The 1,074,316-nt window shown below is 48.8% G+C and overlaps 44 protein-coding genes, 13 long non-coding RNA genes and 1 pseudogene across 176 annotated transcripts; 26 read left to right on the plus strand and 32 right to left on the minus strand.

Moving 5' to 3' along the window:
- The first annotated feature begins 1,768 nt into the window (after positions 1-1,768).
- Positions 1,769-20,170, plus strand: PTPRN (protein tyrosine phosphatase receptor type N). Of its 5 annotated transcripts, none has more exons than XM_072813104.1 (23): positions 1,769-1,962; positions 3,415-3,465; positions 3,684-3,797; positions 6,749-6,845; positions 7,937-8,198; positions 8,285-8,639; positions 9,075-9,209; positions 9,805-9,839; positions 10,549-10,823; positions 11,014-11,100; positions 11,445-11,524; positions 11,699-11,763; positions 12,114-12,332; positions 12,778-12,978; positions 13,079-13,226; positions 13,388-13,461; positions 13,715-13,819; positions 13,905-14,024; positions 15,375-15,541; positions 18,343-18,396; positions 19,042-19,106; positions 19,291-19,364; positions 19,571-20,170. In XM_072813104.1, exons 1-23 carry the CDS (start codon positions 1,848-1,850, stop codon positions 19,640-19,642), a joined length of 2,970 nt encoding a protein of 989 aa, XP_072669205.1. In that variant the 5' UTR covers positions 1,769-1,847; the 3' UTR covers positions 19,643-20,170. The 5 variants fall into 5 exon arrangements, with proteins under 5 accessions (XP_072669205.1, XP_072669206.1, XP_072669209.1 ...); XM_072813105.1 differs by having other exon boundaries at positions 9,078-9,209; XM_072813106.1 differs by having other exon boundaries at positions 1,770-1,962; positions 13,742-13,819.
- A 1,585-nt stretch (positions 20,171-21,755) lies between these two features.
- Positions 21,756-29,161, minus strand: DNAJB2 (DnaJ heat shock protein family (Hsp40) member B2). 4 transcript variants are annotated; one of them, XM_072813130.1, is made up of 11 exons: positions 29,007-29,159; positions 28,715-28,814; positions 27,970-28,079; positions 26,556-26,609; positions 26,267-26,389; positions 25,458-25,550; positions 25,122-25,224; positions 24,876-24,946; positions 23,816-24,022; positions 22,899-22,925; positions 21,756-22,690 (listed from the first exon to the last, which is right to left on the minus strand). In XM_072813130.1, the coding sequence occupies exons 2-10, from the start codon at positions 28,777-28,779 to the stop codon at positions 22,903-22,905; spliced, it is 849 nt and encodes a 282-aa protein (XP_072669231.1). In that variant the 5' UTR covers positions 28,780-28,814; positions 29,007-29,159; the 3' UTR covers positions 21,756-22,690; positions 22,899-22,902. The 4 variants fall into 4 exon arrangements, 3 of the variants coding, with proteins under 3 accessions (XP_072669231.1, XP_072669233.1, XP_072669232.1); XR_012025000.1 differs by having other exon boundaries at positions 22,899-24,022; positions 29,007-29,161; XM_072813132.1 differs by lacking the exon at positions 25,458-25,550 and having other exon boundaries at positions 29,007-29,161.
- A 7,759-nt stretch (positions 29,162-36,920) lies between these two features.
- LOC140625662 (tubulin alpha-1B chain-like) lies at positions 36,921-43,344 on the minus strand. Its single transcript, XM_072813127.1, has 4 exons — positions 43,327-43,344; positions 39,611-39,833; positions 38,742-38,890; positions 36,921-37,949 (listed from the first exon to the last, which is right to left on the minus strand). Exons 1-4 carry the CDS (start codon positions 43,327-43,329, stop codon positions 36,969-36,971), a joined length of 1,356 nt encoding a protein of 451 aa, XP_072669228.1. The 5' UTR covers positions 43,330-43,344; the 3' UTR covers positions 36,921-36,968.
- A 1,367-nt stretch (positions 43,345-44,711) lies between these two features.
- On the minus strand, positions 44,712-52,783 carry LOC140625668 (uncharacterized). Its single transcript, XR_012025003.1, has 2 exons — positions 51,996-52,783; positions 44,712-48,363 (listed from the first exon to the last, which is right to left on the minus strand). It is a non-coding gene; the product is annotated as an uncharacterized lncRNA (long non-coding RNA).
- LOC140625667 (uncharacterized) lies at positions 47,369-52,501 on the plus strand. The gene is made up of 3 exons (XR_012025001.1): positions 47,369-47,923; positions 48,698-48,780; positions 52,027-52,501. It is a non-coding gene; the product is annotated as an uncharacterized lncRNA (long non-coding RNA).
- Positions 52,536-56,713, plus strand: LOC140625663 (tubulin alpha-4A chain). 2 transcript variants are annotated; one of them, XM_072813129.1, is made up of 4 exons: positions 52,536-52,758; positions 54,751-54,973; positions 55,270-55,418; positions 55,669-56,713. In XM_072813129.1, exons 2-4 carry the CDS (start codon positions 54,793-54,795, stop codon positions 56,638-56,640), a joined length of 1,302 nt encoding a protein of 433 aa, XP_072669230.1. In that variant the 5' UTR covers positions 52,536-52,758; positions 54,751-54,792; the 3' UTR covers positions 56,641-56,713. The 2 variants fall into 2 exon arrangements, with proteins under 2 accessions (XP_072669230.1, XP_072669229.1); XM_072813128.1 differs by lacking the exon at positions 52,536-52,758 and adding an exon at positions 52,817-52,977.
- A 1,442-nt stretch (positions 56,714-58,155) lies between these two features.
- Positions 58,156-61,865, minus strand: STK16 (serine/threonine kinase 16). Of its 3 annotated transcripts, XM_072813133.1 has the most exons (8): positions 61,723-61,865; positions 61,231-61,420; positions 60,203-60,422; positions 59,805-59,938; positions 59,510-59,630; positions 59,287-59,382; positions 58,745-58,866; positions 58,156-58,629 (listed from the first exon to the last, which is right to left on the minus strand). In XM_072813133.1, the coding sequence occupies exons 2-8, from the start codon at positions 61,314-61,316 to the stop codon at positions 58,491-58,493; spliced, it is 918 nt and encodes a 305-aa protein (XP_072669234.1). In that variant the 5' UTR covers positions 61,317-61,420; positions 61,723-61,865; the 3' UTR covers positions 58,156-58,490. The 3 variants fall into 3 exon arrangements, with proteins under 3 accessions (XP_072669234.1, XP_072669235.1, XP_072669236.1); XM_072813134.1 differs by lacking the exon at positions 61,723-61,865 and having other exon boundaries at positions 61,231-61,580; XM_072813135.1 differs by lacking the exons at positions 61,231-61,420; positions 61,723-61,865 and adding an exon at positions 60,618-60,641 and having other exon boundaries at positions 60,203-60,361.
- On the plus strand, positions 61,775-73,792 carry GLB1L (galactosidase beta 1 like). Of its 5 annotated transcripts, XR_012024997.1 has the most exons (18): positions 61,819-62,016; positions 63,140-63,266; positions 63,442-63,608; positions 63,854-64,004; positions 64,172-64,232; positions 68,040-68,134; positions 68,222-68,396; positions 68,480-68,538; positions 68,631-68,752; positions 68,859-68,899; positions 69,098-69,216; positions 69,529-69,603; positions 69,722-69,811; positions 69,952-70,065; positions 70,318-70,449; positions 70,893-71,108; positions 71,480-72,800; positions 72,905-73,792. XR_012024997.1 is itself a non-coding variant. In XM_072813124.1 (17 exons), the coding sequence occupies exons 2-17, from the start codon at positions 63,198-63,200 to the stop codon at positions 71,747-71,749; spliced, it is 1,956 nt and encodes a 651-aa protein (XP_072669225.1). In that variant the 5' UTR covers positions 61,775-62,016; positions 63,128-63,197; the 3' UTR covers positions 71,750-73,792. The 5 variants fall into 5 exon arrangements, 4 of the variants coding, with proteins under 4 accessions (XP_072669225.1, XP_072669226.1, XP_072669224.1 ...); XM_072813124.1 differs by having other exon boundaries at positions 61,775-62,016; positions 63,128-63,266; positions 71,480-73,792; XM_072813125.1 differs by having other exon boundaries at positions 62,959-63,266; positions 71,480-73,792.
- Positions 71,854-78,078, minus strand: ANKZF1 (ankyrin repeat and zinc finger peptidyl tRNA hydrolase 1). Of its 2 annotated transcripts, XM_072813122.1 has the most exons (14): positions 77,890-78,077; positions 77,496-77,673; positions 76,541-76,644; positions 76,208-76,310; positions 75,892-76,085; positions 75,406-75,518; positions 75,163-75,310; positions 74,663-74,891; positions 74,350-74,499; positions 73,185-73,671; positions 72,910-73,021; positions 72,607-72,774; positions 72,384-72,469; positions 71,854-72,186 (listed from the first exon to the last, which is right to left on the minus strand). In XM_072813122.1, the coding sequence occupies exons 2-14, from the start codon at positions 77,641-77,643 to the stop codon at positions 72,063-72,065; spliced, it is 2,166 nt and encodes a 721-aa protein (XP_072669223.1). In that variant the 5' UTR covers positions 77,644-77,673; positions 77,890-78,077; the 3' UTR covers positions 71,854-72,062. The 2 variants fall into 2 exon arrangements, with proteins under 2 accessions (XP_072669223.1, XP_072669222.1); XM_072813121.1 differs by having other exon boundaries at positions 77,496-78,078.
- Positions 78,079-78,212: 134 nt separating this feature from the next.
- On the plus strand, positions 78,213-87,447 carry ATG9A (autophagy related 9A). Of its 12 annotated transcripts, none has more exons than XM_072813111.1 (17): positions 78,213-78,385; positions 79,135-79,210; positions 79,357-79,416; positions 79,822-79,953; positions 80,079-80,122; positions 80,663-80,727; positions 81,537-81,698; positions 81,891-82,032; positions 82,197-82,945; positions 83,029-83,182; positions 83,288-83,467; positions 83,855-84,103; positions 84,288-84,466; positions 84,588-84,705; positions 85,504-85,726; positions 85,902-86,047; positions 86,384-87,447. In XM_072813111.1, the coding sequence occupies exons 4-17, from the start codon at positions 79,851-79,853 to the stop codon at positions 86,387-86,389; spliced, it is 2,520 nt and encodes an 839-aa protein (XP_072669212.1). In that variant the 5' UTR covers positions 78,213-78,385; positions 79,135-79,210; positions 79,357-79,416; positions 79,822-79,850; the 3' UTR covers positions 86,390-87,447. The 12 variants fall into 12 exon arrangements, with proteins under 12 accessions (XP_072669212.1, XP_072669215.1, XP_072669218.1 ...); XM_072813114.1 differs by having other exon boundaries at positions 79,360-79,416; XM_072813113.1 differs by lacking the exon at positions 78,213-78,385 and adding an exon at positions 78,524-78,692.
- Positions 87,448-88,065: 618 nt separating this feature from the next.
- Positions 88,066-95,267, plus strand: ABCB6 (ATP binding cassette subfamily B member 6 (LAN blood group)). The gene is made up of 19 exons (XM_072813136.1): positions 88,066-88,707; positions 89,020-89,157; positions 89,410-89,596; positions 89,791-89,892; positions 90,061-90,244; positions 90,875-90,996; positions 91,525-91,634; positions 91,955-92,020; positions 92,202-92,327; positions 92,463-92,539; positions 92,629-92,692; positions 92,811-92,896; positions 93,128-93,185; positions 93,402-93,506; positions 93,888-94,062; positions 94,209-94,321; positions 94,560-94,654; positions 94,728-94,796; positions 94,979-95,267. The coding sequence occupies exons 1-19, from the start codon at positions 88,159-88,161 to the stop codon at positions 95,079-95,081; spliced, it is 2,529 nt and encodes an 842-aa protein (XP_072669237.1). The 5' UTR covers positions 88,066-88,158; the 3' UTR covers positions 95,082-95,267.
- A 102-nt stretch (positions 95,268-95,369) lies between these two features.
- Positions 95,370-98,226, minus strand: ZFAND2B (zinc finger AN1-type containing 2B). 2 transcript variants are annotated; one of them, XM_072813138.1, is made up of 9 exons: positions 97,994-98,226; positions 97,632-97,726; positions 97,292-97,423; positions 97,010-97,161; positions 96,654-96,749; positions 96,518-96,578; positions 96,362-96,429; positions 95,973-96,045; positions 95,370-95,768 (listed from the first exon to the last, which is right to left on the minus strand). In XM_072813138.1, exons 1-9 carry the CDS (start codon positions 98,046-98,048, stop codon positions 95,724-95,726), a joined length of 777 nt encoding a protein of 258 aa, XP_072669239.1. In that variant the 5' UTR covers positions 98,049-98,226; the 3' UTR covers positions 95,370-95,723. The 2 variants fall into 2 exon arrangements, with proteins under 2 accessions (XP_072669239.1, XP_072669238.1); XM_072813137.1 differs by having other exon boundaries at positions 95,370-95,664; positions 97,994-98,211.
- A 16,751-nt stretch (positions 98,227-114,977) lies between these two features.
- RETREG2 (reticulophagy regulator family member 2) lies at positions 114,978-120,849 on the minus strand. The gene is made up of 9 exons (XM_072813146.1): positions 120,545-120,849; positions 120,151-120,257; positions 118,975-119,005; positions 118,493-118,628; positions 117,998-118,082; positions 117,526-117,669; positions 117,292-117,386; positions 117,004-117,139; positions 114,978-116,744 (listed from the first exon to the last, which is right to left on the minus strand). The coding sequence occupies exons 1-9, from the start codon at positions 120,832-120,834 to the stop codon at positions 116,116-116,118; spliced, it is 1,653 nt and encodes a 550-aa protein (XP_072669247.1). The 5' UTR covers positions 120,835-120,849; the 3' UTR covers positions 114,978-116,115.
- A 199-nt stretch (positions 120,850-121,048) lies between these two features.
- On the plus strand, positions 121,049-126,591 carry CNPPD1 (cyclin Pas1/PHO80 domain containing 1). 7 transcript variants are annotated; one of them, XM_072813148.1, is made up of 11 exons: positions 121,050-121,175; positions 121,351-121,526; positions 121,647-121,883; positions 122,295-122,382; positions 122,798-122,906; positions 123,443-123,524; positions 123,691-123,811; positions 123,897-124,025; positions 124,576-124,637; positions 125,006-125,123; positions 125,354-126,591. In XM_072813148.1, exons 3-11 carry the CDS (start codon positions 121,801-121,803, stop codon positions 125,897-125,899), a joined length of 1,338 nt encoding a protein of 445 aa, XP_072669249.1. In that variant the 5' UTR covers positions 121,050-121,175; positions 121,351-121,526; positions 121,647-121,800; the 3' UTR covers positions 125,900-126,591. The 7 variants fall into 7 exon arrangements, with proteins under 7 accessions (XP_072669248.1, XP_072669249.1, XP_072669253.1 ...); XM_072813152.1 differs by having other exon boundaries at positions 121,647-121,708; XM_072813149.1 differs by having other exon boundaries at positions 121,056-121,175; positions 121,790-121,883.
- Positions 125,809-135,101, minus strand: LOC140625675 (uncharacterized). 2 transcript variants are annotated; one of them, XR_012025008.1, is made up of 4 exons: positions 135,082-135,101; positions 130,292-132,750; positions 129,970-130,167; positions 125,809-128,479 (listed from the first exon to the last, which is right to left on the minus strand). It is a non-coding gene; the product is annotated as an uncharacterized lncRNA (long non-coding RNA). The 2 variants fall into 2 exon arrangements; XR_012025007.1 differs by lacking the exon at positions 135,082-135,101 and having other exon boundaries at positions 130,292-134,963.
- SLC23A3 (solute carrier family 23 member 3) lies at positions 126,724-135,159 on the plus strand. 7 transcript variants are annotated; one of them, XM_072813139.1, is made up of 12 exons: positions 126,724-128,485; positions 128,621-128,778; positions 128,938-129,032; positions 129,250-129,323; positions 129,531-129,712; positions 130,032-130,155; positions 130,311-130,425; positions 131,360-131,613; positions 132,199-132,304; positions 132,596-132,763; positions 133,994-134,089; positions 134,185-135,159. In XM_072813139.1, exons 1-12 carry the CDS (start codon positions 128,285-128,287, stop codon positions 134,472-134,474), a joined length of 1,863 nt encoding a protein of 620 aa, XP_072669240.1. In that variant the 5' UTR covers positions 126,724-128,284; the 3' UTR covers positions 134,475-135,159. The 7 variants fall into 7 exon arrangements, with proteins under 7 accessions (XP_072669240.1, XP_072669241.1, XP_072669244.1 ...); XM_072813140.1 differs by having other exon boundaries at positions 134,054-134,089; XM_072813143.1 differs by having other exon boundaries at positions 133,954-134,089; positions 134,185-134,338.
- A 741-nt stretch (positions 135,160-135,900) lies between these two features.
- On the plus strand, positions 135,901-218,256 carry NHEJ1 (non-homologous end joining factor 1). Of its 3 annotated transcripts, none has more exons than XM_072813154.1 (8): positions 135,901-136,024; positions 140,191-140,367; positions 140,952-141,164; positions 148,443-148,581; positions 149,170-149,228; positions 216,501-216,618; positions 217,191-217,309; positions 217,736-218,256. In XM_072813154.1, exons 2-8 carry the CDS (start codon positions 140,191-140,193, stop codon positions 217,808-217,810), a joined length of 900 nt encoding a protein of 299 aa, XP_072669255.1. In that variant the 5' UTR covers positions 135,901-136,024; the 3' UTR covers positions 217,811-218,256. The 3 variants fall into 3 exon arrangements, with proteins under 3 accessions (XP_072669255.1, XP_072669256.1, XP_072669257.1); XM_072813155.1 differs by lacking the exon at positions 135,901-136,024 and adding an exon at positions 136,415-136,549; XM_072813156.1 differs by lacking the exon at positions 135,901-136,024 and adding an exon at positions 136,521-136,658.
- LOC140625679 (proteasome maturation protein pseudogene) lies at positions 139,359-139,943 on the minus strand (annotated as a pseudogene).
- LOC140625680 (uncharacterized) lies at positions 182,702-205,343 on the minus strand. Its single transcript, XR_012025009.1, has 3 exons — positions 205,192-205,343; positions 204,913-205,093; positions 182,702-182,824 (listed from the first exon to the last, which is right to left on the minus strand). It is a non-coding gene; the product is annotated as an uncharacterized lncRNA (long non-coding RNA).
- A 5,128-nt stretch (positions 218,257-223,384) lies between the features above and the next one.
- LOC140625866 (uncharacterized) lies at positions 223,385-227,948 on the plus strand. 2 transcript variants are annotated; one of them, XR_012025143.1, is made up of 2 exons: positions 223,385-223,618; positions 227,604-227,948. It is a non-coding gene; the product is annotated as an uncharacterized lncRNA (long non-coding RNA). The 2 variants fall into 2 exon arrangements; XR_012025144.1 differs by having other exon boundaries at positions 223,385-223,553.
- LOC140625865 (uncharacterized) lies at positions 224,514-232,853 on the minus strand. Its single transcript, XR_012025142.1, has 3 exons — positions 232,740-232,853; positions 228,289-228,475; positions 224,514-227,700 (listed from the first exon to the last, which is right to left on the minus strand). It is a non-coding gene; the product is annotated as an uncharacterized lncRNA (long non-coding RNA).
- On the plus strand, positions 232,492-238,522 carry IHH (Indian hedgehog signaling molecule). Its single transcript, XM_072813551.1, has 3 exons — positions 232,492-232,809; positions 235,181-235,442; positions 237,084-238,522. The coding sequence occupies exons 1-3, from the start codon at positions 232,492-232,494 to the stop codon at positions 237,740-237,742; spliced, it is 1,239 nt and encodes a 412-aa protein (XP_072669652.1). The 3' UTR covers positions 237,743-238,522.
- Positions 238,523-239,594: 1,072 nt separating this feature from the next.
- LOC140625864 (uncharacterized) lies at positions 239,595-250,519 on the minus strand. The gene is made up of 3 exons (XR_012025141.1): positions 250,046-250,519; positions 248,953-249,088; positions 239,595-240,209 (listed from the first exon to the last, which is right to left on the minus strand). It is a non-coding gene; the product is annotated as an uncharacterized lncRNA (long non-coding RNA).
- Positions 250,520-253,263: 2,744 nt separating this feature from the next.
- On the plus strand, positions 253,264-285,692 carry CFAP65 (cilia and flagella associated protein 65). The gene is given in 33 exon segments (XM_072813550.1): positions 253,264-253,312; positions 253,315-253,427; positions 255,313-255,497; positions 258,471-258,573; positions 259,135-259,301; positions 259,470-259,669; positions 259,945-260,090; positions 260,601-260,823; positions 261,219-261,484; positions 261,929-262,129; positions 262,378-262,737; positions 264,141-264,278; positions 266,035-266,280; positions 266,894-267,118; positions 268,287-268,445; positions 268,634-268,784; positions 269,240-269,368; positions 270,519-270,732; positions 271,003-271,131; positions 275,695-275,871; positions 276,180-276,246; positions 276,409-276,519; positions 278,510-278,701; positions 278,802-278,960; positions 280,313-280,456; positions 280,688-280,801; positions 280,990-281,097; positions 282,787-282,831; positions 283,052-283,248; positions 283,542-283,670; positions 284,184-284,684; positions 285,274-285,411; positions 285,514-285,692. Coding segments are annotated over 33 exon segments (5,580 nt in total). The 3' UTR covers positions 285,608-285,692.
- Positions 285,693-287,029: 1,337 nt separating this feature from the next.
- CRYBA2 (crystallin beta A2) lies at positions 287,030-298,689 on the plus strand. Of its 4 annotated transcripts, none has more exons than XM_072812604.1 (7): positions 287,030-288,923; positions 290,546-290,725; positions 292,023-292,073; positions 295,510-295,674; positions 296,442-296,583; positions 297,778-297,920; positions 298,488-298,689. In XM_072812604.1, exons 4-7 carry the CDS (start codon positions 295,514-295,516, stop codon positions 298,633-298,635), a joined length of 594 nt encoding a protein of 197 aa, XP_072668705.1. In that variant the 5' UTR covers positions 287,030-288,923; positions 290,546-290,725; positions 292,023-292,073; positions 295,510-295,513; the 3' UTR covers positions 298,636-298,689. The 4 variants fall into 4 exon arrangements, with proteins under 4 accessions (XP_072668705.1, XP_072668704.1, XP_072668706.1 ...); XM_072812603.1 differs by lacking the exon at positions 292,023-292,073 and having other exon boundaries at positions 287,030-287,471; positions 288,776-288,923; XM_072812605.1 differs by lacking the exons at positions 287,030-288,923; positions 290,546-290,725; positions 292,023-292,073 and adding an exon at positions 293,051-294,949.
- Positions 298,690-302,970: 4,281 nt separating this feature from the next.
- Positions 302,971-307,344, plus strand: FEV (FEV transcription factor, ETS family member). Its single transcript, XM_072812847.1, has 3 exons — positions 302,971-303,051; positions 303,800-303,874; positions 305,803-307,344. Exons 1-3 carry the CDS (start codon positions 303,000-303,002, stop codon positions 306,387-306,389), a joined length of 714 nt encoding a protein of 237 aa, XP_072668948.1. The 5' UTR covers positions 302,971-302,999; the 3' UTR covers positions 306,390-307,344.
- Positions 307,345-323,499: 16,155 nt separating this feature from the next.
- Positions 323,500-326,019, minus strand: CDK5R2 (cyclin dependent kinase 5 regulatory subunit 2). Its single transcript, XM_072813602.1, has one exon. The coding sequence runs from the start codon at positions 325,816-325,818 to the stop codon at positions 324,706-324,708; it is 1,113 nt and encodes a 370-aa protein (XP_072669703.1). The 5' UTR covers positions 325,819-326,019; the 3' UTR covers positions 323,500-324,705.
- Positions 326,020-328,430: 2,411 nt separating this feature from the next.
- LOC140625358 (uncharacterized) lies at positions 328,431-365,514 on the minus strand. 3 transcript variants are annotated; one of them, XR_012024707.1, is made up of 4 exons: positions 365,348-365,514; positions 331,994-332,137; positions 329,272-329,379; positions 328,431-328,636 (listed from the first exon to the last, which is right to left on the minus strand). It is a non-coding gene; the product is annotated as an uncharacterized lncRNA (long non-coding RNA). The 3 variants fall into 3 exon arrangements; XR_012024708.1 differs by lacking the exon at positions 329,272-329,379 and having other exon boundaries at positions 331,729-332,137; XR_012024706.1 differs by lacking the exon at positions 329,272-329,379 and having other exon boundaries at positions 365,348-365,512.
- Positions 365,515-365,601: 87 nt separating this feature from the next.
- LOC140625873 (uncharacterized) lies at positions 365,602-372,910 on the plus strand. Its single transcript, XR_012025148.1, has 3 exons — positions 365,602-366,031; positions 367,058-367,214; positions 368,874-372,910. It is a non-coding gene; the product is annotated as an uncharacterized lncRNA (long non-coding RNA).
- Positions 372,911-379,610: 6,700 nt separating this feature from the next.
- On the minus strand, positions 379,611-392,061 carry WNT10A (Wnt family member 10A). The gene is made up of 4 exons (XM_072813327.1): positions 391,538-392,061; positions 390,236-390,498; positions 383,154-383,533; positions 379,611-380,733 (listed from the first exon to the last, which is right to left on the minus strand). Exons 1-4 carry the CDS (start codon positions 391,648-391,650, stop codon positions 380,236-380,238), a joined length of 1,254 nt encoding a protein of 417 aa, XP_072669428.1. The 5' UTR covers positions 391,651-392,061; the 3' UTR covers positions 379,611-380,235.
- On the plus strand, positions 391,378-405,438 carry LOC140625772 (uncharacterized). 2 transcript variants are annotated; one of them, XR_012025088.1, is made up of 3 exons: positions 391,378-391,704; positions 392,972-393,119; positions 405,179-405,438. It is a non-coding gene; the product is annotated as an uncharacterized lncRNA (long non-coding RNA). The 2 variants fall into 2 exon arrangements; XR_012025087.1 differs by having other exon boundaries at positions 391,378-391,525.
- On the minus strand, positions 397,559-411,015 carry WNT6 (Wnt family member 6). The gene is made up of 4 exons (XM_072813328.1): positions 410,886-411,015; positions 400,863-401,083; positions 400,284-400,621; positions 397,559-398,818 (listed from the first exon to the last, which is right to left on the minus strand). Exons 1-4 carry the CDS (start codon positions 410,963-410,965, stop codon positions 398,357-398,359), a joined length of 1,101 nt encoding a protein of 366 aa, XP_072669429.1. The 5' UTR covers positions 410,966-411,015; the 3' UTR covers positions 397,559-398,356.
- A 29,088-nt stretch (positions 411,016-440,103) lies between these two features.
- On the plus strand, positions 440,104-450,484 carry PRKAG3 (protein kinase AMP-activated non-catalytic subunit gamma 3). 16 transcript variants are annotated; one of them, XR_012025095.1, is made up of 15 exons: positions 440,124-440,262; positions 440,458-440,668; positions 441,283-441,322; positions 441,829-441,984; positions 442,332-442,735; positions 443,876-443,957; positions 444,442-444,500; positions 444,606-444,651; positions 444,888-444,942; positions 445,121-445,247; positions 445,372-445,537; positions 446,796-446,833; positions 447,011-447,157; positions 447,509-447,742; positions 448,294-450,484. XR_012025095.1 is itself a non-coding variant. In XM_072813351.1 (14 exons), the coding sequence occupies exons 1-14, from the start codon at positions 440,160-440,162 to the stop codon at positions 447,623-447,625; spliced, it is 1,668 nt and encodes a 555-aa protein (XP_072669452.1). In that variant the 5' UTR covers positions 440,128-440,159; the 3' UTR covers positions 447,626-450,484. The 16 variants fall into 16 exon arrangements, 3 of the variants coding, with proteins under 3 accessions (XP_072669452.1, XP_072669453.1, XP_072669454.1); XR_012025099.1 differs by adding an exon at positions 446,379-446,439 and having other exon boundaries at positions 440,128-440,262; positions 440,541-440,668; positions 447,509-450,484; XR_012025089.1 differs by having other exon boundaries at positions 440,128-440,262; positions 440,541-440,668.
- Positions 450,485-453,358: 2,874 nt separating this feature from the next.
- CYP27A1 (cytochrome P450 family 27 subfamily A member 1) lies at positions 453,359-488,863 on the minus strand. Of its 3 annotated transcripts, XM_072813356.1 has the most exons (10): positions 488,181-488,301; positions 463,057-463,195; positions 458,945-459,135; positions 455,778-455,977; positions 455,452-455,649; positions 455,111-455,283; positions 454,423-454,589; positions 454,184-454,265; positions 453,891-454,103; positions 453,359-453,743 (listed from the first exon to the last, which is right to left on the minus strand). In XM_072813356.1, exons 2-10 carry the CDS (start codon positions 463,150-463,152, stop codon positions 453,624-453,626), a joined length of 1,440 nt encoding a protein of 479 aa, XP_072669457.1. In that variant the 5' UTR covers positions 463,153-463,195; positions 488,181-488,301; the 3' UTR covers positions 453,359-453,623. The 3 variants fall into 3 exon arrangements, with proteins under 3 accessions (XP_072669457.1, XP_072669456.1, XP_072669458.1); XM_072813355.1 differs by lacking the exon at positions 463,057-463,195 and having other exon boundaries at positions 488,181-488,863; XM_072813357.1 differs by lacking the exons at positions 463,057-463,195; positions 488,181-488,301 and adding an exon at positions 474,752-474,978.
- Positions 488,864-497,786: 8,923 nt separating this feature from the next.
- LOC140625785 (uncharacterized) lies at positions 497,787-502,275 on the minus strand. The gene is made up of 3 exons (XR_012025104.1): positions 501,961-502,275; positions 501,393-501,543; positions 497,787-498,641 (listed from the first exon to the last, which is right to left on the minus strand). It is a non-coding gene; the product is annotated as an uncharacterized lncRNA (long non-coding RNA).
- A 12,020-nt stretch (positions 502,276-514,295) lies between these two features.
- On the minus strand, positions 514,296-550,711 carry TTLL4 (tubulin tyrosine ligase like 4). Of its 2 annotated transcripts, none has more exons than XM_072813343.1 (19): positions 550,555-550,711; positions 530,168-531,755; positions 529,203-529,312; positions 528,781-528,844; positions 523,504-523,625; positions 522,930-523,040; positions 522,506-522,582; positions 521,603-521,794; positions 521,422-521,504; positions 521,062-521,190; positions 519,486-519,608; positions 519,088-519,186; positions 518,645-518,779; positions 518,233-518,370; positions 516,771-516,873; positions 515,947-516,157; positions 515,747-515,817; positions 515,249-515,334; positions 514,296-514,822 (listed from the first exon to the last, which is right to left on the minus strand). In XM_072813343.1, the coding sequence occupies exons 2-19, from the start codon at positions 531,655-531,657 to the stop codon at positions 514,564-514,566; spliced, it is 3,603 nt and encodes a 1,200-aa protein (XP_072669444.1). In that variant the 5' UTR covers positions 531,658-531,755; positions 550,555-550,711; the 3' UTR covers positions 514,296-514,563. The 2 variants fall into 2 exon arrangements, with proteins under 2 accessions (XP_072669444.1, XP_072669445.1); XM_072813344.1 differs by lacking the exon at positions 550,555-550,711 and adding an exon at positions 535,664-535,761.
- A 6,117-nt stretch (positions 550,712-556,828) lies between these two features.
- Positions 556,829-581,303, minus strand: STK36 (serine/threonine kinase 36). Of its 10 annotated transcripts, none has more exons than XM_072813333.1 (27): positions 581,076-581,303; positions 580,530-580,595; positions 579,451-579,591; positions 579,263-579,340; positions 577,428-577,558; positions 576,933-577,182; positions 575,499-575,592; positions 574,848-575,017; positions 574,510-574,697; positions 573,898-573,997; positions 572,165-572,308; positions 568,301-568,480; positions 567,039-567,136; positions 566,525-566,630; positions 565,151-565,301; positions 564,837-564,964; positions 564,203-564,307; positions 563,523-563,621; positions 563,349-563,437; positions 563,022-563,085; positions 562,724-562,834; positions 561,057-561,131; positions 560,434-560,608; positions 559,835-559,982; positions 559,455-559,602; positions 558,147-558,893; positions 556,829-557,102 (listed from the first exon to the last, which is right to left on the minus strand). In XM_072813333.1, the coding sequence occupies exons 1-27, from the start codon at positions 581,286-581,288 to the stop codon at positions 556,959-556,961; spliced, it is 4,143 nt and encodes a 1,380-aa protein (XP_072669434.1). In that variant the 5' UTR covers positions 581,289-581,303; the 3' UTR covers positions 556,829-556,958. The 10 variants fall into 10 exon arrangements, with proteins under 10 accessions (XP_072669434.1, XP_072669436.1, XP_072669438.1 ...); XM_072813335.1 differs by lacking the exon at positions 580,530-580,595 and adding an exon at positions 580,313-580,487 and having other exon boundaries at positions 581,076-581,266; XM_072813337.1 differs by lacking the exon at positions 580,530-580,595 and adding an exon at positions 580,389-580,487 and having other exon boundaries at positions 581,076-581,229.
- Positions 580,898-587,487, plus strand: RNF25 (ring finger protein 25). Of its 3 annotated transcripts, none has more exons than XM_072813359.1 (10): positions 580,898-581,359; positions 583,591-583,665; positions 583,908-584,010; positions 584,101-584,168; positions 584,262-584,331; positions 585,485-585,556; positions 585,651-585,794; positions 586,139-586,228; positions 586,510-586,644; positions 586,847-587,487. In XM_072813359.1, exons 1-10 carry the CDS (start codon positions 581,319-581,321, stop codon positions 587,423-587,425), a joined length of 1,377 nt encoding a protein of 458 aa, XP_072669460.1. In that variant the 5' UTR covers positions 580,898-581,318; the 3' UTR covers positions 587,426-587,487. The 3 variants fall into 3 exon arrangements, with proteins under 3 accessions (XP_072669460.1, XP_072669461.1, XP_072669459.1); XM_072813358.1 differs by having other exon boundaries at positions 580,904-581,359; positions 586,136-586,228; XM_072813360.1 differs by lacking the exon at positions 585,485-585,556 and having other exon boundaries at positions 580,899-581,359; positions 586,136-586,228.
- Positions 587,488-587,933: 446 nt separating this feature from the next.
- On the minus strand, positions 587,934-592,981 carry BCS1L (BCS1 homolog, ubiquinol-cytochrome c reductase complex chaperone). 5 transcript variants are annotated; one of them, XM_072813363.1, is made up of 8 exons: positions 592,583-592,981; positions 590,071-590,439; positions 589,833-589,972; positions 589,450-589,644; positions 589,121-589,184; positions 588,721-588,890; positions 588,391-588,508; positions 587,934-588,241 (listed from the first exon to the last, which is right to left on the minus strand). In XM_072813363.1, exons 2-8 carry the CDS (start codon positions 590,388-590,390, stop codon positions 587,989-587,991), a joined length of 1,260 nt encoding a protein of 419 aa, XP_072669464.1. In that variant the 5' UTR covers positions 590,391-590,439; positions 592,583-592,981; the 3' UTR covers positions 587,934-587,988. The 5 variants fall into 5 exon arrangements, with proteins under 5 accessions (XP_072669464.1, XP_072669465.1, XP_072669463.1 ...); XM_072813364.1 differs by lacking the exon at positions 592,583-592,981 and adding an exon at positions 591,740-591,916; XM_072813362.1 differs by lacking the exon at positions 592,583-592,981 and adding an exon at positions 591,633-591,726.
- On the plus strand, positions 591,759-609,219 carry ZNF142 (zinc finger protein 142). 3 transcript variants are annotated; one of them, XM_072813331.1, is made up of 10 exons: positions 591,759-592,001; positions 592,237-592,414; positions 594,118-594,428; positions 596,721-597,320; positions 598,347-598,511; positions 599,565-600,389; positions 602,773-602,950; positions 603,645-606,570; positions 607,175-607,280; positions 608,334-609,219. In XM_072813331.1, exons 3-10 carry the CDS (start codon positions 594,149-594,151, stop codon positions 608,801-608,803), a joined length of 5,550 nt encoding a protein of 1,849 aa, XP_072669432.1. In that variant the 5' UTR covers positions 591,759-592,001; positions 592,237-592,414; positions 594,118-594,148; the 3' UTR covers positions 608,804-609,219. The 3 variants fall into 3 exon arrangements, with proteins under 3 accessions (XP_072669432.1, XP_072669433.1, XP_072669431.1); XM_072813332.1 differs by having other exon boundaries at positions 592,268-592,414; XM_072813330.1 differs by having other exon boundaries at positions 591,759-592,414.
- A 458-nt stretch (positions 609,220-609,677) lies between these two features.
- On the minus strand, positions 609,678-632,977 carry PLCD4 (phospholipase C delta 4). Of its 6 annotated transcripts, none has more exons than XM_072813349.1 (18): positions 632,427-632,977; positions 628,153-628,196; positions 627,850-628,008; positions 626,298-626,526; positions 624,691-624,820; positions 623,878-624,109; positions 619,002-619,203; positions 617,842-617,986; positions 617,076-617,228; positions 614,188-614,379; positions 613,033-613,128; positions 612,730-612,886; positions 612,288-612,404; positions 611,883-612,055; positions 611,193-611,328; positions 610,717-610,866; positions 610,531-610,638; positions 609,678-610,254 (listed from the first exon to the last, which is right to left on the minus strand). In XM_072813349.1, the coding sequence occupies exons 2-17, from the start codon at positions 628,172-628,174 to the stop codon at positions 610,532-610,534; spliced, it is 2,400 nt and encodes a 799-aa protein (XP_072669450.1). In that variant the 5' UTR covers positions 628,175-628,196; positions 632,427-632,977; the 3' UTR covers positions 609,678-610,254; position 610,531. The 6 variants fall into 6 exon arrangements, with proteins under 6 accessions (XP_072669450.1, XP_072669449.1, XP_072669448.1 ...); XM_072813348.1 differs by having other exon boundaries at positions 609,678-610,324; XM_072813347.1 differs by lacking the exon at positions 632,427-632,977 and adding exons at positions 629,176-629,281; positions 630,964-631,110 and having other exon boundaries at positions 609,678-610,638.
- On the plus strand, positions 630,622-634,123 carry LOC140625784 (uncharacterized). Of its 2 annotated transcripts, XR_012025103.1 has the most exons (3): positions 630,622-631,315; positions 631,607-631,743; positions 633,166-634,123. It is a non-coding gene; the product is annotated as an uncharacterized lncRNA (long non-coding RNA). The 2 variants fall into 2 exon arrangements; XR_012025102.1 differs by lacking the exon at positions 630,622-631,315 and having other exon boundaries at positions 631,329-631,743.
- Positions 634,124-641,122: 6,999 nt separating this feature from the next.
- Positions 641,123-667,685, minus strand: CNOT9 (CCR4-NOT transcription complex subunit 9). 3 transcript variants are annotated; one of them, XM_072812888.1, is made up of 8 exons: positions 667,265-667,682; positions 656,103-656,282; positions 654,637-654,752; positions 651,851-651,960; positions 649,680-649,789; positions 644,036-644,134; positions 643,752-643,843; positions 641,123-641,902 (listed from the first exon to the last, which is right to left on the minus strand). In XM_072812888.1, the coding sequence occupies exons 1-8, from the start codon at positions 667,286-667,288 to the stop codon at positions 641,734-641,736; spliced, it is 900 nt and encodes a 299-aa protein (XP_072668989.1). In that variant the 5' UTR covers positions 667,289-667,682; the 3' UTR covers positions 641,123-641,733. The 3 variants fall into 3 exon arrangements, with proteins under 3 accessions (XP_072668989.1, XP_072668991.1, XP_072668990.1); XM_072812890.1 differs by lacking the exon at positions 667,265-667,682 and adding an exon at positions 666,805-666,940; XM_072812889.1 differs by lacking the exon at positions 641,123-641,902 and adding an exon at positions 642,172-642,824 and having other exon boundaries at positions 667,265-667,685.
- Positions 667,686-667,849: 164 nt separating this feature from the next.
- On the plus strand, positions 667,850-763,721 carry USP37 (ubiquitin specific peptidase 37). 5 transcript variants are annotated; one of them, XM_072812881.1, is made up of 25 exons: positions 667,851-668,065; positions 673,161-673,302; positions 677,627-677,846; positions 681,792-681,963; positions 686,305-686,405; positions 689,297-689,475; positions 689,828-689,905; positions 698,008-698,105; positions 699,260-699,344; positions 706,526-706,687; positions 720,587-720,718; positions 720,837-720,960; positions 721,625-721,815; positions 727,518-727,635; positions 728,891-728,970; positions 731,830-731,994; positions 733,884-733,949; positions 736,640-736,781; positions 740,318-740,573; positions 747,343-747,509; positions 750,668-750,728; positions 755,709-755,824; positions 757,877-757,946; positions 758,351-758,489; positions 758,983-763,721. In XM_072812881.1, exons 3-25 carry the CDS (start codon positions 677,691-677,693, stop codon positions 759,068-759,070), a joined length of 2,946 nt encoding a protein of 981 aa, XP_072668982.1. In that variant the 5' UTR covers positions 667,851-668,065; positions 673,161-673,302; positions 677,627-677,690; the 3' UTR covers positions 759,071-763,721. The 5 variants fall into 5 exon arrangements, with proteins under 5 accessions (XP_072668985.1, XP_072668982.1, XP_072668984.1 ...); XM_072812883.1 differs by having other exon boundaries at positions 673,161-673,257; XM_072812884.1 differs by lacking the exon at positions 733,884-733,949 and having other exon boundaries at positions 667,850-668,065.
- On the plus strand, positions 711,066-711,492 carry LOC140625786 (large ribosomal subunit protein eL34-like). The gene is given in 1 exon segment (XM_072813367.1): positions 711,066-711,492. A coding segment is annotated over 1 exon segment (372 nt). The 5' UTR covers positions 711,066-711,120.
- On the minus strand, positions 762,489-788,193 carry VIL1 (villin 1). Its single transcript, XM_072812886.1, has 20 exons — positions 788,049-788,193; positions 782,987-783,072; positions 782,725-782,799; positions 781,655-781,851; positions 780,258-780,366; positions 779,991-780,101; positions 778,462-778,664; positions 778,282-778,360; positions 778,002-778,100; positions 777,233-777,386; positions 776,562-776,662; positions 776,337-776,474; positions 775,407-775,565; positions 774,143-774,322; positions 773,663-773,808; positions 772,902-773,046; positions 772,265-772,453; positions 770,333-770,401; positions 769,112-769,252; positions 762,489-764,694 (listed from the first exon to the last, which is right to left on the minus strand). The coding sequence occupies exons 2-20, from the start codon at positions 783,059-783,061 to the stop codon at positions 764,581-764,583; spliced, it is 2,484 nt and encodes an 827-aa protein (XP_072668987.1). The 5' UTR covers positions 783,062-783,072; positions 788,049-788,193; the 3' UTR covers positions 762,489-764,580.
- Positions 788,194-796,723: 8,530 nt separating this feature from the next.
- Positions 796,724-802,498, minus strand: CTDSP1 (CTD small phosphatase 1). 2 transcript variants are annotated; one of them, XM_072813552.1, is made up of 7 exons: positions 802,202-802,498; positions 800,692-800,840; positions 800,157-800,258; positions 799,985-800,041; positions 799,310-799,402; positions 798,999-799,184; positions 796,724-798,436 (listed from the first exon to the last, which is right to left on the minus strand). In XM_072813552.1, exons 1-7 carry the CDS (start codon positions 802,266-802,268, stop codon positions 798,308-798,310), a joined length of 783 nt encoding a protein of 260 aa, XP_072669653.1. In that variant the 5' UTR covers positions 802,269-802,498; the 3' UTR covers positions 796,724-798,307. The 2 variants fall into 2 exon arrangements, with proteins under 2 accessions (XP_072669653.1, XP_072669654.1); XM_072813553.1 differs by having other exon boundaries at positions 800,157-800,261; positions 802,202-802,489.
- Positions 802,499-806,675: 4,177 nt separating this feature from the next.
- On the minus strand, positions 806,676-815,687 carry SLC11A1 (solute carrier family 11 member 1). Of its 2 annotated transcripts, XM_072813368.1 has the most exons (15): positions 815,549-815,687; positions 814,635-814,768; positions 813,760-813,882; positions 813,345-813,464; positions 812,451-812,557; positions 811,955-812,025; positions 811,551-811,618; positions 811,252-811,407; positions 810,426-810,584; positions 809,234-809,323; positions 808,983-809,102; positions 808,391-808,540; positions 807,879-807,952; positions 807,315-807,468; positions 806,676-807,171 (listed from the first exon to the last, which is right to left on the minus strand). In XM_072813368.1, the coding sequence occupies exons 1-15, from the start codon at positions 815,553-815,555 to the stop codon at positions 807,061-807,063; spliced, it is 1,644 nt and encodes a 547-aa protein (XP_072669469.1). In that variant the 5' UTR covers positions 815,556-815,687; the 3' UTR covers positions 806,676-807,060. The 2 variants fall into 2 exon arrangements, with proteins under 2 accessions (XP_072669469.1, XP_072669470.1); XM_072813369.1 differs by lacking the exons at positions 813,345-813,464; positions 813,760-813,882.
- A 233-nt stretch (positions 815,688-815,920) lies between these two features.
- On the plus strand, positions 815,921-820,639 carry LOC140625798 (uncharacterized). Its single transcript, XR_012025106.1, has 3 exons — positions 815,921-816,247; positions 817,416-817,489; positions 820,474-820,639. It is a non-coding gene; the product is annotated as an uncharacterized lncRNA (long non-coding RNA).
- Positions 820,640-825,234: 4,595 nt separating this feature from the next.
- Positions 825,235-843,062, minus strand: CATIP (ciliogenesis associated TTC17 interacting protein). Of its 4 annotated transcripts, XM_072813373.1 has the most exons (11): positions 842,769-842,997; positions 839,636-839,724; positions 832,029-832,121; positions 831,208-831,408; positions 830,888-830,943; positions 830,133-830,219; positions 829,771-829,938; positions 828,394-828,518; positions 827,268-827,344; positions 826,868-826,956; positions 825,235-825,480 (listed from the first exon to the last, which is right to left on the minus strand). In XM_072813373.1, exons 1-11 carry the CDS (start codon positions 842,792-842,794, stop codon positions 825,250-825,252), a joined length of 1,242 nt encoding a protein of 413 aa, XP_072669474.1. In that variant the 5' UTR covers positions 842,795-842,997; the 3' UTR covers positions 825,235-825,249. The 4 variants fall into 4 exon arrangements, with proteins under 4 accessions (XP_072669474.1, XP_072669477.1, XP_072669476.1 ...); XM_072813376.1 differs by lacking the exon at positions 831,208-831,408 and having other exon boundaries at positions 842,769-843,062; XM_072813375.1 differs by lacking the exons at positions 839,636-839,724; positions 842,769-842,997 and adding an exon at positions 832,284-832,846 and having other exon boundaries at positions 831,208-831,403.
- A 2,073-nt stretch (positions 843,063-845,135) lies between these two features.
- Positions 845,136-904,689, minus strand: PNKD (PNKD metallo-beta-lactamase domain containing). 4 transcript variants are annotated; one of them, XM_072813377.1, is made up of 10 exons: positions 904,442-904,689; positions 903,538-903,706; positions 851,530-851,645; positions 851,278-851,390; positions 850,634-850,692; positions 849,858-849,950; positions 849,322-849,485; positions 848,537-848,623; positions 847,281-847,396; positions 845,136-847,041 (listed from the first exon to the last, which is right to left on the minus strand). In XM_072813377.1, exons 1-10 carry the CDS (start codon positions 904,506-904,508, stop codon positions 846,868-846,870), a joined length of 1,158 nt encoding a protein of 385 aa, XP_072669478.1. In that variant the 5' UTR covers positions 904,509-904,689; the 3' UTR covers positions 845,136-846,867. The 4 variants fall into 4 exon arrangements, with proteins under 4 accessions (XP_072669478.1, XP_072669480.1, XP_072669479.1 ...); XM_072813379.1 differs by lacking the exon at positions 904,442-904,689 and adding an exon at positions 903,843-904,395; XM_072813378.1 differs by lacking the exons at positions 903,538-903,706; positions 904,442-904,689 and adding an exon at positions 865,038-865,211.
- Positions 884,598-901,306, plus strand: TMBIM1 (transmembrane BAX inhibitor motif containing 1). Of its 3 annotated transcripts, none has more exons than XM_072813382.1 (12): positions 884,598-884,736; positions 893,297-893,537; positions 895,299-895,399; positions 896,186-896,250; positions 896,387-896,440; positions 896,948-896,998; positions 897,461-897,500; positions 897,708-897,745; positions 897,932-898,019; positions 898,332-898,427; positions 899,403-899,456; positions 899,882-901,306. In XM_072813382.1, the coding sequence occupies exons 2-12, from the start codon at positions 893,336-893,338 to the stop codon at positions 900,026-900,028; spliced, it is 936 nt and encodes a 311-aa protein (XP_072669483.1). In that variant the 5' UTR covers positions 884,598-884,736; positions 893,297-893,335; the 3' UTR covers positions 900,029-901,306. The 3 variants fall into 3 exon arrangements, with proteins under 3 accessions (XP_072669483.1, XP_072669485.1, XP_072669484.1); XM_072813384.1 differs by lacking the exon at positions 884,598-884,736 and adding an exon at positions 888,439-888,610; XM_072813383.1 differs by lacking the exon at positions 884,598-884,736 and adding an exon at positions 891,016-891,069.
- Positions 904,690-904,860: 171 nt separating the features above from the next.
- Positions 904,861-909,793, plus strand: AAMP (angio associated migratory cell protein). Of its 2 annotated transcripts, none has more exons than XM_072813370.1 (11): positions 904,861-905,076; positions 905,502-905,660; positions 906,298-906,417; positions 906,921-907,060; positions 907,321-907,465; positions 907,759-907,842; positions 907,949-908,064; positions 908,201-908,304; positions 908,474-908,564; positions 908,718-908,872; positions 909,334-909,793. In XM_072813370.1, exons 1-11 carry the CDS (start codon positions 904,956-904,958, stop codon positions 909,407-909,409), a joined length of 1,311 nt encoding a protein of 436 aa, XP_072669471.1. In that variant the 5' UTR covers positions 904,861-904,955; the 3' UTR covers positions 909,410-909,793. The 2 variants fall into 2 exon arrangements, with proteins under 2 accessions (XP_072669471.1, XP_072669472.1); XM_072813371.1 differs by having other exon boundaries at positions 904,862-905,076; positions 905,505-905,660.
- GPBAR1 (G protein-coupled bile acid receptor 1) lies at positions 909,334-917,120 on the minus strand. The gene is made up of 2 exons (XM_072813381.1): positions 912,869-917,120; positions 909,334-911,212 (listed from the first exon to the last, which is right to left on the minus strand). The coding sequence occupies exon 2, from the start codon at positions 911,174-911,176 to the stop codon at positions 910,184-910,186; it is 993 nt and encodes a 330-aa protein (XP_072669482.1). The 5' UTR covers positions 911,177-911,212; positions 912,869-917,120; the 3' UTR covers positions 909,334-910,183.
- A 149-nt stretch (positions 917,121-917,269) lies between these two features.
- Positions 917,270-946,913, minus strand: ARPC2 (actin related protein 2/3 complex subunit 2). The gene is made up of 11 exons (XM_072813385.1): positions 946,722-946,913; positions 946,426-946,507; positions 938,777-938,811; positions 936,573-936,685; positions 932,353-932,398; positions 929,295-929,481; positions 928,487-928,580; positions 922,670-922,796; positions 920,929-921,029; positions 920,367-920,467; positions 917,270-917,728 (listed from the first exon to the last, which is right to left on the minus strand). The coding sequence occupies exons 2-11, from the start codon at positions 946,497-946,499 to the stop codon at positions 917,704-917,706; spliced, it is 903 nt and encodes a 300-aa protein (XP_072669486.1). The 5' UTR covers positions 946,500-946,507; positions 946,722-946,913; the 3' UTR covers positions 917,270-917,703.
- A 40,513-nt stretch (positions 946,914-987,426) lies between these two features.
- On the plus strand, positions 987,427-991,472 carry LOC140625799 (C-X-C chemokine receptor type 2-like). The gene is made up of 2 exons (XM_072813386.1): positions 987,427-987,516; positions 988,478-991,472. Exon 2 carries the CDS (start codon positions 988,486-988,488, stop codon positions 989,560-989,562), a length of 1,077 nt encoding a protein of 358 aa, XP_072669487.1. The 5' UTR covers positions 987,427-987,516; positions 988,478-988,485; the 3' UTR covers positions 989,563-991,472.
- Positions 991,473-1,007,144: 15,672 nt separating this feature from the next.
- On the minus strand, positions 1,007,145-1,021,987 carry LOC140625312 (C-X-C chemokine receptor type 2). Of its 5 annotated transcripts, none has more exons than XM_072812591.1 (4): positions 1,021,908-1,021,987; positions 1,016,928-1,017,012; positions 1,015,302-1,015,487; positions 1,007,145-1,010,373 (listed from the first exon to the last, which is right to left on the minus strand). In XM_072812591.1, the coding sequence occupies exon 4, from the start codon at positions 1,010,346-1,010,348 to the stop codon at positions 1,009,272-1,009,274; it is 1,077 nt and encodes a 358-aa protein (XP_072668692.1). In that variant the 5' UTR covers positions 1,010,349-1,010,373; positions 1,015,302-1,015,487; positions 1,016,928-1,017,012; positions 1,021,908-1,021,987; the 3' UTR covers positions 1,007,145-1,009,271. The 5 variants fall into 5 exon arrangements, with proteins under 5 accessions (XP_072668692.1, XP_072668691.1, XP_072668690.1 ...); XM_072812590.1 differs by lacking the exon at positions 1,021,908-1,021,987 and adding an exon at positions 1,017,208-1,017,477; XM_072812589.1 differs by lacking the exon at positions 1,015,302-1,015,487 and having other exon boundaries at positions 1,021,908-1,021,986.
- Positions 1,021,988-1,022,616: 629 nt separating this feature from the next.
- Positions 1,022,617-1,044,303, minus strand: RUFY4 (RUN and FYVE domain containing 4). Of its 9 annotated transcripts, none has more exons than XR_012024704.1 (15): positions 1,043,819-1,044,303; positions 1,043,400-1,043,544; positions 1,042,400-1,042,548; positions 1,042,163-1,042,269; positions 1,040,791-1,040,916; positions 1,040,401-1,040,507; positions 1,039,910-1,040,053; positions 1,039,404-1,039,470; positions 1,038,737-1,038,877; positions 1,037,709-1,038,326; positions 1,037,008-1,037,114; positions 1,029,468-1,029,614; positions 1,024,380-1,024,490; positions 1,023,094-1,023,879; positions 1,022,617-1,022,865 (listed from the first exon to the last, which is right to left on the minus strand). XR_012024704.1 is itself a non-coding variant. In XM_072812633.1 (15 exons), exons 4-15 carry the CDS (start codon positions 1,042,437-1,042,439, stop codon positions 1,023,777-1,023,779), a joined length of 1,818 nt encoding a protein of 605 aa, XP_072668734.1. In that variant the 5' UTR covers positions 1,042,440-1,042,548; positions 1,043,400-1,043,544; positions 1,043,819-1,043,907; positions 1,044,089-1,044,303; the 3' UTR covers positions 1,022,617-1,023,776. The 9 variants fall into 9 exon arrangements, 8 of the variants coding, with proteins under 8 accessions (XP_072668734.1, XP_072668735.1, XP_072668733.1 ...); XM_072812633.1 differs by having other exon boundaries at positions 1,022,617-1,023,879; positions 1,043,819-1,043,907; positions 1,044,089-1,044,303; XM_072812634.1 differs by having other exon boundaries at positions 1,022,617-1,023,879; positions 1,043,400-1,043,520; positions 1,043,819-1,043,907; positions 1,044,050-1,044,303.
- Between the last annotated feature and the right edge of the window lie 30,013 nt (positions 1,044,304-1,074,316).

The raw sequence follows: 1,074,316 nt of genomic DNA on the forward strand, positions 1-1,074,316 counted from the left end.
AGCCTGCTTCTCCCTCTGCCTGTGTCTCTGCCTCTCTCTGTGTCTCTCATGAATAAATAAATAAAATCTTAAAAAAATAATTTCCAGCATACAGTAAATGCAGGGGATACACAGGATAGATACTGGAGAAATACAGGGAAACCTATCATGAGGAAATAATCAGAAAATTTTAGAAGGTGGGGAATTGTAAAGAAAAACTAACCTCATCTATTCAACAAGACAATGTCAAAAATGGGGTGGGGGGCCTATGTTAATTTAAAGAGAATTAAGAAACATAACCACATGCAATGGTGGCCTTTTATTCCTATTTTTTTTACTCCTATTTTAAACAAAACAGATGGAAAGGGCATTTTTGGAAACAATTTGAGAATTTGAATATGAACTAAGCATTAAATGATATTAGAGAGTTACTGTAAATTTTGTTAGAAGTCACAATGGCATTTGGATTATGTGGGAAAATATCCTTATTTCTTGGAGATGCACACTGACACGTTTATAAGGCAAACATGACGTCTATAACTGAGTTTTAAAAAGAAGCGAATTTGGCAAAACAAAAATAACTGTTAAGTCTAGTTGATGAATACATGAGTATTTAGTATGCACCACTATCTTTTCTTGTATTTTGGAAAATTTTTAATGACGAACAAGAAAATAAAGTGATCAAATTTGAACTTTAGAAAGCTCACTTCTTAGCTTTCTGGGTGAAAGGAGTTAAAACAAAAGATTAGTTAGACAATTACAGTCTAACTAATTAGACTGTAATTACAATATTCATGATGAAAGAGCACAGTGGTTTAGATAAAGTAGTGGAGGAAAAGAGAAATAGACAGATGGGAGATATAATTTGCTGGTAGAAACCGTAAGATTGTTGATAGGCTTGAGGCAGGAGAGGTTAAAAGAGGAGTCAAGACTAATAACAAAAGCCAATATGTATCATGTGTTTAGCATATGCCAGGGCAGTCTTTGTTCTATGTGATCCACATGAGTTTAACTCGTGTAATCCCCCACAACCACCTTGTGAGGTAGGAATTATTAGCATATCTATTTTATTTTCTTTTTAGATTTTATTTATTTATTCATGAGAGACACAGAGAGAGAGGCAGAGACATAGATAGAGAGAGAAGCAGGCTCCCCTGACGGAGGCTGATGTGGGACTCCATCCCAGGACCCTGGGATTGCGACCTGGGCCAAGGCAGACGCTCAATCACTGAGCCACCCAGGTGTCCCAGCACATCTATTTTACAGATTAGGGATTTGGGTGCAGAGAAGTTAAGCAACTTCCCCAAAGTTATACTCCTAGTAGGTAGCATTGCTAGATTTGGAATCCAGGCACACACGCAGGACCATCCCTGCTGTTAAGGATGACACCAGTACCATTCATTGAGATGCGTAACAGTACCTCCTCTACTCACTTTTATGTTCATCCTAGGTCTATACTAACCGACTCCTATTTCCTGGCCTCTGCCCAGCTGCAGCCCTTTCCTCCAACCCTGGGACTGGGTGACAGAGGTGGCAGTCCTTGGCGAGAAATGTGTGTCCAAAGGGGGTGGGGCCAAGGGGGAATGCTACTGCAGCGCCTACTCTTCGGTGGAGGGAGAAGAGCTGCGGGCAGGCACCTCCGTAAGACAGAGCTCTTACGCCACGTGTGACGCAAATAAGCGTAAGAGCCGGGGGTGGAGATGTCGTCACCACCCGCCCAGGGTTGGCCGAGTTGCCGCGAGAGGGGCGTATAGACCCCGCCTCGCCGGTGGGTGGGGAGCGGCAGGCCCCGCCTCGGCCCCTGTGGCTGGCTCCGGCCGGCGTCGCTGCGGTTGTGGCAGGGGAGCGAGCGCGCCGAGCCCGGAAGGATGCGGCGCCCGCGGCGGCCTGGGGGTCCCGGGGGCTCCGGGGGGCTCCGGCTGCTCCTCTGCCTCCTGCTGCTGAGCAGCCGCCCGGGAGGCTGCAGCGCCATTAGTGCCCACGGTCAGGAGGAAACGTGGGGGGTGGGGTGGGGGGTGGAGGATGGGGCCGGGAGCGTAACTCGGTGGGGGGTGGGGAGAGGTGTCACGAAGGTAGGAACCTCGGGTGGAATAGGTGTCTGGAGTCGGGCAGGGGTAAGCGCTGGGAGACGGGGAAGACGAGAGGGCGTCTGGGAGGAAAGGGGCGTAGGCCTGGAGGTGGGGCTGGAATACGGGGGCGGGACCGAGGAGAAGCAGGCTCGGGGAAGGATTGCGGGTTTGGGAGGAGGAATGGGGGTGCTTATGGACGGAAGGATTTAGAGACGGGCTGCAAGACCACGGGCGAAGCAAGTGGCGCTGAGGCGCCAAAGAAGTGGTGATTGGCGCTGAGGGATGGGGGTGGGAGGTAGGGGTAGGAAGAGGGAGCCCCGGCGTTCGGGCAGGAGTTGGGGCCACTGAGCATGGGGTCCCAGCTCCCAGGAGAGGATCAGACCGAGGGAGGGGCCAGGGTTTCCCTCTAAGTCCCGAGAGGCAGATTGCTGCGACCTCATCTCCAATAAGAGGACGACGGCTAGAGGAGGCGGCAAAGGAGGGTGAAGAGAGAAGGGTCCTTTCCGGGCCCCCTCCCCACAGCCAGGCCGGTGCTGACTCACATCTGAGCGGACAGAGACAGTCAGCGCTGACTCACGGGCCGGGGGAGGGGGGTGGGGCGCGTGGGGGAAGGGGCGCAGCCTCCCCGTCTGACGCCCTCCTTCCCCACCTGGCTTGGAGACCAGTGCGGGGTACTTCCTGTGGCGCTGTGGATTGGTAGGGGGGTAAGTGAAGTCTAGAACGGCGGAGGGGTCAGGTCTCGTGGAGGCTCCCGACCCTAGTACCCTTCCCTCCCCGGTAACTGCTTCCGAGCTAGCTAGCCCTCGGCGGCGCCAGACTCGGAGCTTCAGCACCGCGGACAGCGCCAGCGGCTCGGGCCGCTGACCTAGGGACGGTGTGGGGAGCGCTGCTTTCCAGACACCCCACCCCTACCCCTTTCCTACACGAAGGGAAGGTGTGCCTGGGTTTCCATCTCGTTGGAGTCCCAGCCTATCATAGTGAGAATGCTTTTGGAGATTTGGGGAGGAAAGTCCCGTTTTCCTCAGAATTTGGCCAAAAATCCCCCCCATAGTAATTCTATGACAATAGAAGTATACGATCCTTCAGTACCCCCTGCGCTTGCAAGGCTTCTTCTCCCCATCACTCAGTTAAGCCAACTGAGGCTTTTAGGGAAAAGATCCAGACTCTCAGATCCTTAAAATCCAAAGCCAGATCCTGTGCTTCCTTCTCTTAAGAATTCTAGGCCTCCCTACTCTCCTCCCAGCTTAAAGCCTTTCTGAGAATGAAAGAATGGGCCTCATCTGTTTCCCCCTTTCCCAGCCTGTCCATTCTCTTACCCTTCTATGTGTGTGGGTGTCTTAGCCTCTGCTTGCTTTTCCCTCTACAGGCTGTCTGTTTGATCGCAGACTCTGCTCTCACCTTGAAGTCTGTATTCAGGGTGAGTGAGGACCAGGCATAGGATTTACAAGACAGGGGACACAACATGAAAGATGTGTGTGTGGGAGGCCTGGAAGGGGGGAAGGGGTGCTAGGCTTGTGAAGAAGGAATGGCTTGAAGGAACAGAGTTCTCTGAAGCCAATAGAGATGGAGAGAGTAATGCCCTTTTGCAACCTGGACTTTGAAAGCTCCTTGCTGACACCACTTTTGTGCTCTTAGATGGCTTATTTGGACAGTGCCAGGTGGGAGTGGGGCAGGCCCGGCCCCTTTTGCAAGTCACCTCCCCAGTTCTTCAGCGCTTACAAAGTGTGCTCCGACAACTCATGTCCCAAGGTGAGGTCTAGCTGCACTGAAGGAGAGACACTGGAATTTGGTTAGATAAGGGTGGGGAAGTGAGGGGCCACCTGACTTGAGAATTTCTCTTCATGAAACATTGTTATCACACCTACTTCTAGAGCCTCACCTTCCCAGACCTTGCTGGAGAAGGGGACAAGACAGGAGTCGGGGTGGAACCATAGAGATGGGCTATTCACACTTGGACTCTTGGAAGGAGTCTAGAGGCTTCCACAGAAGGAGCCACTGAAAGAAGCCAGTGTCCATCTCCTTAGGACCAGTCTATTCCCTGGAACTGTCTGAGTGCTCCACAATTATGAATTCTGGAGTCCTCAGCCAGAACAGCTCACTCATCAAAATCACTCACTCAACAACTATTTGTTGAGTATTTACTATGTGGCAAGCTTAATTCTCGGTGCTTGGGATGTATCAGGGAATAAAACAGACAATGATCTCTGTCTACTGGGACTTACATTTTGGGAGATAAGGGGAATACAATATACAAATTAGAAAATACATAGTATGTTATAAGGTGATAAATGCCATGGAAAAAAACAAATATCATAGCATGATAAAGGGGTCAGAAATGGTGGGGTAAGAAGCTTCAGTATCAAATTGAGTGGTCAAGATAGATCTTATTGAGACTATGAAATTTGAACAAAGACATCAAGGAAGTGGAGATGTTTTCCAGGAGGTTATTGGGGGCAGTGTTTCAAGCTGATCAAAGAGCTAGAACAAAAGGCTTTACTAAAGCAGGAGCATGAGTTTGAAGAATACCATGGAGAACGCCTCTATGGTCTGGCTGTAAAGGAGGGATAGAGAGGGAAAGTGGAAGATGCAGATAGGTATTGGGAAATAGGGATGCAGATCATTGTAGGGACCTACAAGAGAATGTATGGATGGATGTTGTCTTTACTCTGAGTCAAAGAGGAACCCATGACAATGTTTTAAGCATAGGGATACATAATCTCACCTCTACTTTAATAAGATCAAGCTTGTTGCTGTTAAGAATAGATGGAAGGGAGTCAAGGGTAGAAGCTGGAGGTCATTAAAAGCTACCACAATAACTCATGTAAGAGATGAATGTGGCATGGATCAGGTGATTGCAGGGAGGTAGAAAGGAATAAGAGAATTCTATATATATTTTACAGGTAGTAAGCATGTTATCATGAAATATTGGAAAATGCTGTGAAAGAAAGGGAAGTGTCAAGAATGACAACAGGTTTTATTGCCTGAATAATTGATTAATGGAGATGTCATTAATTATACAGAAGGATCAATTTGGAGGAGGAGGTGTTCAGTTTTGAATATATTAAATTTAAGATGTTTATTCAAGTAAAGTGGAAGTTGAGAGTATGAGTTCGGTTTTGAAAAGAGATGGAGGATTCTGGAGTGGAGATATGAATTTGGAGTTCTTTGGCATATTAATGGCAAGTGAACTCATAAGGTAGGTGAGATAACCAAAGGATTTGGTGTATATGAAGAAGAAGCCTAGAGAATTATAATAATAAAAGGACCAGGACAAGGAGAAGAACCAACAAGGTAGACTGAGAAGAGGGAGACAATGAGGTAGGAGGAAAAACAAGAATGTTCAGTGTCCTAGAAGCCACGTGAAATGTACCACAGAGGAAGGAGTGATCAATAGTGTCAAATAATGATGGTAGGTGAAGTAAGATGAGATCAGAGAATTGGCCACTGGCTTTAGTTAGCTATGCAGAAGTTACTGGTGATTTTGATGAAAATAGTTTTGATAGAACAGGTGATTTTGATTGAAATAGTTTTGGTAGAATGAGTGGGAATAAAATCCTGAATAGAGGAGGGAAGGAGACGAAAAGAATTGGATACAGCTGGTAGATAGAGATAACACTTTCAAGGAGTCTTGCTGGAAAGAAAAGGAAAGAAATGGAGTGATCACTGGAGAGGAATGTGGGGTCATACAGTAACTTTATAAGATTAAAGGTATTCCATGTTTGAGTGATAAAGGGAATAATTCAGTAGAGAACAGAGGAAAATGATCATGTAGGAAATAGGAGGAAGTTGTGGAGAAGATATTCTTAAGTAGATAGCAAGGGATGAAATCCAGTGCTCAAGTGAAGCAATTGGCCTTAGATAGGATGAGTGATCTGATGTTCAGAGGCAAGGAGGCAGGTATGGATGCTAATCAATCTTAGAATGTGAATTAGAAGCAGTACAGACTATTAGGAGCAAGGAAGAAGGAATGGAGGTGGAGCGTGGGAGATTATGCCTTTAGAATAGGTAACTGACTTTGCCTGAGAACAGTTTCATGAAAGGAAAGAGTCAAACAGGAGATCTGCCTCAGCATAGGATGATTGATGCTGCTGCTGCTGCTGCTGGTGGTGGTGGTGAATGTTTAAAATGTGTGTAGCTTTAGAGTTTTCTAAGCACTTTCATTTCTCTGATTGCACTTGATCTTCACAATAGCTCCATGAAGGATGTATTATTCCCACTTTACAAAGATAAGTAAGATTCAGCATCAACAAAAAGAATAGGAATAATAATGAGGATAATAATAATAATTAATAATAAGAGCAGATGTTTAAAGTTCACTATGTGACAGGTACTGTTCTTACCAAGTTACATTGGGTTATTTTAATTATCACAATCTTAGGAAGTATAAACCCCTATTTTACAGATGAGAGAATTGAGGCTCAGACAGGTTTGGTAATTTGCCCAAAGTTGCACAATGAATAAATGGCAGAGGATTCAAACTTAGTCTCAGTGGAGGCAGTCTGACTTGAAAATCTGTACCTGAGAGTGGGAAGGATAGCTCAGATCACCCCCAGGTCCCTGGGCCACCTCCACTGCCCCTCTGCTCTGCCAAACTCAATATACTGCAGGGTAGGGAGTGCAGTTTTTGATTTCCACTGGTCCATGTTACTGGGCCCTCAGACTGTCCCGAGCCAACCTCACCCTATCCTATCCCCTGGCAGGATTGTCCTGGCACGATGACCTCACTCAGTATGTGATCTCCCAGGAGATGGAACGCATCCCCAGGCTTCGCCCCCCAGAGCCCCGTCCAAGGGACAGGTAGGCATCATTTCTCAACAGCTCTAGCATAGCAAGGCTGGTGGGTCTGGGTCCCATCCTGATGGACAGAGGGAAGGGGAAGGGAAGTGGCCTTCAAGGTGAGTAGCCTCAGGCACAGGTAAAAGAGGTTCAGGAGTGGTCATAACATATTCACATGCTCAGCATGACCTGAGATCACCCCTGGGGATCCAGCAAAACAGAAAAAAATGTAAAAACTTGGACATTTCATAATTTAAAAGAAGCATCAAGGGGATCCCTGGGTGGCTCAGTGGTTTAGCGCCTGCCTTCGGCCCAGGGTGTGATCCTGGAGTCCCGGGATCGAGTCCCACATCAGGCTCCCTGCATGGAGCCTGCTTCTCCCTCTGCCTGTGTCTCTGCTTCTCTCTCTATATATCTCTCATGAATAAGTAAATAAAATCTTAAAAAAAAAATAAAAGAAGCATCAATGGAGTCAGCATGGGACAAATGAGAATCTTGTCATACTGAAATTATTTAATGTTCCATTTCATTAGTATGTGGAAGTGTATGTGGAGAGACCATAGTCTTTCTGTGGTTAGGGCCTCCGAAGGCATTCTTCAGACCCTGCAAGCAGAGAGGAAAGCAAACGAGGGCCATGGGGCTCAAATGATGATTCCAAGATGAAAAAGGCAGAGTGGGGTGGGAGAGCAGAGTCGGGGGGCATAGTACTGAAGTTTGAACTGAATGCTTGAACGTACACTTGGAGAGCCAGGTGTGGGAATGTGAGTACAGGGGGAATGGGGCATACTGCAGCCACAGTTTGTCTGTAGAGGTGCCTGACTGCCTCCCCCTGCACCCATTCTTTCCTCCATCCCTCGTCTCACATTTCCCTGACCTCCTGGGTGTTTCAGGGACCTAGGTGTGCTTACCAGGGAGGCAATGCCCAGGCTTGGCCCTCTAGCCCTTCCCCATTCTCTTCTCTCTTCCCCTGAGGCTACCTCATTTCTTAAGAGGTTGGGCTTACCCTAAGCTTCTAAGCCTGCTGGTCCACCATCTCTGCCTCTTGTAGTTCTCTGGACACTCCTGCCCCACACAACCAACACATACACACAACGCTTTGCTTTCTTCCCCAGATCTGGCTTGGTGCCCAGAAGACCTGGTCCTGCTGGGGAGCTGCTTCTACAAGGCCTCCCTACTGGCTCCACCCCTGCTGCCCAGCACCGGCTTCCTCAACCTCCAGTGGGTGGGGGTGGAGCTGGGGTGGGCTCTCCACTGTCCCCCCTGCAGGCTGAGCTGCTGCACCCTCTCTTGGAGCATCTACTGCTACCCCCGCAGGCCCCCCACCCTGCTCTGAGTTATGAACCTGCCCTGCTGCAGCCCTACCTGTTCCATCAGGTGAGCTGTGAACACTGGCCCCAGCCCAATGTCTGTCCCCCAAGCCCTGATATCTGCTCTGACCTGGATCTCCGATTTCCCCACAGTTTGGCTCCCGCGATGGCTCCCGGGGCTCAGAGGGCTCCCCAGGGATGATCAGTGTTGGCCCCCTGCCCAAGGCCGAATCCTCCACCCTCTTCAGCAGAACTGCCTCCAAGGCCATGTTTGGGGCTCACTCTGACCATTCCTACGGGGACCCCCCAGGGCCTTCACCTGGTCAACTTTTCCAGGAGTCAGGGCTTCTCTACCTGGCCCAGGAGCTGCCAGTGCCCAACAGGGCCAGGGCACCGAGGCTGCCAGACCAAGGGGGCAGCAGACGGGCAAAGGACTCCTCAGAGGGCTATGAGGAGGAAGGGCTAGAAGGTCGCAGGGAGAAGCCTCCTTCTCCAGCAGAGCAGCCAGGTAACAGAGTTCTCAGCATCCTTCCGTGGGGGCTGCTTTCGGGGACTCCTCCCAAACTATCCATGCATTTGTTAATTTGTCTTTGAAGTCATTCCTACATTTAACTAATATCTACTGACAGCCTGATCTATGCCAGGCACTAGGTAGGCAGTGGGAATACAGGGTGGTGGGGCGGTGGAGGTGTTATAACTCTTCCTCAGCTGGAGAGTCACGATGTCCATAATGGGCCTGTAGTTTGGTCTTGGCCCTAAGAAGGCCTTTCCCCCAAAGTGTGGACAAGAGCTGGAAGGTGGAGGGCATCAGTGTCCTGGTGTTTGAGAAGAAGCTCTTAAGTATACTAGTGCCCTCCCACCCCCAAATGCATCCCACAAGTTCATCTTACCACCAGCACCTCCCCACCACCATCTCGCCATAAGCTCTGTGTCTGGCTCCCAGCAGACGTGACTCTGCAGAGACGGGCAGCTGTGCTGGCGGGCTATGGGGTGGAGCTGCGTCAGCTGACCCCTGAGCAGCTCTCCACCCTCTCAACCCTGCTGCAGCTGCTGCCCAAGGGCGCAGGACGAAATCTGGGTGAGTGTCCAGGGCGAGAGACCAGCAACTACCAGCTCCATGATGGCCTCTTGCCCCACCTGTCAAGACCACATGGAACAGCCTAGAGGGGAAGGGTCAGGGTCAGAGAAGGGAGTTCTTTTGAGACACAAGCACAGGGTCATTGCCTGGCAAGGGCAGGAAGCAAGGGAGTGGGGTGGTGAGCTGGAAAGACCTGGAAGGTGGTAGTAATGGAAAGAAGAGGCCAACAGGGGGATGGGCAGGGATCAGGAGGCACCAAGGAAGGTGGGTTGTTGATAACAGCCTCTGAGGAAGGAAGTGGCCAATACCAAGTGAAGCCAATAATTGATGGGTAGGGAGACTGAACAAAGAATAGTTTTGAGAGGTGTAGCCAATAACTCTGGAAGGAACTGATACAACAATTATAAGGTAGAAGCAAACAAGGATGAGGTCATGCTTAGGATGAGACCAAAAACAGGGCTAGGTCACTGACAGAGAGAAAAGAGGCCACAGAAGATACAACAGGCCCAGGGCCTCTGGCCCTTTCTCCTGCCTATGTTATGTAGACCTTCACCTTGGTCCTTTGCCCAGAATCTTGTTTATCCTGTCTCTACAGGAGGGGTTGTAAATGTTGGAGCTGACGTCAAGAAAGTGAGTTCGTGACACCTCCCTGCCCCGTGGTGCCCCTAGCAGCAAACCCCCCTTGTCAAAATCTAAACCTCAGCATTGGGACCCTGATCTGTATCCTCCAACCTTCCTCATTTGGGGTGGGGGGTGGGGAGCACCAGGGACCAGAGACTCCAAGCCGTGGCCTTAAGATCTCACCTCAAGTTGAGGGCAAATTGGGTCTAGAAGCTGGAATTTCCAATTTGCTGCTTTTTTCACTACAGTCATTTCAGACCCTACCCTGAGGATCCCTAGGTGAAGAGGGGAGTTGCAAGCATGCAGGCTCTGACCCCCTGTAGCCTGAAGAGCTCTCTTTCTCACATGTTCGACTTCTGAGATTTTGGAGCTAAACAGAAGTCTAAAAACCATTACCTGCCTGTTCATGTCTCCTAACACCACCGGCCCTCCCTCCAGAGGTTCTCCTCACTCCAGCTCCATCTTCTGGATCATTACTGACCATGTCACACTCATCCAGTCCTTTATTCATTCATTCATCCACCTAAATCACTTTTCTGGGTGACCTCTCTGGGCCCAGTGCTGCCCTGAGCCCGGGGGTGGGGGTGGGGGTGGGGGTGGAAAGAAACAAGTCCCAGGGTCCTCTTTAGGGACTTCAGAGTCCCTACAGTGTGGACCCCCATCCCTCCCATCCCCTATACTGTCCAGAGACCACACCTCTGTCCTCTCTTCTATGCAGACAATGGAGGAGCAGGTGCAGGGTGGAAACACGGCAGAGCCTCCACCCCCCACACCCTCCCTGCCTGGGTACCCCACTGCCAGCCCCACTGCCAGCAAAGCCCAGCAGGTGCCGAGCTCTGGATCCTCTGAGCCTCCCAAAACTGCTAGCCACCTTGCCACACCTGTCCTGCTGGAGAAGAAAAGTCCACTGGGCCAGAGCCAGCCCACACTGGTGAGGCAGCCCTCAGCTCAGTCATCAGCAGAGGAGTATGGCTACATTGTCACCGACCAGAAGTAAGGGCTTCAGCCCCCCAGGGTGGGGGGGTGTTGTGTGGGCTGGCCTCCCGGCAAGAAGCAGAGAGCAGAAATCCAGATGTAGAGTGGACGGGGGGTGGGCTCCTCTGCACCCTTGGAGATAGCTTGTTTCAAGAAAGTGGCCAATAGGATCCCTACTTTCTTTCCATTCCCTGCTCCCCACCTCCAGGCCCCTGAGTCTGGCCGCAGGAGTGAAGCTGCTGGAGATCCTAGCTGAGCATGTGCACGTGTCCTCGGGCAGCTTCATCAACATCAGGTGGGGCTGGTATCCAGCTGGGGAAGCAAGGATTTAGAAGGTAGCTCGGGGAGAGGTGGCTAGAGGGGCTCAGGGAAGGAAGGGAAGACAAAGTCTTGGGTAAGTGGCCCAGGTGGGGTCAGAGATGCTCCCAGCTGCATTGAAGGTACCCCCACCACACACACACACACACACACACACACACACACCCTCACCGGATGCTGGCCTCATCCAGCATTGCCCTCAAACATCCCTTTAAGGCATCTCTGATCAGCCTCAGCTTGGTCCTCTCCTGTGCAGAGGGCCCGAGCTCACCGTCTGGGGGCTGTGGTGGGTGAGGCGGTAACGCAGCTCCTGTTTGGCAGTGTGGTGGGACCGGCCCTCACCTTCCGCATCCGACACAATGAACAGAACCTGTCTTTGGCTGATGTGACCCAGCAAGCTGGTAAATACCACCTGGTCCCAGCCCCAGCCCTAGTAGGACATACCCAGGCCTGTGGCTGATGCCTCCCCTTGAACTGTTCCCAACACCCGGGCTGTGCCTGCCACCTAGCAGAGCGGGACACGGGCTGGAGAGCACATGGAGCCGGAGACAGTCTGACCTATGTCTTCCCTGCAGGCCTGGTGAAGGCGGAACTGGAAGCACAGACAGGGCTGCAGATCTTGCAGACGGGAGTGGGACAGGTAGGAGCTAACTGAAGAATCAGCGGAAACCCCGGAGGGTGGACATTGCCCACAAGAGACGGGGGCAAACTTGGCAGGGAAACCGGAGCCGAAGCCTCCTGTACCTGGTTGCCCGCCCCGCCCCCGACCCGGGCTTTGCCAAAGCAGCCTCCCCCCCTTGCAGTTCTCTTTCTGGCCACCAGACGGCCCCAGTGGCTCCTCCCCCTCCTCCTTCCCCCTGCCCTTGCCTTCCCAGCTTTGCCCTAGAGATACCATAGCAGGGAGTGTGGCATGGGGGGACAGGGTTGAGGAACAGCCCCTCGGCTCCCCAGCCACTGACCCCCGCGGTGATGCTGGCCTTGTTCCCACAGAGGGAGGAGGCAGCTGCGGTTCTTCCCCGGCCAGCCCGCAGCACCTCTCCCATGCGCTCAGTGCTACTCACCCTGGTGGCCCTGGCAGGGGTGGCCGGGCTGCTGGTGGCTCTGGCAGTGGCTTTGTGTGTGCGGCAGCATGCACGGCAGCGAGACAAGGAGCGCCTGGCAGCACTAGGCCCTGAGGGGGCCCATGGTGACACTACCTTTGAGTACCAGGTGTGCAGTCCCAAAAGCTTGCTGATGAGATGTAATGGAAGGGGTGTGGGAGTCTGGGTGTCACATGGGGTGAGGGTGGGGTGTTGGACGGAGAGTGAGCACCCGTCCCTGGGAATACCCAGGCCAGGGCTACAGAAACCCAAGCAGAGGTGTATGGCGGGGGGGGGGAAGGGGGGGTATTTTGAATGGATGGGAATTGGGAGCAGGTGCTTCCTAAAGTTCTTCCCAGTGCAACAACTCTGGGATTCCACTCCAGTGTCTGAGGCTGTCATAGGCACCACCCAGATGGGACAGCCCTGAGAAGAATGAGGGCCAGACCCGAAGAGCCAACCCGGAGGAGACGGGTTTCATATGGAATCAATCAGGATGAGCCTAGAATGGAACCCAGGATGCTGCGAGAAAGGCTTCAGGGGGCCTGGGACCCTGCCTGATTTTTCTTCTGCAGGACCTGTGCCGCCAGCATATGGCCGCAAAGTCCCTGTTCAGCCGGGCAGAGGGTCCCCCAGAGCCTTCTCGGGTGAGCAGCGTGTCCTCTCAGTTTAGTGATGCGGCGCAGGCCAGCCCCAGCTCCCACAGCAGCACGCCGTCCTGGTGTGAGGAGCCCGCCCAGGCCAACATGGACATCTCCACGGGACACATGATTCTGGTCAGGACCCGGCCTGGGCCCGGAGCGGGTGAAGGGACAGGATGGTCGAAGAGGCAAGGCGGGTGGCGTGGGCCAGAGCCAGGCCGTGGTATCCCTGTAGGCCTACATGGAGGACCACCTGCGGAACCGGGACCGCTTGGCCAAGGAGTGGCAGGCCCTGTGCGCCTACCAGGCAGAGCCGAACACCTGTGCCACCGCCCAGGGGGAGGGCAACATCAAAAAGAACCGCCACCCGGACTTCCTGCCCTGTGAGTGAGTCCTGCTTTGCCCACCAGGCCCAGCCATCTCTCTGCTGGGAGCTCTGGAGGCCTTGGGGGAAGGGCTGGCTCCTGGCTCAGGCCAAGTGGCACAGGTTCCAGGGCCCCAGTAACTGGAGGGGCCTCTGAGGTAGGGTGTGGGGTCTGTGCAGATGATCACGCCCGCATCAAGCTGAAGGTGGAGAGCAGCCCTTCTCGGAGCGATTACATCAACGCCAGCCCCATTGTAAGTGGCCCTGGCTCCGGCCCCCTCCCCTGCCCCATTTTTATCCTGCCTGCATAAACTCCCATTTCAAAAAAACAAACAAACAAACAAAAAACTCCCATTTCCTTATGGTCACCATCTGCCCACCCTCTGCCCCAAGCCCTGGAATTATGGGGCCTGGTATCCTGGCAGGGAAATGGAGGTTTCTCAAGCCCTCCATGCCCTGGCCTGCTCCCTCCAACCACGCCTCTCCATAGTAGCGTTTCCCATTCAGGCTCATGGTGTGTCTTCCCTGCCCCAGATTGAGCACGACCCTCGGATGCCAGCCTACATAGCCACACAGGGCCCGCTGTCCCATACCATCGCAGACTTCTGGCAGGTGAGTTTCTGGAAGGAAGGCTTCTCCAGGGACCGGTGGTCTCTGAGAGCAGCTGGACAGATTAGAATGGAGTCTCTGTCCTTAGATGGTGTGGGAGAGTGGCTGCACTGTCATCGTCATGCTGACCCCACTGGTGGAGGACGGTGTCAAGCAGTGTGACCGCTACTGGCCAGATGAGGGGTCCTCCCTCTACCACGTATATGAGGTCAGCAAGACCCCACAGCCAGGGGACAGTGGAAATGGGGAAAGTGGACAGTGAACCATTCATGCTCGTATGGATGTACATGCATATACACATACGTATGTACACACGTGTATTATATATTTACGTGTGTGTGTGTGTCCAGTCCAGGGCCAGAGAGCATTTGTAGTGACCTGTGATGAAAGGTACAGAAATAAAACTATAAAACCACCAAAACTGAGGTAAGAAACTAAGAGCTGAGAGTATAGGAGACAGAGAGATAAGTAAAAGCAAAGACCAACATTGGGACCTACTTTAATCGAGCCTCACTTAGCTCTGAGTTCCCTGAAGACCAAAGCAAAGAAAGAAAGAACCAGGCATGCCTGGGTGGTTCAGCGGTTGAGCGTCTGCCTTTGGCTCAGGTCATGATCCTGGGGTCCTGGGATCAAGTCCCACATCGGGCTCCCTGCAGGGAGCCTGCTTCTCCCTTTGCCTGTGTCTCTGCCTCTCTCTCTGCGTCTCTCATGAATAAACAAATAAATATCTTAAAAAAAGCGAAAGAAAAGAAAGAACCATCAGTCACATGAAGAATAGAAACAAACATTTTCATTAGGAGAGACGATAGGCAGGGGGAACTGGGCAGAGGCAAAGCCCAGGGAAGAGGAACAGATTCCTGACACATGGAAGGCTTTACCCCTCCGTGAAACAAGAGCCACTGTAGAGCACAGCAGAAGCTTCTTGTCACCCGGTGAGCCTGGATAGGGTTTTTTTCATTATTAGGTGGGCACTCAGCAGCCTGTTTAAAAGATTTTATGTAATTATTCATGAGAGAAAGAGACACAGAGAGAGAGGGAGAGGGAGAGGCAGAGACACAGGCAGAGGGAGAAGCAGGTTCCCTGCGGGGAGTCTGATGCAGGGCCCCATCCTAGGACCCCCGGATCACGCCCTGAGCCCAAGGCAGATGCTCAGCCTGAGCCCAAGGCAGATGCTCAACCAATGAGCCACCCAGGTGCCCTGAAGCTTTTTTTTTTTTTTTAATTGGTGTTGCTCATGGTTAAAGAAAACAAAACCAGAATTTCATCAAGGTTTATGGTGTGTGTCGCACAGACACTTTGCTAGACTCTGTGAGGAAGAGGAAGGAGGGACCCTGGCCCCCAGAAGCCCACAGTAGTTGTGGGGGGGGGGGAGGCACCAGTTGTCCTGAGCCGCAGATAAGTGACACAGACAACGAGGGGCCTGGGGGACAGCAGGGGGCGGCCGGGTAGGCTCCCTGGAGGGGTGGCATGTGCACGGCCCGGAGGCTGGGAGGGCTGGAGAGGCCGTGCGGCGCTCGGGGCGCCCAGGTGAGCTCAGGCCCGGGCCGCTGCTCGGCAGGTGAACCTGGTGTCGGAGCACATCTGGTGCGAGGACTTCCTGGTGCGCAGCTTCTACCTGAAGAACGTGCAGACCCAGGAGACGCGCACGCTCACGCAGTTCCACTTCCTCAGCTGGCCGGCAGAGGGCACCCCCGCGTCCACGCGGCCGCTGCTGGACTTCCGCAGGTGAGGGCGGCGGGGAGGGCGCGCGCGGGCTGGGGTCCCCCCCCCCGCCCCCCAGCTCCTCCCCGGGCCCTGGTCCTGTGAGGCGGGCCCTCCTCCGGCCTGACCCCAGCCTCCGCCTCTGACCCCGGCCCCCGCCCCCCCTCCCCCCACCCCAGCCCGGACTGATGCTCAGGCTGGCCGCGCGCCCCGCCCCGCCCCGCCCCGGCCCGCTCCCCGCTCCCCGCTCCCCGCTCCCGTCCTGCCCTCGCTCTGCTCTTCTGCCGGCCGTGCCCCCCCACCCCGTTTTCTCGCCCTGCCAACCCCTGCGTCTGGCTCCGCCGTGCCCCCCCCCCCCCCCAGGAAGGGCTCACCTTAGTGCAAGCTCCCTCCACCGCCCCCGCCTTCTGTCCCTCCACCTGGTCCCGGCTCCCGTGTCTCCTGGGCGTCGCCTCCTGCGCTGCTCTTTGCGATCTCCAGCACATTCTGTGTGTCTGCTGTGCCCCGGCCCCTCCCTCCCTCCTGCCCACCTCGCCGTTTCTTTGCCTCTGTTCCCTCTCCCCACCCCCCCACCCCCGTCTGTCTTTCCTTCCTTTCCCTCTGTGCCCGCCCCTGCCTCTCCCCTCATCTCCGTCTCTCAGTGTCTGAGTCTGTCCCCCTTTCAGCCCCCCTGCACCCCTCCCATGTTCCACACCGTCTCCCCTCCTTGTCCACCTCCTGGCCCCCTCTGCCTCTGTCCGTCCGTCTCCCCACTCTGTCCACCGCCTCCCCTCCTCTCTCTCTCTCCCTCTCACGGCTGCCAGTGTCATTTTTGTGATCTGCAGCTAGTGTTCTCTCTCCAGTTGCATAGTCACAAAAGTGATCATTGGCAGGCGTGGCCGCTGCATGGACAGGACAACCCAATCAGGACATGTGGGCCCAGGGGCCCCCTGAAGGCTGCTGGGAGGGCTGGAGGCGGGGGAGGAATCGAGGAGACAAAAACACTATCAAAGGTAGTGGAAGGATCTCGGGATTCCTGGGGACTCGGTGGAGCCGGTGGGGGCTGGTGGGGGTCGGGACAGGAAGCTAACTAGGGGACTTGCCCTGTTCTGACAGCAGAACCCCCACCAGGCCAGTCCTCCAGCATCCCCAGCCTCCCCATCGCCCGCACTGCAGCCTCCTCCTGCTTCTCTGCCTCTTGCCAGGCTGGCCTGGGGTCTCCAGGTGCTGGGCAGAGAGCAGAAGAGCAGAGCTGGGGTGGGGAGCTCGGGATAGTTCCTTTCTCTCTCTCTCTCTCTCAAGTTTATTTATTTAAGTAATCTCTACCGTCAATGTGGGGCTCAAACTCAAGACCCTGGGATCACATGCTCTTCCGACTGAGCCAGCCAGGCAAGTCGGAAGCTGGGGATAGTTTCTGAGGCTTCTCAAAAGCAATGCCAGGGGTAATAGAGCTATTTCCTGTTTTCCACATTTAAAAAATGCTTATAGAATTAGTGCATGGGCCGTTTTTAAGACCACAAGGGGGGCTAAAAGGTTACACTTCTTTGCTTTAGGTCATAATTATGTAAACTCAGTTGGCATTGGACACCCAGAACAAATTAGTTGCTGCTTAATAAATATGGTTTGCTGAAGGTCTACCAGAAGGAAGGCAAAATAATCTCTAAGTGCTAAGAGTGACCCTGAACAGGTTCCTTGATCTCCCTCTGTTTCCTTACCTGTGAAACAAGGATGATGACCCATACTTGAGGGGGTCGTTACGAGAGTCGATGGGAAAAATTCTGTAAAATCTAGTTTAAGTGCCTGGCACACAGCAAAGCCTCAATGAATTCTAGATGCAATTCATCGTCTTTATTATTAAACAATTGGGAGCTACTGCGGAGACTTCTGTTCGGCCCCAGCTCTCTAACACATGAGCCAACTTGCTTGACAACCACGTGGACTCCTTTAAAACCATTCAGAGTCACCTGGCCCTTGAAAATCTGGGGGAATCGAACTGGAAGACCATTAAATTCCAAGCTTCCCCTGAAATAATCAAATAATCCCGAAGGTGGTCCTCCCTAGTCCGGGCCCACTGCAGGTGACTCTCAGAGCAGGAAAGTCATAAGGGACAAGGGCAGGTTAGACTGGGCCCACTGAGGAAGGGAGAAATCCCCTGCTCCCTGCTGAGAGGACAGAAGTCAGGGTAGCAGTAAAGAGTTTGAGGTCCAAGTGGACCCCAAGTCGAAATATGACCCAACCACAGAGCCCCTGTGCTGAGACGAGGGAGACAGCCTCATAACATTCTGGGCTGAGAGGTTGTCCTCCCCTGGCCAGAACTTTGTGCCAAGGGGTACCCGTAGTCCTCTGTAGCAAGGAATACAAGGGACCTGGGTGGGGAGGGAAATAGCCTGGGCAGCTCTAAGGGAGAACAGAGGAACAGAGCAGGAATGTGACAAGATTGACACCCTGGAAGTCACCAGAAAGCCTATTCTCCTTGGACTTCCAGCAGAGGTGGCTATTGATATTGTCTATTATCATTGATAGCACTGCCATTTATTGAGCACCTACTGTATGTCAAACCGAAGAAGGTCACTATTATTATCACCCTCATTTTACAGGCAAGAAAACTGAGGCCTTAAGAGGCCAAGTCAGGTATTAAAGGTGCAGAGCTTGGGCCCCCAGCTCTTTAAGTGACAAGGCAAGCCCAGCGCCACCCACGCCATCTCTGGTTCTTTGCCCCCTGCCCTGCCTCATTGCTCCTGCCCTCTTCCCTCCTCTGCCCTGGGCACTCGGGGAGCAAAGGAAGAAGGAGAGGCCCACAGGTGTGTGCTGGTGCCCCCCACCCTCACACCCGCTTCTTGTTGCAGGAAAGTGAACAAGTGCTACCGGGGCCGCTCCTGCCCCATCATTGTGCACTGCAGGTGCGTGTGGAGGGGCTGTGGGCAGGGGTGCGGATGAAAGGGGACAGGACAGCCCGGGCCGGGGCCCTGAGTTGGGGCATTCCCGGTCCCCACCCCCTCTCTGGTCCTCCCCCCAAGTACATCTCCCGTGCATGCTGCCCGCCTGTGCCCTTGATGCTGGCCTGTGCCCTTGATGCTGGCCGACTGCAGCCCACGGGCCAAGTTCAACATCCCGTCTGGTTTCTTTAATGACCCGGGAGCTAAGAATGCTGTTCACATTTTTAAATGGCTGAAGGAAAAGAAAAAAAAGAAGAATGTGCCACAGACACTAACATGCAGCCCACAAAGTGGAGAATATTTACCCTCTGGCCATTTACACCAAACGTTTGCTGAACAAAAGCCTGGCCAGAGGCTGGAAAGGGCCCTTCCCATCCCCTCCAGGGCTTCCACCTTAGGACCCAGCCAGGGCTTTCCTTTTCGGTTGGCCCATTACCCAAGTGACACCCCCAAGGGTCACAGGCTTCCCACTCAAGGCCCAATTTCTGGGGCCCAGGGGATAGAACTGCGGCCCCCTCAGCCCACTCACGCTCTCCCAGCCTAGCCTCCCCGTCTCCTCTGCCCTTCCCCCTTTCTGCTGGGTGAGCCTGTCCTCATCTCCCGTTTCAGTGACGGTGCAGGGAGGACTGGCACTTACATCCTCATTGACATGGTACTGAACCGCATGGCAAAAGGTGAGGACCTTCCCCGCAGCGCCCGCAGCCCAGCCCGATTAGACCGCTCGCACCCAGGCCCGCATCACATCCCCAGGCTTTGCCCAGTCCTCCCAGCCTCCCACCCCAGGGTGCTCCAGGCTTCCTGGGTCCTCTCCTCTCCCGGCCACCCCCTGAGCAGCCCTGTGCCCTCTCCAACCTCCAGGCGTAAAGGAGATTGACATCGCTGCCACCCTGGAGCATGTCCGTGACCAGCGGCCCGGCCTTGTCCGCTCTAAGGTGACTGTTCCTCCCTGCCCCGCCCCTAGCCGCCAGCCCTCCCCGGGGAAGCCAGCAACAGCCTGCCTCCCCCACCTGCCCCCCTTCCCCAAGAGGACACCCCCCCCTCGCCCGAGTGACCTCCCCAGCTCCCCCTCCCAAAAGCTGCCCTGGGGCAGGAGCAGAAGTCAGCCCTCTCTTGACCGTCCTCCCACTGCCCTTCCCAGGACCAGTTCGAATTTGCTTTGACCGCTGTGGCGGAGGAGGTGAACGCCATCCTCAAGGCCCTGCCCCAGTGAGAGCCCTGGGGCCCCCCGGTGGGCAGACCAGCCTCTGCCCCCTCTTTGCCTGTGTGAGCACCCGTCCATGTGCCCACTCCTCGGTCCCCAACCCTACTACCTTGGTCCCTCTTGGACACGGCCAGTCGTCTGCAAGAAGTGTAAGGAAAGGGGAGTGGGAAGGGACAGACCTACCCAGCCTCTTGCCCGTCGGAGCCCCCGCAAGTGCCACGGGGAGCTGGCAGCCAGCCAGGAGCAGAGGACCGTCGTGGGCAGTCATTCTCCCCGGAGCCTTCTCCTGCCTGAGTTCCCTGGCTCCCGCCCCCTGTTCTTCTGAGCCCTTCCTGCTTGCCCAGCCCCTGCTGCCTGCTGCCCAGCCTCTGTGGCCCCCACTCTGCCCCCACCCTCCCTGCCTCCCTCGGGCCTCCTCCCCTGCCCTCCCGCCACGTGCCACTCCACTCTCACCCTCTGACACAAGAGAACATTTCTAGAAAGATCTACTTTTGTATCAGTGTGAATAAAGTTAGTGTGTCGTGTGTGCAGCTACAACCCGGACTCCTCCACTTTTGCATCGTCTCTGCTTCCAGACCCATCTCCAGTGTCAGCGAGGGGCCGGCCCTGCTGCCCTCCTGGGGAGATGCAGGCGGTGACAGTGCGCCAGGCTGCAGAGGCTGGCCCTCCTCGGCTGGAGTGGTAGCCCGTGGTGAGGCAGTTGGCGCTCCCTGCTGGCTTCCCCTGAGGCCCGCGCTCTCAAGGGGCTCACGCACACGGCTTCACGATGCTGCCCGTCACTAGCTCCAAAGACCTCTCTCCCGAGGTAACACGAATTGTATACAGTGGAGTTTGGATTCGAACCAGGCACGCTTCATCTCTCTACTGCCCCCCTCTCAGTTCTTGACCAGTTGCTTCGTGCCCTTCAGCCTCAGGCTAATGGACCTCATGCAGGCGAGGTGCCTGGCACCCCTCAAGCAAAACTAGCTGGACTCCAACAGCAGCTTGTAGACCAGGCCTGTGAGACATCACAACAGGCATCCATCCACCTGGGGGCAGGGGGCGCTTTCTCCCCCTCCCCCAATTCCCCCCAGAGGGGCCCTCACCTGCATGTCAGGAGGCTTCCCTGGACAAAAATGGTGGATGTAGAAACAAGGCAAAAAGAGCCTTGGGCCTGGAGCTGCCTGGGACTACTTAACCTTGCCAAGGCTGTGCCCTCACATGAAAAATGGGGAGGTACCATCTGCCCTGCACAGGGAGCAAAGGGACCTGTGAGCAGATCACAGGCCCCCCTACACCTCACATGTGTTCTGCTGAGGCTCAGCGCCAGGTGTTTGACATCACAAAGCCTAAAAGTGGGCAAAAGAGTCATTTTACAAACTGCCAGCAGGGTCTTTCAAGGTAGAGGCTTGAAATGCCTTTCAGGGCAGGCTGCTTCCTTGCTTTGAGAAAAATACAATACAAGCCCTCTGGCTGTTGAAGAGGAAGCCATGCGCTTCTCCTGGAATGGCAGAGTGTCGCTGGGGAGCCACAGGGCTCTGCTTGATGATGGAAAGTTGCCTGTCGGGGCTCAGCGGCTGTCTCCGAAGGTGTCTGCAGAGAAGGGGGGGGGGGTCCCCTGGCATTTTCCTCCCCAGGTACTGGTGAGTTTGGGGCCTGCACTCTGGGCAGGGTGGACTTGGACCACTGCACGTGGGAAAGGCAGGCCTCGGAGACAGGCCGCCGGCCTTGGGAGGGGCTCATTTATGGGCTTGAGGAGTTTTTACAAGTTCTCACCATGCATTCCCTACTTCCAGGAATTCCCATGCTTGTAGTCGAGGCATAACTTCATCTGGTCTGGTCCTAGCTGTGTGACAGAGTAGTGAACGGTGGGTCCCTGCTAAGGGGAACAACTGCTGCCTGGGGAAAGCCACCATGGGGCCACAAGACATGTGTGTGGGCAGAACTGGAGCATTTCTCCGGATTCAACGATGTACTTGGGAGGGCAGCCTGGTCAAAGGGGGAACTTCTGCTGTCATCTGGAAAGGCTTGTGACCGCCAGGTGTTTGGGCAATGGGGGGTGGATGCTGCCCACTGGTCCCGTAGGGTCCCTCTGGGGCCACCCTGGAAAGGAAGAACACAGGGACACGGCACACCACCAAGCTCTCGAAACAGCTTTATTGACTTCCAGTGTTTCTCTCTCGGACTGAGCTCAGCCCAGCTGGCTTTGATAGGTCTCTGAGATGCAACGTCACAGGGCTAGCACCACCCTGGCTCCACCACTCCCCTCCCCGGCCACGGGGCTCCCCAGGCAGGGAGGAGGAGAGGCAGCTCACTTGTGGTGTTGGAGAAAAAGAATGGGCAGCAGGGTCAGAGGCCAAAGAAGCCATACAAGCAGCAACATGCCTGGAGCACCCATCACACACCAATCCCGACCACGCGTGTGCGTGCGTGTTCTTGCCCACACACACACAGACACACACAGACACACTCTCTCACACTGGCCGCCTCCCCTTCCAAGCTCTCTGCCTGCCCACGCCCGATCCCATCCATCCCACGGGGCAGTCCTCGGATCCCAGGACTGCCCACAGGATGAGAGCCTCCCAGATGGCACAGGGCTCTGATCTGTACGCTCTAAGCCTGGCGCTACCAACAGGTGTCAGGGGAACCGAAGCTTGGTCCACTACCCCTTCATCCACATTATTGCCACCCCTGCCACAGTCAAATCAGATGACAAGATGTCCCCAGTTCACAGCGAATGACAAGTCAACCGGGGCTGGAACTACATGTCCCAAGATGCACAGCTCCACAACCACGCATCGCTTCCCCTAACATGATCTATCAGAAATGAGGCAGGGTGTGTTGCATTCTGGGACTTGTAGTCCCCAAGAGACAGCACCAAACACCCAGGGAAGAGTTCACAGGCTAAGACTACAGATGCCTCCCACCCGGCCCCCACCCACCACCCAGGCCCAGCTCTACGCTCAGCATAGGTGAGGGAGAGGAATGGAGGGTCCCCTCCCAGCGCACGGGGGAGGGCGCTGTCCTGTTGGAACTGTGCAGCGGCTCTGGATCCCGGCCATCCAGCTCAGAACACATCTGAGGAGAGAGCGGGGGCGGGGTGACAGGAGAGAGGGTCAGCAGCAAGCCGTGGAGGACAGAGCCGAGCATGCAGACCTGGGCAGCCCTGTGGCCTCTCCCTGAGCCCTGATGCATGGTGAAATAGTACGGGGTACAGCCCCCTCCTAGGCCTCCCTCCTGGGGCACCCTGACCTTAGCCCACCTCTCCAGGGATAGCCGGCCTCACCTGCCTAGTCCCGAGGCCTGGGGCAGGCTGAGGCAGCAAGAGGAAGGGAGGAGGAGTGGGCTCCGGTTCCGTATCTGGATGAGAGGCGCCCGCCCCACCCAGCTAGCCTCCCCAGAAGACCTTATGGCCCTACCGGCCACAGCATCTTCCTGGTCACACTGAGGCTTTCTTGGGGAAAGAAGAAGGGAGTCCTAGCCAGATGGCAGTGAAAGCAAGCGATGCGGCCCGCGGGGAAGTGCAGAGAGAAGAGAGCGAGGGAGGAGCAGCAGCACCAGAAGGAAAGCAACAGAGACACGTCAGAGCTCAACGCTGCACAGAAACCAGGGTGGGGCATCTGCAGCTAGACGGGAGCACAGGAGACTCCCTGGTGTAGCTGCGGATCCGGCTCAGAGAACCCCAGGCCAAGTCCTCCTTCCTTGACGTCATCAGCAACACAGGTGGCAGACCTGGGCACAGAAGGCCCGACCCAAGCCACTAATGCCCTTGAGAAACTCCCCATCTGGCAGGAGTGCCTGCCTCCTGGCTCCTGGGAGGCCCTCCCACGGCCCGAGGCTCCCCACCCTGGGCCTCACCAGGGACCTATCAACTGTGGGCTGAGCAGAGCGATCCCGAGTCCGCACTGGAGTGCAAGTGGACATGGGAGGTGCATCTATGGGGGGGTGCTGAGCGGAGGAAGAGCTCCTGCAACTCAGGCCCTGCCCCTCTGCTCCCGACAGCGAGCAGGACCCCCGGTCGCCCCGAATCAGGGTGGTTCGGGCCTGCTGATCAGAGAATGAGGCAGCGAGAGGCCTTCTCCTCTGGGGATGGGCTGGATTTGGCCGCATCCCCCCTTGCAGCCTCAGGGGTCCCCCCCAGGCCGGGCTCTTGGTCCTGGGCCTTGGGCCGCCCCTGCCTTCGACGCTGCGCCCCCCGCCCACCTGCCGGTTTCTTCCCAGCCGCCTCCATCTCTGACAGGCTGTAGGCCATGGCGAGCTGCAGGTCCTCGTCATCCTCGGAGAGATCGCTGTCAGAGGGGTGGGAGGCAGGAGTCTGCCGAACCTGCGTGCCCCCGGACCTGGAGGTGACAGACTGTTGCTGCTCACGACGGCTCAGCTCCAAGCCCAGCGCCAGGTCATCTGGGACACCTGCAGGAATCACGGCCCCCATGAAGCCCTCCAACTAGGCCAGGGGAGTCCTGCCAGGCTGCCTCATGCATGGCAACTCTGAGCACTTACAGCCCCCCCTTTGGAATTGGCATGCACGCACTCTGGCACCGAGCGTGGTGGTCATGCGCGTGGGCAGGTACCGAGCTCCAGCAGGGATGAAGCTGTCTCCTTGGGCAAGCTACTCAACCTCCCTAGCCCACCCTTTCCTCATCTATAAAAGGGAAACAGTGAGAGAACCTATGTTGTCAGATTGTTCTAATAACCAAAGACGGCCCAGGAAACGCACTAGGCGCGCAGCATTCCCAGAGCCGGCAGGCACGGGAGGGACACCATGCTGAGCATGCCCTACAAAGGGATGCTGTGGGAAGAGTTCCGCCCCTGGAGTCCTGCATCCTGGGTGTCACTCCCAGCTTTACAAACCTTACTAAGCAGGACCAGGCCTTGAGCCTCATGCTACCTAGGAGTTAGGGCCATTTGATGATGCAGAGGTTCAGTCTCCTCACGTGAAAAATAGGGCAAATACCAACAGCCCCACTTCCCCCACCCGTTTCCATACAGAGCTCACGTTCTGTGCACAAGTGCTTTCAGAACAGTCAAGTGCTCTGCAAACACCAGGCACCCACTGATGAAGATGGTGATTAGCTGGCCCTCGGAGACTCCTCACTTCCCTGCCCCAGCCCCCCTCCCTGGCATCCTTGCCTCTGATTCTGCAGTGGGGCCGGTGGCTGCCACTCCTTCCCTGCCCCAAAGGAGTTCAGAGAGGAACAGTGTGGAGGGGGCTTCAGGGGCTGGGGCTTCCTGCCAGGGACCAGGGCACACAGCCACTCCTCACCATTGATTGTGACTGACTTCAGCTGTCCATCTTCTTCCACTTCCACCCGTTCCTGCCCGTTCTCCATGATTCTGCAGGGGACGGCATGGTTCACTCATGGAACACGAATCCTGCAGGTGCCTGTCCATGCCCTGGGATGCCGCAGAGACCGAGACAGACTCCGCCCACAAGGAGCTGTATGCAGCGCCCCCTCCCCACCTCCCCCCTGCACCCCTACACCTGGAATGAGCCCAGAGGAGCCCTCACCTGCGTGTCGTGATGCGGTGTCCTTGGACAAAGGTGGTGGATGTAGAAACAGAGCGAAAAGCACCAGCCCCAGGACTGAAGGAGAAAGAGGAGGAGGAGAAATCTGGAACGGAGACAAAGGAGGAGGCAGAGAAGTTGTCAGAGGGAGGCTGGACCCAGCATGCTGCAGTTACAATGCGCCCAGGAACCTCTGTGGCATCTCCCTGCAGAGCTGCCCCAAGGCAGGGCTCCAGATACTCAGGAGAGAACATTTGGAACAGGAGAGAACATTTGGAACTCTGGGTCCTGGGTTCCAGGACCCAGAGCTTCCAAAAAACGTAAAGGGACAGCACATACCAGAGTGCCCAGGAAAGGAGGAAGAGAAGGTGAAGAAGGGGCCCGAGGGTCGGGAACCCCGGCTCTGAAGCTCTGAGAAGGGGCCCAGGTCATCTGCAACAAGCAAGCAGAATAACAATCTAGTAAAGAGACCTGTCCCCCCACCAAAATGTGTGAACCCTGCCTTTCAGTCTAGAAGTATAACCTGCTAAGCATTTCCAATTTTTTTCTTCTTTTTTGACTGTGGACTTGTTTCTGAAGTTTTGTTTTGTTTTGTTAATATTACATATGAAAACGATCACTGGTAAATTCTGTCCAGGGTACCCAATGAAGGGGGGGGGAAAGGGAAGACGGCTAGCTCCTTCAGCATATGCCTACCCTGCTACGAGGCCCGACTCCCCCGTTGGCTGGGGGAATCCAAGCACACTGAGAGTACCTTTGTGTTCTCACCTGTACATGGGGAGAACCCTACCCACAAACATGTGTATGTGTATGAACTCACAGAGTTCATAGTAATCACCACAAACATGGTATCGGTCATTTATGACGCCACTGTGATTGTCACATGGCACTCTGAGTCTTGCTTTCACGGCTCCTATTGTGCAGGCCTAACAATGTACCATTGTTGCTGTCATTGAACAAGGCAAGTCTCTACGGGTTCGGGCCTGTGTCAGGTTCTGTCCCCACTGTCCCCGGATCCACCCCAGCAAAATCTTCTGTCTGTGGAATTCTGCTGCCCTCTCAGCCTTCTGTCTCAGGGGATCCAGGCTGATGGAGAGCAGGCCTGGAGCAGGAGTCCAGCCAGTCGGAGGCGTCCTGAGCCCACTCACCAAAGAGCTCCGCGAAAGGGTCTCCACTCCCAAAGAACTCCCGGAAAACCTCCTCGGGGCTGCGGAAGGTGAAGGTGAAGCCGGGCCCACCGCCACCAGGTTCTGCCCGGGATGGGCCAGTTCCTGGAAGAGGGACAGGATGAAGAGGGGGCTCAGGGCACACATCCTGCCCTGAGCCGCACACCCCACCAAAGGCACGCCTCCAGAGAGCATCTGTTGCCCTAATCTGCCCTCCCCCTCTCTTCCGTGACCCACTTTTATCCCCAGGCCCTGCCGCCATTCCACCTACCTGCCCCAGTCAGCCCTTCCCGGCCATAACGGTCGTAGATTTCCCGCTTATGCTCTGGAAAAAGAGACCAGATCATTTCTCCCTCCCACTGGGATGATGGCCTCCCCTTCCAGGCTAGGACCCTCAGAGGACTGCCCAGTGACTGATGCTAGGGGGACAGCAGGGTGCACATGGGGCACCGGCTATAGGTTTTAGCAGCGCCAGCTCTTCGCACAGTGGCTCCCTCTCATCTGTAGAATGGACACAACAACAGCACCAACCACACAGGATCATTGCAAGAATTAAGTAAGACAATCCACGTGCACTGCTTAGCAGTGTCTGATAACACATTGTGTTCAATAAATATCTGCTAATTATTACCATGGTATCAATCAGGGCTCAGCCTAAATATCACCGCCTCTAATGTGGGTCAAAGGTCAAGGTCAGAGGCCCTCTGTGACCACCAGAACAAAATCTGGTGCCTCTTATTTCCTATCAACATCACCCTGTACCTTCCTTCAGAATACTCCTAAGTATTTCCTTGGTTAATGGTGGTCTTCCTGGACTAAAATGTAATAAACCCATCATGACAAGGACAGTGTCTGCTTGTCCTCCATTGCTCTCCAGTACCCAGCAAGGGCCCAGCACCATAAACACTCAATGAATATTTTCTGAATGAATGAATAAAAAGAGACCTGGAGGGACATCTGAGTGGCTCAGTTGGTTAAGCAGCCGACTCTTGATTTCTGCTCAGGTCATGATCTCAGGGTCGTGAGCTCAATGCCCCAGTTGAGCTCTGCGCTCAGCCCGGGGTCTACTTCAGATTCTTTCCCCTTTTTTTCCCTCCCCTTTGCTCCTCCCCCTGCTTGCTCTTTCTCTCTCAAATAAGTAAAATCTTTAAAAAAACAAAACAAAACAAAAAGCAGACCCAGGATTTATATTCCAGCTGTGTGACCTTGAGCAAATTACTTTACCTCTCTCAGCCTCAGTTTCCTTGCCTGTAAAGTGAGGATGACAAATCCTGCCTCATAGGATGACTGTGAGGATTTCTGCAGATTATACCCACCAATGCTTGGCACAGAGAAGGCTCAGCACATGTAGGTTATGCGCCCTGCTGCCATCCCCTTGTCAAGACCCATGCTGCAACTACCATACCAGATCCGGGGGAGCAGACACTGAGCATGGGGGATTAGGGGAAGAATAAAAGGCTGCTTTGCACATAATAGGTGCTTGCTTGAATTGCAGCAAAAAAAAAAAAAAAAGTCCCAGAGTCCCCTGTTGGAGGAGGCACTGAAATCCCAGGCTGGAAACAACAGGCCTGGAGGAGACAGGAGGTAGCAGCTTGGCTTTGTTTGGGAAGGAGGAGGATAGGGCATGAAATGGGGGGGCGGGGAGGGGGGTGTAGGTGCTGCCCTGCCTTGCCCTCAGCCCTTACTGTCTGACAGCACTTCATATGCCTCGGCCACCTCCTTGAACTTCCTCTCAGCAAATTCTTTATTATCCGGGTTCTTGTCCGGGTGCCACTGAAGGGCCTTCCGGCGATATCTGCAAAAAGTAGGTTCAGAGGAGTGGGTCAGAGGACAAAAGCAAGCACCTCCCACCATGAAACGGAATGACCCATTTGCCTATTAGCCTGCCACTGTCCTCTCCTCGCTCAGCTCCCCATCCACCCTAGCTGCCAGGGCTGCCTCTGCGGCGTGTGTTAATGGGGTTCCTGTCTCTTCCCTCTGCAGCCAGTGCTAGGACTCCTTGCAGTAGCAGAGGACTATGGAAGCATGAGAAAGCCCCAGCCCTAACCCCCCGACCCCCACCCCTGGAGTTCGCTGGGGCTTAAGTTGGAAATACGTGTGGCCATGGAGCGTACCCGGCACTGGTCCCTCCTGGTCACAGGCCCTGGACATTTTTGCAGGCGTCCCGAGAAAGCCCACCCCTGGGCTGGGGATGGGAGTGAAGGGGAAGGGGCATCCACCGAGAAGGACCCACAGTGCAGCTCTCTGCAGGGCTTCGCGCTAAGGACTCGCCCCTGCTCCTCCAGGAGTCTTCTTCCTCCCTATAGAGGGAGCCCCCCATCCTTTCGAAGGACCCAGTTCCCTGGGCCGGCCAGGCCTCCGAAGGGCCCCGTGGGGGGGGGCTGGGGTGCGGGGGCGACAGGCTTCCTGACGCGCGGTGCAGGCACTTACGCCTTCTTGATGTCGTCAGCGGACGCACTTCGCGGCACGTCTAGGATGTCGTAGTAGGATGCCATGGCAACTCGTCACAGCCAGACGGGCCTCGCCGGGGCTGCAGGACGGGACGCGGCGTCAGGCGAAGGCCAGGGCCCCCCGCCCCCCGAGAGGCGGCCCGCCGTGCCGAGGCCCCCCGCAGGCCGGGCCCCGCGATCTCGGCGCCCAGGCCCCGGGGCGCCCCGTCAGCCCCGGCCTCCAGCGGCCCGGCCGGGGCCCCCCCAGCCCGCCCCGGGCCCCCCGCCCGCACCTCCTCCGCCGCCGGGGCGCCCCGCCCCTGCCCCCCGCCGGAACCGTCTGGCACCGGCCGCGCGGCTCGCGGCTGCTGCGGAGGACGCCGGGCCCGGCTGTGCGCGCCGGCCTGCGTCAGCGGCGCCGAAACTACCAGAGCCCGCGGCGGCCCGGCGGCCTGGGCCCGGGGGCGGGGCTGCGGCCGCCGCGCGGGCTGCCGGGAGGCGGGGGCGGGGCCGGCTATTTTGGGCTCGCGCCGCGGCGACGTCATCCCCGGACGGGCGGGGGCGGGCTCGGCGGCGCTCAGGGGCCCGCAGCCCGCGGTGCCTCGGCCGCTCTCCCGGGCGCGGGCTGGGCGGTGGGCGATCGGCGCAGGGCGATGCATGGCCGCGCGGACTCACGGAGCCCCCCGGCCTGAAGCCTCCGCCTCACACCTCCGCTCCCGCACCGGGTCCCGACAACAGGCCGCCCGACTCCCCGACGAGGTCAGACCCGCCGGCCCGCGCCGCGCCGAGCTGCGAGTCAGCCCTTACTTGTCTGATTCTTCCTTTGACGGACGTTCGCCTCCCGCTTGAGACAGTGAATTCCACGGGACAGACATTGTGTCCCCCCCACCACCTTTTTTTTTTTTTTTTTTTTTGCACAAGAGTATGTGGGGCAGTTGTAGGGTTCAGGAATAGCCTTTGGATGATTAAATAACGAACAGGTTGGAACCTCTTGTTGACAGTTTTGACACATCGCGGGGAGGTGGGGTTAAAGGATAAAACGAAAACAGGAAAAGGAAGTCCCCCAGATGGAAGGTTTTGTGGTTTTTGTGGTTGTGTTCCTCGCAGAGGGATCCCAAATAGACCTCGTCCATCTCAAAATGACTCCTGGGTTCAGGCCTCGTGGGAGAGTTAGAGAACTTTCCAGAATTGGCTCCTGCTTGATACCATCCAGGCTAAACCACAAGTATTAATTGAACGTATTCTACATAGTAGATGCAGGCAGGATGTGAAAAGAATATGATCTAGTCCCTGGTCCATAGAGCTCCGACTTGATAAGATAACAGCCCAACAATATAGTCCACTGGGAAATCCCAAGGTTTTAAAAACAGACAGAACTGGGTCTGCAACCTGGCACTGTTGCGAGACTTGGCAAAACCTCTGAGGACTCAGTTTTTCCTACCTAAATACAGGTAAATGCCTAGGGCTGTTTGAAAGTCAGATAAGGTGTGCTACACACTATGTCTGGGTCTTAGTACATATCCTCTCCATGAGCGTGATTGGCCCAGGCAGTCATGCCTATGTGAGTCCAGAAGAGTGTTTTTCTGGCTGGGTGACCCAGAAATGCTTCACCAAAGATTGAGCCACACATGAGGAAAGAAGGAAGTGTGCATTTGTCCACTTTCCCTGGCTGCCCACAGTCGGAGACTTCCGCCTGTTTGGGCAATTCCCATTGTGTAGGCCTTGCTGGGAGGCAGGCCACCACCTGTCACAAAGCCCTGACACTTGCTGTCCCAGACATCTCAGCTCCGGAGGTACAGGCAAAAGCCATACGTCCTGCCAATTGAAAGCTCCAACTGGGACTTTGAATGTGGAGCAAGCCACAGAAAAATTGAGAATTCTGGAGTGGTTGTGACATGGGAGCCAGCAGTGGCCTCTAGTGTGTGGAGGAAGAAATGTCAGTGCCTGGTGGGGAGGGAGCCTCATTGCAGCTCCTTGTTCTGTAGGGAACCCCCTTCTTTTAGGCAGACTGTCCTGTGCCCTGACCTTGACTAGGATGCCTAATGCTCAGCTTCCCTTGGTCCCTATCTGTTTGTGGAGCCTCACTTGGCATCCCTCGTATTAATTCTGTGTGCAACCCAGTGTCTCTAATTTGTGCATGTATGTGTGTGTATTGGAGTGGGGGTGGGGGAGTGTCTTTTTTGTTTTAATTTGCCAGAGCTAATTTTTGCTGTTTACAAGAGCCCTGACTGGCCTTGGTATAAGAGGAAGAAATAGGGTAGATCACTCCAAAATTTTCCAAATCTCTTTCTCCTTACTTCTCTTATCTCAACAGACATTTGTCTAGCATCTACGGTGTATGTGGTATTATATTAAGAATTAGGAATACAAAGGGGTTTAAGTTCCAGCCCTTGTACTCAAAGAGATAAAAATCTAGTTGGGACATTGACAAGTGACACCTGAAGGAAATGATATCGAGCCATCTAGCAAACCAAGGGTTAATTTCCTTTGTTCGCAAGGAAAGACAAAGAAAGAAAGCAGTTTTTTAAATGGCCAAAAGGTGGGGATCCCTGGGTGGCGCAGCGGTTTGGCGCCTGCCTTTGGCCCAGGGCATGATCCTGGAGACCCGGGATTGAATCCCACATCTGGCTCCCAGGTGCATGGAGCCTGCCTCTCCCTCTGCCTGTGTCTCTGCCTCTCTCTCTCTCTCTCTCTGTGTGATTATCATAAATAATAAAAAAAAGACCATTAAAAAAAATAAATGGCCAAAAGGCTCAGACAAGACAGTTCACAGAAGAGAAAATGCTGACTTTTAGACATATGAAAAGATGCTTGATAACAAGAGAATTATAAAGGAAAGCTGCAATAAAATGCTTTGTTTCACTTATCAGATGATTGACAAAGATCAACAAGTTGTATACACTGTATGGGCAAGGCCCCAGGCATAGGCGTGCTAGCACACTGGTAGTAGGAGAGCAGCATGGGGCATGTCAGAGTTAAAGGTGCATAGTCTTTGACCCAGCAGTTCTGATCCTAAGAGTTTATCATTGAACGTATGTGCAAAGAAGTATGTACAAGGGTTCCAGAATTTGTTTCCAAAGCAAAGGATTGGAAACCTAAATACTCATTAATAGTAGACTGGTTAGGGGCACCTGGGTGGCTGGTTAAGCATCTGCCCTTTGGCTTAGATCCTGATCCCAGAGTCCTGGGATGGAGCAGGGAGCCTGCTTCTCTCTCTCCCTCTGCCCCCCCCCCCCACTTGTGCTCATTCACACTCTTTCTCTCTCAAATAAATGTTTTTAAAAATAGTGGACTGGTTAAATAAGCAATGATACACTATGCAATGGAATAATACATTGTTACCAACAAGAATGAGGTATATCTATATGTACTGATAGGGACAGTCTTCAAGATTTCTTGTTAGGGATCCCTGGGTGGCGCAGCGGTTTGGCGCCTGCCTTTAGCCCAGGGCGCGATCCTGGAGACCCGGGATCGAATCCCACGTCGGGCTCCCGGTGCATGGAGCCTGCTTCTCCCTCTGCCTGTGTCTCTGCCTCTCTCTCTCTCTCTGTGACTATCATAAATAAATAAAAAATTAAAAAAAAGATTTCTTGTTAAATGAAAAAACGAGGGTAAGATAAAATGTATCTAAACATGTGTGCCCACCTTATGGATGGTTTCAGTTACCCGAGGTGGACCACAGTCTGGAAAATGGTGATCCTCCTTCTTGTATCATCAGAAAGTCAGTAGTAGCCAAGCACCATATCACAATACCTCCACCTCACTTTATCTGATCACGTAGGTATTTCAGCATCTTCTATTGTCGTAAGGAGAGGAGTACGACATGAGATATTTTGAGAGAGACCACATTCACATAACTTTTGTCACGGTATATTATTAGACTCGTTTTATTTTATTTTTTAAAAGATTTTTTTATTCATGAGAGACACAGAGAGAGAGGGAGAGAAAGAGAGAGAGAGAGAGAGAGAGAGAGAGGCAGAGACACAGGCAGAGAAGCAGGCTCCATGCAGGGAGCCCGACATGGGACTCGATCCCAGGTCTTCAGGATCAGGCCCTGGGCTGAAGGTGGCGCTAAACCGCTGAGCCACCGGGCTGCCCTGTTTTATTTTATTATTAGTTATTGTTAATCTCTGGGCCTGATTTACAAGTTAAACTTTATCATAGGGATGCATGTATAGCAAAAAACATGGTATATATGGGTTCTGGTACCATCCATGGTTTCAGGCATCCATTGGAGTCTTGAACATATCCCCCATGGATCAAGGGAGACTACTGTATACACATTAATATATATGTAGATGTCTCTGGAAGGAAACACTAACAAATTAATAGTGGAGGCTGTCAAGAGGGGAACAAAAGAAGGGGACTTATTTTCACTTACAAACTTCTTTTTGCTCTTTGTAAACCTTTGTACCTTTTCCATTTGGAAGCATGTTCACATAGTAACTGTTCAATATATATATATATATATATATATATATATATATATATATATATAATCATATATAATCATAACATAACATATATATATATATGATTTTTTAAAACTGTAGTTGAAGAAATACTGGCAAGAAGCTGAGCGCCACAAGGTAGTTCATGCCAAGTTCCAAATGAGTGTTAGACAGTAAGGTGCTGGGCGAATCTAGAAGGGGGAGCTTTCCAGGGCGGATGGTTCTGGGTGGCTGTGACCTAAGCTGGAAGGAATGGCAACATTGAGACAAGCAGGGGGAGGCAGCGTTCCAGAAGGAGGGAATGGTGAGAACGTAGCTTTGGAGACAGGCATGTTCTTGACACCCCAGAGATGAAGGAATAAATGTGTTGGGTGGAATCCACTTTGGGAATATGTCTCTTGTGTCTGCCTACAGGAGGTAATTGTACCCTGGTTTTAGAAGCATCGGGGATGAAAGCGCCCTGCACTGAGGGAGTCCCCGGGAGCCAGGCTGGGTGGTGCTCCTGGCTGTCCCGTGGAGGTCTGGGTTGCCACCTCCCACGCCCACACCCACACCCACACCCACACCCACACCCAGTCCAACTTAGGCCTGCCAGTGCCTGCCAGCAGACTTACTAGCTGGGAGGCCTGGAAGGGTCTGAGAGGAGATAATGTGGGATATGAGGCAGAGCTGATGAAAAGGAAAGAACCAGCTCATGCTGTTTCAACTGCCCAGGGCAGGTGGGCTGGTGCAATAGATGGAGGGATGCCTGGCCCCCTCTCTGCTGCCCAGCCACCCTGGCTGGTTAAAGACCTCACATCCTGCTGGGCTTTTCCAAGCCCTTATCTCACCTCCTATGAGATGTTGGGGCTGGGGGCCCTTTCCAGAGGGCATGGAGAGCCCCCAAACCTGGCCCCAAAGATGCTTCTGCCCTGGTTCAGCCCCAGAGGCTGTGTCTCTGCCCCACCTAGTGCCCTCCACCGCAGCGCCTAGGCAAAGGAGCGTCAAGCGTCACCCCCTCCTTGCCTTTGAGGTGCCTGAGTCACTGTCTGGGCATTAGAGATCTGGCAGGTTCTGAGCCGCGTCTGGAGGCGTGCCTGGAACTGCTGTGGCGGGAGTGGGGAGGGCAGCTGAGGGAGGGGAGGACAGCACCATAAGCTTCTGTCCAGGCTGACCTGGGTTTGAATCCCAACTCCTCCATTTGTAATTGAATAACCTTGAGCAGGTGCCATAACTTCTCTGAACCTCAGTCTCCACGTCTGTAGGATAGGCATTCACTTAGCAAGTCTATTCAATGACCATTCAACACATATGTTGCCTAATATGTTCACCCAGCAACATTCTAGGTGCTGAGAATAGAGTAAGCCTTGTTTTCCTGAGGCTTCCAGTCCAGTGTGTGTAACTGTATTTACCTCAGGATTTTTTTTTTAATTTTTATTTATTTACTTATGATAGTCACAGAGAGAGAGAGAGAGAGGCAGAGACACAGGCAGAGGGAGAAGCAGGCTCCATGCATCGGGAGCCTGATATGGGATTCGATCCCGGGTCTCCAGGATCACGCCCTGGGCCAAAGGCAGGCGCCAAACCGCTGCGCCACCCAGGGATCCCTACCTCAGGATTTTTTTTAAGATTTTATTTGAGAGAGAGAGAGAGAGCATGAGCAGCAGGAAGGGGGAGAGGGAGGAGAAGCAGACCCCCTCCTGAGCAGGGATCCCCAATGTGCGACTTGACCCCAGGACCCTGGATCATGACCTGAACCCAAGGCAGATGCTTAAACAATTGAGCCACCCAAGGCTCCCCCACCTCAGGATTAAACAAGGTAATATGGGTACAGGGCCGAGTACATAGTAGGGACTCAATAAATGACAATGTTTCTTGGGATGTGAAGGGCTCCCAAAATGACCCATCTTGACTTCCCAAGTTTGAAACCAGGTGAGAGAGAGAAAGACCCAGGAGTCAGAGATTTGAAAGTCAAGCCCTTTGATGAGGGAGAAAAGTGGATGTGAGGGTATAGCTGAGCTCCTCAGCCAAAATGGGCTTCTAAATACTGCCACTGAGTTAAATTACTCCCGCGCCAGCACCACCACACACGCGTACACACAAAACCACAGGCGTCTCTCTCCTCAGGACAGAGCTGCCCCCGTAAGCTTACACCGTCATAGAGGAGTGGAGAACACTTGCTCTCCCTGGGCAAATAATTGCAAAGTGGAAGGAGCAGGCTGCTGTGCTGGGCCTGCCCACTTTCTTCCCTAAACCCCCCACCATCTGTTGCTTTCATCCCATCCTCTGCTTACTACAGAGTTATTATCTGGATAAGACAGGGATAGGTGATGCTACCGGGAGTCACTCCGTTTCCGGTTTGGTTTGAGACAGGCCCTGAATGCTAGACCTGGTGTGGGTATGCGTTTGCTCCGAGCTCCAACCCCCCACCTTCCCAGCCCGCTCTGTCTCTCACTTGCTGCACCCCCTTGTAGCTAGGCCCCCTTGCCAACTAGCTCCTGCCTAGGTTCAGACAGTGGGAGCCACCAGCCAGAGATTGAGGGTGCAAGGAAGGAGAAGCCAGGGTCTTTCTCCCCCTCTCTCTAAATCAGGGGGCACCTCTGGTTTAGTGGTTGTGTCACCTCCGTGGCTCTGGATCTGCCAAATATCCCTCCCTCCTTGGTTCCTCCTGCCACCTCTGAGCAGCTCCACTGCGGCTCCAGCTCCCACCCGGCATCTCAGCTCCAATGCTCTGGCATCACCAGAGCTTGGCTCCTCCAGCCGTAGGGTTGCTAGCAGCATCCTGGTGTTGCTGACCTTTCGGATGCCTTCCCAGCATCCAGTCTGAGGAAAGGGGAAGCTGCAGAAAGGACAGATCTGAGGGAAACACTAAGCATTGAATCTCTTTGGTGGGAGGCAGGGATTGCCCTAGTTTCAATTATTCTAATGGTTAAATCATCCCTCCAGCCACCAGAGGCTACAGAAAATCCATATATAAGGATTTTAGGGCCAGCCGTCTGGTTGGAGGTGGGGGCTTGGAGCTGTGCTTGCATAGCCTGAGGCATGGAATTGAAATAAAGGTCACTTGTCTGTTATCAAAAAGTGGGACTATCGATGGAGATCACAGGGAGGTCAGCCCCCACCCCAGCTGTTTCCCCATTGTTGCTGCCACTGGGCCACCGTTCTGCCTTAATGCCAGCTTCTGGACTCTCGATACCCAAACCTCCTGCCTGAAGGAGACAAACCTGTGATCTGTGGGACGGGACTAGTGAGCACCAGCTCTGTCTAAGGCACACTGCACACCCTCCTGGCCTCACTAGACTCTCCTTGCAGCGCTGTGTGGCTGGGACCAACGTCACCCATGTCCTGCCCCAGGGCTTCCCTGTGGGCACTGCCTCCTGAGTGTGTGCCACCCAGAAGGGCAGGGGCGTTCGTGCTTCATGGGGGGAAGGCTTAACCAATGGAGGAATGGGGCCAGTGCATACATTTCCCCACCCTCCCGTCCTCTGCTGCCCCTTCACCCAAGAGCTGATCCCGAGATGCCATTTATTCTTCTCCGGGGTAAATTCTGTCTCCTTCTCTGCTTTAACCTCCTTGATCCCCATTGTGCTTCTTTTTCTTTTTTTTCTTTCTTTCTTTTTTTTTCCCCATTGTGCTTCTTGGAACTTCACTCTTTCCTAAAATCTGGAACCAGATCTGGTTTCTGGGGAACCCAGGTTAAGATCCCAGCCTTCCTATCTCTCTTGAAGCAGAAAGCCCTGCTCTGCAGATTTTCCCAAGAGCAAAAGACACTTGCCAGACGGTAAGGCCACGGCACTTTATTTAGGACAGGCACATGGGGTTCCCCTAGTATTCATCTCCCTCCTCTTCTCCCTCCCCCTCCACGCTATCCATGCCCACCTCCTCGTAATCCTTCTCCAGGGCAGCCATATCCTCCCGGGCCTCAGAGAACTCCCCCTCCTCCATGCCCTCGCCCACGTACCAGTGCACAAAGGCCCTCTTGGCATACATCAGGTCGAACTTGTGATCCAGGCGGGCCCAGGCCTCGGCGATGGCGGTCGTGTTGCTCAGCATGCACACGGCGCGCTGCACCTTGGCCAGGTCGCCCCCGGGCACCACGGTGGGTGGCTGGTAGTTGATCCCCACCTTGAAGCCCGTGGGGCACCAGTCCACAAACTGAATACTGCGCTTGGTCTTGATGGCGGCGATGGCGGCGTTGACGTCCTTGGGCACCACGTCGCCCCGGTACAGCAGGCAGCAGGCCATGTACTTGCCGTGGCGGGGATCGCACTTCACCATCTGGTTGGCGGGCTCGAAGCAGGCGTTGGTGATCTCCGCCACCGACAGCTGCTCGTGGTAGGCCTTCTCCGCGGAGATGACCGGCGCGTACGTGGCCAGCGGGAAGTGGATGCGAGGGTAGGGCACCAGGTTGGTCTGGAACTCCGTCAGGTCCACGTTGAGGGCCCCGTCGAAGCGCAGGGAAGCTGTGATGGAGGAGACGATTTGGCTGATGAGCCGGTTGAGGTTGGTGTAGGTGGGGCGCTCGATGTCCAGGTTGCGGCGGCAGATGTCGTAGATGGCCTCGTTGTCCACCATGAAGGCACAGTCCGAGTGCTCCAGGGTGGTGTGGGTGGTCAGGATGGAGTTGTAGGGCTCCACCACGGCTGTGGACACCTGGGGGGCGGGGTAGATGGAGAACTCCAGCTTGGACTTCTTGCCGTAGTCAACCGAGAGCCGCTCCATCAGGAGTGAGGTGAAGCCCGAGCCGGTGCCCCCTCCGAAGCTGTGGAAGATGAGGAACCCTTGGAGTCCTGTGCACTGGTCAGCCTAGAAAGTAGACGGTGAAATGTGGGATATGAGGCAGAGCTGATGAAAAGGAAAGAACCAGCTCGTGCTGTTTCAAATTCCCCAAACATTTCTTTCATTGAATCCTTGGAAGATTTTTTTCCAAGAGCACAAAACAGATCCTCATAGGGAGGGCCCACTCTCTCTCCTCTTGTTCCTCTTCCTCTCTAAACCCACCTGAGGTCTCTAAAACAGGTCTCTAGAATCTCATGACATAGTCACTTTTGTCACCATAACTTGCCAACCCCACCCAGCTCCATACCTGTTTACCCCTGATTTAATTTCACATGTTTCTGGAGGGCTTCCGTACTGAGATCAACAACCCAGGAACCTGATCCCCCATCCTCAGTGGAGGCCAACTTTGATCATAGAGCCCTGGGTCAGGATTATTTGGATCCCTGCTTTTCATTGGGATTTCTGCCAGATCCCTGCAATTCCTATTTTAGGAATGCGTAAGGACCTCCATAGCTTGGCCAGGCAGCCCATGGTCATGTTTGCCCTGGTGGCCATTCTGCCAGGCCTCAGGCTAGTTGCTATAGGAGGTAAAGAGGACACCCAGCTCCAGGCTAGAGCTTATACCTCCCCTGATCAATGTGTAGGGCCCCTCCTCACTGGTCCTGATCCTACATCTTTAAAACTCATCCAAAAATAAAATAAAACTCATCCAGGAGGCTCTCCCAAGGGCTAAAGCTGCTCTTCCTACATAGTGTCCAGATCTCTTCACTACAGGAATCCAGATTCCTCTTTCCCCAGCCCTCAGCCACCACCACTCACCAGCTTCCGAATTCGGTCCAGTACCAGGTCGATGAGCTCCTTTCCAATGGTGTAGTGACCTCGGGCGTAGTTATTGGCAGCATCTTCCTTGCCAGTGATGAGCTGCTCTGGGTGGAAGAGCTGGCGGTACGTGCCTGTCCGAACCTCATCTGCAATGGGCAGAGTTGTTTTTTTTTTTTTAATTTTTTATTTATTTATGATAGTCACACACACACACACACACACACACACACACACACAGAGAGAAGCAGGCTCCATGCACCGGGAGCCCGACGTGGGATTCGATTCTGGGTCTCCAGGATCGCGCCCTGGGCCAAAGGCAGGCGCTAAACCACTGCGCCACCCAGGGATCCCAATGGGCAGAGTTTTAAACGCCTCCCTGCCCTTGCAGCCTGGCTCCCCAGGTTACCCAGAAGGGGTGGGGTCACCTGGCCCCAGGTCCTACCCTAGGGGAGCCCCATTCGGGCTGATGCTATTGCCCTTGACTCTTAGTATTCTTGGACAAACAAGAAATGGATATGGAGCAACCCTGAGACTTTGGAGCTGAGTGGCAGCAGATCTATGTTTGTTTGTTTTTAAGATTTTATATTTATTCATGAGAGACAAAGAGAAAGAGGCAGAGACATAGACATAGGGAGAAGCAGGCGCCATGCAGGGAGCCCGATGTGGGACCCGATCCCCAGACCAGGATCACGCCCTGAGCTGAAGGCAGGCGCTCAACCACTGAGCCACCCGGGTGTCCCAGATCTGTGGTTTAATGGGCTGCCACACATGGGAACTACAAATTCTAGTGCTCTAGTTATGGAGAACGGCTTGCTGTGGTACCTGGGACAAGGTGACACATGTGGCAGAGACTGAGCATCACTCACCAATCACAGTGGGCTCCAGATCCACAAACACCGCCCGGGGCACATGTTTCCCAGCCCCAGTTTCACTAAAGAAGGTGTTGAAGGAGTCGTCCCCTCCACCGATGGTCTTGTCACTGGGCATCTGTCCATCGGGTTGGATCCCATGTTCCAGACAGTAGAGCTCCCAGCAGGCATTGCCAATTTGCACACCGGCCTGCCCCACATGGACTGAAATGCACTCACGCTGAGCAGGCAAAGTGCAGAGAACACTCTTAGCAGAGAGGAGACTGCCGTGCCTGGTCACGGTTCCTGCCTGTAATCCTTTCCTGAGTGGCTCTCTGGCTGAGGCCAAAGGTTCCTGCCCAACTTGCCCCCTCTCCTGTGTCTAAGCATTGACTGGTGGCCTCGGAGGTCCACAGGCAGTGGCTCCAGGGGGCTGGGCCCAAACTGTCAGGAAGCAGATGTGGGCAGTTCTAAGATTATAGTTTTGCTCAGTGACTAAGCGTCTTAAGGAGCGTTGAAGGGGTCAGATGAGTCTGGCAGAGCATGATAGTCAATCCACCCGTGTTCAGAAAAAAAAAATTAAGGGCCATTGGCGAGAAAAGTAAGATCCAAGGCAGGTTTCAGGGATCAGAGGCAAGGGAGAGGTTTTGAAAGCAGGAATATCTCTAGATTCGTGCTACAGCTTAGAAATGCCAGCAAGGAAGGGAAGAGTGGACCTGGAATGGAGGGGGATATGCTGTTTTTTCCCCTCTTGGGTGTGCATAATTCTGCAGTGGAGTGGAGTGGGGCTGAGTAGATGGTCTTCCTCACATGATTCAAGGCTGGTGTCAAAGAATGCTTGGCCCCTAAAGCAGGACAGGCATAAACTGCTTGGTCCCAGAAATCAGAAAGGTCAATGCTTTCTCCTGGGGAGCCCCATGAGAATCAAGAAGGTTGGACTTCTGGCTTCATCAAATATTTTGAGGCTCTGCTATGCTCCTGACACTGTGTTGACACTGGGGATACATGGCACCTAATGCATGGTCCCTGGCTTCAGGTGGCTCACTGTGGGGGGCCAGGAGAGTTTCACACATTAACAGGTGTGTGACAGTGTGGTAGGTGGGGTACCAGACTCTGCCTCCTTGCTCTCCTTGAGAACTAATTACCACAGGCCTTAAAAACAAAATGAGCATATCCATCAGGTTTCCCCAAGCTTTAACGCTTAACCATGTGGAGGATGTGGAGAAATGGGATCCCTTAAATAGTTGGTAGAAGCCTAAATTGATTATCTCTTTTGGAGAAAAATTTGGCAATATCTAGGAAAGCTGATGATTTTCTTGCTCTAGAGAAGTTCTCACACAGGTAAACAAGAATAGGTGCAAGAACAGTCACAGCACCATAGCAACGGAAGCCAATTAAATGTCCTTCCACAGGAGAAAATGGATGAGGAATGATTCAGAAGTAGAAATGGATGAGTTACAAGAAAGAATCTTACCAGAAAGTTCTTACCAGAAAAACACAAAAGCAAATTAAGGAAGAATCATACCATATGATACCATTTATAAAAATCTTTAACTCGTAAAACAATGTTGTGCGTCATTTACAGATAAATTTATATTTTACTACATAATCTTGTAGTGTGTATATTACAAAAATAAAGCAAGAGAAAATATTAACACTAAATTTGGAACAATGGCTCTCTCTATAGAAGAGGGAGGTGAATGCAGTTGGAGAGAGATTCTATTTCTTAAGCTGGGTAGCAGGTGTTTATTATATTGTTCTTTACACTTTCCTGCCTGGAATATTTCATAATTTTTTTAAAAGATTTTATTTATTTATTCATGAGAGACACAAAGGGGGGGGGCAGAGACACAGGCAGAGAGAGAAGCAGGCTCCATGCAGGAAGCCCGACGTGGGATTTGATCTCAGGTCCCCAGAATCACGCTGTGGGCTGAAGGCAGAGCTAAACCGCTGAACCACCTGGGCTGCCCATATTTCATAATTTTTAACGAGGATACTTTCTCCATAAATTTAACACTTGACTGACTTTTTAAAAATGTGACACAAGGGCCTTGATTTGGATTTTGAGATGACTGGGATTAAATCATGCATCGTTGTTACTTCTCTACTTGCCTTGGGCAAGAGCGTTAACCCCTCTGTGGGCCTCCCAACATCCCATGAACTGGGGCAATAATAAGAGCCCCCCCCCCACAGAATTCTTAGGAGGATTTTTTTTAAAAGATATTATTTATTTATTCATGAGAAACACACACACACACACACACAGAGGCAGAGACACAGGCAGAGGGAGAAGCAGGCTCCATGCAGGGAGCCCGATGTGGGACTGGATCCCTGGTCCCCAGGATCAGGCCCTGGGCTAAAGGCAGCGCTAAACCTCTGAGCCACCCGGGCTGCCCTCCTAGGGGGATTAAATGAAGAAATGCCTACAAGTTGCCTGGCTCACTGTATGACACAAACTGGGTGCACCATACATGTTGGGTCGCCTTCCCAACTCCCATCCCCCAACCTCTGCGGTCATTAAAAAGAGAAGGTAATGAGTTAAGCTGGGGATGTTTAGGGACAAAAGGATTCCAGAAATCCCCCTATCTCACAGGGAGGACTAACAGGGCTTACCAATCCACTGACAGCCCAGCACCGGCTGTTGTAACCAAGCCCGCCCAGGCTCTGTCTACAAAGCCAGACACCATCTTGGCCCCTGTGACTGCTGCAGGCCCACACAAGGTGTCTCTGACCTCTTGGGTATACTTGAGATGCTAGAAATGATACCCCTTACTGTGGGGCAACAGGTGCAGGGCAAAGAACTCAACCCCTGGAATCACATAGATTTAAGGTCAAGTGCCCATCCCCCTATGACCTCAGACAAGTTATTTCTCTTCAGCGTCTCTAGTGCCCTTTTCTTGAATGTAGAAATAGTATGATCTTGTACCTGTTGGGCTTTGTCATTATGCCACTTAGTTCCCCTGTGCTAAGCATTAATTAGGGACCCTATGCTAAGCACTCCACCTGTTATCCCATTTCATCTTCGTGACAACCCTATAAGTGGGTACTTTCATGCCACCATTTTGCACATGAGGAAACTGACCCTCAGAGAGATTAAGCAATGAGCTCAAGGTCATGAGTAAACCAGTGACATTCAGAGTGAGAACAGCTTGGCTCCAGCCATGTTCTTCACAGCTCTTCTATCCCTCCTGATGGGGAGCCTGGCAAAAGATACCAAATGAGCCCCACACACAGCCAGCTTTCAATAAGCAGGAGCACCTTCCCTTTCCCTCCCCTTCCTCCTCACTCTCTCTGTTGAAATAAGGGATCAGATCAGACACATCAGCTGGGCAGGGTGGTAAGGATGTGTCCCTACAGCTGGGAGGTGAGATGAGAAGCCAACAGTAAATCTGCTGTGGGGCCAGGTTTGTAAAGTGCCAGCACTTCCTGCTCCAGTCCTGCTGAGTCTATACGCCCTACCCCTAAATTCAGAGCCCCTCAGCAGCCCTGCTCCTGAGCAGAGGCTCAGACCCACGTCCTGGTTCCCATAACCCTGTCCTCCACCTCTGCATGCATTCTCACATACCTATACACTTGGGGAGCCACACTCACATCTGGAAGTCTTTCCTTCTCCCCACCTCACCTGGCCACACACCAGCCCCGGGAACACTTGGACTCCCCAAGGGTCCTTCACACCACCCACCTAGGGCCACTAGGATCCTCGCTTGCAGGCCCAAGCCCCCAACCCTGCTTACCATGCTGCTTCACTTGGGGCTGGCTAGGATTGTCTGTCTATCTGTCTGTCTGCTGTTTGATGAGAGGCAGATATGGGTCTGTGAGAGACCCACTGGCCTCCTTATACTCTGCAGCCGGCTATCAGCTGGGAAAATGTTGTTAGAAACAGCCCCAGGAGGGCAGGCTTGTTGACTTGGTTACCAAGTGCTGGGCCTGGGCTCAAACAGGGCAGCAAGGTGGGGTGGGTAGAGGAGGGGCTCCGCTGCTCACCCCACACAGGTACCCAGGCCCCTGGGTACACAGTGTCTGCTCCTCAGTCCCATTTCCTGGTGGTTCAGCAGTCTCTAGCAGGTGGGAGAGGATTCAGACATCAAACCCCCTGTGCTCCAGCTGCAAGGCCAGCCCTAGGGTTGGTGAGGACTGGAAGTGGAATGGGGGTGGTGCCAGGAAGAGTGCACTGAACCAGAAATAACGAGTCCTAGGGCAAGAGATCAAGCCCCAGGGTCTTCTGGGTGGAAGCTCAGAACATTATAGGCCATAGGGAACTAGAGCTCAGGCTCAGTGCCAGCTCTGGTATTTTACGTCTTTTCCCACCTCAGTTTTCTCATCTGTAGAATGGGGAGAGGAAATATGGTGAGGATGAAACAAGATAAACTTCTGTAAGTGCTTAGTCTAGAATTGCTGTTGTTCTCCACAGGGAAAGCAAGATGAGGAGCAGGGGTTCAGGGCTACTCCTCGGGGTCTCTCCCTATGCCAAGCAAGTGGCTGCCAGCCTCGCTTGGCCTTATTTTCCCACAGGAGTCTCCCTATGGCCTTACGCAAACTTGTGAAATACAAGTGTTAATCTCTCACGTTTGTACCCCACTTTGTGGCTCTTAAGGTGACTACACCCCTTACCTCCTTTGAGTCCCTCAACAGCTTTGTGAGGTAGGCAAGGTGGGGCCTCCATTCCCCCTGAGGAAGAAAAGGAAATGGAAGCCTCTTGCGTCTTGCCCAAGGTCACATGGGGGCTCATTAGTGGTGGAATTAAAATTCATCTGGGACTCAGGCTCCATGCTTCTCTTTCCACAAGGCAGAGCTCTGACTGTTCCTCACCCTCTTCCCGTGTCTTTATCTCCTTCCTTTCCATCTTAAATTCCTTGGTGGGTCATGATCATTCTCTTGCTTCCCTCCAGCTTTAGCATCCTCATCGACTAAACCACAACCCTGGTTCATCGTCACCAACTCTGTCTGTACTGACCCAGCTAAACAGTAGCTACAGAAAAACCCAGAACCAGGCTGGCTGATCTGACTTCAAATATATGACCGCTAACCTCAAATGGACGCTAATGCTGCCTGGAAACCACACTACGTCTCTCCAGTCATTCTCCAATTAACAACCATGACCAGGAATAGGAATGCCAGATTTAGCAAATAAAGGAATTTTATTTAGCAACCCTATCCATGAAGCAGTTGCTAATATGGAATTTCAGTCATTGTGGCAAATGGTGGGGAAGCTATTTTGAAGTGGGGGCTTTTTCAGAGCCCTTCTCAACACAGGATGCCAGGGAGTGACCTAGAATATCAAGATGGTTAACTCTGGTTTTGGCTGTGGACTACAGTCATTGTTCTCCTAGCTGGAATTAAGAGGCCAAGATCCCCAGAGAGAAGAAACAGCAAACCAACACTTCAAAGGTACGTAAGCCCAGCCTACACTTGGTTGATCCACAAAGCCATAGACTTCAGGAATTGTTTAACAGATGGAAGGATTTGGGACCCAGAGAGCCCAGTGGCCCCCCAAAACCTCTTGTCTAGCACTTCAACTTCCCTACTGGCCTTCAAAGTTCGGTATCTGAAGAGACAACATAAACATCACCAATTCTGGAAAGGAAAACTATCTTTAAGGTAGGCCGGGGGAGGATCTTATGTACGATCAAGTAAAGAGACTGAGATTTTTAAAGCATATTAATATATCTCAGTTATAAAATGAGAGGAAATCCTTAATTTCTTCAACAAATATTTATCGGGTATGTCCTATATGCCATGTACTGTTCCAGGTGCCGAGAATACAGTGGTGGACAAAAGGTTTGTGCTTATAAGGAGCATGCATTTTCATGGGGAAGACGGATAATGAATAAACAAACTAGGCAATTTCAGTTAGAAATAAACACATGAAGAAAATAAACCAGCATAATGATGCAGAAAGAGATAAGGAGGGCTACTATTGCCATCTAAGAAGCTGATGTCTGAAGAAAGGAAGGAAGGAAGCAAACAAGCAAGCTAGCTGATGTTTTAGCTGAAACCAAATGCCAAGGAGTCAACTATAACAAGATGTGGATCGTAGTGCTCCAGATCAAGAGAATAGTGGGGACAATGGAGAATAGTGAGGACAAATGAAGCCAATGGTGTGTTCAAGGAGGGTGGGGGAGAGCTCTACAAGATGAGAACACAGAGGTAAAGGAGTCTGGGAAGAATGGCTTCCATCACTGGGGCAATGGGAAGTTTAAGCAAGCATCATTGCCTACTTTGTGTTTTAGACAGATTATTGCAGCTGTTGTGTAGAGGATGCATTATAAGGTTAATCAGGTCCAGGGGTTCAAAAATAGAAGCAGGAAACCAGTTAGGAGGCTACTTCGGGCATCCAGAAATGAGGGACGGTGGCTTGGACTGGGGTAGGGATTGTGGGAAGTAGCTGGGTTCAAAGTAAAGTTATAGGACATGCTAACGTGGGGTGTGCAAATCTACCCAACAGCCTTACCTGCCCCCTGACTCTTTTTTTTTTATAATATTTTTTTTTATTTATTTATGACAGTCACACACAGAGAGAGAGAGAGGCAGAGACACAGGCAGAGGGAGAAGCAGGCTCCATGCACCGGGAGCCCGATGTGGGATTCGATCCTGGGTCTCCAGGATCGCGCCCTAGGCCAAAGGCAGGCGCCAAACCGCTGCGCCACCCAGGGATCCCTGCCCCCTGACTCTATTTCATTTTTGCTGGCTGAAACTCAGGGTCCTGGGTTCGTATAATTATTTACCCTCCCACTTGCTCAAGGAAGATGGTCTTTCCCCAGCCCTAGGTGTGAGTATAAATTAGTCTAAACCATTCATGGTAATTCCATTCGCTCCTTCCAATGACTGGTTGAGGCAAGGCACTAGTGACACACACGAGAAGTCTGCAAGGGTGCTTGAAGGCAAGGTTTTTCTCCCTGGTAAAAAGATTATGGGAGGAGATCCCCCTTCCCAGCCTTAGTAAATGAGGACATGACACTTGGAGCTGCTGAAGCCATCTGGTGATCATAAGGAAAGACATCACCAGCCCACTGAGGATGTCAGAACAGATAGCTGGAAATGCTGGAGTTGTTGGTAACATCACTGAATCAACCCTGGAAACTGCCCTCCACTCAGATTTCTTGTAGGATAATAAATATCCTCATTGTTTAAGCCTCTGTTAGGCTTTCCATTACTTGCAGCCAAGAAATTTCTAACTAAAAAAGAGAGGGAGGAGAAAGGGAAAGAGGAATGTAGGATGAATCTAGGGTTTTAACTTAAGCACATGGGTAGAAGACTTGAAAGCCTTAGGACAGAAGCATTTTGGGCAGGGAGCAGGACGAGGGTAGGACATTGGGAGTTATACTTTGAATGTGTTATGTTTGAGATGCCTAACAGACTTTCAAGTGGTAATGTCAGAAAGTAAAATAAGCATGTGAGTCTGAAATTCAAAGAAGTCCAAAAGGACATATAAATTTGAGCAAATATATAAATTATTAGCATATAGGTGATATTTCTTCCTGTTCTTTTTCTATGGTTTGAGAATGTATACACTCTAGTTCTATCCCTTTTTGAATAACCCTAAAATGTCACAGTAACTTTTTATTAAGGACATTTAAAATATACCCAGGGACACCTGCGTGGCTCAGTGGTTGAGCGTCTGCCTTTGGCTCAGGTCATGATCCCAGTGTCCATGATCAGGTCTTGATCCCATGATCGAGTTCTACATTGGGCTCCCCACAGGGAGCCTGCTTCTCCTTCTGCCTGTGTCTCTGTCTCTCTCTGTGTCTCTCATGAATAAATAAATAAAATCTTTCAAAAAAATAAAAATACACCCAAAAATAGAGATAATGTAACAAAACCCCATATACTTATCACTTACCTTCAATTGTTCCTTCAGGGAGAAAAACAAATGAAAAAAAGAGAGGCCCTGGGAAACACTCATTAGCGGTAAGCCATCAAAAACCACCAAGAAGGAATGGCCAGGACCAAGAGGGGGATGTGTCACTGAAGCCAAGAAGAAAGTGTTTCAAGGAGGCAGGAAGAATCAGCTATCTCTACATTGGTGAGAAGCTGAGAAAGATGTAGAAACGTGACCTTTGGCTTTGGCCGGTTGGAAGTCACTAGAGATTTTGGCAAGAACATCTCAGTAGAGCATATGAACCAAGCCTGCATGAACAGTGAAGAGAAGAGAAGACATGAAGATATCCCTTTGGAACGATTGTGCTGTAAGGAGGAGGACAGGTGATAGATGCTCCATCCAGTCTAAAGAAATGGAAGGATATGTACTAAGGCCCTGCTCCACCTTGCCCAGATGGAATCAGTGGAGACCTTTTTAACTTTGAGGACCTTGCTGCAGCGCTCCAAGATGAGGTGAGACTCTGGGAAGGGGTTAGAAAAGAGGGAGATAACAAAGGGCAAGGGGAAGAGGGAGAGAGATCCAAAGAGAGAGTGGTCTGCTGGACACTCCTGTGGAGTAGACACACTAAGCGGTGATTCAATTGGAAAAATGAGGAAGTGCCTGGCATCATCTTCTAGATGATGTCCATGTATGTGAATGTCTAAGTTTTCAATCTGGTAATATGGATTGTTAGTGTACACCCACCCAGACATTGTGACCTTAATTCAAGAGATGCATTCATACTCACAATCGTGTGCACATGTACATGAGTGCACACCCACACACACATAGAGTCAGTCAGAATCTGTCTCCCACTAACATGCCTTGGACGTTTCTCCCTGCACCCCTGTCTTCTCCATCTTGCTTGCCCGAAGTCCTGCTCCAGGTGGGGTGGGTGGTTATAAACTCCTTGCTACAGGGGGCCAGAGTAATGTAAATATGTTACAATTGAGTATATGATGGTAAATGGTAGATGGAGTGATTTGGAGCAGCTTGCTGTCCATCCTAAGAAGGGAGCCATCACCCAGCTCTATCTGTTGCGCACTGGTTTCCTACTGCTGTTGTAACAAATTGCTACAAACTTAGTAGCCTAAAACCACACAATGTTATTATCTTACAGTTCTGGAGATCAAAAGTCCAAAATAGGCCTTATGGGGAATGCAATACTGTGATTCATAAGAAAAATATTTATTTGGTTATTCAGATGACTAAAATATATTCCTCGTATATATTTGGTCTTTGTCTAGGATTCCTGGCTCACAGCTGCTAAAACCCTTGGAATTCCATAAGGGTTGAGAATGATGAAGATATGTTTTGTTATGTTAATGAGGTAACTTTTGGAAATCACCCTAAGGTTGGGGGCTGGTTGCCAGTGGAGCCAACCAAATGTTAGAGGGTTGGAATCTTCAGTCCCCTCCAACTCCAGAGAGGGGAGAGGGGCAGGAGACGGAGCGCAAACATGGTCAATGGTCAACCATGCCTATGTAATGAAGCCCTCATAGAAACCCAAAAAGATGGAGTTTGTGGAATTTCCAGTTTGGTGAACATGTGCAAATACTGGGAGAGTGGGATGCCCAGAAAGGGCCTACAAACTCCTTGTCCCTTCTCCATACCTTGCTCTCTGCATCTCTTCCATCTGGCCATTCCTGATTTATATCCTTTTTTTTTTTTTTTTTTATTCCTGAGAGACAGAGACAGAGACACAGGCAGAGGGAGAAGCAGGCTCCATGCAGGGAGCCTGATGTGGAACTCAATCCTGGGACTCTAGGATCATGCCCTAAGCCGAAGGCAGACGCATAACTGCTGAGCCACTCGGGCGTCCCTATATCTTTTTATAATAAACCAATGATACAGTAAGTGAAATGTCTCTCCAAGTTCTGTCAGCCACTCTAGAAAATTAATTAAACCCAGGAGGAGATCATGGGAACCTCTAATTTATAGCCAGTTATCAGGGGACCAGGTAACAGCAAGGGTGCTGGAGAGGCAGTCGTATAGGACTATACCCTCAACCTATGGAATCTGATGCTATCTCTGGGTAGGTAGAGGCAGAATTGAGTTGAATTCTTAAGACACCCTGCTTGTGCCTGAACAATGTTCCGTGGTGTATGGGGAAGCCATCCCTACCCCACCACCCACTGGAATTAATACCAGAACCTATTTAGGTACAAATAATCTAGAGATTCTAGGAGAATCTATCCCTTGCCTTTTCCATCTTCCAGAGGCTGCCCATATTCCTTGACTCTGGCTTCCTTCTATCTTGAAAGCCAATAATCGCATCACTTTGACCTCTGTTTCTGACCTCTCCTTCCCTGACTCTGACGCTCTTGTCTCCCTCTTCCATTTATAAGGACCTTTGTGATTATATTGGGCCCACCAGAAAATGTAGACCTCAAGGTCTCTACCTTAATCATATCTGCAGTCTCCTGGCATGTAAGGTAACAGTCACAGATTCCAGGTATTAAAATGCGGACTATAACTCTGCCTATCACAGTTGCTAAATGGGACTGCAGGTCTCATATAGCCAGATCTCCCAATTTGCTTCAAGGCAAGCTAGAAATCTGGATTGTTATATGACTATGCAGAAAGAGTTAACGCAGCAGGTTGAGACTTCTCCTTAGAAAGGTCTGCTTGTAAGACAAGCCCTTGTCTTGGCTCTTAAAGTGTTCCAGGCTGGTTTGTTGTGCCTAGACTGTGTGTATAAAGAATATGGTTTATGCTGTGGGGCACCCGGGTGGCTCAGTCAGTTAAGTGTCCAACTCTTGATTTCGGCTCAGGTCATGATCTCAGGGTTGTGAGACTGAGCCCCAAGCCAGGCTCTGTGGTGCTCAGCACAGAGCCTGCTTGGTATTCTTTCCCTCTGTCCCTCCCCAAATGTTCTCTCTCTTAAATAAATAAATAAATAAATAAATAAATAAATAAATAAATAAATAAATAAATCTTAAAAAAATATATGGTTTATGCTCAACAGCTGCTTTTCTCCTAGACTCTGGAATTTGGGTATGTGCAAGGCAGAGGTGTCTATGTGACCAGCCTTCACTATAAACCTTGGGTGCTGAGTCTCTAATGGGCTTCCTTGGGCAGAAACACTTGCAGGGAAATGTTGCCCCATTTTCATTTTGGAGGCAGAGTGTGCTGTGAGTCCCCCCGGAAGGGAGAGTGCATAGATTCCTTCAGATTCTGCTTGTGTCTTTTCCCCTTATGATCCAGCTGTGTAGCCTTCCTACCTCTGTAATAAACCCTAGCTGGGGGGTACAACTTTATGCTGAGTCCTTCTAGTAAATCTCCTGACATGGGGGTCAGGTTGGGGATGCTCTAACACAAAGGTAGTCCCTGATTTTTCTTTCTACAGGCTATAGGGATTAACACTGTGAGGGTCAAACAAAACAATTCTGAGAGGGAACCTGGCCTCCAGGCTGCCAATTTGCAATTTCTGGCTTCTTAGAGTTCTACCCTAATTTTACTCTCATCTCTGAACTGAAACAATTCTTCTGACACACATTTGCCAAATGCTTACCATGTGCTAAGCACTATGCTAGGATCTAGGGACACAAAGATGAATAAGACACAATCCTTACCTGGAATGAGTTTGCAATTTATAAGACGGACGTGCACACAAAAACTGCAGTGTGGTGTGCTAGCGCACTGAAGTAAAAGAATAAGATGCTCTGAGAATCCAGAGAGCCACTTACACAGCACTTTTGCCGTGTCTGTGCACATCCCTAAATTCATCTAGTCCTCGCAATGTGAAGTTATCCCTGTTTCACAAAGGAAGGACCTGAATCTGAAGGTCAAAGGAGTTTGGGGTTTTACCTGAGAGCTCAGGTCTCTTGCCAGACTCATTCTGCTGGGGTAAGGGTGTCTTACCCCATGAGGGTAAAGGAGGTCCTGGGAAGGTCTGTAAGAGACTGTATGTGCTGGAATCACCAAGGGTCCTTCTCTGTAGAGATCATGACCCCATTTCCCAAAGCAGCCTCACAATAAAATATGCCCTTGCCACTTTCCATTTTTATAAATGAGTCTTGTTCTCCCAACCATGTGGCAAGTCTACCGAGAAGAGAGACCTTGGCATATTGCACTGTATTCCTTCCCATGTCTTGCCTAAGTAAGGTGTCAATTAGCTACTCTGTTGATAGGAAGTTGCCATTGCTAGTTATTACAGCCTCCTCGGTTGTCATGCCAGACAGCTCTGGCCCTAGGAAACCTAGGTTCTCCGTGGTAGGAGAGGCAGGTGAATCTTTTCCAAGTGACTAGCCTGGGAGACAGGTTTCTTCAGGGCACGTTGATGGGCACACGGGGCACTTCCTAATGATTTCCCCAGCGAAGGGAGACAGAAAATGTAAGGCATGCAAGGGGAAAGCAGATGGAAAAGCCCGTCCTTGCAGGAAGTGGAAATGAAACATTGAAGGAATAACTGCCATAGAGGCCTCCACCTGAGCCCTAAGAGTCAAGACGCGGGGGGTGGGGGGGGTGGGGGGGGGTGGGGGTGGGGAAGGGTGGGGGGGTGGTGAGAAGGAGAATATGGGAAAGTCAAACCAGCTATGATACCAGAATCTCCACTTTCTTTTTTCCTCTTCAGAGTCAACACGCGTTTGGATACCTCCCGGCAACGCTTTCAGTGTGGAATCATTATCTCCTTTTCACCGATGAATATGCCAAGGACTCAAGGAGGTTAGGTCGCCCGTCCAAGGTCGCAGGGCAGTCGGGATGCGAATCCCGGTCCTGAGGGCTCGGTCCAGAGCTCCGGCGGCTCTGGCAGCGGGGCAGCGGGCCGGTGGCGGTGGCGAGGGCTCGCTGATAGTGACGGCGCTGATGACGGGGCCAGTGACCCGCGGGCCGGCGGCGAGGCGCGCCAGATGCCTGGGGTCGGCCCTCGCGGACAGGCTGCGGGGCTCGGCGCCCTAGGGCACTCTGAGGGATCGGCACCCTGGGGCTCAGGCTGTGCAGCTCCTGGTCCGCGGCCGCCCACAGGCATTGGCGAAGGCCAGCCGTCCCGGCCGAGGACCAGCAGGCCGCGGGCCGCGGCAGGGGGCTCTCCGGGGCCTGGCCGGAGCCTCCAGGGAGGCAAGGCGGGGAGGAGGGCACGGGCGAAGGCCAGCTGCAGCCACTTCGCAAGGTCAGCCTCTGCAGCACCTGGCCTAAGTCAGAACACCTGGGCCGCGGGCGCCCCCATGACTCAGGTGAGGGCGAGAGGCGCCCCGGCACGGCGCCCTGCGTCCCCGCGGTGGAGATCCGGAGCCCAGAGCACCGGCTCAAGACCCGGAGCGAAGGGCTAAGGCCCGGGTCGCTGCCCCCAGCCCAAGTCAGACAGGTGAGAGACCGGGACCCGGCAGGGGGAGGGGCCCCGCCCGGCCCCACCCTCGGGGCCGCCCACCCGGGGCGGGGCCTCCGGGCCGCTCAGCCCCTAGCGGGCGAGCCGCGCGGGCCCCGCCCCCCGCCTATAAGAGCGGTGCGGCACTGCAGCTCCGCAGTTCTCACCGAGACCCGTCGCCCGGACTCTACGTGAGACCCACCGCCCGGACGCACCATGGTGAGTGCGGCCCCGCGGGACCGCGCCCCCTGCCTGGCTGCCCCGCGCCTCCCGGGCCTCGCCCCCGGGACGCCGCGCGCCCCCGCCCGACGCTGCGGGTCTCGAGGAGGTGCGAGGGGTGGTGCGTTCCCCGCCCCCACTCCCTCCGGGTGACTTGGGCCGGGCCGCGCGGTCCACTTCTGGAGGCCGGGGAAGGGAGGTGGGGCGGAGCGGGACTCCTCGCCCGCAGAGAGGAGTCCTGCTGGCAGTCGCCTCCCGCTCCTCCAAGCATTTGTGCCCTGAGCCTCCTGAGGGGAGTCGCGGTCCCGCGCCCCGTCCTTCCTGCGGGCGGGGGAGACCCGCTGGGCGGCCCTCCGCCCCTAGCTTGCCCGACCCCGACCACCACCCCCGCTCCCAGGACCTGACCGAGCACGTGCTTAGCGCTGGAAGGTGGTAGGGGGTCACATTACTTGGTCCAGCATCCCCTTTTCCTCCGACTGTGCGTGCATCCCTCCTACCCACTCCCCCCCCACCGGTGACTCAGCACCCCGCTTCTGAGCCGGGAGGGGTGGCGGGAATGGGGTTCGGCCTCGTGAGGCGAGCCGGCCCCTCTCCAGCCCGGCCGAGTGAACGGACGGGCAGAGACAGCTGGCGCGGAGCGGAGCGCGGGCCCAGGCCAGGTTGGGGGGAGGGGTACGAGGTGTGTGGGGGGTGGTATTTATAGCCCGGGAACGGGGGCCGAAAGCCAATCTTCGCTTTCCGCTGGGATGTAACTGGAAAGAATCTAGAAGGGGGGCGAATGCAGGGCCCGGGGGCAGGGTGGCCCCTGCGCAGGGGCCAGGCGGGTTACCTCTGGGGCCCCACCGCAGGTTCCGCTTCCTTTTCTGGGTGTTTGGAAACCGTCACCCCGCCATTTCGGTAGGGAGGCTGCGCGGGCCCTGCGCCGCACTACTTTGGCTGTTTAGGGGTTAATTTCCGACTGGCAGGGATGAGCCTGAGGCAGCCAGTGCCCCAGTGCCCACCACAACCCTATTGCCCGCCTGCCATCTGCACTCTGCTATTTCCGCGAGGGCTGCACGATGGAAGAAGGTGGTGAAGACACCCCAGAGTGCGTGGGTGGAGGTGGGGAGAGGAGCCAGCTGGGATCGATCCCCAGAGCCAGATGGCATTTAGAGGTGGGGGAGAGGGCATCCTGGTGGCCAGTGTGGTCGGCTGATGCCAGACTGGAAGGCTGAGACGTCTCTGCAGCTCACAGGAAAGAAAGGGGGAGAGGGTTATACGAAATTCTAGTTGTTTACCCTCAAAGAATTAAGTTGGGGGGCTTTTAGCTATAAACTCATGCCTCTGGGAAACCTGAACCTTCTCAGGCTGGGGAAGGTGGCTTCGGGAGCAGAGAGCTGCAAACAGCTGAGAAGTCGCTTGTCCTTGTCTGTTACTGCAGTGTCTGCCTGTCTTTCATATGCACTTGCCCTCTCTGTCCTCCCTGAGTGTCTCGTGAGTGTGGCAGGGTCATGTGGAGCCACAGCTCTTACTTGACAAGGTCGCCACAGAGAAATGGGCTAAGGGATTGGTTTGCTCTACTGGGTGCCTGGAGTGGTTAAGTCCTACGGAAGGGCGGGGGGAGGGGAGCCTGGGCAGGCTGCCAGCCTCTCTCGACCTCTGCCCAGCCCCAGGCCTCCACTTTTGCTAACCGAATCATCCTAGCTGGTTAGGGGAGAGGGTGGAAGAGAGGCTCCTGAGAGGAGAACTGCAGAGGTGGGGCTTACGCCGTGTCCCCTTCTCTTTATCCTTCAGCGCGAATGCATCTCAGTCCACGTGGGGCAGGCAGGTGTCCAGATGGGCAATGCCTGCTGGGAGCTCTACTGTCTGGAACATGGGATCCAGCCTGATGGGCAGATGCCCAGTGACAAGACCATCGGTGGAGGGGACGACTCCTTTACCACCTTCTTTTGTGAAACCGGCGCTGGAAAGCATGTGCCCCGGGCAGTGTTTGTGGATCTGGAGCCCACTGTGATTGGTGAGATGAAGATGGGGTGGAATTGAGGGGAGCAGAGAACGACTCTAAGCTTCTCTCTGGAGAGATGGCAGCCAGACCGGGCTCTCCTGGCCCTGCAAACGCTTTGCCCTGTTTGAAGCCGAAGAAGGGAGGCTCACCCGCAGGCTGGTCTGGGTTTCTCACACGCTGCTATCACAGGCTGGCAGACGATGAGCTCTTCCCCACATCTGACCGCAGCTGCCTCAGTGGGGGAGGGAGATCCCTGCTGAGCACGGCCTCATGGTTTGTGCCCTCATGACATGTTTGTGCCCTTCCAGATGAGATCCGAAATGGCCCCTACCGGCAGCTCTTCCACCCAGAGCAGCTCATCACTGGGAAGGAGGATGCTGCTAACAACTACGCCCGTGGTCACTATACCATTGGCAAGGAGATCATTGACCCGGTATTGGACCGGATCCGCAAGCTGGTGAGAACTTGGGATGGAAGGGAGGGAGTTTCTGAGATGATGTTCATGGTCAGGAACATTGTTTTTTCCCCCCCAGGATCCACTTTAGGGGGTCATCTCTAATTTTGTGTGTTGTAGAGCATGCTGCTGCTATGAGATGCTTACTAGTCCCTGCCCTGACGCCTGAAAGATTTTAGGCTTTTGGGGAGCCAGAAGGTAGGGTTCCTCAGGCCCCTCGCCTACACTGTTCTTTCTCTTTTCTGCCTTTCAGTCTGACCAGTGCACAGGACTTCAGGGCTTCCTGGTATTCCACAGCTTCGGAGGGGGCACCGGCTCGGGCTTCACCTCACTCCTGATGGAGCGGCTCTCGGTTGACTACGGCAAGAAGTCCAAGCTGGAGTTCTCCATCTACCCCGCCCCCCAAGTGTCCACAGCCGTGGTGGAGCCCTACAACTCCATCCTGACCACCCACACCACCCTGGAGCACTCGGACTGTGCCTTCATGGTGGACAACGAGGCCATCTACGACATCTGCCGCCGCAACCTGGACATCGAGCGCCCCACCTACACCAACCTCAACCGGCTCATCAGCCAAATCGTCTCCTCCATCACGGCTTCCCTGCGCTTCGACGGGGCCCTCAACGTGGACCTGACGGAGTTCCAGACCAACCTGGTGCCCTACCCTCGCATCCACTTCCCGCTGGCCACGTACGCGCCGGTCATCTCCGCAGAGAAGGCCTACCACGAGCAGCTGTCGGTGGCGGAGATCACCAACGCCTGCTTCGAGCCCGCCAACCAGATGGTGAAGTGCGATCCCCGCCACGGCAAGTACATGGCCTGCTGCCTGCTGTACCGGGGCGACGTGGTGCCCAAGGACGTCAACGCCGCCATCGCCGCCATCAAGACCAAGCGCAGTATTCAGTTTGTGGACTGGTGCCCCACGGGCTTCAAGGTGGGGATCAACTACCAGCCACCCACCGTGGTGCCCGGGGGCGACCTGGCCAAGGTGCAGCGCGCCGTGTGCATGCTGAGCAACACGACCGCCATCGCCGAGGCCTGGGCCCGCCTGGATCACAAGTTCGACCTGATGTATGCCAAGAGGGCCTTTGTGCACTGGTACGTGGGCGAGGGCATGGAGGAGGGGGAGTTCTCTGAGGCCCGGGAGGATATGGCTGCCCTGGAGAAGGATTACGAGGAGGTGGGCATCGACTCCTATGAGGACGAGGATGAGGGAGAAGAATAGAACAGCTGCCTGGAGCCCACGCACTATGTTTATTGCAAAATCCTTTCGAAATAAATAGTCTCCTTGCACGGTTTCTTGTCCCCTCTGTGAGTGCTTGAGCTTGTGCTGCTGCCGCCCGCTGCTTCTGCTGCTGCCCTCATTCTTTGCTGCCCATGACCCTTTTCCCTTCCACGGCTGAAGGTGAGACCTGCCAAGGGGTCCTTGCCAGGCCCAGAAACGTGGCCCCAGGGACCTTGATGTAAGACCCCAGGGGCGCCCAGGATGGTAGAGAGAGGAAATGAGGACTGACTCCCGGACCTGGCTGGCCAGCCACAAGCTGTTGAAAGATGCAAGTTTTCACTTCCTTTCCAAGTGGGAGTCTAAGTCCAGCACAGTTTCTGTATTTGAGTTAGATTGCTAGCCCGTTTCTTCCTGCTGCTGCTGCATTCACCGACTCTGGAAGCTTGGCCCGGGCACCTCTGTGCGTGATGAGGGCTTGGGAGCGGGGCTGGGCAGGCCCACAATTCCTGGGCATGGAGCCTAGTCATGAGCTTGGGGGATGGGAGGGGACGAGGGCAATCTCCTCAAGTTGTTTGTGTCGCCGCACCTCTGAGCAGCTTCCCACAGCTGTCTCTCTCGCTGCATTGCTGGGGCCTAGGGCTGTGCCATTAAAAGTCAGGTCGTCTCCCCTCTGTTTGTTCTTTATTTCTGGCCTCAGCCTCTATGCTAGCCTGGGGAGCCTCCCGCCGGGCCCTGGGGAAGATTCCAGCATTGCTAATAGGCACCCCAGGACCCATATCGACGTCAGCACGTGGGGGTGCACACTGCTGGGGTGGGGGCAGTCGGGGAGGAAGCTTCAATCTCAGGAGCAGGTGATGCCAGCCCTGCCCCTGCGTTCCCCTCCCTGGTGATTCAGGGACGCAGTGCCCTTCCCTAGGGAACAGGTTTCAAGCCCGGCAAAGGCAGGGCCCCTGTTTACTCAGCAGAGTAGGGCAGGAAGTGGCAGCTGGATACTGCTGCACCACACTGGCCTCATTAATCATTAACCGTGTGTGAGCTAGAACCCTCTGGGACAGACTGGGCCAAATGGCTGCCACCTCCACTCCCCTTGCCCCCAGGCCGAGGCTGGGAGAGACCTGTTAAGTTGCTGTCAGGAAGCTTCCTCAGGTGTCTCCACCCAGAAGCCCTAGCCTGGCAAACCGGCTGGGCTGCTTTGACTCAGCTACCCACTCCTGGGAATGAAGGGAAGAACAAATTCAATGTGCTTCTAGGGGGCCCTGGTCCTACTTCTTAGCAGAGAAGCCAGCTCGATCCAGAAGAGCTTTAAGTTTTTGACTAAGACAAGCTAGGACAACTGACTCCTCCCAGCTAGTCAGATCTAAGGTAGGGACACCTGCCTCCTTAGGCAGAATGGCGAAGTCATGCCATTCCTCATTAGGCCAGTCCCTCTTCCCAAGCGGTTCCCTTGGAAATGGCAACCAGACCCTGGGCCCCGGGCACCTCTTCTCTTTCATTCCAGGAACAATGAGACTAAGATCCACACCAAGCTGCTTTCACTTTATTCTTCTATTTATACATTCTCCTGCTCCCAGATGTGAAGGCAGACCATGATGTAAGCTCAGCAGTCCTGCTCAGAGCCTTTCTAGATTCTATCCATTTCCCCTTCCCCATCTCCTACCCTCGTCCACACCCAGTCAGTCCCCTGTCCAGTTGTTGTAGAAGCAAAGAAATAAGACTGAGCTGACAGTTCCCATCCACTTGTCCCCGATGCCAAGAGAGCAGTCCTGGAGACACCGGGTGGAGATTCTAATGAGGGATGAGAGCCTCCTTCCAAGGCACAGGGCCACCTCTCAACGTAGCCATTGGTCTGTTTAGATTTGGGTGGTATGTTGGCCTGAAGCTGGGGGTTGCAGTGCCTCCAACTGACTGAGGAGGAGAGAGATGGGAGGGCGCTCCTGGGGGTCTACAGTCATCATTGAGGCCAGCAGCTGCCGCAAGGTTGAAGAATGCCTGTGGAAGGAGGCGGGCAGGGTGACTGGAGGGTCCTCATTCCCCATGCTACGGTTCTAACTCCACTAATGCCAGTGAGGAGTCTGAAGTGTTTCGTACCCCTTTTATTGCTCACCTGGGGCTCTGCGGGATGCTGAGTTGGTTCTGCACAGCAAGGGCCACACTGTCACCCTTCTGGAACACCATGTCATATGGGCCTTCCCCAAACATCATGGCATACAGCACGCAGCCTAGGGACTGAACATAACTTGGTTATTACTTGACAAGGGACCAATAGAAATGATCTCTTTCCTCTGGACTCTGTAGTGAAAGGTGACTACATAAGCTAATAAGAATAGGCTGACCTCAGCCCCATGACACCACCAGGGTCCAGAGAAAGCACCAGCTAGCTGGAGGCTTCTGCACCCCCTGCTTGCCACTGCCTTCAGTCCTGACACTTAGCTGTACTCATTCTGTTCAAAGGGAGGAATGATACCACTTCCTGAGCAATTGAGTACAGTGTCAGTGACGGTTCCCAGGAAGGAAGTCGAGGGGGATGGGGACATACACGGTTCCTGGGGCCCCATGCAATCGAAACCAAAGACCTGCCCCTCTGCTGCACAGCAGGTACAGAGCGGTACTCCTCCCCATCCATGTGCCCCCCCACATGCTCCTCACCCAGACATCAGTCCGCTCATCAATGACACAGTGGCTCTGCACGGAGAAGAGCTCTGGGGCGCGGTAGGAGATGGTGCATCGCTGGGCTGCCCAGTCCTGGAAGAGTGGCCCCATAGCTCAAAAGAGAGGCACAGGTCATAGTCATGTGACCAAACTGGGGCATGCAACAGGAAAGGCTGAGGATGGGGAACAGGAGGGCAAAGGAACCTGGACACTCTTTTACCTGCAGGGCCAGAGCCTGGCGGGAGCCTTCCACATGGATGCAAGCTTGATTCATGGAACCCAAGTCCATTAAAACTGGCTGCCCCTCATCTCCAAGCAAGATATTGGTGGGCTTCAGGTCCCTGCAGGAAAGTGGAAATAAATGGCCCATGAACATCCCTGGATAGGGAGACTAGAATCCCTGGGGGCAAAAGAATCATGGGGACTGTTCCTTGGGAGGAGAGCAGAGACCACTCAATCCTTTTGGTGAGGCTCTTTCTTTCTGCCCCATAAGCACACTGGGCCCTCCCACTGACCTGTGGGCATAACCTCTGGCATGAATGGCCTCAAGGCCTCTGCAGATACCCAGCAGCAGCTGAAGGATTTGATCTTCAGTCAAGAAGTTGCCTTTGTCCTTCAGCCTTTCTATCTCGTTCCACAGCGTACCCCTCTGCAACACAAGTTTCCCCACGGTTGGACAGGTTTTCTGGGTCTCTGCTCCCTCAGCCTGATCCCTTCCCTGTGTCACAGCCTAGCAGCTCTTTCACCACACACACTACACACCTCACAGTCCCACTTGGGTTCCCCTAAACCCCAAATCTGAAGCGGTCCAACACAGGACATGGTCTCTGCTTCCTAACGTGCTTGGCTACTCACACAGCCCTCGGTAGATGACTCTGTTGCAAGCCCCTCCATTGCCAGGAGACTTTCTGACCTTGAAGAAGGGTAGCAGCAGCCAGGCCTCATGTTTAGTGCCCCGCTCCCTCAGACAATAAGCCACAAGGCGGAGGATGTTGGGGTGATGGAAGAGGCGATGCATGTCTGCTTCTCGTTGGGCTTCCTCCCGATCCTGCTGCTCGTGACACAGGATCCGCTTCAGGGCGTAGAAGTGTCCATCATGTAACCCCTCCACTAGGTCCACATAGCTGAACCCACTGTGGGCCAAAGGGGTCAGTGAAGGACCACGGTCATCTCCCACACTGCTTGGACCCAGAGGAACTCCCTGGGTGGGGAGGGGAGGGGGTGTCTTTCCCAGTCAGCAGAAACCCTCCCAAGACGTGGCTTCAGGAGAAGTCTGAAGATTTTACACTTTGAGCTCAAGGGTAGGAACACAGCAATCTTTGAGGTACCTTGGTCATAATGCACAGCTCTGCACGTGACAAATGCTCCGGAAATGTTACATGAGTAAGTAACAGTCAACATCTGTCAAGTGCTGTGAACCGGGCCCTGGGTGAGATTATTATTATTATTTTTTCTCTTTTTGGTGAGATGATTTCTATGCACTATCTCATTTAATCCTCACAACTCCATCAGCGACAAAAGATAATTATCTCCAGGGCAGCCCGGGTGGCCCAGCGGTTTAGCGCAGCCTTCAGCCCAGGGCCTGACCCTGGAGACCCAGGATCGAGTCCCGCATCGGGCTCCCTGCATGGGGCCTGCTTCTCCCTCTGCCTGTGCATGTGCGTATGTGTGTGTCTCTAATAAATAAAATCTTAAAAAAAAAAAAAAAAAGATGATTATCTCCATTAAGCAGATGATGAAACCACGGCTTAAGGTCACACCAGGTGGAGCCAGGTGGCCTGGCTCCAGAATCCACTTTCTTGGCATTCGGGTTGCTAGGCTCTGTCAGGGGAGCTAAAGGATGCTTTACAAGGATGAACCTCCTGAGGCCCTATCACGTGCAGACTGCTGTCCTTCACTCACCAGAACCCTGGGGGCTGGCTAGGCGATTTCAACACTCACCCCTCCCCCAGTTTCTGGATGAAGAGGTAGCGCTTGTTGTCAATGAGGACGGTTCCCCGGGAGCAGACACACAGCGCGTGGCCCATAGCGCCTCAGTCATCCTCCTCAGGGGCGGTCCGGGGCTGCCGACGGCCGCGTGCGGGCTGAGGGGGCTCTTCCAGGCGACGCGCTGGGGGCCCCGCGGATCATGCTGGAAGGCAAAGGACGGCAGGGTCGTGGGCCAGGCACGACCCCCGAAGTGCCGACGTGCAGAGCTGGCGCCCGGGCCTCGGAACGCAGAGGAAACGAGCCTTGGCGACGCCGGCTCGGGCACGGCCGAGGTCGGGTGCCCTGGAGCCTCGGGCCACGCCGCGACGCCCAGGCCGCGTCCTCGCCGTCGGGCCGCCTCGGCAGCCGCGGAGCGTGGGGGCGAGGCCCGGACCCACCCGGCGGGGCCCGCCCCGGCCTCGGCGCGCAGAGCCCCGGGAGGGCCGGCCCCGACTCCCCACTGACCTGGCTCCGGCCGGAGACGAGCGCCGCGGACCGGAAGGAGCGTCTACGTCATCAGGCCGCGCCGGCGTAACGGCCCGCGGTATCCTAGCAACCGCAGGGCATCCGGAGGATGTGGGGGCGCGGAGCTGAGAGGCCGGGGGCGGGCTAAGGCGCGGGGAGCACGGGTCCCGGGACCCGGTGAGGGTTCCACACCAGGCCTTCAGTAGTGGGCAGGACGCAGGCACCCGCGCCCAAGGGGAGCAAAGCCGGGCTCGGCCCGAGGCCCCCCAGGCCCCCCGTCTCCCAATGCCGGAGGTAGGAAGCTGCAGTCCAGCCCCGAGGGGCGGGGGCCGGGCGGGGGCCGGCGGCCTGGACCCCCACAGCGCCGATCGGTGCACCCTTCGGGGCTCAGGCCTGCATCCCACTACCCTAGTTTCAGTGGTTAAGAGCTTACTAGCTGCGTGACCTTGGACGACTTAACCTCTCAGAGCCTCGGTTTCCCCAGTTGTAAACAAGCTCTAACAGTACCTAAGGTTAGGTGCCCGTACGGGGAGGCCAGGCTGCAGCTCCCAGCTCTGCTAAACTAGCTGCGTGACCTTGAGCAGACTATTTAAAATTTCTGCCTCTCAATTCCCTCATGGGTAAAATGGGAGTGATAATTACCAACTGCACGGAGCTTTTTGAAGATGAAGTGAGATGTAAAGTGCTTAGCACACTATCTGACACAGCCTTGGTGTCAATAAATAGAAGTTGCTGTTATTTTTATTATGATTCTATTTTTCTTATCCTGGTCCTTACATCCCAGGCTTGGGATTGTGAAGGCAGGAGTCATGGAAATTCATAAATTCCCAAGCCTTGGCCCCAGGTAGTTGTTCTTGACAGCTCTCGCTGAGGCGGGCAGGGATAAATTGAAGAGCGGTGGACATCCAAAGAAGACAGAATGGCTGAGGTGGTCTCTTTTGCTGTAGCAGGGCCACTAGGAGAAAAAAAAAAAAATCCCATTTATAACTTGGTTCCTACTTTCACACCACTGGGAAGATTGATTCCGAACCTGTTTTAGCCCCCTGGTTCCGACATTCATTCATCTAGATTTAACCTGCTATGTACCGAGTCCCGTGCTAGAAGCTGAGGATGCAAGATGGACAAGGTACTCTTCACCCTCAGGGAGCTCAGTTTAGTACCACAGTGCTTCTCAATCTTGAATGCCTTTCGGATCGCCTGGGAATCTTGTTAAAATCCAAATTCTGATTCTAATAGGTCTGAGGTAGGACCTGAGACTCTGCATTTCTAACAAGCTCCCAGGTGATGCTGATGAAGCGGATTCAAGATGTAGAGGATCTTACAAACTAGTAGAGTAGCGCGGGTGGACAAGTCCAGGCTAATTGCCTGGTGACTTGAGGTGGTCTCCGCCCCCTTGCTCGCTGAGGTTCCCTCCCAGGAATCCACCACGTGACAGCCGGACCGCCCTCTCTGAATAGAGGAGCCCTGTTAGCGCCATGGCTCCCAGGAAGCGGCTCTGCCTTCCCGTCCTGCTGTTGCCACTTCTGTCCCTGCTGCTGCCCCAGGTAAAATGACAGGATTGAATCGGCAGGCTGGGCGTGGTGAGGCGGGATGAGATCCAGCCCAGGAGAGAAAGTGAAAATAACAGAACAACAGGCTGGGCTAGTTCCATCTCCTCTGCAGACTCTGACCCCTCCCTCTGTTCCAGGCCTCTGCTGACCCCGGGCTCTCTCTTTGCAGGCAGACAATCGGTCGTTCATAGTGGATCGGATAAATGACAGATTCCTTCTAGATGGGGCCCCGTTCCGCTACGTGTCTGGCAGCCTACACTACTTTCGGGTACCACGGGTGCTTTGGGCAGACCGGCTTTTCAAGATGCGAATGAGTGGCCTCAACACTGTACAATTGTAAGAAGTGCTCAGGACAGGCCATGGAGGGTGGGATTTACTCTTCCTACCACCCCCCGTCAGAAGGGGATTGGGACAGGAGGACTAGCTGGGTATGAGAGCTCCAGGGCTTCCAGGCCAAGGGTGGGAAAGGGTGGGCCAGGACCTCCTTCCAACAGCTTCCTGGAGATTCCATGCAAGGCCTGAGCCCTTAGGCCTCTCCAGCACCTCCCGCCTTGGGCCCTGTTAACCTTTTTCTTTCTCAGTTACGTGCCCTGGAACTACCATGAGCCAGAGCCTGGGGTCTATAATTTTAATGGCAGCCGGGACCTCTTTGCATTTCTGAAAGAGGCATCTCTAGCGAACCTGTTGGTCATACTGAGACCAGGACCTTACATCTGTGCAGAGTGGGATATGGTGAGTTAGAAGGGATAGAACCAGAGCCACTCCTGTGCAGTTCCTTCACTCCCCCCATCTGCCCACACTGTAGGGCCACTTCCAGTGCTATACTCAATATCCTCCCTTCATACCTCTTCCACCCCACTCCCAAACAACAAAACCTGCTGTCTTTATGTTTGTCGCAGGGGGGTCTCCCAGCCTGGTTGCTTCAAAAACCTGAAATAAATCTGAGAACCTCAGATCCAGGTGAGCTGAGACAAAAGTTTCAACACAGAAAATAAAAGCAACCGATAGGAACACAATGAGTCATTTGGGTGCTCAAAACTGAAGAGACCATCCCCAAACTGGAGATCATCCATGCAGATATTTGAGTGTTTCCTTCATGCCTAGCAAGATGCTACAAACTGACACCGGGCAGACCCAGTCCTTGTGTAGTGGGGCTTATGGGGAAAGAAACAGGTTTGTTTTTGTTTTTGTTTTTGTTTTTTTTAAAAAACAAAACAAAACCTGTAAGATTATTGCAAATTGTAAAAATACCACACAAGAAAAAAACAATACTCATGAGGCCATGAGTAACAGAGAAGGCCTGTTTTGGGTAGGGAGGTCAGAAAAGGCTTTTCTGAGATGATGACATTTCACTTGACTCTAGGGAAGGAAAAGCTTTGGTCATATGAAGAATGAGGTGAGAATGACCCAAGTAGAGGGAACAGCATATTCTAAAGCCCAGAGGTGGGAAAGAAGTGGTATGGTTGAGGCCAACTCGGCCAGACCATAGTGGGTAAGGGAGAGAGGAATGTGACGTGAAATTGGAGATAGATAGGGACTGTTAATGCAGGACCTTGTAGGCCACCGTAAGGGGTTGGTATTTTATCATAAACACAGTAGAAAGCCATTGAAAGAGCTTAACCAGACAGGTTTGATTTGTTTTCAAATTACTTTAGCCCGGATGTGGAGAATGGAGGGAGGGGGCCAAGCAAGGATGGAGGTGGAGAAACTAATTGGGAGACTCAGGCTGTGATTGAGGAAGGAGGTGATGGCTCGTGGATTAAGGCGACGGTGGTGGAGATGGGAAGAAGAGAGCAGTTTTGAGATGTAGGTTGAAGATCAAAAATCACCAGGCCTTGTTAGATTCTGATGGGAAGGAGAAGGGTGGGGGCAGCATGAATCGGGTTTGGAAAGAAAGGAGTCATGTTTCCAATGAACATGGTGGTGCCATTTACTGACACAGGGAAGTAGGAGGAGACTAGGGGTGGCAAAGGACTACCTTTTTTGGGGGAAAAACAGTTCTGGTTGTGTTAAATTTGTGTCATCACACACAAGTTAGGGTGTTAAGCCACAGGCTGTGTGAATGTGACGCTCACGGGGAGCTCTGAGCTAGAGATAAATTTGGGATTTATCAGTCTAGAGATGGCATTTAGATCCTTGGCTGTTGAGACATTGCCTGAGGGAAAGAGCATCAGGAGAGAAAAGATGAGAACTCAAGATTAAGCTCTAAAATGCCCTATATTTTAAGGAGTTTGGATTTTACTTCAAGTGTAGATAGGAAGTCATCAGAACAAGGGAGTGATCTTATCTGATTTATCTTTTAAAAAGATCACTCTAGTAAAAATGCTTTGTATCTGTTGGGGACCATCCCGCTTCTTAGGGTGCTGAAGAGCTCTATGCTCCTCAGAACAATTCCCCAACTCAGCTGGCTCTGAAATACATTTGAAATGGCAAAGTAGTGCTGGCACACCGGCATGCAGTGTCCACTTTTCCCAAGAAAGCAGCGACCTCTTCACTGCAAGTCCACAATTCCTTTCCAGGCCTCTCACCTCCTTGGCCAGTCAGGAGCACCCAGCCCGGCTGTTCACCCCATCCTTTCACATACACTCTTCTCTTGGCTCTCCAGATACCATCTTTATGTGGTCTGTGCTCCTTTCCCTGAATCCCAGCCTTGCTGACCACTCCTCCTTAGTCTCTTGCTGGTTCTCTGCCCTTTCTCTTTCTGCTAAATGCTGGATGGGGTGCTGAAGGCCTCAGTTCTCCGACCCTTCTCTTTTATGTGTTCACTCCTTAGACAATCTCATCCATTCCCATCGCTTGCTTTTTTTTTTTTTTTTAGATTTCTTTTTTTTTTAATTTTTTTTAAAATTTTATTTATTTATGATAGTCACACACAGAGAGAGAGAGGCAGAGACATAGGCAGAGGGAGAAGCAGGCTCCATGCACCGGGAGCCCGACGTGGGATTTGATCCCGGGTCTCCAGGATCGCACCCTGGGCCAAAGGCAGGCGCCAAACCGCTGCACCACCCAGGGATCCCTAGATTTTATTTATTTATTCATGAGAGACACAGAGAGAGGCAGAGAGGTGGGCAGAGAAGCAGGCTCCCCACAGGGAGCCCAATTCAGGACTCACTCTTTCCCAGGACCAGGGATCATGCTCTGAGCCCCCAGGTGTCCCTCCCATGGCTTTCAATCCTATCTAGTAGCTAACAACTCTGAAATAGAAAACCTCTGCAATAGGTTCTCCTCTCCTTCAGAATATGAACCATGGATTCCTTAAAATGGCCTCTCAGGCCCTACCTAATGGACCTAGTCACCTCCCTGACCTCTACTCTTTTCTTCATTGTTCACACTGGCCTCATTGCTGTTTTTCAAACCTATCAGGCACATTCCTGCTTTGAGGCCGTTGCACTTGGTGCTCCCTCTATCTTCCTGCAGAATCACCTTTTCAGAGAGGCCTTCCCTCAGCTGCCCTCTAAAACTTAAGCTCTCCTGCCATTTTATATCCTTCCATGCTTTATTTTTTCTCCTGGGCATTAACATACTGTGTATTTTAGCTATTTATTTATTACCTGCTTTCCTCACTGGGAAGGAAATTCCACAAGGGCAGAGATTTTTATCGATTTTGTTCCATTCTGTATCCCTAACACCTAGAATGTTGCTGGGTACATGCTAAACACTCATAAATATTTGTTGGATGAGCTTTAATATATGCTTGGATAGAAGGAGGCAGTCAGACCTGGCACCCTTTGTACAGAATGCAAAATGGAAAGGAATTGAACGTTTTAAGAATGCAAAAATACCCTCGAGTACATCTTCCATTGAATCCATTTTTGAGAGTCTGCTACATGTTAGGCATTGTCCTCAAGGATAGGGATGAAGCAGATGGACCTGACAAATAGGTTCCTGTTCACTGGGTGAGGGAGACTGACAGGAGACACTTAGAGAGGGGCACCTGGATGGCTCAGTCTGCCTTTGGCTCAGGTCAGGATCTGGGGTCCTGGGACGAGTCCTGCATCGGGTTCCATGCTTAGTGGGGAGTCAGCTTCTCCCTCTCCTGCTTGTGCTCTCTCTCTGTCAAATGAATAAAGCCTTTAAGGGGGGGGGGGCATTTAGAGAAATACTGATAATTTGTTATGTGCTTGAAAAAAAGTAAGAGGTGACATGAGAGTATGTAACAGGGACACCTACCCTCATCAGGATTATCAGAGGTTTTCTTGAGGAAGTGAAATAGAAGTTAAGATCTGAAAACTGTACTGAGAATGGCCAGATGAAGGATGGTGGAGAGAAAGTGTCAAGCAGAGGTCATAACAGGTGTGAGGACCCCGAGGATGAATCAACAAAAATCACAAATAGGGCCTGAGATTTTAAGGCACAATACTGAATATAGTGGTCTTCTGATGGATGACTTAAATCACCAGAACTGTCAGTTCCATCAGGGTGCAAGTCATCATTCTGCATTTTTGTTAACTCCCATGCTACTTCACAGCTCTCTCAAGTATACATCGATTACATAATTAGTTCCCTATGATGCTTTTAACATTTTTCTTACATTAAAAAATTTCTTAATTTACAACTTTAAGGTTTCCTGTGCTTAGATGTCATTGCCATGCAAATTCACAAGTGCTCAGGGTTCAGTCACCACTGCTCAGGTTCATTTGTGGGCGAGTGGGCTGCAAACAGTAGCCCAGGGTTCAGGCAGCACTGAAGTTGCTGGCCTTGATGCTATGGGTGGGGGCTGCAAAGGCAGTGGTGTCCTAATGAGCAGAGCACTGCTCCTTCCTTTAGACTTTCTTGCTGCAGTGGACTCCTGGTTCAAGGTCTTACTGCCCAAGTTATATCCATGGCTCTACCACAACGGGGGCAACATCATTAGCATTCAGGTACAAGGGACTGGGTGAGAGGAAGGAGGTGCCAGGGGTCCTAACCTCTGCTGCATGGCTGAGCTCCATTTTCCATTTTCCTGGCAGGTGGAAAATGAATATGGTAGCTACAGAGCCTGTGACGTCAACTACATGAAGCACCTGGCTGGGCTTTTCCGTGCGCTGCTAGGAGACAGGATCTTGCTCTTCACCACAGATGGGCCTGAAGGACTCAGATGTGGCTCCCTCCAGGGCCTCTACACCACTGTGGATTTTGGCCCAGGTCTTCTGAGCGAGGGTGGAGTAGAGTCTGGGGAAGGGGCACCTCTTCTATGTTTATCTTTCACTTTTGTCTCCTCTCTGCAGCTGACAACATGACCAAAATCTTTGCCCTGCTTCGGAACTATGAACCCCATGGGCCACTGGTGAGGAGCTGGAGGGGAGGGCAATCAAAGCAGGAGTTGGGGTTGGGAATGGGTCGAGCTCAGTCCCCATCTCACTTGTGGCTGCTTTCTAGGTGAACTCCGAGTATTACACAGGCTGGCTGGATTACTGGGGCCAGAATCACTCCACACGGTCTGTTTTGGCTGTAACCAGAGGCCTAGAGAACATGCTGAAGCTGGGAGCCAGTGTGAACATGTAACTGGAGACACGGGGGCCAACATGAAGGCAAAACGGGATGTTGGGGAGGAAAGTGATTCAGTGGGTCAGCTTTTCCCTTTCCCCCCACCTTACCCCCCTTCAGGTACATGTTCCATGGAGGTACCAACTTTGGATACTGGAATGGTGAGTCCAGGTGGTCCCTGGGGTGGAAGCAGGGAGGCATCAAGGAATTAGAATCCAAGGGCTGGGTAGATTAGGAGGTCTCAAAGCTGGATGTGGCCACCACTGCCCCTTCTGATGGCAAAATTCTTTGTGTGAATTTCTTTGCTTAGTGCCTGTCATTTGAAAGACACTGAATGAATGAAATTGGTTTGACCCCAGGTGCTGATGAGAAGGGGCGCTTTCTTCCAATTACTACCAGCTATGACTACGATGCACCAATATCTGAAGCAGGAGACCTCACACCTAAGCTTTTTGCTCTTCGAAACGTCATCAGTGAGGTGCCCTACCACTTCATTAAGTGCCAAAGGCTTTTATCAATTTGGGGAAAGGGAGTACCTAAATTGTTAGTAATGGGATCCCATAAATCATTGGTTGTTGTCTGGGCCGCAGAGCCTACAGAACCACTTCCCAGCCACCCAGACGGGACTACTTGGGAAGACGCACACAAGCATGTGCAAAATTACAGGATCTTCGTGACCCCTTAAAGCCTTTCCCCGGAACCCAGGTTGAGAGCCCTGTGCTTAGTAGGGTCTGGGAGTAGGGGTTATTTGTGTGGTTTTCCTATGGCTCCTGAGAGAATTTGGGCTCAGTTCCAGGAAATTCCCTTGGGACCTTTACCTCCCCCCAGCCCCAAGATGATGCTTGGACCTTTGACCCTGCATCTGGTAAGCTCTGGATCATCTTTTCTCTGATCCTACCCCTTTGTTCTCTAAATGGCCCAGCCTTTCTGGCCCTCTATTCTGACTTACCTTTTATTCTAACATCTTCCCCTTATCCTAACAGGATGGGGATTTGCTGGCTTTCTTAGACTTCCTGTGCCCCCAAGGGCCCATCCATTCAATCTTGCCCTTGTCCTTTGAGGCTGTCAAACAGGTAAGAGACAATCCCACGTCCTGGAGGCACGGGAGCCTTCCCCAACAGCTGTAGCCAGAGGTTCCCTCTGTTGCCCATCTTCCCCATAGTATCCTCTTTCCTCTCATTTCATCTTAAGTACTTAACTCTTCCACACCCAGGACCATGGCTTTATGTTGTACCGGACTTTTCTGCCCCATCCCATTCCTGAGCCAACGCAGTTCTGGGTGCCTAACAATGGAGTCCACGACCGTGCCTATGTAATGGTAGATGGGGTAAGGACCTCATTCCGGGCTACCCTGTGAGCCCATCCCCTCTCCTCCCAGCACCCCGTATCTGCCCACGTTTGCAGGAGGGGCCACAGATAAGCTGGGATGAGGAAGAATTTGAGGCGAAGGTTCCAGAATACATGGGTAACGAAGGACGGGCTACATTCTCTTTGCTTTCCAAACACGTGTGCTAACGTAGCTTCCTGTGTCATGGCCACAAGCTAGAGCCCTTCCTCTCAGAGCGCATCTTATCCACAGGTGTTTCACGGTGTCTTGGAACGAAACATGAAACACCAACTATTTTTGACGGGGAAAGGTGGGGCCAAATTGGACATCTTACTGGAGAACATGGGGAGGCTCAGTTTCGGATCTAACAGCAGTGACTTCAAGGTGAGCTAGCCTTGCCTGTCCCTTCTCCTGCATATTAGTGTCCATCAAACTCCCCTGGAAAAATAGGGGCCTAATAGAAGACAAACAAGAGCCCTGTGCTTAGGAGTTAGGCAACAGGGATCCCTGGGTGGCGCAGCGATTTGGCACCTGCCTTTGGCCCAGGGCGCGATCCTGGAGACCCGGGATCGAATCCCATGTCAGGCTCCCTGTGCATGGAGCCTGCTTCTCCCTCTGCCTGTGTCTCTGCCTCTCTCTCTCTCTCTCTCTCTCTCTGTGTGTGACTATCATAAATAAATAAAAATTTATTAAAAAAAAAAGAGGCAGCAAAATAGTCGCTTGTGGGGATCTAGACATGGCCACTCGTTGCATCCCAGGGCTTGATTAGGGACAGTTACACCATAAGAGCTTAAGAAATGATGAATTTTTATTTGCCTTCTTCACAGGGCCTACTAGAGCCACCAGTTCTGGGGCAAATGGTCCTTACCCAGTGGCTGATGTTCCCTCTGAATGTTGATAAGCTCGTAAAGTGGTGGTTTCCCCTCCACTTGATGAAAAGTACACGTCCTCAAGCTCCTTCTGGCCCCACCTTCTACTCCACAACGTTTCCAATTTTCGGAGAAGGCGGGGACACTTTTCTCTTTCTACCTGGATGGACCAAGGTACTGCTGACATTGGGGTCAGGGTGATGAGAAGAAAATAACGTTAGAAGGGGGAGTGGAAATTATTCCTGATTAGAAACCCAAAAGGAGGGACACCTGGATGGCTCAGTCAGTTGAGTATCTGACTCTCGATTTTGGCTTGGGCTGTGATCTCAGGGTTGTGGGACTGAGCCCCGCATCAGGTTCCATGCTCAGCACGGGGAGTCTGTTTGGGATTCTCTCTTTCCCTTTCCCTCTGCCCCCTACCCCCACTCCCGTGCTTTCTCTTTCTCTAAAATAAATCTTAAAAAAAAAAAAAGAAACCCAAAAGGGGGTGATTTTACCCCCTTGAGAGCTGACCATTTTCTTCCACTCTCTATTCTCTTCTTCAGGGCCAAGTCTGGATCAATGGGTTTAATTTGGGCCGGTACTGGACAAAGCGAGGGCCCCAACAGACCCTCTATGTGCCACGACCTCTGCTGTTTTCTAGAGGAGGCCTCAACAAAATTACATTGCTGGAGCTAGAAAGCGTGCCTCTCCAGCCCCAAATCCAGTTTGTGGATAGGCCTATACTTAATAGCACTTCACATAAGACATTTGTCTATTCCCTCTCAGTTGAAACGCCAAGCGCCCCTGAACCAATGGAGTTAAGTGGGCACTGAAAGAAAGGTAACCTTGGACCCGGGACATGGAGTGGGCAGGATCCCTTGGTGCTGGCCACGGTGACCGCCAGGAACCAAAGGCCACAACCTGAATGCAATACAAGTGCAGTTTCCTTGCCAAACTTTATTACGATTAAAGTTCCAGAGACAGTACCAGCTCCACACCCCTCTATGGCCCTGTCTTTGCCCTGGTTCCTGAGTGTCCTTCTTAATCTTCCAAATACTCCGGTTTCACGGGAAAGAAGAAACCTAGGGCTACTGTGAATGCACCCTCTCAGGGCCCAGAGTTGGCCCAGGTGCAGCTGTAAAGAGGTCAGGAAGAGGGCTTGGCGGCCTGGCAGCGGTGATCCCGGAGGCAGCGTGTGGAGCAGAAAGAGAAGTCAAGATAGTGAAAGGGAATGAGGCCTTGGAGGGATGTCCCACAACTCCAGCAGCGCCTGGACAAGAGGAAGATAGATGGCTGAACAGGTACCCCAGAAACTTTCCAATCCAAGCTCTTCCCCGCTCCTCCGGCCATATCTGGTTTTGTTCCAGAGGTTTTCTCAGAACATCTCAAGTCCCCCCTCCCCCCAACAGCCTTTTGGAGGACTCTGCAGCATTCATTCCACTTGCCCACACCTGGCCCTGTACTTACTGAGCACAAAGGGTTGCAGGACCGGGTGTCTGCGGGGTGGAGACTCCCAGCTGGGCAGCCAGCCTGCGCTCTGCGGCCAGAGCTCTCTGAGGGGAAGAGAAGTCTTATTAAGGACAAGGCCCCAGAGCTGGACAGGGTGCCTGCGAAGTGACAGCTGCACGCTGGGAAGGGGTCAGACCTCTGAGGAAATCAGGGCTGTGGAAGAGAGAACCTCCAGCCTCACCTTCTCACGATCGCTGAGGGCGGCAAAACGCCGCTGCTCTTCTTGCTCCCTCTCCTCCTGCTCCCGCTGCTTCCGCTGCTGTTCCTCCCTTTGCCTCCGGGCAGCCTTCTGCTCCCTTTTCCGCATAGCCTGCCGTGCCTCCATTTCTGGCGTCAGTGGCCCTGGCACCTGGAGGATTTCCAGGGAGGTGTAAGGTAAGACCCATACAAACTGTCCTTGGGAAAACTATAAGAAAGTGGAAAAGATCTTAGCCAGGATCAATGCTGCCTTCCTACTCTACTGCTGCTTCCTTTTCCAGCTGACCTGAGCCTTGCTGTAATCGTAAGCATCTGGATTCTTCTCCATGAACCTTCGGAACTCATTACGCGTTGACTTGTCAGCTGCAACCGTATATGGTGGCCGGGCCCGGGAGTCCCTAGGTGCGAAAACCCCCCAAAGTGGGTTCAGCTCGCCTCCTCCATCTCCCAACCTCACCCAAACAGATCAAAGGGAATACTGTCAAGTAGCCAGTACCAACGTTAGCCTCCAGATGATCCTCTCTATACCCCAAAGGGCTCGGCTTGGGGACCATTACTTACTGTACAGTGGGGTCGGCACCTGCCTCCAGCAGCAGGCGAACCACTGAGCCTCTCCCAGCTGCAGCTGCTGCATGCAGGAGGGTGAAGCCATTGGAGCCCAAGGGGGCACTGAGCAGAGACAGAACTCCAGGGTCTGTGGGGCCAGCAGCTAGCTGGAGTTTCAATATCCCAACATCTCCAGCTCTGCAAGCAGCCAGAAGCATGTCCCAGAGCTCTGACTGATCAGGGGTCTTGGCCTCATCCAGGGAAGGCCCCAAAGGGGCTGCATGTGCCTGGGCGGACTGTGAGAAGGCCTCATCTCCTTGAGGTTGCTGGGGAAGAGTCACATGCACCCCGGCTTCCAGGTCCTGGCTTCTCTCCTTCTTATTCCTTTTTCTCCTTCTCCGCTTTGGCAATACCTCAAACTCACGAAGATCCAGGGTCCCTACTGTCAATTCTACTAGCTCCAGCTCCACCTGAAAGCTGTCCTCTCCCTCCGACCCTGAACCTAGGGAAAAATACGATGTTAGGTCCATCTAAAGAAATACACAGAGGGTGGAAGGATGTGGGCTGCCCCAGATGTATAATAATGTACATAAAAAGAGAATCCAGATTGTCTTGAAATGAAATTAAGTATTTGTATTTTGTCACCAAAGATCAAGTAGCACATCAAAAGCTGAATCCATTAGTATCCCATGTAGAAATGAGGCTCTCAGCTCAGATGGAGACAGGCCCAGAAGGACCCACGCAGGGACAAACGTCCTTAGGCTCTCCCCTTGAGCAGCCTTAGGATGGTACACAACAGGGGAGAGCATGGGAGCTGTGACAGCCGTGCAGGCTAAGAACCAAGCAGGCCTCAGCTCCAAACTGCAGCATCCAGTAAGAGGGCAATTATGTGAGATTCGCGCCACACAAGCCTCTGTTTCACATTCTTATGTCATATTTCCTAAGTGTTGGGGATACATCAGTGAACAAAAGAGAACAGGAAGTTGGGAAAGGTGATTAAACCCATCTTAGTAATTGCTACCGGGTGCCCCTTATCGTAACAGCCCTATGCGTGTGTGTAATGGTATGTGTGTTATGTAAGGGCTCATTATAAAGAGGCAAGTGACAGTAGGAGATTTGACACTGCATTTCCAGGATAGACACCCAGATAGAGTTGACAGTTGCCAGATGGTGCTCAAACCCTGTTTGGGAGATTCCTCATTCTGCCCAAGTGTCTCATTTTCATCACTGGAGACCTTTCTTTCTGCCTCGAGAGCCTTCTTCCCCACTCTCATTGTCTTCCTATGTGCTTGAGGTGAGTCCAACCTGGCTGTCTCCCGGGGGTCTTCTCCTGCCATAAAACAAAAGATGTTTCTCAAGTTTAGCTGAGGAGAAGCCAGCTCAGGTCTCTCTCAATGAAGATGCTGTCTGGATGTACAAATGAGAACCCAAGGCTTGGGCTGGAAGGTACAGGAAGATCTAGGGAGTCTGGGGGGTCTGGATCAAAGGCTCACCATGGACATGCAAGGTGGTCAGCTTATGGAACACACGCTGTAGCTCTCTGAAGGTAGGTCTGCGGGTAGCGAGGGGGATATCCCAAAGTCGGGGGTCCCCTCGTTGCAGGGGTGCACCATGGCCTCTGAAGAACAGGGACCGGCCAGAGCGGGGGGCACGCAGCAGTATTGTCCCAGCCTCCTCCAGTGCTTTAGCCCAGCCTGGCCCTGCCAGCAGGTCACGAACATCCTAGGGAAGAGAATAACTCAGCCCTGTGTATCTTCACTTGCTATTTTTAAATCTCCAACCCAAAAAAATGGGCCACAAGATGATGTATAAGGAATGTGAAATAGAAAATAATACGAGGGAAGAATGAGAGGATGAAGACTCTTGGGGATCCATTCCTAGTCTACTGTTGCCTTCCCAGAAATAATGGGGTCAAGCTTCCCACGCTAACATTTGATGAGAGGGGGGGAAAAAGTAGATTAGCAGACCACCAGATCCGAGACACCTAACTTACCTTGTATAATGTGGCTTCATTATAGCGCCTCAGGTTGGCTCCGGCAGACCGAGAAGCCCCACCCCGGGCATCGCGAATTCCCTGGGCTGTGCCCCGCTTGGCCCGCACTGTGTAGCGGTGAAAGGTTTTGTGTGTCACCACGTCTCTTCTGTAGACAACACAGACTCAGTACTGGAAATTAGCCCGTACTCCCAGGCTAACGGGGTCCAGTCCATCCTTCTACCCCATGCAGCACCCTCTCACCCTTGGAAAATGGCGCCAGCAAAGTGCCCAGCTGCAGCCATGAGCACCACATAGGATCTGGGACCTCCGTTCTGCAGGTTCTGTAGCAGCAGTTCTGGTTCTTCTGGTGGTACCTGGATGACAGCACAAACATGCCCACTGTATTCACGGAGAGGAAGAAATCAGTGCCAAGTGTCTCACGTGCATGATCTCATTTCATACAACCATCCTGAGGCTTGTCTCCACTTTACAAATGAGGACATTTGAGGCTTGTAGTCGCGATCAAGTGGTAGAATAACCACTCAAACCTATATTGGTCTGTTTCCGAACTTAATTCCATTACACTCGACCTCAGATTCAGGCCAATTCAGTCCAACACTGTGCTGTCCATTGTGGTACCCACATTCAACAGGAAGAAGAGAAATAAGAAATGGCCTGGGCTTAGGGGAGATCTAGGCTGAGTGCTCAAAGGCCACAGTTGACCACACAACTTGTGCTGCCACTTGCCTGGCGAGGGCCTAGCACACAGCGATAGGCATAAAGAAACTGGCCCTGGGCGTTTTGGAAAAGAACCCGATGTGGGTGGAAGCCTTGGGGTCTGCTGGGCTTCTCAAATTCAGCCCTCTCCTCATCTGGTATCTGCAAGTCCTCCTCACTGGCTGAGTCTGAGTCTTCTGATCCTGAGATGCTGGAAAGATCTCCTGAAAACGACATGAGGTGCACAAGTTTGGTGTTCCATCTTTGACCTTTCCTCAAGCTCCTAAACTAGGGCCTTCCTCCACCCCCATGTCCTACTCAACACAGGTCTCCTACCAGCCGTCACCTGTGGAGCTCTGCTTTTCAAAATCCAGGGCAGACAGGAAAGGCTTGTCCTTGAGACGCTGCTTTAGGTTAAACCGATGCCAGTCAAGTTTATAATGTTCCCTCTGGTAGGAGGCAAAGAAGGAGGCTGATGTGGAAATATGCCCCAGCCTGGCCCTTAATAGTAAGTATTCAAGACCAGAGAGAGAACTCCAGGAAGTATGACCAGGTAATACCAACTGCCTTAGTTAAAACATGGACCTTTATTAATTAAAGACAAATCACATGTCTGCCTCTCCTCACCCACCATTATACTTTTTGCTTCTACCATTTAGCTCAGCACCTGGCCTTTTACCTGTTCCTGGTGGTTCTGGAAGGTCTGGTCACAAGTGGAACAAAATAACTTCTCTGAAATATCCAGGAGACCCTGGGGTAGTTTTCTTTCTGGGCTTGCTGAACCTAAATAAGGGGAGGGTAATTAGAGGTGGAAAGGGAGTCCAAATCTGCAGTACCTAGAAATTACATGCAGTGTCTGATACACAAATGAAAAAGGTGGCACATCCTTTCCTTCAAAGAATTTATAATCTAGGAATCATGAGATAAATGGCACAGTGATCATTTTATATGGGAAGTATGCTTCTGAAAAGATGTGAGACAAACATATATCAAACAGTCTGACGGGATGGGTTAAGGGAATCCTGTAGAAATGTTAAAATTATTTTTAACTGCAGAAAACACTTCCCAAATGCCCAGTTTTTAGCTTACATTTACTTTTTTTTTTTTTTTTTAAGATTTTATTTATTCATGAGAGACACGGTGGGGAGGGGGGGCAGAGACACAGGCAGAGGGAGAAGCAGGCTCCATGCAGGAGCCCGAGGTGGGACTCCATCCCGGGTCTCCGGGATCAGGCCCTGGGCTGAAGGCGGCGCTAAACCGCTGAGCCACCGGGGCTGCCCATAGCTCACATTTCCAATTACCGTGTGGTTTGTTTAAAAAAAAAAAAGGCTAAGAAAAACAGCCAGAGACAAATGTTGTAAAAAAAAAAAAAAAAAAAGTTTTACATTCAGCAAGAATGAATGATTTGATTGGAATCCAGTTACCTTTGGACAATAGGAATTTTGAAGGATTTTTTTTGCAGGCAGTCTCACCCAGAGACGGAGTGAATGTTAGATAAATTTTATCCAGTAGGAAGATGTCAAGGGCTCTTAAACCGGGGAATTTATCAATTAGAATGTGTTCCCTGGACAAGCGCTAAGCTCTAAAGAGCCTGCCCCGTTCCTCATGGGTCCTCCCCAAACGTTCCCAGGTACCTGGACAGGAAGTCCGCAGAGCCTGGGCCGGAGCCGCCTCCGATGGGTGGCTCACCAAGCTCAGGCCCTGACAGACCCGAGCATCCGCGTTGAGGTCAAACAGGGAGACCAAGGCAGGAACCCGGGCTGCAGCTGAAACCGGCGACATGGCTGGGCAGAAATTATGTGGGAGCAGCTCCTGGAGCAGAAGGGGGTGTGGGGGGGTAAGAACGGAGCCCCCAGGGTGCGATCCTACCGCCCGGCGGCCTGACTCGGCCTCCTCCACGCCGCGGGGCACCCAGTCCGCTCTCGGGGTTAATACGTGACCCCAGCCCGGTTTCTCAAGGGGGAAGCATCCGGCTCCCACATCGAGTCCGAGAGAGCTGAGGCTCCCCCATCGACCGCTCCTCGTTACCCGTGCGACGAGATCCAGCAAGGGCTAAACCGCGTGGACTCGCCGCCGCCCCCAGCAGCTGCACCAAAGGTCCCGGGCAGCCGGCGGCACAGACGTCCACGATTCCAAGCCCGGATTTCTGCAACACCACAACAATCTCGTCACTACGGGGCCGCGGAGGGGACACGCGGCGTCGCCCGCACCTTGGCCCCGCCCCAAAGGGCGCGCACTATTGGTCCTCTGGCCGCCCGAAGCCCACTGCGAGCCCTTAGTCCCGCCCCCGAAGCCGGGAATGGGCCGTCGTGTCTCCGCCCCCTCGCGCTCATTGGTCAGACCGGCTGCGGTGACAGTGAGTGGCAGGCGCCGGGCCTAGAGCTTCGGGTCCGGACGAACCCAGTGGAGCCGACCGAGCCCCTGGAATCACTCGGGTCACGGTTCCTGAGGTGAAACGCGAGATCGATTACTGGAATCTCCGGGCCCGGGCCGGGCCTGACGGAGGGCGCCCGCGGGGCCCTAAGTGAGCGCACGGCGGGTAACGGGGGGCAGGGGGCGCCGCGGGAGGGGCGGAGGCGCGCGGCCGGAATGTTTTGATGGCGGGGGCGCGCGGGCGGGGGCGCGCGGGCGTCGGGGCCGCGCGCGAGGTTGTCCGCTGTTGGGAGCCGAGCCCTCGGCCTGGCGCCGGGCGACCCAGGGGCGCGCCGGGCTGGGTCTTGGCTGGGTGTCGGCTGCCGGGCTGGCTCGAGTCTTCCAGCATCCGCAGGCACCCCGAGCCCCCCCGGCCCGCGGGGCTCCTTGACCCTGGGGCCACACTGACCCCGTGAGTGGTGAGTGCCCCGAGCGGAGCGCCGTCAGCCCTTCCGACCCAGGGCTCCCACTAACCCAGGGAATCCCACTGGGGCCAGGCTGGGCCGCGTTCCACGGCCCCCGGGGTCTGCACCGGCGGGTGAGTTCCCCGAGCGCCGCCTAGACGAGCCTGGCTCCAGGGACCTACAGACCCCACAGTTGGCCCAGGATCTGGGTCCACACCGGCCCAGTCAGGATTTCCCGTCCAGGAATTACGCCTGCCTGTTGGGCCTTTGGTGCTAGGGAGCCAGGGGAAGAGGATGAACAGAAAAGTCATTTCAGAAAAGACTCTTCTTGGGTGTTGGCTTTCGGGGGGCTTTGAGGGCTTTGAGGACCCTGTGAGGCCTAATTTCTGAGAATGAGGTGGGGCGATGGAAAAACAGTCCAGGGTAGCTGTCTGACCTCAGGCCTGTACTGACTCAGTCTTTACAGGTTCAACAAGCCACTTCTTGGGATCCCAGAGTTGGATGAGTGGCCAGTATAGTACAGACCAGAGGAAGTACGCGGAGCCCCCATGCCTCTCCCCCACTGCAGCCTCCCTGCCCCGTGCTTGGCCTCCTCTTAGTGGAGGGTGGGTGGGCAGGAGGGCTGGCTTTCTTTTATCCCCACTCCCCACTCTCTGGGGCCTGACACCTTCTCCTCCAGCAGCTGCAGAGCCAGGGCATCAAGGGCTGGAGTGTGGAGCAGACGCTGTCCATGGAGCTGGTAGGGCCATGTGCTTATCTCAAACCTTTGTTTACAGACTGCTTCCAATCTGCTAGTCTCTTGGGAGACCCGGGTTTCTCCAGGAGGGCAGAGGGAAGTCCCCTTATCCCCACTAAATAGAAGATGAAACAGCACCCCACCACCACCAGCACCAAAGGGGCAAGGGCTGGCTTCAGACCAGCAAGACCTCAGTAGGCACTCGGTAAAGGCTCTGGGATTGACTGGCTTCCCAGGCCCCAAGCTCTCAGCTCTCCTTTGTTAACTACTCCTCTGCCTCTGAGTGGAAAAGACTGGAAGTAGACACCAAGCCCAGAGATCCTTTCTCACTCTTTCTGGTCTACGAGGCAGGGCAGGAGACAAGCAGCACCAGAGTCTGAACCTGGATCTTTTTATCCTTACTGTTAGGTGGACAACGTGGACAGGGGGCGGTGGTGATGGCGCAGTTCGACACGGAGTACCAGCGCCTTGAGGCCTCCTATAGTGATTCACCCCCTGGGGAGGAGGACCTATTGGTGCACGTCCCTGAGGGGAGTAAATGTGAGTTCTTGGACATGACAGCAGAGCCGGGGCATGGGGAGGAGAGGGTCGGTGGAGGAACTCCGAGGGGGCAGGGGGGCTCGTGTTCCTTCAGGGCTCTGACCTCTCTGCTCCTGCGCCCACAGCACCTTGGCACCACATTGAAAACCTTGACCTCTTCTTCTCTCGAATATCCTTTGGGTCTCTGTGTTGGAGCTGTGGGACCGTTAGCCCCTCTCTAAGCTGGGCCCCAGATGGGAAGTTGGGGTGGCTTTGATTCTAATCTCTGGAAGGGAGATGGGAACTCTTCTGAAGGCTGAAAGAGGCTGGGGCAATGGTGATCGTTATAGATAATGATACCTCACGTTTCCCAAGAGCTACGTGCCTTTCACTTTGTGGTGTCAGTTTTTATAAGGAACCTCTCTAAAGAGGATCTTTCTTTTTGATGGGACACTAATAACTATAATAATTAGTATCTTTTGATTTACTCTGTGCCAGCTTTGTGTTAAAATACTTCACGCTCATTATCTCATACCTAATAATACCATGAGACAGGCGCTATTACCTCCAAAGTACCACCGCAGACGAAAGTTGAGGGAGTAACATTGGCCAAAGTCACACAGCTAGAAAGTCCTAGAGCCAGGAGTTAAGTTCAGGTATGTGACTCCCCAAAGTCTGTGCCCCGAATTGCTGTCTCTCTAATCAACCACATTTTTCTTGACAATTCTACGTGTATAATCTACACCAGAAGAATGGCTTCACTTGCATGCTCATCGGGGAGGTCTTTGAGCTCATGTAAGTCTAAGAATGGACGGTGATGTGGGGAAGCACTGTGTGTCAGCCTTTTCCTCTTCCTGAGCTCAGCCAGCCCTGGCCATTCCTGCCAGTGCGGCTCAGTCCTCTGCTCAAAACCCTGCAGACCTAAGAGTTCAGGGACTGGGTGTGGCACCCAAATTCACAATCCTGTTTATTTGTTATCTCGCTTTTAAGGAATTCTTCCTAAATCCTCACTCTTCTCTGAAGAGAGCTCAGACTTGACCATTTCATCAGAGCTCCCGTGGGATGGACAGGGTTCAGTCAGGAGGTCTCAGAGATGCCCGCCACTTAAGAAAAGTGTGTGTTCTGCTTTGGTTATACCTAGGAAGGCAGAGCACTTTCTCAAAGGAAGAAGCCACATGACCTTGCCAAAGGGGAAGGGATTGAGAAACCCTCCCTCAATAACTAAAGACTGTAAATCCCTTTCGGGCTTCTAAATACTATCTCAAAAGGAAATCAGGGATTGGGAAGCCAGACCACAATCACAAGATCTTGGAGCGACTCTAGTAAATGGTGGTAGAGATTACCATGCTGTGAGGTGAGGAACGCAGGCTAATTGTGCGATGCCCAAGGCTAGGAGGAAAAAGCAGGAGCTGGTTTGGGCCTAAGAAGGTCCCTGGGGCTGAGCGGTGGAGAGAGCCCATGGGGAGTTTTCCAGCCTCAGCACGTCCCCCGGGGGTTGCTCTCTCACCTCATTCTGCTGCTTCCAGACTCTTCTCTCTGCCCCACACTATTTCACTGGTGCCCCTCTGACTCTTGGGCTGTGGCCCCTCTTCCCAATTCCTCAGGCAGTTCCTTTTTGTGGTTGCCTTCACCACCTTCTTGGTCAGCTGTGTGGACTATGACATCCTATTTGCCAACAAGATGGTGAACCATAGTCTTCACCCCACGGAGCCTGTCAAGGTCACTCTGCCAGACGCCTTTTTGCCTGCCCAGGTCTGTAGTGCCAGGTAAGGGCCGCAGGTCAAAGGACACCAGAGCCAGAGTTCCACCAGCAGGTAGGGAATGGAGTGGGGTGTGAGGCAGTAGCGCATCCCCTAGAACACAGACCGAGGCTCAGCCCCACCATAGCCTTCAGGAGTGTCCTGTCTGCCAAGACTCCTCAAGGGCCACCCCTCCTCCCCTGCTATTTCCCCCACCAGGATTCAGGAAAACGGCTCCCTTATCACCATCCTGGTCATCGCTGGGGTATTCTGGATCCATCGGCTTATCAAGTTCATCTATAACATTTGCTGCTACTGGGAGATCCACTCCTTCTACCTGCATGCTCTACGTATCCCCATGGTGAGGCTGGGAAGTTGGGCAGCTGGCACCACAGCCTGGGGAAGGGTTGGGCCTCACTGGCAGGTCAAGGAGCATCTGCGTACAGGCTCCAGTGGGCTAATGCGGGGCGAGGAGTCCAGGCTGCAAGCCAGCCTTGCCTAGCGTGTCCCTCCCCCGCCCTGCAGTCCGCTCTTCCGTACTGCACGTGGCAGGAAGTACAAGCACGGATCGTGCAGACCCAGAAGGAGCACCAGATCTGCATCCACAAGCGTGAGCTGACAGAGCTGGACATCTACCACCGCATCCTCCGCTTCCAGAACTACATGGTCGCCCTGGTTAACAAATCCCTCCTGCCTCTGCGCTTCCGCCTGCCAGGCCTTGGGGAGGCCGTCTTCTTCACCCGTGGCCTCAAGTACAACTTTGAGCTGATCCTCTTCTGGGGACCTGGCTCCCTGTTTCTCAACGAATGGAGCCTCAAGGCCGAGTACAAACGCGGGGGGCAACGGCTGGAGCTGGCCCAGCGCCTCAGCAACCGTATCCTGTGGATCGGCATCGCCAACTTCCTGCTGTGCCCCCTCATCCTCATCTGGCAGATCCTCTACGCCTTCTTCAGCTACGCTGAGGTGCTGAAGCGGGAGCCCGGGGCCCTGGGAGCACGTTGCTGGTCACTCTACGGCCGCTGCTACCTCCGCCACTTCAACGAGCTGGAGCACGAGCTGCAGTCCCGCCTCAACCGGGGCTACAAGCCCGCCTCCAAGTACATGAATTGCTTCTTGTCACCTCTGCTGACACTGTTGGCCAAGAATGGCGCCTTCTTCGCCGGCTCCATCCTGGCTGTGCTTATCGCCCTCACCATCTACGATGAAGACGTGTTGGCTGTGGAACACGTCCTCACCACCGTCACACTCCTGGGGGTCACCGTGACCGTGTGCAGGTGGGCTGGGGCAGCAGGCAGGAGCAAGCTGGACCAGTGTCCCTGGGAAAGGCTTGTCTCTCACTGTGGCCCCGATCCCCCAGGTCCTTTATCCCGGACCAGCACATGGTGTTCTGCCCCGAGCAGCTGCTCCGCGTGATCCTCGCTCACATCCACTACATGCCTGACCACTGGCAGGGTAATGCCCACCGCTCGCAGACCCGGGACGAGTTTGCCCAGCTCTTCCAGTACAAGGCAGTGAGTGGAGTTGGAGTTAGGGCCTGTTAGAGACTGGCCGATGGCTCGGTGGTGAGGGCGGGGAGCCCTCCTGCTCCCCTCTGACCTCGATCCCCTCCCTTATAGGTGTTTATCTTGGAGGAGTTGCTGAGCCCCATTGTCACACCCCTCATCCTCATCTTTTGCCTGCGCCCACGGGCCCTGGAGATCATAGACTTCTTCCGCAATTTCACCGTGGAGGTTGTAGGGGTTGGAGACACCTGCTCCTTTGCTCAGATGGATGTTCGCCAGCACGGCCATCCCCAGGTACCAGGAGGGGACGGGGGCAGGTGGCCAGAGCTGATGCTGGCAAAAAGACACCCCTCTGAGCCAACGATTTGCAGGAAGGCAGCCCTGCCTCTGGGCAGCCATGCACGAGGGTACACACTGCTTGGTGAATAGGAGCTTCGGCTGGATTTTAGCCTTAAACTTGCACCTTTGGCCAAGTGCCCTTGAGAAAGGCACAAACCAAGCAACTAGCCCAGCGAGCCGACTGTGCCGCCTGGGGTGGGCCTTGGGGCTGCGGACGAGAGACAGACAGCAGCGCATTGCTGTCTCGGTCCTCCAGGGGCAGGGCCTCCCTGCTGGCAGGAAAGGTACAACAAGCGTTTCTGTCAGAGGACGGTCCTGCTCACTGGAGCCTCCCTTGTGCAGTGGCTGTCCGGCGGGCAGACGGAAGCCTCAGTGTACCAGCAAGCTGAGGACGGGAAGACAGAGCTGTCACTCATGCACTTTGCCATCACCAACCCCGGCTGGCAGCCACCCCGTGAGAGTACAGCCTTCCTCGGCTTCCTCAAGGAGCAGGTTCAGCGGGACGGAGCAGCCGCTGGCCTCGCCCAAGGGGGGCTGCTCCCTGAAAATGCCCTCTTTACGTCCATCCAGTCCTTACAGTCTGAGTCTGAGGTGTGTCCTTGGGGACGAGGAGGTGACGGGCAGAGTGTGAGCTGAGGGCCAGGCCTGGGGTGGAAGGGCCTTGCTACCTGGTTGGTTTCCTTCTGTCAGTTCAGTCTGTGTCCTTGGGTGTTGACACCCAGGGCCCTGTGGCCTCCCTGCTGCCCTGGTAATTCAGCTCACCCCTTTTTCACAGCCACTGAGCCTGATTGCAAACGTGGTAGCTGGCTCCTCGTGCCGTGGCCCCCCACTGCCCAGAGACCTGCAGGGTTCCAGGCACAGGGCCGAAGTCGCCTCTGCCCTGCGCTCCTTCTCCCCTCTGCACCCCGGTCAGGTTCCCGCAGGCCGAGCTCCTAGCACCATGACAGGCTCTGGGTGAGTAGAGATGGGCCTCGGTGGAAGGGCGTGGCAATCCCCCCCCCCCCCCCCCGCCCCAGTAACTTTGGGGCTCTTAGAAATGTTGACGGCTGCGGTCTGTCTGTGCTGGGAGGGACAGGGTGGATGCCAGGACAGCCAGCTCCGGGAGCAGCGTGTGGGAAGGACAGCTGCAGAGCCTGGTGCTGTCAGAGTACGCATCCACCGAGATGAGCCTGCACGCCCTCTATATGCACCAGGTGAGTGGGCAGCAAGGGGCAGAGCCACAGAGTCAAGCTGGCCACTGACAAATAGAATAGAGGGTTCTAGGCAAGGAAAAGCAAGACATGGGTCTGGAACCCTTGTCTGTTATTCACCTACTCTAAGCTCCATTCCTGCAGATACCCTTTTGCCATCCATTTTTAGGCAAGCTTATTGTCATCCGGGGCCTTGACACATTTGCTATTTCCCTTGCCAAGAATCCACTTCCCTAGATATGCTTATGGCTCCCTCCTTTAATCACCTGTCTGTTCTTAACTGTTCCATGAGACGTCTCTGGCCACCCTGACCAAAAGAGTCTCCCTTGGCCACCCCCGACTCTCCCTGCTTTTATTTTTCTCTGTAGCATTTATCTGATCTATTGCATTTTCCCTCTTTTATTTTATTGTCTCTGATCCCCCCGCACCACCTCTGCCTCCAGCATACAAGCCAAACAAGGGCTGAGATTTTTGTCTGTTGTTCAGTGCTATCTTCCTGGCACCTTGAAAGAGTGCCTGGCACTTAGATGTACCACCAACTTGTTCTTGACTCAAATGACTAGGCAAAACGAGTGCCATCACAACTTATGCAACAGGTTCGTTCCAGGGATCTGCTGAGAGTTTAACCTATAAGATGTCGTATGTGTCTTACACACTGTTAATAAGATAGTTACTCTGGGTCAGTGATTCTGGGCGCGGTGCCAGAAATGGGAACATTTGGAACAGTGTAGTGGGGGCAGCTGTTTCAGATATCCTAGCCTTAACTAATGAGTGTCACCCTCCACTCCCCACACTTCTCAGCTCCATAAACAGCAAGCCCAGGCCGAGCCTGAGCGGCATGTGTGGCATCGCCGGGAGAGCGATGAGAGTGGGGAGAGCGCCCCTGAAGAGGGGGGAGAGGGCTCCCGGGCCTCCCAACCTATCCCCCGCTCTGCCAGCTATCCCTGTGCTGCACCCCGGCCTGGAGCACCCGAGACCACCGCCCTGCAGGGGGGCTTCCAGAGGCGCTATGGGGGTATCACAGGTATCCAACGGGGGTACAGCAGGGTACAGTGGCTCTTTGGGGGGGCCTCTTGGGGAGGAAAGAAGTCAGAGGGATCAAGCCCAAAGAGACTAACCCTTACCCCCACCTTGAACAGCCCCAGAACCTTGCTCCACATTTGTGTTCGTTCTAAGACCATGTTTACTTGTGTCTCTAGATCCTGGCACGGTACCCCGGGCTCCCTCTCACTTCTCCCGGCTGCCCCTTGGAGGGTGGGCTGAAGATGGGCAGTCAGCATCAAGGCACCCAGAGCCGGTGCCCGAGGAGGGCTCGGAGGATGAGCTTCCCCCTCAGGTGCACAAGGTAAGGGCCCCAGGACTGGAGAACAGCTACCAGATGTAGTAACTTCCAGGCTGAGATCAAAGTCTCCTGTGAAAGAAGGCAGGCCTCTCGTATGGAGGTACTGTCCCTTCCCCTCCAAAATACACTCCCATTTTTTGCCTCCCCTACTCTGGAATCCAGGGCTTAATTTTCCCCTTCACTTTCCTCCCCTGGAATCAAGCTTTCCCCTTCATTTATCTCCAAGGTTTTGTGTGTGTGTGTGTGTGTGTGTGTGTGTGTTTGTTTTGCTTTTTTGCAGGAAGGTGGTAAGCAGATAGCTGAAGATGGTCTCCACTACTGACCCTTTTCTCTCTACAGGTATAGACAAGGCTGAGGAGGGTCCCTATGTCCCAGGATGGAGGCCACGGTTGCCCTGCCATCCCATCTGCCCGCCATGGAGGGCTCCTCTGACTGTTGCCTGGCTCCACGTGTGTGGTGTTTGTGTGTCTGTGCCTGGCCAAGGGAGGTGCCAACGCTGGGCTTGCCGCAGCCCCAGGAGAGAAATTGGGGGCCTAGGAACCAAGGCACACAGGACTCTAGCCTCATCCCCAGGACCCCCCTTGGCTCAGAGTGTGGTGCTAGAAACTGGTCCCCGGTCCAGCCCCAGTACTGCCACCTTTGCACCCACCCCTGCAAGTCTCCAGAGGACTGCCCACCACAGAAGCTGCCAAGCAGGGAGAACCTGTGCCAACTGTGGAGTGGGGAGGTTGGGCCCGGACCCTCAACCTCTGCAGCCTCCCTCCCCCACCCCGAACAGATGAGTAGCTCAGGCTGTGGCCCTTACCTCACCCCCAGTTCTCTCCCAGTGCTACAGCCTGCTCACCTCTCCTGCTTCCTGCACATGACAGGCATGTATGCCGCTTACTCTGTTCTGTTCGCTTGCTCCCGTTCTGTTCAGCTTTTGCTTCGCACTGGTGTGGAGACCCTAGCTCCCAGCTCCTCTCATGCTACCTTTTGACACTACGAAGGAAGGTTTCTAAAAGGCAGGAGCAGGATGGAAGTTCTTTGCTGCCCTCTCCAAGTTTGAAGCAGGGCCTCTGAGAGACTGAGGCCGTCCTGGCCTCCATTGCTGCTTATTGTACCCCTTAACCGCCTGCACAAAGGACGGACTGGGCTGGTTGTGCCCTCGGCTGTCTACCTCCCAGCAAGAGAGCTCTGGGCTGCCTCCCGCTGTTCCCCCCGGGGCTGGAGGGGCGACAGGAGGCCTGCGCCCGAGGCTGTGAGCTGCCGCATTGCATGCTGGGACCCAGCTCCTACTCTCCGCCCCACCCCTCGCCCGCCCGGGCCGCTGCGGGCGTGGAACGCGGCGCTGCCCGGGCTCACAGCGGAAGGCGTAGGAACTGTGTACAGCTTGATAACCCTTAATAAAAAAGGGACTTTGACCGGGCTTGTTGCGTCGCGCGGCTGGGATCCCGGGAAGGAGCGGACTGGGGTGCGGGCGAGCCCCCTGCTGGTGGGGGCCCGGCCGGGCGGTGGGAAGGTGGGCCGACGCCGTCATTCGGATACACCGGGCGGGCCAGCGAGCAGGACCACCTCCCAGCGCCGCGCCGCGGAGGTCAAGGTCTCGGGTCGGACGTGCGGTCAGATTTCGCGCTCTGAGCACGTGACCGGGCCGGCCCCGCCCCTGTATTTTGCCTTTTCCGCGTGCACGCTCTCCCCGCGCCCCGCCCCCTCGGCGAGGCTGGCCAATGGGGGCCCCGGTAGGGGCTGGGGCCGCCCTGTGGGCGGGGCTGCCGCGCCGGTGCCGCGCCGGCCGCACGCTCCACATTCCTTGGGCCCGGACGCGGCCGGAGGGTCCCGGGCGGCGAGCGGGGCGGACGGACGTGCGAGGAGGGCGTGCGTGCCCTGCGTGAGTGCGCGGCGGCGGCGGCGCGTGCGCGGGGCGGGGGAGCGGGGGAGCGTGGGCGGGCCCACGTGTGCCCCTGCGCGAGGGCCCCTGCGCGAGGGCCCCGCGGCTCGGCGCCCCTCGGGTCCATGACCCGGGACCCCGCGGCCTCCCCGCCCCGCCCCGAGCCGCCGGTCCGGGTTGCAGCCCCCGCAGCCCCCGCAGCCCCCGCGGTGCCCGCAGCCCCGGCCGGCGGCCACGCATCGCCATGGTGACTGTGGGCAACTACTGCGAGGCCGAGGGGCCCGCGGGGCCGGCCTGGGTGAAGGGTGGCCTGAGCCCCTGCTTCTTCTACACGCTCGTGCCCTCCATACTGATGGGCCTGGGGGCTCTGGCCTTGGTGCTGGCCCTTCCCTGCAAGCGTCGCGAGCGGCCCACTGGCGCCCACGAGCGCTCTTGGACCGCCGGCCCTCTTGTCGCTCCCTACGTGCTGCAGTTGCTCCTGGCCACGCTTCAGGTGGCGCTGCCCCTGGCCAGCCTGGTCGGCCGGGTGGGCACTGCCGGGGGCGCCCCGCTGCCAGGCTACCTGCTGCTGGCTTCCATCCTGGGGACTCTGGCCAGCGCCTGTGGCCTGGGGCTGCTCGTGGTGGAGCATAACCAGGCCTGGCAGAAACTAGCAATGGGCATCTGGATCGAGTTCAGGCACAGCGCGGGTCTCCTGCTCCTCTGGACTGTGGCGTTTACAGCTGAGAACTTGGCCCTCGTGTCTTGGAACAGCCCACAGTGGTGGTGGGCAAGGGCAGACTTGAGCCAGCAGGTAAGGGACCTCCTGGGGACAGGAGAGTCATGAGGGGCAAGGGCTGGGAAGAAGGATGGTGTGTCTGGCCATACTGGCCCCATACTTTGGGATGCCTTTAAGGAGGTGAAGGGAGAGGCCTGCCTGGCCTGGTTGCTGATAGCCAGCTGGTGGGGTGTGTCTGTGCTGAGTCACTCTAAACTTTTTCCAAGCCTTCTTGATGCTGGGGCCCTGACCTGGGTGTGTGCCCTACCCCAGACCCCAGTCCTGTTGTAAGTGGTAACAATGGCATTTTGGCCTTCTTTGATGCTCTCCCTACACGTTTTATCCTAGGTTCAGTTTAGCCTCTGGGTGCTGCGATATGTGGTTTCTGGAGGGCTTTTTATCCTGGGACTCTGGGCCCCTGGACTTCGTCCCCAGTCCTATGCCCTGAAGGTTAATGAAGAGGATCAAGATGTAGAGTGGAGCGAGGTATTCCTGAACTTCTGAACCACAGGGTCTGTCTGAATTTCATTGCCTGTCTTCATTCACATTTTTTCACCGTAGTACTTCTTTCCCAAATCTCAGTTTGTGCCCTGTAAGCCTTTCTGACCTCATCAGGGGATCATTTGTGAGTCTGAGATAACTGGGAGCTGTAATCCCATACATTTTCCCTAGAGGAGTTCGACTAGGGCACTTCTGTTCAATTTCTGAGCTCCCCTCCTCTGTGTTGCACCATCCTAGGTTCAGACAACAGAGGCACCCCCAAGATCTACCTGGCGAGACCTTGGCAGGAAGCTCCGCCTGCTGAGTGGCTACCTGTGGCCTCGAGGGAGTCCAGTTCTGCAGCTTGTCGTGCTCATCTGCCTGGGGCTCATGGGGTTGGAACGGGGACTGAATGTGTTGGTCCCCATATTCTATAGGAACATAGGTGAGGGAGAAGGGGTGCCAGCTCAGCTCTCTGGTCCTTCATTGGCTGGATGAGGAGTAGGGACCCTAACTTAAGGGAGGTGGGACAGCATTAGGAACTGGATGATCAGAAAGGGGCTGTGGCTGGTGCCTGGAGTAGTTTCTCCTGAAGAATCCCCGGGGCCAAAAGTGGGCTCTGACTTATTTTCTCTGTAGTGAACTCACTGACCGAGAAGGCACCTTGGAACTCCCTGGCCTGGATTGTTACCACCTATGTTGCCCTCAAGTTCCTCCAGGGGGGTGGCACTGGCAGTACAGGTATGATAGGACTCTGCTGTCACCCTGGTTGGCGTTGGGCTCTCCCCCACTTCCCCCCAAGCATCCCTCCCCTGGCCCCTTGGTGATCTCAGACCTTTCATGTCTTGGTACTGGGCTGATGTCATCTGGCCCCTAAGTTCTACTGAGGTCCACCCTGGCTTCCCCTAGGCTTTGTGAGCAACCTGCGCACGTTCCTATGGATCCGGGTACAGCAGTTCACATCACGGCAGGTGGAGCTGCGCCTCTTCTCCCACCTGCACGAGCTCTCTCTGCGCTGGCACCTGGGGCGCCACACAGGGGAGGTGCTGCGGATCGTGGACCGGGGCAAATCCAGTGTCACAGGGCTGCTCAGGTGCCAGGCCAGTGGAAATGGAGTGTGGGAGGGTGGAGCTGGAGAAGCAAGAATGAAGGGGCTGGCAGGAGACAGCACCCTGCTTCAGCTACCTCTCCATTCTTTTTTTTAATCCTTTATTTTATTTTATTTTTTTAATCCTTTTTTTTTTTGAAATTAACATGTACGTGCTTTCATAATAAGATGAATAAAATGGAAGAAGTACCTCATAAGTTCGACTCCTTTCTCCAGAGGTTCCCACTCCATGTAGGATGTTGAGTTCTGCTCTTGACATTTTTACATACATATGTGTGCAGACTCACAGCACTGATATGTTATTGGGCAGGATTTTCCTAAAACACGTGAGATCGTGACATAGGTATTGTTCCAGAAGTGCCTTATTAACAAAACATTATGGAGATCTATTCTTTATCCTCCGTGAAGATCCTCCTCGTTCATTATAATTGGCCCAGAGCATTCTGTACTTGGGGCATGCTACAATTTGTTTGGCCATCCACCTCTTGAGGGGGCATTTAGCTTGATTCTAGTCTCTCGTCACTGAAAAACAAAATACCACATGAGACTCTTGGGGGCAGAGTTTCTGGCTCCAAGCCCCTAAACTGTCCTTTGTTGCTTGACTTGCATTCCTAGCTACCTGGTGTTCAACATCATACCCACACTGGCTGACATCACCATTGGCATCATCTACTTCAGCATGTTCTTCAATGCCTGGTTTGGCCTCATTGTGTTCCTGTGCATGAGTCTTTACCTCAGTGAGTGCTGCTTGGTGGGAGCGTCTCCCTGAATTGTGGTAGGGACTGCCTTGGGTATGAGCCCTGCCCCTACTCAGTGGCCCAGCTAGGAGAGGCTGTCCATTGGTGGACTAGAATAAGCTCCTGCTGCTCCCCAACATGATGGCTTGGCCTCCTCCTCTGCCAGGGAAGCCTTAGCTGAACCCGGATAGAGGGCCAGGGAAGGGCATCCTGGTCACATTGGGGGCCTGCTGTGGGGTGCACATCAAAGAGAAACCTCATTTTCTGTAACCAGATGCAGCTCGCCTTCGTTTGGTTGCCAACAGCATTTTCACACACAGGGCTTGGTGCAGGCTGCAAAGAGATCTTGGGCACGGCCCCTTCCCTCAGGGAGCTTAGGGCTCTTTCCCTTTGGGATCTAGGTCCCTGGTCTGTAGCTCAGGGTTCATGTGTATGTGGTAGGTAGCAGACCTCCCCCTGTGGTCTCTGGTGTTGGGAGTGATGTCTTGATCTCTTCTTCTCTTTCTTACCCAACCTATTACTCTGTAGTCATGACCATTGTGGTCACTGAATGGAGAACGAAGTTTCGACGTGCTATGAACACACAGGAGAATGCTACCCGGGCACGAGCTGTGGACTCTTTGCTAAACTTCGAGACGGTAGTGAAGGCCTTGGTGGCAGTAGTGTGAGACACAGGGATGTGGAGCAGTGGGGCCGCCAAGAAGCTGGGGGTGGGGGTGCTGTTTAAAATGAGGAAGGCAGGGCACCTGGCTGGCTCAGTTGGAAGAGTGTGCAACTCCTAATCTCAGGATTGTGAGCTTGAGCCCAGGTTGGGTGTAGAGACGTCTTAAATAAGAATAAGACTTAAAAAAAATAGATAAAAATACGATGAGGAAGGAGGCATTGGGAAGGCTGGAGGAAATGATGCAGGCATTCATGCTGCAGCCGTGTCTTAACACCAGTGATTTGACTTGGTCAGGTGAAGTATTACAACGCGGAAGGTTACGAAGTGAACCGCTATCGAGAGGCCATCACCAAATATCAGGTGAGGATGCTGGTTTGACGCCTGTTGAGAGCAGTGGCCTAGCCTTGTGGAATTGCCAGGGCCAAGAGGAGTATGGTTTGGGCTGAAAAATCAAGGTTGAAGATACCTGGGCCCAGGTTTGGATTTGGTGAGACTGTATACATGACATTCCACTTACGCCCCCATATTATTATTGCCCCAGGATTTGGAGTGGAAGTCAAGTGCTTCACTGGTTTTACTAAATCAGACCCAGAACCTGGTGATTGGACTTGGGCTCCTTGCTGGCTCCCTGCTTTGTGCATACTTTGTCAGCGAGCAGAAGCTACAGGTGAAGAAATGGTGCTGGGGACGGAAGAGGGGCCCGAGACCTACATCCAGGCCCCCAGGTGTCTGGGTGGGAAGTGGGCAGGGGGACAGCCTGTTGGTGGCTGGTGACTCGGTACTCCTCGTTGGATTTCCACAGGTCGGGGACTTTGTGCTGTTTGGCACCTACATCATCCAGCTGTACATGCCCCTCAACTGGTTTGGCACCTACTACAGGTAACCTGATCTCTGCCCCTCACCTGTCCGGGATGCATGGTTATTTCCCCAGCTCCTCAGAGGAGCCCCAGCCAGCACTATTCTTGCAGGATGATCCAGACAAACTTCATCGACATGGAGAACATGTTTGACTTGCTGAAAGAGAAGCCAGAAGTAAGTGGAGTGAGGGGAGTTGGGGGCAGGGTGGGAAGCGGCAGTCTGCGAGGTTGCTCCTGGTGTCTGGAGAACCCCAGACCTATGACGGCAGCACCCATGGGTGGTACTCTGCTAGGTGAAGGACCTCCCTGGAGCAGGGCCCCTGCGCTTCCAGAGGGGCCAGATTGAGTTTGAGAACGTGCACTTCAGCTATGCGAATGGGTAAGGCCCCGATTTTGCCACCTCACAGCGCCCTTTTGCCTCATCCACATATACGTGGATAAGTATGTATCCCCACAAGTATCCCCACACCCCATCCCTGCCTTTCCACCCACCACTGCCTAGGAAGAGAGCCTGAGCAGGGGAGGAGCAGGGCCCAGTAGCAGCTCTCCCGATAGAAGGAGTCACTGGGAGCACAGCAAGCCTGCTGACCATGCTCACCCTTCCTTCCAGGCGGGAAACCCTGCAGGATGTGTCCTTCACCGTCATGCCTGGACAGACAGTGGCCCTGGTGAGAGAAGACCCAGGCACTCGGCCCCGACTCCTTGAGTTTCCCTAGCCCAGTATTCATGGAAGTTTGTGACTGAGGCTGTGGAGTCAGAATCCTGTCATGACAGGCCACAGGATTGAGTGTAGCAGCCTCCTTGGACGTTGGTGGCTTTTTGGAGAGCAAGCCTTAAAAGCCAGCAGGCCTGAAAGTGTTCTCCCTTTGTTTCCAATGCAACAGGTGGGCCCATCTGGAGCGGGGAAGAGCACAGTATTGCGCCTGCTGTTTCGCTTCTATGACATCAGCTCTGGCTGCATCCGGATAGATGGGCAGGACATCTCCCAGGTGCGGTTGCTTGGGAGAAGATTGTAATTTAGGGGCCCGTTGTGAAAGAATGGCAGTTTGTGAAGTGCTGGCTACTCTCCAGGGAGAGGAGATGTCACCCCTGCAAAAAGCTGCAGCAGGAGACCTCAGCCTTCCTGACACCATGTAACGTACCCAAGTAAAGTAGTCATGAGCATAAAAAGCATCTCTTCTCTTTATAGATGGGGAAAAAGACTTAGGGAGGTCGAGTGATTTGCCCTCAACAGCTAGGATTTGGGATGGTGGTGACAGGGTTCCTGTACTCATCCCTTGTGTTTCCTCCTCCAGCTCGTCCTACCTCCCAGGCCTAGGGGTGGGGGTGGGGCAGTCTCACAGCCTGAGCATATGGTCTTCTGGCCCCAGGTGACCCAGATCTCCCTCCGGTCTCACATTGGAGTTGTGCCCCAAGACACCGTCCTCTTCAATGACACCATCGCCAACAATATCCGCTACGGCTGCATTACAGCCGGGGACGAGGAGGTGATGGCTGCTGCTCAGGCTGCAGGCATCCATGAGGCCATTATGAGTTTCCCTGAAGGTGAGCCTCCCGGGAGAGAGAGTCCCTCCCCTGCCTGGTTTAGTCCCATTGTTCCCTCTGAGCTCTGTTCCATCCATTCCTGCTCATGTGGTCACGGAAACCCCATGTATTACGTGTGACTTGAGAGAGGTGGGCAATATTCACAGGTTATGAGACGCAGGTGGGCGAGCGGGGACTGAAGTTGAGTGGTGGGGAGAAGCAGCGTGTCGCCATTGCTCGCACCATTCTCAAGGCTCCAGACATCATTCTGCTGGATGAGGTGAGGGCCCTGGGCAGCCTGCTCCCCTCTTCCTCCCTTGCCCACACCCGGGCCATTCCTGCTGGATGGCTTTCCATTGCGGAGAGATACTATGAGTCCCTGCTTCATAAAAACACCTTAGGGTTCTCAAATACAGAGAAGGTTTTTTTGATTCCTGAGGTCTCAGCTAGCAGCCTGTATCCTCCTTCTACTTGGATTTTGGGTGGCGGGGGCTGGTTTACCCAGATCCTCTCTGTAGGCAACATCAGCGCTGGATACGTCTAACGAGAGGGCCATCCAGGCTTCTCTGGCCAAAGTCTGTGCCAACCGCACCACCATCGTAGTGGCCCACAGGTACAGGACCGGGCTGTGGGCACCGGGGGCCCGCTTGTGTTGTGTGGTGCGTAACTCAGCTCTGATCTCTCAGGCTCTCAACCGTGGTTGATGCTGACCAGATCCTTGTCTTTAAGGACGGCTGGATCGTGGAGAGAGGACGGTAAGGAACACAGCTGGATGAACACGGCAGGGCCTCCGAATTGGGGGCCTGAGGAAAAGGAAATCCCAGGGGTTTCTGAAAGGGCTTTCCCCTTGAGGATCCCTCTCACCTCTGTGGGCTGGCGGTGAGCACTCTTGAGGTGAACTGGGGAGTCGGGACTCACACTTTCCTCCTTGCCCCAGGCACGAGGCTCTGTTGTCCCGAGGTGGCATGTATGCTGACATGTGGCAGCTGCAGCAGCGGGGACAGGAAGAAGTCTCTGAAGACACCAAACCCCTGGACTGAGATATGGTGACCAAGGCTGTGGCCACGTCCCTCCCAAAGGATAATCCAGTGGGGAAGAAGATGTAGCCCTTTTCCTGGTATATTTCAAGCCAGTGTTGGGGTATGGTGCTAGCTATAGGAGGGAAAAGAACCTTCCAGAGAAGCACTTTTTGGGGGAAATAAAAAAAAGTGTGGATTGTGCTCGGATCCTTGTGACTGGTGTGGGGTATTGTGGGGGGCCCCTGCCCTTAGGTCAGGGGAGCTCCTTTGCTTTCAGTCTGACAGGAGAAAGAAACACATTCGGAGGTCTTGTTGACTGCCAAGATCCTTTATTCCTTCCAGGACCCCCTTGCCCCTAGAGATGGGGGCAGCCCCAGCGTAAAGGGGGATGACACGATGCAGGGGGCTGCCCTGCGTGGGGCCTGGCCAGCACTCTCCCAGGGCCCAACCACCAACGGTTGTAACTGCTCTCTCCTATGCAGCTGGAGAGGCCAGCAGGGCCATCTGTAGGCTCCGCTCCACAAGCTGCTGCTCCTGCTGCTCCCTGGAGGTGGCCTGCTCGTCTTCACTCCTGGCTGCTCCCAGCCTCCTCTCCCAGTGTACCCTAGAGGTGTGGGGGCCACAGTCCTCCTCAGTTGAGCCTCCCTCCCCAAGCCCAGGGCCCTAGCACAGGCTGCAGTTGGACGGCTTCAAGCTGCGGCTTTGGGCCTGGAGCAAGGAAAGGGGAAGGAAGGGAAGACAGGGCACGATGTCAAGGAAATGAGAGCCGGTCCTCACTTCAGAGCTCTGCGTGGGCTGGAGTCACGACGAAAACGAGAAGATGACCACCATTCCAAAACTCTCTACCACGTGAAGAAAGCCCCCGGGGTTCCTCCTCCCAGGGCAGGACTTCAGCTCCCCCAGCCCTCATACCTGCTGCTGCCGGTACTCTGCCTCACTGGCTGACAGCGCCTGTGCTAATGCTAAGTCCTCTTCCTCCTGAGAACTGAGAGGGAAGAGCAAGTTGGAGGACAACAATATCTAAAACATGAGCCTCTGATCTGTTAGGCATCCTCCTGGTGCTGAGCATGTGAGTATTCTCTGAGTCTTCACACAGCCCGATGGGGTAGGTAGTAGCACAGTCCCATTTTACAGAAAACCCTCAAGGGTTAAAGAACTTGTCAAAGGTCATAGAGTTAATCAGTTTACTTTTGAGCCCGGGTTCCTAATTATTATCCTACACGGGGTTGGAGTGGTCCCACGGCCCTCCTTCCAAACTTAACCACTGCCCACATCCCACCATCTTTCACTCGGGTAGGTACCTTGGGACCTGGGGTTTGGTTTCTGCCAGTGACAGTTCCAGGGCTCGTTGCAGAGCCTCGTCCTCACTCTGCGAGAAATAGAAAGACCACCAGTCGCCTTGCACTTTATTCTCCACGTGGGTTTGCTTCTGTCTGCCCAGCCTCCGCCCAACTCACCAAGCCATTCTGCAGGGCAATCACTGGAGGGGCTGTCCGGGATGGAGACTGGGTGGTTGCTCTATGGCAGACATTCAAGAGACTCAGGTCAGAGACACGAAGGGAAAAGAGGGAGAGAAGAAACAGGCAGGCCTACCTGCTGGGAGAGGTAGACGAAGGCAACGTTCGACTTGGGCTGGGGACGGTGCTCGTAGAAGAAGCTAGACCTTGTGCTCTGGAGATGGCAGCAAGTCTGTAGGGAAGAGACACTCTTGGCATGCCTCCAACAACAGCCAGCTTGCATGCTCCTCCCAGGCCTTACCCAGGAAGTCAGGAGGGAAGTTCCTCCAAACAGTCTGGAAAAATAGGCACTTGAATAGGAAGCTAAAAGACTCCTCTGGCCAAAGGCAACAGGTTTGAAGCTCCCCAACTGGTAATGATAGATAGATGCTGAGTCAGTTCCAAAAGGATGGGGTGATCCGAAAGGCAAGTACTGGACTTGGTTGCAATTACCCTGCCCGGCTGGTTGGGTGACTCTGCCCAGAACAATCATGGTCCAGTGGGTGCCGGTGCTTGATGCAGAAGTTCCGGCCGCAGCGCTCACAGGTCAGTTTCATCATTTCTCGCTGCCGGCAGCCAGCGCGTTCACACTTATTGGTGAAGATCTGAGGCGGAGAGGGAAGGTTTCTCTCTGCTGAGACCTGGGCCCGCATCTCCACACCATCATAACAGCTGTTGGGGCTTGCAAGCGTCCGTGGCCCAGGCCGGGTCATGGCTAACCCCTCCAGTGCTTACCTTACGTTTTTGCTGGGCTGGATCTGAGCGGCAGTCTCGGTCAATGTGCTCCCCGACAGCGCGGTCGGGGGGCTCCCCTCTGGCCACAGGCACAGGCACATTACAGAGCGGGCATACAGGTACCTGGATGTCCTAGGGTTAAGGAGCAGGGGTCAGGCTGTGGCCCGCTCCCAGCCCTGAAATCCTTCCAGGCTTCCTCCCTGAAAGAACCCGGATGTGCCCCCTACAAACGCACCAGGAAACCGTGCTCCCAGCACCGAGCCTCAGAAACACAAAGGAGAGGAAATGGGAGGCCGAGGGAGTCCAGAGTGGCCGCAGGCACCTCCACCCGCCCCCTCACCTTTTGGTACGCGGATCCACAGTGATGCTGGGCGTAGGCCACATGGTCTGCGCAGAAGATGCCGGAGCAGGCGTCGCACTTGAGCGGCAGAAAATCTGCAGGGAGCGGGTCGGGTTGCAGGTCCAGCGGGACCTCGACGTCGTGCCCCCTCAGAGGAAGGGAAAACGCCGCCCGGTTTGCAACAAACTGCACCGGGTCCGAGGCCCCGCGCGCCTTAGCCACGCCCCCGCGGCCACCGCCCCCAGCGCCTCCCCCCGCCTCCCCCCGCGTTCCCGGCCCCCGAGCCCCCGCCGCCCCGCCGCCCCCAGCCCCCGGCCCCCGGCCCCCGGCCCCGCCCCGGCCCCGCGCGCTCCGCCCCTCACCCAGGCGCTGACAGCTCGGCTCGGAACAGTGCGCCCCGAGGTCCGGAAACTCCATCGCCGGGCCGGGCCGGGCGGGGCCTGCTGGCGGAAGCAGCGGTGCCGAGCGCGTCCGGGGCTCCCGCTCCGGGCCGGGACCACGACCCCGCGCTCGCAGGGGGCTCCGGCCCCGCCCCCTCCCCCGCCCAGCCGGGGTTACGGGAGCCTCAGCCCTTCCCGGCCAGCGACTCCCACTCCTCCCCCCGCCGGCGCGCGCGGGCGTGCTGACGTCATCGCGCAGGGCGAGGGGCGGGGCCTCCCTGCTGGGCGGGCGGGGCGGGCGCGCGACGGCGCGGGGCTGCGGGGTCCAGGGCGCGGGCGCCGGCGGGCACCTTGCGGTGTCTGACGCACAGCGGGCCCTCGGCCCCTTCGCTCGGCGCCGCGGCTGCGTATTTCCTGCCAGTCTTTCTCGGGTTTAGCTCCGCGGCCCTTTCTGTAAAACCTCCCTGGGCCTCCCCGCCCCGAAGTAGGGGCACGTGCTGTGGCGCCCCCGCCCCACCCCCCCGGCCCCTCCGGCCCCCCCCCCGCCCCGCCCGGCCCCTCCAGCCCCCGCTCACCCTCCCGCGATCCGCGCGCAGATAAATGTGCTGGGAAACCGGGGACCACCTCCGCCTTGTGCTGGGTCCCCAGCACCCGGCGCAGCGCCTACAGTTGTGTGGTTTTGTGCGTGGGGGTTCGATACGACTTCAGAAGGTTTCAGTCGTAAAGTTACTTTGACCTAAGAATGAAGTAAGTTGTGTCGGGATGTCATCATCTGTTCCCACAGGTGAGAACTCAGTAGCGCAGCTGCTGAGGGGCCCCTGGGGCTTGTTAATAAACATGTGAAGCAGCTGGATGATACATGCAGCCGGGACTTGCAGGGCAGTATAGATGTGTATGTGGCTCAGGTGCCCCGAGTCTGGGCGGACAAGTATTCTTCGCTCAAAACCTGGAAGGGTGAATGGCTGTTGTCTAGGTGAAGGCCAAGGGAGACAGGACAGAGGGGAGGGAGATGGTATTCCAGGTAGAAGAATCAGCAGGACAAACACTTGTAGATAGGAGAGGGAACGAGGCCCTTTAGATGAGCTTTTAAAAAGCTCTGGGCATCTGGATCTTGGGGTATAAAAAGCAGTCTGCAGGAAGTGAAGCTGGAGAGCTAGCAGGGGCCAAATTAGCTCAGATGGTGGAGGGCACAGCAGTATTGAGAATTTCAACATAAATATAACAAGAGACTAGAGATAGCTTTAAGCAGGGGAGTGAGATGATCAGGTTTGTATTCTGGGAAGGTCACTCTGGCTTCAGAGTGGAGAACAGATCAGGGAAGCATGAAATTGGAAGAAGGGAGACCAGGTAGGAGGCTGTTGCTGTAATCCAGGCAAGAAATAATGGTGGCCTGAACCAGAGTAGGGGCAATGTTTAGAACTAGTGAGAGTTCAGTAGAGAGTTTAGGTATGAGACAGACATTTTAAAATCAGTAACTTTCCAAGATATGACTGAAAGAATAAAATGGGTGGAGGGAGTGCTATTCTATTCCCAGAGCAATTATAAAGTACTCAGAAAAAAAATTTTTTTTTAAAGGAAAATTCTAACCGTACCTGCGGGAAACACTTTGACTTACCTCTATGCAAAAGTTCAGCCAAACAGTGGGCTAGTGTATGGAGCACCTTTGGCCATTCCTTCGGGAAAATTCTGACAGTTTCTTCCCTCGCCCCACCCTCACACCCTGGGGTGGCTCGGGACAGCCGTGTTTCTGCCCTTGCAAAGATGATTGGTCTGGGAGTGATCATCTGACACATACTGAGTAGCTAGCTAGGTTTGTGTTCCCCCAAAAGCATAGCCTGAGAGACAAGGATTTGGGCGCAGGTAGTTCATGTGGGAGGTAATCCTAGCCAAAGTAAGAGAGAGAGAGAGAGAGGCAAGGAAGGAAGGAAAACCAATAATGTTATTGAGCCGATTACCACTGTTGTAATAAGAGCTCAATTCCATTGGGAACCATAGGAAAAACCATATAGAATGCCCCACAGAATTATCTTCTAAAAGTCAGAAGGCTGGGCTGACTCCTGGCATAAGTTGGCGTTGCTGCTGGGGGTGATAACTCTCCCACACCCACTTTCTTTGCACAGCCAGTCTGCGCATGTGTGCAAGCTGACTGAGAGTGATGGAGGTTTTGTCTTGAGGCAGAAATGGCTAGGCTAGGCTTTGAGGTGGGAGCCATTAGGGCTTACAGGAACTGTCCACAGCGTGGCACAGAGCCCCAGGCTCTGCTATACTTGGCTATACTAGGCCAATTAGTTTCTCTTCCAAGAATTTGGAATCGAGGCCAGGAGAACCAGTGTTCATAAAACCATGGGGCCTGTAACATATTACCTATGGGATGGCCATCTGCCATACTTCCATACTGTCATTCTGTCTGGGGGAAAGGAGAAGAGGTTATTGTCTGCAATACTCTATTTTCTGCAGTGGGACACAGCGTCATAAAAAGAGGTTGATCTTGTAGCTCACATATATGGGCTTAAGTCATATCATCAGCTAATTATTTTGCCTCCTCTCGAAGTCTACACCTCAACAAAACTATAGCTAACTGCCATTACTCACTGACTTCACTTTGTCTGTTTTTTATTTTTTATTTATTCGTGAGAGGCACAGAGAGAGAGAAAGGCAGAGACACAGGCAGAGGGAGATGCAGGCTCCCCACGAGGAGCCCGATGTAGGACTTGATCCCAGCACCCTGGGATCACGTCCTGAGCCAAAAGCAGACACTCAACCACTGAGCCACCCAGGTGTCTCACTTCGTCTGTTTTAAGATAGTTATAAGTCATCCCACTAGATTCAGGGTATTTCTCAAGGCTTTGTTAGAATCTCTGATCACAACCCAACGGCAGGTTGATGACATTGTGGAGGCTCCTGATACAGTGTATACATTAGGGCCCTCTGCCATGGGGGTTTAGCTTTTGACCTAGGCTTTTTAGAAAGAAGAGTTGTTGCCATTTGTGAATTCCAGAACTCCATACCTGTAAAATCTAGCACTAATTCTGTTAGACTTAAACTTACGAAATGGCTAATATTTGTGTTTTTTTAAAGATTTTATTTATTCATGAGAGAGAGAGAGCGAGAGAGGCAGAGACACAGGCAGAGGGAGAAGCAGGCTCCATGCAGGGAGCCCGATGTGGGACTCAATACTGGGTCTCCAGGATCACGCCCTGGGTTGAAGGCGGCGCTAAACCACTGAGCCACCCGGGGATCCCTGAAATGGCTAATATTTGACTTTTTTTTTTTTTTTTTTTTTTTACTTAAAAATTTTTCTAATGGGGTGTCTGGCTGGCTCAGTTGATAGAGCATGAGACTCTTGATTTTGGGGTCATGAATTCAAGCCCCATGTTGGGTGTAGAGATTACTTTTAAAAAATGAAATATTGAAAAAAAATGAAATATTGAAAAAAATTATATGATTTAATCTAAGCTGCATACATCATGGGCAAGAACTATTTTTCTCTGACCTTCTATCTAATCCTCAGCCTGCTGGGTTTTTGAGCCCAGACATGAAGGCAAACAGTTACTGTCTGGGAGTATGGTTTAAGTCCACACACCTTAAAAACAGATGTGCCACATCTCTATGTACCTCTGCCCTTCAAACTTCCATTTTCTACTAATCATATATAAGAAAAGGATATTAGATAGGATACAAGCTATGCCACCATAACTGGGACTCAAAACCAGTGGCATAAAGAAGAAAGAAGTTTACTTTCTTGTTTGTGTAATAATCCAGGGCTGGTAGGAAAGCATGTGTCAAGGACCTGGACACTTGGTATTGTGTGGCTTCATCAACCTAAACTGTTGCCTTTGTCCCTGCGGTCCCAAATGGGTAGGAGACCAGACAGCAGAATGAGGGAAAGGAAAAGGAGGTCACCCCCAGTGATTTAAGGGTATGACCCTGAATTTGCATGCATCACTTCTGTGTGCTTTGGATGGACCAGCACTTAGTCACATGATCATACCTAGCTCCATCATGTTCATTCCCTAGCTGGGGAAATGGAGTTCTTAGCTGGATGGCCATGTGCCCAGATCAGATTTCAATTATTATGTCAGTAAAGGAACATAGATATTTGGGAGAAAACTTGTGTTACAAGGGGAAATAAAGGATACATTTTATGATATGTGGGCCATCTTAAGCTTGAGGTGATGAAGCAAGGGGGTTGGTCACTTAACATCACATAGCAGCCAAGACTGTAGAAGGCTTCTTAGCTCATGTGATCTGAGGATGAGAAGGACAGGATTGAGCACCACTTGACCAGTCTCCTGTTGGTTGTCTACCCAATAATTTTTTCTCCAGCTCCCTCCTTGAGGACAAAACGTGATTTTAATCACTCTTCTCGAAACAGTTGTGTTTTATAGGGATCTCTTTTCAGCCCCCCGGATGAGTCTCAAATGGCCTAAGTCAGTGTTTTTCTTTTTTTTTTTTTTTTTTTTTTTTTTTTTAGTCAGTGTTTTTCAAACCTTTTAACCACTACCCACATTTTATACCCATTTTCTAACTATATTTTATAACCTGACACACACTTAGGCCAAAACTGATACGTGACCTTGTTATGTTTGATACATTCTGATGTTCCATTCTATTTCATTTTTTATTTATTTATTTTTTAAAGATTTTATTTATTTATTCATGAAATACAGAGAGAGAGAGAGAGAGAGAGAGTGAGAGAGAGAGAGAGAGAGAGGCAGAGACACAGGCAGAGGGAGAAGCAGGCCCCATGCAGGGAGCCCGATGTGGGACTCTATCCCGGGACTCCAGGATCACACCCTGGGCTGAAGGCAGGCGCTAAACCGCTGAGCCACCCAGGATCCCTATTTCATTTTTTAAAAATCTGGTTGCCCATTCACTATATTGATTTCCATCTCACCATCCCATTAATGGTTTCAACCTTGGTTTTGGGGGCAGGAGGGGAACAGCCCAGCTGGTCTAAGCCAATTAAGCTGCCATCATTTCCCTTGGTTAAAACATATAGCACAATTTGTATCTAAATGATAAATTTATCCTTAACTATTTTTTAAAAAGATTTTATTTATTTATTCATGAGAGACACACACAGGGAGAGGCAGAGACAGAGGCAGAGGGAGAAGCAGGCTCCATGCAGGGAGCCTGATGTGGGACTCCATCCCGGGACCCCAGGATCATGCCGTGGGCCAAAGGCAGATGCTCAACCACTGAGCCACCCAGGCATCCCAGTTTATCCTTAACTTTAAAAAAGACAAAATTATGATAATTCTCTTTAAAAAATAGAATACTAAAAAAGATAATGCTGGAGTTTTTCTAATAATCCTGCATGACCTTCATCTGGTGCTCTTGGAAACATAACTGTTGTCATATTTGGCTAACAATCCACTAATGGTAAAAGCACAGTTTACAGTTTTGTAGCATTGACCTGTGGAAACTGATAAGTTGTTCCTCACATATAGCCTTGAGGAAACTAACCCGAAAGGCATTATTTTTTTGCCCTGTGGAACGTTAATCAGTTTGTAACCAACCTAGTATTTTGTTCATTTATTGATATGCAGATTTCTTCCTTGAAAACACCAGCTTTTTGTATTCTTTACCAGTTCCCTCGCTCATGATTTAAATAAAGGCTTTATATGCACATACTATCTATTTAGATGAGAATTTATTTCTGTTCTAAACATACGTGTGACATGCTGCACATAGTGACCATGAGTGGAGCCAAGCAGAGAGGATGACATCTACAACATCAACATGTTGAAGATGGCAGAGAAGAGAGATGGAAAAGACCCAGGACCATTGATAAATTAACTACACTGACCACATCTGATCTTTTGTTATAAGAGAGTAAGTGTCCTTATTAGCAAAATCTGCATTTTGTAACCCAAAGCTTCCTTTGTGATGTGCCTATTATGGAAGCTCATATCAATAGAAATGAATATTTGATTCATTCATTTGGAACTTTTTGCTGGTGTATTGTCTACATATGGTGTTGGCTGTGATGGTAACAGTAGAATGATTTCTGAGCTCCCTAAACCAAACTTACAGACCCTTCCCTCACAGCTCTGGTAAGACTCTTGATATACTAACATTACACTCTGTGCATTAATATTCTATTTACTTCTTTTTAATTTTAAATAATTTCCAGGGCTCTATAAGCACTTTTATTTTTTAAAAATATTTATTTATTTATTTATTTATTTATTTATTTATTTATTTATTTATTTATTTTTGATAGACACAGAGAGAGAGAGAGGCAGAGACACAGGCAGAGGGAGAAGCAGGCTCCATGCTGGGAGCCCGATGCAGGACTCGATCCCGGGACCCCAAGATTGCACTCTGGGCCAAAGGCAGGCGCCAAACCGCAGAGCCACCCAGGGATCCCCAGGCGCTTTTATTTTAATATACAGTTGTCAGATTTTAAATCATCTTTAAACTATAATCCTTTGGTTTCAAGATTTTTTTTTTTTCTCTCTGCATTCATCAGTGGCTTTAGAATTGTAGGCTTTCAGTTTTTGGAACCTTGTTTTGAGCAGACTAAACAATGATAAACACTGTCTCTCCCTACTCCTGCTCCACGGTTGCTCAGATAACCCAAGGCTTAGAGAACCCTGAAAATAAAGTCTTCAGAGCTCTCTCTTGGGCATGAGCCAAAATGTTTTAACCGTCACAAGACTTTCTTCAGACACCACAGAGACTGTAAGAGAGAGTGAAGCTCTCTCTTTTTGAGGCAAGACTTCTCCTAACTAAGGGTTAGAGTCTAAGCTATTCATGGGGATCAACAGCCCAGGAACTTCCCAAGGCTTCAAAAGGGCGATGAACAGATCAAAATCACCACTCCTTAGTGCAGAGTTTGGTTGTAGGTTCTTCACTTTCTGAATAAAGGAATAAAGGAGAGAAATCCAATAACATTTCCACCTTGACCAAGCTGTATCAGAAGGGATCAGTTAACAATTGAGCACTGAGTAAAGTCTCTTTTATTGTAGCCCAACAAAGCCTACACAGACCTGATAAGCAGCTTCGTGCTTCAGCTGCGAATAACTGAGCGGCAGCCTCCTTTCTGGAGTAGCAGAAATCAGCTCCTCTACAGCTTGGCAGGTGGGGTCATGGCCGGACACCTCTTATCTCATCAGCAGGTTTAAAGCAGACAAGGTCAAAGTGAGGATGTCAGCAAGGATGTCTCGGGCCCAATTCTACTCAAATATTAGCTTAATGGTATCTGTTCAGTGGTTTTTGTCCTCCTCAATTAACTCTTAGAGAAAGAGGGCATAAGCAAAGGGAAAGGAAAACTGTCGTTAACCAGATCCTGTCCTGCTCTTCCTCAGGTGTTAATTTAATCCCATTTGAAGTAGATATTATGTGTTCCCATTTTGCAGGTAAGAAAACTGAGTTTGAGATAAGTTCTATGCGAAAATGGGATCTGAAGCCAGATTTTTGTATTGCTTAAGTCCCATGTTATTTCATTACACAACATTGCCTCCTTGAAATCTACTCTATAGCCTTCTTAACAACTGAAAAGAGGAGCCTTAAGTGGTGCTTTGTTTGTGGGAAATCCCAAATCTCTTTATGGGTTATCAGTAATCAAACACCCTATCACAGCAAGGTCTTTAAATATCCAAGTGAGATAACCAGGATGGAGAAGCTCTTTGGAACTGGCTTCAGGGGACGCCTGGTTGGCTCAGCGGTTGAGCGTCTGCCTTTGGCTCAGGTCGTGACCAGCCTAAGAGAAAAGATCCACAGATACTGGTATATAATAATATTTTTATTATGTATAATTATATGTAACGTATGGTTATAGGACACATTAGTAATGATTAATACAATACCTTTACAGAGCAGATTTTTCATCTAACACACAAGAGGAAGAAACTATAACAAAGGATATTTGGAAAACGAAGTGCTTAGAAATACAAAATATAATCACAGAAAAAAAATTCAGGAGAATGGTTGCCATCTAAAATTGAGAAGATCTTTTAGAAAGTAGAGCATAAAAGAAATGTAAAGATGGAAAAGCGAAGATAAGAACATCTCTGTTTTAAAGAAGGAGTCAGAGTTGGCCAGGAGGAAAACGTAGGGAACCATGTTCCCGATTGAGAGACACAAATGCAGAGGAGTGACTAATGACAATGAGGCATTACAGATACTTGTGCTGTGGTTGGAATATCAGATCAGAGGAGGGGAAATGGACAGAGACAGAGGCCAAATAGCCAGGTAACTTCTGTATTATTTTGAAATGTGTGCTTATAAACATTTATACACAACTGGTAAAATAGCATTCAAACTCACCTTGATTCCAAGTGTAGTATTTTTTCTGTACAGCCAGGGGCGGTATAATTTAGATCAATAGTTCTCAACAGGGGGCAATTTTGCCATGAGGGAACATCTGTGTAGGTGGAGGGGAATCAAGGAGGGTGCTACTACTGGCAACTAAGGGACAGAGGCCAAGGATCCTGTTATCCATTCTATGATAAACAAGAAAGTCCCTATCACCACCGACAAAGAATTATCTGGCAAAGAAGGTCAATAGTACATTTAGTCAGTAGTTGAGAAACCCTGGTTTAGATGAAATGTAAAATTGAAGCTATTCTGAGTGAGCTCAAATCAGTGTCAATAATTACTCGCTGTTAGGAGTTAACAGATCAGAGCAAAATGACTTCACTGGTATTTCAGTATTTATTTTACATAAAACAATCATTTATTTTACAACAAAATGCTTAACATTTTTTAAATTCTTTTTAAAAAGATTTTATTTATTTATCCATGAGAGACAGAGAGAGAGAGAGGCAGGGACATAGGCAGAGAGAGAAGCAGGCTCTGTACAGGGAGCTAGATGCAGGACTTGATCACAGGGCCCCAGGATCACGTCCTCAGCTGAAGGCAGACCTTCAACCACTAGGCCACCCAGGATCCCTGCTCATCATTTTAAAAAGTAGTTTCTGAATACCACTGAAAGACATATACAGGGCAGCCCGGGTGGCTCAGTGGTTTAGCACCGCCTTCAGCCCGGGGCGTGATCCTGGAGACCCTGAATCAAGTCCCGAGTCAGGCTCCCTGCATGGGGCCTGCTTCTCCCTCTGCCTGTGTGTCCCTCTCTGTGTCTCTCATGAATAAATGAGTAAAATCTTTAAGAAAAAAAAAAAAAAAGACATATGCACATAACTAAATGTAAAAATGTAAGTTTAAGAAGCATGAATATTAAATATACATTATTTTAATATAAATTACTAGGATATAAAATTAATAAAATTTTAAAGTACACACTAAACACTAGTACAAATTAAAATGTGATCATAAATCATTGAAAATAAAATTATTTGCTCTTTTTAAGAATAGTAATCTCCTTACGAAAATATATAAAGGTGTCACTGTTAAGTCTTAAGTGTATTTTTTGTGCAAATTTTCCTAGCTGCTGAAAAAGCCCTTTCTGGTACAATACTTCTAAGAGCATGTGAGGATATGAAGTTATAAATCTAACTTCAAATATAGTTATCTGGCTCTTCGTTATTCAAATAAATTCATCTCTTGATTTTAACTTTTTTTTCAAAGATTTTATTTATTTATTCGAGAAACAGATAGAGAGGCAGAGACACAGGCAGAAGAAGAAGCAGGCTCCCTGCAGGGAGTCCAAGGTGGGACTGGATCCCGCGACCCCAGGGTCAGGTCCCGGGCTGAAAGCGGCTCTAAACCACTAAGCCACCCAGGCCGCCCGATTTTAACTTAAAAAAGAAAATTTTTTTTATTGGAGTTTAATTTGCCAACATATAGCATAATACCCAGTGTTATGTCAAGTGTGATTTTAACTTTTTAAAGGAATAGTTGACACACAATGTTACATGAGTTTCCAGTGTACTGCATAGTGATTTGACAAGTCTATACACTGTGCTGGGCTCAGCACAAGTGTAACTAGGAGATAATTTTTAGCCAATATTTTTGTTTCTTGGGTTAAATGTGATGTTTTTCCTTTGATTTCTGGCAGCTCTAGTTTTTGTTTCAAATACAAAGTTTCTGATTTGTATCAATCTCTTCAATCTCATAGATTGAGATTCTGATGCAGAGAATTGAAATTAATTTTAATATTGTCCTGTTTCTGGGATGCCTGGGTGGCTCAGTGGTTGAGTGTCTGCCTTCAGATCAGGTGGTGATCCTGGGATCCCAGGATCCAGTCCTGCATCAGGCTCCCCACAGGGAGCCTCCTTCTCCCTCTGCCTAAACTCTGCCTCTCTCTGTGTGTCTCTCATGAATAAATACATAAAATATTTAAAAATATATATTGTCCTGTTCCTAATTGTACTAGTCTAAAATATCTCTGAACTAGTACCACTATTCTTGTTAAAGAGAAGCTTGTTTTGTTCATTGACATTGTCTCTCCTCCTGAAGTCCGTGAAGTGCAACAACGCTTTCTAAACAAATAAAACGTTAGGTTCAAATTTTTCATCATTTATAAATGATTCAGAATTCAGATTTCTTTTTCTAATGTTGAAAGAATGATTTTACCTCAACTAAAATTCTGTTTTGGTAATTTAAAATATGAGGCTATATGGGAAAACCAGAATACTGAAAAATAGTGCCATAACCACAACTAGCTGTGTAACCTTGGGCAAGCCCAATACCTCACTCAGCCTTAATTTCATCATCTGTAAAACGGGCAGGGGCAGGGGAATCCTACATCAAAATGCAGTGGTGAGGATCACATAAAAGGATATGGGTAAAGCACTTAGATCTATGACTGACATGTGTGTGTGTATATGTGTGTATATATATATATATATATTATATATATATGTAACTTAGCAAATGCATATAATTAGTTATTACTAAATTATCCACTTCCCATGTATTAATACACTGGTCTTTTTTTAAATATGTAGATTATCAGTCCAAATCTTTTAATATAATTTCCAGATAATCTTGGTGTGGTGGTTTTATTTTTTTATTTATTTATTTTTTAAAGATTTTATTTATTTATTCATGAGAGACAGACAGAGACAGAGACACAGGCAGCGGGAGAAGCAGGCTCAACGCAGGGAGCCCGATGTGGGACTCGATCCCGGGACCCCAGGATCATGCCCCGGGCCGGAGGCAGGCGCTAAACCACTGAGCCACCCAGGGATCCCCCGGTGTGGTGGTTTTAAAATGCATCCACAAATGCTTTGCTACTTCTCCCTTCACAGGTGTGAGCTAGACTCAGTGATTTGCTTCTAACAAATTGAAGACAGTGGAGTGTGACTTTTTAAAAAAGATTTTATTTATTTGAGAGAGAGAGCTAGAGAGTGAGCATGAGCCGGAGGAGGGGCAGAGGAAGAAGCAGACTCCCCTGCTGAGGCGGGAGCCCAATGCGGGGCTGGATCCCAGGATCCCAGGATCCCGAGATCATGACCTGAGCCAAAGGCAGATGCTTAACTGACTGAACCACCCAGGCATCCCATAGAGTGTGACTTTTGACACTATGTCAGAATGAAAACGCATTATGGCTTCCTTCTTGCTCTCTCTTGGATCACTTGCTCTAGGGAAGGTAGCTATCTTGTGATGATACTCAAGCAGCCATCGGAAGAGGTTAATATGATAAGGAATTAAGGCCTCTTGCCAACAACAAGTGAATAATTGAAGCTTTTAGCCAACGCCGTGTAAAGGAGCCATTGTGCAAGCAGATGTCCTGGCCCCGGTCAAGCTTTCAGATGACTGCAGCTACCCAGCCCTAGCTGACATCTTCATTGCAATCTTGTGGAAGACTTTGAACAAGAACCACTGAGCTAAGATACGTCCAGATCCTGATCCTCAGAAGTAGTGTGAGATAATGTTTTAGGCTGCTAAGTTTTGGAGTAATTTGTTGGGCAGAAATAGATCATCAATACACTTGGTATTGACATTTTTTATTGATGTATAACGTACATACAGACATGTACATGATTGAATTTTCACAAATTCAACACTCCCATATAACCAGCACTTTGATCAGGAAATAAGACATTACCACTCTCAAGAAGACCTCTCCAATTGCTGCTCCTCTACCCCAAAGGGTAGCCACTATCTTGACTTCTAACAATATAAATGTATTTATATAAATGGAATCATACATTATATATATATGTGTGTGTGTATATATATATATATATATACTTAAGACTTTATTTTTTATATACTTAAGACAACAAAGAATTATCTGGCCTTATTTAAGACTTATTTTTTTATTGGAGAGAAAGAGAGCACAGGTGGGAGGGGCAGAGGGAAGGGAAAGAGCATCTCAAGTAGACTCTGCTGAGCATGGAGCTTGATGTGGGGCTTGATCCCATGAAGACCTGAGCCAAAAAAAAAAAAAAAAAAAACAACAACAACAAACAAACAAAAAAAAACGACCTGAGCCAAAACCAAGAGTCAGAAGCTCAACTGACTGTGCCATCCACGCATCCCATATATCATATTTTTTGTTTTGTTTTGTTTTGTTTGTTTTGTTTTTTGTTTTTGTTTTGTTTTGTTATATCTAGTTTCTTTTACTCAATATTTTATTTATGATATTTACACATATTTTTGTACTTATAGTTTGTTCATTCTATTTAGTTTTCTGAATATACACTTATCCATTGAATAGCAAACTTCTATGTGTTATATTTATCATATGTATTTCTTCCCAACATTGTGCCATATTTGCTTTATCATTCTCTTTCTCCTCACACACACACCATATATTCATACACTCATTTATTCACGTTTCTAAATCATTTGGTATAATTTGCAGAGAGCATAACCCTTCACCTCTAAAATCTTTGGAATGTGTAATTTAATCTTCTCTTATATAAACAAAATGAATCTCAAGAAGTTTCAACTTGATGCAATCTTTTATCTAATATACAATCCATATTCAAATTTTACCAGTTTTCCCAGTAGAGTCCTTTATAGTAACATTTTCCTCCCACTTAGCATTCCATCCAAGACCATCATTTATTGCCTTTATTGTCATTTCCCTTTGGTCTCTTTTTAAATCTTGAATAGTTCATCAGCTTTTCATTACCTTTTATGAAATGGACATTTTTAAAGGGGAGTCAACTCACTTTTCATACTTAAAAAGAAAAAGTGAGATTTCTTGTAACCTTATCCCATTTCTGCAGAATCACATTTTTTTCAAACAAGCACTGATACATCTAATTGGATTTTTGTTCAAACTATTTAGCTGAGTCTAAATAGTTTGGTCAAGATTGTTTTTGAAATAATATGATACTTCTATATAATCGCAGAAGATCAAGCCCATTGGGTAATCTTGCTTTAAACTCAGAAAAGCCTTTAGCTCCAAAACCAACAAATATGAACCTCCAAATCTAGATCATTTTCACTGCCTTTGGCCTAGTCCAGGAACAAAGAGTTCACAAGCCTATATGCAGATTACCTTAATTTAGCTACCATCTGCTCTAAAAAGTAACAAAGCCAAGGTATCTACTCTCAATAGGTATGTACCAATCACCAAAATCTATTTCTGTTGGCTGCTTCAAAAGTTCAAACACCGAGCCTGCTTCTCCCTCTGCCTGTGTCTCTGCCTCTCTCTCTCTCTCTCTGTGACTATCATAAATAAATAAAAATTAAAAAAAAAAATTAAAAAAAAAAAAAAAAAAAAAAGTTCAAACACCATTTAGTTTAGCTTAACATATGTTTATTGAGTATCTACTATGTGCCAGGCACTGTGCTGGGCTCTGGGAATATCCAGATGACTAGAACATAGTCCTTGCTTTCAAGAATAAGTATTACAGTGCAAGGTACACATAAACACATACATCTATGTCTCCTATACCACACTTGTATAGAGAGAATGAAGCTCCTAAGTGATATGTAGAAAAAATAGAAGTACACTGAGGGAACAGTAGAAGAGCAAGTCTGATATGGGGGCAGGTGACCTGAGACATCAGGGTAGTCTTTGTAGATGGAGTATGGCCTAAAGTACATGTTAAAAGACAAGTGAAGGGATCCCTGGGTGGCGCAGCGGTTTAGCGCCTGCCTTTGGCCCAGGGCGCGATCCTGGAGACCCGGGATCGAATCCCACGTCGGGCTCCCGGTGCATGGAGCCTGCTTCTCTCTCTGCCTCTCTCTCTCTCTCTCTGTGTGACTATCATAAATAAATTAAAATAAATAAATTAAAATAAAAGACAAGTGAAATGTTTGCCAAAGAGAGGGATAGGGTGTGTGTTTGTGTGAAGGTCAGGGGTGGGTGAGGGCAGAGTAGCCAAACAGAGGGAAGGACAAGCTGTTTGAGGTAGTGTAAAAGCAAGACAGGGCATACTCAATTTTCAGGCCTCACTGAAATAAATTACATTCTTGTTTCACCACCAAAATAAAAAAATAAAAAAAGTCAAGACAGGCAGGGGCAGATGTCAGAGGCTTTTCATCCATTATCAGGGAGCTTGATGAAAGTTTGTAGGCGAGCCTTTGATCAATATTAAACGGTAGAGGGCAGCCCTGGTGGCTCAGCAGGTTAGCGCCACTGTCAGCCCAGGGCGTGTCCTGGAGACTCGAGATGAGTCCCACGTCAGGCTCCCTGCTTGGAGCCTGCTTCTCCCTCTACCTGTCTCTGTCTCTCTGCCTCTCTCTCTCTTTCTCATGAATAAATAAATAAAATCTTTACTGCAGAAAGGTCATCAAATTTGTATTTTAAAATAATCTAGTGACATTTGGGGGCATGAATTTCAGTGAGGGACAAGAGTGTAGACAGGGAAACTGTCGTAGTATGTCGGGTAAGAGATGAGGAGGATGTGAATCAGGGCTGTGACACATGTGACAGAATCAAGGAATAATTAGGACATCAAGTTAGCACCAGCTGTGATTGGGTGTGGGATGAGGGTGTGGGCCTTCATAGTTGGTGGTGCCAGCAAGCAAGATGGAAAATACAGAAAAAGTCTGTTTAGGGGAGGTGGGGGGTGGTGTGCAGAGTGGAAAGTACCTATGGGATGTTCAAGTGGAGATGCCTAGTTGGAAGTTCTGGGCAAAGAGTTGAGCTAAGATGTAGAAGCCATCATCACGTGAGTGGAAATGAAGCAGGGGAACATGTGAAATTGCCCAGGCAGTGAGAAGCAAAATGAGCCAGTGACACTCATTGACCAGCAACATTTAAGGGAGCAGGAGGAAGAAGTCCAAGGAAGCTGAAGTCAGCCATTAAAAGCAAAGCCATGTGGTTATATATTGTCCTTTCATGATGGAATGAACAATTCTTGGCCTATTAATCCTTGATTATTGTACTTTGAAAGATCATTTATATCTACTCTGTTCTGCAATATCCCTTGACCAGAAAAAAAAAAATCTGCCTAGCACTATTATTGATCAAATTCTTCTTGAAGGCTTCATTTCTGCCCTCTGAAGTCCTACAGGGCACCCTTCAAAGTCTGAAGGCAGCTAATGTGGCTCAACTCCGCTCTCTCTTCTTGGAAGCTTCTCTGTTCCCTCCATAGTTCCCCGTAAGACCCTATGTTCAGCGTTCATCTCTGGCGATCCTTTCCGGGGAACACTGCATTTGTCAACTTGTTCATGAGCAAAGCAAGTCATCTCCTGGCAGTACACTATATACAGGTATTAACTTCCTAGATTTGGAGACTATTTCCAGTAATATAACCTAAAATTTAGTTTATAACCAGTCACCTTACACTATGAGCTGTTGGGAGTATGTAGTTGACTAGAGCGCACTGCCCTTCCCTCCAATGTAAATGTAACCCGCTCTTCCTGCCCCCGCCTGTACTCTACAGGTGATTTTTGTTTAGCCTAAATTGTAGGTTTCATATTTCTGCTCACTTTTCTTTCACTCACAGGGAAAGCTTTCTTGTCTCTAGCCAGGACACCCAAAAAACTAGATTAACATGGAGCAACCATCAGATCAAGGTGAATGTCAACAACTGACCCTCATTGAACTCCAAATCTGTGGCGAAGGTTTTGATCTAACTAAAGCTTCTAGCTCCATCTTCAGACTGTAAGTTTAAGGAAACGGATTAAAGGTGAGACGTAGGGCAGCCATTGAATTTCTGATTAGTTGATTCTATTTTTCTTGAACTTCCGGTTTGTTGATTAAAACCTTTTCCTATTCCCTTCTGAGACCTCTAGATGATTAAAAGTTCATGTTCCTTTGGAGGCAGAGGATGGCCCCAACTCTAAAAGATGGTCTCTCAGGAGAGGGTGAAATAAATAGAAGGGAAAATATTCTCACTCTGTGGAGAGACATAGCATAGGAGTCAACTCCAAGAAGTCAGGTAGCATCACAATCAGGTACCTCACCAAGAGGCCACCTGCTCAGGTCAGTGCTTTCTCTAGTGCTGTTCTTCCCCGCAAAGAGCAGGACCACTATGAGTCCACTCCGTGAAGCTGAGATACTAGATTGGTTCTCTATAGTTCCCGTGTCCTTGGGCATCTCCCCATGTGTACCCTTTTAATGGACAGGGGCTTTCTGTTCCAGTGTGATCACTGGAGTCATTCACTAGGACTGTGAGCTTCAGAAAAGTTAACTCATATGTAAAATGGAGTATCTCAGGATTATGAGGGAAAAAGTGAGTTAATAAATCTAAATCACTGGGGCCCCTGGGTGGCTCTGGCTCTTGGGTTTCAGCTCATGAACTCAGGCTCGGGAGATGGACTCCCGAGTGGAGGGCCGCACCTTGGTGTAGTGGGCCTGAGATTCTTTTCCCCTCCCTTTCCCTCTGCTCCCCCCACCCCTGCTCACACACACTCTTATCTTTTTAAAAAGTAGACATAAATTACTCAGAAGACTACTGAGCACACATATTATGCTTTCAATGCGTTAGATACTATTTCTTTAGTGTACTTTGGCCTCAAAACAGTTCTGACATGGGTGTGAAGTCCTCCTTGTTTGGGTCCCCAGGATACAGAAGCCATGGCTGAACGTGCTAATTGTTAACGTGGATTGGTAAGGACTTCTGAAGACATTAAGGTTGTAGGCGACATAGTAAACAACTGTTACGGTCCTCCATTTCTACTGATTGGGAAGACGAGGCAATTTCCTCCTGCATACACTTTATTCACACATGCTAAATCTCACTAACATATCACGCTGTCAGGGAAGATGACTAAGGGCAAGTTAGGGCTGTTAGGGTAATCCTTGCTTCTGGCCTAGTTTTGCACCACAGTAAATATAAATAGCCAGGAGCAAGACTGGGGACAGGGGAGCGAGGAGGGAACAGAGCAGTGTGGGAGGCAGCTGGCAGTGAGGCAGGCAGGCAGGCGGCAGCAGTTCTAGCCAATCAACACTTTATTTTTCCAGTCAACACTTGCACAGATGTTACTGTCCACGTCCTGACCCTAGAAGGGGGGGTCCCACCACACTGGGAACATCCATGGCCCCCTAGAGAGCAGTCTCTTTAAACCTTCCTAGGATAGTTAAGAAAGCCCTTCATCCCAACAGGATGGAGCTGCTGCTCACTAATGCAGTGCTGGTGCACGTGCTGTGGGATTCCCACTCTCCTCCCTTCTCAGGGAAGGTTGGGATGAAGTAGGGCAAGGATGCAGTGGAGTTTTTGTGAGCTACAGTGACCTAAGCGCATAACCACTGGCCTGACCTACCACTCCAGGTTTAGTCTGTACCACCCAGACAAGAGCCTCCTTGAAGCTTAGCCACAGCCTGCTGGGGAGGAGGAGCTGGCAAAGAGTGCAGAGTGAGCTGCAAAGGACAGGACACAGCCAGGAAATAAAGCAGAGAGGGACATGGGACAGGAGAGGAAAAGGATAAAGTGCCCAAACTAAACCACCAGTGGGACACGAGGACAGAGCAGCACAGGTCCCTGAGGATAGGAGGAAAATAGAAAGGGCCAGACCACCAGGGCTTGAGGCATAGTGGAATGAGAAGAGAGATGAGGCAGGGAGGCAAGTGCAGGGTGGGAAGGACTTCCCTTAGCCCTGTTCACATCCACTAACCCAAGTGTAAAATTATTTACAAACTTAAAACCAATCCCAGGCATGGGTACTGTACCAGGCCTGGGACAGCAGGCAGGCCGGCAGGCAGGCAGGCGGAGGGTGGACGGGCTCCCATCTGACAGCCAGCTTCCCCACACATGCCCTCTCCCTAGAGCAGGGAAGAGGAACCAGGGATGCCCCTAGCCAGGAAACCCTACTGTGCCTGCAACTCCTTCCCCCGTGGCTCATGGCTCTGCCATGGCCTGAGCCTCCTGGTCTGACTGTACCAGAGACAGGGTGTCGGGCCCCAGGGATGGAGGGGGTGGGGCATCGGGGGGCTCTGAGGATGTCTCTGGCCCCAACCCCAGCTCGGCATTCAGCTGTTCCAGCTCCCCCTGATCCAGCAATTCGAAGTCCTCCGTGGTGAGTGCCTCTTCTTCCTCGGGGGCAGGCAGGGGCTGGGGCAAGTCTTGGGGGAGAGGGGGAAGCATGGAGGGGGATGGGGAGGGGGCTGGGTCACTCTCAGCAAGGCAAAGTAAGGGTGACAGGGTGCTTGGTGCAGTGGTGAGGTCACCACTCACTGCCTCTGGGCTCAGTGTCTCCACTGGTCCTCCCGGGGACAGCTGTACTCCATCTGTGGGAGAGCCCGCCCCATTGAAGTGCGTGTTCACAAAGTGAAGGGGGGACGAGAGCCGAAGCAAGGTTTCCTTGGCTACCACATCTTCCTCCTCTTCCGAGTCTAGGTCTTGCCTTGAGAGGGCCTGAGGGGGGCCCAGCAGGTCTTCGGGGGGGGCCGGCTCGGTCTCCTCTCCTTCTCCCAGCTCCCGGCTCAGGGCCTCCTCTGGCTCACTTGGCAGGCTCTGCTGGTCCAAATCTGTGCAGGAAACAAAGGGTCAGGAATGGGTGTATGGGCCTGCTGTTCTGAACCATCACAACAGGCACTCAGTTCAAGGATGAGAACTCAGGACATGGAATACTGGACCAGCCTCAGGTGTTAAGGTCTTTCAGAAGCTTGAAGTCGAATTAGAGGATCAGTTCCCAGAGGAAATATTTACGGGGGTGACAACCAAAGAGCACAGCCAACATCCACAACAGGAAACAGGAAGATCGGAAGGGCAAAAGGCTTCTCATACCCTCGGAGACATCAGTTAGTTGTGGAGTCGTGGCCCGGGATACAGAGAAGCCACCACTCTCCAAGATAGAAGCCTCCTCATCTGACAGCTCTGAGTCTGTAATGGCCAAAGCCAAGGCTGTTTTCTTCACATCCACCTGCAGGAGAGCCCAGACAACACAACAGGTGAGAAGAGATCCAATTATTCAAAAATACCCCCCACTGACTCCCAGTCCCTTGGGAGGTGGCTGCTCTGAAATGGATGCTCCTCCAGTGTTCTACTTGACATCCCATCTCCCTTGGACCTCACCACCGGGGAGAAGCCAGCCAGTTCTGCTTCGCTTTCACTCTCGGTCTCCGCCAGTGGCTCATCACCTCCGGGGGGTGCGTTCTTCCCCTGTCGCTCTAGAGAAATAATAGCAGAGTAGTGACCAAGTAGAGACCGTGGTGGAGGACAGACGTGGCCAAGGAACTGGAAAGGAAGTTCCAAGGCACTTCATGAGCCCTCCCCCAGGATCCCCTCTTGGGTACAGGAGCCCCTTACTCTTCTTGTCATGTTTGTGATGCAGGGCATCAGCTTCTGCTTTCATGCTGTAGTCCAGCTGCATGAGCAGGGGCTCCAGGCGAGTGTACATCCTCTGGATCAGCTCATGATAAACCACCAGGGGCCACAACAGGATGCTCAGCACTAGGGGTTAGAGAGTTCACTCAGAGCTCCCTGTGCCTATTTCCTAAGGGCCCCCATTTAACCGGTCCCTAAACAGAAAAGACTGAAGGCTTTCTGGAGGCTGTACCAACCTCCTCCCTCCACATCTCCTACTCTCCTCCCCAGATGACTCTTCCGCTGTTACTAATTCTCCAGCATCCCCTGGAGATCTCCGTGAATGGACAACCAGAGAGGAAGAGAGAAAGAGCGCACGCACCACCCTCCCTTAGAGTCAGTCAGTCCCTTTAATCCAGTGCAGTAAAAGAGAAGGAAAGGCCTTCGGGAAGGACAGAGATTGAACCCTACTCACAGACAATGTAGGAAATCATAATCCCCGGAACGTAGTGTCCCAGCACAGCCAGCACAGCACAGCCAGAACAAACTCGAGCACAAAACTGCAGAGAGAAGCAAGGCTAAAAGGCATACGCCCCATTCACCTGGGCAAGACACTGCTGCTCAGCTGGCAGGAGCAGGGGTAAGGATGTCTTCTAGGGATGTGGTGATCCACTCTAGTCAAGAGGATGTCCAAGACCACCAATTCAAGAAGTTTACCCCAGACCTCACCAAACACCTATAATCCAAGCTGCCTCTGCCTTAACAAGCAGCAGCATGAGAACATCAAACACATTATTCCCTGAAATGAGACTACTCCTGTACCAGGACACTACCTGTGAATGTTGCCTTAAAAGGCACCAGCCCTCTTCCTTCAGTGTCCATCCAGAGATTTCATGTTCCTCCTCCCCATCTGCCACCCCCCCTCTGTTTCCCCACAGCGCAGAAAACTGTTTTATGACATGGAGGTTACCTGAGCTGGATTCTGCCTCTTGTACTGCAGCAGCTCCTGCAGGTGAATCTGGAAGGTGAGCCAGCTCTCAGCCAGGTATCTGCACAACTCGGGCACACTCAGCAGGTGCGGCTGGGCGCCTGACCCCGCACCCTCACTGGGGAGACAGGACATGACCCCTGGAAGCCTCAGACACCAGCTTCCTAGGCACTCATAACCCTCTGAGAATGCCAAGGAGATCTTCAGTCTAAACATGTGGACAACCCTACTTCCCAAAGGGAGGCTGGCCTGGTCTTGGGAAGCAAAGCCCAGAGTTTCCAACCCTCTGCCCCAAAAGGAGCAGGCACCCAAACACCTACACAGGAACCCAGGACCAAACTTGTTGCCAGTCCATTTGCTATGCTGGGGTCTGTGCTGTAGTGTCACCCTGCAATGTGGTGACACTGGCACCAAAGCAAGATAGGGCCTGGGGTATTTGTCTTCAAGAGATGACCTGCACTCACCTGTCAGAATGGGGCTCCTCTGGGGATGATGCTATAAAGAGAGGAGGGGAAAATAATTGAGTGGAGACATGTCCCGGGCCAGGAATAACTGCCCCACCTCTGCATTCCCAGGGCACTTTATTCAGATGCCAAACGCAGGAACAATTACATTGTTATTATGGCTTGCATTTGTATGCCTGACTCCTTTAAACCTCACTCTTCTTTTTTTAAGGACTTTTAAAATTATTTTTATGTAATCTTTACACCTAACGTGGGGCTTGACCTTACAATCCCAAGATCAAAAGTCACATGCTCTACTAACTGAGCCAGCCAAGTGCTCCAAACTTCTCTATTGGGATGCCCAGGTGGCTCAGCGGTTAAGTGTCTGCTTTCAGCTCAGGGTGTGACCCTGGAGACCCAGGATCAAGTCTAACATCGGGCTCCTGCATGGAGCCTGCTTCTCCCTCTGCCTGTGTCTCTGCCTCTCTCTCTCTCTGCGTGTCTCTCATGAATAAATAAATAAAATCTAAGATTTATTTAAAAGAGAAAGATGCAACAGGAGGAGTAGAGAAAGAGGAAGAAGCAGAACAGACTTCCTGCTGAGCAGGGAGCAGGATGAGGGGCTTGATCCCAGGACCCAGAGATCATGACCTGAGCTGAAGGCAGATGCTTAACAGACTGAGCCACCCAAGGGCCCCTAAACTTCACTCTTTTCAAACACACCTTACTCGTGTTTACATCCCAAGCAGCTCACACAGCCTGACATCTAACTGCTCCAAAAATACCTATTTAATAACACCAATAACAACAACAACAAAAGAATCTAACACTGCCATGATTCCTCTAATATGCGGAACTCTATCCTAAGCACATAACACCTATGAGCTCGCTCAGTGCTCCCCTCTTTACTAAATACATTTTATCACCCTCGTTTCATAGAAGAGAAAACCGAGGCAAACACAAATTGAGTCGCTATTACAAGGTCACATACACGGCGAATGGAACCCGGGCAATGTGGCTGTAGAGCCCACGCTGTTTACTACGCTCACGGTAACACTGATTTTGAGCTGGAGAAGTGGGGGTGCCTGGACGCTGGCGGCCCCCCGCACGTTCGCCCTCCTCCCAGTCAACCCACCCGGCGGGGTCGGGCACGGGGCAAGTGCAAGACACGGCTTGGTGGGCGAAGTTAACACTCACCCGAGAGGTCCGGGAAGAAGCGAGGCTGCCAGAGATCCAGCAGAAAATAGGCCAAAAGTGAGACGCTGAGTAGGAAGAAAGGCCGGAGGGACGACGAAGAGAGCAACCTTCGGGAGAGACGGGCACCGCGGCGCTGAGCGGCTGAGCCTCCCGCATCCACCGCGAAAGGCGGAAAAGCGCCCACTGATGGGGGAACGGGAAGCTCCGGGCCTAACTCGAGACCCCAGAGAGAGGGATGGGCAACCCCGACGGGGGTGCTTCCCCGCGGCAAGCGTCAAGCCCCAAGCCCGGGCACGGACACGGGGGACACGGGGCTCCCGGCGCTCCCGCCCCCGCCCCCCCGCGCGCCCCCGCGGCCCGGCCCCGCCCCCTCCGCCTCCACCGCGGCGGTTACCAGAAGAGGCCGTTGAGCGCGGCCGCCGTGACCAGGCTGTGCAGCGGCTTCTCCCACACCAGCAGCCGCTGCGCCGCCGCCAGCACCGCCTCCCAGCCGCGGAGCCGCAGCCACAGCGTCGTGGCCAGGCGTCCCACCGCCTCGGCCGTGGCCGCCTCCTCCTCCGCCTCGCCGCTGGCCTCCCCCATGCCCAGGCTCAGACCCAGGCCCAGCCCGAGGCTCAGGCCCAGCCCCGGGCCGCCCCCCGCGCCGGTGCTCCCGCCGCCGCCGCCGCCGCCGCCGCTCGCCATGGCCCCGTCGCAGCCGCCGCCCGAGCCCGCGAGGAGCCAGGGCTGCGCGGCCGCCGCCGGGGGCGCGTCAGGCGGAAGGGGGCGCACGCCGCGGAGAGCGCAGCCCCGGCCGCCGAGGCCCGTCACGTGACGGCGGAGCGACGAGCCCGTCACGTGACGCGCCCTAACCGCCGGGAGAGCGCGGCCCGCGCCTGCGCGCAGGCGGCTGCCGGCCCCCCTGCTCCTGCGCAGGTTCGTGGTGCAGCTGCTGGAGTCGCGTCGGCGCCGGGGCCGCGGCGCTGCTCTGCCCTTCCGGCCCGAGGGGGCCGCGGGGCCTCACGCCAGCCCGGTTTCTCCCCCCTGTACGGGCAGGGCGGCTGGGGGGTCCGTGACTGGCCCGGTGTTCCCGGTGCGCTGCGGCCCGAAGGGGCAGCAAGTCGGCTTCCAGATGCCCAGGGTCGCGGGCGGGACCTGCTGCGGCCCGCGGAGGGCGGCGGCCGCCCTGTTACTCAGCCCCTGACTTTCTGGTCCTCCCAGGTCCCTCCCCTCAGCGGGTAAACAAACACCGGCGCGTGACCCGAGCGACTCAAAAACAGCCTCCCCTAGTCGGAAGAGTAGTTTCCTCCCGTCCCTTTCCGTAACCTTCACGGCCAGCGCCTCTCGGAGCTCCTTGCAATCACTCCCTCGCTCAAACAGGAGATTGGGGTTGCGGGGTGAGTCTAAAAATAGAATCCTGTTGAGGTGTTCGCTTTGGGGGCGCGTATTAATGGTATTTATTGAGGCTCCAGAGTCCCAGGCGCTTTATCGTCCCTCGTGATCCCTAATTTCTGCAGCGGCCCCACAAAACACCTACTTGTATGTAGCAAACTACGGAAAGGGAGGAATACGGCAAGACGTAAGTTTCTTCCTCCGCCACCTTGACCCCAGGGCACGCACTGTGAAGCGTTTTTGTATTCTTTCCAAAAATGTTCTTTAGGCACGTTAGGGATGTCTTCAAACAAACAAGGAAACATTTGGCAGCAATTCGTTGTCGCGCATCTCGCTTTTCAGTGCCTCGAACGTCCGCGTCGGTACAGAAGGCGGCCGGCTCGGTCCCCCCCGCGAGGCGTGGCCCCCGGGACTGTCCCCGTCGCCCAGGCGAGGGCTCGCCGCGCTCGGGGCGGTCGGGGGGGGGGGGCGGGGAAGGCGGGCCCAGCGGGCGGCAGGAAGCTCCGGGCGGGGGCGGCCGGCGCTGGGTGAGGTGAGCGCCCAGGCCCCGAGGCCCGCGCCCCGCGCCTCGCACCCCGCACCCCGCGCCGGGGCCGGATCGCCGAGCCCGGAGCCCCGCCCGGGGCGGAACAGGAAGAGGCGCCCGCCAGCCCGGCCCCGCCTGCCGCCGCCGGCGCGAGGAGCCGAGGCCCGGGGGCTGCGCTGGGGAGGGCGCGGGCGGGCGAGGGCTCCGCGGCTCCCGGACACGCGCGCGTTCCCTTCCACGTTCGCAGGGCGGCAGGTGGCGGCGCGATGGACCTGGCCGGGCTCCTGCGGGACGAAGAGGGCACCTTCTGCCTCACCGGCTTCCAGGACTTCACGGTGAGAGCGCGGCCCGCCCCCTCCGTGGCCTCCCCGGGCGCTCCCCGCGGCCGAGCGCGGCCGCCAGCGCGCCTGCCTGCCGGCTGGGTCTGGAAGCCGGGCGCGAGCCCCTCGAGCCATGCCTACCCGAGGCCCTGGCGCCTTGGGCCCAGGGGGAGAGGAACGGGGTAGGATTGGCCTCCAGGACCTTCTCGGGAGGACCTCTCCGGGGGCGAGCCCGTGGTGCAGGATCTCCCCCCCACCCCCTAGATAGGCCGCCGTTGGCAAATAATCCCGAGAACCGGGCGGGGTGGGGGCACGGGCCTCCTAGCAGTGAGCTGAGCCTGCTGCCCGCACCCCACTCCCACCCCGGAGCCAGGATCTCCACCGTAGCCTCCCTTCCCTGGCCTTCACGGGCCACCACCTGCCGTTTCAGTTCCTCCCAGGACACCAGAAACTGAGTGCTCGGATCCGAAGGAGACTCTACTATGGCTGGGACTGGGAAGCTGACTGCAGCTTGGAGGAGCTCTCCAGCCCCGTGGCAGGTTAGTGTTGTGTGATTAGAGAGAAGCATGAAGGTGGGGCTGTCAGAGGCCACCAGAATGACTGGGTGTATACCCCACGAGCTATGTTGTCTGTTCGTAGCTAACTTATCAATACCTGGTACAAGGAGTTGGTTTCCATTTCACATCTTTTTTTAGTTCAGATGAGTGAAACACATCACTGTCTTAGGAATTTGTATCGCTCTTGATTTGTAAATGGGCAACGTAACACATGTATCGCAAATTTACAAGGTGTGTTTATTTTCTCAGATTGGTGGGATGAAAGACAAATCTGGGTAATTTCAGGTGACCCGCAAATAAGCCCTTCCTGCTGGAAGGAGCTGAAAGTCAAATGTGGAATGGGCTTTTTGTCTCAGGGTGGGAGAGTTTGTTTTGTTTTACTGTGGTTCTGTCCCTAAGGCCTCAGATTATACTGATCCGACTGTTCTGTTGATAGCAGTGGGAACTAGGTGTGTGTGGGGGTGAGGTGGTAAGGGAGGAGTTGCTTGCCTATCTGCCGGCCTTTTTGCCTCCTGCAGACATTGCTGTGGAACTGCTCCAGAAGGCAGCCCCCAGCCCTATTCGTCGACTCCAGAAGAAATACGTAGCTCATGTGTCCAGGTGAGCCTGGAATTGAGGCCGGTAGGACGAGAGAGTGTTTGGGCCCCAGAGAAAGGGAAGTGTTTATCTGTAAAGCAAAGATGTAAAGGCACAGGGATGAGCGTTGTAAGAGTGGTAAGGGCTGAAAGACCCTTGGGGTTAATTAGAGATCCTTTCTGCCACCCAGGGAGGCGTGCATCTCCCCATGTGCTATGATGCTTGCCCTGGTGTACATTGAGCGGCTCCGGCATCGAAACCCAGGCTACCTACAGCACGTGTCATCCTCTGACTTGTTCCTGATCTCCATGGTAAGACGCCCCCTCCCCTCCATCTCCCTGCTGAGCCAGAGGCTGGCCCTGAGCTCTTGAGACACCGCTTCTGGCTCCTCTGTAGATGGTGGCCAGTAAGTACCTCTATGATGAAGGGGAGGAGGAGGAGGTCTTCAATGATGAATGGGGAGCGGCAGGGGGCGTGGCCGTGCCCACTCTCAACGCCCTGGAGCGGGGCTTCCTGAGTGCCATGGTGAGTAGCTGTTCTGTCTCACTCGGCTTCTCTGAGCTCTCGTTATGTTCCTTTCTTTTTTTTCCTTTTCTGGTAGTGCTCTGTAGTTTCTTTCTTTCTGTTTTTGCCTCTTTTCCTGGTGTCTTTTCTTATTAGTGGCTTCCCTTCCCAGCCCTTCTGGACCAACCACAGCCTTTGGAGGTTCCTGGCATGGTGAGGCCAGAAACGAAGTATCCCCCACCCCTTCCTTCAGGCCCTACATGTTACAATCTGAGTCAGAGCTTATCTCACTGGATTCTGAATATTTGCCTCCAGACTTACTCTGCCTCACAACTCTGAGCTTCCTATGGGCATAACTGAGGGGTTAGCTGAGGGGCGTACTGTGAAACAAAATAACATGGTGATAAATGAGTTAATATGTAAAAGCTCTCGAAACAAGTATCTGCACGTAGGAAGTGCCGAGTAAGTATCTGCGGGAGTGGTGGTTGTAGTTGGTGCCATGGTCCTGGTTATTCAGTGACTGTGGCTCGTATCTGAGTTTGGTCTGGCGCCCTTGTTTTCCTGCCCACAGGATTGGCGTCTCTATACTGATCCTCGGGAGATCTTTGAGGTGCTGAGCTGGCTGGAGAGCTGGTAGGTTCTGGAGTTGGGGAGAAAGGCTCAAGGGATTTGGGGGCTTAGCCCTAAATCGTAAGAAGGAAACAGAAATAAGGGTCTGTGTCACTGGGGGGAGGGAGGAGAGAGGAAAGAAAATTGCCCAAGATAGTGGCTCCTAAACCTGTCTGCCCTCTTTGTAATCACCTTTGGAAGGGCGGGAGAAGCTCCTTTAAAACACAGATCTCAGTTTCACTCTCAGTTTCTGGATCAACAGGTAGCCTAGGAATCTGTACGTGTAACAAGTTCCCCAGTGTGTCCTGGTGGGCCCCCAGGGGAATGAGGGTGCCACTGGGCCAGCTGCAGAAGAGCTGCAGACTCCCCTTGTCTTTCTCCCCTGCCAACAGTGTGGCTGAGCAGCAGGGACGGCGGCGGGGCTGGTATACCTACACAGACCTGTGTGTGCTGCTGGAGCAACCAGCCTGGCAGTTGGCCCTGGGCTCCCTCTGCCAGCGCCTGGCAAAGGTGAGGATGGCTGCGAAGGCGAGGGGCCTGGAGCGAGCGGGCGGACTGCTCTGTAGGTGTGGGATGGGCAAGTGCTGCAGGTCTTGGGAGATGGGTTTGAGACTAGGCGATGACAGCTCTGACTTGAGTACAAGCTTTCGGACAAAGAGTGAGTGGGTTAAAGACAGTCAGAAGCAGGTTTTAGGGGAAGGGTGTTTGCGAACTGACTTTTCTTACATTCTCTCTTGCAGCTGTCCTGCCTGTTGGCTATGGCATATGTGAGCAGTGTGGCCCTGGCGGTGGCATCGGTGGCCGTAATTCATCAGTCCTTGGGGCTGTCCTGCAGCCCCTCCCCAGGCCCCCCCGACCTTGGACTGGTCTCCAGGTGCCTCTTGGAACCCTGCCTACCTTCTTCTGTGCCACAGTGCCTGCCGCGTCCCGTTAATGTCTCCAGCTGCCTAGATGGCGACACAGGGCTGCGTTCACTCTGGGGCAGTCTTCTGGCTTCACTGACACCTCCACCATTGCCTCCCCCAGACCCTCCTGCCCCTCCCACTCTGCTCCATAACTGTCTCCTCTGCCAGAAGCTCCAGAGAGATACCCCAAGCTGCCACGCCTGCCACCACTCCAACCATACAGTTCCCACTGGGCCCCCCAACCCTGGGTACCACTCCCGTAACCTGGCTCCCCCCTGGCCCTGGAGCCCAATGCTCCCTCTGCTCCCCCAACCTCAGCAGTGTTCCCTTTTCAGTGTCATGGAGCTAGCCCGTCTCAAGTCTTTCATTTTCCCAGGCTAGGCGGGCCTCCGAGGAACACACTAAGAGGATCTGGGAGTCCCTGAGAACCTGGAGGGGCAAAGCTTGATTTAGATCCTCTCTACCTCTCTGGGTCCTTGGCTGGTCCCTGTCCTCCTAGGCGAGGGAGCTTAAGGGGCTATGGGGCCGAAGGACTGAAGGTCACTCACTCTCAGTGGCTGGCTGCTTGGCCAGGGCAGTGATGATACCAGGGAAGGCTGCAGGTTGGTGACCAGGGCCATGTCACGACCAGGGCCTTGTCACAGCCAGACCAAGAAGATTCCTTGTCTCTCTACCTCCCTCGGTTCTAAACTTTGGCTTTTAAGGATGGAAGGGGAAAAGTGGGGTGAGGGAGGGAGGAAAAGTTGACTGGGGGCCTGTGTGATGTCCCTGAAGCAGGAGAGTCAGGGACTGATAGGGCCAAGGTGGATCTGCCGGGGGAAGCCGGGGTGAGGTGGGGAACCCTCTCCACACCCATCCCTCGGATGTAGCCTCAAGGAGCCAGGGACTGCTGGGACCTTCGGCCTTTCCCTTTTGTCTTCCAACCTCTTCTTAGTACCTTGCTCCTGGGCTTCCCCTCTTCCCCTGGTTCTTCTCCTGGGTGTTCTCTTCACAGGCCTCTGTGGCCACTGCTTTGTATCTGGGTTTTTCACGCTTTTGTAGAACTGAGGTTTCAATAAACAGTTTCAGTTGCACGGCCTGGATGTTTTTCTTCTGCGGCAGCCCTAGCAGAATTTCCCCCTCGTCTCTGTGTTCTAAGCCTTTCTACTTCCTGAGCCCATTATCTTGCAACTCATTCTCTAAGGGCCCCATTTTAGAACTTCCTGTTTGAGGGGTGCCTAGGTGGTCAGTGGGTTGGGCGTTCAACTTTTGGTTTCGGGTCAGGTCATGATTTCAGGGTCCTGAGATCGAGCCCTGCATTGGGCTCCATGCTCAGCGAGGAGTCGGATTGAGAGTCTCTCTCTCCCTCTCCCTCTGCCCATCCTCTGTTCTAGCATGCATGTGCGTGCAGTCTCTCTGTCTCTTTCTAAAATAATTTTTTTTAAAAAAAAACGTCTGTATTGTTTAATGGTTACAGGCTTCCATTTCCAACGTCCCCTCATCCCTGCTTCCAGCACCCTGGGGCCCCTGGTGTTGCTTGACTTGGGTCCTCTGGGATGCCTGAGGTGGGCCCTGTCCTTGTGGATCCTTAGAGGCCAAGATCAGCATCCTCTCTCTACCCTGACTTCCAGTCTCCTCTGACACATGGTAATGGTGGTGTTAAGAGGAGTCCAAGGCTGAGTTATCATTGGAGGAAGGATAACCCTTCTGGCACCTGGACTGAGGGCATTTGGGACAGGTAGTACTGCCCCCTAGGGGGCATTCTGGTAACTTACAAGGCATTTTTTGAGGCAAAAATGTGAAGGGATGCTGCTGGCATTTAGCTGTTATGTGCAGGATGCTAGGCAACCTGAACTGCTTGAGACTCTTCCCTTATTATGAAGAATTCTCAAGGCAACTCTTGAATGACCCACTGGACATCATAGATATGAAAAGCCTGTTTATGTGAGCCTAGAACTTTTTAGCACGTAAACACGAGATAGTTTGCACATTTTGAAAAAGACTGTTTGCCAGGAATGTACCTACGTGTAAATTAAAACTGGACTTTGCTTGGTTCAGCACTTTGCCAAGAACTTGCTCGTTATTTTGGAACATCAGGTCACCAATGGCAGCGCGGCTTGTGGCATGTGAGTCACCAGGAAAGCACCAGTATCAGTGGGCATTGTAGACACCACATCCACGGTGATTCGACATGCGGGCTGGCAGTGCATTACATTGTCTCCTTGTTTAGCTGGGCCCAAGCTTTCACATATGAGATACTTGTTATCAATCACCTTTATTTCTCCTTTCTGTTACGGTGAGGATATTACACGGAGTTGTGGTCACTGTCGCCACGTGCCATGTATGGATATTACCCATGCATTTCCTTTCTGGGGAGTCCTGGGGGCTGGACTCCGAAAAGGCTGAAAACTGGTGTAACACTGATCTTTCCAGTTGCTGGTGGTGAGGAGGGAACACTGTAAAACTTCCCCAGGATCTTTGATAAGTCTTCTCCCCACCCCTGCTCTCCGCATTGCAGAGCGTGGAACAGGGGATCTAGATGGAGATTCTTGGGGGGAGGGGTCTAGAATGTGGTTCCACAGTTAATGGGTGATGGAATTTGCACAACAGCTGGGCAAAGGTGAAAGGGCCTGTCCTGCCCCAAATCCCTCACCCCTTCGCTCCGCTTCACTGACACCTCTACCCCCTCCTCACACCAGGCAGCTAACTTCATCCAAACTCTGACCTCTTACACTCTCTACTTAACTCTGGCCCAGGACAGCCAAGACAAGAAGAGAGCAGGGCTGCATGAGCCGATCACCCCACCATCCCATCCAACTCCGATCCATGGACCTGCAGGATGCCCTGGCTCCTCTGCCATTGTCGTCGTCACCACTGCCACCACCGCTGCCGCCACCACAATCTGCTGTCCAAAATCCCTCCTCTCACCTTTGGGCTTCTCAGTGTGGGCCTCCTCCCTGGGGCCTCAGCTGTCTTCTGGCTCTGCAGGTAGGAGCAGAGGTGTAGGAGTTGGTGCTGGCTGAAGAAGAGTTCTGGGGGGATAGGTGTGACCTGAGAAGCCCTCTGGCAAGGGGTATTTCCACTTTTTCCTGAAGACCACCCATCCCATTCCTCCTCCTGCAGCATATCTTGGTCCTGGCTTCTCTGCTCTGTGCCTCCCACCTGCTCCTGCTTCAAGGACTCCCGCCAGGAGAGCTCTCTTCCTCCCCTGCCCAGCTCTTGGCCTCCAGCTTCTTTTCCTGTGGTGTGTCCACCATCCTGCAAATTTGGATCGGCAGCAGGTGAGGGGAACTCCCTGAAGAGAAGGGGGCGGGGTCCCACGTGTGTGTGTGTGTGTATGTGTGTGTGTGTGTGTGTGTACTCGTGTGAGTGTGGGAGAGGCCTGAGGAGTCCTTTCAGCTGCTGCGTTTCCAGACCTGCCAGGGCTGCTGTTCCTACAGGCTGCCTCTTGTCCAGGCTCCATCCTTAGAGTTCCTTGTCCCTGCTCTGGTGCTGACCCAGAAGTTACCTCTGGCCATCCAGACCCCTGGAAACTGTGAGCACAGAGCCAGGGCAAGGGGTGAGGGTGGGGTGGGGTACCAATCTGAGCCTCCGGGTGTACGTGGGTGCTGGATTGAGAGCAGGCGGGGATGGGAACCACCAGGCTGTGGGGGCTTGGAGCTGTGCCAAGCACCAGCTAGGACTGTAGAACACTGGGGTTCTGTCCCGCTTACCGCTGTCCTCTCCACACCCCCAACTTGTCCCTGTCCCAGCCTCCCTTGTGCTGCGCCGGTGTGGGGGGCCTGGCTGCCCTGGCCTGGCGCTCTGGAACACTTCTCTCCGAGAGGTGAGTGCCTGGGGATGGAGGGCAGGAGGGCTGGAGGTGATGGCAGGGAGGAGGAGGTTCTTGTTTCCAGCTGGTGGGGACTGAGATGGTCTGGGGGAAGGAGCGAGGGCAGAGGCCCACCCCTAAGAATTCATCAAGAAGTCCAGGCCTAAGTCAACTCCGTTGAGCAGAACGCTCCCCCTTTGTTCTTTTTCTTGGCTCCTCCAGGTGTCCGGGGCTGTGGTGGTATCTGGGCTGCTGCAGGGCACGCTGGGGCTGTTGGGGGGTCCTGGCCACTTGTTCCCCCACTGTGGGCCCCTGGTGCTGGCCCCCAGCCTGGTGGTGGCAGGGTTCTCTGCCCACAGGGAGGTGGCCCTCTTCTGCTCTACTCACTGGGGCCTGGCCTTGCTGTACGTAAGTCCTGAGAGGTGTGGGGTGGTGACCAGAGGGCTGTGCGGGACCTGGGGGGCGGGGGGAGAGCAGCTGGCCCTACCCAACTCAGCAGCCATCTGAGCAGGGCCAGACTCTTGTGGATTTGGAGTCCAGGATTTTGGCTGGATTCGTTTGGTCTCCCTGGCTTTTACACTATCCCCCGCTAACCTCCCCCCAAGACATCCTCCTTCCTCTCTTCTCTGGGACCCCTTTTAACGAATTATTCCGTTCTTACCTCTATCACCCGACACAGGAGGCCTGCTTCCTCTTGCTCCTAAAACTCCTTCTCTCTCCTAGGCTTATCCTGCTCGTGGTGGTCTGTTCTCAGCACCTGGGCTCCTGCCAGGTACCCCCGTGCCCCTGGCGGCCAGCTTCAAACTCTTCACCCCACACTCCCATTCCTGTCTTCCGGCTCTTCTCGGTATGTGAGAGTCTGGCCAGGGGCAGATGAGGGGAGAAGGAATGGCATAGAATGCTCGCTCAGCCTGCTATCTTTTAGCTTCTGTCTACCCCTCAAAGGCTGGCCTGGAAGGTTCTGGGGAGGGGTTCTTTCCTACCTCAGTTTTTGCCCCTCAGGTACTGGTGCCGGTGGCCTGTGTGTGGATCATCTCTGCGCTTCTGGGGCTGCGCCTCATCCCTCTAGAGCTGGCTGCATCCCCCAAGGCACCATGGGTCTGGCTGCCTCACCCAGGTAGGTTCGTTCTTCGTCCTCCATCCTCATTTCTTTGGACTCAAGATTTAGGGAATTTCATTTCTGAATTAAATCCTGTGTTTTCTCAAAACACACGGGGGAGAGAAATTGCCAGTCTGAGGGGGGCAATGGCAGCCCCTTGCCACGGGTGTTTTTTGGGGGTGTGAAGAGACATCTGCAGGCCCACCGCTCCCTGTTGATACTCCTTACCCAACTTACACCTTTGTGCTACCTCCCCCCACAGGCATTTGAGTTGGTGACCTACATATACAAATTGCTTTTGAGGCGTTGTGTACAAAAGTTGTTCATTCGTCGATTTAACAGAGGTCTGTGGTGTGCTGATTTTGTGCTGGGCATGTGATAGGGGACGTGGTGATAAATATGACACAGTACCGATACCCCTGAAGCTTATATCTGCTGGGGAATGCAGATCCTGATTAAATAGTCACCCAAGTAAATGTAAAATTGCATGTGGCAGGTGTGATAATGGGGAAATACCTTGTGTAATGACAGCTTATCATGGAGACTCTGTATTTGAGACATCAGGAAAAGTATTCTTGAGGAAGTGATCTCTGAGCTGAGATGTGAGAGATGAGTAGGAGCTAACAGAGTGAAGGCCAGGGAGAAGAGCGTTCTAGGAGGGAGAACAGCACATGCAAAGGCCCTGTGGTAGCCAGCAACACACCTAGTACAAAGGGCCTGAAACAAGGCCAGTATATCTGGAGTGAAGGGAGTGAGGCAGAGTGTGGTGAGACATGACGCCTTGTAGACCATGGTAAAGGGAAGAGTTTCTCCTGGGTTTATTGGTTTTGTCGCAAGAGATTGTCTTCAAAGACAATGGGGTCTCAAGGATTCCTGTGGCACAAAACCTTGGAGGCAGGGAGGTGCTCCAGCCTTGGGTCTGGCCCCAACACAGCTCTTTCTCCCTCCCCAGCTGAGTGGACCTGGCCCTTGCTGACACCCAGGGCTCTGGCTGCAGGCATCTCCATGGCTTTGGCAGCCTCCACCAGCTCCCTGGGCTGCTATGCCCTGTGTGGCCGGCTGTTGCAATTGCCTTCGCCCCCTCCACATGCGTGCAGCCGAGGGCTGAGCCTGGAGGGTCTGGGCAGTGTGCTGGCCGGGATGTTGGGGAGCCCAATGGGCACTGCATCCAGCTTCCCCAACGTGGGCACAGTGAGTCTTATCCAGGTATGTGTGTGAGGGTGGGGGCAGGGGAGCAGGAGATGTGGGCGATGGGGGGACACTCGTGCCGCCTGGTTGCCACCTGCATCCTGCACTCTGTCACGCTCGCCACCTCAACTATCTCATTTAGGGAGGTGCCTAGAAGTGGAAAGGGGCTAGGAGTGTGAGGAAGACACTAAGCCACCGTTCCATTCCTTCTCTTCCTTGGGCTGGGAGTTGGTGAGATCAAGTCTTATAAAGTCCCTGCTCTCTTGGGCACTTCAGAGAGGGAAAGGCAGACAATTTAAGGAAAAATGTAAGATAATTTCAGAGTGATAGGTGCTATCAAGAAAACAAAGCGGGGAAAAAAAAAAGAAAACAAAGCAGGTAAAAATTAAAAATAAAGTCTTTAAAAACAAGAAAGAAAACAAAGCAGGGTAGTTGTGGGATAGTGGTTGAGAAAAGGAGGACCCTTCAGGTAGAGTCCTTCTTGGACTCTTGGGTCCCATTTGAGTTGGGATCCAAATGATGAGATGGGCCAGCCAGGCAAAAACTTTGAAGAGTTTTGTTTGAATAGGTGGCTGTGTCTTCCAGCATGTCTCCTCCCCCTAGGCGGGATCTCGGAGAGTGGCACACTTGGCGGGGCTGCTGTGCGTGGGGCTTGGGCTCTCCCCGAGGCTGGCCCAGCTCCTCACCGCCATCCCGCTGCCTGTGCTTGGTGAGTGGACGTATCAGCGGGTCTGGTATTGAACCAGCACTCCCCTCCCCCTCCAGGATGGCCCAGCTGGTTGCTTGAGGCTGGCTGGCACCCTCTCTTTCTGAACAGCCCCCCTGACACGGATAGCAGTGAGCTATCATTTTCCCCAGCCCAACGTCTTGGCCTCTTCAGTGGGCTTTTGGCGTAACTGGAAAATGAGTTGTCTGTCTCCATCCCAACCTGCCCCGCCCCGCAGTCCTCCCTGCCCTGCCAGCCCTTCCCAACCCCCTTGGTTACTTCCCTACGAGACAGGTGGGGTACTTGGGGTGACCCAGGCCGTGGTTCTGTCTACTGGATTCTCCAGCTTCCACCTGGCTGACATTGACTCTGGGCGGAATGTCTTCATTGTTGGCTTCTCCATCTTCATGGCCCTGCTGCTGCCAAGATGGCTTCGAGAAGCCCCGGTCCTGATGAGCACAGGTGGGAGGAGGAGGGATGGGAAGAGGAGGAGACCCAGGGCTGGAGGCTTCGGGGCTTGGAGGCTCTGTGGACTCCAGGTCCCACACCCTTTCCTAGGCTGCGGTGTAAATAGTTCATCCCTTCGTATAGCAAATATTTATCAAGCATCAGATAAGCCCCTTGGGATACAAAGGTGCCTCCAGAGGTTACAGTCTAGTAAAAGAGAGAAGAGCTATGTACAACTATAACAGGAAAGGGTCAGATAAGGAGCTGGGGTGCTCAGCGGTGAGAGAGAGTTTCTGTTTAAGATGATCCAAGTTAGGTTTTACGGAGAAAGTAACATTTTGCTGGTTTGAAGGATGGTAAGATCTGAACGTACTTAGTGAGAGGAAGCTTGTTTCCGATGGGGGAGCCATCATAAACAACAACCTAGATGTAAGAAGTCATAGGGTATGTCCAGGGAGCAGCAAATACCTTAGTTTGTTAGTGCAGCCTAGCTAATAGCAGTGGCACTCAACAGGAGGATTTCCCCCTGCAGGAAATATCCAGAGACATTTTTGGTTGCTACAAAAAAAGGAGGAGATTGTTATTGGCACTTAGTAGGTACAGGGATGATGTTAAGCATCCTACAATGCACAAGACAGGCCCCCTCAAAGAGCTATCTGGTCCAAAATGTCAGTAAGTATTGAGGTTGAGAAAACCAGGCTAGAGCATGGAAGGTAAGAAGTGGGGAGCAAGATTGGGGCATTTATATATTTATTTGTAAGATCGATTTATTTTTATTTTAGAGAGAGGGAGAGAGAAGGTGCTAGTGGGGGAGGGGCTAAGGGAGAGGGAGAGAGTCCACAAGCAGACTCCCCATTAAGCTGGGAGCCTGGGAGCAGGCTTGACCCCAGGACCCTGAGATCATTATCTGAGCCAAAACCGAGGGTCGGCTGCTTAATCAAGTGAACCATCCAGGTGCCCCATGGTTGGGGCTTTTAATATCAAACTTTCCAGAGCCTGGAACTATCAAAATATATCTGGAGGGCCTGTGGATGGTCAGAAGACAGGATGATGGGCTGGGATCTTGTGGGAAGGGCCTAGATGAGGGAAATACAGAGTTGGGGGGCAAAGGCCGGGGGAGACGAGATAACAATTCAGAAAGACCTGTTCTCAGCCTGAGATTTAGATTTAGGTATAGAAATAGAAGATTCTTTGACCCTGCATAGGATCAGAGTTCCCCTCCTGCCTGGCCCCAACCCTCTGTAGGCTGGAGCCCCTTGGATGTGTTACTGCGCTCGCTGCTCACAGAGCCCATCTTCCTGGCAGGACTCTTGGGCTTCCTCTTAGAGAACACCATTCCCGGTAAGTTGAGGCCAGGCCCCAGCACAGTGGGGGAGTAGCCAGGATGTTCTCACTCCCTGGATGGGGCAATGGCCTGACCAACGTTTCTTTTGCAGGTACAAGGCTTGAGCGAGGCCTAGGTCAAGGGATGCCATCTCCTTTTGCTGCCCCAAAGGCTCAGATGCCTGAGAAGTCCAGGGAGAAGGGTGCCAAAGAGTACGAGCTTCCTTTCCCCATCCAAAAGTTGCATCCCTGCATCCCCCAGCCCCTCCGTTGCCTCTGCCCGCTGCCTGAAAACCCTGGGAATGAGGAAGGAGGGCCCTCTGAGCCAGGAGAGACAGCCGACTTGTTGCCTGGCTTTGGGGAGCAGTGTCCTGAGTCTAGCAGAGAACTTGGGTCCCAGTGATTACCAGGACTCCTATTCCTGCCCTGGTTAGTTTAGCCCTAACTCCCAGCTTGCTGGAGACTCAGCTCCCAGGTTCTAATTTCTCCTAGAAAGAGGTGTAGAGGTGTGTGTGTGTGTATGTGTGTGAGAAATGGGCCCATCTAAAGCTCATTTCTCGATAGGTGTGTTGCCTTTCCTTCTTTTAATTAGGCCTAACTTCAGGCGGGGGCCATGGTTTAGTGGGCCAGGAATGAACGAATGAGATTCTGCATGTTGAACTATCTATAGTCGAACCCCAGCATTCACTTAAGAAATATTTATTGAAGGCCTCCCATGGGACACCCAGGTGGCTTGGGGGTTGAGCGCCTGCCTTCAGCCCAGGGTGTGATCCTGGAGTCCAGGGATCGAGCCCCACATGGGGCTCCCTGCAGGGAGTCTGCTTCTCCCTCTGCCTGTGTCTCTGCCTCTCTCTCTCTCTCTCTCTCTCTCTCTCTGTGTGTCTCTCATGAATAAATAAAATCTTAAAAAAGAAAAAGAAAAAGAAAAAGAAAAAAGGTCTTCCATGTGCAAGGTCCTGGAATTACAGATATGGATAAAACACAGTCCCTGCCTTCTTTAAGGTACTTACCATTTAAAAAGACTTATGTAATCACTAACTAAAATTTAAGGCAAAAGGCAGTCTATAATAAACATTAAAACAATGCTATGGGAGCAAAAACGAAGCAACAATGAATTCTGACCATGGATAGGGGCAAACAAAAGCAGCACCGAGGCTGGCCTCGACACGAGGAGGATTTTGGGTTGTGGAAAGTGAATGTGGAGACTATTTCAGGCCCAGGTATTCAGCAGAAACAGAACCATCAGTTGTACAGAGCAGATAATGAGTTGTGGGGCTTCAGGTTTCTCCGTGGTGAGGGGGCACGCGCATGGGGTTAAGCGGAAGGAGAAATATGGGATGAAGGCCGACCGTGGGGTTTGTGGGTGAAGACCCCCTCAAACAATTTGAGTGCTAGCGAGGACCAGAGAGACTATCTAGTGAATTTCAACCCCCTCATTTAAAAAATTTATTTGTAAGGATTGTATTTGTTTGAGGGGAGAGGGGCAGAGGGAGAGGAAGAAGCAGACTCCCTGCTGAGCAAGGACCTCGGAGGTGGACTTGGGGCTCGGTCCCAGCACCCTGAAATCATGACCTGAGCTGAAGGCAGACTCTTAACTGGGCCAGGCATGCGCCCCTCCTCATTTAAAAAAAAAAAAAATTGAAAAAAAAAAAAAAAAAAATTGGTTGGACAGGTGCGGGCGGTAAGTGTCCTGAGCTGCCGACAGGGCCACACCCGGGGAGCCCTCCCGGGCTCGGTGCAGGGCCCTCTTCCCGCGCCCGCGCGCCTCCGAGGGGCGCCGCCCCGCTCCCCGAGCGCTCCTCCCGCTCCCCTGCCCCGAGCCCCAGATGCCCCGCCCCCGCCGGGCCCCGCCCCCGCCCCCGCCCCCCGCCCGAGAGGCCTCCACTCTAGGCCTTTGGGTTGGCGCGGGCCGGCCTGCAGCGGGGAGGCCGGGAGCTGTCGCGGCCGCTCACGGTAGGCGGCGTCGGGGGACTCGGGGCCGGGCCCGGGGCGGGGCGGCGCGGCGAGGGGCCGCCGGGACCCCGCGGGCTCGCAGGCTCGGGCTGGCGGCCCCGGAGCGCGGCGGCGGGCCTGCGGGGCGGGGCGGGGCGGGGCGGGGCGGGCGCGGGAGCCGCGCGTGCGCAGCCCGCCTGCTGGCGGCGAGGCGGGGCTTGGGGGGCCGCCGGGCGGGGGGCTCCTCGGTCCCCGGGGGCGGGCCGTCGGCTTCGTCACCGCGGGGGGTCCCGAGCCGCGTCCCGGGGCCGCCGGCGCTGTGACGTGCAAAGGCGGACGGCGAAGGCCCTGGCAGCGAAGGCGGGGGCGACTGCGCCGGCCGGGCCCCCGGGGGTGGGGGGGCTGCGTACCGGGCGCGAGGCTCGGGCCCCGCCGCAGGGAGGGTGCGGCCCCGCCCGCGCGGTCGCGGGCCGGCTGCCCCCTGCAGGATGGTGAGGGAACTGCGCCGGGAGCGGGCCCTCTGCGTCGTGCAAGAATAATAAACGGGTGCGTGTAGGTAACGTGGCGGGTACGGACGGCCTTGAAGGGAGAAACAGGACGCGATGCAGAGCCTTGGACTCAGTGGGACGCGCTGGGCGGGCGCAGCCAACGCCAGGTCTGGAGCTGAATGTCTCAGACCTTCCTATGGGGCCTGTGGATCTCGGGCACAGTTTTAAAAAATTTTATTAATTAACTTTTAAAATTTTATTTTTATTAATTTTTAAGTTTATTTTATTTGAGTTCAATTTGCCAACGTATAGCATAACACCCAGTGCTCATCCCGCCAAGTGTCCCCCCCAGTGCTCGTCACCCAGTCACCCCCCCCCCACCTCCCCTTCCACCACCCCCTTGTTCGTTTCCTAGAGTTAGGTGTCTCTCATGTTTTGTCACCCTCACTGATATTTTCACTCATTTTTAAATTCTTCCCTCGCAGGTGTTTGGGTGGCTCAGTGGGTGAAGCGTCTGCTGTCAGCTGGGGTCATGATCCCACGGTCCTGGGATTCAGTCCCATATTGGGGCTCCCTTCTCAATGCGGAGTCTGCTTCTCTCTCCACTCCTCCCCCTTTTTTTTCTCTCTCGAATAAATACATTTTTAATTTTTTAATTTTTTAAAAAATTTATTCATGAGAGACACACAGAGAGGCAGAGACACAGGGAGAGGGAGAAGCAGGGAACCTGATGCGAGACTCCATCCCTGGACTCTGGGATCCTGACCTGAGTCAAAGGCAGACGCTCAACCACTGAGCCCTCCAGGTATCCCATTTTTAAAACAAATAAATAAACTCCTCCCCTGTCCCCCAAACAGGACCAAAAAACAAACAAAACAAAACAAAAACACAACCCCACAACAACAAACAACCCAACCAATTCAGTTTGAGGGTTTTGAGCTCCCAGGCTTTCCAAAGTGATGGACCAGGGAAATCAACCCAATTTGGGCCACTCTTAGGGAGCACCCTGCAGAGTCCTACAGGGACAGGCAACCTCACTTGTTCCCTGAATCTGTGACCTTTGGCAATGTGGAACTCTAGTGAGGACTGGCTTAATCATTCCAAGATCTCCTCCCCGTGGGAAACGACTGTCGTCCCATCCTCCAAACACAAGGTTTTGAGGCTGCTGCAAATAAAAATCGCTGTACATATTTACTTTTCACCCAACTACGGGCTGCACACATGAAGTTTTGTTACAGGGCCATACTTCAAAAGCTAAATTATGGTTGGAAGAATGACTGGAGGAACAGAACTATGCTAGATGTGTGAATGAAATGCAAGGAATTTCATTCACTTTGTATTTATAGACTGAAAAAATGAAGAGAATGGTATCACTCTGCCCCCTGCTTCCCCCCACACACAGAAAAAATGACCAAACTTCCTGCAAAATAGCCATAGTCACTAAATATCTACTAGGTTAAAACTACAAACATAGTCGCTGAAGTAGAAAAGTTGGTTTCCAGGATTTCCAGGATGTACAGCAGGGCATGATGTTGTCCATGGCTGTACTTGGGTTGGAATATGGGGGATGAGTGAAGCCGACTTTAATGAATTGTTTCTATCTCTGTGAAATGCTGTGTCTTGTGTTTATGACTTCTTAGTCATCTAGGTTCTTGAAATGGGATTTGGGGCTTTTTTTTGTTTGCTTCTGGACACAGATTATTAGCTCTTTATTTGTGTCATTGATTCCCTTCAGAATTTGACATAGCTATGGACCTCTTCGTCCCAAATGGCTATATGCACGTCTACACAGATTTTGCTGGTAATTCCAGAAGATTCACATGCGTAGGCTCTAGATTAAGAATCCCTCTTTTCCGGAATGTATGTATCTATGTGTATATAAATATTTAGAGAATATACATACATATACATACAGAGAGAGAGAGTGTGTGTGTATTTGAAAATCTGAGATTTTCTGGAGTTTTATTTCTAGATAATGATCAGATAATTTAAATTTCCTGCTCACAACACTTATGACGATGTTTTATAAGACAAGAATTATATCTTCTAGAAGTTCTGGGAAAGGCTAGCGTTGGCATATTTATTAGGGATATGGTAAAGAATGGTTTAGGTTTCCACATTAAGTTATATTGTTAGAAAGCAGAAATACTAAGACTAATATGCTGAGGCTTAACCACTATAGAAGAAAGACATTTTATGCCCTTTAGGAACTTAATTTGAAAAATTGAATTCTTTTTTTTATAGTGAAGATTTATTTTTAAATAATTATGGAGTTTGTTCAGGGATACATAGTGTGTACATGAATATTCTAATTTTTTCAATTTACTCACCTTGTGATATATAAATCTATGCATTACAACAGTGTAATCAACATATGCTGGTTGATTTTTCATTTTAAAGACAAGACCAAAATCAAAACCTGTGAACTTATTACACTTTTCAAACTGAAAGAATCAAATAGCTAGCTACAATTCTAAAGTAGCATCAATAAATTCAGTATTTTTCTTGTAAGTATCAACAGGCTATACTGAAACAAGGTAAAATATAAATACCCTACTCTGTACTTAATTTGAAGTGTTACCACTGAAATCAATTACAGATGTTTATTCTGAGATGCTACTATGAAGGTTGTAGACTCAAATGCTGATAATGGTAATCAAAGTTAAATTTATGGGATACCCAGAAAACAGGCTGGATTGAAACCTGTACAATTTTAAAATACTCATTAACAACAATTTTTGAAAGACACATAGAAGGCTACTGTTTTCATATAAATTGGGAGTTTTAAAATCATCTCCTTTTAGTGCTTCAATAGTCACATGGCCATAAACCAAAGACTAAATCATTTCAAATGATCACAAATACTATTTAGGCAAAAATTCTCATGTGTCAGTACTTTTAATGTTGTATACATCAAATTATAGTAAAAAGATGACTATAAACAACATGCAGCCCTGCTATTTTCATGAACGGCACAACAGATTACAGTGAACCGAGTTTATATTCCACCATCAAGTGTGGTTCTCCCGTTAGTTCACTTTGTGATGGGTCATTAAGAATATCTTCAAATCCAATAGTCTCATCATTACCCCTTAAAATATCCAATGAAAGGTTTGAGCTTGCAAGAAATGGAAGACGCTGAACCTGCTGCACTGCCTTGAATTCCATTTGTAATTTTAGTGGAGCAAACAGACCCTGGAGTTTCTTAGTGTAGAAAAATTCATTTTATCTTGGTTGAGCTGGAAATTTTTTTCTGATAATTCGAGAGGATGACTGGGCAAAAGTTCATTTTTCACACAAGGGAGACCTTTTCGAAGAAGATAATGCTGTTCAAAAGGTCCACTTGCTGAAAGTTCAGTAACTGGAATACTCTCCTTCAGCTGAGATCCAAGTCCTCTGGCATTCATCTTCACTTGCTCTGTGAACAGCCGCTCGGCCCTATTACTGTCGCCGGCCCCGCTGCTCACTTCCCTGAAAAATTGAATTCTAAATAGATTTTTCATAGCCAGGAGGTAGTAAGGTGGGGCAGGAGATGGTGTGTGTGTGTGTGTGTGTGTGTGTGTGTGTAAAATGTAAATCCATGCCTTCCATCTCCTTAGGGAGGAGTCCTTCACAAGACTTATTTGATATAGAACTGTTTAAGTGGTACCCCATCCCCAGACTGTGGGGCCACTTTCCTAAATTAAGGCTTTTCTGCAGATGAAGGAACTGGAGCAAGGCCTGTTGATGCAGCCATGGGCCTGGCTACAACTTGCTGAGAACTCCCTCATGGTCAAGGCTTATATCACCAAGCAGGGGTACGCCTTACTGGTTTCAGATCTTCAACAGGTGTGGCATGAAGAGGTGGATGCTAGTGTGGTCAGCCAGCGAGCCAAGGTAAGTTGAAGAGAAGTACTGCTGTGGGGGCGGTGTGGATATAATTTCTCTTAGTGAGGGTTGGGGTGTATTCACATCAACCAGCTTGTGGGCTTGTAGGTGGCCAAGGGAGGTCAGATCAGGTTGAGACAATTCCAGCGAATGGCCTGCCCTTCCACCTAAAGCCCTGGGATCTTTCCATATTTCTGTCCTTGTTTGTTTTTTGCGCTGCCCACAGTACAAGGTAGGATTGTGAAGTAGGCCAGTTGCTCTCTCTGTGTTCTTCTTTCCTCTTCCTGTTTATTTTTCTTAAAGATTTTATTTATTTATTTATGAGAGGCACAGAGAGAGGCAGAGACATAGGCAGAGGAACAAGCAGGCTCCCCATAGGGAGGGACTCGATCCCAGGACCCCGGGATCACCACCTGAGCTGAAGGCAGATGCTCAACCACTGAGCCACCTGGGTGCCCCCTCTTCCTGCCTTTTTGTCTTCTCTTCATCTCCACTGCGCTGTCTTCATGTTAGCCAGAGTTTTCCTTTACTGTTGAGGGGAGTCTGTTTCCTTGTTACACCCCGACTCCATACAACTCCTGCTGTCTTTTTAGGAGCTGAACAAGCGCCTGACAGCTCCACCTGCGGCTTTTCTCTGTCATTTGGATGATCTGCTTCGCCCACTGTTGAAGGACACTACTTTCCCCAGCGAAGCTATGTTCACCTGTGATCATGTGGCCGAGGCACTGATACTACGGGTGCGGAGTGAACTCTCTGGTCTCCCCTTTTATTGGAATTTCCACTGCATTCCCGCTAGCCCTTCCCTGGTGAGTGTAATTCAAGTGTGGAGTGGGGAAGGGGAATGCCAGCTGCTTCAAGATGAATCTTTAGGTGTTCTTATTTTTGTGTGGATTCCACTTGAAATTCTTCTTCAGTCAGAACACTTTCCTTGATTAGACAGAAGGCAAAACAGATTCTCGACTGGTACATCTTTTCCTTGCAAAGGGAGCAGGGTTTGGGTTTACCTGCTTTATTGAGCGTCTTTAATATTCAACATTTATTAAGCATCACTTTAGGCTGGTTGTTAGGTGTCCAGATCTAAAACAAATAGCCTATTCCTGGAGTTTATAATCTAGTGAGAAGATAGACAGGAAGCAGAATAAAGTATGGTAAATTCTTTGGTTGAAGTAAGCTCAGGATGAGTGAAAGTTTGAAAAACCTTTTTTTGAAGAGAGTTTTTTTTTTTCCTTTAGAAAGTGGAGGGGGAGGGGAAGAGGGAGAGAGAGAAAGAGAGAGAGAGAATCCCAAGCAGGCACCATGCCCAACAGGGAGCCCAACATGGGGCTCAATCTTACAACCCTGAGATCATGACCTGGGCCGAAATCAAGAGTTGGGTGTTTCACCGACTGGGCCACTGAGGCACCCCATTGAAGAGATAGTTTCTAAGTTGTGTTTTGGAGATGAGGAGGGGATAACTGGGAGAAGATCAGGTCAGTCTAGGCTGGAGTGCATTTTGAGAGGCAGGGAGATGTATAGGTATGGGGCAAGGGAGGGAATTTCATGACTGCAGGAAGTTGTGGGAAATGAGGTGGGCATTTTGAAGAATTCTAATGAGTTTGGATTTTATCCTTAAGGCAACAGAGATTCATTGAAAAAGTTTATTTTATTATTAGAAAATATTTAATTTATTTATTTGAGAGAGTAAGAGCCAGAGAGATCAGAGGGAGAGGGACAGGGAAAAGCAGACTTGCTGCTGAACAGAGATCCCAGTGTGGGGCTTGATCTCAGGACCCTGAGTCATGACCTGAGCTGAAGGCAGACGCTTAACCGACTGAGCCACCCAGGTGCCTGCATTGAAAAACTTTAAGCAGGGGTTTAACATGATCCAGTTCAGATCAGTCTGGCAAAGGATAGAGTACGTGCCAGTGTTAGCTACCTTTCTGAACATTTGTCATTGGATCCTAATGACTATCCTGCAAGATAAGTAGTATTTATTCCTTGTTTTCAGAGTAGGAAGCCAAGATTGAAGGCAATGTGTCCAAAGTCATCTAACTTGTAAGTGAATGAGCTGGAATTTTACTCCCAGGGAGGTCTGATTCGAGAGCCTATTTTCAAGGACTAGGATGATAATGTCTTCTGCTTACACAGCTTTCTAGGCTTCCAGAGCTTTTATTTTTTATTTTTTTAAAGATTTATTTATTTAGTTATGATAGACACACACACACACACACACACACACACACACACACACACAGAAGCAGAGACACAGGCAGAGGGAGAAGCAGGCTCCATGCTGAAAGCCCGATGTGGGACTCGATCCCAGGACTCCAGGATCGTGCCCCGGGCCAAAGACAGGCGCCAAACCGCTGAGCCACCCAGGGATCCCTCCCAGAGCTTTTATTAGAAATTAGTTTGACATGGGAGACACCTAACTCTGGGAAAGGGGTAGTGGAAAGGGAGGTGGGTGGGGGGTTGGGGTGACTGGGTGACGGGCACTGAGGAGGGCACTTGGCAGGATGAGCACTGGGTGTTATGCTAAATGTTGACAAGTTGAACTCCAATAAAAAAAATTAAAAAAAATTAGTTTGAGAGAGACGCTGGGGTGACTCAGTGGTTGAGCATCTCCCTTCAGCTCAGGTCATGATCCTGGGGTCCTGGGATCGAGTCCCACATTGGCTTCCCCACAGGGAGCCTGTTTCTCCCTCTGCCTGTGTCTCTGCCTTTCTCTGTGTCTCTCATAAATAAATGAGTAAAATCTTTAAAAAAATAAATTAGTTTGAGAGTAAACAGTAAGAACTTGTTTGCAAGAATTACTGCCACTGGTCCCTTCCACCCTTTTATATAAACAGAGCTGTTTCAGTCAGTAGCATTAGAGGCCAAGGTCTTCTATGGGAGGCCTAAGGGTGTAGGTTTATCAGCAGAAGCACTTGAAGACAAGTGGGCATCATTTCCTATATCCTTTCTTTAGTTTTCCTGAGGTCATGTGATCTTTTGGCACCAACGGAGTGGATGGGACCAAGTATTTTTGAGAAACTGTTCTTTGGTGGATTTCTTTTCTTAAGATTTATTTATTTATTTGAGAGAGAGAGAGTGTGTGTGTGTGTGGTTGGGAGGGACAGGGCGAGGGAGAGAGAGTCTCAAGCGACTCCACGTTGAGCACAGAGCCCAATGCGGGGCTTGATGCCATGACCCTTAACTGAAACCAAGAGTCAGAGGCTCAACTGACTGTACCACCCAGGTGCCCCTCTGGTGGAGTTTTGATTTGGAATCCAGTAAAGGTGGACTTGAGTGCTTGGAGAACTTCTCATTCATCTCTGAATTTCTGAGGTCCATCAACAGTGTTTAGCAGATAATAGTTTTGATCTGTTGATTTTCGTGAAATTTTTTTGTGCAATTTTCCATCCTTTAGATAGTTTACCTCTGGTTCAAATCCCTGTAATTTTTTTCTAAGTAACACCAGGGGGCACTGTTCCCTCAATAATGCTTGTTCTGGAACCAAAAAAAAAAAAAAAAAAAAGTGTTCCGGGAGCCCTTGGGAAGTCCTAGCAATAGCTAGTCTCATTGTGCATCACACAGCCCTCGAAATTCAGAATAGTGAGATTGAGAAGGTAGTTCTAGGAGGGTGATGGGCTCTGATAGTTTTTTTCCCCCCAAATTAAAAGGAAACTTGTATAATGATATTATACTAGAAAATAATATGTAAAGGGAAAACGAGCTATTCTAGGCAAATTCCTCTAATTGGGCAGCCCCAATAAGAAAAGAAGCTTCAGTATTGGGGAGACCATTGAACAATTGGTGAACAATTAGGCTTTAAGGTAAAATAAAATATGTATTATTATAAAAAAGAAGACTACCAGCCCAGGGAAACCCCTGAGCCTGAGGAAGCTTTATAGGGAAAAAGTTAGAGCCAGCGGACACTGTCAAGGATGTAGGCGGATACTATTCCAGGCTTGTGTGTGTGTCTGTGAGGTCACACAGTCATAATTTTTGTTTATTACTCATTCTTGTGATAGTTTTTATTTCATTTTTTTTCAATGAGTAATTCATGCAAAAGGCAAACATTTCAAATAGCATTAAGAAAGGGTCTAGAGTGAAAAAATAGGTCCTTCTACTCCACCCTCTAGTCTGTTATTTTCCTTCTTTAAAGCAACTACTGATACCATCTTCTTGTGACTTCTTAAGGAAAGCTATACGTAGGTTTGTGTAGATGTAAGTATGTGTGTACTCACACAATCAAATACTTATCTGGGCGTATGGATGCCTTTTCACAAATGGCAGCATACTATCCACACTATTCAGTAGCTTGCTCTTTTCACTTAATTATAGAACTTAGAAAATATTTGTAACAATCTGCTTGGACAATCTGCTTTAATATTCTTTAATGGTAACATAGAGTTTTATTTGATGGCATATATCAACTTGTATTGAATCGATACACTACTAGTAGATACTTAAGTTGTTTCCATTCTTTTGCTGTTACACATAGTGGCTACTCTTGTATTTACTTTTCCTACGTGTAAATGTAAGAGTAACTTTCTAGCAATGGAATAGTTGAATCAAGGAGTATTTGGGGGCTCCTGGATGGCTCGGTCGGAAGGGCGTGCAACTCTTGATCTCAGGGTCGTGAGTCTGAGCCCCACATCAGGTGTAGAGATTGCTCAAAAAAATAAATAAACAAATGTAAAAAAAAAGGAGTATTTGTATCGTTAATATTGCTCACAATAATGCCAGATTGTCTCCCAGAGAGCTTGCACACCTAAACTCCTACTAGCCATGCAGGAGAGTAAGAGAATACAGCGTGTGGTGTGTTCACGCTAAGATCTCAAGGCTGTGCAGGATATCATGAAATATCTCAAGCCTCGGATTTCTGCTTTCTAGCCCATTTCCACTTCCAGCCAGCTTCCTTCATTCCTTCTTCCTCCTCAAAAATGAAGGAGTCCGAGTATGTGCTCGCAATGACTTATCCAAGGTAATACAAATCGAGTGGTGGAGCTGAGTTACAAAAGCATGTGTGTTCTTCCTGCCACACAAAAAACCCGTTGTATTACCTTGGATAAGTCATTGAATTTTTATGAGACTTGGCTTCATTATTGATAAAGAGGAGGCACCAGTCCCAACCTTACTATGGAATCCTGGGGACTAAATACGAGAACATACATAGTAGTACTTAGCTTCAGCATTACTGTGGACCTTTGAGAACACATACTCGGACTCCCTAATTTTTCTTTGAAGAAAATAAGGACCGTGAGAGTGCTTGGGATTAAGCCATTTTCACATCTAGATGCTCTCAGAGCCAGGGCTAGAATCCAGATGGAATTTCCAGTCTGTTGCTCTTGTCACCATATCCAAACCTGATAGGATTCATTTTGGGATTGATAATTGCCATTCAGCTCTCCTGCCTCTGACTGTCAACATTTCAATGGGAAATCTGCAGATGTCAGGGGCGGGGGGGTGGGGGTGGGAGGGTGTTATAAATAGATTTCCTCTGGAAAAGATTGACAACTCCTGCTTCTGTATCTACCACACTTCCTGACCTCCTTAACTCTCCTGAGAAATTTGAGAGCAGAAGCCTCATGGGTTCACAGCATGTACTAGGCACATAGTAGGTGTCTGTTGAATTGGCTTGTGGAATCGCACCTCTTCATATATCATCGTCTGCAAACGAAGGGGTGGGGGTCTTCCTGACCTGAAGTGCTTCAAGATTTTTCCTTGAAAATCCTTGAAGTATCTGTGGATTTGCTTTGAAATCTATTACTTCAGCCACATGACTTGTCCTAATTAATTGATCTAAGCATGCATCTAACTTGGGAATGAGTTATACCCCAATGATTCAGAGTGGTGTAGTCCAATTCTATGAAATTATTTGAAAAGTTGAGATATTTACTGATAAAAAGCTAAATTATTTTTTCTTTGTTGCTATATAGACATTGGCGTCTGGTACATAGCTTCGGGTGCCTGGCATGGCATTACCTTATTTATTTATTTATTTATTTATTTATTTATTTATTTATTTATTTATTATTATTATTTTTAATGGTAGTCATCACAGAGAGAGAGAGAGGCAGAGACACAGGCAGAGGGAGAAGCAGGCTCCATGCACCGGGAGCCCGACGTGGGACTCGACCCCGGGTCTCCAGGATCGCGCCCTGGGCCAAAGGCAGGCGTTAAACCTCTGCGCCACCCAGGGATCCCTACCCTATATATTTAGATACAGCATTGATTAAAAGCTGTTTCTCCTTATGTTTCCTGTTTATTTACCACCACTCAAAGAGATCGCTGTTAAGGTGGATTCCCAGAGAGAGGCTGGTTGTCACCTTTAGGAGTTTCTGTTATTTGAGGGCTGCCGCCAGAGGGATGGTGATGCTGCTTGGTTACCAATTGCAATTACTTTCAGTTCAGCCCCTCTAAACACGGACTTGCTTTCATACAAGGATTCACCTATTTTTCCACTATTCACCTCGAACAGGACAAAACCTAACAAAATAGTTCCTAGGAAAGAAGGTTGGGTCTGGAGCAGATGAATTTCCCCAAAGCAGAACTTCTGCTGCATTTTGAACAGTACTTGGAGGCTTCAGTTTATCCTTAGGACCTGAACTGGGAACCAGGACCAGGTTGGGATGTGCTGCATGATGGGAAGAAGTGACTGGTGTTTCCAGCTCCATTTGACTTCTGGCCTTCTGCTCTGCATCAGCCCCCCTGCATTTATTGGGTCCTGGTGGTGGTACAAAAGCTGCTGCCTCTCGCCTGTATCCCCCTCACCCCAATCTCTTCTCTTCTGATCTGTCCTTAGAGAAGCGTAGGGGTGCCTATAATATGGCCAGTTGGCCAACTCTGGCTTGCTGCCTATTTTTCTGAAGTTATGTTGGAAACCCACTACCCTCATTTATTACATGTTGTCTATGGGCATTTTCATGAAGTAACAGCAGAGTTGAGTATTGTGACAGGGACTGTATTGGCTGTAGAGCTGAAAATATTGACTGTCTGACCCATGCAGAAAATGTTGCTGACCTCTGATCTCGGGCCTTTCTTTTTAATGTTTCCTTTAGCTCATCTCCTTGGGGAATGTGAAGGAAACCCTGATAGCATCCTTTGGTCACAAAGAGATTATTGATTTTATTTATTTATTTGTTTTTAAAAGATTGTATTTATTTATTTATTTGACACAGAGAGAGAGTACATGCACAAGTAGGCAGAGCGGCAAGCAGAGGAGAGAGGGAGAAGCAGGCTCCCTGCTGAGTAGAGAGCCCAGTACGGGATCATGACTCTCTGAGCCAAAGGCAAAGACAGACTCTTAACTGACTGAGCCACACAGGTGCTCCGAGATGATTGATTATAGTTATTTTCTTTGGCTAAGGCTCTTTTCTTTCTAAGGCTACTGGATACCTTGTGTAGGTGAATTAGGTGATTATTCTATATAGGTATATGTTGTTATATGAGAACAGCATCCTAGTTGCACAGCAGCATGGCTATGCTTATGTCCTTCTTACCTTGTTAAGAGCAAGGTGTGCTGGGCCAGTTTCATCCTTCCTAGGCTGACCTCTTGGTGACTGGCTGGCTTCTGTTCCGATGACCTTAGACTTTGCTGCATTTGTGGGAGCAGATCGAAACTCTCATTCCGGACTATCATCAGCCCTGAAATGGCTTGTAAGCAGTGGCTGGGTCTAATTTCCAAGGCTTTCTGCTCTCTGTTGACTTTTGTCTTCTGTTATGTGCCAGCTAGCACACTCTTTTAACTACACCTACTTTCCTGAAGCCTACTTGGATTTTCTGCTTTTGTTAGTCTCTGCAGGAGAGTTGGAACAACACCTTTCTCTTATCAACTCTGTTACAACCTTCTCTTTAAATCACCACTCTGGGCTGTCTATCCATGTGTTCTCCTCTCTTCTTCCCACCCTTTTATCTACGCTACAAAGAAAGCCCTCGAACTTCTTTCACATACCTATTTAGTTACTGTATTTTTATAGCCATGTAAATGGATTGCTTGCTTATGAAACTGTAAGTCCCTGTGAAAACATATATTTTTCAGTATTTTTCTAGTTCCTAATATAGTGTTCGGGAGTACTCTGTAACTGTCTGTTGGCTGATTGATATCTCTTCCATGAAAGGTCTCCCAGCATTTGGTTCGTCCTCTCATGGGCATGAGTCTGGCCTTGCAGTGCCAAGTGAGGGAACTAGCAACCTTGCTTCGCATGAAAGATCTAGAGATCCAGGACTACCAGGAGAGTGGGGCTGTGCTGAGTCGAGGTGAGAGGGCATTCTTTGGGGTGTTGGGTGGGGACTGGTACAGGTGGCCAAAGGGCCTCAGAAAATGGGAGAGTCATTTGCATTAGAGGTGTGCTTCCCTGAGGAGGTGCTGGGTACTGACCATAACTGGAGACTTGAGGCTGGGTGATACTTATCTCTGCCTTGATGACCCAGCTGGCATCCAAGTAGCCAAAAGAAACTGTAGCTGAGTCCAGCCATTGCCCCAGGCAATGGCAAGGAAAGAGTTTGGAAAGGGGCCAACAGTTGTGCAAAACTGTACGAGGTCAGCACAAACATAGGGTGGGACCCTATGAAGCATAGCTCCAGCTTCAGAATAAAAATTCAGTTCGACCTTCGTCTTTGTGGCGGGATGAACTCCTAGAGCACATGCTGCCACTGAACACATCCTGTGTTGCTAATCACCCTCTCCTCCTCCTCTGTTTGCTCACACACTCATCCCTTCTCCCACTGGACTCTGGGTGTTACATGTTTATGCTCCCTACCAAGAAATCTTGGGCTCTGTTTCTTTTCTTCTCACAGGCAGAAAGCTCATCCTAAGACTAACATTTCTTTTCTGTATTATTACAGATCGGTTGAAGACGGAGCCATTTGAAGAAAATTCCTTCTTGGAACAATTTATGGTAGAGGTAGAGTATACAACAATAAGGATTTTCTTTCTCCTTGTGCACTTTTGCTTTATTTTCTTTCCAGGTGCCCGAGTAGTGACTTGTGTTTTGGGTGCTAGCTGGTTTGCATGGTTGGAGAATCCTTTCTCTGCAAAAGTTGCCTATAGAAAATCTGTTAAAACTTGAGATGCATGTGGGGAAGATGGGGTGAAATAGGGGGCAAGACTATGAAAGGCAAAAGTGGGCTGGTGAACATTTGTAAAAACATCTGTGCTAACGTACCTAGGAGTTTCATTTAGAATTCCCTAACCTTGGAGAGTTTGGTTGCCCAGTCGATCAAATTTTTGCTTGTTGAGATCTGATCACAGGTCTGGATTGTGGAGCAGGGTGGGGGGAGGAGTCATCATGACTTGCCCCTCCAACATCCCACAGCAGAGGAAGGTGAAAAGCACAGGGTTACCATTTGGGAACTGTCTTGTGGGCACAGTAGTCTGTGGAAAATCACAGTGTTTATACAAGGGGACTGGCAAAGGAATGAATGGGGAGTAGATAATTGTGGCCTGTCAGAAGCTCCTGCCTAGGTTTCTCTTCTAAGGATTGAGCTTGGCCAAAAGAAACATCTATTAAACGGCAAACAGGGGAGTATTAATAATAGTGACCTTTGATAATACCAGTCAATATTGATTTTCTCCTCTCACTCTTTTAGGACTTGTTGGTTGTACAGTTAGTACCTTCGTCTTATTGCCCTCTTTTCTAATTATACACATTAACCAAGCTGGTACTTTACTATGTAAGCAAATAATGCTATTATAATATTGTGTTCTGTATAGATTACTCGTGTTTCTGTCTTGTCATCTAGGCTACTTTGTAAACTCCTGGTGGACAGGGACTGTGACTCATATTTCTTTTGAACATGAAGTTAGTATTTTTCGCAGGGCTAGGCAGAAAGCAGGTGTTTTTGACTTGGAACCTTCTGTTCTGCCTCTGTGCAGTGGCTGAGCAAAGACGCCATCGTGCTTGGGGTCTTAACAGTGAGAACCAAAAATGCAAGTTGAGTGCTCAAGCCTATCTCCTGAAGCAATCTAACTCTGGAGAAGAAGGAAAGCATGCACTGTGAAGTCCTGAGGCAGAGTAGATTTCAAGTCTTTATGGGGAAAGAGAGCCCCTTACACCTGGACTTGCACAGAGATTTCCTAGGCCATTTTTCTGTCGGAGAGCTTCCTCCGTCTCTAAGTGTAGGTTTTAAGGAGGTTAATGCAGGCTGAGGATGATATGCTGATTCCCTGTCTCTGCCCCTTAGTTAAATAATACAAGACTTATTCTCAGCCCAGCAGAGAGGTCCCTTCCTGATCTGGTGCCTGCGTACCTATCCAGCTGGGTTTCTTGAGATTTTTCTTTATAAACCTTAGGCTTCAGTCAGAGAATGGCTTTGAATTGCCAAAATGCCTTCCTCTCGCCTTTATGTCTTGGCACACATTGTTTCCTTTATCTATAATGCCCAATGCCCTGGCCTTATCTACCTTGTAAACTTCTATTAATCTTTTAAGTGTCAGCTTTGGCTTCTTTGAGAGACCTTTCCAGACTCTCCTTGTAAAGATAATCCTTCTTCCCTGCTGCTATAGTACCTTGGTTCCTACCTCCGTTTTATCACATAGAACTTTGTGATATTACTGTCTATAGGTCTTCAAGACAATGCCTTTCTCCTCTGTTGATCTCTGAAAACCATCTGAGGGCAAGGACTGCGTTGCATGCATTTCTATATCCCCGGGGCCTGAACATAGTGCCTGGGAGTAGTAGATTCTCTGTAAGTTTGTGGGTGAAGATGTTACTAATTTTGTGCTAGGGGGAGTCTCATGAAAATTGGGGCAGTGTGGCCTGTGGATATGGTGCTGCTGTGAGACCTAAGTTTGGGGTCTTCAGTTATTCTCCTGCTTTATTTTGCAGCTTTGGATAAATTAGTACTTCCAGAGACTCTGTTTTCTTATTGCAAAATTGGAGGCTCACCTCTTCCATGCTTTTGGGGTAGGGGCAACCCTGCAGAGTCGAATGAGAAAGCATAGAATCCTGGTGCCAGCCCGGGGAAGAGTATTACTGCATTGGAACCAATTACCAATTACTTCAGAAATACTGGTCTCTTAAGTCCTGGGTGGATCACACCCAAACCACATAGACGTACAGAATTTTACATATCTGCAGAGGATCTGAGAGACAAGTAGCTATAGCTTTCCATTTCACAGACTAAGAAATTGGGCCTCAGAGAGGTTAAGTGACTTACCTAAGGTCATGTCGCTGTAGCTGTATGTTTAGAGCCTTCCTACATTTCTTGTCTGGGATCATCTCTATTTTGTTTTGCCACTCTAACTGGTTGTACACACCAATTAAAGGATGGTTAAGGGCTAGGATCATGGGGAATTATTGTGACCTCTGGGATCACTGCATCGTCCTCTGGGATCACCAAATGTTCTGCATAGCTGCTAGAACCCATTTTCTAATGGGACTGCAGAATTTCTTATGGCCATTGCATCTTTTCAGTTACTCTGCTTGTCTGGGGTCCTACAAACAGGACACAGAAGGGTCATGGGGTCACCTAAAACAGCTGAAAGGATGTGCCATCAAAATAAGCAACATAGGAAGATAAACAAACCAGGGACAGAGAGCTCGGGGTGAAGGTGCAGGGGGGCCAGGGCTGATGTCAGAGGGCCACGCGGTCAGTGCCTGGGGTCTGTTTTTCCTGGTTCTAGGCGAGAGGCTGGAGAGATAGGGCACAGAGGGCAGTAGGACAGGGAGGTTTCTAGGATACTAAGGCCAGGAAAAATATTTAAGGGTTGAACAGAGGTTACATCTTCATATTTAGTTCTTTTGTTTTTCCTCCCCTACCCCCCGCTTTGAGCCTTGGATTTCTCATTTCCAGGGAGCCCAAGGGGGCCAGTTGATGGTGGCCCGACTGGAGGGGGAGTGCTGGCAGTGTTCTTCAAGTTGACTGGACGGGGTGGCTTCAGGCATGATTTTCATAGAGGGAAGATCCTCGTAGAGAGCATCTCCTAGGACTGGGAGCTGGGAGGCACCGTTAGGAGTAGGAGATGAGTCAACGAATCAGGGACCATTACTGCAAGGCAGTAGGAACCGTGTGAAAGAAGTTTAGGAGGATCAGGCTGGCATGGCCTTCTCTCACTCTGGTCCACTGGAGGGAGTTCCTTCTCCCGGCCCCATCCATGCCTCCTCCTCTCCATCTGGTTGCCATCAGGCTGTGTGGCTGCTGGCGGGCTCTTTATTTATTTATCCCAGTGTAATGGGGTGAGGAGGGAGCTGGCCTGAGGCTGGCATTCCGAGGCCATGCCACTGAGCCACAGGCGGTTTGCATGGGTGTGTGAGTCACTGGGGCTGCATGCTGCTCAAACCAGACGCGGCCAGGCTCAGGGACAGCAGGCAGCCCAAAATAGAGCCCCGCCCTCTGCAGCTGGCAACCCCTGGCCAGGAATCAGCCCTTGACACCAAAACCTGAGCAATTGCATGAAGTTGGCTTCTTTCAGTGAGGGTGGGGGTGGGGGGGGCACTTGACAGAGAGATCCTCTCCTTCCCTGTCTTCAGAGGAGTGTATTCAGCACAATAGTCCTTCCCACTGATGCATGCCTTATACGATTTAAATTAATCTGTTCAATCCAATACCTTCAGCAGTTTCTATCATATACTTATATGACTATAGTGACATTGATTTGACTCAGCATCCTAAATGTAGCCACAGCCTTTGTGTCCTGTCTAGTTTTAGTACTGTCTTCATTCCCTGTCTGGTTGCAGCCTGTTGCTAGAGCAGATGCTTCAAGTTGTGACGATATTCATTGCTGCTCTTAGAAAGCTGGAAGTTATATCAAAGCCGCCCTGGGAAGAGGAGGAGGAGTCCTTGAACCTGGAAATTGCTTGCTGTCCAGTTGAGTTCATTCACGGACAGCTTCTGCTTGGTTTCCTTGGCTGGCGTTCCATTCTTTACCTGCTCCTTAAATGTTAGTGTTAATTCAAAATTGTGTCCTCATCCACTTGTCCTTCTCTCTCTGGGTCATCTCATCCAGACCCCAATTTGAACTGTCACTATTATACCACCAAGTGCCAATTTTATATCTCCCATCATGCAGCCCATATTTCTTTCTGCACATTTGATGTTTCTACCTGGATGCGTCCCACATTGTACTACCCTAAACATGTCCAAAATAAGCCACCCACTCCCCCTCTTTCTCTTCTGATATTCCTAATCTTGGAGAATCCTACCCGTATCCATTCAGCTTTCTAAGCCAGAAACTTGGGAGTTACTCACTTTTCTCTTTGTCCTTACTTTCAAATCCTACTTGTCAACTATCTTTTGAATCTGCTCCTCTCTAATCTGGTGTCTGTTGCCTTAGAATAGCAGCACCCACCCGACTCACCCCACAATTGAATTTGTATTATGTCAGAGTGATCTCTTTGAGACAGAAACAGAAATCCAGTTGCTTAAAGCCATTTAGTGGTTCAAACTCCTTGCATGGCACACAGGGTCGTTCATGATTTGGTCCTCTTGACCTCTACAGCTTGATCCTCTGCCACTTTCCCAAATTGAAGTCCTGATGCTTATTTATTCCTTGACCAGTGTGCCTGGGATTCTCTTCTTTCTTGTCCTCACGGCAGACTCCTGTTCAGCTTTCCTGACTACACAGACATCATCCCTTTTGTGAGCTTTCCATGACCATTTCTCCTTTCCTTGGTCTGTTTTCCTTGCTGGCACAGGTACACTCTCCTGCTGTTCCCGCCGCCTCCTGTACTGACTGACCTCTCCCATAGCATTTGGAGGACATGGAACGAACAGGATATGGGAATGAAAAGGAAGGATGGGGAGGCAAGGAAAATTGAGTTGGCTGATCTTTTCTCATTTAGATTTTTCCTTTAGAAGACTTGTTAATTCCTTCTCCTCAATGTTTTCTTGATATGGCTTCCATACTGCAACACTCTCCTGTTTTTCTTCCTACTTCATCGGTTGCTCCTTTTCAGAATCTCCTGCTGGTTCTTTCTCTCCCTTACCTCTTTTTTTTTTTTTTTAAGATTTTATTTATTTATTCATGAGAGACACAGAGGCAGCGACACAGGCAGAGGGGGAAGCATCTCCATGCAGGGAGCCCGATGTGGGACCCGATCCCAGTCTCCAGGATCACACCCTGAGCCAAAGGCAGGCACTCAACCATTGAGCCACCCAGGTGTCCCCCTACTTTTTTTTAAAGTAATCTGTACACCTAACGCAGGGCTGAACTTACAACGCTAACACCCCAAGATCAAGAATCGCATACTCCTCTGACTGAGCCAGCCAGGTGTCTGTCCCTTACCTCTTAATGTTGGGGTGCCTCAGGATTCAATCATTGGTGCTCTTTTTTAACTTTAGTGATCTCATATAGTCCCATGGCTTTAACTACCACTTTATTGACAAATCCCAAATTTAATCTCTACCCTTAGACCTTACCTCCAAACTCTAGACTGTCTGCTTGATATTCCCATGTGGAAGTCCAACAGAATCTGAAACTCTACATGTCCAAAACTGAACTTCTAACCTTACCCCCAAATTTGTTTTTCTAACAACCTCCTTCCATCTTAGCTGATGGAAATGTCACCTTTTCATTTGCTAGGGCCACAAACCTTAGAGTCATCCTTGACTTCTGTCTTTTTCTCATATCCCACATCTAGTCCATCAGGAAGTCCTGTTGGCCTTCAAAACACACCCATAATTTCACCTTTGCTGCTGCCACTCTGGTCTGAGCCACAATTGTCTCTTTCTTGCATCATTGCAATAACCTCTTTATTGGTGTCTCTGCTGCTACCTATGCCCCCTTCTGGCCCATTACCAGCAAAGTGATCTTATTAAAATACAGATCACATCATGATACTCCCCTGCTCAAAGTCCTTCATTAGTTTACATTACACTTCTAGAGTAAAACCTAAAGGCCTTTACAGTGGCCTACAAAGCCCTACGTGATCTGGACCTCATTACCTTTCTGATTTCATCTACCACTTTCTCCTTCCTTTACTCCATTGCACCCACACTGGCCGCTTGCTGTTTTTCTACCACTTTCTAGCACCACTTGCCTTTAGTCCTTTATGCTGCCCATTTCCTCTGCTTGGAATGCTCTTTCTTCAGATATTTGTGTGGCCAAGTCCTTCACTTCCTTTATGTCTGGATTAGTTATCTATCGCTTTATAACACATCATTCCAAAATGTCATGGTTTAAAACAACAAACAGTTGTGGAAGGTCAGGAATTTGGAAGCAGCTTAGCTGGGTGATTCTGATTCAGGGTCTCTCATGAAGTCACAGTCAAGATGTTGGCTGGGAATGTGATTATTCTGAGGCACTGGAGAATTCACTTCCAAGTTCTCTCATGTGGCTGTTGGCAGGAGATGCTGTTGCCCTGTAACATGGCCTCTCCATGGGGTTTCTTACATGACATGGCCCTGCCTTCCTCCAGAGCAAGTGATCCAAAAGACAGGCGAAGACTGAAATGGAAGCTGCAGCCTTTTTATAACCTAATCTCAGGAGTGACAGCACATCACTCTCTTGTGGTGATCTCTTCATTAGTAGTGAAGCACTAAATGTAGGCCACATTCAAGGGGAGGGTAACTAAGCTCCACCTCTTAAGGGGAGGTGTGTCAAAAATACAATACATGGTTTTGTTCAAATGTTACCTTCACAATGGAGTTTACTGTGAGTATCCTATTTAAAATCATAAGCCACATCCTCGCCTCTCTGCACATGACTCTAATTTTGATTTTTTCTATAGCATTCATCTTCCAACATACTATAAAATTTCCTTATTTCATTATGCTCATTGTTCATGGCATCTTCCCCCTGTTAGAGCTTGTAAGCTGAGCAAGGACAAGGATGGATGTTTTGTGCCCTGGTTCATCCAGAGTACGTAGAACACTGCCTCTACACACAGTAGGCACTCAGTACATATTTGTTGAATGGATGAAGGAATCTTAGCTTCCCACTCTTCTTTATTTTCCCTATCTTATGAATAGGCCATGAAATGATCACCCTGTTGGTAGTCTGAGACCTAGATAGCCCTACTATAAATAGATGAGTAACCTAAGGAGAGAATTGCTGTCAGATTGCCATTCATTCTCCCACCTGCCTGTTTACTGGGATATAATCCCAATTTTGGGATGAACTATAAACCTTGAATCTTTTATTACTGAAATCCCCTAAAACCTCTCTTTTAGACCCAGTTCAGAAAGCAACTATCTGGGATCCCTGGGTGGCGCAGCGGTTTGGCGCCTGCCTTTGGCCCAGGGCGCGATCCTGGAGACCCGGGATCGAATCCCATATCGGGCTCCCGATGCATGGAGCCTGCTTCTCCCTCTGCCTGTGTCTCTGCCTCTCTCTCTCTCTGTGACTATCATAAGTAAATAAATAAAAATTAAAAAAAAAAAAAAAAAGAAAGCAACTATCTCAGAAACCAAAAGAGTAAGAACCTACCAGGGCACCTGGGTGGCTCAGTCGGTTAAGTGTCTGCCTTTGGCTCAGGTCATGATCTCAGGGTCCTGGGATTGAGCCCCACATCAGGCTCCCTGCTCAACGGGGAGTCTGCTTCTCTCTCTCCCTCTGCCCCCTCCCCCCGTGCTTGTGCGGGTGCTCTTTCTTTCTCTCTGTCTCTCTCTCAAATGAATAAATAAAATCTTAAAAAAAGAAAAAGAACCTACCAAAATCCTGGAAAGAACATTAGTCATACAGCCAAAAGCAAGTTAATTAGTTTCCTCTTTCCTCAGTTTTTCCTCTCCCTGAGCTGCCCTGCCACCATAAGCCCGTTATTCAATATGTAGAGGAAGACACAGGACTCAGCATAGGTATTTTCAGTATCCCCATGGGCATCATGAAGCAGGATAAATCTAGGGGCATGAGACTGTCCTCCGTACCATCGTGTGTGTCAGTACTCTGATCTAGAGAAACTTACAGTTAATTCATTCTTCCGGTAGTCAGCATGGTGCATGTTCTTGTGGGCATACGGGGGATGATAATATTATCATCAAAGAGCTCGCTGTGCTTAATGAATGATAATAGGGGCTACAATAGTGTAGTGATTGGAAAAAGCTTCCTGCAAAAGGCAGGACTTGATCTGGACTTCTATGTTTGTTTGGGGTTTTGCTAGGGAACTAGGTGGAAGGCATTTTAGCTGGGAAGCACATGGGCAAAGGATGTAAAGTCATAATGAGTGGGTGAGGATTAGCAGAAAATAAGGTTAGCAAGATGATAACTCGAGGCCAGGTTGTTGGGGAGCCTTAAATGCTGGGCTGGATGATTGGTACTTTATTCTGAAGGTAAATGTATTTCAGCTTTTTTTTTTCTGCCAGTAATCCATTTATTTGCCTGTTTCAATCCAGTTATTAACATCTATCATTACACGCAGTGATTCTCAAACAGGCACATTTCCTAGGAAGGAGATGGGCACTTCCTTCTCGCAGTTATTAATTACTGTTATAGATAGTGGGAAGCCGTGGAAAGTTTTGGCTGGAGAACTGACATATGAAAGCGATCTTTGGCAAGATTAGGCTGTCAGTGGTATGCCTATGTGAGCTGAAGAATAGTGGTGCTATTGACAGACTAGGAAAATCATGGGTGGGGCTCAATTAAATCTAATCTTGGGCATACAAAGGAATGGTTTTCCTTATTTAAAACACAAATCCACCAGTATTTGAGCTCTGGAATGAAAATCTCCAGGGAGGAAGGGATGGCTGCATATGTTTCTCAGCTATATTTCTCGGGAATTTTGCCTCCTCTTTGGGGTTTTCTCAATGTGGTTCCTGTAGTCACCATTGAGCCCTGCTACCAGGGGTCACCACCTCTTTTCTTTTTGGCCCCAGAATATATTAAAAGGCTTCTTTCTTTATATTCCTTTTATAAAACGTTATAGGGGCTTATGCTTTCAAAAGAAAATTTATAAAAAATCTGAGGGCAAACAAAAAGGAAATCAGGATGAAAATTCAAATGGGATAAAATTACTGATATCCAAGAGATGGATTTCTGATGCTGGGAATCCTTAATAGTGGAGATCTTCATTAACTTCTGAATTCTCGTATCCTAAAAGCCTCAAAATCAAGTGTTTACTAACTCAAATGTCTAAAGGGGACAGACATACAATATAAATATGATATCTTATATCAGGCTGGATATAATACAACATGTTTTTGGGGGTCTGTGGAAAACTGAATCGCACATGCCCCCCTCTATCTAGACCCAAATAGGTTAGCACAGTTGAACAGACACTGTTCTGGGGGCTTGTGTAGTTTACTTCACTGAAAGGAAGTACCAGCTCCTTCTAAAATGAAAACTGTTTTTTATTTGTTTGTTTAGCTCCACAGAATTCACTGTTAGTCGCTCGTTTGGTTTCATTCTCATTTCCAGTCTGAGAAATCCACTTAGTTCAGAATTGAATTCTGAGGCAGAAATGCTTGAGATCTTATTTCTGGCAAACATCTAGCCTTCTTAGGTGTAAACTATCAGCTTCTTGTACCTCTGGAGCATTTTTCAGTGATTCACATAGTTGAGTCTCTCTCCTCTTCCCTTAGTAGAGGATGGGTTTCATAAAAGTCCATTCATGACATGACAATTAAACAGTGTTTTAGTCTATTAAAAAATGGTAGCTTCTATATAATCAGAGTTAATTGAAAAATATAAGATGAAAGTCTTTTTCACATACATGTTGGATTTAAATTGATTATAGGACCTGTAAGTGGGAATGCTCAGGAAAGCACTGACAAAGTAGCGCTGAAGTTTTGGTTGAGAAAACCTTTAGAAATAGAGAGATCTGGGAGTGTGCTGCAGAGGAGAAATATTTGAAGTCACAAGAATGGACACTTTTTTTTTTTTTCCCCCTGAGAGGAGCACAGAGAAAAGAACAAAAGTCCAATGATTGAGATTTGGGGAACAATCATAATTGGAAGGAGTAGTAGGAGCCAGTGAAGGAAGTGTGAGCAGATAGGGGAATCTGAACAGAGTAATAAATTAGCCCAGAAAAGGGAACAGACATCTGTGCATGTGCCAGACATAGTTGCCAGGTGCTTTATCTAACTTATAACTTTTAATCCTTACAGCAAACCTATGAGGTTGGTGATATTATTCTCATTTTAAAGACAAAGAAGCAGAAGCTCAAAGGCTAAGTAGTTTGTTTCAGGTCAGCTCACCTGATTTGCTCTTATTTGTCTTTACTCATGTCTCGTGTTCTTCCCATCACCCAGAGAGTGATCCACAGCACCACATGTGGGAGAGAGACCAAGGAGAATAGGCGCCTGCCTATCCTAGGAAAGACCAGTAGACAATTTGTGATCTTGGGCAGTATCAGCAGATTTCAGGCAGCTAAAGAAGGATCCATTGATAAGGTAATGAAGACAATGAGTTATAGAACTCTCACCAGAGTGGTTTCATTATGAAAAGGAAGTGAGAGCTAGCTGCTGAGCTAGCAGGGCCCGAAGCAGAACCCCTTCTAATGATAGGAAGATGCATGTGTGTTTGAAAGCAAAGGAGAAGCCATTGGAAATAGATAAATGTAAGCTGGTGGAGGGAGAATGACCATGTGAGAGCAGGGAACTGTGGAGTTGGATGCAGTGGGAGAATTAGTCCTTCCTCGGAGATTTGCCAATGGCATGAGGGCACAGGCAATGTTTTGAAGCAGACAACTTGATTTCTGCCTATGTCCCTCCTCTTTCCCCAGGAGATGTAGCCCTTTCTTTTTTCTTTTAAGATTTTTATTTATTTATTTTTGTGAAAGAGAGAGAGAGAGAGAGAGAGAGAGTGCGAGAGCGCGTGTACATGCACGTGAGCATGAGCGGTGGGAGGGGCAAAGGGAAAAGCAGACTCCCCACTGAGCAGGGAGCCTGATTCGGGTCTCCATCCCAGGCCCCTGGGATCATGACCCGAGCCGAAGGCAGATGCTTAACTGACTGAGCCACCCAGGTGCCCAGCATAGCCTTTTCTTTTCTTTTTAAAAATTTTTTACAAATAAGATTTTATTTATTTATTCATGAGAGACACAGAGAGAGAGAGAGACAGACAGACAGACACAGGCAGAGGGAGAGGCAGGCTCCCTGCAGGGAACCCAATGTGGGACTTGATCCCAGGACCCCAGCATCTCTACCTGAGCCAAAGGCAGACGCTCAACCACTGAGCCACCCAGGCATCCCCCGACATAACCTTTTCATTCAAGAATTTTTTTAAAAGATTTTATTTATTCATGATAGACATACAAAGAGAGAGAGAGAGAGAGAGGCAGAGATACAGGCAGAGGGAGAAGCAGGCTCCATGCCGGGAGCCCAACATGGGACTCCATCCCGGGACTCCAGGATCATGCCCTGGGCCAAAGACAGGCACTGAACTGCTGAGCCCCTCAGGGATCCCCGTCATTCAAGAATTTTAAAGTCCTTCCTAAGGGCATTTAATTTTACTTACTTAAAGAATCAGATGATTACATGATTTTTCTGTTAATGACCAAAGTAGCAAAACTGACAGAGGTGAAAATATCAGCCATGTTCTTTCCATCTTCTGAACCCCCATGTCACTTTGTGTCTTTCCTGTCATTTATCACCACATTGCCTTGTAGATAGGAGTAGTCAGTGGTTGTACCTTAAAGGTCTTGGTGTTAGAAGAGTCTCTCACATTGGTAAATGTTGTCTCTGGTTATAGAAACAAAGAGGGAAAACCAAAGTACCAAATGACTTAGCTTTAAGTTTTCCTGATCTGTTGGCTTCATAACTTATTTCTTAAACCTTTCTTTTTTAAAAAATTTAAATTCAATTAATTAACATAGAGTGTATTATTTACTTCAGAAGTGGAGGTCAGTGATTCATCAGTTGTATATAACACCCAGTGCTCATTACATCATGTGCCTCCTTAATGCCCATCACCCAGTTACCCTGTCCCCCCACTCCTCTCCCCTCCAGCAATGCTCAGTTTGTCTCCTATGATTGAGAGTCTCTTATGGTTTGTCTTCCTCTCTGATTTCGTCTTGCTTTATTTTTCCTTCCCTTCCCCTATGATCCTCTGCTTTTTTTTTTGTTTCTTACATTCTACATATTAGTGAGATCATATGATAATTGTCTTTCTCTGATGGACTTATTTTGCATAGCATACTACCCTCTAGTTCCATCCACATTGTTGGAAATGGCAAGATTAATTTTATCTATCTATCTATCTATCTATCTATCTATCTATCTATCTATGAAAGACACGGGGGGGTGGGGCAGAGACACAGGCAGAGGGAGACGCAGGCTCCATGCAGTGAGCCAGATGTGGGACTTGATCCCAGGTCTCCAGGATCATACCGTGGGCTGAAGGTGGCGCTAAATGGCTGAGCCTCCTGCAGCTACCCTTTTTTTTTTTTTTTTTTTTGATGGCTGAATATTCCATTGAATATAGATACCACATCTTCTTTATCCATTCTTCTGTTGATGGACATCTAGGCTCTTTCCATAGTTTGGCTACTGTGGACATTGCTGCTATAAAATTGGGGTGCAGGCGCCCCTTTGGATCACTACATTTGTATCTTTGGGGTAAATACCTAGTAGTGTAATTGCTGGCTCATAGGGAAGCTCTATTTGTAGCTTTTTGAGGAACCTCCATATTGTTTTCTAGAGTGGCTGCACCAGCCTGCATTCGCACCAACAATGTAAGAAGGTTCCCTTTTCTCTGCATCCTCGCCAACATCTGTTGTTTCCTGACTTGTTAATTTTAGCCATTCTGACTGGAGTGAGGTGATATCTCATTGTGGTTTTGATTTGTGTTTCCCTTATGTGTTGGCTTCATAACTTTAGCCTTATCCCTAAAGTGTTCTCTTATTATGGCCTTCACTTATGGGTAATCTTTCTTTTGGATAGTGAGCCACACTGAAAAGTGAGAGGCTGAGTCCCATAGGTTAGCAACTTAGCTGTCCAGTGTGTGTGGAACAAGATGTCAGGATTCATGGGTATCCTTGTTATCTCCCATAAAGGAATCGTCAAGGGAGTAATTGCCAGAAAGTCTCAGGAAGCTTTTTTTTTTTTTTTTTTTTTCATTCTGTATGGGACATCTTTAGTCTATTTGTTTTTATACTTAGAAGTTTAAACTCTATGTGGATGGGACATTTTAAGCACCATTGAAAATATTAAACATTGTGGAATCATGCTGAAAAGTGAAAACATGGTTTCTGCCCTGAAAAGATGGCCTTTTGAGGGCGATTAGACTCCTGAAATTTACATATGTACAAAGGATATTCTAAATACGTAAGGTATGTTACTGCAGAGGGAGAAGAAATGGGCTCTGGGCTTCATAGCAGGTCAGTTTGGAAGAGGTATTTCTGGAAGAGATGAATCTTTGAGCTAAGAGTGTGAAGGGATTTTGTGTGGTAAATGGCTGCCAAACTAGGTATTTTATTCAGTTACACAATCTTAGAGGCTCTTTCTATGTGTGGTGGTTTGAGGGAATCCTTCAAAAGCTCCTTGGCTTCTGTTACTCTTACGCTTGAAGCCTGAGCAGCTCTGAGGCTGCAGCTCTGATTGTACTTTGAATCCTTTACTCCACAGAACCCCTTCCAGGGTGGTGTGAGTGAAGCTAGGAGTGGGGAGGAGCTTTGAGGCAGGATGACAATACTCCTTGATCTAAAGAAGGAATAGTTGATGATTATCTTAGGGTTCAGTTGTCTCCAGCCCTAGCAGCTGGGGAAAGAGCAGAGGGAAGTTGCTAAATTTAGTGGACACCAAAGGAGGTACTCATCTCAAGCAGACTCTTTTCCCCTCCACCTTTCCCCCAATTTACCTCTGAGATTGAGGTAAATAAGAATCAATACGAAATGGATGAGATTAGCTGTCTCAGAAGTGACCTACTTGTAAATATAGTGCTTATGAGACTAGGTTACAAGTCTGGACAGGCGCCTCAGCTAGTGACTTAATGAAGGAAATCCTGGCATCTCCGATATAGGTAGAGAAGATTAGAGTCATGGACTCTGGGGAGCTGGAAGGGATTTTATCAATCTAAGCGTATATCAAGCCTTTTTGCTTTACTTTTGAGGAAATTAGGGCCTACAAAGATAAAAGAACTCTCATGTAGATCAACAGTGGTAGATTTCGGCACCAGGACCCAAGGCTCTGAACTTTGGGCCCAGTATCACTCCATCATATCCCATTGCCTTGCCTCATGTTACACAGTGGCACTTGGAACTTTATGTGGACCGTAGCTGAGACTCGTTTTGTGAGCATTGTGGGGACCTAACTTATATAAGAGATGGGAAAATGGTCCATGGCTGGAGAGCTCTGTCCCAAGTACTGCCTCCTTTCTTCCTCTACATCCCTTGCTTCCAACCCTTGGTCTTACACACCTCTAGGCTCTTATAAGCAATCAGAGAAAAACTCTTATGTAATTAATTCATGAGGTCTGAGGAAGAGATGTACTAGCAGAGGAGCAGAGTTGTATCACATTCAAAATGAGAAACTAAAGAGGAACAATTTATCAATGTATCAAGCACAGTGCCAAAGCAGTGCTATAGTAGATTGGGGATGAATGTCCCATTTTTCCCCCGCAGTGTATATGAACCCTCCCATAAAGTCATTTGCTGTTTTCTCTGTCTTTTTTTTTTTTTTCTTCCCTGCATTTAATAAATAGCACTCAATGTTTATTCGGCTCCTCGGGAAAAATCAGTGGAAAATAGTTTGGTCACTGGTATGATATAGACCCCACCTTATAAAGAATACACTGGCATTTTAATTTCTAAAATGACATCCTATGATTTTAGTTCGCATTTGTTAGTCCTCTGGACTAATGAAAATGAACTAATGTAAAACCAAGCTGGGGACTCTTTGGTGGCCCCTACAAAGAATAGTCTTCCCATGAGATGCTGGTTAAACAGCTCCTCAGGGGGTCTCTCAATCTGTATATCTGTGTACCTCTCTCAACATCTCTTATTGCAAACACTGAATAGTGGGGGCTCTTGTAACCATCTTAGAGGATCAAGCTGGGTTTAAAAGCAGCCAGGTAAGTACCTGGATAGTGCTTATTGGATGCTGTGTCACTTGTTTGGTACAGTTGGTGGCCTCGACCATACAACCCCTTTCATCCAACCTAACATGTACATTAAGAAAACCTGCCATCACTTTGGGGCTTTGCCCAGCTGAAGAAGCCCTTTGGGTGGTGAGTGGAAGTGTGGAAGTTCTGACTTGGAGGGGGGATCTCTCTCAGCATCCCTGTAATTAATTAATTTAAAGATTTTATTTATTCATGAAAGACACAGAGAGAGGCAGAGACAGGCAGAGGGAGAAGCAGGCTCCCCGCAGGGAGCCCCATATAGGACTCAATCCCAGGACCCCGGGATCCCCACCTGAGCCGAAGACAGACGCTCAACCACTGAGCCACCCAGGTGCCCCAGCACCCCCATAATTTATAGTTTCCCATTCTTTGACTTCATCCGCCAGTGGAGGAGGGAAAAGATTGGCCCTTTTGCTCTCTCTGTTTTCTCATACCCATTTTAGGAAATTCAGGGTCAGAAGACTTCCCAGAGTTTTGTTTCCCGAGCTAGACAGCTCTAATTCCTCACAGTCCCAGGGTTGGTTCTGGCTGCAGTGACCTGGTTGGACCTACCTGGATCAACCAGCAGTGAAATTCAGACCAGAAACCGGTCTCTCCTGAAACTGCTTCTCTCTCAGGCCTCAAAGCCCGAATCAAGTGACCATTGTACCAGCCTCATATCGGGGCTCAGAATGTCAGTTTTCAGCTTGTCCCCATATATAAATATAGGTCTCTCTAGATATAAAAAGTGAGAGAGTCTGTAAGTTGCTTTTTTTTTTTTTTCTATACCCCCTTTCATGGGGCGAGCTAATGAGATGCATATCATTAAAGACCCGATGTTTTGTGGGACGGGGCCTTTTAAACTGGATGTGCCTGGCTTAGTCATGGCAAATATTTACCAAAAAAAAAAAAAAAAAAAAAAAGGGACATACCATATAAAATTAGAGTTCTGAAAATAGTACTGAGAGAGGGAGAAAGAAAAAAAAAAAAAAAAAACCAGGACAGAAAATACAGGCCAGTCTGTTTGGGGAAAAGGGAAAAAGAGATAAAATGAGAGAAACCTCGGCAGTAAAAACAGCATCTTGGTAAACAGACTATAAAAAAAATTGTGACCTGCTTTCTGGCAGCCCTGGCGGCTGTCGAGCGGGCGAAGGTGGCAGAGCTGGCGTCTGTGTGGACACATGGTGCCCGGGGCGCACGGCTCCCCTGGCCGCGCAGGGCGTTAAATTTAGCCACATAATGATGGGCCTGAGGACAGCCTCTTGTTGACCACACCATAATTACTGCTTCGCTTTATGAATTTTATTTTGCTTATTCTGTTTCCTCTTTCTTTGGCATGAAGGGGGCCTGGAGTGGGGGGGAGTCCCGCCCCCACACTCCCCTCCCCTTACTGGACAAATGAGTCTTCATAGAAACTTGGGCTCTTGGGCCATCAGGGTAAAGAGTAAGCTCTCTTGATTAATCAGAAAGGGAGAAAGGCTTCTGGTCCCCAAGGATCTTGATTTTGGATTATGATTTAAAGTCATCAGTGGAACTGGCTAGCCCTGCTTCTCTGAGCTCTCAGAGAGAATATCCTGAAGTCGTTGGTCTTAGGGGGCACTTTCATGTAAATCTGAGGGGTTGACACTCTTACTCTGTTTATAAAACCCCAAGAGCTAGGCTCCCAAGTTTTGCTGTTTTGTTTTGTTTTTGGGTTTTTTTTTTTTTTTTGGGTCCTTGGTCCTAAGCTCCCTAGCTAGCTACTTAGAAATTTAGTTTTGACAACATTGTGCATCGTAAAGAGGTACATTGTTTTATATATACCTTGGTCTTGGTGATAACTGGGTTCTTGAAGCTAAGGATCTACTATAATCAACTCTGTTCAAGTAACATAAAGATACTTAGAATATTCTCTTGAAACCTCGAGTATTATTCTTTTGGGGCACTTGAATTGACACTGATCCTTTTGGTTTTATTTATTTATTTTTTTATGGTTTTATTTTTTTAATTAATTTATTTGTTTATTTTTAAAGATTTTATTTATTTATTCATGAGAGACAGAGAGAGAGAGAGAGAGAGAGAGAGAGAGAGAGAGAGGCAGAGGGAGAAGCAGGTTCCCTGCAGGAAGCCTGATACGGGACTCAATCCTGGGACTCCAGGATCATGACCTGAGACAAAGGCAGACCCTCAACCACTGAGCCACACAAGTGCCCCTCTTCTTGGTTTTAGAGTTAAAATAGCATAGTTTGCTAGAGCACACCATGGCTTTTGTCAGAATGGTGCTCTGAGGCTTATTAGCTTTATCTATAATTCTAGGGAAGGGGCCAGGAGCCCATGGTCTCGGGACCTAAAGTTCCAGACAAGGGAGAGACAGTAAGCTGTAGAAAGGGCATCAGAAGAGTTGCATGGAGTAGGTATTGGGTCATTGGGGGTGAAGTTCTTGAATGGTGACCTAGGCTGGCTGCTACCTATGGCCCCACTGTGGCCCTCCAACTGAGGAAGTGGTGGAAAAGGAAAAGCAAACAGGGGTTGTGGTCAGGGTACTGGTTTGTCTATCGTTGGCCAGGACTGTCCTGTTTGTATGTCAGGGGTGGTTGGGCTCCTCCCGAAGCCAGGCAAGAACGTGTCAAGGAGAGGCTTCTTGCAGTTCTTGTTTTCCCAAAACAAAGGAAACTCCTTGCATTGCTGGAAGTCGCGTGCTTGGATGCTGAGTTTGTTATTGCCTGATAACCTGGCCACCAACTCCTGCCCTCCTCTTCACCCCATGCAGCCAGTGGCTTTAGCGGGGGCAGCTTCCTGTTCTTCCTCTTAGGCAGCAGATTCACTCCCTATTGTACCCAGAAAGGGGGAAAAAGGAAGAGTTAGGTTAGCCTTCCTATCCCCAGGCCTATCTTCTTCTCTTCCCATGGAACCTTCTAGAACAGTGCTTTTCAAAGTAATCGGGCACATGGTCTTGCTGTGTGTAACTGATATGTGGCATGTGGCCTATGTGGTAAGTTCAACAATACTCAAGCCATTTTATATCTTGTTCACTGTGATGAGTCCTCTTGACCAATGTTTGGATGTCATGGCAATGTCAGATGGCTATGAAACTTTTTAAATGTTTATTATACTCAATTTCCATACTTCTCCCATCATGGGCTAGTTGCAGAGAGTTCATGGACTAGCACCAGTTTGCTGATCACACTTTGAATAGCCTTGTTCTAGAACTGGAAGACCAAGTGAGTTTGAGCTGTTTCCTATTGGACATAGAGGTCCTACCCTTAACCAGTTCAGTGGGGGATGAGTAGAAAAAGGAATTTTTTTTAATTTAAGATTTTATTTATTTTGAGAGAGAGTGCGTACAAGTGGGGACGGGGCAGAGGGAGAGAGAGAATCTCAAGCAGACTCCACGCTGAGCTGAAACCAAGAGCCAGATGCCCAACCCACAGAGCCACCCAGGTGCCCCTTGAAGAAGGAATTCTTTTTTTTTTTTTTTTTAAAGGAATTCTTAAGGAAATTTCAGGCAGTAAGAATCTGATCTCAATTGCCAAGTCATGCCAAAGAGCTCTGGTACTGAGGTGGAAGTTTGAACTGGCTGATTAAAGGTTTCTGTGCTGGTGCTAAGGTTCAGTGATTCTCATGCTAAATGGGAAGGCCAAGAGGTGAAGTTAATGGCCTTGATGATTTTCCTGCAGGGCAGTGACTCTAAGTCTTCAACCCCAGCTCTAGGTGACTTACCAAGATAAAGAAAGAGAAGGAGGGGATGTTTTTCACAGGGTTCATTTACTAGCTGTCATTTTCATCTAGATATGAGGTCTTTTTTATACAGATCGATCATGTGTTTGGTCAGCATTATCTTAGTCTTCTGTTAGGAGGCCACCAAATTGTTTCCAGAGGTTGAGAGATCTAGGATTGAGGAGAAAAGTAAATATTGGCAGAGTTGGTGGAATTCAAGTAAGAGATAAGAACTGGGCCTTGGATTAGAACTGGAGGTTATTGGCAGGGTTACTTGACAGCGCTAGTGGAGAGCAGGGGCTCCTAGCCCAGGTCCGTAGGCCAGCGGGGTGCAGGGGGGACTGGTCACGCAGTGAAGGGTTTGTCTTTGCCAGAGAGACAGCACTAGGGCAGTGAGAGGGAAGACTGGAAAGTAAGCCAGGAATTTAAAGGACTAGAGACTTCCGGGAGGGAGGGAGTAGGAACCTACTGAGTTCCACCCTCGCTAAAGGCCAGAAGGAAGAGAAGTAGGCCTGGACTCACCCCCTGCGTCTTTTCTCTTTTTAACACCCCACTAACCCCAGGGATCTGCAATCAGGAAAAGAAACCAGGTGGACGCTCCTGATTAAATCGAGTCACGTGTCCCTGCTTAAAACTCATCAGTGGTTCCCTATTGACCTTAGGATAAAGTCCACACTCCTTAATAAAACCATTAAGGCCCTTTATGATCTGATCTCTTTCTTTGCCTCCCCAGCTTCATCTCCCACTCTTCTGCAGGCCACACTCACTCCCCGTCCACACTTCTACCCTCCATCCCAAATCTACACTTCAGTCACAGAGCACTGCTGCCGGTTCCCAGAGCCCATTATTCCCTGTCTTATCTCTAGTCCTTGGCACAAGTTGTTCTCTCTGGGAAGCCCCTGCCACCACCAGCAGACCTTTTCACCTGGATAACCCCTGTTTATTGTCTGGATTACCGTGAAGATGTCACTTCCTCTGGGGAATCTTCCCCGGCCCTCTGAGTTTAATTTAGTTGCCTTTCTTGTGTGCCACTTTATTTGCCGTATCAAGGCCCTGTCACGTTGCATCGTAATTGCTGTTTTTCTGGTTCCCCCCACCCCCTCAGGGGTAAGTTCCCCAAGGGCCGGGATATTATCTGTTTTATTTAACTTGTCTGATCCGTTGTAGGTACTCTGTAAATTTGGGGGTGTTATATATTCTGCTGAGAAATTTTGCCTTTATTATTTAATTTGATGCTCTTATAACTAGCCAGTGAAATACGCAGGCTTCATTGAATAAAATTCAACACAAATGTATCGATCACCTACACAGATAAAAAGAAGAAACAAATCTATATAATTTTTTTTAATTCCACTAGGGCCACCTCAGGATGAAGAGATATGATGGCTTAGTTCAGAGAAATTAAGTAGTCCTGAGTCCCACAAATAATTGCAATTGAAACCAGAAGCTCATCCTCCAACTTTCTAGTACAGAGCTTTTTTCCCCTACTATCTCACAACCCTGTCTCAGAGGCTCTGTTCTAATGAAATATATTTAAGAAGGGAGGATACTCAGAGAGTAAAAAAGCATTCCTGTAACTCTTCTTAAATCTGCCCACTGAAACATAGGTCTGAAATTATAGAAGAATGGCTAAGCACCAAACTGGATGACCATCACATAGAAGGTCAAGGAAAAATGTCAGGACCGTGAGACATGGGAATGTCTCTGAGGCACACAGTTGGAGGGAAATCCTCAGTCTTGGAGAAGGATCTGAGAAACGCTGACATTTTCAGCTGCCAAAATGTTTTCCTTGGGGCTGCCCTGAGAATGGGACAGCCAAGTAGGATGAGGGCAGAACTGGGGGCCTGGGGGGACACTTGCTGGCCCTCTTGCAACTCTAGCAGTTTCTCAGTCACTCAACAAGGTGGATGAGCTAGAACCTTTCAGGCTGCCTCTCAGCCCTTTCTATTCTTTAGCTCTTGGGAGCTGGAAGGAATCCGTATCACCCAGATCAGCGGAAACCTAGTCTGTAGGCAGAGCTGGCCACAAGGCCAGCTTCAAAATTACTCCTGCGCCCTGGCTTTGGGGCAGGGAGAAGCATGGCCTGGGTTCTCTCACCATCAGGGATCAGTAAATTCTAGCCATAAGGGGACCCAGACGCTCTTTGTCTGGCAATGTTTCCACAGTGTCTCCTGGGGAGTGATTCAGGGCCAAGGTGACAGTGGGTTTGGAGCCCAGATGAAAGGATCGCAGGGACCACAAGACAAGATCCCTTGTGTGGTGGCCGGCTGGAAAGAGGAGGGAGTGAGTGTGTGTGGAGGTCAGTGACGCAACTCCCCTGGCTTGCAGGGATGAGGAGAAGGCTCGCGGTGTGTCTCCTTATAAAGAGGCCCTTACCACATGAAGCAGGGGGTGAAGGTGATCCCACAGTGAGTCACCCAGGAAGGGACGCCGTGTGCCCAGAGCCCAGAAGAGAAGACTTGTGGATTTCCCACTCTTTCCTTCTATGATTTTAGGTGTAATACGGTTGCTTTAGGCACTCGGGTTGCGCTGCTTCTCTTTGTGCCTTCTAACCCAATCTTTCTCCTGGCTCTGCATTGTCTCTGAAATGCATGGGTTCTAATCTGTCAATTTGTTCTTGATTTTTGTAGTTGGGTTTTTTTTTTTTTAATCTGAAGTTTGATATCTACTGATTTCAAGAAACCCAAACCATACTACTAATTGTATTTGCCTTTGAGAAGATAGCTGGGTGGCTCTTTGCCAAGCATGGTTGTTCTTAGATTGTGTTTGCTTTCCTTCTTATCTTCAACCAAGGCAGGTATCATATCCTGGACTGGAATCTGAAGGGATTCTAGGGGGCCCCTGGATCCAATTGCCCCCTAGTTGAAAGCAGCTCTAGTCTGGCCTTTATTGAGGTCTGGGACTGCAGAGAGCTCTGGGGAGTGTCCCTGTAATCAGCCAGCCACCAGCCCCACACTGCCTTGTAATAAAGCAGCTCTATATTTGTTCTGTTTATAGTCTCCTCTGTAATAATGCCACAGCCCTCACTGCTCTCTCTCTTTGGGGAGATTTTCTGGGTAATAGAAAATTTTGAAATGGTAAAGAGGGTTGTAGACTCAGAGAATGTTTTTATCTAGGATGTGTCTCAGGTTGGGAAGATGCCCGGGAAGTCCAGGCAGCCAGTGAGCGCTCTTGGGGAGGAGCGTGTTGTGGCGAGCCTGTTTTGTGTGTGTGTGTATGAGAGAGAGAGAGAGAGAGAGAGAGAGGGAGAGAGTCTGTGGCTGCAGGGCCCATGCGTGCAGAGGGGAGGTGTGGGAGAAGCTGCGGGTACGTGCTGTGAGGTCATGGTAGGTGTGGAGCGCACTGCCTTGGTGCTGATGGCCAGTGGAAATGTGGTTGGAAGAGGGGCGGGAGGTGTGCAGAAAAGGGCTGGTGCAGTGATGGAAACCCCTGTTTGGGCAAATTGCAAAACTGTCAGGTATGTAGGATGATGACACCTAGGAGTGTGGCCTCTGGACAGAACCTCTTAAAGCTCACATTCCATTCATTCTTTCAGCTGTGTCCCCTTGACTCTGCTCCCCAGCCTTTTCAGGCCAAGGCTCCACATGCTTTCGGGATCTTCCTTCTCCTCCTCAGTTTCTCATCTCTTTCTCTGGAAGAAGACAGAGACAGATGGTTATGGGGAGGGGGTGGACAGTAAGCCACCCTGATCTAGCTTGGTGAGAGTGGCCCGACGTCCCAGGCTGCCGGCTTTGACGTTTACCTGTGTGACGAATCCTGGGAGTGGTCCTCGCCAGGCCTCCTGCTAACAATTCTGATTCCTCCTTTTTCCCTCCTGGTCTCTACCCCGGCCCACCCCCACCCCCCGGATTCTATAAATACTTTATTATATGGCACCAGTAAAACTTCAAGTATTTCTTTTTATTAGAGCTACATAATATGGTAATTGTGTGACCGAACACAGCTCCCGTGAGCGGCCCCCACCCTCTTCCTAGGTGTGGCCTCTTGCCGCCTGGGCTGGGGCTAGGCCCACAGACCTCTCTGTTCCTCTTGAGGGGGCTGGGGTAGCTTTTGAGGCAGAACTAAGGGGTCAAGGCCTTTGAGTAGGATCAGGTCAGAGGAGTAGAGAGGTACATTCCCGGTTTTGAGCCATCCGTCCTGGTGTGTGAGGACAGCTAATAATCTTATCAGCATAGATTCCAGGCACCGTGTGAGGCCACTCAACCTGCCTTTCCTTTTCATAGTGTTGACATGTGCCGTACAAGTAGGTTTTGAATTGAGACCCTGGACGAGGGGTGCATGGGTTTCTCTGGTTGACTCTGGTTCGCGGTGCTTTTTATTTATTTACTTCTAATAGCAGTCGTCATTCTCTCTGATGTCTCCTGGGTTCAGAAGCTGGAGGTGCTGAAAGAACCTGATCCCTCCCATCCTCTTGCTGCTTCAACCCTAGAATATCTGTCTTCTTAAACCTGAGTCACTGCTCTCTCTGCATCCACTAGTCTCCACTAGTCCTCTCTTCTCATGAGGCTGGAAATGCCACGGTCTCTGGTTCTATCGTTACTGTTACCTATGTGATCTACAGCGGTGTATTTTGTTGCCCAGTTGAGTCTTATGATTTGATTCTGTGATTTACTTTTTATTTTTTTTATTTTTTTTTTGTCCAATGAACTGACTTGGAACCTTCCCTTACCCCCTGTGGAAGCTGTTGCACCAGTGTCTCCCCATCACTACCTCGCCGCGTTGTGCAAGACGTGGTTTCTGCATCCTCACTTCTGCGAAGCTTGAAGATTGGGGGTTCCTGTCTGGGTAGCAGCTAACGGGGTCCTCAGTGCCAGGGATGTGGGGTACAATGTTTAGTCCTTTCTTAACTGCCTCTGTACCCAGTGTTTGCATAGGGGCCAAGCCCCAAACTAGGCCCTGCCATGCACTCTTTACTCCCCATGGAGACCTATGGGCATATGCTCTTCCCACGTTTTGGGCCTAGCCAAGGTTAATATTAGGCCTTCTAGCTGGGCTGCTGTTCCCGAAAGCCACAGGGTGTTGTTAATATTCATGTGACCGCAGAGGCTCATTAATATTCATGAGGTATCTGCAGTCTTCCTTTAGGCTCTGCGCTCGGAGAAAACAGGAATGATTAGAGTTTCTAGAACTTAAAACTAACCCCGTTTCCTGGAGTCTTTTGAGGGGGAGGCAAACCTTAAGAGTAAATGTCTGGGCCAAGAGAAAAAGGAGTTTTCATGCCAATATCCTAAACTGGTCTGACAACTCAGTAGAGTTGGGCTGGATGGCTGCTCATGTTATCATCCTTATCCAGTGTTTATTGAATACCACTGGGCTTAGGTTCTCGTACAAGGCACTGCGGGGAGGAGGAAACCAGCACTGTGAGGTCTTCAGTGATAACCGACATGATTCCGGCCCCAAGCAGCATATGGAAGAGCAGGGGACACAGGTGTGTACATACCTGTAGTCCGAGGTGAGAGTGCCATGCTGAATAAATCCATACACCTGGTGCAGAGGTGTGTACGCATGAGGAAGTCCTTCTCTGCAGGGAGCTCTTGAAAGGAGGGTGAACCTAAGGAAAGTGAAGGAGAATTTTCTGTGACTCTCTTAATAACCTTCAACGAGGCATTAAACCACTTTGCATGCCCCTCCTGCGCTCTGTTCTTACCAACCTTGCCTACCTTTCCTTCTGCCAGATGCTCCAGCTCTTCCAATATCTTATTTAATCTACTTCCTAGATGGACACTTTTCTTTTCTTTTGTTTTTTCTTTTTTTAATCTCAGAAATTTAACTAATAAGAGCTCCCAACTGTGATGTAGTCTTTGACAAGTTTGGGTATTTAAAAAGATGAACATAATCTCAGGTTATATAATTGAAAGAAGAGCCCAAGAGCCCAAGATCACCGTCCCATCATATTTAGCACTTGTTGGCATCTGAGGATTTTGGTGTCATGTTTGAAAGATGTGTGGGGCCCTCGGTGCCTGTAGGAACATCAGGATGATAATAAGAGGATTGGAAATCCTCTTATTTTTAAATTTTTAAAAAAGTGTCCAAGCAATACAGAGAATCGATTGGTAGCTCATTCTTTTAAGTAAGAGAAATTGGTACATGTAGGATGGTAAAGAACTTCTCTGCATTTCCTCCAAGATACTGTAAGAAAGGATGAACTAGAATTATAGCAATAAGGATATAGTTCAAGTGGAGAGACTTTCATTCTCTTTTTTCTTCTCTTCTCTTTTCTTTTCCCTGACTGGAATGTGACTGAGAAAGCTCAGAAACTCCTTTCCTAGAATTCTTCAAGCGTGCTTCAGGTACAGTATATTAACTTTTTCCGCACGCCATCATCCTCCCCTCTATACATCCTTCCTCTTCTGTCCCCTTACATTGCTTCATTCTGTCTCTTTATGGAATCTGCTCATACTTTTTGTCTTGACCTTTGCTGTTCACATAGGTGTTCTTTAAGATGAGTGAGAGATTGCTAGACTGCCTTCATGAATCAGGCAGATGATGCTGGGGTAGAGGCTGTGTGAGAACAGGAACCTTGTCTTACTCACTCTCTACCTCCAATTTGCGCCTGGTTCATAGTAGGTGTTGCAGAAATATTTGTTAAATGGATGAGCAAATGTTTATATTTGTGAGATGAACCGACATCTCAATGAGCTTATTGCTTATGAGAATGTTTGCCCAGACCATAATGAGGACCACAGGAATGAGAGAGCAGTGCAAAATATCTAAGTCGTTGCTGTTGGGTGACAGCGTTTTCATTCTACTGTTTGATGACAAAGGATCGTGTCATCTTGGTGCAAAATTAGAATTTCTACCTAAAACCCAAAAAACCCAAACAGGGTGATATAGAATTAATTTTAAAATACTGAAAAAAATATAGGGAATTCATTAAACAGAGAAAAGGTTTGTTGAGTATTCACAGTTCTCAAGTCAGCAAGGTGCTGGGAGAAGGAACTTTGCAGACTAATGGCCATTAAGACTGGAACTAGGGATCCCTCGGTGGCGCAGCAGTTTGGCGCCTGCCTTTGGCCCAGGGCGTGATCCTGGAGACCCGGGATCAAATCCCACATCAGGCTTCCGGTGCTTAGAGCCTGCTTCTCCCTCTGCCTATGTCTCTGCCTCTCTCTCTCTCTGTGACTATCATAAATAAAAAAAAAAAAAAAAAAAAAAAGACTGGAACTAAAAACCAGTGACAGGGGTCTGGGTAGCTGGTTTGCTAAGACCTCAGTCCCAGGAAGCAGAGGAGGGGCGGAGCCCTGGAGAAATCCATGCTGCTGCATTGGAAGAGTCCCTTTGGTGGAAGTTATGGTTTCTCTTCTATTCTTTTAGGGCTTATGATGAGTTAAAGGTAAATTTGAGGTTCATCCAGTTTTCCGATCTAGTCTACTCATATGTCAGCAAGGGACAGCAGGTGGCGCCAAAACATTGTCATAATTGCACTGGCTTGGGAAAAGGCTCCAGATGGATAGACAGAAGGATTCTCTTTTGAACTGGGGACAGGAGAGGGAGACTGGCCACCTCAGCCATTGCTCAGGTAAGAAATCTTTGTGGGCTCAGTGTCTGCCAGTTCCCCATCAGCCAGGCTCTGTACCTCCAGTGTCCAACTTTGGCAAGAGGATCGGTGGGGAGAGAGGGATCCCAGCAAATCAAAGAGTGGAAGAGGAGCCCGTCCCCTTTCTGTCCCTGGCATCACTGTGTTTCCTTTGGGGCCGGAGTCTCCCAGGTGCCGTGGTTTCTGAGGCCCTTGCCTCATTCTCTCAGCCTCTTTTTTCCTGTCTGTAAATTCATTTCTAAATGATGACAGATGTCCATCTTAGACTACTTTTCTTGTTTTGGGACACTCTCCATATGGGTAGATTTCTCTTTCCCACCTGTCTGGCTGGAAGTAGGGAAAAGGGAGCAGGGAATGGAGAACACTGGCCCCCGGGTGGATTTCAGCTGGAGGTGCTGGTCGGGAGAGCGGAGGAGGAGAGGGCAAGCCAGTCCATTGGAGGCTCTCTGGTTGAGGAGGAGGCAGAGAACTGTCCAGATGGGGGGACACAGAAGCAGTGTTAAAAGTCAGGTCAGGATCGACTGGAACTCAGAGGTTCTCAGGCAGCTGGGCTTGAGCAGCCAGGCCTCCCTCAACCCCCATTGATTCCCACTGCTGAGCCACGAGCTACCTCCCAGCATTGTCCCTGACGCCCCCAGTTTCTCCCACTCCCTTCGTAAACCCCGCCGGGCTGTCTCCAGCCTTCATTCCTTGAGCTTGTTCCCTGGGCCTCCCCCCTTCCCTGGGGCGGGTTTAAGGGCTGGGCGGAGCTGTCCGCCTGAATCCCCTGTGGCCCCTTTGGTTCCCGGTTCTATATATATCCCTGTCCTTCTCTGCACAGGGTTTGATACGGCTTTATGGGCATTTCCATCCGCTTCACAGGCACAGCCATCACAGAGGCGTGTTTCACCCGAGAAACCTCAGCGGAGCCTGGCCTGTGGCGGACTCAGTCTGGCCCCCTGAATCAAGGCTCTCTTCTCTTCCTGCCCTCCCCCGTCCCTCCCCCTTCATCTCCCACTACCTACCCCCAAGTGAATAACAGAGCTCTGGGGAGCACTCAGCCTCGTTGGCAGAGAGCATTTTGGAACTCTAGAGACTCGGGGAGAATTCTTTAGTGTCCGTTTCTTTCCTAGGTTAGCCGGGGATGGTATGAACCCTGACTTCTGGTGCAGGCTCTGCCGTGATAGGGCATCCAGGCATTTCACGAAACGAAGGGAACCCAGTGGGTGCTGGCAGGTTCTCTTGAGGCAAATGAAGAGAAAGAAGAGCCTTGATAGAGCCTTGATAGCCTTGGAGGAGCCAACGGGGGCCTGGTGAGGAGGGTCAGGAGCAGAACTGGGTCATATGAGTTTAAAGTGGCAAAGGGACAAGGGTCCTTAAGGCAGTGGGTAGGAAAGAATACTCCCCCAGGGGATTCCTTTTGGCTCAATCTCTGGCCAGGAGATGAAAAGGTGAAAACCGATCTAGAAAGGGAAGGTTTGCGTAGAATAAAGGAGAAACCTGTTAAGTGGGCTACAATTTGCATAGGGAAGCAATAGACACCCCCGCCCCCCATTTTAGGATGTCTAACACCCCCAAATAATCATAACAGCAATCGTGTCTTAATACCTATTGAGTGCCACGCCCTCTGGCTGTTGAATCTTGTTGTTAATCTTCACAACCTTCTGAGGCATTGCTATTTTCCCATGGTACGGAGAGCAAAACTGAGGTTCAGGGAACATGAGTTGCCTCGAGTCACATAGCTAATCGAGAAGTGATGCAGGCAGCCTTCAGAGCCGCGCAGCGAACCCCCCAGCCCGAGCTCTTTCCACTACACCATGCTACCTCCCCGAGGAACCCAGAGGAAGGTGACAAAGCTGATTCCGACTTAATTTGTGGTCTGAATAATGTTTAGTCTCTTTCCGTTATGTAAAACTTTCACGTTTCCACATGGTCTCTAAACCTGACACCTGTGTTTACTTGTGAGTTTCCCTGCCATTCTGGCTGCTTCTATGAGCCTGGGAATTCCCAGGGCACCAGGATGCTTGGCTGTGCCCCATCAAGGATTGGCACATCCGTGCGTGGATCTCTTTGTTACTACCCAGCTGAGCCCAGCGTGGGGGAGAAGGCAGCTCCCTGTTGTCACCTAGACGCCTTCATCCCTGGCTCAGAGACCTCAGTCCATTTGTGACTCTGCTGTCCAGAGTGGCCTGGCTAGGTATTTTCTTTTCCCTGTGATGTTTACTGTTCTTTCGTGGGATTTCAGATTTCCATGATGGTGGAAGGCTTGTAAAATGCAGGGGTGGGGAAGGGTTACTGTGGCAGGAGCCCGGGCCAGGCCAGGTCGAGCCTGCAGCACAGACAGCTTTTATAATGGTGTGCAGGACTAGGAGGCTTGTAAAGGCGATGCAGGCAGATAGGGGGATAAATCATGCAGGCAGTGGGCAGGGTGGTGAGCCGAGGTTAGGAATTAACTTTGTGTTGGATGGAGCCCAGGTTGTGGGATGGGAAGGGAGGCCTCCCCTCTTTGCCTCTCCTCTCAGCTCCCTTCTTTGCCTCTCCTTTCTGTTGGCCGTATTTGCTGCAGGCTGTGACATGTTTGCCCTGGCCCTTCCCGTCCCTGCTCCAAGTTGCCCAAACTAAATCAACAAGGGGGAAGGTACCCCAGCGCAAGGGAGAAAGTCCTTCGTGCTTCTACTGATCAGACTGCTTTGTTTCACTGCAAGTGGGAAATGGAACTAGCTTTCCCCTTACCCCCCCAGAGCCGTGGATGAGTGTGTCCGTCCCTAGTCTAGTTTTTCTGCTTGTTCTCAGGGAGTGTGGCTTTCACCTAGAAAATGGGCTGGAAGGAATCCTCGGGATCATGAAGAAAGCAGAAAAGGCCCTCGCAGCTAGCTATTCCGACACTCCCATGTTGCAATAGGATCTCACTCTACCCGAGCCAGGGTGCAGTCCTTGACTGGCTGCTTTGGGCGGCTGGGGCAAACCCAGATGGTTTCCTTTGGGCATTATACCTCTAATGGCTCCTTTTTCGGGTTGGGCCACATGAACGTGTGCAGGGAGCTGGGGGAGACGCAGAGAGAGGCCACGTGAGTGGTTAGACTGGACTTGGTGTATAAAAAAAGAGAAGCCGAGGTTAGATTTTCTCTGGAGATGGATGCATGTGCATTGGTGGCCGAGTATTCCGAGGCGGGTGCCCAGCGCAGGGACAGTGTTCATATGCCTCTTCAGGTCAGAGTTGCCTCTGTTAGGATGATCTCGGTTGTTCCTTGCGACCCTTCATGTGATGCTTTGTGCAAATTGTGGGTGATCGATGGATGCTTTGGGCACTCTCCTTTGGCTCGTGGCTGGCACCATGTGCTAGGCCTGGGCCCTCTTCTATTCCCAGCTCCCCTTCCAACATCTCTCACCATAAACTGTCCCCCTAATCATCACAGCTTTCAAGTGGACGGCTCAGCCCAAACTAAAGCTGTTGACTGCATTTCTTCCTCCCCAGATCTGTAATAATAGCACTGCCACTTTCCTTTCTAATTAGGCCCTAATTGAAAACCGGTTGCATTTAGACTTTTCTCCTTCTGTTCTCCTTGTTGGTTCTAGTGGCAGAAAAACATTCAGCTGAGGTTTGGGTTTTTCCTTTCTCCCCCCACGACCGCCTTTCTTTTTCTTTTTCTTTTTCTTCGTCTTCTCCTCCTCCTCCTCCTCCTTCTTTTTTTAATATGGTGGGATTCTTTTGGAAAAGCTGTCCCCAGCCTGTTGGAGCCGCACTCACAAACCCCAGCCTTCTCCTAGAAGACCGGGTCTTTTCAAGTGGTTTGCGTTGCACACGTTGGAGGCCCCCAATGCCTGTGACAGTTTCTGTTAATTATAGAGGCTCTTTCCCCCTCTCACATTAGTCAAAGGAGTTTTGTGTGTTTTAACAGCGTTTTTCCCTTGGCTTGAATAAGACTCTGTTCAGACATTTCCTAGGGCTGGTGGGTCAGGAGCACTCCCTGGGACCCGGTAGCAATGTTTCCTTAGTGGCTTCTCTCGGGGCTTCAGAGATTACGGTGGAGGGACGCTTCCTAGGGTGCTTGAGATGTAGTCGTTTCAGGATCATGGATGTAGATCCTACACCATCAAACACTTCTGCAGTATCTGGGCCATAGAGAGAAAACAGGCGTGCACTCGTGTGTGGAGAAGTTCCTCGGGTATCTGCCTCCAGTCTGCTCCTGGCCTCATCCACTCCCTGTGTACGAGTCCCCTTCTTGTCCTTCTTGCCCTTGTTGGGTTGCATCAGAGCATCTCTGGGACCTTGGCTCCTATTCTCTGTTTTGTAGGCCTTGTAAGCATCACCTTTTTTTTTTTTAAGTTTTGTTTTAAGATTTTGTTTATTTATTCATGAGAGACACACAGAGAGAGGCAGAGACACAGGCAGAGGGAGAAGCAGGCCCCTTGCAGGGAGCCTGATGTGGGATACAATCCCAGAACCCTGGGATCACAACCCGAGCTGAAGACAGACATTCAACCGCTAAGCCACCCAGACGTCCCTAAGCATCACCTCTTGTAGGCCTTTGGAGCACTTACGCTGCCATTGTCCTTTGTATTAAGGTGTCATTCTGTCTAGAAGCCCCTGGGAATGACACATCATTCACTTGGCGTGGACCTCGCGAGGCATTCTCACCAGGAATCAGCCCTGGCACGTGACCTGCTTAGGGACTTCTCTGAGAGACCCATCTACCTGTTAGGTGAGGAGAGAGCAGGAGATCATTGAAACAAACAGTATCCAACTAGAAATCCTATGTGGGGCTATATTTCTGTTGAATTTAGGCAGTTTGAATGTAATCGGGGAGGAGATCAGCAGGGTCTCCTGGAGGGAGCTGTAGGGAGGAGGTCAAGAGAGCCCTCACAGGCAAAGTGTCCTTGGACATGTGACTTCTCTTTTTTTCAAAGATTTTATATATTTATTATGAGAGATACAAAAAGAAAAGCAGAGACACAGGCAGAGGGAGATGCAGGCTCCCTGTGGGGAGCCTGATGCAGGACTCAATTCCAGGACCCCAGGATCATAACCTGAGCTGAAGACAGATGCTCAACCCCTGAGCCTGGACACATGACTTCTAATTGCTGGATGATAATCACTTGTCCTGTCGTGGGCTTTCTTCCCCCCCACCCCGCCCCCCCAGAGATCTACTGAGCCATATGTGTTTCTCCTTAAGAATATTTTGCCTTTTAAAAAAAAAAAGATTAAAAAAAAGATTTAATTTTTAAGTAATGTCTACACCCAACATGGGGCCTGAACTCACAACCCTGAGATCAAGGGTCATGTGTTCCACTAACTGAGCCAGCCAGGTGTTCTAAGAATATTTCGCTTTTGAAAATGCTTGTGCTCAGCTCCTGAACTATCTTCCTAGCCTAGAAACCTCCCTGTTTGAGGCATTGATTTTATTTGGTTGAGAACATGGTGGGAGGAGGGGGCACTTGGGTGGCTCAGTTGGTTAAGCACCTGCCTTTGGCTCAAATCTTGATCTCAGGGTCCTGGGATTGAGACCGCTGCTCATGTTCTCTCAACCAAATAAATAAAATCTTTTTAAAAAAGATTTGAGGGGGATCCCTGGGTGGCGCAGCGGTTTAGCGCCTGCCTTTGGCCCAGGGCGCGATCCTGGAGACCTAGGATCAAATCCCACGTCAGGCTCCCGGTGCATGGAGCCTGCTTCTCCCTCTGCCTGTGTCTCTGCCTCTCTCTCTCTCTCTCACTGTGTGCCTATCATAAATAAAAAAAAAAATTAAAAAAGATTTGAGGGACACCTGGTTGGCTCAGCGGTTGAGCACCTGCCCCTGGCTCAGGGCGTGATCCGCGGTCTCAGGATTGAGTCCCACATCAGCCTCCCTGCCTGGAGCCTGCTTCTCCCTTTGCCTACATCTCTGCCTGTCTCTCTCTGTATCTTTCATGAATAAATAAATAAAATCTTTTAAAAAAGATTTGAGAGGGAGAGAGAGACAGGGAACAAGAGAGTAGAGAGAAAGCACGAGCAGACAGGAGAGGCAGAGGGAGAAGGAGAAGCAGATCCCCACTTGGGACTCGATCCCAGGACCCTGAGATCATGACCTGAGCCGAAGGCAGATGCTTCACAAACTGAGCTACGTAGGCGCCCCTAAATAAATAAAATCTTAAAACAAAACAAGAACATGGGAGGGGGATCTTGAGGAGTGATTAGACCAACTGGTTCTGTTCAGGGCTACTCCTCTGAGCTTTGGCGCTTGGAGGGAGAGAATGAACTTCTTTGGAGTATGAAATGGGTGACAGCCTTGATTATGGAAACTCTCATTTTCCTTTTTCTCAAAGTACGGAATATTTGAAGATGCCCTCCGTTCTGGCTGTAGCTTCCCAGGTTTGGCAGGGAATCTTAGGGTCATCCAGGGAAGGTCAGCTAACTCAGTTTCTCTGTGTTTTATAGAAGACAGAGCTAAGGCCTATGGAGGGGAGTCACTTGCTCCTGGGAAAGATAGGGGTGGAGTCAGTAGGGGACTTTTGCTCACAGTTAGAAAAACAAAAGCCTTAGAAGCCCCAGAGTGGCAGGACCTGGCGGCAGAGCACTTCTCTGGAGTCCCAGAAGGAGAACAAAGCCATAGGAAGAGAGTTATGGAAATTCAATGATTATATTTCAAAAAAAAGTTCTTGGATCGGAATTCAAGGAAGCTGGTTCCCCACATGGAGTATAATTTCCCCATTTTCTTCCCGTTTTCTTTCCTGTCTGTCTCCCCCTCCCCAATTTGTTTGGAGTCTGTGCTTCAGCACATATTTGGTGCACCAAATGCAAAACATCTCCCTGCCTTGTGACCACAGAGACTGCAGCGTTGGAAATTCTTCCTGAATTTGCTGACATGGTTGTGCTGTACATTGCTTATATTTTATGGCACACGTTTAACAATATAAACTGTAATATATTAAGGTAAAACATTGAACAAGTGAAACAGAGTCAAAAGATACTAGCGACATGTGTTTGCTTAGCAGAGAGGAGGCAAAGGGCTCTACCTTCATCACTGCCTGCTTCTCGTGCTCTAAGTGACAGACGCTCGTCTATGCCTGCAAGGTGTAGAGTGTAAATAGCGTACCACATAAAGGCACAGGAGCTTTCCATGAACCTGGGCGACAAATAAGATTTTGGCAAAATCTCTTCAGACGTTTTTTCAAAGTATTTTTAATTGAAATACTTATAGATTGTGATTCCTGGTGGCACAACTGCAAATGTTGGAGAGGGGTATTTTCATTCCCAACCATATAGAGACTGGACCCATACTTTTAATGCTCATTATTATTAATTGTGGAAGTTGACAAGTATAAGGAAAATATAAAAGAGGATGAAGGAAGGCATCAGAGGTTTGGAACAGAAGTTATCCAGCATCTGCGATGTTTGTTCCTAAAAAAAAAAAATGTAGGTTGTCAGAGATCAGCTTTCAGGGAAATAGTATTGATGAATCCTTTCTCCCACTTTGTATCTGGACCTTTGAAGCTGGCGGTGTGGCTTTTGGGGCCGATTTCGGCAAGCTGGCCTTCCTGTTATCTCTCAGCCAAGGAAGGATTTAGTTGTATGCCTGTAGGGGGCTTTTAGCAAGTTCAGGGGAAGCTCAAGTTCCCCTCCTGACTCCTGGCTTTTTCTTAGAGAGACTGCAACTTATTGGCCAGTTTGGAGTATAAACGTGCACGGTTAAGTTGGGGTAGAATTAATTAAAAAAATTATTTATATCTGTGTAGTGTTTATGGTTGGCAAAGTGCTTTTACTTCCATTGTCTTCTTTTGGTTCTATCCTTGTGAATTAGAGCAATGTTTTTGTAATAGTGCCCCTCTTTTGTCGATGGAAAACTGGGGTCTGGAGTTTGCCAAGGTCACAGGGTGAGTAAGCAGCAGAGCCAACACTCAAACCGGGTCAGTTTGGATTGTTCCGTTAGGTTAAGTTGGTCACCTGGTCTTCTACCTTATGACTCTTGGTTTGACCAAGGGCCAGGGTTCAAAAGGGTAAGTTCCCTAGTGTTCCCTCCATTCTCTTTCAATCTCTGTCGTCTTTCTCCCTATTTTTAGCAATTCTTTTTCTTTCTGTCACTTCCTTTTTTCCTCTCTCTCCCTACTTCTTGGATCCCCCCAACCCCCCCCCCAGCACATACACACACACACACACACACACACATACACACACATACACACCCTTCAGAGACAGCCTCATTTGCTTTCTTAGAAATTCCTCTTGTAAGGCTTTCGGGAACTTTGACCTACCTGTAGTCACTGCATTTCAGAGAGTGTTTAAAATGTCTCCTGCCCCCTCTCATTCATCCCCCACCCCCAAAGCACGGCCTCGCCCCATCCTGCCATCAGGCTGGCCAAGCGCGTGGGGCAGCTGTGGTCAGTCCCATTTATAAAACTGGTAAATATGGGACCGGTTTCTGTCCCCTCCAAAGGTCAATATTTGTGCAGAGTTTAATTTTAACTTAACAAGCAGTTGTTTTCTGCAGCTGCCCTGGTGTGTTGTGTTGTGTGTGCTTCCCTTCCCCTCCTTCCCACTGACTGTGTACGTCTGTGTGTGTATCTGTATTCTCCCCGGAGGCTTGGTTCTGAACCTGCAGCCCACCGGCTTGGCCAGGCTCTGTCTCCTGGAGGTCCTTTGGGCTGAAGGGGGCTAGACAGAGGGCAGAGGACCTAGCCTGTAGAGACAGACTCTTTCAGGGGCCCGGGGACAGAGAACACTGGTTAGTCTTCGGAAATCCTAATGTTATCACCGTATCTTCCTCTGCAGGAGAGATTCTAGGATTTGAGAGAAATGGTCCCTTCTTGTAAAATCGGCACCATCCCCTACTTTGCTTTCTAAGGAGTGTCAGACCCGGATCCTGGGCTCTAATTTCAGCTGCTGCTTCTTGAGTAAGATGAAGGGAATATATAAGGTAATCTTGTTAATGCCTCTTCCAGCTTTTACCATCCTGTGATTTTTATGAAGAATCAGAAAGCATTGGACTGCATCCCAAGAGTAAATTTGATTCCTGCTTCTAGCTTTAAAATCATTTAAAAACAAGTTCTTGAGCCAGTCATTTTCCCCTTCCAGCCCTTAGTTAAGGGTATAGGGCCTTTGCTCCTTACAAGGATTTTGTGCGAGTGGATGAGATTTTATGTAAAAGAAATCTGAGACATGCCTGGGTGGTTCAGTGGTTGAGCAGCTGCCTTCGGCTCAGGGTGTGATCCCAGGGTCCTGGAATCGAGTCCTGCGTTGGGCTCCCCATAGGGAGCCTGCTTCTCCCTCTGCCTGTGTCTCTACCTCTCTCTGTGTGTCTCTCATGGATAAATAAATCTTAAAAAAAAAAAAAAAAGAAATCTGAGCTGTTTAAAGAAAGAGAAATACTTTACTACTCAGCTCATCTTACCACCCATGTCCCCTTTCATCAGGCTAAGTTTTTCCTGCTTATGAGCATGTGCCTGGCTTGGACAATTTAGTCCAGCAGGTGATCAGCCCAACTCCTTAGAGCCATGGGATCTGAGCCGAAGAAGAGGACATGTGAGCACCAGGGTGGCCACCTCCCCGCTCTTCCTTGAACATACCAGCTGTGAGCCCCACCCTAGGACCTTCACACTTGCTGGTCCCTCTGCTAAGAATGCTTGTTCCCCAGATATCCGCATGGCTCCTTCCTTCTCTTCCTTCAGGAAGTTGAAGACTTCCTGGCCACCCTATCTAAAATTTCATCCCCACCTCCATCCCCGCCCCCACCAGCACTTTCTGTCCCCTCCCCCGCTCTGTTTTTCTCCTTAGCACTTATCATCCATTACCCACCACGCCACAGATTTTACTGTTTTATTATATTGTTTTTCTCCACTACAAAGGCCTGGATTCTCTATGAGGGCAGGGAATTTTGCCCGTGTGCTCATTGCTGTCTCTCCACTGCCCCTAGAACAATGTCTGGCACGTGTAAGCTCTCAGAATGTGTTTGTTGAATACATGGAAGGGAGGGAGGGAGTGAAGGAGAAGTAGGCTCTCTACACCGATGATTCTTCATAGGGGGTACATAACCCCTAGGGGAGATGGTCGGGATGATTTGGAGACCTTTTTCAGATTATTCATACCCTTCCCAAAAACTTTCTGATATGTGCCTCCCTTTGCCCCAGGATGGTTAAGAATCACTGCATAATGACCTGTAGTTACTGATGAAAATATGCAGTATGCCTCATGTGTGTTGGGTGGGAAAAAAGTTGAGAACCACCATCCTCGGCAGCCCACCAGGCCCGACCCGTCCTGGCCTGTGACTTGCAGACAGCTGTCCTGGCCAGGAGGACATTTGTTTCTCTCCCCCTGCCCACCTTGCCCTACCTCCTCTCTACCCCTGGCCTCTATTCTCCTCGCCCCTCCCCCTTCCTTTCTTCTCAGCCAGACACCCACCCGCCTCCCATGTATAGAGGCTGCGTGGCTGTAGTCGGGACACAGAGAGCCCTTGACGGCAGCAAGCGCTTCTTGTGACATCAACTCTGTGGCTTTAGGGGGAAGGCTGTGGCTCCGGGTCCCCAAGGGAGGGGGCTGTTTTTCTCTTCTTGATCGTTCACGTTGGTGCCCGTCTGACTTATAAACTTTAATGGCCAGTTTTAAAGGTTACTGCCATGGGGCACCTTTGTTGCCAGTTTTAGTTTTTTAATTTGGAAACTTTTTTTTCCCCTTGTGGTCTTGGGAGGAAAGATTTGGGGCCATTTGGGGCTGGGAATTGGTATTTGTGGGTGATGATGAGATAGCACAGCGGCATTCTGGTTCTGGCTGCAACAACCAGAATCCTTGGCATGTTACCCAGTGGCCCAAATGAACCCCAAAATGAGAAGGGGGAAGACTGACGCTGAGATGTGCAGTCTTGGGCAGTAGTGGTCAAGGGTATAGGGGGCCGTGAGTCTGTTAGGCTATCTGAGAAGAGAGGCAAGCCCAGCGCGGGCACTGGAGCACTGGGAGAGGAAGGGCCCTTCTTTCTCTTACTGTCCCCTCACTTCTGGTCCCAGTCATCTGCTCTTAGGATGAGCTGTCATTGACGGTGAGTGGGTTTCACTGGGAGGGAGACAGGTAGGTCTTCAGATGTAGAATTAATAGTCACAGATAAGGCCCACAGGGGATGGCCCCAATGTACCACAGATACAGAACTGACAGACCATCATGGAGTCTTCTGGCCAAGTTCTTTTTTGTTGTTGTTGTTCTTTGCCCCTCGGGCCTTTATTTAAAAAAAAAAAAAAAAAAGCTTTTCGCCACTCAGGTTAATGTCACAAAGCCTCATATGTCAGAAAATGGTCATTGCTCATCTCAGAGTCATCTGCATTCTTAGGAGGAAAGTAATGCTCTAGAATAATATGCAAATAATAGCATCTTGGGACCAGAAGGGATTATTTATAGCACCCTAAGAAAACTGTTGTATTCAGGGCCTCTGTCTGAAACTAAGAATGTGGGGGATTTCAAAGTATTTGGTGGGTGCTGGAAAAGAGTTTTTAGAGGTATAAAGCTAAGAGCACTTCTTCCCTGGGCACTTTCCTTGTTGTAGAGTAGTAAAACAAATAAACGGGTAGGTCATCCAGCAAATCCACCCCAAGAAGGAGCAAGCATACCAATCTATGAATGCCTAGACACCTACTCAAAGAGGTAATGTTCTTTACTGGACCGTCCGCTGGTGTCTTTGGTGGCCAAAACCCATATCTCCCCTTTCTAGTATTTGAATGGGTTAGCCTGAAATTAGGATTCAACTTTGGATGAACTTGAATAATTCAGGAAGGGATGCCTGCTATATAGAAGGAAGGGACAGCACAGCTCTCCAAGACTTACAGTACGAGGGCAGACCCTTCTGGACAGTTCTGATACCTCCTACAAGACATAGAATATAGGGTCTTGGATTCAGATCTCACTCCTGGCTGTTTTTCCTGGGCCAGACAAAGCTGGATTTGCTTCTTTTTTCCCTGTGTTGCGAGGGCGGGGGAGGAGATGGGGGGATTGGCTCGGGGCTGGGCCACAATTAGTGACCTGGAAGCTGGGCTGGGCACCCAGAGGCTATAAATAGCAGACGTGGAGCAGTCGCTGAGCGGATTCGAAGCCCAGCCAGACTAGCCGCGTTTCAAGTGGTCTGGGTGGGATTTTTTTTTTCTCTTTCTCTCTCTGTTAACCATTTGTACATCTGGTTTCCTCAGTGTTGGTGGGGGTAAAGGAGGAGGGTGGGGCTGTGAGCACAACCAGAAGTTCATAGGTGGAGTTGCTTCTTGGTTGGTTTTGCCATATGTGTGTCTTGGAGCTTCTCAGGGTCCTTGGGACTAGAAGAGACCTGGGAGTAGGCACAGTGGCTGCTGGGAGCTCACTCTCAGAGCAGGGCATGTAGTGTAGGAAATCCAGAAGTCCTGCAGAGCCCCTGTAACTAAGGTATGATGGGTGTTCCTGGACGGGGACAGAAGTACAGCCTCACGTGGAGCCGCTCGGCTCATTTGAGACTAGCCTGGGCTCTGCTTCTGTCTCAGGACCTCAGGAGATAGGCCCCTGGTCACAGCCAAGCCCGTGCGCTCCCCTCTTCCTCACAGGCATTCGCCAATTCTTGTTCCTCTGCAGTTATTCCTGTCATCGGCCCTGGATTTGAAGATGGAATACTTTGATTTGAGTTCCAGTTCTTCCACTCCTCTCTGGGTCACTGGACATTTTCTTGCAGCCCCCTGGGCTTCTGTGGACTCCATCCGTCAACACGCAGTTTTGATGGAATCTGCCGCAGGCCTCCTTCTAGCCCTTCTAAACCCACACATTTGATTTCCATCTGTCCATTTCAGCTGTTCTTCAGGAAGAGACGTCACCTCTGCCGGGAAGCCTCCCTGAATTATCAGTTCCGTCTTAGCTGCCTTTTGCTTCCCAGACCATTTGCAGCTATATAAATAGTTGAGCCCATTTTTTCTTGCGTGCATCACGTGTTGCTCTGCAGTGATTTTCTTGCGATCTGCGCATATTTATATTTTGTCTCTTCGAGTAGATTACAAGTTCTTTGAAGCAGAAGGCCCTATCTCCTCTGTCCCTAGTGCACAGCACTTACTATTAATGTCGTAGGCACCAGTGGCGCCTGCTGTAACATCCTGAGAGCAGGCGGGCAGACTTGCAGTGGGACGGGAAATAGGAAGCAATGGGAATAGGAAACAGCAGGACCCGGAAGGGAGAATTCGGGTGTTTTTATGGAACCAGGGGCACCGAAGAGGGGTGGGCTCCAGGCCTGGGGCTATGCTAATCCCCTTCTCCTCCCTTTTTTTCCTTTTCTCTTCTCTCTTTTTTTCTTTTTAAGATTTTATTCATTTATTCACGAGAGACACAGAGAGGCAGAGACACAGGGAGAGGGAGAAGCAGGCTCCCTGTGAGGAGCCGGATGCAGGACTCGATCCCAGGACCCTGGGGTCACACCCTGAGCCGAGGGCAGCCACTTAACTGCTGATCCACCCAGGTGCCCCTCTCCTTTTCTCTTCTCTTGAAGGTGCTTTTCCCTACGGGGAGTAGTCTGAAACAGTGGTTTTGGGGGACACCACTCACCAACACTGAGCACGGGGCTGTATTTTGCATCCTGGTTAAAGGACTTTGTGTTCCAAGCGGAGGCTCTTTGTTTTAGGCTTCCATTCTTCTCTCATTTCCAGAATCCATCTGTTTGCAGACCTCCTTTCTGCCTGAAGGCGAGGATGATAACCCTTGTTGATATCCCTGAAGACCCTGCCGTTGTTTTCTGAGCCCAAGGAGGGCAGTGTCTCCCCTGGTTGGCTTTCCTGTCATAGGGCTTTGACCTTCCGTCCCGTGTTTCGTCCTCTCTCCTACTTTTAGCTCCTCGGCCCAGGCTAAACAATTCCTCCCTTCTGGGGTGTTTACACTCTCCCAGCCTTAGCAGAAGATTATCGTCTGTGGGCCCCAGATGTCACTTGGGCCATCTGCCCCTCATCGCTTGCTGCATTTTCAGCCTGCCCTCACCCCTGCTCCGACAGTGATGTTCCCCGCCTGGCACTCCCTCGCACTTATCTTGGCGTGATCCCAGGCAAGTCTCTCAGACCATTGCTCTGTCTTCCAAGGCATGCCCTCCTGCCCCGGGATTGGAGGCAAAGCCCTTCCTTTGGTTGGTCTCTTTTAGTTCCTTCATGTAAGAAACATTTATTGAGCACCTACCAGATGCTGGCTTTTTATTAGACACCAAGAGTGTCATTCTGTGTTGTTAAACTGAACAGGCATTTAAGTAATTACCGTTTGTAAGGCATTGTGCTTGAAGATGGGCTTTCCAGAATCACTGAATCCCTCGAGAACTTGGCCCCCGAGGTGCTTATAACCCAGCAGAAGGGTCAGACATGTAAATCCTCAATCACGGCACAATGAGGAAAGAAACGAGAGCAAATGTAGATCCAAGTGGATGGGCTTTGGAAGCAAAGCACGAGAAAGGCTTAGTTTTGGCCTTTTGAAGGAGGTAGGATTGTGGGCGGCAGGAAGGGGTCTCAGAGAAGACTAAGAAAGTGAAGAAATTTCTGCTGGACCACGAAGGGTGAGAATTTCCCCAAATAGAGAATGTGAAGAAGGACGTTAGAGTGAACAACATTCCTATCCTTCTGGAAATGTGTTTTTTTGGGGGGTGGGGGTGGGGATGAGAAAAAAAGCATTAAACAGGATAGCATTTTTTCCTCTTTTGAGTATTTTTTGAGTGCCTACTATGTGCCAGTCAGTGTTCTAGCTGCAGGAAGCAGTGACCAAAACAAAGCCTTTACTCTCATGGAACTCACACTCTCGTGAGTCGTCAACATGACCGTGGCATTCTTTTCCTCTGTCCCGTTGCTGCTATCATCACCATACTTCTAACTGTATTAAGTCCTCTGAAGTAAAACAACAGTAATAATAATAATGACTCTTATCTCTGGGCATCGTCATCTCCTTATTTGGTGCCATCTACATCTTTCTAGGTTGTTTCTTAGCCAGTTGGTAACTGAGACCAGATTCTGCACAGTTTGTGACAATTGATACTTTTGATGAACACCCTGTGTCACTGGGAGATTATGAGGCATCTTATATTTTAGTGTTATTGTTATTTCATAACGTACTTGTGAATTCTTTGAAAACTGATCATCTATGTAAGTAACAAATGGTAAATATTAAACTGGAAAATGAGATGACCCAGAATATCTCCTCCTCCATCGAGCAAGTGATTGGCGCTCACCATCGTCGTATTTACCTCGGCTGCATCTGCTCCGTTTCTTTGAGTTACTGTGCTGATTCGCAGGGCCCATCTTCTGCCCAGCTGATGTGTGTTTCTGTTTTACCCATGGTCTCCTCATGGCTTTAAGCCATTTTAATTTGGTCAAGTTAAGCCTTTCTTCCCAAGTCTGCAATTGCCTTTGCCTCAATTCTAAGAGAGGCTGACAGTAGGAATGAATCCAAAATTCCATTCATTTTACATTCACCACATCTGGGTTTCTTTTAGCATCATTTTTCCCCTTGAGAACATTTTCAAGGTTCTCCTAATTTTCTAGTGTTTTTTTTTGGAGGAGGGGGTGCCTTTTGGAAGATTACTCAGAAGTTTCCAGGACTGATTATCTAGTCTTAAGTCTATTTATGTATGTTCCCACCTTCTCTACCACCTCCTCTAGTTTAGGAAAATCATTTTCCTTTCCTGTCTTCGTTTACGTGTAGGCATCTTATTCTCGAGACCCAAATTCTGGGTGATACTTATCCTCTGTTCCCCTCTGTTTCCCAGGGGAATTGTTGATTCTCCAAAGAGTAGTCTTGACATATCTTGCGTTCTTTTATAAGGGCACCCTCTAGGTAGAGCAGCAATTCATTTTCACGTCTCCTGATTTCACTTCAGCACCCACCCTCTTTCTGTCCGTTCTGGAGATCTCTAGCTGGTCTTCTGTGGTTGTCCACACCATTCTCAACCACTAGGGGACACTCCATTTCCCTTAGCTCTTTTGGCCTAAATGTGGGGAGAAATCTGCCATTTCCTTTAGTTTGTATCTGGTCCAGGGCCACCACATTCAGCCCTGCAGGTTGTGTACTGAACAACTCCATTGAACTCCATTCACTTAAAGCATGTTGCCCCTTGAGTCATGCAATGCAGTGGCCCTGCCTTCAGTTCAACCAAGGCAATGTCGGTATTTTTTTTTTTTTTAACCTTAGGCAAAACAGAACCAAAAATATCAAAACCAGAACCAAAAATAAATAAATAAATAAATAAAAAAGAGAAGAAAAGTTTAGATAGGAACAAATTGTTCCCCACACTGTCATTACATTATTCATATAGATGATGCAAGTTTTGTTAAACAAACAAACACCTTACATATGGGTGCTCTGTAGGTGGGCAGACCTGGCTTTGAATCCTGACTGTGCCATCCACTGGCTATGGCATTTGGGTTGAGCAAGTTACTAAATGGAGGCTCTAGAGTCAGGCGGTCTGGGTTCAAAACGTTCAGGTACTAGATGTGCGACGTGGAGAAAGTTACTTCACCTGTCTGGCTTCAGTTTCTTTTTGTGGAAAGTGGGTATATTCATACTGTCCACAGAGTTGTAAGAGCTCAGCAAGATAGCATACTTGAGTACCTTTCATGGTGTGGGGCACAATAAACATTCAAAAGTGTTGGTGGTGTGTCTATTTGTTATTGTTCTCGTACTTCTTTCCATTTAGCAGCCAGTATATTTAACACAGATGCTATCTTTTTGGTTCAGTGTTTATGCGTATAAATGAATTTGAAAACAGTTCTCATTGTTCTCAAACTGGCATATCGTCCCCCAACAAACCAAACAAAGAGAACAAAATAGAGTTCACATTGAGGCAAGGATGAGATCTTCTTCTGTCAGTCGGCAAAAATTGAAATAAATTCTTAGGTCTTTGGCGAGATTATGGGGAATTGGGCATTCTTCATACAATTTTAGTGGGAATACAGATTGATATACTATTTTTGGAGGGCGAGGTTTTTTTTTTGGCAGTATCAGATATATCCTTTAATCCATCAGGTAGGAATGTGATTTATAGAATTATTACATGAGAACACTTGTGCACGAGTATGTTCAAAGCAGTGTTGTTTATAATGGGGAAAATTGGAAATAGTTAAATGCCTGTTGTGTAGATATGAAAAAAATTACTGTTTATCCATACAATATGATACAATGATGCCATTAAAAAAGAAATGAGGTAGACCTGGGGGTACCATCTGACTTCGGCTCCAATCATGATCTCACTTAGGGCATTAGGGCTATCCTCACTAACCTTACTCAAGCCTCACCCTTCTTGAAGATTTCCTTAGCTCCTGGGTTTTTGAAAACCCTGTCCTTATCTCTTGATAGGTATGTGTCTGTTTGGTTGACTTCCTCATATTAAAGGCCGTTCTTTGGTGAAGCCTGGAAAATTATTCTCTTGTTCTAGACCAGGTCTAGCCTGGGGTTAGTAATTATAGTGTGACTGCTAGTGGCCTGTGCCATATTCCCGGCAGATTCTTACCTTCTGTCCACCTTCTTGCTTAAATGACAGGAAGCTTCCTTTTTTTCTTGTTTTGAAGATCTGTGTCCACTAAGCTACCACTCCCCTTAGTGGACCTCCCACCGGGTTCCACCTTCCAGTTTCAGGGACAACATGTCTTGCACTTCACTCTGTTCTCTTTTTCCAGCCCTCCCTAGTTCCTGAGCCCTTCTGCTGTGCCTTCTGGAATTAATGGTGTATCATCAGCAAAATATCCTTTATCTTTAGTCTCTTCTCTGAGCATTCGCTTCTCCTCACTCACAAACCTGGCTTTTGCTGAGGATGCTTCTTTATCTGCAGCTCCTCTAACGTGGTAGCTATTTCTTCTCTGATAGTCCTCTTACCACCGAGTGGGGTGGTGGGATATGTGTCCTTAGTGCTTCTAATTGCTGCTTTCTGACCATTCTCCTTCTTCTTCCTTAAAAAGCCCAATTTTGACTCTCTTGTCAGATTCTATCCTCCAGTACTCATTCTTGTTGCAGTGCAATGACTCTGAGTCATTCCCATTTGTTTCTTGAGGACTTTAGCTCCTGACTCACTCCACTTTCTCCAATCTTCCCTAATTATCTTGATTTCTGCTCTATCTCAATTCACTAATTTCTGTGGTCATGCTCTGCAGCAGCGCTTCTCAACAAGAGGAGATTTTGCCCACAGGGAACATCTGGCAATGTCTGGAGACCTGTTTGGTCATCATAACTTGAGAGGCACTATTGGCATCTAGCAGTAATGGGTAGCCACCAGGGATACTGCTCAACACCTTATGTACGCAGGGTGCCTACGTCACCCTGCCATGACAAAGAGTTGTCCAGCACAAAATTGCTGTAGTGCCGCTGTTTAGAAACCTGGCCCTAGAGTCTACTCTAGACATTATCATGGCTAATAATTGCCACTGCTCCATAATCTCAGTCTTACACATCTTACTTTCCAAGCACTTCTTCCTCTTATTGTTCCAGCTCTTTTTCTCTACCTTGACTCAACCTTTCAACCTTCCTTTAATCCTGCAAGGACCTCCAGTCCCTTGATCTTACCCTCCTTTACATTGTCCTGGCTCCTTTTATGTCCTGCTTCCCTTCTTTACTCAGCTTCTGTGGTCAATCATTATAAGCACTTCCTTGAATGTGTTCTTGGTCTATTGCCCATCTCTTATGTAGAGTCAAGCTCAACTTTTTGGCCTCTTCTATCTACATATATAGCCAAATGTGGTCAGTTCAGGAGAAAAACAAACAAAAAAAAATGTAACAACCATGCTGACTAGTTTCAATTTAAATTCTTGATATACGACTCTTGATTCCAACTCAGGTCATGATCTCAGGGTCGTGAATTCCAGCCCTGTGTCGGGCTCCACACTGGGAGTAGAGCCTGCTTAAGATTCTGTCTCTCTCTCCCTCTCCCTCTCCCTCTGCCCCTCCTTTTCTCTGTCTCTCTACACAAAAGATCCCTTTCTGATGAGCACTGGGTGTTATTCTGTATGTTGGTAAATTGAACACCAATATAAAATAAATTTATTATAAAAAAAGATCCCTTTCTGTCAAATATAAATAAATAAATAAATAAATAAATAAATAAATAAATAAATAAATAAATAAATTCTTGACCATAAACCTCAAATGTACCCTTAAAACTCCCAGGCAAAAAAAAAAAAAAAAAAACTCCCAGGCAATCATATGGTATTACTCTGACCCATTCACTCCCCCATTATTTCACACCTTCTCTTTCCTCAAGCCACCTTGACCCTGCTTCCTGTTTTGCTGGGGGAAAAAGGGTAATCATCAGAAATGAACTCTAACATGTTTACCCCACCACTTCTACTCACTGCTAACATATATACCCTCATACACTGTCTTTCTACTTATTTGAATAGAAAAATTTACCATCTGTCCATCCAAAGGCAGTTCTTCAATTTGTGCATTAGATTCCATGTCACCTATCAAGGAAATTGCTCCAGTAATTCTCCTTTCTCTAACGTTTTGCTTTCTATAGGTGTATCATATTAGCACGCAAATGTGCTGTTATTTTTCCCATCTCAAAAATCATCCTCTTGATACCCCACTTTGCCCACCAGTTACTAGCCTGCTTCTTTGCCTGCTTTACTGCAAAACTCTGTACAAGAGTTGTCTATTTTCATTGTGTTCAATTCCTCTCTTCCTGTTCTCTTGAAACCATTTCAAGAGAATAGGAAGGGTTTTTAACTTCCATCACATCACTGGAGTTGTTCTTGAAGAGGTCAAGACTGACTTTCTCATTGCAAAATCCAATAGTTAGTTCTTGGTTCTCCTCTTATTTGGTCTACAAGCCACCTTCATACAGTTGGTCACCCAGTCCTTCTTGACATACTTTCTTCATTTGGCTTCCAGAGATATGCACTTTACTGGACTTATTTTCTATTTATATTCTCTCTTTCTTCTTCACAATCTCCTTTGATATTTTCCTTTTTTCTGCACTACATCCAAGTCTCTGTCCTTGGGGCTCTTCTATTCTCTACCTACCTTCACTCTCTTGGTGATTACATTTAATCTCATGGCTTTAAATACCATTTTTATGCCTGTATCTCCAGCCCAGATCTTCCAAACCCTGGATTTGTGTTTTCAGCTGCTTGTTCAACATTTCCAATTGAAATTCTGATAGCTCAAACTCAACACATTCAAATCCAATTCCTGATTTCCCCCTCCCTATCTAGCGCACATGTGCCAAGCATGTTCCTCCTATAACCTTCCCTTTGCAGTTGATGGCAACTCTGTCCTTCTACTTGGAGTCATGTTTAATTAACTCTTATCTTTCTCTCATCCAATCCATCAAGAAATTCTGTTGGTTCTTCTTTCAAAATAGATATAGACTCTTCTGCTTCTTCTACCTTGATCTGAGCCATCTTCAATTTTTGCTGAGATGACTAGAGCAGACTCCTAACTGGTCTCTGTGCTGCCACCCTGGCTCTCCTACAATCTGTTCTCAATTTGGAAGCTGGACTGATCCTTTAAAGTTCTAAATCAGCCACTTCTTTGCTCAAAACCCTGCAAAGGGTTCCCATATCACTTTAAGTAAAAGCAGCACTCACAATGGCTGTTAAGTCCTGTTTTATCTGACCCCCGTAACTTCTCTGACCTTTCCTACAATCTCTTACTCCTTTACTTCACTCTAGATACATTGACCATCTTATTATTCGGTACGCTGTGCACTCTCCCTCATTAGGCCTTTGCACTAGCTATTCCCTCTGTTTCCAACACTTGTCCCTCATATACCCATGTGCTAAATCTCTCAGATCCTTTAAATTTTTGCTCAGATGTCATCTTGTCAAATCCCACCCTGACCACCCTATTTAAAATGGCAATCCATAGGGGCACCTGGGTGACTCAGTCAGTTGAGCATCTGCCTTTGGCTTAGGTCATGATCACGGGGTCCTGGGATTGAGCTCCCCCTTGGGCTCCCTGCTCAGTGGGGAGTCTGCTTCTCCCTATTTCTCCACCCCTCCCCCTGCTTATGCTCTCTCTCTGAAATGAATAAATAAAATTGAAGATAAATAAAATGGCAATGCACCCCTCCATCTCTACACTCCCAATTCCTTATCCTACTCTTTTTTTTTTTAACCCCTGTAGCATGCAACATCCTTTAACATACTACTTTATATTAGTGATCTTCTACCCCTAAAATATAAGTGCCATAGGGCAGGAATTGTTTTATGTTTTGTTCATTTTTGTGTCTCAGTAACCAAGAACAGTAGCTGGAACACAGTGGGCCCCAGTAAATACCTGTTGAATCAATGCTCATCTAGTTTTAGGCTTGATCACAGAACACAGACGACTGACAGGTTGAGTTCAATGAGCAGTAATTTCATCTCTAGCACCTGATATGTACAGAATCTTTCTCGGCTCATTACCGACACTTCTACCCCGTCAGGTGTTCTCCTCATGAGTGACTAGTCTTGCAAAATTCTACCAACTTTATAAAATAAAAAGTTTAAAGAGGTTAAAAAAAAAAAAAGACCAAAATAGCAAAAAGTCAGTTCTCTCACTTTCCTCCTGCCCTGCGTTATGTAGAAAGAAAGGAATCTTAGAGCACCGTGTTTTCTTCTCCAAGTGTCCCTCCCTCAGTTTGATTCCTTGATTTCTGGGCTCTGGGGTCTGGTTTTAGGAAGTGTTCTGGATGAGGCCAAATGCTTTGTGCCCAGGGGCCCCCAAGTAAACGAGTCTCCACTTCTCGCCCCAATCTAAAATTTGATTTACTGAGCTTCTTACTTTTTGTCAGCTTCTCAGAGCTTCTCTTCTTGAGCCAAACCCAAATGTGGCCTAACTACTACATTTATTGCTTCTCCTAGGATTTCTCTGGCTTTCTGCCTTCAGTGCTCCTTATGACCTCAGTGAAAATGTTTCTACTTCCGTGAAACCTGCCCCTTAGTTCCTTTTATGTTCTTCAGGTGATGTTGCCTCTCTGGTTGTGTTTATTTAAAATTTTTAAAAAGATTTATTAATTTATTTTAGAGGGGGTCAGAGGGAGAGGGAGAGAGATTCTCAAGCAGACTCCCTGCTGTGCATGGAGCCCGATGTGGGACTCGATCTTATGTCCCTGAGATTAGGACCTGAGCAGAGAAACCCAAGAGTCAGATGCTTAACCAAGTGAGCCACCCAGGCACCCCTCTGATTGCATTTATCATAATGCCCATTTCCCTCCTCTCCGAACTAGATCCCAGGTTATTAGGAATTTGATTGAGAAACTAATTCCTGCTATTTATGGTGCTGTCCCTATTCAATGTTGGCTCTTGTTGCTGTGGTAAGGCTCTTTCTGAACCAGATCAGGCCTGGGCATAAGAAGTGGGCAGAGGCTAAGGGCCCTGCATAAAAGGTTGCTATTGTGTAGGGAATGAGCTGGGTGCAGGCCAGCTCTGAAGTGACCATTAGGTGTAAAACATTGTCCTGATACAGACACACATGTGCTAACAACTGCAGGGAGCTCCTTTAACACTCAGGGCTCTCTGTGAAAGATATGTTCCTCAAAACCTGGGGACCTGGCCTCTTGCACTAGATATCTACATGCTGCACGGTCTCTTTATCATGGTTGGCTTTTATTTCCTTGCCCCTCTCTGCTTTATTCTCCCTCAGATCTTACAAAAGCCACCTCGGTAGTTAGAGACAACATAAGTGGAAACGGAGGAAAGCTGACTTGGCCAAGTGTCTCCTTAGCCTTTCTCCCATGCCTGCTACCCACCTTCCCTTTGTAGGAAGGGGCTGATACAGTCTCTCGTCCCTTGGTCAGCCCTTCCTTTAGAGTCTCTCTCGGGTGCCCTTCTGCTCTTGGCTAGTGGCCTTTGGGTTGGAACCGGGGTGAGGGCTGTTACTCCCTGGGGTAGGAATCAGAGGGAATAAAATTCCTCTCCCACCCTCTTCCTCTGTTTTGGTGGGTTGGAGGGCCAAAGCCTTGACAGATAATGTTTTATTATTAGCAGGTGTTCAAGATGCCCTGTAACCAGAGCCTAAGCTTTGTCCTTCCTCCATCCCTCACCTGGAGATGAACCCCGGAGTAGCTCTTCTGTTGCCTAGGGTCAACCTGGTGTCAGGGCTGCCTGTTCTCGCCTCCTAACTGGGCCTGAGGATAGGAGTTTAGCAAACTCAGTGGGAATCTTAAACCCACAAGATTATGGCTTCCTGCAAGGAAGTGGGGAGTGTATCAGTAGGAAGCGCTAAATTAGGTAACCAGGGCATCCTGTCCTCCTCGGTGAAACCTAGATCCAAAAGAGCGTGAGATGTACTATACCTAGAAATGATCTTAGAGTACGTGGACTGTGGCCAGGAGAGAGGACAAGGAGTGGAAATGTCCTGGGCTGAAGGACTGAGGTCTCAGGAAGAGGCTTTTACCCTCAGGCCTGATCATATCCTTTTAGGAAACCTTCCTTCACGTCAGACCTGTCTTGACTCCTGCAGATTCACGCTTCTCTCTTTCTCCAGATCCCATCTCCCACCCTCAGTTCCCCCATAGTGTGACCACACTCCTATTCTGAGTCAAGCTCTGACTTGAAGCGTATCTTCCAACCTCCACTCCATCTCCCTGTACCCCACCTTCCTCTGGTAGCTCTTTAAGGCCTTGGTAGGCCCTGCTCAATTTTTGCTAGGCGCTGGATTTTAGAGTCACCATTGGACACTTCTAGGTCATGTCCCCCCACTGCTATCCCAGCCATGGGTTTAACAGGTGTCTTGTTGTGAATGAATATTTTGAGGTCAACTGGTGGCAGATAACTGGGGCCTAGCAATTGAGCTTCTAGCACTGTAACTTCCTAACCCACAACCTGCCAGTCCTCTTTTCTTTCTGGGAAGTGACTTTGTATCACCCCCACCCCCCCAATTTTTTTTTCTAGAACCTCTGGCTCCTTGGAATCCTTGCCATCTTTAAACTCAAGGTCCAGAGGGGCCAGGCACTGGTTCAAGTCTGGAGAGCATGTTCCTCAAACAGACTTAATTGTGCTTGGGCTCTGGTATCTGCTCACTGCAGATACTATGTAAAATGATTTTCACATTTTCACTGGGATGTTTGATTTCATCTGGTTTTCACTGTGTCTTTTAAAATATTTTCACTATAAAATATTTGATACCTATTAAAGAAAATACATGATGTATCTAAGGCATGAAGGGTAAGAAAACAAATACTGCATACCCACCAGCCACTGCGTTTTTAAGCAATTAACAGTAATATTCAGTTCCTTTCCTCATGTCTCCTTTCCCCTTTCCCCTCAGTGGGTTAAAAATAGTGAAAGAGCAGCTGGAGAAGCCTTGAGGGTCACTCTGTTTCCTTCTCCACAGAAGTGCCTACATCTGCCTACTGAGAGTTTAGGCATTGACCATGAGTGTTACTTTTATAACAAGAAAGCTGTTCAGGACACAGTTTATCCCTCACAGTCCCTCCCTGCCCCCAATAAAATGGCTTATCTATTTAAGATGCATTTCCCAAGAGGACCTTTGACAGCTTTGGTGTCTTCTTCTGGCCATGTATATCTCCCTCTTGCCCTTGGCCTCCCCAAACCTAAAGATCCACAGTGATTCAGGTGGTACCAGGACCCATTGATTTTTTTCATCCTGCTCCATTTTGCCTGGCTCTTACCAGCTACATATCTAGAGATAAACTGCCCACGTTTGCCTGCCAGGGTTGGCCACATAGGCAGAGGACAAGCACTGTCCCTCTTCCCTAGAGCCATTGGACATTATTGGTGTCTTCTGCAGCAGGCTCACAGATGCTAGCAGAAGCATCTTGACATGATTAAGGCTCTACATAGTCTCAACTATTAAGGAATTTGTAATCCAGTGAAATATTAATCTGCACAAATATACACAGTATATTAGAGGCTCTCATAAGCTTATCTGTTTAAATATTACCTCAGCGTACACAACTGATGAATCACTGAACTCTACCTTTGAAACTAGTAATACACTCTATGTTAATGAATTGAATTTAAATAAATGAACAAATATTATCTTGGCAATTCATCGTAAGGAAAAAAACTTCCTCCATTAGCTTAAGTGAAGAGAAAATTTACTGAAGAGGCACAGGGAGATCTCTCAGTACCTAATTTCAGGACACTTAACCATGTGTCGCAGGGGCTGGAGAGATGGCTTCTTTCTCTGGGGTCTCAAGATCGCTCATTTATGGCCCACACATTTATAGCTCATTTATAGCACACAGCTTTGGCTTGCCTGGTTGTTCACTCTGACTAGCTGTGTGCCCTTTCTAATTAACTGTCCACTGTTACCTGGTGAAAGTCTCTACAGTGTTTTTTTAACCCTGGGTCCCATGGTTCCCTTGAGCATCCATGCTTAGAATTCAGGGTTTGGGGGCACCTGCGTGGCTCAATCGGTTAGGCATCTGACTTCAGATCAAGTCATGATCTCAGGGTCCTGGGATCCAGCCCCATCTCATGCTCCCTGCTCAGCTTGGAGTCTACATCTTCTTCCTCTGCCTCTCCCCCTGCTCATGCTCACTCGCTCTCTCAAATAAATAAATAAATCTTAAAAAACAAAAGAATTCAGGGATTCATGAGTTGGATGGGGGGGATTGCAACCTTATCTTCAGTATCTTGTATCTAAAATTCAGCATTTGCTTCTATTATAAATATAAGCAAGATCCACTACTGCATTAGCAGCATCTATGATTTCTGTCACCAATAGAAATCATAGATTTTTTTAATTTTTAATTTTTTTTATTTTTTAAAAGATTTTATTTATTTATTCATGAGAGACAGAGAGAGAGAGAGGCAGAGATACAGGCAGAGGGAGAAGCAGGCTCCATGCAGGGAGCCTGATGTGGGACTCGATCCCGGGACTTCAGGATCATGCCCTGGGCTGAAGGCAGGCGCCAAACTGCTGAGCCACCGATTTTGGGGATCCCCAAAATCATAGATATTTTTATATCATTTTATAGTTGCTACAGATATGAAATATAGTTTATGTTCATCACTGTTTGAAATTATGAGTTATTAGACCCACTGCTAAATCTTCTAGTTTAATGTATTAATAAAGAAGCATTATGTTATTATATCACTCATTTAAAAATATTTGAATAGCAGCACTTTAATGAATTGGTTTTCTTTGTAATTTTATATGTTTTATTGTAATGTTTTTACAAAGAGTCCTCAACCTTCACTTGACTGTGTAGGAGACGATGGCACACAAAAAAGGCTAAGAACCCATGCTGGGTGGCTTTTGGGTCACATTCCTGATAGAATCTGATTGGTCTAGGGATTGAGTTCTCTTGGGTCAGGTGTCCACCTTGGTCTAATTAGCTGAGTCTAGGGGATGTGATCACGTAATACAGATAAGACCCCCTCATCTTGCCCTTTCATGGGGCACTGTGGGTGACTAGGACACACTTCCAAAGAAGGGAGCTTAACTGAGCAAGGCACCTTAATTTGCTTTGAAGCCATTTGTATTTGATACAGAGAACAGTTTTCTTGCAGTCATGCTGTGCCATCTATCTAGGAAATATGTGCTGTGGGAACACCTGGCCAGCTCAGTCGGTGGAGCATGCAACTCTTGATCTCTGGGTTGTGAATTCAAGCCCCATGTTGGGTATAGAGATTACTTAAAGTCTTTTTAAAAAGTGTGCAGAGTGCTTGAGTGGCTCAGTCAGTTAAGCGTCTGCCTTCAGCTCAGGTCATGATCTCAGGGTCCTAGGATAGAGCCCCATATCAGGCTCCCTGTTCAGCACAGAGTCTGCTTCTCCTTCCCCTTCTGTGTACTCTCTCTCTCTCTCTCAAATAAACAAAATATTTTTTAAAAAATGTGCTGTTGATCATCAGAGAAACCAGTAGAATGTGGATAGATCATCATGAATCCAGAAAGAGATCTACTGATGGTTTAAGTGGCATCATGTTAGTATGGCAAGGAAACACGGTTTGTAATTGGAATAATAGTAAAATTTTAATGCTTAGTGAAAAAAATTCTCCTCTACCTCCCCTCCCCCAGGATCATGGATCCTTGGGAGAGCCACTCTTTCCACATGCATTTTTCTCCTAATTATAGGTTCCATGTTCAATCTGTCATAGATGTGCTCAACATATTCATCCAAGATATGCAGTCATTGTGCCAGGATACAGCATGATACTTAACTATCTGCTCAAAGAAGGGCAAAGGACATTAACACTGAGGACATGCATTCTTCTCACCTGGGGCTGAGTTAGGAATTTGAGTGCAGAGATTTTCAGAGCTTCTCATTTTCCTGGGACAATATCATACATTCCCTACATGACACTTTGTCCTTGCTAGCTTTCCTGCAGTCACACCACTAACTCTAATAGCTCTGGCAGCAGTGATTTGGGCTGGGGACTGGTAGTTGGCTGGTTCCTGTAAATCTCTCTCCTATTTTCAACTCAATATGCTGTTCTGAATTAATGGACCTATCTTTCCCCCTCCCCCAGCCCCACCTTCATATCAACCACATGGCATTGCTTCTGTTTGCCTCCAGCACAGGTTAAGAGCAGAGAGTTTGGGGGAAATCTCTGACAAAGACAAAAACTCCTCCCTGATTTTCTGCTGTTCTTTCAGGGCAGGATGGGCATAGACCTGTGTCATAGAACTGAACATATTTCGCTGAACCCACAATCATTCATTTATTTCTTTGGACCTAGAATAATCTGGCTCAAGGGAAAGTGCTAAGTAAGTGAATAAGTGTATTTGTTTCTGTGGCCTGAGATTTTTTTTTTCCTTGATCCTGCTTTCGGGAATTATCTCCTGCTATTAAGCAAGGATTTATTCTGTATGTGTGTGTATGTATTTGTGTGTGTGTGTGTGTGTGTGTGTGTACTCCCTTGTTTATTTAATAAAGAATTTAAAGCGGCTTTTTCAGTAATCCTTTGAATCTTATTATCTCCCAGTCCCAGTCCTGGAAAACAGTGTTCCCTTCACCTATTCCCAGAGAACTTGGAGCTGAATATTTACTAGAGTCTAATTCAGCATCCTTAGACCTCAGGCTGGCTTTAGCAGGAAACAGCCTTTGGGATGGTCAGGCTCAGTGCTCAACGATAGAGCTCAGACTGTGGGAAGCTGCCATCAGAAAATCTCAGGGCATTGAATTTCAAAAGTACCCAGGGCTCACAACCTCCAGGTCTATTTATTCCTCTCATCTCCCTACCCCCAGCACCCTTCTTACCCCCTATCCCAGTCAGTACATCCTTTGCCTGATATCAATAGTTTTTGCTCTTACAAGCTGATAGGAATAGCTTTATAAAGAAAGAGCCAGAAATGGCTCCAGGTTATGCTGTGTGCGCTAACTTAAACTCTACTGGGTTATGGCAATTTTTTTTTTCTAGGACTGTAAAAGGACAAAGAACCAAGAGTTCCAGCCTCTTGCTTTTTAGACTTAGTGAGGGACTGGCAGTTAAGGGCCCATATCTAACTGGGCTAATTAGTCAAAAGAAGGTCCTCAGCCAGGATTGGGGTACACTTCCATTCCAAAGCTCTGAAGCTCTGCAGTGAATATAGACTGTAGACTCCACAGGGCCACGTCTGTGCCCCCAAGGCAAATGCCCAGCACATACCTCCAAGCCTGGCATATTGTAGACACTCAGTAAGTATTTGTAGAATGCACCTGAACTCTAGGAACTGACAGCCTGGTCGAGGAGATAGGAAATGAGTAAACAAAGAAACAGTTGAAAATTACTGAAATTGTTTTGAGGGAAAATAATAGACTTCTGCAAGGACAAATACTTAAGATGATATGGTCGGGGGCCCAAAGAAGTGGGTTTATTTAAACTGAGTTCTGAAAGGTGAGGAGGCACCAGCTTTGAAGGCAGTGAGGGCTAGATATATATATATATATAAGGAGATGCCCTTAAACCCCTGGCCAGCTAGAAGTCATGCCGAGGAGGAAGTCTGCATGCCTATTTATCTAGATTCTTGGAGGCTATTTATAGAAAAAAAGGAGAGTCTACTGTTGATTCATGGTTAGTGTGTTCACCACGGCCCCCACCCCACACCATTCCTTACATATCCAGCTTTGTTTTATAATGCCTTAGACCTAGCGTTATTGACTGGGAATCAAAGGCTCCAGTGTGTGGCTGGCCATGAAGAACAATTATTTGTTTATGCGCCTGAATCCTCAACCAGACTATGAGCTTCTTGAAGGCAGCAAGGTCCATCTCAGCCTCAGGATACAGCACACTATGTGGCATGATCATCAGTTTTGTTGAATGATTGAGTTAATCATTTAATTAATCATTAATATTTGCTGAGTGCTTTCTATGTGCCAGGCAGCATAGCAAGCACCTCCCATGTATTAGCTCATCTAATCCTCATGATAACTCTATAGTTATTCCCAAAGTACCATTGGAGAAACAAAGGCTTAGCAAGATAAAGTGATGGATTTGGGAATTTGAGCAGAAGCATTTTGACTCTAGAGCCTGTACCATACAGCCGAATTAAAGTGCTTCTGGTTGCCTTCAAGGAGTAGAGATTGCTTAGAATGCTCAAGGGAATGGGATTAATACATTACACATGTGATCTCATGTAACACTTCTCACAACAACCTTCATGGATAGGAATTATTTTACCTGTTTTGTAGAGAGAAAATTGAGGCTCAAGGAGATTAAGTCAGAGGTGCCTCAGTGGCTCAGTCAGTCTCTTGATTTCAGATCAGGTCATGACCTCTTGGTCGTGGGATCGAGCCCTGCGTCGGGCTCTGTGCTCAGTGCGGATCTGCTTCAGATTTCCTCTCCCTCTCACTCTGTCTCTCTAATGTAAAAAAAATAAAAATAAAAAAGAAATTTTCAAAAAAGAGATTAACTCACTTAGCTAAGATAATAAAACAAATATGTAAATGACAGGCTTACTTTCAGAGACAGGGCTGCGTGGCTCTGGATCCCGTGCTCTGTCTCCGTTCTGTGTTAACTCCAGTCACTCAGTCACTGGACAAGAATCTGCTACACTGTGTCAAAGTCCTTTAAATGTTGTCCAGGCCTGTTGGGAGCCTGAGAGTCTATTCCTGAAAGAGGAAACAGAGTGGGAAAATGGGAAGCAGATAGGGGGAGAGCAGAGACTTTATCTTTCTTAAGAATCCTTTTTAAAAATTGAGTTATAATTCTTCTACCATAACATTTACCAGAAATGTGCAATTCCCTGGTTTTACAATATTCACAAGGCTTGCAGCCATGGCTACTATTCTAATTCCAGAACCTTTTCATCACCCTAAAAAAAGAATCTCTGTACTGATCTGCAGTCATTCCTTATTTCCTCCTACCCCCCAGCTCTAGGAAACTGCTAATCTACTTTGTCTCTATGTGGATTTGCCTATTCTGAATATTTTATACAAATAGAATTATACAAGATGTGGTCTTTTGTGTCTGGCTTCTTTCACTTAGCATTATGTTTTCAAGATTCATCCTCTGAAGCAGGTATCAGTACTTCATTCCTTTTTATGGCAGAATAATATGCCATCATTTTGGGTATAACACATTTTGTTTATCCATTCATCAGTTGACGAACACTTGCGTTGTTTCCACTTTGGGGTTATTATGAATAATGCTGCTGTGAACATTCGTGCATAAGTTTTTGTATGAACATATGTTTTCAGTTGTCTTTGGTAGAGACCTAGCAGTGCAATTGCTAGGTCATATAGTAACTTTACATTTAGCTTTTTGAGGAACTGCCAAATTGCTTTTCATGGTGGGTTATCTTTTATTAATAAATGTTTTAAATTGAAGTGTAAGATGTATATAGAAAAGTGCCCATGTCATAAGCGTATAGCTTGAAGAATTATTACAAAGTGCACATGGCCATATAATCAGTACCCAATCAAGAACTAGAAAGTTTCCAGTGCTCAGTACACACCCCCTCCACAGGATAACCACTATCCTGATTTCTAATATGATAGATTATGTTTGCCGGTTTTGAACTTCATGTAAATGGTATGATACGGTATATACCCCTTTGTGTGTCTGACTTCTTTCACTCAACAAAATGTTCTCAAGGTTTATCCATGTTGTGGTGAGCAGTGCTTTGTTAATTTTCATTTCTGGATAATCTTTCATTGTAAGATCATACCACAATTCATTTATCCATTTGCATTGGATATATACATAGAACTGGAAGGGTTGCTTCATAGTTATACACTGGATTTAATAGATCCTGCCAAACAGTCTTCCAAAGAGACTATATCAGTTTGTACTCACACAAGTAGCATCTTAGAGTTCTCCTTGTACCACACAACACTTGTATCACCTGCCCCTTCCCTTTTGGCCATTATAGTAAATATGTAGCAGTGCCCTGTTGTGGTTTTAACTTCCCTAAAAACTGAGGTCCTATACTTTTTCATGTAATTATTGGTCATTTAGATTTGACCAAGCCTTTTGTCAATTTTCTCTTGGATGATTTTGTCTTTTTCATATTGATTTTTAAGAGTTTTTTCACATATTCTTCTATTCTGGAAATGAGTCCTTTGTTGGTTATGTGTATTATGGGTACTTTCTCCCATTCTACAGCTGTTTTTGCTCTTAGTGGTGTTCTGTTGATGAGCAGAAGTTCCTAATTCTGGTGTAATCCAATTTATCAGTCTTTTGTGATTTGTGTCCTATTCAACTCTTACCTACCTAAGGTCATGAAGGTCAGGCCCTTATCATGTGTGTGTGTGTGTGTGTGTGTGTGTGTATGGGGAGGCAATGCATCACCCTACAGAGTAAAATTTCGTAGGGTGGACAGGACACTGTGTCACCCTACAGGGAGCAGGCAACAGGCGGGAGAGCGGGGAGGGCAGGGAGCCCCGTGAGATGACAGCCACCATGGGCTGTGTTCCCAGCTGTCAAGCGTGTAATCTGGAGTGAAAGAGAATCCCTTTAGTGGTAGAGGTCCTACAGAGAATACTAGCAGATCCTCTAAATCACCTCTGTGCCCTCTAGACCCAACTGACTGTCCTTGCTTCTCCCCTCAAACGGGAAAAAAAGAAAAGAAAAGAAAAGAAATCTGTACTCCTGAACAGTGCTTGTGGCCCGGGACAGGGATCCAGAGCCTTCAGAGCCAGGTGCCTGCCTCATAGCTGTGATTTTTGTTGTTATTAAACCTAATACGTTTTTTTCTTCCTGATTTTTACCACACGGTTTCATCTCCATTTGGGAAGAGGATGATGAGGTGGCTGGACTCGGGAGGGGTGCTTGACCATCGTTCAGACTGGTTGTCTCCCAGACGGGCTGGCCGGAGCCCCTCCCTGAGCCAGAGCGGACAGGAGCTGCTTGTTCTTGGAGCAGGAGTGGGAGCTGCTGCTGCAGTTTCTGAGGGGCTCCGAGGATTCCTCCCCCCCAGGAAACCACTCTGGTCCCCCAGCCCCTTTGCTGCTTGTTAGGCGCTCTCCAGACTAGAAAGCCACGGTTTGTGCTGGGGCTGGGTGGGGCCTCGGGGACAGTTTAGGCTCAGCCCTGCAGAGGGGAGGGGTGGCTATGGAGTGAGCAAAGGGTCACAGCTTAGGCTGTACCATTTGCTTGTCACCTTGAGAAGTTCCACCTTGTCTAGCAAAACCCCCTTTCAGAGGCAGCCACCACAAAGGGCTCTTATGAGCACAGCGGCCCCTGCCCCCACTTCCACTTCCACTCCCTTTACCATTATTTTTCTTTTGGGGGCAGAGCTGAGGGGCCTTCCTGCTATGACTTTGAGGGGCTGTACTTATTTTAAAAGGAGATTTAGAGTCTAGAGCCTCCCTGTACCAAGAGACTCCTTTTGCTGATTTTCTAGTACCATTGGAGGACACCCTAAGGCTTGAGTAAGGCTTTCCTTCTCTGGAGGGCCTTTTGTCTTTTCCTCTCTCAGCCTCTTGGGCCATTTGGGGATTTAAGAAGCAGGTGAGGGCTAGCTTCTAGTACTAGGCCTCAGAACAAGGACCAGCGTCCTTCTGGGGAAGTGGGAGGCGGGGGCAGAAGGGAGGAATGCCCATCTCCCTGGGTAACTCTAAGAGGTATTATAGCATGGTGGTTCAAGTGTAGGTTCTGGGCTTCGGCCTCCTGGGTCTTCTACTTCAGCATCCTACCAGTTTCTAGCTGTGACCTTGGCTGGGTTACTTAACCTCTCTGAGCCTTTGTTTTCTCATATATAAGATGAGAATGATTTTAGTGCCTCATTGACAGGGTTACTATGGAGATTAATTGAGATAACGCATTAAAATGCTTAGCCTCATACCTGGTACACCAGAAGCATCCCAGAATGGTAATCTTACTGATACTATTCAGGCCATGTGTTTGGACATCTCTCTTATGGTCTCCCTTCCCATCTCTTATCTCTTCTTCTTCTTCTTCTTTTTCAAAGATTTTATTTTTATTTAACAGAGAGAGAGAGAGAGACAGCACTTGCGGGGGGAGCAGCAGAGGAAGAGGGAGAAGCAGATTCCCCACTGAGCAGGGAGCCCCATGCGGGGCTCGATCCCAGGACCTTGAGATCATGACCTGAGCTGCAGGCAGACACTTAACAGACTGAGGCACCCAGGCGGCCCCTCATCTCTCATCTCTTCTGACTGTACAGCCCAGGGAGCTAGCTGGGCCTCAAAGTGGAAACAGAAAAATCTGAATAACATAAGTAGAACTGGACTTTATCTCAAACTGTTTTGAACTTGCACATATCTTATCTCCATTGCATTTCCAGCACCAAGAGAGAAAGAGAGAGAGAGAGAGAGAAAGGCAGCGAAATGATCCCATAAGAAGGGCAGGCCACAAAGAAAGTGATTTAGCAACTTGAGATCTCATACCTGCAGGCCTGAATGTATGAATGGATATATGCAGCCGTTCCCCCACCTTGTTTTAACGTGAGGAGGGGCCAGGTGGATTGGACTGGATGTGCAGCTCCCAAACACATGATTCCGTTCAGGCCTTTCTGTGTCCTCTCCCACGCAGAGCTGGGCGCTGAGTGGGTGGGGGCTCAGGGCCTCAGGGGGAGCTCGGGGCTGCAGGGAGAGCAGGGCCGGGTTAGCCGCACCGCCAGGTCAACGGCGGCCGCCAGAGTGGTCAGGGTAAGGCCTGGCGTGGCCCAGACCCAAACAAAGCTAAAGCAGACCAAACACAGGAGCAGCCTCAGCTGTCTGGTCTTGGCGTGCCATCTCAAGGGCAGCGTGCCTTGGGCGCTTAGGGTACCGTGTGCTCTCCCAAATCAGCGAGATTTGCAATCAGTGGGCTGAGAGACTCAGGGCTGTTCTGTGAGGCCCAAGACAGAGGCTGGATCTTGCCCGAAGCTCTGAAAGAGCTCCTTCGAGAGCCGAGCCGCTATGAAATAATTGAAGTGAGGAGGAGGGAGAGGGAGCTGGTGGTCTCTGGGGCACCCGGACATCACCCTTCCCTCTGTCCTAGTAACATTTTTTTCTCTCAGACTCTGAAGAAATGCTGAGATTAATCCCATCAAAACACATTTATCTCTTCACAGTGTGCATGATGTGTCTGCAGCTCATGTTTTTCTTCTTTCCAAAGAGCCTTTGTTGAGTGTGTGTGTGGTTTGGGAATGGAAATGGCATAGTCTCTTGCACAAGGCACACTCCGGGCCAGGAAGTGGTGGTGAGAAGGGGCTCCCGGCTGAAGCATCATTGGACAAGTTGGGCTACGTGGAATGCTTTTGCTGCAGATTTTTTGGGGGAGCAGGCTGTTTGTGGAGAGGTTAGCTTCACTCTCCACTATGGTACCCACCCCACCAGAAAGAGTATAAGGGGGAGTGAGTGTGAGACCTGAGACCTTGACCTCTGCAGGGGGGGTGTCTTGAACTCTGGGAGAGCAAAGGAGATCTTTGAGAAGCAACAGGGCAGGTTTGGGGGAGATGAGGAGACATATATATACTGAGCAGGCGACCTTTACATTATTGCATGTGTGGCCCTTTCCAGCGTCTCACGAAAGTAAGCACTGGTAGGCAGCCTCGTTTTTCTGGTAAGGACTGTAGCCACTGAGTGGCAAAGCAAGGATCCAAAGCTGGTACCTGCTGATACGGAAGCCAGGCAGCCTTGGTCCTTACCAGAGTCTCAGGGGGGGGTCCGTGTGTCAATGGTGGACAGGGAGCTATTGGTCGGTTACCAGCTAGGGTTCCCATGACCGTGTGTCCCTGCTCTGGGCGTTGACTAGTCACTGAATTGTTGGAAGAGCATATGTTTCGGGCTGCAGCAGGGAAGGGTTAATATTTGGGTCAGACCTGGGTTTTTTTGTATGCACTATAGCATTAAGGCTTTTCTTGAGCCTCCTTGGCACTGGGCCGGGGCCAGGCAAGAAAAGTCTCAGTTTGCCTTACAAAGGAAAGGGACAGATATTTCTGGGTACTTACTCTACTCTCTCATTTAATCCTTTCATGAACCCTGATACAGATATTGTTTGTCTCAGCACCGCCCCCCCGCCCGCCCCGTCCATCTATCCATCCCTCCATTCTCTCTCAAGAAGCAAACCTTGACGAGTGTAATAACTGCCCAAAGTGTTCCCACTAGCAGGTAGACCTAAGGTACAAATCCGGGTCTTTGGGTTCTCAAGCCAGACCTTAAAGCTTGTTTCAACTTCTCTTTTTTCTTCGAAGAATTTTTTTCCTAATCCCTGGATAATCTTGCTGCTTCCTCTTTGAGTGAGAAGCCACTTGTGCCTTTCTCTTTTTAAACCGTGATACTTCCCCTGGGCGTTGGGTTCATCTTTCCTCCTGCTCTCACCCTTTTGCTACTAAAGCTGGGTCTGTGCTATGGACCTAGGGGTCATTTCAGGTTTTCTTTGGTCTAGGGATTTATTTTAGGTTTCTGGGTCATCCCCCTGTGACATCTACCTTCTGCCCTGGAGTGGAGTGATCCTTGACTCCACTTGAATGATACACCTCACTCCATCAGCAAATCTTGCCGGCCATGCCTTCAGATATACCCAGAATCTGGTCACTTCACGCCACCTCCCTTGCTGCCACTCAGGCCCAGGCTCCCACCACCTTCCACCTGGTCACCCTAGCAGACTTCTAGCAAATCTGCCCACTTGGTCTCTTGTCCTTCAACACTCAGAATGATGCTTTTAAAATGTGAATCAGATCATTTCACTCCCCTAGAAGCTCTAATGGCTTCCCATCTCACGGAACAAGCTAACATGCTACATTAACTCGCGTTTTCAAATAAATACACAGACATGAATGCACCAACCTGCCTTGCCCATCCTCCGATACTGGGTGACCATCTAACTGATTGTGCTAACTGGGACCTAATAGGAGAGAAAGAGACCTCTATTAATAAACAGCAACAGGCGTGAGCCAGGGCTGGACCCAGGCACACTGGGAATCTGGTCCCTTGACCCAGATAGCCACGTGGATCATTCTCTCACTTCTGTTTGGGTCTTTTAAGAACATTACCCTGTCAGCGAGGCCTTCTTTGGCCTCTATTCAGAATTGTAACACATTCCAGTCCTTATCTTGTAGTGCCTGTGCCGATGTATTTTTCCCTGTGGTGCTGTCACCATCTGATAGCATGTTTGTGTATGTTTTAATTAGCTATGTGTTTGTTGTTGACCGCCCCCCCCCCGCCCCAGAGTGTAGACTTCAAGAGGGCAGGGGATTTTTTTCTTTTTTATCTCTTGTTCAATCTGTTATATCCCTCGCATCTCAATCATCCTGAACACTGTAGATGGTTAGTAAATATTTGTTGGGTGAATGGATTGAGGGTGAAGAGGAGCACTGGGGAGGAGTTCTGTTGGTAGAGTCTTTCCCAGTAGAGTCCTCATTCTAAACCATTTTTTTGTTGTTATTCTTCTCTATTTATCTTGGTAACCCTTTGGCAATGTGAGACGTTAGAAGAAGTTTCCAATGTGCCCTTAACTCTAAACAGAGCTGGTGATGAAAATGTCCATGATTTCCTAAAGGGAGGCTTGAGCTCTCCAGGGCAGGGAGTTTGTGAGATCTACTGGCATAGTTTACCAAGTTGCGAGTTAAGAGGGAAGAGAGGAACTCCTACCCTCAGGAACTTGTGTGTTGGGGGCCCTGCCCTGAAGGGTGTGCTACTATGATGGTTGAGAGCTGCACCCGGCTTCTGGGGCTGGTGCTAGCCCAGAAGACCTGCTCAAGGCTGATGCTGGGGAGTTCCGGTTGGCGTGCTTCCACTCTCTCTTCTGTCCCCTACACCTGTCTCCTGGGCCATGGGCCCACATTGGTAGGGTGAGCAGTATGTCAGGGTCCAGCCTTTCCTTACTCAAGATTCTAAAGGTTTCTTTCCTGAAACAGCCTCAGAGAAAGAAAGGATGGAGAGTAGGGTGGGAAATCTGACCTTCCTTTCTTCCTTCCTTCCTTCCTTCCTTCCTCCCTCCCTCCCTCCCTCCCTCCCTCCCTCTCTCTCTCTCTCTTTCTTTCTTTCTTTCTTTCTTTCTTTCTTTCTTTCTTTCTTTCTTTCTTTCTTTCTTCTTTCTTTCTTTCTTTCTTTCTCTTTCTTTTTTCAAGATTTTATTTATTTATTTGAGAGAACTCTAGCAGGGGCTGGAGGGGCAGAGGGAGAGGGAGAAGCAGGCTCCCCTGAGCAGGGAGCTCAACTCAGGGCTCTATCTCAGGACCCTGAGATCATGACCTGAGCTGAAGGCAGATGCTTAACCAACTGAGCCACTCATTCCTGATGGAAAGCGACAATTGGATCTTTCCAGCAGATCCTGCTGGGGTCACAGAGCAGGAGGGAGTCTTGGATTTCTGGACCACTGGAAGTGAGTCTGAGACCTCCCAGCGGCGATGGGAGTAACACACACATCTCCGCTAAAGAGGGGAGTTTGGGTGCTAGGAACCGATGTGGGCTGCAGTAGGGAAAAGGAGGAGAAATAAAATGCCCTATGGGATTTCTGTAGCTTTGATTTTCCTAGAGTTCCTGAGATGGCCAGACAGCAGGGGCCAAAGTCCCAGTGAATTGGAAATGGGAAAGCAGTGTAGCTCTGTGTCCCCTGGAGGGTCAGAGTCTAGCAGTTCAGTTAGTGAAGAGGTTCAAAACGTAGCAGGCAGTCTACAAAGGCAAACCCAGAGGATGCTTCTGACCCCTCACCCTGGATTCAGTATTCATTTGGAGCCCAGCAAACCTTGGCAAGCTCAGGTGTAGTAGAGAAAGCCACTTGGTGAAACAAAAGGAAACTCCCAGGGGCATGGCCTTAGTTCAGAAAACCAAGCCCTTAGCAACCTGGAGGGTATGAATTTAGCCTTCTGGTTTTATTTCCCACAAGGTACATCAACATATCCCGTCTTTTCACACCTTTGTGTTTCAAATACTTCTCCACATTCCCGGTGGGACTTTGCAAGGCTAGACGGATACCTCCTCCCCTTGGTCCCCCCCACTTCCCCCCAGGCTTTTTGCAGGACTATCAGAATTCCTCCCTTTCTTCTTCTCTGGGTTATTACCCTTCTTTATAACTCTGTGACAGCACAACGCTTGGAAAAAACCCTAAATCTGCCTGTTCCACGCACTTGAACTTAAACTCTTTGAGGCAGGGACTCTGTCTTACTTAACCTGTAACTAACTCAGTCCCGTTCTGAGGAGAGAGGGAAGCCTGCATCTCTCCCGGAGTGCCTAACTCACAGCAGGATCTCAATAGCTTTTTGCTGCGTAGAATTGATTCTGGGTTAATCAGATGAACGCATTCCACAGTAGACCGACCTGTCTCCTCTGCCCTCCCCGCTCTGGGCAGTGACCCGCTTTGCGGCTGGTACACCTTGCTCCTGGCTCCTTCGTACTTATGGCAGGGGGCACTGCTGTTTGCTTTTCTTAGGCCTGACCGGCCTTTGATCTCGGCCGCCTGCCCCAGCTCCCAGCACAGGAAGCCAGTGTTCCTCCTTCCCAGGCCCAGGGGCCTTTCTGCTTCCTTTGCCTTGCATCTCATGAGGATCAGCCTAGGGAATCAGTGATGATGGGAATGACTGGGATTGAGGGAGGGCCTCAGCCCCTGAGGGTTCCAGGTGGGGCCAGCTTCTCAGGGAGAACCTCCAGATTCTCTGTTCACTTCTTTGCTGTCACCTGCCAGGGCTTAGTCCTGAGCTGGATGGCAACTGAGGCGAGCCATCAGCAGTGTAGGCGCAGGTGGATGTGACCCTGGGAAAGGCTGTCTGGCCCTTTTGACTAAAACTCTGCCGTGTAGAAAGGTGAATAGGGGAGTCATTATATGTGTCAGCCCTGAGGCCACCCTGTCTGGATTCTGATCCTGCTCCGCTGCTATCTAGTTGGAGCCACCTCAGTAAAATGGGATCATACTAGTGCCTACCATGTTCATTCATTCACGGGTAGTTATAGAGCCCCTACAACAGTCTAGGTGCCAGGGAAACAGGGAATAAGACCAAATGGGTTAATACATTTAAATGCTTAGGACAGTGTCTAGCACACAGTAAATATGCAGCAAATGTACCAATGTTCTTTCCTTCTTTTTTAAAAAAGATTTTATTTATTTATTTATTTATTTGAGAGAGAAAGAGAGAGAGCATGAGCCTGGGGTAGGAGCAGAGGGAGAGGGAGAAGCAGGCTTCCCACTGAGCAGGGAGCCCAATGTAGGGACTCGATCCCAGAACCCTGAGATCATGACCCAAGACAAAGGCAGACACTTAGCCAACTGAACCACCCAGGCACCTCCCAATATTCTGTTTCTAGTACTTTTCTGAGAGTACTCAGGTGGGATAACTTTTGACAACAACTGCAGGACCAGATCTCTCGGAGACAGGGAAGGACAGAGGAAGGCCCAGGATATAGGTTCTGTCTTTGGACTTAGGCTCAGGACGGCACTGGCTTTCGTGGCCTCTCATTTCTGCCCCTTCATTTTGAGACTCAGTACAGGAGCTGGCTAAAGATCGCCCTAGAAAACGTAGGAGTCTATTTGGTTCCATGGAAAGGGCAGCAAGGGGTGACCTGGGACTGCTGAGATTTTGCCTCACCTATTTGTACAGAGAGCACCGTGCCTACCAAGCTGCGTGTGGAGAAGCCTACGAGAGGCAGGCCACGTTTCTTGAGCAATCTGAAGGGAGGTCCTGGAGACATGAGAGATAAGGAAGGAGACCAGCTGTTGGCCTTTCCACTGTCAGGGCTCTCAGGCTGTAGGGGATGTAGGTGGAGCTGCAAGAGGACAGGACTTGGAGGAGCTGACACTGAGGAGCATGGGCATGGGAGGGAATGGCGGACAGCCTGAGAGTTTGCCTTCATTTCCAGTTTGCTCCTCCGGGCTCTTTTATTTCTGCTGTGATTGCTGGCCAGGAGCAACTGCGTTCTGACTCAAGTCTCCTGATTCATTATCTGTGGTTTCCAGTGAAAGTCCAAACCTGATACAGTCCTTACAGAAGGTCAGGGTGGAGTACAAATGGATGCTACATTTCCTGGGAATCTGCAAGTATTTCAGCCACCATCATACTCAGGGGGAGATAATCATGACTGGTGCAGCACACTGCTTCTCCTGCTTTCTCGCCTCCGTCCTTCTCCCACGGAGGGTCTTCAGAAATGAATGCCTTTATAGCACAGAGCAAGTGCCCTTGACGCGAGATGCAGGTCGATCCAGGATTCTTGGGTTGGTGCCCTGTGAGCTACTGGCATGGCCTCCCCGGAGACCTGCTAGCTTGGCTAGCCTCCTCGGAGACCTGCTAGCTTGGAGCCATGATGATGTGCGTGCACAGGTGAAGTAATTCTAGGTCCTTTCCAAGACCGTAAAGCGCAGCCAGTTTAAGGACCCCTGGATACCATATGCCTTCAACTCATTTTTACTGCACTTTCCTCTGCCTTCTGCCATCACTCTGAGTCTGTTAAGCCAAGTGTACGAAACCTGAACTAGGCAAAGCATTTTCCTGTGGTTGTAAAACCGTGGTTCATTCACAGCAAAGGAAACAGGTGAATAGAATGTGATGATGGAAATATTTCTCAACTTTCTTCCCATCATCACCTTGCTCAGGAACTTCCCCTTTTATTTTTTATTTTTATTTATTTATTCATGAGAGACACAGAGAGGGAGGTAGAGACATAGGCAGAGGGAGAAGCAGGCTCTCTGTGGGGAGCCCAATGCAGGACTCTATCCTGGGACCCCAGGATCATGACCTGAGCTGAAGGCAGATGCTTAACTGGCTGAGCCACCCAAGCACCCCCCTCCATATAAATTCTTTTGGGGCTGATGCCAGTCCTTCCAGTGGGATATCAAACTCCTTTTATCTGGCAATACAGGATAACCAGTGACTGCATCTCTTCTCTCCGTAGAAACTACCAGAGGCATGCAGTGTAGGCAACGGAAGACCCTTTGTCACAAATTTACAGAGTCTGTATATGGCAGTCACCAGACAAGAGATCCAAGTGAGACAGGAGCATCTAGGCACCGGTAAGTAGCTCCAGGGATATTTGGTTTCCCTGGGTGTAGAGTTAAGGTGTAGGGTTGTACACCATCCAAAATGGTAGCTCTAGCCTCTTGCGACTATCTAAATTTAAATTAAATACAAATGAAACAAAATGAAAAATACCTGTCCTCATTTGCTGTAGCCACGTCTGAAATGCTCAGTAGCCACATGTGGCCGGCGGCTACCAAGTCTGACAGCACAGATGCAAAACATTTCCCTCACTGCAGAAACTTCTGTTGGAACTGGTCTTGGTGCTTAGGAGAATTAGTGAGAGGACCAGGAGAAAGATTCATCTCTCTACCTGAGACCTGGTAGGAGACGTCTGTTGACATCAAAGAAACTCTTACCCTATGTAGTTAAAGTGGGCCTGGAGAACCTTCAGAGTAGAAACAGGGCTTGCTGAGGATGAGCTGGAAGTTAGATTTGTGGCTACTTCTGTCTGTTTATATATTAGTACTAAACTCTGGCCTCAGTCAGAATGCTTGGTAAATGCTAATGCCTCCTTGGTAAGAAGAAGGCATTTATCACAGTCTTCCCTTGGTCTTTCTGATTTCAGAGGACCTTCAGCCATCAAGCAGTGCCTCCCCACCAGGAGCTGAAAACCAACTTGTGAACCAGCCCAAAGAGCTGATCTCTTCGGCACCATCCCTCCCAGTGCCTGAGAAAGAGTCCACAGTGAGTCATGTATCTGTAGCCCCAGAGACAGAGATCCTTGGAGTTGTCACCTAGTTGATGCTGCCTGAACAATATTGGAGGATATTTGTAACCAGGCCATCAGATTATGCATTTATAGATGGGGAGTCATGGTCTTTCATGTCTTACCTTGGTATTTCCTCTCTGCAATTCCTGTACTGAGTGAAGGACTTTGACTCCTTCTCTGCCTTATCCCACTTCCAGGGATGGTCTGTGAGGTTGTTCCTCAGGGGAGAAGGGCTGTACGCATGGCATAGAGTCCTCTATCACATTCGTTGCCTGACATAGACTTCAAAACACCGGTTTCAGCCACTCATCCCAACCAGAGCCACAGGAGCAAGATGGTCCCTCCTGACTTACGTGGATCTGTTCAAAACCTCTATTAATTTGGGTTCCTTTTCTTTCTAGGGTACTTCAAGCTCTAGGCAGAGGCCTCAGCTGTCAAAGGTGAAGAGGAAGAAGCTAAGGGGGCTCTTCAATTAACCTGTCACTGTCTCAACTGCTGAGGACGGACTTGGAGAATGGTTTCCTCGTGGCACCTTGAAAGGAGCTCCCATAGCAGCAGTATCTCCGAGACAGTGTTATATAGTCAGAGTCCCCGCTGCAAGGGTGAAATAGCAGGAGTTCATGTGCACAGGCATGGGTCCTGTTAACCCAGGGAATCTTGGCTCCCACCCATTGGGCATTGACCTTCCCTATCCAAGTGGAAGCCAGCTTCTGAGAACCCCATACCTTCCTCTCTTTTGTTGGAGGTTCTCCAGACCCAGGATCCTCCCATGGACTTTAGGTACAGAGGGCAAGTCAGCCAAAATGCACAACATGCTCAGGAAGCCTCATCTACCTTTCTCAAGAGTCCCTTGCCAGTCCCAGGTGCTCCTCAGAGACGCACTTCTCTTTTAAGCCTGGAATAAAAAATCCTCTGCTTTTGAGATTGCTTATTCTGTGGAACACAGAACCAACTTCTTTCACTTTACTGGGCCCCACCCATTGTTGTCTCTAGATGAAGTTTAGGCTCTCGATTTGCTCCTTCAGATTCTTCTCATGCTTCTCGTGTGGCCTGTGCTAAGCCTCCATTTGGGAACTTTGATCTCGAGAACTCTCTCCGTGCTGGACACAGCACAGAACAGATTGCTGCTATTCTCCTTTGCCCAACTTCATGTAGGGTGTTTTTTTGTTTTTCTGTCTGTTTCCAAGGCATAGACAACAGACTAAACCACAATATGGGATTGAAATTATAAAGAGCTCCGAGCACAAGGGCTGAGGTAGTTTCCCACTGGAGTGGGAGAGAAAGGGATTTTATTCTCCCATCCTTCATGTCACTTCAAATAACATGGTAACTAGGAGAATTTGAAAAGATAGGACAGCAGGGAACAGAAATGGCCACAGAGTTCTCAGAATTGGCCTAGAGAATGAATAGTGCTTCACAGGGGGGAAAAAAAAAAAGGTGAAGTTTGGGAATGGACGCCTGGGTGGCTCAGTGGTTAAGGGTGTGGCTTGGGCTCAGGGCGTGATCCTGGGGTCCTGGGATCGAGTCCTGCATTGGGTTCCCCACAGGGAGCCTGCTTCTCCCTCTGCCTATGTCTCTGTCTCTCTCTGTGTCTCTCATGAATAAATAAAAATCTTAAAAAAAAAAAAAGGCAAAGTTTGTAGGAGATAGGCAGCATCTTAGAAAGCCAGCTCTATGGGCCTGTCTGGCAAGATTTAGCAGACCGGGATTGGCAAAGTCCCTTGGACTTTTCTGCTATGTTTTCTCTATAGGTAAGACCATCTGAAACATTACTTTGGAGAGACAAGAAAAAAGTAGAGCTCAGATGTTCGCTGAGAGCTGTTAGGTGGAGGAAGGAATCGGGGCAGAACCCACGGAGGCCTTTCCTGGCTTATTTACTTACAATGATCAAGCCTCCTTCTCCCCATGCCTTCGTGGTCTGGGACGGGTATTTCTGTCCTTCTTTCAGGTCATGGGGAAGAGGACAACCCAAGCAATAGTAAAATAATAATGATTATAATAAGAACATCACTAATAATAAGCAGCTAACGGTTACTGAGCAGTTAATATACACCACATGCTCTAATAAGTGCCTGACATTGAATCCTCACAGCATCATATGAGGAAGATACTGTTAACCCACTTGGAAATAGAGTCTCGAAGTGGTTAAGTGACTTATCAAAGGTCACACAGCTAATAAGTAACCACCAGCATTTGAACCCAGACTTCTGAGTTATTAATTGCATTTGTTTATGTATGACTGACATTTTCTGGGAAGGGTGTTAGGCCTTCTTCCCCATCTTCCATGTAACCATCCTTCTCCTCTGCCCCTGCTCCTGTCAGTGGGATCTTCTAGCTCCCACTGGCTCTTCACAGCAGGAGCCTTTGGGGGCTCCAGGACCCCCCATGCTTTTACTGGCCAGGGGAGCCTGAGAACTCCACCAGGGCTCATTCTCAGGTACCACTGATAGTGCTGCCTCCAGACCACAGTGCCCCAGGATATGCCCCCCAGTCGGGACTGTCATTGAAGTGATCTGGGGACAACATGAAAACAATCCATCAGGTGGCTCACTTTGTCCTTTAGTTTCTTTTTTGGCATAATTTAGATAGCCAGATTTGGACATATGAAAGTATGAGGCCACATGGACTTGCCCAGCAATCTGAGGGGAAATCAGGCTGCTTCACCCTGGATGATCCCTCTGTGCTAAGACTACCATCTTAAGAGCATGTATATTTTTTCCCTAGTTTTTCTTTTAAAGTAGGCTCCACGCCAACCGTGGAGCCCAGTGTGGGGCTTGAACTCACAACCGAGATCAAGAATCAGACACTCAACCTCCTAAGCCATCCAGACACCCCAAGAATGTGCAGTTTTAGTCAGAGGGGGCTCAGGGGTTTGTGAAGCCCCTAAAATTGCGAGTAAAACTCTAAGAGCATAACTTTTTCATGTTCTCAAAAGGATGCATGACTTTTTCTTTTTAAAGGTTAAGTAAGGGCATCTCCCTGCCACTGCCCCCTTTGCCTCAAAGGTTGCTGCCTCCATGGGGATTGGCCTAAACACATCCTCAGAGTAGCGTTGCTCCCGGAGGCTCTGTCTTGGGTGGGTATTCCTGCCCTGAAGCTCTTGCCCCCCCAGAGCTAGGGGTGGTGGTTGAGGATCCTGGGGCAACTCCCTGGAAATCCTGGCCTCCACAGATTGGCGTAGCCAGGCTGTATTCCAGCCCTGCCCCCTGGCTTGGCCACCCCCTCAACCCCCCAGGCTCCCAGCCTGGCCCAACCCCCACCCCACATGCACATAAAAGGGTCGAATTCTCGTGGCTGCTCCATAAATTTTATTCCGTAAATATTAGTTTTCCCTGTGTTTAATAAAGCAGTGGCCCACCTCCCCGCCTACCCGCCCGCTCCCCGGGGCCGGGGCTGGGGCCAGGGCTGGCTGGTGGGAGAAGGGACTCTTTCAATTGCTTTGGAGTATTTTTAGAAAAAAAAATAATATAAGGTGGTTTACACGGAGCAAGCCAGCAAACCAGGAGCAGGACTAGGGACCTCGAGGAAGTTCCTGCAGCAACTGGACCTAAAAAATAGGGAAATAGCGCCACCTAGGCTGCAAGGCCTACTTGGCCTCGCCGCCCGCTCCCCTGCCCCCACCGCCGGCGGGACAGGCAAGCTCTTTGCTGGAAGAGAAATCCTCGGCCCTTAGCGCTCCAGCCCGGCAGCACCTCCTCCAGTCAGGCCCCACTGCGGGGAAGGGCTTTCCTGGCCCACCTCGAGGGCAGCGCCCCAGCCGCCTCCTGGACAAGTCCCACCAGGCTCCCGGGTCAAGGAGGGAGCGTCTCCAAAGGCTGGAAAAGTTCTTGAGAAGGGGAAAAGGAGCTGCTGCTTTCCATCTTCCCACGGAACCCTGAGCAGCTCACCCTGGAAATCCTGGAGGGTGAGGTAGCCAAGAGAGAGATCAGGAGGGAATCTGTCCCTGGCACAGCCGGGTCCCTCCCCGGGACTGATGCACTTCACCTACAGGGAGCACTTGGCAGGGAAGAGAGCTGGTCAAGGGTCTTGAACCCTCAGCCCGACTGCTTCTTAATTGTGTCTGGTGGTGCCTTCGAACTCCCGCTTCTGGCCTTCCTAGTTGCTGCAACCTCCCCTCCTCGCAGCCCTCACCTCCCCTCGCCCTGGTCAGCTGGTGAGGAGCGGGAGTCTCAAGTGTCAGTCTCTGAACAGTAAAGGCAGGAGGAGGGGGAATGGGAAAGGCCACAACCTAGTCTTTTGATGTCACCAGAGGCATCTCCTTCTCTCCGCAATTACTCTGCCTCTCATTCTCTCCTTTTTTACAAAACTAGGAAGATTGCTCCCAAGAGTCTAGGGGAAACCCAAAATCCTCTTAATAACCCTTTCTTGGGCCTCAGTGGTTGAGTGTCTGTCTTTAGCTCAGGTCGTGGTCCTGGGATCGAGTCCTGCATCGGGCTCCCTGCATGGAGCCTGCTTATCCCTCTGCTTATGTCTCTGCCCCTCTCTCTCTGTCTCTCATGAATAAATAAATAAAATCTTAAAACAACAACAACAAACTTTCCTCATGATGTAAGAAGAAGCTCTTTATCTGTTACGCCTATGCCCTCACTATGTGTGCTACTAATATAATCTGTGTTATAGACATATTTCCTACATGTCTTTTGTGGTCACCCTTTCATACTCTCAAGGAGTAAAATATTCTTTGAGAATAGAGTCCGTTTTTAACCCTAACTCAGAAAATAGCACCATGGTGGTATTATAACTACCAAATGGTGCGACTTTATGTTAACTAGGTTCTGATTAAGATCAGGATGTATGCTTTTCTTTTTTTAAAGACGAACATGGGGCTCGAACTCACAACAAGATGAAAAATGACGTGCTCTACCCTCTACCAACTGAGCCGGCCAGGCACCCCCCAGGACTTACACTTTCCTAAGCTCTGACCTGAAGTATTTTCTATATTCTGGCTTTCCTGAAGAAGAAGAAACTGTTCAAAACTACAGGAAGACCCCGGCCTTAGAGCTTAAGGCCCTGGGTTCCTAGTTCCTCTTATGAATATCAGTACATGCGTGGGCTCATAGAATTGCAGTGGGTTATGCTGGGCACTCACAGAGAGGAACGTCGGAAGGGAAGGGAGCCCCACGTTGGAGGGAGAGTTTTCCCTAACTGCCATGACCTTCTGGAAGCTGCTACCGGTTATTCTTGTCGTGGGCCCCGTATTGTTCTATGCGCCCCCCTCCCCATATTTTGTTGCACAGGGTGTCAGAAGATCCCACCCTGAGGGGAAACATCCAGATAGGGAGAGTATGAGTTAGCTTGTGTGGTGCGTGTGTGCGCGATGTAGAGGGGACCTAGGGAATCCCTCACTACTCGAGCTGGAAGCCCGTCTAGCCTCTGTCTTTCGTTCCAGGCCCTTGGAGGAATACTTTTTCCATCTCCCGAGACTTTGCTTTATGGTAGTCCCTTAGGCTTCCTCTCAACTCCGGGGTCTCATTTCTTTACCCTGGCATGCAGGAAGTCATTAGGTGGCACCAAAGCATTCCAGAAAGGCTCATTTGCTCTTGCAAGCTGTTAAGTCCTACCTGCCCTTGGTTTTTCTCTCCTGGAGCCCAGCAGGTTCTGCTGTGCTTTCTACACTCCTGGACACTTTGAATGAGTGCTAGCCTCTCAGCACCTAACTCTCATGGGTTCCTGAGAGTCTGGGCCAGCTTAGGGGAACCCGGAAGAGGCGCTGGAAGGACTCCAGGGTGTGGGGAGCACACAGCCATTGACTCACCTGGGAAGATTGTGCCAGGATTACTTGTCCTGCTGGGCCAAGGGCCAGGAGTTAAAGGAGCATGCAGTGCCACACTCTTCCTCCCCTCACTTTGGGACCCAGAACAGAAGCAGGGCTAGAATTGGGGAGTAGGGCTTGGGGGCTGCTGGGAGTCCCTTCTGAAATCTGGGTGTTATATTTACTTTTTCATATTGGCAGCTGGAAGGGGAAGCCCATCCCAGCTCGGCATTGTTGTCTAACATGGTTAATCAGATCCTATAATCCTGCTGTGGAAATATTGGGCCTCACTCAAAACAATAGAGACCAAGAATATTGTGGTTAAACTTCAACCAACTGCCTCCCTGGCCTGTTTGCCTAACCCCTACCCCCCTCTCCCGGGCCAGAGTCCTCCTCGCTTTATGGACCCCTGATAGGATCGACAGCCGGTCAGAAATCGGTGACAGGAGAAGGGAGAATGGAGTAGGGTAAGGGTAATCCTCTTGACTAGCCCTCCATCCTGCTTTCCCCCTACCACCCCAGGCCTTGAAGGGTAAGCAGGGTGGTGTACAGGGTTGGAGCTGCTGGGCGGAGTGCGGGGTGGGGGTAATAGGGGGAAGCCCTGCAGGGTCTAGGTCTGTCGTCAGGGGTCAAGAGCAATACTGCTGAGGTTCTGGGGGGTAATGAGATCCTTTGTTCAAGACAAAAAGACCTGCTGCCACATGAGGAGGCAAGACTGCCAGTTTCATTTATGACTGCTGCCTGGTCCTGCCAGGGCACACAGCAATACCAGTGGTTCCTGTGTCACATACGAGAGTAGTAGGAAGGCCCTGGTTGGGGGAAGAGGAATTGCCAACAAGGATTTCTGTTTCGTTAGTAACCTGATATGACGGCCATGTAAAGAGTAATACTCTGATGACGTATGGAGGTGATACTGATACCTCAACTGGAGGGGTTTTCTGCTAGTGGTTATGTTCATTGTGTTGCTCTCCTTAATAAATACCAATTCAATGTGGCAGGATAATTTACATGATTAGAGTAAGAGGACAGAAGGAATAGACAGCCTGCACGATGGCACTTGGAATCAAAAGAAGATGCAGTGTCTGGATTGTGCTAAAGGGAAAATTAACACGGTGGTACATTCTGCCAAAGGCAGATGACGTTGTCCTCTTGCAAGACTACAGGGCACCTGGCGTGAGAAATGGCCACCTTTGAGTTTGTACATGGCTGTCACGCACCCAGGATGCACTGGGCACAAGTTGCAGCCATCCTGCTTTTGGAGGTGTCACTAGTCAATGAGGTGAAGTACAGTGAGGCCCAGATCCAGCACCTTGGACTATTGAACGGTCAAAGTGTAGGTGCATTTTTAGGATTTGAAGAATGAAAACAGAAGAATTGTGCCAAATGAAACTATATTTAATCAGTTCATATAGGGCGAGGATGGAACAACAGGAGGGAGCGTTTGATGTTACTCACTTTTTCTCACTTAGGGTGCTATGTGGTAATTCAGGGTAATTCACCAAAGCCATTTTACTTATTTTTTAAAAGATTTTATTGATTTATTTGAGAGAGAGAGAGAAAGAGAGTGCACGAGCAGAGGCAGGGGCAGAGGGAGAGGGAGAAATAGACTCCCCGCTGAGCAGAGAGCCCAACACAGGGCTCCGTCCCAGGACCCTGAGATCATGACCTGAGCTGAAGGCAGACACTTAACAGACTGAGCCACCCAGGCACCCCTCACCAAAGCTATTTTAAAGCAGGAACTGCTTGGTAGAAGCTGAGTTTCCCACCAGAAAGACATCTGGAAAATAGTTCTTGGGAGTAAGAATCTAAGAGGTATGTATGCTTCTGGATAGGAATCTTAAACCACCCTTATGGCCGTCATCAGAGAGAATTGAAGCAGGTATGAAACTGGATATCAAGATGATCTAGGGATGATGGAAAACATTTTAGCCATTCAGTAAGTGGGACAGCTAGTGGAAAGAATTCGGTGGGAAGAAAGATCCCCAATGGAAGCTCCAGAGGACGGTCTGTATTTCTGATCAGGAAGGGAGATGTAAGAAGCCAGGTTGTTTGGTTAAACCTTGTGCCCTACATATCTAGGACCGTGAATGGGAAAGTCCAACAAGGCAGTTCCAAAACATTACAAAGGAATTCAAAGAAAGGCACAGGTTTGTAGGAAGTATGTCAGGAATGAGATAGAAAAACCCATATTCAACAAGAAGCAGGCACAATTAAACATGCATTAATTCAAAGCTTGTATATATTGAGGGCTTACTCACCAGCATCCCCATCAACAGGGGCATTATGCTACTTGCTGTGTGGCCAGCTCCTGTTTTCAAGAAGCCCGCAATCCAAAGATGCTAGTGAAGGGATAGATTTTTTGAACTGTGTAAAGTAGAAAGTGAAAGCCATGCCTAGGTCGCTCTTTTTTTTTTTTTTTAAGTTTAAAAGAATCATATATACAAATACTGTTTTATTATCTGCTTTTATTCCTACTTGACTATATTGTGTCCATATTTACATGTCAAACATAAATCTCTCTAAAGGGTAAATTATCTTGGGTATGAGCGTTATAAATAGTTGGACGATCATACTTATGATCAGCAAATAGAAAGCCACGCTTCCTCCATTTTCCCCCAGCTTCATCTTCAATTACTCTGGGTTCCTTGCTATTTCCTTAATATGCAAGCACATAAGGCCGTTGCTCTATGCAGTTCTCTCTGCCTAGAATGTTCTTCCCTAGACATCTGCTTGGTTGAAGACCTCACATCTTTCAGGTCTTGGCTGAAGTCACGCCCAGTGAGACCTCCACCGACCACCCTACTTACCAGTGACCCGCCTCCCAACCTCACACCCTCCCCACAAGCTGGCTGCCCACTCAATCCCTTTCCTCCCTTTTACGGTTTGCAGATGATCCTTCGGGTTCCCCTGATACATCATGCATTTCCATTATTTTTAATTGTCAGTATTCCTAATGCTTCCCCACTAGACTACAGCTCCATAAGGGCAGGAATCTTTGCCTTGTGTTTCTGGTTCTCCCACATCCCAAGCATCTCTTGCAGTGTTTGGCACTTGATACGTGCTCAAAAATACTTGTGGAGTGAATATATGCAGAAAGATGATCACACACACGCACACACACACACACACACACACACATACCCCTCCACACCGGCAGTATCTTGAAGTGGTTTTAGAAACCTGTAAACATAAGTGAATGTAATCTTTTTTGTTTGGAGCAACCAGGCATAAGGCAAGAGTAGGGGTTGAATGTCATCATATTAGCTAGAACCACAACGGAAAGATGTTGTCATTTTGCAGAAACTAAGAACACAAGTTATATATTTTTTAAAATGTAACAGGATACCTTCTTGCTTCTTTGGCTATACATCCCCAGCATCCTTAGGGTGCTAGCTGTATCAAGAGAGACTGGTGAGAGAGTGAGGGTGGGCCAATCCAAACCCAGTTATAGAAAGCCAACAGGCATGTCAAGAGCATTGCTTGAGAATTAAAAGGGTAGTACCCTTTCCTGAATGAGTATTTTTAAGATTATCTTTAAGCAACTAATTTCCTCCCAAATAGAGACAGTGGGGTTGAAGTAAGGCTACTTTGTTAATACACATGTTATTACTCATATAAAAATATATTTGTATATATGTCTTTCAATCTATAAGAGTTTCCCACAATGTTTGGTTTCTGATTTGAGGGGGGAAATTCCCTTTATAACTAATTTTGTTACTTTTTCCTGCCTTTTCAAAGTTATCAAAGCAAAGTCTTTAATGCCTGAATCTCTCTGAAGTGCCTTGTAATGAGCTTATTGTTAGGGTGAAGGTAACTTGACATTCCCATTTCTAAGCAATAGCCAGCTTTCAAAGCATTTGAGTGGCTCTAATTGGATCTCCAAAATATGTTGTTCTGGACTGAGCTGAGGCTTGAAAGACAGGCCTGCTTCTACCTCTGTATATGCGCCAAATTTGGTGGAGTTGCTAACCTCTTCAAAAGATCAATAGTAGAGGGGTGCCTGGCTGGCTCAGTCAGTAGAACCTGGAACTCCATCTTGGATTGTGAGTTTGACTCCCATATTGGGCGAACAGCCTACTTAAGAAAAAAATTAACAGAAGTCAGAGTGATCTCAACCAGTTGGGGAAATGGTCAAAGAGTATGAGGTCTTAAAAATCCAAAATGAAGGTAACAAAAGAGTCCCTTAGATTTAGAGAGAAAATGAGTGTCTCGAACAGAGGTCAACAATCCAGCATGCTTGCCCCAGGAATCACGAAGAAACGGGATTATTATGGAGTCAAACCGGTCTGGATTCCAACTCCAACTCCCTCACTTACAAGCTCTGAACTTCAGTTCCTCATTCGTAAAAATGAAGATAATGGTGTCAATTTCATAAGGGCCATTGTGAAAGTTACATCAGATCACAGTGGGGTTTCCTCCTTTACTGGATCATCCAGCTTGGGTTTGCATTATCGCTGGTACCATCATCTGTGCTTGGGCCACTGCTTGTCGCTGAGTATCCTCTTCATTCTTTTCAGGCATTCCTTTCCCTCCTTCAAAACCAATCTCTTTCAAGAGGTCTAACTCCTTCATCATATGGAATTGAAGCAGCTATGAAACGGATGTCAAAATGATCTAAAGATGATGGAAAACGTTTCAACAGTTAAGTAACTTAGACAACTAGTGGGACGAATCCAATGGGAAGGAAGATCCCAGGCTAATCGCTTCTTAATTCCATTCCCTTCTCGGCCCTTATCTACCAACTTATCTAGTTTATAATGCATTATTCTGTACCCATTCATGAGTGGCATTCACAGCTTTGTAACTGTCTTTTATTTTCATGATTTATTTTTAAGGTTAAATAGTAAATTTCTTGAGGACAACTGTGTCTTTTACTTTCTGTTTGCATTCTCTGTCTTTATGTGCCTATCACACTAGTATGCACAAAGTAGATGCTCCCTAATAGAAAGAATCCTCTTAATCCCAGCACTGTCTCAGGACACACATGCATGAGCATCCTGATGGATATTATTCCCCCTAGATAGGTGATAGGAATCATTATCCGCTGCTAGTGAACCCAGCAGAGGATAAAAACAAATGACACATAAGGCTTGTACTTTACAGCTTATACTTTTAACCCTCTCAGCAACCCTACAAGGTAAGTGGTAAGATTTTCACTTTATAGAGGGGAAAACTAAAATTTAGAGAAGTCGAGTGACTTACCCAAGGCCACATAGGTAGGAGGTATCAGAGACCATGTTCAGGTGCAAATCTGCCAACTCCAGGCCTAGTGCTCTTTCTATGAACCAGGGCTCCTGTGAGCTGAGTCATTGGAAGATATTTGACTAACTGCATTCCTGAAACTTGTCTGGTTGTGGCTCAGCACCCATGGATTTAGAGCAGGATTGATCTGGTCAAGTGGCATGATTAGGAGGAAAAAGACTAGTTGAGTATAGAAGCATGGACCAGCACAGTATGTATCTGTGTGTATCTGTAGATATACCCACATCTATATACACACACATACATTTATACATTTATATGAATATATGGTGATAAGTATACCATATTTGTACTATAGTGTTAAATTCAGGATTGAGGAAATATACCCATATAGCAGTCTCATAAGCAGATAGTAAAAATTTTTAAAGTTTTATTTAATTAAGTAATCTCCACACCCAACATGGGGCTTGAACTCATGACCCCGAGATCAAGAGTCCCACGCTTTACCGACCTAGTCAGCCAGGTCAGCCAGGTGTCCCAACAGATTTTTTTTTAATTTTTTTTTTTTTTATTTATGATAGTCACACAGAGAGAGAGAGAGAGGCAGAGGCAGAGACATAGGCAGAGGAAGAAGCAGGCTCCATGCACCGGGAGCCCGACGTGGGAATCGATCCCTGGTCTCCAGGATCGCGCCCTGGGCCAAAGGCAGGCGCCAAACCGCTGCGCCACCCAGGGATCCCTCCCAACAGATTTTTAATGATCAGGTTCTATGGTTATTTTCCTCCCCGCCCCCCTTCTTTCCAGTCTATTTTTCCAACTTTCACTCTAGTAAGCAAAAAATGAATCATAGTATCCAAGGAAATAGATTTCACTTTGTCCAAAATCCAGATGAGTGAGGAGTAAAAGTGGTCTAAAGGTGGGAGAAGACAAGTGATTTTACCAATAGGCCCAGGACTCAGATGTGAGGTGCCCTGATCAGGCTCTGTTGCTGCTGATCAAACTCCAGGCCATCGGTGGTCCCAGAGTGGCACACTTTGGTTCTTTAGTTTTACCACAGGCAGGAGCCTGGCAGAGACCAGAAAAAGAACCAGGCTTCGTTTGCCACCTCTCATGGATTAGCCCCATTCAAAAGCTACCCTACATCTACTGAGCAGCTAAGAACATAGGGAACCAAGAAATGTCTCCAAGGTTCTTAGGCCCCAATTCAGATTTAAAGTGCTCCAGGATCACTACCATGGAAATTACGATGCTTCCACTCTCCGCTTTCTTCTCTCCCTCCCTGCACTGAATGCTACTAGACTGATGCAGATCCAAATTTGACACTCAGATCTTGAACCACCACTGTGTCTTGAGAAAAAAGTACTCAGTTTGGAGTGGAGAAGCTCCAGGGTTCAAAACTTGACTGTGGGACCACAGACAAACTACTTCACTCTGAGAGCCTTAGAATTGTAGATTTGTAAAATGAGAATAATAATTGCTACAGCACAGAGGGCAGGGGAGATTGTGAAGATTTGACTAAGTGCTTAAGGTAAGTGTCATGGAGAAAAGACTTGATGAATGTTAGCCCCCTCCCCCCATGTGCCTCTCCCAGTACACAACCTGATCGCCATCCTAAGTTAGCCAGGCGGGAGGAGGGGTGAGACTCGGTGGAGCCCAATCTCAACCACAGAGGTTATGCTGATGTCGCTGCTTTCGGAGCACCCCCAGATGCCAAGCTGCCTCAGCACTGCGTAGTGCTTATTTGACACCGGATCAGATCTTTACCAGAGCTTTGTATTCAACAGGGTCCCAGTTTCAGAAGAGAAATGACAGGAAGAATGGCAAAGTCAACAGACAGATATAAGTTAGAGCCTCTAAGAGAATCTTAAATTGTCTTTTACTTGGAGAAAAGAAGGTTGAAAGTGAATTTAACAACTCTTTGAGACCGTGTTTATGGGATAGTAAGTGGGATAATGGCCCTAATCTCTAAAGCCAGAAAAAAGGGAAAGGAGTTGAATTTGCATTAGAGAGGGAGGAAGAAAGAGACACTGAACTTAAGGCAAAGATTCTGTAGAAAATTATTACATAACACATTAGGACAGGTGACCCTGGGATCCTATGGGATTGTCTTCTTTAGAGCTCCAGAAGAAGAGGGCCCCTGTTTGTCTGGATTGAGAGAGGTACTGACCTGGCTGAGTAGTCTGCCCCAGAAATCTGAGTGGGAGAGAGGGAGGCGGGTGGGTAATATTGCAGGGATAGTTTTTGAACCCCAAAAAACTGAAGTGCTTAGATTAGGCACTCTCTCGAGTCCCCTTCAATTCTGAACTTCCGTCCACAAAATTGATCCAGAGAAAACGTGAGTACATCCGTGAAAAGTTCACCACCATCCAAAACCCTGGCTGTACTGGCTCTGCAAGACATAGAAGCCTGTGCACGTGCGGGGGTGGGGTGGGGGGACGACTGGGGCTCTGGGGTCAGACTGGGGGGGGGGATAAAGGTAGAGGATTTGAATTCCTCTCTGGTCCCCTGCCAGAAGCTAGTTGTGTATCTTCTCTGAACTTCAAAACCTTCATTTGAAAACTGGGAATAATAATAATAGCTTGTTTGGGGTTGTGAGTTTAAATGAGACAACGCAAGTAGAATACTTAGTATAATAATGTCTAATAGCTTCTGTGTATATGGCACGTAGCAGTAAAACGGTACTTAGCGTGTTAGTATTCTTGGAATGAGAACCTTTTAACCTTTTTATTCCTACTTCTACTGAACCTGTAGGATAGATTGCAACCAAATCATATCATTTGTTGTGATGGTGGCATTTGTTTTTAACATACTCGCCTTTTCTTGTTTTAGCAGAATAAACCCGAATTCATTCAGCTTTCTCGAATGACATATTGAAATACGTACACAATCCATGTTCACTTCTCTGGCTGCCTCTGTATAGCCTTTCTCCTTTTTAATTTATAAAGTGGAATTGAGAGAGTAATTGTCCTGCATGCCAACAGTTCTGAGTCGTTGGTGCGGCCCTTAGCAAGCCCCTGTCGCCTCCGCCGGGGGTCAGTTCCTCCAGCATTCTGTTGAGGTCACCATTTAGCTGCTCTTCTCTACACCTTGGCCCATCCCTTTGCAACTTCATTTTGCTCGCTTTAATGGTGTTTCCAACTCAAAAGCCCCTATCGGGCTCTTGGGTGAGGCTGGACGCCCCACTCCCAGCTTCCCACCCTGCGGCCGTGGGATGTGCACCGGGCTGGTAGAGAGCTCAGTCCACCGAGCCGAGAGGGCGCGTCTCCAGGGCCAGGGTGGGGCGCCAGGTTAGGAGCGGCCTCCCGCCTCTTGGCTTTACTTCCCCGCAGGGGACACCGTAGGCGGCGGTGCGGTCCGGCCACTGCCCCCCGCCCCTCGCGTCCGGCCGCGCCGTGGGTTGCGGTCTCTGTGGGGGTGGCAGCTCCTGTCCCGGAGGTTTGCGCCTGGCGGGGCACCCCGGAGCCGCGGGGAGCCCAGAGGCGAGGCCCAGGCGGGGTGGGGCGCGTCCGGGCGGGGAGGGCGCACTCGGGCAGCGCAGGGGGCGCCGAGGGCAGCGGGCGGGCGGACGGCGGAGGAGCGAGCGGGACGAGGGCTGGCTGGTGCCGGGGCCGCCCGCCCGCCCGCCCGAGGGGGAGGAGGCTGTGCCGCCCTTGCTGCAGGTTCGCTGTCGAGCGCACAGGAGGCAGGGACATGGGTAGGGTGCGGTCTGCGCGGGGCCCGAGCCCGGATCTCTTCCATTTCCCCTCTCACTCGGCCCCGGGCTGCGCCGCAGACGGCAGCAGCTCCCGCTCCGCCCGAGCCGCCTGACCGCCGGGCCGGGGCGCTAACCGCGGGGCCCGCCAGCCCGCCGGCCCGGCCAGCCCAGCCCAGCCCGGCGGCCCGCAGCCCCGCCGCCCGCCGCCCCCCGCCGCCGCCGCGTTGCCAAAACAAACGGGCCGGCCTATTTATTGGCGGCGGGCGAGCCGGGCAGCTCAGAGTCGAGGCGCCGAGGGGGACAGCGCGCCGCCACCCGCCAGGGCCCCGGGCCCCCGCCCCGCACCTGAGTCCCGCCGGCCCCGCGCCGCGCCGCGCAGCCCATGGCGCCCCCGCCTGGAGCCCCCCGGAGCCACCCGGACGCCTGAGCCCCCGCAGCGCTCGCGTCGCCTCGCCCACCCACCGGCCCCCCAGGCGCCCTCGCCCGCCGCCCGCCCGGGCTCCCCGGCCATGTCTCCCGCCCGGCTCCGGCCCCGGCTGCGCTTCTGCCTGCTGCTGCTGCTGCTGCTGCTGCTGGTGCCGGCGGCGCGGGGCTGCGGGCCGGGCCGGGTGGTGGGCAGCCGGCGGCGGCCGCCGCGCAAGCTCGTGCCGCTCGCCTACAAGCAGTTCAGCCCCAACGTGCCCGAGAAGACCCTGGGCGCCAGCGGGCGCTACGAAGGCAAGATCGCGCGCAGCTCGGAGCGCTTCAAGGAGCTCACCCCCAACTACAATCCCGACATCATCTTCAAGGACGAGGAGAACACGGGCGCCGACCGCCTCATGACCCAGGTGAGCGCGACCCGCCCTCGCAGGGCGCCGCCGCCGAAGCACCGCCACCTGCCCGGCCCTCCCCGCCCCCCTGGCACCTTTTCTCGACCGGCCGGCACGCCCCCTGGCACCTGCCCCTCTCGCCAAGCCCGGCCGCCTGCTGCCCAGGATGGGCCGGCCAGGGGTCCCGGCGGCAGCGCGGACAGCCGCGAACCCGCGGAGGCCGTGAGAAGAGCTCCCCGCTGCCGAGCGCCCCGGCCGGGTGGCGGCAGCCCCTGTGCCCCGGAGGGCCGGCCGCTGAGGCCGGCCGCGGCCCCCGGAGGTACCTCGACCCGGCCGCCTCCTGCGCCTCCGGGACCCCCGCAGTCCCTGCTGGCCTAACCTTCCGCACCGCTGCGCCCCTCTCCTTGCGAAGCCCGAAGCCCTTCGGCACCCCGGAGGCGAAGAAGCTGCGGGCGCACAGGGCCTTTCCTCCCCGCGCGCTCCCGGTCCGCTGCGCTGCCCCTCCTGGAGTCGCGTGCCCCCTGGGTCCGGGGTTGGGGACCGCGGGAAGAGTCGGGCCGGGAGGCGGTGGGAAAGGGAACTTGCCCGGCGAGCCCACGTGTCTGTCCCGGGAGCTGCGCGGCTCAGCTGCGGTTAAGGGTGGGGTGCCGGGAACTTCGGGATCTGGGACTGAACTTGGGGGATCCCTGGGCTTGGTGGCGGGGACGGGAGGGTTGAAAAAGGAGCGCCAGGATGCCGGGAGAGGCAGGGAGCAGAGCTAAGGCTAGCCAGTTTCGGCAAGCTCCCAACAGGACCGGCTCAAGCCCACGCACTGGGGAGCAGACTTTCTTCTCCGCGGTGGGGGTCCCAGGGAATCGGAAACCTACGGTCCCCTTCCTCAGGGGTCTCCCGGGGCTTCCCCCGCAGGCAGGCAGCGCGCTCCCTAGGTGCTTTGGGAAGAGCGGCTCCACCACAGCTCTCAGCCTGCGCCCTGGCGCCGGGGCTGGCCGGCCGGTGTCGGGGCCGAAGGTTGGCTGGTGGCCGGGCCGGGCCGGGCGCCGAGGAATGCAGATAAGGATCCGGGCCACGGGCTGGGCAATCATTGACAGCGCGCGCCCCGGCTCTGGACCCGGGGGAGGGGGAGAGGGGCGGGGAGCGGGGGCCCGCGGGGCCGCCGTACTTGGGTGCTTGAAGCCTGGAGGCAAGGAGCACGCGGAGCTCCCTCCCCGGGCAGTGAGCGCCCGCAGCGAGGCTGCTCCCCGGAGGCCGGCCAGGACTTGGGCTGTAGCCGTCGTTGGTTCCCGGGAGTCCCGAGTCCAAGGGTCTGTGGGGCCGGGCTCCCCGAGGTGGGGGGGTAGGCGGAGCCTCACACCTGAGTTGAGGACTGTGAAAGGGCCCCCTCTCCCGCTCGCCCCGCCCCGGTCAACTGCAGGGTCCTTTGGGCTGCAGGCCGGCGGGGAGTCATTACAGACGGCGGAGCTCTCCCGTCCTTCCCCCAGGGGCGGCCCTACTCCCACCCCCACGTGGGCCAGGGCTGCAGCTGGCTCGCTGAGATCAGAGGCTGGGTTTCTGGACTCCCTTCCCTGATAGGGGCGGCGCACAGGTGCTGGAGGCTCTGGACTCGGGGAAAACGCTGCCTGGGATTATCATCGCCCGGTGCGCCCGGTGCAGCTGGAGGCGCTCCGCGTCCCCACCCTCTGGCCAGGCTAGGCGCTAACCTTACCACCAGCTTCAGGTTCCCGGGCTTCCACATCCTCGGATAGGTTGCAGGACGCTTTGGGATCTTAAGTCCCAGCAGGAAAACTCTGTGGCTCTCGAGAGATCCCCGCCGCCCAGGATTTCCCCCCAACACACCCCCGCGCTCCTGGGGAGCTCTGCACCTGCCGCGCCTCGGGCACCCGGGTCGGGGGGGCTTCAGCCCTGAGGCTACGGTGACACCTACTGGGCACCTTCGGCCTTGCACGCCTAGCAGGCCCGCCGCAGGCAGTCGGCTCCGCTACCACTCCCACCCTGCGGGCGGAGGGCGGTTTCGGGCTCCCTTGCCACGGTGGGACGGAGGGACTCGGCACTGGAAAAGTGTAGCCCGGTCTGCGGAGGGATCGGTACCTGGGTCTGAGGAGAGAGCGCGCAGGAGGGAGGGGCCGCTTATCGGAGAAGGTCGCCCAAGGGTGCACCTCCCCGTTGCGCCCTCCAGATTTGTGGCGCCACCATGCGGTCCAGGTCCCTGGAACAGCCAGATGCTAGAATGCGAGGAAGCAAGTTAGGGCTCTTTGTTCCTACGAGATGGGAGCAGAGCACCCTCCCCGGTTTCCCAACTCCAGCGGATGCCCTGGGAGAGGCCGGGCGAGGCAGCGCCTCCACCCGCAGGGGCCAGCATCTCCCCCTAACTCCGCGCGCCTTCCTCTCGCAGCGCTGCAAGGACCGCCTGAACTCTCTGGCCATCTCAGTGATGAACCAGTGGCCTGGCGTGAAGCTGCGAGTGACCGAAGGCTGGGACGAGGACGGTCACCACTCAGAGGAGTCGCTGCACTATGAGGGCCGAGCGGTGGACATTACCACTTCGGACCGCGACCGCAACAAGTACGGCCTGCTGGCGCGCTTGGCAGTGGAGGCCGGCTTCGACTGGGTGTATTACGAGTCCAAGGCCCACGTGCATTGCTCCGTCAAGTCTGGTGAGCCGCTGCCTGGGGGCTGGGCCCGGGGCCGGGGCCGCAGGGCGTGGGCAGGCACAGGGCTCACCGCTGCCAGGAAGGTGAAGAGGCCGGCCAGGGGATGGAGGAGGGGACCCCAGGGAAGAGGACGTCCCCGGCGCTCCCCCTCCCCGCTGCTGCTTGTGACCACCTGCTCATCCCGTGTCTGGTAGCGCTCATGGCAGGAGCCTAGGGAGACAGGGCCCTCTCCCAGCGCGGCTGGGGGTCGACCTTGCGGTCCACAGTCCAGAGCCTGCCACAGGAGGTGCAAGACAGAGCGAGCTGGACAGATGGAAGCCAGGCTGTGACAGAGATGGCCTCCCCACTCAGCTGACTCAGAATGGAGGCGGGTGGCGGGACCAGGGGCCAGGGGCCAGGGTGTGCCCAGACACCAGCAGTGGCCTCAGCAGGAGCCAGGAGCCCAGAGATTCAGAGCCCAGAGCCCTGCTGCAGGTCAGCCCCTTTAGGGCACTTTGTATGCTCCTCTGGAGGTGCAGGCGTCCCCAACCTCTCCCTCAGGGCCCTGAAGCTGGACATTTTGGGGCAAAGCCAGCGACAAGGGCCAGAATAAAGAGTGGACTCAATAAAATGGATTTTCCCAGATTAGCCGCCTTGTTGATCTGAATGGGCAGGCGCTGGGGCCCTGCCCCTCCCTCGGATCTTGTCAGCGTCTCTGTCACCTACACTGAACTCAGTCATGGATGCTTCAAATGGTTCCTGCGTGACTGCCGGTCTGGCCCCACCTGGCTGCGGGCACAGCCCTCCACGCTGGCACCAGGCAGTAATCACACTTGAAGACCTGGCACACTGAGACCAGGCCCATTGCTAACAATTCCCAAACCCACCTGGGCACACAGTGGGGACCCCGTCCCCACCCTCCCCTCCAGCACTTTCCTGCCACTTGTATCTACTTCAAGACACGTCCACCTTTCACCAGCGAACACTGGCCTGGTGGCAGCTCCCCACGTGGCCACCTCTGTCATTATTCCTGCCCCCAACACTGCTCTCCACCCCACTCCCCAATGCCCCTGTGTCCTGTCCCCATACAAGGACCCAGCACATGAACCGAAGATGGTGATTTTACCCTTGCCACTGAGCCATGCCCTGATCTGACCATTCACTCTGAGGCTCTCTCTCTTCTCTATGGACTCCAAGGGCCAGCTGTGGCACAGAACTTGGGGAGTCCGTCTGAGAGGGCAATTTTTGGGGAGTGCCTGAGCAAGGACTGAGAAATCATGGGACATCCAGACCCCAGAGGAGCTAAGTGTTTTCTCCACAAGACTGCAGCTGAGTCACAGCTGACCACCGTCTGGCTCAGCTGATCCCCGGCCTCTCTGGCTGCTTTACAGCATTGTCAGGATTGAGAGCTGACGGGGGCTTCACCTGACCTTCAGAAGGACCCTTTCCTTTCACTCCTAGGTCTTGGTGCCACAATACGCCACTCTCACTGGCAAAGGATTAGACTGGGGGGTGGGGAGTGGGTTCAAGGCTTCATGGGACAGTGGGGAGGAGGTGAAGAGCAGAGTCAGGATACAGTGATGGGGGCTCTCCGGGAGCGCGAGGAGCTCTGGGGAGGGGTGCTGTGACACGATAGTAACACCTTCATGTCCCTTCTTCCCACAGAGCACTCAGCTGCGGCCAAGACAGGTGGCTGCTTTCCTGCTGGAGCCCAGGTGCGCCTGGAGAGTGGGGCACGTGTGGCCTTGTCAGCCGTGAGGCCTGGAGACCGGGTGCTGGCCATGGGGGAGGATGGGAACCCCACCTTCAGCGACGTGCTCATTTTCCTGGATCGCGAGCCAGACAGGATGAGGGCCTTCCAGGTCATCGAGACTCAGGACCCCCCGCGCCGCCTGGCACTCACGCCTGCCCACCTGCTCTTCACCTCCAACAACCACACAGAACCAGCGGCCCACTTCCGGGCCACGTTTGCCAGCCAAGTACAGCCTGGCCAGTATGTGCTGGTGGCTGGGGTGCCAGGCCTGCAGCCTGCCCGAGTGGCAGCTGTTTCCACACATGTGGCCCTTGGAGCCTACGCCCCACTAACAAGGCACGGGACACTGGTGGTGGAGGATGTGGTGGCTTCCTGCTTTGCGGCTGTGGCTGACCACCGTCTGGCTCAGTTGGCCTTTTGGCCCTTGCGACTGTTTCACAGCTTGGCGTGGGGCAGCTGGACCCCGGGAGAGGGCGTGCACTGGTACCCCCAGCTGCTCTACCGCCTGGGACGGCTCTTGTTGGAAGAGGGCAGCTTCCACTCGCTGGGCATGGCCGGGCCAGGGAGCTGAAAAGACTCCTTCGCTGCCCTCCTGCAACTGCCTAATTTGGTCCAAAGTCCTCCTTGCCAGGAGGGCACTAGTCCTGGAAGGGATCTGAGTTGGGGGGCAGGGTTCCCACCATCTCCTCTTTCACAGAGACACACCATTGCAACTTGACCAGGCCACGCCAGCGTCGACCACCCCAACTCAATATAGTGACAGAGCTGTAAGCTAAGCTGGTTGGGAAGGGCTGGTCTATCCTATTCTAAAGACCTCGAGGCTGGCACCATGGGGCCAACCCAGCCAGGTCTCACTTTAATTTTTCATACCTGCCTCCCCCAGTGGGGAGGGCCCATTCCATCTGTCTTAGGCCCCTCTTAGGTGGGCTTACACCTCAGTCGATGCTGCTAGATTCCCTGGGTGCCAGCAGGGAGCTGGCTGGACTCAACGCCTGCTGCCCAGAACTGAGAAGGCCGCAGGGTGGGACAGCCAGCCTGGCCATCCTGAGGCATGACCTTCCTCCCTGGCCACACTCCTTGGGACACATCCAGAGACTGTTGCTGTCAGTGGGCAGAGTTCTGTGTTCCAGTCAATGTGATCATAGTACCCGGGACCAGGGGAGTGGGCTGGATGTCCTCCTGCCCCGGCCCAGGCTAAGCTCCCTCTTCTGCTGAACCGTGACCCCCTAACCCCCTCCGGTCAGTCTCCCCCACCTTATTTATTGGCGCGGAGGGGGAAGCCCATGGGAGAATTTTGGGGACGTTTTGGTCTTTTCTTCCTTTTGTAATAAAAATTATTTAAGTTGTTAGAGCCATAGAATCTAGAATGCTGAACGGGGCCAGTACACAGTCTGGAGCCCTGGGGAGGTCTGTCCTGGGGTGGGTCACCTTCCTCCAAGGACAAAAGCTCCCATGCTCCCACCTCTCTGCAGGCCCTCCTCACCTAGCAGCCCAGCAAAGTCCCCATAAACAGCTGGGCTCTGTATCAGGCAAGGCTTTCACATGCTGACCTCAAAGTTTGCCCTAAACACTATTGGACCAGAGCGAGAACTGAAGTAACTAGCCCACGGTCACCTTATTCATCTCGAACTGTCTCATTGTGCCTAGTCAAGGCCTGGGTTTCTCATCTTTTGGTGTGAATAATGGACCATAGTATGAAAAGACTCTGTAGAATTCACATCTGCCTCCTGGCCCCTCTGACTTCTTGGATAACTCAGGAGTCTCTAACCTAGCAGTTCTCAAACCTTGGAATAACCTGGGCAGCTTGTTTAAAAATGATTCCTGGCCCCACTCAAACAATTCTGCTTTAATACAAGCTCTGGAGTGAGGCCCAGGAGCTTATTTTTATGAAGACACCAAACATGGCAGATGGTCCACGGACCACATTTTGAGAAACTGCTTAGTCTAGAGAAGCCCAGTTTGTTGCCAAGACAAAGTGACGCTTTTCTTCATTTTCTCTTGGTCTCTCTATCCCAAGGCAGGTTTTTCTGAGCTCATCTCACTACAGATCAGCTGAGATTCCCAGGTCCAGGGTACACTTGTTAAATTGCCAGCCAGTTAGTAAGCTGGTTGAAATAGGCCATGGCAGGAATATTCATTCATACCACGGAAACTGCAAAGTAGAGTTCCCCTGACCATGAAGAGGCAGTTGCTAAAACACACCACTGTCCAGGTTCTATCCTCTTACAGAGATCACTAAGTTAGGGATGACTGCTCAGACTCTTACTTCACCCTTCTCCCACCTCCACAGAGGAAGACTCCAGAGAAACACTTCGTTGACGTGGAGACTGTGTCATTTGGGAGGAAATAGCCCCCCACAGGCTGTAACGACAACTGTTGATCACCAAAGACTAACCATCACCACATATTTTCTAAGGGCTTTATATGAAGCCATTTAATTCTGGTAACAACCCTAGGTGGTGTATGTCTTCATATTACTATGTTCCAGAAGAGCACAGAAGCACGAGGAGGTTAAGTAACTTGCCTGAGATGACACAGCAAGTGACAGAAGCAGGATTTGAACCCATGCATCTCGCCATTGGGCCCACTGTTTTGACCACAAGGCTTTTCCCTTGGTGAACTTGGGTCCTCTCTGGAAGACACTCTCAGCATTTCAGGCTGGAAGTCAGTTTTGTCAGCACATCTAGAGTGGACTCATGGCAAACATCCATGGACCAGGCTCCCATGGACCAGAATGTCCATGAACTCATTGACAGTGAAAAACAGACTATCAAGGTCAAGATACTCTTGTCCATTCACTTGTACAATTCTCTCCCTGATAGACATTCTTTATGGGGGTTGGGGAGAGACAGAAGGTAGGAGGAAGGAGGGAGGGGAGAGGCAGGAAGAGAGAGAGGCTTTCTCCTGTGGGGTCCAGCTGCCCCTCCCACTGGGCCTGAGCACACTCCATCCTGCAGACACAGCCATTTGGTGTCCCCAACCTTTCTGTTCTAGATGGGCTTTGTCCAGAAACACATCCATTCTTCAGATAGAGAAGGCTGCAAAGATTCAGAAAAAAACTTATCTGAATTCAGACCCTCAAAAACCAACCTTAAGGTGGAGGTGGGGCTCTACAGCTTTTCTGGGAATCCTGGGACCAGATATGAACACATTAAGCGAGTGGGGAGACATAGGGAGACAGCTTGGGAAGTCATCTCCTGCGGCGACAGTATAATGGCTGCAATCACTCCCATCAAAACCCATCTTGCCCCGGTGTCTGTAATGCCAAGGCCCAGAGGAGGATCAACCATACTGTTCAGGCAGCTACTGATCCAACGCCTGCCTCTCCTCTCAGGGTCAAGTGCAACCCCCAAGGCTGCTGTGTCCACAATTGTAACCTGCTTTCATCTGTCTGGTCATCATTCACTGGATACTCTTGTGTTAGGTCCTGTGCCAGAGTGAGGGAAAGCGGTTAGTCCCCACTCTTGGGTGGTAGGGAGCAGTCTGGGGAGGCATGTCTATGCTGTGCGCTGAGTGCTGTGGCTGACAGCTCACAGGGACTATGGGAGTCCCATGGAGAGGCTGGGAGCTAGGAAGGCTTCCTGGAGGTGAGGATGCTACAGGTAGGGCAAGGAGGGCTTTGCATGGCAGGTAAGTAAAGGAAGGGATCTAGTCTCAGAACACAGTAAATGCAAAACTGAGGGCTCGAGTGAGCCTAGGGGCTCGGAAGACCTGCCAGGTCAGCATCACAAAGCTATGTGGCCACACATTTGGACTTGAGCCTGGGGGCCTGTGGGGAGGGCCTGAAGGGTTTGAAGTCAGGAAAGTTCGCCACTGAATTGTTTTAGAAAGCTCGCCCAGCTGCAGTGTGGAGGATGAATCAGACAAGGCAGCTGTGGAAGCAAGGGGTCCATTTACTGGAGAGAGAAGCTGGTGGCCTGGACTGAAGAGGTATCCATGGGGTCAGAAATAAGGCGATGGACTGTAGATGTTTAGTAGTAGAATGGTCAGGACTTGAAGCCAGTTTAGGTGAGTAGTGAGGTTGAGGAAAGGGTTTGAGTCAATTCAGGTACTTATTTATTTATATTTATTTATTTATTTATTTTAAATTTTATTTTTATTTTTTATTTTTTATTTATTTATTTTTCAATTCAGGTGTTTAAGCATGAGACCTAGCTCCCCTATGCCTAGAGCCCTTGACCATGGCTCTTTTCTGGCCTTAGAGTCTGCACCTGTCGGTGAGACATCCAGGGTTTTCCCATATAGATATCCTCTCTCCTCATTGCCCAAGGCTGGTCTACCTGGGTTCGAGGCACCCTACAGTCTCCTGCTTTCTCCTTCTGCTGCCTGCCCCATCGAGAATACATGAGGAGGAGATTCAGAGTAGCCCCTTGCAGCCCAGTCCAGGTGAAATGCAACACCTGTACCTAGTGTACAAGTCCTCCAGGAGAACTGGAGATAGGGAGGCCTGGAGTGTGGGGGAACAGGAGACAAAGTGGGGAATCTGGCTGGGAGGCCTATGGAGCTGCTTGGATGGACTGCCCCTCAACCCAGGGGCCACTGCAACCTGGCTCTCCTACTTGTCCATGCAGAGGCACTCCTTCAGGTACCCATCCCTGCGCTGTCCTTGCAGCCTCCTCTCTGGTTTAGAAAGACCTAGTGCCCCTAGGGATGGCTCTTCCGAAGCTGTGGGACTGCACTCACCTGAAGATGCTGCCCTGGGGATGGTTTCTGACAGTCCCCTGTGCTGGGAATGGCAGAGCTGAATGAATCAATCCTTTAGGCAATCAGGCCTGCTGCTAGGACTGGCAGCCCCAGTGTGGGAACTGGAAGTGGGAGCCCCTCCACCAAAAAATTGAGCAAAGCCCTCCCTCCCTGCCCTGCAAAATGATCCAACTAGAAAAGGAAACTCTTCTGGTCTGGTGCCAGCAAGCCTGTGTAGGAGAGAGCCTAGCGCAGGAGGCACACTGGGGTATCAGCACACCTGGATTGCAGGCCTGCTTACCTGCCCAGCCTAGAGCCCGTATGTAATGTACAACTTGCACAGCCTTAACTCTAGTCCCTGATTCTGCCAGGCTCAGCAGATCGAGGCTTGTGATTAAAGTTTGGAGAGAAATTCCCTACAGTGTCACATGGGAGGAAGCGCAGAGCGATTAGACAGAGGCGGGGACAGGATGAGCTCAATGACCCCAATGTCTGGGGACTTCCTGCAAGTGGTTTTGGGCTGCTGCCTTCTAGGCTGAGTGACTGGGGCAAGGGTAGGTGGACACATTATTGGAAGCAGATGCGCAGAGGAATGCAGGGCATGCTCAGGAACTGGGACTGGTGCCGTTGGAGCTAAAGGTACAGGGAGAGGAAACGGGAGCTGGGCTGGGGGTTGGGGGATGCTGCGCCCCATGTGGGCCTGGTAGGAAGGGCTGGAGCAGGAAATGCCCCCAAACAAGCCAGAATGGTGGCCCTTGGGGGAGGGCACAGGCCCTGCTCCCCACCTGAGAGGATGCCCCCACCCTGGAGAAACCTCTCTGGTTGGGATTGGCCGCAGCATCTCCCCACCCCGTGCCCTCTGCCCCCTGGGTGGAATGTGCCTGATGGGGCTCGGCCCCACGTCCCACACCCCAGCCTGGTTCTCAAAGCCTCTTTGTTCCATGGGGCTGAGTTGTGGCCAGCCCGGATCTGATAAGGCCGGCGGGGCAGATAGTGGCCCGCCCTGTGCGCTGTACCGCCCCAAGCCACACCCTGGCCACCTCGCACGCACATGGCGTGGGGCCCCAGAAGGGCATAGATGCAGGGGGCTTCCTGGCCAGATTAGGATCAGGAAGGCTCAGCTGGCGGGCTGGCCCTCCCCCTAGTCCATTTAAGAGCCCCCTCGCATCCACACAGGGGAATTGGATTAAGAGAATTATCTCCATTTCAGAAATCAAGTCTCCAAGAGGGAAATGACTTGCCCACAGTTATGTCTTTCATAATCAGGAGCATTGGCTATGCTAAATCTGCTATTTACATTATCTTTTAAAATCCTAACAACTTATAAAGTGAGGTTGTGCCTAATTCCTACTTTGCAGAGAAGACATGGAGGCCAGAGAAGTGAAGTGACCTGCCCAAGGTCACACAGTAGCAGAGTCCAGACCAGAACCCAGGTGCCGTCCAGCAGCTGAAGGAAGTGGGACTCACCATCCCAGAGGAATGGGAGGAAGGCATTTCTAACTTCAACCTAAAAGATCTGATGGGGTCAGGGTGGCCAAGGACCCATCAGGGAAGGTAGTCCTGGGGGGAATAATGTTCTAGAAGCTGTGAGAGGAGGATCCCGTGCTTGTAGGAGTGGCAATGGTTAAAAATATGCCCACAAATTATTTGACACTCTCTCTCCTCGGAAAAGGCCACATAGCTTCTGCCTGGTTCTACCCTGAGATTGCTGAACTGGAGAGGCTACAGGTGGGTGGGTGTTCCTGTGCATAGCCTCGCGGAGCTTCCAGGCCACAACCAGCATCAATTGTCAGTTGTGTGAGTGTGCCATCTTGGATGTCCAGTGGAGCCTTCAGAGGGCAGCCCTGGCCAACATCTATATGTAACTACATGAGAGACTCTAAGTAAGAACTGGCTGGCCAAGCCCTTCTTGAATTCTTGGCCCACAAAATCATAAGCAAATAAAATGTGTGTTTGGAACTTTGAAGTTTTAGAGTGATTTCCTACACATCAGTAGTAACCAGAACAAAAGGCAAAGAGGGAATGGGAACAGATGAAGGCATCTTCTAAGGCCTTTGATGCTCTTACACAAAAACTTTTAATCATGGAATCATGGGCTACCCTTGGGTAGCTCAGTTGGTTAAGCATCTTACTCTGGTTTTGGCTTAGGTCATGATCTCATGGGTCCCTAGGTCGAGCCCCATGTTGGGCTCTGGGCTCAGTGAGGAGGCTGTTTGAGATTCTCTCTCCCTCTGCCCCTCCCTCTCTGTCTCTCTCTAAAATAAATAAATGAATCTTTTTTTTTAAATAGAGTCACTATTGGGCTGGAGGAGGTGTGATGCCTCTTAATCTTTTTTTTTTTTTTTAAGTTTTTATTTCGGGGAGCCTGCATGGTTCATTCGGTTAAGTTTCTCCCTTCGGCTCAGGTCATGATCTCTTTCTCTCTCTCTCTCCCTCCCTCTCTCTCTCTAATAAATAGATGAAATATTTATATTTATTAAGATTTTATTTATTTATTTGACAGAGAGGGGGAGCAGCAAGCAGAGGGAGAGGGAGAAGCAGGCTCCCTGCTGAGCAGAGAATCTGATGTGGGGCTCAATCCCAGGACGCTGTGATCATGACCCAAGCCCAAGGCAGATGCTCAGCCAACTGAGCCATGCAGGTGCCCCAATAAATTAAATCTTTAGAAAAAATAAATTTTTTATTTATTTAAGTAATCTCTACACCCAAAATGGGACTTGAACTCACAACCCTGAGATCAAGAGCTATATGTTCTTCCAGCTGATCTAGCCAGGTGCCCTACCTCTTGATCTTCTAAAGCAGCAGTATGGGAGGACAGACTGATTTGGAATAACCCAGGGGCAAATAGAGATGAAGACAAAAGGGAGGGTTGGGTAAGTAGATCTCTCCACATTCAATTGATTAGAAGTATGTTATGTATCTGCTTTAGTAGCAGGATCTCTGATGATAGCAAACTCATGGAGGAATGAAGAACCTTCTGGAAGGAAAGAAGCTCATGAATCTGGGCTAGTGGGTAGTAAGGAATCATCCATGGCCAAATGAAAGGAATTCTCTTACAGATTTTTAAAAACCCAGAATGCTACATGTTGAAAAAAGTGCTCAAGGGGTGAGGCCAGACCTGAGAGATAGGCTGGACATTTCTGTGGACAGTTGCTGACCACACTTTCTTAGAGTGCCCCTGCACACTGAAACTTGCAGGGACCCAACAAGAAGGTCCCCGAAACCAGATTAGAAGCACCGTATTGCCCTTATAAATTCCAGGTGTGTTTGCATTTGGCTTCTGCACATGCTTCCAAATGCCAGACTTAAGAAGACTCAGAAGAAAGTGACCAGGCTGGTACTAGGGAATGGGTGTGTCTCAGAGGAGTGGTTGGGAGTGTAGGGGTAGAAAGGTTACTTCGAGGACAGATTTCTTGATTTTTGAACTCTTAATCCTAGAGAAGCAAAAGATGGACAGAATCAAAATCCAATAAGGAGAGAAAAGTAACAAGCTGACAGTGGACAATCCTGACACTACTTTTACCAAATAACAAAGTTAACATCACCAGCAATGCATAGTGCCATCATGTGCCCTCTGATATGATGCACTGAGAAGGGCATAGCACCTCTGTATTATGCTGACCAATAATACATAGCTTACTCTAATCAGATGTAATAAACCCAAGATTGAGGAACATTCTACAAAATAATTGACAGTGGGCTAAGAGAGTCAAGGTCATAAAAGACAAGGGAAAGACTCAGGAAATGCCCCAGGTAAGATCTGGAATTGGATACTGAAATAGGAAAAGGATGTTAGTGGACAAACTTGTGAAATCTAAATAAATTCTCTGCTTCCATTGATAGTGTGTATTGTACCAAGGTTAATTTCTTAGTTTTGATAAGTGTTCTATAATCATGTGTAAGATGTTAACCTAAGGGAAGTCTGTGTGAAGGGTTTATGAGAAATCTCTGTGCTATTTTTGTGATGTTTCCATACATCCAAAATTAACTCAAAAAATTTTAAATGCAAAAAAAAAAAAAAAAGAATTCTACTAAATCAGAACCTCATGGACCAGTCAAAGGTACTCCCCCCTCGCATCATCCTTCAAGTCCAAGCTAACTTCCACACCCAAAGGAGGCCAGCTGCACTGAGCCAGTCGTCATGTTATGATACTCTTACTTGAGAGAGATCTCTGGACAGAAATGGATTAGAAAAGGGTTTGAGGAATTAAATAGGATGGCAATTAACAGAATAATGGTGTTCTTCCTTTATTTAGAACATATGATAAGGCTGGCACGGTGCTAAGTTCTTTAAATCTTTTATCACACTTAAACTTCAATCTTTGAGTTAGGTGTTAGTTTTCCCTGTTTACAGATGAGCGGACTGGGTCTTATAGAGAGGCAAAAGAACAAGATCATACAGCTGAGAGTTGATGGGGTTGGGATTCAAATTCAAACTTTTTACTCCAGAGCTGGTTCTTAATCACTCCACTGTACTGTCTTCTCAAGTATGACCCTCATTCAATTCATACTTCAGGGGGGTTCCACACTGGAGTGGGTCAGAGAGGTGGGAACAGAAGGCAAGAGGAAGGGGACAGCCTGGTCAGCCAGAGCTGTCCATGGTGCTGGCCAGAAAGGCATGTAGCTGGAAAGAGCAGGAGATGGTCTAGGGAAGACAGCTGGGAAAGGTAACACAGAGGAGCACTGCTCAGACTAGAAAGGAAGAGCAGTTAGACCAAGGAGCAGCCACTTCAAGTTTGGGCTTGAAATAAATAACTGTGTATAGAGTAGCCAGCGAGGTAGGATTTTCCCTTAGGTTTCACTTGTAACTAATACTATCCACTATAGCTATACTGGTTATTAAAATCTGCCAATACTTTGGTACCAGTTGGGAAAGTCACTAGCTGAGTCCTCCACTGCTGCTCCAACAACAAATTGTTAAACCTGACACAATGTGAGAGCAATCAGGACCCCGCGTTGCCTCTAAGGCCAGCTGGTACCCATTCTTATAGATTGGTAGCCATACTTTACCAATTGTTAGGAACTTTGAGTACTATCCTTGTTTGTCTCCATTTTACAGATGAGGAAAGTTAAGCCTCTGGAATGTTTAACAATTTGTCTGAAATCACCCAGCTCTCAGAAGGTAGAACCTGAACTTGAACTCCTGGGATTAAGCCTCATGTCCTTTCCCCTCCATCCCCCTAATGTTGGCTTGCATGTTTAGCTACCCTTTGGTGGTAACAGTGGATGGAGGGAGCAAGTTCTCTAGGGGGTTTGGGCTGGCACAAAAGGGTAGAAAACCCTATGCAGGGGTGAGGGGTGGAAGAATGGAACTCTTTCATTTGAATTCTCTTGTGATATGACAGTCTTCCCTCTAGCTCCTGCCAAGTTTTGTGCCTTGGCAGCCCTTTCAGACTGGAGGTCATGACAGACGGTCCCCAACCCCAGCAGTTTCAGAGGATCATGGCATTCTAATGCAGAGTGTTCCATACCTGCTCTTAGATCCAGCCCCCAAACCACCCAGGTGGTGGTTTCTCTTAGCTGCAGCTTTCTCTTACTCTTCACCCTTCAGGCTGGGCTTGGAAGACTTACCTCACTAATTTCAGAAGTCAGAAATTTCTGTGAGAGGATTCACCTCTTCATCTCCCTCCCCTAAGTTAAGTACATTTTGGATGCAGACCTGATTTCAGAGCCAACACTGGAAATGGAGTCAGAGTTACAGGGAAGGAAGAGGGAGGGGACTTTGCAAGTGCTGGAATTGGGTTGACCTGGTAACTGGACAGGAAGGCACCCTGGCACCTCCTTTTGTCTTTCTCCAACCCAGAGCACCAAGGGAGGCTCCATCTTGTAGAAACAAAGAAGGAGATGTGGAGAGGAGAAAAACTTCCTGGCTCTCCAGTGTGGAACAGAGAGGCTGGGAGGTGGTGGGAGAGGAGGGTGCACAGTAAACTGAGTGGCTTAGTTTTAGGGACATCCCACTTAGTGAGTGAACATCCTGTGTGCCTGCATGTGCATCTAATTTTATTGTCTACCATATGTCAAATACTTTTCACATGCCTGATCACTCAATCACTCACTACATCAGCCTTTTTTCTTTAATTTTTAAAAAAGATTTTATTGCTTGTTAGAGAGTGAGAGTGAGCAAGGCAGAGAGCCGCGCACTAGCAGGGGGAGGGACAGGGAGAGGGAGAATCCGACTCCTCCTTGAGCAGGGAGTCCGAAGCAGGGCTCAATCCAATCCCGGGACCCCAAGATCATGACCTGAACTGAAGGCAGAGGCTTAACTGGATGAGCCACCCAGGTGCCCCACTACACCAGCTTTTTTAATTATCCCCAGGTAACAGTTGAGGAAATGGAGGTTCAGAGGGGTCATGTGACTTGTTCAAGGTCACACAGTCAGTTGGTAAGTGACAGTCAGGATTAATTTCAGGTCTGTTTGATTTCCCAGCCCAGGATCTCCTCTAGTCTGTTTGGTGGTGGAAGGGAGGTGGGACTTAGGAAAGATATTTTTGAGTGTGCTGAAGCCCAAATTACTGAGTGTGTGCTTTATCTTTATTACCCCAGCAATGGTTTCCAGACAAAAGGATTCTAGTCTGTCTACTACCCATCCTCCTTCCTCCTTTTCTCCCACAACCTGGTCCTCATCAATTTCCTGAATCATCACCCACCCTTGTTCAAGCCTTGAACCAAATAGTACTCACCTTGTTGTCCTCTTGGGTCCATGGAAGACACAGTCACCAGGACCTACCACCCATTTTTTCCCCCATGGGTTCTGGGCTCCTGGAAAGGGGGACTTCCAAAGGAAACTCAGCTTTTTCTCTCCTCCTGAGACTCAACCCTTTGCCACACCCCTTTCTGTGTTGTTTGCCTCTTGTAGCAAAGTCCGGCTTGGACCTCTCCCTAGGAGTCCACCACATCAAGGTCAGAACTCTCCAGCAGAATTCTCAGAAGGCAGCCAGAGCCCCATAAAACTAGAGCTCACAGGGGCCCTACTAAGAATATCTTTCCATTGTCCCAAGCCCAGAATCCAGCAAGGTTTGGGCACACCAGAGCTGTGGAGGGACACTCCTTCAGTGAAGAGGCACAAGCACACATGGCCCCCAGCATAAGCTCTCTCACCTTCTTGGGATTTTCTTGCTGGGATTCCTGAGGCTACCACCAAGTCTGTTTGCAGAGTCAATGCTCCCATTTCTTTTCAGCCTAAGAATGGAAAAACAGGTCCCTTTCCCTGCGCTTAAGATCCAGCTGAGTCAGGCTGACCATTTCAAAAAGAACATAGAGGAAAACAAAAAGGAAATCATTATAGAAACTACACAGAAGTTGTCATGTCTAAAGTGTAGGTTTCAGATTCTGAGAATAACATTAAAACCGGTGAAAAGCTCATTGAGTTCCACATTCCTTGATCCCAAGAAAATTCCAGACCTAATGGTGCTGGCATAACTTCATATGCCCCCTGGCCTTCCCCTTCTTTCCAGTTGAGCCAGACTCTGGCTATGTGATTTCCCAGGCCAACTCAGGGCACTCTTAGTCCATCCATTGTTTACTTTCACAGTAAATGTCAACCTTCCTAAAATGAGAGTTTATTTTCTGGGTTTATCCCTAGACCACGAAGGTCTCTCCCTCTCCCTGTAACACCGCCCCCCATCACTGTCCTGGATAGTGAAACATCTTTAATTGCCCATGAATGAACTTTGAGGCTTCACCCACCCAAGGAGTCTTCACCAAATAAGAGCTATTAAAAACAAACAAAACAAAAAAACCCCACAGGCTCAAAATGGTGTCACTTGGGCCAAGTTTCAACCTCCTCTAGAAATGTAGTCTTAACGGGTCAGACAGGAATTTTCTGGTCAGTACCAAGGAGGTTATCTGTTACAAGTGCCCTCTCCAACCCCCAAAGGAAGATAAAGGTGATCTGCAATAACTTTCCCTATGAAGGAAGGCTATCTGGCCTGAAACAATCCCTTTTTTTTTTCTTTTTCTAATAACATCTTATCCCACACCCTCCAGTCTATAAAAACCTTCCATTTTGCACAACTCCCCAGAGCTCCCTTCTACCGGGTAGATGGGACGCTGCCCAATTCATAAATCCGTTTAAAAAGCTAATTAGATTACTCTAAAGTTTACTCCCTTGAATTTTTGTTAGCAGACCTTTTCCCCAAAGCCAATGCCTACAAATCAACACCTGGGCTTCCAAGAACCCATATTAGCATACCAGCGCCTTCTTCATGCATTCACCTCCAGATCCCTAGGAAAGAGCTTGGTGCCAGGGAGGAGGAAATGCTGGCAGGAAACGGATAGGACACTTTCTCTCCCACCTGCAAGAGGACTCCAGTTGTAAAGCAACATGCAAATGAGAAATAACAACGAGGTGCTTTTAACTTAGCAATCGCAACCACAGACTGAAGTTCCGGTGGAGATGCTGACCCTAGGTCACGGTCGCGCGTCCGGAAACAACTGGAACGGCTCCCACTCCGGTGACGGAGCCCATGGAGTAAGCTCCCATGAATTTGGTCGTCTTCCTAAAATAAGGATTGACGGGGCGGCGCGACCACTAGGACGCTATACGTGACATGTTGCGACCGGCAGAAGCTCAGGGGCGGCTAGCAGGGAAAATCAGAGAACACCGAAGGGGTAAGCACTCTAGGTTGGGCGGCGCTTTCGCCTTCTCTGAGCCATGACTCCTCCCGGATGCCGTCGTTGTCCTGGGATACGGGAGACGCCGCGTCCTGAGCGTCCTGTCTCTATGGAGACGACAACATGGTGGCAGAGTGAGTTCTGAGAGTTGGTCCCAGGACCCGGGACGGCGCGAGTGGCTGCAGAAGGTATCTGTCCCGGGAGACCTCCTCCTCTGGGGAGTTGCGGCCGGGGGTCCCCTCCAGGTCCTCAGAGAGCCCCGTGGGGCTGAAAGTGGGGCGAGATCAGCCTGGGGGATCTCCTAGAGAAGGGAGGAACGACCTTAAGTATTTTTATCACTTCATTTTACCGCTTTCTTTTCCACTCCACACTACGCGACGACCTGCCACTTTTTCCACTGGTGAGCTTAGGAATGTTTAGATTGGAGATGAGGCAAATAAAAGAAGCTGATTTTATAGATATTAATATATATTAATATAATATATAATATTATATATTATATTAAGGATATATATTATATATAATATATATTAAGGAATATATTATAATATAATATATATTATATTATAAGGAATTCCTTAATATATATTATATATTATAATATATCCTTAATATAATATATATAAATATATAATATTATATATTATATATATTCCTTAAGATGAATTTAAAAACCACAACTACCCTGCCCATTGTCTTCACAGTGATTGCAGATGGGTGTCTTTGGAAGACTAGCTCAGCCTGGTATGGAAGTTGTGATTGTTAATTACAGTAACATTAGTTTGTCATTTCATTTCAGCTTCACATAAACTTTGTGAAATAAGATAACCCTTATTTGGTGAGGTGACTGAGGCTCAAGGAGATGGAGAGATTTGCCCATCTCAATGAAGCTGAGCAGATGCTGGAACCCAGCTCTCCTGGTTCCAGGACCAGCGCTCTGTTCCCTCAGCCCTAAGACCTGATCTGGACCGGATTTCTACCCCATTGTCTCTAATTTCTTCTACCTGTGTTGACTGGAGACATTTTCAGAGCTGTGAGGCAGTAGCTATCTAGAATCCCCTGAGATCACAGACTTCACTCAGGCAGGACCACGAAGCTATCCAATAGCAGAAAAGTAATGGGACTCTCCTCCCTGCCTCCCCAGCTTGTGTTTCTTTGATTCCTTTTGAACATCCTCTTTACAGTGGACAGCAGGGGCCTTGCCTGTCTTGTCCATTGCCTAGCACTGTACATAACAGGCATTCAGCAAATGCTTTGTGAGTGAATGAGTGAATGAATCTAAGATATTCCTTCAGAAGGTTGGGTGGTATTACCAATTAGGAAAAACTAAATCATCAAAATCTTTTGCTTTGGATGGTGGTGGGGATTGAATTGGAGAGTGTCTGATGAAATTGTGTAACTTCTAAAGGATGACCATAAAATTGTTAACTAAAGTGTAATATGTTATAATAAGGAGTTGAACCCCAAACTTGAAAAGAGATAATTTATTTTTAAATAGCCTTCCTGCCCGGCGTAGAGCCCAGCATAGGGCTTGAACTCACAGCCTTGAGATCAAGACCTGAGCTGAGATCAACAGTCAGACACTTAACCAATTGAGACACCCAGGCGCCTTGAAAAGGGATTTTAGGCCAAATAAGACAGCTTACATCTCATCATAAATTGTTGTAGAGATTACAATACATAAGGGGCACCTGGCTGGCTCACTTGGTGGAACATGTGACTATTGATCCCAGGCGTGTGAGTTGGAGCCCCACATTAGGTGTAGAGATTACTTAAAAATAAGTCTTAAAAAAATTAAAATACGTGAGAAGGCCTTACAACACTGCTTGGCACATAAACTCTCAGTAAATGTCATGTAGAAATTGTTACTATTTTTGAGATTGTTATTCAAAGACGTGGGGAAGGATATCGAATAGTCTGAAAAATATACATGTTCAAAAAGGTATTAGATTGACGCTGTCCAGTATGGTAGCCACATCTGGATGTGTGTGTGCTGAAGGAGGTCTCCTAAAGGAGGAGGGGATTTGGAGTCTAGGCCCCATGTGTGTCCCCTAGAACAGGATCAAACACCCTTTTGAGTGTCCCACTCAAAAGGACACTGTGGACACTTTCCCTGGGAAAAAGCACTTCTCCATATATATGATATTTTGCATATATATATTTTGCATTTAATATTTGCATATATTTGCATACACTTTCCAGCAGCAGTCTCTTTGTGGATCCTCTGTTCTAGAAGTTGATTCACTTATCTTTGGATGAGTGATTATTTTGGTGAATGCTTACTTTACACCTGGGCCACAGGTTGCCTACTGATAGAGGAAACCCAGAGACTGAGAACTATCCAGTCTCACTTAACCTCTTCTTTGCCCCTCTCCTCCTTCTCACAGGAAGCAAGACACATTCAGAAGAAACAGGTAGAGGGCAAATCTAGATAAAGGTAATGCGTTTGCTTCAGTGACACTCACTGGGGGCTTACTGAGAAATGCCAAGTGTGGCCGTGGCAGGCAGGGCTGCATGGGCCCCATCCCAGAGTCCCTGTCCTGAATGGTGAGTTTCTAGGCCTCTGGGCAAAGTGCTGGATTTTGTATTCAGGTCCATTGCTAATCCCTCATACCTTGTTGCCACAGCTGGCAAGCAGGCCCTCCTTCATGATAATGGTGGCCATAGCAGGTCTACTCCATGAGCCTCTCTCTGATGTCCCTCCTGTCTCCCCTCTGGTCTCTCCCTACCTCTGAGTTGGCAGGAACTCCTGGCTTAGCCAGAGTGCTCCCCTTGGACTTGTGTTCCAGGTGACTGATGCTCATCCGGGCAGCCCCAAGCCCCCCAATGAAGACTAGGGACAGCAGGACTACACCATGAACTCTGGGTCCTACCTGAGTGCCAGTACAATGGCCATCCCCACTATCACTGGCAGCAGTGTGGCACTGAGTGCCTGCAGCAGCAGCAACACCAGTGCCCGAGTGAGGACATGGCCAGGGCGGGCGGGGCAGTGGGCAGGAGGGCCGGGCGAGAGGTGGCAGGGCTGGGCGGGTAGGAATCTGGAAGAACCTGACTCCCCCTGTCAAAACCCCAACCCTAGACCCTGCACACATTGAGCACCAAGCTACCTGGAGTGGTGGCAGTAGCAAGAGTGACTGTGGGGGATGCGGGTGCATGTGAAGAACTCTCATGAGGTGCCAGTCGGAGCTGAGAGATAGTCAATGGTTCTCTCTTCCCTCAGAAGGTTCTTCTGGTCTTGACCCCTAGGACTTTGTCTTTGACCAATATGTAAATGTTGCTGACTTTTTTGCAGCCCTCAGGGTTGTCTGTGTGTGCACAGGGGCAGGTGGTGGTTGTCTAGAAGCGTGACTGTGAGGTTTCACTGTGTGTGGTGCAGAGTGTGTCTTTGTTGTGTGTATGGATTCTTGTGTCTCCTTAGAGGCGATGGTGCTTGCCTTCGCCTCCCTGAGGACTGGGGGGTCACCTCACCCCTCGGTCTCTGCCATTCTGGTGGGCCTCTTTGCCCCATGTTCACGTACTACCCTTCCCTGCTCTGTGCTGAGCCAGCAGGAGGTTGGAAGTGGGGAGGAAGGGAGGACCAGGGTATTTGTCTCCCCGCCCCCTCCACGTTTGTGACAGTATTCCCAGCAGCAGCTGCATCTCCCCATGACTCCAAACCCCACCAGACAGGCCTTGGGGTTCTGAGAACCCCAGTACCTCCCCTAACCTAGTGCGATGTTGCTGGCTTCTGGGTTACTTCACTATGCCTTGGTTGTGCTTTAAATACCTTGTTCTAAACACCTGCAGTGGCTTCTGTTTTCCTGATTGGACCCTGACTGATGTACCAACTGATATTTACGATAAATTACCTTTGCTCACCCATGTCACCTTTCCTCCACGGGCAAACCAGGAAGGAAAATAACTATATTGGCCATCTGACACTCTCTGTAAATATTTAAACTGAGAGTGTAAGCTCCAAGAGAGAAGAGATGCATCTGTCTTGTTCTCTATTGTAATCCTGGCACCTAGCACAGTGTCTGGCTCATGATATGTACTCAACAAACATTTGTCGCACGGATGAATGTATCTTTATGTTAAGTGACAATATAGAAGCAATACTTGGCCAAGGATAAAATAACATGGTGATGAGTGCAGTGTTCGTCAAAATGACTGTGGTAGGAAGGGATTCTTTGTTCATCTTCCCTTCAGCAGGGTTTTCTCCCCTCCATTCCCCTCCCTCCTCAGTTAGATGGGGGGCTACGGATCAACTCAGGAAGGATTTTCCATTACAAATGGGAAGCATTGGCACACTGCCCCTCTAGCATCATCAGGAACAGTGGTTGGAGCGGCCCCCACATCAACGCAGGGGGTGGGGAGTTTGTTGCAGGCAAATTGACTCCTTCCTCTGCTCCACCAGCCAGTTGAGGGACGGGAGAAGGAACTGTAGAGTATCCCTGTGGCCTCCACAAGTGTCCAGGTGAGGCCACACCAGCTAGGAGAAGCTTCTGCAGCAAAAGGGTAGGATGGAAAGGAAGGAAAGGAAAAATCAGCACCTGAGGGGACTGGTATCTGAGGAACAGAGCAGACCAGCTAAGACTGCTCAGTGCCAGATGGAGTGGCCCCGGGAAGGCTGCTGGGGCAGAGTCACAGAGAATCTAGTTGGAGATTCAGCAACCACAGAGATGGTAATATCTGACTCCAGGGCCTGCCTGCCCCCCACCTTCTCTCTCCAGACCATGCCCCCAGGAGCCAAGGGTAATTCCTTACTTTCTGGAGATGGGAGATCTTAGCCTGTTCTCTGTGTATTTGAATCTTACCCTGCTTCTGTGTCCTTTTTTCTCCCCCGGACCCCTACCAACTGAACAGCCTACCAGCCTAATGGATACTTATGTGTGCTTTCCAAAGAAACAAAGCAAAACAAAGAAGAGGGTCATCTGGGGCATCGAGGTGGCCGAGGAGCTGCAGTGGAAAGGCTGGAGGCTAGGGAAAGAGATCACCAAGAACCTGGCACTGAAAAATCTAACCTTGAAAATTCAGAAGATGAAGTACAGGTACCAGTATGAGGGATCAGAGACCCAGCCCCTAAGCCCTCAAGCCCCCACCCCCAAGCAGTCACTCTTTAGAAAAAAAAAAAGTTTAAAATTATCACAAAATTAGAGGCACCTGGGTGGCTCAGACAGCTAAGTGTTGACTCTTGGTTTTGGCTCAGGTCATGATTTCAGGGTTTTGAGATCAGCCTTGCTTCCGGCTCCTTGCTCAGTGGAGAGTCTGCTTGAGATTCTCTCTCTCCCCCTCTCTCTACACCCCTCCCAACCACACACAGACACACACTCTCTATTTGAAATATTTGAAATAAATCTTAAAAAAATAAAGTTATCCTATAAAATTAGAAGAGTATATAAAACATGCACAGTTTGAATAATTATTGAAAGTAGAACCCATGTGACCAGATTAATAATGAAATATATGAATTCTCCTATAGTATCTTCTAAAGACTCTGTAGTTTTGCCTTTCATGGTTGTCTTTTATTTATACAGAATTGATTTTTGTGAATGGTTTTAAGTAGGGATGTGATGACACTTTTCCTTAAACAAATGTCCAAATGTCCCCAAGCCATTTATTGAATAATGGATGTGTCACTGTCCTGTTGGAACACCTTCCCTGCACATAAAGGTAACCACTCTCCTGACTTCATGATAATGATTCCCTTGCTTTTCTCCAATGGATTTACCATCTGTGTTTGCATCCCTAAATGAAGTAGTTTAATTTTACCTTCTTATGAACTTGATGTTAAGTGGAATAGGATGGTATATTTTTGTGACTCCTTTGTTTTTGTTATGTTTGTAAGACTCATCTGCATGCAACTATAATTCATTCTTTTTTTCTTTTAAAGATTTTATTCATTTATTCATGAGAGACACAGAGAGAGAGGCAGAGACACAGGTGGAGGGAGAAGCAGGCTCCATGCAGGGAGCCCAATGTGGGACTCGATCCCAGGACCCCGGGATCACGCCCTGAGCCGAAGGCAGATGCTCAACCACTGAGCCACCCAGGCGTCCCTAGTTCATTCTTTTTCATCACAGTATAATATTCCAACAAATGATTATATTGTAATATATTCATCCATTCTTCTGCTGAGGGACGTTTGGGTTGATTGTGGTTTGGGACTGTTATCAACATTCACATGTAGGTCTTCACTTGCAGGGGTTCTTCCCAGGGGAGATACATAGGAATAGAATCGCTGTGACCTAGAACATGTATATGTTTGCCTTTTATAGATAAGGCTGACCTCTTCTCCAGAGTACTCATTTCTATTTATATTCCCACCAGCCATGCATGAATTCGTACACCTTCGCATTTTTACTTCGCATTTTTACCAGCCATAGCTATTGTCAGCATTTAAAATTTTTGCCAACAATGATAATTTTTCCTGGTTCTAATTTTCATTTCCCAGCTTACTGAGACAGCTGACTGCCTTTCATATTGCTATTGACCATTTCATCTGTGGAATTCCTGTTCAAGTCTCTACTCACTTTTTTCTATTAGATTGCCTTTTTTTTTTTTAAGTGACCTCCACCCTCACGGAGGGCTTGAACTCATGACCCCGAGATCAAGAGTCCCACGCTTTACCAACTGAGCCAGCCAGGCACCCCTGTCTTTAAAAAAAAATAGCAGTTTTTATCGCTACTAATCCTTTATTGGTTGTGTATTATAAATATCTTCTCCCACCGGTGACTTGTCCTTTCCTCTCTTCATCATGTCTTTTGAGGAATTGAAGTTCTTAATTTCAAAGGAATCAAATGTATCAATCTTTTTATGTTCTGGTTGGTGCCATTTTGGATCGTGCTTAAGAAATCCATCTCTGCCCATGCCTAGGTCATGAAGACAGTCTCCTATAGTATCTTCTAAAGACTCTGTAGTTTTGCCTTTCATGGTTGTCTTTTATTTATACAGAATTGATTTTTGTGAATGGTTTTAAGTAGGGATGTGATGACACTTTTCCTTAAACAAATGTCCAAATGTCCCCAAGCCATTTATTGAAAAGTATACTTTCCCTGATGATCTCCTTCACCACTGATGCTTATGCTTGTCTTGTTTGTGATCTCAAAGTTGGGAAAATTCAAATGTATCACCATTGGTTTGGATGCTTCCTATAGCTTTTTGTTTTGGCTTGGTTTTTTTGTTTTGTTTTTTATCAGGTTAAGGACGATTCCCTTCTATTGCTAGTTTGCTAAGAGTTTTTCTCATAAACATATTGAAGGTTATCTAACATTTCTCTTTATGGAGATGATCACTTGATTTTTTTTTCTGTCTTAATTTGGTAACCTGGTAGATTACATTAATTGATTTTCTCTGCTAAACCAACCAGGTATTCCTTGAGTAAGCTCAACTTTGTCAGAATTCAGTATTCTTTCTCTATGTTGCTATATTCTTTTGGCTCTCTTGCTTTGCTTATGAGAGATAGGCCTATCATTTTCCATCTCCCTCTGCCTCTGTCAGATTTTGGTAAAAACTTTGTGATGGATTCAAAGAATACGTTAGGGAGTGTTTCCTCATTTTATATTACTGGGAAGGTAAGGCTGGAGTTATTTTTTATCAGATGTTTGGCAGGACTTTCTGTGAAGCTATCCAGTGTAGTGTTTTCTCTGCAGGAAGATTTTTAACTACTTATTCAATGGCTTTGATGACCTTATGTAGGATGGCCATGAAATTTATTATCTAATTCTTGAGTCCATTGTGGCAAGTTATACTTTCCTAGAAATGGGTTTATTTCATCTAAACTCTAACACTTATTGGTGTAGATTTATTTGCAGTATCATCTTCCTGTGAATATTTCTGAAGTCTGCAGTATCTATGGTTTTGACCCATGTGGAACTCTACAGCCCTGCCTAGGTCTCTGCTTGGATAGGCATCCCAACCCCTCTCTTCTCAGGCTTGGTTTCCCCCAGCTCAGCACTCAGGGATTCTTCTTGTTTTCTGAGCTGTGATCCTGAAGGGCTTAAGCCCCTGGCTCTCTCCTGCAGGCTCCCCAAGACGAAGTTCTTCTTCACAGTCATCCCTCAGCCCATCTTCCTGAGCCCGGGCATAACCTTCACACTCCCCATTATCTTCAGGCCTCTGGAGGAGGTAAGGTCTGCCATTGCAAGGGGGCAGGCAGGGAGGGGCACAGGCACCATGACCTTGGAACAGGAAGCAGAGGAGAGCAACAGGGAGCACTGCCCCCCCCCCCCCGTCCCCACTCTCCCCTACACTCCACCCCAACCAAGACATACACTTATACATCCTACTGGCTGCAGCCAAAACTCCAGCTTGCAAGCCCGGGAGAGGCTCCAACTCTAAACTCATTAAACTGAGGGGGAATTCCCTGTTGGGTGTTGGGGGCTAAAATCTGTGCTACTGTATCAGCTGCCAGGAAGCCCTAGATTCCTTAGCCTCTTTCTACTCCTCAAAACATTCCCCCAAGTACTTTGTTCCTCACTAAACAGGCCTCCTATTTCTGAGACCGAGACAGTGTTAGAGGATAGGTAACTATCTCTTCGTGGAGACTGAGGAGGGAGGGTTTTGGCCCAGCTCACCCCTCAGTGACCGTGTTGGGGGCCTGGCCAAGAGCCTGGGTAGGATGTGTGCTCCCCAACTACAATGCAGAGATCACTGAGCAGCCACTGCCTCCCGCCTCCCACATTGCAGAAGGAGTATGCGGACCAGCTCTGGTTTGAGAAAGAAGAGGGAATGTTCTATGTGGACCTGAGGGCCACCCTACCTTGCCACAACCTGACCTGCCCGTCATTCCTAGAGTTGCCCATGTGTGCTGTGGGGGACGTGGCTGAGGCCTGGTTCTGCCTGGAAAATGTGGGGTGAGGGGAGCGGCTGAGGCTCAAGGTGGGGAGAGTGAGTTTGGTGAGGAGGGTCCCAAGGAGCTGGTGGGGGAAGGCGGGGAGAAAGGGGCCCAGCATCTCTGCCTTTCTGAAGTAGGGGCAGTGGTCAGAATGAGCCCGGTGGCTCTGATCTACACTCCCCTCCAGGGACCTGCCCACTTTCTTCACCTGGGAGTTCCCCAGCCCATTCCATATACTGCCCACCACGGGGCTGCTGGAGCCGGGCCAGGCTTCCTGCACCAAGGTGACCTTCCATCCCCTTGTGGCTATCATCTATGAAGTACAGGCCACGTGCTGGTACGGAAAGGGCAGCAAGCAGAAGAGGAGCATCCAGTTGCGGGCTGTGGGTGAGGCCCAACCCCTCACCTGTCCCCAGAGCCCATCTACTGCCTCACCCTGGGTCTCAAAGCCTCAGCAGTTCCCCCTGAAACTTCCTCCACTGGCCTCTCCTCCACAGGACCTCCAGCAGCTTCCCCCCTTCCCCTAGCCTTGCAGGTTTTGCTTTTTCTTTGCCTTCCTTCCTGTGGCAGACCAGTGTCTCCCTGGGGATATCTGCCTCTTTCAAGGGACTCAGCTGGGGCAACACAGGTTTCTTCCCAAGACTCCTCTATCTCTGCCCCAGCCAAATGCGCCCAACTGCTGGTGAGCATAAAGCAGAAGCGACCAGAGGACCAGGATGCTGAAGGCGCCCAGAAAGTGTTGCACTTTGGCTCTGTTTCTGTGGGCTGTACCGTGGAGAGGCAGATCAAGCTGTACAACCCTTCGGTGGTAGGCGTCCTGTGTACCAGGGGAGGATGGGGCAGGACCACAGGACTGGCTGCTCCTAAAACCCATCCCCTTTACAAAATGCCATCTTTCTCTCCATACCTTTGGCCCCAAGCCTCACGTAATTAACCCACGGCTGTTGATACATACACGTGTCAACAAGTCCCCTCCTCTCTTCTCAGCTGGGGGCTGGGCTGGAGTCTTCCTTGGCCACCCCGAGAACCATTCCAAGAGCAGCCCTTAGGGGATCTAACCCCAGGACCACAGCTCGTCTTTGTGGTACCTTGGGGAAAGAAAAGAGTGCCCCCCAGGCCGTCCCAGGGCAAGGCGCACAGCTTGGCCCCTTCCTTCCTCCTGGTGGAGGTGGCCTCCATGCTCAAACTGACAAGTGGGCCATGGGCTGGACTTCGCTGCCCTCACCTCCTCAGCTGGGCTCTTGGGAAAGACGCTGCCTCAAGGCAGCTGTGACCTGTGACCTGACCTGACCCTTCCTGCCCTCACCTGGCCCCACAGGTGAGCGCTCCCTTCAGGATCGAAGTGGCCCCGGATATGCTGGCCGAAGATCATGCCTTCTCTTGCCCCACGACCCATGGCAACGTGCCCCCGGGAGAGAAGAAGTCCGTGTCCGTGTTCTTCCACCCAGAGACCTTGGACATCAGAGCTATTGACTACTTGTCCATCGTGCCCTCTGGCTGTGCCTCCCAGACCCTGCTCAAAGTCGTTGGCTTCTGTAGAGGTACTGGCAGCCCCAGGACGCTGCGCTGCTGCTGCTCCGGGACAGGAGCAATCCCACGTTTAGGGCTGGGAAGGGCTCTTGGGCTCCTTAGAAGGGCCTGGGGCCTCCTTCCCTTCAGCCTGGGCGTCTGCTGCCCCCTGGTGGGCTCGGCGGGGAATCAGATTTGGGCCCTGGAAGGAATGTTCCTGCCCTGGCCCCTGGGTGAGCGAGGAGGTGGGCTCAGGTTGCTGGGGCTCTGGGCCTTTCCAGCACAGCTTTCCGTCTCCAGGAAGCACCACTCTCCATCAGGCGGACGCCTCCTGAGACATCCTCCGAGAGGCTGATAGGCCCCTCTACCCGACCAGTGCAAGTGGGTCATGCGGCCCTGCTCACGGAGCCCCGTCCCCTCTACCCAGGTCCTGAGGTGTACCTGCAGCACCACTGCGTCAACTTTGGCTGGGTTAACCTTGGGCAGACCTCGGAGCAGGCCCTGTGGATTGAGGGCAGGTCTGACTGCACAGCCTACTTCCAGTTTGCCATGGACTGCCAAGAGAGTGTCTTCAGCATCAGGCCTACCTTTGGGACCCTGGTGGGCAAGGCCCGTGTGACCCTGCACTGTACCTTCCAGCCCACTCACCCCATCATCTACTCTCGCCGGGTGGCCTGTCTCGTCCACCACCAGGTGAGCCTTGGGGGAGGAGGCGGGGATGGGGTTTCCCTGGGAGTTGGAGGAGCCCAGCCTGAGGCCCAGTCATGAAGACAGGGCTCGGTGATCACTCTCCTATATTCTGAAACTTCTGCTTGGATCATCTCTGCCTGGCTTTTGGAGCCAGAGCCCCCCGGCCAGGGGCGCAGGAAGGTTCGGCTCCCTCCAAGCCAAGCAGGTGTGCCAGTCTTGTCCTGATTCCTGCTGGGTCCAGGGCTTTTCCACCACTGCTGCTAATGGGAGGTGGGGGGGAGGGACTGGACTCACCCCTGCAGCATGTGCAAGGGTAGAGAGCCTTGAAGTGAGGATCCAACGCAGGGCCGTGAGCAAGGTTGTACAAATTGTGTCCTGACCAGCTGGCACCTGGCCAAGGTGGCAAATGGGGGCTGAAAGCTAGTCTTATACAGACAAATGTCACAGGACCCACTGTTCCTGGACCTGATTGGGACCTGCCACTCGGACAGCACCAAGCCAGCCATCCTGAGACCTCAGCACCTCACTTGGTACCGCACACACCGGGCACGGGGCCTGACGTTCTATCCTCCTGACATCCTGGGCATCATGCTGAGGGAGAAGAAGCTGCAACAGGATAAGGATGGGGCGCTCATGATTTCCACTGAGGTTTGACAGGCCCTTTGGGGCACCCCCCACGCACACACACAAACAGGCTACCCTCCCCAGGGTCATGCCCTTTTCTCTAGAAATTCTTGGCAAGTCCTGTGCCCTCAGAGCCCTATGGGTACCTTTAGTAGTTGGGGATGACCTGTGTGGAGCCCTAGTAGTTTTTTCTAGAAAGAGGCATGCAAATGAGGGGCAGTGGCAGGAGGAATGGTAGTTGGGCCCCCGCTCACCTGTCTCTCCCCATACAGGACCTGGAGGACATGTCAGCCCTGCAGTGTCCTCTCATTCCTCCCATGACTGAGTATTTCTTCGATGGTACCAGCGACCTAGCCATTTTCCCCCCACCTGTCAGCATAGAACCCACGGAGGTGGATTTTGGTGCCTGCCCTGGGCCCAAAAACCCCAACCCTGTCCCCCTGTACTTGATGAACCACACCAAGGGCAAGATCACGGTGGTCTGGACGCACAGGTCTGACTGCCCCTTCTGGGTGACCCCAGACACCTGCGACGTGCCACCACTCAAGTCTATGGCCATGCGCCTCCACTTCCATCCACCTTACCCCAACTGTCTGTATGTTGTGGAGCTCGAGGCCTTCGCTGTCTATAAGGTATGCCCAAGCCGAAGAGACCAGGGGTGGGGCTGCCTCTCTGTCCTGAAGCTTGAATGGCAGGGCAGGGTTGAGGGAGTAGGGTGGGGGTGCTCTGGGATCCATCCCCTCCGTGCCAAGCTCCTCCGTGGCCACAGAATAGTCCTTACTGGTTTGTCTTTTCCCAAGCTCAAAGGCTGCCTTGCTAAAGGGCTTCCTGGCCCATCTGACTATGCCTCATTTATATGTGGCCTCCCACTCCGGAGAACTCAGTTGGGGTCAAGCCCTTTAGGAAAATTCAGCACATAAGGAGTCACTCTCTGGGGTTCCTGGCTTCTCTCTAGTTCTTGAAGTAGGAAGTAGTCTGTCCAAACGAGCCATGGGCAGGAAGCAGAGCCTGGGAGACCAAGTCAGGGGTCTAGATCATTAGTTGAGGGGTGGGGTAGGGGCTCCAAGCACAGCTTCCCTTGGCCAGAGGCTCGGAGCACAGGCTGTGCCCAACACAGCCTCATGGTCGCAGATGCTGGTCGCTCCCTCATCTCTGATCCTGCTTTTTTTCCCTTCCCTGTGGGCTCTGCCTACATGGATGTTCTTTCCCAGGGGTCAGGATGCTGGGGCTGAGAGAAGATTAGCATCCCTTACCAGCTAGATGACCCTGGGCAAGTGCCTTAATGTCTGAACCTTGGTCTTTTCATCTAAAAAATGGGGTCATATCTGAACTTTCAAGAAGGCTTTCCAAAGCTGAGACTTTAATTGCCTCCGATCTAACATCTTGGCAGGGGGGGAATGTGGAGGCTTGGCCAGGGCCGAGCCCTCCCGATATTTAGGCCACTGGCTCTAGCCCTGCGCCGTCTGATAGGGCAGCCACCGGCCACATGTGGCCACTGAACCCCTGAAACGCGGCTAGCCCAAACTGCGATGGGTTGTAAGAGACCCACCGGCCTTCAAAGACTTCGTGCAAAAAGAATGTGAAGTATCTTACGCATCACGTATATATTGATTATATGTTGAAATGATCAGCTTCGGCATCTATGGGGGTAAATCGACATATCACTGAAATTAATTTCCCGTGTTTCGCTTTGGGAAACAGTGGGGCCAACAGAACACGTGAAATGACGTCTGCGGCTTGCGTTTGCGGCTCGCGTTCTGGTTCTGTTGGCCAGCGAAGCTTCTCTAGGCACATTCCTGCAGGATCAGTGCTGTTCCTACCTCCCCTGTTGTGGTTATTACAGAGCGGATCGGCCGAGACCGGGCCTGGCGCGCCAGTCAGAGCTGTCAGGACGGCTGCTCTCTGCGCCGCCCTCCCAGGGAGCCCCCTCCTCTCTCTGTGCCCAACATGAGGCTCTTGTAGTGCAGGGGGGCAGGCTGGGGGGCCCCGCAGGGTCGGACTCGGGCCTCTCAGCTTGGGTCTGGCCTCCTTGCAGGTCCTGCGGAGCTACAACAACATCGAGGAGGACTGCACCGTGTGCCCATCCTGGTGCCTGACCCTCCGTGCACGAGGCCATAGCTATGGTGCCTTCTTGGAGCACCACATCCCTCAGTATTCCCTGGATGCCCCCAAGGTGAGCGTGGCCCCAGTCGCAGTGGGAGGTGGGACAGGGGAGCTTGGCGACTGCCTGGCTCTGAAGATCCCTCTCCGCACTTCGATGGCCTCAGATACCTCCCAGTACCCTCCTGGGCCATCCCAACGTCCCCACCACCAGCCTCTGGGCTCTGGGCATGTAGGACTCTCTCATGGGCCAGACTGGGGCTTGGACCACTGGCCCCTCCCAGCTCCCTCTGATATAGTCCCTGGGCCTCTCAAACTGAGGTTTAAAATTCTCTAGCTCCTTCATTTGTTTGTGTCTGGTTTACTGAGCACCCGCTAGGGATATGGCCACCCACCTTGAGCCCCTGCCCTTGGAGATTGCCCAGGCCTGTAGGGGTCACGGAGCTAGCTGGTCCCTGTCATGATTCCCAGACCTCTCTCTCTCTCTTTTTAAGATTTTATTTATTTGGATGTGTGGGTGGCTCAGTGGTTGAGCGTCTGCCTTCAGCTCAGGTTGTGATCTCGGGGTCCTGGGATCGAGTCCTACTTCGGGCTCCCCACAGGGAGCCTGCTTCTCCCTCTGCCTGTGTCTCCCTCTGCCTCTCTCTGTGTCTATTAATATTTTAATAAAATATATTTTAAAAAGATTTTATTCCTGGACCCTGGGATCACACCCTGAGCCGAAGGCAGACACTTAAGCACTGAGCCACCCAGGCGCCCCCACCCTGCCCCCAGGCCTCTCTGAAGAGCCCTCAAGGGCCCTGTCTACCTGAGCAGCGGCCAGATGACAGAAGGCCTAAAAGCATAAGCCCTGGAGCCACATAGCCAAGGTCTGGTCCTGGCTTCTCCTTTGATGCCTCTTCCCAGCCTCCCTTACCTTTGTCATCCTTCCCATCCTTTGTTTCCACTGCCTTTATGCCTCCTGTTGCTGGAAAGGTGCCACTTTGGGGCACTGTGTTGGGGGTGATCCTGCTCCCCTTTCCACCACCAATTGCACTTCTGCTCTCCAATCCCCAACTGACTTCACCCCCGAGATTCAGCTCAAATCTCTCCCTGACTGCATGGGGTTGCCCTCACTGACCCCTGTCCCTTAACCTTGGCCAGTTCATCCCACAGTTTGTGGTCTTTGCTGCTGCCCAGTTGACTCTGGGCCTGTGTTGCCCCCCACTGTCTCACACATGTGCCCCTGGACAGGGCACCCTGGTCAGCAATTTTGGGCCTCATGTTGTATGGCCTCCCCAGCTCTTAGTCGGCAGCTGGCCATACCCTACATGCTTAAGGAATGTTTGGAAGCTGGGATTTCTGGGGCTTTCCCTTTCTCAAAGTGGGGTTCCCCTCAGCCATCTGTATGAGAATCATCTAGAAGGGGCTGCTTATCCCAGAGCTTCTGGAGCAAGATCTTAAAGTGAATTCTCCAAAGGATGATTTAAGGGCACCCTAAAATGAAAGACCTTCATAACTTTGAGGAGGGGTCACAGAAACCTCCGTTTCCTGGGCCCACTTCCTACAGCCACTCTGTCTCCCCATCTAGAGGTCTCTGGAAGACAGAAGCATTTTTTTGTGCCAAGCTGTGTCCCTCCATTCCCTGCTCCCAGGGTAGTGACTGGGATGTGTGGCAGTACCTTGGAGCTCCTTGTCGGAGGCAGGCCCACCCAAGGCCACATAGACTTCCCTGATCCCCTCGGCGTCCCGGGAATATTGAGGGATGTGGTGCTTGTGTGCACATCAGCAGAGTGTTGGAGGGGGAAGTGCATAGATCTGAGCTTGGTCCGTTTTATCTCGCACCGCAGCTCTTTCCAGCAGTGTCCTCCAATGAACCCTCCTACCGCAGCCTGCTCTTGATCAACAAAGGCTCCATGATGTTGACCTTCAACTTGGCCCCCCAAAGCAGCTCGGACATCTCCCTGCGGCCCAGCTCGGGCCTTGTGGCCCCCAAGGCCCACCAGATCCTCTTCGTCTGTACCTACCCCAAGGGCAACTCCTGGAAGCAGCACATTTTCTACTTGCAGTTTAATTTTTGCCCCCAGTATCTCAAGGTAAAAGGCAGAGCCAGGGGACTGGGTCCTGAGGAGTGGGCTGTAGTTCAGGGCTTTCCTTTTCAAAGCTAGATTCTGAGGCTAGCTTCCGAAGATCCCCTAAAATAGTCAGGGGACTGCTTCTCCCCAGGAAGTGCCATAGCAGGGAGAAGACCCCTTGGCCACATCTGTGAACAGCTCTCCCACCCTCAGGGCCCAGCATATCCACCTCAAGGTGTCTGGGACAAGAAAAGGGGTGCAGAGGTCCCAAAGGAATGAGTGGGGGCAATAGTAGGTTCCCATCTGCAGGTTGCAGAGGGGCGTATGGGGCTGGGCCAGGGTGGTGGGCCCATGTCTGGCCCATGAAATGGTCTGTACATCCTCTCTCAGTCCCTGAGTTCTTTTCAAGAACTGTCTTCTGGATCGGCCACTACCTCCTCTGCCGGGACAGAAGCTGCTGGTGCCTGGGCTGGAGGAGGGCCGGGACAGAAGCTGCTGGTGCCTGGGCTGGAGGAGGGCCTTTTGCTGCCCTCCGCAAGGGGGAAGAGCTGCCCACTCATGGCTTCTTGGACATGTAGGGGAGCCAGGGCAGCAGGGTGACGTCAGGACACTGCCCTACCTCCTCCGGCCCTAGGAGGTAATCATGCAGAGCCGGGAGGAGCCTCTGCAGCTGAAGCTGGACACCTGTAGGAGTGTGTTCTTCAAGCCGACCTGGGTGGGCTGCTCCTCCACCAGCCTCTTCACCTTCCACAACCCCTTGCGTCTGCCCCTGGAGTTTGAATGGAGGATTTCCCAGCAGCACCGGAAGATGCTGGCCGTCCAGCCTGCTCGGGGGCTTATCCAGCCCAGCGACAGCCTTGTGAGTCCTGCCCCACTGCTGGGGGCCCATGCTCCCCTCTGCTTGCTCCCTGCCCCCCAGCCAAGGCACGGACTCGGGGAAGTCTACGTGAGCTTGGGTGGGCTGTGTGCAAGGAGATCCCAGGGCATCTCTCACTCATGCCTATCAAGGGCCGGGCTTACAGTGTGCACCTTCCCATTTAATCTGTGATCCCTTCCCTTGACTTAGAAGTGGAGGTTACTGTTACCACTGTCCTAACCCCCATTTTACAAAGAATGGAAACTTAGAGAAGGAAAAGCCATTTCACTAAGATGATAAATGAAGAGGTGCAGAGCTGACACTTGAACCAGTTTCAAGGGGGCAAAGTCCTGTCTCCATCCGTGGTCGTCAAAGCCACGAGATCCTCTGGAGGTGGTTGGGAGCAGCTGGATTTGGGGCCAAATGGTGGATATCATTAAGGTGTGAGGAAGAGGAGTCCTTGAGGCCTCAGCAGCAGTCTGGAAGGGGGACACCAGCTGGATCCCAAACTAGCAGAGCCCCATTCCCTGGTCGAGGGCCTTATGGGTTAGTTGGGGGTGGCCAAACTTGGGCCAAGAACCACCAAGACGTGGCGTCTGGAAGAACCCAGGTAGTAGTCAGTGAGGCGAGAGACCACATGGGCTCTGGAGTCAGCTTCAAGAGTTCACACTCCAGGGATCCCTGGGTGGCGCAGCGGTTTGGCGCCTGCCTTTGGCCCAGGGCGCGATCCTGGAGACCCGGGATCGAATCCCACGTCGGGCTCCCGGTGCATGGAGCCTGCTTCTCCCTCTGCCTGTGTCTCTGCCTCATTCTCTCTCTCTCTCTGTGTGACTATCACAAATAAATAAAAAATTAAAAAAAATTAAAAAAAAAAAAGACTTCACACTCCAGCTCCCACCAAGCCCCCTCACCAGCCGTGTGACTTTGGTCAAGCTACCCCACTTCTCTGCCTCCAGTATCTCATCAGAAAATGAGGTACTAAAATAATGCCACTGACCTCGTGGGGATAAAGGACGGAGGGGCTGAGGGAGATAACACACGATGCCTGGCACAGGGTAACTGCTCAGAAAGGGGTACCATAGCTTGATACCCTGCAGTGGGACCTCCGACGGCCAGGAGTCCGGGCAGGGATCTGGAGAGCCCCATGCAGTGGTGATCTCTGTGACTGCAGACGCTGACGTGGACCTTCAGCCCTCTGGAGGAGACCAAGTACCTGTTCCGAGTGGGGATGTGGGTCTGGAAAGCCGGTCTGCCCCCGAACACCAAGCCCCCCGCCACCACCCACTACATGCTCCGGCTGGTGGGCGTCGGCATCACCAGCAGCCTCTCTGTGAGTAGGAGAACCCCGGCAGGCGGGCTGGGGAGCTGGGGGCCAGGGCGCAGGTGGGAGGAAGGCTCCAGGGTGCCCGGCTCCAAGAGGGCACGGGATGGGAGCCCGCTGGCCCTGCCCTGCCCTGGAGATTCTCTGAGGCCCGGGGTGGGAAAGCCAGGCTGCGGCTGGCTGACTCTGGCCCTCAGGCGAAGGAGAAGGAGCTGGATTTCGGGAACGTGCTGGTGAACAGCACTCAGTCCAGGCTGCTGGTGCTTCTGAATGATGGCAACTGTACCCTTTACTATCGCCTCTACCTGGAGCAGTGCAGCCCCAAGGTCATGGGCAGCAGCCCCCCTGGTACTTGGGCCTGGGCGGGGACTGGGCCCAGGGAGGCAGGCCGTGGGGGACAATGGCTCAAACACAACCGCTAACCAGACCACAGTTTGAGGGCAGGCGGAGCGGGGCTGAAAACTTGGTGCTTCCACCTCTGCAGATGTGTGGCCCTGGGTGGGTGACTGTGAGCCTCAGCTTCCTCATCTTTAAAATGGGGCTGTTGCTGGCACCCACCTCACAGGGCTGCTAGGCGGAGCAGAGTGCATAGCGGGTGCTGGTGACGCAAGAAATGGTTTCCTCTGTCTGCTCTGGGAAGAGGGACTCTGCTCCCTGTTCCTGGCTCTGGGCCTGCTCTCTAGCCAGTGCTCCGCTGGCCCAGGGGAGGATATCGGGAAAGGAGCAGAAGGAGGGGCCGGGACTCTCTGGCCTGCACTGAGGGCCTCCTCTACCCTCGACCCTGCTGGGTCGTCTCTGAGCAGCCTTGCAGCTGGACCGCACAGAGGGCAGCATGCCACCCCGGTCCCGGGACACCATCTGCTTGACTGCCTCTCCCAACCAGCGGTCCCAGTACTCCTGGACGATCAGCTACTCCCTCCTCTCCCACAGAGGTACCTGGGCCATGTGGCAGAGTCGGGGCCAGGGAGGAAGGCGGGAGGAGCACATGAGCAGGACTGAGGGTCCAGACAGGGCTAGCAGGGTGAGTGTTGGCGTGCGAGGGTGCGTCCTTGGGTGGCTGGTGTGTGTGCCCCGTACCAACCACAGCTGCCTGCCAGTGCCTGTGTGTGTGTGTGTGCCTGCGTGCCCCTGAGCTGTGCAGGACTCAGCATGGAGGGTTCAGAGCAGCACCTGTTTCCTGTGGGAACCTTAAGACAAATCCCCCAGCTGCCTTGAGCCTCAGCCTCCTCCTCCGTAAAATGGGGCTGTTATCAGCCTACCCCCGGGGCTGCTGGGAGGAGTCCAGGGCAGCACAGAAGAGTGGCTGACACTGTAGACTCGGGCCAGACTGCCTGGGATTGGCTCCTGATCCCAGCATATATTAGCTGTAGTAATCTTGGCAAGTTGTTTAAATCTCCGTCTGCCTCAGTTTCCACATCTGTAAAATGGTGATAATAATGATGCCCAGACCAAAAAAAAAAAAAGGAATGAAGCACCAAAACATGTGAACTTCAAGGATGAACCTCGAAAACGTTAGGCCAGGTGAAGGAAGCCAGTGGCCAAAAGCCACATATTGTGTGAGTGTTTATGTGAAATGTCTAGAGCAGGCAAATCTATAGGGACAGAAAGTAGATCAGAGGTTGCTGGGGGGGTGGAGGGCTGGGGAGGGGGGAACGGGGAGCGACAGCTGCTTGGTCCCAGGCTTCCTTTTAGGGATGACAAAATGCTCTAAATTGGATAGTGCTGGTTGCAAAGCTCTGAAAATATGAAATCTCTGAATTGTATGTGTTAAAAGGATTAATTTTATGGTATATGAATTATATCTTGACGAAGCTGTTAGTGAGGGTCAGTTTGCAAACAAGTAACGGGGTGCATTTAACACAGCGATGCATGTGGAGCACTTCAGACGATGCCTGACACATAGGAAGTACCAGACAAGGCTTGGCTGTTGTCAGGAACGTCCCAGAGTCTGGGAGATGTCTGCTGCTCCTGACAAGGGTCCTGGGCAGGTCGCCAGGGGTCCCACACCTTAGGCTTGCATACTCTGCCCCAGGGCAGCTGGGAGGTGAGGCCACTCCTCTCCTCCACACCCTTCTCCCCTAGATAACAAGGCTGGGGACAGGCAGGAGCTGTGCCACGTCTTCCTGATGGCCGTGTATCCCTTACTCTCCATCCTGGATGTCTGCTCCATGGGCAGCATCGAGGGCATCACCCGGAAGCACCTGTGGCACCTCTTCTCCCTGGACAGGCTCAACAGTTACTTGGAGCGTGACCCCACCCCCCAGGAGCTCACCTTCAGGGTGCCCACCCGGCACAGGTGAGGCAGGCCCAGGGAAGGGGCAGGGCCTATTTGGGAATGTTCTCGGAGCTTTCTGCCCACACCTCCAGCACCCATCTCCCCTGCAAAGTCTTGCCCATCCCTGGAGGGGCCTGGAGAAGTCAGGGATTGGCTCAAGGTCTGACGGGCTTGCTCCCCCCTGCCCCCCCAAGTCCCACCTGCTAGAAGATGATTGCCCAGCCAGCACCCCCTGGGAGGGCCCCATACTGTCCCCATCTGACTCTGAGTCTGTTTCTCTGCTCCACACAGCACAAGCCAGATCCCCCAAGTCTTCACCCCTCTGAAGCTCGACTTCAATTTTGGGGCAGCACCAATAGAGGCCTCCCCCTCGGTAGTGCTCCTGGCCCTAAAGAACAGTGGAGTGGTGCCTCTGGACTGGTATGGCAGGCTTGGAAGGGGCTGCTGGGGGGCCCGGGAGACAGGCGCCGGAGGCCTGGTGGCTCTGAGAAGTCTCCTTGATGGGGTGGGGAGGCCAGCGTGAGATGGGGGTCAACCATCCGCACTCCAAACCTGTCGCTTCCGGAGATGTGCATAGGCTCAAGAGGGAGGGGACTGACGGGAGACCGGCACGGTCCTCCTAAGAGCTCAATGAGTGAGAAGTACCCTTTGGACACCTGCTGCAGCGTGGCACTGATGTGCAAGCCTTTTCTCCTCCGAGCTTCACACCAACCCTGGGGGAAGGAAGCCCCCTCCGCTGACTCTTTTGCAGACGAAGGCTGAGGACTCGGCTAAGACCACTCAGCCATCAGCGGCCAGAGCCAGGTTCAAAGCCAGATCTGTACCAGGTAGTCCTCAAGAAGTCTTCAGACCGCTGCTGTGTACCAGGCAGGCACTGTGCTGGGCACCGGGGCACCCCCGCCACAGCTTCGGCCCAGGAGGCCAGGCCTGCATGGGGGCGAGTTAAGACCTCTGGTGGGAAAGGACAGGGATGGGCTGCCATGGAGCCAGTGTCGGGGAGGGTGACGCGGCTCAGCAAAGCCACGTGGGCTGCAGGAAGCCTGAGGCTGTGCCTCTTCAGTCATGTGGGCCTGGGCCTGGAGCCCTGAGCCTGCCAAGCGTGGCCCTTCCTGTGCTCGGCTTTCCTCCCATCGGGGCCCGAACTCGTGCCCAGTAAACATCCTGTTTCCAGGCCAGGGCTTTTCCTTGCTCTTCCTCCCTGCCTCTGCCACGTGTCTTGACTTCCTACTAAATTTCCCTTTGATGACTTCTAATTTTTCGTGCCTAAACGGAGGTGAGAAAGGAGTATACCCAGCTGGGTCAGGCTTGGGGGGGAAAGAACCAGGGGCCTGGCCTGGGAAAGTAGGCATAGGGGGGTGTGGTGGAGGTGGCTTCTGTGATCTCAGGAAAACTTCCAGCTTGAGCAGTCTTGGGGTGTGGTAGGGGCAGGGATGGGGTGGACGCTGCATCATTGGGGGTGCAGTGGCCGCCCTCACTCTCTGGATTATTCCTGCCCCTGAGGAGGCTGGCTCTTTATGTGGCTCCTGTCTGAGAAGAGCCAGGACTATGAGTGGCTGAGGGCTCCTGGCCCTGATGACTTGAGGAAGCTTGGCAGGCAGGGCTGCTGGCCTGGTGGGGGAGGCCCGGGCCCGCCTGAGCTCCAGATCGCCATTCACTGGGGCTGTTGGAGTGGCCAGAAGCCAGGCGCTACAGGAAAAGCGGCGTTAGTCTGTCCGGGCGTGGAGCAGGGTATTTTGGTGGATTATGCATGCAAGTGTGTTTGTGTAGGAGCAAGCCAGCTCACACTCCGTGTGGAGAGAGTCCAGGTTGCTGGAAACCGAGGCGGGAGGAAACCCAGGCAAGGTGCCCGCTGAGCTGAGCCCATCCATCAGGAGATTATTTGAGGTTCATTCAGGAAGGCAATCCGTGCTTCTTCCTGGAGTCCAAGCACAGCGAACCTTCCTTGGAAGGCTTAACTCTCCTCGGCTTTTTGTGTTGTTGTGTTTCCTTTCAATTTCTTAGAAGGCTATTTTTGAAAAATCTAGCCAGTCTCTGCTGAGCTCATAAAGAACAGACTGAAGGTTTTATTCCCACCAAGACCAGTAAGAAATGGGGAGTGTGGACTTGGCCTGAAGGCAGCAGCAGGCCGGGACAGAGTGACAACCCCCAGGTAGGAGGGGGAGCATCTGAGGAAGCCGTAGAGCCCTCCCCCCTCCAGGTCTCCTCCCCTGATGCTTAGGGAGGCAGAGGGCCTTACAGACATCACATATGCTGGTTAACATCTCCTGCTTCCTCGGTGCACTCGTTAGGTCTTGGCTAGATGTTTACTGGGGGCTTCCTAGGCCCGGGCTTCTGGCCTCAAAATTGAGATGCTGACCGGTCCAAGCCTGGCCCTCTGGGTGCCCCAGGAGTCTGGGGTAGGCCAGCTTTTCGGTCCAGAGTGATGTGTGTAGAAGAAAGCTACAACTGAGCTAGACCCACAGCTTAGGGAGAAGGGGCAGAGAGGCTGCAAAGAATCTTCTAGACAGAGGGCCTGGTAGGTGCACAGGTAAGATAAAAGGGCTCAGCCTGGCTGGAGCGCTGACAGAGAAGGAGAAAGGGGTGCCGAATGTGACTTGGGAGGCAGACAAGGGCCAGGGCATTGGGCCTTCTCCCAAGAGTTTGGATTTCTTGGCATTGATGGTGATGTATGTGGGGACAAGGGACAGAGACATGATCTGCCTTCAAGACCTATTGCTCTGGTCTGGGGTCAGGGTGCAAGGTGCAGGGTGCAGGGAGAGAAATGGACTAGCAGCTTGAGGCAAGGGAGCAGGGGCAGGGGCCCACACTACAGAACTGGCAGGGACAAGGGGCTGGGATTATTTGGAGGGGGACTGGGTTGGAAACAGAGGCGTCAGAACTATCCAGATAACCCCAAAGTAGCAAGATCTCCAGTTTATTTATTTTTAAAAAAGATTTTATTTATTTATTCATGAGAGACACAGAGAGAGAGAGAGAGAGAGGCAGAGACACAGGCAGAGGGAGAAGCAGGTTCCATGCAGGGAGCCCAATGCGGGATCCGATCCCGGGTCTCCAGGATCATGGCCTAGGCTGAAGGCACCGCTAAACCGCTGAGCCATCCGGGCGGCCCAAGATCTCCAGTTTAGTCGCTGATCGGTATCCCCTGGATAAAATGACAAAAGCAGTTTATTCACCTGTCAAAAGACACAAAGGTGATGGAAGAAAAGCAAGAAACTCCCCAGCTCCCAACCCATGTCCACTCTGCTGGGGTCACCAGGGTTTGGAGGGGGCTTCTGCCCTCAGCACACATACAGAGCACACGCACCATCACAGCCCTGAGCACACGTACAGCACACATGCATGAATTCAAGTTACCCTTAAACTTTTTTTTTACAGTAACAGCACGATGCTGTACTTACAGCCTTCTGCTCAGCATTAGATCAGTAACATTTTCACACGTCATTATGCCAATAACATTCCTTTCAGATCAATACAGATCAATGCACAAAACTCTTCACTTTTTTTTAAAGATTTTATTTATTCATGAGAGAGACAGAGAGAGAGAGAGAGAGAAAGAGAGAGAGAGGCAGAGACACAGGAAGAGGGAGAAGCAGGCTCCAGGCGGGGAGCTCGATGAGGGACTCGATCCCAAGCCCAGGATCATGCCCTGAGCTGAAGGCAGATGCCCAACCACTGAGCCACCCAGGCGTTCCTCTTCACTCTTTTTTAAAAAGATGTTTTATCTATTCATTTGAGAGAAAGAGAGCACAAACAGGGGAAGAGGCAGAGGGAGAAGCGAGCTTCCTGCTGAGCAGTGAGCTGGACTTGGGGCTCCATCACAGGACCCTGAGATCATGACCTGAGCCAAAGGTGGCCCCTTAACTCTCTTTTTAATACTTGCATAATATTCCATAATATGAATGGCTCTTAAATTATTAAACTAATCCTGTCCTGGATGACATTAGTTGTTCCCAGTGATTTTTTTTTTTGCCACTACAAAGAAAGCTGTAATAAACACCTGTGTGTGTGTGTGTGTGTGTGTGTGTATGTGCACGTGCACACATGCATTTATTCCTGGAGATTAGTTCCCTAGGAGAGAATTTGTGAGTCAAAGGGCATGGGCAGTTTTTATTCTAGTAGATGCTGTCAAAATCCCTATAACAAAAGGTGGCAGCAGTGCCTTCCCTGCCTCCCTGTTTGAAGGTGTCTGCTCTTTCTAAACTTAGCAGCATCGAGTGGAACTGTTTATCAAGCTTCTGATAGGAAAATATTTAAGACTGATTTGGGGGAGTCTCGATTTGCATTTCCTCCACTCTTTGTTGAGCATTTCCCATTTGGCCTGCTCCCCGTTCGCGCCTTCTGCCCAGGGCCCAGTTCTGTGCCCTGTCTCTACAAGGGAAGGGGGTCCTCCTTTTCAGGTTGTAACCTGGGGACCCCCTGACTGCTTGTTTTGTCAACCAGCTGGAGTGCAGTTTCCTACAACATGAGGCATTTTGGGGAGCACTAAGTCTATGCCCAGACTTTCTCCAGGTGCAAGAGTGCCAGCTCTGCTGGGGCACAGGTTCTCTGCCCTAGGCCCACACTGGCCTGGGCACCCTTCCTCTCGGGGGCTCCTGGTTGGTGGTTGGTGCTGCTGGCATTTTTAACGGCTTCACCTGGCCCTTCCTTAGTCACACAACCTGCCCCCTTCGCCCCAGGATTAGTGGCTAGCTAGGTCAAAGTCACTCACATACCCAGGTAGTCCTCTTCAGCCCCTGTTACCCACAATAAAAGCCCCAGTCTCTACTTTCCCACATCATCAGCAGGGACCTGCTGCTCTTCCCAGGTTTGGGGGCTGTTACGAAGTGAGAACCCACTAGAGCTGCGTTTGCTCAGCCACGGATGGGGCCACTTACCCAACCCGGGGAGGGAGTAGGAGCAGCCTCTACCCACTCAACCTGCGGCCCAGCGCTCCCGCCTCTCTGGTCCAGGAGGCTTCACTCCGCCTTTGCACCCCTCTTCCAGGGCCTTCCTCTTTCCAAGTGACCAGAAGATTGACCTGGAGCTGTGGGCGGAGCAAGCAGAGTTTGACCGCACAGAGCTGCACCAAATGCGTGTGCAGGACAACTGCATCTTCTCCATCAGCCCCAAGGCTGGGAGCCTGAGTCCCGGGCAGGAGCAGGTGGTGGAACTCAAATACAGGTGCTCCCTCCACTGCCTGCCCTACACTTCCGGTCCTGGAGAATCCCCTCCACCCCACCACTGCACCCTGTCCCTTCCCCTGGTCGCCTGGAGGAGCTTGGCCTTGCACTCTGTGACCCCAGTGTACCCTAAGCGCCCACCACCAATGGACGATGCTGCCCACCCACTTGGAGGGAGGTTTCACTTCCCTCTAGCCCTGTCCCAACTCGGGGGGTTTCCACTTGCTCCCAGCAGCTAGTGGCCTCAAAGCCTCTCTTGCTTGTACCGGGGCTCAGGAACTCAGCCCAGACTTGTCCCCTCCCTTCCAGCCACCTGTTTATTGGCACCGATCGCCTCCCAGTGCTCTTCAAGGTGTCCTATGGCCGGGAGATCCTGGTGAGACCCCAGACTTCATCCTGTCCTGGGCACCCAAGAGAGGAGCAGGGAACCGTGCACCCCCCACCTCCCACCCCGGGAAGCTAGGGTCGAGATCTTTCTGCTGAGTGCTTTATTTCCTCCCAGGGAAGGATGGTAAACTCATGGGCTTTCTATTTCCAGCTAAATTTCATAGGTGTGACAGTGAGGCTGGAGCAAAAGTACGTGCACTTCACCTCCACTAGCCACCAGTTCATCCCTGTACCCATCGGAGACACACTGCCCCCAAGGCAGGTCAGTGAGCCCCACTGTCCTGGTTACCGAGAAGTCTAAGCACTGATCTCTGAGTATCCCCCATTAGCCCTTTCCCAGGTGACAAAGACCCTGCCCTCCGGAAGTCCTCGCTCTTAGAGGTGGGGCAACGAGTGGGACCCTGAGTTTGGGCAACTAGGAGAGATCCAAGGTGAGAGGCTTCCACTTCCTGAGGCCTGGTGCTGAGCCCTTTGCCAGGCCTCGTTCTGGTGCAAAAGCAGGGGCTTCTCTCCTCTGGCATAGGATTCTTTGAATGTCTTTGACCATGAATCACCCTGATATATTTTGGGTAATAACCCAGTAAGTACATACATGCACATATAACTAAAACAAAGCTCATAAATCAGTATGTGCACTACTACATGCAAAGTGTTCTGATATTTTCTGTTTTTAAGTTATTCTGTCCCATTTCTTACATGCTAGACGTGACCTGCTAAATTGGCTTCATGACCTGTTCACAGATAAGTCTCAGCCCCAGTTTGAAAAATCACTGCTCCAGGAAGGACATTTTTCTGATGTATGAAAAACCAGACTATGAACCCTTGCAAAGCTATAGAATTTTCTTTATTCAGTAGAGTGAATTGGGTTCCTTGGCTCTGAAAATGTACACTGGAAATCTCCCACAGGGGGACAAAATATTTTCCCAAACATGCTGTAGCTGTGACATTTCTAAGGATTGAAAAGTCCTTGTATTTCTGAGTGGAGGCCTCTGGTCATCCAGCCAGCAGTCAGAGGAATGGGCTTTCTGGCCATGAAAGGATGGGACCCCCTGGCCCCAACCTCTGTTTGCTTCCCTACAACAGCTTCTACCCTACTAGTTTCCTTGAAGCCCCACCCAAGGCTGCAGGAGCTCAGGTCCTTGAAAAGGAAGGCAAAGACTCAATGTCCCCTGGAAAGCTTCCCCTTGAGAGACTAGACCACTCCCCTGTGGCCCTGAACACAGACAATGGAAAATGGGTCTGGAGCCAGGAGACCTAATTGTGCCTCCAGCCAATCTCCACAACTGTGGCCAAGCTTCCTCTTTGATTCATGAGATGACGACAGATTGTGGCCTGGATCCACCAGAGGGCAGCGGAAGTAGAAGTGAACAGATTTAATTTACATTTTGGAGGCAGAATCATTGGGACTTGCTGGGGCTGGATTGGGAGAAAGGGAGGGATTGAGATGTATTGAATTCCTAGTTTGAGCATTTACTGAAAAGAGTTACCCTGGGGGTAGAAATAGGCTTTCTAGTGAAGAGTTTGGTTTTTACCAAATTTGAGATGCCTATAAGACAATCAGTGGCCGGTGAGGGGGCAGGAGGGCTTGTCAAGCGGAAGTTGGATACCAGGTCTGGAGCTCAGAGAATGACCCAGGCTAGAGAAATATCAGCATATTCAGGAGTGGGTGCTGGGAATGATGAGGGGGCAAGACCTAGATCCAGATGAACTGTTGGCTCTCCCTGGCTTCCATTTTTTTTCATCTTAAAATGAAGGATTGGCCCAGAAGATCCCTGGTTTCTTCCAGGACATTCTATGATTCCCACACTTTGGAGTTAGTCTTGGGGGGCCCCATAGCTTCCTTCCCCTCCCTCATCTGCCTTTAAGCAGGACTGCCTCTGAGGGCAGATGTGGCAAGTGGCAGCCTCCCTGGTGATTAGAACAAGAGCCTAGAAGATGCTGAAGGGTCTGGAGGGTGCATGCATGGACACTTCTGTAAATCACAGCGTGAGCGATAGTGCCCCTTTATACCCTGACAAAGGTGAATTAAGAGCAAATAAGGATTACAGATTATCTTAAAATGTCACAGACTGAAAATATAGTTATATACTTCTTGAGTGATCAAGTGATAAGGGAAATCAGAGGTCGTCAGGGAGCCCTAGGCTGTAAGAGTGACATCATGATCAGCCTGCCCTCCTGCACACAGAACCCCAGGCTCTGTGCATTGCAGTCCTGGGCTGGTATGAAGACTTCATTATTCCTGCCCCCTACAGATTTATGAGCTGTATAATGGTGGCTCGGTGCCCGTGACTTATGAGATCCAGACCAATATCCTGTCACAGGTTCAGGAAAAAAATTTCGATCACCCCATCTTCTGTTGCCTCAACCCCAACGGGAAGATCCAGCCAGGCACAACTGCTCAGGTCTTGTGGATCTTTTCACCTATTGAGGCCAAGACCTACACGGTGAGCAGCAGCCCAGGCTGATTAAGGATGGAGGTTGGTGTTGGCCTCCTCGGCAAGCTTTGCTCTGACTAGTCCCTTCCCCGCCCTCCTAACTTCCCAGGTGGATGTGCCCATACACATCCTGGGATGGAACTCAGCCATCATCCGCTTCCAGGGAGTGGGCTATGACCCCCATGTCATGGGGGACACAGCCCCATTCCACAACATCTCCTCTTGGGATGACAACTCCATACATCCTAGGCTGATGGTTCCTGGACAGGTAGGAGAGGGAAGGGAGGTAGGAAGGCCTGGGAACTAGGAGGAGCCTTAGACCCCCGGGGGGCCACTGCAGAGGGATGAGGAAGCTGGGAAAGAAATGTGATGGAGGAGGCAGGGGAGGGATGCAGAGGTGAAGCCTGGAACCAGCCCTCATCTGGAGCTATGAGGCCGCACCGGCTCCATGAGAGGCTTACTCTGCCACCTAGTGCCCATAGGTGTTCCTGCTCAAGTCACTCTGGGCATTGGGATGGAGATATTGGAAGGGGTAGAAGGAAGCTCTCCCATTTTTGGCTGTAAGGTATTCTCTTCATACAGAACAGCCCCTCCCTGTTCCTAGATGGATTTTGCTGTAAGATATCTAGAGTCAACAGCACCATCTTTAGTTCAAACACAGCCCACTGTTGGGACATCTGACCTATTCATCCATCCATCCATCCATCCAACTCCTCCCATTGGCCCACATGCCCATCTACTCATCCATCCATCCATCCATCCATCCATCCATCTATTCATCCATTCATCCACTTCTCCATCCATCCTTCCATACAGCCACCCAGTCACTATATACCTATATATCTGCCTGTTCACCCTTCCACTCCTACTGTTTTTGGACTCTAGCTGCATGCTCAGCACTGCGGAGGACACGAAGAAGAGCCAGACAAGGTCTCAGCCCTGGAGACACTCAGGGTCCCTGCAGAGAGAAAGTGCCCCTTCCATGTGGTGTTTCCAGACCCCCTGCTCTTCTGTTCCCAGTAAAGATGCCAACAGCTCACACCCCCCCCACCACCATTAAGTTTACAACCATCCATCAGGGATCCAAATTATGTTGGTTTGAGTTCTGTCTTCCCCAAGCAAAAATTTTTAAAAGACCTTATTTATTTATTCATGAGAGACGGAGAAAGAGGCAGAGACACAGGCAGAGGGGGAAGCAGGCTCTCTGTAAAAGCCCAATGTGGGACTCGATCCCGGACCCTGGGAATACCCCCTGAGTCAAAGGCTCAACCGCTGAGCCACCCAGGCGTCCCCCTAAGCAAATTCTGATTGCTCAGCCCTCCCAAGCCTATTTTAATGGTCAAAAGCATAGGCTTTAGAGTGAGACTGTCTTGGGTTATTCCCGCTATGCCTGTAAGAGACTTTTGGAAAAAAATTTATGTTCTCTAAACCTTAGCAGCTCATCTGTAAAGTGGGGACAATTATTATATATGTATACCCCAGGGCCATGGTGAGGATCAAATGACTGAACTGTCTACCATGGTACCTGGCCTGCTGAAAGCACTCAGTGACTGGTAGTGGTTGCTATGGTTATGATGTCTTCACCTCCCAAAGTGGCTGTTGTGTTGTCTCCACCAACAGAATGTCTTCCTGTCCCAGTCTCATATCTCCCTGGGAAACATTCCTGTGCAGAGCAAGTGTAGCCGCCTGCTGTTCCTTAACAACATCTCCAAGAATGAGACAATTGTCTTTGAGTGGCAGCTGAAGCCTCTAGAGTTTGGGGAGGTGAGAGTGCCCTATTCCCACAGAATTAGAACCTCTAGCAGGGCTCAAGATCCATCTTACCCCATCCCAGGCCACTCCATCCCACCCCATTCCATCCCATCTTGACCCCTCTCCATCGCACTGAATCCCACCCCATCTTATCCCACTATATCCTATCCTATCGCATCCCATTTCAACCTACTCCATCCCATCCCTGTGAAGCTCCAGAGACCTCTTCCCCCAAACAAACAGGTGTCTGTGAGTCCCATGACAGGGAAGGTGGCTCCTGAAGAGACAATTCCATTCGTGGTGACCCTGAAGGCCTCAGTGCATGCCAGCTTCTACAGCATGGACCTGGTGTGCAAGGTGGGACCAGCACCAGAGAGAAGCTGGGATGGAGCATAGCTCTCACTCCTGGGATGTGTGTGGGCTATGAGATCTGCAGACCTCCACAGAAAGACAGAGGCCAGCCCCTGGAGGAATGGGGAGGGGGAGGGGGTTCCACAAGACACAAGTCCTCCAGACCTTGACCTTCTCCTTGTCCTGGGCTACAGGTGTATCGGCAGGACCTCCTGAACCAGTACCATAAGGAACTACAGGAGTGGAAGGATGAGGAAATGCGGCAGGAAGTGGAGTTTACCATCACAGATAGGAAAGTGAAGGTGAGGAGGCCAGAGTGGGCCTTGAACACCACAGATCTTTCTGACTGGCCTTACCAAGGTGGACAGAGGTGGTGATGTGAGGTGGTCCTACATGTAAAACCTGTCAGCCCTGTCCCACATTAGCTTGCTTTCATTAGACCAAGCATAGCATCTCCCCAAGAGACTCTCTTCTGGATAGAGGACTGGCTGGCCATTCCCTGCCTCATGTAGCCAGTGTTGATGGGTGCCTGCTGAGTGCCAGGTGTGGGGACCCAGGGGAGACAAGACAGCTCACTTTCTTTTTTTAAAAAAAAATTTATTTATTTATTTATTCACAAGAGACACACAGAGAGAGGCAGAGACACAGGCAAAGGGAGAAGCAGGCTCCCTGTGGGAAGCCTGATGCAGGACTCGATCCCAGGACCCCAGGATCACGCCCTGAGCCGAAGGCAGACGCTCAATCGCTGAGCCACAGGTCTCCCAACAGCTCACCTTTCTGATGGAAGATGGTGTGGGTCAGGGGTTTCAGGGCCAGGCTCTGGAAATCAGTTATCCAGTTTTGATTCTTGGCTTTGATAATTTCTAATTCTGGGATCTTGGTCAAGTTACTTAACATCTCAGTCCCTCAACTGTAAAATAGGGGGAATATGACATCTGGGATTGACTTCAGGATAATCCAGGGGCACCTGGTGGTGCAGTCAGTGAAGCGTCCAACTCTTGATTTCAGCTCAGGTCATGATCTCAGGGTTATGGGATCGAGGTTGAACTCCACCCTCAGCAGGAAGTCTGCTTGAGACTCATTCTCTCCTTCTCCCTCGGCCCCTCCCCTCCCTGCTCACACGAGTGTATGCGCACACTCTCTCAAATACATAAATAAATCTTGAAAAGAGAGAGAGAACCCAGAAGTGGGACACAAATGAGACAAGATTGGCCATGAGCTGCTGATGGGTGGGTAATGTGGTGGGTAATGGAGGACTCTGTACATTCTCTCTACCTTCCTGTACATTTGAAATTGCCCATATGAAGAGGATTAAAAATGAAAGTTCAAAAATATTTTGAATGCAAGTAAAATAATGCCTGCTTCACAGCATTGTGGTGAGGATTGGATGAGTTAAAGCATGCAAAGAGCCTGCAACAGTGCCTGGCATCCAGTGGATGCACTAAACGACTACTAGTATTTGTAGGGAAGACAGAGAATAAACATGAGACAAAACAGCCTCTTCAGTCCCTTCTCATTTCCCAGCCTCCCTATGCTGGTCTTCTTGCACCTTGATCACCTCTGCACTCACCACACTCAACCCCCAGGGAGGAGACACTGCTTCCCTCTAAAGCTGTGGCCCAACTATGAATGCAAATCATGTCTGCAGGGTGTGGGAGAAGGGATTTCTGAATGAAATCTTAATGAAGGAGAGCATTTCCTTATCACACCAAGCTGCAAAGCTCCGAGGCACAAGGACAAGCACCCTTGGTACAGCCTGCGTATATTTGGTGGAATCTCCTTTCCTTTCCTTCGGTTGAGTGATCTGATTTTCCTTGCAGTCTGCAGGCAGCACTTCCCTAAGGAAGGTCCTGGAAGGGGGTGTGGCTGGGAGTTGGGTGAGAGCAAGAGGGCAGCAGGTCCCGGCATGGGCTTCCGGACAGGAAAGGTAGGAAGAGGGGAGTCCCTCTAGGCTTCTCGTATCCCAAGCATGGGTCTCCTTGCTTCCACAGGAAGCAGGATGCTGTGGAGCCTGTGCACCTATGAGGAAGTACAAGGTGAGCTTATAAGCCCCATCTCCTTGGGATAAATGGAAAGGTCCTTGCTTGCTTCCAGAGATACCTCCAACTGCTGGCCCAGCCTCCTGGAAGGGAGGGATGGAAGTGGGGTGGGATCACACTTGCATTTGGCCCAAAAGGCCTGGTTGGGGCTAGGGACCCATCGGTAAGGGAGTGATGTCCCCAAACCCCTGTCATCCACCTCTCCTCCTTTCCAAAGACGCTGCCCCCCATCAGGAATCAGCAGCCTCTCAACCGGCCTGCCAGCTGGAACCTTAAGATCCCAAAGAAGATAAACTGGTTCTGTCCCCAGTTGCCCTCGCCAGACATGCTGTACTTGGGCCTCACGGCCCGTGCTCATGCCACTGACTACTTCCTAGCAAACTTCTCTGACTTTCCCCGCCACTTCTTGCACCGGTGAACTCTCAGGGAGGGAGGGGTCTCTGCCCCCTGGGGACCTCAGATAGGCCTCCTGCCCCACCTCCTTCCTTCCTTTTCCAACTTGGAGCCTCTCTAAGTCCTGTTGCCAACTCTGAGGCTTGGGCACTACATTTGGGCCAAGGTGGGGGGTGGGGGTGCTGTCCCAAGCTCATCTATGTTCTTAGGACTTCATGGCCACCACCATTGCTCATGAACCCACCCACCCCCATCTCCCAACCTCCCACATGGTGGCTTACTCAGGCCACTCAGAATGTCACGGCCTGCTCCAGGGAGCTGCCAAAAAGAAAATGCCCCAGGGAGGAGTTGGAGGCTTCTGAGGAAGAATCCCCAGACAAGTGGGCTGCCGTCTCCAAGCAGGAAAAGCAGCTCCTGATTGACTGTCTCACCACCATCATCAGGTGACCCCCTGGACCCTCACCATCCCCCTCATCTTGTCAGCTCATTCAGCCAACTCTGTGTCCACCCATGGTCCCTGAAATCCCAGCCCTGAAAAACAGAACTTCCTTACAAGATCCTTTCACTGGTGGCCCCAGGCCCTGTAGGATGGGGCAGCTCTGATGGAGCTGGCTAGAGGGATCCTGAGGTCTGGATCCTGAGGTCTGTCCTGTCCAGGGCTAGTAGATAAGGTCTGAGCCAGTTCACTGTCTCCCCAGGCCTCCGGTTGCTTATCTGTGTAACTCTGACCTCTTGGTTCTACCTCTAAGGACCCATGGGGCCCAGAGATGCCTCTAAAGAAGGGGTGGGCAGGGCAGCTGACTAAAGGCTTGTTAGTCCAAGCACCCATTTGTAGACAGAGTGGGCAGGAACTGCCCCTTGGAGAACACTGAAGCCAGAGTCCCAAAGGGGGGGCTCAAGGACCCCTTGCAAGGCCTCCCAGCAGGGACCTCCTCTTCCTCCTCCCTGCCATGCAGGGGTCTGCTAGAAGACAAGATCTTCCATGAGGCCGTGGACCAAAGCCTGGTGGAGAAGATGCCTTACTTCTCCCAGTTCTGGAATGAGCAGTCAGCCAGGTTCGTGGCCCAGAACAACACCCTGCACTTAGCACCAGTCCTGTCTCCATCCTCTAGCAGCTGGGAGGCCAGCAAAGGCAAGGAGCCAGCGGAGGACAAACTGAGGCTGGGAAAGAAAGTGGGGGAGGAGGAGGAGAAGAGCGAAGAGGAAGAGGAAGAGGAGGAGCTGGAGGAGGAAGAGGAGGAAGAGGAGGAAGAGGAGGAGATGGAAGAGGAGGAGACAGGCAAGGGGGAGCTGGAGGAGGAGGAGCTGGAAGGGAAGGAAGAGAAGGTGCCCTGGATGGGGATTGAGCCCATGCTGCAGCCCGCGTCCCAGGAGTCGCTGAAATGGCAGTGGCAGCAGCAGCTGAAGGTCATAGTGAAGGAGGAGCAGGAGCAGGACGAGAAGGAGACCATCAGCCGGTGAGCAGCCTGCGGAAGGATCCCGGGAGGCAGGGGTGTGCTGGGGCGCACCTGGGCAAGGCCCTTCCCAGCTCAGCGTTCACCGACGTCCCCACTGGTGGCTTAAGGCCTTCACGGGGAGTGTCCACAGGAGGCGATCCGAGCTGTTTCGAGCATTCACTAGCACACCACTTCCGGAGGGTAGTCTGCACCCCCGCTTCTTGGAGGGCCTTTCCCTGGGGCTGCTCCCGGGCCCTCCCTGCCCGTGTGGGGATTCCTTAGGCCCCACCACCCCCTTCGTCTCAGCCTGATGCCTCTCCCCACACCCGGCCCCGAGATGGGCCTACACTTGCCGGGGTTCGGATCCCACCGCTTGTTCCAGCAGCTGACAACTTGGGCAGCTCGGCAACTTGGTCCCCTTCAGCCACATACGAGCGTCTGTAAAGTTGGAACAAGGATGCCTTCTAGGGTTGGGAGGGCAGGGAGCGACCCGGGAACCCCCGCAGAGCGCAGGGCGCGCGGTGTACAGCACGCAAGAGGCCCGCGGAGAACGCGGAGCGCCGTCGACGGCGACGCTGCCACCTACCACCGCCCCCTCCCGCCGCCGCAGGCTCCCGGCGTTCGCCAACCTGCAGGAGGCGCTGCTGGAGAACATGATCCAGAACATCCTGGTGGAGGCGAGCCGCGGGGAGGTGGTGCTCACCTCGCGGCCGCGCGTCATCGCCCTGCCGCCGCTCAGCGTTTCCAGGTGGGGGCGCCCCCCGCGCCGCAGGGGCGCGAGGGGCGCGGGGCGGGCAGGCTTGGCCCCGGGCCTGCCCCCGACCTCCCTCTGGGGCTTTCTGTCTTCCAGGGTTGAGACTCCCGACTTGCTGCCCGTGGCGCCCCTCGGGCTGCAGCAAGCAGAGGTGCCCCGCCCGGCGGTGCCGCCCCCTGCGACTCTTTGAGGACGCCAGAGCCCAACCCCTCCGACTTGCTGCCCTAAGGGCCCCCTCCCCGCCGCCCCGCCAGTAAAGCATCCGGCCTTCTGTATCTGCCTTGACTTTGTTTCCCCGACGCAGGAGGAATTCTTGCGCGCGCTCTGGGAGGGACAGATGGTGGGAGCGGCCGAGGCGAACTGCAGCGACTCGTTGCAGACTTGGGTGCTGGGAGGGTGCGTCTCTCCCCTCCACGCGGCCCCGGGGCCTGGGCTCCTGCCGCTCACTCCGGGCGCCGACCTGGTTCGGCCAGTGGAGGGCGCTTCGGGCGGGGCCTAAGCGGCCTTTGCCCCAGCGCAGCCCGGCCGACGGGAACTGAGCGCCGGGCCTAATCGGCGCAGCAGGTGGCTGCAGGGCGAGGTGACTACCCCTCCCCTTTCCCCGTCGCGCCTGCTCCGAGGCTCGGTCCCTCCATCACCAGCCTTTTCTCAGCATCCGTCGGGCTCCCGGGACTGTGCTAAGAGGTTGAGCAGGGAGGAAAACCGGGGCACGTCGTGGAGGGCTAAGGGCTAGACGCTGGGACGTGGGTGGAGGTCACAGCTAGACAGCGGGCCACAGGCCCTACTAAGCGACCCCCATCGTCAATCTGAATCCCCAGCGCAAGTGATGTCCCACCTTCCCTAGGAGACCCACCTCTCTCTCCCCCCTAACCTCCTCCCGGCAGCCTCTGTCCTCTGCTCCTCCCCCCCACCCCCCAGGCAGGTGGGTGGAAAAGTGACATCTGGTGTTGTTCCAGAGGCGCCCAGGTCCCCGACACCCCCCCTCCACCCCCGCGGCCAAGGCCTCGGAAAAGCTCCAGCCCCAGAGCCCAGGCGGGGGCGGAGAGGGGGTGGGGGCGCTCCGCCTCCTCTGAGTCAATATTTGCTCCGAGCAAACGGGCGCCCGGGACAGGTGTGAGTGTGTGTGTGCGTGTGCGTGTGTGTGTGTCTAGGGGCGGGGACTGAGCAGGCGGTATAAAAGCGTGCTGAGCCCGGGCTCCCGCACAAGCTCGGGGGAGTGGGCTGGGGACCAAGCCAAGCAGGGCCGGGCCAGGTGAAGGGTGACCAGGAGGGAGGAAGGGAGGGGCGGGCCGGGTGCGCACCTGGGTGGCCTCCTCGGCCGGCGACGTGTCAGCCGCAGATGCGCGCAGGTGAGGGCGGCGGCTAGCGGCGCGCTGGGGGCCACTGCGCTCGCAGAAGACCAGGACCAGGAGCTCGCCGAGGGCGCCAGCCAGGCCCCGGGCCCTCCGCTCCCGCCCCGCGACGAGCCCCTCGCACAAACCGGACCTGAGCGTTTTGTTCGTTCGGCTCGCGTGAGGCAGGGGTGGCCTCTCAGCACCCGCCCGGGGGCCGGGCCCGACCGCCACGCAGGCACCTGCCGCCGCCGCCGCCGCCGCCGCCAGACGGGTCGGAGAGGCCGCGCGCCGCTCCCAGGGGAGATCCGGCTCCCATCCGGCCCCGCCCGCCCTGCCTCGTCCCGCCCGCAACGCCAGGGTGCCCGGCTTGATTCCGGGTAATGTGGGCCGGCTGAGCAGGCTCCACCGGGTCGCATAAGGGGCTGTGGCCGAAACAGGAGCCCTTCTGGAGGTGGAAACCCGGCTGCTAGTCCCGCTCTGTCCCAGCGACTTCTGTGGCCTTGGGCAAGTCATTTCCCAGCCTCTCCTGGGTTTTCCTGTTTGCTCAATGAGAGGGGTTGGTCTGGCCTCCCAGCGAGGGCCTCACCAGTCCCCAAATCCTGGCTTCTGGGCTTCTAGCAATAATTCTGAGCCACCTGCCCTGGGAAGTTGGAGACCCTCAAGGGGCTGGAGCAGTAGCTGTGAAGTGTGGAAAATCTGGGTTGAAGGAGCTAGAGCCAGGTGAAGATCGAGTGTGTTCCTCCAAATCTGTTTGGTGCTGACATCCTGAGGGTTCACTCCCTGCCATCTCCCTGGCCCCTCTTTCAGTCTTCCCATGTGTGAGATAGACTGAGTGATTGAAAAGGACAAACATGGGGTCCCCTAGCCCTTGCCAGATGGGGTCCCCAGGGACCGCAGCTCGCCACCTTTCCGGAACTCCATAATCCCAAGGCCTCCTGTTGCACGCAGCTGCGGGTCGGGTGAGGGTGGGTCCGAATGGCCCTCATCTTAGGCAGGAGTCCACGGGTCATTAGCCACCACCCACACCTGAGACAGCCGGGTGCCCTTCTGCAGTGATTCAGAGTGCTAAGATCTGACATGGGGGAGGGGGCGGAGAGTGCCCTAGACCCTGGCCTCCTGCCTGCTGAGTCTAGAACTGAGAGTTCCACACACAGCAGTAGGTCAGTCCGAGCCCTTAGCGGAGTCCCTCTGTCCTCTGACTCCGGGTGTCCTCCATTCCTCCTCCTCAAAATTGGTGGTGGTGCCAGTCTTGCCGCAGACAGAGGGGCCCGTTGTAGATCGTAAGTGGAGGGAAGCCTCTTGGACAGCGGTAAGGAGCCACAGTTTCCCCTCAGAGTGAGCAAGCATCATGGGGCTACATGGATTGTACCCCCACACACACCCAGGCAGAGGTAGCCCCTGGGGAGAGAGAACAAAGGTCAGGAGCCACAAGTCCTTCCAGCTCCGTTCTGGATGTTCCTAGAGGGGCTGGCTTGTCCTTTCTACCTGCCCCCCCCCTCCACTGTCACCCCCGCTCAACTACCCGCAGGCCCTATGGGATCTGCTGAGTCCTCAGTGCAGAGAAAGGGAGGGGGAGGGGATGAGATGGCTCTGACAGATTCCAGGAAGTTCTGGAAGGGGGTGGACTGCAGCGGCCCTGGGGAGGGGGACATCCATGGGCCCCCAGGCAGGGGCGTGTGCAGCCCCCATCCTGCCCTCCCTTACCAGGCTCCTGGTCCTCTGCTCCTTGCCTGGTGCTGAAGATTTGCCTGTCAGGGGCCTGGCCTGGCACCGGCACATCTTCCCTGTGTCTTTGAGGGCTTCCTCTTCTCCTCCCTGATTGTGGAAGGGGGTTAGAGCTCCCGACCTCTGGCTGAGATTTCAGATCTGGGGGTTGCACAACGAAGAGATGTCCCCCTGAAGCGACCCCCTTCCACACACACACAATCATTTGGTGTGTGTTGGGGGGGGCGGGTGGGAAGAATGAGGCCATCAGGAGGCTGGGTCAGCCCTTGCAACCGAGAACCACTGCCTTTTCCCTCCAGGGCCTAATTTCTCCAGACCTCCACCTCCCGTCCCCAAGACCCGCATTTCCTGACTGAGGCCTAGGCTCAGGCTTGGGCCTCTCCCGTCCAGGGCCCTCCTCCCTGCCCGGCCAGGGGCGGAGACTCCAGGCGCCAGGCTGGCCTGCAGGTGCGGGGCTTGGGGAGGAGGGGGGTGCTCAGCAGCTGGCGTTCGAGAGTGGGCCCCCTCCCCCCACCCCCTTCCAGCTCCCAGCCGGAGCCTGCTTCCTGTCATCCCTGTCAGCACCCCAGGCGGGGGAGGTGACAGGTAGGGGAGGAAGCGGAATAAGGGACTGAGCGGTCGGAGTGCGGGCAGCCCTGGGACTGGGGAAGCGCAGAGGAGCCTTGGGGAGGGGAGACAGGGAGCAGAAAACACAGGCAGGACAGAAAGATAGAAGATGAGGCCTAGAAGGATGTGAGACCCAGGGGAGATTTCAGGATCTGGAGAGGCTGCAGCTCCCCCGCCCCCCGCCCCCGTGAAAGCCAGGGCTAGGGAGCGACAAAGACAACCCCAGAGAAACCAAAACCAGAGAGGGAGCGAAGTACCCTGATAGAGCAAGAGAGGTACAATTGGGAGAGATGGAGAGATTTGAAGATGCCAGGTCAAAGGTCAGGGTAAGCAGAGGTAGAAGGCAGAGCATGTGGGGAGGTAGGGGTCCGCCGGGTGAAAAGGGCCTCCAGCCCCACCCTGGGGGAAATCACCCCCAAGAGAGGAGAGAGAGGTGGCTTCTAACGGCCAGAGCCCCAAAGCCGGGGAGGGCTGATAGGCCTGACTTGGGAGACCCATCTTTCTCCCAGTAAAGGGCAAACGACGAAGAGGGGCAAGGCTCAGGCCCTGCTGGACACTGAGCCACGAGGGGCACCATCTGACCCCATCTCTGCCCTTTTCTCTCTTGGCCACAGCTGTAGAGACAGACAGCTTTGGCAGCTGACCTACCCGCTACCCACCTGCCGGTTGTGGCCCAGCCGTGGAACCTCTGCCCAGGGTCCATTTGAGAGTCAGGGGACCCGGGAGGGGACCGGGAGTGGAGGCACTGGGGTGGGGGGGCTCATAACCAGGTGCTAATCCCCATCCGGCCAAGGCAGAACCAGAGCCTCACTGACCTTCTCAGAGATTAGTCCCCATGGCGACCTTGGCAACTCACCCCCTCACTCTGGCTGGGGGGGGGGGGGTGGGTGCAGAGGCTGGGTGGGGAGGGCAGGGAAGCTTCCTGAGGCACCACAGGAGCACAGCAGTCAGGCTTGGGAGGCCTCTCCAAAATCAGCCCGTACTACAAAATTGGGCCCTCAAGAGAGGGGGACTGACCTGCCCCAGGGCACATAGGGAACCCAAAGAGCCTCCAGTTCCGCTCCCAAGTGCTTGTTCCAGAAGAGCAGAGGAAAGGAAATTGAGATACGACCCCTCTGACCCTCCCAAGCCTCCCAAACTGAGATCCTGAGCAGAGTGGCTTGAATGGGGTGAGGCAGGAAGGCTCCCCATCCAGAGTGCTAGGCTGGCTTGCACAAGGCCAATGTGGGAAGGGAGATGCAGCTCCCAGAGCTAGGCTTGCTGCCCTGACTCCAGCCTCCATTCCAGCCAGGCCTGGGGGTGCGGGGAGCAGGGGGGAAGCCTTGCAGCAAAGCCATTCGTGACCGCAACCACCGTGACAACTAAGGGCTAACATTTATTGGGCACGTTCGGCAGGCCAGTTCTGTTTTACATGCTCTCGAATCTTCACAGCAGTTTTTAAGACTATTGTTCCCATTTTCCAGCGGGAAAAACTGAGGAGTAGAATGCAACTTAGAAGCAGTGGAGCTTGGATTTGAACCCAGGCAGTGGTGCAAGATTCCCGAGCACTCTTAACCCTCCAGTGTCTGTATGCTCATGGGCCGGTGACTGAGACGACCTTCTCTCCTCTTGGACACTGGCCGTGGAATGGGATATGTGCAAGTGTAAGTCACAAGGGAATACCCGTGTGTGACCCCCCAACACCCAGCACAGGGGGGCACATGGCACATTTTATTAAATTATTGGAGGAATAAGTGAGTGAACAAGCGTTTGCCCATAAATGAGTGTGGCTTTGGGGGCCTATTGAACCCTAGGAGAGTGCTCACGTGCGGTGTGTGGGATCCGCGTGTGGGATCTGCTGTGCCTGTAGCCCCAAGGCATGCGTGTGCCCGCCCTCTCCCTGCTGCCCTGCGTGAGCCCCCTGGCTTTGTGTCTGGTGAGCGTGTGGCGGTGGAAGCTGCCTCCCATCTCCCTGGATGGGAGCCAGCTCCACGTCCCCACTGAGAGGCAGAGAAGAGGGGCTCTGCTGCTGGCAGGAGAGGACAACGGGTGTGTGAGTGGGGCTCCCGCATCCCCCCCAAGACCCCCCTCTTTGGGGCCAGCTGTCGGACCCTGCCTGAACTGAGCTGATCTCTCAGTTATCTGTCTCCCAGGAGACCAGACCTCACAGCCCCAGGGAAGGTGCTCATCTGCCCGTTCCTGGCTCTGAACCTGGGGGGGGGGGGGGGCAGCGGGGGTAGTGAGGCTGTAAAGGAGAGGCTGGTGACCCGACCAGGGGGAGGGAGGGCACCATTCACAGAATTTGCATCTTCAGTCACCAAAGCCCTGGCTGATTTCCCAGTGAAATGAGGGGTAAGAGGTGGGAGCCGGCCAGCTTGAGGAAAGGACATGGGCCACTGGGCGCTTCTAAGCTGCCCAGCAGTACTGGGAAGTCGGGCTGCTCGGGGATGGGGCTCTACTTGAGGGAGAGGTCTCTGGGGATTCTCAAATATCCCCTTTATATGGGATAGAGACCTGGGTGGGAGCCCAGGATCAGGTTGAGGGATCTTCATCAGATCTGTGTGCCCTGTACAGGAAAGGGCCCTGAGTGGGATCTGAGGGTCTCGGGTTCTGAGGACACAGGACTGAGTCTGAGGGTTTCTCTGTGGGATCTGAAGGTACCTGGTGGGTTTCGGGCTTTGGTAGAATCATGGGAAGGGCAGTCCTAGAGATTTCTCTATGGGACCGGAAGTCCCCATAGGAGATGAAGGGCTGGAGAGGGTGGGGATGGGGAGTTCTTTGAGGACGATGAGATCCCTATGAGAGCTTGAGGTCTCTTGGAGGTGTAGATCTGGGGACACTTTTTTTTTTTTGGCCTAACTTCCCCCTTCCACACCCAAAGGCTGAGGCTGTGGATGGGGAGGAGGTGGGAGTGAGGGTGCTGAGCTGGCAAACAAAGCCACCTGTGCCTCCATCCTTCAGGAAGCTCTAAGCACAACTGATCTGGGAAAACAAACAGGACCAGCTGCTGAGGTGAGGAAGGGGGCTAGGAGGCGACGCGGGCGGGGGGGGGGGTGTGTCAGCTGGGGGACTGGCGCTGGATCAGCCTGGTGGAGAAAGGAGGCCGGGAGAGGGTCCATAGCACAAAATAGGGACAAGGACCCCAGAGTCCCATTCTAGCACACCCGGCAGGGCTGCCTGACAGCCCCTTCTCTGTCAGTGGGTCCTCCTTCCCTTTCTCTAGGACTTTGAGGCCCAGAGCCAGGGCAAGGTCTGGGGGAGGCGAGGACCCCGAGGGAGGTCAAGGCAGCTGGCTCCTGGCCTCTTGGTGGGTGTGCCCATTTCTGAGAGAGCTGCTCGCAGACATCTGGAACGGGGTGGAGCGGGGGAGGGGGAGCGCTGGGCCCTCTAACCGTGTTTCTGATGGGGAAACCGAGGTACCCAGGGGGGAAGAGGCTGACTAGTGCCTCACAGCTTCTGAGAGCAGAGCCCAGACCGGAATTTAGGACTAGAAACGTACCCTTTCTCCCACGAAGTGTCTCCACCCCAAATCCCAGACGGACTCTTCATTCGAATTGGCATCTCAGCTCTTATCGCCTCCCCACTGTGTCCCCGACCACACACACACACACACACACCCCTCCTGCAGCATATGGTCGTCTGGCCAACAGCTGGATCGGAAACTGCCCACCTGGGCGCAGCCCAGACCCCAGGGCAACGTCCAGCCTCCCGCAGGCACCCGAGCACCCTCGGGGCGAACACCTGGCGCCCGCGTCACGGAGCAGCGCAGACGCACAGCCTGACGCACTCGCCCCCGCGCGCGTCGCGGCCCGGACCTCAGGCTCGCACCAACTCTCCCTGCCACCCCACCCACCCCACCCCACCCCACCCCACCCACCTCACCTCGCGGGCTTCCCTTCCAGCGCGGCCCGCCCGCGCCCCCTGGCGGCCGAATCTAGAATTGCCCGATAGAGACGGAGGAGGAGGGAGGGAGGGAGGGAGGAGGGAAAGAGAGATTCGGTTCTCCCCTCCCGCCGCGTCCGACGACCCCCCTCGGGAGCCCAAGTCCAAGGACCAGGACACGAAGAACCCAGAACTCTGGCCCCCCTCGATAGTTTGTATTTTTCCCTTATAGATTTTTGGGGGAAATTATACCCTATTTGTGTTTCTCCAAACGCCCCCTCTGGTAGGGAATCAGGGCACTGGGCTTGCTCTGACCCCATCTCCACTCAAGCCCGGCTCTGGTCGTCCTTGCTGTGACTCAAACCTTCCTAACATGGACTTTACTCCTCGTGTTTTAGGGCACTTTACTCTTGGCATTCACCTTCACACACCTTAGGATCTTCAATAGCAGTTCCTCACGAGTGAAAACAGAGACCTAAGGGAGGCTCCAGTGTCTCCCAACACCTGTTCTCAGCAGTCCAGAATTATGGGGCCAGAGGGTGGGCGGGGGCTTGGAAGAGTGGGCAAAGCATTGCCCTTGCTCTCTCACTGGGGAATTTCCTCTACACCCCTTCCCCCTGGACATTTGACGCAGCCTGACCACCTGTTCCCTCACTCAGGTTTTATTGAGCACCTACTGTGTGCCCAGTACTGTGCTGGGTTTGAGGATAACAAAGAACAGGACCAACACGGCCCCTGCCCCCCTTAAATGGAGCTTACACTCTAGCAAGAGATACTCAGTGCACCCACAAACACTCTTGAGCAAAAGATGAAGAAACTTTACAGAGTGATAGACACTATAAAGAAAACAGGGTGATGCGATGAACAGTAAATGCCAGGAAGAGCATCACCCAGGAGGTAACAAAGGAGCCAGCTTCCCAAGACCTTGAGACTAAAACACTCCATCCAGGTAAGGGGAGGCTCCAAGGTGGGAATGAGCTTGACCGGCCAGAAAGGACGGCCGGTCAGCATGGCAGGTTGCCAGGAGCTGAGGCCGCAGCATCTGGCCTCTACAAGCCTAACTTTTAGTCAGAGGATGTGGAGTGGTAAGAGCACTGGCTTCGCAGTCAAAGGGTTTAAGTTCTAATCTTGCTTTGACCCTGGCTGTGTGAATGTGGAGGAGGCCCTGTGCCCCCCTGGTGCCTCAGTTTCCAGGTCTGCATGTCCAAGCCTACCTCACTGGACTGTTGTTGAGTCTATAAAGAAAGCCGTGGGCTGGTGGGAACAACAAAATAGCAGTTCCCTTCTCACTCTCCCCTCGGTAATGAATACCCCCTCCATTAAGGAAAGCTCACAATTTTGCCAGAAGTCTTTATGCCTTATTGACAACTATGATGGTTAGGAAATTCGGCTGTAAATTGGGAGGAAATGACCTCCCTTGGAGGCCCCAATCCTTTCCTCCTCCTCCTCTCCCCCTCCCACTCTCCCCCCTTCTCCCTGCCACACAGGGCCCTGGGATTGAGGGCCAGAGCCTAGGACCTTCCGTCCCCACCAGAGTCCCCAGACCCTGGAGCTCTGTCTGGCCACTGGGAGCGTAACGCTGAGGTTGAACCATTCTACCTACCACAGTGAGCCACTCCCTTAATTACTATTATTTCTAAGCGCTTCGTAAATCCGAGCCCTCCCTTGGGCGGTTTACGCTTCCTGAGCTCAGCGCCGCGTCGCGGAGAGTCCTGGTCATTGCCTCCTTCTTGGCCCCTCCGCGCACGAAAACTCCCGAGAGCGCCGAGCTGGGTCCGGGAACTCAAGCTCGGGAGCATAGGAGCCACCACCGGCCAGCGCTCCGGGGCAAAGAGGACAGAGGGCGGGAGGAAAACCGTTGGCGGAGAGCTGTGTCTACCCTCCCGGCCAGCGTCGGGAGCCGCCTCGCCCTAGGCCTGAGGAAGAAGTGGAGGGTAGGCGTTGGCAAGATTTCTCGAGAGCCTCAAGAATTCGCGATCGTAGCCAAGTGGCCCCAGAGTGACCTGGTACCTCCATCACTAAGGGTCTGGACCAGGGAGGGCGCGTTCTGGCTCGGAGGCCGGGTACGCCTTGCCCGGCTCAGGCCCCCCAAAAAAGAAAAAGCGGAGTCAGCCTCAGCTGCGGCGGGCGCGGGACATGGGCCTCAGCAGTTTCTATTGTGATCCCCGAGGGCTGGGGCCAGATTGGCGGCTGCGGGAAAGGCCTGGGCTCCCCAGGGGACACCAGAACTGACCGCGGCCTGCCCGCTGACTCAGCGCCCCCACCCCGCGGGAGAGAATGCGCGGAGGGGGCCAGGCCCGGTATAAAGCCCCGCGCGCCCAGCCCGCGCGCAGCCTCTCGGTTTTCCGACAGCACAGCGCTCACCCCACCGGGTGAATACTCGGGGCTGGGGCGGGGTCTCCCCGGGACGGGGGAGGGCGAGGCGAGGGACAGCCGCTCGCAGCCCGCAGCCCGGGTGGAGCCCCGCGCTCCTCGCCTCCCTCTACCCGCCTTGGGGGCGCCTGGGCCCGGGAGGGGGCCGGCCCGACGCTGAACCTTTCTTTGGTCCCGCCCTTCTCGCCCGCAGCGGCATGAGCAGCGCCCCCGCGCCGGGTCCGGCGCCCGCCAGCCTCACGCTCTGGGACGAGGAGGACTTCCAGGGCCGCCGCTGCCGGCTGCTGAGCGACTGCGCGAACATCGCCGAGCGCGGAGGCCTCCGCAGGGTGCGCTCTGTCAAGGTGGAAAATGGAGCGTGAGTGATGCGCCAGGCGCGGCGGGGCTGGGTTGGGGGCGCCGGGCTCCCCGGGTCTAAACTCCAAGCCTGGGACCTCAGCTCTCGGACCTCCGTTCCCCAGACCTTTAGCCCTGCCCGAGAGAGACCGACCCACATGGGGAACCCCTTGGCCTCCCCAGAACTCCCGTGCGCAAGACAAATCCTAAAGGGATAAAGGCGAGAGGCGACCCTTTGCGGGCACCGGCGAGACCAGCCTGAACCCTGAAGGGATTCCCAGTGTAATTTCCTCCCCAGAGTTTTTCTCTGTGCAAAGTTAGATGGCTCTGCGCTTGGTATAACAAAAGAAACCAACTCCCTCTCCCTTCACCCTGGTCTCTGAGAGCCTGGGGCCCTCAGGAGAGCTGAGGGCCCCTGACTATTGGAGGTTGTTGCTATCACAGGTTGCTGCTGCAGGTTGGGAGGTTCCTACACTTACCTTTGCAGGCACCTAAGTGCTTGAGGTAGGAACCCTTGGTTAGGTGATATTCAGAAGATCAGAGAATTCCTTCCAACCTGGGGAGCCTAAGCAGGAAGGCTGGATCCCTCAAACTCCAAATAGCAGGTGGTTTAGAGTCTTTAGCTTCTAGAGGGGCCAGATTGCCATGTGCTGTGTATGTCACGGTAAGAGCCTGGGGTGGGAGAAAAAGATTGTTTTCTCAGTCTTTTAGGACACAGTGAGGGTGGGGGTGAGGAGGAAGGAGTGGGGCTGGGGCAGATACCTCCCAGCTTCCTTTATCTTTCCCCAGTTGGGTGGCCTTTGAGTACCCCGACTTCCAGGGACAGCAGTTCATCCTGGAGAAGGGGGACTATCCTCGCTGGAGCGCCTGGAGCGGCAGTGGCGGCCACCACAGTGACCAGCTGCTCTCCTTCCGGCCAGTGCTCTGCGCGGTAAGCACAGCCTTCCCCTTGCCCCTCTGCCTCCTAGCTCCCAGCTCCAGGCCCTGACTCCACCATGGCACCTCAGAAAGGCTGTCCAGTCACCGTATGGGGATGTGTAAATACAATTCCTAGATGAGCGGTAATGGCATTACTTCCCAGAACCAAACGAATCTCGGAAAGTTCGGACTGTGGGCCTATAATCAGGTGCCAACCCTCCCCCCCCCCCCCCACCCAAATCAGCACCATGGACAGCACCAAGCCCCGTCCGGGCTTAGCACCTACAGGTTCCTCACCTCGTGTCCTCCACACCTGTGAAAGAGTGCCACTGTCATCACACTGTCCTGTAGGGCTGGGGTGGCTGCTGTTGGCCTCATATACAAGTGTGGAAATGGGGCTCAGAAGGGCAGAGTGTCTCGTCCCGGGACACGAGCATTAACACGAAGATGAGACTAGAACTCAATCCAGGGATCCTTGGTGAAAAGAGGTCAGTCTCTGTGTATGTATGTGGGGTAAGGGTTGGTAGTGAATCAAACGAGTCACTGGAGGGGAGAATCTCACTTCTCACTTGTACTGACTTGCCTTGCATAGTCCTAGGCCCTTCCCCTCCTGGAATAGAGAAGCTAGGCTAGAGGTCGAATGCAAAGAGCAAATGCTGACTCAACCTAGCTCTCCATTCCAGGAGGGGAAGGGCCTAGGACTATGCAAGGCAAGACCCAACTAACATTGATGCCCTGGCCTGTCTGTTCTGACTCTGCCATCTGGCACCCCGCAGCTGGGCCCTACCCAGCTGTGAGAGGCTGTATCCAAGGTGCTGGGCAGGGGATTGAATAGTCAACGAGGCCTTTAGGAAAACTGTTTCTTGGTTAATGGGCTAAATTTCTCTCAGGATCTCTGATTTTCCTCCTGAAATATGTCCATATTACAATATGCCCTCTAGCCCTGACCTAGAAGGGACTCTGGGACACCCTCAGTCTCACCACCTCAACCCAAAGCCATAGAAGGGACTAGGCTGGGAACTTCTAAGTACCCCAGCTTCCCAGACTGCTATGGACCTGACGGAGTGATCTCTGAGAATGTCTGTGAAGCCAGAGTGTCTGCACAGCTGTGCTGGGAGGCAAGGTGGGAAAAGTGGGGCTGAGAATGTACTCACTAATACCTCTTTGGAGGGCCTGACCTGTCCACCCCCACCTTCCTGTGCCTCAGAATCACAGTGACAGCCGTGTGACACTGTTTGAGGGGGAGAACTTCCAGGGCAGCAAGTTTGAACTCAGCGATGACTACCCATCTCTGCCTTCCATGGGCTGGGCCAGCAAGGATGTGGGTTCTCTCAAAGTCAGCTCTGGAGCGTGAGTCCTGGGACTGAAACAAAGGAGATAAGAAAAGAAGGGAGGCAATGGGCACCAGGGAAGGGGGTTGGGAAAGGTGATGGGGTGCTAAGAGATAGGGTAAAGGGATGTTGGGGGCTGGAAGGCAGGGGGAAGTGAGATGATGGAGACAGACTGTGGGGAGGCAGGTAATAGAGTAAGAGTCAGGGAGCCAATGTGGGGATAGAAGAAGGGATTTTTTAAAAAGATTTTTTATTTATTCATTCATGAGAGACACAGAGAGAGAGGCAGAGACACAGGCAGAAGGAGAAGCAGGCTCCCCGTAGGGAGCCTGCTCAGGCCCTGAGCCAAAGGCAGATGCTCAACCTCTGAGCCATCCCAAGGAAGGGATGTTTTAAAAGATGGATGAGGAGGCAATGGAGGGTGGGAATAGGGAACAAGGGGAGGACCCGGCAGGGAGAGATCCATGTAGGGAAAATTGAAGCAATAGTTTTGGAGCTGAGGCTGAGAAAGGAAGGCTACTAATGGGAGACATTGGTGGGAGTGGGGGCAGAGCTGCTTACCACTCTTGTGCTCTCACTGGCCTAGGTGGGTGGCCTACCAGTACCCAGGCTACCGGGGCTACCAGTATGTATTGGAGCGGGACCGGCACAGCGGGGAGTTCCGTACCTACAGCGAATTTGGCACCCAGGCCCACACTGGACTGCTGCAGTCCATTCGAAGAGTCCAGCATTAAACTCCACAGCTTGACACCTCCCCTGAGGACCCTCAATAAAGGCTCCTGAACCTGGCTGTCCCTCTTGTCTCTTTCTTGGTGTTTTGCTCTGTGATCTTCATCCTAATCCTTCCCTGCCACAAGCCCTCCCCCCAGGCTTTCAGATTCTTGACTGGAGCATAAACTGCCTTAGTATGTATGTGGCTAGACCCTAATAGAGCTGAGAAAACTGCTGATAAGGACCTTGGGGATCCTGTTAAATACAACCAGTTCCACACTTCTCCTTGGTAAAGGCCATCAGTGGTGTACCACAGTACACATGGAGCATTTGCCATCCTCTGGTTTGAGTTCACACAGTCCTAGAAAGGGGCTCATAGCTGAATTTCAACCACCTGGGCCAGGTACTACCATACACAGCAGGACCTCCTTAACTCTGTGCAGCACTCATTTGGGTTTCTCCCTAACCCCCAAGGCATTTCTAGCCTTTATCTTCACCATGGCTCTCTATCCAACTGAGCAAAGCCTGCACCCTTTCTCCAGCCTTATGGAATCTCTGTCTTCTAAAGAAGCAAGCTGTAAGAGGAGAAATGAGTGGGAAGTCCCACTGCCTCCCAGGGCCTTCTAAAGGGGAAATTTTCTCTGAGTTGAGCCACCAGACCCTTTGGATAATAACAATCCTTTCATGATATTGAACTCCAGGATTGATAAAGCACTTTCATACCCCTCATCTCAGCTGTTCCAAAGAACCCCTCTCTTGTTTTTCCTCTCCCTCCTCTCCCGCCTCTCTCTTCAGAGGATTAGTGATCTGGAGAGGCCACCCCTCAGCCACCAGCCACAGTGAGCCTGTGTTCTGGGGCAGGTGGCAGAAACCTACAGCCATGCTAGGGCTGAGTCATAGCAGACTCAGCTACCAGAGCCCCTGGCACAATGCAGTTTCTACCTAGTTCCCTCTTTGGCCCAGCTAATGATACTCTCAATCCCACATATGCAGGGTCTTCAAGAGCCTTGAGACTCCCCATTCTGTCATTCAGGGATGCTTGTGTTCTTAAGCCCCCAGTGAGACTATCAATGGGGAGGACTGGCCCAGATCATCGCCCAAGCCCAAAGGAGGTAGGGCAATATTGGAGAACAGTCAGACATGGCCCTGAGCCATTCCCAAGGGCCCACTTGTGCAAAGTCAGGCATCTGCTCCCTTGGGAAGAGCCCCAGACCAGAAGTCAGAACACCTGGGACCCAGTCATATAGCATCCTTAAGCCTACCTTGCCTCACTTGCAAAGTAAGGCTACTGATCCCTGTCTTGTCTGTCTCACAGGGTTGTGAGGATTCCAGGAGAAACCACTGAAAATGCTTGTGGTGTTATGGAAAAGTACTGGGGCAGTCAAAGTAAGGTCCTCATTCCCCTGCACTGCCCTCTCCCATCTATGGATCCCAGGGTAGTATTGGGGGAACAAGGGACAGAATTCTGGGTAGGGTATGAATCCTGCTTTCCACCTTGATAGGTTCTAGAGTCCACGCCCCTGTTGCATTTGGTTCTCCTAATACCTACCATATTTTGTCCATCTCATCAATGAAGAAAGGAGCTGGGCTGTCTGAGAAAGATAAGCCTTGATAAGGTCATCTACTTTATTGGTGATGAAGCCAGGACTTGAATACAGGGCTCCTGACCCCAAATCCAGGCTGTTCAGGGGAGGCTAACCTGAGCTGTGGCTAAAAGGCTCAGGCCTCAGCATAGCTCCAAATCTCTGTGGTCCCCAAAAGAGTCAAGGAGAGTCTGTGGCTGCTGGGAAGAGTCAGAAGGATGCAGGAACTGGCAGTGGGAACTTGAATAGGATACTCCCTGTCTCTAGGTCTTAGTGTCCCCATCTGGATAACTAGGGAGTTGAGAGAGCTAATATTTGCTGCAGCCTTTGTCAACAAGAACCTTCTAGGTCTTCTTGGACCTGGGGGTCCAACTCTATTCCCCACACTGGCACCTAAGCAGTAAGGGTTGCCAAGGCCAGGCTGAGACTGAGCATTTTCACCTTTCCAACCTCCTTCCATTCTAGGCAGGTTGATGGTCAGCAGAACCCTGTGGGACTAGCACCCAGTCAGGTGTTAGGATGGTGGAGGAGAAACTGCCTGCCACCCAATCATTGGCTGTACTCAGCCAAGGCCAAAGGGGATGAAGGAGGTCATTTCCTTTTGGCACAGCCAAGATCAAGGGGCAGTAGGATGTGGGGAGCATTTCTCAAACTCTTTCCAGCTCTTTCCAGAGCTCACTTACCCCTTCAGCACCTGAGTCCTCAGTGAAGCAGAGATACACAGTCTGAGCTGTTCATCCCGCACTAGTCTGGAGCTGGGATATCTGGGTAGACTCCCAACTCTGAGCACCTCTCCCTTCTGTCTGTCTCAGCCTTCTGCTGACAGCATGGAATGAACCCCACTGCCTCCCCACTCTCTCAGCTCTGACCTCCTGCTCCTCGTTTTCTACCTGAGAAAGAAATAAGAAGGCATGAAGGAAAGAGATTGAGACCTCAATGCCATCCCCAAGGTCCTCCCCTCCTGTGATGCCCTGGGTTTGGTCCCCAGGGAGTATCCTAATCTCTCATCTTTGCTCTCCCCAGATTCCTCATTGATATCTTCCTTTAGGATCCTGGGGTCCCAGGATCCCCCAGTTCCCCCCCAGACTCTGCCTCCCTCACCTTTGTTCCTTCTGACTTTTGCACCCTCCATCAGCAAAGATGAACACTCTAGCAGTTACAGCAAATGAGGAATGAACAGGGGCCTTGTGGAATTTGCCAAGTTGGACTTTCCAGTCATCCTCAGTTGGGTACCCCAGGATTGTGGATCCTGCAGGAATCTTGCTCCCTCCAATCTGTGTGCCCTGGAGTCCAGGCCACCTCATCTCCTGGGGCACAGGCAGTGGGAGAGAAAGGCCTTGAGATTACCAATTCTGACAGTAGCCACCAGGTACTGCATGGCTGCAGGTAGGCTCCTAAGCTCAGAGCCTCATCTTCAGCTAGCATCCCTCCTTAGCTAGCCTCTCTTGAGCCAGGAAGCCCCACAGGTACTCAGAGACTCCAGGCCACCTGGGAACCACATCAGCTTTGCTAATACACAATCAGTGTCTTTGGAAGGGATTTCAGTCTCCACACCCTCCCTGGGTTGGCTGCCTTATACAGCCACAACCCTGTTTCAACCCTTCTACTCCTGCTAGAGCGAGGTGCCAAATGCAGTCTGGTTCAGGGATAACCAGGATGGGAGTAGTTGAGAGGGTGGGTGGTAGGCTGGGATGACAGAGGGTGGGAAGGTTGGAAGAGGAATACTTTTGGGGGCAATCGGAAGGGGGCTCATGAGCCTATTGTATGCCACAGATTAGGAACAGATGAAGGAAAAATGGAGGGGATGGAGAGAAGACAGAGAGAGAGAGAATAGAGACAGGAAGAAGGGGTGGCATTGAACAGACTAGAAGAGGAAGAAAGATCTAGAAAGAAGGAGGAGGGGCAACCGCTAGAAGTTGTAGGGGGACAACCTGGAGCTGGCCCAGAGGCCTGGGAGCCCTGGAAAGGCAAGAAACAGGCCAAAACAAGAGGGAGACAGGGAAGGAGATCGGGTCTCTAGGGAAGAGCAGAGAGCAGGAGAGGAGGAGGAGGGAGAAGGCCCAGGGAGGAGGAGGGGGCGGTGATAAAGGGAGCAACTGCTGCCCGGCCCGGAGCGGAGCGACAGGCGAGAGGGAGGGAAGCGGAAATTTAAAAGTGAAGATGCAGATAACGCAGCCTGGAGACGGGAACCCGGGTGGGGGTGGGGGGAGGAAGGGGGAGGAGAGTGGAGCCGTGATGGGGGCGGGAATGGGCGAAAGGAGGGGCTGTGGCCCCGGGGGTCCGAGGTGGGGCCGGGTACCCTGCCCCGTCGCTGTTTGCTGAGAGTCACGGAGGCGGAAAAGCAATGCGCTCCCGACCCCTATCAGAGCGGGAGGCCCAGGCCCATCCCCCGCGCGTCTCCCGGGTTGCGGGGCGCTGGGGGCTGCTGGGTGCGCTTGGCTGCGGCGCTGCGCGTTGGAGACTTTATTGCGATGGGGCGATAAGAGGGGCGGGGGCGGGGTCCGGGGGGCCGAGGCAGCAGCGCTTTAATTAAAACGGAAATTGCGGCCCCTGCCCGCGCGGGGGGCCGGAGGGTTCCAGGCAGCCTGGTAGCTGGGAGCATCGCTCCAGGACCCCCTCCATCCCCCGCCACACCCGGGCAGCCCCCTCCCGCCAGGCCCTGCCGGACCCGCGCCGTCTTCTTCTCCTTGTCACCCGCGGTTGCCTCGGGCGGGGATCGGTGCCCCGGAGCGCAAAGCCTGACGCGTCCCCCCTCTCTCATCACCCCCCCACACACACCTCCCACCACCCAGTCCCTGGCGGCGATGAGACAGAGCGGCGCCTCCCAGCCCCTGCTGATCAACATGTACCTGCCAGGTACCAGGGACCAGCCGGGGGCTGGAGGCACCAGGACCCGGGGCCGGAAGTTTGGGTTCGGGCATGGGAAGGGGTTACTGGGGTCCAAGGGAACCGGACGTGGTCCAGAGACTAGGATTGCCGGGAGGACTGAGCAATCTAGGGCATCGGGGGACCTTAAAGGCAGATGGAGAGCTTTGGGGTTTTAGTGTGAGGTCTAAGGACTCGAAGTGAGCAGATTGGGAACCTGGGAGGCCGAGGGCGCGAGCCGAGGGGCTTGGAGAGCCTGGTAGGGGGAGCAGGGGTCTTCGGTGTGGCCGGGGACCGACTCCGTGTGCGTTCAGCGTCGGGAGGCTGTGGTCAGCTGAGCGTCGCCCCTGCGCCCTCGTGGCTCCTCACCTCCGTGCTCCGAGCGTTCCCACCAGCCCAGCCTTCCAGGCGCCCTCCTGTCTTCTGCGATGGGCTCCGGGCGCTCCCGCTCCGCCGGCGCACTCCCTGCTCGGCTTTATAAGGCTCCCGCCGGCCCGTTCGGAAAGCGGATTTCCTTTTTCCTGGACGCGTTTCCTGACTTGGGCGTTATGGAGGGGCTCCGCGCGGCGCGCGCCCGGGCCAGGCTCGCGGAGGAGGAGCCGGCGGCTCAAGCCCCCAGCCTCGCACCCAGGAACCAACCCCCAACCCCTCCGCCCCCGAGCCTTGGCCCGGAGCCCTTTCGGTCAAGCCCACAACCTCCGCTCGGGTCCTGAGTGTTTTCTCCTGCTGCATCTTACAGATCCCGTCGGAGACGGTCTCTTCAAGGAAGGGAAGAGCCCGGGGTGGGGGCCGCTGAGCCCGGCGGTGCAGAAAGGTGAGTTGGCCCGCGGGCGCGGGAGAAGGCCGGGGCACCCACCCCAGAAGGAGGGGCCGAACAGAGGGTGGAAGCGATGTGCACTGCACGGCCCTGGAAAGGAAGGGTCCAGGCATGGCTGTGGGAGGCTGAGGGAAGGAGGCATTCACTTGGCCTTTGGCTCCAGCAGATTCCCAGTCCCAGAGCTGGACCTGCAGGCCCCGGGCAGAGGGAGAGGATCCTGGCCCTTGGTCCTTATCCCCTTCCAGGCCAGGACCCAGATGCTTGGCGTCCTTTCCCTCTTGGTAGCAGGAGCACAAAGCCGAGCACCTCTGGGCAAGGGGACCCAGATGTTTACTCCCTGGCCACTCCAGTCCTTCTCACCACCCGAACCGAGTGAGCACCTACCTACCTGCCTCACTGGCTCAGGCCCGCAGGGCTCTGGGAGTCAAGTTGGCTGGGCCATTGCTGTTGATTCTCAGGTTCCCCCACCGGGCTCTCCAAGTTGCTAAATTACTCTCCGCTTTGCCTTGCTGGTCTCAGAGCCTCGCTGGCCCTCCAGGCAAAGCCTCCCTGCAGCCCCTACCGCCCACCAGTCAGTATCCTAGATCTCACCAAGTTACAGTAACCTCAAAGACAAGGTTGGCAACTGCTTTATCCAGAAGGGGACATGACTCCCAACAAAAATGGGTTTCCAAGCCTCTGATGTGGGTCTGCGGCAGTGCCAGCTGCACATTTTAACCCAAACCTTCCTTTGTTCCTGACCTGGAGCTCCTGACCTGGAGTCAGGCAGCTTTTTGCTGAGCTGGTGTGGAGGGATTGGGGTTGAAATGATGGTGAAGGGCAGCGTCTGGATTCAGAGCCAGTGGTTGAGAAAGGAGAGGCTCCATCAGGCCTGATTTGAACCAATAATCAGATTATTATTGTTTTAATAATCAGATTATTTCAAGGAAAAATCTTTTTTTTTTTTTTTGCCCTCCCCTTAAAGAGGGGAAGTAATTGTACCAAGATTTTTCTTCCCTTGTCTGATTGAGGCTTGAAAGTAGGGGCATGAAAATTCTTTGGCAGCCCTCTAATCACCTGCATAGCCGGGAAAATCCTACTTGCTGCTACCAGCCATCCTGAATGCAGCCCGAAGAGCCCAGAGATGGCCAAAGATGGAAGGAGGCAGGGAGCCAAGCACAGCGACTTCCCACTTCCCGGTCTTATGTCCTCTCCTCAGAGCCGTGCATCACACCCCAAAGTATGACACCTTCCCAAGCCGAGAATCCCGCCTATTTCGAAAAACGGGGCTGAACGCGAGTGAGCGCCAGCGCAGCGCTCTGCACCCCGGACCCTGGCGAGGGTGGGGAGCCTTCAGAGTCTGACATTCCTCGCAAGCTTTGGAGGTCACTGCCCCCCATTCCTGTCTGACTAGTACCTCCAAAAAGCCAGCCTCCACCTCTTCTCCACCTCAGGCGGCGCCAGTCCAACCGTAGGCCTTTGACCGCTAGGCCCTGTCGAGCGGCGGCGGTGGTCCCGCTGCACCCCTGCCTCTTCCCTCTGGACTTGCAGACATGGTCCAGCTGGGATGTGGCAGTCGAGGCACCTGCGCAGACCACCCCGTGCGGCGGTGCAGGCTCCCCTCTGCTCCGAAGAAGGGCGCAGGGCCCAGGTGGCAGTAGGGGCGCGATATCCGGCCCTCGCCGGCTCCTGAAAGCCGCGGGCCTTGTGCGCGCAGCCGCCGCCTCCTCCCCAATTCTCACCAAGCCTGGAGCCCTCGGGGCTGCGTCCTCCCAGGAGGCAAACCCGGTTTCCATTGTGCAAAAGCCCGGGACGGGCTCAGGGCCGCTGCGCGGAGCGGCCCCCTCCCCCGCCGGCCGGCCGCCGCGCCCCCGCCGCCTCGCCCCTTCCCCGCCCCGCCCCGCCCCGCCCCGCCCCGCCCGTGGCTGACCGCCCCCTCCCCACAGGCAGCGGGCAGATCCAGCTGTGGCAGTTTCTGCTGGAGCTGCTGGCCGACCGCGCCAACGCCGGCTGCATCGCGTGGGAGGGCGGCCACGGCGAGTTCAAGCTCACGGACCCCGACGAGGTGGCGCGGCGCTGGGGCGAGCGCAAGAGCAAGCCCAACATGAACTACGACAAGCTGAGCCGCGCGCTGCGCTACTACTACGACAAGAACATCATGAGCAAGGTGCACGGCAAGCGCTACGCCTACCGCTTCGACTTCCAGGGCCTGGCGCAGGCCTGCCAGCCGCCCCCCGCGCACGCCCACGCCGCGGCCGCCGCCGCCGCCGCCGCCGCCGCCGCCCAGGACGGCGCGCTCTACAAGCTGCCGGCCGGCCTGGCCCCGCTGCCCTTCCCCGGCCTCTCCAAACTCAACCTGATGGCCGCGTCGGCCGGCGTCGCGCCCGCCGGCTTCTCCTACTGGCCGGGCCCGGGCCCCGCCGCCACGGCCGCCGCCACCGCCGCACTCTACCCCAGCCCCGGCTTGCAGCCCCCGCCCGGGCCCTTCGGGGCGGTGGCCGCCGCCTCGCACTTGGGGGGCCACTACCACTAGCCGGGGCGCCCGGAGCCGCGCGCCGTCCCATCCACACCCGGGGAAAGGGCCCGGAGCCCCCCCACCGCTCCTTTGCTCTCAGATTTTACTCCCTCGCCGCGCCCGCGCCCAGCCCCGGGGAAGGGGCAGGAAGCCTCCGCGGTCTTCTTTCAGCACTGGATTTGCCCCTGCACCCCCCACCCCTCCTCCCACCCTGCATCACCCTCAACCCCCAGGGGAGAGTGACTGTGGCCTCCTCCCCTCTTTCCTTAACTCCACCTTCTAGGCCCCAGAGCCCCGACGGGGTTCCCGGACCTCCCCTGTCTCTCCCTGTCCTCCACCTGTCTTGTGCCTGGCTCCTGGAAGCCCTCTCCGTTAGGACCCCTCTTTTCCGAATTCCAAATCTTTTCTCATTTTTTCTTTCCCCCACTGAGCTGCCCCGTCCTGGAGTGATAGAAGCCTCACACAGTCCTTGACCTCTGGGCTTCTCCGGGCTTGGTGAGGGCCGCTGCCCCCTGTGACTCCTCTGGGTAGCTTCTGGCCCCCCTTCCTCCCGCCTCTGTCTCTCTCTCTGGATGGCCTGGTGTGTTTCTCTTCCCTTCCAGACCCATTAAAGCTCCGGAGCTCCCTACTGCCTCCTCTCTGAGTTCTTTGATGCACCAGAACCTTTATTCCGGGGGAGGGGGGTGGAGATGCCCAACTCAGGCCTGAGCGGGAAGGCCTTACCAGGAAGAGAATGAGGGCAAAGCAGGCTCGGGTGCTGGGGGCGGGCAGAGGAGCCCCTGATGGGTGGGCTCACCCCGGGAGGGAGGCCGCCCTGCTGCAGCCGCCCCACCTGATGGACCCCAGGGTAGTCCACCCCAACCTGCCTCACTCTGCCTTCCACCTGTCCCTTCTCGCCACCCCGTCTCACCCCCCATCCCAGCCGGTCTCCTCTGCACACCATCTCAACCTTTCCTGTCTCCAGTTCCTTTCCTTCCCCACCGCCCCTCCCCAGCCTACCCTCACTTTGACTTTCTCTCCCCTTCATTTACAAAACGCCCCCCCCCATCTCCAACGCTATCTCTTCTGTAGATCTGCCTCCTGATTTTGGCTGCCCCCCCCCTTTCCCCGCGCGCGCTCTCGGCGGGGGCTTGCGGCGGGACCCTCCTTCTCGCGGGTGGCGCGCGCCCTCTGCTGGTCGGATGAGGGTAAACCAGGGCCGGGTTTTGCCGCTAATCCCCGGACTGAGCCCGAAGGAACCTCAGGTGTCTCACCCGCCCGAGGCGGGGAGGACCCCGACGCTTCTAGGCTTCCTTTGGCCTTCAGAGAGGAGGGCAAAGGGGCACCCTAGCTCTGCCTCCTTCAGGAAGTCCTGGAAGTGGCTCAAATGGGTCATTCTGGCTGCCCCCCCCTTTGTAAAGATTTTATTTATTTGAGAGAGAGAGAAAAAACACGAATAGGGGGCAAGGGCAGAGGGAGAGGGACAAATCGGGAGCTCTACTCCATCCCAGGACCCTGGGATCATGACCTGGGCTGAAGGCAGATGCTTAATGGCCCGCCTTTTTCCTTACAACCTGGAGGCCCTTCTGAATCTTGTGCCCACTGCAACCCTGGCCTTTATGCTCTCTTGGTGCCTTTTACAACAGCTGTTGGCAGGAAAACTGCCTTAAATGCATTCCCCTAGATGGACCAACACCTGGGCAGGTGCGTGAAGGGAATGCGGCAACTTTGGGCTGCACACCAAGGCAATCCCCTTCCCCATGGTCTTGGTGCTTCTTTCCCAAGGTTCCTGTAGGTTGAGGAGAGACCACCCTGGGCTCCCGCAGGAGGCTGACAAGATTCCACTGTGTCCTGTGGGCCAGAAGGGGACATGCAGGTGGAAGGCAGCACAATTAAGTGCAGGGAGGGTTGGGATGCTTTTCCCCAAGAGTGCTGTTGAAGTCATCAAGGTCCACCCAGGGAAAGAGTCTTTATTCTTTTTCATTTTATTTTCACTTAATTTTTTCCTGGTTTTCCAAATGACACAGAAATAGCATAGAAAATGGAAAATACAGAAGGACAAACATTATATGGTCTCATTCATTTAGGGAATATAAAAAAATAGTGAAAGGGAATAAAGGGGAAAGGAGAGAAAATGAGTGGGAAATATCAGAGAGGGAGACAGAACATGAGAGACTCCTAACTCTGGGAAACGAACAAGGGGTGGTGGAAAGGGAGGTGGGGGGAATGGGGTGACTGGGTGATGGGCACTGAGGGGGGCACTTGATGGGATGAGCACTGGGTGTTATGCTATGTATTGGCAAATTGAACTCCAGTAAAAAAAAATAATAAATAATAATTTAAAAATAGAAAAAGAAAATGGAAAATACAGGCATGGGCAGCCCTGGTGGCTCAGCGGTTTGGCGCAAGCTTCAACTCAGGGCGTGGTCCTGGAAACCTGGGATCGAGTCCCACGACAGGCTCCCTGCATGGGGCCTGCTTCTCCCTCTGCCTGTGTCTCAGCTTCTCTCTCTCTGTGTCTCTCATGAATAAATAAATAAAATCTTTTAAAAAAAGGAAAGTACACACATAAGGCCTTCATTAAATATGAGTTGGATGAAGAGTGTAACGAAGCTGGGGGAAAACCACCTACAGCCCCATTACACAGAGATCACTATTCATATCTCTCTGCCATCATCTCTTTTCTTTTCACTATGCCTTTTAGAATTTAATGGTACCCTACTTTAGTCACCTAATGTTCGGGGGTGAGCATGTTCATATCACCATGCCCTATAGACCTCACATGGTGGAAGGGCGGGCTCATGTATTCTAAGGGATCATCCCCACATTGTGAGGGCCTTCGTGTGTTGGAGGGAGGTACAAAGGACCTCCTTACAGGGGGCAGGAAGCTGGGAGGGATAACAGATTCACCGGAGAGACAGAACCAGGATCCAAAAAGCTAAGAATTGAGGGCTAAATCTAACAAGGTGAAATTTTCCAGCACGGAGTGTGAGGCCCTGCTCTTAAATCATTAAATGAAAGGACAGGAGGTCAGAGTGCGAGATGTGGCAAGGCAGTGGTTCAGGAAAGCCTGTGTATAAATTAGTGGCTTCTTTTTTTAAAAAAAATTATTGATTTATTCATGAGAGACACAGAGAGAGAGAGGCAGAGACACAGGCAGAGGGAGAAGCAGGTTCCATGCAGGGAGCCTGATGTGGGACTCGATCCCAGGACCCAAGGACGTACCCCACCCCCCCCAGCCAAAGGGAGATACTCAACCGCTGAGCCACCCAGGTGTCCCAAATTAGTGGCTTCTTAGCACAATATTAAGTGGGAGCCTGATGGGTGGGATGCAGAAAAACCATTGAGCTCTGAGGATGCAGTGACGGAGCTATGGCATCAAAGATGTAGGAAACGACTTGCTCTAGTGATGGTGCCCCCAGCATACTGGACACAGTGTTAGAGAACACTTCTGAGACAACACCAAATGGAGAACATACAGAGTGGTGGGCTCAGGAAATGCAAAGACAGAAAGCTGGAGAACCCACAACATGAGAGGTGGTCTGGAAATCACACTGAGGAAAGGGACACAAGACCTGTCCTCGATTACTCAACATCGCTGCCCATGGCAGAGGACCTGGCTGTGCACGATTGAGGGCAGTGTTGGGACATGTGGTAGGAAACTACAGGAAAACAGATCTGTCACTTTGATTGAAGGAAGCAACACTGTCAATACTCAGCAGCTCCTTCCTTGGGGGTTTGCGGAAGTGGGGGAGACAAGGTTACTTCTCCAACCTTGAGACTTTTTTTTTTAAAGATTTTGTTCATTTATTCATGAGAGACACACAGAGAGAGGTAGAGGGAGAAGCAGGCTTCCTGCGGGGCAGCTGCTCAACCACTGAGCCTCCCAGGTGTCCCCAACCTTGAGACTCTTGAAGTCCTATGAATAAGGCAAGATTTCAGGTGCCTTTGGGCAGCGGAGGGGAGGTATCATTAGATTAGAGGATCTTCTTACCTATGAAATTATATCTTTAAAGCCCACCCTGCCCCTCTGTCTTTTCCTACACACAGAGCCAGTTTCAAAGCTACGATACAGGATTGGGAATCAGAAAACCGGAATTCCAGTCTCAACATGGCAACTAACTTGCTATGTGACCTTTCATCTGCTTCTCCCTCTCCCTCTGCCCACACCCCCCATGTCTCTCTCAAATAAAGCAATAAAATCTTAAAACAACAATAAAACAAAACACTTGCACATCCATTGTTCTGTTGGTCCCCTCTAAGGCCAGGGAGGAAGACAGGGCAGGGATTGCTTGACCCACTAGAAGGATAAATAAACCAAGGCCCAAGATGATAAGAGACTTGGCTAAAGTCTTAGTCTTGTTCTAGCACATGTGTCTTCTGATTTCTCTCCTAAGCTTTTTCTCAGTGGTGAGTGATTTCTCCATTGCCCTGAGTGGCCCTTGATCACCTTTTTTTGTAGGATCCATCCCACCCTTTGCCAGGATTACACAGACCTGTGTCTCCTCCACTAATGTGTGTTCTATGTCACCAAGCTCCACTTGAAGATGGAATCAGAACCCCGACTAGCATGTGGCACAAAGACATCTGTGTCCTCAAGGCCTTATACCTGCAGAGTCACAGGGCAATGATGCCACCTAGGGCACCAAGGCTTACCAGAGCACTTGCCCACATGGTAGCTCAGGTGACCATAGATAGACATTGAAATGGGCTTCTACGCTGTACATTTTCTCAGACCTTTCCGCTTTTCTGGCCTTCATCTTTTTTCAACCTGTCTTTAAAATGCATTTAATTTCAGCTTGTTCCTCAACCTGTCTATAACTCATATCAAGTAGACCTGCCGATAATAAAAATGAGCCTTACCCTTTCATTAAACCTGACTCTGCCAGGCTCTGCCCTATGCTAATACTTTTCATGTGATATCTCATTTGATGGGGCCACAGCCTTGCCAGGTGGGGATGGTTACCACCACGTTCAGATGAGGAAGCTCAGGCTCAGAGAAGTCAGGTGGCTGGCCGAGCCTGTGACGCCCGCCATCCCCCGCCCCCGCCCCCACCCAGCTCACATCCTCAGCATCACAGCAGATCCGTTCCTGCTGGGCCCTCCTGGAGAGCCTCTTCTTCATGTGGCTGTGACCTGCTGCGTGCCCATTGCAGGTACAGTCTTGTCTAGTTGTCATAGCAGAAGGTGGTTGGTTATGAAGGCAGATTGATGACTTGTCTTATGAGTGTCCTTGGTTAGGGCCTCCATCTGATAAAGAACAAATCAGAAACTGTAGTGTTACCCCCTTGTCTTTTGGAAGACTTCACCTTCCTACCTGTGCTCCTACAAGCTGGAGTAGATCACTGTACTCTGGGGTGGGGCTGGGGGGTCTGACTGCACCTTGACTTTGGTGGCATTTCCTACCTCAGTTTTGTCAGTGGTATTTCTCCCTGACTCTCCTCTGTCTTGGAACGGTGGGTTTCATATGAGGAGACAAGTGACCCACTGTCCCATTGACTGTTACTTTCTCTATTTCTGAGAATTCTCTCACTGGATCCTGCCTGCTGTTTCTTTCTTTCCTTTCTTTGTAGACGAAGGCAACATAGTATGGGGGTGGAGGTAGGAGCAAGGGCTTTGGGGCTGGACTTCCCGGGCTTGGGTGCTGGCTCTGTCCCTTACCAGCTGTGTGACCTCAAGCACTTTACTGCTCTACTTTGTCCCTCAATGACCCTATCTGCAAGATGGATTTGATAATAACAGAATCTACCTTATTGGGCTGAAGGATTAAATTATTACATAAGTACCATGGTACATATATCAGTATTTTCTATTATTAAGCAGACCAATAAAACCACCTGAAACAAAGCAAGTAATTGCCTCTTCCTCCTCTAATGCCAATCAGATGCTCCCATCTGTCCCAGGAGGAACTTGAGTGGCCACATCTACTTTTCTAGGCCAGTCCAGACCTTGTCCTAGACCCAGCTGCTGAGCTTCACCAAGAACTGGCCTCTTGACTGGTGATGGGGCCACACTGCTGTCACATGGGGCAGCCTCCTATACCCAATGGATCTTCCATTTCTTCTTGGGGTAATACTGAATCTAGAATTATAGGATCTTAGCTAGTTACCAGCCTTGTGACTTTGGAAATATGTCTATACCATTTGGAGACTTTGTTTTACCTTCTGAAATGTGGACAATAGTAATGCTTACTTCTCATGGTCATTGTGTAGATTAAATAAGAATAATGTTAACAATATGGAGCGTCCGGGTGGCTCAGTCGTTTAAGTGTCTGACTCTCGATTTTGGCTCAGGTCACAATCTCAGGGTCATGAGATCGAGCCCCACTTTGGGCTCTGCATTCAGTGTGGAGTCTGCTTGAGATTCTCTCTCTCTCCCTCTACCCTTCCCCCTGCTCTTGCTGTCTCTAAAATAAATACATAAACATTTAAAAGAATAATACTAGCAATAGCACCTAACCTACTTTTCACACTTACTACTACCCAAATAATATCCTAATATTATTTCTCTCAATGTAGCCAACACAGCTAGCTCTTTCCCCAACCCCCACACTCCAAGATGCATGCTCCTTACTTTACATAGCAGAGTTATCATTGGGAAGTGATTGCCCAGCCAGGAACTAATTTTTCAACTCTCCTTGTATTTTGGTGGGAGCCATGTGACTTGTTTCTGCCAACAGAATATGAATGGAAATGATAGTGTGTGTTGCTTGCAGGCTTGAGCACTTAGAAATGTGCCTTCTCCTTACTCTCTTATTCCCTTTCTGCCACCTGGATTCGGAGGAGGACTATTCCTAAGAGGAGGCAGAGATACCGTATGGATGGATTCTGGTTCCTAAAACACCACATGAAAAGAAGTCACCATCAACATGCATTAGACTATTCCTTGAAATTTGCAGGATTTCTTGTTACAGCAAATAACATGACCATAACTGATATACAGATTGCATTGAATCTTTTTTCCCTTTTTTTCCTAAAGATTTTATTTATTTATTCATTAGAGACACAGAGAGAGAGACAGAGAGAGAGGCAGAGACCCAGGCAGAGGTCCTGGGACTCCAGGATCACGCCCTGGGCCAAAGGCAAGCACTAAACCACTGAGCTACCCAGGGATCCCCTGCATTGAATCTTTACAGCAATCCTCTGAAATAGACATTATTATTTCCCCCCACTTTATAGATGAGGAAACTAACGCATAGAAGGGTTAAGTCTGAAATCACACAGTGAAAAAGGGCAGAACAGAATCCGAACCCAGTCTCATTTCAGAAGCAGTGAGTTCTAACCACTAAGGATGTGAAAAAGCTTTATACACTAAAGCCTCCTAAAAATAATGAAGGACTAGTACTTACTGGACACTTATGTGCCAAGTGATATTTAAAGAGCTCTACATTCATTTAATCTTTATGACCCTCTGTAGTTGTTCTAGTATTATTCCCATTCTGTAGATGAGGAAAAATAAGGCACAGAATGTTAAAGAACATTCTTTAAGCAAGAACCATCTTGCTTGGGGTCGCAGTACTGCTAAATAGTAGAGATGTGATTCAAACCCTAGCAGCCCAGCTCACTCCTTTCCCCACCCCTTATTCCTTTATCATCTCTTGTGGAAGAATGAGCAGACTCTAAGATTCTGAGAGGCCCAGGAAGTGGCAGGACTATAACCTGTGCCCAAACTCCAGCCCAACCCCAGGACAGGTTCCAAATCCAGCTTTCACCATGGGTTCCAGACAAATAGAGTGAGAAATGCCTATCAGAAGTCTTGTGGCCAACTGTGACACTTGAATTGATCTCAAATGACATGATAGAGTAGAAGGAGCCCAAGTATACAGCTTTTGCCTACAAACCCAGCTTTTGCCTACTCTCCTTGGAACCAAGAAGGGTACTTACTCTCTCTGAGCCTCAGTGACCTAATCTGTAGAATGGAGATGCTGATTATACCCACCTTGTTGGTTTGCTCAAGGACAGAGCATATGCCTAAAGAGTAAAGTGCAGAGGGCTGCTTCCTAAGTATTATTCTCCCAGCATCAACCAGCTCAGAACAGAGACCTGTCCTGTGAACTCAAACCATCTCCCACCAGTCTAATCCTCCAACTCTACCTACCCCAAGTCTCCTTCCGTGAGTCAGAGCAGCTCCTTCCTTAAATTTCTGTGAGACTAGGGGAGGGGGAAATAGCTAAAGGAGGCTGGAAGCCCAGACCCTGAGCATGAGCATCAGGTTCCTTTTTCTGGAATAGGAGGACAAGTTGCTTAGCAACACAGCAGGAAGTTGTCAGGGAGGCTTCAGGGAATGCTGTCCTTTTTTATCCTGCAGTACAGAGATATCTGAGGTGACACTAGATGGGGAAATGAATGGGGAAAGTGGGGAAGGGTCTGAGGTCTGATAGCAACCTCTGGACCTCATCCTCCTCTCTTATGATCAACTTTCCAATACCCTTACCCTTTTCCCTTGGTTTTCTACCTTTGACACACAGGCAGAGAGACAAGTTCTGGATACACCTTGCATACACATCTGTGCAATGACCACATCTGTGACCATGTATCAAAAACTCAGGACCACCTTATATGTATTGCACTTTACAGTTTACAAAGCACATCCATAGACGTGATCTCACTGATACTTACAATAGCTTTTTAAATTCCTGTACGACAGGGGCACGGGGAGGTCTCAAGGTCTCACAGTGAGGAAATAGCAAGGCCCAGATTTGCTGAAATCTCAGCATATTTCCACTCCATGTTGAAGCATGGATGTTAGTACAGGTATTGGCACACATATGTGTGCATGCAATTCCATATCCTCACATTTTGAAGGTTTCATGCCTAGTGTCCTAAGATGCCCCCAGATGCACCTAGCCCCACTCCTGGTCACAAAGCAAGTACAATATAGAGGCAGGGTTCAGCTGTTCTTCCCTGATGGCAAGAGCCAGCCTGGGGCAAGGGCATCCTTAGAGTGTGGAATCCCAAAAGGGACCTGGCCTGCTGGCCCAAAAGCTTCAACTCAGGAATACTGCTGGGCTGGGCCTGGCTGACATAAGAGTCTACATGCCAGCAGCTGAAGCAAGTCCCTTGGCTGGCATTCCAGAGAGGTGCACATGGGTCCCACTGGACCCTTGCCTGCAGCAAGGAGTAAACACATATCACTGAGGCCATAGATAGCTCATGGGAGGTCCCCGTCTCCAGAGCTCCCTACTGCCTCAGGGGCCAGCAGAGCTAGTCTTGGCAGTGCTGGGCTCCATTCTGGACTCTGTTTTGGTCCCTTTTCCCTCTGTCAATATTTATTAATAGTGCTGGCTACCATAGGAATCGTTGTTACCCCAACAACAGTAATATTATCATTCTTGTTACAGTCATTTGATAGATGCAACACATCTGAAATCCTTGTTTCTATCTGATAGGTGAGAAAACTGAAGTTCAGAGAGGTTGAATAACTTAGATCGATTAGTTAGTTAATGGTAGAATAGGGACTCAAACCTCTGATTCCTGGTATGTTGTTCTGTGTATCACATCACACTGCCTTTAAATGTTTGGGCAGAACAGGGAGGAGGGGTGGGGTGAAATGGGGAGGAGTTGCAAAGGAACATTTGGCCACTCCATCCTTTAACCTCAAATTGCACATGGCCAGGACTATGTAGGCCAATATGCTTCAGAACAGTAAATTTGAATAATTATTTTTATTAAGGGTTTTTTTTAAGATTTTATTTATTTATGAGAGAGAGAGAGAGAGAGAGGCAGAGACACAGGCAGAGGGAGAAGCAGGCTCCACGCCAGGAGCCCGACGTGGGACTCAATCCCAGGTCTCCAGGATCAGGCCCTGGGCTGAAGGCAGCGCTTAACTGCTGAGCCACCCGGGCTGCCCTGTTTTACCCTTCTAACCTTCTCATCACTGTGACCGCTGAACATTCTACTAAAGGTCCTATTCAGTGCAATATGACAAGAAAAGATACATGCTATATGCAAATATTGGAAAGGAAGATATTAAAATGTCCTTGTTTGCAGAGGCTATGACTGCCTACCTAGAAAATCCAACAGAACCAACTGGAACACAATTAAAACTAATGAAGCTAGTATATCCAGTAACATACAAGATTAACATACAAAATCTTATGATTATTCTACAACTCTATAAAATTAAGGGAAAGAATTGGGAATAATAGGTTTACAACAGCAATAAAAATATGCTCCTAGGTAAACCTAATGAAAAACATAGGAACGACTAAATGAAGTACATGACAAATCTCCACTAAGAAACATGAAGGAAGACCTGAATAAATGGAACACTTAGCATGTTCCTGGGTAGAATGACTCAATATTGCAAAACATCAAACCTGTCCAAATTGGTCTAGAAAAGTAATATAGTCCCTGACAGACTTAGTTCTAAAGTTCTTCTGGACTATGTTTAAGAATAGCTTAGAGGGGGCTGCCTGGGTGGCTCAGCAGTTTAGCACTGCCTTGGGTCCAGGGCATGATCCTGGAGACCTGGGACCGAGTCCCACATTGGTCTCCCTGCATGGAGCCTGCTTCTCCTTCTGCCTGTGTCTCTGCTTCTCTCTCTCTCTCTCTCTCTCCTCTGTGTGTATTCTCATGAATAAATAAAAAAAAAATAAAATCTTAAAAAAAAGAATAGCGTAGACAATTTTAGCAAAAGAACAATAAGCTTACTGCAAAGCTCCAGTTATTAAAGGTGTGGTTTGGCACAGAAATAGTTAAGTAAACCAATGGAACTGAGTAGAGCCTTGAAACAGACCCATGTATATGTGGGGATTTCATAAAAGATAAAGATCGCATTCACTGTAGGGAAAGGAAGACTTTTCAAAGGTTAGCACAACTTGTTATTCCTTTGGGGAAAAAATAGTTATATCTCTACTTCTCACTACATACAGAAATAAAGTCCAACATAGATAAAGAATAAAAGTATAATTGTATACTTACTGGCAACCAAAGACAAACATGGAAACTGTCACTATTTCACATTTAACTAAGTGCCAGGCACTGTGCTAGTTCTCCCTGTTTAAACAAAGGATATGAATAAGTTCATGTGAAGAGAAAATTTTCCCTAGGTTTTTTATTTAAATAAGGCATAATGGTCTCCTATGGCACTTATGCCAACGATAGAGGAGTGTTCTTTAAATAGTCTTTGAGGGATCCTTGTGAGTATGTATCCATGCTGCGTGTGTGTTCATGCACCAAACATGCTGCGTGGATACCTACACATGTTTGCTGTGCTAGATAGCTATCCAACTTTACTTGTCCAGCAAAGGACATTCTTAAATTCTTGGGATTTGGAAAGAGTTTGAGGAGAGGAAAGGGAGTGAAGAGATTTTGAAGATGTGTGAGAAAGAAGGAGGGCAGCGTTGGCCAGACACCATCCAGCTCCATTTTACCCTTCCTTCCTTCCTTCCTTCCTTCCTTCCTTCCTTCCTTCCTTCCTTCCTTCCTTCCTTCCTTCCTTCCTTTTCTTCCTTCCTTTCTTCCTCCCATCTGTCCTTCCTTCTTCATTTCTTTCTCTGTGTCTTTTTTTTCATCATGATTTTCCTTCTTGTTTAGGTAATAATATTCATTATAAAAAAATAGGAAACTCAAGAAAATACTGAGATTAAAACTGATCATTTAAAATCCCACCACTCAAGGAGAGCAACTATTTAGTAAACATCTTAAAAGAGTCTATTGCTGCACATAAACACACAACACATACACCAATCATTCAGTGTAGACCTATTGACTGCATACTGCATACCCAGCCCTATGCTAGGTGCAGAGAATCCAGCAGTGAACAAGACAGACCTTCTATTGAGAGGATACAAAATAAATAAGCAACAAAAAATGATTGGGGGTGACAAATGCCAAGAAGACAATAAGTTAGGGGTATGTGAAGAAAGGTGGCTATGGGGCAGGCTGAGATGAATTCATCAGGATGAGGTGTCTATTTAAGCCAAGATCTGAATGATATGAAGAGGACAGCTATTTAAAGGTCTCGCTCTCTCTCTTACACAAATAGGACCATATGATATTGTTTTTAACCAGATATTTTCATTTTATCATGGTCATTTTTCATGTCAATAAACATAGATTGATGTATCATTTTTAATGGTCCATAATATCCCAATGAATATTGATCTATACAATTTACTTAATCTCCTACTGTTACATCCATTTTTTTTATTATGATAAACAATGTTACGATAAGCACCCTTGTGTCGGGTCCTTTCTTTTTTTTTTAATTTATTTTTATTTTAATTTTTTTTTGGAGGGGGTCTTTTCCCACTTATTTCCTTAGGGCAAATTTCTGGAAATGTGAAGCAGGGTCGAAGAGCATGCTGCCTTTCACATTTTGATCCCTTGCCAAGTAGCTCTCCAAACAGACTGAACTAATATGTGCATGTGCATATATACATCAATATAAGAAAGTGCATGTCTCCTCATGTTTTTATCATGGTTGACATTTTCCATTTCTGAAATCCTCATCACTATAAGACATGCAATCTCCCATTACTATTTTTACTTGAGTTTCCTGGTCAATAGCTAAGTCTTTTTTTTTGTGTGTGTGTGTGTGCAAAGTCTCTTTTTATGTGTTCATTGATTATTTACATTTTTGGTGTGAATGACATTTTCACAGTTTCGATTAATTTTCTACTGAAAATATATTCCATCAGCTTATCACTTGTCTTTCAATCTTACTTATGGTTTTTTTTTTTCTATTTCTCTAACATTCAAGAGCTGAAATGGAGTCAGATGAATCAATCTTTTCCTTCAAGGTCTATGCCAAAAAAAAATGTTCTCCCCCAACCCAAGATGCAGTAGTAACAATACTAATAAATAATCCTTGTTTTCTCTAAGTATTTTTATTCAATATTTGACCATTGCCATATATTAACTTCTACTTTCTAATTATGCAAACAATATACTAATACATTTTTATTGTAAAAATTAAACTCCACAGATAAGGTACATGTCCTCTAGACAAAATCAATCCCAGTTCTTCCGAGAAGTCATTTATAAGAGTGATGTATATCTTTCTCAAGCTTCTATTACACACACACACATAAACACACACAAATTAAGGGTTAGTTTTGTTTTGCTTTTGCATAAATTGTACTGTATATATTGTTTTTTTTACTGTATATGTTGTTATGCAACTGTTATTGATACTCCATGTTTTGTAGATCTTTCATCAGTACATCCATTCTTTTTAACTGAATAATGTAGTATTCAGTAATATGGCTGTATCAAAGTTTATTTAACCCCTAACATACTGGTGAATATTTAGATTGATTCTAATTTGTCGATCTCCAAGCAATAACATAACAAAAATATCTTTGTCATGTCTCTATGTGCACATATTCAAGTATTTCTCCAGGCTTGATACTAGAAGTCAGAACTCCTGAATAGAAAGGTATGTGCATTTAAATTTTTAGTAGGTACTTTTAAACTGTCTTCTCTTCTAAGTATTTTGTAGCTCTTTTTCTTTACATGAAAAGAAACAATCTGGAATTTATTTTGGGGTAAAGAATGAGGAAGGATTGACTTTTTTCTTCATATAAATGACTACCCACTTGTACAACCATATGCTGACCAATCCATCTTTCCCAATGGATTTGAAATGGTGTCTTTATCATATTTTAAATTCCCATGTATGCCAGAGTTTAGCTTTGGATTATCCATTCTATTTTATGATCTATTCCTATGTCAGTGCCATATATTTGAACTACCTTAGCTCTATAATACATTTAAATATCTGGTAGAGCAAACCCTCCATCATTACTCTTCTTTCTTATGTTTTTCTTGATATTCTGTTTTTCTGGGATCATACATATATTATTTTTTTTAAGGAGTAAAATGTAGAAAAATTATAATGGAATGGATGATAACCCCCTCCTACCTTTTAGGTGGTCATGTATAAAAATGCACACAGAGAAACTAGTTTTATGAATTATGGACTTGAAGCTAAATATCAATTACAAGAGACTGTGACCAAGAGGTATAAAGAAATGAGGGGAAGGGAGTGTTAAGAGAGGGGAGTAACTATTGTGGGCAATATCTCCAAGTAGAAAGAGACCTTAGGAGTAGCTAATTATTAAAGAAATAGTGGCAAAAATCCAGGGGGAAAAAACCCATGAAAGCCCAAACTAGATTGGGGGAATTTTAATCCAGAAACTAAGAGGTTAAACGTAAGCCAGAGGAAAGAAAAAACAAAAAATAGGGGTGGGGTTGCTGGAGTGAAAAATTAGCCATCCAGTCTGCAAGTGCAACAGAGAGACTGACTCCAAATCTCATCAATGTATTAAATTAAGGTCAACTAATGTATTGAATCCTGAGACTACCCCTGCAGTTTATCTATCTTGTATCTAATCTTTCATCGCTGGACTAAAACAATTTTCTACCCCACATTTACATGCCTTGCCTGTGTGGGTACAGATGACCTTCTTGTAGGATGTTTAGCAATGTGCTGAAAGGAAGGTAATGGTCTTAATGAAAGTCCTTAAAGTGTTAATGCCTGTTGTCTTGAGGCCATTCACAACAAATGTTGTTTATCATGTATAAAGAGATCAAGAGCACCACTTAAAGTGGGATGTGTAAAGATGGTCAGTCCTCCATATCTGGCTCTCAGCTGTCTTTGGTCATGGTGGCATGGTTGGAAGGGTTGCTGTGGCAGCCTCTGTTGTAGAAATCTTCCAGAGATGCCCATCTGGGTGCCTGAGGCACAGTCCCTGTAGGTAGAGGCCACAGGATGTCCCCTTGGATATTGCCAGATGCTCTGGTTGCTGGGCACTCTGTCTGGCAGGCAAAGCGGTTACCATGACAACCAACACCCCCGCCCCCACGTCTGTGGGTTGTTGTTTGTTTTTTTTTTTTTTTTTTTTTGCATTTCTTCTTTCCCATTAAGTACCAAGGTATTCCAGGGACAGGCAAGCATAGCTGTCAGGACAAAATGTCCTCTGCTCCAGGAAGAGGGGCCCGGAAGTAGGCAGTGGAGATGTGTACTTGTTACGTCTGAAGGAGCCTTCATCAGTATAAATGCATATATACCTGCTTTCTGGGTTAAAATGTGTGCCTTTGGTTGTATATCCATGCAACAAATGGTCAAATCACTGTTTATCCATACATTTGCTTTCCTGCTCCCCTCCTCTCTCTGCTGCTCCTGCGCTGGGAGAGTCACCCATTTGCCAGGGGAAGTGCTGAGTCATGGCTCTAGCTGGGTTTCTGTCTCCTATTCTCCATCTCCATTCTTTCCTCAGTCCACTCCTCACCCAGGCTGGGCTCTCTGTAGAGCTCTGAGCCCTCTTCACCACTTCCCTTCTCAGCCTGGAGGCACTTTCCTGAGGTTCACTTCTGGTCAGTAAAGAGAAGGCACTTTACTCTGTTTCTGCACTTTCTCCGTTCTCACCTTGCCTTCTCAAAAGACTGCGCTTTTCTCCATGTGACCACCCCTCCCTTAGAAAACAGGAGTCTGACCAGGTTTGACCCAGGAGGCTAATTCTTCCATGTATTCATGCTGATCCTCCTCCAGTTGCTTACCCCCTAATCGGATTATGGCAGTGTCTCATGCCTTGGGGCAAGGCAAGGAAAGTGAGATTTAATTTGACACCACGCGCTGAGGCTTTTTTACATTCTGTCTCCAAGTGCCAGACCACAGGTTCCAGGAGGTGTGTGTGTGTGTGTGTGTGTGTGTGTGTGTGTGTAGTAAAGGGAGGATGCTGTGCCTATGGGTTCAGAGGCAGTACCTAGTGATCTCTCCAAGAGCAGGATGTTTGGGGGTCTCGGTAGTCTCTCTTTCCCTCCCACTTCAGACTTTTAACGCAGAAGTTCCAATTAAGTAATCTTGCTAACTAGTTCCAAATAAGGCAGATAAGGATTGTTTCCTCCGCTAGAGTGGGGAGAGTGGAAAGGTGGCCCCGCCCGCTCAGTCTGGTTGCTATGGCGACAGCCGCGGGGTGACCCAAGTGCTCCTCCCTCCCTCCTCCCAAACCCAGAAAGATGACGGCACCGCGCTGACTGCGCCAAATTCCAGCCAATGGGCGGCTGCTCCCGCCTTCCCTTCCGCCAGCTCTCCCCCTCCTCCCCCCCGGGAATTCGATTCACAAATCTGGACTAGGGATTTCCGGCTCCAGGCCGGGTGCAAGGGCGCTGGGCCGAGGCCGGGGTAGAGTCACGGTCTGTCCGCTTAGGAGGGCAAATGGAAGCCGGCATCCTTGGGTTCTCGGGCGAGACTCCTGTAACTCGCCATCAGAAGAGATCACAACCTACTCCCAAATTATCCAGAAAATCTAGTTGAAGCCGAGTCTGCAACACCTCCTGCCCCTGCAAGCCCCCACCCCGCCCGAGCGCGCCGATCAGCACCACGGACAGCGAACCCAGGCCTAGTCTTTCAGGGCCTCTCCGGGTTCTGACTCCTGATCCTCGAGGTCTGGGCAACGACCAGGGTCAGAGACGCCAGCGCTCTACTGGAGCCAGGCCTCCTTGGGCCAACGAAACTGAATGGGACGCTTAGCCACGTGGCTAAGAAGGCAATGGGACAGGAATCTTAGGCCAAAGAGCTTATTTCTCTTCTTTCAACCCCAGAGAGTGGCTCCTGTCTTCCAGGCTGCCTTAAGCAGGGATGGACTTCCCAAGGCTATCCTGGGTGGGCGTGTGACTGAAACGGCCTTGAAACAACCCAGTGGGCTGGAGGAGGGGTGTGGAGCTGAGTGTGACAGTCAGGTCCTACCTGAGAGTGGTGAGCACAGGCTTAGTCAGGCCTGACTAGACTCTAGACAGTATATGTAGTGGGGAGAGGTGGAGGAGGAAGAGAAAAGCAGCAATCATCACTAGCTAGTTCTACTTCAATAGACTACTTTGTAAAGGGTACAACTTTTGCTGTCCTCATCATTTAATCCCTAAATAGCCTGGGCATTAATGAAGAGCTAGGTGAGACAAGATGGAGGCATAGTGTGCGAGGGGATTCAGCTTTGTCACCAGGCCTCAATCTTTAGCTACTTTACTCTCTGTAAGATGGAAGCCAGTGTGGGGGCGGGGGGTGGGGGAGAATAGCAGTTCTCAGGGACCTTCCCCACCTTCCCCACTAGGCCCGTGGGGGTCATCCTGCCCTGTCTGTGACAGTTTCACTCCCAATCCCACTCCCTCCCTCCTGGGGCCCAAAGAAAGGCCGGCGCAAAACCATCTGCAGGCGCTTCCAGCGCTTTATAGTTCTCTCCGGGACAGACGGACAGACAGACAGTGCAGCCCGCGCCGTCGGCCCGCATCATTGGCACCTTGGACACGGCACCAGGCCCAACCCAGTCCCTGGTGCCCTCCCGGGAGGATTCCGGTCCGGCCTCAAATCAGCACCTCAGACAGCTCCCGGCCCAACACCCACCCCTCCCCCCTCCCTCTGGAAACAACCAAATAAATTAAAAGGGGGAGGAACAAAAACACCTAAGGATAAGGAAGAGGGGCACCCCCTCCCCCAGAGTAAAAAGAGTTTGTGTCTCTCCCGCCCTTCCTCTGAGGCTCCGCCGCCGCCGGGGTGGCCTCCTAGGTTGATTTGGCTCCCAAACCTCAGCCTCCTGAAGCCGGCATCTCCCTCCCCCCCCAACTCCCGGCATGCAACACGTTGGAAAAAGGTAGAGAGAGGAGGTGGGGGTGGGGCGAAGGACCATCCTGGTGGTTTTTCTGGCTCCTGGGGCTGCAGTTTCTCCCCGCACCTCAGTCAGTCCAAATCAAGAATTAATATTCCCTTCGGTCTGGGAAGGAGGATTGGCGGGGGGGCGGGGGGCTTAGTCGGGGGAAGAAATGCAAGCTGACATAGGTGGGGGGGGTGGGGAGGTAAGCAGACAGGAGGGAAGATGGTGACACATGCCAGGAGCAGGGAAAAGGGAACAAGAAGGGGAGGAGGGGACACAGGTGCCGAAAGAGAAAGGGGGGCAATAATAGTCAGGTAGGGGGTAAGATGGAGACGGAAATACACACCCAAGGTATAGGAAAATGGAACGGCAGAGAGGGAGATGGGAAGGTAGACAGGGAGGAAGACGGAGATACAGGAAGGAGGCGAGGAAATGGCCAAAACCGAGGGAGATGGACTTGCGGACACACACGCAAGGGAAGGAGGAGACCCGGGTAGAATTGGAGAGATGGGGGCACAGGCAGACAGGGTGAGGCTGGGGGTCCCCCTTCCGCGGTCATCCCCCCACCCCCACCCTATGCCCAGCAAATCCAGAGCCGCGGCCTCTGGCGTCCTGGCCTCCACCTTCCCCTGCGGGACAGGGGCGGCTCCTCCTCCGGCCACGGCGCGGAGCGGCGGCAACAGCGGCGGCGGCTTGATGGTCCCGGGGGCTCCGAGTGCGTGTCGGGGTCTGGGGTGGGGGGGCGGGCGCGGCCCTTGGGAATCCCTAGCGGTCCAGGTTCATAGTCCAGTGCTTGGCTCCGGTCGCGCAGCTGTCCCTGGCGGCCGAGGCGGCGGCGGGGGCCGCGGGCGCGCCCCCGCTGGGTGGACCCCCGGCGCCGGCGGCGGCCTCGCCCTCGTTCTTGAGGTCTTGAAAGACCTGCGTGAAGAAGTGGGGGTCGGCGTTGAGCCGCAGCATCTGGGGGCTGAGCCGCTGGATGAGGCGCAGGCAGCGTTGCCAGAAGCGCTCCTTGTCGGGCTCCACGAGGAAGGGCTTGAGCGGGTAGGAGATCTCGTTGCCCATGTAGGAGTAGGCGAGGTAGAGGCAGGTGAGGAAGGCGGCCTGCAGCTCGGCGGCCGACGCCAGCTCATCCCCGCGCAGCGACTCGCGGCACAGCAGGTACACGAACACCAGGTTGGCGGGCGTAATGAAGGCCTGGTCTTGCCAGCCCTGCAGCAGCAGTGAGCGGTCCACTCCGCGGAACCAGCCCACCAGCTCGCCCGGGCTCAGCTCCTTGAGGCGGTAGCAGCGGCGGCACACGAAGTCGCCCAGGCAGCGCAGCAGCTCGCCGGTGGACGCCTGCACGATGACCCGCCGCGGCGAGCCCCCGGGCACCGGCGGGGCCGCCTGCGGGGCCGGGGGTGGCGGCGGCGGCGGCTTGCCCCCGCCCGAACCCGGCGGCGGGGCGGCCGCGCTGCCCCCCGACGGCGGCTCGCAGGTGGCTGCGGCCGCGGGCACGGTGGGCACCGGCACCGCCAGGGGCTTGGTGGCGCCGCCGCCGTCGGGGGGGTCCCGGCCCTTGCGGAGAAGGTTCTCGCGATTGCGTTGCTGGACCAGGGGGTCGGGGCCAGTGGACGCCGGCTTGGGCGTCACCTTCTTGCTGCCTTTCTTCTTCTTGGCAGACGCGGCCACCAGGCGCTTCCAGGTAAGCGCCGAGATGAGCACGGACGGCCGCTTGAGTCGGCTCTCGCCTTTGCCGCCCTTGCCTGCTGGCGGCGCCCCGTAGCCCCCCAGCGCCTCGTCCCCCACGGGCGGCGCTTTCTTCTTCTCTTCGGGCAGCCCGCCGGGCCTCCGGCCCTTGGCCGAGGAGGCGGGGGAAAGAGACAGCACCGTGCCCATCCTGCAGAGCGGGGCCGGCGCCCGGGCCCCGGTGGGAACCGCGGGCGGCGCCGCTGTCGCCGCCGCCGCTGCTGCAGCCCCCGGAGACCCGGCGGTGGGGGGCCTAGCCCCGGCCCGGGCGCGGGAACGGGCAGGGGAAGGCGGTTGCTGGGCTGCTCCGCGGCGGTAGCTCTGAGTCCGAGCTGCGCCAGCTGCAGCGTCAGCCCCACCCCTTGGGCCCCGGCTTTAGCCGCGCCGCGCCCCGCCCCACGCAGCCAATCCTCGCCCGAGCTGCGCTCCCGACTGGCAGCTCCCCTGGCCAATAGGAGCTCGCACTCCGATCTCGAGTCCCGCCCCCACCCCCACCCTCGGTCTCTGGTCCTCTGCCCTCACCAGAAAGGGGAAAGGAGGAGGAGGTGGCCCTGGCTCGAAGGGCCTCCTCAGGGTCAGCGCTGGGGAGAGGGGTCTGGCTGGGCCCCTCCTTCTCACCGTCACCCCCCAAGTCCTAAGGCCCTGGGTCGGCTTGTTTTGATGTCCTGGATCGCGAGAGAAGCAGAGGAGCCGTGGGAACAGCCTCCCCCCCTTTTCATTATGTGTTGAGGGCCGTGGGGCAGCGAGTGCCTTCACCGGGGCGCCCCAGCACCTGCTGGGCCCAGCTGCTCTGGCTTCTCCCGTCTGGTCACAGGTCGATTAGCTCAGCTCTCCTCTCCTCCCTTCATCCCGTGCGGCCTCCCGCATGGTGCTTGTGGGTGGGGGAGTGCCGCAGGTGTATCCTTGCTCTACCTGGGATGGGGTGCTGGCGGGCCGGACCTTCCTGCAGGTCACAAACCCCCTCCTTGGGGGCCTTTGCTCTGGGGGCCGCAAGACCCTCAGATATATGCCTGGCTCTGCCGTTGCCGCAGGCCTGATTCTCTGCAGCTGAAGCTGCGGGGAGAGGCCCTAGGCTCGGGTCCTTGGGTGGCTCCTCTTGTGCTCTTCTTCCCCGCCAACACACCCTGGTCCCACACTCAGGGTAAGTGACGAATGATTGGCTCCCGGGGAAGCGCTGGAAATTGAATGGGTTGGTCTCCTCAGGCTCGTTGATCTGTGCGGAGGGAGGCCCAAGAGGGTTGGCTCAGCCTCCAACCCAGGCCTGGGTCCCAGTCAAGGTGGGTTTTCATTGTTAAATTCTTCCTGCCATTCCGATCCCAGCTGCCCCCACTCCCAGCTGCAAGCTATTAGGCTAGGGCCTGCCCGTTCCTCTGTTCCCTCCTCAGCACCCACAAGGCCTCTGTGCTCTGGGCCTTACCTGCAGGCCCTGAGCCCAGCTGCTTCTGGGACTATTCTATCTGCCTTATAGGACAGTGTCCACCCTCCTCCAGCCCTGCTCCCTGTAGCTCCCCAACACAGAAGTCTTCCAAGCTTCATAAGTGGGCCTTGGAGGTGGGTATGATGGGGAGAAAAGCCTCTGCTATGAATTCAGCCAAACCCACAGAATTGTCACCTCCATGTTCCTCACAGACCACCAGAATGACTTCGGAGGATTGCTGCCTGTCGGTCTGTGTGCAAGCATAGGTGTGGGTGTGGTTCCTTACACTCTCGCTGTTCCAGAATCCCCTTAGGCTGCAGCTTCAGCCACCAGAGGCACCAGCTTTTCTCAGCGCTCTCACAGCCTCTGCTCACTCACACCCTCCCGGAGGCCTGTGGTCTGGTTGTCTTGATTCCCTCTCTCTTTACCACGCTACATGTGCAGACTTGTCCCCCATTCCTGACTCAGCACCCAATATGCGCTCAGCAGGGTCTCTCCTGTTCCCTGAGATCTGATCAGTATTCCCCTGCAGCCCAAGCTGACCTATCCCACCTCTCCTTCTCCCCCTAGTTGAAAAAAAAAAAAAAAAAAAAAACAACCCACAAATGTTCCCTCTATTCAGCTCCTGTAATTGGTCCCACTTCCTCCTACAAGGTCTTCTGAGTCAGCCTTTATCTGACACCCAAGGAACCGTAGGCTTCCAGTAGTTAAGGACAGGCCCCACAGAGACGAGTTGCCCTAGCAGAAACACGTGGATTTGAATAGGCACGTGGGTCCTCCCAGCTCTACTCCAGGGAGTCCCTCATTGACGTAAGGCCTATTACTGGTGTCATGCAGAATGATCTATCTGTGCAGCACCCACAGATGTCACCACCAAGGTACCCCCACTCCAGGCTCAGTTGTGGCTCGTGGTATCCTCTGGGTCAGAATCCAGAATCCTCTTCCTTGCTTCAGGGTCCCCAAAATGGGTACCTTAAAAGGTCTTACTCCCCTTCTCGTTCTTCACCTTGGCCCGCCTCAGACCCTCTTTCTCAGGCTCACCCTTTCCACCTCGTACTTTGGTTATCCCTCTTGAATCACTGAGCTCCTACCACTGGGCCAGCACTCTTTCTCAAACCACTACCTTGCCGCCTCTGTCAAACTCTTGAAAATCCACCTCCTCCGAGAAGCCTTTTTGGACTGACTGCAAGGGATCTAGTGCTCTTGCTGATATCAGTCTTTCCCACCTCTTTCCCCAACACCGCTGCTACATAACAACTTGTTTCAGGGCCGGGCTCTGACTCCTGAGTCAAAGATGTGCAAAATGAACATGGATGGAATTTTCAAAGGAAGCAGACAAAACAGATCCATTAAAAAAAGAAAACCCAGCATTTCTGTTTTTTATTTATTCATTCATAAGAGACACACAGAGGCAGAGACACAAAGCAGAAGGAGAAGCAGGCTGTCCGTGGGAGGCCTGATGCAGGACTTGATCCCAGGACTCTGGGACCATGCCCTGAGCTGAAGGCAGATGCTCAACCACTGAGCCACCCAGGTGTCACAACAGCATTTCTGTTATTAAAAAAAAAAAAAAAAAAAAGTTAATGGAGGAGAGAGGGAGCTTATGTCTTGCTTCTAGTTGGGCTGTGTGTAGGGTCTATATTCTATGATTTTTTTTTATTTTATTTTTTTAATTTATGATAGTCACAGAGAGAGAGAGAGAGGCAGAGACACAGGCAGAGGGAGAAGCAGGCTCCATGCAGGGAGCCCGACGCGGGACTCGATCCCGGGTCTCCAGGATCGCGCCCTGGGCCAAAGGCAGGCACCAAACCGCTGCGCCACCCAGGGATCCCTATATTCTATGATTGATTCATTTATCTGTAGTAGTATTTGTAGGTCACTTCTCGTCTGTCCATTTCTCATGGATGTGCGAGCTCCTCCGGGACAGTACTGGCTGTATGAGAACCCACTCCCCCACCTCCTGACCCCGCACCAGGCTCCTTATCTGTCTCCATCACTTCATAGGTTACCTAGAACACCGCCCTGTCCAGATAAATGGTTATTCCTGAAGGCTCTTTAAAGGCAAGAACTTCGGGCCTAGACCAAGAATTGGAAAGCGCAGACCAAGTTATTAGCCTGTGGAGGAGCACAGCCTTACTGATGAGGATCACCACCAATTTCACCGAAGACATGAGCCCTTCACTGACCCGCTCTGGGAAGATGAGCCCCATCTCTAAGGGAATATCTCCGGGCAGTGCTCCTCAGACTCTTCAGCCCCTTGGCTGTTTTTATCTCCTTGTCGGAGAGGCCATAGTCTAGGAAGCAAGAGGTAGAGTTCCAGTCCTTTGAACTCTCTGGGCCTCCTTCTCTTCATATTAAAATGCAGGGATTCCATATATTTTACTTATTATTGGACAAAATGAATATTAAAGAAATCAGATACCATCTTGAGGACTGGACTTAAAAAACGATTCCTAGAGCCGATTCCAATTCTACAATTCTGACTCTAAATAAAACCCATCCTGTAAGTCGGTTTCATTTCCCAGCTCCAGCCCTGTCTGCTTCTCTGTACGGTGTTTCTGCCCAATGGGCTCAGTCTTTGCGCGCGCACAGCATCTGAGAGGCGGGCACTTCTGCAGTTCAGCCCAGGAGACTAAGGGGAGGGTGCTCAGGCTCACAGTAATGTAAATCTCCCAAGGTGTCCCAGGCTTTAGTGGGGCCCCTGAAAAGTTCTGAAATGACAAAGGCCAGGATGCCAGGGTGATTCAGGGACTCCCCAGTAAACATGAAGGCCGGAGGCCCCAGAACTTAAGGTCACTGTGTCTGTCCTATGTCTCTAAGGGGCCCCTACAGAGGCTGATGACAAGGAAGGTTCTTAGAACAGCTAGAGGGGAGGAGACTCAGCCTGGGGATCTGACAGCCTGGATTTTGCTGCCCCCAACCCCGTCACTGGTCCAGTATCCCCTCCCCGGGGTCTCAGCTCCTGAGGTGTGCAAAGGTAGAGGCTATGTACTCACCCAGCCGTGTCCTTCCCTCTCCCGAAGACCTTGGCCCAGGAAAGCTAGGGTGGAAGGGAGTAAGGCCCCAAGAGGCAGTGGAAGGAGAAGCCTTCCCCAGGCAACAGTAGGGGGTGGGCAAAGGGGATGGGCAGAGAGAAGAGGTGAACCTGACAAAGGTTAGGTGCTGCCAGTTATCAAGAGGAAGACCCCACACTCTCACATCCTTCTCACTCCCACAGGCCCGTTGCTAGAAGGACTGAACGGAGGAGGCCAAAGAGGGGTTTATTCTTTAGTAGGAGCAGAGAATGGGGTTGGAAAGCACGGATGAGGAAGTGTCCTGGGGCAGGGAGAGAAGGGACTGATGCTCACATGCCAGAGGCCCGGGATTAGGGGTCAGAGGAGGATGATGATGTGCTGGGGGCTCCTTTTCCTTGCCATGGGCTCGGATTCCTTCCTTCATAAAGCCTTGTCTCCTTTTCAGGTTACCAAGGCCAGCCCTTCTCATCCTCACCCCTGGATCTTCTCTCCCCAGCTCCCCAGCTCCTGACTTCACCTCCTGAGCACAGCACTCTCTGCCCCATCCTTCCAGCTTCCTCTAGTAGCTGTATTTCTGAGTCACCTTGTCCTGCCTCCACCTAGCCCTCTTTCCCCTCCTCCCTTTCTGTACCCACCCCAAGCATCAGCCCCCACTCTGTCTCTTCCCTGCCCCTGCTGGCACCCAGCATAGCACTCCAGATGTAGGAGCAGATCAAGAAGGGCGGGGGTGGTGGCTGTTGCTTTTCTGGGATATTCTTAGCCTGTCTGGGGGCAGGAGCTGGAATCAGTGTTTCCATCTCAACCAGGCAGGTGGCTGCAGGGAAGCTGCTGCTCTAACTGGGTCTTCATCTCATTCCCTGTCCCTTTCCCTGTCCTTCTATGTCTCAGTTCCACTCTGTGAGCACAGACTCCTGTGCCCTGAGGTAGGGAGTTCCCTCCACCCTGGCCTAGCCCCAGTGAGGTCTTAAAACCCTGCTCTTGAAGACTCTTGGGGGGAAAAGGGCTTAGAGAACTCAAGCGCAGATGTTCCCTGGATCCACACACAGCCTTTGTCTCTCTGCCCCAAGTTGGGCTTTCTCTGCCCCAAGAAACCCTGCTTAGCACTTGGTCCATAGACTCTAGTCATGACCATGAGAGCCTTTCTTATCTCAAAATACAGGAATCATTCAGGGGCCCTGGCGTTCTAGGAGCTGTCTCTTGAGAGTCAGAGCCCTTGGGGTCCAGGCCTCCTTTGGGGCTTGAATAAGGGACTCACTGGCCAGATTCCTTTGCTAACAGAGGGAAGAGCCAAGAAGAGATCTGACTCATTCATAAATAGCACAGAATATATTTGTCCCCTTAAAAGAGACAGACAGTGTAGGGGGTCCTATGTGGGGTCTAGAGTCATGCAGATCTAGGTTCAAAAACAGCCCCACCACTTACAAGCTGGGAGATAGGGGACATCTTCTTAATTCTCCTTAAGTCTATAAAAGTAGACCACCACAGGGTCATTGTGAGATTTTTCTGAATCTCCCAATGCTCGTATAGGACATGGGCATGGTGCTTGGTTTTCATAAAATGCAGGTTATTACAAATTACATTGTCACCATTATTTTTACGGAGCAGGAGAGGTTTGACCTGTACCCTTACCATGTGTTTTGTTTTGTCTTGTTTTCTCATCAGCACACTCTTCAGTAAAGCCTGGACACAACCATCATTTCTTTTGGTTTGGTTGAGACCTAAATTTATAGCCGTCCTTTCTTTTTGGCTATTGTCCTGGCAGTTACTCCTACTCAGACCATCCCTGGGGGGTTGGTTTGACTCCTGAGGTGACCAAGACCTGACACCATACCAGGTGCTGGTCCTCTTCTCTGGTCCAGTGGGGGCCTCATTAATTTTGTGAACCTCTGTGTACCTGCTATGTGCCGGGCACCATCCTGGCCCCATATCTGACTTTGTTTTCCGGGGGCATTCTCTGGCTGTACCCTGCTGTCTCTTCGAAGCTCCAGAGACTCTATGTAGCGTCAGTTCCAGTTTTCAAGGGCTTTGAGAAAGTGTTCTGCAGAGTTATAAAACCCATATTAGAAAATACTGCTTCAGAAATTGCAGCCTATGAGGTACTGGGCTAGGTGCTGGGACCAGGACCAAATGTGAGGCAGAGCTTCAGCCTTCAAAGAACACACAACAGAGATGATGGAGACATGAGCAATAATAGTAGTAAATTGACCAGTGTCTTCTGATCGGCTCTGGAGGACAGGATTGGACGATTTGGCTAATCCTGCCCATCCCCCTGCACCTTCTACCGTTGTTGCTAATCCATCTCCAGCTTGTCCTGAATTCTCAAGGGTAAGCAACTACTGGCAGGGAGTTAAAATCAAGTTACCTAAGGTCCAGTACCTCTCCCTCGTGTTGGGTCCTCTCCAGTCATGGCCTTCCCTGTCTCACCCCAAGCTGGGGTGACGATCACCGCCTTTTGAGACAGAGCCCGGCCTCAGCAACTCTCTGATCGCAATGACAGATTACTGCCCTCGGAGCAGGAGAGTTAATGAGTTACTGCATGCATGAGGAGCCCCAGTGGGCCTGCTAACTGGCCCAACATCTTAGGAGCCACTTCTGTTTATCTCCCATTTGTCTAGGATTAGGGGCAGGTGGGGGATGGGCTTCGAAACAGGTTCGTTAATTTACACTTTCTTTTCCCTGATCTCAAAATATAAGGATAATCCTTTATTTTTACCTCCTCTGAGTAAAAAGGCAATTTTTAAAAAAGATTTATTTATTCGTGAGAAACAGAGGCAAAGACACAGGCAGAGGGAGAAGCAGGCTCCCTGTGGGGAGCCAGATGTGGGACTCAATCTCAGGACCCCCGGGTCACGACCTGAGCTGAAGGCAGATGCTCAACCACTGAGCCCCTGGGGCGCCCTTAAAAAGGCAATTCTAATGTTATAAGCTAGAGCCCCACATATATTCACTTTTGATTTCGAGTGGGGAGCAGAGTAAGAAGGTTGTCCCCTAGATTAATTAATTAGCTATTCCTAAACTACTCTGCTCAGCAGAACCACCAGGGGGAACTTTGTAAAAATACAATTTCCATAGGTCTATGTCAGACCTATGGAATCCTAATTTCTTCAGGTGAACTTAAGGTGGCATCACTATCAGAAATTATTAAGAGATAGAAGAAAATTCTGGGAGATGACTAGGTCCCACCTGTTCTTTCTGTTTTGCTCCACTATGGTTGCTGCTGGCCATGCATTCTCTGGTAAAATAATAATAGTAATAGTAATAATAATAATAACACCCTTGTTTACCTTTGGGAAACCCCTTCTTCCATACTCCCAATCCATGTGGTTTTTACCTGCCTAAATTCAACACAGACCTGACCAGCTGCTGTCCTGGTCACAGTGGATGAGGGATGGGCTGGTGACCCAAGCCAGTCCAATGAGACTCAATTCTTGCAGTTTTTCTAGAACTACTGGGAATGAGGTGCCTTTTTCCCCTCTAAGGTTGCTAAACTGGTGTGATGAAAGCCTTAAGATGTTGGCCTCCACATGGAGAGAGGTCATCTGAATGAAATCACAGGGAAAGAGTCAGCGGATAGAGGGAGACATTCCTGGTATGGTTCTAGCTGCTGGATCCAGCTGGGCCTGATACAGGCATGTAATCCAGTAAATGCCCCTCCTCCCCACTTCTTTCCTAATTTCTTTTTTTTTTTTTTTAAGATTTTATTTATTCATGCGAGAGACACAGAGAGGCAGAGACACAGGCAGAGGGAGGAGAAGCAGGCTCCCCGCAGGGAGCTGGATGTGGGACTCGATCCTGGATCCCGGGGTCATGCCCTGAGCGGAAGGCAGATGCTCAACTGCTGAGACACCCAGGTGTCCCACTTTCCTAATTTCAAGGTAATTTGAGTTGCAAATCTAGTATTTGCCAGCAGAAAACATCCTGACTAATGAACTTCCTTCTGGAAATTTGTTGGTAACTTCAAAGAAGTACACATTTGGTCTTAATGGCTGAGGAGAGTAGCCTCTGACATCCAGTAGTCAGTGAAGGACTGACTCTGGAAGAGACCCAGCCTGGAGTCTGACCCCAAGGCCTATCTCCTACTACATTCCTCGGACCTCCCCGTCCAAACCTCAGTGGTGATTGTGATTGGAGTTCTTCATCACGTCCCAGTGGCCCTTCCTCTTTCCTTGGGACAGGAAAGCCATTTCCCTACAGCCTGTACAACCATCAAATCTTCTTTCTGGACCGCTCCCAGGTTGCATTCCTTAGGTATCAGCTTTCTGCTCAGATAAGAAATGTGATGCTTCACCCTCCATCATGCTTCTGAATCAAGTTTGCCTCCAGTCAGTGTAAGAGGTGGCTGTGGCCACACAGAATCATTTGTTATCATCAGGGCCATTAGCACAGAGTCTCTGGGGGGCCGGGGTAGGGGTGGCTTTGAGCTTTAAACTGCCTCAGGATTCTTTTTCTTTTTTCTTAAAGATTTTATTTATTTATTCATGAGAGACACAGAGAGAGAGAGAGGCACAGACACAGGCAGAGGGAGAAGCAGGCTCTTTGCAGGGAACCCAATGAGGGACTCGATCCCAGGACCCCGGGATCATGACCTGAGCCAAAGGCAGACATTCAACTGATGAGCCACCCAGGCATTCCTGCCCCAGGATTCTGTCCAGGACTGCAGAACTCTTTCTCTGACCTGCCTCTGGGGAGCTCTCAGAGGAGGGGTTGGGGCGCCAGTCAAACCAAATCAAAATTTTCAGTTATCATATGGCTCACATCTTTTTTTTTTTTAACTCCAAGGTTATTTACTTTCAGATGACTTGTGGATTATTCTTCAATGGGACAATATTCTCCTATTCCACTCTGGTCTGATACACAATATTCTATTGTTTTTAAAGATTTTATTTATTTGAGAAAGAGAATGAGCAGCGGGGGGGAAGGGCAAAGGGAGAGGGAGTAGCAGACTCCCCACTGAGCAGGGAGCGCCATGTGAGGCTCTATCCCAGAACCCTGAGATCATGACCTGAGCTGAAGGCAGATGCTTAACCAACTGAGCCACCCAGTGCCCCTAAATACAGTCTTGATGGGGATTCTATGGGACTTGGGCATCCATTTATAATTCATCTTTTCATTCATTCATTCATTCATTCAACATAAATTTGAGTGTGTAGAAATTTTTTTTTCTTTTGGTTAAATTAAATCCATCTTCTAGCATACTCTTATTGGGTGGAGGGAAATTCAATCTTAGTTGTTATGGAGACTCCATCCTTCTCCCAAAGGTTACAAGATATTTCTAGAAAGCAGAAGGTGTCTGGCACAGTCCTTTGGGGAGACTCATTGTCCAAGCCCAAAGGGCATCTCAGAGTCTTTCATCTCTACTCTTTCTAGAGTATGACTGAAGGTCAGGAATCTTTAAAATGGTTATAAAATAGATGAAAAGCAAAGTATAAAAAATAACATATCCACCTCCTAGTTCAAATAAAATATTGCCTGTACAGTTTAATCTCCTTATCTTCTCCTCTCCAACAGCCACCAACCCTACCCTACCACCAACCACCCACTCTGAATTTGGTGTTTGTCCTTTCCATATATTTCTTTATTCTCTTACTACATATGTAGAGCCTGATTAAACAAGTGTGTGTGTGTGTGTGTGTGTGTGTGTGTGTGTGTGTGTGTGTTATTGCTTACATAACAATTACCACAAACTTACACATTTAAAGGCTTAAGACATCTATTCATTAGCTTGCTTCTGTAGGACAGAAGTCCAGGCAGGCCTGGCTTGGTTCTCTACTTAGAACTTTACAAGGCCAATCAAGGGTGGTTTCCTTATCTGGAGGCTCTGGGCAAGTGTAGGCTTCTAGGGTCATTTAGTTTGTTGGCAGTTCTTGGCAGTTATGGAATTGAAGTTCTCATTTACTTGCAGGCTATTAGCTGGAGGCTGCCCCCAAGTCCGTAATTGTGCATCGAATCTTTATCACACTTGGAATGTCTCTTATTTCCAGCTGGAAAAACTTTCCTGCTTCTAAAGGGTTCATATGACTAGGTTAGTTAGGCTCACCCAGATAGGCTATTTTAAGGTCACCTGATTAGTAACTTCACTTACATCTGCAACAATCCCCTGTGCCATGTAATGTAGCATAATCATGGGATTAACATGGAGAAGGGAGAACATGGAGGCATCTTCAAAACCTATACTATCTGTATATCTATGTATTTTTCTGTCTATCCTTTGAGGGGCAGTTGTCCATATTTTAGCTGTATATAAGTGAAACCATACTATATTAATCTGAAATTTGTTTTTTTGCTTTACTTTAAGTTTGTAAGATTTATCCTTGTTTTTTTCTTTTTTTTTTTTAACAGTTTTTTAAAATTTATTTATGATAGTCACACAGAGAGAGAGAGAGAGAGGCAGAGACACAGGCAGAGGGAGAAGCAGGCTCCACGCACCGGGAGCCCGACGTGGGATTCGATCCCGGGTCTCCAGGATCGCGCCCTGGGCCAAAGGCAGGCGCTAAACCGCTGCGCCACCCAGGGATCCCAGATTTATCCTTGTTGATGTTGGTCTTTGCTACTACATAACACTTCACTGTGTGAGTAAATTTATTTGTTCTCCTGATGACTGATACTTAGTTTGTTCTCAACTGTTTATGATTACAAACAATGTTGTTATTTTATATATAACGTTTCCCTAGGAATATACCCAGTAGTGAAATTGTTGGGGTATTGGGCACACACATTTTCAACTTTGCTAAATTATTCCCTTGAGTAGTTGACCAATTCACAGCCCTTACCAGCGATGTATGTAAGTTCCTACTGCTCCAAGTCCTCATCAGCGTGTGATACTGTCAGATTATGTGAAATAACCCACAGTAATATATGAACTTTATGTATTAAGCAAATATTTATGAAGTGGCACTGCATGCCAGGCAGTGAACAGAATAGACAAAATCCTCATCCTATAGAATCTCATTTCATGGAAAAGGCACACACACACACACACACACACACACACTGCCTACATGAGATCCCCACTTGGACGTACAGCATCTTGACGTGTCAAAAACCAGCTCCTGATACACCCCCCAAACTGCTCCTGCTGTCACCCCCATCTCTGATAACAGCTGTTCTAGTCAACTATTTGCTTAGGGTAAAAGTTTTGGGTTATCCTGGACTCTTCTTATTATTCACAGCCATTTGTAATCCATCAGCAAATCTTGATAGTTCTGTCTTCAAAACATCCAGAATTCCACATCTCATGACCCTTCTGTCTCCACCTTGGCCCAAGCCACCATCCTCTCTTGCTTCGTTTACTGCAACAGACTCCTACCTGGTCTTCCTATTTTTTCCCTCCCTACAGTTTATTCTTTCCAAAAATTATTTATTTATTTATTCATGAGAGACACATGAGAGAGGCAGAGACACAGGTGGAGGGAGAAGCAGGCTCCCCATGGGGAGCCCAGTGTGGGACTTGATCCCAGGACCCTGGGATCACAACCTGAGCCATCCAAGTGTCCCATCCTACAATTTATTTTCAAAATGACAGCTAGACTAGTCCTGTCAAATGTGGACTAGATCATGTTACTTCTCTCCTTCAAACCCTCCAATGGCTCCTTGCCTTTTCACAGCAAAGGCCAAAGTCCTCACTATGACCTATAAGGGCCTACGTTGTAGATTAAAGATGGCCACAAATTCTTTGACGCTCCTCCCATTGAGAGGTGCATCAGTGCCCACCTCTGATTTCTTGACTCTAGGCGGGCTCCATTATGACTCTGACCACTACAATACGGCAGAAGTGCCACTGTGCCCATTTCTGGGGCCTGGTCTTTAAAAGACTGGCAACTGCTATTTCCTCTCTTGAAACGTTTGCTCTTGGAACTTTTTTTTTTAAAGATTTTATTCATTCATTCATGAGAGACATAGAAAGAGAGGCAGAGACACAGGGAGAGGGAGAACCAGGCTCCCTATAGGGAGTTTGATGTGGGACTCAATCCCAGAACCCTGAGATCACGCCCTGAGCCAAAGGCAGATGCTCAACCACTGAGCTGCCCAGGTGTCCCCTGCTCTTGGAACTTTGAGCCACTATGTAGGAAATCCTACCACTCTGTTGGGGAGACTACATGGAGAGGAAAAGGGGCCCAGCTTGTAGTCATCCCCACCAGGGCACCAGACATGACAGTGAGACCATTTTGGACCCTACAGGCCAACACATCTGCCAACTGAACACTGCTGAGTGACCTCAATTGATGCCACATGGAGCAGAAAAATCACCCATTGAGTTCTGTCCAAATTCCTGACCCACAATTGTGAGATATTTAAAAAATGGTTGCTATTTTAAGCCACCAAATTTCAGATGGTTTCTTATGCAGAAATAGGCAACCAAAAGAGCCTAACTAACCTTGCCCCTGCCCATGACCTCTATAACCTCATCTATTACCTTTTACCTCCCTTACTCCTCTCTAGTCCTCACTGCCTCCTTGCAGTTCCTCAAACCCTCCAGAAAAAGCTTCTGTCCAGGACCTTTGCATGTGCTGTTCTTAGTGTTAATTCTTCCATATACACATAAAATAAAGCTGGATCAAATTATAACTGCTGTTTTGGATATTTTGTTTATAATAGAGAATATTCATCTTTCTATTAAAATATTCTGCTAAAATACACTTTTTTTTTTAGATTTTATTTATTCATGAGAACACACACATACACACACACACACACAGAGGCAGAGACACAGGCAGAGGGAGAAGCAGGCTACATGCAGGGCGACCGACGTGGGATTCGATCCCAGGTCTCCAGGATCACGCCCTGGGCTGAAGGCAGGCGCTAAACCGCTGAGCCACTCGGACTGCCCTGCTAAAATACTTTTAATGGATGTTTAATGTTCGATTGTGCAGATATTTGTTTTACCAACATTTCTTTTGTGAAAATTTTCTAATAATACAGAACAAATGAAAGAAGAGTAGAGCAAAAATCCATATACTTGCCATCTATAGTCTATAATTAACCTTTTACTATATTTGCTTTATTACATACCTATTCCTCTACCCAGTTTATTTTGTTAAATACATTTCAAAATAAATAAGGTCAGGGCTTTTTGATTGGTTTGTCCATTACAGGATTCCTAACCTCTAGAACAGTGCCTGGCAAACAGGAGGCATTCTATAAATATTTGAATCAATAAACTCAGGAAAACTATAAAAATTAATATAGCTCAGTAAATCATACTGTTATACAAACATAATGAGAGACTCAAGTCAGATGTCACCCTCTCCAGAAGGCCTTCCTTGAATGACCCCTATCCCCTGCCAAGCTAGGTTGAGGATCCTCCTCAGTGTTCTCGAACGTCTGGTGAGCATCCATCTTGTTGCATTTAAAGTATTATATTGGGATCCCTGGGTGGCTCAGCGGTTTGGCACCTGCCTTTGGCCCAGGGCGCGATCCTGGAGACCCAGGATCGAATCCCACGTCAGGCTCCTGGTGCATGGAGCCTGCTTCTCCCTCTGCCTCTCTCTCTCTCTCTCTCTCTCTGTATGACTATCATAAATAAAATTAAAAAATTAAAAAAAAATAAAGTATTATATTATCACTTTGTACATCTATTTCCTCTATAGGTGGTGAGCTTCTTGAAAGCAAGTACCATTTCTCATCTGCCTTGATACCCAAGTGCCTAATACAATGCCTTACCTAGTAAGTCACAAAATGGATAACATGTACTGAGTTCTTACCATGGGGGGATGTACTACTCTATGTGTGCTAAATGTATCATGCACTTCATATGTATCGTGACTTAACTGGGTCACTAACTCTATGAGGTCTATATTGCTTTTATCATTCATGTTTTATAGGCAGAGAAACTGGGGAACAGAAAGTTCAGGTAATTTGTCTGAAGTCAACAGCTAGATAGACACAAAATTGGGATTTGAATCCAGGCCATCTGGTTCTTGTGCTTGTCTTTGTAACACTACATTGCCTTCTATACATAGGTAGCTCTCTTGTAAAACTTTATTAAACAGTTAAGTCTCAGGGATTCTCACTTGGCCAGAGCCTTCCAAAGCCCTGGGAGGGGCCCAATAATGTAGTCAGAGAGTTACGTACTTTTTCTAAAATCTGAAAAAAATGATATTTGAACCCAAATTGGCCAGAGCCTTCCAAAGCCCTGGGAGGGGCCCAATAATGTAGTCAGAGTTACATACTTTTTCTAAAATCTGAAAAAAATGATATTTGAACCCAAATTGGTTAAGACCACTGTCTCTCCACTCCAACGTCCCCTCTGTTACGTCCCCTCCTTATGCAGAAGGTATTGAAACTCTACAGTGGTTTCTGGGATCAAGCTAAAATTGGGATATTTAATCTGGATTCAGGGGCTATAGTAGTTTCCTGTGACTTGCTGGTTTAAAACAATACATATTTCTCTTACAATCTGGATCCAAGATGTTGCCCACTTTGGTTCCTTCTGGAGACCCCAAAGGAGAATCCGTTCCTTGCCTCTTTCCCAGCGTCTAGTAGTTGCTGACAATACTTGGAAATCCTTGGTTTGTAGACACTTCACTCTAATCTCTGCCTCTGTCTTCGTACCACCTTCTCCTCTGACTCTTGAGTCTCTCTCTCTACCTTTCTCTTGTAAAGGACACCTGATACTGGATTGGGGGCCCATTCAAAATCCAGGATGATCTCATCACAAGAGCCTTAACATCCACAGAGACTCTTTTACTAAGTAATGTCACATGTATAGGTTTGGACAAGGACAAGGATCTTTTGGTGGGGAAGCACTATTCAACCAATGTAGTGGGGTATAGTTGTGGAATCTTCAGGCATTTTTATGTACAGTTCATTATTAACTCATTTTGGCATGAGATTGTCTTCTAGAATGATGACTGGTGCCCATTCACTACACCAACAGATGCATATGTGTGATCAGACATGCAAAATGGACATGTCCTATAATACCTAGTACCAGCAGTGTATGAGTAAGGAAGACAAACAATGTTTGAAATGTGGGGAGCCAAAAGTTTGTCTGTGGAAGATTCTTCTAATCATCAGGTGTGTAAAACTGTAAATAGAGAATTCAGTTCTCATTGACACAAAAATGGAACTTCTCTCTTGTCAGGAATATATTTAATTATGCCCTGAAATCACATAGCTCATATATAAAGGAAACTTGGTAGCAGTTTTTCCTAATTAGACAACACAAAGATTGACACGACAATATCAGTGAGGTTTTTTTTTTAAGATTTATTTATTTATTTATTCATAATAGAGAGAGAGAGAGAGAGAGAGAGAGAGACAGGCAGAGGGATAAGCAGGCTCCATGCCGGGACCCTGATGTGGGACTCGATCCTGGGACTCCAGGATTGTGCCCTGGGCCAAAGGCAGGCGCTAAACCGCTGAGCCACCCAGGGATCCCCCCAAGATCAGTGAGTTTTGAAGTCAAAGCAAACTCTTTAAAGCTACAAAAATTATTTTGATCACCCATGCCGAGGAAAGACTAAATTATCTTTCCATTTTTTCTTAGACACTGATATTATAAAATTGTTGTCATGTACAGATGTGATCAGAGTATCCAGCCAAGAAATGTAGTGTAAAAGTACTATAGGATATTCTAAAAAATTGCTAATTTTTCCAGATTTTGTGATATTTGTGTCAGCTTTTTAGAGTTTATAATTGGTTATGATTTCATTTCTCATTCCTTTTTTTAAATTTTATTTATTTATTTGAGAAAGAGAGCATGCATGCACAAGCAGCAGAGAGGGGCAGAGGGAGAAGCAGATTCCCTGCTGAGCAGGGAGCCCAACCCAGGACTTGTTCCCAGCACCCTGGGGTCATGACCTGAGTGGAAGGGAGAAGCTTAACTGACAAAGTCACCCTGGTACCCCTGTTTCTCATTCTAAATAAATATTCACTTTCCTGCCTAATATTATGCTCATAATTTTATCATTTTTTTCTTAAGAGGGGCTCCAAGATTATATAACCTTTAAGCCCCACAAAAATCTACCCTTGCCCCTTTAAATAAGATACTGGCATTTTCACTCCTAGGATTATACCCAAGAAATGAACATATATTCACGGCAAGACATCTATTAGGCTTAGCAGAGATACTGAAATAGCCCCATACTGGAAGCTACCCTAATGCTATTATATTAGTTATCTATTGCTGCATAAAAAAATCACTCTAATACTTAGTGGCTTAAAATGATAAGCATTTATTATTTCCCAGCCTCTGAGATCAGGAGTTTGGGGGTGGCTTAGTTGGATGGTTCTGATTTAGGGTCTCTTCTGAGGTTACAGAGAGAACTGCAGTCCTTTAGAGACTTGAAGACCCACAGCCAAGCTCAATAAGTGGCTGTTAGCATGAGGCCTCATTCCTTGTGGGGGTTGGTCTAAGGCCTCACTGTGCTGGGAGACAGGGATGCCCATCCTATCTCCTATCTCTTTCGGTTCTTGCCTTGATTTTCCTCCTCAGAGATTTCTATTTACTGTGCATTGAGTCTTACTTGCCTATCTTCAATATTTGTAATTTTCCTTCTTTGAATCCTTTTCATCTTTTTTTTTTAAAAGATTTTATTTATTCATGAGAGACACAGAGAGGCAGTGACACAGGCAGAGGGAGAAGCAGGCTCCTCAAGGAGAGCCCGATGTGGGACTTGATCCCAGGACCCCGGGGTCACACCCTGAGCCGAAGGCAGACGCTCAACCAACCACTGAGCCCCCCAGGCGTCTCTCCTTTTCATCTTTTAAAATTTCATTTCAATTCTTCTTTTCTCTTCTGGTCCTATCTACTCTGTTAATTCACTGAAACATTTTTCCAGAGTAGCCTTACCTTCTTTTCTTTCATTTCCAATTCTCTTCTGAGTTCAGTCATCTCATTTCAGAATGTCTCTAACTTTGACGTATGTTGTCTTTTTATGTCTTGTATTATTTTTAATGTCTTTTATCTCTTTTCTAAATAGTTACAGTTACAGGTTTTCTCTGTTCTGTGGGCATGTCTTTCTGGCATGCTTTCTTTGCCTGTAGGTAGTATTGTGGTTCTGCTTCCTATTCTCTTACAACTATAATTGACTTGACCTCAATACTTTTCTGTTGCTTATTTCTATATGAGATTAATTTTCCTGAACTTTTAGGGAAGTGTGGGTCAGAACAGCTCTTCTAACTTCACAGAGCTCCCTTTTCTGTATTCATTATTTTCATGTAGTAATAAAGAATATGGCAGCATGCTTTCTAAGATTTCTTGGCTCTGCTCCCCTACCCATTATCATCTGAGCCTTGTCTTTTTATCGTCCCTATTCTGCTCAATGTTGATTCTCCCCCCAGCAATTTCTTCTCAATATGGGATCCTGTCTTGGCAGAGAGCCCTGATGGCCAGTCTTGAGAGTTCACATGGGCTAGAGTGCCCCAATTATTTCAGCCCTTGTCCCAGGCTGCTTATACTCACCCACTAATGAGTTAGGCAAAACCCTTTCCAATTTCTGGTGCTTTCTTAAATTGACCTATGAACACCTTGTGCAAATTCACTTAACTGTACCCTTCATATTCATGTACTTAGCTCTGTATATTATAGATCCATAGAAATCTATCCCTGTGTTAGGGTTCTCCAGAGAAACAAAGCTAATAGCATATGTGTGTATATATACCTAGTATGTGTGTATATGTATGTGCATATACATATGATATACATATAGAGAGAGAAGGAAGGGAGGGAAAAATGGGGAGATTTATCTTAAGGAACTGCTTGTTTATCTTATGAAAAGAGTGATTATGGAGGCTGGCAAGTCCAAAGTCTCCAGGGTACACCTGTTGGCTGGAGATCCAGAGAAGAGCCAATGTTGCAGTTCAAGTCTGAAGGCTGACTTAAAATTAACCATACACCCTCTAAAAACCACCTTAACATGAACTTACAGATGAGACTGAGAAGCTAAGTAACTTGCTCATGATAGTAGCTAGAGTAGTGGATTCAGTGGACTTAGCCCTCCTTGAGGCCAGAGTCCATGGTCTTTCCACTATACCAGGCAAAAGCTGTTCTACTGGGGTCTGGTCACAGGTCCAAGACATCATCCTCCTTAAGGAGCTGCAATGGCTTCTGAATGTTCTCACTGCTTTTGTCTTCCACACATCAGCCAGAGTGATTATTTCAAAATGGAAATCTGATTCCATCATCTAGAACTTCAATGGTGTACCACTGTCTTAGTCCATTTGGATTGCTACAACAGAAATACCATAGACGGATGGCTTAAACAACAAACGTTATTTCTCACAGTTCTGGAGGGTGAGAAGTCCAACTAAGATCAAGATGCTGATAGATTTGGTTTGGTGAGAGTCCACTTCATTGTTCACAGGTGACAATCTTCTCACTGTGTCTTCACATGGTGGACAGGGTAAGAGAGCTCACTAGAATCTCTTTTGTAAGGGCACCAATCCCATTCCTGAGGGCTTTATTCTCATGTCCTACTAATCACTTCCCAAAGGCCCTACCTCCTAACACCATTACAGGTTAGGATTTCAATACACAAATTTTGGGAAGATGAAAACATTCAGATGGTAACAGTCACTGAGAATATAACTTCCATGATAAAGACCGAAAAGCTGTAGTTTAAACGTGAGAAGTTTATCACTTTGTCACATATAGTCTAACGATCTAGGGCTATGGCTGCTCCATGGTGATGGGGATGCAGTTTCCCTCTATCTTGTTGCTTTGCTGTCCTCAGCATATGGCATCCATCTCATGGTCTAGGACAGCTCCTCCAGCCCCAACCATATGTCTATGCTCTAGTCAGAGAGAAGAAAATAGGAGGAAATAGAAGCCTGCCCTTCTGCTCACAACCCATTAGTCAGATGTGGTCACCTGGGCAAATCTATATGCAAAGAAATCTGGGATGTGGTCTTTAATTGGCACGTACCAAGCCAAAACTCTGGAGTTCAAATTCTAAAGAAATAGGGGGAAAATGAGTATTGGGGAACAACTAAGACTATGCCACATACAGTTTTCCACTGATCTTATATATGTCTCTTGGCTTTGTCTTGCCAGGCTCTAGTCCCACGTACCAACACACCCGTCACTCTCTGCCCTCTAGCCACACTGACCTTTTTCCAGTTCTTGAGTGTTCTGCACCCCAACCCCCCACCCCAATACTCTGGGCCTTTGCAGGAACTGTTCCTTCTGCCTGGAATGCCCTTCTCCCACATCACCTAGTTAACTCCCACTCATACTTCAGATGTTAGCTCAGATGTCACTTCCCCAGGTAGGCCTTCCCTGCTCCCACTCTAAAATAGATAACCACTCATGTCTACCACGAACCCTTCCTGTGTAATACTCAGCTCAGTTGTCATTATACACCTATTTGATAATTATTGAACTAATTGTCACCCCCTCCTCTAGACTATAAGTCAATAAAGGCAAGGCCATTTCAATTTTGCTCACCATTGTATCCCTATCACCTAGCAGAATACATGGGAAAATATTTTTCTTGAAAAAATGGACAAGCGAGTTATAGTGATCCTTAAAATTGTCTGAATGATACTGACAGGGTGATTTCAGCTGTATGGACAAGTTCTCAGACCACACGTCTTGATCTAGACTTATCACCTCTATGGTCACTACAGCAAGACTGGATTATCTGGGTCCTCCTGTAGGCAGAGAATGGTTGTTCAAACCCCATGATATAAGGTTTGATTCTAGTGTTCAGTGCATTGCCCTCTTGCTCCTTGACTGCAATTAGATTCCACCAGGCTTTTAACTTTTCTTTTGCTTTGATAAGGCTGTATTAAAAAAGAAACCAGGTAGTTTGAATCCTGCCAGAACGCATCCCTCCACAGAAAGACCCACAGTTTTATCACGTGAATGACTGGCTGCTCTGATGTCCAGAATACCCAGAGGGAGGAAGCACTTGGGAGTTCCCACTGAAGTGAAAATGAAGTTAAAACACCTGCAAGTCACAGATTTAACTCCCTCTTCTGCATTATTCCAGGTCCTCAGAATTACATGTCTGGATGCTTTTGGCTACAAGTCACAGAACACTCCTTCTCAGCTGGCTTAAACAGTAAAGAGTTTCTCATCATATATCTGCAACAAGTCTGGAGGCAGGGAAGTCCAGGGTTCTTTACTCATTGGAACACTCCACAGAGGCCTTGAATTCTTTCCATTCTCATTATATATGAATGGTTCTGCTCCTTGCTTTTTTCATTTGACTGTCATCCCAAACAGTACATAAATAACTACTTTATTAGTTTGTTTAGAATGAACAGTATCTCATCTTAAAGATATCATAATTTATGTAACCAATCCCCTCTTGATGGACATTTGTTTGCAGTCTTTTGCTATTACAGCAATGTGATACATACTTGTTCGTAAGTTATTTCATGTGTGAGTGAATGCATCTGAAGATAAATTTGTAATTTTGATATATGGTGCCAATCTGCCTTCCATATTGGCTATACCAATTTATATCCCCTCCCCTAATGTGTACAGCAATGCTTTAAATCTTTCTGACACCAGAACTTAGAGCAGAAAAACTATGGTAGACGTCTGAACGGTTTCTGTATACAGAAACAGTAGGTGGGTTGCTTATCAACTCAGTTGTTTTAAGTGGTAGCAACAGAAGCCTTAATCCTCCTTTCCAATAAATCACGAATCCCTTTGGACGCCCCCACCCCACCATTGTCTGTCCAGGCCAGGTTATATCCACACAGTCCATGTTTCAGAACTTAGCTGTCACTTAACCGTTCTATTCACAAATGACTCCTCTCTGGATCTTTTCTCCCTAGCTCCACCTGGCCATGATGAAGACCTCTCCTCCATTAAAACATTATGTGACACCTCCAGGCAGAATTAGTCACTCCTCTCTGCTCCTACAGAATTTTATTCACACCTCAGGCATAGCACGGATCACCTATAATAGAATTATCCATTTACCTGTCTGTCTCCCACACTATGCTCCGCAAGGATAGAAGCTTCACCACCATCTTTCAGCCAGTGCTTCCCTGCATGGCGCCTGGCAGAGTGGTTCACAGTAAAGGGGTGCTGAAATGAAATTCGACGAGGACACAGTGGTATAGCACTGGGTGGCAAATAGAACAGCATTTGTCTTTTTCGTTTTCTGATAGTAATAAGTTTAGCAAAAATATTTTGAGAATAAAAGCCAGAAACTAGTAAAGAAAATCCAATTGAAAAAATATATACAAAGTCTTCCCCCAAATATTGGAAAGGACCTAGTGCGTTCAGGAGACAGGCCCAGGTGAGACGCCCCAGACCCGGCCTGGTCAGAAGAGGCTATGCCTTGCGACCCCACACTTGGGACACTATGTGCTGGCGCCACTCAGTCCAGATCCATGACAGAACAAACTCCGGGGGAATCTAGATCCAGAAAGAACATCTAGGGGCATCTGGGTGACTCAGTGGTTGAGCGTCTGCCTTCAGCTCAGGTCATGATCCTAGGGTCCTGGGATTGAGTCCCGCGTGAGACTCCCTGGAGGAAGGCTGCTTCTCCCTGTGCCTGTGTCTCCGCCTCATTCTGTGTCTCTCGTGAATAAATAAAATCTTTAAAAGAAAAAAGAAGGAATATCTACAGTGCAGCTGAGACTTTTGTGTCTGTTTAATGTAGCCAGAAGATATTTCTAAGTCTTTCCCAATGCCTCAAGCTTGGTCCCTCATGTACCTGTTGTGTATTTGTGTTCTATTTCATATCAGGTGAATGCATATAAGGCTATAAACAGGGTCAGGGAAAAAAATGAAAAAAAAAAACAAAAACAAAAAACAGGGTCAGGTACACTTACACAGTCAATAAGTGCTGACTATGACTTTATTATTCTCACTAGCCCAAGTGTTCCCCTAGCAGTTCACCCGCCCTGTGCTGGTCCCTTTGATTCTCTCCCAGCAGATAATGTGGTCTCAGTCCCTGGGAAACATTCCGTTAAATGCACAGGCTTCAAGTCACCAACTGTGTGACCTTGGAGCAGTTACTTAATCTCTCAGAGGCTGTTTCTTCATTTGGACGATAGGCATTACATTAAGATCTACCTCTTGGGTTGTGATGAAGATTACATGAGATAAACATGGACACTGCCTAGCTCCACATAGGACTTGGAGTAAGCACTCAACTATTGTTCTCCTCCTCCTCCCCACTTTTGCAGGCTTTCACCTCTTCTTTCTGGGGGGACACATTCCCACAGCTCTTCTGGTTGACTGGAAACCTTCGGCTGGTTCTGGAATTGGGAGCATCACCAGGAGGCTTGTTTTGACCATGTGTGGATTAAATTCCTGCTCTTCCCTCAATGCCCTCCTGCCTGGATATACCTATTTCATTCCCATAAAAATGTTTTCCTCTGACCCATTCCTGAGAGCTGGAACTAGGCTGTGGGAACTTCAAATCAGAAAAATATGGTTGCCCAGTCTCTCTGACCATATCCCTACCCACTGGCCAGTATTTGGCTGACACTGCTAGGTGCCTCAATTTTGGTGAATCTGAATTTTCAGATTCACTTGTGACTTTGCCCTGTAAACTTCTTTTTGGGGACCTTTATCTGAAGTAGCAACTATGGAAAAAAATTAGCAAGTAGGCACTCTCCTTACTGACCCATTTTTGTGCATGTAACTCAGTTTTATGAAACTAAATAATATATGGCAGAGGAATACAGAGGTGTTAAAATTACAAAGATAACTATAGATACTGGATAATTATATATAACTAACATAGAAGACAGGAAGAGGCTGTCTCTGTGGAGGAGGGAGGAGGATAGAACTGCTGAAGGGCATTCAGGGAGCAGGAGATCCTCTGAATATTCCGTTTCTTGAGTAGTGGATGCATGGATGTTCATTGGGTTACTAAGCATATTCATGTAATATGCTTAGGTGTGCATGATACAATTCATATTTAAAAAAAATAAAACCATTGGGGGGATCCCTGGGTGGCTCAGGGGTTTAGCGCCTGCCTTCGGACCAGGGTGTGATCCTGGAGTCCCAGGATCGAGTCCCACATTGGGCTTCCTGCATGGAGCCTGCTTCTCCCTCTGCCTGTGTCTCTTCCTCTGTGTGTGTCTCGTGAATAAATAAATAAAATCTTTTTTAAAGAATAAAGAAAACCATTGTAAAAGAGGAAGGAAGAAAGAAAGAAGGACGGAGGGAAGAAGGGAGGGAGGAAGAGGGGGAGGAAACTGGGTCTGTTAATAGGAAAGAACATGCCAATGTCAAATTCCCATTTTTGGTGAACATTATTCAGCATCTAGGAGGATAATCCCAACAATTACTCAGTGGATCAGTTTATTTTATTTATGAACTGTGCATTAATTCAAGCTCAAAATCAAACATTCTAAGCTTCTTTCCTCAGAATATCTTCCACACTAAAATTATCTATGCCATGGTTTTCAGGGACAGAATTTCCTACAGAATCTTCACCTTGTTGTAGCCTCTTGCAGCAAGCATTCATCACACCAGGACAAAAATCAACTCTTTAGTTGTTGTTTTTTTTTTTTTTTTAACTCTTTAGTTTTCATTTTAAAATTAACTCTGCTCCTTCTTCCCTCAGTACTCCTATCTCAAATTAGCCATCACCTTCAGTACTCCTATCTCAAGCAAAAGACACTCTTGCTGACAAGTAATACAAAATACCATTCTCTCAATACTAGGGTTCTTAATTTTGAATTACTCTGAAAAGCCTTGCTGAAACAAATTATTTTTCCCTCTGAACTGGCCAATGGGTAGAACGCACAGTATATCAATATGCTAGGGCCTGTGCATAGCTGTTAAATAAACGAATGGATGAATGGATGACTGTGATGTAGCCTAACACAAGAACTTTGCCCAAGAAAATCAACCATGTCTGAACTGAATCAATCAGATTCACTCTTGTGGAGCTGTAACTGACATGCAAAAGTTGGAACTTGACAGGTTAAGAAACAGTGAACACACAAAGAGATGGCAGGTCACAGAGGTTGGGTTTTGTTTTTTTTTTGTTTTTTTTTTGTTTTTTTTTTGTCACAGAGGTTTTGAAGCCACAAGGAACAAATGAACAATATTCAGAGGAGAGTTTGAAGAGGTTGGATGCCAGCAGGAGTAGGAGAATCAAAAAAACAAGGTGAGTTTCTATAATGGCAAGGAACTGAAGCCCTTCTGATGTTGAAGGCATGACAATCATAACCCTGTCACAAATTTTAGTTAAGGTCCTAAGTCACCCAGAGGTGCCTGGGTGGTTCAGTCAGTTAAACCTCCGACTCTTGATTTTGGCTCGGGTCATGGTCTCAGGGTGGTGAGACTGAGTCCCACATGGGGCTCTGAGCTCAGCGTGGAGTCTGTTTGAGATCCTCCACCCCTCCCCCTCCCCCAGCCTGTGCTATAAATAAATAAATAAATAAATAAATAAATAAATAAATAAATCTTTAAAAAAAAGGTCCTAAGTCACCATGTAGTTCTCAAATTACGTCCTACACAAGGATTAGCTGCTCTTGTTTTCTTATGAAATGTTCACTCATTCACCCAAGGTTCACCCAAGATGCAGGAGTAGAGGTAGAACCCCAGAAAACTTCTGAGTCAACATGAGCTAAAACTCAAGGGTCCCCCAAGTCATGAAAACAAGGAGGATGCTGGAAAGAGGCAGAAGGAATGGCATAAACAAAGGCATAGAGGTCTGAAATGGTTGGTTGTATTTAGGGAATGGTGAATGTATGATTTTTTTATGCTGAGCAGAAAGAACCAGAGTAGGGGAAGGATTAAAAATCCAGGAAAGAAACTCTGCTCTAGCCTATGATGAAATAGCAGAATAACTCCCAATGAAAACAAACATATGCTAGATACAAACAAATCATAGGTGTTTGATGACATCAAAGAGTAACAAATGCAGCCAGGACATGGAGCACCAGGTTTCCAGAAAGAAGGAAAATGCAGAAAGAATAGAAAAGCAGTAGAACAGTAAATTTAGAGGTAAATTTCACTGAATAATGACTGTTCAGAACAAAAGTGATCTATTTTGAGGTTTAAAATATATTAAAATAAATTACATGACAAAAATAACATGAAAACAAAGTAGCTACTACACATAATTAAAGTGTCGTAAGGACTAGAAAGGGGTAAAAGTGGTAAAATTAATTTTTTAAAAGATTTTATTTATTTATTCATGAGAGACACACAGAGAGAGGCAGAGACACAGGCAGAGCCACCCAGGGATCCCCTGGTAAAATTAATTTAAGGGTGACTTTATTAACTATGTAGGCACTTGGTTGGCTCAGTCAGTTAAACATGTCTTTGGTTCAGGTCATGATCCTGGGGCCCTGGGACAGAGTGCTGTGTCGGGGGGCGGGTGGGGGGTCTCTGCTCAGCAGGGAGCCGCCGACTTCTCCTTCTCCCCCTCCCCCTGCTTACTTTCTCTCCTCTCTGAAATAAAATCTTAAAAAATAAAAATAAAGGAGACCTTACTAAGTCATGAATGTATGCTATACTTAGGGTAACAAAATACTGAAAACAGATGGATAACAGAAAGAGTTAATAAAAATATTGGTTAATTCAAAAGAGGGCAAGAAAGGGTTAAAAAGGGGCATCTGGGTAGTTCAGCAGTTGAGCATCCCACGGTTCCAGGATCAAGTCCTGCATCAGGCTCCCCACAGGGGGCCTCCCTCTGCCCTATGTCTCTGCCTCTCTCTCTGGGTCTCTCATGAATAAATAAAATCTTTTTTAAAAAGGGATTAAAAAAATCTGTGAGCCACTTTGAGTTAATTTTTATGAAGGATATAAGGTCTGTGTATAGATTCATTTTTTTACATATGGATTGTCCAGTTAATCCAGCACCATTTGTTGAAAGACTATCTTTTCTCTATTGTAGTGTTGCCTCTGATCTTTTGTCAAAATTAGTCAAGGTTGTGTGAAGGCAGCCCCGGTGGCTCAGTGGTTTAGTGCCCCCTGCAGCCCGGGGTGTGATCCTGGAGACCTGGGATCGAGTCCCACGTCGGACTCCCTGCGTGGAGCCTGCTTCTCCCTTTGCCTGTGTGTGTGTGTATGTGTCTCATGAATAAATAAATAAAATCTTTAAAAAAAATTAGTCAACGATATCTATGTAGGTCTATATCTGGGCTCTCTATTCCAATCCATTGATCTATTTGTCCGTTGTGTCATACCACTCTGTTTATTGTACCTTCATAGTAAGTCTTTTTTTTTTTAATAGTAAGTCTTAAAGTTGGGTAGTCTTTGTCAGAACTGTTCTCCCCTCAAGATTGTATTGGCTATTCCTCTACATAAACTTAGAATCTCCTTCAATTTGGTGTTGGCTTTTACCTCTATATAAACTTTAGAATCAGTTTGTTAACATCCACAAAATAACTTGCTGGGATTTTTTTTTTAAGATTTATTTATTCATGAGAGACATAGAGAGAGAGAGAGAGAGAGAGAGAGAGGCGGAGACACAGGCAGAGGGAGAAGCAGGCTTCCTGCAAGGAGCCCGACATGGGACTTGATCCCGGATCCTGAGATCACGCCCTGAGCCAAAGGCAGACACTCAATCACTAAGCCACCCAGGTGTCCCACTTGCTGGGACTTTGATTGTGATAGTTTTGAATCTACAGATCAAGTTGGGAAGAAAGGACGTCTTGACAATATTGAATCTTCCTATCCACAAACAGGATTTAGTTCTTCTTCATCAAAGTTTTGTAGTTTTCTTTATATAAGTCATGTACACATTTTGTTAGATTTATACCTAAGTGCTTCATTTCAGGGAGAGCTAATGTAAACGGTATTGTGTTTTCAATTTCAAATTCCACTTGTTCAATGCTAGTATAAAAGAAAGTGATTGAGTTTTGTATATTTACCTAGTATCACACAACCTTTTTTTTTTTTTTTTTAAGATTTATTTATTCATGAGAGATACAGAGAGAGAGAGAGAGAGAGGCAGAGACACAGGCAGAGGGAGAAGCGGGCTCCATGCAGGGAGCCCAATGTGGGACTCGATCCTGGGACTCCAGGATCAGGCCCCGAGCTGAAGGCGGCACTAAACCACTGAGCCACCAGGGCTGCCTTCACACAACCTTCCTATAATTGCTTATTAGTTGGAGGAATTTTTGTTGCTGATTCTTTCTGATTTTCTACATAAACCATCATGCTCTCCATGGACAAAGAGTTTTATTTCTTCCTTCCCAATCTGCATTCCTTGTATTTCCTTTTATTATTGCATTAGCTAGAACTTTCAGTACAATGTTGAAGAGCAAAGGTGAAAGGGGACATCCTTGCCTTGTTGCTGATGTTACTAGGAAAGATCGGAGTTTCTTACCATTAAGTATAATGTTAGCTTTTGGTTTTCTGTAGGTATTTATCGAATTGAAGAAGTTGCCCCTCTATTTCTAGTTTGCCAAGAGTTGGGATTTTTATTTTGTTTTTTTACCATGAATGGACATTGGATTTCATCAAATGCTCTTTCAGCATCTATTGATATGAACATGTGATTTTTCTTCTTTAGCTTGTTGATGTGATAGATAACACTAACTGATTTTTGAATGTTGAGCCAGCCTTGCATAACTGAGATGAATCTCACTTGGTCAAGGTGTATAATTATCTTTCTACATTGTTGGATTCAATTTGCTAATATTTTATTGAAGATTTTTGCAACCATGTTAATGAGAGATATTGGTCTGTCATTCTCTGTTTCTTTTGTCTGTCTGGTTTGGTATTAGGGTAATGCTGGCCTCATGGAATGCTGCTGCTATCTTTCAAAAGAGATTGTAGAAAATAGGTATAATTTAAAATATTATAGAATTCACCAGTGAAGCCATTTGGATTTCATGTTTTCTGTTTTGGGAAGTTATTATTTATGGATTCAATTTCTTCATTGGGCATAAATTTATTTTGTCTGTTTCCTCTTGTGTATTGCCAGACCATGTCTTTCAAGAAATTGATTTCATCCAGGTTATCACATTTGTGGACACAGAGTTGTTCATATTATTCCAAGAGGGACAAACAGACTCTGTTTAGCACGGAGCCTGTCATGGGGCTTAATCCCAGAACCCTGAGATCATGACCTGAGCCAAAGTCAGATGTTTAACCGACTGAACCACCCAGGCACTCTGCTTTATTATTCTTTTAATGTCCATGGAATCTATAGTGATGTTTCCTTTTTCATTTCTATTAGTAACTTGTGTCCTCTCTCTCTTTTTGTGTCCTCTTTTTTCCTTAGTTAGCCTGGTTAGAAGCTTATTGACTTTATTACTCTTTTCAAAGAAAAGATAATCTTGGTTTGTTGATATTCTCTATTAATTTGATTTTCAATTTCATTGCTTTCTGCTCTAATTTTTATTTTTTTCTTCAATGCTCTTCCTTTCTTTATGTAGATCCAAGTTTCTTATTATCATTTTCCTTCTCTCTAAAGAACTTTTAACATTTACAAAATAAGGTCTCCTGGCAATAAATTCCTTAACTTTGAAAAAGTCTTTGTTTCCCCCTGAACTTCTGAAGGATAATTTCACAGGGTACAGAATGGGAGGTAGTAGGGATTTTCTATCTTAACATGTTAAATGTTTCACCCTAGTCTCTTCTTGCTTGCATGGTTTCCATGTTTGCATGGGAAAAGTTGGATGTAATTCTTATCATTGCTTCTCTATAGGTAACTTATTTGTCCTCCCTGGTTTCTTTCAGGAATTTTTTATCTTTGATTTTCTGTAATTGGAATATAACATGCTTAAGTATAGTTTTCTTTGATATTTATCCTGCTTGATGTTATCTGAGCTTCCTGGATCTATGGCTTCGTGTCTGACATTCATTTTGGGAAAATTCCCAGTCATTGTTTCTCAAATATCTCCTATTCCTCTTTCTCTTTCTTCTGGTTCTCCCATTATGCAATATATTACGCCTTTTGTGGTTGTCCTACAGTTTTGGATAGTCTCCTGGCCTTTTCAGTCTTTTTCTGTTTGCTTTTCAGTTTTGGAGGTTGCCACTGAAATATTCTCAAGGTCAGAGATTCTTTCCTCAGCCATGTCCAGTCCACCTATAAGCCCATCAAAGGCATTCTTCATTTCTTTTTTAAAAATTTAAGTCTAACATGTCATTCTTAATTTCTATTGCAATGGTGTTTTTTTTTTTTTTTAATCTCTAGTATTTAAAGATATTTAAAACAGCTCCTTTTGCCTGGTACATTATACCTGGCAAAAATAAAAATAATAAATCATAAGACATATTAAAAAGAAAACACAGTTGGAAAACAGAGCAAGCATCAGAACCAGACTCTTATATAGCATGTTGAATTATCAGATTGGGAATTAAAAACAATTATGATTAGTATGCTAAGACTGCTAATGGATAAAACAGACAGCATGAAAGAACAGAGGGACAATGTAAACAGAGATGGGAATTAATAGAAAGAACCAAAAAGAAATACTAGAGATTAGGGATGCCTGGGTGGCTCAGCAGTTGAGCATCTGCCATCAGCTCAGGGTGTGATCATGGAGGTCCGGGATCTAGTTCCACATCAGGCTCCCTGCATGGAGCCTGCTTCTCCCTCTGCCTGTGTCTCTGCGTTTTTATCATGAATAAATAAATAAAATATTTTTAAAATAAATATCTTTAGTAATGTGTTAAGTTGTAGGGGGAGAGGAAACATTCTCCAGTTCTATGATTAGGTCTCTGAGCCTGCGCCTCTGGACTGAGAACCTCACATATACTTCTCATGCCCTCCTACCACCCTTAGGTAGAAGAGGATGGCCAGAGGATGCTGGAGTTGGGTATTTCCTTTCCCTAGGTCAGTTATGCTCTGATAAATCCCAGCAAGTTAGACTCCAGTTTTAAAAAGTTTCTCTGGAAGCAGACCTTGCTAAGACAAATGCTTTGGTGTATTTCAAAATGGTTCCTTTTCCTCCTCCCCATCAGAAGCATGTGGAAATTTTTCCATTTATTCACTGTGAGATCCAGGTAGAACTACAGAAGGTAAAACTCACAAAAGTGTGGGGGCCTCTAAATGACTGGGTTCCCCTGGAGTCTTTTTTTTCCCCCTGGAGTCTTTAACTCAGAATTTTCCATACTGAGTTCCCAGGAATTCATAAATTACAGTTCATGTTTCCATACCCCAGCACTGGTTCCTATAGAGCTTTCAGTTCATTGGGTTCCTGCTGTGTCAGCTCTGATTCTCTCCATTTGCCTGTTGGTCTCTCCAATGTGGGGGACAGCAGTTTGCCCTATGACTTCACTTCTCTTACAAAACAAAGAATGTTGATTTTTCAGTTTGTTTAGCTTTTTTTTTTTTTAAAAAAAAGGATTTTGTTTATTTATTCATGAGACACAGAGAGAAGCAGAGACATAGGCAGAGGGAGAAGCAGACTTCCTGTGGGGAGTCCAATGTGGAACTCGATCCTGGGACCCTGGGATCATGATCTGAGCCAAAGGATGTTTGTTTAGCTTTTTACTTGTTGTTAGCATGGAGTAGTGACTTCTAAGCCCAGAAACTGGAAGCCTTATGTTTTATTATTACTGATTTCCAGCTTGTCAGATTTTATTTTTAAGATTTTATTTATTTGAGTGAGGGAAAGAGAGTGAGAGAGAGCACAAGCAGGGGAAGGGGCAGTGGGATAGGAAGAAGCAGAAGCCTCACTGAACAGAGTGCCTGATGTGGGGTTCGATCCCAGGACTCTCGGATCATAACCTAAGCTGAAGGCAGAAGCTTAACAGACTGAGCCACCCAGATGACCCTTATTTGTCAAATTTTAATCCTATAAAGTTTACAGAGATTTCCTTAATGGTCCAGCTTAAAACAAGACTCAAACTGTTACCAAGTAACTTAACTGCATCCCAGAACATAGCCTAAACACAGGAATATTCTAAAGGAATAGAAAACAACCCAGTACCCAATAAAGTAAAATTCACAACGTACAGATGAAACTACAATGTGACATTGCAGAAGAAAAGATTAGTGAACTTGAAGACATAGACTGTGATAAATTTAAGATCTGTTATAATGCCACAGCAGCCACTAAAATAACAAATACAGAATTATATAGCTAAAAATCCAATGAAGCAAAGAGTGGAATAATAAAAAGTACCCAATCCAAAAGAAGGCAGAAAAGGAGGAAAGGGGAGCAAAGAACAGATAGGACAAATAGAAAACAAACAGCAAGGTAATAACCAACCTACATATTTTAAAAATCACATTAAATGTGGCTGAATTCATTAAATGGCAGAGATTTTCAGTTTGGACTTTTTTTTTTTTAATAATAAATTTATTTTTTATTGGTGTTCAATTTGCCAACATACAGAATAACACCCAGTGCTCATCCCATCAAGTGCCCCCCTTAGTGCCTGTCACCCATTCACCCCCACCCCCCGCTCTCCTCCCCTTCCACCACCCCTAGTTCGTTTCCCAGAGTTAGGAGTCTTTATGTTCTGTCTCCCTTTCTGATATTTCCTACCCATTTCTTCTCCCTTCCCTTCTTTCCCTTTCACTATTATTTATATTCCCCAAATGAATGAGAACATATAATGTTTGTCCTTCTCCGATTGACTAATTTCACTCAGCATAATACCCTCCAGCTCCATCCACGTTGAAGCAAATGGTGAGTATTTGTCGTTTCTAATGGCTGAGTAAAAGATAAACTCAAAATGGATGAAAGATCTAAATGTGAGACAAGATTCCATCAAAATCCTAGAGGAGAACACAGGCAACACCCTTTCTGCACTCAGCCGCAGTAACTTCTTACAAGATACATCCACGAAGGCAAAAGAAACAAAAGCAAAAATGAACTATTGGGACTTCATCAAGATAAGAAGCTTTTGCACAGCAAAGGATACAGTCAACAAAACTAAAAGACAACCTACAGAATGGGAGAAGATATTTGCAAATGACGTATCAGATAAAGGGCTAGTTTCCAAGATCTATAAAGAACTTATTTTCTCCCTCTGCCTGTGTCTCTGCCTCTCTCTCTGTGTGTGACTATCATAAATAAATAAAAAAAAGGGGCATCCCTGGGTGGTGCAGCGGTTTAGCACCTGCCTTTGGCCCAGGGCGCGATCCTGGAGACCCGGGATCGAGTCCCACGTCGGGCTCCCGGTGCATGGAGCCTGCTTCTCCCTCTGCCTGTGTCTCTGCCTCTCTCTCTCTCTCTGTGACTATCATAAATAAATAAATAAATAAATAAATAAATAAATAAATAAATAAATAAACTCAACACCATAGAAACAAACAATCCAATCATGAAATGGGCAAAAGACATGAACAGAAATCTCACAGAGGAAGACACAGACATGGCTAACACACACATGAGAAAATGCTCTGCATCACTTGCCATCAGGGAAATACAAATCAAAACCACAATGAGATACCACCCCACACCAGTGAGAATGGGGAAAATTAACAAGGCAGGAAACCAAAAATGTTGGAGAGGATGCAGAGAAAAGGGAACCCTCTTACACTGTTGGTGGGAATGTGAACTGGTGCAGCCACTCTGGAAAACTGTGTGGAGGTTCTTCAGTTTGGACTTCAAAAAAAAAAAAAAAAAAGACCCAACTATGTGTCTCCTAAAAGAAAAACACTTCGGGGGATCCCTGTGTGGCTCAGCGTTTAACACCTGCCTTTGGCCCAGGGCATGATCCTGGAGTCTCGGGATTGAGTCCCGTGTCGGGCTCCCAGCATGGAGCCTGCTTTTCTCTCTGCCTATGTCTCTGCCTCTCTCTCTGTCTTTTATGAATAAATAAATAAAACCTTTAAAAAAAAAAGAAAAAGAAAAACACTTCAAATATAAAGACACAGATTTTGATAAAAAAAGTAAAAGGAAAGAAAAAGACATATGCTATCACTAAAAGAAAGCTAACATGACTATATTAATACCAGACAAAGTAGATTTCAGAGAAAATATATAACCAGGAATAAAGAAGGTCATTACATAATGACAAAGGGGTCAATTCATCAAAAGATCCTAAGAATCCTGAGTGTTTATGCACCTGAAAGCAGAGCTCCAAGATACATGATGCAAAAACTAATACCACTGCAAGGAGTAATCCAGGATTCTATTCAGAGATTTCAATATTCCTGTCAATAATGGATAAACAAGTACAGAGATTCATAAGGATATAGAAGGTATAAGCAACACTATCAACCAGCAACACTATCAACCACCTTAACCTAACTGACATTTATAGAACCAACGACATCAACATACACATTCTTTTCAGTCAGAATGTAGCTTAGAAGAACCATCTGGGTAGGAAAGAGACTTGAGAGTCATTAGTTTTAAGATCATAATCAAAGCCTTGAGACTGGATGCAAAGAGTGTGGAGGGTGAGAAGAAAGGATGAGTAAAGCAGAGCAATCTGAGGAGCAGCCAAGACATGTGGAAGCAGGAGAGTGGGTGTACTCAAGACCACTGAAGAGTGTTTCATGCAGGGACCGGCCCAGAGAGTCAAGTCTGCATTTATTCATTCAACAATTCTGAGCACCTGCTACATAGCAGGCACTGCAATGGGGACACAATGGGAAGAGGAAAAGCAGACTTAGACCATCCTATCCTGAGGTTCACTGTCTAAATAGGGATGTCAATCAAATAAATCCACCAACAAATTTGTAATTACCAAGATGGTTTTGTGAGAGCATATATCAAAGGAATGCAATCTTCCTGAGAAGTAACATTTGAGCAAGATCAAGACAGGCAGGCACTAGATAAAACATCACAAGCAACCAAAGAACAAAATAGGTAAACTGGACTTCATCAAAATTAAAAATTCTTGTGCTTCAAAGGACACCATCAAGATAGTGAAAAAAAAAAAAAAAAAGAAAAAAAGAAAGTGAAAACACTCCCTGAGCACAGGAAAAAATGTCTGCAAAACATGTATCTGAAAAGAGAGTTCCATCTAGAATATATTAATTTTTAAAAACATTTTATTCACTTATTTGAAAGAGAGTGAGTGTGCACATGAGTGTGGGGAGGAGAAGAGGAAGAGGCAAAGAATCTCAAGCAGACTCCATGCCGAGTACAGAGCCAGACGCAAGGCTCTGATGCCACAACGCTGGGATCATGACCTGAGCCAAAATCAAGAGTTGGAGGTTTAACCAACTGAGCCACCTAGGCACCCCTAGAAGATATTTAAGAACTCAATAATAAAAAGACAAATAACTCGGGCAATCCAGGTGGCTCAGCGGTTTGGCGCCTGCCTTCGGCCCAGGATGTGCGTGATCCTGGAGTCCCGGGATCAAGTCCCGCGTTGGGCTTAGTGGAGCCTGCTTCTCCCTCTGCCTGTGTCTCTGCCTCTCCCTCTCTGTGTCTCTCATGAATAAATAAATAAAATCTTTAAAAAAAAAAAAAGACAAATAACTCAATTTAAAAGTGAGCAAAGGATTTGAATAGACATTTATCCAAGGTATACAAATGGCTACTAAGCAAGTATGCTCCAAATCATTTGCACTAAGGAAATGCCTATCAAAACTATGATGAGATACTGCCTCACACCCGAAAGGATGGTCATGATAACCTTTAAACTGGAAAATAACAAGTATTGGTGACTATATTAGTTTGCTAAAGCAGCCATAACAAAGTACCATGAACTGAGTGACTTAAGCAACAGAAATTGACTACTCACAGTTTTAGATGTTAAAAGATAAACTGAGGCACCTTAAAAATTTTGAGTTTATTTGAGCAAAAATTGATTTGAATCAATTGGATCTGCAGCATCCAATCTAGCAGATAGAAGGGACCCTCTGAGGAGCTGTACAAAATGAAAGGCCTTCATAGAATGCAATGGGAAGAAGGAAGTTACAGCAGCAAAAAGCAGATTGGTTCTAGCAAGGTTCTTTTCCTTTGGGGGATGGCGGAGGTTTATCTAGTGCTGATGAGGTGAGTCCTGATTGACTGGTTTAAGATTCCATTTCTTCGAGAGCTGAAACTGCAATTAAGTTAAGCCTGTTTGGTTGACATGGGGCTCAGTATAAGTGACTCCACTGTGGGTCTTGCTTTTAACAGAAGCTAGAAGTCCAAGATCAAGGGGTCAGCAGGGCAGCCATGCTCCCTCTAAAGGGGCTGGGAAGGATAGGTCCCAGGCCTCTCTATAGTTTCTGGTAGTTGCTTGGTCTGTGGCAGCCTGACTCCAATCTTCACATGGCATTCTCCTTGTGTGCGAGTCTGTGTAACCAGATTTCTCCTTTTCATAAAAGACTCCTGTCATATTGGACAAGGGGTCCAATTTATTCCAATATGACCTCATCTTTACTAATTACATATGCAATAACCCTATTTCCAAAGAAGTTCACATTTTATGAGGGACTCTGGGATTAGGACTTCGACATACGAATTTTGGACCCATAACACCAAGGATGAGGAGAAATTGGACACTCATACAGTGCTTTTGGGAATGTAAAATGGTACAGCCACTTTGAAAAACAGTCTGGCAGTTTTTCAACATGTTAAACATAAAGCTACCATATGATCTAGCAATTCCACTCCTAGGTACATATCCAAGGAAATGAAAACATATGTCCATACAAAAAATTATATACAAATATTCATAACAACATAACTCATAAAAGCCAAAAGGTGGAAACAATCCAAATGTCCTTCAATTGATGAATGGATAAACAAAATGTAGTGTTATCACATCACAGAATATTATTTGGCAATAAAACAAATGAAGTACTTAAACTTACATGATATTATATCAATTATATCTCAATAAAAAAGTTAAATGAGTACTGACACATGACTCAGCATGACAGCATAGATGAACCTTGAAAACGTTAAGTGAAAGATGCAGTCATAAGCAACCACATAATGTATGATTCCGCTTATAAGAAATGTCCAGACTTGGCAAATTTGCAGAGGCAGAAAGTACACTGGGTGCTCAGGACTGGGGAATTGTGGAAAGTAGGGGGAAGCGACTTTTAATGGATACAAGGTTTCTTTCTGGAGTAATGAAAATGTTCTGAAATTGTGATGGTTATTCAACTACGAATACACAAAGTTTAACTGTGTACTTTGAATGGGTGAGTTTTATAGTATGTTAATTTTGTTTATAAAGCTGTTACTAGGGATCCCTGGGTGGCGCAGCGGTTTGGCGCCTGCCTTTGGCCCAGGGCGCGATCCTGGAGACCCGGGATCGAATCCCACATCGGGCTCCCAGTGCATGGAGCCTGCTTCTCCCTCTGCCTCTGTCTCTGCCTCTCTTTCTCTCTCTGTGACTATCATAACTAAAATAAAAATTAAAAAAAAAAAAAAAAAAAAGCTGTTACTAGGGGCACCTGGGTGGCTCAGGCGGTTAAGCACCTGCCTTCAGGTCAGGTCACGATATCGGGGTCCTGGGATTGAGCCCCCCAGTCAGGTTCCCTGCTCAGCAAGGAGTCTGCTTCTCCCTCTCCCTCTGCCCCTCACCCTCCACTTGTGCTCATGAGCATGGTCTCTCTCAAATAAATAAAATCTTAGAACAAAAAGCTGTTATTAAAAAATAATAAAAAATAATAATAATAAATAAGAATAAACTTCTCACCATGAAAGAAAGGAAGGGGAAGAGCATTCCAGTAAAAAACAATCACCAGAAGGTGAGTTCCAGAATGGCAGCAATTTTTGCCAGTTTTGTTCACTACTGTACTCCCAGTACCAAAACAATGTCTGGTAAATAGGTATAGTATGTATACTCACATATTATTTATAGTACATAGTATAATATAGTTACAAGTGCAAAAGTCTTGCGGCTGGCTCAGTCAGTAGAGCATGCAACTCTTGATCTTGGGGTCATGAGTTCAAGTCCCATGTTGGGGGTAGAGCTTACTTTATAAAATAAAAAATAAAAAGCCCTGTATCCGGAAAAGAGCACTGGCCTCTGGAGAAAAAGATCAGTGTGTATGTGACTGCAATGACACTGAAGAGGACAGTTGGACCGTGTAGGTCAGAGATTTAGACCTCAATCCTAAAAGCAATGGGGAGCCACGGAAGGATTTTAAGTGGAGGTGGAGCAGATTTACATTTTAAAAGACCCTACCAGTAGCAAGGGAGAGTCGTTTAAGGTAAAGACTGAAAAGTTGGATTTAGCAACACAGAAGTTGTTGGTGACCTTGGACAAAATCAATCCAGGTAGAGACGGGGTGACTAATTTTGGGAACTGGAAAGGAAGTAGAGCTGGCAAAATTATACTACACTTGGTAAGACCTCTCCATATTCACAAGTCTCCAAGGAAACCGACCAAAAATACACTTGGCTTGGGAAATAACAAAAGACATGTTCACATGAATATTCACACACAGCCGGTTCGCCAGCTGATTCTGTTTCTGTTCAAGGATTCCACACTTCTCACCCTGACCCAGAGGAGAACCCATGGCCACAGTTCTTCGTTCTCTCCCACCAGATGCTGGCTCTTCGTTGCTGGGAGTGATGGATATAAGACCACAGAGAAAGCTGCTGTCATCTGAGACTTGGGGGCATTTCAGAGACATAACTTGTCCCCTTTTAGCTTCACTGGGCCTCTCACCCAGACTATGTACAACCCAGAACCCAAGGGCAAGCCAAGTAGACACACTCACAGCCTGTTCACTAAAGACTAAAGGTGAAACTTTTGGAATAGGGCACTTGTCCATAGTGTGCCAGATGTCTGAACTGAGAACCAAAGAGGCTGGGTTCTAGGTCTCGCTCTGCCAGTCACCAGAGCAAAGCCTTGGGCAAGCAATATAATCTCTCTGGGCTTCCACGTGCTCATCTCAAATATTAAGAGAATAAACACATGCCCTGCCCTGACCAGAGTGGTTAGGAGATGAGAACTGTGCAAGGGCATATCTAGATTTTGTGGGGCCTGAAGTTTCTATCATTTCGTGGGACCTCTTTAAGAATATAAAATTTTAAGAACAAAATTAGGTACGCATCTGAATATATATTTAGAATGAGAAATTACATCAAACTGTAACTGTTAAAAAGGTAATACAAAAAAAAATCAAAACACTTTTTTTTTAAATTACATATTTGGGGACGCCTGGGTGACTCCTCGTCTGCCTTTGACTCAGGTCGCAATCCCTGGTCCAGGGGATCGAGATAGAGTCCCACATCAGGTTCCCTGCAGGAAGCCTGCTTCTCCCTCTGCCCGTGTCTCTGCTTCTCTGTGTCTCTCATGAATAAATAAATAAAATATTAAAAAATAAAATAAATAAAATAAAATTACATATTTGTCAGGGCACCTGGTGGCTCAGTCTGTTGAGCCTTAGACTCTTGGTTTCTGCTCAGGTCATGATCTCAGGTCGTGGGGTCAAGCCTGTGTAGGGCTCACTTTAAGCACAATGTCTGTCTGAGGTCATCTCCCTTTCCCTCTCCCTCCCCATCTGTCCCTCTCTACCACTCTGTCTCTCAAATAAATAAATAAAATTTTTAAAAAATCACATATCTATCTGTCAAATTAATTGCCTGGCATATCACTATCCATTTTTTCCCCCACTACATTTTTTTTTTTTTTGGTTACATATTCTTTAACGGTTTCCTCAAAGATAACAATTTTGTAATGTTCTCTATGGAGAGAACAGGAAAATAATTCAGTCTTTCTCTCTCAGGGTTGATCAAAATTTATTATTGCCAGTTCAAAAAAAAAATACTTTCAGCATCTCAACTCATTATTTTACAACGGTTCTCAAATTTGGGGAAATCTCTATCAAGTTTCTTTTCTTTATGAGCTAAAGGATTTCAAGGAATTTCACATTTTCTTGTTCAGTGACTAATCATTTACATCTCCTCATTCTTCTGGTGCTGGACACGCTAGGAACCAAGGACCTCTGGTACCTTCAGGCCACCATGCTTGTAATTCAGCACAGTGCGGGGTTAGGAGTATTCTAGAAGCCGCTCCCACACCAGGAAGGCTAGCAATAACTATATACACAAACTGAATATATGGATCCCACTTAATTCAAATTAGGAGTATTCTCTACTCCAGGGGCACCTGGGTGGCTCAGTGGTTGAACATCTGCCTTGGCTCAGGTCGTGACCCCGAGGTCCCGGGATCGAGTCCTGCATGGGGCTCCCTGCAGGGAGCCTGCCTCTCCCTCTGCCTCTCTCTCTCTGTCTCTCATGAATAAATAAAATCTTAAAGAAAAAAAAAAAAAGTATTCTTTACTCCAAAATGCCTAAAAATGCTCATGGCTACTTCAGCGACCCCAGATAGGGAAGCCGTACTGAAAAGAGACCACTAGTGGTCTTAACAGATTTGGATTAAAATAGCCCACTGCTTCTAATTTTATAAAAACACTTTTTCCATGGCCTTAGAGGGGGCCTGGGTGCGTGAAGGCCCAGGGAATGGAGGTGCTTTAGCGTTGGGGACAAATGAGCTCCGTGGTCACAGTCTCTCCAAAAGGCGGAGCCAGAGGCAGGGAACGTTACTCACGTTTGCAGGGAAGCTCAGCGGCCAGGCCCAGGCTGCGGCCACTGCCAGCCAAACCCCACGCGGAGGTCCCTGCGGACCCACCCGCCCTCCGCGCCCGCTCTGCGGCCCCCACTCGAGGCCCAGAACGGCCGGGACCTCCAGCCCAGCATCCCGCTCCGCCGCGCGCCCGCCGCCGGTTTCAAACGGAGCGCGCTCCCTCGGGCCCGCCCCTCACTTCCGGCCGGGACGCCCTTTGGTCCCACCGGGTCTCGCGATATCGCGACTCCTCATCCCCGCCCCCCACAGCCCCGGAGAGCGGCGCCCGCCCGTGCCCGGCAGGTGACTCTCCCTGGCTGGTGTCTGGGACCAGGGCTCTTCGCCCGGCACGTTTCCCAGCAGCACGGACCCGGCAGTTAAGGCGCAGTTAGGTCCATCAGGCCCCCAGCGGAGATCAGGAGCGGAGGGGGGAGGGGGTCCGCCTTCCCCCCCGCTGGGATCAGGAGCCGAGGGGGTCCGCCCTCCACCTGACCCTGCTCTGGGTCCGCGCATGCGCGGGACGAGGACTCTAATGTGAGCGACTGCGGGACCCTGGGCTGCACTGCGCACGCGGTCTGGCTTAGCCCCCACCCCAACGCCGGGAGGAAGGCGTGCTCTCTACCCTCGTTATAGCGATGGGGAACCTGCAAGGATGTGACCCGCATGACCGTAAGGCTTGAATCCTTGGGGAAGCAGTTTGTCCACAGGTTCCTCCGACCCCAGATCCCCAGAGGACAGTGCAGCTCAGTGAGAAGGATTCCACCTTTGGGGTCACACCGACTTCTTGTTTGTATGAAAATTGACACCCCTTCCGTGCTGTGGGACCTGGAGCAACTGGCTTAACCTTTCTGACACTCAGGAGATAGATGGGGATAATAATACCTCATGGGATCATGAGGATCGGAGGTATATTCGGTGCCTACTCCCAAATAAGCACTCAATAAATGGAAACTATTGTCCTTGATAATCTTTTTATCCCCTTACGCGTCCTGCAGTGCTCAACGTGTAGGAGATGCTTAATAAACCATTAGTGAATGAGTGAACGAGTGAATGAATGGAGGGAGAAAGGAGTAAGCCAGGCCAGACACCAGGTGGTCCCAGCCTCCAGCCCACTAATCTCTTACCCCTTCCCCCCCCTGTGGCTACACCTCAAAGGGCTTGAAGTGGGAAATAACTGTTCATCCTCCTTTTCCCAAACAGTTGTGTGTATGTTCAGTTGTTATTAAAGTAGCATACAGAAAAGTGCACAGATCTTAAGTACGCTTAAGTTCTTATGGTATAGCCAGCTCCCTGATGAAGAAGCAAAACATTACCAGCCCCCAGAATGCCCTCATGTTTCCTTCTTGTTTTCTTTTTTAATTTTGTTAAGATTTTATTTATTTATTCATGAGAGACACACAGAGAGAGGCAGAGACAAAGGCAGAGGGAGAAGCAGGCTCCCTGCAGGGAGCCCGATGCGGGACTCCATCCCAGGACCCTGGGATCAGGACCTCCTGAGCCAAAGGCAGACACCCAACCGCTGAGCCGCCCAGGTGCCCCATGTTTCCTTCTAAGCATATATCTGCCCTAGAGTAACAGTTATCTTGCCTTCTACCAGCAGACATTAGTTTTGCTTGTTTTTGCATGGATGCACCTGGAATCAGATAGCATGTGCTAATCTGCACCTCTCAGATTTCCATGTCTCCTCGCTTCCAGTGGGAGTCCAGGAAGAAGCCGGATGGGGTTGAGTCCTGTGTGATCCGGGCTCCTGTCTGCTGCCACCCATCTCGACATCATGGCTAGCCTCTCTACCTGTTCACTGGCCCAGGATCCCTGTGCGCATGGACTCCTGGCATACCTCTCCCTTTCTGAGGTAAGAAAGCATCTTCTGCTTCCTCTCAGCTCTTTCATAAGGGTTCCCATGGTAGAAATGTGTGTGTTCCTGGTGCCCCCATCTTTGCCATTATACCCCAGATCTTTCCTACTCCATCAGGAAGGCCCTGGGAAAGTAGAGGATGGGGCTCCATACAATATGGAGCCACAATATGGTCATGCCCAGCTTCACACCACTCCGAGTAACACTCCTTCCTCTGCTTTGTTCAGTGTGCCCCTTCCCCCTCCATTTCTCATTCAGGGTGATAAGCTCTCGAAGTCTCTGCTGTTCCTCCCTGCAGTCTAGCATCTGTCACATTCCCTCAGCCCACTAGACATGTTTGTTCCTTCCCTAATCCCAACTGAGGGCATGGTGTTTGTCCTCTTACAAAGGATTCCTGATGCCATTCAGGTTGAGGAAGGTGGTTTATGGGTTCTGGGCGTTCTGCCTCGAGGGGGCAGTGTCTCCTAACACCACAAGACAGCCCAGTCCTTAGTCCAGTCAAGCCCCCATTACACAGATATTATTATCAAACCCATGTTACATATGAGGAGGGTAAGGCTCAGAGAAGTTTAAGGGATTTGTCCAAAACCATATAGTTCATAACTGATGACAAGTAGACCTCAGGAGTGCCATTTGATGTAGGTCTGAAGGCTTGGTATCTGCTACCACTCAATGAAACTAAAATGAGACACGTGGATATTTTACATAATTCATATCTAGTCCTTAACTCCAGGAGAAAGGTTTTTTTTTTAATTTCCATACGCCAGATATAGAAGCTGAGGTCCAGAAAAATTAATTATTCTGCCCAAGGTCACAGGGATAGAGACAGACTAAGCTAGGATTCAGCCCCTCCCATCCCACAGACTGACCTCAAAGCCCGGCTCTTTCCTCTGTGCTCCACCACACTCATCAAAGGGATTCTGGCAAATGCAGATATGAATGGATACATGGATAATATAGAACAGTGGGGACTAGGTATTTACCCAAAGAATACAAAAAATATTAATTCAAAGGGATACATGCACCCTGATGTTTACAGCAGCATTATTTACAACAGCCAATTAATGGAAACAGCCCAAGTGTCCATCAACTGAAAAATAGATAAAGAAGATATTGCACGTGGAATATTATTCAATCAAAAAAAATAATGAAATCTTGCCATATGTAACAACATAGATGGAGCTGGAAAGTATAATGCTGAGTGAAATAAGTCAGAGAAGGACATATACCATATGATTTCACTTATATGTGGAATTTAAGAAACAAAACAAATGAGCAAAGGGAAAAAAAAGGAGAGAGAGAGGCAAACCAAGAAACAGACTCTTAACTATAGAGAACAAACTGCTGGTTATCAGAGGGGAGGTGGGTGGGGGAATAGAGGAAGTAAGTGTTGGGGATTAAGGGGCACGCTTGTCATGATGAGCACCAGGTGTTGTAAGGAAGTGTTGAATCACTGTATTGTACACCTGGAACTAATATTACACTGTATGTTAACTAGATGGAATTTAAATAAAAGTCTAAAAAAAATAAGACAGTGGGAAAGCATTCCAGAGAGAACAAAACACATACCACAAAGGGACAGTTTTGCTTCTCTATTAATGTGTAACCCCCCCAACTTAGTGGCTTAAAATCACTATTTATTTTTGTCTTTCACAGTCCTGTGGTTGACTCCACTCAGCTGGGTGGCTCTCACTGGGAGCCTGCCATGCAGTTGCAGTCAGATGGAAGCAGCAGTCATCTGAAGGCTCATCTGGGCTGGATGTCCAAGGTGGCTTTTTAAAAACAGAAATCTGACACCTCATCTGAACTGGTTGGACCAGATGGGGACTGGCCAGACATTCCTCTCTCTCTAGATAGTCTTTCCATCTGGCTTGCTGAAGTTTTCCTTGTAGATGGTGATCTCAGGTATTCAAACCTCATACATGAGTGGTGGCTGACTTTCCCCACCATGAACATTCCGACAGGCGACCTCCCTTTGGAATTCATGCAGCATCACTTCCACAGTATGCTATGAGTGAAAATGGATCACAGGGATGGCCCAGATACAAGGGGAGGGGACAATTCATAGGTGAGAGTACAGGAAGCATGCCTGGTTCAATGGAGACCATCTTTGGATATCAGCTAGTACAGAGGGCCAAGGCGGAAATGATCAACTCAGGAACTGCATGTATTCCTGTCTCAGCAGAAACCAGGGTGCAAAGGAGCAAAACTGGAAGTGATGGCCTGTGACATACCATGGAGGGGTTCAATGACATGCTCCAGAACTTCTAAATGGGTACCTTCTGGGGTCTTTAGCTGCCTAGCACCTAAGCCTCCTTCCTTTTTTGGAGGATCCTCCTTAGTGAAGGTGTTAGTGGGAGGTCAGGATCCCCACCCTTGACCCCTGATAGGAAAGTCACAGAACTGTGACATCAGAAGTATGCCAAATCAATGATCCCACTTGCGACTCTGATCAGTAAGTGACCCAAGGAAGCAGAGGACTGTTTATAATTCATTCTAGAGGCAGCAACAGCCAGTTCTCCGGGTAGTGGCTGTGCAAGAGAGGACCTCCAGAGCCCAGGGGCAGGAATCCCCTAATCAAACTGCCCTTAAGGCAAGACCTGACAGACGTTCTGGCTGCTTAGTTCCTCTTGATTCCTGCCTACTTCCTGACACGGATTCTGGAGGCTTCCTGTCAATTTTGTGAGTTTTCTGATATCATTCCAGTAAATTCCTCTTCTACTTAAGTAAACCAGAGTCCATTTCTGTTGTTTGCAATTAAGAACCCTAATTGGCACAAAGACCCATTGAAATCTTTAGCCAGAGGAAATGACATGATCAGAGCACTTTATGGAAGAGAAAAACAGAAAAATCTGATAAAGATGAAGAGAGAGAAACAGGGATGAGAGAGGCCAGTTGGGAGACTGTTGTGATGTTTGGGGGTGTATGGTGAATTACAATATTGCCAGTGCCAAGGAAGTGGGAGAAATGCAGCTTTTGGCCACTGACTGAATATGGAAAAAAGGAGAGAGGGGAAAATCCACGCTGACAGAGTTTTGAGCCTTAGCAACAAGGAAAATAATAATGTCATAAAGAGAAACAAGCAAGTCAGGGAGAACTAATTTGGAGGGGGAAATATTTCACTCATTTATTCAGTAAATATTAATTGCCTGCTCCATGCCAGGCACTGTTCTAGGCAGTGAGAAGACAGCAGGGAGCAAAACAAAGCTTCAGTCCTAAATTAACAAATAAGTACATGAGATAATGAAACTGCTTTAATAAAGCTTTAGTCTGCAGTGCCATGGACACACAGCAAAACATGTCTAACTGGCAGCAGGACTTTAAGAAAAATCCTAGGAAGCAAGGCTGGGCCTAAAGACAAATTGGTCATCATTCCCATAGACATTCATTCATTCATTCATTTACTTACTTTTATTTATTGAGTACCTCCTATGTACTCAGTACCATTCTTGCCATAGGAAAAACAAAAATAAAAATAAAAGAGGATCTCAGCTCTCGTGGAGTTTCCATTATAGAGTACAAGGGAGATGGTAGACAAGTACACAAATACGTCAGATATGTGATGTGTACTATGAAGAAACTAAAGGAAGGGAAAAGTAAGAGGAAGTTTGCTAGTTTAGATAGTTTGTTCTAAGCAAAGGCCCCTCTTGTAAGGCGATATTAGAGTGAAGTCTTGAATGAAGAGAGGCAACATTCACATGGTTACCATGGGAAATCTATTTCAGGCAGAGGGAATAATAAGTGCAAAGGCCCTGAGGCAGGACAGTTTGGTTTCTTCAAAGAATTTCCAGGAGACCAGTGTGGCTAAACTAAATAGATGAGGGCAGAAGTAGGAGGAGAACAGGTGAACGTGGGAGTGGGAGTGGGAGCCAGATCTTGTAGGGCCTTGCCAGTCATTGCAAATACTTTGGCTCTTGTTCTGAATGAGATAGGAAGACTTTGGAGAATTTTGAGCAGAGGAAGCATGCTACATGACTAACACTTTAAAAGGATTATTCTGGTGGCTGTGTATAGAATAGACTGGGGGTGTGTGAGGGCAGAAGCAGGAAGACCAACTAGAAGACAACTGCAGTCATTCAAGGCAAGAGACCATGGTGGCATGGAGCAGGATGGTAATGATGGAGGAGGGGACATATGATAAGATTCTAGAAATAAACAGAAGGAGAACAAACAGGATCTGCTGATAGATTGGATGTGAGATGTCAGAGAACTAAAGGACTCCAGTGACTCCAGCGCTTTTAATAGGAATCGGTAGAAGAGCAGTTGCCATTTACTGAACAGAGAGGATTGAGAATTATATCTAGAGCTTCAAGATTGCCTCCAGCCAGCCTGCCTGCCTGCCTGCCTGAATAATTTGCTCCAAAGCCATGATGGGGAGCCAAAGTAAATCACCCATGTGCAGGGAGCTGGGGGAGGACATTCAGCTAGCATAGGTTTTCGAGGCCAAGATGAGAGAAGGTGGAAGTCTACAAGGGGGCAGCAGCAACGGCAGGGAATAAATTATCTACAGAGGGATTAAACAACCCTTCCAACAAGAAGAGAGAAGGAAGTCACAGAAATAGAAAGGGGGTAAATTAGAATAAATCTTGTGATGTTGCGTTGGAATTGAAGGTATGGTGTGCGCTCATAGTTTTCTACATAGAGAGATTGAGAGATCGATCAATTGACAGATAGAAATGTATGTGTAAAATTATACATATATTTCCTAGCACTGTCCGTTGAGCAGCCCGAAAGCAGTGATACCCCAAGAAAAATGAGCATACCTAGCACCTAGATATTAATTTCTGAATATCCCTCCCCATTAAAAAGAACAAAGGTGCCTCAGAGAAATGAGGGTTGGAGCAGAGAAAATACAAGATTGGAGCTTGGAACATCTTGTGCCAGAAAATAAGGAAGTGATCAAAGAACCATGGTGGTAGAAGCCAGCTTGGCAGCTGGCCCAATCTGGGAAATTTTTTCAGCACTAAAATAAATAATGATGCAACAAGTAAAACACTCATATCTATAATAATGTTGCCAAAGATGCATAGCCCAAATCTAATGATGAGGAAACAACAGATAAACCCAAACTGAGGGACATTCTGCAGTATGATCGGTCTGCAGTCTTTTCGGTTGTCCCGGTCATTAAAGTAAAGGAAATCTTTGCTCTGTGTCAGACTGAAGGACACTGGAAAGACGTGATAACCAAATGTAATGAATAATTCTGGACTGTATCCTTTCATCATTAGGCCAAGTAATGAAAGTCCAATAAGGTCTGGGGGTTAGATGATATGAATGTATCGATGTTAATTTCCTGATCACGAGCATTGTACTGTTATTTAGGATAATGTCCCTTTTTTGTAAGAAATTTGTGATTGGGCATCATGTAGGCAACTTACTCTCAAGTGGTTCAAGGAAGGGGAAAGTTCCTTGTATGTTGTAATTTTTCTGTTATATCAAATAAAAAGAAAAAAGACAAAGAATGGAGGAAGTCCTTGAGACAGTGGAGAGGGACAGGAGGACCAGCCAGTGCACCAAATGGTAAAATATTTCTAAGGAGAGGACAGTTGATGTGCAGTGTTGCAAAGAGATGAGAGAAGATCAAGACTGAGATAAAGGTATTAAACTTACGAAATTTGTTCTTTGTTGTCAATCATGGCAAAGTCTGTTTACGTATGCAGTACAATGGAATATAAATCCGTTATTTATCATGAGATTACTGGATGTGCATATGGATTTTTAACAACTTCTTGGCTTCCCTGGGCCTTGGGATTGAGAGGTTGGAAACCTGCTTTCACTACAAACTGTCACACCTTTAAGAAGAAAATCCTAATGACATAATCATATTAGCTCTGGTCAGGAGGCCAGGTCTCCATAATTCCTAGTTTTGGAAACATTCTTTCTTTAGTATATTTCAATGATATAATTGGATCCTCAAAAATATTCTGTATATGGAACTATTATTGTGTCCAAGTAATACACATTCATTATAAACAAATGAAAAATGTAGATGAAAAAGAACAAGTTTTAAACCACCTATAATCCCATCATCCCAAAATAGTTTCCGCTAGCAATTTGCTGCTTATTTTAGAGGTTTTTTTTTTTTTTTAAAGATTTTATTTATTCATGACAGAGAGAGAAAGAGAGAGGGAGAAGCAGGCTCCATGTAGGGAGCCCGCCGGGGGACTCGATCCTGGGTCTCCAGGATTACACCCCAGGCCGAAGGCAGCGCTAAACCGCTGAGCCACCGGGGCTGCCCTATTTTAGACCTTTAAAATGCAAATCACATCTATAAATCTTTGTTGCACTAAAGGAGGGATCCTGCCCTAGGCTATTTTGTATCTTGCGCGCGCGCACGCACACACACACACACACCCATATAGAGCAAACACTGTCTCAGTCACTAAATATGCTTCAACCACCTCAGTTTTAAGGACTCTGCGAAGAATTCCCCTGAGCAGATGGACGATGATTTATGTAATCATGTCCCTATTTGCGGACTTTACATTGGGCGCAGAGAGAGCGCGCCGCAGAACTTGCCCACGAAGCAAGGACAACTGGACAAGATGGGAAGGTTGGGGGACAGCCGGGTCACCGAACAAGGTTTTAAGTACACAGGGACCGAGGAAAGGTCATCGAGGCTGCGGCCGGCAGGAAGCAAAAGCCAAAGGAGTCAGGTTGTGCCCCAGGACAAGGGGCGTGGAATAGGCCGACTCCGAAACCCACGGAGATGAAGCGAGACCCCGGCCCCCCACCCCCACCCCCACCCCCGGCGGCGGCAGCGGCTGCGGCTGCGGCCCGTGCGGGCCCGAAAACTGGTGCATCGCCGCTCGTCACCAACAGAGGGCGCCGGGGCCACAGCAGTTCGCAGTGGGCGGGGCCCAGCTGCCGGCCAGATGTCGGCAGCTGGACCGCGGGAGACGCGAGCTACACCCCAGCCCCTGCAGGCCCGCAGGCAGGGGGAAAGCGAAGATGGGATGTAGGGGCGAGGGTGGTGGCGGACACTGTCGCAGGGGGGCCCCAGATTGCCCTCCCCTGTGGGGCAGAAGTGTGGGGGGGGAGCCTCCCGCCCAGAGGGGGCGCCGTTCTCTGATTCCCACTGACGTGCGGTACGGGCTGGCAGCCACCCTGGGGCTGGCTCAGCAAGACAGAGCCAGGTCCTCTGGGTGGGGCTCCGGGCCAGGGGAGACCCACGCGACTGTCTGCGGCGGGAAAGAGAGCCGGCCTTGAGGGCTTTGAGCTTCTTGAGGACGCAGCCCTCGAGTCCAGACGCCCCAACGCGCGCGCGCACACACACACACACCCTCCCCGCGCTCTTTCTGCCCTGAGTGCAATGTGCATTCAAGAAGAGAGCAACTGGGGGATCCCTGGGTGGCTCAGCGGTTTAGCGCCTGCCTTTGGCCCGGGGCGCGATCCTGGAGACCCGGGATCGAGTCCCACGTCGGGCTCCCTGCATGGAGCCTGCTCCTCCCTCTGCCTGTGTCTCTGCCTCTCTCTCTCTCTCTCTCTCTCTCTCTCATAAATAAAAAATCTTTTAAAAAGAGAGAGAGAGAGCAACTGAGGCACAGCAGGACGGAGCACTGAGTAGACCCCTCCTCCCCGTACTGTCCGGCGCGGAGAAGTCGGGCTGGAGGGCGGCAGTCCCAAGTTCCAGTTAAGGATCCCGGGCTGGAGGGATCCCTGGGTGGCGCAGCGGTTTGGCGCCTGCCTTTGGCCCAGGGCGCGATCCTGGAGACCCGGGATCGAATCCCACGTCGGGCTCCCGGTGCATGGAGCCTGCTTCTCCCTCTGCCTGTGTCTCTGCCCCTCTCTCTCTCTCTCTCTCTCTGTGTGACTGTCATAAATAAATAAAAATTTAAAAAAAAAAAAAAAAAAAAAAAAGGATCCCGGGCTGGGGACAACCCCGAGGACCCCGCCCCCCGGGCCAGCCTGCGGTCCCCACCCGGCCGCTTCCCTGACTCCGGAGTAATCAGCTGCTGCGCGCGGCTGTAATTGACGGTGCAGGCCCGTCTGGCAGAGAGCCGGCGGCCGGCGCAGGGGCGGGCGGGGGGCTTAATTGCAGGCCTTCAGGTCGCAGTCTGGGCTGCAGCTCCGCTTGCGGGGAAAGGGACAGACACTACGCTAGAGCCTGGCCTCAGAGGAGGCTAAAAGACCTCCGAGTCGGTAGTTGGGGATCCCTACCCCGGAAACCGGGGATTTGAGGGGCTTGAACCCCAGCGAGGGTGCGGGGGTGGGGGAGGAGTGGGACGTCTCCAGGGAGCCAGGCGGAGGGCGCCAGATTCCAAACTCCCCACCCCAACCCCAAGGAGCCCTGGTTCATGTCGTCCGAGACTCCTCCCTGGTTCTGACCCTCCCTCCACCACCACCCCCCGCTCCCCTTTCTGCCGCCCCCGTCACCCCCCCTCTCGTATCCCCAGGGCGCTCCCACCCTGGGGAAGAATGTGCCCTCCTAGCGCACCCTTGCCATGGTAACGGCACACCCCCACCCCCGCGCACCGCAGCGGCCGGGCCTGGCCCGGAGGGCGGCGAGAAAAGGGGGAGTGGGCGCCTCCCAGCCCCGCGGACACACCTCGACTGCCCTGGTTGCCACAGTAACCGGGGGCGTTTCGAAGTGCGCAGCCGCAAAGTGGCACAGGGCTCTCCTCTCGGTCCTGCACCCCTCCGAGCCGCCCGCCGAGGACCCCGGCTCCTGGCAGAGGCCGCCGCCCACCCTCCAACACCCTGCGCGACTTCAAGGACAAAGTCCAGAGAGGGATCGCGGGGCTTTCCAGCTTCCACGCACCGCGAGCCGAGGGAGCACAGGCGGCCGGAGGACCCAGAGAGCCTGAAACCTGAAGAGGGATCCCCTGTCCGCGTCCGTCCCCCTCCCCCAGCGGAGCCTGAGGGGGGGCGCTGGCAGCAGGAAGCCGGGAAGGGCCCCGGAGGCGCGCAGGCCCCACAGTGGAGCGGTGATTACAGGGACCTGTCCCTCCCGCCCCCGGCTCCCACTCTCATTAAGTCATTTTTTCCCCTGTTGGAAAGTCCCCGTGCCTTGAGCACAGGGGTTGGGGCGACCGCAGGCAGCTGCCGGCAACCACATGAGAAGGGGGGGCTCAGAGGGGAGGAGGGGGCCCCGACTCCGGCCTGGACAAACTCCAACGTGGAAGGCCCCCTGCCGGGGGCTAGCTGGGGACGCACTAATTTGGGAGGAGCAGTGCCTGGATGCCGCTGACCTTGCTTCTCACTCACCAGGGTCCTCCTCCAGCTGCCAGGGCCCCTACCTTTGCCTCTGTCCTTTTTTCAGCCCTGGGACCTTGGGTGACTGTAAGCAGGATGCCTGGGTTCTGATCCCCACCCGGGTCTGGCTGCCTCTCCCTGACCCTTAATCCTAAGCCTGCCTGCAGATCTGTCCTCATTCTCTGTTAGTGCTCTCCCTCCCTCCCGTTGAGGCCATCCAGGCTCCAGTGGACCATACTATTGTTTCCTCCTGCAAGGACACCTCCAGGGGCCATCAAGGCGAAAGGTGTTGAGAACCAGGACTGTTCCTTGCCCCTCTGATCTATGGCTCACCATGTTTTTATTCCCAGATTGCAACCGTGGTCCTCCCCAAGCACTTTGACAAGTTCTTCCTCCCATCTACCTCCACCACCCCCTATTTCCAATCGGTGCAGATTCCCACCTCACCCTTCAGCCAGTATGCCTAAACCTGATGCCTCTCGGGCCCTATCTTCCTGACCTTCATCACTTCCACATGTCCCTTTAGGGCCCTTGCCAAATCCCACATTCCTCTTTTCAACTGAGGGATCTGGCTTTGATCTTCAGACTCCAGTCAGCCTCTGGCCCAGAGAGAGGATGTGGAGCGGGCAACACCTGGTTTGTCCCTTTCCCAACTTTCCCTCTCTTCCTTTATAGGTCAGGCCAGCATAGATTAGTTCGCCAGCTCTTGAGTGGAACATGGCCCTCCCCCCCCACGCGGTGTCCAGCCCCTGCCCCACCCCACCACCCACCCCTCCCTCTGGAGGCAGCATGCTCTGCAATATTCCTGCTCCTACCTCATTATCCCAACCCTGATCCTGTATCTCTCCTCTTCAGTCTCTCCTCCCCCAGCTCTGTCTTCCTTAAGCCTGGAAGGCACAAGAGGATGACACCAAAGCTAATGCTGTGGTGGACCCTGCTGGAGTGGGAGTGACCCCCCAGGCCTTCACTCCCTCTCCCATACACACACCTCTTCTCTCCTCCTCCCTGGGATGGGAGGGAGCAAGGGGGCAGGGAACCCAGCCCCCATAGCTCTCTCCTGGGTGAACAAGAGGAAAGGAATGAGGCAGGTGTGTCTGGCTGCTCCTGCTTACCCCTCCTCCCTGGGGGACTCTCACCCGCCTGCCTGTGGGCCTGTCTTTTGGGGGTTGGGGAGAGAAACCCTGTCCTCCACAGAAGCAGCAGAGCTGAGCACATGGAAGGCCCTGCTGTCCTAGGCATGTCCAGGAGCTGCTGGGATGCAGGCAGTGGAGAGAGGGAGGCTGAAAGCAAGCCTAGCGGGGGCAAAGCTCCCAACTGTTGAGCCTGCAGGGGTATATCATCATGAGAGCCTCCTTTCTTTCTCGCCCCTACCCAGAGGGCTAGGGAAATACAGGGATTTGTGTAGGCTGACAATTGGGAAAAGGAATAAGACTTCATCCATCAAGAAGGATGCCATTCTGGGTAAACTGAGGTAGGCAGCAGGATCCTGTGAGCAGCAGGAGGTCTGGATGAAGAAGGTGAAGTGTTCTTTCTCTGAGATCCTGACTCTACCTCCGTCTGTACCACCCTCCTGAGGGTCTATTCCAGAAAAACATCAGATCTGAGAGCCAAGGAGAATGCAACCCTGGACCCAGACTGCCAGCTCAGCAGTGTTTTTAGGGTATGGAGAAGGAGGCTTGCTGACTTGCCAAAGGGCACCCGAGCTGGGAATCTGGGGACATAAGAGGCCTAAGAAGGCTGTCTCTCCACCTCTGGCCTTACCTACATACCCCACCTCCCCTGCATGGACTCAGAGAGACCAAAATCCAGACAGTGAGTCTCCTGGCCCTCCCCCGCCACCCTCCTCCTGGCCGCACCTCCTAGCCCCACCTGCTCCCCGGGGCGCTGGGCTGGCTGGGTTGAGCTGGGTCTTGCCCAGGATTACTCCTCTCAGAGTGCCTGTCTCTGCCGAAGGGTGCTGCTGGGCACCGCCACTCGCCCTGGCTTGTGGCAGAGGGCTTAGGTACAAGGTGGACAGCTAGAGCTCTGGCATCAAGAGCTCCTGAGCCAGCTTCTTGTCAACATCTCGTGGCTTCTATCCAGAAAGCACCTTCTCTGGATTGGAAGATGGACTGGCCCCGTGCTGTCAGTTTGTCCCCTCTTCATTCAGTTCCCTGTATAGCAATCCATGTGGGAATCAGACCATGACACTCATCTGCTTAAGAGTCTCTGAAGTTTCTCATTCCTCTTAAAGCCCATAACCGCTTACATTGGCCCAGGGGGACATGTGATGTGACTCTTGCCTGCCTTCTGAGTGCCTCTCCTGCGAACCTGCCCTTTGAGTCTTTCACTCCAATCACACTGGCCTCTTTGCTGTTCCTCCAGAGGAGATCTTTCTCACCACGGAGCTTTTGCATTCACACGGTCTCTGCTGGTAAGTCCTTACCCTCAGTCTGTGCATGGCAGTCCCCATTGCCCCAGTTTCAACATAAGTAACACAACTCAGAGAGGTCTTCCCAGACCAACGGCTTTATCTAACAGGGCCACACTCCTACCTACGTGTCTATGAATAAATGAATGGATAAAAAAAGATGTAGGCTCTGTGTGTGTATATACACAAACATATACACATGCATGCAATGGAATATTATGCAGCTGCAACAAAGGATGACATCTTGCCATTTGCAACTACAGGATGACCCTTGAGGGTATTATGCTAAGTGAAATAAGACTGGGAAAGACAAGCACCATAGGAGTTCACTCATAGGTGGAATCTAAAAAACAAGACAAATGAATATACAAACAAAAAGCAGAATTGGAACTATAAATACAGAGTTCAGAACTGATGGTTGCCTGAGGGAAGGGGGTATGAGGATGGACATATTGGGTGAAGGGGGAGTGGGAGATCCAGGCTCCCAGTTATGGAACGAATTAGTCACAGGAATACAAGGCACAGCATTGGGAATGCAGTCAATGGTATTGTAACAGCATCCTGAGGTGACAGGTGGCAGCTATTATTTGTGGTGAGCACAGCATAATGCATAGACTTGTAGAATCACCATGTCACACACCTGAAACTAATGTAACATTGTGTGTCAACTCAAATAAAAAGTTCTTTTTAATGCAAACAAAAAAAATAAAGGGGCCCCACTCCCCACAAATCACTCTACATCCAGTACCACGCTTTATTTTCGTCATGGCACAGAGCATTGTCTGAGAACTTGTTTGTGTATTTATTTGTTTATTATCCATCTCCCCCAAGCAGAATGTAAACTCCAAGAGGGCAGGTGCTGTGTCTCTCTTATTCACATCTGTAATCCCCAGCACCCATCGTCCCTCGCAGGGTGCCAGGCCAGAAGGAGTGCAAAATAAATATTTGTTAAATGAATGAGGAGGGGCACAGGCCCTTGGGTGGGGCGCGTGACTGAGGCCTCTACAGAGCCACTTCAGCTCAATTATGTCCGTTTCTTCTGTTCTAATCATCCTCCCCCTGCCCATGGGCTTCCAGGCTTCCACGCACTCTCTCTCTCCGCAGGAAGCCGTGAAGGCAGGAAAGGAGACAGGCGCAGAGGCTGCCTGGCTGACACTCGTGTCCTTACCCGCCCTCCGGTATGGGGCAATCCCCAGCCCAACTGAGCTGTCTGCGTCTGGGGCAAGGAGCGGGGAGGCCAATCTGTCCTGGAGCCCACAGAAGTGAGGGGCTGGGTCCAGGCACGACTGGACTGTCCCCTGATTGCGGATCTGACCCTCAGAGCCCGGAGGCTCCTGTGCGATCAGCTAGTCCAAACTCCTCTCCCAGGAGCCTAGGCGACGCTGCCGGGCCCAGAGGGCAAGGCCCCTCCGCTCACTTGCACACGCTGACCCACTCGGTGATGCGGCACTCCTCGCACACCACGAAGCAGCACCAGTGGAAGCGGCAGTGGCAGCGCTCGCTGCGCGTCTGGCGCAGGATGTTGTGGCCGCGGCCGCAGCACATGCTGCCGCAGCCGTCGGGGCCCGCGCTGCTCTTGTTGCACAGGCGGCCCACGGTGCCCGCCGAGTCCAGGCGCGGCTCGCGCTCGCAGAAGTCGGGCGACTTCTCGAAGTAGACCAGGTCGGCGGGGCTGGCGCGGCGCCGCGGGCCGGGGGCGCCGGGGGCCGGCGAGGGCGCCCCCGCGGGGCCGGGCTCCAGCTGGCCGCCGTTGCGGTTGTGCGGCCGGATGAGCGTGGCGCGGTGGAAGCGGCTGCGCAGCAGCGCCCCCACCGCGCGGAACTCCGGCGTCACCTGCCAGCACGTCTTGAGCTGGCAGCTGCCCGACGTGCCGTGGCACTTGCACTTCCGCCGCATGTTCTCCATCACCGCCTGCGGAGGGAGGCACGGCGAGGGGTGACGCCCGCGGCCAGCCCGCGGCCCTCCTTCCAGCGCGGACACCGGCCTTCGAGAATCTCTCCTCGGAGACTTCACAACCCGACTCCCACTGAGGCCCCAGCAGGTGGGGAGGGGCGGAGCGGGGTAGGGGTGGGGGCGCACAGGCCGGAGAGGAACCCCCTGCCCTCCTGCTGCTCTCCCATCCGCGCCCCCCCACCCCGCCAGGCCGGCCCGGGGAATTCCCTCCTCCCCCACCCCTCTCCTTTCCCAGCAGCTGCAGGGGGCCCTTGGGGCTAGAGGCGCTTGCTTCCTGAGGGGGGATCCCAGATCCTCAGGGAAATTCCCTCTCCTTCCATCCCTCAGCTGGGGGCCAGGAGCAGGGGGGTGCTGGCCCCACTATATCCCATCCCCAAAGCCTCTGGCCTTGATCCAGGCAGGAGTGGGGGCTGCGGGGAGTCTGAGAAAACCCCTTTCCTCCTCTCCTCTGGGCCCTGCGGCCCCTTGCAGGGAGCCCAAGGAGGGAACAGAGCTGGGGAGCCTCCTCCTTCCCCCATTATACTGGCTGGGGCTTATTCTGCCCCATGCTGAATGCCACAGTTCCTCCTAGGGGGTACTGAGCACCAAGGGGAGCCCTAAGGCTCTCTACCTGAATAGGGAATGGGACCAGCCCCGGAGGGCCAGATCCCCAGCCCAGTGGAAGTGAGAAGGCCCCAAGCCTCCAAGGGAGGTAGTTACAGGAACACAACCTATCAACCCCCTGCACAGCCCTCAACCAGCTCTAGAATCTCTTCCCAAAGCACACCTTGACATTACCCTCACTAGAGACACCAGAAGCAGTTGGCCACATCTTCCTTTCCCCAACTCCACTCCAAAACACACCCTCAGACCAGGAGAGCAATGATCACTGGCCCCAGCCCTCTCACCTGGGCAGTTAGGGCCACAAGAGAGGGACTCTGTCCCCTGAGTCTTAAAGGGCTCCTTGGCTTGTGGGTGCAGCCCATGGTGTCAGCACCACGGAGGAACCAGCCCAAGGCCTCCCCTGGTAACAACTCCAGAACATTTGCTTCCCACAGGCAGCAGCCATTAATTAGCCAGTTTAACAAGGAGGAGGCGGCAGTGTTGGTATGGGCTGGGATAGTATGGAAGCTTGGGAAAAGAGCTGCGTGAACGGGGCAGGGCTGGTGGAAGCTGGATGTGACCTGAGGGTGGAAATGCCTCAGTTTACTTCATCCCTAAGTCAAGAAGGGAAGAGCTGAATAGCTCCAAGTCTTTGTGGAAGGAGAAGACAAACTGCCTAGGCTGACAGGCCAGGAGAAAGGGGAGTGAGGAGGAGCAGGTGTCAGCCTGAGCGAGGCAGGCCTGAAGGCAGGCCAGGCAGGTCCGAGAGAAGGGATGGTGGGGGGGCTGAACAGCCAGGGAAGGAGGGTGCCGAGCTCCCACGATGAGGGATAGGGGGGCATCTTAGCGGAGGCGTGCACATAGTGCAGACAACACTCAGCCACCTGGTGATGAATCCTGCCTCTATCACTTCCAGACCAGTTGCACCGCCGTGGGCAAGCTTCTCTACCTCCCTGTACCTCGGTTTCCATATCTGAACACAAGGCTAATACTAGTACCCTCATAGCTAGTTGTAAGGATTAAATTAGAGGCTACTATGTACTGACACCCTCCAGACAGTGCCTAACACATAGGAAGCACTCAATAAATGCAAGCGATTATTTCTTCCCTTCTCTCTTTTCCTTCCTTCCTTCCTTCCTTCCTTCCTTCCTTCCTTCCTTCCTTCCTTCCTTCCTTCCTTTCTTCCTTCCTTTTCTTTAATGAATGACCTTTGATGTAGTATAAACATTCAAGGGTAGGGAGACAAAGGCAATGATGCAAACTATAACATAGGGTCAAGAACCTCCCCTTGAAGGAATCCCTCATTCTGCAAAAAAGGGCTGGGAGAGGAGGTAGAGGGTCACAGCACAGGATAGCACAGGATAACACAGAATCACGGAACATAGAGCTGGGCGGGGCACGGGGGGGGGTGCTGCTGGGCATATTGGGTGATCCAGTTCAACCTTCTTGTTTTATAGGGGAGGTGACAGTGACAGAACAGGACCAAGGCCCCTGAGGCCCAGACCACAGCCCGGTAGCCCCCTCCATTGCTCACTGCAAAATAATGGGAGGAGCAGGCCACTCAGTGGAGGGGAAGCTGACCTAGGACAAGGCTGGTTTCATTCCTGTGTCCCAGGCCTAGTCCAGGCACACAGTAGGTATCCAATGCGTGTTTGGCGACTGGATTAGGTGGGGGCAATGAGATAGTTGCTGAGCTAGGGGGAGTGGTGTGGTCCCCAGAAGAGAGGTAGGCCTGGGGTGGGGGTGGGCCCTAGGCAGAGGGATCTGGAGCAGGCCCAGGCGGGTGGGGCTCTCACCTGTCTCCCAACTCGGTTGTTGTGGAGTCTCATGCGTGCGTGGATGTCTCTGTGAGGCTCCCGGGAGTCCAGAAAGTCCTTAGAGAAGCGCTCCCCGAAGCCCACGTCGGGGCTACAGCCGCCCCACTCCCAGGAGTCCTGCAGGCCGGGGCTGGCAGGGGGCAGGGCCGGGTGTTCCGGGACCCCGTGGCTCAAGCCCTTACCACGCTGCAGTGCGTCCAGCTGCAGGCGGTGCAGCTTCCGACGGAAGGCCTCCTCGTCCCCGCGCCGGGAGGCATCACAGCCGCAGGCCTTCAGTTTGCCCAGGGCACAGGCATTGGACACAGCGTGCACGACCCCAGCTGCCGCGATGGCATAGGCGAAGGCGCTCTCGCGAAAACCTGAGGGTGCAGATCCAGGAAACAGGCTCTGGGGGGCCTCGATATCTCAACCCTCGGCCCTTCCTGCCCAACCTTCTTCCCATACCAAGGGGAAACCGAGGCTCAATTTTGGGGGAGGTCTCCCCCATGGCCCATGGGAGGTCTCCCCCATGGCCCTCTTTTCATTGGCACTTGATTCCCTGTTGCCTTAGCATCACCCTTAGCAAGCTCAGAATTTGTGTCTACCTCTCTCCTGTTGGACAGAGGTATCTGGTAAACACGCTTCTTAAGATCAGGGACTTAATCTATTACCTCTCAAGTGATATCTGCCGTTTAAAAATAAGCCTGCAGAAAGAAGGCAAAATTTAACCTAAAAAAAAAAAAAATCACTGGCAATGGACTTCCAGGCCCAGAAGATGTTCATGGGCATAAGGCTAAGTCAGAGGAGATGGTGTCCTCCTACAGCTCCCAGCCCCAAGATTGCCTGCCTGGTGCCATCCCCTTCGGCCCACTACAGAACCCTCTCTGATGGCCAAGTTCAAGAGGCAGAGAAAAGAGCCAGCAGAGGTTTCCCTTTTCCTGTCCACAGGCATCCCAGAAACTGCTCAGAAAAGGGTACCGCCCAGCCACCCCGCCTGCAGTGGGTCTAGGTCATCTGAAGAGGTTGTTTGAGGAATGCTGGAAGTCAGCCCAGTGCCCTGCAGTAGTGTTGAAAGTTGAGAGGGAAGGGTGAGCTAAGGCAGACACCTTCCTTGGGATGCTACAGGGCATAAAGACCCCGGTGAGCTGTTCGCAGGGACCCAGGACTGGTCTACACTACGTTTCTCCTTGGTGTTCCCAGCCTGAGCCATCCTCTGGGAAGGTCCTGATAGGTCTGGGCCTCCCTGGCAGAGGGGGAGGCCTGCTTGCAGAGGAGGGTCTGCCTCTTGGACCCACAAGTGGCTTCTTCCTCTGAGAAGGGACCAGCTAGTAGCATTTTCTGGTATAAGTCTCTGACCAGCCTCTGAAACCGGAAGCGTGTGGCCAGTGGGAGAAGCAGCCAGGAACAATCATAGCCTCTACATGAAGAGGAGAACTCACCTGTGTGGTAGGTACCTGTTGGGGAAGTTCAGACCCTGGCTGGAGACTTAATAGCTTGTAGGAGGCCAGAGATTCAAAGGAAAAACCCCTGGCTCCTTCCACCCTAGCATCAAAGACTGGGAGGACATGCTCTGGGAGTTCCCACAGACCTCAGAGAGCCAACCAGGACTGGACAGAGACCCTAGCCCAATCCTGCTCCTCCCCACCCCCGTGCTCACCCTATCACAGGGTCCTGTCTTCTTGTCCTTGCCTAACCCCACCCCCGCCCAAAGACAAGACATGTAGTAGTTAAAAAATATGAACTCTGAAGCCAAACTGTCTGTGTTCAAATCTTAGCTCTTCCACTTACTGACTCTTAATAGCTACCTGACCTTGACCAAGTGACTTGACCTCTGTGCCTCTGTCTTCTCCTTTATGAGATTGCTATTATCTGCTGCATTATTGTCCCAAGAATTAAATTAGTAAACTTAAAGTACTCAGAAGAGTACCTTACTCACAGAAAGTACTGCACAAACATTAGCTATTTTGATAAGTTCTTCCTCTGTCTCACTCCACTCACTACAGCTGCAGTGTCAGGCCATGGGTTATTGTCTCCCCCAATCAGGGACAGAGCCCAGCAGCTCATGACCCACTTTAGAATAAATCACACGAGCCACAGAAACCCACGAAGCAGGCCGTCCTTGTCTATCTTCTCTCTCCAGCTTGTGGCATCTCAGGACCTTTTCTGTAAGGAGCCCAGCTAAGAGCAGACAAAAAGGATGAGGATTGGGCTGGAGCCTTTTAAGGGCATGTCGGGAATTGGTGGGAGCTGCAGAGGAGTAGACACTGACATGGGAGGTGGGGCCCAGGGGAAAGGAGGGCAGACCCAAGTCCCTGGGGAGTGCACCCTGTGTTCATCCCCTGCCTTTTAGCTCTGGAACTCTGAGCACTCCCCCTATTGCTGGGGGTGGGGGGGAGGGGGTCACCAGCCCACTGCTAGGACAAATAGCAATACTCAGACTTCCAGAAGCATCCCAGGCCTCAGAAATCATCCCCCACCCCCCATATACATACACACAGTACAAAAGGGAGATGCCCAAGGTCACAGGGGTTATGTAGCAAACCCAACCCCAGTTCTCTCAGCTCCCAGGCCTGGCAACTTCCTGTTAAAAGACATTCAGCTCTAGGGAAGATATGCTCCTGAATAAGAACCCCAGGTAGCCCAGCTCCCAGTTCCTATGACCCTATCTACACATGGCATCCAGAAAGAGCAAGAGGCTGGTCCAGGGGGATGTGCTAGGCCAACCACCATCTTCCAGGTTCTGTTATATTCAGAGGCAGGCCCAGAGGAATCTGGAAAAATGTAGTTCACAGTCTACAGAGACTACCTGTCCTAGGCAGCTAAAGACACCATGCCGTGGCCTCTGGCAGTCGTCACAGCCACGTGTAGGGGCGACTGGCCAGGGCTTGTGTGACTACCCTCTGCTCCAAGCATCCGGGATTCAGAGAAGTCCAGCCTACTGGGTCTGCCCCCAGCTCCCACTCAGGGCCCCAGTTTCGGTCCTGGCCCCGACTGTCTGGGGCAGACGCAGGCACTGTGCCATCTGGCCAGCTGGAGGGGGAGAGGGGTGGGGCCATGGCCAGCTGGGCTGCCTGGAGCATGGAGGGAGGGGGGGCTTGTTAAGACGCACAATTAGCCGTCCTGCCTTTGATCTGGGACAGGGACTGCCAGCATCTAAGTGGAGTCAGCTGCTGCTCCAGGCCGCAGCCAACGGCCAGGATGGGGCTGGGGGAGGAGGTTTGGAGGGCAGGGGAGCTTGGAGGAGAGAGGATTCAGGAGCCAGAGGGGAACAAGGAGGGGTCAGGGAAGCTTGAGCCCCGCCTATTTGAATCAAAGAGGGAGGGAAGGGGAGAGATCTGTTCTCCATCCCCTCCATGCAAATAATCTGCGCATGCTTATGTGCCTGGGCTGAGAGAGAGAGAGTTGTGTGCATGTGGGAACGCTTAGGGGTGACACTGGAAGTGGCTACACGTTTGCACAAACAAAGGTAGGTGTGTAGGTGTGTGTGTGTGTGTGTGCTTTTGTGTATACATGTCAGTTTCATTTCTTGGGCCACTCCTCCATTGTACACTCACTCTGGACATACGTGGGAGCTCATGGTGGCCTGGGAGCCTAGGAGGCAGCAGGGCAGGGGTTGAGTGCAATCTCTAAAGTCAGCAGGCCTACATTTGAGTCCTGTCTCTACAGCTCCCTTTTAAGTCCCTGTGTGATTAATGGCAAGTTACCCAACCTCTCTCAGCTTCATCTGTAAAATGAGGATATTAATAGGGCCCATTGCATAGGGGTTGTTTGAGAATCTTAAAGTATAGATAAAGTGCTTTAGAACAGTGTCAGACAAACAGCAAGTACTTAATATGTATTAGCTAATTTATTGAGGGCTACTAGAATAATGGAACTTTAGGTGATCCTGGGACATGACTCCCTGAGCCTCTGTCTCCCTGAGTGCCACCACTCACCCCAAGCCTGGAGACTGAGGCCTAAAACCAAGACTCCTCAAGAATGAATGTAAAAGGGAGGTGGAAGAAGAAAGAGCCAGGGCCTTGGAAAACAGAGGCTGGATTCTCAAACTGTGGGCTTCCATTGGGCTGAGAGCCTGGCCTGCTGCAGGGCCTCATGCCCCCTCTTTCCATCCATTCCAGATGGGTCTGGGCCTTAGGAGAGGGCATTACTAACGCGTGTGGGCGCTCCTAGGACCTGCTGCTTGAATCTACTGCACTTGCCTCCACCAGCCTCTCCTTGGCTCCTCCATCCCCTTCTACTCCATTGCCCCTGTATCAGGAATGAGAGATGGATGGGCTCTAGTCCTCACAATGAGGGACTCCCCTCTTGATCTGCTGCCTAGCACCTCACCCACACAGATACCAACTGTCTGTGTCCTCAGAACAAAACCCTGGGGATATCATTGCCCTACCCACCCAGGTTCCAGCACCCTGTCATGCCCTCTCCTGGGCTGGGTAAAGCCCTAGTATATGCCCTGCCACTCCAGGTGCTCATGCACCCTTCCCTTCTACACTGGAACCCCATCCCTTCACCCAGTCCATTTCAGGGGAGATGCCAGGACAAGTGGATGGCAGTAACAGCATTAAGATGGAAGGCCCCAGGGACCACCTCCTCCCAGCCATCTCTGAATTTTAAACATGTCAGAATGCACCTTTAAGAGAACCCCAGTCACAGTCTGCGTTGGAAGAGGGGTCAGTGCCCTATATTCCACTTGGGGGAAACCACCTGACCCCACATGGAACAAATCACAACTTGAAAAGAGGGGAGACTGAAGGAAGGACCCAGTCCAGGGTCTGGCTGCAACCAAGAGTGGCCCCCTAGAATTCAAATGTAGCTAGTCCTTGAGGTGATGGGCTGGGAAATAACCCCCCCGGGGAGGGTGAAGGGTGAACCCAGACATGGAGTGAGGGAAGGTCTGTCACGATGTCCCGGGGGAGGAAGAAAGTGGCAATTTCTTCCAGAAGCCCAGAGTCCAGTCCGAGGACGGAGAGGTGGAAAATGGGCTGTCGCAATGTGGGAGCAGAAGCCACATCGGTAGGACAGTGTTCCAAGGCTAAAGGAAGGAGCCAGCACCCCCTCCCCACACCCCCCCTGCTGCCAGAGCCCAGGAGCCGCTGCCCCGCCCCTGCCCCGCGCTGGGCACCGCCCCGCCCCGGCTAGCCCCAGCAAGTCTCCCCCCTCCACCCCTAACCTCCCCCCCACCAGTCCCCCCAGCTCACCTCCCGCTTATTAAACTGCAGGTGAACCCGGGAGCGCCTGGCGCCGCGCCAACCCCCAACCCCGCGCGCTTCCACCGCTCTCGGAACTCACCCCTGAGCTTCCACGACCCCACGCTCTCCACCGGGCCACACGGGCCTCACGCGGGCAAAGAAATCGGGACGCGTGGGTTCACTCTATCTAGAGGGGACAGGAGGCCCAGAGGGGAAGAGGGGACACCGTGGCCAGGAAGAGGGCTCAAGAGCTTGCCTTGCCTTGCCTCACCCTGAGCGGGGTGGGCGAGAACCCCAGCACCTGTCCGACCCCCCCCCCCCCGCCCCGCGAGCAGAACCCAAAGGAAGGGCTCCGGGGGCCCTCCCCGCGGGGGGCGCGAGCGTGGGAGGAAACACCCGGGGCGTCGGGGAGCGCGCAGGTCACTTAGAGACCTGGAGGGCGAGCTCCGGGCCGGCGGGGGCAGCGCAGGAGAGAGACACGGGCCGGTCCCGTGGCGTGGGCGAGCGCGGGCGGCGGGGCCCGGCCGGGCGGGGCAGGGCGGGGCGCCGGGCCGGGGTCTGCGGGGTCGGCAGGGCTCGGTGCTGCGGGCGGGTGGGGCGGGCGCGCGCGGGGCGGGCGCGGGGGCAGGGGCGGAGGCGGGGGCGGGGGCGGGGGCGGGGGCACCCCTTGGAGAGCCGCGCGGCTCGGCCGGGAGCTGTCTGCCGCGGCCCGCGGGGATTAGTTCGCGGCTGCATGCCGCCACACGCGTCGGGCTGGGCTCGGCCGGGTAGAAACAGCGCCCCGGGCGCGCGGGGGAGCGAGGGGGGAGGGTGCGCGGGGGCGGGGCGGGCGGCCTGGGGCTGGGCTGGGGGAGGCTGCGGTGGCCCCTGACTTGGGAGCCCCCGGGGATGCGAGGAGGGGTCCCGGTGGAAAGGGAAAGTCCTCATTTTGCCGAGTTCTTTTTGAAATTAGGGTCCCTTATAGTGACTCTCCCAGAAGCCTCTGGGCCCCAAGGCCACAGGGTATAGGGGTAACCCTCCTCCACTGTCAACCAAGAACCGAGAACCGGACAAGTCCCAAGGAGCCAGATCCCCACACTGTCCCACTCAGGCAGCTAAGAGGAAAGATGAATAACTCCCATCTTCCCCCAAAGACCTGAGTCAAGGCCTAAGATACCAGGGCAGGAGGTGGGTGTGAACAGAAACGGGTGACAAAACCTCCTGCCATCTCCAGCCCAAGCTACTCTGGGGGTTGTCAGGGTGGGCCCTGGGTCACCCAGAAGTCGCAGAGGGAGGACAGGGAGTGGGCTGCGGCTTCTCTGGGCTGCCAGGGGAAGAGGGATTGGCAGAGCTGTCAGGCCTGCTGGGCAGGAGGCATGCACACACCCAGTGCCTCTGATTCAGAGAAGGTTTTCGGGGGCGGCAGGAATGACACAGAGGCTGGTGGTGTACCCTGCCCGGAAGAGCTTCTGCAGAAGTACAGACATTTTACCTGCCCAGGCTTCCCTCACCTATACAGTTTGGCAAAAGTCCTTCATGCTGACTCTGGACACCTTATCACAGGCTCTCCATCCTAAATGCTGTGTACTAGGTAGAGTGTAAATCGACGAAGGTGACAGATGTGGCTATTTCCCTGGCCTGAGACATACAGTGTCAATGACAGGGCAGGGTAACCCAGGAATTGACTCTCAGGTGTGGAACCTACTACCCTCAGCCCATGCAGCCCAGGTGGGAGACACATCTGCCCCATTTGTCTGACCCCATGGACTGTCCAAGACCAGAAAAGAGTAGCGCGGCTGGTAGATGGGCACCTGAGGAGGTTGCCAGCTTGAGGGAGTGGGTTGGGAATGGCTGGCTTTGGGGGTGGAGGTGTGCTGGAGGGGTGGGCAGAAGGGTAAGGCAGGGGGCAGCTACCTCTGCTGAAGATGGGACTCTCGTAGGGGATCTTGTTGCGAGTCTCCAGACTGGAGCAGTTCCAGCGCTGGTCCCGGAACTGGTGCTGGCACTCATGGATGGCGATCTGGATGCCCTGGATGGCTGAGGCAGCCACGTCTGGGTGGCGCACACACACTTCCATCTGCCTCCTGCTCAGGCCCGGCAACGTTAGGCACACCGTGTTGGCATTGAGCACAGGCTCCGGGGGGAGGCGGAGGCCCAGAATGTCGTTGGGTGCAGACCTGAAGGCAGTGGGGGAGTAGGTGTGGGGGAGTGTTTTAGGGGAGCTAGGAGGGCCCCCATTTAGCAACTTACACTCTGTCCCAAAGGCCATAATCCATCTGTTCCAATCTTTGCTTCTAAAGGTTGGGCCTATAGGTATATTCCTAAAGCATTCTCCTGTCCTTGCTCCCCTCATCATCATTTCCTAGAACACCACGGGCCCAGCTGCACACCCACCCAGGTTGACGTGTAAATGCACACACATCTGAAATGCCTGCACACATAGTATTTCATAAGTACATCCTGAGGCATAGATGCTCACCTACGTTCCCCAGGAGACCACTCCCAAAGCCTGTTTCAGATAGTCACATTCACACAGACACACTTCTGCACACATTGAGGTGGCCCAGGAACACTTACACAACATGCACACTTCGGACATAGTTTATACACACATACACAAAGACATACACAAAGACACTCGCGAGCATGCACATGTGCTCATCCTAATGTACATCAACCCATAAGCTCTCAGTCACACACATGTGCACACACAGACTGCTGTTTACAACATAACTTGCAGGGTTCACACACACACACACACACACACACACACACACACACACACACACGGAGAACCCTTCCAGCTGCAGTGTCTCAGTGACCCCACCTGAACTACTCCCTTCCAGTCTCCAACCCATGGCCCCTCCTGGGAGTGATCTCCAAGGTGGAGCAAGGCGGTGGAGCTTTCTCCTGGGGGTGCGGGTGCATTCCCTCAGCTGGTGTGGCCTCCAGGCTGGCACTTGTCCCCCCCCCCACACACACACACTTCCTCTTTTAGTAGCCTTCACTTTTCTGGGCACTGACTGCCTCCTCTCCCTGGACTGCCCAGATTGTCACATCCTATGAGGGCAGTGTCTTTCATTGGGTACCAGCACTTTCCTGCGACACTGTCCCTCCCTCCTTCCAGGGTCCCCTGCCCCAGCAGGAGCGCCAGAGGCCCCCCGCGGCTGGGGGTCCCAGCTCTCCAGGAGGGCGGGGCGTGAGGTGAGGGCTCACCTGGGCACGGCGGCAGCCAGCAGCAGTAGGAAGAACAGGAGCGCGCAGAGCGCGGGCCGCGGCTGGGGCCGAGGTCGGAGCCGCAGCCGGGGGCAAGGGTGGGTGCTGCCCATGGCGCGCGGGCCGTCACGGGCCAGGAGTGGGGGGCTCACAGCCCGGCGGGACCGGTGAGCCAGGGGCGACGGCGCATGTTCCGCGGGGGTCGGGGCGGCTGCGACACACAGCTCCGACTCGGGTCACGGCTCCGGGAGCAGACGGCGCCCGCCTCCCCGCTCCATGGGGCAGCGCCCCCGGGCACCGCCCTCGGGGTGGGGGGGCGGGCGGGCGCACCGGGCACCTCCTGGCACAGGGGTCCAGGGAATTTCCCGAGGCCCCCCTGCGACAACTCCCGGTGCCTCTCGAGGGTAGGGGGGGGCCCGGAGGTGCTGCGGGCTGGGGACGAGAGGCTGGGGTGCCGGGGAGCCCCCCAGAGCAGCGCCGCGAGCTTGCGCTTCCGAGAGCGTGCGAGGCGGGCGGGGGTTGGGGGGGTGGGGGGGGCGGCGCTGTCTGTGCCCGGCCCCACCGCCCAGAGAGTGAGTGACTGTCCCGGCTCGGGAGCTGCCGCCTCCCCTTCCCCCCCCTCCCCCCCCCCGTGTCTCAGGGCTCTACCCTAGGTGACGTCACGACAGGGGGGGTGGAGGCTTGCACGGGTCCCGAGGCCACTGCGTCCGCTCCGGACTCCGGGAGGGAGCGGCGGTGCGGAGGGCGGGGGAGGGAGAGGTGTCGGGGGTCCGTGTGCGCGTGCACGTGGAGGTGCCAGTGCCAGGGCGCTGGTTTGTGTAACACGCTGTGGGTTACGGCAGAGTGTGTGTGTCTGGCCGAGACACAGCTGCCGGAGCGGTCCTCCCCAATATACACACCTGCAGGGGCTGGAGGGGAGGGGCTGGCCCCCCTGCTTGCCTCTCCCACCTCAGGAGGGACTTCCCAGGCTTGGCTGGTGCGGCAGGTGTGGGGGTCCTGTAAGGGGGTTTGGCAGCCTCTGGATTTTGCTCTTCTTACCTATGTGACCTTAAACAGGTGTTTGGTGCTCCCTGAGCCACCCTCTGCCCCTTTGTGAAATGAGGTCATACTGAAGCCCACCTCATCTACAGTGAGCCTGTGAAGGAAAATGTGCTGAGACTCTGTAAACGCTTGTTTGGGAGCAGAGCTCCCTGGGGTGACACACCCTAGGAGAGGAATTAGTGAGCCTTTTCATCCCAAAAGTGTGCTTTGGGGGGTCATCTTTTGTCCCCTTTTATTTCACAAGAAAATAATGAGGCTCAGAGAGGGCCATGACTTACTCAAGGTTACACAGCAAATTAGTTGAAGAGCTGGAACCGAGGCCCGTTCTCTTGACCCTGAGCACAGCAGCAAGGGCCCCAACCCTGAGCGTTGCTTGCCTGGGTCTTTCTGCAGAGGCTCCAGATCTTGTCCTGGCCCTGCTACCTGTACTTGGTTCTCTGGGAGCCACCCAAAACCAGTCTCCTGACTCAGACCCCCTCCTCTCTGGGGTTCCTTCACGTCCTCCCGCTCCAGCTGAACATTGAACTCATCTCAATACGCGGTGAGTATACTAGACCCAGGCAAGGGCCTGAGAAACCAGATGGTTGGGGACAGAGGCTCTGGCTTCTGTTTCTGATTCTAACTTGGGTCCTTAGCATCCTCCTCTGTAAAATGGGCACAAGTCTTCCACTCTACATACACACACCTCCCTCCCAACCTCATTGTCCTCTGCTGGTTTAAGGACAAACGCTGGGCTCTGAGACAAAAGGGGCCCATTCCTGGAATTGCCCATCCCTGGGGGATTGGAGAGGGGTGGGGCCTTCCCTGTCCCCAGACTGTCAGGTGGTGGGGGCAGCCTGAGCAACAGCAGGCTGACGGCATCCTCCCCCCCCCCTTTCCCCCCATCTCTGCCGGCAGCCACCGCAGCTGTCAGGAATTAAGGGCTTGAGGCTGCGGGGGGTGGGGGTGGGGCAATGGGGGGGGGGAGCAGTCTGGCCGGACAGCAGGAAAACAGCCGGGGGCAGGAAGCAGTCTGCGTCAGCCAGAGCCTTGTCTGACCCTGGCTGCCCCCTGCCCACTCCGCTGCTCTCCTTCGCCCAGCTGAAGGGACAGAGATGGCTTGGGCTAGAGTTGGGAAGAGTATGGGGAAGGATAGGGCAGGACCAGGCTCAGCAGAGGGTATCACAAGGACAAGCCAGGCTGGGGAATTATGTGGCCATTGGCTGTTGGGGAAATTGAGGCCCAAAAAGGATTAGGAAGAGGCCCAAGATGGAACAGGGAATGTGTTCATGACCTCCTTACTCCCCGGTTAGTGCTCAAACTAGCCCTTCCATGCCTGGTGCATCATATGTAAGCCGTCATGGGGAATACTGGTTCTGGGGCCCATGCAGCTGAACCAGCCTGTCCAGGGACTGGGCCTTGGGGCTTACATTTCTAGCTGGTATCTCAAGTGATTTTTGTGAGGACCACATTTGGGAAATTCTGCTGAGCTGCTGTGAAGGGCTGATGTTTTTTTCCTTTGACCTGCCTCTGCCGAGAGGTCTCTTTGCTCCCCACCCCACTCTACTGCTCATGAAATATAGAGGTGTAAAAGAGAGGGAGCAGGGGCCCTTTCTTTGAAAACCCCAGGAGGCAAATAATGATTCTCAAGTCCTGTTTACACTGGGGAGTAGTTCTGGCCCAACATCAGGAGGGTCTCAAAGTGCCCAAGCCTGGGGCACCTCTCAGTACAGGGAGGAGAGGGCATATGGAGGCACACAACCTTGGTGTATGTGGGGATGAGGCCCAGAAAGAGTGTCTGCGACTGGAGCTCCAGTCCCAAATGACCCCTGCCATGGGCAAACCCCTATCAGCAGCCCCCAGTCCCCACCCTGGCCCTGCCCTGGGCCCTGGCCCTCAGCCCAACCCCAGCCCCCGCAGCCGCCAGCTGAGACCACAATTATAGGGGCCACTGGGGGTGGGGGGAGCACCAGGGATGAAAGGCAGCTCCGAGAATGGTTCCAGCTGTGGCAACTCTGGAGGAGGTTGCAGGGAAAGGGAGGGTGTGGGGAGGCACCAGGGTGCGAACAGGTGGGACCCTCATGGCCCCAGCCCAGACCAGGCCAGGCTCGGTCCCGAGGTTCTGCAGAAGTCTATCTTGGTGAAGAGGAGAGGGAAGGAGCCCCACATCAGTGAAGGAGCTCTTTGTCTTATTCTTCCGGCTGCAGAGACCAGCGCCTCTCAGCAAGGTAAGGGGGGATAACTTGCTCCTTTGGTCCCCAAACTCCTAGTATGTTTGGTCATCAGCAGGAAGGGGAAATGAGCCCTTGGCCTCCGGGTGATCACGGGCTTTCCAGCAGCTTCCCCACCCATCTGCCTGCATTCTGGCTGTTCCTGATGTGGTCATGCACACATCTGGGGCGCTTCTGTGCTCTTCCCCCATCTCCCCGGTACCACATGTCCCCCACCACCCGGCCAGCAGGGAACCTTCATGGCTCAGACTGTGCCTGGGGCTGAGCAGCTGAGTGAGCAAGGGGGTGGTGGTGATGGGGCATTTCTGAGCTCTGTGCCCAGCCTTCTTCCAAGGCAGCAGTGCAAGAGCACAGAGCTGTCTCTGAGCTTAGAGATGACCAAGATAATGGCCAAAATAGTGAGGTGCGCACCCTTCACAGAAGGTGTTTCCAGACTCCTGCGGGGCTTGGCCACAGAAGAGGGACCGCTAGCATACAACTAGCAGTTTGAAGAGGGTAATGCCCTCACAAGGTACCAGAAGCTATCAGACACTCTCTGTTTTTGATGGGAAACTGAGGCTCAGAGAGACGAACTACCTTGGTCAAGGTCAAGCTAGAATACTAGGCTTTTTTTTCCCCCCACCGAATCATGCTACTTCCTCTGAATTCCTTTTCACCTGATTGGGGCAGTGTCAGTTCAAGCTGCTGCCTCGGTTTCCTTCTGTGGCATCATGGAGGAGTCCAGCATCACCCACTCTCCACCACTCCCCAGGACTTGGTGATAGAGAGGGGGAGGCAAGCGTCCCAGCCCTAGGTCCGGGTCAGCTCAGAGGTCCCAGACAGTCTGGAACCCCAGCAGCTTGACCCAAGCTGTCCCTGGGTCTCCCTGCTTCCTTTCATCCCACCCTCTCCTGCCCCCCCTCCCTCTCTGAGCTCCGCAGATGTCTTGCAGGTCCTGTTGGGCCCCGTTAACAGGGAAGTTGGGTTCTGTGCACCCTCTTGTGGTCTCCGAGAGAAGTGCAGGAGTTAGGTAGTCCGTTTGTTTGTTTGTTTGTTTATTTATTTATTTATTTATTTATTTATTTATTTATTTATTGTATTGAACCCAGCTCTGGGGAAGGCAGAGCTGTGAATATAAACGCCACCCTTAGGGAGCCTAATTTCTCCTCCATGTGGCCCATGATGCCAATTCCATTCTCCCCCTTGAGAGGTTATTCAAACCCCTTCGAGTAGAGAGGTCCTGAGTTCAGATTCTCCACAACTCTTCCCTGAAGCCCAGGCATTTGACCTAAAGGTGCCAGGAGGAGGCAGGAACTCAGATGCCCTTTCCTGCCCACTGCGGCCTGATACCCTCCTCTCTGTAGAGGTCTTGATGTGATTCTTGAGGGCTGAACCAGGCGAGGTCAAGGGGGAATGCAGAGGCATTGTGGGGAGGGAGGCCAGATGCACTGGAAGCCATTGTTAACGTCTCTTACATCCAGGACAAGTTCCCCCTTTCTTCTTTTCATTTGAAAAACTGTCATCTCCTCCTTGTGCCCCCAATACCTGTGGTCTCCAGGAGGCTGGTGCCAGCCCCAGTCTTGGTAATACATCTTCCTGGATGTATTGGTTTGGGGATGGGCAAGTGACCCAAGCTGACCAAATCAGGGTCTTCCTTAGGACTTTTGCTGGGAAGGCCATTCTTTTTTAGACCACCAGCTCTAAGAATGTGGACATAGGGCTGACATATAGAGCAAGTCTATCAGCAGCAGGAGATACTGAGGACAGTATGACAAGAGGAGCAGAGATAAGCTAGAAACTGTAGACTTGGGGATGGTGGTGAGTAAGACTTGAGGGGAGTAAGACCTATGACATCATTTGGCCCTCTGAGTTCAGTTGTGCTTGAATTCAGTCTTACCCCTGGACTTCCCAGGTAAACAATTCCCTTTTTAATTATCTTTCCAATAATTCATTCCTTTGGCCTAAGCTAGTTTGACTTGGGTATCTTCTCAGGGTCTGCCCTGAGAGCATCAGCTCTCTATCCTCATTCCCACAGTAACTGCCATTTATTAAATATAAGCTTGACATAAATCATTGTGCCAAATTTTGTGTTAAGTGCTTTCCACATCTCAAAAAAAAAAATCATTTATGAGGAGAGCCTCTTAAACTGTCCAGCCAGCCCAGCCACCGCAGGAGGTGGCCAAGTGAATGACTACAGCCAATAGTTCAGCCATAAGGGGCAGAGCCATCAAGCTGAGTTCTGGCAAATTTCTAACCCGCTGGATCATGACAAATAATTAGTTTGGGGTTGTTTGTCATGCAACAATGGATAACTGAAACACAACTGTGTTCCCATTGTACAGCTAGAGACACTGAGGCTAACCTGCCTGTAACCTTCTAAGCAGCTACAATAGCAGCAGCTTCAAACCCAGAGTGCCTGAATCCAAAGCTCATGCTTTGCCCACATCACCAGGTGGGGCAGTCATTGTCCACTGCAGTGGTTGGGCTGTGGGTAGATTGGTGGCCCTGAATCCCAGCCATTTGGCTATGGCTCCCCCATCCTCTGGATTTAGTTCTGGAGAATCCAGAATCCCAAACCTTTCTTCTCTGTCACTTCAGCCTCAACATCAGCTTGCTGAGAAAGAACCAGAAGGAAGGAAATGTGATTGGGTGCCAAGAGAAACCTTGGGACAACTTTGCTTCACCCCCCTCTGAGTGTGATTAAGAAATGCTGTTCTGGGCAGTCTTTTGAACATTAAGGTGGTGAAGTTAGTTTTGATGGTAACAAAGTCTGGTGTTACTAATAACATAGTTTCATCACATTCTACAGTTGATAAAGTGCTTTAATCCTACGGGCTTGGGTGGCCCTAAACATCTACCCTCGAATTCCTCAGGGGTCACAGAAACAGAAAAGCAGGTAAAGGTGTCACAGTCCCCTAGAATTAAGATGAGGGATGATCTGAGAGCTGAATACACTACCAGAGGCTTCTGGTCTTCTTTTCCTAAACCTGTTCAGTCTGTTCCTTTGAGGAGAGATGGCTTAGGTCTTCCCCCTGCTTGCAGATCCAGGCTGGAGAGATGCGACAAGGGTGACTCTTCACCACCTTGCCAGGAGAGCCTAATCCAATAGATGGGAAGATATAGGGACCTAAGAATGACCCCTGAGATGCTAGTTTTGTCAAAGCCATCTTCCTTTACACACCTCTTGGGAAGCCTGGCCCCATGGCAGCCCCAAGCTCCCCTCCCAAACTGTGGGCCCAGTCCTATGGGTTTAAATACCTTTATTGATACTAAACTCACCCACCCACCCCGAGGCCAACAGTTCTAAGGAGTCCTGCATCCAGAGGCCTAGAGCCTGGCTCTTTGGTTTCCATAGGCGGCCAAAGGGGGAGGGCGACTGCATAGTCTCCCCCACAGCAGTCCCAGAGCGCTCCCTCCCGGAGGGAGGAGGGGTAATCGGGTGCCCTGGGCCTTCACCTCCAGCCCTGCCGCCTCTCAGTTTCCGGAGGCCTGGGAGAAGCTGGGCAGGGTCCCCGCTGGGGTCCGGAGGTCCCGCAGACGCCGAGGGGCGCGCAGTTCGGGGCGCGGGGGGGAGGGGGCCGGCGGCGCGTCAGAGGCAGAGGCTGAGCTCCTTGCGCACGCGGCAGCGGTGGCACTGCACGACGCAGCACCAGTGGAAGCGGCACAGGCAGTTCTCCTCGAGCTGCACGCTCTCCTGGCGGTGCCCGCGGCCGCAGCACAGCAGGTCGCAGCCGCTGAGGTCCGGGGCGCTGCTGTTGCACGCGCGGCCTCGCGTGCCCGGAGAGCCGGTGCGCCGGTTGGGCGCGCAGAAGTCGGGCGAGTCGGCGGCGTAGAGGAGGTCGGCGCGGCCCGGCGGCTTCAGGGTGCGGACGGCGGGCAGCAGAGCCTTGCCGTCGTTGGTTCCCATGACGCGCGAGGCGCCGTGGAAGCGCTCGAGCAGCCGCGCGCCCACCTCGCGGAACGGGGGCAGCTTCTGCCAGCAGGTTCGCAGCGCGCACGAGCCCGACAGCCCGTGGCACTTGCACTCGGTGCGCGTGTGGCTCCGCACGGCCTGCGGGGGAGCGAAGGAGCGGCCGATGGGGACAGAGGGGAGGGGTGCGTGGTTTGGGAAGGCCCAGAGGACCGACCTAGAGTAAGGTGGGGAGCATGGGGTGGAAGGAAGAGAGGAAGGAGTAGAGGGCAAGGTGGAGAGGATCCCGGAGAAGGAAAACTGATAAAAATGGAAGAGTAACAGAAGTGGGGGTGGGGTGGGAGGGGGCGCAGTGTGTAGCACAGAGGGGAGGGTTTGCAGCTGTCGGGCTCTACTCCTCCTACCAACCCGGCCGGCCCCCCTCGTTGTAGCCCCACGGGCCCCAGGCAGGGCTGAGCAGAGCCGCAGAGCCGCAGAGCGGGCCTCCTGGGCGTCTGCCCCTGCCACCCCTCCCCAACCCTCTCTGACAGGTATGTGGGCCTGTCTGGACATTCCTCTCTGGGTCCCCTCTTACCCCTTGCCTGATGCCTCAGGCCTGAACCCTGGAGGACACCGGATGTGTGTAGGGTGTCCCTAGAGCACCCTAGAACTGAAGCATAGGGTGCGGGAGGGCCCCCTGTCAATGCATTCCCGGGAGCTGGAAGCCAGAACTCCTGCCCCTTATTTGCTACAACCTCACTAGAGATTTATGGTGTCAGATGACCCAGGAAGATCATCTCTGGAAGCTCAGAGTCCAGAGGCCAACCTAATCTACAGACTTGTGTGCCCTCCCTCCCCTTCCCAGGCCTGTCTCCTTTCTCACATCCCCTCCTGGAAACATCTGACCCTGACAGCTCTTATCCCTAAACTGGAGCTCCTGGGGCCCTCCTTCTTGCGGAGAGAAAGGGAGAGGCTGCCAGCGTCCCAAGCAGGGCCTACTCTGGGCTTGGTGGGCAGCCAGTTGGCAAGTACTCAGGTTCGGTCACAGCTTTCTTGGCTCCTGCCTGATTCCCTCCTACCTTCACCAATATCTACTTTTTGTCTTTCACACCTTTCCAAGCCCGCCCCCACCTCATCAGGCCTGTTCTAGCCCCTTGCCAAGCCTCCCTCACTTCTCCTGACTCCTCCACCTCCAGACCCCATGCCTTTGCCCCAAGTTCTCTTTTCTTTCATCTTCAGCTTTTGTCACCCTCCTCTGTCCCTGCCCTGGCAGCCGGATCTCTACATACCTCAAGCTTTGCCCCATCTGCTGGCTCTTGGAGGTTGCTAAAGGCCCCAAGTTCTCTTCCCTGGGTGTCTCCTTCTCACCCTGCCCATTAGACCACCAGCTCCAGGCCCTCCCAGGCGTCTCAAGGGACTCCTTGTTCTCAGCTGGGCACCTTACCTCCCACATGCCCGTCCATGCCCCCAGCCCATCTTCCCAAGAGGTCCCTTTCTGCCAAGCCGGCTCTCCTTCACATACGCCCTCGCTCACCCCTCCACTTCCTCACACTTCCACAGATAAGCTCCCACAGACCCCACCATCACCCACACCCACCCTGACTCACACACCCCTGCCCACACTCACCAGACGGCCTGCCTCATTGTTGTGAAGTTGCACCAATGCACGGATGTCTCCGCGACCCCGCTTGTGCCGGGCATCCATAAAGAGCCTTGATTTCTCGTCCCCGAAGTCCACGTCGTCGCCGCAGCCTCCCCACTCCCAGGTGGCGCTGCCGTCGGTGGAGCCGGCGGCGGGCCCCGGGGGGCCCGGGGTGCCAGGCAGGCCAGGGGGCCGGGGTGGGGCCCGGCCGCGGGGCGCCTGGCAGCCGCACTGCAGCAGCTCGCCCATGGAGCAGGCCTGCGTGACCGCGTGGCTGGCGCCCGCAGCCGTGATGGCAAACACGAAGGCCGTCTCCCGGATGTCTGCGGGTGCAGGGAGGGGGCAGTCAGCAGGCAGCACCCAGGCTTCGAGGGCGGGTCCCCCCAGGATGGAGAGCGGTGCTGCATGCGGTGGGCAAGGCGGCCTGGCTGGGAGACAGAGTCAGGGCAGGGTGCCCACAGGCCCCTGGGACAGATGGGGGCTCAGGCAGTCTCCCCCCACACACCCCCCTCTGATCCCCTAGCGAAGAAAAAGCAGCCCCCTGGGTGCTCAGCCCACACTGACCCTGCTGCAGGATGCGCCCGAAGGCCTTGCTGTGGCTGGAACAGTTCCAGCGGCGGAAACGGAACTGGAACTGGCACTCTCGCACCCCAAGCCGGGCGCCCCGGGCTAGCTCCGCCACCACTTCTGGCTCAGCCTGGCACAGCTCAGCCTGCCGCCCTGCCAGCCGCCGTGCTTTCCTGCAGATGCTGGTAGGGTCCATGACCAGGGGGCTGCCCACCGCCCTGGAAAGCAACCGAACAGCAGGGCCAGGGAATGACTCAGAGGGCTTGGGGGGAGGGGAGGGGGGAGGGAGACTGCCCGGTCAGCCCAGGGCTAAGAGCTGGGATGTGCTTCTTCTCTCGCCCCACTCCAGCTGCGTTTGAGATTGTCCTAACTGGTTCTCTAACCATTCCATGTCCCCCCTTAACTAGATTTTAGACTGAAATTGCTATCGGGCAAGGATTCCGTCTTGTCCTTCTGGGCACATCTTCATTCATAAATCCTTATAGGAATTTGACTCAAGGTGAAGGCACCTGGCACCGGCCTGCCGCAAAAGGGAGACAAGGAAGAAATTAACAGGAGGAAGATCACAAAAACTGTCGAAGTAAAAAAACAGTATGAATCATAAAGCAATACAAAGAAAAGTAGGCAAAAGTTGTATCAAAGAAGGATCTGGCATTAGTTGGACAACAAGCTGGATCTGTCAGCTGAACAGCCCTGGGGCTAGCAAGCAGGGGCAATCCCAGGGATGTAGAAGGCTGCAAGATTTTAGAATGGCTAGGGAAGGGAAGCTCTGAAGGCAGTCACACTCCCTCTGTAGCTCAGTTTGTCCTTCTGTAATATGGGAAGGTTGGGCTTTGATCTCTCAGGTGGGCCCTCACGCAGTGATATCCTCTGTCTCTCTGTACTGGAGAGCAGGAGGAAATAGCTGGGGACCGAGGTGCTGAAGCATTAATGTGAAGTAAGTGACACTGACCCTTCTGTTCTGGGGTCTGTGACATTTTCAGAGCAGCAGGGCAGCAAGCCAAGCCCTGACGCCACTGGTTGTGACATAACTGGTTTGGGGAAAGGGAAGGCCATTTGGCTTGGTGGGTCAAGACCTCACGGGAAGTTCTGTACACTTTCAGAAATCCTTCCGTTCCTAGCCTTTGTTTCACCTAAGAAGAGAGCTGTTATTTGGTTTCCATGTATCAGACCCTCGAAGGTTAAGGTTTTCACTCTTGAGTGGAGCTGCTTTTTTTTTTAAGATTTTATTTATTTATTCACGAGAGACACAGAGATAGCAGCAGAGACCTAGGCATAAGGAGAAGCAGGGTCCCTGCGGGAGGGAGCCCGATGCAGATCTCAATCACAGGACCGCAGGATTATGACCTGAGCCAAAGGCAGATGTTCAACCACTGAGCCACCCAGTTGCCCCTTGAGTGGAACTACTTTAATGAGATTGCTCTTGAAAGCTTAGCTGGGATCCCTGTGCTTGCTGTAGGAATGAGTGCTTGGAGTACTTGGATCTGAGAGTCACTTGAGATCACACAAAAAAGCCTTCAGCAGAGAGCAGGAAAAGACTCCTTGGGTGGGACTAAGTGGTACCAGGAGATAGAAAATGTAGAGGAAACTGGTAGATAGGTGCCCAAGGTCATGGTGGCCTACTTTCGTGCCCATCGCTGCTCCCCCTCTGTCCCCGTGTGCTCTGCAAGTACAGGCTGCCCAGGCTTGTTCTGGCCCCACAACATGAGATGTAATGGGCTTGAACAGCAGTGAGTGGAATTTAGGTCTTAAGGTAGAACTTCTCAATGCTGGGGAGAAAGATGCTTGAGGAGAGAGTTGTAGGAAGATGTGTAAGATGGATCCTATAAGGTCTCCTACTCTCCTCCCCACACCACCACCAGACCCCACCCTATCAGATCATTGTCAGCCCCCTCGACCCGTTTTCTGGAGCCAAGATCCTTTTCTCAGTGAAGAGACATGCAGTCCAGGCCCTCCTTCCTCCGCGCTTAAGACCTGCTCATCACCGCATTCCAACCACAGCCTGGGAAGGTCCAGCTTCCACCCTTTCCCAACCCAAGAGAAGTGATGGATAGAGGGGTGGGCAGTGCGTCACAGGTACGGTAGGGGAGCCCAAGCTGTTTCCCAGTGGCCCAATGACTTTGAAGAGTGGATCGGCCTCTATCTATCATCTATCTATCTATCATCTCTCTATCCATCTATCCATCCCCGTATCATCTATCCAAACTCCATCCACTTATCCACCTCATTACAATAAGGATTTGAGGCTGCTTCCAGCAGGGTTGTATAGGGTCAGTAGATAAGACTATGTACACCTTGGGAATTAGAAGTGGCATTTTCTTTTCCTTCCCATGGCAGATTTTTAGGTGCTTAGTTCATATTTCCCCCAATTTTTATTATGAAAGTTTGCATATTATGAATGATTACTATAATACTACAATGAACACCATTTAATACATGTTTTTGAATGAATGAATGAGCCACCTAAGAAGAATGTCCCCACTCACCAAGGCCAGGCCCCTATCCATTTGTGATTCCCGGACCCTTAATTAGCTCCCCCCCACACCCCTACACTGGATGTAAAGGCAGGCAAGCAGACTTTCCCATGGCTATCCAGCTCCTTTCCTGCCACCTGCATGTCTAGGCCACCACCTGTGAGTCTGGGGCTCTGCAAACTCATCTTTCTACCCCACCCCCATGCCACTAAGCTCCCCAGTCTCCCCTCCCCAACCCTGCCCTCTGCTAACTCCCTACTTTCCCAAGGTTGACTGGCCTTATCCTCTCAAGGTTACTCTGACCCCATCCCTCTCCTCTCCCTCCTCCTACCCTAGGGAAGCAAGAGAGGGTGGGGGGTATGTAGGGAGAAAAGCAAAAAGCCCCCTGACCTTGTCTGCTTGCCAGGGGCTAGAGATAGAAGGAGCAGGAAGGGTGGGGCCCTCCAGGAGGTGGGGCCAGCCCTTTGCAGGGTTGAGGGGCTGCCCCAGAGTCAGTTGCTGGTCTGGGTCTGGCTCCCCAGGCTGGCTGGCTGGCTGCCTGGGAACAAAGCTTGTTTACAAGCTGGTCAGGAGGAGGGATGGGCAGTAGTAGCAGCTAGAATCCCAAGGGACCGGCTTGCTCCCTGCCCTCCCGTCCTCGCTCCCATCCCCAAGTCACAGGAAAGAAAACTCCGGAAGAAGAGTAGCAGGGGGGCGTTGGACAAAGCATCAAGCCTCATTTCTATACCCTGGTCTCTGTTAATTCTGGGTAAGCTGAGCCACTGTGGGCAAGTTGGTCCCTCTCTGGGCTTCAGAAACAGGAGGAGGTAGCATGAGAAGCTCCCTTTATCCCCCCTACTGTTAACACTTGACTTCACATCAAAAACCAACTCCTCCATCTCCCCTCTTCCTTTACCCTCTTCTCTTCCCTTCTGCTTCCTTAGGGAATCAGCTCTTTTTTGGCCTTTGAGTCAGCATTGGCCTGGGGGCAGCCCAGGGAAGATGTGCCCATTTGGGAGCATCTGCATGTTTGGGGGACTGGAGCACAGTCGTTGTAAGAAATATATAATACGTAGTATGTAGAATCTGAGATCCTAATCAAATAGCCATTCCTGGGCATAGAAAAACATGAGGCTAGCCCTAAAAGAAATCAGTATGCAGACAAGAAGGGACAAGCCTGGGGTTGGCCATTTTAACTGGCTTGGCTTGTGCCAAGATCTCCTTCCCAGGGACCTTGATTGGTAGAGTCAAGTGAGGTGGCATTAGGGGCCAGCCAGTTCCTACTGGCAACATCAGTAGATCTAAGCCCTGGGGGCCCCAGGTTCTGGCCTAACCTACCTTTCCATCTCCAGATTCAGAAAGCCAAAGGGAATGCCAGAGGTCACCTAGTCCTACCCAACCACCTTCCCTCCCCTCATTATACAGATGAACATGAAGGAGGGAGTTGACTGACCCTGGGAGGGAGGTCACTCAGTGGAGGGATCCTTACTGCAAGAAATTTAGGTGAATATTTTTGAAACCAAAGGAGCTGGAGGGAAATGACCACATGAGGTATCAGAAAACCTCAGATGACCCCACATGCCCTCTTCCACACCGCCCTTCCTTACTCTTAGCAGTGTTGGCTAACTCTGCATCCATCCAGATTACACCTTAAACTTTTGGGACTCAGAGCCACCCCCTCCCAACCCCTAAGTCAGCAAAATCAGACCCAACATATCTCCAAGCTCACTTCACTAGCCCCAAGGAGCCACCCCACCACCACCACATCGCCTCGGGTGTCGCTTATTTGGGGGTGCTTGTTGTCCTGCCTGCGGCATAACTATTTTGTCTTGTTTTCTCATCTTATCTTTCTCCCCTTAGATCGAAGACATACTAAAGACAAAGATGTCATGAGGAAGCATAACATCATCAAGAGGGCACCTTCAGACTTTGGGGAGGCTGAGCCTGGGGTTTGGATCTGGGCTCTGCCATTTGCCTGGTTGGCACTTAATATTTGTTGAATGAATGAGACCTCACCTTCTGAGCCTCAGTTTCCACAACTGTGAAATGGAAATAAATGATACCTGACTGCTTCTCTGGTGCACAGGAAAAGAGCCTGTCCAGAGAATGAGACCCAGCAAGTGGGTTTTGTCTTCCTGGTCATACACCCATATTCATCTCTTGGACCTGCCCCGTGCGGGGCAAGCAGTAGGAGTGCAGGCAGTGTTTGTGGGTTGGTGAGAACACCCTCTTCTCCAATGCTCTGCCCTTATGGCTCAGCTTCGATCCCTGTGTTTCATCCTCCCTTGCCTGCCAGGCCCCTGGACCAGAAGCCCCCCTCCAGGACCCTCCCCTTCCCCAGAGAGAACTACTGGATGGGTTTTTGAGGCCAAGGAGATCACAGACTATTTTGATGTCCAGCCTCTGCTGAAGGGCCTCATGGCCAACCCCCCCATTTCCTCACCCTCACCCCCAGGGTCCCTAGTCTGACCCCCACCTCCTAGAAGCCAGCAGAGGGAGCCCTGAGCCCTGGGGCTGTGGGTGGGGGCTGCATGGGGGTGGGGGAGGTGGGTGGTGGAGAAGGGGCAAAAAAATGTTGCCTGACGGCTGCTGAGGCGGCTGGGCCCGGGCCTGTGCCCGCCCGCCTGTCCTGTCCTGCTCTGTCTAACTCCATAATTACTGCTCCCCCTCCCCCAGCCCCTTCCCCCACCCCAAACACCACATCAAAGCCAGTGATGCCCCAGCTCCATTAACCCCTGCCTCCCCACCATCCACCAGACACCCCATTCCAGCCCTCTCCCACGCTGGCCCAATTTGGTTCCCTCTGCCCTGTGCTGGACACTGCCCTTCCCACCTCCTCACCCGGTGATCCTTCTCATAACTCATAGACGCAGGGGCTCTCCCTTCCCTGATGGGACTTCGTCAGTCGAGGGGGCTCCCTGTCAGTCAGGGCTGGGGGGCAGAGGAGTGGGCACACTGAGCCCCCCACTGCATCCTCTGAGGACAACCTGTCACATGCTTCTGCTCTCCCATCCTGAGGTGGGGAGTAGCCATGTGGCGGTGGGGACGGGGAGCAGAAGGTGCCTGTGGAGGGCCCTCTACCCCCTTCCTGACCCCCGCCCTCGCTGCACACAGGGGCGAGGTACACAGCTGGAGGTGGACTCCCAGCTCTAGCCCTCGCTGCCTGCGTTCTGGGTGGCCTCAGGCAAGTCCCCTCTTGTCCCCGGACTTCGCTGGACTCTTAACCAGAAGGGAGAAGACTGGCTTAGATGATCTCCAAGTACTTTCTAGACCTAACTTCTGGCTTCAATGAAGGGCTTTAGCCGGAGGAACCAGCTTTGGACGCCAGGTGGAAAACAGAAGATCCCTCCCAGCGACCTTTCCCTCCCTCAGCTCCTCCTCAGGCGGCCAGGGGAAGCACCCACGGTCTCACCGCACCCGCCCCGGCAGGGAGGAGGACGCGGGCTAGAGGGCGCTCTGCCCAGCCCCCGGGGACAGGCTGCTGAGTGCCCCAGCGCCTCCTGCTCCCTGGCCGGGTGCCCTGCTGCCAGCCTGACCGCGGCCGGCTGCCCGCCTGGCCCTGGCCTCATCCCCTCCACAGCTGCATTTCTCCATCAAAGTACACATTCTGGAATCCCCCTCGCTGGGCCCTGGTGATCAAACCTCCCACTGACCTCCCCCCACCAACTCCTGGCTTCCGATGAGAACGGGGCAGGAGGGGCCCGCCCCCCCCCCACCAGGAAATGTCACAGTGCCAGGACTCTGGTGGGCTCAGGGCATGCTCTGGCCCGGATTGAGCCAGCCTCCTTTTGCCCCTGCCCTTTTCTGCTCACAGCCTCATTGTCTCCCTCCAGGGGAAGCTGCCAAGGCGGGAGGCCTGGAGGGGGGTACTGGGTGGCCACCCCACCCCCATTCTCCACCCCACCCTGAGCTTGACGGGGGCCAGCCACAGGACTGGCCACAAAGGGTCAGATAAAGACACCATGGAAGGGGATGGCCAAACCCAGCCTGAAGGGGGGAGGTGGGGTCTCAGCTGGAAAACCTGGGTGTCAGGAAGAAGCCTGGGTCCTTTCCCTGACTCCCTGTGGGGCAGAGATGAGGCTGTCCTCGGGCCTCCAGGCCTGGTTCCTGGGTTCCTGTTTCTTTTCCATAACGGGGTGGGGTGGGAGGGGGAAGGCAAGATGAGATGGGGGAAGGGAGGGAGACTGGGTGCTGTTTTGCTCATAGAACAAGGGGGAGGGTTGGTTTCTTTCATAGAAAATATAAAACAGAAAGAGGAAGAGAGAAGGGAGATTGATTTGGCTATTCTGTGAGAGTGAGCTATTTTCCACATCCACTGATGGAGGCATAAATAGAGATGGGTCAGACATTGAGAAGAACTTCCTGGGGGAGGGTGGGGAGGGTGGGAAGGGTGGGAAGGGCTCGGAGAGCAGGCTGGAAGGGGTGGGAGCTGGTGACCAGGAAGCTGCAGACTTTCCCTCTCTGCCTCACTCTCAATCTGTCGGGGCCAGAGCGCAGGCTGGATGGCCTGGAGGCAGTGGGCTGGACGAGATGACCTCAAGAGAGCCTGGCCAATGTCCTGGAATCTGGGATTCTGCGATTTACAAAGATATGGTTACAGATGGGAGAGAGACAGACAGAGAGGCCGGAGGCAGAGTTTAGAAAGCATGCATTGCATTGAGGGGGAGGGAGGAGGAGGGGGGAAAAAGGGAAACTTTTCTGGAACCCAGAGCCAAGTACCTGAGCCTATTCCAGTACCTGGATCACTCCCCTACAGGACCCTCCTTTCCTAATCAGGACAGTCCAGTCACTCAGAGTTCCCAGGATCCCCTCTGTTCCTAGCTTGGCTGCTACTAGAATGTCAGAGTGGACTGCAAGGGGCTGCTGCTTTCCTGTCTAGTGCTAGAGCTCTGGCCTGGCTAGCATTCTCTGAGAAGCAGGATAAAGAGAGCCATCAAGCAGGTCCTAGACATCAGAGAATAGCCTGGGAGCTCCTGGCTTGATAAAGGTCTTAGTCATAGTAAAGCTGGGTTAGGGGGACAGCGCAGGGGTGAGGGGTGGGCAAGGAGTGGCAGGAGCCTCAGGTCACTGGGGATGCTGGGTCCAGCCCTCTAGCCCAAGCCAGATCTTAGAGAGCAATGGTGGGGTGGGGTAGGGACAAGAGAACAAGCAAGTAGAGTCAAAGATCCTGAGAAAGGAATCTGGGCTCAGACCAAAGGAATGAAGTATCAGAGACAGAGGAGAGCAAGGGGGCCAGTGCAGGTGGGAGAGGCAGGTTCTTTCTGAGAAGCAGCTGAGAGAGGCAGTTGCCGGACACCTTATCACCCCAGCCCCTCACTCTTCACCCCGCTCCCCCTGCAGCTGCAGCCATGAAGGCCCCTGTGTTCTCCTACACCTGCCCTCCTCACCTCCTCCCCCACTCTCTGCTTCCCCAGCTCCAGGGTCAGTCTCCCAGAGACCAGGTCTCTCCCCCTTTGGCTTGTCACCCACACAGCAGCCCCTCCTGAACCAAGAAACCCCCACAGACACAAGTCTCAGAAAGCTGAATTGACCAATTCAGCAGCACTCCACAAAACTTCCCCGGCACCTTCAGCCTCCAGGGCCCAAAGGCAAAGGCTCTGCCCTCCAGGAGCAGGGAAGAAGGACCACAGAGGGGAAGTGAAGTGCAGTAACTGGCCTGGTTGCCCAATGCGTGGGGTGCAGTGGGAGCACACAGAAGGCAGAGGAGGAAATACACAGAGACGGTGTTAGGGAGGATGTGGTATTCTACTTGGAAGGATGGCAATGGTTTGGAGACAAGGAAAAGTAGAGGGAGGGCAAGGACCACCAGGGAGAGATGCCTGTCTCCATACCTTGAGAAAGGGCAAAATTAGGAAATATGAGTCTGGGAAACAAGGTAGAGATCCCTTGACAAATTTTGCTTGGGACTCTGGATTTTAAACTTAAATTAATCCTCCTTTTCACCCCTACAGATTCTAGTCTGGAGAACCTGCAGCGTGGAAGAGGGGACTTAACATTTACAGAGCACCTCCCAACGTCAGATCATTTTGTAGGTCCTCCCGCCTAATCCTCCTATCCAGCCTCGCAGATAGGGGGGCTGTCTCCCAACTTTACAGTTGCGACGTTGAGGCGCAGAGAGAAGTGACTTATCCAAGGTCACAGACTTAACAAATGGCCGAGACTGGATCTCAGGTCTATTGCAAAACTGATACTATTATTTTTTTTTTGATACTATTATTATACTAAGTTATCCTAAGCCAGGATCGAAGGTCGCAAGTCCTCTGGCCGGGACCTGGGTCATCCTCGATTTGCTCCCTCACTGACACCCCCGAGGGACTTCTCTCCCGCATCACGAAGGAGGGATCGCCGCCAGCAGCTCGCTGTGTGGGCATCCAGCAGCTCCCTATCTCCCCGCAGGAGAGGGATCTGCCTGCCACACCCCTCCTTCCAAATCGGGGGTGGGGGAGGAGTGGAGGGTCGAGAATCCAGCCAATGATGTGGCGCTATGCAAATAGGCAAGACTCTGCTCTCTTAGGATTGGCTGATGCATCAGCGATCCCGTCCAAGTCCCCCCTCTTTAAACACCCAGCTATTCCGGGCGGGTCTTTGCAGCTCTGGAGAGACAGGGACGCGGAAAAAAGGCTACGGGATCCGGATCTCCGAGAGGTCCCGGCCCGGCACCCACTTTCCCAGTTGCTGTCCAACCCCGAGACTCAAAGTTGCCGAGACCTTAGCTCCACAGGTGTCTGCTCTAGGTAGGGCCCGGTCTGGAGGCCACGTCCCCGAGCCCTGGTTGGCCAGGCCTCCCTCCCTTCCACGGGGACACTTCACGATTCCCAGTACCTACGAAGCTGTATTTTTTCATGCCGGACCCTCACGTCTGGAAGGGCCGGGCGCCTGGGTCCCTTTCCTGTCTTTCTTCCTCTTCTTTGCTTCAGGAGGAGGACGTAGAGAAAGCTGGGGTCCTGACTCAGTTTCCCTTTACGTTTTCTTCCCCTCGCCGCTACTGTCCACTTTGAAGGAGCACTCAGAGAGAAGCTGGGGGGTTGTCAGGCAAAAGTAAGGCGGGCAAGAGGCAGCTGTCTGACCCTCCCAGCCTTGTGGCTTCCCACCTTGTTCCTCTCGTTCCCACAAATCCAGTCCTCCTCCCCTAAATCCAGGGCCCTCCTCACACACTCTTTTCTTCGGCTCTGACTACAGACCTTCCCCACGTGTAGCCGGTAGCTCTTTCCTACCCACGTGCCAGTTCCTTGAGGACCTGGGTTGAGCGCATAACCGGAGGGAGTAGGGGGAGGATGGGGAAGGGTGTGCAGCGCGAGGTAGGAGGAAATACAGCAGAAAGCGCGGAGCGGAGGCTTAGGAGCGTGTGAGGGGCAGTTTCGAAGTGGCCCAGGCGGGGCCGGCAGACAGGCGAGCGGCGCGCACCTCCGGCACCTCTCCTGCAGCCCCGGGGCTGGGCTCCGCTCGCAGGTGGAGCCCGGAGGCAGCGGGCGCGCGTTTCGGAGCCCCCCGGTCGGTCCCGAAGCCCCCCGGAAGCTCCCGAGCTCCAGGAGCCGCCCCGGGCCAGCCAGCCCGACGCAGCACTCACCACCACAGTCCACCGACGTGCGCGGGGCACAGGAGCAGCAGCAGCAGCAGCCCGAGCAGGGAGGGCGAGGGCGGCAGCATCGTGAGCGCTCTGCCGCCGGCCGGTGCCGTAGGGGGCGAGGCTGCGGGGCGGCCGGTGCGCGCGGGGGCGCGGGCTTCACGGCGAGCGCGGCGGCGGCGGCGGCGGCGGCGGCCGGGAGGCGATGGCTCGGGCGGCGGCGGGGGGGCCCATCGCGGGCGAGGAGGGCGCGGCGGAGGCGGAGAGCGGACGGGGCCGCCAGCGCCTGTGTCTCCCGCCGAGCTCGCTCGGGAGAAGAAATCAGAGCCGCGGGCGGGGGTGGGAGGGGAGCGGGGCCCGGGCGGGGGCGGGGGGCAGGGGGGCGGTGGGGTGGCAGTTGCGACAGTCAGGCGGCGGGACTCTCGGGAGGGAGCCGTGCGCCCAGGGGCTGCAGGCGCGGAGCTCCGCGGAGGGCGGGTGCGAGGTCCCGGGGCGGGGCCCGAGCGCGCCCGTGGCTGCGGGACCCGCCAGCCTCGCCCCTTCCCTTCGCCTCTCGCCTCTCGCGGACTGGGAGCCCCCCGCCGCCGCGCAGAGTCGGGGGCAAGGAGAGGCGGGGAAGCAGGGTGGAGAGGAGTGAGGGGGGGAGATGGGGAATGGGGGGCGGGCTGGAAGGGAGACGTTTGACAGGTTTGTTGACTGTAAAGAGAGAAAACTTCCCAGGAATGAGGGAGTTGGGGGGGGGGGCGGTTCGGAGGGAGATGCTGGAGCGGGGGCCGGGAGAGGAAGTGCGCCTGGGGCGCTGGGTGCTGCGGGGAGGGGTGCCGACTCGACGGTCGGACCGGGCGGACTCAGGAGGGCTCACCCCCTGCCGGCCCCGCCTTCGCGCTGCACGCCCCTTTCTCAGCCTTTCCTCGAGGAAAGGAGGAAGCCTAGGCCTGCACTCTCGCTCCCTCCCCGGCCACCCCGCCTCTCCTCTCGGAGCCCGCGCTCGGGGGAGGGCTGCGAAGGGGAGATTAGACAGCCAGGGGAACCTCCTGAGGGCCTGCGCCCCAGCGCTCGCACGTGTAAGCGAGCGCGAGAGCTGAGATTGCAGACTCGCAAGAGATAAGGAGGGCAGATCTCGCTGCAGCCGGGCCTCGCGTTCCTTCCCCAACTTGGCCGGGGCCAGGAGGGGTGGAAGAGCCAGCTGCAGGTGAGATGGCGTTTATCTGATTCTCTAATGCCACAAAAATGTCTTTGATGCCCCTGCCCCCCCCCCCCCCAACTGGGGGGAGATCAAAGGCCTGTGGGGAGGAGGGACAGCTCCATTCATCACGCCAAGCAGTACAGGCAGTGGCTACAGTCCCTGCTCCTCCCCTCCGCCTGCTTGCCCCAGGGGTGCCTAGGGACAGGTGGTGCAGGACATTCCACAGCAAAGGCCAGTCTCCCTATCACCACCATCTAGAATGGCATCACCCTTGGTGGGGGTGTGGGTGTGGATGTCCCAAGTAGTAGAAACTTCAGGCACCCAGAGGAAAGCTCTTGTCTTGTCTGGGATGGAGATAGCACCTGAACTCTGGGAGTGAGGCCATTGCCCAGAGAGATAACATCCTTGGGTGAGCAGAGAGAAGGCAAGATTGAGTCCCCCAGAGAGGGGGGACAAGTGAATAGAGACGAAGCTAGGGGGTTGAGGGGCTGTAACAGAAGACCATAGATGCCTAGCTCAGGGAAGGAGGCAGATCTGGGGAAGGATGGATGAGCAACTGGAGAACAAAAATGGAGAAACTTTGCCCTAGGCGCACAGGGAGGCTCCTAGGTTTGCTGTGAGCCCAACCCCACCGCTGTGGTGTCCAGACTGCGTCAGTGTAATAATCCCCCGTACTGGGTACAGAGTATTTTGGTGAGGAGGCTGGAGCACTCTAGAGATGGGGAAGGGACCCTGGGTAGGTCGCCTGGTAGCTGAGGGAGAGACAGTGAGGGACATGAGGCCCAAGGGTTGCCCCCTCCCATTTTAGCCTTTCATAGCATCCAGCTGTCACCCATGGCCCCTGCGCCTATTTTGTACACAGTTGCTGTTTCTGCAGGGCAGTGCCGACTCTGGACGCTGCACACTCAGAGACATACCCGGGTTGGGTACACACTCGGTCCAGATGGTACTCAACAGGCAGCTGGAGAGCTTTGGGGGTTCCTAAAGGCTGCAGGTGGCCAGTGACCGGACCCCTGGGAACCACTGCCTGGGTTCTGAGTCCCCTACCCACCCCTGCCCCCACCCTGCTACTGTTATTGCAGATTATGAAATGCTCTCCCTATCCTGCATTCTTCTCCGAGGCAAGAATTTTAATGTATTTGTCTTTGTCATCAGGGGACCAGGGCTCTGGGACCGCCCTGCCTCTGCCTGAGGAGGGAGCGCCCCAAATCTAGTCCCTGCTGTCTCCAGACCCCAGCCTCTTTCCATTACCACCCCCTCATGCCCTAACCCTGCCCCTCGCCTCCCTCTCCTAAGACACAGTCTCTCTGTGGGGTGGATAAAAATGATGTTATTGAAACAACAGAATTGGGAGCAGTGGCAGGGAGCAGGGATCAGCGCAGGAAACTGGGGCGTTTGCCAAGAAGCCTTCTCCCCCGCAGGCGGCCTTTCTGCCCCCACCCCCCACCTTTCCTACAAACACACACAGATCGCCCCACCCCTCCTGCAGCACTCTCTCTGGCCAGATCTTAGAGAATATTTGGCCATCCCTGGCTTCCCTAAACCCTCTCCCCTCACCCAGTCCCCTTGCAGAATCTGTTGGCCCAGTAGAGCCTGCAGAAACACCGGGGCAGGGGAGGGGTCTGCCGGAGTCTGTGATGCGCCGGCCTGGGCTCTGCTGGCTCTCGGTTGCTGTCTCTGCACCCCCATCTAGAGGTTGGCTGGCATCTGGGCAGAAACCAGAGCAATGAACTTCTGCCTTTCTGCCTTCCAAACCTTTAGAGAGATAAGTTCACATGTGTCTGAGGCTTCAGGCCCGCACTCTCACCCTGGAAGTCTTTTCATGGACCGGGGCTGGGGGATAGAGACCAAGGTACTAAGAGATGAAGCTGTGTGCACATGTGCACACCCGCACACACCCACACCCGAGGGAGAACAGGCGTCCTGATAACCCCACAGAAACCACAGGACACCCTTGCCCCTCCCCGAGACAGTGCTGGATAACTTTCACCCACAGGTACAGATGGACACACAGATGGGTTGGCTCAGGCTGAGACACATGCCTGCCTCCCTAGAGACTACATGCCCATGCACCCCCACCCCCCAACACACCCCACCTCTGCACAGACATGCATGTGGAGGAGTGTTCATAGAAGACTGGAGCACAGCAACCCAGAGGGGGCAGCGTGGGGGGGGTGTTGTTACTCTGATCCCCCCCTCTGTCTGTTCTCTGGGCACTCAAGCCCCCTCCACCTCTTCCTCTACTGCTCAGTCTTTAGTTCTGAGAACCTTTTAACTCCACTTTTAGGCCCCGGTGCAAAAGAGAGAGGGGGAAGGAGCCCCGGGATGCCTGGCTGTGGGAGGGGAGAGGGGGGAGGAGCAGAGGTGGAGACTGGGGATGGGGAGAGAGGCAGCTGGAGAGAGATAACATCGGAGTCGCTGCAGGCGAAAGCAGAGCCCTCCGTCTGTAGGATCCTCTCTCCCCGTCTTCCCGTGTCTTTTCACGTCTCTCCCATCTCCAGAATTCGGTTTCTATTTGTATCTGTCTCTAAATCACTTTCTCTGCTTCTTTGTTTCGCAGAATGACTGAAGCTGCAGGAGCCCAGGAATTTGGGCCTGTGACCCTTCCCCTCCCAGTAACCCTCCTCTCTCTCCCTCCCTCTGCACCGCCTTCCCTCCTCCTTCCCCAGCAAGGGGACCTAACTGCCTACTTCGGGGTGGTGGTGAGGCTTGAGAATTCCCAAGGTCCCTGGGTCTCTAGATCCCAGGAGAACCAGGAGAGGAAAAGTTGACCCTCTAGAGAGATGGAGGGAGGAAAAAGAAAAAAGGGACGCCTTCCTCTCCCTTCCATACCCCTGTATTGTCTAGCTCCACTCCAGTCCACCCCAGCCCATCAGAAGTGAGGGCAGTGCACTTTCCAGCCAAGGTGGGGGGAGCTCAAATGCCCAGTTTCCACATCAGCCTCTTGGATCCTTGCCTCACAGGCCAGGTTTCCTCTGAGACTCCCTCTGGGCCTTTGTCCAAGGGAACCTCCCACGCCCCCCAGGTTCTCCACACAGCTTACCTGCACCACATCTCCCATATCTCCCAAATCTCCCAATCCTACCTATGCCCCAAATTTCCAATCACCCCATCAATCAAAGGGAGAAAGAACTGAAGGAGGTGGTCGGCAGAGGCTCTGAGGAGGGAGAGGGGAAGGGGAAGGGGAGCAGGGGCTGAGAGGGAGGGGCTGCTCGCCCACCAGGACTGGGCTGGGAACAGCCAGAGAACATTTGTTTCCACTTAGCTCAGCCCCAGTGGCCCCGAGTGGGAGTGGCTGGACCCAGGAGCCTCCCAGCCGTCCCAGTCCAGGCCTGGCTCCTGCATTAGGGCCTGGGGGTAGGCAGAAGGACCCTGGCACGGCCTCAGGTGTTCTGGGAGGAGCCTCCACCCTCTTCTCCATTCTTCTCCAGGGGACACCCCCCCTATGCCCACTGCTTAGGCTCCCACCTCTGAGGGAATCAGGGCTTTCAGTCTCGGTCTGTTTCTCCTAATTGTGTTGATGTCTGCTGGCTCTCTCTCCCTGGGCAGCCACATTCTTAATTGACCACCTACTATGTGTCAGGCACCCAGCTCTGTAGTGGAGAAACAATGGTGAGCAAGAGCAGACCTAACCCCTATCCTCATGGAGCTCTTGGTCATTACTCATATCATCTTACAAACAAATGGAAAACCGCAACCTTGACCTGTGTTGTCCAGGAGAAGGGAGGGGCTGTGAGGCTCTGGCTGCAGGGGAGGGGTGGATTGGCCACCTCCCTGAAGGAGGAGCAGGCTTCCCTGAGGAGAGAATGCTCCCACCGAGATACAAAAATAAGTTGAGGTTAACTGGAAGACACAAGAGAAGGAAGAGCATTTCAGGCCGAGGAACAGCCTTTGTGAAAGCCCTGCTAGGGCGTGGGGAAGGGCTGGGGTCACTGAATCAAGGTTGGCATGGGTTGAAAGAAAGCAAAAAGCAGCCTAGTGGGAGATGAGGCTTGAGAGACTTTGGGGGATCAAACCAAGTAAAGCCTTCCAGGCATAGAAGAGAATGTTTTTCTTATTTTAAAAGCAAAGGGAATTCTACGAGACAGATACACTGCAAGAGAGAAGAAAAAGAGATGACAGGGGTGTGTGGGGGGGAGACCCTCTAGATTACAGGAGGACTAACAGGCATGTAAACAAAAACCCAAACAGACAAAGTTGAACCACAGTAGTTAGTGACATGTGGTTGAATAACAAAAATAAGTGGATGCCTACCATGAAAGTGGAGATAGGAAGTTCCCCAGAGGTGGGGTGGGGTGGGGTGGGGTGGGGTGGGGTGGGGGAAGAAGCAGTTCTATTTTGAGGAGCACAAGGAATGGGACGGCTGATAAGGTTCTGTCTCCTTTCATGGCAGTGGGTTCCAAGGGTGTTCAATTGTACATTTGTTCTGTGCTCTTTTCCGTATTTGTTAACGATAAAAGAGTTAAGGTAAAAAACCACTCCCTTTGGGCCTGGTGCAGGAAGCCAATGCAGAGATTTCCCCCTCCCTGGGACAGTGAGTGGCATGGTCAGTTCTACATCGTGAAAAAATAGCTCTGGCCACAGTGTGAAGGGGAGATTGCCAGAGACCCAGAGCAGAAGCTGGAAGGCCAGCTCGGAGGCTCTGTGGTGGCCCAGGTGAAAAGCCATAGCAGCCTGGAGCTGGATGAAGGACAGAGATGATGGATAGAGAGGACAGTTCTAGTCAGTGTGGAGGAGGTAGGGTCAGGTGGACTTGGAGGGAGGTTGGGAAAGGGGATGAGGAAGAGGGAGTTGGCAAGGGCGCCTCTGGGATGTTTCACTGGCCTCGCAGGATGAACAGTGGCTTGTCTGCTCAGCTAAGGAACACGCAGCGGTGGCTTGTCCACTCAGCTAAGGAACACGCGGCGGAAGACCAGCATTAGGGAAGCCTGGCTGGGGAGTTTGGGACATGAATTAGAGATGCTTCTGAAACATTCACTGTCATGTAACAGTTGGATATATGGCTCTGGAGCTCAGAGGGGAGGCCCGGGGCTGAGTCATCCTGGTGTAGGGTGTAATTAAGCCAGCACAGGGCCAGGATCACCCAGGAGAGAGTGCAGAGGGAGAGGAGGCTCCGTGAATATTTAATGGCTGAGGAAGGGGGAAGAGGCCGAAGAGGAGTCCGGGGAAGGCCTCCAGAAGTGTAAGAGGAAAAAAATCATGTGGTTTCAGGGAAACCAAGGAAGGAGAGCACTTGGAGATGGGGGAAGTAAGTGGGCAGCCGTATCTACCATTTGTGAGAGGTCAGAAAATGTGTCTGCAGAACACAGGAGGGAAACCATGGAATCAGCTAAACCTTAGGCTGATTTTGCCAAAGTGCCATTTTCTTGCTGTCACATTGGCTCACCCTCACTTACAAAGTCAAGTGCACACCCCTTAACTCGGCATGCAGGTCCCACCAGGGTTTGTCTCCTTCTCCACTCCCAATCTCACCTTCCTTTTTGTCCTCCACCTGAACTCCAGCCTCACCGTGGCCCTCGGTCAGGCCCCAAAGCCTGGCCTCCCCTCCACACTCTGCTCACCTGCCTCCCAGCCCCAGCAGGCCCAGTTCTGCCCTTTCTCCAGGATTCCACCCACCTATTATGGGAGGCAATCTTTTCGATTCTCATGAACTCGTAGCACTTTGAACCTTTCTTTTTTTTTATAGAAAGAACAGCATTTAGAGTTGATTTTGTCTACATATCCTTCCTCCACTTGCTTATGAACTGTTGGTGTTTTTTTGCAGGGCATGTACCATGTCTGACTTGCAGGGGATACTTCATAAACTTGAGTTCTTTGGAACTCTGAAAGCCTGAAAGATTCACTGCAAGGCCAGGCAAAGGCAGACCAAGGACAGGTGGTGTCAGCTTCTCACCAATATCAGGTCTTCTGAACTCAGGTGGGAAACTGGGTCCCCGGGGGAGAACCCAGAGGATTTATTTTTATTTTTATTTTTTAGAATTTCACTGTTCTTTTTTTAACACTTTTTTTTTTAAGATTTTATTTATTTACTCATAGAAACAGAGAGAGAGAGAGGCAGAGACACAGGCAGAGGGAGAAGCAGGCTCCATGCAGAGAGCCTGACGTGGGACTCAATCCAGGGTCTCCAGGATCACGCCCTGGGCTGCAGGTGGCGCTAAACCGCTGCGCCACCGGGGCTACCCGCCAGAGGATTTTTTTTAAATATCCCCTCTCCTGGGGCAAACACACAGCCTACCCCACAGCCCACCATTAACAAGGCAGCGCCTTCTCAGGGAGCCTAGCACAGAGTCACAGCACCATCTCCTGGCAAGATGAGACACTGTTCCTCAAGAGAAAATACTTTCTGAAAGTTCCTCTCCGTAGTAGAAGAAGGCAGATTAAAAACTAGAACCAGGGGGACACCTGAGTGGCTCAGCGGTTGAGCATCTACCTTTGGCTCAGGGTGTGATCCTAGGGTCCTGGGATCGAGTCCCGCATCAGGCTCTCTGCGTCTGTGTCTCTGCCCCTCTCTCTTTGTCTCTCATGGATAAATAAATAAAATATTTTTTTAAACATATATTTTTTAATTTTTATTTATTCAGAGAGAGAGAGAGAGAGAGAGAGAGAGGCAGAGACACAGGCAGAGGGAGAAGCAGGCTCCATGCAGGGAGCCTGACAAGGGACTTGATCCCAGGTCTCCAGGATCACACCCGGGGCTGCAGGCGGCGCTAAACCGCTGCGCCACCAGGGCTGCCCTAAATAAAATCTTTTTAAAAATAAAATAAAAATTAGAACCTGGGAGACCACCAACCTGTTAAATTGACCACCAAAAAATTTAGAAAGTATAAAACTCAAAGCTGGGAGAGGTGTGGAGAAACCTTTGCCTATTGCAAGTTGACCAGGTTTCCCAGAGGGCATGCCAACAAGACTGATCATATATATACCCTACATGATTTCACTTTGGAGTGATACCCACTGTAAGTTATTTAAGACAAAAAAAAAAAAGAAACTATGCATACAAATGTAACTACCTTTTCTGTATTAGTGGAGCGCTCAAAGCTTACACGGTGCCTAGCTAGCAGCAGGGTGTGTTGACCGCACCATAAGATACTGCTCAGGCACTAAAATGACAAATGTTCATTGCACTGATGCAGGGAACAGCCTCTATAAAATAAATGCTAAGTTACAAAAAAGAGCACCCAGAATGTTAATTTCATTTGTAAAGTAGAAACAGTGCATGCAACAAAAAGAATTGGAAGAGCATTAAAGATCTTACAAGGAGTTGAGGTTATTCAATGGTGAAGAAACGTTTTGAGTTTTGGGGTTATTTATTTACTCTCTGGTGGAAGTTTGTTCTTCTGATAGACTTCAGCTATTCAGTAAAAAGAAATCAAATAAGGAAAGAACTGGTTAAGAAAGTGTCCAAAGCTCATGGGGCTGGGTAATGTCCCTTGGGGGACATTACCCAGAGGCTTTTCTCCAGAACTTTCCACGTGCTGGCATAGGAGCTTGTATATAACATGTGTTCAGTAGATGTGTGTGGAGCCTCTGAATGAGAATGATGCCGTGCCCGAACACCAGCCAACTTGCTCAGTGCCATTCTCTCCCTCCCTTGAGCACCCTTCGGCCCTTATATCTTCAAGTTATTTGTCCTGATTCAATGAGAGCTAGATCCTGCCTCGAGACTGTCACAGAACCCATAGCTTGACTTGCCTACTGCCTTCAGTGCCTCTGTCCAAAATGGATCTAGGACTGGCCAAGAGGGAGGTCCCAACAAGCTGGATAATTCTCACACTTTGGATTCATAGCTAGCATCATTTCATAAGATCTAGAGGCGTGCCTCCTTTGTCCTGGCCACAGGAAATAGATACGTCACCTATTGGGCCCTCCAGAGACTGGAGATGGCCTTTGGGGTGCAAGGGGTTTATCTGGAAAGGATGGAGGCGGAAGCAGGATTGGGCAGAGGGAGAAGTGGGGCGGTGACTCAGGCTCAGCTAAGCCTCCATCGCAGGAGCTGTCACCTCTGGAGGGAGTTTTGCCACCAGAGTGTCCCTCAGGGAATGAAATGGCCAGACCTTTATATCCCTGTGTCACTCGGTAGCCAGATATGTGGGCAGCCCTGAGAAAGGAAGAGTGTGTTCTCTGCAGCTGACTCTGAAGGAGCCCGTTCCCCATGACTGGGCAGCAGATCCTTCTGTGAAGGGAAGCCCGGGTGGTGCATCTCTGTGTTTACTAGGGGACATTTGGCAGATGAAGAACTGAGGCCAAGATCATAGGCATTGAGTGACAGAGCTAGGAGTCCAGCTTGTGCTTCTGGTGGACCCTTACCCCCTTACCCCCACCTGTTTCTGAGTACCCCACAATGCACACCCCACTCCCGGCATTGAAAAGGGCTCCCAGGCAGCCCTGGTGGCACAATGGTTTAGCGCCACCTGCAGCCCAGGGCGTGATCCTGGAGACCCTGGATTGAGTCCCACTTCAGGCTCTCTGCATGGGGCCTGCTTCTCCCTCTGCCTGCGTCTCTGCCTCTCTCTCTCTCTCTCTCTGCATCTCTATGAATAAACAAATAAAATCTTTTTTTTTTTTTAAAAGAAAAGGGCTCCCTTGGAGAAAATGTTACTGAATGGCCCGTTAGTGATCAGAAGGGACCAAAGGATATCTGGCAGGGTCAATGGCATTCCTCAGGGCATCAGGAAGATAGAACCTGGAATGCTCCTCTTAGGCACTTTCATCTCCTCCCTCTGCCCCCACCTCTTTGGACTTCTGGCACACACGTCCTCTTGTGCCCCGACCCCACATGCCAGGATACTGCACTTTGCTGGGTCACAGCCTAGCCCACTGCCCTCGCACATCCTCTGTCTGCCTCCTGCATGGATCGGGGGCGGGGGCGGGGGGTGTCCCTCCAGTTCTCATCTCTTCACCATAGCTTGGCATTGTTTTACTTTTAATGTCAAGAAACAACCTTAATTTCAAGGTCACATGAGTTGGCTTTAGAAAGAGTGTGATCAAAATCAGCTCAGCCATCTGCCAGCGGTTGGACAACTAATAACCCTGCCTGTGCCTCACCTTCCCTGAGGTAAGACTCCCCACCCCATAGAGCTGTCATGAGGATTCAATAATATAGTGAAGACACAGCAAAAGTCAGGACCTGAAAGAGGCCGGGCTCTCAATCACTAGTAATGGTTATTTTTTAAATAAAGAATTCAGGGTGAGGCTCAGGTCTACTTTGCCAAATGAAGACAACAAGGATTCAAAAACAATTCCTAGGGAGTCAGATGCATCTATGGGTCATCATCCAGGAGAAGGGTAATGCATGTCCTTGGACTTTGAAGTGTAAAAGAGACAGTTGAAAGAAAAGCATGAAGTAAAAGTGGGGTCTAGGTAGTATGTGGATATCCATGAAAGGACCTACAAATAATGGTGTAAGGGGAGGCACGGGCCCTGCTTAGGGCCTTATGAAACCTTATCCACGCTGAGGGGAATAATGAGGCTTCCCAGAGAGGACAGGTGGAAGCCAGGAGGGCCACTGCCCTAGAACACAGCAGAAGACAAGTGCAGCTGAGCAGGGGTCCCCTGCCTGATGGAGAGTTCCTTAGAGCTCCCAGGGATGTGTGGATGGCCGACCCCCTGGTTGGGGGAGTCCAGTCCAGGGTCTCCCATGTCTTCATTGCTTCCAACAATAGTGTGCAGAAGATCGGAAGGTGGGTCGGAAGGCATAAATCTGGTCCTAGGAGCTGGTTTGCTTTGTGTTCTTGAGCCAGTCGCTTCCCCATTTGCGGCTTCAGTTTCCCCGTGTGCAGTGGGGGCTGGGAATGAATGATTCTGGACACAAGGCACAGCCCTTGAACAATTGTGGCGAATCCTCAGTGCTAGCAGAGGGCGCAAGACCCCAGGAGAGATTGGAGGCTCCCTTAGGACCATCCAGTAGAGGGGCTCAGGGAGCCACAGGGAGGCAGAGAAAGTGACAGCCTCAAATAGAGATGCGGTACCCTAGAGACTGCCTGGAGGGACCCGCTCCTCAGAGAAAGACCTCTGCGTAAGGACGGGGCGGGCGGTGTCCCGGCCTTGCTCTGGGCTCATGGCAATTAGAAACCAACCTTCCCTGCCAGCACCACCCTCCCTTGGGGGCCTCCGTTGTTGGCTGGGGGTTGAATATCTCTCCCCTCACCCCTCTCCTTCCAAAAATATTTTTAAATATTTGGAGAAAAGAAATGTAGCACCATGGGAAAGTATCATGTTCTACAGACGATTCAAAATGCATCATTCTTACTTCATCTAAATTCAAAATGAATTTGCCACCTCGAGATGTTTAAACAAGACAACTCATGAGCGCATTACCGGTAATGGTAAAAAACAAAACAAAAAACCCTAGAAACAACCTAAAATGTCCATCAATAGGAAAATAATAACCTATATTATAACAAACACCATAAAATATAAGCTCTCGGGGTCAAGACGTAGAATTCATGAAGCAGACGAGAACAGCGCACCAGGATAAATTCTATAAATGGGTAAACTTCTGGAAGGAAACACAAGGAACTGTTAACAGGGGCTTCCTTTGGAATAATGGGAAAAGGAAGACTTGATTTTCAGTTTTAGACCTCCCTTATATAAAATAGGGAATTTTCAAACAACGTGAGTTGTGTGTATAATTATTATTTTAAATGTCCATAGTGATTATCTGGTGGGACGATTATTGACCTTTTTTGTATGTTTTTATCTTTCTGCTTTAAATTTTTTAAAAACAAAAATGTTTTACTGAAATCAATATTACACTGGACGTTAACTAACTGGAATTTAAATAAACACTTGAAGAGAGAAAAACCGTTGTGTTATTTTGAATTAGTGACATAAGACTCAAAAAGTCAGGGCAATCTAACAAAGTATGCATGGAGAAATCTTATTCCTACCCTGTTCTCATCTACCCCATCCCTTGGCCCATCATCTGCTAAGCCCTATGGGCAACTACTTTTTTTTTTTTTACCTTTTGATCCTCTTCACCCATTTCTTCCACCTCCACCCTACCTCTGGCAGTCACCAACCTGTTCTCTGTATCTATGAATTCGGTTTTGGTTTGTTTTATTTTATTTTTTTATTTATTTATGATAGTCACAGAGAGAGAGAGAGAGAGACATAGGCAGAAGGAGAAGCAGGCTCCATGCACCGGGAGCCCGATGTGGGATTCGATCCCGGGTCTCCAGGATCGCGCCCTGGGCCAAAGGCAGGCGCCAAACCGCTGCGCCACCCAGGGATCCCGGTTTTGGTTTGTTTTAGATTTCCTATATAGGAGAGATCATATGGTACTTGTCCTTTTCTGTCTGACTTATTTCACTTAGTGCAGTGCCCTCAAAGTCCATCCATGTTGTTGTAAATACCAAGAATTCTTTAAAAACAAAACAAAACGCGAATAAGGAGTGCCTGGGTAGCTTGGTTGGTTGAGTGTCCGACTCTTGGTTTTGTACTGTCAAAAAGTCATGATCTCAGGGTCCTGGGATGGAGTCTTACTCTGGGCTCTGTGCTCAGCAGGGAGTCTGCTTGAGGTTCTCTCTCTGCCTTGCCTTCTGCCCCTCCCTCCACTCATGCATGCTGTCTAAAATAAATAAATAAATCTTTTAAAAAACCTGAATAATATTCCATTTGTATATATACCACATTTCTTTATCTGTTCATCTATCGACAGACACTTAAGTTGTTTCCATCTCTTGGCCATTGTGAATAATGCTGCAATGAATATGGGGGTGCCTTTTTGAGTTAGTGTTTTTGTTTTCTTCAGACAAGTACCCAGAAGTGGAGTCGCTAGATCATGAGATGATTCCATTTTTTAAAATATTTTTTTGGGGGGAATCCCTGGGTGGCTCAGCGGTTTAGCGCCTGCCTTGGGTCCAGGTGTGATCCTGGAGTCCTGGGATCAAGTCCCACATCGGGCTCCCTGCATGGAGCCTGCTTCTCCCTCTGCCTGTGTCTCTGCCAATCTCTCTCTCTCTCTCTCTCTCTGTCTCTCATGAATAAATAAAATCTTTAAAAAAATAAAATAAAAAAATTTTTTTATTTATTCATGACACACAGAGAGAGGCAGAGACACAGGCAGAGGGAGAAGCAGGCTCCCTTTGGAGAGCCCTATGTGGGACTCAATCCCAGGATCCTGGGATCACGACCTGAGCCAAAGGCAGATGCCCAACCACTGAACCACCCAGGTGCCCTGAGATTATTCCATTTTTTTATATTATTATTCCATTTTTGACTCCATAGTGTTTTCCACAGTGGCTGCACCTGTTTACATTCTCACTGGCCTCACCAATACCTGTTATTTCTTGTCCTTTTGATGACAGCTTTTCTAACAGGTGTGAGGTGATATCTCATTGTGATTTTGATTTGCATTTCCCTGATGATGACTGATGTTGAGCATCTTTTCATGTTGGCCAACTGGATTTCTTCTTTGGAAAAATGTCTAGTCAGATTTTCTATCCATTTTTATTTTTATTTTATTTTTATTTTTTGACAGTACAAAAAACCACTTTTATTTAGAAGACTACAGAACTTGGGATCCCTGGGTGGCGCAGCGGTTTGGCGCCTGCCTTTGGCCCAGGGCGTGATCCTGGAGATCCGGGATCGAATCCCACGTCAGGCTCCCGGTGCATGGAGCCTGCTTCTCCCTCTGCCTATGTCTCTGCCTCTCTCTCTCTCTGTGACTATCATAAATAAATTTAAAAAAATTTTTTAAAAATAGTTATAAAAAAAAAAAAAAGAAGACTACAGAACTTGTGCTGTGACATCACTAGGCTTCCAAGGATCTGTGGTGGGAATGGAAGTGAGAGAAGGAGGCAGGGAGGGGAAGAGAGACCTGGTGGTGGCAGGGAAAAGGAGTAAAATGGCTTCCAAGAAAAGCCCACACCACTCTAGGCCTGGGCTTCATTGTCTTTACTCCTCCACACCACAAGGGTGATGAGGAAGGGGATGAGGTAGATGGGGGCTATGATCATGGCCAGGAGTACATCCTCTGGGGGTGCTGATAAGGTGGGCTGCACCAGGGAGCAGTTGATAAAGTGGATCTGGTGAGTCTCAAAGATGACCCCTTCTGCCCAGGGATTGGGGAAGCCCAGGCCAAATGCTTCTGCAAAATGCTGTAGGTCGCCATAAGGCCTGCTAATCATGGCCCAGTCGCACCAATTCTTGGGGATAGAGTCCATCTGCTCCTTATAAGATTGCCAGCAAAATCGGACACTGGTTTCACAGTCATCTATCTTGTTCCCTTCTAACTTCAAGCTGCCTTCAGTGGGAAGAAGCTGAGCCAGGGACTCCTGGGACCTTAGGACAGTGAAGTGGGGCTGAAGACTGTCCAAGGACAGTGCTGTCCCACCCGCACCCCGGGGCCCTGTGTCAGCCTCCTTTGTCCATTTTTAAAAATAGGATTGTTTGTATTTTTGCTATTGAGTTATATGAGTTCTTTATATATTTTGGGTATTAGCACCTTATTGTGCTAATATATTGTGCTATATATTGCCATATATAATTTGGAGATATTTTCTCCCATTTGGTAGGTTGCCTTTTCATTTTGTTGGTTTCCTTTGCTGTGTGGAAGCTTTTTAATTTGATATAGTCCCAATGATTTATTTTTGCTTTTGCTTTCAGTGTCAGGATAAAAAGAAATAATCACCAAGACCCACGTCAAAGAGCTTACCACCTATGTTTTCTTCTAGAAGCTTTATGATTTCAGGTCTTAACATCCAAATCTTTAATCTATTTTGAGTTAATTTTTGTGTATGGTATGAGATAGAAGTCCAGTTTCATTCTTTTGCATGTGGTTGTCCAGTTTTCCCAACACCATTTATTGAAGAGACTGTCTGTCCTTTCTCCATTGTACATTCATGGCTTATTTTTTGTAAATAAGTTGACTCAATATATGTGGGTTTATTTCTGGGCTTTCTAGTCTGTTCCATTGATCTACATGTCTGTTTTTATATCAATACCATACTGATTTAATTACTGTAGCTTTATAAAATCATTTGAAATCAGGTGGTGTCATGCCTCCAACTTTGTTCTTTCTCAATTTGCTTTGGCTATTTGGGATCTTCTGTGGTTTCACACACATTTTAAGATTTGTTCTATTTCTGTGAAAAAGGCCATTGGGATTTTGATAGGGATTTCACTGAATCTATTGATTGCTTTTGAGTAGTATAGACAATTTAGCAATATTGATTCTCCCAATCCATGAATACAGAATATCTTTCTATTTATTTATGTCTCTTCAATTTCTTTCATTAATGTCTTGTAGTTTTCAGTATACAGGTCTTTCATCTCCTTGGTTAAATTTATTTCTAAGTATTTTATTATTTTTGATGCAACTACAAGTGAGAATGTTTTCTTATTTTCTCTTTCTAATAGCTCATTATTAGTGTCTAGAAACATAACAGATTTTTGTGTATTGATTTTGTATATTGCGACTTTGCTGAATCCATTTGTTACTTGTAACAGTTTTATTTTTATGATGTCTATAGGGTTTTCTCATATGTAATATCATGCCATCATGCCAAATAGTGACCATTTTATTTTTTTTCCTTTCTGATTTGGATGCCTTTTATTTCTTCTTCTTGTCTAATTGCTCTGGCTAGGGCTTCTAGTACTATCTTGAATAAAACAGGTGAGAGTGGCATCCTTGTCTTGTTCCTGATCTTAGAAGAAAAGGTTTAAAAAAAAAAGAAGAAGAAGAAAAGGTTTTAGTTTTTTATCACTGGGTATGTTAACTGTGTGTTTGCTATATATGGCATATATGGTTTATATGGTATATACGATATATAACATACCTTTATTACGTTAAGGTATGTTCTCTCCAAATCAGCTTTATTGAGGATTTTTTTTAAAGATTTTATTTATCTATTCATGAGAGACACACACACACACACACACAGAGAGAGAGAGAGGCAGAGACACAGGCAGAGGGAGAAGCAGGCTCCATGCAGGGAGCCCGATGTGGGATTCGATCTCGAGACTCCAGGATCACACCCTGGGCCAAAGGCAGGCACTAAACCGCTGAGCCACCCAGGGATTCCCCTGAGAATTTTTATTATAAATAGATGTTGAATTTTGTCAGATGGTTTTCCTGCATCTACTAAGATGATCATGTGATTTTTATGCTTCATTTTGTTAATATGGTGTATCATTGACTGATTTGTGGATGTTGAACCACCCGTGTATCCCTGGAATAAATTCCACTTGATCATGGTATATGATCCTTTTATTTTTTTTTTATTTTTTTTAATTTTTATTTATTTATGATAGTCACAGAGAGAGAGAGAGAGAGAGGCAGAGACATAGGCAGAGGGAGAAGCAGGCTCCATGCACCGGGAGCCCGATGTGGGATTCGATCCCGGGTCTCCAGGATCGCGCCCTAGGCCAAAGGCAGGCGCCAAACCGCTGCGCCACCCAGGGATCCCTGATCCTTTTAATGTATTATTTGTGAGTAACCACTTTTACCATTTCCTGTAATCCCACCGGTGTTTCTCTGTGTAGAATCAAGCATATAAATGTATATTCTATCCCTCTTTTACATACAAAAGGTAGTATATTATGTACACTGTTGCATCTTGCTTTTTCCATTTAGCACTGTCCTGGATATCTTTCTTTATCATTAAAATATCTCCTATCCTTCTCTTCCCTCCATTTCATGTGAGTAGTTAGTGCTATAAATTTCCCTCTCAGGACTGCTTTATGGGGATGTGGAAATCAAGGCTTAAAGAAAATAAGCGATTTGCTGGTAGTCACAGTACTAGTGTGGCAACATCTCTTGGCTGGGCAGAGCAGGGGCTCTGTTGAAACCCAGACTCTTCTCAAAGGTTCTCTGTGGCTTCTAGATAAACTAGGGCATTTTATTTATTTTTTAAAAATATTTTATTTATTTATTCATGAGAGACACAGAGATAGGCAGAGGGAGGGGATTGTGGGACTCAATCCTGGATTTTGGGATCATGCCCTGAGCCAAAGTCAGATGCTCAACAACTGAGCCACCCAGGCATCCCAAACTAGGGCATTTTTTAAATTTTTATTTATTTATTCGAGGGAGAGAGAGAGAGAGAGGCAGAGACACAGGCAGATGGAGAAGCAGGCTCCATGCTGGGAGCCTGACATGGGACTGGATCCTGGGATTCCAGGATCAGGCCCTGGGCTGAAGGTGGTGCTAAACCTCTGAGCCACCTGGGCTGCCCCCCAAACTAGGGCATTTTGGATAAGATACCCACTTGAGTTTGCATGCTACCCAAGGCCTCTGTAGAAGAGAACTTGAACCTGGCCTATTTTGTCATTAAAACATGTATAGCTATTGGACTGGGCTTTTCTGAAAAAGATAAGACTGGGTGAGGAAGGGAGGGAAGGAGGGAGGGAGGGAGGCAGAGAGAGAGAGAGAGAGAGAGAGAGAGAGAGAATGAGACCATTAATGGGTTCCTGAGATAAATCACTGTGTGTGAAAGAAATCTGGTAGAGGGCAGCAAAGTCAAGATGTTGGAGGACACTATGACTCCAGGCGAGGAGTGATGACATACATGACCATAATCTAGTACCTCCTCCATCCCCGGAGATTCTGGAAAGGAGAAGACTGTGGTGCAAGGGAATGAAGAGTGTTACTTGGAGTTTGAAATAGCTAATCTGAAGAAGCAGATGGAAAGTTTCTGTTGGCCAAAGAGAAGGAAAGAAGCCACAGAGGTCTGTGGTCAGAGGAGTAAGAAAATGACACAGGTGGTGGTGTAGACAGTAGGGTGGCCTTAGTCAACAAACAGAGAATGACTGTGCAGAGGGCAGCATGGCAGTGGGACGGCAGCCCAGCATGATAGCTCAAACTATGTACAGAACATGTTCAAACTCCTAGAAGGAATTGATGGGGGAAGGGGTTAGTCCCAGGGTTAAATAGCAGCTAATCAAAAAGATATCACTTTGAGCTGCAGGATTTTGGCATATTAGCTGCAAATGTGACACATTTATTAGGGATCAGCAGCTGGAGTATGAATAATACACAGCTTTCACTGGTTTATTTTTGTCACCGTTTTATTTGAAATCGACATCATAACCTGCATAGCAGACATTATTGTTCCCATTTAATACACGCAGACACTAGAGTTAGAGTTTTCCAAGCTCACACAACAAGAAGCACTCACCTCATTCCTTGACCCACTTTCTTTTAAAAAAGAAACTGGATTTTCTTTTTAAAAACCAGATGCACATTTCTGATGTGATGGAGAGGCAGGCACATCTCCCAGGGATCCTGGGTTTGCCCCTGAATATGGGATCCCTGGGTGGCGCAACGGTTTGGCGCCTGCCTTTGGCCCAGGGCGCGATCCTGGAGACCCGGGATCGAATCCCACGTCGGGCTCCCGGTGCATGGAGCCTGCTTCTCCCTCCGCCTGTGTCTCTGCGCCTCTCTCTCTCTCTGTGTGACTATCATAAATAAATAAAAATTTAAAAAAATATGTAGCTGGATGAAGTGTGGGTGATACTTTTTTCAGAAGGATGAATGCATTGCACTTAGACACAGAGTGTCTTTTCTGAAGTTGCATTTCTGAAGTTGCCTATAACCCAGCACCGAGGGTGTGTATGATTATTGGGCAGCCAATGGGGAGGGCTGTAGTATGGTTGATCTATAATAGCCATTCCACTCCTCCTTATTTTGTGGTGGCCACACACCTGGGAGAAGGATCTGATTAATGTCAGTCAAGTGTAGTCTCTCAATGATGGAGATTGGTTCTGGAATGAGCACATGGCTCAGAGTGGGCTAATGAGATACAAAATTTTCCAAAGACTTTGGAAGATAGGTCCTTCTCTTAGAAGAAAGTACAGGGGGAAAAATCGTGCCTTTTCTTCTAGATGTTGTTGAGCATAGACAAGGGATCCAGAATTGCTGCTGCTTCCTTAGTACATGAAGCTGGCACCCGAGGAAAGCAGAGGTAAGAGAACAAAGGGAAAAATATATCAAGGCCACTGGATTAAACCAACCAGAATCAATCAACTGGTTAAATGAGTCAATAAGTCTCCATCTTGTTTAAACCAATTTTTAAAAAGATTTTATTTATTTGAGAGATAGAGATGATAGATAGATAGATAGATAGATAGATAGATAGATAGATAGATAGAGAGTACAAGCAGGGGGAGTGGCAGAGGGAGAGGGACAAGCAGATTCCCAGCTGAGCAGGAAGGCTGACATGGGGCTCAATCTCAGGACCCTGAGATCATGGGCCGAAAGCAGCTGCTTAATCGACTGAGCCACCCAGGTGCCCCTGTTTAAACCAATTTGAATTGAGTTTTCTATTACCGGTGTCTGAAATCACCCTGACTGATACAGTCTGACCTCTGAGTATAAACCAGGGTTTACACTGGAGCCGCCTTCGCCTCTGCAACCGAAATCCCCCATCCTCTCTCTCTCTCTGTCTCCACTTCTGCTCCACTCTTGAGCACACGATAAACATTCTTGCCATGTGGATGCTATGCTGAGTCATAGGAAATGGTATATGATTTTCAAAAGCTTGGTTTCCTCCTGCATTGCTCTTGGATGCTAAGATCATTCTGCTGCTCCCTTACTGTGCTGGGCCTGGGGGAGCCCTGTAAGGTCCTGTCTCCCCACATACACCATGTAACCCTTTCTACTCTGATTCTATCAGGAGAGCACAGGTGACTTCTGCTCTCAGATCTCAACAACCAGCCAGAGGGAGGAGGCAGAGGGCAGAGCTCTCCTTCTTTAACAATCCATATCTGCTCACCCTTACTTCCCATTTGACTCTTGTCTTCCTGCCAAACCAAGAGGTCTTTGTCTCCTCTTGGGGCCAAAGAAATCTTATGGGGATCCCTGGGTGGCTCAGCGATTTGGCGCCTGCCTTTGGTCCAGGGCGCGATCCTGGAGTCCCGGGATCCGTCCCGTGTCGGGCGCCCGGCATGGAGCCTACTTCTCCCTCTGCCTCTCTCTCTCTCTGTCTATCATGAATAAATAAATAAAATCTTTTTAAAAAACCAAATAAATCTTAATCTAATTCATATTTATTCTCCTAACCATTTTGTGCTTTCTGTGTGTCCTGCCTGTTGTTGTTTCTTTTTTCTCACAAATTTCTTCCTTTTTTATTTATAAACCACATTTGTATTCTCTGAGTGCTTTTTTCTAGAGATTACAGCATTCATGATTAATACATCAAAATTAAAGCTAATCAAAACCCAAAATCTTTTGCTCTTCCCAGATAATACAAGGATTTTCAAATGCTTTAAACACTCCATTTTTTTCACCACCTTTGATTTATATGTCATGGTTGGTAGTATTTTCATTCTAACCCCACAGGACATTACAATCCTTGTCTCTTTTTTTACACTTATGATTAATTTACATTTATATTTTTTACCACTTTCCTTGATGTTTATACCTTCTAAGTCTCAGATCTACTATGTAGGATCACTTTCTTTCTGAAGCATGTTCTCTAGAAATTTCCCTTACTGAGGCGATGAGCCACCTGTTTTTGTTTGTCATAAAATACAGCTTTCATCTTCTTTGTAAATTTTCTTTTAGTGTAACATTGTAAGTGGGAAGTTGCTTTCCTTCAGCACACTGAAGATATTCTATTGTCCTCCCGGTTTCCCTTTTCTATTGAGAAATCAGCTATTAAACTGTCGTTTCTTTGAAAATATAGTTGACCCTTGAACAAAATAGCTTTGAACTGTGTGTGTTCAGTTATTTCTGATTTTTTTTCAGTAAATACATTGGACACATTTTTGGAGATTAATGACAATTTGAAAAAACTCACAAACAAACCACATAGCCTAGAAATATTGGAAAATATCATGAAATGTTAGGTATTATTGTAAGGATACAGTATGTAATAAATATGACATATATATGTCAGTTGACTGTTTATGTTGTGACTAAGGTTTCCAGTCAACAGTGGGCTATTAATAAAGTTTTGGGGAGTCAAAAATTGCTCAGATTCTCAACTGCATAGGAAGTTGGTGCCTTTCACCTCCATGTTGTTCAAGGGTCAATCATAATCTTTTTTCCTCAGTTGCTTTCAATTTTTTGTTCTCTTTGTCTTTGGTTTTCTGCAATTTTTGCTATGACGTTTCTATGTGTGAGTTTCTTTCCCTTGTCCTCCTGGGGATTCATAGGCTTCTTGAGTCTGGGGTTGTTATTTGTTGATTAGTTCCAGAAAACATCAAGCAATCTCTTCAAATAGTGCTTCTACCCCAAGCTCTCTCCACTCTTCTGAGACTGTTTAAATATGCTTCACCCTACGACCCAGCAATTGCACTGTTGGGGATTTACCCCAAAGATACAAATGCAATGAAACGCCGGGACACCTGCACCCGATGTTTATAGCAGCAATGGCCACGATAGCCAAACTGTGGAAGGAGCCTCGGTGTCCAACGAAAGATGAATGGATAAAGAAGATGTGGTTTATGTATACAATGGAATATTACTCAGCTATTAGAAATGACAAATACCCACCATTTGCTTCAATGTGGATGGAACTGGAGGGTATTATGCTGAGTGAAGTAAGTCAGTCGGAGAAGGACAAACATTATATGTTCTCATTCATTTGGGGAATATAAATAATAGTGAAAGGGAATATAAGGGAAGGGAGAAGAAATGTGCGGGAAATATCAGAAAAGGAGACAGAACGTAAAGACTGCTAACTCTGGGAAACGAACTAGGGGTGGTAGAAGGGGAGAAGGGCGGGGGGTGGGAGTGAATGGGTGACGGGCACTGGGGGTTATTCTGTATGTTAGTAAATTGAACACCAATAAAAAATAAATTAAAAAATAAAAAAATAAAAAAATAAAAAAAATAAAGATAATTTGAATTTTGGCCCTTAAAAAAAAAAATAAATATGCTTCAGACTTTTCTGCTTTAACCTCAATATCTCTTATCCTTTTTCATATGCATTTTACATATTTTTTAACTTTCTGTATTTTTTAAAAGATTGTATTTATTTATTCATGAGAGACACACACAGAGAGAGGCAGAGACACAGGCAGAGGGAGAAGCAGGCTCCATGCAGGGAGCCCGATGTGGGACTCGATCCCAGGTCTCCAGGATCACGCCCTGGGCTGAAGGCAGCACTAAACCGCTGAGCCACCCGGGCTGCCCTTAATTTTCTGTATTATATTCTAGGTAACTTCTCTGACCTGACATTCAATTTTCTCTTCAGCTGCACTTAACCTGTTGTTAAATACATTTATTAAGGTTTTACTTTCGCTTATGTGTTTTTCATTTCTAGAAGTTCTACCTTTTTTTTTTTTTTTTTTTTTTTTTACGATTTCACGTATTTATTTTAGAGGGGGAGGGGCAGAGAGAGAGGGAGGGAGAGTCTCAAGAAGACTCCACACTGAGTTTGGAGCCTGATGTGGGGTTCAATCCCATGACCCCGGGATCATGACCTTAGCTGAAACCAAGAGTCAGACACTCAACTGACCATGCTACCTAGGTGCCCCTAGAAGTTCTGTCTGTGTTTAAAAATAATCTGTTATAAAAATAAATACATACATACATAATAAAATAATCCATTATATGGCTTTTCATAGTTTCCTATTTGCTCCATACTTTTTCAAACCATCTCATATTTCATTAAACGCAATAAGCATATTGTTATATAGGAAGTGTCTGATAATTCCAGTTGCTGAAGTTTTTATGGGGTTATTTCTACTATCTGTCTTTCTGCTAGTTCTTACAATTCTTAGTGTATCTCATTATTTTTTTAAGATTCATTTTTTTATTTGAGAGAGAGACAGCAAAAGCAGGCTGAGGGGCAGAGGGAGACGGAGAAGCAGACTCCCGCTGAGCAAGGAGCCCAGCGCAGGACTTGTCCCCAGGACCCCTGAGATCATGATCTGAGCCAAAGGTGAACACTTAACGGACTGAACCCCCCGGGTGCCTCTCTCATTATTTTCAACTATGGGCTGGATATTATTGGAATAATTTGTCGCTGTGAAGGAGCTAACTTTCTCCAGAGAACGTTTGTATTTGCTTCTGCCAGGACCTGGGGTCATTTCTGATTTAGTAACACCTTAAACCAAGTTCAAGATTTGATACTTTCTGAACCACTCAGGTGAGAAAAATCTTGTCTGTAAATCTACGAAAGAGCCTACTTTGCTTCTGGATTACGCCTACTCTGAGGGTATGGCCCTTTGAGATCCCAGTTGTTTATAGACTAGATCTCTTCCCATACTCCCAGCTTGTGTGGGTCCTGGGCCCCCATCATCCCACAAGGCTCTTGCCAGCATTGGCAGATGCCCTAGCACAGAGCCACTTCTCTTTTCACTAACTTCATTGTGTACCCCCATCTTCCTTTCAATTGGACCTAGTAAATGGATACTGGGTAGACACAAGCACCATCTGTCCACTTCAGTTTCCAACAGCTCACAGAAAAAAGCTCAGTAATGGGGCCCTGGAGGCAGAGTAAATTGCATTAATGAGGTGCTGGTTCTATCCAGGTCTTTGGGACACTGACCTCCATTTCAGCCACACATAGGATGAGAGCTGGAGTGTTTGGGTGACAGACATGAAGGCTGCTCTCACAGCCTCCCAACCACTCTGGCACAGCAGACCCCATTTGTAATTTATTGGGCTACTCCTCTTGGCCTCCTCAAGCTGTTTTTCTCCCTCTGATATAAAAATAACGCTTAAACAGGATCCTGACCCCATGTCCTAGGCAAATCAGCTATCTAGAGATGGCAGCCAAATTCACCCTAGGGTCAGGGTGCAGGTCTTTATTACACCCAGTTTTGAGAGCGAGCCAAGAAATAGGGTTGCAAGAAATATGATACCATGACCAGAGACTCAAAGCAAACACCCAAGGAGTATTTATTTCCCAGCCAAAGCCAGTACCTTCTGCTGATTGGTCCTGCCAGAGATAATGGGTAGGGCTCACCCAGCAGCAAGAGCAGGTGTGGGAGCACTGAGAGGCAAAGTGCAGGGGCAGAGCAGAGAGGTTTTTTTGTTTTTGTTTTTGTTTTTTTTTTACAACAGGAAAATCACTATGGGTGTAGTGTTGAGCAGCACTGGGGTCTGCCCCAGCTGAAGCCCTCCTCCATCCCCATCCTCAATACCACAAACTCGTGGTGACGACCAGAGCGCCCCATGCCTGCCTGCCTTTGGAGACTGGGTGGAAGTCAAGGGGGAATGAAAGCAGGTGGCAAGGCAATAATTATAGCAACCACTTACTGAGCATCTATTACATGACCAGCCTGTGCTTTATTTACAGTAAGCTTTGTGCTTGAGTGTGTGGCATTGGAGTCCAGAAACACTGGTTTTGACCCTGAGTTCCATCTCACTCACTTTAAGGTTTTGATCAAGTTCATCTCTCTCTGCCTTGATTTTTTCATCTGTAAAATTTTAATTATAAGTATATTATAATATTAGTAAATATTAAATATTTCAAATTTAAATAACAAACATATACTAATATTTGCCACGCAGGGTTGTGAGGGATTACAAGAAATACTGCATACAACGTGCTTTATGGTATCCGGTAGGTATTAAGCGCTGCATAAATGTGAAGGATCATTAGATACACTGGTAACTTTTAACTCTACCCCAATCCTGCGAAGTAAATAAATACATTAGCTAGAGAGAGGCTTTGTTGCTTTAGCAAAGCTTTGATTTGTCAGTGGTTTAAGCAAGATGGAAATTTATTTCTCTTTGTAACAGCCCAGAGGTAGGCGGGCCAGCAAGGGGTCAAGAGGGAGAGGGTCTGTTATTTCCAACCTGCATCTCCCATCGCTGGGTTCAAACAGTGCTCCAGCTCTGACCATTGTATCACAATTCCAGGTAGTAGGAAGGAGAAGATCTGCCCTTCCTGCTAAGGTCATTCTTAAAGTCTGCATATAAGGCAGATACTCACATCCCACTCTCCAAGCTTAGTTACATGGCCATACCATCTGGAAAGGAAACTGGGAAATATAATCTTACACTTTGTTAAAATTGTGAGGATTACTCGTAGAGGAATAAGAAGGAGGGAGGAGGTACTGCTCTGTAGAAGCTCCCCCCACCCTCCCCAACAAAGAGCACAGTCAGCAGCCCTTGGAGGGAGGCATCCAGGCACCGCAACAGTTCAGAGCCCGGGATCTCTGAAGGATGAGGTGTGGGTGGGATCCTATGGTCTAGTGACCTGTAAACTAAAAGGCAGATAATCTGCTCCTCTTGCTCCCCATAGACAGCAGTGGAGGAGGAACAGGATAAACTCAGTTAAAACATCCACTTGGGGGACACCTGGGTGGCTCAGCGGTTGAACGTTTGCTTTCGGCTCAGGGTGTGATCCTGAGGTCCTGAGATCGAGGACCCCACAGGGAGCCTGCTTCTCCCTTTGCCTGTGTCTCTGCTTCTCTCTGTGTGTCTCTCATGGATAAATAAAATCTTAAAAAAAACAACAACCATCCACTTGGATGGACCCTTTTATTATGATGTAGTGTCCTTCATCTCTTATTAGAGTCTTTGGTTTAAAATCTAGTTTGTCTGATATAAGGATGACTTATCCAGCTTTCTTTAGAAGTCCATTAGCATGATACGCGGCTCTCCGCTTCCTCACTTTCAATCTGAGGTGTCTTTGAGTCTAAAATGAGTCTCTTGTAAGCAGCATATCGACGATGGGTCTTGTTTTTTAATCCATTCTGATACTCTGTCTTTTGATTGGAGCAAGAAGTCCATTTACATTCAGAGTAATTGTTGAAAAAGTGCCATTGTATTACTCGTAAAATCACTGTTCCTGTAGATTGTCTCTATTCCTTTTTTAAAAATTTTTATTTATTTATGATAGTCACACACACACAGAGAGATAGAGGCAGAGACACAGGCAGAGGGAGAAGCAGGCTCCATGCAGGGAGCCCGACGTGGGACTTGATCCTGGGTCTACAGGATCACACCCTGAGCTGAAGGCGGCGCTAAACCGCCGAGCCACCCAGGGATCCCCATTGTCTCTATTCCTTTCCAGTCTTTGTTACTTTTGGGTTCTCTCTCCGCTCAAAGGGTCCCCTTTAACATTTCTCGCAGGGCTGGTTTAGTGTTCACAAATTCCTTTAGATGTTTGTCCTGGAAACCCTTTATCTCTCCTTCTATTCTGAATGACAGCCTTGCTGGATAAAGTATTCTTGGCTGCATATTTTTCCCATTGAGCACGTTGATGATATCACGCCAGTCCTTTCTGGCCTGCCAGCTCTCTGCGGACAGGTCTGCTGCCAGCCTTGTGTGTCTACCCTTGATGGGCATGAAGGAGGGCACATGATATGATGAGCACTGGGTGTTATATGCAACTGATGAGTCACTAAATTCTACCTCTGAAGCTAATAACACACTATATGTTAACTAAAGTGAATTTAAATAAAAAAATTTTAAAGAAGTCTACTTGGAACAAGAAAGAAAGGCAAACGGCCAGCAATCACTGGATCTTATCAATTACCAATTCCAGTTGGGCAGGGATTGCAAAGCTGCTTCCCCACAGAGGAGTAAGTTCTTGGGCAATGCCTCTGGCCGCCACTGGTTCTGCTCTCTGAGATGACCTCCCCTTTCTGCCACCCTATGTGGCATGTGGTGTTGCCTCCTGGGGAGCTATCCCTTACCTAGGATCCTCTATGGCTACCCTGCAGAACATGTCCTTGCAGACTTTACAGCTTCTATAAACCTCCTTCTGCTGGCACACATCTGGGAAGCTGGATGGGTCAAACTGGTTGTTGGTGACTAGGTTTGTAGTTTCTTGCCAATACAGCACTATCAAAGTCTTTTTTTTAAGCTTTTATTTATTTATTTGAGAGAAAGAGAGTGCACGAGCCGGGGGAGGGGCTGAGGGAGAGGATGAGGGACAAGCAGACTCTGCTGGGTGTGGGAGCCCGACATGGGACTCAATCCCAGGATGCTGAGATCACAACCTGAGTCGAAGTCAGATGCTTCACCGACCGAGCCACCCAGGTGTCTCCACGACCCTCAAAATCTTAAAAGGCTTCTGACTGGTTCTCTATTTGCATAGCCACAGCCGATGGTCTCATGGAGACATAATTCCTGTGCCCGATACTCTCTGGACGTGGTGTACTTTCTATTCTCTCTCAGACTGCTGGTGGCTATCTTGAGGCCATCTGAAAAAATATGCTTGGCTGCGAAGGGAGCCTCCTTTATCCTGCCCACTGAGCCAGCTCCCACTGTTGCTGAACGGAGTGTGCTGGAGAAAGGTTTGGAACTACAGGTACAACCTGGCTGAGGCTGCCTCTTCCAAGTCACTCTTACAACCAGCCTGAGTGCACCTCTCCCGTAGGTCTTTGCTAGTCGCCGCAGCAAGCAACACCCGACGCACGCCACCAGTCTGTTTCCATCCAGTTTCTGTGACTTAACAGGCTCTGTTAAGATTTACCTTTCAAAGCATCATAGATGACTATCACGCCGCATGTTTTGCTGGAATATAACAATGGTCACCACCTCACCAGCTTACAGTGCTTTGCTTTGCCATCTGCTGCCCAATCTCTAAACCAATGTCGCTTGGTTTAGACTTTCAGAGCAGTGCTACTTACAGATACCAATTCTGTGTTCATTAGGATGCATGTCTGGTCGCTGTACCAAAGACTCAACTTAAGAATGACTTAAACAGAACATTTATTTCTCTCTCACATAATAGTCTATAAACAGTCTAAGGCTGGTAGGGTGACTTTGAAACCCTTAACAAGCATCTTCCAATTTGGGTACAGGATAGCGGCTCTAGCTCCGGCCGTCATATTAGCATTCCAGCATGCAGAGGGGGAAAAGGAAGAAGGAGGGAACCCAGGCCTCTTTCTTTGAAGGCCTGACCTGGAAGTTGCTCACATCCCTTCTACTCACCTCACTTTTGCAAAAATTCATCACAAGGCCTCTTTTTTAAAAACTTATCACTTTATTCTTTTAGATTTTATTTATTTATTCATTAGAGACATAGGCAGAGGGAGAAGCAAGCTCTCTGCGGGGAGCCCAATACAAGACTCGATCCCAGGACCCCAGGATCACACCCTGAGCCAAAGGCAGATGCTCAAACCACTGAGCCACCCAGGTGCCCCACAAGGTCTCATTTAGCTGCAAGGAAGATTGGGAATCTGAGTCTTTATTAAGGGCAGCCACTCCAGCTAACATTCAAGTAATTCTCCTACTAAAAGAAGAAGAGAAGAGAAAAATAGGAGGCAACTGGCAGTCTGCCACAGAATGTTTTTATCCTCATTTTACATTGGTAGAAACAGGCTCAGGGAATACAAGCAATGCTTTTTAAGGTCTTATGGCAAACAAACGGCAGAACATGAATTTTAATCAGGTCCATCTGACCGTCAAACAGGGTTTCTGTCACATCCAGCCAACACACTTTGGTCATCAAGGTGGCCACTGTTTCCTTGGAGATAGAGGACGTTCACATGTGCATAGTCATCTAAATGCCAACTCTATGTACCTTGAGCCTGCACTAGAAGGAGACTAGTGCAGTGGAAGTGATGCTATTGGGGAAGGCTTTCTTAGAGAAGAACCCCTCCCACTGGCCCTGGAGGTGGAACAGGCCCCAGGGCGAAGATGGAGAAGGCAATGGTGTCAACTGTTCTCTATCTGGCTCGGTTGTGAAGGTGGGCCCAGAGCTTAAGGTGCGTAGAGGCTTTCTAGGTCCATCGCATAGCAGATGGGCCTGTCCAAGGATGATCCACTTGACGCTTCCACCAGCCAAGGTGTCCCATCGGCTGTGCCTTGGACATTCCACCATCTGGGACGAGACGGGAGCAGGCCACAGGAATCCTGCAGGAGAGCTGCACCCACCCCCGGTGCTACTCAAGACACACACGGGGAAGGGCCAAGTCCCTGATCTGTTCTCCTCCTCCTCCCTGTAGGCAGTACAGGGGCCTTGCGAGGTGATTAGAAATATGTTCCGTACATTCAGCAAGAAATCCAGTAATTCATTACCGAGTGTCCACTCCAGGGTCAGAGACTGGGATGGGAGAGGCTGGAAGGAGGAAGGGGGGGGCAGAGAGAGGGGAGCTAGAGCAGCTGGGTCAGCATTCCCGATTTGGATACTGACTCAGGCCCCAGGAATGCCAAGGAAGGGGGGTGGGCAGCCACCAGAGCTGGGCTGGGATCCTGTTGGCACCAGGATATGTAGGAACAGCACGCAGAGAGGATGTTGGGACCGGGGCTCCCACACCCTGGGACCCACCTCCAGATCACTGGTAGAAACAGATGGCTCTCATCCTGGGCCCTCAAGCCCACCACACACCTTCATGGTGAGTTCATGGTGAGTCTCCTAGCTCCCCACCTTCCTAACTCATCCCACCCCAACTTCCAGCAGAGGAAGGGATGGGCTCCTGGGATTCGAATGGGGACATCTGGACACACAGTGGCCGTTTTTCTGGGACCACCCACAAACCCCTCAGCCTCTAGCCTCCCAGCTGGCTCCCACTTGCCCCCTCTGACTCCAGCACCACCTACGACTGAAGTTTGTACAAGGAAGAAAGTTGAGCTCAACTCGCCTCCATTTCCCCTCCTTTGGCACCTGATAAAGATGAGCAGGAGCCCAGGACTCTGAAAGCCCACCTCCCACCGGTGCCCCTACAGTGCTCCAAGCCACCTCCCCCATGGCAAAGCCCTTCAAGCTCGTCCTTGAAGACCCAGGAGGGAGCCCAAGGCCAGGTCTCAAGATTCCAGGCGCCCCCCTTCCCTCCCCACCCTGCCCCAGGCTCTGGGTGGGAGCAGCTGAGCCTGCAGAGCCCTCCCTCCCGCTGCCTGACACCCAATCAGAGAGAAACCGATCCGGGGAGGGCAGGGTGCCAAGGGCCGGGCCCAGAATAGTGCCACCCGGCCAGTGTTGCGCACTTGCTCTCCGTTGGTCCGGGTTGGCCGCATGGAGCACACACTGCGCCGGGTATAGGGGTCCCCGGGGACGGGAGCTGGGGCAGCCGAGGCCAGGGGATTGCGAGCACAGCACACTGTGTGAATGTGTGTGAGTGTGTGTGTGTGCATGTGCGGCCTGGATCTTCTGTGTGTGTGTGTGTGTGTGTGTGTGTGTGTGAGCATGTGGGTGTCTGTGTGTACGTGTATTCTTCGTGTAAGCAACCTATGTGGTCCTGTGTGTGTCTGGGAATGGTTGGATGTGTGTTTTCCTGAGTGTATAAGTGTTTGTGTAAGGGGGGGTGCTTGCGGGGGTGGGTGCATGCACACGCAGGCCTGCCGGGGAGAGGACCTACCTGTGGTTCGGGAAGGTAGGGCACTTCCCCCACCCCTCCAGACCATTCTCCTCCCCACAGAACCCATCCTGGAGCAGCCTAGGGGGACCCGAGCATCAAGGTAAGTGCAGCTGCTTCCTCCTCAGGGGAAGGAAGTGCCTCTTCTCCCACTTCCTTTGTCCCCCCTCTTTGGGACCGTCATCTCCTTGGCTCTGATAGCCCATCTTTTGTCTCTCTCTCCCTCCTTTTCCTTTTTTTGCTCCTGTGTCTTTTCCTTTTCCCTTCATCACTCTTTTCTATCAGAAGAAGTTGCGGGGGTGCGGGGAGGAGGGGGAGGCGGGGAGGGGAGGGATATAGAGTCTGAAGACTCTGACCCTGGTTCTGACTTTATCACTTACTCACTGTGTGAATTGTGGCAAACCGCTTAACATCTCTGATCTCAGGTCTCTTTTTCATAAAATAAGAATGATGATAATGTCTCCCTTATAAGATTGCTAGGAGTGAGAAATATGGAGGAGAAAAACTCTTGGGAAGCTTGCAAATATTAAATGTTATTATTAATGACATTTTCATTGATTTCGTTGTGTTACTCCCTATTAACCAAACAGGCCCCATTCCCCCTTCCAGAGATGAGCTTCCTAGAACAAGGAGAGAGCACTTCATGGCCATCACCAGCCATGACCACTGGCTCAGAAAGAAGCCATGGGAAACAGGGGGCCAAGTCCTCGAGATGGACGAGGCAGGAGGTGGTGAAGGAAGGGGAGCTGCAGGGTCTGGAGGAAGGTGAGGCCAAGGCCAGTTCCGGAGAGTTGGGAGCGGGGGCAGTGGGACATCCCAGAGCCTGGGACCCAGGGCTCTGCTCTGATCCCTTCATAGAGATGGACCCAAGCCTCATCTTGTAGCCCCAGTCTGTCCATATGGGAAACGTCAACTGCACGGCAGAGCCAGGGGCCTGGCATGGCCAACTCAGGACAGAGCCACTATCTTGTGTGGCTCTGAGACTCAGCGTTCTCACCTGCAAAATGGGGCCATAGCATCCAGGCTTCCCAAGCCTGCTGTGAGGATGACCCGAGCCAGCAGATGAGAAAGCACTCTGGAAGATGGACTTATTGTCCTCTCCCCTCCAACAGATCCCCAGGCCAGGCCGCCTGCTGAGTGCACCGGGCTGGAGGCCACATTCCCCAAGGCCACACACTTGTCGCAAGCTGCCCCCCTGGCCAGGGTGGGCACCCCACCGACAGAGTGGGACATCTCCCCCCTGAACCATGCAGCCTCAGCCGTAGGCTCCAGTCCAGATGATCTGGAGCTGGATATAGAGTTCCCAGTCACAGCAGACTGGGGGTACGAGCTCGGCCTGGTGGAAGAGAGGCCTACCCTGTGCCCCTCCCCGCGGGCCCTGTTACCCAGGCCGGGCTGGGACGACGAGCTGCAGAAGCCGGGGGCCCAAGTCTACATGCACTTCATGCAGGAGCACACCTGCTACGATGCCATGGCAACCAGCTCCAAGCTGGTCATCTTCGACATCACGCTGGAGGTGAGGCCATGGTGCTGCCCCACCTCCATCCTCACAGGGCTGCAGCCACCACTCACACCCTCCAGGACACCCCGCTGGGCACCCTGCAAGTCCCCTTCCAGAACTCCTTCCTAGCACCATGGAGACCAGTGCTGGGGAGGGCTTCTCTCCCTGTCATCCTAGCTCTGCCATTTAGTATCTATAGGATCTTGGGTTAGTCACTATACCTCTCTCATCTCTAAAATAAGGATGGGGGTGCGCCTGGCTAGTTTAGTTGGAAGGGCATGCAACTCTTGATCTTGGGGTCATGAGTTCGAGTCCCACGTTGGGTGGAGAGATTAGTAGAAAATAAGTGCGTAATGAAAAAATTAAATAAAATGGGAACGGAAATGCCTGCTTTTCCCTACAAGCTCTAGAGGACTCCTGGGACCATCCAGGATACATGGGAGCACTTTGCAAACCCCAAGTATGCGGAAGACATTGCAGGGTGGCTTAGGCCAGACAGCAGGGAGGTCTCAATAACAGAAAATTAGAATGAGCTCTAGTCTCTGCTCTTCCATTAGGCTAAGCTATGCAACGCCTGATTCCGTGCTTAGCATCACACAGAGCAGGGCCCTGTTTCCAGAAGCATAGCCTATGAGCCATCCACAGTACACTATTTGATTCTGGTGGTACATGAACAAATATATTTATTTGAGTAGTTCTGCATTTATTTTAACATGCATTAGGAAGACACAACCAGAACAGGTACAAGCAGTGTGGATGCTACCACTTAGGATGAGGCCACACGAGTCAGTGTCAAATTTATTTAGAGAAAAGTTTTTCAAAGTGTTCTGTAAATAAGCACACCTCTAGAACTGAGGTCAGCAAAAGCTCTACTGTGCCTGACTGTACACCTACGACTTCCGAGTGGAAACGCTGGCCACACGTGGCTGCCGGTGAAGGGGTCACCGCAGCGTCACCTGCACCAGCCACCAGCAGCGTCACCTCTAAGTCAGTGTGCCTGACCAGGATGGTGTCTAGTGTCCGCCGTGGCCTGGGAAAGGCAGTCGAGCTCACGTAGGGGAGATCCTGGGAGAAGCCCCGCGGAAGGGCCCTGGTGGGGACAGGGTACCCCCGGGGGGCAGTGGGAGACTCACCCCTCACCTCTCTGGCCCTCAGATCAAGAAGGCCTTCTTTGCGCTCGTGGCCAACGGCATCCGGGCGGCACCCCTGTGGGACAGCAAGAAGCAGAGCTTCGTGGGTGAGCAGGGGCTGGGAGGCAGAGGTGGTCGGGAAGGGAAAGAGGAGAGCTTTCGAGGGGATTCTGGGGCCGAGCTGTGACCCACCGAGGGCTCGCGCAGACCCTTGGGCTGAGCCGCGCTAGGGCCTGGCCCGGGGACAGTGTGACCCTGTGGCGCCGGGTGGGAGACCCTGTGCGTGGAGTGGGTGTGACCAGCTGACCCCTCCAGCTCTGCTCCCCCGGGTCCTGTGTCCTAGGTGCTAGATAGGAAGAGAGGGAGCGAGAGAAAGAAATTAGGAGACCGGAAGGTGGGCGGGGAGGGATTGCAGGGGAAGCCTAAAAGGGGTGACCCCATTTCTCAGGCATGGGAGGGGCTGCCTTGCTCCCCTATTTCCACGGTTCCCACAGCTGTCTCAGTCCTCGGCCTCTGGCGGAGCGGGAAGGGGGTCTGACCCTTCAACCTGCCTCTCACCACAAGCCCCCCCTCCTTCCCCATCCCCCGCAGGGATGCTGACCATCACGGATTTCATTTTGGTGCTGCACCGCTATTACAGGTCCCCGCTGGTGAGGAGTCGGCTGGGGGTCCTGGGGGCTCCCATCTGGGCGAGGGCGGAGGGCAGCTCAGGGAGCCTGGTGCCCAAGGGGCCCATATCTGCCTTCGGTGTCTAGGTCCAGATCTATGAGATTGAACAGCATACGATTGAGACCTGGAGAGGTGAGCTGGCGGAGGGACCTGGAAGGGGCTGAGGGTGTGTGGGTGAGCCTCGGGCTGGAGGATCAGGGGCCTGGCAGAGGCTGAGGTGTGTGGGTGAGCCGGGGGGCCCGAGGGCCTGGCAGGGGTGGAGATAACCTGGAGGGAAAGGGGGAAGGGCAAGAGGGAGCCCAGGGGCCCGAGGGAGGAAGACAGGCCGGGCAGCCGCCTCCCTGAGCCGGACCCTGGTTTGCCTACAGAGATCTACCTGCAAGGCTGCTTCAAGCCTCTGGTCTCCATTTCTCCCAATAGCAGGTAAGTGTCCCCAGCCACCTAGCGGCACCTTCCGCCCGAGCAACCCCTTCCACACCTCCCAGGTCTGAACTCAGGGGCTTATCCTGCAGGGCTCAGGCAGCCTGGACGCCCTGTCCTCCTTTTGCAGGGGCTGGGGTGGGGGTGTAGCTCCCCAGGCCCACTGCTCCCACTTCTGCAGCCTGTTTGAAGCTGTCTACGCCCTCATCAAGAACCGGATCCACCGTCTGCCAGTCCTGGACCCGGTCTCAGGCGCAGTGCTCCACATCCTCACACACAAGCGGCTGCTCAAGTTCCTGCACATCTTCGTGAGCCTGGGCGCAGCCTCGGGGTGCCCTGAGGGGCTGAGAAGTCCTTGGCCCAACGGATTGGGGAGGGAGCGGCTGGGAGCCCTGGGCCCCCCTGATCCCCACCTGTCCCTAACCCACCCAGGGCACCCTGCTGCCCCAGCCCTCCTTCCTCTCTCGCACCATCCAAGATCTGGGCATTGGGACATTCCGGGACTTGGCCGTGGTGCTGGACACAGCGCCCATCCTGATGGCGCTGGACATCTTTGTGGACCGCCGCGTGTCTGCGCTGCCCGTGGTCAATGAAACTGGTACCTGCGCCAGGCGTGGGGCTGGCTGGGGTGCGGTGGTGGCAGGCAGGGGTCTGTGGGCATCAGTTCAGGACCCAGGGTGGAGTGGGGGCTGCTTTGGGTCTCGGATCCATTACTTAGCCTCTCTGTGCCTCAGTTTCCTCATTTGTGAGTTGGGAATCTTAACAACACTCATCCTCTGACTTCAAGGGATGATTTGAAAGGAATATGTGCAACAAAATGTGCATGGTGAGAGGAAACAGAAGATGAGGTTTTAATGTTAATTCCTCCTAAAATGGGCCATGGGATCCAGCCAGATCTCCCCTTTTCTTGCTCTGAATAGGGGTTAGAGGGACTACATTTTTTTGGTTGAATCATGGCTATAAACCATTTCAAAGTTAAAACTGCTGTCATCAAGCTAGATATCAAAACATGTTTTATTTTTTATTATGAAAAATTTCAAACGTATGAAAATGATAGGAAAAAATGTAGTGATTCCACATATCCATTACCTGGATTGACTACTGTTAACATATTTCCATAACCAGTTTTTCTCCCCTTTTTTTTTTGCTGACATAATTTAAATTACAGAGATCATGTAATTTACCCCTTACCCCTTCAGCCTATGTCTCTTAAAATCAGTATATTTCCTATATCACCTAACGAAATTCTGAATAATTTATTAATATTATCTAAGATCCGATCCTCATTCTTATTTGCTCACCTTCCCCAAGAGTATCTTTTTCACAGTTGATTTGTACAAACCAGGATCCAATTAAGGTCCATGCTTTGCATTTGCTTCTTTTGTCTGAAGTCTCTTTTAATCTAGAACAGTTCTCCCTTCACTTAATTTTCATGACAGTATAATGGGTTGGTTGCCCTATGGAACGTCCCACCTCCAGATTCGTCTCTGCTTTCTACAGGTGACCTCAGCATTGTTCCTCTATTCCCAGGTCTCCCATAAACTGGAAATTAGATCTAAAGGCTTGGTTAGGTTCAGGCTGTCCATTTGAGGCGAGGATATTTCAGAGGTGACACTCTGTACTCACATTGCATCACACCAGGAGACATGTCAGGCCGTCTCCTTGTGTGTGACTGTGTGATCTATGGGTTCAGGTGGTGGCAGCCTGGTGCCTCATTTTAAAGCCGGTAGCCCGGGGAGGGATGGGGGGATGCCCAGTAGATCATTCTGAAAGCCCGCCCCATCTTGCACAGCATCGTGGCTCTGATGTGAACCTCTTCCCTTTCTCTCTCGCCACCCCCACCCCTACCCCCGTAGGACAGGTCGTGGGCCTCTATTCTCGCTTTGATGTGATTGTAAGTGTCTGCGGGAGTGGGGAACTGAGGGTGCCGCCGGGAGGCTGTGGGTGTAAGAATCGGTGGAGGGGCTTCTGTGGACCAGAAGGACCTTTAGGGATGTGTAGTGGGCAGTGTCTGTGGGTCTGGAGCCTGGTTAAGGGGGTGACTAACGTGGCCTTTCCCTCCCTGCCCCAGCACCTGGCTGCCCAGCAAACCTACAACCATCTAGACATTAGTGTGGGAGAAGCACTGAAGCAGAGGACACTGTGCCTGGAGGGAGTCCTCTCCTGCCAGCCTCACGAGAGCCTGGGGGAAGTCATCGACCGGATTGCCCGGGAGCAGGTACCTCCTGCCTCCTCATGCGCACCCCCAATACGTATGGCCCCAACCTCATGAGCAGCTCCAGCTGTCCCTGTACACCCAGCACCTGCCCTCTCCTCCCATTTCATGGCCATTTCCAGCTCTCGGTGTCCACCCTGGTCTGCAGCTGTTCCTGCCCCTGGGACCCTCGTGCTAAGGGCCACAGACAGCTGATCACCCAGAGTGGCCAGAGCCACCCCTAACTGGTCTCTAGGGGACACTCTCTTGCTCCCCCGTTATGTTCCGTTGTTGCCCCTGATTCTTGGTGCCAACCTTGCTGGCTGCCATAGCTGCAGAGCTCCGACCCCTCACGGACCCTCTGCGGACCCACAGGTACACCGGCTGGTGCTTGTGGATGAGACTCAGCATCTCCTGGGTGTGGTGTCACTCTCCGACATCCTTCAGGCCCTGGTGCTCAGCCCTGCTGGCATCGATGCCCTCGGTGCCTAAGAATATCTGAGTCCTCCCTCCCAGGCCACGTCTCACACGCTGAAGCCAACGATGGGAGCCAGGGGACTGGGCCTTCATCCTCCCCCACCCCCATTTGCTGGTTTGGCTCTGGTTCAGGTAGGCTCTGCCCGGGGGCATCGGCCTCAGCACCAGTCCATAGATCTTTCTGGGCTCACAGATCTCAGCCTGGGGTACCCCGAGGACAGAAGTGGCCCAGTTCATTGCTGAACAGCCTGATGTAAACCACAAGTGTCAGGATTCACCGCTTTGTCCCGGTGTCAGCCGAGGTCTTGGGGGTCCTCCTAAGAGGGCCTGGGGTGAAGGCAAGGGCAGTGATGTGCTTTCAGGTGCTCTGGGGAGACTTACCTGCCCTCTCACAATCATTACCCTCCTGCTCAGAATTCCACTGGAAGGAAGCAAGTTACTAAACCTTTGTTGAATGGAATGTCCATGCTCAGTAAGAACTTCGGCCCAAAGGAGGGAGCTTCTCTCTTAATGACTCGTCTCAGTAAAGTTGACATGATCTCAGACTCTTTGCTGGTAGCATGCTTGCTAGGGGCTCGCGCAGGTTCCACCTGCTTGGCACTGGATGGCGGGACGAGGGTCCTCGATTGGAAAGGCAACCTCCCCCCCATGTAGTCACTGTCTTCCCTTCTCTTTTCCCACAGGCTTCTCCAGCCCTCCCTAATTGCCCCTGCCCTGCCTATACTCCCAGGAGCCCTCAGGAATGCCCAGTGCACCATGGGATGATGAAACTAACGGCTGAGTCAAGCCTGGAGGTCTCTGAACCAGAGGCACTGGGACTATTATCCCAGGGCCAGCTGCTCCATGCCCACCCACGCCAAACCTTCCCTCCACCTGGGGTGTGGTTGGCCCCAGGGGGGCAGCAAGCCCTCAGCTGCTGGGGTTGGTCCTCAGCTTCTGGACTACCTGGGAGTCCCAGCTGTTCCTCTGCAACCACCGAGATGGTTCCCCACAACCGTGCCACTGCCCTCCCCCTCCTCCCAGCATTGTCATTTCAGGGCTGCTGGCGGTCGCCACGGAGCAGTAGATTCATGTAGAGCCTGTCGAGTGGGGTCCTCCCTCCCGTTCTCATCCTGAGCACCAGCCAACCAGGTTCTCAGTTTCCCCGGTGACCGCTGGGTTTGGATCACTGAGGGTGAACCGAGGAGAAAACAAAAACAAAAAGAACAACCCATGACCTTAAATTGTAGAAATGTCACTCAGAAAATGCTAGCCATTTGGCCCGAACTTGTGGCAAGACCCCTGTGCTTTCTGAATTCAAAGACATGAGGGAAAATCTGTGATCGACAAACACTACAACTGACTGGCATTTCTTTCGTGCATAGAGTGTTAGTTCGCTGAAATTTCTTTTTTCACCTTTTATTTTATAACAAAACCCTAAAGAAGACATGAATTAATTACATAGTAAATACAGCTCAGTCCACAAACTCTAATATGCAAGAAAATAACTTTATTTTTCTAACACTGAATGGAATTTGTATTATGAACCCCATTTTCGCCAGATGGTAGAAATTAATTGCAGTCAATTTGGGGTGCATCCCTCACCTTTTCCTGGGGTTAAATTCGGTGAGGGGGGAAAGCATTAAGTAGTGTAAGACTGTATTCCTCAGTCATCAACATCCATGCATGCCAGCACCTGCTAAAACCTTCCCATTCCTATCTGGTTGTCACTGGGTTGGTCACTGTTGGGCCTGGCACCTGCTAGGTGCTCCCTCACTCCCTACCACGGAGCCTCCTTGAGCCTGCCTGCTTCTGGGGCATGAGGACATTCTAGCTCCTAGACCTGGACCCGGCTGCACTTCAAAAAGCTCTGTGGGGCACTTGCAAGCCCATCTGCTCAGACGGACAGCAGGTGGTCTGCTGTACTCTGCATTTTGCTGGGGTGTTTTTCAGGCTCTATCCTGGAAACATGGGGCTCAGGGCTCTTCCACCCTTGTCATCTCCAAAGTTTCCTGGGATATTTGTCACATCCCCTCGTCCCTTCAGACACAGCTCCCATCTCAGGGACCCTAGAAATGTCCACAGTTTCTTTGCTTCCCCAGCCCCCATCAATCTATGGCATCTTTACCAGTGGGGCCTTTTGTCTAACCCAGCATGCCTCTTCCAAACCCACTCTATGTGTCTTGTGTTCTTGTCACCACCTATCTTGAGGGGCCAGGCTTTTGAAATTCCAAACCCAAGACCAGGTTTTTGCTATATCATCCCTCCCCTGTGGCAATGGACACTGCAGCTCTGCTGTCCAGTGGGAAGAGGATAGGTTAATATTTCTAAAATATGATCCCACCTCATTTAGCTCACAGAGCAACAGAGTGGAGACACTTGTACTTGATGAGTCAGGCAGCAAAGGAAGGCCTTTCTCATAGACAGGTGCTTCTCTGGGCCCATCGCAAGTGACAGTGTCCTTGGGGAGCCTGGGGCAGTCTGTCTCAGGCTGCAGCCAACTATGGGGAAAGTGTAGCAGGTCAGTCTTTGAGGTGATGCCCCAGATTGCTCTGTATGAGTAGACCTTCTGATGTCACAGTGTAGGCATGAGGTGGAAAGGACAGCCCGAGGAGGTCACTCTTCCCCCCACCCCCGTTCTGCTCCCCCTGAGAGTAAATAGGTCTCCAATCTCCTGGGCCCACCATGCTGAGAACCCAGCAGTTCCCCCATGGGCCTTTCTGTGAGGGACTATGCCAGCCTCCTGCCTCAGAAGCAGAGGGACTCTGCCCTGCTCAGATCACAGCCCAGCCTTCAGTTCCCGACAATCACCAGCATCAAGGCTGCAAGAACAGAGGCAAAAGGTTGCCATGGGGACTACTCCTGCCCTGACTCTGAATAAAAATGTGAAACCCACCTTACTGGTCCCTCTGTTCATACCCGTGAACCTGGGGCTGGCCAAATTTTCTAGCCATTGTTGGCCAAACCCCTGACTCCTGCCCAGACCTCCGAGGTCTCTACAAGGGGGCCTCCAGGCTGCTCCCATCCACTTCTCAGCCAACCCCATCTCTTCTCCCACACCATCTCAACAGCTGTCAATCCGGGCTGTGCAACAGGATCCCCTGGGGAGCTCTATCAGATGGACCTTCCAGGGCCCATCCCTAGCGATGCTAATATCCTGACTTGGGGGTAGGACTTGGGCAAATGCATTTATTTTCTGTAAACACTAGAGACTTATTATGCGTAACACGTGATGAGCACGATGAGCACGATGGCTCGCTGGCTGAGCAATAAGGATGCTTCATTTGCATAATTGGGAAAATCATTTGTCACATAATGGCATCTATATTATTTGTCATGACTACGATCTACAGGAAGAGCTGGCTAAGAGCAGGGACACAATATAGAAGAGACACGATCTGCTGGCATTCTCACTAGTCTTCTAAACAGCCACAAATACAGAAGAATTCAGTACAATGTCACGTGCGTCCATCCCATGATGACAGTTGTCAGAATTTTTATTTGACATGCATCTTAAAACTGGGATCATAAGTAATGAGTTGGAGCTGAACTAATATTAGCAAGCTAAGCTACATCCAGAGCTAAAACATCTACAGGACATGAGCGTTGTAGACAGCCGCAAAACATGGAGTACTCCATCTATTTTTATTGCTGGGAGTGCTGCATAAATGCTAAGAAGACAAGCTGATTTCTTAAAGTCTTACCCCAAAATCTGGATCCTAATTTGGCCAACAAGTGCAGGTTAGCTGCAATGAGAGTAATGAGGTACATACATACATCCTTTTCAGTCAAAGGGCACCTGCTGTGCTGAGTTAATGTCTACATCTGCAATTATGCAGAGTCAGGTCAGGGTGGACAATGAAGGAGCCTCACTTTGACATAGCTTCCCTGTGACTTCTGTGGGCAGTCCAGGGTCCCTGAGGCCGCAGACCCCTGCTGGTCTAAAGGAGCAGCCCACTGGGAAGGCAGATATAACCCTGGTTGACTTTGTGACAGAAATCTGGCGCCCTCTGAGCCCGCCCCCATTCTCTGCAGGTATAAGGAGCTCTCACAGGTGAAGTCCTGCACTGATGGGGTGGAGAGCTATGCCCTTGTCATCAGGAATTCCTCCCATGTCTCTCCAGATTTCTGTACTCGGTATGGAAATCTCTGCATCCTCCCCTCTTCTTCCTTCCCCTGCCTCCTATTCCAGCCTTTTCTCAACCCACAAACATTGATTTGTGGCCTCCTAGGTGTTAGACAACAGTGTTGGGCACTGGGATCCAAGCTGAAAGGAGCTTGATTTGTGCCCCTCCAGGGGGTGCTCAACTGGTTGGGGATGCAGTTGGGTCTCTGACAAAGGTGAACCAGCTGAGCACTCAGTTCTGTAAGGTTGTGTGGGGGGGAGGCAGAGGAGAGCACACAGGAAGTGCTTGTGCTCCCTGACAGCTCAGGGGAGGCTTTTCAAAGGCAGTGACCTTTGAGATGAGCCCTAAGGAAGAGCAAGTTCTCTGGGACAGGACGACAGGATGACAGGACGACATCACAGTTGGTGGAGATGTTCCAAGGAGAGGGGACATTGAGAACAAGGCATTGAGGCCGGAAAGAGCATAATGTACTCAGGACAGTACAAGGAATTGGGGTTCGGCTGTGGAAAGGGTGCCTGGGCAGGGAGTGGGGATGGAGGGCAGAGTGCCAGAGTCTTCCAAGCCATAGTAGGGACTTAGGACTTTGCTTTGAGGATGAGGGGAGCCACCAGAGGATTTTTATTATTTATTTATTCATTCATTCATGAGAGAGACAGAGAGAGGTGCAGAGACACAGGCAGAGGGAGAAGGAGGCTCCCTGTGGGGACCCTGACTCGGGACTCGATCCCAGGACCCCGGGATTACACCCTGAGCCGAAGACAAGAGGCTCAACCACTGAGCCACCCAGGGGTCCCTCCACCAAAGGATTTTAATAAGGGAAATGACATGATTTATTTTATTTTTAGTTTTTAGTTTTCTATGACCCAGCAGAAATGTACCAGAGTCCCAGTGGGGCTGGGACTCGGTGAGGCTGGGACTGACCGCCTTCTCAGACCTGTGGTACCCTCGGTCTCCCTGCCAGCCTACTTTCCTTCTGTTGCCTTCCTCTACTAAAGAGGCTAGAAAGCTAAAAACGGTAGTCCCCAAACTCTGTTGCAGCTTGACTTCCAGGTGGCCCTGGGTTCCACCTCTGGGAGGTGTGCGGAAGGTGGTCACGGGGCAGAGGCCACGCTTCTGCTTCCCACTGTCGCCGTTGGGGGGGACAGTCATGGGCCAGGATGGGGGCAGGGAGGATACTTTTTTTTTTCCTACTGGCAGCACTGACCCCACCCAGGAGACACGGAGGCTCCCTCGGGCCGGCAGCTGTCGTGATACTTCCCAGCACTCATGCTCCTGAGGGTGCCAACCTGGTGCTTCCCGGGCCGATCGGTACCCCCTGGACCCAGTCCTGTAGATCCAGCCGGGAGCCCCTCCATCCATTTTTGCAGCACTTCACTGCCTCTGTCAGAGCACTTCCTGTCCCCAGATGGGTGTCCCTCTAGGTGTCCGGAGGGTGGTTCTGCAGGTCCTGCTCGGGCCGGCTTCAGCCAGCACAGGGTGGTGAGGCCTTGGCCTCTGTGCGGTGCAGGAGAGCACAGGCCTTCTCACTTTCCTTGGAGGGAGAGGGCTCCGCCTCCCACAAGATCCCTAAGAGGGGAGAGGCTGTTCCCCAAACACAGCAAGGGCTTCAGATGCTGGGTCATCACAAAGAATGACACAGGTCTCCAATTATCCACCAGAGTCCCTTTATTCTGTATTTTTTCCAAGGATAGCAATGTGGCACGGGGTGGCCTCCTATCTGAGACGGAGACATTGGAAATGATTAAAGTGGCAAAAGCTCAAGGTCCTACAGAAAGTGCGCTGGGTTTCTTCGATCTCCGGGTCCGGCAGCCACCTTCTCCCCCTTCCCGTCTGAGACACGGGCGGTGGCCTGGAATGACTGCGCCTGGGAGAGAGAAGGGGGCGGCTCCCAGGAGGCCGGGCCCAGCTCAGCACTGTCTCGGCTGGAAATGCAGGCTCACCTTCTTATTGGGAACCAGGACGATGCGGGCCAAGCTCTTCACCTCCCCTGTCTTGGGGGCCAGGACCACCTGGTACTGCTGGATCAGCTGGGGGGCAAACACACGTTGGACTTAGAACCTGTGATCCCTACCCACTGCCCTCCCTCCCAGGGTCCCTCCCTGCCCGACCTCCCGCTCCTCCCCACACTGCACCTGCCCTCCTGGCCCCTCACAGCGCCCCGCCCCCCCACTCACCCTTGACAGCAGCAGCTGCATCTCCAGCTCTGCAATCCTGCGGCCCAGGCAGGCCCGGACCCCGTAGCCAAAGGGCACGGAGCCAAATGCATGATGGACCCCAGGGGCAGCAAGCTGGCTCTTCCTGAGCCAGCGGTAAGGCTGGAAGCTCTCTGGCTCAGGGAAGATGTCCGGGTCACGGGACACCACATAGTGACAGAACACAAACTGGGTCTGCAGAGCAAGAACGGGCGGCACATGAGTTTAGGGCTACAGGGCGCCCCTGGGAACCCCAGCTCTTCAGCCCCACTCACGTTCTTGGGGAAGAGGAAGCCATTGACTTCAATCTCCTTTTCTGTGATGACCCGGGAGTTTATGGGGACCACAGGGTAGAGGCTGCAGGGAAAAGAAAGTGCAGGTTTGCCTCTGGTCCCCCAGGTCCTTCCTCCCATCCCACCCCTGGCCCTAGCTCCAGCCCACCGGCCTCTACTTCCAACTCTTATCCCTGAGTCCTCCTCCACACAGACCTTGTCCCCTGGGAACCACAACCTACCGCAGGGTCTCCTTAAGAACAGCTTTGAGCAGGGGCATGTGGGCAAAGTCCTTCTGCTGGGGCACCTGCCCGGGGGGCACCACACCCACCACTTCCTTATGCAAAGCAGCCTGGATCTCTGGGTTCTTGGAAAGATGGTACAGGGCCCATGTCATTGTGTTGGATGTCTGGGAGGCAGAGGGAGAGATGAAGTGAGGAGAGATTTCTAGGAAAAGGGCTGGTTAGGTAGTGGGAGGGTGAGCGAGTGTGGCAGAGATAGACACAGGGGCGCATGGGGACTCCACAGCCGGATGAGGACCCACGGGATGGAGAATCGTGCTCTGACAACAAGGATTGGAACGGAGGGAGACCACACGCGACAAAAGGAAAACAGTCCAACTAAGAAGGTGCTTGAGGTCAAGCTCTCCCCTTAAATTACACCCTAGAAAGATGCGAGGTGAACCTTCTGGCTGTCCGAGAGAGGCTCTGGGGGGCGATGGGATCCCTCTCACAAAAGGACCACTCCCTGCCCGCCTCTGCCGGGCTCAATGACCCCTCCCCTGTTTTCCTTCTAGCTCTACATCTACGATACAGAAAGAGAAGCAGGTACCTGGAGGGACGAAGGTCAAGCTCAGGTGAGGGTAATGGGGAATTGGTTCAGGATAGGAGCTGGGAGCCCCTGGTCTCCTCGCTGGCCCCCCTCACGCACCGTGTCTACACCAGCCAGGAGCAGCTCAGGCAGGCTGCCCATGGCCTCACGAGTACTGAGCTGTCCTCTGGTCAGCAAGAAGTGCAGGTAGCCAGATATCTCGACTTCATCTGGCCCCTTTGTCTGAAGCTGGGTCTCTATCTCCTTGAGTTTCTGATCAATCAGCTTCTTGCCTACAGGGACAGTGGAGAACAAAGTAGGACAAGGTCAAAGTCACGATCACCAAAACCAGGAGGCACTGTGACAGCTGGTAGCATGAGGCAGAAGGTCCTGATGGACCGACCTCGGAACCCCTCCCCGTCCCCCCACCCCACCGCCACTTCCTTCCCTGGCTTCCTCACCAAAAGAGAAGATGGTGTTCCAGCCATCCAGGTAGCGCTTCCAGAAAGGCAGTAGGGGCCGGGTCCACTTGGGGAGGAAGGTGACATAGACTGAGTTCTGGAACATGAGCCCGACAGATCTGACGAAGGCCACCGTGTCCTGGGGGATGGGGCGCTCCAGGCAGCCAATACGTTTCTCAAACAGGATGTAGCAAATAGCTGGCAGTGCACAGATGCCGTCACAGGAGGCAGTGTCGCGACGCCCAGAATCCAGGGGGCTGGAGGGGTGGGGGGCACAGCCTGCCTCTGACCCAGGTCCACCCCAGCCCCTCTCCCAACAAGGGTACCTTCCAAGGCAAAGTAGTAGAATTGGTGAGCCATGTCGGACACTTGGTTCCCGGAGGGGCTCTCTGCCAACAGCTGGCTCAGGTGGGCCATGAAGTCGTCGACCACCTCATTCAAAGCATCAGTGTACAGCGCAGCCTCACTCGGCTTCAGCATCCGCTGGTTCAGAGCGTGGCGCAGCTGGTACCAGTGGTGTCCTTCGCTGTGGAGAGTGGAGGAACCACGCTCTTGTGAGTGGCTGATGGCGGTTGCATTAGATGGTACCTTCCCCCTGCCCCAAGACCCCAAGAGAGCCTAGGAAAATCTCAGACCCCTAGCTTTAGAATTATAGAATCATTGAACTTCAAAGAACAGAATCTTCAAATCACAAAACATCAGACTCCCGCTGCAGCATCATGGAAGTGAGTCAAGGTGGGCATTCGGAGCCAGGCTACCCAAGGTCAAAACGCACGTCTGACAATCACTGGGTGACCTTAGGCAGGTGAAGTGTCTTAACTCCTCTGTGCCTCAGTATTCCCTTTGGTAAAATGGGAATAATAAGCGTGCCGATCTTAGTAGGGTTGTTCGAACAATCCCGGTGCTTAGATCAGAGCCTGGCACGTGGTGAACACTTAAGGAATGTTGACTATAACTATCTTAGGATGGTACAACTCCAGAATCTTCCTTATGTGAAATGAGGAGGAACTGAAATGGTTCCAGTCCTTCTGTGTGGAGGATGAGGAGTAAAGGAGGAGCAAATTAGGGTTCCTGGGAAACTGAAATTCTGGACCTTCATGCTCTGCTTTGGCTCAGTGAGCCAAGGGGACAGGGAGACCCACCAGGCTGATGCCCTAGGCCCTCTTGCTACAGTCATCCAGTAAGGGGGTGGGTCCCCATCCTGGGACAGAGATGTTCCGAGGGTGGGAACGTGCTTCCCACAGTGGGGGCTTCATGTCCAGGGACTGTATCCACCCACAGCTGTCCCCCAAATCTGTTACCTTTCCTAAGCAAGATGGGCATGGATCAATTTTTTTAAAAGCCAGTCGCAGAGTAATAAGCACAACATGGCCCAATTTTAGGAAGAAGAAAGGAAACCTTATAGGCCCATATGTATATTCTCATGTTTCCACATAAAGTAGGGAAGAGCACCCACCAAACTGTCAGGATTACTTAGAAGAATGGGATGGGAGTGGGTGGTGGGAGACAATATTGTATGATTGGACTTTTTACAATAAGTATTACTTTTGAATTTTAAAAACCGATAAGGTATTTTAAAAAGAAAGATCTTAAAAAGGCTTATAGCAAGAATCAGGATTTTCTTTAAATTTTAGAGAAGTATTTACTTAAATGAACCTCAAACCCCAGGAGTTTTCTTTATTATGTTGGCAAAAGTTGCAAAAAGGTGAACTAAAAGTGTTGCTGAAAAAGAAATGAAAACCAGAATAGAGTCATTTATTGGAACTTGAGATTGTGTGTGCTTCTCCAGGAGTAAAAAATTCTCCCAATAGTAGCAATCAGATTTGCAGAACTTGAATGAGACCATTTATGTGTTTGTTAAAATATTTCCTGGGAAAACAATGCTTCATAAAATGAGATTTAAAAAAAAATATATATATATATATGTTGAGACAAAACTTATCATTGGTTAGCAAAATAGCTTTAAAATACATATATATGGTATAATATAATTAGGAAACTAGCTGTAAAGTAGGAAACTACAAATAGATAAATAGGGGTGTACATAATATTCAGCTCCAATTCTAAAATTTGAGCCATCAGCTCAACTGGTAGCCTGACCTGGCAAAAACCTAAGACCCAAATCTAGCCCTCAGGGCCAGACATCAAATTAAAGAGGTCTGGAAGGACAGATACTCGATTTTCTTCTCCTAACTTTGAATAAAGGCCTCACTCGTTGCAGTTCTGAAACTGTCCACCTGTGAAGGAACCATAAAAAAGAAAAAAACATGCAATGGGAGAATGAACATTTAGGCATCAAAGATAGACGAAATGCACCTTCCAACTCGTCTGCTTCCTTTTCAAAAGTATTAAGGCATTGAGCTCTTAAATTCCAGAATCAGAGATCGATTCCACCACTCATGAGTGGCAAGTGATGCAAAAACCTCTCTAGGCTTCAGTTTCTTCATCTATGAATGGGGATAATCATAGTATCTACCTCATGGGCTTGTTGTGAGAATTAAATGAAATAATAAATATAAAGAGACTGGCCTGATACTTGGCATATTATAAACACACACTTGGCTATTATCATTGGTGCTGCTATTACAACCATCACCAGGATCAGCTTCAATCCCTTAAGAAATGATGAAAGCATGAGATGTCAAGCAACTAAGGAAAACAGAAGTCCTTCATTATTTTTGAAGTTCTGTTAACATACTACAGCAAGATGAAACCTGTAATAGGTTGAAAGAGGTGATGGCGATTAAAGAGTGCACCTATCCTGCTGAACACTGAGTAATGTATAGAATTGTCCAATCACTATAGTATACATCTGAAACTAATATAACACTATGTTAACTGTACTGGAATGAAAACAAAAAACAATTTAAAAAAAACCTATAATATACCCAGTTACAACCTATAGCATTGGGATGGTTCATCACCAATGATTCTCAATGATTTACCTCAGTTGGCCTATGTGCACATAACACATTCAGCCCATCCTCAAATACATCACTGCCAAAATTATTTTGGGTTTAACTTCAAAGCTGCAGCCTACATCTGTCCCTGTGTATGAAGAGTATCTATGAAAGTTATATCCCATAACAAACCTATAATAAATAATTTGGGAAATATTTTTAAAATTAAAGTCAGCCTTCCTAACTAATGTGGTGACAATGTTTTCTCAACTATAAACAAGTATGTCCTATTATGATTCAAGTTGGCATATTTTCAACCATAATGTAGAATAATGGATCTGGAAAGGCACTAGAGATAGCTTGGAGATATTCTACCCCAAACTTCCCATTTTACATTTATTCCTTTGTTCAAAGTCATAGTCTATTAATGGAAAAATAATGTATGGTCCTAATCACTCTTTCTAGACTGAGTATCAGGATCAGAGGATGCAGCGAAAACCCTCTCTGCTCATTATCCACAGGCTTCCCAATGCCACTGTCCTTGGGCCTGGCCCTCTGAGGCCTTGTACCAGTCCCTTCAGGCCCCAGCTCACGTGGTGAAGGGCCCATAAGCCAGGCCCTGCTGGTCCCGATGCTCCTTCCATAGTTCCATGTCGTTCCGTACTGGGTACTTGCCCTCTTGCCGCATCACTTGCTCCAGGAGGGGGGCACTGGCCAGGTTCACATGGGTCTGGGGCCCTGCGTGGGTTACCCACATTGGACCATACTTGGCCTTGTTCAGCACCTGTGGGGTTCAACCAAAGCTGAATAACCATGGCCTATCCAGGCAGGTATTTACTAAAGAGGACATGGGAATGGGGAGTATCCATTAGTCACATCAAAGCAAATGGGCTGGGCAAAAGTGAATTGTATAGGAGGTGGGCACTTGGATGGCCTGTGAGAACACTGCAAAAAATGGGTACACAGGAGTTAGAATACTGAGACAATGAGTGTCTGGCAAAACTGGGGAAGTTGTCCTTGGAGAAATGAAATTTTAGAAAAATGGGATATGTGGCAAACTGGGATATGTTTTGAGGTATAGATACTTGGGGTCCAAGGTTTTAAAGAAATTAAACCTTTACTAAGGTTTAGTAGAGTGCCCACTGTTCCTTCATAGAAGCATTTAAATCTAAGGCAGCTTGCTGTCAGTGAGATAAAGATAAATATCTCCTGTAATCAATAAGAAAAAAAGAAACACAATAGAAACTCCAGGAAAAAAAAGAAGCTGAATGACAGAAAGTCAGGATTCAAATATGAAGTACACTAATGTGGTATGAATTCTTTTTATCTTTAAAAAATACTTTATGAGTGGCCCAGTGAGTCCCATAAAGTCCCAGTGAGGACTTTATGAGTCCCTGCATGGAGCCTGCTTCTCCCTCTGCCTGTGTCTCTGCCTCTCTCTCTCTGTGTATAAATAAAAATAAATAATAAATAAAATCTTAAAAAAAAATTTGAGAGTTACATTACTTAACACAGCTAATGAATTTTTCATTAAAAAAAATTCATACCAGGGCACCTAGGTGGTGCAGTTTGTTAAATCTCTAACTCTTGGGTTTGTCTCAGGTCATGATCTCCAGGTCCTGCGATCTAGCCCCTCCTTGGGCTCTGTGTTCAGCATAGAGTCTGCTTGAGATTTTCTCTCTCTCCCTCTGTCCCACCCACTTGTGCATGCACTGTCTCTCAAATAAATACATAAAATATTTTTAAAGATTTTATTTATTCATTCATGAGAGACACACACAGAGAGAGAGAGAGAGAGAGAGAGAGGCAGAGACACAGGCAGAGGGAGAAGCAGGCTCCATGCAGGCAGCCTGACGTGGGACTTGATCCCGGGACTCCAGAATCACATCCTGGGCTGAAGGCAGTGCTAAACTGCTGAGCCACCCGGGCTGCCCAACTCTCAAATATTTTAGCTTAGAATTTCTAAATCACTTGACAATTGATACCCACAGCATCTATTTAATTGACATCAGTATAATGTTCTTATAGTTGTTGAAAATGAGGGGGAAAATAAATATATCTTGAGTTTGGGGGTAAAACTCAAGAAGAACCCACAAATACTGAGATTAAATTCACTGGCTAAGTTACACCTACAAATTTAAAGAATATGAAATAAAGTGGCTTCCCGGGTACTCCATCTTTCCTAAACTGTTACTGAAAAGATTTTAAGATGATCAGAATCTGCTCCAGTACAGAAATTAGACCAAAGGGTTTCTGTAAAAGATGTGTTAAAATTATAGAGAAGAGATCTTTCAATCAAATTATAGAAGGAAGCTTCATCCAACTCCTGGTCCAGAAAAACAGCAATCTTACTGGGTTTTACTAACTAAATTCCCCTAGGACCAATGTGACCTGATTGCCTACAATATATTACCCAGTTGCCCAGAATCCACCTTGAACTAATGGCTGATTTTGTCAGTTCCCAGGAAAACAGCCTTGACTGACCCCCAATATCTTTTTAGCTTTGTTTCCCACTCCTACCTCCCAGTAATGCCTGCCAGTGCAGTATGGTTTTTTGTTTTGTTTTGTTTTTGTAGTATGGTTTTGAACAGATGGTTATTGTAAACTACAGTGATTCTTGGAGAGAAGCAGGTATAGTCATACATTGCTGGTGGGAGCCTAAAAATGGCACAAACCTACATGGAGGACAATTTACTAATATTTATAAAAATTACAAATCCATTACAATCCATAAACAAAGTATGGGATGTCTGCATAATAGAACACTATGTTACCTTAAAAGAGGATGAAGCAGCTCCTGTGTAGTAATATGGAAAGATGGGTTGTAATATGGAAAGATAAATAGATAACCAAGGTAGATTGTTCAATGGAAAAGTGTGATATCTTCTGTCTAAGAAAGGGGGACCAAATAAGAATATACAGCATTTACTTTTGCTTTTATAAAGAAACACTGTGTTGATGCATCAGAAACTAATTAAAATGACCACCTATGGGTGGGTGGAGGAGACAGCAGTGAGAGGCAAGACTGCATGTATATCTTGTCATTATTTTGAGTTTTGAACTATGAGAATGAATTCAAAAAATTTTTTAATCTAAAAGGAAAAAAAGAAAGTGTCTGGTGAAACATCGAGTCACCTGCCATTATCAGGTAATTCCAGAAAGCAAGAAAGGCTTGTAAAACCTCTCCTTAGACCTATAAGTGGGCCCTAGCTTTATTCACTTTGTTTATTTCTCTTAAAGTTTCCATTTTGTAAAAGTACTTATATGGGGGCACCTGGGTGGCCCAGTTGGTTAAGTGCCCAACTCTTGATTTGGGCTCAAGTCATGATCTTAGGGTTGTGGGGTCGAGCCTCACCTTGGGCTCTACAATGACATGGTGTCTGCTTGGGATTCTCTCCCTCTCCCTCTGCACACTCCCTCTCTCCATCTCATTAAAAAAAAAAAAAAAGTGAAAGTACTTACAGGCCTGTTTTTCTGTACTGAATTCCTTAGGAGAATTATCCTAAATATGTTTTAATTTGTGTTTCCAGTTGGTTTATTTAAGATATTAATGACATAATAATAGTTAATATCTCCAAGGAGCTTAGCATAAACTGGACACTGTTCAAAGCACTTTGCTTATTTTAGAAATTCAGTCCTCACTACAGCTGTATGAGGGGGGTATAACCTTATGACAATTTTATAGACGAGGGAACTTAGGCCCAAGGAAGTTGGCCAGGGTCACTTTACTGGGAAGTAGAAGAGTCAGAATTCAAACTCAGACCACCTAAATGGAGGTCATGCTCTCAACCACTTACTCTGTTGATCCCTGAGAAAACTATGTCCTACTAAACAGAAATAAACTTAGGCCCTTGAAAAATATGTACTATTTAAAACCAACATAACTATGCAATAAATCAGGGTTCCTCGCTGCCCTGTTGACATTTGGGGCTGGATGATTATTTGTTGTGGTGGGCTGTCCTGTGCATTGTAGGATGTTTAGCAGTATTCTTGGACTTTACTCACTAGTATCTCCCTGCACTCCAAGTTGTGACAATCCAAAATGTCCCTGGGGGAGGGGGGGGCAATATTGTGGAGGTTGAGAACCTCTACAATAACTCCAACCTTTTTGTTGTTGGTGGTGGTGGTGATTTATTTGTTGCTGTCTTGTTTTGTAACCCCAACCTTTTAATACGACTCTAATTCTTTAATTTTAGAAGACTTTTCTCAAGAAACAGTTTTGAACATTTTGAACAGTCTTCTCATTTTGAAGAAATACTTATCTAAAGTTTGGGGTTTTTTCCCTTGTGTTAAGTTCAAATACAATTACATGCCACAGTTATATAAAAATGCAAATAGTAGTTATCTCTGAGTCATGGTTCATAGATAGGTTACTTCCTTCTTTACACTGTGATTTGTTTTTCAGATTTTCTACCGTGATCTTGTAATCAGGAAAAAAAAGTTATAAGACTAGGGAAATAACCATTTACTTGGGGACCAGGTTCTTCTCTGGAATCCAAAGCCTTTGGCACCTCTTCCTGGCTGTCAGTTTGCAGGTTTCTGAGATGTTTTTCCCTTTGCATAGGCCATGCTTTATTCCTCTTCCTTCATATTCCTCTTCTCAGTTTACTCAGTGGAACTTAACTAGGATCTATTTATGTAAGAACTTATTTTAGAAAGACACCAGAATACTTGCTGAAAGAGTGTGCTGTGTCTGTGAACCTACCATTAGGCTGTAACCTGAGCCAGTTAGAGAGCCCAAGGTTCTCAGATAGATCCTGTCCAAGTGCCACTTTGCAGAACACAGTCCCCTAGGGATCATCTTCCAGGATGAATGGGAGGGGTAGCTTCCACCAAGTGAGATTCTGAAGGGGGAGAAGGATGAATTCACTCAACATTCATTTATTGAGCTTGTATTCTGTTCCTCCTATACTGATCTTGGGCTGGAAATACAACTGTGAGCACAGCAGGAATGCCTACCCTTAGAGAGTTTACATCTTAGTGCATGAGCACCCAGTTGAGATTGACCACATATGCTTATAAATTGCTCCCTAATTATGTCTTGTATCTTCCACTAGATTGAAAATCTTTGAGGGCAGGGACGATGTCATACTTCTTTGTTGCCTCCCATATTGCTTGACATATCACAAGGCACATTTTAGACACTTAATATTTAGCAGTTGTTAATGAGTCAGGTGGAGAAAAAAGTTGCAGACAATGCTGTTTGCAGACAGAAACAAAGACAGACAGAAAGAAAGTGAGGAAGGAGATTCACAGGAAACTGATACACAGCGGCTCCAAAGGAGTGGGCATTTGTTGTAAAAGCCTGGAAGAATAATCCAAAAAGGAAATTAAGAAAATAATTCCATTTAGAATTGTATCTGTTCTGGACTGAATATTTGTATTTTGGGGGATTCATATGGTGAAGCCTTAGCCCCCTCAGTGTGGCTGAATTTAGAAATGGGGCCTCTAAGAAAGTAAGATTAAATGAATAATTAAGATTACATAAGAGTGAGTCCCTGATCCAATAGGATTAGTGTCCTCATAAGAAGAGACATTAGAGAACGTTCTCTTTCTCTGACTGCATGTAGACACCAAGAAAGGGCATGTGAGGACATAGGGAAGAGGTGGCTGTCTACAAGCCAGAAAGAAAGCTGTCACCAGAAACCAACCATGCTGGCACCCTAATCTCAGACTTCCAGCCTCCAGAACTGTGAGAAAATAAATTTATATTATTCAAGACACCCATATTTTGGTATCTTATTATTATCTGTCATATTTTGTGATAGCAGCCAGAGAAGACTAATACATAGCATTCAAAAGAATAAAATACTTGGAAATAAATTTAGCCAAAGAGGTGAAACACTTGTATACTGAAAGCTACAAAGCATTGCTGAAAGAAATTAAAGCACTAGAAAAATGGAAAGATATCCCATGTTCATGGATAGGGAGACTTAATATTGTTAAAATGGAGTACTCCCCAAAGTCTACAGATGCAATCCAATCTTCACCAAAATGCCAATCACCTTTTCTGTAGAAATAGAAAAATCAACCCTAAAATTTATATGGAATCACGAAAGGCCCTGACTAGCCAAAATTATATATATATATATATATATATATATATATATATATATATATATATATAAAGTTGGAGGTTTTACACTTCCTAATTTTAAAACCTATTACAAGGCTACAATAATCAAAACAGTGTGGCAGTAGCATAAGGATACACAGACCAATGGACAAGAACTGACAGTTCACCCTCTACGGTGAATTGATTTTTATACAGTGCCAAGACCATTCAGTGGGAAGAAAGAACAGTCTCATCAACAAATGATGCTGGAACTACTAGAGAACCAAGTGCAAAAGAATGAAGTTGGACTACTACCTCACTTCCTATACAAAGATTAACTCAAAATGGGCCAATAAACTAAATAAAAGAGCTAAAACTATAAAACCCTTACAACAAAACACAGAGGTGAGTGTTCATGACCTTGGATTTGACAATGGATTCTTAGATTTGATGCTAAAAGCATGAGCAATAAAAGAAAAAAAAAAGGGCAGCCCCGGTGGCTCAGCGGTTTAGCCCCGCCTTCAGCCCAGGGCCTGATCCTGGAGACCGGGATCGAGTCCCTGCATCGGGTTCCCTGCATGGAGCATGCTTCTCCCTCTGCCTGTGTCTCTGCCTCTCTCTCTCTTTCTCTGTGTGTTTGTCTCTCATGAATGAATAAATAAAATCTTAAAAAAAAAAGAATGTGAAAAGATAATCAATGGAATGGGAAAAAATTGCAAATCATATATTTGATGAGAATTTAATAACTAGACTATACAAAGAAGAAAAAAACTTAAAAATAAGATAGTTCAACTTGAAAATGGTCATTTCTTCAAAGAAGGCATAAGAAATGGCCAATAAGCACATGAAAAGACATTCAACACCATTGGTCATTAAGGAAATACAAATCAACATCACAATAAGACACCATTTCACACCCACTAGGATAGCTTTAAACCCCCCCCCCAAAAAAAAAAACAGAAAATAACAAGTTTTGGGTGAGCATGTGGAGAAATCGAAACCCTTGTACATTGCTGATGGAATTGTAAAAATGGTACAGATGCTATGGAAAACGACTTGGCAGGTCCCAAAAAGTTAAATACTGAATTACCATATGATCCAGCAATTCCATGGCTAAGTATATGCCCAAGAGAAAGGAAAACATATGCCACACAGACTTGGACACAAATGTTTATAGCAGCATTATTCATAATAGTTGAAAGGTGTAAACAACCCAAATGTCATCAATTGATGAATGGATAAGCAAATTGTGGTTTACACATAAAATGGAATATTTTTCAGCCATAAAAAGGAACAAAGTAAAAAAAAAAAAAAGGAACAAAGTATGATACATGCTACAACTTGGATGAACCTTAAAAACATGTGCTAAGTGAAAAAAGACACAAAAGGTCATATCCCGTAAGATTCTTTTTTTTTTTTTTTTTTTTTTTTTAAGTAGGCTCCATGCCAGCATGGAGCCCAACACTGGGCTTGAACTCATGACCCTTAGGTGAAGACCGGAGCTGAGATGAAGAGTCAGATAAGCCACTCCGGTGCCCCTGTATGATCCTTTTTTTGTGATTTAACTACATAGGCAAATCCATAGACATAGAAAGCAGATTAATGATTATCAAGGGGCAATAGGAGAGAGGAATGAGGAGAGATTAATTGGTGACAGGCTGTTTTTCTGGGATATTGAAAAAGTTTCGAAATTAGGGAGAGGGAATGGTTTCATAATACTGAGAATATACTAAATGCCACTGAATTGTACACATTGAAATGTATTGTGTGATTTTCTCCTAAAACAAAACAAACAAACAAAAAAGCCTAGAAGTTTGTGGTATTTAAAACATCCAGGGGCGCTGGGTGGCTCAGATGGTAAAGCAATGGACTCTTGGTTTTGGCTCAGGTCATGATCTATCGGTGGTGAGATAAAGCCCCATGTTGGGCTCCAGGCTGAGCATGAGATCCTGCTTGGGATTCTTCTCTCTTTCTTCTCCCTCTGCCCCTGCACCCCTCTAGTGTGCATGCTCAGTCTCTCTCTCAACAAACAAGCAAACAAACCAAACAAACAAAAACCTCCAGAGGGGCGCCTGGGTGGCTCAGTTGGTTGAGCGTCTGACTCTTGATCTCAGCCCAGGTCTTGATCTCAAGGTCATGAATTCAGGCTGTTGGAATCCGCGCTGGGTGTGGAGCCTACTTCAAATTAAAAAAAAAAAAAAAAAAAAAAAAGCCTCCAGAGCCTCCGCAAGAACCTGCTGTGAACAAAAAATAGCCCCTCAGAAAAGAACAGAAAGAAGCTAAGAAATGCTCCCTCGAGTTGGTTCTTCTTTGGCTCCATGATTTTCTCTCTTGTACATAAAGGAGGAAAGAGAACTGGGCCGACCTTTCCTTTCTGCTATTAGCTCCTAACCCAAGACTAAACATCAAGCTTTGAGGGGTATTTGTTAGTCTGTTTATTTGTTCCGGGAAGAATACAGTGGCAGTGTCTGAGAATGCCCTCTGTTGTTCAAAACTACTGTGTTTACAACTGTCCTAGAGGACAACTTGGCAGGCGATACATATCAAAGCCCTGAACAAAATCTTTTAACAACAATTCCATTTTGGGATTTATTCTACGGAACTAATTCAGGATTGGCATGATATTTAGCAATAGACATATTTATCAAAGCTTGATACATAAAAAAATCTAAATATGTAACAGTAAGGCTGATTCACCAGCAAATTCTGGTGAAGCTATACGCTAGAATGCTATTCAGCCATTAAAAAAATGTTATAGAAGTGTTTGTTGATATAAAGGTATACATATTTATTTTTAATAAAGGGTGGGTTACAAAAGAGAGCATATGGCATGCTTTCATTTTAAAAAAACATATATATGTCGATGACACACATGGGGGAAAGTGTGGGAATCTATTCACCAAGGATAAGCAACCAGGGATAATGATTCCTCACCACTAAGATCATGTGTGTATTAATGAATTCATTTTACAAATGTTTTTTTGTTTTAATTTTTTTTAATTTATTTATGATAGTCACACAGAGAGAGAGAGAGAGGCAGAGACACAGGCAGAGGGAGAAGCAGGCTCCATGCACCGGGACCCCGACGTGGGATTCGATCCTGGGTCTCCAGGATCGCGCCCTGGGCCAAAGGCAGGCGCCAAACCGCTGCGCCACCCGGGGATCCCTCATTTTACAAATGTTTATCAAGCACCTAATGTGTACAAGACACTGTGACATGTGCAGGGTTTGGAGATTACAGAAGCTTGGGATTTTCTTCTTTTTATGTCTTTATATTTTCTGATCTCCCTACAATAAACACGTATCTCTGTGGACAAAATATTGTTTAATATTTTAAATTACGTCAGCCACATCAAAATGACATTGTCTCCCTCGGGTGGTACGCAGTCATAAATAATTAGCACGTAACTCATATTTACGTGATTTTTCAAAAAAACAAGAGCAATTTTTATAGGAAAAAAGTGCCTGTTTCTCTGTCATGTGTTTTTATCTCATCCACTGCTGGCAGGATCAGTGGAGGGATCAGGGACTGCCTGGCAAGAGACTTTGTTCCAGTTCCAGCTCCAACACTAACAGGCTTTGTCACTTTGTTGGGTGACAGCTCCACCACGGCACCCTCCTGACCTTGCGAGCATCCATACACACAAAGGCTGGAACCCAGCCTTCCCTGAGTCTTCAGGGCTGAGTGCCCTGTGACCCTCCTGGGACACGGGGGGACAGGAGGCCGACCAGGAGCCACCATGAGGCCACCCAGCACTTGCCTCCCTCTGTCCCCTGGGAGGCTGTCAGGAGACAGACAGACAGCTTCTCCTCTGGGTTCTGATGAGGTGTGTGCTTCCTGCCCTGCTCCCCTCAGGAAAGAGCTACAAAATATAAAAACCCCCAGCTGCAATCTAGAAGGGGCGCCTCCACCATCCTTTTGTGTAACAAGGATCTTGGGGAGCTGGCACCTTTGGCCTCTTCTTTTTATTCTCTGGGTTAAGTAATAAACCACTGAAGTCTAAATGTGGCCTATTGTATCTTTACCAGAAAAATCAGTTATGTCTTGGCCTTGCCTTGTCTAACGTATAAACTTGACATATTTGGTGCCCAATATGGGGCTGGGAAAGTTACAATGCTCTTTTTAGGGAACTGGGACCATGGGGCCAGGTTCGGAGATAAAGTAGAACCCGTGATGTAGGGGCACATGCTCGGGGCCAAGTGCCTGTGGGAGGGGCGGGCAGAGAAGGGCCCTCCACTGGCGGTTGGCATGGGCCACGGTAGCAGAGATAAGGCAGTGGAGTAGGGCTCTTCAAGGCCGCTGAAGAGGCGCCTGGGGGGCTCAGTCAGCTAACCTTCCAACTCGTGATTTTGGCTCAGGTCATGATCTCATGGATCTTGAGATGGAGCCCCAGAGTGCGGGGGTGGGGGGGGTGGTCCATGCTCAGCGGGGTGTCTGCCTGAGATTCACTCCCTCCATCTCTCCCCCAGTTGCTCTTGTGCTCATTCTCTCTCTAATAAATACATAAATCTTGAAAAAGAAAAAAGGCCACTGAAAATTGAAAGTAAATGCCAAGCTGTCCTCCCAGTGGAGCTGTCCCCCTGCGTTGCCCCTTCTCCCCTGCCCCTGGACTCCCTGACCTTTCAGCCACTGCCCACTTCCTGAAGTGCCTGCGCTAAACCCTTTGGTCTATGTTTCTGTAAAAAGCGACTGATGGCTTGGGACAAGAATGACAGCAAAAAGAGAACAAAAGGGAAAGTGATTCTGTGAGACGTCCGTGAGCTGATCCCTCCTACGTGCTGTTGCAAAATGTGTGACCAGTATTGAGATGTCTCACTGACAGTGTCTCTAAAGTGTTAGAAACATTCCTCTGATGTCTAAACTTTTCATTATATAATGACACCTTGTCGGTTGGCAAGCTGAAGCTCTCAGTAGGAATGACTGGTAAGATTCAGCGTCCGCTTGCCAAGTAGTTTTGGAAACAATGTTGGTAGAGTGACAACAAGGACTCCCTCTGGCAGCCAAAGAAAAACTGCTGCCTTTTTACCAACTAAAAAGCAGTATATTCTTGATATAAAAGTTGCACCTGCAAAAAAGAACCACACTACCAGGGGTGTCACCCCACTGCCCCAGACAGATGGACTACGTGGGGGTTTTAAACCCTCCTCACCAAAGCAGACAAGGTCACAGCATCCTTTCAGAAAAAAGACAGTGAGACCCCACAAGCCAAGTAGCCAAATGTGCAATAGGATCCTGGTAGGCAATAGCAGACCTGGTTGATGTGCTTAGTGACAAGGTGACAAGGGTCACCTTGACCGTGGTCCCTGAGAGCCCCTGTGAGTTGTGTTGGTTTTTAGACCAAAAGGGAAGAGGGCTCCATAAAATGTTTAAAAAGCATTCCACAGTTGTTTCTTCCCCTTCTGTATCACTGAGGAAAGCAAAACTGTTTCCATCAGACAGGTGGCTGTGGCTACAGGTAAAATATGCCCTATCATCGCGGGCAGTTGGTTCCTCAGAGATATACTAAAGTCTCCTCTTACAATGAGCAGGAAAGGAGGGTTAGGAAAATATTTGGGCAATAGCCTAATGAGACTCCGGAAGTTTGGTTGCACCAGGTAGCAGATGAGAAAGCCACAGCAGTTCCGCCAGATGAGAAGGAATGGAAATCAACATGTCTCTTAATGACAACCTCATGCTCCTTAGACACCCTGGCCACCAACACCTTGGCTGCTGGCACGAGCACAGAGGAAGGACAGGCGAAGACTGATCAGGGCTTGTTGCAGTGGGTCCTTCCATCCATAATGAAACCATTGTCTGATGAGCACCTGGGGATGACAATGGAGGAAACCCTAACTTCCCTTAGGACCAGCGTGACCCTGCCTGGATTCACAGTAGAAAACATGAGTGCCCAGAGGATCAGTCATTTATGGTTAGATTGAGCTGTTTGTTCAATCAATGGGCACCATCAGGCATTAGGGGATGGTTAAATCTGCTCTTGCACTCCAAAGACAGACACTGGAAGACTATGCACCTCTGGGCAACAAACTTCCCAGAATGGAAGCCTAGACACAGAGCAAGATCAATATCCCTCAGGCTAAGGGAGGGGGGTGTCATGGATTGAAATGTGCTCCTCTCCAAATTCATATGTTGAAGTCCCAATATGCAGTACCTCAGAAAGTGACCTTATTTTAAGATAGAATAAAGAAGTAATACAGTGAACATGAGGGTGGGCCCAAATCCAATATGACTTGTGTCCTAATAAAAGGAAATTTGGATGCAGAAACACACATGCATCCAGGGAGAATGGCAAGTGAACATGAAGACAGTCTTCTACCAGGAAAGAAAAAGAGGCCTGGAAAAGACCTTCCCCACCCAACCCTCAGAAGGAACCCAACCTGCACACCTTGATCTGGGGCTTCTGGCCTCCAGAACTAAGAAACAGTACATTTCTGTTGTTTAAACCACTCAGCTTGTGGTCCTTGTTATGGCAGCCCTAGCAAACCAACACATGGGGACAGTGTAGGAATACAGATGTCCAGAATGTAGGGCCACATGGACCTGGTTATTGTGCCTGGGTGACACCCAATTGGAGAATGATAGCTTGTCCACAAGGGAATTTCTCTCTTGCTACTAGGCCATGAGAAGGCGACAAATTTGAAAGTCCCAGGCTATAACGGGAGACTCCCCAGTCATCACTAGCATTTACTGTGGACAAACAGGAGGAGAGGCAAGAGAATCAAGACGTGCTTGCTGAGGTCTCTGCAGTTTGGAGCAGTGCTGATGCAGTGCTCTGCCCCACCTCTCTCCCCAGACCTTATCCCCTTCAAGAACAAACAGGATGAGGGCAGGGGCCCAAGTCCCTCATTCCCTAAGGAGGACTAGGATTCATATGCACCAGTCAAGATGTGTTTGGGACTTGTTGGCAACCAAGGCTGTCAGAACTTTTTAGCCTTTCTGGACTCTGGGGCACAAGTCTTTACCATGCTGAGAAATACCCATGGGTCTGGGCTGAAAATTGCTTCAGCTGGATTTGGAAGTGACACTGATTGGACAATGGACTAATATAATTTTGTGGGTATATTAATCAGGCCTTTTTAAAGAGACAGAACCACTGGGATATATATATATACACATATATACATATATATATATATATATATATATATATAGAGAGAGAGAGAGAGAGAGAGAGAGAGAGAGATATTTATTTTAAGGAATTGCCTCATCCAATTGTGGGGGCTAGCAAGTCTGAAATTTATAGGCAGGCCAGGAGGCTGGAAATTCCAGCGGGAGGTTGATGTTGTAGTCATGGGTCTGAAGGCAGTCTGGAGGCAGAGTTTCTTCTTCTTATGGGGACACTAAGTCTTTTCACCTAAGGCCTTCAACTGATTTGATGAGGCCCACCCCCATTATGGAGGGTAAATTGCTCTAAATGTTAATCAAACTCATAAAATCCCTTCATGGCAATATCAAGACTAGTGCTTCACCAAATATCATAACCTCGCCACGATGATGCATAAAATTAACAATCAGCGTGGGTGAGCCTTTTTTGAGCCAGTATACACAAAAATGGTTCTCATGGATACTACTGAATAGATTGTGGGAATAGATGAGTTAAGTGCACGTAATACTCTACACTGTAAGGGATGTTCCCAGTCGGGAAAAGCCATGATTAGAGCAGTGGTAGTGGGTTGAATGGACCACCAGGAGTCCACCTTGTTCTCTCAGCTGAGTCATGTGATTATCAATCATCTATTAAGTAGTATAGGATTCCAGGGGAAGAGAAGGGGTGGAAGAGGAGATCATGGTCTAAGAATTAGTACAGACAAACATGCTTAAGAAAAACAATCTGGAGGCACCTGGCTGACTCAGCAGGAAGAGCTTGCGACTTTTGATCTCAGGGTCACAGGTTTGAGCCCTGCCCTAGGTGTAGAGGTCATTTAAATACATACATACATACATACATACATAAATACATAAATAAATAAATACATAAATAAATGTATTTTAAAAAAAACAAGGGATCCCTGGGTGGCGCAGCGGTTTAGCGCCTGCCTTTGGCCCAGGGCGCGATCCTAGAGACCTGGGATCAAATCCCACGTCGGGCTCCCGGTGCATGGAGCCTGCTTCTCCTTCTGCCTGTGTCTCTGCTTCTATCTCTCTCTTTGTGTGACTATCACAAATAAATAAAAATTAAAAAAAAAAACAAAAAACAAACAAAAAAAACAAAAGTAAACACCCAGGGCGCAAAAACAAAACAAAACAAACAAATGAGGGTGCCTGGGTGGCTCAGTTGATTACGCGTCTGCCTTCGGTTCAGGTTATGGTCTCAGGGTCCTGGGATGGACCTGCATCAGGCTCCCTGCTCGGTGGCTGAGTCTACTTCTCCCTCTTCCTCCGTGATCTCTCTCACTCTCGCTCTCTCTCAAATAAATAAATAAAATATTTTAAAAGAAAAACCCAAATAATCCAACAGTACAGATTGCCCTTCCACTTGGGTCAACCCTCACGAGCCATTTGAACTACACGCATCAGTGACTGACATGTAGACTGAGGCCTGTAGTAAAATGATGTGGCCACTGGGCAATGGTTCTCTAGGGTTCTGGACATGCCCCTTGCCCAACATCAGCACCCAGAGCACCCCATGTGAGAAACCATTACTGCCTTGTTGCAGAGCACTAGCATGTATTGAGAGACCGACACAGCCAAGTGTGGCCCTACCCCGTGTCCCTCGCATGAGATAGGTCAGAAATGAGAACATCAACAAGTGGGTATTGCCCAGCAAGCATCCCTCAGATTTCTTGGGGGCTTCGCTGCACTGAGGTTCCTGACAAAGCCTGGGCCTGGTTCATGGACAGATCAGCTACGTTGAGGGCCATGGGGTATACTAGGCTGCTGCTGCCGTGCAGCTCCAAAGAAAACTGCTCACAATTATGCATGGAAAAGAGAATGCTTGCTTTTCAGTGGACAGAGTTGTGAGCTGTGGTACTTGTTCTGGAAAAGATCTCCCAAAATGCACCTTGCTATATTTTCACTTGACTCATGACAGTGTGGGTTGATGCTTGGCAGTGGAATGCCTGGATGAGCAGGTCTCAGGCTCTGTGGTGATGAACATTATAGCAGCAGATCACACAAGCCCCATACCCTCTGTGACCCAGGTGGATGCCCGAGGCAAAGGTTTCCTGGGATGAACATCAGTGGAGTTAGCAAGCTGAGGGGACCTATAATGCCCATGTAAGGACCACCTGAATGCACCATTGCACAGGGCATGGTATTATAGTTCAAAACTGGGCCCTAGGGGCACCTGGGTGGCTCAGTGGTTGAGCGTCTGCCTTCGGCTCAGGTCATTGATCCCAGGGTCCTGGGATGGAGACTCACATTGGGTTCCCCGCAGGGAGCCTGCTTCTCCCTCTGCCTATGTCTCTGCCCCCCTCTCTCTCATGAATAAATAAAATCTAAAAAAAAAAAAAAAAAAGACTGGGCCCTAAAACAAGGCACAGTGACTCTGGCACATGAAGCCAAAGAAGCCTGGCAAATATGTCAAGACCGTCAGCGAGACAGTCCAGTGGTTAAGGAAATTTGGGGGCACATAGTGAGCGGTACCAGAGCTGGCCTGCCTTGGCAAATAGACTGTACAGGTCCCCTACTATTCTCTCGAGAGGCCTGGATAAGCTGAAAGAGACCCAAGGCACATAATTAACCTCATTCTACCATTTTTCTTCCCACACCTGCCACTTGGAGAACCAAAGCTATTGGAATTTGCACGTAGCAAGGAGAGTCAGGGAGTGAAAACTCTAACTTGATGCTGCTTCTGCCATCAGCTATGCTTGCTGCTCTTGGGCAATAGCAGATATTGACGATAATGGTCATGAGTATGAGGTGACGACTCCTTAGTTGGTCCTGCCATGAGGTTTCGGAGATGTTCTAGAATGGTAGTTGGCAGATAAGGAAGAAATGACTGAAGCACCTCAGGAGAAACCAGGGCTCATGTGAGAATAAGACACAAGAAGGATTGGGACAAAAAGTGAAGTGACTACTAGAAAAATGGTGGCATTGGTCACATGGTTGTGGTAAGAGGAATACCTCTGGCTTGTGGGAGATCAGGGGTCATTCTCTGGAAGTTGAAGGTGCAGGAGAGACTATTAATCTCTGTCTCTCTTTCTCTCTCTCTCTCAGCTCCTATCTACAGACAAGATGGCATCTAATTGACATCTGACCAATGTAACCCAGACCACCAGCCAAATAGAATCTCAATATGAAAACTCTTAGAAACTTCTCAAGAGACCTTAATTCCAGAAATGGTCAGCTTCCAGCGAAGATAACAGAACAAGATTAACTTTCTGGACACTGATTTGGTCTCCTTACCTTCATCCTGTCACCATTGGCCTCTTTTGTTCATTTGTCACCAGCTTCTCGAAACTCTTCACGCACGGGTGGTAATGGGCAGTCGGAGTGCCCAGGACCTACGCGGGCCAGCTGAGGCAGGGTGTGCGTGGCTGCCGACACCTCTGGCTGCCCTCGGGCGTGGTGCCTGGCTGCAGTCTCTGCTCCAAATAGGCCTAACCAGCCTCTGGGGAGTTGCAGATGTGGGGACTCTCATCTGATGTTGCTGAAGACAAACTGATTTGGTATGAGCTCCTATCAGTAGAACCGGACTATTTATCTGATGGGGTAGTCACATCCCTGAGAATTCTCTATCGCCTCTGGATATGTGAAAGGTCAGGGGAGAATTGTGGAGCAGTGCCAGATGTATCCATGCCCACAATGACCTGAGCCATAGCTTAGGAGTTTTGGCAGAACACTACCATCTTCCTAGAATATGAAAGAATGTTCTATAAGGAGCTGCTATAAGGCCACCTCCCACTCACCTCCCTAATCTCCCCTGGGAGGTTGTCACGAAACAGTTTTTCATCACCTCCCAGGTTCTGATGAGGGCTTGGCTTTCTGCCCACCCCCTACCCGGACAAGAGCCACAGAATAGAAATCCCTCTGGCTGCTGTCCAAAAGGAACTCACCAGCAGGGTACCCTGGGAGTCACACTGCCCTCACTTGATGGGAAAAGTTTCAGTGTTGGCGTTTTAAACACGTGGGACGAGATTCACGGCGAGCTGGCACCTTTGCCCATCACTATATAAGCAATAAACTTGTCTAAATCTAGAAGCAGCTTGTTGTATCTTTGCTGATTAAATCAACCAGGCCTTAGCTTTGCCTTTTCTTCTGACATTTCATCTGTTAAATAAGAGCCCTAGACTATTAGTTGATCCCAAAGGTACACTGTGACTAGCCATGTGATAAGGTCAATGGCTCAAGGCAAGCCATAATGGCCATTACCCAAATTATAGGCATAGTGCCCAGAATGTACTAATCCACCTCTAGGCCAAGGGGTGGTCACCTGGGATGTGCAGACAGGCTGTGACGGCAGAGGGGGGATGGAAAGCTGAAATTCTATGTAATACGTTGTACACAAACTCATTTTTTGCTGCTGCAAAGGGCCATAGCTTTCAGATTTTTGAAGGGCCAGGTACGTAAACAAATTTAGGAAACTCAGCTTTGAGTTGTGATAGAGATTCTCTCTGGAACCAGATTCTGGTCAGGCTCTCCCCAGCCCTCTTCTCAACTTGAACATGCTAACATAGTTTCTAACAGCTCAGAGTAGCATCCCTAGGATGACCTGCGTCCCTCGGAGAACGGCTGCCAGAAGAATTTCCTGTTTGCTCCAGCCAACACCTAAAAATAAGGCCCCTGTCTCCAGTCCTTGAGGAAACGTAGGAGTCTAACTTTGATAAGCACCGGTTAACAAACCGGATGAGTGGACCACCAGGAGTCCACTTCCCCACTTCCTGCTTGCCCCACTTCCTGCTTTTTGTTTTTGTTTTTTTTTTGTTTGTTTTTTTGTTTTTTTTTTAGGATTTTATTTATTTGTTCCTGAGAGACACGGAGAGAGAGGCAGAGACACAAACAGAGGGAGAAGTAGGCTCCCTGAGGGGAGCCCAATACGGGACTCAATCCCAGGACCCTGGGGTCACGCCCTGAGCCAAAGGCAGACTCTCAACCACTGAGCCACCCAGGCATCCTGTTCCTATTTTTTAATAATTTTTCACCTCCCTGACTCTGCTCAAGTGTCCACCATGCTGCTCCCCGCTCCCTCACTCTCCTTTTAAAATGCCCAGTCACCCCCACCCAAACCAGAATGGAGTTTATCTCTTTCCCCTCCTGTCAGTCATTACTGAATAAAATCTGTTTTCACACTTTAACTAATGTCCGCTGCATTTGTCTTTGACAGTTGTGTGTACCCTGCAAACTCAGAAAGTAACACTGAGCCAAAAGATGCAAACTACACAAACCTCCATCAGAAGGTGAGTGAAGAGGGATCGAGTCCCACATCGGGCTCCCTGTGAGGAGCCTGCTTCTCCCTCTGCCTCTGTCTCCCCTCCCTCTGTCTTTCATGAATAAATAAATAAAATATTTAAAAAGAAAAAAAGAAGGTGAGTGAAGAAACAAATGGTGGCATATCCCCCACCATTTGGTGGAATATTAGTCAGTCATGAAAAGGAGCACAGTTCTGGTACAAGCCACGACATGGGTGGACCTTGAAAACGGCCCACTATGTGACAGAAGCCTTCAAACAGACCACGTATACAAAACAAGTACACTTATACAAAATATCCAGAAGAGGCAAATCCATAGAGACAGAAAGTAGATTAGTGGCTGCTGGGGACCGATAAGGGGATAGGGCCCAGGTGATGCTAAAGAGCACAGGGTTTCCTTCTGCGGTGATGGAAATATCCTTAAATTGCTGTGGTGACAGTTGTTTAAGTCTGTGAATTCCCTAAAAGTCATTTAATGGGTCAGTGGAGTGAATTACATGGCTCGTGATTATATCTCAATAAAGCTGTTCCAGGAGGGGGGAAAAAAAAAGAACATTGAAATCATCTAAAAATCTCCTCTAGGAAAAATTGATACCATATTGCAATGTTCTATTTTCCTACTCAACGGCCTGATCAGTTTACTGACTTGCGGACTCCTTGGGGAGGCTCTCAGCACCGCAGGAAAACCCACAAAAACAGCAAGTAAATAGCCCTGGGGACAAAAGTAAACTCACAGACACAACGTACTGTTTTGCCGGAGTCAACAGATCTGCCCCTAAAAGTTGGCAGCCATCAGTTGGATAAACAGAAGGAGAGAGAGAACTGTAGGTGCTGGCCACTCTTTTGCCTACCCTGACAGATGTGTCAGAAAGAAGGCCCACTCGGGGTCAAAGGTGAAGAGGAGCCCCGCTGGGACTGTCATGTCTCAATGTTGTCAAGTGTCATCAGGAATTTAGCCCCAACCCCCTTACACAAGTGGAATTCACATTTCCAAGAGACAGAAGGTGCTAAATAATTAACAGCATTCCCCAGTTCTCCTTGCTCTCAACCTGGCCTCGAATGATCTCTGGGATCAGACTAAGCCAGTGGCACCATTTGGATTTAGGATGAGCAGGATTACTTGTATTTTTTATTATTAATATTTTAATGTGGATAGTTAAAGAAAATAACATTATAAATATTTATTTTTTTAAGATTTTATTTATTTATTCATGAGAGTCACAGGGAGAGAGGCAGAGACACAGGCCGAGGGAGAAGCAGGCTCTCTCCAGGAAGCCCAATGCAAGACTCGATCTCAGGACCCCGGGATCATGCCTTGAGCCAAAGGCAGATGCTCAACCACTGAGCCACCCAGCTGCTCCAATAACATTACAAATATTAATTATTTTAAATATATTTATAATTAATATATTTAATGATATTATATTTAATATAAATGTCATTAGTTAATAATTAAGGAAGTTAATATTTGTCATATTTGCTTCAAGTATTTTTCAAAAATGACATTTCATAAAAAAAGAAAATGTTTCAAAGTCCCATTCTTATCCATCCCTTTGCCCTCCCTCCCCAGAACCACTATCCTGAATCTGAAATGTATCCTGTTAATGTTTGTATAATTTAACTACATATATATGTGTCCAATGATAGCCTATAGTATTTTTGTGTGGTTTTTAATTCACAGAAATAGTATTCCATACCTATCATTCTATATTCAACCTTGTTTTTGGTTCTATATCAATACATTAAAGCTTGGAAAAAAAATACATTAAAGCTTGGACATTCATTATGACTGTCGTATACTGTTCCATTGTATGACCATCTCACAATTTCTTTACCCTGTTCATGGGCATTCAACATGTTCCTGAATTTTTTATTTTATAAACAAAACTGCCCAAGAATGTGCATGTGTGCAGCTATTACTACTTCAATAATCATAAAAATGTCTGTTTTTATGCAACACAGAACTGTCATAAGTTACAAAGACATGTTCTGGACCCTACAACAGTGAGAATTTCCCTCTGATTTTGCTCTCTAGAAAAACAATGGGCTGAGGGTAGAGGGTGATCCAAGAAAAGGCATTGCCAGGGACGCCCTGAGAGAGGCTGTCAGGGAAACAGGAGCGCTGCCCACCCCTCATCTGCAGTCCTCACCCCCCCAGAGGTGAACCCCAGTACGCCGAGCACACTGTGTCTATGGGTCGGGTTGGTCTGGGGTGGAACAACGGGAGTACTCCAAGAACAAGGGATGCGCCGTCCCCAACGGAGGCAGAAATGGAAACAGGATGTAGGCAGAGGCAGAAATCGAAAGGACCCAGGGCCAAACAAGGGTACGAGAGGAAGGGCCATGAGAGGACCTCGGAATATTATGTTACAGCAGGAAGCACGCAGTCAGCTGTGCATTTATCTCCTGCTTTCCATTCTTTGGCTGTTATTATTGCTATTTTTATTGTAACAGGTAATCTTGTTGTAATAGAGAAAACCTGGTGGAAGTCCAGAGGAGTCCTGCAATAAAAGATAAGACTTCCTTCTAATTCTCATCTCCAACTCCAAGACCCCACACAGGGACAGCCATCATTACCAAGTTCTTGTGTGCCCTCCCAGAGATATATTACGCACCTCCTAAACATGCATATGCATTATAATCACACTCTTCCTTCATCCACAGACGAGGATGTATATAATATAGTTTTGTGCCTTACTTTCTTCCCATCTCTTAGCAGGCAATTCATATTAATAGACATAGAACTGCCCCTATTCTTTCTAGCGGTTGCCTAAAATCCCATCGTGTGAAGATACTATAATCAATTAGGCCCTTACTGGGGACATACATCATTCTAATCTTTCCCGATCAGAAATACTGCTACCTTGAATATTCAGTATTCTCTTTGACCATGGAATTTTATCTGCAAGATAAAAATTCTAACAGTAAGTTGCTAAGTTGATATGATTCACACTTTTGACCTTAATATCTGGTTTCAAATTACCCATCCCTGAAGCTTTAAAAGCAGTCCACCCAATTTGGCTATAGTCTCAAGGACAACCTATCTCGTCTGCCAGATGAGACAGAGAGCCAAATAAAGGTAACTAGAGGATACTCTCTGAAAGACTGGATGGTAACAGGAGTCCTGGGGCAGAAAATGTACTAATCAATGGTATTAGCCAAACTGAAGAAAGAATGTGTTAAGAGGAGCCAAATAGCGAGAATTTGGCAGCATTTATCTCTCGAGAGGGAGATACTTAATCCAATGGACAGGCACCAGAGAGACACATTCAACCAGATTTCTCCAAAGCCTAAACAAAATTTCCTTCCATATGATTCTACGCCTTTTGTTCTGGGGTCTCTGCACATCAAGCAGTCCACTAGTGTAATGACTATTTTCTCTCCTTGGGTACCTGGATCCTATAAAGAGGATATGGCAGATTAAAGATGGCCACAGATTCTTTGCCACCCTTCCCATTAAGGGGTGAGGTCTACATCTTCTCTTCTAGAACCCGAGTGGGCTCTGCAACTGCTTTGATGGGTAGAACACAGTAGAAATGATGCTGTGCTAGTTTTCAGACCCAGACCTTAAGAAACTGGCAGCTTCCACTTTCTGGAAAATTGGAAATTCACTGTCGGGGAAGCCAGTACCCTGACTGGATAATCTGGCTATCCAGAGACCACCATGCTGTGAGGAAGCCCAATCTAGTTACATAGAAAGAAAGAGAGAGAGAGATACTCAGCTGATCTGGCCAAATCAGCCCAGGGACCCAACATGCAATTGGAGGAGCCCCGGGAGTAGTGACCCGGGGAAAAAACTGAGAAGCCAGCCAAAAGCCAGGCCTGAGGCCTGCAAATATGGTCCCACTCAAGCCATCCCAGCCATCGCCAGCCACTCAAACTGAAGCCCCACTCCATTGTGAAGCTAAGTCAATTCTGATGTGCACTGCCCAATTCAGGAGGGTAACAGAATGTTGGTGTAAACCATTATGTTTTGAGATAGGTTGTTACACAGCAATAGATAATGAGATTACAGGATTTCTATGTGATGGAGTATTATGGTCCCCTAGAGGGCCAGCTTCTTCAGTAAGGAAACACATGGGCACTCCAGTCCACAATTTGTTCTGTGGGCTTGGCTATCATTGGCCAACCCCTGGTAGTCTGCCTATGCTGAATTTGCTGATAAGATTTCGTTTCCGAACTTGAAAAGCTGAGACCAAAGAGTCAGGCTTACTCCATCTGCCACCATGCTTACTGTCTCTTCTTCACCCAATCTCATGTCACATAACCTAGGCCAAAGAGCTGAGGAGAGTCTCACAAAGTTTACCACCAGATGTTGCCACTGCTCGGTATCCCTCATAGTCCTTTGACTGGTATATGATATTTATTATTTTTTATTTTTATTTCTTTTTATTTTGAGAGAGATAGCAGGGAGGGACAGAGAGAAAGAAAGAATCTCAAGCAGGCTCCACACCCAGCATGGAGCCCAATGTGCGGCTCGATCTCACCACCCCGAGATCATAACCTGAGCCGAAGTCAAGAGTCAGACACTTAACCAATTGAGCCCCCCAGATGCGCCTGAAATTTATTTTTTATCAAACGTTACTGGAGAACTTTCCCTGTAGCCAGGACTGTGTCTGGTGCTGGAGGACACAGAGGTGGGAAGGATATAGACTCAGCCCTCAGAATTTCCAGTCCAGCCTCTAAACCATATAAACAGGTGATGGTATAAAATATGCACACTTGCATATATAAACAAATAATAATAGACCTAAAGAGAGAAATAGACAGCAATACAGTAATAGTAGGGAAATCTGATACCCCACTGGACACATCATCAAGACAGAAAATCAATAAGGAAAAAATAGCCTTAAATGACACAAAACAGACCAGAGGGACTTAACAGACATATACCGAACATTCCATCCAAACACAACAGTACACACATTCTCAAGTGTCTGTGGAGCATTCTCCAGGAGAGATCACCTGATAGGCTACAAAACAAGTCTTAACACCTTTAAGAAGATTAAAATCTTATCAAGCATCTTTTCTCACCACAACAGTATGAAACGAGAACTCAATTACAAAATTAAAAAAAGAAAAAAACCCACCTGGAAAAATTTACAAGAGATTAAACAAACACGCCACTGAATAACCAAGAAGAAACCAAAAGAGAAAATCAAAAAATACCTAAAGACAAATGGAAATGGAAATACAGCATATGAAAACTTCAAAAAGAGGGGGCGCGGGCCCTGGGAGGAGTTAAAAGCTGATTCCCCCTCTCCCCCGGGGGTGGGGGGCATATGGAGATTCCTGAGCAGGGGAACCAAACGTGCCTTTAGGGACAGTGACCCGGCAGTGGAGCCTGTGCACATTATAGGGGCGGCGGCGCAGCACGGGAGACCCGGCGGGAGGGGGCGCCCGGCACCGCTCCTCCGGGTCCCCACGGGGCCGCTGCAGCCCAGCCCGGAGGCCGACCTGGCACTGGGGCTGCTGGAGCTGCCAGAGCTGGAAACTACCCTCCGCGGTGGGCAGAACAAAGCCTGCCAGGTTCAGGAGGTCACGGATCATCTGGCCTTTGATGCGGCTGTCCAGCGGAGAATGGGAATGCCGGCTTCAGGGAAAGGACGGAAAGAGTGGGAAACGCCAGAATTTCTGGGATGCAGCAAAACCAATTCTAAGAGAGACGTGCACGGTGATTAAGAAACAGGAAAGAGGGGCGCCTGGGTGGCTCAGTGGTTGAGCGCCTGCCTTTGGCTTGGGTTGTGATCCCAGAGTCCTGGGATCCAGTCCCACATTGGGCTCCCCGCTTGGGGACCCTGCTTCTCCCTCTGCCTCTGTCTGTGCCCCTCTTTCTGTGTCTCTCAGGAATAAATAAATAAATAAACAAGAAAGATATTAAAGAAACAACATAACGTTACCCCTCGAGGGAATAGAAGAAGAACAACAAACTAACCCCAAAGTTAGTAGAAGGAAGAAAATAAAGATCGGAAACGGGGCAGCCTGGGTGGCCCAGCAGTTTAGTGCCGCCTACATCCCAGGGCCTGATCCTGGAGACCGGGATTGAGTCCCATGTTGGGCTCCCTGCAGGGGGCCTGCTTCTCCCTCTGCCTGTGTCTCTACCTCTCTGTCTCTCTGTCTCTCATGAATAAATAAATAAAATCTTAAAAAAAAAAGATCATAATGGAAATAAATCAAATAGAGACCAAAAAGACAATAGAGAGTATCAATGAAAACAAGCTGCCTAACCAATGGGCGGAAGATCTGGGCAGACATTTCTCCAAAGAAGACATCCAGGTGGCCAATGGGTACATGAAAAGATGCTCAACATCACCCATCATCAGGGAAATGCAAATCAAAACCACAACCAGATAACACCTCACAGCTGTTAGAATGAACATCAAAAGGACAAGAGATAGCAAGCGTTGGCGAGGATGTGGAGAAGAGAGAACCCTTGTGCGCTGTAGGTGGGAATACAAATTAGTGCAGCCACTGTAGAAGAGTAGGCAGGTTCCTCAAAAAATCACAAATAGAAACGCCTGGGTGCCTCAGCTCAGCGGTTGAGTGTCTGCCTTCGGCTCAGGGCATGATCCCGAGGTCCCGGGATCGAGTCCCACATCAGGTTCCCTGCAAAGGGCCGGCTTCTCCTTCTGCCTGTGTCTCTGCTTCTCTCTGTGTGTCTCTCATGAATAAATAAACTAAATCTTTAAAAAAAAAATAAAAAATAGAACTACCCTGTATAATTCAACAATTTCACTCTGGGTAAATATCTGAAGAAAACAAAAATACTAACCAAAAAGATATGTGCACCCCCTGTTCGCTGCAGCATCGTTTACAAGAGCCAAGACCTGGAAGCAATCTAAGTGTCATTGATGGATGAACTGATACAGAAACTGTGCTACCTACACAGCGGAATATTATTATTCAGCCACACAAAAGAAAGGACATCTTGACATTTCTGACAACGGGGATGGACGGTGAGGGCATTATGCTAAGTGAAAGAAGCCAGAGAAACACAAATATTGACTGATGTCTCATCCTTGTGGAATCTAAAGACAAAACCAACCAGAACCGAATTCACAGATGCACAGAACAGACCGGTGGTTGCCAGAGGTGGCGAGTGGGATGAGCGGAAGGGGTGAAGGGGCTCAAAAGAAACAAACTTCCAGATACCAAATAAATAAGTCCTGGAGATACAATGCTCAGCCTGGAGACTGTAGTTATTTCTACGGTATTGTATATTTGAAAGTTTCGAAGAAAGTAGATCTTAGAGTTCTCATCAAAAGAAAAAATGTTGTAACTATAAAAAAAGAGAAACGTGATATAGGAAGTGACATGTGCACAGGGCATTGTGTGGCACACAGGGAGTCGCCAGCCTAGGCAGCCCACAATAAGACCTGCAGAATGGGGTGCCTGGGTGGCTCAGGTCATGGTCCCCGGGTCCTGGGATCGAGTCCCGCATCAGGCTCCCCACCGGGAGCCTGCTTCTCCCTCTGCCTGTGTCTCTGCCTCTCTCTGTGTGTCTCTCATGAATAAATTAAAAAATCTTTTTTAAAAAGTAATATTTCTTTATTAAATTGTCTATATTTAGTTCTGTATATCTCGCTGGTTCCTTCATTAATTAATCAGTTGAATAAAATCTTTGACACATTTATGTTTGGAAAGAGTTATGATTTTACCATTTAAAATGATGCTCTAGGGATGCCTGGGCGGCTCTGCAGTTGTGCGTCTGTCTTTGGCTCAGGGCCTGATCCCAGGGTCTGGGGATCGAGTCCCGCACCAGGCTCCCTGCGGGGAATATGCTTCTCTCTCTGCCTATGTCTCTGCCTCTCTCTGTGTTTCACTCACGAATTAATGAAATCTTTAAAAAAATAAATAAAATAAAATAAAATGATATTCTAAAAAATAATAAATAAAATAAAATGATACTCAAGTAAATAATTACTTCAATGTTTATTCATTTGATTAATTATCTTGGATGACTGAATATGTATATTCCACATAATGACCACAACTATTACCTTCTTTTACTTTGTATATTCTCTTTAAATGGCGTTGCTTTGGGACGCCTGGGTGGTTCAGTGGTTGAGCATTGTGATCCCAGGGTCCAGGGATCAAGTCCCACACCGGGCTCCCCATAGGGAGCCTGCTTCTCCCTCTGCCTGCGTCTCTGCTTCTCTCTGTGTGTCTCTCATGAATAAATAAATAAAATCCTTAAAAAGAAAATAAAAGAGCTACAGCACAGATAACAGGTCTCATCACTCTCTGGTGGGCTAACATTTTTGAAAGAAATCAATTGACTATAAATCTACATATAAATTTAATGTATGTTCACGTTTCATTTTTCTAGTATGCTTGGTATTATTTTAGTTGAGAAAGAGAAGGGAACTGCATTTATGGACCAGTATGATTTTCACATGTTCCAATTCCCACCATGCCCTTAAGTCCTTCAATGTTTCCCTGAGCTGATTTTATTCTTTTTCTGTGTGATATGCAGTTTTTGACAACTGAGGGTGCAGGGGATATCGTGGTCAGCCGTCCTTCAACTCCACTCCTCTGCCTTGTGCAGCCCTCAGACGGTTTAGGTGGGAGGGACCCCAATCCCAGCTTTAGGAGCGAGCCTGCATGCATCTAAGCTAATTAGAGTACACCTCTGGCCTCTGTGCTGGGTTCAGAGATGACCTATTAACCCAGGTCAGTCAACTAACTTCTGCAAGACAACAGAGCCAAGAGAACTCCAGAAAAACAAAGCTATAGCTTTGATGATCTCCTGAATCTCTAGAGCAAATTATATAGCTGAAGAGCATCCAACTATTAGAATTTTTGAACTATATGAACCAATAAAGCTACTTTAAAGTTTATGCCAGGGTGAGTGGCAACCAAACAAATCCTAACTGATACAAAGTGGGTCCCTGAAATGTATCCGCCTCCTCATTAGGGGCACTAACTGGGTTTTCCAGATGTGCAGCACAACACCCTTGATTAACTCACACCAGCCACATGTAGTAGAAAGGCCTAATATATTTCTCATCCGTGCCCTGGGAAGGTTCATGTGACGCCAGATCTCTGGGATACAAGGGCTAGAGCCGGGGGCTCTCCTAAACCCTAGCCCTGGCTGCTCCTTTAAAAGACTGCACAATCCTGGGGTGCTTGGGTGGCTCAGTTGGTTAAGCAGCCAGTTCTGGATTTCAGCTCGGGTCATGATCTCAGGGTTGTGAGATGGAGTCCCACATTGGGCTCCACACTCAGTGTGGAGTCTGCTTGAGATTCTCTCTCTCCCTCTTCCTCTGCCTGTCCCCTGTCTCTCTCTCTGTATAAGATAATAAAATAAAATAAAATAAAATAAAATAAAATAAAATAAAATAAAATAAAAACTACACATTCCTGGCTTTCTCCTGCTTGAGGAAGCAAGCAGGAGACCACCTCCTAGGATGGTCTAGAATTTCTTTGATAGTTATTGCTCTAGAGAGAACCCTAAGCTACACCTTCCAGTAAATTCTCCTTCAGAAGTGATGAGAACTCTTTAAACCCACCCTTGGGGCATTCACTGGGCCTCTCATATTTCCAGAGGTTAAATGAAGTAGGAAAAATTTACAGGACTCTGGTTTCTTGGCTTACTTAGTTTCTTGATGCTGAGCCCAGAAGGAATGATTTTTTTTCACCATCCCAGAGTGCCTCGGGAGCTGCCCACCAAGTCCTGGAAACAAGAGCTAACAGGGAAGATCCCCGCCCTGTAGTAGCACCCAAGAGGGGGCAGAGGGTGTGGGATGCTCAGAAACTGGTCAGGCTAGTGCTTCCAACCCTCAGAGTCATTTCCCCCTCATCCTCAACTCTTGGTCCATTGAATAGAGGGTGGCTCTGACAGGCCACGCTGAAGCCTTTGTCCCCTGAGGGCCTCTCCACCTCTCCTGCCTGGTCCATCCTACTGCACACACCTGGCAGTACCTGGGCAGTACCCAGGCAGTACCCAGGCAGTACCTGGGCAGTACCTGCTCAAGAGCCCACCGTGGCCCTCAGAGGAACTAGGGCTCTCAGTCTCACCTCCAAGGCCCTCCTCAGAGGCTAGTCCTAGCCCAGTGCCCACAGCTCCTCTGAGTTTTTGACCGCTGCCCAGCCCAGCTACCCAGTAACCAGACTGCTCACCAGCCCAGCCAAAGGCCTGCCCACTCCTCCCGCCAACCACCGATAACCACACATGTGCCAGGAGGGCAAATGAATCAAAAGTCCCACCCCGCCCCCAACCCTGGACCAGCTTCCCCTCTCAGGGTACTGAAGTTCTCTATCTGAAGTTAGCTGTGTATTGACTTATTCATACTCCTGCCCTCTTTCTTCCCCCAAAGGAGCATAGAAACCTTGGGGTGTAAGCCTCCAGCTGAGCATATAGCCCAGGAGAGCACTGGCCACCTCCCAATGAATCCCAGCACTTGGAAAAATACTGGGGTCACAGTGGATGTGTTTATACTTTGTAATAGTCATTAAGAAGACAGATCCCACCCAGATGTGTTGAGTTCATTTCCCAAAACCTCTCCAACTGAACCCACATCGGGATTTCCAATCTCTGTCCGTTCACAGTGGGATCTCCACCCATCGCTGCCTCAACCAGGGTCCCACTGAATAAACTCTTCTTCGTGGACATGGATTCCTTAATAACAACAACAACAACAACAAAAAATACACCTTTTCCAGAATGTCTATGATTTCGCTCCCTGAGAAGTGACATTTTTCTCCCTATGGCCAAGTCTGTCTTGCAAATCACTAGATGTCTATCCTCCATGAAGCCCCCTCCTTCGGGACAAGTCTGTGGTAGCCAACAGCATCGCAGAATTACACAGTGGTTCTTCCACACCTGGTCGTTTAGACACCTGTACCTGCCATTCCGTGACCAAACGGGTCCCTCCTCCCTCGACCTCTGTTCATTTTGAGCCCGGCCTCCCAAGTCACCTCTTCCCTGGTGCCCTCCTGGTGCAAACCCCTCGAGGACCTATCCATTTCAGTTTAAGCGGTTCTGACTCCCCTTTGCACATAATCCCTACAGCTCCAGTTGGTCCTCAGCTAAATTCTCAACATCTGGAGAATTAGGCCTTTCCACTAAAAATCTGATATATGCTTCTACCTTTATTCTTTTTCCTCCCTCTGGATTCATTTTCCTGATATTTTGTATCTTTTAACCTTTTTAAAAAACCAAACTGCTTCATCAGATTTTCTGATTTCCCAATAAGTGCGTTGAATGCTGTACATTTTCACATGTTACCGTGTTGGCCATTCCAACAAGATTCAGTACACATTCTCTCTTTTTGTAATCGTTCAAATCCCAATAGTTTGTAATTTCCATTTTGATTTTCTTTTTTCTTCACTTTTTTTGCCCCAACATCTCTCCCCCTCGGGCGTCTGGGTCCTGGCGCTCACCCCCCCACGCCCCGCACCCCACCCCACCCCCGCTCGGTTACCTGGAGCTTGTGTAACTGCAGAACGTAGCCTTGCCCTAACAGCTGGAATAAGAAGCGCAGCTGCCCGGGCCCTGGAAGCTCCTCCAGCGTCCGCAGCCTCCGGTCGCCAGGCCCGTTTCCAGGAGTCTCGGCGGTGGCCGGGACGGCGGCGGGGATCGCGGCCTTGGCTCTGGCCCCGCGTGGGCAGAGGCCGGCCGGGGCCCCCCGCGCCCCCCGCAGCGCCCCCCGCAGCCTCGCGCCCCGCAGCGCCGCCAGCCGATCCATGGCCCGCGCCGCCGCGCGTCGGGACCGCGAGTGAGCAGCGCCCGAGCCGCTCGCAGCCCGATCCCGAGGGGCGGGTTCAAGGGCGCGGGGGGGGGGGGGGGGGCGGGCCCCTCTGCTCGCTTCGCCCCGGTCCCCCGACGGCGGGGACCTAACCGACGCGCCGAAGCCTCCTCCTCCGGCCGCAAGCCGAGGGCGCGCCCCGGATTCAGCGGCCCCGCGGCCCTCGCCGCGACTCCCCGCCTTCCCTGGCTCCCAGTTCTTTGGGTCGCAGCACAGCAAGTTGTCGGGAGCCGGGGCCGCCTCCACCGCCGGGAAGCCCCAGCCCGGGAGCCGGGCCTCTCGCGGGCCTCTCCTAATGCCCCCAACCCCGGGTGATCCCCGGAGTCGGAGCGTCCAGGGACGACAGAAAAGAAAAGCAAAGCGCGGGGGGGGGGGGGGGGGGGGGAGAAGAAGGAGAAGAAGGAAGTAAGCAAAGCAGAGCAAAGCAAAAGAAAAACACACCGGTCCGGTGTCCAAGGTCATCTGATTCCTGGAGGGTGAAAGCCAAACAAACATTTAAATATTAGGGATTTACTAATGCAGTTCTAGAGGCCCCCCACCCCCACTCCTAAGTCGGCTAAGGCAGGGTTTTTCAGACCGCAGGTTGAGCCCAGATTTAGGGACTGTGGCCGGGTTTTTTTTTAATAAGGTGGAAAAGAATAAAATAGTACAGGAAACACGGCCAAGAAGAAAGAGTGGTGTTTCATGAATCTTTTGTTTCGTGTATATTGGAAGTCTACTGAAAAGTTATTTCTATTTCAGAAAGTTAAAAGCAGGATGGAAAAACTTGTTTTAAGAATATTGGAAGGAGGGCAACCCTGGTGGCTCAGCGGTTTAGCGCCGCTTGTAGCCCGGGGTGTGATCCTGGAGACCCAGAATTGAGTTCCACATCGGGCTCCCCGCATGGGGCCTGCTTCTCCCTCTGTCTGTGTCTCTGCCTCTCTCTCTCTCTCTCTCTCTCTCTCTGTCTCTATGAATAAATAAATAAAATCTTAAAAAAAAAAAAGAATATCGGAAAGAAAAAAAAGAATATTGGAAGAATTGGTTATTTATTAGGAATCAGAGGAAGAATGGGGCATATAAGGTTCAAAGGGGCAACAATTAGAGGGTCAGTTAATGTGGCTAGGTGTGGATTTACGGTTTTATTTATCCCATTTGGGACCGTAGAATTTCTCAAAACTGTGACTGAAAATCTTTCATCAGTTTGGGAGTTTTTCAGACATTATCAGTTCAAACATTTTTTTCTACCCAATTCCTTTTTCTCCACCCCCCTTCTAGGACTCCAGATTATACATATGTTAGACCTTCTAACTGATCCTTCCCATCTCTTACCCTCTCTTCTGCATTTTTGAATTTTTTTTTAAGCAGGCTGCATGCCCAGGGTGGAGCCCAATATGGGGCTTAGACTCAGGACACTGACATCAAGACCTTAGCTAAGATCAAGAATTGGTCACCTACTGGACTGAGCCACCCAGGTGCCCCTCTTCTGCATTTTTAAAAGTCCTCCTGTCTATTCTAGCTCATTAATTTTCTCTTCTGCTGTGTATAATCTATTAAATCTGTCCATTGAATTCTCAATTTCAGGTATTGTGTTTTTCAGTTTTTAATTTCGATTCGTTTTTTTCAAATCTATGTCTTTGTTTTGTATTTCTAGTTTTATGTCAGAATTCATAGTTTTATCTCTTAATATCCCTTTCTATTGTGTGAACAGTTGTTTTAAGAATTATGATTAATAACTCCAACATCTGGATTCTCCCTGAGGTGATTTCTTTTGTCCATTGTTTCTACTAGGTTTTGTTCATGTTGCCATATTTCTTCCTGGGCCTGGTTGCTTTTGATTGGTGTGCCAGAAAAAAAGAATTAAGTTACTGGAGGAACTCATTTAAGTTTAGGATGATTTCATTTTCCTCGGGCAAGGTTTACTTTTCTTCCTGACAGTTGCCTGAAGGCACAAGCAACCTAGGATCCACTTAATTCAGTTTGGGGAGTGAGATGCTTTGAAACCAGGCTGCAATCCTTTAGAAAGCCAGTCTAATCCAGTCCTTAATCCTTGAGGATCTCAACCCAAAGTTTGGGTATAAGAGATCGTGGATCCCAGCATTACACTCAGCTTCCTCCAATGAAAATGGGAAATACCACTAATAGGAAAGTGGTACCTAATACCTAACTTACCTCTGAGTTTCTGTCTTCCGGTTCCTGTCTGGTTTTTGTCTGTTACCTTGTGTGTTCGCTGATGCTGGTGCTTCAAGTAAATGCTTGACATATTCGTAGTCATATAGCTTTCCTAGCTATCCTTAGAGAGTCTAGTATTAGAAGTAAAAATCTGATATATGCTTCTACCTTTATTCTTTTTTCTCCCTCTGGATTCATTTTCCTGATATGTTGTATCTTTTAACCTTTTTAAAAAACCAAACTGCTTCATCAGATTTTCTGATTTCCCAATAAGTACGTTGAATGCTGTACATTTTCACATGTTACTGTGTTGGCCATTCCAACAAGATTCAATACACATTCTCTCTTTTCGTAGTCGTTCAAATCCCAATAGTTTGTAATTTCCATTTTGATTTTCTTTTTAAGCTAAGAGTCATACAAAAAGGCAATTTTGTTCTCCTGCAAATAGTTGCAGTTTTGTTTTTTGTTTTGAAAAGTTCCATTCCTTTGTTATTGATTTATAGGTATTACATTGTGGTCAGTGTATGGGTTCTGCTTTTTAGAATTATTGAAATGTTTTTATAAGTCTCATAATTGCTTTTTCTGAGCATCTCATATGGTTTTTTAAAAATATGTATTCTCTGTTTATTAACTTAATTTTGTTATTCAGATCCTCTATAACCTTACTTTTGTCTACTTGATTTGTTAACTTCTTTTTTTTTTTTTAATTTTAGTTCTTTATTCATGAGAGATGGAGAGAGGGAGGCAGAGACACAGGCAGAGGGAGAAGCAGGCTCCATGCAGGGAGCCCGATGTGGGACTCGATCCCGGGACTCCAGGATCAGGCCCTGGGCTGAAGGCAGGCGTCAAACCGCTGAGCCACCCAGGTGTCCCTGATATGCTAACTTCTGAGAGAGGCTCATTAAGGATCCTCAAAATAGTATATATTTGTGGATTCGTCAAGTTTTCCTGTATTTCCGACAGGTTTTTTGTTGTTGTTGTTGCTTTGGGGTTTTTTAGATCTTATTTATTTATTCATGAGAGACACAGGCATAGGGAGAAGCAGGCTCATTGCAGGGCACCAGATGCGGGACTTGATCCCAGGATCCCAAGATCACACCCAGAGCCAAAGGTTCAACCACTAAGCTACCCAGGCATCCCACTGACAGTTTTTGTTTGACATTTTGGAATCTGTTGTTAGAGTCATAAAGGTTCATGACTATTATATATTCTTGATGGATAGCACCTGTCATAAATCTGAAAAATTGCTTTGGATTTAGTTTGTTTGATTTTAATATTGTTACTCCTACTTTATTTTTTATTCATGTTTGATACCTTTATTCATCCCTTTATTTTTAGTTATTCTAAGTTATTTTGATTTAGAAGTATCTTGTAAATACCATGTAGCTGGATTTTTTTCTTACCCAGGAAGAGAATCTTTAAACAGCAAAAAATATTTTTTTAATTTGAATGAAGCTTAAAACTAAATAAATGAAACTGAATAAAATTACGACAACAAATGGGTAATTCAGAAGAGGAAATATGAATGAAAAATGTTCAACTTCACTTACAATGAAAGAAAGACGAATCTGAACTACATAAGAGTTCATTTTTCACCTATAGTTTGGCAAAGATCAAAAGCTTGCTATCTATGAAGGTATAAGGAAACAAACTCTTAATCATGGTTCAAAGGAATACAAATTGCTACAGAGCATTTGAAGTTTAAAGTGCCCTTACCTTATGAACCAGTGATCCTACTTGCAGAGATTTTTTTCTACAAATATACTTGCACATTTGCAAAATCACAAATACAGAAGGATATTTATTACAGCATTGCTTGAAAAGATAAAATTTTAGAAGCAACATAAACATCCATGAGTAGAGGACTAAAGAGGTAAATTAAGCTTAATCCACACACTGATATCATTTGAATTTGCATATCACTGAAAACGATACAGCTCTCTGTATACTGATATGCAACAAAATCTTTTTTCTTTTTTTAAGATTTTATTTGTTTATTTGACACACACAGAGCGTGTTAGCACAAACGGGGAGCGGCAGGCAGAGGGAGAGGGAGAAGCAGACTCCCCTCCGAGCAGGGAGCCCAATGCGGGGCTCTATCTCAGGACTCTGGGATCATAACCTGAGCCAAAGGCCAATGCTTAACCGACTGAGCCACCCAGGAGCTCCAATAGACAGAAAGTTCTAAGATATATATTTTTCTAAGTAAAAAGAGCAAGATGCAAAACTGTGTTGTAGTAGGGTATAGGCTACCCTGTGATTATGCCAATGTTGGCACATGCATAGACCGTCGCTGAAAGGATACACAGGATATTACTCTTTGTAATAGTATCTGCCTCAAAGAACAAAGGTGGCAAGGACACAATTTCCCACCACACTCTCTTGGACTCTTTGAATTATGCAATATGTACATGTCCTAATTTTTTCAAGTGGCTTATTTAAAAGTCACATAGCAAGGACATTTTCTTTTCACCTTTCTGAAAACTCGTTTCCCAAAGTGATGTCTGGCTATTATCTTGGTCACTTTGGTCCTCATCAGAGCCAAAAGATTTAGTGAAAGCAATAATCATGTATTAAAATAATTAAAATAATTAAAGCCACACATATACACATAGGCACATTTTTTTCTTTCTTTCCTTCTTGTTTTCTTTCTATTTTCAATAGGGGGGGATTTCTAGAAAGAAGTATATTGGGGAAAATGTATAATTGAAGATATCCATGAATTAAGTACAAGGTCAAATAGTGTGAATAAAAATTGGTTTGAGGGGTGCCTGGGTGGCTCAGTCAGTTAAGTGTTGGACTCCTGATTTCGGCTCAGGTCATGATCTCAAGGTCTTAGAATCTCCTTTAGATTCTCTTTCTTCCTCTCCCTCTACCCCTCCTCACCCCAAAATATTGAGATGTGAGAGGAGGTAAAAACTGGTCTGATTCTTCTAAATCATACATTTTTGTGTGTGATTTCGAAAACTAAAACAAGAATTTCCCAGACCTTCTGAAAGTAGTGAATTTATGTTTGCGCTGCTTGCAAAGGCTTTGAATTATACAGCAAAACATCCCCAAAGGAAAAATCACCCATAATCTCACCACATGAAAAGTTGATATAATGTAACAAAATAAAAGACCTCTGCTCTCTTTGGCCAATTTTATTCCCTTAGAATAAAGCACTGCTCGTAGGTAAGTACATACTCTTTCAGACCTTATTCCACATTTACAAATCTTTTTTCATGTATAAGTAAAAGAATCAGACTGATACATTAACATGAATTCCTTTAAATATTGTAAAGGCTCAGGGTTTCTAAAAAAAAAATGTATTCTTATTGACCATTTCTATTTCTCTATGAAGTCCTTAATTATATTCTTTGATCTTTTTCCCATTGGGTTTTTTGGGTCTTTCTTATTAGTGTGTTGGTGTTGCCCTATTTTGGGAGATTAACCTTTGTCTGTATGTATTACTAGTATTTTCTCCTGCTCGTCTGTTCCCTATATCTTGGTTACATTTGAGGCATCTTTTGTTAATTTCTGTGTGGTCCAATCTGGAATTTTTTCTTTTATGACCTCTTGGTTCCATATCTTACTTGGGACTACCCCAAGATTGTTAGTGGAAAAAACTTTCATATATTTTACCTTATATTTGACAGCTTTGTCTTTATATGCTACACATTTTCTTCACAATGAGCAATCTAATCCATCTGGCATTAATTTTCATTTCTGATGTGACCTAGGGTGTTAACGTATCTAATTATTCCAACGTCATTAAATTAAATGACATCTAATTATTCCAACATGATTTATTATATAATAGATTTGGAGTTTGCTAGATGCTTCCATCTCCTCTCTGGGAGTAGCATTCTTTAAACTACAAGGCTTAGCAGATTTGATCTTCCATTTCACTCCAGAACATTCCTTTGGGGCCATGTAGCTTTCAGATGCTGTCCTCTGGATCATCTTCTGATATTACAATGACCACTTGCAGCTTAGAGTTACAGTTCACCCAAGGGCGACCCTCCATCTTTCACTGGAGGCCAGGAGAAGATGGGAAGGGACATCCCCTTCCACGTCATGCCACTCTGCCTCTTTAGTGTTCACAAGACCAACGTAGCAGGGGGCATATGTTCCTTTAGCAAAAAGGACATTTCCAGAAGGGAAGCACTACATAGGAGAATCAAACATTCTCCTTCATGTTGCTCAAGGGTGGGCAGCTGGTGCCCTAGACCTTCGTGACTTGGTGCTTCAGAGGCTTCTTTTTTTTCTTAAGATTTTATTTATTTATTTGACAGAGAACACAAGCAGAGGGAGAGGGAGAAGCAGGCTTCCCACTGAGCAGGGAGCTGGATGTGGGGCGCAATCCCAAGACCCTGGGATCATGACCTGAGCTGAAGGCAGATAATTAACTGACCAAGCCACTGAGGTGCTGCCTCTTTTTAAAAAGATTTCCAACTCACAGCAATTTATGGGACTACCACAGCCTCCTTGAATAGTTAGAGGTCATTACACTTCTCCAAGTAAGAAAAATGAAGTTCAGAGAGGTGAAAAGGAGGTGGCCGAGCCAGACTTTGCATGAACCCAGGACTTCAGGTACCGAGCTTAGTGTTCTTTCTGCTAGGTTTGTGGTGAGAGGGGAGCGACTACGTTGTTCGAACATTTCTACCGCAAAAATGGGAATGAGGAGGAGCTCACTATTACCCTGATAACCAGAGGCTGGATGATGGTCCATAAGAAGGTAGGACCCCTAGCCTGGCCCCACATAAAGACATCTGCTTGGAGCAAACAGTGCCCTCCAGTCCTTGTGACCTGAGCATCTGTGGGTGTGGTGGCTCACTGTTACCCCAACCAGTGCTGCCATGCTGAGGCCTCCAGAAATTACCTCAAGGGTACGTGCTGGCCTTCTGAATCTGGACAAGCTCTTATCTGGAATTCTATTTTGTTTTGTTTTTAAAATATATATATTTATTTATTTGAGGGAGAGCACAAGGAGAGGGAGGGTCAGAGGGAGATGGAGAAGCAGACTCTCCACTGAGCAGGGAGCCTGACCTGGGGCTTGATCCCAGGACCCTCGATCATGATCAGAGCCAAAGGCAGACACTTAACCAACTGAGCCACCCAGGTGACCCGTGGAATTCCATTTTGCATCCGAAAGTTATCCTCAGTAAATTTAGGGATGCCTGCTGCTGTATAATAAAGAATTTTTCTGGTCTTTGTCCCAGGTTCCTCAGGGACAGTGTCTAGCTGTTGAAATTCTATGAGTGGTAGGAGTGTCCACGATCCATTGTTGTTCACAGTGGATCCTTAGATAATTCCAGGGTGGGGACTGGTCATGCTGGAGAGCTTGGTCATATGATTAGATCCTGGCTAAGTTATGAAACACCAATAAAAGAACTCTGACACCAAAGCTCAGTTGAGCTTCCTGGTGGGTAAGCACATGAATATGCTGGGAGGGTGACGCCTCCTGATTCCATGGACAGAGGACTTGACAGCTTCATGTTCAAGACACTCCTAGACTCCATCCTATAGGTCTCTTCTTTTGCCTGGTCTTGATTCAGATGATTATAACATACCTATACTTAAAAAAATGTGTTTATTTATTTATTTTAGAGAGAGTGTGTGTGTATGAGTGGTGGAGAGGGGCAGAAGGAGAGGGAGAGAGAATCCTCAAGCCGACTCACTGTTGATCATGGAGCCCAACCCAGGGCTTGATCCCAGGACCCTGAGATCATGACCTGAGCCAAAATAGACAGTTGGCTGCTTAACCAACTGAGCCACCCAGGTGCCCCAATAAAACCATAATTTTTAAAAAAGATTTTGTTTATTTATTCATGAGAGACACACAGAGAGAGAGGCAGAGACACAGGCAGAGGGAGAAGCAGGCTCCATGCAGGGAGCCCGATGTGGGACTCGATCCCAGGACTCCAGGGTCACACCCTGGGCTGAAGGCAGGTGCTAAATCACTGAGCCAGTGAGGGGACCCCTAAAACTGTAATTTTATGTATAGAACTTTCCCCAGTTCTGTGAGTCTTCCTAGTGAATTATCAAATCTCATAGGGTTGTGGGAACCCTTGGCTTTGTAGCCAGTTGATCAGAAGCATAGGTGGCTTGGGGACCCCCAATGTAGCAGATGGCATCTGAAATGAGGGTAGTCTTGTTGGGAGACTGGCCTCTTGTAAAGTCTGTGCTAACTGCAGGTAGTTAGTGTCAGAATTGCAGTGTCGTACCTACCCCTTCCCTGTGGTTAAGCAATCACGCTGTGCCCAGTGCCTGTGAGGGTCCCAACCTGGTCTTCAGCTGCTGTTGGCTCAGGCTGCCATTAACTGAAATATCCTCATTTCTGCCTGGCTGCAAACTCCTCTTTCTGACCAAAGGGCTCTTAGGTACAGTTACCACTCGGTCTTTCCTCACCCAACACACACATCTTCTCCTACTTCTACATCTTATATGGGCTCCTGGGAGCATCTGGGTCTTCCTGAACTCAGGCAAAGAGAACTTGAAGGTCATCTCAGGCCTATCTGCCTACATATCCCATATGTCCTCATATTGGGCATGAAGGAATCTCTGGGACTTCCCTTCCAGGAGGCTGGTGCAAGGCTTTTCTCTTCTCTGATTCTCCAGATCATTGGCAGAGGAGAAGTACAGGACACAGGCCCCAATCTCAGAGACACACATCAGTCTAGAAGAAGGAGGAGGAAGAAGAGAAGAAGAAGGGGATGGGAGAAGGAGGAAGAATTAACATTTGAGGACTTACTATGTGCCAGGCACTGGTCTTGAGACTTTCCTAATATTAAATCCATTGGATTCCCGCAGCAGCACTACAGTTTACATTATTATCCTAATATTTTAGAAAGCAGAGGGGTAAAGATTAAAAATAATCTGCCCAAGGCACACAGCCAGTAAAATCAGAGCCCAGAATTCCAAAACCGAAAGTTGCCATGATCACCAACGCTTGTCATGAGCACATATGCGCTGCATCATTTCCGCATGTCAGTTTTGTTCAGTCATAAAGGCAGGTTAACATGACTGTAAAGCAGAGTCAGGATTCCAAACCCAAGGACATCTCACCACATGTTTAACTTGGCTTCTTTCTTAACACAAAGAGGGGTACCTGGGTGGCTCATTTGGTTAAGTCTCTCTCTCTCTCTCTCTCTCTCTCTCTTTTAAGATTTTATTCATTCATTATTCACCTGAGAGAGAGAAAGCAAGCTTGTGTGCAAGTGGCAGAGGTGGGGGGGTAGGGAGCAGAGGGAGAAGGAGAAGCAGACTCCCCACTAAGCAGGGAGCCCAATGAGAGGCTCGATCCCAGGACCCACAGAGATCATGTCCTGAGCTGAAGGCAGCCACTCAACCAACCGAGCCACCCAGGCGCCCCAAGTGTTTGACTCTTGATCCCAGATGAGTTGAAGCCCTGTGATGGGTGTGGAGCCTCCTTTAAAAAAAAAAAAAAAAAAAATGTCACGCAAGGCTCAAGGCAAGTCACACAACAAACAAGATAGAACAGGGGTTGGAAATTAATGAACCAAAAGTGAAGTCAGTCTGAGCCGCCCCTGAGATAAGGCCTCAGATAAGGCCTCTGTCTGGTCCAGGTCAGCTCTCCGCACTTACTGCTCATTGTGTTCAAGCCGTGAAGGATCTCGGTTCTCTCCGAGACCTATTGGGCAGAGCCTTTGGCAGCTGCTGCCTTTTTTAAGTGGTCAGACATAGAGGAGTCAGTGTCTAGAGAGTCTGACCGTTTGCTGGAAAAATCTTCTTTTTTAACAGGGATTTGGTCAGTGTTGGGCCCTTGCAGACCGCCTCTGTTTCTACTGGTTATCAGTGCCGGTGCGTCCTCAGCTGTGGCCCGTCTAGGTATCTGGTCTGAGCTGCAATGCCCTGCGCGGCCTGCACCATTGCTCCACACAGGCCACTGCTTGACACGAGTGACTCCATCTTGCTCTCTGCAGTGCTCTGTACTGACTTCCTTTCACCAGACCTCCTCGCCATTGCCTCCCCTTCTGCCACCTAAGGTAACAAATACATATTTTTCTAAATATCTCATAACATGTCTAAGCTTGAAATTTTGTGAACAAATAAATGACTATCTTCTTCTCCCTAAAATCTTTCCCTAAAAGGAATGAGATAAAACACTCCGGCCACTGCTTCCTTGATGGGTGAGGGCCACCTGATGAAAAGGGAACCACTGGGAGTGTTGCTATACTCCGACACTTGAATGGGGCTCCCTAGCCTGACACAAAAGAATTCCTGGAGACAGGAGACAGTTTGACATGGTGGAAAGAGCAAGGGTTGTGTTAAAATGCTCACAACGTGGGGTGCATCTGCCTTCCGTTCAGGTCATGATCCCAGGGTCCTGAGATTGAGCCTGCCCCCACCCCCAACCCGGTTAGACTCCCTGCTGGGGTGGGAGGGCCTGCTGCTCCCTCTCCTCCCCACTCTTGCTCTCTCTCCCTATCCCTGTCTCTCTCTCTCTCAAGTAAATAAATAAAATCTTTGTTTAAAAATGCTCACGTTTCATTAAGAAGAAACAAAAACATGTTATGAAACCATTTCAACAATTTGTCTCTCTCCCTCCCTACCTCTCTCCCCCTCACACACAAAATTGGAAATACACACACCAAAATTAATAATGGTGATAAATTGGATGTGGCTTATATTCTTTATCCTTTTCTGCAAGCTGCCTTGATTTTTAAAATGAATTTCTTTATAAGAAGAAGAAAAATGTTCAGGACAGTAAAGCACATAGAGTCCTGGCCTTGTTACTTACTAGCCATGAGACTTTGGGGAAGTTACGTAACCCCTTGAGCAAGCCTCAGTTCTTAAGGAATGAAGTAAGAATAATACACAGCAAATTTCCAGGGCTGTTGTGAGGATGAAAGATAACATAAATCAAGTTCATCACTAGATTAATTATTATCATTACTGTCATATACCAGGGCATCGTGTTTAATCTATAACCAGGGCTCTGTTTATTTTTTTTTTAAGATTTTATTTATTTATTCATGAGAGACACACAGAACACACCCTGGGCTGAAGGCGGGCACCAAACCACTGAGCCACCCAGGGATCCCCATCTGTTCACTTCTTTTAATGAATGGATATAAAAGTATTGGGATGCCTGGGTGATTCAGCAGTAGGGTACCTGCCTTCTGCTCAGGGTGTGATCCTGGAGTCCCAGGATCGAGTCCTACATCGGGCTCCCTGCATGGAGCCTGCTTCTCCCTCTGCCTGTGTCTCTGCCTCTCTCTCTGTGTCTCTCATGAATAAATATATAAAATCTTTTTTTTAAAAAGAAAGAAAGAAAGAAAGAAAGAAAGAAAGAAAGAAAGAAAGAAAGAAAGAAAGAAAGAGAAAGAAAGAAAAAGAAAGAAAAAAAGGAAGGGAGGGAGGAAGGAAGAAAGAAAGAAAGAAGAAAGAAAGAAAGAAAGAAAGAAAGAAAGAAAGAAAGAAAGAAAGAAAGAAAGAAAGAAAGAAAAGTATTGATTCAGGAGGCCCGGGGTAAGACTGGAATTCCCCATTTGTAACAAGCTCCTAGGTAATGACAAGACATCTGGTCCATAGACCACATTTTGAGTCACAGGTCTGGAGGGATGAAGACATTGAGGGGAAAGAAGGTATAGCTGATCACTGCAAGTATTTTCAACTGGGGAGCATTTGGAAATTCTGGAAACAGGCAGAAGGTTGAAAGTCCAGGCTTTAATTTCAAGGAGAACCACTTAGGAGAGATGGAGAAAGTACAAAGAATGTTGGCAGAACTTATGGGGGCCTTCAGCACACAGCCAGTTTCTCCTTCAGGACATTTGCCAGATTCTAGGGTTGCAAAATGAGAGATTGAAAATCTAAGAAGAAAAGGCTCCCCAAAGCAGAGCATTGCTTTTAGCAGCCTTGCCATATGCATAGAATTAAAAATATTAATTTTAAATAAGAGGTTCTGCTCACCCAATTTCCATGTGTCCCTGGGGTGGGGAATACACCACCAAATGGTGCTTGGATGCCAGCTGGGTGTCCTACAGTTCAACCCGATTCTGACACTAGGTACCCAGAGATAGCATCAGATTCCACAGCTTAGGAGCTCAGTCCCACAAAACAGCCCCCCACCCCTGCAGGTACCATTGCAAGCCCAGGTTATCTGTACTTCTGACCACCCAGCTACAGCCTGGAGGTTCCCATGGCCTCCTCCTTAGACTTCAGATGCCAGCCATGAATTCAGGTAGTTAGTTGTCTGTACTTCTGACCAACTAGCTGTAAATCAGAGGGTTCTAAGTTTGGGGCTTTGATTAATTTGCCAGAGCAGTTCACTGAACTCAGGAAACCCAGTCACTCACGAGATCGCTAGTTTATTACAAAGAATTTTAAAGGAGATAAACCAACAGCCAGACGAAGAGAAACAGGACAACATCCAGAACAAAGGAGCCTCTGTCCCCGTGGACTTTGGGCCCAGCACAGAGGCATGTGGAAGCCTTCTGGTTCCCCAAACTGGAAGCTCTCCAAACCCCATCCTTTGGGTTTTTTACGGAGGCTTCATTACAGAGGCATGTTGGTGAAATCATTGGCTGTTGGTGATTGATTCCACCTCCAGCCCCACTCCCCTCCCTGGGAATCAGGGGTTGGGACTGGAAGTTCCAATCCTCTATTCCTGGTTGGTTCCCCCTGGCGACCAGCCTCCCCTCTTAGGTGCTTTCCAAAAGTCCCTTTATGAATGTAAACTCAATTGGGGTGCAAAGGGGCTCGTGAGGAATAGCCAGACACTCGTTGTACCTTTATGGCTCGGGAGTGATTTCGGGAACTGAAGACGAGAGAGCAAATGTTGTAACAAAAGATTGTCCCACTGCTCTTATTGCTCAGGAAATTCCAAGGGTCCTAGGAGCTGTGAGCCAGGAGCCACGGATGAAGAATATGTTTTGGTCATCTGCGTGATATATATATCATAAATCACAATGTCATAGTAATAATAATGCAAAAGGCAGGAAGGCAACTGGAGCTAATGTGTTCTAACATACTGAGCATGACACTTTAAAACCAGTCATGTGTATTAGATTTCTGCTATTGCTGCATAACAAACTGTCCAAATAATTAGCAACTTAAAACAACAACTGCTGTGTTACAGGTACGGATTCTGTGAGTCAGGGGATCGGGAGTGGGCACAGTGGGAATCGCTCGTTTCTGTTCTATGATGTGTGAGAGCTCAGGCTGAAGGATTCAAAGGCTGAGGGCTGGAAGAATCTGGAAGTGCCCAGTGACTCAGGGGCAAGGATTGCCATCCAGAATGTCCTCACATGGCTTTTCTGTGTGGCTGGGCTTCCAGGAGTGAAGCAGTAGGACTTACCACTACATGGCAGCCCAGGGCTCCGAGCATGAATGTTCCAAAGAATAAGACAGAAGCGGCGTGACCTTTTATTAGCCTGCTTCAAAAGTGACACAGCATCCGTTTTGCCATACGCTTTCGTCAGAGAAGTTCCATGCTCAGGGGGAGGGATGGTACACTCGAATTCCTAATGGAGGAGTGACCAGATCAGTTATAGAATTACATGAGTTGGGATCCCTGGGTGGTGCAGCAGTTTAGTGCCTGCCTTTGGCCCAGGGCGCGATCCTGGAGATCTGGGATCGAATCCCATGTCGGGCTCCCGGTGCATGGAGCCTGCTTCTCCCTCTGCCTGTGTCTCTGCCTCTGTGTGTGTGTGTGTGTGTGTGACTATCATTAAAAAAAAAAAAAAAAAAAAATTACATGAGTTTCCAAAGAAATTGTTGCGGTTCCCTTTGGGGGAAAAAACAAACAAAAAACCTCCCACTTGGGCCATCTGTTTGGGGTGATGAAATATTTGGCAACACGTAGAGATAATGGTTATGTAATAATGTGCATGTCATTAATGCTACTGAGTTGTACATTTAAAATGGTTAAAATGGGCCAATTTTATTTTATATATATTTTGCCACCAAAAAAACAAAAAACAAAAAACTATAGAGAGGGAGGAAGGGAGGAGGGAAAGAAGGAAGAGACGGAGTAAATAAGGAAAGAAAGAGGCCCAGACCAGCCCAGGGCTGGTGGGAAACGAGGCATGACACTCCAGAGAAAAGCTGGATACTATGTTCTGGGTCCTCCCTGTGCATATAATTTGTACCCCCATGATCCTCCATCTAGAAGCTTGTTAGAGCTTTTGTAGATAGTGTGAAGGATAGGAGAGGGTTTGGCTGGACCCACGATCAAGTGTACTCACTAGAGTAAACGAGAGGCTAAGAATAAAACCAAAGGACCAACTTCCATTTCCAAACCCAGAATTTCAACAGGTTTACAAGACCAACCTTGGAAGACTAACTTACAATTCCAACAACATTAGTGAATTTCTCAAAATCACTTTTAATGAACAGTGACACTGAGCTGAGAGCAACTCTCCGGGGCAGAAAGATCACCAGCATAGTCTCTGGGCAGTGGTGTTGCCTGAATGATATTATGTGGGTGATTGTATAACAAGGGGGCAGTAATGCTACCAAACAATGGGTACATTGTCTGTTCAAAATGAGGAAGTGGTTTCTAGTGCTGTCATCACATATTTCGTTTCCGGTTTCTATTTTTTTGGTGGCTTTTTTTTTTTTTTTTTTTTAAAGATCTGATGGCTGATGGAATTTATTTGTTACTCTTAGAAAAATCTCCTCTTGACTGGACTGAGACTTCGAGGTGGAAGCTCTCAGAGAGGACAGTCCCCATCTCCTGGTAACCTGTTCCTGGTGCTTTTCTTTGGCCTCCTTCATTCTATTGGCCAAAGGTTTAGCATATTCTACAACCTCTTCCTTAGTTTTCTTAGTACGCTGTTCCTTCAGAGCGATACACCGACATTTGCGTTGGAGGACACATGGAGGAACAAGACACCGGATCTTGGGCACTTTGGTCCTAGGTTTCTTATCTGCTTTGTTTAGGGACTTTCTCACAACAAACGGGTGGACATCTTCTTTAGAGAGATTGAAAAGTCTGCAGCCTCTGCTGGCTCTTTCCAGCCCCTGGTGACCAGACACAGCGGTATCAGTGAGCCCAAGAATATCCTTCTCCACTTTTTTTGGACAATAACCAAATCGAGAACCCTGAGATTGGCATCCACAATGCAACCCTGAACAGATTTGTGCATCCTTTCTCCAGACCTCCTTGGTCTCTCACAGGAATGCCCCTTACCCAGCAGCAGGGGTTTCTGGTTTTTTGGTGGCTGGGGGCCACGGCCGCGGGGCCACTGCTGTGGGTCAAGAGCACCTGCTTCGCGGGGTGCCTTGTTTGTCATTGGCACCGTGCTTCAGACCACATGACCTCCCATTCTTCACCCAGAGCATCGGCGGCAATTCTGTGGCCATAGGCTTCTCATAAAAGGCACGAAGTTTGCATTCATCATCCACCTCAATGAGTCCTGGCAGCCAGTAGCTGGGAAAGAGCTGTTCAGTTATATTCTAGAGCAGCCTGCCGCCTGCGAGGTGCCACGAAAAAAAGTTGCATCGCACGTTCTAAACACATATGGGGGCATTAGATTTTACAGCTTTAGCCAGAGAGCTGGATGCATCTGCTGCTAAATGGAACACAAACTAGATAGAGGAGAAAATAGAAATTGAATGTGTAGGGGCCCAGGGCAGGCCACCCCCCAAGATGGGCCACTTTGGCATGGAGATTTTTTCGAGCTGAAGGCAATTAAGACCCTGAGGGCTCAATAGAAACATTTGCCCTTCCCTTAACTACTTAGAAGAATTTAAATTGGGGATCTTTCCCAAAATAATAGTTATTACCAGAGATAAGTTTTATCTGAGTGACCCATCTGTACAGCAGGGAAAACATACAGTTACCAGCATCTGCTCTTCTTACTGCTCTGTAAACTGCATTCCTTTCCTCTGGAGTCCCGGACCCCAACCCCCCTTCTCCTCATTCAGGATGACATATAGACCTCATTACGCCTGTCTTTGGAATTTCCATGTCTGTTTGGATCCCCTATATGTTCGCTCTTAATTTTGATCTTCTCTGTCTCAAGTCAATTTGATTCTTACTCTAGCTGGAAGGACCTTGAAGGGGACCGGACATTCTGGCTCCCGGACAAAGGGTACACCTTATTCCACTTCTGTGACCTTCTCACCCATATCTCCCCTCACGCTTGTATAACTTGGGAGTTGGATGCCAAAATCTAGGCAAAAATCTCTATTCAGCTTTATAGTTATTTAATGAATATTTATTGTGGGACCAGATGGGAAGACAATCATCTCCAAAGATGGGAAATAAGTACTTTCAGCCATGTAGATTTTAAATTGTTAGGTGGGATTAGAACAGACCTTCTAGGATTATTTTTTTTTAATATTTCATTTATTTATTCATGAGAGACACACACACAGAGAGAGAGAGAGAGAGAGAGAGAGAGAGGCAGAGGGAGAAGCAGGCTCCATGCAGGGAGCCCAACGTGGGACCCATAAGGTCATTTTTGGAGGCTAGAGAAGGATTGCAAAACAAAACAAAACAACAACAACAACAACAAAAAACCCTCTGTCATCCCCAGGGATTTGAGATTTTTCCCATGTGATAAAAGCAACAGAATTTCTCTCAGCTACAGTCTCAGGTATGATTGCTGAGATACCTGGCACTTACCAAGCCCATGGATCCTGATTTTGAATCAGTTCCAAGAAAAATGACTTAAAATTTGTATTCCTCTGTATTTGTATTCAGATTTGGGTTGGCTTGTTTCAAGTGAACTATCTTTCAAATTTTATTTTTTTTATTTTTATTTTCTATTTATTTATGATAGTCACACACACAGAGAGAGAGAGAGTCAGAGACACAGGCAGAGGGAGAAGCAGGCTCCATGCACCGGGAGCCTGATGTGGGATTCGATCCCAGGTCTCCAGGATCACGCCCTGGGCCAAAGGCAGGCGCCAAACTGCTGCGCCACCCAGGGATCCCTCAAATTTTAAATATATCATGCACTGACAATATTATGACTATCATAATTATTCTAGAGAGCTACATACTACGGCTGATAATGTCCTTGTCACAGCATTATCAGTTGCTGATATGAGCTGGGAATTCCACCCCTACGTATGTGCTATGATACATTGAATTGTGTGCCCCCAAATTCATATATTGAAGTCCTGACCCTCAGTAGCTCATATTGTGATCTTATTGGGGAATAAGGTCATTGCAGGGTGTAAATAGTTGAGGTTATACTAGAGCAGGGTGGGTCCTTATTCCAATCTGGTGTCCTTATGGAAAGGGGAAATTTGGATACAAATAGGCACACAGGGACACCAGGACATGTGGACCTGAGGGCAGAGATTGGGTGTTAGGTCTACAAGCCAAGGAATGCCAAAGATTATCAATGAACCACCAGAAGTTAGGAGAGAGGCATGGAACAAATCCTCCCTCATATCCTCAGAAGGAACAAACTCTGGAGACACCTTGATTTCAGGTTTCAGGCCTCCAGAACTGCAAAACAATAAATCTCTATTGTTCTAAACCAACCACCCAATGTGTGGTACATTGTCACAGCAGCCCTAGTGAACTAATACAATATCCAAAAGAATTGACAACAGGCACTCAAACTAATACATACACAAGCGTGTTCACAAGAGCACTCTTCACAATAGCCAAAAGCCAGAAACCATCCAAATGTTCACCAATGGATGAATGGATAAATAATAGTATATACTCTGGGGGATGTGATTCTTAAAAAACAAACAAAAAACATTGGGATGCCTGGGTGACTCAGTGATTGAGCCTCTGCCTTCGGCTCAGGTTGTGAATCCAGGGTCCTGGGATCAGGTCCCACATCGGGCTCCCCATAGGAAGCATGCTTCTTCCTCTGTCTGTCTCTACCTGTCTCTTTCTATCACTCATGAATAAATAAAGTCTTAAAAAACAAAACAAAACAAAACAAAACATGACCACTGATTGACCTGTGAACTGGACCCAGGCACTCCCTCTCTCCCCTGTCCTTGAAATGTGGGTTCCACTTGCTTTCCCTGCTCCAAGGACAGAGCGTTGGGGGTGGTGATGAGGTGTTGAAAACACCTGCATAGTATATGTGGCTGAACCCAGGTAGGGCCTCTTTATAAGCTTTTAAGATTTGCAGGGCGGGTGTGGGGATCCATTCACCTTGCTGCCACCCAACACAAACCTCATATGTAAGTTCCCTTTGCTAGTATTAAAGTTGCCACCTACCACGCTGGGGTGGCCTGCTTCTTTCTTCAGCCTCTCCCCGCCCTCTGCATATGCGGGCTGGTTTCAGATTACACCAGGAAAGCTTAGGAGGTGGTTGTGAATCTACACAGGCACACAATGGAATATTATTCAGCCAAAAAAAGGCATGAAGTGCTGATACATGCTACGAAGTGCATGGACCTAAAATATACTAAGTGAAAGAAGCCGGGCACAAAAGATCACTAATTGTAGGATTCCATTTACATGAAATATCCACAATAGGTAAATCAATAGAAACAGCAAACAGAAAGTGGGGGCTGGGGGTAGGGGTACTAGGGTTTCCCTTTATTTTTTTTTTAAGATTTTATTTACTTATTCATGAGAGACAGAGAGAGAGGCAGAGACACAGGCAGAGGGAGAAGCAGGCTCCATGCAGAGAGCCCCATGCAGAAATCGATCCCAGGACTCCAGGACCACACCCTGGGCCAAAGGCAAGCGCCAAACCACTGAGCCACCCAGGGATTCCCCCCTAGGGTTTCCTTTTAGATTGATGAGGATGTTTTGGGACTGATGGCAGTCACACAACATTGTGAATGTACTAAATGCCACTGAATTGTTCACTTTCAAACAGTTGATTTGGGGACGCCCAAATTAGTTGCTTAAGCAGCTGACTCTTGATTTCGGCTCAGGCCATGATCTTGGGGTCCCCAGAATGAGCCCCACATCAGCCTCCACATTCAGTGGGGGATCCACTTGAGGATTCTTCCTCCCTCTCCCTTCGCCCCTCTCCCTACTACTCTCTCACACAAGTCTTTTAAAAAATAAGTTAATTTTGTTATGTCAATGTTACCTCAATTTCTAAAAAAAAATAATAATAAGTGCTATCTTAAAATTAATGTACAGGTCTTAAGCACACAACTTGATGAGTTGAACTAGTGCATTCCCTATGTGAACAACACCCCCATCAAGAATAGAGCATTGCTGGGCGCCTGGGTGGCTCAATCAGTTAAATGTCTGCCTTTTAGCTCAGGTCATGTCCCCGGGGTCCTGGGATCAGCCCAAGGTCCAGCTCTCTGCTCAGTGGGGAGCCTGCTTCTCCCTTTCCCTCTGCCCCTCCCCATGCTCATGCTCTCTCTCCTTCCCTGGCAAATAAATAAAATCCAAAAAAACAAACAAACAAACAAAAAAAAAACATTGCCATTGCCATCACTCCAGAAAGTTCCCTGACACCCCCTTACTTACCACACCATTAACTCTCAGAAGGAAACACTGCTCAGATTTTAATCCCCATAGTTTACTTTCCTCAGTTCTTGAACTCCATGAGTGGTACAGCGTGTACTCTTTTGCATCTGGCTTCTTTTACGCAATATAATTTTTTCCAGACTCGGGTTGTTGAACAAATCAGTAGTTTGTTTCTTTTTATGCTGAGTGATAGTATTTCTGACCAGTTTATCTGATCTTCTATTGAGAGACATTTGGGTTGTTTCCAACGCTTTGTTATTATGAAGAAAGCTGCAACAACATTTTTGGTGGGTGTATTATTTTATCGGGGAGGGGTTATCTAAGAGTGGAAATGCTGAATCGTAGGTAGATATATGTTAACTCACAAGAAACTGCTGGTGCTCCACAGCAGTTGTACCATTTTACATTTACAAGTCGTATGTGAAAGCCCCGATGGTATAACCTCTCCAACATTTGGTCTTGTTTGCCTTTTAAACTTTAATTATTCTGGTATTATCTCATTGTCTTTAATTTGCATATGCATCATGAAACGGTATCTCTCTGTCCTTTTTAAAAAGTTAGCTTTATTTACTTACTACAATGAAATTCACCCATCTCAAGTGTCTAATTTGACTACTTTTAACAAATGTACAGTCATGTAACCACTATCACAATCAAGATAGAGTATTTCCAACATGCCCCTGAAGAGTCAATCCCCTCCCTCATCTACAGTCTCTGGCAACCACTGATGGCTTTGTCACTAGTTTGCCTTTGTTATACTAAGTGGAATTGTATAGTACATAGTCCCTTGTTTCTGGCTTTTTTGACTTAGCACAATGCTCTTGAGATTCATCCATATTGTTGCATATCAGGTTTTTGTTTTTGTTTTGGTTCTTTTGAGAGAGAGAGAGAGAGAGAGAGAAACGTGAGTGTGCATGCTGGGGTGGGAGGCTGGGGGAGGCAGAGGGAGAGAGAGAATCCTAAGTATGATCCACGCCCAGCGTGGCGCCGACGCAAGGCTTGATGTCACGACCCTGAGATCACAAACTGAGCCAAAGCCAAGAGTTGGACACTTAACCGACTGAGCCACCCAGGCACACCAGCTTATTCCTTTTTTTATATCAAAGTAGTATTGAATAGATGTATCACAATTTATTCAGTAGTTGTTGGATATTTGGGTTGTTTCCAAGTGTTTGCTACTATGAATAAAGCTGCTATGAACGTTTGTATGCAAGAGTGAACTGCTGGGTCATATGTTGAAGAAGAAGAGTAGGTTTCACTTTACAAGAACCTACCAGGCTGTTTTCCAATGTACCATTCCCACCGGCAATGTGTGCATTCCAGCTGCTGACACAGGGTATTTTCAGCCTTTTTCATTTGAGCCATCCCACTATGTACGTGGTGTCTCCTTGCGGTTTTTCTTGTATTTTGGTTTTCTTTTGTTTTACTCCTTTCCCATCCCACCCCTACCCGCTTATGTCAAGGGCTGACTTTCAACAGATCCCAGTGAGGCTACTGCTCAGCTACTTAGCAACCCAGACCCAGAAACAGGCCCTCTACAAAAAGTGTAACACCAGGTTCTCCTTGAATGTGCCTCGCATGGCATGCAAGGAGGAGCGGCTCTCCGCTCAGGCAGCAGGCACCTGCGAGAATGGGTGGAGGCCCAGTCATGCTTCCCTATTGTTTAGCCTCAATAACATTCTGACCTAAAGGGTCAGTCACAATCCTACAGATGGTAACTTTGCCCTCACTGGATCCTCATTCAAGCATATACACCAAATCTCTGAACTTGCATCTTTATAGTTTTAAATGCACTTTCCTGACAACGAATGTTAAAGGATCCAATCTTTCTAAGTTAATTATCTTGATGAAATCATGAGGTTTTGTATCTCACAAATACTATTAAAGTAGATTTGGTTAGTTTTATAATAGCAAAATGCTGTTGTAACAGTTTTGTAGAACTATTGAAATAGGGGATCCCTGGGTGGCGCAGCGGTTTAGCGCCTGCCTTTGGCCCAGGGCGCGATCCTGGAGACCCGGGATCGAATCCCACGTCGGGCTCCCAGTACATGGAGCCTGCTTCTCCCTCTGCCTAGGTCTCTGCCTCTCTCTCTCTCTATCATAAATAAATAAAAATTAAAAAAAAAAAGAACTATTGAAATAGTAACGTGCTAGGTTACTATTACTTGATGGAAAAAATCCTTTTGGTGATTTTAGAATCTATTTTTTTAAAGTTTTAAGTAATCTCTATGCCCAACTTGGGGTTTGAACTCACGACCCTGAGATCAAGTCACATGCTCTTCTGAGCCAGCTGGGAGCCCCAGAATCTATTTTAAATCTGCACTATGGGGGAATCCCTGGGTGGCTCAGCGGTTTAGCACCTGCCTTTGGCCCAGGGCACGATCCTGGAGTCCTGGGATCAAGTCCCGCATCGAGCTTCTGGCATGGAGCCCGCTTCTCCCTCTGCCTGTGTCTCTGCCTCTCTCTATGTCTATCATGAATAAATAATCTTAAAAAAAATAATAAATCTGCACTATGTTATCACTTTGTCTAATGTTTTACGTATATTTCTCATCCCCATTTAACCCTCACAACTACCCTATTTCGTATGCTTTGGCCTCCTCACTTCATTAATGGAAACATAGAAGAGCTTTTCATTGTGTTAGCTTTTCCAGTGACAGTCCCTAGCATTCTGTGTCCTAATCCATTATAATAAAGGCGCAAATAAGTTTTAGAAAACTATTGATCCTTCTTGTATTCTTTCATCTATGTGAGAAATCTGCCAACAGCAATGTAAGACTGCTTGCAGTTTTCATTGCTCCAAAGCTGATGAAAGGTCATGTCAAAAGAGCATCTATTGATCCCTGGACATTAACAAGGATGCAAACTCTGCTCAGGTGGGGGTAGGGGTGGGGTCCAAAGGCCAAGGTTTGAGAGGCTGGATCAGAATCACAAGTGGCATGAAATAGAGGTGCCTTGGCTACACATCTCTGAAAAGTCTCAAAGCAGTTGGGGGATTCAATCAGTAAGTACACAGCTGAATCGTAAGTCTTAAAGGACAAATCCAGAGTAAACAGTAAGGGGAGGTCCCCTGGCTGCCTTTAGTGACCCTTATTTGTGTAACTAATTCAGCTGACAGGGACATGGAATTACCTACCATGCGCTGGATTCTCCACCTCTTTCACTGGCCCAGTGCTGGATGGTCCCAGGGGACCTCCGGGTGTGCTGTTTGGCTATGGTGATAGGGAGAACCACCCTCAATGAACAGCCTAGAATCTTAAGAATGCACCTGTAACAGCTATCCCTCGGCACAGCTGTTGGGTCTGCATGTTCCTTGGCCCTAGCTCAAGGTCTCCTTTCTGTACCTGCCCTGCTCCTCCCCCTTTCCTGCCACCAGGTCCCTTTTCGCTCCCTTGTTTTTATTGAGGTTTCTCTTGGGATAGGACTGAAGAATTTCATTCAATTCACATACTTAAAATGCTTAATGTGTTTCCTGTCCCAGAGAATTTGTATTCTCTAAAATATGAATCAAAGAAATGCCCAGTGAAGAGCAAAACAGCAGAATGATTAATGCTGGTGGTGTTTGTGCAGGGTGGGAGGGTGATGAGGTATATAAAGCCTGTTCTGGCATTCCTCACCTCGAACACGTCTCAGCTGCTTCACTTCCCTGTGGAAAGGGCTTTACATTTCTTGTTTGCCTTCCCTTAGCCAAGGAGCGGGGCTTGAGCAGCAAATGGAGAGAGGAGTAACCATGTATTAAGTCCCTTTACAACCTAAGTACTTTTACTATGTCTTGCTTAATTTTCACAGTCCTGGCATGTAGGTATTATTTTTAAATTATTAAAAGCACCTGACTTTAGGGATGCCTGGGTGGCTCAATCAGTTGGGTGTCTGACTCTTGGTTTCAGCTTGGGTTGTGATTTCAGGTTTGTGGGACTGAGCCCTGCATCAGGATTCATGCTCAGCATGGAGTCTGCTTGATATTCTCTCCCTCTGCCCCTGCCCTCCCCACCCGCTCATGCGTGTGCTCAAATAAATAAATAAATAGATAGATAAATAAAATCTTAAAAAAACCAACCCTGACTTTAAAAAGTTAGATAACATGCCAAAGGTCACACAGCAGATCTGAGATTAGAACCCAGGGTCAGACTACAAGGTCCATGCTCTCTTTCTATCACAATGCCACCTCTTCATTAGTGTTCATTCTAAAAATAGTTTTCTATCAATCCTGAGTGAATCTGAAGTGAATGGGAATAGTGACCACCTTCCATACCCCCACTCCCCCGGATCCCTACTCCATTGACCCAGAAATACCCTTTATTTCATTCTTTGGCTCAGGAACACTTGCCTGGGTGTAAGTTACCAATTTAGAAAAATAGCGGATACATTCTGATGTTTACCCTACTATAGCTCCAAAATTAAACTTAAAAAAAAAATTTCATTACTTCCCCTAAAGCCCTTATTTAGCTGAATACCTTATACTGTGGGTTTTCATTGCTAAACATGTATGCTGAATGCTTAAGCAAGATTCAATTTTCTCTCAAGGATGAAGGGGGCATATAAGACCCATTCCTTTCTCCCATCTGGCAAAACACACCTTCAGATATGATGCGACGTGATGGAAATTAAAAATGTCTGTATACACATGCTTTAAACTACTAAGGACACTTATTTTCATTACTCATTTAACTTACTAAGTCCACCTCTCACCCGCCGTTCCATGCTGCCACAATGCTGGTCCCCTCTCGTTGCATGGATGCTGTCTGGGGATTCTCAGATGGCAGGCCAAAGAACTGAAGTTGCTTTCCAAGAAGTAAAGCAGCTTGGCCAGGCCTCCACACTGAAGCCCTTGCACCAGACCAGACATCACAAAAGTACTCAAGTAGGTGGCCAGCTTTTTTAGGAAGACCGCATCTGCCCTTGTCACAAGGTTTGTTTTGACATTGCTCTAGAGTACTGCATGCAGGTAGGATGGGGGAGTTGGCTTCATTTCTACCCAAATGGATTTAACCAGACTGCCAGGGCCACTGTTGCTGGGCCCAACTTTGAAATCCTTGCCGCCGAGCAGCATGTATTGCCCCAGGACTTTGCCACCAAGCTTTCTTCACAATTGTCAACATGGCCTTCAGACTGGCCAGTGTAGCCATCACTGGGTGGCCTTGAACCCAGCCAGGCCTCTCAGTGACTTTTCTATAGCTCTATCCCAACTCTCCACTTAGAACTCTAGGAGCCACAAAGCAGGGTAGTCATCTTTCCAAAACTTCGAGAGAATGAAGGCAGAGAGCCCGGGGCCAGGTGCCTTCTTACTGGGCACCACTGCTAGAAAATGAGAGTAAAGAGACCTCAGGCCTGGGGAGGGAGGGAGCAACTACCCGGAAGTGCTGGGTTGAGGGGGAGCACAGTTCAAGTGAAAACTACCTTCCCGATCACACCTTATACTTCCCCTGGACCCCACCATGCCCTGGGAAAGGAGAATTTCTGGTTTGGGTGTTTGTGTTCTTTGTAAGCATGGTTCACTCAGCCAACATCTATCGAATGGTCACCATTTTACTGAGTCTTGGGGAGGGAGGTAGATTCAGTTAAAAGCACAAAGAATTTTGTCAGCAGTCTGACTAGAAAGCCATCCTACAGTGGTGACTGCTCCTGAAATTCACCTGCCATGCCATCAGACCTGTGAGCCAGACCCCGCTCATCAGACAGTGACAAGAGTAAGCAGAACCTGAAACTTCCTCCATGTTGTGGGGAAATCACAGCTCCTGCCACTTCCCCCTGGATGGTGTCCTTCGTTGTATGAGCAGAGACAACAGCAACTGGGATTATCTGGGCTCCTTCAACGGGGCCACAGGAAATTTGCAAAGCTCACAAGACCTCTCACCTCACAGAGCACTAAGAACTAACATCCATGAGAGAGAAGTCTAGAAGGCTGAACAGGTAGTGATGTGAGGTCAGAAAAGGAAGACTCAGGACTGTCGACTGCTGGGTATATGAAAGAAGTGAATCCCCGAAGACTTGGTATGACAGGAAATGGGTTGATCATGTTTGGCCTCTCCCTGCCTGTCTCCTGAGGAAGTCTGAAGTTTCTCAAAGTGGTTCCTCAGAACAGGGGGTTTGGGACATGGGGACTGAGGGTGATGATGGAGATGAGGAGGAGAGGAGGACCTTTGGAGGGACCTCCTCAATTACAGACAAAGGACTTCAGGCCCAAAAGTGTTCATTGCGTCTTCTCCTCTAGAGCTGTAACTCAATCACTGCACCAAGGTCTAAAACAAACCACACACGGCTCTCTGAAGTTAGAAACCAAACCCTGCTTTATAAGGCTGAGTGGCCATTAGTGGCTTCTCTGCGGAGACATGAGGTACCAGCCAGTGAACCTTCCTCACCTTCTCCCCATTCCCACCACCCCTCCAGCCCTCTAGATACCCATTTCTGCAATTCAACCACTTCAAAAAAATACTTTGAGAAAGGGGCCGGGGGCTCAGGCTGGCTGGCCGGCCGGCCAGTTCCCATGAGGTAGCTAACACCGGTGCTCCTAGGTAGGGGCTAGTGGAGAGAGGCCAGTCATGGGCTCACAGCAGCCAGGAGTGAGTCACCGGTTGACTGGGAGGTGGGGGAAGCAGAGAGTCTCGAAGTCTGCCCAGAGTACTTCAACAGAGGTAACATCTGGGTAGAGAGGCTGGGCTCTTTGCTGATGTCCTCACTGTCCTTGGAAGAACTGGGTTTCCCGGGAACAGGACAAAGGCCAGCTTGGGTCTTCTTGGGCTTAGGCATGGTCCCATCTTCACAGAGTGGTATGCTTCCCTCGGAGAAGCTGTGTTTTCTGAAGGAAACAGTGAGGAAAGAAATGGCTGAGATGGGACTTTAGCCTATGATCTACCTTCAGAGTGCAGACCAGGCATTCACACCATTACTGTGCTACACGCCATACAGAGGTAACTATAAAATACATCTTCTTTATCTGAAGGCTGGAGAGCTTGGTGCAAATGTGAAGTGAGAGAGGAGGGCCAAGGAGTCCACAGGCAGTGCGCACAGCTGAGAGGGGCCATGTCTGCAGGTAATCCTGCACTCCAGCTCAGCTGTGTCAGGCAGACGAGGAGCCACCAGGCAGAGGAGATGGCAGTTGCGTATCTCGCCACCCCCACCCCCACCCGGAGAATGCTGATCTCATCATAATCTGGGAAGAGAGAAAGGAGAAAACTCCCCAAACTCACACCCAACACCCTTCCCTTGCCCAGACAGCACTCACCCCAGCTTGCCACTCTCTAGTTTGGGGAAAGTGCTGAGTCCCACGTCACCCTTTGGGATGGTCAGAAGTGATGCTGGGAGAGACCACTAAAAGCAAAGGAAGCAATGAGGCCAAAAGGGCTAAGCAAAAGTCAGGCGGGAGTGTCTAGGGTCTTGGGACTCTCTTCTGGCTCTACCTCTGAGTGATCATGGGGCTCTCCTCTTCCCTACCCTTCAGGCATGGGCCCATCTGGGACAAAAATCCCCATTCTCTCCAGATTCAGACAAGAAGTTGAGACTACCAAGCACTCGTTGACCTTTGGAAAAAAGGCACCCAGGGGATCCTGGAGGCCATTATTCCCTTGAAAGGGAAGGGTCACGAGACACAGAGACAGGGTCTAGGGGAGAAGGTGAGAGGGTCTGGATCTACATCCATTCCATGCTGCACTCCTATGGTGGAGGAGGGACTGAGGCGGACTGGAGTACCCCCACCCCCACCCCCCAAAATAGTATCACTCACCATTGGAGCAGAATCACAGATGGCTCCTGTGTGGAACCCTTTGTAGCACCAACTCCGAAGCAGATCTACTCCTAGGACAAGATTAGCAGGGGTGGGACTTAAGAGGGTAGAATCAACTGGTCAATTCTTCTTATCAGGGAGGCTCATTTCTTTAATCACTCACTAAACACGGCCTCCTGTGGGCAAGGAGGACACATCACCTTTGAGCTTGTTGCCATGGTACTTCTGTTCCCATTGGGTGGTGAGAATGTTGAAGTATCGTGGCTGCTCAAAAAAGCGGAGATAGCGAGAAGAGATTCGAGAAGGAAAAATTCGTTCAAATTGACCACGGCGAGAAAACTCATCCTCCATCTCAACCAGAATCCGAACATCATCTGGCGTCAGGACATCCAGCACAGATGCATAGAAGTCCTAAGGCCCAAAAATGGAAAGGAAGAGGGTGTGACAGAGAGTGTGGGCTGGAGATAGAGAATTAAGAAGCTGGGGGACAGCATGCATGGCTCTGAGGTCCTCGGGCTCCAGGACTCCTAAAGGGAACAACAAAGGCCGACTAGTGAGTCCGGCTGGGGACCTCGTCTGTTCTGCTGTCCGGAGAAGATAGTCTGGGTAGGGGAGCCCCTGGAGCCCAGAGGTTTTAAGAGGTCTGCTGGATGGAGTCAAGACCAGAATTTGCAGCTGAGATTTGGCAGCAGCCTTTGGTCTACTATTCTCATCTGCTCCAAAAAGTTGTCAGGCCTCCTTGGGGCTCACTGTACCTCAAGGGAAGAAACCCGAAAGGTCTACAGCTCTGACAACAAGTAGAGCATTTTGCTGAGAGCAGCAGTTGACCATGGGACAAAGGCCAGCAACTCTCTCCTGGAGCAACACGGAGCCCCGCAGATCCCTGCACACTGAGGGATCACGGAGCTGGGTTGGGAAGCCGTTTTAGAGCGAGAGAAAAAAATCGCTTGCCTTGGGCTCCCAGATGTTTGTTTAACCAAGGGAACTTTCTGTTGGCACTTGGGGGCGGAGGGTAATCTCCTACCTGATCGGGAATTTTCTGGGTCAGATAATAGGCCTTCTTCATCTTCTGTGCGGTGAAATGCTCCGGAGCCATTCGACATTTATCCTTGGGGGAGCTGGGCAAGCTAGTGCAGTGGATGGAAAAGAAGCAGAGGGTAAGGTCAACAGCTTCACATCCTGGGGACATGTGGAGAGAGGGTCCAGCCCAGGGCCCCTAGCTTGGCTGGAGGAGAAAGACATTCTTAGTTGGGGCCACGGACTCACCAGGGAACCAAGGTTAAATGGTTTGTTGGAGGGAGTCACCCCCATCTCAAAAGAAGACAAAGAAGTTTTGACAGATGTTTGTTACTTGAGTAGATCAGACTGTAACGTACTCTACTCAAGTAACCTGTCTGAGCATCAAAGATCAAGTACCATGGAAGAACTCAAAGAGTTTAAGGTACCTTCACTGGGTTGCATTTCAGTGGTAAAAAAAAAAAAAAAAAAAAAAAAGACCCTGAAATACTCACTGCATACATCAGTTTTAGTTTAGCTCAGCACTGGCTGTGACCCTGGGCACATTACGAACTCCCTGCCCAGTTTCTTCATCCACATCACTATGGTTGCTGCTGAGAGACCTGTACGTGGCCTCCAAAGAACTCACAGATGGCAGTTGTCAAATAACAACCACAGCACAGAGCCACACAGGAGTCTACGAGGCATGGTGGGGAAAGCAAGTTTTGTTCCCAGAAAATCAGGATTGGATTCCCAGCTCTACCTCTCTGTAGCTGAATAACCATGGGTGAGCTACCTAATTCCAGTGATTTCCACTTTCCTCATCTGTAAACTGAGGATACTAGTACCAACCTCACAGGGTTGAAGGGGAGATGTTACAGGTGCCTCCTTACATATAGTAGGTACCGACTAAAAATTAGTTCCCTTTCCTCAGCAATGGTTCCAAGAGGTTTGGGGCTACAGTACAGAGCCCACAGGGAGCTGGCCTCATGAACATGCTGCCTTCAACTAGGTTCTCATGGCAGGGTAAGGTCACAACAGGGAGGTCTGATGGAAGAGAATTTCAGGAGGCAAAAAGCTCATGAGCAGAGAAGGGGACACTATGGAGGGACAGTGAAACCACACCCACTTCAGAGAAAAGACTCAACTCACTGAGCCTTTCAATTTTGAGGCTCTAGGAGCGACCGGTTTGTCAGAGCACAGGAGCAGTAGAGAAGAGGGCGTCTGGGAAAAGGAGGCTGGGGCCTCAAATGTCCCTGTGAGGAGTTAAAAGCTGATTCCCTGGCCCTGTAGAGATTCCTGACCTGGAAGCAGTATCACCAGCAACGCTTTTAAGAGGCACTGATATGGGAGAGGTGTGTGGGAAGACCATGGGGACAAACCGAGCAGCACGAGACGGAGGAGAGGGCACCCCGGCACCGCTCCTTCCCACAGTCTCCACGGGGCCGTTTGCACTGTCCGCCCAGCCACAGCCAAGTGAGGAGGCTAACCTGGCACTGGAGCTGCTGGAGCTGCCAGAGCTGGAAACGATATCCTCTGCGGTGGGCAGAACAAAGCCTGCCAGGTTCAGAAGGTCACGGATCATCTGGCCTTTGATGCTGATGTCCAGCGGAGAGTTGGAGTGGAGGCTTTGGGGAAAGGGTACAGGGAGGAGTCAAACTGTTTCCGGCTATGCGCCCAAAGTCAGCGCCAGCCCTGTGAACAGCCTGCCTTCTGGGCTCCTGAGCACCAGCATGGGGACTTCTTGCCCCACAGATCATGAATAACCTCACCCAGGGTGGTTCCTAAGGCTTTCATTTGCCAGCCAGGGAAAAGCATGCAGGAGGGATCAAGTTGCAACATTAGAAGGGAAAGAGGCTACAGGAAGGGCTCTACCATGAGCACCGTGAGAAGCCCAGTTACCTCGGGGAAATGTTGACTTCCAGGACCCAGGGCTTGAGGTTCTCGTCCAGCATGATGTCAAAGCCAAAGAGCTCATGGCAGCTGTATGGCCGCCGCACGTACATCTTCAGTAGGCTGGTCACATAGGGCTCTGACCTGGTCACAGGGAAGACCAAGTATTCAGCTCATATCTTCCCAGAGGGACCCACCTAGAGCTGCCCTGACAAGGGAGTTGCCCAGAGATGGGAGAACAGAAACAGCTCCCAAGAGATGCCTCTGATCTGGAGCCAGCTTCTGGAGAGGAAGTTCAGTAGAAGAGCAGAGTTCTAGCCACTCCATCCTACTCCCTGTTCTCAGAAACTGACACACAGTGCAGTCAATGTCTGGGGCACAGCAGTGTGGAGGCCCATGAGAAAAGGGGGTCCAGTGGCAAGCCCCACAGCCAGGGTGGCAGTGTGACTCACGAGATGATGGTTTTGACAACAACGTCCTTTATCTTCTCCCAGATGGCATCACTATTGACTCCCTTCTGGCTCAGGTAGTTCCACAAAGCCTTCAGCGCCCTGCAAAACGGGGGAGGGGAGGGGAGTATCTGGAGTTATATTCTATGAATGGGTTATGAAGAAAAGAAAAAGAAAAAGGAGTAAGAGGACCAAAGTAATTTTCTCCATGTCTCTTCTTAGATTTTAAATTAAGAAAGAGAGAAGTATGGATGGAAGTAGACTGCTTCTGAGCTGCCCAGGGCTTATGCAACCTTTGGGTTTTCCACCAGTCTTCCACTGACCATGCCCCCAAAGCTCCCCAAAGCCCAGAACCCTGTGTGCCTCCAGGCCTCTGCTCAATGGGGACCCAGCCTGGGTACCATTTGTGGCCCTGGCAGGCCGTTTCATCTGCATTGGCCTGGTACTCGGCATTCTTTTTATTGACACTGTAGTTGGTCAGGTGCATGAACTTGTTGCTGAGGCTCTTCATGGAAGGGGAATACCTGCAAGTGAGGAGAAAGGCAGAGGTGAGACAGGGAGACACAGCAGGTGGACAAAGGCCGAAACATCTTCCCAAATCCCGAAGAGATAAAGGCCAAGTAGACCAATCTTTTCAGATGCACAAGAGCCAGAGCAGTATGTCTGTTGGCAAGGTTTCTAGAACAGCACAGCTCCTTTATCCTGAGCAGCTCACAAAACTCAGGGAAACAGTTTACTTATGTTTACTAGCATCTTATCAAAGGATATGATAAAGGATACAGATGAACAGCCAAGTGGAAGAGAAGCGTGGGACAAGATATGTGGGACTCATCTCCTCCATCCCACCTCTGGCAAGAAGATGCACCCTACATTCAGCAAGGTAGAGGAACTTCTCACTTCCTATTCCCCATGTGACAATTTGATTTATAATAAGAAACTTAACACGTGTGTGTCTGCCCCTGGTTCCTGGCACAGAGCTCCTAAATCCCTTATAACTTCCTCAGTGAGAAGTGCACTAAGAACATCTTTTGACTAATATTTGGTCTTTGACCCCAATTCCTGAAACCCTTGTCATTTCCTGGGTGATAGGAGTGTCTTGTGTTCTAATGAGGTGACTCCGGATGGGTTCCTGGAGAAGGTCTGATGGCTAGAAAGACCAGGCCATGATTTGAAGCCTGGAATTTTCAACCCCGCCCCCACCCTTAAGAGGGAGAAGGGCTAAAAACAGAATTACCAAACAACATGCCCACATGATGAAGTCTCCATAAAATCCCAAAAGTATGGGGCTCATGTTCTGGGTGGGTGAGCATGTGGTATATGCTGGGACAGTGGTGTCCAGAGAGAGCAGGGGAGCCCCTGCGCCCCTTCCCACACACATTGCTCTGTGCATTGTCTCTTCTGACACTTTACCCTGTTCTCTTCCACTTGGTTGTTCGCCTATAACCAAACTTACCATCTCCTTATATGATGAGCTGCTCCGGCAAATTAATAGAGCCTAAGAAGGGGGTCCCAGGAACCTCTGACTTATAGCTGACCAGGCAAGGAGCAGAGGTGGCACCTGGACTTGGGACTGGCATCTGAAGCAGGAGGAAGGGGCAACCTTGTGAGACTGAGCCCTGACCTGTGGGACCACACCCCCGGGGGGTAGACAGTGCTAGGGTAACGCAGGTAGACAATGCAGGATACTCAGCTGGTACTCCAGAGAACTGCTTCATGTGGGGAAAAGCCCCACACATTTGGTGACTGGAAGTTTAGAAGTGAAGTGGTGTTCTACGTAAAAGGAGACACAGAAGAGGAAAGGAAGATCGGGTTTTCCGGAAACACCCCTCCTTTTCCTCTGCCAACAAAACCCACCAAAATGTGCTTTTATTCTGCTTGGCATCCTCTAGTTTCTCACTCTTTCAGGAAAACAAAACCCAGAGCCATCAGGGTGAGCCTCACCACTAACACGTACTTGCAATCACCACTATCACGTACTTGCAACTGGCAAAGCGGACAAGTCCATCTGAAAAGAGGTAAATCCGGAGGGGATCGTAGGAGGTGACGTAAACATAGATTCGCAGATCGAACTTGCTGCCACTGATGAGGTAGGGTTTGTGTAGATACCTAAATAGGGAAAGGCCAGCTTTAGGGACATTGCTCAATGAGACAGGGCTCAGTGGGTAAAACAGCAAAAGCCAGCAAGTGAGCAGTCTGAGAGATAAAGACCTTCAAACAGCTGCTGAAGGAGGTCAATGGCTGGGAGGGCAAAGGGCAGAAGAACACTCTAAAAAGAGAACCTCCAGGCTGAGGCCACAGGAAAATGAGCGGTGGGATGAGAGCTGGAGACAGGCTCACCTCTGTACCAGGAGGGGCCTTCGCTTGGGGAGCTGACTCCACTTGTGAATGACCTGGATGCCAATGCCCCGGGCTGACGCTGGCTAGAAGTCAAGTGGAAAGGAGGAGCTGAGATTTGCTGCTGGCCCAATACGCATTGTTCCCACTCTCAGACGGCCCCCACCCACTGGGATCCACTTACAGGCTTAACAATCCACTTCTGGCGGCTGCCGCTCTCCCAGGCTTTGCGCAGGAGCTTGGCATCCTGGGGCAGGATGAAGGACTGGGGGAAGAAGCTGAACTCCTTCTTGCCAAAGCGGCTCTGCATGCGAGACAGGTTCCGCCACAGTCGGTCCTTTCGTCCAATCTGGAAGGAACCTGGGAAGTGGTTTAGCTACAGAAGGGACAAAGGGTGAGAGCAGGGAGAGAGCTTGGGTGAGGCCAGGAGGGAGAGAGCAAGATTCACAGTGCCTTCCCAACTTTCTCAGCGACATCATGAGCTCTTGATCCATCTTACCATCACCATCTATTAGTAGTAGAGTGAGCACTCACCAAAAGATGATTAAAACAAATAAAATACACCAAACTGTAGTGACCCCAAGAAACTGACAGTTCACAAACAGCCAAAGAACAGTGATTAAGTCAGACATGATATTTCCCTGAAGTGCAAAGAAAAGTGTTTGAAGTCTTTTGCCGTGACAGCTGCAGGGCAAAAACAGGAAGGCACCTGGACTTCATTAAAGTCTGGGGACAGGGACTCCTTTGCTGCAACATGAGACCAGAGTCCTCTTTATACATATCCAGCTTGGAGGCACGGAGGCAATGCACAGTAGTCACAGGAGAAGCACAATTCAAAGAAACAGATGCCACATCTCAAGACACATCAGAGGAGAACGGGTCTTTGGGGTGCCTGGAGCATTGCCACTGCACTGCTAGAGGTATGTGATCCACAAGGGCCCCACTGCCCCCTCCTCTCGCACCATCTCCACTCTGCACACCTTCCTGGCTTCTCCACAGTCATCCTCCTCTTTCCCTACTGCCCACACCAACCTCCTCCTGCCTAGTCCAAAGTCCAGGAGAAGAGTTCCCCACAAAGGACCCCTACCTTCTGATGCTCCCGAATGGATCGGAAACTAGGAGACTTCATGTGGTGACCCCAGCAGCCTAGCCAGTCGTCATTTCCTGCAGAAGGCACATCACAGAGTCAGTCCTGCTAGCAGCTCAGACTTCAGGACAGAGAGACCTAGGGGCCCCAGAAATACCACTGGGCCTAGGCTCAGCTCCCAGTGTTCTAAAAGTCACCATGGAGCTGTCCTACATGAAACCCTAGGGTCAGGAAGAGAACAACAGCTCTCTGTCTTCTAATTTTGAGGAACAGGCTCCAGCCCAGAGAGATTTCAGCCGTCTTCCTATTAAGTGGAAACTCCAGAACAGGATCCCCACACAGCAGGAGGTATCTAGGGTTTCCTCCTGCCCAGAGCCCATCCATTGGGGCAGAGGACAGGATCGAAGTAAGGCAGGTAACTCACTCTTGCTGATTTTGAAGTGGGACCGTCCAATGGTCTGCTTGACAATGTTGGGAGTCACTGTGCTCATCTTCCACCGGAGCAGCTTCCTCTGCTCCCAGGGAAGTTTCTCCACTGGGGAAAGGAAATGGGGGGGGGGGGGAACAGCAGGAGAGTCTGGGTTAGAAGAGGAAAGGTGGCATTGTTGCACAGGAGCTTGGCATCCTAGGCAAGACAAGTCACTAAGGATTGTTCTAGGCCAGAATTTAAAAGGAGTCCCAGTTTTCTTAGTGGGAAAAAAGGGCGCTGCATGGGACTGAGGAACACTGAGAGGAGGGAGGTTAAAAGGCAGAAGAGACAAGGTTAGAGGACAAGAATGCAGCATGAGATTATGGGGCTGACAAGGGTCAGCTCAGGGAAAGAGAAGGAAAAGTCTCCTATATTGGACTGGTGAACTATGAAGGAGGCAGAAGGATGACAGTGAATACCAAAAGGGCCATTCTGGAAAGCCCCTTCCACCCTACTGCCACCCCTCCCAACTTCGCCAGCATCCTTCTCCTGGGGGCACTCCTGGGCTTAGACACTTGGCCAGGTTTACCTCTCTCATCCCGGGTGCCAAAATAGATGGTAGGGGGCACGTTGGGAAAGAGGCTGTAGATGAGCGCTGGTCGGACCACTTTCTCACTGGAGAGGGGTTTGGTCAGAATCTCTGCACAGCTCCTAGGATGCAAGACAGACAGATGTGTGGAAGAGAAAGAGGAGGCCACAGCCCTCAAGTGCTATTACTAGGTCATTTTTTGGCGGGGTGCTGTCTTCTACATCATGATTCTACAAAGACAAGTACTTGGTGATTATTTCACAAACAGTAATCCATATTAACTCCATTAAATGTCACCTACAGACCAGATTTCCCAATACCTCCTTCTGTGATATAGCTCAACATTTCTGGTGAGAAGCCACAGGTGGGGGAAGCCCCTGGAAAAGAGCGGTTCTGAGAGCAGGTGTGTGACTGAACAAAGAGAAGAGAAAACAAATGGTATGGATAATCAAAAAGAAGGAAGAGCAGAAAAGACCAAAGACGTACAGAAGGTTTTAAAAAGAAAAAGGAAAAAAAGCAACAGAAGGAAAAGAGAGTGATCCTTCCAAATCATTTTATATTTAGGTTAATCTGAAGATATGCAGATGATTAATGCTCCTCTCCGTTTTGGAAATGATTTGTGACATGGGTTTTTTTATGTAACACTGTGGTAACACAGATCTGGGAATTTGGGGCAGTAGGCCATGGAGTCCCTACTGTTGCTCCAATGATGGCTCGGCCAAGACTAGCTCAAGGGATCTCTAAAAAATGGACATCTCAACTCCATATCCAGTACAAGTGCAGAGACCCAACCATTTCTTTAAATAGCACTGGCAAAGGAGAAAAGAGTTATTACTCTCTTTACGGAGCTGTTCTGATCTACAAAGATTAGTATTTAAAGATTAATCTTTAGCTTATAAAGAGCCATTGTGCCTGTTATTTTGCAGCACAATAGAAATAGGCATTAGTATGGAAAACATTTCAGTGTTTTAAATACCAAAGGTTTTTTTTTTTATTATTTAAATAAAATATCAAAGATTTTTAAAGAATGCTGTTGGGTCAGGTTAAATACTAATTTTCAGTAAAATAATTCCAATGAATTCAACTCTTAATTCCTCATTCCAAAATATTTTATTTCAAAGACTTTTAATTTATGGAGTATTAGAATTTAAGATTGTTGAAAATCAAGGAGAATGAGGTAAGATTTCAGAAACAAAGACAAAATAGGAATGTAAAATGGTATAGCCACTCTGGAAAACTGTTTTGGAAGTTTCTCAAAAAACAAAAAACAGGCAGGGCACGTGGGTGGCTCAGTCAGTAACTAGGCCATGATCTCAGGGTTGTGAGATTCAGCCCCGCATCAGGGTCCGCACTCAGTGTGGAGTCTGCTTGGAACTATTTCCCCCTCACCCATTCCCCTGTGCTCCTCTGCCTGTTGCACATACATACATACATACATACATACATAAATCTAAAAAAAAAAACACTCCTGGGATCCCTGGGTGGCACAGCGGTTTGGTGCCTGCCTTTGGCCCAGGGCGCAATCCTGGAGACCCGGGATCGAATCCCACGTCGGGCTCCCGGTTCATTGAGCTGCTTCTCCCTCTGTGTCTCTGCCTCCCTCTCTCTCTGTGTGTGTGACTATCGTAGATAAATTAAAAAAAAAAAAACAACAACAAAAAAAACACTCCTGGTTGGCTCTGTCGGTAGAGCTTATGACTCTTAATTTCAGGGTCATGAGTTCAAGCCCCACGCTGGATGTAGAAGTTATTTAAATTTTTTTTTTTTAATTTTAAAAATATATGGACATGATGACTTACAGCAGCCTTATTCATAAAACCCCAATCTGGAAGTAACCCAAATATCCTTCAACAGCTAAATGTACTGTGATACATCCACACCATATAACACTGCTCTGAAATAAAAAGGGATGAAGAACCTTGATGCACGCAACAATCTGTATAAATCTGCAGTGAATACACAGTATAAAAAAAAAAAAAAAAAAGCCCATCCCTAAAAGTTACATATGGCTATCATTCTATTAGTATAATATTCTTGAAATGACTAAATTATGTAACAAATTAGTAGTTGCCAAACATCAAGGAGGGAATAGTCATAGGAGGGAAGTAGGGGTGGCTATTAGGACAGCTGGAGGGATTCCTGCAGTGACGGACATATCTGTATCTTGACTAACATTAGTATCTGGGTCATACTATATGGTACTGGTTTTGCCAGATGTCACCACTGGGGGACATTTAGTAAAAAGTTTAGGGGATCTCTGTATTATTTCTCACAACTACATGTAAATCTATAATGTCTCAAAATCAAAAGTTTAATTTTAGGGCAGCCCGCGTAGCTCAGTGGTTTAGCGCCACCTTCAGTCCAGGGCATGATCCCGGAGTCCCGGGATCGAGTCCCATGTCGGGCTCCCTGCATGGGGCCTGCTTCTCCCTCTGCCTGTGTCTCTGCCTGTGTCTCGCTCTGTGTCTCTCATGAATAAATAAATAAAATCTTTAAATAAAAAAAAAAGTTTAATTAAAAAAAAAAAAGGTGTAAAATCTTTGTTCGCTGCCTCTCAAGAGTACTGGACCTATCTATCATCTTCAAGAGGCCTGGCTTCTGGTCTAGCAGTGTTGGAAACTATGACCTCATAATACTTCTCTGGTCCTCATTATCCACATCTGAAAAAAGAGACTGGACTTAATGACCCCCAGTTCTAAAATTAAATGATTCTTAGAAAAAAGAATATGAAACAGGAAAGGCAATAAACTAGGTAAAGAAACAGAGATAGTGTTTTCAATGACCTCTCTGTAATTGTCAACTTTTCTATAATAAAATACATAAATCTCTCCCAATTTCGGAAAAAATGATTTTAACAATCCAAAAGTATTTTAGTGATCTTTAAAATGTGAAGTAGTTTGGAATTCCTCGACCTCCATTTGACTGAAAATCCATGTTTTAAGCCTTATATAGAAAAGAAAGTCTGCACATCTTGTAAGAGCTAAATTAACCAACAAACAAAGTATAAGCAAATACCTTTTGTGAATTTTGTTAGAAAGGTAAGTTAAAGGGTTGGGCAGCTGTCTCCAAGTAGGTCTCAAGACAAACCTAGAGCACTGGTAAGTATGGAAAAGGTGAGACTCCAAGTCAATCACATGTTAAATGTCCTTCTCTTATGGACAGCAGAGGTCCTGAGTCAACATTCAGATGTACCTTTGTTTTTGGAAGGAGGACAGGTTACTGTGCTCAAAGTAACAGAACTGAGGCACCAGACTCAAGGTACCTATGACAGGATTTCTATCCACCCTCAAAGAAAGACCTAGAAAGTATCTCTTCACTTTCCAAAGAGCTCTCTCCCCTCACTGGTTTAGAGCTCTAACATTGGTGCAGCTGCTGCCACCATCACACTCACAGGGCTGCAGCTTGCCTCGTCCACACTAACCAAGGCACGGAAGGCTCCTGATCCCCTTCACTTCAGCTGAGACACAGCAGACACAAGAGAAAAGCCAGCCAAGTGCTGTGTACGACAGGTGTATGTAAGCCCTGACACGTACAGCTAGAGTTTTATTCTGTGTGAAAAACGAAACTCACCAATGGTCAATACTTGTATTTTGTTTTTGTTTTTCCAGAAGTTATTTTTATTTTATTTTTTTATTTTTTATTTTTATTTTTATTTATTTATGATAGTCACACAGAGAGAGAGAGAGGCAGAGACACAGGCAGAGGGAGAAGCAGGCTCCATGCACCGGGAGCCCGACGTGGGAATCGATCCAGGGTCTCCCGGATCGGGCCCTGGGCCAAAGGCAGGCGCCAAACCGCTGTCCCACCCAGGGATCCCCCAGAAGTTATTTTTAAAAAGAAAAAAAAAAACTTTAATGTTTAGTACTTTGGGCGGGTGTGTGTGTGGGGGTTCTTTATAGTATTTAATAGAATACAATGAGGCAAGGTTGGAAATAGTGAGGGGAACAATAAAGATTATGTTGAAGGGTGTTAAATACCTGAAAGATGGCATCTATGACCCTTCGGCAAGTTCCAAAGATCTTTAGCACAATGACGTACCCTGGTTCATAGTAACTTCCTCACAGTCCTGCATTCCTTGCCCTCCCCCAACCCTCATCTCAGTCATGCAACAGGCTCCAGCCACTTTTTCTGTAAAAGAAGGGCCTATGTGAAGAGGCTGGCATTTTTGGTTCCCTAGTGAGAGATGGATCTTGCTCAGACTCGACCAAGAGTAGTCAAGAAAATAATCTAGGTTTTAAGCTGGAGGATTTTTAATTCAATTTCAATTTTATTCAATTCAATTCAATTTTATTATTAAGGTCAATGTCAACCTTATTTCCCCTAATAACACTAACCTCAGAAAGAAGCATTTCAAAAAGCTCCAGTGAGGGGCATATGTATCTCAGAACTGCATCTGACAGTGGGGCACGCTGATGATGCAAGGTGGCAATTACCCTCATGTGGGTGGCCAAATATCATGTTTCTCCACTGACTGCTTATCAATCTTCTAAGCACTTCTTGAAATCCTTTTCTTTTTACTTGAACAATTTCTTGGAAACTAAAGGCCAAACCACAGCCTAAGAAACATGGTCCTATTTTTAAGCCCAATTGGTAAAATATGCTTTTGGTCCCTTCCACTGGTCCTTGTTTGAAAAATAAAAGTCCCGAATGTAAAAATCTGGTAAAAAATGAGTTATAGTTAACAGGGCCATTAATTATGCTTCTGGTCCCTTCCACTGGTCCTTGTTTGAAAAATAAAAGTCCCGAATGTAAAAATCTGGTAAAAAATGAGTTATAGTTAACAGGGCCATTAATGACTTAGGTGATTAATCTCTTCATAATTTTTTTAAAAAATTTATTTATTCATGATAGTCACAGAGACAGAGAGAAAGAGAGAGAGGCAGAGACACAGGCAGAGGGAGAAGCAGGCTCCATGCAGGGAGCCCGACGTGGGATTCGATCCTGGGTCTCCAGGATCGCGCCCTGGGCCAAAGGTAGGCGCCAAACTGCTGCGCCACCCAGGGATCCCTCTTCATAATTTTTTTTAAGGATTTACTTATTTATTTGAAAGAGAGAGAGAGAGATCGAGCGAGTAGAGGGTATGTGAGGGAGACAATCTTCAAGCAGACACCCCGCTGAGTGCAGAGTCCAAAACAGAGCTCGATCCCATGACCCATGAGATGATGATCTAAGCTGAAACCAAGAGCTGGACACTCAACTGACTGAGCCACCCAAGTGCCTCTCTCTTTATAATCTTAAAGAGACTGCAAATGAGTACCAACGATGGACAGTACTCACCGAGAGATCACTGCTACTGACTCACCAGTGGAGACAGCACTGAACGAAGAGCACTCAGAGTCTCCTGGAGGGGAGAGAGCAGAGAAGTTCCACTAGGAGAGGCTGCTACTCAAACTCACCAAGCCTAGGCAGCTCTTCCTTGGGACATCTTGGCTCAGCCTTCCTGAAAAGCCAGGAACATCACCCTGCCACCTTGTACCACCTTCTGTGAGCTTGGCAGCAGCACGAAGAAAACGACACTGGTGGGCAGCAGGGCTAGCGAATCAACTTCCCAGAAACCACGACCACCCTAAGACCCACAGGCAGATGGGGATGGTAGGTGATAAAGCAAGTCAAGGTCCCAGTCAGTATATAACTGTCAGGCCCCTCCGTCTCAGGTGGTGACCACTTCCCAGCTGGAGGGGAGAGAGTCCCTTACTCACCTTCCTCCTCTTCATTTTCATCATGGCTACAGCAGTCCTCCAAACCATCTACTAGCTCTTCTTCTAGATCTTCAGCCTCACCCAGGTCTGGCTGGAGGTCTGCAGCTGAACTATAAGAAAGAATCATGCCCCCACCCAGTCCATGAGAGAAGTCAGTTAGATTCTCATTCCTTCGTCACCTGCCAGTGTTCATCTCCCCCCACTTGCCAACCTGCTGCCTCTTGCCTGGATCTCATAAGTCCTCTCGGCCTCAGAGCTTAGGTCTAGTCACAGCTCTTCAGCTCTATAGCCCCTGTTGTGCAGAGAGGCACTTTGTCTCCCATCTTTGAAATCCCTCATAGCACTTCAGTGCAAAATTCTACATGCGAAACACCATTAGTGAATGGTCATTGATTTCAAGGGTCCCTAGACCTCTGGGAATTCAAAACAAGGCCTCGGTGGACCAAGGTTCCAGAGATGTATCAAAGCACAAGAGAAGGAACCCAGTTTGTATATGCCCTAACTCTGAAATGACTGTCAAACAAGGAATGACAAAGTCTGAGTTGGTTTGGAATTAAGAAAAGTCACAGGCCCCAACATGTTTGGTATTATTTCTTCCTGGTTATAACCTAAAGCAGGGTCAACAAACTCTTTCTCTAAAGGACTAGGTAGTAAATCTTTTCAATTTTGTGGGCCAGTTTGTTGCACCTCTACCCGTGTGTAACAGGAAAGTAGCCCCAGTTAGCAGTGCGAATGAATGAGTGAGGCTGTGTTTCAATAAAACTTTATTTATAAAAGCAGGCAGCAGCCAAGATTTGGCCCACATGCTGGTCTAGTTTGTCTACCTCTGCCCTATAGTGAAAACCAAAATTCCAGGACAGCCAAAAAAATAAAACCAAACCTTCAGAGACTTAGGTTCAGTGCCACCAAATTACGGCATATATGTTCTACTGCTCTAAATGAATCATAAACTTTCTCTAACTTACCCGATATCCCTGGCAGGGAAGTCCGGTCCTCTGGCTTCCGTAGGCCCCTCCTTCCCAAGTTGGCCCAAGTGGATGGAAGAGAGGCGGGTGGCCACATCAGCTACACCCAGGGGCTGAGGAGGAGCAGGTGGCTCAGGAGTTTTGTCTTCTCCGGGTGGTGGGGAGTCAATGGCAGATCCACAGGCAGGGCTGCAGCTGAGCGCGCTGGCATGTGAGGCAAGGAGGTGAATGCTGATGCGTTTGGTACAGAAGACTGTACCGTCCAGCTCCAGGGCGTCCGAGGGGCTGGGCAGGGTCCTACTGTTAGCTCCAGCATCCTCCTGGGGGAACTGCTGGCCTACGGTGGGAGGTTTCCACTGCCGGTTCCTGTTGAGGAGCTCACACTGCAAGCTGGGGTTCATGAAACGAGATTGTTCCAACTGGCAGCCTTGCCTTGGCTTCTTCTCAAAGCCTCTTGCGGCCAATTTCCTCACCGCCTCAGTGAACCGAACCTCCCTGGTCAGAGCCTGAGAAACAAAGTTGCCATCCAGGCCACAAGGATGTGGCTCTGCTCTAGTGGCTAAGTTACTCCGGTTGTACTGAGGAGAGGCAACACTGGTGGTCAAAGTGTCTAAGGAGCTAGGGGCAGAGAGGGTGCCAGGGGCAGGGGCATCATCTAGGACAGCGCCATGGCTCTTGGGTACCTTGTGTTCGACAGGCTGGAGTGCACAGTCTCCGGTGCCCCCCGAATGATGCCAGGAGACAAGATGGATCTTGGGTGAGGATACTGGCTTCAGGCCCTCTGTGGCCTGCGATAAAGGCACTTTAGTGCTATTTGGCCGCATGAAGGAGTTGTTATTTAGCATGGGCTTGTAGGAGGAGGAGAGTGGAGATGGGATCTTCCCTGAGATGGCAGCAGCCAGGCACTTCCCCGAAGGGTTCTCCCCAGCCGCTCCCAGTGAGAGGTACCGATCTGTGGACGAGGACGCCATGGGCTGGGCCATGGGGGACACCGTGAAAGAAGGGGCCTTATTGGCAGTGAGTCTGACAGGGAGGCCCTTGTGAGGGAGAGAAAAAGGTCTTTTTTCCGGCAGGCTTGAGCGCAAGCAGAAAGACTCCAGCTGCTGGTAGGGTTTGTGCCTGTGGCTGGAGCGGCGGTACAGCAGCGTGCTGCTGAACAAGTCTGGGAGGGAGCGCAGGTAGCAGGAGCTGCCGTGGCCTGCGATGACAGCTGAGTGCCCCGAGCTACACAGAGTGCCCGGGCAAAAGAAATAGGCTGGCTGGGGTGGGACACCCAAGACGCTGGGGCCCAACCCTGCTGAAAGCGTCCCCACGTGCTTTCTCTCCAGCTTCCAGATTGGCTTCACCTGCTGATGGGCCTGAGCCCAGGCTCTGCCCTCAGAGGCTTTCTCCGGTGGTGGGGCAGGCGCCGTGTCTGAGGGGCCGCTCTGCTTTAAGCTGTTTCCCCGGCGGAGGCCAATATCGTAGTGCTCTGTTCTCGCTGAGGCCATGAGGGGCCCCCATCATGGCCACATGGCCTCGTGGCCCAAATTGGAGAAGGTGCCCCGCACCTCCAGGAGTAGCAGCTGCATCCTTGAAATCCGTCAGCCTGAAGGGAAGAGAAGCCATTGGGGATGTTACAGTTCCAGGAGGATGGACGCCGTGCTACTGGGGGCCTCAACTAAGCAACAGAGCCACACCTCATGTTTCCTGCTGCCCTCAGGCCATCAAAGCCAGCTTCATCAAGGACTGGGAGTTTAAGACTACTAATGGGTCTGCTCATGTGTCCCCACTCCCTCGAGCTCTGCTCTCGTTCCAAAGAACAATACAGCTGTCTCACCATCCATGACTTCACTGAGTGGCTTTCTTTTCTCTCCTAACCCTGGTGTGGCTTGAAATAAGGCAAGGCTGGGGGTGCCAGAGAAACCAGCCAATATCTTCCTCCTCACCAACCAATTCTGAAAGGTCAACGGTCACTAGAGAAACATATTTTACATCTACTCGTCCCTGACCAACTCTCAGCAGCCCCTGCTGTTGTCTGCTTTTCATAGCGAAGTGTGACAAGTCAAGATATAAGCAGAGAATTCCCCTGCCAACCTCTGGAGTTCACCTGAGTTCAGCTGAGACAGTGATTTCACCTCTTCAAGCATCTTGCCAGCTATAGGGACTTAAATCCCATCACACATGTTGGTGGGGGGAAAAAAAGAAACAAAATGGAACTGGATGCCAACATTATTTTACTTAAAGTGATCTTATTTCCAGCAGCCACAATGGGCCAGGAGAGTTCAGGGAATAGAACATAAGGGAAGGAGGAGGAGGATCACCCCAAACCTCAGATGTCAGTTTGGGCTCATCTCAGGGGGGAGGGCCTGTCTTACACGTTCCCTCATTCAATGTTTCCTCTAAAGCAAAACCTCTGAACCAGCCAGTAATTCTGAATTCCAAACAGTCCATTAAGCACGGTCATTTACTGTCTAAATCAAAGTCATAAAACCATCTTCAGTTTTCACAAATGACAAAAAACAAGACTCTTCTATAAGAAGTCATTCATCTGGGATAATTCTGAATGGAATCCTGGCATCCTTACCAAGCAAGCAATTTTGCAATGGCTAGGCAGAAAGAATTAGCAGAGAATTTTTTGGTTCAAGTTACTTTTAAAACACAAACTTCGATGGGGAGAGGACCTTGTATCTTGATGAGACTAGCTACCAAGGAAGACCCCCGATTTCTGTCTATATCTCTAGGAACTGTGGGTGTCGTCTCTGCACAGAAAGCCTGCAGAAGCCACATGATGTCATCCTCTTTTCCTGCGAAGGAAACTACGTGGATTCTTTCTAAAGGAGAGAGAGTACGAAACCACAACTGATTACTGCCAATATTCAATACAACAGTGGGCTAAAAACAGCCTACGTTCTAGGACTAGATTTTGATGCCAATAACCTCAAATTAAGGACACAGAAAATGGACCTCACCATGTCCCAACTACAGAGTTACGGTGCAGGGGATGTTACACTCTGTGTGTTTATGGTAGGCAAGCACACACAAGAGAAGAGTCAAAGCCTGCCAGGGACTTTACAAGACCACACATGTGTGTATTGTATACACTCAACAGATTCACAGTCCCAACTCACATAGTTCCTCTTTCGGGAATCCACATTTTACCTACCAATGCAATCCAGCAGACACATCAAAGTGATAGGAGAAAAGGGCCAGGAAATGAAAATGGACTGGTAGGCCTGAAAAATACCATCCTCGGGGCTCCTCATGCATATCCCGCTATCTCAGACCTTCATGCCTCCATAAGTGCTACTCCCTGGAGTCCTTCCTTCTCTTTCCCCAGACTTAAAAGTAATCAGCTTGAATATCACCTTCTCCAGGCAGCCTTCCTGGGCTCTCCACTTTGAACAGGATGCCTCATCTGCGTGCATGCCATCGTCATTGCTTCTACTACACTGAACTTGAGTAATGTGCTACTCAACTGACCAGGAGCGAAAAGCTGTTTCCAGAAGTGGGTAGAACACAGTAAGTGCTCAATATTCTGTTGAATGAATGAATAAACTGAAGAAGTTCGGTAAATGAAGGGGAAACACAGGAGCAGTGATGAATACTAATTTGGGTACCTAAAAAATGCCAGGTACTGTGGTAGGCACTTTACTTCTGTTATCTTATTTAATTCTCACAAAAACCTTACTTCAATTTGTTGATGATGAATCCAAGAATCAGAAGAACTAAGTAACTCTTCTATAATTAAACAACCAATAATGAGTGGTGCCTAGATTAAAACTCAACTTTGCCTGACTCCACATGTTTCTTTTTTTTTTTTTTTTCCACGTTTCTTAAATAGGAATGAAACACATGCTTAGTCCCTGTCCCCTCAATTATCCTTAAGTTTCAGGGACAAGACAAAACCCAGGCTGGAAACACTCCCATTTATACTGAGGCCCTTTGTGGATGAAGCTTGTAAGAGCATGTGTTCTCATTAGCACTGCAGCCAACCCCACTTTCCCCTGTTGTCATGGATGCCCACTGCACAGGACTCCAGGGCTGGGTGAAAAGAACTCTTCCATTCTCCCTTTTGCACACACCATGCAATGTCTGCCTCTCTGCATCATATCACATGAATCCTCAGTTCCAGGAAAATCGAATGTGAGTGGCCTAGCATCTGGCTGGCTTGACTTCGAATCCAAATGAGGAAGAGGGAAGCAAAGAATACACTCCTTCCCTCTTCAGAGCCTGCGAGTAGCCTGCTCCCAGGCAGTGTGTGAAGCAGGCCAGCTGGGCAAGTGCCAAAGTAAAGTGGGTTCTCCTGACTAACGAGATTCTAAATCTCGTATGTTTTTGCAAAGGCTGTTTCCCACTCCTTGTTTCCTCTCAGAGTCCCCATGATGTGGAGGATGGCAACTTAGGAAAGAGCCATCTGTATTCCCAAAGAAGCATTATCTGGACACAGGGATCAAGCAGACAAGAAGATGGCTCTGTAAAAATCTCTTTTGGGGAAAGAGCTCCATCACTAGTAAGAGACAGCCGAGGTTGGCTAAGATGGCTGTGTCAGGAACTGCCAAGCAAAACAAGTCTGTTATGGCAGATAATCTACACAGAGCAGATTTGAGAACATGAAGTAAACAATACCGCTCATAACAGTACCACATACAAGTGTTCCAACCTGGTATCAGTTTCTGGCTCAGGAGTAGTGTCTGGTTTACACGAGGAAATGGCTGTCAAAGCAACTTTCTTCCTTCTCTTTAGAGATTCTTGATGAAATCAAAACCCTATGTGAAGAGGAAGCAGGACCTAGCTAGAAAATTTGGGCAACCTGGATCCCAGGAACCTCTGATTGCTGCCATAGGTAACCTTTTCCCACATGCGGCCCTTAATAGCATTGCCACTCAAGTGCCATGGAATGACCCCATCTTCCTAAAGGAATGAGGAATGACAAACTTAAAAAAAGTATTAGAAGGTCTAAAATATAAGAAGTAGAGGAAGTCAGAAAATAGTTGCAAAATACAACACACTAGAATAGTGGTTTCTGCCATAAAGATGAAGTCTAGATAATGTCTGCGGCCAGACCCCAGAGACAGCATATATTCATAAGGCTGTTTTTCCATGAGGTCATAAAACCTGTCCCTGTAGTATACCCTGGGCTCCTGACACAATGTCTGTGAGATCCTTCTCCCCACCTCCTTCAAATTTCTAAGTGCACTGTGACAACATACACTTGGTGTGTCTATGTGTGTGTGCCTTTGAATCTCAGAACAGGCTGCCCATCTCCCAGGAAATATTTTAGGATGAGACACTGAAGGCAAGAGAACAAGAAGGAAAAGTATTTATATATGTAGGAGGCCTCACAGGTTGGAAGCCTTGTTTTAAAAACACCCAACTGAAGCAAACCTAGAGTAATTGGTGATTATATAAATTAAAAGATTCACAAGTCCCATTATTTTCATCCAATTTACATACTTTTTTTTTTTAGCCATATATGGCCACTACTTAAAAATAAGCAAGGGAATTCATACTTACTCTCTCTGACTAAGCCTAAAGGATACACCATCAGTTGACCCTCCAATCGAGAGCTTGGGAGGAACTTACTTTAGGAGCCAACAACACAGTGACCTCATCTGGAAAAAAGTATTTTGAATAATCTGATATATTTCATAGAGCTATTAATCTTACATCTTTCTTGCTCCTACACATTATCCCTGGGGAACAAGAGGACTTCAGGAGTGAACAGGGGCTACAAACACTACGTTACTGCCCCACAGAGTTCTTTAGAAGCAAACAAGCCTGTTTCTGGTGAAGTTCCTCAATCAAGGTCCAAACAGGAAAATGCCAGCTGAAAAGAAAGGTTAGTTTAGGGCAGAGCAGCCAAGGAGTGAGTTCTTTGGAAGGAAAGTCTCTTTGAAACTGCTCTCAGAATATTTGAATATGTTTATGCCAAAACACAGGTCTGGGTGGCCCAGTTGGTTGAGCGTCCGATTCTTGATTTCAGCTCAGGTTTTGATCTCAAGGTTGTGTGTTCAAGCTCTGTGTTTGGCTCTATGCTGGCCATCAAGCCTACTTTTTAAAAAAAATCAAAACAAACACACACCAAAGGTCTGGCGGATATCTCGGGGAGAGGGTTGAAACAAAGATAGGGCAGGGGCAGGGGCCACTTTTCCAGTTTACTTGTTTAATCTTTCAAAACAAACAACAAACGACCACATGTTACTTGAGTGAAGTATTTCAAGAGTCTCCAGGGCACTACTACTACTCACAACCATGCTGGGCCAGCAGTTACCACTCCTTCATAACTCATGTCAAACAGATGCTCTGATGAATAGTGAATTCATTCAATGCTGAAACCAGACAGCTGGAATGCTTGGGAAAAGACGAGAGGAAGTACCATAACCCCCACTGGGTAGCAGTGAAATCAAATTAGAAAATCAAATAAAGTACACTGCATGGTCCACACTAAACATTCAAGGGATGGTGTTATCATGCTCATTATTACCAGCACCAGATGATCTAACTTTTTCCCCTCAGCCCTTCTCAACCTTCCATGAAGAGGGGTGGAGAGGGGGACACACATGGAGAAGGCAACAAGTATTCCACTGCAAAATTTCAGCTAGTACAAATGTTCTTTTATAAAAAGACACAGTAGTCTAGTTATCTGGAAACTTCTGTGAAATTTGTTATATTACCAGTAACTGGGTTTTTCAGTAGCAGGTCAGCTTGGCACTAAAAAACAACTGAAAAGTGCTCTAGGATATACCCAGAGAAGATGCTGGCTTCTGGCGTTTAGAGTTTTTATATAACTAGGTGGTTGGGATTTCTGAAAACACTGAGTGAAAAGTTAAAAAATGATTGTTACGCACCTAGTGATCACTACATACCGTTTGTCAATAAAAGGAACCAAGGAACTGGAGCTCCTTGGAGAACTGGGGCAGGGAAAGCATCAGATGAGCGTGACTGTCTCTTATGCTGCAAAAACTAAGGAAATACTCAAATTTTGATAGAAATACATTGTAAGATCATAGAAATAGCTCACCTCACAGTTAACAGTAAAACACTAGATGCTTTCCCTCTAAGATCCAGAATAAGGCAAAGATGTCTACTCATTTCTATTCGACATTGCTCTAGAAATTCTCACCTGTGTAATGAGGCAAGAAAAAGAAGTTAAATGCATGTAGATTGCAAAGGAAGAAGTAAAACTATACTTATTTGCAGGAGACATCATCTTGTACATAGAAAATCCTAAGAAATCTACAAAAAAAACTATTAAAATAAGCAAGTTTAGTAAAATTATACAAGATCAATATACAAAAATGGATTTTTTCTCTACACTAATGAGTAAAAAATGAAATAAAAGAAACAATTCCCTTCACAATAGCATCAAAAAGAATAAAATACCTAAGAATAAACTTAAAAGAAGTACACCAAAAACTATAAAACACTCCCAAAAGAAATTAAAAAGTTACATAAATGGAGGGATATAACATGTTTATGAATTGGAAGACTCAATATTATTAAGATGGCAATTCTTCCCAAACTGATCTATTGAGTAAATGCAACTTCTTTTTTAAAGATTTTATTTTTTTAATTTTTATTTATTTATGATAGTCACAGAGAGAGAGAGAGAGAGGCAGAGACACAGGCAGAGGGAGAAGCAGGCTCCATGCACCGGGAGCCCGACGTGGGATTCGATCCCGGGTCTCCAGGATCGAGCCCTGGGCCAAAGGCAGGAGCCAAACCGCTGAGCCACCCAGGGATCCCAGTAAATGCAACTTCTATCAAAATCTCAGCAGGCTCTTCTGATCCTACAACTTATATGGAAATAGAAAAGATCGAGAACAGCCAAAAACAACTTTGAAAAAAAAAAAAAAAAACAACAACCTTGAACTTATACTACCTGATTACAATAATCAAGATAAGGTAGTATTGACATAAGAATAGATATACATATAGATAGATAGATAGATAGATAGAGATAAATATATATTTATCTATTTAACCAAATAGAGTCTAGAAAGAAACCCTTACATTTATGGTCAATTAATTCTCAATAAAGTTGCCTATGTAAGGATAACCTTTAACAAATGATGTTAGAACAAGTGGATATCCATGTACAAAAAAAATGAATTCAGACTCTTACCTTACACCATAAACTAACTCAAAATGGATAAGAGAGCTAAGCATAAGACTAAAACTATGAAACTTGTGGCAGAAACATAGGAGAAAATGTTTATGATCTTGGGCGATGGAAAAATTTTAAGAGAAAATGTGGTAACCGTCCAGCTGTTAACTGGATTATATCACAATGAAGAATTTAGAAAAACACAATTGAGAGAATAAAAAGAAAAATGGGAGAAAATATTTGCAATTATAAAGGACTTATATCTAGAATATGCTAAGAATTCTCACAACTCAATAAGATGAAAACAAACCCAATTTAAAAAAATTTTTAAATAGGCAATGTGAGGGATGCCTGGGTGGCTCAGCGGTTAAAGCATCTGCCTTTGGCTCAGGTCGTGATCCTGGAGACCCGGGATCGAGTCCCACATCGGGCTCCCTGCATGGAGCCTGCTTCTCCCTCTGCCTCCGTCTCTGCATCTCTCTGTGTCTCTCATGAATAAATAAATAAAATCTTTAAAAAAAAAAAAAAAGGCAATGTGACTAATAAGCACATGAAAAGATGATCAATACCATTAGTCATTAGGGAAATGACAAAACCACAGGAAGATACTACTACACATCCACTAGGATGGTTATAATCAAATGGATAATAGTAAGTGTTGACCAGAGATGGAGAAATTGGAACTTTCATACATTAGTGATGGGAATGTAAGATGATACAGCTACTCTGAAAAACAGATTGGCAGTTTCTTCAAAACTATAATATATGATGACCCAGCACTTCTACTCCTAAGTATCTACCAAAGAGAAATTAAAGCATTATGTCTAAACACTTACACACAAATATTTATACCAGCATTTCTCTTAATAGGCAAAAACTAGGGATAATCTGATGTCTATCAACTGGTAAAGGAATAAACAAAATATGATATATCCATATAATGCAATTCTGCTCAGCAATAAAAGGCAACAACCTGGATTAACCTCAAAAACATTCTGCTAAGAAAAAGAAGCCAGACATGAAAGACTATTCTGTAGGATTCCATAATTCCATTTTTATAAAATTTCTAAAAAAGACAAAATTATAGATAGAAAGTAGATCAGTGCTTGCCTGAGGCTGAGGGCAGGAACAAGGAATGACTATAAGTGGGGACGAGGGAACTTTACGGGGTGATGAAAGTGCTCTAAAACCAGATGGTGATGGTTGTACAAATGTACAAACTTACTAAAACCGATCAAATTCTACTTTTATAGTGAATGAATCAATTGTATGGTATGTAAATTATACCTCAGTAAAGCCATTAAAAGTGGAAGGGAAAAAAAGGACAGAGGAGCCAGCTTAAAAGAGGCTCCTTCTAACCAAATCTGGGACAACCTGAGCAGCAAAAGAAATGAGTATCAGACTATGTAAAACAAGAATCCATGAATCCATAGTGATACAAATAAAGAAAAGGATGAATGAATAAATGGGGGAGAAGTAACAACACTCCCTTACAACAGAATTCCAACTGTTAAGAATAGAAAATCACCACTGGCCACCACCCTGGTAATAACTGCTTCTGGGTGAAAGTATATTGGAAAATGGGATAATTATATTGTCTCAAAATATCTCTCCACAAGATATTTGTTAATTATGAAGGGAAAAAAAAAAACAGAACTTGGGGCGCCTGGGTGGCACAGACAGTTGAGCCTCCGACTCTTGGTGATGCTTCAAATCATGATCTCAGGTTTGTGAGATCAAGCCCCACATCGGTTCCACACTCAGCTCAGAGTCTCCTTAGTTTCTCTCTCTCTCTTCCCCTCCCTGCCACGCATGTGCATGCTCTCTCTCAAAAAACAACAACAAAAAAAAAAAAACAAAAAAACCCATAACTTTACAGTAGAAAAATCAGGCAGACGCTGCCATAATCAAGTGATCTAAGTTCCCATCATCAGTAAGAGCACAAATTGGCATTATGCACCTCATTATGACTCACTGAAGGACACACCATCACATCTGTGATTCCCTGACCTAAATGCACCATCTGAATACAGGGAAATATCAGACAAGACCAAATCAAAGGTCATTCTACAGAATAACTGGTCTGAACTCTTCAACTGTGTCAAGCTCATGAAAGACAGAGGCTGAGGAACTATTCCACTTAAAGGAGACAAAAAAGGACAACCAAGTCCAATGTGTGCTCCTAAAACAAAGGACAGTGACAGGACCATTGACCATATCTGAATAAGGCAGATCTAGCAATAACATTATAGTTACGGTATTAATTTCCTGATTTTGATGAATATACTGTGGCAATTTAAGAGGATATATTTGGTTTGGGAAACATTTAGGGGGTTTTTAGGAAATATTCAGATGTAAAGAGGTTTTGTGCCTGCAACTTACTGTCAAATACTTCAAAAAAACAATTCATGGTTCATTCATGAATAAAAAAGCAAGGGTGGTAAAATATCAACATTTGATAAATGTGGGTAAAAAGTAAATAGGAATTTTTTTGTACTGTTTTTTGCAGCTTTTTTTGCAAGTCTGAAATTTCAAAATAAGAAAGTTAAAAAAAAATTACTACTACTTAAAGAGGAGTTTTGTTTTCCTCAGGCCAAGAGGCAGGCAGCATACAGTCACCTTCAACTCTTCTGCGGAAGTGAACTGGGAGGAATGGATTTTACCAGGGAATGATTCCAGCCAATGAAGCAAGACCTACTCCTTGCTCCATTACCTGAAGGAGGCTTGACTGGGGATCCATCTGTCATCACTAAGGTATAAGAACAAAGGTCACATGCCTTGTGAAGGGCCTCCCCAGAACATAAGTCTTTTCAGTGTAGCTACCTTTATATGAACCAGCCACCCAGCATACTCTGCTCTCATGTGTGAGTGAATTTGCAAACTTCGGCTTAAGGGGAGTTCGAAGAAGAAGGCAAATACCAGAGACTGGCAGATACAGTTCAACACACTTTATCTGGAGCCCATCAACACAGAATCTCGGGGGATGTCTCCAATTTTTAGGGGAGAAATGCTGTTTAAACCTGATTCTATGTGAAAAGCTCCCTTGCCCAACAAAACACTACCTTGTGTTGACTTCAACCTAGAAAGCAGTTGCTGCCAGCACCAGCTGAGAAACAGGAACCTAGAGGCTGAGCTAAGGACTGGCTAGAGAAAGGGATCATGGTGACAATATGGGAAACTCAAGGTTTTCTATGATTCCTGTTATTCGAGAAGGGAACATGCTTTCTCTTCATCTCCCTGAAATTAGATGGCAATGTCAAATTTTAATAAAGTCACGCTAAGGACAAAAGGAGCAGGGCCGAGATAAGAATGCATCAGTCATATTCCTCACTTAATTGATTCACTTTTAGAGCCAAGGTTAATCCTTGTAGAGTCAGGGGCAGTAAATAAGCTGCAATTGCACAAAAAGACTTCAGTAAAGACAAAACAAAACAAAACAAAACAACATACAAGCAGAAGGGGCTAAGTCCCTGGGATAGGTGTTCATGCAACACCAAAACTCCCAGCATGCCCTGGGTAATGATTTCACCCTGACCTCAGATCTTCATTCCTACTCACTCAATCCAACAAGAAGTCTTTCTAGCTTCAAATACACGTCCCTGGAGCCATCTATTCTCCATTTCCACCGTTATTACCTTAGTCCATACTATTATTATCACCTCTCACTGCTGGTTTCCCTGAACTCTTACGCCTTCTTTATATTCAATTCTCTAGACTGTGGTGGAGACGCTCTTTTTAAAATGTAGCTTAGGGATGCCTGGGTGGCTCAGGGGTTGAGCGTCTGCCTTTGGCTCAGGTCATGATCCTGGGGTTCTGGGATTGAGTCCCACATCGGGCATGGAGCCTGCTTCTCCCTCTGCCTATGTCTCTGCCTCTGTCTCTCATGAATAAATAAATAAAATCTTTAAAAAAAAAATGTAGCTTAGGGATCCCTGGGTGGCACAGCGGTTTAGCGCCTGCCTTTAGCCCAGGGCGCAATCCTGGAGACCTGGGATCGAATCCCACGTCGGGCTCCCTGCATGAAGCCTGCTTCTCCCTCTGCCTGTGTCTCTGCCTCTCTCTCTCTCTCTCTCTATCATGAATAAATAAATTAATTAATTTTTTAAAAATGTAGCTTAAAGCCATCTGGTGGCTCCAAGGCCTACGTGATCTGACTCCTATCTCTCTGACCTTATGCAAGCCACTCTCTTCCCTCAGCAAGGCATGTTCCCACCTGCGTTCCCAGGGGCTTTGTTGTTCCTTCTGAAACACTCAGATCTCCCAATGGCCAGCCCAGTTCCCTCAGCATTCAGCAAACATCACCACCTCAAAGAACCTGTCTACACTAATACTGTACCACCCCCAATCATTCCCTATCACATTACCTTATTCTAATATGTTTCATTCTTCAACTAGCTGAAATTATTGTGTATTAGTATTTCCTTATAACTGCCTAAAGAAACAGTGGACGAATAAATACGAACTGATATTTTTTTAAAAAGGTGACCAATGGAGTATGAGACTTACTTATGTATACCTTGTCTATCATTTTCATTTCAGGCTGTATAAATGAATCACCTAGTCAAAAACGCTGTTCATTATTGTTACAATAAAAACTTTAATTATTTATACATTCCTTTGTTATTTGTTTGTGTTCTCTTCCAGAATGAAAGCTCTTTGAGAACTGGGGCCTTGTTTACACAGTCTGTGCCCAGCCCTGGAAATGTAATCGGTGCTCATTAAATATTTGCTGAATACACAAATGCATCTACAACAGCTAAAACCAGCGCAGCCACAGTGAGCCCTCTTCCGATTAAATAGGTGCTCATCTCCTACCAACCATCTCCTTGTTGCTACTTTACACAGTGCAGGAACTTGGCCACAGCCACACCCAGGTCCTTTAGGGGTGCCTTTTCCTTCCCATGAAGCCCTCTCCAAAGTCCTCCTCAACTTCTGTTTTATCCTCCCTCTCACATCCAACTAATCTGCCCTTGCTATTTCAACCATTACCTGCAGAAGAGCCACTCTTCAGACCTGACCTCTCTCAAGCTTCACGTCCCGGTCACCAATTGTCTGTTCCACCTTTCCCACATGCATATCCAACCACTTCAAGCTTGCCACACTAGCTCTGCACTCCTGACCTTCAATTTTTTTTTAGTGGAACCTTCTTTCTCTCAGTTACCTAAGAGGAACACTGAAGTCACTCTTCTTCCTTTCCCTTATTCTCCAAAGCCATACAAAGTCATTAAACTTGAGAGATTCTTTCTTCTGAGCATGCTTCCTCCATTTACTTCCCCCGCCCCCTTGGCAGAGTTGGACCATTGCAGTAACATCCAGACTGAGGTGTTTCTGGGGTATGCCCTTCCGAAGTCCATCCTGTAAGCAGCATCCAGATTAACTCTGCTTTATTTTTCACTTAATCAGGTTATTCCCCTTTCAGAAATTTCCCAGGGGTCCTCACTAAGTGTCACAGTAGCCCACCAATCACCTGGATCAGAATAGCATGGGGTGCTGGGGCGAACTGGTTGACTCAGTCAGTAGCGTGTGTGACTCTTGATCTCAGGGTCATGAGTTCATGCCCCACACTGGGTGTGGAGCCTACTCATAAATAAATAAATAAATAAACAAACAAACAGGGCAAACAAACATGAGGTACAGATTCCTGAGCCCCATCCCATCTTCAGAGTGGATTCAGCGGGCTGTGGTGGGGCCAGGAACTTGCATTCTTAACAAGCATTCCAGATGATTCTCACATGAGTCAATAAATAAAATCCAGATTTCTTAGTTTGGGCTGGAAGGCTTATTCCCATCTCCCTCTACCTTAAACTCTGCCCTATGAACTCTTCTGGTCTTAACACTAAACTCTTGGAATAAACCTTTTAAACTTGCCTGTAGGCCTTTACTCCATTAAGCCTCTTCCTTCTGAATCCTCATATTTCATTTACCTTTTCCAGGTAAAACTCCAGGTTCCAGCTCAAGCCCACCCTCTCCATGAATAATATCTCTTGCTTCTTTATCCCTCTAACTTGATACTTTACAAAGGCTACTCTTACCACTGTTTTCTTCTCCCACAGGCTACGCCTCATAAGCTCCACGATGGTTTCCACAGGGAACCCCTGTGTACCTACATTATTCAGGTGTGTATCTACACTATAAAGCTAATCTGGTAGAAGAAGAAAGACCCCTACCCTAGTAGGGCCTCCTCCCCAAACAACTTCAGGACACTCGGTCCCTACTAGAACAAAGTTTCAAAAACAACTGGCTTGGGGTGATGGATATGTTCCATGTCAGTTATACCTCCACAAAGCTGTTAAAACAAAACAAAACAAAAAACTGACTAAAGGATAAGAAAGAAGGATAAAGACATGCAGAGCATTCTAAAGATAAAATGGACTGAAACATCCCTTTCTATCTACATACCTGGCTCAGCCCAATCCCTACCCCCTCCAAGCACCTGCCTGACCAAGTGCAGGACTCTTGCAGTAGAATCCTGACCGCCATCCCTGGCTACAGCCTCTGCATCTGGCGTCAGGGATCACACCGACCTGCTTTGTCATCTTCATATAGCTCTCGGAAACTGCCTCTCTCATTCTGCCTTCCACTCTTTGAGATGTAATTTTGCCTCAAGTTTCTTCCTTAGTCGAGAGTGAATGATGAGCAGCCTATGCTAGAAAATCTATGGCTGTTGTTTCAAACTGTCAAGTCTCTCTAGAGGCCCGGTCCAGACCAACTTGGATGATGTACCTATTTCTACAGAAAGCAATTATTCATTACCTACTGATTAAATCACTCTCTTATATCACAGCAGTGGTGTGTGGCTCCTGGGATCTGCAGTTTCCTTTTTCTCCTCCACCTAGGTGTTTCCCTAGGTCACCAGGGGAACTCAGGACATCAGAAATGGTTCAGAGTCTACAATTGGAAAGAGCTCTAATGGGATCGTTTTAATTGCTCAGGAGTTATTTTAGAAGACAGAACTGACTTACCTGGGACCAAACAGAATGGGGAGGAATGTAGGAATCAGACTCGTTTTCTCTTATGAGCTAAATCCCTAGCTATGTCTCCCTTAAAAAAAAAAAAAAGTTGGAGGGGCAATGGAACTTCTAGAAGGCTTACTGAGAAAGGAAGGCCACTACCCCAGTCCTATGAGAAGGGAGGGGCAGTACTGCAAGTTAAGATAGCTAGTTTCCGTAGGACCCTGGAGTCCCGGGATTGAGTTCTGCATCGGGCTCCTTGTATGGAGCCTGCTTCTCCCTCTGCCTGTGTCTCTGCCTCTCTCTCTCTCTCTCTCTCTCTCTCGCTCTGTCTCTCTCATGAATAAATGAATAAAATCTTTAAAAAAACAACAAAAAACTATTTTCCTATCAAAATTCAGATATGATTTGCCTTTTTAATTGTGCTAGCCTTCCCACTGATGGTACAAAAGCAATGGTGGGCCAGACTGTTGGTGCTGGTGGACCAAGTTGGATCCTTTACCCCCACATGCTTCCTCACTACACAGCAAAAGAATAGCAGCTTCACTCAAGAATGTCCTTGATGACACAGTAAAAAATCATACTAAATCTCAATTCCGGAGTGCATCTTTTTAATAATGTGACAAAACAAGCAGCACGTGTCAAACAAACACTTCTGTGACATCCAGAAGGTGGTGGCTATCTCTAAGGAAAGCAGTGTGTTTGTATTGCAAAATTTTTCTGTGGAACACCGTGTTCACTTGAAAGAATAAATGACACAAAAGTGATGGGTTATTCAGACTTTGGCATTTGGCAAACATTTTCTAGAAAATAAAGTGAGTCTGTCAATTCAAGAAAAACAACTGACAGTACTTGTTGCCAAAGATAAAACTTCAGCTTCCAAGAGAAAATCAGAATTTGGGCAAAACTGTATGCCACCATGAGCTTGACAGCTTCCCCAAATTTAACCATTTTTCTGGTGAAAGTGTGGTGGTGATAATGTGAATGATTTTTTTCATATTGTTAATAAAATGTGGCAACATTTGGAAGAGCTGCATAACTCAGTGAAACCAGTGTTTTCCAGATACCTATCACAATGTTACAGAATCAGGTCTGGGTAAAAGGCTGAGTGGAAAACAAGCAAAAACAAACAAAAAAACAAACAAAAAAACAAAAACCAAAAAAAAAAAAAAGAAAAAAAAAAAAAACAGTCAAAATGAGAGACAGACCAATGGATTTTAGCATAACAAAATGTGAATAGTTCATTTCAGATTCCACATTGCGATAACCTTCATAAAACCATCCCTTAACTTTTGTGTAATACCAAAGAATACCCATAATTATCTGGAAGGCTATTAAAAATACTCCTCTCTTTCCAACTAAATGTCTGTGAGGCTGGATTTACTTAATAATTCAATCAAAACAACACATTACAATTGACTGAACACAGAAAGAGATATGAATATCCAGCTGTCTTCTATTAAGCCAGACATTAAAGAGATTTGCAAAAACAATGCCTCTTCTCACTGATTTCTTTGAAACAGTATCATTTTTCATTTTAAAAATTCTGCTTCTGGGGGTGCCTGGATGGCTCAGTCAGTCGAGTGTCGACTCATGATTTCAGCTCAGGTCATGATCTCCAGGTCATGAGATGAAGCCCCACATCAGGCTCTGTACTCCACGTGTACTCTGCTTGTCCCTCTCCCTCTGCTCCTCCCCACTGCTAGCGAGCTCTCAAATAAATAAATAAATAAATAAATAAATAAATAAATAAATAAATCTGAAAATATAAAATAAAAATTCTGCTTACGATAACATAATGTATTTATTATTTCTAAATGAATTAATATTTTTATTTCAAAAATGGTAAATGCAAAGATTACATATCCCACATTAAAAAATATATTGAAGATCCTGAAGAGGTTTTAAAGTGCATAAAGGAGTCCTAAAAGCAATAAGGCTGAGTACCTTTGGTCTAAAATACCATTGCCTGTCTAGAACATCCATGAGGGCTCCTAAGGACAAAGTTCTATGTATTTCAGGGCCCAAGAGATTAGCAATCCCCATATTTTTTTCAAAATGCCTGATCTAGTTTCCCAGTTCTGCCAGAGGAAAAGGGTAAGAAATTCAGGACATTTAAGAAAATTTTTCTCAGGGTGCTTGGGTGGCTCAGTGGTTGAGCCTCTGCCTTAGGTTCTGGGCATGATCCCGGGGTCCTGGGAGCAAGTTCTGCATTAGGCTCCTTGCAGGGAGTCTGCTTCTCCCTCTGCCTATGTCTCTGCCTCTCTCTCTGTGTTGTCACTCATGAACAAATAAAATCTTAAAAAAAAAAAAGAAAGAAAGAAAATAAAATTTTTCTCTGCATTTCATGGACAGATCAAAGTACCTAATCTTGTGCTAAAATCCAGGGAGCCTACAAGACAACTCAAGGTCACAAAGCAATCTAGTGGAGAAGCTAAACTCAACTCCAGATCATGAGTGTAAGATCCTGAAGTTAAAACTTCATTCAGATGCAGCTCTTTAGCAAGTGCCTTTTCATTTATACTCATTTTTGTATTTGGTTATAAATTCTGTCTCCTTCTTTTATCCCTTTTCCTCTTCTTACTCTCTCAATGTTGGTGTTCCTAGGAGTTCAGTCTTCTCATTTTGCTTGGCACATGAGTAAGTGCTCAATAAACTCTCCTAGAGCAAGCTCTTCCATCCCATGACCTCAACCACCTCCTCCATTCTCAACTTTTTATCATCACCCAGACCTACAGAATGACCTCCTAGGCCTCTCTAACCTGGATGTGGGGAGCACAACTTGGTGCATGTCCAGTGTGAACCCCTTTATCCTCCTCCTTAAAGCTGCCCTTGCTCCTAATAGTTTCTCTAGCATTACCACCCACCTGGTCACTAAAGTCAGAACCTAGGATCATTCCAAACTGATTCTTGTCCCACTCTGTATATTTTGCCACCAGGCTTTGTCTAATCTATCAACTTTAAAAATCTCTAACCTCCCCACCCCCCAAAAAAATCTCTAAACCCTCTCCATTCCCACTGCAACCAACACAGAGCCCTCAACATCTCTAGCCTGGTCTCTAGTTTTCTCACTGGCTCCCTGCCTCCAGTCTAAAATCCTCTCCTAGGGGCACCTGGGTGGTCCAGTGGTTGAGTGTCTGCCGTTGGCCTAGGTCATGATCCCAGGGTCCTGGATTCGAGCTCTGCATCAGGCTCCTCTTAGGGAGCCTGATTCTTCCTCTGTCTGTCTCTGTCTCTCATGAATAAATAAAATCTTTAAAAAATAATAATAAAAAAATAAAATCCTCCTCCAACCCACACACTGATGCTACAGTAATCTCAAACACAAATCTAATGTTATCTTCCTGCTAGTTATCTTTCCAGTTTTCCTGCTACATACTCTTTTAATGGTTTTACTCATGTATCCCCAACAGAATTTAAATCATATATTCCTTGCACATTAAAGTTTAATTCTGAGATTCTTCATCAGAAGTTTAAACAAGTTTATTCTTTTGGTAAAAGTAGGTAGAACCTAGTAAACATTTTATAGAAAGAACTAAGTTAAGGATTAACTGTATTTGAATAAGCATTTCATGATTTGATAAAATAATTTGATAAAAAATTTCCTATTGAAAAACACACATCTAAACTAAAAGAAATCTCTTTAAAAGTTTTTCCGCAAGTTTTATCCCACAGCCTGAAAAACCCATGGTCTCCAAAAAAACATTCTAGCCACATTTAACTGTTGAGTTCATCTGAATTCAGAATATCACAAGAAACAAGCCTCCCCCTAAGAGCAATGTGTATTAGGGGAAGACAGGAAGCCTTCTGGGTTTTCAAAGTAATCACCAAAGGAGGCTTTCCTGAAATCAGTATTTCCCAATGCTCCACTTGGCAACCTGATGTTTTTACACTTGGGATAAAACACTGTAATTTGGGAGGTGTGAGGGATAGAACATCCTGTCAGCCCCACCTTTTCTCATAAGGTCAGTTTTAGAAGTGTTCATTTGGAAGCTGAGGATCTGGAAATTGATTCTTCTACAGTTATATGTGCAGGTGTCTTCCTTGGAAGTCCTGGGCCCCAATTACCCTGCTTGAAATACCTGAGGAAACTGTTCTCTTTAAGAAAACATCTAAAAAACAAAAACAACGACAAAAAAAACTATGGTCCTCTGTGATCTAACCCCTATTAATTTTCCTCTTTCTATTTGTCATTGGATGGCTACCTCCAAACCCAGGTTGCATTTGTCAAACTGTTTCCAGTTCTCTTTTTAGGCCTTGCTGTGTTTTTTCTAAAGTTACTTTGTATCTAGAATGTGCTCTCCACTTCTTTATTCACAGAAAACACTTGATAATTTTTCAATGTGCATTCAGTCCAACCAACAAGCAGCTGGTAATAACTTTCTCAGCATCAAGGGGGAGGGCGTGGATCTCAAACAGTGTTTCAATACTTGCTGCAAGAAATGAAGATGGACAGAAAGCTGTCCCGAAGGGTTCCCTAACTACTTCCTGATTGGCTAAATCAACAGGTGAAGAAGTAGAGGAAGATGCGATTGGAGTATCTAAGGCAGCAAGGAGGACTCTATAAAGGAAGGATTAAAACATTTCCTAGATCCAGAATGAGGGTGCGAAGACCAAAGAATGGGGATCAGATACATAGTTTTCCAAGCGAGTCGGGTTAACTTTCCACGAGGGCACACACCACGCAGTATGGCAAACGCTTGTACTTGGTTAAAATCTCCCCCGGACTATAAGCTCCGCGAAGACAAGCCTGCCTCGTTCACCACTGCTGTCTTCCAGCGCCTTCCACAGTGCGCCGGCTCATTAAATATTTGTCGATGTTCGTAAAAAAAACGTTGAATGAATGATTACATAAAGGGATGGATAAAGGAGAGAAATTTACAAGATCTCAAATTCTGTTTGAAACTCTCCAGTTTAGGAAAGCACTTCTCTATAGCTACAGGATGGGGACAGGAAAAGGTGGGCATCCATGTTCAACTCAGCCACGAATGGAGAGGAGCCTGGGCTCACCCCCGGGCGGGGAGGATTTAAACCGCAGCGCGGCGGGAACCAGGAGGACGGAGGCCCAGGCTGAGGGGATGCTGCGGAGCTGCCTAGGCTCCCGGGGCGTGGCGGAGACGGGGAAGGGTCCCGAGGCCGCGCGAAGAGCCGGCCGGGTGGGAGGCCGCAAGCCCCCTCGCCGCCCCGGACAGGGAGAGGCGGCGGGCAGGGCGCGGGGCCGGGGCGGGAGGCGCCGCAGGGCTGGGGACCCGCGCGGAAGGACCCGCGCAGAGGGCGGGGCGGCGGGGCGGCGGGGCGGCGGGGCGGCGGGCGGAGGCTCGCTCCCCCAGCTTCACAGCCACACTCACCTAGTCGACTCCGCCTCGCCTCGGCTCCGCTCGCCGCCGGCTCCGCGCGGCTTCCTCCCTCCGCCTGCTGGGCGAGCTGGCGGCCTCAGACGCCCCTAGCAACCACGCACCGCCGCGCGCCCCGCGCTCCCAGCCGCCGGCGCCGCCTGCCACGCACTGCGCGCGCCCCCAGCGGACGGACTGAAGGCCTGGAAGGGGCGATCGCGGCGGCGGGCGGGCGGGAGGCCGGCGCGCGGAATCTCGGGGGTTGTGGGGCCCGGGAGGGCAGGCCGTCACCTGCCTCGCGCACGCGCAGTCGCTTCAGGGCGCGTGAGACCCGGAGGGCGGAATTCTGGGAGATGTAGTCCTGAGATTAACACAGGCCTCCAACCCCCACCCGCTAAAGAGTACGTTCTGGGATTCCAGGATTCTCTGGGCCTTGATGCCACCTCACCTGTATGGACTTTTTCTTTGGCCGTGCTTTAATTCGCTCCTCTAAAATCAAAGAGTTCAAACTTTATTAAAGAAGTTTCTTAATAGTTCTTTTAAGCAAAAGTCTCTTGACTTTGAACCCCAGGAAAGGAGACATTGCTAGATCCCCTTTCCCTCCAACCCATTTTACCCTAACTCCAATCCACTCAGTAGAGTACTATTACAACCACCTGCTTTATGGGCTTCAGGTATGAACTTTAGAAAAAACTGACTCAACTCATCTCCCTAGGCAAGGCAGACAGTACCCCAGATGTCCTTAGTCCGAGATATCACTAGACCTAATGGATCTGAATGACAATCGAAAGAGCTAGCGGGTGAAAAGGTCTTTTCTAAACAGTAGGCTACAGAAATAAAGGACATAATAAAAGGTGAAACTATCCTAATAAAAACAATCTGGACCAGAGCAAGGAAGCTTAATAATTGATTTCAGCAACAGTATTGACAGATGCTAAAACCATGAGAGGACTGACTGGAGGAATTTACACAGGAAAGATCACCTACATATTTTAACCAATCTTAGATTATTATTTTTTTTCCCAATCTTAGATTATGAAATGTGAGACAGCCATAAATTATGTCCCCTAATGTGATGCAATTTGAACCTATTTAGGAAATAGGGTATTTTTGTCAAAAGATAGTTGAATCTGAACCTAATATAACCTTTGACTCCAACTTCCACTTCATAGGAAGTAAAGAGAAATAATGACACTGCAAGAAAGCAATCCGACGAACCCAGAATGTGGGCCAATGTAGAGATAAATGGCCTCATTTCTTCAACAGTTTCAGAGTTTTTTTTATAGAGTGAGGTGTTCTAGATTGTAGGAGACTTAAGAGATTATCAAATGCAGTGAGTGGACCTTGCCTGGATCCTGATTCAAATAAACCAATTGTAAACGATATTTTTGAGACAACGGGAAAATCTGAATGTGGACTGGGAATATTATGAACAAAGACAGGTGTTAAGAATCCATTGTTAATTTCGTTACTGCAGTTGACTGAATGGTGGCCCCCCCTGCCACAGATATATCCACATCCTAATTCCAGGAACCTGTAAATATTATATGGAAAAGGATTTTAAGAGGATTAAGGAATTTTCCTGGATTTCCTGAGTGGGCCCTAAATCCCATAACAAGCGTCCTTCCTGAGGCAAAGTGAGATGTCACAGACACGGAGAAGACATAGAAAAGAGGAGGAGGCAAAGTGACCAAGGGGGCAGAGGTTGGACTGATGTGGATACAAGCCAACGAATGCCTGGAGCCACCAGAAGGTGGAAGAGCCGAGAAATGGATTCTTCCATAGACTTCTGAGGGAATGGAGGTCCTTAAGACAAGCCTGATTTCAGACTTCTGGCCTCCAGAACTGTGAATGAATAAATCTCTATTTTAAGCCACTAAATTTGAGGTAATCCATTGTGGCAGCTACAGGATACTTTGACATTTTGGTTATTTAAGAGAATACAGATAGATATTTTTAGCGATTAAATGACACAATGCCAGGGGTTTGCTTTTCTTTTAAAATACTAATAGCAAACACCCTAGAGGCAATGAGCACACTCAGTACCCAGGTCCTACTTTCTAATACCATTCTCCAAAAGAGATACCAAAAGAACAGGGGTTCCTTGAAGAAATGGCTGATTCCAAGACTAGGGTAAGAAATATACAAGATGATGAGCCTGAAGCATTTTGTAGTGCCAGCAAGAAAAACCACTCTGGTGGGAGTGTATCACAGGAGCTAACTGAAAGAACTACCAATGACCAAAGTTGGAACAATTTGAACAACAAAATTAAATAAAGTGGGCAGCCCCCGTGGCGCAGCGGTTTAGTACCGCCTTACGCCCAGGGCGTGATCCTGGAGACCCGGGATCGAGTCCCCCCTCAGGCTCCCTGCATGGAGCCTGCGTCTCCCTGTGCCTGTGTCTCTGCCTCTCTCTCTCTCTCTGTCTCTCATGAATAAAAAAAATCTTAAAAAAAAAAAGTAAGCAATTTAAAAAAAGGCAAAGATGAGAGATGGTTCTAGATTGGAGACAACACAGCTAACACAAAACATGATCTTGGGTTGGATCTTGGACCAAGAAAAAAATTGGTATAAAGAACATTACTGGACAGAGGTGGGCAGCGGGAAGGCTAAATGGGTGATGGGTATTAAGGAGGGCATTTGATATGATGAGCACTGGGTGTTACATGTAAGTGATGAATCACTAAATTCTACTCCTGAAACAAATTAACTATAGGTTAATTGGAATTTAAATAAAAACTTGAAAACAAAACAAAATGAGCCATTTTACAAAACACAGAACAAAACATTATTGGAACAATTGACAATATTTGAATATGGGCTGCAGGTTAGTTAACAGTATTATATTAATGTTAAATTTCCTGATTTTGTCAATCATGTGGTGATTATATAAGTGAATATCCTTGATCTCAAGGAATTCCTACATAAATCTGAGGAGGTAAAAGGACATGATATTTACAACTTACTAACAAATGGTTCAGGAAAATATGGTAAAACCAGTTATGGCAAAATGCTAACGATCAGTGAATCTGGGTGAAGGGTATATGCAAGTTCTTTGTAATTATTCTTTTACCGTTTCTTTAAATTTTAAACTATTTCAAAATAGAATGCCTTTTAAACCATAGCAATGACAAAATTTAAAAATGAATAGTTAAGACCAGTGTGACAAAACGTTTATAACAGCCGAACTGTGGGATCAGGGCTTGGGAGTTTATTATGCCATTCTCTCTACTTTTAATGTTTGAAAACGTTAACCTCTTTATCACACCAAAGGAGTTAAAACACATATACACTCATACACATGCAAAACCAAACACAGGCACAAATCCTCAAACCTTCCAGACATTCTCTGAATTCCAGGCACTACTCAGACCATTCATGTCAAATCCTCTCAGCACTTTGTGCAGTGATGTAAAATGAGGTGAAATTGTTTACATATTTCTAAGCCCTTAGATTATATGCCCCCAAGGATGAAAACATGTTTTTTTATTATGCTTTCTCATAAACTAATTAAATATTGCTTTATGTGATAACCTAAAAAGTTTGCATATTTAATTTCTCTATATCAATTTTTTTATGTACCAGACAAGCATGGTATTTCTAGCTAATATTTAGTGAATTATTTGTGGAAAAAAATAATTTTTTCTTAAGGTAATTCTTCCTAGATCATCTTTTAGGGGAGAAAAATCTAGATTTTAAAATACAATACTGTATTTGCCTGAATCTAGACAAGTCTTGAAGAAGTACTGTGGTTTTGTTAAAAACAAAAACAGAAGTTCTGATCCGTTAAAGATATACACCAAAGTACTATGGGTAACATTCTATATTTCCCAAGATTTGTTTAAAAATATTTGAAGAAAAAAATCTAAAAAATAAATTAAATGATTGAATAGAGAAAGAATAGATATGGTAGCTATTGGAACCCTAATGGAGTTCACTGAACTCATGTCTCTCCTTTCGTGTGTTTAAAAATTTTCAACTAATAGACTTAACTAACATGTTCAAAACATTCAAACCTTGAATTTTCCCACCCAGTACCACTTCACTAATAGCCTTCCCCATTTTAGCTAAGGGCAATTCCATTCTCCCAATTGCTTAGGCCAAGAACTTTGAAGTCATCCTTGTCTTCTTTTCTTTGTTCACACCCTCACATCCAATCAGTCAAAAAATCTTATTTGCTCCATGTTCAAAATCTGACTACTCTTTACCATTCCATTGGTGCCACCACAGCCTCCTAAGCACTCACCGTGCCACCCAACAGCCCGCCCCAACCCCCAACTCTTTACAGTTCATGCACACCAGAATGAAGAGTAATCTTTCAGAACATAAGGTAGATCACATCACTTCTCTGTCAAAACTCTCCAATAGATGCCTCCTTTACTCAAAGTTCAAGGTCTCCAGGCTTACAACATCCTGGTCCCCACTGTCTTCCTGTCCTCAGCTCCTACTATTCTCCCCCTTCTTCGCATCTTCCATCCAAACTGGCCTCCTCACAGCTCCTCAAGCCCCCCCAGGGATACTTCCACCTCAGGGCCTCTGCAATGATTATTCTGTCTTGGATTTTCCCTCAGATAGCTGCATTGTTCATTTTCTCACTTCCTTCAAGTCTTGGCTCAAAGGACATCTCAGTGGGGCCTCCCCTGACCGTCCAACTCAACACTCCTCATACTCTCTCTGCTTAATTTTTCCCAGAGCTTTATCACATCTCTACATGCTATACAGAATTCACTCATTTTAGTAAGTTGTCTTTCCTACCAGAATGGAAACTCTGTGATGAACATGCATTGCTTTATCTCCAATGCCTAGAACAATACCTGGCACAGAGAAAGGACTGAACTGTGAACTGAACTGAAATAATCTGGATAGGAGGAAATTATAGTGGTTTCTAGGAAAAATGTTATTTTTGCTAAAATATAAACACAGACAGTGCACAGTGAAGGTGAGGGCTAAATAAAATTCCTTATAAAAATAAGGGCACCTGGGGTATCTGGGTAGCTCAGTTGGTTGAGTATCTAGCTCTTGATTTCGGCTCAGGTTGTGATGTCAGTGTCATGAGATTGAGCCCCATGTCAGGGTCTGCACTCAGTATAGAGTCTGCCTGTCCCTTTCCCTCTGCTCTTCCTCTGGCTTGCACACTGTCTCCCAAATAAATATATAGAATCTTAAAAAAAAAAAAAAGGGCATCTTATTTATCTTTCATTTCGAAAATAATTGGAATTTAGATAGGATAAAAAGTAGTCTCCCCATTTTGTGGATGGAGAAATCAGAGCCCTTGCAAGCCATCCAGTGAGTTAAGGTTTAAGCTTCCTAGTATGTTTCCAGCTGGATCATGACTCTAACTGACGGGTCTGCCAAACATCTTTCTGGTAAAATGCACAACATCCATAAACAGCTGCCCTTCTCAAGCAGCTGGGCTTCCTTATACATTGAAACTCCATCAAACAGTAAAACTCATCACTAAGGCTGAGATCACAAAGCAATCCAATGTACCTCTCTGTTTAATCCTATTCCTCCCTGTTTCAGCTCCACTGGCCTTGGCTTGGAAGTAGGTAACTACATGTAGCTCATTATGGGTGGAGGAAGCTGGAAGGCAGGAAGAGATACAATTAATAAACTCCCAAACCAGGATCTTGTGTGAACAGGACACAAGTGCTTCCAGCACCACAAGAGCTGAGAGAGGAGCTGAGCCTCCCCAAACTCTTACCCTGGCAGCTCCAAGTAAGATAAAGTATACCTTTTATTATAAGAATTCACAGAGGAAAGATGAGCAGAAGAAAGGCAGGAAGGAGAGAGGGAGGAAAGAAAGGAAGGAGGAAGGAAAGGAATGAGGGAGGGAAGAAAGGAGTAAGGGAAGGAAGGGAGGGAAAAAAAGAAAAAGAAAGACAAGTCTCTTTCCATACTAACCCATGGATGGGAATGTGGGCAATGGGGCCAGGGAACCATCCACAGCAGGGACTACTGGCATTTATCACCCTAAGGTGAGACAGGTCCTGTTTATCACCGACCTGGGGCCAGTGCACTACAGCAAGAACCTGCTAGGATTATAGAAGCTCCAGAAAGGGAGAGCTCTTGGATAGAAAGTGCCTCCCCGAGGTCCAGGAGGTGTGTTCCTGGGATTAAAGGCACACAATTGCAGAAAGAGCCCTCAATGTAGAAAAGGAAGGACTCTTCTCTGGCACCAACAGCAATGAAGTTTACTGGTTGAAATCATCCTGAATCTGGGGAAAGGAGGGAGCTTTATACATAAATCTCTTCTAGTTTCTCATTCACAAATCAGTTGACTTGCAGCTTATCTCTCTCTCTCTTTTTTTTTAAGTCTCTTTAGCTCTCGGTTGAGTTGGTGGCTTGTACAGTAGAAAAAGGAGAAGTTGGCAATAAGGGGGCAAACAGGCTGGAGGCTGGACCACAGTACTCTGAGGTCACGTGCTGTGGGTTGGCCTCAGGAGGTGAATGAGTTTCCTGCAGTGTCTGGCAGAGGCAGGGCGGGGGCTGCTGTGCACCAGTAACTGATTGCCCAGAGAAAGCATGGCCAATCGCTCGCTGGCCCCCAGGGACACCAGCACCTGTGGGACAGAGAGCAGATGACGGAATACGGCACACAGAGGACTCTCATGTGGCCCAACAATTCCCACCCTAGAAAACAAAGAAAAGGAAACCAGGGACTCCATCCAGATCGGGTGGGGTTAAGAGAAACCGTGGAGACGAGGCTCAGCAGGACCAGAGGTCTACTCCTGTTCACTTTGGTGATATACCATGAAACTGAGGCACTGAGGGATCCATGCACTTGTCCCCAGAAAGGGTAATCCATGCAGCAGTGACAGCTCATCACAAAGTATGATTCCCAGTCGTAGAGCCTGACCAGTGGGCCTTAACCTCATTACCTCTGGGAATCCCTTTCATTATTTCCCCACAAGGACTGCCAGAAAAATCCTAGAATTGATATCGTCACCATCCTGTCAAACTATCTGTCCTGCATGAGCCATCCCATGCTACCACATTGCACTATTACAATTTGGACGTGGACGTGTGATTTCCATTCAGCTACTTGATGTACTCAGCAGAAAAAGCAAAATAAAGCAGTGGTTAAGGTATGGGCTCAGGACTCAGACTCTTGAGCTCCAGTCTCCCAAACTAGCTTTGTAACTTGAATAAGTTCTTAAAATCTTAGTGCCTTGGTGCCCTCACCTGCAAAATAAGGAATATAATAGCTTAAAGCAGATAATAAAGGTAAAATGCTTAGCATGCTGCTTGTCACATGGTAAGTGCTAAAAAAAAAGATAGCCACTTAATGGCCCCCAGAATGAAATCTCTCTATGCCTCAACATAGCCTGCTGTGCCCTCAACTCTGTCCACACAGCCTCGAGGAGATAGAAACCCTGGTTCTTGGGATCCCAGGAATTTCCCACTCATTGGAGCTCCTCCCACACTCCTTCCCTTCTCCAGGGTGGAAGGTGGGAGATGGCAAACTCATCTCCAGCACACTGCCCAGACATCTCCCGCTTCCCAACGGGGGGTTTCTGAGTGTCCCAATTCCTTAAAGACTATCTCAGAAAAACATTGTGAAATACAACCCCATTGTCGTGGTCCACAAATCCCCGTGGGTGTACCTGATGGATGCAGGGCTCCTGTCGGAGGCTCCGGAGGGCAATGAGGGCAGCTTCCTTCACATTCAGCTGGGGGTCTCCACATGCCATTTCTAGGAGCCGCTGGGGTACTTGGTACTGTAACAGCTCTGCCCCCAATCCCTCAGGCCCCAGGTTCCCCAGAGCAGACACGGCATTGCGCCGGATGCCAGCCTGAGGATCTTCCAGCAGCTGGGTCATACCGGGTACCGCGGCGGCCAAGGCAGGTCCCAGGGGACCAGCTTGGTAGGCTGCATTGCCCACAGCGAAACTGGCACTGCGCCGCACCGCAGGGTCCTTGTCTCCAAGCCCCAATAGCAGAAGGTTGAGCAGCCCGGCCTGGCTCTGCAGCGCCCCACGCAGGGCCATGCTGTGTTGCAGTAAGTGTCCCAGGAGCCCATAAGTGCGGGCCCGCACAGAATGCTCTGGGTGGCCCAGGAGACTGCGCAGGGGCCGATAGGACTCATCAGAGCCGGCCAGGAGTTCTTGGATAAAGGACAAGTGGCTAGGAGACAACACTCGGGCTGTGTGGGCCAGCAAGGAGAGAAGGTCGGAGGTTAGCAGTGGCTGGTCACCCAGGAGGGCAACTGAGAGGAAGGAGATGACAGTTCTAGGGGAGGCAGCCACTGTGTTCACAAACTGGTTGAGAGACGTGAGATCCGTGAGGGCCAGGCGTGTGAGGAGGCTGACAGGCAACTCGACTTGAGGCAACGGAAGATGGTGGCAGCAGACCTGGAAAGAGAGGAGCAGGGTAGCAGGCAAAAGTGGTTCAGGGAGTTGGAGCACTCACTGCAGCGAGGTAGCTAGTAGGAACCCAAGATCTGGCAGAGAGAAAAGCCAAGCTATGCTGGGAAAGACCACAGAGAACTGGAAGACCTGACCCAAGCCCTCCACGTGAGACACTGTGGAGCCCAGGAGAACAAGTGCAAGATCATTCCTTGCTCTGCAAGTACTCAGTCTTGGCCTTCAAAGGCCCACTGCTTCATGCCAAGAATTGCCAGAGAAGTGATTCCTGGCTGAGGAGCTGGGTCTCCAGTGCCTTGACTGGGATGTCCTCCCCAGGAGCTCCAACTGATCCAGATGAGGGACTGGTGGAGAGTGGCGGTGCCAGACCCAGCTCCAACCAATGCTCTCTGCTCAGATCTGAATGCTTTCTCCACTCCCAGCTCTTACATGGAGCCAGATACTCTGCTGTTCTAGGGGCCCAGGAAAGCCCTGGAGCTGTCAGCAAGTCAATCAGAGTACACAGGGTTGGACATCTCCACCTTCGTGCCTAAGGAGCTTCCCAAGTACCTGCAGCAGGTGGGCCGCGACTTCTGAGTCCACAAAGTCAGCCAAGACACCTCTGAAGAGGTCGGCATCCACATCCAGGGCGAAGGGGAAGCAGAGGAGCTGGCAGACAGAGAGCACCACGACGGGCAGAAACTCAGCCCCCTGAGGCCTAACGAGGGCAGTGTGGGAGGATTTACCAGGTGCGGCTTACCTACCCTTTTACCATTCTCTGCCCCTCCTCAAATCCAAGTCTGCTCCCACTCCCCACCCTCCTCAGTGCCATGGCTTGCCTCACAGCTCAACCTGTCAGCTACGGCTCTCCTGCCTAGCCCTCCTCATCCCCCACCCTGTACTGCAGACTCTCTGAACCATCGGGTCTCCCTCCTCTTGCTCAAACTTACGCCCGGCCCAGCTGATGCAGGAAGCTGGGGGAAAGCAGGTGCTTCAGAGTGGACATGAGGATACTTCCACGCTGTGACAGGTGGCTCAGGCATAACTGGGGCTCCTGGGTGAAGGTGGCCACAGCCAGACTCAGCAGGGCTGCCATGCCTGAAAACACCAAGAATGGAGACCCCGTGGAGCAGGCAAGAGGCCCAGCTGCTCCTGCTTCTCCAGGGCTCCTGGGGCTCCCACCTATTTAGTCCCTTTCCTACCCAGCATATCCCACTCCGTCCTCTGCCCTGGCAGCAGCAGCCGCAGCAATCTCCGTGGGCTAACCCAGTGCTAGTCTGCCTCTTCCTTTTTTTTTTTAAAGATTTTATTTATTTATTTATTCATGAGAGACAGAGAGAGAGAGAGAGGCAGAGACACAGGCAGAGGGAGACGCAGGCTTCACGCAGGGAGCCTGACATGGGACTCGATTCCAGGACTCCAGGATCACGCCCTGGGCCAAAGGTGGATGCTCAACCACTGAGCCACCCGGGCATCCCTAGTCTGCCTCTTCTTGAAGAGAGATCAAGACTTTGGTCTCACAATGGAGGCCATGCGGATGGAAAGATACCTTGGGGTGAGATCAGCGTCCAGTCTGGCTCTGGGCTTTGTGGCCTGGATAGTGATGGCTCCTCTTCCTGTGGAGACACCTCCTCAGGGAGCCTCAGAGCCATTGAGAACCGGTGCCACAGAACGGTCCATATTTCTGAGTCAGCCACGTCCCTTAACAGGCTACCCTTTCCTGGCTGAAAATGAAATTAAAGGAGGGTGGGTAGGGAGGTCAAAGTCAGGCCTCAAAGTGCTTTTTTTTTTTTCACTCTCATCCCTGACCTATAAGGAAAGGCAGTCCCAGAAATAATTCCTCTGTTTTCCCAACAACCTGGGACTTCCCTGTTAGTTTCCTTTCTTATCACATCTTAACCCATGTTAAGATGGGTTAACCCATGTCTGCTGAAAGCCAGGGAATTATAGCTCTCCTCCCCCACTGAATCCTGAGGGATGCAGCTGTGATTTCTTAGAAAGGAAATCTGTGCTGAGGGTGGGCGGGGGGTCCCATTTGAAGGCTATCACAGGCACCAAGTATGACTGATGAGGTAAGTGTGGGTTGCTTCTTCATTCCTATTGTCTAGCGGTTCATCAAAATACCTAGTTGCTCTCTCCTGCCTTTCCATTCAACCTAGGATGCCCCCATACCTGGGTGAGAAGCTGTAGCAGGAGGATGAGGAGGCCATCATAGAAGCCACAGCAACCTGGTGGAATCAGCCGGACCTATTGGAGAGAAGCAGGAAGAATGCAGATCCCTGGGAGAGATGAAGAGGGTGCCTCATGAACCTGTGCATGCAACTCCCGGTCAGGCAGAAAGAGCTCTTCCTCAACCTGGGGCAGTGGGGAGAACTCTTATGGACTTTGGAGCCTTGGCTCCTGACTATTCATTCAATGACTACTTCTGCCCCAAAGATACATAGTCTGGGGTTGGGATGGGGGTTAGGTTGAGAGGACCTAACTCTGCATTCTGGAGGTAGAACACGGATGAACTGAAAGTCGAAAAGCCAGTCAAGAGAAGGAGGTAGTAGGAAGGAACAGCATTCCAAATAGAACTCATAGCATAAATAAAGTAGCTTATGAAGGATGAGAATAAATTCTAGAAGTGGTAAGTCTGGGTATAGCAGGATTACAGAGCCCAGAGGTAACAGATGAGCTCTGAGTAGATGGTAAAGGAGTCTGAATTTTATCCTGGAAGTGGTGGGAAGCCACTGAGGACTTATGCAAGGTTCCCATAGGCAAGATTTTCATCTCTTCTATTCACTGCTATACCCTCAGTGCCCAGGATAGCATCTGGTACTCAATACGTGTTTCTGTGCTAAATACTTACTGGTTGAATAAATGACTAGACTTTTAAGAAAGCTCATTCTGGTGGCAGTGAGGAGAATAAACTGGAGAGGAGAGAGTCTAGAAAAGAGATCCTTCGGCAGGCAAGTGCCACGGTGCAAGACAGATGATGTGCACACAAGCTAAGGCAGGGCAACGACGGTGGCAGGCAAAAAAAAAGATCGGAAACATGACAGGAAGGCAGAACACAGGGAGCCCAGGGGAACCATCTAGGTGGGGGAATAATGGAGCAGAGGGCACAGTCTCTGATGACTCCCAGGTTACTGACCGGGGCTCCTGGATGAAAGGGAGTACCATCACTACTGCCACCACCTCTCTGAAGTTCCACTTCACCTAGGGGAAGCAGGTCAGTACCATTACATCTCACGTGTCTCTCTCCAGCGTGTCATGGGATAACATGTGAAACACTTTCTGAGTTCTAAAGAATTCTGCACCTATAAGGATGATGATCATTTGAATCCAAAGTCTATCCTTTTTACAAATGAGAGACAGGTGGGTTCCAAAAGTATCTAAAAAGGAGAGTGGGGAAGGGCCTAGAAAAAGGAGAAAGTGGAAAGGAGGCTACAGAGTGGACAGGATTTGTGAAGAGTTCTCAGGATGCCAGCTACCTTTTCCAACTTGGTTGAGGAGAAGGCGGGGTGGTGGGGTGGGGGACAGGCAGCACAATCTGCCATCTGAGGGGAAGGGATGAAGCTTTGGAAAAGATCTTAATAACAGGAGCAGGAGCTCCCGGAGGAAGGGAGTGAGGTACACAGGGAAATCACATCCTCTGGTAACTTGGGTCCCCTTCCCTCTCCTTCTTTGCCTGCCAGTCTGGGATCAGAGGGGGCTGTGATCTGGGAACAGACAGACAGGAAAGGAAAGACTCCATGGCTCCTTTCCAACTGTTTGGTTTGCCCCAGTCATGCTGGCGCTTCAGTCTCCTCCCCTGACAGGAGCACTGGGTCTGTGTCCTCCCTGGGCTATCTCACCTCCGCAGGGGCAGACAGAGCGTGTGAGGCTGCAGCAATCCACTCCACAGGCTGGAGGTCGAAGGTCACCCCTTGCTGCCCAAGTTGTCCCAACAGACAGGCTGCTGCACTCTGGGGGGGGAGTCAGAGAAGAAGGAATGTCTGAATTGGCACAGCAGTCAAGACAGAGGATTTATGTCTCCATCTGGCGCCACGGAATATGCGTCATACCTGCTGCTAATGACACAGTGATGTCTGTGCTCCAGAAGGGCTGGATGGCAGGGCAAAAAGGGGAGGAAGAAGAAAGTTGAAAACTCACCACAAGAGAGACGATGTGTGAATGAGTAAAGAGAGTAGCAATCTCATTGCCTAGCTTCTCCATTCTGGAAAAAGGAGACACATCAAAGGGTGCAGCTGAGTGAAAAGAGGCAGGGGGGTGGCCTCCCTCCCCGCTGGACAGCACTCTCCATGTAGGTTGGCACAAAGTTGGTGGGAATCTAGGTCTATTCTTTGTAGAGAAGACTTCACTCTCTCTATCCCAATCCCTCCTAAGGGGAGGCTACAAGGTGCCATTCCCCATATTCTACATAAGGGTGAGCAATGGGGATGGGAGATTCCAGCGGAGAGACCCCACTTTATGACTTACCCAGGAGGCAGATCTTGCAGCTGAAGGACAAGAAGGGAGAGGAGGTAGAGAGCCACTTCAGTAGACTCTTCCCAATCCACGACCTTTACCTACAAAGGAAATCAAGATAGCAGAGCAACTTCTGATTGAGGCAGTGGGGCCACCACAATATACCTGCCTGTGTTGCTGGCCTACCTTCCCCTGGACCAACATCAACAGTGACTCCAAGGCCAAGGGCTCTTGCCCTAGAACATGGCACAGGCGCTCACTGATGTGGCAGCATGAGTAGAGAACCTAAGAGAGTGCAAAGCAGTCTGTCAGTGAGGCCAAATGGCCCCCAGGCAACTAGATTGGAAGGCTCAGCTGAGAAGCAGGCTAGCCTCTCAACGGATCTAGTATCCACACTGAGGTGTTAGAGAAGTTCAGGCCCATCCCACTCTTGCTATAAGACACTGAGATTGGGCTACTTCTCTGTTCTGATGAGGACTGGTGAACACTGGGGCCATCTCACTGGAATAGATTTAAAAGCAGAAAGGGACCCTATGGGGTCTCTTGTCTCTCTCAGTGTCTTTCTCTTTCTCTCTCTCTTAGTCCTAGGGATTAAAAAGAAATCTGGGGGTGCCTGGGGGGCTCAGTTAGTTAAGCGCCTGACTCTTGATTCCAGCTTGGGTCATGATCTCAGGGTCGTGAGATCCAGCCCCATGTTGGGCTCTGTGTTGGGCATGGAGCCTGCTGAAGATTCTCTTTCCCTCTCCCTCTGTCCCTTCTGAAAGAAAAGAAAGAAAAGAAGAAAAGAAAAAAGAAAAGAAAAGAAAAGAGAAGAAAAGAGAAGAAAAGAGAAATATGAAGTCCCAAGAGTTTTGAACAGGCAGTACCTTGAGAAGGTGTAGGCACAGGATGGGATGCTGCAAGCCAGAGATGAGGGATGGCCTCAGTTGGTTGCTCTCTTCACTGAGCTGGTTCGCCAAATGCCTAGAGATCTGTAGGGACACACCTGAAGCCTCCATCCCATTCCTGATTCCAATACTATTTCTCTCCTATCTCCAATGAATCAGGACTCTTGACCCCTTGGTAGCCACTCTCCCCCAAGTTCACCAGGAACCTCAGACCCCATCCCATCCTCAGTCGTCATGGCCAATGGAGAACCAATGGTCATGGCCTATTTTAGCCTCAGTATGGGCAGGTACAGAGGAAAGTGTTACTGGCCAAAAGGAGCAGGAAATATAAATCCTGAGCCCTTGAGGAAGCATCATGGGTGGCTTCAGAGCAGCCGCTCTGCCACATGGGCAGTTTGTCACTGAGCTCTCTAACCAGCTAGCCAAGGGCTTTGGGGTTTTGGTGACATCATGTTCTAAAAGTGGCACAGACCCAGGGTGGGAGCGTCTGTTTCTGGAGATACGGAGTAAGGGGAAGCATAAATGCTCATTTTTCTGCCTTTCTAAGAAACTGAGGCCAGCTTCCTCATCTCCAGCAACATGGATGAGAGGAACCAAAAACTGCAGTTCAGACCTGCTCCTTGGCCTCCCAGCAGCTGGGCAGCCCCACAGGAGCAGTACATATGGCTGCCAGCGCAGAGGACATGGCTCCAGGCAGATCCTCACTCTGCTCCCGCAGTGGCTGGCTCACTTGGGGGGCTCCTATAGAGAAAGGCGAAGAACGGAGGGTAGGACCTGGTTATTTCTCTCAGATCCCCATTCATTCTTTCAGTACACAGTTAGTTACTGAGCACTCACTAAATGTCAGGCACTGTTTGAGACAATGGCAGTTGGGAGGGCAGAGCCAGAGTTACTCTCGAGTCAAGTGAATCACACACCCCTGGTTACCTGGGGGTGTGTGGAAAGAGAGCTGGGGGACTGTCAAACCGTGAAGAAGCCCATCCAGCACCGCCCGCTGCGTTGTCAGCAGGCTGGAGTAAAAGGCTTTGGAGATGGTCCAGCTGTTCCCATCCATGGCTTCACACAGAACAGTAAAGCACTAAGGGTAACAAAGGCAGGGTTGACGTTAGGGCAGCAGACTGACTGGGCTTAGGGTAAGGAGCAAGAATCCCCTAGAGAACCTGAGAAAAAAAGAGAAAACCCAGAGGGACCCGCTGTGACATTCTAAGTATTCTTTGCATAGAAAATGCATTAATAATCACCTTCATGTTTCAAGGATGGCAATTTTAGGTGTCAACCCTTCTATTCTTTGATCAACTGCCTCCCAGATGATGTTTCTCAAAGTGTTATCTGTAGACCATGAGTATGAGAACTCCTAGGGATTCCTGGGTCCCTCCCAACCTAGTACTACTGGTTCAGAATTTTGGGAGGTGGGGGGGGTTTATTCCAAATTCCCTATGCACTCGCTGCACAGTGACATATATGATAAATGCCGGCCAGTAACATGAGTCACTGATGGCCAAAATTTAGGTTAGACATTGGAAAAGCTTCCTGACATGAGAGGGTGAAGGATGTTAAAATAGGCTCTCAGACTAGAAGAGTCTGAATGGACTGCTCGCTGGAGGCAGAAATGCAGCTCAGATTTGTGTCCCCTCATTGCCAGTTTGAACAACTAGGCAATTGTTTACTTCCTTGCTGATGTTCCTCTCTGTCTCCTCTGACATAAGTTAGAACTTAGGTATCTTCTTGTTCAATCTTCTGTTCTCCTGGCCCTCACCTCCAGAGTCCAGAGGCGAGAACTCACTAGCTTACTAGTCCACAGGACAAATAAGTTTGAGAAACTAGCTCATCTGCAATCTCTTCGAAAAGGAATACTTCTACACGTGGTTCCCTAAAACAGGGAACAGTGCTTAATACTTCTGGACCTTTATGTACGCTGTTCCTTCTGCCTGGAATGTCCTCCCTACTTCCTGCCTCATCCACCTGGCAAGTTTCTATGTGCTCTTCAAATTCTAGCAAAGATGATTTCCTTCAAGACTTCTAGGACTCCCCAAACAGCATTAATTGTATCTTCTTCAGTGGTGCTTCTGTATTTTATGCAAGTTTTATATAAGTTCTAATGTACTAGTCCTTGATCATTTTTCATTTCCCCTACTAGACTACTTCTAGTCCCTTGAGGACGGGGACTTTCTCTTCATATGGCACAAAGTCAGTAAATGCTTGTATTACCTTGATCCAACCCCATGCAGTTATAAGAAAGGAGAAGGGAGAAACATGGGGAAAGACATCAAAGACAAAAATCTGGACAAAGGAGTAGATTACCATAAGGCTATCCCTCCGCAAAGTTTGCTTAGAGTCATCTGGTTGGGCCAGCAGTTTCCCCAACTGGTCCAGAAAGAGGTTGGCAGCCTCCTGAAACACCTGTAGGCTGGGAAAAAATAGCCCATCTCTCTAAAAGCCCACATGTGGTAAATAGGTCAATTCTGGGAAGATAGGAGAATCTCTGAAGAGGAAAATCTCAGAATGCTCCATCCCCTCTCCCCTGCTAAACATACACACAGTCTTACATACATGCCCTTCTAGCCCCTTCTTTGCTATTTTCTCGAGATTATTCATACTGTGACCCCTTCCATTTACTGTCTCATGACCCTTAGAACCTTCAAGTCTTGGAGTGGGTCTCAGGGTCCTTAGGAAGATTAGCTAGACTCTCAGGGTCAGTGAGCTCATCCCTAACCTGTCATCTTCTCCTTACTCAGCCTTTTCATGATAGGGGAAGAAACTGGGATAGACATTGTAGCCAAAGCAACCAACGAAGCAAAACTGGCTCTCATCCCACCTGTCACCTGTCTGGCTCCTCTCCAGATTGAAGGTACAGGCAAAGTAGGCCTGAATCACAGCCATCAGGTCCCGTAAGAAGGTCCCATACCAACATTGCTGCCAGGGAAGAGGACAGAGAGTAAGAGCGACGTAGGAGATGGAGACAAAATAGAAAAAACAGTTTAAAAAAAAGTGATCTGATATCCAGTCACGTTGACCAAACAGGAAGGGTCAGAGGGAATAGAGTGTCCAGAAAAAGAGGGGAAATCTAGAGGTAACAAACTGGTAGCCAATGGCCAAAAGCAGCCTGAAAATGTGTCCTGTCTGGCCTGAGAGCATTTAGAGGGTTTAGGAGGCTCTATTTTTTCAAAATAGCTCAAATTATTTTCTAAATTCTTTAATAACACTCAAGGTTAATACTCATGAACAGAAAGAGCTTCCAGCTGCCTAAGCTAAAGCCCCAGGAAACATTTCAGTATCCTGCCCTCTCAGCTCAGCCCCAGCACAACACAGAATGGGAGGTAGGGATTCAGCCTCAGACACATTAAGCCTCAACCCTAGCTCCTCTACTCATCATCCCTGTGACCACGTACAACTTAGTGCCTGTGTATGAGTAGGTGAATCTCTGAATTTCCATACTTTTGTTTCCATAAAATTGGGTCAATGAAAGCCTAGGATTTGACATTCCAAAACGCAGTGCTCTACCTTTTGGGAAACTGTGCATATACATCTGGATTTCTTGCTTTTCTTAGAAAACTGGAAGATCTAGCAACATTGGGCCCATGTTCTTGTGTGGCAACAGTGAGCTGGAGCTGAGGGGATTTCCCATTCAGACTGGGCTCGAGCTCTCCAGTTTATCATGTTTCCCATTATTCATAGAGTCATACAGTCTACTTCGCTGACTGACGTGATCTGTCTGGCCTCAGAAGGCAGTGGCGTTTGCAACTCATGATCTACTAACTGCACAGGAGAAAAGAAAATAAAAGGCTGGGGGCCGGGCACCTGGCTGTCTCTGCCAGTTGAGCATCTGCCTTTGGCTCAGGTCGTGATCCCGGAGTCCTGAGATGGAGCCCCATATTGGGCTCCCTGCTCAGTGGGGAGTCTGCTTCTACCTCTCCCTCTGCCTGCAGCTCCCTCTGCTTGTGTGCTGTCAAATAAATAAAATCTTAAAAAAAAAAAAACAAAACGCTGGGGCCTGAATAGAAACAACACTTGGAAGAAGAGACATGGAAAGTGAAGAAATTTCTGTAAGTCTTGTGAGGCTCCTGGCCTCGTGCTTACCTGCTGGATACTGTTGCTCTCCTGGCTGTGTCTGAGCAGGCTGAGCAGGAGCCCGGGGAGCCCTGCCTCACGGCAGAAGGAGTACAAGGGAACAGAGTCGCTGCAGCTGGATAGAAGACTGCTCAGGACCCGAAGTGCAGGAAGGATATGGGAAGCGTCCTCCGGCACATCTTTCAGGATCTGGGTGACATGAGGGAAACAGACAGTAATTGCTATTATCAGAGGGAAAAGGAAAGTCACAAATACCAGTGTCCTCCAAGGAGTTGGCAAAGCAGACCAAATGTTCTCACTCCTTTCTTTGGGACTCCAAAACCCAGAGAGGGAGACCACAGAAAAAGGGAAACAGTGCCAGGGAAAAGAAATATAGATGGACAGGTCACCTGACTTACAACAGCAGGGACCAATGGAAAGGGGGCCTCCCCTAAATCTCTGTCAGACCTAGTGTTATCGCTATCTGCTCCCTTCCTTCTCCAGCCCTTCACCTTAAACATGCATGCACACACACATACTTCCAAAGATTAAAACCAACAGACATAAAATAATGTCCTTCAACTCCAGACAGATAAAATAGTATTATCTTAACTCTAGATCAAAACTTAACTATGACTCGCAGGGCAAATCCAGTCTGTCACTTATTGTTATACAACCTGCAAGGTAAGGGCAGTATGATACTCTTAAACGGTTATTCTTTAGGGGCACCTGGGTGGCTCAGTGGCTGAGCAATTGCCTTTGCCTCGGGTAGTGATCTTGGGGTCCTCGGATCAAGTCCCACATGGGGCTCCCCACAGGGGGCCTGCTTCTCCCTCTGCCTAGGTCTCTGCCTCTGTGTGTCTCTCCTGAATAAATAAATAAAATTTTAAAACAAACAAACATGGTTATTCTTTAAAAAGTCACTCTTCGGGATCCCTGGGTGGCTCGGTGGTTTAGCGCCGCCTTCAGCTTAGGGTGTGATCCTGTAGACCCAGGATCAAGTCCCACATCGGGCTCCCTGCATGGAGCCTGCTTCTCCCTCTGCCTGTGTCTCTGCCTCTCTTTCTCTCTCTGTGTCTCATGAATAAATAAATAAAATCCTTAAAAAAATTTAAAATAAAAACAAAAAGTCACTCTTCAAAAGAGAATAACATTTACATCAAGTGCTTTATAACATGTCATTCACTGTTTCTAAATCTTTTCACTTATTTGCTCATTTACTCTTTTACAATAACCTGCTCAGTAAACACAATTATCCATTTTACAGATGAGAAGATTAAAGTCTATAGGAAGGTTAAGTAAGGAGTCAATTATCACACAGCTAAAGAGTAGTTCGGCTGGAATTCAAACTCCAAAGTTTTACCCTGGAGGCAGAGCTTTTCACCTGCCTCCCTATTTTTTTAAAAAAGATTTTATTTATTCATGAGAGACACGAGAGAGAGAGAGAGAGAGAGAGAGAGAGAGAGAGAGGCAGAGACACAGGCAGAACGAGAAGCAGGCTCCATGCAGGGAGCCCAATGTGGGACTCGATCCCAGGTCTCCAGGGTCACGCCCTGGGCTGCAGGCGGCGCTAAACTGCTGTGCCACTGGGGCTACCCAATTGAAGTTACCCAACACTGTGAAGACAGCGAGGACAGCACGGAAGGGCCAGAGGGAGGTGCACGGTGCCAAGGCAATTCAATGAGGAAAAGGGTGCCTTAGACCATGGATGCTGTACAGCCACATGCAGAGAGATGAACTTAGATCCCTACCTCACGTTATACATAAAAAGTAACTCAAAATGGGCCAGAGACATAAATATTAGAGCTCCAACTAAAAAACTTTTAGAAAAAACATGGGAGGGGATCCCTGGGTGGCGCAGTGGTTTGGCGCCTGCCTTTGGCCCAGGGCGCGATCCTGGAGACCCGGGATCGAATCCCACATCGGGCTCCCGGTGCATGGAGCCTGCTTCTCCCTCTGCCTGTGTCTCTGCCTCCTCTCTCGCTCTCTCTCTCTGTGGCTATCATAAATAAATAAAAATTTAAAAAAAAAAAAAAAAAAAAAAGAAAAAACATGGGAGAAAAGTCTTCCAGACTTTGGGTTTGGAAAAGAATTCTTTCTTCTAACACCAAAAGCATAATCCACAAAAGAAAAAAAAATGGTAACTTGACGTCATCAAAATTCAAAACCTTTGTGCTTCAAAAAACACTCTTATGAAAATAAAAAGACAAATCAGAGCCTGGGAGAAAATATTTGCAAACCATATATCTGATAAAGGTCTCCTACCCAGAATATACAAAGAACTCTTAAAACTCAAACAACCAGATTTAAAAATGAGCAAAATGACTGAATGGATATTTCGCCAAAGAAGAAATACAAAGAGCTAATAAGCACATGAAAAGATCCTCATTAGTTATTAGCAAAATTCAAATTAAAATGACAATAAGACACTATTTCACATTCACTAGAATGGCTGTGATAAAAAGACAAACAATAATATATGTTGGCAAGAACATGGAGAAACAGAGACCTTCACACAGTGCTGGTGGGAATGCAAAATGAGACAGCCACTTTGGAAAATAGTTTAGCAGCTTCTTAAAATGATAAATATAAATTACCATACAACCCAGCAATTCTTAGGTATCCAAGAAAGAAAAATGAAAATGTATGCCCACACAAAGACTTCCACGTGAATGTCCTGAATGGCAAAGTTATTCACAAAAGCCAAAAAGTGGAAACAATTCAAATGTCCATCAACTAGTGAGTGAATAAACAAAATGTGATACATCCATATGATGGAATTCTAATCAGCAACAAAGAGAAATGAAGTATTGATACACCTCACAAGAAGAACAAACCTCAAAAACATTCTACTACATGAAAGGAACCAAATATAAAGACTGTATATTTTTATGATTCCATTTAGGTCCAGCAAAGGCAAATCTATGAGACAGAAAGTAGACAGGGGTCTGAGGCCAGGGTTGGGACTGATAATTACCTGTAAATGGGTATGAGGGATCTTAATGGAGGGATAAAAATATTCTAAAAATATATTATAGTGACGGTCTCACAATTTGGTACATTTTATAAAACGCACTAAAAAAAAAACTTTAAGGAAAAGAGAAGGAAAGAGATGCAGGCAACATATTTTGGTGAGTTCCTGGCAAGGAAGAACATGGTGTTTCAGAAAAGGAAAGCCTTTGTAAGAAAAAAAACACTTATTATGAATGCAAATTAAAATGCTATCCTTTAAAAAAGAATCTCATTCTTCTCATTACTATATTTATGTTAGAACCTCTTACATACTTACTATATCTATACTTTAATTTCATCAATAAAATTGTGTGGAAGAGAGCTTTCTCTCATCATGGAAGGACTTAACAATATCCTCCATTTTTGCCTCTTGCTCTTCAATGTCTAAAACATTTACCATCCAAGTTTGCCCATTCTTGCTCTAGATGAATGTTTTTTGCTTCAGAAAAATTGAGGCCTGTTCTTTTTTTTTTTTTTTTTTAAGATTTATGTATTTATTAGAGAGAGAGAGCACATACACGAGCTTACATGCACAGGGGGCAGAGAGGCAGAGGGAGAAATCTCAAGCAGACTCCCTCCTGAATGTGGAGCCTGAGGCTGGACTAGGTCTCTCAACCCTGAGATCATGACCTGAGCAGAAATCAAGAGTCAGACACTCAACCGACTGAGCCACCAAGGCGCCTCCTTTTTAAAAAATATTTATTTACTTTAGAGAGCCAAGGACTGTTCTTTCTGTGTTACTAAAGGAGCTTAGAAAATCTTGAATTAAACAGATGAATTGAAAGAGAATTGGAAAGGGACAAACCTCCTTTTTTCTCCTGTTTTTTTCATGCCTCATCTGTGACTAAAATAGTCTAAAATCCCGTTACTTGTGCCCGTTACCTGCCCTCCAGCCTCATGCAGCTGACCCTGGATGCGTTGGCAGAAGTCAGGATTGCACAGCAGAGTGAGAGGAGCCTTCAGTTGGATGGGCACAGGTTCACCAGTCTTTAGCAGGTGTTGCCACTCGTCATCGCTATCTGGCTCCTGAAGCATAGGGGAATAAAAGAGGTCACTCAACCTGGTGAATCATTGGAGTAGATGCAAGAACCAGTGAATTCTTTGGTACAGATGTATTTTTTCCAACCACCAGTTTAAAAAGGTACAGTTGACAGCACTTGAGGGGTCTTGAAAAGTCTCTTGGAGAATACTGGCATGTGTTCTTAAAGAGGTATCTAAAAATATGTCTATCACAACATGGTTTCTAATTTTAAAAATTGGAAATATCATAAAGGCAATCAGTAAGGGAATAATAAATCATGGCACATCCATCTTAGGAAATATTATGAAGTTATTAAAAAGAGTGTAGGGGGCAGCCCCGGTGGCGCAGCGCTTTAGCGCCGCCTGCAGCCCAAGGCATGATTCTGGAGACCCTGGATTGAGTCCCGCATCGGGTTCTCTGCATGAAGCCTGCTTCTCCCTCTGCCTGTGTGTCTCTGCCTCTCTCTCTCTCTCTGTGTGTGTCTCTATGAATAAATAAATAAAATCTTAAAAAAAAAAAAGAATTCTCTTTAAAAAAATAAAAATAAAAAGAGTGTAGAAGGGGGGATGTATCACTTATGTAGTATTCCCATACATAAACAAATCTCATCAGGAGGAAATATTGAATTTGAGGAACATTCTATAAAATAACTGGCCTCTGTACCTCAAAATTGTCAGTTATGAAAAACAAAGAAAAACTAGAAACTCTTCCAGAATAAAGGAAACTCATGAGGCATAACAACTAAACACAATATGTAACACCAGATTAGAGCATGGACTGGGAAAAAAAATTTTTCCCCTATAAAGAACATTACTGGAGCAACTGGCAAACTTTAAATATGGATTGTAGATGAAGTAAAAGAATTATATCCGCATTAAATTTCTGACGTCTGTTATTGTACTGTCACGGTGTAGGTTAATGGTCTCATTCTTCAGAAATATGCACTCAAGCACTTAGGAGTAAAGGGACATAATTGCAACTGACCCTAAAATGACTCAATAAAGATACACCCATATGCAGATATCTAGAGAGAGAATCAAAGCAACTATGGCAGCATTTTAACAGTGGGCTAATTTGTGTGAAGGGTATACAGGAACTTTTTGTGGCCTCCTCACAATTATTAAGTTTGAAACTTAATAAAAATAAAAAGTTAAAATCCCCCCAAAACTACATGTTCAGATGTAGAAGGCTCTCCAAAACAGGTTATATGGTAAGTGAGGCACAATGTAAAACAGTATACGTGGTGTGAACTCAAGATACGTAAGAACAGCCAAACTGTAGATTTGTGTGTGCATATACATATATGTAAAAATTCAGGAAGTCTGGAAGAAGAAAGACTAAACTAATAACAGCAGACACCTCTGGGATTGGGGTAAGGCTCCAGATGGGGTAAGGCTTCATTTTTACCTATGTGTTCCAATTTTTGATAATTATATGTTCAGACACTATGCAATTAAAATCTACAAATTATAATAAAAAAGCAATTTTTAACACAAGGGGAGCTCATACTTGCTTGGATAGTTGGGAATCACTGTAACCCAGATCCAACATCTCCCGGCAGGGTCAAGGCCAAATGGAGCCCCTTAGGGCTTACCTCATTTTCTAGGTCCACTGCATCAATGCTCTGCTGGCCCACCACCTCTGGCCTCAGCTCTGGGTCAGCTTGTTCACAATCCTGGGTGATCTGGTTTTCCCTGCCAGAGGAACAGGGAGTAGGAGGAGTTCCTGTGAGGTTCAGGAACATTTCCCTCTCTCTAGGCCCAGGATAAGAATGAAGAATAAGCCATAAAGGATTGGATAGGGGAGCGCTCTCTTGTAGGACAGGATGTTGACCACTACACACTTATTCTTGACTGCTCTTCCACTTTGGATCTTACTCTCAAGTCTACCTTGGCGGTTTTCACTTGGAGCTTGCAACTCAAATAATCTTCCCTTTTGCACGGAGACATTCTTTCTTTCTCAGTTAATAAAGGCATAGAGAATAGAAAGTTCTGATTCCTGATGAATCAGAAAAATATTCTGATGAATCAGAATTCAAGAACCTAGGCCTTGGACTCCCAGGGCCCTGTCTCCATTTAGGCAGTGGCTAGATGGTGCTAGGCACCATGGCACCATATTGTATTTGCTTTGGCTAAAGCTTTAGCTTTAGCTTAAATCAATCCGCAAGATACCTCATCCTATAAATCCCTGACTATCCTTTCCTCACCGAGGTGCAGGGGGGGTCTCTCCAGCCCCCCATTCAGCCCAGCTGCTCTTCATTTCTGAGGCCAAGATCCCAGCTATGAGGCCTGGTTCCTGAGGAGTGGCTCTTAGTCTAGGCAGAGGGGCTGTGCCAGAAGCCATCTTGCTGGTCCTATCCTCTTGCTCAAGGGCAGGTCCTGTGTTCTGGTGTTTCTGTGGGAAGTGGGCAGGAGACACGGCATCAAAACCATGTGGTTGCCACAAGGCATTATGATTTCTATTCATGGCCCTTTCTCACCTTCCTTCTCCAACTTTCCCAGTCGCTAGTCTAGTCATGTCACCTGTCCCCTCTGTCTCACATACCTTCCGCTTGGCCTCCTCAGCCATGCGCTTACAGGCAAGTCGCAAGATGCGAGATCGATTGCCCTTGGGGGCCAGTCGATGCACCTGCTGTTCCTTTAGGACCTGAAGTTCTGGGGGTAGATGACTGGTGAATGGGGTGCCCAAATCTGAGCCTCCTGGTTCAGTTATTACTGCAAGGAAGAAAGAGGGAAGAATATGTGATCACACTGGAGTGGAGCCATCATCTCCACTTAGCCAGAGACAACCTCAGTGTCTTCAGGCTTCTGTGGAAGATCATTTTAACAACGTGAGAAAGAGGGAGTGGGGTGGGGTGGCATGGGAAGTGGCAAAGGTCAGGCAAGGGGCTAGGAAGAAAGTTCGAGGGATCCCTGGGTGGCGCAGCGGTTTGGCGCCTGCCTTTGGCCCAGGGCGCGATCCTGGAGACCCGGGATCGAATCCCACGTCAGGCTCCCGGTGCATGGAGCCTGCTTCTCCCTCTGCCTATGTCTCTGCCCCTCTCTCTGTGACTATCATAAATTAAAAAAAAAAAAAAAAAAGAAAGTTCGAGCTGGTAGGGTAAAGCAGATGCACTGCATCCAGACATGGGGGACGAGGGTGGGTTGAAAAGAACACCAGGGAAGTGCCAAAGCCCTGGGAACCGTAATGACTCACTGGTGACACGACCAGCTATAAAAGGATGATGTAAGAGGTCTGGCCAGGACAGACGCTGCCTGGGGTCTTTGGTGAGCAGTCCCTGCAGGAAGCTCTGTGGAAAGAAAAAATAACCCGTGGGTCCTTGCTTTCCTACAGGCTCTCTTCAGCTCCCCAGTATAAGCGGGAAACCAAGACTCCTGAGTCCATTCCTTCAGCAAACTAGCTGGTCTTGATCACAGCCTCTCTAGCCCTATCCTCAGGCCTCATTTCCCTGGCTCCAGAGACAGACTTCACCGCCTCACCTCCCGGAAAGCCCCAATTCCTATCCAGAAACATTCTGTCACCTTCATAATCATCTTCAGAAAGCAAACGTTCAAAGGGGTCCAAGTCGCTCACTGTGTCCTCCCTTTGATTGTGGGTTTGTCTGCAGCCAGGTAGGAACAGATGCATTTGTGGCTAAACGCACACTCACACACAAAGTCACTGTGTAAAGATAGGTTTGGGAGCACGCAAAACAGAAATCTTTTGGCAAGTTTTCAGACGGTGGTGGGAAAGGGAGACTGCCTCTGAAAAAGGTACATCTGTTATGAGGTAATCTTGGGAAAATCCTCAGTTGGGCCTAAAACTGGAATAGAAGGTACTGGTAGGTGATGACCACTGCTTTAAAACAAGGTGATTAGTGTACTATGGCTCTTGCTGAATGAAGATGACTACGTGTCTGCTCTAAGACAGAATGAATATCTTGTGTCTCTCACTCACAGAAGTTTCTTTTGTTTAGATTCACTTTGATAACTACTTGAGCCTCCCCAACTAAATAGGTTAGGGAGAAACTTGTCCCTTTTCATCTCAGACAGGGCAAGGGAAAGTTATAATGAGACTGCACTCTGGGAAAAGGTTGCATTTAAATTCCATTGAGGGCCTAAATTTTGCCCTAGATAAGAAATAAAAAAAGGGTCAACTCTTTTCCCTCCCTCCCACCTCCCCCCCTTCCCCTGCTGCAACTTAGCTACAATCAACAAGCAGCATTTCTGTCATCTGCCCCTATCACTGAGCTAGCCCCACTAGCTCTGGCTGTCTGGATGTCTGAGGGTTCCTTCTTTCAGGAAGACTGAAAGTTTTGTGGGCAAATCTAAATACCATCTTGCATCTGATAGCAAATAAGCAGGATAGAGAGTGTGTAAGAGGACAGCATCTGTCCCTCGTGGCTCAAAATTACCTTCCCATTGCGATAAAGAATAATCTGCCCCCAGCAGAGTCTGCTATTCCCGTTTGGCCGATCTTAGAACAGCCTCCCAGAATCCGCCCCTGCAGTAGAAAAGCAAGGCAGCTTGGCCCAGCTCCTGCATTCATTCAGTAACTGCAAAGTCTTGCCCCAGATTTTGGAAAAGGGAACGGGGGCACAGGAACACAGGTGTCTGATGCAAAAGTAATTTCCCTTTCTATGTTCGTTACCTTGAAGCAAGGACTAATGGTGGTTGGCCAGCGCACAGGGTCCTTGAGAATGAGGCTGACCAGCTGAAAGATGCTTGTAGTATAGAAGGGAGGGGTGCCTACAGCCAACTCATACAGTATGCAGCCCACAGACCAGAGGTCTGCGGTGTGGTCATATGGTCGCTCTTCCACCAGCTCTGGAGACATATAAAGTGGTGTGCCTTTGATGGAGGTCAGCACCATCGTGTTGGTGCTCATCGCCCGGGCAAATCTGCAGGAGACGATGGAAGGAAATAGGAAGAGAGAATGTATGATCAATATAAACTAGGCCTGCTGACTACTACCTGTCATTGTGTGAGATATCCCAAATGCAAACAGAGAGCGCCTTTCAAAAGACCCAATAGGAATCCCAGTCTCCAGCTCGGGTTCTAATATGAGACCTGGGTAAGTCAAGCATATGGTCTAAGACTCCCTACAGAACTAGAGGCAGAGAAGGAAGGTCAGTCTTCTCCTCACCCAAAGTCACAGAGCTTGATACCACCACCCTTGGCAAGAAGGATGTTCTGCGGTTTCATGTCTCGGTGGAGGATGCGGTGGGAATGCAGATAGTACAGAGCAGACACCAACTGGGCAGCGATGGCTTGAACCTAGGGGTCAAACGGGTGCAACAAAAAGGAGAGGTCAGACGAAGGAGACTCCTGTTGATTCCAAAGACACTTCCCTAAATTACTGATGTCATCTTCTCTTCTTTTTCTTTCTTCCAGAGCTTCACATAACATCTTCTTTAGTTCTTGCTGCCCCATTCATTCATTCTTTCACTTGTTCATTCACTCACTCAAGGAAAATGTTCTGAGTCTCAGTAGCCACATGACCACGATGGGCAAATTATCTCATGCCTTTCAGATGTGTCATTTACGAAGTGACGATAATAATACCACCTCCCTTATAGGATTACTGCAAGGATTAAATAAATTACAGCATTCCATACTCAGAATGGTGCCTGGCACTTAGTAAACCTTCAACATACGTTAGCTGTCATTAAATGAGACAAAGTTCTTTTTCTCAAGAGAAGTATGCAAACGAATAAGATAGAAAAAATGGACGAGATGATGACTTACAAATAATAATCCTTAGAAGGAGATAAAATGATGCAGTAAGAAGTCTTGAGGGGGGCCTACTTGCTTGCTAGGGTACAGAGAAATCCCTACAACGAGTGTGGCTGGAGAATGTGTTCAATCAAATCCCACTGCTAACCACTAGGTCTTGGTGGTGAATCCTGCCTTAACTACGCCCCTTATACCTTCCTGCCCTCTCTGGTACCACACACTAGCCCTTCTTCCCTAAAGATGCCTTTAGGGAAGAAACAGCATTAATAATCGTGAACTGGGGTGCCTGGGTGGCTCAATCGGTTAAGCAGCTGCTTTGGGCTCAGGTCATGATCTGAGGGTCCTGGGGTTGAGCCCCAAGTCAGGCTCCCCACTTCCGTCACTCCCCATGCTTGTGCATGCAGGCACACGCTCTTTCTCTTTCTATCTCTATCAAAAGAATAAATAAAATTGGGAAGCCCAAATGGCTCAGTGGTTTAGTGCTGCCTTCAGCCCAGGGTGTGATCCTGGAGACCCGGGACGAGTCCCACGTTGGGCATCCTGCATGGAGCCTGCTTCTCCCTCTGCCTGTGTCTCTGCCTCTCTCTCTCTCTGTCTCTCATGAATAAATAAATAAAATCTTAAAAAAAATAAATCTTAAAAAATAATAGCAATAATAACTATATTGAATACTGTGTGTCAGGCACTCTTCTAAACACTTTACAAGAATTAATTCACTAGGGATCCCCCTGGGTTGCTCCATGGTTAGCACCTGCCTTTGGCCCAGGGCCTGATCCTGGAGTCCCGGGATCAGGTCCCGCATCGGGCTCCCTGCATGAAGCCTGCTTCTCCCTCTGCCTGTGTCTCTGCCTGTGTCTCTGTCCCTCTGTGTGTGTGTGTCTATCATGAATAAATAAGTAAAATCTTTTTAAAAAAAAGAATTCACTAATCTTCACAATAGCCTCATGAAACAGATGTTATAATTACTTCCATTTTTAAATGAGGAAACAGCACAAAGAGGTTAAAGGAACTTACCCACGAAAATCCAGCTAGAAAGTGGTAGGGTCAACCTCTGTACTCAGAGATTTGAGCTCCAGTGTTCACATACTTTCCTGTCACACCACACTGACTCCATAGACACCTAGAGTCTTGTATTTTCCTCAGGACTTTTCAAAATGGTGACGGTCAGTGCCCCGAGCTTTCCCTACCAGTCCTTAAGCTGAAAAGAGGTCAGGGGAGAGGAGAAGTTTGAGCCAGGAAAGGTACCTGGTCTTCAGGAAGTTTTCCGTCATCTTCCAAGATCTGAAAGAGCTCTCCCTCAGCATAGTCTGTCACCACCACCACCTGCAGGGAGAAGACAATGGTACTGATGGCTCCAGATTTATGCATTGTGAGGTCAGGAAATTTCTGGGAGCCTTCTTCTTGGGGAAGGGTGACCCAAAACCCAAGTGCACCTCTTTGTCAGTTTCAAAGCTGTCAAGCATATGCACTATGTTAGGATGCCGCAGACCCCGCATGATTTCAATCTCTCGTTGCAGATTTCTCAGCTCCTTCTCTGAGCGTCCTAATTTTGGAATGAACTTCAGGGCCACCACCTGTCAGTGGTAAGATGAAACATCAAGGCCTAATCACGCTATTGAAACATTCATCTCAGAGTTCCAGAACTCAGGCTTTAGATTGAACAAATTCTCATTACCCACTAGTCAGCTACTCCCCTTACCCCATATACCCTGGCCTTATCTAGGCCTCCCCCACCCCCTGCCCTAGGACAAAACAGCCTCCACCAGGCAGATCCCTTTGGTGGATTCTGGGAGAGGTGTTCTAATCTGGGTAAAGCACTCTGGGTAAAGATTTAAGGGAAAGAAAAAAAAAAAAAGATTTAAGGAAAAGAGAAAGAAGAAAAAAATGAAGAAAGAATAGAGTTCAAGTGGTCTCTCTCTTCTGCTATGGCTTGACAGAGAGAATAATAATAAACATAATTTATTTACTGTTTACTAGGTGCCAGACACTATACTAGCGTAGGGATTCAGTGTTAATCACATTTAATCCTCAAACCCCATCAATCAGATACTGTTTTTATCCTCATCCTAGAGATGAGGAAAGAGACGCTGAGAGGTTAAGTAACTTGTCCATAGTTCAAAGGCTACAAAGTGGTGGACTTAAGATCTGAACTCAAGTAATCCAATATTAGAGCTCCTACTCTGTCAGAGGAATGAGAGAGTGCTTCAGGAATACTGGCCGGTAATCTGGTCCCATTTTCCACAGTAGTTGGAGGTACAGAATCCCACCCAAGAGACGCCCCTCTTTGTGCACCACCTGAGCACTGTATTTTCTTCGACCCTTATACACCCTCCCAAAAGAGCCTTCTCCAATCATCTCCAACACGTGGTACTTTTCCATGACAGAGGCTTCAGGATCCCTCAGAAGGAAGGAGGTAGAGATGGTGGTGAAGAGCTACAGCTCCAGGGACAGGTCTACACATCTAGGAGGCCTGGTGCGGGCATGGAAGAAAGCTTAATGTTAGCCACCTTGCCTTTTCCTTTTTCATAATAATCCAGGCTTCAAAAACATCGTAGTGGAGTGAATGGCAAGACGAGATCTCGGAGCAAACAGAGCGCCTCTTGTCGTTCTCCCTCCTTTCCAGCCCCCCCCACCCCACCCCAACTCCGTTCCCGTAGGACGCAGTGGCCCCCTTCCCTCTCCGCGCACACCCGACCGCCCGGCCCCGCCCCCTCCCCCGCCCCAGCCGCGTCCTCGCCCCGCCCCCTCCGCCCAGCCTCGCCCCCCCGCCCCCCCCGCCCCCTCCATCCGGCCAGACCCACCGACCCCGCCCCTCCCAGCCTCTCCCAAGTTCCCGCCACCGCCAACCTGCCCAGCAGCCCGCCCACGGCCCCGGCCGGCGCGCTTCGCAGACCGGAGCCCCTCGCTCACCCCCAGCCTAGGCGCTTCCAGCTCCTCAGGCCGAGGGACGTGGGCCCGGGCCCTCAGCCCCGCCCCGCCCGGCTGCCTGCACACTTTGCCTGACTTACAATTCTTCCCCTCCCCCCCACAGCCGGACTCTTTGGACTCCCACTGTTACCAGCTGTAGTCGTTGGAATTGGCCAGAAGAAGCCCAGAGGACAGAGGCGCTCAGGCTTTGGGAGAGACGGAGGACTGCCCATAGGCACTTCCTAGGGCACTTCCGAGCCGTCCCTTGGGCCTCAGGACCCCCTGAGGACCCGGAGTCCACGGTTGCCTGGAAACGGCTGCGCGCCGGCTCCCTCCTCGCCGCCTCCGACTTCCCAGAGGGCATTTCCGGTTCCGGCTGTGGGCCGGAGGAGACATGGCGGCGTCTGCGTCGGCAGCTGCGGGGGAGGAGGACTGGTAACTCTCGGGGCATGGGCTTTGGCTGGCCGCCTGGGTCCGGTCCCGGAGACTGGCGGTGGCCGCGGACGGTCCGTACGGCGGGCTTGTGGGGCGGAGCGAGGGATAAGGGGTGGCAGCGGCGCTGACATGTCTTCTTGAGAGAGCTTCTGTACCGGGGAGCTGAGGGTGGAGGGGCACCGATCGGACGGGAGAGGAGGCCAGGCCAGCTCGGGCCGCGCCTTAGCTGGCTCGATCCCCTCTTCTCTGGCCTCACTCGTCTCATTGTCCTGAAGTGGATTTGCTCAGGGTCCCAAGGATGCCTGCTTATCACCTCTCCCACCTCCCTTTTACCTCCCGGAGCCGATGCCCTCCAGCCCCGACCCCTTTCCCCTTGGGTCAGCCTATTTCCGCCGAGGTTTTCCTCAACCTTCTCCCTCCCCGACAGCACGAATGAGCTTGTTTGAATAAAGCTTTACACCTCACACAAAGCTCTCCTAGTCCTTCTCTCAAGCATTCTCAACAAGAGACCCAAACCTGGAAGGACTCTGGGATTGGAACTAGGATAAATGTGGGTTCACTCCACATTTTATTAGCGTGTGATGCTGACCGGGCCACCTAGCTTCTGTGAGTCAGTGTCCTGAGATGTAAAAAAGTGGGTGTGGCATCTACCTCATAGAATAGTTGAGAGGCTCACGGTGGATTTATACATAAAAGTGTCCTTTTTCCAATTGAGGTGCGAGCACCTGAGGGGACTAGATGAAGCCTGAAGAGGTAAATCGATTTGCCAAAAAGGTGCATACCTATGACCTAGGAATCCAGGTTATCTGATTCTGAATCATGTTTTTGGTACTAGGACATTATACAGTCTCCCTACCCTCGCCCCCTTTTTTGTCACCACCTCACATCCAGGTCCCAAGTCACAACTAGGGAAGGTGAAGCCTCTTCATGGATGTCATTGGTTCAAGGAGCCCAGCCACTGTTGGCCTTTTTGAGACTATCTAGGCTCATGGTTTTCAACTTATTTAGGGAAACTTTATGATTCTGAGGAGACACGTTGAGCCATGGAGAGGCCAGTAGTGATTGCACAGTTAGCCTGTGGTGTCCTGAGACTCCCACACTCACGTCAACCCAAACCACACCACTGTTATCTATTTTATATTTTGAGGGGCCTAAGACTTAAAAAGAAAATTTGAGAACGAGTAATATATGGGATATGCTAGGGCAGCCCTGCTCTTGATGAAGAAGGAACAATAACTGTAAAGGAAACCAAGCATGCGTCCTTATGTGCATTACCTGAGCAGAGCTATGGACTTGAGCCTATCACTAATCTTCAGTGTCATTACAACTCCTGTTTCTTTGATTAAACATGTATGTTCTCTCGTTGACATCAGGGCCACCTGATCTTGACCTAAACAGGTTGATCTAGATCAACCAGATAGCAAGGGTCGTAAATACATTGAATACCGACTATATCCTTTTCTTTCGTTTTTACAGGAGAAGGTTATATACAAATAGGAGAAAAAAGAACCTAGACTACATACTATGGCCAAGATATTATTAGATACTTTACATAAACAGCCTTTTATCATTACAGTAAATCTAGACAGTAGGTGGCATTACCTACATATAGTAGCCAGAGTGACTCAAGCTTACGGAGTTACTCAGATCATGTAGCTATAAGTGATTAGTACCTATTACTCGAAAACTGGTGGCTCTTCTGCTACATCATGGTATTTATACCACCTAGACCTCTTTTTCTGTTCAGGTTGCTATCTCCTTGAGTAGGCTTAGGGTAACTGATACTGAGAGTATGTGTAGACACTGGAATCCATATGAACAGTGGTGTAGGGAAAGCTAGGAGTGGTATTGGTAGCCTTGATGTGAATCATTTGACAGCTTATTTCTGGGTCACAGAGATAGTCAACCAGCAGCACGATGGAATTTAAACAGAGTCAGGCTCTGTTTCTAGTTCTGCCTGTTAAACTTTGGTATTTGAGCCAGTCATTTCACCTTCCCAAGAATCCATTTCCTCATCTCTTGACAGGAATAGTCCCTTAAACTCTGATTCCCATGCTTCCTACCTGGCCCCTTGACAATGTAAGAAAATCTATTTCCCCTGTTTTTATGGAGGTTAGCAAAAGAACGCACTCAGGCAAAATTTCGTTTTGTAAAAGTCAGCCATCACAGGCTCTAGCAGGCTTTGATGGGGAGAGCTGTAATGGTGAGCCAATCTCCTCCTGTCTCTCCAGGGTACTTCCCTCTGAAGTCGAGGTGTTAGAGTCTATCTATCTGGATGAACTACAGGTGGTTAAAGGAAATGGCAGGTACGTATTCAACTGAAGGTGGGCAGGAGTCCCCTTAGTAATGAGCAGATTTCATGCAGAATCCATGAGCCTTGATTCAGAGAAGATGTTCTCATGGAGACAGACATACTCCTTTAATCTCCCCCAAAAGAAAGAGCCCACTTCTCACTTCCTCCATCAGCTTTACTGTTTCACTCCCATCTTTCCTGGTCCTCAAACTCCTGCCCAGTCACATCCCAGGTCCCCACTTTATCCACCTACAGATCCTCACCATGGGAGATCTACATCACCCTGCACCCTGCCACTGCAGAAGACCAGAATTCACAGTATGTGTGCTTCACCCTGGTGCTTCAGGTCCCAACACAGGTGAGGCCCCTGCCTTGTGGCAGCAAAGGGAGAAAGGAGAGAGGCTCTGGGGTGGAGTGCTTTAGCAGTAACGTCATTTCCTCCCACTAGTACCCCAATGAGGTGCCACAGATCTCTATCCGTAACCCCCGAGGACTCTCAGATGAACAGATCCACAAGTAAGCTGGGCTGGTCAGGGCAGGGAAAATGGGCTGCAGCTCAGTCTGGTGAGGGGAGGGAGCAGGCCTAATGTTTGCTTTGCCCTTTTCCAGGATTTCACAGGCACTGAGCCACGTGGCCAATGCTGGGCTGGGTACTGCTATGCTCTATGAACTCATCGAGGTAAGAGGTGTGCTAGCTCGGGAAACTCCTAGAGCTGTTTCTCTTAGGGGAGGTAATGGGCCTAGGATCTTACATACATCTGGAGTCATTCATTTACTCTTGTTTAGGTGAGGCCTAAATCCAGAAAGATGAAATTTTCTGTTACCAAGAATCCTACCACCCCCCCAAAAGAGAGTTCCCTAGCTTCCCCAAGTGGCCTATGCTAGTATCCTAAAAATGACTTTGCCTTTATAACTTGAATTTTTCTTGATTCTGCTTCAAGGCATTCTCTGGGCACTGGCAACCGAAAGTAGCAAGAGATAGAGACCTTGCCTAGAGAGTCTCACCACAAATAAAAATTTGAAGGCTAGTCTGCCATTGCAGTGGACTAGGACTAAAAAAGTCATGGTTCTTTTACTCAGTTTCTCCCCTAATGAAGTTAACAACCCACAGAGAACACCTAAAGCTACAAGTTCACATACACAGACAACTTCTGTTGCTTGAGATTAAAAACACAATTAAGTACAGTCTTGTTTCAAAACTTCAAAACTTTGACTTTTGAAGAAAAATGTTCAGAAAAGAATGAAGGTGGGCGGCCTGGAGTCCGAGTGGCTTAGACCACTGTAGCACTCCTGAGCCCGGCCTCCACAATGCCACTTTGAGCTTTGTGGAATTCCAGAATATTAGCTATTCAAACAACAGTGCAAAGGAGTTTGTTTGCAGCCCAACTTGATGCCCTTGAGTTCTCTGTTCATTTGGGTTGTCCATGCCTCAACTTTTTCTGGAAGCTGGCTCGAAGAACAGACCTCTTGGAGTGATAATCAGAGGGGGTTAACCAAAGAAGACCTCCCAGAAGATAAGAGTTTCAATTGAACATTCTGTTCTCTCGAGGCATATTATTTTCATCCCTGAGGTGTACTAAAGGTGATTTATGAAGTGGAAAAACAGCAAAATTGGATTGTGCGGCTGGGTTGATGTGGCAGGAGGGGCAGGGACGCGGAGGACTGATTCCAGGGGGAGGACACCTCCCCGAGACAGGAATGCATGAACACAAAGTAACATGCTAGCTTAGTAGGAGACATTCCCGCATTCACCCCTGGGAATAGTAGAACCCTGGCTGTGTTCCCAGTTCTTGCCCCTGCCTCCCTGTTTGAAATGTCTTCTCTCCTCTCAGAAAGGGAAGGAAATTCTCACAGACAATAATATCCCCCATGGCCAGTGCGTCATCTGCCTCTATGATTTCCAGGTGGGTTTCTCCCTTGGGACCTGGCGTCTGCTTGGGCTGGCAGTGGAGGACTCATGAGAGCTCCGGCGCCATGCCCTGTGTCTCCTCCCTTCAGGAGAAGGAGGCCTTTACCAAAACACCCTGTTACCACTACTTCCACTGCCACTGCCTTGCTCGATACATCCAGCACATGGAGCGTGAGCTACAGGCTCAAGGCCAGGAGCAGGAGCAGGAACGGCAGCATGCCGCAACCAAGCAGGTCAGCTTGCCAGCCCCTGCTCTCACCTGACCGCCTCACACCCTTTTCTGTCCCTCGACTCCAGGGGCTCTTCGCCTTTTTGGGGTCACAGATCCCTTTGAAATTTGAAAGCTCACCTCTGTCCAGAAAAAAGGGTGTTCTTATATACATGTATACATGCTGTGTGCAGTTTCAGAGTTCCCAGACCTCTATCTGGGGAGGCAACCCCTGCCCTATCCTGCCTCAATGTGCCTGTGCCCTTCATCCCTGCCCTGTTCAGATTAGCCTGGCTGACTGGGTTGGGCAGCTGGCAAGCGAGCACTATGGGCCGTGAAGCAGGGCTGTGATTTCTCTATTTTTAGAAGGCAGTCGGTGTGCAGTGTCCGGTGTGCAGAGAGCCCCTTGTATATGATCTTGCCTCACTGAAAGCAGCCCCTGAACCCCAACAGCCCATGGTAAGGAAATTCCCTTGTCATCTGAGCCAGGAATAATGGCATCCTCCAAGGAGGGAGGGATGGCATCTTATCTTCCTCAAATGGGACCTCCAGAATTGGGCTTGACCTGCCTGGGACCCTGCAGAGCTACAGCCCCAACTAGGCTGAGGCTTTGAGAGCCCAGATCTGAGAGGCAAACCCAAGAACCTCAAGCAGATCTGAGGCAGTCCTGAAAGAGCAGGGATTCAAGTCTGCCTTCTATTTTTTTTTTCCCCGCTCTCACTCTGCTCACTGCCTTCCAGGAGCTATACCAGCCCAGCGCAGAGAGCCTGCGCCAACAAGAAGAGCGCAAGCGGCTCTACCAGAGGCAGCAGGAGCGGGGAGGCATCATTGACCTTGAGGCTGAGCGTAACCGGTACTTCATCAGCCTCCAGCAGGTGAGGGAAGCCTTCCTCACACCTCCCTTACTGCCCCCTACCTTCCCAGCAGCGCCCCTCTGCCATGGCCCTAGGGAGAGCTCTGTTCTACCCTTAAGGTTAGAGGCTGATGGCAGTCAGCCTCAGCTGTGAGCAAGGGGCCTACAGCTCCCTGCTTTGGGAAACTACACCTCCCTCACTGCATCTGCTCATTTCTTTCTAGCCTCCTGCCCCTGTGGAGCCGGAGTCGGCTGTAGATGCCTCCAGAGGATCCCAGCCACCCAGTGCCCTTGCCTCAGAACTGTCCACCTCATCAACTGCCCAGCCCAACCTGTCAGCTCCTCTGCCTGTGGCCTCCCAGTACACGTGTGAGAAGATTCCAGGGGCTGGGCCAAATCAGCAAAGGTTGGGCGAGACCCAGAAAGCTATGATAGATCCCCCCCGGGCCAGTCGAGGCCCCTGGAAACAGCCTGAACGGAGGCACCTAAAGGGAGGGGAGTGCCATGCCCACAAAGGTACCAGTGACACCCAGGAACTGCCACCTCCTGAGGGGCCCCTCAAGGAGCCCATGGACCTAAAGCCAGAACCCTGTAGCCAAGGGGTTGAAGGTCCTCCCCAAGAGAAGGGGCCTGGCAACTGGCAGGGTCCCCCACCCCGCAGGACTCGGGACTGTGCTCGCTGGGAGCGCTCCAAGGGTCGGACACCGGGTTCTTCCTACCCCCGCCTGCCTCGGGGTCGGGGAGCCTTTCGTCCTGGTACTCGGAGGGAGCCCCTGAGCATGGAGTCTGAGGACGGTTCCTAGCAGTACTGTGGGGGGCAGGGATTTGGGGGGGCAGGGAGGGGCAATAAAGAGATTTGGCCTTGTTTGGCTTTCTTTGCTTAGTAGCGCCTAGCCTGTACAGTATGGCTTTTTCTGAATCTCTAGCAAGACCTGAGTGGGAGACTAGCTCCAACTTTGCCCTGAAGTCCCATTTTCCCAAGAGATCAAGTTCTGAATAAAGATAGGCCTGACACCTCAGCCAGCGTGGTGGGTTTCAGGAAAACTAGTAGATGCCAACATCTAAGCAGAACATGCAAGAATATGATGTGCACACACCCACCGTGTATATGTCCACATTTTTATGTATATACATTTTTTTAAAACCGAATGCCTTTAGATCGAAGACTGTACTTCCCTGTTTACCATGGTGTCTCTTCCAGCTTTGCCTTAGCTTATGCCCCCAGCACTGGCCTCTGTGGATGCCTGAGGGCCCCTGCCTTTGACCTAAGTACCAATACAGGGAGGCAGGGAGGGAGGCCAGAAAGCAGAGTGGTGTGGCAGGTGTTTATTGATCTAGAGGAGAAGCGCTGAGCACAGCTTGCCCGTCATGTCCTCAGAGACTCAGCATTGTGAATGGCCCCTGCAGGGTCGTTTTTATACAGCATGAAGTAGCCCTGTACCTGGGCAGGACTGATCTGCGTTGTGACTTGAAGGACACGTCCTGCAAAGGCCTCGGCCAAGGAAGGTGCTTGCCCTGGATAGAACCTCTGGAACATCTGGGTCAGCTGCCAGTGTGAGCAGTAGCCCACGTACTCCTTCATGTCTACTCTTCCGGGGCGTATCAGGGCAGGGTCCAGCCTAAGAGCACAAGGCGGCAAAGGCAGAGTCAACAGGTACCAGTACCCCCCAGAAATGTCGGTCCCTCTCAACCTCCTGATCTCCCCACCCATGGGGCTGCGGGGGTGGAGTCTCACCTCACAGCTTCAGAGGGCCTCACCCCTTCTTACCTGTCAACGTGGTTGGTGGTCATAAAAACGATGCGTGCCTCAGTGGATGCCACACCATCCAAGGCGTTGAGCAGTCCGCTGAAGGTGAGGCGACCTAGACCTTGGTACTTGACTGGGTCTAGAGGCAGGCAGAGATAAAGAATTGCAGCTGGTCATGACCCTGCTTAAGCTCTCGACTCCCCACCACATTCTCCAACTTAGCAGTGCCTCTTGTGTTGCCAATCCAGGCATCCTCCGTCAGCCCTTGGGATTTCCACTTCCTTCCACTGCTCCTCACTCCTCTACCTCACTGACCCTCATCTAGAAATGCTTCCCCTTCCCTTCACTTACTCTCTGCAGCCAGGTCTCGGCTAAGAAAGGCTGCATCGACATCCTCCAGGAGCACCAGGCTCTGCTGTGGGGCCACGCTCAGCAGGTGGTTGAGCCGGTCATCGGAGAGGCTGGAGTCTGTGAGACTCAGCAGGCAGATGCTGTGCTCCAGTTCCCCAGCCAGGGCTGTGCTATGGAGGATGGGAGGACAGGTGGTGGGCAACCTGGGAATCTGTTCTTGGACCCAAATACTTGTCCTCACCAACCCAGTGGCTCTCAGAGACCTAGTTCTGTCACCCGAATGCTTCTGTCCCAATGTTTATCCTGTTCCCTGGTCCCCACAATTCAATTCCCTTTGCAACTCCACAGCCCTATTTTTTCCTCCAGTTTACAGATTAAGAGAAAATGTGACCCTACTCACATAAAACTGCTTTTTCCACAACCAGGAGGCCCATAAAGCAGGTAGCCACGTCTGTAGGGAATGCCTAGGAATACAGCCAAGATGATCATCAAAGACCTAAAACGGATTCAACGGATTCAAGTACTCCACCCCAGAAGTCCACATTCATTCCCAACCCTGCCCCCTGGTGGCTTGATGACCTTGGAATAGCCTTGGAATAGGAAGAAATCAATGCTAGGGCAACTTTTCTCTGAAAATTGGGCTCGAGCTTTATATTCATTCACCTGGTCTGGCCACAGACCCAGGCTGTTTGACACCACATCAAAAACAGTCTGGCCAAGACTTCTCACCTCTGTCAGTGTACCACTTGGGGTTATCGATGAATTCCCGGACATCTCTAACAATTCGGTCAGCCAGACCCTGTCCTAGAACCACAGAAGTCAGTGGCCGCCGCCGGCGTGGATAACCAAAAGGGCGCCATTCAGAGCCCATGGCTGTGTACATCACTGTCTTCCCTTCCTCCTGCTGCAAGGCCAGCTCTCGAGCTAGGACGAGGAAGATGAGACAAAGCCAATAATTCCTCTTTACCGTGCAATTAGGCAGAGCTGTGCCAAAACAGCTTTCCGATTGGTCCTCTGGGCTCATTTTGCCCTGTCCAAGCTTCCCTTCCTCCAATGTCAAGCGCCCCCGTCCTTACAACCCTCATGTAAAGCCAGCCTGTGCTATCCCACACCTTCCTCCAGGATGTTGAAGAAGACCTTTCGGTCAGTGCCCAGAGCTGTGAAGGTGACAGATTCCCAAGGGGTTCCCGTCTGCAGGTCTATCATCTGCATCTCTCGACTTCGTTCCACTCGGATCCATTTCCCCTGATACCTGAATAAAAATGGTCAAGGCAGGGTGAAAGGATGAGTCAAATCGAGCTCCCCTTGTTCTCCTTTTCTTTCTTGGCCCTCCCTGATTTCCATTCTTACCAGATAAAGTGGTTTCCAGGGCTGGGGACAAATTCGAACTTAGTGGAGATGCGCCCACTCTCATGCTGAAGGTACGAAGTCTCAACACTGAGGTGCTGAGTACGGGTACTGTGGCGGGTGAGCCAGCTAAGCAACCAGGCATAGCTTCGGTCTCGAGCAGGGACTTCCAGTGTGATCATGTAATGACGCCGGAATGCCACCAGGCCCAGTTGGGCACCCTTCCGGGCCAGGGCCAGGGCCGTGCCCACACCCACAAGCCCAAATCCAGCCCCAAAGTAGGGATTGTCCTTCAGGGCCAGAATAAAGTCTGAGAGGGGCATCTTGACAAGGAAACACTGAACCTTACAGGCTCTGAGGCATTTTCAAAACCTGAGGAAGGGGAGCAGCAGAGACAGGACAAAGCACAAGACTAGTTTAGAAACTGGACTCCACAATCCCTCCTCACCCTTGCTCCCTCCCTGCCCCAGAAGCCAGGTGCAGGAAGGACAGGTCAGTGCTACTGTGTGTTTCAACATCTGTGGGGACGACAAGGTGTTGGAATGCAAGAGCTGAAACTCCAGGCCCCTCTTTCCATTTTGCTCTTCATTATCCCGTTCATCTCATTTTCTGCCAGAGGACTAGGTCTGAAGATTCTTTAAACATGAGAGGGCAACGTAACCAACTTCTCATCAGCATAATGAACTGAATTTTTGTGGCCTCTGGGACTAGCTGAGATAGAAAGGGGCCCCCTGGCCAGAGTTAACCGGGGATGAAGAAGCTACTCTCTTCCGCTGACCTTAACTTCATGAGAAATGTCCTTCAAATACCCTGTCCTTCACGTGCTCAATTGCTCATGTCCTGTTTAGCCCTTTGTCACCTCCCAACTAAACTGTCTCTTTCAAATTAATTTTACTTCTTGAAATGTCATCTTAATGGGTCTCCCTGCCTACTGCTTCAAATTGCTCCACAGGGATCCAGATCTTTCTTGATAAAGTCCGCTTCAGTCCTACTACTCTCCCTACTGCACCAGCTCCGATGGCTGGCTCTCAACAGATCCCTGAATTAGGTAAGGAGTCCTCTGCCTGGTACTCAAAACCCTCCGCCACTCGGATTAGCGCCTAACGCGCCAACAACCTTCTCTGCTCCAGCAGGTCGCTCTACTCGGAACCGCCCATTCGAATGGATTCCTTCCCTCTCCAGGTGAAGACCTGTCCACTTGCTGCTTTCTCCATGGAGATTTCCCCCCGAATCCCCCACCCCCAATAAAACGTGACCGAGTCTAATTCTAGACCGCAGGATGCCGAGGGGCAGGAGGCCGCGTCGTTTCCAGCACAGCTCCCCGGCCCCTCTGCCGCTCTGCTCCGCGCGGGGCGCGCCGGGCGGCGCACTGACAGCCGCGGCCACCGCCGGGGCTCAGAGTAGAATCCAGAATGCCCAAATACCCATGCACGGAAGGCCGCGGACAAAGCCCTGCCCCCTCCCGACCCTCCCGGCGCCCAGAAACCCCCTCCCGACCCCCTCGACAGCCCAGCTCGCGCCCCGGGCGGCGTGGCTCGCAGCAAGCCGTCACCCCGCCCCCTTACCGCCATGGCTCTCTGGCCCTCCCTCTCGATGGTCTCGGCCCGCGCGCTCCAGGGAAGCGCTCTCGGCCCCGCCCCCGCGCTCCTCACCTACTTCCCGCCACACCCACCCGGCGGGCCGTGCCACTCTGCCCCGCAGCTCTCGATGGTACTCCCTGGGCTTCTCGGCGGGCGGAGGGGCGAGGGGAAAGGCCGGAGGGAACCATAGAGTACCCCTCCAGCCGACGACGGGGAGACAGAGCGGCCTCCATTGGCCCCCCAAGCCCCAGAGGCGGCTGGGCCGGAGGCGGTCGCACAAAGGGAGTCCCCGGAGGCCGCTCCTGCAGCTGGCGGACCATAGAGACGCAGCTCCCGCCCGCCCTGGGCCGGGAGGTGAGTGAGCGGCTGCCGGGCGGGAAGTAGTACGGGGTGCGTGTGGAGCGGGCCGGAGGCAAAAGTTTCTCGAGCCCCAGGATGAGCGTGGGCCTGGGCGGCGGGACCCCTCGGGAGGAGGCGCTGAAGGGAGCACGCCGACGATCGCGGCCCCGGCGCGGCGCAGCAGCGGTCCCCGTGCCCCGGCCGCGTCACCGCTCCGGACCCCGCCCGGTCACCCGCTGCCTCTCCTCAGGACCGTAATCGTGACGATGCTCCATCCCAAGCTTCGCAGGTTACAAAACGGCCTTCCCACTTGCTGGCTCTTGTGATCCTCGCTCCCGCCCAACGATGCGGACGCTGTCATCACCTCCACTTTACAGATAGGAAAGCCGAGGCCCTGGAAGCGAGGTGACTGCCTCTGAGGCCACGCGGTGAGTCAGAGCCCAAAGGCAGGTGGGAACTCGGGTGCCTCCGTCCCCAGGCCGGGTCTCATTCTTTCCCCAGGCCTTCTCTGTCCCTTAATATGTCCTTTCTCTTCCTCAATGCCTCCGCCCCAAGGTACGCGCATTTCACCTCGTATGACCTGTCTCCCACCTCACCTGCCTTCCAGCGGCTGGAGGTTCAGGTTCTCCCATCTAGACGGCGCCTTGTCCTCCGTGGCTCCCCGCAGAGCAGCGAGAATATTCTATAAGTGCAGGCTGTGGTTTCTGGAGAATCCTCTGACTGTGGAAGTGCACTTCCCAGCTCCCTTCTGAGTCCCCTGACCTGAGATTTAGAGTTGCAGGATTCTCAACCTGCAACCTGATTTCCTAGCCCCAAGCCCTTATTTGACCCACGTGACTCAATTTCATGAAGCCACTAAGGTCGTTCTCATGCATTACTGATTATTTGACTTCAGCTAATTTTAGCTGCGTGTAACAGGATATGCAGTTTAGATGCCATTCATTTCTCGGGTTCTGCTCTAGGGTTTTCAGTGTGAAGCTGTAGTCAATGAGTCTGAAATTTCCCCAGGCGTGTTACTTTAGCTGGTTTGTTATCTCTCTGGAAAGCTACCTTGCCTCTGATGCATTTCGACGTCTGCAGTTCTTCACTAGAATCTCATTTGTCTGACTTGTGTAGATTGTTGTGGTTTGTGTTCAGTGAAGTGATAATGTCAGTAGATTGCTCTCAGAAAGCTCCAGGTGGGAGGGAGACTGAGCGGTAACGGTGGTGCCGTGGGAGACTTGCTGATAGAGCTAAGCGCAAGGTGCTGTTAGGACTCCAGAGACAGTAACTTCTGTGAACGGTGTCAAGAAGCCCTCATAGCAGAAGTGACATCTGTGCAGATTCTTAAAGGACAGGAGTTGAGAGAATGGAGAAGGGGATAGGTCTATCAAACGTGGGGGGCGTGGGGCACGGCAGGCATGTGTGATGGTATGGGAGCAAACGAGAATGTGGTGCGCCTGCGGGATGGCAACTCACTGGAACGACTGGATCAAGGTGTTGAGGGGCAAGGTGGAAGATGAGCCTGGAGAGGTCGGCAGGGCCAGATCCTGAAGGAAAGGCCTTATACCCGCACTAAGGAATAGTGATCTCATAGTATGTTAAGAGGGGAAGGGACATGTGAGATCTCTTGGCCCCAGTTTTGGTGCAGATAAGAAAACTGAGGCCCAGAATTCTTAACGATTTCACCAAGGTCACTTAGCTTCAAGAAACATAACCTTCAGTCTTTAAATATTGGCTAAAACCTGTTGGCTCTCTCCTAATACTGATCCCTACTGGCGTCTGTATACTTTTTGTTCTGAACATTGTTGTAAAAAGAAAACTTCTAGACTAGCTAGGTGTGGCATGCTGCCATACAAGGAAATGCCTAAGTGGACGGTCCTGGGCGGAGCCCCCACAGCAACTGAGAAGAAAGTGAGATTTCTTTCTTTTTTTTTTTTTTTAATATTTTGTTTGTTTATTCCTGAGAGCAGCAGAGACATAGGCAGAGGGAGAAGCAGGCTCCCTGGAGGGAACCTGATGCAGGACTTGATCCCAGGACTCTGGAATCATAACCTGAGCAGAAGGCAGATGCTCAACCACTGGGCCTGGTGCCATGAAAGTGAGATTTCTAACTATATTTTGTTTGGGTTCTCTTCCATTGGCTTACCAGCACATAAGAGACGACAGAACACCCAGTGGCGATGACAGACCCTGTGTTGGACTCACAGCCAACCAACAGCACTGGGGAGATGGATGGACTGTGCCCTGAGCTATTGCTGATTCCTCCATCTCTCTCTAACCGTGGAATCCTGGAGCCCGTCCAGAGCCCCTGTCCTGCTGGGAACCCCACAGCTTTGCCGGCTGACCCAGGCTGCCTGCTGGTAGAGGCCACGGCAACTGAAGAGGACACAGGGAATATGGAAATCATTGTGGAAGCAGTAGCTGGAAACCTGTCCCCAGGTGCTCCTGGAGAGACCCCAGGTACAAACACAGTCACTAGCAGGCCACTGGGACACTTCACTTAGCCTTGATGTTTTGTCTAGGCTATTTTTGACCTTTCTATATAAATATGATGAGAACACAAGGGAGCATATTATTTTTATTCTTAGAGATGTTGTAATTTGATTTGCAGTTGGTGAATGTTGATTGAAGGCTGGCAAGGTGGTTCACAGCCTGGTACCAAGCTCTTGGCAGTCTATCTCTGCGAGGACTTCATGTGTGCTAGGCAGTAGTCCAGAAGGGAAGACCTTTCTGACACCTCCACCCAATCCTTACTCCTATACCCCTCAGGGATTCTCTCCCCCATATCGACCCTCCCACTCAGGAACTGCAGCCAAGGATTAGGCAAAAGGCCCAGCGTCTCTACCACCCTGGGCTTGGCAAGGCTTCCCAGAGGTAGTCTGGTATTTCCTTGCCCTAGTTTCTTGTATATAACATACATAACTCATCCAAGGCATGTTGTCAAGAGTGGGAGTTGAGCGTTTATATATGCTAGAGAAAATTCTCCCCTTTATTCTTCCCATATCTACAACTTCTTATTTTTAGGTGACTTCCCGGTTGTTAACTGCCATCCTCCGGCGACAGTTGTCACAACTTCCCTTGGCAGCATAGTATAGTGACAACGAATCCTGGGAAAGATTAGCTAATTTGATCATAGAGTGTTTCTAAACTTCTGTGTGGTGAAGCAAATAATAAAGAAAGAACAAACATGGGAAAAACATTTGCAATATATAAGGAGGTTAATCTCTTTAAAATTCAAAGAGCTCCATAATAAAAAGAAAGAGTGGGTTTTTTTTTTAAAGGGAAAGTAAACATAGTCAATAACTATAAGAATGCTTAATTTCACTAACACACAAATAAATACTAGTTAAAAATAATTATGAGGGGTGCCTGGCTGGCTTAGTTGGAAAAGCATGTGACTCTTGATGTCAGGATCGTGAGCTCAAGCCCCATGTTAGATGTAGAGATTACTAAAAAAAAAAAAATAATAAACTGTAAAAAAAAAATTATGATATGCCATTATTGTTACTTAACTTTGCAAAAATTATACATTTTTTATAATACCTAGTGTTGGTGGGAAAACAGGTACTGTCTTATAGCTTATGGACGACATAAATTAGTATAATCTTTTGAAGGTCAAATTATCAACCTAACAAATTTTAAAATCTGCGTACTCTGACCCAGTAATTCCATTTCCAGGGCTCTGTCCTCTAGAAAGACTCACAAACACACGCAAGGATACAGGGGTAATGCTATCTAGAGCAGCTTCATTTATAATGGTTGCAAATAACCTAAATGCATCAGTAAGGGCAGTGCCTTGTTTTGACCTGTTCCTGCTTGGAAGTACTACCAACTGGACAAAAAAATACAAGCTAGACCTAAAGGTACTCATAGAAATAAGTATCTGGGCTATATAGCAAGTGGGGAAAAAAAAAAAAGAAGAAGAAGAAGCAGAAGCAACTTGCAGAGAAGTGACTCAGAAAAGCCTAAAAGGATAAAGACCAAATTGTGTGTGAGGGTGAGGTTGGTTATTGTTTTCGTAGATACATCCATGTCATTTAAACTGTTGTACCGAATTTTCACTTAGATAAAGAAATAATTAAAAAAAAAAAACCCACCAGAGTAGATGTGGCACAAACCTGAGCTTGAGTCATGGCTTCACCATGAGCAAGCACAGCAGCCTAAACCTCACAGAACTCTGGGTCCCTCTTCGTGTAGGGCAGGTGGAGGACCAAGTGTTTCCCAGGCCTTTTTCTTTATCAAGGTCCTGCCCATTGCTTAAGAAATGGCAGTGATTACTCTGCACACGATTGGGGTCTTTAGAAAATGAATGTTCTCCATTTTGTGGATTACTGTGCCTTTGTAAAAATCTTCTTACCGAACGTGAAAGCAACACTTTGTCACTTATACTATAGATATTATCCCCAGATGGTCATTGTCTTCTCTTGTCAGTTCCTAATCTTTTCATTTGGGCAAAACTTGCTGCCTTTTCTTAACGCTTTCTGGATTTGGTTAACACTTGTATTTATTTAGCAAATGTGTAGTAAATACCCATCTTACGGCAAATTCCATGCTAGATCCCGAGAATCCAAATACGTGTGCCGGTGGACTGTCCCTGACCTTATGGGGCTTACAGTCCAGGCGTAAGACTTAAAGTCCATCTCCGCTCCACTAATATTAAAAGATTCACCTACATTTTCTCCTAGAAGCTAACTCCTATGAGTCTCGTTCCATCTGATTCTGTGCCTTTCTCTGTCGGTCCTCTGCCTGCAGGTGTCCTGGTAAAGGTGGTGGAGGTGTACTTCTGTGAGCGCTGTGAGCAGAGCTTCGCAGAGCCCACTCTGCTGGCCCTGCACCAGTGCACTGAGACCCTTATACAGCCTGTGCAGGGCCTCTCTGGCACCCCCTGCTCTGTAGAGCTCACCCCCAGCAACCTCACTCTCTCTGGCCCTCCGCAGGGCCAGGGCCCACCAGATAGCCCTCTGCCATGCCCGGTGTGTAGACAGGAGTTTGCTCAACCCCAGGCCCTGAAAAGCCACTTCAAGACCCACCGGGGTGCTCCAGACACCTTCTCCTGCCCGGAGTCCGGCTGTGTGTTTTCCGCGGAAGATCGCAAGGGTCTGCAGCACCACCTGAGGCAGGCCCACGCCGCGGTTCCTGTGCCATGTTCTTTCCGGGGCTGCCCCCTGCTCTTCGGGAGCCATCAGGGCATGGAGCTGCACCGGCAGGCCCATTACCCTTTCCACTGCAACTACTGCAGCTTCATGGGCTCCAACGTCAAACTCTTCCGGCAGCATCAGCGGAGCCACGGGGCCGGGACACAGGGAGAGCTGTCTGCCTGTCGGGGTCTTCCATCCCAGGAGCTGCTGCCAGGTAGGAGGCCCAGGCCCGGCAGGACCTTGCCGGGAACGCAGCCACGGGCAGTCCCATGGGATAGGCAGTTGGTTCCAGGGCTGTAGGCCTGAACACAAGGGAATCTGGAGCAGTAGCTGCAGCTAGAAACCTCGGACCGGTCAGAACATATGAGACAAAGAGTGAAATTTGACTTTGGCAACACGGTGGCCTTGAAGTCACTTGACCACTATTGTTTTTTGATTCATTTCAGAACTTTCTGAGGGCAAAAGCTAAAAGGTTCCTTAGCAGCTACAGCCACTGGTAGAAAGTCTATAGCCTTCCTTTTAGAGTGTGTGGGATTGGGCCAGAGAACTGGGGTTATTTTGAAAAGAATCATTCAAGGAGGGTGGCACTTCACTGATTCTTACTCTTCTCGATCTCAAAAAGGGTCTGGGTGAAGAGGAGCAGGAGGCAATAGGCCAGAGGAGGCCAGATTCTGCTAAGAGACTTAGCCTTGCAAGACTGGTTGGTGCTCTGTTCCCAAAGAGAAGACCCCTCCTTCCTGGGAGAGAGTCCTAGGTCTTTGCCTCACTGAGGCAACTACCTCTGTGGAGGGATAGAAGGGACGGATTGGAGGGGCCAGGGTGTGACCCTGAATTACTGAGTGAGGCTTCTCAGTAGAGCAGTTGTGAGGTCAGGCTGTGTTCGCCTGCACTGAGCCACCAGCCTTTAGCCCTGGGGAGCCAAGCTGGGGAAGTGCAGTCCACCCCCTCCGTCCATCACAGCCCCTGGCCCCCACTGCAGTGATCTCAAAGCCCTTCCCTTCGAGGGATCTGAGGATGGTGTTATCTAAGGTTGGATCTGCTTTAGGTTGGAGCATTAATGATATCCTAGCTCCTGGTCTTCCTGTCCCTGTCTTGAGTGGTAATAAACCTATAGACCTAGAATCCTAGATTCTCTCACGCTAAACGGGGAGGGGTGGTCCTGCCAGCCAGGAAGAGGAGCAGTACAAGCGTTCACTGCTGTCGTTGGCTCCTAGAGATATCGAGTTTTATGTGTCTCCAGCTCCCAAACTGCCCCCTAGAGAGGAAGAGGCTTCAGAACAAGCAGATACGGCCTTGCCTAGGCAGGAGTCAGCAGATGAGGAGGACGGAGAGGAAGAGGAGAGTGGCGCCCTGAAGGACTCCCAGAAAGCCCTGGAGAAAGGCCAGGGGGCTCAGCAGTTAGAAGGTAAGGACATGGTTGGGCTTGAACCTCGGTGGTGGGGAGGAATGGATTGTGGAGAGTCTGGCATTGAGGCTCTAGGGTTTGGTTTTCTGGGCTTTGGTTCATATCCTTTTATTCTTAACCTTCCACTTTGATATGTTTAGTGGGAAAATGATAAATGGGTAGAGACCGTGGAAACACAGAGTAGGGGTAAATTGAGTTTGCTCTCCTGGACTGGTTTTCCTCAGGCAGAAAGCTCTTTTGCAGAAAAGGAGAGGGTGATAGGCATATAAAAGATGCCAGAGGATGGGATGCCTGGGTAGCTCAGCAGTTGAGCATCTGCCTTTGGCTCAGGGCATGATCCCAGAGATCCGGGATCGAGTCCCGCATTGGGCTCGCCACAGGGAGCCTGCTTCTCCCTCTGCCTGTGTCTCTGCCTCTCTCTCTGTCTGTGTCTCTCATGAATAAATAAAATCTTAAAAAAAAAAAAAAAAGATGCCAGAGGTTACTGATTGACAGCCTGTCTCATCTGGCATTGTGCCCACTACAATTTTATTTCTGAATCCTTGCTTCCCCGTTTTCCGACTTGCTGGAACAACATTTGAAAGCCATCCATCCCACAGGGGGCCTGTTTACTGTCAAGTGAATAGAAAAGATGACCTAGAACTCCGTGAGCCAGTGTTTGGAGGCAGGAATACTTTACCATCTTCTCTTCCCTTCTACACACTCTGGGTTTCTTTTCCTTTCAACCAATCCTGCTAATTCCGCTGCCAACCCCCACGAACAAGGCAGGAAGAACAAGAATGTTTTATCCAGATTGTTCTCTTGAGCAGCTTTAGACAAAGGCTTTGGAATAGTAAATAAATCCTTGCAATTTTGCCTTTTTAAATACTTGAATTTCTTATCTCTTTTGAGACTACACTGTTTGAGATGCTATCATTAGGTTTCCTGGAGAGAAAGGGGAAAGGCCACATAATGTCTGTGTCCAGGCACATTGTGGTTCTCCCATTATCTTTCCAGCCCCTGGCCTATCCAAGACTCTTCACCGTCAACCTTCTTTACCTTTCCTTCTCCCAGGGGATGTGGCTTCTGGCACCGAGTCCCTCTTCAAGACCCACATGTGTTCAGAATGCAAGCGCTGCTTTAAGAAGCGGACACATCTGGTGGAGCACCTCCATCTCCATTTCCCAGATCCCAGCCTCCAGTGCCCCAACTGCCAGAAATTCTTCACCAGCAAGAGCAAGCTCAAGACCCATCTGCTGCGGGAGCTCGGCCAGAAGGCCCACCGCTGCCCGCTGTGCCACTACAGCGCAGTGGAGAGGAATGCGCTCAACCGCCACATGGCCAGCATGCACGAGGATATCTCCAACTTCTACTCGGACACCTACGCCTGTCCTGTCTGCCGTGAGGAGTTCCGCCTCAGCCAGGCCCTGAAGGAGCACCTCAAGAGCCACACGGCAGCAGCCGCAGCGGGGCCCTTGCCCCTTCGCTGCTTTCAGGAGGGCTGCAGCTACGCGGCTCCTGACCGCAAGGCCTTTGTAAAGCACCTGAAGGAGACCCATGGCGTGCGGGCCGTGGAGTGCCGCCACCACTCTTGTCCCATGCTCTTCGCCACAGCCGAAGCCATGGAGGCGCACCACAAAAGCCACTACGCCTTCCACTGCCCGCACTGTGACTTTGCCTGCTCCAATAAGCACCTGTTCCGCAAACACAAGAAGCAGGGCCACCCGGGCAATGAGGAGCTGCGCTGCACCTTCTGCCCCTTTGCCACCTTCAACCCTGTGGCCTACCAGGACCACGTGGGCAAGATGCACGCCCACGAGAAGATCCACCAGTGCCCCGAGTGCAACTTCGCCACTGCCCACAAGAGGGTGCTCATCCGCCACATGCTGCTGCACACGGGTGAGTCACCTTCCCTGCTTGCAGGAGCGGACGGTGACCACGACCGACCCGGTGATGGCAAACAAGCTTTTACTGTGTGCAGGACACAGGAAGGGCTCTGCATCTGTTGTTTTCTTTGACCCAGTATCCCCGGAGCTAAATCTACCATTCGTAGTTTACAAACAAGCCTTAAGTTGAGCGTCACTCAGCTAGTAAAGTGATTAAGGTGGGATTTGAATCCAGGCAGTCTGATCCAAAGCCCGTGCTCTAACTACTGTGCCTCTGTGTCTCACCCCTTCCCCCCTTTTAAAGATTTTATTTATTTATTTATTTACTTACTTACTTACTTATTTATTTGAGAGAGCACAAGCAGGGGGAGAGGGAGAAGCAGGCACCCTGCTGAGTTGGGAGCCTGACAGGGGGCTCCATCCCAGGACCTCAGGATCATGACCTGAGCCAAAGGTAGATGCTGAACCAACTGAGCCATCCAGGTGCCCCACCTAAGTCTCACTCTTTTTAATTTTTTTAAAAAGATTTTATTTATTTATTTATTTATTCATGAGAGACACAGAAAGGGGCAGAGACACAGGCAGAGGGAGAAGCAGGCTCCCGCAGGGGAGCCCAAGGAGGGACTCGATCCTGGGATTCTAGAATCACGACCTGAGCCAAAGGCAGATGCTCAACCGCTGAGCCATCCAGGCATCTCCTGAGCCTAACCCTTAAGGCTGTTTCCAATTCTGTCTCCTGTCAGGAAGACAGAGGGGTTGGTCTCCAACCTATAGAAGTAAAGAAACCCTGACCAGGAAAGAGATACCTTCCTTTGTGATTTCAATTCTGAGATGTGCTATGAGAGCCGGGGTGAGGGAGGGGACTGAGCACAGTGTAGCCTTGGCAGCTGACTCAGACTCTTTTAATTAGTTGCCAGCATTACCGCTGAGTGACAACCGAATCAGGCTTCCTGCTACAGCATCATCCCATTTGTGATCCCTAGGCAAACACCAGTGGGTTGGACAGATATTTTTTTTAAAAATCTCTTTGAAGACTAGTTTGGGAGGACAGATTTTTGGCAGCTTAGGGCAAAGCTGTCACTGTTCCCATGAAGAAGTTCATTTCTGTGCATACTTTAGCCACCAAACCTCACTTTTTGAGGCCCTTCCTGCAGTCTCCCATCTCTGCAGTGCTCTATAGTTGGATGAGTTCTTTCAAATTTATTACCTCATTTGATGCGTAATAACAGTCTTGCAAGGAAGGCAGGTAAAGGAGAGAAACCGAACATTTAAACAGCCTGTTTCAGGATCGCACAGCTAGTATTAGAACTGGAGCTAGAAGACCCTTTTGCTCTCCTTTCACCACAGGGAAATGGGCTGAGTGTCAGGCAGGGGTCACAGGGGACGGTCCTGAAGGAACATGCCCCCCGCCTCTTCATGGCAGCTCTTGTCCAACTCCATGGACAGCTTTTCCCTGAGTCTTGCTGGGCACCACTGAGGACTTTGGGGTATCTTGTTTAATCTTCTCACCAGCCCTGAGCGGTCAGAATTTTTGTTGCCCCTTCTTTGGGGATAAGGAAACAGACTTGGAAGGGTTATGTGACCTGTCCCAAGGCCACACAGTAGTCGTGACCTGGGATTGGAATCACACCTCATAGCTCTATGGTTTCTCTGTAAAATGGGGCAGTCCTAGCACCTGCCTGGTAAGGCTGTTGGGGAAGGGTTGGGAAGAGGGGGCATTTTTATCAAGTGCTCATCGGGGGGCCTGGCCCAGAATGAGCATTCTGTACATGTTACCTATTAAGATCTTTATTACCATGTTGGACTCCAGAGTCCAAATTCTTTTTTTTTTTTAAGATTTTATTTATTTATTCATGAGAATACACAGAGAGGAGAGAGAGAGGCAGAGACACAGGCAGAGGGAGAAGCAGGCTCCATGCAGGGAGCCTGACATGGGACTCGATCCTGGGTCTCCAGGATCAGGCCCTGGCTGAAGGCGGCGCTAAACCGCTGAGCCACCCAGGCTGCCCCAGAGTCCGAATTCTTAACTACTGTGTCATATGGCCCAATTTTTTCTCTTCCACAAAACTGGAGGGAATTAGGGTAAGTGGAGCAGTTGGCCATCAGTGCCAACAAGCTCTACAACAGATCAAGGGTAGATTTTCAAGCTGGCTTTGGAAAACACGCTCCTCCCTTTCATTCCGGCTTTCTCCGTGTCGGCGGGGAGGAATTGTCTGAGAGGGCTGGGAAGCAGCAGCGACTGTTGTGAGCCAGCCACACCTCGGGCAGCACATGAAGCTTCTGCTGGCTCCTGGCAGCAGGGCAAGCTTGCTGGGGGAGACGGTCTGTGTGCTCACTCCATCCGTGTGTGACCTGTGTTTTCTCCCCTCTCCTTCCCACCCCCACTCGCACATAAGGTGAGAAGCCTCACAAGTGTGAGCTCTGCGACTTCACGTGCCGAGACGTGAGCTACCTGTCCAAGCACATGCTGACGCACTCCAACACCAAGGATTACATGTGCACTGAGTGTGGCTATGTCACCAAGTGGAAGCACTACCTCAGCGTGCACATGCGGAAGCACGCAGGGGACCTCAGGTATGAGCACGTGCATGCCCCCCTCCCTGTCCCAGGAAGCTCATGCTCAGCCAGCCTCGTCTTGAACTCCAGTTGCTCTCCTGGCCCCAGAGCGATCCTCCCAATGCCCCCTCTCTGCTCCTCTCATCTCCGTGCCGGTGCCTATAGCTGGCCTCTGCACCTGTGGCCCAGTGTGCACGGGTGAAAGCTGCCTGGGCTCTGGAGGGAGCGCAGACCCAGAGTCCAGGCCTAGAGGTGAAGGCATCCCTCAAGCTCTCACAGAGTTCAGGCCTGGGAAAGTAGGGAGACCCCGCGTGCAACCCCAGTCCTAGCCACGTTCCCAATTCAGGCAAGCTGCCCTCCGAGCTGTGGCACAGCTTTCGTGCCTCCATGGGAGAATGGGGCCTCGGCACAGAAAGCTGGCAGCTCCCTAGGAGTCCATAATGGGCCGTCCTCCCTTTGGGGAGCCATAGAGAGTAGGGCTTGAAACATGAGCCCTGAAGCCTCCGCCCTTCACTTTGTAACCTGAAGCAGGTTATTGACTTCTGTGCTTTAATCTCCTTGCTGGTAAGTAGATGCCTGTGTCACAGGGTGGCGGCAAAGAGTAAACTAGGTGACATGTGTACCCTACTGAGCGTAGGGCCTCTGGTGCACAAAGGGCCTACCAGCTGTTTGTGAACATGTATGTAATGGCGATCCCCCCTCCCCCCACCAGATACCAGTGCAACCAGTGCTCCTATCGCTGCCACCGGGCGGATCAGCTGAGCAGCCACAAGCTGCGCCACCAGGGCAAGTCCCTGATGTGCGAGGTGTGCGCCTTCGCTTGCAAGCGCAAGTACGAGCTGCGGAAGCACATGGCTTCCCAGCACCGGCCCGGCACGCCGGCCCCGCTCTACCCCTGCCGCTACTGCAGCTACCAGAGCCGCCACAAGCAGGCCCTGCTGAGCCACGAGAACTGCAAGCACACCCGCCTCCGGGAGTTCCGCTGTGCCCTCTGCGACTACCGCACATTCAGCAACACCGCCCTCTTCTTCCACAAGCGCAAGGCCCACGGTTACGTGCCCGGGGACCAGGTGTGGCAGCTCCGCTATGCCGGCCAGGAGCCGGAGGGTGCCGGGCCCTGCCCAACCCCCTTACCGGACTCCGAGCCCTCCAGCCAGCCGCCTGCCCGGCCTGAGGGACCAGGCTGCGACCCCGATACTGTGGCCGAGCCCCCCTTGGACCAGGCCCTGCCGGAGACCAGTGAGGAGGAGAGCGCCGGGAGACAGGATGGCAGTGAGGGCCCGCAGGGGGACGACCTGGTTGGCAGCCCCAGTCCCACGGAGGTCGAGGAGGGTGGCTGCACACTGCACCTAGAGACCCTGGGGGTGGAGCTGGAGCCTGTGGCCGAGCCGCCCCTTGAGGAGATCGCCGAAACCCACCCTGTGGCGTTCAGGCCCCTGGATCCCTCAGAGCCGCTGAGACTAGAAGGGCCAGATGGAACTTTGACAGAGCTGTCTACCTTCGAAGGCACCGAGACTTCCAGCTTGGGTGCCAAAGAAGAGCCCGTTCTGGAAAAGCCAGTCCCTGAGACCCCCAGAAACCCCACCTCCTCAGAGGAGCCCCCCGACGGCTGGGTGGGAACCTTCAAGGCGGCTATGCCCGCCGAGACCGCTCCCCTTCCCCAGTTCCCCGAGTCAGAGTCGTTACTCAAGGCCCTGCGGAGGCAGGACAAAGAGCAAGCAGAGGCCCTGGTCCTGGAGGGCCGCGTTCAGATGGTGGTGATCCAGGGTGAGGGGCGGGCCTTCCGCTGCCCTCACTGCCCTTTTATTACGCGTCGGGAGAAGGCCCTGAGTGTGCACTCCAGGACGGGGTGCCAGGGCCGCCGGGACCCCCTGCTGTGCCCCGAGTGTGGGGCTAGCTTCAAGCAACAGCGCGGCCTTAGCACCCACCTGCTGAAGAAGTGCCCTGTCCTGCTGAGAAAGAACAAGGGTTTGCCCAGACCGGGTTCACCCATCCCTCCGCGTCCCCTGCCCCCGGACACCCAGGTCCCAGAGGCTGCAGAAAGCGGGAGGCCCCCACCTACACCAGTGGAAGTAGAGCTGGCGCTCCCGAAAACTGCTGCTGCTGTGCTGGCTAAGGAGCCAGAAGAGGTAGAGGAGCCCCCCAGCACGCTGCGTGCCCCCACGGCCCCTCCTGCAGGAAACGCCTCCGCCGCAGAGACCCCTGAGAAGTTCCACTTCGAGCAGGGCAAGTTCCACTGCAACTCCTGCACGTTCCTTTGCTCTCGGCTCTCCTCCATCACCTCTCACGTGGCCGAAGGCTGCCGGGGCGGCAGGGGCGGGGGAGGGAAGCGAGGGGCCTCCCAGAGCCAGCCTGCACCCCTCCTGAGCAACAGGGATGCTGCCTCCCTAAACGGTGGAGGAGCAGAGTGCAGCCCTGGGAGCGGGGACGCCACCCCGGTTCCGAAGCAGAAGGGGGCTCGCTTCTCCTGCCCCACGTGTCCCTTTAGTTGCCAGCAGGAGCGGGCTCTGAGGACCCACCAGACCCGGGGCTGCCCCCTCGAAGAGTCTGGAGAGCTGCACTGCAGCCTCTGCTCGTTCACCACTCCGGCCGCCGCCGCCCTGAGGCTCCACCAGAAGCGGAGGCACCCTCCTGCCGCCGCAGCCCGCGGGCCCCGGCCCCCTCTTCAGTGCGGGGACTGTGGCTTCACCTGCAAACAGAGCCGCTGCCTACAGCAACACCGGCGCCTCAAGCACGAGGGGGTGAAGCCACACCAGTGCCCCTTCTGTGACTTCTCCACCACCAGACGGTACCGGCTGGAGGCACATCAGTCCCGACACACGGGTGTTGGCCGCATCCCCTGCAGCTCCTGTCCCCAGACATTTGGCACCAACTCGAAGCTGCGCCTGCACCGGCTCAGGGTACACGACAAAACCCCCACCCATTTCTGTCCGCTCTGTGACTACAGCGGCTACCTGCGCCACGACATCACCCGCCACGTCAACAGTTGCCACCGGGGCACCCCTGCCTTTGCCTGCCCGCAGTGCGAGGCCCAGTTCAGCTCCGAGACGGCCCTCAAGCAGCACGCCCTGCGCCGGCATCCCGAGCCCGCACCGCCGGCGCCCGGCTCCCCGGCCGAGGCCGCCGAGGGCCCCCTGCACTGCTCCCGCTGTGGGCTGCTGTGCCCCAGCCCGGCCAGCCTGCGGGGACACACCCGGAAGCAGCATCCGCGCCTGGAGTGCGGGGCCTGCCGGGAGGCCTTCCCCAGCCGCCCGGCGCTGGACGAGCACCGGAGGCGCCAGCACTTCAGCCACCGCTGCCAGCTGTGTGACTTCGCCGCCCGGGAGCGCGCAGGCCTGGTCAAGCACTACCTGGAGCAGCACGAGGAGGCAGCAGCGGCGGCGGCCTCGGAGGGCGGCGCGGGTGCCAGCCAGCCCCCCCTGCGCTGCCCCTTCTGCGACTTTGCGTGCCGCCACCAGCTGGTGCTCGATCACCACGTGAAGGGGCACGGGGGCACCCGGCTCTACAAGTGTACCGACTGCGCCTACAGCACCAAAAACCGGCAGAAGATCACCTGGCACAGCCGCATCCACACGGGCGAAAAGCCCTACCGCTGTCACCTCTGTCCCTATGCCTGCGCTGACCCCTCCCGCCTCAAGGTAAGGTCAGGGGCCGCGGCGGGGGTGCTGGGGGAGGTGGCGAGGGAAGGCAAGCGGGCCATGGAGGAAACTACCTGGGTTCTCCAGTCCTGACTCCCAGTTAGGTCTGGGATCCTCATCAGGCCCCTTACCGTCTCCAAGCCTCGGATTCTACCCCTGTGAAGGGGCGGGGGTGGGGGGTGACACTTCATAGGGTCGTTGCAAAGATGAAATGCCATTATATGTGCTTGGCCTGCGATAAAGGCAGTGGTGGTTCGGGGGGAATCTAGATCGTAACAGCCAACGTTTATCGAGCACTTACTGGATGCCGAACACTGGAATTTGAATCCTTGCAAAACAGGAGATGGTTATTTCTGTTATTTCTTACCGTACTGGCTAATAAACTGAGAGTTCGGAGTTAGGCACCCAAAGGCCCCGGTAGTGAGCGGCAGAGCTGAGTTAGGGCAGAGGTAGGCAGACCTAGAGGTAGGCCCAGTGGGTTAGGGTTCAAAGTGGCCAGACCGGGGAGCTCGCTTGGTGGGGGGGAGTATGGCTAGGATGGGAGCGCATCCACCGAGGACAAGGGGGCACATTTCCCGGGCATACTCTGCTCTTCCCTCCTCAGTACCATATGCGGATCCACAAGGAGGAACGGAAGTATCTGTGCCCTGACTGTGGCTACAAGTGCAAGTGGGTCAACCAGCTCAAGTACCACATGACCAAGCACACAGGTGGGTCTCTGTGGTTTCGACAGTGCCGAGGGGTCCCCCATATTCCCTGGCACAGGCAACCCCCCCGAGTGGTGGATGTCTTCACTCAGATGCAGGCACACACTGGAGGGAGAGGGGAGGCTCGATGGCCAGAGTAGCTTCCCAACCCACTGAAGACTTATCAGAATCAGAAGGGGGGTGAACCGGAGAGCCTGGGCGTGCATACTTTGTAAAAGTTTCCCTGGTGGTTGTGGTACTCCCGCTGAGAACCCCCCAGCATGAACGTGTGATTGAGGGATGATACTTGGTTCCTACAGACATGATGGAACTTTTAGGAGTAACAAGAATGTGAAAGGTTCTCTAGTTTTAACTTCCTTTTTTTCTTCTGGGTATGGACTCTGTGTGAAGTATAGGTGCTCAGAAGAGGGATATGGCCTCTTGGATATGATCCCCTCATGTAAAAGAAATAACCACATGACTTTCAAGGCACTCTGCATCAGCGAATGCCGCTTCTCTTGCTTCTATTCCTTTCTTCTCAAGCATTTTTTTTTTAAGAATTTGTTCATGAGACACAGAGAGAGAGGCAAAGACACGGGCAGAGGGAGAAGCAGGCTCCCTGCGGGGGGTCTGATGCGGGACTCGATCCCAGGACCCCAAGGATCAACCACTGAGCCACCCAGACACTCCCCTAAGCATTTCTTTGACTTCTTGAGTTGAACAAAGAGTTCTACTTAAATGGATTCCTAAGTTCCATGAATACCCCATGGTCAAAAGAGGGTTAGAGTTTTCCATTTGGAAACCCCCGTCTATTTGGGTGAGTATCCATTGCTATCAGGTGGCTACTCAGGGGTCCCATGAGCTATCAGCATTCATTAAGCACTCATTGTATACAAGGAGCTGTGTCAGGAGAAGGTCCTAGAAATGTCAGGCGAGGCTGGAATGTTCTATAGATGTGGTCGTGGGTCAGCTTGCCACTTGTGTGTCATGTCCCAGGATCACAGGGACTCCTAGAGCCACTAAATGCTGCTCCGCCCCCTTCAGTAACTTGTTCCTTGGCCCTGCCCTGTCCTGTAGGACTGAAGCCATACCAGTGTCCCGAGTGTGAGTACTGTACCAACCGAGCTGACGCGCTGCGTGTGCACCAGGAGACACGGCATCGGGAGGCACGGGCCTTCATGTGTGAGCAGTGTGGCAAGGCCTTCAAGACACGCTTCCTGCTGCGCACCCACCTCCGCAAGCACAGTGAGGCCAAACCCTACGTGTGCAACGTGTGCCACCGTGCTTTCCGATGGGCCGCCGGCCTGCGCCACCACGCCCTCACCCACACCGACCGCCACCCCTTCTTCTGCCGCCTGTGCAGCTACAAGGCCAAGCAGAAGTTCCAGGTGGTGAAGCACGTGCGCCGGCACCACCCGGACCAGGCTGACCCGAACCAAGGAGTGGGCAAAGACCCCAGCACCCCCACAGTGCACTTGCATGATGTGCAGCTGGAGGACCCGAGCCCACCTGCTCCTGCTGCCCCCCCCACTGGACCTGAGGGCTGAGAGCCGACGCCACCTCTTGGAGGGTGTGGTCCAAGATGTGCAGACTGGGAGCAGAGCTAGCCTGGAGCTTGGAGCTTAAGGAAAGGCTGGCTGTGAGCTGCCCGAGTGGCCGAGGCCGCCAGGGACTGGGGCTGTAGTACTTGGAGGTTGATGGCCATATAAAAGAGTGACACGGACCACAGAGTGATTTCCTGTTGAGGCACACTGTGTTCTTAAACCGTGAGTTCCCGATTCCTTCAGCACCACGCCCCCCGAGTCCCCGGCTCTAAGACCTTGGTTTTACCCCGTCTATCTTCTTCCTTCTGGCTCTGTCAAGTCCTGTTTTCTTTCAGCGCCCTCAAACAACTGTATCTAACTGCATGTGCTGTTGTGCCGATGCTCTCTAAAGCATGTTAAACAGAATGGTGACTACCTTACAGACGCGTCCACGTCCCTGACTTAACGTTTCCAGCTATCCTCTCCATTGGCCCTGTTCCCTCTCAGGCCTCGGCCTCTCCTTCGTCTCCTTCCGTCTTCACTGAGGGATTCCTAAGTGGGCCCGGATCTGCCTGCCCTCTATCCTTGAGCCTGTCTCAGCCCTAGCCCTGCTCCTTACTTCCGGGCCCCTTTGCCAACCCATAGAGGGAGGACTGCCACCCACTAAGCCTCCTCCTGGAAGCAGCTTTGATTCAGCCGCCGGCCTCAGCCTGGCTCAGCAGCTGCACCAGAGTTAAAGTACAGATAGCGTGAGAGGCAGAGGACTCGAGGGGGAGGGGAGCCAGGAAGAATCTCGGATCCAAGATTCTGTGAGTACCTCACAGGGACTGTGTGATTAATCATTTAAACTGGGACACAAAAAAATAAATAAATAAATAAATAAACTGGGACACACCGGGAAAATGAAAGAAGGTACTTTTAGTAATTAGTGAGGACAGTAGGCGTAAACCAGGACTATTCAGGCAGACTTGGGAGGGCTTAGATCACATGAGCCTTTGTCTCCTCCTTTTGCCCTTAGAAGCCATACTTCTGAGCCCTTCTATGTAGCACGTAACATGCAGGGGGGCCCTGGAAACCTCTTATTTTTCTGCCCTTTCCCTGCCCTCCCCAAATGTCCCCCAACCTTCATACCTCCTCCTCTGGCCCAACAATGACAGACCATACTCCAGCCAAACTGGGGAGAAAAGTTATATTTATACAGGTGGGGCCAGGGCAGAGCAGTCCAGTGGGGACTCAGGGCTGTTCTCTTGAGTCACAGTATAGCCTTGGGGTCAGGTCTCCTTCCCCAGCCTTTGCCTGGGGAGCTTTGAGGCTCGATTTATCTTTCCCTTGGCTCTGGGCTTTGAGGAGGTCAGGGTGGAGGGGATGATGTCTCTATGTTCCTTGCTCCAAGCCCTTCTCTGGGCCTCTAGCTGCAGCCAGCCTTTGAGCCAGGATAAGAGAGATTAGTCCTAGATTTAGGTATGGGATTGAGCCTATGGCAAGAGGAAGAAAGGAAGTCCAGTGTCGAGTATGCAGAGGAAGGAGCAGAAAAGATACCACAGACTTGCAAAAACAAAGAAAGGGGGGGAGAGAGAGAGAGAGAGAAATCAGGTCCTAGATTTGCCTGTTAAGGGTGAGGTCATATTGTGCTCAGGAATGCGCAATCCCAAACTTGGTTTTTACCACCTGTGTTTGCTTTCTGGAGCATCCTTCTGGGTTTTTCTTACTATCTCAAGCCAGCACACCCACCCTTCCCACGAAGTGCCCACCTTAGCATTCATCCCCCTCCAGCCCTTCCCGGATGTTGATATGCACGAAGATGGAAGCTGGGTGGAGGCTGGTGCCATCCTTGGAGAGCAGGTGTATGTGGCGGTAGCCTGGAGGAGGGCGGGAGGAGAGCGTTAGGCGGGCAGCCAGGGCTGGGGTGTCGGCCAGGGGATGAAGGACTGGCCCACCTTGCTGCATGCAGGTCCAAGGTAGTGTGTACTGCCCGATAAAATCATTTCGGGATTTCCAGTTGTAATCCTTGACCACGAAACGCAGCAGGGCCAGTTCAGGCACCAGGACCCGGAAGCATAGTGTCTGCCCCCAGTATGGATTAAAACCTGGGGTGGGACCAAAGGGAGAGACACCGTTGGCTGCTTTAGGCGCGTCCTGGGTAGCTTTCCTTGTGTTCTCAAGATTTTCACAGTGATCAGCATTTTACAAGTAAGGGAACTGAGGTCCAGGGTGGGTGGGTAAGCAACGTGCCCAGGTCACTGGAGCTCGGAACTAAGGGGCCCAGATCCACAGCCAAGCCGTCCAAGCCCTGACCCTTTGTCCTGTTCCACACTGCCTCCCGTGTTGGCGGGTCAGGGGTGGGGACAGAGACTGTGCTCCAGGGAGGGCAGCGTGGTAGGGAGACCGCACCCCTGCCACCACCCGGCCTCACCGTTGTTCTCCACGTAGCTGGTCTCTTGCCGGGTTGTGTCCGGGCGGACGCCAAAGATCTCTACTCTCACCAGTGGATCCACAATGGACCGCTCTTTAGACATGTCCTCCTTGGGGAGTTGCTGCCCACTGATCACCTGCAAGCAGACTCTGGAACCTCACCAGCTCCTGTTCAGCCCAGCCCCCCTCCAGCTCGCTCTTACCCCCACCCCTGCCCCTGCCCCAGGGGGAGGAGGGGGTACATAAGGCCTGGCGCTATAGCTTCGGGGTTTGGGTAATATATTCTCTTCTAGTAAACTATCTGCAATTTAAAATGCATCGGAGTAGAAATTTAACAAGGTTTGAAAGCAGGTATGTTCTGCGAGCCCTTTCCAGCACTGACTCTGCCCCGGACATTGTCGTAGGTACTTTAGACTCAAGATCCCCACACCCCAGTGATGTGGGCAGTATCGTTGCTCCCATTTTGCAGGTGAGGAGCGTGAGGTTAAGCAACTTGCCCAGAGTTGCACAGCTAGTGAATGGGTTTGAGCCTAGGCAGCTGGCTCCCAAATTCATGCTGTTGCAGTCAGGCTATCCCCCCTCGTGAGGGGTTCTCCGCCCATTACATTCCTGCCTGGCCCAGCCTCCTCTTCCCTCGACTTCTATCCTGGCCACCCTGGGTTCTTCCCCACGGTTTCTCTCTCCCCGGTACCTGGATGAGGAGGGTCTGGGCTCTGAAAGGGCTGACGGGCCTCTCAGGGTGGAAGGAACTCTGGGCATCGCGCAGGAAGTCTGGCTTCAGCACATAGCCGCAGCCACCGTTCTGGCGGAAGAGCCCGTCACAGATGTCCATCTCCAGCCCCGCGGTCTGCACGTTCATGGCCACTGAGGACCCCAGGAGAAAGGAAGGCAACAATACATTTCAGGAGCCATCTAGCCCTCTTGGGGAAGTAAGGAGACGTACTGGGTATAACAGGGCCTGCTGGGAACACCGCCATAGATTGCAGCTTCCTTAGCCTAGCACACTTTGAGCAGCCCCTGGCTGTAGTGCTGGGGCATGTAACTTCCCACCTGTTGCTCTTTGACTCCCTCCTCCCTGTCCCTGCTGCCGCCTCACCCATCTGGCAGCCTGCATTCCAGAGTTCCTGGGGGTTGTAGTTGGACGAATCCGTCCTCAGGCCACTGGGATACACACGGCTTAACTGCCAGGCGTTGTGCTGCACGAACTCATTGCCTGTAAAAGGTATAGTAGGGAGATGGCCATGGGGTGGATTCTCCCACTTCCCACCTACCCACTTCACTCTCGCCCCAGCATCTCCAGAGGCCGGCTCCAGAAAGCTGCACCGTGCCGTTCCATCCTGACCGTCTCCCCAGCTGTCCTCCGCCTGGAGCCTTGAGCCCACTCCTCAGAGCTCCTGTCCCTGTGCGTGCTCTGAGGCACTGCTTAGCTCCCTCACCCCTCCTTGGCCCCTTTGCCCTCTTTCTTGGGACTCTTCTGCCTGCCAGTTGCCTGAACCTACCCCTCCAGCTCCCTCCCTGGCCCTCCCTTTGGTCCTGACCAGCCTCCTTGATGAGGCTCTTGGCCTTGGTTTCAGAGAAAGATGATGTCTCATAGAAGCGGTAGTGCTCCCTCGAATGAGTGAAGCTGTGGAATGAGACCGACTTCAAGTAGACAACCAGGGCAGAGAGGGATGGGCACAAGATGGGTTTGGATTTCTGGAAAAGGAGAAAATAGAGAGGAAGATGGAATTGAATCCTTGGCCATCTGAGAGGGAAAGAGCCAACAGCCAGGATCTGAATTTCCCAACCCGACCTAAGCCTCGGCCCGCTGCCTCCCCTTTGCATTCTCCCTCCTGCCTCACCTGCTTGGGAAAGAGGAGGGACTTAGGCTTGGAAAAAGGAGCCTGAACCATAACCTCACAACAGGTAGGCGGACAAAACAGCGGACACATCACAACCTGGGGATGGGAATGGGAATAAAGGCAGTCTACATATCCTGATGGCTCGGTTTCCAGCCTCTGCTCTACTGTTACTTTTTGGGTAACAGGTTTTTTCATGATTATTGGTAAGCAGAGAGGTGTCATCCCCTACCTCTTGTCTTTTAAAACAAATTAATAGTATATTTTGGTCAAAATGTACACAAACCCAGACAAATAATGTTGAGGTGTGCAAATGGCCGTGGAAGTCACGCTGGAAGGATGTGAGGCTCCCAGAGTGATACATTTACATTTGTCTCCTGAATTCCCATTTCCTTCCCTGGACACGGTAGCAGGTTAGACACCAGAGCCCCAGAGGGGACGGGATAAGCTAGAAGTTAGTCAGCTAAGTCAAGGGTGTGCACAAGAAGGAGAAAGGCAGACTTCTAACCAGGACTTTTGGCAGTTCCACCAACAGCACAGCACCCCTTCCCGGCAGGGAGATGGGTCACTTTAGCACAGCCTCCTTAGAGTCTTCACGTTACTCAACAGTTTCTGCTTCTCCTTTTGGGCTATTTCTGGCCCCTTCTCAGACTCACCTTTTCCAAGAAACTTCCTCTAAGCCCATTTTAGATGAGGTCACAGCAGTCACTCCAGTAAGCTCTACTTGCCCAATGCAGTAGGCAGGGCACCCTCTCTCACTCACACAGACACACCACGGTGGTTTTCAAACTGGCCTTTTAAGGGACCGAGAAGTACAAAGATGTCTCAGGAAGCAACGGGGGATGCAGTTGAGAGCCAAATGGGTACTTCAACTAGGATGGCTCTGCAGTTACCTGTTGCATACACAGAGCTCCCATATAAGATTTCATTCAAAAACTATTTCATGGCCCAAAGAAGTTGGAAAGCCACCACAATCTATCTATCTAGGACGATAGATGGTGATGCCATGCATTCATCCTTACACCCTTTTTATTGGGGGCAAGGGGCATTTTGCTCCTCGGCCCCCTGCCCTGCTTAGCTCTAGTCTCTCCACACGTGAGCACAGCTTATGGTACAGACCAACCATGCTAGAGTGGAAAGATCACTCTCCTGGCCCACCTTCTCCTTCTTTTTGTCCTTACTACGTGGACTCAACTCCTGGGGCTCAGACTCCAACTGGGCCTCTGGCTCTGGGTCAGCCTCCTGCTCCCCCTCCAGTTCAGATTCTAGCTCCTCCTCTTCCTCTTCCTCAAGATCCTCCTCAAGTGTCCTTAACTTCTTCCCCTTCACCAGGATCTTCCTCCGAAGCTCCTGGGGACAGAAATGAAGGGGCTTGTTTACCAGTCTGCTCTGGGACCCTCCTGGGGGCCATGCAGCTCCCACTGCTCTCATGGGACCACCTCAAAGGAAGAGGAAGTGAGTGGCCAGATGTCTCCCCTGGGCAGCTGCTTCATGCATGAACCAGGGATTCCCCGTTAGGCCAACTTGTCAAATCTCTGTCCATTTGGAAAACAATACAAAACAGAAAAAAAAAAAAAAAAAAAAAAAAAAAAAAAACAGAAAATACCTCACCTGACACATAGAAATTCCTCCCAGATTAAAGATTTCCATGCAAATATAAAGAATATGAGTATTAGAAGAAAATAGAGAATCTTCTTGAATGATCTTCAAGTGGGAAAACCATTAGAAACAGGAGATGAGTGTGTGGGTGGCTCAGTTGGTTAAGTGTCTGACTCTTGGTTTCAGCTCAGGTCATGATCTCGGGTCCTGGGATAGAGGCCCATGTCGGGCTCTGCTCTGGCGAGGAGTCTGCTTGAGATTCTCTCCCTCTCCCTCTGCCCCTTCCTCCTCTCTCTCAAAAAAAAAAAAAAAAGAAGAAAGGAAGGAAGGAAAGAAAGGAAGAAAGAAAGAAGAAAGAAGGAAAGAAAGAAAAAGAAGGAAAAGAAAGGAAAGAAAGAAGAAAGAAAGAAAGAAAGAAAGAAAGAAAGAAAGAAAGAAAGAAAGAAGAAAGAAAGAAAGAAAGAAAGAAAGAAAGAAAGAAAGAAAGAAAGAAAGAAAGAAAAGAAAGAAGAAAGAAAAAACAAGCCTGAGATGAAAACTCAGAAGACAGGCAGCCCGGGTGTCTCAGCGGTTTAGCGCTGCCTTCAGCCCAGGTCGTGGTCCTGGAGTCCCGGGATCAAGTCCCATGTCAGGCTCCCTGCATGGAGCCTACTTCTCCCTCTGCCTGGGTCTCTGCCCCTCTCTCTCTCTGTCTCTCATAAATAAATAAATAAAATCTTAAGAAAAAAAAAAAAGAAAACTCAGAAGACATAAAAAGGACTCGCAGATTTGACTACATAAAGCTTAAAATCCTCTATGGGGCAGAAGATGCTGTAAGACAAAAGCAAAGACTACAGAAATTTCCCAAAGCATCAATATCTTTAACATTTAAAAATTTGTTCTAGGGTCCCTGGGTGGCTCAGTGGTTTAGCGCCTGCCTTTGGCCCAGGGTGTGATCCTGGAGCCCCAGGATCGAATCCCACATCAGGCTCCCAGCATGGAGCCTGCTTCTCCCTCCGCCTGTGTCTCTGTCCCTCTCTCTCTCTCTCTATGTGTACTGTGAATAAATAAATAAAAACTCTCAAAAAAAAAAGCAGTTTTTAAAAAAATTAAATAAATAAAAATTTGTTCTAGACCAAGAAATATTATAAACCCCAATAAAAGTGGGTAAATAATATCAATTAATTCTAAAGAAGAAAATATAGACTTCTTTTTGAAAAAATTAACTTTTTTTTTTCACATTTGCCACTATGAATCTCTTCTTACTGGAGTTATTTGTGGCCATTCTCTTACACTGTTGGTCAGAGAGTAGTTTGGGATTGTTTTTTCCCAGAGGGTAACTTGGCAATAATAATAAAAATATCAACATGCAAACTCTTTAACCCAGCAATTTACTTCTAGGAATCCATCTCAAAGAAAGAGTAAATGGGGCGCCTGGGTGGCTCAATCAGTTAAGCACCCGACTCTTGATTTCAGCTCAGGTCATGATCTCAGGGTCATGGGATCAAGGTCCATGTTGGGCTCCTTGCTCAGTAAGGAGTCTGTTTGAAATTCTCTCGGTCCCTACCCTCCCCCCACACACACCTTTCCTCCTCTCTCTCTCTCATTCTCTTTCTCTCTCTCTCTCAAATAAATAACTAAATCTTAAAAAAAAAAAAATAGAGCAAAGAGACAAAGCTGTATGACAAGTGAAAAATTACCAGCAACCAGAATGTTTACCACTTATTGGTTGAATAAATAATGGTTCATAACAGAAAATGGAATACCACAGAGCCATTAAAAAGAAAACAATTATACATGAAAAGACATCCATGATATATATTACATGTGAGATATAAAAGGGATATAGAAAGTACCCCCATGTGTTTTTAAAAGTATAAATATAGGGATCCCTGGGTGGCTCGGCGGTTTGGCGCCTGCCTTTGGCCCAGGGCGTGATCCTGGAGACCCGGGATCGAATCCCACGTCGGGCTCCCAGTGCATGGAGCCTGCTTCTCCCTCTGCCTATGTCTCTGCCTCTCTCTCTTTCTCTCTCTGTGACTATCATGGATAAATAAAAATTTAAAAAAAAAGTATAAATATATATATACACATATATGTTTGTATAAGCATTTACAAAAATCTATTGACAGCTGTTGGGGAGAGGTTGAGATTATGGTCGGGGATTTCCCTTTCTCTATATTGTTTCTTTGGTCTACAACAATTATGAACTATCAGGGAACAAAATCAAGATATTTATACTGAAAAAAAGAAATAAGTAAATAATTGATTTAAAATTTAGAAAACTACAAACAGTTGTGCATTCAATTGGATTTTTAAAAAATTAAAGTTGTCTTCAAGGATATTAAAGAGCAAGATGGTCCCAGTAAGAGTGAGAGAAGGGAACAGGAGGGACATGGAAGAAGGAGCCAAGGTAGGGAGGCTACGGAAGCCACCGTAGAGCCAGGGCTGGGGGAACAGGTGCATACCTCAGGTGAGGGCAGCTGAGTGGGCAGCAGCCCGTCCAAGGTGGTGCTCAGCAGCTGCTCCCCCAAGATCTCGGTCAGATGGCATGCCATGACCTGCTGCTGCTCCCAGCTGCAGTGGTTCTCCAGGGACAAGATGACCGGGTATTCGGATGTCTGATGGGGAAGGGAGGGAACGCTAGAGCCAGAGTTCTAAAGCATGCAACCTCCTTGCTTCTCCAGACCTTCCCTGGTGACTCACTCAGCTGAGTACCCTGATTGCTAATCCCCTGTGGCCCTACTCTGGGTGTCAAGGAGGTCTTGCTGGGTCTGGGACCCCCCTCACATCTAAAAGTCACTGTTGAGATCCCAAATCTCAGACCTATACCAGGCGTGACCCAGCTTCCTCTGGGACCTTTGAGTTTTTAGGCTCATACTGGGAAGGTGAGGTCATTCCCCTTATTATGTGTTCATGTTACATTCTCACCTCCAGACTCCTATCGTCCTCCCAGCGCTACCCACCCCTTTCTCTGTCTCCTTAGGCACCCTCTCTGAGATGGGTGACAATTGTTAGAAGCCATAGGTACTGATCTCTACCAATTACCTCTAGGACTACTCACCCTTATTCACAATCTCTTACTATTTGCCTGATGCTTCACAGTTAAAACTTTTACATCTGTGCCATTTGATATAAAGCCCCCTGCATCCATCTACTTTCCCCAGATCCAGAGCCAGCCATCTTCCCTCAGATCATCTTCCCTCACCAGTATGCCCATCCCAGGACTCCTACCTGGAAGGCATACTGTGCTACAGTGGCCACGACATCTTTGAATGGGATGCGGGAAGTCAGGGTGTGTCCATGGTAAACAATAGGTTCCCCGCTAGGTCCATCCCATATATCCACCTCCACGCAGCGGCACCCCCTCTTCAGGGCCCTGCAAGAACCCCAAGCCCCCAGGGACACAGAGGTCAAGGTCTTATCTTCCATCTAGGGACCCTCTCCCCACTCTGGAGAGAACAGTGCTCACTGACACTTCAAGCTACATCTCCGTGGACCCTTCTCTGTCCACTGGATACTGCTACGGCTCACACTACCTCCACCCCCCCATCCTTCCCAACTCAGTCTTCCTTCAGCAAGTCATTACATACTGCCTCATGATGCTCCTGGTGTTCTGGTTGTATAGCATTCTGCGACACCTGAGTTAATTGAACTCTCAGTAATTTTGTTATTTGTTTTTAAAGTAATCTCTATGCCCAGCGTGGGGCTTGAACTCATGATCCTAAGATCAAGAGTTGCATGCGCTACTGACTGAGCCAGCCAGGCGCCCCTCAAACTCTCAGTAAATTTACACTTTATTTTCTCTACTAGACTTCCTAGGGCAGAAACAATATGTTCCACTCATCTTTGTATACCCTGAAGCTACTAGTTTAGTTGCTGGCACTACAAAGATATCTTGACTCTTCAATCGAACCCATGATTAGCAGATACCACTTATTAGCTATTAACACATGGATTATCTCATTTAATCCTCACAACTCAGAATAGGCATTGTTATCACCTCTATTTCAGTGATGGGGAAACTGAGACACAGAGAGGTTAAATACTTAGCACCAAAGCACCAAGGAAGAGAACTAGGATTTGGCCTCAAGGAACCTAACCTCTATGCTGTACTGCCTTCCATGTAACATTTAGTTTACTTATTTGTTCAAAATAAATCTGAGTTCTGAGAGAGTTCCATAGCCCATAAAAGGGAGAAAAGTCCCATTCATCCGTAGAGTTTCAATGCTACTCTCCTGTCAGTCTTCAGTGTCTCCTCCAAGTCTCTCAGGTACCCAGGAATCCTCAGCCCCAAGCCCCCCCCACAACGTCTTTTCAACCCGTTATCCACGGATAGCACAGATGGCCCCTTCTCCTGAGCTGCAGCCTTTCCCCCTTCCTTCCCACTGCACCGTATATATCCCTCGACGCTGCTCTGGCCATAAAGCTGGTCCCCCACGAGGTAAGTGTTGTGAGAGGAGTTGATGTAGTAGTTGTTCAGGGGTTGAGTCATATCCTGGTAGATGGGGAGGCAGGTCGGCTTGAAGATATCTCCGTCCTTTGAGCAGAGGTAGCTGAGGAAGCCATCCATGCTCAGCACATGTCGCAATTTACCTAAGATGTGGCGGGGAAGGCTAGGGTAAGAAGCTGGGCGTGAGAGCATCCCAGCACACCTCGAGCCGTCCTTCACCTCACCCCCCTCCAGGGTCCTACCTTTCAGATGGCGTCCGCTCTCAGCCTCCAGATCCCAAATGTGCCCTACCCACTGTCCATTTCAATCATCTCCACCCTCACAGACAGTTAAAGCTACGAGGAGAATCATTAAGGTCATTCCAGTCCAGTGCTACCCAACAGAACTTTCTGCAATGATGGAAATGTTCTGTTCTATGCTGTCCAGTGCGGTAGCCTCCAGACACATACGGCTACTGAGCCCTTGAGATGTGGCTGTGTGACCAAAGAACTGAATTTAAAATTTTTATTTTAGTTAATTAATATTTTACGGCTTTTATTTGTTCATTCATTTAAGTAACCTCTATGACCAGTGGAGGGCTAAAACTCATGATCCCGAGATCAAGAGTCATGCTCTTTCAACTGAGACAGCCAGGCACCCCAATTTTTATTTTTTATTTTATTTTTTTAAAGACTGAATTTATTTTAGAGAGAAAGAGCACATGCTCACATGTTCAGGAGCAGGGGGAGGGCAGGGGAAGAGGGAAAGAAAGAATGCCAAGCGGACTCCATGCTGAGCACAGAGCCCGGCCCCTGAGGCTCAGGCTCGACCCCACAAACCAGAGATTATGACCTGAGCCAAAATCAAGAGTCAGAGTCTTAACCAACCGAGCCACTCGGGTGTCGTGTTAAATTTAAATTGAAATAGTCACACTGGGCTGGCACTGGGGTGGCATAGTCGGTTGATCACCCACTCTTGGTTCTGGCTCAGATCATGATCTCAGGGTCTGATCGAGCCCTGGGTTGGGCTGTGTGCTCTCCACGCAGCGTGGAGTCTGCTTGTCCCTCTCCCTCCACTTTAGCTCCTCCCCCTCAATCGCTTGAGTGCCTGCTCTCTCTCTCTCTCTCTCTTAAATAAGTAAATAAAAATCTTCAAACAAAAACCTTAAAAAAGGGGCAGCCTGGGTGGCTCAGCGGTTTAGCGCCACCTTCAGCCCGGGGCATGATCCTGGAGACCCGGGATCCTGGAGACCCGGGATCGAGTCCCACATCAGGCTTCCTGCATGGAGCCTGCTTCTCCCTCTGCCTCTGTCTCTGCCTGCCTTTCTCTCTGTGTGTCTCATGAATAAATAAATAAATAATCTTTAAAAAAAACTTTAAAAAAAGTCACACAGAGCTCATTTGTTACCAAATTGGACAGCATAGTATTCAGTGTAAAGGGTTAATTTTATATATGGGGAAACTGAGGCCCAGAGAGAAACAAAGTCAAAGGCTTGCTAGTGACACGACCAAGGTGCCTGTGTTTTATTCCCTGGGCTATGGCTGCTGCCAACTGTGACCTGAGGGTTTCTTCCTACCTACAATCAACTCCCATGTGGTGTTTCGAAGAGTATTTGCCCAGTACACCCTTGGACTACACTCTCTCTGAGGGCAGGGCCCTGTCACTCCTGCCATAGCCCTCACCCATCTCAGCATGGGCTTCATGCAATACCAACAACGACAATGAATACTGAGCACTTGCTCTCTGCCCAGGGCGTCCCATGCAGCACCTCAGTGCTCTCACTGACATGATGAAGTAGATCTTATATAATCTGCCCTGAGAGCTTAGGTAACAGGGAGGAGCTGGGATGTGAACCCAGGCAGCCAGGTGTCTGGGCCACGGCCATCCCACTGTGCTGTGCAGTCTCACCGAGGGGAGCACTGCTGCAGGGGACTCCTTTGGGAGGAACAACAACTTGACCCCAAGGCCCAGCTTTGTAGCTCCAGCTCTGACAAAGCCTCCAGATGGTGGAGAGTGTCAGGAAGTCAGGCAGGAAGTTTTGTCCTTGACACTAATAACCTAAATTGGGACAGTAAAGCCACAGTTGCCAGATACTTTCCATGTGCGTCATTTCGTTTGGTCACCAATTATTTTACAAATGAGAAAATCAAGTCTCAGATAGGCTAAGCCACTTGCCCAGCGTTACTCAGTAAGAAGCACACTGGGGCCTTGAGCCCTGGTCTCCTGGCGGATGCTGCGCTCTGCAGCCAGAGTAGAGTAGCTGACAGCTGAGCGCAGGAAAGGGGACAGCACCCAGAGGGGCTGGGGGTAGAATTAATGTAACTGATGTCTACTGGACCCTCCACTGGAAATAGAAGATCTGATTTCTTAACCCTCATGCATTCTTCTATTTACTCTTCTGAGACGATTGCTCTATATCCCCTTTTCTTCTCTGAGCACAGACATGTATCTGGAATCAGTGATTCTGGCCCTTTCCTTGTCTGTTTGACTCGAAGTTCCATGAGTGCAATGTCCTTGTTGGACCTCCTGCTGCATCTCTGGGGCTGGGTGCTGGCTGCAGGTCCTGGCCCATTCCAGGGGCTCAGGAAGCATTAGCTGCAGGAGTGAGTGAGTGAATGAATGAAAGGAGTGGCAGTTGAGATCCATGAAACGTGCATCCCTTGTCCAGCTCTCATTCATCTCATCTTTCTCTCTCTTTTTAAAGATTTTATTTATTCATTTGAGAGAGAGAGAGCACGCACAAGCACACAAGTGCAAAAGCAGGGGGGAGTGGCTGGGAGAGAGAGAAGCAGACTCCCCCCACTGAGCAGGGAGCCTGATGCAGGGCTCAATCCCAGGACCCTAGGATCATGACCCGAGTTGAAGGCAGAGGCAGATGCTTAGCTGACTGAGCCACCCAGGCGCCCTTCATGCATCTCATATCTAATCCTCATGCTCCACAGAGGTACTAAGGGTCAGGTGACCCATGTTTGAATCTCATTCCTCCTCTCATTAGCCACTGGCTTTGACCAAGTCATTTGATCTTTCTGAACCCTAGTTTTCCTCTTTTGCACAAATGACTTAATAATGCAAACCACTTCACTGGGTCATTGGAAGGATGAGAAGAGAAAAAGCAAGTAGAGATGTTAGCACATTATGAGATACTTAGCCCAGGCCGAATAAGGATTATGCTTTTGATTTACAAGGTTGTAGTGAGGCTAGATCAAGTAAGTGTTGTGGAAGTGCCTTGTAAATCATTTATTATTAATGTAAATCCCTCGTATTCTGAAGGAAATGGAGGGCAGGAAAGTGTCTAGTGAAGGGGCAAGGAGAAAGTTCTGAGGACAGAGAGGGCATATTTGAGCTGTGCTTGCTAAAAGTTAGATGACTGGCCTCTTCATCATCCCCCTCAGCCAGGGGCTGACTAGCTTCCTGGCCAGGGAAGAACCACTTGGAGAATCTGGACAAAGTCCAGGAAGGCACAGGGAGCCGGCATTCAAAGAGGCAGCAGGGGCGTGTGGGTGGCTCAGTAGGTTAAGCATCTGTCTTTGGCTTAGGTCATGATCTCAGGGTCCCGGGTTCCAGCCCCACATCGGGCTCCCTGCTCAACGGGGTGCCTGCTTCTCCCTTTCCCTCTGCCTCTCTCCCTAGGCTGTGCTCTCTCTCTAGCTCACTCTCTCTTTCAAATAAATAAATTTTTTTAAAAAAAGATTTTATTTATTTATTCATGAGAGACACACAGAGAGAGGCAAAGACACAGGCAGAGGGAGGAGCAGGCTCCATGCAGGGAGCCCGACGCAGGACTCGATCCCGGGTCTCTAGGATCACACCCTGGGCTGAAGGCAGTGCTAAACCACCGAGCCACCCAGGCTGCCCCTCAAATAAATAAAATCTTTTTTTAAAAAAATAAATAAAATCTTAAAAAAAATTAAAGAGGCAGCAAATAGGAACCATGAAGGGAGCTGGAAGAAAAGGAATCCTGCACTAAAGGAGAAGAAGCCAAAGGGAGAGGATCAAGGAGCTTCCTTTCCCCAGTGGGACAAACGCTGAGATCAGTACAAACTTATTCTCAAAGTGAAGCATGAGCTTGGTGGAGGAAAGGGGACTTAATGGGATGTTCTTCGTCCTACGAGATCTAGGGTTATGGAGGAGACTCCTGTCTTATCTGGATAGCAAAGGGCTGCTCTCCTTCCCAGGCAGTAGTTGAATGAGATGAAAATTATTGTGCAGGGGCTGGGGTGGGGGTAGACTCAGCCTTCCCTGAGTTTGGCAGTAGGAGGCTTATCTCTGAGTCTTTTTTTTTTTTTTTAATATTTATTTATGACAGATACAGAGAGAGAGAGAGAGAGGCAGAGACACAGGCAGAGGGAGAAGCAGGCTCCATGCACCAGGAGCCCGATGTGGGATTCGATCCCGGGTCTCCAGGATCACTCCCTGGGGCAAAGGCAGGCGCCAAACCGCTGTGCCACCCAGGGATCCCCTATCTCTGAGTCTTTCTTTCTTTTTTTTTCTTTTAAATATTTTATTTATTTATTCATAGACAAAGAGAAAGAGAGAGAGAGAGAAAGAGAAAGAGATCCCTGGGTGGCGCAGCGGTTTGGTGCCTGCCTTTGGCCCAGGGCGCGATCCTGGAGACCCGGGATCGAGTTCCACGTCGGGCTCCCGGAGCATGGAGCCTGCTTCTCCCTCTGCCTGTGTCTCTGCCTCTCTCTCTCTCTCTCTGTGTGACTATAATAAATAAATAAATAAATAAATAAATAAATAAATAAATAAATAAATAAAAGGGCTGCCCTCTCTGGGTCTTTCTACAGTCCCCCTCCCTACCCATGTCCAGTGCCCCTCCACCCTAGCCCTCTTACCGCTCTCTGAGGGCTCATAGCGGTCGATGAGTTCCAGAGCAAGGTCAGGAGCTCGTTCTCCTTCTTTCTGCTCCTCTCGGAGGAAATCCACAAATTCCAGCAGGGTCAGCTTCTGCCCATCAGCCGAAAAGTTTTCAAACAGCTCCTGCACCTCAGCACGTTTAGTCAGCGCCTTATAGAAGTCTACAAATTCTTCTCCTTCCAGGGTCCCAGAATGGGACGTGTCTGCTGTCTGCAAGTGAGGGTTTAGAGGATTGTGGAAAGTCCTTTTAAGAGCAAATGTTATATGGTTTTGACCTGTCCTGTAAGGGCAATCTCACTGACAGGTGGATACACACATATTTCCACAAAATTCCCACGGAACTCCTGACAGTTAGTGTTCACAGAAGCTGCTTCGGTATAAGTAAAAAGAAAATTGCAGCCGTACTATTTGCTACTAGAGAAAAATTTCAATAGAAAGAGTTAAATGCCCCAAGTGCCTAAAAGGTCAAAAGATCCCTCCTCCTATTTACTCACATTCCAGTTAGAGATTTTAATCGTTACTAGGCATCTGTGAAGTTCTAGCCATGGACCAAGAGGTCCTTGAGGTCTGACATAGTAACCTATGGTTGTTTACCTATATAAGATTATGAATTATCTTCCTAAGAAGACTGAAGGGTGAGAACCACGCCCTACACTTTCCATCTAGCCTGGCAGAGTGGTAGGGCAATAGGAGAGATTCAATAGAGTGATGCTTGGTAGGGCCTGGGTACCTCTGGCCAAGTGAGAACGTGGCCTTGGCTGGCTTCTGAAAATCCTTCTCCAAAGACTCACTTGGAAAAGATGGAAGGCATATTCTTGATCCATTTCCACATTCATCAGGTGCAGTAATCGCTGGACTTCTTGGAAACTCATCCGACCATCCTGGTTCTTGTCTCCACGCTGGAACCAGTCACTCAGCCATCCAGGTGCAAGTCAAGGCAAAAGCACTGTGTCTGTGTGTGCGTGTGTGTGTGCAAGTTCAACCACTGACATCATCACCCCTATCTTTGCTGCATCGTCTCTCCTCCATGCCAATGCATTTTCCACATTAGCTTCCAGAATTATCTCCCCGAGCACTAATCTATCTTGTCTCTGCATGGCTCAGTGCCTGCAGGGCCCTCCCTGTTGCCTGCAGGAAGAAGCTCAAGTTTCTGAACCTAGATTGAAGTACACCCAGGGATCCCTGGGTGGCTCAGCGGTTGAGCGCCTGCCTTCCGCCCAGGGCGTGAGTCCCACATTGGGCTCCCTGCATGGAGCCTGCTTCTCCCTTCGCCTGTGTCTCTGCCTCTCTCTCTCTCTCTGTGTATCTCTCATGAATAAATAAATAAAATCTTAAAAAAAAAAAAAGAAGTACACCCATGATCTGGCCCCCACCCAGCCTTTTCAACACACCTGTGTCCTCCCCGTACCTTAGCCAGCCTTAGCTACCCCCAGCTCTCCGTGTCCCGCTCTCTCTCCTGCTCTTCAACGTCCTATCTCCGGGCCTTTACTCATGCTGTTCCTTCAGGCAGGAGAGCCTTCCCCTCCTCCTTTCTTTTTGTATTTGACAGAGAGAAAGAGAGAGAGAAGAGACAAGCAGGGAGAGGGGCAGAGGCAGAAGCAAACTCCCCTCTGAGCAGGGAGCCCCATGCAGGACCCCAGGACCCTGAGATCATGACCTGAGCCGAAGGCAGACACTTAACTGACTGAGCCACCCAGGCACTCCCCTCTCCTCCTTTCTTTATGTTCAAATTCTACTTTTCAAGGCTCAGCTCAAATGCAACTTCCTTCCTAAAGTTTTCTCAGAAATCTCTCAGCTAGAATTAACTAATTCTCCTTCCTTTGAACACCCACAAACACTTTCAGTCCTGTAACACTTCTAGGGTACTTAGATTACTTACCACAATTCCATTTTCTCCACCGACTAGAACAATGCCTGAGTCTCACTAATCTTCGAACCTCCACAGCCTGGCATGGTGCCTGATTCATTCTGCTTAATAGATGGTGAATGAATGAACGAACGAACAAATGAATAAGTGAATGACCTGGCATGGAAGGTGAATAGAGTCTAGGAAGCCTGAATGAGACAACAACACTAAGGCTGCTTCCCAGTCCTGTGGTAGTTAACAGCCCTGGGATCTTCTGTTGAGCTCTCAAGATCTTTGCCTCTCGCCACCCCTTCCACCTATCCTGAAGGGCCACATTTCTGTCCACACTCTGCCTGGCATTGTTCTTGCCATCCCTAGGCTCCATTCACCCTTCCACATCTTTTGCCTCACTCTAGCCTCAGCCGCCCTTGCCCATCCCATCTGGACTCCTGGGTCTCCGTAGCCCTGCATGCCCCCACCTGTCTCTAGCCCTGCAGCATCTGGCTCCTTCAGTGACCCCTGACCCCCACTCTGGCTCCCTCCTGCTGATACTGGTCCAGCCGCTCCTGTTGGTCCATGCCGTTGACAAAGTCCATCAGATGCCAGAGCCCCCGCTTCCATACCTCGGCCTCCTCGACACTGTTGGCCACCAGGTCCAGGTTGGCACGGCGGCCGTGGAAGATGATGGTGAAGCCCCGCTCCAGGGGGAACTCCTCTGCCAGGCTGCGTAGCAGCTCAGACTCATGGCCCTCACGTACTGTCTCCACATCAGAGATTGAGACTACCAGAGAAGGAAGAAGTGGGTCATGGAGGGAGAGGATCCACCAGATTGCAAGGGCAAAGGGCCAAGGACCCTTTGTGAAGCCATAGGGAGGAGGAACCCCAACCTCCACAGGATGGATGAAGCCCCCAAATACTTGGTACAGAGAGACACAGAATCATGACCCCGGAATTCAGGATGCCCCATGAGCCACTGCCACTTTCATAGGCAGCATGGCAAGGGGCCTATGCTGGAATTGACAAGACCTGGCTTTGGGCCGCCAGCTGGTAGGGTGACACAGACCAAAATGACTTCGGGCCTCAGTAACCCTTGTCTGAAATAAGGGATGGTCCCATCCATAGCCTGTCCACGTCACAGGAGGACGGGCGGGGCTGACAGATGGAAATGCACTTTAAGATAGAAGCAGTTACACCAAAGCATGGTATGTCCAAGTCCAAGTCCCCTGTTCCAGGTTTGAGGGCTTCCTCTTTCCAGATGTCTAGGAAAGGGCCAGAGAAATTCATCCATCCTGCTTTCCTCAGCTGGGGTGCTGGGGATCGTGAGCTTTGATTATGTCTCTAAAGCAGACTTTCTTGGATGTGTCCTGTGATCAATTTTTTAGAGGGATCATAAAGCGTCCGTCTGGCTGACAGGATGCACATTGTGGTGCTGCATTTATGGTATTTAAACATATTCATCATAATGGCTAATTTAGTTTCCGGTCCCATGCTAAATGCCACCGAGTCCCTGTAACCTTCTGAGCAGGTATTGTTCAATCCCCATTTTGCAGATGAGGAAACTAAAGCATAATTGAAGCAATTTGTCCAAAGCTACTCAGCTAGAAAGTGACAGAGCCAGGGCTTTAATCCAGGCTGTCTAAAGCCTGAGATCATGCTCTCACTATGATAATAAAAAAATATAACCTAGGATTTATCGAGCCTCATTATGTGCCAGGGCTCGCCCAAGCAGCAATTGAATCCTCATAAATAGACTTAAGAGGCAAGTACTGTTATAACTTCCATTTTGTAGGCTCAGAGGTAGACACAAGAGGGGTCGTGCAAGGACGCATTGTAGGGATCCCTGGGTGGCGCAGCGGTTTGGCGCCTGCCTTTGGCTCAGGGCGTGATCCTGGAGACCCGGGATCGAATCCCACGTCGGCTCCCGGTGCATGGAGCCTGCTTCTCCCTCTGCCTCTCTCTCTCTCTCTCTCTCTCTGTGACTATCATAAATAAATTAAAAAAAATTTTAAAAAGGACGCATTGTAGACCCTGGTACCTCCTCTGCTGGGCTCTTCAGAGTCCAATCCCCCCAGTGTGCCCACCCCTAGCTATCCACACGACTCACAGGTGGGCTTGGCATTGCCTCCTTCCTGCCGGGCATGCCAGACTGTCATGCCATCATCTTGAAGTCTGAAGTATCTTAGTTTCTTCCAGCATTTGGATCTCACCTTGCGCATCAGCATGCCCTTCTGCATCAGCATCAGGTCTTGATTGATAGGCAACCCTGGGCCAGGAAAAGAAGGGGCTGCTGGCTGGGTGGCTGGCAGGAAGGGTGGAGGGCCTAGGAGGAGCTCCTGAACAGGGGGCCAGACTCCTCCCTGTCCCTGGGCTGTCTTCCCAAGCCCTCCTCTCCTGCTGGGGTACTCACGGCTTTGCATCAGAGACGCCATCACCAGCTGGTGCTAGAGTCACCTGGAGGAGCAGGGAGGAGACAAAGGGTCTGAGTTAATACTGGTGATCTTAGAATAACGGATCAGAGGAGGAAGAGAAGGAAACCTGATGGCCTATGATGCACCAGGTGCTTCATCTACATAGCTTTTAGCTCTTTTTACTTCTAGTTTGAGTTTGGTGACTTTGAGGCTTAGAGAGGCTAAGAACCTTGCATCAAACCATATAGGGATTCAGAATTTAAAGCCAAATATGTTTGATTCCAAAGGGTCTGCTGTTTCCCACAGCCATCTCCAGAGAGGACTATACCAGGGCTTCCTAATACCACACAGTCCGCTGGGTAACCTGTGTCATGCGCCTCAACCTCCATCTTGCTGGCTGTCCTCTTTCAGAACCTGGAATGTCTCTACATCCTAGCCTTCTCTTCCCCCGGTGGAATCACCCCAGCTTCTCTATCTTGGGAGCCCTCTCCATATTCCCACGCAGATCACCCAGCTCCAGAGGGGCCAGGCCAGACAGGTTCTTTTGCCTCTTCCATGACACTCAGTGCCATACTTGCTATGTAAGCCATCTTCTTCTGCCTTCACGCGGTAAAGCACATTTTTATACTCCTTGTATAAGTTACACAGTCTTAGAAATGCATTTTCAAGTTTTCTTTGCCTCTTGAGAAAGAGAACCCTCTTTAAGATCCAAGCTAATTTAGGACTTGGTTAAATTGTCTTCATAGGTAACAACAAATTTCCCTTGAAAAGCACCAGAAGACTCGACAGGTAGCCACATTGATTTTAGATCCGCCCCTCTAAGAAATTCTCAACTCTTGACCAAATCATTCTGGAACTGACAAAGCGCATGAAACAAAGCTCTATGCTTTGTATAAGCAAAGGAACTGCTTAGAAATGTTGTATTTTTTAATCGAGACATTTGAATTTTTGACAATGATGAGCATCTAAAACATGAAAAGCATCTCTAAAGCTCCATTAGAACATTGTGCAGTTCAACTCACAATGAGCTATATCTCATACATGAAAAACAGAAGTCCACAAATGTGATGGGACTTGTCTGAGGTCACTCAGCATCTCAGTGCCTGATCTCTCTCGAGCTGGGAGAGCCTATAAAGTTATCCGGGGGTGACTAAATCTTTAGGAAAAATGTAGAGGTCACTGAAAATACAGCTCCCCTGGCTGTAGGACCTAGGGAAGGCTTTCTAGAGGAGTAGCAATATGAGGGTGCCCAGAGGGAGAGGGCAAGGCTGAGAGCCAGTCTGTACCTAAGTGGGAAAGATGACTCAAGAGAGATAGAACCCTGCGACAGTTCCAGAAATCAAAGGTTTTGCTGGCTGAGACTGAATATAATGAGCCTGGGTGAGACCAGAAGAAGCCTCTGGCTGGATGAAGGGACCCAGAGTGCTTCACGAGAGGCAGAAAAGCAGCTCCGCTTTCTACAGCAGAGCTGCTTTCCTGCCTGGTGATGTAGTTTGGAATCTAAGGCTTACAAAAACCGAATGAAGACTGAAGTAACAGGTCCCCAGATGCTAGCAGAAGGAAGCTCTGATCCCATTTACCAATATCCTGCCTTATCTCCTCTTTGAATTTCAGCTCGCATGTCTGGGGCATAAGAACCATGGGATGAGGTGGATCTCCGCCCTGGGAGAAGTCAGAATTCTCTTTCCTTACTCTTGTGTCCAGGAGCTTCACAATCATGTCCTGAAACATGGGAAGCCTAAGCTCAAGTGCTGGGACACCCCTATTTTGGAACCTATCTTCTTTCAAACAAGCCTTAGAAAATTATTTTATGCTTTTTGTCAAACTCTTCCAGCCCCAGGGCTTGGCATGCTCTTCCAATCCTGCTCCTATTCCTGCCTCACTATTTTAAATCTAGATCCAGGGGACATGTGGCCATGTGAGGGCCGATTTCAACTCAGGGAGCCACAGAATGTTAGAGCTGGACTTCATTTTATAGAGAAGGGCTAGAAAGATTGGCTGAACTGCTGGAATCATTGAATGAATTAGGTGGCAAAGGTGGGACTAGAACCCTGGTTCCTTATGACCAACTCAGAGATCTCACCAAGGCTCTGCCCTTAGAAAGGGTTTTCTCTAGGGGGGCCTAGGGGGCTCAGTTGGTTGCGTGTCTGACTGTTGGTTTTGGCTCAGGTCATGATCTCAGGGTCATAGGATTGAGCCACACGTTGGGCTCCGCCCTTAGCAAGGAGTCTGCTTGAGATTCTCTTTCCCTCTCCCTCTGCTCCTCCCTCTGCCCTCTCTCTCTAAAATAAATAACAAATGAATCAAGAAAGAAAGAGAGAGAGAGAGAGAGAAAGAAAGAAAGAAAGAAAGAAAGAAAGAAAGAAAGAAAGAAAGAAAGAAAGAAAAGAAAGAAAGAAAGAAAGAGAAAGAAAGAGGAAAGGAAGGGAAAGGAAAGGAAAGGAAAGGAAAGGAAAGGAAAGGAAAGGAAAGGAAAGGAAAGGAAAGGAAAGGAAAGGAAAGGAAAGAGAAATCCTTTCTTTCCAAAAGAAAACTTTTGGTAGCAGGTTAGAGCAGGGCTAATAAACCGATAAGGGATGTGGATGCTTTGTTCCCCCTACTTTGTCATTCTCTGCCCCCACATGTCCCAGTTCATAGCCTAAAGAAAATTTCTTCCCATTTGCCTCCTCTCCCCATCCCGAGGTCTTCCCTTTCCTTTCTCCCAGCTCACTCCTCTCCCCTGATCCCATTGGCCTCCCTACTTGCTCTCTGGTCAGCCTCTCTGCGCTCTCCTCTCCTTATCCTTCTCCCCGACCCCTCTCTCCCCTCACCTCTTCCTCTTTCTTTGTCCTCTAATTCCCAATAGGTCGGTTCTCGTCCCCTGTGGGGATTTTGAGCCTAGGGACCAGGAACAAGGAGGACACTCAGGAGCACACTAGGGAGCATACCCCCTCCATTCAGTCTCCCCTCCCCCGTATCCTAGGAGACTGACCCTAAGGAACACAGGGCCCAGAGAATGCAACCTAGAACCCAGGGGTTCTCTAGGTCTGGTGTTGCACCTGGCATCTGAAGACAGGATGGGAAGGATGGTCACAGCTGATGCAGGTGTAGTGACAAGGGAAGGGACAAAGGATTGGGAGTGGGAGCAAGAGCAAGAGGTGAAGAGCAGAAGATGAAGACTGAGTAAGAGATTGGGTCTTAACTGTTCACTCCTAGATGAGAACGTGGAGATCCTCGAGGACACCTTTAGAATACAGAGAGAACAGAGACACAAAATAAGGGGGGAAGTGGTCAGGGCTGCCGAGTAAGATTTGGGCCTCAACTTACAGGTGGCTTATTGTCACCTGGGGATGGGCTTTGGGAGAGTTGCCAGTAGTGCCAATGGCATTACAGTGAAATTCAGGGTGTCTCAGGTCCCTCTGGGGGGCAGGAAGGAAAAGAATCATTATGTCTACTCTTCTTGTTTCTGAGCAGGATCACTGAGTGACCTCATTCATATAAAGAGGACAGAATGGCTCCGGTCATAGGTCATAGCCCCCAGAATGTTAGAGCTCGAAGACTCTTTTACAAGTCATCTAATCCAGAGGTTCCTGGCTGTAGGATCTCCCTAGGTAAAATAGAGATCCTCAGCGCGCATACCACCTACCCGCCACCCCCACCAAATCTACTAGATCAGAATTTGCAAAGATGGAGCTCAGGAATGTTTATTTTCAAGAAGAGCGCCTAATACACATGCAAGCCTGGGACACCCCACATTCCCATCACAGACAGATCAGGGAGCTGCTGTCCGAAGTCACTTAGCTAACGGTAGAGTCAGGACTAGGAGCAGGTGCTCTTCCCAGCACAGCATTAGAGCATGCCCACAAACTGCCCCGGCCCATTAAGCAGGCTGGGAACGGATACAGAGCTCAAACCCGGGCTCTTTCTAAGGAAATCTCATAACTCTCTCAGTCCTACACTCTTCCCTGGGTCTTCGGTAACCCTCCACGTTCTGTTACTGAATCTATGCTAACATAGGGCTGCTCCAATTCTCTGTCTTCCCTTGCTAGGATGGGGCTCACTTCTGAGAGGGAGCTAAGGGGTCCCCCCCTATGAAGGGGTGACTGCCACAGCCAGGAAGAAAACTGTCAATCAAAGGGGATGAGCTAGAGAGAACCAGGAGGATCTGATAGGGCTAAGGAGTCCAGGGTACAAGTTAATCAGAGTGGATAAGCATGGAGGGGACAGCGGTAGGGACTGGGGCAGGGGGTGCACAGCTTGGAGCAGAGGCTGCCCAGAGCCTCGGGGCCCTTACCGTGGGCAGGATAGCAGTCCTGTGGCTGTGAGCTGTGCGATGCTCTCTCCGGTGGGACGAGGGAACCCGGCCGGGCTCCTTCTCTCCTCGCTCGCTCGCTCGCTCGCTGGCTGCCTCCCCTTTTCTGCTGCAGTTTTCTGCTGTGACCGGCTGACTTGAAGCCAAAGGGAAGGAGTAGGGAGGGGGAGAGGTATGAGGTCTCTCCTCGGTCCAGCCCTTCCAACTCTTAAAGGCCCAGGACACTGGTCAACGGGAGTACTGGGGGAGGGGTGGGTGGAAAAGGATTAGAAGAGGAGGAGCCTGGCTGCCCTTCGTCTTGATGCCAGCTCTCACTGACCCCAATCCTGCAGCAGCGCCCAGAGGGAAACCCAAGGAGTGTCCGAGTTGTGCGGGCGCTCCGTGAATCACTGCTTTTCAGTCCGCACGGCTTCTCCCTGCATGTTCTGCAGCCGTGTTTGCCCTTATTTCATCTGGCGCCTTTCCAGTGTCTGTTCCACCAGCCTCGCAGGGCACTCAGTCTAGCTCTGTGGCACAGGGAAAGGAAAAGAGAAACAGGACGGGGAAGGAGAAAGATGAGAAGAGAGGGAGGGGAGGGATGATCTAAGAGGGCAGAGGGACAGGCTCGTATCTCTGTATATTTTGGGCCCTCGCTAAACACCGGAGGAATGCATACATAAGTGCATGAAGCAGTGCACTTGTTCTTCCTTTGCACGAATGTGTTCTATGAACATTTCTTCAGCCCCTCCAATGTGCAAGGACACGCGTGCGTGTTTATCAAGATGCGTGCAGAGATGACGTGCAGATGATGTCGTGGTACTGTAAGAATCAACGGCAAAAAGTGGAGCAGAGGATCGGAAAGACACCCAGGGGGGAAAGAAAGGTGAAGCGGTTCTTGCAAGGTCAATGAACAGGCAGCTGAAATAGCGAGACTGAGGCAAGGAGACCAAGTCAAGGAGAGGAATATAGGGGATCGTAAGAGGCTTCATGATGGTCCCATACGTCACACTGAGACTGAGACCCAGGGAAGTCTAGGCAATGTCCTGGGCTCACATGTCAGCAGCAGAGACAAACAGTCCCTGGCACTCCCCCAAACATTGTGAGCTGAGACCTACTTTTGCTCTGCTTTGGAAAGACTGTGGGGTACGGAGCTTTCTGGACCAGTGGACGGGAGTCAGGCCGTTGAGGGCACCAGGCACAGCCCTGGACTTGGACTTCTGTGGATCCTTTCCACTGAGATGTGTTTTGATCATAAGCATAGAAGGAACTAACTGTATGAAATGATGTGATTTTAAGTGTGCTGAGATCTACCTCTCATGGCTCCCCCGAACACCCCTTGAGTGCCTAATAGTCTACCATCGGTGATTATTTATAGCTAAACCTTTAGTCCCATTAAAATAAAATCCTCCTAAGTGATTACCATAAATGTCAGGATTGTGGTGACTTCTGGGAGGAGGGAGAATTGCGATAGGATCGGGCACATAGGGGACGCCTGGGTGGCTCAGTGGTTGAGTGTCTGCCTTCAGCTCAGGGTGTGATCCTGGGGTCCAGGGATTTAGTCCTGCATCGGACTCCCCGCAGGGAGCCTGCTTCTCCCTCTGCTTGTCTCTCTCTCTCTCTCTTTCTCTCTCTCATGAATAAATAAAATCTTAGGGGAAAAAAAAAAAAAAGGATTGGGCACATAGCTGGCTTCTGAAATAGTTGACCAAGTTCTATTTCTAGTCCTGGGTGCTAACAAGGGTTTCCCCTTTATAACTTACTCAAGGTAATTTTTTAAAATTTTATTTTATTTTTAAAAAATATTTATTTGACAGAGATAGAGAGCACAAGCAGGGGGAACAGCAGGCAGACGGAGAGGGAGAAGCAGGCTCCCCGCCGAGCAAGGAGCCCGATGTGGGGCTCAATCCCAGGACCCGGGATCATGACCTGAGCCGAAGGCAGATGCTCAACCTACTGAGCCATGCAGGCACTCCTCAAAGTACTTTTTTAAAAGTAATTTTAAAAAAATTTTTTAAAGTAATTTTTTAAAAGATTTTATTCATTTATTTAGAGAAAGTGCATGAGCAGGGGGAGGGGTTAAAGGGAGATGGAGAGAGAAAATCCCAGGATGATTCTGCTGAGTGCAGAGCCCAATGTGCAGCTGGATCCCAGGCCCTGAGATCATGCCCCCAGCTGAAAATGAAGAGGCACTGGTCCAACCGACTGAGCCACTTAGGTGCTCCAGTAATGTTTTTTAAAGTAATCTCTACACTCTATCAACGTGGGGCTTGAACTTGCAGCCCTGAGATCAAGAGTCCCATGCTCCACTGAGCCAGCCAGGTGCCCCTAACTATACATTTTCTTTATGTGTTTTTCTAATATCTGTGTTATATTTTACAAAAAGAGGGCTTCTGGTTTTTGCAACTGGTAATTTCTGATGTTTTATTGGTTTTCCACAATTTATAGGTTGTTTCCATCTTCTCCTGAGAGCAGGGTTTTTTGTTTTTTAAAGTTTATCTACTTATTTAAGTAATCTCTACCCCCCATGTGGGGCTTGAACTTGCAACCCTGAGATCAAGAGTTGCATGATCTTCTGACTGAGCCAGCCAGGCGCCCCTGAGAGTAGGTTTTGATAAAGAGGAGTATGCAGGAAGGGGAGAATGAAGAGGGAGGCCATTCACAGGGAATAGAAAGATTAAGGGGGGATCCCTGGGTTGCTCAGCAGTTTGGCGCCTGCCTTTGGCCCAGGGCACGATCCTGGAGTCCTGGGATCGAGTCCCGGGATCAAGTCCCACGTCAGGCTCCCGGCATGGAGCCTGCTTTTCCCTCTGTCTGTGTTTCTGCCTCTCTCTCTATGTCTATCATAAATAAATAAAAGAAAGAAAGAAAGAAAGAAAGAAAGAAAGAGAGAGAGAGAGAGAGAGAGAGAGAGAAAGAAAGAAAGAAAGAAAGAAAGAAAGAAAGAAAGAAAGAAAGAAAGAAAAGGAAGGGAGGGAGGGAGGGAAGGAGGGAGGGAGGAAGGAAGAAAAGAAAAAGAAAGAAAGAAAGAAAGAAAGAAAGAAAGAAAGAAAGAAAGAAAGAAAAAGAAAGAAAGAAAGAAAGAAAGAAAGAAAGAAAGAAAGAAAGAAAGAAAGAAAGAAAGAAAGAAAGATTGATTAAGGGGGCATCGAAGTTTAACAGTGCTGGCTTCAGGTTTTATTTAATAGAGCCCCTGCCTCACACACTTGTCTTCCTCTCCCATTTCTACTCACCTAACACCATCCCATCCTTTGTTTTCCATGTTTCCCCTTCACATTCCTCACTCCTTCTATACTCCAGGATTACATATGCTTTGCCTCTATTTGCCTCACTTAATTGCTGCCAAACCTCTTTCCTTTTCGGGGGCTCAGTGAGGAGCACTACCATTCCTCCTGGGTTTTCTGGGAGAGTTCAGATCTCAAATATTCTTTTTCAGTGTTCTCATATACATACCAATGCTCCCCAGATCATGCATTGATTTTTAGGGGCAGACATCTGGGAGACCTTTGCATGGTTAGAATGGCTCCAAAGAGTGGTTTCGAAGACCTGCCTACTGCAGAACGATCTTTAGATCCAGGGAGGGAGCAGACAGGGGCCCCTGGCACAAAAACTGTCCATGTGGTTTGGTTGTTCCTATTTCCATAATGATCGTGGCCCTTCCCCCGCTGTTGTCTATTATTAACAGATCCAGAAACTTGATCAGGGCAGTAGCAGCAGAGGGATTTTCTGGGAACCATGCCCAGGAAAGGCCCAGAAGCCCTAAATTGAAATGAAGGGGCAGCTGGCAAAGATAGAGTCCTAAATACTGTCCTCTCCCGCTGCCACCCGGACATACCCAGATTCTCCTCCTGATACACAAGGGAGATGCCCTACACATCTTGCTTCTTGGGACTAGAGAGTCAGAGACCAGTTCCCCAATCCATCCAGCCAAACTACTCGAACTTCTGAAATGAAGTTCATCTTCTTTGTGGTAGAAAAATGCAGCTCAAAATATTAAATTCCATTTAAAAAATCATCATCAATATAAGACCACTTGTGGAATTAAATGCCAGGATACATAATTTCAAAAGACAAAATATAGAGCAATTCCTCTGTTCTCACATTAAAAACAGAAAACCAAGGGGAATGAGAAAAAGGAGGTATAAAATTTGAGAACAAGATGAGGGAATAGGAATAAAAAAATACAAATGGTGTAATAGTCCATACTGCGACAAAACTTTCAGAAAAAATCATAAAACAAAATACAAATATGTGCTATTTGTAAGGGGCATGTCTACAAAAAAGTGTTATTAAAAGGTTGAAAGTTAGGGACGCCTGGGTGGCTCAGTGGCTGAGCACCTGCCTTCAGCCCAGGGTGTGATCCTGGAGACCCGGGATTGAGTCCCGCGTCGGGCTCCCTGCATGGAGCCTGCTTCTCCCTCTGCCTGTCTCTGCCTCTTTCTCTGTGTCTCTTATGAATAAATAAATAAAATCTTAAAAAAATAAATACAAGGTTGAAAGGTAAAGGAACACATTTGGAAGGGAGACTCCAGTTTTGTCCTTAAAGACGGCTTTGGATGTTTTGGCATTTTGCATTTCCATACAGATTTTGGAATCTGCTTGTCAATTTCATAGGAATAAACCTGCTGAGATTTAGAAGTGAGTTTAACCAGATCAATTTGAGAGAACTGGCATCCTTACAATATTGTTTTCTAATCCACGGAGATGATGATATATCTTTTCATTCATTTATGGAGGTGTTTATTTCAAGAATATTTTGTTTTCAGTATAAAGGTTCTGCATTTCAATAGATCGATTTGATTTCTTATGCTATTATATTTTTATAAGTTTTAAGTAATCTCTACACCCAACATGGGGCTCAAACTCAACAGCTCGGAGATCGAGTCACACACTCTTCCTACTGAACAGCCAGGCACTCCGTTATGAATATTTTTGAAATTCCATTTTTTGTTGTTGTATCTAGAAACATGTAATTGATTTTCTTCCACATTGACTTTGTATTCTAGGACTTTGCTAAGTCCATTTCATTCTAAGAGTTTGTAGATTTTTTTTTTTTGAGTTTGTAGATTCTTTTGGATTATCAATGTACAGTCATGTTGTCAGCAAAATTTTCCTTTATAATCCTATTTTCTTGGTTTCACACAGGCTTCGACCAGTATATGTGGTTTGCATGTTGACTGTGATAGTGGTGTGACAGTGGACATCTTTGGCTCAATCCTCATTTCATGGAGGAGGATTTCAGTATTATTTTATTGAGAGGTTTACCACAGGGTTTTTGTTGATACCTTTCATTATATTTAGAATGTGCCCTCCTATTTCTGGTTTTCAGTTTTTTCTTTTAATCATGAATAGGTATTGTATTTTATAGTATTCTTTTGTGCATCTATCTAGACAATTATGATTTTTCTCCTTTATACTTTTTTTTTTTTTATGAGAGAGAGAGAGAGAGAGAGAGAGAGGCAGAGACACAGGCAGAGGGAGAAGCAGGCTCCATGCACCGGGAGCCCGACGTGGGATTTGATCCCAGGTCTCCAGGATTGGGCCCTGGGCCAAAGGCAGGTGCCAAACCGCTGTGCCACCCAGGGATCCCTCCTTTATACATTTGTTAATTGCCTTGGTTACTTTTCAAGTATTGAATCAATTTTTTTTTTTTACAGTAAACCTAGATTAAGTATGGCGCATTATCATGTTTATGTATTACTAATTTGATTTGCCTGTTTTTTCCAGGAATTTTACATCTACATTCACAGGAGAGTTCGGGCCCCTGGTTTTCCCATGATATCCTTGATGGGTTTTGGTGGACCTGTTCCCTTATTCTATAGTCTCTGGAACTTCATGAAAGATTAGCGAGTGTAAGATAGGAGTGATGTCCTTTTGCTCTTTTTCTAAGGTCTGCTAAGGGTTTATCAAGTTTATTGATGCTTTCAAGGGAATGACTTCCCACTTCATTGATTTTCTTTCTTGGACATTTGTTTTCTAGTTCATTGATACTTGCTTTTTTGGAACTTTCCTGCTTCTTGAATTTGCTATCCTTTGTTTGACATAAAAACTTAGATCATTATGTCAGCCTTTCTTTTGAAACATGTAAATTTAAAGTCATATTAAGTATCACTTTACCTGTATACCACAGGTTTTGATATGGTGCTCATCTTCATTATTCAATTTTTTTCTAACTTCGCTATTTCTTCTGTGATTCATGGGTTATTTAGAACTGTACTGCCTGTTTTTTAAAATTACTGACTGTCCAGTTTTCTTTTTAAAACTGTGTTCACTGAACATTATTTTAATTCTTAAAAATTTTCTGAGGCTTGATGGTCTATGACCAATTTCAGTAAATGCTTCTGGCGTCAAGAGAATGTGCACACTGTTGGTTTAGAACACAGTGTTCTATTTGTCAATTAAGTTAGGTTTGTTCATTGTGTTGTTCAACTTATCTGTTATATCGGCTTTTGAAATAAATGTATTAAAATATTTTTAAAATATTAAATTCCATGGCATTCAGGAATTTCATTTCATTCTCTGCTTCCCTATTCCAAATATTTCCCTTGGGCTTTTGACAGCAATATCTTTGCGTATCTCCCCCTTCTCAGCCTTTGAGCAGCAGGAGTAGTGAGCAGAGGAATGCTATATATAAGTAAGGAAGGCATGCTCTGAAGGCTACCAGTGCCTTGCCTTGCCCAGTTCCACTACTCAGTCATAGGCCCTCTGATGCCTTGGAAAAGAGCTGGAAGCAGAGGTTGGCTCTGTCTCACCGAGCGCCAGAAACAGGCATGGAAACTCTGGAGGCTGTGCTAAGCCTTGAACCTCGGAAGGAAATGAATATTTAAGTCTGTGATAAAATGTTTCCAGCACTACCTCTTCACTTCAAGACTCTCCAGAACTACATTCTGGCCACCATAATCAGGAGTGAGGTTCTGTTTAGGCAAAAGATGTTTTATCAGATAAAGGGTACCATCCCAGCCTCTCAAACAGCTTTTATACATTGGCAAGACTCTTCTTCCCAAAGGACCTAGCCACGAGGGAACCATCATTGCCCTCTTGGCAGAACAGCATGTTCGTGTCAAACAGATGGTAGAGGCAGGGGTGACATGGATCATGTGACCAGAGTGCCTAGAGATCTCTATATTGACAAAATCAAATCCCGAGTTGAAAGGAAAAACTATTTTTATAAAAACAGAAACAGGTTTTATTTCAATCCTGTTAGGGAGTGAGAGGGATGGAAAACAAAAAATGAAGGGAGGGGTCTCTTTATACACACATGACATCAGGATCAACTACAAGGAATAATACCCATTTTCATCCCTCCCCCAACTCCTACGTGGGGTCCAAGGCCAGCTGAGAATAGATGGAACAGGAATTAAGACAATATTGGCACAGCAACATGGCCAATGCACCAGAAGATGGAGAGAGAAGAGAATTCCTTTAGGGAGCAAGGCCTTGCGCCTCAGCTGCTTCCCCAGTGGAGGGGGAATGAGAAAACTTTGGCTCAGCAGGAAGGCAGTTGGCAAAAATCAGAGATCCCTTAGCTGGACGCTCCAGATCACAAAACTATGGGCTGAGGGAAATCCAGACGTCTATCCAGTCCATGCTGTTCTCTGCTTTCTCCAAGACCTCTTCTCTTCAGGCTTGAGACTGAGAGCTGACCTGGTTCTCCTCTTCATTTTGGAAGACCGGGGAGTAAGTGCTTATTCTACCCTTCTTACCTCTAGGCTACTCGAGTACTAGTTTCTTGGCTCTAGAGACAGAAGCCAACTAACAAGTCCGGCTCCCTTTGTGAAAGTCGGCTTGAAAGAGCCCTTGAGCTGGCAAAACTGCCTCTGCAAAGGTTTCTCTCAGTTTGCTCCTTCTAGACAGACCCTCCCTAAACTTGTTCGGGAGATGTGGACAGAAAACACTTTGTCTCTCTCTAGAGCTGGATTAAAAATCCCATCTTTGACTGGAGGTGGGATTATGAGAGAGAGAGAGAAAGAGAGAAGATGTTGGCAGGGGGAAGGACTGGGGGAAAGCAAGGCAGTGTATACTGCATTACAGATTCAAGTCTCTGGATTGTGAAGTCATCTAGGGCTCCAAATGAAGGGGGATTGGGGATTTGAGGACTCAATATGAACAAGTGGAAATATCTCAGTGGCAACCCTGTAATTCCCATAGACCAATAGAGAATGTGTCCCCCCCACCAAAAAAAAGACTAAGTGAAGAAGCAGAGTCCAACCTTCTGTCTTAAATCTGAATAAAATAAACTCATTCAATTAATACCACTTCAAGTACAATCATGAACCCCAATGGAACCGCAGAAATTCATACTAAAGAATGAGATCAAGTAGCTTGTCATCTTGATCCCGGCGCCTTCCCCTTAAACAGTCATCTGAGACCATCTCTCTGAGGACTGGAATTTAAAGAAAGGCTCGCTGCCACCTCTCCTCCCCCAGTACAGCACCCTTCCAGGACAGCCTGATGAATTAAGACGTCTGCTGAAGTTGAATAGGAGGGACATGAAAAAGGGGAAAGCACTGAAATTTGGAAAAGCTAGCAGCTAGAGACAGAAACAAGGTTAGGGTCCTTGCGGCATCCAGAACTGGGGGCAGAAGGACAGAAAGGGAAGGGAAAAAGAGGCGGTAGGGTCCTGTCGTCCTTTGGCTTTATCCTTCCCCTGCCTCCCATTCCTCCCCACAGTTCATGCAGCTATTGGCTTGCTAGAGGGGATGTAATGCCCAGACCAACTTTTTATTAAGCTTATGCAGCTAACAGACTTGTAAACAGTGCCAATTGACAAAGTTTTGCTGAGTATTACAGCTTGTGTCCACTAAACACGCCTCTCTCTGACATTAAAAACAAAAGATCAAAGTAAACAAATACTGAGAGAGAGGATGAAGAGACACATCTTGAGTCTTCCAGGAAGGCAAAAGAAAAGACCGCCACACGGCTTGGTCCCAGGCGTTCAGCATGCCTAGAGTGCTGCCACCAGCACGTCTCCCTCCCTGCCAGCGGCTGGTACGGGTGGGGGAGAGGGGCCATCTTGGGCATGCTGCGGACACAGCATTTGCTGGTGTTGACAGCCTCCTGGAGCTGCGGTGGCAGACTGCGGTGTCAGGAGCCCATCTCCCTCCTGGGAGTGGTGGAGGGAGCCCAGGTCCCGGAGGCGGCCTGAGACGGTAGCCCGTACACCTCAGCGGGGTGAGCTTGCCCCTCTCTTCTCCAGTGCAGTTCAGCATTGAGGTTGTCTATTCCCGGTCGGCGGTAAAACCTGAGCTGTTTTCCTCCAGGTTCCCCCTCCCTTCCCCAACTCAGGGGAGCAGGAGAAGGGGGCGGGGAAGGATCACTGAGGGGGCAGGGGGATCCCCCGGGGATCGGTGACCTGGCCCTCTTGCAGGTTCTTCACCAGTTGTGCCAGCCAGCGTTTCGTGGTGGTGTCATCTTTTAGCACCTGGGCGAAGGTGGTGTCCTTCAGCTGATCAGGGAGGCACTGCCTGAGCGCTTCACGTGCCCTACATCAGAGACAAACAAGCCAACCAGGGAGACCAGCAAATAAACCCACATTTGGAGAACGGGGAAGAGGCTCTTTCTTAGACATAAATATACAGAATCCTGGGAATATGTGGTTCAGTCAAATTATCTTAAGAATCCATTAAAATTCCTTAAAACTTGTATTAGGAGTGGGCTCAGAGATCTCCAGGATCTGTCATCTTGTGAACATTTTCAGAATGATGTCTCAATGTGGAATTTCAGGATAAAGCAAAATGGAATGGTACAATAGTTCAATTCAAACTGCTTTCTGATTTATTACAGTAAATACTGTCAATATGCTCATGGTAGTAACAGATGGGTTATAGTAAATGAAACACTTCCAAAATCAGTACATGAATAGGGAAGATGACCTGACTCACCGTATGATAAATTAATGAACTTGAATTCTAAATTAATATAAATTTGTGTCTTTCCAAAAACTGCCTCAGTTTTTTTTTTTTTTTTTTTTCTTAAAGTAAGCTCTATGCCCAACATGGGGCTCAAACGCACAACTTCGAGATCCAGAGTGGCATGTGCTACCAACTGCACCCTTCAGGTGCCCGTTTTAGTTTTATAGTTAAAACACTTAATAAATTGAGATGAGAAGTAAAAACAAAATTATAGTAGCAATATGATCAGATGAAATTTCAAATGTTTCATTTTCTTTAAAAGATAATCAGTGACAAATCAAATCCAGAACCTCAAGGTAAGTGTTAATGGTTTATAAAGCTGTTTTAAATAAAGTTATGGCTTTTGTACTCAGACTAGTTTAAGTAAACATATTTTCAAACTGATAACATGAACCACTGAAGAACGAGACAAAATGGTTGAAGAAGTAGTTAGGGCTTGAATAACCTCAGAGGCAGAAGGATGCATTCACATTAAATTGAGTTATCCTCATTCCTAGGAACATAGAAATTGCCCATTATGTGGTTTAGCAGAACCTGAGCAAGTGGCTTTCAGCATGAATTATGGATTTACAAAGCAAAAGGTCAAATGTTTCTAAAATGCATTATATCTACAACGTATGATTTCTGACAGAAAGATTATGAAGATAGGGAGATAAAATAATTAGCTCAAGGACTTTACAGGAATCAAAGAGAAGAAATGAAAATATAATTTAAGAGCCCTCTGGGGCTCTATTCCATTCTTAAGCGATCTTTGAAAATAGACCTTCTCTTTCTGACCACCTGGGGTAGCAATAACTAGATATAATAGAAAGCTCAAACTAGGGGCGCCTGGTTGGCTCAGTCGGTTAAGCATCGGTCTTTGGCTCAGATCATGATCCCAAGGGTCCTGGGATGGAGCTCTACATAGGACTCCCTGCTCAGCAGGAAGCTTGCTTCTCCCTCTCCCTCTGCCGTCCCCCTGCTTGTGCTCTCTTTCTCTCTCAAATGAATACATAAAAATAAAATCTTTAAAAATAAAAAAAAGAAAGCTTAAACCATAGGAGTAATGTATCATACGGTTCCCTGGGAACTGCCTGGACTCTCTGGAATTCTAGAAGAAGGTAAGGAGTTACAGAGAGACAGAGATAAAACTCTGATGGATTTTTTAAAGTAAGCTCTATGCCCTAATGTGGGGCTTGAACTCATGACTCTGAGATCAAGAGCTGCATGCTCTACTGACTAAGCCAGCCAGGTGTCCCCAATACTCTGATGGACTTTTAAATTTAGCACTTCAGATCTAAAAGGAATTAACTAAGTTCTGCCAAACTAATTATTGTTATATCCCTTCCCTACTCTAAAGATATAGGAGCTATGCCACGAGATGGGGCAACTATTCACCAGAGTGTTTCCCTAACATCCTATAAATCCTGTAAATGTTTACCTGGGATTATCTGAGAGTCGAAGGTAACACCTCACTACATGCTTCAACAGACGGGCAGAAGGCTCTTTGGATAGCTGCAGGACCATCTTACCCTGTTTTCCCCCAAAATGGGTTGGGGTAGGAAAAAACACACAAACATAAAATAATCCTAGTTGACATCAGAAATCAGATATTTCAAGAATCATTATACAAGGTTCCAGGAAGAAGCTGTTCAGTGTCAATGACAAAGGGACTAAACTATGTTATTAAAAGTAATTGTAAGGGGGATAGATAGAAGAACTCACCAAAATCATGGCAACATGGGAGAAACGCTCGTATGTCTGACATATATATGCCAAACCTGTGTCATCTAAGAGGATCTTCTGGAGGATGAATGTGGCAACCTGGAGGAAAAAAAAAAAAAATGGGAGTCCAAAATATTGCTCAGACTTGCCTTCTAATGGTCGATTCACCTTCCAATAATTGTGAATCAGAAAATTAAACAGAGGGCAGCCCCAATGGCTCAGCGGTTTGGTGCTGCCTTCAGCCCAGGGTGTGATCCTGGAGACCCAGGACTGAATCCCACATGGGGCTCCCTGAATGGAACCTGTTTCTCCCTCTGCCTGTGTCTCTGCCTCTCTGCCTCTGTGTCTCTCATGAATAAATAAATAAAATCTTTAAAAAAAATTAAAAAAAATTAAGCAGAGACCTTGACAATATGTACAAGTTAGTCAACAAGGACACGCATAACTTATTTATTTTATTTATTTATTTATTTGTAAGATTTTATTTATTTATTCATAAGAGACACAGAGGCAGAAACATAGGGAGAGTGAGAAGCAGGCCCCTCACAGGAAGCCTGATGCGGGACTCGATCCCCAGACCCGGGATCACACCCTGAGCCAAAGGCAGATGCTCAACCAGTGAGCCACCCAGGCGTCCCAAGACATGCATAATTTAAACAAAATTAATAATAAACATCACTATATTGAATACCTACTATGAGCCAAAATTATAGTACAACATAACAGATATTATTTTCGCAATAAACCTATGAGGTAAGTACCCACTATTATTCTTTTTACATTAAAGGGGTAGGTTCTGGGTAATTATCAGATTCTTAAAAATGTAGGTACTTTTTCAGTTACTGATACCAACTATGTGCCAAGCCTAACTGCTAATCAGTAACTTGTCAGGTTAAGGCATCAATTAACAAAGCCACTAAGTTGCAGAGTTGAGATCCAAATCTACTTTAAATACAGAGGCTTTTCTCTTTTCCATGGACAAAGATGAGTTTAGAAATCCATCTGTGCCTCATCTCTTCTAAATGAGGTATGTAAAGCTTTTCCTACTCTCTCTCTTGCTTTTTTTTTTTTTTTTTTTTTAAAGTAGGCTTCATGGGGCACCTGGGTGGCCCAGTGGTTGAGCGTCTGCCTTTGGCTCAGGGTGTGATCCTGGAGTCCTGGGATGGAGTTCTGCATCAGGCTTCCCATAGGGGGTTTGCTTATCCCTCTATGTCTTTGCCTCTCTGTGTCTCTCATGAATGAATACATAAAATCTTAATAAATAAATAAAGTGGCTTCATGCCCAGTATGGAGCCCAGTGTCAGTCAAACTCATGACCCTGAGATCAAGACCTGAGCCAAGATCCAGAGTTGGACACTTAACTGACTAAACCACCCAGGTGCTCCAAGCTTTTCCTACTCTTAAAAGATCTTTAAGAATTAAGATTTTAGGGCAACCCAGGTGGCTCAGTGGTTTAGCGCCGCCTTCAGCCCAGGGCGTGATCCTGGAGACCTGGGATCGAGTCCCACATCAGGCTCCCTGCATGGAGCCTGCTTCGCCCTCTGCCTGTGTCTCTGCCTCTCTCTCTCTCTCTGTGTCTCTCATGAATAAATAAAATCTTTAAAAAAAAAAGATTTTATTTTATTATCATTTTTTGAAGATTTTGTTTATTTTGAGAGACAAAATAGAGAGGGAGGGAGAAGCAGGCTCCCTGAGGGGAGCCCGATGTGGCACTCGATACCAGGACCCCAGGATCATGACCTGAGCCAAAGGCAGATGCTGAACCACTGAGCCACCCAAGTGCCCCAAGAATTAAGATTTTAAAGTCTTCCTTCTAAAACTGTTCCAACAATAGTAAAGAATATCCTCAATTTGAACTCATTAACTCTTATACAGAAGGGACTAAAAAATACTGGTTAATTCAGGTCAAACAATTATTTTAATCATTTCCTTTCTTGGCTGCTCATCAGAACCAACTGTGGGAATTATTTATTTCATTTTACTCGGGTATAAAATTGTGGTTAGACTAAATAATGGCCCCCAAAGATATCGAGGACCAATCACCAAATTCTGTAATTCCTACCTTAAATGGTAAAAGGCACTCTGCATATGTGATTAAGGACTTTGGGGATGGGGGTGATTGGCTGGCTCAGTTGGAAGAGCATGTGACTCTTGATTCTCAGGTTTTGAGTTCGAGTCCCATGTGGGTGTAGAGATTACTTCAAACTTAAAAAAATTAAAAAAAAAAAATCTTGGGGGAGATGAATCATTCTGGATTATCTAGGAGGGCTGTAAATGTAATTTTAAGAGGGAGGTGGAGGGTGATTTGACCACATAGGAAAGGGACGTGACAGAGCACGAAGAGATTTGAACACGCGACATCGCTGGCTTTGAAGATGGAGGAGGGGAGCACGAGCCAAGGAATGTAATTCTCAAAGACGGAAAAAACAAGGAAAGAGATGCTTCCTTAGAGGCTCCAAAAGGAATGTTGCCCTACTAATACCCTGACTTTAGCTTGGTGAAACTGATTTACAATTTCTAAGTTCCAGAACTACAAGAGAATAAATCTATGTTGTTTTAAGTCACCAAGTTTGTGGAATTTGTTATGGGAGCAAGAGGAAATACACACGCAAAATATGTATAGTGCACAAAGTGCCCTAATCTTCAGTGTATCTTAATAAATTTTTACATATGTACACATTTATGAACCACAGCCAAATTAAAATATGAAAGCTTTCCAACACTCCAGGATATTCTGTTGTGCCTTTCCTCAGTCAGTATCCTTCCTTGAGAGGGAAGCCTGGGTGGCTCAGTTGGCTAAGTGTCTGACTTCGGCTCGGGTTATCATCTCAGGGTCCTGTGACAGGGCTCCACATCAGGCTCTGTGCTGAGCGGGGACTCGGTTTCTCCATCTCCCTGTGCCTGTCCCCCTGCTCTGTGCGTTCTCCTCTCAAATATATAAAATCTTAACAAAAAACCAAACCACCCTTCCCTGAGAAGTAAACAGTATTCAGACTTATCCCCACTGACTGGTTTTGCCGCTTTTTTGACTTTCACAGAAATGGAATCATTAAATATGAATTCATAAATGTGCTGGCTTCTTTTGCTCAATATAATCCCTATGAGTATCATCTATGCTGCACATATCAGTATTCTTCCTAATTATTGTGTAGTTTATTTGTGGCTATACTACAATTTATCTTTTATGAATACTGCTGCTATAAACATTCTTATACATACATCTGTGATGTATACAAGAGCTCATTTCTCTTGGATATATACCCAAGAGTGAGACTGCTGGGTCAAACAGTAGGCTTGTGTTGATAGTGCATACTGCCAAATAGTTTCCCAAAACAGTTATACTATACACTCAATTACAGGGACTTTTTTTTAAAGAAACACCAATGTCTAGACTTTACTACCCTAGAGAATGATTCAGTAGGTCAGAGATTGGACCTGGGCATCTCTAGTTTTAAAACACTTCAGTGGGGTGCTTGGGTGGCTCAGTCAGTTGAGCATCCAACTCCTGATTTCAGCTCAGGTCATGATCTTGGGTTGGGCTCTGTGCTGGATGTGAAGCCTGCTTAAGATGCTCTCTTCCTCCCTGCTCCCACCTCCTGCACTCCCCCTTCTCAAAAAACAAAAATAAAAACCACTTCACAGGTGATCATTCCACACAGCCTTGATTGACACCCTGTGCTTTACTGAGTACCTACTATAGCAAGATGTTAGACTAAGTATTAAACATAAAAACTGAATGTGGGGACATTTGGCTCAGTGATTGAGCATCTGCCTTTGGCTCAGGTCGTGATTCTGGGGTCCTGGGATTGAGTCCCGCATCAGGCTCCCCACAGGGAGCCTTCTTCTCCCTCCATCTACAGCTCTCCCTCTCTCATGAATAAATAAAATTAAAAAAACCAAAACCAAATGAACCCCCCCCCGCCAAAACCCAAAACTGACTGTGGTAAGGTTTCGGCTTGCATGGAGCAAATGAGGACAAGTCACGAGGTATTAACCATACCAGGTAGGATATGTCATACAAGCTAATGGGAACCTATATGTGTTCAGAATGCATTAACTTTAGTAATAGGTAAGGAATGTAAACAAGGGAGAGATCATTAAGATGGCATTCCTGAAAAAGGGAGAGATGTCACAAAAGAAATGGTTTTTTTCCTATCCCATCCGTAAAAAACCAACTTGAAAAACCTATTCACAGGAAACCACTGATATAAGATGACAGAGTACAGTTGTATCCATTCTGATCCTGTCCCAGAAAGCCACTGAAATTAACAAAACGCCCTAAAATTAGGGAAGAAACAAAAGAAAAAACACACACATAGATCCCTACATCACTTACTTTTGTATGTTTAAGGAGAAAAATGAATGCAGAGGTATTAATACCTCCCAAATATATACATCCCAGACTGGGTGGAAAATATTCGGAGGTAAAATACTTGATTGCCAATCTGGGCAGCTAATTGGGGGCTCAGCGGTTTAGTGCCGCCTTCAGCCCAGGATGCGATCCTAGAGACCGGGGATCAAGTCCCACGTCAGACTCCCTGCATGGAGACTGCTTCTCCCTCTGCCTGTGTCTCTCTGCCTCTCTTTCTCTCTGTGTCTCTCATGAATAAATAAAATCTTAAAAAAAAATAAAAAACTGCCAATCTGAGCTCCTACCACCATCACTCTTTCCTCCATTATTTTTATTTTATTTTATTTTTTATTTTTATTTACTCACGAGAGATACAGAGCGAGAGAGAGAGAGGCAGAGACATAGGCAGAGGGAGAAGCAGACTCCCTGCAAGAAGCCTGATGTGGGACTCGATCTCTGGACCAGGATCACACCCTGCACCAAAGGCAGATGCTCAACCACTGAGCCACCCAGGCGTCCCTGAATTAAAAATTAATTCAATGTGACTGAGCATACTTTAGAAGTAGAGGTTGATGTTGCTAAAAATAGCAACATGGAAAAGTAGCCTTGAGAAAAATCACATGACATGAAATAAAGAAGTAGAAAGCTATTAAAGGGAAAAAAGGATAGGTTGGAAAGATACACAATGTGGCATAACTGATGTTGCTGAGAGGCCAGAACAAATTAAAAACTATAAAAATTAATGAGACACAAAGAGGATACTCTTCCAGAAAAAAATTTGATATAAGATTATTAAATGAACTTAAAAATAATAAAAAAAAAGCTTACAGACATCCACACAGAAAACGCAAGTTCACCAACAAAAGGAAAAACTTGGGCTGGCCCAAGATTTCTCTGTATACTCAATATCAAAGACATCAGTGCTATGGCAACATAGTTCTGACAAGGAGAAACGAGGTAAGAATTTTTTACCCAGTCATGGTGTCATTCATAGAAAGCAAAGTAAGCAGAAGCTCAAGTATACATATACTTGAATATGCATAAAAAAATGCTTGGAATGATACACCCATGGAGAAGTAGGTTCAGAGAAAAGGGAGAAATTTAGTTTTTAATTTTATATTCCTCTTAAGGGTCTGGGTTTTTAAAAGATCATTTTTTAATAATTTTTATCTAAAAGAGAAAATATATACATAGAAGTTTCAGAAAGTCTAAAGGGATGCAGAAAATGCTCCTAGGAGCATAAAGTAGTCCAAGAGCCAACACAATATAGAATCTAAGTTGAAAAGCACATACCGTTTTAGAAAGTTCACTTCCAGATTCCATAATGCGCAAACACAAAGGGATAATTTCTGTTGTCAATAAAAAGTTGATTACTTCTTGCTCATCTGTTTTCACTAAGGCCCCTAAAGGAAATATGGACAAACAAAATTATTTTACAGTCAGGTTTTGAATTAAAATTTGGGGCGCCTGGGTGGCTCAGTTGGTTAAGTGTCTGCCTTTGGCTCAGGTCATGATCTCAGGGTCCTGAGATAGAGCCCCAGGTCATGCTCCTTGCTCAATGGGGAGCTTGCTTCTCCCACTCCCTCTGCCTGCCCCTCCTCCTGCTGTGTCCTCTGTCAAAAACAAACAAACAAACAAAACAACAACAAAGACCCAACAACTTTATTTTTTTTAAAAAAGATTTTATTTATTTATTCATGAGAGACACAGAAAGAGAGGCAGAGACACAGGCAGAGGGAGAAGCAGGCTCCATGCAGGGAGCTTGACGCAGAACTCGATCCTGGGACTCCAGGATGACACCCTGGGCTGAAGGCGGCGCTAAACCTCTGAGCTACCTGGGCTGCCCCCACCCAACAACTTTAAAATTAACTTTGTAGTGTTCATCCAGCTAGCTGTAGAACTTAACTAACAGAGAACAAAAACTGTGGTTCATTTCAGAGAATCAGATTCATAATGATGTTAAAGAAGAAATAAAAAAACAGGAGGAGGGTAGCCCGGGTGGCTCAGCGGTTTAGCACTGCCGTCGGCCCAGGGTGTGATCCTGGAGACCTAGGATCGAGTCCCGCATCGGGCTCCTTGCATGGAGCCTGCTTCTCCCTCTGCCTGTGTCTCTGCCTCTATCTCTCTCCCTGTGTCTCTCGTGAATAAATAAAATCTTAAAAAAACAAAACAAAACAGGAAGAGAAAACAGAGGTTGACTGTCATCAGTCAGCATTTGAAAGATCAGATACCAAGTTGGGTCCATCACATAATTAGCAGCAGGTCAGCCATCTAAATCATTTTTCTATAACTCTTGGTAGACAGCCACACAATAATATCATGATCTATTCTCCATTTATTTTATGTGAGAGAGAAGAATTCTGTATCAGTATAAAAAGATATTCCCACGTAGCAAAGAAATGGTGCCAGTTCGAATCCTACTTCACAATGGACATAAACAAACACTGCTTCTTGGTTATTTAATTGTCACTTTCTCTACAGAGTGCAAATCTGGTAGGGTTTACCCAAACAAGAAGCATACACACACTTCAACTCTAATCCTAATTCCACAACTAGTTTACCTAAGTTTGATAGAGTTACCTTCCCTTTATAGGTCTCTGTTTATCTATAAAATAAGAGTTGATCTCACAATTCTGAGATGATGACCTCAGCTGAAATCAAGAGTTGGGTGCTTAATAGACTGAGCCCCCAGACACCCTAAAAAACCAACTCAAATTCTTATCTCTGTAATAATACTTTTGTTGTTGTTTTTAAAGATTTTATTTATTTTAAATGCAGAGATGGGGAGGAGAGAGAGAGAGAGAGCAAGCACAAGCAGAGGGAGCAGCAAAAAGAGAGAGGGAGAAGACTCCCTGCTGAGCAGGGAGCCCAATGTGGGGCTCAATCCCAAGACCCTGGGATCATGACCTGAGCTGAAGGCAGATACTTAACCGACCAAGCCACTCAGGTGCCCCAATAATACTTTGTTGACTTCAGTTCTTGTTTTCTATTCTCCCAACGATTCTAGTAAATGTTTCTACATATATGCTGAATATAATTCCAAATGTTGGGTCTCATATGCATACATATATTTTTAAATATTTATTTATTCATGAGAGACACAGAGACACACACACACACACACACACAGAGTGGGGGTAAGGGGCAGAGGGAGAAGCAGCCTCCATGCAGGGAGCCCGACATGGGACTCGATCCTGGGACTCCAGGATCATGCCCTGAGCTGAAGGCAGGCGCTTAACTGCTGAGTCACCCAGGCATCCCTATTTATTTACTTATTACTTAAGAAATATTTATCACCTATTACCATTTATTCAATATTAAGTCCTCATTTATTATTGAAAATAGACTCAATCTCAAAAACAAAAATGAAGAATGGTGAACAAAACCTGTAAAAAACAAGACAAAACACTTAAGATCACTATTATGAATGATTTCAGACTTGCAAAACCATCCCAATAACTTACCAATAACTCCAAGACTGGTTAGTCGAAGATATTCAAAGGGTCGTGTTTTGCTGACAGTGTGCAAAAAGGGGTACAAAAAAAGTGGGATGTGTGCTGCAAGAAATGCTGACCTGGAAGAAAAAAATAATCCCAATCAGAACCCAGAGTTCATTTCTAAGGATTCCGAATATTTATTTCCATACAGTCCGTTTTATAAGGCCTGAAACATTGCCTAACCAAGGAATCTCTAGGAAAGAGTTACAGGTCATTAGCCTAGACCAGCAGTTCACAGTTGGGGTCATTTTGCCCACCAGGGTACATGTGACAATGTCTGGAGATATTTTTGGTTGGCACAACCGAAGGGGTGCTATTGGCATCCAGTGAACAGAGGCCAGGGATGCTGCTAAATATTCAACGGTGCATAGGACAGGCCACTTTCACTCCCCTCCTCCTACCACAAAATCTAGCTCAAAATGGTAATGTCAAGGTTAAAAAAAACCTAGTCTAGGTCTATGGTTAAGAGAATACACGATTTTCCCTGTAATCAGTACCAAGTACCTGAAAAACATAAAATATCCAATTGTGGATTTAAAAAAATAGGTCATATAATGCCATTAAGTGCCCAAGAGAGTTTCCTAGGTGCCTTCCCTTACCTAATTTATGACTGAATAATAATATTCAGGAACAGTCAGACAAAACCTCATAAACCAAGATGAAAAACTAAGGTGTTTTCAGATTTATCTGCTATGTTTATTTTTATTTGTATTTTTTTAAAGATTTTATTCATAGAGACAGAGGGGGCAGAGACACAGGCAGAGGGAGAAGCAGGCTTCATACAGGAAGCCCGACGTGGGACTCGATCCCGGGTCCCCAGGATCACACCCCAGGCTGAAGGCGGTGCTAAACCTCTGCGCCACAGGGGCTGCCCTATCTGCTATGTTTAAATGCACACTGTTCATTTTTAGTTAGAGCAGTTCAGAAACACTAAGTATTCTAAAAACATTTTAAAGATTTTATTTATTTTTAGAGAAAGAGAGAGTACATTCATGAGGGGAGGAGCAGAAGGGGAAAGAATCTAAAGCAGACTCCATGTTGAGTGTGGAGCCCAACGTGTGCCTTGATCTCATGACACCGAGATTATGACCTGAGCTGAAACCAAGAGTTGGAGGCTTAACCAACTGAGCCACCCAGGTGCCCCTTTAAAAACACTGTAATCCATGGGATCCCTGGGTGGCGCAGCGGTTTGGCGCCTGCCTTTGGCCCAGGGCGCAATCCTGGAGACCCGGGGTCGAATCCCACGTCAGGCTCGCTGCATGGAGCCTGCTTCTCCCTCTGCCTGTGTCTCTGCCTCTCTCTCTCTCTCTGGGTGACTATCATAAATAAATAAAAATTAAAAAAAATAAAAATAAAAACACTGTAATCCTAAGCTAATATGTCAGGCAACTAATATAGAACCAATCTATTATATTATTTATAGTTAACACCTTGTGGAAGAGCCAACACTCTTAAATTTTTAACACTCAAAGTACTCTTGCACTTTTCTTAAGTGCTTAAGCGTAATTTTCATAATAACTTCTCTAAAGTTTTGAAATGTCAGTGCCAACCCAGCACTCAGATTTTATACCTGACAAAGAGATGAAAGGCTTTAATAAGATGACTGTTAAATGCTTTAAAACCATAAAGGTTAAAAAAAAAAAAAACCCATAAAGGTCATAAAGATTACTGAAGAGTATTTCTCTTGTCGGACGTAGCAGGCCAAATGGCATGCCAATTTTGATCTACTACAAGGTTGCCTAGGATCCTGTGTTAAGAAAGATTCTGAAGCCAAATCTCGGTTCAGTAGGAAAAAATGCTGGGTTCAAATATTTACTGAACTCCTACTAAATGCCATGCACTGTGCCTCACCGATGGCAAAATGATGCCTACCATATATTCAGGAGGGAGAAATATCTACATGCCTGACCTTTCCTGAGAGGTGAACACCACTCTCTTTTTTTTTTTAAATAGTAAACTCAAAAAAATAAATAAATAAATAAATAGTAAACTCTACTCCCAATGTGGGGCTTGAATTCATAACCCCAAGATCAAGAGTCGCATCTCTACTAGCTGAGCTGGCCAGGGGCCCTGTGAATACCATTCTTTTAAAGTTCATCACTATGTATAGGTAAAAGGTAATTAAAACAATGGATTATTAGTCTTAAAAAGGAAAGAAATTCTGACATATGGTACCATATGGACATTATACTAAATGAAATAAACCAATCACAAAAAGACAAATACTGAATGATTTCACTTAAATGAAGTACTCAAGAGTAGTCAAAAATCAAAGAGACAGAAAGTAGAATGATGGTTATCAGGTGCTATGAGAATGAGGAGTTATGGTTTAATGGGTATCATTTCAGTTTTATAAGATGAAAAGTTATGGAGATGCATGGTGGGGATGGATGCCCACTGCAAATACATTTAATACTACTGAACTCTATGCTTAAAAATAGTTGAAATGTTAAGTTTATGTTATATATATATTTTTTTTTTACCAAAAAAAAAAAAAAAAAAAGCAAAAAAGTTTATAAAAGAATATGCCAATCAAAACTATACTGTTACCACATGAAAACTTGAATAATAATAATAAAAAAATACTTGGTGAATTAGAGATGAGAAATTCTTTAAGGAAAAAAAAAGTAAACAAGAATCTTAAAGATCCACATCCACACACATGCATCCTACTGCATGCCTCTCCTCTCCTCAAAAAGAAAAAGACCGTATTTGATACAAACCTCCATCAACGGACTCATCAAAACACCTACCTGGTTTCTGGGTGTGATGCCACACATTGCAGTAATGCCAGAGCATTGCAAACTCTGTTAGATTGGTGTGCTGTCAAGGTGGGTGGGTTGATAGATGGATAAATATTTACAATTTCCTATGAAATGGAAACCAGCACCAGATAAATAAGGAATAACTTATTTCAAAAGTAATTCTCATGGTATTAAAGCAAAAACCCTACAAACCTCCCACAACCCTTAATTCCACATATCCTGTAAAAATTGAATCATCAAAGTATGAGCAAAAATAAACAAATAATGCTCCTATCTTTTCTTCAGAAATATACTTGAGACTATGAGACATTTCTACATAGGTCTCTAGGAAGATTACTCTGGAGGCAACTGTAGTCACCTATACTTCCTCTTATATCTAGCATCTGTTGAGGCCTTCACTTGAGGGGCTATTATAGTTGAAATCCTTCTTTCTGTCAACACCCTGCTTTAAGTTACAGTGATAACTAGCCAGATAGCAAGTGTCAGTAAATCAACCACAGTGACTCATAAAGAAGTCTGAGTTTGGTCAGGTAGCAACTGCCCCAAGGGAGAGATAAGAACAGGGGTATCCATGTGGAGGTACCTATAATCAGCAGTGAATATGTGTACTCTCTGTCCAAAGGGGATGATCTGCTGTATACAAATTCCTTTTAACTGTAAAAACTTTTAGTGAAAATGTTTCTAAAAAAAAGATTAGTTTGGGGTACTAAAAATACACTTATTGTAAAAAAGCAGTGAATATAGAATTGTTCAATTGTTGAACTGTTATATTGAACACCTGAAACGAATGGAACACCGTATGTTAACTGTACTTTAAAAAAAGATTAGTTTCTTGACTACATGAAGTAGAAATTGAATGCAAATTTACTTAACAGATTTGAAAAATTATTAGGAATTTTAAACAACACTTTAAAAGATGATTATCCCATTATCTTGATATCTTAGGATTATACTGTATCACTTTATTCTCCACCAATGACCATTACAGTCAAAACCAAATTTCAGTGATTCATTAATGTACAAGCTTACCTACTTCTAATCCTACAGCTGTTATATCTTTATCTTAACATTTACTTTCACCAGAATATACCCTGCAGTTCTTATATTCTACCTTCTGCTTTTTCTTCTCTCACCTAGAAATATCTTGTACGATTCCTAAAGCTGTGTTTTTTGAAATGTGGTTCTCAGACTACCTTACCTGCATCAGGATGACCTAAGAATAGAGCAGGTGCTTGTTAAAAACACAGATTTTTAATCTTAGACTAAATAAATCTTTTGAGTAAGATCTATGAACCTGCATTTTAACAAGCACCTCAGACTTTTCTAAAACAGATTCTTCCAAATCCTAACATTTAAAGAATCATTCTTCTCAAGTCTTTAAAATCATTTCAGCCAAAGCAGAGACAGAAGTGTGATGAACAAGACTGAACTGTAACTCACGGACATATACCCACCTGTAAAAGTGCTGCAATAGTACCAAATGAATGCCACAGCATGGGTGCAAGGTCAGGAACAGATTCTCGCTTCTTACTCAGCTCCAGCAGAGCATTTTCCCTTGTCTCAGGACTGGACAGCTCATTGATCCACTGATAGATTTTTTCTCTATCTACTTGAGCCAGTGCAGTAGGCACAGGCTTTAAGTGAAAACAAGAAAGTGAACATGTGAGTTTCACTGGAGTCAAACCAAGTCTTATTTACTCTTCTTTAGAAGGAGTATATTTTTCCTAAATACAAGGGGAGCTTTTCTACATACATACCTAAGTCAATCTATCAATATCTAAAATGCATATATCCTTTTAATAACTGCATGCTTAGGAATATCTCCTCTAGGTATACTTGGGCTATACCGAAGACATACCAGGATGTTTACTGCTGCGTTGTTTTATTTTTTTAAAATTTTTTATTTATTTATGATAGACACACACACACACACAGAGGCAGAGACACAGGCAGAGGGAGAAGCAGGCTCCATGCACCGGGAGCCCGACGTGGGATTCGATCCCGGGTCTCCAGGATCGCACCCTGGGCCAAAGGCAGGCGCTAAACCGCTGCGCCACCCAGGGATCCCTGCTGCGTTGTTTTATAAGTGAAAACTTGAAATAGTACATATCTATCAACTAGGAACTGTTAAATATGTATGATTATATCTTTGTAATACTATGAAACCCTTTTTAAAAAAACATACCTCTACATGTGGATACTAAACTTAAAAAAGGGGTACAGAACAGCATATATGCTTCCATTAATATACACAAACCTATTCTTATATATTTATGTATGTTTCTGGAATGACACATAAGAAACTTAACAGTAACAACAAAAAATGTAACTGTAATAAAGCTAAAGTTGGAATCTATATGGGAGATTTACCTTCCTTTTTAAAGCTTTTATTTATTTGAGAGAGAGGGAGAGAGAGAATGCAAAAGAGCACATGTGCACCAGGGAGGAGGTGGAGGGAGCAGAGGGGGAGGGAGAAGAATCCAAGCAGACTCCACATGCAGAGGCTAATGCAGGGTTCAATCTCAACACTCAATCTTAAGACCCTGAGATCATGATCTGAACTGAAACCAAGAGTTGGAGGCTCAAACAACTAAGCCACCTAGGCGCCCTGATTTACTTTTCATTATGTACAATAAAGTCTTCTGTATAGTTTGAACTTTTTTAAAGCATATGACTACAATAGTTTTTGAAAGAAAAAAATTTACAACCTCTCCACCTACTGCTAGTCCTTCCCCAGTATTCCAGCAATACCCTCCATGAAGCAGAAAACCTATGTAATTTGGAAAAGCTTCCCTTCTAATGATTCTTATACATACTCTACCTCCACCCCTTTAAGAATCATTTATTACTTACTCATGTAGGAACATTCTTTCATTAATGTGCTAAAGCATCACACCATTTCAAAAGAACCTAAGCATTTCTATAATTCTCTATACTTGCCAGCCTTGTGACCTTGGTTAAATTCCTTAATTACTCTTCTCTGGAAAAGAAGATGATAGACTAGAAAAACGATTACCATTGCTATTTCTAGCTCTAATGTCCTAACAAATCTATGATTTCTATGCCCAATATTTTCTCACTTAATTCCTCCAACCAAGGGGAATAGATTGGTAGGTAGGGTGAGTAGGTAGAAAAAAGGGCAACTACACTTGTAGATGATATCACTAACAGCCAGAGGAATTAACCTGTTCAATTCACCCAAGTATGAAGCTGAATATTCCAGTGCCTTCTTGAACTGTATCACACAACTTTGCATGATATTTACATGTTCCCTCTACACCTTAGTGTGACAGAATGATGACCATACCATCGTACAGATGGGAAGATGAGGAACAGAAAGGACAGCTGTCTTTGAAGAACAGAAGTCTAAGGTAGACTATGAAGTATACTCACAATTACTCTACCCAAGTTGAACAATAGCCTTCTATAAATGGAAGCTTGATTATAAGCTTTTAGCTTAATGCTTATCATTTCACTTGCTTGACAGAATGAACCACAGGTGTTCTGCTAAATGGACTGAAATACCATGCAGCTCAAGTCTTCTGTAAGTGCCTTAGAATAATCTGTTGTAAAGTGTTTTGTAATTCCCATCAGTTATGCTCAAGGAAACACAGGCTCCCACAGCAACAATATGAAATGGGTAGTCCTTCCCATTCCCCAACAGCAGAAGCAGTACTGACCAAGCACATGCCCTTTCCAAGCTGCTACAGATAGGCCCTCAACTTAAAAAATTATTTTTGGAAATATAATTCCCACCAGAAGACAGGGCATGTTTATTTAGAGTATTACGTCACCTTAAAAGCTCAGTGGAAACAAGGGCTAAAATTTTAGCTTTGGGTTTCCTGCCCACAGTCTCCTGCATGACCCACAATCCAGTAACTAAAGGAGCCTCAGAGACACTCCTCCAGCAATATAATATCTATCCTGAATAGTCGTTACTCATTCAACTCTCCCTAAAGTCCTGTCGCCCCAACACCATCATCAGTAAGCTCTACTGTCGTCATCAGAGCCAGTCTGCGACTTGTATCTGGAATTCCTATGCCTCAAGCTGCCCTGGGGAGTCCAAGATAAAAAAGCAGGATGTACTTGTAGCCATCAGTCTATCATATATCATGGTTTCTGGATACCAGGACCCACTCCCCATGTATTCCCTTTCCAAAGCTGTCCTGACTCCAGAAAAGAGATGGTATCCCTGGAGCACGGCTAACTCCAATGCTTAGTGACAACCAAGGTCATGGCCACCTGCTGCCAAGCAATACTCCAACTTTTGAGGCTACTTGTGGAATTACAGCATCCAAGGGGCTTTGGTTCTAAGAGAGCTAGGGGCTCTGTAGCCATTCTAGAAATGGGAAGGCAGTGAGGAGTAAAGACCCTCTTTTTCATCATCCCTGGTGAATTTTGCCCCCAATTTAATAGTAGGTCTTAGTTTAAACCCATGGAATACCTATTTGTTATGAGATGAATACAATTATTGCTGAAAATAAAAATGGGAGCTAACATGTATAGTGCTTATTACTCTGTCAGGCATTGTTCTAAATGAATACTTGCTACCACCCTGATTTTATAAAGGAACAGAGAAGTTATTTAACAGGTAAGTGCCAAAGTCAAAATTTGAACCCAGGCAGCATGGCAACAGAGTATACTTCTTAACTGCTTTGCTCAGGCTGCTTCTCACCTTCCTGAAAAATTAGGTCTGATAAAAACCCTATTTCCTGTGACACAGACAAGATATAGGAAACATGTAAACATTTCAGACAAAAATTAAAATGTTACTGCTGTTAGTTCAGCAAAATCTGAAAAAATAATCAGCACCATGAAAATACCATTGATGTGAAGAGAAATTCTCGACTTAACTGAGATCACAAAGTACTTGATAATCACCATTTTAATGAGAAAGTCAGTGAGATGGTTTGACATAATTCCCTATGCAAATCATGGTTCACATAGGAATAATCTAGCTAGTGCTAACCACTAACACCCACACACACCTCCCCCACATACATCAACAGGTAATTTTGTAGCACATCCAGAAGTTTATTTTGGAGGATAAAGGGAAAAATATTTTTACATTTTAGTCACATGTTGATTTATGTACAGATGACTCTTGAACGTGGCTTTGAACTGCACACATCCACTCATTCATAGTTTTAGTAAATACACTACTGTGTATTTTCTCTTCCTTACGACTTAACATTTTCTTTTACTTTATTTTTAAAGATTTTATTTATTTATTCATGAGAGACACACAGAGAGAGAGGCAGAGACAAAGGCAGAGGGAGAAGCAGGCTCCCTATGGGGAGCCTGATACGGAGCTTGATCCCAGGACCCCGGGATCATGATCTGAGCCAAAGGCAGATGCTCACATACTGAGCTACCCAGGCACACCTTTTTCTTTTACTTTATTATAAAAATATAGTATATAAAATTATAACCTACAAGATATGTGTTGAATCAACTGTTATCAGTAAAGCTAGTAGTTAAGAATAGGCTATTAGGACTTAAGTTTTGGGGGAGCTGAGTTATATGCAGAATTTGACTGTGTGTATGGAGTAAGGTCGCTTCTCTTTTTTTAAAACATTTTTTTTTTAATTTTTATTTATTTATGATAGTCACAGAGAGAGAGAGAGAGAGGCGGAGACATAGGCAGAGGGAGAAGCAGGCTCCATGCACCAGGAGCCCGATATGGGATTCGATCCCGGGTCTCCAGGATCGCGCCCTGGGCCAAAGGCAGGCGCTAAACCGCTGCGCCACCCAGGGATCCCTAAGGTCGCTTCTCTAACTCCCATCTTGTTCAGGGGTAGTATCTGTATTAGTACCTGTATTAATGTTATCAAACAACTGATAAAATTTTTGGACATATCCTTGAATAAAACTCCAAAGCATAACTCCAGCATCTCACTAGATCTTGATGTTAATAAAAACCCCAAGTGTATCTTACTCTCCTTCTAAATCCCAAGGATCATTTAGGCACACCTTTCACAAAAATGAGAATCTGGAAATTAAGGTCTTCCTAAACAGATGTGGGAAGTGAAAGAGGGTGGATGAGGAAAGAAACAGAACTGTACTGTACACTTTATTTACATATGTATGTATGTATTTTTGAGAGAGAGAGAGAGAGAGAGAGAGAGAGAGAGAGCACATGTGTGCAAGCAGGGCAGAGGGTGAGGGAGAGCATCTTAAACAGGCTCCATTCCCAGAGTGGAGCCCAATGTGGGGCTTGATCCCAAGATCATGACCTGAGGTGAAACCAAGAGTCAGACACTTAACCGACTGAGCCACCCAGGCATTGCTAGTATACTTTTTTTTTTTTTTGCTAGTATACTTTTGATTTATTTTATTTATTTTTTTTTACTAGTATACTTTTTAAAACATGGTTTCATCTAATTAATGGTCAGAACAACAAAATTACCCTCATTTTACTCTTGATAAAAACTATGAGTAAATGATGGCAGGTTTCCTCCTGCTCCCATTCTCTATTTAAAGATCTCCTCTAGGGATGCCTGAGTGGCTCAGTGGTTGAGTGTCTGCCTTCGGCTGGGGGCATGATCCTGAAGTTGCAGGATCAAGTCCCACATTGGGCTCCTTGCGTGGACCCTGCTTCTCCTCCGTCTGCCTATGTCTCTGCTTCTCTCTGTCTCTCATCAATAAGTAAATAAAATCTTTATATATATATATATATATATATATCTCCTCTAAAGATTCCTAATCCAAGTGCTACAATTCTTTTAGTTTATAATTTACTAACACATTTCTGAGGCTGTGGGTGATAATGGAACTCCACCTAGTAGCACACATTGTTCAGTGGCTGATAAGCAATTTATCTATGACTTCTCTACTGGAGACTACTTAAACACATTGAAAATAATAGCAGGATACGACCACAAGAGTGGAGCTTAACGCTTCTTGAATCACATGAAATCTATGGATCTTTTCCTCAGAAAAATATACAATTGCAAATGGTTTTGTACGTAATTTTTTTCCACAAAATTTAAACATAATTTCTAAGAATTCATAGACCCCCATGAAACCTATCCATGGATCCAGAATTAAGAACCGTTTATCAAGTTAAAGAATAGGAAGACCTCAATTTACACATAACTACACAAGTACAGTAAGTGGAATGCACCCTGGGTTGGGAGCCAGAAATGGCCTCAAAACAAAGTTTTGGCATTTCTAGAATTGTGTGACCTAGGATAAGTCATTTACTTTTCCAAGCCTCAATTTTATCATTCATAAAATGAGGGAACTATGATTATCAAAGTCCCAGGCAGCTCTAAAATCTTGGATATTATTTTATTTAGCTCTTAATTAAAAGTGAGAGACTAATTCCAGAGCTCTTTTAAAAAGTTAATTTTATCATTAATGTGCATAAGTTTTAAGTGCACCATTTTAAGTGTTTATTTCAATGAATTTTGAGAAATCTATATACTTGAGTAACCATCACAACCAAGAGATAGACCTCTTCTACCATCCCCAAAGGTTCTCTTCTGCTTCTTTCAGTAAACCCCACACCCAGTCCTAGGCAACCATGAATAGGCATTCCACCACTACAGATTAGGTATGCCTTTTCTAGAAATTATTTATAGGTGGTGAAATTTATTAAGCACACCCTATTTATATCAATATACCAATCACTGTGGATTACCTTCCTTTACTCTCAAAATTCTAGGAGGAAACAGGTTCAGGGACATTTAGCAGACTCAAATTCGCACTGCGAGTATACAGCAGAATTAGATTCAAACTGTAGTCTACTTCTTTCTAGAATCAGTCAGCCCTACTTGGTCTATAGGACTGAAATCACAATAATCTTTCCAAGTTGAAATTTTTTAAGAACTCAATACAGGACTCTGAGTTTAATAGTCTATTATAATACAACTCATAAACAGTGGGTTCAATTACATACGCAGAAACCAGAAAGTCATTTATGAGAAGAATGGGTTGGACTATTATCATTCTCAACACTTACTTCCAAGATTAGAAATCATATAACTGTGTATTTTTAGGTATAACCTCCTTAAAGTTAGTGGTCTTTTCCTTATAACAGATTTTTTTTTAAGATTTTATTTATTTATTCATGAGAGACAGAGAGAGAGAGAGAGAGAGAGAGAGAGAAAGAGAGGCAGAGACACAGGCAGAGGGAGAAGCAGGCTCCATGCAGGGAGCCTGATGTGCGACCCGATCCCAGGTCTCCAGGATCAGGCCCCAGGCCGAAGGCAGGTGCCAAACCGCTGAGCCATCCAGGGATCCCCATAACAGATATGTTTTAAGAATATTTATATTATCAAAATTTAGGAGGAAATCACTCTCCTCTTTTCTGTTTAATGGTTTGGATATGAAAAATGTATTTCAAGGAACTTTTTTCTTTCAACAAAGCTTAACACAGGCAAGACATTTACCAACGTAAGTCATTAATGGTTAACTCTTAAGTGTCACAAACACATGGCAGACAGTTGATCTTTTATCTCTGAAAGATCTTGACTCCCATGTGAAAAGGAGAAAGACATTCACAACTTAACAAAAGACCCACATTATCCATAAATGGGAATAAAATATGACATACCCTCTGAGTAATTTACAAAATTCATGTTTTTGGGGGGTTTTAAAAATTATTTATTTACTTTTAAAGATTTTATTTATTTATTCCTGAGAGACACAGAGAGAGTGGCAGAGGCATATAGGCAGAGGGAGAAGCAGGCTCTCCATGGGACGCCATCCCAGGACCCCCGGATTACAACATGAGCCAAAGGTAGATGCTCAATCACCGAGCCTCTCAGGTGCCCCACAAAATTGATGGATGGTTTTTTAAAACAGAAAATAACCAAATCCCTCAATACAACTTTACATTTAAGAGCCAAAATACTTGTTGGTTTTTCTACCAATAAATATGTGACAGTCAATAAACAAAGAATGGTATAAGATTGTAATAGAGATTATTTTCCTAAATCTAGAGATGACTCAACATGTGGCTTTGGTGTCTACATGATGATAATCCAAGAAAATACTTTCTAAATAATGCCAAAGGGAAATATTAAATGAACTATCTTACCTTTATAAAGGCCAGAATGTTCTTCAAAATATCTTTTTAAAAATGTGAGGGGCACCTGGTGGTTCAGTGGTTGAGCATCTGTCTTTGGCTCAGGTTGTGATCCCAGGGTCCTGGGATCGAGTTCTGAATCAGGCTCCCCATGGGGGTGTGTTTCTCCCTCTGTCTAGGTCTCAATGAATAAATAAATAAAATCTCAAAAAAAAAAAAAAAGTGAACAGACAGAAGTTAAGGCAATTTGCTTAAAGCTTCAACAGAAGACATGAGAGGAGACAGTGTTTAAATCAGATCCCTCAGAGTGCACAATGTTCTTTCTACTTGCCACAGACAAGAGAATTTGGGAGTCTAGCACAGTTTCAACAAAAAGATGTACTCATGATACTACTGGTTAGGTATAAAGTAAGGGGGAAAATGTGTATGAGAATGCCAAAATTGCTAGAGCAAATTAGTGGAGGAAATTAAAAACAAAACAAAACAAAAACATACCCAATGCATCTCTTAAAGGCTTACCTTTGACTATTTGGTTGCTAGTATGACATTCATTAAAGATCCACAGTATGTGAAGATCTGTAATGCTTTAATTCTGAAACAACTTCCAAGGTCAACAAAGTGATTTGTTACTTTGCTGAGACAGAAATTATACTCCCAAGGCTTAAGTCTGGGAGCAAGTCATATAACCAAGGAGTGTACCTAAACAACTACTGAGCATTCTGCTATTCTTATTTCCTCTTTAGAATAATCCTGTGTGGTATTTCCATCCTATTTAACAGACGTCAGAAAGAAATTCTATTCCATGGTGGCAATAATGACAATGTTAAAAAGTATTCTGTAAAGTTCGACGAGAGTCTACTTATACCGTGCATTTCTAGCCTAATATACTACTATTAAAGAGTCAAAATTTAAGATACTTCCCAAATTCTCAGTTCTTTCATCTAGTGAATAAAATCCTACATTCATGTGATCACATTCTCCTTTGATAGTACTATCGCTCTAGCTGAAGTGATGATCTACTTGTTATTTTTTTTTTAAAGATTTTATTTATTTATTCATGAGAGACACACAGAGGGAGAGAGGCAGAGACATAAGCAGAGGGAGAAGCAGGCTTCATACAGGGAGCCCGACGCGGGACTCGATCCTGGGTCTCCAAGATCATACCCTGGCTGAAGGCGGCGCTAAACCACTGAGTCACCCGGGCTGCCCTCTACTTGTTATTTTAAAAAAGATAAAGGTACACACGAGTACAAAATTTGTCATCAAGCAAAAAAACATCTTCTCAAGTGGCTTAGATTATTGCAGGCACTATTGTATGTTATCATATACCATTACTGTCCCTTTACCCAGATCAGAATAACACAGGCAGTTTAGTCTAATAGAATGCATGAAGGATTGGGAAAGAGGTGGTGGCTCAACTTGTCAATGCTTCAGTTTCCTCAGTAATCAAATAGTTTAGGGAATGAATGCTACAAAGGAACTTCTCAGAGCTTCTGTGGGAGCTCAAAAGCACTGATGGATGAAAATGTATCTAAAATCTTAAATTTTAAATCAATGTAAAGCACTGCAAATTTAATTAAAGAAACACATATTGAATATTTATTATAAGTAATGAACCACAGCTTTAATGGCTGTTCAGAAGATACATTAGTTTGGGGTGCCTGGGTGGCTCAGTCCGCTAAGAGTCCAACTCTTGATTTCCACCCAGGTCATGATCTCAGGGTTGTGGGATTGAGCCCTGAGTAGGGCTCCATGCTCAGCAGGAGTTTGCTTGAGATTCTCTCTCTCCCTCTGCCTCTCTCTCAAAATAAATGAATAATAACTCTTAAACGATGCATTATAGAACAAGTAAAAATAAAAGGAGTTGAGTAAGCATGGTGTTTGGAGAGTCATGGACAAAAGAGTAGTTTGGTATCAAAGCCTGGAGAAGACACAATCAGATTTTGAGAATTGGACAAACCAAGCTTAGAAGAATCCTTTGTGTAACCTATCCCTCCCCTACCAACAGCAGCCTCATCTTCTGACTTGCTTCTTCCTCAACTGCATGTATAATTTAGGAGAAGAAACAACAAAGCTGGAGGAACCGCAATTAACTAACTGAAAGATGTAAAGGTATCCACTGAGTAGTTATGAACACTTAGAAACATGATGACAAGGAGGCAGAGATGCCACTGGCCCTGGAGATAGCAATGTTTTCTACAGCTGAGTCATACTCAATACCAGTTTTCCACTTTTTATATTTAAAGTAATTTTTTTGATTCCCTGTTTAGTACTTATGTCATTTTTCCTGATAATACAATTTAAGTATACTACCCCTCTTGAGTCACTTCATCTTAAACAGGAAAAGGGCAACTGGTATTCAGAAGAGTGTACTCCAATCACACGATCTCATTTTCCCATTATGGCTGTGTGCTCTCTGTAGTCACCTCCCTCATCTATACTCTTTCATTCAGCAAAATAATTGAGCCCTTACTTTGTGCCAGGAACTGTCCTGGCACTTGGGGTAACCATGTAAACAGGACCCACAGGATCTCGGTCCTTGCCCTCAAGACAGACAGTCAACAAACAAGTAAATGAACACAGAAATGACAAAACTGGGATCAGCGCTGATAAAGATATTTTAACGGAGAAAAGTTGGGGGTTACAGAACTTATTTAAAAAGAGTGCTCAGGGAAGGCTATTTTAAGGAGATTTAGGCAGAGACCCCAGGGAAGAGGATCCAGTTTGGGTGTGTATGGGCATGTGCAACTGGGGGTGGGTACGTGGTAAGAAGAGCATCCCAGGAATAGAGATCAGAAAGTGCAAGCCGAGTGGAAAAGCAGGGGCAGCCGATGTAGCTGGAGCTTACGGAGCAAGTGATGTAAGATTACACCGCAAAACGTGGGTAGGGACCGTATGGCACAGGGAGGGCCTTGTAGGCCCCAGCAAGGAGTCTAGATTTTATGTAAATGCAATGGAAAGCCAAAAAATTACTTCAGACGGGTGAATTACACGATCCGTTTTTCTTGTTAAAAGACCGCCCTGGTAAAATGAGCTGTGTGTGTGGGGGGGTACTTTTAAGCGCAGGGAACCGTAAGTCAGACGTAGTAATTATTCACTTCTCCCACTTTCAGATTTTCCACCTGTGAAGCAAGTGGGGCGAGCTAGAAGCCATTTCCTTCCCGCTGCAAAGTGCCGGGGCATGAGGTCCGAGCGCAAGGGCCGTGTCGGATCGACCACGGAATTCCCCGTCATCCCCGCCGCCGCCCGGCACGCAACCGGCACCTGAAACTGTTGGTCAGCGCAGGGAATCAATGAATGGCCCGTCCCGGCCGCGAGGGAGGCGCTCGGGCGCGGGACCAGGCCCCGGGGCCGGAAAAGAACGCGATACGCGGCGCAGGAGGCCGCGAGAGCCGACCCGAGGGAAAAGTGGGGGGTCAGCTCCGCCACGGTCCGGGCGCGACGAGGAGGAGGGCCGGGGCCTCGCAGCCGGGGGGCAGGAGGAGCTGGACGCCGGGCCCGACACGGGGACCGCCGAGAGCAGGCCGAGACGCGGGGCTGAGGAGGGGGTGTGGGCCCAGGCCGGAACGCCCAGCCACTCACCGCAGCCGTCGCCAGGCTGTGCATGTTGGGAGCGGCCGCCGCTCTTCTCCCGCTGCCGGACGCGCCGCAGCCGCGTCCCCGCTTCAGTGACTCTGCCGCCAGAGATGAAGAGCCGCCGCAGCCGCCATCCGCCTCCGGCTCGCTCCGCCCCCTTCGCGGCCCTATGACCTTTCACCCCTGACCCCGCCCACACACCTCTTCCCGCCTCCTGGCTCTCGGCGGAGTTGAGTCCCAGAGTATGTCCTTTACCCCTTAAGATTCTGAGCCAGAAGGACGTCTGCCACCTACTAGTCCCCGCAGCCTCTGGCTTTGCGCAGGTATTCCCCAGACAGGGGCGTGAACTCTGACTCTCCTCCGGAGGCCAGGGAAGGGCGGGAAAAGCCGGACGGTCTCGGAGGACACGTAGTGCGCATGCCCGACCGGGCTGTGTAGGAGGGAAAGGATGGGAGGACCAGAGTGCGTGAAGCGGCGAGTGAGCATGCGTACCACTTCCCCGCGGGGGTGGGGCCTTCTCGGCTAGGCGGCGCTCGGTGCCGGGGCGGGGCGAAGGCGTAGGAAGGGCGGAGCTTGCAGGCTTGCGCGCACGCGCCTCGTCCGGGCGCGTCGAGTGTGCGTGCGTGCGTGCGTGTTTGCGTGTGGTCACAGTTCCCGCCATCAGCCGCTCTCCCTGACTAGGGGGAGTGAGCGGCCCCTCTCCTCCGTGCCCGGTGTCCCTTCCTTCCTTACCCTCGGCTCCTCCCCCTCCGCGCGGACTCTGTGCTTCCGGCAGGCCGGTGCAGGGCTCCGGACCCGCAGGCACAGGTAAGGTGGGCCCGGCGGCCAGCTTCTCAACCGAGCCGTTTTCCCAGGTCCCCCTCCCCCGCCCCCCGCCCCTTGCGGTCCGCCCACTCGGCGTTCACTCTTCTGGAGTTCGCCCCGCTGCTGCTCCGCTCACCCCCACCCCTTCGGCGCTCCCAGGGCCTCACAGGTACTCCTCTGGGGTTTCCCCCCAGGCTTTCCTTTTCCTTTCACCTGGTCTTCCTTGTCACGCTCTTGCTCCGCAACCCAAACCTGGCCCCCTTTCGCTGGGGGCTGTCGTCGCCCGCCACCCGCCCCTTAGCAAGGCCTGCTGTCTCTTCAGGTGACTTCCGTTGCCGCACACCCATCAGGCCTTGGATAGTCTCTCTTGACCATTTTTCGTCTTCTTCCCTCTCCTGTCTGTCTCTCACTGGAAGGCATGGATTGTATTTTTGTCGTGCGTTTGGTTGCTCCTCCTCTTCTAGCTAGCAGATCGGGTTGTCAGGTTTACCTATTTTAGGTCATGATCCACGGAAAGGAAATGATCACTGATGACAAAATCCTGTGTTCTGGAGAATTGGCTTGTAGTGGTTTTGTGGTAATCGTTTTCAAAATTTCGGCTCTGTAAATGCCTTTTGGCGGGGGTGGGGGGAGTAGGCAGTATGGACAAGTCTCTTAACTGGGGACAGGTCTAAGGCTGTCAAGGAGGCAGTTGGATGTAGTGGGTTGGAGCTCAAAGGAGAGCTCTGGACAGGCTGTATAAATTCATGTATATGTGTCATCTGCCATGTTGATAGTAACTGAAGCTATGCATGTGGATGAAATTGCCTAAGGAGAGTGTAGTGCTAGAAAAAACGGACCCAGGATGGAGCACTGAGGGATTCTTGGTGTTTAATAACTGTACAGAGGTCAAATCTCCGGTTAAAGAGATGAAAGAAGTAATCAAGAGTTGTTGAATTCTGTTGAAATGTAGAGTTGAATGAGGGCTGTAAAGCCGGGTGACATCAAAGTAATCGATGAACACAGCGCGAGATGTTTGATGGAGTGAAATGGAATATCTGGGTTTAGTGCTAGGTCTGTTCACCTTTGCTGCAAATTCTTAATTTGCCCGAAGCTGTAAATTCCACCTGTATGTTGAAGACTTAAGAATTTTAATTTCCAGCTTTTTCCCTTTATTTTCAGGTCAAGATCTAAATAACCAACTGCTTGACATCCCCACTTGATTTTTTTCTTGGGAATTTCAAATATAATACATCTAAAACCAAAGTCTTAAGTTTTCTCTGCATACCCCAAGTTCTTTGTCCTTCAGTATCCTGTTTCATTAAGTGGTATATTTATCTACTTATATAAGCTAGAAACTTGAAATCCATTTTTGATTTCTCCTTCATCCCATGTATCTTTAAGTTCTATATCCAATACAGTTGACCCGTGAACAATGCAAGGGATGGTGCACTGACCCTTTCCAGTTGAAAGTCCACATGTAACTTGATTCTCCTAAAACCTAGCTACTAATAACCTACAGTTGACTGGAATACCAATAAGTAAATGTCAGTGCGTATTCTGTGCTATGTATATTTTATGCTGTATTCTTAGAATAAAGTTAGACTAAATAAATGTTATTAAGAAAATCATAAGAAACAGAAAATACGTTTACAATAACTATATTTATTGAAAATGTCACATAGAAGTAGCTCCATGCATTTCAAACCCATGTTCAAAGGGTCATATGTACGTCTGAATGTATTTCTGTACATCTTCAGTATCAATTTTCAAGTTCAAGCCACAATCTTTCACCTGGACTTAATGTCACTGGTTCCCTTTATTTCTCATCTGTAAAATGGGAATAATAACTACCTTACTGGATTGTTATGAGGATTAAATGGCAGATGGCACACAGTAAATAGCCAGTAAGCATTAATTGTTATTGTAATTGTTATAAGCTGAATCACTTCAATATTCTCTTCTGCCCTACTTTTTTGGATTCTTTTTTTACTCTCCTCCCCAAACCCAAAATATATCATTTCTCCATTCGAGTAACATGTTATTTCTCAGCTTACAACACTTATTTACTTACTTACTTATTTATGACACAGAGAGAGAATCAGAGACACAGGCAGAGGGAGAAGCAGGCTCCATGTAGGGAGCTTGATGTGGGATTCAATCCTGGGACTCCGGGATCATGCCCTGGCCAAAAGCAGGTGCTTAACCGCTGAGCCACCCAGGTGTCCCTCTGCTTACAACTCTTTAGTGGATTTCCTATCACTAAATGTTTATTACATTTAGGGTAAAAATAAAAATCCTTACTGTGGTCTATAGGATTCTATATAACTTGATTCTTCTACCTTCACTAGCTTCATCTTGCTCCAGCCTCCTCTTGCTCACTAAAATCTAGCTACACTGCTTTTCATTTCCTTAGTCACACCAAGTTATTTTCCAGCTATGGGTCCTTTGCTCATGCTGTTGTATTTTCCTGGATTGTTCAGTATGGCCATCCCAAATTCATTCATTCTTCAATATTAGCTTAGCTTTGGCCTCTACCCACTACCCCAAGTCTTAAATCAGGTACCTTATTATAATGTCTTGTCATGCCCTGTACGTTATATTTGTATCACTTTTTAGAACTTGTAATTGTATATTGTGTGATTGTTTAAAATGTGTCTCCTACTAGAATATATGTTAATAGCTATTTCATTTCTATTTCTCAAGAATTTGTTAAGTAAGTAAACTAGAGCTTGTTTTAGGAACCGTCATGTCTTTGGGAAGCACTAGCTTACTGATATCTTGTCATCTGATGATAAGCACCTTTTCACTCTTAACAATTTAAAGGACACAAAAGAAAAAACCCAAGAGTTTTCCAGCTATGGATGATTTTACTCATTCTTTGGTCATAAAATCATTTAGATTTTAGACTCTAAACTGGAGAGAAACTTTACCTAGATCAACTTCATTCTTTTAGTCATGCACTAATTTTATCTGTCTGCATTTGTTTTATGGATTTTTTAGAAAAGAAAGCTCTTTTAGAAAAGAAATCAGAGCAGTGGTTTATATATTTTAACAATAGGTTAAACTATAAGACAAGTGAGGATGAGGTTTCCAAAAATAAATACAAGAAAAATCCCTACCTAAGTTGTTGGATATGGAAAATACTAAAATTTATTAATTTGTGTGTGTAGAACAGGATTTGTGTTGAGAAATAGGAAATAGGGGCAGCCCCGGTGGCCCAGTGGTCTAGCGCCGCCTTCAGCCCAGAGTGTGATCCTGGAGACCCGGGATCGAGTCCCACATCAGGCTCCCTGCATGGAGCCTGCTTCTCCCTCTGCCTGTCTCTCTCTCTCTCTCTCACTCTCTCTGTCATGAATAAATACAATCTTTAAAAAAAAAAAAAAGAAAAAAGAAAAATAGGAAATAAATACAGGAAGTATATGAGGGCCAAACACAGAAAGGCATTTGGATTTATTTTATGCATAGTGATGAGCTGTTAAAAAGCTGATTGTAAAAAACGTTTTGGGAGAACGTTTCAGTTGAGATGAAAATATTCTAGAGGTATGCTGTACAGCATTGTACCTATAGTTAACAATAAAGCATTGTACATTTAAAGTTTTGTTAAGAGGGCAGATCTTGTATTAAGTATTCTTACCACAGTAAAATTTTAAAAAGGTGGGAATGGACTCCAATAACAAGTATTTTGCACTTGCTAAGTGCTTGTATTTTTGTTGTACAAGAGAAGATAAGATAGATACCTACCTTGCTCCTCACTTAGAAAGTTAAGGAGACAAAGTGCATACTTAACTTGGTAAGAGAGTAGTTCCTTAGAAAGGGTATTATAGAGTAGAGGATTCATTGAATGGAAACATTGTGCAAGAATAGAGACTGGAAAGTGATTGTTGCTGCAAATCATTAATGAGGTTACAGTGTGGTAGTGGTTAAAAACATGGGTTCTGGTGTTAGATTTACTTTTGTCTCTTAATGAATTTTGTAACTGTGAATAACTTAATCTCTCTAAACCTCAGTTTCCTAATCTGTAAACTAGAGATGATAATCCCTGTAAGATTATTGGGAATTTTTTTTTTTAAGATTTTATTGTTTATTTATTTATTCATGAGAGACACAGAGGGAGAGAGAGGCAGAGACACAGGCAGAGGGAGAAGCAGGCTCCATGCAGGGAGCCCGATGTGGGACTCGATCCCTGGTCTCCAGGATCACACCCTGGACTGAAGGCGGCGCTAAACCGCTGAGCCACTGGGGCTGCCCCAGTTATCGGGAAAATTAAATGAGATAATGCAGCATGGCTCTTAGCACTATGTTTAGTAAATGTTGCATAATAAATATTAGATGGGAGTGATGGCACAATGAGTTTCTGAATCAGCAGCTATAAAAAGGCTGGGTTTTAGATGAACGAGAAGGAGGGTAAAGATGGTTCTAAAATTTTTTGTCTGAATGATAGTGGGAGGAAAATGTAGAGAAGTGTGGGATCCTCATAAGGAGGATGTGGACTGTATCATCTTCACATTTGTATTCTTTCCACAGTGCCATCAAATTAAAGTAACTCAGTCATTTTTTTACTAAGTGAAGGAATGAGTTTAAAGTTGATTTTATAGCATTCAAGGGGGCAGTGAAAGATGTTTGGGTAGAACTTTATGGAAAGTTGAGAGTTAGGGAGGCTAAATTTGAGAAACATCCATAAAGTTAGTTTTGAAAGAAAAATAAAAACTCCAAATTTACTCACCTTTCGAAATTTGTATCAGTACATCATGGAAATGGTATTTTAGGATTTAAGACATCATTATGTAACAATGTTTATAGAGTTAACAAAGAATATACTCTTTTTCACTGTTGTCTTAATTTCAAAATGTCGCAGGAATAAATATACCAAGACACAAATGGATAAGGTAGAAGCCTCAAGTCCTTCATTTGTACAGCAGATACATCCCTGAAGTTCTATTGATTGCGTATATATGTATCTTGAGTGTTGTTATATTTTAAATGTTTTCAGTAAGGTAACTTGTGGTTTTTAAATAAAAAGAGTTCATCTTGTGTAAATGATTGCTTTCTTCTTTTTTTTTTATTTTAATTTTGTAAGTTGGATTCTTTTAAAAAGGCACACTTATATTTTCTTTAGCTGAGTTGATGGCTTCCCGGAGAACTGGCATAGCTGCAAAATATGAGTAGTTCCCCAAGAAGAGTGCATTGCCTTTGGCACAAGGATCAGAATAAAGGTGAATTGTTATTACATAGGGTTTTTCAGTAAAAGTCACTGAAAAGTAAGTAATGTTTTTTATTTTGGGTATATTTTTTCCAAGACTATGCAAATTAGCAAGAATTAACAATTTTCTTCTATTTTTGTAGTAATTTTGTTTTAGCATGCTTGCTTAATGCAGAACACCCTATAGATAAGGATGTCTTCAGAGCAGTACCTAAAAGGTGTGCATTTAAATAACTGTACAGGGTACAGAAACATTTTTGTCCATATTATTGATTAAGCTTTCATAGAATGCTCAAAGTTGAACAGTAATTTTAATAGTGAAAAAGTTAGGGAAAGAGGAATCTCTTTGGACATACTTAAATAATTTGTTATTAAAAAAATAAAAAATCATTTTTTTTCACCTTGTCTTAGTAATATTGCTTTGGTAGGGAATTAGCATTATAGAATTCAAAGAAAGCTTCTCATTGTCCTAGATTAATAGAAAGTTTAACTGTTACCACAGGATCATGCTACACACTGAAAAAGAAACTTAGTTTTTTTTTCTTTTAACTGGATAGAGCAAACCTTGATAATATGATGAATGTACAAAAGTAGATATAGTAATTCATTTAGGACAAGACCAGGAATGGACTAAATTGAGAGCTTAAGAAAAAGTTCTGTTGCTTCTACAAATTTTATATCCTCTACCTTTTAGGGTTGTTTTTTCTTAAAGGAAAGAGGGATTGCTAGTAGAAATGGTTAAGGAAATGTTTGGTATCTGAAGTAAAATTTCATATACTTAAAATTTTGCATCAAAATGTTTGAGAATCATACAGAGAATAATTATATATAGAAACAGAAGTAACCAATAGTTTTTTTATTTCTCATATGCTTTAGTGAACTTTGAAATCTTCACCTCCACTTTTGTTAAAATAAATTTTAGAAGTATATTTTGTTAGAGGAATTCAAGGTCATTGGCTTTTACTTTTGGTTTGTTAAGAAAGCACCAAGATAATAGAGTTTTATATTATCTTTTAATTTGGTTCCCTGACCTGTAGTGACATATAAGGAAAAGTGAGGAAATCTGACAGAACTCTTAACATGGAGTTTCTTCATTAAGCAATGAATAATATGAATCCCAGTTTAAGCAAGTTTACCTACGTTTTTGTTTTAATGCATTCTATAACTGTATTAATTCTTAGTCTTCCACAAATGATTTTTCTTTCCTTGAATTTCGGTAAGATACAAGGACAGCTTTGCATTTAGTAGAGAAATTCAGATGCACATAGAAAAGGCTTAGATGCAGTGTTCAAAAGATGAGTTTTATGCAGTATAGCGCATAGCGATACTTTTATAAAGAACTTAGTAAATAAAAAAAAGAACTTAGTAAATATAATTCTATATATATATATAAGAGATTTATGGTTTCAGTATCTGCTGTTGTATATTTTAATAGCAAATTGAATAGAATTGATAGGGCTGATTTGTTCCTTATTCTTGAATAATAAGTATTTCTTCTGTGTCAGACACTGTCATAAATGGGGTTTCAGAGTTTAAAGTACATATTCCCTGTCTTCAAATAGCAAAGTGTAAATAGAGACAAAGAAGTGAACAGTTTATGATACAATGTTATACTAGAGGTAAGCACAGGGTACAACAGAGACTGCAGAAGCATGAAGCAGTCTCAGTCTGGATATGGGGTGAGAGAAAAAGTGAAAGGTAGCTCGAAAGCCTTCTTAAGGAAGATAGCATCTAAGCTGAGCCTTGATTTTATAGCCAAGAGAAGAAATCAAGGGGCCTTTGGGGGGATAAGGAGAGTACCTACAGATTCTCCAGAGATAAACCATAGTGCACCATGCAAAGGTATAGTGGGATGAGAACATACGACTTTTGGGGGGACATTATAGATAGTTTAGATGACTGGATTTGAAGGGCTTTGGGATAGGTAAGTAAAGCCTGGATCATGAAAGTTGTTTAATGTCATTTTAATGAGTCTAGATTTTATTGTGAGGGCAGTGGGGAGCTGTTGAATGGTATTAAGGAGAGTGATGTGGTTTGACCTACAGTTCATTATAAAAATGTCTGAGAGGTATATAGAGGTAGAATTGATGGGACTCTACCATGATCTTCATTTCCAATATAATACTAGTAATTGAAAAAAAATCAAAGATAACTCTTGTCTTTCTGGATGGGCAACTGGGGTAGGAGAGGGGTCACAGTCTTGGCAATGCTGAGACAGGAAAAAAGTCTAAGGGCAGAGTGGAAAAGTCTAAGGACACATCCAAACATTGAAGCATCAAATTATTAATTGCAAGAAAAGTATTACAAACCACGCATTTTTGGTCCAAAATTCTGTAGTTACTAGTTTGAGCAGTGCCATGTTAACAGATCTATAAACAGTAGTGGACTCTGTTACTTTGATGGGTTCATAAACCTAGTAAATTATACCATATAAATCTGGCCGGGGTGCCTGAGTGGCTCAGTTGTTTAAGCGTCGGCCTTTGGCTCAGGTCGTGGTCCCAGAATCCTGGGATTGAGTCCTGTGTTGGGCTCCCTGCTCAGCAGAGAGCCTGCTTGAGCCTGCTTCTCCCTCACCCTCTCCTCCTTCCCTTGCTTGTTTTCTCTCTCTCTCTCTCTCTCCCCCCCTCCCCAATAAATAAAATCTTTAAAAAAAATTAATAAATCTGGCCAAAGTAGGTATTCAGGAAATTTGATGAAATGAGTGAATAGTAAAGGAGACTTAAAATGCCTAACACCTTTTAACTATTCAAAGGGTTTTCAACATCTCTTTTAAATTTAATTCCCAGTTATTTGATATCTAATATCACGAGACCTCAAACTAAGGGCCCCCAGGCTCTATCCTGCCTATATCCTGCCTGTAGGTGGGTTTTGCTTGATTTGTTGCTTTTAAAAATAAATTTGAATTCCTTGCTCATAATTTAAAGTGGGCAGTTTTACATAAATATTTGGAACTCATTTTCTTGAAAAGTTAGATGGTCTGATAATACCGGTTGACTAATTCTGCATGGTAAAATTAGATTTCAGTAGCAGTTTTTCTTGCTTAAGTCATGTCACCTGCATGGTCCCTCTACGCAGTTGAGTTTAATCCCTGTTAACAGCTTATTTAATTGGAGGTCTTTGGAGGAATGGGGTTGCAGGTGAGGAGTAAATTCAGAAAGTGGACACTGATTTCATTCATATTAAAGCTTTTGTCTGTTGGGTGCCTAATGTGTGTTATTTCATTTAGTTTTGCAACGCTATAGCATTTGCTGTTCCTATATACAATTGAGAAAACTAATAGTTAGAAAGGGAAGTTATAAATTAGGGACAGCTGGCTCCTGATAGTTAGGCCTCCTGTATTTTTTCTTTTGTATACTACATTTTTAAAGCTTTTCTAGTTGAGTTGTTTAGGCAGAGGCAAAGTCTGATGATTTTTAATTTCTAAAATTATAAGCAAGAATCTATTAGCAATGTTTTTAGAAATTTGAAAAGAGTATAAATAAAATTTGTTTTAGATGATTGTGTATATATGTACATAACAACACTAATGTTCTTTGCTATTATAATTGTATTTACTTGCTGACATTTGGCAAACTAGTTTGAAAGTCTTAAATATTCTATTATTACTAGAAGTAATTTTTAAGTATTTAGAAGTTCATTCAGAAATTTGAGTATTTATCAAAGAAAAATGGTAAGGATTCTTTTCACTGTGCTAGGTGGTTCTTAGGAAGAGAGGTTTTTTCTGTTTTACCTAGAGAATAACTTTCTCAGTATAATTCTGGAAGTTAAACTAATTTGATTATTACAATATTTTAATTCATTTAGTATCTTTTATACTTATACATGGAGATGCTTAGACTACTGACTGGCAGAAGGAATTGTTTTGTAACATGATTTGATGTTTTGAGAGGAACTCCATTTTAAGAAATGGAGTCAGCGGACTGAAAATATTTAACTAAATTTGAAACTCAAGACCTTTTAGCATTCATGAAGGAAGATACAAGTTGGTTATATTGCTGTGGACAATTGACATGTGGGCATTGACAGTGGAATCTTCAATATTCCTGATTGATATGCCTTTAGTGGCAGCAGTCTGTTAATGATGCATAGTGCAAAATTTAAACACTAGTAGGGCATAGATACTGGACATATGGCAAAGAAGGGAACATGCATGGAAGAAATAAAAGGTGGATAGATTTAGTAGTCAAGGACATTCAGTGACATTTAGTTGTCTTTCTTGTGCCTATCAGCTAATCAAGGCCTTTGAAGATGCTTAATAAAAAGTGGTTTATTGAAATAGAGAAAAGGACATAACATGGTTTATTAAATGCTCTTTCAAACTCTTATTTTAATCACTCTTATTTTAGTAAATTGTAACTTACTATTTTATTTTTCTTCCTTAGAATCTGTCAGGTGAAGGTGTATTTTTGCTTTTTAATTTGGCTAGAAGCAATTTATTTTTAAAGAATGTCTCCTCTGAAGATACACGGTCCTATCAGAATTCGAAGCATGCAGACTGGAATTACAAAATGGAAAGAAGGGTCCTTTGAAATTGTGGAAAAAGAGAATAAAGTCAGCCTAGTAGTTCACTACAATACTGGAGGAATCCCAAGGATATTTCAGGTATTACCAAATTTTGATGTGGAATAGATCTTGAATCATAACCTTTAGTGAATAGCCTCCTTGTACCATAGTAAGTGTAATGGTAGCCTTCCTCTGAGATTAACATTCTTTTTATTTCCAGGACACTGATAGTTTTGTGTGCATATTTTATAAATTATTCAACAGCATCATTAATGGTATATAATAAATAGTGGGAAGTAGTCACCGTTATTGAAAGAAAAACTAAGAAGCAGAGAAGAACTGAGTTTGAATACTATTTCTGTCAAAGCTATTTTAAAACCACATTAGGATAACTTTAGTTATTCTCTTCTTTCCTTAGTATATGATAGATTCATCACTGTGTAGTATTAACTTTTAATAGGACTTATTAGTATCTTCTAAAACCAAATACTTCCTAAATAATTCTGCCAAGGGTTGTGGTATGGGCCATTCAAGGATGATTATTCAAGGTCATTCTTACTGCTGTTTTCTGACTGCAAGCTTTTGAAGAATTTCATTATTTTATCACTGCAAAAAATAATTTTGTTTTTACCTCTTTACTGTCTATTCTGTGCAGCTAAGAACTACTCATCCTGACATAATTTGAATTTAAGAAAGTAAACCATATTTTTCTGCACTTTAAAATTCTGTATTTGTTAATTAGATAATACAAAAGTATAATATTCATTCTAAACTGAAAAACTCTAGTGAATAACAATTTATGAAGCTTTATGCTTGAGAATCCTAGAGCTGGAGTAAGATTTCCATTTCTCCTTGCTTTTGAACTGTGAAAATAAATTGCTTATGATTTTGTATATTAGAGATCGTCTTAAATAGATTGGAAGTGGTGACAGGGGCAATAGAAACAATAGTAGTTTCTTCCACCTACGTGTATCTACAATTGCTCATCTCAATGAAAGAAAGATTCATTTTCAAATAGATTCAGTTTCTTAGTCCTCAACCCAAATTAGCAGTCAGTAAATATTTAAATATTTAAGCAAACATAGGTGTTGAGGAGCATGAGGATTCTGCTGTGATTCCAGCCTTATCTCAGTTCTAGATCAGTATGCATTCAGCATTTATTTTGTTAACTATCTACAGATAACCATGACGGATACTATATACTAAGTACTAATAATACAGAGCTAAGTGAGATGCTTTTCTTCTCAAACTTAAGCATAATCAGAAGCATTTTCAGATGTAAAAATATTTCAGAGACACTGAAGTAATACAAAGAAGAATGGTTTGGTCCTGAGCATTTAGAGGATAAGTAGGAGTTTGCCAAGCACAGTGAAGGTAGGGCAGAGGTGATTTCTGTCCATGGACAAACACGTGGAAATGTAAATCAACCCTCAGAAAACCAGAACATTATTTTAAAGTAAATGGACAGTAAGGAGTGCATGGCAGAAGTAGAGGCTGAAGAGCTAGATAGGAACCAGATCTTGTTTGTCATACTAAGAGGACCTTAGAGTCTAAGGGGCCAAGAATCTCAAGTTCAGATTCACTTAGGGGCTAGGCAGATGACTATTTCAAGAGATAGTGGGAGAAGGAGGACATATAGGAGGTTATTGTGGGAGTTTAGATGAAGAATAAGAGTCGTAATCAAAGGAAAAGACAGTAGGAAGAAGCAAGAGGAGAAAAGGATAGATTGGAAGAGATTAAAAGAAGACTTGACTCATTAGATTTAGGGAAGTGAGAAAGAAGACACTGGTTTCTGAGTGGATGACAATGCCTTTCATGTCTTAGTAGGGAGCAGAGGGGAAGAACTAGGGTGGAAGGATTGAGAGATGAGTTGTTTGAGGTATCAAGCATTCAGATGTCAGTATCTAGTAAGTGTTAGGTAAGCAGGACTGGAACTCCATGAGAGGGGTCTTCTGGACTTAGAGAAAAGATGGAAGGCCTCACCATATGGTAGTTAATAAAATTATCAGTTGAAGACCTCAAGTTCAAGATTATTCTTTCATCTTTGATAATGAACAAGCTTTTTGTCTTATGTATTTAACTTACATTTTTAAAAAGTGGTATATTGACTGAAATAGTGTTGTTATGTGATCTCTTTTCCTTTTGCATGCTAAACTCCTTGTTTAAATATTTCGGAGTTAAAGCCTCTGATACTGTTTATTGTGTTTTATGATAGAATTTTTACTCAAGAACATAGATTTAAGACCTACTTTGAATATATATATATAATTTTAAATTGAATATAAATTAATCTGATAAAATTAATTTTCATTCTTCTCTAAAAATTGACAAAGATCAATTCTAGTTTAAAAAAATTATATAAAGTTGTTCTTTCAGGATACCTGGGTGACTCCTCGGTTGAGCATCTGCCTTTGTCTCAGGGCGTGCTCCCGGCCCGGGGATCAAATCCCATATTGGGCTCCTTCAATAGAAGATAGAAGGAGCCTGCTTCTCCCTCTGCCTATGTCTCTGCCTCTCTCTCTGAGTCTCTCATGAATAAATAAATAAGTAAAGTCTTTAAAAAAAATAAAAAAGCTATTCTTCCTTTATAATATTTAAAGGGTATGTTTTCAGCAAAAAGCAGCTTTTGAAGCCTTTGTATACTCCGGCTGAGGGAGAACATTAGAGAATAAAGATGCCTAGTTGGCAAGAATTACTTAGGTAGTAAACTGCAAGATTTATTAATTTGGTCTTGGAAAAATTTTGGCCAAGAGAAAATAAAAGTTATCACTTGATAGCACATATCCAGAGTCTGGAAGAGTATAAGACAAATTATTGAACCAATTTTGGGGAATGGAAAAAGTAAGCTAAATTAGTTTCTAGAGTGCTTATGATCTTCATGAGTGAATGAAAGTTAAATGAGCCTGCTTAGACACTTAAAAAAGAAAAAAAAGATGGGTGCACCTGGCTGGCTCAGTGGGTAGAGCAAGCAACTCTTGAACTTGGGGCTATAAGTTTGAGCCCTATAGTGGGTGTAGAGATTAGTTAAAAATAAAAAAATGTGTGTGTGTGTGTGTGTACAGACAGAAATGAAGAAAGATGTCTTGTATTGATAAAGGTTCATTTTGATGTGTTTTTAAGAATTGGAATCCTTTTGAGGATGATCATTTGGGTTAAGAAATCCTTTTAAATTATAACTACCCGGGATGCCTGGGTGGCTGAGCAGTTGAGCGTCTGCCTTCAGCTCAGGGTGTGATCCTGGAGTCCCGGGATCGGGTCCCGCATCGGGCTCCCTGCATATGGAGCCCGCTTCTCCCTCTGCCTATGTCTCTACCTCTGTCTCTCTCTCTCTCTGTATCTCTCATGAATAAATAAATAAAATTTTTTTATAAAAAAAATTTACAGCTACCCAAACCAATTGCCAGAATATTATACAAGCTTTTGTTTAAAAAAAAAAAAAAAAGGTGGGAAGAGTGAAGAAAAAGAAAGTCTGTAACACAGTATGGCTTTCTAAGCTAGCACTGGTGTAACCATCTAGGCTCTGTAAATTTTTTTTTTTTTTTGAGATTTTATTTATTCATGAGAGACACAGAGAGAGAGAGGCAGAGACATAGGCAGAGAGAGAAGCAGGCTCCATGCAGGGAGCCCGATGTGGGACTTGATCTCGGGACTCCAGGATCACACCCTGGGCCAAAGGCAGGCGCTCAACTGCTGAGCCACCCAGGCATCCCAGCTCTATAAATTGTTAACTCACTAATTTTTATAGCTTTATAACTATACCTGAAAATATGCAATTCCCTACCATAAAATCAACAGTGGTAGGGTTACTTTGTAAATAAGTTTTAATAGTAGATGTTTGCCTTTCCTAAAAGTGAAATCTTTGACTTAAGTGTATTAAGAAATGGGAATTCTTTTTGGTTGGAAGGAAAAAACTCTAAATTAATATGGGAAAGACTAAGAAATAAAATTTAGCAAGCATAAAGTTTAGTATTGCTTGTATAACTTGTTATACTTTGTCACCATATATTTTTAACAATAACATAATTTTCCTTTTGTGTTGATTAGCTAAGTCATAACATTAAAAACGTGGTGCTTCGACCCAGTGGAGCAAAACAAAGCCGCCTAATGTTAACTCTACAAGATAACAGCTTTTTGTCTATTGACAAAGTACCAAGTAAGGATGCAGAGGAAATGAGGTTGTTTCTAGATGCAGTACATCAAAACAGACTTCACGCAGGTGAGCACAAATCTACCCAGGGTTTGCTATTAACTGTTATAAAAGAATATAATGGTGGCTCAGTGGTTGAGCGTCTCTGCCTTTGGTTCAGGGTGTGATCCTGGTCCCAGGATCGAGTCCCGTGTTGGGCTCCCTGTGAGGAGCCTGCTTCTCCCTGTGCCTGTGTCTCTGCCTCTCTCTCTCTGCATCTCTCATGAATAAATAAATAAAATCTTAAAAAAAAAAGAATATAATAGATAGTAGACCCTGTCCCTGGTGAATATTGATACACAAATCTTCAGCAAAGCACTGGCAGACTGAATTCAACAGCACATTTAAAGGATTATATACCGGGATACCTGGGTGGCTCAGTCAGTTAAGCATCCCACTCTTGGTTTTGACTCACATCATGATTGAGCCCTGCATCAGGCTTGGCATTCGGCATGGAGACTGCTTATTTCTCTCCCTCTCCCCCTCCTTACTCTGTCGCTTTCAATAAATAAAATATTTTTAAGAAGAGTATAGGGGTGCCTGATTGCCTCAGGCAGTTAAGCATCTGCCTTCGGCTCAGGTCATGATCCCAGGGTCCTGTGATCAAAATCCCCTATAAGACTCCCTGCTAGGTGGGGAGCTTGTTTCTCTCTCTCCCTTTGCCTGCCGCTCCCCCTGCTTGTGCGTGCACGTGCACTCTCTTCTCTGTCAAATAAATCTTAAAAAAAAAAAAAAAATTAAAAAAGTATTATGTACCATGACCAGGTGGAATTTATTTCTGAAATGGAAGGATGGTTCGAGATAGGAAAAAATCCATGTGATACACCAAATGAGTGAATGAAGGACAAAAGCCACATGCAGAGAAAGCATTTGATAAAATTCAAAACCCTTTCATGATAAAACATTCAAGAAACTAGAAATAGAAGGACATTACCTTAACCCAATAAAAGCTGTAGATGAAAAGCCCACATGTAGATGAAAAGCCACATACATTGCTAACATACTCAGCAATGAAAAACTGAAAGATTTTTCTTTAAGATAAGGAACAAGGCAAGAATGCCTTTTCCTGCTATCCAACATAATACTAGAAGTCCTAGCGAGAGCACTTGGGCAAGAAATAGAAATGAAGTGCATCCAAATTAGGAAGAAGTAGGGGGTCCCTGGTTGGCTCAGTCTGGAGAGCATGCAGCTCTTGATCTCTGGGTCATGAGTTTAAGCCCCACATTAGGTGTAGAGCTTACTTTAAAGAAAAAAAAGAGGAAGAAGAGATGATATGTTACTATATGAGAAAACCCTAAGGATTCCACAAAAGAATATGGCTAGCAAAGGAGGAAGATTTAAATTATGATTGGGAAGAGTTACCTTGTTATATAAATCTTAGATACTTGTCTTTGTCTATGTGAAACTTACTCCATGGTTTTAGTCTTACTGTGAAGACAGCAAGTACTATAGAAAATCATAAACAATATTATCAGATTCCCCTGTCCCTTCCTAATCCTTTTCATTTAAAATGTTTTGATTTTTTAAAAAATGTTATAGATATTTTTAAGGAATAATCTAGTGCTTAAAAGAAGTTTTCTGTTATTACTGTTAGTATCCAGCTCTATTATTATCAAAACTTTATTACTAATAAATTACTAATACTTTAGAGTTGACAGACTTTAAATTGGGCTTCTTAAATATAAAAATATTAGAAAATGAGGATGTAGCAGTGCTACTTTGCTTATATTTAATGTATCTATTTGATGTGCTATTTTCCTTGTAAAATGAAAAAAAAATTATGATTGTGTGCCATTTAGTACCTACTCATTGTGTTCATGTTACCAAATCTGAGCTATGTCAATTTACTAAATAACTGTTGAATTTTAGAATCAAGGAATTGAATACTGTTAACATTTTTTAGAATATGTCAGGGACTATGTCTATATTTCTCTTTTTGTTTCATTCCATCATACCCATCATTTTAATTGAACCACTGTTTTAAGAATTGATGTGTAAGAAAAGCATGTCTATATATATTGGAATGGAAACCACAGCAGATCGTCTAGGGACCCAAGTTTGAATCTGAACAACATGATAAATGGAAAAATAGGAGCTTTGGACCTAAACAGATTTAGATTTGAATCCTACCTCTACTTATTTCAATATAGCACTTAATGATTAAATTTCAGGTTCCTCATCTCTAAAATGAAGGGTTATATCACCTTAATTTCAGGGCTTATTAAAGAATAAGAACTCATAAATATAAAGCATGACTGACGACATATGATAGTAATTAAGAATAGCAGTGACTTGTTTTATGCTCTTAGGCTAGTTATTTTAATCTTTTGGGTTTAGTTGCCTTGGCTGCCCCAAAGTGATAATATAAACTTTACAGAGACCAGAGTAGGATAATGAATGTAAAACTACTTCAAAAAGTATAATGCATTTATTATATAGTGTGTGGCATTTCTGATCAGTGGAAAAGAGACTAAAATTTGATAAAAGTGTTATCTGTCAAGACAACTAACCATTTAAGAAGATAAAGCTGGCTCCCTTATTCCACTCCATTCATCTAAATAGATTTTACATTTGGGCTCCTGGGTGGCTTAGTTGGTTGAGCATCCGACTCTTGGTTTTGGTTCAGGTCATGATCTCAGGGTTGTGAGATCGAGCCCCACATTGGCTCCTCACTCAGTGGGTAGTTAGCTTGAGATCCTCTCCCTCTTTTCCACATCCTCTCTCTCTAAAATAGATAAATCTTCAAAAAAAAAAATAGATTTTACATTGATCAGGGATTTGAACATAAAATGATAAAAGCTTTATTAAAGAGGGAGAGTGGATTTTAATGTAATATCTGGATGGAATAGAACTTTCTGAGTATGACATAAAAATCATTCAGTAAAAAAAGATTAATAATTTGTACTGTGTAAAAATTTTAAGTGATCTGTGGCAAGAGTAGAAAAAAGAAGAAAATATTAGTCACAGTGATAGTGTTAATGTTGCTAATATACAAAAATGTACTTTCCAAATCGTATGAAAAAGACAATCTAGTAGAGAAATAGAAACTGCATATAGGAAATTCAGGAAGTAAACAGATGGCTCTTACACATGAAAAAAATCTCAACATCACCAGTAATTAAATTTAAAATTTTGGTATCACATTGGCAAGTAGTGTGAGGGGAACCACAATAGTGTCAAATACTGGGTAGGAACTGTGAGATATTTTTTTGGAATAATAAGTGATAATACCAATTTAGTTTAAAACTGTACATCCTTTAGAAATTTTTATTCTGAGGAGTTCTTAGGGCAGCCCGGGTGGCTCAGTGGTTTAGCACTGCCTTCAGCCCAGGGTGTGATCCTGGAGACCCAGGATCGAGTCCCATGTCGGGCTTCTTGCATGGAGCCTGCTTCTCCCTCTGCCTGTGTCTCTGCCTCTCTCTCTCTTTCTCTCTCTCTCTCTGTCTCTCATGAATAAATAAATAAAATATTTTTTTAAAAAAAGGAGTTCTTAGAATTCCTGTCCTCAAAAATCATTTTATTAGTTCAAGAAGATAGGTGAAAGAATGAATGTTCAGTATTGTTTGCATTTTTTAAAAATTAAAAGAATTTTAAATGTTCATTTCAAATAATTAGAGGGAAATTGACTAAAGTATAAAATACTCTTTAAAAGTATATACCAGGGCAGCCTGAGTGGCTCAGCAGTTTAGTGCTGCTTTCAGCCCAGGGTGTGATCCTGGTGACCTGGGATCGAGTCCCACGTCGGGCTCCCTGCATGGAGCCTGCTTCTCCCTCTGCCTGTGTCTCTGCCTCTCTCCGTCTTTCTCTCTCTCTCTCTCTCTCTCTCTCTCTGTCTCACGAATGAATAAATAAAATCTTAAAAAAGTATGAATCAAAAAAAGTATATACAAATTGATGCTTCTACAGTACCTTACATGTTTTACATTAGCATCGATTTCTTTGGAATAGAAGCCATTTATGCTGCTTGCTGAACTTAATAGAGGATGCTTTGGAGTATACGTTATTGGAAGTATATCTGTCTCTGATTCTGACATGTTTCCTTGGCATCCAGTGTCACTGTTCATGCCATAGACACACAGTGACCAACTTTTTAGTAGTGTTAATTACCAAATATTTATATGGGAGAATTTGTAGCATTTTCATTTAAAAATTTGTTTCTTTTACGTCTTCCCAAGTTTTTGCATATTATTTCATTTTTTGCTTGAGTTTCTAGCTCTGAATTTAAATTGCTATATATATCTGGTAAACTTTCAGAATCGGTTGATAAGCACTTTCATTTTTTTACGCTTCTGTTTTTTCAGTATTCTATAATGATGATTAAGCTCTATTAAAGTAAACGGCTTGGGATTTATTTATTTTCCCCCCCACCAGCCATGAAACCTTCTCAGGGGTCTGGTAGTTTTGGAGCTATTCTGGGCAGCAGGACTTCACAGAAGGAAACCAACAGGCAGCTTTCTTACTCAGACAATCAGGTATGTTCATTTGAATCTTTCTAGCTTTTAAAAAAAGTTATAATCTATTATTATGTAATCTTTTCAAAATTTATCACATACTATTCTTCTTAGATTTATTGAACACAATATAGCTTATACTCTACATCTCATGGTATTCATTATGGACCATAGTAAAGTGTAGTTTTTAAAAGCATAGCTTTGGAGTTAGATGTGGGTTTGAGATTGGGTGCTGCTACTTAGTAGTTGTGGGTTCCTTGAGTATCCTGAGCCTCACTCTCCATCTGTAAAATTGAGATAGCAATAATATTTTAAGGGTTTTATGTGAGATAATGCATGTAAAAGTGTTATTAGCCCACAATACCATATACTAACAATGCTATAAATGTTTACTCCTATTATGTCTGTGATGCCTTTTGGGTCTGTTGTGCATTATGAACTTTACCCCTACACTATATGATACCAGACTTTTAGTTAAGATTTTCCATTTGCTTTTTAAATATTTTCTTTCATAAATATTCCGACAGCCATGAGACTTGCTTTACACTTTTGCAACTTAGCAGTGCTATGTCTTTGAAAATTTATCTTATAAGATAAATAAAGATAAAGGGAAAGATAAAGGGAAACCAGGCAGGGGGATCCCTGGGTGGCTCAGTGGTTTGGCGCCAGCCTTTGGCCCAGGGCGTGATCCTGGAGTCCCGGGATCAAGTCCCACATTGGGCTCCTGACATGGAGCCTGCTTCTCCCTCCTCTTGTGTCTCTGCCTCTCTCTCTCTCTCTCTCTCTATCATGAATAAATAAATAAATAAATCTTTTTTTTTTTTTAAAGGGAAACCAGGCATAAAGTAAGAAAAACTTTGAAACTATTTTATAAGTAAACTGATGAGTTCTATTTGGCTATGCAGAGAGATGATTACTTAGTCCATTTGCTGGACTAACCGATGAATAAGATTTTATTTTATTTTTTTTAATAGGTTGTGGGGTGTTTTTCATGTTTTAAATTCAGATGTAATTGATATGCTCTAAACTGCACATAGGGGCAGCCCTGGTGGCACAGCGGTTTAGTGCCGCCTGCAGCCCAGGGCATGATCCTGGAGACCCTGGATCGAGTCCCACGTCAGGCTCTGCACGGAGCCTGCTTCTCCCTCTGCCTGTGTCTCTGCCTCTCTCTCTCTCTCTCTCTGTATCTCTATGAATAAATAAATAAAATTTAAAAAAAATAAAAAGTAAACTGCACATAGTAGAAGTATAATTTGATACGTTTTGACTTATGTATATACCTCTAAAATCATCACTATAATCAACCAAGTGATCATAACTATAACCCTTAAAAGTTTCCTCATCCTTTGAAATTCTTCCTTCCTGCTTTCTCTCTGGCCCCTATCCCTAAACCTCAACTGGTTTGCTTTCTGTCACTATAGATTAGTTTGCATTTTCTAGGTTTTAAATAAATAAAATCATTATATATTATTATTATTTTTTTTGGTCTAGCTTTTTCACTCAGTGTAATTACTTTGAGATTCATCTATGGGTAGAAATTTAAACTGTTACCATATTTAAATGTATAAATGTTATCATAGAAAGCAGAAACAAATATTTATACTCTCACAAATAATGATTCTTATCAATGGGATTGTAAAATCAATGTTATGGGTCATAACTGGGATTAAATTAAAAAACAAAATAGAAAATATTAAAGGAGATATTATATATAGTAAAGATAAGTATTTCTGAAACATTTGATTTTTTTTTTTAAAGATTTTATTTATTTATTCATGATAGAGAGAGAGAGGCAGAGACACAGGCAGAGGGAGAAGCAGGCATCATACAAAGAGCCTGACGTGGGACTCGATCCAGGGTCTCCAGGACCACGCCCTGGGCTGCAGGTGGCGCCAAACCGCTGCACCACCGGGGCTGCCCACATTTGGTTATTTATATGTATATATAATAGCTGCGATATTTCTGGGGAACTGGAAGAATTTGGTGGATAGTAGTAGTAGGTGATAATGAAACATCACAGGAAATGGCTTTTATAATAATATTTTGATATTTGAATCTTGAAAATGTATTACCCATTTGGAAATAACTTTTAAAAACTATTCAGATGATCTCAGAGATTTTTTTCTTTCCTATCCTAACATTGTATGTAATTCTATAGAAGAAAGAAATTGGAAATTTCTCCCATAGACAAATCACATAGCTTTTAATCTAGTAAAATTTACTGGCAGAAAGCTGATCAAAAGCACTGTTTCCCAATATTGCTTTTCCCAAACTAATATGTTTAAATTGCCATATTCACCCTGTATGTTCTTGCTGTGTCTTTAAGATAAATGCTTTGATTCATCTTCTGCCAGTGGACTGACTCTTCGTTTCATTTTTCCCATCATTACCTATATTGGTTTCATTCCTCCAGACTAGAATCCCATCAAAAGTCATATGAGGTATTTGTGACTTGGCATTTTAGTTGTGGCAACGAAATGTCATTGTTGCTCCTTTTTCTCACATTTATGTCACTTTATCATAATCATACTGGATTTTTTTCTCTGAAGATTTATTTTTATCCTGATCACTAAAATCATATCTTGTGTATCTGAGTCTTTTGTTTTTAAGTCAAATATTCAAAGAAAATTCCTTTCTGCCTCTAGTTTTATTGTGGAAAATTTAAATTTATAGGCGTGCTGGAAGAAAATAAGTGTCAAGTTCAGCTTCTGACACAAATTGTATATTACACTCCGCTGGAGTGCTTTTAAAAAAAACTAATGAATGGGCCTCAGCCTAGGCCAATTAGGCTAGAATGTCTGGAGATGGGTTTCCAGTTGTATTTTTAAAAATTGATTCCACATTGGAATCAATGATCTAAAGGCATATCAATTAATTTGAACATTTAGCTATGTTAAACTTTACTCTTACAGGCATCTTCAAAAAGAGGAAGTTTGGAAACTAAAGATGATATTCCATTTCGAAAAGTTCTTGGTAATCCAGGTAGAGGATCAATTAAGACTGCAACAGGAAGTGGAATAACTGTCACCCGGACAATTCCCTCTTTGACATCTGCATCCACACCACTTAGATCAGGGTTATTAGAAAATAGGTATGGAAGATTTACTTTTTTTCTTTCTTAGTCATTAGCTCTGCCTGTTTATAAATAAGTGTCTTTTATGCCATTTAGGAAGACAAATATTTTGAGAAAAAGGAGATTGTGCGGTTAGTAAAGTATATTAGAAGAAAGTATAGAGTATATTTTTAGTAGGTAATTGTTTTATTTATAATTTATGTCAGTGACACATACTGAGCATGCACATATACAGTATATTAATCAAAATGTGGTTTAGAGAATTAGGCAGCAGTAGTCATGGTTCTTGTCCTTGAGTTTGTTGGTTTACACTTCTTAATGATATAAATTATGGCTTTTTTAAATAACTTTTTTTCTTTGTCCTCTACAGGACTGAAAAGAGAAAAAGAATGTTATCATCTGGTTCAGAGCTGAATGAAGATTACCCTAAGGAAAATGATTCATCATCGTAAGTTGGTTTAAGAACCTTATGGCAGGGATCCCTGGGTGGCGCAGCGGTTTGGCTCCTGCCTTTGGCCCAGGGCGCGATCCTGGAGACCCGGGATCGAATCCCACGCTGGGCTCCCGGTGCATGGAGCCTGCTTCTCCCTCTGCCTATGTCTCTGCCTCTCTCTCTCTGTGACTATCATAAGTAAGAAAAAAAAAAAAAAGAACCTTATGGCAGTAGAGGCACCTTGGTGGCTCAGTCACTTAAGCTTTTGCCTTCAGCTCAGATCATGATTTCAGGGTCCTGGGATTGAGCCCCAAGTCTGGGAGTCACACTCCCTTTCCCTCTGCCCCTCCCCCCTTCATGCTTTTTCTCTCAAATCTTAAGAAAAAAAAAAAAAAAAGAATGCCTATGGCACTAGATCAGTGTTTCTTACATTGACACACTCCCTATGGAATATTGGTGGAGGAGGTACAATTTATGAGAATGCTAAAGATAGAATAGAATTTAAAGTATTTTGGTGATGGTAGATTATAGACTCCATAGAGATTATTTGGCCATTGCTAATTGTTTTGGTAATTTCATTACCTCTCCCATCCTAGCTTTTTTTACCTGCAATACTGAGACAAAGAATAGAATTGAAGAACTCATTAAACAGATGTTTCTTGTTGGCTGTTATTTTGTTGTGAATTCTTTCCTTCTCTTTACCTGTGAATTTTTTTTACCCTATTTGTGTGAAAAGTTAGCCTAGCAGTAAAAAGGATGTGAACCCAGGGTACCAGGGTGGCTCAGTTGGCTAAGGGTCCAACTCTTGATTTCAGCTCAGGTCATGATCTCAGGGTCATGAAATTGAGCCCCATTTGAGGCTACACGCTGGTGTGGAGCCTGCTTAAGATGCTGTCTCCCTCCCCACGCCACTACCTCCTTACCCCCTTGCCTGTGGGCACGCTCTCTGTAAAAAGAAAAAGATGTGAACCTGACATGTCTATGCAAGGAACATCAGTCTTTTAGAGGTATTTTCTGGTTGAACAAAAAAGGATAGACCTAACAACAGAACAGTCACCAGCTCACAATCTCTTCCTCATCATGGGAAGAATTTTTTATGTTGGGGGGAAAATGATTATTATACTGTTATGAAACACCTCAGTTATTACCTTTTTTAAAAAGTTCTTATTTAATTTTCAGTTAACATACAATGTAATATTAATTCAGGTGTAAAATTTAGTGATTCAACACTTACATAAAATACCCACTACTCATCACAACAAGTGTACTCCTTAATCCGCATCACCTATTTAACCTTTCTTCCTACCCAGCTCTCTTCTTGTAACCATCAGTTTGTTCTCTATAGTTAAGAGTCTGTTTTTTGGTTTTCCTCTCTCTTTTTTTCCTCTAGAATATTTGTTTTGTTTCTTAAATTCCACATGTGAGTAAAATCATACGGTATTTGTCTTTCTCTGACTGACTTATTTTGCTGAGCATTAGTACTCTGGCTCCATCCATATCATTGCAAATGGTCAATTAATGCCTTAACAGAAATCGGTTGATAGTCAATTAACTAGTATTCTGGGTCAGAGGTCACCAGAAGGTAGTTGGGGAAAAAGCTAAAGAAAGTTTATTTATGGAGATCTTTGTCCTATTGCTGCAATAGGTATAAAACTGAGTAGGTGATAGGACTGGTGTGATACCTAAAACTATATCACCATGGGCTCAGATTCATACTATCTTTTGACCTACAGTGAACTGAGATAACTGCTTTTAGCCTCTGCTCTCATTTTTGCATGCCTATTGGTGGGAGTGGGGAAAGGAACAAAAGGGGAGGGCTTACTGCTTTCATTAAGGCTGAAAATTGTACACACTACTTTGGTGCACATTGGCCAGAATTTGGTCGTGTTGTTATATCAAATTATGAGAAACTGGGAAATATGCCTGGCCTATCCCAAATCCTATTATGGCAGAAGGATAGAGCAGTTATTTGGGGACAACTTAACAGTCTACTATAGTTTACCTCTCTAGCCATAGAAGTATACCTGTTCATCATTCTTCCCATATGTTTAGTCATTATATCCAGTTCAGAGTCCAGGATCTCTGGGTGATGTGTAGTTCTCTCTATAAGATCATAGTGTGCATATTACCATGTTCCTCATAGTCTGATACCTAAAAGGCAAGTTAATCTGTTTTCCCCACTCCCATTTCCATGCATACATCATTATACATTGCTGGCATAGGATAACCACAATAAAAATTTCCATTTAGAAAAGGCAGGAATAGGAAACTTAACGAGTTGCTGTTCTATTGCAGCAATAAAATCTTTGTAGGCAGAAGTTGTGAAGACAGTGAAGGCAGTAGAGTAAGTTCTTGGTTAGCCCATATCGCAGTCTCTCTTCTATCCTCTGGGAGAAACTCCCTTCCCCACTATACTTCATTTGACTCCTGACTTTGTCCTCTGGTAGATTTCCTTTGCCTGTTATCTTTCAAGGGCATAGATGAATTAGGTTTTGAAGACTCTGTTCTTCCTTGGGGCTATTATGCAGCTTTTGTAGCCTGCTTCATGCTGATCAAGTTCTGGGAGTTTAGAAGTATCCAGAAATCTAGGAGTTTTAGAAGTCTAGAAGTTTCTTTAAAGCTACAACAAGCAGGATTTTATAGGCTTGAGAAAGAATTCAGGCCATTATTTTTGTTGTTTGGATTTTTTGTTTTAATAAACTCTTAAGTTTTGAAATAATTTTAGATTTACAGAAAAGTTGCAAAGACAATATAGAATGTTCCTCTGTACCCTTACCCAGTTTCCCTTAATATTAACATACAGTTGTTTTTTCCCAAGCTACTTCCTCAGTTACCTCCTAACGTTGCCTCAGTTTGAGTATCAGAAGGAATTGGATTTTTTTGGTCTCGTATGGTCTCATTACCAGGCAATTTCAATTCTAGGCCATTGGCACAGAGAGCTGTATTCTTTATCATCTTTGATTGTAAGGTGGCTAGCCCTTGCCTGAATTTATCTGTCTTGAATAGGGCCTTGCTGAAACACAGACCAGTGTTCATATTGTCTCAATCTTTTAGAGCTATAGGTTGAGTAAGTATGCAGTCTGCTTTCAAAGACATTACAGATGACAGGCTTTGGGTTTGTTTTGTTTTGTTTTTTTTAAGATTTATTTTAGAGTGCGTACATGCATGCATGAAGTTGAGGGAGGGGCAGAGGGAGATATTTTCAAGCAGACTCCCCAATGAGTGCAGAGCCTGACGTGGGGCTTGATCCTGAGATCATGACTTAAGCCGAAACCAAGATTCGGACACTCGACCGACTGAGCCATCCAGGTGCCCCTGCAGATAACAAGATATAAATATCTTGCTGAGATATAACAATCGTTACCAGCTTTCTAATCTGTAATATTGGAGTCCTTGCTCTCTATCTTCCTACTGTAGGTAGTGCAATATATTTTAGATTTGTTATGATAGCACCCCACTTCTAGTAACAAAATTTGTGGGTTCAGGGTCCAGTTGTAGGAAATAAAATTCACTTTAGCTAGTTTACACACAAAAATGTTTGCCTTCAGAGAGTATGAAATAACCAGAATCATTAGGAAACCTGAAAATACAGGCTATAGGTTAAGCTTTCAGGATGATTTTGAGAACTATGCCACAGATCAGGTCACCAAAGATGCTCCTGGCTATTGTCAAATCTTTTTTTTTTTTTTTTAAGATTTTATTTATTCATGAGAGACCCAGAGAAAGAGAGGCAGAGACATAGGCAGAGGGAAAAGCAGGCTCCATACAGGGAGCCCGATAAGGGACTCAATCCCGGGACTCCAGGATCACGCCCTCAGCTGAAGTCAGACTCTCAACCACTGAGCCACCCAGGTGTCTCTATTGCCAAATCTAATAGCTGAATTGGAAGCTGTCATCTCTGGAACCATGCTGACACTACCAAGATTAGAAATCTCTACAGAAAAACCAGACACTTCCAAAATGGTTTTTGCCATCACAATAGAACACATGATCTTTGTCTTACTTCCACTTTGCAGATCTTATACAATTCTATGTAATTACCTTATCTTGATTCACATCCTGAACACTTAACTAGGAAATGTAGTTTTTTAGCTTTCTGGCTTTTATAGGACAGATATGCTAAACGGTGGTTGTAATAAACAATTGCATGCCAGTTCACCATATTCACCACACTTTGGGGTCATCTCACTTTTCCCACTTAGAATTCTGTCTGGTGAGCCCTAAGTTTCTGATCTTTGTTCTGGGCTAATAATACTTTTTACAATATCACAGTTAGATTTTTTGAAGTTTAAGTTTCTTAGAAGACTGTAGATTAATATACTTGAAAAGTGACTTGTTAAGAAAGTGCCCATAAGAGAGACCAGAGTGAGGAAAATAGGACAGGGACGGGAGGAAGCCAACCAAGGGTGTGATCTCTGTGGGAGAGTAGGCTTTATCTTGATCCAGCAAGGGACTCTGGGTCTGATCCAAATTGAAGTAAGGAAGTTGGGCTTTTGTGTTCTCATACTGTACAGTCTTTGGTTCTGTGGCTCTGCCCAGATGGACAGAATATGTTAAGTAGCCCAAAGGCAGTCCTCTGAAGAAGAACTGCAGGTGCTAACTGTTGAAAACACATTTTGGAGGTGTAACACGAAGGGATCGGAGGGGCTCTATTGGAGCATTACTTATTAAATTCATTCCATGTTATCACAGATTCTTCACATTGATACTGCCCAATATCTGGATGAAAATCTTACAAAAGGAGAGTTAAAGGGATGAGCTATAGTCCTTTTTGTCCTTATTGGTATAGATAGCCCTGAGGCTATAACTGATACTATCATCTTTTTCTTCTACCATCTGTTCTAGGTTTACTGCATTCTTCACTAATACTTCTGCTGGTCTTGGTGATTTGCCTAGTGATATGACTAAGATCTGCATCCCTGTGGGGATGAGCCCCCTGGTCACTCTGTGCTTGTGCAGGCCATGGTTGGTGAGATTGCCCATTCGTAGTTAAAACTGAACATGATAGCACTAGGAGAGTCCCTAGTGTGCTCCTATTATTCCAAACATATTCCTGCCCTCATTATATAGCTATAGCATCAACCCTACCTCCTTATAATAATCAAACCAGTTACTCCTGCTAGTATAGCATTTCCTTTCTTTGCCTGATGCTCTGCCAACATGAGGAGCCCAAAATGAGTAACAGCCATAGCTTTAGATTAAATGGGATTCTTACTATTCCCACGGGTGAAAAAGTTCCCCCTGTGGGGGAACCAGGACCTGATTTTTTAATGTCTCTGTAGTGGAGTTCTCTGGTGAACATTAATATGTGAAAAAGATCTTCACCCTTTATATACATTTCCTATGGCTATTCATTTATCTCTTCATAAATCATTTCTCCCTGATCTTCCAGGCCTGTTATTTGCAGGCTCCTGACTATCCATGCAAACAGTTTGCCACTATTTAGGAATCCATAGCCCACTCCTTTCTCCACACAGAGTGGTGAATGAAATGCACCTCTCAAACTCTGCACAGTAGAGGATTTCCTTTTACCATCCCCTTTTTGGGCAGTCCAGTAATGGCTCTCTAGTGCAACAACACTTCATTTTCATTTTCTAGCAAGATACTGAGATGATCTATCCATGAATCGAGCCAGGTTTTTTTTTTCCTTCTTTCATTGGTTATAGGGAGTACTCATAAAGCCTGTTCTTGTTATCTATTCCTGTTTATGTAGAACTCATCCTAGGTATACCACTTCCATTTTTCTAAGGATTACTCCTCTTATCTTCCTGATCTTACGACTTCAGGAGTATGATAGCACCCAGCTCATGTTGGCGAGCTCTGGTTGATGACCCATAGTCAGATATTCAGTCTTTAGTAATATGCCAGGAGTAGTATGTGATACTTCCTAAGGAATATATACTTTTTTTTTTTTTTTTGCTGCAGATAGCATGGTCTTACTCTCAATTCCTAAAGAGCTGGGCTGCAACTGATGATTTTGTTTTTTTGTTTTTTTGTTTTTTTTTAATTTTTTTTATTTATGATAGTCACACACAGAGAGAGAGAGGCAGAGACATAGGCAGAGGGAGAAGCAGGCTCCATGCACCGGGAGCCCGACGTGGGATTCGATCCTGGGTCTCCAGGATCGCGCCCTGGGCCAAAGGCAGGCGCTAAACCGCTGCGCCACCCAGGGATCCCGCAACTGATGATTTTGATCCAATCACTTTGGATGAGTGATTCCTCATGGTGTCTTTGTGTTTAAGTTGATGGTTGGCTCAGCTGAATCTATCATATTCTCTCTTGAGTGGATCAGTACTCATAGCAACAATCAAACAGTTCTATAGTCTTTATGGTTATTATTCTATATCATTTGTATCAGTTATCTGTTGACCACTCCAAAATGTAGTGTCTTAAAATAGTAGCTATTATCGCCTATGAGTTAATGGCGACTTGAGTGGTTCTGCTTATCTGGGCTGGAATTGGCTGATTGTGGCTGAGTACTCTCATTTTGTCACACATCCATGGTCATTTGGTGAGTTGGCTAGTAGTTGGTTGGTCCAGAATGGCCTTACCCATATTGGCTGCCTAGTAGTTGGGTGATCAGAATGATTGGGCCGTGTGTCTTTCATCATCTAACAAGTTAGCCTGGAGTTACTCACAAAGCAATGTCAGGGTTCCAAGAGAGTAAACATAAATCTGCAAAGTGCTTTTAGCCTTACAATCAGAAGTTACAAACTCTTAATATCTGTTGCAATCTTTTGGGGAAAGAAATCACAAAGCCATCCCATTAAGGAATAGGAAAATAGATTAGACTGGATTTCTTGACAGGGACAAGGAAAGGAATAATTTGGGACATATTTTTAAACTTTATTGAAGTACATATTTACATATTATAAAATTCACTTTTTTAAAAATGTACAATTCAGTAATTTTGGGTAGATTGATTAAGTTGTGCAACATCACCATAATCTAGTTTTAGAACATTTCTGTAACTCCAGTAAGATCCATTTTGTGATCTACCACATTTCTTGCATGCTAGAGATATCGCATGAGCCATGTTCTCTTCTAATTTATTCCATCCCAATTCACTACAGATGAAAAATTGTAGTAATTGTAAAATATAAGGTCCTAGAGGGATTTTCACCAGTAGTAGGATTTCTGTTACCATTGCCAAATAAATGGTCCAATTCCAGAATCCTGTGCTTAGAAGTATGCTTCCTAGGCCCATTTCTACAACCAGCTGTTGTAGATCAAGTTCTCTAGAAGCAGACCCTGAAATGGTGGTTTGTGTGATTATTTAAGAAAGTACTCCCAGAGGATAACAGGAAAGGAGTAGGGAAAGCAAGTCAGTCAGTGAGTATAGGAAGTGAAGCCTGAATGTGATCTCAGACAAAAATCAAGCAGAGGTTAGGCTTCATCCTAATTACAAAGAGGAAATGAGGGATCCCTGGGTGGCGCAGCGGTTTGGCGCCTGCCTTTGGCTCGGGGCACGATCCTGGAGGCCTGGGATCGAGTCCCACGTCGGGCTCCCTGCATGGAGCCTGCTTCTCCCTCTGCCTGTGTATCTGCCTCTCTGTCTCTCTCTGTGTAACTATCATGAATAAATAAATAAAATCTTTAAAAAAAAAAAAAAACAAAGAGGAAATGATGTTATATAACCATTTTTAAAAAGTTTTTTCACTTTAAAGTTGTTCTCATCCAAGGCAAGGGAAATGGGCTTGGGCTTCTTGACCTTACTTGTGACTCTCAGAGTGCAGGTAAAGGAACTCTAGTAGCTTGAGGACAATCTGTGGAAAAGAGCCCTGGGTATGGCTGTCAAAAATAAACCTAAATTGGTGTGGAAGAGAGGACACAAAAGTGGGGTCAGAGTGAGTCTGGGTAGAGTATCTGCATTATCTGCTATATGCATGATGGGTCTCCTAAAATAAGCACTATTAATCAAAGCATGAGTGTATTTCTGAGTGATCCTGCTCCACTTGTATAGGTTTAGGTATTTGGGAGTAATACATGGGGGAAATGTGACTTAAGGAATTTTAACTACATGTGAAATGTAAATATTCTGAAATGATAACTACTTAAAATTAAGAACTGTGTCTTTATATACCTATGCATATATTGAATTAAATTATTAACTGTAGGAACAACAAGGCTATGACAGATCCCTCCAGAAAGTATTTAACCAGCAGTAGAGAGAAGCAGCTGAGTTTGAAACAGTCAGAAGAGAATAGGACATCAGGTAAGTATTTGGTCTTCATATAAGATAATCATTTATTATATGACATACTGTATTAAGACTAGAAATAAAAATTGAAACTGGGATTATCTCTATATTATTCAGGAATATTGCATGATTCAGTACTAGTTATTGGGTGCCAATTTGTATCCAGTACTTGCCTGAAGTATTAGAAATGTAAAGGAACTTTATTCTATTAGCAAAAAATTTACCTTTACTTTCTTTCCTAATTAACTACCTAAAATTAAACTTTTTCATTGTCAAAGTACCTGGACCATAAAATGAATCCAAGGAGTTAAAGTGGTTAAAACTGAATCTTATCAGTGTTGCTACATGTTAGAAGTTCCAGAACATCTTGGAATTATTGCCCTAAAGCAGTTGTTTAAGCTCAGCTTGTACCCTGTTTTTACAAAAACTAAAAGACTGTCCACGAATTGATAGGAATGTTTGCACATTTAACATATCTCTCTGATCCTCCTTAGAGACTCCACTATGTAGTATTAATTTAAATATTATATCAGGTGGAAATTAAATTGAAGCAAGCTAAAATATGGCATGATTTTGAGAGGTTAAGAGAATTCATTTGATTAGGACTCTAGAAACATTTTTCTTTTAGTGGTTCGGGATTGTGATATTCTTCTACAGAAAAAAGTATCTAATAAAATTCATACCTCTGAAATAATAATATATTATGTAAACTGCACTTACTGGTTTTCACCTTTTATAGTCAACCTATAGATAGAAAACAGAATGCTTAAGTATTTTGTTAAGCCAAAAAAAAGTCTTTTGCCCGAGAATTGGGTAATATAAATGAGAAATTTCTAATTTTTCATAATAGAGGTAACTGATGCTGTTTATAATGAAATAAATTGAGAAATAGAAACATTATCTAACATTATAAAGGAAGTGAGGAAAAGTTTTAAAAAGTGGTTAAGAAATTAGTAGCAAAATTTGTAGAGCTTTTGGACAGGAGAGTATTTGCTGTCCTAAACAACCTTTCCACAGTGTTTGATCTTCTAACATGAATATATATTACTTTGATGAAAAGAAAGGGGGAAAAGAGTTAAATATAAACAGGCCTAATGCATAATTTTATTACTAAATCAACTTGAATGGTTGATTTAAGAATTAAATTTTTCCTGTTTGTTTTTTTTTAGGGCTTTTACCTTTACAGTCATCATCCTTTTATGGCAGCAGAACTGGATCCAAGGACTACTCCTCTGGTAGCACTAACTTAGACAGGTATGGGTTGGTAATAGACCTTGTGAAGAGCTTGAGGTGCTTTCTTCTTCAGAATATTGAATGATGGGGTCAGCTGTGCATTATGCACTAAGTGAATACCCTAATTTAAAATAATGAAACTGATGAGAATCATAGATTCATGACATTTTAGTAAAACAGCACTCTGGAAATGTTTTAGTTTTCAGATGCTTTTTCTTTTTCTTTCTCTTTTTTTTTTGTTTTTTTTTTGTTTTTTTTTTTTGTTTTTTTTGTTTTTTTAACATTTTTCAACAAATTAATAAACTGAGGTCTAGGTACTGAGGCCACAGGTTGTTGACTGGGAATGCGCTTAGATTCTAAACAGTGTATTCTCCATCATGCCAAGCAGTGAACATATTAAGATCTCTTCTGAGGCATTTTAAATTGCCTTTATTGCCTGTGTATTTGTTAAGCTACTACCAAAAGTTAAGACATTTGCTTTAAAAAACAAGTTGCAGGAGATGCCTGGGTGGCTCAGTGGTTGAACATCTGCTTTCAGCTCAGTGCATGATCTTGGGGTCCTGGATCGAGTCCCATATTGGGCTCCCCACAGGGAGTCTGCTGCTCCCTCTGCCTATATCTCTGCCTCTCTCTCTGTGTCTCTCATGAATAAATAAATTCTTTAAAAATAAAAGCTTACACATTAGTATTTTTTATTGGGAAAGGCTAGTCAGAAATTTAGTTGCTGATCCTATAGATACAGATTAAATTTTTTTGAGATTTACTGAATATAAATATATGAGACAACTGCTAAGTACTTGTGGAGAAGGCATGATCTTGGAATGTAGCCTGGAGGGGTAGTGGTAAATGTAAAAAAGTAAGTGTAATGGTGGTGTATAAAGATATCCTATGTAATGACCTATTAAGTAATATTTTGGTTTTTTAGTAGAATTTAATTCAGAGTGGTAAAAAAAAAAATCTTAATTATTGATAAAATGAGATGAAGTAAAGAATTTGATATTGTATTTTTAGATATTTTCCTGTTTGGTTTCTTTAGGGCTTTTACCTTTACACTCATCATCCTTTTATGGCAGCAGAACTGGATCCAAGGACTACTCCTTGGGTGGTATTTCAAACACTTTATGACTGCAGCGGTGACTAAGTTATTTGAATTTAGGAGAGAGACACATATCTGCTTATTAGAAGAATCTTAAAGGAGTCTAGGTTTTTAAAAAACTTAAATTTAGTTATATAGTACAAATTTCTTCTCAGAATAACAGAATTCATTGTATATAGGAATGGCTGAAGAAAGAAATTTTCTTTAATGCAAAACTGCATTCAGAGATGAAGTGAAAATTTCCAAATCAGTGAGAAAAAACTAATATTGAGAAAGACTAAAGTTGTAGACGCAATGGAAAACACAGACTAGAGCCAAGTATTTAGTATTTAGGTTTGAGTCTTCAAAGCCTAATCTCATACTTAGGAACTGAATATGACCCCAGGCCAGAATTTAGTTTCTTATATGAAGCTGCATATCTAGAACTGTTCTCTGTGGTAATAAACCAAGGTAAAACACTTCTGTAGAATTACCTGTGTTTAGAACCATAAATGTGCTGCTTGCCTGATGCTTCTCGAGCAGAGAGCAAATACACAGAAATGGGAATTTCAGTGACTGACATCTGTGTTACCTGCATAGGGGCAAGAATTCTGAACCTCTAATGTGTAAAGTCCCATGCAGATTAGAGGTCGGTAACTGAAGCAACTACTAAACATGTCAAGAACAACTGATTGTGGAATGCAGCACAGAGAAAAGGTGGCAAATGTGAAATGAAGAGGCTTATGTTGAGCTCCATTGTCTGATCTTCCATGTCTTTTTTTAAAGATATATTTATTTTAGAGAAGGCATGTGAACGGGTGGTGAGGGGGAGAGGCAGAAGGAGAAGGGAGGGAGATAATTTTTTTTTTTTAAAGATTTTATTCATTCATGAGAGACAGAGAAAGAGAGGCAGAGACATAGGCTGAGGGAGAGGCAGGCTTCTCACAAGAAGCCTGATGTGGAACTTGATCCCAGGACCCCGGGATTACACCCTGAGCCAAAGGCAGAGACTCTCAGCTGCTGAGCCACCCAGGCATCCGGGAGGTAAATAATCTTAAACAGAATCTGCACCAAACGCCTAGGTCAGTGTGGGACTTGGTCTCTCAACTCTGAGATGATGACCTGAGCCGAGACCAAGAGTCAGATGCTTAACCAATTAAGCCACCAGGGCACCCCCATCCTCCATGTCTTAGTAGTATTTTGGAGAAAATAAGACCAAGGAAAATAAAGACCAGGAATTTGTCAGAGAAATAATGGATGCAAATGATGAAAGTCCACAACCTTGAAAAGCTTCAACAAATGCCAAACAGATACAAAACAAAAAAATCGACATTGTACGTGAAATTTTAAAAGCTACTTGAAGGAAAATATGTCATTTAAAAACGGAAAAGAGATGACAACAATAGAAACAGAAGATACTGGAGTAATAGCATCAAAGAATTCTGTATTAGAGAATTCTAATTAAATTATAAATCAATTATAAATAAGATTATAATTATATATAAAATTATATAAAATATAAATAAATTATAATTTAAAATGCAGACAAATGCTGTTTTTAGATACAGAGATGATTTATTCTGCAAGAAGCAATCTGAACCAAGGAAGGAGTGAAAATATCTGTGAGCAGAATTATAGAAGCATATATAAAAATCTAAATACTTTCAAAATCCTTCTGTATAATTAATAAGTGCATATGGTGGAAATTTCAGAAGTTACAAGGTGCATACAGTGGAAAGTAAATCTCCCTTTCTTTTCTGATTCCTAGTTGTTTATCTTTCCAGAGGCGGCTATTATGACTAATAGCCACTTAGGGTTATTCTGTACATCTGAATGGTTCGATAGTTTTTTATAAAATGAGGATACAATAGGATTGAAAGCAAAAAAAATTACTAGACAATAAGAAATAGAGAAGTGGGGAAGAGTGTAGGGAAATTAAACATTTTAAGTTCCTTTTGAGGACTTAAATTGCATGTATTAAAGAGTTAAAGATGACTTCCACTTCTGGCCAAAATGGAATAAGGACCAAATTTGCCCTCCTTCATGAAACAACTGAGGACCTGGACAAAATACATGAAACATTAATGGATCTCAGGACATTGGACATGAGGCAGTGAAGGACAGAGATCCATGAGAGATGGGAAACAAATGAAATTAATTTGATGACTGCTCCAGCTTGCTTCCTGGAGAAAGTTCCCAGGCTGCCACACAGGAGAGGGAACCAAGCAGAGCCCTGTTGCTCTTCCTGAGTTGAGGAAGTGGAGCTAGGAGTCCTGGAAGGTCAAGGCATCTGGAACTCTCAGAACAGAGACCAGAGGGGATAACGGCACAGAGAAAGAACTGCAGAGATCTGCAGAGGGTCCCCCTGGGTATTCAGTTGACTTCTGATCAACATATGCAGGTAAGTAAACTAGCCAAGGCCTGGGACGGAATCACCCACAGGATCTAAGTGAATAATACTTGGGAGTTCACATAAAGCCAGGCATCATTCTTGTTCCTAATAGTAGGCATTTGCACACTAAGAAAGGTCATACCTCATTAGTAAGGAGATCTATCCCTGGACTAACTGCTGCTCAGTTTTCACATAACCTTAAAAGCAAGACCCCAAAATCGTACCTTTTCCAAGTAACCTAACCACATCTCAGAGCAAAATTCCAGAATGTTTATAGAAATCAAAAATACCTAGCACCCAATAAAATAAAATTCTCAATGTCTGGCATCCAAGAAAACATACTAGGCATACAAACAAATGGGAAAATACAACTCATGGAAGAGAAAAATTAATAAATACTCAGAAATGACATAGGTGATAGAATTAGTACATGGGGGCAGCCCCAGTGGCACAGCGGTTTAGCGCCGCCTGCAGCCCAGAGCCTGATCCTGGAGACCCGGGATCGAGTCCCACGTTGGGCTCCCTGCGTGGAGCCTGCTTCTCCCTCTGCTTCTCTCTCGCTCGCTCTGTATCTCTCATGAGTACATAAAATAAAATCTTAAAAAAAGAATTAGTACATGGATATTAAAAGTTATTAGTCCAAATCAGTCATGATGTTAAATACAAATATAAAATATTCTAGTTAGAGAAAGATTGGATTTTATTTTTTTGAAAGATTGGATTTTAAAGGAAGAAAAATAATCTATGTACTATTTATTTTTTTTTTTATCTATATACTATTTAAAAGAAACAACTACAACATAAAGATGAAAGGTTGAGAGTGAAAGAATGGAAGCACATATACCTTGCACTGTTCAAACCACAGTGTTTAGTAGTGCACAGTAAGAGATGCAACTGTTAGGAAGCTAATGATAAGTTTTAAGGTAGGGGCACCTGGCTGGCTGTCAGTAGAGCATGTGACCCTTAATCTTGGGGTTGTGAATTCCAGACTTGCATTGGTTGTAGAGAATACTTATAAATAAAATCTTAAAAAAAAAAAATCTAAGGAGATTAAAGACCTAAATAAGAATTAAAACTTTTAGGAGAAAATAATAGGAAAATATTCCGTGACCTAATAGAATTATAGAATTTTTAAAAAAAATTTTTTTAAATTAAAAAAAAAGAATTATAGAATTAATTCTTAAGACACAAAAATTGAAACCATAAGGCAGCAACCAGGCAGCCCAGCTTCACAAAGACTTTCCTTGATAGGCCTGCCACCGGGATGCTCAAGAGGAAAGTCAGCTCTGTGTGTGGGTATGTGTGTGGCGGTGGGGGCAGTGAAGGAGGGGAAACCTGTGCCCGCAAAAGTAGAAATAAAGCCAAAAAGGCAGTAGGAAAGAATAAATCTTGAGATAAAAAGTGGAAAGAGGGAAAAGGGGAGCAAAATGGGCTTAAAGTGGTTAATCAAGAAACAAAAGACTTACCTGCAGAAACAGAAATGAGCACCCGCGTAGGGTAGCTCAGTTATGTGTCTGCCTTCAGCTCAGGTTGTGATCCTGGGGTCGAGCCCCATGTCAGGCTCCCTGCTCAGTGGAGAACCTTCTCCCTCTCTCTGTTAAATACATAAAGTCTTTTAAAAAATACACACACAAAAATGGAGAATCTAAAAATGAGAATCTAGCCACAGATGAAACAGGAGACAGAGAAGACACATCTGATTAATATCATATACCATGTCTTGGGCAGCCTGGGTGGCTCAGCGGTTTAGCGCCGCCTTCAGCCCAGGACCTGATCCTGGAGACCCAGGATCGAGTCCCATGTCAGGCTCCCTGCATGGAGCCTGCTTCTCCCTCTGCCTGTGTCTCTGCCTCTCTCTCTCTCTCTCTCTCTCTCTCTGTGTGTGTCTCACAAATAAATAAATAAAATCTTTAAAATATATATATATATCATATACCATGTCTTATCAGTGGTCTGTGTTTCCCTTCTTGTACAATCTAGAGGAATATTTTAATCAACTGTTTTATAAATGTAAGGTTTTCAGTAGCTCTAGAAACATTTTTAAGAAGGAGAGGATCTCACCTCATCCCATTCTTTTTAAGTGTAAATTTTTTTTAAGAGGTAAAATCATTTGCTGGTTGTTTCTTGATACAACCAGAAAATAGTGGGATATTGAATATGGGGGGCTTTGATTGTCTTGGGTGTCAGCTCAACATTCCATAGATGGAGTAGTTTTTCTATCCTTTAATATCAAGCATACTAAATGGCCATTTGCAGTCAGTCATGCATTTAATAGGTCTTGGACATTTTAAATTATTTTTTTTTAATTTATTCACGAGAGACACAGAGAATGAGGCACAGAGACACTGCAGAGGCAGAGAGAGAAACTGGTTCCATGTAGGGAGCCCGATGCGGGACTCGATCCCAGGTCTCTAGGATCACTCCCTGAACTGAAGGCAGATGCTCAACCAACCACTGAGCTACCCAGGTGTCCCTAAATTACTTCTTAACCCATGTTTTTGATAGAATTGTTTTCTAAAGAAAACCACTCCTTGATCTTGGCTCCTAGTCAGAATTTTGTGCACTCTGTAACATGTTGGTCATGGCAGTCCAGTTTTCCTAAGTAACTTTGTTAATGTGCTATGCAAGATTGAAAATTTGAGTATGTAGTATATATGATATAAATTATGAATCAATGGGACTTAACCGTATAACATTTGAAGCCTATCAACATTTGAAGATATTGGTACTTGATAAGAAAAATTATTATCAATTATCATAAATTGGTACTTAAGGAAGATTTGCCTTCAAATTTTAAGCTGGAAGGTCACTGGAATAACTTTTAAAAAAGAATTATAGCTGGATGATTTTTAGATTTTTGGTACATAAAGAATTAACAAGTTGAAATGTTTACTGTTCTCAGAACAACCAATAAAAACTGAATTATGAAAAATACTGAAACCAGGTTGATAGAGATTGATTGATAGAGATTATGTAAAAGCTAAAGACTTAGAATATATAATAGAAGATTAGAATGTGAAACGTATGAAAAACCACAAATTCTTAAGAACCCATTATAAAACTAAAGATATGCAAAAGCAGTTCAGAAAAGAGCAAAGGATTATAAAAATACGTTCAACTTCAGTAGTAATCAGGAAGATGCAAAACAATACAACAGTCGGATCAGTTTCACTCAGTAATGTAATGGAGATTATGTGAAGATATGGATATTTGCTATTAGTGGACATAGAAATTGGTACAGCCTTTTTGAAAAATGATCACAAGATCTCAAAACACTAAAAATCAAAAATACTTATTCCTAACATTTTCACTTCTAAGCATATAAACTAAAGGAAGTTCTCTAGGAGATTGTATAAAAGAGTATTTGTTGTATCATTATTTGTAATAGTGGAAAAAGTTAACTGCCAAAATGTTTTTAAGACTGGGAAAACTGATGCATCATATCCATTAAGTGAATAAAAGTAAATAACAAAGTAAAACTATATTATAGTTTTTCTTAAGTCATTAATTATTTTAATTATAGATTAGGTATAGTATCATATGCCTCTTCAGCTATCTATTGACAGATTTGCTAATTTACATTTGGGGAATTTCTCCCCAGGTAATCATTATTACTGATATTACCCTAAGTTTAGGATTTTTTTTTCCCCCAGACATTGACTTTTCTGAATTTGCTAAGGGAAAAAATAGCAGGCAAAATTGTTTTGCTTATGCACTATCTATTCTTTTTTACAGGACTAATGTTTCAGGCCAAACTCCCTCTGCCAAAAGAAGTTTGGGATTTCTTCCTCAACCAGCTCCTCTTTCTGTTAAAAAACTGAGGTGTAACCAGGATTATACTGGCTGGAACAAACCAAGAGTGCCCCTTTCCTCTCACCAACAGCAACAACTGCAGGGGTAGGTAAATTCTTAATATTTTGCTTTCTTCTTACAAAGTGATTAACTGGAGTATTTATTGCTTCATGTCAAAAAAAAATGATGAAAGTCAAACTAATTCTAGTTCTTAAGTATGTACTTGCTTTTTAAAGATTTATCACATCCATAAATAGTGGTAACTCCACTATCCAGTCTCCTGTTTTTGAACTTTGAAAAAAATACATGTATATAACATACTAATCATAAAGTAGAAAGTGTGTATTCTCTAGTTACATACACTTCATGATACTCCTAAGATACTTCAACGTTTTATGTATATCCTCCCCGTGTCGTTCATGCTTATATTTTATTAGACACATAAAGAGATCATAGTATAATAACTGTAATAATAGTCTTACCTGGGCAGCCCCGGTGGTGCAACGGTTTAGTGCCGCCTGCAGCCCAGGGCGTGATCCTGGAGACCCTGGATCGAGTCCCACATCAGGCTCCCTGCATGGAGCCTGCTTCTCCCTCTTTGCCTGTGTCTCTGCCTCTCTCTCTCTCTCTGTCTCTATGAATAAATAAATAAAATATTTTAAAAAAATAGCCTTCCCTAAAGTGTTTGTTATATGCCAAATACTGTGTCCTAAGTGTTTAAATAGATTTTTTCTTTAATTCCTTACAGTAGTTCTGTGAGCTAGATGTGTCAAAAATTGGCTTTTATAAATGAAGTAATCAAGACTTAGAGAACTTAATTAACTTTCTCAAGGTGACATAGTGGTACAGTAATAATAAATCTAGTCAATTAGACTCCACTTGCAATCCCCCCCCCCTTTTTTTTTTTGAAGATTTTTTGAAGATGTGCATGAGCAGAGGGAGAGAGGGAATCTCAAACAGACTCCACACTGAGCACAGAGCCTGACACAGGGCTCAATCTCATAATCCTGAGATCATGACCTGAGGTGAAAGCAAGAGCCGGATGCTCAACTGACTGAGCCACCCAGGCTTCTCTCCACTTGCATTCTTAACCAATCTGCTGTATTGTCTTTTCCCTTCCCACTCCCATGTTGATCATTTAGATTTCCCTTTTTAGGGCAGCCCTCGTGGCTTAGTGGTTTAGCGCTGCCTTCAGCCCAGGGCGTGATCCCAAAGCCCTGGGATCGAGTCCCGCATCAGGCTCCCTGCATGGAGCCTGCTTCTCCCTCTGCTTGTGTCTTTGCATCTCTTTCTGTCTGTGTCTCTCATGAATAAGTAAATATAATCTTTAAAAAAAAAAAAAAAGATTTCCCTTTTTACGCATTACAATCCAGGCTAGAATAAACATTCTCATATAGATATCTTTTTTTTTTTCATATAGATATCTTTTAAAAATTTATTGGAATTTTTCTATAGCATAAGTTCTTGGAAGTATATTTTCATTAAGATTAAGGAAGGCATTTTGAAATGTTTTAAGTAATGAGTAATGTTATTACTCTTAACCAAATTACTCTCTTCAAACCTACCAGCTTGTTTTCACTGTCACTCAAATAAATGTTTTTGTACCAGCCTTAAGGTTATCTTTTTACTTGAATGAGTAGCATCCCCCTATTTGGCTTATCCATAGTAATATATATGCTTCATGTCTTGGCAGATAATATAAATTTTACAGTGAAGGTATTTCACTTTCTTCTCTGTTTACCTGTTTTTTTCCTCCAAGCTTTTTTTTCCTGCACTGTTTTCTAAATTGTGTATCTTCCGGTTTAACTCTTCATTTCCTTTGTTCTTCATTCTAATTGATCTGTCTCAAATTATCATCCTGCTTTCTCCTTACTGGACAGCATTGTTAGTATATTAGTCTTACCTATCCCACATTGTGACTATTTTTCATCCATTTCTTGTCTCTATGTTCACCTTATTTACGTCATTTTCTTATTGTCTCCTCTTACGTATTTTGTGGTCTTTCTTCCCATTTTTGGTCTCTGTCATTCACTTCCTTCAGAGTCCTTTGAAATCCTCGTGAGTTACCCACTCTTGGTGCTCCAGATTCCCTGTCAACTTCCAGTATTTCTTTAATTTTTGTATGGTACCTGTACCCATCTGTAGGAATACAGCTTTCCTTTTTTCAGACTTCTTCTGTGAATTAGAGTGTAGTATTTCAAGTAGGCCACTTACTGAGGACTAAGGACTCCTTAAAAACAAAAAAACAGAACAAACAAAAAAAACTGGTAGAAAACTGCCAGATCTAAAGGATAAAGGAGGCTACCTAATTCCAATGTTCCTTACAAATCCTCAAAAAATATAAAATGAATAAGGAAAGCAAAGAAAAGCACACATAACCTTCAGCATTACTAGGAGAGAAAGAATACCATCACCTTCAAACTGCCTTCTAGGTAGAGAAGAAAACAAAATTCCAGGACTGTTCTTATTTCCCACTGCTTTAAGCCTGTAGGTGCTAAGCTGGGGATAAGAGGCTTTAGAGATTCCGTGAAACAAAAATATATAGGAGTTAGAATACTTAGATGAAGCACAGAAAAAAGAATCACAGAAATTCAAAGGCTAACTGCTGAAATACTAAATATAAGTCTAGGTCTTGGGAGTTCACAGCTCTGGTTACAAGAAAGGGACTTGAAAGTTTGTGGTATCAGAAGTAACCGTCTCAAAGAAGCATTAGATACAGAGGAAGAAATCAGCCAAACTTGGAGACTTGGTTTAGAAGCAAAAGAAAAAAAAATGAGAGGGAAATTAAGCATCGGACTGAAATAAAGGGTAAATAAGACCTGCCAGCCTTCCTGTTTTACCACCACCACTATCTTCAAGTAAAGAAACTGCTTTTTACTAAACTAACAGGAGAAGCTGTGCTTAAGTTAGGAACTCTCTCCATGAAGTGAATAGGAATGTACAAAAACAGACCACTTCCATACAGAATTGTATGAAAAAAAAAACAAAAACAAAAACCCATGAATCAAAATATTTAGGCCAAAAAAATTATACTCCTAAAATCACCATAAACCATTAGAAAACTGTTGTATAGCACTCAAAACTGAATTAAATATCCTCAGACAAACATTTGAAGATATGAGAAAAGCACCATGGATCAGGAATTTAAACCTAAGGATCAGAATGGACAGATAAGAAGAAATGGCAGTTGCTTGAGCTCAGAAAATTTAGAGAAGATGACAACATCATCTCAAAATTAAGTCTAAATTAAAGGTCCCCAAGGAGAAAATAAGCTTACGTGAAGATTTAATAAGGGGCTTTGAAGGAAAACCAAAACAACCAAGAGGGAGTGGGGATAAGATAAAGAAGTACAAAAATATCGAAGAGAAAGGGATTAAACTGGAAAACAGGAAAGGAAGGTCCCATATTCCATATAAATAGAATCCCTAGGGAGGAAAATCAAAACTGTGAAATAGAACTAGTTTTTTGAGTTTTTTAGGGTTTTATATTTGAGGAATCTCTACACCCAAGGACTTGAACTCACAACTCCAAAATCAAGAGATGCATGTTCCACTGAGCCAACCAGGTGCCCCCAGAACTAGTATTTAAAACTTTAACTCAAGAAAACTTTTTAGAAATAAAATTATTGAATCTGTACATTGAAAGAGCTCTCCCCAGGTATTGCAAAATGGAATGATCAGAACACATCTTAACTTTTTAAAGTCTAAGTCTAGACTTTAAGAAAACTGTTAGACTTTAGACTATTAAACTTTTTTAGACATTAAAGATAAGATGAGAAATCCTCAGTGCCTGCTTCAAAAATATGAAATAATTTTCAAGGGCAAGAGACAGACTTTTTTCAAGTCATCATTCAAAGGAAGACAACAAAAGAATATCGTTTTCAAGAAACTTAAGGAAAGAAAGGGTGAACAAAGATTTTTGTGCCAATCCAAGCTGCCAAGTATGCTGATTAGAGAAAATAGGTTTTGAAATGGAAGAACTCAGAAAACTATACATATGCTCTTCCTGGGGACTCTGTAGAGTGTGAGGTTCATCTAACCAAGAGGTGACAAGGGAGACATTGACAAAAGGTAGATGGTGAACGTTTTCTTTTATTTAGTTGTAGAGCTAAGATTAGAACAATGGTAGGAGGGGTGCCTGGGTGGTTCAGTGGTTGAGCATTTGCCTTTGGCTCAGGGCCGGATCCTGGATTCCTGGGATTGAGCCCCACATCGGGCTTCTTGCATGGAGCCTGCTTCTCCTCCCTCTGCCTGTGTCTTTGCTTCTCTATGTCTCTCATGAATAAATAAATAAAATCGTTTAAAAAAAAAAAAAAAAGAACAATGCTGGGAACACCTGGAAGGATAGTATATAAACATTATGTCTTCTGTTAGAGAGTATGATTGTATCTACAAGAAAATGGAAAGAGAGAAAAGGAAAAGTAGAATAAACCAATTGTTTATTGGTTTAGGTAATAGGTGTGATTCGAAGGATGCCTTTAAAAATGGACAGTCTAGTTCATTTTTCTTCTTCTGGGAACAGCATCCTAGGTGTTCAGAATGGTCCAGTGTTTGACATACTGTCATAGGCTATCCTACAATACAGCCTCTAACAAAACTAGGCTGTCCCGAACCTCTGGTAATAGAATCATTTACCTTTATACCAAGAAGGTTGGGAAAGCACCAAAATATGCATGTGGCGTGTGCCCAAGCTGACTTTGAGGAATTCATGCTATGAGACCTAAAGTCCATATGACATTGTCTAAAACAAAAAAATATGTCAGCAGGGCCTATGGTGGTTCCATGTGTGCTAAGTGTGCATATGACAGGATCAAGTATGCTTTCCTTATTGAGGAGCAGAAAATCATTGTGAAAGTGGTGAAGGCCCAAGCACAGAATCAGAAAGGTAATTTAAAAGTGAAGCTTTTTTGAGTAATAAAAGAAAAAAAATAAAATGGACAGTCTAGATAGTAAAATAAGTGAGAGTTAATGACTCTATAGAAAAGTATAAATATAACTACTAGAACAAAAAATACAAACTTTTTTGAAACCAGAAGTATTTTTCTGAAACACACAAATAAGTAAAATTATAACTTGACAAAGTTGATCAGTTACATCAAGAAATGTGAATGGGCTCGGTGCACCGGTGGCTCAGTGGTTGATCGTCTCCCTTTGGCTCAGGTCATGATCTCCAGGGCCCTGGGATCAAGTCCTGCATCAGGCTCCCCTCGGAGAGCCTGCTTTTCTCCCTCTTCCTATCTCTGTCTCGCCCTGTGTCTCTCATGAATAAATAAATAAAAATTTTTTTAAAAATGTGAATGAGCTAATACATTTAATAAAAAAATATATTTTCAAGTTGGCTTATAAAGCCAACTCTATTATATACTATAGATACACCTGGTACAGTGACTTTTGAAGTTTAAAACTAGAAATTAAATATGAAACTAAATAGTCTGAAATTATTTTATCTTTTTATTAATTATTTCTCCCTATCTTATTCTGTATATTTGCCTCTTCTCAGTTTACCTACTTTTCAAGTATCCGTATTTTGTTTTTTAGCTCTCTACTTCATACAACTTTAACTTTTATCTTTATTTTTTGCTTTTGCTTTTTTTGGTTTACATTTTTCTGGGGTTTTTTTTTTGTTTTTTTTGTTTTTTTTTGTCTAATTTATTTCACTTAGCCTAATGCCCTCAAAATCCACCCATATTGTCAAAAATGGAAAGATTTCAATTTTTATGGCTAAATAACATTTCCACTCCATATATGTATTGCTTTGTCTTTTCATGTTCTTCCATTGATGGACACATAGATTGTTTACATATATTGGCTGTTGTAAATAATGCTGCAGTGAACATAGTGGTACATATATCTTTTTGAGCTAATGTATATATTTTTAAGATTCTATTTATTCATGAGAGATACAGGCAGAGAGACACAGGCAGAGGGAGAAGCAAGCTCCCCTCACGGAGCCCAATTCAGGACTTGATCCCAGGACCCTGGGATCACACCCTGAGCTGAAGGCAGATGCTCACCACTGAGCCACCCAGGAGTCCCATATTATTATTTTCTTTGAGTAAATAACCAGAAATGGAATTGCTGATCATAGGGTAGTTCTTTTTTTTTTTTTTAAGATTTTATTTATTTATTCATCAGAGACACAGAGAGAGGCAGACACAGAGGGAGAAGCAGTCTCTGTGCAGGGAGCCTGATGAGGATTTGATCCCTAGACTCCAGGATCACGCCCTGGGCGGAAGGGAGGCGCTCAACCACTGAGCCGCCCAGGTGTCCCTATTTTTAATTTTTTTATGGAACCTCCATTCTATTTTCGATAGTGGCTACACCATTTTGTAGTCCAACAGTACACAAAAGTTCCTTTTTCTCCATATCCTCACTGATACTTATTTTTATTCTTTTTGATCTCCATCCTAACAGGTATAAGGTAGTATCTCATTGTGTTTGTTTTTTTTTTTTAAGATTTTATTTTATTTATTTATTTATTTATTTATTTATTTATTTATGAATGAGAGAGCAAGGGAGAGAGGTGGAGACACAGGCAGAGGGAGAAGCAGGCTCCATGCAGGGAGTCTGACGTGGGACTCAATCCTTGGTTTCCAGGATCATGCCCTGGGCTGAAGGCGGCGCTAAACTGCTGAGCCACCTGGGCTGCCTCATTGTGGTTTTGATTGTGTTTCCTTGATGATTCTTGATGTTGATCTTTTCATTTATCTGTTGACCATCTGTATGTCTTCTTTGGAAAAATGTCTGTTCAGATGCACTATTCACTTTTTAATTGGATCGTTTGGGTTTTTTGCTATTGAGTTATTTGAGTTCTATTTGTATTTTGAGTATTAACCTCTTAGCAGAAAAATAATTTGCAAATATTTCTTCCATTTGGTAGATTGGCTTTTCATTGCAGTGATGGTTTCCTTTGCAGTGCAGAAGCTTTTTTAGTTTGATGTACTCCCATTTGTTCATTTCTGTCTTCTAATCCTTAGATACTATGTTTTTTTAATATTTTATTTATTGGGTATCCCTGGGTGGCTCAGCGGTTTAGCGCCTGCCTTTGGCCCAGGGCGCGGTCCTGGAGTCCCGGGATCGAGTCCCATGTTGGGCTCCTGGCATGAAGCCTGCTTCTCCCTCTGCCCGTGTCTCTGCCTCTCTCTCTCTCTATGTCTATCATGAATTAAATATATATATATATTAAAAATAATTTATTTATTTGAGAGAGCAAGAGAGTGCATAAGCAGGAGGGAGCGGCAGAGGGAGAGAAAGAAGGAGGAGCAGACTCCTCACTGAGCGGGGAGCCTGATACGGGGCTTGATCCCAGGACCCTGAGATCCTGACTTGAGCTAAAGGCAGACACTTAAACAACTGAGCCACCTAGGTGCCCCTTAAGATATTATAATGAACAGTATAGACTTGTTCATGTAGTACACAAAAGGTTACAAACCAATATCATTTATGAATATTGATACAAGAAACCTTAAGTCAGATATTGGCATGTTCCAGTACCATATTAATAATAAATTATGACTGAATGGACTTATACCAAGATTGCAAGGTAGTTCTGTTTTAGGAAATGTATTATTATAACTCAACCATGTTAATATGTCTAAAGAGAAAATCATGATTTTCTTTGTTGATATTGAAACAACCTTTGACAAAATTTAATACCGGTTTCTGCTAAAAACATTTGAAAACCATAAGAATCAGTGGATACTTTCTTAAATTGATTAAATATATATCTTAGTTTTAAAACCAATATTTAGTCAAGAGGAAGTCAAGGATGCCTGCTATCTTGACTTCTATTTAATTTTGTATTGGAGATATTAGTCAATGTAGTTAGACAAGAAAAGAGGAGGCGTAAGAATTAGAAACAAAAGACCTGGAAACCGTGATGAAATTGACTGAAAGCATTAGGCAGATAGCTGGATTGGAAATTAACATACAGAATAGTTTTGCATGTTAATACAAATAATCAGGTGGAGATAATGAACAAAAGACCTCATTTATAATAACAAGAAAGTTTATAGATATATAGATAGATTATGTACATATATACATATACATACATATACATATGTTATGTGTATAAAGAAATGTAACAATTGTTTAGGGACATGAGGCGCTCAGTGGTTGAGCATATGCCTTCGGCTCAGGGCATGATCCTGGGGTCCTGGGATCGAGTCCCACATTGGGCTCCACCACACAGAGCCTGCTTCTCCCTCTGCCTGTGTGCCTTTCTCTCTGTGTCTCTCATGAATAAGTAAATAAAAATCTTAGAAAAAAAAAAACTATTTAAAACTAAATGAAGAAAGCTACAAAATACTTCAAAAAAATACAAAGTAAACTTAAATACATGTAAACCATGCATGTTCTTGGTGAGGATGTCTTAGCATGGTCAAGCTGTAGTTCTCCCTAAAATAATTTGTAAGTTTGATATGATCTCAATAAAAAGAACAAATAGTTTTTTTATGGAGATAGATCAGTTGATGTATTTGTGTGTGGTAGTTCATATGGAAAAATATACACAGAAAAATAGCTAGGCAAATACTAGGAAAAAATAGCAAGGGTGGAGAGAATAGCCCTCTATATTAGAAATGCTGTAAAATCAATGTAATTAACATAGCTTATTACTGATACTGAATAGACACAGGTTAGTGGAACAGAACAGAAAGTCCAGGGACAAAGAAGGATTTTTTTTTTAAATAAATGAAGTTGGATTATCTATATAGCTATTTTGAAAAAAAAATACAGTTAGATTCATCTCTCAACTGTACACAAAAATAAATTACAAATTAATTAGGGCCCTAAATTTATTTTTAAGATTTATTTATTCATGAGAGACACAGAGAGAGAGGCAGAGACACAGGCGGAGGGAGAAGCAGGCTCCATGCAGGGAGCCCGACGTGGGACTCGATCCTGGACTCCAGGATCACACCCCGGGCTGACGGCAGTGCTAAACCGCTAAGCCACCGGGGCTGCCCAGGGTCCTAAATTTTAAAAATGGAACTTTAAATACTAGAACCTTGGAGTGAATTTCTCTATAATGCTGGTATAGGGAAATGCTTTGTAACTATGACTCAAAATCAGGATTCAATAAAAGATTGATAAATTTGTGTACATAAAAATTATGTTTTTCATGACCAAAAACATAAACTAAGAAAATTTGGGAGCAAATCTTTGTAGCATGTATCATAAATATAGTGCTGATTTCTCTAAAATACAAAGAAGTTTAAAAATTGACAGAGGAAGAAGATACCCGGTAAAGTGGTAGAGCTCCAAGGTTCCATCTGTTCACAGAAATATTGACAGCTCAAGCAAAACTATCAGAATCAACTTTGTCAGAACTCTGGAAAACAGGTTCACGACAACCAAGCAAATACTAAGTCAAGAAAAAGGCAATTTTGAAATAGGAAATTGGGACATTTTAAAACCTTTGTGTATGGTGGAAAATTTTGAAAAACATGCACATGCCTAGGATTCATGCTCAGGTAAAACCTTAGAAGTCATGAAACTTTCACTTCTGTCTAATCTGTAGACTCAGTGCAAGCAGAACTTGAAGGCTAAGGCAGTTTATACTTGATGCACATAAGCACCCAAGGAGTGAGTGTTCCAGCACAATGCCAGTCTTCAAAGTCTGGGAGAAGTTTTTTCTTTTTGTTGTTTTTCTATCACTTTTTTCCTTCCTCTTCCTTCTCCTTTTTTTTTTTCCTCCTTTTCTCTCTCTCTCTCCTCCTGGTGTTCAAGGAAATCTGTCAAAACATTAGCTAAATACAAGTCAAAGGAACAGAGACTTCGGAGACCACACACGACAAATAACAACAGACTACAAACTGAGTTCCGAAAACTCACTAAACTCATAGCTATGGCAGACAACAAAAAATTCTGGGGAGAGAGAAGAATCTGTTTTCCGTAGTTACCATATTATATTCAAAGTATTCAGCTTTCAGTATAAAACTTAAAAACACTCAGAGAAACAAAATATAGCCCATTGGTAGGAGAAATTAAACTCTTCCTGAGGAAGTATAGACATTAGACTTAATAGACAAATTTAGTTACTTTTTATTTTTTTAGAGAGAGTGAGTGTATGCATGTGCAAGCAGAGAGGAGAGGTTATGAGAGAATCTTAAGCAGGCTCCACACACAGCATGAAGCCTGATGCAAGGCTTTATCTCATGACCCTGAGGTCATGACCTGAGCGGAAATCAGGAGTCAGACCCTTAACTGAGCCACCCAGGTGCTCCTATAGACAAAATATTTAAAGAAACTGCAAGTAGAAAAACACTTGTAAAATAATAGCTGAAGATCATTAATATTTCACTTTCAATAATGGATAGAATGTATGGACAGAAAAATCAATAAGGAAACATAGGACTTGACCAATACTATAAACTGCCTAGCTCTTGTGGACGTAGATAGAACACTCCACCCAACAACAGCATAACACATTCTTCTCAAATGCACATGAAACATTCTCTAGGAGAGATCATATGCTAGGCTACAAAATAAGTCTCCGTTTTAAAGGTTTGAAACCATCTAAAAGATCTTCTTGAACCACAGTAGAATGAAGCTGGAAATCAGTTATAAATGGAAAACGAAATATGTAGAAATTAAGTAAACACACTCTTAACCAATGAAGTCAAAGAAGAAATCACAAGGGAAATTTAAAAATACTTATAGATGAATTAAAGCTCTAGCAGGATACCAGAATTGATGGGTTACAGCAACAGAGGGAAATTTATAGCAGGTAACACCTACATTAGTAAGTAAGTGAGGTTGTGAAGAAGTTAGAACCTTTGTACTTTGGTAATGGGATTGAGTGCCACATCAGGCTCCCTACAGGGAACCTGTTTCTCCCTCTGCCTATATCTCTGCACCTCTCTCTGTGTCTCTCATGAATAATCTTTTTTTAAAAAAAAAAATGGTTAAATGGTAAGTTTTATGTGTATTTTATCATGATTTTTTTAAAAATGACCTCAAGTGAAAAATCTAACTTTACACCTTAAGGAACTAGAATAAGAAGAGCAAACTAAACCCAAAGGTAGCAGAAGGAAGGGAACAATAAAGATGAGAGAAGAGATAAAATAGAGACTAGAACAAGAGAAAATTAATAAAACCTAAAGTCAATTCTTTGAAAAATCAACAAACCTTTATCTGACAAAAAGAGAAGACTCACAAAGCTAAAATCAGAAACGCAAGTGAGTATATTACTATTACCAACCTTACCAAAATAAAAAGGATTTTAAGACAATACTATGGAAAAAAAAAAAAAAAAAGACAATACTATGGTTTTACCATCAAATTAGATAACTAGATGACATGGGCAGATTTCTAGAAATAAGGGAGAATTGTGCAGCTCTGAAAAAGAAAGTGGAAAAAGTTGAAGGTATGTGAACTCAAAGCCAAAATGAGATATCATTTTACACCCACTAAGGTGGCTATAATTTTTAAAAAGAAACCTGAGAATAACAAAGTATGTGTTTAGGTTTTTAAAAAGTCACTCAAAAGTACACACTATACATTCTGTATTTTGTTTTTTATGAAAAAAGAAGAAATAAGAAAATGCGCATTTGCTTATATGTATACATAAAATATTTAAAATGTTTAAAATATACTGTATTTAATATTTTTTATTTAGAGTATAATACATAGTATTTGAATATAAATTTTATGTATTACATATATAGATACTTCTTATATTTTAAGTTTCTGTGTCTTCAAGTTCACTAGTATTTCCTTCAGTATCTAATCTGCTATATTCATTTTTTAAAAATATTTTACTTATTTATTCATGAAAGACACAGAGAGAGGCAGAGACATAGGCAGAGGGAGAAGCAGGCTGCATGCAGGGAGCCCGATTTGGGACTCAATCCCGGGACTCTGGGATCATGCTGAGCCAAAGGCAGACAGACACTCAAGCGCTGAGCCACCCAGGTGTCCCTAGTAATCTCATTCAATGATATTTTCATCTGTTGTGTTTTCCATCTCTAAAATTAATCTAGAGTTCTTTTATATCTTGTTTCTTTCATCTTAGGTCTATGTTTTTCTTTGTACCTGTGATCATATGAAGCAGATTAGCTGATTTTTTTAAAGATTTTATTTATTTATCATGAGAGACACAGGCAGAGATGTAGAGGGAGAAGCAGGCTCCCCATGGGGAGCCTGATGTGGAACTTCATCCCAGGACCCCAGGATCATGGCACTGAGCCACCCAGGCATCCCTGTAATAGCTGTTTTAAATCTGTAATTGGGTTTGATTATTCTGAGACTTGTGTTTAAGCTCTTTGGTGTCAGATCTATTCTAAGACTAATTCAATGCCTTTCCTAAAGCATAGCTCCTCTGGGATTTCTAATAATGTCCTCTGAGTTCACCTAGATCTCTCCACTCTGGTGGGAACTCCAACAGTTTTGGGTCCTACATAAGCTCCGGGAATTATTCTGCTAGTAGCTCCCCAATAGTTATTCTTTTCCTTGAAGTTCTTGCCTAGTATCACAGGGTTTTACCCTAAGCTTACACAGGTTCATATTCAGCCGAATGTTCAACAGACTGCATATTTCTGGAGCTCTTCCTTTGCATAGCTCCCTCCTCTCAGGTACTCTGTCCCAGAAATTTTAGCGACCTCAGTCTATCAAACTCCAGTTTCTTTCAACTCAGCATGATTTCTGGGCTCTGTTTGACTACTCCTCCCTGGACTGCAGTTTACAAATTGCCTGTAGCCAGAAACCCTCTGTAATGGTAGGATTCACACTGTTTGTTTCCCTTCTCTTAAGGATCAGATTTGCACTGCCTATTCAATATTTTATCCATTTTTTCGTTGTTTATGGCAGTAGGATAACCCCAGACCCTGATACTTTCTCATAGTCTGATGTGTAAATTCTCCAAGGTATTCAAAATTGACATCACCAGTGATTAGCACAAGAATATCATGTACCTCTGAATGTGATACCCTTGGAAGGACACAGTATCACTAGGTGTCACTCTGCTTTTCCAGCCTGGACTGAATCTCATCATGAAGAAATAGCAAACCCAACATGAGGAACAGTCCATTAAAAAATAGTTGTGGGGGTAAGGGAGGTTGTATTCTTCAGAAATGGCAGTGTCTCAAAAGAGAAAGCTGAAGATGTATTCCAGATTAAAAAACAACAACAACAACAACTAAATGCATTATGCTATTCTGGATTGAATCTTGTGCTTAAGCACGAGTGTGTATGCTATGAAGAACATTATTGAATCAATTGACAAAATTGGATTAAAGTATGTTAGATAAAGAGTATGTCAGCATTAAATTTTATAATGCTGGTAACTCATTATATAAGAGAATCTTCTTGTTCTTGTGAAATACACACTGAAGTATTTAGGGCTAAAGGGTTATTTATACAACTTACTCTCGCATGGTTCAGGAGAAATACAGAGATGCACCAAATGGTAAAGCATATAGTACAAAAGATTAACAATTGGTGAATAGGGATAAGGAGTATTCTTGTGCAACTGTTCTTGAGAGTTTGGGAATGTTTTCTAATAAAAAAATTTTTTTAAATATGTGCTTTAGGAAAGTGTTTGGCAATACCCATTAAGTCTAAACACATATATCCTATGACCCAGCAGTTCCACTCTGGGCATACACTAAACAGAAATAAGTAAGCTATATCTCAATGGAAAAATTAAAATTATAAATAAGAACAAATAGCTCTTTGGATAAGTCCCCAGTTCTTTTTAGCATTCCTTTGAAAATGTATAATTTTCCTTGTTATAATGCAGTGGTATTCAAAGTATAGTCCCCAGACCAACAGAATCAACATCAGCTGAAATCATGTTAGAAATGCAGTTTTGCACCGTCTCTTTCTAGACCTACGGTTTCTAAGTCAGAAACTGTAGTTGGGGCCCAGGGACCCAGCAATACATATTCTAATAAGTCCTCCATGTGATTCTGATGTGTGTTATACTGGTGATTCCCTATTTTAATGAACATATGTCAGGAACTTCAGTCTTCAAAAGTACTATTTTTTTTTTCATTTTCAGCTTCTCCAATTTGGGAAATACCTGCTATATGAATGCTATTTTACAATCTCTGTTTTCACTCCAATCATTTGCAAATGACTTGCTTAAGCAAGGTATCCCATGGAAGAAAATTCCCCTCAATGCTCTTATCAGGTAATTGTTAAATTCTTACTAAGAAACCTTTTACCTTATGTGCTATTGTTAACAGTCTTTAAAATATCATGCTAACCAAACTTATGTAAAACATCACTAAACTTTCTTGTTTTAACAGACGCTTTGCACACTTGCTTGTTAAGAAAGATATTTGTAATTCAGAGACCAAAAAAGATTTACTCAAGAAGGTTAAAAATGCCATTTCAGCTACAGCAGAAAGATTCTCTGGTTATATGCAGAATGTGAGTACTAATTGTTTTTAAACACTTTAGAGATAAGGGAAATTAAATGATTTTAATGTATTATCTAATTTCTACTTTAAAATGAGATTTATGTACATGTGTTCATCACAAGTTGAAAAACCTAAGGACTTATAGTAAGATTTAATATGACTCTTCTGTGTGTTTTATCATATTTTAATAATTTGGATACCATTTGCCATTATAGGAACTTGGGCTATTTTAGCTTTTACAAAGGCTATTTTAGAAAAAATACTTTATCTTAAAGGGCTGATTGATTTATTCAGTCATGCCAATCCAATTGGTGGTTAAAAATATAAAATCCGTCATTGTTTTTTTTTTAATTTTTATTTAAATTCAATTTAGTTAACTTATAGTGTTGTATGTATTAATAACACTATATGTTATATGTGTAATACAGCATACAACACTGTACAATAATATAGTGCATATTAGCTTTAGAGGTAGAATTTAGTGATTCATCAGTTGCAGTGTCATTTGTTCTTATTCACAAATATGTTCCCCCAAATAGCTAGAGTAAATCTGACCTTTTTCACATATGGTGCTGACCTCCAAGAGCTATAGTTGTATAAATCACAGTGTTTGGAAGCTATTCTTGTGACAGAAGGATTTTGATCTTATGATTAAAGATATTGTGCTTTCTTAGGATGCTCATGAATTTTTAAGTCAGTGCTTAGACCAGCTGAAAGAGGACATGGAGAAGTTAAATAAAACTTGGAAGACTGAACCTGTTCCTGGAGAAGAAAATTCACCAGATATTTCAGCCACCAGGGTGTACACTTGCCCTGTTATTACTAACTTGGAGTTTGAAGTTCAGCACTCCATCATCTGTAAAGCGTAAGTAGACTCTAAGAGAGCTCTTTGCCCTTTTAATTCTTTATAGTATGTGATTAAAATTTTTCTAGAAGGTTTTAGTTCTTATCTTCCTTTTTTGTGTTGTAAGGACACAATAAATGCATAGGTTCTACCAAACGTCTCCTTTCAGTGTCCTCATCTTCTATAAAAATGTTTTATAGGGTGAGAACTAAGGAAAACTTGACTGTTTTCTCATGTACTTTATTTTTTTTTTTAATTTTTATTTATTTATGATAGTCACAGAGAGAGAGAGAGAGGCAGAGGCACAGGCAGAGGGAGAAGCAGGCTCCATGCACCGGGAGCCCGACGTGGGATTCGATCCCGGGTCTCCAGGATCGCGCCCTGAGCCAAAGGCAGGCGCTAAACCGCTGCGCCACCCAGGGATCCCTCTCATGTACTTTAGTGCTGACTAAACACTAAATTTTGATCTATAAGTTTGTTCTTATGAGTTTTTTTTTCTTTTAATCTCTGTGTGGAATAATGAGTACTTTGGGAATACTTTTTCCCTGAAAAGACTCTGCTCCTGTTGCTTATTTTATTAAATCAAATTGTTTTTATTAAAAATGGGGTTTTTTTTTACAAGATCAAAATTTGTTTTTAACTTTTGCAATCCTTTTTAATTTATTAATGTTTATATTGATTATTTGGACTTTCTATATTTAGTTAATTTCCATGCTCATTACCAAGACTTTTATACCATGCATTTCTTCTTTTTTTTTTTTAAAGATTTTTTTTATTTATTCATGAGAGACACAGAGGCAGAGACATAGGCAGAGAGAGAAGCAGGCTCCCTGCGGGGAACCTGATATGGGACCCGATCCCAGGACCAGGATCACACCCTGAGCCAAAGGCATAGATGCTCAACCGCTCAGCTACCCAGGCGTCCCTATACCATGCATTTCACATCAAAAGGATCTGTTTTGATTAATTTTTCAGTTATTGTACTACATATCTGAAAATGTTTTTCTTAGAATGGAATTCTTCTGTTTAAGAATTATTTTTGTGGCTTTCACATGAGTTAATACAGAATTATTGAATCACATATAGCCTTTCCCCCTTAATATCTTACATACACTGTCTCATCATGTGCTATATTACTTTGTGACATTTGGGAGACCTGATTTTGTGAGTAATCTTTTTCTTCCTGAAAATCTGTGATATTCTTTATTTTTGAAATTCACATTTTCACAAGTTTACATTTAAGTATTTTGTTTAATTTTGCTTTTAACACGATGGAGCTTTCTCATCTGAAAAATCTGGGATTTTCTTCTGCGCAAGAAAACTATTCTCTGAATATTGCTTCTCGTTCATTTATTTTTGAGAAATTTATTTAGAAATACTCAAAACCCATATATTGGCTATCCGTTGTGTCTTGCATATTCTATTTTTCTTAGACTGTTCATGAGGTCTCTTTCAGTTACAACATTCTAATAATTGTGACTAGGATTTTGAACATTCACGTGGATGCTATAAAAATAGTTTTTTTTTTTATCACTAGTGTGTGACATTTCTTGTCTTCATAATTTCGTCAGTCTTTTTATTAAAATTATTTTTACAAGAAAAAGTCCAGGTCTTATAAATATAGTCCATCTCCTTGTAAAAGCTAGAAAAGCCTACCAGTAGTTAATAATATGGTAGCCAATTATCTTTCCTTTTCTTCTAATGAACTTTCCAAACAAATTTGTTCAAGTTAGAGAAGCAAAGTTATTTAATTGTGATTGTATCATTTAATTGTGGGGGTGCCAACCAAATTTGTTTTGATAGGAAAATTTCAATGGCCTCTGACATGAACAGCTATAGGCAGCACAAGAAGACAGAAGGCAACATCAAAGTAGTGGCTGCTGTACTGTTTCAACAGCATCAGTCAGGCACTCCACTTGTGTGGCACCCAGATGTTGGGTGTACATTTGAGGAGTACATGCACCATGCATGAAGTAACAAGTCTCGTGAAATGTACACACACCAGGTGGCCAGGCTGAGCAGTGGCCCAAGAGTGTGGCAAATATGGGAGGCAGCAAGGTTCTATGAGGCCACAGCAGCAGTGGTACAACTACCTCCTTAAAGGCCTTGCTTTAGTTACTGTATTAGCAAGTTTCTTTAAGACATTTTGTTAAACACAAAATAGTTTTTGACTGAAGGAAGATTGCATACGCCTCAAATTATAATTTTCATTGTTTAGCCTCTGTCCCATCTCACTGTAGGGTTAGTTTGGCCAGTTTGCCAAATGTACTTATTTTTTATTTTTATTATTTTTTTAAAGATTTTATTTATTTATTCATGAGAGACACAGAAAGAGAGGCAGAGACACAGGCAGAGGGAGGGGAAGGAGGCTTCATGCAAAGAGCCTGATGTTTGACTCAATCCCAGGACTCGGGGATCAGGCCCTAAGCCAAAGGCAGACACTCAACCGCTGAGCATCCAGGTGTCCCTGTACTTATTTTTTAAAACTGTTGTGGGTTTTTTTTTTTTTTTTTTTTTTTAAGATTTTATTTAAGAGGAGGAGACAGACTGAGTGCAAGAGCGCAAGAGCAGAGGGAGAGGGAAACAGACTCCTGCTGAGCAGGGGCCTGATGTGGGGCTCAATCCCAGGACCCTGGGATCATGACCAGAGTCAAAGGCAGACACTTAACTTACTGAGCCACCCAGGTGCCCTGAACTGTTCTAGTTTAAATGGACTTATTTTCAGTTAAATTATAAGGTGTTTCAGTATAATAATGTATTATTGAATATGAGGAATTCTCCATTCAAAGAACTTAAATTTAAAAAAAAACTAAAATTACCTAAAATTAAGTACTTAATATTTTCCATAAAACCTTCTGTAGTCTTTCCTATCTCAGTAATAACAGTTTCATACTTAGAATTTATCAGCCCCAAAATGTGGTATATTTCTTAATTCTTCTCTTTCTCTCATATCCCTACATCTTATATGTCAGGAAATCCTTTCAACTTTTCCTTCAGAGTACATCCAGAATCTGATCTCTTGCCACTATTCTGATCAAATCCACTATCATCTCTTGCCTGAAGCATTGGAATACCTTCTAAACTGGTCTCTGTGTTTCTATACTGTCTCTCTCTAGTCTTTTTAAAACACATTAGCCAGAGTGATCCATTTGAAGTGGAAGTAGTTTGTGTTAGCCTTCTCTTCATAACCTGTAAAATAAAAGCTGAAATTCTTACGGTAATGTGCAAAATCCCCTCTGGTCTGTTTTTCAGCAGTCCCTCTTCCCCCAATTAACTCTGACTTCTGCTATCACTCTTTTCCTCTTTCTCATTCTGTTCCTTCCAAATTAGCTTCCATGCTTTGTTTTTTTTTTTTTTTTTTCAAAAATGCTAGATCCTGGTACCTAAGGGCTTTTTTTTTTTTTCCCCCTAAGGGCTTTTTTCACTTAGTGTTTCCTTTATCTCAAATTCTCTTTCCCCATATTCCCCTCTATATCTTTATGTAAAAGCCACTTGCTCAGTAAAAGCCTTTTCTAGGCATTTACCCTATTTAAATTCCAACCATCTACTCTGATCTTTACTTTTTTTTTTTCCCTTTCTCGCTTACCACTTTAGCATACCATACATACTTCTTTTTTATTGTCTTTTTCTCCAGTATAGCTTTGTGCAGGGAGGTATTTTATCTTGGATTTGTTCATTGCTGTAACCTCAGTGCTACTAGAAGAGTTTCTGGCATTTAGGAGGTGTATTTTAGTGATGCCTAAGAAATTGCCCAAATTTATCAGCTTAAAACAATATTTATTAACTCACAGTTCCGTGGGCCAGAAGTCTAGGCAGGGTGTGGCCAAGTTCTCTGTTCATGGTATCAGAAGACTGAAGTCAAGGTGTTGCTTGTTCTCATCTGGATCCCCCTCTAAGCTCATTAAGGTTGTGGGCAGAATTTAGTTCCTTATGATTGTAGTACTGAAGTCCTCATTTTCTTGCAGGCTATTGGCTGCAACTACTCATTTCCTAAAGGCTGCCTATAGTTTCATGCTATGTGGCTTTCATAGGCAGTTCACAGCAGTGCTCTTTGCTTTCTTTCAGGTCAGCAGTACATGTGTGACTTTGAATCCTTGATTTCCTCTGTTTGAGACCTCTGGACCCAGATTTAAAAAGCTCAAGTGATTAAGTCTGACCCACTCAGATAATCTCTTTTTTTTAATCAACTCAGCATTAAGATTAGTAACATTAATCATATCTGCAAAATCTTTGTCATGTAAAGTAACATCATGAGAGTGAAAGCTCATTTTGGTTACAAGTTCTCTTAAAGGGGATGGAATTATACAAAGGGCAAGGGTCATCTTAGAATTCTGCCTATTAGATAGAGACACTCAAATATTTGTTGAATAAAGAATATACTTTTATGGTCCCCCGTCTTCAACTGTGGCAGTAGAGAACTGGGGCAAGAGATTGAATATTACTATAAATGCTGATATGCAGACAGAAGGAAGAACGTCAACTAAAGCTATTTAAAATTAAAAGAAATGAATTTGCTTCCAGATAAATACGGTGTTTCGATCTCTGATCCCATTTTTAAAAATTCTATAGAAATATATCCAGTGGGATCCCTGGGTGGCGCAGTGGTTTAGCGCCTGCCTTTGGCCCAGGGCGTGATCCTGGAGACCCGGGATCGAATCCCACATCCGGCTCCCGGTGCATGGATCCTGCTTCTCCCTCTGCCTATGTCTCTGCCTCTCTCTCTCTCTCTCTCTCTCTCTCTCCCTCTCCCCCTCTCCCTCTCTCTCTCTCTCTGTGTGACTATCATAAATAAAATTTTTAAAAAATTAAAAAAATATATATCCAGTGATCAAACACCTCTGCTAATTTCACCAAAACACCTAGAATTTTTTTAAAGATTATTTTAGAAAGAGAGTGCACATGTGAGGAGGGGTAGAAGGAGAGGAATAGAGAGAGACTCTCACATCTCTTGATGTGGGGCTCAATCTCACGATCCTGAGATTGTGACCTGAACTGAAACTAAGAGTTGGATGATTAACCAACTGAGACACCCAGGTGCCCCAAGAACACATAGGATTTTTTAAATTCTTATTTTCGATACAAAAAGGTGTTTTCATTATTAAAACACAGGGACAGGGATCCCTGGGTGGCACAGCGGTTTAGCGCCTGTCTTTGGCCCAGGGCGCGATCCTGGAGACCCGGGATCGAATCCCACATCGGGCTCCCGGTGCATGGAGCCTGCTTCTCCCTCTCCCTGTGTCTCTGCCTCTCTCTCTCTCTCTCTCTCTCTCTCTCTCTCTCTCTCTGTGTGACTATCATAAATAAATAAAAATTTTAAAAAAGTTTATTAAAAAAAAAAAAAACACAGGGACAGGGGGCGCCTGGGTGGCTAGTGATTGAGCGTGTGCCTTTGGCCCAGGGTGTGATCCTGGAGTCCCGGGATTGAGTCCCACGTCAGGCTCCCTGCATGGAGCCTGCTTCTCCCTCTGCCTGTGTCTCTGCCTCTGCCTCTCTCTCTCTCTCTCTCTCTCTCTCTGTCTCATGAATAAATAAATGAAAATTAAAAAAAAAAATAAGCATGAGAAAAGTCTTAAAAGCTGTATATTGCTTATGCCTGGTCTTAGTCTGTCAGTACCTGCTAAGTTCTGTGCGAGAACAGTGTTTCTGAAGTATATTTGTATTTTATCTTGTATTGCACAGTTAAACTTCAAAGTCCTTCCATTTGTCTTCTTTTATTCTTACAGATGTGGAGAGATTATTCCCAAAAGAGAACAGTTTAATGACCTCTCGATTGACCTTCCTCGAAGGAAAAAACCACTCCCTCCTCGTTCAATTCAAGATTCTCTTGATCTTTTCTTTAGAGTAAGTAATATTTTTTGGTATTTTTGAAAACCTAAATTCCATATATCATAGATAATTGTATTTGAAATTGGCTTCCTTAAGGCAGAGTGTCAACAAAATTGCTTGATGGGAAAATAAATGAGAAATATTTATAAATAACATTTAATTTTAAAAGCTTAATAAATGGAACTGTTAACTCATTGAAAAAGATTATTAATTGCTTAAGTAGATGATACATTAAACTTAATAGCAGGTATTTTAGACAACCTTAGGAGCAATTATTTGTAAATAAATATTAACTTGAAGCATGTGCTGAAATTTGGTGGTGTTGCTAAAAATTGGAGATTCTATCCAATTATGCCCCCAAAACTTGGTGGATATTTGTAACAGTATATCACAGAAACATTTATCTACAGCTTTGGGTACACATGACTCTTCCCTTTTGTTTCTAACAGGTTACATACATAATTGCATAATTGGACCTATTGTGTAGCAGTCCTTACAACTGATGGAAATCACCCTTTGTCTCTTTAATAGTGGTTCTTGTTTTATTGTAGCAAATGGGTAGGGTTGTCTTCCTAAGGTTAAAAAAAAAAAAAAAAAATCTGTTTTTTAAATGATGAACATCCAGCTCCACCCAAAGATAAATACTCTGCTTTTTTGTTTTGTTTTATTTTATCATTCCTTACTATTCCTGTTATTATAGAATTTGAAGCTTTTCCTGTGTACCTTTACTCCCCTTTTTTAAGGATTTCTTGTTTCAGTTTTCTCTAGGTAATGATATCCACCCCAAACTTTGGTCCTTTTAGAGCAGTTGTTCTTAGTGGGCTGTCACCAGAAGATTGAGTTCCATTATAAGAAAAGGGTAGAGTTACACCTAACAGACCAGGAACTCCGCCTAACCTGAAGGTGATCTTATCTCTGCTATGGCCAAATGTTAAAATCTGGATATACTCTTGGCAGTGGTTCTTGTGCATCCATGGGGAAAAGGTTGAGAATCTGCTACTGCAGAGTCTAGTTGCTGTCATAAATTGAGATGTTTCCATGGTAAAAAAGGAAGTTAAGAAGTCTGAAATAGGGCGTGATATCATAAGGTAACTGTTTTGAGGATTAGGTCTCAATTTAGTAAGGCTTGTAGCTCTAGACACAAAATTTAAACCGATTGAAGTTGTCATTGTACTGAACTAGTGTGACTAGAGAAGAGTATTTAGTATTTAATGGGGTAATGCTGATTCAACTTCATGCTTCTTTATTTTTCCATCTTGTCTTTTTACAGGCAGAAGAACTTGAGTATTCCTGTGAGAAGTGTGGTGGGAAGTGTGCTCTTGTCAGGCACAAATTTAACAGGCTACCTAGGTAAAATTAATTGCTCTTCAGTTTTTCTTCTTTAAAGTACTGACATATTACTGGGTAAGTGAGGCTCATTAGAATGGATTGGTAAAGCAAAGCTGAGATATGAGGGGGTTAGGTTAGGATGCTCTTGCATAAGAAAGGGAGAAGACAAAAAAAAAAAAAAAAAAGAAAGGGAGAAGACTTGGAATGCTGGAGAAGAGTAGTCACTTGAGCCTCCTTGGAAGATGGCAAGAAGAGGATGCAGCTGGTGAGATTTTGGAACAATGGTAGGGACTAGGTAGTAGATTTTTAATTTGGTGATTATGACATTCACTTATAATTTGCAATTTGGTTATGTGCTAGTCTCCTTCTCTTATCCCAAACCTTCAGTAAAAATCTGCCACAAACACATATATGTGTGTGCATGAAAAAAAAAACAAGAAGAGTAATTTTCTGCAGGTTTGTTGTTGTTGTTTTGCATTCCTTTATTCAAAGGATCCTGTAAGTTAGTGAGTTTCTTGTAATCAAAACAATTCTGAATTAGGACTGAAATTAACTTCTATTAGTTCTGTGTAAACATATATAAAACTAAACTAATGAGACAAAGTATGATGTGATTATAGTGCAGCTTTTAGTTCTTTCCAAGAATAGATCTCAACCACAAACAAGGTTGTTATTATTAAGTATTTATGTGGCACTTTGCCTGCAGAGTGCTTTACTTTCTTTTATTAGCTTCACTTTTCTGTAAGTAGAGTTTCTGGAACCTAGCCCCTAGAGACTAGTTTTTTTTACATTCCGTAATCTCCTTTCTAGAAAATGAATTTCTTTTAAAAAAAAAATGACTTTCTAAATCATAGCAGTATTACTATGTTGACCATTTTTTTACTCAAGAAACATTCTTTCCTATTTCTGTTTTGAGGCAGGAGATGGGGGAGACAAACCTTAAGGCAAAGGATTGATTGTGACCAGCTATCATTAACTAAGGAAAGCAGTGTACAATTTGAAATACTTGTTTGACCTGGCAAGCTGAATGTCTATTCCTTTTTCCAGTGTCTAGTTATTTGTTCTTTTAGTAGAAAAAAAAAAACATAGGGGAATTTTTTTCCTTGGTTTTCCCTTTTTTCTGGAAGATCGCTTTTGTTATATATTTATTTATTCCAAACTTTAGAAGCCTTTGTATCATTTCAGTGTTAAAGCCAGTTTACCTTTATCCTTGAAGGGCCTGGTATCTATCAAATATGTTCAATTTTAGTTTACTTCATCTTTGTAGATAAGTGATTTTGATTGTCATCTATCTGTTTCATATTACTGTTTATTTTGGTAGGATTATTTAAAAATTTAGTCAAAATATTTGCCATTAGTTTTAATCTCTTCATACCATTTGGATCCTTGTGCTCTTTCAGGTTGTAAATTTGAAGATTATGAGTTCTAGCATACTTTTTAAAGAAAAAATAGTAACTTTAATTTACAGTTTTTAATAGTTTGTGGCTTCTGTGATAAATATACATACGGTAAGAAAGGAAATAGTTTTCCATAAAACGACATTATTTTGCCTAGAATTGAGATTTACTCCCATAAGAGTTCTGAAATTCAAATTTTAAAATGGTCTTGTGGGCTGTGAAATATATTTAGTCCATCAAGCAGAGATTATGGTCTGTATCAGAGGTGAAAAGGTTGGCACAATAGTAACTAAAAAGAAGTGTTTCTATGGAGCTAAAAGCCTTTTCAGACCCACAAGCCATATTTGCCATATAAATTTTACAGAACTTTTTGTAAGCGGAGAAAACTTTTCTATTTCTTTCTTAGCTTTCTCCAGAGAAAGTGCTACACATGGAAATAGGAGGTCTTGTCAGGGATGCCTGGGTGGTTCAGTCAGTTAAGTGTCTGACTCTTGATCTCAGCTCAGGTCTTGATTACAGGATAATGAGTTCAAGCCCCCCAGGTTGGGCTCCATGCTGGGCATAGAGCCTACTAAAAAAAAAAAAAAAAAAAAAAAAAAAAAAAAACTTGTTAAATATCATCTTGAAAAAATTAATGTTCACCATCAAACATAAGGACTAATTAATATTTTAATTAAATTACCATTAATGGTTACATAATACCTATTTTTTGGTAAATTATATAACATTGAAATAAATAATTTAAGGATTTAACCCAATACCAACATTTTATTTTTTTAGATTTTTTTTTTTAATTTATTTATGATAGGCACACAGTGAGAGAGAGAGAGGCAGAGACACAGGCAGAGGGAGAAGCAGGCTCCATGCACTGGGAGCCCGACGTGGGACTCGATCCCGGAGACCCGGGATTGCGCCCTGGGCCAAAGGCAGGCGCTAAACCGCTGCACCACCCAGGGATCCCTTTTTTTAGATTTTTTAAATAAAGATTTGTTTATTTGTTTATTTATTTTAGAGAGAGAATGACAAAGGGGAGCACAGAGGGAGAGGGAGAGAAAAACTAAGCAGACTCTGTGCTGAGTACAGAGTCCAATGCAGGGCTCAGTCTCATGACCCAGAGATTATGATGTGAGCCGAAACCAAGAGTCAGACAGTCAACGGACTGTATTACCCAGGTGCCCCCCAGAACCAACATTTTAAAAGAAAATGTGTTGTATTTGGTATTTTGTTGTTTGTATGTTTTTTCTGGTAACATTATAAATATTTTACCCAATATCCACCTAATGCCCATGTTTTATTTTTATTTATATTCTTAGTACCTAGCACATGGCAAGTATTCAATAAGTGTACTTGAAGGATCTTTCGTTTAGCCAAATGTATTAAGTCAAAAGCTATCTAACATGGTTAGTTACAGTGATCTCTTTTCATCTGTAAGAGAGCTAGCTCTGTTATGTATGAACTAGTAATGTCATCTCCTGTTTTTCAGGATACTCATTCTTCATTTGAAACGGTATAGCTTCAATGTCACTCTCTCACTTAACAACAAGATTGGGCAGCAGGTCATCATTCCAAGATATCTGACCCTATCCTCTCATTGCACTGAAAATACAAAACCACCCTTCACCCTTGGTTGGAGTGCACATATGGCAATGTAAGTCCTTGGGAGAGAATTTCTTTACCTTCCCTTTTGAAGTAGAAAGGCTTTAGTATCTGTTTGAAACGATAATTGAACTAGATAATATGACTCTCAGGTAAAATCAGCCCAAGCAGGAGATTTTATTTTGATTTATTTTGGGATTTTGTGCCAAATTACTGCCTGATGGAAATAATTAAGTAAAATACTTAAAACAAAATTTTTCCATTGTACATTAATTGCTTTTCATAATAAACTACCTTTTTAGAGAGTGCTCTTAGTCGTATAGATAACTAGAAGACAAGTTTATACATTTTGGGACTATAAATCTGATTTGGATATTCATAAGAATCACCTGAACACTAAAAAAATACCAGTTCCTGTGTTCTTTCCCTAGCAGTTCTGTTTCAGTAGATATGAGATAGGGCTTAAGAATAAGCATTTTTTTTTAATTTTTTAGTTATTTATGATAGTCACAGAGAGAGAGAGAGAGAGAGAGGCAGAGACACAGGCAGAGGGAGAAGCAGGCTCCATGCACCGGGAGCCCGACGTGGGATTCGATCCCGGGTCTCCAGGATTGCGCCCTGAGCCAAAGGCAGGCGCCAAACCGCTGCGCCACCCAGGGATCCCAGAATAAGCATTTTTTAAAATACCTTTACTAACTCTTTGGGTTATACAAATTTGAGAAACCGTTTACTAAATTTTATCTAGTGCCCCCAAAATTGCTTGTCTCTTCCTAAATGTATTATCAGTAATGTGAATGAAGAACTTCTGAGGCTCCAAGAAATTTTTCTGTGAGAAAAGAAGTAACCTTTACATTTGATTTTGCTTCATCATGTATTCTGGGAAAACCTTAGGACTTCTCTGAATGTTGCTCTTTCTTGCATTATTCTTGTTGCATTATTTTGGAGCCATGTATTACAGTTTTTATACTTGAACTCTAATTTGGTAAAACCATAAAGTTCTCCAACTTTAGAAGTGGAAAGGATCTTTAGAGATTTTGCCTAAATTTTTAGTTTTACAGAGAAGATCCAAGATTAAGTGATTTTTCTTTTTCCTTTTTTTTTTTTTTTTAAGTGATTTTTCTTAAGGTCGTGCAGTTAGTAACTGAAAGAGCCTGGTCTCTTAGCTAAAATAGAATCATAGACCTTTCAGAAAGTGAGTGAACATTTGCTAACACAAATTGGTGCAGTTTTATAAAATGTATTTCCCTTGGACTAATGAAATAAATACTACGTTATATAAGTTTGCACTAAAGGCATTGGTGGATCTACTTATTAATAAAGACATTTTCCCCAGAGTCTTAGTGTTTCTGGGTTTTCTCTCAAGGCCTTTCTTCAGAATAGATGATTTGCTTAATGCAAACTGCCCTCTGCTGGTGGAACTGTTACTCTTTGTGGCCATCAGTGTAGGCGATTCATGATCACAGGCCTGAGACCAGGCTATATGACTCCACATTGGAATGGCTTGAAGACTTTGGACAAGTTCTTTGACCTGTCTGTAGGGGAAATAATAGGATGGTATGAACATTAAATGAGGTAATACACATGAGCTCTTACTCTAGTGTCTGATAGCTAGTAAGTCCTCAATAAATGAGAGCTATTATTACTCTATTGCTTAAAAGTAAAGCACCGAGACGAGATCATTTTTCCCAAGTTGTTCTTTTCATATGCATTACCTTTGACTTCATTTCCAATGCTGTTTATTTAGATCATTGGATCAGAAAAAGCCTACAGATGGTATTTTGTTTTCTCTTTTGGCCTCTACTGCTAGTATTAGTATTATACTTATTTGCTTTTCAAAAGGATATATAAGTAACTATAGTAGGGAATAATTCATTTTATAGTTAAATATATATTTTTAATAATGTAATTATATACATTATATATTTTCTAATTTTCTGATAGTTCTAGACCATTGAAAGCTTCTCAAATGGTGAATTCCTGCATCACCAGCCCTTCTACACCTTCAAAGTGAGTTATATTTCTTGTGTACCCAAAATTTGTATTTTTAAGGATTTGGCTTACCCTGATTTCCAAGATTATGCCCTTCCCTTTTCTTTGTTTTTCTTTGCATGATAATTGCTCTGTATTACTATACTTTGTAATTTTCCTGAATCTGCTTTAAACTATAACCTAGGGTATAACAAATCTTTAACAGTGAAGCACATTCAGGTGATCCTCTCAAAATTCTGTTTTTAAACTTAAGTCATCTGTTAATATGTAATATTTTAATCCTACAAGTGTAGAAATTGATGACAAGGGATTTTAAGGATTGAAGGGATAAAATAGCCACTGTTGGTATAAAGCACTGTTCCTCAAAGGTACACTTGGGGATCCCAAAATATCTTTTTCACCTGTTGCTAACCAGTCTGGGACTTCCTGTCTTAGACACTGAACTGGAGCAATTCTGAAAGGGAACAAGAAAACAAACACACAATGAACTGTAGCTATTCTACAAATGTTTTATATTTTTTACTTAAGATGGAAGTTTGTCCAAGAAAAGGAAGCAAATACTTTTTTTTTAAAATATATCTCCTCTATGATTTAACTAGAACCACAGTTCCTGATTAAATAATTCTAAATGACTTGGCTGTCATTTATCTTTCAAATTAGTTTTTCTGAAAATTTGATGTCCCAAAGTACTTTTAGAAAAGAGACACTTCTGTTGTTTAAGGGCTTTGGGGGGCTTATATAACCATAAAATGACATTTGGGAACTGCTATTTTCTTTTCCTCCTGTTAATTATTTTTCAGTGCAATTAAAACCAGATGACTAACATGACTAGAAATCTGAAATGGTACCGATATGAATACTCTTGCCCGTTCTCAAGATACAAATGAGCAATACCACTTGGCTGCTTAGAAAGTGAGCAAGTGATGCATTTACAGGATGAATATTTTTCCTTACTACAGGCAAGCTGCCTTCTGTGAATATAGTAATTATTAATGGAATGCACTCTTTATGTACCAAATCACTATAGTTTCAAGAAGGAGATGGTTTCATTGGGCATCATTATATTTGGCATGGTCATCTGTTCTCCAGGGTCTACTAGTATGAGAATTTGAGAGTTGGTCAATAAAGGATAATTAGGCCCTAGAAGACCTGTCATGCCGATCAAACTTAAAAGAGGCTGAGTTATGAACAAGAATACCATTGGTTCTTTTATAATGTCCTTTGTCACATTTGACCCTGGTACATTAGTAGCCAGGTGTCACCCTCCTTCAGCAAAGTATTTACATGGATAAACAAATTAATACACTCAGTTTTGCTTGGTGAGCGTGAAATCAGAAATGAGGAATTAAGATGGCTAATTGGCTATTTCTAAGTTATACTAAAAACCCTTTGAACACATAATGGGAGGCTATTCAAGTGTATAGGCTGGAGTGCAGTGATATCCTGGGTACTCTCAGCCACAGACTATGTTTGGGCTTATCACTGACCACTTGCCTCTTTTCTTTGATCTACATTGCTATGCAATCCTCCTGGTTTCCATTGTGGCCTCTTATTTCTTGGTGCCATCATTCTATATGTTTATTTATAGTTTTTACATTTAGGTTAATTGCATTTTTCCAATTTCCATTTTGCTTTTTTTTTTTTTTTAGTATAGTATATGAATTTATGTTAACCTCCATCAAAGAAAGTTCATGCTCTTTGACCTTTACCACTTTTTCTTTTAGTTTATTTTCAGCTCACTTAGACAATGCAGTAACACGTTACTTATCTGGTATCATTGAAGATGATATTTGATATTTCATATACAAATTTTTATGTGGCTGAAGCTTGCTTTTTTAAGCATTAATCTTTAAAATGTTTAACCATTTCAGGTGGTTATATACTCTATAACCTTACAGAATACCTACCCTATATTCTTAAAAAAAATACATTGAAGATAATTTAAATATATTTTAGTGACTTAACAGCATTAATAAGTGTCACTTATTGCACTATGTTCTAATATGATAATGCCCTAAGAGGCTTTTAATTCTTACAAAACATTTTATATTAATTTATAGTCTTTATTGCCCTTTTTGTGGTTATTCTCTCTCATTTCCTAGCTCTCATTTCTTGATGAACTTGCTACATTATTTTATACACCATTTCCTGGGAAAGAAAGGGTCCCTGTCTAAAGAGTAAAGTGCATGGGCTTTGAAATTATTGTTTCCTCAGAAGCCTTTTTTCTTGCCTTTGAATCCCTGTGTTCTGGAAAATAGAGGTTGCCAGAAGTCTGATCTACATATAATTGGATAAGTGGAATGTTACTGTTAATTTTAAAATACATGGATCATAATTTAAAAGATCAAGAATTAGTCCTCGTGCACAGTGTTGTCAAAAACATTTATTCATTGCTATGTCTGCATGCATTTAGTAGAATACTTGCTTTATAAATACAAAAACTTCTTTGGGGTTAATCATTAAAAGAAAAAAGGCACAAAGTGATTAGTTTACCAATGGATTTTACTATAACATAAGAATTGTTAATTTTCAAAGCATGGCTGTTTTGGAGTGGGGCAAAGGTAATGCTTAAATACACCTTTTTTGCTATATCTTTTTTTTCTCTGTAAATCATTTTCCATAATGAAAAAGTTTTTTTTATTTTGGTATTTATACATCAAGGGAATAACAGGGACAGATGTTTATAGGTTTTTTCTCTTAAATTACAGGAATTTCACCTTCAAATCCAAGAGCTCCTTGGCTTTATGCCTTGATTCAGACAGTGAGGATGAGCTAAAACGCTCTGTGGCCCTTAGCCAGAGACTTTGTGAAATGTCAGGCTGTGAACAGCAGCAGGACGACCTGGAAAAAGTAAGTAATTTCTCATCAAAATATTTGAAAAATATTTGTATAGCTCTTACTGTCCAAACAAATGCTTTAAAACCAGCATCAGCAAACTTTTTTTTTAAACAAACTTAGTAAATACACAGATCATAAACTCATAAACTTAATGGATCTGTCGAAACACTAGCTTTAAAGAGTTTATTTTCTGTAACTACAAAACCAGTTTGTTTAAAAATGGATTGGGACTTTTTTTTACTGAGGTATAATTGATATATTAGTTTTTCTAAGTATTGCAATAAGATCACCACAGTAAGGTAACATCCATTACCATACATAGGTAGCCAAAAAAAATTTTTTTTTCTTGTGATAACGACTTCTAACATCTATTCTCTTAAGCAACTTTCAGATCTGCAATAAAATATTAATAATAGTCTAGCTCTTTTCATTACATCCTCACAACTTATGTATTTTATAACTGGAAGTTGGTCTGCTTTACCCATTTCATGTGAACACATACTGGCTTCCTCCCCTAGCAACTGCTGGTCTGTTCTTTATATCTCTGAACTTGTTGGGTGTGGGGGTTGTTTTGGTTTTAGATTCCACATGTAAGTGAAATATGGTATTTGTCTTTCTCTGATTTATTTCACTTAGCATAATACCTTCAAGGGTCCATCCATGTTGCAAATGACAAAATTTCATTTCTTTTTTTTTTTTGTGGCAGAATCGTATTCCATTGTATGTGTATACCACATTTTTATTTATCCATTGATGGACATTTAGGTTGTTTCCATGATTGAGACCCTAGAAATAAAAGTTGTTACAGGTAAATTGCTTTCTCCTGTTAATCTTCAGAGCTGCTTTTATGTATGGGTCTTGAAATAATTAATCGCTTTATTTATTACTGTTTATTAATATATGGGAGACTGTAGTAAGCATTTTACAACAGGCCAACCATGTAATCTAGAGGTTTCAATAATGTGAGAAAGCAGAACTTCATCATTTTCTGTCTTGACACATGTTAGTACTTTTTGTTTTTATGGTGAAAAAAATTTATATTTAGATTTATAGCCGGCTGGACTCCATTTAGATGATCCCAATTTTGTTGGCAACATCCAAAGCATCATAGTCAGGAGCCAGTCGAACATATGCTTTCTTCTCTCCATCAGGCCTGATCAGGTGTTGACCTTGGCCACATCAGTGTCATAGAGCTTCTTCACAGCCTATTTGATCTGGTGCTTATTGGCCTTGACATCCACAATGAACACAAGTGTGTTGTTGTCTTCTATTTTGTTCATGGCTGATTCAGTAGTCAGGGGGAACGTGATCATGGCATAGTGATCCAGCTTGTTTCTCCTGGGGGCACTCTTTCAAGGATATTTGGGCTGCCTTCGGAGATGCAGGGTCTTGGGTCATCAGAATGTAGGTGACGTATGGATCTTCTTTTTTTGTGACTGTGCACGTCTTTCAGCACCGCTTTCTTAGCTTTCAAAGCCTTTGCTTTGGCTTCAGCTTTGGGAGGGGCAAGGGCTTCCTTCTTCGCCTTCAGCGCCATCTTTATGAAAGGCAGTATTTTGAAGATACAGATTTTCCTAGGAGTTTGCACCATCTCATGTGACTGATTTTAAATCTCTGTTTTGTTAACAGTTTAGTAGTTAATTTTTATTCACTTGTTTCCCATCTTCTTTAAAGCTAAAGATAGTTTGTGGCTGCTCACCTTGAATGAGAAATGATAGAAAGTCACATGTTCTCCCAGAAACGAGAGAAAGTGCTTCAGAAAATAATTTCTGAATATTTATATAATCTTAATGTTGTTTTTATTTTTCTCACTTATTTGAAAAGAGCAGGGGAAAAGATGGTGACCTAAAATTTAAATAGCAATGAAAAAAGAAGTATTATGTATACCGTCAGAATGGCTAAAATTAAGAACTTAGGAAACAACAGGTATTGGTGAGGATGTGGCAAGAGTGGAACCCTTTTACATGGTGAGGATGCAAACTGGTGCACGCACTCTAGGAAACAGTATGGAGGTTCTTCAAAAAGTTAAAAATAGGGACACCTGGGTGGCCTAGTGGTTGAGTATGTGCCTTCGGCTCAGGGCATGATCCCAGAATCCTGGAATCAAATCCTACATCAGGCTTCCTGCATGGAACCTGCTTCTCTCTCTGCCTGTGTCTCTGCCTCTCTCTGTGCGTGTCTCTTATGAATAAATAAAATCTTAAAAAAAAAAAAGTTAAAAATAGAACTATTCTGTGACTGAGCAGTTGTACTATAACATATTTATCCAAAGGATTCAGAAATAGTGATTCGAAGGGATACATGCATCCCAATGTTTATAGCAGCACTGTCCACAATAGCCAAACTATGGAAACTATCCTTTGACAGATGAATGGATAAAGAAGATGTGGTATATATACATACAATGGAATATTATTCAGCCATCAAAAAGAATGAAATTTTGCCATTTTGTAATGACATGGATGGAACTAGAGGATATCTTGCTAAGCAAAATAAGTCAGAAAAGACAAATACCATATGATTCATTCATATGTTGTAATTTAAGAAACAAAACAGATGGGATCCCTGGGTGGCGCAGCGGTTTGGCGCCTGCCTTTGGCCCAGGGCGCGATCCTGGAGACCCGGGATCGGATCCCACGTCGGGCTCCCGGTGCATGGAGCCTGCTTCTCCCTCTGCCTGTGTCTCTGCCTCTCTCTCTCTCACTGTGTGCCTATCATGAATAAATAAAAAAAAAAAAAAAAAAAAAGAAACAAAACAGATGAACATGGGGAAGAGAAGGAAAAATAAGATAAAAACAGGGAGGCAAACTATGAGACTTTTTTTAAGATTTTGTTAGAGAGAGACAGAGCTTGAGCATGAGCAGGGAAAGGGGGGTGGAGACAGAAAAAGGGGGAAAAGCAGACTCCCTCCTGAGCAGGGCTTCGTTCCCAGGACCCTGAAACCATGACCTGAGCCTAAGGCACACTTAAGCAACTGGGTGGCTCAGTCAGCAACTGAGGGTTGCTGGAAGAGAGGTGCGTCAGGGGATAGGGTAGTTGGATGGTGGGCATTAAGGAGGTCACTTGGTGTAATGAGCACTGGGTGTTATATGCACATAATAAATCACTAAATTCTATCCCCAAAATTAATACACCATATGTTAACTAAATTAAATTTAAATAAAAAATTTAAAAATGTAACTAAAATGACAAAAAAAATACTAGGTTTAGTGACAGAGTGATCCACGTATATCTGGAAGAAAATACACCAAAAATATTTACTATAGTTATTTCTGAGTGATGGATTTTGAGTGAATTTATTATTTTTATGTATTTTCCAAATCCTATACTTAACACTTAATATAATCAATAAAATAAACGTGTATCCCTGTGTACTTATTAAAAGAAAATTAGGTTTGCCAGAGTTCATACATCAGTTATTGGTTGCTAAATGACCCAAAACATCAAAGAAAGGAAACTTTTTAGAGATAAACTTCTCACATCAAACTCTTAAGATTGCCATATTCTCAGGCATTGTGGTTTCCTCTAAAAGTAACTCTCTTCTTCAGGATTCAAAACCATGCAGAATAGAGCCTGATAAGTCAGAATTGGAAAACTCCGGATTTGACGGAATGAGCGAAGAAGAGCTGCTAGCAGCTGTTTTAGAGATGAGTAAGAGAGAAGCTTCACCAACTCTGAGTCATGAAGATGATGATAAACCAACCAGCAGCCCAGATACCGGATTTGCAGAAGATGATATTCAAGAAATGCCTGAAAATCAAGACCCTGTGGAAACTGAGAAGCCCAAAACAGTCACAGAGCCTGGTAGGTTTCATGAAAATAAACATCTGTTAAGGCACAGCTATGTTCTAAAGCTTTATAGGGACAAGTGGCTTCTAAATAATGGGAGGTGAAATGGATCTGTGTAACAAGGCTAATAATATTTTCATGCTTTAAAAAAGAAGAAAAAAAAAACAGGTTAAAAAAATGAGAAGTAAATACTGTGAGTAGTATCCAGAGGCTGGTGGTAAAGTATGCCATATCCCTTTAAATGTACATCAAAAGAATAGTTAAAATTCTTTTGTACATTTTAAGTAAATGTCATTTTTTTGGTCACTTTTTTCTCACCACTGCTCTCTCAGAAACTGGTATAATTCTTTCCTCATTTTTCTGCATCTGAATTTGTACTAAGTTTTAGTGTATAGATGATAATTCTCCTTTGGGTTCATCCCTTTATAATAGTAGAAAGACCCCTGAACTAAGAGGTCAGGTTTTGAGTCTCTAATCTTTTACTATCTCTTCCTATAACCAACTCTAATATTGTTCTCCAGATATCCTTGAAATGCATATCTATTTGTCTAGCTGATGTGTTCAGTACATCAAGCTGAGAATTTTGGAGATAAATAGTAGTAAATCACAATTATTTTCTGTATTCTTGGAGTTAAGCCTCATCAGTTGTGAATTAGTTTACATGCAAGTGAAAGTAAGAATTAGTATATCCTCAGTCTAATTGGAAACAGAAAGCTGATGGTTTTTGGAAATAGATGTTCCTTTTTCCCCTCCTTCTTGATGCAAGTATCATTAAGAAATCCCTTTCTCTTATTAAACTTGTAGTCACTGCCATTAGATATCATTGGTTAATATTAGTGCTTTTGCCTTTTGCCAATAATTCCTGCTTTCAACTCTTCCTTTCACATATTTGCTCAGTCCTGCAGCTCCCTAAAATTAACAAAGGAAGTTACATACAATTAGTTCTAGATTCTCTATAAGTAGAGAACACTGAGTTATCAAAATCATTAATAACCACTGCGGTTTACAACCATATAGCAGCTTTGAGGAGAGCAAAGTTGTTTTTAAGTACTTTATATTCTTTTTATAAAATCCTCTATTGTCTAGCTACTGTCTTCCCCAATTGGATACAAGCCTTTTTTGTGTTTCTTTAATGTCACTGTTCCATTCACCACCTTCTTACTGTAACTGAAACCCAAAGACATTGCTTCTGCTGCAGCATTTCTTTTTTTTTTTTTTTTTTTTTTTTTAATTTCTGGAAAATATGGAAGAAGGGCAAAAGTAGAAAAAAAAAAAAAAAGGACAGAAGTAGAGAGATGAGTATAATGGCTCTTCCCCCTTGTACCTATTACCAACAATAATTATCAAAAAAGCCAATCTTGTCTTTATATATATACCATCTCCTTCTCCTTCATCTACTTAAAAATATGCAATAACTTCCTAAAGCTTTTGAAATGAAAGTCCAAACTTCCAAACGTGGCTTTAGGCCATGTAAAAACTAGAGAATGCATCCATCACCTTCATCTGCTAGATTTTTTTTTTTAAGATTTTATTTATTCATCAGAGACACAGAGAGACACACTTCTCTCCTTCCAACTTACTTAGTGTTATGTTCTATTCAGTGATTATTTGATTTCATTAAGATTTCTAGTCCTGGGGTACGTAGGTGGTTCAGTCAAATGAGTGTCTAACTCTTGGTCTTGGCTCAGGTCTTGATCTCAGGGTTGTGAGTTCAAGCCCCATGTTGGGCTCCTGCTAGGTGTGAAGCCTACTTTAAAAATACTCATCATCTCCCTCTTTCGATTTCCCAGCCTGTATGCTGGATCTTGGTATCCTCATCTCTTTTCCTCTTCTCTTTTGTCACAGTCACCTGACACAACCCCAGCTCCCAGCTCAACTAGCTTCCTATATATCCAAGCAGCTGAAGATTACTGAGAAAATCACAAATTCGTGCTTAGACTTCCCTCTTATTCGTGACTGTACTCTTAAGTGGGCACTAAATGCTACTAGTCAGTTCTGTTATACTTCTTTTTTTTTTTTTTTTTTTTTTTTTAATAAAGATTTTTATTTTTTATTTATTCATGATAGTCACAGAGAGAGAGAGAGAGGCAGAGACACAGGCAGAGGGAGAAGCAGGCTCCATGCACCGGGAGCCCGACGTGGGATTCGATCCCGGGTCTCCAGGATCGCGCCCTGGGCCAAAGGCAGGCGCCAAACCGCTGCGCCACCCAGGGATCCCTCTGTTATACTTCTTTAGTAAATTTCTTTTCTCACTCTCCATGATCTCTTCTTCAAATATCCATTTCTCTTTCCACACACACTCTAGGTTTATAGATAAACTGTGTACTTTTCAAAGAGATAGATGTAGTCATGAAAACTCTGCCTTCACTTTTGTTATGGAGGAAATATCCCTGCTCTTATTTAAGGCCAGTCCTCTGTTCATGTTCAGAATTTGATCCACTGTGCCTTCCAAAAGATCTCTCTTGAAATTATATTCTTTCTCTTCTGTATCAAGTCTTCCCTCTCTTTAAATTATTCTTTTCTTCCTTAATCTTAAAAATTCTTAAAACCCCATCTTTTAAAAAAAACTCTGGTGACCTTCTATTCCCCTACTGCTGCTACTGCCCCCTTTTTTTTTTTTTCTACTCACAGCAGAATTCTTTGAGAGTGTTGTTTTATTCATTCTTTCTACTTTTTTACCATTTCCCATTCTCTTGTCAACCCTCTCCAAGTGGGTTTTCCTCCCCATCACTCTACTGAAACGGTGTTTATCAAGTTTATGTTAGTGGTATTTCACATAATTCACCACTCCCTCCTTAACATTTAAAACTTCTAAAAGCAAAAAAAAATAAATAAATAAAAATAAAACTTCTAAAAGCTTTTTTTCTCTGAGCTTCCATGATAACCATACTTGGGCAGGGGGTTTTCTTCCTACTAAACTCACTTCAATTATCCACCCCACCCCCCAGCCAGAACTCTAATTGGTGGAGTATTCCCAGGACATCATCCTTAGCTGTCTTCTCTACTAAAGCTGTCTTCCTGAGTCAGCTCATATTTTACCACAGCTTCACATACTGATGAACTACCCAATACGTATCTCTAGCCTGAATCTCTCTCATGAGCTTTAAACTTATAGCTTAAACTTTACATTTGAAGCAGCCAAAGTAATCTCTATGAAGCATAAATCACAGTTATTCTTCTTTAAATTTATTTGATTTACCGGTACACTTCATCCAAGCTTCTTAACATGGCCTATCTCCACTCTCCCCCTCTTTCACTCTACTTAGCCATCATGGCTTTTGTCTCTCTGTTTCCCTCAAAATATGCTAAGTTCATTCTCATCTGAGAGTCTTTGTACTTACTTAAGCTCCTTGAGGACAAGGGTCATCTTGCCTCAATTATCACAATATCCCCATCTTCTACAACAGTCCCCGGGGCATAGTAGATCCTCAGTTAATATTTAGAGCCCAACAGATTGTCTCATGAATCAACTCAAGAGAGGCAGGAGGACTGGCCAAGTAAAGTTTCACTGTCTCCAGACACTAGCCAGAGAGAAGAGTGTATGCAAAGGCCAGATGTGAGAAAGGCTGGCAAGGTAGTGGGCAACAAAAAAAAGTTTAGAATGATCTACATGGCTGGAGCATAGTGTTGAGGAAGAAAAGCAAAAGATAGCCATGCATTCTCTAGTTTTTACATGGCCTAAAGCCACGTTTGGAAGTTTGGACTTTTATTTCAAAAGCTTTAGGAAGTTATTGCATATTTTTAAGCAAACACGTGTTTGATAAAGATTTATATTTGTAAAAGATGATTCTGGCTGCAGTGTAACACATAAATTAAAGAACCCAAAGTAATCCTTTGAGACCTTTTAGAAAGCTACTGCAGTTGTCTAGACCAAAAGCCAATGGTGCCTTAGGTCAGGGTTTTTGCATTTGAAAGAAAAGTTGATGGAGTTAAGAGATACTTAGGAAATAATGACTTATCTGATATGAAGGGGTAAATAAAAAAGACCAGCTTTCTGTCTTTAAGAAAAAATTGTGGGGGGTGGGAGTGAATGGGTGACGGGCACTGGGTGTTATTCTGTATGTTAGTAAATTGAACACCAATAAAAAAAAAAAGAATTTTAAATTAAAAAAAAAAATTGTGTATGGAGTTCCCATTCACTGTGGGAAAGGAGATTTCACTTAGGGTAGGGAAAGAGACAGTATGATCTGTATTCAGTATATAAGAATGTTGAGTTTTATCACATGATTTTCCTTTTATTCATTGTACAAGTTCCTTGAACTTAAGTTTTAGGGAACTTAAAAGTGTGTTACTATTCCATGGTTATATTTGTTCCCATGGATCTTAAGCAGTGTTTGTATCCATCTGATAATCTTGTCCTGAAGTTAAACCTATCTTGATTATCTCAAACTTTCTTTTTTTTTTTTATGATTGATTCTTTTATTTTTTTTTACAAAAGTTTATTCTTAAATGTACAACAGGATCTAAGACAACACTTCATCCCAGCTATAGGTGGCAACAGATGCTATGATAGGGAATCCAGATGTTTAAACAGGAATGGAATTAAGGATCATCACTGCCTCAGGCACAAGGAATAGCTTACTTTTTGCCAGATTTCTTTTTTTTTTTTTAATTTTTTTTTTATTTTTTTTATTTTTTGCCAGATTTCTTAATTCCACCTGTGGCCAGAGGTCCCTTCCTCGCAGCCTTGGCTTTTAGCTCCTCAAGTTTCTTCTGCTCCTCTTTCTGTTTCTGCTGCCTTATCTTCCTCGTCCATCTCCTTGGCCTGTTTCTTGGGCTGCTTCAGGGACTTATTGCCACCTTTGCAACCGGACATGGTGCCTGCCGCCCCTTCCCCAGACCCTGGCAGTGGAAGCCTATCTCAAACTTTCTTGATTGGTTTTCTATTACATGGAATCACTGATAGTGTAATTTTAGGATTGTGTAGAGCACATTGATACATGGAATGATGAAAATTATTGGTTAAGAAAAATTGTACTTGTCACTTTTTTTAATTGAGTATATTTTGGTAATAAAAGTAATAATATTTGTCTTAGGTCCTAAAAAAGCAGCCTTATTAGCTCCCAAATATTTCTTCCACGTGAAATGTTTCCCATCAGCTAACTTTGTATGCCTCAGTTCCAGATTTCCAGAAGTAATCTGATTGATTAACTCAAATATCCATTCCTGGTGTACTAAGCTAAGGCCACAGGGACAGGTAGGGTCAGATGGACTTGAGAGCTGCCCCTTTGGGGCTATTGGAAATGACTGTTTCTCCAAGAATGGAGGAAAGGAAGAAGTTCTGACATCTTTTATATATATATATATATTTTTTTTTTTTAATTGGGATCATACTGCTTTTGCCCTTAATATATCCTGAGGGTTTTTTTCTCTTTTAATGAATATTCAGAGTTAGTTTTAATGGTAAATATTCAGTCAGCAATTCAATACAATTAAAAAATGATGAGCTACTTACTGATTTGTAGTCTAAAATCAAGATGCTGTAAACTTCAGAGTTTATAGTCTGTGCTATAGAAAAGTGTCTATCATTTAAGTGGTTAAAAATGCAGTTTTAGGGAAGGTAAAGAGCTACTGATTTTGTATGTGTGTGTGTGTGTGTGTGTGTGTGTGTGTGTGTGTGTGTGTGTGTGAATGAGAGCAAGGAGGGGGAGAGGGAAAGAGAGAACCCTCAGCAGGCTCCCCACCCAGCATAGAGCCCAACATGGGGGTTTAATCTCACAACTCTGAGATACTTAACTGACTGAGTCATCCAAACACCCCGAGCATATACTGATTTTACATCAATCAATATAAAATTAATCTGTAAAGGTAATTCTTGTTATAACCAAATTCTTTTTATATGAGAATTTCCTTAAGCTGAGAACCTTTGTTTTACAATTTGTAAGGTGGTTTGAGAAAGAAGAATCCTTTGTCTATCACTCTTACCTGTATTAAAATTATAATGAAATACTGTTCTCATAGAGCAAAATCCGTGTCACCAGAACAAAATCATGACCATACTGTTTATCTCAGCTAGCTGTGTTCTAGAGACTGAGAAGGAACAGAAAGAAATGAAAGATTAATTTTTTTCTTATCTCCTTGGATGAATATTTTCAACATCTATATTATTTACTTGTACAGTACATGAGGTGTTTATTACATATCTCATGTAGCTCTTTTGATTTAGAATATGTACAAGGCTTATTTGATTATTAATGTGAAAATATACTCATTACATACTATTTAATAGTGAAAAATTCTCAGTATTAGCTTAATCACTCTACCCTAATTCTTATTTCATTTACTCTAAACAATACTTTATTCCTAGTACTTGGTCATGTGAAATTATGACTGGCTGTGAATATGGCTACTCATTTTTCTCCATACTGAACGATAGTGCTTCTGATGATTGGTTAAGTTTCAGAACCATTGATATAGATCAGTGTTCTTAACCAAGGACAGTTTTGTCCCCCAGGGACATTTGACAATGTCATTTTTGGCTGTCACTACTAGGGGAGAGGAGTGCTTAGCATCTAGTAGGTAGAGGCCAAGGATGTCGCTAAACATTCTGCAGTCTATAAGACAGCTTTCTGAAACAACAAAAAAAAATTATCCCACCCGGAATGTCAGTAGTGCTGAGATTGAGAAACCATGATCTAAATGTAGTAAGATGAAATCATATGTCCTAATAAGCAGGTTATCTATGAGGTTCAGGTCAATTACTCTCTGAACAGTAGATGTCACTCTAATCCGGAGATTTCAGTTTGAGAGGATTTCCCAGTTATGTCCTGTTCTGCTTCCTCAGATCCTGCCAGTTTTACTGAGATAACTAAAGACTGTGATGAGAATAAAGAAAACAAAACTCCAGAAGGATCTCAAGGAGAGGTCGATTGGCTCCAGCAGTATGATATGGAGCGTGAAAGGGAAGAACAAGAGCTTCAGCAGGCATTGGCTCAGAGCCTTCAAGAGCAAGTAAGAGATAATTATATTGCTATTTTCTCCATACCCATCTTTCCCAGTAATAACAACTAACAGGTGTTAAGCACTTACTATATGTCAAGCATTGTTCCAGTAAATGAATAAATCATTGATAGAGCAAAACTTTGTTGGAGCTTCGCCTTGGGTTTCAAATAGAAACAGTGATAGTTTTTCTTTTTTTGAAAATCCAAATGCAACAAAATATATTGTTGATTACCTTCCATTACTGTAATTCATTGCATACTCCACCGACTGAGACAGCCAGGGGCCCCATATAATAATCTGTTCTTAAATTTTTAGTTCTTCATGCTTGTATTTGGCAGAGCTGGTCAATTGCGGTTGCCTGAGGTGTCTGACTAAAAGGTGATGTTTTCACAGTTATCTAAACCAATGCAGCCCAAGTCATGTTAGTAGTAAAAATTTACTAAAACTCCCTAGAATAAACGCACAGCTTTAGTGTTTACGAATAATCAGATTAAGAAATCTGTTTTGGGGCAGCCCCGGTGGCTTAGTGCCACCTTCAGCCCAGGGCGTGATCCTGGAGACCTGGGATCGAGTCCCACATCAGGCTCCCTGCATGGAGCCTGCTTCTCCCTCTGCCTGTGTCTCTGCCTTTCTCTCCTTCTGTATCTCTCATGAATAAATAAATAAAATTAAAAAAAAAAAAAAGAAATCTGTTTTGTCTTGGGGTCCTGGTTGGCTCAGTTGGTGATGTATGCAAATTCTTGATCTTGGGGTTGTAAGTTTAAGCCCCATTTGGCATAGAGATTACTTAAAAATAAAATCTTAAAAAAAAAAAAAAAGAACTCTAATTGGTGTAGAATGATGGGGTTCAACCTTAACTGCACATTAGTATCATCTGGGGAGCTTTAAAAAATACTGATGCCTGGGTCGTTCTTTTCTCCTCAGGAATTCTGATACAGTTGATCCTGGGGTGTAGTCTGGGCATCCAGATTTCTTTCCTTTTCTCTATTTGTATCCCCTCCCCTCTCCCTCCCTTTCCTCCTTCCTTCTTGCTTTCTTCCTCCCACCCTTCCTTCCTTCCCTCCCTCCCTCCTTACTTGCTTCTTTCATTTTTAAAAACTCCCCACAGTGATTCTAGTGTTCAGTCAAGGTTGAAAACTGCTGCTTTAAAAAGATTTCAGAACCATCTGTTCTGTATCCTTTTATTTAGAAGAAGTACCTCCCTAGCTGCCTGGCTGTCAGGATGTATTTATGTCACTCATTTTACAAATAATGAATAGTAATCGTTTGTTTTAGAAAACTTTTTTTTTAAAGATTTTACTTATTTATTCATGAGAGACACACAGAGAGAGAGAGAGAGACATAGGCAGAGAGAGAAGCAGGCTCCATGCAGGGAGCCTGATGTGGGACTTGATCCCAGGACTCCAGGACACACCCTGGGCAGAAGGCAGGCATTAAACTGCTGAGCCATCCAGGGATCCCCCTAGAAAACTTATTTTTAATATAAAATTTCTTAATAATAGTTTCTTATAGTGCAGAAAATGAAAAATTCAAAACCCTTCTTTTTCATATACAGAAGACGTATATTCTATTTCTTGTCAGCTGACCCAGTTAAAACTATCTTATAAACCTATCTTCACATCTGAGAAATATAAGATGAAGTTTCTTTAGTTTGGTATACCTGCATCATTCCGTTAATAGCTAAGAGTCTTTTACCATCTGGGTTTCCACATCGACTTTATATGCTGGATAAGTTTTAATCATATTTCTTCTTAGAGAATTTCTCTGTTTCTCTCTTGAATTACAGTATTATTGTTCCCAGGACTGTAATGCAGAATAGCTCATTGTAAGCTTCTTATATACTTTAGTAACTTTAAAAACAAGTCTAGGGGCGCCTGGGTGGCTCAGTCAGTTAAGCCTCTGACTTCAGCTCAGTTCATTATCCTGGGATCCTGGGTTTGAACCCCGTGTAGGGCTCCCTGTTGAGCAGGGAGCCTACCTCTCCGGCTCCCTCTGCTATTTCTCCCAGTTGTGCTCTTCTCTCTCTCTCTCTCTCTCCCTTCCTCCTCCCTCCCTCCCTCCCCCTCTCCCTCCCCCTCTCCCTCTCCCTCTCTTTCTCTCTCTCTTTCTCTCTCTGTCAAATAAATAAAATCTTTAACAACAACAACAAAAACAAGTCTAGACTTGAGAAAAGTATAAAACAGTTCTGCTTAAATTACATTTTTTTCCTTCATTTGCACATGAAGTTTGTAAATTTTATTTTCTCTGCAGATGAGAGACAAAATTTTTTTATAGTCAGTCATTCCATATTTTTATTATTAGTCATTCAGTTGAGACATTTTCAAAGATACTTGTTTTTTTAAGAGCAGAGAACCTCAGATGTATTAGAGAAATAACAGTTAACAGTCAGTGAATTCATTTCGTTTTCACCAAGTTATCTGTTATGTCTTGGGCTTTTTTAGCAAGAACAAAGTAGAAGTGATTAAATAATCTTGTGGAAATATTGTTTATCTTGCTGTCACAGACTTAGGGTCAGCGATATGCTGAAGCCAACTCAGCATCATGTTAGTAGCTTAAAATTGGCCATAGTGGAAATGTTTATACTGTGAAAATCGGCAAATGGCTATAAATCAGAGGAAAGAAATCAGGGCAGTTTGCTAAGTAGGTTCTGCTATGTGCCAGGTATTTCATACATATAAGAAGAAAGGGAATTATATCATAATGTCAGAGTGAATGACTTTTGGTTCACAAGCCAAATGTCACTAACTAGAGGAGATAGCATGTAAGGCTTTTTAACCTCCCAAGGTTGTGTTTTAAGTGGACAACATTGAAAAAAGTAAAGAATTTCTCCACATCCCTCAAAGGTCATATTCTAAACATTTGTAAGATTATGGAAAATATATTTTTTAAAGGTTTTTATTTATTTGAGAGAGCCAGCACAAGCAGAGGGGCAGAGGAAGAGTAAGAAGCAGGCTCCCTGCTGAGCAGGGAGCCCAAGGTGGGGCTCAATCCTAGGACCCTGAGATTATGACCCAAGCTGAAGGCAGACACTTAACCGATTGAGCCACCTAGGAGCCCTGATGGAAAACATTATTAGCAAATAATTCCAGAGCAGTTGATTTTATAATTGTTAAATAAGTTTAATCAGTACTGTTTTAAATACCTTAGTTGTGTTCTTATCCCTTTAGGAAGCCTGGGAACAGAAAGAAGATGATGACCTCAAAAGAGCAACAGAGTTAAGTCTTCAAGGTGTGGAGATTATTTTAATTACATTGTTTTAATGATGAAATGTATCACAAACAGAAAAGTATGTGAAGCATTATTTTTAGTGATGATAACAAATGTGAACACCTTCAAGGTAAAGAAATAGAACCTTAGAAATTACCTGTATACCTCTTCCACCCCAGAGAAAACCACTATTCTAATTTTTGTATCCATCAGTAGCTTGCTTTTTTTTTTTTTTTTAATTTTATTTATTTATTCATGAGAGACACATACAGAGAGGGAGGCAGAGATACACAGGCAGAGGAAGAAGCAGATCCATGCAGGGAGCCTGATATGGGACTTGATCCTGGGTCTCCAGGATCACACCTGGGCCAAAGATGGCGCTAAATCGCTGAGCCACCCAGGCATCCCCAGTAGCTTGCTTTTTTAAAATAATTTTATCATCTATATCCGTATCCCCCTTTTTTAATTTTGAAAAGTTAAATCACAAGGACAATCTGTAATTGTAATTCATCTATATGAAAGAGCATTACTTAAAAAAAAAAAGAAAAATGGGGATCCCTGGGTGGCGCAGCGGTTTAGCGCCTGCCTTTGGCTCAGGGCGTGATCCTGGAGACCCGGGATCAAGTCCCACGTCGGGCTCCCGGTGCATGGAGCCTGCTTCTCCCTCTGCCTGTGTCTCTGCCTCTCTCTCTCTGTGTGTGACTATCGTAAATAAATTAAAAAAAAAAAAAAAAGAAAAGAAAAATGAAAGAGCATTACTGCCACTAGTAGGGCTATTAGGAGAAGATAATGTGGCTTCAGTTAATCCATGAATTTATAAGAGTTCACTCTTAGGAAGTCAGTGGGCAAAAATCATGAGTTAGTATTAGAAACATAATCTTACCATAGTCATGGCCTTTCATAGAACTAATATATGGACCAGGTGCTAACAGGGACATATAGCCATGGGAATTATACTAACTTTTATTTTCTATGATCACTGGTCTTTCTCTGGTTCTCAGAAATGAATCAAAGCAGAACACTTTGGTGTTACAAACTAAGTGCTCTAGGCTGATTTATACGCCAGGGTATAGAGAAGAGGGCATGAGTTTTGTGGCACATAGTTGAGGCAGTTACAAATAATTGAAGCAAGGTTTACCAAGGCATTGTGTCCTCCTATTAAAAAACTGGTATAGGGATCCCTGGGTGGCGCAGCGGTTTGGCGCCTGCCTTTGGCCCGGGGCGCGATCCTGGAGATCCGGGATCGAATCCCACGTCGGGCTCCCGGTGCATGGAGCCTGCTTCTCCCTCTGCCTGTGTCTCTGCCTCTCTCTCTCTCTCTCTCTCTCTGTGTGTGTGACTATCATAAATAAATAAAAATTTAAAAAAAAAATGTTTAAAAAACTGGTGTAGTAGTGGCAGTGATGGCAGCGATGGCTGTCCCAAGTCCTGTTGTACCAGTCTGGACTCATTGCCCTCTACATCCACACATAGATATCCTGAGATCTCCCTAACCATTCTCCTGGGGATTCCCTTCTGATTCTCTCCTTTCTTTGAATCTCCCATTTCCTGTTTCTCACTCTTCTTCATTCTTGGTCTATACTTGTGCTTTGATGGAGAACATCCTAGTAGTTTTCTTAGAAAAGAGGGACTGAGGGGTGCCCGGCTGGCTCAGTCAGAAGGGCATATGACTCTTGATCTGAGGATCATGAGTTCAAACCCCACATTTGGTGTTAAAGGTTACTTAAATAAATAAAAACTTTTTAAAAAATTTTTAAATAAAATAGGGGTTAAGACTTAGATTTTTTGGAGACCTTGCAAGTTTTACTCTACCCAGTCAAGTATTTGATTAATACTTTGGCCTGAATATAGAAGTCTGGGTTTGCAATCATTGTGAAAGTACTGTTTGCAGAGTTGCTGTAAAGAAAGCTATTCTTTATCCTAATAGGACCTCTTTTTTCTCTGAAAGCTTGTAGGATCTTCCTTTTATTTCTGTTGTGATGAAGTGTCAAGCAACATGCCTTGATGTGGGTCTGTTTCATCCATTTTGCTGGCCATTTAGTTGATCATTTTAATAGAGAAACGTGTCCTTCAATTATAAGCAATTTTCACTGACTTCCCTTCTTTTTTTATTTTTTTTATTTTTAATTTTTCTTTTTTAAGATTTTATTTATTTATTCATGAAAGACACAGAGAGAAGCAGAGACACAGGCAGAGCGAGAAGCAGGCTCCATGCAAGGAGCCCAACGTGGGACTCGATCCCAGGTCTCCAGGATCACACCCCGGGCTGAAGGCAGCACTAAACCGCTGAGCCACCCGGGCTGCCCCCTTTCTTTTTTTAGATTTATTTATTTATTTGATGGGGGGAGCAGAGGGAGAAAATCTTAAAGCCGACTCCCCACTGAGTGTGGAGCCCAACACAGGACTCAGTCCCAGCACCTGTGAGACCATGACCAGAGCCAGAATTGAGAGTCGGATGCCTAACTGACTGAGCCATCCAGGCACCCCTGTCTTTTGAAACTTCTGTTACCCAGACCTCCTGGTCTGTTTTTTCCATTTTCTCATTTCTTCTTTCCAGGTTTCCATCTTTTGATAATTTTGCTCGGCTCCCTGGGAAATTTCTCTAACCTTATTTCTAACTCCAAACTTTCTTTTGAGTGTTTTGTCATATTTCTAATTTTCAAGAACAGATTTGTTTTGTAAATATTCCTTTTTTGTAAGTTTTTTTGGGGAGATGGAATCATAGAAGCAATACCATCTCAAATCTCTGAGGATGTTAAATATAATTCATTTGTGAAGTTTTCTTCTCCCTGAATAGATTGTTTCCTCCAGCTGCTCTGTCCTATGTGGACATTATGGTCTTTATATTCCTTATTAGAGGCTTTCCTCAGATACCTAGTAATCCTTGGCTGTGGGTTCATGATTAAGAGAAGCAGACTAAAAGGATGGTTGGAAGCCCTAAACACATGAATAGCTAGGGCTTGTCACTTGTGTGTTTTACAGAGTGGGACTGTTTTGGGGATGATATTAATGTTTTAGGCCTTTTTCTTGGGCTGGTCAGATTCCTAAAAAAGAGTTTTCTAATCTCTTGCCTTTGCCTAAAGGTAAAAGATGTGGCTGCCAGAGTTCTGGGAACCAAATATAGGAACAGGGCTGGGGGTTATATTCATTCTTCACTATTCAACTGTGGCCCACTCCCCTGTTTTCAGTATGTGCATGGCATCCCCCAGTCCAGAGACTGTATTCACCCTCTCCAGAGGATAAAACTCTAAACTTCTATCATTGCTCAGCAGCATGAATTCTGGAGAAGAGGATCCTGGGAGTCTGTTTCTCAAGTACTTTTCACCAAATCCTTATTTTTATCTCCTACTTAAGCCTCCAGTTTCAAGGGTACCTGGTACTTCCAAGTTGTATGTTTCTTGAACTCTGTGTGATGTAAATTGGATTGGTTCTCAACTTTTCCATTACTGGCTTAGGGTTTGGCTTTGGCTCTCCTGGGTCTGCTAATTCAGTCACCATCTACTTTCCAGCTTGCACAATTCTGACACTAGTCTTTTTTTCTGTTCTTCCCATTCTTAGGTGTTCATGTCTTTTAAATAACTATACTGTGATTTGAGTGGAATTAATTATATTTAAAGCAAAGAGGGAGGATGCCTGGGTGGCTCAGTGGTTGAGCGTCTACCTTTGGCTCAGGTTGTGATCCTGGGGTCCTGGGAACAAGTCCTGCATCAGGCTCCCCAAGGCGAGCCTATTTCTCCCTCTACCTATATCTTGGCCTCTCTCTCTGAATCTCTCATGAATAAGCAAATAAAATCTTAAAACTAAATAAAAAAGCAAAGAGACACTCAAGTACAAATGCTTCTGGGATTTTTTTTTTTTTTTAAGATTTTATCGATTTATTTGAGAGAACGTGAGCAGGGGGAGCAGCGAGGAGTGACAAGCAGACTCCCCACTGAGCAAGGAGCCTGACATGGGACTTGATTCCAGAACCATGAGATCATGACCTGAGCCAAAATCGCGTCTCTACCGACTGAGGCACCCAGGCCGCCACCTGAGAGTGTTTATTTAAAGTCATTAGTAAAGATGGATTCTTCCAGTGAAAACACATTATTAAAGAAAAAAGTGGGGATCCCTGGGTGGCGCAGCGGTTTGGCGCCTGCCTTTGGCCCAGGGCGCGATCCCGGAGACCCGGGATCGAATCCCACGTCGGGCTCCCGGTGCATGGAGCCTGCTTCTCCCTCTGCCTGTGTCTCTGCCTCTCTCTCAATCTCTCTGTGACTATCATAAATAAATAAAAATTAAAAAAAAAAAAAAAGAAAAATGGGGATCCCTGGGTGGTGCAGCGGTTTGGCACCTGCCTTTGGCCCAGGGCGTGATCCTGGAGACCCGGGATCGAATCCCACGTTGGGCTCCCGGTGCATGGAGCCTGCTTCTCCCTCTGCCTATGTCTTTGCCTCTCTCTCTCTCTGTGACTATCATAAATAAATAAAAAAATTTAAAAAAAATAAAAAAGTGGATCTTGGATTTAGTTGTTAGTGCATTTTAGTGAAACTTACAGGTTAAATTTGCATTGTATTTGTTAAATTTCAGAAGATTAATATTGAAGAAAATGAAAGGATACCAATTTTTTTTATGTCTTTTCTGTGAGATCATTTGTACTTGCTAGGGGCACCTACAATATACACCAAGTACTTGAAATCTAACATACAGTTTATGTAATGTGAAATTTAGTGAAATTGGGTTATTTGTAAAATCCTGTTCTTTTTTTCAGTTTTATTCCTTCTTATTAGCATTATATCCTTTTCATATAAACATATTTTTAAGAAAAAGGGACATTTCTTTCATAGATACCTGATACCTGATTGTTATTCCCCACAGTGGGCTGGATAAATAGAACCCTAATAATAATATGGTTTATGTTTCCTTAGGATGATAAAATGTGTACTCCAAGCTGTTTTATCTTTCTAATCAAATTACTTTGTGTCTATTCTAAGAACTTTTACAACACTTTGTATTCTGCAGAGTTTAACAACTCTTTTCTGGATTCATTGGGTTCTGATGAGGACTCTGGCAATGAGGATGTTTTAGACATGGAATACACAGAAGCTGAGGCGGAGGAACTGAAGAGAAATGCAGAGGTAGGCTGCCTTATTGTCTAAGTAGGACTGCTCGGGCTGCCAGCATCACTCCTGCCATTTCTCTAACAAGGCCCCACTGTCAGTGTCCATGGTGGCAACTACCAAATGCTCTTCACTTTCTCTTGTCCTTTGCTTCTGTTTTCTCTTTTCTCTTCTTTCCTTTCCTTTCCTTTCCTTTCCTTTCCTTTCTCTCTCTTTTTTTTTTTTTTTTTTTTTTTAGATTTTATTTATTTTAGAGAAGGAGAGCCTGTGTGTGAGGGAAGGGGCAAAGGGAAAGGGAGAAAGAATCCCAAGCAGATTCCAAGCTGTATGCAGAGCCTGACACAGAGCTTGATCCCAGGACCCTGATATCGTGACCTGAGCCAAAACCAAAAATCAGATGCCTAACCAACTGAGCCACCTGGTACCCTACTTCTTGTTTCTTGTTCACAAAATTCAAAACAATATGAAATAAAACTAGAAAGACATCCTGACTCCCTTGTGTGCATGTTAGGTAGTAACTGGGTAACATGCCTCTCAATATCATATATATGTGTTAATTCACCTGTAGTTCTGCTAAAACTATGTTGTCTTTAAAGTGAAATAACAATAAATAAATAAGTAAATAAATAAATAAAGTGAAATAACAAAACTAGTTGGCTATTAGTAAAAACTATTGGATTAATGACATTAAACTACATTGTAACTTTCTTTTACCCTTTTTTTCCTGAAAGAGTTGGTTTTTTTCCATTTTCCAATTCTTTTTGTAATTTTAATTACCTAGGAGTTTACTGTCCTAACACAACTACTATTAGTATTTTTACATATTATTTTGTCAGCCCTGCCGCTAAGTATGCTTCTAAAAGGTCATAAGTACAGCATTTTTATCCTGTTTACTTCTTAAAGATGACTTATAAGCATTTTATTTTTAATGATTCTATGTGCTATATTCCTTCAGATCAACATACTATTTCATTTAATTTTTAACCATGAATATTTAAGTTTCTACTGTTCTACTGTAATAATACTTTGGGAGGTGCCTGGCTGGCTCAGTTGGTAGAGCATCCAAACTTTTGATCCCAGGGTCGTAGATTCAAGCCCCACATTGGGTGTAGAGATTACTTTAAAAATATATTGAGGGGTGCCCGGGTGGCTCAGTGGTTGAGTGTCCGCCTCTGACCCAGGGCCTGATCCTGGAGACCCGGGATCGAGTCCCACATCAGGCTCCTTGCATGGAGCCTGCTTCTCCCTCTGCCTGTGTCTTCTGCCTCTCTCTCTCTCTCTCTCTCTCTCTCTCTCTGGGTCTCTCATGAATAAATAAATAAAATCTTTAAAATATATATATAGAGAGAGAGAGGGAACTGTGTATGATTGTAATGTTTTTGATATTTAGGATTTTCTTCTTTTGATAAATTCCTAGAAGTAAATTACTGCCTCCAAGTTGAGAAACAGTTTAATAGTTTCTGGTTTACATATACCCATATTCCTTCCCCAAATGTGTACCTTACAGTGCTGCCTTCAGTGCATGAATGTCACTTTCCAGGTTTTTAACATTTTTTTACTAACAATGTCTTAATAGCATTTTTAAGAATATTTAAAATGTTAAAGCTTACCCATAATCCCTATAGCACCACTGCAACTGTTTTCATTTTGTTCATTTTGTTTTCCAGTACTTAATCATTAACATACCTGCTTTTATAGAGCTATAATTATTGTGTGCATTCGTGTGGGTTTGAAAAACAAGTTAATGTGTTGCTGACCCACTGAATACTATTGTGTTGAGTTGATATACCACTAATCATTCAACTATTATTGGGCCTATTGTTAGTTCCAGCTTTTCATTATTATAGGTAATGCTACAATGAATAATTTTATACATCTACTCTTTTCTCCTTTTGAATTATTTTCCTAGGATAAATTCTTAGTTGGGAGTAGAATTCTTGGGTCAAAAATCAAGTTTGACTACACACACACTGGAAGTCAGCCATGTTAGCTTTGATAATAAATTTAAATTTAGTGTTTTGCTTTTATTCAAATGAAGAGTTAAACATCATGCCCACTTCTGTTTTCCAGACAGGAAATCTTCCTCATTCTTATCGGCTCATTAGTGTTGTCAGTCACATTGGTAGCACATCGTCTTCAGGTAAATGGACATGATGATTTCAGCATTTTATACATGAAGTAGCCAGTATTTGCTCCCTATCAGCTTGCTCTGTGCCTAGCTTCATGAGCTGTAGGTTGAATGCATCAAGAAAAAGTCTTAAATCTTTTCTTTGATCACACTAAATGTGAATTGTGTTAAACATGCAACTTTTTTTTTTTATAAATGTCCCCAATTCCCCTATATATGTGTAAATTTATTTATCCAAAAAGTTGTCCTAGTGTATATTTCTCCCTTAAATTTCTGTATGTTTTCTGAATGGTTTTTAGAAACATTGTTGGGGATAGGGTGGATGGGGTGGCTGTTTCTCTCTTCAAAACTTCCTGTACCTGAGAAAAATGCAGTGTGTTTTAAAAACTACAATTTTAAGATTGTGTTTATTTTAGGTCATTACATTAGTGATGTGTACGATATTAAGAAGCAGGCATGGTTTACTTACAACGATCTCGAGGTATCTAAAATCCAAGAGGCTTCAGTGCAGAGTGATCGGGACCGAAGTGGTTACATCTTCTTTTATATGCACAAGTAAGAAACTACCAGGTCTGGAGCTGTGGGCTAAAAATCTCCCATACTTTTTTTTTTTCCTGTAAGGACAAATTGTTCCCATCACTTATTGATTGACAATTTTTTACTTTTGTTATTTTTTGCTAGGGCTGCTATCTTGATATCTTAACTCCATATTAATTACTTATCTCAGAGTAGCATGTTATGTGATAAAACTGTCCTATCGTAAACATTTTTGGTGTTCTAGTTATATCAGCTAGAAGATCTGAGTTACATGGATGGGAACTACATAGCATTGTTATCAGGGGTAGCCATTCTCCTCCGCTCACCCGCACCCCGTTTTCTCAAAAATCAGTACTTGGGGTTAAGACAGTGATCAAATGAATGAGCTGCTTATTTAATAAAATTTAGACACCAAATGGAATTGTGTAGGCTTTATCTCAGCATCTTCTGTCTATCCTTTGGCTTTGCTCACTGAATTTCCTGTTTTATTTCTTGTTTGTTTTATCCCAAGGGAGATCTTTGATGAACTGCTGGAAACGGAAAAGAATTCTCAGGCACTTAGCATGGAAGTGGGGAAGACCACTCGTCAGGCCTTGTGAGGAACAAACTCCTGGCTTGGCAGTGTGCACTGCGTATTCCCTCTTATTGCTGCCCACCTCACCTTTCCTCTGCCGAGGAGAATTTGGAATTCTACTTGATGCGGGAGCAACAAACAGCTCAGGGCCAAACCAAAAGACGAAAATTGCAATTATGTGGAACGCTCCATGCTAATTGTTTTTATGGAAACTTTGGTCTCACATCTGTAGCTGATTATCCTCTTTTTCTCCTACAAAAGTGGCACTTCCTTTTGTCTTAGGAATACATGTTGTACATATATATATACACATACATATATATATATGTACATACAAACACGTGCACACATATATGTGGAATGAATGGAGCCTTAAAGAGTTAGGAGGAGCCACCAGAGAATGCCTGCTCAAAATTAATAGCACAGCAGTTTGGAGAAGAAATGAAGGTGTCAAAGAGTCCATTCACCTGAGAGATGTGTAAAGATATACATATCAGTTGACATTTAGCTTTTCTGTTCCTTGAGTAGTTTCACTCAAGTATATAATCTTTCATGTGTGTTTCTTATTAGTAGAGTTCACTGGAAAGCCAGCTCTCCATGTTACACTAATGACAGTTTGTCCTCCTTGCAAAGGAGAGACATTTCTGCCACCTGGCGTGAGGAGCTTTTTTAAAAAAATTATTTCATGGATTTGTGATGCTTTTGCTGTTTACATGCAGTCCCAAGAAATGGATTGTTGGTGCTTTGGAATGGGTTATGGTCCCGTTTGGTATTTGTTGTATACTTTGTATTTTCTTTAAAGAGGTTCCTTCACACAGTATATTCATTGTATATCATCTATATTAGTATGGTAGTGAAGGTAAAATCTTTGTTTTCTTCTGTATCATTCTTCTGTGGAGCGAGCATTACCTTAATAGATCACAACCAAACTGTAAGAGGTAGGAAAATAATAATCCCAATTGGAATTCCCCAGCAAGGATATTTGGGATTAAGGAAGAATGCTGGCATCTGTCTCATACATGGAGGGGATCCAGATGATGATTCTTGTATTAAAGCTGAAAACTCTGGACCACTAGAAGCCCTACTGCAAGTGGGAAAATTAAGTACATCAGCTTAAGAGAAAGCTTGAACATTTAATCATTTGCTGTCTGGCTTTGCCCTTAAAACAGGGTGAGAATTAGAATGAGATTGGTTTAGGTAATCCCAAGAACTAACAAATAACAAAGGTGCATGATACATTTTATCTTTCTGGGTGCTTTGAGTTGAGACTAAGTGGGAGTGCAACATTAAGTACCACATTAGTCACTCAGCTGGCATAACCAGCTTGGTTATTAAACAGTTTATGAAACCATATAAAGAATGAGTTTGAGAGCAGAATTCTATCCACAAAATAATTTTGTAAGCCCAGGAATCCTTAGGCTCACACAGTGAAGTATAGCAAAATGCAATCTTCAGTATTTTCTTACATGTTTTTCTTGCTTTTATCATCAACAAGGAGGTAATTCTTAGTTCAGTTCTGAGGTAGGGACAAAACCACATCAGTTTTTCAGGGGAGGAAACATGTTAAAGTCCATCATCACAGAAGATGCAACATCTTTTCTGGAAGATTGCCTTAAGAGAGCTTCAGCCCCACACTTGGACATGTTCTGACATAGTAACTTGTTCTAAAATTTTCTGTTTTTAAATCGTAAATGGCCCCAGCACATTGGTTAACTACAGATGAAAGCTCTGCCTCCTACCATTTACCTATACACTACTATAGTGAATGTCCCGAAATGGTGTGCTGGTAGGTTATCCATGAGTAATATAGAGCAGAAGAAGATACTTGTTTTAAAAACTACAGCTTTTGCTGGAAAATAACTGGTTTTCTCCAGAATGAGTGAAGTGATGATCAAATTCTATAACTAATTAGGACTTCTCTTCCACATATTTGCATTTGAGAGCTTCAAGAGGTGCTGTTAAAAATATGACTGGAAATATTTTGAAGTGGGGGATACGTTAGGGCATAAAAAAATAGAAATGATGCCATAAGCCTGATTGTCCAGAAGTGCCCTCATTTGACTTGTTTTTTGTAGTGTGTGTGTGTGTGTGTGTGTGGTTGGTTGGTTGGTTGGTTGGTTTAGAAGTACACGTGGTTCAAAAACCTGGTTTGAAAAAAAAAAGAAAAGGAAAGAAACTTGGTTTGATCTTCATTTCTTGGTCTGGACTTGTTAGTTGAAAATAGGTTACTGAGGTAGATGAATTTTATCATTGCTCATGTGCTTGCAAGTTTGGGATATGAATTTTCCTTGGTAGCCCATGCATTGTTGTGGCCTGGTCAGCCTTCCTCTCTCCCTGCACTCCTTTATTTCCCCTTTCACTACACTTTATTTCTCATTTGGGTTCAGGGAAGGGTTCAGGACTACAGTTGGCGATTTCAGAGGGACCGCATTGTAGGGATTTATTGTTTTTTTGAGCTGGCTGTATATATTTAAAAATTGTAAGTAGATAATATATTATTTTTTTGCACAGTATGATCAGTTTGCTCAGAATCAGAGCAGGGGTGGGGGGACATTTGATGTGTTGGGGCCAGGAAGGGACAAGTCAGATAAGGACAGAGTGCTTCAGTCCCGGGCAGCCCACACAGCCACCTATTTTCTATTGAAAATACCAAATGTGGTTACATTACTTTAGATGGCATTGAATTGGAACTTGACAGCACTTAGTCCTGCAGACAACTGATCTTAATTGAAAATTTTTGGAAGGGAAAAACTAAAAGTCAAACTTACTGACTCTTATCCCCGAGTATTTGGAGAATTAGAAGTTGCATGTGCCCAGACGGCTGCTGTCCCTTTAGTAGCCATGACCTTAATCCAGGCCCATGAGAAGATAGACACTCTGATTTGTGGGCAATGTATTTATATGTGTGTGCTCACTCATCCGTTTTGTCTCAGCAGGATAGAATAAGAAGAAGCAAGTCCATGAATTGTTCTATTTATATTTTGATTCCAAAAGCTATTTGTTTACTTGCCAGGGTCTGTTAATTTCAGGCCTAACTTAATGGCTCAGTAACAGATGTAACAAATGTAAATGTGTTTACATTTTTAAAAAGTATACAGTGATACTTAGAGATCAGCTGATTAACTCTGGGAGGCAAATATTAGACTATACATTTCTTTACTTCTAATTCAAGTGTAGAATTCTTCCAAAAGAGAAACTGTAAGAATTAAACCCTCACCAAGTGAATTCATGAATTTACTTATTCTTCTGTATTGCAGTTACCATTATGTAACTATATAAACATAGCTCTACACATGTACAGCTACAGATATAGTTGTATAATGAAATTTGGAAACACCTAAATTGAAGAGATTTTTGGCAGTGTCTATATAGTTAAGTGTTAGAGTATAGAGAGAGCATGGGAGTGAGGTTTGGAGACATACAGAAAAAAAGTAGTTGTAAACTCCATGGTCTGAAAAGAGTTTATATTAAAACAAATAAAAACATTACTCTTCTTCTTTCTTTGTCCTCTGAAATGACTGCAGTGGATACTCCTAGTCAGCCAAACTTTTTTTTTCTCTTTAAATTGGCATTCCCCACCCCCGGTGGTCTTTAGTCGGGGAAACAGAGCTAGATCTCCCAAGTACATTCAGATCTTGTATATATATATATGGAGATTTTTAGAATAATGAACAACCCAGTACCAGATGCAAGTCCCATGGGTGTCCCCCCAAAACACCAAAACAGGTGTATCCTTTCCTTCTCCCCATCTTGCTTTACCACTGAGTAATGCTCTCTTTAAGTGTGTACAAAACTGAATGGATTTCTGCCATCTAATATCTTTCAAATGCATTACTTCAAAATTCTAATTTTGTCTCTATTGGTATGTCTTATTAACATCTGAAAAACATATTTTATTGGGAAACTACAGTTTGGTCGGCCTTGAGAGTTTTGTGACAGTTTTTTGCTCTTGTCACCACAATCACTGACTCCTTTATGGCATGCTTTGATTATTAGACTTCAGGCAGTCTTTTCTGTTGTATCATATTTATACACAGTAAATTTTTCTTTCCATGTGTGCTATATGTCTGAGGTTTCGAAGTTTTTAATAAAAAGTGTGCCAGTATGAGTAAAAGCAGTTGATTTTAGAATATTGGACTTAAAGTACATTAAGAGGTTCAAAGTATAGGCGAATTCACTGGTGAAACAATAGAGGGGATGAGGGTCTGAATCAAGACCCAAGTTCAATAGGTCAAATGCCAAAACAAGAGCAATCAACTGACCTGGCCTGTTTCAAGAACAGAGGGGATGCAGGGAGTGAGACCACACACTTCTCGTCCCCAAGGCTTCCCTCCCTCTCTGAGCTTGCCCTTCCATCCCAACTCCTCTGGCCTGTTGTCAGTGTTGTTTACTATAGAGAGGAAAACCGAAGGAAGGGTCCTACACTTTGCCTAATTGAGCCACTACCAGATTTGCTGGCAGCTTTGGCCACATTATTTGTGAGGTGATTTTCTTTCTTTGTGTTCAGAGTGACTTGATTCTGATTCTTTATGTTGTTTCGTATGGAGCGGCACTTTATCTGTGTTTTAGCAGAACTGTTCCTCTGTATCCTTTACGGTTTTTCCTTATTTTTGTTTCCTTTTAAATTATGCATAGAGTTTTTTGTGTGTGTGAAATTAAAGCCTTTATTAACCTTGTGTTGGTTCGCCTGTTATTTCCGGAAAGGACATAACCTTTCAGACACTTAACCATTGGTTGAGGTTGTTAAATCACTTTCTGTTGGCTTTCTGGTTTGGACTTCCATGCAGCAGCATCACACCTTAGAGGAAACGGAAGGGCAGACAGCCACATGGCTGGAGTCCACAGAGTTCTCGTTTTCACTGGAGGAGCCCGTGAAGCTTTGCAGAGGTCCTGGATGACAGTTTTAACTCGGCATTGGGCTTAGCTAAGCTCTTCCTTTGCCTTATTGGTACCAGACAGGCATGAAACGGCCTCCAATAGAGACATACCCAGTGGGTATGTTGCTTTTGCTGGGAACCAGTTAGTGTGAAACTTCCTAACTGGGCCTTTTCCCAGGCCATTCAACTCTTGCAAAGGAGTCCCCTTTAACTTGTCGCCTAAATCAGGAAAGTGTGAAAAGGAAAAGCCATTACTCTGGGAAAGATGTAAAACTGCAAAAGCTTCAATCCACTCTTCTTAGATAAAAATTAGTCACAAGAGAGGAAGACCAAGGGACCCTCAGAATTCAAATGTTTTGTGGAGTGTTTGCTCTTCTAAGAAGGGAAAAGTCTGAACAGGATGATTAAAGTGATGTTAACACCCAGGATGGAAACAATGTGACCAGCTTCTTAGCTGAAATTGAGACCATAGTCTTCTTAGGGAGGTATCATTCTGGAAGTATAGTTAGGTTATTAAATAAAAGTGGCAATGCCACAGACAGCCACTCACAGATAAAATTTCACTTCAATTAGTACAGGACTAATAGGCCAGTCATGAAAACAATGAAACCGCAAACAAGATAGGGGACTGCTCTCCAACCACAACCATTTCTGCTTCTCAAAACAGGCCTTTTTCTTTCTTGAGGTTTTGTTGCTTCCATTTAGGGAGGGCAGAGAAGGCCGTGGGTGTCATTCCCAAGACCTTGGTGAAATCCTCGACAGACAGGTGCTCCTAGAAGAGAGGAACCAGAAGGCAACGGTCACCTTCTTCCCCCACGGTTTACTTTGAGAAGTCCTATAGGTGTGGTATAGTAACTACATGAGGGGCAAAAGCAGGTAAGGTCAGGAGAACCAGGATGGTTGGGGAGGAGTCAGGTGACACGTGAGGTCTAAGAAGTTTGATCCCTGAATTTGGAATGTGACCAACATGAGGTAGATTGAGTTCCTTTAAAAAAAAAAAAAAAAAAAAAGATTGAGCTCCTTTTGACAAGTGCACCCTAGCACCCTAGCTCTGAAATAACTAGGACATTTGACTTTAGCTTGCTTAAGGAATTGGCCAACTAAGAGAATGTCTTAGTTTTCCTCTATAAGATGGGAGAATAAAGGCCAATTTTTGCTTCTTTGTAATGCTTTTATGGGGAGGAAAATGATACTACACAGGAAAGGGCACTGGAAACCAGTATCTTGTTCATCTGTCTTACTGAACCGTGGACCCAAGCGAGGGATCCTTTCTGTATCTGGCCCACAGGGTCAGCAGATGAGCCCCAGAAGGGAATCTACCCACGTCTGGATATACAAGACTCTGCTGTTACACAGGAGGCCCAGCTCTGCTAGCAAGAGCCTGTGAGCCTGGGGAGGGGCTTGCCCTCCTGGGCCCCACCTTGCTCGAGATCAAGTGAGCAAGGCCGGCCACCCCAGCCCGAAGAGCAGAGCACGCAGCAGTCTGGCACACATGTACAGCTGCGGCACTTGCAGAAACACCTGGCTGTTCTGAGCGGAAGTGGATGACTCATCCTGGCTTCTCCCATCCTGTGAATGATCTAGAAGCTTAGCACAATTCTATCTACTTTTTTGCTCTTAGTTTAGAGATCATGACCTGGAAACCACTTTCTAAGCCCAGGATATGCTGCTTCATGAAATGAAGGGCTTGCCTGAGATGACCTTTGCTCCCAGCTAACTCGATCGTAGACAATACTGCTTAAGGCCAGCTAAGTGCCCTCAAGGCACATCGTGTGAGAACCCCAAATTGAAGCTGCTATGAAACAGCATCCCCCAGCCTTCACCTCTGCTCCCCAGGCCCCAAGAAGAGGACGAGGTAGTAAGAGCCATGGGTTCTTTTCAATGTGAGCCCCCCCAACTGCCACCCCAGGGGAGTGCTTTATCCACTCCTGCAGAGAGCCCTTAAAGAAACAGCTTGGAAAACATCTGTAGGTGGACTTCAAGCTCAGGTGGTCTGTTGCCTCAGTTCTCTAACCTGTCTTTAGGTTTGCCTCCTGCCTCCGGGCATTCGCTCCTCAAGTTCCCTGAGAGCCCTGCCCCTGCCCTTCCCCGCCCCTCCCCAGGCAGGGAAGAAGAGAGGAAAGGTGAGCGGTTCGAGCATCAGTGGCTGGGGAAGATGTGCCTACACCAAATTGGTTTGTAGCAAACCGCCACCCCAGGTCCTTCACCACTGGGGCTGCAGGTGCCCTCTCTGGCCCCACCCAGGCTGGCTCCACAGCTTGGCTGCAACTTCTGGACTCTGACCCGGAGGGTAGATAGCAGGAACTGCCCATCCCAGTGGACTTGTATCTTTCCACCAGTCCTGCTGTTGGACTCTGTGGTCCTACCAGCTGATTACTGGCCTCACCCATACCCACATCCGCCTCTCTGTGGTTTACTCATTGGTACTCAGATTATCCTCTTGCTACTGCCTGCAGCCAGGCCCACCACCCCACTCTTCATTGCCCCTGGCTCCCCGTCCGAGTTTGGAGCAGCCAGAGAGGACTGAAGCCCTCTCCTACTCTCCCCACTGAACATTGAACCTACAGCTCTCCCACAAGTATGTATGTTATTCCCATGATTAAAAACAAAACAAAAAAACGGGGCACCTGGGTGGTACAGTCGGTTAAGCGTCTGAGTCTTGTTTCGGCTCAGATCATGATTTGAGGGTCTTGAGATCAAGCCCAATATTGGGCTTCTCCCTGAGAAGAGTCCAGATTCTTTTTCCCTCACCCTCTGCCCCTCTCCACTGCGTGCCCGTGCTCTCTCGCTCTCAAATCTTTTTAAAAAAATCAGCCACAGGGACACCTGGGTGGCTCAGAGGTTAAGCATCTGCCTTCAGCTCAGGTTGTGATCCCGGGGTCCCGGGATTGAGTCCCACATCGGGCTCCTGGTGCATGGAGCCTGCTTCTCCCTCTGCCTGTGTCTCTGCCTGTCTCTCTCTCTGTATGACTATCATAAATAAATAAAAATAAAAATAAAAGAATCTTAGATTTTGTAGACTGTGTCTACCATGGTAGGGTTGTCTTGATTCTGTTTGTCCCATTCCAAATGCACCATCCCTTCGGCCCCCTATCAATCACCTGGTTCAATAACACTGGCTCCCCCTCCTTTCGGAAATAAGGAAATACCATCACAAGATGGTAGCGGCAAGGCGGCAGGACTCCGAAGACCTGGTTCTTGCCCTGACTCTGCCACTAAGTAGCTTATGTCAAGTTACGTGGGGCAAGTCCCTTCCCCTCTCCAGTTTTCTCAGGCACTCATAAGAGCAGCTTATGTTTACAGAGCACTTGCTATGCACCAGGTGCTGGGCAAAGAATATTCATAATATCACTGTTACCAAAAAATATATTGGGACCATCCCATTATTCCAGCAAGGACACAGATGGGTACATCTGGGAGATAATGCATGGACTGGTCTCCAAGGTGAAGGGCAGAGCAAATGCTCTGGGAACAATACACTTAAACATGTATCAGGCCCATTTCTTGGAGAAATCGGGCATCTCTGTTCTGTGGACTCTTTAATCCATTAGTAACACTTCTTTACGGTTTCTTATACCCAGAGTGCATTTTCCCTCAATACCCACATCAGGCTAGATTTGCCATCTATTTTGGATCTTCACATAGCAGGAACGAACAGACATTGGAACTGTGTTTTTAACAAACTCTTCTTACCATACTCTCTCCCCACAAGTGACCCAAGTGGGACCTGCAGCTGCAGCCACCAGAAGCACCTCGCGCTGGCGCACCTCTGAAGAGCCTGCCCACCAAATACACAGCAACTCCGATGTCTCCAGGCTGCCTCAAATGGCACAGCTACCACCAAACTCATTGTTGTCCCATCTAAGCTCTGCCCCAGAGGTGTTTCTTTTTCATCTCAGGAAATGACACAACTGCACCCCCACACACACTCCTTTCATCAGTAATTACCAAGTGCCATTGACTTTACCTCCTAAATATTTCTCTAAACCATCTCCTGTCCTCCGCTTCCCCAGCCACCGCCTATTCTACACTCCCGTCCACCACTCAGCCTGCCTATGGCTGCTGCTTTTGCCACCTTCCAGTCCCTTTTTCACTGAGTAGCTATAGTGATCTTTTTTATTTAAGGTTTTACTTTGGGGGTGTCTCAGTCTGTAGAGAGTGTGACTCTTGATCTCAGGGTGGTGAGTTCAAGCCCCATGCTTGGTGCAGAGATTACTTAATAAATAAATAAATAAATAAATAAATAAATAAATAAATAAATAAATAAAATCGGGTTTTTTCCTTAATATTTTAAAACTTCTTAAAAGTAAACTTTTTAGGGCAGCCCAGATGGCTCAGTGGTTTAGCGCCGCCTTCAGCCCAGGGCGTGATCCTGGAGTCCCAGGATCGAGTCCCATGTCGGGCTCCCTGCACGGAGCCTGCTTCTCCCTCTGCCTGTGTCTCTGCCCCTCTCTCTCTCTCTCTCTCATGAATATATAAATAAAATATTTTTTTAAAAGGTAAACTTTTTAAAAGTTCAGTCTACCGACTGAACCAGCCAGGTGCCCCATAGCGATCTTTTAAAAGCTTAAACTCGACTGCCACTCCCCTGCTCCAACCATGATGGCTCCTGTCTACTTTGGACAGACACCACGTTCCCCAACGTGGCGTAACAGGCACTGCTCCCTCGGGCCCCCAGCCCCCGTGCCTGCTGCTCCCCAGCTCCGCATCCCACAGCCAGCTGGCCGCCCTGCTTATTCCCTGCCTCTGGGCTTCGTGCATGCTGTTCCCTTCTCCAGGAATAATCCATTTGCCTAAATAATTCCTGTTCCCCTTTCAGAAGGCAATCTTCTCTCCCTAAATCAGGTTCCTTTTTGGAATACTCTTCATGGCACCTGCACTTCACCTTTGTGGTCCTTATCTTTTTGTTGTTGTTGTTGTTGTTGTTTTGTGGCCCTTATCATCACTGAAGTTAAATGATACTATAACCAGGATCCTTTGAACCCACTGTCCTCACTGAGCTGTGATCTCACATAGAGGTGAAGACCAGTTCTGTTGTGTTCACCAGGGCACCCCCAGCACCTAATCACCTGCAGGGCACAGTCAGGGCTGGGGGTCAGGGGAGGGCAATTAGTGCTGTCCAGCAAATGGCAGCCAGCTCTCCTCCTCCTCCTCCTCCCCATCCTCCCCCTCCTCCTCGTCTGACCTACCTCCTTCCTAGTGGGGTCTACACCCTCAGGGAGCTCCTCCACAGACTTGTTCACCAGCTGCTCCAGGGGAAAGACGGGTAGAGGCCCAGAAATGAGGCTGGTGTTAGCGGTGAACGTGTTCGGCTTAGGTTTGGTGATCTCCTAGGGAAGAAAAGGAAACCACTAGTCAATTCGACTGGTTTGTGATGACCTCCAAGGCTGCTTTCTTCTCTGGAGTCAATACTGATTCTAGAGCACCTCCTTCAAGAAGCCTTCCATAGCCCCCACTGCGCACCCACCTGCATGTACACAGTCCTCACAAGAACACACCATTCCAGCGGACCTGTGAGCAAAACCTTGCTGGGTTTGTACCCAACCAAAGCCAATGGGTGGAAGGTGATTATGTTGTTCTATGATTTCTGAACTTCTCCATGGCTTCCCACAGATGTCTGAGGTCCACCTTGGGCATTTATGGGCCTCTTTCTCTTATCTGTCATGAAACTGTCATCAGCTCGCTTAGCCTTGACCTATCTATGCTTTTCTGCCCAAAGTATCTGTCCACCGTGAAGGGTTTATTGAGTGTGCAGGTGTTCAGCCTGCGGGTGGGGCCAAGAAGCCTGCATTATCTACTAATGACCCCAGCGTGCTTGTGAAACTGCTCTCGTGCCCTGGACACATTTCTACAGAGTCTACTTGGTCACGCCTCCCCTTGCCAGCCTGAGAATTTCTGGAAGGAAGGGCTTTGCTTTCGGATTTCCACATCCTAGGCCAATAGGCTCGATGTGGTTCTATTAACTAGGTGAGAGGCCACAGGTCTGGAGAGGGGACCCCAGGGTGACCAAGGCAGACAAATCATTCTTTCTCAAAGTGTAGCCCATGCACTAACAAATCACCTGGCTGTTCGTTTACAACAGGCATATTCCTGGGGCTCGTCCCAGTTCCACACGCCAGAATTTGGGGGAGTGAGTGGGACTTTGGGATCTGCGTTTTAACCAGCTGCACCCCCCTTGCTCCAAGCTCCCATCACCCAGACTGTTCTCTTAATGCACCATCATACTAGGAAGTGGAAGAAAAAAAAAGAAAACAGGCTTCAAAAGCTCGAAGTTAAATAGGGAGAAGCACTTTCCTGAGCCGTGGGAGGACATGGTGGAAAGGAAAGCCGGGGACCCTGCTATCGTTGCTAGAGCTTTCTCAGCTCCCGTGGGGCTGCGCGTCGTCAGCCTGCCACCTCCCCATACTCACAGCAGTGATCTGGCTCCAGTCCTCAGGGCTTTGGAGCTCCGCCTTCAGGTCCTCATAGGATTTGGTGTTCTGCACATAAAGTAAATAACAAGTTAGACCCGGCTCTCAGCAGAGGAGATGGAAGAATTTTTTTCCTTCCGGGGGCTGAAAGAAGGCTGGTCTCAGTCCTGGGGGTGGGAAGGGGAAGAGGGGGCCGGGGCCGGGACCTGGGCCTGGGCCTGGGGGAGGGACCCCAAGACAAGAGGCTAGATGGGGAGGATGGGCACCCACAGGGCGCTGGTCAGCAAAGGCCCCCTCAGCCCCATGTGGGGATGGAGACCACCCTCGGAGGCGGAGCAAGCAGCCACATGCAGCCTGGAGAACCTGCCTCCATGGTGGGGGCTCTGGGGACCACAGGGGTCTCGTCCCAGAGCCTGGAGGGGACCCTACCGCAGAAAGATGAAGCCATAGAAGGGACCTCGGCCATCTCCATACACCCGGGGCCTGGCCCTGCATGGCACGTCATGACTGCAGTTGCGCTGACCCAGAGAGAAGCCAGCGAGGACTGGAGGGGAGGGAAGGCCTCCAGAGTTGACACCGATATGAATTTAAGAAGTTCTGGCATCGGGACACTGGGTGGCTCAGCGGTTGGCCGTCTGCCTTTAGCTCAGAGCGTGATCCCGGGGTCCTGGGATCGAGTCTCACATTGGGGCTCCCTGAGTGGAGCCTGCTTCTCCCTCTGCCTGTGTCTCTGCCTCTCTCTCTGTGTTTCTCATGAATAAATAAATAAATTTATTTAAAAAAATAAATAGAATCTTTTAAAACATCTACTTAAAAATAAATTAATTAAAATAATAAAGGAATAAATAAAATCATAAAAAAAAGAGTTCTAGCATCTAGATTTGCAGCCTTGAGATTTGTTTCATCTCTCCTCAAGACTAAATTCAGCCCATCAACCACTGAACGGATGCCTTCAAAAAACGGTTCCGAGGAAATGAATCTAAGCTCTGTTTCCCTAAACTCATCCGTTGTGCAAATTTTCGTGCACCCAAAGCCACCGGGCCAGCACTCTCCACCTTAGCCTTCTCTCTTCCTGCAGAAACCTTGCACAGGCTTCCATCCTGAGGACCCTCCTTCTGCTTCTATGTGCAGCCAGTTCAGGAAAACCCTGTGAAAGTCTGACTCACTGTCCCCCAGATAAGGGCCACAGGTATGACCCATTTGGCTTAGGATGTAGTGCCAGGAAGACATTTGTCCTCAAGAACTGACGTGTCATTTCATCTGGCTTGAGGATTCGCCAGCACTGTCTCCGAGAAGTGTCTACGGAGATGGGAATGTTCCTTCTCTGTGCCGTCCAAATGGGAGCCACCAGCCGCAGGCGGCTATGAAGCACCTAGCTTCGGGCTTGTGAGAAATGGAATCTTTGATTTTGTTCAGCTTTAATTTAACTGGTCAGTACGGCTCTTAGCAATAACGTGCAGCAGCCCTGAGCTAAGTCTGGTACACAGGCAAGGCCCCGTCATCAGCCTGGGGGTTGACAGATTGCCTTCCTCTCCCTCACCAGGGGGCCTAATGGTCTCACACAGCCTTCCTCCTCACTCGAGGCCCCCTTGGGCCCCTTTAAAAATTTATCACTGGGGATCCCTGGGTGGCTCAGTGGGTTGGCCCTGCCTTTGGCCCGGGGCGTGATCCTGGAGTCCCCAGGATCGAGTCCCACGTCGGGCTCCCCTCATGGAGCCTGCTTCTCCCTCTGCCTGTGTCTCTGCCTCTCTCTATGTCTATCATGAATAAATAAATAAAAATTAAAAAAAAAATAAAATAAAAAAATAAAAATTTATCACTGGTCCTCTCTCAGGACGAACAGAACAGCCTGGGAGTCTGGCCTGGCCCCGGGGGTGTGCACAGGGGCCTCCCGGAGAAGGCCGTAAGGGTGAGGGCCGGCCGGCCACTCACACTCCACTTGAAGGGATCCCACGCCAGGAACCAGCCGGTGAAGGTGGAGGGCTCGTATCCCTGCTTCACCACGATGATGGGGGTGTCGGGGTCACGGCCGCTGGGGTGAGTCTTGAGATACTCCTGTGCCGTGACGGCTGCGGCTCTCTTCTCCTCCTCGTTGGCGTGCTTCCCGATCCAGAAGAAGACCTGTGGAGAATGCAGAGTGTGGGCAGCCCTGCCCGTCCCCCCTGGCCCACCGGGCTCCGATGGCCGAGAGTGGGGGCTAAGTGACCTCAGGCAGGCCCCATCTGGTCTTGACTCTGCAGCTGGGACATGAACGGTTTGGACAGATGCCCTCTGCTTGGATAACCTGCCAGCCTGAGTCCCAGCCTCTCCAGAGCCACTGACCTCAAGAACATGCTTCTGCCGTGTGACAGAGGTGGGGCTTTGGGAAAATACATCTTGCCCTGCAGCCCCTTTGGGCACATTCCTCCCCACCTGCCTCTTTCTTCCTTAGGCTCTTGTTCACATCCCACTCCCAGGAAGGATGAATAAGGGAGCTGAGACAGTGTCAGACCTTGCCTGTCCCTAAAGTCACCCTTTCTCGGCTGTGGGAATGGAGCTGGTAGGAAGGGAGGTCCTCAGGCCCAGGTACCTGGTCCCAGACATCTAGCAGGAACACATCGTCCTCTTCCAAGTCATCTTGATTGAAGTCAGGGATTTCTGTGGCCAGAAAGCGCCCGGTCTGGTTGGAACATTCAAAGAGCCGGGGCGTGATGGCCAGGGTTTCCTCCTGCAATCTGCGGGATGGAGACCAAATTGTGTTGACAAGAAGGCAGGGAAAGAAAAATCGAGGACACAGAACTCCTACTTGGAAAGCCCAGCTTCTCAGAGAATGCTCTTTTTTTCCTGATCCCACAAAAAGTGCTCCCCTCCTCCCAAGAGTCTAAGAGTGCTCCATGGGAGAAAGCCCCACCGCCTTTCCAGGGCGTGCATTCCAGAAGCTCTTCCTTAGGCCCGTTGGGAAGTTCTTTCTGATATCTTCCTTCTAGGCCTCCGACAGTAGCAGTAGGAGGCCTAGAACTACTGGGCCTCAACACTAAAGGGCAGGGCTCCGGCACCTTTTTCCCAAAGGGCAAGCCCTGTCCCTTTCTTTGAGTTGCTTCCTACTGCCATGAACTCCATTTGCCAAGAAAACATGCCCAACAGGCCCCAGGCATACCGCACAGACACAGCCCCTGTGCCCAAGAGGCTCTGAGGGCATGGGCTGCCCCTTACTCGTCTTCCAGCCCCAGGGACCTGGTACCCAGAGTCCACAGTCCATGCTTGCTGCAGGCTCTGGGCCATGGGATGGAGGTGCTGAGAGGCTCTCCAGCCTCAGGTCGTGAGCTGGAGGCAGAGGGTCCCCGTAGTTACCTCTTGGTGTTGGCATAGGGAGCCTTTCCACCCAGGGCTACCCAGAAGTTGGCCGGCTCCTGCCCTTCCACCACCACTTGCTTCTCTGTCCGGGAGATGGTGTCAGCAACCATCTTGGCCATCTCCCGCTCGTCCCCACTGCAGCCCTGGGGAGAGGAGGGGATCAGCTCTTTGGGGCAAGGCCATCTCTACTGCCACACCGACTGCCACCCTTCCACCACATTCACTGGCCCAGAGCTCCTCGTCCAAGACGGCCCTTCTGCCTGGATCAGGGCCCCGTGCACACCCCTCCTCCGTCCTCGACACACCAAAGAATGGCAGAGGGGACAGGAGTCGCCCGCTCCTTACAGGAAGGGAGAAGGGAGGCTGGCTAGAGGTCACTGGGAAATGAGCCAGACCTACTGGCCAGAGGCTCCCAGGAGGCCCGGGGACCCCTAAGACCCCCTTGGGGAGGAGGAGGCCACCAGGCCCCGCACACACCTTCCCGCACCATAGATAGCAGCAGGACTGGGTCTTAAGGATGAAGACGTCATTGGAGTTGAGGGAGCTGGCCCGGGGCTGGACCTCAAAGGCCTTGGTGTTGTTGGCGCTGGTTCCCTGGACCTGGAACAGCCGTGTGGAGGGCACTGGCTCCTGTGTGTTGGCCCGGGAGGTGCCTCCCTGGAGAGTGTGGGGAGAAGGCAGAGAGAGAGAGACAGAGAGACAGAGAGCAACTTAGTGCAAACAACAGAAGATACGAGAAGGACACAGAGAACAGAGCAGAAGAGAGGCTGGGGTGGGGCTGCCCGCCCCCGGGTCCTGACGCATCATTACCAGACTAGCCTTTGAAGACATTGCTTTGGTCATGGCACAGCCCTGCTCCGAAATCTTCAGTGGCTCCCCAGTGCGTATAGGCTAGAACCCGCTCCTGAGCCCAGCCTTTGAAGGCCCCACAGGACGCAGGTGCAAATGGCCCTTCCAGACACTCGGCTCTCTCCAGACCCTCGCGTTTAGCTCGACCAGGCTTCTCACGGCTCCATGTGGACCGCTCCCCTGGGCCTTTGTCCTTGCTGGTGCTCCTGCACTGCATGCCTCATTTTACCTCTGCTGAGCTCTTCAACTCTGACCCTGACGTCAAGGGCTCCTCCAAGCCCCACTTCTGCCAGGAACTCCCCGCCTGCCCGGCCTCTCGGGTTCCCTCTCCTGCCCTGTAAGGGCGCAGGCTCCCATTCACGCCCCCCTTTGGACTCAACCTGTGTGTCTGGGTTTAACCACACGGTGCCTGAGGCTGTTAGTCTGCTGCTGTCCCAACAAGACAGGCAACAGGAATGCGTGGCCTGTTCCTGCCCTGGCACTTTGAGGAGGCCCCAGGCTTCATGATGAAGGCCCCAGATGATCTCTTAAATGAGTGCGGGACATGCCTATGCCATTATGCCATTATGTTAGAGGGCACGACGCAGTTTGGGCAGGCTCATCGCTTGGGCAAATCCAGCCAAACGAACACCCGTTCTCATGTAGAGGATCCAGGGAGATGGGGTGCAGAGACTAACGGTACTTGCACACCCTGTGTACCCCTTGCATGTTCTTAAAGTCCTGAGAGGTTGTTTGTCTTGCCAGTTCCATGTACATGGTGGGGCCTCAAACAGTCCTGTCCCACTAAGGATGCGCTTCACCCCGGGCCCGCCCCAGGCCCTTGCCCCATCTCCTGGTGCCTGCCCCACCGCGATTGTGGGTACCGCCAGGAGCCTCAGGCCAGCAGCCACACCTGGTAAACCACCATTTGTCCCTTGAAGATGGCCATGAGGTGTGGTGGCTCCTTGCCCATCGGGACCCGGATCTGGACCGGTTCGTTGTTGTACTTCTGGTCTAGGGTGACAGCTTGATAGGCAGAGGCTGTTATTTCATCCTGGCTGGCTTGGCTACCCTGGGGACAAGCACAGTGGAAGGGGAGGGGGACACGGTTGGCCCGGTTCTGAGCCCGTCCCCGGCCGCGGCAACAACCCCATCCCCGATTCTCAACTGGCCCCAAAGCAACTGTCTGCCCCTCCAAACAGCGCCCTGGACATGGCCCAAACCAAACCTGACCCGAACCAAGTCCTTTCCCAGCTCACCTGCCCCGCACCCTGCCCCCCGCCCTGACCCCAGACCTCCTCCTCTTCTTTTTTATTTATTTATTTATTCATGAGAGACATAGAGAGAGAGAGAGAGGCAGAGACACAGGCAGAGGGAGAAGCAGGCTCCATGCAGGGAGCCCTACATGGGACTCGATCCCGGGTCTCCAGGATCACACCCTGGGCCGAAGGCGGTGCTAAACCCTGAGCCACCTGGGCTGCCCTCCTCTCCTTCTTACTTGGGACAACACTGTGGCTACCACACCGCTACCCCCAGCACCCACACATCTCTCTGCTCACTCATATCTGGACACAGAAACAGTGCTTTGAGCACAGGAAGGGAATGTTCTGGAAGCCATGGACATTGGAAGGGAGGCTCCGTGAACCCAGAGAGGGGAAAGGGTTGTGAATGGGGGTACCCCGTGCCAGTGGGATCTCATAGCCAAAGGAGTCCCAGTATGATAAAGGGGTGAGCTCCCCATCACTGGAGGTATTCAACTCAAGAGTCGTGGCCACTTAGCAGGGGTATACCAGAGTGGGAGCCAAGCTGGCGGTGTTCTGGGCAGGGCTGGGTGGGGCCTGACCTGCCAAATGTAGAGCAAGTAGTTCTTCTTCTCGCCAATGAGGTAGGTGTAGAGCAGCAGGTAGCAGTCACCCCCGTAGAAGTGGCCTAGCCACTTGGACTCCACCGGCACCAGCTCTAGGTTCTCAATGCGCCACACCTGGGGCAGGTAGCAGGCTGGCATGAGGGCCAGGACAGGTTCCGCTGACCCCTCGCCCCCCGGCCCGGCCTCCCCTGCTCACCGTACCTGCACCTCCCCGCTCCCGTCATCCACCATCTTCTTCTGGGCAGCCACCTGAGGCTGGACATGCATGGATGTGGCATCAAACTTCACTTGCTCCACCTTGGCTGGAGTGAAGGGGAATCGCGACAAGCTTGTCACAAGCTGAGGGCCCCCAGATCCTCACAACAGCCCCGAGTGACAGCTACAATTCTTAGATCTGTTTTCCGGATGGGGAAGCCGAGGCCGGCGAGGTCGGCTAGCTTACCCAAGGTCGCAGGGCTAGAGAGCGGCAGTCTTGCGGCGGAACCCCATCTCCCACCCCCCACCCCCGAGCCTCGGGCTTCTGCAGGGCCTCCAGGGGAGCCCGGGGAGGGAGAGCCCCTTTATCCTCTTCCAGGGGCCCCGGTACTCAGTTTGCCTTCAGCAAACACTGTGTGGCGACACACTGACGCTGCCTGCTTTCCAGGGCGACAGCCCCATTCCAAAGGAAAGACAGGTGCTTGTCAGCTCCCTTTGAGTGACAGCCCCAAGGAAGGGAATGCAGGTTCCCTTGTGTCGTTCCCCCCCCCCACCCCGCCCTGAGGAGCCCAGAGCCAGGGCGAAAGATCGCATGCAGGGGGGCAGGAGGCAGGTGGAGGTGCTCCCCCCGCCCCACTCCGGCTCCTGACCCCACCCTGCCTCAGGCCAGGCCTCACCCACGGAACCCACGGCATGGGTTTTGCCCAGGCCTGAAGTCCGATTGGGCAGGGTCCACTTCTGGAAGAGCTGCTGGAACACAGCTGACTCGGCCCCATCATTCTGCACCTCCACCTGTGTGCTGGGCGGGTACTGCTTTGCTTTGATAAAGTTCTGGGAAGAGAAAGGGGGTGGCTGGGTCTGTGTCCCTCTCCGAACCCCCCCAGACCCCCTCACGGCACGCCGCAGCCTGGCTCTAACCCCAACCCCACCACAAACTTACACCTTGGTCCCAAGCCCAAACTTGGACCCAACCCCAGTCCCAGTGCTGACCCCAAAGCTAAACCCTGCTTGGCCCCAACCCCAAAACCCAGCGAGATCCCAACCTTGACCCTACCTCAATTCTAACCCCGTTCACCAGCTGCCATCTCCAAGCTTGAACCCAACTCCGATTCTATCGCTGACCCCATGCCAACTCGGACTTTAGCCCTAATAATGACCCCAAACTCCGACTTGCCCCCACCCAGCCCCCTGTCGACCCAATTCTCTCTTGCAGAAAGTACAGCCTCCAATTCTCCCTCTTTCCTCTGAACCGAGATGGAGGTGGGAGCTCCCATCCTGAGGAGGCTGCGAGGTTGCCTGGTGGTTGGCCCCCCGGCATGCAGAGAACCCCCAAGACGGACAGAACTGACCCCCGCACCCCCGCCAGGTCAGGCCCAGGGTGGTCTGACCCCATCCCCTCTCCATCCCTATCTGTTCGTCTCCTTGCCTGCCTGACCCCATGCCCACCAGTGCCTGGTTCATGGCTCCCGTCTTCTCCTGGGCGTTGGCCCTCTTCCCCTTCCACACGTAGATCTTCAGGCCCCCCTGGTCCAGGATATAACAGTCCTAGAGGTGGGAGACAAGGGTGACGCGGGGTGGGGGCCCGAGGGCGCGGTCGGCGCTGGGCCGCGGGGAGGGGGGCAGACACCAAGGTGCCTCCAGGGCCTGGCCTTGCTCCCACCTGGGGTGGGGTGGGCAGGGTGCAGCGGGATGGGAGTCGGGGCTGGGGGTCCCCAGGCCCTCTCACCTCGTGGCTGAGCAGGTCTTGGGTGAGGGGCCTCGTGGCGACTTCTCGCACCACCAGCTTTCCCTCCGCGTCCGACACGCTGCGGGCCAAAGGCACAGCACAGGCCGGGAGGTCCCACGCCGCCCCCCGGCGCCCTCCCCGGAGCCCCCTCGCCCGCGGGGAGCCCAGCTGGACACTCACTGGTACAGCTTGAGGGCGGCCTTGACCGCCGGCTCCACCTCGTTGTCCGGCACCGCCGCCCTCAGGGTGCCGCGCGGGCCCAGCACGTGGGTCATGATCTCCATCAGCTGCGGGGTGGCCTTCTCGTTGTCCCCCTCCACCACCGCCACGTAGGTCCGCCCGCCGCGCTCCTGGTCTCGGATCTCCTTGGCCAGGGTCATGCCCTGCGGGGAGGTCGCGGTGACCCCGCGAAGGCTAGTGGGGCAGGGGATAGGGGGAGCCGGCCCACCCCGCAGCGGCCCCAAGGGACGAGGCACCGTGAGGGGGGACCAGGCTCTTAAGGTGCGTGTGAGGGAACCAAAGCAAACCCCACTGGGAAGGCAGGTTTCTCGGTGGCAAGAGGGTGTTTGGGGTGCACATGCTGGGCCTTCGCTTTTGACTTTGAAATTTGTGATTTTACTTCACAGTCTTGGACAAAAGCGAGCCCTGGGTATCACAGTACTCAGTCTCTTTGCCCACGGTGAGCTCGCCTGTGCACACACATGCTCACACACACGTGCACACACACGCACCCCTGGCTCCCCCTCCTCGGCCCCGCGGCCCCTGCTCTGGGGACTGCCACTTCAGTCCCCAGCCCCAGTCCCGGGCCTGCTTCCTCTCTCTGTCACCAGCCCAGCTCTCTGCTCTCAGCTCATTTACCCAAGCCCCACGCCAACCCCATTTTATTGTTTTTTCCAACCCCATTTTAAAGGTGCCCCAAACTAAACCCTGTCCCCCGCAGGCTGTCACTCCTGGTCGTTCCCAATTCAGGAAATGGGACTCCAGCCCCTTCCCGGCTGCTCCAGCATAGCGCCCCTCTCTCCTCCACCCCGTCCACCACCCACGGAAGGCCGGTGGGTCCCCACCCCCTGCCCCCCGTCCTGTCAGGAGGGGCGGGGCACCTCCTCCCCTGCCCCGGTGGCCACTGGGATCCCTGTGTCCCCACCATCCCTTGCACCCCTTCTCCATCAGAAGTCAGAACGCCCTTCAGACCTCCCAGGCCCTGAGAACAAAACCCAACCCAGAACACCCCCGAGAGCCAGACCCCTCTCCCCTCCCAGCTCCCTGTAATCCCCCCTGGTGCTCTGGCTGTGCTGGCAGGGCCCCCACCGGCCACTTCCCTCTGCCTTAGGGCCCTCGCCTCCCCAGCCCACCTCCTCCCGGAAGCCTTTCCAGAACCCCCAGGACCACGCTCACCCCTCACTTCTCAGCTGCTGCCTTCCTGTCTGTCTCCCCCACCCGACGGCCAGTGGAGGCCAGAGCCAGGGCAGATGAGCCAAGAGAACACACGCCAACCCTGACACGCCTGACACGCCTCCAGACACACACACACACACACACACACACAAACACACACACAGACACTCGGATCTACCTCTGAACATGTGGCCTAGGGTGGTGAGGCCTGGGGACCTGGGGGCAGGTGGGCTGGAGGGAGAGGGGAGGGGCGGGTGTGGGGGGCAGGTGAGGCCAGGTGGGATGGGGGAGACGGGTGGTGCCGCCCGGCCTACCCTGAGTCTCTCCATGCGGTTGCTCTCGGGCCCGTTCCACTGGATGATGAGCTTCCCCAGGTCCAGGAGGAAAACATCCCCGCGGTTGAAACTCTTCCAAGCCAGCTCCACCTGGAGCGCCAGGGGGGAGGCGCAGTCAGAGACTTGCCCCAGGGCATCGTCCCTTCCCCGCCTCCTCCCACCCACACCCCTCCTAGGCCTCTGCCCTCCACCCAGGCTGGGAGGGGAGACAGGAGGCCATGCCCCAGGGCCCTGGCCGGGGCCCACCTCTCCGGCCACCACGTTCCTCTTGCCCTTGACATGCAGCAGCCGCTGGATCTCGTAGGAGTTGGTCTCCACTTGCTTCATGCCGGAAGCCACACCCCCCTTCTGGATCCTGCGAAGAGAGGGAGCTAAGCAGGGAAAGCCGGGGGGGGGGGGGGGGGGGGGGGGGGGGGGGGGGGGGGGGCGGCATGACAGCCTGGGTGCCTGGCTGCATGGGGCCCTCTGAGGGCTGGCGCGGGACTAGGATGAGGTGCACGACATGCCACAGCTGCAGCTTTGAGGCCCTCGCTCTCAAGGTCACACAAGTTCCAGATTGGGCTTTTGCCTGCATGTGCGTGACCTTCCTCAGCCTCCTTAAAGTTTGCACCCCAGAGCCTTCCCTCCCCGCCCCTGTGGAAGTGTGAAAGGCCTGCCGAGGACAGGGGGCTGAAGGGAAGGGGAAGAGGGGAGATGCTGTGGGCTGAACTGTGTCCCCTGCCAAACTCCTATGTTGAAGCCTTAACCCCAGGGAGGTGGGATTTGGACCTGGGGTCTTTGGGAGATTTTGATGAAGTTTAGATGAGGTTGTGAGGCTGGGGCCCCTGTGATGAGGTTAGAGCCCTCAAAGGAAGAGACTCCAGAGAGCTTGCTCACTCTCTTCACCGTGTGAGGACAGTGAGGAGTGGCTGTCGGCCAGCCAGGAAGTAGCACCCAAATTAGCTGGAACCTTCGTGGACTCCCCAACCTCCAGAAGTGTGAGAACATTCATCCCTGTTGTTTAAGCTACTCGTTCCGAGGCATTTTGTTAGGGCAGTCCAAGAAGGCTAAGCCGGGAGAGGCACCAGCTCTAATGCCCCAAAGGGGTGGACTGTTGCTCTAAGTGTGGGAAGAAGAGGAGCAAGACAAAAGGGAGGGGTGAGGACTGTGGCTAAGTGAAGAGCTTCTGGCCTATCCTGCTGGTCAGGAGCAACTTGGCTCTTGAGTGTGTGTTTCCATGGGCAAAGCCCAGAGACCAGGTCTTCAGACTTTTCAGGAAAAGCTAGAAATCTGGGTGTTTAGTGTGAAAGCCCTGCTTTGGAGCATGGAGAAGCAATCATTCACCCACTGGCCACAGGGAAGACTTGATGTGATGCCCCGGAAGGCCTGCTTTGGCACCGGGCTCTCCAGGACATTCAAAGAGGGGGTGATTTACAAAACTTATGGTGCACAGACTTTCAGAATGGCCACCCAGAGGAATAAAGACCAAGGACAGCGCAGGAACAGAAATGGGGGTGGGGAAGCACAAAGAACAAAAGTCTCCCAGAGCCCATGGTAGGTCTCCCCACCCCAGAACGCCACCCCCTTGTGGCCCCAGCTCTGCCCCTCCCTGGCCCTGGTCCCCCAGCCCCCGCCCACCCCGCTGGTGGTGTGCCCCTCCGTACACAATGCCCTGCTTGAAGTAGCCCCGGAAGGCCTCGCTCTCGTTGCCCTGGACCTCCCGGTGCTGGACAGCCCGGCCCTTCAGGAAGTCATCCATCTGTGTGGTGTAGATGGCAGCCGCCCCTTGCTCGTCCTGGGACGAGGCCTGGCCGATCCAGTAGTGGATGTCATAGGACAGATTGCTGCCCGTCTTGTGGATCTAGGGAGGAGAGCAGGTGTGCGGTGTGCCCGAGGCCCTGGCCTCCCACAGGCCTCTGCCCGCCTCCCTGCTTTGCATGGTTTCCCACACACATGGGCTTGGGCCACGGGCAAGCTGGGTGGGGAGGGCGTCTAGTGCACGGCCCTGGCGGTCAGGAGCCCAGCGTACTGGCCCTAGCTCCGCCACAGACTCTCTGAGACACGGGGCCAGTGGCTTTCCCCCTGGGTCTTGCACATCTCGGCTTGGAAAGCAGTTGGTGGCTGATAGCAGCACTTCCCGAAGTGATGTGCGGGCCCCGTCAGAGGCGAGGTGCTCAGGTGGTGTGCAAACAAATGTGCATACGGAAGGATGATGTGAATGTTTTATAGCTGCTTTCTGTCTGTGACATGGGACACCCCTTTCCGCTTAGGATAATGAGGCAGAGTTATGTTTTTAAAAATATGGATTTAAATTTGAAAAGTGAGTCAATATGAGGGCAAATACAAGCACATTAATAGTATAGATGTGGCCCAAACCATGATGGTGATACAGAGGGGACTATGGATTTCGGAAACGTGGACTTGAGGTAGGGTAACATCCTACTGGCTCAGAGGGTCCCCAAGACTATAAACTCAAAGGAGTTCAGCTCAGGTGGGAGCTCAGGGAGCCAAGGGCGGCGAGAGCCTGTTCTATCTCTGGCTCTGCAGAGCCGCTAAAGGCCAGGTACCTGTTGGTACCTGGGTGGTACTTGGGTGGTACCTGGGTGGTACACCCAGCAGATGCTGTCCAGGGGTGGAGCTGGCCAGCCCCCTTCCCACCCCCAGCCTCAGATTGTCCCTCTGAGCCAGAGACCTTTGCTGTCCGCAGCCCCTCCCGCGCCCACCCCCAACTCACAGCCAAGACTATGTAGCAGTCACCGTCAAAGAAGCTACCGAAGGTGCTGGAAGGAACAGGAACCATCTTCATGGCCTAGGGAGAGGAAGGAGCTCAGAGGGGCTGCCCTGGACCACCCAGAACCCCCAGCTGCCCCGCTGCCCTTGACCCCAGGGAGAGGTCGGAGAGGGGGACAGTCAGGGAATCTCAGGCACCTTCTCTCCCTCAGCCCATCCCAACCTGCAGAGCCCCCCACCCCCTGACAGACCCCGGCAGGCCTCACCTCGATCCTCCATATCTGCACCCCGGGGGTGGTGATGTTGAGCGAGTTTTTGACTTGGGTGGTCAGTCTGGTCATGGCGGATGAGCCTGGAGAAGGGGGTGTGGGAGAAAGAGCTGAGGATCTGGGGGCAGTTCAGGAGCTGCCCTTCCATCCCAGCCCTGGAGAGCTCCCAACAGCCCTGGAGGCCAGGGCTCAGGGGCCCTGGGAGGAGAGGGGTCTCTCCCCACCCTGGCCCCCGAATTGCGGAGGACCCGGCCTCCAGCCTTCCCACCCAGCTCGGGTCTTGTCCCTCTCTTGCTCAAACTTCTACCCTGACTTCCTATTACCCACTGAAGAAAGCCCCCCACTCTTTAGCCCCAAACAATTTTTTTTTAAGATTTTATTTATTTATTCATGAGAGACACAGACTGAGAGAGACAGAGAGAAGCAGAGGCACAGGCAGAGGGAGAAGCAGGCTCCATGCAGGGAGCCCGATGTGGGACTCGATTCTAGGACTCCAGGATCACGCCCTGGGCCTAAGGCAGGCGCTAAACCACTGAGCCACCCAGGGATCCCCCAAACAATTTTTCTTTTTGAAAATTTTTTTACAGAGCCATGCTGGCTGGGGGAAAAAAAATCATACAGACTTAAAAAAAAAAAAAAAAAAAAAAGGAAAACAAATAATAAATAAAGGCCAAAAGAAAAAACAGGTGGTCAAACAAAACCTTGTGCTTGAAATTCATAGCAGCTCTAATCACAATAACCAAAATGTAGAAACAACCCAAATATCCATCAACAAAAGATGGCATATATACAAATCTATTATCTATATCTCCACAATGGAATATTCAGCTGTAAAAAAAGGATGAAACCCTAATATGTGTCGCAACACAAATGACCCTGGAATACATTATGTTTCGTGGAAGATACTGGATACAAAAGGCCACCTGTTGTGTGAGTCCATTTATATGAACCATCCAGAACAGACAAGTCCATACCCATGGCAAGCGGATTAGGGGCTGGCAGGGGCTGGAGGGAGGGGAGAGGGCCCAGCCTACTAGTGGGCCTAGAGCTTCATTTGGGATGGTGAGAAAATCCTGGAACTAGACAGTGTGATGGTTGTAGGGCACAGCATCCCGAATGTCCTGAACGCCACTGACCTGTGTACTTTGGTTAAAATGCTAAATCTCACGTGTATTTTTACAACAGTAGAAAAAAGCATACACAGCAGTTTCGTGGTCCCGCCTCGCTATCCCCGGACACCCCTCTATCACTGCTCAGGTGGCTCTCAAGATGCAGTCCCCACAAGGGTGGGGACCCTGTTTGCTCAGTCCTGAGCCCCCAGCATCTAAAACCATGTGGGCACTTGGCGAGGTGGGTGGATGGGTGGGTGGAAGACAGAGTGAACTCTCCCAGGGTGAACCAGCCTCCACCCATGGAGCTGAGAGAAACCTCGCCTCCCCAAGCTGCTTTTGTGGTATCTTTTATGGCTCATTCCATTTTCACCTGTAGCTCTGGTCCCTGCTGCAGCTGCTCATCAGAATCCCCTCAGGAGCTTTTAAACACTACCAAGGCTTTGAGGCGGCTCAGGTCTATCCCCAGGGATTCTGATTTAATTAGGCTGGGTGGGGCCCAGGCCTGGGTACTTTATTTTCTGCCTTTTGGGAGGCGGAGCATGGGTGCTTTAAAATCTGCCCAGGGAAGGGCGCCTGGGTGGCTCAGTCGGGTAAGCGTCCGAGGCTTGGTCATGATCTCAAGGTCTTGAGACCAAGTCGGTCTCTGGGCACCATGCTCAGCTTGGAATCTGCTTCCCTCCCTCTGCCCCTCCCAGCTCAGGTTCTCTCTCTCTCTCTCTCTCTTAACTTTAAAACAAAAAACTTCCCAGAGACCCTGATAGGAGCCAGGGTGGAGATTGGCTTGTCCCCAGTTACTCTCATCCTTGGTTTCCTGCCTCTCCCCATCAGGCTGGAGGCCAACCCCATTCCCCACCGAGCCCACCTCCCCGCCTGGCACAGAGTTTGCCCTCCAGGAAGGCTCCTTGGATACTCCTTGAATTGACAAGCAATAAATGAAAGGTCATGTGGCCCCGAGGGTCAGGCTTCATGCTCTGACAGCCTGGAACCTCCCTATCTAATCTCTCATGGCACCTTGACTCTGAGTCACCTCTTGGAACAAGGACCTGGCCCTTTACTGCTGGGAAACTCCCTCTTCTGCGTCCTGAGGGGTGACCTCTCTCCCTGGCTTTCCGGAGTTTGGGGCAAAGTCTCCCTGCCCAGCCTCTGATTAGCGCAGATTGGGGGACCAGAGCTCTGTGCCTGTAGGAACCCCTCCCTCACTGTGCTTGTAGGAGCCCCCCTGCGCCTGGGTCCTGTCCGATGCCCCTGTCTGCCGTGGCCCCTCTACGAGGGTTGCCAGGACTCCTGGGTCAGTAGGACTAATTCAGGTACAAAGGAGAAACCTGTTTCCTGTGTTACTTCATTTATCACCTTGGTCAACGTCTTCCTTTCTCCAAGACAGACTCTTTGGCACTCGCTAGCTGTATGAACACGAACCCCGCTTCTTCATCTCTGGGTGGGGGGATGGTCGGGTCAACTAGATGATCTTTAGGGACATGCTCTGATCCTGGGAGTGAGCAGCAAGAGGAATCGAGGGTGGACAGGAGGAGGCCCTTCTTGCCCATCAGATGAGTGGAGATTTGGGGGAGCAGGGACTTGAATAAGCCACATGCTCCCTCCCTAGAGGAAACCCAGGATGTGGGGCCTCCAGCAGCCTGAAAGGGGAAGGTGGCCCGCCCCCCACCGGCGTGGGGTGCAGGGGATCCTGAGGAGGGTGGACCTGAGAGGTGAGCTCATACTCCAAGCATACCTCCTGGGCACTCTCCAGCTGCTCCTACTCTTAACCCATCTTGTTCAGAGCAGAGGCCTCTGTCCCTCATCCCTGGAGGGCCCTCCCCAGAGAGGCTGGGGCTCCTGAGCCCGCGGGAGGATGATGGGCTCCTCGCTCCCCCGTGCCCACACAGCATGGCCCCAGGTTGGGATACGCACTGCCTTCCCCCTCAACTTGAGCTCTCTGGGTGCCCCCCTCTCTCCTGCTCCCTGGTATTCTCTGTCCCCTGCTCAAGGAAAGACACCATTACTCCCAGACCCCAAAGTCAGCTATCTGAGCAGCACCCTGAACCCCTCCGTCTCCTGGCCCTCTGTCCACCTGAATGTCTCTCCAGCCTGCCCCCGCCACACCCCCTACCTCTCCCCGCCAGGCTCTGCCTCCTAGTGATGCTGTTCTGCTCGATGCCTGGCCCCCAGGCTGCTTCTCCCGGTCCCCATGCCCTTGCTCCTGCTTTCCCTTTACCAAGCGCCCTCCCCCCCTTCCTTCTCTGATTCCTAACAGCTACATGTTCCTCTAGATTTAGTTTCATTCTCACTTCTTCCAGGAGGCCTTCCCAAGAATCCTCAGGCTAGACTAAGGGGCTGCGGGGCATCCTGGCCCCAGGCCTCTCTTGGCCCTCTGACCACAGGGTGATGAAAGCATCTGTTTATAAATCTGAGGGGCGCCCGGGTGGCTTAGCGGTGGAGCGTCTGCCTTTAGCCCAGGGCGTGATCTCTGGGTCCTGGGATCGAGTCCCGCATCGGGCTCTCTGCATGGAGCCTGCTTCTTCCTCTGCCTGTGTCTCAGCTTCTCTCTCTCTGTGTCTCTCATGAACAAATAAATAAAATCTTTAAAAAATTAAAAAATATATCTGAGGTCTCCAAGGTCAAGGCCCTAGACAGTTTGTCTGTGTAGCCCTCAGCGCTAGCACATAGTAGGTGCTCAACAAATATTTGCAGAGTTTAAAGACAGAACTAAGGAATGGGGGCAGCCCCGGTGGCACAGCAGTTTAGCGCCGCCTGAAGCCCAGGGTGTGATCCTGGGGACCCGGGATTGAGTCCCACATCGGGCTCCTTGCATGGAGCCTGCTTCTCCCTCTGACTGTGTCTCTGCCTCTCTCTCTCTCTGTGTGTCTCTCATAAATAAATAAATAAATAAATAAATAAATAAATAAATAAATAAATAAATAAAATATTAAAAAAAAAAAAGAACTAAGGAATGGTAGGGGTGGACCATGTTGGAGTCCTGGTGGGAGTTAGGGCTCCTGCTCCCCCCGGGTCCCATCTTTCCCTTCTTAACTGCTCCCCTGTTGCCTTCAGGGTTCTGGCTTCAGAGACCTGTGGGGTGCTGTCATGGCTCCCAGTCCCCAGGCATGCTGAACCGGACAGGGATGCGAACCCAGGACATCCTGCTGCTTCCCCAGTCCCCAGGCCCAGGGAAGCAGGGAGGGAGGACACACCCCAGCATCCCAGCCTGCAGACTGCCAGCCGCAGACCTGGAATGCCTTTGCAGGCTTTCTGGAAAGAGGTGGACGGGAGGTCCCAAAACCCTGGTCTGGACTTGGCTCCCTCCTCCCCTCCACCCGTTTCAGTTAAATGGAGCCACAGTGGCTGGTAAAGCCAGGTGACGGCTGGTGGCAGGGCGAAGACTGGACAGAGCAGCGTGCTTGGCCCGGCGGTCACCGGCCCCCTGCCCCTCTCTGCTCATTCAATGCCTGGTGGCTATTGTTCACCATCTCAGAGCGCCCAGGCCCCGGAGCGGCGGAGGGCAAGGCGACACAAAGAAAGGAATGATTTCAGATAAAAGAACAAATGGGCAAAGAGACCGGTGGGCGGGGGAAGGGGAGGCAGAGTCGCCTCCAACTAGTCCTGGTGTGCCCAGGAGTGTCCAGGTTTGAAATCTAAAGTCTCCAGACCCTCCCCATTCAGGGCAGTGGGGATGGTTGACACCCGCGTGGGCTGGGGGCGGTGTCAGGTGCGGGCCTGAAAGAGCAGCTATCTGGACTGGAACCCGTACAGCTCTTTCCTTGGAGGCCCAGGAAGCCACAGCGGGCTCCTTGCTCTTTCCAGACGCTCCAGAATGCCAAGCGTCTCCCTCCCTTCCGCTCCAAGGTGCTCCAGGAGGCCCTACGCTGCCAGCAAGAAGCGGGGCCCCTGTCCGGTCCTCTCCTACCACCTACTGTCCCCCCCCCACCCCGAGTCCCGCAGGGTTGCCTTACCTGTCTGGGGGAGGCAGCTGCCACCTGGGAGGTCTCAGGGAGTTGTGGCAAGCTGGCTGCAGGAGATCGACCTTTGTCCTCACTCCCCCCCCCAGGAACTGCCTTCACCATATAAGGGAAGATAGGGCCCCAGAGAGAGAGAGAGAGAGAGAGAGTGAGAGAGAAAGAGAAAGAGAGAGAGGGTGAGGGGGTGGGGAGGCAGGTGCCCGCCAGGTCCCTGGGAGCCAGTGGAGCCCAGCGACAGTCTGACAGACAGAGCCAATGGGCCCCACCCTTGGCTCTGAGTGAGCGAGCTCCCAGGGACAGTGAGCTGCCCAAGGCTCAGGCCTTCACTGCAGGTGGACAGCACTGCCCAGGGAAGCCTGGACCCTTCCTCCTAAAAAACCCAAATGATTGGGATCCCTGGGTGGCGCAGCGGTTTAGCGCCTGCCTCTGGCCCAGGGCGCGATCCTGGAGACCCGGGATCGAATCTCACGTCAGGCTCCCGGTGCATGGAGCCTGCTTCTCCCTCTGCCTATGTCTCTGCCTCTCTCTCTCTGTGTGACTATCATGAATAAATAAAAATTAAAAAACAAACAAACAAACAAAAAAAACCCAAATGAGGAGGCTCGGGGGTCCTCCCTCGTTCTCTGGGAAAATGGCCTTTAGGGCGGGGCTTAGGGATCCAGGGCCAGGGGTTCACACTTGCAGCCCCTCCTAGACAGAAGAGACCCTGGCACCCCTAAAGGTCTCTTTTATTTAGCATGCTCAGAGGGGGCACAGGTGCTCTTCTTGTCCTGCCCCCCACCCCCTTCAGGCACACTGTCTCCATCTGGAGTGTTTATTAGCTGCCATAAACCAGTGCCTTTGGACTCTGCTACTTTCTCCCAGAAGCCAAGGCTTCCATTCTCAACCCCTGACCCTAGAAGGGCCCATCTCACTGATGACCCGAAACAGATGCCACCCTTTCTGGGATGGCTCTTGCTCTGAAGTCGATTTTGCCTACAAACTCCGCACCTTGGGCAGCTGCCTCCCAACCTTGACCCCTACAGAAATTCCCCAGTCATCCCTGAACCCTGGTCCTCTGGAGGGGAGCCCCTCCTCCTGACCACACCTTCCCCAGAGGTCTGGAGAACAACTGCAGGCCTGTGTGTGCACACGGGAGCACGTGTGAGCATGCTCACCAACAGTCTGGTAAGAGGAATAAACACATGGCAGGTGCTACTCTGTTTTTTAAAAGGACTTCTTTTTTTTTTTGTGAATAAAAAAGGAGTCTGTGTTTATTCAATTATACAGCCAGGCACGAAGGAAAGGAAAAATTCATTTATAATTTCACTACAAAGATGACCTACAAATAAATCAGTTAGTGATTTATTTTGGAGTGTCTCTTCCGAGCACCTGTGTTGTGTGTATGTACTACATGTACATAACTACTTTTCTATCTATCCTTTTTACTGTGACATGTTATATATTATTTCACAACTGCATTTTATTGTCTCCTGATAATCCATTAGGTAGCAGAGTTTATGTAACCGATGGTTCATTACTGGACTTCCAAATTATTGCCATTTATTTGATGCCACAAAGAATGTCATGGTGAATATTCTTATTGCTAAATCTTTTTTTAAGATTTTATTTATTTATTCATGAGAGACACAGAGAGAGAGAGAGGCAGAGACACAGGCAGAGGGAGAAGCAGGCTCCATGCAGGGAGCCCGACGTGGGACTCGATTCTGGGTCTCCAGGATCATGCCCCCGGCTGAAGGCGGTGCTAAACCACTAAGCCACTGGGGCTGTCCCTAAATCTATTTTTTAAATCTTTTTTAATATATTTTATTTATTTATCTGAGAGAGAGAGCACGAGCAGGAGCGGAGGGGCAGAGGGAGATGGAGAAGCAGAGAAGCAGACTCTTCCCTGAGCCGGGAGCCCACTGTGGGGTTCCATCCCCGGCCCCCAGGATTATGACCTGAGCCTAAGGTAGATGCTTAACTGACTGAGCCACCTAGGCGCCCCTCTTATTGCTAAACCTTTGCCATTCGATTGTATCCCTTATTATTGCTTCGAGATAAACTTCTAAAGTTGGGATTGCTGGATCAAAGATGTGAACAGGTAAATCGGCCTCTGGAAAAGTCACACTAATTTCTAGTATCACCTACAGCACAGAAGACTGCCTGTTTCTCTGCACTGTCCCCAGCAACGGGCTCAGCTTTTAAGAAAATCTCTGTCAATCTGACCACCGAAAAGAAATTAGTCATTGGGATCCCTGGGTGGCGCAGCGGTTTAGCGCCTGCCTTTGGCCCAGGGCGCGATCCTGGAGACCCGGGATCGAATCCCACATCAGGTTCCCAGTGCATGGAGCCTGCTTCTCCCTCTGTCTGTGTCTCTGCCTCTCTCTCTCTCTCTCTCTCTCTCTCTCTGTGACTATCATAAAAAAAAAAAAAAAAGAAACTAGTTATTGGGCGCGTTATGTTATTTTGATTACCCATAGAATAGACCATTTTAAGATACATTTACTGGCTATGTCTTCTTTTGTGAATTTTTAGTTAATTTGTTGAGTTGTTTGTGTTTAATGTATCGAGGTTGGTAATCTGTCATTTATGCTGCAGTTTCTCCAGTTCGCTTCTTGCCTTTTAATTTAGCCTCAAGATTTTTTTGGAATAACATAGGTTTGGTTTGCTTGTTTGTTTTAAACTTAATTTTTTAAAAGATTTTATTTATTCATGAGAGACACAGAAAGAGAGGCAGAGATACAGGCAGAGGAAGAAGCAGGCTCCATGCAGGGAGCCCGACGTGGGACTCGATCCTGGGTCTCCAGGTTCAGGCCCTGGGCTGAAGGCAGGTGCTAAACCGCTGAGCCACCCAGGGATCCCAGTGCCTCTGTTTTTCATCTTAATTCCAGTACAGTTCACATACAGTGTTGTATCTGTTTCAGGTGTACAACATAGCGATTCAACACTTCCACACATGACCCAGTGCTCACACCAGCGCCCTCCTCAATCCCCATCACCGGTTTCTCCCATTCCCCCCCACCTCCCCTTTGGTGACCATCAGTTTGTTCTCTCTAGTTAAGAGTCTGTTTCTTGGGGATCCTTGGGTGGCTCAGCGGTTTAGTGCCTGCCTTTGGCCCAGGGCACGATCCTGGAGTCCTGGACAGGCTCCCGGCATGGAGCCTGCTTCTCCCTCCTCCTGTGTCTCTGCCTCTCTCTCTCTCTCTCTTGCTCTCTCTCTATGTCTATCAGAAATAAATAAATAAATCTTTTGAAAAAAAAAAGTCTGTTTCTTGGCTTGTCTCCTTTCTTTCTCCCCCTTTATTCATTTGTTTTTTCTTAAATTTCACATATGATTGAAATCATATGGTATTTGTCTTTCTCTGACTGGCTTATTTTGCATTTATACTCTCCAGCTCCATCAACGTTGTTGCAAATAGCGAGATTTCTTTTTTTTTAAGATTTTTTATTTATTTATTCATAGAGACACAGATTGAGAATGAGAGGCAGAGACACAGGCCGAGGGAGAAGCAGGCTCCATGCAGAGAGCCCAACACGGGACTTGATCCAGGGTCTCCAGGATCACTCCCTGAGCTTCAGGCAGCGCTAAACCGCTGTGCCACTGGGGCTGCCCGATTTCATTCTTTTTATGGCTGAGTACTACTCCATTTTATATATATATACCACATCTTCTTTATCCATCTGTTGATGAACTCTTAGATTGCCTCCATGATTTGGCTCCATAAATAAGACTGCAATGAACTTACAGATCCTTTAATGTAGTGTTTTTGTATTCTTTGGGTAAATATGCAATAGTGTGATTACTGGGTCATAGAGTAGTTCAATTTTAAATTTTTTGAGGACATTCCATCCTGTCTTCCACAGCAGCTGCACCAGTTTGCATTCGTACCAACAATCCAGGAGGGTTCCTATTGGAGGAACACATGTATTAAAAAGTCATTTCCGATTTCTTTATTATGATAAATGTCAAATATAGAGAAAAGTATAAATAATAGCACAACAGTACAATACTCAATACTCAAGGGTTCGAGAATGAATGGAAATAATTATACTGAGAAGTGATTTGTAGATATCATGAACCTTGAGCCCAAAATATTTGTCACATGTATCCTAAGAGCGAAGACATTTCCATAACTGTAATATGATTTTCACACCTGAGAATATTAGCAATAATTTCTAACATCACCTTCTATCCAGTCCATAATTAACATTTTGCCAATTCGGGAATCCCTGGGTGGCTCATTGGTGTAGTGTCTGCCTTCGGCCCAGGGTGTGATCCTGGAGTCCTGGGATCGAGTCCCAGCTTGGGCTCCCTGCGAGGAGCCTGCTTCTCCCTCTGCCTGTGTTTCTGCCTCTCTCTCTCTCTCTCTCTGTGTCTCTCATGAATAAATAAATAAAATATTTAAAAAGAAAAATTTGGGGACAGCCTGGGTGGCTCAGCGGTTTAGCACTGCCTTCGGCCTAAGGCATGATCCTGGAGACCTGGGATTGAGTCCCATGTCGGGCTCCCTGTATGGAGCCTGCTTCTGCCTATGTCTGTGCCTCTCTCTCTCTCTCTCTCTCATGAATAAATAAATAAAATCGAAAAAAAATTTTTTTTTTGCCAATTGGTCCCACAAGGATGTAAACACCTGGTTTTATTGACTCAGGATCAAAAAAAGATCAAGCATCCCCTGTGAATGTTACATCTTTTCAGTATTTTGTAAACCTAAAACAGTCCCCCAGCTTTTTTCTTGATATTGACTGACCCGAGTCAAGGTCACATGTCCTGTCCTGTGTTCACATTGCGGATTTGTCTGTCTTTCCCTGTGTATTACTCAATTGTTCCTCTTCCTCCACTATTGTCCACAAACCAAAAATATATCTAAATTCTTGATTAGGGACGCCTGGGTGGCTCAGCGGTTGAACCTCTGCCTTCGGCTCAGGGTGTGATCCCGGGGTGTTGGGATCAAGTCCCAAACCAGGTTCCCCCACAGGGAGCCTGCTTCTCCCTCTGTCTAGGTCTCTGCCTCTCTCTGTGTCTCTCATGAATAAATAAGTAAAATATTAAAAAAACAAGTCTTGATTGGGTTCTGTAAAGGCACATTCTCCCCTTTGCAATTAGAAAGTCATCTCGAGGTGACAGTTTGGCACTAGAAGCACAACAGTTTTAAATTCCTTACTTGCCACTTTTTACTTCTTCTGTAATACTCATTCTGTAATTACAGAAAAAGTAATTACTTTTTTTTTTTTTAAGGTTTTATTTATTTATTCATGAGAGACACAGAGAGAGGCAGAGACACAGGCTGAGGGAGAGGCAGGCTCCCTGCCGGGAGCCCGATTCAGGAATCAATCCCAGGGCCCTGGGATCACGACCTGAGCCAAAGGCAGATGCTCAACCACTGAGCCCCTGTAGTTACATTTCCCTACTGTGTCTGCTTAGCTCACTGCTGAACCCTAGTGCTGGGTATGTGGTAGGCATGCAATGAATGTTCGAAGGAAAGAAATAGAATGTACGATTTCTATCTTTGATATTATATTTAGCAAGCTGGGTTTTATTTTTATTTCTTTTTTTTTTTTTAATTTTTATTTATTTATGATAGTAACAGAGGGAGAGAGAGAGAGAGGCAGAGACACAGGCAGAGGGAGAAGCAGGCTCCATGCACCGAGAGCCCGACATGGGATTCGATCCGGGGTCTCCAGGATCGCGCCCTGGGCCAAAGGCAGGCGCCAAACCGCCGCGCCACCCAGGGATCCTGGGTTTTATTTTTAAAAGACTGGATTTATTAATTCATGAGAAACACACAGAGAGAGGCAGAGACACAAGCAGAGGGCGAAGTAGGCTCCTTGAGAGGAGCTTGATGTGGGATTTGATCCCCAGGACCCTGGGATCACAATGTGAGCCAAAGGGAGGTCCTCAACCATTGAGCCACCCAGGTGCCCCTGTGTTTTAAATTTTAAACTGATTTTTAGTTTTTTTTTTTTAAGAGTGATTTTAGTTTTAAAAATTAATAAATATGTCTGGTGAAAGGATTCAAATTAGATGTGTAATAAAATGTGTCCCTTCCATGGTAGATGACTCCCACCTAGTCCCCCAAGCCCTGTTCCCTGGATTGGCAACAGTTCTCATTTCTTGTGTGCCCAATTGGAGTATAAGCAAGTATATATTTGTGTGTGTTTTTGTATTTCTCCTTTATGGAAATACACCATCACCCTTGTTAGAACCCTTGCTTTGCTTCATTTACCAGTCATCTGTCTGGGAAATCATCCTGCATCTGCTTGAATAGTTCCAACTCGTTTGTTTTCAAGACTGCACGGTATTCTCTGCTCTAGATACAGCAATATTTATTTAACCAGTCCCTTACTGATGGACACTTAGGTTATTTCAAGTGTTTGGCTGTTACAAACAAGGATGCAGTTAGTACCCATATACATACTAGTTTATATGTACATACATTTTATACACAGCACAAATTCCTAAAAGTGGAATTGCTGGATCAAAGGGCATCTGCATTTAAAAAATAATGCTTTAAATATTTCTGTATTTATTTGAGAGAGAGAGAGAAAGATAGCATGGGGGGTGGACAGAGGGAGAGGGAGAGAGAGAGAATCTCAAGCACATTCTCTGCTGAGCAAGGAGCCCGGAGGGCAGACCTGATCTCACCACCCCCAGATCATGACCTGAGCCAAAATCGACCGGCACGCTTAACCCACTGAGCCACCCCTCAAAAATGACTTTGATAGATGTCGTCAAATTGCTGTCCAAAGAGGTTATAGCAGCTCAACACGCCTGGCAGCAGTGTTTTATCGGTGCCCTTCCCTGCACCCTCTCCTCCTGTGTGTGTAACAAGCAAATAGTGAATATCTGCCCACACCAGGCTCCCGTTAGATACGTTTTCACAGCTGACATCTCCAACGCCTTCCTCCAGCCCAGCGTCCTTGCCCCCACCCCCCACCCTCCCGGCCGAGCAGCCACAGTTTCCCCCAGGGTTATCTCGTCTCCCACATTCATCCCTTCTATCCTCTTCTTGCTTCACTCCGCCTCGGCCTGAGTTCAGGCTTCTGCCCCCCATGCTTGGGATCACGGCTGTAGTCTCCCCGTGTGGTCTCAGGTCCCTGCACCCTTAGGTTTAGGTTCCAAAATCCAGCTGCTGGCTTTGAGCACTGCGCCCTCCTATTGGGTGTTCCTCGGTGGCACCCACCGCCCCGCAAGAGGGCTACGCCCGTGGACTCCCGGAAGACCCACATCCTCTGGCCTCTCCTGTCCGCGCCAACGCTTCCCATCCTTTCTCCCTTGTGGGCCATCCCCAAATTCTCATTTCCCACGCTCCCTTCCGTGGCTGTCCTCGGATGCTTCCGCTTCCTCTCCTGTGCACCTCCTTGCTTAGGTCACCGGTTCCCGGAATTGCTCCTGTTTCCCAAACCCCTCTGAGCCGCAAGGCAGCAGGAAGCGTTTTCCAGACCTCCCGGGCCCTCCCAGGTGGGGTGTGGCGTCCCCTGCGCCCCCCACCTCCCCACCTTCCAGTCTCTCTCTCTCTTCCTCACTGCGCCGCAGCAGGTCAGGTTCTAGTCTGCTCAGGTGTCTTTCTCTGCCCTGGAGTGTGAGTTCCTTGAGAGCAGAGGCAGGGCCCAGTCATGGGGTGTCCCTGGGTCCTGGCACCCTGCCTGGCACCCAGCCAACGCGGATGCGTGTGGTTGAGTTGAACTGTGTGGGTGCCGGCTGTGTGGGCAGAGGCTGGCTGTGGTCAAGTTCAAAGCCCGGAGCCCAGCTGACTCCCCGGCGTGTCATTTGCATCCACTGGGATGCAAATCCCGGGGTAACCGGTGTGTGCTGGGAGGGCAGGACCTCCCACGGGTCAGAGGGGGGAGGAGGAGGGCAGAGGCGGGCCGGGCGGCCTTCACCCCCGGGGGGCTCGAGCGGAGTGGGGCTGATGGGCGCCGCGGGATGCTCTTCCCAGGCGCGGGGGGAGGGCAGGGAGGCGCTGCACGCACGCTGCCCCGGGCCTGGGGGGGGATCCCCGAGCCGCGGGGGTGGGGGTGGGGGTGGGGGGTGCGGCGGGCGGCGCTGGGGCACAGACACCACCTCGGGCCAGGGCAGGCCGCGTGCGCCGCGGGGAGGCGGGTGGACGGCCCCGACCCCCATCTTCGCAGCCCCGGGGGCGGCGTCGGCGAGGCGGGGAGGCCTCTAGCGGCCACCGCGGGGAGCGGGGGAGGGCGGGCCGGGAGGGCACTTCCTGCGGGGCCCGGGGCTGCCCGGTTTTGCAGAGGAAGTGCTGCCAGGGCCGGAGGGGCGGGGGCAGGAAGTGGGCCGGAGGCTCGTGCAGGGGCGCGGCCGGGAGGGGCCCGAGGCCGCCGGGGGCGGGGGCAGCGCGGGGCTGGGGGGGCAGGCGCCCGCCCGCCGCCTCCGGGACACCGGGACGCCTCCGCGGCCGAACTGGGCTTCCCAGGAGGCCCCCCTCCCGCCTGCCTGCAAGTACCCGGCAGGGGCCCCCTGGGGGCGCGGCCGCCCTGCAGCCCCCCCCCGCCCAGCACTCCGCCTGGGGGGCCCCTGCACTTGCCCGAGGCCGGGAGGGGCGCACGCGGCCCCACGTCGCCCTCGCACACCTGAAGCCCCGGGACCTAGGGCGGCCGCTCCCTCCCCGCGCGCCCCTCGGGGAGGACACACAAGCGCTCCCCCAGCGTGCCCCCTAATGACCACAGAGGCAGGATGGGGTTCTGGCTTTCTCTTTAGTTCCCGTCATACCGTGGGGCACTCAGTCACAGAGAAGGCACTTCAAGGGAAGGTCACCGATTCCGGCCAACCTTGTCCTCCCGCCCGCCCGCCCCCAGTTCTCGGAGGTGGAGGGGCAAGGAGATCTCCGTTTGACATCCCCCTTGGCACTGGTACGTGGGTCCCCTTAACAGTTAGGCCGTGGGCAGAGCCCAAGGCCTAGATCTCCAGACTCAGCATTTGGGGAAGGGGTTCCAGACACAGAAGTCAGAGCTGGAAGGCAGGAGGTCTTGGGAGCTGCCCCCAGCCAGCAGGGGGTGAGGCGGGGGACGGAGTCCACAGGGGTGGGTTGGCACAGTGGAGGGGGGACAGCTTGGCCAGGCTTCCTGGAGACCCCCAAACCCCACAAGAAGGGTCCCACCTCCTACAGCTCCCCTAAAGGCACCGGTGAATGGAGTGGGTGGGGGAGGCACCGATGGGGTGCAGAGACCCCCCACACACACTCAGCTGGTGGGCCTAGCACAGTGCTGGGCACAGAGAAGGTGCTGATGTGTTTTGAATTAATGAATAAATTGGAGCAAAGAGGGTGTGAGGGATAGAAGACAGGGCCTGGGGCCCCTTGGCCCAGCCTGTTTCATTCAGAAAATAGCAGTTTAAAAAATGTAAAAATCCTTTCCCTCCCTCCCCGCAATTTATGGGTCCAGGAAAGGGGTGAAGGGGGGTGTCTCTACCCCGGCTCTTCCCTCTCCCCTTTCCCTAAACATCTATATACACATATACATATTTATATGGCACCACAAAGGGGTCCTGCCTCTGCCCCCACGAGGAGCTGGGGAGCCAAGCCCCAAGGGCCTTGGGGGGTGGTCAAGGCAGATGTGAGGGGTCAGGGCTTGGTGTGGGGAGCAGCCTTTGGCAGCTGATGAGCCTAGAGAGGCTGGACTCTGGTCCCAGAGGACACACCCGGAACCCTTCACAAGTGGTAACAGATTTTCTCCCCTCCCTGCCCTGGAGGCAGAGATGGGGGGGGGGCTGTATCGATCCCAAGGGAGGAGGTGGGGAGACTGCGTCCTCTCCCACCAGCCTAGACTGCAGCCACTTGGAGACTGTTCCAGGCAAGAGCCCACTGACTGCGGCCCTGGAACCCGGGCAGGGACAGGGGCTCTACGCAAGGCACTTGGGTGTCCACCATTCCCAGGCTGGGGGGGCCCCCCGAGGCACAGAGCAGCAGGAAGCCTGCCCCTCCCCCAAGTAGAACCAGAAAGGGCCAAGGGGCCCAATTTGGCAGCAAAGAAACATGGCAGCAAAGAGAGAAGACAAAAGGGGGAAGTGGCACACAGGACCCCACAGGTCCCCCAAGGAGGAGGTTCTAAGGCACTAAGGCACAGACACAGGGGCCCAGAGGCTCATCAGCCTCCGTGTGGCCGGCTGTCCCCTTCGCAGCCAAGCTGGACAGTTGGGGAGGGCCCACTTCCCCGTGACGCTGAGGTGGCGGCCGTGGCCGCTCAGGATTCTTCAGGAAAAGTCCACGGGTGAGGGGTGTGGGCGTCGGTCAGGGGCAGGTCCTGGCCCCCGGGGCGCCTCACTAGCTGCCGGGCCGTGGCTGCCTGAGCACTGAGTACACGTCATCCACGCGGCTGAGCTGCTCAAAGAAAGGCAGGAGGTCGTGGAGCTCCGTGTCACTCATGTTGTCAAACCAGGAGGCCACCGGTACCTGGGCAGATGGATGCAGGCCCGTGAGGAGGGCAGGTGGCTCTGGGCGCAGGATGCCCAGGCCAGCCCTGAGCACCCCTGCCTGGTGGGCCACCTGCCCCACTCCCGGGAAGCCCCTTACCCATGACTTTCAACCATTTTGACGGCAGCCCACAGTAAGTCACGTTTATGCACAATAAAGCCAGAGTTGTACAAAATGACACTTAACCCTTCTGTATGCAAGGCACACTGATGTTTTCTATTCTATTTGTTTTTTTTAAACCTCCAACTAGGACCCGCCGAATTATTTCTGTGACCCACTAAATAGGTCACAATTGGCAGGCTGGGCCCCCTCTTCACACAAGCAAGTGGATCGAATGATCAAGAAGGTATGAAAAGCAGCAGCGGTGGGTAGATTAGGCGAGCGGGTGGCAGGCACAGGTCACTCAGGGCAGGGAGGAGGACCAGGAGGGCACCAGGCCCCGGACACCACCCAGCATGGCAGCGGGGAGGCCAAGGGGGCCCCCGTGGCCGGACCCTCACCTTGGCTCTCGGCCCCCAACCCGGTCCTGCCCGGCACTCACGGCGTTGTCTGGATGGAAGACATAGGAGGCGGGCGAGTTGTCGAGGATGAGCACCCGCCGCAGGTCTCGGCCCAGCCGGCTCAGGTCCTTGACATAGTTCCCTCGGTGGAAGACGCAGGACTCGCGAAACAGCCGCGCCCGGAAGGCCCCCCACTTGTCCAGCAGATCGGCCACTGGATCTGCATACTGCAGAGTGGGACATGCGTCACCCGAGGCCCAAGGGGACCCAGGGGTCCATCCGGCTGCAGGCTGGAGGTGGGGAAAGGCCGGTGGCCCCAGGAGCCCTTGGGGGGCGGGGATGGGGGGCTCACCTTGGCAAGGCTGGCAGTGAACAGCACACACTCAAAGAGCTCGCCCATTCGCTGCAGGAACTCATCCACGTGGGGCCTCTTCAGCACGTAGACCTAGGGGGTGCACAGGTGAGGGGCCTGCAGGCCCAGGGCCCACGGGGAGGGGCAGGGCAGGGTGGCAGAGGAGCACAGGTGGGGACTGGTCCCAGGGCCAGCGGGGCACTCCAACTGTCCTTCCAGAAGAGGATTCAAAACGAACCTCCAAAGTCTAGCTTCAGGTCCTACTCATGGGGGAGCACTAATTCCCAGTCCTTCCCCTCCCCCCACCACCGCCTTAGCCAAATGTAGGGGCCTGGGGGCAGCCCCCTCGCCCCAAGGCTGCAGGGCGCCGGCCCCCGAGCCAAGTAATGGAGAACAGGCTGGACAGCACACAACCTATCCTGAATTACTTGAACTGGGTCCCGGGCAACGTGGGGCAAGGGGGCGCCGAGGAGGAACCCCACTCCCTGCAGGCCTTGGAGGTGGGCCAAGTCCCTGAGGGACCTCGTGACCTCGGGCAAGTCTCACACCTTCTGGGGCCCTTGCTTTCCGCATCTACCAAAGTCCCACCTGGGGTTCTCAGGACTGATGAGAGGAGCCTGGGGTCTGGAAGGCAGATGCCAAGCCCGCCGCCTCCCCCCCCCACCAGCCCCTCACCTGGTGGACCACCCCATCAATCTCCACAGGGATGATGAAGTCGGCGTTGTTCACAGGCTGTGGGGGGGGAAAAGGAGCTGCTGGGGCGGGGCCCGCAGAGACCACCCACCCCCAAGTCCAGGGCAGGCCCTCTCCGAGACCCCAGGGCTGCGGGCTGCTGGGCAGGGCCCACCTTGAAGGAGCTGTGCACCAGGGTCTCGTCCAGGTCGATGACCACACAGATCTTGTCCGCGTCCTGGGCCTTGGCCTCTGGGAGCAGGTACTGGACTGGGGTCTGCTGCAGGGATGGGCGAGGTAGTTGGGGGCACCTCCCGCAAGGCCCGGTCACTTCTTCTCCCCCAGCCCTCTACCTGGGGAGACACCACCCCCTTCCCAGCTCTGCCCCTGCCAACTGGAGCCTGGGGCAGGCCACTTGGCTCTGGGCCTCACTTCCCCACCTGGGAAACCAAGGGAGAGAAAGGCTTTCATCTTATGGGGGAAATCCAGAGGTCCCTTGGTTGAGGGGCCCTCACTTGGGTGGCAGTCTTGGGGGATTCAGGGCCAGGCTGGGAAGGCCTGGAGGGCGGGTCTAGGGCTTTGGGGGGGGGTCACCTTCTTCCATATCCTACAGGGCCTGCAAATGGGTCATGAAAAGATCCTTCCTCTAAACCTCCTCCAGGCTGAGCCCCGGTGCCCGGCCCTACAGCTCCCAGCTGGCCATCACCCACCTTGGGGACAGCTCCGTTCTCCTCCACCAGCAGTGGGGCCCCACTGTGCGCAGGCAGGGCCTCCCCATCGTCCCGGCAGACGCAGCAGAAAAGCGAATGGAGGATGCCCCGGCTCCGGGGCTTCTGAGAAGCTGCTGACTTCTGCTCACCTGAAGCAGGGAGACCCAACGTGGGGGTGTCACGTATATGTGCCCAGGTGCGAACCCCTGCGCTGAGAGGGTCTGGCCATGCCCCCTCCGTCCAGAGAGATCCACCGCCATGGCTTCAGACCCTCCTGGCAGCCTTGACTCCAGGCCACCCCTCGAGTCCCCACAAAACCTCCCAGCGTGGGCACAAAGGCACCCTCATCGGGAAGTGGGCCGCCTGGAAGGGGCCCACGTAGAGTGCCTTCTCTTTTCCTCCCAGCCTTCATCGCTGCTGAGGGATGAGCCCCACTGGGGACACTCACCTGGACACCCACCTGGACGCGCGCAACCCCTGCTCGGTGGGGCCCCTACCCAGGAGGGCTGGGGCCTGGGGCCCCGCCGTCCACTCCCGCGCTCCTCCCACCCTTTCCGCCCACGTGGGTCCAAAGTCCTCAGCAAGGCTGGGCCCAGAGGCCGGGAGTGGGGGCCCCTGCCAGTGTCCCTCAGCCATCTGCCGGCCCCGCCTCCTCCGCCCTCGCCCCGCCCAGACCTCCGACCTAGAGCCGGGCATCCGCCGCCTGATTGACGGGCCCACCCTCCACCGCCCCTCTCCCGGGCCCCTGCCTTCGGGCGGAGCTAGGCCCCGGGCCCGAGCGGGGCGGACCCGGAGGGGCTTCCCGGCCTCTGGGGTCCGCCCCGGGCCGCGGAGGGGCAGACCCCCAGCCGAGCCCTCCAGCCCCGGGGGCCCGGCCGAGGCGGGCGGCACCGCTTACCGGGTCGGGGCGCGTGTGCACGGGCGCGGCGCCCGCGGGGCCCGCAGCCGGGCCGGGTGCTCAGCCCCACGCGCGGGGCTCCCCGTGGGCGCGCCTGCGACCCTTGAAGGGCTGCCCCACTCCCGGGCCTCCGAGGGGCTCAGCGCTTCCACGCGTGACGCGGAAGTTTGTTGGGATCGTAGCTGAGTGTTGGCGGGAGATCCTCCCAGCCCTCCCCCGCCCGCTGTCACCTCGGCGCCCCCTCCGGCGACCCAGCCGGACCGCGGCCCGGGGCGGAGCCTCAGCGGGTGGCCCGAAGGCGCCCTCTTCAGCCCCCCCCACCTCCCAGCCTCATGGGCGCCAATGGGGGGAGGGGGCGACTGTCGGGCCCGGCGCAGTGCCAGCCCGGGAGGCCCGGAAGGAGCCCACGCTCTACCCCTGCCTCAGTTTCCCCACCTCGAGTACTCGGGACGCCAGCGGCTGCAGGCCCCGCCCCGCGTCTCTGAGCCTCGGGAGTTCAGACTCGGTCCCCGCTCGCTCGCGGGCGGGCAGCTGAGCGGCCCCGGCAGGTCTCGGCCCCCTCCGCCGCCCACGCCGCCGCCGCGCTGCAGCCCCTCCGCGCAGCCCCAGTACCTTTGCCCGGTAGCGGGCCCCGCGCCTCCTCCTTGGTGATCTGAGTAATGACGGCCGAGCTGTCCATGGGGCCGGGCGCGCTCCGCTCCGGCCGGACTCTGGCCCGGGCGCCCGGCCTCCCCCCCGGCTCGGGCCGGAATCGGGGCGCGGGGGGGAGGGGAGGGGTGGGAGGGAGGGATCCCCGCGAGCTTCGGAGGGGAGGGGAGCCAGGTTCTAAGGGGGAGGGGGAGGGAGGGGGCGCGGAGGAAACTTTGTTACAACATGGAGTTTCCTCCCCGCGAGGCGGATGCAAACATGGAACCCGGGCGCTGTTTCAAGGCTCCCCCTTAAAAGGGCAACGGCTTCGGCGTGACCTGGACTCGGCCGCGGCTTTCATCACCGCTGGGGCCGGCGCGGCTGGGCTCTGCTGGCGGGGAGGCGGGCCCGGCCGGGTTCCTGCCGCGCTCCAGGGGGCGTCGCCTCGCTTCCTGCCGCCCGCCCGCGGGGCCGAGCCTCTGCGGCTGCGTGGCAGGACCGGCACCCGGCCCGCGGTTGCAGCCCGCCGGGGGCCCGGGGCCGGGGGCCGGGGGCCGGGGGCCGGGACCGCCCCGCCCGCCGCGAGCGCCCGCGCCGGGGTAGAGCCCGAGGGCGGCGCGACTCCACCTCCGCGCCCGCGGGGGCCCGGCACTAGCGGCTCCTCGGCGTCCCCGTCTGGGGACCGGGAATAACGCTGTCTGGGCTGCGAAATGGGTCTTCGGTGGTTGCGGGCGCCACCGGGCAGGAAAGCCCCGAGCCCGGGAAGGCTGGCTGCCGGCTCCAACAGGCTGCGCAGAGCCGCAGAGCCGACCTTTTGGCCCGACTGTGGCGGTCAACACCACCCCCCCCACCCCGCGCCCTTTCGGGGCCAGGTGACCCGGATCTGCAGGGCGCGAGAATGACCCCTGCCCCCGAGTGCCCCCTGCGGACCTCGCGCAGTTGCCCCACCTGGCGCCCCGCGCGTCTGCGCCCACGGCCGGGCACCAGGCTCCCCTGTGCCGCAGGGCCGTCGTGTGCGCTGTTCCCTCTGCCTGCGAAGGCGCTTCCAGCCCCTTTACGGAGCCAAATCCCACTGCCCTCGACGACAAGCCACCTTCTCCGAGGGGCCCTCCTAGACCCTCCCTCTGCCGCCCACGCCTGCCACTCGGTAATCATCGGGGCGGAGGGTCCCGCGGGGGCCGCACGCAGGGGGCGCTGAGTCCCTGCGGGCCCCGTTCCTGACGGGGGGGGGGTGGGGGGTCCACACACATCAGCTCTTGGTACGATGTAGAGCACCCGCCCCCTCGGGGCGCGGGGCCACGGCTGGAGCGCGGCCCGCACTTCCACGCGGACCCTTCCCGGGGGAGGCTCCCGTGTGACGCGCCGCGCGGTCGGCGGGGTCGGTTCTGCTTTGTGTCTCGGCCCCACCGAGTTCTCCCCCGTGTCCTTACTACGCTGGCTTCGCGGCTTAAACACTAAGCCTGACGCCGGGGCCTGGCGGACACGCCTCGGCACTTCCTTCCCCCGCGGGGCCGCGGTGGCGGGCGGAGCGGGCGCGTCCTGTCCCGTCCCGCCGCCTGGTGCGAGCGCGGCGCACGTCCTCCGGGCCCGGGGCGGGCGGGAAGGGCAGGGGAGGGCGGGCAGGGGAGGGGCCGGGAGGGGGCGGAGAGGCCCGCGCGGGGCGGCCGGACGAGAGCGGCGCCGGCCCGAAGGCGCGCCAGCTTTGTGCCCGGCGACGGGGCAGAGGGGAGGCGGCCCCGGGCTGGGACTCCCCCTCCTCCCCCTCCCATCCGCCCCTCCCCGCCCAGCGCCCCCGCCGGAGCCCCGCGGCCTCCTCCGGCCCCCCCTTCCCGGCGCCCCCACCGCCGCCAGCGTTGCGTTTAATGGTGATCGTCGCAACGTGTGGCGAGCGCTTGTCTGTGTCCTGCTTCGGCCGCGCCCCCCATCTCGTTCACTCCTCAGAACCACCCCCTGCTTCTCCCCATTTTACAGATAAGGAAACCGAGCTCCGAGAGGTGAAGGACGTGACCCAGCCTTCCGGGCGAGGGTAGAGGTGGGGTTCGGGCCACCAAGCCGAGACCCCTCCCCTTGGGCTGAGCCCCGGGGCCGGGCCGGGGTGTCAGCTTTATCTCCGGTGGCAGGGCTCGCACTGACCCCAAAAGGAAACGTGTGGTGAGGACCCAGTGAACTCCTGGCCTCGCCCCCGCCTGAGCAGGGCGGCTCAGCGTCCTCTCCTTTTGTTTCTCCGGCTCTGGAGGCTGGACCCTGGACGCCTGTCCCCTTCCTCCCAGTCGAGTAGCAGAAGGAATGCACAGGGCACCGGGCAGGGGCGCAGCCCACCCCTGCCCATGGCCCCAGACCTCCCATCCCTAACACTGGCCCCCTCCCAGGCCTCTTCCCCTGGGAGACTTTCCCAGGCTCCCAGGCCTTCCAGGTGGACTCCCCCCCGCCCCTCGGGGTGGTTAGCAGTGAGGCGCCCTGCACTGCAGGGTCTGGGGGGATCCGAGGACACAGAGGGGTGTGTGTGTGCTGTAGGGTCTGGGGATTCTTTGGGCTTCTCCCTGGGGAGGGTGGTGTTCACACTGCGCTGCTGCCCCCTAACTGCTAGGCCCCAGCAACTGGACGTCACCTTACCCTCATTTATTTTTCTCCTGGCACCCCAGGAGGAATCAGAGGGGCTGTGGCTCCAGAAACACCAGGGCTCCACTGCTTCTGACTAGCCCCTGTGGACAAGTGACCCCCTTCAGCACCTCAGCTTCCTCATCTACCAAATGGGGTTGGTGAGAGTCCAACCCTGGCAAGTGAAGTGGGGGGGGGGGGCGGTCAGCGCCGAAAGGGACAGTGGCCTCCACAGGCCCTTGGGGAGAATCCAGGTGCTAGGCCCCTTCTTGACCAGGGGGGACCAGAGCTACTTGGGGGTGGAGGCAGCCCCTGCCCGGCAGGGGACTGACCTTGACCTGACCTCATCCCTAACCCTTGCCCAGGCCCAGGGTAGCCCCGTGGCTGACCCTTTGGTCCCCCTACTTCCTTACCCGCACGTTCTCAGTGCTAGGCTTAACTATTCAGATGACCAGCCTGCTCCTTCCTCTGGGGCCCCCTGTCCTGCTCACAGGACTCAAGAACTCCCCACAAGGCTGCAAGTCTGTTTTGCACACACCTGCTCCCCCTCCCCCACTCCTGGCAGGTTCATTCTCCCCTGGCTGCTCCCCCTCCCCCATTCAGCTTTCAAAATCCTGCTCAGAAGTTACCTGCTCTGGCCCTGGCCTCGCTCCTTTCCAGGGGTGCCTGACAGGCACTTGGGTGCTTCTGTCCTCCCACCCTAGGCCCATTTGCTGTCACTCACTAGCCGTCTCCCCCTACTGGAGTGTGAGCTCCTCCAGGGCTGACGCCTTTAATGGGGACTTTGCTTCCTTCCCCCACGTCTAACACAAGGATGGCACCCCCTGAATAGTGAACTGACTGGAGAAGGCTGTGCAGGGGTTCGGCAGGGGACACCCAGGAAGCTGGAGAGGAGCACGGACGAAGCCTCCTTCTCCTTTACCAGGCCCCCATCCATCCCCCTCTTCCGCGAGCGTGGGTCCCACCTTCTCCAGGGCCAAGCCCAGATCGAGGATACAGCGGCCTTCTGGCTCAGGTACCGCACCCTCGCCCACCCCTTCTCTGGTTGGGCCAGAACCTGTCCCATCCCGTCCCTCCTTAAGGGCCCCACTCGAATCGTTGCCCTTTTAAGAAAGAGGAAATTCTTCTCATAAACAAGCGCCCCAACCCGAGCGCGGAGCTTGCCCCGCCAGATCCCCGGGCACATGGGGGTGCTCCAGGCACAAAGCTCGCCCCAGCCTCAACCCAGGGCAACGCCTGGGGGCCCCTTCTCGCCACCGCTCTCCGCGGCTCCCGGGCTGGGGTCCGAGGGACCCGAAGAGCCTTGGAGGAGGGACTTGGGGGAGCCTAGAAACAGCCCAGGGAGCGTCTGTAAAGTGCAACCTCTGCACCGAGCGAAGGGGTGCCGGGCGGCTCCCAGCGGCCGAAGGGGTTCCCCGCCCACCTCCCCGCCCCCCACACCCCGCCTCGCCGGGCGGATTCCGAGGCCCCAGGGCGCGAGGCGCCAGCGCCCGCCTCCTCCTCCTCTTTGGCCGGGAGGGGTGAGGCCGCGGCGGGGAGCGAGGGCGCTCGGGACCGTCCCTGCCCCTAGGGGGAGCTGGGAGTCAGCGCCGAGGGAGCATTAAGTGCGCCGCGTGGGAGTCCCGGCCGCCCGCTCCCCTGGGGAGATGGCAAATGAATTGCGCCTCCGAGGCACGGACTCTTGGGTTCCGCGACCTGGCGCCCGAAGAGGGGGCAACGGCGCCTCCGTTTTACTGCCTGAAGAGCGGGTTGCGGGTGGAACCGAAAGTCTGAGGCTAAACCAGCTTGATAGGAACATTCGAGCACAGCGCTTCTAAGGGTTCAAGGATGTCGCGCTTTCCCAGCTTCTGCTCTCCTGCTCTTCTTTTGGACAAGAGAAGTGAACTAGCATTTATTGAGCACTCAACAGCATTCATTCGCCCCCAACTGGGTCCATCGGTCAGGTCGCTCCCATAGGGGTCCAATAAATATTTTTGGAATTACTATTATTTTTAAGTCTCAAAATGTCAGGCACTGTGTTAAAATGCTTTATGTCCATTGCACAGTTGGTGTTGTCCCCATTCTACAAGTGAGGACACCGAGACTGGAGATTAATCATTCACTGGAGCTCGGAAGCTGCAGGTCCTGATGGTACCCAGCTTGGCCTGCCTTCAAAACTCCCACTCGGTCTTGCTGTCTTCACACTCACCCCAGCAGGCCAGTCTGCCCCACTCATTCCACCCCCTAGCCGGGCACTGCGTGGGAGTTCACCCAGAGATCTTCCCTTTCTCCTCCACATCAGGAAGCCCATACAGGAAGTGTTGATGGGAGCTGTGGGCCAGAAGGGTGACTCCATGGGCAATGAAACAGGTCCAGACCTGAGGGAGGGGAGGCAGTGAGGCCCAGGGAGAGCAAGACCTCCCGGGAAACCCCCAAGCATTTCCTTCCCCCAATGCTCTCCATCCCTTGCCTCCTTTCCTTGCCTCCCCCACCCTCTAGGCACCCTCTGGCCCTACAGTACCAGATAGGTGGTGAGGCCCAGGTAGACTATAGCCAGAAGGGCTACGAGGATGAAGTAGGCAGGGTGTGGGAGGCTGGGCAGGTAGATGACCACGAAGTAGAGGTTGATGGCACAGACCAGGGCCATGATGAAGGATGTGATGGCCTTGCTCAGCCTGGGAGACAAGGAGGGAGGCTCAGGTCTGGCTGCACCTCCCCCTTCTCCCCACTGCCCCGAGCTCCCCCCGCAAAGAGTGAGGGGATACACAAAGCCACTTTTTCTGGGCTGTGGGACCTGGAGCACACCCCTTGCTCCCTTCTGTCCCCCCCCCCCCCGCCCGCCCCCCGGCCCTCCATGCCCCACACTGGCAGGATTTGGCAAGAGCAGAATCTGAGATGAGACAGTGAGGAGCTCAGGCTCTAGATCCCAGTCCTAGTTCCCCACACTTGATAGTTGTGTGGCCCTTGCACACGTTGCTTAACCTCTATGAGCGTAACTGGATAGTAATGGCAATTCCTACCTCTGGGTGGTTGTGAGGATCAAATGCAGACTTGCACGTCCAGTGCTTGGGACGGGAGTACTCACCGGCCATTGGCAAACTCCTGCATGAGGGCTGGCATGCTGGTGAACGTAAGGATAGGCAGCACCGCAAAGGGAAGCTGGGGAGAAGTAGGGGGACGTGGCTGAGGAACCCTGCCCTCAGAATACAGCAGGGAAGGGAGGAGGGGAGCAGGGCTCCAGTCATCCTCTGCCTGTGTGCCCTGGGCAAGTCTCTAACCACTCAGGGCTTCGGTTTCTCCAGCTCTACGCCCTCCAAAGATGTGTGGCTTCGAAGCAGGAGAAAGCCTTGCGGGGCTCTCTGGTCCCAGCCTGCCTGAGTTTGAATCCCAGCTCAGCCACTGGTCGCTTGACTGTGTTCATCAGTTTTCCAATCTGCCCAGTGGGGACAGTGGTGGGTCATGCGGGGCTTGCGAGAGCCTTAGAGGCAAGGTGGGCTTAGACCAGTGTTAAGGGTGGGGGGCAGGCTCCACATGGGGGACACCTGCGGTTTCTGCTTAGCTCTGCAGGGGCAAGGGTGCTAGGGACCCCAGGCTCACCAGCAGGCTCTGCAGCACGTTGAGCAGGTCGTTGAGACCTGACAGGTCTTTCAGGTCCCTGAAGACTGCCACGAGCACGGTGGGCAGGATGGCGCAGGAGCGAGTGAGGAGCACCCGCGCGAAGCGTGACCACCGCAGCCGCAGGAAGCCCTGGGGGAGGAGGGTGGGCACTTTGGTGGTGGGGTGCAGCCCTGGGGAGTCCAGAGGAGGGATCCTCCGGCGTCCCTCAGCCCATCTCACACACTGGGGGTGGGGGGGACCCTCTGTCTTTCCGTCTCTGAAATGGGGTAGCTCTGACCCTAGTGGCAGACAGCACGGATGAGGAGCAATGGGGGGCGAGGGGGGATCCCGGCTGTACTCCCGCGGAATGCTTGCGACTAGAACTTGTGGGATGAAGGCTGCTACTCGTGCTGGGTCTGCGGCCTTGGGCGGGTCGCCTCACCTCCCCGCATCTGCCTTCTCGTCTATGCAGCGGGGCTTCCAGCAGCGCCCTGTGGGCCGCCCTAGGAGCAGGGAGGCTGGCGGCTGAGCCCCCGGGGGTGCTCCCGTGACCTGGGGCTCCCAGGCCCTCCCCGGCCGGCCCAGACCCCACCTCCATCACAAACTGTCCCGCGTAGGTGCCGGTCATGGTGGAGCTCTGTCCCGCCGCCAGGAGGCCCACGGCCCAGATGTAGAGCGCCGCGGGCCCGAAGACGCAGCCCAGCATCACGCCCTGCGGGGCGGGGCGGGGCGGGGCGAGGCGAGGCGGGGTGAGGCCTGGCCCCGCCCCGAGTGGGCGTGGCCCGAGCCCGCGGGCCCGCCCCGCCCCGCCCCGCCCCGCCCCCCGCGCCCGCGCCCGCTTACTCCCTGGTAGATGTCCACCTCCACCGTAAGGTTGTTCCTGGGGAAGATCTTGGCGTAGTCGTGGAGGCTGCTGTTGGCGCAGACGTTGAACTGCGGGCACCGGGGGGTGGGGAGGGGGAGGGAAGGGTGGGCTCTCAGAAACCCAGCCCCCAGGCCTCCAGGCCCAGCCCGGTGACCCGCGGTGAACCGGCCCGGTACAGGGTACAGTCTGCTCGACTAACCAGTGTGTGTCCTCCGTAATGTGAATTGGCCGCCAACGGCTCAGATTGGGGAAGAATTCCCGCGGGAACCGGGTCTCCGGTGTTCCGCGGGGCTTGTCAGGGCCTGGCATTACCCCAGACACAGCTGGCCGGCAGGGACTCAGGCTGCCCCACGGCCTCCTCTCCCTTCACCGGCCCCACTTAACCACAGCTCCCAGACCCGCCTGGTCTTTAGGGCCGCACAGCAAGGCAGTGGCAGTGCCTGTGGCCCCCGAGGCTTGGCCAGTCCTCCCCGCCGCAGTGCTCAGCATCCAGGAAGCACCCACCCCTGGCTGGCAGTTGTTAGAGCCCCGTGACAGACACCTGCTCAGAAAGGAGACAGGCACAGGTCCCAAACCCCAGGGGGCCAGGGAGCAGCTTTGCATCCTTGGCTGCTGTATCCCCAGGGTCCAGGCACTGCCTGACCCAAAACACATAGTCGGTAAATCTTTGCTGAATGAGTGATGGTTTATCTGCTAACAGTGAAGATTATCAGGAGAGCGGACTCAGGGAAGAAAAGAGCCGCCTGCACATCCCCAAGTGTGCGCTCTGGCTCAGGCAGGCAGGCACCTGCTCCCAGAATGCCCTCCGCGCAGTTTGCTGGACAAATCCTGGCCCCCCTTCAAGGTACAGCTGGAATGCTAGGTCCTCCAAGACTCCGCTCCTCCCTCCCCCATCACCTCCTCTGGGTGTCTGTGCCTTGCAGCCCCTGGGGTGGGTCTGACTCTCTAGGAGCCTGTGAGGGGGGTGGAGGCTGCCGTGACTCCCCAGCAGAGTGGGGAAGGGGTCTCAGCCAGAGGCCAGGTCACGCATGCCCTCCCCTACCAGGGCCAGATCTGCAGGACAGACATCAAAGGGCTTAGATGTGCTGCCTGGGGGCTCCCACAGAGCCTGTAGAGCGTGGGGGGGGTGCGAGGGGGGCAGCTGTGGCTGTGTGGGGATGTGGGTCTCACCGCAGCCTCGTTGGTTTGCTGGTAGAAGGCCTGCCCGAACACCGCTACAACAAAGAGATTGATGAAGAAGGAGACAGACAGGGCGATGCTGGCCTCAATCAGGAAGTACATGTTGGCTTCTCGGATGTCCGGCCGGCGGGACCGGTCTATCTCTCGAGACTATGAAGGTCAGAGGGGGGGAAGAGCCAACGTTCCTCCGAGCTCCCTCACAGTTTTCTACCCTCACACTTCTCCCTATGTTTTCTTCAGACCCCAGTTCTTTCTAAAGCCCTCTCCGTGGTGCTTTGGGACAGGCCTTGGTCAGCTGACCCTCCTCCTGCCCCCCCCCAGTGAGTGCCCAGTTAATTTCAGAAATTAACTGCCTCAGGGCCCTTGCACTTGCCATCCGCCCTGCTTGGAATATCTTCTCCCCTGATCTTCCTTCCCATCTTTCATGTCTCAAAGCTTACCCCCTTGGGCCTTTCCCGGCTTCCTTTTCTAAAGGAGCTCCTGCTTAGTCATTCTCTATCATACTTCTGTGTTTCCTTCCTTCAAAGCACCTTTCACAATCTATAATTCTTTCCTTTACCTGTTTACTTGCTCATGGTCTGTCTCCTCCTCTAGAATACAAGCCCTAGAAAGGCGGATGACCTGTCTGCCCTCGTCATCACTGACCCCCGCTCCCAGCACACAGTAGCCGCTCTCTTGCTACATGTTGAATAAATAGAGAATGATTCACTTCCCGCCTAAAATCAGGAAGGCAGGAGCCAACGGGGTGGGGCGCCCGGTTTGGAGGTGGGGGGGGCGGGGCAAGGGCATCTCGCCCTCCCCTTCGGTCCCTGCTCACCTTGACCAGGGCCGAGTGCAGGTAGATGTTGTGGGGCATGATGATGGCGCCGACGATGCCCACGGCCTGCAGCAGCTCCGGCCGGCCGCAGCCGGGGCACGAGGGCAGGAGCAGGCCCTGGAGAAGCGCTACCTGGGCGGGACGTGCCACCACGTACTGTAGGGGAGAGGCCTCGTCAGGCTGAGGGGGGGAGGGGGGAGGGGGAGGGGGCACTCCGCCCCTGGGCGCTAGGGGGCTCCGCTACGAGGGGCACAGAGGAACCGCCTCGGTGCGGGGTGTTGCCGGCCTGGGCCTCCCACCTCGTAGCCGAAGGTCAAGGCCATAATTGTAATAAGGATTCCGAAAAAGGCTTCCAGCTTCCGCAACCCTAGGGGGAAGCAAAAAGGTCACAGTAGCAACAACAACAAAAATTGTAGCACGAGCCGGTTAGTGGCCAATATCTCTAGTGCTTTGTGCCCGGCTCGGTGCCAAGCGCTGAACATATATTCCTGCGTGGATCCTGGCCACAGCCCCAGCATCTGTGCTAGGAGCATCCCCGTGGTGTAGACGAAGAAACAGAAGCCCAAGGAACTTGCTCAAGGCCGCGCAGCCAGAGCCAGGGGGCCCGGAGCCTTGCTCTCCCTCTCTGGGTCCAGCAGAGTGTGGTTTTTAGGTTCACTGGCTCCCCCAACCCAGGGCCCTCCGAGGTGAGGGGCACACCCACCGTAGTTGTCAAGGAAGAGGAAGAAGAAGGTGTCCACGATGGTGATGAGGACGCCACCCCAGAGTGGGATTCTGAAACCGGAGGGACGAGGGTCAGCCCAGCCTGGGCCAGGGATCCCGGACTCCCACCCTGGGGCGGGGGGTGGGGGGACGACACTGTGGAGTCTGGCCTCCTGGAAGCAGGGACCCAACTGGCCCCAGGCAGCCAATGGACAGGGGCGCTGGATATGGGGAAATGGCACAAAACGCTAGGAAGGGCCAAGCAGGTGGGGAGGCATGACCCCCGAGGCCCTGAGCTGGGGGCTGCAGTCCTGAAGCCTGTGTGGCCACTTGCATCTCTGTGACTTTCCACAAGTCACTCTACAATTTCAGCCTGTCTCAGATGCTTGCCACCGGCAACACAGCACAGCAGCTCTAAGTGGGAGGAGCCTGCAAGGTGAAAGGGACTGGGAGGTACAAGGCCCTGGACGCCAGCGCTGGGGCCCCTGGGGCAATACCGGCCGGCTGACAGCAGGCTGAACGCGATGGCCGTGCCGATGACCTCCTGCATGTCCGAGCCCACGATGGCTAGCTCGATGGTCAGCCAGAGGAGGGTGCGGGGCACCTGCGGGGAGGAGGTCACCCTTCACCAAAGCTGGCCCACTTGTCCTTGTTACTTGTTGGTGCCTGATGGCTTTCCATTCCCGGCACTCCCCTGTTGGGCTGGAGGCCTGCAAACTACATGTGCCGGCCTCGCCAGCTGGCTTCCACTTGGGGTTTGTAGGAAACAATTAAGGCAGATTGAAAGGCGGGGAAATGTCATTTTCCCCCCTACTTCTAGTGGTGTTTCTGGCAGTGGTGCCAGCAAGGGCACCGGGCAGCCTGGGCTCCCGCGGTACTGGTGGCGGTTTGGACGGCGGTGGCCATGCTTCCAGAAACTTGGCAGCAGATGACGGCTCTTGGGCTGCTGCCCAGCAGCTCTCTGATCTCCGGGTAACATCCCTTCCCTGGCTCCCCCAGCTCTTCCAGCACCTTTGTGACCTCATCCCTGCATTAAACACCTTTGAAGTCCCTTGTGCCATGGTTTCCGTTTTCCTGCTGGACGCTGACAGCAGCCGAGTCGCCAGTGTCCACCCCAGCCAATGACCATCCCAAGCCAATGCCTACCCATGCTGCACCTTGGGCAAGTCACTTCCCCGGGGTTTTAACGTCCCCTCCTATAAAACGAGCAGGTAACTCTAACATCCCTCTTGGTCTGTGACTGGTAGTTTGAGCCTCAGTCTTCCCATCTATCAAATGGACTTGGGCTGCCCCACTTGAGATGGTGTATTTATTTGATCGTGGAAGCTGTACATGGCTGTTTGGGGTGTGGGGGGCCTGTGAGTGCTCCCTGTGCAGGCCCCCGAGCTCACCTTAGGGTAGTAGAGATGACAGATCTCGCCCAAGTCCTTGCCTGTCACCACACCCAGCCGGGCAGCCAGGCGCTGGCAGAGCAAGCCCAGCACCGTGGCCCATAGCAGCACCCAGAGCAGCTGTGAGAAGGCAGGGGAGGCCTTCAGTAGGGAGGTGGGGGTGCGGCCTGACACCCGAGGCTGCTCCCGTGCCCTCTGACGGAGGACGCCCCTTGGGGAGAGAGTAGGGGAGCCAGAGCGAGACCAGCAAACCCATGCACCCTGCACCCTGGTAGGGCAGCCCTGGGGACCCGTTTCTGGCCCATTTGAACCTGACGCCTGCTCCCCCCAACCCCAGCCATGTGGCCCACCCTGGGGAAATATGGCAAGCTAGGGGGTCTCCTCCGCCCTCCCCGTGGTGCCCCCACTCAATCACTTTGAATCCAGCCACGGCGCCAGCCTGAAGATCTGACTCGATGTTTCCTGGGTCCAGGAAAGCGATGCTCATGAGGAAGCCAGGCCCGGTGAAGGCCCACAGCTTCCTCAGGCTGAATGTGCCCTGTGGGTGGGAGTGAAGCGAGGAGGTGCTGGGAGCAGTGGGCCTTGGCGCGCTCCCTGCTGCAGCCCTATGGGCTCCTCAGCCCAGGCGGCCAGCCCTGCACTCATTCCGTTCCCCAAGCCCGGAGCTGCCACCCCTAGGGATTGGCGGAGGGGGGGGGGCGGCTGAGAGGGAGGAAGCAGCAGGATTTGCTGAGTCATAGTGGATCCGTCTGCTTTCTGGATCTATCCAATTTGGCAACCCGCCTGCACCTGACTAGTTGGCCTCAAGCTTACCCTGACTCAGCAGATCCTCAGAACCCAAAGGGGGTCTTTCCTGGGATCAAGTTCCCCTGGTCCTGGTCGTTCTTCCCCAGTCCCTTCTCAGGCCACAGTGTCTCCTCTCTGGAGTCCGCTGAGCCTAGGGTCTCCCTCCATCCCATTCCAAGACTTGGCCTGGCCCCAAATCCTCGAGGCTCCAACCTGAACTCGCCCCAGGACCCTTTCTGTCTATAAGAAAGCTGGGGTTCATTCAGAAAGCCACATGATAATTTTTAGACAAAAAAATAAGCCTTCCCCCACCCCCGCACCCCGCTGCCCCAGCTAAGAACTAAAGACAGAAGCAGGAAAGGGCAGGTGCCGCTGTCAGTTACTGCTGCTCAGACCTGGAAGGGACTGGCCATGGTCTTCAGGAGACCTCTTGCCCCCCGCCTGTGAGAGCCCACAGCATCCTGTCAATCCTGAAGGACTCCAGGAGGTTTCCAGCATTCCTACCGGTTCTGTGTCCGGGATGGGGATCTTCTCACTCAGGTAGGTTGTTCTGAGAGGTTCTTGCTGTGGCTCTGAGCTGGGTGGGTGGGAGATGGAGCCATAGTTGGGCCTGCTTAGACTTTGGGGGTCCTTGTCACCTGCAAAGGGCCCCAATGAGGCTTGGTTAGTGACTGGTTCCTTTCTGGTGGCCCAGGGCAAAAGCCATCTGTTCCCTCTCCTACAGCCTTCTGGCCAAGTGGGGAAATTAAGGCTCACATGAACAGGGCCCCTTGACTCCCATCGTGGGCCTATCACCTCCACCCTTCAAACGAATGTTTCAAGATATTTATTTATTTATTTATTTATTTATTTATTTATTTATGAGATAATGAGAGAGAGCATGAGGAGGGATAGAGGGAGAGGAAGGGGAGAGAATCTCAAGCAGACTCCGCATTCAGCACCCAATCTGGGGCTCAGTCTCACAGTCTTGAGATCATGACCTGAGCTGAAATCAAGAGTCGACACTTCCCCAACTGAGCCCCCCAGGCGCCCTGACCGACCAAATGTCTCAGAAGATGTGTAGAAATAGAGCTTCTCAAGTTACTCTCCTTCCATGTGGGCACAGAGATTCCCAAATCCAGAGCTCTCCCGCTACAAAGGCTGCAGAGGGGGACACTGGGCTCTGAGGGGCGCATGCTGATGCCAGTGTGCCAGCCCCGTGGCCTCGCTCTTGCTCCTGCATCAGCCAGGTAAGCTCCAAACGCACAAAGAGGATGCTATGCCCTTGGGGATGCAAGGAGCCCAGGCCCAGGCTGGTGTCCAGAGTTTGGGTCAAGACAGGACACCCACGGGGGTTTCGGGGGCCCCTTTGCCTCCCTGACTCTCCCCGCCTCCCGCCACCCCCGCTCCCAGACTCTGACCCTGGAGGGACTACTCACCTGTCATGAGGACGGCAGGCTCCGGCACCGTCTGCGTGTGAGTGGGATGCTGGCAGCTACTCAGCACATGCTTCCCCTCTGAGTGCCGGTGCGCGCCAGCGGGCAAGCTCACGCCCTCCTAGCCATCCTCAGCTGATCTCAGCTGTCCTCATATACATTGTGAAACACTTTCCAAAGGCAGAAGTGGCCAGCTCTGGCGGAAGAGTCTAGTTGACCAAAATGCAGGAACTTTCGTTCCCCTCCTGGCCTGGGGCCCACAACACTTTTGGCCTCCTGCCAGGCGCCGTATATTCTGTGTCTCCCAAGCCAGCTCTGATTTCAAGACATTTCCTGCTACTTGGGCGTTCATGTCCAGATCACATGGCTGCCCCCCCCACCCGCCCCACACAAGCAGTCAGGCCCTTCACTTCAGTCTGGAGTTCCTGGCAATGGGAGTCCTGATGGCTACCAAGCCTCAGTTTCCCCTTGAGTGCCTCAGAGGGGAAGACCGTCAGGCAGTGCCACAGGGACGTGCATTGATGACTCGGGCCAGAGAGAGCCTCAGAAGAACGTGGCGCTGGAATTCTGGTCCCGATCCTGCCACTGACTCACTTAAGATTGTCACCAGGCCAGCCCTTTCTCTAAACTTGTTTCTTCTGTTACATGAAGGGCTCAGACTAGCTGAGAGGTTAAAACTAGATGCCCAAGAAGGCCAAGCAGGTAAGATAACCTACAAGACAGGTAGGGAGTAAGAAAACCAGTGCTGGTGGTTCAGTGTTAAATGAGAAATGGTGCTGAGCCTCATTGTTGGGGGTCGGGGGGCGGCGGGTAACAGGGAGTGGTGGTGACTGTAGCTACACAAGGGACACTGCCTGAACAGGGCAGTGCCTCCAGAGTTCTAGCCAATTGTCATGGGGGAAGGTGTGCCCACTGTCACCACATCTTCTGATTTGTCAAGAATATTGGAAAGTTTTGAGTTTTATGCAACATATGCTTTTTGAATCGTAGGCTAAAAACATTGAAAATACTGTGTAATCTAAACAAAAGATTCCTTTAGGCTGGCTTCCACTTGAGGGTTATCATCTGTAAGCTCTGGATGAATGGGGGGGGGGGTGGCGGGTAAGACTCTCCAGGTCCCGACTGCTTCTCCTTGCCTGTCGTGTGCCCCCACCACTTAACTCCCTTAGGGCCTTCTCCTTCCCGTGCCCACTCCTGTCCTCTCTCCTGTGGCCTTCTTTTTCTGCCAAGAAAATTCAAAACCAATCTTTGGGGTTTCCAGCTCCAAGGTCTGAGATCTCAGGATCCAGAGAAAACAGGGCCAACCTCTCAGGCCCAGACCTGAACTAGGACATGATGGATCCCCATGTCATGTCAAACACTTTAGCCAAAGCTTGGGAGTCGGGTGGGAGGCTTTGGCAACCAATTTCCTGGCTCCTCAAGGATGGGGGAGGTTGGAGGGGATGGAGAGGTGGGGGTATGGGAGGAAGAGTGAATGATAGGTCATTCATAGAGGAGAGAGGAACGTCATCGTTTGTCACTGTGCAATCCTATTGCTCAATGAGCTGCACAGTCTCAAATTTCCCAATCACTATCTGGGCTTGTAGGGGATGGCTGGGGTTGGGGCTGGGGTAGGATGTTGTGATGGTTACTTTTATTGTCAACTTGACAGGGTCACAGTGTGCACTGACACTTGGTCAGATATTCAGGGTGTGTCGGCGAGGGTATTTCTGGAGGAGATTAACTTTGGAATCTACGGGCTGAGTAAAGCAGATTTCTCTTCCCAATGAGGGTGGGCCTCATCCAACCCACTGAATGGAACGAAGGGCTGAGTAAGGCAGTGTTCACTCTCTCTGCCTGTCTTTGAACTGAGAACTTCTCTTGCCCTCAGGCTTGCCTTGGACTGGAACTTAGACCATTGACTCTCCTGATTCTCGGGCCTTCGGACTCAGACTGGAATTGCAGGTACCGTCAGTGTACCTGGGTCTCCAGCCTGCAGATCTTGGGACTCCTCAGTCTCCATACTCATGTGAACCAAGTCTTTAGTATCTTTCTATCTATCCATCTTTATTTTCTTCCTTCCTTTCTTTCTTTCTTTTCTTTCTTTTTTAAGATTTTATTTATTCATGGGAAACACAGGGAAAGAGGCAGAGACACAGGCAGAGGGAGAGGCAGGCTCCTCTGCTGGGAACCCAACATGGGACTCAATGGGGACCTGAGCTGAGGGTAGACGCTCAACCACTGAGCCACCCAGGCACACTATCATCTATATTTTTCTGTTGGTTCTGTTTCTCTGGAGAACACTAGGGTAGACTCAGCAAGGATAACTGATTAATAACTGATCAATACCTGCCCAACCTCTACCTTATGGAAGAGGCAGTGCAGTGTGATAGTTAAGAGCAGAGTTTCCTGGCAGAATTATCAGCAAGTGAGGAGCTACTGAGGTAGAGCTCCAGAAATCTCCATGGCAGTCCCCTTGGGCCTGGAACTGCCGCTGAATCCTAAACCCTGTGGGTTTAGGGTGAGCTTTCATGAAGAAATTTCCTCAAAATGGATTACAGACTTAAAAGTAGATATAAAACTAAAAATTTTAAGATAAAAGTTGGAGAAAATCTTCAGGATCTAGGACTAGACAAAGACTTAGACTCAACACCAAAAGCATGATCCATAAAGGAAAAAAATGAATAAATTGGGCCTCAACAAAATTACCAGCGTTTGCTCTGTGCAGGGTCCTTTTAAGAGGATGAAAAGACAAACTAAATACTCAGAGAAGGGGGATCCCTGGGTGGCTCAGTGGTTTAGCGCCTGCCTTAGGCCCTGGAGACCCAGGATCAAGTCCCGCGTTGGGCTTCCTGCATGGAGCCTGCTTCTCCCTCTGCTTGTGTCTCTGCCTCCCTCTCTCTCTGTGTCTCTCATGAATAAATAAATAAAATCTTTAAAAAAATACTCAGAGAAAATATTTGCAAACCACATATCTGACAAAGAGAAAAATCTCTTCCTACTTACTTAACAGTGAAAAACCAAGCAATTCAGTTAGAAATGGGCAAAAATCATGAACAGACATTTCACCAAATAGGATGTACAGATGGCAAACAAACTCAGGGAAAGATGTTCAGCGCCATTAGCCATCAGGGAACTGCAAATTAGAATCATAATGAGATATTGCTACACTCCTATTGGACTGGCTAAAAGAAAAACGAAACAGTCACAATACCAAATATTGACAATGATGTGGAGAAACTAGATCCCTCATTTGAAGGTAAAATGCTACAGCCACTCTGGACATAGTTAGGGGATTTCTTAAAAAAATAAAAATGCAACTTACCATATGATCTAGCAACTGCACTGTCGGGCATTTTTTCCCAGAGAAATGGTTCATGTTCACACAGAAATCTGCACACAAATTCTTATAGCAGCTTTATTTGTAATAGCCCAACGGAAGCAACCCACATTGTCTTTTACTAGGGGAATGGTTAATCAAACTATGGTGTATCTAAACTGTAGAACATACTCCTGGGCATTTATCCCAGAGAAACTAAAACCAACATAGGTTTGAACATAGGTGTGAACATACACACAAAAATCTGTATATAAGTTGCAGTGTTATTTTAAAAAAGATTTTATTTATTTATTAATGAGAGACACAGAGAGAGAGGCAGAGACATAGGCAGAGGGAGAAGCAGGCTCCATGGAAGGAGCCTGATGTGGGACTCGATCCCGGGACTCTGGGATCATACCCTGAGCCGAAGGCAGGCGCTCAACCGCTGAGCCACCCAGGCGTCCCTCCAGTGTTATTTGTGATAAAGATTAGAATTAGCCCAAATGTCCTTTGACAGGAGAATGGTTAAACTAATGGCTGTACAGACCATGGATTACAGCTCCACAATAAAAGAAACGAACCATTGCTACAATTACTTGGATGAATCTCCAGGAAATCATGCTGAGTGAAAAAAAGTTTGTCTCAGAAGGTTACAAATATATTGTTCCATTTACAGAACATATTTGCAATGACAAAGTTTTGGAAGTGAAAGTCAGATTAACGGCCGCCAGTGGGTATGGCATCTAGCTTCAGTTCAGGTTGTGACCCTGGGAACACAACCTGAGCCGAAGATAGTTGCTCAATCGACTGAGCCACCCAGATGCCCCTAAACCCCTAGTTTCAATACAACCAGGATACTGACATTGACATAATCCACTGATCATTTTCAGATTTCCTGTTTTATTTCTACTCATCTGTGTGTGTGTGTGTGTCTGTATGTGTGTGTATGTGTGAAGTCCTATACAATTTTATCACGTGTGTAGGTTTGTGGGTCCACCACCAAGGTCAAGATACTTGAACAGTTCTAACACCAAAAGGATCCTTCAAGTTACCCTCCCATAGACACCCTCACCCCTCTCTCTACCCTCCACCATACCCATTGGCTTGCTCTCTCCTCTCTCTGTCAAATAAGTAAATAAAATATTATTAAAAAGTTAAAAAAATAAAAATAAAAAGGAAAGTCTGGTACATACTATAACATGGATAAGTTTTGAAAACATTATGCTAGGTAAAATAAGCCAGACACAAAAGGACAAGTAAGAGTCCATTTACATGAGTACTCAGCATAGACATATAGAGACAAAAAGTAAAACGATGATTTCCAGGAGCTAGGGGAAGGGAGAAGGAGCAGTTCCTCTTCAATGGGTTTAGAGTTTAATCTAGGACACTAGCAATGTTCCGGAAATGGATGATGGCGATGGTTGCACAACAGTGTGAATAGCCTTAATATCACTGAATTATACACCTAAAGAGGGTTAAAGGGTAAATTTTATATATATCTTGGCACCTCCCAAAAAGTGGGAGAAAAAAAGTCCTGGCTGTAATATTGTATAACGAGTCTGCAAGATGTTAGCACTGTTGGGAGGTGGGCAAAGTGTACATGAGATCTCTCTATATTTTTTTCCTACAGATATGTGGGAATCTGCAGTGATCTCAATATTTAAAGTGGAAGAAAAGGATGGGTTTTATTGAATGGATATTACACCTCAATAACGTCGATTAAAAACAAAACGAAAAGCAAAAAACCCAAAAAAACAAAAAAACAAAAAAAATAAAACAGAGCTTCTGGAATTAAATGGCCTGGGTTTGAATCTTACTTTTACTAGCTCTGTGACTCAGGTAAGTTCCTTAGGCCCTCAGTTTCCTTGCCTGGAAAGTGGTGATAATAAAAGTACTCACCCCAAAGAGTGTTTGTGAAGCCCAAGAAATGCACCTAGCACTCTGCAGCTGGCTGCTCCCTGCCCGCCACTTTTTTTTTTTTTTAATTTCTAAGGTTTTATTTATTCATGAGAGACACACAGAGAGAGAGGCAGAGAAGAGACATAGGCAGAGGGAGAAGCAGGCTCCCTCCAAGCAGGACTCGACCTCAGGACCCCGGGATCACAACCCGAGCCAAAGGCAGACACGCAACCACTGAGCCCCCCCCCCCCCCGCCCCCGGGTGCCCTGATGGTTGCTCCTATAAATGGGCTTCCTTAGTCCGCAGCCACCGCCAGTCCTTCGGAACCCGAGATGCGTTTTCTGCTGCAAACGTTGCTGCCTCTGGTGGTTTGGTTCCCAGACTTGCCCACCCAAGCCTTTGGATTCGGCAGCTAGAACATTCAGGGCTCCCTCCCTCTCACCTCTGGGACTCTGCACATGCTGCTTCCTCCACAAGCACCCTTGACACCCTTTGTCTGGCAAACAGCCTTGTGTCCCTCAGGAGGCAGCACTGGGGTGACCTCTTCCAGGAAGCCCTCCTTGATTTCTCCAGAATTGGGCTGTGGGCTCCCTCAGCGCAACGCCCTTGCCATGTGCCGCAGGAGTGAGGCTGCTGTCCGGGAGAGCGGGGAGGGGATGGGCAGTTTCTGGGAGCTCGGGGAAGGGGAAGGACGGGGTACAGCCCAGCCTACTATGGGAGTATCTGCGGCAGGAAGATACCTCTTCTCTCTACTGAGATCTGTGTCTAGAGAGTCACATCTGATCTGTGTATCAGAGTGAATTTGCACACGTACTCGAGCCAGATCTCTGGGCCCAAATCCTGGCTCTGCCACCAGCCAGTGCATGGTCTTGGCCTTAACTTTCCTGCATCTGTAAAATGGGCACAAGACTAGATCCACCCTCACACGGCTGTTGTGAGAATCTCACAAATTACCGTGTGTAGAGGGATCAAAACAACACGTGCTACCTAGCACTCGCTCAGTAATAATATTGTCGTTTGTTGCCCACTGCCCTCCACCCCGGGCTCTCACGCCTGGTCCCGTGCACGTTACACACCACTGTCCCAGGTATGTGTTTCCTTCTCAGCGCTTCCTGTGGTCTGGGTCCAGGCTGAGTGTGGGCCACGCGGATCGGGGTGGCCCTGATGCTCCCACGGCACCCCCAGATCCTAGCCCAGTGCTTGGAGCCTCGTAAGTGCTCAGTGCTTGGTTCTTCTCCGCCCAGAGACATATACGCCTTGGGGCGAGGGAGCGAGAGGAAGGGGTCATCGAAGTTCTGGGGGGCAAATGATAAGATGGAAAAACGAACCCGTTTTGCAATGGATGTCACGGGGCGGGGGCAGTGGGCTCCTTCGTGAGTCGCTGGACACAAGGGAGCTCAGCAGAGGAAGGATGTCAGTGGGTCAGATGTCACTGGCCTCCTTCCTGCCTGAGCATTGGGGACTGGAGGGGACTCTCAGGAGCCCTGCGGGAGTGTTCTGGGTGCACTGGGCTGAGCCCTTGGGTTTCAGTTCTGCACAGATGAAGTGAACTTGCCCGGGAGGGGAGCCCTCTGCCACCCGGGCCCGTCTACCTCACGATGACTGAGCACTCTGTCCCCCCACCTCTCCTGCCCTATTGTGCTCCAGCCTTCCTGGCCCTCTGACTGCAGCGGGCCATGCTCAGGAGCCCTCGTCCTGCGGTTCCCTCTGCCTGGAGTGCTTTTCCCACAGCTCTCCACAGGTCCGACCCCTTGTCATTCATTCAGGTCCCAGCTCACCCGAGACGCCAGGAAGGCCCTCTCTGAAGTCTCCACCCTCAACCCTCCAACTCTGAGTCACTTTCTACCCAAGACTTGGCCTTATTTTTCCACCCCATAAATCTCCAAAACTGCACATATGAAATTACTTCTTGTGTTTATCTGTCTCCCCATGCCACCTGTAAGCATCATGAGGACGGGAGCTTTTGTCCTGTCACTGCTGATCTCCCACTGACCAGAACGTTCCTGGCACGTGGAAGGGACCTGGTATTTGTTGAGCTGAGTGTCAGGTTGGATGGAGACACCTTACCCTCTAGAGCTGTTGCCGTCCAGTACGGCAGCTGGGGGCCACATTTGGTCAAATTGAAACCAAAATTAAAGCAAAGTCTAGTTCCTCACTCATATTAACCACATTTCTTGTGCTCAGTGGCCACAAAAGGCTAACGGCTATTGTGTGAGATATTACAAATACAGAACATTCCCATCATTGCAGAAAGTTCTGGGGCACAGCACTGCTCTAGACCATAAATACACATTGCCTTCCTACTTCTACTCTTCATTCACACCACTTTCTCTGCCTGGAATGCTTTAGCTGATCATTAATAAAAATCCTACGTGTCTAGTTAGGGGCGCCTGGGTGGCTCAGTAGGTTAAGTGACCGACTCTTGATTTCGGCTCAGGCCATGATCTCAGGGACCTGGGATCGAGCCCCGAGACTGGCTCTGCGCACTGTGGGGAGTCAGCTTGAGGATTCTCTCTCCCCCTCTCCCTTTGCCCCTTCCTCCCACCCTCTGCTCGTGTTCTCTCTCTCAAATAGATAAATAAATCTCTAAAAAAATTATGGTAGGGGGACACCTGGGTGGCTCAGTGGTTGAGCATCTGCCTTCAGTTCAGGTCGTGATCTGGGGTCCTGGGATCGAGTCGGGTGGATCCACAGGGATCCTGCTTCTCCCTTTGCCTGTGTCTCTGCCCCTCTCTGTGTGTCTCTCATGAATAAATAAATAAAATCTTTGAAAAAAAATTATGGTAGATCCATCAAAAATAGAAGACTGTGTAATGCCATGGAACTCTTTCAAAATATATTGTTAAACGAAAGAAAGCCAGCTTTAATACAGGGGGAAAATGTCACAAAACATGAGAAGATTGGGGCCAGAAGTTTCCAGCTTTATCTGGAATGTTTAAAACTTTTAAGGAACATAATTAAGTATGTAATTATCAGTTAATGAGCATGTATTACTGTATGGTCTCATTTTTGTTTTAAAAAAAGTTCCCTTGGAATTTTAAAGACCAGATCAAACGTCTTACATAAAAGCGCTTGACGTGGGGGCGCCTGGCTGGGTCAGTCAGAAGAGCATGTGACTCCCAATCTTGGGGTCAGGAGTTTGAGCCCCACCTTGGGTGTAGATATTACTTAAAAAAAAAAAAAAGAATTTAAAACAAGTGCTTAACATGAAGCTAATATAATGCTGTACCTCAACTACAAGAATAAAAAAAAAAGGTCGTGTCCAAAAACTCCTTGACAGAGTACATGCTAAAGGAACACAGGCCACTTTTACACATCAAAAAGAGTAAAGAGGATATTTGCCAAAAAACCTCTAGGTTGAGAAATTGGGGTGATTTCACTTTCTTCTTTTGGTTCAGATTTCTCTAGTGAACACGAATTTCTTTTGAAATAAGGACTGGGGACAATAAAAGAACTTGTTAAAAATTCTTTAAGGCTCAACTCAGGGGAGAACTCATGGGCCTTGCTACCTTGAGTCTGGAGTCACAGCCACCGTCATCACGGGTAGAGCTTCTTGGTGGGGGGGGGTCCCTCAGCTGGAAGATGCCTGCCCATGAGTGCCTAGATGGAGGGATGGAGACTGCACCCCCCTTGCCAGCTGTCCTGGAGGGGGTTGTCTAATATTTGCCATGAGCTGTGGCCAGCCCTGTGCAGAAACAAGCCATTGGCTGTACTGACATTGTATAAGGAGGAGCTTAAAGGACCCCATGATCCCTTGCCTCTCCTTTGTTCTCAGGGAGTCATTAACTGGGGACCTTGCACGCAGTTTGGGGGTTCCTGTGTGTCAGGGGAAAAAAGGAGGTGGTGTGTGGACAGCTGGAGAGCCGGGTGTTTTGGGAGGCTTCAGAGGTGAAGAGCGAGGCCGCTGGTCATCCAGATCGCCCCCAAGCCCTGCTCTTTTTCTTGGGTGGGGGGATGGGGAGGTGGAAGCAGGGTAATTCATTCTATTAGTGGCATCCAGAAGGATTCTGAGTGCCCAGAAGCCTCGCCCCTCCGTCCCTACTAACCTGGTGACTAAGCGTGAGTTTTGGCTCTGGTCCGACTCCCGTTCCCTAAGTACTAAGCCTCTAAGCTACTTACTTAACCTTTTCCATGCCTCTATTTTCTTCTCTGTCAAATAGGGATATTGATGATATAAGGATATTGATGTTATAGGGATACTGATGATACAGGGATTTGATGATACCGCCTCAGAAGAAGCCCGAGATTCGCTGATGAACCCTGTTAATTTAACCCTGTTCCTCTTTTCAAGCCAAGACACAAGACTCTGGCCAGGGAAGGTTCCCGCGCCCACAGCGGAAGCGCGGGGCCGGGGCCCATTTATTCCCCCCTCCGCCCCCCCGCAAAAAAACCCCACAGCGGGTAAGGCGCGCCTCGGGGGAGTCCCGCCCGTCCCCGCTGCGTCCCCGCGACGCCCGGCCTCGCGCACCCGCACCCGCACCCGCACCCGCACCCGCAGCCGCAGGCCCTAGGCGGGGGGGCGCCCCGGGCTCGGCGAGCGGAAGGGGCTGCGCCGCGTGGAGGAGCGCAGGGCGGGCGGCGGCGGGCGGCGGCTCGCGAAGGGCCCGAAGTGCTCGGCGGCGAAGGCGACCACGTCGCGGGGCTGGCGCAGCAGCAGGAAGAGCAGGAAGTCGGCGACCAGCGCCCGGGCCTCGGGGTGTTGCCGCAGGTAGCCGGCGTGCCTGACGCGGAGCTCCTCCTGGCGGGGCCGAGCCTGAGCGCGACCCGGAACCCCGCCCCCGCGCCCCCCGGCACACCGCCCCCCCCCCGCGCCCCCCGCACCCCGCGCCCCCAGGCACCCCGCACCCCGCACCCCCAGGCACCCCGCACCCCGGCACCCCGTGCCACCCCCGCACCCCGCGCCCCCAGGCACCCAGCGCTCCCCCGGCACCCCGCGCCCCCCTGGCACCCCGCGCCCCCAAGCACCCCGCGCCCCCCCCGGCACCCCGCGCCCCCAGGCACCCCGCACCCCAGGCACCCCGCGCACCCCCGGCACCCCGCGCCCCCAGGCACCCCGCGCACCCCCGGCACTCCGCGCCCCCCGCACCCCCCCGGCACCCCGCGCCCCCCGGCACACCGCACCCCGCGCGCCCCCGGCACCCCGCGCCCCCAGGCACCCCCCGTACCCCCGGCACCCCGCGCCCCCGCACCCCCCGCACCCCGGCACCCCGTGCCACCCCCGCACCCCGCGCCCCCAGGCACCCAGCGCTCCCCCGGCACCCCGCGCTCCCAGGCACCCCGCATCCCCATCTCGGCACCCCGCTCCCCCCTGGCACCCTGCGCCCCCAAGCACTCCGCGCCCCCCACACCCCCCGGCACACCGCACCCCCCGCGCCCCCAGGCACCCCGCGCCCCAGGCACCCCGCACCCCCTGCACCCCCGGCCCCCCGCGCCCCCCCGGCACCCCTCGCCCCCCGCACCCCCCGGCACACCGCACCACCTGCGCCCCTGGCACACCGCGCCCCCAGGCACCCCGCATCCCCCGCACCCCAGGCCCCCCGTGCCCCCCGCGCCCCCGGCACCCCGCACCCCCCGCGCCCCCGGCACCCAGCACTCCCCGCGCCCCCAGCACCCGCGCACCCCGGCACCCCGCGCCCCGCGCCCCCCGGCACCCCGCACCCCGGCACCCCGCGCCCCCCCGGCACTCTGCCCCCCTTGGCACCCTGCACCCCCCAGGCACCCCGCGCCCCCCGCACCCTAAGTCCCCCAGGCACCCGCGCCCCCACCTAGGCACCCCGCGCCTCCCGGCACCCCACGCCCCCAGACACCCCGCCACACCCCGGCACCTCGTGCCCCCCCCGGCACTCTGCCCCCCCCCCCGGGCACCCTGCGCGCCCCCCCCCCCCCCCCCCCCCCCCCCCCGGCACCCCGTGCCCCAGCCTCGGCACTCCTCGCCCCTCGGCACTCCGTGCCCCTGGCATCCCACGCCTCCACCTCGGCACCCCGTGCCCCCCCCTGGGAACCCCGCCCCTCACCCCTCGACGCAGGGCCTCCCCGCAGGGCCTCCCCGCCTTCGCTGGGTGCATTTCAAGGAGGCTCCCCGGCGGGGAGAGGGGGACCCCAGGTTGGCTGCAGCTCCCCCTCACCTTCCGGTCCAGGAACCTCGAGGAGAGCTCCAGATCCTCCTCCCACACCAGGGGCTTCTTCCCAAATACGGGGCGGGGCTCAATCTCCTCTGGGTGGGCAGAGAGGAAGGCTGCACAGGCTGGCCCCAGAACCTTCCGGGATACACAGGGGCTGCCCCAGAGCGGCCACACCCGCCACACCGCAGGCTCGGTAAAGTCCCCGGGTTCTGCTCAGATGGCTGGAAGGCCTTCCCTGCTCAACGAGCCTCCCCTAGTGGCCTTGGGGTCAGGGGCTGGGGGGCAGAGCTTCCCCCACCTGTTTCAGGTTCTGATCCCACACTGAGCCCAGCCTCTGCACCCTGGGGGGCCCCAGGATTTCCCACCTCTCCCTCACTCTCCTCCAGCCAGAGGTTTCACTCACCCTTCTCCCTCAAGACAGGCATCTTGGGGATCATGCAGTAGCCGGGGGAACCCACCTGGATTCTCTTGGCCAAGTGCCTGGAATACAACGCGGGTGTGAGAGTGGGAGTCTTCCCAGACCAGCCCGCTCCCCTGAGGGGCTGGGGGCCTCCCTTTACTGCTGCTTCCCCAACACCCCTATTTATCTTTCAGTTCCAGGGTTGTGTTCATGTCTAGGCCCCCAGATAACGGCCCCTGCTTTTCAAACTGGGTCTTGCTCATGCCCTTGGACGTGTGTGCTGGTGTGCCAGGGCTGGCATGAGAACTCTAGCACCAAAAATACCATGAGCCTCCAGCTAGGGGACACTCAAGATAGAAACAACATGCCAGGGGCGCCTGGGGACTCAGTGGTTGAGCATCTGCCTTCGGCTCAGGTTGCGATCCCAGGGTCCTGGAATTCTGGGATCCTGAGGTCGAATCCCATTTGGGGCTCCCTGCAGGGAGCCTGCTTCTCCCTCTGCCTGTGTCTCTGCCTCTCTCTGTGTGTCTCTCATGAATAAATAAATAAAATCTTAAAAAAAAAAAAAAAGAAACAACATGCTAAGTTATCAAATAAAGAAAGCCAACAATCCAATTACTTTCCCCCCCAGTGTAATGATTATTATATCAATACCTCTTTGGGAATTTCAAGAAGTAAATTCTTACTCCCCACCCCCACCCCAAATTATCTCATAATTTGGTGCCTGTGCCGGGCTGCTGACGGCTTGGCAGTGTGCCAGGATGCTTTCCCCCAGCACATGGATTCCATCTAATGTCAAGTTGTTCAAAACTTGTTGCTTTTCAGCATTACGCCCCCCGCGCCCCGCCCCGGCAGCTGCTTGGGCCTCTAGGCCTTAGGCCTGGGCCGGTCAGCATTGACCTCAGCCATTCAGGGCTCCTTGGTGAGCATCAGGTGAATGCGTGGGCATTGCGCGTGGTGCAGGAGGAAATACGTGAAGGAAGAGTGAGTGGTGTGGATCAAGCAAGGGGGCACGCTTCCTGGGGGCGTCCCACAGACAGTAGTCCCCCTTCAGCCTGGGCCGCCCCGCGGTCCAGCACCCACGCTCCCGCTCCACACTGCCCCCTGGCCGCCACTGTCAGTAGCTCACCCGTCCGAGAGCAGGTAAAACTGGCAGGAGCTGGGGACGCCTTTCACCGAGTGGACGGTCTGCTCCACGATGAACACTCGCACCTGCTGGCGGTCCACTTCAATGGTCTGGAAGCCCAGGGCTTGCTGGCAGCAGCCAAAAAGGAGGGAAGGAGGTGAGGGGGATGCCCACCAGGATCTCCCCCAAATCTCACCCTGGCCCTTTTTCACATCTTGCCACTTCCTTCCTTGTTTATCAGTGATAAGCAACTCTTGGCTGTCCAGACCCTCAGGCACCACGGGATTTCAGTTGCACTTAAGTGGGTGCAGGCCCCCCCCCCCACCGTTGCTGCACCCCAGCCCTCCCCGCATCATCTCGATGACCAACTGCTTCTAGTTGGCAGATTCAGTTACAGGGATGAGGGGTGAGGAAGGGGGGCGGGGAGAGTGGGGAGTTGGGCTATTTGAGGGAGGGGCACTTGATGCTTTGCGGGGGTGGGGTGAGGTAGGGTGGGGTGGGGGGCGGTGTTGATTGAGATCTGTGGCTCCAGGCAGGCTGCTCTGTTGTGAAAACTTAAACCCTTGGAGCAGCTACGGCCATGGGCAGAAAGTGCTGATATAAAACATGTGTTTCAAAGAAGGTGGGGTGGAGGGGGGAGTGACATGGCTTGTTAGTGTCAAACACATTGCTGTTTGTCACGTTTGTCATGATAGAAAAGACTAGAATGTCATTTTCAAATTAGCACCCAGAATGTGTGTTTAGAGGCACAACTTTAAAGATCCCACATTAAAAAAAAAAAAAAATCCCACATTGTAGGGCACCCGGGTGACTCAGTGGTTGAGCAACTGCCTTCGGCTCAGGGTGTGATCCCGGGGTCCTGGGATCGAGTCCCGCATCAGGCTCCCTGCAGGGAGCCTGCTTCTCCCTCTGCCCATGTCTCTGCCTCTCTTTCTGTGTCTCATGAATAAATAAATAAATTAATTAATCAAAAAACCCTCCCACATTGCAGGAAGTCCTAGGTATGTTGATTATGAAGTTTTAACCACAAGAAAGGGAAAAAAAAAGGGAGGGGATACCCTTCAGGTTTGAGACATAATCAAAGAACATTTGAGTGCAGTTGGAAATGGTGCGTTAAAAAAATATATCTTTCAAAGCAGCCCTCTGCTGTGTTTCTGTCTCCTGGACTGACTTCCGTGCGACAAGCATTGCTTCTCTCAACTGCTCCCAGCTTGGGTCCCTCCTCTCCAGGCCTCCTGCACCACTCGTGATGGTGATCGGCCGACAACCGTGCAAGTCCCACTTGCACGGGCCCAGCCCACCCCCCTCCTACCCCAACCCCCCTCCCCACCCCTTCGGATTTTCCCCAGGCCAACTCCCTGACCCGGGGAAACCCCTCACGTAAGTGGAGTAGCACAGTTTGCCCTCCGTGTCCAAGGCCAGGAAGCAGGCATTGTTGGGCACCGTCTGCCGCCAGGCCATCACCCTCAGCAACACCAGGTTGGCAGCCTGGGAGATGAAGCCTACGGTTGAGCTCCCCGGGAAAAAAGTCACTTCGGTCTTCATTTCCTGTTCAGGAGAGATCTGGGTTGGGGACACGGATCTGGGAAGGGGTGGGGAGGATGGGAAAGCCAAGCGTGGGCACATCTAGGGTCCCTGCTGAGTCTCCCTGCCAGGCTCCTGGCCTGACCCAGTCCACACCCCCCTCCCCTTGGCTTCGAAGAGGACGCAAGGTACGGCTTCTACCTGCCTCTCAGCCTCACCTCACCCTCCTTGACGCTCCTGGTCATGGTCAGCTGGTCATCCTGCTTCACCAAACTCATCTTGTGCTCCATGGGGAGGATGTGAAACTAAGGGCCAAGGGAAGAATCAGGAGCTCACCCCGCTGCACCCGAACAGCGCCCCCCACACCAGGTCACTGTGCCTGTTCTCCTTTATGAATGAGAAAACAGGGAAATTTGTAGAAAGATCTTCCCTATGTAGTGAGGTTCAAGAACAGAAGGCATGTGATCATGTCATACAAAGTGAAAAGGCAACTGCGCTTCAGAATACAGGTTTTCAAAGATGGGGATGGTTTCTGTGGGAAAGTTCTTGGGCATCAGTGGTTTCCAGTGTGTAAAACCGGTTGCGTTCCAGAAGAGGTGGCTGGGCCTGGGCACGGGAGGAAGGGAGCAGGAGGCCTTGGAGGCGAGGTGGTGACAGGCCCTTGGGAAATGCCAGGCTCTGGGAAAGGCCAGACCATGGGGCCCCCAGAGAGATGCTGGGCTTTGGGCCTGGAGGAGGCCCCGGGTGGACTGGACCCAGGGTTCCTGTGTTAGGAGGTCATGAGAAGCAACTTGCTGCCACGGATGGGTTGGTTTCCACGTTATGCATGGTGAGGATTGCAGAGGAACCAGAAGAGAGTTGGGGTGACCTCCACTGAGCCCCCGGCCCCTGCCCATGTTCTTTCCTCCCTCCCTCCCAGGGTCTCCATTCTCTCACCCCGGTTTGGGGTCCAGGCCGGGACCCTAGGAGGTACCTTGATGAACTCCTGACTATGTTGCTCCATGATATGCAGTTTCCACGAGAGGTAACCTGGGGCCGGGAGGAGAAGGTTGCTGTCACCGTCACCCTGTCACCCCATCACCGGGGACAGGCCAGGCGGGAAGGTGGCAGGAGGCTGGACAAGTCAGGAGGAGTGTGACCGCAGGGAAAACTAAGTGGCTTCCTTGTCCTAAGTCTGTGATCAACTTCCTCATCACCCCCCTAAACACACCCGCTTTGCTGCCTTCTGGTCCCAAGGTGAAGCCCAGGGTGGGTCCTGAGTGAGGGTCCTGGGGTGGGGGCGGGGGAGCTTGCCCAAGAGGGAGTTCCCGCAGAGCATTCTGTCCATGAAGCCGCGGCTGAAGGCGTGCACCAGGACGCACGAGGACATCACGCCCAGCTCGTCTTTGTATTTTCCTCTCTGGACCTCAATGGTCAGCTCTCCCTCGGGCTCCCCCGTGTCCGAGACCATGGCCAGCGTCTCGGAGAACATCAACATCTGCAGCTCCTCCTGTTCTGTGGGGGGGTCCCGTGGGCACAGATGAAGCCCTAGGTCCTGGGCCTCGACTCCCTGACTGTCCCCCCAGCAGGGCCCCACAGTCTGCACCCACCCCTTCCTCATCCCCCATGTCCCAGGCAGCTCCTGCCTACCCTCTGTTGGCCCCCACAGGTGAAGACCTCCCTGCTCCCCGCCCCCGCCAGTCCCCGTGGCCTTGGGGTCTTCCCTCCACAGTTATCAATACTGAGTGTTATACTATATGTTGGCAAATCGAACTTCAAAAAAATTATATATATAAACAAATAGGGGGTCTGGGTGGCTCAGTTGGTTAAGCATCTGCCTTAGGCTCAGATCATGATCTCAGGGCCCTGGGATCAAGCTCTGCCTGGGGCTCTCTGCTCAGTGGGGAGCCTGCTTCTCCCTTTCCCTCTGGGCTCTCGCTCACTGGCTCACTGGCTCACTCTCTCTCAAATAAACAAATAATTAATTAAACAGTAAGTCTTTAAAAAAAATATCAACAAATAGGCCTCGCACCCTTTCTGAGTGCCAGGGCCAGCAAGGCTCAGCGAGACCGGCCGGGCCTGCACCCTGCACCCCCGCCCCCCACGCTCCCACCGCCCCCACTGTCCAGGCTCACGGAGGTTGCTGAGGAAGTGGATGGCTTCAGCATTGGCCTCTGGGGCTGCCAGGCTCCCTTGGGCTGGAGACTGGTGGTCCTTGGCTCTGTGGCCTAGGGAGGGAGAAGAGGCTGAGATGGCAACCTTGGGGAGAGGGACAGGGGTCCCCAAAGCAGAATTCTCCAAGGCCACCCCAGGGAGGAAGAAGGAGGAGAGAGGGAGGGAGAAGAGGAGGAGATGCCGCTCCAATATCCATCCCAGCGGCCTCTTCCCACCTGTGGATTGAAGTTTAGAGGACATGCTGCCTTCAGCTACCCGGTCAGTGTCTAGTTGTCTCCCTGGCAACCGGATGCCAGTGACCGCCTCTTAAAGGGCCATCAACACACCTCACAAAACACCCAGACCTTGGAGGCAATGGTAGGAGCTGTGGGGACTGGAGCTCAGACCATGCCTGGAGTATTATCTTGCAGAGGGAGCATATGACACAGCAGGGAGGTGACATGGGTCATTAGGATGACTTTAGGGAGCACCTGGCTGGCTCAGTCAGAGGAGTATGTGACTCTTGATCTCAGGGTGGTGAGTCTGAGCCCCATTGTGGGTATAGAGATTACTAAGACAACAACGACGACAACAACAACAATAATGATAAGCTTTAAAAAGCCAGATTGACCTTGGAAGTTGTGACCTTGAGTCAGATATGGCCTCACACGCGTAGAACCCACTTGGATGTCATATGAGAGCAATGGTGGTAACAATGACAATCACACCAAACCTTTCAGCCTCGCTCACCTGAGGCCTGGCACTGTTCTGGAGGGCTGCACGTGTGTGTGCAATCATTCAGTATTCAGACTAACCCTGTGAGTAGGATCTTTTTTCCCTGCACTTTATGGCTGAGAAATCGTTGGGGTCTTTCCTAATGTCACACAGCTAATACAGTTGACCCTTGAGCAGCATGGGTTTGAGCTGCCTGGTCCACTAATATGTGGATGTTTTTCAGTAAATATGCTACAGTGCTCTAACTGTAATCTCTTTATGATTTCTTTTTTAAAAATAATTAATTAATTACTTTATTTTTTGTGGGGGGACAAAGGAAGAGGGAAAGAGAGAATCTCAAGCAGACTCTCTGCCAAGCATGGAGCCCAATGGGGGCCTCCATCTCATGACCCCGAGATCATGCCCTGAGCCAAAATCAAGAGTCCAACACTTAACGACTGAGCCACCTAGGCACCTCTCTTCCTTATGACTTCTTCTTCTTTTTTTTTTTTTAAGATTTATTTATTTATTTATTTATTTATTTATTTATTTATTTATTTATTTATGATAGACATAGAGAGAGAGGCAGAGACACAGGAGGAGGGAGAAGCAGGATCCATGCTGGGAGCCCGATGTGGGACTCAATCCCGGGACTCCAGGATCTCGCCCTGGGCCAAAGCAGGCGCCAAACCGCTGAGCCACCCTTCCTTATGACTTCTTAACAACATTTTCTCTAGCTTACTTTATTGGAAGAACACAGTATATAATACATAGATCATATAAAACATGTGTTAACTGTTTCTGTTATTTGTAAGACTTTGGGTCAATAGTAGGCTACGAGTAGTTAAATTTTGGAGGAGTCAAAAGTTATACTTAAATTTTATTTTTTTAAACACAGTGCTCAATTTCATTTTTTTGTTTATTTACTTATTTAACTAATGTCTACACCCATTGTGGGGCCCTAACTCATGAACTTGAGATCAAGAGTCGCATGCTCCTCCCAGTGAACCAACGAGGTACCCCTATGCTGGAATCTTCAACTGTGCAGGAAAGAGGGGATTGTCAGCACACCTCACCCCCGTGTTGTTCAAGGGTCAACCGTAATTGACAGAGCCACAACTCAACCCAAGGCAGTGTGGCTCCTAGAGAGAATTCAAAGAAAAATGAAACAGCAAATAGACAATACACTGAATCCAAACAACCGGTGCCATAGAGTAGGTAGTGATTAGTGACAAAGATGAAAATTGAATTATGATAGGTAGGACTCAAGCCCCAGGCTGTGGGCTATCTGGTCCACACCTTGTAAGTGTTTGAGTCTACATCATAGTGGCTCTAAAAAGGGGCTCAACCTGACAGAGTTACAAAAAAAAAAGAAAAATAGTGTCCAAAAGCCTCAGTCACCTAAGGAATTGCCCTCCATCCCCGACCTTAGTACTCAGGAAGATAATTTTCCAATGTCTTCTCATTGGAAGGTAGTTATCTATCAACTTCAGGAAGATTTAGAATCACATGCAGAATTGTTTGAGACAATAAAAGTAGCAATATTAATTTGTATGTTGTCACACTGTGCATATTTGGTATTTCAAATTCTTTAAAATAATTTGGCATGGGAGGGGGCTTAAAAGATAAGACATGAGGGGCACCTGGGTGGCTCATCGGTGAAGCATCTGACTTTGGCTCAGGTCATGATCTCAGGGTCCTGTGAGAGAGGTCCTGTGAGGTCCCCTCTCTCTCTGCCCTTCCCCCTGCTTGATCTCTCTCTCTCTCTTTCTCTCTTAAATAAATAAATAAATAAATAAATAAATAAATAAATAAATAAATAAATAAATAAAATCTTTTTAAAAAGAAAAGAAAAGTTTTGAGATTCTAATTTATATCAAGCAGTTGAATGGCACTTGGCTGGCTCAGATGTAGACGGTGGAACTCTTGATCTTGGTGGTTGTGAGTTTGAGCCCCACGTTAGGTGTAAGAGAATACTTAAAGAATCAAATAAATAGGGATGCCTGGGTGGCTCAGGGGTTGAGTGTCTGCCTTTGGCTCAGGGTGTGATTCTGGGATCCAGGTTTGAGTCCCATATTGGGCTCCTTGGGGGAGGCCTGCTTCTCCCTCTGCCTGTGTCCCTGCCTCTGTGTGTGTGTTACGAATAAATAAACATATTTTAAAAAGGAGTAAAATAAATAAAATAAAATATTTAAAAAATAAATAAATTAGTTGAATAATTTAATTATTTTAAAAAATATTTTATTTATTTATTCATGAGAGACACACGGAGAGAGGCAGAGACACAGGCAGAGGGAGAAGCAGGCTCCATTCCATGCAGGGAGCTTGATGGGGACTCAATCCCGGGTCTCCAGGACCACACCCTGGGCTGAAGGCGGTGCTAAACCACTGAGCCACCCGGGCTGCCCTGAATAATTGATTTAAATTGAATTCTGAAGTTAAATTCTTACTGGAATTGAAAGTAGAACCAAAATATTTCTTAAAAACCTTAAAATTTGCTTCATTCATTCATTCATTTATTTTATTTAGTTTCATTCATTTATTTTTAAGTAAGATCCACACCCAGTATGGAGCCCAACCTGGAGCCTGAACTCATGACCCTGAGATCAAAACTTGAACTGATACCAAGATTATGTTCAACTATATAGCAACAAATTAGGCAATCTGGGAGAAATGGATGCATTCCTAGAGATGAATAAACTACCAAAACTGAAACAGGAAGAAGTAGAAAATCTGAACAGACCCTTGCTGAATAGAGAGCAAGAAAACTGCAGCAGTCGTCAAAAGCTCCCAACAAACAAGAGTCTAGGGCCAAATGGCCTCCCAGGGGAATTCTACCAAATATTTAAAGAAGAATTAACCTATTCTTCTGAAGCTGTTTCAAAAATAGAAATGGGAGGAAAACTTCCAAACTCTTTCTATGAAGCCAGCATTACCTTGATCCTAAAACCAGACAAAGACCCCACCAAAAAAGGGGAATTACAGACCAATATCCCTGATGAACACGGATGCCAAATTCTCACCAAAATACTAGCCAATAGGATCCAACAGTACATTAAAAGGATTTTTACCACAACCAAGTGAGATTTATTCCTGGACTGCAACGTTGGTTCAACATCCGGAAATCAGTCAATGTGATACATCACATTAATAAAAGAAAGGACAAGAACCATATGACCTTCTCAACAGATGCAGAGAAAGCATTTGACAAACTACAGCATCCTTTCTTGATTAAAACTCTTCACAGTGTAGGGATAGAGGGAACATACCTCAATATCATAAAAGTTATATATGAAAAGCGCCACAGCAAATATCATCCTCAATGGGGAAAAACGGAGAGCTTCCCCTTAAGGTCAGGAACATAGCAGGGATGTCCACTGTCACCATTGCTGTTCAACATAGTACTAGAAGTCCTAGCCTCAGCAATCAGACAACAAAAAGAAATAAAAGGCATCCAAACTCGCAAAGAAGTCAAAGTCTCACTCTTTGCCGATGACATGATACCCTATATGGAAAACCCAAAAGACTCGACCCCAAAATTGCTAGAACTCATACAGGAATTCAGCAAAGTGTCAGGATATAAAATCATTGCACAGAAATCAATTGTATTTCTATACACTAACAATGAGATAAAAAAAAGAGAAATTAAGGAATCCATCCCATTTATAATTGTACCCCAAACCATAAGATACCCAGGAATAAACCTAACCAAAGAGGCAAAAGATCTGTACTCAGAAAGCTACAGAACACTCACGAAAGAAAAGGAGGAAGACACAAAGAAATGGAAAAACGTTCCACGCTCATGGATTGGAAGAACAAATATTGTTAAAATGTCTATGCTACCCAGAGAAATCTATACATTCAATGCAATCCCTATCAAAATACCATCAACTTATTTCACCGAGTTGGAACAAATAATCCTAAAATTTGTATGGAACCAGAAAAGACCCCATAGAGCCAAAGGAATGTTGAAAAAGAAAACCAAAACTGGTGGCATCACAATTCTGGATTTCAAGCTCTATTACAAAGCTGTGATAATCAATACAGTATGATCCTGGCACAAAAACAGACCCGTAGATCAATGGAACAGAATAAAGAACCCAGCCATGGACCCTCAATTCTATGGTCAACTAATCTTTGACAAAGCAGGAAAAATATTCAATGGAAAAAAGACAGTCTTTTCAACAAATGGTGCTGGGAAAACTGGACAGCCACAGGCAGAAAAATGAAACTGGACCATTTCCTGGCATCATACACAAAAATAGACTCCAAATGGATGAAAGACCTAAATGTGAGACAGGAATCCATTAAAATCCTAGAGAACACAGGCAGCAGCCTCTGTGATCTTGGCCACAGCAGCTTCTTGCCAGACACTTCTCCAAAGACAAGGGAGACAAAGGCAAAAATGAACTATTGGGACTTCATTAAGATAAAATGCCTAGTGGACAAAACCAAAAGGCAACCTATAGAATGGGAGATGTTTGCAAAGGCATTATCAGATAAAGGGCTAGTATCCAAAGTCTACAAAGAACTTATCAGGGGTGCCTGGGTGGCTCAGTCGGTTAAGTGCCTGCCTTCTGCTCAGGTCATGATCCCAGGGTCCTGGGATAGAGCCCCGTATCGGGCTCCCTGCTAGACAGGAAGCCTGCTTCTCCGTCTCCCTCTGCCCCTCCCCCTGCTTGTGTTCCCTCACTCTCTCTGTTAAATAAATAGATAGAAATATTTTTGAAAAAGAACTTAATCAAACCCAACACCCAAAGCACAAATAATCCAATCAAGAAATGGGCAGAAAATCTGAACAGACATTTCTCCAAAGAAGACAAATGGCCAACAGACACATGAGAAAATGCTCATCACTTGGCATCAGGGAAATCAAATCAAAACTACAACAATATACCACCTCACCCCAGTCAGAATGGCTAAAATTAACAAGTCAGGAAAGGACAGATGTTGGCGACGATGCAGAGAAAGGGGAACCCTCTTAAAACATTGGTGTGAACACAAGCTGATGCAGTCCCTCTGGAAAGCAGAATGGAGGTTCCTCAAAAAGTTGAAAACAGAGCTACCCTACGACCCAGCAATTGCATACTAGGTATTTACCCCAAAGATAAAAATGTAGTGATCCAAAGGGCACCTTGCAGTGTTGTCCACAGTAGCCAAATTGTGGAAAGAGCCCCAATGTCCATTGACAGATGAATGGATAAAGAAGATGTGGTAAATACATGCAATGGAAAACTACTCAGCCATCAAAAATGAAATCTTGCCATTTGCAATGACATGGATGAAACTAGAGGGTTATTATGCTAAGTGAAATAAGTCAATCAGAGAGAGAGTTATCATATGATCTCATGAGGAATTTAAGAATCAAAACAGAGGATCATAGAGGAAGAGAGGAAAAAATAAAGCAAGACGAAATCAGAGAGGGAGACAAACCATAAGAGACTCTTAATCACAGGAAACAAACTGAAGTCGCTGGACAGGAGGTGAGAGTGGGGGAATGGGGTAACTGGGGGACGGGCATTAAGAAGGGCACGTGATGTGATAAGCACTGGGTGTTATATAAGGCTGATGAATCACCGAACTCCACCTCTGAAGCCAATAATATATAATATGTTAATTAATTCAATTTAAATAAAAATTTAAAATAATATAAAAACATTTAAATTTGCTTAATTACTTAATTAATTAGCTAATTTTTAAGCAGGCTCCACACCCAGTGTGCAGCCCAACCTGGGGCCTGAACTCACTACCCTGAGATCAAGACTTGAGCTGATACCAAGATTTGGACACTGAACCAACTGAGCCATCCAAGTGCCCTCAAATTTGTTATATGTTTACTTTTTCTTAGATTGCAGTTAAAGTACTTGGGAGGCTGGTTTCTCTCTCTCTCTCTCTCTCTCTCTTTTTAAAGATAATTGAATTCTTCTTATTTTACTTTTTCCAGCTTTATGGGATATAATTGACATATAACAATTATTTGCTTTTAAAAAGGAAGTAGAATATCGAGGATGAGTAAATACAACATAAACTGCTTAAACCTTTTGCAGTTTTTAAAAGAGGACCAATTATTAATCAAAGCCCTCTTAAAAGTCATCATTAACATGTGCTAGATTTCTGATTAAAAAATGACTCAGGGAATGCCTGGGTGGCTCAGCGGTTGAGCGTCTGCCTTTGGCTCAGGGTGATCCCAGAGTCTCAGGATCAAGTCCCACATCGGGTTTCCTGCATGGAGCCTGCTTCTCCCTCTGCCTGTGTCTCTGCCTTTCTCTCTCTCTCTCCCTCCCTCTGTGTCTCTCATGAATAAATAAATAAAATCTAAAAAAAAAAAGAAATAACAGTGTTGGATAGAAGCATTATATTTAACAACAACAAAAAAAATGACTCAGAAGTTGAACTTAAAAGTTTAAAAAATGTTTACGTTTTAAAATTTGCAATTTGAGAAATTGAGCCACCCAGGTGCCCCTAATTTTATTTGCCATTTAAATTTTATTTTGAGTATTCATTTTTAAAAGCGAAAGTGAATTCTGAAGAAGCCTTTCTCTGCACGTGAGATACTGTCAGTAGCATTAAGAAAACTCACAACTACTTTAGGAGGTGGTTTGTTACTTCCTCAAAAAGTTAAATGTGGAGTTACTATATGACTCGGCAATTCCACTCCTAGGTCTATACCCGAGAGAACTGAAAGCATCTCTCCGCACAACAACCTGTACACAGATGTTCACAGCACCTGATGCATGGTAGCCGAAAAATGGAAACAACCCAACTGTCAACTGACAAATGGATAAACAAAATGTGGTGCATATCCCCACAATGCAATATTATTCAGCCATAAGGAGAGTAGATGTGAACTACTGCCATGTGCTCCGATGTGAACCTTGAGGATATGCCGAGGGAGAGGAGCTGGTCACAAAAGACCACATATTGCCTGATGCCACGTATGTGAAACGTCCAGAGCAGGTAAATCTGTGGAGACAGAGAGATCAGTGGTCGCTTGGTGTGGGTACGCAGAGGCGTGGAGTCACATCAAGTGTGCACAGGCTTTCATCTGCGGGTGAATGAAAATGTCCTAAGATTAGATTGTGGGGTCCCTGGGTGGCCCAGTCAGTTCAGCGTCTGACTCTTGGTTTTGGCTCAGGTTGTGGTTGTGATCACAGGATTGTGGGATCAAGCTCCATGGTGGGCTCTGCGCTCAGCGCGGAATCTTCTTAGGTTTCTCTCTCTCCTTCTCCTCCTCTCTCCCCACGCATGCTCTCTCTGTCTCTCTTTCTCAAATAAATATATCTTAAAACAAAATTAGGGATCCCTGGGTGGCGCAGCGGTTTAGCGCCTGCCTTTGGCCCAGGGCGCGATCCTGGAGACCCGGGATCGAGTCCCACATCAGGCTCCCGGTGCATGGAGCCTGCTTCTCCCTCTGCCTGTGTCTCTGCCCCTCTCTCTCTCTCTCTCTCTCTCTCTCTCTCTGTGTGACTATCATAAATAAATAAAAATTAAAAAAAACAAAAAACAAAAAAAAACAAAAAACAAAATTAGATTGTGATGGTCACAAAACAGTGCATATACTAAAAACTACTCAATTGTACACTTTAAAAGGATGAATTTTGTGTTATGGAAATGATAGCTTGATAAAGTTGTTAATAAAAGAGAGAAGAGGGATCCCTGGGTGGCGCAGCGGTTTGGCGCCTGCCTTTGGCCCAGGGCGCGATCCTGGAGACCCGGGATCGAATCCCACGTCGGGCTCCCGGTGCATGGAGCCTGCTTCTCCCTCTGCCTGTGTCTCTGCCTCTCTTTCTCTCTCTCTTTCTGTGTGGCTATCATAAAAAATAAAAAATAAAAAATAATTTAAAAGAGAGAAGATTTTTTTTCAAAGATTTAATTTATTTATTCACTAGAGACACAGAGAGAGAGGCAGAGACACAGGCAGAGGGAGAAGTGGGCTCCCCGGGGAGAACCTGATGCAGGACTCGATCCCAGGACTCCAGGATCATGACCTGAGCTGAAGGCAGATGCTCAACCACTGAGATACCCGGGCGCCTCAAGATAGAAGATTTAAATAAGGTCTACAAAAGCAAACTCTATCGCTTTCCTATGTAAATTATATAAAATTGGAAACATTTTTTTTTATTATTAGGACAAAGTCGGAAAATAAAAGAAGCACATTATGGTCTAGATGCTTTTATTTTATTTTTTTTTAATTTTTTTTTAATTTTTTATTTATTTGTGACAGTCACAGAGAGAGAAAGGGAGAGAGGCAGAGACACAGGCAGAGGGAGAGGCAGGCTCCATGCACCGGGAGCCTGACGTGGGATTCGATCCCGGGTCTCCAGGATCGCGCCCTGGGCCAAAGGCAGGCGCCAAACCGCTGCGCCACCCAGGGATCCCCTAGATGCTCTTTAAGGGGTGCCCACGTAGCTCCGTCCCTACTGTGCACCCTCTTCCTGGCCTGAGGGCAGATTCGCTCCCAGAGCCCTGTACCCTTTAGAGTTGCCCCCCTCCTCCCTCCCCTTTCCTTGGTCAGGCCCTTGGAGCTGCACAGGACTGCCACCTCCCTGCGCACACAGGCTCCCAGCCCTGGGAGCCCAGGTTCTTTCTCCCTGCCCCTCCCAAGAACCCCCCCATTCATGCTGGCTGTTTCCTACTAGAAGAGAAAGAAGTTTGACAGAGTGGTTCCTAGAAGGATCAACATCCAATTTTTAAAAAAAAGATTTATTTATCTATTTATGAGAGAGAGAGAGAGAGAGAGAGAGGCAGAGACCCAGGCAGAGGGAGAAGCAGGCTCCATGCCAGGAGCCCGACGTGGGACTCGATCCCGGGACTCCAGGATCGCGCCCTGAGCCAAAGGCAGGCGCCAAAACACTGAGCCACCCAGGGATCCCCAACATCCAATTTTTTTAATCTAATTTTTAAACCTCCGAAAGAGAGTCGCTGCAGACCCTTGTTACCGGTCCCCTTAGGGCCTCGTAGGCCAGCGGAGGGACCCTCTGTAGCAGGTAGATCTGCGAGCTGTGCAGCCCTCCTGGGCAGGTTGGCCTCTCTGAACCTGTGACAGGGACAGCCTGCGTCCTCCCAGCTGCTGGGATGGGCATCTATGGCATCATGAGCTCTGCGGGTGTGAACTCACTCATGCATCACAATCAGCTCCCAGGGTGGTGCTACCCATGTCCTCAGTGGGCTCAGGAGAAATGGAGGCACAGAAGGTTAAGTAACTTACCCAAGGTCATCTGGTTAATCAGTGGAAACCGTGGGGCTATCTGGGGGGCTCAGTCAGTTAACTGTCTTTAATTCAGGTCACAATCTCGGGGTCCCAGGATGAAGCCCCCACATTGGGTTCCCTGCTCAGGGGGGAGCTTGCTCCTCCCTCTCCCTCTGCCCCTCCCCACCCGTGACTGTGCTCATTCCTCAGTCCCCGCAGTCACTCCAGAATGGAGCTGGGTGACATGAGATGCCCATCTGGCGTCACTCATGGTCAACCAGAGGCAGAACCTATCCTATCCAGCCTGGTCCCTCTCCAAGTCCTCTCTCTGCCACCTTATTATCTATTTGTCATCTCTATTATCTGTCATCTCTATTATCTATCATCTATCTATCTATCTATCTATCTATCTATCTATCATCTATGACCTCATTTTCTAGTGGTTCTGTCCCTCTGAAGAACCCTAAGACAGGTGCCTTTCTCTGCATCTCTTGTGGGGCTTTGCCTATGTTTAGGATCTCAGTAAATGTAACTGCCTGGGGTTTACTGACCCCAGAATTAGGTTCCCACCCACTTTTCAAGGCTCCATGTGTGGCTAAGGCCTTGGAGGGCTGAGACCATCCCCAGCACACACGGGTAGGCCCAGGGCTCCTCGCCTCCCCCCTTCCCCATCTCCATTCCTCCCTGGAACGCCCGGGGCTGCCCACATCGTGTCCCCTCCCTTTCTCCTTTCCTGCCCTAGAGACAGCCAGCCCGTGACTCAGGAAGAAACAAATAGCTTACTGGTTATTTTTAAAACTACGTATTGTTCAAATACCTTTGCGGCCACACATCTACCTCCATGTCCTCTGTCTAATGAATTATAGCACCAGGAATCTGACGTAGCATTTTCCAAAGTGACTTCACATGCCTTTGCTCATAATAGCCTCTCACAAGCAGAATTGTTGGTGAACCTCTATGATTTTGCTGCCTTGCGTCATTTCTGTTACTCTGGGGAACATTTTCTACACTCTCAGCACACCTTTCGGTTGCTTGGGTCTGACACTGCCCTTTCCAAGAGTGGTCATAGGACCTAACCTGGCAGGTGAGAAGGGCCCATGCCCCAACTCCTGATTGGCTCAGGGTAGGGCACGCGGCTCAAGCTGAACTGACGCAGCTGGATAGACCCTGGGAGGTTGTGCTAGGGTTTGCTGAACTAACTAGCAGCCTGCAAGCCTAGCACTTCCAGACGTGATCTTTCCACCTCAGGGAGAAAGCCTGAGGCAGACTGATCCCAATGCAGAAGAAAGTTAAGCTGAATGATAAAATTGCCCTTTGAATCCATGGATCCTGCAATGCCCGAAGCCACCATGACCTAATCCCCCACTTCTTAATTTCATAAACTGATAAATTTTCCTCTTGGTCTAAGCTTAGTGTTGAGTATGTCACTGGCCCCTGAAAAGCGTTCGGACTCATTCAAGGTTGTCACCTCCAGGGAAGGTGAAGAAACAGGTTGAGGAAGTGACATCTGCCCAAGGACACTTGGATGTTGAATGACAGAGCTGGGGATGGAACTGAAGCCTCTAAGGCCGGTGACACCTGCGGTCCCGTAAGCAACGGGCTGGGAGCCTGGTTGCTGCTGGTCATTGCCAGCACCACAAAAAGCACATGCTATCCTTTGGGATGATGTCCCAGTGGGGGGATCACAAAGGCCCTAGGAACATGCCCCACCAGCCCTAGAGAACTGTCACCAAGTGCCTCTTGAAGCTGGGTAGACCCCAGGAGACCTGGCCCTGGGGCTTGCCCGTTCACGGCAGCAGGGACCCAGAGACAACCACAGACACAGGGAGCTGCTCTTCTTCGGGAAGGTAAGGACCACAGCCCCTTCCTCCATGCCCACCCTAAGCACAGCCCTGATCCGGCATAGCGGGGGACCAGTGCCAAGGTCCCTTGCTTGGGGTGAGGGCGCCCATTGTGCCAAGGGGTGGGAGAACTGCGCCTTGGCCTGGCCCCAGGGAAATGTGGAGTGAAGCCAGTGCTGCCCGGCCCTCAGCCATATCAGGGCCACCTTTAAAAGTTCTGCTATGGGGGCGCTTGGGTGGCTCGGTCTGTTGAGCGGCTGGCTCTTGAGTTTGGCTCATGTAGTGATCTCAGGGTCGTGGGATCCAGCCCCAGCTTGGGCTCTGTGCTCAGCTTGGGGACTGCTTGAGATCCCCCTCTCTCCCTCTCCCTCTGTGCCCCCCCTTTCTAAATAAATAAATATTTAATAAATAAATAAATCTTAAAAAATAGGAGTTCTGCTATGGTCAAGTACCACCTTTACTTCACTCCTATTTCAATACACATCTTTAATTACTTTCATGAATTGAAGACTGCTATCACTTTGAAAAAAGAAAAAAAGAAAACTGCTGTCACTTGTCAAAAACATTGACTCCAGGGGCACCTGGGTGACTCAGTCAGTTGAGTGTCTGACTATTGGATTTCGGTTCAGGTCATGATCTCAGGGTGGTGGGATCAAGCTCCACGTTGTCATCGGGCTCCGCGCTCAGCAAGGAGTCTGCTTGTCCTTCTCCCTCCCTCTCTGCCCCTCTGCATGCACCTGTGCTATCTAAAATAAATAATACATTTTTAAAAATATTGACCCCAAAGGTAAATACAATGAAAACAAAGCCACAGTGTTAACGTTTAACTCAAGATAGTTGGGGGCGCCTGGGTGGCTCAGGGGTTGAGCGGCTGCTTTCGGCTCAGGTCGTGACCTCACGGTCCTGGGATCGAGTCCCACATCGGGCTCCCCACAGGGAGCCTGCTTCTCCCTCTGCTCTCTCTGTGTCTCTCATGAATAAATAAATAAAATCTTAAAAAAAAAAAGCAAAAAACCTCAAGATAGTTGACTAAGGTACAGACCCGGAGTCTGGCTCTGTTAGAGACGCACTGAAGGGAAGCTGGTGCCAAGGCCTGGCTTCCCGGTGCTATTCCTCTGCTCTGCAGCCGGTGCTGCGCCCGTGACTCTCGAGCTCCGGGAAACACTGAGGTAAGCTCGTCGTAACCCCAAATGAGTGCACACAGGCCACGGGAGGATGTATTTCTAGCACTGTCTCTGGCCAAGGCTGCGGCAGGGCAGTAACTCCAAGTTAGCAGGCTTGTAACTCAGACGGGAGGACGGAACGGGCAGGAAAGCTGATCTCACTGAGTGACCGAGCCCCAGTTAAATTCTTCATTCAAGATTTATTGAGCGCCTACTGCGTGCCAGGCACCGTGCTAGGCGCAGAGTTACAGAGATGCATAAGATACAGTCCATGCCCTGAAGGGTTCACAGTCTAGAAGGGGAGACAAACATGTAAACAAGTAAAATACAGTGTGAGAAGTGCCACGAGAGAAGCATTTACAAAGAGCAGAGGTAGCCTGGAGGGTGGGGGGGCACGGGGTTGTCTTCCTGGAGGAGGGGGCCTTTGAGGGGGATTGTGAGAGGTGAATGAATGGGTGTTTGCCAGGCAGACAAGGCCGGAGGAGCAGGGGAAAGGCATTCCAGTCTGAAGAGACAGCATGAGCAAAGGCACAGCGGCATGAAACTGCAGGTCTGGGGGGTGGGGAGCTCTATTCTGGCGGTATTGCTAGAGCTGGTACCAGAGGCTGTGGCTGGAGAGGGAGGCAGAGGCAGGGCGAGGAGGGAAACTGAGGGCAGGGGGCATCTCGGAGGCTCACGAGAGGCGGGCATAGGCCCAGAGGCTTGAACACAGGAAGAGAAGGCTCCCGGCTGACCCCAGGTAGGCCTGCTCCAGGACCTTGGGCTTCCTCTCTGTGGCCCCAAGGGGACCCGGACCAGAGCCCAGAGGAGAGGCTGAGCTGGGGGTAGGGCTCAGGCCTGGGGTTCTGGGGGCTGCTGCTCCCTCGAGGGCTGACGGCTTGCTGCTCCCGTCCCCAGCCAGGATGGGGCCTGGGATCAACGAGAAATGACATGGGGTGTTCTTGGCAAACTGCTGAGGGCCAGATGAATGTCTTTATAAACTAAAAGAGGAGAGGGACCGAGGATAAAGCAGGAGTTAGAACAAGGCAGATGTTCCTAAGGACGAGGGCCATCAGGAGAAGACCGCTCTGGCCGGGGAGGACGGCTCTCTCTCTCTCTCTCTCTCTCTCTCTCTCTCTCTCTCTCCTGGCAAGGGGAGTCCTCTGGGCGCCAGGCAAGGGCAGAGGCCAGCTATGCAGGGAGCCTATGGGGCTGCAGTCCCAGCTCCTGGCGTCTCCTCAGCCTGTCACCTCGGTCCCGTCTGTGGCAACCAGGAGCCTCCGTCTTCCAGGCCGTAGGGGAGGCGCTGAGGCCCAGACTGTCCAGACATGCAGACTTCCAGCCCTTTCGTCTTTCCCAGAAATGGCTCTGTTCGAAAAATGCCTTTGGGAGGCGGGGAGGCGTGGGGAGGAGGGCCGGTGCCTCAGGACACCCGAGCCCAGCCACCTCCCCGAGTGACCACTTTTCCAAGGCACCACACCTCAGGCCACTAAGGGGGCCTGTGCTTCCCAACCCTGTGTGGGAGAAGGGGGAAGGGGACTCAACCTGTTGGAGGCTCCGGCTGCCCTGGGTTCAGGGGCTACAGGGAGAGTGAGGCGTCCTGAGGGAGGGGTGACTGGCACTCTCCATGTCCTCGCTGGCAGGAGCAGGACAGGGGAGGAGGCACCCTCCCAGCTGGGTCTGGAGGTGTCCCAAGGCTCCCCTTCCCTCAGCCTCACCCCCTGGGGTCTCCATGCCTTTGACCAGCCTCCAGCCTCTGGCTCTCATGGCCTCGTCACCTTGTTCCTCCTCCCTCTGACAGTGTTGGGGACTGATGCCCCCTGTGGGCGCCGATGGAGGTGGTGGTGGTAGTGATGAGAGGGATGGTGTGGTGCGGGCGACGAGACAGGTGGCCTCCCTGCCGTGCGGGGTGGGCTGCGCCGGGGAGGGGCTGTCACTTGCTCTTGTGCAGGTCTTTCAGCTGCCGGAGCTTCTCCAGGAGCTGGGCCCGGGAGTAGCCGTCATCCCCAGTGGGGCCTGGGCCTGGCCCCAGAGCCTCCTGCAGCACCAGGCAGTGGGTCCTCAGGAATGGGTTGTAGGAGCGCTCCTCTCCCAGGGTGGACGGGCACTGGGGGATGAGAGGTACCGGGATTAGCGGGTTTGATGGAGAGAATCTGGAAAACAGATCCCATCGGGGAAGCCCCCCACCGCACCCCCTCCCCTGTCTCAGGGACCAGAGGGCCTCACTCCAAGACCAAACATGTGGGGGCTCTGGGGAGGGGCCTGCAGGCCGCAGCTCAGCCGGGAGGGGTCCCTACTGGGGAAGCACCCTGGGGGCCCGCCCGGACCCCGGCCCTGGCCCCGCACCGTGCTCTTGCGCTCCATTCGCTGCCTCTGGACCCACTGCATCTTCCTCTCCCGGGCCAGGTTCTCGGGCTCCACCACACCCGCAAAGCCCAGGTTCTCTTCCGCATACTCATGACCTAAGGGCCACCAGGGGTGGGGGGTGGCGGGCAAGATGGAGGACACAGAGAGAGGGGAGGTGCCGTCAGGAAAAGTCCTCCCTGCCCCAGGCCTCTGGGTACCCGACAGCCAGGGGGAGGGGTGGCACTTCCAGGAAAGGCCCAACCCCACAGAGCTGCTTCTCTAAATGTGGGCACAGGTCAGCCCCGAGTGGAGGGGCAGAGCAGTTCAGGGGTAAAACCACGGGACCTGGAGCCAGACGGCCTTGCAGTCTTAGTCCTGACTCTGCCCCTGCCCGGCTGTGCAGCCTTGGCCGAGTCGTGGAACCTCTCTGGGCCGCAGTTTTGTCATCTGGAGAAAATAATGCTACTAGAACACAGACGTGTCCCTGGTGCCTAGAACAGAGCCCGGTAAGTGTCAGGTGTTTAATCAAGTATGATCAAATGAATGGATGGATAAATAGATGTTTTGAGGGGGCACCTGGGTGGCTCAGTGGTTGAGCATATGGCTTTGGCTCAGGGCATGATCCTGGGGTCCTGGTATCGAGTCCTGCATCAGGTTCCCCACAGGGAGCCTGCTTCTCCCTCTGCCTATGTCTCTGCCTCTCTCTATGTCTCTCATGAATAAATAAATAAATCTTAAAAAAAAAATATATATATATATATATGTTTTGAGGATTACCTAACATCTTAGTGATGTGTTTTAGGAACCACGGACATCCCAATGCTCGTGTATGTACATAGGGACATGCAGAGTCTGGAAGGATGGATGCATGGACATGCTACGTACATGCATGGGGAGAGGCGCCCACGTAATGTGTGGTACGGGTGCATGCGGGTGATACATGGAGAGATACTGACTTCTCTGATAAGCAAAGGCTATTTTCTGTTGTTGGCTTTGGCTCTAAAATCTCAGCCATCTCTCTGGGATGCACCGGGACCAACAAAGCTCCCAAGAGGCCGAGGGCTGGCTGTCAGGGGCAGTTGGCATGAGAAGCAGAGGCATTCGGAGCCAGCACTCGGGAATGAAGGGGGCTCTGTGCTCAGTGCTAGAGTTGGCTCCCAGGAGCCACCAGAGGTGGGGTTGTGTCGCCTCTGGGCCAGAGGCTGGGGCGGCCAGGACTCCAGGGGAGTGAGGGAGGAGTGGGAGGGGCACCTCACCAGGCCACAGCAGAGTGTCATCCTCCAGCCCCAGCACCGTGTCCAGGGAGCTCAGCATGGTCTCTGCGGTACCCTCAAAGGTCCGTCCTGGGGAGGGTCAGCGGGCATGTCACAGGACAAGGAGAACACAGCTTGGTAGCGGAGGGGGTGAGGACAGCTGGGGCCGGCCACTGGCCCTCAACCGTGTCCCCGCCATACCCACCCCCAGGTTCTCCACCCTCCTTCCCATGGCAGCTGAGCCACGTATTCACCCCCCAGCCAAGGCCTCCATCGCACATACTGACACGTGGACGGAGAGGGGACAGGAGCTTCAGGCTGAGTGCCAGGGGCCCCACGCATGGTTGGTGGGTGGTTGCTCTTTTCCAAGGCGCACTTCTTTGCCTGCGCCGCCCTCTGAGACTCACACAGCCCGGAACTGTGATCCTCCCCTGCCCACGGGTCACCCTCTCATTCGAGGGTTCTCCACCTTTTGTGACCTAGTCTCTCCAGTTACTGTGCCAGAGAACTAAGCTCCACCCAGTGGAAACCAACACCCTGCAAGGTCTATACCCAGTTCCAAACATTGTCTCATTCTGTGCATCCCCCGTGCGAAGTCGCGAGGGTATTAAAACAATGGGCTGACACAGATGAGAGTAACAGCGAGGCAGTGTTTGTGCCGACAGCAAAGTTTTCATGTGCTGCATGGGGCTGTGGCCATCCTTGGGTCTCTGCTGTGACCTCTCCCCCTCCTTCCTGCCTCCCTCCTCCTGCTTCCCTTTGGTGGGGGGGGGGGGGGCAAGACTCACCACAGCCAGAGAGGAAGAGCAGGTCCCCTGAGAAGAGGCAGGAGGGACCCTTGTAGGGCTCCCCGTCCAGCAGGTAGACCAGATGGCCTTGCGTGTGGCCAGGGGTGGCCAGAGCCCGGATCTGAAGCCGTCCCACGCTAACCACATCTTGATGACACAAGGGACTGAGAAGCAAGGCAGTAGAGGAGAGAAGGTGCTAGAGCTTGGGCTGTGCTAATCCTTGCCCTACCCTAGACCTCAAGGGGCTGGGTGATTTGAAGGAGGCAGGGCTTCCAGACTAGAGAGGGGAGGCACTCACAGTCCCCAGGGCTTCAGATCCAAAAACCTGGCCTCTCCCCACTTTGGGGACCATGGCTGGATGAGTTGGGGGGCAGACAGTGCCGGTCTTCAGACGGGCTGTGATCTGCCCTCTAAGGAAGGGGCAGGAAGGGCACCAGCACAGATCCAGCTGCTGGTGGTCCTGCAAGACTCAGCTGAAGGATGGGGTGTGGCAAAGGGCTCACAGAGGAGCCACCCACCCCGGGTCAGGGCCTTACTGGGTGAGGTAGGGGATGCCGTCCTGAGGGCTCCCATACACCCGACAGTCCTGGTGCCGCCGGCTGAGGTCACGGTTCCCTCCACTGTGGTCCCTGGAGGACGGCAAAGACAGGCAGGGACTTTGAAGGACAAAGGGACTTGGGAGGCCCCCTTGCCTTCCTCTCTCCAGGTCTCCAGACCTTTGAGTCCTGAGCCCCAGGCTTCTGAACTGAGCCAAGCCGTCCACACCTCTAGGCCTCTGTTCAAGCTGCTGCCCTGCTCATCCCCACGACTTGCCCCCCTGCCCTGGACTCTCTCAGCCTCCGGGTCACTGACCTCTAATTCTCCCAAGAGGATCTGGTCACACTTCACCAAGTACCCCCCACCTCCCATCCCTTGTGCCAACTGCTACCTAAACGTTGGTTCTCGTACGCTGGAGTGCAGGGCTGTCTCCCCTATTGGACTATACTCTCCTTGCAGAAAGAACTCACAGGGTTTGCTCATGTCCCGAGCACAGTGGGCATCTGATATGTGCCCAAGGAATGAAAGATAAATGCCCGCCCTGCCCTCCTCCAGGGCTTCAGGGGCCTGATAAGTGCCATGGGGGGAGCCCCGCCCCTTCCCTCCTCTACTGGTGCCCCTGCGACTTTATGAAGAAGGCGGGTGCCCTGGTATCTTGACTCCCTGCCCCCCAGCCCGGCCTGTCCTCACTGGGCCTCATCCTGCCAAGCCCACTAGGGCCAGGGACGGCCAGAGAAGCTCATCTGTCCCCCAGCCCCCCATCCCAGCCCCTTACCAGTGCTTGTGGGTGCAGAGGATGGCAACCAAATTAACACCCTCCTTTTCGATGGAAGCCTGGGGGAGAGAGGAGGTGCTGACACTGGGTAGTGCTCTGCGAGCGGCAGGGGCACAGGTGCTGGGTGAAGAGGGGGAGAGCGGGGAGGAGGAGGGCCAGGGAGGTGACGCAGCTAGAGGATGAGGGGGTAGGGACGAGAGGGCTGGGGGGATTCGGGCAGCTGAGGCTGAGCCAGCACACAGGGGAGAGGATGGGGAGGTGCGGGGAGGGAGACCGAGGGGCAGGGAACACCCAGGCACACACGCACACAGGGAAATAAGAAGTGGGAAGGAGAGATGGAGAGACCCAGAGACCGACCGACACAGATGAGAGAAGAGGGTCAGAAAGGGGCCACAGAGAGTGAGAGACAGAAGAAACCCCAGACCAGGGTCCTGAGTGAGCATCCCTCTCCCTAGGGTTCCCCCACGACTGTCCTCCCCCGCCCAGCCCTGCCCTGGGTGGTTGTGGGGGTCCCTGTGTGTACTTGCACGGTGGGGTCTGTGTGTGCAGGCACGTCCCACTGGCAGAGGGATCAGGGAGGGAAAGCTGCCAGCCGCCCAGGTGGCCCCAGGTGGCCCCAGGTAGCCCTGCCCCCCTCCCCTCACCTGCACGGCCTGAGGGTCAGAGGGGTCCACAGCCACAGCCAGCCGGGCCTGGGTGTCGATGATGAGGTAGCTGTAGTTGTCTGAGAGGACGGGGATGGGAAGCACCTTCACTCCTGGGGGACAGAGATGGGCTGTGGGCAGGCTGACGGGCAGGGAGCCCAGCGGCAGTGGGGGGGCATATGGGGGGTGGGTGATGGGGGGTGATGGGGCACAGGCAGGGGGCGGTGCGGGCCCGGGGCGGCCGGAGCTCACCGTTGAAGAGGCGGGCCTGGGTTCTGGAGTGGCCTTTGGGGTAGCGATTCCGAGCCCTGCGCAGCTGCTGGCGGTAGAAGAGGTACCCGAGCCAGGTGCGGGTGTACAGGCTGTACCTGCGGGTTGGGACACCGGCGCTCAGCCCCGCTCCAGGCCCGGGCCCCTCCGCGAGGCGGCCCTCACGATGCCCGGGCCCCACATCTCCACTCCCGTGGCCACCCCCGAGGCAGCGCATCTCTACCGTCACTTATTATGTGCCTACGGTTTGCCCTGCTCGGTCCCCAGGCCAAGATGGACAAACGGGACAGATGCACCCTAAGCCCCAGGCCCATCCGGGGACAGGTGAACTGAGGGATTCGCGGAAGGGACTCGGAGGCGGAGGCCTTTATTCCACAATGAGGATGTAGCAGTTAAGAAGCTGACATGAGGTGGAAAACGTATTTCCAAAGAGCAGTGGGCATCACATGGCGCCAGGCAGCCACTGGACCTGATTCTTTGTCCCATCCCCAGCCTCCCCCATTCGGCAGGTCTGGGGTGGGGCCCGGGAATGTGCATTTCTAACAAGCTCCGCAGGATGCTGGCTGCGGCTGGCCCAGGGACCAAAGTTGGAGAGCCTCTGGGGGCACAGGAAACAACAGGCCCAGAGGCAGCAGACGGCAGGGCTTGTTTGGGGAAACTCTAGAAAGTTCTCTCTGGCCGGTTGGTGGAGGAAGCAGGGAGAGGTGAGGCGGGATGGATGGCCTGAGCACACTCCCTCCATCTTCCTGCCACCATGTCAGGCCATCCCAGGCTACCTATGGAAAAAGCGGAAAGGTGGCACAAGACACAGAGGGGACTTGTGACCAACAGAGTCCTCCAAACACAGGATGCTGGCCTGCAGGGTGAGCCTCCCAGCCATGCGACCGGCACAGTCATGGGGGACCCACGCTTGGTTCAATGCTCCACTGTCACCTTCGTGGAATTCTTAATGCTTTTACCTTTGAGTTTGCGTCCTGTAAGTGAAGTGTGATAGGACAACGGAACATGCGCTGGGCGGAGGAGACCCCCACACCTGCACGCTCTGTCCCGGGTGGCCCCACGCCTGCCATATTCAAGCTGTCCCCGCGCACAGGATGCTGGTGGCCCCACCATGCTGGGGATGCGAGACTCAAAGTGGTCGCAAGGTGAGAATACGTCCACGACTGAGCGAGGGGGCTCGCTGCCTGGCCTGGCAGACCAGAACTTGCTTCAAATGCAGAGAGAAGGTGGTGTTCTAAGAAACACAAGCGACCGAGAAACCCTGCCCCGTCCTTCTTCCTTGTGTTGTGTCCCCGTGTGATCCGTCTTTGCAGCAGACGATGCCACAGGAGGCAAGCCATCTGTCCCGTCCCTTTGGTCCCCCCTCATTCATCAGTAAGCCGAAGGCAGACAGGGTTGGCGGAATGTGCGCGAACCAGAAGGGAAATAGAAACAGGTAATTCCGTAGTGTGCGCATTTCCACTGCTCGGGTGAGATCAAAATACTATCCGTGTACGAGCTGGGGAACGTGAATTATAGTTCTGGTGATTTCACGTGTGACTTAAATGTCACATGTTATATTTGCATTTGAAACTGGGATTGTGTAAAAAAAAAAAAAAAAAAAAAAAAAGAAACTGGGATTGTACAGGGGCTCCCGGGTGGCTCAGTCAGGGGCCTCAGACTCTTGGTTTCAGCTCAGGTCATGATCTCAGGGTGGTGGGATCGAGCCCCGTATGGGCTCCGCGCTGCATGTGGAGCCTGCTTGGGGATTCTCTCTCTCTCTCTCTCTCTCCCTCCTTCTCACCCACAAAAACAAAAACTGGGATTGTACAGTAAAAAAGCCAAAGGCAAAATATGTGCTAATGGTTTAGATTTTTAATTTTTCTTTATTTAGGGGGATGTCAAGTAGCAAATTATTTTTTTTAAAGATTTATTTATTTATTCATGAGAGACACACAGAGAGAGAGAGGCAGAGACAGAGGCAGAAGGAGAGGCAGGCTCCTGCAGGGAGCCCGATGTGGGATGCTCAAAGACTGAGCCACCCAGGTGCCCCAGGCCTGATGTTTTTAATTTGCTACTTGAGGGGCACCTGGGTGGCTCAGCAGGTGAGGGTCTGCCTTCAGCCCAGGGCGTGATCCTGGGATCGGGATCCAGTCCTGCATCGGGCTCCCGGCAGGAGCCTGCTTCTCCCTCTGCCCATGTCTCCACCTCTTTCTCTGTCTCTCATGAATAAATAAAATCTCTAAAAAAGAAAAAAAAAGAAAAAAAAAAAAGAAAAAAAGAAACATCAGGACAAGTCAAAAGAGAAATCATAGAAGAAAGGAAAAGCTTTCTTTTCCTTTGAACAAGAGGCTCCAAATTCCATTTTACACCGGGCTTTGCCAATAATGTGAGCAGCTCAGCATGAGCCTCCTCGAGCTGTCTCACGCCCCGGCCTCTCAGAAGGGAAGATGAGACTAGGCTGGGGGGCTGGGGGGACCCTTACAAACACCTCCTGTGTCGATGTTTAGGGCTGTGCAGCAAGTCAGTCAGAAAAGGGGCAGGAATTCTAGGTGATTGGACTGAGACAGAGAAGTCGAGGTGCAGGGTTGGGGTAGACGGTGTGCCCTAAATCCCTATGGAGGTTTGTTGTGTTGTTGGGGGAGCGGGAGGCAGGGGCAGCCGCTCTTCAGGCCTCTTGGCAAGAGATTTGTCTACAAACAAGTCAGCCAAAAATGAGCAGGTTTCCATGATTTCACCTAAGCATTGCGGTCCCTGCCTGGGTGCCCGCGTGCCCGTATGCGTTGGGCATCCGGACACCCGATGGCAAGGTTGTGCCAGGCTTTCTGTGTCTTTGTGCCCAGTTTCCTTAGGCCCCCTCTTTCTGTTCCGTTTTCAGATCGGTTCCAGGTCTCTCACTTTGACCCGTTCACCAGGATTCAGCGAGGTCTGGCTCCGCTTTGGGCACAGAGTATAGGGAGTCAGGCAGTCGCCGCCTCTGGTGCTCGTGGGGCAGACAGGATAACAAATAATATTGTCAAGTCGAGATGACATAATAAAACTGAAGAAAAAAATAACAAAACTGGGCAACGGAACAGAGAATGGTGACATCAAGGAAGGCCACTGTGGAGGTGACATTTCCAAGAAGCGAAGGCAGCGCGCTGTGCCAGAATGTGGGGAGGGCTTACCAAGAAATGGATAGGCGGGAAGTGTACAAGTCCCCGGAGGGAGGGGGGGGGAGCCACGGGGGTGGGGGTGTTGCTGGTTCTCTGCGCTGTGCTGTTGTAATAACAGAGTTGGCACAACGGATCTGCCCAAGGGGAGGGGACTGGGTGAGACAACATGAGTATCCCGGATTGGATTCTAGGCCAGAAGAGGAATGTTAGTGGGACAATTGGAAAAACTTCAGTAAGGAGAGTAGTTCAGGGTTTATATGGACGTTAGCATCCTGGTTGTGCTGTCTGTGGTCGTGGAAGATGTAACATTCAGGGGAGCCAGATGAGAGGTATGTGGGAGCCCTGTGTGCTGTTTTTGCCAGTCTGAAATTATTGCAGAACGAAAACTTACACAATAAGTACAGAAACTCACTCTTTGCTCTGTGCCCCGGATAGCACCTCGCATCCGTTCTCGGAGTCCTGTTCCTGACCTCACTCCCTCCTACTGAGGCTTAAGGAACGTACAGAGGCCCTGGCAAGAGAAAGCTCTGGGTTCCAGTCATGGCTCGGACCCCCAGCCTGGTGTCCTTGGGCAAACTATCAGACTCTTCGATCAGGTTCCTTGTCTATTAAGTGGCGATACCATGACTTACTCCTCCAGGACCATGTGAAATTAAGTGGCCATACAAGATGACAAACGCTAATAGTCGGGGGCCTGGTGGGTGGAAGGTTTGGCAACTGTGGCTTCCTTCCCGAATTCAACGGGGCACCCCTCACAGCTGTTAGAACGCGGTTGTCCACACTTGGGAGGCAACGTTCCCTGGTAAACGTTCCCTGGCTTCCTTACTGGTGCTTATTATACGTGCTTTCTCCACCAGCAAAGGTCAAGATCCACCGGGGCAGGGGCTGTGCACTGAGAGGCTGCAGGAAACAAAGCCTCTTTCTTTCATTCACTCTCTTCGGCGAGCATTTGCTGCATGTGCCAGACCCGGGGCACAAGCAGAGCACAAGGCAGGCCCTGCCAGCAGACACCGAACCAGGAAACGAATCGATCGCAGGTGGGCAGTGAAGTGCAGCTGGCGAGGCAAGAGAGCAGCAGGGGAGAGGGGAGGCAGTCTTGCTGCAGACGGGGGCTCAGGGAAGGCCTGTAGCTTCCCTGAGGGTCACCTCGGGGGAGGGAAACTGCTGGGAGTTTGAAAGCCAGGGAGGCACATGCTTTGACTTCCCTTTCTGAGAGCTTGCTGGCCTGGAGTGTCAGTGTCGGAGGAAGCAGCGTGGCAGGTGGCAGGAGGAACTGAGGCGCCAGGGGTGGGGGAGATGACAAGGGCCTGAGCTGGACTGGAGGGGGAGCTGGAGGTCGGTGGGGATGGATGCCAGACCTGAGATCTCAGATGGGTTGGTGTGCCCTGCTTGGCTGCAGGGGGAGGTGGCCTTGGGGGCCTGAAGTCCGGGTCACTGTACAGAGCAGGGGAAGGCTGGCCTGCGGCAGGAGGCGGGGGTGAGGACCTGGTGACCCTGGGACCCTGTCCCCAGGCCTGCTCTTTCGCTGACAGTGACTTCTGTGTGACGCTCTCCAGTCCCAGACCTGGGGCACCTTCTCCATCTGCCCGTGGCGCTGGTTAGGTGGGTGTCACAATCACCAGGTTCCAAAAACCATGCTTGTCAGCTCCTCCCCTTGTGGCCTCTCTGTCTGGAACAGGCCCTGTCACCCTCCCAGTGACGCAGCTTGAGCTCCCAAACCGAATCCTCTCAGTTTCGGCTCCCCCTCCCCCTGCCCCCAGGGAACAGGTCCCAGGAGCTCTGCAGGAGGCCTCCTCCCCTTAGCTCTCCGCCCAAACCGCAAACCACTGGAAAAAGTTAAGGTCTTAAAGTGCCACCTAAATGAGCCCTGCTCCTGCTCAAGAGGCTGGAGTGGCTCCCCACTGGTGACAGAAGAGTGCCTGACAACCAGAATGATCCAGAGCACCAGGTCTCAGCATGCACAAAACTCAAACATGCAACCTTAAGCTAGCAGACACATTCAAGGAAAACAGACAATCTGACAACAGCTTTTAAAAATGCCAATGCAGGGGCGCCTGGGTGGCTCAGTCGGTTCAGTGTCTGCCTTCGGCTCAGGTCATGATCTCAGGGTCCTTGGATCAAGCCCCACATCGGGCTCCCTGCTCACTGCTCTGCTTGTCCCCCTCCCTCTGCCCCTCCTTCCTGCTCAGTCTCTCTCTTTCAAGTAAATACATAAAATCTTAAAAACAACAACAACAACAACAATAAAACAAATATATATGCCAGAGCATGCAAAGCCATTATCTATATTGTTTGGGGGGTACAGATGGCTGTGGTGAAAAAATATGGGCAGCTGGGGGGATGGTCAGTAGGCAGGTCAGCAGGGTGCCCTCAGAGGCAGGAAGGAGGCAGGCTGGGGAGGTGGGCCCAGGGCCTTCATGGTGTCAGTAATATTCTGATCCTTAAGCTAGGAGGTCATGGGGATTGTTCTATTATCTCTGTCCTTTTGAATGCCCCCAATAACGCCTTCAAATCTCAGGCTACCCTCCTGCCTCAGCTCCTGCATGGCTCTACCCCGAATACCCTCCAGGCCTTCTCTATTTGCTAGAATCCTAAGTATCCTTCAGACCTCAGTTCAAACCCACCTCCTCGTGACCCCAGTAGACAGCCGCCTTCCTCTGCTCCATCTAGAGCATTCGGCCTCTCCCTGCCCCTGGGGGTGGCAGAAGCTGCGCCCCTCAGTGGCAGGGCCTTATCAACTTCTACCCGGTGTCTAATCAGTGCCACACACAGTCTAGGCAGACTTGGCTGGTGACACGGCCTGTGACCTGGCCTGCTCCTCGAGGCTCCTCTGCGCCCCCTGGGGGTGCCCCCAGCACCAGCACACCGCAGAAAGGGCCTTCAGAAAATGCTGGCTTAGTGCCCAGGAGAGGTGGGGGGAGTGGGGGCAGCATGCAGGTGTTACAGCCGTCAGCTCAGGGGGCCCCATGTGCCCGGCTCTGGGCCTTGCAAAGCCCAGTGGGGGCTTGTGAGGCCTCTGCCCCTGCTCTGCCTTCCCCTGCTCACTCATCTGCTTCCCCAGTCCCTCCCTCTCTCTGTTGCACCCACACACCTGGCCAAGCAGGGTGCTCTGATAACCAGGTCACCTAGACCCAAGGGCATGGGTGCGGCTGTCACAGGCACAAAATCCCAACTTCCCAGGCCCTGAGGTCTGGGCCCAGGACCCCCGAAGGGAGGAGATGGAGGGAGCGCTGGATGGGGTCTGCACACACAGGTTAGAGCATGTGTCTGGAGCTCCCGGGCTCTTCTTTCCCCAGCCTCACCTCAGAGCAGCCCTGAGCTAAGTGTCTCCCAGCAATCCTGTCGGCCTCCAAACAACCTGGAGGCAGCCACTATTAGTTCCTCTGACAAGGACACTGAGGCCCTGAACCCTGGGAAGGGGTCGGCTCAGGGTCACACCTGAGCGAGTGGCGGGGCAGAGATTCATCCTCTTAACTGCTAACATCCTCCCCAAACCCCAAACGCAGGGGGAGGATGACATGAGGGGGCCTGAAGTATTCTGGGGGAGACCCACCTCCTCTGAGAGCATCTGTTGAGAAAATGATATGGCTTCAGTGACCCAGACACGCAGCCGCGGATCTGGCCGCTTGGACCTCTTGGACCTCTTGGATCACTGCTTTGGCTTTTCTGAGACCCAGACTCGGGCCAAACTAATTACATGTGCTGTATTTTGCTGATGAACGCAGAGGGCCAGAGACCCCGTGGGCCCCCGGGTAAGACACCCTGAACCGGAGAATCCTGAAGGTCCCTTTCCAATCTAGGCTCTGATTCCTCATCCTGGATTTATGACAGGGTTGATGGTTCCATGGGTGGCATCGCGAGCCCGATGCACGGGGTAGGAGAAAAGAACAGACCCTGTGGCCAGGCAAAAGTGAAGGGGAAGGAGTCACGGGGAAGAACCTGTCCCATCTCCTGGACCCCACCTAGCTGAGAGGCACTGCCCCATGTAAGGGCCCCTACAGCTCCCTTTCTTCTGTTGTTGGAGGTGAGAAGCAGAGCTCACTCCCTGCCTCAGTTTCCCTCTCTGTGAAACCAGGTGCTCCCCCTCCCTGAAGGCAAGCAGCTTAGCCTGGAAAGGTCACAGGATTTACAAAATGCCGCTGACATCTGGGGACCTGATGCGGGATTCGAACTCTCTGCCCTGGGGTTCCCAGGCATCATCAGAAAACTCGGATCTTGGCCTTAGGTCACTGCATCAGAATGATCTGGGGGTGCTGGTTAAACAGGAAGATCTGTACCTTTTCCTCCTCTTCAGCTTGCCCCCCCCACCCCCGCCCCTCACCTGGATTCTGACTGAGCAGTTCAGGGGCTCACTACCCACTGTGCTCCACCAAAAAGAAAAGGAAGTTTCCTAATTGGTCCCCTGGGACTCAGAAAAACCACTGCGCAGGTTTGGGTGGCGGTGGGGGCAGACTGCCCGGGGGATCCTCCGCAGCGGGCCCAGCACCAGCCACCCAGCGAGGGTCGCGGGCACCCCTGGAGGAGCGGGGCCTGCGGGACAGGACAGCTGGGGACTGAGGCGCGGCCCCTCCCGCGGAGGCACACAGTGGAGCTCTTCTTCCCCTCCTCCCCGAGGGCTCAGGCCCACCTCCAGGGCACCTCCTCCCGGGCGCCAGGACACAGCCTGTCCCGGGCTCTGCACCTGACAGGACACGCTGTCTATGAAACCAAACCCAGAAGTGCCTGCGAGGGCCACCGGGTCACAGCTCGGCCGGGGCCTGCTCCCAGGACCCTGAGGAACAGAAAGAGGCTCAAGGTCTTACGCTTTCTCAAAATTGAGGAAACCAAGGAAGATAATGAGACAGCAAAAAAGGCCCTGGAGAGGGAGTTTCCTGAAGCTGCCCGCAGGCCTGGAGTTGGGGGGGCACGTCCCCGTGCCCCGGAGAGGGCCAGCGCCTGCATGGGGATGGGGGGGGACAGGCCTGCCCGGGGGACCACGGGGCCTATCTGCAGCCCTCGCAGCCCTCCCTGGACTCCGACCACCTTCTCCAGAGGGAGGAGGAGTCGCTGCTGAGGGCCCTCGGGGAGGACCAAGGCGCAGCCACTGCTGAGACCCCCTGGCCTGGACTAGCTCTACCTCCCTGCCTGCAATTCTTGGCCACCTGCCCAGCCAAGGCCCCTGGGTTTTGTTTGATTTGGGTTTTGGTCTGTTCTTTTGGCTTTCCCCTGCTCTCCCTCACCCCGGTGCCAGTTCCTCTTCACTCAGCCTGTTCCCTGGGCTAGGAGTCCAGTGGGGGGGGACTCCGACCTGTGGACACCTAAGCAAGAACAAGCAAATGTGCAATGAAAGCTCTAAGGGGTGGGGGACACCTGGGTGGCTCAGCGGTTGAGGGTCTGCCTTCAGCTCAGGGCGAGATCCTGAGGTCCTGGGATCGAGTCCCGCATCAGGCTCCCTGCAGGGAGCCTGCTTCTCCCTCTGCCTGTGTCTCTGCCTCTCTGTGTCTCTCTCATGAATAAATACATAAAATTTAAAAAAAAGAAAGAAAGCTCTAAGGGTGAAGCCAGTGCCAAGGGTCACACTAGAGGCAGAGATGAGTTTTGACTGGTGAGCCTGGACGGGCTTCATGGAGGAGATGGTACCTGTGCCAAGCTTTTCATCCATTCAAAAAACTTTTAACAAGGGCCAACTCTGCCTGGCACTGTCCTGGCCCTGGGATACATTAGTGAGAGAAATCTCTTCCCTCCTGTGGCTCATATTCCAGTTGGGGGAGGAAACCAATAGACAAATAGACAAATCAATATATAGGATGCCCTATAGTGACATGTACCATGGACCACAATAAAGCAGGAGAGACGAGAGAGAGTGCAGGGGTGTGAGCATTGCCATTGTTATAAAGGGTGGTCGGGGCAGGACTCCCTAGTAGGGTGAAATATGAGCAGAGACCTGAAGGGAGTGGGGCAGCAAGGCATGTGGCCATCTGGGGGGAGAAGGTTCTAGTGAGAAAGACCAGCAATTGAAGGGCTCAGAGGTAAGACTGTCTTGGAGCATCTGGAGACGAGCCAAGTGGCTGGAGTAGGCACTTTGCCGAATGAGCAAGGTGAAGAGCATTAAACGGTGAGGAGGGGGATGGGCTGGTTCCACGGGACCTTAAAGCCATTCTGGAGGGATCTGGGCAGAGGATGGCACATTTCTGACTTAAATCTTCATGGTTTTGTTCTAATTGCTGTGCTGAGAATACTTTGAGGAAGGCGGGAGTAACAAATGCCAGGAAGCAGCCAGTTTACGAGGCCAGGCAGGAGATGACCATGGTTGGCCCAGGGTGATAACAGTGGAAGTAGGGGTAGGTGTTTTCAGATTTGGGATGTATTTTTATTTATTTATTTATTTATTTATTTATTTATTTATTTATTTATTTATTTAATAATAGATTTATTTTTTACTGGTGTTCAATTTGCCAACATACAGAATAACACCCAGTGCTCATCCCATCAAGTGCCCCCATCAGTGCCTGTCACTCATTCACCCCCACCCCCCGCCCTCCTCCCCTTCCACCACCCCTAGTTCGTTTCCCAGAGCTAGGAGTTTTTATGTTCTGTCTCCCTTTCTGATATTTCCTACCCATTTCTTCGCCATTCCCTTCTATTCCCTTTCACTATTATTTATATTCCCCAAATGAATGAGACCATATAATGTTTGTTCTTCTCCGATTGACTTATTTCACTCAGCATAGTACCCTCTATTTATTTATTTTTTAAAGTCAACTCTACACCCAGCATGGGGCTTGACCTCAGGACCGCAGAGTCGTATGCTCTACCGACTGAGCCAGCCAGGTACACTTGGATATATTTTGAAGGTGAGCTTCGAGAATGCAACAAAATTTGACACAGGGAGGAAGGAAGGTCTGACAGTTCCCAGACAAAAGTACAGAAATTGCTGCGGGCCTGGGGAAGACAGCATGAGGCAGGTCTGGAGCCGGTGAAGGAGGGCCCCAAAAGCCTGTGCAAGGGGCGTGGCAATGTGGCTTGGGCAAGGCGACACCCACTCAGAGCCATGGTTTGGAAATGACCCTACAGCAAAGGGCCCCTGTGGATGCAGGGGCTGTAGCTGCCCAGGGCGGAGGACCCTGCTCCCCTCGTGCAGGCTGTGCTGGGCTGGGGAAGGCGCAGCCCACTGCCTCTGCCCGGCCTTCGTTCAGGGTTCCGGTCACGAGCAGGTGGCTCACTTCCTCCAGGGCCCTCAGCTCAGGATTCGGGCCTCTCCCTGAAATGGAGCCAGTGGGCCTCACCGGCCCCAGAGAAGCGGTTCCTCTTGCGGAAGTAGAGCAAGCAAGGTTTGTCCTGGGGACAGATGGCTTTCCTCGGGTCAGGAGAGTCAAGAAAGACCCTCTCTGCCTAGGAATGAAGAGGAGGTTTGGTCAGGGAGGGAAGAAGGGCTCTGGCAGCTAGGACTGCCTACCCTCAAGGCCAGCTGCCATTTGCTTTCTCAGTTCTGTAAGACATTCGGAGCCCTGGGCAAGCCCAGACTTGTTCCCCATTCACCCCTGCCCCTGCAGACAGATGCCCTGCTCAGGGCCCCATTCTGCAACACCTTCTCAACTACCACTGAGAAGGCGAAGGGAAACTGAGGCACGAAGCAGGTGGCACACAAAGGAGAGTCCCATGCTCCTGATCCCAGCCTCCACAGGCAAACCTTGCCACCCCTTGGGGAACTTGTCGTGCCCTGCCTCCTGCCATAGATTGGGGGTCTCTGTTCATGCTCCTTTCCCCGTATTCCTTGAGAGCAGCAAAGCAACGACCAGACTCCGTTCCTATCTGTGGTCCCACGATCCCAACCCAGAAGAGTTAGGAGTTCACTGGATGAATAAAGGGATGTGGGATCTCCTGAAGGATGGGTGCATAGGATAGGCTTGGAAAACAAGAGAAAGAAGAAAGGAAGCTCCAGAAGGAGGCTGGCCAATGCCACCTTCCCACCCATTCTCCATCCTACAGAACGAGCCATTGTTAACATTTCCCAAGCACTTGCTAGGAGCCAGGCCCTGTGCACTTATATGCACAATTTCATTCAATCCCCAGAAGATCCCCATGAGAGAGGTACGATCACCATGCCCATTCTACAGATGCAGACCACCAAGGCACAGACAGTTTGAGTTATCTGTCCAAGGTCCCATGGCTACTAAGCAACAAACCTAAGCTTCAAAAGCAGATTTGCCCCACGTTCCGTGTGCTTCCCGTACCCGGCACAGTTCCAAATATGTGTGTCTATCTCAGGTTAGCCCAGATGTACCCTCCATCAGCCATCCCGGTCCCAAGGCAACTGTGGTTATGTTTGAGGAAAGCCCTTTATAAAATTGTCACACGCCAGTGATTACTGCTATTAATGATAACAATTGCTCTTCTCTTAGTATTTCCATCACCTGCTTTCCAGCCCCCAGTGGAACCTTCTATCTGTGGTCCTCTCAGCCACATATCAGGGGTGGAGTGTGCCCCTGCGCTCCCCCTTCCCATCTCGACCTGTCCCGTCCCACCCCACCCCCTGCCCTCTCCATCCTTCCTGGAGGCAACCTCCCAGCAGCAACACCTGCCCATTTCCCCCAGACCATTTCCTGCTCACACCCCCTGTCCCTCCCAGCAGCCAACAGTCTCTCCCCCAGGGGACTGAACTGATTGTTTCCCAGACCCTGGATTCTAATTCTAGGCACGCCCTTGTGCTCTACAAATTTGGGGAGCTGATTCCAAGGCAAGAGTGAGATCCAGACACAGGGGAGCCCAACAGGAACACCGAATTCCAAAGAAGCTCTCTGAGAATTCCAAGTTTTGGGTTTTGGAAACTCCCAGGTCCTAAGTTCTAGGAACACCCAGACCCTCGGGATTCAGAGAAGGCAATCTTGGGAATTCTTATTTCAGGACTTCTGATTCCAGTTCTTTGTGGAAACCTTCATTTTCCACTTCCTCAGGCCATTTGTATGACTTCAACATTACTGATTTTGAAAGTCAGAAGTAAATTTTAAAATCCTTTCCCAAATAGAAAGGAAATTCCCAGAAATTTTATGGGGAACATATTTTTTAGGTCCCAAATATGAAATTATTTAAACACCTGTAAATCTCATTATTTTAACACCATTTGCAGAGCAATGGTGACTTGGCTGGAGCATTAGCAAGAATGTGACCAATGTTGGGGTGCCTGGCTGGCTCAGTGGGTAGAACATGTGACTCCTGATCTTGGGGTTGTGAGTTTGAGCACCGGGCCCTACATTGGGTGTAGAGATTACTTTAAAAAGAATCTTAGAAGAAAAAAAAAAAAAAGAGTGTGACCAAGGTTTGAGCCATTAGAGATGTGAATGCCCCAAAGGCACCCACCCAGGATTCTCTCTCCCCTGCAAGTTTTTCCATTTTTCCCCTCACTAGCCCTTGTATCTCTACTCCTTGGACGGAGTTTGGGAAGAAGCCCAGGGCCGAAGCTTCTTGGAAGATCTGGGGTGGTCTGGGGAGGAGGGATAAATTGTACAATGTCCTCTCTGAAGCTCAGGAAATTCCCAGACTTGCGCCCTCCCCCAAACCTGGCCAGTGGCCAGGGCTCCCACAGTTCCCGTCCCTATCATAGCTGTCCTCAGGCTTGAGGTCCTGCCCCCAGCAGCTGCGGGAAGGGAACAGGGGCCCTAGGAAGGCTTCTCGTGGTTCCCTCCCTGCCTCTTAGTGTCTTCGTGGCAGATGGGAGCTGGTTACCCTCCCTGTCTGGCTTGGGGCTAGGGGAGAAGTAGGGGGAAGGAAAGAGTGAGGACTGGGGGGGAGGGGGTCGGACAGAAAAGTCCTTGGAGGTCAGCGAAGCTCCACACTTCTGGCTGAGTGAGTGGGGTCGGATTTCACAGCCCCGGGCTCTGGACTCGGGCCAGGCTGGGGGAGTGGAAGGAGAGACAGACCTACAAAGTTGGGACTCTCGCTTGGGACAGAAGCGCTTAGGTCGTGTGGTGGGGAGCCGGGTGATGGGGCGCAGGATGGGGACGCTTGGAAGGAGCGGGCGGTTTCCAGTGACAGCTTGGCGGGCAGAGGCATCCCTTCTCTCTTGCACCTGCCCTCCTTTCCCAGCTCCGTCTCTCCGGCCCCTCCTCGGGCTCTTTTCTCCGGATGCCCTCCCTGCCGCCTTCCCCGGGCCGCCCTGGCCCGCCGCTCCGGTCCATCCCAATTTTCCAGCCCCCCAGTTCTCGCTCTCCCTCAGTTCCCCCAAACCGGTGGCTTCCCCTGCCCGCCTCTCGGATCGCTCCGTGTGGCCCTGGATGCCCAGCCCCGGCTCGGTGCGACCCAGCCCCGCCTCCCCGCGCCCCTGCCCCCGCGCGCCCGCGGCCCGAGCCCCGCATCCCGCCCCGGCGGCCGGGCACTAACCCGATTCGGAAGAGCAGCCGCTTGCTGCGCGCCATGAGCAGGCCGCGGAGGGTCCGCCGCGCTCGGCGGCTGCGGGGGCTCGCGAGCAGGACGCCGACGAGCAGCAGCAGCCCGCAGCCCGCGACCCACAGCCACAGCGCCGGCCCGCCCGGCCAGGCCATGCTGGGGGCAGGCGCCCGCGGCCGAGCGCGGCGGGGGCGGGGCAGGGGCGGGGCGGGCGGGGCGTTGCTAGGCGACGGCTGCGCCCGGGCGCCCGGCGGGAGTCGGCGGGGCGGCCCCGCCCCCGCTGCCCGCGGGCCCGAGGGGGGCGCTGTGCCCGCCCCGCCCCTCGTCGCCCTCGGCCGCGCGCGCCCCGGAGGCCACCGCCGGGGAGGGGAGGCGGGGCCGGCGCAGGGTAGGGGCCCGGGAGGGGACGGACGCTCGGCGGGTCCCCGTCCCCCGTCCGCCTCCCGTCCTCCCACCCTCCCCCAACAGGGCAGCCTGGGAGAGGCCCTGGAATGGTCCTCTGGGCGGGAAACCAAGACTGGGACTCTTGCAGCAGGAGGGAACCTGGAGGAGCGTGTGGTCAGCTGCCATCCATCCATCCATCCATCCGTCCGTTCGTTCGTTCGTTCATTCACTAAATGACTGTTCTGTGCCCACCTTTGTGCCAAGCACTGTGCTAGGCTCTGAGGATGCAAGGATCAAAGACACACAGCCTCGGGCAGCCCGGGTGGCTCAGCGGTTTAGCACCGCCTGCAGCCCGGGGTGTGATCCTGGAGACCTGGGATCGAGTCCCGCGTCGGGCTCCCTGCATGGAGCCTGCTTCTCCTCCTGCCTGTGTCTCTTCCCCCCGCCCCCCCTCTCTGTCTCTCATGATTGAATAAATAAAATCTTAAAAAAAAAAAAAGGACACACAGCCTCTTCTTGGAGCCTACAATCTAGAATCTGGCAGTGAAACAAACCAAATAAGCAAACATAATTATATATGCATTTACTTATATTTATATACACACACATATATACACACACACACATACATATGTACGTACTTGTGTGTAATTACAAAAATGTGCTGTGATAGGGACGCCTGGGTGGCCCAGTGGCTGGGCATCTGCCTTTGGCTCAGGGTGTGATCCCCCGGTGGTGGGATGGAGTCCCATATGGGACTCCTGTAGGGAGCCTGCTTCTCCCTCTGCCTGTGTCTCTGCCTCTCTCTCTCTCTCTGTCTCTCATGAATAAATAAAATCTTAAAAACAAAAACAAAAACAAACAACCAAAGTGTGCTGTGCTAAAGGGAGCGAGCAGAGAGGGCAGTGACAAGGACAGAGGACCAATTTAGGTAGGGGAGGCACTCCCTAAGCAGGTGAAGTGTAAATCATGCCCTTAAGGATAAGAAGAGGGCACAGAGGCTCAGAGGGTGTGATTCAACCAGGATTATGCAACAATGGGTGGCAGAAACAGGACTAGGACCTTGGTATCCTGCCACCCAAGCCCAGTGGGATTTCCACATCATTGTCCCCCACCCCCTGCTCCCGCCCCCTGCACTGCTGCCCTGCCGGGTTCCAGAAGTTGTTGAGGTCGGTGGGAGGAAAATAGATGCAAGGGCGGGTGTGGTGACGTCGACAAATATGGGCAAACCTTCTGCTCCAGCCCTAGCCCTGGCCCAGCACAAGAAGGGAAGGAAATGCTGCCAATGGTCAAATTAGCTCTCTCTCCTGCTGGGAGATGGTTGTGGGGGGAGGGAAGCAGGGGAGGCAGATGCTCCTGTTTTCTTCCCTGCAGCCTGTGCTCAGGTCTAAACCCTGGATAAGCTTCCCCCCCAATCACACACACTCTGTCCCTCTGATGGCCAGCTGGGTCTAAAGGCTGGGTCCCCAGCGTGGAGAGCATAGAAGTGTAGGATCATTACTCACAATGAATTGGAGGCCTCATCCTCACCCTCTGAAAGAGCCAAGACATGGATTGATTTATCCCCAAAAGGAATTGTAATCACAACACCTAATCCTGCTTTCATTCAGAAACCCTGGACATGGACTTCCTCTTATGTGGGTACAGAGCCTATGGCCCGCTCCCTCCCTGTCTCCTGGCCCACAGTCCGGCTCCTTCTCAGGCTGGGGCCTGGCACACCAAGGGGCTCAGTAAACAAGTATCAGATAGAATGGAATTAGGCTCCGGCTGACAGCCTCCCACCTGTGGGCGCTGAGCCTGAGGGGGAGGGCACAGGACTGGCAGGCTACTTTGCAGAAGGCCCTTCCAGGCCAAGGGAGTCTGCATGTCTCTAAGTCTGCGTCCATGCAAAGTGAAGAATTGTGAAACCTCATAAAAAATCATTGTGAGGGCAGCCTCCAGCCCGGGGTGTGATCCTGGAGTCCTGGGGTGGAGTCCCACGTCAGGCTCCCTGCATGGAGCCCGCTTCTCCCTCTGCCTGTGTCTCCACCTCTCTCTTTCTCTCTCTCTCTGTGTCTCTCATGAATAAATAAATAAAATCTTAAAAATAATCTTTGTGAACACACTTTTCTGCAGGTAAGGCTGTGCCAAGCATTATACTCGAAATTAAAATATAGTCTCCGTCATCCGAAACAGGAAATGCAGGCTCAGGCATGAGCCTGTGGAGGATACAGAGTGATCGAATCCTTAATCTCCAGCCACACACACGTTGACAAGATTACAGATAATCCGTCCAAAATGCATTTCACGAGACATGGAGCCAGGACAGGGCTGGGGATGAGTGAGGGTGGGTGTTTTAGGGGCCTCACATAGGCTCAGGAAGCCCTCCTCTCCTTCCCTGGACTATTCTGGAAGATTTCCAACATCTGCTCCGAATCTGCTTTAAAGATTTTACTTTTTAATGTAATCCTTACACCCAACGGGGGGCTTGAATTTACAACCCCAAGATCAAGAGTCTTAGGCTTCTCTGAGCCAGCCAGGCGCCCCCAAATCTGCTTTAGTTTCATCTCCTCTCCCATGAGAATCTTCTGTCCCAGCCAGACCAATGCCTCATTATTTACCTCCTCTTGCACTTTGTACCTTATATTACCTAACTAGTTATTTTTCCCTGAATCGATCATATTGCCTCACACCCCTGTGACTTTGCACAGGCTGTGCCTTTTGCCTGGAGTGTCATTCATCCTGTGCTCCCTAAAGACTCAGCTCAGATGTGCTCTCTTTAAGAAAGCTGTTCTCGAACCCTCCCTCTCCAGCATGGGCTGACTCCGCATGGCGCCCCTTCTGCCAGCTGTAGGTCTTGGACGTAATTCCATCTTTCAATGCGATACCTCATGCCATATATATGTTTGTTTACACGTCTATCTCAGAGTCTAGAGTCTTAAAGACTTTACTGTTTTCCTGAAGAGTAGGGAGTATGATTTAATTGATTCATCTTTGAGTCTCCAGTGTCTGGCGTGGTACCAGATGCATGCTAGATACTCACAAATGTTCTTTGAAATGTCCCAAAGCCAAGACCCCTGATTGATGGTGCCAAGCCTACCTCTTCTACCTTCCCAGGTGTCATTCTTCCCCTTGTCACCAAGGACCAGGCGCACCATTCCTCAAATGTGCCAAGCTCATTCCCACCTCAGGGCCTTTGCCCACGCTCCCCCTGGAAACCCTCTTCCCTCAGTTCTTTAGCAGCTTCTCATCCATTGAGTCGGAGCTCAAAAGTCAACCTCTCTGTGATGGGAATAGCCTGTATCTTGAGCTGACTGGTGATGACATGATGACATGGCTTATTGCAGGGGGAACTGCCCGCAGGGGTGATTTTGCCTCACAGAAGACATCTGGCAAAGTCTGGAGACATTTCTGATTGTCACAAAAGGGAGGGGGAGGAGTGCTACTGGCATCTGGCAAGTAGAGGCCAGGAATGCTGCTAAACAATGAACGGGACAGCCCCCACAACAAAGAATTATCCAGCCCCAAATGTCAATAGTGCAGAGGTTGAGAAGCCCTTGCACCTGCAAATGTGAAAACTCACCAGATTGTGCCCTAAAAATGTGTCCACTTACCATGTGTAAGTTATACATCACATTAAAGAAAAAAATGTTACCCTGAGAGGTCTTCGCTGACCACTCCATCACTGTCCATCGTATTGCTCTGCTCGCTGCCCTCACCACACTTTTCACAATATGACATTATTTGGTGATTCTTGCCTGCCACCCCACTGGCATGGAAGCCCTGTGAAGTCAGGGAAGGATCTGTCTGCCTTTGCACTACCGTATTCTCCGTGGCGTGCACAATACCTGGCTCAGGGTGGGTATCTAGTTAAGTGTCTGTTGAATGAATGAGTGCATGACAGAAACAAGGAATAACTTGGTTGTTGCCATCGAGTCCTGTGACTGTCAGAAGACTAGAGTTCTGATTGGTGGCTTGAGTCCCTGCAGGACTGCTGTGCCGAAACCATGTCCTACCCAGGAGGGCGACTAGTGAGCAGGGACTTGGGACAAGCCTGGTGGCTGCCCGTGTGTCCTAACATTAGGGCGGGAGAGCCAAGTCCGAAGAACCCCTATTCGCCCATGATCTCTTCCACTGAGCAACTTGGGGTACCCTGCCACGGCTAAGGTTTGCCTCTGCGACTCCCTTAGGAGAGACCCATTGGGGCCTCTGGGTGGCTCAGTGATTGAGTGTCTGCCTTCAGCTCAGGTCATGATCCCAGGGTCCTGGCATTGAGACCCACATCAGGCTCTCTGCTCAGGGATCCTGCTTCTCCCTCTGCCTGTATCTCTGCCTCTCCCATGAATAAAGAAAATCTTTAAAAAAATAAATAAATAAAAGGAGAGACCCATTCATCACCTGGGTCAAGTGACTGGCAGCTGTGCAATTCTGGTGGTTTCAGAACTTAACTCACAAAAAGCAAGCTTCCTCATGGGTTCCTGGGGCGGGGTGGGGATTCTCAACTCTGCCCCTTATTCACTTGCCATTGTAGTTTGCCTGTCCCTGGTGTCTGAGTCCTGTCTTCCCAATTGGCCCGGGGACCTTCCATTAGGATTGAGCCTGCCTTCATCTTGTATCATAGCTCAGCCTTGATGCCTGGCGCTTGGCTGGCAGTCAGGACATCATGGTATTGATGGTGAGGATGGTGGTGATGATGATGATGATAACGACGATGACGGTGAGCAGTCATGAAGGAGCTGAGATGGTTGGAGCTGTTTGAATGTTAGAGAAAAGAGACATCTTGTTGGACCAGGATGCAGAAGCAAGTTCAGTGTAGAAAAGTCAGCCGGATGCACCAGTGGTGGTGAGGCTAGCCTGGCCCCACTCAGCCCAGCCCCATTCATATCCGTCCGACCCCATATCTGCTGCCCCCAGGCCAAGCCCACCTTCCCACTGTGGGCCTCCCTCCAAGGTGCTGTGCTGTACACCCTGGAACCCTGGTTTGTGTGAAAACGAGGCCCTCCACGACATCCTTTGCCTCCTCACACCCTGCCCTGTCCTGACTGAATATGACCCCTATCTTCTATTTCTTTCCTCCATCCTGCTGCCCTGCCTTCTGGAGGGGAAACCTTCAGCCTCCGATGTTTGTCGTGTGCCATTCCAGGTCAGGATCGCTGCTCCACCTGCTTCATGTGAAAACTTCTCTCCAGCCGTCCTCCTCACTCCAGCCACGACCCAGCCCAGACTCTGAGGGCTTAGACACCTGCTTTTGGTCTTCCTGCCTGCCTCCTGCCTTCAGGGAATTCCAGCCAGCATGGCTCATTTGAACTTTCAGCTCAGCAGGGAACCTAAGAACCACTCGGGGAGCCTGTTAACATGCAGAATCCTGGGCCTCTCCCTAAAAGAGAGGTCTGGCTTGGTAGGTCTAACTAGGGCCCAGGAATCTGCATTTAGCATAGGTAACTCTGAACTGTGCCTTGGCCTCAGTTCCTGACCCCATTTCCAAGGCCTTCAATGCAGTTTACTAGCCCACTCACATGGTCACACCCTGGCTCCCCCTGGAACTTCTCTACCTCTGAAATCCTCCAGTCAGTTGCTTCCTGTTGACCCCTCAGCCCCACTTCCTGTGCTCCTCTGTCTCTAGTTCCTCAAACTGTATGTTTTCTCCCAGCCCCTTCAGCTCCTCCTGTCCACAGTTTCTTCCCTCCCAGTGAGGACCTGGGTTCAGTCCCCTGAGCCACTCACCAGCTGAGGAGGCTGTCAGCTTCCTCGCCCCCTTGGCCATCTGGACCAACCTGGACCAACCTGGACCAACCTGACAACCCACTGTTCTGATCCAGCCTCATGGAGGGGGCTGGAGAAAATGGCCATCCCATGTGAATCAGGACCTCTACAATTCAGGCCCTACTGGGAGCCCCCAAGACCAACACTTGACAATGCTTTGACTTTGCTGAGATGCCTACTCATGGCCCCTGGTTGCTACTGGAAGCCTCAGGCCCACCTCCAATTCATCTGCTTCCAGCCAATATACTTCTTAGAGGAAATAATTTCCGTGCCCACCCACCCCTCCCCCTACAAATTTTGCTGCTTCCATATCCATGTTTAGAGGAAATGGTATTAGCCTTGCTCATACCTTCAACTGGTGTTCCTCCTGACAACTGTCCTCCTCAACCAATGAACAAACTTGAGTACCTCATTGCCTTAAAAACACTTCCTTTGACTTCGGATCACTTTCTAGACTCTGTTCTGCCATTGACCTCAACACGACTGAGTTTCCTGAAAGTTTGTCTCCATGGGTTTGTTAGACTGCATTTCAGTTCTCAATTTTTTTTTCTTCCAGTTCTTAATTCTTCATCTCTCCCTGTAAACACATTCTTTGTCATGTGACTACGTACATTTCAATAAAGGTGAAATATATTGCCCCACACCATTGAGGTTGGGCTTGGTCTTGAGATTCGTTTCTGCCAGTGGAACGTGAGCAGACATGATATAAGCAGAGGTCTTTAATATGCAGTTGTGGTTGAATTTGGTCCCTATATCTATGCCTTTTGCCGTGAGGACATCCCTCAGGCAGTTGCTGGTCTAAGGGGGATGAAAAACACACGGAGCCACCTTGACCCTACTCACAACCTAGAAGCCAGTTCAGCCCCGCAGAGCCCAGCCTAGATCAAACTCAGCCTGCCCACAGATGCATGAGAGAATAATAGTTGTTGCTGCATGCAACTCAGTGTTGGATTTGCTTGTTTTTCGGTGTGATTGCAACATTAGCTGATGGAGACAGTGGGGAGCAAAAAGATTAGTTATGAATGGTGCTGGAAACCTGATGCTTGGATAACCGATTAGCTACTTGGACAGCAGCAATTTAGATCAATGTCTGGTAGAGTATAACAAAATAAATTACAAGTGAATGAAAAGTGTTAAGGGCATAAAATTAAACCATACAAAATTAGAGGAAATTTAAATACACATTCAACCTCTGGACAGTGGAAGACTTTCTAGAGCTAAAAGCAACAGAAGTGTTTTTCTAATTTTTTAAATAGGCATATAGGACTCTTAAACTTGGGCAAAAAGCAAGTGAAGGCCTAACAAAGGGAGCAATTACCCTTTTAGCTACTTAAGAATTTAAACCTGGGACTCCTGGGTGATTTAGTGGTGGAGCATCTGCCTTCAGCTCAGGTCGTGATCCATGGGTCCTGGGATTGAGGCCCACATCGGGCTCCCCGTAGGGAGGCTTGTTTCTCTGAACTCCGCCTATGTTTCTGCCCCTCTCTCTGTGTCTCTCATGAATAAATAAAATCTTTAAAAAAATTTATATCTTTTGTATATTGAAAGAAAAACCATGCACACACACACAAAGAAAAAGCCAAAACCAAAAAACATGGAAAATATTTGCTTCAGATGTGTCACAGAGTTAATCTACTTGGTAAATAATAAAGACCTTTATAATATAAAGACCTTAAATAAGAAAATACAAAGAGCCCAATTAACAAGGGGATAAATGGTTAGTATGCATGAAAAAATGTTAAACTCTTAACATTTAAGAGTTATTAAATTCCTTAAATTAAAAAAATCTAGGAAATGTAAGCTAAAGAATGAGATATGGTTTTCATCTGTCAAAATAGAGAAGATTAAAACTAATAAAATCTGGGGAGTCAGACTCTTAATTTCTGACTGAGTCCCTCCTCAGGCTCTCTCTGGGTGTGGAGCCAGCCTGGAAGTCTCTCCCCTCTCTCTCCCTCTGCTCCCACCCCCATCTCTAAAAAAACAAAACCAAACCAAAAAACCTAATAAAATCTGAAGATTGGAAAGACTATGGGAAGGTGGATATTTGCACACTGCTTGTGGTGGTATCAATTGGTATAATTTTCTACATGCTCAGACGTGGGGCCTGAACTCACGAACCTGAGATCAAGATCGGAGCTGAGATCAAGAGTTGGATGCTTGGGATGACTGAGTGGCTCAGAGGTTGAGCGTCTGCCTTGGGCTCAGGGCGTGATCCTGGGGTCCTGGGGCCGAGTTCCACATCGGGCTTCTGAGCCTGCTTCTCCCTCTGCCTGTGTCTCTGCCTCTCTGTGTCTCTTGTGAATAAATTTTTAAAAATCTTAAAAAAAAAAAAAAAAAAGACTTGGATGCTTAACCTACTGAGCCATCCAGGTGCCCCTAGTCTTTTTTAAACAACACAGTTGTGGGGTTGCCTGGCTGGCTCAGTGGGTAGAGTACAGGCCCTCTGGATCTCAGGGCCAAGAATTCAGGCCCCACATTGGGCACGGAGCCTACTTAACAAAACAAAACAAAATACACACACATACAAAACAATACAGGTTTTGGCAGATCCTGCTGGTTGGTTGACACCCATTTTGCCAGCTCTCCAGGGAACTGCCATGGCTTCCAAGTGAGCCCCGCCCCAGCCCTGCTGGGTGAAACTTGACTGTCCAAGCCAGTTGGTGCATTCTTTGCCACGCCATGTAATTGGTTGGACCCAGGAATGTGATATAATTCCTGCCACTAGACAATAATGGCAAATATTTACTTTTTTAAAGATTTTATTTATTTATTCATGAGAGACACAGAGAGAGGCAGAGACACAGGCAGAGGGAGAAGCAGGCTCCCTGCAGGGGAGCAGGACTCGATCCCAGATCCTGGGATCACTCCCTGAGCTGAAGCCAAACGCTCAACCATTGAGCCACCCAGGCGTCCCATGTTTTGTTTTGTTTTGATAGTTGCAAGCCAAAAACATTCAAACTAATATTGTGGGCAAATTGTCTATTTCAAGTGTGGGGGGGGACAGAATATAAACGTATACATTTTGTATCGTTAATAAGACTGGTGTAAACATGGGATCCCTGGGTGGCGCAGCGGTTTAGCGCCTGCCTTTGGCCCAGGGCGCGATCCTGGAGACCCGGGATCGAATCCCACGTCGGGCTCCCTGTGCATGGAGCCTGCTTCTCCCTCTGCCTATGTCTCTGCCTCTCTCTCTCTCTCTCTGTGTGAATATCATAAATAAATAAATAAAATTTAAAAAAAAAAAAAAAAAAAAAAAAAAAAAAGACTGGTGTAAACAAAAATGCATAGAAGAAAATCTAAGATGCTACCAGTGATGACTGTTGATTAATGAACTTATGGGACATCGCTATGAATAAATAAATACAATCTTAAAAACAAAAAAAACAAACAAAAAAAAAAACAAAGAAAGCAGGGACGCCTGGGTAGCTCAGTGGTTGAGTCTCTGCCTTCCGCTCAAGGCGTGATCCTAGAGTCTTGGGATTGAGTCGCCCATCGGGCTTCCTGCACGGAGCCTGCTTCTCCCTCTGCCTGTGTCTCTGCCTCTCTCTCTCTCTCTGCCTCTCATGAATAAATAAATAAAATATTAAAAAAAAACACAAAAAACAAAGAAAGCAGTCCTCTTTCCTGCTGTTACTTTTCACTTTGCACTGATTCTTAGGCCACTCAACTGAGCTCCTGCCCCCACCATCCCATCCTAATTTGGCTGTGACTCCTAGAACATCAAACCCTTAGCCTGGCCAGTGAGTAGAGTGAGTGACTCTTTTTTTTTTATTTTTTTTTTAGAGTGAGTGACTCTTGATCTCGGGGTTGTATGTTTGAGCCCCACCCTGGGTGTAGAGATAACGCAAAAAATAGAAAAATCTTAAAAAATATTAACAAACAAACCCCTCTGTCACTGTTCAGTCCTGGTCACCTAACCTTCCCTGTCACAGTCTCTTCTGACTGTCCTCCCACAAGCATCCCCTTCTGCTGCCGTCGTTCCCCAGAGCTCACGACTTGGTCCTTTTACTTCCCAAGCCACATGGACTGTTGCCCCTGCTTCAGCTTGGCCTAGAATGCATCGCTCCCAAAGAGGGACGTCCACCTTGGTTTCCCTCTCAAGCTCCAAATCAAAATGCCCATCCTCCTTCTGGTCATTTCCAGGTGTGGCAGGGCAGGTGTAGGGGATCCTCAGTCTCTTTCTTGGCAAAAGGGACTGAGGATCTGTGCAGAGCTCTCCTGAGGATTAACCTTGGTTCCCCCAGGAAAGCATGCAGTGCCCGGTTCTTTGCAGATACTCATTCAGTGATGTTATTGAATCTTGGATTCAATTCATTGCAACATCAATGTCTGGTCTTTGTGGGTGCGCCAAGACACATTTCAGGAATGGGCGCAGAGGGTGTGAGCCTACCCCTCCATTTCCCACTGCCATCCCCCAAATTTGGGCTGAGTCCTCACGCCTGGTCCACCGCAGACACCTCCAGCCTCCATCCAGCTTACAAACGCTATCAGCAAAGCCTTTGGAAGCCGGGCTCTCAACCAGGTCTGCTCCCCCGCTGCTCAAAGCCAGTGTCTACACCATTACATTCACATCGTTTGACTTGGCAATATGGCTTCGACCCAGTTTTCCAGCATCTTATGCTCCTACTGCTCCCTTCCATGTGCCCCCCACCGCTTCAGTAGGCCTGCCCTGGTCACTGTCTTGGATTTTCTGTCCCCTACCTCTGCCCCACCAAGCCTGGAGAAATCCCCCGAGGCACCCTTCTCGGCTACCTTCTGTCCCCGCATGGCCAAGGTGATCTAATACACTCCACAAGTCGCTGTAACTAATTAAGGCCGATTCTCAGTCTGGGGAGTTCTGCAGGCTCTCCCAGGAGCAGGAAGGGAGGAACGTGAGGTCAGTCCCCAGGGAGATGGGTATGTCCTACCTCGGAGCACAGCTCCTTTAAAGCTAAACATAAATTCAATCTCCCTCCCGAAGCCCCTTCTGATCACCACAGCTTATGCCTGGTCACTACTCTGTCTCCAGACTCTGGAAAAAATACGTGCCACATAGTTGTCAAAAAAGCAACTTAATGAATAGTTGAAAAGTAACCCTCATGATTTCTTTCTTTTTCTTTTAAAAAAAATTTTATTTATTTATTCATGAGAGACACAGAGAGAAAGGCAGAGACACAGGCAGAGGGAGAAGCAGGCTCCATGCAGGGAGCCCTATGTGGGACTTGATCCAGGACCCCAGGATCACACCCTGAGCCCAAGGCAGATGTTCAACCACTGAGCCACCCAGGTGTCCCCCTCACGATTTTCTACCTTGAACCATGGTGGAGTCCGACTGGGGGAGCCACTGTACTTTGTTTCCAGGACTGCGGCCTCCTCAGCCTCCCCCTCATCCCAGTGCAGAGTAGGAAATGCTTGCTCAGTCGCCGGGGGAGGAAGAACAGAACCAGCGTGGATGGTCGTCTACCCGGCACAAGGCACGAGCCACACCCTTGCACGTGTTCTGTCCCTGTCCTAGCCACGGTGTAAGCAGGTAAGGGTGTCCTCACGTTGGAGATGAATGGACTGAGGCTCGGCAGGCTAAACGAGGCACCCCATCACAGAGCCAGTGGTGACAGAGCCGGAATTCGGCCCTGGTTTTATCTGACCCCAAAGTCCAGGCGCATCCCACTGATGCTGCGTTGCCAGCTGGGGGAGAAGGTGGTTGGGTCCAAGTCGGCCAGGAAATGGAGGACACACTCAAATTAAGGGCCTGAGGAGAGTGTTGTGAATGGATTACAAGGCAAAGGGACACTCCTTGTACAGGAAGCACGAGGGATTGTGCAGGTCCCCAGGGCTCTGACAGTGGGGCCCTAGCACTAGTTCTCAGCCTGGCAGGTGAGGGGATAAAGCAGGTGTAGAACTTGGAGGGACAGGGATGTGTGGACAGGACCACAGGCCCTTTGGTTGAGGGATGAGCCGGTTCGTGGTGACCCTTTGGGAAGGGGAACAAATACCCTGACTTCACTTGCTCCTTGACGCCCCCACCTCCATTGGCCAAACCCAGCTGAAGTTAGAGGACGAAGGGCCCACGGATATGTCACCAAGGCCAGCTCTGAGCACAGTGAAGGGCAGAGATAGTTGAGGGAGGGGGGCAAATGAAAGCTAGCCAGCCAAATGAGGCCAAAGAAGATATGTGCGTTTGGGGTGGCTGTGGGTGGAAGTGCGCTGATTCTTCAGAGGTAAGGCCCACCACCACTTCCATCCGATGCCTGAGACACCTCCTAACTGGCTGCCGTGCTCTCATGCCCATACCCCAGCCCGTTCTCCACTCAGAGCCAGGGGATTTTCTTTCTTTTTTTTTTAATTTTATTTATTTATATTTTAAATTATTTTATTCATTCATGAGAGACACAGAAATAGAGGCAGAGACACAGGCAGAGGGAGGAGAAGCAGGCTCCATGCAAGGAATTCGATGTGGGACTCGATCCCAGGAGTCCCAGATCATGCCCTGAGCCAAAGGCAGATGCTCAACCGCTGAGCCACCCAGACGTCCCAGGGATTTTCTTAAAATGAAAACCAAATCACATCTCTCCTTTGTTCAAAACCATTCAGTGGCTTCCCTTTGAGGTAACATTCAAAATCTTTAATGAGGCCCAAGAGGTCCTGCGGGTCTGGACCCTGCCTCCACTTTGGACACGCCCCAGTGCTCACCTCACCTCAAAGTTCCCCAAGCACCCCAGGCACTTTCAGCTTCAGAGGAGCTGAAAGCCACCTCCACACGGCTTGTTCCTTCAGTGGAGAATGAACACAGCATGCCCGCCACTTGTCCCCGCCCCCACACCACATATGACACCCATACAGATACACATACACACATACCACACATCATCTACACACATCCACACCACAAAGCACACACCATACGCATCTGCACACACACACACCTCACACCCATACGCATACATAAGCAGCCCCCAAACACACACACAAATATACCATACAGGTCCATACCCCCCTCTCCCTGCCCCCGGTCATGCCCTCTTGCACTGTATCTCTGTCTTAACTCTGAAGTAACTAAATATAATCTAAAAAAATAAGACTCACACACAGGGGTGCTTGGGTGGCTCAGTTGGTTAAGTGTCTGACCCTTGATTTTATCTCAGGTCATGATCCAGAGGTTGTGGGATGGAGCCCTGGGCCTGCTCCACACTCAGCAGGAAGTTGGCTTGTGATTCTCTCCCTCTCCCTTTGCCCCTCCCCTAGCTTCACGATGTGCGTGCTCTTTCCTTCTCTCTCTCTCCTCTCAAATAAATAAATAAACCTAAAAAAAAAAGACTCATACACAAAAGATGTATAAATAAAACTAAAACTCAGGCAGCCTGGGTGGCTCAGCGGTTTAGTGCCACCTTCAGCCCAGGGCCTGATCCTGGAGACCGGGATCGAGCCCACATCAGGCTCCTGCATGGAGCCTGCTTCTCCCTCTGCCTGTGTCTCTGCCTCTCTCTGTGTCTCTCACGAATAAATAAAATCCTAAAAAAAAAAACAAAACCCTAAAACAAAATTATAATGTAACAATAATAGTGCTTATATTCTCATTTTTATCTGGTCTATTTTTTTAATGTTGGTATGACGCACTTAACTGACTTCACTAATGGGTCACGATGAGCAATAAAAAACACTGCACCAGATGATCTTCCACCTGTGGAGACAATTGTTAGGGTTCTCTTTTTTCTTGCCAAGAGATGATAGCCAGATCCTGCCCGCCTAGTGGTCATCTTTGGGAACTAAGCGGGTCTTCCTAGAGGTTTATTTTTGACCCAGGAATAAATTTATTTCAGTAAAAAGTGTGAGTTCAGGTCCTTGGTCTGGAGAGAAAGGAGGGGGATTTCTGAGATGAACTACAGCATAGACCTTGACCCTCAGATTCTTCCCCCTGCTGATGACCAGCATGACTGCCATAATCTGTGCGTCCGACATGGTGGCCACAGGTCACAAGCGGCTAGTGAATATTTGAACTTTGGCTGGTGCAACTGAGAAATTGAATTTTAATTTTATCTTATTTCAATTCACTGAAAGATAAATATAAAAATCAACACTTATTTCAGGTACCCAAATATGTTTGGAACAACCTGGGTATGTGAATCTAACCTTTTCAACTGTACATTGTTTATAAGATCTAGACAAAGTGTCAATATTTCTGATGAAAGTTTAACATCCAAATTGAGATGTGCTGTAAGTGTAAACTATGCATCAGACTTCATGCTTTCCTAGCATGAAAAAAGTCCTGTCAATGATTTTTAATATTAGGTTAACATTGAAATAATTCTTTTAGACAAATGTTGTGTCAAATAAGTTATTAAAATTCATTGCACCTGTTTATTTTTACTTTTTAAATGGGCCTATTGGAAAATTTTAAATGCTCATGTGGCTTAAATCATATTTCTCCTGGACTGGAGTTCCTTCCGGTGTCCCTCCTTGCAGCCCTTCTGTGTGTCATGCATCCTTGATGGAGATGAAGATGCTAGAATCCTCAATCAGGCTGGGTGGGGATGGGGATGGGGATTAGGGATAAAGTGTTGGCCAAGTTAAGCCTGAGATGCCCATGACCTCACCTGGAAGACCATGGCCAACAGGCAGCAGCATCACCTGAAGCTCATTAGGAATGCAGATGCCCAGGTCCCACCCCGAGAAGCAGAATCTGCATGTAGACAAGATTCCCACATCATGTGTTTGCACACTGAGGTTTGAGAGCCCCATGGAGATGCAGGTGGTGGTTCTCTGACTGCTTTTGCTCGCTCAGTGATGTAGGAAGCAAGGCCAAGGCTGAGAGTGATGCTGGGGGTAGTTGGAGCTTTGAAGAGATTGATGGAAGTGTGGAGTAATTATCTAGGGCGGGAAGGTCAAGATCAATGCCCAGAAAAATCTAAGTCTTGATGAACTCAGTGAGATCCGTCAGCGCCTTACATGTCTTCCTTCTTCCTTTCAGCTATGTGTGGGCAGCGGGCAGGGTGCTGAGCTCCAACAGGCAGGGGGCAAGGAGTCCAGGGATTCCCATGGTGTGTGTGTGGGGGTGGACAAGGAAAAGGAGATAAGACGTAGAAACTGTCAATCCTGGTGTGCTCAGAGTTGTTGCTGTTGGGGTTTGTTAAAATTGAGCTGGGGAGACAGGCAGTGGTCAGAGCTTGGGAGCTTGACACTGAGATTATGGTGGGGGTGCAGTTATTGGCAACGGGAGGTCCTAGGGAAGCTACAGTCTCAGGCTGGGAATAAGACAAGAGGAAATGGCTTGTTGGCTTTTTGGATGCGGAGTCCTTTAGACAAATGTAGGTAAAATATGAGGAAGGCTGCTTTTATGCGGAGGCTGGGAATCCCTTGACAGGTGACGGTGACCGAGGAGGCCAAGGTCCACGGTGGCAGTGGGCAGGGCGAGACGGCAAATTCACCTGTATTCAGGTCCTGTTTGGTCTTCCAGATGCAGCCACATTGCTGGCTAAACTGCAGTGTGTGCTCATCACTGAGTCACTGGGCTTCTCTCTCACCACCGACTGTAACAATTGACAGTTTTGCTAGGCCCCAAGCAACTGAAAACTGCCATTTTAAAACCTTACATCCTCTATTGTTACCTCCCTTTTTTACAGATAAGGATACCAAGGCTCCGAGAAGTGAAGTAATACGCCCCATGTCACACAGCCACTAACGCAATTTGAACAGAGTCCAGATCTGTCTAGCACCAAAGCTGGCTGAGAATTGGGTTCACCAGGGGGGTGTTTCTTTCAGCCTCCCCTGGAGATTCGGATTCACATTTCTGATTCTAGAAAGAGGTATCCCCAAAGGAACTGACATGTTTTCAAAAGGCCCTTTGGGTGATTCTGATGGTCAGGGAAGACTGGAAAGCATTGCCCTGTGTCCTGGCTGTGGCACAGTGGATGCCAGGCCGGTTCCACAGCCCAGCCTCTGTCACCAGGTGACACACCCAGGGAAGGAGGACCTCTCACCTAACCTGTTTCCAGTTCTACTTAGCTGGTAAGATCATTAACAACAGCACCACGTGCATGCCTTTCTCAGGGCTTTTCATGTAGATGACTTCATCTGAGGCTTCAAAAGTGTAGGAGATAGGAAAGAATGATATGATTAGACTCATTTATGAATAAAGAGATGGGCCCCAGGCCTGACAACCCTTCAGTGGCAAAGCTGGGACAAAACTCTTGTTCCTGGGACATTCAAACCCACTATTCTTTCTAGTCCTGCTATCTTTATGAAAAAAATAAAAAGTTATGACTCATGTTGATAGACAATAAGACTAATCTTTAGGGGAAAGAGTGCCAATGCCTCCCCACCCCAATTTAGCACATTAGAGTTTTAATTTAATTCAACAGATGATGGGGCAGGGCTGTCTGAGGCTGGGGATGAATGAGACTTTGTCCTTGCCCTCCAGTGACAAGAAGGAGGCATATTTACTCCCATATTTACCTGTGAAAAACAAAAGGGAGCTTTTTGGAGAAAGCTAGTAATACATGAAAAGAACTTTCTCAGGTGGAGTAATGGGTAAACTAAGTAATCAGGTACAGGGCAGGAGGAATTTGTAGGATAGATTAGTGGAGCCCTGGGACTGGCTGCAGAGAAAGTCAAGCTTTCCCCACCCACTCCTTTCTGGTTTCACCTGAGCCCCAGGGAAACCGCTCCAGGGGCCCAGTCCCTCCAACTTCCCTTTGCCTCCAACTACTAGGCTTTGGCTGCTTCATCTGTAAAACAAACAGCAGCCTGATTCCTTTCATTCCCTCTACCCGGACTCCTGCTGCTGCCTCTGGTTTGACTGAACTTCATTTGACTTTCCTCTCAGGGCAGGGTTGCCAGAAAAATGCAAGATGGCCAGTTAAATTTGAATTTCAGATAAGCAACGAACACTTTGTAGTGGAAGTATTCCCAAATATTATACGGGACAAAGATGCATACTTACCAAAAAATTATTTGTTGTTTGAAGTTCAAATATAACTGGTCATGCTGCATATTTATTTGCTGAAGCTGGCAACCTCACTCCAGGGGTACCACCAAGCCTCCCGTGACCTTCCCCAAAACTTCCCTCTAGCTGGCTGTTAACAGACACATGCCTCTCATTGCCCTGGAGATAAAATCTTAATTCTGACCCCCTGTCTCCTTGTTCAGTCCCATTTTTTTTTTTTTTTTTAAGTAGGCTATACCCAGTGTAGAGCCCAGCATGGGGCCTGAACTCATGAACCTGAGATCAAGACCCAAGCTGAGATCAGGGTCAGATACTTAACTGACTGAGCCACCCAGGCGCCCCCTCAGACCAATTTCTTAGCACTCCCGCTCTACTTGCTCGATCCTAGATTACTGGGATCTAGGGGCCCTAAACCCTTTGCTTAAGATGCTGTTCCCAAGCGAATACTTCTTCATCCCAGCACTTGCCAAGCTGTCAAAATTAGCATTATGTGGTCTTTAACCTTCTCTCCTGGACTGTGAGTTTCTTGAGGTTGGGGGGTGGGGGGGTGGGTGTTGCTGTGTCCTTCAGTTTTGTTATCTCCAGAACCAGAAATTCCTGTCTGCTTGACAGACAGTAGGGGCTTAGTTAATAATCTGCTAAGAGTCTTATAAATAAGACCCTTATTCCTTTTATCCAGGGATAAAAAGGGGTCAAGAGAAGGAGACATCATTTACTGAATGCCCATGGTGTGCTCTGAGCTAGGTGCTTCGTTTCGGATTCTTTAGGATTAAGATCGTGATTCCATGATCAGAAAATGGGCTCAGGAGAAAGCACGCAGCAAAGCTTGTGTGGAGCTTGTCAGTGCGTGTCTCCACATTCCACTTTCCCACGAGGCGGATGTGATTGCTGGCCGGAAAGCAAATCTCCTTGGAGACTGTTCTGGCAGTTCCAGAAAGTGGAGGGTGCTTTCTGGAGAAGGAAGCTAAGTGCAGAAGACATAAAGGGGGTGTCCAGAGATCTGGCCAGATTCTGCGGGGCTTTACATCCCACCAAGGGCTCTATTCTGCTGTCAGGGAACTTGCTCTTGTGAGCTCTGGCGGGTAAGCTCACACTTTGGGAGGGGACTTCCTAAAATGAGGTCTGTGGCTCCTAAGAACTAAATTCATATTGAGAGTTGGGGTGGCTGGGGGGTGGTTAGACTGCCAAAATGTCCACCAGTCCCCCTAAGTAACTCCTACTTAAATTATATCTGTACAAATAAACATACAAACTGTGTGTGTGTGTGGGGGGGGATGCAATTTTAAAAACATCTGTATTTTAATTGGTTTGAAATATACAATCTAAGAGGTAATTTTGCTTACTGAGCTTGCTAGTAGGCACACGGCTTTCACTTACGAGCTTCCAGGTAAGTCCATGGGCCCTTCCTTCCTAAGTGTTGCTCTTTGACAATGCCTGGCGGGCCACCAGAGGGAATCACGTCAAGAGAAGGGCTTAGTGATGGGTCTGGAATCCGGAGGGGTTCTGCTTGTCTTGGTGGTCTACCGGCACTCATTGCTAGCTGTGCTTCCTCAAGTGTCCCGGCCCCATCTCTGCCATTCAAGAGGTTTGCACCCTACGGCTGGGAAAGACATCCAGTGGTGGTGTTGATTTGTAGCTATTAGCACTAGATAAGCACCTGATATCGACTGGCAGCTTTGGCGTAATGGAAAAAAACATGGACTTTTGCAATTACACCAACTCAGGCAATGTTTCAAAAATTCGCATAACCCATTTCCTGGTCTGTAAAATGTCACTAGGAGGAAATCCTTGCATTAGGTGGCGGGGTGGGAGTGGCGTGGGGGGGCTGCGATGACAGGCCCATGAATGCTAGTAACCGACATCCCAAGTCAGGGATGAAGTAACTTCAAGCAGGAAATGTCTTAATTTCCAGAGACAGAGGGATTCTAAGCCCCATCTTCAGCGCGTGAAAGTGCTTTGGGTTTCAAAGAAGAGAATTGTCACGGATGTTCACCACGGATTTATGGCCGATAATGAGAAATGGGAGACCATTTAAATGTCTTCCAGTAGGAAATTGATTTAATAAATCAGCATGGCTAACGTGATAGAACGCTCTGCGGCATTAAAACTACGCTTTTGAAGAACGATCTAGTGGCAAGAAAAACGCTGGTGGTGCAGCGCTGGGTGGAACGCGAGCAAGCGCGCAGCGCGCCGGGCTCCAGGGGCGAGGCCGCGCTGCAGGGGCGAGGCAGGGCGCGGCGCAAGCCCGGCCGCAGGCGTCGGGAGGCGTGGGGAGGAGGCTCCCCTCCCGCGTTTTTGTGTCTCCCAAGTTTGCATCAACCATCACGTGTCGCTTTTAAACCAGAGGGCACGGGACGGGGGTCGCGGCCTCCGGAGGCGCGCGGCGCGGGGGGCGCGGAGCCGGGACCCCGGGCGGGACCCCCTCCCCCGCCAGCGCCCCCTGGCGGCGCCCCGAGGCCCCGCCCCACGAGGGCCGGCGCGGCGGGGCGGGGGGCGGGGCGCGGGCCCGGGTCAGCCCAGCGCAGCCCAGCGCAGCCCAGGCCCGGCCGCGCGCTCCGTGCGGGACTCGCTGCGCCGGGGCCAGGCCGGGAGCCGGGAGCCGCGAGCCGCGAGCCGCGCCGGGAGGGAGCGCACGGTCGGAGCGGCCAGGCAAGCCGGGGTGCGGGGCCGGCGGGGTGGGGGGCCGCGGGCCGGCGGGGACGGACCCCGGGCTGGGGCGGCGCCCCGAACTTTCGCGGAGGGCTCGGCCCGGGGCCCGGCAGGCGGCGCCGCAGGAGACGCCGCGGCCCTCGCCCGGGAAGTTTTCCTTGTCCGGTGGCGCCCGGGCCCCGCGCGCGCAGGGTCTGGGGGCGGCGCACCCCCTCCTGGCGCGGGGCGAGGGCCGCGGGGCCTGGGCCGGCGGGGGGAGGGGAGGGGCGCGGCGCCTGGGGGGCTGGGGACAGGTGGAAGGGCACGGGGTGGAAGGGACGGCCGCCCACCGCGCTGGGCATGGGGAATGGTCACCCCGTCGCCGCACTTCGCTTCAGCCCACCTGCTTCCAGCCGCCGGCCCCCGCCGGCCAGAGAGGCGACAAGGAAGTACCGCAGCCTCCGGGTCATCATGAAAACCCAACAGGAACTCGGGAAAGGGAAAACAAGTGGAGCGGGACGGAGCCAGGAGCCAGTGGAGGGCAGGGCTGCTGGGAGGCTCGAGGCTGATCCCTGGGCCCTGCATCAGCTCTTGTCCTCTGGGGGTGTGCGTCCCCTCGCCCCACTGCGCCTCGGGGTGGTATCCAGGGGGTGGCCTCCTACCTGAGGCACTTAGGACGTGGGATAAATGGAGGTAGGCCTGGGAACTAAAGGGTCAGAGCCAGATGTCATGGCAGGTCCCCCGGGTGTCCAGTTCCTTGGGGCTCTGAAATATTCATCTCACTGGTGAGAGCTTTGGTTTCAAAGCTGGCGCCTTTGGCCTGGCCAGTGGTGGCAGGGGGAGCCAGGTGCTGCCTGGGGGCTGCTTTGGCTGGGGCAGAGCCATACTTCCTCTTCACCTGCCTGCTGTCCCTGTCTCTCTAGGCTTGGGACCTAACCAGCGACCTGGTTTGTAATGTAGGAGCAAGTGATGGGACCACACAGTGTCGAGGGCCCTGACTTCCTCTGTCTTCTGGTGCTATGACCTCAGGGCCTCACTTGTAAAAATGGGCCTGTCAGAGACGTAATGATGGGTTACACCATAAGTGTGGGGAGCGCTTCATATCACGAGTTGGGGTAATAGCCACCTCAGCTCGGCCTCCTTCCATGGGAACGGGGCCTCAGCTGGAAGCTGTCTCCCTCAGAGCACTTCCACCCCTCGAACTTCTCACCCTGGCTCCTTCGGAAAGAGCAGAAGCCCCAGAGAAGGAACACACACTCCTGCCTTCGGAGGGCCGACGGGGGAGGGCCGGAGAGTGAAGGCGCAGACAGCTCTCTGGGAAGAAGGCCTCTGCTAACAATCCCGTTACCGCTGATGTGGGCTTTCTTGAGTATTCTGTTGGGAATGCCGTGGAGGGGATGGCCTTGACCCGGAATCCTCCAACCCTAAGGGTCGGGGATTCTAGACTAAAACCTGGGTCTTGTTTTGAAGAAGCTGTTCAGAACTCCACAGGCCACAGAGCCAGGTACTGAGAGTACTCAGTGCACTGGTCAGGGAGGAAGATAAAAATGAGTCCTTGTATTTAATGATCTCTATTTTTTCTCATTACATAAAGGTGAGGTTCGGGGATGCCAGTCTCCTAGTTGTGCTATGAAGATGTGCCCCAGCGCTTGGCAGTAAATCCCATCGTGGAGATTATAATAGCGGCTGTCTTGGGGGTGGGGGTGGGGGCGTGGGCAGTGGATGGAGAGGACAGGAAGGGCCCTCGCGGGACCGTGGCACTGAGCTGACTCAGAGTGAGGGGGCCTGCCCGTCCTTCATGTGACTGCTCTGAGGGCTGGCTCTAAGCACAGGGACTTTAAGAGTTAGGACGTGAATCATTCTCAGGGCTGGATCTGATCTGTAAAACAAAGGTGGACTGGTCAGGATCCCACAGGATAGTAATTAGATGTGCCCTGATAAAAATGTTTCAGGCGTAAGGAAGTTTGGAGGGAAAGTGGGTTACAGCAGAGTTGAACAGTTGTGCTCACTGCAGGACGGCTCAGAGGCGGAGTATGCCTTCTTGTCCTGGGAATTTCCAAAAGGGGTATGGATTGTTTTTCAGACTTATCTGTTTCAGAGCTCATCCATTAACATCTCCTGGGGGTGTGTTCTTTAGAGCAGTCCCAGAAATGCCTGGCTGGGTCATTTTAGCTCTTGGCTCCATGGTTCTGGGTAGTGGGTCCCTCCCTCTCTTCTCCATGGGGGCTGAGGTGGGGGAAAACTTGGCCAAGGGAGGTCATTTGCCTGGTTGGCAGGGTTAGAACTGGAGCCCACCTGGAGCCCATGTCTCTTGACCTCCCTCCTCCCTGGTCCTCTTTATTGTCTACAGTGTTCCATTGTTTCTCTGCAGGCTCTGGGGTAAGCTTGGCCGTAGGTTCCAGAGGGCAGTATGAGGGCAGTTTGGGAGGAGAGGGTGTGAGGGTCACTCCCATCCCCTGAACATGCCACGTGCCTCTGCCTCCGTAGATGTTCTACATTGGTAGTGACCCCAAGTGTAGATCCTTTAGGAAGCAGGTCGTTTTGCCCTGAAACCTGCTGTGCTCTGTTAGGTTGCTCCTTCAGAATCAGAGGCTGTTGGAGTTGGAATGAACTTGACCTTTTGGTTCAGTGTACTTGTGTTATGGAGGAGAAAAGTGAGTCCGGGGATGTGGAGTGGCCCACCCTGACTCTCGGTGGAGTTAGGACCGGGACAAGAACGGACCAGGACAAGAACCCCACTCCCTACCTTCTAGCCCAGGGCTCTGGCATGGACTGACTGTTTACAAGGAGATGGTCTTTATGGCCTCAGCCCACCCCAGGTGCTGGCCTGTTCATGCAGGGGGGCTGGTGGGGGTGCCTCAGGGGCTTACACTCAGCAGGTGTAAAAGGACGGGGCATGAACTTGAAAATCAGACATCAAATCTGGGTTCAAACACATCTCTGCTGTTTGCCCGCTGTGGGTCCTTAGATCTGTTTTTCTCTGAATTTCAGTTTTCTCCTCTGGAGAGTGGGGAGAAGGATACGCACCTCATCAGAGGGCTGCTGTCAGGCTCAGACCTGCCTTAGTAGCCAGTAACAGGTACCCAGTACTCACTGCTGAAGGTTCTCTCCCTTCCCTGCCCGTCCTGCCCACCGCAGGGAAAGGTCAGTCTCCCTTCTCCACTGTGGGTGGCTCATTACGTCTGCCTCTCCTCCCTCCTGACCTGGAAGTCTGATGGAAATGCTGGAGATGAAAGGCAGAGGAGGAGGGGGGCTAGGGACTGTGTTTCTGAAGCCTCCTTCCTTATCTGCATGTCCAGGCCATTGGGACCAGCAACGTGGCTGGGGTCACTGAGCTTGCCTGCACTGGTGACACACTCCATTCCCTCCCACTGAAGGGTGATGGAACTGTGGGGCCTGGGTCCTCCCCTGCTCTCCAGGGTGTCTCCCCAACCCTTCTCCACCTCGGATGGGAGAGAGGCCACCCTGGCTTGAGACCGGAGGCCAGGAGGGAAGTCGTGGGTTGGCAGTCTTCTTATCTATTTCTGAGCAGGAGGGCACAGAGGACGGGTGTGGGGGGTTGGGGGGGCAGTGTGACCTATCCTGGCTCCGCCTCAGCTGTGCGTGTGCTTGCGTCCGTTACTGGGTTCTTGGACATTGGGCAGGGCTGGGAATGGAAGTTCTAAACCCCATGACTGAGAGGGCCTTTCATGGGCTGGGCGGGAACTTTACTGGCGTTGGGGTTTCTTGTCTGTCAGACAACCAGATGATTCCTAAAGGCCACGCCAGCTCTTACATTTCAGGTTTTAGATTTAGATCCCCTCCGAGTCATCCTGTTATTCCCAGAAGCCCGGCAGACAGAAGGATAAGTTGATTCTGGGCCTCTTCGTCCGTGTGCCCGTGTGCAGCAGGCCTGGTGACTTGCCCAGACACTCCTGGGTGTATCTTTTTACTCCTCTGCCCTGGTGGCTCAGAGCTGGGGTGGGGACGGGAGGGGAGTTCTTGGGGGTGGGGGAGAGCTAGGGGAGTAGGGGGGTAGGTAAAGGAAAAGGGAGGGAAGGAGACTGTCCTGAGAGCCCAGGGGCTGTGCTCCTGGGCCTGCTGGGTGGGGTTTCCTGAGATGCATGCTCTGAGCTATTCTTTCCATTCTGGCTCTGGGCATCCGTTCCTGGCAGAGAGGAGGGCAGGCTGCCTGGACCAGTCAGCTGTTCCTTTCCGCCCCTCCCTCCAACAGACACACACACACACACACACACACACACACACCCTCACCCTCTTGCTGCACTACCCTTCTCTGTGGATTCCAGAGCCTTAACCCTTCAGGTGCCCCCAGGGGAGCGTGACCTCAGCTGGCAGGGGTATGGTGGCCGCACTGAGATGGCTCCAGCGGAGGGAGACGCTTCCCCAGGGCTGAATCTGAAAACCTGCGTCTGAGCCCACCCACTCTGCTGCCCGAATGCTGGGTCTGGAGGAGAAAGGAGAGCTTCTGGCACCCTCCTGATGGGGAGGATTGGGGTCATGAGGATGGGGGCGGCGCAAACTTAGATCTGTAACATGGCAAGGAGGAGGGAGAGTTAGGATGTCTTGATGACAGGCGTGGTGAGGAGGAATGTTCTAATGATTCAGGCAGGCTGCTCACAAGTGGAACAGCCTTGCTTCCTGTTGTAGAGTGCGTTTAGGAGAAAGTGAAGGCCTACTGTGTTTTAGGAAGATTCTGGTTCCTTTTAGTCCCTGGAGACTGAGCTCCTCCACCAGCTCCTAGCAGAACCCAGACGACCTGATTCCTGGTTTCTAGGCTTTGGGCACCAGTCATCCCCCCCACCCCCCTCTGGATTGTCTCTCTCCTCTTTCCCCTCCTTCCCTTTGGACTTCCCGTTCTCCAGCTCCTACCCTTAGTCATAGCTATGAAAGTAAATATTGACCACTTCCCCCTTTCCCTACTATGTAGGCAGAGGCCAGCCCTTCATCCTTAGCTGAGGCCTTGATGGCATGGAGGTGGCCGGGGCCCTCGTATAGGTTGGGCAGCAGGCAGGGGGCAGGCCTGGCGCTGGCAGCCCTGGGCTGGAGGCTCCTGCCCCACGAGGCTCCTGCCCCGCCGGGCCCTGCTCAGAGGGGCTTGTGGCTGAACTTAGCTACTCCCCCGACTCACCTGAACACTATCTCTCCTTTTCCTATTACTCTACCTCAGAGAGCCCTAGGCCCAGCTCCACGACCGCAGATAGGTCAGTGTACTTCCCTGTCTGGTTGGTAAAGTGAAGGGGTTGGCTCACCTTCGATGAGTGGGTTTGCTTTCGGCTCTGGCAGTTAAGAATCTCTATCTCTGACGACCCTTTTCACCTGTTGCCAGTTGTCTGGAAATGGGGTTGGGTTGGGAGGGACAGAGAGGGCGCTGAATGGCCCAGTGTCCACTTGCTATGTAAGCCTTCTGTTGTTAGAGTCTTAGATGGGTAGCCGTGACAAGTGGCGAGAGGCTTAGATAGACGGACGGGGGCCAAATGTGGGATGAGAGCATGGGCTCTGGAGTCTTGGAGCTCGGGGGTTGACTTCATCACACCCTAGCTAAGTAACCTTGGGACAGTGGCTTTTCTTTTCTTCGTTTGTAAATAGGGATAACACTTACCCACTGTGTTGGACTACTGTAAGGATACTGTAAGGATTAATAAAAATAATCACTAAAAATAGCCACCGTTTACGGTTTTTATCGGGGGTCAGGTACCCTTCTAAGGGCCTCGTGCATATTTTTACAGTTCTCTGGAGGGTACTATTATAGTGTTAAACCCATTTTCCAGGTGGAGAAATGGAGGCAGTGCGAGGTGAAGTGGTCCAGTGCCAGTCTCTGGGGAGCGAGGGCTGGTGGCTAAGCCCTTGGAGAACTGGACTGTGACCTGCTGTGTCCTCAGCAAGCAGGTTTACTGGTGAATTCCTCTGAAACCAGAATAGTCAGAGGGAGTCCTTGTGAGTCAACAGCCTTCTGAGCTGGAGGGGGCCCCTGGAGTCCTGGTGGCCCATCCAAGGCTGACCCTCCTCTCAGTGATTCACCACTGGGGCCCCAGCCCTTGTGGTCTGGGAAGGGACCTGTTTGCCTGGCTTGGCTTAGAGGAAGGAGGGAGAGCCAGCTGCTGGCTGGGCAAAGGGCAAGCCCCACGTAGCTGGGTGGCTCAGATAATTCAGTCTGCTCGAGCTAGAAATGAGCTCACAGATCATTTGGCCCATAACACCTCATTTTACAGAGGTACACCCTGAGCAGGAGACAGGGCCAGGGCCTGGTGACATCACCGTGTGGTGGCCCAGCTGGGGCTTCCAACCACAGGGCCTTCCCTGCCCGTCTCCTGGGTCATGTGTAGCCAGTTCACCTGTGTGCCACCAGCCAGGTGGGTGAGTATCACAGGGCCCCGGGCTGAGATGGCCATAAAATGACTGGCAGCCTTGTTCCCTAAGTGACCTGTTTGTACCTCTTCCAACAAACAGGAGGTCATTCATTCTCTTGGTGGAGTTAGACCCGGTGTGTGTGGGGGGAGGCGGGGGTGCTCCTGGAGAGGGGCGGGAGATAGGGTGGAGGGAGAAGGAGCCAATTGCCTCAGGGGAGGAGAGCCAGCTTGCATTTCTTCCTTTTCAAACATCTACAGAAATTTCCATATTACAACTATTTATGCTTATTTCTCCACCCTTACGTGAGACCAGAACATTCCTAGAGCAGTTAGTATATCTGTTTCTGAAACTCCCAACACTCAGTGTTTGGTCTTCGCCTGCTCTCTTTTGGTCCTCAGCCCCTCGGCGGGCTCTGCTCCACCGTGCAGGCCACACCGCAAGCCTGCTGTGGGCGCCTCGGGTCGCTGTGTCCCACCTTCACTGCTAGAAAGGTCTTTCTTATTTCTAACCTGACACATCCTTGCCGTGCTGGTCTGTCTACTTTCCTCAAAGTAACCCAGTTAGAGGCCTGGCCTGGTACTCCATGCCTCCCCGCTGCCGCTCCCTCCCACCTTCCTCTCGGAACTCCCCCACTTCTCTTAAGAGAGAAGAGATAAGATAGCCCCCTGTCTGCTCCCTAGACTCCGTGGGGTACCCTAAAAAGAGAAGCTGGTTCTCCCTTCGGGCAGATGTTCGGAGGGTGTCTGGCTGCCTGGATCTGGGGGTGCTTCCTCCCTTTGGGGCCCGAAGGTCTGCCCCTTGGGAGATGCTACAGGACGAGGTCATGGCCCTGTCAAGGCCCCTCTTTACCAAGGACATAGGCCTTTCCGGGGCCTCCTTAGCTTTTCCAAGCCCCCATCTTTGCCGCCTCAGGGGAACACCAGGCCTGGAGGACAGTTGTGGGGCCTGAGAGGCATCAAGAACACAGTATAGGGGTGCCTGGGTGGCTCAGTGGGTTAAGTGTCTGCCTTTGGCTCGGGCCATGGTCCCAGGGTCCTGGGATCCAGCCCTGCATCAGGCTCCCTGCTGTGCTCCCTGGCTCGCTCTCTCTGTCAATTAAGTAAAACAAAATAAAAATAAAAATTAAAGAGCACAACATAACACACAGTGTACCTAGGACCCTAAAGGCCTCAATTCTGGTTGTGCTTTCACCTGCTAGTTCTGTAACCTTGGGGGGTCATGAGGCACTGCACTGTTCTGTGCCTCAATTCCCTTATCTGAATGGAGCATTTGGAGCCACACCACCTGAGGGTCCCTTTGAGCTGTTTTTGGGGTTTCCTCCTCCTCGTTCCTCAGCCCTCCCCTTCCTGATACACAGAAGGTACAGGCTGGACCTGGTGGCATGACTCCTTGGCGCTCTCTCCTCCCCACGAGCCATGGCCCCTGCTGGGGAACATGGGGATACCAGAGGCCCCAGGGGTCAAACATGTGTCTGTCCCTTCAAAAGAGCTTCAGGGCCCTGCACACACCATCCACTCCCCAGCGAGGCTGCTCCACACCCATCGGATGCGCCTTAGTTATTATTCGAAGGAACCAGAAAGTCCTGTCCCTGGCCTGCCCTTTTGTACAGCTTCCCAGCCCCGGGTGGCCAGCCGAGGGCACCTCCTGGCCCAGGCCTCTCAGGCGTCCCCTGACTCAGCTGCTGGCCAGGGGCCCGCTGCCACTCGGCCTGGGGCTAGCTTGTTGTCCTCCACCCCCTCCCGCTCCACGCTGAGCCTTGGCTCCTCCCCAGCTCTGCCTTTCAGGCCTGCGGCTCCTGCCAGCTGCCCTGGGGGCTGGGTGACCCCTTCCATGGGTCCCAGCTGGCCTTGTGACTCACCCCACGGCTTGGCTGGGGCCACCCGGCTTCTTCCTGGGTCACTGGAAGCTTTTCTTAAATGGGCCCGGGGGGGTTCCCAGGCCCCGTCCCCCATCTCTCACCCCCATTCCCCTGTGCCCAGTGACGGCTCTGGGCTCCCACACAACCCCGGCCTTCTGCTTTCCCCGGGCGCGAAGCTGCACGGGAAGGGGGGCAGGGGCTGAGCTGGTGGGGCAGGCAGCACTGTGGGGATGGGGAGGGCCTGTGGGCACGGGATGACATGCTGGCCTCATGATGAAGGGAGGAGATACGAGGGTCCCCTCTCCACGGAGCAGCGTGGACGGGGCCTGCTGAGCCAAGTCTGGGCACCCCTGATTACTCTTCTCTCCGTTTCAGGTGCCAGCAGCGGGGTCTCCCCTCAGGCCTTGAGCAGCCATGTCCCACCCCAGCGCGCCCCCTCCATATGAGGACCGCAATCCCCTGTACCCTGGCTCTCCGCCCCAGGGGGGCTACGGGCAGCCCTCCGTCCTGCCCGGTGGCTACCCTGCCTACCCTGCCTACCCACAGCCTGGCTACGGCCACCCTGCTGGCTACCCACAGCCTGTGCCCCCCATCCACCCGATGCCCATGCACTATGGTGAGTCCCTGAAGGGTGTCAGTGGCGGGGGGGGCGGGGGAGGGGGACATGGTGGCACTTGTACCACATGAGCCACTTCTTTTCCTTCCATCTCAGCTTCCTGTTTCATCCCTTTTTTTCACCTCCTTTAGAGCTCTCCTTCTGTTTCCCTGTCTTTGTTACCTCCCCACCTGCCTTCTCTGCACCTAGGACTCCTGACCGCTACCTCCTTACCTGCCCTCCTCAGCACCTAGGATCCCCCCACTGGGCCACCTGCTACCTCCCCACCTGCCCCTCAGAACCTAGCACCTCCCACTGGGCCACCTACTACCTCCCCACCTACCCCCTCAGCACCTAGGACCCCCCCCACTGGGCCACCTGCTACCTCCCCACCTGCCCCCCCATTGGGCCACCTGCTACCTCCCCACCTGCCTCCTCAGCACCTAGCCCCTCCTCCCAGGCTGCCTGCTAGCCTCCTTATTCAGGAAGGAGACTGAGTCCATATTACACACCAGAACTTAACACAGTTCATGGCAAAGTGGCAGGGTGAAGTGACCAGTTACTTGAGAGACACTACCTTAGGAGGCCACTTCCATGTCCTAACTAGACAGTTGCCACCTCTGTTCCCAGACTCCTCTCTTTGGAACTGCCTTTGGAACCTGAAGCCTATTTTTTTTTTTTTTTTTTAATATTCTCAGTGCTGGACAGCCCTGGTGGCTCAGCGATTTAGTGCCGCCTTCAGTCCAGGGCCTGATCCTGGAGACCCAGGATCGAGTCCCACATCGGGCTCCCTGCATGGAGCCTGCTTCTCCCTCTGCCTGTGTCTCTGCCTCTCTCTCTCTCTCTCTCTCTGTGTGTGTCTCTCATGAATAAATAAAACAAAAATCTTAAAAATAAATAAATAAAAATAAATATTCTCAGTGCTGACAGGCCCTCCTTTGTTAAGGTAATGGCTGAGGTTTGCAAATATCCGGAAGTCATTTGGATGTTTGATAAAAGTCATGGCAGGTAAATGCTCTGTCGGTCAGAAATTCCAGGTTAGAGGCAGGGACTTTTCTTGAATGGCTCATGTGTGGATTCTGAAAGCAGTTCCCAAGGAGGCACTGATGGAATGTTCTGAGCCCTGCAGCCTCTGAAATGCTGGAGCGTGGCTGGTTTTTAGCTGCCCATACGTGTTCATACGTGTTCCGGTGGGAATGTTGGCACGTCAGTCACGTTCACAGTCACGCCTTGTCCTCGGCACGCAGAGCCCTGCCATCCCTGAGCACTCGTGTTTGCTGGATGGAGATCACGGCCCTCAATCTGTTCTCCACCCTCCACACATAAGCACTGTGTTTCTACCTTCCTTTTCTTCCTTCCATCCATCATGTCCCTGTCCTGACCCTGCCAGCTCCTCTGGCTGCTACTCCAAGCCATGCCCCTGCCTGGCTTCCTCACTAGGTCGTGACTCCTAGCTGGCAGGGACCACGTGTGTTCACGCCCCAGAGCATCCAGGTGTGGGCTAGACACCCTCACCCAAGGAGCTCTCAGTGGATGCGCACTGATGGACTGGTGCACACCTAAGCCCCTTCGTGACAGGGACACATGGCCCCATATGGTGCCCAGGCCAGCACTGGGTCACTCAGAGGGCATCTAGAGGATCTGGCTGGATGAGCAGGTCCTGAGTTATGGCACCTGTCTTTTGGCTGGAGATACCGGAGGCTCTGAGATAATGTCATGCAGGCTTCGGGATTGAGGCCACAAGTCCCAGGCCTCCGTTGGTCATATGTGATTTGTCCCCAGGCCCAGGCCAGGGCTATGATGGGGAAGAGAGAGCAGTGAGTGAAAGCTTCGGGCCTGGAGAATGGGATGACAGGAAAGTCCGGCACACCTTCATCCGAAAGGTGAGATATGGGCCCGGAGGCCACCGTAACCAGGCCCCTTGGCTGTGGGAATGGGGTGGGTGGCCAGGCACCGTGAGCCCCGGGGTGCTCATTCCTATGGAGATCTGTTGCCACCTTCTGAATTCTCTCCAGCTCTGCCCTGCCCTCAGAGGGGCCCCCAGCTCCTCTGACCTATGTTCCCTCTCACTCCTCTCCACCATGACCTTGTGGCAGGGGACACATTCAATCTGGGAAAATCTAGATGGGCTCTGCCAAAGTGTTCTGGCCTCTGCAAACTTCTTTCTCCTTTGAGACCTGAAGCAACCCGAAGGCAGAACGATCCTGCTTTTGTATAGCCTTCCTCCCTGCCATCTCCCATCTCTCAGCGCCCTGCTCTGAGTACGCAGACACCCGCCAAATGTCCCACGCAAGTGCTGGATGAGCTGGAGGCCGTGGCTGCTAGTGCAGTGAGGCAGGGGGAGTAGGGAGGGAACCCAGGCGAGACGTGGGACAAGCAGGGGCAATGTCAGGGGGCAGCTGGAGGGGGATGGTCAGCCCTGAGGGTGTGGACAGTGTCTGAGCCAGACTCCTCGCTTGCGGGTGACCTTCGGGACGGGCTGCAGCAGGGGAGGGCTCTCGGGTGGAAATGAAGTAAGAGTACAGCCTTCGGAATTAAGGAAGAGAGCCCCCTCCCCACCAGTAAAAGGTGGTCTTTTGGGCTCCTGAGTTGTGGGGGGGTGCTGCCTTCTTCCTGGGGAGATGGGCGTGATGGTGACCGGGCTGCCCCTCCCCTGACTCGCGTTCCAGGTTTACTCCATCATCTCTATCCAGCTGCTCATCACGGTGGCCATCATCGCTATCTTTACCTTCGTGTGAGTCTGAGGACTCTGTCCCAGTCTTCCCAGTGGGGAGCGTGGGTGGGGGTGGGTCCTGTGTTGGATGGACTGGGCAGGGAGGGGGCCAAGCCAGTGTGTGACTCCTCCCCTTCTACCCTCCCCTGTTCCACAGGAAGCCAGTCGGTGATTTTGTGAGGAGAAACCTGTTTGTCTACTATGTGTCCTAGTGAGTCTCTGCTCCTGTCCCTGTGTGTGTGTGTGTGTGTGTGTGTGTGTGTGTGTGTTAGGGGAGGGGGACAAGGAGATGAGGGGGGATCATTGACCAGCTTCTCTCCAGGCAGGGATCAAAGTACTTTTTGAGAGGGGCCCACCAAGCTGTGCTGGGAAGTATGGGTGTGTGGAGTGACCGGGGGAGGGGTACCAGCACCACAGAACTCCCGAGAGCAGGGGTGGGGTGTGGGTGGCAACACGCATACTGCCAAATGGTCCCCAGGTTCTCTTAGTCCGTCTTCCATAGTCTCCTTCAGTCTCCTTCCTGGCCAAACCCCAAACCTCTCAGAGGTTCTCAGTGTCCTTGGCTGGGTAATTTTGTCCTGGGTAGCTTCCCCTCAGACTTCCAGACGGTTCTGTGGGTCTGCCACCTGCCGGCCCGGTGAGTGCTGCCAGATGGGGCCCGGAGGGGGCCAAGGGGTGTGCTGGGCCCATAGACTACTTCCTCATCCATTTCTTCCAGTGCTGTATTCCTGGCCACCTATCTGACCCTCGCCTGCTGCCAGGGACCCAGGTGAGTCCCAGACAGACAATGAGAAGGGATGATGGGGGGCGAGGGGGGAGGGCCAAGTGTCTGGGGAAGAAGGGGGTCCCCCTCTAGCAGCTGAATGGTGGTGGGCACAGCTGGAATTCAGGTGTGTTCAAGGTCTCCTGCCTGTGTGGGATCTATTCAGCTATGTGGCTGTTACTTTTACGGTACGTCTGCAAGGTATGTAAGAGTTTAACTGTTTAGCAAATAGGAAGAACCCAAGGCTCAGGCAGGCAGCGTAAGAGCTGCAGATGGATCCAGGTCTGTCCCAGTGGCCCATGATGTGCCTGCAGAGAACACCTGGGCAGGTACCAAAGGCCACGCCAGCCTCCCCTCCCCCAGTAAGGGCCTAATTCTCTAAGCGCCTGAGCCAAGAACTTCCTTCTGCTAAAGGAGTCTGATACCAAGCTGGCCCCAGTCACTTAATCACGGTCTCTTTCCCTCCAGACGCCGATTCCCATGGAACATCATCCTGCTGACCCTCTTTGTAAGTCTAGAAGGGGCGAGGGAGGGTTGACCCCAGGGAAGGGCTGGGGACACAATTGTGGAAGTGGCCTGTGGCTTCCTCTGCACCCTAACCTGACCCACCCAAGCCCTGGGGCTCCTCTGGCCACTGCCCTGGCAGTCCCCCACCGCCACGCCTCCAAGGTTGCCTTTCTTATGTGTTCCGCTCTTGTCTCTGTCTTTCCCTCAGACTCTTGCCATGGGCTTCATGACCGGCACCATTTCCAGGTACGTTCAGGGGCAAACTACCACACTCTTGTGAAGTGTCTATTATGGGGGACTGGGGGTGTCCCTGGGCTGGCAGTCATCTGCAGGGGGTGGGGGATGCTGGGCAGGATCCTTCTAGAAGCAACTGTTTGGAAGTCATTCCTACATGACTTATGTCTCTGGCCTCTCTGGACCCCTTTCCCTCAGTGTGTATGAAACCAAAGCTGTCATCATCGCCATGATCATCACTGCCGTGGTGTCCATTTCGGTCACCATCTTCTGCTTCCAGACCAAGGTGAGGGTATGGGGTGGGGGGGCCTTCCCTGGCCACACCATATCCCTTTCTTATATAAACCTGGCCCTCCAGGTTTGGCACTTCAGCAGGCTTGCGAAGGCCCAGACCCCTCTACACCAGAGATTTCCCTTAGAGACCCTAGTCCCCTCCCCCTCCTGTCTGCACCTACAAAACTCTTTCTGGTGTCTGTCCTCAGAGTGGCATGGTGAGTCCCATGCCTGCTAGGAGGCAGCACTGGGACTCCCTGGTTGGGGAGCCAGGGCAGTGGTTGCGACACTTATCTGACAGCTGCCTCGTCTCCCTTCCTGGCAGGTGGACTTCACTTCATGCACAGGCCTCTTCTGTGTCCTGGGCATTGTGCTGATGGTGACAGGGATTGTCACTGCCATTGTGCTGTCCTTCAAATATGTGAGTGTCTGGGAAGAGCTGGGGTCAGCTGATATATAAAGGCTTCCATATAAAGTGTTATAGGAGGCCCTGCCCTGGCCTCTGGGCAGGCTCTGACTTCTGGAAGCTCTCAACTGGCTAGCAAAGGTGCCAACACGGGCGCCGTTCTTGGGGCTCAGGTAATCTCTGTTTGGAGACAGAAAGCCTTGAGAGCCGTAGAACCTGAAGCCCTGCTCGGCATCACAACTCCCATGCGAAGTAGTGGATGAGATCTGCCCCACAGCTGAGGTTAGGTTCTAGAAGGGAGCTGGGCAAGGCAGATGGGCTGCCTGAGAAGATGGGCTTGGATGGAGGGGACCCATGAAGAGGGGAGCACAGTGCTGGGAGGGCCACCTGTCTACTGGACCAGGGCTGGCCCTGTCCTTCTGTGAGCAGGCTGCCCTGGGGGGCTCCATGATTCTGACAGTCCTTAGGGTGGTTAGGGGGCTTCCTTCCCAGGCTGGGCTGAAGGAAACATGACTGAGTGCTGTGACCGGGGGGAGTGACAGGGCTCTTTAACCAGTACCTGCCTGGCTCTGTCCCTGGCAAGAGCTACAACTCAACCACCTGCTTTTTTTCCAGAAGGACAGTGGACAGTTCTATACCCTGACTTTGGAGATTGGTTTCATATGACCACTGGAGGATGGCCTCTGTTTCCTCTGTCCAGATTTGTTGCTATTCTTTTTTTTAAAAACCAATCTCTATACCCCATGTGGATCTTGAACTCAACCCCGAGATCAAGAGTCGCATGCTCCACCAACTGTGCCCCAGGCATCCCAAATGTGTTACCACTCCTAACTGCTTCCAGGATCTAAGAGGCAGTAGTCCTTTCGTGTAGCTAGCCTCCTGGGTCTCCCTACTCAGACGCCAGAATTCCAGGGGCAGCTGGTCCTGAGGGACTGCCTGGGTCCATGCTTTGCTAGGATTTCTAACCCCACGCCTGTCCCATCTCTCCAGATTTACTGGCTTCACATGGTGTATGCTGCTCTGGGGGCCATCTGCTTCACGTTGGTGAGTAAGGCCCTGTTCGCTCTAGGGAGGGGAGCTGAAGGGCTGGAGGAGGAGCAACTAGATGGATGAAGCCTAAATTTAGGCTGCTTGGGAGGCAGGGAGTGGGGCCACAGCTACCCTTCCCCGTCCCCACTGTCAAGAGGTGACAGATTTTCTGGGCATTCTTGCCACCTCTTGTTCACCCGCCAGCTATAGAACACACCCAGCAGGCCGTGTTACAGATGAGGGTGTCTCTCTCCCTTTCTAGACTCTGAACCGCTAGAGGGTAGAGACCATGTGTCCTGCTGTTCGTTCATGTGTCTCTAAGCACACTGCATGGCCCAGAGCCTCCCAGGACAGATCTGCTCAGGCAAAGGAGAACCAGAAGGAGGCTCTGGCCACTGAGCCGCCCTGGGTCCTCACTCGTGCCTTCCCTGTTCCTACAGTTCCTGGCTTATGACACGCAGCTGGTCCTGGGTAACCGGAAGCACACCATCAGCCCAGAGGACTACATCACTGGCGCTCTGCAGATCTACACTGACATCATCTACATTTTCACCTTTGTGCTGCAGCTGGTTGGGGATCGCAATTAAGGAGCACCGTGTTCCGCCCCACCGCAGGCTCTCCCTTCCCTAGAGGGCTGGGCCCTGTGACCCGAGTCTGGATCCCAGATCCCTTTCCTTCTCCTCCAGTAACATGCCCAGTTTCTTTTCTGCCTTGGGATGGGTGGCCTCTCTGGCGGCGGATGTGCAGGTCCTGGGCGGGCTGGAGGAACTGGGGACTAACTCTTGCCTTCAGCAGACTCAGTGAGAACGAGGCAGAAGATGGGCTGGCTGCCTACCTGCTACCTGGCACCAAACTCTTCTTAGCAGCTGGGGTTGCAGGGAGGGACAAGGAGAGCCTATTCTATAGCCAAAAAGGAATATGAGAGGTAGAAGTGACTTTGAGGTGCTGAGGTGTCCCCTCCCACCTCTGCCTTAGGCTTCTGGGCTCTACATAATAGCCAGAGCTATTTCTGCCCTCAACCCCCAACAAAGCCAGAGAGCTCTGTCCCTAGCCTCCTGTGCTCCTAGGCCACTGTCCTGTACTCCTTTGACAACCCTTGGCGCCTTCCAGCTTACAAAGATAGACGAGATCTGTGCCCATGGGTCTCCCCTGCTTCAATCCCTCTTCTTTTGATGGCATGTATGTGCTGTTTGTTTGGAGTGGGGGAGGAAGAGGAGAGTCAGCAAAGTCAAGCACAGGGGGCAATAAAAAGCAGCATCTACCCTGGGCTTCTCATGGCTTCTGGTGGTAGAGAGGACAGGCCGTGTTGGCAGCTGTCTGGTCCCCATTCTCCAAAGCTGCCTGGGGCCTCCCTGGGTGCTTCTGAGATCTCTCATCAGACACCTCTTGCTTCTTGTTGCCCAGGTTGCTCAGCAGAAGGTGAGGAGCGAAGGTCAGGAGGTGGGGTGGTTTGTAGGATCCTAAGTGTGGCCAGGGAGTAACCAGGGTAAAGAGAGGCCAGGGTGGGGGCAGGGAAAATGCCCTGGGGGTTCTCTACCTGGTATGAGGGAAATGAAAGCCTCCTGTGATGTCCATGGAAACTTCTATGTTCTTTCTTTACATTAACCTGGGGAGGACCTTGAGCGAAAGATTTCCCCTCAAAGTTTGTGCTGGGGGATTTTAGACTTGAGCCTTAAACCTGCCTCTTTCTTTGTGACACCAAGTGCCTCAAGCGGGGAAGGGGGAACAAGAGTCACTGTTGTGGGGGTGGAAACCAAATCAGCCCGAGGGTGTAATTAGGACTTCTCTTAACTACTTGGTCCTAAATATATCACACAAAAGGACATATCTAGAAGTGTAATAAAGTTTTATGTTTAGAAGTTAAAGCACTGTTTGGCTCTGGTTTCTTTTAAGGTGTGAGCTTTGGGAGTGCTGGTCTGGCTCTGCCCAGAGCATCCGCTTCCCACCTCTGCATTCTGGCTTGGCGTCTTCGGCTTTTTCTAAGATAACCGAATATGTTTTGCCCCAGTGCTTCCTGTAATGCATGCAATACTCTGGTACAGGTTCAACCTTGCAAAACTGGGTCTGGCAGGGACTGGTCAGAGCAGTGGCATCTCACGGACCCTTTACAAAAGCCCAGGAGAGCTATGAACTCTCCTCCCCACAGAGCTGTATGTGTACACACAATTTCGCCCGTAGGGGGGCGGGGGAGATGGACCACAGGTTCAAGTTTTAGAACCCATGTCTTAGAAATCACTAGTTCAATCCCTGTGACAACCAAGGAAACTGAGGCCCCGAGGGGCTAAGTCACTTGGACCGGACCAAGAGGAGTCCTGCTTTCTCCCCCTCACACTCTGAATGTCCTTTTTCAGGTTCTCTTTATTTTTTGTTAGAGGCTCAGTGGGACCCCACCCTCCTGGCCAGCAGCTCTGAAGGCTTGGTCCCCAGGGCCTGAGCCTAGGCCTGTTGTACTTAAGTCTCTGTAGTCTCCCCAACCATCCAGCCAGGAACACTGAGGGCTTCTGTGAGAGGGAGCACACGTGAGTAACCAACCCCTCCCTCTGCCCCTCCCGTCCCAAGGGATGCACAAGCCCACTCCTGGTTCCTTTCTGCTTGAAACACTCGATGACTTTATTTGCCTTTGGCTGGCTTCTGGGAAGGGGCAGGGCAGGGCAGGGGCCGGCAGCGGCCTGGGCTTCATGCGCCCTCTGGTGGACCTCACAGGCAAGGACCAGAATCCGGCCAAACCCAAAGGGCTTCACAGTCTGGAGGCCACAGTCAACAGTCTAGGGGAGGGCTGCAGTGTTCCTCAGGCCTGCACTCCCCGCCCAGCTTCAGGAGATGGGGCATGCTGGGAGGAGGCCCTGAATCTCTGGCTCTCATACTCGCCCGTGTTGGATGCCCGCATGTTCTGCCGAGCCTTCATCTGCTTCAAACGGTCCTTGTCCACTTCCCGCTTGGTGAGGATGAAGAGGAGGATACCACAGGGGAAGCCGATGGCCCTAGGGGTGGGGAGATGTGCATGGGGTTTGGGGAGGGGCCAAGCCTGAGCCAGAGTTGCTGGGGGAATCTCATTCCAGCTTCATCGATCGCACAAATACTGCAATACCTCTTGTGTCTATGCAGCCTCCGCACTGGCTGCTGGAAGGCCCCAAGCAAACCAGGTCCTGCTGCTGCACTGCTTAAAACTCTGTAACAGCTCTCCGTCACTTCCTGGCCAAATCCAAACTCCTAGGCACAGCACAAAAGGCCCCGTGTGGTTGGTTTTCTGCCCACCTTTCCATTCCTGTCCCCAACAGCTTGACGCTCTGCTTGACATGAGCCCCTGCAATCCCGCCGTGCCAACTATGCCAGATTCTCCAGATAGCCCACCCTCTTTCCCTCTCCAAGTGTCGGCAAAGGTTCCTTCTGCCTTAACCGCCCCATGTCGCTTCCCAGACCCCTGTTCTCCATCTGAGTAACCACTACTCGGGAGGCACTTTGGTGTGGGGGAGAGGGCATGGAGTCACAAGACCTGGCGAGGATCCCACCTCTGAACCTTAGTTCCCTCCTTTATGAATTGAGATGTAATTTTTTTCTTACATGTTTTCATCTTTTGGATTTAGGAGATGTAACATTTATCTCAGAAAAACTAAACATATTACACTGTAAAGTACAGGCACACCTCAGGTGTGGGGGAAAAAACATTAATTTCCCCCTCCTTTCCTTTTAATATTGATCAACGATACGTATTAAGGTCAGAATCAGATCTAAGTAACGATACACTGAACACCTTCTAGATGCTCCTTATTCAACTAATACACACTCTCTCACGTGACCTCAATGAAAGCTCAATTGCCTTTCACCCCAAGCTCCCAAAAGAGAGAATAAAGCCAGGGACCCAAATTCAAATCAGATTAGCTCAGCTTACTACTACACAGAAAACTCACTGTGTCTCCAATTCCACATACTTTCCCACCCCCCTTGCCTCATTCCTCCGAGTCCAATCCTCACTCCAAGCAGTTCCATCCCCACAACCTCAGATTCAACTCACCACCTGAAACTTGGAGAAGTTTCTGGGTCCCGCCCTCCCCTGTGCCACTCCCCGTTGGTGGGCAAAGAGTTAGTTAAAACTCACCAGGCTAGTCCCACAGCTTTCATGGGGTTCTTGCCCCTCTTTCTGGGGATGTATTCCAGCTCAGGGGATAGGGGCTCAGGCTCCTCCTTGCACTCTGGAGAGCTGTGGCTTTGCAGTGCCCGGGTCCTGCTCTGGGAGGCTTTGTTAGCTGTGGCTCCTGAAAGAATCCCTGTGGATGGAAGGAAGGAAGGAAGGTCAGTAAGAGGAGGAGAGCCCAGGGGAGGAAGGGGAGTGACTGCGGTTTGGAGTAACAAGTGCCAGGGAGAATCCAAAGGGAAATGGGAAAACTGCCATCGAGGTGGCACCTTTGAAAGCCACTTCCACGTCACTGCGGGCTCATCACCCCGGTGCCAGGACGGCGAGCTTCGTCGCTCTTCATCTGCTCGGACGACAGGAAGTGAAGGACTGCAGTGGGGCTCACATAAGACGTATGAAGGGAATCGGAGAAAAGGTTTTCAAACTGCAGAACGTTAGCACTGGAGCTTAAACGTAGTCTACTCCTTCCCCTCGTTCTGTAGAAGAGGAACCTGAAGCCCCCAGAGACGAGCTGCTTCGCCCAAGGTCAAACTGCCAATTATCTGGGGCTAGAACCCAAGCGTCCAGAAGCCCGGGGCTCTATCCTCTGCACTGCGGTGAGTGTGAGACACCTGGAGCGCGGGAGTCTAAAAGGCTTCCTCGGAGCTCCCTCTCGCAGCATGACCCTGCAGGTGTCGCGGAACTTGAGGGCAGGGGATGGGCTGGGTGACCTCCAGAGAGCATCTTTTTTTAGCCCCCAGACTCTTTATGATCCCGCAGAGAGGTGCGGGCAGGAACCGACAGCCATGACCTCCTGCTATCGCTGGTCGGGAGTATATAAAAAGGGGATCCCCTGCAGCCTTGCCCTCCCCGGGGTCCCTCTCCTTACCCCGGAGGACGCGGGCATTTCTCGCCCCCCGGCCCTTCAGCGCCGTAGCAGCTACCACCGCCGCCATGTTCAGATCCCACCCCCCTTCACCGCGCTCCCCGCCGGGAATTGTAGTTTGCGTAAGGGGCCTCCCCCGCTCCTTCCGTCCTGCCTACAGACCAGAAACTACATCTCCCAGAAGCCCGCGAGGGGCCCCGGGAGAACTACTCTTCCCAGGAGACCCCGGAGGCGCGCACGCTCGCTTGTTTCCCTCCTGTTGGAGGCGGAGTCAGGCCGGGCGGAGTTTGGGTTCTCCCCGCCACGGCCCGCCCCCTTCTCCCAGCTCTGCCCCGTGATTGGTGGGTCAGCCGGGTAGCCCCCTTCGCTATTGGGCTAGCGGCCGTCGCTCTTCCTGCCGGGGAGTCGCCTACGCCTACTTCCTCCCGGGAGGAGGGGCTCGAGTTCCGCGTCGTCGCGCAGAGCTGACTCTGGGAGGCGTTTGGGCCCAGAGAAGTGGATCGGCCGCTTGCGCCGCATGGAGTCCGAATCGGAGAGCGGGGCCGCTGCTGACACCCCCCCCCTGGAGACCCTGAGCTTCCATGGTGATGAAGAGATTATCGAGGTGGTAGAGCTGGATCCTGGCCCGCCCGACCCGGGTGAGAACTGCCGCCGCTCGGGCCGCGGGACGGGAGGCGCCCCCCTGGCCCCCGGCCCCTGCTTCTCCCCCCGGCCCCCCTCCCCTCCGGCCGTTCCTGCCGCTCCCCGTCGCCCTTCCTCCCTGCCCTGCCCCCACACGTAGTTCCCAGGCCTGGCAGGGGTGGGGGTTCCCCTGACGCCTCCTCCGGCCCTTCCCCTCACACACCCCCTTCCCGTCATCCCCTCGGTCCTCCCTTCCCACACGGCCCCTGGCCATGCCCGGGTCCTCCACCTCGGCGTCCTCCGCCCCCAGAGCCCCCCTCCCCGCCGCCTCACCCCCTCCGTGTGACCTCAGCCGACCCTCTTGCTACACCCCAGCTCCCCACACTTCTCCGCTAAGCCTCTTCTGGCTGCCGAGCCCCACCTTTTAACCCTCTCCCCAAAGCAGATGATCTGGCCCAGGAGATGGAAGACGTGGACTTCGAAGAAGAGGAAGAAGAGGAAGAGGGCAACGAGGAGGGCTGGGTTTTGGAACCCCAGGAAGGAGTGGTGGGCAGCATGGAGGGCCCGGACGACAGCGAAGTCACCTTCGCGCTGCACTCAGGTAGGTCTCTGGTAAACCCCGTGCGCCGGCGCCGCTGAACATCAGACGCCTGCTGTGCCCGGAGCCTTCCCCGGGGCAGGGAGAGGGCCCGGGAGGAGCTCACGCCCCATGGCCTGGGGGAGAGCTGGGCTGCTGGAGCCCGCCCAGGCACCGGGCGTCGGATCTGCTTTTGCTCCTTACAGATCTGTGGTCTTTGTAGCGTCTCTAGGTCTTTGTTTCTTTTCCAGAAGTTACCTTGTCGTAAATTAGAGGTAGCAGTACTTTTTCTGAGCAAATTTTGTATACTATTCTCAAATACTGGTCCGTAATAAGGCAAGTGACGGGGTGCCCTCACTCCGTGCTCAGCCCGGTGGCAGCCCCGGCTGAGCCTGTAAGCCCTGCACGTGTCCACTGCTCTGGTCTGAGCGTCAGTCTGGGGTGGTGAAGGCAGCAGCCCTGCAGAAGGACTCGGAGCTTGGCAAGGGTAGAGAGGGATTTCTCCAACAACCTGATGCTTGAAACTTAGAAGAACTTGGATGCACCCTTCTTTTCTGGAGGAAAGACATGGTGCTCTGGGTGGAAGCGGGTGGGCTTCCCGAAGGACAGGACCCTGGGTGGCAGCCCTGTCCGCTCACTCGTGGACTCTCTCTTGGGACAGCGTCTGTGTTTTGTGTGAGCCTGGACCCCAAGACCAACACGTTGGCCGTGACGGGGGGTGAAGATGACAAAGCTTTCGTGTGGAGGCTCAGCGATGGGGAGCTGCTCTTTGAGTGTGCAGGTGAGGGAGCACGGCTGAGGTCCTGTTCTCCTGGAGGTCTTAGGGGGGCTAGCCTGCTGTGCTCATGCCTCCAGCAGCTACTTACTGATCTCCATCCTGTGCTGGACCCGAGGACTTCAAAGCAGATGATCTAGTCTGTTTTGGGTGCAGGGGAGGGAGCTGGTAGTGGCCAAAGGAGTCTGGGCAGGGTCTGCGAGGAGGTAGCACTGGCTTAGGCAGAAAGGGGGAGCAGGTATTTGGGGCAGAGGTGTGGAGGTATTTGGGGCAGAGGACGTAAGCCTGAGCGAGGCACGGTTGAGTGGGAGGCTAGCATTGCCACCCCTAGGGAGGCCTGGGGGTATTGGCGCCTGGCACGGGCAGTGACTCGAGTCACCTGTTACGGTGGGAACCCCCCCTCTTTCCTTCCCAGCTGGTCCTTCCTGGGGGCCGGACGCCTGGGTCGTGTGTCACCAGCACCAGATACCCTGACGTTCTCCTCTCTTTCTACCTACTTTGCTTTGCAGGCCATAAAGACTCTGTTACTTGTGCTGGCTTCAGCCACGACTCTACCCTAGTGGCCACCGGGGACATGAGTGGCCTCTTGAAAGTGTGGCAGGTCGACACCAAGGAGGAAGTGTGGTCCTTTGAAGCAGGAGACCTGGAGGTGAGATCGTCAGAGTGGTGTTTGGCTGTGTGGGGCCTTGGGTGGGAGGTGAGGGCTTGGGGGTCCGGTGTCGCCTGTCCCGGACCCAGCCAGCTCTGAGCCAGTGCGCTCTCAGGTTGCAGCAAGGGTGTCTACTCCGTTTCCCGTCCAGGCCCCGCTGACCTCAGCAGCAAGGACAGCTTGGGGGGAGCTTAGGGGACAGGCTCCTAGGCGGGATGGGGTGACAGGCGCCTCCCTGCTGACCCTTCCTTTCTGCCCAGTGGATGGAGTGGCACCCTCGGGCACCTGTCCTCCTGGCGGGCACCGCTGACGGCAACACTTGGATGTGGAAGGTCCCAAATGGTGACTGCAAGACCTTCCAAGGCCCCAACTGCCCAGCTACCTGTGGCCGCGTCCTCCCTGATGGTGAGGGCAGCTCTCTGTCCGTCCTTCCCTGGGTGTACAGAGGTTGGCTCCAGGTGTACTCACCCTCCTGGGCTCCCTCCGGGTCCTGGCCGGCCAGCTCCGAGGTCCGCCGTCCGGAGCGTGGACCCAGGCCCCAGAGCAGACCGCGTCCCCTCTCCGGCCTGGACTGCACACTCTTCCTTCCGTGGGGCAGGGTCTGCTCCCTTACTTTCCTGTCTCCCCGCCCCCCTCATTCCCTTGCTGGGTGTGCCTGAGGGTGCCATCTGACGACCTCTGTGCCTGTGGCCCTTCAGGGAAGAGAGCTGTGGTCGGCTATGAAGATGGCACCATCAGGATCTGGGACCTGAAGCAGGGAAGTCCGATCCACGTACTAAAAGGTCTCTAAGGCAGGGGAAGGGTTCGCTGGGGGTGTCTGTGCGGGAGACCTGGGGCAGGACTCGGGGCCTGGGGGGCAGCCTGACCTAGCTGTCTGCCCCCTCCTAGGGACCGAGGGTCACCAGGGCCCTCTGACCTGTGTCGCCACCAACCAGGACGGCAGCCTGATCCTCACTGGCTCCGTGGACTGCCAGGCCCAGCTGGTCAGTGCCACCACTGGCAAGGTGAGTGCGACCTGCAGCCTGTCGCTGGAGCCTCTGCTGCCCACGTCCCCTGTGCGTCTCCTGTTGCCTTGCCGCCCTCTCGTCAGCCCTCCCGTCAGCCCTCCTCCCGTCCCGATTCTCCCCCCATGGCTTACAGGTGGTGGGTGTGTTCAGACCCGAGACTGTGGCCTCCCAGCCCAACGTTGGAGAGGGGGAGGAGAGCGAGTCCAACTCCGTGGAGTCTTTGGGCTTCTGCAGCGTGTGAGTGTGAGAGTGAGAAGGGCCAGGGCCTGGGCCTGGAGATGAGGACAGCTGTAGAGAAGGGGGTGGGGCGAGGGGCGCCTGGGCCGGGGAGCCAGGGAGGAGTGCAGGGTGCGTGAGCCCACGTCCCTCCACGAGCCTTTCTTTAGTGGTGCTCCCCTCTGCCCAGGATGCCTCTGGCAGCTGTTGGCTACCTGGATGGGACCTTGGCCATCTATGACCTGTCTACGCAGACCCTCAGGCATCAGTGTCAGCACCAGGTACAGGCAGCCTGGAGCTCTGGTGGGGCCTCTCTGTCACCCGCCCCCTCCTTTCCTCCCTCCTCCCCTCCCTCTGTCCCTGAGAGTCTGGGGCAGGTGCCTGTCAGCTTCCCCAGCCCTGATGCCCTCCTTCTCTCTGGCACCCGGGTGTAGTCGGGCATCGTGCAGCTGCTGTGGGAGGCAGGCACCGCCGTGGTTTACACTTGCAGCCTGGACGGCATCGTGCGCCTCTGGGACGCCCGCACCGGCCGCTTGCTTACCGACTACCGGGGCCACACGGCCGAGATCCTGGACTTTGCCCTCAGCAAGTATGTGAATTGGGCCAGGGCCAGAGCCCCTGTGTGATTGGGAGGTGGGACCAGCACGCGGGGGCCATGGAGTCCTTGGGCCGTGGGAGGGGATTCCTCAGGGAAGCTGGACCCCAAGGCCTGGTGGCGGCCGTGAGGCAGACGCACTGGGAAGCCCGAGGGAGTTGCGGCTTCTGGTTGACGGGGACCCGCCTGGGCTCTCCCATCTCAGTTCAGGGCTGAGGGGCTGGGACTGTCCCCCATGTGGTGGCTCTTCTCTGATCCCCTTAGTGGTTGCTGGCTCTAAGCGTGTTCCCTCCACGTGGCACATTGGCCCGGTGCCAGGCACTGGGGATCTAGAATCAAGGCTGCACTGGAGGTGGCCACCCGAGGGCCCCAGGTGGTGGGCTTGGGCCAGGCCCCGGGCCCTTGGTCCCGGCCCCGGGCCCTTGGTCCCGCCGACCCGCACTTTCTGTCCACAGAGATGCCTCCCTGGTGGTGACTACGTCAGGAGACCACAAAGCTAAAGTATTTTGTGTGCAGAGACCTGACCGCTAACGGCTGCGGCCTCTGCTTTGGTGTTGAGGGGTGAAGGGAGACCCCACCAGCAGAGGCGGTAGGGCCCGGGGAGGAGGAGGGGGCCGCGGACTGTGTTCCAACCCCTTCAGCCGACTTGCCCCCTCCGTCCCTTCTCTTAAGAGACCCATCCCTTGGCCCCCCACCCCACCCTCACCCAGACCTGCGGGTCCCTCAGAGGGGGGTCAGGCCTCTTTCTCTTTCACCTTCATTTGCTGGCGTGAGCTGCGGGGGTGTGTGTTTGTATGTGGGGAGTAGGTGTTTGAGGTTCCCGTTCTTTCCCTTCCCAAGTCTCTGGGGGTGGAAAGGAGGAAGAGATATTAGTTACAGATTTTAAAAATGTAAATAAAATATACTTCCCAGAGACCGTGTGTGTTTGGATCTTGTGGCCTCTGGGCAGGAGGAACCGGTGAGGGAAACGTCAGGGTGAGGCTCCCAGCAAAATCTCATTTTCGAGGTACCTCAGCTCACCACCTGGGGTGGTGTCTCGTCCCCCCCCCTCCCCAGTCAGTTCTGAGGGAGTCGGGATCTCCGCAGGTGCGTGTCTGGCTCTAGTTTCTTTCCGCTGGTGTCCCTCCTGCCTCCTGCTCAGGGATGCGGAATGAGATAACCAGGAACTGGGCCCGATGGGTTTATTGGGTCAGGGTGGAGTTGGATAAGGGCAGGGCTTCTGATCCAGAGGCGTGGGGACGAGGAGGCCGGCTTGGTGGCCGAGATGGACAGATGGTTCTGGCAGGAGCCAGCAGAGGCCCGCCCCTAGTTCAAGTCGAGGTCCACGCTGCTTTGGCTGCCGGTGTGGTAGGCGCTGCCCGGGCCCGGCCCGCCCCGGGGGGCTCTTCCCTGCAGCCCCTGCAGCCACCTTCGGGCGGCCGCCCTCCAGGGGGCCGTGTAGCGCTGGTCCCCCAGCCCCATGGCCACGGGCACGGCCGCCGCGCTGGCGCTGCCCAGCGACATGAGGGACAGCAGGGTCCCTGGGCCCAGCGGCGGGCGCTGCTCATAGGCCAGGACCGAGAGGAGCAGGGTGGCCACGTAGGGCCCCCAGCACAGCCCGAAGAGCAGCGTGGCCCCGGCCTGCGCCTTCGCCTGCCTCCAGGTAAGGGCCCGGGCCAGGGCCGAGGGGGCGCCGCGACACACGGCCCGCTCCAGTCGCCGGATGTCCTGCAGCTGACGGTGCGCCGCGGCCAGCACGCGGGCCGAGAGCAGGGCGGCGGCCCCCACGGCGGGCAGCAGGAGCCCGTAGACTTCCAGGTAGAGGTAGGGGGCCGGGAAGACGGCCTGGGAGCTGCAGTTGGCGCCGGGGGCCCAGTGGTTCCAGCCCAGCGCGGGCAGGCTGGCGAAGAGCAGGGGCCCGGCCCAGGTGAGCAGCAGGGCCAGCCGCGGGCTCCCGCGGGGCCGGAGGGGCCGCAGCACGGCCACGTAGCGCTCGCCGTGCACCAGCAGGAGGTTGGCGAGCAGGGAGAGGAAGGAGAAGTTGGGCGCCAGGTAGAGGAAGAGGCAGGACCAGTAGCCCCGGCGGCTCTGGCTCCAGAGGCCGGGCAGCGCGGGCAGCGCCAGCCCCGTGAGCAGCCCGGCCAGCAGCAGGCTCAGGAAGAAGCAGCCGGCGGGCGGGCGGCGCAGGTGCCGGTCCCTGGCGATGCCCAAGGCCAGGAGCAGGTTGGCAGCGACGATGAGGCTGGCCAGGGCCAGGGAGAGCCCCAAGGCCCCGGCGGGAACGGGGCTGGGCTCCTCCCTGGTGCTGTTGGGTGTCATCGGGACGGGGGAGGCCTGGGGCCGCGGCCGGCGAGCCTGGGTGAAAGACGGGCGGCCGGGATCAGCCGGGTGGGGGGGCTGCGCGTCGTCCGCGGGTTGCACACCAGCCGCCGCCCGGCCTTATCTGGCTCGCGGATACGCCCTTTTATTCATGAGCGGCCGGTTACAGTTTGCGCAAAAATCCACGATTTGGGGCTTCTCTTAAAAGTCACATCCAGCCAGCAATTCTGTCCTGCGTGGTAGCAACTGTCGGGCGCCGAGCGCGGGCTGTGTCCACCCGGTGCCCCCGTCCCCGCCCTGCCGCGCCGGCCCTTGCTATTACCTGTCCCCGTCCCACCCGCTCCCGGCAGCTGTGCTGAGGCCTCTGTTGAGACTGCAGGGCCGCCCCACGGGGCCCCGGGGCCCCAAAGCCCCAAAGGGTCTTGTCCGGCGGCCTCCACCAGCCGAGGCCTCTAAGTTGGCTGAAAGGGAGGACGGGGTCTGGCGGGGGTGTCCTGGTCTTCCGGCCAGGCCAGCACGTGAGGGGCTCCTTCAGGTTGGGCTGGGGCCAGTGCTAGGGGTGGCCGCTGTGACGGAGAGGGGTCCCCGTCCTCTGGCTGGGGCTGGGGCTTTAGGGAAGGACCCGGAGGGGTGGGCAGGGCAGGCGGGAGGCAGAGGCAAAGGCAGGGCTTGCTCAATGCCTGAGTTAGTGACAGGCCAGGGCCAGGGTGGCAGCAGCAAGTGGGGGACCCTGTCCCCTGAGCTCCCCGCCTCTCTCCCCCGCCTCACAGGTTACAGCCCAGTGAGCAGCCTCCGGGTAGGACTTCCAGCCCATAAACTTGACTCCTCCTCACCACACTAGCAACAGGGCCCTTTCTGGGAACTGGAGGCAGAGGGGAGTCACTGGGGAGGATGAAGGTGCCAGCAGGAAGGGGGACAGTCCCCACACCCCGGAGCGCTGGACTGAGCCCAGAGCGGACGCAGGAGGAGCTGCCCGTTTCGTTTCGTGACTCTGATCCGGGCCTGTCCTTCCCTTTCTTGGTTCTATGTCCTCAGGCCCCTCAGACACCCTGGCCCCAGGGCCACGCCGTGCGGAAGGGGGGGTCCCGGCCCTTGGGGGAATCTCCTGCTGCTGTCAGCTGGGGAGCAGCCGCCGTTGCCAGGGTTAAAGTCAATAAGGAATGGATTCCTGCCTGCCCCCACCTCCTCACCCCGGATCTGAGGGCATCACCGCCACCCTGAGCTGCCACCCCGAGCCCTGGAGACGAAGGCTGACCCCTTCTCTTCCCAGACCCCTCCTCCCCCCAACTCTGGGCCCGCCAAGCCCCGCCAGGCTGCCTCCTCCCTTCCCCTCCCCGCAGCCCGGTTCCTCTTCCTCAACCTCCCCCGCTCCTCACCCCTGCGCTCTCCCCAGGACCTCCTTCCCTGTCTAGCAGGCCCTTCGGTTTCTGTTCCTTCGTCCCTGCGCCAGGAACTCTATTAAGCCCCGGGAGACCTCGGGGGCTGTTAGTCAAAGCTGGACTCTGGGGTCACGGCTGGAGCTCCCAGCACTCAGCCTGGAGGGCGTCCTCACCCCTCCTCCCCCGGAGCAGCAAGGGGGCGGGGTGGCCCCAGGGCCCCCTTCCCACCGGGAGGCTCGGCGGCTTGGACTGGGTGCAGGCGCTCTCCAGGGTCCCGGGCTGCGGTCTCCAGGTGAGGCTCGGTGCTACTCACATGCTGCGGCAGGTGTCGCTGGGCCGGCCTGGGCCTTGCTCCTCACGTCAGGGACTGGCTGCGGGCAGGCGGGCAGGGCTTCGGGCGCGGTCTGCTGTGCCTCGGGGACCGCGGGGCCCGGGCTCCCTGCTGCCCAGGCTCTGCCCCCGCCTGGGTTCTGGAGGGACGGAGCTGGGGCTGGTGGGGCTCGGCCTGGCCCCGCCTCTGGGGGTGGGACCTGGCACACCCTGAGCCGCGGCAACGGGGAGGCCTTCCCATCCCTGTCCAGTGCCCTCTCCTTATCCTCCATCAGTGTGTCCCTTCCCCGGCCGCAGCTCGCCACCAAGGCGGCGGATCCCCTACGTCAGGTCACCCAACTTGGAGCCGGTCACCGGCCAGCAGCCTAGCTAGTCTGAGAATTGCTTTCCAGTCAATGAGTAATCATGGTTTCGTCTACCCCGCTCCACTTCCCATCTGAGCTAATACATTTACATTTTATGAGACTTGAACCCTCGGAGTGGCCTGCCGGCTGACAGCACGTCCCGGACCCGTGCACTGCAGAGTCGTGTCTGATGGTGGCAGTGGCGGGGTTGTTTGGAGCTTGCGGATCTTCCACATCCTTGTCACCTGGTGGGCCTTTCAGCTTAGAAAGCCAACCTTGCCTTCTAGAACCTGGGGTCATCCTGCACTTTTCTCGATGACTTTGAGTCAAGTTCTGAGCTATGAGGTTGAAATGGCTCTGGGGGTGTGTGGCATTGGGCCGGCTACCCTCAATTTTCCCACCTGTAAAATGGGTACAAGTACACCTACCTCTCTGGGCTGTTGGGGAATATCATGGAGTAACACGTGACTGCATATATTCTGGTGCCGGACACTTGATCGGGTCGGGGGGGAGGTGTTGGTTCTCAACAAATGATTCATTTCCTTCCCCTCCGTGGTGGTAAGAGGCACAAGTCAGTATTGGGACCAGAAGGCCTGGATTTGAATCTTAGAATTCCGGCTGGGATTTTTTTTTTTTTTTTAAGCTGTGTGAACTTGGGCAAATTACTGAAGTTCTCTTGCCTTTGTGTCTTCATCTGTAGGATGGGGCTTATGTTGCACTCACCTATGGTGAGACTAACGGAATTAATGCGTGATGAGGACTTGGATGAGCACTAGGCACACAGGCACTCCATGAAAGGCAGCCGTCATTACCATTTTTAGGATTCCTGCCCTTCTCTGCATGTCACTTCCCTCCAGCCACCAGTCCAGTCCGAGAGAGAGAACTCTGTAGGGAAAGGCAGATAGAGAGCTCATGGAAAAGCAAGAGGAGAATGGGCACTTCTGCTCCATGGGGATGCTGAGGAAAGTAGGTACAGGAGAGGAAGGGCAAGTAAGTTCAGGTAAGGCAGCCAGGAGGTGTGATGCTCTAATTTTCGCTTGTATCACGCGAGGCCTTGGGGTGCTGGAAAGAAGCTGGCTCAAGTGGGAGGAGCTGGTTGGAACTTCAGCAAGAAAGCTGGAGATGAGACACAAGGAAAGACTTCCTGCTCAGGAGCACAGGCAGACAGAGCCAGGGGACTTTCGTGCCCTTGGCAGGGGGGTGGGAGACCCAGGTGGGGGGTGGGGGTCCTAGGGGTCTAGCTCCACCCATCCTGCACAGTGGCCAAGGGGCCTGGGGAGGCAGGACTTCTGTTGGGACAGGAGGGGAGAGGAGGAAAGCATCCAGCCCCAAGCCCATCCTCAAGCGGGCAGCCGGCCCTCCGACCCACGCTATCTGGCGGTAGAAGTCAGAGGCTCTGGGAGAGTTCAGCCTGGGGCCCGGACAGAAGTGGGTGTGGGGCCCCTCAGATGCTCGACTGCCAGGAATAAACAGACCTCCTTCTGTTCCCAGCCCTGGCCTCCTCCCTACGGGATCCAGGATGTCTGTGTTTCTTCTTCGCTGCTTTGTCTAAACACTGTGTGTGGGATGACGTATGAAGGGGCCGGGAAGCCTGGGTCCGGTCTCTTCCTCACTGGACCATCCAGGCCTTCTCGGCTCCCCCATCAACCTCTGGCACGGACTCATCCCTGGCCTTCTCCTCTTGCCCACAGGAGGGCTCTGGCACCGACAGTTTCCAGACGCTCCATGTCAGCTGCAGGCTGGAGAGCACCCTCCGTGGCCCCCATTCTCCTCTCCTCAGGCAGAGCCTCTATGGGGGGGTTCAACCCTGCCAGAGCATCCTCCTGGCCTTCGTTCACTGCTCACTCCATTCTCTGGGATATTTGAAGCTCTTTGCTGACCTTGGGGGCCCAGGACTGGGTGGGTGTGGTATGCAGGGGCTGGGGTACGGGTACAGGGAATGGGATGAATGGAGGCAAGGAGGCTCAAGGCTTTCTGGACCCTGGCTGGCCTCCAGGAGCCGCTGTCAAAACTCTTCAGTCTCCATAGGCAAGAGCAGACAAGCCCTTGGGAGCCTCTGGGGGACTCGGCACAATCCTGGCCAGGAACTTGGCTTCAGGAAGCCTGGAGTCAGGTCTATGGGCCGAAGAAACCCCAGTTCTCCCTGTTGGTGCTTAACCAGGTTCTCCACGGCCCCCTCAGAGCCACACTGCACTGCTTTTAGCAATCCCCAGAAGGGGAGCATTGCTTGAACTCAAAACAGCCCCCAGAGCAGACGTAGGCTTGGGTCTTTGGCCTCAGGAGCTCTTAGGATGAGGGTCTTCACACCACTAGGGAACTGCAATGGCAACTACCAAATACTGGCTTCCCAGGAGGCAGCTGCTGCAGCAGCCAGCACTTCCTTTTCCAGGTTTGCCAGCCACCAGAAGCAGGTGACAAGGGGCCGCCCCGTCAGCACCAGCACTTCCCAGTACACACGTTTGTTGGGATGGGCACTTAGCTACTAAGTCCTGAGCTAAAAGCCCATTTCAGTGGAGTCCAGGTGACTCAATGACCTGTGGCTTTCAGACTTGACTCACAGCAAAAAGGCATTTCATAATCCAATCAAGATGTATGTACAAAACTAAAACACATTCCCAAATCAATACTTACGATTGAGAAGTGTGATGTATACTGATCTATACTATCCCATTAAAAAAAAAAAAAAAAAAAAGAAAAAAAGCTGGGGCACGTGGGTGGCTCAGTTGGTTGTCTGCCTTTGACTCAGGTCATGATCTCGGGGTCCTGAGATCGAGCCCCTGTTCAGTAAGGAGCCTGCTTCTCCCTTTATCCACCCTCGCTACCCTGTTCATGCTCTCAAAAAATAAGATCTTAAAAAGGCCAGTGATGAAGTTACACATGTGACAGACACAGAAATACACCACACACACACACACACACACACACACACTCGTGCGCACGCGTGGGTGGGTGGGTGAGTCAGGCCTGGACCACAACATGGTCCTGGCTAAGACGTTGTACTACAGTCATTCGAGATGCTACCACTGGGGGGAGCTGGGTGAAGAGCACACAGAATTTCTATATTATTTCTTATAACTGCATATGAATCTCCAGTGATCTCATAACGGTTTAGGAAATAAAAACGTGGGCAGCCCCGGTGGCGCAGCGGTTTAGCGCCGCCTGCAGCCTGGGGTGTGATCCTGGAGACCCAGGATCAAGTTGCACATCAGGCTTCCTGCATGGAGCCTGCTTCTCCCTCCGCCTGTGTCTCTGCCTCTCTTCACTCTCTCTGAATGAATGAATAAATAAATCTTAAAAAAAAAAAAAAAAAAAAAAAAAAAAAAAAAAAAAGGAAATAAAAACGTCAGGACATTTCATGAATGGGTCTCAAACCAGCCTGAAACTCACTTCACTAGGTGGAGACAAGTTAAAAGGGAAAGCAAGAAGCTAGAAACCACTAGGATGGCCCTCAGACCATTTCAGCGGCTCCTAAAATTGCCCTGATAATTCTTTACCGAATTTTCTGAACGCTTTCATTTTTGGGATCAGTGTCCTGCTAGGGGACAGCATGCTTTGCTAGACCTGGTGATGTTAGGTGAGCATCTCCCCAAAGGTAATTCTGTGGAATGCCAGTCTTTTGGGCTACTGCGTGAGAAGAGAAAGGGCGGCCGCTCAGTCTGCATTACGTCCAGACATAATACCCATCAATGTCCTGCAGAACAACACAGGCCACGCACGGAACACATGTTTTGGGAAATGCTGTGCGTTAATGATAAAATAAGAAGCCAGAAAACAATATGACTGTCACGGTCCCAGAAACTACTTGGCCACAGCCAGACAGACTTTGTCACCAAGGTTTACAGGAAGCCTGTTCACATATACTCAGAACCATTGACCAGAGCCCACTAGCCAGCCATCCTCTTTCTCTCCTCGAAGTGGGAGGTTAGGGGACTCCTGAATCTAAGGTTTCCCAGATGGAGTCTGTAGGTTCAAAGCGTCATGTGTACTCTTCCTCCCTTCTCTCTCTTTTGGACTGTCTAGAGACCCAGCAAATTCTCATGTAAGATAGAAAGATTTTCTTTATTAATGACCCCAACTGTATTTCTTTAGATACAGGAGTTTTGAACTCAAACACTTAGGAGAAAACAAGTTAAGATTGCATTATCCTGCAACTCATTACCAGTAACATATTGCAAAGCGCAACAGCTTGGAAGAGGGGGAGGAAGGCAAGGGGAGTGAGGGAGGGAAAGTAAAGAAAAGGAATTAAGTTGATCAAGTGGAATTGTTTTCCTTTTTTTTTTAATTCTTGAGAACTATGAAGTCCTTGCAAGCACAGCTCGTTTCTGCAGATTATTTTCCAAACGTATACAAAATGGAACCCAAACGGAGAATCCCTTAAGAACCTGGAGAGGTGCAACATTAAAAGCTACGATTATCCAGTAGCAAGTGTTCCAGCCTTCAGCTGCCAGCCGCCTCCTCTTCCTGTTCCCCAGAGTTAGCGGGACGAAAACGTCTTCCCCCTTCAAGAACAGAGAGAAGTGTGAAGGCTGGTTTTGGGCTCACCTGTCCCGCCACCCCATGCTCCTGGACTAGGGATGGGACCCCAGAGACACTGAGACACGGGTGCCAAGGCTCCTCAGAGGATGTGGGAACTCTAGGCCCAGAGAGATTTCATCAGCTTTCTTCCTGTCGAATACTTTTGGGGTAACAGGGAGCATCTAGGCCAAGCCCACAAGGATGTTCAATAAATATCAAGTTAAGACAAGAGAGTCCCTTGCCCACAACTTCTGGATGGCCAAACCTACTCGAATTTCAGACTGGGCTCAACCTTCTTCCCGGTTGAGAGCTCCGGCTCCTCTTACACAGCTTATACCTCTTCAGGCTTACAGATAACAGTTCCTTCATTTCCACCATGGGAGGAGGATAGGATGCTCAAAACTTCCAAGTACAGACCCTTCATGCTGCCATGTGGTGACCACACTCTGGGTTACAGAATGCTCGCCTGACTTTAGGCTCCTGAGTCCTGGCCTTCCATCCCACCCAGTATTTCTCTGGGAGGGCCATTTTTGGGAACAGGCTGGTTCTCAAAGACAGAGGTAGTAATTCAGTCTAGGGCTGAGAACTATGGGAAATTGGGGCAAAGACATGGGAGCTAAATATTCCTGTCCTGAAGGTCTCACCCACCCTAAAATGAAATCGTGTTTCTTTACTCCCATCCCCACCTCACCACACAAAGATCATTGAGTGTTCGATTCTGGCAGAGGCACCAAGCCAGGCCTGCCATCCTATTCCATGCAGCATCCCCGTTTCTGTTGTCTGTGGGGGTCCTGGCCTCCCCTACTCATCCTTAGTAACATGACTTGGTTTTCAGCTCAGATGTGGTTGTCTGCCTCCCCCTTCTTTCTGGGACCCATCTCTGCTAAAGAAAGGTCACAGGGCAGAAAAAAGCAGAGCTACTTTCTCAGTCCCAGGAAGGAGGTTTATGGATGCCTGGTTGGTTTCAAGAATCTATCCTTCCTCAGCTCCCGGGCAGGGCAGGGGGTTCGTCCCTGTACCTCAGATGACTGCATTTGTGTTGCAGCACCCCAAGACCACTGCTGGTGGGGTAACAGGGCAGGGGGGAAGCTCTCTGGGGAGACACTGGGCGGCATCTGCCGTGCTGGCCTCTTCTGAACAGACAAGTTACAGGGCTGAAGATGACGCAGGCAGCCCCATGACTGCTATTTACGAAGCCAGCCTTCCTATTTGGTGTAGGAAGGGCTGGCCAGGTCAGGCTTCCTTCTGCTGTTCCCAGCTGCCCATTTACCTCCCAGCCAGTCTCTCCACTTGCCCTGAAAATGGCACAGCACTGGTTGCCCCACACTCAAGGTCACCAAAGCAGTGCCCTGTGAGAAGAGCAGTCCTGTGGCAAGAGGTGCAGGGGAACTTGTTAACTCCAAGAGGGAGGCAAGTTTCAGAGGGGGCAGAAAGAGCGTAAGTGTCCCAGGACATATGCCCTCCCTACGCTGTGTCAGTTTTGCCCATTTTAGGCCTTGCCACAAAGCTGCAGAGTAGAAGGCATGACGCTGCCACTGTGTCACCATGGCACCTGGGACACTCTCTGGAAGCAGAGATTCCAACTATAGGCTGAACACCACTTCTTAGGCTCCGGACAGGAAGTATAGAGCTACTACCAAGAGAGGCCTTTGGTACCACTTTCATGAGATGGGTAGCCTCTACAGCCTTCACCTAAGGAAGTCAGGAGTGACAAACTGCTTTTACAACCATCTGGTGTTTCTGAGATTGAAAACCCTCTGCTCAGGTATCAGGCGTCAGGCACTTCTCTCATCCTGTCACGTAGCAGCAGAAACTAGATTGGCAGGAGAGGCCTCACATGCCCAGGGAGGGAACTTGGGAGCCTCGTGGACACCACACTTGCCAAAGGTCGCCCCCAAGAGGAGTAGGTGTTGGCAAATACACTGGCTGTGAGGGGTGTGCAGCACTAAGTTCACCTTAAGACTTGAGTTCAGTGGGCACAAAGGCTGGCAGGTAAGAACGTGTTGCCTTATCTTGAGAACAGGATCACCTAAACATCACCAAAAGAGGAACCCAACACCTGACATTTTGTCCAAAGACCTACATGCCTACCTAGGCTCTAGACCATGCTGGCCTCTCCTGCACAGCCACACATGGGAGCGTGCTAGCCAACATGTCCATCTCTGAGAGAGACAACTTCATTTCCATACAAAATTCCCACTGAGAAGCAGACTGGGGCATAATAGCACTTAGGGGTGGGCTCTCGGCCTGTTCACTCAACTAAAATGGCCAGAAGCAAATCTCCCCCTTTCTGCAGGAAGACCTCGAGGGGGCTGACCTCCTAACGTAGGCCCAGGGAGGACACAGTGTATCTCGGTAACAAGGTCCCTTTGTGTTCTCCCTAGCTGCCACCCCCCTCGCTCATGGAGACGTGCAACGAGGGAGTCCAGCCCAAACCACTCAGAAGTGAAAACCTGTCCATCCCGTCTTTAGTTGCTCACATGGCTACAGGCCCAACCCTGCCTGCCTCACCTGTAACTGCTGTCCAGACACCCGGAGGGCCAGGGCACCAGCACCCACTACTTTCCTCTTGGGGGAATCAGGAAAGGAAAGTGGTCCTGCTTGTGTGGCCGCCCTACTCACGTGATTGTTTTCATTTCTTTCTTCTCGGCATCTGGGCGTGCACGGTTCAGCACCTTGAGGAAGTCCGATGTTTTTGCCCGCATACGTGTGTGAATATAGGCCTGGGAGCAAACACAATGGGTACTGAAGCAATGAACACAATGTTCTAGAAAGACAACTTTGGTTTTAGTAAGAGTTACCAGGAAAGTTTGGGAACACATGCCCTGGGACTGACACAGGGCCATGCAGATAAGCAGGAGGGCAACCCTTTCTGAAGACAAATACTCATTTCTCTACTACAGGGAGGAGGTTAGAGGGAGAGACGGAAGGAAGGCCATGGGATCTTAAAGTCTCTAGAACCGTCAGAATTCAAAGCAACAGCCTGGACTATAAGAATGACTTTTGTTTTCCCAAAAAGTAAACTCTATCCCCAGTGTGGTGCTCAGACACCCAACCTCAAGATCAAGAGCGATGTGCTCTACTGATTGAGGCAGCCCCCAACCCGAATGACATTCTATGTCACTAACTGTGGTGGAGAGAATGACCTGGACCATAGGAGTCGAGTTGCTGTGGCCCTTCCCACCTTAGAGCACTTGATGTGGTAATGCAGGTAGTCCCGGAACGTGTGGATCAGGTTGATGGTATTGTCTCGAGCGCTGGCATTGGTGTGCCGAGGGAACAGCACTGTGGGCAGGGCACAAAAAAGGTGTCACATGGAGGCTGAAAGGTGGGTAGGTAGAGTCTACGGTCAGCTCCGATCTCTCCCTGCCTGAGTACATCGCACCTGGTTCACCCCACCCAGGCTTTGTCAGGGCTTTCCCCTCAGATGAGGAAGGGATAAACACCATAACCAGGACAGGTACCAGGGAGTGCAGATGGAGGCTATGTCAAGGAAAACGGAGATGATGGGAGAAAACCAGGGCTTCCCTGGGAAAGGGCTCAGTGCCAGGCATCACTCCAGGTCTAGGTTCCACCCTGTGGCTGCGCATTCTGAGATCTATGCCCTGCCTGCTGCACGCCTATTAGCCTCTGCCTCTGCAGCATGGAGGCCTCCTGAGACGGTGATACCACTGGCTACAGGAGATGGGGGCCTTGGAGAAAACACTTCATCTTAGGTATCAGCATCAGGAAACAAAGCCTGCCCGTCCTCCATCCCTGGTGCTGCAGCTTTCAGAGGCACATGGTTCCAGAAGATTCTGTGGTCTTGTGGTGAAAACTAAACACTAAGCTCCAAGGACCTCAACTCTCCTGATGAGGACAGGCAGTAGGAGCTCCTCAGCTGGGGGATGAGAAAAGCCCCTCCCACGGTGCCATGCACCGAAGCCCTCTCTAGCCACTCTGCATTCGTTCCCCCTTCAGCTTTCTGGAATCCTCTCCATCTCCTGTATCTACTCTAGTCAGTGGTCTTGGCAACCATAAAATTCTCCAAGTAGGAGGTTTTCCTAACATGAAAAGGAATGCCTCAAAAGAAAGGGTGGGACCTGTGTGTCAATTCTGAGAAGAAATGAACAGCAGAACTGCAACAACTAGAAGTTTACCATCAGTTTATGCACCATAAAGACAAAGGCGAATTAAACTGTGTGGCATGCGTCAGGCTACCTGGAAGGAGCCTGCTTCTCCCTCTGTGTCTCTGTCTCTCTGATGAATAAATCTTAACAAAACAAAACAAAAAAATCCACAAAAAAACCCAACCGTGTGGCATGAATTGTAAGCTGCATCCCAACATCAAAGACTGTCACATGAAAGAAAATGTGTAGTTTAGATTTAATGAAATATGGTAAATCGGTGGGCTCATCACCCATAAACGGGTACACCTTCAGTACTGAGATGATTTAAATTTCACAAAAAGCAGTATTTTAATGGTGTTAAGTGCAGTGTGGGAATGAGCTGTTATTCCAAATTGTTAGCTACACTCATTGGAGCCAGCTCACTGGTCTGGACCAACCATAAGAAGGGAAGACTTAAATTTCTTCAGTGGAATACGTGAATCATGGCAGGAGCTCTGGCTTAGTCAGCAAAAACCCAACAAATGCCAAATGACAGAAACTTCCTCCCACCCTGCTGCTTGGCAATGTTTACGTGGTCCCAACTCTTAACACTTGACATCAGGGACCACACTTTTTTCCCTCAGGATTTAAGAAAAACAGGAAAAAAAGAAAATGATTGCGACACACCCTCCTACAGTCATAGCATTTGTAATCAGAACAATCTGGTACACATGCCTTTGCCCCTTTTACATCTTAACAAAGGTCTGTCCTAGTTTACGCATCCTGCAGCAGGAAGGCATCAGAGGCCCCTTGACTTGGCATTCCTGCCCCACTCACCGAAGGTAATGTAGCCAATGTTGTCGCCCACGGCAGCATCTGTGTCTTTCAGCTCCAGAGGAGGTTCCCTGTGGCTAAAGAGGACCTGTGGGGCTGTGTGGCTGGCTCTGCGGCCTTCTTTGAACTCCTGGCGGGAAGAAGCACAAAGTAACCAGAAGAAAATGAAATGTAAGATGAATGCCAACTTCCCACTACAAGGCTGGTCCGGTGTAGTGTGACCCCTGTACCACTCCGGACTGTCAGGTGAAGAAACACCTGACACCAAGAGTACAAGTGCTGGCTGCTATCAATGTGATCCAAACTCAAAAAGAAGGAGACCACAGAGTACGTAGCAAGACTGATCTTTAGAATGTGAGGAGATCTTTTTTTTTTTTTTTAATGATTTTATTTAGAGCAATAAAGAGAGCATGAGCATGAGTGCACTAGCCGGGATGGGGGTATGCGGGGGGCAGAGGGAGAGGGAAAAGCAAGCTCCTCACTGAGCAGGGAGCCTGATGTGGGTCAAATCCAGGACCCTAGGATCATGAGTGATCTGAGCCGAAGGCAGATGCTTAACTGACTGAGCCACCCAGGCACCTCTGATGAGAGCATTCTTAATCCCATTCCCTTTCTCTTTCTCTTGTTTTGGAACAATAGAAGCAGTAAAAGTTTGTCTGAGACTAAACAATGAATTTAGACATTTAGGATTAAGGACTACTGCTGATTAGTTTTTTTTTTTTTTTTTAAGATTTATTAATGGGGGCGGGGGGCAGAGACACAAGCAGGTCCCATGCAGGGAGCCCGACGTGGGACCGATCCTGGTCTCCAGGATCAGGCCCTGGGCCAAAGGTGGCGCTAAACCACTAAGCCACTCGGGCTGCCCTGATTCGTTTTATTTCATGTGAAGAGGTTTTATTTTTTAGGAAATCTTGAAAATCTCAGGGTACATGGAACCCAGCCTCTAGCTTGGTTAAGACTCAAGATCAAATCTTAACTCCTTTCATCTTTGCCTGAAAGCCCCTTATGAGCTGGCTCATTTCTCACCCCCCTGCACCTCCGTATCTACTTCTTCCCGTTTCATGAAAACCATGCTTTTTCAGGGCTCCGAACCTTTGCACAAGTCCTGTTTCATGGAGGTATCTTAGACTGTTACTGTTTAGAATCCATCAATCAAAACTTTAAACTACACGTAAGCCCTTCTTGGGGACAGAAGACAACAGTTAAAGAAGCTGAGTTTTAGGGTTCACGGAGAAGAAGGAGGCTGTGTGACAGGAGAACTGAAAGCCAGATTGTTAATTCTGGCATTGAATGGCTAGAGACTCAATCACCACCACTCTGCGTAAGAGCTCATCATCCTTAACAAAATGTCCCCACCCTCATCGAACAACAAGAAAATGAGCATGTAAAAACCAGGCTGTTCCTATGTTTTAATCTGTAAATCTTGAGCTTTTCTAACGCATACATTCCTGTGGACATACCAAAGTGATAACAAGGCATCCCTGTCTCAACCAAGATCTGCAAGAACAGAACTAGATTTTCCAGCAATACCAGTAAAACAGGGTGATCCAAATTCACTAAATGATAGCGGAAGGATGGAACCAAAGGTTGTGCAAAGCCCCGGAGAGTTTTAGGAGTACGGAAGGCATGCTAACACAGCTGTCTGGTCTGCAATGCTCTACTGCTGCTCAGATATGACCTTCTCTATCATGCCATCTCCAACAGACTCAGGCAGCTGGTTGCTCTATGGTGGGAAGTTCCCATGTCTTCTCTGTAAGCCTCTACCATGGCACTTTACCATTCACTAACACCTCTGGCTTCCCGACCAAGTTGTAAGCTCTGCAAGCCAAGGATCCTCCTTTATTACTCTGTATCTATTCCTCTTTTTTCAAAGAGACTGGCTAGCACATGGCTTGCTGAATGAAAGCAAACACTTCCTACCTTGGCGGACTTAGTGCCTCACACTGTATTGGAAGGGGCAGGGATTACATTTTCCATTTGCAGATAGGAAGAATGTGCATTGGGCAGCAAGCCCTAGCAAATTAGTGGCAAAAGGGGAGATAAAAAACATAGCTAGGTTAGGTTAGCTCTCTCTTAAATTTTGTTCCTCAAAGGAAAAATATTTGGAGAGGCAGGGAAGGAGTCAATATCATTCAAAATGGAAATTGCTAAAGCTAAGCTTCTGAGATTACCCTTCCCTAGAAAAATTACTTTTTACCTTGCAAGAGGTTTGGAAGTTTTCTAACTTCTATTATTTTTATTCTTTAGCCTCCGGGGATAAAACAGAACAGATAATAAATGCCAGCATTTTCTTGCATTTAGTAAGGCTCCAAATCACTGGTACTTACTGGCATTCATACCCAGATGTGACAACTTATTACAGTGGATTCCATCAGTTCTGTGTACGTTTGGTTTGCAATGGGCAGAAACCCTAGCAAATTAGTGGCAAAAGGAGGATAACATGTAAGATCTGGTTAACAATTATTTCTGATTTGGGTCTCCTTGGTGCTGTCTCCTAAATAATACTTATTAAGAAACAATCAACCAACCCACCCAAACAGTTCTTTTTCATTAGGGTCTTTCTTTGTCCTGTATGTGTCAGCAACGGTGCCTCTTTTCTCTTCCTCCAACTAAGATGTCTTTTGAGTATCAGAATACCTTTCTCTCTTCCATCAAAGCATAATTTATGATAGCAAGTTCAGAATATATACATACATACACACACACACACACATATATACATATGCACACACACAGAAACTGATTATATGATAAAGATAGCATCTTAAATTGGTTGTATAAACATTGGCTTTGAAACAACAGCTACTAATACCAATAGGTAGCCATTTAGAAAAAAATGATGGCTCCATCTTTCATACTACATACCAGGAGAAAACTCTAAACAGGTAATCAAAAGATTGTGTAAAATATGAAACTGTAAAAATACTAGGATATAATATAGGCAAATTTCTTTATGGTCTTGGAGTAGGGAATTTCTAACTATGACTTGAAATCTAGAAGCTGTAGGAGGCACTGACTGACTTAACCATGTGAACATAAACTTCTGTATGAGGGGGAAAACCCCCCACAAACTCTAATAACAAATTGGAAAAAATATCTGCAACTCTTACCATAGATAAAAGGCTAATCTCTCTAGTATATAAAGAAATGGAGAAGATCAGTAACTGAACAGAAAAATGGATTAAGGGCATAGAGACATTTCACAGGAGAAGAAAAACAGCCTTCAACATAAGAGAAGATTTTGGACCTCTTTCACAAGAGAATGTAGATACCATTTTTAATCTATCAGATTGGCAGAGATCCGAACATCTGCCAACATACCCTGGGAAAACGAGCACTCTCATGCATCATAGGGTGAGAGGCAAAAGGGTATAAACTCTGTAGAGGAGGGTCTGGCAATATCTACCAAAATTACTAACTGTGACTCAGTGCTCTCACTTCAGGAAAACATCCTACAGCTACAACCACAGAGGCATCTAGGTAGACAGAGTCCTCAACATCCTGTCTTTGTGACTGCCTAAGAGGGTAGACTGCTTGTGTCTTGTCCCTAAACATACAGAAACCAATAGTCTCTGTTTAACTTTTCTTGGTTACAGGGCTGACACTAAGATCTAAAAAATATGAAAAATACTCTAATCTCCAAAACTATTGTTCCTAATGCTTTTCACAGACTAAGCAGTGAAATGTTCTCTATCAGACTTTCTCTAGTGCTCAGCTTGCATGCCGATAAAGATAACATACCAAAGGCAAACACTAGAATATCCCTGTGAGTGGGGAATAGCAACTCTGTCTTTTTCCTAAAGGCAGGAAGTAGGACAGCCCTGGTGGCTCAGCGGTTTAGCGCCGCCTTTAGCCCAGGGTGTGATCCTGGAGACCCGGGATCGAGTCCCACGTCGGGCTCCCTGCATGGGGCCTGCTTCTCCCTCTGCCTGTATCTCTGCCTTTCTCTCTGCCTCTCATGAATAAATAAAATCTTAAAAAAATAAAAATAAATAAAGGCAGGAAGTATCCCTCAGAGTCTGCCTGCTGAATGACAAAAGTGTTCTGAGCAGACTGTAGGTCCACACTGGGAGGGGGAAACCCACAAAGGCCCACAGCAAACAGGTAAGTGACCAGGAGGACTTCAAACAGCGTCCCTGGGTCGCAGCATTCTGTGCTAGGCATCACTGTTCTCTCAGGATTTTATAATAATGAGGCCCAGGAAAATTCTCAGATGATTTATTCTGGGGTAAAAGCCAGCAAAATAAACCCAGGTTTCTAAGGTCATTTCAAATAAATTGCCCCAGCCTTGGACTTTGGTGAGGAAGGCAAGGCAGATGGCTTCCCCAGCACAGCCTTTCCATATTCCTGGACGCCAGATGGGGCTGCATGGTGCCCATCCAGTCACTAGCTAGAGTTACGGTCAGTGCAAAAACGCGGAGATTTTCTTTTAAGACCAGTGCCCTACCACATGTACTTTGAGGGAGGAGTTTAAATTCATATGCAAAAAATACACTAAGTTCTCCTAAGGAACAAATCTCCTGGAAGCTCTCCAAGATAAGGTCTGTTTAAAGCATAAAAATAAGTTAAGATGTCGCCTGGAATAAAATGGAACAAGACTGGTAAAAAACCAGCCAAATCTAAATATGTACTTCATAGCTTTTAAAATTAGTTTCTCAGTCTGGATTCAGGCCAATTTCTAAGCTACTGCATTTAATTCCCCTGTCAATTCGCATAAAAACAGATGAAATGCCTTTCTGGAAGCTTACATTTAGGACCCAAGATATAGGTCTGTACACACACACACACACACACACTCTCTCTCTCTCTCTCTAACACAAAGTTTAGTACTCCCAGATGCTGTATCAATATTCCAATTTTTCTGTACAGTGGCTCCAAAATTAGAATTTCTGATCGATTAGACTAAACACAAAAAGCCCCCAGAGATAGATCAAATTGAGGCTATCACTTTTGAGTATTTTCCTTGCCGCTTAGGACACCCATAAAATATCCTCACTACATTAAGCACAACCATCTTTCAACTCTATGCAATAAAAAATATTCTGTCCCAGAATTCTTAAATCTCCTTACCCTGCCAAGGAACAGCATGAATGTGCAAAAGGTGTTTAAAAATTTAACCACTGTACTAGATTTTGAATGCTGAGCCATCTCAGAAGAAATCAGCCTGTTTTATTACTTCAATGATGAGCTCTTCATGTCTTAGAGCCAGCAACTGGTTAGCAGACAGCATGACAAAGCCACAATGAGGTATCGTATCAGACTAGAGTCCAGATGTACCAGAAATTCATTTACAAAATGTCCCACTAAAGCCCCATTCCTCTTCTTGGTACGTGAGCTGCTTTTGAGGGACGTGCTCTACAGTGACCTCAAGCAAACTATGGCTAATTTGCCTCACTGACCACTCAACGACTCTGGCCTATTGATGTAATACTTACTACTAAGAATTTTTAGAGATTCTGTTCTGAGAAGAGTTTAGGACTAAACCAAGCCAAGAATGGATCTTGCCAAGAAATCACAGGAAATGCAACGCAGGAAATGTGACTAAGCTTTAAATCAAAGACCCTATGGCAGCAAGGATGCTTAAAACTCAGTCACACCATTAATATGTTTAATCCTTAATGCACTCTCCAATTCAGTCCTGCAAAAGGTTAAAGCCACTAAGGAAAAACTATCCACAGTGAGTTTGGTAGGAGCTATTTAATTGAATCTTCAAGCTCTGGCATCCAAAGAGCTGCCCGTTTTCTATATTTATGGTATGTTACGGTACCCAGGTATAAACCACCACACCATGGTGTTCCCCCCAAGATGTCCACTCCATACCTGCATGAACACTTTTCCAATGACCACATCGTCGTCATCCTTAAACACTGTGCTGAAGACTACTGTGACTCTGTCCTTTTTAGATTCAACATACCTGAGGATAACAAAACCCACGAGGTAAGAAGTACAGAATGAGCATGAGGTTTTGTCAAGAACTTGATCTCCAAGTGAAGTAGATGGGTAAAGCCAAATAAATCTCTTAGTTCATAAAACCAGGCATGCCAAGGGAGACTCAGTATGTATGACCAACAAAGTCAGTATAACACATGCATGCCCTGAGAGGGGCAGGAGAGGAAAATCACCCTCAGTGGCTAGTACTGACTTGTCTGTGTGGTAGGACATGGAATCTAGGGTTTGTGACTCTCAGAACCTCACTTCTAAAAATTTCTTTATATACTAGGAGATTCCTACTATGTAGATGATCCAAGAGTTGCAAACATATAGAATGCACAGTCCCTTCTACCTCCCTATTACTCAGGCTATATGACTGAAGAATAGTGGTGCTTTAAAGAAAAGCACTGGATTTGCCTTTCAACTTTTGCCAACTTTTGATATAGAGACGAGCAAAAGTGGCCTCCTTTGCTCCCCCTGTCATCTATCTCCTGGCTTAAAGAATTTTATGAGAAACACATGGTAGGGGGGATTCATACAACAGAGTTTAAGGGTCTGACCTAACCATGTGTCTTTCAGAAAGGGCATGTAACAGCCACACCAAGGCTTTGGGACCAAGTTCTTCCTTCCTTCCTTCTTTCCTTTCTTTATTTTTATTTTATTTTTTTTGGGGGGGAGGGGCAAGTTCTATACTCACATGGTCTCATCGTCCCTATAATGGATAACTGCTCTGTTCTCTCCTTCCTTGCCCTCTTCTTGGAATTGGAAATATTTCTCAAAGACAGAGGCGAAACAATTTCGTTTCAACATGCCAGCCTGATGCACAATGGAATCCTTGGATGCCGGCAGATTTTCAAGGTCATATAGCAAAGAGACATTGTATCCTGGAGGGGGGGAAAAACCCAGTGGTTATATTAAATACAGAACAAACAACTCTGCAGGTTCTAAGGACATTCTATTTTGTTTCAGTGTCCATTCTTTTAACCCAGGTAGATTGCTGTCTATTCTCATCCGTCTCATATGGCAAAGTAAGTAAGATAAAACCTTAATTCTTGTAAAACCACTGTGAATATATACAGCTAACTAATAGATGCTATGCCAAAATTGGAATCAGTATCAAAGATGACTGATAACAAGTAGAAGCCATAATGCAGGAACTCCGATTAGAAATCTAGTATTCCAGATACTGTAGTCAAGAGGGGACTTGTGTATGCTATCAAGCTATAATAACATGAGTTACACATTTTTTTCTGATGGTTTAACCTGCCAAGTGCTAACACAACCAGTAGCTGGGTAGCTTTTTGATTAAAACAACAACAACAAAACCTCATCACATACCATTACAAATCCCTTTGTGGAAGGAGGCTAAGTATGGAAAAATCTGAAAAGTGTGTGTGTGTATATGTATATACTTCCCCAAAAGCTTTTACTTGCATACTCTATAAAAATTTCAAAGTGTTTAATTTTACTTAATTGGGTCTCTATAAGAATTTTTTAAGTTGGCAGGCAGATATGGTTATTCTCATTTTACAGGGAAAAGAAGTTCAAAGGAGCAGAGTGCTATGCTAAATGCAGCATGATACAGAGATGTAGGTATTCTATTTTGAGTTGAACAGAATTGGGTCCAAATCCTGGCCTTGCCACTTTGTGACCTTGGACAAACTACCTAACCTCCAAAATTCCTGCGTCTATTTAAAAAGGATACTGAGAGAGGGAGGCCCTTGGGAAAATTTAGAGTGTACAGTATTTTAAAGTGCCCAGAACACAGTAGGTCATTAACTAATGGGACCTGAAGCCAAGTCTGCTGACCACTACACCCTATTCTGCCTCTTTACAGCATGTTGAGTAGGAGTTCCACCAAACAAGGCTGGGACAACTGATTATCTAATCAAATGATTAATACATGCCAAAAGGCCTATAGGTGGTTTTGTAAGAGTATCTGTACACCACTGTGGATCTTTTCATATAGATAACTGCTGGGAATAATTTTATCAGAACTGTATGGAATGTCTTAGACATTTATACTTTGCCACTATTTAATTTTTTTCTAAGAACATTCCTGAGATCTGTTTTTTGTTGTATCTATCCTCACTGAGAACACGGACTATCCAAATCTCTGTTCTAGGTTGTGCTTTTGGCATATTTTTGGCACTCCAATATTAAATAATATCAATCATCATTCCATTTTGGGCACCTGAAAACCAATAAGCAGACTACAAGATGAGATAGAAAAAGAAAATATTTAGAGTTCAGGTTTGTTAGTTTTAAGAAGCCAAATAAAACAAGCTAAGTAAAACTACAGCTAAAGTCAGACTCTTAAGTAAGGCTTTGATATGATGAAGAAAAACATACCGAGGATAGATTAAAAGTAAAAATCTACTATGGCTTGGTGAGACCCCCCAAGCTTGCTTAGATAAACCCATAGAAAGACAGGAGGTGACACACTACTTTCACTCATTTTTATACTTTCCACTTGTATGAACACAAGGTCTGCAATCCAGCAATGCCTGTGCTTTAGCAGAAGTGGCAGAAAAGGTCCAGGGACAGAAACATAAGCTCTCTGTGTTACACTCCAGGGGTTCTGATGGATTGTGAGATCTGAGCTGTGTCAAGCACACCCAAGAGTTCCTACACAATTTTTTTCTATTCTAGTTCTGCTCCTTCCTCTCCCTCTCTCTCTGAAATTCCTTGATTCCTTTTAAAGCCTACAGTGTTATTTATTTTTTGGTTTTTATTTCTCCATATATTTTTACCATCAATTTGGGGATGAACATATTCCAATATTCTTCATGGACTGCAGTTAATGCTTCTGCCCACAGTACTCCTAATAACAAGTTTCATCCCAAAGACCTATCTCTGTATTTGATATTTTGTTTCCAGAGCATACAGAAGACAGGGAAAGGTCTTCCACTAAGAGTGGTGAGGCATGTCATATTATAAGAAAACAAACAAGCAAACAAAACCCCCACAAAGGCTGAGGGAGGAAATAAGCTAGCAGAAGTAACCACTGTGGAAAGACAGACATGCCTACCTTCTTAGAATGATCTACAGAGACACCACAGGAATAAAATTCAAGTAATATTATGTTTAAAGGAACTTAACTACTTGGTCCTTATCTGGGGGGCAAGCTAAATGCCTCAGAATTTGAGACTACCACTTATTCACAAGGATGAAAATACTGTTCGTTTTTTTTTTTTTTTTTTGCTTTAAATTTTCTATAAAGCAATAGATCATAGCTGTTGTAATCAAGGAAGGCCATGGTGCTTTTCAATTCCTCTGGCTGCAAAGAGGCTATTATTCTTCATTAGAAGAACGGATTAAAAGGAGGGGCTGAAATTTCTGTTCTTTGAATATGTGAGAATAGCTTCTCCAAATGTGCAGAGTACAGAAATGGTGTTACTAGGGGCTGGGGTGAAAATCAATGTTTGCTTAGTCTCAAAAGGCTAAGAGAAAATCACCATGAGAAAACAAGTGGCCCACTGAGCGCAAGTCACTTGGCTCCACGACATAAATGTTAAAAATGACATACATCAATTCTGCACACCACACTGTGTACCATTACTGGATAAAGCAAAGCCCCTTATAAACTAGTTTCATGGAGAGGGTTGAAGTGGGAACTGGGCTCAGGCAAAAATATTTGTAAAAGGAACAATATTTAAATGAAATGCTTTGGTTAAAAAAATAAAAAAAGCACAGTACAAAACAGGACAGGTATCTTCCCATGTCACTCCACAGTTGCTCACATGGCTACATACCTGATTCGGGATTTACCAAGAAACTCCCGTACACCCTCTTTAATAACTAGAAAATACAAAAACAAATGTTAATCCAAAGAGCATGATAATGCCATTTTTAAAGCACTGTATTTGCCAAGCTTCTTCTAAGCCAGAATTTTTCATTTGGCGGATGGGACACTGGACACATAAAGGGAAGCAGATTTAACTGAGTTACCAAGCAAGTCACTCATTGAACTGAGATTAAATCCAAAAGGTTAATCTAGGATCTGTTTTTAAATCAAGGCTCATCTTTTACTCTTTTAGGAATTGGTCACGCCCTATATATGTTCTGTTCTCCCCCAGACCATGTATTGCACACAATCACTTTTATTTTCAAGAGTGCTGAAGGGTGCCAAACCCAAGTGAAAGAAGATTATGTCAGTTATCAACTAAGTACAGGCCAAACCAGTAACCCAGGTAAGTGAAGAGATAAAACCAGAATTACTGGGAACAGATTCCAGTTAGCCTGCTTATCTTGTAAGCTTTAAAATTATTTAGCTCACCAACAGTTTTATGACAAAAGACAATAGATCATTGAAGCATAGCCATTTATTTACACTGGTGGGTCCACAGAAGGTTGTACTTTCTACATGTTTTGTTTGTTTGTTTGTTTCCCCAAAACTAATACTTACTGCTTGGCTACTCTCCAGCTTTGAGGAGTAAATGATAAAACAAGAACCCTTTTTATACCTTCCTATTTCTCTGTCAGTATAACTGGTTCACCTGGTAGAAACTGCTCCTAGGCTGACAGTTCAAGAAACAAACATTTTAGAAGGACTAGTTCAGATTTAAATGTTACATAGGCTATGGTAAGCAGAAGGCAGCTATCTGAAGACAGAAAAAAGTAAACATTAGAGCAATCAGAACTATTTAATCAGTCTTTATATGTTTAAGAGCAAAACAGACATGGCTGATTCTTAGCCCTCATTAAAAACATACTTAGGAGGGAGGGGGGTCGTCATTATTCTACAAGAAGGGAAAAACTGAGGCCAGTATTAACAGTATATGTAAGAGCAGTATGATGGGCTGCAGGATTTTGTATCTAGATGTTTTAGTCAATTTCTCAACACTACCTCACCACAAACACATTCATGATCCTCTGGAATTTTCTGGGATATCAAAAAAAAATTTAAAAAGGATACTTAATACAGAACAATCTACCAAGTTATAAGTAAACAAAAGCATTAACTTTTGTTTTAGTTTTAAGGGTTATAAATGCATGTTTTAAAGAATTCTATCAGCCAGAGAAAGCACTGCAAACATAGGCAGACTAGAGGGTAGCTCCATGTGAGCAGGAGCTCAGCCCTGCTCACTGTTGTGGTCTCTGCACCCACACATGTCTGTGTATGGGGAGTTGCAATAAACAGAGCTTAGTCAATATTGATGTTTTCTTCTTCTTTTTTTTAAAATTTTTTTATGATAGTCACACAGAGAGAGAGAGAGAGAGAGAGAGAGAGAGGCAGAGACACAGGCAGAGGGAGAAGCAGGCTCCATGCACCGGGAGCCCGACATGGGATTCGATCCCGGGTCTCCAGGATCGCGCCCTGGGACAAAGGCAGGCGCCAAACCGCTGCGCCACCCAGGGATCCCTGATGTTTTCTTCTAATCTTACTTTCAACATACCCTCTATAATGATAATTAAAAAAAAGCAACAGCAAACCATGTATTTTTTGTCCTATTTGAAAAAATTATCACAAGGTGAGGTTCCTTCCTTCCTGTTCTTAAATACTCTTTAATATTCCACATACTTATTTCACCACTTTCTTACAGCTGGAAGAAATTCTCTATCTGCAAACTATAGATAACAGAATAGATCTCAATGCATGACTTTGTGATCACACTTATTTGTATCCAGGCAAAAGATAAGTAATACCACATGCAGTTCCGATCTAGTGACCATGTAGCCACTGTGAGGTTCTCTCTTTTACAGAAGAGGAACTCAAAGGAGATGTTAAGGTCACAGAGTTTTGGTGGCACAGAGAGATCTGACCTTCAGGTGTCTTATATACACCACTTCTCCTAAAAGAGTCTGAGGGATGGGGTGGTGTATAACCAGGCGTATCTCATAAGAATTTTAACTAGCATGCTATCTCTGAGTCATAATACTGTACTGTGTGCAATATGGGTACTTGGAAGAAGGGGAAATTAGACGTGGAAGAAAAAACCATTAACTCCTAAGATTTAGTTTAATTCCAAGCTTAATACTCTGAGATCTAAAAGGTTCTTAGAGCCAAATTTATACCCTGTTCAGCTCCTTCCACTTGGCAAAACCAGACAACGCTTCCGTGTTGATTCCACTTGTACTTTAAACCACAATTCACTTTTTCAATGAACGCCCCCCTCTTCCAAACTGACACCAGAAGATGCGTGGAGGCAACAACCCATCAGTCCTCACCATCAGATCTACCTGCCCTAGCAACAGAGGTTTTCTGCCTTGAAAAAGGGCCTGGGCTACGAAACAAGCTTCCTCTGGTTATCACAGTCTAGTCACTGTTTAACCAACCCCAAGAGCCATTTACTGTGCACTCTGCTCCAAAACTCCAAATGTTACTTGCTCCACCCACTTGGGCGGGTGGGGTCGGTTCTTTGACCCTGCGGGAGCTACAAGAATAGCACTGTGTTTGGAGTTCTAGGGTATGGAAGGCACAGACTGGAAAGGAGGCTTAAGAAATCCAGCTTTAATGCTTTTTTTCCCTTCCAAAGATTATTATTATCACTGCACCTGCATCTTTAAAGAAAGAAAACTGTCTAGGGAAAATTTTGAGTTGTCTGTTTGAAGGTTTAACAATTCTTTTCAGGTAGTTATTTTATGGTTACTCAAAAGCAGGGCCACTTAATAGCCGCTTGTTTCCTTTTGTTCTTAATCTGGTAAAGAGAAGAGGTGGCCACTAACTTTTATAGAATAATCCTTCATATGTTTCTATGAGACTAGGTTTTCCTCCTTAAGCTTTTCTTTCAGGTAAAATCACCCTGAATACAAATTCTCTAGACATTTCTTCTTCCCTTGAACTTATGAGGCAAATCAGAAAAGGTTTTGGCTCTTCCCTTGAATTGCTGGGACAGATCAACTGCATATGAATAATTAAGAGAAATAATGGTCTATGATTTCTAGGATTGCATTTACTTAACATCAACTTTAATTTTTATACCAAAATATTACTGAGATAGAGATTTTTTTTTTTTTTTACAAACACCATTTTCATTGCGTAAGTTTTAAGTAATTCAAAAGGAATCACCCTTAATCAGAAAGAAACTAGAAATAGCTGTATCTTCATTAACTGGATTAAGGAGAACCTAGCTTGTTAAAACTAAAAGATATCTGAAAACTGATTCAGGAACTGAGTCATACTTCCTGCTTTGAGACCCAACCACAACGTGTGCTCACTGGTGTAACAACATTTTCTTTCTTCCATAAATGGTTCTACCCAGAGCAAGTATAGTTCAACAGGAACCAAACCTGCTACTTTAGCTATAGAAAAAAGCCAGTGAATAAGGCATGGCCATTAAGAATTTCAAAATGCACAGAGAGCCTTTCTATTTCCCCTGTGGTAGTCATAAGGAAGAAGAGAAACTCAAGGAGACCAGCTCTAAAGAAGTTTACATCAAAAAGGGTAGATTTGTACCTAAATTTCCAGAATGAGAAATTAAGACCATAAAATTTAAAGGCCAGAGCTATATACCTACTTCACAATATTATAGAAATAAAATGGAACCCATCTGATAGCTTTTTTTTTTTTTTTAAAAAGGCTCCACAACACAGAGCCCAATGCAGGGCTTGAACTCACAACCCTGAGATCAAGAGTCTGATACTTAACCAAATGAGCCACCCAGCTGCCCCATGATAGCTATTTTTATACTGGTCAAAGAATGTATTCTTTGGTGCATTTTTTGAGAACTAAAGTTTTGTTTTCATTGGTTAGGGAACATCTTTATTTTTCTAGAGTAGCAAACAAGTAAGCAAAGAGCCAAAGCTTTTTCTGAAAAATATGCTATCGTTATGGAAAATGAAGTCAAGAAGTCTTGACTGAAGTGAAGTCACTTCACTTCACATCTTGACTGAAAATGAAGTCAACCACTTCACTGGTTAAGTGGGCTAGCTGTCCAGAGTGATCAGTGCAACAGACCTTCTAGGAATGGCAAGCTACCAATAAAAGGTGAAGAGGAAACAGGAGTCCCAAGGAAAATGATGTAGAACATACCTCATCAGCACCATGTGCCTGAAGTTCCTTGTAGAATTTCAAAGAAATACTGACCATCACTTTTGTTTTGTCTCCATTAGGATTTGAAATATGATAGAGAACTCCATCAAAATCTGTGAAGAAAGTAAATAAAACTGATTAACTTGGGAATGGGGAGTAAGATCTCAAAACACTGGTCTGCCTTGTTACAGGACACAAGGAGGTCCCCCTTGGAAGTAGGCACATAAATAAAATGGTATTTATTTTAAATCCATACAGAAAGTCAGCAAAAAAACACTGGGATAAAACTATCAAGTACTTATCTCTTGGTTCTCTTCTAAAATTACAAAGCTATTCTTACCTTCATCATAGCTTGGTGCAGAAAGTTATTTTTTTTTAAAGATTTTATTTATTTATTCAAAAGAGAGAGAGAGAGAGACAGGCAGAGAGAGAAGCAGGCTCCATGTGGGGAGCCTGACATGGGACTCGATCCCTGGTCTCCAGGATCACACCCCAGGCTGAAGGCAGCGCTAAACTGCAGAGCCACTAGGGCTGCCCAGAAAGTATTTTTTTAAAGGTTTTATTTCTCTATTCATGAGAGACATAGAAGAGAGGGAGAACCATAGGCAGAGGGAGAAGCAGGATCCCTGAGGGGTGCCTGATGTGGACTCAGTCCCAGAACCCTGGGATTACAACCTGAGCCAAAGGCAGATGCTCAACCACTGAGCCACCGAGGTGCCCCTGAAAGTATTTTTTTTAAAAAAGCTTTTGTTGCGATGTATTTTATTTTATTTTTAATTTTTATTTATTTATGATAGTCACACACAGAGAGGGAGAGAGAGGCAGAGACACAGGCAGAGGGAGAAGCAGGCTCCATGCACCGGGAGCCCGACGTGGGACTCCATCCCGGGTCTCCAGGATCGCGCCCTGGGCCAAAGGCAGGCGCTAAACCGCTGCACCACCCAGGGATCCCGTTGCAATGTATTTTAAACAAGCCTAGATTATAACGTGTAATCAACTCTTAATTTCCCCCTGTGACTTCAATAATTATCAACACACGGCCAATCTTATTTCATTTAGATGCCCCCCTCAATGATTTATTCTAAAGCATATCCGAGACATCACATCATTTTATCCATAAATATTTCACAATGTATCCCCAAATAATAAAGAATTATTTATTTACTTTTTTTTTTTAAAGATTTTATTTATTCATGAGATATACACACAGAGAGAGGCAGAGACACAGGCAGAAGGAGAAGCAGACTCCCCTCAGGGAGTCCAATGTGGGACTCGATCTCTGAACTCCAGGATCACGGCCTGAGCCAAAAGCAGAGCTTAAGCGTCTCAAGAATTTTTTAGAAAGCACAGCCACAATACCACTACCATGCCTTAATTTTTAAAACCAATTTCTTAATATCAAATATCCAGTCAAGTGTTCAAATATTCTGCCTCAAAAAACCAAACCAAAATAAAAACAAAACCAAAAAACCCCACAATGGTTTTAAAATACTGTTGTCTTATTTGAATTAAGATCCAAGTAAGAGCCCCACACTGCGTTTGGTTATTAAGTTTCTTCTAAACTATATACAAGCCTCCCTTCTCTTTGGCTTCTACCTTCCTGCAGAGAGGATTTAACTGGTGTAGTTCCCGAAACCAGATGCTGAGAACCTCAGTTTAGGGAGATTTGACATTGCTAGTTAGTGGGAGAGGACAGGGATGGTGCCTAGCCTCCAGTCACAGCACTTCAGAACTGCAAAGTCTTCCCAGATCACCTAGTCAAATACCCTCACTATACAGAGGGTGACTGTTTTAACTCCATGAAGTCCACACAGCACATGAGTAGCATCAGTATCTAATTCTTAGTAGGGAACAGAAAGCAGTAACTTCTCTGACTTGAACAGGTCTCTAGTATTTTCCATGTTTCCCCACTACTCTAGTGTTGGGAAAACTGAGATGAAGGTTACTTGAAGACAGTAATTTAATATTTCCAAATTAAACAAACTTTAGTTTATACCACAACATTAAGCCCAAACCTCTGAGATATCAGTAGGTAACTTTACAAAGTTCAATAAATCCATAAATAATCATCTAAAGCAAAGATCTCAAAAAGCATTGACAATCAGGGGACAGTACTCCAAATCTCAAAACTTACTTTAGGAATGATTTTGTTTTCTATTTTTATATTGTGCCTTCTCTTACAGGGTTAAGGTAAGGACACTTACCTGCAAATGTTACTTCTACTGCTTCTGGTTTGTTACTGCAAAACAAAAGAAAAGTTCCTTAGTAAAGATAGTTGTATTGCTGCTGGCCTTCAAAAGGACTCACAAAGACCCCTGAGCTTTACTTCAGATTGGAGCATTCTGGACCAATCTTATGCTTACTGCTGACCTGAGTACACAATTTGCTTCCTCAGGTACCTGAACCTTTAGGCTCACTTAAGGTAGAGGATACAAAAAGGCAGCAGGACAGACACAGCTTTTGTTTTTCAGCTGCTGTCCAATCTCTGTCATGGTTGGTGTCTTACCTCTAGTTTTGAATTCCTTAGGACTATGATACACACTTTTGCATATATATAGGAACTACCAAATGCTATCTTTTGATCAATGTCTCCCCCACAGGACAGGAGTGATGGAAGTAGAGGTAGTACATTCCACAGGAAAGCTGCTAAACAGAATGCAGAATGGTTTTAATTTACTGAAGATGAAAGCATAATTTCAGTCCATAAAACAAGAAGTTCTATACCATTTCAAAGACAATCTGGAAGTCTTCCTACACGTCTTTCTCTCTCCCTTTATGTCACCAAAGTACTCACCACTCTCCTTCAGGAAGCCCTCTTTCACTGGTTCTACTCTAGTTTTGTTTGGTTTTGTTTTGTTTTGAAAATCCACTTTCTATGGAAGTGCAGCACAAAACAACACTGTGGAATCACTGAGAACAGTCAAGACATCAATTTTCCACCTTCAGCTTTTCATCAGGACCATGTTTTCAGACAAATTAACACTGCACGCTTTTATTTTTTCACCTATTCATCTATAAAATGGGAGAATACAAGTGATCCTACTGACCTTATAGAACTACTAAAGATAAAGAGAACAGACACAGAATAACCTATCCTGGCAGGCAATGAGGACAGCCTGATACTTTCTGTGCAGCTCCTAGCTCAGCCTGGTACAGAAACTTCTACTTGATAAATGCTGCTGAGTTATTACCTAGAAAGCATGACATACATACTAGCTATACACAATAATTGTTAATTAACCTCCTGTGAAAAGCCACCTTACATGATTTCCCCACTTCTCCTCAAAACCCAATGGTAGGAAACAAAGGAAGACTCCAAGGTTTTATCTCTAGCTACCTAGGACTGCAATGATTCCACTTTGTTTTATGGACCAGCAGACAAGACACACACATTTCCCCAATTATTCTTGCCTAATTTGCTCAAGACCACACCATCAAGTACATCTCTTTTATACTACCTCCGCTCCCTTACCTGTAAAGAGAACCACAACTGAGCTGCCCTCTAGGGTTGCTGGGAAATAATGGAATATGTGGCGTGGTTTATGAGTGTTAAAAAGCTGCTGCAGATGCTACACAATACCTTTCCAGGAAACTGGCTTCTACGAAGCATACGTTAGCCCTGCTGAAAAATCAACCAATACAAGTCACATACGGAGTTCCACTCTACTCCTTCATGGCCATCCATGTGACTTAGGAAAATCGCTCTGGGAGACTCTAAGAATGGAAGCATCAAGTGGGTTTATGGAGAAGCAATGAGTTTAGAGTATGATGAAAAGAATGAGATGAAAACTTAAACTGATTCTGATCTTTCATTAGAAACTGTAGCCAGCAAAGACAATGAATGGCCAACCACCATTCCTCACCTCTAAAAAACAAGAGCAAAGGAAGAAGCAGCACAAACATTAATCTATGGCTCACTTGAATGAAATATGAAGAGGCTGCACAATGGGAGGAAGCATGGAAGTCTATTTTCCTGGGAAAGGGTGGCTATGCCAAAAAGTCAGGGTGGAGGCTTGTAAAAGTCCGTATTACATCACTTAGTAGGTAGCTGGGTTTTTTTATTTTTTAAATCCTTAGACTTTAACTCAGTCAACAAAGGACTGAGTTCCTCACTCTCCTACTTTATCAGCAGACTGAGAAAAATTAGGTATAAATAAAAACCCTAAGGGTTGCAAGCTGTAAACATTAAAGCAAAATAAAACAAAACCACAACTTTTTTTTTTTTTTTTTTTTTTTAAAGTAGGGTCCACACCTAGCACTGAGTCCAATGCAGGGCTTGAACTCATGATCCGGAGGATCCAGACCTGAGCTGAGATCAAGAGTTGGACACTAAACTGACAACCACCCAGGTGCCCCCAAGCTATCAACATTTTAACTAAAATTATGAACTTCTCTAGGCTGTAAAGTTCCCCAAGCAGATCCCCACTGGGAGAAGTTGCTTAGGAAGAGGTATACTAAGTGGTTTGCTGCTTGACTTGGGAATATTTGTCAAATCACTGCCATTAATATTTTAGTTTACTATTTATGGCTACACAATAGGTTATAGAGGAGACAAGCTGTAGAGAAGAACATTTGGCCAAAGGAGTGTTCCTGAGAGGTCATGTGGGAATTACAACTCTGTACCCCAACAAATAGACCATACCAAGAGTGAAATATACCAAACAGGATGGCATGTCAATTACTAAGACCAGGTGTTTGTTTCCCCAGAAAGACTGGTCTGGGCGAAAGTGTACCTCTAACAAGCCCAGAAGATAAATGGTTCAAGTTTTTTGTTTTGTTTTGTTTTTTTGTTTTACCATCTGGTAAAGTTTCAGATGCTGGGAATGAGGTTAATTAATCACAATAAAAGGAAGGCCTTTAGCATTGACTGTTCAACTCAAGTCCTGTCACCTACTGGCTAAAAACCATACCCAACGTGGCTCAGATGTTGCTGAGCCTCAGGATCCTTTTCTAGAAAATGAAGATTAAAAGGTTGTTGTGAAGATTAATTGAGATGACATGTGTACAGGAAAGTTTCCCAACCAGTGTCTTGTGACTAAGTTACAGACATGATGAGATAATGAGCCTCACAGCCCTCAGGGGCAGCCCGGTAGCAGGATCTCTAGGCTAGACCATTTACTCAAATTTGCCATGCAAGTATGTTCTGTGTATGACAGATCATAAATAAGGTTAGAAGTCAGTGAAAGATATCTGCACAATGCTTCATGCATACGTCTACTCCCTCCACAACTCTCAAGAGCCCTAGTTTTCTCAACTGTAAATGGGAACTGCACATTTTAAAATCAAATGGAATTATGATTTCAAAGCTTATAGCAAATAAGCTATTTGCTTATTTGTCTAATTCATAGACAGTGATTGATGAATCAGTTTTTCTGACGGAGTCAGAAAAGACCAGACTTTGAAGTCATGGTTGGAAGAAGTCGTGGGACTGTGCTAACTCCCAGAATCACGAATTGGTCAGCACTACAAGGAGAAACAGAACCCTGTTAGTATCAGTGTTGTAATGTCCAAAATCCTAGAACAAACCAGCTAGATAAATCCTCAGGGTAACTGACTGGATTGCACAGGACACAAACATACTCAATTCATCCAGATGGGTTTCAAAAGCTATTCTTAAAATCCTTAGGATAAATTTTCTTCTATCCTTTTTGTAAGGAAGCTTCTAAAATGTCACCAATCAATAAAGGACTCCTGACAGTTGCATTTTCCAATCTTCTTTTCTTGTTAAGATTTTGGAGTTTTTACTCCTGAATGCATCCAATTCTCCATTTGGGCATTTATGTCCCTCTTCTACTTACCCCTTCTATGAGCTGAACGAAAGGAATTACTGAATTCTGCTATTTCACTATAAAGTTTTTGATCACTCTTCTGTAATTCCCCTATAAGGCTCCCATCATCCAATTTGAGCAAAGACCAAAAAATTGTCTACTCTCTAAGCCGTATCTCAAAATATGAAAAACCAACATGATTAAAAGCAGATTCACACAGCATCAGAATAGTGATAAATTAAGCACCTGAAGAAACAAAGATCCAATCTGCCTGGCCTCATCCATTCCTTAAAGAGAATATTTACTGAGCTAACTATATATACAATGAGGATGCTGGGAAAGAAAGACAACCAAAGTGATAGGCCCTGACCTTAAGGAGCCATCAGCATAGCTCTAGGACTTCATGCACAAAGCAATGCCGAGGTCAGAAGCTAGGCAGCAGTGTGCAACTGTAATGACCTGTAAAAAGACCAACCAGACATTTCCATTCCTTCTGGATGCTTAATGTCCCAATTCCGTATCACTTCAAACCAGTCTGTCTCTCTGAGGACATATGCAGCATATTTAGGAATGAGAACAAGGTATCAGCAAGATTTAATTTATTCCTTTCTCAAGTTTCTCCTCCCACGGTCTTTGCCCACCCCAACTGGCACCGCTTGCTTACTGAGCTTCACTCCCCCTCACACAACCACAGAGCCCCACAATATGCACAGCTGTGGCAAGAAGCCAGCATGTACTTAAAAGCAACAGCAATTTGCATCTGACAGCATTTCCTCAATTCTGGACTTCAGACTGTAAGTTGACAGGCCTAGTTTTTGAGGCTGAAAAGGTTCTTGGTGTGTATACAGTAACAAAAAAATTAAATTAATTTGCCAGATTACTTCTGCTTTAATTGGGCATCTGGGTAAGAATTCCTAAATGAAAAGGTAATGCTGTTGACAAGACCTGCATGAGCTTATTTGCAGTGCTGAGCGTGGCTTCTTCATCAGCATATTCTCTTAGTGTGTAGGCTGTTGGGGAGACAGTTTACTAATAATTACCATTTTGTGACGATATATGAATTGTTCCAATAAGCCATTTTCCCAGAAGTGTGGTAGGAAAAAATTAAAAGCAATTTGTTGGGAATGAATCTTAGGCTTTTGGAACTGCCTCCAAATTAAAAGGTGATCATGCCTAAATGTTCAACGTTTAGATAACAGAGCTGTTTTACCCAAAGCAAGTTTAGAGTCTTAGACTCTTACTTAGTACTAGGATGTCACAGGCAAGAAGACTTAGGAGGATGGTGTGAGGCATCGTTTAAAAAAAAAAAAAAATCAACCTCAGGAGGAAAATTACTGCAACTGTATACTGAAGCATATACCACAGAACTATTTTTAAGACTATCTCATGCTTGCATTTTCAGTAGCTGCAATAGTCCTAGTGCTGTTTTACAGACTTTCTGCAATAATGGAAATGTTCTACTTGTGGGCTCTCCAAATATGGCTGCTACCAGGCACATGTGGCAACTGAGCACTAGAACTGTGGCTGGTGTGAGGGGGAACTTAATTTTAGTTTTATTTCACTTTCTTATTTAAACTTAACCAGCCACATGCAGCCACCGGTTATTGTACTGGACATCACAGAGTTGGGAGAGATTCACTCAGGAAAATGCTGCTCTGAACCCCTAAGTTCCCCAACTGGTTTGTCCTGAGAAGCAAAGCCAGGTGGAGCTGCCCCGTCCCAGCAGGTCCCCCCACTGGCAAAGCCATTCCGATTTCAGGGTTTCTTCTGCAAGCTACTTCTCTTCATTAATGTCTTTCTCCCATCGCCACCCTAACACACCTCACCCTTCAGCTCCTCTCTTGCCAACAGGCTCTTTCAGAAAGGCCTCCTTTCTCTGTCCCTGCTTGGTAGAATCCCATAAATGTTTATGATGATCACACTAGTCATTTCTTGCTGGAAGTTCTGGTGTAGTAGGCATGCGCCTTAATAAATAACGTTAACTCCTTCACTGCTGCCTCACCATGTAGGCCTGGAAACTCACCGCGAGCTTAGAGGCCAGCTCCTGCTAGCTGTTAACATCTGCAATCCCAAGAAAGCTCTACCTCCTAGGCCTGATATCCGGGTCTCTTTTCAAAGGTTTTCAGAGTGCTTTTCAGCAGAACATGTTTTTAAGCCCACGTATTGAAAGTAGCATCTCAAAGAGAAGACAGGCCAGACTAAAAGCCAAAACTTGCCCTGCCCCAATATCCAACATCGCTATAACATATACTTTGTTGAGAAATGTCCTAGAAGTTCTAACTTAGGCTTCCAGACTTGAGTGCCTATTTTAATTCCTCTGAAACGATATTTTGTAAGAGTTATAGTTTTCTAAAAGGAAAAGGGTGGATGGTCTGGATAATGAGCTTCATTTTGGAATCACAAATACACAAATAGATGTGAATGTACTTCTACACTACAAGGCAGGCTTCTACTTGAAAATGAACAGGCATTTATCTTGTAGATCAGCTTATAACCACATAGGTCTCATTCTTTGCTAGTCTGGACTCGAGAATGCGCTTAACAGGTTCATCTGTGAAAATGCAGAAGTTAATTTAACTTCCTCCTATGTGCTACACTGCTCAAAAAAGTACCCAGCAATCACCCAAAATAAGACTCGGAGCTGATTCACTCAAACATTTAAAATGCAAAGGAACTGGTAAGTGAGGCTGAAGACAAGAAGCAAGTTAGCTTAAAATATAAGTAACTGCAGCCCCTGGCAGGAAACAGTAGCTCTTGCTTACTGTAAGCCTCACTTCAAGGAAAGCCATGCTTTGCTTTACAGATAAAACCTGTGACCTTACAAAAGAGATAGGAGACTCAATATATTCAATTTAAGGGGTGAGCTAGAAGCACTTTTCTTAATGCCTCCAAGCCACAAGTTCATTAGGAGCACTTAGAATTTCCCCTCCACCAATGCTCTCCCGGCCACTTACTTTTCTATCCCTAGTTCCCAGTTCACCAGCAAGTGGGCACTTATTTCCTCAACTGTGCAACCAAGAGGCGAGGCCCCAGCCTCAGGATGTGGAAACGAGGCAGAGGGACTGGCTACAGGCGACCGAAAATCAGAAGCTAAAACCAGATCCCTGGCTCACGTTTTAAATATTAAAAAAAGCAAAGAAGCTTTGGAGGAGGAGGAGGAGGAGGAGAAGGAGGTTGTTTTCCACTGATGCTTGCGTTTCACAGAGAAGGCTGCCTTGGAAATATGTGCTAAGGCTACCTTTAAAAAGGCCACTGGTAAATTAAAAAAAAAAAAAAAAAAAAAGGTTATCTGAGAACTTTATAGACTTTGGATGCCTCTGAGTGTGTACCTGGGCCGGGATTACCACTCAAGAAATCACAGAACAGGGGTCTTGTATAAGAGTTTAAAAGATAAATGGGTGGGGAGAGGAGTATTAGAACCTCAGAAGAGAGATAAGGGAGGGGTGCGGATGGGGAGCCTATCTGCTTTGCTTGAGAAATATGTAACAAAATGGCCAGTGTGTCTTATGTCTTACGGTAAGGTTCGGGGAAGGGAAACTAGAGAAGTCGCGTTTTTCCGGCTGCAAGCCTGGGTCTGCTTTCTGCTCCTTTAGACGTGGGGGTGGGGGTGGGGGTGGGGCCGGGGCCGGGGAGCGAGGAGGCCGGCGGGGATCTGGGCCTGCACCTTCTGCCCTCCTCCAGTCCCGGGAATTCCTGGCAACTCCTTCCAGCCCAACCCCAAACGGGCTTTCTCGGGGTTCAGAACAATGACGCGGGGTGCAGAGGGAGGGGGCCCGCTCGCTCCAGAAGGCAACGGGGTCCTCGGCCGCAGCTGCCCGCACGTCCCCCAGGTCGCCTGCCCTCTGGCACGCGCGCCCCGGTGCCCCGCCGCTTCCGCATCCCTCCTCCGAGCCTCTCCCCACGCATCTCGGCCCCTCACCCCGCCGCGCCCAGTCGCCTCCCACGATCACCGCGCCGGGGCCGGACCCGCGCCCAGCCGGGCCTCCGCCCTCGTCCCCGCGAGCGACCCCGCGGACCAGCCGGGGGTCCACGCCGCCGCCCCCGCCCCCGCCCCCGCCGCCCACCGGCCCCGGGCGCGCGCTCACCCGGCGGCCGCGTTCTCGAACTTGAGCGCGAGCGTCTCCTCGATGATGCGGTTGTTCACCTCCAGCAGGATCATGGCGGCGGCTGCCCCGGGCAGGGAGGGAGAGACGAGGGAGGGTGAGGGTGGGTGAAAGGGAGGCAAGGACGGAGGGAGCGGCCCCGCTGCCCCCGGAGGAGGGGGGGTGGGTGGGGTAGGAGGTCAGGGGCGAGGGGACCGGGGCCGGGGCCGGGGGAAGGCGCAGACGCGCGCTCGCCCTCCTACGCGCGGGCTGCGGAGTCACCCACCCACCCGACCGACCTGGCCCCCGAAGCCTGAACCCGCCTGCCGAGCCGCCGCCGCCGCCGCCGCCGCCGCCGCTGCCGCCTCACCGACAAGCCCGGTCCCCGCCCAGCCCCCGGCTCCAGCCGGCCACTTCCGCTCTCACACCCACTTCCGCTCGCTGCCCGGACGCGCGGCCCCGCGGCGCCATTTCCGCTTCGACCCCTCGCGCACGCGCACGCGCACGCAGGGGCGCCGCGGAGGCTGGGCTGGCGCATGCGCGACCCCCCCCATCATCCCGGGTCCCCGCCCCCCCCCCGCCTCGCTTGGGGCTCGGATGCCCGCCGGTCTGTCCAGCCCCTCCATCCCGCTCGTCCCGGAGGTCCAGCTCCAGCCTTCGGGTCCTGTCGGGTCAGGGACGCGGTGAGTGTCGCCCGCGTCGTCTCCCGGCCGGCTCGTGGCTCTCAGCTCGTCGCTGTGCCCCTCGTGCGGCGCTAAGGGCTGTCGGGCGGCAGCGTCGCGAATCCATGGGCTCGTGCTCTGTGCCGGGGGGTACAGCGACGAAGGCACGGACGTCCTGCCCTCGTGGGGTCGACAGTCTGGTCGAGGGAGCGTGACCGACTAATCCTCGGTTCAGAACTACACACAGTTAGACCGGCAGTGAGGAGCCCCCCGGGTGAATGGCCCTCCCTGGGTTCCTCACGCCTGCATCTCTGTGCCTGGGGGGCTGGTGTGGGTGCCACGCACGTGGTCCCTGGCCTCGACACCCTCCCCATCCGTTGCACACGTGCATACTGACCGCGTGCGGGGTCTGCGCCTTCTGCGTGTGCGCCTTGCCCTGTGCTTTCCTCCTCCAGGGGGAATCTTAACAAACTCCGTGGAGTCTCTCCTACACGCGTGGACTTATTTTCTGCTATGTACCCCCCAAAAATGAACAAAAACTAGCCCCTGTCATCAAGGCCCAGACAGCTCTTTGTTGTTGTTTTTTTTAATGAACATTTTTAAACATTTAGAATCCAAAGTGATTTTATTATTTATTTGTTTTGGGGGGAGAGAGAGTGCCTGGGCACGGAGGGGCAGGGGCAGAGGGAGAGTGAGAAGCAGACTCCCCCGCTTGAGCGGGGAGCCAGATACTGGGGGATGGATCCCAGGACCCTGACATCACAACCTGAGACGAAGGGCAGCCGCTTAACTGACTGAACCACCCAGGCGCCCCACCAGGCAGCTCTATAAAACAGATTCTTACGTGCTAATACTTTAGCATTAGTGTTTATTGAACTAAAATAATGCACAAACGCGGTGTAAAAATGTATAGGTAAACTAAAAGTGTCGTAATGAAAAAAAAAAAAAAAAAGCAGTTCCCTGGCCTACTTTGTAAATGCAGTATCTTCAACTCTTACATATCCTGATTCCATCCATAAATCAAAATACATACTTGTACTGTTAATTCTTGATTTGTTAATTTTAAGCATTATCTGTTGACTTCCTGCCCTGATAGATAAGAACCTGATAGATAACCACTCAGGCTCAGTTGGTTAATCTGTCTTTGCTCAGGTTGTGATCCTGTGGTCCTGGGATGGAGCCCCCCATCAGGGATCCCTGCTTGGTGGGGAGCCTGCTTCTCCCTCTCCCTCTGCCTGCCACTCCCCCTGCTTGTGCTCTCTTTCTCTGTCAAGTTAATAAAATCTTTTAAAAAACAGAAGAACTTGGTCTTTCACTTCTGCCCTTGCCCTCTGCAAAGTTATGTAATAATTTTTGGTGAAACCAATAATAAGCACTTAAATTATAATGTATGCAAATATCGTTCACTGATGAGCCCTGAAGTCCACTACATCCATGCCTTCTAACTTATACAACCCTTTATTTTCCTTAGACCCGATTATTGCCTTTTTTCTCTTACTTGTCAATTTTGTATATTATCTACAGTTGCCTGCCTGTCCCCTCTTCAGGTGCTCTAAGACTCTGTCAAAGTCTAGCAATATTTCCAATATACTCAAATACATAAGTTCCACTTTTTCTCTAGAGTCTTTGTCCCAGAGTGCCTCCTTTCTCTTGTTTCAATCTGGATTGACTGCTCTCTAGACTTACTGTTGTCATTCTGGGATTTTCCTTCACTGCTGTTCTGGGCTGTTTTGTCAATTTCCTGGACAAATTGTCAATGACAGTTGTCATTCTGGGATTTTCCTTCACTGCTGTTCTGGGCTGTTTTGCCCATTTCCTGGATCCCAGGTTTTCCTTTCTTGGTTTATGTGTTTTGCTAAAGCATCTTCTCCAGTAACTTCCTAAGGAAGGAACTTAAGAGATATGTTGTTGGAATCTGCATATTTGAAAATATCTTTATTTATTTTTTTTTTAAGTAATCACGTCCAAAGTGTGACTCTTACTCAGGACCCCAAGATCAAGAGTCATGTGCTCTACTGACTGAGCCAGCCAGGGGTCCCCATATTTGAAAATATCTTTATTCTAACACTTTAATTGTAGTTGGACTGTGTTAAGAAGAAACCCAAAATGGTGCTACTTAGGCCAGTTCACCAACCTGGGGCTTAATACCTAACCGAATTATGCTTTCAACCTTCCCCAGAAATGTAGTCTTAAACATTAGGAATTTTCTGGTGGGAGTCGGGAAGAATGCTTTGAATCCCAGCTGACTTCTGCTTAATCTCACTATTAGCCCATTGCCTTCCTGCTGCCTTCCATGGGTTAAAGTCTATAAAAAATGAATCTTTGGTGGTAGTAATGGAGGAAGGGGTGGAAGTAGGGTGAGTGGGGTGGGAAAGGCAACAATCCTTTACTAGTGGATTTAGAAGACTAAAGACTTTTGATATGGCTTTTCTTCCTATTTTCTTTATCTTGCTTTTGGTTTATTTAAATTTATGACTAATAGGAGCTATGTCTTTGTACTACCACCCACTTTTCTTGAATCTTAACATATTATAATTAAACTTACTTCAGAGGTTTTAAAAAAATAAGTGTAGTGGAAACTTCCCTTGAATCCAACCAGATTCCTTTCCTTTCACCCCTTTTCCTTAACACTTAGGGCCTAGAGGTGGTATCAGCTTGTCTGCTGTTAGTCCTGGCTTACTGCATTCTCTTGTGGTTCCTATACATCCATGCTTTGTTTTTTTCTTAAGATTTTATTTATTTATGAGAGAGAGAGAGAGAAAGAGAATGAGCAGGGTGAGGAGCAGAGGGAGAAGAAGCAAGCTCCCTGCTGAATAGGAAGCCCAATGTGGGGCTTGATCCCAGGACCCTGAGATCATGACCCGAGCAGAAGGCAGATGCTTACCTGACTGAGCCACCCAGGTGCCCAACATGTATGCTTTGTAAATAGCCTTTTGTAAACAGCCCCTCTTCTTTTTTTTTTAATTTTTTAAAAATTTTTATTTATTTATGATAGGCACACACACAGAGAGAGAGAGAGAGAGGCGGAGACATAGGCAGAGAGAGAAGCAGGCTCCATGCACCAGGAGCCCGATATGGGATTCGATCCTGGGTCTCCAGGATCACGCCCTGGGCCAAAGGCAGGCACTAAACCGCTGCGCCACCCAGGGATCCCAACAACCCCTCTTCTTAAGTCTCCTGTCTATTCTTTGTAGGATCAAGATTAGTACAGGTTGGAGAGTGATATCATAGAAGATAGTGAAGTCAGGAAACTCCAGGAATTGGTCCTTTCACTGAAACAATTACTGAGGTGGCAAGAGCTGTCAGAGTAAATTATTTGTAACTGTAGAGTCTAGTTAAACACTTGAAGCATCTAGGGAAATCTTTAATGAATAAAAATGCTGGTGACTTTTGGTGAGTCTTAATGTTTCACATAGCAGCCACCATCCCTCACCCCCAAAGCAAGTAATCATATGGATGGCATTCCACATCTCTGGTATGACTTGCTTAATCAAGAGTGTGAGCAATAGGGACCTGTCCTCCAAAAAATCAGGTTTCTGTGTTTTGGTCTGCTTGGCAGTTTGCTAATGGATGTGCACAGAGGCTGGTCATTGTTTCAACTTCAATAGGCTGGGCAGAAGTGATTTCCCCATGGTATCAATTAAGAATCTTTAAAGAAACAGAACACTCATTTTTTTATCCTTTCCTTTTCTGGATTCATGCATTCATGAAAATCTCTGTCAGGTCACTGGATGACTAAAGAGATAATAAATTGAGGCTTCAGTAACTATACACAATAAAGACTATTTAGTCTTTGCAAAAAATAGTGTGAGAAAAGCATGAAATAAGCAGATGACTGCAAGCTTCATCATACAATAATAACAATCCCTATGTGTGAGAGGATCTGATCCATAGTTACCACTTTAACATTCAAAATGCCAATTCTCACACAAAATTGCAAAGAAACAGTAAAGTATGGCCTATTCATAGTGAAGAAGAAGAAGAAGAAGAAGAAGAAGAAGAAGAAGAAGAAGAAGAAGAAGAAGAAATTGATAGAAACAATCCCTGAGGAAACCCAAACATTAGACTTACTAGAAAAATATTTAAATAAACTCTCTTAAACATACTCAAAAAGCTGAAGGAAGCCATGGACAAAAAACTAAAAGAAATGAGGTGAATGATATATGAATAAATATATAATATAAATAAAGAGATAAAAATTATAAATAGGAACCAAATAGAAATTCTGGACCTGAAAAACAGAAGAGGAGTTTATCAGAAGAGTTGAGTAGGCAGAAGGAAGAGTCAGCAAACTTAAAGATAGAGCACATTAAAATTACCTAGTTTAAGGAGCAGAAAGCAAAGAGAATAAAGAATAATGAACAAAGCCTGAGGGACATATGGGACACCATCAACAATATCAGCATACACATTATGGGAACCCCAGAAGCAAAAGAGAAAAGGGGGGGGGATATTTGAGGAAATAATGGTGACAAAATTTATACATTTGTTGAATATTATGAATATACACCAGCTGGTAAGCTCAAAAAACTCAAAGTATGATAAATGCAGAGATCCACACTATAGTACATTATAACCAAGCTGTTGAAAGCTAAAAACAGAAAATCTTGAAAGTAGCAAGAGAGAAGTGGTTCATCATTTACAAGGGATCCTCAATTAGATTTAATGCTAATTTTTCATCTGAAAACACAGAGGTCAGAAGGCCTTGGAATGATCTCTTTAAAGTGCTGAAAGAAAAAAACTATCAACCAAGAATTCCATATCCAGAAAAACTATCCTTAAAAAGTGAAGAAGAAATTAAGACATTCCCAGATAAACAAAAACTAATGAAATTCATTATTGATAGACCTGCCATACAAGAAGTGCCATCAAGAGACCTTCAGGCTGAAACAAAAGGGCACTAGATGGTAACCTGAAGTATTATGAAGAAATCAAGATTATTGGTAAAGGTAACCACACAGATAAACATAAAAGCTACTATTATAGTATTTTTGAATGTAACTCCTCTTTGTATTTCCTATATGATTTAAAAGCCAAAGGTAGGGGATCCCTGGGTGGCGCAGCGGTTTGGCGCCTGCCTTTGGCCCAGGGCGCGATCCTGGAAACCCGGGATCGAATCCCACGTCGGGCTCCCGGTGCATGGAGCCTGCTTCTCCCTCTGCCTGTGTCTCTGCCTCTCTCTCTCTCTCTCTCTGTGACTATCATAAATAAAAAAAAAAAAAAAAAAAACTTAAAAGCCAAAGGTAGAAAATAATTCTAAATCTATGTTAACAAACACACAATGTATGAAGATGTCACTTGTGACAATGAGAAAATAAAGAGGAGATGGAGCTGGATAGAAGCAGAGTAAAGGTATGCTATTGAAGTAAATTGATATCAATTCAAACTAGATTTAATTTATTTATTTATTTATTTATTTATTTATTTATTTATTTATTTTAAGAGACATAGAGAAAGATAGGTAGGGAGGGTCAGAGGGAGACAGAGAGAGAGAGAGAGAGAGAGAATCTTAAGCAGGCTCCAAGCCCGGCATGAAGCCAGCCAGCGGGCTTGATCTCCTACCCTGATTATCATGAGCTGAGCCAAAATCAAGAGTCAAATGCAAAAAAAAAAAAAAAAAAAAAAAGAGTCAAATGCTTAACTGACTGAGCTGCCCAGGTGCTCCTCAAACTAGATTTTAAAAATAAATTTAGGAGGTGCCTGGGTGGTGCAATTGGTTAAATGATTGACTCTTGGTTTGGGCTCAGGTCATGATCTCATGGTCATGGGATTGAGCCCCACATTGAATTCTATGCTCAGTGCAGAGTCTGCTTGAGATTCTCTCTCCTTTTTTTCCTGTTCTTATCCTGCTCATGCTCATGCTCTGTCTCTTAAATAAGTGAATAAATCTTTTTTTTTATTAAGTCTTTATTTTTTAAGATTTTATTTACTCATGAGAGACACATACAGAGTGAGGCAGAGACACAGGCAGAGAGAGAAGCAGGCTCCACGCAGGTAGCCCCATGTGGGACTGGATCCCAGGTCCCCAGGATCATGCCCTGGGCCGAAGGTGGTCCTAAACCACTAAGCCACGGGGGCTGCCCAAATAAGTGAATAAATGTTAAAAATAAAGATAAGGGGGATCCCTGGGTGGCTCAGCAGTTTAGCGCCTGCCTTTGGCCCAGGGTGCGATCTTGGAGACCCGGGATCGACTCCCACGTCGGGCTCCTGGCATGGAGCCTGCTTCTCCCTCCTCCTGTGTCTCTGCCTCTCTCTCTCTCTCTCTCTTTCTCTATGTCTATCATAAATAAATCTTAAAAAAAAATAAAGATGGGGTGCCTGGGTGGCTCAGTCGTTTAAGTGTCTACCTTTAGTTCAGGTCATGATCTTGGGGTCCTGGGATCAAGCCGCAAGTCAGGCTCCCTGCTCAGTGGAGAGACTACTTCTCCCTCTCCCTCTGCCCCTCCCCACAGTTCGTGTTCTTTCTTTCTGTCTCATATAAATAAATAAATAAATAAATAAATAAATAAATAAATAAATAAATCAAATCTTTTAAAAAATAATACATTTAAGATGTCAATTGATAACCAAGATAATAACTGGAAAAATGTATGGAAAAGGAAACAAAGAAGGAATTAAAGTTCCTTCGGTACAACAAGTACTGTATTTCTGGGACAAATCTCACTAGGTAATGGTATGTACAAGAAGTACAGTAGAAGAATCAGTCAAACAAAAGAAGGCAGTGTTGGAGGAAATAAAAAAAGATATATAGAGGAAACAATACATAGTAGAAGTAAGTCTTTATCAGTAATCATTTAAAATGTAAATAGAAGAAATCCACTTTATTAAAAGACAAAGATTGGTAAAATGAATTAAAAAACCATGATCTAACCATATGTTGCTTACAAGAGACTCATTTTAGATCCAAAGACACAAAAAGACTGAAAGTGAAAGGATAGAAAAAGATATTCCATGTGAATACTAACCAAAAGAGATCTGGGGTGGTTCTATGAGTATCAGAAAAGTAGATTTTTTAAAAAAGATTTTATTTATTTATTCATGAGAGACAGAGACAGAGAGAGAGAGAGAGAGAGAGGCAGAGACAGGCAGAGGGAGAAGCAGGCTCCACACAGGGAGCCTGATGTGGGACCCGATCCTGGGACTCCAGGATCACACCCTGGGTGGAAAGCAGGCGCTAAACCTGCTGAGCCACACAGGCATCCCAGAAAAGTAGATTTTAAGTTAAAAGTTGTTAACAGGAGGAACACTTGGGTAGCTCAGTGGTTGAGCATCTGCCTTCAGCTCAGAATGTGATACTGGGTCCGGGGATCAAGTCCCATATTGGGCTCCCTGCAAGGAGTCTGCTTCTCCTTCTGTCTATGTCTCTGCCTCCCTCTCTGTGTCTCTCATAAATAAATAAATAATTTTTTTAAAAAAAGTTGTTGCAAGAGATAAAGAAGGACATAATATAGAGATAGATAAAAGGGTCAATTCATAAAGATGATATAACAATTGTAAGCATATATGCAGCAGACAATGGGCAGCCCCTCCCAAATAACTAAAGCAAATGTTGACAGAATTGAAGAAAGGAATAGACTATCTACAATAATAGTTAGAAATCGACTTTAGTATCCCACTTTCAACAATGCATTGAACATCTAGACAGAAGATCAATAGGGAAATAGAAGACTTGAGGAACACTATAAACCAACTAAATTTGGCACACATATACAGAACACCCCCCTCTACAACAGGAGCATATACATTTTTCTTGACTTTACATGGCACATTCTCCAGGATAGACCATATGTTAGGCCATAGAAAAATCTTAATACATTTTAAAAGATCAGAATCATACAAAAGATTTTCTCTAATCACTAGAGAATGAAGCCAAAAATCAATAACAGATGGAAAACTGGAAAATTCACAAATGAACAGAAATTGAACAACACACTCCTTCACAATGAATACATCAAGAAGAAATCACTAAGGAAATTAGAAAATACTTTGAGATGCATAAAAACAAAAAACACAATATACCAAAATAGGTGGAATGCAGTGAAAGCAGTGCTCAGGGGGAAATTTATAATTGCAAGTGCCTCACTAAAAAAGAAGAAAGAAAAAAAATAAAAAAGAAGAAAGATCTCAGATCAACACCCTAACTTTATACTTTAAGGAACTAGAAAAAGAAGAGCAAACTAAACCTAAAGCTGGCAAAAGGAAGGAAATGACAAAGACTGGAGTATATGGGCACCTGGGTGGCACAGTCAATTGCATGTCCAACTCTTGGTTTCGGCTCAGGTCATTATCTTAGGGTCATGGCATGAAGCCCTGCATTGGATTCTGCATTCGGTGCAGAGTCTGCCTGAGAGTCTCTCTCCCTTTCCCTGTGCCTCCCTTCACTCTCTCTAAAATAAATAAATAAATCTTCAAAAAAGATTGGAGCATAGATAGAGAATAGAAAACAATAAAGAAAAACAATGAAACCAAAAGAAAAATAATAAAATTGATGAACTTTTTAGCTTAACTAAGATAAAAAAGAGGATGCAAATTACTAAAACCAGAAATGAAAATGGGGACCATACAGAAATTAAAAGGATTTGGGAGATTATTATGAATAATTGTATGCCAAAAAATTACATAATGTAGACAAAATGAACAAATTCTCAGAGACACACAAATTATCAAAAATTACTCAAGAACCAGTAAAAAATATCAATAGACTTATAACAAGTAAAGATTGAATTAGCAATAAAAAACCTCCCGGGACACCTGGGTGGCTCAGTTGGTTAAGCATCCAACTCTTGATCTCAGCTCAGGTCTTGATCTCAAGGTTGTGAGACCCAACATGGAGCCTACTTAAAACAAAACAAAGGAAAACAAAACAAAACACCTCTGAAGAAAGAAAAGGCTTTTATTTATTTATTTATAAATTGAGATGTAATTTACATATGGTGTTATTATTAGTTTCACATATACAATATAATGATTCAATAATTACTCGGTGCTCACCATGGTAAGTTGTAATCACCATCTGTCACCAAACAATGTTATTACCATCTTAGTGACTGTATTCCTTATGCTGGACTTTGAATTTTTTCTGGACTTATTTATTTTGTAACTGGAAGTTTGTATCTCTTAATCCCCTTTATCTATTTTACTCATCCCCCACCCACCTCTCCTCTGGGAGAAAATGCTTTTAAAAGAATTTAAAGAATTAATACCAACCATACTCAAACTCTTCCAAGAAACAGAAGAGGAAGGATAACTTCTTACACATTCTTTGAAGCCAGCATTTCCCTGATACAAACCCAGACCAAGATGCCACAAGAAATGCAAACTGTAGAGCGATATCTCTTATGAATATAGATACAAAGATCCTCAGCAAAATCCTAGCAAACCAAATCCAACAGCACATTGAAAGGATTATATACCATGACCTAGTGAGATTTATCCCAGGAATACAACAATGGTTCAACATAAGAAAATCAATCAATGTAATAACCACATGAACAGAATGAAAGAAAAGAAAACAGAACATCTCAATTGATGCAGAAAAGGCATTTGACAAAATTCAGCTTCTTTTCATGATAAAAATACTCAGAAAAGTAGGAATAGAAGGGAGTTTCCTTAACATGGTAATGGACATTTATGAAAAATCCCACAACTAATAATATCCTTGATGGTGAAAGATTGAAGCTTTCTGCCTCTGATTGGGAACAAGACAAAGATGTCTGCTTTCACCATTGCTATTCAACATTGTACTGGAAGCTGTAGCCATGGCAATCAGACAATAGGAATAAATAAAAGGCATCAAAATTAGAAATCAAGAATTAAGCTATCTCTTTCAAACATGATTCTATATAAAGAAAATCCCATTGAATCCACACACACAAAATGCTAGAGGCAATAAATGAATTCAGCAGACTTTTAGGGAACAAAATCAATTCACAAAAATCAGTTGAGTTTCTATATACCAACAACGAACAATCTAGAAAGGAAATGAAGAAAACAACTCCATTTAAATAGCACCTAAAATAATAAATTATCTAGGAATATGTATAACCAAGGAGATAAAAGACTCAGATACTGAAAACTACAAAACATGACTAGAAGAATTGAAGAAGACTTAAATCAATGGGAAGATTCCATGGTCATGAATTGGAAGACTGAATATTGTTAAGATGACAGTATTCCCCGAAGCAATCTACAGGTTCAATGCACTCCCTCTCACAATTCTAGTGGCTTTTTTTTTTTTTTTTTTGCAGAAATGGAAAAGCCAATTTTCAAGTTTATAGGGAACTGCAAGCAGCCCTAGAGAGCGAGAACAACATTTAAAAGAGAAAAAAAATCAGAGAACTCACACTTCCTAATTGCAAAACTTACTACAAATCTACAGCAATAAAACCAGTGTGTAAAAAAAAAAAAAAAAAAAAAACAGTGTGTGACTGGCATAAAGATAGAAATATGCAGACCAATGGAATAGAACTGAGAGTCCAAGCAATAAGCCCGACATTTATGGCCAGTTGATTTTTGGCAAGAGCATCAAGACCATTCACTGGGGGGAGGAGGGAAATGAGAGTCTCTCTTTAAACAAATTGTGCTGGAACAACTGATTGACCACAGGCAAAAGAATGAAGTTGTACCTTACCTCATTCCAGATACAAAAGTTAATTCAAAGTGGATCAGCAAACCTAAATAAAAATGCCTAGATATAAAACTGTTAGAAGAAAACTTAGGGGGATGCCTCGGTGGCTCAGCGGTTGAGCATCTGCCTTTGGCTCAGGTTGTGATCCTGGGCCCCTGGAATCGAGTCCTGCATCAGACTCCCCAGAGGGAGCCTGCTTCTCCCTCTGCCTGTGTCTCTGCCTCTCTCTGTGTGTGTCTCTCATCAATCAATAAATAAAATCTTAAAAAAAAAAGAAAACATAGAGGCAAAATCTTCATCACCTTGGACTTGACAATGGATACTTAGACGTGACACTAAAGCAGAAGCAACAAAAGGAAAAGCAGATGAACTGTTCTTTCAAAATTAAAAACTTGTAATAGATGAATGCGAGCTGTACCTCCAAACCTGAGATGAGTCAGCTGGGAGCTGTCATTAAGTACAGTCAGCTGAAAGTCTGAATATGAATAATGTAATGGGTTGTGCTATTTACAGGAAATTAATGATTTATTTTATTTAAATTTTATGTGGTTTAATGTGCGTCCCAAAAAGTTATCTGCTTTGGAAAAGCACATGTATCGAACTTTCCATTTTGGCATAAGAAGAGAGGCATACCGCTTTTATTAATAGACAATTTCTCCTCCTGTCTGCTGAATAAATAAATGCTGAGCTGAAGGAATGCCAAGTTACTTGCTTGCCGGGATGCTCTCATGCGTTGGCTCAGTTCTGAGAGGAGGGGCAATTGTGACAAGGGAGGTCAGGAGGCTATTCTCTTTGTCTGTTAGGAGATGATGACAGTTTGCTCTGGGTGGAGTAGTGGAGAAGGAGAGAATTGAATGTTTTTGAGAATTACTTCAGTGAAGAAATCCAAAAGTTCTGGCGATGGATTGGAGAGATGTTGCATTAATTTTCTATATTGAGTAATAAATCACCACAAACTTAGCAACTAAACAATACTCATTTATTATCTCATGGTTTCCACGGGTCAGGAGTCCAGGCATAGCTTGCTGGGGTCCTCTGCTCAGGCCCTTAGCAGACTTCAGTTAGGTGCTGGCTGGGGCTGTGGTCTCGCCAGAAGATCAACTGGGAGAAGATCTACTTCCACGCTGCCTCAGGTGTTTGGAAGAATTCATCTCCTTGCAATTTGTGGCACTGAGATCTCTTTTCTTTCTGGCTGTCAGGGGGATCCCCCACAGTTCCTTGACATATATGACAGCTTACTTCTTGAAAGCTAGCAGGAGAGTCTCTCTCATTTCAACCCACGGGATGGAGTCTTATATAACATAATCCTGGGCCTGGCATCCTGTCACTTTGTCACCCTTGCAATATAACACAACCTAAACAAGGTACTGACATCTACCACCTTGGCCATATTCTACTGATTAGAAGCAAGTCACAGGTTCTGCCTCAAGGGGAAGGAGTTATATAAAAGCATGACTCAGTGGAGGAGGGGAATCACCTTAGAGTGTGTCTCCCACAGGGAAGATAAGGGATAGCAAAGTGCCGGCTCTAGAGTTCAGATTTCTGTTGAGCAGGTGGGATATTGCCATTTACAGAGATAGAAAACATGGAGGAGCATATTGGTTGAGGGAAGATCTTGAGTTCAGTTGTGGACAAGTTAAGCTGCTCAAGGGCATGAACCGTGTCTAGACTGTTCTTCACTTTTTTTTTTCACTCTTTATTCTGTACCTACGGTAGTTCCCAACACATAGTAAGTGCTCAAGACAATGAATGAATGAATGAATGAGATCTGTGAGACATCCTAGTGGAGACAGTGACGAGGCCAGTGTCTCCTAGAGGTCACTGGTGTTTGTACAGTGATTAGCACTTTGCCTTGGATGGAACAACCTGGGAAAGAGAATGGGGGGGGGAGCAAGGATCTCAGGACTGGGTGCTGGGAGTCCCCAAACTGAAAAGTCAGGCTGAAACGGAAACACTGGCAAAGGCTACCAAGAAAAGTAGACACAAGAGTGTGGTGCTGAATGCTGTGGAGAAGTTGAGACAGGACTGAGGGGTCCCTGGGGAGAACTGGTTTTGGTGGAGTGGTGGGGCTCAGCAGTCAACCCCATGGGCTGAGGCATGTTCAGGAGGTGAGGCAGGGGAGGGCAAGCAGGCAGTTCTTTCTAGAAGTTTGGCCATAGGAAGGAGGGATTGAGTGATAACTGGAGGGAGATGCACCCACTATTGAGATCATCCAGGTACTGACATCAAGAGAGGGCAGCCCAAGGCAGGTGCTGGGGCACGCAGGACTAGATGGTCAGGGGGAGAGAGAGCACCTTCTCTGCCTGTCTCATGGTCTCGCTTTTATACCCTTTTATACCGCTTTCTCGATCATGTTTTTTTTTTTTTAAAGATTTATTTATTTATTTATGATAGACACACAGAGAGAGAGAGAGAGAGAGGCAGAGACACAGGCAGAGGGAGAAGCAGGCTCCATGCTGGGAGCCCGATGCGGGTCTCGATCCCGGGACTCCAGGATCGCGCCCTGGGCCAAAGGCAGGTGCCAAACCGCTGAGCCACCCAGGGATCCCCTCGATCATGTTTTTATTACAGTGAAGCTAATGTAGTTCTTTAAGAATATTAAGAATGGAAAATATGCTCAAGGAGCCTCTTTCCTCTCCCCTTCTCTCCCTCTGTCCCCTTCCTTCTTTCTCATCTCCAATAATTCTGTCTAGAATTTATTTGCTCCCTCTCTCCTTCCTTCCCTCTTTCTTTCCATCCTTTCATTAGTATGGAAGAGCCTTGAGTTGTTCTCATTGCCAACAAGTAGGTTTCAAGAAAGAAGGAGAAATTGAAGATAAAGAGAGAGAAGATGATACTTGATTGCGTGAGACTAGCCAGAAAGCAGCAGGGAGATGGATTTTAGGGCACAAGATTGGCTTTGGGGTGGCCAAGGGACAGCAGCTCCACTGTGGCAGGAGGAAAGGAGGAAGGTATGGTGTGGGCCCAGCAGTGTGCTGGTCTGGAGTCAGCAAGTAGAGGGGGGTTCCCAGAACTCAGGGCCCATTGTCTTTTGTGTCCACCTTAGTCCCTGAGACACCACCTTTCACATAATAAACTAACAATACTTGTTGAATGAAAGAATATGTGCCGAAACACTTTAAAGGACAGCATACATAGCACATTTTTTCCTTGATTTTTCAACATGAAGTCCTTATTGACTTTAGTTATCATGAATGTAGCACATGGTCCTTGTAAAAAAAAATTTTAATAATGTAGAAAATTTCCCTTGAAATTCTACCTCACAGAGATAACCATTGTTAATGGTGAGCAGCTACCTTACCAATGGGTTACATATTAAACAAAAGACAATATATGGAATTGTGTGAGCTGTTTCTCTCACTTTCACATTATATCCTTTATGTCAATATGTAAAGATCGTCCTTATCTTTCGTAACACCTGTCTGGTCTCTTGGTCTCCATAACACCTCCGAGCCTCATACATTTTTTTTTTTAACAAAAATCCTTTGATTAGCATTTAGGTTGTTTCCAATTTTTTCAATACAATGACTGTTCTCGTTCATACCTCTTTGCACACCTGCACCATTATTTTCTTAGAATAAATTTCCAGAAGAGGGAAACACATGTGTACATTTAAAATTTTGATATCTCTCTCTAAATTGCCCTCCAGAAGGCTCTGCCAATTTGAGCTTTCATTAACAGCTACAGGTGCCTGTTTCCCCACACTCTTGCTAACAACTGGCTTATAAATCTTTTAATCCTGTTAATCAAAGTGAAAAGTGACATCTCATTTTAATTTGTTTATCTGCAATTGCTAGTGAGATAGAACATCTTGAACAGGAGTTTTGGCCATTTGCATATCTTTTATGGAGTGCTTCTTAATGCCTTTTACTCATTTTCTATTGGGCTTGTAATGTTCTTATTCTAAATAATCCATAGTTTAATAATACTGCTCTTTATCTGTTGCAAATATTTTTTCCATTTTGTTATTTATCTTTTAGCTATGCCATTGGTTTGCTTTGCGATATAGAAAATTTCTCCATCTTTCCTGTCATTTTATTTTTTACTTTTTTCTTTTTTCAGTAGGCTCCACACCCAACATGGAGATTGAACTCATGACCCTGAGATCAATAGTTGCATGCTCTACTGACCAAGCCAATCAGGTGCCTCTCCATTTTATTTTACTTATTTTATTTTTTAATGTAATTGAAGTACTCTTAAGAAAGCTGATAATCACATTAAAATTATTTAAAAATTCTATTTTTTCTGTTACTTTGTAGTTTAAACTTTTTCATTAAAATTTTATCCATTTTTTAAAAAAAGATTCTGTTTATTTACTTGAAAGAGAGAGAGAGAGAATGAGCGGTGGGGAGGAGCAGAGAGAGAGAGAGAGAGAGAAAGAGAAAGAAAGAAGCAGACTCCCTGCTGAGCAGGAAGCCTGCCCCAATGAGGGGCTGGATCGCAGGACCTTGAGGTCATGACCTGAACTGAAGGCAGACGCTTAACCAACTGAGCCACCCAGGTGCCCCAAATTTTATCCTTTTCTGCTTATTTTTTAAATTAGATGGACAATATATGATTATATTCTAGTCACTTTCTTTTTTGTTTATTAATTAATTAATTTATTTCTAATCACTTTCTTAGAAGTAATAATGGTTATCTGATTAAGATTTGTCCTTTCAAAATCCTTTAATGCATTTACATTCATATACTCGTGTGGACATATACACATATATTTAACATAGTGTCATTCTATATGTGTGATTTATAACCTGTTCTTTCATTGAACAATAGTTAAGTATTTCCTTATTAGTACCGATAGATTGCCTTTTCTAGCTGCCGCACGATAGTCACTTGTATGAATGCACTGTAAGATGTGGTTTAATTCTTTCATTTTTAAATCTTTAATCCATCTGAATTTCATGGGTATACATATGTAACTGAAGTGAATGAGGGATATAATTTAATTTTTTCCCCAATAAATTTCCAGCTATCCTAATACCATACATTGAATAACCCATATTTCCTTTACTGTCTTGAAATGTTGCTTTACAACTGAATGAATGCTAGACTGATGATGTTGGGAGGTAGACACAGCAAAGTCTTCAGGAACTGAAAATAATTTTAATAATAATAATTTTAAAATAATAATTTTAATTATTATTCATGAAGGAGCTTCCTGCTTCTGCTGGAGCAGCAGTACCAGCTAGCCTGCTGTTCCTAATTCTTCCCCCCCCTGCTCCCCCCACCCCCTGTAGCTTGCTCTGCACAGGTGTAGAAAAGGACTGACCAATATTCCCTAATTGTTTTATCCTCAGGTACGTGGAAATCCTAGTTTTGCAATAAGACCTTTCTCCTCCTCCTTCTTTTTCTTCCTCTTCCTCCTCCCTCCCCGCTCTTCTCCTTCTTCTTCTTCTCCTCCTCCTCCTCCCTCTCCCTCTTTCTTCCTCCACCCTTCTTGTCCTTCTTCATCCTTTATAAGTCTGTGATGAACTGCCTATTAGCTTCATCTCCCCTGAATTCTTGAGGTGTGTATGGTTTTATGTGCCATGTGGCTCAGGAGAAGACCCTGATCACTAACATTCCCTCCTGGGAATCTGGAACAGGAGTATCAGAGACAGAGATAGAGCTGGTTTTGCTTTTGCAAAGTGCTCCAGTGGTAAAAATGAGATGATTTGGAGTGGCTTGCAGTGACTCAGTTTTAATTTAATTAAAAATTAAAAATTATTATTTTTTACTTATATTTACCAGTTTCTTATAATGGATATAAGTGAACAGCCAGGTAGACAGGAAGGTCTGGAAGGGTCCTGAGTGCAGCAACTTCTCGGTGGAGTTGGAATGCACCACCCTCATGGTGGATGGATGTGTTTGCCAATTTGGAAACTTGTTTTAATTTTAATTATTACATACATATATATATATATATTTAAAGATTTTATTTATTTATTCATGAGAGACACAGAGAGAGAGGCAGAGGAAAGGCAGGTGCCCTGCAAGGGGCTCGATGCGGGACTCGATCCCGGACTCCGGGATCAAGCCCTGGCCCGAAGGCAGACACTCAACCACTGAGCCACCCAGGCATCCCTTACATATATATTTTAACAGGTATTGGAAAAAGATAAAATTCACACATGAGAGTCACAAGGCTAAAGTCAGTATTTAAGTTACTTTGATAAAAGTTAATCAATGTATTTATTTTTTAAAGTATTTTATTTATTTATTTGGCAGAGAGAGAGAGAGAGAAAATGCACACAAGCAAGGGGAGTGACAGGCAAGGGAGATGGAGAGGGAGAAACAGGTGCCCCGCTGAGCAGGGAGCCCTATGTGGGGCTTGATCCCAGGACCCTAAGATTGTGACCTTAGCCATAGGCAGATGCTCAACCAACTGAGCTACCCCAGGCACTCCAAAGTTAATCAATTTAAAGAAGAACATGGCACTTGAGTAGACATGGTACAAATGCTGCAGACAGTTTGAGGCTGATTGCAGTTCGCAAAATCCCAAATTAGATGATAGTCTAATCACTCAGTTAGTCAAGGGTGCCCTCCGCCGCAAGTAACAAGAACCAAACTCATAATAGCTTAAACACATAGTGGTATTTTTGTCATTGTTATTTTACCCATAATGTCCTTTAGTGTTGGTTTGGTAGCTCAATGCAGTCCAAGAGTAAACCGCCTTTTTGTGATTCTTCTGATCTTTTCTTCATGGTCCCATGATGGCTGTCGTAGCTCTAGCTCTCACAGCCAAATGGAAGAAAAAGGAAGAGGTGGCACCAGGCAGCATCTTTCCCTTCTGCCAGGAAAAGCAAGAGCTTTCCTAGAGTTCCTAGCAGTCTTCTCCTTGAGTGTCATTTGCCAGAACCACATACTGGGCCACATACGGCTAGGTGTAAAGGAGGCTGGGAACATGGACAATAGCTCAGCATAGTTGCCTGTGACCACCTTTGTCAAGCTGAGCTCTTCATAGTGAGGAAGGAAGGACAGGTAGTGGGTCAGACAGGTGCTGTGTCTGCCACGTGGGAGTGCGTGGACCTGCAGAGATGGGAGGCCAGATGGCCCCAGAGAGAATGCCACGGTGAGGAATAAAGTCAGGCTTTCAGCTCCAATGCCTAAGTGACAAACTGTACTTCATTTCCTGCTCTTATGAGCTGGTGAGATTGCCTGTTGTATCACTTCCATAAACTCTCCTTTGACCTGAGCTGGTGGGAGTGGGGTTCTATTATTCCTTAGAGCCCTGAGTGGATTGTTTGACAAGTCTTAATATGTGTTTCCTCATTTGTTCCTTAGAGCAGTTGCTGTTATCTTTATGTTATGCAAGAGCCAAAAGGGGCTCTGAGAGGTTAGGTTGTCCACCTTCATGTGACTCTGACCCAGGTTTTCTGGCAACTAATACCTTCTTTATGCCATCTCTGTAGTTTTAGGAAGATCATATATATAGGAGAAGCATTTATTCTGTAAATAGCATCAAGGGCATATGAGAGATGGAGTTTCCTCTGGGGCCTGTCAGTGTTACCCATGGGCTCTGTCCCTGGCTTAAGTCAAAAAGCAGGAGGCGGCTTGACTCTGTCATGCATCTGGGTTTTTGGAGACTCGGAGAATGTTTACTTTTCTGCTTGTCTATTTTCAAACATTATGCCTGTAATTTATTGTTTAACATGGTTGGGAGATGTGAGATATTCAAGCTACGGATTTGTGTGAGAAGCACAAGAAAAAATAAATGCATTTGGGAGCTATTGCTCTACCCTTTCTCACGCCATCATCTCCTTGGGTGACCTTTGCCGGCTGGAGCTCCTACCACCACCCATTCAGTGCCGGCTATCAAGATGGTGATTCATCTGGGTAAGCAGAAGTCATTATCTCCTCTCCCTAAACTTGACCCTTCCTCTGAATTCTCTATCTTGGTAAACGGTACGGCTGTCTACACAGTCATGCCCGGATGTCACTACCCCCACATGCAACTGCTTGCCACATTATTGAAGATTAATCACGCTGGTAATATGCCTCCTCTTCTCTTCCCCTAATGCATCAGTTCCGACTTTAATCTCCTTTCAGAAGACTGTGGACACCATCTCCTGGACCTCCTGTGTTTTAAACTTGTTAGAAACCTGGGGTGCTTGTTAATTACCTAGATTCCCAGGCCCTTCTCCTACACTCCGATTCAGTGTGTCTGGTGTGGGGGCCTGGAATCCATGTGCTTAACAATTATCCCAATCGGTTCTTCCAGACAATGGGCAGCACTGGTCCTGAGCTGGCTTCCCTGCCTCAGGGTGCTCTGTGGTCAGTCTAGCTCACCTCTGCTGGAGAAATAGCTTCCAGAAAATGGGCCCCATAGCTCTTAATCTGCAGCACAAAACCCAAACCTGCCACATACCAAACAGGGCATGATTTAGCCACCACCTCCCTCTCCAGTCTTAATCTCCTACCTTCCCTGGACTCTAATAGTGAAAGCTGTTTGTCAGATTTGGGGATCCCATTGCTTTTCTTTTTCTTTTAAGATTTATTTATTTTAGAGGCACCTGGGTGGCTCAGTGGTTGAGCATCTGCCTTTGGCTCAGGGCATGATCCTGGGGTCCTGGAATCAAGTCCCTCATGGGGCTCCCCATGGGGAGCCTGCTTCTCCCTCTGCCTATATCTCTGCCTCTCTCTCTGTGTCTCTCATGAATAAATAAATAAAATCTTAAAGAAAGATTTATGTATTTTAGAGAGAGAGAGAGAGAGGAGAGGAAGAGGGAGAGAGGGAGAATCTCAAGTGGACTCCCTGCTGAGTGCAGAACCCTATGTGGGGCTCAATCTCAGAATCCTGGGATCATGACCTGAGCTGAAATGGAGCCAGATATTTAACTGACTGAGCCACCCAGGTGCCCCCTCAAATTGCTTTTCCTGTGCTGTTTTTCCTGCCTGGACATCCCCTGCAGCTCCGTCCTGGAAAACTCTGATCCATCCTGCGAGACCCAACTCTTCTTCCCTGAAGCTTTCCTTGCCATCCCTGCAACCCAAATGTGTGTTTATTATTGCAGTTATCCCATTGAATTCTCCATTGCAGAGATTGTGTTTAGCTCATAAGTACAGGTGGCATTGGCTTTTCCTCTGTGAGAAGAAATTTAGAGGAAGCCCATAGAGCAGTTTCCATGAAAAGGTGTTTCCATTCTTTCCTCTGAGTGTAAACTCCAGAGAGTTTCTTATGTGAAAACCAAACATTCCTCTACCTGTTTACACTTGCAAAGTCAGTATATTGAACTGTGTAATAATAGTCAACATGTGTCTTGTGCCGCTGTGTGCTAGAAACTTTGTGTTCACCATTTTACTTCCTCCTACAGATGAGAAAACTGAGGCTCAGTGGCGAATTCATTTGCCCAAGGTCACAAAACTGGTAAGCAGTGGGATTGGGGCAATGCTAATTCTACTTTTTCTGGAGATTTCTTTAACAACCTAACACCCATTAGGATGTGCAGTATGTGTCTAGGAAAAAACACTGCTATACCTGGGGGTGCAGGAGATGTAAATGAGTGAAGCGGTGTGGCTTGAGGCAATAAGGCGGGGTAGGGAGTGCGGATTACACCCTGCTTAAACGAGTGCCAAGACTGAGTGCCAGCTGACTGCCCTCTCCAACATTTTATTGTGAAAAATTTCAAACATATGGCAAAGTTTACAGTATGTGCCTCTATACCTCCTACCTAGATTCTACTGTTAACACTTGACTTACCTTGTCCTGTATCTATGAATCTAACCATCCCTGTATCCGTTAATCCATTTTGCTTTTTTGATGTGTTTCAAGGTAAATTGCAGACAGAAGTACACTTTTCTCTAAATATATCAGGTTGTATAGCACTAACTAGAGATCAGTATTTATAATTTTTCTTTTAATGTAAAATTTGCAGGAAACAAAATACAGAAATCTATAGTGCATATTAATGAAATTTCGGTAAATATGTGCTCCTGTATCATCCCAACCTCCATCAATGCAGAAAACATTGCCATATCCCTAAAAATCTCAAGTCCCTCCTGTTTGTCTCTGCTTCCGTCCCCACGAAGGTAGCCACTGGTTTTTTTTTTTTTTTAATTTTATTTATTTATTCATGAGAGACACAGAGAGAGAGGCAGAGGGAGAAGCAGGCTCCCTGCAGGGAGCCCGACGTGGGACTCGGTTTCAGGACACTGGGATCACGCCCTGGGCCGAAGGCAGAGGCTCAACCACTGAGCCACCCAGGCATCCTGGTAGGCACTGTTCTGATTTCTTTCTTTCTTCTTTCTTTCTTCTTTCTTTTTCTTTCTTTCTTTCTTTCTTTCTTTCTTTCTTTCTTTCTTTCTTTCTTTCTTTCTTTTTTCTTTCTTTCTCCTTCCTTCCTTCCTTCCTTCCTTCCTTCCTTCCTTCCTTCCTTCCTTCCTTCCTTCCTTCCTTCCTTCCTTCCTTCCTTCCTCCCTTCTTTTCTATTTCAGAAAACTTTTTGTAACTTGTTTTATTTACAATGCCAATTTTTAAATGTCATTAAACTAAAGTCAACTAGACAATAAACTAGGCAGAAATTGCTCTACCAAAAGAGGGAAAACCCAAAATACTACCTCCTAGAGAGAACCCACAGTTCCATTTTAATCAGAGCAAAGAAAAAGGAAACTTTTGATGATACTGGAAGAAACTGAGCCAGAATGTTTGGAATCTGTACTCAACCAACATCCGCAAGGAGGACAGACAATATTCTGCCGAAACAACTGATTTGGTGCTGCTTTTGTCTACTGTTGGTCTAATACTTACACTTATAAACAGAGCAGTGCAACTAGTCTTTGGAAGCATCCTTAGAGTGTTACAGGGTCAGGCAGGACATTTCACTTTTCACACCACTGCTTCCCTCTGCATACCTCTTCTTCAGGAAAAGTCATTTTTAAAAAAGATTTTATTTATTTCTCCATGAGAGACAGAGAGAGAGAGGCAGAGACACAGGCAGAGGGAGAAGCAGGGTCCCTGTGGGGAACCCGATGTGGGACTCAATCCCAGGACCCTGGGATCACGGCCTGAGCTTAAGGCAGATGCTCAACCACTGAGTCACCCAGGTGCCCCCAGGAAAAGTCATTTTTTTATATTGACGTTCTTATGAATCTTCTCAGGAGTTTTCTCCTTGATTGTATTGGCAGTGGTCTTGTACTTAACATCCAACGAACCTTGGACGTCTAAGTGGTTGGCAGCCAGAATAAGTTCAAAAAGTGTTCCTTGGCCAACTTACAGGAATTCTTGGTCCCAAACAGGGAGATACTCTGTTCACTTTCCTTTGTTCTCATCATCCTCAGGAGGAGGGCGTGGGGGTCATCCTTGTGGTGGGTGCACCACTGAATGACTGTTTTTAATATTGTTGGATTAACATTTGGTGGAGGAACTGGGTCATCATATCATCCCTTATCCATTCCCAAATCTCCCAACGTGGTCCTGATAGCCATAAATTGCTTGGCAACTTCAACATCAACTTAAATATCTCTCTGTCAGAACCCTGCCCCTGAATTGGAGGCATGGTGCTCAGTCTCAGGGAGGCTGAAGGCCAGAGGCTGACAAGGACATGGTGGCCAGGACGCCTGGGTGGCTCAGTGGTTGAGCACCTGCCTTTGGCTCAGGTCGTGATCCCAGTGTCCTGGGATCGAGTCCCATATTGGACTCCCCGCAGGGAGCCTGCTTCTCCCTCTGCCTGTGTCTCTGTTTCTGTATCTCTCATGAACAAATAAAATCTTAAAAAAAAAAAAAGAACATGGTGGCCTCAGCAATGAGAAGAGAAAGGTGGAGATACAAGGCCACTACCTGATTTTTTCTCATAGGTTATTTTACCTGTTCTAGAACTTCACAAAAGTAGACTCAAACAGTATGTACTGTCATTTGGCTTGAAGTTTTAAAGAGTCATCCATGTTGTTGAGTGTATCAGTAGTTCATCGCTCTGTATTGTTGAGAAGTCCTCCTCTCTATTCCATTGTATGAACAGACCACAGTTCGTTCAGCTACCTCCATGTGCGGACAGCTGGACTGTTTCTAGTTCTGGGCTCTTATGAATAAAGCTAATAATATTTTGTGTAAATATTTTTGTGAGCATATATTTTCACTTCTCCTGGGTGTATTTCTAGGGGTGAAAGTGCTGGGCTATAGGGTAGGAGTATGTTCACTTTCATAAGAAACTGCCAGACCTTTCACCTGAGTAGTTGTACCTGTTCCCACCAATGATGAATGAGAGTTCTGGTTCCTCCACAGCCTTCATGTACATACTGGTCATTTGTACATCTTTTTTGGTGAAGTTTCCATTTAAAACTTTTTTTAAAAAAAGATTTTGTTTATTCATTTGAGACACACACACACAGAGAGAGAGCATGAGCAGGAGAGAGGGGTAGAGGGAGAGGGAGAAGCAGACTCCCTACTGAGCAAGAGGCCCGATGCAGAGCTCCATCCCAAGAACCCAGGATCAAGACCTGAGCCTGAAGGCAGACCCTTAACCAACTGAGCCACCCAGGCATCCCTCAAATCTTTTTTTTTTTTTAAAGATATTATTTGTTCATTTATTTGAGGAGGGAGAGGGGCAGAAGGAGAGGGAGAATTTCTTTTTTTTTTTTTTTTAAGATTTTATTTATGTATTCATGAGAGACCCACAGAGAGAAGCAGAGACACAGGCAGAGTGAGAAGCAGGCTCCCTGCAGGGAGCCCAAAATGGGACTTGATCCCAGGACCCAGGACCATGCCCCAAGCCGAAGGCAGACGGTCAACCACTGAGCACCCAGGTGCCTGAGAGGCACCCAGGTGCCTGAGAATTTCAAGCAGACTCTATCCAGGGTGCAGAGCTTTATATGGGGTTTGGTCCCCCCGGCCATGAGATCATCACCTGACCTGAAACGAAGAGTCAGATGCTCAACCAACTGAGCTATCCAGGTGCTGCTGCCTGTTCACATCTTTTGCCCACTTTTTTTTTTTTTTTTTTAGTTTTCTTTTGCTATTATTATTGTTGGAGTTCTTTATATATCCTGGTTGCCAACCCTTTCTCAGATAGATGTTTCACAATTGTTCTCTTCCAGGTGGTGGTTTGTCTAGAGTCTTTCTTATTTTTAAAAAATATTTTATTTATTTATTCATGAGAAACACGCGGAGAGGCAGAGACACAGGCAGAGGGAGAAGCAGGCTCCCTGTGGGGAGCCCGATGCCAGACTTGATCCCAGGACCCCAGGGTCACGATCTGAGCCGAAGGCAGATGTTCAACCACTGAGCCACCCAGGTGCCCCTCTAGCCCTTCTCTTAATGGTGTCTTTTGGATAAGCAGAAATTTTTGATTTTGATGAAATCTAATTTAGCAGACATATTTTTATTTATTTTTAAAGATTTTATTTATTTGAGAGAGGACAAGCAAGGTGAAGAGCAGGAGGAGAAACAGACGGTCTGCTGAGCAGGGAGCCCGATGTGGGGTTCAATCCCTAAACTCCAGGATCATGACCTGAGCCGAAGGCAGATGCTTAACTGACTGAGCCACCCTGGAGCCCCAAGCAAAGACATTTCTAAATGGTTATTGCATTCTTTGATTTGTCTGAGAAACTTTTTGCTTGTCCCTGAGTCATGGAGATTTTCATTCATGTTTTCTTTAGAAGTTTACAGTTTTAGCTTTTATGTTTAGGCCTGTGATTCACCTCAAAATAATGTTTGTACATGATGTAGAGGTCAAGGTTCGTATTTTCCCCATACCTTGCTATTCTAGCAATAGTTTATGTGATAAAACTTTCCATTCCCATCTGACTGGTTTGGCACTTCTTTTAAAAATCAGATGATGGCATGAGTGTGGTTCCATTTCTAGGATCTCTTTCCTGTGCCAGCTTCAACTGATTTTTGCCATGGGCTCAGTATTGCCAGACCTCCCAAATTTTAGAGGACAGCATAGAAACTCCAGTGCTTCTTAATGGGAATACATCTGCATTTTTAAACATTGAAAACCAACTCTAGTTTAAATGAGCAAACAGACAAAGAAACCAACTCTGTGCAACCAAAATAACTTACTTGGTCTGTGGCCTCGGGAGTAGGGGAGGTCATTTCAGCAGGAAGCTGGATATATGTAGAGCCAAGTATAAATCAAGGGCCTTATTTTAAGTAACAGAAAATGGGAATGTCCTCAGGGCGGGCAGGTAGGTTTCCACAGTCAGTGCAAGTCATTGAGAATTCACTGCCTGGGCAAGATGAAAACCCAGGCCTGAGGTTTCGTTGGTGCCCAGGAGACCAGGGGAGTACTCTGTGGAGCTATTTGGAGTTGCATCTAGAAACAATATCTGCAGAGAGGGCCAGGTGGGAGATGAGGAGAGGCCAGCACGCCCTGGGTTATAGTAGGGGGCCTGAGAGTGTAGCATCGAGGCAGACTAGTGCCAGGACAGAGACAAGGACCAAGAGAGTCCAGGGTGAGCTGATGTAGATAGAGTCAAGGGTCTGGAGGGCAGGGAACTAAGAAGGGGCCCTTCTGTAAGCTCAGGCCCAGAGAGATGCTTCATGGAGTTGGCTGAAGGCCTCTTTGGCTCTCTGGGGGGAGGTTGAGACGAAGCCAGAAGACATCCAACTGTAGATGCCACAGCTTCCAGGAGGGTTCTCGGCAGCACCACCTACTTGTCACCCCCAAGTTAAAGTTCCTAGTTTTTAACATTTTTAAGATTACCTTTTACATTTAAAATTTGCAATGGGTCCCATGTCACATGTTTCAAAAATAAAAAAAATATTAAAAATGATCAATGAGAAGCCTTTTTTCCCACCTGTCTCCCATCTGCCCCGTTCCCGTCTTCAACCCCTCCACCCCCAAGTACCATTTGTACAGTTTATTTTTACTACAACCGAGGACACTGTTTTGGCAGCCATGTCTGTCAGACAGAATGTCGGGTATGCTGGTTGGGCCGCATACGGTAGAGCTTGGTGCAAGTGGCTGCATGGAAGAGAAAATAAGCAAGCCTGCATTAAAGCCACATAGAAATTTGTTAGAATTTGCTAGAACCTTGCCCCGTGAATATGTAAGAGAGGGCCATCAAGACAGGAAGTCATTCTACTTAAAGTGTGACATGGAAAAAAAAGTGTGACATGGTCAATTGGCTATGGACCAAATTGTGTCTTCTCAAAATTCATATGTTGAATCCCTAACCCCCAGCGGCAAGGTATTTGGAGGTGGGGCCTTTGGGAAGCAATTAGGTTGAGCTGAAGTTAGGGTAAGGCCCCTGTGATGGGCTTCCGCGTCCTTAGGAGGAGAGGAAGAGGCCAGAGCTCTTTCTGTGGCCACTGTGGACCTCCCCATGCCATGAGAAGGCAGGTGTCTGCAGGCCGGGAAGGGAGTTCTCACTAAGAGCCCGACCATGCCGGCACCCTGACGTCCACCTGCCACCCAGTCCACCTAACGCTGTTTTTTTTTTTGTTTTGTTTTGTTTTTTAAGATTTAATTTATTTATTCATGAGAGACACAGAGAGGGGCAGAGACACAGGCAGAGGGAGAAGCAGGCTCCCTGCAGGGGATCCCAGTGAGGGACTCCATCCTAGGACCCCAGGATTAGACCTGAGCCAAAGGCAGATGCCCAACCACTGAGGCACCCAGGTGCCCCCACCCACACTGCTTCGTGAGGGCAGCCCCAGCTGGCTGAGACGGTACTCCGGCACCCAAAAGTGAGCTCTGACTAAACAGTGGAAAGGGGACGCTGCTGGCTCAGCGGTTTAGCGTCTGCCTGCAGCCCGGGGCGTGATCCCGGGGTCCTGGGATCGAGTCCCGCATCGGGTTCCCTGCGTGGAGCCCGCTTCTCCCTCTGCCTGCGTCTCTGCCTCTCTCTGTGTCTCATGAATAAATAAATAATCAATTAATTAAATAAAAGGAAAAAAACAAAAAAACAGTGGAAAGATTTCCAGTCCTTTGAAACATAACCCTTGAAGGGTTTTGCGGAGAGTGTGCTGTATTTGAACGCGCGGGCTCGCAGGGAGAGACTGCGCACCCCTGGTCGGGAGGAAGGGGACAGCCACAGGGACGGACGCAGGTGCACGAAGCCTGCGCTTGGAGGCGGGGCCCGCAGCACCGCGAGCACCGGGGGCTGAGGTTCGCGCGCGTCTCCAGCTGCACTCGCCCCGGGAGGACTTCCGAGGGGACAGTGAATGCATGTGAGGATCCGCCAGCCTTCAGGGGTGAGGGTGGCTTCCGGAGGTCGGCCGCCTGACTCAGCTTCTGTGGGTTAGAGGGGATTTTCTCCGAGAGGATCTCATTTCCCCTTCCCGCTCGCGTTCGTCTCGATGGGGGGGATAATGCTGCCCTCTCCTGGGCTCAGCTGGCAGCTGCAGCCGCCGGCCTCGCGGAGGGGAGCCCCCCCACCCCCCCTGCAGCCAGGGGTCTCCCGCTTGCTAAGTCATTTCCTACAGCCACGGTGGGGTGGGCTTTCCCTTCAGGGCTACATCCCAGAGGCTGGGGGGGGGGGGGGCGGCGGGAGCTAAACAGAAGGCAACTTACGTGTGGGTCTCCCTGTCTCTAGAAATAGAGCTCATCTTTTTTTTTTTTTTTTTTGCTTTTTCTTTTTTCTTTCTTTCTTTCTTTCTTTCTTTCTTTCTTTCTTTCTTTCTTTCTTTCTTTCTTTCTTTCTTTCTTTCTTTTCTTTCTTTCTTTCTTTTTCTTCCTTTCTCTTCCTTTCTCTTCTTTCTTTCTTTTTTTTTTTAGATTTCATTTAGGGATCCCTGGGTGGCGCAGTGGTTTAGCGCCTGCCTTTGGCCCAGGGCGCCATCCTGGAGACCCGGGATCAAATCCCACATCGGGCTCCCGGTGCATGGAGCCTGCTTCTCCCTCTGCCTGTGTCTCTGCCTCTCTCTCTCTCTCTCTCTCTCTCTCTGTTACTATCATAAATAAATAAAAATTAAAAAAAGATTTTATTTATTCATGAGAGACAGAGAGAGGCAGGGACACAGGCAGAGGGAGGAGAAGCAGGCTCCATGCAGGGAGCCCGACGTGGGACTCAATCCTGGGAATCCAGGATCACGCCCTGAGCCAAAGGCAGACGCTAAACCACCGAGCCACCCAGGCGTCCCAGCTTTTGATTTCTCAACCACTTTTTATCTCATCCTACTCACCAAGTGGTCTCCTAGGCACTTGGGATACGGTGATCTAGATAGGCAAGGATTTCCAGCTTCCCGAAGCTTAGGGTCTAAAGAGGAGAGAGGTGATAAGTCGTAAGTACAGGTGATACACATGCACGTGTGTTACACGTGGTAAGTGCTGCGACCAGAGAAAATGTTTGGAATATAGCATAGCAGGGGGCATCCGGAATGCTAGGGGAGGTGCTGTGGTGAATAGGTGCACAAGGTAGGTCTCAGTGAGAAGGTAGCATTTGAGCAAATTCCTAGAGGAGGTGGGGGAGTTACCTGTGGGAGGTCTACAGGGGGGCCTGCAGAGGAAAATGGACATTGGAAGCAATGCCCTATGACAGGAGCCGGGCTAATGTGGCTGGAGCAGAGCTCTAAGTCGGGGGGTGGGGGGGTGGGGGGGGAGGATAGAGTTAGAGGATGCTATGGGCCGAATTGAGTCCACCTCCCCCTCACTCATGTTGCAGTCCTAACCCGCAGTGTGTCAGAATGGGACCTTATTTAGAAATAGGGCTGTCCATTAGAAACGACAAATACCCACCATTTGCTTTGACGTGGATGGACCTGGAGGGTATTATGCCGAGTGAAATAAGTCAATCCAAAAAGGACAAACATTATATGGTCTCATTCATTTGGGGAATATAAAAATTAGTGAAAAGGAATAAAGGGAAAGGAGAGAAAATGAGTGAAAATATCAGTGAGGGTGACAAAACATGAGAGACACCTAACTCTGGGAAATGAACAAGGGGTGGTGGAAGGGGAAGTGGGCAGGGGGTTGGGGTGACTGGGTGACGGGCACTGAGGGGGGCACTCGGCGGGATGAGCACTGGGTGTTATGCTATATGTTGGCAAAAATGAACTCCAATTTAAAAAAAAAGAAATGGGGGGGGGATCCCTGGGTGGCTCAGTGGTTTAGCGCCGCCTTTGGCTCAGGGCTTGGTCCTGGAGCCCCGGGATCGAGTCCCATGTCAGGCTCCCTGCATGGAGCCTGTTTCTCCCTCTGCCTGTGTCTCTGCCTCTCTCTGTCTCGTGAATAAATAAAATCTTAAAAAAAAAAAAAAAAAGAAAAGAAATAGGGCTGTCAGGGTGTAAGTAGTTAGGAGGAGGCCATCAGAGGGTGCCCTAATCCAACATGACTGGGGGCCTTATAAAAAGGGGAGATTTGGACACCAACACAGGCATCCCAGGAGAGCATCTCGAGACGATGAGGGCAGAGATGAAGGTGATGCATCTGTAAGCCAAGGAATGCCAAAGACGACCAGGAAACCAGCAGGCACTGGGACACAAGCCTGGAACAGATTTTCTCTCACGGCCCTCAGGAGGAACCAGCCCTGCTGACACCCTTACCTTGGACATCCAGCCACCAGAACTGTAAGACAATAAATCTCTCTGTTTAAGCCTCCCGATCTGTGGTACTTTGTTGTGGCGGCTCCAGCACAGTAACACACAAGGATGATGAGGCGGGATGGGGGTGGGGAATGGTAGGAAAGCCTCTAAAGGATTTTGGATTTTTTCAAGTTCATTTTTTTTCATGATTAAATGGGATATATCTTCCCACATGTAAGCATTATTCAACATCAGAAAACCATTAATACAATTCACATGCTAATATATCTAAGAAGAAAAAAAATCAAATGACTATCTACATAGGCCTTTGGCAAACCTCAATATCTACTCCTGACTTAAAAAATAAAACTAATAAAAAAAACTCAATATGACACCCTGTGTTAACTACACTGGAATGGGAATTAGAAAAATAATTAAAGTCATCTAGACCTATAGGCAGAAAGCATTCTCAAATGTAGAAGAATGGAATTGTATTCATAAATAAGATAGAAACTAATCTTTCAATTACAAAAATCAATTTTAAGACAAAAAATAAAACTTCATAAAATCAGATAGGTGACAGCTTCTAAAAACAAGTATTAATGGAATTTCAGCTTTTATTTGGATTTTGCCAGCTTTTCCATTATCAACTCTTTCGGTACCAGGATCCAGTCCAGGGGACCGTGTTGCCTCTAGTTGGCATGTCACCCCAATCTCCTGTGACCTATTTTTGCGCAGTCCTTCCTGGTTTCTCATGACCTTGATAGTCTTGGGGAGTACTGGCCAAGTATCCTGTAGAACACCTCCCCCGTGTGGGTTTGTCTGATGTCTTTTTCCCCCCTGATTAGATGGGTTTTTAGAGAGAATACTGCAGGTGGAAGCCTTCTCATCATATCCTACTGGGAGCGTAAGAGCACACAGCATCTCTGGTGATGTCAGCCTTCCTTAATTGGTTACTGTAGTTTTTGCCAGGTTTCTCGTCTGTGAAGCTGCTTAAAATGCACTTAAAAAAATTAAAGCAGTGAAATTCATTATTTGGAGCCATTGGAGGGCAATGAGAAGGCATGATATGATCTGACTTAGAATGTTAAAGAATCGGGACGCCTGGGTGTCTCAGCAGTTGAGAACCTGTCTTCAGCTCAGGGGATGATCCCGGGGTCCTGGGATCGAGTCCCACATCGGGCTCCCTGCAGGGAGCCTGCTTCTCCCTCTGCCTGTGTCTCTGCCTCTCTCTGTGTGTCCCTCATAAAAAAAAAAAAAAAAAAAAGAATGTCTCATCATACCTGTCACTCTGGCAGGTATGATGAGAACAGACTAGAAGAGCAGGAGGTCTGGGAGGTCGTCTTGGTAATCTAGGTGGAACAAGAGGGTAGCAGGGACCAGAGTGCCAGCTGTAGAGGTGGTGAGAAATAGGAGTTGGAATCCATTCTGGTAGAGTTGGCAGTTTTCTGGTAGATCGAATATTGAGTGTAAGAGATGGAGGGGTGTCAACGAAGAGCCTACAAAGTGGCCACAGCTCCTGGAAGGAAGGAGTTGCCATCAGCTGAGCTGAGAGGAAGATTCCGATCTGCCACTTTGCTCCTCTCCACTACTTCATCGTTTTGCCTGATTTATTGGGTGCCAGGGCTGGCTGCAGGACCCAGTGCAAAATAAAAGTGTGGACCCCTTGTTCCAAAAGCAGGAGAAAAGCACGTTTCTTTCTTCTCTGATTGCTCTGCTAACCGGATTCTGTGTTTTGTTTTGTGTTTTCTTTTCAGTGGGCTCCACATTGGAGCTCCAAGTGCGGAGCTTCAGTGGGCTCCAAGTGCGGGGCTTGAACTCACAACCCTGAGATCAAGACCTGGGCTTACTTGACCACCCCTGAAGACAGTCTCTAGCGGACTCTGTGTGTTTTTTATTTGCTATTTGCTGCTGCGCTTCCTGAAAGCATAGGGCTCTTGTGGGGTGGGGAGTGGGAGGCTGGGCCCAAGGAGGTGGGGCTGCATGCGAGCTGAGCTTCCAACCCCTGTGTGTGCTCCGCTCTCCCACCAGACTTCGCTCAGAAACACGGATTCCAAGATAAAGTTATTAAGAATTTCATGGCAGCGCCGCAGAGCATTATGCCCAAGCTCAGGGCTCTGCACTGGTCACACACCCACTCCCTGTTTGGCATCTCCTCGCATGTGTCACAGGGTTTGCACCAAGAATGCAAAAGAGAATCCTTTATAGTTCCTGCCCTTAAGGAGGGGCAAGGAACGCAGGGATGGTTTGTGAATCACTTCCCTCGGCCAGAGTCTTGCCTATTCACAGCCCAGTGGGAGGAAAAGACTCCTAAAAATGATCCAATAATGCAATCTGGAAACCACAACAGTGGAGAACCTGGGTGGGTGACACGGGAGCCCCGAGGGGAGGCGGAGGAGGGTGCAGGGCATTCAGGGCTTAAGGAGTTGGGACTTCAGCGGACCGGAGGCTCAGGGTCCCGGACATCTGCTCACAAACCTAGTTGGACCAGCAAATCTGAGTGAGGAGAGGGGAAATGACCACTAGAGGGTTATTCACTGTTTGGTGTTTTTTTTTTCTTTTGGTGAAAGTGACTAAAGACGTGTATATGTATTTTTTTTTAATTGTGGAAGTTATGCTTGTTTTAGAAATTGGGCAACATCAAAAGATACAAACAAGAAAGCAACTGTCTGTAATCCCACCGCCCAAAGGTAGCCACCGTTAACATCTGGACTCTCTTCCTTATTTTTCCCTGTGTGCGTACACACATTAATTACAGAGTGCTGGGGCAGCCCGGGTGGCTCCGCGTTTAGCGCTGCCTTCAGCCCAGGGCGTGATCCTGGGGACCCCTGATGGAGTCCCACGTCCCACTCCCTGCATGGAGCCTGCTTCTCCCTCTGCCTCTCTTTCTCTCTCTGTCTCTGTCTCTGTCTCTCATGAATAAATAAATAAAATCTTAAAAAATAATTACAAAGTGCTATCATACTGTGCATTCTGCTTGTTAACTCTTATTTGCTCTTGGCATCCTGTTATCTTGGCATCCGTAACATTAATTATAGCTATACATCGTTATGTTTAATGGACACACAGCATTCTATTGTATAGATCTACTATAATTTTTTTAAAGATTTATTTATTTATGATAGACATAGAGAGAGAGAGAGAGGCAGAGACACAGGAGGAGGGAGAAGCAGGCTCCATGCCGGGAGCCTGACACGGGACTCGATCCCGGGGCTCCAAGATCACACCCTGGGCCAAAAGCAGGTGCTAAACCGCTGAGCCACCCAGGGATCCCTGATCTACTATAATTTGTTTTTTTTTTTTTTTAATTTTTTTTTTTTTTTTTTATTTATGATAGTCGCACAGAGAGAGAGAGAGAAGCAGAGACATAGGCAGAGGGAGAAGCAGGCTCCATGCACCGGGAGCCTGACGTGGGATTCGATCCCAGGTCTCCAGGATCGCGCCCTGGGCCAAAGGCAGGCGCCAAACCGCTGAGCCACCCAGGGATCCCTGATCTACTATAATTTGTATAAAAGTTTTGGACGGGTACTGAAGTTATTACCAACTCGTATTACATGAACAACCCTGTGATAAGCTTTGTCTTGCCACCCTCCCTCCCTCCCTTCTTCCCTCTCTCCCTTCCATTCCTCACATTAAGTGGGATTGTAGGATCAGAGGATCTGCATTGTTTAGGGTGTTTGATGCATATTCTCCCAACAGGACTGTGGGGGGCGTGTATAAAGCCAGCGCATGGTGACTGAACATTTCTTATCTGCCAGATACTGTGCTAAGCACTTTACATATATTAACTCATTGATCCTCATATCAATTCTATGAGCTCGGTGCTACTTTTCTTCTAATTTTACAGAAGAGAACACTGGAGCACTGAAAGAGTATCCAGGCCTCCAAAGGGCACATAACTGGCCAGGGACAGAACTGGGATTTGCGCCACGATGGTTTGGTTCCAGAGCCCACGCTCTACACCAGTTCATCATTACACACTTCCCTGAGGCAAGTATTATTATCCTCATTTTTATGGATAAAGATTTTTTTTTAGTCCTTTTCCTAAGCTTTGATTTTAGTTCCAAGAATAAAGATATTTTGATACACGTTAAGAAACTCATCCAAGATCATAAACCAATAAAGGAAGGCCTGTACTTGAAGCATGATCTGTCTGACTCCACAGCAGAGACCACACGAGGATTTCTGAATTCGTTCAGGAGCGTGTTCTCAGATGGGCTTTTACGTGCTTACTTTTTATTTAAAGATTTTATTTATTTATTCATGGGAGACACACACACACACACACACACACAGAGAGAGAGAGAGAGAGGCAGAGACGGGCGGAAGGAGAAGCAGGCTCCCTGCGGGAGCCCCATGTAGGACTTGATCCCAGGACCCCGGGGTCACAACCTAAGGCAGCTGCTCAACCACTGAGCCACCCAGGTGCCCTTTATGTGCTTACTTTTCAAGGTTCCTCTTTGGCTTCCACCAGAGCTTGGTGATCAGGGCTAGGAGGTGTGCACCTGCCCAGGTCATACCTCCGTGAAGTCCTCTCTTACTCTGACTGTCACAGCCTGGACCTGTGATGCACTGACATTCCTCTCCTCTCATCCTAGGTCACTTTTGTCTGTCTTTCTTCTTCTTCTTCTTCTTCTTCTTCTTCTTCTTCTTCTTCTTCTTCTTCTTCTTCTTCTTCTTCTTCTTCTTCTTTTCTTCTTCTCCCTCTTCCTCTTCCTCTTCCTTCTTCTTTTTTCTTTTTAGATTTTATTTATTTATTTGAGAGAGTGCAAAAGCACAAGCTGGGGGAGGGGCAAAGGGAGAAGGAGAATCAGGCTCTCCACAGAGCAGGGAACCCAACTCAGGACTTGATTCAGAGACCCTGAGATCATGACCTGAGCTGAGGGCAGATGCCCAACCGACTGAGTCACCCCGGCGCTCCTCACTTTTGTTTTTCTAGAACTCTTTCAGTTGGTCAGAGTTTTGGTTGCAAGTAACAGAAAGCAGTCTGAAGTGGTCTTCACAAGAAAGAACCAAAAAGTCCCTGGGGAAGATGGCCTCTGGGTATGGTTTGTTCAGAACTCTGGCTCTGTTTCTCTGTGATTGTCTCAGTTCTGCTTTTTTCTCTGTGTTAGTTTTTATCCTTGGACTGGTTTGCCATTTATATACCAAGATGGCTCCGAGTTATAGCAAGACGACATCCTTGCTTTTCCACGGTCACCAAACAACCATCCTGAACGTAGCTCTGCATGGACCATCTTAGGTCACATACTTACCCTGCACCTGTTACTATGGCAATGGGGATGATCACTGGGGGAGAGGGGTGAACCCTCTCTCCTCCACCTCCTTTGCCTCTATTTTGGTCCCCAGGTCCAAGTGGATCCTTCTGCAGGAATGGGAGGAGATGCTGACGCTGGCATCCAAGCTGTTACAGGGACGGAATAGATAGACTTGCAGCCATATTGTGCTGTTCACATGCTCTTGCATAGATGCTTCCATTGTCAAAACAGAGTGGAAAGAAGAGGCCTCCGCATTTTGCTAGAGGCCTGGCATTCAGGCTACACATGTCACAACAATCTTTGTGGCACTGGATGTTCTGCACAGAATAGAAAGATGCTTTCTCATTAAGAACATTATAGATCCATGGAAGAGGGAGCAAGCAGTTCTATTTTTTTGTATATATTTTTATTGGAGTTCGATTTGCCAACATATAGCATAACACCCAGTGCCCATCCTGTCAAATGCCCCCCTCAGTGCCCATCACCCAGTCACCCCATCCCCCCCACCTCCCTTTCTATTACCCCTTGTTCGTTTCCCAGAGTTAGGAGTCTCTCATGTTCTGTCTCCCTCTCTGATATTTCTCACTCATTTTTTCTCCTTTCCCCTTTATTCCCTTTCACTATTTTTTATGTTCCCCGAATGAATGAGACCATATAATGTTGTTCTTCTCTGATTGACTTACTTCACTCAGGATCATACCCTCCAGTTCTATCCACATCGAAGCAAATGGTGGGTATTTGTCATTTCTAATGGCTGAGGAATATTCCATTGTATACATAGACCACAGCTTCTTTATCCATTCATCTTTCGATGGACACCGAGGCTCCTTCCACAGTTTGGCTATTGTGGCCATTGCTGCTATAAACATCGGGGTGCAGATGTCCCGGTGTTTCACTGCATCTGTATCTTTGGGGTAAATCCCCAGCAATGCAATTGCTGGGTTGTAGGTTAGCTCTATTTTTAACTCTTTGAGGAACCTCCACACAGTTTTCCAGAGTGGTTGCACCAGTTCACATTCCCACCAACAGTGCAAGAGGGTTCCCCTTTCTCCACATCCTCTCCAACATTTATTGTTTCCTGTCTTGTTAATTTTCACCATTCTCACTGGTGTGAGGTGGGATCTCATTGTGGTTTTGATTTGTATTTCCCTGATGGCAAGTGAGGTGGAGCACTTTCTCATGTGCTTGTTAGGTCTTCTTTGGTGAAATGTCTGTTCATGTCTTTTGCCCATTTCATGATCAGATTGTTTATTTCTTTGCTGTTGAGTTTAATAAGTTATTTTTTAAAAAAAGATTTTATTTATTTATGAAAGACACACACACACAGAGAGAGAGAGAGAGAGAGGGAGAGAGAGGCAGAGACACAGGCAGAGGGAGAAGCAGGCTCCATGCAGGGATCCCGACTTGGGACTCGATCCTGGGTCTCTAGGATCACATCCCAGACTAAAGGCAGTGCTAAAATAAATAAATAAATAAATAAATAAATAAATAAATAAAGGCAGTGCTAAACCGCTGAGCCACCCGGGCTGCCCATAAGTTCTTTATAGATCTTGGAGACTAGCTCTTTATCTGATATGTAATTTGCAAATATCTTCTCCCATTATGTAGGTTGTTCTTTAGTTTTGTTGACTGTTTCATTTGCTGTGTGGAAGCTTTTTATCTTAAGTCCCAATAGTTCACTTTTGCTTTTGTTTCCCTTGCCTTCATGGATGTATCTTGCAAGAAGTTGCTGTGGCCAAGTTCAAAAAAGGGTGTTGCTTGTGTTCTCCTCTAGGATTTTGATGGATTCTTGTCTCACATTTAGATCTTTCATCCATTTTGAGTTTATCTTTGATTATAGTGTAAGAGAATGGTCTAGTTTCATTCTCCTGCACGTGGCTGTCCAATTTTCCCAGCACCATTTATTGAAGAGACTGTCCTTTCTCCAGTGGATAATCTTTCCTGCTTTGTCGGATATTAGTTGACCATAGAGTTGAGGACCCATTTCTGCGTTCTCTATTCTGTTCCATTGATCTATGTGTCTGTTTTTGTGCCAGTACCACACTGTCTTGATGATCACAGCTTTGTAGTTCAACTAGAAATCCAGCATTGTGATGCCCCCATCTCTGGTTTTCTTTCTCAAAATTCCCCTGCCTATTCGGGGTCTTTTCTGATTCCTCACAAATCTTAAGATTATTTGTTTCAACTCTCTGAGGAAAGTACATGGTATTTTATTTTGATAGGGATTGCATTCAATGTGTAAACTGCCCTGGGTAGCATTGACATTTTCACAATATTAATTCTTCCAATCCATGAGCATGGAATATTTTCCCATCTCTTTGTGTCTTCCTCAATTTCTTTCCGAAGTGTTCTGTAGTTTTTAGGGTATAGATCCTTTACTTTGGTTAGGTTTATTCCTAGGTATCTTATCCTTTTGGGTGCAATTGTAAATGGGATTGATTCCTTAATTTCTCTTTCTTCAGTCTCATTGTTAGTGTATAGAAATGCCACTGATTTCTGGACATATATTTTGTATCCTGCTATACTGCCAAATTGCTGTATGAGTTCTAGCAATCTTGGGGTGGAGTCTTTTGGGTTTTCTATGTACAGTATCATGTCATCTGCGAATAGGGAGAGTTTGACTTCTTCTTTGCCAATTTGCCTTTTATTTCTTTTTGTTGCCTGATTGCTGAGGCTAGGACTTCTAGTACTATGTTGAATAACAGTGGTGACAGTAGACATCCCTGTCATGTTCCTGATCTTAGGGGAAAGGCCCTCAATGTTTCCCCATTGAGAATGATATTTGATGTGGGCTTTTCGTAGATGGCTTTTAAGATATTGAGGAATGTTCCCTCTATCCCTACACTCTGAAGAGTTTTGGTCAGGAATAGATGCTGCATTTTGTCAAATGCTTTCTCTGCATCTATTGAGAGGATCATATGGTTCTCATGTTTTCTCTTGTTGTTATGATCTATTACGTTGATTGTTTTACGAGTGTTGAACCACCCTTGCATCCCAGGGATGAATCCCACTTGGTCATGGTGGATAATCTTCTTAATGTATTGTTGGATCTTATTGGCTTGTATCTTGTTGAGAATTTTTGCATCGTGTTCATCAGGGATATTGGTCTATAATTCTCCTTTTTGGTGGGGTCTTTGCTTTTGGAATTAAGGTGATGCTGGACTCATAAAACGAGTTTGGAAGTATTACGTCCCTTTCTATCTGTCAGAACACCTTTAGTAGAATAGGTATTGTTTCTTCTTTAAACGTTTGATAGAATTCTCCTGGGAAGCCATCTGGCCCTGGACTTTTGTATGTTGGGAGGTTTTTGATGACTGCTTCAATTTCCTCCCTGGTTTTGGCCTGTTCAGGTTTTCTATTTCTTCCTGTTCCAGTTTTGGTAGTTTGTGGTTTTCCAGAAATGCGTCCATTTCTTCTAGATTGACTAATTTATTGGCATATAGCTGTTCATAATATGTTTTTAAAATTGTTTGTATTTCCTTGGTATTGGTTGTGAGCTCTCCTTTTTCATTTGTGGGTTTATTGATTTGAGTCTTTTTTCTTTTTAATAAGGCTGGCTAATGGTTTATCTATCTTATTAATTCTTTCAAAGAACCAACTCCTGGTTTTGTTGATCTGTTCTACAGTTCTTCTGGTCTCTATTTCATTGAGTTCTGCTCGAATCTTTATTAACTCTCTTCTGCTTGGTGTAGATTTTATTTGCTGTTCTTTCTCCAGTTCCTTTAGGTGTGAGGTTAGCTTGTATATTTGAATTTTTTTCAATTTTTTGAGGGATGGGAGCAAGCAGTTCTGAGTGGGAAGGTGCATACGAACGATATATTGGGTGGGCAGGCTTGCTGGAACATTTTCAAGTGGGTAACATTTTATTCCAAGCTCACCTATATGTGCCTTTCCCCTCTTTCAGTGCAATGCTCTTCCATTTCTTTCATCCACGAAGGTGAGGAGATTCTTTTTAACTCTGGTTGTCTGGGTCCCTTCCCACTGGAGACCTCAGTGACCACCATTGCCACTGCCACAACCACCCTGAGGGAGTGCTACTCCTTTACTCCTTGGGCTTGAGGGTGGACCAGACCCTTCCCTCATACCTCAGTCATTCACTGATTAGACTGGAATGTTGGACTGCCTGAACTCAGGGCTTAAGAAAACCAGAAGGGAATTAGGGACAAAGAGGGACTTAAAGTATTAGCTAGGGCTGGGTCTTTCTCATTGGGTCCCCGTCCTGCAACTACCGCCCCCTTGTGGCAGACACTCTCTTTTCCCAGGCTTCAGCTTGCACTTGAGTCTGCGTAGGTGTTTTGCAGACAGGCCCCAGTCAGTTTCCTCCTGTGTTACCAGTCACTGTTTTCTGCCCCAGAATTACTTTTTCCCAGATGATTAATAAGGGGATGTCCATTCCCTTCAGGGAATACCCTGCTTTCAAGTCCTTTCTGGTCTAGACAATCCGATCACAATAGTCCAACACCAGTAAAAGCAAAGGATGGGTGGCCCCAGGGCAATTGTCTCCTTATACTTCCTGCCACTTTTTATGAATGATAGGAGAAACCCAGGAGGAGAGCATGCCTTAGCTTAGAAAGTACACTTGCCAGTGGCAGACCTTAGGCACCGGGGGCATGATTAATTGGCATTTATGGTAAGGGGCAGACTTTATACTTGAACAGATCGATATTAACTTTAAACTATAGAGGAGGGTTGGAAAAGAACAACGCCAGACAGACCAGCCTGGCCGTGTGGAAGTGAAGCTTTCAGGCACGCCTCATACATGACTGTGTGGCTGACAGCAATAGACGCTCTGAATCATGGTGGTGACCTGATCCGTGAATCAGAGCAGATATGTCTAATGTCATTTCTTCTACAACTATTTATTTATTTATTTATTAAATGGTATCTCACTGTGCTTTTGTCAAAGTGTGCATTTTCTTACTTTTCTATTTTTTTAAGATTTTTATTTATTTATTCATGAGACACACACACACACACACACACACACAGAAGCAAAGACAGGCAGGGGGAGAATCAGGCTCCATGCAGGGAGCCCGACGTGGGACTCGATCCAGGACTCCAGGATCAGGCCCTGGGCTGCAGGCAGCACTAAACCGCTGAGCCACTCGGGCTGCCCAACAACCATTGATTTAACACCAACTTTGTTCCCTGGCAGAGGATCAGAAGATGGATCAGATCAGAGAGGGTCTCTATTCTCTAGAGGCTCACAGTCTGGGGGGGCACTGGGGGAGCCTGACTTGTAAACACATCGTTATAACGCAGTGGGTTCATGTTGTAACAATGGAGAAGTGGGTACCATACCAGAGGAGTAAAGCCAGGGACAAACATTAGCTACTGGGAACAGCTGAGGCAGGGTCCAAGAAGCCATTCCATATTCTGAGAGCGGAGCAAGATGAGCTTAACCCCAACTCCTCTGTTCATGGATTGCCCCAGCACCGATGGTCTACTTGTCTGGCCAGGCTGTAGGAGTGGTCCCTGCCCCCAGCCTCAGGCCATTCTAATCAACCAGTTGTTGATAGTGGTTGTGTGGTGTGTGGGGTGAGGAAGGATAGTTCTCCCTCTCATCTTCTTGACATTCCCCCCCAACTGGGACCACCCCAAAGAAGCCTACAAGAGCAGTAAAAACTTGTTGTCCAAACGCAGCTTAAGGACAGCCCTCCACCTCCTTCCCACCAGATCACTCCCCCCAATCCCTCCTAAGTGTGTGTGGGGGTGCTCTTACCAGGCTGGCCTACAGTGGACTCCTTCTGAAGTCTCTACTGTAAAAAGAAAAACCCTCTGCTCTTTATTTATGTCAAAGGAAGTTGGAAGCTTTCAAAGATGATTTACTAGGGAATTTAAGGGATAAACAAGTGGACACACATGCAAGAAAATGAAAAGAACAAAAATAGTCATCCATGTGGAGAGTTCAGAGAGAGAACTCTTAACTCCACCTTCGTGTCTGATACCTCTGCTTGGACATCTGGGTCCTGGGAGGCTCTGATCCCCTGTGGTCCCTTGATATCATCTATTATCCAAATATGGATGTGGGCAGGGCTCAGAGAGGAGGCGTGTGGTGACAAGGCTTCCCTATTTCCCTTTATTCATCAAGGTTCTTCGAACTGTTAAGTCATTCTGGTCTCTGAGCTCCAGGCTTTTACAGTTGGACACACCTAGCCAGTGCCTCAGGTAGGAAGCCGTTTCTGTTGCCAGGACTATCTTCGGGGAGGGAGACTTGGTTTGACTATATTTTAGAAAATGCATCCATTTCTCTGGGACCTGAAGATTTCTGCTCACTTGGCTTCCTGCCTCCTCCCTTGTGACCACTTATTCAATTCTGATCTCATACATGGCTGTAGTTGGTAACAAGGGGGACACAGTCTTGTCACCTCTTCCTTTCACACCTCTCCATTTTTGTGGGGAAGATGCTTACATTTCCCCAATCTGCTGTTTATTGCTTTGCCCTCAAATGCAGTCTTCTATAAAAATTCAGTATCTGCAGACAGAGAAAACATACTAATGTGTGAATCAGAATGATAGAATCTCAGGCTTGAGAGCAGCTCAGGGGTTATATACGCTGCCTCCCTCCACTTGCAGATGAGAAAACAGAAATCTATGAAGGTAAAACAACCCACTGAAAGTCATGCAGGTTATTATTGATAAATAAGGATAAAGTGAGGACTGATACCAGATATCCTTATTTCCAGTCTTGGTAACTTCCCAAAGATCTTCATATTGTTTTCTGGAGAGCCTGGGAGCTTTGGGGGAGTCACCTTAACAGCTGTTTGGGTAGAAATAGCAGGACCTCCTTCTTCCCAGCAGATGAGTTTTTGTTGGTTTTACGTGTTGGTCTTTTGGTGTGGTTTTGCTCCAGTAAAGTGTTTCACGATTTAGAAAGATATTCGAACACTGCTGATGGTTCTGTGGATGTTTAGGGGGGTGATAACAGGGTATAAAAGATTCCCTCAAATGATGATGCTATGAACTTGATCTCTAAAGAAGCTCAAAATAGAAGAGAAGGAAGGGATCTCCTGTTGCCAAACCAGCAGAGAAGCAGAAGATATCCCAGTAACTGTTCTCACATCCTTGATTGAGTGACTTTAATCTGAGTTACTAAATCACGTTTCTTTCCTTTGAATCTTTCAACTAGATTGAACCATGACTGTCTTTATGATAAATATGTGGAACATTACTGATTGGTGGGAGTCGGCTGAGGATGAATTTGGAGACTTCACTGGCACACCACCCACAGAAATATATAGTCCCTGTAAGATAGACACTGAGACACTCAACAAGTATGCCGTGGTCGTCATCTATGCCTTGGTCTTTGTGCTGAGCCTGCTGGGAAACTCCCTAGTCATACTCGTTGTCTTATACAGTCAGATCGGCCACTCTGTCACCGACGTCTACCTGCTGAACCTGGCCATAGCTGACCTGCTCTTCGCCCTGACCTTGCCTATCTGGGCTGTCTCCAAGGTAAAGGGCTGGATCTTTGGCACACCCCTGTGCAAGATCGTCTCGCTCCTGAAGGAAGTCAACTTCTACAGTGGTATTCTCCTACTGGCTAGCATCAGCATGGACCGCTACCTGGCCATTGTCCATGCCACCCGCAGGCTGACCCAGAAGAGGCACTGGGTCAAGTTCATATGCTTAGGCATCTGGGCCCTGTCCCTCATCCTGTCCCTGCCCATCTTCGTCTTCCGCAGGGCCATCAATCCCCCCTACTCCAGCCCAGTCTGCTACGAGGACATGGGTACCAATACAACAAAATTGCGGATAGTGATGCGGGCCCTGCCCCAGACCTTTGGCTTCATCGTGCCCCTGATGATCATGCTGTTCTGCTATGGGCTCACCCTGCGCACGCTGTTTGAGGCCCACATGGGGCAGAAGCACCGGGCCATGCGGGTCATCTTTGCTGTCGTGCTCGTCTTCCTGCTCTGCTGGCTGCCCTACAACCTGGTCCTGGTCGCAGACACCCTCATGAGGCTCCAGGCCATCGAGGAGACCTGTCAGCGCCGCAATGACATTGGCCGTGCCCTGGATGCCACCGAGATTCTGGGCTTCTTCCACAGCTGCCTTAATCCCCTCATCTATGCCTTCATTGGCCAGAAGTTTCGCCATGGACTCCTCAAGATCATGGCCTTCCATGGGCTCATCAGCAAGGAGTACCTGCCCAAGGACAGCAGGCCTTCCTTTGTTGGCTCTTCTTCAGCGAACACTTCTACTACTTTCTAAGCACCCCCTGCCCCGGTTGCAGTCCCTCAGGGCTCTCCCTCGCCATCAGCATCCCGTTCCAAACCTCATGTCCCCTGGCTGTTCACAGTCTCTGTGTCAAGGCAGCTCCCAGCTGTGGTTCCAGGGAGTTGCTGGGGCCACGTCCTTTTCAGGCCCATTGTATGGTTTAGGGAGCCTGCCCTGCTGCCCCACCCCTTACTATAGCTACAGTGTCAGCTGCTAGAGCTCACTGAGCCCACAGCACTCTGTTCTCTGAGGCAGCTAAAGATGTTTAAAAGATATCCTTTTAAATGACACCAGAAAGTTCCTACCATTGGGAGCCTTTAGTGGCAAGCGGCATTAGTAGCTGCCCCAACTCTCCCTTTCTTGCTTGCCAGCAAAGCCCTCCTCCCTTGAGAGAGGCTGAAAAGGACAGGTACTCACTTCTAAAGACTCCCTTAAGCTAGGAGTGGCCCTGTCATTCACTTCTGACTGCTGAACTTTCAGGACAATGGTGTGCTGGGAAACCACTCTACTGGGGGAAAGAAATCTTGGTCTGTAGCATTTGCCAGGTGACCTGGTGTAAATGCCCCCACCACGGTGATTTCAAGGGTTTTCAAGTGTTTGGCAACCAGCTCACAAAAATCTAGGAAATGTAATGAGCTGCTTTCACAAGCAGGTACAAACTGGCTTCAGCACACCATTGCTTAAGAGGAAGTCTACTGGGGCCAGGGACTCCTGGGAAATACTCCTGATTGAAAAAAGAAATGCACACACACACACACACACACACACCCTTGTTTCATTCTTGCCTTTGAATATGGTTGTAGGATATGATGTGACAGAGAGGCAACAAGTATGCTCAACACACTGAGGCAGATGGAGCGGGTGAGGACAAAGAGCCCAGAAGGAAACCTAAGCATAAATGGTCAAATGATTTTCAACAAGGGGCACCAAGATTATTCAATGGGGAGAGGATAGTCGTTCAACAAATGGTGTTGGGCAAAGTAGCTATCCACACACACAGGAACGAACTTGGTCCCTTTCCTTACACTGTCTACAACAGTTAACTCAAAATGAGTCAAAGACCTAATAATAAGCTGAATCTATAAAACTCTTAGAAGAAAATACAAAGGAAATGCTTCATCTGGTTTGAGGTTGGGGATGGAGAGAAGTTCAGAGATGAGGTTTAGATCAAGGTTGAGACTGGAATCAGGGATGAGGTTGGAGTTAGAGGTGATGAAGCAGGGAGCCAGAGATGGGGTGGCAGCTTGGGACAAGGTGGAAGGTAAGAAAAGGATGAGTGTCAGGTACAGGAGGAAATGCAGAATAAGGAGAAGCTGAGGCTGGGGTTAATGATATTCAGGGAAGTTCAAGGGGGTTGGGACTAGGTATGGAGTGAAGTATAGGAATGGGATCAGTGTGCAGGTGTGGTGACGCTCAGGGAGAGATGTTAGAACTGGGGTGAATGTCAGGGGCTACTCCAGTTAGAGACATCACTGGCAGAGTCATCATTTTCTGGGGAGCATTGTCTAAGATGTTATCTGGGGTCCAGGATGGAGGTACCTTGGCTGTTCAACTGAGGCTCTCCAAGTGGATTGATGAGAAAAGCTGGAAGAATGCAGAAGAAAACCAGGGAGGAAGGCTGGCAACTGGGCCTGGGAACCTCCCCTTCCTTCCGTCTCTCCCTTCCTCCCTCCCCTAATGCACTTCCACCTCTCCTGTGACGTGCTTAAATGCCCATCTTCCTTCATCCTCTGCTGTCCCAAAGACAACTTGGTCAGGGGCTTCAGTAAATAAACATAGATCCTTATTGGGTCTGGGGAAATGCAAATGACTAATATATATCTGAAAAGGCCAAAACTTGGCCTCGATAGGAACCTGGGAAGTGGGAATCAAACAGCAATAAAATAACTTGAAAGTGTTTCAAAGAGAGAGGGATATACAGTTCACTCTCAAACAACACGAGTTTGCATTGCATGGGTCCACTTACATGTGGATTTTTAAAATAACTACAGTACTATAAATCTATTTTCATCATGATTTTTTAAAAATTTTAAGTACAGTCTACTCCCTCCACCCAACATGGGGCTTGCACTCACGACCCCAAGACCAAGAGTCACATGCTCCACCAACTGAGCAAGCCAGGTGACCTTCATGATCTTCTCAATAACGTTTTCTCCAGCTTACTCCATTGTAAGGATACAGTATATAGAGCACACCCAATATGTGTTCATCAGTGATTTTTGTTATTGGTAAGGCTTCTGGTCAACAGTAAGTTGTTAGCAGTTAAGTTTTAGGGGAGCCAAAAGTTACATACAAATTTTCAACAGCACGGTGGGGTCCGTGTCTCTAACCCCTGTGGAGTTTTAAGGGTCAACTGTAGTCAGAATTCCCTTTGGGGGTGGGGGATGGGGTAACTGGGTGATGGACATGAAGGAGGGCACGTGATGTAATGAGCACTGGGTGTTATATAAGACTAATGGATCACTGACCTCTACTTATGAAACTAATAATACATGTCAATTGATTGAATTTAAATAAAAAATAAACAGCAAAACAAAAGAATTTCCTTTAAACAGGGGTGGCATTGTTCCATTAGATTTTCTTTTAAGATTTTATTTATTTATTCATGGCAGACACAGAGAGAGAGAGAGAGAGAGGCAGAGGAAGAAGGGGGCTTCATGCAGGGAACCCAACATGGGACTCGATCCCGGGTCTCCAGGATCACACCCCGGGCTGCAGGCAGCGCTAAATCGCTGAGCCACGGGGGCTGCCCTCCCTTAGATTTTCAATGCAAAGTGTAATTCTCTGAGTAGACCTCAAGACACAAATGATTTGGATTCAGATCTGTATCAATGTCAGGAGGTGGGTCCTAAAATAAAATAATGAAATATAAAAAGCAAGTGTTTCAACCACTCGATAGGGTAAGGATTAGATACGTGGTCAAGGTCAGGGAGAGGGTTCACCTCAGAGAGGGCGCAGCATCCAGGGTGAGCCTGGGATCAGGGATGGGGTACATCTTGGGAGGGGACTGGGGTATCAGAGATGGTAGAGAGCGAGGGATGGGACTAGGTTAGAAATGTGGGCAACATCAAGGATAGAGTGGGGGGACAGGGATTGGGATATAAATGTGTGTTCTGTTCAGTGCCTGCTGATTTTAAGTCTTGAAAATTTGTTTTAGGGGAAGCTGGCTGGCTTAGTGGAAAGAGCATGGGACTCTTGATCTCAGGCTCATGATTTTGAGCCCCACCTTGGGTGTAGAGATTACTAAAAATGAATGAAAGAATGAATGAGTGAAGGAACTAAAAAAATAATGTTTTTAAAAAATGAAAATTTGTATTGTAAGCCAGGTTAAAAATTTTCAGTCTCCATGTAAATAATTATGTTGAAATATACTATTTTCCCCTACTTTAGTTACCCTTCTGACCAACCATGGCTCCCTCGCCTTCTCTCGCCCCCACTCCAGTGGCTCGTTCTTACTAGTTCCAGCAAAAAACATTAATTGAGAGTCTGGGTTTTATTCTGTAGGGGTTTAAGATGGCCCCTTTCCCTGCAACTTGCATTTGAACTCGAGACTTTCAGAGGAAATAAAATAATGTAGATGAAATAAAATGACCACCTCCTCTCTGGTCTAAGGGTCTTTCTCAAGATGTGTCTTCTCTGAGATGACCACTAACTGAGAAATCATGATGGACTACAGCCTTTTGTTGTTTCCATGCAGAGGTTGGAATGGCCAAAGATCTCTGGGCTTGGCCCTTCTAGAAAACCACAAGTAGCTATGTTCTTACCACAGTTGCTTTTATCCATCCTGGTGCTCTGCTTTTAAACTCAAGATCCTTTTTTCAACCTTGAGGGTAAACATGAATTTAAGAACTAAAACTATGTAAAATACACAAAATACATTTCAGACTTTCAAAAAATTAATGTTTTAAAATAAAAATATTTTATGTACATTGTTAAAAAAAGTGAAATAGCTTTATAAAGCTTATAATAAACGTCATCAGCAGCCCTCCTGCCATACTCCCTGCAGGCAAAGGGGGCAACTTTCAATTCTCATAGCTGTTTCATTTAATAGTAATGCACATACTTCTAAATATCATGCTTATTCAGCTGGCTCTTGATATTTTTCCACCCACTTTTTTTTTCCACCCACTTTTAAATATCATTTATTTACTTTCTCTTTTGGCTTCTGAAGATTTAACATTCTTTCAAACTCTCTCCAGCATTTGCCCCTGTCCAAGGAAACACAAATATGGCCCCCACCATTCTCCCAGGACAGATAACCACACTTTTTGGTTAAATCAGCGTTCAATGTTTTCCTTATAATAACTATATAAGAAATTATTCACAGTTGGGTACAATGTTTACATTTCCTTTCTTTGTACAAGTTCTGTTTTCTCTAGAATTAACAATAGGATTTTCATCATTACTTTTTATTACATCATTCTCAGATGTCTCCCTCAATACATTCATATTCATCAGGTAACCTTTATATATATATATATTTTTTTTTTTTTTTTCTTTCTTGGAGACCTTTCTTCTGGAACCCTTCATAGTCCTGTTTTCAATCTGGACAGATTACTCTTTAAGCCTGTGCTTTTTCTTTTCTTTTTTTCTAAATTCCTTTAACTGCTTTACCAGATTAATTTTAGAATCTGATAGCCAATTTTTGCAAAATTATCCTACTGGGATTTTTAATTTGGATTATGTTGAATCTGCAGATCAATTTGGAAGAGTTGACATCTTAACAATACTGAGTTTTCCAATCCATAGCATGGTACTTTTCTCCAATTTTTCACATCTTGTCTAATTTATCTAGGCAATGTTTTGTAGTTCTCAGTATATCGATCTTGTACATGTTTTGTTAAATTTATCCCTAAGTATTTTGTGGTTATTTGGATGCTATTATAAGTGGTATTTAAATTTTTGTCCAGGTTTTTTTCTTACCAGTATGTAGGAATATAATTGAGTTATATATATTGACCTCATATTGTAGGAGGTCAGGAAATTCTCTTATTAGTTCTAGTGGTTTTATTTTTTAAAGGTCCTTTTGGATTTTATAGTACATAATTATGTCATCTGAGACTAAAGACAGTTTTATTTATTCCTTTTAAAAATGTCTTTTATTTATTTTTCTTGCCTTAATTCATTGGCCAGGACCTCCAGTCCAATGCTGAATAGAGATTGTGAGAGTGGAAATCCTCGCCCTGTTCCCAGTCATTTGGTTTTTCTCTCTTAAATATGATGTTAGCTAAAGATTTTTCATAGAGAACCTTTATCAGATCGAAGAAGTTCCTTTCATGAATGGGTGTTAAATCTTCCTCTTTCTTTAAGTATATGGCTCTGGAGCCAGACTATTGCTGCTTACAGGCTTCATGACCAAGGGCAGATTACTTAGCTTCCCTCTATTACCTTTTAAAATGTAGATAATAACAATGCTCATGGGGATCCCTGGGTGGTGCAGCGGTTTGGCGCCTGCCCTTTGGCCCAGGGCGCCATCCTGGAGACCCGGGATCGAATCCCACGTCAGGATCCCTGCATGGAGCCTGCTTCTCCCTCTGCCTGTGTCTCTGCCTCTCTCTCTCTCTCTCTCCCTCTCTCTCTGTGTGTGTGTGACTATCATAAATAAATAAAAAAAAACAATGCTCAGTTATTTTCTATGAAGATTAAATTAAATCAGCACATATACACACATGTGACATTTAGAAGACTGCCTAGCATACAATAGGTACTATATAAATGCCATGGATAATCATTATTTTCATTTATCCCTTATTTTCCTGGATTACTGGATTTTGTTAAGGAAGGATATGTGGGGAATAACTTTTTGAGACCTTGAATTTCCAAAAAAGATTTTTAAAATATTTTATTTATTTATTTGAGATATAGAGAAAGAGCAGGAGAGAGGGAGTACAAGCTGAGGGGGAGGGCAGAGGGGGAGGGAGAAGCAGAGTCCCTGATGAGCAGGGAGTGATCACAGGACCCTGAGATCATGACCTGAGCTGAAGGGAGATGCCTAACCAACTGAATCACCTAGGCACAGCACCCCTCCCCACCAACTTTAATTTGGTATTTTGGCTGAGTGTTGAATTCTAGATTGGAATTCATTTTTCTTCAGAATTTTTCTGTCTCTTAATTTCTTCTAGCTTCTAAGGTTGCTGTTGAGACTGCTGATGCTATTCTAATTCTTGAACTGTTGTATGAGACTGGTGTTTTTCTCTTAGAAACTTTTATAGGGCTCCTGGCTGGCTCAGTTGGTAGAGTATGTGACTCTTGACCTCAGGGTTGCAAGTTCAAATGCCATGTTGGGAGTAGAGATTACTTTAAAAAGGAGAACTTTTAGGATATTCTCTTTATCTTCTTAGTTTTAGAAGGGATGAAGATGTGCCTTGGTGGGGCTCTTTTTCTCATTCATTTTGAATCCTTTTAATGTGGAACTCAGGTTCTGTGAAATTTTCTGGTATTATTTATTAGATGGTTTTCTACCCTTCATTTTCTCTATTCTCTTCTTTCTAGAATTCCTTTTACTTGGGTGTTAAACTCCCCAAAGTTGATTCTCTAATACATTTTTTTGTTAGCAACTTTTTGCCTGTTTTTCAATATCTTCATCTTTCCACTTCTTGTGAAGTGACCCTTAACTTTCTTGTCCAGCCTGTGAATTGGAATTTAACATTTATAATATCATATTTTAAATTTCCAATAGGCCTTTTCCCCCCTGTTCCCCAAGATTCTCTTTTATAATACCTTTTTCTTGCCTCATGGTTGCAATATTTCCTCTTACCTTTCTGAGGATATTATGGTTTTTGTGAAGATTTCTTTAGCTCCCTTCATTGTCTTTTCTTCTGGTCTAATAACATCTACGTTCTGATTTCTGTTAAAAAATCTCTTATATTTTCTCACATATTTTCTTTGTTCTTGTACATTGTAAGGTTATGCCTTAAAAACCCCTTTAGTGTCATTTTCAGTGGATTTTTGAGGGGGAGCAGAGATAAAAAACAGTCCTTCAATCTTCCATTTTTAACATAAAATTCCCCTGGATTTATAAAATATACTTATTTTATTTTTAAAAGGATATTATTAAAAAATTAAAGGATATTATTTATTAGAGAGAGAGAGCAAGCAAGACGGAGAGGAAGAGAGAGAGCATGAGTGGGGGGAGGAGCAGAGGGAGAGGAAGGAGCAGACTCCCCACTGAGCAAGAAGCCCAATGCGGGGCTCAATCTGGGGACTCTGGGATCATGACATGAGCTGAAGGCAGACCCCTAACCAACTGAGCTACCCAGGTGTCCCAAAATATACTTATTTTAAAGGCACAAGAAGATTGCTTTGCTATATTCCATTCCTCAGGTATAAATTCTCCCATTAAAAAAAATATTTAATTTATTTATTTACAAAAGACACAGAGAGAGAATGAGAGAGAGAGAGGCAGAGACAGAGGGAGAAGCAGGCTCCATGGAGGGTGCCCAATGGTGGACTCGATCCTGGGACTCCAGGACCACACCCCCGGCTGAAGGCAGGTGTGAAAGTGCTGAGCCACCCAGGGATCTCAAATTCTCCCATTTGTTATGTTGACTGACTTGATTATAGTGGTATTAGTTCTTTGTAATAGTTGATTATGAGTTCATCTGTTGAAGAGCATTTTTTTTTCCCATGGGAGTCTTGCATGTGTTTTAGATTATGAAGAATCTACATAGGAGTAGTGTCATGGCTGTCCTTGCTGGAGTTCTACTGGGTCAGATGGTTCAGAGTATTGTTATTTTTTGGTCTTGGGTTTTCATACCATTTCAAAGGTCAGATTTGTGTCCTCTCCATTTGCTACTCAGGCTTGGGATTTGGGACTGTCCCCCAGGTGGCTCTCTTTCCCCTATGGCCTAGAACTCCTTCCTGATATATTTCTAAGTTCCTTTTCCATATAGCCCTTAGATCTCTCTCTCTCTCCTTTTGCTTTTGATTTCAGGCATTTATTTAAAATACATGTCATCTAACATATTTCTATGTAGATTGTGGTGTGTTGTTTCCCATGCACCCTCAGTCCACCATTGTGATGACAGGATATCAATAAACATTCAAATAGCACACAAAATGAAAACAAGGTTTCCCTTCCTATTCTTTATTTTATTTCCATAAAGACAAGTACTGTTGAAAAATTCTCCCAATACATTTTAAATGTCAACTTGGAAAGCACATCGATCAGATTTCTAGTTAACTCACAGCATGAATGCATATGTGTATGTTGGAGGTGAATGGCACTGTGTTATCCAGAATTATCGCCCCTTCTTTTAGCCCAATTCAGATCGGGGGCATGGGGTGGGTGGGTGAGAGAAATAATATAGAGAAGGTAAGTAGGAAGGTGCTTGTGATGAAATCCAGTCACTTCCGACATGGGAAGAAGTATTGCTCAACAGAAATATGAGGCCACATCCGTACATCTCTTCGTTCCCCTGTTGTAAACAAGGCTGTCTTCCTGAAAGAGCTGGCTTTGCTCCAACTTTGAAAGTGTGGAGGGTAGAGAAAAACTAAACATATAGTGCTGGGCTCCCCACTTTGCCAGTGTCCTGTGTACTCCTCTTGGCTGGGGTCTTGATGATACTTAGCATGTACCATCCCCTGTGCCCACTGACCAAGGTCTTTTAGAAAACATACATTAACAAGCAAGAATCAACTAACCAGGTAACTGATTACGTATCAAATGCCTACAATGCCCCCAACTTTGTGTTAGATCTTGAAGATGAGGGCACATACTATAGAAATGAAACTGAGGGCATAAAGGAAACTTGTGAATGGAGGGTATGCCAAGAGTTCATGAAATTTCCTGTAGTGTTATGGTAACCAGAACAAAGAGGTCTATCTGGGGGTCCTAATGTACCACAATCAATCTGAAGGTTTGGGGGAAATGCTTCTAATTAAATACAAGAGAAAGAAAAGAAGGACTTAGTAGCTGTGTGACTTTGAATATACATTAAAATTTTCTGAAACTCAGTTTCCTCTTTATTGAAATGAGGTCTGGTTAGGTAAGCTCCCTTCCAGTTCCAGGAGGTGATCTAAACCTAAGAGTCTACTTGGTATAAAATGTTTATTTTTGCTCAGATCACAATCATCCGTGATTAGGTACATTGTAGAAGGCCGTTTCTTTGTGGTTTCTAGGAAGCTGCTGACCAGGCCTAACATGAGGGGTCCTAGAGAGGCCTCCCTTCTTTCTCCTACTCTTCCCTCATTCCTCTTTTCTTCTGCCTCCCCTTCCAATACCTTCTCCTATCATCTGTCAACAATTCATTATTTGGGGTAGGCAGGCCCTCTGGGAAAAGAACAAATACCCCTGGGGGAGGAAAATACTTCTCTTTCAGTCACTAAGCCTAGAACAAGAATGAACACAGAAGACTCTCTGAGCCATTAGGCTGGCTTCTCAAGGTCATATCAAGGTCTGACATGTCATCTTAGCCTGTCACTAACAGATGTGTCTGCTAATTGGAAACCTAATCAGTGCCAGGCTCTGTGAAAGGCACTTCTTGCATTCGATGATTTCATTAATGCTCACTGAGACCTTATGGTAGGAATTACTATTATTTCCATTTTACAGATAAGGGAAATAAGAGCCAAAGAGATTGAGTACCTCATTCAAGGTAACACAGCAGCAGATAAGTGGCAAAACTGGAGATTACATCAAGGACTAAGTACTTTTAGAGTCTGAGCTCTCAACTGCTCATGGTAGGTGGAGAAGCACTGTGGTAGAGCAAGAGGCATGGTGGTGGGGATTTGAGCCAGGCTGGGTCTTTGTCTACCTTGACTTTTATGAACTTGAGCAAGTAACTTAACTTTTCTGAATCCTTGTCTCCTTGAAAGGATGGTAACATTAGATGCTTGTCAAGGTTCAAGGTAATATATGCCAGGCTCTTGGAATAAATGAGGGCCTTGACAAATGGCAGACATTATTACTATCGCAGAGAGTCTTGGGAAGATGACTCAGCTGAAGAACAGGCAAGTATCCCCAAACCTTCTAACTTTAATGGTGGTGCTTCTTGCATGACATCACGGGGACAAGGGGCTGATGGGAGAGTTGGGATAAACCACTTTCATAGGCATTGGGCTGCTCTGAGATGAAAGGACAGGACTTGGAAAGGGGATCAATGGTCTAGCTTCATGTTCCTACAACAACCATTTTTTCTCTTCTCTCGAACTATTTGCATTAGGATACAGCTCCTTTCTTATAATAACCTACCCTTGACCCCACTATGTCCCTGTCAGGTATAGTCCTGTTTCTCTGCTCTATTTTGCAGCCAAGATCTGAGTCTTGTGGCTCAGATTTATTTTTTTTAAAGTTTTCTTTTTTAAAGATTTATTTATTTACTTGAGAGAGAGAGAGAGAGAATACATAAGAAGGGGGAAGGGTATAGGGAGAGGGAGAAACAGAATCTTAAGCAGACTTCACCCCTAGTGCAGAACTTGACACAGTGCTCAATCTCACGACCCTGAGATAGTGACCTGAGACAAAATCAAGAGTTGGCCACTCAACCGACTAATCCACCCAGGGCCCCGCCATGAGGCTGGTTCTGTATTTAGTCCATTTTATAGGAGGAAACTGAGGCACAACAGTTTAACTAGAGTTGGAATGTGCATGTAGGGATCTGGCCCCAGGGCTTACCACCTAAGCTAAACCTACTTATTGGTAGTAGGCCCTGGGGCCAGATCCCTAAGTTGCTAAACCTACCACCTAAACCAGCTCCGAATATATTTACCTACTTCTCATGACAGATGCTAATAAATGAAGAAGTTTAGGACTGCTCTCTAAGTCTCTAGCTTTGGGTTTTCTTTCCTCTTGAATCTTTATCTATAGGTACTGGAAGAAAGAGGTCATGGGCACATTCCCATGAATCTTGCTGCCAGTCCTATGGGAATTAGGTTCCCTAGCAACCTGACAGGAGGCTTTCTGGTATAGTGAACAGGGCAATGGATGAAGGACTCAGAGACCAGGGTCCTGCTCTGCTTTTGTCACTTGTAGTTTAAAATCTTTGGCAAGTGTCCAGTCCACCTGCTCTGGGTCTTGAGTTACTCACCTGTCAGAAGGGGATTTCAGTGTATAAGGGGATATTTTAAGTTCCCTTCCACCCAGAAGCATAGGTTTAGGTAGGGCAGTCCAGGGCCACCACTCGCAGATGGGCAGATTTGACACTGCACTGCCTAAGAGGTGCCATTTGCATAGAGTAAGATGTAAATAACATACTTATATGTATATGTCCTAAACTGAATTAGCAGGATCCTTCCATCAACAGTGGGTTTTTGTGCAACCCTGACCTTGGTCCCTGAGAGTTACTATGACATGGAGACTCCTGAGCCTTTCAGGAGCAACCTGAGAGTCATGCTCCTGCATTTTGGCGACTGAATTAGACTCAAGCATGGACTTACAGGGCAGCAGAGTTGACCAAAGTGCCATAGGCAGCTGTGCCGTCTAGTGTAGTAAATCCCTTAGCATAATGCTGGATATCCAAGAAGGTCATCTAGAAACGCTAGCTGGGATTATTACTGTATGGAATAGAGAAGAACATCAGACAGATCACCTCATGGGACTCAAGAGTTTCTGAGCCGGCTTGGCACTGAGCCAGCTTTGATAGGAAGCTGACCCTACTGTTTTTGGTCAGGGGAACATGTCTGACATCAGACTTTGCAAGGCTTTGTTGAGAAATCAGTTGTGTATCTGTCTTCTCCGGGAAGGTGACTTGTGAATGTGCCTGAAGCTGCTGGGGGAGGGGCCTTGAGCTGGGAATGTGACCTCTGTTCCTCTCTCCATTCCCTCCCCACCCCCACATCTGTTCCACCAGGTGGAATGGTCAGAAGGAAGCTGCAATGCAAGGCCACCTTGCTTTGGGCGAGGGGTCAGCAGGAGTTGGGGGTCTTCCTGGAAGCATACAGCATGGAGAGCGAGAAGAAGGAGAACATATACCTGTGAGAGAAAGACTCACCCTCACAAACAGTTCTAATTCCAACAGGGCATCTCTCATCTCTAGTTTGGGCAGCTCTGCCACCATTGCTTCTGGGTGAGTGGGTTTTAAACTTGAGTCTTGATCAGTCTCACCTGGGACTCCAGGTTCCCAGAACCTGCCCTCAGCTACCCTACTCGGTAGGACTGGGGCTCTCACCTTACGTTAACCTTAAGCTGGGGTGGTGAGTTGGACACCTTCCATGTGTCTTCTAGGTTCACTCTCTACCTTTCTTACCCTGCTCCATGCCCTGGGATTCCAACTGAGATGCACCATCTCAACCCATTTCCCTGTCCTCTGGATTCCGAGCCCAGCCAATGGGAACCCTTGGAGGAGATGGTGAAGTGGAAGCTTCAAGTCAAGACATTTATTCCTTCAGCTCTGTCTGAGGTCACTAGGTTTGGTTCCTGCCAAGGAGCCCTCATCATACAGCTTTCTCCCTGGGCTCCCGTAATGGCTCCCTTGCCTTGCCCCTCAGGCCCAGGGCAGTAACAGCTCCCAACTGTTACTGGCCTTGGGGTCCTGCACCACTCCTCATTACTTGCCCCACATCCTTTCCACATGTTGTTAAACTCTTATGAGTTTGAGAAAACGCTCTCCCCTGATGCAGCTCCATATAGTCTGCTATCTGGTTCTGTCAGGGTTCCGATCTCTTCAGGGATTGTCCGTAAAGTTGCCTTTTAGGCGAGGAGTCCATTTTAAACATGGGGCGCTTTTAGAAATACTGCTTTGTAGCCTTGAACGCTCTCTAGTTCTTTTTTGGACCCTCAGCGCTGAAGTCATTTGAAACTAGGGTGACATTTTGCAAAAGCAACTTTACCAGGAAATGAAGGAAAAACAAAACAAAACAAAACAAAATAAAAGATGCTTATTGAGAAAATATAAGGATATAGAAACGTACCCACAAAGCCTAGCCTCCTTGTCTGTAAGGAGGCCAATATGAGTGTTGCCTGGCATGCCCCCTCCATGGGTGGGCAGGCCTCAGTTCTTGCATTTTTGAGAAAATCCCACCCCAATCAAATACACTGAAACAATATAGAAGTGTACGAATTAATCCTGAATATTACTCCACCCTCCAGCTCTCTTTAACTATAACTCCTTTCAACAACTCTGTGTATTTTCTCCCAGATATTTTTCTGAACATTTATAAACCCACATATATTGTTTTTTACACAAGTGGATAGGCCATTTACTATACACTGTCCTACTTTTCCTTTTTCATTAGATATTATTTCTTAAAGATCTTTCCATGTCCACTCATATAACTACCTCATTATTTTTTAGAGATTTTTTTAACAGCTTTATTGGCTATAATTTACCTACTATAAAATTGATCCACTTAAATATACCAGGCAATAACTCAGCAATTTTATAGAGTTGTGCAATTACGACCATAATCCAGATTTAGAATATTTCCATTGTCCCTAAAAGAGGCCTCGTGCTTGTCTGTAATCATTCCTTGCTCTCCTCTCCAACCTACAAGTCACCCGTCCTCTGTCTCTGTAGGTTTGCCTTTCTTTGAGACATTTTATGTCAGTGGAATCATACAACATGTGGTCTTCTGTTCTGGCGTTAGTCTTGTGTTTAAAACCACTGCATTCAATGTATTCCATGGCATGGATGCTCCTTCATAGTTTATTGGGCCCTTTCCCTCTTGTTGAATATTTAGGTTGCTTCTAAGCTTTGAGTTTTATAAATAACACTGTGACAAATATCCTGTATACATTTGTCTACCTATGTGGCTATTTCTATAGGATGGGTTTCTAGAAGTATAATTCCTGGATCAGAAGGTGTGTGTACTTAAATACATATGATCAGATTGCTTTCTCTAAAGGTTGTAACTATTTACCCTACTACAAATCTGGGTGATAATATTGTCTTCTAATTTGGCGGATTTGACCCCAAAACCATAGGAAGTAGTAGCCTCCCCTTGACTCCCTGCAGTTGCTCCTTCAAATGACCAGAATTGTCTCTTTGTTCTTCCGATAACTTTCTTCATTAGTTTTTCCTTTAATTTAATAATTTAAAAGCATTTTTTTATGGTGACTAGGATACATGCTACAGGTTGTAGAAAACTAATGTTTATGCTTTAAGAATAATAATACAACAAATCCCGGGTGCCCATAATCTAGGTAAAGAAAGAGGATATTACCAGTACTCTCAAAAGCCCCAGTGTGTTCCTCCCTGGGAGATTCAAACCCTAAATAAACATTATCCAAACTTTGGCTGTGATCCTTTTTTAGAGTCTGCACGCACCTGTTTGTGTGAAAGATTTTCAATGAGTCAATTTGATTAAGCTGATACAATGTTTCATCAGATTCCCTCCCTTTCTTGCCTAGTTCCACGTTAGTGTCAGCCAGAAGAGACTTGTGTGAGCTTTGGAAAGTGGAACAGAAGCTGCCTTCTTTTTATGTTCTGGAAGGTCAGGGCAAGGCCCCGGATGCTGTTCTATGCTGTCCCTTATTTGCTGGCTCCTCTCGCTAGTGTGGGGCAGCAGCTGAACGGGCCGCACCTCCTCCTCCTGAGCCGGGTGCATTCTGACCTTCATGAGGTTCCAGCTTGTCCCCACTACAGTCTGCTTCATGTGATCTTTCCTTCTTGACTATGTTCTGCCACTTGCAGGTCCCAGCACCAGAAACAAAGACAACAGCCCAACCTAGACTACTTAGCCAGCTCCCACAGTCCCATACAGTCAAATCCCTATAACAAATCTCTCCTCCAAATGGTCCTGCTTTTCTTTTCTTTTTTTTAAAAATTTTAAAAATATTTATTTATTTATTTATTTATTTATTTATTTATTTATTTATTTATTTATGATAGACATAGAGAGAGAGAGAGAGAAAGAGGCAGAGACACAGGAGGAGGGAGAAACATGCTCCATGCCGGGAGCCCGACGCGGGACTCGATCCCGGGACTCCAGGATCGCGCCCTGGGCCAAAGGCAGGCACTAAACCCCTGAGCCACCCAGGGATCCTTTTTTTTCTTTTTTAAACATTTTATTTATTTATTCATGAGGGACAGAGAGAGAATGAGAGAGGCAGAGACATACGCAGAAGGAGAAGCAGGCTCCCTGGGAGGAGCACGATTCAGGACTCAATCCTGGGACCCCGGGATCATGACCTGAGCTGAAGGCAGATGCTCAACCCCTGAGCCACCCAGGGGCCCCAGTCCTGCTTTCCTAATTGAACCCTGTGTGATATGGCATGTGTCCTCAACAGAGACTTTAGTTTTGCTTGTCTTTGAATTTTGTATTGGGCTCCAATCGTCTCTTGTTTTTAGAGAAAGAGTGTGTACCTGTGCGGGTTTGCAAGTGGGGAAGATGGGCAGAGGGAGAGGAAGAGGGAGAGAGCAGAGCCCGTTGTAGGGCTCAATCCCACGTCTTGAGATCATGACCTGAGCTGAAATCAAGAATTGGATACCCAGCCCAGTGAAGCACCCAGGTGCCCCTTCCAACTGTCCCCTTAACTGTCTTAGCTACCAGCTTAGAATAAGGTAACCCCCTCTGAGCTTGCTCTCAAACCTGGGCCCCAAGCTGTTGGCCCTTAACTCCTTCAGATGAATGTAGGCCCTGAAGAAGTGGACCGGTCCCACCTGTATGAGTGGAATGCTCTGAGGGGTTCATATAGATATCTTCCCATCTATTTGTAAGGTGCCTGAAGTGTTACCACTAGAAGAGCAAAATATCTGGAAAAATGAACCACCCTAGGCATTTTTATTCCAGCTCTGCTACTACCCAGCCATGAGATCTTGATCAAGATGCTTTCCTTGGGCCTCAGTGTCCTCATTTGTGTATTGCAAGGGTTGGCGGGGGTGGGAGGGATCCCTATACCTCCTCTGGCTCTGCAATGGCAGGGTGGCGGTTTTCCATGTACGTCAACGTGTGATGAACTTCAATGTGACATGTGCAAACTGGGGGCACGTCCTCGTATCACCCAAGAGACACTGGGGGCTGTCCCTGTTTCGTGAACAAAGGGAGCCCATTCCTGCAGACAACGAGGAGGGATTGTGTTGCAAACTCAGGAGACAGAGAGAGACGATGGAGGGTGTTCATGTAAGAAGGGGAGTGTGTCTCAGAAGCAAGAGGCACCAGCTGAGACTGAGTGGGCAGATCCAGGCAGAAAGGAGCTGGGCCCTGACAGTGGGACTCAGGCCTGGAAACATCGGAGGGAAGGAAGAAATCAACAACTCAAAGACAGGCCCTGGATGTGCCTCCTCCTAGTGATGGCTGGGTTGGTAGGTTAGTTGTGCCAAGACTGTCTTTATGTGAGAGAAGGAGGGAGGAAGGAAGGGAGAGAGAGAATGAGAGAGAGAGAAATATTAACAGAGTTCACGTAAGTGCAACTCAATCTCTGCCTCATTGCTCCTGGGCTTATTTTATTCTCTTATTTTCCTTGGAGAAACGTGCCTCCTCTAGCCCTTGTTATAGGAGCAAAGAGCAGAACCAGAACCAGAGTGAAACTTGGTCTGGCCTCCTCCCACTGACAATAATCTCAGCGAGCCATCTGGCCCATCCGCCCTGCCAGGTCAGAACACCACTGGTCCCTCTGGCAACACTGGGTGTTCCCTCTAGTAAATACACTTTCGCCTGCCTTTCCCACCTGCTGAATCAGAAGCTGTTCTGAAGGCTTGGCCAGAGCAGCTCAGTCAAGCTTGAACCTGAGCTCAGCACAGTGCCTGGCACAGAATGAGCTTGGAACAAGGGATTATTGTGGCCGGATTAATCCTGTTTACATTTTCATGAGCTAGGAGTGGTAGATACCTACCCCTTGAGTCCTCCAGCTCCGAGGTTTGCTCCTGCCTCCCTGGACAGGCCTCCTGTCAGAGCCACAGCAGCTGTCTCTTTGCTTTAGTGGTTGGAGAGTTGTTAACAAGAAGGGGACCAGAACCCAGTAAAGTTTGGGGGCTTTGCAGCTGAATCCCCTCTGCCACTGTACTTCCTCAATAGGCTGCTCAGAGCCCAACCCCCTCCTGTCAAAGCCCCTGCAGGGAAGAGGCCTGTGAACAGGAGCCCTGGGATGGCAGGCCCTTAGTAAATACTGCCCAAGCAATGAGTCAAATCGTTTGTTTTGTGTGGAAATCATTTCCCTATTCTGCAAGGTGTGCTTTTGTCAATCCTGAATGATGGGCTGTGTGTGTGTGTGTGTGTGTGTGTGTGTGAGAGAGAGAGAGAGAGAGAGAGAGAGAGAATTTTGCATGGGAAAGAGAAGAGAGTGAAGACTCAAAGTAGGGGTTGCTGGTTGAGCTCAGCAGAGCTCTCTGATGTCCTGCTCCCCAATCCTGCTGATTTGGTAAACACGTTGAACCTTCTAATCCCACCCTTGACACTGTTGACTATGATTTCACCCAAAGACACAAGAAGCACTAGATGATCCTGGGACCCAGCGGTCCATAATACATGGCCAGTGGTAACAGGCTTGGGCTGGGGATGAAGGAGGTAGAAAGGCTGGGCTCTCTCTCGACTTCAGTCCTTCTCTCTGAGTACTCAATAAACAGCAAAGAGATTTATTTATTGTAAATAAACGTACATTCGGGACCTCTGTTCACCCTTGCCTGACTTCTCTGTAGCAGTTTGGGTGCTTTTTGTGGTAAGTAATGAAATACGCAACTCAAAGTGGCTTACACACAAAAAAAGAAAAAAACAAAAGACATTTAATTATCCCCCCTGAACAAGAAGTTATAGGTAGATGGTTCCACAGTTACTTCAGTTGCTAAAAATTGTCTTTTTTTTTCATTGTACTAGGATACGCGCAACATAAAATTTACCATTTTTACCATCTTTAACTGTACAGTTTAGTGGCATTAAACACATTCACAGTGTTGTACAGTGATCACCCCTATCCATCTCCAGAAACTTTTCATCGCCCCCAGCTGAATTGTGCACCCATTAAACAATTACTTCCCATTTCCCCCCTCTGTCCAGTCCCTGGGAGCCACTGTTTTACTTCTTGTCTCTATGAACTTGACTATCGGAGGTACTTCAAGTAAGTGTAATCATACACTATTTTTTTTCTGGCTTCTTTCACTTGATATACTGTTTTCAGGGTTTATTCATCCATCCATCCATCCAGAATTTCATTCATTTTTAAGACTGAACAATATTCCATTGTATGTATATCCCACATTTTGTTTGTTCATCATCCTTTGATGGACATTGGGTTGTTTTCACCTGTTGGCAATTGTGAATAATGCTGCTATAAACATTAGTGTACCAACATCCCTTTGAGTCTCTGCTTTCAGTTTTTTTTGGAATATACTTAGACATGGAATTTCTGGAATCATATAGTAATTCTATGTTTAATCTTTTGAGACATTGTTTTCCATGGTGGCTGCACCATTTTACATTTCCACCAAGAGTGCACAAGGGTCCCACCACGTTTTCCATAATGTTACTGACACTTGTTATTATCTGTCTTTATTGTTGTTGAATTGTAGCAATTCTTTGTATATTGTGGATTGTAAACTGTATAAAATATATGATTTACAAATATTTTCTCCCATTCTGTGATTTTCCTTTCCACTCTGTTGATAGTGTCCTTTGATGCACAAAAGGTTTGACTTTCATGAAATCCAGTTCTCTGTTTATTCTTTGCTTGGTGTCATATCCAAGGAATCGTTGCCAAATCAATGTTATAAAACTTTTCTTCTACATTTCTATTAAAAGTTTTATAGTTAAAGTTCTCATGTGTAGGTCTTTGACCCATTTTGAGTTAACTGTTGTGTAAGGAAAGGGACCAAGTTCGTTCCTGTGTGTGTGGATAGCTACTTTGCCCAACACCATTTGTTGAACGACTATCCTCTCCCTATTGAATAATCTTGGTGCCCCTTGTTGAAAATCATTTGACCATTTATGCTTAGGTTTCCTTCTGGGCTCTTTGTCCTCATCCACTCCATCTGCCTCAGTGTGTTGAGCACACTTGTTACTTCTCTGTCACATCGTATCCTACAACCATATTCAAAGGCAAGAATGAACCAAGGATGTGTGTGTGTGTGTGTGTGTGTTTGTATGCGTTTCTCTTTTCAATCAGGAGTATTTCCCAGGAGTCCCTGGCCCCAGTAGACTTCCTCTTAAGCAATGGTGTGCTGAAGCCAGTTTGTACCTGCTTGTGAAAGCAGCTCATTACATTTCCTAGATTTTTGTGAGCTGGTTGCCAAACACTTGAAAACCCTTGAAATCACCGTGGTGGGGGCATTTACACCAGGCCACCTGGCAAATGCTACAGACCAAGATTTCTTTCCCCCAGTAGAGTGGTTTCCCAGCACACCATTGTCCTGAAAGTTCAGCAGTCAGAAGTGAATGACAGGGCCACTCCTAGCTTAAGGGAGTCTTTAGAAGTGAGTACCTGTCCTTTTCAGCCTCTCTCAAGGGAGGAGGGCTTTGCTGGCAAGCAAGAAAGGGAGAGTTGGGGCAGCTACTAATGTCGCTTGCCACTAAAGGCTCCCAATGGTAGGAACTTTCTGGTGTCATTTAAAAGGATATCTTTTAAACATCTTTAGCTGCCTCAGAGAACAGAGTGCTGTGGGCTCAGTGAGCTCTAGCAGCTGACACTGTAGCTATAGTAAGGGGTGGGGCAGCAGGGCAGGCTCCCTAAACCATACAATGGGCCTGAAAAGGACGTGGCCCCAGCAACTCCCTGGAACCACAGCTGGGAGCTGCCTTGACACAGAGACTGTGAACAGCCAGTGGACATGAGGTTTGGAACGGGATGCTGATGGCGAGGGAGAGCCCTGAGGGACTGCAACCGGGGCAGGGGGTGCTTAGAAAGTAGTAGAAGTGTTCGCTGAAGAAGAGCCAACAAAGGAAGGCCTGCTGTCCTTGGGCAGGTACTCTTTGCTGATGAGCCCATGGAAGGCCATGATCTTGAGGAGTCCATGGCGAAACTTCTGGCCAATGAAGGCATAGATGAGGGGATTAAGGCAGCTGTGGAAGAAGCCCAGAATCTCGGTGGCATCCAGGGCACGGCCAATGTCATTGCGGCGCTGACAGGTCTCCTTAATGGCCTGGAGCCTCATGAGGGTGTCTGCGACCAGGACCAGGTTGTAGGGCAGCCAGCAGAGCAGGAAGACGAGCACGACAGCAAAGATGACCCGCATGGCCCGGTGCTTCTGCCCCATGTGGGCCTCAAACAGCGTGCGCAGGGTGAGCCCATAGCAGAACAGCATGATCATCAGGGGCACGATGAAGCCAAAGGTCTGGGGCAGGGCCCGCATCACTATCCGCAATTTTGTTGTATTGGCACCCATGTCCTCGTAGCAGACTGGGCTGGAGTAGGGGGGATTGATGGCCCTGCGGAAGACGAAGATGGGCAGGGACAGGATGAGGGACAGGGCCCAGATGCCTAAGCATATGAACTTGACCCAGTGCCTCTTCTGGGTCAGCGTGCGTGTGGCATGGACAATGGCCAGGTAGCGGTCCATGCTGATGCAGGCCAGCAGCAGGATGCTGCTGTAGAAGTTGACTTCCTTCAGGAGCGAGACGATCTTGCACAGGGGTGTGCCAAAGATCCAACCCTTTACCTTGGAGACAGCCCAGATAGGCAAGGTCAAGGCGAAGAGCAGGTCAGCTATGGCCAGGTTCAGCAGATAGACGTCGGTGACAGAGTGACTGACCCGACTGTATAAGACAACCATTATGACTAGGGAGTTTCCCAGCAGGTTCAGCACAAAGACCAGGACATAGATGACAACCACAGCATACTTGTTGATGTCCAGAGATTCTGGCCTGCATGGGGCAGAGTCTGCTGGAATTATGGGCATCTCCGTGTTGTAAGTATAATTATCAATATCACCGAAGAGATCCTCCAGGCTGTAATTATCCCAGTTAATGTATTCCATATTGGAGGGAAGCTTAAATCCTGGCCTAGAGAAGAGAGATGAGAGTTACTGCACAATAACGTCTCCCCAGATTCTAGCCTGTTGGTCCATGAACCTCAGACGGGATCCTCTGCCTTGCTTATGTGTTACATGGAAGCAACTTTCACATTAGGAGATGGTCGTGGCTCTAGATTATGAGCCATATTTAGGGATAAATGGTGCACTACACGAAGCACACAGTTCCCTTCAAAGCCAGAGGGGTTCTGAGCACTTTCCATGACATCACCATCCCCTGAAACATTGTTGAAACCTCCCTTCAAGCAATCTCTACAGAACATGTCTTGGGTTCTTCAGTGGTAAACATCTCTGGCTGTTGAGGCTGAATTTAATGTCAGAAATATGAGGTGCTATTCAGTTCTTGATGTGGGGGATTAAGCAGGCAATCAATTGGGTTTGACTGCTAGAAAAAGATCGAGGCTTAACCACAAAGCTGAAGGGGGAGTCCCTTTTTCCAACTTTCTGAAAGTCATAAAGAAGTATGTGGGAAGACAGATTGAGCGGTAACAGCATAGAGGTATAGGATACCCGAGCAAGAAGAGAGCTTACTTACAGCCCAGCATTTTTCTTTCAGGATGCAGGAGACCCACTGCGGGAATATTTGTGCAGTTTGAAAAAAATATTTTAAAAATCCTAAGCAGGTGGCTGACTGATTCCTCAAGTGCATAGAAATATAATGGACTGTGTTGGGACCTTGGAGCGGCCACGTCCTGCCATGAGGAGGTGAGCATAGAAAGCCAGTGTGCTTCCAGCCCTAGGAGGAGAGGCAGCAGGAAGCAGAGAAGACAGGGGGAGAAACCCTACCCTTGTTTTAGTGGCTTTTCAGTTCTGGTGGGGACACTTTCTGCCCTGCCAGTGAGTGCCTTCATCCATCCCTGACTCCCCAGGACCTCCAGGCTACCCCCAGGTAGACCCACTTCTGTTGGCTTTGCCCTCGTTATGGGGATAGCCCAAAGGCTGCTTCTGGGGAAGCTGCTGTCACTCTAAAATATTAACTAAGTTTCCAAAGAGGAAGTAAATTAAGGTAAACCAGATTGGTTCCTTTTGAACCACAAGATATGTCACCATCGTGCCATTTCTTTATAACAAGGTATGACCATCCTGGGACCCTATGCCAGTCTGTAACCCACCTCAACATGGAGCTAGTGTTAAAGAGAAAAATATAAAGTAAAACAGTTCCAGATTACTTCAACACTCTATGATAAGATCATTGTCACAAACCAAGATGGACAGTAATGATGTTGACAGGGATGTGGAGCATCGGACCCCTCATCCACCATGAGTGTGGATGTAACAAGGTGCAGCTACTACTTTGGAGAACAGTTTGGCAGTTGTTCAGAAAGTTAAACATAGTTACTAATGACCCAGCAATTTCACTTCTAGATATGTATGCAAGAGAATTGAAAACCTACGTCCACACGAAAGCTTGTACACAAATGTTCATAGCAGCATCATAGTCAAAAAGTGGAAACAATGCAAATGTGCATCAACCAATAAATGAATAAACAAATGGGATCCCTGTGTGGCGCAGCGGTTTGGCGCCTGCCTTTGGCCCAGGGCGCGATCCTGGAGACCCAGGATCAAATCCCACGTCGGGCTCCCGGTGCATGGAGCCTGCTTCTCCCTCTGCCTGTGTCTCTGCCTCTCTCTCTCTCACTGTGTGCCTATCATAAATAAATAAAAAAAAAAAAAAATAGAGGTATGCACCCACAATGGACTATTCAACCAACAAAAGGAACGAAGTACTGATATATGCCATAACGAGGATGAACCTTGAAAACATTCTTTCAAGGAAAAAAAAAGCCAGACATAAAAGCCTTCATCCTGGGGTGCCTGGGTGGCTCAGTGGTTGAGCGGCTGCCTTTGGCTTAGGTCAAGATCCCGGGGTCCTGGGATCGACTCCTGCCTCAGGGTCCCCCCATGGGGAGCTTGCTTCTCCCTCTGCCTGTGACTCTGCCTCTCTCTCTGTGTATCTCTCGTGAATAAATAAATAAAATCTTTAAAAATACAGATAGTAAACAACCAACATCAACAACAAAACTCCTGAGAAGCTTTTCTCTTTAGCAGAAGAAAGTCTGTCACTGTTGATGACATATAGCAAAGAAGAAAGCGGAGTCCACTTAGGAGAAACTGTGAAAGTAATGGCCTTTCCCCTAGAGGGTTGGAACCCTTAGTCTAGGTGATGGGGGCCAGTTAAATCAGCTTCTCAGCCCGTAGGGACCACAGATAGAGCAGACTCCATCAGTCTGTGAATCTAGAAAGATCTGTTTCGGGGGTGGGGTTGGGTGGGGAAGGGGGGAACCCTGTCTAGCCAGGAGGATAAGGCGATGGTGGGAGAGGCTGTAGTACAACTGGCTCAGCCAGTGTTGTTGGTAAGACCTGCGACAAGTCACTAGTTCTGCAGTCCCATGGTCAAGAGGATGTTTATCCCAGGGTTATGTCCAGTGAAGTTACAAGGTCAAGGGCGGGTCGCCTCTGGGAACAGATGATCAGAGATGCTCTCAAGGGAAGAAATGATCTAAAAGAAGGCTCACTTTTGAGAGCGGGTGCAGAGCATGATGGGACAGAGAGCTTGTGACCAAAGAGAGGAGAACCCCATTGGTATGAGCAATGACCACGGGAAGGCGAGGCTGGGGTGGCGGCCGAAACTGCCCTATCAGCAGACAGCAGCAGCTGTGATACTTCCCTGAAAAGCTCTAGTCCTGGATAATCTAGTGCTCAGCTATGAAGTACATGGGCACGAAGCATCAGCTTGAGGGTCCAGCGGGAGACCCTGCAAGTCAGGGCAGGAGGTAGAGAAGTCAGGAAAGAGAAACGGGCCAGGGCAGTGACCTCTAACCCCCAGGAGGGGACAATGTTTTGTGGATGCTCGTTGGTTCCTCAGTTTACCAATCTCTATGGAGGACATGTTGATAGTGAAAGGGAGAAACTAAGGGAAGGGAGTTGACATATCTGAGGTCAGCTTTGTACTCCTAGGTACATGACCTCCCTGGAGGGTTACAGGTGGGTATGAGTAGCCTCCATTCACAGGTGAGAGGACAGGCACAGAGAGGCTCAGAAACCAGCCCCTGGTCACACAGTTTGCGAATGCTGCGGTCAGGATTCCATGTGGGTGTGGACGGCTCCACAGGCTACTTCCACTCTACAGACAGAGCTGCTTCGAAAAAAAAAATCACACCTCGTGTGTGAAATGTATTTGTAAGCTGAAGTTTTCGAGAGCTCAAGAAGTCAGGCTGTATACAATCTATTCCTATCATTTGATGTTTTGTGCATTGCTCTCTTAGCTTTTCTGTAGGCCCAGAATGAAAGAAACGGCCCTTGTAGGAGTGATAAGCCAAACACCCTTGCGCTGGCTGACTCCTATGGACCCCCCTGGTCATGGTCTTGGTGAGCAAGTGGGAGATTCCCTCATTGAGTGAAATGGCCAGACCCTTACTGACTCACGGCCGCTCAGAAACTCCATGCATGGGATGCTTCTAATTTAATTTTATGAAAATGCTGTACCATTATCTGTAGAACGGAGACATTTACAAGATCCCAAACACTGAAGTCAATCTTTTCCACAGCAATAAAAAGTGCAGTCATTTTAATACACTTCTAGCATTCTTTCTTTCTATAAATATCACCCACGCATATTTGCATTTCATAGAGGGGAGGAGGGACTAGGCAATGTCTGGCCCTTCCTCAGTCCCCATCCGAGCCAAACAAAGCAGGATAGCTGGTGGAATCAGGAAGGGAAGGGGGTGGGCAGAAAGTTGCCCCGAGTGGTTGTCAGAGAGAAGGGTAGGGAAGAGGGGCAGAGGCTCTCCCTTCAGGGTAGAGAGGTCTCAAGAGGAATGAAGCCCACCCCAGGATGGGGAGAGATGTCTGGGATAAATGGATGCTGGGTGTTAAGGGAGACAGAAAACAAGAGATATTCTGGAAGGTGAGAAGGGCAGATGTTCCAGGACTTACCAGGAGTCTGGGCCTTTCACCTGTAGGACTCGCCCAGGAGAGCAGATGTGCCTGACTGACAGGGTGGTGGTGGTGAGAATAGAGTGGAGGAAGTGAGCGGTGGATTAGATTGCTTAATTCTGGGGTGGAGTCCTGAGGGTGCTGGATGTTTTTGATAGCTTGAATAATTAATTCCCGGGTCAGTTTTTGGATCACCAGTCATGTGATGGACTGGGAGAGTTCCCCATGGGTTAGAGACCTGCGCTGTTTTCTAGCCAATCTTTCCATTTCACAGATGAACAGACTGTGTGGCCCCCACAAAAGGCAGTGGTTTGCCCAGGATGGCATGGATTTCTCTCGTCTTTGCCCTGGTCTCAGCAGCCCCTGGCTCTCAGCTGCCTTGTCTGAGTCTCCCCTCACTCCAGCTGCCTTGGGCTGCTCCCCTGCTCCGAAGCCGGCAGCTCTCCTGCTCTTGAACATCTCCGTCCAGGAGAGCAGCTCAGCAAGACTGACAAGAGATGGAACTGGGCCTAATGCCTCCTTCCTGTCCCCACCCCCTTCACTCTTAAACCTCACAGATTGCTTCTCCGGGTCACATCCCTTTGAGAACACCACCACCACCACCACCACCCGCCCAGGGGCTGCACTCACTTCTCTCATCTTTCACTTCCCTGCCCAGCCACCTGCTCTGACCAGGAGTCCCTCTGAGGTCACTTCTCTTCTTCCTTGGCTTGTACCCTTGGGCTCCGGGCTGCAGAGGCTGCTGCCTTTGGAGCCAAGACCATCTAATTTGGAAAGAAAGCCTTTTGGGAAAAATTCGCATCTTATCCAAATCCAAACATATTTTCAAAAGCAGTGTTGAGTGACGTTAAGAGTATATTTTTGTCACATTTGCTAATGATGACAGGGGAAAGGATAAACGCAGGCAGGACAGTGAACACTGATGCCCAAGCCCCCACCCTAGCGAACAATGCCTCCACTCACCCCCTCCCTGCCTCTGGCTCCGCCTTGCTCTCCAGGGCCTGCAGAGTGCTCCAAGCCCGCACAGGCTCAGCCAGGCTGCTGATCCCTAGGAAAGAACCTTGGAGTCCAACTGTTGAACAAACATTCTTGGTCACTTCTCTCTTTCCCGTGCTGGAGAAGAATGCAGTGACTCCTGGCCAGGCGCGGCTAAAACCAGACCGGAGCCTCGTTATATTTAGAGAGAGGAGCATGAAAGCAGCGGTCAAGGACTCTGCTAGCCCAGCCACTCTGGGCAGGTGACTTTCCCTTCCTGAGTCTCAGTTTACTCATCTGTGAAATGAGGTCAATGATAGCCTCTAACTCGTCAGGTTGTGCTGAGGATTGAATGAGGGATTACCTGGAAAGCCCTTAAGACATACAGCAGGCGTGACATTAGCATTTATTGTCGTGATCTTCATTACTGATATTGTTTATCAATTAGTGCCACCATGTGCCTCCTACTGCAAACCCCCCTCCCCCCCCCCCCCCCCCCCCCGCCAAAGGAAGGAAAAGCAGCGGGTCTGCTTTCTTTTCTTTTTTTTTTTTTTGGGTCTGCTTTCTAAGCTGACTTCGATGTGCATCTGTATCTGCTCTGGCCTAAATAACAACGGTCACATTAGCTGTAAAGCTGGGTGCCTACCAGGGTCCAGCTTCTGGGAAAAGTGCTTTTTCAGAATTTGTACATATAGGGGCACCTGGCTGTCTCAGTGGGTGGAGCATGCAACTCTTGATCTTGGGGTTGTGAGTTCGAGCCCCACGTTGGGTACAGAGATGACAAAAAGAAAATCTTAAGAAAGAGAATCCATACATATTTAATCCTCACAAAAAGTCGTGAGGTATGCACTTTCTGGGTGAGGAAACCGAACCCTGGGAGTTAGGCAACCTCATCAGAGTGACACAGGGAACTGGGTTTCAGTTTTTAAGAGATGTTTTTACCTGACCTCAGATCCTGTATTCTGTTCATTGTAGCAAGGGGCTGGATCCCAGCCTCGGCTTTCTGAGCTCGGTTAGGAACCCCTCTATCCCAGACAATGGAATTAAAGGTGTAGAAAGGGAAGCTCAGATCTGACATGTCCCCGCCGGCCCGCTTCTTGATTTTTTGTTAGGTTGATTTCATCTCCCCTGCACCCACCACCTACATATGGATAGTGGGGTGAATAGAGAACCGGCTGGTTCTTCTGTTGATGGCAGGATGAGCTCAGACTACTCAATTCTCTCTGGACCTTTCTATTGGAAATGAGGCAGTTGCTCTAGATCTGTACTGTCCAGTAGGATAGCTACGAGACATACGTAGCTACTTAAATTTAGTGAAAATAGAACCAAAAATGTAGTTCCTCAGATCTACCAGCCACCTTTCAAGTGTTCAAGAGCCACCTGTGACTATTGGCTGCCATATCTATAGGGCAGTGCAGATGGAGAGCACTCCCAGTATTATAGAAAGTTCTTTCGTGTCATGTTGTCTAGGCGAAGGTTTCGTTCCCTTTAGCGCTAAGTTTCTGCAATTCATCACCTCAGTTCTCAGGGAACTCAGAGAGGAGACTGAAGTTGCAAAGTCACTTCCATCAGACATGTGTCCCTGGTGGCCCCGAGACGGAACAGCTCACTTACCTGCTATTTGACGTTCCAGTTGCTGCGGTGGTTGGCGTGGCCACTGATACCTCCTCTGTGGCTTGGGGCTTGGGAGCAGTCAGGGCTGTTGGGTGGGGGAAAAAGCAAAACAGACTTTATAGGGAAATGTCTGACCTGGGGTTGCCAGGGTGAATTCCTGGAGGCCCACCCGGGGAGGTGTTCCCTCCGAGGAGCAATGAGGTCTGTCCTGGGACTCTGACTCCAGGCCAAGGATCCCCCTGGAGATTCTGTGATGAGCACTGGGGTTTTTCACACCTACCTGTCTAATGGCTGCTGGAGGAGGCTGCCAGTCTGAAGGTGGAGGTGTGCTTGGTCCACCTCTGTCTCCTAGCATTTTGAACCTGCTCCTCTTTCTTTACAAGAAAGATACAGGCAACCGCAGCCCCCGGTAAACGACTTGCCTGCACTTGTTGCACACTTTCTTCCTTCCTTCTAGGGTCAGCGTGAGAAATGTCCCTCCTCTTTCCGGTGAATTCCGGCACTGGCTGTGGGACACATTGCCTCTCAGAGCCTCGAGGGTCTTGCCTCCTGGCCCTTCAGCCCCATCCACTGTCTCTTCTTCTGAGCCTGCTCATGTCTTTCCCACCTCCTTCTGCTGTAGGACCCCTCCAGCTACTACTCCCCCTGCGCCCTCCTCACGGGTGGGCTTCTGGAGAGAGCACCTGCTTCCACTTTGTCACCTCTTGTTCACACCTCAGCCCCCTGTAGCTAGCTCTGCTCAAACAGCTCTCACCAACAACGACCTCAGGCCGCGACCTCCAATAAGCCCTTTTCTTAAATAAAGCGGTTTTAATGTTATAAAAACAAAGCATGCATATTGTAAAGGACAGAGGCACCGCAAAAACACCTAAAGTCAAACTGGAAGGACCCCTTTCCATCCTTAGATTCACATGTTATCTCATGTCTGTCTTCCCAGAATTTCTCCCAGGCATACACCAACATGTTTTCCTTCCTTCTTCCCCTAAAACAAATGACATTTAACTAGTTGTATCATTCTGCACCTCACACGCTGTTAGGGACCTATTGTACATCGGTGCATATAAAGCATCGATGTACAATCTTACCCTTATCTTACCCTTTTCAATAACCCGACGTATCGTGATAAATTTGATAATGACCTCATGGATGAATATTTAAGTCTTGTTACAAGCTTCTTTGGACGTAGGTCTTTGGGGACTTGTATAATTGTGTAGCTGAAGTATCATTTTGCTGGGTCATATCTGTGCACATTTAAATGTTAATAAGGCTGTACCAGCTTCTGGTGACTACGCTTACGGTGGTGAGCATGGATGGCATAATGTACAGAATTGGCAAATCACTGTGTTGTGTACCTGAACTTAATATAACATTGTGTTTTGACTGTACTTCAATTAAAAAAGAAGACTGTATCAACTTCTCCTTCCGTTGGGGTTAATAAAAGGGCCTGTTACCCTATCTACTCATATTATCTCACATTTGTTAGTTATGTTAAAGTATTTCTTCCCAACCTGCTGTATGCCTCGTAACTACTGTATTTATGGGGAAATGGTTATTGTTCAAAGTCTCATTTGACCTCTGCAGCAGTTAATTCCACTGACCTCATTCTCTTCTTCCTTTTTTTAAAAATATATTTTTAAAGATTTTATTTACTTATTCATGAGAGACACAGACACACACAGACACACACACACACACACACAGAGATAGAGAGAGAGGCAGAGACACAGGCAGACACAGGCATGTCACGCAGGGAGCCTGACATGGGACTCCATCCCAGGACCGCAGGATCATGCCCTGGGCTGAAAGCTGCGCTAAACCGCTGAAGCACCCAGGATCCCCTAAAAAATATTTTATTTATTTGTTCATGAGAGACATAGAGAGAGAGAGGCAAAGATACAGGCAGAGGGAGAAGCAGACTCCCTATGGGGGGATCCAATGCAGGACTCGATCCCAGGACCTCAGGATCCCGTTCTGAGCCAAAGGCAGACGCTCAACCACTGAGCCACCCAGGCATCCCCTCATTCTCTTCTTATTTCTCCTAAGACTTAATCTCTTTTTGTGGCTTTAGTTCTCTATTTGTTTCTCAAATCTGGATGTTTCTGGTGGCTCTGCCTTGGTCTTCCCCCCTCCCTGCCCTCCCACCTGTCCCCTTGGCTTCAGCGACCACCCAATCAGTGCCAAGGTCCCCCACACCTTCTGCGTCTAACTTCCCTCCTAAACTCTCTGAAGCTCAAGCTCGTCATGCAGCCACCTCTTGGCGTTTCCCCTGAGGTCCCACAGGTGCTGCAAGCTCAGTTGGTAGAAAACCAGTCTTTTGGAATTCTGGCCCCACCCTCCCAGCCGGGCATCTGCCCAACCGGAAACCGCCTGCCCCTCACACACCCCTGGCACAAGGCTATCTCCTTAGCATCTCTCTTAATCATCTCTTCCTCACCGTCTTCACTGATAGTGTGAGGCAGCACTTTATTCTCTCCTGCCTAAACTTCTGCAATGTGCGCGCCAGAGCTGTGGATTCCAGAGCTGGCTTGCAGAGCGTGGGCAAGTCCTTCAGTCTCAAGGGGTCTCCGTTTCAGCATCTGTAAGATGGGGCTAATGAAGCACCTACTACATAGTGTTGTCATGTGGATTAAATGAGCCTATATTTAAAGTTTTTTATTTGAGAGCGAGAGCGAGCAAGAGAGAGAGCCCAAGCAGAAGGGAGGAGCAGAGGGCAGAGGGAGAAGCAGATTCTCTGCTGAGCTGGGAGCCCAACGTAGGGCTCATGGGAGCCCTGGGATCATGACCCAAGCCCAAGGCAGACGCTTAACCGACTGAGCCCCCCGGGTGTCCCTAAATGAGTATATTTATTAAGCACTTAGAATGGTATCGGGCACTGTCTGCTACTGCTGTTAGTATCACCACCACCACCACCACAACTATTCTCCTAACTGATCTCTGCCTCAAGTCTTCCCCCTCAAACCATCCTCTACTCCGCTTCTGGGACAAACTTCCCAAAGTATGCTCTTTTCCATTTATTTATTTATTTATTTATTTATTTATTTATTTTTAAAAGATTTTACTTATTTATTCTTGAGAGACACACACACATACACACACACACAGAGGCAGAGACACAGGCAGAGGGAGAAGCAGGCTCCATTCCATGCAGGGAGCCCGACGTGGGACTCGATCGTGAGACTCGATCCCGGGTCTCCAGGATCACACCCTGGGCTGAAGGCAGGTGCTAAACCGCTGAGCCGCCCAGGGATCCCCTCTTTTCCTTTTAAAACTCTATGAGGACCCACCTTGCCCTCAGAAAGAGTCAGTCTCCTGACCTGGGTACCTGGTGCCTCTGCATCTGATCTCGTGTTCATCTCCAGCCTTGTTTCAGGCCACACCCCCAGGACCCCTTAACTACAGGCCACAGAGAACTACTTGCAGTTCCCAAAGAGCTATTTGGTGGCCCCCCCAACCCCAGAGCTTGGCATACATTTCTCTTCCTCTTGGAACACCCTCCCCTGTATTTTTTGGTCTGGCCAACTCTCCTCTTTCCTTTAAGATTCAGCGGGGTCAGGGCCTCCATGGACTGCAGCCCTCTCTCTGTGCTGTCCACACCCCGGGGACTTATCTCTATTGTGGCTTCAGTTACAGGATTTGTAATCATCTGGCTGCTCCCTCCTCCCCACTGTGAGGTTCTCAAAAGTAGGGATTTTATATCTTTTATATATATCAAAAAATATTTAAATAAATATAAATAGATGATATATAAAAATAAAAATAATACATATAAACATATGACAAATATATCATAAAATCTCTGTATCCCCAAATTGATCACAGTGTGTGGCATCTCCTGGGTGCTTCATATAATTCTTTTGAGCACTAAATGAGTTGCCAAAGTGGGGGAGCTGGTGTACATTGGAGGATCTGAGTGACATCCGATTTCCCAGGGCATCCCCAGCTGTGTGTACGAACGAGGTCGCATCAAGAGCAGTGACCAAAGTTGCACCGGCTTAGACTCTCCATGCTCATGCAGGGCATCATCCTCCCATGAAATTCTCCCAGGGATTTGAGGGAGTCTGTTGGGAGTGTCTCCCAGGCATTCCTCTTGGTGCTGCTGTGCTAGACAGGCGCCCTGGAGTCACTGCTGAACGACTGGCGCCCTCGCGTTGCTGGGGGTGGCCTGTGGTGACTGGGGAGCCTTTGGCCAGAGCATCCCTAATCTTCCAGTGTCTCTGTGGAGCTTTGGTGCTCTTCCTTGGACTTGCTGGGGACTCTTTGGGGGGCAGTGTTGAACCAGTCTAGAGCCTGGTTGTCAGCAATGTCCTTCCATCCCTCCTGAATGGAGAGGAGGTCAAGCTCCTCCATTCCTGGCCCCTGATCTTTCTTTCTTTCTTTCTTTCTTTCTTTCTTTCTTTCTTTCTTTCTTTCTTTCTTTCTTTCTTTCTTTCTTTCTTTTTCTTTCTTCCTTCCTTCCTTCCTTCCTTCCTTCCTTCCTTCCTGTCTTCTTTCAGATTTTATTTATTTAATTGAGAGATAGAGAGCATGAGTGGGGTGGGGAGGGGCAGAGGGAGAGGGAGAAGCCGACTCTCCGCTGAGCAGGGAGCCTGATGCGGGGTTTGATCCCAGGACCCTAATATCATGACCTGAGCCAAAAGCAGATGCTTAGCCATCTGAGCCACCTGGGCACCACCCCCCGCCCCGATTTCCTTCTGATAAGTTCTTTTCCAGGAGCATCTTGCCTCCTCTTTGAACATTGGCTTTTGCTCGGTCTCCTCTCTCCCATCAGCTCTTCGGGCGGACCTGAACTCTACTCTGGAGTTGCACTAGAATATGAGGTCTTCCACTATAACGAGAACCTTGCCCTGATAAAAGTTTCTGAGCAACTCTGACCCTCGAGAAGGGACTGCTGTCTTTTAGGGTAGGGGTGATTCTATTGTCCTGATTGCTCCAGGGCCCCAGCCCTGCCCCCCTCCACTCCCTCCATTCCCTGCCCCTCACCTTGTTGCAGCCTTTGCTAAGGAGAAGTTCTCACCAGCTCTCCAGGGCAGGAACTGCTGTTGCAAAACTCTTGCTCCATGCAATGGTAATGGGATGCAACTCTGGGTGGCCCTGACCCCAGGAGGCGGTCCACAGGCGCTGGTCAGAGCCACAGGGTTGCCCAACTGCTACAGAGGCTCTGGCAGACTGTGTGAGGCAGAGGGGATGGAGATAACAGCACAAATGCCTGTTTGGGGCCTCAAAGTCTGCCCTGGAGCTCAGATAGGGCAGCTAATCCCCTTGATATAGAGTGGGGCCCACGCTTCTTTGGAAACAGTATTCTCAGAAGCACCACAGTTGGCTGACCGGTAAATAAATTTACGTAAGACTTCTCAGGCAGTCAGGGGATATGCTCTCGTCCCAGGGAGCTACATGAGTCCTCACCAACTGTCTATTAAAATGTAGCTGAGTGAGCACTGCATGGAGGAGAGTCACCTAGTCTCAGCCCTTCCCTCCAGACACTCACAGCTCGGAAACCACTGAGTCACCAGAGCTGTTGGAAGGAAAGGAGAGAGGCCCAAGCCCCATGTCTGTCTGGTCCACCTCTTCTGTCCACCAAACCAGATGCCCCGGGGAGCGGCGGGGACTCCCACACACTGCTGGTGTGTGTGTGTGTTGAGGTTGGGGTGCGGGGACAATGCACAACTTGTCTGGGAAACAACTCAGCAGTTTCTTTCTTTTTTTTTTTTTTTAATTTATTTATGATAGTCACAGAGAGAGAGAGAGAGAGAGGCAGAGGGAGAAGCAGGCTCCATGCACCGGGAGCCCGATGTGGGATTCGATTCCAGGTCTCCAGGATCGCACCCTGGGCCAAAGGCAGGCGCTAAACCGCTGCGCCACCCAGGGATCCCAACTCAGCAGTTTCTTAAAAGCTAAACATACATGTATCGGAGGACCTGGGCATTTCATTCCTAGGTATCTACCCAAGAGAAAGAAAAGCAAATGTCTATACAAAGATTTGTACACCGATGCCGATGATCATAGGAAACATATTTGTAACAGCCTCAAATTGGAAACGGTCCAAATGTCTGGCAATGGGTGAAGGTGTGAACAAAATTGTGGTCTCTCCCTGCAGCGGGGTACTATTTAGCAGTAAATGGGGACCTCTGAGACGTGCACCCACCTGGAGGAATCGCAGAATACGTACGCTGAGTGAAAGGAGGCAGGCAGTACAGAGTGCATACTGCAGGGCTCTGTTTTCATAAAATTCTGGAAAACTGGTGTCTAGTGGTAGGAAGCAGAATTGTGGTTGCCTAGGGATGGCGAGGGAGAGGGAGCGATTACAAAGGGCATGAAGACATTTTGGGAATGATGGGTGCATTCTTTATTGCGAATACGGTGATGGCTTTGTGGGTGATACCAAGGTCAAAACCCATCATACTGTACAATTTATACGAAACGTGTTACAGGTCAACAGCACCTCGGGAGAGCTATTGAAAATGAAACACAACGAAAGCAGACTTTCAAAACAGACTCCAGACGGGGTGGTCAGGAGTGTGGGGAATGAGGGGCTGGGGGAGAGATGGGGTGGGGGTGCGGAGAGATGTCGGGGCCCCTGGGTCTTCTTGGCCAAGGATGTCCTGAGCCTGGAGGGACTTCAGGGAGGACGGTGCCTGGCGCTCTTGCTCAGGAAGAAGCCGGACAGCTGTGAGCTTCCTCAAGTGGCCCAGCTCAGGGGTGGCGGGTGCAGGCCTCCGACCTGCCTCCGCCTCCTGCCTACCAGCCGGCATCCATCCTTCCGCACTTGAGCACTGGCTGCCTCAGATCACCAGCCCAGAGGAGGGGAGGGAGCTCCTGGGTGCGGTGGGCGGCCAGTCCTGGGTGTTGCCATCAGTGGGACTGAGCCTCTCCCTTCTGGGAGCAGGGGGGGCAGCGGCGCTCCCTCTTCTTGTAGTCCACAGAGCAAGCATGGCAGACCAGGCCTCCGCAGAGCCTGGGAGCAGGGCGGGGGAGCGGGAGCTCAGGGATGTGGGTGCAGGAGGGGGGCGCGGGCTTTGAGCACGGCTGTCCCTCCTGCGGCCCTGGGGCTGTCCAAGGAGGCTCCCCGTCCCCAAAGGGTGTCTTAATGGCCCATGCCCTCCAGAGCCCTTTAGATCCAAACAGGCAGGGTCTTGGGCGAGCCCCCTCCCTCCCACTGCTTGTCCTGCCCGTGCTCCCAGAGGGGGGTGACTCCCAGAGGGGGGTGAGGGGAGCAGCGTCCTCTGCACAGGACGTCTCTTCCCAGAGGCCTGTTAATCGGTCTCTTCTGGGGAGGGATGGACGCACAATCCCATCCTCTGAGCCCTTTCCACTGCTCTGGTTCAGGTCGATGCTAAGTGTTGTGTAAGGTGAGTGGCCAGCTTTCTATGGCTTTCCCAAACCCCAGTTCCCGTATCCCTCCCTTCCTGAAGGGGGCAGAGCAAGGACTCTGTGTCCCCGCCCCCCCCCAATTACCTGCACGGGTACCGCCGAGACAGCCGGCCAAACACCCTGCTGCAGGCCGCACAGCACCCTGGGGCCATGGAAGAGAGACGCTGCACCTCCTGCCACAGGTCATCCTTCTCTCTGATGGGCCCGTGGAGGTGGGGAGATCCAGAAGGGGAGAAAGAAGAGATGAGATGGAGTCACACAGACCCCCCCCCCCCACACACACACACAGCAGCGCGGAAAGACAGAGGCATAGAAAATGAGAGGGAGACAGAGAGAAAGGAAGCCAGGGAGTCAGAGAAGAGATGGAGAGAGGTAGATGGTGAGGTAAATGGAGAGAGAGAGAGAGAACAAGACGCAGAGACAGGGACACAGACAGAGAGGGAGAGACAAATAGATGGAGAGACAGAGAAAGGAGAGACAGAAATGAAGAGATCATGAGAGAGACATTGAGAGAGACATACACACAAGAGATGGGGAGTCTGTGGTCTTTGGGAAGATGGACAGTGACACCTGGGTCCCCCTTGCCCAACGTGGCCTATAGATCCCACCTCCTCCTAGGGCTGCTCCCTGATTGTGGACGCCCCCAGAAGTTTCCTATAATGCCCGCAGGTTTTATTTGGCACTTGATGCAAACCCCCTTCTAGTTATGATCTGCTCCTGCAAAACTGTCCTCACTGCTTTTATTTATTTTTATTTTTTAAAGGGGGCATCTGGGTGGATCAGTTGGTTAAGCGTCCGACTCCTGATTTTGGTTCAGGTCATGATCTCAGGGTGGTGAGATTAAGCCCCATGTCAGACTCTTCACTGGGAGTTGGGCCTGCTTAAGATTCTCTCTCTCTCCTTCTCCCCTCCACCCCCTCTCCATCTCTAAAAAAAAAAAAAAAAAGGATGTTTAGGAATGTGGATTAAAATGTTAAAATGTTTTTGTTTTAAATCTAGGATGGTTGGGTGGCTCTGTTGGTTAATCATCAGTCTCTTGATTTTGGCTCAGGTCATGATCTCAGGGTTGTGAGATCGAGCCCCTCCTCCGGCTCCAAGCTGGGCATGGAGCCTGCCTAAGACCCTCTCTCTCTCCTTCTGAGCCTCCCCCTCTGTCTCCCTCTCTAAAAAAAATTTTTTTTAAGCAAAATGATACATACACATGCATTAAAAATCCAAAAGCACAGAAGAACTTAGACCAAAGGGAAATAGACACCCTCCCCACACCTTCCAATGTCGGTGGCAAACCACTTCTTACACTTTTAGCTTTTTCTCCTTGATATTACTCCCACACTTAAATGACATACTCATATCCTCTCTTCCTGACATATCAAGAAGGAGCGTCTTCTACAGAGCTCCTTACCTTGATGTCAGGGGAGTTCGCTTTATTTCCTACCATCCCCACTAGCTGCACCTCCTTCCTCCCCAGGCAGTTAGATCCCTGTTTTTGGTTTCTCTATTACTACAGCAGCTTTACGGAACACACTCACACATTTATCCCTCACTCATCCTATGAAGCACAGATAGCATCCTGGTTGCCATTCTGTGATACGACCGTGGTGCCGCCAGCCTCCGTTGGTCTTCAGCTGGCCTCCTTCGCCCACCTCCTGCTTGTCACCCAGTCCCACAACGTCCAATATGGTAGCCACTAGCCACGTGTGGCTACTTAAACTTGTATTTAATTCAACTAAAATTCACTAAGATTAGGGATCCCTGGGTGGCGCAGCGGTTTAGCGCCTGCCTTTGGCCCAGGGCGTGATCCTGGAGACCTGGGATCGAGTCCCATGTCGGGCTCCCGGTGCATGGAGCCTGCATCTCCCTCTGCCTGTGTCTCTGCCTCTCTCTCTCTCTCTCTGTGTGACTATCATAAATAAATAAAAAAATTAAAAAAATTCACTAAGATTAGAATGTTAGTTCCTCAGTCACACCAGACGCATCAGAAGTGCTCAGTCACTAGGTGTGACTGGTAGCCACCATATCGGATAGGGCAAAGTTCTAGAACATCTCCATCTTCACAGAAAGTTCTCTTGGATTCTATTCTATACTTAATATTGTTTAGATGATGACCTTCACGTTTGTTCTATAATTGCAATTGTTTTCTGTGTTTTGTTTTTAGGTTGATTCTAACATTTAAAAAAATCAATTAATAGTATTTGCATTATCAGACAATATTAAGCATATTGCTTCGGGGAGAGTTCAGATGGGTTTTAAACATGCCCTTTCTTGGAAATTTCCTATTTTTCCAGGACTTTCCAGTTGCCTTTCTTTGCTCTTTGAGTGACTTGCCTTACGCATCACCTAATTATTCCCTCTCCCTAACAAATTCTTCATCATATCAGGTGTTCTATTGATTCTCTTTCTCCCCAGAGACCTTCCTCCTGGGTCCTCAATACTTCTGCAACAGCCTGGACTCTCTGGGCTTGCTGTCCACTTGTCATCTCGGGAATTCCCTTTGCTTCTGCCCTGGGTTACTGTGACTGCTTCCTGAATTCCACGTCTTCTCTTTTCTTGGCTTACTTCCTTGTTTTTCGGAAGCACATCCTTAATTAACTTCCCAAGAAAGGCTGTGTGGGAGTGGGAGTTGCTTTTTCTGTGACCTGTCTTTCTGAAAAATGTTTTTTCCTGAATCACCTTCCCTACTTGCTTCATAATGTGGCTGGACCTAGAATTCTAGGCCAAAATTTGTCCTTCCTCAGAACTTGAAAGTATGACACCACTGATTCTTTTTCCTTTTTTTTTTTTTTTTTTAAGCAGACTTCACACCCAGCGTGGACCCCCAGGTGGGGCTTGAACTCATGACCCTGAGATCAAGACCTGAGCCAAGACAAAGAGTTGGATGCTTAACTGACTGAGCTATGCAGGCGCCCCAGCACCGTTGATTCTTGACATGCTTTTCCATGTCTTATTTCTTTCATAAGTGACATGTTTGAATATATTGCCCTCATCTTTGTTCTACAGAGATTTCACAATGGTGTGTATCTGTGGGCTTTTCCCTTCCTTTCACTTGTGTTGGTCACTCAGTGACATCTTTACATCTAAAGACCTATGACCATCAGAGTTGAGAAAGTCTCTCATCATTTTATCTGACAATCTCCTCCATCTTATTCTCTCCTTTGGAATTGTCAGTTGGAGAAGATAGTGAAACTCCTGGAGTGATTCTTTATGTTTGCAATTGTTTCTCTCGTGCATTCCATCTTGTCATGCCTTTTACTCTGTGTCCTGAGAGACTGCCTCCTCTTCCTTTTCCAGTCCTTATGAATTAAAAAAATTTTTTGAGAGATATTTTTAATTTCCAAGAACATTTCTCATCTTTTGCTGGTCGCTTTGCACAGCGTCTTGTTTCATGGGAGATGTTGTCTTTTTGTTTATCTTTGTCTCTTCCTTTTATGTACTAGATTCTTCTCAAACATCTGGGGATCTCTGGTTACCATTTCATGTTTAAGTTGCTCAAGCTTCAAGTAGTGGACAGGGGCGGTTGGCTTGTGGCATCCCTTGAGGAAGGACTGGGCAGGGAGATAGCTGCTATGCAGACAAATGCCAGAACACATTGTTCTTTGGGGCATCTAACTTTTTTAGAGAAGGATGCTTTAATGATTTGCCTCAGAAATAGACCCCTTGGTGTTAATATTCTGCAGTCAAGGAGGCAGGGGGGTGTACACTGCTCTTTCTAATGACTTTATCAGTTAATTTTCCCGATTTCTGTCTCTCATTTCATTTCTGCCATTTGAGATGTTCCTGGTGACCCTGGTGTCTCTGGCCCTGAGTTTTAACTTGGGCTAACTCCAGTGTCTACTTTTTTCATCCATTTTCTGGTTTCTGGAAATTAGCAGAAATCTCTTTTTTTCTGGTTGGCTCCTCCACCTTTCTCTCTATTACAAGTTTTATTTAATAATTTTTTTTATAATCATTCTAGTGAGATTTCTGGATGGAAAATAGGTGATGTGCTATCAGTCTGCCATCCTGATGCAGAAGTCAGTCTCTGTGGCTTTCCTCCCCTATTTTTGCTTAGGGCCAGATTTTCCATGATGCGTCTGCAAGGGACATTAGGTTACGCAGTTTGGAATCTTGTGATGAGTTTCTTTAACACAAGGAAAAACATTTTTCTTTCCTGATGCACTGCTGTATTTTTCCTTGGAACACCTGATGACATTTAGGCAACTGTTTCCAGTTTTGATTGTCCCGCCAAAATGCTCAGAGTTAAGTTTTAACCCTAACCCTAATCCTAATACCTCGGGAGTATATATTTTTCCTCTTCCATTTCATCTGTTTTTCTTTAACAATCATATGTGTGGACACTTGTGTCTTTTATTGTTGGCTACCTTAAATTCTTTTGTGAGATATACAGCTAATTTTTTATATCCCCCTTTTTCCCAGTTGACGGCTACTTGGAGGAGATCATTCCTTAAATTGTTCTTTCCAGATTGACCTCTCCCTTCTCTCATCTTTAATATCACTTGGATTTTGTGCAAGAAGATTTAGTCCTAGATGATTCCTCAATGACCTTCCAATTCTAATGGAACCTGAGTCCAATGGTATCCTGCTTCCTGAACTGGGTCAAAGTATAACACTAGCTCCCTACTAGCCAGAAGAGCAGAAACCAGACTTTACAAAGCTCCTCCATCCCTCTGTGGCTTAGTGGTTTGGAATCAATCCTGGTGCGCTCAGCCTCTGAATCCAGGACAGCTGACCCAGGACGGCCCATAGACCCACCCAGAGGCCGAGGAAGCCCAGCAGGCAGTCAGGTACAGGACATTAGCTCCTGCCTCACCTCCCCTTTCTTTCAATCCTTTCTCCATCCATAGGCTCCTTTCCTTTCCCCTAACCTTAGTAGGTGTGTGTGTATGTGTGTGTGTGGGGGGGTGTTTGCAGTGGTGGCGTGCCTTACAGCCAGTGGACTCCATGCAATTCATTTGCTGTGTGTCCCTGGTGGCCTAGTCAGCCTCTCTGAGCCTTAGTTTCTTCATCTATAGAATGAGGAGAACAGCTGGGATGACTAAAGGAAGGAGAAGAGGCAGGGTACATAAAGGATTCAGAACCCTGCTTGATAGTTTTTAGTGGAGTGGAATCTTCATTCCCGTCTCTGCATCCCACGCCACCCCAACCCACACTCCTGCCCCCCGTGGCCGCCCTTACCGAACCAGCTCCAGCACCCTCATCTTCATGGCACGGACCAGGTCCCGCTGCCCTCCAAGCTCCTTCTCGTACTTGGCGTCCCTCTTCTCAGCCTCCTGCTGCTTCTGCTCCAGCTCTGTCTGCAGCCGGGCCCTGTCTTCCTGACACCTGGGCAGGGGAGGAGGGCTCAGCTCTCAGCGTGGCTGCTCGAGCCAGGCCTCTACCTGACAGGGAGCCCCCCGGGGAAGCTGGTGGGGCCTCCTACAGCTGGTGTGTGCACACACACCGTACACACCACACACACACACCAGCAACACACATGCTCGCATACACACACGTACTACACATGTACTTCACGCCCTCACGGCCCCCCATGTCACACACGCCACATATACACACACACAACACAGAACACCAACACCGTTCCACATAAGTCACAACACACCACACACACCACACACACCATATAACACACATAACCACACACTACATACTGATATCACACTGCGTACACTTGCAACACACCATATCTACACACAATACACAACACATATACCACATACCATACACACACATCACACACACACAACACACACACCATATGCCACACACACTGTACACACTACACATATACACACCACACACAACACACACAGTCACATATACACACATACGCCACACATTCTCCTCACCTCCCTACACCCTCCTATGCCACACATACTCACACACACATAACACACAGCACCATACACCACGAGCTGAGTGCTGTAGAGCATGACATCTATAGGCTGACTCCTTACCAACTGTTCAGAGGAATGAAAACAGGGTGTATATAGCCTCATGTGTTCCCTTAGAGAGGATGAGCCAACATTTCCATTTGCATTTCATTTCTTTTCTTTTTTAACATTTCCATTTTAAAATGTAATTTTTCTTGAAGGGCATGCTCACAATTGTGGCAGCTCTCTGGAGGGAAGGGGGGTGACCCAGGCTGGATGGGCTGTGCCCAGCTGAGAACAATTATTGGTTTGGGAGGGAGGTAAGTGGTGTAGGGCTTGGGGTAATTTTTAGGTTCTAAAATATTCTGAAACATTATAATACATTGTATTTTCAGTTAAAAAAGCAATATTAAACATATGGCTTTCTTGGATTTTTGTTTCAATTTGGGCTTGGCATCTCCTCAGCTCTATTCTTGCCTCTTCTGTCTTTGATGGCTTCCTAGAAAGTTCCAAGAAATCTACTGGACTGGAAATAAGAAGGTCCCCGCCCTGGGTTCTAGTCGCTCCCTCCATCACTCAGATAGGAGGGTGTTGCAAAGGCGGGTACACATCCTGTGACCTCAGATGTGTGTGTGTGTGGCCACATCCCTGGGCTTCAGTGTGTTTGAGACTTGCAAGAGGCTTGACAATGAACTAAGTTATGAGTTTTTCCAGCGCCGCTGTGTAGCACGCCTCAGAGAAGAAAGCTGGGTGGGGTGGAGGAGCTTAAAATCAAACCAGCCACAGATCCCCTCGGAAATTCTGAAAGACCAGTCAGTCCCTGCAGCCTTAAGGAAGGGTGTCCCTGTGCTCAGGGCCGTGGTCTGACTTTTAATGAACATTCTGGTCTTCAGTCTCCTTACATCTTAGTACCGATGTTTCATTTTCCTGAGGTAGTTTAATTGTGCTCTGATTCCAGGGCCTTTGGCGTGGCTGGTGCTGGCCCTGATGTGAGTGAGCATTGTGCTTACGGGGTGTCTTTGAGTGGGAGGGAACATTTATTAAACACCTATGGGGTGCCAATGGCTGTTTGAGGTGGCGGGAATAGAGAAGTGCATATGCAGAGGAAGACACAGACATGGCCAACAAGCACATGAGAAAATGCTCCGCATCACTTGCCATCAGGGAAATACAAATCAAAACCACAATGAGATCCCACCTCACACCAGTGAGAATGGGGAAAATTAACAAGGCAGGAAACAACAAATGCTGGAGAGGATGTGGAGAAAGGGGAACCCTCTTGCACTGTTGGTGAATGTGAACTGGTGCAGCCACTCTGGAAAACTGTGTGGAGGTTCCTCAAAGAGTTAAAAATAGACCTTCCTACGACCCAGCAATTGCACTGTTGGGGATTTACCCTAAAGATACAGATGCAGTGAAACGCCGGGACACCTGCACCCCGATGTTTATACAGCAATGTCCACAGTAGCCACACTGTGGAAGGAGCCTCGGTGTCCATCAAAAGATGATGGATAAAGAAGCTGTGGTCTATGTATACAATGGAATATTCCTCAGCCATTAGAAATGACAAATACCCACCATTTGCTTCGATGTGGATGGACCTGGAGGGTATTATGCTGAGTGAAGTAAGTCAATCAGAGAAGGACAAACATGGTCTCATTCATTCGGGGAATATAAAAAATAGTGAAAGGGATCATAGGGGAAAGGAGAGAAAATGAGTGGGAAATATCAGAGAGGGAGACAGAACATGAAAGACTCCTAACTCTGGGAAATGAACTAGGGGTGGTGGAAAGGGAAGTGGGTGGGGAGATGGGGTGACTGGGTGACGGGCACTGAGGGGGGCACTTGACGGGATGAACACTGGGTGTTATGCTATATGTTGGCAAATCGAACTCCAATAAAAAAATATACAAAGAGAGAGAGAGAGAGAGAGAGAGAGAGAAAGTGCATATGGCTCCTGATAGAGCTTAGAGTGTTTGGGGCAGGGGTCAAAGCAGGTGATAGGCTAGTAAGATAGTGAAGTGAAGCTTATGACCAAGATACAGGAGAGGGGGTCAGACTTGAGAGGGTCCTCGGGAGAGGCTCCTGAGACAAGGTGACTTTTCAGCAGATCTAGGGGGTGAAAAGTCAGCCATGTAGAGTCAGTGAAGGACACATGCAAAGGTCTGCAAGTTGGCATGAACGTGGTTTGTTTGAGGAACTGAAAGAAGGCAAGGGAAGGTGAAATATCAGGAAGGGCAGGAGGTAGGGGCAGGCAAGAGATGAGGTGGGAAGGATACAGGGCCTGATCTCTCCCTCCCTGGCCCCAGGAGTAGTGGACTTTAATCTCAATGCAATTGAAAGCCATTGAAGTGGGGCGTCTGAGTGGCTTAGTCGGGTAAGCTTCTGCCTTTGACTAAGGTCATGATCCTCGGGTCCTGGGATTGAGCCCCGTGTCAGCTCCCTGCTCAGTGGGGAATCTGCTTCTCCCTCTTCCTCTGTCCGCCCCCTCCCCCCCGGCTTGTGCTAACTCTCTCTCAAGTAAATAAATAAAAATCTTTTTAAAAAATATTTTTATTTATTTACTCATAAGAGACACAGAGAGAGGCAGAGACATAGGCAGAGGGAGAAGCAGGCTCCCTGCAGGGAACTCGACAGGGGATTCGATCCCAGGATCCTGGGGTCATGACCTTAGTCAAAGGCAGATGCTCAACCACTGAGCCACCCAGGTGTCCCTAAATAAAACCTTTAAAAAAAAGAAAAAAGAAAAAAGAAAATCACCAGCATATTTCAAGCAGGGGCTGATAGACACTGCTGGTGTGGGGGCACTGAGGGGGGCATGGAAGGAATTTGAGTGTATTGAACACCTACTATATGCCAGCCCCTGAGCCCGGTGCTTTATAGCCCAGTTTCATTTAATTTTCACAAATTTATGGGCAGCTAGTATGATCACCATTTTACAGGAAAGAAAATAGAGCTTCAGGGAGGAGATCACACTTTGCCTACAGTCACACAGCTTGGTAAGTGGAGGGAGCAGAGATCTGGATGCAGGCCCGTCAAGCCATACTTTTCTGCCTCTGCATTTTCGTCCATGCAGGGCCCTGGTCACCAGTGGTTTATGGCACCACTGCTGAGTGGGCAGCAGGTGGGAGCAGGGACCAATCCTTAGGAGCCCCTGGTCTGCCTCAAAGGAGTTCAGTGGGGGGTGGGGGTGGGGGAGAAGTGTGATGTTTGCCTATCTCCCCATCTGAGGACCTCTTCCAGTCATACGTGACTTAGTCACGTTAGTCCCTCCAGGGGCAGAGGAAACCTACCTGCTTGGAAAGATGGTCTCACAGAGCATCTGGGCTGGAAGGAGGAACTTTAGAGATCCAACCATCTCCTTTTCAAATCAGGGACCAGAGGCCAGAGAGGGAAGGCCAGTTTCCCAAGGTGCCAAGGCTCAAAAGCTGGGGAGTGGGTATTGGATGCCCCGTAGCCCAGTTCCAAGTGTATTTTCTTAGCCCCCCGTTGGTCTGCTGGGGCCTGATGCTTGGCTGGTCTTGCTAGGTCTCCCGTATGCGTCCAGCCTGGGGCTCTGCACCCGTGGGCTGCTCCCCTACCCACCTTCACTCTATCCTCTACGCCACAGACAGAGCAATCCTGAAGCCCATGGGAACCCCCACCTCCTGCTCAAGACTCTGCTCTAGCCTTCCATAGCACACGGGGGTCTCCCTCTGCTCCAGCCACACGGGCCCGCGTGTCCCCAAGTGCACTTGCTGGGCCCCCTGCCTGGAGCACTCCTCCTACGATATTTGCATGGTCCAGTTTTCCCAGTGATTGGGGCTTCTGCTCAACTGTCACCTCCTCAGAGAGGAAGCCTGCGGCTCTAAGTCTAGGTGACTCTTCTGTCTCTGTCCCCTTTCCCGGACTGATGTTTTTCCATAGCACCCATGACTAGCTGACAGCCTATTTCTATCTGTTGATCTACTGCCTGTCTCCTCAGGTCCCCACTCATGGCCTCAGTAGAAGCACAACAGTGTTGCTGGCTGACTCAGTGGGCCCCGTGGCACTTTGGTCTGGCGGTGGTGACGCAGCCAATCCCAGCTGGATGCCGGGGACCCCTGAAGTGACACGCTCCTCCTGAGTTCCCTGGATCCCAAGAGGCAGGGGAGCGCATCCTCCTCCCAGCCCCAGGAACACAAGTTCCCGCTCTCTGCATTCTGACTCTGCAGCAGGTCCCCGGCCTGTGTGTCTCCTCCGAGCTCCACACCCTGCCGCCTGCCCAACGGCTCCACTTGCACGTCCAACGGGCTCCTCAAACTTAATATGTTCTCACCTCAACTCCTGCAACTCCCCCACAAGCCTGCCCCACCACGGCAGACCGTCAGCTGGGACTGTAGCCTTCCAGCTGGTCAGGCTGGAAAATGAGTCATTCTTGACTTCCGTCTTTCTCTCCCCCACCAGGAAGCCCGGCCTCACAGCTAATCCAGAATCCCGCAGCCTCTCTGCCAGAGAGCATCTGGGGGCTCCCTTGCCTTCCCCTTCCTCATCAGCATCCCTGCTTCCTTACACACTAGCTCCACGGAGCAGGAGCCGCGAGCCCTTGAGAGCACAGATCAGTCCAGAATAGGCACGGCTATGGGGATGGATTAGGGCCTGCACAGGGCTGGGAGGATGGGAGAAAACGGGCAGTGGCTAATGGTACAGGGCTTCTCTTTGGGGTGGTGACCGAGGCACAATTTTATGAATACACTCAAAGCCATCGAATTGTTGGAAAAAAAAAAAAAAAAAGCAAACGTACTTAACACTAAAGCAAACAGCTCGTCTTGTCCCTCCTCTGCTCAGAACTCGGGATGCTTCCTATCTCACTGAGTCAAAGCCAAGGTCCTTCTGGCGACCTGCGAGGGTCTCCTGTTAGCGCGTGGCCTGCCCCTACCTCTCTCCCTCCCTTACTGCACTGAGCCTCAGTGACGGCCCTCGGACCTGCCAGGCCTGTTCCCACCTCGGGCCCTTACTCTTGCGGCTCCTCTGTCTAGAACTTTCTTCCACCACATACCCAAATGGCTTATCCCTCGCTTCCTTCAGGTGTTTCTCACACATGCTTTCTCAGGGAGGTCCCGGGCCAAGCCGCCGTGTTTAACATCACCCCTTGACACATCCATTCCCTTTCCCTGCTCCATTTTTTTTCTTCTTAGAGCTTGTCACATGGGACACTGCGTGATTATCGCGTTCATCGATTGCCTCCCCCACTAGAAGGTAGGCTCCACGCGGCCAGGGATCGGTCTGTGTGGCCCACAGGAGCATTTCCAGCACACAGCACAGGGCTGGCACAGAGTAGGCCGACAGAGGGTCTGTGGGAGGATGGGTGGCAGGACAGCGGTCTGTGAGACACAGTCTCCCTGCCAAGGGAGCAGCCTGGGTCCGGTGGTCTCCTCGGAGCCTCCCAGCTGCTCCCTCCAGCCCGTCTGGATTTCCAGAGAAGGTCCCTGGGTGGGCAAGGCCCCTGCCTTCACTTGGGGCCCGGATCATGGGACTCTTCCCTGACCAAACTGCCAGGCTCAGCTGAGCGTCTGGAGGGAGGAGCCCTGGGGGCCTTTTATGGGGTTGGTTTCTGGGCCCACAGCCTCTCTCAGCCTTTTGAGCAGATACAGTGAACTGGCCGGTGATTCAGTCTGAGGCACAGCTCCTCGGGCTCCCATGGGGTTCGGGCTGGTGCCTCCCGGGCCCTGGGGGCGAAGGTCAGCGTGTGCGAGAGACAGAGCCAGGTGAGCACACTAGGCACACAGGGGCCAAGGGAGCGAGACCCAGAGAGGCGGAGTCAGGCCAAGGAAGACCTTTGCAGGGCGGAGATAGTTGAAAAAATTATGAAGGAGAAACTCAGCCGCTGAGAGAGTGTGTTCCAGGCTCTTGAGTTAACGTGATGACGGGAAGGCAAAGACGCTGGGTGGTGAGAGGTGCTGAGTAGGAGAGACAGAGGCCAGGTATTGGCTGAGCGCCTGTGTGTAAGCCCACTGATTGTGCAGCCAGCTGCCGGGGTGCAGACCTCAGCTCCTCCACTGACCGGAGACGTTGGGGGAATTGTGTGGGGCCTTTGAGACTCAGTTTCCTTATCTAGAAGATGGAGATCCTTAGAGAACCTACCTCACAAGTTTGTTAAAAGGAAATGCCTAGGGGCAGCCCCGGTGGTGCAGCGGTTTGGTGCTGCCTGCAGCCCAGGGCGTGATCCTGGAGACCTGGATCGAGTCCCACATCGGGCTCTCTGCATGGAGCCTGCTTCTCCCTCTGCCTGTGCCTCTGACTCTCCTTCTCTCTCTGTGTCTCAATGAATAAATAAATAAAAAATCATTAAAAAAAAATAAAAAAAAAAAAGGAAATGCCTAGAACAGTGCCAGGGACATAGTAAATGCCCAGTACGTGATGGTTGCGATGAGGGCTGTGACTGAAGAGGGTGAAAGAGACACTGCAACAGGGAGCAGGAAAGTGAGAGACAAACGGACAGGGGAAAGATGGAGACCAAAGGGCAGGGGTGTGGAGGGGCAGGGAGGGAGGCTGGCTTGCGGAGAGGGAGAGGGGAGCAGCAGCAGAAGGGCTGAGGTGAGTGTGGGAGGGGAGGGAGGCTGGGACAGGAGGCTCTTGGAGACACCAGAGAGGGAGGGGCTGGCAAGGGGGCGGGAATGGGAGCTCCTCGGGGAGCCCCAGGTGTGCTGCCCTGATGCCTCAGCATCCTGAGGTTGTGCCCAGCACGGGAGGCACTCAGAAGATGCCTGCTGGGGTGACCCAGGAAGGAGGAGCAGGAGCTGGCGGGGGGGGGGGGGGGGGGGGGGGGGGGCTCCACCCAGTGGCCTCCCTGCCTCCCCTGTTATGTGCTCTGTTGCCAAGGTTACCTGCTGAGCTGCTCCTGCAGTGTCTTCAATTCCCCTTCCCGCTCCTTCAGCAGCTGCTCCAGATGCTGGGCCTGCTCCTTGGTCTTCTGGAGCCCATGTCTCAGGCTCTTGAGGGTGGGAGGTAAAGGGAGGGAGAGGGAAGCTGATGGAGAAAGGCAGAGATCCCAGCCCCCGGGTCTGACTGGACAAACATCCCTGTGAGACCCCAGGCCAGGTGAGACAGCACTGGGGTGGAGGGCAGGGCTGGGGGACAGCGTTGGGAGCAGATGCCCGGCTCTACTGCTGGGTGAGCCTGGAGCCACTACTCTGTCCTTTGCTGAGGGATGAAAGTTTAGAGCTCAGGGGGTTGGGTGGGCTGGGCATGAAGGCTCTGGCCAGAGGAGGCTGAAGGAAGGCCCGAAATCGATGTTGGTGATCTCCAGGAGAAGCAGCTACAAGAGCAGTGAGGTGGCTGCCCCAAGACCTGCTGGGGAGGGGTCTCAGACCCAAGTGCCCGCAGGAGCCAGGCAGGTAGGACTGATGATGAATGGAGTGGACCTGGCACAGGCTGCGGTAAGACCTCCTGGGAGAATAATCATCCTGTGCGGACCAATCAGAACTGATCTGGCGGCTGCAAGGCCCGCCCCCTACTACCACGAAGGCTCCCACCTGTGGGCCAGGTGAGAGAGGGAGACACAGGTATGGCGCTCAGCTGCTCTCACCTTGACCACATCCTGCAAGGCCATCGCTGCCTGTTTCTTCCTCCTGGTCACAGTGGTCACTCCTGTTTCCCCTTGTGGTCTCTCTGGGGCGGCGTCTTCCTCTGCTCCCAGGTCTCGTAGTAGGACCCGAGGGTCCCCCGGAAGGCTAGGCACCTCCAGCTCCTGCCGGCTCCCTGGCATCGTGTCCTCTATTGTCCCTGTGGGGCTGGAGGCCGGCAGCCTATGGACATGACCCCACTCTGCTCCCCCTTTAGGTGTCCCCTCTGCACCAGGTAGGACGCCTCTGTCCTCAGCCTCTGTCCCTATCACCTCCTTCGGAGCTCCCTCGGCCCGCTCCCCTTGTCCCTGGATGCTGGGTGTTGAGTTCTCCAGGCAGAATCCTGTTCTTGGGGCTCCCTGAAGCCCCTCCCCCTCTGGTTCCCACATGCTCTGGGGGGGCCCGAGGCTCCTGGGATCTTCTCTCTTCTTTTCCATGGAGGGACGAAGATGCCTGTGTTGCTGCGACCTGGGGGGTGCAGCTAACCAGTCTTCCCTGGGCGCATCTCGCCGACAGCCGGCGTGGCTAGTGTGCGGCTCCTCTGGCTGGACTCTTGTGGGGTCCGCATGTGCGGCTGAGATCTGCAGAGAAGCCCCCAAAACTCCCTCACAACCAATTCACCAACCAGGTGCGTAGGAGGGGCCACAGACCTTCACCAAGGAACTTGCTAACTCTCAGGGAGTTGAGTCAGGAGATCGGGGTCCAGGCCCAGGAATCGGAATGTTCCCATCGCCCCAGGCGGATCCGGCCGAGCTGTGGTCTGGTCAGGGAGCAGTGGCGTTTCTCCCTGTTCTTTCCTCTCCTCCCTCCCTCCTTCCCCTGCGCCTTCTGCATCGATCTGCCTCCCACGAAGTTCTTCCCACCGTCTGCTCTGACCCTGCCCCCTGAACTTCTCTGTGTTTCAGTTTTCTTGTCTGTAAAATGGGAATAATAGCGTCTGCCTCGTAGGGTTGTGGTGAAAGCTTAGAGACCCACAGCAGCCAAGAGTCACCTCTCTCAGGCAGCCTTCTCTGTGCTCCCATGTTCTTCTGTGCACACCCGCATCACCGCGCTTGACAGGTTGTATTGTGACGGACTCCCCCTTCTGGTCGGAGGCTGTGTCCTCATGGTTTCTGTACCTGGTGCCTGGAAGCTGATGGGGTGCAAAGCGAGACTGGGGACCGGCAAGAGCCACAAGCCACCACTTGGAGAGCATGTGGTCAGGGGCCGTGCTCTGTGCTACATGAGGTCTGTCTCAAAGCATCCTCACGACCACTTGCCAGGGGGGACAAGTACCTTGCCAGGGACCTTTGTTATTAGGGGCAGAACTGGGATTTGAACCCAGAAACCTGGCTCTTCAGTTGCTTCCTGAACTGAACTGAGATGTTTGCAAATTGTCACATGGAGGCTGTTCCCTGGTGTGCATCCTACATGCTTCTGGTTACCCTCCCCCTGCCCCCTTTCCCTGGGTTCCCTGGCTCCCGTGTAGGGTGCCAATGGTCCCCTTCTCTCCCCAATACCCTCACCACCTCGGGAATATGAGCCCTTCCTTCTCCTGTGGCTTCCCAGTCCTCAGGTCTACACGCTGGCGTCTGTCTGTCTGCTTGTGACTGCTCATCCTTGGGGGGCCCAACAGAGATGGAGAGGAGGCAACTCAGAGTGAAGTTGGGCAGAGGTACCTGCTTCGGGGCATCTTTGGTCTTTCTGGGTCTTCTTCCCTGGGTCCTGGCGCTGGAGCCACAGGACCTGCAGTGAAAAGGGGGGCCGGGGGGGCTCTCTCCGGCAGTGGCCTTGGTGCTCAGCTGCAGGACATCCCATCTTTCCAACCCCCCATTCACGGTGCTACCCCTCCCACCTTCCGCCCTCATCCTCGTGGATGCATGCCCCTCTCCATCCACGCACGCACCCCGCCAGCCACTCATGCTGACACCCGCCATGGGTTCATCTTTCTGACCCTCCAACAACTCCTTAGGAGTGTGTCCTGTATGCAGCACCACGCAACTTGGCGGGATTACACTGGGCAAACAGATGCCTGGGGAGGTGGGGAACCGGGGCCTCGGACCGCAAGAAGGGGAGGTGAACTGATGGGACCAGAGGCCGAATTTGGAGCTCACTGGTGGGTGGGTGGTGGTCAACGGCAGTGAGGCACTGGAGACAGGTTTCCCTCCACGCTGGACCTACTCACTCTGAGAACATGGGCCAGGCTTCGTCTAGGTTTGGCCACTGCAGGTCCAAGTCAAAGGCCACTGCATTGAGAGTGTAGAGAGCGTCCAGGAGGTCTTCCCGGAGTTCGGGGCACACCAGAGGGCTCCGGGGGCCATACCATTCCCTGTGTTAATAGTGAGCAGCAGCCTTGGCCTTTGGCCTTGGTGCTATTGCTCCCCCCACCACCCCGAGAATCTGCCTCCGCTGTGCACGACGTGGCATGGTTCCCAAGGCAAGGGTGTGGCCCTCGGGGAGCAGGAGGCTTCAGCATCATGGTGCTACGGGGACTCCTGTGTTCTGGCCGCCCCCCTTGCTCTTTCTTCCTTGATTTTTCCCTCATGGCTCTCATTTTAGTTGCTCTTGATAGTCACCCTCCATCTGGGGCAGGGGGGCGGGGAGAGAGGCATCTTGCACAAGGGAGGGACAGTGGGCTCCAAGGGTGTCAGGAGGAGCACGTCCCAACAGCCCCACCTGGTGAGCTCTGTGTTCAGGAGGCAGAGCTGCAGGGACTCGGCCAGCTGTCCCTGAGCCAAGCAGAAGCGGATGAGAGCGCGGCCTTTTGCCAGAGGAGTCTTCAGCTGCAAGGTGCACAGGGGGCGAATGGTGAGGGGCCGGGGGCTGGGGGGCACTCAGCCAGCACAGACAGACGATATGGGAACTTGTATCATCATGGGAGGAAAGGGGTGGCCGGAGGGATGCTGAGGGCAGGGCTAATGAGATGTGAGGACCAGGTGAGGGGTCTGTGGTCTGCGGGGCAGGGATGGGTGAGAAAGGGGCCCCCGGAGGCCATTCCCCACAAAGGGCCGATGACAGGACCCCCTGATGCTGAGGCCAGCCACCCTACCACCTGGCTCTGGACACCTTGTCCTGTGAGTGAACGAAGTGGACGGGCTCCGTGCCACTCCGCTGCCGCCACAGGGCGGTGCAGAGGAAGTCCCAGTAATCCTTCCGAGGCCTCAGGAAGCTCTTCTGCTCTTTCTGGTCAAACTGGGAGCGAGATGAGGGACAGGAAAGCATAGAGATGTTTCCTCCCAGAAGCGGCCTTGCCTTCCAGCACGCTGAGAGAGGAAAGGGCTACAGTAGACGGGCCTGGCTCCGCCCTGACGGGCTGTGTGACCACGAGCAAGGTGCTGGACCTCTCTGAGCCTTTGGTGTTCCATTCAATCGTTCCAATAGTACTTGTTGAGCACTTGCTTTGTGCCAGATTTTGTTCTGTGCCCTGGGAATTCAGCGATGAACAAACTGACCTCCTGGGCATGTACTTGGTAGTGGAGTTAGCGAACACACTGAGTCAGTAAAACATCTGTTATGTTAGACAGTGCTGCCTGCCAAGGAGAATAAAGCAGGGAACGAGAATAGAAAGTTCGTGGTGTGTGCACACATGTATGTATGTGGTGCGTGTGTGAAATGTGTGTGTGGTGTGTGATGTGTGTGGTGTGTATTTGTGGTGTGTAGGCCCACGTGGGTATGATTTGGGAGGTGTGTGTGTTTTAAAAATTTAGATTAGAATGGCCAGAGAGAGCCTCACCCAGGAGATACCACTCAAGTCCAGATCTGAAGCAAATGAGAAATTGTGCCATCTAGATTTCTGGGGGAAGAACAGTGCAGGCGGCAGCAATAGCAGGTGCAAAGGCCCTGAGGTAGGTGCACTCCTGGTGCGCTTTAGGGAGATCAAGGAGGCCAGTGGGACTGGAGTGCAGCACATGAGGGGTAGACTGGCAGGAGATTCACACCCTATATGCACCTGACACACCTCACGTGTGCACACAGGTACACTCACACCACGCATGTGCATAACACACAGAGAACTAGGAAGGCTACATGTGTGTATGTGGGGGTGGTAGGGTCATCAAGCATCTCAGGGGGTCCTTGAGAATTTAGTAGGATGGGGCATGAGAAGGGCTTAGCCTGGCCCATGATAGGTGCTCAACAAAAGTGCCAGCAGCAGGAAGAGCCAGGCCTAGGACACCTTGCCTCTGAAATGTGAGTCCTCAGAGCCCGGTGGCTGCCCTCCCCACCCCTGGCCCCTCCCCACCCTGCCCCAACCTGGCCCCACCTCACTTCCTAGGCTGCAGTGACAACCACCAAGAGTGAGGTCAGATGTCAGGAAGGGCTTGCGGACTCTGAGGCGGCTGAGGCTGGCGGGCAGCTCTTCCTTGGTATCTGGGGAAACCCTCATGGTTATCTGGGCCAGGAGAGAGGGGACTGGGAGGAGGGCGGTGGGGAGGGTCACCTGCAGGAGCTGCTCCAGGCAGCCACAGAGTCTGTGCAGCTCGGCACTGGCATCTGTCACCGGCTGCTGCCGGCCCCCGTAGTCCTGGAGGATGGCCGAGACCGCAGCTATCGGGGGGCAGGGTGGGGGGTGGTGGACATCAAGCCTTAGGTCATGAGGGCTCTGAGGGAGGGGCTCCCAAGGCCCCTCCCTTCTCCCCCCAATTCCATCCCAGAAAACCTCTCGGGACACACTCACCTTTCAGGTTCCTGGTGAGGATGGCCCCCTCCTCTGCCATGAGTATTCCAAAGTGATGTGATTCCTTGTGGCTCTGGAAGGTCCAGCCAGGAAGGCGCCTCTGGGTTCAGCTGCCCAGTTGTCTCCCCACACAAAGGAAGGATCAGAGCCTAGGCCGGGAATGGGATATATCTGGAGTCACACAGTGAGTTAACTGGCAGGATAAACACACCAGCTCTTCCTTGTAGGCCAGCGTGCGAAGGGGATGGTGTGGCCCTCACTAATGGGCAGTTCCTGGGTGCTAGGTGCCGTGCTCCGTGTCTGACATCCTCGTCTTAGGCCCCGTAATAATCTAGGAGGTCATTAACTCCGTTGAATACCCGGTGAGAGGGCGGCTCAGACAGACAGATGAGTCTTTTATCCGATGTCACAAAGCTCTCGGTGGAGAAGCTAGAGTTTGACCTCTGGTCCGTGTGCTCACACACAGGGCAACTGGACACAAGCGGCCCATTAGTGCTCGGGCCATGAGGGCGCTGGGCTGAGGGAAAGTCACCCCTCTGCCCCACAGGGAGCCTTGCCAGAGCAGTCATCATCCTTGAGGCACACATTCATCCTTTCCTGGCCCCCAGCTGAGCGGAAAATGTGTGTGTTTGAGGAAAGGGAGGCAGAAGTAAAATGAGGCCCTAGAGCTGGGATGGGGCCAGAATGCTGGGTGTGTGTGGGGAGCAGGGCACCTGGTTTTAATCCTATGGTTCTCTCCCGAGGGAACTGTGGCCTGTTACCCCAGTGGGTCCTGGGGCTCAGAGAGCAGTCCTGTGGCCGCTGGGGGCCAGGGGCTTATCCTAATGTAACAGAGTAAAGACCAGGCACGGGAAACCCGGGTGCTGCTGTTGCTGGAATTTCAGGGGTGGGTGGGAGTGAAGAAGCAGGGGACACAGTGGGGCGGGGGGAGGAGAGAAGGTAAAGGAGGGTGGACGGGCAGGATGGTGTTCAGGAAACACTGAGCTGGGAGTTAAGAGACCTGGGTCTCGGGACTCCTGGGTGGCTCAGTGGTTGAGCATCGGCCTTCTGCTCAGGGCGTGATTCTGGGGTCCCAGGATCAAATTCTCCCTCTGCTTATGTCTCTGCCTCTCTCTCTGTGTCTCTCATGAATAAATAAATACAATCTTAAAAAGAGAGAGAGAGAGAGAGAGAGAGACCTGGGTCTTTGCCCTGGCACTGCTACTAACTCACTGCATGACCTTTTGCTTTTCTGGGCCTCAGTTTCCCCATCGGTAGACCCAGGCGCAGATGGAGGGTCTCTGCATCCCCTTCCAGTCCAGATGCTCTACAAAATCCATGACCACCTAGATGTACCTCCTCTGCTCTCCCTTTTCTGTCCAAGAACCTCTGCCCCCCCCTCCTGGCATTGCCACCCTAGATCCCTTCCCTGCTACTCACCTGGGAAGGCCTGGAGAGCGGCCACTTGCGTCCTGCACAGCCTTTCCCAGAGTGCCGCCTGGGAAGTGACTCAGGCCCAGCCCAGCACCCTGGAGGGGGAACCCCTGCTCAGAGCAGGAGGAGCACAAAACTGGGGGCGGGGGTGCAGAGGGGAGGGGGAGAAGTGGGAGGGGCAGGTCAGGGTGCCAGGGCCCAATGGGTGGGCTGGGGGTTGGTACCCCTCAGGCAGACCTGGTGGTAGATGCACTTGTTGGCCAAAAGCCAGCTCACCCTGAGTGACAGCAGCATTTGCCCAAATGCAAGTTTCCTTCCCCAGCTTCTCATTGGAGGGGGGTGGTTGGGGGGTGCGCGTCACTTGCTCTTGTCTTTCTTCCTTGTCCCCACCAGGTGGCACAGTGAGGCTGTGACTGCGGCTCCCGGATCCTCCGCGGGTCTCCAGTCTCTCCGGGGAGCGCGGTGCAGGTGGGGAGGAGGACAGCCCCCCCCTGCCCCCCGCCCCCCCGCCCGTGTGTCTCCCCCCTCCTCCCCACCTTAGTCCGCTGGTCACCAGGGCCATCCTGCCCGCCCCGGCTGCTCCCCCCCTAAGAGAATGCGAGAGAAGCCACGGCGAAGCCTGGGATCCGGGGCCGGGCGGCTGGGCCCTCCCACGCCGGCTGTGCTCCGCCTCCGCGAGGCTCCCCCGCGGGGCCGGCTGGGGCTCGCGGTCCGGGTCTGGGTGCGCGGGGGCGGCGAGGCGGGCGCGGGCGAGCAGAGGGGCGCGCTCCGGCTCCCAGACCTCGGCGACGTCAACAGTGGCCCACGCGGTGGCCGAGCCCGGCTCTGCCCTCGGCCGCCACTTCCTGCCCCGCTCTCCCCGCCTGGGACTCGGTCCCCCGCGGAGCCTCCGGCCCCCGTCGGTGCCCGGGTGCCCTGGTGCCCCGCGCTCTGCCGCGCTCTCTCCTTACCCGCCCCCCCGCCGCCGTCGGTCTGCTGCTCGCCCTCCCAGACCCGCCAGGTCGCCGCCAGCGCCCCCGGGCCCCCGCAGCCTCGCCCCCGCCGGCGCCCCGGAGGCCCCCGCCCCCGCCCCCCAGCCCGGGCCGCCGGCGCCCTCCCCCGGGCTCCCGCCTCCGCTAGCCCGTGCCCCGGGGTCCCGCCCCCCAGCCCGTCCCCCGCCCGCGCCCCGGGGTCCCGCCCCCCAGCCCGTCCCCCGCCCGCGCCCCGGGGTCCCGCCCCCCAGCCCGTCCCCCGCCCGCGCCCCGGGGTCCCGCCCCCCAGCCCGTCCCCCGCCCGCGCCCCCGGGGTCCCGCCCCCCAGCCCCGCCCCCGCCCGCGCCCCCGGGGCTCCCCCGCCCCCCGCAGCCCGGGCCCCCGGTCGCCAACCCCTCGCCCGGCCGGCACTCGGCGGCTGGCGGGCGGCGCGGGCCCCGGAGGCTCGGGCGGGGGCGCGCCGGGGGCGTCGAGGGCCCCGCGGTGGCCGGGGCGGGGGGCGGGCCGGCTCCCCCCGCGCCCCCCTCCCCCGCCCGCCGGGCGCCCGGCCGGATGGGCTGCACCGTGAGCCTGGTGTGCTGCGAGGCGCTGGAGCCCGGGCCCCCCTGCGGCCCCCAGCCCCCGGGGAGCCCCCCGGCCCCGGCCGAGCGCCGGGAGCCCGGGGCCTCCGTCCGCGCCGAGAGCGGGCGGCCGCCGCTTCAGGTAGGGCGCCGCGGGGCGGCGGGGGGCGGGAGGCGGTGGCGGGCAGAGCCGGCTCACCTGAGACAGGTAGGGAGCCGGAGCCGGAGCCGGAGCCGGAGCCGGGAGCCGGGAGCCGCGCCGGGAAGCCGGCAGCCCGCAGCGGGGAGGGGCGGCCCGCGAGCTGGGCCTGGGCCGAGGCCGGTCCTGGGCCTCTGGTGGCCTTGGGAGGAGGCGCCCGTGGGACGCGACTCTTGGAAGGGCAAGCGGTTCAGGTGAGGTGTAGGAGCCGCCCAGGTAGGGCCCGAGTGCTGCGGTGGAGGGGCGCCGAAAGAACGTACCTCCCCCGAGCTGGTCCGGAGTTGACGGTGTGTCCCAGGGTAGCCGACGCCTTGTCACCCGCCTCTGTAGGCAGGACGGAGGGGGCCCTCTGAACCCGGGAAGGCCCAACCAGAGCAAGGACTGACCTGCAGGTGATGTGGGCAGCTGGCCCCTCCCCCCATTCTCTGCCTCCAGTGGGTCTTGCAGGTGGGCAGCTGACCCAGAGGGTCGGGGAGGCAGGTGCTTGTTCCGGATGAGGTGTCTGTCGCGGAACCACTAGGCCTGGCATAGGTGTGGGCACTAGGTTTCTCCAAGGAGGAAGAGGAGGACAAGGAGACATTTGGGGTCACTAGGGGCTAGATAATCTTGCTCTGGGCTACCTGCTTAATCCCAACCTACCTCCCTGTTTGGGAAGTGGGACGGATGCAGCCTCCTCAGGTTTGTTTGCTGTGCAGGGTTTGGGTTATAATGCTGGTGTCTTACGTGCCTCCACCTGGGGCACTCCGTGTTTGGGCAACTCAAAATGTACCCTAAGGCCGCATCGCATCCCCGCCCTTCTTCCCGTCACTGGGGCAGCCAGGAAGCCTGGGGTGTGTGTGTGTGTGTGTGTGTGTGTGTGTGCATGCTGGTGACCCCTCTGCCTCCCTTGACCAAGGCAGGATGACATTCCTGGTTATACCCCACATTGCCAGGGCTCCATTTACTGGGCTCTCAGTCCTTCCCAGCTCCCTAGCGCTGCTCATCACTGCGCTGGTTGATCATGGTGACAGACAGGCGTGGTGGGGCATAGCTGCCGCCCTAGCCCTTCTAAGGGGTGGTGGCCCATGTGTGATGCTGATGGGAGCCTGAGCCTAGCCTAGTGGGGTAGGGTGAGGCCTCGGGGTGTTAGCTGGGCATCCCATATTATTGCTTCTCGGCCCTTGCAAAGGAGCAGAGGATCTGGAGAGTGAGAGTGACATCGCACAACCCCCCGATGGTCAGGCCCTTCCAGAGGTCATCAGGGCTTCTCTGCCTCAGAGCCTCATGAACACTCCTCTGCCCTTGAAGGTTTCAGGCAGAAGTGAGTTCACAGTGTCCTTCCCTTATCTGTTCCTATCTCAATGCCTTCCTTTTTTTTTTTTTTTTAAGGTTTATTTATTTATGAGAGACACCGACTGAGAGAGAGAGGCAGAGACATAGGCAGAGGGAGAAGCAGGCTCCTCGCGGGGAGCCTGATGGTGGCACTCGATCCCAGATCCCGGGATCACGACCTGAGCCGAAGGCAGGCGCCAACCACTGAGCGACCCAGGTGTCCATATCTCAGACCCTTCTTGACTTTACTTTCTCTGTCTCCCTACCTTCCGCGCTCAGGATGCAGGCAACTGTGGGGCAGATGCCAGGTGGGCCACGTGGGGACAGGGGCTTCGAGGGAGGAAGAAGCCGGGGGCAGTGGAGGTGGGTGATCAAGGAGAAGGGAGAAGGAGGAGGAGAGGAGTGAGAGCGTGGGTGTGTGACACCACAGGGACAGGGATGGGAACAAGTGTCTGTCTGCATTCGGATGAGCTGGTTTCTGCGTGGCCTCTTGAGAGCGCCTGGCGCTCGCCTATGACTCACCCCCTCCTTCATCTGCAAGATGAAGCTCCATCCCAGTCCCAGCCCTCACCCACTGCTCCCCTGGCCCTGGCTCCAAGGGGGGGGGATGCTGTTGCTGGCTGCTGTCTCCCCTCGCCGGGTCCCCCTCCCCTCATTTATACTGCAGCTCTCAGGAGACCAGGTGACCCAGGAGACAACAGCCAGGCCGCCTAGTATTTCACTAGAGGAGGCGTTTACCACGTTCCTGTGGCGGATAAACATCTCTTGAGCTCTCAGCTCCCCTCAGGAGTCAGGGCTTAGAAGTTGCTCAGGCATCTGGGCTCCTAGCCAGGGCACTCCCATCAGCAGGCCTGCCACTGACATGCCACCATTGCTGCCATTGACCACGTTCCCTGGTCCTCCTCCAATACATATGCTAAGCTTCTCCCCTTGGGCCACAGGCTCTACACCTCCACCCACAGCTCTCCTTCTCTCCGCCCTGGGCAGCCCCCTCCCACCCAGGCCACATTGCCCCCATCTCAGTCCCCCTGCGTGCTGGCCCCAAGTCACTCCCCTAAGCAGGCTGTCCTCTGCTCAGACCACACTGCCCTCTTCTCTCTGGCGGCCTGCTTTGTCCTTCCGGGCTCTGTGGCCCACACTACTCTCCTCCTCCGTCTGGAATTTGTGGCCTGCTCCTCCTCTTTGCTTTGGGGAGGCCTGCCCACTTTGGTTGCCAGGTCTCAGAGCCCTGGATTTTTGGAGGTTGGAGGTGTGGGCCCTTCACCCCTTAGGTGGCCTCCTCAGGGTCCCCTGATTGCCTGATGTTCTGAGCTCTCCTTTGGCTGCACATGTCAGCCTGCCAGGCTCAGGAGAAGGGAAGGTGGGGTTTGGCATCCCTCCTGAGCATTCCCGCCAAGCCTTCTCTGACCTGGGTGCCAAGGGGCCTGGAGGGCATCTCCAGGTGCCAGCCTCGCCTCCTCGCTTTCTGCCGTATCCCAAGACAAGTGGGTGCTTGTCAGATGGTGGCAGGAGCAGAGAGGAGGAGACTCTGGGTTGCTTCCGCCTCCTCTCTCGAAAAACCAGCCCCTCAGGTCAGTTGGTCTGGCTTCTGTCCAGTTGCCTAGAGCCCTGTTGAGTTTAGGAGTTCCCCAGAAGGCCAGATCCTGCAGCCTCCCCTGGGTTCCTATTGTGGGGTCCTACACCCCTGATGAAAGTTCTTTAATTCCCTCCACTATGAGTTTGAGTACTTCCTCTTTCTCTCTAGTTATGTATAATCGTAGACCATCAGAGCCAAAAAGGATCTTGGTTAGTGGTTTTGAACCTTTTGAGGTCACAGATCCCTTTAAGAATCTGGTGAAAGCTATGGATTTTCTTGCTAGGAAAATGTGCGTGGGCATGTGTACACACACACACACACACACACACACGTCATATACCCCTTCAAGCCCACCTATGGGCCCCATATGTCACAAATGAGCACACTGCAGCCCAGAGAGGAGACATGTGATGCCCACAGCCACAAAACAAGTGAGTGTCAGAGTCAGGACCGCAACCCAGGTGTCTTGACCCTCGATAAATGGAAGTTTTTTTTGTTTTTTTTTTTTTTTCCAGAGGCCACTCTGCCTTCCCCAAAGGCTGCCTGCAATGGCCTGGCCGTTCATTTGTTCAATAAGAATTTTTTTTGAGGACGAGGTGGGGAATTTGGGGATATTTATTACCTTAGCCTTTAATTGAGTTTTTCATTGTAGGTTAATGTATTTTTACAAATTTATTTTTATTGAGCTACATTTGACATTCCACATTGTGTAAGGTTAAGGTGTACTGTGAGGCCCTGTGATACATTTGTATGTTGCATCAATATGATATATTTATATGTCGCCATATGATTACCACTGTAGCCTCAGCTAACACTTCATTATCATTCTTTTTTTTTTTTTTTTTTTGTAGTGGGAACAATTAAGATTTAGTCTCTTAGGCGACAAGTATTTTTGAGCACCTGATCTGAGCCAGGCATTGAGCTAGGAGCTGGAGATAGAGCAGAAAAAGCAGACAGCTCTTGTTCTTGCCTTCAGAGGTGGTGTCAATCCAGCAGGACAGAGCACAAATGAATAGTTGCAAGAATAAATGCATTAATGGAAACAGTGCCGTGGGAGAGAAGTGAGGGTGTAATGGAAGCCAGTGGAGGGATCAGATTTAGACTGGGAAGGTGGAGGAAGTGGTATTTAATTAAGCAGGAAGACCAAGTGCAAGCAGAAGGGAGGGAAGAGAAGCATCCTAGATGGTGGGAACAGCATGCTTGAAGGTCCTCAGGTGAAGAGGTGTGAGCCCTTTTAGGATTTGACGGAGGCTTTCTCTGGCTGCTCCTGGCTCCCCATGAACCCTCCCATCCATGCAGTGTGGATGTGGATTGGGAAGGGTGGGAGGGGCCTGCCTGGAGTAGGCAGTTACAGTCATCCAGGTGAGAGATGGTAATGATTTAGGTTAGAGAGTTGGTTGGCCATGGGGAGGGCTTAGGGAGTGAGGCTGAGCCTGATGGTGGAGAAAGGACAAGGCCGAGAGGTGGAGATGGGCTGGAGATGGGCAGGGAAGAAGCAGAGGTGTGTGTGAACCTGACTCCTCATCTTCCAAGACTGGCAGCTGATAAGGCTTCATCAGGCACTGCTCCATTTCAGTTTAGTATTTTATAAATATGAAGTGTTTCCTAAATACAGAGAAGCACACAGACTTTTCCCAAACTGGACACACTGGGCATTAATTCCCCTGGGAGGGTTCTTCGGTCTCCCAACTTCTAACCACATGTATTTTTCTGTTGTAGAGTTTCTTTTTTTTTTTTTTTTAAAGATTTTATTTATTAATCATGAAAGACACAGGGAGAGAGAGGCAGAGACACAGGCAGAGGGAGAAGAGGCTCCATGCAGGGAGCTCGATGTGGGACTCGATCCCGGGGACCCGGGATCACGCTCTGAACCAAAGGCAGACGCTCAACCGCTGAGCCACCCAGGCGTCCCATGTTATAGAGCTTCTTATAGACGGAGCCCATCGCGTGGGTTGTTTTGTGCCTGATTTCTTTTGCTCAACATTATGGTTGTGGATTTTATCCGTTGTCTTGCGCTTGCTTGTAGATGGCTCCTTCTCATTGCTGGCCAGTGTTCCACCATGTGAAGATACACAATTTACTTATCAGTTCTGCTATTGATAGGCATTTGGGTTGTTTCCAGGTTGGGGCTATCGGGAATAGTTCTTCTATGAACAGTTTTGTGCCAGTCTTTTGGTTCTGATTTCCGTTGGGTAGATTCATCCCTCTGTTTCGATGGGTGCCTCTGGAAGACCCCAGCATCTCAAGAATCAGAGGCAGCATTCTATAAAGGGAGCACTTCAGGCATTTGGGGGGGATGAGAGACAATTTGGGGAAGGGGAGAAGATTCTCTGGCTTCCTAGTACGTCCCTTTGCAGTGACTCTTCTCATCTTTCCCTCCCTCTCAAGGTGGGGCTCAGTGTAGGAGGGGAAGGGGGAAGAAGCTCTAGAGACTTGCACTGGAGTCGGGGTGGCTGGGAGTCAGCTGACCACGGCTCTCAGACTTACCTACTCCCTAGGGGCAGGTCTGGGTCCCTGGTGGATCAGGAGGGTGTGAAGCTATGGATGGGGCTGTGCCCTCCGACTTTCCCTCCTTCCCCAAAGGGCAGGAAGCCAGCCACTGCCTCCCTGTTTGATGTATGAACTTGCCAAGGGCCCCTGGCACCGGGACAGAGCGTGGTGCCAAGGGCAGGCAAGCTACGGCAGCCCCCGGAGGGGCAGGGGCCTGTGGGTGGGAAGCAGAGGGTGCCATCTGCAAAGAAGCCAAGCGGTGGGGAGTAAAGGGAGCGCAGACAATGTCTAGGGTTCGGTCCCCTTGCTGATTATGCCAGCTTTGGCCTCTAAGTTGACTCTACCCACCAGAGCCCGGGTACTTTGGACCAGCCCCTCCCTCTTCCAGCCCGAGGAGTCCTCACGCCCAGAGCAGAGGCTGGATCTCTGAAGCCCACCCCAGGGATAGGGGATGAGGGACCTCAACTTTAGTTCTCTTTCTGATCAAGGACGTGAGAGAGTCGGGGTGCTTCTGGTGATACTGCTTCACAAGTCTGTCTCCCTAGTGAGTCTGAGAGCCAGTGTTTTTAGATCAGAGCTCAGTTTTTGAGAATCTGGTGTCCTAGGTACCTAGCCGAGGATGGATGGGCTCCATCCTCCGACGGAAGGATGGCTGCTGTGAGCTTGGGGCAGGTGGAGGCCCCACAAGGCAGGAGAGCCCAGGGTGAGGGCCAGGCACAGGGGATGGCCGTGGGCAGGTGTGGCTGCTGCTGGGTGGGGCTGTCCTGCTTGGGAAGCTGACATGGGCGTGGGGATGGGAGGGGAGTGAGGATGAGACCGCAGGGGTCCAGCTCAGCCCTAGTTGGAGGTCCACTGACCGAGGCCTTTTGCAGGTTTGGAGAGAGTGGAGGGGAGTAAGACTGTGATCCGCAGGGGCCAGCAGTGGGTGGCAGTCACTGGGAGGCCCAGGGAGTTGTCCTGTGGCCTCAGGGTGAGTAGCTCCTCTTGACATGCCTGCCAGCGCCTGCTTCTCAGGGACTTCTCAGCGTCCCCATCAAACCCCACCTCAGCCTGCTCCTCCTGCCACAGCTGAAGCCCAGGAGTTAAGAATGGCCTGGTGTGTCCTTAGGCCCGGCCCGATCCTCGAAGCCTTCTGTCAAATGTTCCATGGACCCTGGGGCCATGTGTCATGTGCTTTTGCCCCTGGTAGAAGCTTCTCGATTCTCCTTTGTCTGTTCCCCTCTCAGCTCATCTGCCTTTCCACCCATCTGCTCCTCCCTTTTGACCTGCCCACCCATTATCCCTGTGCCCACCACCACCTTCCCTCCCTCCCACTCACCTGCCCTCTGCCAAGTCCTGAGCACACACACTAGTCTTCCCTGTTCAGAGGCCTAAATTGGGGGCGAGGGGGAGGGAGGAGAAGCCCAAACACATCATCTGGAGACAAGGTGCAGGAAGCCTGTATAAGCTGTCCCCTGGTTCAAGAGCAGGGGGTGGCCTACTTTGCCTGGGGCAGTCTGGAAAGCCCTCCCAGAGGAGGTGACATTTTGACCTGGGTTCTACACGGTGAGTAGGAGTTCACTGACACAGGGCCGGGGCGGGAGAGCCCAGGGGTCTGAAGGTGTGTGGTACCCTCAGGGCAATGGAAGATAGGGTGGGAAGGGAGAGGCTGGATCAGAAGCTGGAAAAGAGGTGGGTCAGTGTGGGTAGGGCCTTGAATGCCAAGCTAAAGAGTTTGGACCTCAGACTTCTGTGGGTCATAGAAAGCCCCCGGAAGTTTGTGTGTGGGGAGGGGATGGAGTCTGCATCTTAGACTATCCCTGGCACAGGGTGGGGGGTGGATGATGGGCAGGTGTGGGGTGCCTGGAGCCAGTGACGGATCTTTCTCATGTGGCTGCACCGCATGGGGATGTGCGAATGCACGTGTGCGTGTGTACGGGGGTCCCTTGGAAGCTGGTTCCCCTTTTTCGCCCCAGACTTCACTTCTCCCAACACTCTCCTCCCCCAACAGCTCAGCCGGGAGCACTGTGGCCTGGCAGGCCAGGAGTTAAGCTGGGAACTCACCTGGAGGACACACAGCGGGCTCTCCGCCATGTCCCTTTGGCTCAGGTTTACCTGCTGCCCAGCCCAGAGAGCACTCCCACGGAGGCCGGGCAGGGGACAGGCCTGGCTTTGTCGGGACCCTGGGACCCTGCCCGCTAGGCCTGTTGGCTCTGCCCTGGAAGGGATGGAGGACGAGGAATGGCGGAGGCGGGGAGGGATGGAGATTGCAGGGACTGGGTGCTGCCAGGAGTCCCTTGGCTGACACCTCTGGCACACCCTAGTCACATGCCTGGCGGAGGGGGGGCCTCGGATGGCAAGACGTGGGCGGGGCTGGAAAGCGCTCCAGGGCCACCTTCTCCTTCCTCTTCTGCTCCCTGTGGTCCCAGAGCTCGCTGGTCCTTGGCCTGGGGCGGCGAGGCGCACCCCCCCACCCCCTGTGGGATCAGGACTTTCCCGAGGAGGCCACAGCTGGCTCTCCTCCTAGTGTCCCCTGGCTGTCACCTGGGCCTTCTTTCTCTCTCTCAATTTCCACTCGATTTTCTCTGCGTCCTTGTCTTGCCCACTCCTCAGGGGTTTCAATTCCCTTTTCTATCTTTTTTCTTTCCCCGGAGGCAGAAAGCAGGAGGGCTGGCCTGTCTCTCAAAGAGGAGGGAGTGAGGGGTAGTGGTTACACAGTGGACTTTGGGATTTAAACTGTTGTCACCCTTGGCTTTGCCACTTCGGGGCTGTGCATCGCCGAGCGCATTACGTAACCTCTCTGTGCCTCGCTGCCCTTCAAAGGGCAGAACAGTGGGGGGCATATCGATAGCATTTAAAGAAGGGTAGCTATTGTGGTTGGTGTTGTTATGGTTACTGAGCAGTTGTATTAGTCCGGGTCCTCCAAGAAACAAGATGGGATTAAATGTGTAAAGATTTTATTAGGGGAGATGCCGGAGTGAAAGGAAGGAGCCAGGGTAGGCTGGGAGGGCCTTCCGCTGGCCCTGTGCGTCTGACCCTGAGTGGAGGGGAGGCGGAGGCGGAGGGGCCCGGGCTGCACGGAAGCCTCCTAGACCTCTGTGTGCTCCGGAGCAAAGCCAGCAGGGAATCCATGAACCAAAGTTGGCCCGGAGCCTGTGTCTGCTAGGATCAAGGCTGCTTGAGAGCTGCCCCTGCGCTCTGGCAATGGGGGGCCCCTTCCGAGGCCTGGCCTCAGCGAGCACAGCGGTGGTTCCAAGGCGCACAGCTGCGGCCTTGGCCGGTCCTGGTCTGGTCAGCAGGAGGTCTCAAGGGTGCGTTCTTGTGGCTGCCAGGAGGCCTGGAGATCCGGGAGGAGGAGGAGGCCTTTCATCCTGGGGGTCTGGGGTGCACTGGGGGGTGGATAGGTGGAGGGGAGTGACCCCTTGATGTGGGAGGAGGCAGCAGACTGGGCCCCAGGCGGCCCTGCTCCCTTCTGGGCCTGGGCCTGCTGGGCCTGGCCTCGGGCTGACTCCTGGCTGTAGAGTTAATGTCCTGGTCGCATCAACTGGTGTGCTCCTGCCCGGGGCGGAGGGACGACCCACTTGGCCTTTGGGATTGGCCCTCTGTTCACCCCCCCCCCTTCCTCTGTGCTTGGGGTGTCTCAGTGTGGAGGGGGAAACTGAGGCATGGGTGCACCAGGCCAGTGAGAGCCTCCCCAGGGGCATCTAGGACCCTGTGTCGTGCTCTTCTCCTCTTCCACCCTGAACAGAGCCATCCATCTCGGAGTGCATCCTGGGAGGATGGGCAGCACGACGCTACCCCTGACACTACCCTTGGGCGTCCTCTGGGGCTGGCCAGAGCACGGGGCAGGGGTGCGAGAGCAGGTGCCAAGCTGCGGCACCATTAGGGGAATGAAATTGGAGCAGGAGCAAGGGCTTCTGGGCCCTGAGCTGAGGCCATCTGTGGGCGGTCGGAGCAGGCCCAGCGTGGCCAGACCGCACCCCCCTCCGCCGCCCGTGGGCTCCCCACCAAGGCCGCTGCTGGCAGGCTGCAGTGAGATGTGCGAGCCACCCAGAGCCACCCAGACGGCCTCTTGAACCCCAGCCACTCAATATGCTAAGCAGGGCTAATTTATTCCTTTGCTTCTTAATGGAATTGCACAAAGCAGCAGGGGGTGAGTGAGCTGGAGGTGGCACAGGGGCCGGGTTCTCTGGGCTTCTGCATTCTGAGGCAAGACCCCTGGGCTCCCTGTGGGACTCAACACCGCCTCTTCCCAGGCCTCAGGCCTCCTCCTCCCAAGCCGTGTTGTGGAGGGCGCAGGCATCAGGGGACGGGCAGCTGGATGAATCCTTGCTCACTACCACTTAGCAGGGTGCCCTGGAAATGCTACTTCACGCCTCTGAGCCTTCACTTCCTACCTGTAAAATGGGAGCACCCCCCCCCCCCCGGCTGTTATGCGGAGCCAGCCCCATGGTACACGCCAAGCCCTGGGACACAATGGGTAGGCAGCACCGTGCCAGCCCGTCCACACTCTGTTCTTGTTGGCATCTCCTGTCTCTCTTTTGTCACCCTCTGCGGTCCTGAGTCCTAGGGTCAGCTGAGGATGGCTGTTGGGGGAGGAGGCCATTCTGGGAGCTCTGCTCTGAGGTTACAGGGACTGGGGACCGGGATGAGGCAGGGGAGCTCCTAACACTGCCCTGCTGAAACGAGGGAGTGTTTGTGGTCGAAAAGCGTGGACCCAGGGCTTGGGCTGCTCTGGTCACAGATCTGGGCTCGGCCACTGACGACTTGGTGAGCTCCGTTTCCTCATCTGGGAAATGGGAATCACAGCACCTACGTTGCAGGGTTAGCCAGGAGATTGAGGGGGCTGATGCAGGTCAAGCTCCTAGCACGTCGGAAGTAGGCCCCCAATAAACAGTAGTCTCCTTCTTCCCCGGGGAAGGAGGCTTTGAGATCATCTGGTTGACCCCTTCACTCGCTGGCCGGAAGCCTCACCTGGGCACTCCTCTCAGAAAGTAGAAAGTGGAGGTAGGAATGGGGGAGAGCCCTGGGCTTGGGGGTCTCTGACTTGTCTGGCAGGTCAGAGGTCACTCGGCAATAATGATAATAAATGCCCTCAAAAAGAGCCTCACGTGATGCTCACGACAACCCTGACCAGTGTTGTGAGCAGCCTTCGTTACCCTAGTTCACAGATGGGGAAGTTGAGGCCCTGGGGGGTGACTTGTCAACAGCCCCGCTGCTTTAGCATAGTTAGGATGCAAGCCAGGTCTTAGGGTTCCCAGCTCACTGCACGTGGCCTCTGTCCTCCTCACCCATTCTTCTGAGCGGCACGGCCCCCCCACAGGACTTGGAGGGTGTGCAGTAGGAGCAAAGGGAGAGGTTGCCCTTGTTCCCACTGGACTCCTTGGAGAAGAAGCTGTTTTCTCGCTTGAGTGGTCAGTTCTCCTGGGGACCCCGGCCTGGCCTTCAGCCCTAAAGAAGGTATCCACCCTTGTCCCAGCCAGACCCAGGCTGCATAGGGAAGGGGGAAGGAAGATGGGGTGATCTGTGGCCCCCCCACAATCTTTGGGGATAGGGTGGGGTTAAGCTTGTTGCCCCCTCACTTAGGCTGGAAGGAAGGAAGCCCAGCGACCCCTCTCTCGAAGCCTCCAGCAGGTTAGTACCTCTGACTGCCTCCTCCAGGAAGCCAGGTCTGGCCCTAGCTTTCCTCCTGAGCCCCACCCCCACCCCCTACCTCCCCCTCCCGCTGAGCTCTTCTGTGGCCTCTGTGGCTGTGAGAACCGCCCCCATTTTGCTTCCCAGACCCACTAATGGGCATATGCAGCTCTGGGGGCGCCCTTTTCCCCTCTCCCCCCATTTATCTCCCGCTCTGGGAGCAGAGGCCCTGTGTGAAGGTCTTTGTGTGGCTTTGAGCTCCCAAGGCTGGGCAGGGGGACAAAGAGACACCCCTCTCTCCCCTCTCCATTGTCCCTTCTCTTCCCGGGTGGCTGTGCATGTGCGTGGGTGCATGTGTGTGTGTGCGTGTGCATGCACTCGTGTGCGTGCACTCACGTCCTTGCCTGAGCTTGGCGGCTTTCGTATGTAACCGGGGGGCAGGGAGGAGCCTTGGAAGGAGTCAGGGATGCCGCCAGTGGTCCTGGTGCCTCTACTCCAAGGCTGAGAGGCCCTGGTGGGTGGAAGGAGACTGGGTGCTTTTGAGGAGGGCGATTGGGCCCGGGGTGTGTGGAGTGAGGACAAGACTGTCCCCAGGAGCGGGTGCTGCGCCCCCACCCCCACCTCTACCCAGCTCTCAATTCTCTTGTCGTTCTGTCTCTTTGCCAGTCTGTCTCTCCTCTCCCTGCCCTGCCCCTTGTCCATCCTCCCAGCTCACTCCATCCGTGGCTGTCCCTCATTCTTAGCCTGGCCTCTGCCTCCTTTGGCACTGCCCGCTGGCACCGGGCAGAGTAAAGCAGACCCCGTCCCTGCCCCGTGGTGCCAGTTCCAGGGAGGCCCTGTCCCCTACTGCCATCCCAGATCCCAGCCTTTCCTGGACTTTTCCAACTCAACCCTCCCTGGCCCTGGAGGGCCTCCTCCTGCCCCTCCCTCCGTCCTCAGGTGTCTCCTCTCGGGGGTGCCATTTCCGCAGCCTCAGCCCTGGCTCCCCTTTACCCTGGCCAACCTGATGCTGATGACCCCACAGTCTAGAATAACTCTGGGTGGCTGGCTGCCCGCTGGGGCCTGGCTAAAAATAGGCCCACGCTTGGGGTGTTTTCAGGGCAGTCTGGGGCAGAGGCAGGGTCCTCCCTACAGGTCCCTCATGGTCTCCTTGGGGGACACACTCTGCTGGGGCCTTGGGGCCTCCCCACCGTCCTGCTGCAGCCCGAAGCCTGGTTGGAGGGCCATGGGCCCCAGCGACACCCGGGAGGGACTTTCTGGTGCTGGTGGGTGACACGTGAGCAGAAAGACCTGAACTGAGGGCTGGGATCAATCCAGGATTCCTAGCTGGTGAGTGTCAATGGCCAGGACTTGAACCCAAGTCGAGACTCTCAGACTGGAGGTGTAGACACTCCAGCTTTAGATAGTTTTGTTGCACGAAGGTTGGGAATTCACCTTCCTAGCTCTGCCCTTCTCTTGCTTTGGACCTTGAGCAGTGACTCAACCTCTTTGCACAGGAGCTTTTCCCGCCTGTGAGATGGGCCTTCCGCCTCCTGGGGCTTCTGCTCGGTGCATCTCCGCTGGGTCAGTGGTTGGCAGAGCTGCAGGGGGACTGGTGAGCTTGTAGACAGGCCCCCAGGCCCTGGACCCTCGTCTCTTCCTGGCCGCTTGGGTCCCTCCCTGTGTCTGGGTGTCCATGTCATCTGGTCTCCAGATTGCTCCCATCGTGGACTCTGGGGACCCTGAGGGGCATGCAGAGCTTCTTGGGGCGGAGAGCCTGGCCTGCTGCCAGCCTGTGCAGAGCGGGTGAAGGGGCAGGGATGCCCCAGGGCCTAGTGAGGGCCTCAGTCTGGGCTCTGTCCTTTTTTTTTTTTTTTTTTTTTAAGATTATTTATTTATAAGAGAAAGAGAGAGCATGAGCAGAGTGGAGAAGGAGAGGGAGAAGCCGACTCTCCGCGGAGCAGGGAGCCCGACTTGGGGCTCGATCCCAGGACCCCAGGATTGTGACCTGAGCTGAAGGCAGACACTTAACCACCGGAGCCACCCAGGCGCCCCTGGGCTCTGTATTTTTAAATGAGTTCCCAACAGCTTTTTGGTTTGCTGGTTTTCTGAATATTCTTTGAATGAGTGAACGAATCTGTGGCCTTCTGTTCCTGTCTCATGGATGCGCTTTCTTCTCTGGTCTCTGTCAATAACTTTATCCTCAGGTTTTCTCCCTGCGCGCCACCTGCTTCCCCCAAGTGGCTCTGCGGCTCTACTGCTTGGCTGTTAAGCTTTCCCCTGATGCCTGCAGCCTGGGGTTTTGGCTTATGTTTCAAATGGGACCCTAAGGGGTAGGTGGTTGGCTCTGAGGGTGGGAATGAGCCCACCCAGGGCTTCACTCTCGGGGACCTGGCCGGCCTGCGGCCTGCTGCATCTGGGAGCCTCCCGTCTATACCTGGGTCCCTCCTCCTCCTGGGCCTGTCGGATCCTCAGAGAAGTCTCACTTCTCTGCCTGGGGGCAGGTATGGGGCCTGACTGCCTCATACTCAGTAAACACTTAACCCTCTTTTTTCCCACCAATGCCCACATCCTCAAGCTGTGCCCGGTGGCCCCCAGGCCAGGGCCTGCTGCTCTACTCTCTCTCCAGGGACTAAGCCTCCTGCCTTCTGCTGGGGGGTCAGAGAGAGGATCTGGAAACCAAGCTCTTCTCCAAATCCTACCTGTCTTCTAGTTTAAGTTCTCCGTCACCCCCATGCCCAGAGACACCTGCCTCTGGCGATCCAGAGCCTTTGGGGGGTCCTGTGCCGGAGGGTCTGGTGGCTGCTCGGCTTGGGCTTTTTTTGCAGCCAGTTCAGGTACAGCTTTCTCGGGCTCGCAGATCCTCCTCATCCATCTGTCCTCCAGGTCCCAGAATTTTGATACTGTTGTCAAGGGTGATAATCAAAATATTTAACAAGAGATCCTGGTGACTGGGTTGGGAGGCTGGTGCAGTCCTGAGCACCCCCCCCGCCCCCCCTCCGCCGGCCAGGAAGTAGCCCCTTCAGGTCCGGGAAGGGCCAGAGCACTGGAGCAGGAGCTGGGGGTGTGTGATGGGGGGGGGGAGTGCGGTAGCTATTTATTAATGGGAACAGAAGGGTTTTGCTATTTGGGCAGGTGTAGTGCTTATGCGGTGCTGAGCGGTGCTCCACGGTTGCGTCTTCTTTTTTTGTTTGTTTTATTTGTCCTCCTGGCTTTCTGCTTTAATTTAAAAAAATGTGTTCTTTTTCTTCTTTGCTGTTGTTTTAGAGGAGTTTCAAGAGGGAGCACTAGTAAATGTGTATATTCAGTTGGCCTATGTCACCGGAAGTATCCACTTCTCAGGGCTTTGGCTGCTGTCACCTGCAGAGGGGCGGTGTTGGGGGGGCACCTGACTCAGTCGGTGGAGCGTATGACTCTTGATCTCGGGTTGTGAGTTCGAGCCCCACGTTGGATGTAGAGATTACTTAAAAATCAAAGCTTAGGAAAACAAAAGGAGCAAAGCTGGCAGGCGGAGAGGCTGTGTGACTGGTCAGGAGGGCTGGAACACACAGCCTGTCCTGCGACCCAGACGCAGGATCTTCCCTCTCCTCCTGTCCTAAGTATGGCCTGGAGGCCACTGACGGGACAGCGTGAAGCCAGCTTGAAGGTCAGCAGGTCAGACAACTGGAAGTACTTCCAAGCCAAGAAGGGCTGTGAAGCCAGAGAACAGGATGATCCCGGCGGGCTGTAGGGTCTCCCTTCCAGAACTTTAAGCCAAGAGGGACCCTGGTGGGCCTGAGCTGGAGGAGCTCTCTGGGGAGGCGGAGGGCTGACTGGGGTGATCCCAGGGGCACCTGCTGTCCCTCCGATTGTTGATGAATTCATTTCCCTTTTGTGGCCTCCCTTCCTCTTTTTATCGACAGAAAACTTCCCTCCGTGGGAGGCAGGATCCTAGGGGACTAGCCCCTTGCAGAAGACGGAAGTTTGGGGTGTGAGGGGCGGAGATAGGAGGAGCTTTGGAGGCCTAGAGAGAGACCCAAGGGTGGGGAGAGCCCCATGAGGTCCTCTCTCTGGGGCCCAAGGTTGGAGGGAGAGAGGGATCACCTGCAGGGAGGTAAGGGGCTGGGGGGCTGGGGGCGTTTCTTCCCTGCAGCCCTACACCCCACACCGACACCTCATCACAGTCAAGCATAGAGAAAGAATTCTGTGTGGGGCCACCTCCATTGCATACTCTTTGCATTAGGCTTGAATATCATTTGTCAGAAAGTTCCTTTGAGCACCTGCTTTTCTCTTTCTGAGGAGTCCTCAGCTCAACTCCCTTCCATTCCTTTCTGCCCTGGTCCCCCGCTCCTTGTCTACACGGCCCCAGCCCTGGCCCTGGCCCTGCAGGATGCTCGCTTCGTTGTCCTGCGCGGGGCATGCGTGTTACCTAAGTGTGTGTATGTCGTACCTGCCTCTTCTCTTTCCAGGCCCATTTCTGGTCCTTTCGAACCAAATCCCAGCCCTTTCCTACAAGCTTTCGGGAACAATAATGGGGTCCTGGGATCAAGTCCTGCATGGGGCTCCCCACAGGGAGCCTGCTTCTCCCTCTGCCTCTGCCTCCCACGAATTAACAAGTAAAATATTAAAAAATAATAATAATGGGGTTCTATCAACCTTTCTCTATGAAGGCTTCCTTCCCCCCAACGTACCTAAAGTTTCTTGAAAATTCCCGCCTCCCCTGCTCCCAGCCGGTCAGCCTGTGCACCTCACACTCTGCCTCCTGGACAGAAAACAGGGAGGGGCACAACCGGTAGGAGGCACAGCCAGGTGTGAGCAGCTCAGGCCAGGCCTGGTGGAGGCAGAAGGGGGTTCTGAGGGGCTGGGGGTAGAGGTCTCTGTGGGAAGTGGTCCCGACTCCAGGCATCTGAGATGGCCACGGATGGTAGGACTGCCAGAGAAGCTGCACGGAGGGTGCTGGGCTGAGTGAGTCTGGGGATTCGGGGAGCAGGGAAGCAAGACTGGCCTATTTTCCTGCTAAGGAGAACAGGGACTTCTAATACTGAGGTTTTATGCTAAGTAATGGGACGTTGAAGACTCAACGTTACGGAGGTTTAAAGGAGAGTGGGGAAATAATGGGGTGGAAACAGGGCCCTCTCTGTCGGTGTGGCCCTGCATCGGAAGTTCTGCGTTGTCTAACTCGAGTATCTCTTGCTTCGGTCCAGACCCATTTCCTCACGTCGATCTTCAGGGTGGGTGGGAACTCAGGAGCTCACCGTTTTGCTTTTTCCTTCTGTTTTCTCTGCCCCGGAGGCTTCCCTCGAGCCCTCTTTCTTCCTGAGTTCTGGCTTCTTCTGGGCTCCTGTGCCCCCATTCTACCTCTCCTCTGGCCGGCTTCCAACATGGCCTAACAATGCTGTTTTGGCTCATCCTGCTGGGCCTCCTGGCTCCTCTTCCCCGGGTGTCCATTCCCCAGATGGTGGTGTGAACTGTGTGTTCCAGACAGGGTGCTCTTGCCGAAGGTTCTGGTGGGGAGCGTCTGTCCCGTGGAGGTGGGTGAACTTGCTTTGACAGTCGCCCCCGGGTGGCCCCTCTTGGCCCGAGGTTCTGAGATATTTGCCCAGTAGCACCCTAGGGTACCTTGATGCGTCAGGCCCGGTGCCAGGAGGCATTGTCACGTTTAATTCCATCCTGACAACTACCGTGTGAGGTTAGGGTCCTCGTCTCCATTTTACAGAAGGGGACACAGGCTCAGAAGAGGGAAGTAATCTCTCCCAGGTCACACAGCCAGTAAGTGTCAGGGTCAGGGTTAGGACCCTGGTCTCCGCTGGCTTTGAACCTGTATCCTTTCCTTCGGGGGGTGACGCTTCCCATAAGCTTTCTCCTGGCATGCTCTCGACAGCAGCGCTGGGAGACGAGAAAGGAGAGGTGGCGGTGTCCGTTCCCCAGATGACGCCAGGCTCCCGGGGGGGGGCTGTGCCTTCTGTCCTTGGGTCTGACTCCTCACCCCTCGTGGCCTCGTGACTTGGCTCAGACATCCAGGGGCTACATCAGTAACTTCCCCTTTTCTGGTCTGCCCGGGGCCCAGGCCGGCCCTGGTCTGCCCTGAAGCTACCAGACAAGAGTGAGAATTAGAACATGCCAGAAGCCAAGCTTGAGTGGGTCACGCAGGGGGTGTGGGGCCCTTTGGGGAGCGGGAAGAGGAAGGAAGCCACATTGAACCTTTCAGGGCAGAGGAGCAAATGGAAGTCTCTAGGCCCTAGGAGGGCCTCCAGCCTTGGGAGGATGCAGGATCCAGCCTGGGGGCACCGAGGTGCCGTTCTTCCTGGCATCTGTGGAATGGTGAAGAATTTGCTTCTGGTGGGGCTTGGGTCCCCTCGGGAGCTTGTTCTGAGCCAGCTGAGGCCTCCTCCTAGTCAGGTATCAAGTGGCCTGCAGCTGGGCCCTGGTGGGAGTCCCTTGCTTCTGGAGCTTGGGCATGAGGCCATGTCACCTTGTGGTGTGCCTCAGATTCCCTGGCTGGCTGGCAGGTGGTACCTACACTCTTCTCTCCTCTTTTATGGGTTCCTGGCCTCTCCTGCCCTCACCCAGTGCCCTTCGCTGCCGCCTTTTGTGAGATGGTCACCCTCCTCCCCACCTCCTTGTCCTTGCGCTGGCCTCCTTTCTGTCTTGCTCTCCTCCTTCTCTCCACTCACCCTGGCTTTTTCTCGCTTCCCAGCTTTGACGATCTCGGCCCCAGGGCCTCTCCTGTCCTTGCTTGTCTCTCTTGGAGGCCCCGTTTCCCCCTTCTGTCTGCAGCTCAGTCTTGGGGTCCACCTGGGATCTGTCTCAGTGACCCCAGAGCTCCTGGCTCCTCCTGGCCCTACTTCCTTCTCCTGCTTCCCTGGAGGACGGCAGGGCGCAGGCTGAGGACCCTGGGCTACGTGGGGAGCCTGAGAGCCCTGGGGTCCCTTTGCCCAGACTCCCTGCCATTTCCTCACTCCGTGGTCAGGGGTGCACCCAGGAGAGGAGTCCAGCGAGGGGACTGGGGGAGGGTGGGGAGGCGTGCCAGGAGTGGGACGGGAGGGAGGCTGCTGGGTGAAGAGGGTGTAGATGGGGATCTGCTTATCTGTCTGTATCTGCCTCCGTTTGCCCGTCTCCGGCTCCGGATGTCTCTAGCTGTCTGCCGGTCACTGTCACTGTCTTTGCCTTTCTGTGTCATCTTGCTTCTGGGACTGGGGGCCTTTAACCCAGCTCCTCTCCTCTGTGGCTCCCACGCCCACCCACCCTCCCTGACCGGTTCTGGGGCAGACCAGTCAGGGGGCTGGTTTCCCAGGAGGGGGAGGGGGCCGAGCAGGGTGGGTGGGGGTTGGTGGGGGTGGAGGTGAATGGTAATTGTATTAGCTTGTTCTGATGCAATTGGGCTTCCCAGGCTGGGCCCTCCCCTGCCCACCTCCCTCCCTCTCCCCTCTCCCCTGCCCCCCCTGCCCTCTCCATTCATCTCCCTCCCTCTCCCAGTTCCATCAGAATCAATTAGACAGTCCCTGCTTTAATCTCATGCAGGAGCCTGGGCTCAGACCCAGCTGCCCAGCTCCTGGTCTGCAGTTTCCACGTGGGGCCCTGCAACCAGCACCCCAGGGGCAGAGGGATGACCAGGATGACCTCAGGGCCCCTGTTCTTACTTTCCCACCCACAGAAGCTCTGGCCTGCCTCCGTGGGGGGAGGGACCAGGCCTCGGGCTCCCCAGTGGATCGATCCTCACCATCACTCCGGGTCTGTCCCCGCCCCTCCCCCCAAGGTCCACCGTTTATCATGTCAGCCGCTGGGTGGTGATGGAAGTTGTTTGGAAAGGGGCCCAGAGGACCCAGGATTCTCATCCAGCAGAATAAAGAGAGCTGGGGGTGGGGTGGGGATGGGGGCTTGAATAATGAGCTGCCAGCGCCTGAAGGCATTCATTGTGTGGAAGAGGGACCAAGTTGTTCCTCCCCAGGCAAGGCAGTCCAAGAGGCTACGCTTTGGAATTTGAGGGGGGTGGGTGGAGGTTAGGTATTAGGAGGAACTTCCTGCCTGTCAGGGGTCAGAGACAGGGTTAAAGGGGTGAAAGGGAGAAAGAGGACTTAGGGACTCACCTCCTTGGGATATCTATAAGAGGAGAAAAGCCCTTCCTGCCTTTCCTTTCTCCCTCCCCCTTCTCTCCCTCTCCCCTCCCCATCTGCAATGCTGTGCTATGGAAAAACAATGAGGGGGGGGGCCCTCCATCCAGTTCAGGCACTGCTACTTTCTAGCTGAGTGGCCCCTGGCAAGTCACTTTACTTCTCTGGGCCTCAGTTTCCTCATATGTAAATCGAGTGTTGGGAGAACGTGTTGGGCCTCTTTCAAGTTGAATTGGAATCAAGACTGGATATTGGGGAGCTGTTTCTGAATAGGAAGGAACACGGGGCCCCTAGTAGGGGCAAGTGGAGTGGAGCTGCACGAAGACCTCCCAGTCCTGGCTGCAACAGCAGCAAGGACGCAGAACGCCACACTCCCCGCTGGCCTGTCCTAATCCAGGGCTGGGGGGCTGACCAAGTGCATTTGGAAGCAGGAATGGCCCTTCCTTCCTTCCTTCCTTCCTTCCTTCCTTCCTTCCTTCCTTCCTTCCTTCCTTCCTTCCTTTGTTCTTTTATTCATGCGGTCACCCATCCGATCTACCACATAATACACGCTCATCGTCCATGCACCGGGCACCGTGCTGCATGCGGGGGGGGTACAATGGAAAGACGGATCAGCTCTTCAGGAAGCTGGTGTTCTGATGGGGAAGGAGCAGGATAGTGAGCAAACCTGTCAGCAAGCGGTGCTAAGTGCTATGAAGAAATGCTGGTGTCACACAAGCCTGACGGGGGGAGGGCACACAAGGACTTTCGTGGGGCTGTCCGTGGAGATGGGAACCTAGGAGATGACCCTGGACCAAGCCCTGCAGGGCCCCCTATTCTTTTGCATGGAGGGAGAATGGTTTGAGTTCGGAACCTTATAGATGGTTGGGCAGCGTAATGATGCTTGCAGTCCTTGCCAGTCCTTGGTCCTTCTAGGTGGGGTGCTGGGCTCTAGGGAAGCCACCCTGGAGGCGAGACCCAGGTGAGAGCCCCCTGGAGGCCACAAGAGGACTAGCTATGGCTGGGAGGGTGTCGAAACCGGTAGTGAGAAAGCCAGGCCTGCCAGAGCTGTCCCCATCTGATGAAGGAAAAAGGCTAGGAGGTCCCTGGGGAGCGGCCTCTGTGCATCTCTCTGTGGGTGTGAAAAGAAGACCTGGAGCCTCTGATCAGATGCCCAAGCTATTCACCCCACACAGGAGCTGCCTTTGTCCCCCCACAGACAAAACCAGCTGGGGGCACTGTGACCCTGGGACAGAGGAGGCTCTGTGTCTCCCCCACCCCCGAGTGGTGGGCCCTCCAACAAGGCCTGTCCCCAGGGGGCTAGTGGCTGTGACCTGCTCTCTTATTTCTCCGACACCTTTGCTGGCTGCCTCTGGGAAGTTTCCCAGTCTTCCATTCAAGGGAAAAGTGGGCCCTCCTGGCTTGGACCCAGGGAAAACTTGGGGAGAAAAGCTCAGAGTGGCCCCCTCTCTGTACGTGGCCTCTATCCCACCTCATCTCTGGAATTTCCTCCCTGGCCTGCACACAGTATTCGGGTCTCTGGGCTGTGTGAACCAGAGTGGGCCAAGGAGAAGAAATTCCTCCTCCTTCGAGCCCTGGCCAGCCCTGCAGCACTGCCTAGCTTGCCAGTGTGGACTCTAACTGAGGAGAGGAGGAAGAGCAGGGATCTCAGAGGGTGGCAGGGCCAGGGGTCAGGCCCTGGGGACCACGGAGGTGTGGGCAGGGCCATGTCACATGGGTAGAAGCAGTCATTGGAGGGTTGGTTGACCCTCTGAGGATGGTGGCCAACTTTTCAATGGGGAGGGAGAGTTAACAGCGGGGCGGGAGGGCTCCTATCTGGCACCCCAGTGGACACTGTAGGGGTTGGGGGTCTAATGTAAGGTCCTCTGATGGACCAGGCTCATCCCAACCCCTCCCTCACTCCATGTGTTGGCTGTAATACGTGGTCCCCTGTGTCTGAGCATCCGTGTCTGGTCCATTCTGTGGAGCCTTGCATCTCTGTCCCTGATGCTCAGGGGCCTGGAAGAAGAAGGAGAGGGAGGAAAGATTTGCTAAACACCCACCAGGAGCTGCATGCTGTTTCTGGTGCTTTGAGTACTTTGCAGGAAAAAGGAGTTGAGACTGAGAGACCTTTTGGGATTAGGCTCCTCCTCATCACCGCCCCGCCAAACACAAATGTTTTGGTGGAAGAAGCAGCCAAGGGATCCCTGCTGAAACCTTCCAGGAGGTTCTGGGGGGTCCTGCAGCTGTTAGTCTCAGGATTCTGACCTCCTCTGGTGGCAAAAACAGAACAGAGGATTTGTGATTTCCCATGAGGCATCGAACTCCCCGGGGGGACACGTTTCTGGGTCCTTCCAAGACAGAACACATGGCAGCAGGACTACACTGATCTTCAGGAATTAAGCCACAGGGCATGAAGTGAGGCCAGAGGTTAGGGGGTGGGGAGAGTGCTGGGGAGCAGCTCCAGGCCGTGATGGGCTGGACTTCATGTCCTTGTCAGCCTACACTGTTCCCTTCCTCTCTGGAGGGTCCTGGGCTTAAGAACACCTCCTGCTGGGCAGTAGCTGAAGTAAAGGGCCCTCTGCCTTTCTGAGCCTTTTTCTTCAGGATCTCCCTGGGGAAGAGCTGGGTCTAGCTCCAGCCTCCTTCTATTTCTTCCTTCCCTCCCTGTTTTCTTTCTGTGTTTGGTAAGTGCCTTTTGTGCCCTAAGTACCAGGGAGACTCAAGGATGCTATTAAGAAAAAGTCATCTTGTCTTCATCTCTTTGGCTGAGCAGGGCCTCAGATTGCCTCCTCCTATCGGAAGGACTTCCTCCAATTTAAAAAATTCAACAAGTGATTCCTTTTGATTAAACTTTATTCCACTTGCTATGGATTAAGCCCCATTTCCTAATGTCTCACGTCTTATCCATTTCCTCTGGTTCCCCAGGTGGGGAGGCTCTGGAGATGCAGGACCCCCAGAGAGGAGGGAGGCCCCTCTGCAGGCCTGGAAGGGACTTCAGCAGTGCCGGAGACTTTGCCGGGGGTCATGGGCATGAGCGAGGGCCTGCTAGGGGTCAGCTCACTTTAGCAGGAGGCTGAGAGAGTCCCACTGCCTCTCCACCTCCTTTTCTGAGACTCCCCCTCCAGCTTTCACCCGGAGCCTTCTGTGTGTGTGTGTGGTGGTGGTGGTGATGGGGTGTGGGAGTGATGGGGGTGATGGTGGTTCCCTTGCTTGGGGAACTGTTAGGGGCTGAGGGCCCTAGTGTCTGTCTTTCCCCCTCTCACTAGCCATCCATGCACCAGCTGGGACGCCTTCCTTCTCTTTCACTGTGTTCCTGCCCAATCTCCCCGGAAGCACTGTACCCCACTGCCTTGTCTCCTGGTGGGGATCTGAAGGGGGGAGGGGGGCAGGGCCTGAGAAGTCTGCTGGAGTAGGGGAGAGCTTGGGGCAGGGGTGAGGGCAAGGGGACAGAGAGACGGCATTGCCAAGAAAAAGGGGCCCCGTGATGGTCCCAGAAAAGCCTGGCTGGGCAGCCCTGGCAATGGCGATGGGGGCCCTGGGGGTGGGGTCCCCAGCCTGCACTAGGCTCCCAGGGCCTGCGGCTGCGGAAGAGGCCCTGGCAGGGTCCTGCTGGCGCGCAGCTCCCCCGCCCCTTTCCCTCCAGGCTTGGCTGCCTGCCCTCCCGGTTTCTCTGCAGCAGCAGAAGCAGGGGCAAAGCTCATGGCTGCCTGACCACCGCTCCGGAGCCTGGCAGTGGGGCTCGGGCGCCTCTCCCTGCTTTTGGCTCTCAGAGCCTCTGTTTCTCTCTCCTCCCCCCCCACCCCCGGTCCTGCACCTCCTTCTCACTCCTCTCTTCTTCCCTCCCCCCTAGTTCCAGGGGCACAGCGTGGTCACCCCAAACAGCATTCCCGAGAGGCCCCATCCTCTGTTCACATCCGAGGACCGCGGAGGCAGAGGAGGGTCCCCGGCTCCATGGGCAGCCCCGGGGCGGGACAGAAAGTGAAGATGGGAAGGGGTGCGCCCTGAGCCACAGCTGCGGGGGGCGGGGGTGTCCAGCTCCCACCCATCTGCGCTGGTCCAGCCCCCAGGCAGGGTCCCTGCCAGCCTGCGCAGGCTCGGGATGCTCAGAGCCCTGAGTCCCTGCCGTGGCTGGAGGGAGGTCCAGGCGCAGGAGTCTGAGCGCGGCCAGGGTCGGGGGCTGGCGGTGCGTTGGGACAGGCCGCCCGGGGCGCCCCGCGTCCCCACGGGCGCCCGTGGATGTTTCCGCTTGTCCTGGGGGCCGGCGGCCTCGGTGGAAGTGAACCACACGGTGCCCTGGGGAGCGATACGGCCGAGCGAGGTCCGGGGAATCGCGCACGCCCGCTGCTCACACCCTCCCTGCAGCGGGAGCAACGCCTGCCGGCAGGTGGACGCCCCCCCGCCCCGCCCCGCCCGCAGCCGCCGGTCCCGGGGTGCTCCGCCCCCCCCCCAGCCGGCCCGGGAGGCGGTCCCCGAGGGGGGAAGCGCCCCGCCGCCGCCCGCGCCGCCCGCAGGGCTTCCGGGGAGATGCGGCCACGTCGGGGCGGCTCCTCCCGCTAGAGGGGCCCGCGCTCGCCGCCGCCCCGGGCCCCGCCGGCCTCCTCCCGGCGCCCCAGCGTCCCCGTCCGCAGACCCTCGCGCCCGCCCGCGGCGCCGGCCCGGGTCACCATGACTCGGCTGAGCTGGTGCTTCTCCTGCGCGATCCGGTGGGGCAAGTACCTCTTCTCCTGCCTGCTGCCGCTGCGCTTCTGCCTCCGCAGCCAGGTAAATGCCCTCGGCCTCTCCCGGCACCTGCGCCCCGCCCGCTCCCAGACCGGCACTCCCGCGCCCCATGGATCCATCACCCCCCCACCCTCCGGCACACCCCGGGTGACCCTCGTCAGCCTGGCTTTTCTCAGAGTTCGGGGACTCCTGGGGAGCCCCTACCTGTGGGGCACAGACTCCTGGGGAGCCCCTACCTGTGGGGCACAGACTCCTGGGGAGCCCCTACCTGTGGGGCACAGACTCCTGGGGAGGCCCTACCTGTGGGGCACAGACTCCTGGGGAGCCCCCCTACCTGTGGGGCACAGACTCCTGGGGAGCCCCCCTACCTGTGGGGCAGACTCCTGGGGAGCCCCTACCTGTGGGGCACAGACTCCTGGAGAGCCCCTACCTGTGGGGCACAGACTCCTGGGGAGGCCCTACCTGTGCAGCACTCCAGCACCTGGAGTTTGGGTCAGAAGTCGGCAGGACAGGACCCAAGTCAGCGGGGAGTTGAGCACAGAGGAGCTTTTCCAAGCATTTTAAGCATCCCTCCTAAGTTTCTGTGGGAAGGGAGGATGAGTTCCTGGAAATGTCTCTTTTTGCCCCCCACCAGACTGTGATGACCCAGAGTCAAGTCTGGGGGTGTAGCAGAGAGAGATGGAAGTGGGGCACAAAGAAGCAGGTGGACTCAGGAGGGATTTCCCAGAGGATGGAGGGCCCAGGGAAGCGGACAGGGAGAGGATGAGGGCAGGAGGCAGGGTCTGCGGGGACTGCGGGGACTGTGGGTGGGCGTGTCCTGGTTGAGCATCTTTCCCCCTGAGATCCTCCCAGAGAGGATTCTTGACGATGCCTACAGGGTGTGTTTGCTTGTGTGTGTGTGTGTGTGTGTGTGTGTGTGTCTGTGTGTGTAAGGGGGAGGTTGGGGAGAGAGTGGAGATGGGGACATAATCTAGCCAGCAGAGTGGGGAACTGGACAAAGTGTTTGTAACCTTAAATTCTCCCCTGGAGGGGCAGAGAGAACCCCAAGAGCGTGACCTTGACCATTTAGAAGCATCTAGTGAGGGGAAAGGTGTCAGGGACTGGATGTCCTGTAACAGGGAACTGGCCCCCTGATCCATTCTTTGGGGAACCAGAAGGGCCCCCGTCACACTGGCAGAGAGGGGCACAGTACACCATTCTGTTAAGAGCGCCAGACGCAGACCCCGTCTGCCCAGCTTTAATTCTGGTTTTCCCATTTACTAGCTGGGGACCTTGGGCAAGTTGCATAATTTGGCTGTACCTGAGTTTTCACACCTGTAAAATGGGGATAATGAAACTACCTACCCCACTGGGCTGTTGTGAGGACTAAATGAGGCAATACGTTTGAAGTGTTTACCAAAGTGCCTACTCCATAGTAGATGTTCAGTAAAAATTAGGGATATTGTTTTTATTATTATTGTGCCTTTCCAGCGGGGGTCTGCTTCCTCGTAGACCTCCAGACAGGGCCAGAACTGGGGTGTGTGGAGATGGAGAGATTTCTCCCAGTATCCATTCTCCCCAATCATATGGGGTTGAATGGGCAGCTCCTCCTCCCAGGTGCTGCCTCTGGGACTCAGTTTCCCTCTCTGCCACTCCGCAGTGGGGAAAGGTGCCAGCCAGCATGCTTCCGCCTCAGTCGCCCAAGGTGTACTTTGAAATCTTCTAGCAAAATACATTGTCCCCAGTGATTGGCTGGGAGGCAGGCGCTGCAGCTGTGGAGCACGGGGCCAGAGCCCCATCCACGGTCCAGTGGGTTCTGAGTTCAGATGCTGCGGAGTCGGGTTTTCACACTTGGGAAAAGGCAGCCTGCGGCAGGAAATGGCCAGCCAGGACCAGGTCAGTTGGACCCCAGGCCACTTAGCAATCCCCCACTCCTCATTTGCAGAGGTAGAGGATGACTTGAACTCCTCCTGGGCTAGGATTTGAGCCGGGCACCGGGGATAAGGGGCTGGGCGAGCAGCTGCAGCTGCCTCCCTCCCTCCAGCCAGGCTTTGAGGGCCTGAGTCAGGCAGGAAATTAGAGCTGGGGGAGAGAGATCAAGATCACTGAGTAGAGCTCTGGGAAAGATTTTATTAAAAATTGTTAGGATTGGGTCCAGACTCTGTCCCTACCTGGGGTGCTGGTGGAGGGGAGGTTAGGGGAAGGGGATGTGAATGATGCTCCTTTTTGTATCAGCTAGGGAAACTGAGGTCCAGGCAGGGCCCAGTTGGAACCTCAGTTTTTGTCTCAGGGAGCATCCAGATTTCTGGAATGCAAGGGGGTTACCTCCATTTTGTACTAGAGGGGTGGTGGGAATGGGGGCAAGGGCCAAGACCTCCCCTAGCCCACAGGGTGCCTTGGTAAGCTTTGGGATGGACGATGCCTCATGCTCCGGGCTGATGTGTTCCATGCCAGGCTCGGTGAATGGAGTGTGGATGGGACCGTAGCCCCCACTGAACCCTGCCACCCTGTGCAATGAACACCCTGCGCCGTGGTACCTGGAGGCACGCTAGGCTCCTGGCACCCCAGAACGCCAAGGCTGAGTGTGTACGGGGGTGGGAAGCAGCATGAAGAAGCATGGCTTACCGGAAAGGAGGCTCTGTGGGCAGCAGAGGCCAGACCCTGTGCTCACCCAGATCTCAGGCCCCAGAGCTCACGAGTCCTGCAGATTTTTTCTTCTTGTTGGCTCTTCTAGAGCCACAGGGGAGCCAGTCAGTCTCATCCCGAGCCATGTGGCAGCACTGTCCTCGGCTTCCGTCTTTCCTGTCCCCTGCACCTCCCACCCAAGCCAGACCTGGGCCTGGGTTACTGAACCCCTGGAGCTGCAGCGCCAGCCCTTGGATGAGCAGTGGGAGAGCTAACACAGCACCACAACGTGAGACCATGACCCCTAGTCCCTGGGTGACTGCATTGCTATAGGAGCAGCAGGTACATTTTCAATTCCCTTGAGAGGTTGAGTCAGACGTCCCAGTCTCCATTCTCACACACCCTAGCTGTGTGACTCTGAGCAATTTGCTGAACCTCTCTGGGTCTCAGCTTCTGCATCTGTAAAATGAGAGCTGGTAGGAGCCTTAAACGGATCCCATAATCAAGTGACTGTTTAGTTAATACCGATCTTTCCTGGGGCAAGGGGTGGAGTGGTATGGATATAGTTGCCCAGTGTTTCGGTGTCAGATTCCTGCATGTCCCATACTCGGGATCTGTAGCTGGAAGTTGGAGAGGAGCCCCAGAGCCAGCAATGCACCCTGCCTTTTTGATGGGAGGCATCTGGGACCGACTGGGAGGAAGGCTGGGGTGTGGAAGGCGGTGGGCTGTGCCTCTGGTGTCGCGGTGGCTGGATGGCAGCTGCTTAGGGAAATGTGTGGGCCTGGGAATCACGAGACTGTTCCTGCCCAGCTCTGTGACCTCCCTCCATTGCAGTGTTGTTGTCTGTTAAACGAGGGGGCTCGATTAGATAAGCTGTGCTCCAAAGGCCAAGTCTCCGGGTGGACATGTTTCACTTGGCTGGCGGAATGTTTTTTGTTTTTTTTCAAAGCTAACATTTCAAAATTTGTCTTTTTTGTTCGTATTTTGTATGAAGGAATTTATATGATCATATAGATTTGGGGACTTTCGGCAGATCAAAAGATCTGATGGCCTTTTGTCAGATGTCCCTGATGCCACAGTGGCTGTCACTGAGGAGCGTGTGTCCCCTTTAGGTGGGGCTGCCCTCTTGAGGTCCCCAGAGACCCCTCACCTGCTCCTCTCATGTAGTTCCTGTCGGGGCCCCGATGGCTCTGACTGTGACCCCTACTAATCGCCCTGTGACTGCTAGCTGAGCCTGAGTGCCTTTCCACCTCCGATGTTCTATGACCTTCAGCTTCTGTGCCAGTAGTGACGGCGACAAGGCTCACTGCTACCGTATGAGATGGGCTGGACAAGAGGAAGAACATTTTGATGAACGAGTGTTGAGGGATAGGAAGGATGGACTGGAGGGACCTCGAGCCTTGGCCTGGGCACTTGGTGGCATCACAAAAGGTGGAGCTGGAAGGGACCTGAGAGGACAGCAAGTTGGCCATTTTGCAGATGAGGCAGTGAGGCTGGGGGAGGGAGTGTCGGGCTCAGGCTCCCGAAGCCCTCGGCTTCATTCCTGCCCTCACGCACCCATCCCTGTGCGCCGGTCAGTCCGCCTCCGTCCAGCACCGGCCCTAGGGCCCGCAGAACCGTTTCTTCTCTGGCTCCTGGGCGCCGATCTGGAGGGCAGCTAGCAGGAAGGGCTCTGAGCGCAGATGGGGGAGGTGAGCGGAGCACAGACCTGGCCTTGGCAGGGGCGGGGGGTGGAGGTAGTGGGGTGGCGTGGCACAGGGTGGTGGCAGGTCCGAGGCTTCTGGGATCCCAGCCCGGAAAATCCAGCCAGCCCACTGGCATGTACCTGGTCTGATGTCTGCTGCAGACAAGATCCTGGTCCAAGCACAAGGCGAGGAATCCCAGGCTGAGCAATGCTTTTCTGGCCTCCTGAGGGTCTGCGGCCTGGGAGAGCTCAGAGGCTGGGGGGTGACAGGAGGAGCTGGTGCTGAAGATGGGTGGGTGTCACAGGCAAGTGCGAATGTGTGTAGCCGGACTGCCCAACGCCCTTCCAAGGGGGTCACAGAGGGAGCGAAGGAAGGTTTGGGAAGGCGACAGTAGCTGTGACCCTACTAATGGCCCTGACTGTGACTGCTAGCAGTAGGGAAATAGGTTAGGACCCACTGATGGATAGATCAACTCATTCTTCAACCGTGTGTGGTACCTGCTACATGCCGGGCGTCAGGGACACAAAACACAGGACATGTCCTTGCCCAAGGAGCTCTCTCCTGGTGTGGGTGGGGGAGGGGGACACCAGGCTTGCGAAGGATGAATAATGGGTAAGAAGCTGGAAACAGGGGGGTCATTACAGACTTGGAGACACCTCGGCGGCAGAGTTGGACACCCAACAGGGTGGATGGTGGTTAGATAGCAGGAAGGACTTCCTGACAGT

This window comes from Canis lupus, chromosome 36 (assembly GCF_048164855.1).
Source record: "Canis lupus baileyi chromosome 36, mCanLup2.hap1, whole genome shotgun sequence".
NCBI lineage: Eukaryota > Metazoa > Chordata > Mammalia > Carnivora > Canidae > Canis > Canis lupus.

Bases quoted from the DNA above. Each gene is read 5' to 3' on its own strand.
- CTDSP1 (XM_072813553.1), bottom strand. From the start codon at position 802,268: ATGGACAGCTCGGCCGTCATTACTCAGATCACCAAGGAGGAGGCGCGG. The intron at 799,403-799,984 runs GTGAGGGGCTGG...TGCACCCCCTAG, and splicing joins TTGATGGGGTGGTCCACCAG to GTCTACGTGCTGAAGAGGCC. The intron at 798,437-798,998 runs GTGAGTGCCGGG...CCATCTGCCCAG, and splicing joins TCTTCCATCCAGACAACGCC to GTACCGGTGGCCTCCTGGTT.
- IHH (XM_072813551.1), top strand. From the start codon at position 232,492: ATGTCTCCCGCCCGGCTCCGGCCCCGGCTGCGCTTCTGCCTGCTGCTG. The intron at 232,810-235,180 runs GTGAGCGCGACC...TTCCTCTCGCAG, and splicing joins CCGACCGCCTCATGACCCAG to CGCTGCAAGGACCGCCTGAA. The intron at 235,443-237,083 runs GTGAGCCGCTGC...TTCTTCCCACAG, and splicing joins GCATTGCTCCGTCAAGTCTG to AGCACTCAGCTGCGGCCAAG.
- RNF25 (XM_072813358.1), top strand. From the start codon at position 581,319: ATGGCGGCGTCTGCGTCGGCAGCTGCGGGGGAGGAGGACTG. The intron at 581,360-583,590 runs GTAACTCTCGGG...CTGTCTCTCCAG, and splicing joins GCTGCGGGGGAGGAGGACTG to GGTACTTCCCTCTGAAGTCG. The intron at 585,557-585,650 runs GTGGGTTTCTCC...TCCTCCCTTCAG, and splicing joins TCTGCCTCTATGATTTCCAG to GAGAAGGAGGCCTTTACCAA.
- AAMP (XM_072813370.1), top strand. From the start codon at position 904,956: ATGGAGTCCGAATCGGAGAGCGGGGCCGCTGCTGACACCCCCCCCCTG. The intron at 906,418-906,920 runs GTGAGGGAGCAC...TTTGCTTTGCAG, and splicing joins GCTGCTCTTTGAGTGTGCAG to GCCATAAAGACTCTGTTACT. The intron at 907,466-907,758 runs GTGAGGGCAGCT...GTGGCCCTTCAG, and splicing joins TGGCCGCGTCCTCCCTGATG to GGAAGAGAGCTGTGGTCGGC.
- TTLL4 (XM_072813343.1), bottom strand. From the start codon at position 531,657: ATGGCCTCAGCGAGAACAGAGCACTACGATATTGGCCTCCGCCGGGGA. The intron at 528,845-529,202 runs GTGAGTAAGGGA...TCTCCCCTCCAG, and splicing joins TGAAAATGAAGAGGAGGAAG to GAGACTCTGAGTGCTCTTCG. The intron at 523,626-528,780 runs GTGAGTACTGTC...CTTGCATCCTAG, and splicing joins TCAGTAGCAGTGATCTCTCG to GAGCTGTGCAGAGATTCTGA.
- PLCD4 (XM_072813349.1), bottom strand. From the start codon at position 628,174: ATGGCGTCTCTGATGCAAAGCC. The intron at 624,821-626,297 runs GTATCAGCAGGA...ACTTGCACCTGG, and splicing joins CAACAGGAGCGGCTGGACCA to ATGGCTGAGTGACTGGTTCC. The intron at 610,867-611,192 runs GTGAGGCCGGGT...GTCCCACCCCAG, and splicing joins CAGCTACGTGGAGAACAACG to GTTTTAATCCATACTGGGGG.
- CRYBA2 (XM_072812603.1), top strand. The intron at 295,675-296,441 runs GTGAGTGATGCG...ATCTTTCCCCAG, and splicing joins GTCAAGGTGGAAAATGGAGC to TTGGGTGGCCTTTGAGTACC. The intron at 296,584-297,777 runs GTAAGCACAGCC...CCTGTGCCTCAG, and splicing joins TCCGGCCAGTGCTCTGCGCG to AATCACAGTGACAGCCGTGT.
- CYP27A1 (XM_072813355.1), bottom strand. From the start codon at position 488,444: ATGGATCGGCTGGCGGCGCTGCGGGGCGCGAGGCTGCGGGGGGCGCTG. The intron at 459,136-488,180 runs GTAACCGAGCGG...TGAACCCCACAG, and splicing joins TGCAGTTACACAAGCTCCAG to GTGCTGAACAAGGCCAAGTA. The intron at 455,284-455,451 runs GTGAGGAAGCCA...CTGTCCCTGTAG, and splicing joins GAACACCATCTTCTCTTTTG to GCAAGAAGCTGATTGATCAG.
- SLC23A3 (XM_072813139.1), top strand. From the start codon at position 128,285: ATGAGCCGATCACCCCACCATCCCATCCAACTCCGATCCATGGACCTG. The intron at 128,486-128,620 runs GTAGGAGCAGAG...CTCCTCCTGCAG, and splicing joins GCTGTCTTCTGGCTCTGCAG to CATATCTTGGTCCTGGCTTC. The intron at 129,033-129,249 runs GTGAGCACAGAG...TCCCTGTCCCAG, and splicing joins CATCCAGACCCCTGGAAACT to CCTCCCTTGTGCTGCGCCGG.
- ZFAND2B (XM_072813138.1), bottom strand. From the start codon at position 98,048: ATGGAGTTTCCGGACCTCGGGGCGCACTGTTCCGAGCCGAGCTGTCAG. The intron at 97,162-97,291 runs GTAAGCACTGGA...TCTCCGCCTCAG, and splicing joins CAGCCCAGCAAAAACGTAAG to ATCTTCACCAATAAGTGTGA. The intron at 96,430-96,517 runs GTGAGTTGGGCG...TATTTCTCGCAG, and splicing joins TTGCCCTGCAGAATGGCTTG to AGTGAGGACGAGGCTCTGCA.
- ATG9A (XM_072813117.1), top strand. From the start codon at position 79,851: ATGGCGCAGTTCGACACGGAGTACCAGCGCCTTGAGGCCTCCTATAGT. The intron at 80,123-80,662 runs ATATCCTTTGGG...TGACAATTCTAC, and splicing joins TTGACCTCTTCTTCTCTCGA to GTGTATAATCTACACCAGAA. The intron at 84,706-85,503 runs GTGAGTGGGCAG...CACACTTCTCAG, and splicing joins ACGCCCTCTATATGCACCAG to CTCCATAAACAGCAAGCCCA.
- ZNF142 (XM_072813330.1), top strand. From the start codon at position 594,149: ATGACAGACCCTGTGTTGGACTCACAGCCAACCAACAGCACTGGGGAG. The intron at 594,429-596,720 runs GTACAAACACAG...CTCTGCCTGCAG, and splicing joins TGCTCCTGGAGAGACCCCAG to GTGTCCTGGTAAAGGTGGTG. The intron at 606,571-607,174 runs GTAAGGTCAGGG...TTCCCTCCTCAG, and splicing joins CTGACCCCTCCCGCCTCAAG to TACCATATGCGGATCCACAA.
- ARPC2 (XM_072813385.1), bottom strand. From the start codon at position 946,499: ATGATCCTGCTGGAGGTGAACAACCGCATCATCGAGGAGACGCTCGCG. The intron at 928,581-929,294 runs GTGAGTATAGAA...TGTTATCCTCAG, and splicing joins TATAGGGACGATGAGACCAT to GTATGTTGAATCTAAAAAGG. The intron at 917,729-920,366 runs GTGAGTAGGGCG...CTGTTCTTGAAG, and splicing joins AAAGAAATGAAAACAATCAC to GGGGAAGACGTTTTCGTCCC.
- DNAJB2 (XM_072813130.1), bottom strand. From the start codon at position 28,779: ATGGCATCCTACTACGACATCCTAGACGTGCCGCGAAGTGCGTCCGCT. The intron at 28,080-28,714 runs GTAAGTGCCTGC...TACTTTTTGCAG, and splicing joins GCTGACGACATCAAGAAGGC to ATATCGCCGGAAGGCCCTTC. The intron at 25,551-26,266 runs GTGAGTGGGCTC...TGCTTGTTGCAG, and splicing joins CCCTTTCGCGGAGCTCTTTG to ATGACCTGGGCCCCTTCTCA.
- CDK5R2 (XM_072813602.1), bottom strand. From the start codon at position 325,818: ATGGGCACGGTGCTGTCTCTTTCCCCCGCCTCCTCGGCCAAGGGCCGG.
- SLC11A1 (XM_072813368.1), bottom strand. The intron at 812,558-813,344 runs GTGAGCTCGGGG...TCCTCCCCGCAG, and splicing joins GTCATCTCTACTACCCTAAG to GTGCCCCGCACCCTCCTCTG. The intron at 809,103-809,233 runs GTAAGCGGGCGC...CCCGCCCCGCAG, and splicing joins AGGTGGACATCTACCAGGGA to GGCGTGATGCTGGGCTGCGT.
- GLB1L (XM_072813124.1), top strand. From the start codon at position 63,198: ATGGCTCCCAGGAAGCGGCTCTGCCTTCCCGTCCTGCTGTTGCCACTT. The intron at 64,233-68,039 runs GTGAGCTGAGAC...TCCTTCCTTTAG, and splicing joins TCTGAGAACCTCAGATCCAG to ACTTTCTTGCTGCAGTGGAC. The intron at 68,397-68,479 runs GTCTTCTGAGCG...TCCTCTCTGCAG, and splicing joins CACTGTGGATTTTGGCCCAG to CTGACAACATGACCAAAATC.
- STK36 (XM_072813333.1), bottom strand. From the start codon at position 581,288: ATGCCCTCTGGGAAGTCGGAGGCGGCGAGGAGGGAGCCGGCGCGCAGC. The intron at 565,302-566,524 runs GTAATCTACTCC...TGTTACCCTTAG, and splicing joins TGCGGAGGGATAGCCTTATG to TGCTTTACTGTTCTGTGTGA. The intron at 563,438-563,522 runs GTAGGCCAGCAA...TTTCCTTTGTAG, and splicing joins TGATGTTGGTCCAGGGGAAG to GTAAAGGTCGTGGATTGGGA.
- VIL1 (XM_072812886.1), bottom strand. From the start codon at position 783,061: ATGACCAGACTGACCACCCAAGTCAAAAACTCGCTCAACATCACCACC. The intron at 774,323-775,406 runs GTGTGGCTGCTG...CACACTCTCCAG, and splicing joins GACAAATGGTGGTTTACCAG to GGAGGCACCTCCCGGGCCAA. The intron at 772,454-772,901 runs GTACCTGGGCCT...CATTCTCCACAG, and splicing joins TGCTAGATGTCTGGGACCAG to GTCTTCTTCTGGATCGGGAA.
- GPBAR1 (XM_072813381.1), bottom strand. From the start codon at position 911,176: ATGACACCCAACAGCACCAGGGAGGAGCCCAGCCCCGTTCCCGCCGGG.
- LOC140625663 (XM_072813128.1), top strand. The intron at 54,974-55,269 runs GTGAGATGAAGA...GTGCCCTTCCAG, and splicing joins TCTGGAGCCCACTGTGATTG to ATGAGATCCGAAATGGCCCC. The intron at 55,419-55,668 runs GTGAGAACTTGG...TCTGCCTTTCAG, and splicing joins TGGACCGGATCCGCAAGCTG to TCTGACCAGTGCACAGGACT.
- USP37 (XM_072812881.1), top strand. From the start codon at position 677,691: ATGTCTCCTCTGAAGATACACGGTCCTATCAGAATTCGAAGCATGCAG. The intron at 720,719-720,836 runs GTAATTGTTAAA...TTGTTTTAACAG, and splicing joins CCCCTCAATGCTCTTATCAG to ACGCTTTGCACACTTGCTTG. The intron at 758,490-758,982 runs GTAAGAAACTAC...TTTTATCCCAAG, and splicing joins ATCTTCTTTTATATGCACAA to GGAGATCTTTGATGAACTGC.
- CNOT9 (XM_072812888.1), bottom strand. From the start codon at position 667,288: ATGCACAGCCTGGCGACGGCTGCG. The intron at 649,790-651,850 runs GTAAGTTATTGG...TATTTCCTTTAG, and splicing joins AACCAGTCTTGGAGTTATTG to GGGCCTTAGTGAAAACAGAT. The intron at 644,135-649,679 runs GTATGTGCTTTT...TTTTTCCTCCAG, and splicing joins GAAGTGAACTTTCTAAAACG to GTTGCCACATTCATCCTCCA.
- NHEJ1 (XM_072813154.1), top strand. From the start codon at position 140,191: ATGAAGGAACTGGAGCAAGGCCTGTTGATGCAGCCATGGGCCTGGCTA. The intron at 141,165-148,442 runs GTGAGTGTAATT...CTTCCATGAAAG, and splicing joins TTCCCGCTAGCCCTTCCCTG to GTCTCCCAGCATTTGGTTCG. The intron at 149,229-216,500 runs GTAGAGTATACA...TTCTCTCCGTAG, and splicing joins TGGAACAATTTATGGTAGAG to AAACTACCAGAGGCATGCAG.
- WNT6 (XM_072813328.1), bottom strand. From the start codon at position 410,965: ATGCTGCCGCCCTCGCCCTCCCTGCTCGGGCTGCTGCTGCTGCTGCTC. The intron at 401,084-410,885 runs GTGAGTGCTGCG...GTTGCTTTCCAG, and splicing joins CACGTCGGTGGACTGTGGTG to GGCGGTGGGCAGCCCCCTGG. The intron at 398,819-400,283 runs GTGAGTGTGGGC...GCTCCCCCGCAG, and splicing joins ACAATGAGGCAGGCCGTCTG to GCCGTGCGGAGCCACACGCG.
- CNPPD1 (XM_072813147.1), top strand. From the start codon at position 121,801: ATGTCTTCAAACAAACAAGGAAACATTTGGCAGCAATTCGTTGTCGCG. The intron at 123,525-123,690 runs GTGAGCCTGGAA...TCTGCCACCCAG, and splicing joins TACGTAGCTCATGTGTCCAG to GGAGGCGTGCATCTCCCCAT. The intron at 124,638-125,005 runs GTAGGTTCTGGA...CCCTGCCAACAG, and splicing joins CTGAGCTGGCTGGAGAGCTG to TGTGGCTGAGCAGCAGGGAC.
- LOC140625312 (XM_072812591.1), bottom strand. From the start codon at position 1,010,348: ATGGAATACATTAACTGGGATAATTACAGCCTGGAGGATCTCTTCGGT.
- CATIP (XM_072813373.1), bottom strand. From the start codon at position 842,794: ATGGAGGTAGATGTGTGGCCGCAAAG. The intron at 839,725-842,768 runs GTATTTGAACAA...CTGTCTCCACAG, and splicing joins GTAGATGTGTGGCCGCAAAG to ATTTACCTGCTCTGGACGTT. The intron at 830,944-831,207 runs GCAAGCTCCCCC...TCCCGGCCCCAG, and splicing joins CTGCGGGAACTCCCTCTTGG to GTTACCTCTCGTGGAAACTG.
- RETREG2 (XM_072813146.1), bottom strand. From the start codon at position 120,834: ATGGCGAGCGGCGGCGGCGGCGGCGGCGGCGGGAGCACCGGCGCGGGG. The intron at 117,670-117,997 runs GTGAGTAGGGTT...TCTAACCCCTAG, and splicing joins TATGATTTCCTACATTGTCT to TGCTGAGCATCCTGTTGTGG. The intron at 117,387-117,525 runs GTAAGGGGCTCC...TTATTTCTCTAG, and splicing joins TCACAAACATGACAAGAAGA to AGCGACAGGGGAAGAACGCA.
- LOC140625799 (XM_072813386.1), top strand. From the start codon at position 988,486: ATGACTGTCTTTATGATAAATATGTGGAACATTACTGATTGGTGGGAG.
- RUFY4 (XM_072812636.1), bottom strand. From the start codon at position 1,042,439: ATGGCAGAGGAGGGGGCCATCCTCACCAGGAACCTGAAAG. The intron at 1,040,508-1,040,790 runs GTGTCCAGAGCC...TGCACCTTGCAG, and splicing joins TCGTTCACTCACAGGACAAG to CTGAAGACTCCTCTGGCAAA. The intron at 1,038,327-1,038,736 runs GTGACTCTTGGC...GCTTCTCTGCAG, and splicing joins GAGAAGGCTGCCTGAGAGAG to ATCTCAGCCGCACATGCGGA.
- PRKAG3 (XM_072813351.1), top strand. From the start codon at position 440,160: ATGTTGGGACCGGGGCTCCCACACCCTGGGACCCACCTCCAGATCACT. The intron at 442,736-443,875 runs GTGAGGCCATGG...TCTGGCCCTCAG, and splicing joins TCTTCGACATCACGCTGGAG to ATCAAGAAGGCCTTCTTTGC. The intron at 444,943-445,120 runs GTAAGTGTCCCC...CCACTTCTGCAG, and splicing joins TCCATTTCTCCCAATAGCAG to CCTGTTTGAAGCTGTCTACG.
- PNKD (XM_072813377.1), bottom strand. From the start codon at position 904,508: ATGGCGGCGGTGGTAGCTGCTACGGCGCTGAAGGGCCGGGGGGCGAGA. The intron at 848,624-849,321 runs GTGAGTCTTGCC...GACCCTCCCCAG, and splicing joins GCTCTTCCTCTCTGGCTGTG to GACGGACCTTTGAGGGTACC. The intron at 847,397-848,536 runs GTGAGGTGCCCC...GGTGGCCCTTAG, and splicing joins TGACACTCTGCTGTGGCCTG to GTCATGAGTATGCGGAAGAG.
- TMBIM1 (XM_072813382.1), top strand. From the start codon at position 893,336: ATGTCCCACCCCAGCGCGCCCCCTCCATATGAGGACCGCAATCCCCTG. The intron at 893,538-895,298 runs GTGAGTCCCTGA...ATTTGTCCCCAG, and splicing joins CCCGATGCCCATGCACTATG to GCCCAGGCCAGGGCTATGAT. The intron at 895,400-896,185 runs GTGAGATATGGG...CTCGCGTTCCAG, and splicing joins GGCACACCTTCATCCGAAAG to GTTTACTCCATCATCTCTAT.
- ABCB6 (XM_072813136.1), top strand. From the start codon at position 88,159: ATGGTGACTGTGGGCAACTACTGCGAGGCCGAGGGGCCCGCGGGGCCG. The intron at 90,245-90,874 runs GTGCCAGGCCAG...TTGCATTCCTAG, and splicing joins AGTGTCACAGGGCTGCTCAG to CTACCTGGTGTTCAACATCA. The intron at 94,797-94,978 runs GTAAGGAACACA...TCCTTGCCCCAG, and splicing joins TGGATCGTGGAGAGAGGACG to GCACGAGGCTCTGTTGTCCC.
- PTPRN (XM_072813104.1), top strand. From the start codon at position 1,848: ATGCGGCGCCCGCGGCGGCCTGGGGGTCCCGGGGGCTCCGGGGGGCTC. The intron at 8,640-9,074 runs GTAACAGAGTTC...TCTGGCTCCCAG, and splicing joins TTCTCCAGCAGAGCAGCCAG to CAGACGTGACTCTGCAGAGA. The intron at 13,820-13,904 runs GTGAGTTTCTGG...CTCTGTCCTTAG, and splicing joins CCATCGCAGACTTCTGGCAG to ATGGTGTGGGAGAGTGGCTG.
- STK16 (XM_072813133.1), bottom strand. From the start codon at position 61,316: ATGGGCCACGCGCTGTGTGTCTGCTCCCGGGGAACCGTCCTCATTGAC. The intron at 59,631-59,804 runs GTCAGTGGGAGG...ACTTTCCTGCAG, and splicing joins GCCAGAGGTTATGCCCACAG to GGACCTGAAGCCCACCAATA. The intron at 58,630-58,744 runs GTGAGCAATAAA...CTCCTTCCACAG, and splicing joins AGCATCCCGCAGAGCCCCAG to GCATTCTTCAACCTTGCGGC.
- LOC140625662 (XM_072813127.1), bottom strand. The intron at 38,891-39,610 runs GTGAGTGATGCT...TGCCCATTGCAG, and splicing joins TCTGGAGCCCACTGTGATTG to ATGAGGTTCGGACAGGCACG. The intron at 37,950-38,741 runs GTGAGTGGTGGT...TCTACTTTCTAG, and splicing joins TGGACCGAATTCGGAAGCTG to GCTGACCAGTGCACAGGACT.
- FEV (XM_072812847.1), top strand. From the start codon at position 303,000: ATGAGACAGAGCGGCGCCTCCCAGCCCCTGCTGATCAACATGTACCTG. The intron at 303,052-303,799 runs GTACCAGGGACC...TGCATCTTACAG, and splicing joins GATCAACATGTACCTGCCAG to ATCCCGTCGGAGACGGTCTC. The intron at 303,875-305,802 runs GTGAGTTGGCCC...CCCTCCCCACAG, and splicing joins GAGCCCGGCGGTGCAGAAAG to GCAGCGGGCAGATCCAGCTG.
- WNT10A (XM_072813327.1), bottom strand. From the start codon at position 391,650: ATGGGCAGCACCCACCCTTGCCCCCGGCTGCGGCTCCGACCTCGGCCC. The intron at 383,534-390,235 runs GTAGCTGCCCCC...CTGCACCCTCAG, and splicing joins GAGTCCCATCTTCAGCAGAG to GTTTTCGCGAGAGCGCCTTC. The intron at 380,734-383,153 runs GTGAGAGCCCCA...CTCCCTCCGCAG, and splicing joins ACAACCGAGTTGGGAGACAG to GCGGTGATGGAGAACATGCG.
- ANKZF1 (XM_072813121.1), bottom strand. From the start codon at position 77,643: ATGTCGCCGGTTTCAGCTGCAGCCCGGGTTCCTGCCTTGGTCTCCCTG. The intron at 74,892-75,162 runs GTAAGTTAGGTG...TCTCTTCCCTAG, and splicing joins ATGAAGCCACATTATACAAG to GATGTTCGTGACCTGCTGGC. The intron at 72,775-72,909 runs GTCAGCTGGAAA...GAAATCCTCCAG, and splicing joins ACGATTACAGCAAGGCTCAG to GTGCCAGGGCCACTGACGCC.
- BCS1L (XM_072813363.1), bottom strand. From the start codon at position 590,390: ATGCCCCTCTCAGACTTTATTCTGGCCCTGAAGGACAATCCCTACTTT. The intron at 589,645-589,832 runs GTGTGGGATAGC...TCCTCGTCCTAG, and splicing joins CTTCAACATCCTGGAGGAAG to CTCGAGAGCTGGCCTTGCAG. The intron at 588,242-588,390 runs GTAAGAAGGGGT...TTGTGCTCTTAG, and splicing joins ACCACCAACCACGTTGACAG to GCTGGACCCTGCCCTGATAC.